At 45.0% G+C, this 1,041,737-nt stretch overlaps 2 protein-coding genes across 6 annotated transcripts; one reads left to right on the top strand and one right to left on the bottom strand.

The window, feature by feature from the left end:
- Positions 1-256,418: 256,418 nt before the first annotated feature.
- Positions 256,419-342,955, bottom strand: SLC7A6OS (solute carrier family 7 member 6 opposite strand). 2 transcript variants are annotated; one of them, XM_069217247.1, is made up of 5 exons: positions 342,723-342,955; positions 327,402-327,785; positions 326,066-326,266; positions 305,043-305,190; positions 256,419-259,220 (listed from the first exon to the last, which is right to left on the bottom strand). In XM_069217247.1, exons 1-5 carry the CDS (start codon positions 342,921-342,923, stop codon positions 259,108-259,110), a joined length of 1,047 nt encoding a protein of 348 aa, XP_069073348.1. In that variant the 5' UTR covers positions 342,924-342,955; the 3' UTR covers positions 256,419-259,107. The 2 variants fall into 2 exon arrangements, with proteins under 2 accessions (XP_069073348.1, XP_069073349.1); XM_069217248.1 differs by having other exon boundaries at positions 326,066-326,263.
- A 350-nt stretch (positions 342,956-343,305) lies between these two features.
- On the top strand, positions 343,306-767,854 carry PRMT7 (protein arginine methyltransferase 7). Of its 4 annotated transcripts, none has more exons than XM_069217243.1 (19): positions 343,390-343,428; positions 359,798-359,901; positions 368,043-368,235; positions 406,512-406,548; positions 409,552-409,701; positions 421,303-421,411; positions 422,388-422,500; positions 450,913-451,160; positions 475,865-476,045; positions 491,319-491,446; positions 504,902-505,040; positions 526,679-526,762; positions 555,720-555,767; positions 571,499-571,588; positions 602,682-602,843; positions 651,414-651,488; positions 666,303-666,463; positions 737,108-737,204; positions 757,665-767,854. In XM_069217243.1, exons 3-19 carry the CDS (start codon positions 368,141-368,143, stop codon positions 757,824-757,826), a joined length of 2,079 nt encoding a protein of 692 aa, XP_069073344.1. In that variant the 5' UTR covers positions 343,390-343,428; positions 359,798-359,901; positions 368,043-368,140; the 3' UTR covers positions 757,827-767,854. The 4 variants fall into 4 exon arrangements, with proteins under 4 accessions (XP_069073343.1, XP_069073344.1, XP_069073345.1 ...); XM_069217244.1 differs by having other exon boundaries at positions 343,392-343,428; positions 359,798-359,936; XM_069217242.1 differs by lacking the exon at positions 359,798-359,901 and having other exon boundaries at positions 343,306-343,428.
- Positions 767,855-1,041,737: the final 273,883 nt, after the last annotated feature.

Below are 1,041,737 nucleotides of genomic sequence, written 5' to 3'. Positions count from 1 at the left end.
GGGCAGGCCAGCTTACTTCTGAGATCCAAACCATGCAAAAAAAAACTCTTGAAAATTTGCGACATTGGTTTGGCTGTAGAGAGACCGCTCTCATCATGCTTCTGCTGAGTGTTGTAGTCACAGGAGACCACCACAACAGATGAGATTCCAATCCTGTCCATTGTGAACTGAAAAGGTCTGTGTGAAGTCAGTTTTTATTGGAGAGGCATGGCATGGCTCTGATGTTCTCTGGAGACAGCAGTGTGCATGAGCACCAATATTCATTTGTGCTGTTAGTAACTGTAACAGTATAGTTCATGCTTAAGAAATGTCACTGGACTAATAAGTAATCTGGATCGACATTTGAAGGACAACCTGGAAGTGAGCCAACCAAATCCTGCGCCACAATTAACATCCTTCTTATGAAATGTAATTTCCTCTTTGACTAAGCTTGTAAACTATTCCAAGGACCATCCAGTCGTGAGCAAAAAAAAAAAAACTGTACACCAAAATTAGAACCTACATTTCCAAGGAACAAGGCATGTTCAGGTCAGCCAAAATTCAGAGGTCAGTGATTGATGGCATTGTCCGTCATGGGGTCCAAGTAGGCCAGTTTGTCAGGGGATTGTCTATAGCAGTGGTTCTTAACTGTTACACTTCTATGGGCACCCACTTAATCATTATCTAGTATGTGATCTTTCATAGATTAATTCTTGAATCATTCCCCATTGTCGAAGTGAGAGTCCCATGGTACCTTAGAGAAGCAGTGTGCAAGAATTACCATAGGCTGTAATGGCAGTAGCCATTAAATAGACATAACAGATATCCTATGTCCTTTTGAAAAAAGAACCAAACTTGACCTATGACCAGTCGGGTGCCAGCACCCTCTAGAATACTCCCAAGACAGACGTTCACTCATATTTTCTACCGCACACTGTGTGAAGGGAGTCTTCCTGAGCTCTGCTCAGTTTTTTTTTTCCTGTGAAAGCTACTTTCTACAGCTAAAGATGTCTGATCCTTAAAAAAAAAAAAGGCATTTTTCGTCCCTGTAAACCCTGTGGCAAGAAAAGGCTGCATATTGATGATACACACAAGGACTGCCTGTACCCTAAACATCAAGTGAAGCACTGAAGGATCTGTCGGACCTTCTCCTCTCAAACTCTGAGGGAAAGGAAGGCTTTTATTATGGTTATAGGTGAAGTCCAACAATTCAGGTGAGGATAGTGACACAGCTCCGAAACCTCAGAAAAGGTCAAGAACATCTGACCCCAGGGGCATTTTGAGGAGAGCAGGGAGGCTGCTAAAATTCATCACAATGACCCTTCAAAGGAGAACATTAATCTGGTCTCTGCAGGGTCAGCATCCTCACAGCCATCTACTTCATATCTAAAGAAAAACGAGCCTCGTTGTAGTTTTCCTTTCTCTGAACCATTGACATCAAGAAAAACATAATTGAAACCCCAGTCGATGACACCACTGTCAACGACCACCACCACATCCACCGTCACCACAGTCTCATCAACGAGGCCATCTTTGTCACTAACCTCGTCGACGGCCATACAGACACCATTTTCCTCAGCAACGGTATGTGCCACAAGTTTTTCTGACATGGTGGTTTGACATCGACCCGAAGAAAGAAAAAGTTCCATCAACGACCATACCTGCAGAACCGTCGAAGTCTCCACCATCTGCGTTCCATCAGTCGACTAAGCCACTGTCGAACATTATTGTCAACGCCACTAGTGACGAAACAGTAGACGCGGACAACACCACCATTGACAGTGCCACCGAGGTCGACACCACCTGCCATAGAAGAAACATCATTGCCACAATACACTATTGCTACCACCGCTTCAGATTCTGCTGATCCCCATAATACAATCAGAATGACTAAAGTCGCAAAGACTACTTGCATCCTGATGACACGTCCACTAGCAGGGTGTCAACATTACTACCCAGCCGCCTCTTGGACTGGAAAGAGTCTGAGGATGAGGTACCATTCGTGGATGTGCACAGTCCATCAGAACTGCAACTGCCCCCGCCCCACATGCACCACATCTAGCCCCACACACACTCATGGCCCCTTCACCTGCTACACCTGCCACTTCTGCTCATCATCCCTCACACCACACACCAACCATAGAGACCCCACCCTCAACAAACACAACACCCCCAACACAAAACTCACCCTCCCTGCCCCCACCAACCAACCCCGCCACACTCCAGTACACAACCAGAACACACCCCTCATGCACCACACCAACGCCACCCACCACAACCACCTAAACTGCCTGCTACTCAACATCCGTTCCCTTCACAAACATGCTATAGAACTCTGGGACCTCATCACTACACTCTCACCTGACATCGCCTTCCTCATGGAAACCTGGACCAACCTCTCCTCAGAACCCGACATTGCCATAGCCACCCCCAAGGGATACAAACTCCAACACAAAGACCGCCTCAACAAGCCAGGCGGGGGCATCGCCATCCTACACAGACACACCATCAAAGTCACCACCAGCTCACAAGACACTATCGGCAACACTGAACACATGCACTTCCTCATCCACATCAACAACAGCTCCACCCTCAGATGCACACTAATCTACAGACCACCCGGACCACGCCCCGCCTTCTGTGACATCATCGCCGACAGCATCAGCCTGTACGCCCTCACCTCCACAGACTACATCATCCTCGGGGATTTCAACTTTCACTTAGAAAACCCACAAGACCACAACACTACCTCCCTCATAGACAACCTCGGACTCAAACAACTGGTCACCGCACCCACCCACTCAGCAGGACACACGCTGGACGCAATCTTCACCTCAAGCCAACATATAGCCTACACCCACACCACCGAACTCCTCTGGACAGACCACCGCTGCGTCTACTTCTCCTTCACCAAACCCCCCACATACTACCATCAACACACCATGCCCTACCGCATGTGGGACAAGATCCCCCACAGAACGACTAAACTCCCAACTGGCCCACAACACCCCCCCCCCCCCACACACACACACACACACACACACACACACACAAAACGCAGGAGCACACAACCTCTCCAAATGGATTACTACCTGCGCAGACACACTAGCACCCCTCAGAAAACACATCACCACCCGCAACATCAAGAACGCCCCATGGTTCACCCCTGGACTCCAAGCGCAAATGCCGCTAAGCTGAGAAAATATGGAGACTAGAACCCTCCTTAACCAACTTCTCCACCCTCAAAACCAACATTCGCACCCATCACCAACTCATATGCACCGGAAAAAGAGATCACTACAAGACACGCCTTGACAAGTCCCAAAACAGCAAAGAACTCTTCACCATCATCAACGAACTTGCCAAACCCAAAGCCAGCAACATAGACCCCACTACCACACAGCCCCTATGTGATGCCCTTTCCAACCACTTCCTCCACAAAATCCTGGACATCCACAACAGCTTCATATCACACACACCCACCACACATACCCCTCTCTCACCCAACTCAACCCCCACTCAAGACCCCCCCCCCCCCCCACCTCACTATCCACATGGACCCTCACCACACACGAAGAAACCAAAAAAACCATTAACTCCATCCACTCCGGTTCCCCCTCTGACCCCTGTCCACACCGCATCTACAGCAAAGCTAGCCCTACCATCGCCCCCATACTCTACAACATAATCAACTCCGCCACCTACCCAGACCCCTGGAAGCACGCAGAAATTACCGCTCTCCTTAAAAAAAAAAAAAAAAGCCGACCTGGAGATCCTCTCCAACTACCGCCCCATCTCCCTCCTCCCGTTCCCCGCCAAGGTTGCAGAGAAATTGGTCAACACTCGCCTATCCCACTTCCTCAAAGCAACCAACACCCTTGACCCCTCACAATCTGGGTTCCGCAAGAACCACAGCACAGAAACCGCCCTCATCGCATGCACCGCGGACATCAGGACCAAAGGCGAGACCGTCGCACTCATCCTCCTAGACCTCTCAGCAGCTTTTGACACCGTCTGCCACCACACACTCCTCACACGCCTCCACAACATAGGAATCCGCCACAAAGCCCTAGACTGGCTCTCTTCCTTCTTCACCGACCGAACCCAGAGATTCCGCCTCCCGCCCTTCCACTCCAACACCACCAAGATCACCTGTGGAGTCCCCAAGGGTCCTCCCTCAGCCCCACACTCTTCAACATCTACATGATCCCCCTAGCCAACATTCTCCGAGCACACGGAATCACTATCCTCTCATAAGCAGATGACACCCAGATCATCCTCTCCCTCTCCCTCTCCCTCACCCGTAACCCCACCACCGCCAAAACCAACCTACACGCCGCTCTCCTAGACACCACCAACTGAATGACCACTAACCATCTCAAGCTCAACTCAAACAAAACCGAAGTCATCATCTTCGACCCCAACAAAACCACCTGGGACGACTCCTGGCGGCCCACCGCCCTAGGCCTTGCAACCCACGCATGCAACCTCTGCATCATCCTCGACCCCTCCCTCTCCATGACACAGCAAATCAATGCTCTAAACTCCTCCTGCTTCCACACACTGCATCCTAAACAAATCCTTAAAATGGATCCCCCCTGAAACCAGAAAGACAGTCACCCACAAACTCATCAGCAGCAGACTGGACTACAGCAATACCCTCTACGCCAGCACCGCACTCAAACTTAAACGCAAACTCCAAAGAATCCAGAACACAGCCCCGCGCCTCGTCCTTGGCCTCCACCGACACAAACAAATCTCACCACACCTCAAGTCCCTACACTGGCTCCCCATAGACAAGAGAATCACATTCAAGATCCTCATCCATGCACACAAATCCCTCCACAACTTCGGCCCAACCTACCTCAATGAAAGAGTAAACTTCCACACGCAACCTCCGATCAGCCGACCTCGCCGTAGCAACAGTCCCCCACATCCAGCACACCACCACAGGAGGCAGGTCCTTCTCCTACCTCGCCCCCAAAACCTGGAACGCCCTCCCCATCGACCTTCGCAAAACCAAAGACCTAATGGTCTTCAGAAAGAACCTCAAGACTTGGCTGTTCGACCAGTGACCCTCCCTGCCCCCCCCCCCCCTCCAGTTTTCCCCCATGCGCCTTGAGACCATCACCGGTGAGTAGCCCACTCTACAAATTTCTTTGATTGATTAACTATCAAGATGATGAATATGACCAGCAGGATTAGGAGTCGTATTACACCCCTCATGGCAGACAATACAAGCTGTTCCAATATTGTCAACCAGAACGCAATACAGTGCTGATGCCTACGACCCTGATTCAAGACCTTCAGGCCATGCTTCAGGACTACAGACGTAGGTTCCTGGATTCTACTCTGGACTAACCACAGCAGCCTCTACAACTACAGCATACCTCTCCGGTTACACCAAGGAATATACCTCCAGCAACACTTAGGCTTACATCTGCTTTTACAATAACTGTGCATTGCAGAGAGGATGATACCTCCTCAGAAGCAGAGAGAGAAGGAGAAATCACTGCTCCTGAACATCATCAAAACAAGTGGTATGATTACCACCCTACGCCATCCCCCCACCCTCACCCATCAGACTCTCCACCTGAGGATATTGAAGGGTTTCATAATTTGATGGATTGGGCTGCCACATGTTTTCATCTGCCAACATCTGTCTCCCACCCAGACTTTTTCCTCCATGATTTCAAGGAGCAAGCCAGAAAGTCTGCTAGGACTATCCCCATAATTTACATTTATGGGGCAAGGGGTTGAAAATAATGAAAAATCCAGCCACAGTGCCACCAGTACCACCTCGTATGGACAATAAATATAAAGCTATGGAAGTGTCTCTGGCCTGCTTTATAGGTCATCTGAAGCCAGACACTGTTGTCTCCCAAGTTGCCCAGGGGCGCTCCAAGAATCTGTCCATTCCTATTTCGGCTCCACCAGGTAAGGAAGGCAGACGCCTGGACAGTGTAAGGAAGAGGTTCTCCCTGATGTCAGCGATCACTGTCTGTGCAGCCAATACCTTAGCAATTTTAGGGTACTATGGCCACCAGATGTGGTCCAATAGGAGTAGCTTCATAGATCTCATCCCGGAGGATAAACAACCTGAGGCTAGAAAGATATTGCAGGAGAGCGAACACACCTAGACAGAAGTCATTGATTGTGCCTTAGACACCACCTCCACAGCTTCCAACAATTAGCTGGGGCAGCGGTTTTGCACCACCAGGGTTGGTTAAAAGCTTCTTTGTTTTGACCGGAGGTCCAATATAAGATCCTAGACATGGTCTTTGATGGCAAAACCTTGATTGGCAAGCATATAGACAATGCTTTGTTTGCTATTAAAACTGACACAGACACTGCCCAGTCTCTTGGCACTCCACATTATAAAAGATTGCCTTTTTGTGGAGCAAGAGGCAGAGGTTTCTTCTTATTCAGAGGTAGTTACCAGAGACAACATCCGCCAAAATCACAATACAGGTCTCCTTAGCAGCCTTACTGTCGACCTCCCGCAGCAGCCTATAGCAAACATGGCAGCAAAGGAAACTGCGCCCCTAAATGTCAGGACACCAACCGCAAGCAATGATCTCTCTCAGGTACCGGCTACAATTCCTCCTCCTTCCCGTTCCAACCAGGTGGGCACATACAGCTCAAATTACCTGCATCAATGGAATGGGATGACATCGGAAAAATGGGTGTTGGATATAATGAGTTCTGGTCATAACATGGAGTTTGTGCACAGACCTCCAAACCATCCTCCAAAAGGGGCCAACCCACCTCAACTTCACTTACTAAGACAGGAGCATCTCAAATGCTCTCCAAGGGTGCAACAGAAAAGGTTCCCCCTCATCAGAGAGGACTAGGTTTCTACTCCTGGTTTTTCCTGGTAAGAAAAAAGTTGGAAAATGGAGGCCAATTCTGGATCTCTGCGCAAACAATCCTTCTGTATGATAACCCTGTCGGACATCCTTCACGTTCTGAACAGTGGAGATTACATGACATAATTGGATCTCCAATATGCCTATTTTCACATACCCATTCACCCCCGGCTTCACAAATACCTTTGCATTACCGTAGCTCAGTGGTTCCCAAACTTTTTCGATCCCCGGCTCCTTTGACCTATTGGCCGTGTTGGCCACGGCTCCCCATTATGTTACTTTTTTGGGGCGGGTGGGGGAACGTAATCCCAGCCTGTACCTGTACCTACACTATTTACAGTTTGTCTTCTTTATTCTCTCCTGAAAACCATTTATTGGAAACTATTTTTGTTCTTTTGTCATAGGGATATTATTAATGGTACTTTGGCGCCCTCCGCTGGTCACAATAATTAATGCAGGGGGTTTTATTTCCAATACCACGATGAAAAGCTACCGATTTAAAGCACCTCCGAGTGGTTTCCAGACTGTGTGCGGCGCCCCTGGCTAGTTTTGACGGCGCACCAGGGAGACGCGGCGCACAGTTTGGGAACCACTGCCGTAGCTGGTACCCATTATCAGTTCAGAGTTCTCCCTTTCAGATTGAGGTCAGCTCACAGAATACTCAGTGTCTCACGCCAGTGACGGCTGTACTTCGTAAACAGGGTTTTCATGTTTTCCCCTACTTGAAAGACCGGGTGCTAAAAGCGCCAACACCTCAGCAGGCTCCCCAAGCCACCAACACCTGCCTTGCATTATTTTGCAGTCTAGGACTAACAGTAAATCACAAAATCATCCACCATTCCAATACGCAAGATGATCTTTCTGGGTGCAAAAATTGATTCAATCGAAAACAGAGCAACTGTCTCAGAAGAAAGAAAGCAAAAGTTATCCAATCTAGTTATACAGATATGCAGGAAAAAAGTAGTTTTCTGTGAGACTCTTCAAGTCACTCCTAGAGATGATGTCTTAGTCAATAAACCTAGTACCTGTAGCGCTGCTGAAGATGAGACCACTGCAAGAAGAATTTCAGGATCAATGGATCCAGTCTCCAAGATCCTTCGAGGACTTATCAGTGTTACACCAAGGATAGTAAAGGCATTGCAGAAGTGGGCTCACATCAGTCACATTTCTCAAGGGTTTGCATTCCTTACCCCAGTTCCAGACTTGGTCATCACAATGGACACCTCTCTGGAGGGCTGGTGCGGTCATTTGCAAGCCGTGCCTCCAGGAAAAATGGTCCAACTGTCAGAAACTGATGCATATCAATCTCTTAGAGCTAAAAGCAATATTTCTAACGCTCCAGGCTTTTCTCCCTTGAATATCAGGCTCATCTGTGCTGGTCCACACACAAAATACAACCAGCAGCTTTTACATAAAAAGGGAAGGAACGCAATCTCTATCCCTTTCACAAGAAGCCCAAGCAGTATTGTATTGACTCACGTTACACAAGATTTCTCAGGGCAAAACACGTGTCTGGTGTCAACAATAATCTTGCAGGCACACTCAGCAGGTCAGAGGACAGCTACCACAAAGGGGGAATGGGAGCTGGATCAACAGAAAGTGAACAAGATCTTCTCACGCTGGGGCCAACCGGCGATGGACCTCTTCGCTACAAACAAGAATACCAAATGCCCGTTCTACACCAGTTGATGCCCACTCCTGGGATCATCTGAGAATGCTCTTTCGATGTGATGGTCCTGAGATATGCTTTTCCCCCCTTACCGTTGCTTCCCAGGGTTCACAGGAAGATGAAAACCGAACGTTGCTGGCTCATCTTAATAGCTCCCAGATGACCCAAGCAACACTGGTTGAAAGAGCTAATTCTCATATCCGTAGACAAATCTATCTGACTTCCTAGGAAGTGGATACTACTGATGAAGAATCAAGGCCAGATATTACACCCGGAACCAGCCTCTCTGGTTGCTCGCATGGCTCCTGAGGTCTGTGAATTCTGGAACATAAATATTGACCAGGAATGTAGGGTGATACTGTCCAGAGCACTGGCCGAAAGTACAAACAAGACTTACAGGCTAAAGTGGCAAAGGTTCCTCATTTGGTGCCAGCAAAACAACTTGCACCCATTTGAGGCTTCTCCTGAGGAAATCATACCTTCTCCTCTCACTAGCCAAAAACGGACTCAACCGTGCCTCAAAGTTCACCTGGCTGCAGTCTCAAGAGGCCTTCCGCAAATGCAGCTCCTCTGTTCCTTCAGACTCATAAAGCAGTTTATGAAGGGATTGTTTCGCACTTTCCCTCCTGTGCGACCATCTCCTCTGGAGTGGCATCTCGACATTGTTCAATTGATGAAATCCCCATTTGAACTAATACATAAAGCTAAGCTGAAATTTCTCACATGGAAAGTGGCAACTCTTCTTTTTCTTACTTCTACAAGGAGAGTCAGTGACATACAGGCTTTTACTATCAAAGAACCCTTCCTGTTTTTCACAGATGACTTTGTCCTCCGAACAAATCCAAGATATATCCCAAAGGTTATTTCCTTTTGAACGAACAAATCATATTGCGAACCTTTTTTTTTTTTTCAAATCCGTCTAAACCAGCTGAAAGAACTCTTCACATAATGGACATCAAACGTTGTTTGAAATTTTATCTTCACCGCACTAAACAGTTCTGCAGAACAGATCAGCTGCTAGTCTTATAGTCAAGGGTGTGAGGATACAGCAGTAACAGACGACAGTAGTGCATGGATTTTAACAACCATTCAGTTTTGCTACTCTAAAGCTGGCAAACCACTGACCAGACCACCTAAAGCGAGAGCAAGAGCAGTTTCAACCCCAGCAGCTCCTTTTGCAGGCATCTCTCTGGATGAGATATGCTGAGCTGCAATATGGAAGACTGCTCATTCCTTTACACAGCACTACTGTCTTGAGGTGGGACAGCGCAGCAATTCGTCTGTAGGACAGGCTGTGTTTCGCCATCTATTTCATTAAGGTGAACCTCTTTCTTAATGCAAATTAATTTCATGCTTTCTAATGCTTGTTTTACTTTGTTGCTCAACCAGGTATTCACTCATAAATGTTTACAATCCTGTAAGTATTTACAATCAGATTGAGCATATTATTTTAAGTTCTTCTTATGCATAGCTACTTTGTTTCTTATGTTTATTATTGTGAACTGTTTTTTGTCTTCGCCCACCATCCACTAACGGCTGTGACAGTTGCTTTAAGTACTGCTTGATATTCTGATTCAAGCATGTGAATCTATGAAACATCCAGTACTGGATAAGAAAACAAGTTACTTACCTGTAACTGCTGTTATCTAGTATTAGTATCTTTCATAGATTCACCTGCGACTCACCAGTATATACCTCACTCTTATGCTGGAAAATCGGAGGAAAAGAGGCTCTCTTGGAAGTATTCTAGAGGGTGCTGGCGTCTGATTGGTCATAGGTCAAGCCTGGTTCCTTTTTTCAAAAGGACATAGGCCATTTGATTGATGGCTGCTGCCATTATAGCCTATGGTGATTCTTGCATACTGCTTTTCTAAAGTACGGTGGGAACTCCCACTTAGACGAATGATTCAAGCATGTGATCTATGAAAGATACCAATACTTGATAACTTCAGTTACAGGTAAGTAACTTGTTTTCTTACTGAAATCTTTGGACCTCTACTGAATCATTATTGGAATCTTAGGACCCCCAGTGAGGTCATTACTGGCTGGTGAACACCTCGGTCTAAACAACTTCAAAGATTTGAACTGCATAACAAGACACAAAAATATAGAAACAAGAATTTCTCAAACAAATATACAAATCATGAAATTGTATTTAATTCTTGCATATAAAAAAAAACAGTTTTAATTTGAATCAAAAGTTTTGAGCCTTTCTAAATTGAATTTGGGCCACAAGCTGTCTAAACCATATTCTGTTTGATGCACTTGTACTGCTCCCATGAATCAGCCTGAGGATACCATCTTAATTTTTAGCCTCCAATTTTAAATTCCTTCGTATTTAGAGAACTTTTTCAAATTGTAATATTTTAATTCTGCTTCTTTGTTCATATACATTTTATCAATCTGTTTTTAATGTTATTTTTTTTTAGCATTTGCCCCTCCACTCTTTTAACCCCTTCGCTGCCAGGCCTTTTCCCCCTCCTGTGCCAGGCCTTTTTATGGCTATTTGGGGCAGTTCGCGCTTAGGCCCTCATAACTTTTTGTCCACATAAGCTAGCCAAGCCAAATGTGCGTCCTTTTTTTCCAACATCCTAGGGATTCTAGAGGTACCCAGACTTTGTGGGTTCCCCTGAAGGAGGCCAAGAAATTAGCCAAAATACTGTGTGAATTTCGTTTTTTTTTTTTTTTTTAAATGGGAAAAAAAGGGCTGCAGAAGAAGGGATGTGTTTTTTTTCCCTGAAAATGGTATCAACAAAGGGTTTGCGGTGCTAAAATCACCAGCTTCCCAGCTTTCAGGAACAGGCAGACTTGAATCAGAAAACCCAATTTTTCCACACAATTTTGGCATTTTACTGGGACATACCCCATTTTTACGATTTTTTGTGCTTTCAGCCTACTTCCAGTCAGTGACAGAAATGGGCGTAAAACGAATGCTGGATCCCAGAAACCTAAGCATTTCTGAAAAGTAGACAAAATTCTGAATTCAGCAAGCGGTAATTTGTGTAGATCCTACAAGGGTTTCCTACAGAAAATAACAATTGAAAAAAAAAGATATTGAAATTGAGGTAAAAAAAAGCAATTTTTCTCTACATTTTACTCTGTAACTTTTTCCTACAATGTCAGATTTTTGAAAGCAATATACCATTACGTCTGCTGGACTCTTCTGGTTGCGGGGATATATAGAGCTTGTAGGTTCATCAAGAACCCTAGGTACCCAGAGCCAATAAATGAGCTGTACCCTGCAGTGGGTTTTCATTCTATACCGGGTATACAGCAATTCATTTGCTGAAATATAAAGAGTGAAAAATAGCTAGCAAGAAAACCTTTGTATTTCCAAAATGGGCACAAGATAAGGTGTTGAGGAGCAGTGGTTATTTTCACATCTCTGAATTCCGGGGTGCCCATACTAGCATGTGAATTACAGGGCATTTCTCAAATAGATGTCTTTTTTACACTCTCTCTTATATTTGGAAGGAACAAATGTAGAGAAAGATAAGTGGCAATAACATTTGTTTTGCTATTCTATGTTCCCCCAAGTCTCCCGATAAAAATGATACCTCACTTGTGTGGGTAGGCCTAGCGCCCGCGACAAGAAATGCCCCAAAACACAACATGGACACATCCCATTTTTTGACAGAAAACAGAGGTGTTTTTAGCAAAGTGCCTACCTGTAGATTTTGGCCTCTAGCTCAGCCGGCACCTAGGGAAACCTACCAAACCTGTGCATTTTTGAAAACTAGAGACCTAGGGGAATCCAAGATGGGGTGACTTGTGGGGCTCTGACCAGGTTCTGTTACCCAGAATCCTTTGCAAACCTCAAAATTTGGCTAAAAAAACACATTTCCTTCACATTTCGGTGACAAAGTTCTGGAATCTGAGAGGAGCCCCAAATTTCCTTGCACCCAGCGTTCCCCCAAGTCTCCCGATAAAAATGATCCCTCACTTGTGTGGGTGCGCCAGGTGCCTGCAACAGAATAAGGCCAAAAACTTGTAGAGATAGAGGGGATACCACAGCGAGTTGATAAGGACATATTCTTCTTTTATACATCTTTAGGCTGACTCTGCTTTGGGGACCCACACAAGTGAGGTGTCATTTTACTTGGGAGACTGAGGGGAACGCTGGGGAGTAGGAATTGTGTGCTGGAGCGGTGATCGTACAAACGAAAGTCTGGAAAATATGCTTTTTTAAGCAAAGATTGAGGTTTGCAGAGGAGTCTGGGAAAAAAAAAATTTGGGGGGATGCATGCAAGCCACACCTCCCTGGACTCCTTGGGGTGTCTAGTTTAAAAAAATGTCTGGGTTTGGTAGGTTTCCCTAGATGAAGGCCGCACCCAAGACCAAAAACATAGGTGCCCCCTCCCCCCCAAACACAGGTAGTTTTGTAATATATCATTTTGAGGTGTCCACATACGTCTGTGATGTGCCAAACACTAAAATTGTGAAAAGAAACGCACTTAGGTTATGTGAAAAAGACCCCTCACCCACCAACCAAGTTGGTGGCATGCGTCATCATCGGGGTCCCACCTGAGACACCTAGCGTGTCTCAAGTGTGCTGCGACGCCTGATTACAGCAGAGCAGGTTTTGTCATTTGTACCACACATACTGGTTGGATTTGGCATGAGGGTGAGTGATGGTTCAGTAGATCAAATTTTATTAACAAGAGATTTCACAAAAGTGAAATGCACTGGTAATAACTGAAAGGCCAAAAAACTGAACCAATGACTCACAGCTCGTGAGCTGTAAAGCCACGGCAAGGCACCAACTGCTTTACAGTCCATTCACACACCTTTCATACATGACATGCACAAGACCATTCACGCTGCCAGCCACGGGCCCAGCACATTACAACACTCGCATCGATAGACAGCGCCAGTCAAGGGCCCATCACTTTCATACGCCCACACACCTGATACAGAATCACACCAGCTGATGAGTGTGGACTGGCGTTTGGCTGGCACCGCTAGCCAAGCGCCACCCCACCCATACCACCAGCCAAGCGCCACCCCAAGCACACCGCCAGCCAAGCGCCACCCCAAGCGCACCGCCAGCCAAGCGCCACCCCAAGCGCACCGCCAGCCAAGCACCACCCCAAGCACACCGCCAGCCAAGCGCCACCCCAAGCACACCGCCAGCCAAGCGCCACCCCACCCATGCCGCCAGCCAAGCACCACCCCACGCACACCGCCAGCCAAGCGCCACCCCACGCACACCGCCAGCCAAGCGCCACCCCACGCACACCGCCATCACTTTTTTTGTTTGTTTATAAACAACAAAGAAACCACTGATTATAAAATAAGTACAAAACTACAAACACAAAAGCTCTAACTAAATACATGACAGTAATGCCAACCGTGAAACTGAACATATGAAAATATAAAATAGGCTGTTTACGCTCACGGTATTTCCCAAAAGTTTTTCCTTGTGTGGTAACTTCTAAAACAGCCGGGCACACACAGCCCAGGCTTTGAAGGGCATTCGGGGCAGTACATCCGGCTCTCCCTCCGGATTGATCTCTGCGCACATACTCTACATTTCTTTGTGGGCAAGTCTTTTTTGGGAGTGGGAGCAATGTGATCTGGAAAGTGCTGATCTTTCAATCTAGCCACATCCTCCACCACTTCTACTCTAGGAGCTCATGCCTGTTCCACCACAATAAGGCTTTCTATCACTGACTCCTGAAATTGAACAAATATCATCTTTGACTCGGGTGAACAATCCTTGAACACAATAAAAGCATTAAAAGTTGCCAGATGAAATAAATGTAGGGCCAACTTTTTATACCACACGTAAGACTTACGAAGAGCAGTGTAAGGTTCCAACCTCTGATCTACTCTATCAACACCACCCATGTGCCTATTGTAGTCCAAAATGCACGCAGGTTTGCGCACTTCCACAACCTGACCCCAAGCAGCCACAGGGGAAGTACTCTCATGGAGGGTAGACCTGGAAATTATACACACATCCTGTACTGCTTCCTGACAGCTTATACAATTTAATCCCAAACCGTGCCCTCTTACTAGGAATGTACTGCTTAAAAACAAAGCGACCCTTGAAAAGGACCAAAGACTCGTCCACACTTACCTCTTTGCCTGGGACATAGACCTCTGAAAACCGATTTACAAAATGATCAAGGACAGGCCTAATCTTAAAAAGACGGTCACAATCAGGGTGATCTTGTGGCAAGGCTAAAGCATTGTCTACAAAATGCAGCATACGAAGAAGAAGCAAATAGCGATTACGTGTCATAGTTGCAGGAAACATAGCCGTTGCCATCAAGGGACTAGTAGACCAATAAGAAGCTAGTGACGGCTTCCTGATCAACCCCATCAAAAAAGTCAAACCTAAAAACTTTTTCATCTCTTCCAGATATGTGGGAACCCACTGAGTAGCTCTAGACTGAGGCTTAAGTCTGGCAGCGTTGTCCCGCAAATATTGCTCTGCATACAAATTAGTCTGCTCCACAATCTCTTCCAAAAATACATCGTCCATAAACAAGTGAAAGAAATGGACAGACAAAAAGTTTTCCGTATTGACTCTACACCCTGGGAGACCAGTAAATGCAGGTAACTGTGGCTGCTCCATGTTTGGGGCAATCCAGGTGTCAGGTCTTCTAATGGGAAACCCTTCAGCCCAGGCTGCTGCACTCTTGGCACATCAATGTCCTCCTCTACAACAGGCCCTTCATCTGCACTGAGAGTAGCTTCCTCATCAGAAGAGTACCCTCGGACAGAAAACTCACTGCCAGAATCTCTCACTTTCTCCTCTGCCTCGGATGCAGAGTCAGTCTCGTAATCATGGTCTGAAGACGACTCAAAGAGCATGCCAACAACCTGCTGAGCAGTCACTCTGCGGCTAGCCATGATCCTCACTAACAACAAATGGATTGCCAACAACTAGCACTAAAATAAGAAATAAACAAAGTGTAGCTTTATTACAAAGAGTTATGTACTTAAAAAACTATACCACTCACTTGCCTGAAAAAGCTACTCACCAGCAACTACTCTGCACAGACACAGCAATCACCAATGATATCCCACTAAAAAGTAAAAAAGCTAATTAGACATATGACAACTCAAATATCATTGTGCTCCAATCTAAGGACAATTTCACACACAATACTACATTTAGTACACCACCTACAAACATGTCATTCATGCATGTCAACAATACTCCTTTGGAGTAAATTGCTTTTACTTACCTAAAACATGCAACTATGCAAACCGCAGGACAACTACTACCAAAACCGCAAGGATCCACAGCAAAGGAAGCAAAAGCTTTGAACTAGAACAAAAAGAAGAAATAAACTGTTATAATCACAAATAAAAATATTTAGCCAGTTGACAAACACCCCACCACCAAGAACTTAGAAATTGTCCCTGGTGCCTAAGTGGCTTCTGCCCCACTAGGAGGCAGATGGGCCTAAAAAACAAAATAGACTGATCTGCCTCCAAGGTGGGCAGAAATGGCCATCACTAACGTGCCCCCTTTGGGGGGTGACCCTTGCCAAAGGTGCCCCCCCCCCCCCACACACACAAAACACACAGGATCCCTGGTGCTTAAGTGGATTCTGCCCCCCCCCCCCTTGGGGGCAGATGGGCGTAAAAAAATTGCCGATCTGCCCCCAAGCAGGGCAGAAATGGCCAACAGCTCTGTGCCCACTTTAGGGGGAGACCCTTGCCAAAGGGGGCAAACGGGGGGCACCCCCAGCACTAAACAAAAAAAGGGGAACCAAAAAAAAAATCCCTGCTGTATTAGTGGTTTCTGCCCTCCTTGGGGGCAGATGGGCCTACAAAAATAGGCCAGATAGCCAATATGAAAGGAACAATCCCTGGCGCCTAGTGGGTCGCTCCCAAAATATATGCAAATCATGATATCCCTGGTGTCCAGTGGTTTTTCTGCCCCCAGGGGGGGCCGAAAAAGGAAAATAATGCCCCCCAATGGTAGCAACCCTTGCCCAAGGGGTCGCTCCCAAAATATATGCAAAATAATAACATCCCTGGTGTCTAGTGGTTTTTTGCCCCCCCCCCCCCCCCCCCCCCCCCGGGGCAGATTGGCTGAAAAATCGGCCGCTCTGCCCCCGGTGGGGGGCGAAAAAGGAAAATAATGCCCCCCAATGGGAGCGACCCTTGCCCAAGTGGTCGCCCCCAAAACTAACTGAAAAAGTTCATCCCTGGTGCCCAGTGGGGATTCCTGCTCCAGCAGGAATCCACTGAAAACAGGCACCGGGGGAAAGGAAAAACCCTTTCCTTTCGCCCGTGTCTGTTTTCCCATGCCCCCAAAGATGGAAGGACTCACCTCGAAGTCCTGTTTCCTCGACGCGCTGGAAGCAAATGGCTTCAAGTGCGTCCCTCGGCAAAATTTGATGATGTCGGCGCGCTGACGTCATCGGATTGCCGAAGGAGGGGTCGGGGGTGGAAGGGGAAGGGCTTCCCCTTCCATCCACGACCGGGGGTGTGGGTGAGGAGCCCATGGGGGGTGCGCTAGCGCTCCCCCCAGTTCCCGGGTGCAGGACGAGGTGATCTTGTCCAAGGCACCCGGGAACCGGTGCCTTGGACGAGATCACCTTGTCCAAGTCACTGTAGGAGTTAAATGAGGTTTTGGACTCCCAGGGGACCTCGGACCAGTTTCAGAACTGCTACACTACAGTTAAAATGAGATCACACTGCTGCCACGTTTGCTATTTTCGGACTTTGGAATGCTGGTCTACTCCACACTAATGCAGAGACCGAGCGAACTGAGTATTTTTTGTTCACATACGTTTTATTAAATTTTCAGCAGTTATATTAAGTAGTGTTACATGGTATCACAAATGTAGCACACAAACCTATCTAGCATGTAGTCCTATATTAATGGGGGTCTCTTTTTTTACGGTATTTGTTTTTTTACATTTCCATCTGTGTTATCTATATTTATTGTTTTCTAATTTTATCTGTATTTATCCATATTTAGTTTAGTTTTTGAGACAAAATATAGCTGAAATTATTCTATTTCCATATTTATGTAATGAATAAATGTACGCTGATAGATGAATACCTGACATGTTTCAGTGATAATGAGCACCAACCGACAATAAATCAAAACACTTATATGAAAACATGACATTTTTAGTACCAACCTTGTGCATATTTGCTGCGGTTTGACCCTCACTACCAAAATGTCTGTTTTTTATTCCCCTTATCTCCCAATCTGCATAGCATTGGCCTAGAAGCTATTTAGAATCACTCAAAACCGACCAAATTTCTGTTTTTATCCACATTTAAAAATAAATACAGACCGGTTTTCTGTCTATATTTATCTGTAAAAATCAGTAAAAACAGAAAACATGGAAACTTGCATATTAAGCATTTACATATTGCCTAGTTAAGTATAGGACAATATTGTGTCTACTATGGTTGCAAGTGTTACTTAAATTGATATTGAAAATGGAACGTAAAAAGGATACCATTAGGTGTGGTGACCTGAGATGGGCGCAGTGAATATTGTGTCAGTTTTATCGATTTGATGAAGAATGATGACCATTGATGTAAGGGACATGGCAAAGTACAAGTGTTTGTTGAGCTGTTTATGGGGACTTGTAGCATGACATATAATCATCTAGGTACCTCAAAATGTTAGCATTTGAAATTGTCTTTAAGCGGAGAAGCGTGTTGAGAGACTTGTCAGTACTTATGATTTGTCCAAGCCCAACAGGTGTGTACCGATAATTGTTTAAAGTTTTTCCGTTGGGATAGAATGGATTTGAGGCCATTCATGATAAACATGTCAAGCCGTGAAATGTCACTTTGTTAAAGGGTATGATTTTTTTTTCTTTCTTTCAATGGACAGCCAGGTTAGTTCACATGTGGAAGATAGGTTGAACCGGTGTATGCCTTGCCTAGACGGGAATACTGTTTGGTATCTGCAATAATCTGGTACATTAAGGCCTGAGGGGTTTCGTTGGTCTGAGTTTAAGTGCTCTCCTCTGTCTCTTGGAAGGCCATAAGAATTTATATTGTTAAGCTTTTTGAAACAATCATTGGCGAGAGGAATGGGGAACATGATTATGGGAAAGTTGATCAATGGTGAGATCATCATTTTGGTGTTTCTACGCAACCTCACCATGTGATTTATTTGGGAGGCCATTTGTCTAATAAATCTTTGATATGTAGAAGTGTTTTATTTTATTTATATCTTATGAATAGTATGAGATTTTTTTTTAAACAAATACCTAAGTATTTAATTCTTTTCTACTCCCATTTTAATCCTCAATTGCTAATTATTGAGTTGTTGCAGTTTTAATTGAGTGGCAGAATTTCTGTCTTGTCTTTGTGAGTATATCCAGATACCTTGCATAATCGTGTGACCTGTTTAAAATAACTGATATTGCTGTTGTGGCTTGTTCTGTGAATATCAGTACTTCATCCGCATAAGGTGTTAGTTTTTGGGTGCCCACTAAAAACAACATTCCCTGAATGTTTTCATTTATTCTTAGACTAATAAGAAGTGGTTCTGAAGCCAATAAAAATGGAATGGAGGAAAGAGGGCAACCCTGTCTGGTGCCTTGTTGAAGGCTAGAGCTGTTGGTCAAATGGCCATTGAAATGTATTTAGGCTGTAGGATATTTGTATAAATATAGCCATTTTAGTAAAGTTTCATAAGTTAAAAGCCTTTGTAGTTGCTTGTAGGAAAGTCCAGAAAACTTTATTGAACGCTTTTTCTGTGTGGCACAAGAAAGGTTGCCCAGGGTATTTGCTTTTTCAATGGCATGGCTGAATAATATAATGTTGTCTGCACTGAATCTGCCTTTTTATAGAACTAGTTTATGAAGGATGTATAATTAATTTAAGGATTTGTTCCAGTTTGAGTGCTAATATTTTTGCATACATTTCACAGTGTGTTTAAGAGATATTGGATGATAGTTTTTTCGGTAGGTTAGGGGCTTTGCCATCTTTTGGAATGACTATAACAGTTGCATTAGAGAGTGTACCTGTGACTGCACGTGTGGGGAAAGTGATCGAAAAGATGCATTAGAGATGGTTGCCGAGTACAGTAAAAAGTAGCGGTGAAGCTGTCGGGGCAAGGCAAATTTCCTGTTTTTATTGAGAAAATGGCTTTGACTGTCGCTTTATGGGAAATTGCCTTGCTTAAAAGTTCTCTTAACTGATCATCAATTTGAAGAATTGTGGGGATTTTAAAGAAACTGTATGACAACCTAGTTTGTTGCATGATTACTTTCGGAGTAGAGTTTAAGATGGATAGTGTAGAAAGATAAAACAGTATCTAACTCTTTAGAGAAGGTTTGTCCTTCTTGGTACTAATGGTTGTAATTTTGTGGCGGCATATATGTTCATCATGTTGATCTCCTTTTGTGGTCTAGTTAAGTAGACATCTCCGTTATCATAGGTTTCTTTAGATATTATTTGAAGGTTTGAATTTTTGGATAGGAGTGTTGCTAGACCATTCTTTTCCTGATTGCTGGAGCACAGGCAGTATCACTAACACACCCTTAACACAATAAGGTAGCTTCCCTCATCCCTATTTTTGTTTCTTGCACAATGTCTTTTAGTTTGTGGCAGTAGATTAAGGTTTTTTTTGTATTTTAACAGAGTGGTTGTAGTCCTTTATTTTAATATTCTGCATACTAATTTTGTGTGTAAAGTATGCATACTAAGAATGAGAAGGTAGTTTAATCAGTTTTTTATGAGTACTCCGTTGGTGTACCGCGTTGACGATTGGTAGCAAATGAAATGGTCATGTCCATGAAAGGTCAAAAGAAGAAGGGGAAGAATAGGGAAAATGAAGAGGGAAAACAGTAAGTTAAACCTGAATAAACAATCCCTGACCACCCAAACCCACCCTCAAGAATCCCTTGAGACAGTGGAGACCACAAGTGACCTGCTTTGGAATTGCAATGTTGCTCCATATTTAAGGTTGTAAATAACCATTGTTAGGAATAACAGCATGCTTAAGAACAACATGTACTGGTGAACATACACAGAAACCCTTGAGCATATAGCTGTGTCATGTCTAGTGAATAGCAAGCTTATTGAGCCTAATGGAAGAATAACAGTGAAAGCATATCAGTGTAAACATTGATGGAGACCTCCAGATTGGTATTCATATACAAGTTGTATATTTTGTTGGATTTTTAGCAAAGTTAGTATAAGCTAGGGTTAACAAGTCTATATAACACTATATAGTGAGTCTTCCACACCTGCAGTCAACATTGTAGTCTGTAAGGATTACAACTAAGCAGTAAGTATTTGAGATGTCTTGAAGTCTGATTGATACGGACAGTTGCACATGACTTTTGAGTGAATATCAGTAGTGAAGGACTTGGAGTACGGTTATGGGGTTTTTGATGAAGGGAGGTTTATTGCATTTAGTGAGTTAGTATGGTGTACGTGTAACTCTGAAGAATTTCTTACATGGGAGAGAAGGTGTTAAGTAACTTGAGGGAAATATCTGACTTGTGTTGTCGAAGACATTCAATAAGGACCCAGTCATGGCCTCCCAGGAGCCTTAACTGAGATGTTTTTGTGAGTTATGGAGTCTCTAATGTTATCAGGGGATTTCTGTGTCAACGGGTGACGTCAGATTGGTGCTTCATGGGCTGTGTGTTAGTGTTAAGGCAATAGCAATGAAGATTGCAAAGTATTTAGTAGTACAACTAGGTTAGCACCCTGAGGAGTTGCCAATTATTAGTAATGAGAGAGACAGGTTGAATAATGTGAGCAAAGTCAGGAGGGGCAATTTAATGTACCCATTTGAGTCATTGATTTCAGATATAAATTGGTCTCTGCCGAATCATCAAAAAGTGTATTTTCCATTGAAGCTTGTTTGCATTTTTACTGGTCCTATTAAAAAAAAAAAAAGAATTGAATTGACCGAGATTTCAGTATATTGCACAGTCTCTTTAGAGTAGTCTTGGGTGATGACTATTTTGCTCACTTCCAAGTGATTTTCTTAGCTTTGTTCGTATGAGCAATTATCATTTCTGCATGGGCATATTGTAAGGGTCTGAAGATGAGTGCTCTTGGGAATTTCAGAGATTTTGATTGGAAGGTAGAGACTCTGTGAGCCATTGGGATTTCAAAGTCGCATACAAAGTTGATGCCCTGTTTCCGAGGTAGCCATTTTTCAAAAACTTTCCTGCAAGATGAGGCCTGAGCCTTCGGTCAAACCAAAAATGCATAGATTTCCTCCAAAGTTGTGGTCTTCAAGTTCATTTGTGTGTTTTTTCTAGGATTGTCAACTTTTTGTTTACCTGGGATAGGTTTTTAGCATGTGTCAAATGGTTAATTTCCAGGGACCTGAAGCGGGATTCTGCTTCCATCCTCCATCCATCCAACAGGTGAAGATCTGTTTTAATGCAGAATATCAGCTTGCATGGTATCTGTGCAGGTTCTCTTCCAGGGGATCCTCATCAATAGTCATAAACATTGAATATTCCCGCCCTTGTGCGGGGACCCCGGAGCATATATATATAAAATACATACATATTATCATGTGTAAAAAAGCAATGCAGGCTATAATCATAAATAGGCTAAAATGCTTTATTTCTATGCAAGTTTTTTTTTTTTTTTATATTATAAAATCACAATAGATCATAAATATCTACCTAAGCCCCAAAAACTGGACTTAGGGAAGTAAACAGCAGTAAATAGCAGAGAAAAATAGAAAAAACCACATTGAAAAACAATGAAGCATTCTTAGCCAATAGGCTGCATGCAGGTTAACACAGGAGAACCATAAAAACTTTGGCACCGTGCCTTTAAGACCCTGAGCACCTCCAGTATCCCACCATGCCTCAGGGGTGAAGGGAAGGTGACAGTTGGTTCACAGTTAGGTCAGTTCTTTTTTCCGGCTTCTTCTGAGAGGATCCTGGAGCATTGAGCTCTCAGTTTTTTCTGAGTTTTTCTTCAGAAAAATCCCTAAAAATAGTGTTTTTCCTGTTTACTCGACAGATAACATCTTTTGTCTGAGTTTGGCAGTCTTTTCTGACAGAAAATGCCATCTCTTTTTGTAAAATGTCCTTCTTGTGGGAAGAAGAAAGCCCAGTCAGACCCACACTCTCTGTGTATTGTCTGCCTGCCACAGAGTCACTGTCCTGACACCTGCAAGTATTGTAAGAAGATGTCAAGGAGGACTCTCAAAGACAGAGAGAAAATCAGGCTGCATGGGCTTCAGGAGAGGAAAAAGTCAACATCCTCTTCACTTCCCAGGCCTCCAACAGAAGGAATGGCCAGATCGACGTCGACAGGTAGGATTGTGCCTGTTTGTTCTCCATCGACGTCATCGTTGCCACCGTCTCACCGGCATAGATCGCCGTCGACGGTGACCAGACCGACGTCGAGGTACAAAGCGTCGAAGCATGGACAGCACAGGGGTACATCTCTGTCAACGGCAGGCCGCCGTTCGGCGTCGAGCCATCTCCGGCGCTCCTGTTCGCCGTCGAGAACGTCTCGCCCCTTGGCGTCGAAGGACAAGACGTCAAAATCGCCACGACGGCATGAACATCCGCCGTCGACCACTCGCCACTCAACGTCGAGACACACGACGGCGAGTAGGTCCAGATCCCGCGATCGACGCTCGGCGTCGAGACATTCAACGTCAAGGCTCTCGACATCAAGACCTTCGACGTCGAGAACAGCCGAGCCATCGCATCTTTCGACGTCGAGAATGCAATCGACGTCGGCACAACCTTCGGCTGTGTCACAGGCAGTAGAGCCAGCGGATAAAGCTCCCTCACCGGTGGTCTCTATACGGAGTGCATCATCCCATTCCAGAGCGGGCTCATCGGGGCATGTTTCTCCCATCACTCTATCACCTAGATGGTTAGAGAGCCTGAATAGACCGGCAGCATCCCCGGATTCCCAATACTCTAGGATGTATTCTCCTACTGCCTCATTACCTAGAACGCCATCGCCTACAGCTAGAGCAGGACGGGCTCGTTCTGCTCCTCGTCAGCCGACCACAAGACCTGCGCACTCTGCTACAGCTTCTCGTAGCAGGTCTCGTTCCCGAAGGAGAACCAGGTCGCGAACACCACACAGAAGATCACCCTCTTGGTCTTCTTCAGGATCGTCTGTTGGGCGCTACTCCCCCACACTGACAGATTCTCCACCTGCTAGGATCTCACCGGTGGATGATATCACCACTTTTAATGAGGTTCTTTTAAGGGGAGCGCAGAAACTAAATATTGAGGTACCGGAGCCGGCCACCTCATCCTCAGTTATCTTTGAGACTCTACAACACAGATCAGTCTCGAGAAAACTGCTGCCACTAGTACCGGGTTTACTGCAACCTACTATGGACACCTTTCTGACTCCAGCCACTCTCAAGTCTGCCCCGGCTAGGATTCAAAAGAAGTACAAAGCTCCGGAGCAAGATCCTTTATTCCTGCGGAAGGATCCGCCACCGGACTCTGTTATCTTAGCCACAGCCAGAAAAACACACTCTGTGGCATCATCTTCCACAGTCCCCCCGGATAAGGAGAGCAGACACCTAGACTCCCTGGGGAGAAAGATGTGCGGTACGGCGGCATCTGCTATGAAGGTCTCCAGCGCCTCAGCACTTCTGGGCAGATATGACCGCTCTCTGTGGGACTCACTCCACAGATTTACAGAGAAGTTGCCCAGGGAAGATAGACAGGACTTCCAGGAAATCTTGCAGGAAGGGGGCCTAGTATCTAACCAGGTCATCAGCGCGGCGGCGGACGGGCGGATTTGGCTGCGCATGGGTATGCGCACGGAATCTGCGCTAGGAGGTCTTCCTGGCTACGGCTCACTGGTCTGAAGCAGGAAGCACAACAACGTATTTTAAACCTCCCATTCAGCGGGAATTCGTTGTTCGGTACCCACGCGGATGAAGAGATGGCCCGAATGAAAACAGAGGTGGACACTATGAGGGCAGTGGGCCTGGAACGTAAGAAAGACTTCAGGCGGAGGTACAGGCCGTACGACAGACGCCCATTCCAGCAGAGGGTTCAAACCCCTCACTGGTCTCAGAGGCCACAGCAACGACAGGGGCGTCCCCTGTTTCAGGCGCGTAGACCCACAAGAGACCGAGGGGCAAGTAGACCTCAACAGTCTACAGCAAAGACACCAACAAAGCAATGAAGCATTGCTTCCCTCAGCACTGTGCACCACTCCGGTGGGGGGAAGTATTACGCATCATCTTCACGAGTGCCACTCCATCACAAAAGACAAATGGGTGCTCAATATTGTCGAACATGGCTATTCTCTTCTTTTCAAAAAACCTCCTCCACACTTGCCACCAGCAAGATGTTTTCCTTCTCATCTCAGCCTGCTACGCAAGGAAGTTCTTGCACTCCTACAAAAGAAAGCTGTAGAAAAGGTTCCACCGGCACAAAGAGGAAAAGGGGTGTACTCCTGTTACTTTCTGGTGGCGAAAAAGGGTCAACAGGGCCTCTTCAGGCCAATTCTGGACTTACGGCTCCTGAACAAGTACATAAGAAAACAGAAGTTCAGGATGCTAGCCCTTCACCAGATTGTTCCGCAACTGCATCAGGGAGACTGGATGTGCTCCATCGACCTACAGGATGCATATTTTCACATCCCAATAGCATCCAAACATTGGAAATTCTTACGTTTCCAAATAGCGTCACAGCACTACCAATTCAGAGTCCTACCATTCGGCCTGAAGTCTGCACCCCGAGTCTTTTCAAAATGTGTAGCAGTGGTAGCGGCACATCTTCGAAGACAAAAAATATTCGTCTACCCCTACCTGGACGACTGGTTATTGAAGGCTTCCTCTCCGGATCAGGCGAGAAAACATCGAGACATTGTACTAAGAACTTTCGAGTCTCTAGGTCTTCAAATCAACCACAACAAGTCAACCTTGATTCCAACACAAAACCTCCACTACCTGGGAGCTATACTAAACACAGAGCTCCAAAGAGTGTATCCTTCGGAGGAACGACTTTTATCGATCCACAGGAAGTGTCAACAACTATTAAAAGCCGATGCACCTACTGCTCGTCAGGTGACATCGCTTCTGGGCTCCATGGCTTCATGCATCTTCATTGTCCCGAACGCCAGGCTACACATGAGGCCCCTTCAGGAGGCATTAGAGAACAACTGGAGCCAAAAGACTGGTCGCTGGGACGACAGAGTACGACTACCAGCAGCGGCTTTTCAATCACTACAATGGTGGATGCACAGACCTCACCTGTCGATAGGTTCTCCGTTTCACCAGACAATTCCAGCCGACACTCTGGTAACGGATGCGTCTCTTCAGGGTTGGGGTGCTTATCTGGGTTCCTTCCAAGCTCAGGGTCTGTGGTCCGACAAGGAAAAGAACTATCACATAAATCTACTGGAGCTCAGAGCGGTCCATCTGGCTCTCAAATCTTTCTCTCCATTGGTTCAGGGGAAATCTCTCCTAATTCAGACAGACAATACAACCACAATGTATTATCTGAACAAACAGGGGGGAACAAGATCACTACCTCTATCTCGAGAGTCCCAAACGATATGGCATTGGCTCCTGGCCAGGGGAATGTCTATCACAGCGGTACACCTGCCAGGTCAGCAAAACGTAGAGGCAGATTTCCTGAGCAGACATCTAGAAGACGCGCACGACTAGGTCCTACACGACGAAGTCGCCGAGGACATCTTCGGTCAATGGGGTCGACCCCAGTTGGATCTCTTTGCAGACGAAGTAAACAAGAAATGCCCAGACTTCGCATCCAGGTTCTGCCGTCCGGGATCTCAAGGGAATGCCCTGTTGATCGACTGGTCAGGGATATTTCTCTACGCCTTTCCACCGATTCCCCTCATACCGGCAGTAATCAACAAACTTTACAACTCCAGAACCAGAATGATTCTGATAGCACCACAATGGCCCCGCCAATTCTGGTACACGGATCTACTCAACTTATCGGAAAAACCTCACAGGAGGTTGCCGTGTAGACCGGATCTCCTGAGCAGAATGGAAGGCAGAATCCTACATCCCAACCTTCCTTCTCTGAGCTTGACAGCATGGCTCCTGAATTCCTGCAGTATGGGCACCAAGGGCTCTCACAGGAGTGCATGAACATCTTGAAAGAGTCAAAACGACCTTCCACGCGGCGTTCTTACGCTTTTAAGTGGAAGAGATTTTACATCTGGTGCTCTCAACAAGGTATAAACCCCATACGAGCTCAGGAGGATGTCATACTGTCCTATTTGCTTCATCTGGCGAAGTCTGGTCTGCAGGTATCATCTATTAAGGTACATTTGTCGGCAATTACAGCTTATCGTAAGTCGCCTTCTCAGGAATCCTTCTTTACGATACCTGTAGTCAAGGATTTCTTAGAAGGCTTGAAAAAGGTTTTTCCTCCCATTCGGAGACCTTCTCCTCCATGGGAACTGAATGTAGTCCTGTCAAAACTTATGGGCCCTCCCTTTGAACCTATCCACAAGGCCTCTTTACAGCACCTTACGTGGAAGACGGCTTTTTTGGTGGCCATTACTTCAGCGAGGAGGGTCAGCGAAATTCAGGCTCTGTCTTGCAGAGAACCGTACACGGTTTTTCACGATAATAGAGTGGTTCTGCGAACTCACCCATCTTTCCTTCCGAAGGTGGTGTCAGAATTCCATATCAATCAGACTATATCTTTACCGACTTTCTTTCCCAATCCGGAGACTCCGGCTGAGAAAGCATTGCATTCTTTAGACTTGAAAAGAGTGCTGAAATTCTATTTGGACAAAACAAAACCGATTAGACATTCTAACCATTTGTTTCTGAATTATGGTCATTTAAGAACAGGAGAGGCAGCGTCTAAACGAACGATATCAAGATGGATTGTGTCTTGTATTGTTAACACTTACCAGCTGGCTAATAAACAATTACTGGCTAGGCCAAAAGCGCATTCCACAAGGGGAAAAGCGGCTACTGCTGCCCTCCTTAACAATGTACCAATTTCCGAGATTTGTAAGGCTGCTACATGGAAGTCTGTGCATACCTTTACTAAGCATTACTGTTTAGACTCGGATGCAAGAGCGGATGCCCAGGTGGGGCAGGCCTCTCTTAGAAATCTATTTGCATGAATATGTATTCTTTCCTGCACTTCTTTCAGACAGTCCGCAGAGTCTAGGGATGGGCTTGCTAATCTATTCAATGTTTATGACTATTGATGAGGATCCCCTGGAAGAGAAGGATAAGTTACTTACCTGTAAATCTTAGTTCTCTTCCAGGGGTATCCTCATCAAAGTCATAAACAACCCACCCTCCTCCCCGGACTCAAGTCTCCTAGAAGTGCAGGACAGATTATCTTTCTGATCAGTTACACAGATTGTCACCGTAAAAAAGTACTGACCTAACTGTGAACCAACTGTCACCTTCCCTTCACCCCTGAGGCATTGTGGGATACTGGAGGTGCTCAGGGTCTTAAAGGCACGGTGCCAAAGTTTTTATGGTTCTCCTGTGTTAACCTGCATGCAGCCTATTGGCTAAGAATGCTTCATTGTTTTTCAATGTGGTTTTTTCTATTTTTCTCTGCTATTTACTGCTGTTTACTTCCCTAAGTCCAGTTTTTGGGGCTTAGGTAGATATTTATGATCTATTGTGATTTTATAATATAAAAAAAAAAAAAAAAAAACTTGCATAGAAATAAAGCATTTTAGCCTATTTATGATTATAGCCTGCATTGCTGTTTTACACATGATAATATGTATGTATTTTATACATATATGCTCCGGGGTCCCCGCACAAGGGCGGGAATATTCAATGTTTATGACTTTGATGAGGATACCCCTGGAAGAGAACTAGGATTTACAGGTAAGTAACTTATCCATTTTGTTCATTGCGTGAGAAAATGTAAGGAATCACATTTTTGCATAAACAGATCCAAGGAAGCGGTGTTGTCGATTAGCCCTTAACAGATGAGTGAGGAGTCGGAGGATCTGATTTAGTACATTTTTGACCTACCTTAGCTTCTTTATTTTTAGCTCCTTTGGTCGTGTTCAGAGTCTGCTTTGGTGGTGGCATAGTGTTTTAGTTAAAGAGCCATTGGTCACTTAATAGTCACAAAAAGAGATGAATAGTCAAACTACTGTAAAAGCAGATTGTGTCCACCTGAATTTTGTTTAAATTAAGTTGTGATGCTTGTTAACATTGTGCTTTACCCGCAAGTAAGTAATGGGCTGAAGCACTCCTACTCAAAAAAAATAGTCAATTTCAGTTTTGTTGAGTTATGGAAATCGACAGAGATCCACATAAAAAATACACCAGTTCATCCATGCCTTCTACAACACCTTATTAAAATGTAATATCCAGTATCAGTGCTAAATGCAGTACTCTATTGTAAATGCAAAAAGAATAGGCAGTGCAAGATCACAAAAAACCTACTATTCAAGCAACTATGTTCAAAATTTAAACTCAGTATAAAAAACATTGCATTCAGTATTAAGCTGCACAAGATTGAAAAGTGCAAGTGGGCAAGTAAAGTGGCAACCGTACGAATAGCAACCATCTTGAAATAAGCTGAAAAATGGAAGTCAGTATCAAGGTAGCTTTCATGCCACTTGTGCGGGTATAGATGATTGAATATCCATAGCTCTTTAGATGTGGCTACGGTTGGCCGCCACCTTAAGGTCAGGCCTAGTATAGGAGGTGGTCCTTAGCCAGCAAACAAGGTTGCATTGGGAGTGCTCATGTGAGTGAGGTCAGCATGCAGGATGTAGAAACCTCTTGCGTGCGCTCAGGAGGAGCTCATTGTATTACAATGAGATGGGGGCACACTGTTTTTTTGAGAATGGGTCACCGTCTTAGTCAGGCGTGTCAGATAAGTGTTGGTGAATCGCTGAGAAAGGCTTCCAATTTTAAACCTTACTTGTGGCTCAGTTACAACTGCAAGCGGTGGGATTAAAGAGCTGACTTCCAGTTATCTGAGTAGTGCATCTTTCTTTATCGAATCAGATATGCACTATTGTTCCACATGGCGGGCACCCTTATAAAAGTTGGTCTGCTGCGAGTTGCAGCAGTACGTAAAAGTTACTTGAGCGTCATTTTATGCATGTTTTGGCATGTTCACCTGTACCTCAATGCTGTGTTAAGGGCATAGTTTGAGTGTTCGTAAGCAAATGCCCAGGTTCAGAAGGCTTCAGGTGGCATGAAACTACAGAGCTTGCAGTCTAAGCGACCATCTTCATAGACTAAAACCACACCCAATATTGAGTGCACTGTTATTGACTGTATTTCGACCTGCCTCTTGAAGATCCAATATCTCCAAATTCCCTCCTTTTTTTTCTTGGCTCCTTTCAGCTGTTACAACAGCTTCCCAAAAGGTTCCACTTTTCCCATCTTCAAATCATTCCTGGGTCCACTACCAGCCCTTATTAAATCTGTAACCCTTAATTGTTACAGCTACATGGACAACACACAGATTTCTAAAGCGCTGTCCCTTCGACCTCCACTCCTGTCCTTGGGTCAGCACTTCCATTCAGTGAATCACTGGATGCTGCTAAGTTTAACTCATGAAAAACAAATTCTCGCGTATATAAACAACACGAAGTACCATTCCACTTCGGTCTGGCCTCAGGTTTCTCGGACATCCACTAGACACCTCCTTGGACGAGAATGATTAGTCTACAACCTGCACCGGACTCCAAAAATAAACTGTGACAAACTACTTCTATGTGATTCAAACTCTCACACAAGAAACCCCACAGGGTTTAAACTGCTATTACCTTGGTCCTCCCACATATAATCATGCCAAGCAACTCAATCCCTTTTTTTGCTTATTGCAAAGTCCCCAAGTAATCCAGAATACAACTGTCCGTTGTCTTTTACTTCTACCAATGTAACCACATCTCTTCAGTCCTGCAAGCCTTCCTTTGGCTGCCTGTGGCTAGGTGCAGCTATTTTAAGGCTTCCTGTTTGTCAGATAGTGAAACCATAGGATTGGTCCTACCTTTCTCTAATTACAATCATTCTCCCAATAAATGGTGCTCTTTTTCAAACTGGTTCTTCTTTTAGTCATCCCTTCCTTCAGAAAAACGTGTCTTGAAGATACTCCTGTTTAGAGGCATCCAAGCTATACAGCATGCTCCCAGTAAGACTAAAAATAATCCATGACCACCTTAAATTACTATGCCACTCTTTTCCACTCTACACCAATCTGCTACTCCACTCTTGTCACTTTATTCTGTCATTCCACTGTGTGCCACTCCATTTTACACCACTCCATATGACTCCTCTGCCACTCCACGCCACTCTACTTCACTCTTATCACACTCCACTCTAGGCCACTTCACTCTAGGCTGTTCCACTCGGACGTTCTACTACACTCATTGGCACTGTACGACACACTGCCCCACCCTTATGCCTTATGCCACTCAACTCTGCCACTGTATGATGCTCCACCATATGACACTATATTACTCTACGCTATATGCCACTCTACATCACTCCTCTACCACACTGCACTCTGTCTCTCCACTGTCCTCTGTGCCTTTCCTCTCCACTCTATGCCTCTCGACTCTGTTCCATTCCACTCTGTCACTCTGCTCTACACTATTCCACTTTGATGCTCCGCTACCACACTGCACTCTGCCACTCCATGCCACTATACCCTGCCTCTCCTCCACACCCCTCCACTCTAGACTACTTAACTCTATGCTACTCTGTCCCTCTCCACACTGTGCCACTTCACTCTGGGCAATTCCACTCTGACACTCTACTACACACATTGGTACTCTATGCCACTTCACCCTATGCCACTCTACTCTTTATTCCACTCTGTCACTCCACTCTATGCCACTCCCCAACACTCCACTCTGACACTCTATACCAGTCCAATCTGACACTCCGCTCTACGACACTCTATGCCACTCTACCCTGACACTTCAATCTAGCCCACTCCACTCTACTCCATGTCACTCTGTGCCACTTCACTCTAGGCCACTCTACGGCTCTACTCTACCCTACAACTCCATGCCACTCCACCTTACCTTAACACTTTATTCCACTCTACGACACTCTACTTCACCTTTTTCCTCTCCACTCTACGACTCTATCTCATTCTACTCCAAGATACTTGACACTCCACAACACACTATGCCACTCCACTTTATGACCCTGTGTGCCACTCTACTCTCCTGTACCCACTATCTTTTAGCCATACTGAACAGCAGCCACACTGGTGTATAACGTGGCTAAAGCACATTGGCAAATCCAATAGCTCTTGCATAGGCGAGCCCCAGTGGCTGTTTTTTTTTTTTTTTTTTTTTTTTAAATAAAACACAAACACATGTAAAAGACACGTATACACAATGAGAAATTAATTCTTCCAGCAGCAGACCCCCACACACACCATCAGATGCCTATGTATACTTTCTCATGCAAACTGTCACATCCCTTACATATGCAATCAGATGCCCACATAACCAACAGAATCCCACAGAACAACCAAAAGAGTATTCCCAGCAGACACCATAAGGCACACCATTACACAACACACTTCACACATCAAATGCATGCCCACAGATCTCCCATCAGATGCCCCACAAGCACTTGGACAGACTGACACACCAAACAGATACCTTCAGAGGCCCCCAAACACCAATCATCATATTTTCAAACACCTGATCTGTTACCTGGAATCCCAAGGGACAGAAAGGCACCATTTGGGACGCTCAAGAATGAGCAGTTTTGTCCACTTGGTGGCTGGTATGGGTCCAGGAGAGTTGCAGAGCACAGCAGGAGCCGTGGGGTGTCACATAATCTTAGCCTGAAAAAATAGAAGCAAGCTGACGATTTTTTTTTTTTTTTTTTAAGTTTAAAGGGAGTTATGCTTGACTAATATGTAAAGTGGCTATGCCACAAAAACTAAAAAGGCAGTAAATTCAAAAATTAATATTCGCCTGCCATCACTTTCCTCTTTCACTATCAAGATGACCAACTAAACCTGCTCCCATTCTATGATTCCAATAGAATGTACGAAATCCAGACTGTAACTTCTACAGATCCATCTCGTAACATTTCATAACATACCTTAATACTCAAGTATATAGTGATAGTACTAACCATATATAATACCAAAGAGAAACAATAATTTATTCATGTATATGTAGTTTTCTAGTATCATCTATTCATAAAGAGACCCATATTGGAACTTTCAGATACCCCTGTGATACTAAACTCATCACAATCAATTCTCCAGTCACACTCACAATGGAATACTTGTTCATAAATATTAAATAAATTCAGTTTGAAAACATCTAAATGGAATTCACATTTCCACGTCTACATACTTAGCAAATTAAAATATTAACAATTTTAATAAATGGCACATATTTAGCACCATAATAAATGAAATCATATTTACGTATGACACTTTTACAAAGATTTACCCAACAAAACTAATGTAAAAATGGAGCGTACAAACAGCAGTGCATTAATAGTATTAACACTAAATTATTCATTTCACAATATTAACCTTCGAACACCCATGAAGGTGAAATCATGTGTTAGTCTCCTAGCAATGAGAATTGTCAGCTAGGTCTTGGTAGGAAGGGACTCAGATGAATGAAGAGTACTAGTAAGTAATTGAGCTGTTAACATCTTGTCCACCTTACACTTCTGATTGCGACTTCTAGCTGCAGGTGGATCTGAAAACTTTTCAGTAGTACCTCTGTGCACCAGCAGGTGAAACCGTGCAACTCCCCGCTGATTCTATTCTTCTCTGGAAATGATATGCGGAGCCTATGTACGTACCACTCCTGCATGTTGTAAGTCCCTTTCTTTCTGTGCCACTAGACTGGGATCTGGAGCGCCTTCTCATCTGAGACATTTATCTAATAATTTCTCTACAGGAAAATCACAGTGTGCACAAGAATGCCACACCCAAACATGACAGGTTTTAAACCGTGTAGGAACTGTTGCAAGCAAATGTCTGACAGATCCCCCAGCAAGTGTCTGTAGTGCCTCTGGTAGAGTCACAACTCTAAGGCCTGCAGCAACTGCATTGATTAATCCAAAGGCCTTCCAAGACTACGGGGCAAAACTACATCTTCAAGCATAAGACCGTGTGATGAGACCAGTCCAAGTAGAAGGTTTAGTCCTGTTCTCCCTCCATAAGTCGATAAGTGTGGCACCTTGCTCACTTAGTCCATTTACTTCTGAGTGGATCCTGCGATTGGTTTGGGCACAACCAGACTTTCCAGGGCCATCCACTACGCCTAAATAGATCAAAAGGTTTGCCGTTGCCATGCTCTGACTCTTCTTATCCCTGACAACCCCTTTAGCGTACCTTCGGGCCCCAGGGAGCCAAGAAGCCTTCCATCTGGAGTACCATTGGCGGGTTTGCCCTTGTCGTAGTTGAATACTCCAAGCCTGCCACCATGCCTCTGGCTCTGATTCTGGTTCTACCTCTGGCGCCATGGTCCACAACTGTTCCTCTAATCTCGACACCAGTGGTGAATTTATTGACATCGGACATGGACATTCCGTGACTTCCAGCTCCCCACCTTGGAGGTTAAAGATAGCGTGTTGTTGGAAGTCCTCCAGCCGGGCCCAACATCTGAGCCCCTTCTGCCATTTAGTGTAGACTGCAATGGCACTGACACATTCACTCTGTGGAAGACAAAGATGAGGCATTCCGGCCAGACAAACAATGTCCTGCATGCCTCAAAAGAGTAGAGAGACTCTTCTGGGGGACGACAGGGCAGGGTAGGCAGTGTACTGCAACAAGGTCCCTGATTAAGAGTTGGATTGAAACTTGGGTACAGAAAAATTGCACCCAGTTTTACCATTACAGTTGTAAAAATCATACATTTGACCTGTAAGACTTCACTGTGTATAATTTTACCGCACACAATATTCTTACTTGCATTTGTTCCACATGCAGTTTTTCCCAGCTGGTAAACGCCATCAGAAAAAGCACATATGTGGAAACACCATGCTGACAAGAAATTACATCACCAAATGAGTCATGTCATTTAAAAGTGTTAAAACGATTGGAAGAGCTTTGGCAAGCCTCTAATTGCTTGCCCTACATTTTGGAAGAGTTATTGCTACATCTGCTCATTTTTGATGCTGCGATAGCAAAACAGAGTTTTTGACAGCCATTTTGTTGATTATGCGGCCACTTTAAACTTGGATAACAGCTAACCATCAATCTCGGTTTCTTTTTTAAATCAATAGCATGGGTCCTGAACATGTTATAAAATACAAATTCAATGACTCTTAATTGAAGGAAGGTAAAGGATGAACAGCTGGTGGGACAGTTATTGGACAAAACCAGAGCAAGTACAAGATTGAAGATCTTGAAGCTAATTAATACAAAAGTAGATGCAGTCTCAACACACCCAAGAACTGGACAAGATTACAAGAAACATTTCCAAGATTTGAAGCGTAGTGGTGAGGACTTGTTCTCTAAATAGATGAGTGACCCCGGCAACCTGACGAAGACCACCCTCATAACTGAATTTCACACTGAAGGAGGAACAAGTTTGGTTAATAATCAGCCTTGACAGCATTGAAGGTATTAAGGGTGAAGAAGAAACTAGAGTAGCAGAGAAACCAACTAATAGTTGCATTAATTTGTAGCACACTTTTGTAGAATAAGGAATAGATTAAAATTATTAGGTTAACGTGACATTTAAATTGTACCACAATTTAGTGTTTTATGTTTATACAAACACTTCTTATAGGGTCAAAATAAACATAAGACAAGTAATATTTATAAAGAAATTAAATTCAAAATAGGAAATTCACAAATAGTTACATTATCCTCCCTATTGGCACTGCAGTAGAGACAGCACTGGGGGAGGAGGATCAGCCTTCTATCAGCTAAGCCCCACCATCACTAAAACTCATTGTCAAAGGTAGTTTAACGCCCAGTGTCAGCTGACATTCCCTCTGTGCCAACCACCACCAGTATTGTTATTCGAACATTTCATGCAACAGGGCAGTGATAGAAAGTCGTACTATTACTCTACAGGCACAGTGGCAAGACCGTATATGTTCCATCCAGACACTGGGTTCATAACTACAATCAGTCTCGCAGTCCATAGGGCAGGAGGTTAGAATTCAGCAGCATGAACAACTATCTTCTGTGTGGCATTGCATTCAAATGTGAACACTAATGAGATCTGCACAAAGGCATAGTCAGATCAACGTAGAGGCACAGATGGTAGTTAAAAGATCTACCTGCTTGACTGACCCAAGTTGTCTATGTTTATCACGATGCTTGGGAAGAGACAGTTCTCTCGTAGGGGATTTCCATGTATAGTCATAAACGGTGAATAGTCCTGCCTACCTGTGGGGACCCCGGAGCACTTTTTCCCAATATAACTTCTTAAGTGTTCATGTTCGCCTTACTTCAGGAAGGCCTGTAAAGTCACTTAATGTTCATATGCAGCCTAGAGGAAAGGCTACTGTGTCCAAAATTCTTCATCCACTTTGCTTTAAAAAGGACAAAATTAAGGACCATGCCTTCAAATGCACGAAAGAATTGAAAATTAAGGAGAAAAGGTCTCTCACAAACCTTTTTACAATGCAAAATAATGATGCATTGCAGGGCAGTGTAGCCCATAGACTGCCATTATAAATGAGAAAAAGGAGACTGTGACTTTAAGAACAACCAGTCCTCCAGTATCCCATCATGCATAGATTGAGGCATTTACCTCAGTTCTTTTTTACGCAACCTGCTGACAGGATCCTGATTCATTAAGCTCGACCCTTTTAGGTTTTTTCTCCCAAAAAATCAGTATAAATTTCAGTGACAACTGTTTCACTCAACGTCTTTTGACTTTTTCTTCAATTTGGTCTTTTTCTGACTGGAATTAGTAGGCTTTTTTCTGAGAAAAAATGCCTTCTCTGTTCGACACATGCCCAAGATGTTGCAGGAAAAAAGCCAAAACAGACCTTCTTGATGTCTGTATTAGCTGCCTACCATCCTCACATCTTCCTGCCTCATGTAATAACTGCAGGACATTTTCCAGACGTACCCTGCACGATAGGGAGAAGATTCGCCTTCAAGGAAAAGCAGAAAGGCGACGCCAGTGGGACCTCTGACGAGGTGAAGGTCAGTCTTCCACCAGAGCTCGTCCGCAGAGGCGGACGGGGTGTTGCCGAAGATGAGGACTTCCGTTTTTTCAGAGTTCAGCTTTAGGCGGCTGAGCCTCATCCAATCTGTGACGTCCTTCATACCCTCTTGTAGGTTGGTCTTGGCGCTGGCGGGGTCCTTAGTGAGGGAGAGTATAAGTTGGGTGTTGTTGGCGTAGGAGGTGATGATGTCGTGCCTGCGTACGATGTTGGCGAAGGGGCTCATGCAGACATTGAAGAGTGTCGGGCTGAGTGATGAGCCTTGGGGTACGACGCAGATGATCTCGGTGGGTACTGAGCGAAACGGAGGGAGGTAAACTCTTTGGGAACGGTTTGAGAGGAAGGAGGCGATCCAGTCTAGGGCCTGGCCTTGGATCCCGGTGGAGCGGAGGCGGGTGATTAGGGTGCGGTGACAGACGGTGTCGATGGCAGCCGAAAGGTCGAGGAGAATGAGGGCGACTGTTTCACCGTTGTCCATCAGGGTTCTGATGTCGTCTGTGACTGAGATGAGGGCGGTTTCCGTGCTGTGGTTGGTTCGGAATCCGGTTTGTGAAGGGTCGAGCAGGTTGTTGTTTTCCAGGAAGGTGGTCAGCTGTTTGTTGACGGTCTTCTCTATTACCTTGGCTGGGAAAGGCAGGAGAGAGATGGGGCGGAAGTTTTTCAGGTCGCTCGGGTCAGCCGTAGGTTTCTTTAGTAGGGCGTTGACTTCGGCGTGTTTCCAGCATTCGGGGAAGGTAGCAGAAGAAAAAGAAGAGTTGATGACGGCCTGGAGGTGCGGGCGATGATGTCGTCGGCTTTGTTAAAGATGAAGTGAGGGCAGGGGTCCGAAGGGGTGCCGGAGTGGATAGAGTTCATGGTGGATTTGGTTTCTTCCGTGTTGATGTGGGTCCAGTTGTTGAGGGTGATGGTCGGGGTGCGGGTTCGGTGGTGTTTGGTTGGGTCTGGTGTCCGAAGCTGTCGTGGAGGTCGCTGATCTTGCGGTGGAAGAAGGTGGCGAGGGATTCGCACAAATCCTGTGACGGCGTTGGCGTTGGGGTTCAAGAACTCCTTGACGATGCTGAAGAGTTCTCTGCTGTTGTGGCTGTTTTTGTCCGGTCTGTCGGTGAAAAAGTTCCTTTTAGCAGCGCGGATCAGGTGGTGGTGTTCGCGGGTAGCGTTCTTGAGGGCGGTCATGTTGTCAGCGGTGTGGTCCTTGCGCCAGGCCTTCTCGAGAGCGCAACAAGTTTTCTTTGATTCTTTGAGGGTGTCAGAGGCTTCCACAGAGACTTATCATAGTCTACCAGAGACTATTCACCTACAATATCTGACTCTCCTCAACCTCGTTCGTCATCAGTGGATGACGTTAACACCTTTCAGAAAGTCTTAGTTCGAGGCGCAGCAAAACTTAACATTTCAACGGCTGTCCCGACACTAACTACTTTGGTCATTTTTTTTTTAAACGCTTCCGCAACATTCTGCATCAAGACGTTTACTTCCTCTGGTGCCGGGTCTCCTAGAACCTGCCATGGAAGTCTTCCAGATACCTGCCACGACAAAGTCTGCTCCTTCCAGACTATTAAAGAAGTACCGTCCTCCTGAACAGGACCCTTTGTTTCTACCATCCGACCTGATTCAGTGGTGATCTTTGCTGCCTGTAAATCTCATGCTACTTCTCCATCGGCTACCTCTCCGCCGGAGAAAGAGAGTAGAAAGGTGGATTCCACAGGCCGCAAAGTATGTAGTTAGGTGGCAATATCCATAAAGGCAGCAAGCGCCACAGCCCTCTTGGGAAGATGTGATAGGGCCTTGTGGGACTCCCTGCTCCAATTTGTTAACCATCTCCAGAGGGATCAGAAAGAGGATTTTTTAGAAATTGTGAAGGAAGGTGCTATGGTCTCCAATCAGGTCATTAGCGCAGCAGTGGACTCATCCTTGTTCTCGGCACACGCATTCTGCCATGGGATATCCTTAAGGAGGCATGTCTGGCTGCGTCCAACGTCCCTCAAGCCAGATGTTCAACAATGTATTCAAAACCTGCCATTTTCCAGATCCACACTGTTTGGCTCTCATCCCAATGATGAAATGGCAAGAATGAAGACAGAACTGGACACTTTAAAAGCGGTATGTCTTGAAAAATCTAAAGACCGAAGATCCTTCCGTCCCTTCCAGCACCACTACCCTTCTCAGAGGGTTCAAACCCTTCAGTGGCCATCTAATAGATTGCAGCAGCAGTTCCAAAGAGTCTATCAACCTCAGAGGAAACAACATAGAGGACGAGCAGCACACCAGTCTACTCAGGGTACTCTTCAACAACCAGTCACAAAACCCTGAAAGTTTTCTTCCCTCAACGCTGTTATCCACTCCAGTGGGGGGGGGAAGCATCACCAATCACTTAACCAAGTGGCAACGAAGTATAACAGATTCTTGGGTCTTAAACATTGTGCAGAATTGGTATTGTCTCAGATTTTCCACTCCACTGCCATGTATTCCACAAAAGGCAACCACTTCTCATCTCACCCTCTCAAAGGTGGAGGTTTCCATCCTGCTAGACACGAACGTGATAGAACCAGTTCCTTTCAGCCAAAGGGGAAAAGGTATTTTAATCCAGATACTTTGTGTTCCCAAAAAAGGACAAAAAAAGAGTTCAGACCCCTAGTAGACCTGAACGTTGCCAACCATTGGATCAAAAAGGAAAAGTTCAGGATGCTGGCTTTTCACCAAATATATCCCCAAATTCACCAAGGGGATTGGCTTTGCTCCGTCGATCTACACAACGCCTACTTTCATAACCCAATTATGAAAAAACATCAAAAGCTCATGCGATTTGTGGTGGGGAAACGACACTACCAATACACTGTCCTCCCATTTGGACTCAAATCAACACCCATAACTTTGTATGGCTGTAATAACAGCACATCTTCGAAAGCACCGAATACTTATTTACCCATATCTGGATGACTGGCTTATCAAGGCAGCCACCTTTCCAGAAGCACAGCAGCACTTCAATTGGACATGCGATCTTCTGTATCGCCTAGGTCTTCATGTCAATTTTCCCAAGTCCACGACAAAACCTGTCCAGAGACTGCACTACTTAGGAGCTACCATAGACATGCTGCAGGGAAAAGTGTATCCTTCAGAGGAACGTAGTTTATCGATCCTACGGAAGTGCCACATGCTCAAGACTATTGTTCGCCCCACAGTTCCCACAGTTTCTTCACTTCTAGGCTGCGTGACCTCTTGCATTTGCCTAACTCCCAATGCTCGCCTCAACATGCAGCCTCTCCAGGAGTGCCTGGAAGGCCAATGGAATCAACAGATGGGAAACTGGGAAGACTGAGTTAGTCTGTCCTCCCATGCACTCCAGTCCCTCAGTTGGTGGTGCTCTCCAGTCAATCTGCAACAAGGAATGCCTTTTCACCCACATGCTCCATCTCAGACCATCGTGACGGATGCTTCTCTCCTAGAGTGGGGAGCTCATATGGATCACCTTCAAATACAAGGTCTCTGGTCTCCGAAGGAAAAGTCTTACCACATTAATCAATCTCGAGCTACGTGTGGTTCATCTTGCTCTCAAAGCCTTTCTACCTTTGTTCAAACCCTGCTTGTCCAGACTGACAATACAACCACCATGTAGTACCTAAACAAGCCGGCGGGATGGGGGGTGGAGACGGGGGACCAAATCCAGAGTCTGGTCTCAAGAGGCACAGACAATTTGGCACTGACTCCTGGCCAGGAATATAAAGATAATAGCAAATCACCTTCCAGGGGTTCAGAACGTACAAGCGGATGCCCTCAGCAGGGTTTTAGACGAGAACCACAAGTGGGTCCTGAACGAAGGCATTGTTCAATATATATTCGCATTGTGGGGCTTCTATCGATCTTTTTGCCCCAGCAGACAACAAAAAATGCTGAGGCTTTGCAGCCAGATATTACTACCCAAAATCGCTGGGAAATGCTCTGTGGATAGATTGGTCCAACAAATTTCTGTACACCTTTCCACCGATTCCCCTGATTCCAGCAGGCCTAAACAAACTCTCAATGCCCTCAGCAAGAATGATCCTCATTGCCCCGGAATGGCCGAGGCAATGGTGGTTCCCAGGCGTCCTTCACCAGTCACTCTGACCACATCTCAGGCTTCCATGCAGATTAGACCTCCTCATGAAGTTTGGAGGTCAACTGACACACCCCAATCCTTGCAGCTAGTGAAGTATGGGCACTTACATCTTCCGCAGGACTGCATGGAGATTCTGAAGGAGGCAAAACGGCCTTGCACCCTAGCTGCTTATGCTTCCAAATGGAAGAGATTTTGTATCTGGTGTTTCTCCAAGAAGATAGACCCACCATCTTGCCAGGAGGATTTCAGCCTGCCATATTTGCTAACCTTAGCAAAGTCAGGTTTACATTTCTCTTCTATTAAAGTCAATCTGGCAGCCTCTTGCTTTCAGTTGCCAATCATAAAAGATTTTCTAGAGGGTCTAAGGAAAGTTTTCCCTCCACTCATGCGTCCTTCCCCACCATGGGAGCTGAACGTGGTTCTTTCACGTCTTATGCAGCATCCATTTAAACCCATACACAAATCATTTCTCCAACACCTCACTTGGAAAATGGCTTTGCTTGCGGCAGTGACATCAACACGCAGAGTTAGCGAGATTCAGGCTCTGTGCTCATAAGCCCTACACAGTGTTCCACTCCTCCAAAGTAGTGATGCGTGCACATCCTAAATTCTTACCCAAGGTTACCTCTGATTTTCATGTCAACCAAACGATTTCCTTACCAACTTTCTTTCAAAATCCTACCACCCCAGCTGAGAGGGCACTGCACGCTCTAGACATAGAGGGTTTTAAAATTATATTTATACAAAAACAAATCTATTAGAAAATCACAACCCTTATTTGTAAATTATGGGCTGGTTCATACTAGTCTGGCCACCTCCAAACAGTCCATCTCTCGGTGAATTGTCTCCTGTATTATTTACTGCTACCAGCTGGCTAACAAATCTCTAGCTGGAAAACCAAGCGCAAATTCTACTAGAGGCAAGTCGGCCACAACTGCCTTGTTGAGGAATGGTCCTCTGGCAGATATCTGCAGGGCTGCGCCCTGGAAGTCGGTTCACACTTTCACTAAACATTACTGCCTTGACTCTGAAGCCAGGACAGATGCTCAAGTGGGACAAGCTTTTCTCAGGAACCTATTTTGTTCTGTCAACTCCCCCGCTGTTTCTGGGATGAGCCTGCTATTCTATTCACTGCTTATGACTATACATGGAAATCCCCTACGAGAAAAGGAATGGTTTCCTACCTGTAACTCCAGTTCTCTCATAGGGGGTATTTCCATGATAGTCATAAGCAACCCTCCTTTCTCCCCGGCGGAGTAGACAGAATAACATCTCAGGTATACCTTCACTCTCAGCAATGACTATCTACAACAAAAAAAACTGAGGTAACTGCTTCACTTTAGGCATGATGGGATACTGAAGGACTGGCTGTTCTTAAAGTCAGTCTCCTTTTTCTCATTTATAATGGCAGCCTATGGGCTGCACTGTCCTGCACTCCTTGATCATTATTTTGCATTGTAAAAAGGTTTGTGAAAGACCTTTTCTCCTTAATTTTCAACTCTTTCATGCATTTGAAGGCATGGTCCTTAATTTTGTCCTTTTTAACGCAAACTGGATGAAGAATTTTGGACATGTAGCCTTTCCACTAGGTTGTATATGAACATTCTTAAGTGACTTTACAGGCCTTCCTGAAGTAAGGGGAACATGAACACTTAAGAAGTTATATTGGAAAAGGTGCTCCGGGGTCCCCGCAGGTGGGAGGGACTATTCACCACTTATGACTATCATGGAAATTTGCCTACGAGAGAACTGGAGTTACAAGTAAGAAACCATTCCTTATCTTTGCTCCGATCCAAAGATGCACAAATGTGTTTCATCAGGGATTATTGAAAATAGTACTCTGCACCAATAGTTCCATATGCAAGCAGCTACAGCAGTAAAGTCATTCTCCTTCCCCATCAACTAGCTCAACATCACAACTGATTTTTCCTGTACATCCAGTAAAGAGTTGTACACATACTACTCAACGCGGTCACCCTTTTGCTCCCTCTGGAAACAGTGCTTCTTAACGGAGATGCCTTTAAAGACTAATTTAGTTCAGTTAGGTTTTGCTTTGTGAGCATTTTTGTGAACATTTTATTATGTAAATAATTTTCAAATATATATATATATTCCACATCTTTATTTTGATAGAAATATAACTGTTTAATATAAGAGGAGTTATCTCTTGGTTTGCAACACAATACAGATATTTTTTTTAACTCAGTTTTTTCAGTTTATTACAAAACTTTGTGCCTGGCATTATATGTATTTGTTGGTACTTTGCAATCATTGACGTCCTGATGATGATGCTTGCCTGCATGTTATCAACTTTTATAGTCTTTACGGTAGGAATTTGCATATGCAAATCTCTTATTGGAATATTACATAAATATTATTGTTGGGGGGGATTTTCTAAAGTGATACGCTGTGGCACAGTTTTCAGTAAATTACACATCGCCTACCTCTGAAGCTTACAAAAGGTAGGTGTAGGGTATGGCATCCCAAGGAAATGCTCTACTGAAATTCCATAACACCCTGTAGACGTTTCGTGAGGCACAAAAGTGTCCTTTTGACTTTGTGTTCCTTCCCTGCACCTGTAAGTGTGTCTGCTTAATGAGAAGTTTAACATGTGCATGCCAAGTCTGGGTCATGTATGATTGCTCAATTTTCAGGATCAAAAAATAGTTATGCTGATGGTGATTGATTTGATATAGGTAGCTTATACATATGGTTAATTTTGTTGTACTTAAAATGATTTTTTAGATTATTTCAAATACCAATTTAATTTGTATAAAAAGTGTGTTAGTTTAACCCCTTTGCTGCAAGGCCTTCTCCCCTCCTGTGCCGAGCCTTTTTTTGGCTAATTGGGGCAGTTCGCACTTAGGCCCTCAACCTTTTGTTCACATAAGCTACCCACGCCAAATTTGCATCCTTTTTTTGCCAACATCCTAGCGATTCTAGAGGTTCCCAGACTTTGCGGGTTCCCCTGAAGGAGACCAAGAAATTAGCCAAAATAGAGCAAAAATGTTTTTTTTTTTAAACAACAAAAATGGGAAGAAAGGGCTGCAGAAGAATGCTTGTGGTTTATTACCTGAAAATGGCATCAACAAGGGTTTGCGGTAGTAAAATCGCCATCTTCCCAGCTTTTAGGAACAGGCAGACTTGAATTAGACAACCCCATTTTTCAACACAATTTCGACAGTTTACTGGGACATACCCCATTTTTACTATTTTTTGTGCTTTCAGTCTCCTTCCAGTTAGTGACCGAAATGGGTGGGAAATCAATGCTGGATCCCAGAAAGCTAAACATTTCTGAAAAGTAGACAAAATTCAGACTTCAGCAAGGGGTCATTTGTGTAGATCCTACAAGTGTTTCCTACAGAAAATAACAGCTGAAATAAAAGAATATTGAAATTAAGGTGTAAAAAACAGCCATTTTTCTCCACGTTTTACTCCGTAACTTTTTCCTGCGATGTCAGATTTTTTTAAAGTAATATACCGTTACGTCAGCTGGACTCTTCTTGTTGCAGGAATATATAGGGCTTGTAGGTTCATCAAGAACCCTAGGTACCTAGAGCCAACAAATGAGCTGTACCTTGCAATGGGTTTTCATTCTATACCGGGATTACAGCAATTCATTTGCTGAAATATAAAAAGTGAAAAATAGGTATCTAGAAAACCTTATATTTTCCAAAATGGCCACAAGATAAGGTGTTGAGCAGCAGTGGTTATTTGCACTTTTCCGGGGCGCCCATACTAGTATCTGAATTACAGGGCATTTCTCAAATAGACGTCTGTTTTACACACTGTCTAACATTTGGAAGGAAAAAATGTAGAGAAAGACAAGGGGCAATAACACTTGTTTTGCTATTCTGTGTTCCACCAAGTCTTTCGATAAAAATGGTACCTCACTTGCGTGGGTAGGTCTAGCGCCCGCGACAGGAAACACAAAATGGACACATCACATTTTCACAAAGAAAACAGCAGTTTTTTTACAAAGTGCCTAGCTGTGGATTTTAGCCTCTAGCTCAGCTGGCACCTGGGGAAACCTAGCAAACATGTACATTTTTGAAAACTAGACACCTTGGGGAATCCAAGATGGGGTGACTTGTGGGGCCCTGACCAGGATCTGTTACCCAGAAACCTTTGCAAACCTCAAAATTTGGCCAAAAAACAGTTTTTCTCTCATTTCGGTGACAGATTTCCGACACCCAGTATTCCCCCAAGTCTCCTGATAAAAATGGTAACTCACTTATGTGGGTAGGCCTAGCACCAGCGACAGGAAATGCCCCAAAACACAACGTGGACACATCACATTTTCAGAAAGAAAACAGAGCTATTTTTTTTACAAAGTGCCTAGCTGTGGATTTTGGCATCTAGCTCAGCTGGCACCTGGGAAAACCTAGCAAACCTGCGCATTTTTGAAAACTAGACACCTAGGGGAATCCAAGATGGGTTGACTTGTGGGGCTGTGAGTTTTTCCTCTCATTTTGGTGACAAAGTTCTGGAATTTGAGAGGAGCCACAAACTTCCTTCCACCCCAGCGTTCCCCCAAGTCTCCTGATAAAAATTATACCTCACTTGTGTGGGTGGCCCAGGTGCCTGCAGCACAAAAATGCCAACAACCTGTAGAGATTGAAGGGATAGCACAGCGAGTTGATAAGCACATTTTTCTTTTATACATCTTTTAGGCTGACTCTGCTTTGGGGACCCATGCAAGTGAGGTATCATTTTACTTGGGAGACTGAGGGGAACGCCGGGTGGTAGAAAATTTGTGCCGCAGCGGTGATCCTACAAAGAAAAGTAAGGAAAATATGATTTTTTAATGCAAATTTTGAGGTTTGCCGAGGAGTCTGTTGGGGGATCCAGGCAAGCTACACCTCCTTGGACTCATTGGGGTGTCTATTTTAAAACATGTCTGGGTTTGGTAGGTTTCCCTAGATGAAGGCCGCACCCGGGACCAAAAACATAGGTTCTCTTGTAGGGGATTTCCATGTATAGTCATAAGCGCTGAACATTCCCCGCCCGCCTGCGGGGACCCCGGAGCACTTTTTCCAATATAACTTCTTAAGTGTCATTGTTCGCCTTACTTCAGAAAGGTCTGCCAAGTCACTTAAGAATGTTCCTATGCAGCCTATAGGAAAGGCTACAGTGTTCAAACTTCTTCATCCAGTTTGTTCTTGAGGTAATGCATTTAAATGCCTGAACAAATGAATATATTTTTCAGAAAAATTCCTTCACAAACCTTTTTTAATATTAGAAAACCCCTATGAAGGAGTGTAGAGCGGTGTAGCTCATAGGCTGCCATTAGTAATGAAGAAAAAGGAGACTATGCCTTTAAGATCAGCCAGTCCTCCAGTATCCCATTCATGCCTAGAGAAAGGCAATTACCTCAGTTCTTTTTTCCAGCTCTGCTGACAGAACCCATGAGCATTGAGCTCAACCTATTTAGGTTATTTTCTTCAAAAATAGAGAAAAACTGTGAGGAAACAACAACTTTACTCAACATCTTTTGACTTTCTCTCTTGGATTTTGAATTTTTCTGAGAAGAATTGAGGCATTTTTACACAAAAAATGCCTTCCTTATTCGACAGATGTCCAAAATGTAGCAGAAAAAAGGCGAAAACCGACCCTCACAAGGTCTGCATCATTTGTCTGCCGTCTTCACACATACCTGCCTCCTGTAACATCTGCAAAGACATTTTCCAGGCGCACACTGCGTGACAGAGAGAAGATTCGCCTTCAAGGGAGAGCAGAGAGAGGACGCCAGGGAACCGGTGGGACTTCTGAGCGAGGGGAAGGTCAGTTTTCCACCAGATCTCATACCTCAGCCTCCAGTGGACGTGGAAGGTCTGAGAGGCGTTCTTCAGGTCGAAAACGCTTTCAGTCCCGGTCGACGTCGAGAAGATCGTTGAGAGGAGGTACGGCACCGACATGCTTGCCGTCGAAGTCCGGCTCGACAACGTGTAGGCTTCGACATCGTGAAGGAAACGTAGACGTCATGTGTTGAGGTCCCACACAACGTCGAGACGTAGAGGAAGATCGACATCAAGGAGAGCATCGACGTCGAGGAGACACAAACGAAGAAGAATTTATTCTTCCTCAGAGCACTCTACTTCAGTAGTGCTGCTTCCCTCGTCGCCTTCTACTCGCGCATCTCCTCATGCATCTCCTCCACCAGATTTACCACCAGCCTCTCCTCAGTCACAGACACTGCGACCTACAGATCAGGATTAACCTGCACCACTTCCAGTGCCTCAAGTGCCTATCAGTGTCCCTGCAAGACCGCGCTCTACATTGTGCCACCGTTCACGACATGGCCATCACTCATCCCGCTCAAGATCTCACTGCAGATCTAGATGTAGATCAAGTTCAAGGGGTCATGAGAGAGATTCTTGGTCCTCTACCAGAGACTACTCCCCTACTTTATCAGATTCACCCCCACCTCAGTCCTCGCCGATTGATATTAACACCTTTCATGAAGTACTGGTCCGAGGTGCGTCAAAACTTAACATTCTGATGGTTGCCCCTACACCATCTACATCAGTCATATTTGAGACTCTCCAACAGCCTACAGCCGCCAGATCTTTGCTACCTCTGGTACCTGGCCTCTTAGAGACTGCTATGGAAGTCTTCCTCACTCTGGCTACAACAAGACCTGCACCATCTAGACTGCATAAAAAATATCGTCCTCCTGAACAAGATCCTGTGTTTTTGCGTTCTGACCCTCCACCTGATTCAGTGGTTATATTGGCGGCTCGCAAAGCTCACGCTACCTTTTTGTCTTGCACCTCTCCCCCGGATAAAGAGAGTAAAATACTAGATTCAACAGGCCGTAAAGTCTGCAGTTCGGCCGCATCCTCCATGAAAACTGCAAGCGCAACAGCCCTTTTGGGCAGATACGATAGGTCCTTGTGGGATTCCATATTACAATTTGCAGAGCATCTCCCGAGAGATCATAGAGAGGATTTCTTAGAAATAGCCAAGGAGGGTGCTATGGTCTCCAATTATGTCATCAGTGCAGCGGCGGACTCGTCTTTACTCTCAGGGCATTTATATTGTCATGGGGTGATACTAAGGAGACATTCATGGCTGCGGCTTACTTCACTGAAGCCAGATGCTCAGCAACACATTATAAATCTGCCATTTTCAGGCTCCATTCTAATTAGATCCCATGCAGATGATGAAATGGCAAGGATGAAGGCTGAGGTGGACACATTAAAAGCAGTGGGTCTTGACAAGCCTAAGGAACAACGAAGGTTCTTCTGACCTTCCCAACGCCGCTACACCACGCCGAAGGTTCAAACCCCTCAATGGGTGCCTACAAGATCTCACCAGCAGTACCAACAATCTTATCAGCCTCAGCGTAAAGCACAGAGAGGACGATCGACCCATCAGTCCAGTCAGGATTCCCGTCAACCTACATCTTCAAAACCCTGAGAATATCCTCCTCCCAACTTTGTTAATCACTCCGGTGGGGGGGAAGCATCACCAATTGCTTGGTAGAGTGGCAAAGAATTATGACAGACGCTTGGGTCTTAAACATTGTACAGAGTGGATATTGTCTCAGGTTTTCCACACCGCCTCTAACTATTCCGCCAAAACCCTCCACTGCGCACCTCGACCTCTTAAAGGTGGAAGTTTCCATCCTCCTCAAAAAGAGAGCAGTGGAATGGGTTCCCCTCAACCAACGGGGGAAGGGCATTTACTTCAAATACTTTCTCATCCCAAAGAAGAACAAGCGAGAGTTCAGACCCATTCTAGACCTCAAAATTGCCAACAAATGGGTCCGAAAGGAAAAGTTCAGGATGCTATCCTTACACCAGATATATCCTCAGATTCAACAAGGGGACTGGCTTTGCTCAGTGGATCTACACAATGCGTATTTTCACATCCCCATTGCGAAGAAGCATCGGAAATTCCTGAGGTTTGTTGTGGGTCAAGATCACTTCCAATACACTGTCCTACCATTCGGTCTCAGGTCTGCACCCAGAACCTTTTCCAAGTGCATGGCAGTGGTGGCAGCACATGTCAGAAAAAATCGGATTTTTATATACCCATATCTGGACGACTGTCTAATCAAAGCATCTACCTATGCAGAAGCCAAGCTGCATTTCCAGATGACCTGCGATCTCCTGTATCGGCTAGGCCTTCATGTCAACTTTCACAAGTCAACGACAGTTCCTGTCCAGAAGTTACACTACTTAGGAGCTACCATAGACACACTGCAGGCAAAAGTGTGTCCTTTGGAGGAACAACGCTTATCCATTCTCCGGAAGTGTGGGGCTCTCCGATCAATGCATCACCCAACAGTGTGCACAGTCTCCTCACTTCTCGGCTCCATGGCCTCCTGGATCTTTCTGACACCAAACGCTCGCCTCCACATGCGACCCCCTTCAGGAATGCCTGGAGGACCAATGGAATCAACTGTCGGGGAACTGGGAAGACCGAATTTGTCTGTCCACCCACGCAATCAGATCTTTAACTTGGTGGTGTTCTCCAGCTAATCTCCTAAAGGGGATTCCATTCCATCCACAGTCTCCAGCACAGACTATTGTGACAGATGCCTCTCTCCTCGGATGGGGAGCTCATGTGGATCATCTGCGAATACAAGGTCGATGGTCTCCAAAGCAATCATACCACATCAATCTCCTCGAGCTACGGGCGGTGCACCTAGCTCTCAAGGCCTTTCTCCCCTCAATCACCACAGACAACTTGCTGGTACAGACAGACAATACCACCACTATGTACTATCTGAACAAGCAAGGGGGCACCAGATCCAGAGTCTTGTCTCAAGAGTCCCAGACAATATGGCACTGGCTCCTAGCCAGGAAATTGAACATAGTGGCAACCCACCTTCCAGGTGTTCAGAATGTGCAAGCGGACGCCCTCAGCAGAGTTCTAGAAGAGAACCACGAGTGGGTGCTCAACGAATATGTTACTCGAGACATATTCCCTTTGTGGGGTACACCTTCTATCGACCTCTTCGCCACAGAAGTAAACAGGAAATGCAGCCCCTTCACCGCCAGGTTTTACCACCCAGAATTGCTGCGGAATGCTCCGTGGATAGACTGGTCCAACAAATTTCTGTACGCCTTTCCACCAATTCCACTGATCCCAGCAATCCTCCTCAAACTCTCAATGATGTCAGCCACAATGATCCTCATTGCACCAGAGTGGCCGAGACAGTGGTGGTTCCCAGATCTCCTTCACCGATCACTCCGTCCACATCTCAGGCTACCCTGCAGACCGGACCTCTTGACGAAGTTCGGAGGACAAATGAGACACCCCAATCTCTCCTCCTTGAATTTGGCAGCATGGCTCCTAAGTTAGTCCAGTATGGACATCTAAACCTTCCACAGGATTGTGTGGAAATCCTAAAGGAAGGCGAAGCGTCCATCTACCCGTTCGGCATATTCCTTCAAGTGGAAAAGGTTCTGCATCTGGTGGTCTTCTAAGGGGATAAACCCTACATCTTGCAAGGAAGATGTCATTCTCCCATACTTGTTACATTTGGCACGATCTGGCCTGCAACTTTGTTCAAAAAAAGTTATTTTGGCAGCTTTGACTGCTTTTAGGAAAACTCCTTCCCAAACCTCTTTCTTTAGGATTCCAGTCATCAAAGATTTCCTAGAGGGGTTAAAGAAGGTCTTTCCTCCAGTTAGGCACCCTTCCCCACCATGGGAACTTAATGTGGTCCTTTCACGTCTAATGCAACATCCATTTGAACCCTTACACAAGGCATCTCTCCAACACCTAACTTGGAAGACGGCCTTTCTAGTGGCAATCACATCAACATGAAGGGTTAGTGAGATCCAGGCCCTTTGTACCCATGAGCCTTACACAGTATTTCACTCCTCCAAAGTAGTACTGCAAACACATCCTAAATTTCTGCCCAAGGTTATATCCGACTTTCACATCAACCAGTCAATTTCCTTACCTACTTTCTTTCCAAACCCATCTACCCCAGCAGAGAGAGCTCCCCATTCTTTAGATGTAAAAAGGGTGTTAAAATGTTATCTAGAAATGACTAATTCCCTTTGGAGAACTTCACAACTGTTCGTTAATTATGGTACAGTCCGTACTGTTTAGCCACCCCCAAACAGTCAATATCGAGATAGTCTCCTGTATTTTATTTTGCTATCAACTAGCTAAGAACACTCTACAGGGCAAACCAAAAGCGCATTCCACCAGAGGCAAGTCAGCAACGACTGCTTTATTGAGGAATGTTCCATTAGCAGACATTTGTAGGGCTGCGACTTGGAGATTTGTTCACACCTTTACAAAGCATTATTGCCTTGACTCTGATGCTAGGGCAGATGCTCAAGTAGGACAGGCTTCTCTTAGGAACCTCTTTGCTTGAGACAGTGTTTTCTGAGTGTTCTGTCTGCTCCTCCGCATGTTATGAGATGGGCTTGCTATTCTATTCAACGCTTATGACTACACAAAGAAATCCCCTACGAGAGAAGGTATAGGTTCTTACCTGTAACTCCAGTTCTCTCGTAGGAGTATTTCCATGATAGTCATAAGCAACCCTCCCACCTCCCTGGGGGAGTAGACAGATTGCTTAATTAGGCTATTCATTATTATCAGCTAAGAACTGCCTGCAAAAAGAACTGAGGTAACTGCCTCTCTCTAGGCATGATGGGATACTGGAGGACTGGCTGCTCTTAAGGGCATAGTCTCCTTTTTCTTCATTACTAATAGCAGCCTATGGGCTACACTGCTCTGCACTCCTTCATAGGGGTTTTCTAATATAAAAAAGGTTTGTGAAGGAATTTGTCTGAAAAATATATTCATTTGTTCAGGCATTTAAATCCATTTACCTCAAGAACAAACTGGATGAAGAAGTTTGAACACTGTAGCCTTTCCTATAGGCTGCATAGGAACATTCTTTAGTGACTTGGCAGGCCTTTCTGAAGTAAGGTGAACATGGACACTTAAGAAGTTATATTGGAAAATGTGCTCCAGGGTCCCTGCAGGCGGGCGGGAAATATTCAACGCTTATGAGTATCATGGAAATACCCCTATGAGAGAACTCGAGTTACAGGTAAGAAACTATACCTTCCTCCCTCCCCCCCCCCAAACACAGGTAGTTTTGCAATAGATCATTTTGGTGTTCCAAACACTAAAATTGGGAAAAGAAACGCACTTAGGTTATGTTAAAAAGAACCCTCACCCACCCACCAAACAAGTTGGTGGCATGCTTCATCATCAGAGTCCCACCCGAGAGACCTAGCGTGTCACAGGTGTACTGTGACGCTTCATTACAGCGGAACAGGTTTTGTCATTTTTTTACCACACATACTGGTTTGATTTGGCACGAGGGTGAGTGATGGTTCAGTGGATCAAATTTTATTAACAAGAGATTTCACAAAAATGAAATGCACTGTTAATAACTGAAAGGCCAAAAAACTGAACCAATGACTCACAGCTTGTGAGCTGTAAAGGCACGGCAAGGCACCAACCGCTTTACAGTCCATTCACACACCTTTCATACATGACATGCACAAGACCATTCACGCCGCCAGCCACGGGCCCAGCACATTACAGCACTCATCGACAGACAGCGCCACTCAAGGGCCCATCACTTACATACATCCACATGCCTGATACAGCAATCACACCAGCTGATGGGAGTGTGTGGACTGGCGTTTTGCTGGCAGTGTGTTGCAGTACCCAACAGCAAGTCAATATGTACACCGTCAGCCAAGCGCCACTCCACACACAATGGCATCACTTTTTTTTGTTTATTTTAAAAACAAAGAAACCACTGACTAATTATAAATAATTACAAAACTACAAACACAAAAGCTATAAATAAGTACATGACTGAAATGCCAACCATAAAACTGAACACATGAAAATATAAAACAGGCAGTTTACACTCATGGTAGTTCCCAGTAATTCTTCTGGGTGTGGTAATTCTTGAAATAACCACCCACACACAGCCCAAGCTTTGAAGGACAATCTGGGCAGTACATTCGAGCCTCCCTCCGGATACCTCTTCGAGCACAGACTTTACATTTCGTAGCTGGAAAGTATTTTTTTAGGCGTGGGAGGATTGTGCTCAGCAAAGTGGCGATCTTTCAATCTAGCCACATCCTCCAACACTGCTTCTCTAGGAACTCTTGCCTGTTTCACCACAATAAGGCTCTCTATCTCTGACTCCTGAAATTTCACAAATGCCTTCTTTGACTCTGAAGACCTATCCGTAAACACAATAAAAGCATTAAAAGCTGCCAAGTAGAAGAGGTGAATTACTAACTTCTTATACCAAACGTAAGACTTACGAATAGCAGTATAAGGTTCCAACCTCTGATCAACTCTATCTAGACCTCCCATGTGCTTATTATAATCTAAAATGCACACAGGTTTGCGCACTTCAGCAACCTGGCTCCAAAAAGTCACGGGGAAAGTACTCTCATGGATGGTACTTAGCATGTAGACATCCCTCCTGTCTGAAAGATTCAAAGCTAGCAGCTCATCATTCCGCAAGGCACTGCACCGTCCCCTCTCAAGTTTTTTTTTTTTTTTTTTTACAGACAGGCTCCCTGGGATAGCCTTTCCGGTTACAACGAATTGTGCCACAAGCAACAGTGTCCACTCTAAACAATTCCTTGAACAACTGCACTCCAGTGTAGAAGTTATCTACATACTAATGGTGACCTTTGTTGAACAGTCGTCTACCACGTTCCCACACAATTTTCTCAGTAACTCCAAAAGTGGGTGGACAACCGGGTGGGGGGGGGGGGGGGGAGGGGTCGGTCAATACTGGAATCCCTACCAGTGTAGACACAGAATCTATACACATATCCTGTACTACTTTCAGACAGCATATACAGCATGTACAATTTCATTCCATATCTTGCCCTCTTGCTAGGAATGTACTGCCTAAAAACCAAATGACCGTTGAAGAGGACCAAAGACTCGTCTACAGCTATTTCTTTGCCTGGAACATAGACCTCTGAAAACCGATCTACAAAATGATCAAGGACAGGCCTAATCTTAAAAAGACGGTCCGAATCAGGGTGATCTCGTGGTAAGGCTCATGCATTTTCAACAAAATGCAGCATCCTAAGAAGAAGCAAATACCAATTACGACTCATGGTTGCAGGAAATATAGCTGTTGCCATCAAGGGTCTAGTAAACCAATAAGAAGCCAGTGACTGCTTCCTTATCAACCCCATCAAAAGATTCAAACCCAAAAACCTTTTAATCTCCTCCACATTTGTGGGAATCCACTGGGTAGCTGTAGAGTGTGGCTTAAGTCTAGCAGCGCTGTCCCTCAAATACTGCTCTGCATGCAAATTAGTCTGCTCAACAATCTGTTCCAAAAACACATCATCTACAAATAACTCAAAGAAATTGACAGGCAAAAAGTTATCTGTATTGACTCTACACCCTGGGAGACCAGTAAAGGCAGGCAAATCTGGCTGCTCCATGTTTGGGGCAACCAAGAGTTCAGGTCTAACGGGAAACCTTTTCAGCCCCAGTTTGCTGCATTCATGGCACATCAGTGTCCTCCTCTAAACCAGGCCCTTCATCTGCACTGAGAGTGGCTTCCTCATCAGAAGATTTCTCTCTGACAAACTTCACTGCCAGAATCTCTCACTTCTTCCTCTGCCTCAAATGCAGAGTCCGTCTCATAATCATGATCAGACAATGACTCAAAAAGCATACCAACCACCTGCTGAGCGGTCATCCTGCAGCTAGCCATGATCTTTCCTACGAAAAGTAACTGGACAAATGCACCACCAACAACCAGCACTGTGTAAGATAAGTAATAAAGTGTAGCTTTATCAGTAAGAGTTATAAACTCAAAAACCATACCGCTCACTTGCCTGAAAAAGCTTGACTCACCAGCAACTACTCTGCACAGACACAGCAATCACCAATGATATCCTACTAAAAAGAAAGAAAGAAAAGCAAATTAGAAATAAGACAACACAAATATCATTGTGCTCAAATCTAAGGACAATTTCACACACAATCCTGCATTTCGTACACCACCTACAAACATGTCATTCATGCATGGCAACAATACTCCTTTGGAGTAAATTGTTTTTACTTACCTATAACATGCAACTATGCAAACCGCAGGTCAACCCCCGCCAAAACCGCAAGGAGCCTCAGCAAAGAAAGCAAAAGCTTTGAACTAGAACAAAAAGGAGAATTATTTTGATCACAAATGCAAATACTTCACCAGTAAACAAACACTCCACCATCAAGCAATTAGAAATTGGTGCCTAAGTGGATTCTGCCCACCCCCCTGCCCCCTAATAGGGACAGATGGGCCTACTAAAAAATAGGCCTATCTGCCCCAAGGGGGGCAGAAAATACCTTTAGTAGTGTGTCCCCATGGGGAGCGACCCACCAAACAAAAAAATACACACACACACTATCCCTGCTGCCTAAGTGTCTTCTGCCCCCCTTGGGGGCAATGGGCCTAAAGATAATAGGCTGATCTGTCCCCAAGGGGGGCAGAAATGGCCAACAGTTCTATGCCCCCTTGAGGGGGGGGGCACCCCTTGCCCAATGGGGCGCCCCCCACATAAATAAACAAATAAAAAAACATTCCTGGCGTTCCAGTGGTTTCTGCCCCCCTTTGGTGCAGGTCAGCCTAAAAATAATAGGCAGATCTGCACTCAAGGGGGCCAGAAATGGCCATAAAACACATGCCCCCCAAAGGGGGGTGACCCTTGCCCAAGGGGCCGCCCCCCATCCACTAAACACACACACTATCCCTGGTGTCTAAGTGGCTTCTAAATAAAACAGGCCGATCTGCCCTCAAGGGGGGGGCAGAAATGGCTAACAGTTCAATACCCCTTTGGGGGTTGCCCCTTGCCCAAGGGGGTTCCCCCCCCACATAAATAATCATTTAAACAAAAATTCCTGGTGTTCTAGTGGTTTCTGCCCCCCTTGGGGGCAGAGCAGGCTAAAAATAATAGGTTGATAGCAAACATGCCCCCCAAATGGGAGCGACCCTTGCCCAAGGGGCTGCTCCCCAACACAAAATACATAAAATAGAAAGAAAAAAAAAATCTCTGGCGTCTAGTGGGCATTTGCGATCGGGCAGCAGGAATGCTCAAAGAGACACCGGGGGAAAGGAAGCCCCCAGTGCCTCTTTGTTTGAACCCACCCCCCACCCACCGGAGGAGAAACTCACTTGTTTCTCCAAGGTTGCACTGGAAGCAAATGGCTTCCAGTGCGACCGGCACCCTGTAATGATGTCAGCGCGCTAATATCATTGGGGAGGGCCGGTTGGAAGGGGAAGGGATTCCCTTCCATCCCTGCCTTGGGGAGGTTGGAGGGTAGCCCTTATAGGGAGCGCTCCCTCTGAGCTCAGTGCTGAGGACGTAATGGTTACGTCCTTGGCACATGAGTACTGGAGGGAACCTCACCATGGCGAATCTCCTACCCAGGTTCCTTGATTTTGCACAACAATAGGCCACACAGACCCCCAATGTTACAGATCTTCCCTGAAAGCTGCCATAGATATCACAATACTCGAGTGGACTTTGCTACAAGGCAATCCCTGACCGATACTATGATTTAATAAATCAGCATCTCATGCTTCAACATCCCTGCCTCAACAACTGCGAACTCTGGCTGTCAACCTACATGCCGCCGAATAAAGACCAGCACAACGTGGTGTCCAGCTACTTTCAACCAGCAGAATCCAGGAAAACACGAACCCAGGAGACGACAACCTGGCGCTTGTTGGAAATGGCCCTTTTTGCAGGGTTATCCCCAAACTTTTTGCCTTTTTCCTCCTATTTTTTTAGGTCTGTTTTTGCTGGATTATTGTCTCTGCTCACTTTACCACTGCTAATCAGTGCTAAAGTGCAAGTGCTCCCTATAGAAATTGTACTGTTGATTGGTTTATCCCTCATTGGCATATTTGATTTACTAGTAAAGTGCACTAGAGGTGCCCAGGGCCTGTAAATCAAATGCTACTAGTGGGCCTGCAGCACTGGGTGTGCCACCCACATTAGTAGCCCTGTAAACATGACTCAGACCTGCCATTGCAGTGTCTGTGTGTGCAGTTTTGACTGTAACTTCGACTTGGCAAGTGTACCCACTTGCCAGGCCTAAACCTTCCCTTTTCTTACATGTAAGGCACCCCTAAGGTAGGCCCTAGGTAGCCCCAAGGGCAGGGTGCAGTGTATGGTTAAGGTAGGACATATAGTAATGTTTTTTATATGTCCTGACAGTGAAATATTGCTAAATTCGTTTTTCACTGTTGCAAGGCCTGTCCCTCTCATAGGTTCACATGGGGGCTAAATTTAAATCTGATTAAAGTGTAGATTCCCTTTGGGAGCAGATGGACATGTGGAGTTTGGGGTCTCTAAGCTCACAATATAAAAATACATATTTTAGTAAAGTTGATTTTAAGGTTGTGCGTTTGAAAATGCCACTTTTAGAAAGTGAGCATTTTCTTGCTTATAACATTTCTGTGACTCTGTCTGTTTGTGGATTCCCTGTCTGGGTCAGTTTGACAGTTGGGCTGGTTGAACCTCACACTAGACGGTGACACAAAAGGAGCTGGGGTGTAGCCTGCATTTCCTGATGAGCCATCTGTGCTAGGAGGGAAGGGAGGAGTGGTCACTTACAACTGAAAGGGCTGTGCCTGTCCTCACACAATGCAGTCTCCGACCCACTGGTGAGTGTCTGGGGCCTGGCTTGGGCAAGGCAGGATTTCACATTCACAAGAGACTTTACTTTGAAGCCTACTTCAAAGGGGAAATTGGGTATAAGAAGGGCACCCAAAACCACAGACTTTAGAATCTTTCTGGAATCAAGAGGAACCTCTGCCCAGGAGAAGAGCTGAAGGAGGAGTACTCTTCCTTTGCTGTGTTGCTTTGTGGACTGGCCTGCAGTTGCTGCTTCTGCCTGAAAGAGTGCAAAGGGTGAACTTTGCTGTGTGTCCTGCTTGAGAAAATTCTCCAAGGGCTTGGAGTAGAGCTTGCCTCCTGTTGGAAGTCTCAGGGATACCAAAGACTTCAGTTTCCTCGACCTGCAGCACTGGGAACTATGTGTTTTGAGCACTTCAGGAGGAGAAAGCACCGCGCCGCCGTCAACGATGCCACTGGCCTGCACCGTGACCTGCCGACGCCACACGGAGTCGCATTGCCCTGCTTCGCACTGCGACCCTGGTCTCCCCGACGCCGTCATTGGATGACTTCACTGAGCCGCTGCTCGCACCACGACCTGTGGGCCCCGCACTCCGGCATCACCTGCTCACACCGCACCCTGGGCATCCCTGACGGCGCCGCTGTCTGCACCGTGGCCTGTGGGCACCGCTCGTGAGGTACATGAAGCACCGTCCTGTCCCGCGCCGCAGCCCCGGTCCCCCGACGCCAGCACCATCGACTCCTGTGTCGTCACAGGCATCCTGCCTGCTCTGTGGTCTGTGGACACCGCTCGTGAGGGTCACGAAGCACCGTCCCGCACCGCTGGCTTGGGCCTACCGACGACATGGCTCCAGCAATGACAACGACGCTGCCTGCACCATGATCTGTGGACACTGTACGTCGCACCACCACGCTTCACTCCGCAGCCCTGGTTTCACCGACGCCGCTGGATGCCGTCACCAAGCGGCTGCCTGCACCGTGACCTGTGGGCACCACACGTCGCACCGTCCCCCTTCGCACCGCAGCCCCAACGCCATCCACGCCGGCGCACCGGACTTCATCAGCCTGGAGTTCGATCTGCAACGTGTGTGACCTCAAGGGCCCGACGACTCCTGCACCGACTCTGGACTCGACTCCGCAACGTCAGTGACGCCGCCCTCCGGAGCTCACCGCGAGGATCACGACACCCTGCAAAACCAAGGTACCGTTTGCGGGTCTTCCCGACACCATAGCTGGCCCGCAACGCTGCGGCCGGCCTGAACTGTTGGTTTTGTTGATCATGACGCTGTGATAGCCCCAGGTGGAGCTATTGACTTCAAGGAACTGTAGTTTTGAGTAAATGTTGCATAATTCATATTTTGCATACTGTATGTTGGATTCTTATCGTATTTGGTCGTTTTATATAGATAAATATTGGCTTTTTTTCTAAAACTAGTGTGGCGTCCTTTTGTAGTGTTTTCACTTATTACTCTGTGCTATGTGCAAATGCTTTACACGTTGCTTCTGAGATAAGCCTGACTGCTCGTGCCAAGCTACCAAGGGGGTGAGCAGGGGTTTTCTGAGCGGGTATCTCCCTTATCCTAACTAGAGTGAGTGTCCCTACTTGGACAGGGTGCAAACCAACTGCCAACTAGAGACCCCATTTCTAACAGCGCTGATGAAGGAGGATCTTCTGGCCCACTCCAGGAACTCAAGAAAGAACTTTGGGAGGAATTGAAGTCTGAAATGGCCAACTCTATAGACACTCTTCGTTCTGATCTTACAACCAGGCTTGTGACGCTGCAACAGAATGTGGACTCAGTGGGAGTACATACGCTGGCATTAGAAACAAAATGTCACTCCCTAGAGCAACGTCTGGGGAAAAATTGAGGAATCTTCCATTCAGTCTCAGGAACACCTGCAAACTACGATTTTGAGAAGAGAGAATATTCACCTTATCAATCTGGACGAAGGAGTCAAAGGTCCAAATCTTGAAGCATTAGTGAATGGAGTTTTTGCAGAAATACTAGGAGATCCGCAAGTCAAAATCAAACTAGAGAGGGTCCACTGGGTTGGACCACCATCGATGAGTGAGGGAAGGAGGCCTCGGGATGTCCTGGCTAAGTTGCAGTCCTTTAATGTGAAAGAAGCGATCCTGCAAGTGGCCCAGACGACTGACGCAGTCTCCTTCCAAGGAGCAAAGTGCTCCCTATATCTCAGGACATTGTGCTGCCACACTAGCGTGACAACACCAGTTTGGACCAGTCAAGAACAAACTTTATAAGATAAACATGAAGTACAGGTGGACCTTTCCGTTTGGCCTTGCCTTCGCCTTTCAGAATGAAACTCATTTTACAGCAGTGGGGAAAGAGACGTCCATCTTAGGATTGTCACCCTTGAATTGTACCGCCACAGAAAGATCCCCAGAACTATCTAATGTTGGTTACCCAGCGAGAATGGATAAAAACTTATGGTTCCCTCAACAGCACCAGAGGAAACAAAGAGATGGGGCCAATGAGATTTGGGCTCCTGTACATGAACCTTGATTACATTAGGCTACATGAGTGTCTTGATGATATCTTTAATTGGGTCCAGTCATGTGGGCCACTCGGGCCATGATCTAACCAGTGGGGTGGAGGGCCTCCGGGACCTTGATGTCGGCAACAAGCACATAGAATGTATGGGATCCTTGCCGCTTCTGATGTGGGGCACAGTCTACTCACGCTTTGGCAACTTGTTAATACTCCAATGCCTCACTCTCATCTGCTTTAGTTAGGAATGCCTCAGTGTTACAAAGTTATGCCTCAAAGTTCGTATAAGGGAATTAGACTCCCTTCAAATTTGTAGTTTATATTTGTGGTTTTTTTCCACGAATGTCCCCCTTAGGGGAGTCTTAAAGAAGAGTTACAAGTGTTACTATCTGTAATCTCCAGCTGTGGCAGACCAAAGGAAGGGCAACAAGGGGAGGGAAATGGGTGAGAGGAGATTGGGCATACCCATGTAAGACAGATTGTCATGGTCTTAACGACATTGACATGGAATGTGAGGGGTCTTAACTCGCCTGCCAAGCATCATAAATTATGGAAATACATCCTAGATGTGCAATATGATATAGCCGTACAAGATAATTACCGTAAAAGGTATTGAGGATCACAGACTATGCCACAAGACATATCCCATGATCTATAAATCTTCACACACCACCAAACACAATGCGGTGGCCCTTCTCTTTCGCTCCTCCCTTACATTTTAATCCTCTTGTCTCAAATTAGACCAGGAAGGAACATTTCTAATTGTGAAAGGGAGCATAGCAGGCCATCCTTGCACAATTGTCATTGTTTGCGGCCCAAGCAACCTTGGTACAATCTTGCCTTACACAAAAAGGGGAATTCACTGAGGAAGAGATTATCCTAATGGGGGACTTTAATGTAACCTGGGATCCGGACATCAATAACTCTCACCCGACACGCACATCGACCGGGAGTTTTTCTAAAACTTTGAAAATAACACTGCAAGAGACTGGTCTAATAGATGCATGGAGACAAATACCCATATACTAGGGACTGCACCTTCTTCTCTCATTCAAATTGATCTTACTGTCTGCTCAATTACATATTTATCAGTCAATCTCTCTCACACTCAATATCGACTTCCAAATGCCATCCTATAGCCCTCTCTGACCATGCCCCAGTAACATTAACCCTGGAGTGGTCTCTCCCCTTTTCTAAATATCGCAGATGGTTCTTTCCCAATCCCTTAGTACGAGATTGTCTATTTAGAGATGAGCTGCTTTGGAGAATTCTTCAACCTGAATAACCCCCAGGATACTGACCACACTAATAATTGGGATGCCTTTAGTGTGGTTGTTAGAGGCAAATGCATATCACTCATATCCACTCTATTTAAACAAAAACCCAAGAACAATTGACTGTGGAGAGAGACTTAAAGTCAGCTGAACAGCCCAATAAAGAATTCCTGTCATTACAAGCCCAACGGAAGGTCAAAGCTCTCTGAGGGAAATTGAACGCAATTATACAAATAGAGCGGAGTTCACCATGTTTTGCCTTAAACACGCACACAAAAGGAACCAAGATAGGAACAGAGCTAGCACATCAGTTTAGGGTAAAACAGGAAAAAGAATATGTAAGTCATGTAAACCTAGAAAATGGGGATTTGGCAAAGACAGACCTAGATAAAGTGAGTGCATCCATGGAATTCGACAAATGCCTTTATATAGCTGACACTCTGAAGCTGTTAAATCAAATACAATACCCCCATGATAATACTCTCCCACAAACTGCTGAGGACAAAAACAGAGGCACTAGGAAGTCTTGTTGAGAAAGAGGATGTACGGACAGCTATACCTTCCCTCAAATGTCCTAAATCACTTGAGCCAGTTTGCTTTACGGCCCAGTTTTACAAAACTTTCAGCTAAGAACTTACCCTACATTTAACTGAACTGTTCAACAATATAGCTAACAAAGGCGTAGTCACACATTCAATGAGTGAAGTCTTAATATTGGTTCTCCCCTTACAGGGGAAAGACTTGCACTATTGCTCTTCCGACAGACCCAGTGTCCTCCTCAGTTTAGATGTCAAGCTATTTACCAAGATCCTCGCTACTAGATTATAGGAAATCTTGCCAGACTTGATTCATCCGGACCAATCAGGGTTTATCAAGGGTTGGCAAACTCATGACAACTTACGACGGGTAATACTAGTGGAAAACGCCACTTAAGAAAACATATCTCTGCGGTGTTGGTAATGGTAGATGTCGAAAAAGCGTGCAACTGCATTGACTGGACTTTCCTCTTTAGACCATAAAACATTTCGGTATTAGCGATAAGTTCATCCCAATGGTACAAGACAATGACACAACTCCCCTCTCCTGTGTCTTGGTAAATGGAGTAAGCTCAAATGCCTCCCGCTTGGGATGCCCACTTTCACCTTTCCTGTTTACTCTTAGCATAGAGCCTTTGGCAGCTAATGTGCAGTAGGAAGAGGAGGAGATTAGGAGTATACCCTACGGATCACTTAATCGTCAAAATATCCTTATTCACTGATGATGTTTTATTATCCTTAGCGTCCTCAGCAACCTTCCTTTCAGCCCTAAAGCAGGAGCTAACTAGATTCGAGAAAGTGGTCAACATGTCCAAATCACACGCTCTCAGTTTAACCCTTGCTTTCGCAGAGATTGGAGAATTGTCCCTTAATACTCCATTCCAATGGGTTAAGAAGGTGGTCACTTACTTGGGTATTAAAATTAACCCTGTGAATTTTGGACCTATACTGGGCCAACTACCCGCCATTGCGCCAGTAGCTCAAGGCAGAGCTTAGACGATTGCCACCGTTATACCCGTCATGGCTCGGACATATTTGCACCATCAAGATGATGGCATTACTTCGATTCTTATACCTATGTCAAGGCCTCCTGGTCTCAGTAGAGAGAGATTTTTTTCTCAAAACTAAAATCACTTTTGATTGACTTTATTTGGCACAAGTGCAGAGCCAGACTTCCATATAGTGCGCTCCAGCTACCCAGGGATAAAGGACTGCTCGCTTTCCCGGACTTTCTCTTATATTACAAAGTGGCACAGTTGAAAGTAATCAAGGAATGGCCCCTCTGTGAGTCGGATAAACCTTGGCTCCGTAGGGATCGTACCCTAACATGCCATTACATTTGAGGCAGATTATGGAAGTCTTGCAGCGGACCGACCCCCTAACGCATATTTGAGCACACCCACAAAAAAGACCCTTGATAGCTGGGATGTCGTGAATCAATCAGGGCCTGGGACAAATTTTGCTCTCCATTTACACCTTTCCATTTTAACTCAGCCTTCTCACCTGGCATTCCCCCCAGGTACCCGTTGATTGATTGGAGTGCGGGATAATGTCTTAAGTTATCAGATTTATTTCATGGGTGGGACATTGTCACCTTTGAAAATTGTCAACTGAACTTTTGGCTTCCAACTTCAGAGAGATACCACTACACACAAGACATTGTGTAGTCCAACCTGAGATTAGGGAGGTACGAGGGACCTCTCTCCAATTGAAGGGTCTGTTAGGAACCCACCACTCATCCCCGACATATGGAATTCTGGTCTACCCAATTGGAGAGACGATTTCCAATGACATTGTCTATGGCAGGACAACCCTAGTTTTAACAATTCTATTGGGAGTTAGGTCCCTTATAAAATACTGTATGATTGGTACCTTTACCACACAAAACTCAAAATAATTTTTTCCAATGCCACTGATGCTTGTTGGAAGGGATGGGGGTTGCTGGGCATCTTCTACCATATTTGGTGGGATTGTCCTGTGACCCCAAGCCCCGCCCCCTCCCGCTGGCCTGAAATCTTGGCATAAATTAAAGAGATATTGGGGTATCTCATACCAGCCACACTATGATTCACCCTTCTGGGACTACGAGACAACTCTCTCAAACACCAGACCGCAAATACTCACTCAATTCTTTGGTTATGCATAGGAGCCACAGAATTGGCACTTGCAGCACCTTGGAAAAAGCTGACAGCTCCCTCAATCACTCAATAGCAAGCCAGTCTTTGGCAAGCTCTGACCATGGAACACTTAGAAGATGTGCTCAGGGACAGCTTCAGAATTTCTTAATACACTTGGGGCCCTCTGGTGTACTTTTTCTCCACAGGCCTCCCACTTACCATATACCATACATTTACTGGCCACTCCGCCTCTTCCAGATATAGCCCCACTGGCACAATAGGACTGAGAACCTTGGTTAAGGGAGGGGAGCAGAGTCCAGAGGATTAACCATGCACTCTATATAATCTGCTCCTGACTATACTCCACTCGTGATTTTAGTTTTTCTGGAATTTCTGAAGGGGGTGACATAAGGCAGTGCAAAGTCTGACAAAGATTTAGGACATAAAGTATTTGGTTTGCTCGTATTGTCCATCTTTTTGTTGTCTTGGTGTAAAATTGAAATTGTAATTTATTAGCAGTAGAACCACTATGCTGATGTCATTTTATGTAGACTGCTAACGCTGCCAATGTTTTAACTTGAAAATTCAATAAAGAAAATTTGACTAAAATGGTTTGCTTTTTTTTAAAATTTGCCGGATGCTCTAGGCCGGTGGACAGTTTGGGTGCTAATTCCTCTTGGGGAAAAAGGTTTATGACATAATCTACTAACTAGATGTTTCCTTTTCTATGATTTTGCTGCAAGACGAAATTGCTTGTATTTTTTCCTATGCATTTTTTCCGCACATGATTTTATTTCAGGGTAAAACGGCATGCAGAAATATCACATGCTGAAATCTTGTAATATGATGAGGCAAAATGCATGCATAAAGACAAAGGTGGTCATTACAACCCTAGCGGTCGGTGTTTAAGCGGCGGTAAGACCGCCAACAGGCCGGCGGTAAAAAGAATTGGAATTACGACCGTGGTGGAAACCGCCAACAAAGACAGCCACTTTAACACTCCGACCACCACGGCGGTACAGACAAACAGCTTGGCGGTCACCGCCAACAGACACGCAGAAGACAAAGTAACGCCCACAGTATCACAACCTACCAATCCGCCACCTTTTCCGGGGCGGTTTCACCGCGGATAAAAACACGGCGCAAACAGGACTTCGAAGGAAAAACGCTCACCTCTACACACCCCCGAGGAACCAGGAGACCATGGAGCTGGAACTCCAAATCCTCCCTGCGATAGTCTTCCCGCTCCTCTACCAGGAGCACGAACGCCGGCGGTGAAGACCATGGTCAGTACTGCACCTACGACACAGGGGAGGGGAAAAAACAAGGACACACACATGCAACACCCCCACCCTCACCCACTACAACACACACAATAATACATATTTATACATTATAGTTACACCCCCCAGCCCCCCCGGAAGAATGCAAAGACAAAAGGAAATTAGTGTAACAATTGTAATATATTAAAATCAAGTACGCAAAAATATATATACACACCATAAACAAAATATACACCAAGCTTAGTAGTCCAGGTAGTGCTCCAATGAAGTCCGTGGAACACTGGGACCACACGGTATGGGCGAGGCCCACACAAGATCCCCGACCATGACGGAGAGAACACTGCAGGGGCATCAGAGAGCAAGAAAACAGGCACCTCAGGGGGAGGGAAAGGGGGGGAACCTCAGCCGGTTGAGTGCACGACGCCAAATCCTCGAGAGGGCCACATGCCCACTGTTCAATCCTGGGGAGTGCTAAGCCACAGTCTCTCAAGTCTCTACAGTGGGTGGGTTGCCCACTGCCATATCCTGGGGAGTGCAAAGCCACAGTCTCTCAAGTCTATACAGTGGGTGGGTTGCCTACTGTTCCATCCTGGAGAGTGCAAAGCCAGTCTCTCAAGTCTCTACAGTGGGTGGGTTTCCCACTGTTCAATCCTGGGGAGTGCAAAGCCACAGTCTCTCAAGTCTATACAGTGGGTAGGTTGCCCACTGTTCCATCCTGGGGAGTGCAAAGCCACAGTCTCTCAAGTGGATGACAGTCTCCACTGGTTCTGGAGGGGGCTCTGTGCCCAGAGTGCTTCATCCTGCTAAGGACAGAGGTAGTGGATGTATCTCTCCACTGGTTCTGGAGGGGGCCTTGTGCCCAGAGTGCTTCATCCTGCTAAGGACAGAGGTAGTGGATGACAGTCTCCACTGGTTCTGGAGGGGGCCTTGTGCCCAGAGTGCTTCATCCTGCTAAGGACAGCGGTAGTGGATCTGGAGGGGCCCTTGTGCCCAGAGTGCTTCATCCTGCTAAGGACAGAGGTAGTGGATGTATCTCTCCACTGGTTCTGGAGGGGGCCTTGTGCGCAGAGTGCTTCATCCTGCTAAGGACAGAGGTAGTGGATGTATCTCTCCACTGGCTCTGGAGGGGGCCTTGTGCCTAGAGTGCTACATCCTGCTTAGGACAGAGGTTGTGGATGTATCTCTCCGCTGGTTCTGGAGGGGGCATGGTGCCCAGAGTGCTGCATCCTACTCATGACGGACTCGGTAGCGTCAGTGCCCTTGGCGCTCATGGGCCAGCAGTGCTTGAGGCAGAGGTGCCCTGTTCAGCGGTGCTTGGAGCAGGGGTGCCCTGTTCAGCGGTTTTTGAGGCGGGTGGTGCCCTGTCCAGCGGTGCTTGGAGCAGCTGTGCCCTGTCCAGCAGTGCTTGGAATGGCGGTGCCCTGTTCAGCGGTGCTTGAGGCGGCAGAGCCCTGTTCAGCAGTACTTGAGGCAGCGGTGCCCTGTTCAGCGGTGCTGGGAGCGGCGGTGCCCTGTTCAGCGGTGCTTGAGGCGGCGGTGCCCTGTTCAGGGGTGCTTGGAGCGGCGGTGCCCTGTTCAGGGGTGCTTGGAGCGGCGGTGCCCTGTTCAGGGGTGCTTGGAGCGGAGGTGCCCTGTTGGGCGGTGCTTGAGGCGGCAGTGCCCTGTTCAGCGGTGCTTGAGGCGGTGGTGCCCTGTTCAGCGGTGCTTGAGGCGGCGGGCTCCTTTGCAGTGACTCAGCTGCTGGCGGTCCTCTCTGTCTCAGCGGGACTTGTGCTGGCGGTCCTCTATGTCCCAGCGGGGCTTGTGTTGGCGGTCCTCTCTGCCCCAGCAGGGCTTGTGCTGGCGGTCCTCTCTGCCCCAGCGGGGCTTGTGCTGGCGGTCCTCTCTGCCCCAGCGGGGCTTGTGCTGGCGGTCCTCTCTGCCCCAGCGGGGCTTGTGCTGGCGGTCCTCTCTGTCCCAGTGGGGCTTGTGCTGGCGGTCCTCTCTGTCCCAGCAGGGATGATGGCGGTGGCCTCCTGGGCAGCGGGGATGAAGGCGGTGTCCTCCTGGGCAGCAGGGATGATGGCTGTGGCCTCCTGGGCAGCGGGGATGATGGTGGTGGCCTCCTAGGCAGTGGGGATGATGGCGGTGGCCTCCTGGGCAGCGGGGATGATGGCGGTGGCCTCCTGGGCAGCGGGGATGATGGCGGTGGCCTCCTGGGCAGTGGGGATAATGGCAGTGGCCTCCTGGGCAGCGGGGATGATGGCGGTCTCCTCCGCCGTGCTGCTCTTCCCAGACTTTCCTGGTTTCTTGTGGCCTTTCCCCACCTTGGAAGGTGTCACAGCTGACTCCACACTCCCACCGGGACCCCTGGGAGCGGCTTTGGTAGCTGGAGTCTTCCCCCTCTCCCGCAGGGCACTGGCCAACTTTTGATGCTTCACAGGTGGGGGAGTGTCCGTGCTGTGGCTCCGTGCCACACTGGCTGCCCTGGTGGCCGGTGCACTCTAGATTCCAGTGACTACAGGCACCACTGGTCCTGGAGATGTTGTGGCTGAGGTGCTAGTTCGGGACCTAGGAGCCGGACGGGGTGGGGGGAGGTGTGGGAAAGAGGTCAAGGTTGGACAGGAAAAGTTTTTGGGAGACACTGGGACGGGTAGCTGGAGGGGGTTTGGGAGTGGAGGAAGAGGTTGTGGTTGTAGGAGGTGTTCGTTTGCTGACTTTGGGTGAAGGTGCATTGGCTGGAGGCTGTTGTGAGGTGGATGGCTGTTGGGTGGGTGTGTGCATGCGTTTGTGTATCTTGGGAGGTGGCATCACAGAGCGGGGTGTGGTGGTGGGTGTGCTGGTGATGGCAGTAGTGGCTGTAGATGTAGTGCATGCAGGTGTGAGTGTAGACGAGACTGGGAGGGAGGAGGGGGACACAGTGGAGGCAGTGGATGTTGGTGTGTCTGCATGTGTGTGATGTGTGAGTGCCTGTGGGATGTGTGGTGCTTATGTTTGCCAGAGCTTCCCTTGTGTGTTAACATGTGTGCATGCTGGTCTGTAGGTGTGCTTGTGATAGGCTGGGGTACAGGGGATTGGGTCTGGGTGGAGGAAGTTGGAGGGGGGAAGCCAGAGACCGGGCCAATGGCTGCCATCAGTGCTGAGGCCAGAGTCTGAAAAGCTCGCTGAAGGGCCGCCTGATCAGAATGAATGCCCTCCAGGAATGCATTTGTTTGTTGCAACTGCCTTTCTACACCCTGGATGGCATTCAAAATGGTAGACTGCCCAGCAGTGAGGGACCTGAGGAGGTCAATGGCCTCCTCACTGAGGGCAGCAGGGGTGACTGGGGCAGGGGCTGAGGTGCCTGGGACGAAGGTGATGCCCACCCTCCCGGGTGAGTGGGCACGGGGCAAAGGCTGAGGGGCTGCTGGGAGGGTGGTTCTGGTAGGGGGGGTGGCGGCTGTACCTGTAGATTGGGGGGGGGGGGGGCACAGATGTTGCCGCCACCACAAGGGAGCTCCCATCAGAGGGCGAGTCCGTGTCGCTGGTCTCCGCTCCTGTCCCCGCCGTGGAGCGCCCCTCGCCCTCCGTCCCACTGGTGAAGTCTGAGTCCGTAGTGTGGCCCTCCATGGCCATGTGGGATGCAGCCCCCTCGTGCTCCGGTGCCACTGCTCCTCCGCCTGATGTTGCTAATGCACACAAGAACTGGGAGACCACAAAAAGGGGGGGACGACAGAAGAAAGACATGTTCAGTGCATGCATTACCGCTACCGTTGGTGGACACGACAGACACAGAAGCCCCCTGCACTACGCTGCGCTCTTGGGCTCCACTGTTCAATCACTGGGAAATGGCCTACTAGGCTATGGACGACATCTGCACACATGGATGACGCAGGGGCATGACTAGGTGTACTTGGCACTCTACAGAGGTGGGGGAGGGTGGGGTGCCACATGGCCTGCCTTACGGAGGGACCTTGCCTACGAAACTCGCCCTGGCCCAGGGAAACCCACAGCCCACCTCCCCCACCCAGACCCCTCCACTGCGCGCAAAATCAGCAGTATGAGAGTGTACTCACCCCCTTGTGGCTGATGTGATGCCCTCAAGTGCCCATCCAACTCTGGGTACGCCACCGCCAGGATCTTGAACATCAGGGGGGTCATGGTGCGATGGGCACCCCTCCCACGTTGGGAGGCCATCCCCAGCCGAGCCTCCGCCGTCTTCTTGCTCCAGCGGCGAATGTCCTCCCATCTTTTCCGGCAGTGGGTGCTCCGTCTGTGGTAGACCCCCAGGGTCCGGACATCCTTGGCGATGGCAGCCAAATATCTTTTTTTCTGGTGGGCGCTGACCTACATGAATTGTACAGGGGGAAGAGAAACTTATTACCAACTGCACCGTCACAGTCATTGGCCCCATCCCTACCCTTGCCATGTGGCACATGCACTCACCGTCGTTTCATGCACGCCGCAATCTCCTCCCACCACCCCCCCACTTCTTATATCTACCCCACTCCACACAGGCATAGCCCATACAGCATGCTCCCAGTGTGCTTACCTGTTTGTCTGGAGGATGTCAACACCAGAGCAGTACGCTCTCTATTGGCGACAAAAATGCAAACACCCAGCACTCTCAAAACAAGGTAATTTATGCATTGTGCTGATATGTTGTGGTTTAACCTTTTGCAGAGTTAAATCCTGAAAACTTATTTTTAATATGCTTACAAATAATGTTCCTTTGCAATGTATTGCTGCAGGTTTTCATAGTGTGTTAGGGTGTGGCCCCTTTCCAGGGCCTTCCAGAGACTTTCCCTGCAACATGCCTGGGCGTGGTTCTGGGCTGGGCCAAGACTCTATAAAAGGGAGCCAGCCCAACTCCCAGTGCTCACTATTCAGAGGTCCCGGTGCAGAGCAGCAGCTTCTTCCTGAGCTCCTGTCCTGGCGGCCTATTTGGATCTTCCAGTCTTCTGCCCTTCATCCTTCATTGGTGATTATTGTTCCAGGCGGTAAGACGGTGGTTGGACTGTTCCGACACCGTTATTGAGAATTTTCATAGTCTTGGTTTAATTCTTAATTCTTAAATGAGTAACAGATTTCTTGCACACTACCATCTCTTGACATTTATATGGTAGATTACAAATAGGCAAGACGCGCGATTTGTTTCATAAAGGTTTGACTTTGTTATTCATTTCGTGCTACCATTTCTTGACATTGGCATGGTGGCTTAAGAATCGGCAAGACGCGCGATTCGCTTTATGGTGTTTAAACATTGCTGTCCATTGCGCGCTACTATTTCTTGACATTTACATGATGTTTTACGAATTGGCAAGACGCGCAACTCATTTCATGAGGATTTAACTTTGTTGTTCATTGCGTGCTACCATTTCTTGACATTTACATGGTGGCTTAAGAATCGGCAAAAGAAGCGCAATTCGTTTCAGTGTACTTTGATCTTGTTATTTATTGTGAGCTGTTATTTCTTGACATTTACATCGTGTTTTACGAATCAGCAAGATGCGCGATTCGATTAATGATGATTTGACTTTGATATTCATTGCGTGCTACCATTTCTTGGTATTTTACATGGTGACACTCGAATCGGCAAGACGCACGATTCTCTCCTCAAGTTTATTTCATGTTGTTTATTGTATGCCACTATTCTAAGATATTTATTATGTAATATTCGAGTTGACAAGTTATGTGATTTGTTTCCTGAATCCATATTGTGTTATTCATGGTGCACAATCCTTTTATGGTGTTTACTATATATATATATATATGTATATATATATATATATATCTGCAATATGCGCAATTTGTGTTGAAACATTTTAAGAGTACACAGAAGGCCAGAGTTTCTAGATGCAATATTGTATGGTCCTAGTATACATTCTCAAAACAGGATTTATATGACTGATTTAAAATTTAGTCAGAATGTTTTTTCTGATTCTCATGTAAAGGAAAGTACTTGAATAAGAAAGTTTTCATTTAATTCATCTTGATTCCCTTACAGGTATCCGAGTGACTAGGCTTAGAATCATAGTTTAGAATTGATTTCAGGAGATATAATTTTCATATTGTGTGTTCTAACCTTTTTCTTACTACAGGTCTCCTTCCCAGCTGTTCCCTTCCTAATCCCATCTTCCCCTCTTGAACTCTCTCAGTCTCTGTGATTTATCTATCAGAGTCTTGGAGCTGTTTAGTGGTGGACGTGTTGGGAACGTGCACAGACCCCGAGGATCTGGTGACTCTGACAGACCGTAGAGGAGCGTGTACTGGGGGAGGACCCCGTCCACAGGGTTTCTCCAACTCCTCCGATGTCAAGGCAGGGGCCCTTTCCCCAGACACTCGAGCCATTGTCTCTTCCAGACCGAGGTCACAGCAGCACTTACAGTGTAGGTCCTCTCCTGTCGAAGATCAGGTATTGAGTGATTGAACAGATAGAAAATGGCGGTCACGTCCGCGGCGGTGCGTACTGTCACCGCCTGCGTACATCGTCATTGGCTCATGAGACCCATAGGGTCCAATGTTAAACAATGCAGCATTGCGCCGCGGTCTTCGACCGCCTACCGCAACAGTGTACAATGCCAGCGCAGTTACCTCACATCCCATTGTCCCACTTTAGTGGTCAGGCAGCCTCCATTTCAGGGGCCCACATGGCTTCATTTTTAACTGCGTCACATATACCTAGGCCTAGACTCAACACACATACAGGCCACTTTTTGGATTATGATTCGTGTTCTGTGTAAGCTGTGGGTACGTACCTCTGAGTTGGTTGACTCTGTGCTCGCTGTTGTCCTTCATAGGCACCGTCTGCTGGGACATGTGAGGAGATGGCGGCATCCTCCGGGGTACCGACCGCTGGTGGACCTGTCGACAATGGAGGAAAGAAATGTGATCATCACATACAGGCTAGACCGTGCCACAATCCAGGAACTATGTACCCAGATGGAGCCAGACCTGATGTCAGCTATCCGCCATCCCACAGGAATCCCCCCTCAAGTGCAGGTGCTGTCAGTGCTCCATTTCCTTGCAAGTGGGTCATTTCAAACAATTGTGGCCATTGCATCAGGGATGTCCCAGCCTATGTTTCCAAAGGGTTGTCCAGAGTGTTGTCTGCCCTGCTGGAACACATGCGGAGCTACATCGTTTTCCCTCAGGTGGAGGATTTGCCTACAGTGAGAGATGATGTCTATTCCCTGGGACATATCCCCAACGTCATAGGTGCCATTGATGGGACCCATGTGGCTTTGGTCCCCCCCCCCCCCGCAGGAGTGAACAGGAACCGGAAGAGTTACCATTCCATGAATGTACAGATGGTATGTTTGGCAGATCAGTACATCTCCCATGTTAATGCCAAGTTCCCTGGCTCAGTGCATGACGCCTACATCCTGCGGAATAGCAGCATCCCTTATGTGATGGGTCAACTCCAGAGGCACCGTGTGTGGCTATTAGGTGAGCACCTGGAAGCAAGACAGTTGGAATGGTTGTCTGGGATTGGGGATGTCCCTATGAGTTAGTGTGCGTCTAACAGTTGTCCCTCGCCATTTGCAGGTGACTCTGGTTACCCCAACCTGTCATGGCTAGTGACCCCAGTGAGGAATCCCAGGACAAGGGCAGAGGAACGCTACAATGAGGCCCATGTGCGAACACGGCAGATAATCGAGCGGACCTTCGGCCTCCTGAAGGCCAGGTTCAGGTGCCTCCATATGACAGGTGGATCCCTATTCTACTCACCAAAGAAGGTGTGCCAGGTCATCGTGGCCTGCTGTATGCTTCACAACTTAGCTTTGCGATGACAGGTGCCTTTTCTGCAGGAGGATGGTCCAGATGGCGGTGTTGTTGCAGCTGTGGAGCCTGTGGACAGTGAAGACAAGGAAGCAGAAGAAGACATGGACAACAGGGACTCAGTGATCCAGCAGTATTTCCAGTGAGACACAGGTAAGAATACAAACCTGCTTTTTACATGTACTTTCACACTACTACCTCTCTACTGTCTGTCGTTTTCACCCAGTGTATGGTCACTGAGTTGTCACTTTCCCTTACGATTTCACAGATGTGGGTCCCTCAGTGTGACATCCGCTTTGATTCCTCATGGACTAGAGCTGTGTGACATAGGTATGTTGACATTACAAATGAAAGAGCTTTTTGACACTGTAATTGCTAATACACTATTCTGAAATCACAGACTAACTCCAGATTGTTTTGTGCTTTAAGGGTGTTTATTTTAGTGCTCAATATTGGAGGGGGTAGCAAAATGGTGAGAGGTGATGGTTGAGGAATGTGCATGGCAGAGTCCAGTCTATTAGTCTCACAGGTGCATTGCCCAAATGGTAACAACAAACAGCTGTCAGAGCACTCACAAGAGTAAAATTTTTAAGAGTATGGTGATGTAATAAATCCTCTGTGTGAAAGGCAATCACGCCAGGCTCTGGTTCAGGATAAATTTATTTCTTGAAGCAGTTCAATCATAATAGGGAAATGTCCTTGAAATCATGTACAATTAGCCTCCACAGCCAACACGTGTTTCGTCCAATGAGAGATCCCTCTCACGGACTTCATCAGGGCTGTAAAAATGAGAACACATTTGTATCTAAGTACATGTCATCTCAGACAGACAAGTTAAGAGCAGAAGTTATCGTGAAATTTGTGCAAGTCAAAACATGCTATATGTGACTTAATCTCCCAAAGTTTGGACAATAGAAAATATGCTGCAATCCATTTATAAAGGGTCAACATCTTGAGTCAAATTCTCATAACTAGTCAATACTCAACCATGTAGGAATTATATCACCAAGTGATGATATGTGAAGAGAGTTATAAATAAATATGAACGTCACCAGAATGAGAGATGTAAGGAATGTAGAACAAAGCATATGTATATACAGAATGAGAGAAAGAAGGAAAGAGAGAGAAAGACCTATTATCCCACAGATATACATTATCAAAGTATCAGGAAGATCAACAAAATAAATATAGATAGATATAGATATAAAGTACCAGTCCTATAATAATAGATATCCCGATCTGATATTGCACGAAAATGTGTCCAAACCTATGATAACATCGGAACTATGAACCACATCAGAGTTGAGACATACCTTAAAGTCAGGTACGGCCTGTGTTCAACGGTACTCTTATCGTGGTCTAGGCAATCTATAAAGGCAATAAGTGCGAGTGACTATTATGATGTCTAATAATAATATGATGTCTAGTAGAATTATTCGTGCCACCACGTCTAATAATAACCAATCCGGTCTAACACTGACCTCGTGTGATGAACGCAGTTAATTATCACATCCCAGTATAATACTGCAGGAATCCTAATATGTAATCTGGAAACGAAATAGAGGAAACGAGTGCCATCATTCCGAATATAGTAGGAAACAACTCAATAGAAAAACTACTCAACGTTATGCTCGAGTAGTTGAGTTCACAACACCCCTCAGGAACGCTCACCTTAATCAAATATGCTAGTATCTTTATGGGAACATCGTAGCCGTGGTCAGATCATTGCACGGCGTTCCCTGTGACCGAGATCTATCATCGTAGAACGAGCGTCTGGGAACCGGCGCTTTTGTTTGTGATCACGTTCTTAATGATAACATAGAAGAGGGACTACAGTCAGCGCGCTGGTAAAAGAACAGGCGCCATCTTGAAAGGGAGTGGATATAAAGTAAAAATATAAAATATATGTAAGCGAACAAGTAAAACCTATTTCTGAGCCCAAAATTAGTATCTAACACTTGCAGAATAGTAAAGATACGACCATTAGTCATTAACACCAGCAAATAACTATAAACAATATAAAAGAAGAGAAACCACCTGCTTATACAAATACTAATCTATTTGGGACATCGTTAACGCTGGAGCACACTAAAAACAATTAAAGCAGACTCCGGGTTTGCCTAGCCTTAAGAGCGGCTGATAGTGACTTAAGCCCAATATCTAGCCCAGAAATGAAAAGAAAGTGTATTGATATAATAACCACTACCTAATTTGGCACGAGAATAATGAGGGAAAATCAGAGACAAGATATTACAACAAGTGAATAAAATGTCAAAAGTCGTTGGTTGTAAGGGACACACAATAATCAAGAATCACAAGGTGTATAACCTAAAAGTGCAAATTCTGAGAGAATACGTTACTAGTAGTCAATATATAACAGTATTATTGATAATCTACTATGATACATCCAAGTTAGTCCATAGTGTGACCCTAAAGAGAAGTTTACATATTGTTCATAGACAAATTGGTGAAGCATCATATATACAGTGTGCCCCGTTGGGCAAGATACAACATATTTTCCAATAGATATGGACACAGTTCAGCATGGAAGAAAGTTAGTGAGGAAATCAACATAAAAAGAACAAAATTGGGGATTATGATATACAGAGCAGTGAATAAATATATATGCACAACTTTCAAGGGCAGAACTCTCAAGAATTTTCTATGCTACAATTATCGCAATAACCCCAATCCAACTAATTGGCTTACCAGCCGTAGTAAAGGTTTCTTCAAATGTGGCCATTGTGGAATGTGTAGATGTAGTAAAGGTTTCTTCAAATGTGGCCATTGTGGAATGTGTAGATGGACCAGGTCTGGGATCACCACATTCACAAGCTCTACTGGGGTACAATACAACATTGACTATAATATCACATGTGACACCAATTTTGTCATCTATATGATCATCTGTAAATGTGGGCTTTATTATATAGGTAGCACCATCAGACCTCTGCGAATTAGGGCGAGTGAACATTTCAGAGCCTTACGACATGAAGACGATAGATACCCTATAGTAAGCCATATTCGGCATTGCCGCAAACAGAATGATATATGTAGTTTCGAATTTTTTGGCTTTGACCGTATCAATAAAGATCCTAGAGGAGGCAACAGAGAGTTAGCCCTCAGAAAAAGGGAATGCCAATGGATCTTAAAACTCAGAGCGGTAGAAGATGGACTGAATACAAATTTTGAAATGGAGTACTTTCTGGGTGAATAGGATATTGATTAAAGTTGTGCATATATATTTATTCACTGCTCTGTATATCATAATCCCCAATTTTGTTCTTTTTATGTTGATTTCCTCACTAACTTTCTTCCATGCTGAACTGTGTCCATATCTATTGGAAAATATGTTGTATCTTGCCCAACGGGGCACACTGTATATATGATGCTTCACCAATTTGTCTATGAACAATATGTAAACTTCTCTTTAGGGTCACACTATGGACTAACTTGGATGTATCATAGTAGATTATCAATAATACTGTTATATATTGACTACTAGTAACGTATTCTCTCAGAATTTGCACTTTTAGGTTATACACCTTGTGATTCTTGATTATTGTGTGTCCCTTACAACCAACGACTTTTGACATTTCATTCACTTGTTGTAATATCTTGTCTCTGATTTTCCCTCATTATTCTCGTGCCAAATTAGGTAGTGGTTATTATATCAATACACTTTCTTTTCATTTCTGGGCTAGATATTGGGCTTAAGTCACTATCAGCCGCTCTTAAGGCTAGGCAAACCCGGAGTCTGCTTTAATTGTTTTTAGTGTGCTCCAGCGTTAACGATGTCCCAAATAGATTAGTATTTGTATAAGCAGGTGGTTTCTCTTCTTTTATATTGTTTATAGTTATTTGCTGGTGTTAATGACTAATGGTCGTATCTTTACTATTCTGCAAGTGTTAGATACAAATTTTGGGCTCGGAAATAGGTTTTACTTGTTCGCTTACATATATTTTATATTTTTACTTTATATCCACTCCCTTTCAAGATGGTGCCTGTTCTTTTACCAGCGCGCTGACTGTAGTCCCTCTTCTATGTTATCATTAAGAACGTGATCACAAACAAAAGCGCCGGTTCTCAGCCGCTCGTTCTACGATGATAGATCTCGGTCACAGGGAACGCCGTGCAATGATCTGACCACGGCTACGATGTTCCCATAAAGATACTAGCATATTTGATTAAGGTGAGCGTTCCTGAGGGGTGTTGTGAACTCAACTACTCGAGCATAACGTTGAGTAGTTTTTCTATTGAGTTGTTTCCTACTATATTCGGAATGATGGCACTCGTTTCCTCTATTTCGTTTCCAGATTACATATTAGGATTCCTGCAGTATTATACTGGGATGTGATAATTAACTGCGTTCATCACACGAGGTCAGTGTTAGACCGGATTGGTTATTATTAGACGTGGTGGCACGAATAATTCTACTAGACATCATATTATTATTAGACATCATAATAGTCACTCGCACTTATTGCCTTTATAGATTGCCTAGACCACGATAAGAGTACCGTTGAACACAGGCCGTACCTGACTTTAAGGTATGTCTCAACTCTGATGTGGTTCATAGTTCCGATGTTATCATAGGTTTGGACACATTTTCGTGCAATATCAGATCGGGATATCTATTATTATAGGACTGGTACTTTATATCTATATCTATCTATATTTATTTTGTTGATCTTCCTGATACTTTGATAATGTATATCTGTGGGATAATAGGTCTTTCTCTCTCTTTCCTTCTTTCTCTCATTCTGTATATACATATGCTTTGTTCTACATTCCTTACATCTCTCATTCTGGTGACGTTCATATTTATTTATAACTCTCTTCACATATCATCACTTGGTGATATAATTCCTAAATGGTTGAGTATTGACTAGTTATGAGAATTTGACTCAAGATGTTGACCCTTTATAAATGGATTGCAGCATATTTTCTATTGTCCAAATTTTGGGAGATTAAGTCACATATAGCATGTTTTGACTTGCACAAATTTCACGATAACTTCTGCTCTTAACTTGTCTGTCTGAGATGACATGTACTTAGATACAAATGTGTTCTCATTTTTACAGCCCTGATGAAGTCCGTGAGAGGGATCTCTCATTGGACGAAACACGTGTTGGCTGTGGAGGCTAATTGTACATGATTTCAAGGACATTTCCCTATTATGATTGAACTGCTTCAAGAAATAAATTTATCCTGAACCAGAGCCTGGCGTGATTGCCTTTCACACAGAGGATTTATTACATCACCATACTCTTAAAAATTTTACTCTTGTGAGTGCTCTGACAGCTGTTTGTTGTTACTGTCAGTTTCCTTTGAAACATTGGAGGAGTCAGGAAGATCCTCCTGTCATGAGCACCATGACATAAATAATCTGTGAACTCGACTGCATGGACTTACTGTGAGCGCCCGTTACCTATGACCTTCTTCCTAGCGGCCATTTTCTAGCATTGCCCAAATGGGCATAGGAAGTGGAGCTGGGGCTGTTTAAAGATTGACAGGGAGACAAAGTGGGACAGAAGGATGACATTCAGGGTGGTCTCATTTCTTGGCGGGGATCTTGGCATCGTTCTCTGTCTTTGTCCTGGATCTCAGGGACCGTTTGCGGGGTGGTTCTCCCTCTGCAGGGGGTGGGGTGCTGGTCTGGTGGTCCTGTCACGGTGCCTCCTGTCCACTAGCGCCGGCAGAGGTGGTGGGCAGTTCATTGTCCAGGCTAGTGTCAGGGGCCCCTTGTAGTGCCACAGAGCCCCTCCTGGTATTGAGTACTTCCTTCAGCATCCCTACGATGGTGCCCAGGGTGGAATTGATGGCTCTGAGTTCCTCCCTGAAGCCCAAATACTGTTCCTCCTGCAGGCGCTGGGTCTCCTGAAACTTGGCCAGTACCTTTGCCATCGTCTCCTGGGAGTGGTGGTAGGCTCCCATGATGTTGGAGAGGGCCTCGTGGAGAGTGGGTTCCCTTGGCCTGTCCTCCCCCTGTCGCACAGCAGCCCCCAGTTCCCCTGTGTTCCTGGGCCTCCGTCCCCTGGACCGTGTGCCCACTGCCACTGCCCCCAGGTCCCTGTTGTTGTTGGGGTGGTGGGTTATCCTGAGTTCCCTGTAGTGGTGGACACACTGCTGATTGATGTGTCCTGGGGATGGAGGTATGGGCCCGCTGGGTGGGTGCTTTGCTGGTGTTACCAGAGGGGGGAAGCTCTGTAGTGGCCTTTGACTGTGTGATGGGAACCGACTGTCCCGAGGTCCCCGATGGGCCGGGCTGGTCATCTAGATCCAGTTGGACAGAGGTGCTGTCATCACTGTGGGCCTCTTCTGTAGGTGGTGTGGACATGTGTGGACCCTCCTGTCCGGTGACGTTGGGTAGGGGTCCTGCAGGGGTATAAAAGGATGTTTATTACATCTGTCTGTGCCATGGTGTGCAATGGGTGGGTGACCGTGTACCCCAGTGCTTGCATTCCTGTGTGGGACCTTGTGTGATGATGGTTTAGGGGGGTGTATGGGTATGTGCAGTGGGCCTGCTTTAGTGATGGGTGTCCATGCTTTGTTGTTGCATGCAGGGCTTGGTGTTGGGAGGTGTGGTTTGTGATGTTGGGACATTTGTGAGGAGTTGGAGTGATGGGGTGAGGGTGGGTGTATGTGATGGCATGCAGGTAGGGTGGGGGATGTAATAGTTAAGATTTGACTTACCAGAGTCCATTCCTCCTGCTACTCCTGTGAGGCCCTCAGGATGCAGAATCTCCAAGACCCGCTCCTCCCATGTTGTTAGTTGTGGGGGAGGAGGTGGAGGTCTGCCGCCAGTCCGCTAAACCGCAAGGTGGTGTCTTGAGACCACGGAACGCACCTTCCCCCGTAGGTCGTTCCACCTCTTCCTGATGTCATCCCAATTTCTTGGGTGCTGTCCCACTGCATTGACCCTGTCCACTATTCTTCACCATAGCTCCATATTCCTTGCAATGGAGGTGAGCTGCACCTGTGATCTGAATAGCTGTGGCTCTACCCAGACGATTTCCTCCACCATGACCCTGAGCTCCTCCTCCAAGAAACTGGGGTGTCTTTGCCGTGCCATGGGGTGGTGTGGGTGATGTGTGGGGTGGTGTGTGTGGTGATAAGTGTGCTGATATGTAGTGGGGTGTTGTGTGAGGTGCGTGGAAGTTATGTAGGTGATGGTGTTGTGTGCCTGTGGATGCTAGTATTGTTGATGGTGGTGTCTCTCTCTTTGCTTCTTTCTCAATTGTGGTCGTAGGGGTTTGTGGGTGATGTAGGTGTGTGTTTTATGTTGTATTGGGTGTGTGGGAGTGGTGTGTGTATGTGTTTCAGGTGTGTGTATTTCGAATTGTCCAATGTGGTTGTGTTTTGTAAGAGTGTGTGTATTTTTAGCGCGGCTGTGGGTACCGCCAATGGAATACCGCGGTTGAAAGACCGCCTTCGTGGATTCGTGGGTCGTGATAATGTGGGCGTATTTCTGTTGGCGTGACGGTGGAGTTTTTGTTTTCGCCAGTTTATCACTGACCTTTGGTGTGGCGGACTTGTGTGGGTGTCTGAATATTGGCGGATTCCGTGCTGTGGGTCATAATGGCTGAGGCGGATTTCCGCGGTGGTGTGTTGGCGGTCTTCTGCACGGCGGTAAGCAGCTTTTACTGCCAATGTTGTAATGACCGCCAAGGTCATTTTGCATTGCGTGACTCGTACTTGGGGCCTAAGCTTTGTTTCCAGAGAAACCAAAAAGAAACTTTTGCAAAAAATAGATGTAAAGCTTGTGCATAAGAACATCCTTAACTGTCGAGCTGCGATAACAGCTTTAAAAAAACAAAGCCAATAGGTCTAAGCAATCCGAGAGCTATAGGGATTGACAATGGTAATGCATTTGTCTACGGCGCTGGGACAGGTTTTATTGATATATGGGTTTCGGTAGACCTCTTTAAATCTATGCCAGATTTTTGGGGTCCGCTAATTACAAATGTTCTAAGAAGTGTAGTAAAGAATAACATTCCTTCTTCGTCGAAGTTGGCTACTATTATCCCTGTATTTAAAAAGGGGAATAGACAAGATCCTACTTGCTATAGGCCAATCTCCCTTATAGATTCCACGGCTAAAATATTGGGGAGTGTGATCCTATCACAGTTGGAGGACTGGGTGACGGAGGCAAAGATTCTCTCCCCAATGCAATATGGCTTTAGGCCTGGCCTAGGCACAGTAGAACAAGCACTAAATTTGCATCTCGTTCTTAGCAAATACGGAATTGCTAAAAACAGAATCCAATGATATGGCATTTGACATTTCAAGTGCTTTTGATCTGGTAAATAGAGGGAAACTTTGGCAAATTATGGAAACTTTGGGGATTTGAACCTGTTGGAGTTAATAAAGCGTTTACATACAGATTCAAAGGTCTCAGTTCAGTTTGGATTGCATGGTGAGAAACCCCACCCCCCTTTTCTATCAAGACGAGGAGTAAGGCAAGGTTGTATTTTAGCCCCATTTTTATTTTTGATATATATCAATGGGCTCTATGACTTTTTAATAAAATATGGGAAGGATTTCCCTAAGATGGGACAGAGACAGCTCCCAGTTTTACTATACACAGACGATGCTGCATTAATTGCAGGCACAGCTAACGGTCTTCAAGGCCTGTTGGATCTTTTTTAACTTTTATGCAGGTCCTTGATTTGAAAGTAAATTTCTCAAAGACGTACGTAATGACGTGTGGCCCCCGAAATACAAGGTCTAAACAATTCACTATGGGAGGTAATATTATTAATAAGGTGAAAGACTTTTGTTATTTAGGTATGCATATGAGTTCCCCTATGTCATGGAACTCCCATCTCAAATTTAAGACTCAGCAACTGGTGAGAAATATAGAGGTGATATTTTGCTTCGCCCGTAAATTGGGACACAGACCAATATCTCACATTATCATGCTCTATAAATCCAAGTGTGTATCAGTAGCTACATATGAGGCTGGCTTATGGGGTTACGTTAAAGTAGACTAGCTTCAACATGTTGAGAACAAATTTGCCCACAGACTATTGTCTGTTAGCACCTAAGAATGTAGCAAATATCTGCCGTTAGGAACTGGGTTTACGATATATAGAGGATTTGATTGCTGTCGCCCCACTTCTGCTGTGGCTTAGAAGCTGGAGAAATCCTGCGGCTAGCTTGGTTCAAGACTGTATGACTGACTGTTTACAATTGGCCAAATCAAACAGAAATCCTTAGCTCTCATATTTGCAAAAATCTTTTCAAAATTTGGGGCTCGAAAACATGTTTACAGACCCAGAGTGTTTACCAATAAATGCCAAGGAGGTGGTGAAACAATGGCATAGTGAATACACTCTGAGCCTTAGATTTCATAGTGCCCTGAAATTGAAAACTTTTGAACCTTATGTCCAGATTTCAACCGTGGCTACTATGAAACCCTATTAACTTGGTTCTCAAGTCCATTAATATGTTGCTCTCTAACTTCATTCAGGCTAAATTTAATTCACTATAGAGTGGCCTTCCTTAAACAATGTGTTTGGCAAAAGGAGCTTCAACCTTGTCCCTGTGATGCCAGACCTAAGCAGAGCACATGTCACTTTTTGTCTGTTTTGTACACTTTATACTACCCCTAAGTATGCTTTTATATTGCCCCTTTTACGTAAATTAAAGTTTATACATTTCAAAGATGCTATGACTCATGTTAAAAAAATTCCAGAAATTCAAATCTGTTATCCTGTATTGAATTTTATTAGATCTGCTATTGCTATCAGGAAATGATATTAATTTGTTGATACAGCTGTACAATAGTTTTAATTTGGAAACTGATATGATTTTAAAATGAATTCGTGATCTCTGATATAAGTGAGCACTTGTCACTTTATTCTGCATACTTTTAATGATCTTAAACAATTTTATACTGTTTTCATAATTTAGTTAAATGCTTCACATTATAAGGCTGCTATGACTCCGCATAAAATCAAAGGGTACCAAATGTATTATTCTGTTTGAAATGTTATCAGATTTGCTACTGCTACCAGCAATTGACATGAATTTGCTGATATGGTAGTGTAATTAGATCTGGATGTGGGTTATGCTGCTGAAATGTTTTGTAAACGATACTTTGTATATTTTTTAATGTATTTTAACTTTTGATCTATATAAAATGTTTTGTGCTTTTACTGCATCTTGCCGAATAAAGAATTTTGACTGACTGATATATGGGTTCTCAGCTGAAGAACTGTCCTGTAGCTGATGTTGGCCGTTATGTCTCCACTTAATGTTGCATAGCGTTCGTCAGTATTATTGGCATGGTACAAAGTCAGCATTCCAAATGTTTTCACAATCCTGCGCTGGAGTCTTTCTTCCATGTGCATGACCCAGCTAATTTTATAGCAGACATGGAGCTCTTCACTTGTGTTGCAGGAATCATTGTGCACCCGCTGCAAGAACGTCCCTAGCACTTGTTGTAAAGCATGCATAGCAAATGTCGCACATTAGTGACCTCGCACTAATCCTGCGTGTATCCTGCCATCTGAAATTCATTAGCATTCTCTTTGTTACTGTTTTGCATAGTTAAAACCTTAGAAAAGAGATCAGTCCACACATTTCTGAATGTTTGTCAGTTTGATGTGGAGCTTCCTTCAGATGCCATTTCTACCAAGTAAATGAAGGTGCTCGCGTGGAGCATGTCAGCCATCAAGATATGGGCACTCTTTATTAAACCATCTGTTAAATAATTTATTGAGGTAGGCCAGCTTTTCCATCGCCCATTATGTGTTTCAGTAAATGAAAGCTGGAAAACCTTTGTCATGAGCACTTGTGCATAAAGCAAGCAGCAACGAGGGAGCGGGTGTGGGAGACAAGTCAAGCTGTGAATTGGGAGGGGGGTTGGGGCAACAGACACGCAAAACTGGAAAGCACACAGAATGATGAGAGCCTGTTTAGAGAATCGCTAGGAGCAAATGTAAGCAAGAGTGTAAAAAGTGCTGTTAACCAAAGAAAAGAATAGTCCCAAAAACATTTCCTAAAGTGGCTGCTTTGTATTGATATTAGTAATTGGTCCCTGCTCCTGGGGATGGGTCAACACGGAAAGAGGCTTACGCATGCATGCTACGGACCAATGGGAATAAAGAATAGAAGAGTGGCAATGGAGCCGGCAAATGGGAAGGCTATGGCTGGGCTGAAGCCCATAAAGTAGATACAACAGGTCTTTCAAGACAGCACAGGCGCTGTCTAGATCTGAGACCTAACAAACCTTAGAAATCAAAAAGGAGAATTTAATCCAATCCAGAGGTGCAAAGTGGCCTCCTAATGTGCTATCAGGACCATAAAGCGGCCCTCTGGTCTGCAATACTCGAATGTTTTCTAGTAACATCCCACATTTTCAAACTCCCCCCACAGACTGCTGAAAGCATGGATGGCAGTCCACTGGCCCAGCTAGAACAAGGCAGACAAGTTTAGGATAAAGCAATCTGCATAACCTAGTATGCTATTCCTGAGGCATGCAGCTGTTAGAAAATATGCATCCAGTGTAAAATATAAACTGAAAGAATTGCTGGACAGCACTTGAAATCAACGGTGAAGCCACCAGGAAAAACTAGAATAAAGTACTCCGTAAACGTTGAGGTCTGCAGAGATTAGATGGCCATTCATAAGTAATCTGGGAGCAACCGTTGATAGCTGTATCAGTGCCGGAACCCAAGGCCTGCATGGCCACAACCTCGCAATAAGAATTACATGTATCCCATTTCCTGATATTTCTTAAGACTGGAAAGCAGTGTGAAGAGGGATGGTGTAGTGTGCAGACAGCCGTATGACCCCCTCAGACTGATGGGGCATTGATTCTTCATGCTAATGACAGGTTGTGGCCAAACAGAAACACAAGAAAAGGGAGTACATTTCTTTGGGGTCACCTATTAGTGGACAGATTTGCCACTGTTATGCAGGCTGGTGGACTGGTTAATGATGATATCAGAATTGGACTGGAGAAGCATGAAGCCTGCTCAAGTAATCCGCATGTATATTTACCCATCCCTCAAGATAAGTGGCAGTCAGAACTTGCAGGTTGCCCTCTCCCCAGAGCCAGATCTGGAAGATGACAACTACACTGATTCAGAAACCATATTTCACCGAGAACAATGAAATATAGAAAATATTTCAGAGTTCTTGTAAAATATGGCTTTCTGCATACCATTGCCTGGGCTACTTGGATTATGTGGCAGTAAGGACCAGGTTATGCAGCAAGGTTATGTAATGTTTGCAGCAGAAGGCAAGTTACACTGCACAGCCTCTTGCAGCATTAATTTTCAATTCCACTTAGTAGGAACATTTCTTGTGAAATCTGCAAATGCACTTGATCTATAATTATGTGACAAACCCTGCAGCCACTGAAACCCATATCAACTGCTCTTCCATTGTAGCTACAATTTATCCATGTATTCTAAACAAAAAATAAACATTCTAATTCCAGTTTGTACCAATCGTTGCCTGCCGTTTGAAGAAAACTTCCCTTTCAAGTTAACTATCCCAAAATAAACATGTATATTAAGGCTAACATGGATCTATATTGGGATCTTGGGGTTTTAGTGATATTCGCAAACCACTCTGCCTTCAGGATCGTGGTTTGTGATTTCACCAGAAGAACTCAATGGCAGTATTGCGACATGTTACACTTTTATCCATTATGTATTCTAAATATATTTCCATCCATTGGACGGGCCCTTTGCATGTCACACATGCTTTTAGAGACATAATTTGTAATATTACACATTGTGTAATGTGGAATTGTTCCTTTTTAATGTTTTCTCTTTCTGTCCTTGAACAAATCCTAGGATTTTCCATTAGTTTCAGAAAATGGTAGCATGTACTAATATTGGTCTGTTTTTGGACACCGGGTAAACACATGGATTCCACTTAAGTGTCTGTTCTAAACTAGGGCACTGTAATGCCCAGGAGTCTGCTTCTTCTACAGAAAGAGGTGCTTTTAGCACCTGGCCCAAAGTATTACAACGGTCGCGGGACTCTGTACAGAAAGGAAATAATCTAAAGTGAGCAAGAATAGGAAGAAGAGGGAGGATAAGTGTAGATTGAAACCTACTATGATGAGTGTGTAGAAAGCAGTTAAAGATGGTGGTGGGGGTCGGAGCCTAGCAGTACTGCAGGATGGCTGCTCCTTAGCATGGCTCTGCTAGGCTAAAGTACAATCCGCAGTGCATCCTGCACACAGTGAAGCCTGAGGGACCATTGTGCCTGTGGCATCTACCCCAATAACAGCGACACCAATTGTGGGCATTTTGTCAAAAATCGGGAGCATCCAAGTCCAGTCGGGCGCAGGACTGTTGAGCGGCCTGCTGTTGGGCATGAAGCCTGTACTGCATGGTGTCCTAGGACTCCCATTATTATACCTAGACTGCTGGATTAGAGCAGCAGCACCAACATTTGTGGGTGGCTAAGTCAATCCCACACCACCTTAGCAGTTGTCATCCCAACCTTTCGGCTGGCTAGCAGCACCTCATCAAACCTGTAAGAAAAGGGGATTTGTGGCAGCCTGAAACATGACACACTGGCTTCTCAGGGAAAGTTGTGCTCGACAAGTCTCACCCCTTTCTCTCAAAAGGTCTCACACATGTAGGCCAAAGAAAGATGCAGCATGGTTTTCAATACATTTACTGAAAAGACTGCAATCTTTGATAAAAATGAGCTGCAATTATTAGGGCAATGAGACATAACAGAATTATAATGGTGGTGTCCAGCGAGAAGTAAATGAATATTCCCAGTATATTGGAATAACATACATAGATTAATTCTACTTAACTCCTAAGTGAGAACATAGCGGAGATAGCCCAATATGTCCATAGTTAGTCCATGATAAGAGCACCCATCCCCATCACCTGGAAGATAAGAGTATGCCCGCCGTTTCCTGGGTTGCTGCAGAGACTGGGCTGAGGTCAGCAATGACAATGGCATGCAGCGTGGACGGAATCCTGGCTGGAATGACCTCCCTGTTGTCCCTTGGCCTGTATAATGTTTTTATAAGAAACATATTTTCGTTCTTTGAAAAACAAATGCCTGATGTGGGCATGTGCCTATGTGTCAGACTGTTTACATACTATTGTGGAGACAATTGCTAGCTGGATTATCATGTTCTGTTCTCGTCAGCCTTGGACAGAGGTAAATGGTGAAATGTGAACAGCATAATAATAATGCTAAAGCTGATTAGAAAATAAAACATCACCGCTAAAAGCAGGCTAACGAAACATGAATAAAACTGAATAAATGAATCAGAGCCCATATGCAGGTAAAAGGGCACAGGCCTAAACAAAGCTAAAATGTGTGCTCAATCAACTCACAACACCCTTCCCATTGTCGGGACAAGAGTGCAATTCTGAAACTAAAATGCTAGTTAGACTTAAATCACTAAAAGCATGTTAAAATATACTGAAAATAAATAAAAATTTTGAAGATGACAAGCAAGGCAGGCCAACAGGAAGGCCAATCTAAGGTGTAGTTTAAACAAAAATGTGAATCAATCTAATTCAACAACAATTATGGTCCTGCAGGAAATCTCCGATGTCAGCAATGGTGATGGAAGCCAAGAAGGATTACACCTCGGCAGGTGACAAGTTGGCCAACGCGTTAACTGAAAGGTCCACAGAGCATACGTGTACTGAGCCTCAAACATAGGACCGGCTGAGGGGGGCCACAGCAGATGTCAAAGGAGTCAGGAAATCATCAAATGTGTTTCATTGGATGCCTCAGCAAGAACAGTAACAGATCCGAGTCTGCAGAAGACACATGCTGCACAGCAAGGCACACCTTTGGTGCACACTCGAAGAAGTCAGGTCAGTATTTGAGAGAATGTCAACGATGGATTCAGCTCAGGTTCCTCCAGCAGTGAATCTCCGAAGTACTGCATCATGAGATCATGACACAGATAGGCTGGTGAGAGTTCCAGTACTCTGCTTTGCTGATGTAACAGCCATTGTGTATCAAAAATAGCAGAATGCCAGCAATCAATGCCAAAGGTATTGGAAATCCACCAAAGACACTCAGTGAATGGATAGCTTAAGCTATTCCTCAAAATATATACTAGAAGCTGCTAACAAATCCAGGCCCAACAGCCTTTGAAAATTGCACAATTTCTGCAGTGTTGGATGTGTTGAAAGTTCTGCTCACCAACTCTCCAAAATGAGTGGGAAAGTTGTTATTTAATGACTGTACCTCTGCTGATGACCTTGTTAGTTGGAATTCATAGATCTCTCTGACCGAAGTCAGAGTCACATGTTTTTGAAACAGTAGCGCCTTTAGTCTACTTAACTATCCAAAACTTACATTTGAAGTAACAATGTGTGGCCACTTTTCTGCTACTTTTATCTCTTGGGGGGCTGGGGGATATAACACATGGCCACAGCAAGTTTCAATTTGAGAACCCAAAATCACATAGGCAATTCCAGGCTTCCTTCCGCAACATCCTTCCCTATTCCGTATCCTATAACTTCCATTTGAAAGTATCTGAAATGCTGGGTGAATCAAAGAGGCAGGAGTACCCTTCAGATATCATGCTAAGTTTGCTATGGCAGCATTACCAGTGTTGTGCAAGGACACCTGCCTGCAGATCATAAAATGATTAACAGCAGTCTCGCATTCGCTTCTGCTAAGAAAGACCTCTGTTTGCCGTACAGGCATTTGTAAGTGAAAGGCAACTCCCACACCTCGTGAGTGTAACTGTCCCCTAACTGCTCAAACCTGCCAACTGCAAAATGTTTCAAACTCTTGCTGAACTGAATTGTGGAAATGGGCAGATTGATTATCCCGGGTATTAGCCATACTGCTGATGGAATATCCGCTACAGTAAAAGGCAACTTTTCCAATTTCTCAATGTTAAGCATGATGTAACTCACTTTGGGCCTTATTGTGAGCATGGCGGGATTTCCTGGCGAGTTCTGGCTGGTGGTCTAAACACAGACCGCCAGCCCATTGAGGACCCCGCCTGCCCAATAAACAACATTCTGCTGAGCCGACGCGCAGAAACACTGTTTCCGCCAGCTGGCCCAGCAGAATGCTGGGCCTGGACATTGCTGATGGCTCCACATGGAGCTGTCGTCAATCTAGCAGTGCAGCGGATGCAGCAGCACCTGTCGCACATATCACTGCCCGTAAATCAGGCAGTGACATGCGCAACTGGGCTATGCACGGCGGCCCCAGGCCCCCATTCCGCCAGCCTTTCCCTGGCTGGGGAAACCGCCAGGAAAAGGCTGGTGGAAAATAGGTGCCTTATCCAGCGGGCAGCGTGGCTTGCAGCGCTACCCTGTCGGATAAGGAACTCCGCCATCGTCAGGCTGCCTGGCGACGGTAGCCTGGTGGTGGCAGAGTTTCGCCTGTGGCGGTCTCCATGTGAACATTATATGGCGGTCTGGACCGCCATGCTGGTGGGCTATATTCATAATGACCGCCTTTGTTTCTTAGCCGTTACCTTTTGTTGTCTGGTCAACTTGAAAGCGGCAAATAACTCAGAGTTAACATGCTGCCAGGGCACGCGGACACTTTAAAGAATCTGCAGTGTCCAACCCAGCTGCTTAATGGACCTAAATTGACTCTGTCCATGTTGTTAAAAACTACATATTGTGAATTATGTCTATCCAAAATGACGCAATGTTATTTAGTGTGTAAATGCGGTTGGACAATGTGTTCACACCAATATTGACAACTGCTAAAGCCTTGTCAACGTTTTCTTTATCAATCTGCCTTAAATGTGCAGCAGTTTCCATTAGCAAAAGATTCAAAATGTCATTAGACATGGCATATAGAAAACATTTTGAGTGTGGTTTTCTAGGATCCAACAAGAAATCTTGTAAGTCGACCTCTTCTGAAAGGAGACCAAGGTGTTCTTTGACAGCTGCTAAGGTGGAGGAAAGCAACTACTGTTGGCAAAGTTTACCCATGTATGTTGTAATAATAACGGAGTGTTGAGCTTTGACATGACGAGGGTCTGGTCAGCTTGCTCAGAAACCCCGTGCAGAATTTACAAATGTGCCTGACAACCATTTGTGTCCACTGGCCACAATAATCACCCACTGGGATGTGAAAGTGAGGTATTAAAGGTACTATTCTGAACCCAACAAGTAAGTTGCTCTCCCGTGACACTTAAAAGTGCTTGCCAATTGTCAAATTTTACTGATGTCTGGATAAGGGGTGCATGCAATTCTTTCATTTTTGCTAACCCCAGGCAAATTGTTACTGAACTGTCATTCAGAAATATTTGTAAAAGAATAAGGCATGCTCTAAATAAAGCTACCCTCCCTTGTATTTTCCAATTATGTGTTCCCCATACACTCTTCAAATCAACAGAGTATTTCCAAAACCCATAGCCCTCATCGACCAGCCAGAAAACAGGAATCTGATTAGTTTAATTTTGTGTTGGTTAACAAGACTTTTCTCACTTTAGAAGGAGGTAATTTAAAGTAATGACTGCATTTTTAGCATTGTGCCCAGAAAAATATGCAAACTTTTCTACATTCTTTTTGGAACTTCCCACTGGAGTAGTCTGACAATGTTCCCAGTATGTAATTAAAAAATGGTCTTGGGTACTAGCTTGGTGCAGAAAGTTATGTCCATAATGTTGATAACGAAACATTTCCCCATAATTTGCTGTACTCGTATATAAATCTTCACTTTCAAATACAGTGTAATATTCAAGATCAGAAAGCATGTAATCAACTGTTTTAACATCCCAATCATCAGAAACAACCCCAGATGTAATAATATAATTTATAGAAACTTTGAAGATATATGGAATTTGAATGACCTCAGTTAGGACTAAGTACATCATATGGTACTTTATCCCACACAGTCCCACCAGGAATTGGAATGGTTGTAATGTTCACAAGGGACAAGTCTCTTCGGAACTTATGGGAAGAAAGGTAGGGTGCAAAACCTCATCCACCTGTTCAACAGCAGAGCGTACAGGAATATGGTGACCATTTATCAATTTTAAAAAATAACGACAAACCGAATCCAAAGCAGGAAGTCCAGCAATGTCAGTAGCATCCATAGATAGTACCATGGATGAACCAAATAATTGTTTTAAGCCAGTGATAAAGCTTACAGGTTGCTCACCAGGTGCAGAGGAATGTGAAAAGTATACAATGTAACCTCAAGCTGTTTGCGCAAAGACAGAAGTCAGTGCAGAACTGGTAGATGGGCCCAATGGTGGTGGTTCATTATAAACTTTCATCCCTCTGTGTTGAATTAGAATAGTAGAGAATCCAAAGTTTGAGTTGGTAAAATGGTGACAGGAAGTAGCAGAAGTGTGTTTTCCGCCCTCCCCAAGTTTGGCCACATTATGCAATTTGACATTGTCCATTGAATCAAAATAGTTTTCTTTAGAACCAAGCAGCTGTGCTATGATGACAGCTCTGGTACTGTGTATTCCTAGGACTAGAATTGGTGCTGTATAGGATGGGCCAAATTCCTTTCTTTTACAGCAATCTTTTCTCATACTAGACCTCATATTTAGGAACCCAAACAGTATATGACATTGGCAAATCCCTGATTCCCAAGTTGGCGGGATAGGCAGATGAATTTTCATCACAGAATTGTGGTTTCCTGTAAAACAGTGACATGTTAATTTATGTCAAATGGTGTTTCTGCCTCCACAGCGCCAGGGCCATCAAGATCTGGGACGTACATAGGTATCCCAAACAGGACTTCATAAAGGGTGCGTCCCTCCACAAACCTTCTGGGCTGATTATTTAGTGCTCTCTGGACCCATTTAGGTGATGAAGCCAACTACGACCAGAACCTAATACCCTTGCTGTTAAGGATTATTTTAAGTCTCAGTTATTACACTCTACAACAGAATTTCCCTCAGGATTATATGGAGACTAAAAAATAGAATTTAGCACCCATTGTTGAATGGTGTCCCTGAATGTCTTGGAGGCAAAGGCAGGGCTCTGGTCCAAGTGCAATGCAGCAAGCACTTATGTCCCAATGAAGACTTGCAAATCTTTAATAACAGTTCGGGCGTCAGCCGATCTTTGTAGTCATACCCACAGGAATCTAGAACATGACTCAACAGGGACTAAGATATATTTGTATGCACCATCAGGTTGTAAGGGACCGCAGTGGTCCAGGTACACATATTGTACTGCTTTGTTGGACACTAGGAGGGGTTGTCTGTGGTAGACGTTTGATGGTGAATCCTTTAATCTGTCGACAGATGTCTCAGCAAAGGACATACTGCTTGGTCTGTATATATAAACCTGGCCACCAATAGCATTTGTGTAGCAAGGAGATAGCCGTCACACCAGCTTGGGCAGAGGCAACACCCTCATGTGCTCCCTTAATGAGATCTGGTCTATGATCTTGGTTAGGGATCACACTATCACCCACCCCAGGAATTGTTGGGAATACAATATTTTGGGCACTGAGGTGACAGGTATATTTAGCAGGGTATGCTTTTGGTAACGGCTTGCCATCAGCCCAAGCGTTCACAGCAGCCAAAGTCTAATTATCCAGCCTTGTGTGAGAATGAGTAATTACAGCAACAGAAGCCGTAGCTACTGTGGATTTGGCAGCTTTGGCAGCCAAATTATTTCCTACAATGTGTACTCCTACACGTTGGTGGCCAAATGTATGAAATACTTGAGCTCTTGGTAGTCTGTCCTTAAGATGTACCCTCCCCTCCCTCACAAGTTTTGTGTTTGATGGGGTTATCTTTCGAATCTCTGAACTCATTCAGGCACCAATGATTGTTGGGTTGGACACAGTAGTACAAATCACACACAATTAATGTGGGCTGTCCAGGATCCTATGTTTCAGTGCCAAAATCTGAGCCTTAAGCTATGCAAGTTCTGCAGTGCAATCCCCTAGGGTCTGCGTGTAGGTATGTTGTGGTTGGATTGTACCATCCCTCATTACTCCACTAACTGCTGCATAAGCAGCGGAGTGCTGATATGGTTTTGCTGAACCATCCGTGTAAATGATTGTTATATATTGATCAAGAGGCATGATGCTAGCGAGCACGGGGTGCTCAAGTTCATATTGTACAAAATCCTGGGCCCATAATCAACATCAGTGGCAGTCAGGCTTTGCCCTATGAATTCCGCTTGGATGTAATGCTTTCTTGCTTGGGATGCTAGCATTGACAACCACCTCAAGACCTGGCACAAGGGTAACAACAACAGCGCGTTTCCCTTAGGCAAGTGGCCTCTCCTTAATGTCAGCTATCTGTACAGCAGTCAGTATTTTTTCTGTTGGTGCAAGTCTTTATTATGTGTTAGAGTACAAATGTGAGTTGTATGCGCTGGGTACCGTGCCACTCATTAAATGTGACATAGGTGAACCCAATGGCATCAGTTATTATTCTGATGACCAAATTTGTTTCATTCTCTAGTGTGCTTTTAGCATGCCTCGTTGTAGATCTAAGTATGAATGCATGTTCTGGTGTCCAGTGTTTGCTTTAAAAGTCTGGACAAATTAAATCATAAAGTGGTTTTATGCATTGTGCATTATCTGGAATGTGTGTTCTGCCAAAATTAAAGAAACCAGTAGTGACTGCAGTTTGTTGATGGTGTTTGGAGGTTGAAGTTGAGCGCACTTTTCTAGAAAATGCAGGGCTAGGCTTTTGCCGTCATCCGATAATTTGTATCCTTAATATAGGCCACTAAGAAAGGCAATTTAGATTTTCTTAAAGTTACATTTGTAGCCTTCGGCAACTAAACCTAAAACAATGTGATCCACCCAGACCAATTGTGCATTGAGGTCATTATCTGTTAGGTAAATGTCATCAACATAAGACAATGCCTCAGGATCAATATCCTGTAATATTGATGTTACACAGGCAGAAAAATACCCCAGGGCTCTTCTTATACTTTTGGGGTAAATGACACAAACGTTGCTGAGAGCTTAAGGCGCTGAAGGCGCTTAGGTTAAGACCTTCAGGCGCTAGATTTTGGCAGGAAAAACGATTGGAAATGTCCAAGGCCGTTTTGAAATTTTTCTGCACTATATTGTTAAGTGCTGTGTGCATTTTGGATTGCAAATGTGACTGTTTAAATGTCTGTAGCCTAAGACTATTCCATATGAATGGTCAGGTTTTGCTATGGGTAATAACGGGTTATTCATTGTAGAGACGCAGGGTTCTATTACTCCCTGGTACTCAAGTTGAGTGAGTCTCTCTCTTACTGGTGCTTTAGCTTCATGTTCAATTGGATATTGTGGTTGGATTTGTGGAGTAGATCTAATTGGTATCGGGGGTAGCTCTTCCGCCAAGGCATTAGGAGTATTGACCCACTGGATTGTGAGGAAAGGAAAAAATAATAATAATGCAATGTTATTATAATATTTTTTTTCCTGAAAGTAAGGGGCATGACTGGGCTTTTGCTGCACAATGTGTGTATGTCTGTTTGGCCGGCCGTGTTGGGCCAGCCAAACAGACATGTGCACTTTGCATGTTCTCTACCGGGTTCCATTGCACAGCCGAGTGGAGAACATGCCCAGGCTTCCACTCCCAGCCTGAGTGGCGAAGTAAGCCACTCAGGCCAATCACGACACTGCTGTCATGCTAGTGACAGCAGCATCATGATTGGCTGGAGCCTGAGTGAGCCAGGAAGAGAACGAGGACAGAGGGGAGATGAACATGTCCCCGCTGAGGGTAAGCTTTTTAAAAATGACATTTTACACCCCCCCCCCCCCCCTCCACCACCATCCAGCTCCACCACCCCCTTTAAGTGGCAGCTGCCACTGATTGGTATTACATATTAGGGGGAATGTCTTTCCCATTTTTCGTGGTTGCGATACAGTGGTGGAGGGCATGTGCCAAAGTCCGATCCGCAGCGTAGGCTTCCTTTACTATGTCTGGAACTAGAATTGATAAAGAAGGCAAAATAACATTTTCCCCTTGTGGAAGCATGCAAACAAACTCAGGTGGCCAATCTTTTTCAGCCTATAAAAATTTATTTTTAGTGTTAATCTTCTCCAGAAGATTACTTTAATAGAGCAGTCTGTCTCCCTCAATCTGTTTGTTTAATCTGTACACCCTGTCTCGACTTACATGAGGTCGTTGATGTCACATGCAGAAGATCTATAGGTCTCTGGCAACAGACTGTGACCTCTTCTGCACTGTCTAGCAGACTCATTGCCCAGGTCCTGTTTTTTAACAACGTTCTCAGTACGAGTGGCATCTTTAATTAAAATTGCTACCACCTTTTTCTTTTTAAATTGGGCTTTTCTGTGGAGTGTCCTTTTTCAGCTCCACCTAGCCACTTCAGTGTTCTGGCTGTCCTCCTCTGTCACTCCATTTATCTGGTGTGTCCTGGAAGGAACAAGATTGGCGGCTGTCATTATATTCATATCTGTCTGGTGTTTTTAAAGTTTCCCTATTTGTAAGGTTGTGTCTTGTTTCTGAGGTCTCCAGTTGGGGGAGATTCTTCTCTTTGTGTTCTATTTTTATTTTGGTTTGGTTTATCCCAGCATTTCTTAGAGCTCTCCTGTGCTTGCTTAACACCCTCCTTAGTGGAGGTACTCTCTAGTTGAGGTTTAATTGATCTGTCCCTGAGACTATCCAGACCTATACCAGTATAAGTTTCAGAAATAATCTTAAACACCTCTTGCACCTGGTCTCGTTGAGGAACCTCCAGGAGTTGCTGGCGAATTGTCAGTGCTGCTGCTTCTGCATTTAATATTGCTTAACAGTTTTGAGGATACTGTGTCAAAATTGCACATCAGCTTCATCTCCATGTACAAGGCCGGGGCTGCTCCATGTTCATTTTAAATTTGTTTCAACACTTCTGGTAAAGTGCAAGTGTCAGTGTGTACCATGGGTAGTGGTATAAATAGTGGCAAAGACTGTGCCCCAAGTGCCACAATCATCCTCAGTTGAAGGAACCATTCAAAATGGCAAGCATGTTGTTATAATTCTGTGTTTATCCTGGCGTCCCTTACGGGTAAACTGCTTCCAGCTGATTTGTTTTTTGCGCAACGGAATCTTCTTACGGTTAGTGGACGCTTTTCCCTTTATTGACTGGACAGTTTGTGGATTTGTCCTTGTAACAGCCAATTGAGTTATAGCTGGAGCAGCCCTCGCATTGTATTAATCTTCTATATACTGCTACTAGCTCATTGTATAATCTGCATACTTCCCCTACTTGCAAAGCCCTCACATTGGGATTTGGTGTGTATTTGGACAATGTTGGCCATGTTGGACCATATTTGCTTAAAGGACCTAATCTAACAGGTTGTATTACATGTGAAAGGGCACCATTAAACCAGTTTTGGTGTTCTTGATAATTCAGAGGTATTTCTAAATATTGGCATGCTCTGTTCTGTAGGGGTACATTTGCTATTCTGTATGTATGAAATGTGTTGGAGCCAGCGTTTATTTCTGTAAAGGTGACCAATGAGTAGAATATTTCTGTTCTCTTGCAGGGGATCCTCATCAGTAGTAATAAGCACTGAATATTCCCACCCACGTGCGGGGACCCCGGTGCATATATATATAAAAAAAAAAATATATATATATATATATATATATATACACACACAAAGCATTTATATCTATACATATCTATGCAGCATATAAAGGCTAAAAATGCCACTTTCATTAGATTTTCCTTTAGTGCACCTCTTACAGAAAAGGAAAAGAAAAGGAATCCAAAGGCATTATTAGCCAATAGGCTCCATTCAAAAGCATAACAAGGAAATACTGGCACCATGCCTTTAACACTTCCAGGACCTCCTGTATCCCATCATGCCCCAGAGATGACAGTTGGGTGACAGGTCAGTTCTTTTTTTAAGAATTTTCTTTTCACTCAATAGTTTTAAGCACCATTTGTGCTTTTAACACTTTTTAATGGCTGAACGTTTTTCCATTTCACTCACAAAATGCCATCTTTATTCAACAAGTGCCCTTCTTGTGGCAATAAAATGGCACTATCAGATCCACACTCCATTTGTATTTTCTGCTTACCTTCCTCTCTGTCCTGACATGTTACCATTGAAGAAACTTCTCCAAGAGGAGCCTAAGGGACAGGGAAAAGAGCAGACTTTATGCCATGCAAGAGAGATGAAAGGTAAGACCTTCAGGTGGGGGGCTCATCAGCACAAAAGGAGAACAGAAAAACCACACCAAAAATGTAATTCTCCATCGCCGTCGATGAGTAGAAGGTCAGCAACAATGGGGATACCTGTGTGCTTCCCTTTGGTGTCAATGCAGTCGTCTAGCGGCAAGGTACCACCTCCATCGAAGGCCGAAGACAGAACAATTGCCATCGAAACACTTGTCCAAGACACTGTTGACTAAGGAACAGTTGACTTTGAGACACCATTCCTCAAAGTCACAATACTCTTCGCGGTACATGGAGTCATAGGGAAGGTCACCGTTGCATCAAGCTGTCCCACGCTCTATGTTGTCACTTGCCATCACATCAACACTCAATGTTGCCACCAGCTCCAGTCATCACTGTGCCAATGTCAGAACATCTACAGGCAATCATCACTGTCAAGAGATACAACGTCACACAGATACTTGACATTTCGGTCAAGGAAATCGATGTTGAGAAGCCGATCCTTGTCTCCAGAAGTTACTATTGTACCTACAGTGAGTACTCATTCGCCAGTGGCTCCCAGACCTCAGGAAATTCTCCATAAACAGATTGAAACTCACCAGAATCTAATTACTCCCAGATTTACTCGCCATCCAGAGACACTGTACACACACACTCACCACCATGTACTCCGCCTTGTACAATTTCTCCTGCTTCACCTTTATCGAAGCCTCAGGCATAAACGATGACACCATGAAGATCTCGAAGGTCACAGACTAGACGATTACGACCAGGTCTTTTCAAACTCGGAGAATGAGGTTGAGGTCCCACCATAGGACATCGCTAACCAGGTCAAGACACTCTTACCGGTCCACATTTAACCAAAAACATAGGACCCACTCCTGATCCACAACATTTTGTTCATCGAGGAGAGACTACGTGCCAACATTACCTGATTCACCTCCTACAAGAGTCTCCCTGGTGGATGATCTTATCACATTTAATGATGTGCTTATTAGAGGAGCAACGACGTGAAACATTGATATTCCTTCTTTACCTGCTTCCTCATCCATCATCTAAGAAACCCTCCCCCATAGAATGGCTTCTAGACCTCTCCTATCTCTGGTTCTGGGTCTTTAGGAGCCTGCCATGCAAACTTTCCTAACACCTGCATTGGTACAAACTGTTCCATCACGCAATCTTAAGAAATACAAGGCCCCTGACCAGGATCCTTTTCTTCTGCAAGCGGATCCTTCCCTGGATTGTCGTTGCAGCAGCAAGAAAGACTCATGCAATGGCATCCTTGTCAACAGTACCTCCAGGCGAGGGCAGAAAACATTCTGATTCAGTGGGCAAAAAGATGTGTAACACCTCCACATCCTCTATGAAAGTTGCCAATGCCACTGCTTTGTTACAGAGGTATGACAGAGCTCTTTGGGACTCTCTGTCTAGGTTTACTGAGAAACTACCACAATTGGATGGAGAAGACTTTGAGGAAATTCTTGAGGAGGGTGGTCTGGTACATCCGCAGGGAGAAATTCCTTACATCATGCCTTACATCAAATCTAACCACAGCTCCAACAGGATGACTGAATGTGCGCCATCGGTCTTCAGGATGCATACTTACACATTCCAATAACCAGGAAGCATCAGAAGTTTCTCCACTTCAGAGTAGTATCCAAACACTACCAGTACAAAGTGCTAGCATTCAGGCTCAAATCAGTGCCTCATGAATTTTCAAAGTGCACAGCAGTAGTGGCTGCATACTTGCGGAGACAGAAGACATTAGTCTGCCCATATCTGGACAACAGGTTAATTAAGAGTTCCTCACCAGGTCTTACGCATCTACACTATCAGACCTGCCTCGATCCTGAGAGACCTGGATTGCAAGTCAATTTCAAAAAGTCCACAAACTTACCCAACTAAGAAGCTGCACTACTGAAGGGCAACCCTGGATACAAACCACGCAAGAGTGTATCATTCAGAGGAGAAGTTATCTTCAATCTACATGAAACGTCGCAACCTCCTCCAGAGTCTTCGCCCATCACCCTGACAAGTAGCGTCCTTATTGGGGTTGATGGCTTCCTGCATCTTCATTGTCCCCAATGCCAGGCTACACATGAGACCATTACAACAAAATCTGGGACATCAGTGGTCTCAGTATTCCAGTCTCTGTGAGCAAAGACTGGCTCTGTCACAAGAAGCCAGACAATTGCTAAAATGGTGGATGCAAACACATCTTAATAGAGATACCTTTTCATCAGAATCTACCTACACACACTATTAGCACAGATGCTTCTCTCCAGGGCTATGGAACTCACATGGGATCCCTATTTTTTCAAGGTTTGTTGTCAGACAAGGAGAAGCTATATCACATAAGCATGCTGGAGCACCGAGCAGTCCATCTCACCCTGAAGTCTTTTTTTTCCCCATCCGCATATAGACAGACAACATGACCAGAGTATATTTTAACAAACAGGAAGGAACTCACTCCAGTGCTCTATCTCTGAAATAACAAGCTATCTGGAAGTGGCTACTAGACAAAGGTCTATTAATCTCTGCCATTCATCTACCAGGAGAATCAAACGCCCAGCCAGAGTCCCTAAGTTGCAACTTCGCAAAAGATGACTGGGTTCTAAATGATGAAGTTGTTCAAAATATTTTTCAGGAATGGGGTCACCCTCAAATTGACCCCTTTGCGGATGAAAGCAACAAAAAGTGCCCAGACTTCGCATCCAGGTTTTACTGCCCAGGAACGAAGAGGAATACTATTTTGATAGAATGGTCCAGGACATTTCTTTAAACTTTTCCCCCAGTTCCTTTAATACCATCAATCATAAACTGTACAGAGCCAGAACCAGAATGATTCATGTAGCCCCAGAATGGCCCCACCAGTGTTGGGACTGGGATATCCTGCATCCGTTGTAAAGACCACACAAGAGACTGCCATGCAGAATGGATCTCCTTTACAAGCTCAAAGGGAAGATTGTCCACCCCAACATTCCTCACTGAGCTTGACAGCATGGCTCCTGAATTCCTGCAATATGGAGATTTAGATCTCTCTCAGGAATGCATGAACATTCTCAAGGAGTCTAAAAAAGACCTGCGACTAGGCACTCTTATTCCTTTAAATGGGACAGGTTTTACATGTGGTGAATTCAGAATAATTATCATCCTGGGTCAGGCGAATGTCACACACAATAATCAAAGGTCCTTTTGCTTGCTGTTGAGATGAGATCTTTTAGTGTGCGAGGGCAGAGCTGAAAGACTGTTACCCCCTTCAGTTGGGGTGGGGGCATAACCATGCCCATACAGGCTAGTAGCCACCACCCCATTATTTATTTATGTATTTTTTTATTCCCTGGCATCTAGTTGGCTTTCTGTCCCTCCCCCCGGGGGAGTGGATCGGGGGTAATTGCCCCATCTGCCCACCAATGGGCAGAACAACTTTGTCCCCATTTATTTGGGGTGGGGGTATGACATACACCCAACCTCTTTAAAAAAACTAAAAAAACAAAAACATCTTTCCTGGTGTCTAGTGGGCTTTCTGCCCCCCTTGGGGGTAGATGGGCCTTACAAAAATAGTCTGATCTGCCCCCAAGGGGGGCAGAAATGGCCAACAGTAATGTGCCTCCATGGAGAGCGACCCTTGCTCAATGGGCTGCCCCCCCAACAAAACAGACACGCACACAAATCCCTGGTGCCTAAGTGGTTTCTGCCCCCAAGGGGGGCAGATGGGCCTAATAGAAATAGACTGATCTGCACCCAAGGGGGCCAGAAAAGGCCTAAAATAATTTGCCCCAATGGTGAACGGCCTTTGCCCAAGGGGCTGATCCCCTTAAGTAAAATAGTAAAGAAAAAAAATTCCTGGTGTCTAGTGGTTTCTGCCCTCCTTGGGGGCTGATTGGCCTAATAAAAGTAGGCCGATCTGCCCCAAAATAAAATTATCCCCAGGGGAGCGACCCTTGCCTAAGGGGTCACACCCCTTGTGTGAAATTGGTGCAAAAAAAATCCCTGGTGTCTAGTGGTTTCTGGCCCCCTTGGGGCAGATTGGCCTAATAAAAATAGGCCAATCTGCCCAGAAGGGGGCAAAAAAGGCATTAAAAAATGCCCCCATGGGGGAGTGACCCTTGACCAAGGGATCGCTTCCCTTCATTGTTTATATTAATAAACAACAAACTCTCTGGTGTGTAGTAGCATTCCTGCAGCATAATCGCAATGAGACATAACAGAATTAGAATGGTGGTGACCAGCGAGAAGAAAATAAACAGTCCCAACATACATAAATGAATTTTACCTAACCCCTAAGTGAGAGGATAGCGGTGATAGGCCAATCTGTCTGTACTTAGTCCATGAGAGGAGCACCCACTCCCATTACCTGGAAGATAGAGGTCTGCCCACCATCTCCTGGAAAAATGACATGCAGCCTAAATGGAATCCTGGCTGGAATGACCTTCCTGTTGACCCTTGACCTGTACGGTGTTTTTATAAGAAGCATACTTTTATTCCATGAAAATGGCCTGACGTGAGCATGTGCCTAAGTGGTGACAGTTGTTAGCTGGATTATCATGTACCGTTCTTGTCAGCCTTGGGCAGAGGTACCTGGTGAAATGTTGTGAACAGAATAATAATAGCAATGCTTGCACAGAATTCCAAAGTTACAGCTGATTATAAAATAAAAACATCCCTGCTGAAAGCAAGCTACCTAAAATTGAATAAAACTGAATATATGAAATCAGACTATATGTGTGCAAAAGGGCACAGGCCTAAGCTAAGCTAATATATGTGTGTCCTATCAGAGTGTATAGTGAAACCCCAACAGTGCAGATGGGGGACTCTTGTCTCAGGGCGCGGACTCATGGATGGAGGGGCCACCAACATGCACAAGACCCTGATCAGCGCTGGATGCTGCGACCGAGGAGGATGTTTTGGCTGGACTGGGGCCAGCAGCAGGATCCCCTTAATAAGGATGCGCTGCTGGTCCTGATGCGTCGGTCCAGCCTCTACTAACGTCAAGGATGCAGGTGGGTGGTGCCGTTGCTGACAGTTGGCCCCCTGGCACCTTAAAGTACTCACCTGGCTTTGTGCTTGTCACCTTCTGGGGCCCTGCGCTAATGTGTGTGCGAGGGGGGGCCATGCTACCTCCCAGTTCCTTATTTGCGCTGGCAGGTGAGCGGAGCACCCCCCCGGGCTCAGATATGGGCATGGGACTGTCAGGCTGAGAACGCCATGGCCCCACTAAGACCAGACACTGCTGCCTTACTGGGTGGGAGTGCCTAGTTGCCAGACCTGCCTGTAAGTGTTAATTGTCTGCACACTCCCCCTGGTCTCTGGAGTGGGCCCTGGGCTGTTGCACCACCTCTCTTGATCGCCTGCGCTCTGAGAATCTGCGGTGTCACAGCGACCCTACTGTTCGCCCTTTACTCAATGAGTGGGGGTGAGGAATGCACCCGGGATATCAGGAGTGCTAGGACAGTCTGTTTTGTTGTCGCTGCTGGGCCCCTCCCCACCAACACTGATGGCATAGTAGAGCCTGCTTTTGTCCCCCAGGACCTGTGGCACTCTGTGGTGTAGCGGGACACCACAAGCTTCCTTATTGAACTACTGCTCTGAGGGGTTGGTGGCTGGATTATTGGGCGGCTGCTCTTCAGCACCTTTTGTCCTGCACAGCGGCGCATCCCCCTGAGGTCCCCCTTACTTGCTAACTGAGGCCATGGCAAAGCATGAGGCCAGACCATCCAAGCTCAGCTTTGGAAACAAATGCCCCGCATGTCAGATGGAGCACAGCTCACAGCCTGAGTCACCTCCAGAGCTCAATGAGGAAGAGGAACCTTAGGACATCGACCTTAAAGAATTGCTGATCAAAGTCAAATCCAGCCTCAAGATGATTGATGCAAAAATCAACATTATTACAAGCTGCCTGGATCAAGTCAAGCAATGTGTCGAGAGACATGCCCATAGGTTGGATCTCTTAGAAAATCTCCTGTCAAGCTACGGAAGATACCCAAGCACAGGAGTGATATTCTCTCATTCACAAATTAGTATCCAAAATTGAGGGAGAAAAGGGTTGAGTGGTATCAGCAGACAGACATATTTGTGAAGCTTTCTAAATGCCTATGGGAAGACCTGAATACTTTATTGGAAATAGTGGTTCCAACTGATTTGTGGGTTGAGTGTAAGAGAGCAGTAGACTGTCCGACAAGTGAACGAGAAAGGGATAGAAGAACAGGTGCACCATCACCTTAAGTAATGAAGCATTATTATAAGGTTATTGAATTACTCAAGGTCAGGATTTTGCCTAAAAATATTGATTGGCAGAGGATTGACAGGACGGTGTAGGAGGTAAAGGAGTCGATACATGCGTACTATGAGAGATTGTTGAAAGCGTTCAAGGAGTACAGTGGCAAGGAAGCGATTGAGCCGAAAGACATGTTGCATTTTGTATTCAGGTTCGTAGAAGGACTGAGACCTGAAATAGGTCAGATGATTAAAAGTCATTTGATTTGTTGGCAAGGGAAGCCTATTGATGAGGTGTTGCTGTATGTGAAATACTGTAGTGACAAGATTGAGTTGAAGCATAAAAGTTGAAGGAGAAAGCGATGGTGATGCAGATTAAGGCATCATAAACAGGAGTGCAGGGAACTTTTGTCCAACAGATACCACAGCAGCAGGGAACTGTCATGTTCCAGCCTCAGATGAGAGGTAGGGGTCGGGGAGATAATATGAATAGTGAACTGGATTTGAGTACTGTAGTGGTTCAGAATGTTGTGCAAGGGATGAAGAAGATGTTACTGTGTCACATTTCCAGAGGCGTGGGACACTGGAAACGGGAGTGTCCGGTGTTGGTGCAGGAAGGTGTTGATCAGCAAAATGGTCATGTCAATACATTTCAAAATGTAAGCGTGCCAAAAATGAGAGGTCTTAATCCAAATTTTCAGAATAACATGAATCAGATGCAGAATTTTCAACACATGCAGCAGGTGCAAATTCCTCGTGCACAATTGACACAGTTACAACCAGTGCAGCAGCAGGTTCCTATGGTACCTAGACAGCAAATTGATACCTCAAGCCCCAGTGGAGCAGCAACATATAATTGTTAGACTTTTCATCCTTGGCGTGGTCTCCCTTAACTTTTTGCCTCTGTTCCCTAGATTGTTGATGTGTGCTGGACTCTGATTTTTCTGTTTTTGTTACTCTGGGCACTTTACCACTGCTAACCAGTGCTAAAGTGCAAGTGCTCCTTTACAAAATGTGTATGTAATTGGCTTATCCATGATTAGCATATTTGATTTATTAGTAAGTCCCTAGTACAGTGCCCTAGAGGTGCCCAGGGCCCCTAACTCAAATGCTACTAGTGGGCCTGCAGCACTGGTTGTGCCACCCACATAAGTAGCTCTGTAATCGTATCTCAGACCAGCCATTGCAGTGTCTGTGTGCCTTTTCTTATATGTCAGACACCCCTAAGGTAGGCCCTAGGTAGCCCCAAGGGCATGGTGCAGTGTATGGTTAAGGTAGGACATATGGTAGTGTGTTTTATATGTCCTGACAGTGAAATATTGCTAAATTCGTTTTTCACTGTTGCAAGGTCTGTTCCTCTCATAGGTTAACATGGGGGCTACCTTTAAATCTGATTAAAGTGTAGATTCCCTTTGGGAGTGGATGGACATGTAGAGTTTGGGGTCTCTGAGCTCACAATTTAAAAATACATCTTTTTAGTAAAGTTGATTTTAAGATTGTGTGTATGAAAATGCCACTTTTAGAAAGTGAGCATTTTCTTGCTTATACCATTTCTGTGACTCTGCCTGTTTGTGGATTCCCTGTCTGGGTCAGTTTGACAGTTGGGCTGGTTGCACCTCACACTAGACAGTGACACAAAGGGAGCTGGGATATAGTCTGCATTTCCTGATTAGCCATCTGTGCTAGGAGGGGGGGAGGAGTGGTCACTCACACCTGAAAGGGCTGTGCCTGCCCTCACACAATGCAGTCTCCAACTCCCTGCTGAGTGTCTTGGGCCTGGCCTGGGCAAGGCAGGATTTAACATTCAAGAGAGACTTTGCTTTGAAGTAGGCCTACTTTAAAGGAGAAATTGGGTATAAGAGGGGCACCCAAAACCACAGACTTTAGAACACTTCTGAAAACCAAGAGGAACCTCTGCCTGGAGAAGAGCTGCAGAGCTGAGGAAGAAGAGCTGCCCTGCCTATGGCTGTGCTTTGTGGAGCTATCCTGCAGTTGCTGCTTCTACCAGAGTAGGAGGGCAAAGACTGGATTTTGTGCGCCTTCCATCTTGTGAAGATCTCCAAGGGCTTGATTTAGAGTTTGCTTCCTGTTGTTAGAAGTCTCAGGGACAGCATAGACTTCTCTCTGCCAGCACCTGGAGTCTCTGGAGAGACTCCTACTCTGTCATGTGGTGCCCATCCAGTTCCTGGGACCCTGAAAGGAGAAGCTGGCAGCCTTAGAGGAGGAGATCCATGCACAGAGCGCCGTGCGGGAAAAGATCGATGCGACTCCGATCTGCGGCTGAATAAACGATGCTCCGCGGCTGAAAATCGACACTCGCCAGAAACGCGACCGAAGAATCGACGCACAGCCCGCGCTGAGTGGTTTTCAGATCATCATGCAGCTAGATCTCAGACGCAAACACCCCTGGGCGTGTAAAAACAACGCAAGGCCTGCCCGGACCTGAGAGTCCTGACCAGATTGACGCATCGCTCTCCTGCGGAGAGAAGAGACAACGTGCCCCGACCGACGAAAGGAGAAACAACACAAGGTCTCTCTCGTGAGTGAAATCGACGCATCATAAGACCTTTTTGACGCACACTCGCTTGTGCTGGGTTATTTTGACGCACCCAAGGTACATTTCACGCTAACAGTGTTAGTGTGTGTTTTAAACCACAGAAAGACTCTTTTTGCTTTTTAATTGATAACTTGACTTGTGTATTGTGGATTTTTGTCGTTTTGGTCTTGTTTTGTTTAAACAAATATTTCCTATTTTTCTAAACCTGTTTTGTGTCATTTTGTATTGTTTTCATTACATTACTGTGTGTGTTAGTACAAATACTTTACACCTAGCACTCTGAAGTTAAGCCTACTGCTCTGCCAAGCTACCAAGTGGGTAAGCAGCGGTTAGCTGAGGGTGATTCTCTTTTACCCTGACTAGAGTGATTGTCCTTGCTTGAACAGGGGGTAACCTGACTGTCAACCAAAGACCCCATTTCTAACATTGGTGAACAGCGGATGGGATTGGACTTGTATTTGTACTTGACATACAGTAATTAAGTGTACACTACTGTTTTGAGTGCAGACCACTACGTGACCACAAACTACTTGTTTGGTGATCTTTATTTTTTCTCTTTTGCTTGGATTTTTCCCTACATCCATTTTTGTGGAAATCTTTGATTGACTTCTGAACTTCATTTGGGAACTTGTTTTCTAATTTTTGGAACTTTGCACTTTTGTTGACTTTTCATCATGTCCCAATCTGGAGATGCATCAGTTGGAGCTGCTTTTGACCTGGAGAAATTGGAAAGCTATACCAAGTGTAGGAAAGTCCTCCTTTTTGCCCTGGTCACCCCCACACTTTTTGGACAGGTACTGGTGGTTACTGACTCTTGGCTGTGCCCTGGGTACTGCTTACCAGTCCCAGGGCCAGTGCTCTGTGTAAAATGGATATGCAAATTAGGCTAATTGTAATTGGCTAAGTTAACCTACCTATAAGTCCCTAGTATATGGTAGGGCATGTAGGTTTAGGAACCACAGCATAGGTAGTGCACCCATTGGTGCACTGCTGAGGTGCCCAGTGTCATTTTAAAGGCAGGCCTGCCTTGCTGGCTGCTTTTAAATTAAAGTTATATGCAAATTCGACTTTGGAATTAAAAGTAGTTCCAAAGTCTTAAACTACCTTATTTTTACATATGTCACCCCTAAGGTGTGCCCTATGTGCCCCAAGGCTGGGTGCCATGTAACTATAAGCAGGGACCTTATAAAAATAGTTTTATAAGCCCCGGTGAGGTAAAAACAGCCAAATTCGTTTTTCCCTCATTGTAGTAAATGGCCTTCATAGGCTAGAATGGGGAGACTTTATTTTAATTTTTAAAGTCCCCTTAAATGATGGATACCAAGAGTTTGTATCAAATTAATTGATATAATAAATCCCACAACTTCCAGTTGTTGGATTTAATATAACTTGTTCAGGTAAAGAGTTTTAAACTTTACCTTAAAAGTTGCCAATTTCAGCCCTGCATTGTTTTTGCTGCTGTGCTCTGATTGGCCAGCCAATAGCAGCCTGGCCAGGCTTCCTTGATGAGGTGTGAAGTGGCCTGGCTTCACACAAAGGAATGTGCCTGTGGAAAGGAATCTCCCCTCAGCAGATGGTGGGGCAGGAAGGGGGAGGGCTGCCAAACTGGTCTTCAAAGGCAGAGAAGGACATTTGGAGCAACCAGCAGCACCCCCACATCCTGCAACCCCAGACAACTAGGTGCCCCCTTGATTAGATTAGGAGAGGGCAGGAGAGGGGTGTGTTTATGATTTTTAGCCACACCAGTGGGTGGGCTCGGCCAGATGTAACCTCCAAAAATCAGATTCAGCCATGATGGATTTTTGGAGAATGTTGCCTCCTGGGACTGATTTTTGCCACACTTCCCAGGAAGTGGTCATCACAGGGGGAAGGACCCTGCACCTGATTGGAGAACCAGGACCCTCCTGCTTTTCACCCAGGAGCAAGGATAAAACTGGCAGACCTACACACACACCTCAGATCCCCATCAGATTCCAACAAGGAAGAACCAAAGGAGAAGGACTGCCCTGCTGGACCCCTGGCCTGCATCTGGAACCTGCACTCAGAAGGACTGCATCAGCTGCACACTTGTGCTTCACCACAAGAAGGACAAAAAGGAGTTTGTGCCAGGTGCATTCTGGAAGTTGTAGTCCGCACCCCCAAGGACCATCTCAGAACTTCTGGACCCTTGGGGTGAGCTGTGGACCTCAAAAGAACCTTAAAAGGACATCTGGGAGAAGCCCCAGAAATTTAGAGAAGTTTGGACAACTTTTGAAAATAAAGCTCCATAGAGGGACCGACCTGCCGCGGCAACTCTAGCTGGCTTGCCTCAACCACGACCCGCCTGATTTGCTGGTTCTTCCCGGTAAAGAAAATCTCCGAAAAAGAGACTAAGTCCGAAGGCAAAAAGTTGACCGGGACCTCCCAACCAGCGTATCCGAGGAGGGCTCCAGGGACGTCGGATCAAGATCCAGGTTTACCCCGGTCGAAGGATTTTCACCTCGAAAAAACGACTAAGTCCGAAGGTTAAAATCTCCACCGAGGATTCCCGCGACGCGTATCCGGAGAAGGGCTCCAGGAGGTCGGATCGGACTGGAAGTTTCGTCCCGCTGAAGAAAATCTTCGAAAAAGAGACTAAGGGGGTCATTACGTCATTACGTAATGTAGCATCCGTACCGCCAACAGGCTGGCGGTACGGAGGCCCTTATAATGACCGCGGCGGCAGCGCCGCGGTCGAACCGCCGGGGCCGGCGGTTTCCCGACGTTTTACCCCCGGCGGTGATAATCCACCAGGGCGGCGCTGCACCGCCAGGAAGAGGCTGGCGGTAAGGGGTGTCCAGGGGCCCCCTAACAGTGCCCCGGCCAGCTTTTCACTGTCTGCATAGCAGACAGTGAAAAGCGCGACGGGTGCAACTGCACCCGTCCCACGGCCGCAACACCGCCGGCTCCATTAGGAGCCGGCTCCTATGTTGCGGCCTCATCCCCGCTGGGCCGGCGGGCGCAAACTTGGTTTGCGCCCGCCAGCCCAGCGGGAATGTCGTAATGGGGGCCGCGGGAGTGCGGCCGCATTGGCGGCCGGCGGTAGCCACCCGCCAATGTCGTAACGACCCCCATAGTGTGAAGGTAAACTTTTAACCGAGGCCTCCCGCAGCCTGTAGCCGAGCAGGGCTCCATCGCGGTCGGCCTTAAACTTTGCCCCGGTCGAGGTGCAACCAGATGACCCAATTGGCGCTTTTTGTTTCTAGGCGCTAAAAAAAACAATAATTCTTTAAAAATTCATATCTCTGGTTCCCCTTATCCGATTTTATTCGTTTTTGTGTCATTTTAAAGATAAAAATATAATCTATTTTTATAAATTGGTTTTGGATTTTTAAACTGTTTCCTGTGTTTTATTTAATTACTGTTTTGTGATATTTTAATGCTTTACACTCTGTCTCCTAAGTTAAGCCTTGACGCTCGTTGCCAAGCTACCAAGGGTTGAGCTGGGTTTAATTTACTGAGACCTAACTGGACCTAAGTGGAGGTTAGTGGCCTATTGCTAAGTGTAGGTACCTACCTGCCCTTACCAATAACCAATTTTCCAACATTTTTTGTGTACACTGATGGGATCCTGTACTTGTGTTCAGTATTTAAGTAAACAAATTAAAAATCCTTTAAATTGTCCTAGTGCAAAAATTGTTTTTAATTTGTATTAATTTCAATGATTGAATTTTTGTGATTTTTCTAAATTCTTGTTTCCAATTTTTGCAAAACGTTTTTGTTGACACAAAACTAGGGAACCATGGAGCTTGATCTGGCTAGCCTACCCACACTGACAGTAGTCCAGCTTAGGGGGTTGTGTACTGAAAGAGGGTTGCCTGCAACCACTGACCTCAGGAAGCATGTCCTGATCAAATCCCTGACAGCATGGGCTGAGGCCCAAGAGGTAGACTCAGAAGAAGCTCCAGAGGAGGGAGAAGTAGGGGAGGATACTAGCTCCAACCACTCAGGGGAGGGAGGGCATCAAAGCCTAAGTGAAGACGAGGAGGACCAGTCCTCATTACATACAGTCGCTAGGAGCAGACCCAAAGCTAGCTGGGGGAGGGGGGTCCCTTCAGGAGGAGAGAACCTGTCCCTCAGGGAAAGAGAGCTGGAGGCCCAGCTAGCATTCATAGCTTTGGAGGCAGAAAAGCTGGCCCTAGAAAAGAAAAAGTGGGCAAGGGAAGAGAAAAGAGATGGGGGCAGCGACAAAGAAGCGGAGGTGTCCATGGGTGGGGGGTTTTGTCCCAGATTTCCCTAGGGGATGGTTCCTGCCTATGTAGAGGGGGATGATATAGATAAGTGGCTGGGGGCCTTTGAGAGGGCCCTCCAGATGAGGAGAGTTAAGCCTCAGTACTGGGGTTCACTTCTTTGGGAGTTGGTTCCCAACTCTGGGAGGGATATGCTCCTAACGTTGAGGGGGAAGAGGCAGACTCATACCCCAGTATGAAGAGATGCTTGACTAAAAAGTTTGGTCTGACCCCAGAACAGTATAGGCTCAAGTTTAGGGACACCCAAAAAACAAGCACCCAGTCCTGGGTGGACTTTGTGGACATTTCAGTAAAAGCACTAGAGGGCTGTATACAGGGCAAAAAGGTAAGTACCTTTGAGGGGCTGTACAATTTGATTATGAAGGAGCACCTTCTAACCAATTGTGTCCAAGAGAAGCTCCGCCAGTATCTAGTTGACTCTAAGTTGACCAACCCCAGAGAGCTGGGGGAGGCAGCAGATGACTGGTTAAGAAATAGGGTTAACCAGAAACCCCTAGGGGGTGATCAGAAAAAGGGAGGACATGGTTCTTCTCAGGGGAAGAACCAAGGAAAAGATCATAAAAAGCCCAAGGAGTCCTCACAAGAGTCCCCAAAGACTTCTCAGGGTGGGGGAGCCCCGAGCCATTCCACTTCTAAGGGGATAGGGTATCAGGGAAAGAATTATGATCCTGCTAAAGCAGGAAAGTTTCAGGAGCTTGCTAAGGCCGGCAAGTGTTTTGAGTGTCATCAACCTGGACACAAAAAAGGAGATGCTATCTACTCCAAGAAGCCACCCACTGGTGGGCAATCCCAGGGGATTGCTAGTGTAGGGTTGGGGGTAGAAGTTGGCCCAGGGCTGGGATCAGGGTACACAGAGGTCACCTTAGTATCCGTGGGTGTGGTGGACATTGCAACCATGGCCACTTTACCTCCCAGCATGGAGAGGTATAGGCAGAGGCCTAAAGTCAATGGGACTGAGGTGGAAGCTCTGAGAGATACAGGAGCCAGTGTGACAATGGTCACAGAGAAGCTGGTTTCTCCAGAACAGGTCTTACCTGGTGTCTTCCACCAAGTGACTTATGCAGATAGCAGAACCAAAGTCCATCCCATGGCCATGGTGAGCCTGGAATGGGGAGGTGTGACTGGCCCTAAGAAGGTAGCTGTAGCTCCTGCCCTCCCAGTACAGTGTCTGCTGGGAAATGATCTTGAAGAATCTGAATGGTCAGAGGTGGAGAGAAGGGTCCATGCACAGATGCTGGACCTCCCTGAATGGATGTGTGCTGTGACCAGGTCACAGGCAGCACAACATGGAAGTGCCAGACACTTGGACCCTGGAACAATGGGCCAAGCCTCCAAGAAGAAGAGAAAGGGCACTGGGTCTGGCTTGCCAGCCCCTACAACTACAGAGGGTCAGGAGTAATCCAACCCTGAGGGGGAGGATCTGACCTCTGAGGGAGGGCCACTTCCCCTGCAAGCTCTGTCTGACTTTTCAGAACTGCAAGGGGCAGGTGGGCCCACCAGAGAAGAGTTGTGCCAGGGACAAAGAGAGTGTCCCACTCTTGAGGGCCTGAGGCAGACTGCTGCCAGGCAAGAACAAGGGGATACCAGTGGAACCCACAAGGTTTACTGGGAGGATGGAGTTCTCTACACGGAGGCAAGGGACCTCAAACCAGGGGCAACCAGGAGAGTAGTGGTCCCCCAGAAGTATAGAGAATTCCTCCTTACCTTAAGCCATGATATCCCCTTAGCTCGACAGTTGGGACAGACCAAGACCTGGAACAGGCTGGTCAACCATTTTTATTGGCCCCAAATGTCAGAAAAAGTCAAGGAGTTTTGAAACTCCTGTGTCACCTGCCAAGCCAGTGGCAAGACAGGGGGCAAGCCAAAGGCTCCCTTGATACCACTGCCAGTGGTTGGGTCTCCCTTTGAGCGGGAGGGGATTGACATTGTTGGTCCCCTAGACCCACCAACTGCCTCAGGTAACAGGTACATTTTGGTGGTTGTGGACCATGCCACCAGGTACCCTGAGGTAATACCCCTCCGGACAGACACTGCTCCCACAGTGGCTCGGGCCCTACTACTGTGTGTTTACCAGAGTGGGGTTCCCAAAGGAGGTGGTCTCAGATAGGGGCACAAATTTTATGTCTGCCTATCTGAAAGCCATGTGGGATGAGTGTGGTTTTACTTATAAGTTCATCACCCACTATCATCCACAGACCAATGGTCTGGTGGAAAGATTTCATAAGACCCTGAAGGGCATGATCATGGGTTTGCCTGACAAACTCAGGAGGAGATGGGATGTCCCCCTCCCATGCCTGCTGTTTGCCTACAGAGAGCTGCCACAGAAGGGGGTTGGATTCAGCCCCTTTGAGTTATTGTTTGGGCACCCTGTAGGAGGCCCATTGTGCTTGGTGAGAGATTTTTGGGAAAAGCCTCTCAGAGAATCCAAGGAGAATGTGCTAGATTATGTGCTGGGCCTGCGGTCACACATGGCTGAGTACATGAAGAAGGCAAGCAGAAACCTGGTGGCCAGCCAGGAGCTCATGAAGCTCTGGCATGATCAGAAGGCTACCATGCCTGAGTATCACCCAGGACAGCTGGTGTGGGTTTTGGAGCCCATGGCTCCTAGGGTACTTCAGGCCAAATGGACTGAGCCCTATCCAATTCTGGAGAAAAAGGGTGAGGTCACCTACTTGGTGTACCTTGGCCCCCCCAGGAATCCTCATAGGATCCTGTATGTTAACAGGCTGAAACCCCACCAGGACAGGGCAGACATGACCATGCTGATGGTCACTGATGAAGGGAAGGAGGAGGAGAGTGAACCTCTGCCAGACCTCCTGTCCTCAAATGCACAAGATTGGTCAGTGGAGGGAGTGGTACTCTCTCCCAAGTTGACAGACCAACAACGAAAAGACTGCAAGCAGGTTTTGGAACAGTTTGCTAGTCTGTTCTCCCTGACCTCTGGACTCACCAATTGGTGTGTCCATGACGTTGACACTGGTGACAGCTTGCCTGTCAAGAACAAGCTGTACAGGCTGTATGACCAGGTCAAGGCCAACATCAAAGCTGAAGAGGATAAGATGTTGGAGCTCAAGGTAATTGAGCCCTCTGACAGTCCTTGGTCCAGTCCAGTGGTACTGGTGCCCAAACCTAATCCTCAAGGTGGAAAGAAGGAATTGAGATTTTGTGTGGACTACAGAGGTCTAAATGCAGTCACTAGGACTGATGCTCACCCCATACCTAGAGCTGATGAGCTCATTGATAGGTACGGGGCTGCCAAATTCCTGAGCACGTTTGATCTGACCTCAGGATACTGGCAGAGTGCCTTAAGTCCAGGAGCTAAGGAGAGGTCAGCATTTTCCACACCAGAGGGCCACTTTCAGTTCAAGGTGATGCCCTTTGGCCTGAAAAATGCTCCTGCCACCTTCCAACGGTTGGTGAATAGAGTCCTGTCTGGGTTGGAATCTTTCAGTGCAGCTTATCTGGATGATCTAGCTGTATTTAGTTCCACCTGGGAGGACCACCTGGTCCACCTGAAGGAAGTGCTTCAGGCCCTGCTTCAAGCAGACCTGACTATCAAGGCAAGCAAGTGCCAGATAGGGCAAAGCTCAGTTGTGTACCTGGGCCACCTTGTTGGTGGAGGCCATGTACAACCTTTCCAGCCCAAGATCCAGACTATCCTGGATTGGGAGGCTTCTAAAACCCAGACTCAGGTCAGGGCCTTTCTTGGCCTGACTGGGTACTACAGGAGGTTTGTTCCCAATTATGGGACCATAGTGGCCCCTCTGACTGAGCTTACCTCCAAGAAACAGCCCAAAACGTTAATTTGGACCCCAGAGTGTCAGAAAGCTTTTGACACCCTGAAACAGGCTATGTGTTCAGCACCAGTGTTACTGGCCCCTGACTATAGCAAGGAGTTTATAGTGCAAACAGATGCTTCGGAGGAAGGGATTGGGGCAGTATTAACACAAGTTAATGAAGAGGGCCAAGATCAACCAGTTGCCTTCATCAGCAGGCGACTACTCCCCAGAGAGAAAAGATGGAGTGCCATTGAGAGGGAGGCCTTTGATGTGGTCTGGTCCCTGAAGAATTTGAGGCCATACTTGTTTGGCACTCACTTCAGTGTACAAACTGACCACAGACCTCTCAGATGGTTGATGCAAATGAGGGGGGAGAACCCAAAACTGTTAAGGTGGTCCATTTCCCTACAGGGGATGGACTTCACAGTGGAGCACAGACCTGGGACTGCCCATGCCAATGCAGATGGCCTTTCCAGGTTTTTCCACTTACCTGATGAGGACTACCAGGGTGTAGGTTAGTACCCATCACCTTTCATCTAGGGGGGGGCAGTGTAGGAAAGCCCTCCTTTTTGCCCTGGTCACCCCCACACTTTGTGGACAGGTACTGGTGGTTACTAACTCTTGGCTGTGCCCTGGGTACTGCTTACCAGTCCCAGGGCCAGTGCTCTGTGTAAAATGGATATGCAAATTAGGCTAATTGTAATTGGCTAAGTTAACCTACCTATAAGTCCCTAGTATATGGTAGGGCATGTAGGTTTAGGAACCACAGCATAGGTAGTGCACCCATAGGTGCACTGCTGAGGTGCCCAGTGGCTTTTTAAAGGCAGGTCTGCCTTGCTGGCTGCTTCTAAATTAAAGTTATATGCAAGTTCGACTTTGGAATTAAAAGTAGTTCCAAAGTCTTAAACTACCTTATTTTTACATATAAGTCACCCCTAAGGTGTGCCCTATGTACCCCTAGGGCTGGGTGCCATGTAACTATAAGCAGGGACCTTATAAAAATAGTTTTATAAGCCCTGGTGAGGTAAAAACAGCCAAATTCGTTTTTCCCTCATTGTAGTAAATGGCCTTCATAGGCTAGAATGGGGAGACTTTATTTTAATTTTTAAAGTCCCTTAAATGATGGATACCAAGAGTTTGGCATCAAATTAATTGCTATATAAATCCAACAACTTCCAGTTGTTGGATTTAATATAACTTGTTCAGGTAAAGAGTTTTAAACTTTACCTTAAAAGTTGCCAATTTTAGCCCTGCATTATTTTTGCTTCTGTGCTCTGATTGGCCAGCCTCTAGCAGCCTGGCCAGGCTGCCTTGATGAGGTGTGAAGTGGCCTGGCTTCACACAAAGGAATGTGCCTGTGGGAGGGAATCTCCCCTCAGCAGATGGTGAGGCAGGAAGGGGGAGGGCTGCCAAACTGGTCTTCAAAGGCAGAGAAGGACATTTGGAGCAACCAGCAACACCCCCACATCCTGCAACCCCAGACAACTAGGTGCCCCCTTGATTAGATGAGGAGAGGGCAGGAGAGGGGTGTGTTTATGATTTGTAGCCACACCAGTGGGTGGGCTCGGCCAGATGTAACCTCCAAAAATCTGATTCAGCCATGATGGATTTTTGGAGAATGTTGCCTCCTGGGATTGATTTTTGCCACACTTCCCAGGAAGTGGTCATCACAGGGGGAAGGACCCTGCACCTGATTGGAGAGCCAGGCCCCCCCTGCTTTTCACCCAGGAGCAAAGATAAAACTGGCAGACCTGCACCCACACCTCAGATCCCCATCAGATTCCAACAAGGAAGAACCAAAGGAGAAGAAGGACTGCCCTGCTGGACCCCTGGCCTGCATCTGGAACCTGCACTCAGAAGGACTGCACCAGCTGCACACTTGGGCTTCACCACAAGAAGGACTTTGCCTGGCTTCACCTGGTTCAAGGAGGGACTCCCTGTTTGCTACAGGTGAAAAATTGCTAACCAGAGTCCCCTGCACCAACTCCTGAAGGAATCAACCAGCTGACCACTTCCCAGTGGCCAAAAAGGAGTTTGCGCCAGGTGCATTCTGGGAGTCGTAGTCCGCACCCCCAAGGACCATCTCAGAACTTCTGGACCCTTGGTGTGAGCTGTGGACCTCAAAAGAACCTTAAAAGGACATCTGGGAGAAGCCCCAGAAGTTTGGACAACTTTTGAAAAAAAAGCTCCATAGAGGGACCGACCTGCCGCGGCAACTCTAGCCAGCTTGCCTCAACCGCGACCCGCCTGATTTGCTGGTTCGTCCCGGTAAAGAAAATCTCAGAAAAAGAGACTAGGTCCGAAGGTAAAAAGTTGACCGGGACCTCCCAGCCAGCGTATCCGAGGAGGGCTCCAGGGACGTCGGATCAAGATCCAGGTTTACCCCGGTTGAAGGATTTTCACCTCGAAAAAACGACTAAGTCCGAAGGTAAAAATCTCCACCGAGGATTCCCGCAATGCGTATCTGGAGAAGGGCTCCAAGAGGTCGGATTGGACTGTCAGGTTCGTCCCGCTGAAGAAAACATTAAAAAAAGAGACTAAGGGGGTCATTCTGACCCCGGCCGGCGGCGGAAGCCACCGGCCTGGCTGGAACCTCCAGAATACCGCTGCGCGGTCAAAAGACCGCCGCGGGTATTCTGAGTTTCCCGCTGGGCGGGCGGGCGACCACCAGAAGGCCGCCCGCCTGCCCAGTGGGAAACCCCTTCCCACGAGGAAGCCGGCTCCGAATGGAGCCGGCGGAGTGGGAAGGGTGCGACGGGTGCAGTTGCACCCGTCACGATTTTCAGTGTCTGCTATGCAGACACTGAAAATCTTAGTGGGGCCCTGTTAGGGGGCCCCACGACACCCGTTACCGCCAGCCAGGTTCTGGCGGTCAAAACCACCAGAACCAGGCTGGCGGTAAGGGGGTCGGAATCCCCTTGGAGGATTCCCCAGGGCAGCGGAAAACCGGCGGGACACCGCCGGTTTTCCATTTCTGACCGCGGCTGTACCGCCGCGGTCAGAATGCCCATGGGAGCACCGACAGCCTGTTGGCGGTGCTCCCGTGGTCGTTGGCCCTGGCGGTCCATGACCGCCAGGGTCAGAATGACCCCCTAAGTGTGAAGGTAAACTTTTAACCGAGGCCTCTCGCAGCCTGTAGCCGAGCAGGGCTCCATCGCGGTCGGCCTTAAACTTTGACTTTGCCCCGGTCGAGGTGCAACCAGATGACCCGATTGGCGCTTTTTGTTTCTAGGCGCTAAAAAAAACAATAATTCTTTACAAATTCATATCTCCGGTTCCCCTTATCTGATTTTATTCATTTTTGTGTCATTTTAAAGATAAAAATATAATCTATTTTTATAAATTGGTTTTGGATTTTTAAACTGTTTCCTGTGTTTTATTTAATTACTGTTTTGTGATATTTTAATGCTTTACACTCTGTCTCCTAAGTTAAGCCTTGACGCTCGTTGCCAAGCTACCAAGGGTTGAGCTGTGTTTAATTTACTGAGACCTAACTGGACCTTAGTGGAGGTTAGTGGCCTATTGCTAAAAGTAGGTACCTACCTGCCCTTACCAATAACCCATTTTCCAACACCAAGGCTCAGTTAAAGCAGTTCTGTAAAGGTTTTGACTGTCCCATTAAGAGCTCATCCAAGAAGGAGGAGCTGCAAAAGGCGCTGAGGGCCTGGGTGACCACCAAGAGCATTGAAGGGCACACCGAGGATGAGGAGGATGAGGAAGGGCAGTCCATACACAATGGTATTGTGGGTGGGCCTGTTATGTCCATGGAGAGGGTCTCCAGGGCAGGTAGCAGTGTTTCATCTAAGGGTCTGACTTCTGAAGAATTGCAGGACAGACAGACAGGCACAAAGGGAGCACCAGAGGGAGTTGGAGAAGATGAGGATGGCCATTGAAGAGAAAAAGTTGTTGTTGGCTCATGAGCTCAGCTTGAGGGAGCTGGATCAGAGTGCGTCCCAGGGTTTGGCCAGTGTAGCACTTGGGGATGAGTTGGTTTCAGGTGGGTGGGAGCCAGCTGAGATGACCCTTGTCTCACTAGGGGACAGTGAGATGGTCCAGAGAACCCTTGTGCCTGAAAACACTAAGAAGGACAGGCAGTGGGTGACCATTAATGGACAGAGGGTGGAGGCTCTTTGAGACACAAGAGCCAGTGTGACTACAGTGAGGAATCAGCTGGTGTCTGAAGAGCAGATTGATCCCTGGGTATTTCACCAAGTACTTGTAGTGGACAACTCAGAGCGCCTGTGCAGAGTGGCACAGGTTCCCTTTGAATGGAAGGGGGTCTCAGGTTCCTTGAAGGTAGCTGTGAGTCAACCATGCCTGTTGATTGTTTGCTAGGCAATGACCTGGAGGATTCCCCTTGGAAGGAGGTGGAACACAGGTCTCACTTGGAGATGTTGGGTCTGCCTGGGTGGGTATGCGTATCCACCCGGTCAATGGCAGCCTGTCAGGGTAATCAAGAGCCCCTGGAGCCTGAAACAGTGGCCCTGGGGACCGCCAAGAAGAGGAAGGGCAGGGGGCGTGGGAAACTGGCCCCAAAAGTTCCCATGGTCCGGTAGGAGGCGTAGCCTGAGGGGGACGCCCCAGAGCCTACAGGGGAACAGGTGGCTGAACTGGGGGAGGTCCCTAAGCTGTCGCTGTGGCAGCTGGAAGGGGGGCCCACCAGGGAAGCATTCTGTGCAGCACAGAAGACATGCCCTACTCTGGAGGATTTGTGGAAGCAGGCTGCAGGCCAGGCGGCTGGCAAGGAGCCAGCATCAAACCTGATTTATTGGGAGGATAACCTCCTGCATAGCGAGCCTAAGGTTCCTGAGCCAGCCCATGTGCTGGTGGTACCCCAGAGCTTCAGGGCCTTCCTACTGGGGTTGGCTCATGGTGTGCCTTTAGCTGGACATTTGGGGCAGAACAAGACCTTTGAGAGGCTTGTCACACATTTTACTGGCCCCTAATGCGCAGGCACTCAGATGCACATTGCAGGTCTTGTCAGACTTGCCAGGCAAGTGGCAAGAGTGGAGGGAAATGTAAGGCTCCCCTGCAACCTTTGCCTGATGTCAGCACTCCCTTTGAGAGGGTAGGCATTGACATTGTGGGGCCTCTGGATCCCAAGACAGCCATGGGCAACAGGTTTATCCTGGTCTTGGTGAACCGTGCCAACCAGAAGCCATTCCTTTGAGATCAATCACTTCCTCTGTGGTGGGTCGTGCTCTGATGGGGTGTTTTACCTGCATGGGGTTCCCCAAGGAAGTGGTATCTAATAGGGGTACCAACTTCATATCCACGTATATGAAGTCTCTGTGGAAAAAGTGTGGGGTAACCTACAAGTTCACCATCCCTTACCACCCTCAAAGTAATGGTCTGGTTGAGAGGTTCAACAGAACCTTAAAAGGCATGATCATGGGCCTGTCAGAGCCCTTGAGGCAGAAGTGGGATGTCCTCTTTCCATGCCTTCTGTTCCCCTACAGGGAGGTGCCTCACAAGGGACTTGGGTTTAGTCCCTTTGAGCTAATTTATGGCCACCCTGTGAGGGGACCTTTGAGTCTGGTAAAGGAGGCTTTGGAAAAAGCTCCTAGTAAGCCCCCTCTGGATATATTCAGTTACATGCTGGCTTTGAGAAACCAGACTGCCCGCTTCAGGAGTCTCGCTCAGGAGAACCTGGAAGCAAGCCAGGAGGACATGAAACACTGGTATGACCATAATGCCACTCTTGTAGAGTTTCAACCTGGACAAAAAGTGTGGGTGATGGCACCAGTGGAGCCTAGGGCGCTCCAGGATAAGTGGACTGGGCTGTTTGAGGTGGTGGAGTGCAAGAGTGAAGTCACCTACCTGGTAGACTTGCGGTCTCCAAGGAACCCTTTAAGGGTCCTGCATGTCAACCGCCTCAAACCTCATTTTGAGGAGACGGAACTGTCCATGCTCCTTGCGACTGATGATTGGGTAGAGGAGGAGAGTGAGCCTCTTCCCGACCTCCTGTCTGCAGAAGAAAAAGATGGGTCAGTGGAGGGAGTGATCCTCTCCCCCACCCTGACTGAGGAGCAGCAAGGTGACTGTTGCCATGTGTTGGGACAGTTTTCCTCACTGTTTTCCTTGATCCCAGGAGTCACACACTTGTGCACACATGATGTGGACCCTGGGGACAGTACACCTATTAAACAGAAGGTTTACAGGGTGACTGGCAGGGTGAGGGCATGCATTAAGGATGAAGTATCCAAAATGCTTACCCTAGGGGTATTGAGCACTCCAGCAGTCCTTGGGCCAGCCCAGTGATATTGGTCCCAAAGGCTGCTGCACCTGGTGCCACTCCAGAACGTAGGTTCTGTGTGGACTATCCGGGACCCAATGCGGTCAGTAAGACTGACGCACACCCCATCCCCGAGCTGATGAGCTCATCTGGGTACTGGCAGATTGCCTTAACTGAGGGGGCCAAGGAGAGGTCAGCATTCTCTACCCCAGATGGTCACTTTCAATTTAAAGTGATGCCCCTGCCACCTTTCAGAGGTTGGTCAACCAGGTGTTGGCTGGGCTGGATGAGTTCAGTGCCGCCTACCTGGATGACATTGCTGTGTTTAGTTCCACATGGGATGAACACCTGCAACACCTCTGGAGAGTGTTTGAGGCCCTGCAGAAGGCAGGCCTCACTACTAAGGCGAGCAAGTGCCAAATAGGGTAGGGTTCTGTGGTGTACTTGGGACAACAGGTGGGGAGTGGCCAGATGGCACCCCTGCAGCCTAAGATTGACACAATTCTGGTTTGGGAGCCTTCCAAGACCCAGACTGAAGTGAGAGCCTTCTTAGGTTTCACAGGATACTACATGAGGTTTGTTAAGAGATATGGTACCATTTTTACCCCCTTAACTGAGTTGACTTCTAAAAAGCAACCCAGGAAAGTGATCTGGACAGAGGCTTGCCAGAACGCTTTTGATGCCCTGAAGGCTGCCATGTGCACAACACCTGTGCTGAAGGCACCTGATTACTCCAAGGAGTTTGTTGTGCAAACAGACGCCTCAGAGCATGGTATTGGAACAGTACTCTCACAGCTTAATTAAGAGGGCCTAGATCAACCCGTAGCCTTCATTAGCAGGAGGTTACTACACAGGGAACGTAGATGGAGTGCCATAGAGCGTGAAGCATTTGCTGTGGTCAGGGCACTGAAGAAGCTAAGACCCTACTTGTTAGGGACTCACTTCCAAGTTCAGACTGACCACAGGCCCCTTAAATGGTTAATGCAGATGAGGGGTGAGAATCCAAAACTGTTGAGGTGGTCCATTTCCCTACAGGGGATGGACTTTACTGTGGAACACCGTCCTGGTACAGAGCATGCCAATGCTGATGGTCTGTCCATGTTATTCCGCCTTAGTGATGAGAACTCCTATGAGGTAGGGTAGTTGCTCCCCACTTTCAGCTGGGGGGGACATGTGTTTGACTTTTCATCCTTGGTGTGGTCTCCCTTAACATTTTGCCTCACTTCCCCAGGTTTTTGATGTGTGCTGGACTCTGATTTTGCTGGTTTTGTTACTCTGGGCACTTTACCACTGCTAACCAGTGCTATAGTGCAAGTGTTCCTTTACAAAATGTGTATGTAATTGGCTTATCCATGATTGGCATATGTGATTTACTAGTACGTCCCTAGTACAGTGCACTAGAGGTGCCCAGGGCCTCTAAATCAAATGCTACTAGTGGGCCTGCAGCACTGGTTGTGCCACCCACATAAGTAGCTTTGTAACCATGTCTCAGACCTGCCATTGCAGTGTCTGTGTGTACAGTTTTAACTGTAAATTCGACTTGGCAAGTGTACCCACTTGCCAGGCCTAAACCTTCCCTTTTCTTCCATGTCAGACACCCCTAAGGTAGGCCCTAGATAGCCCCAAGGGCAGGGTGCAGCGTATGGTTAAGGTAGGACATACAGTAATGTGTTTTATATGTCCTGACAGTTAAATATTGCTAAATTCATTTTTCACTGTTGCAAGGCCTGTCCCTCTCATAGGTTAACATGGGGGCTACCTTTAAATCTGATTAAAGTGTAGATTCCCTTTGGGAGTGGATGGACATGTGGAGTTTGGGGTCTCTGAGCTCACAATTTAAAAATAAATCTTTTAGTAAAGTTGATTTTAAGATTGTGTGTTTGAAAATGCCACTTTTAGAAGGTGAGCATTTTCTTGCTTATACCATTTCTGTGACTGCCTGTTTGTGGATTCCCTGTCTGGGTCAGTTTGGCAGTTGGGCTGGTAGCACCTCACACTAGACAGTGACACAAAGAGAGCTGGGGTGTAGTCTGCATTTCCTGATGAGCCATCTGTGCTAGGAGGGAGGGGAGGAGTGGTCACTCACACCCAAAAGGGCTGTGCCTGCCCTCACACAATGCAGTCTCCAACCTCCTGGTGAGTGTCTTGGGCCTGGCCTAGGCAGGATTTCACATTCAAGAGAGACTTTGCTTTGAAGTAGCCCTACGTCAAAGGAGAAATTGGGTTTAAGAAGGGCACCCAAAACCACAGACTTTAGAACACTTCTGGAAACCAAGAGGAACCTCTGCCTGGATAAGAGCTGAGGAAGAAGAGCTGCCTTGCCTGTACCTGTGCTTTGTGGAGCTATCTTGCAGTTGCTGCTTCTACCAGAGTAAGAGGGCAAAGACTGGACGTTGTGTGCCTCCCATCTTGTGAAGATCTCCAAGGGCTTGATTTAGAGCTTGCCTCCTGTTGTTTGAAGTCTCAGGGACAGCATGGACTTCTCTCTGCCAGCACCTGGAGTCTCTGGAGAGACTCTTACTCTGCCAAGTGGTGCCCATCCAGTTCCTGGGACCTTGAAAGGAGAAGCTGGCAGCCTAAGAGGAGGAAATCCATGCACAAAGCGCTGTGCGGGGAAAAGATCGATGTGACTCTGAGCTGCGGCTAAAGAAACGACGCGCCACCGGCTCCGCAGCTGAAAATCGACGCTCGCTGGAAACGCAACAGAAAAATCGACACATGAAGCTGGAGAAACGACGTGTAGCATTGCTGACGGAGGTTGGCAGATCGCAACCCGTGCTGTGTGGTTTTCGGATCATCGTGCAGCTGGATTTCCGACGCAAACACCGGGCGTGTAAAAATAACGTAAGGCCTACCCGGACCCGAGAGTGCTGACCGGATCAACGCATTGCTCTCCTGCAGAGAGAAGAAACGACACGCCCAACCCGACGAAAGGAGAAACGACGCAAGGTCTCTCCGTGAGTGAAATCGACGCATCGCATGCCCTTTTTGATGGGCACTCGCCCGTGCGGGTTATTTTTGACGCACCCAAGGTACATTTTCATGCTAACGGTGTTAGTGTGTGTTTTAAACCACATAAAGACTCTTTTTGCTTTTTAATTGATAAATTGACTTGTGGATTTGTGTCGTTTTGGTCTTGTTTTGTTTAGATAATTATTTCCTATTTTTCTAAACCTGTGTTGTCTTTTTGTAGCATTTTCATTAAGTTACTGTGTGTGTTGGTACAAATACTTTACACCTAGCACTCTGAAGTTAAGCCTACTGCTGTGCCAAGCTAGCAAGGGGATAAGCAGGGGTTAGCTGAGCGTGATTCTTTTTTACCCTCACTGGAGTGAGGGTCCTTGCTTGAACAGGGGGTAACCTGACTGTCAACCAAAGACCCCAAACAGGTCAGAGACAAGATAGAAGTGGTAACACAGTGCCCCAATTCCCGTTACACAGTGAGAATGAAATAAATGGTGAATGGATGAGTGATAGTTCAGATGAGGAGCCATGTGTCATTGCAGCTTCCTTAGAAGTAGATCTGAGAGGACCCTATGTGTGCGGGAAGGTGATGGGTCACAAGGTCTCATTTTTGGTGGACACAGGAGCTACAGTGAGAAGTGCAGAAGTTCCGAATTTTCCTCTTTCAGGAAGAACGGTTCAGTTGTGGGTTAGCGAATAAGCATTTGACGTGTGTTGAGAGACATGCCTATAGGTTGGATCTCTTAGAAAATCGCCTGTGAAGATACAGACGACACCCAAGTTAATCTAAAGACCGTCTTCTCAAGATAGATAAAATTCTGGAACTAATCAAAACCAAAATGAGGACTTAGCAGCGCGGTCGAGATGTGACCATCTTGAAATTATGTGTGTCCTGGAATCTGCAGGGAAAGGGAAAATGGAGGATTATGTGGAAGCTGTCCTAAGAGACCTCTTTGAGAAGGATGTGTCCCCTTTGTTCATTGTGGAGTGTGCCCATCATTTGCTGGGTTCCAGGCCTCTGCTTTTTGCACTGGCCTGCCCCATCATTGCGCACCTCCTGAACTACAGTGACTGCTAGACCATACTATGACTTTCACATGAATGGCAGCGGATCCAGCACCAGGGTGACGTCCTTTCCTTCTACATGGTCTTCACCATGACAGCATCTGCTGCGTGCTGGGAATTCCTGTCAGTCAAAAAGTTGCTAGAGCAATTTGCAGTCCTGTATACCATGATGTACCGGGCGAAACTGCCGATATCCTTTGAAGGCAAGCCCTACTTCTTTACAGGTGCTAAATCGGCTCTCAAATTCGCCAAGCACATCACCAAATGCAAACGGTCACCAGAAGAAACCTTGTGTGGCCCTGGAACTGACCATCTGAGCGACAGTGACTGACACTTGTCTAGATGGTAGGCCCCATCAGCTCGTTACTTTCTTTCACACACTGTCTCTCTCAGCTCACTGTAGCGGAAGATATCTCTGGGCCAGAAATTACCTCTCAGTACAATTGTCCTGATACATCCTGCCTGGCTTGGCCTCGTCCTCCAGCTGTGTGCCACGAACCAGGGTTTAACCTTTTTGATCAACCAGCCACGTTGGTCCGAAGTGTTTTACGGATTTCCTTCCGCCTCCAGGGATGACTCACAATTTTGTCTTTTGACTTATATGCGGGATAGCTGGGTGGGGGGAGGGTCGCTCGTTTTTCGAACACGTTCACGGGTTGGAGTGGGAGCGGGGCAAGATAGGGATGTTCACCATGTTGGTTTGTTGTTGTTTTCTTTCCTTTCTTTGCTGTCACCGTGGCTCCACATACACCTTGACACATCGTTACGAAATAGTCACACTACACATATGCGCACTATTCGCACTTTTAACACTCCTGACAACATGACTTCCACAACATGTCTCACCTGGAACATCAGTGGGCTGAATGATCACAGAACAATCTGCTTCACTCATGCCTGTCTCATCAGACACAAAATAGACATATGTTTCCTCCAGGAGCTGCACCTCACGAGCGGAAGTTCTTCAAAACTGCGTGCCCGCTGGTGTTGCAAGCCATATGTATCACTGTACTCCCAATTACGCCAAAGAGGCTGCTATAAAAATGCACAAAGGGCTCCTGTTGCAGCTAGAGCACACAATTACTGATGCGGAGGGCACTATGTGTAAGTGACGGGCGCACTCCATGGCCAGACCGTGATTCTAGCCGCTGTGTATGGGCCAAACTCAGATGATCCTGCCTTTTTCTCTTCTCTGAGATATGGATGAAGATCGCAGGGTTGGGTCCTGCAGCGGTGATATGGGAGAGCGACTTCAACATGACCTTTGTTGATGAGCTGGACTGAGTTGATGAGCTAGTATCAAGGTGGCCCCAGCGTGGCAGACTCTTGGTACGATAATACTAAACAACTGCTTACAAGAGGTTTGGAGACATGCACACAATACTATATGTGAGGGCACACCTTCACAACAAACCATAACTCCTGACCAACAATTGACTATTGCTTGATCTCTCGCGATGTCCAAACATGGACTGTGGGAGTGTCACACCTACCCCACACTCTTTCAGTCCATGCACCTGTGAAATTAGAACTGCCCATTCCTCCAGCCACTCCTAGGGCATTCTCTTGGCGATTGCTGCTGGGAGCACTTTGTGATGCAGTGTTCAGTGAAGACATCCGTAAGGAGATAGCTGACTACTTTCAACACAATGTAGGTTCTGTACAGTCGCCCTCAAAGCTCTGGGAAGCCTTTAAAATGGTCATTGGGGGTGCCTGCATAGTGAAATAAGCGGGAGTGCTCACATCTATACACGGGAGACTAGGATGCCTAGAGCAGGATATCCGTGGGCTGGAGGAGGAATACTTCCGATCGGGGCGACACAACAACAAGGGTCACCATCTGTGATAAGACCTCTGAGTTCACGGAGGAGGCGCGCATAGAAGTGTCTTACCTGCAGCGCAATGCACAAGCCAGACACAATGTTGTGGTTGTCCCCCCGGCTAAGACGCTCGCTGGATTGCTCCATGCTCATCATCCTACATTGCAGAACTATTAGATGCGAATTCCAAGCGGGTGTCCATCCTTTTGGGCTGCTCACTGTGATGTCCTCTTTCTTCTCCTATTTGTACTCCATCAATATGGTCCCTGAGGCATTTACCTTGTCTGAGCACCTAGACACTAGCCAACTGATATGGCTAAATAGGGCACATCATCACAACCTCGACTCACCTATTTAAACAGATGAGATAATCCAAACCAATCAGAGCTTGCCTGGTGAAAAGGCTCCAGGACTAGATGGCCTCACCACGGCCTTCTATAAAGAATTTTCCCCCATGCATGGCACTACATCTCTTGGGTATGTACGAAGAATCCCTTGAGACTGGTGCACTCCCTCCATCACTCGGGGAAGTGGTCATTACATTGCTTTAGTCAGATAAACTGGCTTATATGTGTGTGATTCCTACAGGCCTCTCTCGCTGATAAACGTTGACAATAAAATCTTCTCAAAGATACTTGTCAACCGGCTACTACCACTCCTTCCTAAAACAGTCCAACCAGATCAATCTAGTTTTATCCCCGAATGTTCGATGTCCTACAATCTTCGCATCTTTTTTGCCTGCATGCATCACCTTGGCCCTCAGTTCAAGGCTGTCGCCGCCCTCTTGGACACCACAAAGGCGTTCGATATGCAGGAAAGGCCCAACCTGTTCCTGATGTTTCTGCATATTGGCATCAGTCTGCGCTTCCTCCGCCAAATACAGTTTCTCTACACCCTCCCAACTGTGGGGTTAGATTGAACGTCATGATATCCGACCCTTTCCAGATTATGTGAGGTACGAGGCAGGGAGTTCTGTTCATGATCACCATGGGGCCCTTGGTGGCGCCCCTCAGACAACACCATGCGCACCGTGGTATCGGCTTTACCTCAAAGGGGCTAGTGGTTTCTATGTACACGGATGACATCACCTTGTATTTTCGCGATCCATGCGAAAAAGTGGGCCCTATTTTATGCGAGGTGATACACTTTGATGGTATATCGGGCATCCAGATAAAGTGGTCCAAATCCATATAGGTCCCACTCACTGATAGCACGCTTCCTTACGCCACTGAATTCCAGATCACCTGGGCTACAGACCCAGTGCCTTATTTAGGCATCTGGCTCAACCAAGACCCCAGCGAGGTTTGTTGTGCGAACTATGGCTGCATTATTACCTGGCTAGAAGACAGACTGCCACTGTGGACTAAACTCCCTCAATCCTTGGCAAGTCGAATGGCCATAGCTAAGATTGTGGTTCTGCCAACATTTCTTTACTTGTTCCCAGTGCTTAATTTGTATAAAAAAAAAAAAAAACTGCCGGTGCCCAAAGCCCTCCTTTTTAACACGCGGCTGCTGCAATTAGATGTGTGAACACGGAATACTGAGGCGGCGTAATTCTGAAGCCAACTCGGGCCTCTTCAATCCATATAAAGCTACTGCATGCCACTTCAACTCACTCTAGCAGCTTTCTACTTTCTCCCTTTCTGACGCTTTTTCGTTTTTCTCTTCCTCCGTCTTTCCCATATGTGTCTTTTGCTCGCAGCAAATGCTTGAGGCAGAAGAAGAAGCCCCGGCCCTCAAAAATAAGTGCCGATGCCCAGCACCGGAAACAACAAGCACAAATTAAGCACTGCTTGTTCCTCAACATTTCCATCCCCCAGACTGCCTCATTCTTCCAACGCTTGCGTGAATATGAGCAGGCAAACAGCCATGAGTAGAATGGAAACTTCTTACACTCCCGTTAAAGGGGGGGGGGGGGGGGGGGGGCTGGCTGGCTGGCTCAGGGCTCCTGATATGCAATTATACGCCTTGTGTGCTCAAGCCCTCTATCTACATTATTGGGTACACCTTAGGATGTTCCACCCCCATGTTTCCATAGTAAAGGGCTGTGCAGCTCCATGGCCCGTTTCCACTGCACTTGACATACCACACAAAGCACCAAGAGCAGACACAGACACTGTGGAGATGGTTATGTGGGCATCGGCGGGGTCTGAGGCAGGCCCAAGTACTGAATCTCTTTGCCCCCTTCATCCCACTCTGCAATAATCCGCATGTACCCCCTTTCCTGGATGGAGGTGCCAGGGCAAGGAATCATAATTGCAACATTGTAACCTTTTCGGATCTACATCCTGATAATCAATTCATTCCGCCCTGGGACTCACAACCGCGATGGTAGTCCTGGATGTAGCATTACTACGGGCGGACCGAAAGAAGCTGGCAGCGAGGGTAACTGAGATGGAATCCACACTAACACAAACACAACCAGCCGTACTCGACCACGCTGCCTGCATAAAGGCCCTAGAAAAAGAGTTGGGCACCCTAAGGGATAAAGTAAACGGGGCGGAGGGACACGTCAGCTGCAACAGGGTGTAACTGGTGGGGTTCCTGAAAGGAAGTGGAAGGCCCAGCATGAAGCTCTTCCTACAGGAGCGGCTGGAATTGGTGGTCCTGGAGGGGAAAGCATTCCGGTGGTTCACAATTGAGCATGCTCGCAGAGTGCCTGGCAGGCTGCTGTGACTTCGGACACCATTATGCACAGTAGTGGCAAAGCTCCTCAGTTTACGAGATAGGGATGGAATCCAGCAGAGGGCAGGGACATACATGGCCTCTGGAGAGCGGAAGGGAGCTAAGTACATATTTACTCGGACTACACCACAGTGATCCATAAACAGCATGAAACCTTCATTGGCTTGAATCAACACCTGCATATACTGTCCATCCCATATGTCCTACTATTCCCCGTGAAAATGAGACTAATAGTGAATTGGATTTCTCATTTCTTTGAAACCGTACCAGAAGTGCAGGACTGGTTGGAGAAGCAGGGCTACCCTCCCATGGCGAGGGGGGAGGCACAGCCACCCAACTGGCGGGAGGAGCGCAAATGAAGACCATAGAAGCACGGCAAGGGAGCACCTACCCAGCACCAAACTAAAATGGAAAGGGGAAAGTAGTGGTGGAAACAAAGAGGGACTGCTCCTTGGAAACCAGCAACTCGTGGGGGACACTCCCTCAGAAACTGGGAGACCACAGAAGATGAAGATACAGGTACAGGAGACCAGGAAAATGGCCAGAACCCACCCAGAGTCATACTACTGGCAGCATATGAAGTAGTGTGACCCGGATCCACCTGTGAGAAGACCAGTAAACCAGAAACCAGGGGAAGGCCTTGGAGAAACCTGATACCCTAGAAACTAACAATTTGCGGGCCTTGGCCAAGGCTCCTATGGAACGGCATAGAGCAAGATATAGTCACAAATGAGGTTTAACAGTTACAAGGTAAGGGGCGACGGACATACCATGAATTGGGATGGCAGCCAGTTCTAAGGCTCTTTTTGTCTATGGACCAGGAGGGTCACAGATCAACCAAAGGACAATGAGGGTAAACGAGATGAGAGAGAGAGATGTCACTCATCTGCCTATTTGGATCAGCAAAGCATTCTGCAGGCTCAACAGATAAGTGAAACTGGGTTTCTAATAAACATACAATTAGGAGGTGAGTAAATAAAGGGAAGTAACCAAACAAACAATTTATCATTGAGCTTCTGTTACAGGCATCCTGGGTGATTTGCGGGGTACTGAGCTCCACACTGACACGGATACAGCCCCAGGACAACAGGAGTTCCTGTATTTCAAAAATGTAAGAGGAGTAAGCTGAACAAAGTAGCAAAAAACGACAACCCTGCCTAATTCCATTAACAAGAGGCAACCCGAAATAGGGTAAAGACAGGAAAGGTGAGAGATCAGAAGATGGTGCTGAACTAGCTGAATTGGGAAGCCATACAATATAACAGAAAGACGCCAAGCAGTTTCTGCATGCTAACCTCTTGCTAAAAATATTTCAGCTGCATATATTGTACTGAAAATGGTAGGCGTAACCTTGAAGTGTGTACACCAAGAGGGTAAGCTGTCTACCTATTGAGCTTAACATCTATTGTCTGGTTTGCTACCCTTCCATCCTACCTTGTAGCCAGATTCTCAAATTATGTGGAAGTGCATCTGAGATATGGAGTCTACCTTGTTTCTTCCCTCAAGGTGTCTGATCTCTCAACAATGCTTGTGCGATCACTCTCCTTAATGTCGGCCAGTTTCAAATTTTTGACAAAAGCCCAACAACTCCCCTGACCTTTACTCCCACAACCACCCCCCCACCACAAACCCAGAAGAAGCACCCCTATGAGGTAGTAGGAGGTCTTGGTTTATTTTGATGTCTAGCATGGAACTCTCCAACATACTGTGGATACAGTGGATGTACAAGCATAGCTGGTCCCCATGATTGTTGTGAATAATCATATTCCTTTGAGGCAGCAAGATATTGTAGTTGACTATGTCTGACCCTAGAGACCCGTCAGCCAGGTGAAGGACTTTTCCAAGCCGATCAGGTAGGTTTCACATAAGATACGTGTATCGCTGGGTGGGATCCCCATTTATTAGATCATTTAAATTTGCCTGCTACCACCACTAACTCTGGAATGGATCTACAAATCTAGGACCAAACCATGGATATGTACCTTGTTTTGACAAGAATTTAGCAGAGAACAAATCCATATCCCTAGTTTTACACCAAGGATTAGCTTGCCTGTGGGTATACAGTATCCTGATTGTTTATAGGCTGCCTTGGCTGCCTCTAAATATTTATATTCTGACTGTCTGATGATTCATATGTCCTGAAATACATGAATTATAAGCGTTACTATGAGGTAAAATATGTGGCTAGAACCTAAAGATGCAGTGAAAAGGTTGCATGCACATAGATATATGCAAGAAATTGTTGCAGGAAAACTCTGCCAAAGGAATCCACTTCCTCATTCAGACTGATTGTCCATTAAAACATCTCAAGTACTGTTCAGTGGTCTAATTCAGTCTTTTTGCCCATCCATCTGTGGATGTAGACTTATAATGTACAATACAGAGCTGGTTCACCTCCGTTAGATTCGAGTAATGAACTGCAGACCATGATCAGTGACAATTGTACCAAGAAGGCCATAAAGTCTAAAGATGTTTTTGAGAATACATAGACAATTGTGTACTGCAGTCAACTTATTAAGGGTTATGAAACTGTTCAGAATGGTAAAATAATCTTCCACCATCAACAAAGTATTGCAATAATGAATCAGGAAGCTCCACAAGGAAATCCATGGAGATCATGGCCCAGAGCTGTTGCTGAGTGAGGAGAGGTTGCAACAGAACATCAAGTTTTGAATGGGAACTTTTGCCATGAGCACAATTATTACACTGGGACGTAAAGTTTTTTTTTAACATGGGAAACCTTGGTCCACCAAAACCAACAGGTCACCAAGTTTGTCATCTTCTATTGTCCAGAGTGTTTGGAACTGGAGACTGATGACACCTACTGTTTTTGACATCCTCCTCTGGTGCATGTAAGATGGAATTTGTATCACCTGATTTCAAAGCATACATTAATAAAAAAAACAAAATTACACCACAACAGCATAGTTATTCAGGCAAAGTCATTCCACCCTGATATGGTCTATTTAACTTTATTACATTCTCATACATTTTCCTCCTTCCTCTATTGATATATGCTTCTGGGAGACAGTGAGAAGTGGACAGCCAAAAGGTGTTTCACCCTTCAATGGCACACAGGTCTGAGGCTTTTTCAGACCTGTAAATAATTTGTCACAGCAGAATAAGTCTGAGATATGTACACAGTAGCTACAGTTCGAGAGGTTGGATGGTTGTTTCTGTAGATTTGCGTTGGCAGTCACCGCAAGCTGGCAATGCTGCAGCACAAAGTGTAAATCTTGTGTTGCCGGTCATCACTGGTGGGCGGGTGACTGTAGCACAAAGAGTTGGGTTCACTGGAAATTTGTGCTGGTAGACGGCACGGAGTGGCAAGATCTTGGCACAAACATGCCTCTTTGCAGTCGTGAAGAGCCCAAAACTTCAGGATTTCTCCTTTTCTTAAAGGAAGAGCTTAACTAATGCCAAGCCATGGGTCCTGGACCTGAGGAGCATCGCTGGGTGATCAGGAACTGAATCCAGCAGAGGCAAGCAGGACTGGCAGCTCCAGTTTCAGCACATCAGCTGGCAACTTGCAGAGAGGCATCTGGAGCTTCTTATGTCCTTGTAGCGCACAACTGGAGGTCAGTCAGCTGACCCTTGAAGTCACTTAAGCCTGGGATGTAGGGTGGAGGTCCTGCCTTTCTTCTCAGCAAGCAAGGGAGGCCTCAAGTAGGAGGGCGGCAGGGTGTCATCCTTCTGCATTATCCACAAGCCCAGGAGTGTACGGAAGAGTGTGTAAATTAAGAACAAACAATTTCACCAGCAATATTTGAGGCCACACAGTGCACAAAGTAAGTGTTGCTTCTGAACTGCATCTATTTTTTTTTCTCCATTAAAGAATCTTTGGCACCAGTGTACTAAGCAAGAATGAACAAAGCCAAAAAGTAGCAGTGTGCTGGCGGTTAACAATCGCATGGAAACTTGGGGAATTAATTAACCTGCCTCACTATACTTCGGGCAAAACTTCAAATTTTTCAACATACTGAAAGCTGCACCTGGTGATTGCGACATCCTAACCAGCTTTACAGATACTTTCTGCAAGTTTCAAGATGAACAGCAGTCCAGTTTCTAACACACATGTAAAGCATGACTGGCTCTAACTTTGAGCTTCGGTTTGTTCTTTCAATTATGTTTTAGGGAGTCTGTCCAATTTAACTGGATGTTGTGACGAGATTCATACCACAAAATATCAGGTAATTTTACATCTATAAGGAGAGCTTTTAAATTGTCTCACCAGTCTATGTATAAAAAGAAACCATCAACACAATGTTCTTTTTTTTCTCTTTTAATTTCATCCTGGTGCAACCCAGTCTTGGTCCTGAGAAGACTCCTAAACCAAGAGGCTCGAAACGTGTTGACCTAAATGTAGTAGGGAGTTGTCAGACTTAGTAACTATTGATATGCAACCTTGAAAGTCAAGAAAGCTGCCAGACTTTGGGAAAATAATTGGTTGTCACGACTCCTTCATATGCTTTAAACTTGGGAATCACGATAATTGGTTCAGAATAACAGACTCCCCATGTTATGAACTCAAGACTGATACAAAAAAATCTTTATGTGCAGTGCTAATGTAATTGTGTAATAAGTGTTGTTTTGATAAGTTTGGTTTAACTTTTTTGTGGGGCAAACAACTCACACACTTTTTGTGTTATGTTGTCCAATGTTTCTGGTGTACAGATGTAAAATGAATTTACACAAATAATTTGCAAATTCAATATGTTCATAATGAATGAAGTTAAGGTAATCACAATTTTTGACCTGCAAAGACTCAAGTAGTTGAGTATCTTAAAAAAATTTCAGTTGAGGTATTGTTTTGTTTCTAACTTTTTGAAAGTGACATTTTCAAACTTGTGATTTAAAAAAATGACTTTACCATTAAGGAGGATTTGAAATTACAATTCCTCAGAAACCAATCATGACTTACCTACTCGTTCCCAATCAAAAGTTATCACTTATTATATGTAATAAGGTAACCAATGTTATCCTATGGGAGAGGTAGGTGTTGCAATAATGAAAAACATATTTAAGAGTTTTTCATTATGAGGACATTTAAAACTTAAAAGTACATGTCCAACTCTTTAAATACAACACACTCTGCCATATGGGCTTTTACCTCCTACCCTAGGGATGACGTGTATTAAAAAGGAAGTTTTAGGCCTTGCAAAAGATTTATTTTTCCGGGTTAAAATGGCAATTTAAAACTGTATTCAGACTGCAATGGCAGGCCTGGGACATCTTTTGAAGGCTACGTAAGTGGGTGGCACAATAAGTGCTGCAGACCCACCAGTAGCATTTAATTTACTAGCCCTGGGTATATGGTATACTATTTTACTTGGGAATTATAAGTAAAATAAATATGCCAATTAGGTCTAAGCTAATTGTACCATGTTTTAGGTAGTAAGCACAAGCACTTTAGCATTGCTAAGTAGTGGTAAAGTGCACAGAGTCCTAAACCCAACAAAATTGAATTCTGGAAAATAGGAGGAGTGAAAGCAAAAGGTTTGTGGGTGACCTTGCATAGAGGGCCAAGTCCAACAGTGTTTAGGAGGATGTATGTGAGGGGAATTGGAGAGCAAAGTGGGAAGGTAGCACAGGCAGACATTTGTTTCTGATAAAAAGGTGCCCTCATTTGGAATAGTTTCTAAACAAAGTGTAGCATATAATTAGGTCATAAGAGAAGTATGAATTTCATGCTAATGCTGAACATTATTGAGGGTGGTAGGCATAGGAAGAAACCAATGATGAAAGTCTTATCTCTGGCATAGTGAGTATGGGCGATATGTGGAGGGAAGCTCTGGCATGACCATTGCTACAACCATGGCACCCTCATTTGGTATAGTATGTTAAGAGAGTGGTGCATGATTAAGGCATTATCGCAAATCAAGCTTGTAGGCAGAACTGAGGGTGCTTGGAAGAGGGTAACACTGGAAGGATTTCACATACCTGTTAAAGGCAAAGATATGTAGGAGAGGGACTACTGCTGTGATAGGGACAGAACCTTTCTGATTTTACACTGTAAAGAAGTGGCTATGATATTGTTCATGAGCAGTTGGCCCAGTATTCTGTTGTAGTGGTATAAATAGACTTACAATGTAACACTAGTGGATAATTTATGACACGCAAGTGGAGTGTAGTTACGTTAAAATGAAGCTATGTCTTGGTTAGTCTGCATAAGTACTGGTCAACAAGATGACCGTTCTGCTGAGGAGAAAATTAAAGAAATTCTCATTCATGCAAGGAGGAAGGGGATGCTACTGGGTCCGAAGACATGATTAAAGTTATGGGGCCCTCTAATATAATAGTCACAAAGACACCCTCGGTGCTAGAATTTAAGAGTAAAAAGACTGTGATATGTTAAAACAGCTAATAAACTCAAATTGAAGCTCCATCACCCCACATAAAAGCAAGAAGTACCTATCTCTGAATAGTCGAAGCTGTATACCTAAGGGCGTCCAATTTGCTGTGAGACTGCACTCATTATCTCCTGGAACCATGTATCATGATCAAGAAACTAGAGAGCAGATAAATTGATAGGAGTGCAATAAATGTTGAATACACTATATCAATGTGGAAATATTTTGCCTGAATAACTTTGCTTTTGTGATCCATATTGTAAAAACAAGTATGCTTTGAAATCATATGACATGCATTCCAACTTACTAAACCATTAACTGTGGGGCTCTCCTCAGTAGGAATGCACCAATTCACCACAGCATCCCTGAAAATCTATCTAAATTATTTAAATGTGACACAGAGCCTTGGCCTCTCTATTATCTTCTGACTTCGCCTCTTCTGGTATATATAAAGAATTCTGGTGGAACAGCTAAAAGCATTCACTGTGTCAATTTGTGGGTTCCCCCGTTAATCAAGAGATCTGATACAACTATGGATAGCGCTGATGAACCTTGTCGAGAAATATATTGATGATTTGATTCAAAATGATGGAGCTACAGAAGATACTGGCAGTTAAACCTGCATTGCTCTTCTCTTCTGTTTTGAATAAAGCATCAGCCTTTCCATGTCTATTCTATAAGCAATCCATAATGAAAATGGAGATAAAACAAAGACCGACAAGCATGTCATGCATTGGAACACTTCATTGATGATGGCTATAACAAGTTCTTAAGCTCAGTCCAGAGAGATTTCACGAAGAGCCCCTACAAGATAGTTATGCTGTTGAGCAAATGCATTCTTTATAGCAAACAGTTTGTGAACTATACAGCAGGGGTTTGAAGGTAGGTGCCAATGTGAATACTAATTTCAGTTTTGAAACACTGGGTCTTGTTCTTCACCCCAATGAAATAAGAGCTACCAGTGAGGAACTGTCGTGTTTGGATTAGTGATGAAAATTAGATAATCCTATGAATCTCTATTTTCTTGATGTTGGTGTATCTGGGCCAATCAAGAATGGATTCCACTTTAATTATATCCATACTAAAACCCTCTCTTAAAACCTAAAAAGGTGATGTGGTGTACTTTGAATACACATTTTCAAGCTTAGCTTAGAGGGAATTTTCTTTCATGTGGGATGAGTTTTACATAGTTTCAATGTTGTACAGAGTTGGAAACAAAATCACGATATCGTTGTATACTATCAGAAAAGTATTCAACAGATTTTAAAAATATCTCCTTTACTAAATAGTGGAACCCTGCAGGAGAATTGTGCAGACCCAATGACATAACCAATAATTCATAGTGTCCATACATTGTATTGTTTTCCACTCATCCCGCTCATGGATATAGACCACGTTATAGGCTCTTTGTAAGTCTAATTTGGTGGCGATCTTCACTGTTTTAATAATTGAAATGAGTGGCAGTGGGTGTAATACTTTTGGATTTTTTTCCGGTTTAGCTGTTGACAATGAGTACATGGTCTGTATTCACCAGAAGCCTTTGGAATGAAAAATATTGTGGCTTATGCAAGTGAGATTAAATGTTGGATAAAACCTGTGACAAGATTCTCTTTTAAGTGTTGTCTGAGAATTTCATCCTGCTTTACCATTAAAGGATAGAACTTCCATATTAAATTGCAGCTCTTGAAGTAAAGTCAGTAACACAATCTTACTCACATGCATACTCACCGAGGTTTAAGTCACAACCTCAACTCGCCGGGCCTCAATGTTTTGCCGCTTACAGACATACAGCTGCCGTCCATTTGCTGAGGAGTGGGGCTGGTTACACTGCTGGACCTCAGCTGTTAATGTCATGATGGCTGAATATAGAATGAGATCTGATTCACTTGTTTTAGCGTGAGTGTGGTAAGGTTGGCACCTTTCCATTGCTCCAATACCCTTGAGTATTATAATGGGATACCTTTCATCAAACTCAAAAGTAGGCGTGGTTTGCTTAATGTAACAGGTGGTTACACCCTGGAAGTCCCTCCCCCGAAGTGGCATCCCTTTGGCTCATGTGATATGACAGTGATGTCACTGGTGACCCTTAACCTGGAAGTGACGTCACTTTTGGCCCATGTGATGAGGTTGTGATGTCACCGGTAACCCCTAACCCAAAGGTGGCACCATTTCCAGCCCATGTGACCAGGTTTAGATGGCAGTGACCCCTAATCCAAAGGTGACATTACTTCTGGCTCATGTGACCAGGTAGGGATGCCACCTAAGGCCCTCTAACCGAGAAGCCCCACCTCAGGAAATGAAGTTATTGTGATGTCACTTCTGGCTCATGTGACCAGGGAGAGATGCCACCTATGACCCTAAACCTGGAAGCCCCTCCTCCACAAATGAAGTCATCAAAACGTCACTTCCAGCCATGTGGCCAGGAAGTGACATTGTAGAGAGTTTTTTTTTTTTTTAGCTATGGGGTAGATATATAAGGAGGTCCTGAGACAGTACCACCTAGAGCCTGTGCAACCCTGCACCCAAGAGTGACGTGCACCATGAAGAAATATAGTTACTACAACAAAAATATGCCTTCTACTAGAGGTCTGAATACTATTGATAATTATTACAGACTATTGACGCCCCCATCAACTGATGAGGAGTCGCAGCACCCTATAAGGCCATAATGTCACAGGATTTGAGGAAGAGCTCTGTCAGCGGTTTCAAACCTCAGATTGCATGATGTGCCACAGCTTATATCTCCTATTAAGGAGGACCGATGCGGCGCTGCCTCAGACATTGAAATCCCATCTGAAATAAACTTTGCTGATATGGAAATTGTGGAGGCATCTATAAATGTTCCTGATTCACCAGTGTATGAAGATATGGGTTTTTTGGATGATATAACTCCTGATGCTGCTGGCGCCCAGAGCCCACACACCAGCCCTGAAGAAGACAATACATCAATGGAAGTACATGACTCTCAGGAGTGAAGATGTTACTTTGACAAGCAGAATGCTCTGGAGTGGTTACCTGGTGAAGATACATATTCTCTACACAAACCGCTTCGGATGCGATTTAGGAGAAGACTAACTGTTGTTGAGACTATAGATTATCAATGGCAGGCAGATCTAATTTGCCTTCAGAAATTTTCTAAACACAATAATGGTGCATAGTATATATTGACTGTCACAGACGTACTATCTAAGTATGTCTTTGCTGAGGCACTAAAAGACAAAACCGGCCCATGTGTTACGGCGGCCATTAAGGCCATATTTAGCAAAGGTTGAACACCTCAAAATACAAATGGATGCTGGGAAAGAATTTTGGACATGCCTTTTCAGAGATTATTAAAACAGCACGCAATTCATCTTCTTATTACACACACAGAAGTGAAAGTGGCTGTAATAGAACATTTTAATAGAACTTTGAAATCTAAAATATGGAGGTATTTTGCAGGATACAACTCCTTCCACTAAGTGGATGTATTACAGTCATTTGTACAGGTTTATAACGCTAGTTACAATTGGACTATCAAGATTACATCTAATTCAGTAACACCCCAGAATGCTTTAGCAGTTTGGAGGACTGTGTACAGTGATTGATTCATTGGTCAGGCAATGAAGCCCATTCTAAAAGAAGGGGATCACATTAGAGTGTCTAAGTTGAAAGATGTATTTATGAAAGGTTATCCTCAGATTTTCAGTGAAGGAATATTTATAGTGGAGAAGGTTATGCTTAAACAAGACGTTTGTATTTATCTCTTACAAGATTATGCCGGTGAAGCTGTTTCAGGGGGCTTTTACAGTGAGGAGTTACAAATAGTCATGGAGGATCCGTGTAGGACCTACAGGGTTGAAAAGGTATTAAAACGGAAAAGTAAAGATGGAAAAAAGCAACCTTTTGTCAAATGACAGGGGTGGCCTGGAAAATGTTACAGTTGGGTGGAGGCTGGCTCCCTAAAGGACATAAAAAGTAAAGGCTTTTGAAGAAATAAAAATATGGAGACCTCTTCATTTTATATCACCTTACCGTCAAAAGGTTCACCAGACATGTTCCCCACCAATCAGATTTCTAACTTTACTATGAAATTGGCTAAACCAGTGGATTTAAAAGCGGATTGGGAAGTCGGCCTCACAGAAATTCAGCACCCCCGTACCTAGAACACCTTTACTAGATCTAAGGCTAAGTTTACTATTAAGAGGCAGTAGTCGGTAGAGTTACTTCATGCCGGATTTGTTATGGATATTACCCAAGCGTCAGAGTAGTGGTTCACACCATCCACAAAGCTCTCCCCAACATTGACACATATTCAGATAGTCAGCTTTTTTTATATAGATTCAAAAGAAAGTTTTTGAAGCACCAAGCTTGATACAGAATTTATTTGCACTGGCAAGTTATATAGAGTTTAATGAAAGGTACAACATGTGAAAAGTACTGCCCTGTTAGATCCATCATGTTCAGATATTAATGGGGGTTTCTACACTGTCTATGTATGCAGCCATATTACAGAGCCATGGAAGGTTGGTGATAGCTATGACCATTTGCTAAGGTGTGTGAAGGTAGAGGGCAATAATAACGCATTTGTTAATATTCAACATGTCAAGCGTCACTATGCAGCACTTTCTAAGAACCACTTTGTCAGTTTTGATATTTGATGACCAGTCTCAGGAAGTGGCCTTTAAATACAGGAAAGTGATCATGAAGCTTCATTCAAGACCGCAACATGACAGCGAATACTGAAAAGAAATGAACATGGTGTTTGTAAAAACATATGGAGAACCTTCCCTATACAGGAAATATTACCGTTGTCAGGCTGAATATGGAGGTCCCTCTTTCTTTCAAGGTGCACCTGTTATGTATGCCACCAGACTGGAAGGCTTTTTTTGAAGCTTGTTTAGAAGAGCTGTACCTTTCTTATGAAAAGGGTTTGAAATAGTCAAACCCCATGTTAAAGGTGCAGTTGCAAATATCGCTCAGGATGTAGTGGGCTCAGCCACATCAGCTGTTGCTGATTGTATGAAAAAACAGCACCAATAAGGAGCCAGACTTCTGTACAGGCCTGAAATTGGTAGCAAAAGGAAGAGAAAAGCATCATGCTAAAGGGGATCCCCCACTGCCTCGTTAAAAAAGGAAGCACACTTCGAAAGTCTCTCACAAAAGAAGATCTGCAAGTCAGAAGTCTTTCAAGAACAGAAAAACCGCTGCACGTGTAAACAATTTTTAAGCTCCAAAAGCAATAACAATGGCCTTTGTACACTGTGCCCCTGGAGAATATGCCAAGTCAGAGTTAGACTTGTTTTCCCTCAAGTCAAAACAGACCAGCATTGAAAGCAGTTTTTTTTCATGGAAGTCTCGCCTTTAGCGGCTTTATCATCTCTTGTCCTAATAGATTTCTTTGTATCTGGACATATATATGGATCTCAACAATACTCTTTTACACCTGATTTGTAAAATCACAAAAGCTGATGGGACCAATATAGAAGCAGATGCCAAAGTTGCAACAATTTCTTACCCCAGTGCTACTATTTTAACCAAGAGACATAACCCTTGGTGACCATCTCATAACACAAAGTGATAATATGTATGCTTATAGAGCCTATATTGAGAGTATCCTCCATTACATCAATGACGCCTTGAATACGCAAGGACACGTTTTCCCACCTTGAAAATACAGATCTGGATGGTGACAATGGGGGTTTTGTAAAGAGAGCCAACTTCGCATCAAGAAGTAAGCAGTTTGACCTCCTCTTCCTCATACATTCTGATCTCTTTTATCAACTGGGTTGATCTTAAGGTAAAACATTTCCACAACAGCAGAGATGCTGAGCAATATAAATTTCAGCCGGTTTCTTCATTAAGAGAGTGAAGGTGTTGCCCAGCGTCAGATTGGCACATGCTGAAGCTTTGCAACTATCAAGCGCCAATTACTCTATTGAGAGAGTAGCTTTAAAGATAAACCTGCAGGGACACGCTTAACTCAGCAACAAAATGTATTTTTGGGGCAACTTCCAAAGCTCTCATCATTATAAGCTTTGTTGATAATACTGCCTTTAGTGGGATGTATGCTGCAAATCCATTCAGTTTCAAACACTATGACATCACTGATGCAATTCTTTTCAACGAAGGAGCAGTGATTCCTTTAACGCCTTACACACCAAGCTTTGGTAACAACAATTATGTTCGGAAATATCTTGGTTTGGTCTCAATAACTGGAAAACATTTATGAGACTCTGGTGTTGCTGAAGCCAGAGAGGGATAAGGGGTCAGTTGCGCACTACTTGCTTTTGATTTAGGTCCTGATATGGAAGATAGTAATCATTATAATCTTATAAAAAATGGCAATCTGAAAGCCGAAATACATTTTAAACAACCACTTGCAATGAACATGAATATGGTGGTCTTCTCTGTGTTTGACAATGTGCTACAAATCAATCACACCAGACATATTTTGTTTGGTTATCTATAAAGAATAAGAAAAAATGGACACTATTCGAATATATGATTTTTTGAGCAGCCATAGAAATGCAAAGATTTCTTTTAGGGTTTTTTTTCAGTTGACACCCTTCCTGAGGATATTCACCATAAAAAGCCTCCTACTCTTGTATTGAACACAGACCCCCACTATAAGGAAAGAAATAATTGGGAAGCCCTGTATTTAGATCCGGACAAAGTAATTGTCTTTGATAGCTTTGCAGCTTTTCCTGAACATAGCATATACATAAAGCCTTTATTCTCCTATTTAAAAAAAGCAGCAAAATTGTTGGAGTATATAATAAAGTACCAGACCAGGATGCTCTGGCTCTCATGTGTGGAGAACACTGTATCTATTTTATAAGTAAATTGTCAAAGGGTATGTTGTTTGAAAATGTATTGAAACTATACTCAGATGACCTTTTGAAAAATGACAGTCTTGTTATCAAATACATAAAAGAAAACTCGTGTGGTGCAACAAAAGTGTCAAAAACTGCTTAAACGTTCTGCCAAAAACGTAAAACAATTTAGCTGGATCTGTATGTGTGATATTGCCCCAGTTTCTTTGTAACTTTAAAATAAAATCTTGTTAGCCTCAGTAACAACTCTCTATTATTAAAAATGTTAAACAGTACATATTTTCAAACATACATATAACTTTTTTTGACGTATGTGTGATATTCTGCATAATGAATTTGCTATACATATCAAATATTAGGCCCCATAGTGATTCAAAATAAGCAAGGAAATTGTAAAAAGTTTAAACGTTTTTATTTATAATAATTATTTAATTATATTACAGAAAGGAAAACAAGTGGACATTAAAACTAAGAATATAGGTATATACACAGACATAAATACCATTTTTTTTAAAGTCAATTCCATGGGGCAAACTTTAAAGAAATATTAAATAGGCAACCATGTGTTCATCTTGAAAAGTTTCTTCTTGGGTTCCAGAGTTGAGCCATCATCAGGTTCAAGTGGGGCAATTTGTGGAAAGAAAGGTGATGTGGGTGTGCATGAATGAGGCTGAAAAACAGCAGGCGTAGACTCTTCGGGCTTGCAAATGGGTGACTGCCCGCATCTTTTAAAGAGTCTAAAAGATCTCTGTTTGAAGCATTACCTACAATAGAAGAGTGAATGTTCATTTCTGCAACGGCCTGCATGAAACTTCCCCAGCCTCTAGGAGTTTTCCGCCATGTGAGTGCCTGGGGTTGTTTGATGCCATGGATTAATTCAAAGATGTCAGATCCTTTGATAGATTGCCCTCTGTAGATAAAATCTCTTTTCCCGTTCCATGAGGCAGTGTCTTTTTCCCTGGACTTTTTGTTTAACAACATTTCAGCATGTTATTTGTATCGGTGCCTGATGTTGCTTATTAGTTTGTGAACCAAAGGGTCTGAGGGTAGCGAGGGTTCTCGTGTAGCTGGTTGCTGCTGACTTTCAGAGTCAGTAGTATATAAAGTAAGCTTATTTTTTCCTCCATGGCCTGTGGAACGTATTTTAAAGAATTCAGAAGAACTGTCAAGTACAGCTTGGCTTTGTCATGAGGTGCTAAATCTGTACGGTTTAGGATGGTTTTCATTTCAGCATCCAGTCTCTGTGTCTCATTTTCCTTATGTCCCAGTCATCATGCGCACTGGTCCCCAAATGTTGCATCTGATGCCTGGGTACCATGTACGTTTTATTGGTGCACTCCATCAGTTTCCACTCAAAAGGCTGGTGATGAGAGGAATCATTATACCCAATAACGACCCTGTAAGTCCTCCAGACTGCTTCACCAATTTCTTTTTAGAAACCAGGGATGTGCGTTTATTACTAAGCTTTCTAATAGTATGACACTTCTTCTTTAGAGCTTTGAACAGATGATCAAATATTGGGACATTAACTTTTAGGGTGTTTAGGGCAATCTCTGAAATAGCAGCCACTAAATCATCCGAAGTGTAGCACAGGATAGCCTTATTTTGTTGTTGGCTCGATGTGACTAACAATTTTAGGAGGGCTAGATTTCTATGTAGACATGCTGACATTGTGACCTTTAGTACAGCGTTTAGATTATAAAATGTTGTTAGGGAGTCACTAGCGATTCCTTTTATAGGGATGTGTAAGCAACCAGGAGATCAGGTGGAAAATATCAGTACGGAGCCTGTATTCTTATAGGGTTGCTGTTTTTAAATCTACCAGTAAGTAACCATAGGGTTTCTCTGTAGCATTGTTAAAAGCTTCCAAGACAAAACTGGTGTTTCCGGGATACATTTGTTTGGCTATTACTGTTATTTGTTGTTTATCTCTAGGGTTTTTAAACAGCACTAAGAGTCATTGAGCAGCTACTCCTACCCTTATAAAACACATTCTCCACTATATAACAAGTGCATAGGTTCTGGTGGTTCCCACTGCAGGACCACCAAACTCACGGGAAGGATGCCAGCACCATGGAGGTGACGCCCCCGAGCATATTACAATGTTCTCGCCAGGCTGGCCAGTGAGAACATTGGAATATGCGTTCCTGCCAGTCAGTCTGGCGGGAACAGTGATATGGTATAGGACTCGGCTCCCTTGTCCTCTATCATAGCACAAAGGAAGGCGGACCAGTACCCTCAGAATGCACACTGTCCACAAGCAGACAGTGTGCTTTCCCACGGTTCTGGGCAGGGAGCCTCTGCACTGCCCATGCCATGGGCAGTGCAGGGGCATCCCTATGGCCCCCAACACTAGCTTTCTGCCAGCCTTTTCATGGTGGGGTCACCACCATGAAAAGGCTGGTGGAAAGTAGGATTGTAAACAGCCAGGTGGCGCTGAGTTTAGCGCTGCCCTGGCTGAGTACAAACGTGACTGCCGTCACCACATCAGGAACAATGTTCCTGGCAGGGGCTGTGTTATTTAGGTGGGTCCACCTGCCAAAGTCGTAATTTGGTGGTTGGACCACCTGGAGTGCAGCGGTCCAACTGCCACCACAAGGCTGGCGGTCCTAGAACAACCAGCCTCATTATGAGGCTGTTAGTTCTTAATCGCTATCATGATGTGAAGTACGTCCATGACCTATTATAGTAGAGAACTTTAATAGCCACATTAAAGTAATTTTCAAACAAACCCAATTCCCCAAATCCTACCATACAATCAGGGGTTATTTCAAGATCAGTATGTGTCTGTAATGCCCTAGGTAATATAAGAGCATTTGTTGTGCTACTATCAAAGCATTAATGCTCACTGTCAGACAGATGTTGTTACTATGTTTAAAATTTAATAATCAACAGCGTATTTTCTCAATGATTTGACTGTACATAGTAGTCTTTAATGGTCTGCACACACCACCTTTACTCTCCCTCGAACAATGAGAGATACTATTCTGAAGTAACAGAGGGCTGAGACTTCCGCTTTACTTTGTAAACGTTTTTCAATATTTTTCAAAAACTCCACAGCATCAAATACATCTCGTTCTGAACGTCTTGTAAATAAAGGACTGTTGAGACGTCTGCTGAAATAGATCTGGAAAAAATCATTCAGGTCTACATCTTGTAAGAGACATCCTATAAGCCCTTTTACTGCCTGATAAATAATTACAAACCCTTGATCTATAGATCTTATTCACTCAAGGTTAACAAAACGAAATTCTTCATAGAGCTCTATAGCGTGAAATCTTGGTACATTTCTCTGGTACCTTTTGATACTCTCTAAAAATATGACCAGAGACATTGGGGATTGAGGGTGAGAGGTGAAGTAGGGTTCATTAGTGGGTTGCTTAAGGAAGGCTCAACTTGTTCCTGATAGACAGTCTTTTTTTATTCACCTAGTCACAATCTTTTTAGGTTTTTTAAATTTTTTGAGTAAACGCTTCCGTTTTTTTAAAGTAGTGGCCCACTTCTGCTTTTTGTTTTCTCAACGCCTTTTACAGTTTGACATCAAACCAGTATGGTTTGTCTCTTGCACAGCATAGCTCTCTGAGGTTTTACCTTTTACCATGACTGCAAATTTTGCTTTGGCTTGGGTAATTGTTTTGGCGTACCTCGACCTCTTTGTTTTGGATGCTAGTGAACGCTTGCTTTTATGATGCTATTGGGCACTAGTTCCTGGACTACTACAGACTCTTTGGCTGTTAGTTTTAAAGTGTCTGGGCTTGGTCCTTAAATGTTTTAAGACTCTTTCAACAATGTTTATAGCTCCTTTTACTTTCTTTTGCAGTAAAAGGTGAGCTTTTTGAAATTGCTTTCTGACCTTTTTTTGAGTACCATATTTTTTTAATATGGCTATCAACCAGCCCGTTTAATTTTTTTATGAAAAGGTTGTATTTTTGGCATCATATGGAACTAGTCCTTAAAGCGAGTGCAGCTAATTCAGTAGCTTTTAAAGATGTTGTTTTCAAATTACAGACAATTTGCACCATTTCATCTGTTTTTTTAGGAGTATATTTAATGTCGTCATCTTTCTTTTGCTTTATTAATTTTTAAGATTTTACAGTGCATTTTGTTTTGTAACTTACTGACAGCCAGAAGAAACTCACAGCTAATTAATTTTGTAATGGCAAAAGGGTGTCTTGCTGGCTTGAGCAACTATGACAAGGAATAGCATGAATATTGGCTGCAACCTCAGAGAGAACAGGTCTATTTGATACAGGATCTAACACCTTTGGACTCTCAGCAGCTAATAAGGGGTCAAATCCTAAATGTGCAGAACGAGCTAGGGACTTAGGTACTGATCTAAGGGAAGTTGGGTGTATATTTATGGTCTCAGCATTAATATTTGTGAAATCCCCAACTGGCAATGATTGTGCTGTTAAATTTATAGAAGGGTAATATTCATAATTTGCTGCTGAAATGAGGGAATCGCTTGCTTGAGTTTAGGTGATTCCTTGATAAGAGCAATAGGGGTTTCACAATCTTTATAGCCTGAAGTCTGAGGAAATGCAGTTGAAGGAATAGGTGGGAAAAAGGTAGTGTTTTCTGCTCTTATTCCTGAACCATCAACTCTAGGGCCTTCAGCGGTGATGCACTGTGTGTGGCTGAAATTACAGCCTCTTTCAGTTACAGGAATCATGGGACAATAGGTGTGTGGCTCTGTTGAAACCTTGAGCTCTGAATCAAAGGTCAGAGTCGTGGGGGTGTAGGCTACATGTTGTGGGTACTTCTCTGGAGTTTGCTGTGTAAGGGTGGTGTCTATAATCTCTATACAGTTAGAGGTTATATCTACAGTCTCATCAAGTTCTATCTGTTTGGAACACTTTGCTTGAATATAGGGTTTGGTATTGCAATGTCGACCTGAGTATGATTTGCAAGGTTGTTGTGAGCAAGTGAGGTCAATTATTTCCAGAGTTTCAGAGCTTTTACGTGGACTTTCAGTTATGGAATATCTTTTTTTAATCTCACTAGTTGCATGCTTTTTGGGTAGACACTGGATCACTGTGGGGTGGTCCTTTTGCTGTTTAGGAATATCTCTAACAGGTTTTAAGATTACTGCTCCTGGTTCAACAGCCCCTTCACAAGCTATGGATTAAACACCAGAAAAACATACATGTAATAGAAGTAAAAAGAAAAAATACACCTTGTTGTTCATTATAACCATCATTTATACCCAGCAGTTTTTGAAAAGCATAAAAGTAATTTAGAAATTATTTTTGACACATATGTTTACAACTTGTGGATGAGACCTGCTTAAGAATAGATAATATTTTTTAAAGGTTTTTTTTTTTTCAAAGCTCACCCTCCCTCTCGCCTTCCCCTTTCCACATTTGCCAACCCATTAAATCCCCCCACCATAGGCACACACCACAGCCACACACACCCATTCTAAAACACACCTGTTTTAAAATGTTATGATACACGTTGCCTTTTGATGGTCCTCCTGCTTCGGCCTAGTCAGTTCTCCGCTTCGTTACACCAGTAACCTCGAATATCTGACAGGGTTTTTGGCACTGTCATATTCAGGCGTGATCAAGACTTTTTTCAGTGTAACTATGATCTTTCAGCGCCATGTGCACTGTTACATAAGAAATAGGAATATATATATATATATATATATATATATATATATATATATATATATATATATATATATATATAAATATATATTGATTACAACCTAGGCAAAGAAAAAAAGATAGAAAGAAAAATCTTACCATTTGGTACTTTTATTGTGGGGGTCAGTTCTTCAATGGTGTTGCAATTTTCAGATTGGTCTAGAATATCAAACAAATCAACATCAGGAATAGTACACATGAGATGTAATCTGCAAAAAAAGACACATTTAATTAAACAAAACAAATCATTAATAAAATAGTTGTAAAAGTCATAATAATATTTCATACAAGACCTTTTCTAATAGTATAATTGGAATGGCACTGAGTTTGGACATTTCTGACTTGCAGTGTAGTTGGCCTTTTAAGCTCTCCTTTTTTCCCTAAGCGTTTCGTTTAGAGCGCCACAGCCACCTAAATGAAATACCTATGCGCAAACTCTTGGAATTTGTTTTTCAATATACTTCGACAGGTCGGTCCAAACAGCCTTTGAAATACTTTAAAAAACTGGTGTCTGACTTTCTGCCAGCCCCTCGACCTTCATATAACTCACAGCCATATCTGGCACTATTAACGCATTTGGAAATCTAGCTATAAAACATTTATAAAATTTCTATCTTACTAAAAACAGCATAAAAAATAGGTTTATCTGCAAAAGTCCAGATGGTTGCACAGTTCTAGAACAGTATAAAAGTATATAACCTAAAAAGTTTTATTTTAATACCTGAACACCGCCCCTCATGATTACGTTTCTTCTCTCACAATCACATATTCATAAAGCCCAACCCTGGAAGACACTTTCAAAATCCTGAATGCATGTTATGTGTACAGCAACATTATTTTAAAACTTTGCAATTTGAAAGCAGACGGTGTGAAGTGGGCCGTCAGACCCCTGCAGGTTTTCAAATGAAATCATGATGCATTTGGTTCGCCAGAGTTGTGAAAAACGATTTTCCTTGCATCTTTCATTAACTATAAATATGGGAAAACCTGCATGAACACATTAGATAAATCAAATTGCTTATTGCACCATGTAAAACAAAACATAATGTGGCAACTTTGTTTTGCACTGGCTGAAACTAAAAGCCCAGAGACCCTTTACATGTAATATATATTGGCATTCATATATTATTTACAAAATGCATTAACATTTCTGGTAAAATTCCCATTCCAAAACCATAACATTTTTTGAAGACTCTTTGACTGCTTCATTTACTGAAATGCTACATTATGCAACATGATGCTTCATTGACATACAGCAGGCGTACTGCTACTCATAAGACAGTTTGTCATACCAAAAAATCAATAAAAGTTATTAACCCCTTCGCTGCCAGGCCTTTTCCCCCTCAGGTGGCAGGCCTTTTTTTTTAGCTATTTGGGGCAGTTCGCACTTAGGCCCTCATAGCTTTTTGTCCACATAAGCTACCCACACCAAATTTGCGTCCTTTTTTTCCAACATCCTAGGGATTCTAGAGGTACTCAGACTTTGTGAGTTCCCCTGGAGAAGACCAAGAAATTAGCCAAAATACTGCTAAAATGTTGTTATTTTTTTAATTAGAAAAAAGGGCTGTAGAAGAAAGCTTGTGTTTTTCCCTGAAAATGGCATCAACAAGTGGTTTGCTGTGCTAAAATCACCATCTTCCCAGCTTTCAGGAACATGCAGACTTGAATCCGAAAACCCAATTTTCAACACAATTTTGGCATTTTACTGGGACATACCCCATTTTTACTATTTTTTGTGCTCTCAGCCTCCTTCCAGTTAGTGACAGAAATGTGTATGAAACCAATGCTGGATCCCAGACAGCTAAACATTTCTGAAAAGTAGACAAAATTCTGAATTTCGCAGGGGGTCATTTGTGTAGATCCTTCAAGGTTTTCCTACATAAAGTAACAGCTAAAATAAAAAAAATATTGAAATTGAGGTGAAAAAAAGAGCCATTTCTGTCCACGTTTTCTTCTATAGCTTTTTCCAGCTCTGGCAGATTTTTGAAAGCAGTATAGCGTTACGTCTACTGGACTCTTCTGGTTGTGGTATATATAGGGCTTGTAGGTTTATCAAGAACCCTAGGTACCCAGAGCCAATAAAGGAGCTGTACTTTGCAATGGGTTTTCATTGTATACCTGGTATACATATACAGCAATTCATTTGGTGTAATATGAAGAGTGAAAAATAGGTATCAAGAAACCTTTGTATTTCCAAAATGGGCGCCAGATAAGATGTTGAGAAGCAGTGGTTATTTGCACATCTCTGAATTCCGGGGTCCCCATACTAGTATATGACTTACAGAACATTTCTCAAATAGACTTCTTTTTTTACACACTGTCTTACATTTGGTAGGAAACAATTTAAAAGACAAGGGGCAATAACACTTGTTCCTCTATTCTGTGTTTCCCCAAGTATCCCGATAAAAATGGTACCTCACTTGTGTGGGTAAGCCTGTGCCTGCGACAGAAAATGCAACATGAACACATCACATTTTCACAATGACAACTGACGTGTTTTTTGGAAAGTGCTTAGCTGTGGATTTTGGTCTCTAGCTCAGCCGGCACCTAGGAAAATCTACCAAACCTGTGCATTTTTTAAAACAAGACACCTGGGGAAACCCAGAATGGGGTAACTTGTGGCGCTCACACCAGGTTCTGTTACCCAGAATCCTTTGCAAACCTCAAAATTTGGCAAAAGAAAACACTTTTTCCTCACATATCGGTGATAGAAAGTTCTGGAATCAGTGGGTAGGCCTAGTGCCTGTGAATGGAAATGCCCCAAAACACTACGTGGACACATCAAAATTATCAAATACAAAAAAAACTATTTTTGCTGATGGCCCACCTGCTTTTTTCGTCCTGGGCTCAGCAGCCATCTAGGGAAACCTACCAAACCCAGACATTTCTGAAAAGTGGACACCCGAGGGAGTCCAGGGAGGTCTGACTTGTGCAGATCCCTCATTGTTTTCATACCCAGAATCCTCAGCAAACCTCAAATGTAGCTAAAAAAAACTAATTTTTCCCACATTTCTGGTTGGGATCACCGCACCCACACAAATTTCCTACCAACCAATGTTTCCCTCAGTCTCTCGATAAAAATGATACCTCACTTGTGTAGATGGGCCAAGTGCCTGTGATAGGGAAGAGCCAAAAACATGTCAAAATTGAGGGGGAACCAAAGAGGGTCCAAAAGGTCTGTTTGGAAAAAAAACGTTTTTAGGCTGACAAGTGGGGCTGAATTTGTATCTGTATAGATGCCACAATGCTGGGTGGTAGGAATTCTGTAGATTCCTGCAGATTCCAGAAGGTTCAGCCACAAAAATGTGGGGAAAATGTGTGATTTCAAGCAAAGTTGGAGGTTTGCAGGGCATTGTGGTTCGGAAAGTGGTAGGGGGTGCATGTCAGGCACACCACCCTGCACTCACCCAGATGTTTAGTTTTCAGATGTGTCTAAGTCTTGTAGATTTTATCTACATGGCAGCGTCCCAAAGTCCAAAAAGTGCAGCCCTCACCATTCCAAGTGGGACGATTATGAGAGTTAGACAAGCTCTGATGGCTCAAATGTAAAACCAAAACCCAAAATAATCAAATGTCCTCTTGCTTGCCGTTGGGATAAGATCTTTTAGTGTGCGGGAGGAGAGATTAAGGATTGTTACCCTCTTTAGTTGGGTTGGGGGCATAACCATGCCCATGCTAGTTGGTAGCCATCACCCCACTATTTTTTATTTGTTTACATTCCCTGGCATCTAGTAGGCTTTCTGCCTCCCCTGGGGAGTGGATCGGGAGTAATTGCCCCATCTGCCCACTGGTGGGCAGAACAACTTTGTCCCCATTTATTTGGGGTGGGGTTATGGCCATACCCCCACCCTCTTTTTTTAAAACAATTCTTCCCTGGTCTCTGCTGGGCTCTCTGCCCAACCCTTTGGGGCCAGATGGGTCTTCCTAAAATAGGTCAATCTGCCCACAAGGGGGGTAGAAATGGCCAACAGTAATGTGCCCCCATGGGGAGCGACCCTTGCCCAAGGGGCTGCCCCTCAAACAAAACACACACACCAATCCCTGGTGCCCAAGTGGTTTCTGGATCCCTGGGGGCATATTGGCCTAATAGAAATAGGCTGATCTGCCCCTAAGGGGGGCAGAAATGGCTTAAAATAAAGTTGCCCCCCAGGGGAGTGACCCTTGCCTAAGGGGTCGCTCCCTATCTGTAAATAAAGGTTTAAAAATCTGTGGTGCCTAGTGGTTTCTGCCCCCCATTTGGGGCAGATCGGGTTGATCTGCCCGAAGGGGGGTAGAAACGACCTAAAATAAATTTGCCCCCTCCAGGGGAGCGACCCTTGCCTAAGGAGTCGCTCCCCAGGTGTAAATTTTTTAAAGTGATCCCTGGTGCCTAGAGGTTTCTGCCTCCCTGGGGGCAGATCGGCCTAATTAAAGGCCTTAAAAAAAAAAAAGTCCCACTCCCCGGGGAGCGACCTTTACTCATGGGGTTGCTCCCCTTCTTTGTTTATAATAAGAAAACAATCATCCCTAGCATCTAGTGGGCATTTCTGCAGCCCGATCGCTTCACAATTGGGCTGCAGAAATGCTCAGACAGACATGAAAGGAAAGGCCTTTCCTTTCATGTCCTCTGCCTGCCCCCACCCCCCGATCGGATGAGGTCAGCGCGCGATCACACGCTGATGTCATCAGATATCACTGGGGGGGTGGAAGGGGAATCGCTTCCCCTTCCATCCCAGGACATGGGAGGTGGGTGGAAGGCCCACCGTGGGCCAGGTGCAGGACGAGCTGGTCTCGTCCTCGGCACACAGCAACCGTGGCCGACGGCGAGACAAGCTTATCCAGGGGACCCGAGGGGTTAATGCACACAGTTCAAAACAATAATCAACTAAACTAGTATATGAGTAAATTTCATCACCAAGTGGCATCTGTATTTAGACTACATGTAAACAACTCACAAACTATTCATATTATAAAACAAATCTGTTACAACAAATTATCTATATATTTATTTATATATATATATTTAAAAATATAGTCCCAATGTGAATACGCTGACCTCAAAAATTAACTCCAACATTAACAGTCAAGAGGTAAATAACTTTTATTTACCCCTTGACTGTTCATTGTGGAGTTCATTTAGAGGTCAGTGTGTTTACACTGGGCTCTGCAGGAGTAAGGCCCTCATTATGACAATTGTGATAAAAACCAAATACTGCCGTGCTGACTGCCGCCAACATACCGCAGCGGAGGCAGACATCCATCCACCACATTATGACATAAACATCCAAAACCGACAGAAAAGAGCCACAATCACAAACCCACCAGACCCACTGAACGTGATAAACTGTCGGTACTACCACCCATACTGTTACGCCACCAACACTACGCCTTCCAAATAATGACCCACCAATCACCACAACAGACATTCAACAACGGTAAACCATTGGCGGTGAACACCGCTGCGGTGGATAAGGCCACCCAAAGACAAAACAACATTGGCCAGCACTAAAAAAAAACACACCTGACACAAATACACACACCACATACACCCACCAACAGCACTATAAAACACACACCCACATCACCCACAATCTTTTTCCAACACCACAAGATTGCAATAGGTCACCACGCAAATCACAGAGATAACTTCACACACACACTACAACCACCCATTCATTCATCATGCACCACACCCTCCAAACCCCACCACATTACTCTACACCCTGTGCACAACACACACACCACACAACACCCATGTCCTCCTTTAACTGATGAGGAGTTGTGGGTCATGGTTGGGGAAATGGTCAGGGTAGAGCCACAAGTGTTTGGAGCCTAGATCCAGCAGATCTCCATTGCTAGGAAGATGGAGCTATGATGGAGGATCGTGGACTGGGTGAACGCTGTGGGACAGCAGCCACGAACAAGGGAGGACATCAGGAAGAGGTGGAACAACCTACGTGGGAAGGTACGTTCCATAGCAGCAAGGCACCAGCTTCCCATCCAGAGGACTGGCGGTGGACCCCCACTTACTCCCTACACCGCTGACAGCATAGAAGGAGCAAGTCTTGGCAATCCTGCATCCTGAGGGACTCACTGGAGTTGCCAGAGGACTGGACACTGGTGAGTCAATTTTAATACCTGTCACCCCCCCATACCTGCATGCCACCACCACCCCCACCCTGAAACACATCATTCCGCTCCATCCCGCACAGTGCACCACCACAATTACCTAACCCAAATGCTATGCCCTGCATGCCATACCCATTGCATGCACATCCCCTCAAGACCTGCATGCACACCCACCACCAATGCTGACAGCAACTTTGGACTTCTGGATCTGGATGAACTCCCTGGCCCATCAGGGACCACTTGTCAGTCGGATACCTCATCACACAACCACTCCACCACAGAGCCTCCCCCTCAGTATCCAACACCACTGCAGCCACCCAACATCCACAGATCTCTGTCCCCAGGACACGTCAGTCAGCAGTGTGCCCACCTGTCCAGGGATCCCAGTCCACACCTCACAGGCATGACAATGAGGGTCCTGAGGTCACTGGCAGTGGGCACACCATTCAGGGGACACAGGCACAGGGGGCCAGGGACACTCAGAGGACAGCTGTGAGCCAGTGGGGGACAGGCCCAGGGAACCAACTGTCCAAGAGGCATTCACCAATGTCCTGGGGGCTTACCAACAATCTCAGAACAAGATAGGTCAGGTGATAGACATCATGCAGGAGAACCAGCAGCTGCAGGAGGTACACCACTAGGAGATCGGGAAAGAATTGCAGACACTCAACACCACCATGGTCTCCATAGCAAGGGTTCTGGGTGACATGGCCAACATCATGAGGGAGTCACATCACACCAGCGGGCCCCTTATACTAGCCAGTCAATTGACCACCACCAGGAAATTAGACCCTCCTGAATATCCCCCTTGTGGTCCACTGTGTCACCTTTCCCACTTTGAACTGCCATAGCTCCCCTTCTTTTGGACCCTTGGACACAGGATCTGTGCTACACACAGACTGGACCAATACCCTGGACTATTCTCAACCATCACCTCACTCTATTGCACTTCCCATTGTAGAACTATTTTCAATAAACACCCTTGGACACAACTAGTGTAATTGTGCTTTATCTACAGGTAATGTACAATGTAACAAACTGTAATGAACTGCATGATTCTGTGTAAATGTCCAGTAACATGTTGACCCATCCAACAAATGTGTCTCAGCAGTCTGTACACATCACAGCAGTACACTGTTGGAACAACACCAACGTCTGCAATAAGGAAAGATATAGGTGACAGTCAGGTGGGCTGCAAAGGGAATGACTGGCATCATGCTACAATCACACAGTACCACACTAAAATGTAGTCTTGCTTAGTTCAACAGTCTTACCTGAGTGTCATTGAAGTACTGCTGGATCAAATGTGACCTGTTGTCCACATCCTCCTCCTCTTCCTCACTGTCCTCAGTGTCCACTGATGCCACTGCTGTGTTTTCACCCCTCTCTTCCTGCAGATAGGGCACATGCCTTCTGAGGGCCAAATTGTGCAAAATGCAACACACAACAATGATTCGGCAGACCTTCTCAGGGGAGTAGCATAGGGATCCACCTGTCAGATGGAGGCACCTGAACCTAGCCTTCAGGAGACTGAAGGTCCTTTCGACAATCCTCCTGGTACGCCCATGGGGATCATACCTATTTTTAGCCCCTGGTCTCGGATTCCTAACAGGGGCGATGAGGCAGGACAGGTTTGGGTAGCCAGAATCACCTGCAAGAAGTGAGGGACACCCATTAGCCTTGCACATTGCCAGGGGGGACTACTCCTGAAGGCATACACTGACATACACTGGGTGGGGACTCAGGCTCATCTATGAACCACACTCTGTGCCTCTGTAGTTGTGCTATCAGCTGTGGGACACTGCTATTCCTCAGGACAAAGGTATCATGCACTGACCCTGGATTCTTGGCAGTGACGTGGGAGATGTACTGGCCAGCCAGGCACACCATCTGGACATTGAGTAAGTCAAAACTCTTCCGATTCCTGTACACCTGTTCACTGGCCTGTGGGTGGAGGGGGGACTAAGTAATATGGGTCCGTCGATGGCCCCAATAACATTAGGTATATGTCCCATTGCATAGAATACAGTCTTCACAGTGGGTAAGTCATCTAGCTGGGGAATGCGATGCAGCTGCACATGTGTTTGAGCAAACAGACAAAACCCTTGCAAGCACAATATAGAACATTGGCTGTGACATCCCTGCAGCCAAGCCCACTGTCACCTGGAAGGAGCCTGTTGCCAGGAAATGGAGCACTGAGAGTACCTGCACAAGAGGGGGGATTGCTGTGGTGCTACGGATAGCAGGTAGCAGATCAGGCTCCAAGTGTGCTGTCCAGACGATAGGTGAGTATGATGTGCTGGTCCTCCAGTGTAGCAATGTCCACAAGGGGTACGTACACCGGTGTTTGCCTCCTCCTATTCCTCTACAGTGGTTGGTACCTAAGGGACCCAAATGTAGAAAAGGAGTGTCAACAGGAATCATGACCACACTACAGCAGTGTACACAGAGCATGTTTGTATTTGGACACTGGAACTGTGTAGGTGAGAACATTCGACTACAATGACACACTTATTAATCTGTACATATGTACCAGCATTAGAAAATGGCACCTGCCAGTCCTGTATTCAGGGACAGGTGGAAGTGACCTCACACCGCTGGCGTTGGCGTCATGGCGGAAGGCGGTCCGCTCCGCCGTGCAATTTCTCATTGGCTAACATGGCCCTTCAAGGGGAATGGGAACCAATGATGATCAATGCCGGCGGTGACAATGTTCTCCGCCGGGGACGTGACCACCATTTCCTTTCTACAACTTCACTTGATTCCTGACTTTCCACAGAACAACATCTCCACTGCATGTGCTGCAGGGGAAAGGGCCCCAGCCTTCCCGTCGGAGGAGTTGGAGTGCCTCGTGGACCAGGTTCTACACCAGCATGGCCAGTTGTATGGGCATCCAGACCAACAGGTGAGTACCCCATGGGTACGTTGCATGCAAAATGACTGCACAGATATGTGTGTGTGCTGGCAGTGTGTCAGGTGGGGGGGGTGGCTGGTGGCAGTGTCAATGCAATGGTACAGGTCATGTGTGTGCCTGTTGAGGGGAAATGATTTTTTGTGGGCCATATGTGTGACAGGCTGGATTGTCAGGTTCATGGTGTCCTGCCTTCTGTGTTTCCTCTGCAGGTCAGCGGCCATCAGAAGAAGGGATTGTGGCGTGCCATCGCAAGGACGTGCAGACTCTGGGGGTCTATAGCAGGTGGAGCACCCACTGCAAAAAACGGATGGGAGGATCTGAGAAGCTGGGCCCGGAAGATCACAGAGGCCCAGCTGGGGATGGCCTCCTAATGAGAGAGGGGTGCCCATCGGAACCTGACCCCCCTGATGGCCCGCATACTGGCAGTGGCGTACCCAGAGCTGGATGGGCGCTTGAGGACATCACAGCAGCCTACAATGGGGGTGAGTACAGTGTGTATGTCAACCAACTCTGTTGCCTGGCATGGGATCTGGGTGCAGGGTACTAGTCAGTGGATGCCAAACTATGCCAGTTCAGATACTGCTGCGTGGTCCAGCTTAGGATAATAGGGTCGAAAGCATGTATTAGATATCTTGGTAGGTGAGTCCCATGTCAGGCAGGGCTTAGCTGGTACCAGTTGATGTGTGGCTGGCAGTGTTTGGCTCCTACCTGCTGTGGTACTTAGCCAATAGTACTGTCCATTCCCAGTCTCAGTGTGTGACAGTGATGTGTCTGCCATCTGTGCTGTTGGTGCTGAGTTTGACCCTGTGCTCCCTTTCTCTCTCTCTCACACTCCCTCTCCTTCTGTCATCCTGTCCATGTGTGCATTGGCATCATCTGGCGAGGAGCAGGGGCACCGGTGATTGAGGGAGCTGCAGCCCACGGGCCCAGGAGGCAGAGTCCGTCGACAATGAGGGGACCCCTGGGACAGAAGGCGAGGGGAGAACCACGGCGTGGACAGGAGGTGACACCACTGACTCTGAATTGTCCTCCAATGGGAGGTCCCTGGTGGTGGCAGACCCCCCTGAGACCACCCTAGCTACAGGTTCTACCACCACCCCCGTACCAGCACCGCCCTCCCAGTAGCCCCCCACCCAGTTCCCCGTGCCCGCTCACCCAGGAGGATGGGCATCTACTTCGCCTCCATGAACCTCAGGCCCTGCCCCCGTCAGCCCTTCTGCCCTCAGTGAGGAGGCTAATGACCTCCTGAGATCCAGCTCTGTAGGGCAGACAACCATTGTGATTGCCATCCAGGGGCTGGCATCCCAGATGCAGCAATGCAATGCCTTCCTGGAGGGCATCCGAGGTGGGCTGGTGGCCCTACAGAGATCGTTTCAGGCTCTGGCCTCTTCGCTGACGGCAGACAGTGTCCCTGTTTCATCAGTCCCCCTCCAACTACCACTACCCAGTCCGAGTCTCCTTACTCCCAACCCATCCCACGCACACATTCTGACAAGCTTGCACCCAAAACAACACACAAGACTCGCACAGACAAACACAGGCAGCACACTTCAGTCCACAAGAACTCACGCAGCCAACACCCAGACGCACACACAACATCATCCACTGCCTCCATTGTCTCCTCCTCCTCCTCCCTCACAGTCACATCCTCACTCACACCTGCATGCACTGCATCAACATTCCCAGATCCTGGCACCTGCACAGCCTTGCCCACAGTCACCCCAACAGCAGACCCGCAGACATGCACCCCACGCCCCACATGTGCAGTCACCACCACAACCACCACCTCCACTACCACATGCAGCACACCTACCTCACTTTCAGACACCACCACAACATCCATCCACATGTCTTGTTTGTCCTCCCCCACCGTGTCTGCCCCCTCCAGTGACACACACACGCTCACACTCAGACCCCCAACAGCCATCCACTCACACACGCACACTGTCCATACACCTGCACCCAAGTCCAGCACACCTCCTTCTCCTACAACCACTCCCTCTACCTCCACTCCCATCCCTCCCCCCACATCCCGCCCCATTGTTCCTAAGAAGCTTTTCCTTGCCCACCTTGATCTCTTCCTTCCCCCTCCCTCCCTGTCCTGCCCGTAAGAGGAAGGTCACTCCACCCCAGCCCAGTACCTCAAGCACCCAGTCTGACACAGCTCCACCCCTAAAGTCTCCAGTTACCACTAAGGGGCACATGAGTGAGAAGCCAGCCCCCTGCACCAAGGACACTCCCCCCCAAAATGGAGGGCTAAAGTGCCGCCCCCTCCCAAACAGACTGGCAAGACCATGGGGCCACCTCCAAAACCCTGGCCCAAGGAGGCTCCAATGAAATCCATGCCCAAGGAGGCCCCACAAAAATCAAAGGCCAAGGAGGAGCCCAAAAAATCAAAGGCCAAGGAGTCACCACAAAAATCAAAGGTCAAGGAGGAACCCAAGAAATCAAAGGCCAAGAAGGCCCCCAGGCATCCAAGGTCAAGGAGGAGCCCCAGACATCCAAGGAGGCCCCACAGATATCCCTGGACCATGAGGCCCACAATATAGTGGCCATGGAGCAGCATCCGGACCCAGAGGCCAAGGGGCACCATCAGTAACAAGTGGGCAGCCACCCCCTCCTCATCCTGTGGGCAGCCAGCCCCCTCCTCATCCAGTGTGCAGCCAGCCCCTCCAGAACCAATGGGCCAGAAGCCCCCTCACAATGAGTTGCAATCCCCGTCCCAACACCCCACCCCTTGAGGTGCCTGCCCATTTCCAACATGATGCCCCTGAACAGTTGAGTCACAATGTTGTCAGGAGTCAAGCTGGGGCTTGGACTTTGCCCTGTGGACATTAGTGACTTTGGATTGGTCTTTGGTCCTGTATTTCTTTATTACTGCAGTTGTGCATGTTTTTGCATTTTCCACATTCAAACGAAAGGAATACAGTGGTTCGAACTGTGTATGTGTCCTGTTTTTATTTACTCCAAGGTTCTGTTGCTGTTTATTCATGTTTATTCCTGTACATGTGTTACTGGGTGTGTGGTGTGTGTATGGTGTGTGTTGTGCAGGTGTGTGTCACTCTCTCCCACCATTATGTGCTAGGCGGCTGTACTCACCGTCGTCGTCTTCGTCAGCATTGGTGCTCCAGGATGGCCATGGTGTGGTACAGCATCGGGAATACTTGAGTTCAGGTTCCATGGCGGACGCAGACTACTGTGTGTCCCTGGAGGTGATTGTCTCCTTTTAAATGATCTGTTTCCACCAGGCTTTTGGTGTTGTTGCTACTGCCCCGGAAATCGTGGCACTGTGCTATGTCATGATGTGGTGGGAGGTTCCTTATCTTCCGCCTGCCTGTAGGTGGCAACCGCCGTGTTTGGTGTTTATACCGCGCTGGCGGTTGGTGTGGTACATTGGCTGTCTATGGGAGGGATCATTGCTGTGGTCATAATTTGGCAGTCATTACCACCAGCCTGTTGGCGGTGATACCACCACATTAACCCTGGCGATCAGAAGACCGCCAGGGTCATAATGACCACCTAAGTTCCCAACAGTGGCATAGTTACTAAAAACCCTTGTACAGTTCTGGGTAGGGTATCCTCATGACACATCTTACCTTCAGACAACACACTGGCTCAAGAAGAGTTTTATCGTGAGAAAACACTAAGGTCACTTAAATGCTCAGAATGTTATGTGTTTGTCCAAAGTGTAAGTAGAAGTAGTTTTCGTTTTTCCAGCTGTATTTGTATGTTCTTAAAACAGACCTTTTTTGTCTTATATCCTGGATTTATCTAAACAGAAAGTAGGAGCAAGTTTCCCTTTTATTTTGTGCTGAATCATGTGTCAGTATTTTCTGGCTTAAAAGGCTACAGCTTTCTTTTTTTTGTTTTTGTTTGCAGTGAGGTCACTCTAGACAGCTTTTAAAAAGAGACCATTTTTAAGAGCTGAGCCATGAGTCATATGTGAAGGAAAAAGTTATTGTTTTTTTTCATTTTTGGAGCAACAAAGTCATCCAGGTCAGCTTTTGGGCAAAAAAACAAAACAGAAAAAGGCCTTCTCTCTTGCAGTTTTAAAAATCGGTATGAACTCAGTTACATTTCTTGCTGTTTCAAAAAGGCCTACATTTCTGTATGTGAAAACTTACTACATTCTTTTAGACTTTCTGCAAAGTTTTTAAAAATAACTCTGAATTAATTTCAATTTCTTGCACACTTTAAAAGGACCTCCTTTTAGCTGTCTAAAAAAAGTGTTATACTTTTCTGCTTGTTGCGCTGTTACAGAAAACATCATGGTTAGTAAGCCCTCCTGGCATCCATGTGAATGCGCACACACACACACACTCGCACTCTCTCTCTCTCTCTCTCTCTCTGACACACACACACATCATATTAATATTTCTCTTTCTTTTCAAAACGACAATTGAACTCTCATGGTTGCCAGCTATGTGATTTCTGGTGCACTGCCTTGTGGGATAGGTTTTGGGCTAATGTCACTTCCAGGGTCTGGGTTCCTGGGCAGTCCTGAGGTTAGGGGATCACATGAGCGGAATTGACGTCACCTCTGGATTAGGGATCATATGTGGCACCCCTACGTGGTTACATGAACCGGAAGTGAATTTAGGATGACTTCTTTTGTGGAGAAGGGGCTGCTGGGTTATGGTTCATAGGGGGCATCTCTATCTCATTACGTGAGCCGGAAGTGATGTCATGATGACTTCATTTCCATAGGAGGAGCTTCTGGGTTAGTGGTCATAGTTGAGATCCCTATCTGGTCACATGGGCCGGAAGTGATGTCACTTCTGGGTTAGGGGTTACCGGTGACATCACTGGCAGGTCACATGAGCCATAACTGATGCCACTCACCGGGAGGGACTCCCGGGGTGTAACCACCTGTCACATCATGCAAACCACGCCTACTTTTGAGTTTGATGAAAGGTATCCCATTATACTACTCCCTTGCATGAATGAATTACATGAAAGAACCAGGTGTTTGCATTGAAAGGCCGCTGAACAGGATGAAAAAGCTAGTGGCCGAAAAAAACGAATGAAACTACTGCTGACCACTGAGGAAGGAAATATCTGAAGAAGAAGGAAAGGGTACTGAAGAGCCAGAACTAGTTTGCTGGAAGAATATACTTTCCTAACTATCAAAAATTGGACCTGTTTTCTGACAAATCGAGCCATCCGCTTCATATTCTAAATGGCAGTCATCCCTAACAGATGATAGAATATCTGGGAAGGCAATGAAATTGCAAACTGATACATGAAATGTTGGGACGGGCCGTTCAAGTAGTAGATACATTTTGTCTAAATGAAAATGGGTTTAAATTCTTTATAGATAATGAATGGTCCAAAGTAACGTGGTCATAACTTTACATGTATATGGTGTGTAGGAACAAAACAATATGAACAACAGATCCTTCAGGTCGTGACTTAGGTGCTGAAGTCAAAAGGACAGAATTTTTTATGTTTTTTAAAGATTATCAAAGATGTTGAGTGATGAGTTGTCTTTGTAATTGTTTAAAAAGATTTGAAGTGAAGTGGGTAATCTATGAAGGTGAGATAAAAAAAAGTGATGATTACCTTAGTTGCTAAATTATTATTGGCATACTCGAGTAGGAGTTCAAGCCAAGCATTTTGGGTAGCATTGCTGTAGCATTGAAGCTATTGAGCTAAACTTTGATTGACTTTTAGTTAACTGGTTGGTTGGAGAATGCTATCCTGAAGATAAGGTTTGTTGTATTTCAGGTAAAGAGAATGCACTTCTCAAGAATCAAGGTATGTATTGAACACTTTGGTTGGAGATAATGGTTTGGGGTTAAACCTGATAAACTGAGTATACCAGTTATGAATCATCTTGCTTGGAAGAAGTTTGATTGGAGTAAAGTGAGCCATCTTGGAGAAGGTATCTTAAACACAATTACTTAATGATCCTTGGAATGAGGCAGATCCACTATAAAACGTATTCAAGTAGTGTGCCGAAGTTCATTTGGAGCGGGCAAGGGTTGTAGATACCCAAATTGTATTGATACATAATCTTTCCTTATGCTTAAACCTGGCATCTCTTGACATTCATTGGGTCACCAAAAGCATTGAAGAACCTGATCAAGCATAGGTGATATGCCTCCATGACTTGATATTGCAGCGTCATGACCCATCTTCAGCAAGTCTTCCTGTAATTCTTTTGTGGGAGTGTACAGTTTTAGTCATTGAAAGTCAAGATTATGATCAAAAGGTAAGGGAGCCTTACTTTATACTTCATCCACAACTGCCTTATCCATTTGAGAATCTGCATCCCTAACTCTTTGCAACAAAATAAAAATTACTGAAAGGTATTCTCTGCTCTTTCATCGCACTGGAAACATTTTCAGACATTTTCCTTCTTGAGAAATGTAGTGATGCTGGATTTTTTTTTTTAACAAAGAGGGTAATAAGCTATCAATAAAATAGGCTAGACCGAGAAAACATTGTACTTTTTTAAGGGGTGAATGCGATGGCACATTATGTATAACAGCTATCTTACTTGGCTCAATAGACAAACCAGAGGAGTTCGGGTGAAAATCCAAATATGGAATCTCAGACTTTTTGAATTCACGTTTCTCAGGTTGGCAAGTGAGGTGATGTAATCAGAGGAACATAGATGTTACATCCTATTCTAATATATCTTTGACTTGATCAGTGTTAGAAATGGGGTCTCTAGTTGGCAGAGGTATACACCCTTGTCCAAATAAGGACCACGATCCTAGTCAGGGTAAGTCACACACAATCCAAATTTTTCTGTGCCAACCCTCTCGTAACTTGGCACTGAGCAGTCAGGCTTAACTTAGAAGGCAATCTGTAAAGTACTTGTGCAATAAATCATGCAGCAACACAATGAAAACACCACAAAAATACACCACACAGTTTTAGAAAAATAAAAAAAGTGTGCAGCAGATTTCCGGGCGCACACAGACGATGTATCAATTTGTTTCCACGCGGCAAGGGCTTTACGTCGAATTCCGGCGCGCAGGCTTGAATCCTTTTTGCGATGCATGGTCTTTTGACTCCCAGGGAGGATGCGTGAAAATCCTGGGGGTGCTGGACAAAGTCACAGGAGCTGCGTAGATCCGGTGGGCAAAGTGTCAGAGTTTCTGTCGCACGGCAGGCACTGTGTCGATTCCTCATGCAGGAAGTCAGGCTGCGTCGTTCCGGCTCCGTGATGCACCAATCTGGTGGGCTGTGCGTCGAAGTTCCGGTTGCAACACTGGCGCTGATCTCCACTCGGGGAGCCTAGGCTGTGTTGTTCCGGTGATGCAGTGATTTTCTCACTGCTGGGCAGGCTGTGCATCGATTCTGGCAGGCTGTACGTCAATTTTCGCCAAGGAGTTTCTTTGCAGAGTTGAAGTCTTTTTGGCCCTGAGACTTCAGGAACAGGAGGCAAGCTCAAGCCAAGCTCTTGGAGAGCACTTCCCAGGAGAGCCAGAGGCCAGCAAGGCAGCAGGGCAACAGCAAGGCAGCAGGCATTTACAGCAAAGCAATCCAGGTGAGTCCTTTGGGCAGTCAGGCAGCTTCTCTTGGCAGGTTGCAGGTTCTGGTACAGAGTGTCTGTCCCAAGAAGTGTTTGATTTGGTAGGGTCAGGGACCCAGTTTATATACCCGAAAGTGCCTTTGAAGTGGGGGAGACTTCAAACAGTGGTTTTAAAATGCACAAGGTCCCCTTTCAGTACAACCCTGGCTGCCAGGGTCCCAGTAGGGGGTTTGGCAGTCCATTGTGTGAGGGCAGGCCACTGTCCTTTGAAATGTAGTCTCAGGTCCTCTGCCCTTCCAGCCCAGGAAGACCCATTCAGTATGCAGATGTGTGCAGGTGTGACTGAGCATCCTGTGTTTGTGCTTGTCTGGGTGAAATGCACAAGGGAGCTATCAATCATCCTAGCCCAGACGTAGATTGGAGGCAGGCTGTAAGGCACAGAAGGATTTAAGTGCAAACAGTTTATGAGGGTAGCCTAATGTTAGCCTATGTAAGGAGCAGGCCTCACAGCTGTGGGGAATGAATGTAGGAGTTTTCCACTACCAGGACATGTAAAACACACAGATATATGTCCTGCCTTTTACCTACACAGCACCCTGCCCTCTGGGTTACCTAGGGCCTATCTTAGGGGTGATGTATGTATAGAAAAAGGGGAGTTTAAGGCTTGGCAAGTACTTTTAAAAGAGTCCTAAAACCAGCAAAAACAGTGTCAAAAGGTGGAGAGAGGCAGGCGAAAAGTTGGGGGTGACCACCCTAAGGCTGTCAGGTCTAACAATCAAGATGTCATTTAACTATACAACAACATATTTATTAAGAACATCAGACAATATGATTGAGAGACCTTCGGAAGGGATGACTCTATTTATACTGACTGAAAGAAGAGCCAAAGGCTATTTTCACACATCTCCTTTCAGGCGGTCGCACATCAAACTTTTTGCTGGTTGCCAAAAACAAGCTCCGAAAGCAGGAGTTTATTGAAAAACAAAACACAATTGACCCTCTCACACTCTGTGATTTGTTTGCCATGGTTTGGGAGGGGCAGTTTCCCTGCACTGTGATGTCCTTAGTCAAAGGGCTCCTACTTTGTCAGCTGTCACAGTAAGCTCTCCCACAAAGGGGCACTGATGTCAGAAAGATGAGTCCACTCGACTCCTAGTATAGAAGATGGATTAAAGGTAAGGCAGATAGAGCGTTACTATAAAGTTGAAAGAAACCATTTCCTTACATGAAACAATAGTCACTGGTAATGGCATGGCCATTTCTTTCACAGGACCAGAAGATAATGCTGTACCACCAACTGTTTGTACTTGTACTTGTGCTGGTGCACTCTTCTGTTTAACAGCAAAGGACGTTTTGCGAGCTTTGTCCTGCTCCACATACATTCCTGTATCCCAACAGTCCAAAAGAGCGGAGACTTCTTTTAACATCTTCACGACATCAAAAGACTGGCAATAGAAGTGGAGTAATTCTCATCCGAGGTATTAGCACAATAATGTGTGTGTGTGAGGAACATTTCATTCTGTCTCCCTCAGATAACAGTTTCTAGCGTTTCTCAAAATCTTTTGGTGTCTTAGGACATTCGCATACCAAATGATCAGGAATTGCGCAATAAAGGCAAACCACCTAATTTCCAACAATATTCTTTTTCTGTCTGACAATGGACATCCGGCAATACCAATCATCATAGTTGCTTCCTTTGACAAAGTAGAAGTTTCAGTAAATGAGGCTCAATATAGTTCTTTACTAGAAAAAACGGTAAAAGAGTGTGGTCCTTGTTTCTCTGGCTTTCTGTTCTCAGTTCTTTGTTCTTGTAATCAATATTCAACAGTTAGAGCTATTAGTGAAACCAATGATCCAGGACTGGTAGTTCTGTTAATTAAGCCTTCTTTTTTTCTCATCTTTTATACCTCCACAGTATGAGCTAATTTGGGTTTGTTCTCAAGAGTTGTTCCAAGCTATCCTTCTGTACCAAAGGAAACATGGGATGGAAATATATTGTGCTACCTGCTGTTCATCACCAAAGAGCCCCTCACCACAGACTTCCCTGTAATGACACTCAAGCATTTTCTTGAATTGTGGCAAAAACACAATATAATTATCTAAACTCTGATCTTTTACAGTTACCAAGTTAGTAGCCAAGGCTAGCACGCCTCCAGTAAGGGACCTGTTTAAATATCCCTCTGAAGCTCGATCTGCAGAAAATTATCCTTGTAGAAAGGTATAGTGAACCGTTAGGGCATCTAAAAATTGCTTCATTTCAGTAGTATCACCAGAGAAATATGGAATACCATGACTAATTGGTGGTATATCATTAGGTCTAGTAGTTGGGACCTGCATAAAGGTTGATTTTCATCGTGATGTTTTATTTGTATTTTGGATCTACTCTCTGGTAAAGTGTATAGGGTGTTGGAGTTGCAACCTGATGAATGCTGACCGTACATCACCCAAGATAAGGGTGACTTCTTTCCATGTCCACAATACCCTTGAATGAATGAAACTGGAGGTAAAAGCCAGTGGCAACAAAAACGTCCTGAAGCAGCTGCTGACCAGTGAGAATTCGAACTGAATCAAGGGAGACGTAAAACAGGCCTGGCAAAAAAAAACAGGACTGAAGAATTAGGCCCAACAGGAGAAATGTTGGAGGAGAGAAGAATCCCAATTGTGTTGTGACATAGTGCTGCATCACTATGCATTCCATATATGCCTAAGAAAGGAAGAAAACATGAGTTAAACTAGTTATAGAATATGCAGCAATGTTGGACTGGTTTCAATGCGAGTAAACCAACTGTGAAGTCGCCATCTTGAAAAGAGATAGTTGGAAGAAATTACTTCCTGGACTGGATGGCGAATGTAAGGAAAGTGGTGTATCAGCAGTTTCCTTCCAGAAAAAAAACAGTGCATGTTGCCTTGAACAAAGCCACCCTTCTACACTGCCTTTTGAGCCCCTTGCTCATCTGCTGAGGAATGCCACGGTTACTTGACTGTAATCTTCATTACTCCGAGTCCAGTTCTTACTTGCCACAGTATTTACACTATGAGCTTTAGACCCCATAGATAACTCTACAAAGTTAAAGTCAGCCTACTAACTTCCCATCCCCTCTTCTCTGGACCCACCCTCATCCTGTTTCCAAATGTCACTACTAACAATGAAGCCAACTATTCAGGGCTGGGACGGATGGGAAACTATACCGTGGAGAGAAAGACCTGGTCTTGGAGTAATGAAGATTACTGGTAAGTAACTGGGGCATTACATCCTCTTACATCTTCCTCACCCCAGTATTTACACTATGAGCTGATTCCCAAGCCAACTGGCTCATTGACAATAGTGCGAAGACAACACATATACAAGACCTCAAATGGCACATCTATGTTTAATGTGCAAAACCAAAAAGAGAGTGTAACACCCAGAAGGAATCATTAGCTGGAATTCAACAGTGAAGTTGCTAATTACATTTGGGCACCACCATCCACATCCAACCTATAATGTTCCATGAAAGTATGTGGGGGGACCAAGTGGCTGCTTTGCAAATCTCTTCCATTGACAAACCTTTGAAAGCAGCCCAAGAAGTAGCTATGGCCCTAGCCGATCTGCCCTTAACCTTTCTGACCAGGCTTTTCTCCTGGGAGTCTTAAGCCAAAAGAATAACAAGCTTCATCCATCTACTTATAGAAGAAGTGGAAGGTTTTACACCAATATGTATAGGCCCATAAGTCATAAACAGGCTGTCCACCTTCCTGAAAGCCTCCGTCCTGGCCAGATAAATTAACAATGCCTTTTTTACATTGAACAAATGTAATACATTTTCTTTTGCAGAAGCAGGTTCCGGGCAAAGTACAGGGAGAACCACATCCCCGGACCTGTGAAAAAATGAATACACTTTAGGGATGAAGATAGGATCAGACCTCACAACCACTCTGTCACTCAACACCCTAAAAAATAGCTCAGATCTCAAAAATGAGCCCAACCCTCCTAGCAGATACAATAGCCACCCGAAAAACAACTTTAAGGGTTAGGAGTTTCAGATCCCCCAACTCCAATGGCTCAAAGGGTGCACCCTGTAAAGCCCTTAAGACTGAGGTAAATTCCAAGATGGTGCAGTCACCAATGGTTTCAGCCTATTCAGGAAAAACAATCTGAACAGTCTCATAAATAAAAGATCTAGATGATCCAACAAATTAGATTTAAAAGATTTAACTGCTACCCACTGAGCCGTGATTGTGGAGGTTTGTAATCCAAGAGAAAAAACATCAGAAAGAAAATCTAAAACCCTAGTTGAATCTAAATCCTCTGGATTTAATCTCTTTTTTTTCCACACCATTTGACAAAATTTGACCAATGCTGTTCATATGCCCTCAATGTAGAAGGCCTCCTAGAATGTTGCAATAGGTCAGCCATTATAGAGGAACAACTTCTAGCCTGTAGATTCACCCTTTCAACAACCAAGCCTGAAGATGCAACCTCTAAAGCACTGAGATGTGAAGCTGAGGCCCCACAAATGGGTATGGATAATACAGAATCTCCCAACAGGGTTGGACTGCCAATTCCAGCACAAGAGGAAACTATGGCTGCTTATGGCACTCTGGAATTAGAAGAAGCACCAAAACACCTTCCCTCCCAATTTTACTGCAATACCTGGGGATTAAGAGAAGTGAGGGAAAGGCATACAACAGACCCTCCAGCCACCTGATTGAAATGGCATCCAGCTGCCAAGCCTCCTGGCACAGAATAATTGTGCAGAAGCAGGGAACTTTGGCGGTCTCCTTCAAGGCAAACAAATCTATCACTGGTTGCCCAAACCTCTTGCTTAACTGCAGGAACACTTCCTTCGTCAATCACAAGGAACTCATGGAGGGGAACACCTGACTCAACCTGTCTGCCAACCAGTTTTCTTTCCCTGGCAAATAGACTGCTGTCAAAAAACTGAGCTCTGCCTCTGCCCAACTGCAAATGTCCTGACTCAGGCAACTGAGAGACTGAACCCTGCAGCACCCTTTTTGATTCAAATAACTCATGGCCACTCTGTTGTCTGCCCTGATTTGTACATGGTGACCGGACAATTGAGGACCGATTGTAAAGAGTCCCAGGTGGACCGCCTTCAGCTCCCTGAAATTGGTGGAACAGGCAGCCTGTATCTGTGACCATACTTTGTCCATCATGAAATATTTGCTTGAAGGAGCACTACCTTCTCTCAGAAAAGGAGAAAAGGAAACAATACCTGAAACAACATCCTCCATTAACAGGCCTGCTCTTATACTCCTGAAAGTCAGAAAGAAACTGAAGATTAAACTCTTAACAATACATTATCAGCTCAGCCACTCTGTAGTAACCCTTTCACTGTAAATGTTCAAAAATGATCCTTTGTGGTGCTGTGTTTTTTATTCAATGCTCCATTGATCTCCATTTTTTATGCACCATAAAATACTCCTACATAAGCATCTGTACATTAGTAGCATGTGTCAAAGACATGAACAAAAACAATCAGCTGTTTGGGTTCCTGACACTAGGCACGTCTTCTCTCATTCCATTTGTACAGGCCAGGCCTTGGCCTACTGCTTTCCAAACTTCTTGAACCTGCTGGACATAGTCTTCACTATATTTTGAGTGGAATGTACTGCAGCCATGGATTGCGTCTAGTGGTCTGCAATGTTCCGGGAGAGCCAATGTTACAACTCTTGTCCTCCCAACAAAACCTTATGGATACTCTTGACATCCCTCATTAGCTTATTTTGTGTCCTTCCAGCTTAAACATTCACCTTTATATGTAGTGCTGTTACCTGAACAGCACTTATGTATACCCCTGCTATAGGACTGGTCATCGATATATCAAAGTTAATACAGAACTCTGATTTACCAAAGGTATCAGTCCAATTTACATTCAAAATGCATAATTCAATGGAAATCGATCACAAGACCTCAAACTGAAACATCTGCATCTTTTCCCAGGTCTGTCATGGGAACGTCTTCCATCTGTGAGACTCCCCACAAGTCTGAAACAATTGTGTTCAATAGCAGTCCATGTTCCACAATGTACCATACTCAAGGACACTATTACACTTTCTCTCAATGTAAAAAAAAAAGCTCTTCTTCTCATAAGAACGAAATCTGAAAGAAGTTCATGTTAAGAAATGAATCCGCATTTTCTGCATGAAATACAAGCTTAACATGCCTCACTTAGGCTACCACAAGAGAATTACAACAATAAATGTAATTAATATGTTTAAAAAACACTTATTTTAATATGTAAATTATGGACTCGGCATTAATAATACTTCATTAATGACTTTGTTGATGTACTTCATTAAATATAAAAGGGCAGTACATTACTTCAGTTTTTGCACACATTTTTAAATCCATAATCATTAGAAATTCAATATCGTTTAAATACATTTCATTAGTATGGGGTCTAAAATACATCATAATATCAGTTTAATCCATCTCACATTTGATTTAATTCAAATACCACCTATGTCAAACTCTACACTGTAAACAAATGCACACTAATAAAACATCAGTACTATTTCTACATTCAGACCATTAGTGCTTTGATTAGCAAAAGGCATAAACTGTCACATATTGATGGCTTTTGTGACACAAGGGACACTACTAAAATTTAGACTACATCAGTCCCCCCTTTGACGTTGAGTTAAGCCATCACAAGGTACTCCAACTCTTGTTTTCAATGAAACAGCTCAAAATTTCAGAGGTCTATTTCAGGTAGGGACTTCTGAAATCCTCTAACTGCTTGATGTTACTGTGAAACAGGCTTCTCTTAGTCTCCATCTCAATCTCCTCCATTCTCCCTCTTTCAGCTTCATGCATAGTTTTTAAAAACCAACCGCAACTAGGGCACAAAAAAACACAACCATTATGGGTCTCAAAATGGTTCCCACAATACCTCTTCGTAGATTTCAAAACCACTTTCCAATGGCTGAACCTTTACATATTACTTCCCATGCCCCTGTTGCTGTTAATCCTTTCAGGTCATGTTTTAAGTCAATCATGTTTGCAATGTACCTTCTTATCTCCTTGCTATAGTTAGATTTGTAAGTGCAGCACTGTTCCACATGTAACTTTTGCAAAACTCTGCCTTCCTTTGCAAGGAAGGTGTATAACACAGGGCGGTTTTGCAAACCCATTGATCTCACAGCAACCATTTCTATGTCCATTAACAATATGGCACCTGCAATGTTTGTGGATAATGTATCTACTATTGTTGGCAGGTTTCTAATCTTGATATCATTCAAGATAACACCTACTGATGCAAGTATGGCACCACAAATATCTCCTACAATCTCTAAAGCACTAGTTCCTCTTTTGACTCTGGTGTTTGATTTCTCACTTCAAACTGGATCATTAAAATGATCCACATGATAATTGTCTTCTACAACCTCCTTCCAGGTAACATGTACCATACCAGCCGTTCAGCAGCTTGTTATAGGCATTCTTTCCACATATGAAATAAACACCTTGTATGGCGGGGTGCCATTCAGAATAGAAGTCCAAATACTCATAAACAAAAATACATGTCTACATTCACTAGTTCCTACAAAATGAGTGTCAGTCTTTCATCTAGGCCTATATATACATAACGTTCCTACATGTTGCCAATATATAGCCAGGTATCCATGGTTTCCAGCTACTGATTATGTTGCATTCTTTTCCCAATTATGTAAAACTACTTCCTTTTCTGTTTTTGTTTTCATTTCTCTATTTCTCTCCTCAACTTGTCCAACTAACTCCTTTTCTACTGGGCTAAGAATGCAGGTAAAAAAAAATGTTCTGTGCCTATACTGTACCAAACATCAATGTAGGCTCAAAAAGCCCCCCTACAGTGTCAATGTTCTTTGTTTTGCAATGTTACTCAAATGTTTCATGATGCGAACAATTAAAAACACTAACTCATAATTATAATAAAAGTTTTGTTAATACTCCGGCTGATAAAACAATGTTAGTAACAAACTACAGGAAATTCCATAGGTTAGGGCCAAACTATGATATGTGATTCCCTCACTTACTAATGTAGGCAACTGTGTACAAACATAGCATTCTCTAGCTTCCATGGTGTCAACGTAGTCATACAACAATTTGTAATACACATTAGTTGAGAAATCAACTCTGGAACCGTAATTGTGTAAATATTTCTCATCATTTTAAAGTGGATCCTGATCTGCAATGGAATTTGCTAAATTCGGGATACATGTCGGTGCAATCTTTTCTGAATCATTAGCTATAGGCAAACTTGATACAATGAGCAATAATATAATCATGATAATTTGCACTACTGCTTAACCCCTTCGCTGCCAGGCCTTTTTTTGCCTATTTGGGGCAGTTCGCGCTTAGGCCCGCATAACGTTTTGTCCACATAAGCTAACCAAGCCAAATTTGCGTCCTTTTTTTCCAACATCCTAGGGATTCTGGAGGTACCCAGACTTTGTGGGTTCCCCTGAAAGAGGCCAAGAAATTGGCCAAAATACAGGGAAAATTTTGTTTTTTTCAAAGAAATTGGAAAAAGTGGCTGCAGAAGAAGGCTTCTGGTTTTTCCCCTGAAAATGGCATCAACAAAGGGTTTGCGGTGCTAAACTCAGCAGCTTCCCAGCTTTCAGGAACAGGCAGACTTGAATCAGAAAACCCAATTTTTCAACACAATTTTGGCATTTTTCTGGGACATACCCCATTTTTGCAATTTTTTGTGCTTTCAGCCTCCTTCCAGTCAGTGACAGAAATGTGCATGAAACCAATGCTGGATCCCAGAAACCTAAACATTTCTGAAACGTAGACAAAATTCTGAATCCAGCAAGGGGTCATTTGTGTAGATCCTACAAGGGTTTCCTACAGAAAATAACAACTGAAAAAGAAAAATATTGAAATTTAGGTGAAAAAAACATAAATGTTTCTCTACGTTTTACTCTGTAACTTTTCCCTGCAATGTCAGATTATCGAAAGCAATATACCGTTACGTCTGCTGGACTCCTCTGGTTGCGGGGATATATAGGGCTTGTAGGTTAATCAAGAACCCGAGGAACCCAGAGCCAATAAATGAGCTGCACCCTGACGTGCGTTTTCATTCTATACCGGGTATAAAGCAATTCATTTGCTGAAATATAAAGAGTAAAAAATTGCTATCAAGAAAACCTTTGTATTTCCAAAAAGGGCACAAGATAAGGTGTTGAGGAGCAGTGGTTATTTGCACATCTCTGAATTCCGGGGTGACCATACTAGCATGTGAATTACAGGGCTTTTCTCAAATAGATGTCTTTTTTACACACTCTCCTATATTTGGAAGGAAAAAATGTAGAGAAAGACAAGGGGCAATAACACTTGTTTTGCTAATCTATGTTCCCCCAAGTCTCCCGATAAAAATGATACCTCACTTGTGTGGGTAGGCCTAGCGCCCGCAACAGGACACGCCCCAAAGCGCAACGTGGACACATCCAAATTGTTGGAAGAAAACAGAGGTGTTTTTTGCGAAGTGCCTACCTGTAGATTTTGGCCTCTAGCTTAGCCGGCACCTAGGGAAACCTACCAAACCTGTGCATTTATGAAAACTAGAGACCTAGGGGAATCCAAGGAGGGGTGACTTGCGGGGCTCGGACCAGGTTCTGTTACCCCGAATCCTTTGCAAACCTCACAATTTGGCTAAAAAAACACATGTTCCTCACATTTCTGTGGCAGAAAGTTCTGGAATCTGAGAGGAGCCAAAAATTTCCTTTCACCCAGCGTTCCCCCAAGTCTCCCGATAAAAATGATACCTCACTTGTGTGGGTAGGTCTAGCGCCCGCGACAGGAAACGCCCCAAAGCGCAACGTGGACACATCCAAATTTTTGGAAGACAACAGAGGTGTTTTTTGCAAAGTGCCTACCTGTAGATTTTGGTCTCTAGCTCAGCCGGCACCTAGGGAAACCTACCAAACCTGTGCATTTCTGAAAACTAGAGACCTAGGGGAATCCAAGGAGGGGTGACTTGCGGGGCTCGGACCAGGTTCTGTTACCCAGAATCCTTTGCAAACCTCAAAATTTGGCTAAAAAAACACATGTTCCTCACATTTCTGTGGCAGAAAGTTCTGGAATCTGAGCGGAGCCACAAATTTCCTTCCACCCAGCGTTGCCCCAAGTCTCCCGATAAAAATGATACCTCACTTGTGTGGGTAGGCCTAGTGCCGGCGACAGGAAACACCCCAAAGCGCAACGTGGACACATCCTAAATTTTGGAAAAAAACAGAGGTGTTTTTTGCGAAGTGCCTACCTGTAGATTTTGGCCTCTAGCTCAGCCGACACCTAGGGAAACCTACCAAACCTGTGCATTTCTGAAAACTAGAGACCTAGGGGAATCCAAGGAGGGGTGACTTGCGGGGCTCGGACCAGGTTCTGTTACCCAGAATCCTTTGCAAACCTCAAAATTTGGCTAAAAAAACACATGTTCCTCACATTTCTGTGGCAGAAAGTTCTGGAGTCTGAGAGGAGCTACAAATTTCCTTCCACCCAGCGTTCCCCCAAGTCTCCCGATAAAAATGATACCTCACTTGCGTGGGTAGGTCTAGCGCCCGCGACAGGAAACGCCCCAAAGCGCAACGTGGACACATCCAAATTTTTGGAAGACAACAGAGGTGATTTTTGCGAAGTGCCTACCTGTAGATTTTGGCCTCTAGCTCAGCCGGCACCTAGGGAAACCTACCAAACCTGTGCATTTCTGAAAACTAGAGACCTAGGGGAATCCAAGGAGGGGTGACTTGCGGGGCTCGGACCAGGTTCTGTTACCCAGAATCCTTGCAAACCTCAAAATTTGGCTAAAAAAACACATGTTCCTCACATTTCTGTGCCCGAAAGTTCTGGAATCTGAGAGAAGCCACAAATTTCCTTCCACCCAGCGTTCCCCCAAGTCTCCCGATAAAAATGATACCTCACTTGTGTGGGTAGGCCTAGTGCCGGCGACAGGAAACACCCCAAAGCGCAACGTGGACACATCCTAAATTTTGGAAAAAAACAGAGGTGTTTTTTGCGAAGTGCCTACCTGTAGATTTTGGCCTCTAGCTCAGCCGGCACCTTGGGAAACCTACCAAACCTGTGCATTTCTGAAAACTAGAGACCTAGGGGAATCCAAGGAGGGGTGACTTGCGGGGCTCGGACCAGGTTCTGTTACCCAGAATCCTTTGCAAACCTCAAAATTTGGCTAAAAAAACACATGTTCCTCACATTTCGGTGACAGAAAGTTCTGGAATCTAAGAGGAGCCACAAATTTCCTTCCACCCAGCGTTCCCCCAAGTCTCCCGATAAAAATGATACCTCACTTGTGTGGGTAGGCCTAGCGCCCGCGACAGGAAATGGCCCAAAACACAACCTGGACACATCACATTTTTTCATAGAAAACAGGGCCTACCTGTGGATTTTGGCCTCTAGCTCAGCCGGCACCTGGAGAAACCTAGCAAACCAGCGCATTTTTTTAAAACTAGAAACCCAGGGGAATCCAAGATGGGGTGAATTGTGGGGCTCGGACCAGGTTCTGTTGCCCAGAATCCTTTGCAAACCTCAAAATTTGGCTAAAAAAACATGTTTTCCTCACATTTCAGTGACAGAAAGTTCTGGAATCTGAGAGGAGCCACAAATTTCCTTCCACCTAGCGTTCCCCCAAGTCTTCCGATAAAAATGATACCTCACTGGTGTGGGTAGGCCTAGCGCCCGCGACAGGAAATGGCCCAAAACACAATGTGGACACATCACATTTTTTCATAGAAAACAGTGCCTACCTGTGGATTTTGGCCTCTAGCTCAGCCGGGCCCAGGGGGGGCAGAAATGGCCTAAAATAAATTTGTCCCCCACCCCCCCTGCCCCCCGCGAGCGACCCTTGCCTATGGGGTCGCCGCCCCCCCCCCATCCCCCCCTTGCGTGACATTGGTGCCAAAAAAAAAATCCCCGGTGCCTAGTGGTTTCTGCCCCCCTTGGGGGCAGATTGACCTACAATCGGCCAATCTGCCCCCAAGGGGGGCAGAAATGGTCTAAATACAATTTGCCCCCCAGGGGAGCGACCCTTGCCTAATGGGTCGCTCCCCATCATTACAAAAACAAACAAACAAACAAAAAAAAAACACAAAAAAAACAATTTGCCCTGGCGCCTAGAGGTTTCTGCCCCCCCGGGGGCAGATCGGCCTAATACCAATAGGCCGATCTGCCCCCAGGGGGGGCAGAAATGGCCTAAAATAAATTTGCCCCCCCAACCCCCCCGGGGAGCGACCCTTGCCTGCAAGGTCGCTCCCCTTGCGTGACGGTGCAAAAAAAAGATCCCTGGTGCCTAGTGGTTTCTGCCCCCCTTGGGGGCAGATTGACCTGCAATCGGCCAATCTGCCTCCAAGGGGGGCAGAAATGGTCTAAATACAATTTGCCCCCCAGGGGAGCGACCCTTGCCTAATGCGTCGCTCCCCATCTCTAAAAAAACAAACAAACAAAAAAAAACCCACACAAATTTTTTTTTGCCCTGGCGCCTAAAGGTTTTTGCCCCCCCCCGGGGGCAGATCGGCCTAATACCAATAGGCCGATCTGCCCCCAGGGGGGCAGAAATGGCCTAAAATAAATTTGCCCCCCCCACCCCCCCGGGGAGCGACCCTTGCCTGCAAGGTCGCTCCCCTTGCGTGACTGCGCAAAAAAAAGATCCCTGGTGCCTAGTGGTTTCTGCCACCCTTGGGGGCAGATTGACCTACAATCGGCCAATCTGCCCCCAAGGGGGGCAGAAATGGTCTAAATACAATTTGCCCCCCAGGGGAGCGACCCTTGCCTAATGCGTCGCTCCCCATCTCTAAAAAAACAAACAAACAAAAAAAAACACAAAAAAACTATTTGCCCAGGCGCCTAGAGGTTTCTGCCCCCCCTGTGGGCAGATCGGCCTAATACTAATAGGCCGATCTGCCCCAAGGGGGGGCAGAAATGGCCTAAAATAAATTTGCCCCCCCACCCCCCCGCCGGGGAGCGACCCTTGCCTGCAAGGTCGCTCCCCTTGCGTGACGGCGCAAAAAAAAGATCCCTGGTGCCTAGTGGTTTCTGCCCCCATTGGGGGCAGATTGACCTACAATCGGCCAATCTGCCCCCAAAGGGGGCAGAAATGGTCTAAATACAATTTGCCCCCCAGGGGAGCGACCCTTGCCTAATGGGTCGCTCCCCATCTCTAAAAAAACAAACAAACAAAAAAAAAACCACAAAAAAACTATTTGCCCAGGCGCCTAGAGGTTTCTGCCCCCCCTGTGGGCAGATCGGCCTAATACCAATAGGCAAGCAATCCGGCTTTTGAAACCCTCGGAGAGACTTCAAAGGGAAGGAAATACATTTCCTTCCCTTTGAAGCCCCTCCGGGCCTCCCCCACGTGATCGAAAGAGAAATGCTGAGCATTTCTCTTTCGATCGCGCTGGAAGCTCTGCTTCCAGCGCGATGGGGGAGGTTGTGTGATTGATTCTCCCGAGGGCAGCATTCAGGACGTAATGGTTACGTCCATGGCGCCACACGGGCACTGCCATGGACGTAACCATTACGTCCGTGGCGGGGAAGGGGTTAACCTATGCATATGTATTTACACTTACTACCTCTATTCTGATTCAGCTCTATGAGTTCTCTAGTTCCAGACCAAAATTCAGAATTCAAAAACAAAAATCAAAAATGAAAAAAATGCAAAGCAACTTTAATGCATCACTGTCTCTTTTCAATCTATTTTTTATTTGTGAGTATAGCAAAAATCAAAAATAGTTTCTTCAAATGCAATCATTCACAAAGTTCCTTGATCTTATACAAAGTTCATCAAGAGTCTTCTCCACTGGCAAATGTTCAAAAAGTTACCACGAAAAGTTAAAATGTCTCTAAGAAAGGCACAGTTCGTAATCACTAATAATCACTTCCAAAACGTAATGCCTTTGTTCATCAAGGGGCAATGAGATTTCAAAGTTCAGTTCCTGTGCAATTTCAATCTCAAGAATACTGAGCTGGATTTAAATTGTTAGCACAAAAGGTAACAAGCTCCTGGTCCCAATCATTGCCAGCAGAATATGTCCATTCAGGTGATGAGTACTTTTGGCTTGGCACTCTGTTCCTTTTTGACCTTCTGTTTACTCGGCTCTCAGCATCACTGTCATTTTGACTCAACTCTTCATTTCTTCAGCAATAGTCGAAGGCACTTGTACAGCTGGCACAGTTTGATCTTTAGGCCACTTGTTTCCTGCTATAGCTCTATTACTTACAGCAATTCACCATTTTGTCAGTGTCCGAGCTAGCATGAGTCAACTGATTCCATCTTGACCCTTTTGTACGATTTACTGTTGTTGACTCTCTCAGAACCCCATCAGACCATGCTGTAGCCGCCACTTATCCAGCCCCAACAGCTTGACTAACCTGATCCCTCTCACTCACTGTAACCGACCCTTCTGGAACAGGTGCTGTTTCATCTGGGGGACCTGGAAATTTGTGAGAATTGCTCTCATGTACCCAGTTCGGGAGACCTGCGCACTTCACAGCTGTAGTGGTTACCAGAACCACTTGGTGAGGGCAGACACTTTTTTCTTACATGCTTTTTGATCATGACCCAGTTGCCAGGACATAATTCAAGACACAGTTCCTCCTGCTGTGGCTGTACAGTAGCTTCTCTAACCTGATGAGAAAATGAACGCACCCCATCAGTCAGTCCATTACAATAATCCAACACAAAGTCATCTGTAATGTTCACAAGCACATTTACAAGCAGTCTCATGGCCCTTCCCATGATAATCTTATGAGGGAACAATCCATCCAGTCTTTCTGTCAGGTGTACTGCACATACACATCAAGACAAGAGGCAATGCATCTGGCCATTTCAGTGTTGAGGATGCACATACTTTTGCCAATCTGGACTTCAGAGTTCCATTAATCTGCTCTACAAGTCCTGACGTCTTAGGTCAGTAGCTGCAATGCAATATTTGTTCAACTTGTAATGCTCACATAACATTTTTAGGACCTCACTGTTTAAATTAGTTAATTGGTCTGATTCTAGAGAAGTCGGAAAGCTGAAACAAGAAATCAACTCCATAAGTAACAGCTTTGCTACTGTGAGATTAATAATTCTCCTAGTGGGGTAGGCTTCAACCCAGTGTGAGAAAATGCATACAATGACTAAGACATATTTCAGTCCATTGCACACTGGCAGCTCGATAAAGTTCAGCTGCATTCTGTTGACCGGTCCTACTGATCTACCAATATGAGTCATTGTAACAACTGTGCGTTTTCCTACATTCATCTGTGGACATGTGGCTTCTGCAGTCACTCAGAATCCAGGGTTAAACCATGTTTGTCTGAATTTTCTGATCATTGCATCTCTACCTATGTGTGCTTCTCTGTGTTAATGTCTTGCTGTATGGGTCAGTAAGCTATTTGGCAACACTACTCTTCCATCACTGGAAACTCAAACATCATCTTCATTTCTCTTAACACATCCAGCTCTGACCCAACTTTGCTCATATTCCTCTTTCACTTCTTCCTGCAATCTCTTTACTTCTTCACATGTATTAATATCAGTTACTAGGAAATTGGGACTTTTCTTATCTTGTGTATCACTGACCCTCTCTCCATTGAAGGAGGGACAGCTAAGGTCACAATATCTGGCAACTTTGTTTGCAAAAGTATTTTCTAATGTTACATAATCAGTAGATTTTCTGTGAGCCATGCATTTCACAGTGACAATTTTTGCAAATAGATTGCAAATCTTGTCATCTTAAAAAATGTTGTCATCTTTTGAAATAGGGGATCCAGAAGAGGGCATGAAGCCTCTCTGGGACCATAACTTCCGACCCATCTCCCTACTTCCGTTCCCTGCGAAGGTCATCGAGAAAATCGTCAACGCACAACTGACTCGCCACCTCGAAAACAACAACATCCTGGACCCCTCCCAGTCTGGCTTCCGACAAAATCACAGCACAGAGACCGCGATCCTCGCCGCCACAGACGACATCAGACGCCAGATGGACAACGGCGAAACATCAGCCCTCATCCTCCTGGACCTATCAGCCGCCTTCGACACGGTATGCCATCACACTCTGAGAACCCGCCTCTTCGAAGCCGGAATACAAGAGAAAGCCCTCGAGTGGACTACATTCTTCCTCTCCGACAGAACCCAGAGAGTCCGCCTCCCTCCCTACCGCTCCAAAGCCACCAAAATCATCTACGGCGTACCCCAGGGCTCATCCCTCAGCCCAACATTATTCAACATCTACATGGCACCTCTCGCTCAAGTAGCCCGCCAATACAACCTCAACATCATCTCCTACGCCGACGACACCCAGCTCATCCTCTCCCTCACCAAGGACCCGCACACCGCCAAGTCCAACCTCCACGAGGGAATGCAGGCCGTTGCCGAATGGATGAGAAACAGCCGCCTGAAACTGAACTCGGACAAGATGGAGGTCCTCATCCTCGGACCCAACCCCTCCCCCTGGGACGACTCCTGGTGGCCAACATCTCTAGGAACCCCACCAACACCGACCGACCATGCACGCAATCTGGGCTTCATCCTCGACTCCTCCCTCTCCATGTCAAAACAGGTCAACGCAGTCTCCTCCTCCTGCTACAACACTCTTCGCATGCTCCGCAGGATCTACAAGTGGTTCCCAACAGACACAAGAAAAACAGTGACACAGGCCCTCGTCAGCAGCAGGCTAGACTACGGCAACGCACTCTACACAGGCATCCCGACAAAACACCTGCGGCGCCTCCAACGCATCCAAAACGCCTCCGCCCGACTGATCCTCAACGTACCCCGCCGCAACCACATCAAACCCCACCTGAGAGACCTCCACTGACTTCCCGTTGACAAGAGGATCACATTCAAGCTCCTCACCCACGCACACAAAGCACTCCACAACACCGGACCTGCTTACCTCAACAACAGACTCAGCTTCTACATCCCCACCCGACAGCTCCGCTCCGCAGACCTCGCACTCGCCACCATCCCCCGCATCCACCGAAAGACATCTGGCGGCAGATCCTTCTCCTACCTCGCCGCCAAGACATGGAACACTCTCCCTACCAACCTGCGACAGACCCAGGGCCTTCTCGACTTCAGAAGACTCCTCAAGACCTGGCTCTTTGACCAGTAGCAGCTTACCCCCCCCCCCCTCAGCACCTTGAAACCCTAACGGGTATGTAGTGCGCTCTATAAATATATTGATTGATTGATTAATTGATTTGAAATCATGAACAATACCCAAACCATACTATCAGTAAAATTGTCACTTTAAGCTGTTCAGAGACACAACATGATCTGGTAAGAGCAACCAATGCAGCTACTTGGGTTGAAAAGACTTGTTGAAGCCAGGTGGCTCACCACAATGCCTTTGCACTGTTCAGTGCTTACGCTGAGTATAGCAACAACCTGTAAACAACCAGGCAGCACTGAGCATACAGGATCAAGTGTAGCAGAAAAAGAAGCCACAGGCTTGTTTTCATTTTCATGCAGCTGTTTCAAAACTGAGAGAGCACATCCATCCCTCTCAAACTAAATTAAGAAAAACAGTTATTATAATCAAAATTCCCAGAGCTGTGGGTCGGCATAGGCTTTCACTCAGCTCCATGAAGGCATATATGCAGTTGTCACCCATTGGTACTGGGTGAGGCACATCCTTGTGTGTCAGCCTCTGTAAAGACTTGGCCAAAGGGGAAAAGTTGGGAATCCACTTGTGACCGGGCCGCATGGAAGGAATACTCAAACTCGCTGTTCCTATGTACCAGAGTTTTATTGGATCAATTTGGTAATTGGTGAGTTCAGGTACAGGTATGTTTTAAGGTTTTCTTCTTGGGCGGTGGGCAGAATGGCTGTTTCTGTTGTGGATTATTCTTCACGCTTCTCTCTCTTTATCTCCGTGTCGTACAGGTTTCCCCGGGAAGTACATGTGGAGAGAACAGAGGAAATACGGTAAGTGGTCAGGTTGCCTTTGTTTTGGTCTTTTTATGTTTTCCTTCCTGTCTTTCTCTTTTCCTTCTCAGAGCTTCGTTATCTGTCCCTCTTCTGTTTTATGTCTTTCTAGGCACTGTCCTCGAATATTCCATGTGGCCTTATTCTACTGCTCCGTGCCTCTTTCCTTTTTCTTTGATGCCTATACCGATTTTTGGTGCGAGGTGCCTTTGATGTGAAATAACCTAATTTACAGTGCTTTATTGTGCTCAGTGGTGGTTTACTGTTTTTCTCCCCCCCCCCGTCATACAGTGCTCTCTCACTCTCGTTTTCTCACAGGGACGTGGTCCCACGCACCTGGAGTTGCCACGCTTCTCCAGAAGCGTGGCGGGCTGTAACGTTTCGTCCTCCCGGTTGCCTGTCTCCGCTGAACTCGTCAGACGCCTCCGGTTGTCTTCCTGAGTAGAAGACTGGATTTGCTGTTTCCCTTGTCTTGAGTTGCCACCACTCTCCCTCTCCTTCATCTGTCTGAAGTTCGCTGTCTTCCTCCTCCCGTGGTCGATTTCCTTCCTCCTCCTGTGGTCATTCGCCTGTGGCTCCCGAACCTCCGACATCCGCAAGTGCTGCCAGTGGCAGTTTTGACCTCCTGTCGGACCGCCATTCGTGACCATCCCACCAATCACGGGAAGGGAGACGTGCCAGACCGAGAGCACCAGGGGCAGGGGCAGAGTCAGCACAAGATAGGGCCGTGTGCGGGCGATCGGGATCCAGCCCATCACACCACTGTCAACAGTAGCCAACCATTCCTAGAAACATTCAGACGTCTTTCTGTGTGGGAGGGGGATTCACTTTCATCATCACTTTATTTCGGTAAAAACATACCATAAAAGTACAATACAAAACAATACAAAAATTAAAATAGGAATGAAAGTAATAAAATTAGAATCATACTCTAAAATCAGCAAAAGTTAAGACAGGACGAATCAATGGCAAAAAAATTCTGTAAATATGACATTTAAAAGGAACAAACAACCTCAGCTAAAAAATAAATACAATGAACTAATATCCATGCACTTGTGTATTACAGCTATAATCTGCTATGCCTGCTTCTGGTATCTATTGCTGAGTTTTATTCTTTAAAATCCCAAGTCTAAAGTGCCAAATGGATTCAAATTGTTTTTGCCAGAGGGCACACAATTTGTACACATGAATCTGCCTTGAGTATTCTTAGAGCAGGTGCGCAGTTCCTAAAGCCCATTTGTTTGCATAGAGGGATAATCCATAGAGAACTCTGTTTACGGTTTGCAGGACATTGAAAAAGAACATGGGTAACAGTCTCTTCATTCTCTCAGCCCATCGGACATAACTTGGTCCTATTGTTTATATTGGACCATTTATAAGTTAGGGTATGCAAAGGAAGAGACCCTATTCTAAATCTGATATACAGGGCACGTGCGAATGGAGAGAGTATTACCTCAATGTAGTGCTCGAACTCATAATGGCATTTGAATTGGAGAAAACTATCAGTCATAGAGGGTGAGACTTTGGCCAGTTGCAAAGTTTGGACATTGAGCCAAATGCGTCCTTCAAGATCTGTGTAGCATTTTTAGGAATAGAGGAAGGATCCTTCCAATAGGACCCAAAACCAAGATGAGATAGGGAACGTTCTACATAAGCATACCACTTAAATCTGGTAGTAAAGTTGGTACCCACCAAGTTGGTCAGCCCGCATCTAAATGGAATGAGAGCTTCTAATGACCATAAACTAATCCAGAACAAAAATGGTCTTAGGGCGGCAATCTGGTTAATTGGGAGCAGATTTAGGTCCATTCAGATAGGCAAGGAAGGGGTACTTGAAGGAACTCTTAGCAACATCTTTAAAAACAGATTTTCCACCCTTATCAAATCCTCCAGGTTGCAATGGCCCCACAACTTAGCTCCATATAGAGCCCCCCCTTCCCAGCTTGAGATTTATATATTTCAAGAGCAGGGGTCAAAGCAAATCTGGGGGATCTAGCTTCAAATCTCACAATACCGCCCACCCTTTGTTTCAAACACATTGTTGATTTCTGAAGGTGGGCATGCCATTTGTGTGAATCTTCTAGTTTGAGGCCTAGATAATCAAAAGTGCCCACTCTTTCCAATGTAACACCCTCTAAGCAAACAGGTCTCCTCATAGTATGCTTTTTGTCTCCAAACACCATGTATTTCGTTTTTAGTGAGTTGATTTCCAGACCATGATCTTTGCAAAAATCCATAAACCTCGCAAGCAAGTTTGAGAGGCCTATAGCTGTTTGGGATATTAACAAAGTGTTGTCAGCAAATAGAAGACATGGAATCTTCTGCCCTCCTAATTTGGTGGCATCGCTAGAGCATTCCAAAAGGTAGGGGATGCATGCGTTAATGAATAGAAGAAACAATGTGGGCGCAAGTACGCAGCCCTGTCTTATTCCACAATCTGTGGGAAACTCTGGAGTCAGTTCACCTTCCGGTCCCCATCGAATTCTGGCACGACTGCAGGTATAAAGATCTCTGATTATGTTTAACATAGAGCAGGGGACCCCTGCACTTCTCATAACTTCCCACAGTTTATGGAGTGGGACAAGGTCAAAAGGGGATTTCAGGTCTACAAATGCCACAAAAAGATGGCCTGAATCCACATCCACAGTTTTCCATTTTATGGTGGTGAAACGGAAAACTTGATAGTACTGACCTTGTCTTTGAACCCTGTCTAGAGGTGACTTAGTGCTTGGTTGTTCACTATCCATTTCTTCAACCTACTTAATAACTGATAACAAAATATTTTTTGTACGTTTTCTAAGAGGCTGATAGGTCTATAATTCCCTGGTAGACCTCGCCCCTTTCTTGTATATTGGCACGATGATTGCCTCCTTCCATAAATCAGGATAGGACCTGTTGGTCAAGACAACATTCGAAATCCTGTTTATATACGGGATCCAATTATTCAAGTCTGCTTTATACATATCTGAGGGAATTCCATCAGGACCTGGAGTCTTCCCTGCTTTTTGAGCGATGATTGCCAGCTCAGTTTCTTTTAATGAGAGGGGAGGCGAAGAAATCGCAGATGAATGAAGTGGCGACGTCTCTCCAGAGTTGATGGCATCAAAATCGGATGTAGAACCATACAGCTCCTTTATTTGAGAGAGCCAGATTTTAGGGGCAATGTGGCACTCTGGCTTGAGTGCTTGGTTTTGATCGCTACGAGGAACCAGGATCCAGAAATGTTTAGAATCATGGGCCCTTGCAGCCTCGGCCAGTTCACCCCATAGTCTCTTCTCATGCTTAAGTTTGCACATCTTACATATGGAGACATAAGTTCGCCTTGCCTTAAAAATATCTTCCCTATCTTTGGATATTAACATTTTGATCAGGGTACTTTTAGCCTCTCTGCATCTCTTATCGAACCACTTGCTGCTAGAATAAAGAGAAGGGTTGCTTGAATTCCTAACAGATTTTGGAAACAGCTCCTTTAGAGCGACAAAGAGGTCTGAGAGAAGAGACATGACTTCAAACATAGTTAGTGTGAAGTGGTCGTCAAAAAGCTGATGTCTAGAAACTAATAAACAGAGTTTGTCCCCTAACTTGTTGGACTTCTGAAAAGAATCCCATCTCACCGTGCGCCTATTGCTAGACAGCTTCAAGACGCCAGGAAATTCAGGAGCGGAGAAAGACACAGCTCCTGATAAAAAGATTCTGTAATATACAATTTGGAGAGGCACATGGTCACTGGTATAGGGATGGCCCACTTTCACATCTATTATATAATGCCATACCCTTAAATCCAGAAGAATATAGTCCAGGGTACTACTATATGATCCCCTAAAAATTGTTAGCTGCAAAGCGGCCATTACCAAGACGAAGGCCATGAAGTATCATGAGGTCTATTATCTGCAAAACCCTGCTGCAAACAATGGTTGAATTTGGCTGAATTGGATAAGGAGGAATATTCCATGCTTCGTCTTCGGTCTGTGTAGCTTCGATAAGAGCAGAGTTAGGTTCGATTGGCACATTGAGATCCCCGCAATTATGATGCGGTATTTAGGGCGGGGATCTAAAATGATAGTGTTCAGGAGATATATGGTGGTGGACCGTTGATTAGGAGCTCCCGGTCTATTATGATATTTATTCACAGGACAGGGGTGCCTAAATTTGGCTGTATTACTATAGCTAAAATATCGGGAGAATCTACATGTATCTCCTTTGCTCCACCCACCTCTGTCATTTTTACCCAGGTACATAATCCCCCTATTGCCCTGCCTGCAAGAGACGGCGTGGCTTTTTTGGAGAAGGAGCAGTACCCCTGCCTATACACACTGTACATGGCCCATGTTTCCTGAAACATACAAATGTTAAAATTGTCAACGTAAACCCCCCATTCAGTGTCGGCTAGTTTGCTATTAATACCAGCCACATTCCAGGACAAAAGGTTCGCTGTTGGGTGGACAGTAGAACGGTTGGGTTCACTAGATGTATCATCTAGATGGTAACTATTGACATGCTCATCAGGAAGTGATTGTTAATGGAAGCAAATTGAGGTTCCCATAGAAGTGCAGCTCCTGGGCTTAATGAGTCTTTTAAATGTGATGAGGCCGATGGGACAAATCTCGTGCTAAAGTTACAAGATCTAGGAAAGCGTAGTCAATCAACATCTGAAGTGGCGCCCTGGAACTCAAATTCACATGCATTAATGCCTTTGAGAGCAGAGCCCATATCAATCATAGTGGCAGAGCCAATTGTTGGTTTGTTGGAAGCATGGTGTCCTGTGACGCTGTTCGGTGCCGGCATGGTCATGCATAGTGGAAGATTGGGCCTCATATTTCCCACGACAGGGCAACTGACACTAAGAAAGATAGCATGTTCCTTCCTCGTATGGTTACATGCTTCCATATGCAATAGGCCCGTTACCAGATTGGGGCTTATAAGATTAAGTTTTATAGTGTCAAGCCCACCGGATGAGCCGCTTAGACGTTCAGCTGATACAATGTCAGCATGGATAATTGAACCACAACCTCTGTCATGGCGAATCCAATGTGAGACCTTATTAATAAGTGAAAATTTGTCTTCCCGTGATTTTGATGGAAGAGGAGGGACATTGCATATGTAAATACAGTTTTCATTATTCATGTGAGGGCTCCGACAGGGTGCTAATATAGTGTCCTAGTTCAAGTCTACATAATGAAGAGGAGGCGAAACCTTTTCAGAAAAGGGCGCAGCAGGTCTGCTATAATGAGTCCTTTGTTTGGAACCTAAAGCATCCTCAGAATTTGGCAAGTGACCAATTGTCAGAGGCCCGGGAGCAAGGGAATGGTTAATTGACAAGGGAGTTATCTTGGATTCGCAAGGGAAAGGTAAGTCGTTCTTCTTAAGACGGTTAAGAATTTCAGACAATAGAAGTTTCAGCTCGCCTACTTCGCTCTTTAGGCTAGTCACCTGTTCTAATAGATCTTCACTAGGGGGGTCGCATTCAGGGAGCAATGGTGCTGAAAGAATCTGTTGGGAATTATCCAAGTCTTGCGATTCCAGTATAGAAAAACAGTTAGAACAAGAGATCCCATGAATGATTGCGTCGGTTTTTAAGACTTCAGAATTGAAATTGGATGCGGAACGTATAAGGGGACTAGCATTTCGAAAGAGACTTTGGGGAGCAAATGTCTGAGGAGGGGCACAAGTAGATTGAACGTCAGAGGTGGTGTGAGATCCAGCTGTTAAAAACGGGATAAGGGTACCCGATTTCAGCCCTTTCCATACATTTCTCTCCTTTTTGTTAAGGATCAATTCCACTTCTTCTATCAAGTTGTCAATTTCTTTAAATACGCAATTTGTGTGAGGTTAAGTAGCTTTGTTAGATTTTAGAATTTTCGATTTGGCAGGGCCCAATTCAGGGATGCCCCTCGCCTTGCGCTTCCCCATTATGGATGAAAACTTCTGCACTGATAAAAGTAATGCTTTTCGAAGTCACAAATGCAAGGAAAACCCAAGTCCATACCTTAGGGCGCAGAGGGGGAGTCCAGCCCGGCCTCAGATGGTCTCTGAAAGGCACAGGCGTGGTACGCTTAAAATCGTCTTCGTTACTATAGAGATGGAGGGCAGCAGCACAGAATCCTGGGGGTTGGAGTACCCCTCTGCCCCCAGGCGTCCGGAGAAAGCAGTCGTGCAGTGCGCGGTACGCTTAAAAGCGTCCATGTTACTATAGAGATGGAGGGCAGCAGCACAGAATCCTGGGGGTTGGAGTCCCTCTGTCCCCAGGCGTCCGGAAAAAGCAGTCACGTGGTGCGCGGTACGCTTAAAAGCGTCCGTGTTACTGTGGAGATGGAAGGCAGCAGCACAGAGTCCTGGGGGTTGGAGTTCTCCTCTGCCCCCAGGCGTCCGGAGAAAGCAGTTGTGCGGTGCGCGGTACGCTTCAAAGCGTCTGCGTTACTGTGGAGATGGAGGGCAGCAGCACAGAATCCTGGGGGTTGGAGTCCACCTCTGCCTCCAGGCATCCAGAGAAAGCCTTTTTCATGATTTCATGATTGCTGAGATTCTCTCTTATGGCACTTTCCTCACACCTTTCTCAATGTGGTGACCTAAATACAGAGCTTCTTTCTTGCAATACTGTAATTTTGCTCGGGAAACTTTGTCCATTTTCTTCTAAATGATTTAAGAGAACAATTGTATCTCTCCTGAAAGCTTCTTAGGTGTTTTGACACACTTAACAGATCGTTGATATACTGCACTAAGACTGAATGATAAGCCATTTTAAGGGACTTTAGTTTATTTTTCAAGATCTGATTGAAAATGGATGGTGACTCAGTATACCCTTGTGGAACTCTGCACCATGGCAAAACACAACTTCCAAATTTGAATGCAAAGAGGAACTGGCTTTCCTCGTGCAACGTTATGGAAAAGAAGGCTTGGCAAAGGTACATCACAGTAAACCATTCTGCTTCATAGGGATTTTGGAATAAAATCACTGCTGGATTCAGTACCACAGGAGTACATGGAACGACAATCTTGTTCACTTTTCTCAGGTCTTGAACTATACAGTACTTTCCATTGTACTTGCGCAATCCTAAAGTGGGATGCTTCATGGACTTCTCAGAATCTCTTTCAGGATACCTTGCTCAAACAGGTTATCAAAGGGGTAATTCGAGCCTCTCTGTCTCTGGTGACATAAACGGGGGTGTTTTTGGATACACTGCATTTGGCTCCACTGCTATTTTAATATGTTCAACTCCTTCGATGAGTCCTGTTTCTTTTCCTGAAAAATCCCAAAATTCAGGTGCCACTGTTTCTTTTAAATCTCCTAGCAACTCATTACATGTCAGCATTGGGTCAAAAGTGACACTCGGGTACTGCTCTACAATTTGTCTGATTAACTATTCCTAGGGGTGTAGTTAATACCCACTAATGGAACACTTTAGCTTATACAGCAGATCATGTTCTAGCAAGCTTACAGGACTTGAATCACAAACCACAGACTGGTGCTCATCTTTAAATGAAGCTGTTTTTACAGAGACCTACTCGGTTACATGGTTGGTCAACTGCGTATTTGCGATTCCTACCACCTAGATTAATTTCCTGAAAGGGGCAAATTTGGCACTTCAGCTGTTCTGCCTGTGAAAAGTGTAGCTCCTGTGTCAACCAAAAATTACACATCATGGCTCACAACGCTGGCATTTACATAAGGACCACACTTATCTACTTCTAAGGATGCACCTAGCATGCAATTCCCATCATTAGAGCTACCAATTTGAAGACTTTCTGTAAATTCCTCATCGCTCAGGTCCATTAGGTGAACTTGTGATGCTATCTGATTCACATTTGCATTTACCATTTGGTTCATGTTTTGTTGGGGAACAATCACTTGCTGCTTCATCAACCGGGCTTCTGGTACCTGCATCTGCTGTCATGGGGATGCATTCACATTCTGCACTCGAGGTCTTTGAACTCTTTGGACTTGAACTTGATTATTGCCTTGCTTCTTAGCAACTCCATTGTTCTGCACATGATTATTCACATTATTTTATGGACACTTCCATCGCCAATGACTAAACTTTCCCCATACATGGCACAGGTTTGTTCTCTTTAAAGCCTGGACATCAAGAACTCATCCTCTACCACTAGGCTGAACAACATTCGTCACCTGCTATGGTACTCCTTCCATTGCACTAGCGTTCCCAATTATCTCTGGGTTCTGATTAGCTTTCTGTGCTGCTTTCAATTTCAGTACCATTACCTTTTCCCTTTTCTTATGTTTCAATTCCAATTTATCACTGCAGTACTTTATGCAATGTAGGATTTCATCAATCGTTTTTTTCTGCCAATAAATCAGGTGCTGCTGAATCATTTCAATTATGTCTGCCTTCAATCCCTGCACGAATCTGAACACAAAATGCCCCATATCTTTAGCTTCTATAGTCTCAGTGCACTATGATGTTTAAAAGCCTGCAGCAAGCTCTGATCGTAAGCATGAATAGACTCGATTCTGGGACTGTTCTGTCAATTTTCTGCCAATCATTATCTTTTGGGGACACTTTATTTTTCAGAAATTCAGTCACCTTGTAATACTTTCTAATCACCTCTTCAGAGGGTGCACCTGTTACCAGATCTCTTCGAGGTTCACTATCAGGCCAATCAACATGCACTTTACATGCAGTCCACAAATTGGTCGGAACAACAGTGTCAAACAACGTATTCAAACTTCCCACAGACATTTTGAAAGTTTCACGAATCTCTCTGTTTGCTTGTGTCATTCTACAGGTTTCTCTCTCAATCTCAGGTAACCATTGATGAATGACAATATATCACTCCTACTCCAGGGTACATGGACATAACCTCCACCTGGTAATTCTCTCATGGACATCATTTTTACATTGCTTTCTTCTGATCTTGTTTCTTTGCCCATCTACCTTTTCACTTATCTAAGGTTTCCCATGTCTGTCTGCATGTAATCAATTTCTTAATGTGCACATTTATTCGGGATCTTTCATGTTAACTATATACATTGAGCTAAAATCTCATTTGTAACTTCTCTTTAAGGGTTTCGAATCTTCTAAGTCCACATCATATTTCTCAGCTAATGTCTCACAAGCATGTCCTGCACATTGTGTAACATCTTTGCACAAGACCCATAGTTTATCTTCTGTGTATGTTTCCAATTGGGCTGTGTCTAACGTTCCTAAAATAATTTAATTGAACTCCAATTTAAGTCAGGGCACATTTACTGATCTATCTCTGTCTGGTGTTTCTTCTGTTCTGGCACTGCAATTTGTCATGCCTGTTGCACTTTGAGGACTCAAAGTGTTTAACCAATCTGTCAACTGGTGTGCAGTTAAACCTTGTAAACTAATAATATTTGTCTGGGGTACTTCTGCTTGTGGAGTGCTGCAATGTGCATTCAGGGTCTGATCCGGTCTGGGCATGCAATGTGGGGTTCCCTGAGGACACCTCACTTCAGGAATGTGTTCTGCTTAATTTAACATCAGGTTAGGTTCTGCAGTTCGAGTAGAGGTCAATGGTGGAACAAGAGAAGCTATTCTCTCAATCTCCGAATTGCTTGAATAAACAGATTTTTGCATATCAATTGGTGATATCCCAGCAGATGACCTATAAGATTTGTCTGATTCTGAGGAATTGTCATTCCTGCACTCTGTCCTGTTAAGACAATAGGGAAACTTTGTCTTGTTTGAATCAGGGTAATATTTGGCATTGACTGAACTGGACTAAACACTGGCACAAATTGATTCTGGGTACAATTTTGCACCAGCGTATTCACATAAGGTGACAGCACCATTTGATTGACATTAGGGTCTGGCGTGACTTGATTTACAACTAAACTTGGTACGGGCTGAACTGTGTTGACAGTCAGAACTGCTGAATGCACTACGGGGACTTGTGTCATTGAATTTGCAGGTGTACCTGGTACTATCTGATTTAGGATCTGTTCACCTGGAGCAGTTGGCACATTCGGATTTATAAATTCATCATCTGAATCACTATCACATGTTTCTGTCTTTTTATTCTCAGCTTCTATTGTCTGTTCTGCCTTTTCTGTCTTCTTTTTTGTCTTAGGTTTAGTACGTTCACCTTCTTCATGTGTAATGGCTGGCAACATTCTAACTTCCTCAAGTATGTCTAATCTTCCTATTTTATGTTCTGCATCCCATCTACCTTCTGAAAGTGTCTTAGTTGCTTTTTCTGCATCCTATTCTCATACTTGTTTGCCATTTTCCTTTGGGCTATGAGTTCTCAAATGCTAAGGGCTTCAAATAGTGCGGGTCTTGGAGGCAATTTCATCCCATACATCACTTACCTCAAATTATTTAGAATTCTTTAAATTAAAAGTTCCATAAAGGGCAAAAGCTAAGGCACCTTCTTTCTCCAAAGACTAGCACCATTGTCCAAGCCATATACACACAGGAAATCCTTTCACAGATGACACATAATAACCAGGAGTTCCCTTGAATGGGGTTTCTATACCTTCTCTAACTGGAATAAACACATCTTCTCCTAACGCACACCTTAACACTTTGAAAAACTGAATTTTTGGTCAACTTCGATTAATCACAATAACTTTCAATCAAATCAGGAAGTAACATAAATCCCTAAGTCTTTGCTCTTGATGTTATCAACCAATAGCAATACAGCACTGTCCACAAATACCAGCAAGGCCTCACACCAATTGAACTATACCAGTGTGGCACAGTATGACATCACATTCACTTCGTTCAGCAATGCAGTCACTTCGCAATTGTATCTCGCACAATCGCTCACATATACCTAATGCAAAATATTGCAAGCAAAATCTAACAACCTGTCTTCACACTATGGGTAGGACCTCACAAACATTTCAAAGCTGTATGGAGGTACATGATCTGCTGGAGCATTTTCATCCTTCACAGGAATCAATGCCCTTCAAGGTTGATAAATCTTTGGACCCTGCGACAGGGTGTTGGAAAACCATTAACAAAATTTCAATACAAACCCAATTATGTTACACATCATGACCAATATGGCCACAGAAGGAAAAGCCCAGTCAGGAATAGAGTTAAGGGATGTATTACAAGCTCAAGCTCAAAGTCAAGTAGACAATTCACAAGACCAGGTTATAAAGATACATAATCACCAAAGGTTGCCCAAACTAAACATTCAAGAAAAACAACACATATCATCAGCAAGAATGTCTATGTTACAGAAAGTAGGTGTTGCTCAGGATTAGCAATCATCATTCAATTAAATTTAGCAGAGTCAAAATTTAGCTGGGCACGGGGAATACCCCACCGTTGGCCGAATCAAATGAAATACATGTGTGGGGTGAAACACATACCGACAAATGATAAACATAATAATTTGGAAAAAGATAATCTCAGTCTGCAAGTTAGTAGCTAAGGTGGGCAAAAGATAGGGAAAGTGTCAACGTGTCAGAATCTCGATCAAGAGTCTTCTGAAGGAGGATTGTACGAATATTTCTAAGTCACAAAGGGCAAAGGCAGAGAGGAAGATACCTCTCCAAGGGGCACAGTTTACGATGATTCTTCATCAGCAAAGCATCTGGAGATCTCTGAAGAACTGACAGCATCTGGCCAAACTCCAACTAATCATGGATATATCAACGTTCATACGGAATTCTGATTCACCAACGGTATCAGTCCAATTTACGTTGAAGGGGCATCATCCAAAAGAAATCGATCACAAGACTTTAAACTGAAACATCTACATCTTTTCCCAGGTCTGTCAGAATAATGTCTTCCATCTGAATGAAACAATTGTATACAATAGCAATCCATGTTCCATGATGTGCCAAACTCAAGGCCACTATTACACTTTCTCTCTCTGCCTAAACAATAGGGGCCTATTACCAAAGCTCTTCTCATGGGAACGAAGTCTGAAAGAAAGCTCGTGTTAAGAAGTGAATCGACATTTCCTGCACAGTCACGAAATACAAGTTTAACAGGCCTCACTTAGGCTAGGGCAAGAGAATTACAACAAGAGATTTAATTAATATGTTTTAATAAAACACATTTAGTGTGCAAAACTATGAACTCAGCATTAATAATACTTCATTATTATGTGTGTAACATTCACTTTAAACAGGAAAAAGGCCTTGTTAAAGCATTTCATTAAATATAATGGAGAAGTAAATTTCTTCAATTTTTTGCTCACAACTGCAGATTTCAAGTTACTTGGATAGGTGCCAGATTTTATGGAACAGTTGAAGATTGATGTAAGAGGCTTAATGATCAATAAATGAACATATCAGATTGTGTACAGGGTGCATTGTCAGGTTTTTATATTTGGAATTAGTTCATTGGTAGACCTTGTAATAAAGTAGGGAGTGATATAGTCTAAATTTTACTAATGTCCCTTGTGTCACAAAAGCCATCCTCACGTGACAGTTTATGCCTTATGTTAATCAAAGCACTGTTGTTTTGAATGTAGAAATTGCCCTGACATGTTATTAACGTGCATTTGTTTACACTGTAGAGTTTGACATAGGTGGTAGTCTAACTGATATTATGATGTAATTCAGACTCTAGACCAATATAATGTATTGAAACAATATTGAATTTCTAATGATTAATGCTTTAAAAAAGCATGCAAGAATGGAAGAAATATTCTTCCCATTATAATCAATGAAATGTATTAACAAAGCATTTTTCAATTTAAAGTGAATGTGACACACATATTAATGAAGTATTAATAATGCAGTTCATATGTTTGCATATTAAATGTCTTATTAAAACGTATTAATTAAATGTATTGTTATAATTCTCTTGCTGTAGTCTAAGTGAGGCCTATTAGGCTTGTACTTTGTGACTATGCAGGAAATGCAGTTTAATTTCTTAACATGAGCTTTCTTTCGACCTACTTCCGATGAGAAGAAAAGCTTTGGTGATAGGCCCTTGTTGTTTAGACAGAGAGAGACATTTTTAGAGTGTCCTTTAGTGTGGTACATCTTGGAACATGAATTACTATTGCAATGGTCTCAAACTTGTGTGGAGTCGCACAAATGGAAGACCTTCCCATGACAGACCTGGGAAAAGATGTAATGTTTCAGTTTGCAGTCTTGTGACATATTTCTGTTGGATGATACCCCTTCAACGTAAGGAGAATGTAGTTTGACACGGCTTGCGCTGGCTGTGTGAATAATCATAAAGGGCATTTTATGAACTACGTGTTATACATGTTGGATACTTGGTAGTTTGGTGCGTACTTGCTCTGGTGCATACCTTATACGGCCTTTTGATAGCTTCTCGAGTGGCATTCAATGCAGGACCAGGTAAGGCCTCTGCGTGGGGAGGGGGATGGGGTGGGCAAAAAAGGCAATCTCAATTTAGAACACTGTTCCCATGATCATATTGGGCACACGCTACTGAGGTGTCTTAACTTAGTAGAAAAGTGACCTGCAAGATGGCAACTAATCCCTTGTGAATCTCTGAGGTGCACCTGATCGAGAAGCTGAGAGTCTCGGTTTGTGGCTTGATAAACAATGTAGGCATGGAGCAGAAGTGATTCAGGCACATGGGGTCATGGGAGATGTAGCTTGACTCTCGCAGACATGTATAGGGCACCTGAAATGGGTGCACATAAAAAGTACACATTTATTGACTAATGTGGAGGAAGGAAACCTATAAATAAATCTCAAGTCACACGTCAATGACATTCCTGGTTTTCGGGAACCATGCTGTTCAAAAAGGTCCTTGTATGGCTGGCTTGCTTGTTATGCAGTACTCTGGGAAATTTAGTGCAGTGACTTCCCTAACTGATGGCATTACCTTCCAGTGACCCTTAAAGTGGGCTGTGTTATATCCTGTGGGATATAATGTGATAATGCCTCAAATCAGTGCTGTTGGGTATCAAACAACATGAATCACAGAAGCCTTACTCATTGCATGTGAGGTCACAGCACAGTAGGTTCGAAACAAGACTGATTAAAGGAAGATGCCTTACAAGTATATAGGTGTATGTATCAGTTAAGGAGTGAACAGTAATCTGTTGTTTAGTACTTTTTCAAAAAGGAGATAGATGTACTCTGTCAGGGTTGCGCTATAAAAAATTCAAAGTTCTTTGCATACATCTTGGCGTATCTCCAGAATTGCATTCATAGTATCATTTGTGCCTCAAGGCGTAATAATACAGGTCAGCATTTACCATTTTAATATGTCTCAAAACTGTCCATCTCAAGTCAGACATGTATGATTGGTTTCCACATAGTGTAGCATGTGAGCATGCATTACTTTACTTCGGATGTGTGATTTATGTTGAACAATACACTTCCTTATTTCTTGGTTGGTTTGGCTATACTGTATAGGCTTTCTCACAAGGGTACAGTACACTACATTGTTAGGTCACGCGCAAGCCTTTCAAAAATCCTTTATTGTTGGTAACTGCTTTACGTTTGTCCCTCCTTCAGGCTGTTTTGTTACCACATTGCAGACTGCCCCTGTTACATGGGTAAATGCATGTTTGCAGATTCGTCTGACTGCGAGAAAACTTCTTTTTCTTTTTGTGTCTCTCCTTCTCACTTATGCTCATGTGGCGGCCATGGTTCTTTGAATCGGCACGCTTATGTCATCTGTTTTACTTTTCATTTTCAATTTAAGTGACAAGAAAAGTCCAGTTAGGAATTTACAACGCTAATAGCTCTAACTCGAGCAAATGCAAGACCCATTGCATTGCAAATGCTTGTTTGAGTTGCAATTGATGAATTCTGCGTGTTTGATCCGAAAATTCTCATAGTTAAATTTGTCTTCCTCTATGGTACTGTCAAATGTGGAGCAATTCATGCATTTGTGATGACCGCTCACAGCCGAAAGATTAGGAAAAGTGCCTAGCGAGGGGGTCTGGGTTCTCATTGTTGTGTTTGAGCTTACAAGACTGCCCCTTATGTTCATACTGTGTTTCAGTGCAAACATTCTTTGAATTGTTGGAGCCCTGTAACAATCTTTCAGTTTTTGCTGACTGAACTCCTAATCAGACTAATCACTCCAGAGAATGTTGTGGCACATAGCATTTGGTTTGTCTGCTGTTTGTTGCCTGGCTGTAGCAAATTCTCTCTTAGTGTACAATTTTCATGGCTCTTTTAAGTAGTTTCTTCAGATAGTGCTGTTGCTGGTGTTTAGAGGAGGATCTCGGTGTTACTGAAGTAATCTTTCTTCATACAGTTCCTCCTTTTGTGAAGGAACTGACTGTACAGTAGATTATACATCAGGTTACTCTGGTGAAAAGTGGAGTAAGGTAGAAATGTATTCTGATCAGTCTCCTTAGCATACAGTGAGGTGAAAACTCTGTTGTTTTCATGGTGTGATATGATGTTCAGGAAGTGTTTCTCCTTCTTATCGGATGCCATGGAGAATTGTATGTCTGGATTTCTTGAGTTCAACCAGTTGACAAAGTTCCTGATCTCCTCTTCTGAGCCGTTCCATAACATTAGAATATCATCTATGTATCTCTTCTATATGTAGATGTGGTGTCCAAATGGGTTGTAGTTCAAAACCCATTTCTCTTGATAAAGAGCCATGAACATCATGGCCATTTCCAATTCAAAGGTGTCCCTTTGGTTTGTAGATAGAATTGTTTGTTGAATCGAAAGAAGTTGTATTTCAGGTAAATCTTGGCAAATTCCAATATATACTCAGTAGGTATCTCATGAGGTGTCTTTCTTTTATTTAGAAAATATTCCATTGCTTCCAGTCCACATGGTATTTTAGTGTATAGACTAACAATGTCCAAGGTGACAAATGTGTCATGGATTTCAACAAATTCCAGACCTTCTAGCATGTTGATGGCATCAATGATATCCTTCAGGTAACTTGGGATGTCAGCAATTAGTGGTTTTAGACATACCTCCACGTATTTAGTACGGGGCTCCAAGTATGGAATTCACCCCAGAAATGATCAGACGCCCTGGCAGATTCAACAGGTCCTTTTGTACACTGAGTTATGCCAACGTGTTTCGACCTTCTGTTGGCCTAATGAATAAATGTGAAGGCCTTTAACAGGGATTTCCTAATTTCAGGGACAGCACTACATATAAAACAAAACAAAAAAAGATTGAAATGTGTTGGCCTAATCAGTGGGTTTGAGGGCACACCCACACAAAGGCCAAGAAAAGCCAGAGGAAAGGAACCACTACTAAAGCCTGTAAACCAACAGCAAAGGGTAGAACTGTGTGCCTCAACCAAATAGGGCCATTTGGTGTACTTGCGACAAACATAAGGAGGAGAATGGTGTATCTCCTTTATTGATGTAATTTTCTGTTGCCACTGAATTTGTTGCATAAATACATGTGTATAATGTACAGATGAGGTTCATGTTTGGATGTTAAATGTTTACTTTATTGTTTTGAAAAGTTATGTAAATGCACCAAATCCTTTTGTGACTAGGGGAGTGGCTAGAGGCCAATGGAGCAGCAAGGGTAAAGCGGAGCTCCCGGCGGCCACCGACCAACGCACAATAATCCTGAGACCCCGGGCCCCGCAGCCGCCCACAAAAAACCAAGGAGATGGGAGGGAGCCTCCGGAGCTCTGCAAAACAAGAACCTGAGGCGATTTAACCGCCTTCGGAAGAGATCCAGAGCCTGGAGTTAAACAAGCGCAGCGAGACAAAATGGCGGCCCTCACGAAGAAGCGATAACGCTCCCCGAGAACGGGCGAGCCCGGCGGCGGCGAGGGGAATACGAGCAGTGGAGCAGGAGATCGTAACCAGGACCGGCCCCGGGAAACAAAAACAAGTAAGGGGCGAGCATGCCGGAATTAAAAGGCGAGTGGGCAGAGGCGAGGTAAGACCCAGTAACCACGTCCGGGTCCGCCTCTCATGTACCGGGGGAGGAAGAGAATCTGAGACGCCCGAGAGGAAACTAATACTAGAACCCGACGACGCTCCCGACCGCGGGGGAGGAGGCCGGGTCGTGCTCTCCCCCGGGAATACTGAGCCGAGCTGCCGACAGCACCAGGCACCAGATGAAAACGGAAAGGAACAAACCAAGGTGCCTAAACTAGACCCTCGCACCAGCAAAAAGACCTGGAATAGTAAAAATTATGGCGGGAACAAAGGAGTAAATAACACAGCGAGACCAGAACAAAGGGGGGCACCCCTGGGCAGACCACATACTGAGCAATAGCAGGAAAGAACAGCAGAAAGGAGGGCAGCAGCAGCAGAAAGGGCCGACATAGGGCAAAAACAAGAAAAAAAAAAGCGCCAAACTCCAGCGAGAAAGGAGACGAGAAAGAGGAAAGAAATAAAACAGACAGTAAAAAGAAGAAAGGGAGATAACAGAAGGAAACAAAATTGTGGAACAGGGATAACGACCAGCCAGACATAAGCAACGTCCTGACAATGGCCAAGCCAAGGAAAAAAGAAAGCCCAGGAGAAGATACAAGCTCACAAATAGAAGACACACACAGAGAAACAGAAGGGAGCACCACACTAGCGACCCTGTTGTAAGCGATCCAGGCATCCAGAGAGGCCCTGGAGCACAAAATTGACACACTGTCCTCTGACCTAACCCTCCTCAGGGACGAGCACAGGAAATTAGCCAACAGAGTGACGGCAAACGAGAAAACAATAGCACAACTCAACCCTGAAAACAAAACCCTTACTAAAACAGTAACCTTACTGACATCCAGGGTTCAACTACTCGAGTCACGAGCTGAGGACGCCGAAAACAGAGCACGGAGAAGCAACCTAAGGCTAGTGGGCGTCCCGGAGAAATCCGAACAGGAAGCACCAGACATGGAATCCTATCTGGAGCACTGGATACGCAGAGAAATAGCACCCGAGGGCCTATCGCAATACTTCGCAATTTAGAGAGCCCACAGGGTACCAGCGAGACCCCCTCCCCCTGGCGCCAGACCACGCCAGGCAAAACTCCTGCATTTCAAAGATCAAGACTTTATTTTATCGCAAGCATGACAAAAGGGAGAGATCGTCATTGGGGGACAAAAAATCATGATTTTCACGGACTTTACCAGGGACACCCAAAGATTGAGAGCTACCTTCCTAGAGGTCAAACGTCTCCTGAGGGAAAGAGGCATCAAATACGCCATGCTGTTCCCAGCAAAACTAAAGATTTTCACGAACAATAACACAATCTTTTTTACAACACCACAAGTGCAAGAATGGATAGAGGACCTAGGCCCAGCAGAGAAACAACAGGAAAAGACGAGGGCCGGCTCGAAAAAGAGAGAGGTACACTACGGATAAAGCCCTGCCGCCCTCGCAGACACTTAAAGAAAAACAAGACGCTGTGAGGGTCGTGGTGTCCCTGGGCCTTGGAGGAGCTGCCATTGCATCCCCACAGCGGTCTGAAACCTTCTCAGAACAGGAACAGGATTCGGGAGCAGATGAAATCTCCTGCTCTTCACAGGACACAACTGATAGCCTGCCGAGGGTCACCCCAAGATCATCGGATGAGATCATCTGAGGACTCGGGCAGAGTGACTAAGGGTCACATAGAGGGCAGGCGAGAACCGAGCAAAGGGTAAGCAATAACAGAAGATTAGACATAACAGACATTGATAGGGTAGCCCAGACCAGAAAGACAATAAAGGAAAAAGAAGCGGCGGCAGGGCTCCATGGTCAAACGATCAACCCACACGCAAATAACAACAAGAATAAACGGGGCTTGGGGCATTTGGGGCCTCACCACGTAACAAGACAAACATGCGTTGACACGGGCCCTAAGGGCTTGGCAACGGTTCTAGACCAGCCCCCCACATACACAAAGGTTGTTAAATTGGGGAAAGTTTGGACGGGGACAGTTGGGATACCGGTCCTGGGGACAAGGGTTTGTTTAATAGATAAGTTACTAAGTTCGAAAATATGGGGCAACAACCAAGGGGAATAGACCCACGCAACAGACCAATTAGACAGAACTCCGGGGCGCTGTCACTCGGGAAGTGGAGATGCAGGCGCAAATGCAGTACAGATTTACAAACGAAGTATGACCACAGACAGATCACTAGATTACAAGCTACTTACCTGGAACATTAGGGGTCTAAATAGCCCAGGAAAAATATATAAAGTATACAATCAGATTAAACGACGGGGTACAAATAGTGATACTACAGGAGACCCACCTGATAGGGAAAGAGGTAACAGCACTGACAAAAAGATGGAGCGGACAAATATATGCCACAGAATACTCAGCATACGCAAGAGGGGTCCTGATTTGGATACGCCCAGGCACCCCTTTGAACAAATAGATGCGTACATAGATGGGGATGGGCGCTATGTGATGGTGAGGGGGCGTCTAGATGGAAGGGACATTACATTGGCAGGTATCTATGCCCCAAATCAGGATCAGAATACTTTCCTACAGGTGATGTCCCGAAGTTGGGGAACTTACCTAACCCAATCAATAATAATAGGAAATGATTTCAATTGTATAGCGAACACGGTACTAGACAGATCCCACCCGCCGCTAGAGACCTCCCCTATTCACGGGGCAGTCAAAAGCTTTTCAGACTGGCAGTCGAACTGGGGCCTGATAGACTCCTGGAGACACCTCCACCTGATAAAAAGAGATTACTCTTTCTATTCACCAGTACACGATCTACATATCCGACTAGATGCAATCCTGACTTCTCCAGATATAAACTGTACGGTACATAGAGCGGAATACCTATCCCGCACAATATCGGACCACAACCCGCTGTTGCTTACTCTAGACTGGAGAAGAGACCACCCTCCCATACCTGACAGGCGATTGAATGTAGAGTCATTGGGGGATAGTGCATACCGACACACAATTCGAGAAGCAATCAAAGAGTACTTTATGCACAATGCAGACTCGACTCCCTCCCGACGGCAAGAACGGGAGACTTTCAAGGTTACAATCAGGAGTCAGTGCATGTCAGGAACATATGGAGTTAAGAAATCGATAGAAGGGGAACTTGACAAACAGGAAAAAGCCCTAACATTAATGGAACGTAATAGACCAGACAACCCAGACTTAGCCCCTAGCATAATTGAGACCAAAAAACGAGATAGCGAATACCCTTGAGAGACTTAGGAAGTTTGATTATAAAAAAATATACAAATAGGCAGCACATGGAAGGGAACAAAGCGGGAGCATTGTTGGCTTGGCTGGCTTCCCCACCTAGACAACAGTCGCTGGTGATGGAAATAGTGAACCAGGAAGGTAGAAGATTGTTTGGTCAGAGGGAGCTCAATTCCAGCTTTGCCGAATACTACTCAGAGCTATACGCCCCCCCCCCCCCCCACTGCACCCCTGGAGCCAGACCGGCTGGTAGGCCTGGAGACCATCTGGTCCCAATCTCTGGAAGAAGAAGAACAGCAAACACTCGGGGAGGGATAACAGCACAGGAGGTAACAGTAGCATTGGAGACAATGGCTAGGGGGAAGGTCCCAGGGGCTGAAGGGCTTCTGGCAGAATTTTATGAAGAATATGTAGACATATTGGCGCCAAAGCTCAGTGAGATGTATAAGGAGGCGTCTGAGAAGGGCACTCTACCCAGATCCACGAGCAAAACCATAGTAATCCTGTTGCCGAAACCAAACCGCCCATCCACTGACGTGCCATCATAACGCCCACTCTCCATGCTGAACATGGATTATAAAATATTGAGTCGTATTCTTGCAACCAGGCTGATGCCACATATGGAAAAATGTATTCACCCCGATCAGACAGGCTTCATCCCAAACCGTAATACAGCCATAAACATTAGACGACTGATAGGAATAATACACTCGGGTGCACCAGACCTCACCACCACAGCAGTACTAGTGGTGGACATAGAGAAAGCGTTCGATAGCCTCAGATGGGATTACCTACAAGTGGCAATGGAGGGGATGAGATTGGGCCGGAGTTCATGAGATGGACTAATCTGTTATACGCCTCACCTACGGCAAGAGTCTGAACTATCTCCAACTCATATGGCAAAGGAAGGGGTACCGGGCAGGGATGCTTGCTGTCTCCACTACTGTTTGCCATTGCAGTGGAACCACTAGCACAGATGGCCAGAATGGGAGAACATTACGAAGGGATAAACATGAGGGGCAAAACACACCAAATAGCGCTATACGCAGACGACATGATACTATTCCTAAAGAATCCTCGTAGGGACCTCCCCGGAGCCATGGCCCTGCTGTACTGGTTCGGAGACATATCGGGTCTCCGCATCAGCTGGCAGAAAACTCTCCTAGTCCCCCTACAAAAAGGGACGACCCAGATCGCAACAGTCCAGAATCTGGGATGGTCTCCGACAATGTTCCGATACCTTGGGGTCAATACTTATCATGAACTAAAAGACCTACTAGATGGAAATGTACACCATGCCATACGACAACTTAAAGCAACAACCCAATTCTGGCAAACATTGCCGCTGTCAGTGACTGGCCGAGTAGCCCTGATTAAAATGGTGGCCCTGCCAATGCTATTATATAGTTTCACGAACCTGCTGGTACTAGTTCCCCGGTTGACTTTCAAAGAGATTAACTGCAGCCTTACTAGTTTCATCTGGGGGGCGGGACGTCACAGACTGGCCCTGCACAAACTCCAACGTTCCACAAGAGAGGTGGATCTAGCAGCCCCAGACATGGAACTATACTACCTAGCAGGCCAGTTACAATGGCTGGCTAGGGAGTGGCATGACGTAACATCCACAGAAATCGGGGACCCTGAGAGGGAAAAAGTAGCGATAACTCTCGCAGAGGTATTATTAGCGCAGCAAGGAAGAAAAAAAGCTATGACACATGAACACCAGGTCATGGAAGCATGCTGGAAGCGTACCTTACAACGCACCCGGGTTAGAGCCCCATACACACCCGAGCTCCCCCTGAAATACCTGACCCTGCTGCCAGGTGGGAACCACATAAAAGGGATTCAAAAGTTAGAGACTCATGGGATCACCATGATAGGAGAACTCTTCAGGAATGGAGAGCTCATGAAATACGCAGATTGAATAACAACTCATGGAGCACCCCCCAGGATGTTCCTCACACACAGATCCCTGATAGCACTGATACAGAGACACTGGAAACAGGGCCCACGAGAACCACCTACACATGCCGGATGGCACACTATTTGTAAGATAGGGGGAGATAAAAAGGTGGTTTCAACGATATACTGAACATTACAAACAGATGTGCTTCAGCCGCTGAAGACCCTTAGAACTCTGTGGCAAACTGACATTGGGGAAAACATAGAGGATGAGCGATGGGGAAACATTACAGCCCGGATCTACAAGGTGTCCAGAAATGCACGGTTTAAACTGATAAACATTTACATACATCACAGAGCATACCTTAGCCCTGCGAAAATCGCATCAATGTACTACAACACAAACAGTACATGCCCTAGATGTGCGGAAATTGGGGCTGACCTACTACACATGTTATGGACTTGCAGTGAACTGAAGCAATACTGGGAAAAGGTAATAGAGGACACCAAGAAGATCACAGGCATGAATCTGGCGGCCACATCGGCGGTTGCATTATTGGGGAACTTTCTCGGACCGCACTCTAAAAAGATGTCCAGTAAATTCATAGACTTAGCATTGATTCTTGCAAAGAGAGAAATTACAATGCGATGGAAGGACCCTAGGGGTCCATGAGTGCCTATGTGGAAGGACACGTTAACCAAATGGGCTGAGGCAGAGGAAGAAGCGTTACGCCTAGAGCTGGCAAAGGGAACGGGGAGTGAAGAAGGTACACAGCAATGAGACACACTACTTGACCGCCTGTAATACCCAACCACAGGACCCCAGGAACAAGTTGTAACAGTGGAGGAAATGGACCCAGAAGACAATGTGAGTCGCCACAGCGAATAGCGCCATACTAGACAATCTGCAATAAAAGGCCGCTCCCTGAGTGGCAGGGCCTGGAAAGAAGGAGTGCCAAGATCCGATCAAAATAACGAAAGAGGCGGGGAGAGGGGGTTGGGAGGGGAACAGTTAAATGTATTCATGTTTGAAATGAAACCAATAAAAATATATTTAAAAAAAAATCATTTTGTGACTAAAAAAAAGTATTTTGTGCATCTACTATATGTCAAAAAAATAATATTGGTCAATTGTGTATAACGTTGATGTCTGTATACTACAACTTTTGTCTATAAATAAATGTTTTGAGTACATTTTTAGGTTTGTGTACAGACGTGTGATGACCTCACATTAATTTTCTGAGAAATGTTGAAAGAGTAGGCTTTGAGTAATCACACAGCCTCTACAAACACTATGGTGTTATTTTTGTATTGTTACTTTTTTTTAAAAAAAAGAAGCACCACATTTGCCTGAATAAATGCAGTTCACCAGGACCCTGTAATTAAGAGACCCCTTATGAATTGGAGTTGAAACGTGTCAACATAATTTTCCAAGGGAATAAGGCCACCCGGGACTAGATCAGTCAGACACTCTCAAAGAAGAGCACAACAAGACCAATAACCCACTCGGATCATTGGGGTCCCATTCCCTTTTGTACATTTTGAATGAGCAGGAAACTATAATTTTTTCTAAAGACAATTGCCCCAAAACTCCATTTCTCTAATGTTTGCGGGCTGATGTGTGCTTTAGAACTTTTAGTTAAACTATTTTTTTCTCAGAATTCTGTCACCACTAAATGAGTGTCTTTCCATGATTGACTGCATTCATTACTAATAAGTTAGTAATAGTATTTAAGTTTCTGATGGATGTTTCTAACCACAGATTCCTTACCTTTTGAATACTCTGAGGTGCCAGCCCAGCTCTGGAGAACTTCAACAACAGTGCTTCCGCTTGCTGGTAAGTGGCATCATGGGGATCTGTGTTGGACTTGTTCCAACCTGTAACTTTGGAGCAGATTCCATATAAGCACCATCATTGCATGATGGCATCCTTTTCTTTTTCCTTTCTTTTCATGCATTCCAACATTGATATAGCTGTCAGCTTCCATAGTAGGTGATTTCCAAAACAACTAGACAGTTTGCTAGGGAACTATGTTCTCTTCAAAAACTCTAGGCTTCAAACCATGTTGAGATTGCTAAAGCATTGTCATGGACATGCATGAGATGTGTCTTTTCTGCAGGGGCTGTGATCATAACTCTAAATTGTGAGTTGTGTACCCTCTCATACACAAGGGGTTGTGTTGAAGCACTGGCCTCACTCCTGCTCCAAGTTGCAGACCCAGTCCCAGTCATGAGGCCATTTCTGTGAACAATCCATTTCCTGCATGAAGGCCTCGGGTAAGTTGAGGTCCAAGTGCAAATGCAAAACAACAAAGCAGAACTCAACCCCATCCCATTACTATAGCTGAAAGTTAAGGTGTGAAGGTGCAAAAATGAACATCGCACTACTTTGAATACCCTGGTTTCAGAACCAGTTCCTCCGCTAGTAATGGCCTGCACACTGTTTTCTGACCCATCTTCAACCATTCAGCAGCGAAAGCCCTTCATGTGGTACATTCTGCATGTCTTTGCTATGATTCCTTCTCCCTCTCGCATCTCTTACAAACTCTATTGAGCTGCAGTTACCTACATTTAGATTACTTCTGGCATGCCCTCCCCAAGGTTGTCTGTTCCTATGGGAGCCGTCACCACAGCTGTACTGTCTCCAATACAGACTTCCACACCGACCCCAAGATTTATGTATGCTCCCATCGAACCAGCATCTATGCCAGCTCCTCAAGGGCTTCTGATAGAGGACTTGGTGCTGGCACCCATGTTGGACCCACAAACTATGTCATGCGATAAAATCACATAAGTACAACTGGTTGTTATGCAGTCTGACTCTTAACCCGGGTTCTCTACCTCAATGCAACTATCAGCAGAGGCTCCAATCTCTTTTTGGCTCTGACTCTAACCCTATGAAGGAAACACATACAGTCCCTCAAGATACTGTTACTTCCACCTCAATATAGTGATGATGCATTGTACTAGGATTTAGAAAATGTTAGTGGGCCAGACACTTCCCCTGAAACAGAGCTTGACTTGCCATAGTTGAAGAAAGTGCCTTGTTTGCAGCAATGATATGGGGGCAGCTGAGGTGCTAGATTTGCAGTTGCCCTCCATTGAGGCAAAAACAAATGCTCTGACAGGAATTCTTAAACCAGGGCCAACATCCTTAGATCCCTTGCTACCATTTAATGATGCCCTCACTGATGCCTTGATGGCTAAATGGTCCAAGCAGTGTACCTGCCTGCTAGTCAGGCGGGGACATAGACCTATGCCCGGGTATCAAGTCTTCCTAACCAAACATCATGCACCTAAGGACCTCATTGTCCAGGCCTTAAATGGTAAGGACAATCCTAATTTGTTTCTGATTATAGGAAATCAGCTTTTTCTACCAGGTCATTCTGGATTTTTTTTGGCTTTTCTGCATTCTATATGTTTGTGTCTTTCTGCATTGCCATGTGCATTGGCCCAGGTCAGAGATGCATTTCCCTCATTACATGTATCATATCGGGCTGCAACTGTCTGTGGGCATCTTACCTGAGAAAGAGATTGGAAAGACTGTATGCAGCATGTGTATGTGTGTATATATATATATATATATATATATATATATATATATTTCTCTCTCTCTCCCAAGCGGGCATGCAGACTGCTAGGTACTAGGCGGACCCTAAGGTCTTCCATAAGAAAGTGCAGACATGAGGTAAAGCACCCTCATCTCTGGAAGCCTGGCTGTCAGGGAGACACCACCCTGGTCACACAGCAGTCCTTTGATTACTCTGCAAAGCACTCCCTTCCTTGGTCATGAAGAACTTGGAACCTAAGCAGAGTTGGGTGGTTTAGGTTCCACTATCAAACATATTTTCTAGGCAGGGAATGTGCATTCACTCTCTTAAAATTAAGAACCTGTTGCGAGTGGTTTTCTTTCAGGGGTCATTTTCAGGCTGCTCTTCAGACACTATATTTTTGTAAAGTGATGCTTCTCACAACAGGTAGGCGTGCGGCTGCCTCCATTCTGGACCGCCCACAACATGGGCTCAATGAATTGTGAGGTTTCTACACCTGGTTGTCCTCAACCCCTTCTCAAGCACTAATTGGGGCAGACACAAAGGCAGGTCTAATTTAGAAATTTGATCACTTGAACAACAGAAACTGGAGTCCCAATCTTCACCCCTACATGCACCAAACGGCAGTGCTTCTAAATAACTAATCTGCAGCCCCTCACTAACAAATACTTCATGGAATTTCTAAAGGTAGCTCTGTCTCCATCCTCCTCACTTAATTGTCTGGATCTCCACCCTCCAGGCAAAGGAATTGCAGGCAAAATACCCCAACTGTCCTTATCCTGCATCTTGTGCCTCGGTAAACCAAGGGCATCCAAAATGGATCCGACTGGCTTTACTACTTGGATTCAGACACAAACTCAGACCTACTACCGCACTACTACATGCAGATACTTTTATTGTACTTTTTTATTTATGGTTAAAACCATTGCATCTACAACACAATATAAAACCAGCGCATGAAGATAAAATCAGTACATGTGTCAGGACCCAACAACTCTGCCTAATTTGTCAGCATCCTCAGGGGCGTTGTTTTAATCATATGCGTGTAGCACCACTGGGTTGCTTATAACATCATTGTACTGTCTGCATTTCGGGATAGATATTGCCAATGTTTGTTATGTACTTTATGTTACCAATGCTTGTTGCACTATATAGTTGTTTTCACGAATGCTTGCTGCTCTATGTAGTTGTTTTCACCAATGCTTGTTGAATACATGTGACTATGTCAAGTCCTCCTGCTTCTAAATATGTCAGGCTCACTTGTTTATTGGTTGGCAGGCAACCACCACACCTCCAAGGTCTCCAGGGAGAAGGTGTTTTTTAAAAACATGAGTCATGCTGGCTATAAATACTCTTGGGTCCGTATTTATATTTTTTTAACGCCGCATTTGCATCATTTTTTGACACAAAAGCGGCACAAACTTACAAAATACAACTGCATTTTGTAAGTGTGCGCCACTTTTGCGTCAAAAAGTGACACAAAAGCGGCGCAAGTAAAGTATAAATATGGGCCTTGGTGTGCACAGGACTCTGCTTGGCTTTCTTCCTGTCTGGCAAGGAAAGCCCTCTGCACTCTGGAATTCCCTCCAGGCCCCACCCACTGCCCTCTGACTGGCAGCAAAGAGCCTCAGCAGAGATCTTCTGGAAAGAACACACTTCTGTCAGCTAAGTGGAGCATTCTGTCTGGAATCTGTTTGTGTAGAATTTGATTATGGTTGCTTTGTTTTTTGATCAAAGATGAAAACTGAGATTGATTGCACTCTAGCCTTCTTGAGACTTTGAAAGGCCTCTTCTAAGGACGCAGATATGATTTATGAATGGGGGCCTTGATGAGGGTTGAATAACAGATTTAGCGCAGGGGAGCTTGACAACTTTTGTTTTGTAACTGAGAACTGTGACAGAACTTCACTATCTTCCACTTGTCTCGTTTTTTGTACTATAGTGATTGTGCAATTCAGTGCTAGGATTACTTGATGTGTGAGTTTACTTGCTTTTGGTTTTGAAATTCATTTTATGTTAATAGTGATTATGTAAGTGAAGCCCATATTTATACTTTTTTAGCGCTGCATTTGCGCCTCTTTTTGACCCAAAAGCGTCACAAACATACAAAATACAATTGTATTTTGTGAGTTTGCGTCACTTTTGCATCAAAAAGCGGCACAAATGCGCCACTAAAAAAGTATAAATATGGGCCTAATTGCTAAGAATACTCTATATATGAGTTTTCTTGCTTTTGATATTGCAACTCGTTTTATGTTATACAGTAGTTTTACCGTAGAAAACCTGATGTGAAAGTGCAGAGCCATAAAGGAGACTTGCCGAACTTCCTAATTTGTTTAGAGGCATTCAGATTTCATCACCTTTTGTTTGTATTAATCTGTGAGAAGAGAGAGAGGGCCAAGTTGCTGACGTTACCAGGTGAATGTGCTGTGATAACTAAATTAGACAAATTTAATGAGATCAGTCCATGCCTTTTTGAATGCTGGTTGATGAGAACAGTGCATGCCTTATTGAATGTTGTGAAACAGTCTCTTAATAGCACATAGCTTCACCAATACCACAATTCATCACAGAAAGGCAACTTCCAGGGGCTCCACCGACAGTCCTCCATAATCCAAAGAACTGCACCCGGCTATACCTGGTGAAAAGGAGTGCAGTGTTTCTTTCTCTCTTTTTCCAAATCCCCTTCCCTTTTGGGGCACCTGCCAGGGCTCCTGCTGCAATCAGCAGTACCGAGAGGTGCCTCAGGAGGCCGGGAGCACAGGCATCACCCCTGCAGACAGCCTGGTTTTCAGGTGAGTGGCCCCTGCGACAACATGCATACAGTTGAATAAAAGCAGATAAAATAGAAATAAAATAGTACAGCTACCGGAGCTATGAGTGTACTATGCAGAGCAGCCTTATTGTTGTTATAGTGGGTGTACCCTTGCTAGGAGGTAGATATTCATTTTCCAGTAGAAAATAAGAGTCTTCTCAATCCTTGATCATTAAGACAATGCAATGGATCAGGTGTATACATAATTGTTCCTCTTTTATCAGGAGTGCTATTCTGGCACTTGATCATTTGCCACCAGAGGGCCTTCCACTGGATTGGTTTAAGCTCATGATAGTCCGAATCTGATGACCGGGTTGATAGTGGCCAACGTCTGTTCCTTACCACTCCAAATAAAATCAAAACAGCTAAAAGATTCATTGTGCTTGAAAACTTTGGGCCTGATTTAGAGTTTGCCGAAAGGGGCACTCCATCACAACTGTGATCAATATCCTGTCCGCCGTAATACAAGTGCTACTGGATATACTGCGCTTATAATACAACAAACAGGATATTTGTCACAGTTGTAATGACCCATATGCTGAACTCTATTTCAGGCCCTTTATTACAAAATGGCCCTGCTTCGTCCACCTTCCCTCCTGATGTCCAGCTCTAATCCTCTTGGAATTTAAAGTAGAGGGCAACCTATCTGGCTTGAATTACAAGATGCAACTAGCTTAAATAGTATCCCACCAAAGTCAGGGAGTGATACTGTGTAAATGATTCTTGCTGTCTGAGACATTTTCTCTGCCTGGTGTACGCCTTAGTCCTGCCAGGGAGCCTCCAATGTCTTTCCACAACCTCAGTTGTATACATTTCAATATTGCAGCAATTCATAGTAAGTTGTGGGACCCTAATTGGCTGACATTAATTAATGACTATTTGATATGTTGTATTATGTGGAACACTGATAGGTGGTTGATACAAGGGTACTCAGCTTACCAAATCTTTGCTTTTGAACGTACTGCAGGCAGGGATCCAGAGGTCTTGTAATATGAATGTTGCAAGCATAAAACACAGGAGAATTGGATTTTAGATGTACTCGCCTTACTCTATCCATGGCAAGTGCTGTTTGTGTTAAAGTTACACATTCGGTCTGTTAAATGTAATCCCCAGCCATCTACTTTGAGGAGTTTAAGGACCTTTTGGGGAAAATCTCCTGTGGTATAATTTATTGCATTTGTATTGGGTGATTTTTACTATCAAAGTGAGCCATTAAGCAATTTTACCACCTCAATGAAAGATGAATATGCAATTTTGCCACAGTGTCCTCAATCATTTTAAGTAACCTTAAAGGGGAAGCGGTTGCACTAGCAGTGCGCATACGGCTCCGGGATCTTAGTCAACAAGATCAAGAACGCAAGCTGCCAAAGATTATCACGGAGACCTACTCTAGTATTGGTCGAGATAGTCTGGGGGCCGAACCAACAAAACAACAATTTCAGGGTAAATCTAACAAAGATTTTTCCAAGCAAGCTTCTGAGGGTAATAAGAAACACTGGGATAAAAAACAACAAACTCCTAAAAAAGAAAGGGGAGAATCTCCGTTCACAGAGACCCTGCAGAATAGATATAATCTCAGAAACAGAGATAATATAAAAACACCTTACAGATATCAATATAGTTATACACGCCAATCTCGTTCCTTTCAGGACTCATTGGAAAAACACAGTGAGAGAGGTGGGCACTCAGAGCGAAGAACAGAGTACGTGAAACCGAGGCAGGAATCACAACGCTCAACAGAGGTTTCTGTTAAAAAGGAAGAGAAACCTCCCCAATAAAAACTCCCATTTAAAAAGAAAAAGGTGGCAGCAGTTGCAGTTCGACATGCCACTCAAGAAGAGGGCTCTCTTGAAGAACAAGAAGTGGGCACTAGCGCTATTAGACAGCGCGGCAGAGGTCACAATAGTTCGCCGGAATCGTCTAGAGCATCTGGAGGTGAAAGCAAATGATGACTTTCTACAAGTAGAAACTGCGGACATGCGTGTCTCCACACCTGATAGTGTGTACAAAGTAATGCTACAGTTAGAAGGAGACATTGAACGCACAATAGACGCAATCTTTTGGGATCGCGTAGTAAATATATACAATATCTTGTTGGCTGAACAAGACTGGCCACCTGAATTTGTCTGTACATGCCCATACGGGGAAGATGTTATCAAACCTTTCTTGCCTCTCGTTCCCGAAGAGCTCGCAGAATCCTACGTCATTAATGGGGCATTGGCGCAGGGACCTGCGTTATATCGCAATCATGTAGGATGGGACAAGGATTCCCCCTACCATGTAAATACGATTAAAAACCAACCCCAACCTCAATCCCAATATCTAATAAAACATGATGCTAAAGCACCTGTGAGAGAAATCCTCACACAATTGGAGTACCAGGGCGTAATTGAACCCTACATCCCCCCAATGAATAATCCTTTAGTCCCAGTAGCTAAACCAGACCATTCATACAGAATAGTCTTAGACTACAGACACTTAAACAGTCATACACGCACATATGCTATACAAAACTCACATAGCACAGCGCTGATGAACAACATAATGCGTAAAAAATACAAAACACTGGAAATTTCCAGTGGTTTCTTCTGCCAAAATATAGCGCCTGAGAGTAGAGACTTAACAAGTTTCAGCGCACTAGGCTCCCAGAAAAAAATCTGTTGTTTACCCCAGGGGTACAAGAACAGTCCAGTACTGTTTGTGGCTCATGTGACTTCAATCTTGCACGACATTGATCCTGAAGCATTGTCCTATGTAGATGATATCTATCTCACTGATGATGAATTGCTACAACATTTAAGACGGGTGGACGCATTGTTGTGGGATTTGCTGTAGCCTTTCTTAGCGTCCTGTTTCTGGGATATGAGCTATCGAGTGAAGGAAAGAGCCTAGCGCCACAATTCTTGGAAAAATGCGCACAATTACAACCTCTCAATACCAGTAAAAAACTAAAATCTCTATTGGGTTTCCCTAATTTTGGCAGAACTTACATTCCAGACTATTCATCACACATAAAACCTCTCTATGACTTAATACGTCCTGACTTTTCAAGTAAATTTTGGACAGTCGAACACATACGCATTCTCAGAGACGTGCAAACAGACATACTTGCAGCACAACATTTACATACAAGGGACAACAAAACACATTTGGTCATCAGAGTAATTGCTGGTGCCATTGGTTTCACCTATGTAACGTTTAATGAGGGGGAGACCATCCCGATTGCATACAAATCACATTTGTACTCACAAGCAGAACAAGGCTTTTCTCCCACTGAGAAAATTCTCACTGCTGTACAGATGGTGGTCATTAAAGAAAGACCTCTAGCCCAGGGCAAACGCATTACTATTGTTTCTCCAATTCTAGCCCTTGAGGCTGTCACCAATGCCAGCATTCCAAACGCTAAAGCATAACATACACATTGGATACAATGGACCACGGCTTTGACAGCTACTTATGTAGACTACATTTTTGACCCAAAATTACAAACTCAAGAATTTTTGCAATATGAACTAGAATACCCAGTTCCTGCAAACACACTGCCTATTGATCAGTATCAAAGAGTCATGTACACCGATGGCTCAGCGCAACCTGCAATTGCCACAAAACATCAATACTCAGCTGCTTGCGCCGTCGTAAGTGGCTACATGGAGGATAATACATTTTGTCCCCAACATACATACACACAAACCCTAGGGGATTGCACAGCACAACTAGTTGAGCTAAAAGCTCTGGCAATAGCACTGGAACATACGGATCCTGCACAGCTGACGCTGATTGATTGTGACTCGTACTACTGTGTCCAGTCCTTCAATGAATACCTGCATTACTGGTGCCAGAATGGGTTCAGAGATTCTAAAGGCAACACCATTAAACACAGGCTTCTGTGGGGGAAAGTATCGGATCTGAGAGAAACGCTACCAAATGTCCATGTTGTACATACACTTGGACACCAGCGCATTGGAATACATGTCGCTGGCAATACACTGGTAGATGAAGCCGCAAAGTCAGCAGTAGCTACGGCCACTGTTGCTGCAGTAACCCACTCAGGTGCGAAACCGGAAAAAGACATATGGGCTGCAGTGAAAGCTACAGCTGATGGTACGCCCTATCCAAAACCATTTCCTGCTAAATATTCCTACCAAATGGGAGGCTGCCTAAATGCTGAGGTTAAGATACCAGGCGTAGAGGTTTGAGATATTCCCAACAAAGATATAAGACCAGAGTTGATTAAAGCAGCGCATGCTGGTGTGGTGGCTACAATATCATTGTTACAAGCCCGTTATTGGTGGCCAGGCCTATACAAGGAGGCCAAGCAGTATGTCCTTTGATGTGACATCTGCCAACAAATTAAAGTTATCCACTGCTAAGCGCCCACTGCAGACACCCCTCTTAATTTCCAACAAACCTTTACAATGTGTGTACTTGGACCATTGTGGTCCCCTAACACCGGACAGTGCATACAAATACATCTTAGTTGATGTTGACTCCTGCTCCAGATTTCTATGGGTGTGGCCACTACGCTCGGCTGACGCTCGGACTGTTATTAAAGATTTGCAAGTCTTCATCGGTACATATGCAGTTGCGGCTTTCCACTCGGACCAGGGCCCTGCTTTTGCCTCATGGGCATTCAGGGACGCCATGGCTTCGTTGGGGGTCCAACTCCACTACTCGTCTCCATTTCATCCCAAGGGAAATAGGGTTGTGGAGTGATTAAACCGTGATTTATAGCAATCCTTAACAGCCAGAGACTTAGCTACAGGTCGTAGTTGGCTTAATCACCTGTATGGAGTCCAGAGAGCACTTAACAATCTGCCTAGAAGGTCCATGGGGGGGTCGTACTTCCTATGAGTGCCTGTTCAGAACTCGAATGTATGTTCCAGATCTTGATGGTCCTGGTGGGGAGGCGGCAGATACACCCTTTGACATAAATGAACGTGCCACTGTCTTACAGGAATTACAACAGTTCTGTGACAATAATGCTTCTGCCAGTGCTGCCTCCACAGGAATTAAGGATGTACCTGTATTGCCTACAGGCTGGATTCCTAAAGTTGGGGATCTAGTACGTGAAAAGGTTGCTGTGAAAAAGGAGTTTGGTCCTTCTTATCATGCACCAGTCCCAGTTTTGGGAATACACTGTACCAGAACTGTCATTCTACCACCGTTGGCAGGTGCCAAAGAAAATCGCTTTGTATCTATTGACAATGTCAAGTTACACCATGTGGCCGATCCTGCACAGCCGACCAAAAGGAACAGCCAGTAGTTCCCGAATCCCTCTCACTACTGGTCAAGACGTTCCTTTACAAGTTGTAAGCAGTAACACTGATACCTCTCCGAGCTTTGGGAGGGTGGAAAATGATCTTGAATTAGTTCCACTCACAGCAAATAATACAGAAATAACTGATCAATTTGACACAACTTTAACACAGACGGATGGCGTCATTTATTCTGAGCCACTGTTGGAAAAACCCACTCCACCTACAAATACGGCTTCAGACTAATTCGCCTCTTCAGCATCTGAACTGTCAAAAACACGTAAGCTGATAAACTGGCTTAAACAACTTACTTTATTCTTCTGTGGCTTTCCTTGACTGTACTTTTCTGCTTTGGATTGGGTTTGTTATAACATTCTTTTTGTTAATACATGGTCATTTTCTTCCTGAAAAATCAACCGTTGAACTGGTGGAAGAGGTCCTAAAACCACATTTTTCTTCTCACATAGTTCGCCGAAACTTGTCTTTTGTGAGCATTTCCACAATACCAATTCCTGGTGTGATTGTCTTGGATAAAGTAACATTTGACATATATGGCCCCACAGAGGTCATTTAAATACTATGGGGGTCATTCCGACCCTGGCGGTCCATGACCGCCAGGGCCGGGGACCGCGGAAGCACCGCCAACAGGCTGGCGGTGCTTCCTGGGCCATTCTGACCGCGGCGGTAAAGCTGCGGTCAGAAAAGGGGAACCGGCGGTTTGCTGCCGGTTTACCCCTGGCCCAGGGAATCCTCCATGGCGGCGCTGCTTGCAGCGCTGCCATGGGGATTCCGACCCCCTTCCCGCCATCCCGTTCCTGGCAATTTTTACCGCCAGGAACAGGATGGCGGGAACGGGTGTCGTGGGGCCCCGGGGGGCCCCATAATGATTTTCAGTGTCTGCTTTGCTTTGCCACTGCACCCGTCGCACCCCTGCAACTCCGCCGGCTCCATTCGGAGCCGGCTTCCTCGTTGCAGGGTCTTTCCCGCTGGGCCGGCGGGCGGCCTTTTGGCAGTCGCCCGCCGGCCCAGCGGGAAAGCCAGAATGGCCGCCGCGGTCTTTTGACCGCAGTGCGGTCATTCAGCGGTGACCACATGGCGGGCGGCGACCGCCGCCCGCCGCGGTCAGAATGACCGCCTATATGTGTTTAAAATTTCAATGAACGATCTAATAATACCCAGAGTTGTTTCTGAAGATTGAGAAGTGAAAACAGTTGATTCTATGATGACTGAATTGCAGTATTACACTGTATTTGAAAACAAAGATGTTTATCAATCTAAAGAGAATTATGGTGATATGTTTTGCTATAATTATCATGGGCACCATTTAATCCACAGAGCAAGTACCCCAAAGACTGTTTTTAATTACACACAATGGGAACATTGACTGACTCCACCGCAAGGGAGTTCTAAAACATATTCTGAAACGTTTAACATACTTTTCTGGGCACAATGTTAAAAATGCTGAGTCATATTATTTTAAATTATCATTGACAGAAAATGTACGCATATTATTGACAAATACGAAATGTATTTATTTGGATTACTTTGTTTCACCATTGACTATATAAGGCTATGAATATTGGCTGAAGTTGATTGACTTAAAAAGTGTGTGGGAAACTAGACACTTGCAAATATGGGGGAAGGAAGCTTTATTTAGAGCATGCCTGATACCTGTTCAAATGATATTTTTAAATGAAACTGTACAACAAACAAGTTGTTTAGACTTAGCAAAGATTAAGGAATTGAACACGACCAGTATTCCCGCACCTGCAAAATTTCATAAATGGCAGAGATATATAAATGCAACTCATGACCAGCTCGATGAATGGGTCCTGAACGGCACGGTTAATGCTTCACTGTCACGTCCTGGTGGGTGGTTATTGTGGCCAGTAGATACCAATGGGTGTCATAACCGTTTTATAAACTCTACCGGGGGTTTTAGAACTAGTAGGCCGGACCCTCGCTACATATCACACGAACATGTGGGTATAGTAACAACATACAGTGTAGGGAAACTGTGCCAGCAATGGTTAAAGAGTTCCTCACTAGATGCGGGTAGAGAACACCTCAGTCTCCTGTATAATAATACTGATTTACAGGACTTTCTGTTAGGCCCCAGAAAACAACGCAGAAAGCGCTTCTTATATGAAGTATATCATGAAATTTGGAAGCTTTCCCAACAAGAAGCTGCTGCCCGGTTAAGGCAAATAGACCAGGAAAACTTACAGAAGGCATTGGCTGTTGTAGATAGTGGGATTAATACCCTGTCCAACCAGATATACACCTTAAACAACATTGTTTCTTCTGCAATAGACACCATACAAACAGATATGTCTTCCTTACATCATGGACAGAGTCAACTAAGGTCCCTTATGCAGTTGGGTTGGACACTTCAAACACTGAAAGCAGGTCGCGTTCCCTGGCAACATGTGAAGCACAAGGGATATATTTTCTACATTTAACATTACAACAACAACTAATGGCTAAACATCGAAAAGTTGCCTTTTACTGTGGCTGAAATACCATCTGCTGAGTGGTTAATACACTGGGTCATTAATCTGCCTATTTCCACACTACAATTCACATCCTGTTTAAAACAAATTCCGGTAGGCAGGTATGGAATGCTGGGAGATAGTTACATCCATGAGGTGTGGGAGCTACCCTTCTCGGGCAAATGTCTCAGTGGCATGTAGTGAATGCAAGACTTCTGTCAGCCATTCAATGGTTTGTAAACAGCTGTCCTTGCATGGGGCGTGTAACACGTCTGCAGCAAATTTGGCTTGTTATCTGAAGGGAGTTCCAGTCCCCTTGATTAGACCTACATTCCAGGTGCTTTCAAACGGCAGCTATGTTCTCCTCCATGGTGGAGACTGAAGTGGGATGCAAGCCGGAATAGTTTGTTGTTTCGGTCTCTAAGATTGTTACATGCTGCGGGAACGTACTTTTTTCTCCCACTAGAATAAAAGAGGTAGCTGACATTTGGCCCCATATTGCTACTTCTACTGTGAATTTTGACAAGTTGAGCAGACTCAAGGCTTTACTGTTTCAAAAACATGAGGCTCTCACATCTGCACGAGAGACCTACGCACTTCAGGTGGCAAGGTTGTCGGCAGAGATACAGTCCCTTTTAAGTACCAACTTTCCGAGACACTTTGGTGAACTCTTGGGATGAATATTTAATGCATCCAGTACTACTGGAATTGCAAATTTCTTTAAGGCTGTTGGTTCTGGTTTCGTTCACACCTCCTCCATATTCAGTTTAATACCATCAGCCATCCACTCAATATTCTCCAGTATTTTCGGGGGATTTTTAATAGATGGCATTTTGCTGTTGCTACTTTTCATGCGCAATGGCTGTCCCGCCACAAGGAGGAATGAAAGCGCTCCCACCAGCGCAGCTGTGTCATGAATGCACAATGCTATACTTTGGAGCAATACTCCAGCAGGAATTGGGTTGTGACTGGTCTCTGTCATTCAGACCGGTTTTGCATTGTGTGCAGCCCATGTTTCTGTCCCTTTGGTGCTCTTTCGAGCATGCACTGGAAGTTTGCCTTTCTACGCAGCGCTTGCTTTCATTGTGCGCTGATCTGTTGATGTTCTCTCTGAGGGTTAATTACCGGACATGCACATTGGGGGTGCGTTTGCTACAGGAAGCTGCTTATGAGTTGCCCTTCCTTGAGGATGCAGCTCTTAACCCATTATTGGGCCCACCACGGAACGTTGCTGGCTGAGGCTCAGGCTTTGGGACACAACTGCTCCTTGGTCCTTCTCGGTGATGCCTGCCCAACTTTAATACCTGCCAAAGTGGAAGATTTCCTGTCCTCCATTGTCCCAGATTCAAATGGCAATTTTAAAAATTACTCTGAATCTTGAAATTCGGTCCTTTTTACGCCACATGTTAACATTTTAAATTGTCCTTGTTAGACCTGACAGCCTTAGGGTGGTCACCCTTAACTTTTTGCCCACCTCCCTCCACTTTTTGGACACTGTTTTTGCTGGTTTTTAGTACATATGCTGTCTCCATTTAAACATGGTAACATTGGATCTTGCCCAATTGGACTATTTAATTTACTTATAAGTCCCTAGTAGAGTGCACTATGTGTGCCCAGGGTCTGTAGATTAATTGCTACTAGTGGGCCTGCAGCACTGATTGTGCCACCCACTTAAGTAGCCCCTTTACCTTGTCTCAGGCCTGCCATTGCAAGGCCTGTGTGTGCAGTTTCACTGCCAATTCGACTTGGCATTTAAAAGTACTTGCCAAGCCTAACAACTCCCCTTTCTCTACATATAAGACAAACCTAAGGTATGACCTAGGTGACCCATAGGGCAGGGTGCTGTGTAGGCAAAAGGCAGGACATGTGCCTGTGTAGTTTACATGTCCTGGTAATGTAAAACTCCTAACTTTGTTTTTACACTGCTGTGAGGCCTTCTCCCTTCATAGGCTAACATTGTGGCTGCCCTCATACATTGTTTGAGTGGTAGCTGCTGGTCTGAAAGGAGTAACAAGGTCATATTTAGTATAGCCAGAAGGGTGATATAACATCCTGCTGACTGGTGAAGTTGGATTTAATATTACTATTTTAGAAATACCACTTTTAGAAAGGGAGCATTTCTCTGCACTTAAATCTTTCTGTGTCTTACAAGCCACCTCTGGCTGGGTTTAGTTGAGAGCTCCTTGTGCATTCACTCAGACACACTCCAAACACAGGATACTCAGCCTCACTTGCAAACATCTGCATTTTGAATGGGTCTTCCTGGGCTGGGAGGGTGTAGGGCCTGCTCTCACACAAAGGACTGCCACACCCCCTGCTGGGACCCTGGCAGACAGGATTGAACTGAAAGGGGACCTGGTGCACTTGTTAGCCACTCTTTGAAGTCTCCCCCACTTCAAAGGCACATTTGGGTATAAAAACAGGGCCTCTGCCCTACCAACTCAGACACTTCCTGGAGAAGAAAACTGGAACCAGAACCTGCATCCTGCCAAGAAGAACTGCCTGGCTGCCCAAAGGTCTCACCTGACTGCTTTCTGTGAAGGACTGCTGCCTTGCTGTTGGCCTGCTACTTTGCTGCTCTCTGGCTGTGGTGAAGAGGTGCTCTCCAAGGGCTTGGATAGAGCTTTCCTACTGTTCCCTGAAGTCTCAGGACCAAAAAGACTTCACTCTTGCAACTGGATTCCTTGTGTGGCAAAAATTTGATTCACAGCTTGCTAAAACTGATGCACAGCCTGCCCTGTGGTGAGAAATTCACTGCACGCCGAACCGGAATGATGCAGCGCGACTTCGCAAATAGAAGATCGACGCGGCACCTCGAACCGGAACTTCAACGCACGGCCCACCGGATCAACGCACAGCCGACCTGGGATGACGCAGCCCGACTTCCAGAGGGGAATTCGACGCAGCGCCTGCCGTGAGGGAGAAAATTCCACGCAATGCCCACCCGATCGACGCAGTGTTTGTGACTTCGCTCCGCAAGCCCAGGATTCTACACACAGTCCCCGGGGCGTCTGAAAACCCTGGAACCCAAAGAAGACCCACGACCGAGCACCAGAAATCGACGCACAGACGTTCCTGCATTGAAACTAAATGACGCATCGCTGTGTACTGCCTGAGAAATCGACGCACACCCCTTTGTTTCCACTCTTCTCCTCCTCTGTGGCCCTTTGCGGAGATTTTTCACGCGAACCAGGTACTTAGTGCTTGAAAGAAACTTTGTTTGCTTTAAAAAGACTTAAGACACTTTATATCACTTTTCAGTGATATCTCCACATTTACTTATTGCATTTTTGATTGTTTTGATCTGCAAATATCCAGATAAATATTACATATTTTTCTAAACACTGTGTGGTGTATTTTTGTGGTGCTATATTGTGTTATTGTATGATTTATTGCACAAATTCTTTACACACTGCCTTCTAAGTTAAGCCTGACTGCTCAGTGCCAAGCTACCAGAGGGTTGGCACAGGATAATTTGGATTGTGTGCGACTTACCCTGACTAGAGTGAGGGGTCCTTGCTTGGACAGGGGATAACCTGACTGCCAACCAAAGACCCTATTTCTAACAGTCCTTTTATATGCTCATGTGTCCCTTTAACTTGTCATTATTGACATTTTTTACATACATATCTTAGGTTGAGTCTTAGTAGCTTTTTATGTATATTTAGTCTTTGAACCACCTTCCAACCAACAAGGGGAGCGTGTTCTGTAGCCATTTTTAGTTCACGTTATTTTAGCATACTTGGCCTGCCTCTGTGCACTTTAACCTAGATATATTTTATTCAGCTTTGTTTTATTATTCTTACAATAGCCACTTTTGCGGTCTTGTTTTATTTCTCTCTATCTAGCTGTTTTTGCCTAGGCCAGCACTACATTCTCAAACAAGACATACTTGCTCACTCTGTGCTTCTTTCAAGGCTGCAGTAAGATAGGTTGCCAGTAAACGTTTTACACGTTTTGTCTCTGACATTCATAGAAAAACACACATCCTTACATAGGCACATTTTCTCAGAACATCAGCTGTTTTATTATAAAAACACTTCCCTGTCCCTTACATGTTGGAGAGACATTCCAGTCAGAGAACCACAACTGCATGCTGATTGCTGAACGCTTTGCTACAGCTGCTTATGCAGACTTCAGGCCTTTGCTCAGGTATGAGGGATGATGCATTCCCAGGGGAACCTAAAGGGCAAAATTAGAGCTTAACACGCTGTGCTCTATTATGGGCTAGGTAGGAATTAGTCTATAGACTCTAGTGACAAAATGGTAGCGTTATTTCTATGCTTTACTCTCCTTGTCTCAATTTTAATCTTGTCATGCTGTATCTTTCTGGTTATTGCAGCCCATGCTTTGCTATCTAAGATGCAGTCGATTCATTAAAACCTTATTGAAACATATACTGCCTCGGTTTGTCATTGTGTATGTGAGACTAACGTAACTGAGAGAAACGGATGAGACCTGAGTGACCACGGTTTCCCTGAGAAATCAATTATGTCATGCACTCAGCTGCCCGATCATCCTTGCCCTTGGGTAGAGATGAAGCACTGCTAGTTAGCCGGAGCAAAATCCGGATTGGGGCGACAGGTGTCACCTGTAGTGTGTCAGACTCAGTCTCTCACACCGCAGGCGATTCTGCCACTCAACATACAGTAGTCTCATTAGAATAATGAGAGCCTACGCAACAGTTGTCAGGGGCACCTTTACAGGAAGTATCTTCAGATGACCCACTCTCATAGCTGCCACTGAAATGTATCTCTTTGATCCAAATTGGTAACAACCATCATCCAAATATAAAGTCATTCATTTTAAAATGTCAGTTCGCAGTATGTATTCCAGAAGGGGCACAATCAACACAGTATACTCTCTTTTTGCTGTTCTTCGTATTTTTATTTGAACCATAGTCTGCACAGCCGGAGCTTGTTTTCCACCTAACCCTATGATGGTATAGTGCTGACCGGTAAATTTCTTGGGATTGCCATAAAATAAATAGGCCTCCGCTCCGATGTCAACTAGTGCTTGGACTCTGCACATTTTTGTGATTCTAGTGTATTTCTAAACTAACATGTGGTATGTTATCTTTGCGAGGCCATCCCTGCACTGGAGCTTGGCCAGTTTCCTAGTTTTATTTCAACCTGTCAACTTTTACCAAAGTCAGATCGGGATGTATGATTTCATATCTGCGAGCAGGCTTTACTCCTTCTCTGCTTTCAACAGTTAACCCCTTGCTGTCCCAACCTTCCTTCTCTTTCCCTGGTGAAGAGACATTTAATTCCCTTTCCTTTTCATCCTCCTGCTTCTGTGACTGACTCAGAGTTGCACGTTTATTATCTTGCTTGTGAACCCACCTGCTACCTTCTTTGTGGTCTAGGCCTCTTTTACGGTACATCTCCCACAGGCTTTTGGTACCTATCCCATCAATCTGCTCCTTGCTGACTCCATCCTTCAGAAATGCCATAAAATGTCTCTCCTAGATACTCTGTTGTTATCTCTGCGACCTTCTGATCTGGAGGATTTCTCTGGTTTATTCCACTCTCCAAGTTCTCCTAGTTCGCCAGCTGCCCTCTTTTAATGACTGGTAAAACAATGAGGCAAGTACCCTCTAACCCTTATAAATGTAATCGTATGCAAGGTCAGTGCAAGGGGGAAGTAACCTAGACTTCCGCGGAATATAGCATACTTAAGAAATTCTCAGTGGTGCCATAAATGTAATACAAAAATAAATTTATTACTTCACACATACTTAAATCATATTAATCTAGACATTTTCCATGTAAATTTCGATTGAACAAGTAATTCAATTTGCGGAAGTGTATTATTTATTATATTTGTCTCAATAGGTGCTCCTAGGAAAACAGTGAAAGTGCTGATGTGCAGGTAAGTGAAGGTGATATATACAATCAGTGCAGAGTGTGGTTTTAAGAAAATTAAGAACTTCAAGTGGCTCCTTCAATCCAGGAAGCCCTGAAGATTCCAAATAGTTCTTTGTATTTACCTCATCCACTCTTTGGAGATGTGTTGATGTTTCAACCCCGTAATCAGGTGATTCAAGGTGGGGTCATCATCAGGACAAAGATAGTCGAAATGGTAGCACCTATGGGTGGTATAAATCACTGTATTATTAGGGGTTTGGTGAATCCATTTAAATAATGTGATTAAAAAACAGGCTGGAAACCTCACCTAAATTCCAGTGTAAGTAGTCATTCAGGCGATCAGGGACAAACTTCCTGCTGAAAAATGATTATATAATTCAGTATGCCGGATAATCATAAAGATTGGCCTGTGTGGAAATGGATTGATTCCAATAAAGGACTTACAAGATATGGAATAGTCCTAAAGTCTGAGGATCTATGCTTGTCTGGGAGAGCAGGGAGAGCAGTTGGGCCTTCACAATATTAATCATGGAATATTGCAGGTCACGTCCTGGCCCAACTTTGTTTAGTCGTTGTTCACATCAATGACATGGAACTACCCTTAAACCTGTGCATGCGTCAGACGAACAGGAGCCGTCCGTTTCCACACACATGGCACTGGAAATCCCTCTGATGCCGGCACCAGAGGGATATCCTTTCCATACATTTTCAGCCTTGGTTGCTGGGATAGAGCTTCCCCAGCACCTAAGGTTGAAAATATCCCCTCCCTGTAATGGCGATTGGCGTGGCGTGCACGCTGACGTAATTACAGGAAAAATTAAAGAAATAAATTGGAGATCGCTTCAGGAGTGTGATCCCAAACAGGGATCCACCACTAAACACCAGGGATTGGGAAGCGGCCCCTTGAGTGAGGACTTTTGCTCCCCCTTTTTTTTGTGAATCAATTCAGTCTTCCTGCCCCCCTCCACCAACCCAGGTGGCAGATGGGGCAATAGCCCCTAATCTTCCCCTCTGGAGGGGGAGGAGGGCAGAAAGCCCACTAGGCACCAGACATTTTTTTTAATTTAGAAAAGGGTGGGGGCTGCCCAAAAGGAGCATGGCAATGCCCCCACCCCTCCAAAATTAGGCACAGTCTTTCTGCCCCCCAGGGGACAGATGGGGGTTATAACACCCAATCTACCCCCGGGGGTGGCAGAAAGTGCACTAGATACACATGTTTTTATATATAAAAAGTGGGGTCTGCCCACTATAGGCATGGCCATGCCCACACACAACATAATCAGGGACCAAAGTCTTTCTCCCACCCCTGGAGGGGGGGGGGGGGTAGGATAATTACCCCAAATCTGTACCCCTGGGCGGTAGAAAGCACTCCAGAGAATAATTGTTTTTTTAAAGAAAGAGGGGTGGGGCCTGCCCCACCATTGGCATAGCTGTGCCTGCACCTCAACTTAATGGGGACAGAGTCTTTCTGCCCCCCCCCGGGAGGCAGATGGATGTAATTACCCCTAATCAGCCCCCTGGGAGGCAGACAGCCCACTAGACCCAAGGAACTAAAAACAAAAATAAAGGGGCGGGGGCTGCCCATTAGCATGGGCCTGGTTATGCCTCCACCCCAACTGAAGGGGGCAACAGTCTTTCTGCCCCCCCGCAGACTAAAGCATCTCATCCCGATGGCAAGCAAGAAGGACATTTGACTCTTTTGGGTTATGATTTTACATATGGACCAAGAGAGCTTGACAAACTCCCAATATCGTCCCACTTGCAATGGTGAATGGCTGCTCTTTTTGGACTGGAGTACGCTGTCACCTGGGAAAACCTACCAGACCCAGACACTTCTGAAAACTAAACATCTGGGGGAGTCCAGGGTGGTGTGTTTCTCATGCCAGCGACAGAAACAGATTCAACCACGGTCAATAAGCGTCTCCACGCAAGGGCTCCCATTGTCCTTAGTTTGATCCGTTCCTGTCACGACACTAGGCCCAGCCACACAAGTGGGTCAGCATTTTTATTTGCACAGGAGGGGCAATGATGAATGGTAGGAATTTTGTGGATTCCTTTGGATTTCGGATGTTTCCATGACAGAAATGTAAGGAAAATGCATATCATCAGGCATCGTTTGAGGAGGGTTTCCAGGGCATTGGGGGTAAAAAATACTGATGGGATTCACCCAAGTTATGCCATCCTGGATTCCTATTGGTGTCCAGTTTTCAAAAATTTACAGGTAGACTAAGTTTTCCTAGGTGCCAGCTGAGCTATGGTCCAAAATCTAGTGCTACCCACCCTGGAAAAGGAGGGTCAGTGGTAGATGGAAAAACGTGATGCATCAATGCTGCGTTTTGGACCGTTTCCTGTCATGGCCGCTAGGTCTACCCACACAAGGGAGGGACCATTTTTATCAGGAGGCTTGGGGGAATGCCAGGTGGAAACAAGTTTTTGGCTTCCCACAGAGTCCAGAACTTTCCAGCACAGAAATGTGAGGAAAATTTGTTTTTTAGACAAAGTTTGAGGTTTGCAAGGGATTCTGGGTAGGAAAATTTGGTGCGAGCCATGCAAGTCAGCCCACCCTGGATACACCTAGGTGTCTAGTGTTAAAAAATGTACAGGTTGGCTAGGTTTCCTTAGATGCCAGCGGAGTTAGAGTCCAAAATATAGAGCTACCCACATTAAGAAAAGAGGGTCAGTTTTGGGTGAAAAAAACATGCGCACCCATGTTGTGTTTTGGGACATTTTCTTTTGCGGACAGTAGGTCTACACCCTCAAGTGAAGTACCATTTTTATCTGGAGACTTGGGGGAATGCTGGGTGGAAGGACGTTTGTAGCTCCCTGCAGATTCCAGAACTTTCCATTACAGAAATATGAGGAAAATTAGTTTTTAGACAGAATTTGAGGTTTGCAAGGGATTCTGGGTTATAAAAAATGTAGTGAGAGCTACGTGGGTCAGCCTACCCTGGTTACCTCTAGGTGTCTAATTTTTAAGCATGTACAGATTGGCTAGGTTTCCCTAGATGCCAGCTGAGCTAGGGTCCACAATTGAAACCTACCCACATCGGAAAAAGAGGGTCAGTTTTCAGTAGAAAAATGTGCTGTGTCCATGTTGCATTCTTGGACATTTCCTGTTGAAGGCACTAGGTCTACCCACACAAGACATGTGGGAGCAATAAAATAGTAGAACATTTGTAAATAACAATTGGTTTTCACTGCATGTGTGCCTCTCAAATGTAAGCCAGTGTATTAGAAAGATGACATTTTGAAAAATACTCTCCAACTCATACTCTAGTACGTGTACCCACATATTCAGTGATGTAGAAATAACTACTGCTCCTAAACTCTATATCCTCAGCCCATTTCTGAAATACATACATTTCCTTGATACCCATTTTTCAGTCTGCCTTCTTTGCTATAAAAATTGGTCTGTACTCCGTACTCAATGAAAAAATATTGTATGGTGCAGCTCAGTTGTTTGCTCTGGGTACATTGGGTTCTTGTAGAACCTTCAAACCCTATATACCCCTCCAACCAGAAGGGTCTAGCGGATGTAATGGTATATTGCTTTTGCCAATCAGCAATTGTGACAAAAAGTTATAGTTGAAAATGTCAGAAATGCCCGTATGTTGCTACTAATTTTCAATATTTATTTATTTCAATTGTTATTTTCCTTGTGAAAACCTTGATGTATCTACACATATGACCCCTTGCTGAATTTACAATGTTATCTACTTTTCAGAAATCTATAGCTTTTCTGGATCACCCATCGATTTCACATTGGTTTCCACCACAAACTGGAAGTAGGATGAGAGCACAACAAAATAGGGAAAATAGGCTACCTCCTAGAAAATTCCTAAATTGTGGTACAAAATTGTTTTTTTACTCAGCTTCGAACGTTCCTGAAATCTGGGAAGATGACGACTTTAGTGCAGCAAACCATTTGTGAATTACATTTTTAGGGATAAAAACAAATGCTTTTATCTGGAGCATTTCTTTCCTATTTTTTTTTTTTTTTAAACTCAAACATTCGCTATATTTTGCCTATTTTCTTAGTCCCCTCCAGGGAAATCCACAAACCATTGGCACCTTTAGAATCCCCAGGATGGTTGAAAAAAAAAAAAGGAAACAAATTTGGCATGGATAGCTTATGTGGACAAAAGGTTATAGAGCCCTAAGCATGAACTCCCCCAAATGGCAAAAAAAAAAGGCTTAACACTGGGAGGGGGAAAAGGCCTAGCAGCGAAAGGGTTCATAGATGTTTGCCACAATGACCCCAACATCAATGCCTTATCAATATCGATATTGTTTTTACAGTAAGAGGCTAAGGTAATTTCAGTTTCCACACAGGATTTGCAACCTCCTTCGGATGTTTTTGCTTTGTATGCTTCCTCAAAATGATTAGAAAGGAATATAACTAAGTCGAAAATTTATGATCATCATCCTTCAAAAAAGGCTCAATTAACAAATCACGCTCAAAGGGCTGAGAAATAATGGCGTTTTGTGCTGCATCACCTTGGTAATCATTTTCAGGAAAAGGGCAACTGAAAGGCCAACCAGCAGAAATCTGCACTTGCTTATGCACAATGCACTGAGGCTATTCAACAGTATAGCACAAAGGCTGGGGCAAGTTAGTCTATCAGATGCTGGGATGCTATGGCACAAGCAGAGGTGAGAGCACTATGGAACATTGAGCTGTGAAGAAGAAATGGCATATTAGAGTTGAGGAGAAAGAAAAGTTTGTTTCTGAAATGTTCAATTGTATAAATCACTCAAACTGGATTTGAAGAGAGTGGCTAACCACATGTGAGAGTATCCAGGCGCTGAGAACATAGGTTCTAAGGGATTCAGTTGGACAGCCAAGTCTTAAGTCCTTTACTGACTTCCAGAAATGAGGATGAGGTCGGTAGGTGAAGGGGAGGTCGTTCCAGGATTTCGCCGCAGGGTAGGAGAATGAGCGTCCGCTACTGTTGCTTTAGCGGATGCAGGGTGTGTGTGCATGGGAGAAGGTAGCGGAGCACACGAGTCTGAAAGGATGGGGGAAATTCAGGTGTGGTTGATGTACGCTGGTACTTGATTGTGAAGGGCCTTGTAGGTGTGGATCACCATCTTAAAATTCACATCTCTTCTGAATGGGGAGCCAGTGCAGCTTCTTGGGGGGGGGGGGTTGTGATGTGGATCCATTTGGGAAGGTTGAGGATGAGTCTGGCTGCTGAATCCTGTATTACATTGATGAACCCACCACTCATGCTTCTGTTATAATCTGAAACTAAAAGGAATCAAATGTGTTACTAAGAGGCGGCAACTTGCCTAATGGCAGCAGTTGTGGAACTCTCTTAACTTGGTTACTTAAAGAAACACTATTAACAAACTTCATTCATGTTTAGACCAAATAGGTACCTGTGAACTGTGGTAGACTCAAGAATCTATCATACCTAAAGTGACTTAAAGAGGATTGGTGGAATGGGGATTGGCAGCAAAAACTCTGGCCAGCGCTCTGGCCTCTACCTACCCACAGCGTTGGTACTAGCGGCACTGTAAGTACTACAAAGGGAGGGAGTCTTATTTGGACACGATTTAGCCATTTCATGCAAAACTTCTAAACCTGAAATTTAGTCCTGGAATTCTTCCACTTGCCGAGTACACAAAAAATGGGTGCAAGGGGGTTGCTATTGTTTTAGGACTGTGTATATAACAACAAGAACTTCAGAATATAGAGAAGTAGTCTACCTATATAATCAGTAATTGTTGGTTTGTTTCAGCTAGCTGAAAATGCCACATCCAAAACCTCTAAACTGACCAGGGAAATAGATGTTGTTGCAACATCAGACATGACATTCTGATTCCCTAAGAAACCTTGGAAACAGAACTAACCCTTTTGTTTGGGCACTCTTGCATGCCCTGGGTAAATATATGAAAGATACAAAAATGCATTTTCAAAACATTTATTGAAATTATCATATTCTTGCATAAAAAGCATGAGCTGTGATTATTAGAAAGATGAGACATGTTATTATAAGCATTGTTAGAATGGTAAACAGTATGAACAATTTAAACATTTTAATTGTTACTATGTTTGGCAAAGTCCTATCTATATCTAATACTATACTAAAGAAAGCATAGCAGGCGTTCCATTCTGCCAGATCATTTTGAATAGTCTAACCCCTATACCTTGGTCTTAAATGTCGGGAAGCCAGTCTCCGTGCACAGTATATCTTCCTTAGTAGGATTGATGTCAGAGTCAGTAGGGCTGCATCTCAGTCGTGATTCACAGCGGTTTTGTGATCAGCTGACTTGAAGTACTCCCCTCAATGAGTGTAGCACAGACGCTGTTTATATAATAAAACTCTCTTCCTATCATACTGTGACAGAGGTGCAGAACAGCAACTTTGGTTTGTCTAGCAAAATCTGGTTGTCGCCTAATGAGCACAGAAAAGGAAAGCTAAGTCATTACGTACTGATTATATGTCCCTGGATAGCCACTGCATTGCAATCCAGCTGTGTAAACAGGCTGCCTTTACGTTACTAAATGTATTAAGTGCACTGAGTGGTCATGACATAAGCATCTCTTGGTACCTCTATGGTAGGCTTAGTAGTGATCCTGTGGTGTAGAGACCTTCATCTTAATCAAACAAGCTTGATTGGTGTTTTGTTCTCAACTGAGGTTTTTATACACAATGTACTGGGTGTGTTTTGTTATAGATGTTTGCCTCATCTGTTTCCTTTTATGGGGATTTAACCACTGATGGCATACTGAGAATTTCTGTGCATTGTTTTAACCTATGATACAGTCAATAATTTGTTTTAAGTTTTCCACAGGTTCAATAAACCCAACTGGTTGATTCAATTGGAATGTTGAAAAGAAAAGAACTGGTGATACGCAAAAGGTCTTCCTGTGTCGTCCACTAAGCAGTCAACTTTGAAGCAACATTCTGCGTTTGCCAATCCTTTTGGTGTCCTGTGGTTTGAGATTATTCACTAAGCATGAATCACTGACACTGGGCAAGGTGCTATTTCTTCCAATAACATAGATAGCATAATGCAGATGCAGTAACTTCCATCAACACTCATCCCATGATTAACCCTCCTCTTTGCTTTGTTTTTACTTTTGACAGTTAGTTCCACCCCATTACAACTTGGTGGGGCAGATCTGCTGGTTGGTGCATTCCTAACTCTGTCATGTAATTGATAACTGGGAGGTAGGTGGTGATCCTTGGCCATGTAGGCTAATGACTCCTTATTTACATTCTTTTTTAAACTAGTGGGCTTATTTGCAAGCCCCCCTGTACCGCCAGTGTGTCACTACTTGTGACGCCCCAGTGGCACATAGTGCCAGCCCATATCTACAAGGACACACAAAGCCACCTTGTGTGGTTTTTTTATGGTCTTGTAGATATGGTGTAAGACAATATAGCGCAAGTAGCTGCGTTGCTCTACACTGCATCAGGGAAGCATACCAGGGGCTTTGCGGTGGGTTTTCCCATGCAACACCCCTGGGTTTTGGCACATTCCCAGATTTACAAGGCATTGTAAACCTGGAAATGCATCAAAATTTTACACCTCTCCAGGGGAGGTGCAACAGTGAGAAATATCTGCATTTCTCCTAATTTTTCCAAGAGGAAAAAGCCTCCATGGATTCTTTTTATCCCAGAAGGTGTCTGTTCCTGCACAAAAACATTCCTGTCTGTGACGCAGACATTCTTGCACCATTGTGCAAGGGTGCCTGCATCAGCGCTAGGCAGCAATTTGTGCGCCAGTGCAGGGGGAAAGGACAGAAATGCATAGTTTCTTGTAGATACAGTGCATTTCTGCCCTTTCCCTGTGGCACGGGGCAGCGGGCCGCAATGCACTGCACCACGGGGTTTGTAAATATGCCCTTAGGATTCAAGTGTGCTTCTCATTGACACATTCTTCCGTGTGATTCCCTGAGCCAAACCAAGGCAACATGTGATTCCTGAATGTACTGTTTTATTTTATTAACTTTACACAATCCCTATAGAAGTTGGGAAGCTGAGCGCTTTATCGCTAGTGTCTGTACTGCAATGTCTTGTGCAAAGAAACTGCTGTTCGTCAGTGTTCATTATATGTAGTGTTACCAAAGACCTTTTTATTTTCGTAAAATTATATGTATGATATACACACTTTTTGGGACTTACAGTCAGGCCTTTTCATCCAATGGCCCAGTTGTCACATCATTCACATTTTCCTTTTACCCACTCTATAATACATCATGAGGCAGTTGGTCAGCCCACCTCAGCCATTAGCTAAATTCACTGTGAGCGATGGCATTCTTCTCTTTCATAAGGAGCACATCCACTCAAACGGTAGTTCCCTCCAGTGCCAAAGACTGCTCTGAGAGTGTGTGTTTTTGAGACACTTAAATAGTTTTACCTTTTTTCAGATTTTTTTTTTTTTATATTGGCGCGGTCCTGACAGCTTCCACAACGTTTTATAAAAAACCCTGTCAAACCATTGACAGAGGCAAAAGTCTGGCAGCCAACGCCAGACCGATTGGCTTTGCCAATGTTTGTTTTAAATTCATGTGCATTAAGCTGCCCGCAGAGCCCATTATTCACGAAGTCTTGAATCGGCAGTGTTTTCAGACTGCACTCAATATTATTGAATAATATATGATGTTACTGAAGCCTTGTTGCGGTGAGGCATCAGTGTTTACTCATATTCTGAATTCCACTGGGTTTTCCAAGCCTCAGTTGTGTATTTCATTTGCTTTCTTTGCTCTCCTTCCTGAGTGTCTCGCTAGGCTGTTTTACGTTTCTTACATTTTCCTGTGATTATTTTTTTTTTAATTATGCTTTCTTGCCAGTTGCTGCTTTCACTCTATCCTTCGTTTTTTTCTTTGTCTGGTGATGATGTACGTCAATCGCCCATTTCTGCTTTCTAGTAAAACTGAAGAAGTGTTTGCTTTTCATGGTTTCTCTTTTGTACGTGTACTTTTTAAGCTGCATTTCAGAGTAGCACATTTTACATGTTCTCCCTTGATCGTGGCCTTGATCCGGCTGAATCCATCTCAGGTGACTGAAATGAAAGAGAGCAGCTGTTCTGGACAGCGTGTATCAACACGAACAGCTAAATAAAGCACTAGCGCGTCTACAAGTTTATTTGTATAGCGAGACCAACCAACGTAAACGGCGCTACTTAGCTAGCAGACATCTCCACTAGTAACCGCATCGCCCCTGGAGTGATCCTTCCCTAAGCCGTTTTCTGAGAAGACAAAGCAACATTGATGGCTCATGGGGAAAGGCACTCATTTGAGATGCATACTATGCTAATTCAGAGAATTAACATTCCGAGTTTCTGGATTTCAATCGGAAAGTCACTAGTTCAAATCCGGTATGGTGAGTCTTAATAAAACGATCAATGCGAAATAAAGCTAAGCCAGTTACACCGCTGTGGTGGTTCATGGGGTCAAAATAAAGGTAAATTTTCCTTTAGCCCATGAAAAGGGTGAAGTAGAAATAAGCCAGAAACCCAGCGGGTGAATGGGAGGGAAAAAAAAAAAACACATGCCGATGTGCTGCAACACCTATTAGCTGCATACATAGGGACAGAGGTTTCCTGCTCGATGTCCAGACACACAGTTTGGGTTCTAGGCGTAGCACAACCCTCTGCGAAGCAACCTTTAACCGGGGCCACCTCCATTCAAGGGGCTCCAATTCATACCAGGGCCAATGAATGTGTGCGCGATATGAGACTAAGGGGTTCACATTATGCCCGGGTGGGGGAGAGGGGTTGTCGAGGTGACATTTTGCGCTACGCCACCGGTTGGGTTTTCGTTTTAAGCTGCCCACTAACTCATGCAGTATTTTGTATATAGGGAATCTGCTGAGAGCACTGTCTGAGCACCTCTTACAGTTCGAGTTTAGCAATAGTGGAGGTATTTAGTTGAAGGGGTACAGGGCCCAGGTAGAGCAACGCTAAAATTATTAAAGGTTGACTATCGTCCTACTAAAATGTGAGCTATCAGTAGTCATAATATTGTCTGTTTATGTGGTGTAGTAAGAGGTCCTTCCGCCCTCGGAGTGACCACTGCCCCCTCATGAAGTTAACATGCAGCCTGAGCTCTGGCCAGCATAGTTAATATACAGGCCTTCCTTCATCCCTGGCACAAGTCTAGGTGCAGCCAGATGAATGCCCAGCAGGCTTCCCAAACCGTTACTTTTACACTTCTGTGTCAGCCATGGCCATCTAGCCATTGACATGTAGCTCAACCATGGCCAGCTGGTAATCTATGTTGTCCCAATTGTTTGTCAAGCCATTTCTAATGGTACCAGGGGCAATCTCCTAAGGATGGAGATGCTTAGTTTGTATTATAGCCCATTATGTGCCTGTTTTTCAATATCAGAATGGCAATAGCCACTTGTCTCACACATGCATGTACACCCACTGTTAATGTATACACACACACAACATCCATGTCGCCTTGAGTAATTGCTCCCTGGTTTAGCAGGTGGCACAAATCCAGGGGTGTCACCACCCACTGCTACTGGCAAATCCTCTTGTGAGCCATCCTCTGGCCCCTCCATCTCAACATTCTCTTGTGAACGGGTTTCTGTCCAGGCCCTCAGCACCTTCTGGTACTCCTCCTTTCTGGAGGCACCCCAGGTAGGTACTCCCATCCCCTTGCAGAACTCTTTCGGCTGGCTAACAGTGTATGTCTCCAGCTTGGCTCGGTTAAACCCTCAAGATCCTCCTTGAGACCCAGCCAGAGAAATGTTGATTAGGACTAGATTCAAATGTCAAGCAGCAAAAAGAGAACCATTATGTTGACCTTTAACTGTGGGTAGGTAGTGTACACTTAGCTATTGTATGTCACTGTACAAACACAAATCCTATCCTCACCGCTGATCACCAATGTTAGAAATGGGGTCTCTAGTTGGCAGAAGTATTCACCTTTGTCCAAATACAGGTCACAATCCTAGTCAGGGTAAGTCACACACAATCCAAATTATCTTGTGCCCACCCTCAGGTAGCTTGGTACCGAGAAGTCAGGCTTAATTTAGAAGGCAATGTGTAAAGTATGTGTACACTAAATCATGCAGTGAAAACACCACACAGGTTTAGAAAAATATAAGATATTTATCTGGTTCAATTAAGGTCAAAACAATAAAGATTCAATAAGCACAAGTTGAGATATCACTTTAACAAGCTTAAAGAGTCTTAAATCTTAGAAATCAACAGTTGTCTCGTTTGGAGAAAGTACTTAGTTTGCATTAAAATTACCGCGCATAGAGACCGCAGAGGAGATGTGTGGAAAAATAAGGTGTGCGTCAGATTTTCCAACACGGCACAGACGATGCGTCGTTTCTTTCCACGCTGCAAGGAGCTTTGCTCTGATTTCCGGTGCGCAGTCTTGGTTCCTCACTGCGATGCAGTGATCTTTGGACTCCCAGGGATGATGCAGGGAAAATCCTGGGAGTATGGGAAGAAGTCACAGGTGCTGCATCAATCCGGTAGGCGGTGCGTAAAATTTTCTGTCATGCGTCAGGTGCTGCGTCAGTTCTTCACTCGGGAAGTCAGGCTGCATCGTTCTGGCTCGGCGTTGATCCGGTAGGGCCGTGCATCGAATTTCTGGTCGCAACGCAGGCGCTGCGTTGATCTTCACTTTGGAAGTCAGGGTGCGTCATTCCGGTTTGGCTGTGCACCGATTTTCTCATCGCAAGGCAGGCTGTGCTTTGATTTTCAGTGCACAAGGAGTTTCCTTGAAGAGATGAAGTCTTTACAAGCTGCCTGATGATTCTCCAAACTAAATCATTGTACGATTTAGGCAAGCTCAATCCAAGACTTTGGAGAGCACTTCTCAGCAAAATCAGAGGGCAGCAGGGCAACAGACACTTCTGGACCTGCACCTGCAACCTGTCAAGAGGAACTGCCTGGCTGCCCAACTGACTCAACTGGACTGCTTTACTGTGAAGGACTGAGTTGGTGGGGTCAGAGACCAAGTTTATATACCAAAAATGCCTTTGAAGTGGGGGAAGACTTCAACAAGTGGTTTTGAAGTGCACAAGGTCCCCTTTCAGTACAGGTCTGTCTGCCAGGGTCCCAATAGGGGGTTTGGCAGTCCACTGTGTGAGGGCAAGCCATTAGCCATTGAAATGTGTCAGGCCCTCCGCCCTCCCGGCCCAGGAAGACACATTCAGTATGCAGATGAGTGTAGGTGTGACTGAGTATCCTGTGTTTGTGGCTGTCTGGGTGAAATGCACAAGGGAGCTGTCAACTAGCCCAGCCCAGATGTGGACTGGAGACAGGCTGTAAGGCACAGATGGATTTCAAGTGCAGAGAAATGCTCACTTACTAAGAGTGGCATTTCTAAAATAGTAATATAAAATCCAACCTCACCAATAAGCAGGATTTTCCATTACCATTCTGGCCATGCTAAATATGACCTGGTTACCCCTTTCTGATCAGAATCTACCACTCAAACAGTATAGGAGGGTAGCCCTAATGCTATCCTATGAAAGGAGCAGGACTCACAGTAGTGTAAACCCCATGGGTTACCTAGGGCCTACCTTAGGGGATGACTTATCTGTAGAAAAAGGGGAGTTTAAGGCTTGGCAAGTACTTTTGAGTGCCAAGTCGAAGTGGTAGTGAAACTGCACACACAGGCCTTGCAATGGCAGTCCTAAGACATGGTTATGTGGCTACTTATGTGGGTGGCACAACCAGTGCTACAGGTCCACTAGTAGCATTCCACTTCCAGGCCCCAGGCACATGTAGTGCACTTTACTAGGGACTTATAAGTAAATCAAACATGTCAATTGGGAATGAACCAATGTTACCATGTTTAAGGTAGAGAGAATATGCACATCAGCACTGGTTAGCAGTGGTAAAGTGCGCGGAGTCCTAAAACCAGCACAAACAGTGTTAGAAAAGTGGAGGGAGGTAGGGAAAACATTGGGGGATGGCCACCCTAAGGCTGTCTGGTCTAACGTGTCTTCATGGGAACAAGAACATTTTGTTGTCAATTGTCTTCAGACAGCAATGTGTAAGTGAATCATGTGTATCAAATGCTTTGTATAAACCCATGATGGTTCTCATCATTTACCCTCCGTGAGAAAACTTCAGTTCCATGGATAAGATTTTACATCATTTTATTAAAATACAAGCTGTCTGTTGATTCTCCAAACTAAATAATTGTACGATTAGAAACATTTTGCAGAGTTAAACTAAAACATTTTAATACATTATTGTATTCTAGGAAAAAAAGGTCGAAACTAACTTAGTTTACATGAAGTAATTGTTTTTTTTTTGTTTTTTTTGACATGCTAGCTTGCTGAAAGTTTAACATTTTACATTCTTAACCTAGGTCAGTTTTGCAACACAAATGTGGTTTCAGCCATTCAAGCCTAAAACATGTAAATGAGATAGCCTACTGTTTTGCTTGAATTAAATTGCATTTTTGTCTAAGGCCTACATTTTAATTCTACACGTTATTGCTTTAATTTTCATTATTTTAAAATGCTTCTGCAAGGGCAAGGTCTATTTCTAGGGTGAACCCATAGAGACTTGGTGCTGTGTTAAAGATGGAATTTCATTCTGAACAGTTTCTAGTTGTTGAGGCATGTCTGGGCTAGTTTTTGTATGTTCTTAGAGAACAGTAGTAATTCTGTTTGGGTGGGGTTGAGCTTCAGGTAGCATATTCCTGCCTTCAACTAGGGACACCACCCAATTTCATAAGTGTATCCAGGGTTGTTGCCACACCAACACAGAGATTGCTTGCTATACTTATATAAGGCAAGTCCATTTACCTGGTATCTTAAAAAATTGATGTCTGTTTCTGTTTTTATCTAAATGGTAGAACCCCGCATGCTCAAAGCATTTTGCTCCCACAGGGCTCCTTAAAGAGCCACTTGTATTAATTAAATTAGTGTTCTCTTTACTGTGATAAATATATTTACATTAAAAAACAAAGGTTACAGGAATGTTATAGTTAGGTTCACATTTTATTCTCATAAAACCATTGACATTCAGCAGTAATAGTTATGGGTAACTCAAGTAACTATAACTCGTACCCAGGCCATACGTTTATTTCATCAATAATTTTACTGCAAATGTTACACTGATATTATCAATGACATTATAAAGATGTCATGAGTGATATCATATCTGGGGTAATTAGCAGTGCATGGAGAGGGGGAGATTGTACTGGGGTGAGGTGTAGAAGTATAGATTGCATTGGGGTGGATTGGAGTGGGCCGGATTGCAGGCGGGGCATTATGTTTTGGACTGGAGTGGGGCAGATTGGAGCGGATGCGAGTTGGTGAGATTGGAGTGGAGCAGATTAGAGCTGGGCAGATTGTTTTGGATTGGAGAGGGGCAGATTGGAGTAGGGCAGATTGTTTTGGATTGGAGGAGACTGGAGTGTGGCAGATTAGAGTGGGGCAGATGGGAGAGGGGTGGATTTTGTTTGGGACTGGAGTGGGGCAGATTGGAAAGGGAAAGACTGGATTGTTTTGGTTTAGAGTGGGACAAATTGGAGTGGGGCAGATTGATTTGGAATGATGTTGGGCAAATGGTATGGGGACAGATTGTTTTGGTTTGGAGTGGGGCAGATTCTTTTGGATTGGAGTGCGGCAGATTTTTTTTTATTTGAGTCAGGCAGATTGAAGTGTGGCTGATTCTTTTGGATTGGAGAGGGGCAGATTGTTTCTGACTGGAATGCGGCAGATTGTTTCTGATTGCAGTGGAGCAGACTCTTTAGACTGGAAAGGGGCAGATTGGATTGGGGTAGACTGTTTTCTATGGGTGTGTAGCAGATTGGAGTGGGGCAGATTGTTTGGGATTGGATGGTGACAGACTAGAGTGGGGCACATTGTTTTGGCTTGCAGTGGGTCAGATTGGAGTAGGGCAGATTGTTTTGGATTGGAGGAGACTGGAGTGTGGCGGTTTAGAGTGGGGCAGCTTGGAGAGGGGTGGATTTTTTTTGGACTGGAGTGGAGCAGATTGGATTCGGGCAGATTGGTTTGGACTGAAGTGGGGCACATTGGAAAGGGAAAGACTGGATTGTTTTGGTTTAGAGTGGGACAAATTGGAGTGGGGCAGATTGATTTGGAATGATGTTAGGCAAATGGTATGGGGACAGATTGTTTTGGTTTGGAGAGGGGCAGATTCTTCTAGATTGGAGTGGGGCAGATTGTTTTGGATTGGAGTGTGGCAGATTGTTTTGGATTGGAGTGGGGCAGACTGGAGTGTGGCAGATTCTTTTGGATTGGAGAGGGCAAATTGTTTCTGACTGGAGTGCGGCAGACTGGAGTAGGGCAGATTGTTTTGGATTGGAGGAGACTGGAGTGTGGCGGATTTGAGTAGGGCAGATTGGAGTGGGGCAGATTAGAGGAGGGCAGATTGTTTTGGATTTCAGTGGGACAGATTGTTTTGGTTTGGAGTGGGGCAGATTGTTTTAGATTGGAGTGGGCAGACTGATTTAGATAAGAGTTTGTCCGACTGCTTTGCATTGGCATGGAGCAGATTGGGATTGGAGTGAAGCAACTGGATTGAGTGGGGTGGATTGTTGTAAGGTGGACTGGTTAGCACCGCAGTGGGGTGGGTTGGATTGGAGCTGCATGATTATGTGTTCAAACATAATTTCAGAAATTACACATAAATAGAAACAATGTTGCACTGGAATATTTAGAACAAGAAAACCATCATCTTTTGATAACAGCACCCACGAGCAAAAACAAACCAAAACCTGAGTGCAAATTGAGAAAAGAAGAAGACTTGGCAAAATAAAAGAGCTAGCTATAGGTAATAGAACTCTGCAACTTTTTTTTCTCCTGCTGGGCATATTTTTGCCAGTCACACACCTTCAGCTTGCAGGCCCCTAAAAATTAATAAAAGTAAATTTAAAAAAAAGTACCCCGATCTCTTCAGGAGCAGTAGAAATTCACCGATTAATTTGAATCAACCAGTGCTTGGTCCCTGCTCTAGAGAGAGGAACGGATATGATGCTTGACCTGCAGGGATTAATAAGGCCTTAAAGAAGAGTTCCACTTAAGCCAACAAATGGTTAAAAAAAAAAAAAAAAACGGGCGGGCTCCAAGTTCTATAGATAACAGAATCTCGCTAGCGCATGCTCTTTCAGACTTGACCCTAAAAAAAAAGGGCACTTTCAGGACCAAAAGGTACCTTCCTGTCATATTTGGTGTAATTCCATCCAGTGATTCGGAATGTAGTCATGTCTACAATCCCTATGGGAAATTGAATAGGGAAAATAGTGTTTTAGGACCCCCCTTTTTCTCAGCCGCTCTAACTGAATCAGCCCGAAACATTCAAGACAGCAGCTGGACGGTCACACTAATTTTGAAAATGTCTTTATTATTTGTCAAGTGTCGTCAAAGTTATGGGAAAACCAAAAACGCTTTTCCTATGGAAACTATATACATATAGTTATCGTAAGAATCATGTTTCCATAGGAAAAGCGTTTTTCGACTTACCTATATCTTTGGCACCCTTAGACGAATCTTTATGAAAACACTCCCCCCACCCCCACCCAAAAAAGTTCTCCGGTTATTCTTGTTGTGCACTGAAAATTTGTCGTGATCCATCAAACGGGAACAGAGAAAAAGGTGGGGGGTTGCGTTTGCATGTTAATTCCCATAAGACCTTGGAAAAGGACGACAGCCCAAACCACTAGAGGGAATTACACCAAAATTTGGCAGAAATGTTGCTTTAAGTAGGCAGATTTTGCTTTCGCTTATTTGGATTAAATCTGTTCAGTGGTTCTTGAGAAATTAAAGGGGAAATACGTTTTGATATTTCTGGTTGCGAATTTGTTGTGAAATGCGCATGCCAACAGGAATGCTGTGATTAGCCACACCCTGGCTTGAAAGTTGTGGCTGCCATTTTAAGTTATGGGAGAGGGTCCCCAGGGCTGAAAACAGAAATTATACTTGATATAGGGGGTCAGGGTGGAGGTACCCTGACCCCAGGGGTGTGATACAGAGGTGTTTGAGAATCAAATTATGGGTTTAAATGATTTTAATTCACCATGCGCAAAATGGAAAATTTCACTTACCCAGTGTACATCTGTTCGTGGCATTAGTCGCTGCAGATTCACATGCTGTGCACATCCCGCCATCTAGTGTTGGGCTCGGAGTGTTACAAGTTGTTTTTCTTCGAAGAAGTCTTTTCGAGTCACAAGATCGAGGGACTCCTCCCATTTCGGCTCCATTGCGCATGGGCGTCGACTCCATCTTAGATTGTTTTTTTTCCGCCATCGGGTTCGGACGTGTTCCTTTTCGCTCCGTGTTTCGGGTTGGAAAGTTAGTTAGAATCTCGTAAAAATCGTCGGTATTGTTTGCGTTCGGTATCGGGTTAGTTATAACAGATCGACACCGATTTTTGAAGAGCTCCGGTGGCCCTTCGGGTTTTTTTCGATCACCTGTCGGGGCCTGGTCAGCCCGGCCACGTGTCTCTTCAAGGATATTTGCAAATGCGCACAATACTAGGAATGCTGTGATTGGCTGGCCGCAATCTGAACAGAGACAGGCCCTTCTGCTGTACATGGTGGGGGTGTGCTGCAGACCAGGCCCTGCAGCCAATAGGGGTTTTTGGGGGGTTGGGGTGGGGAGGGTGTTGGGTTGTGTGAGCATGCGTGCAACTAACACGTGCCCCTGCCATGCCCAGTTTTTTTCTTACAAAATTGTACTGCAAATATTTAATTGATATTTTATATGATGTTATCAAAGATGTTAGGAGTGTTGCAATTTGTGGGGTAATAAGCAGTGCATGGCGTGGGCACGAGTTATATTTACCTTAGGGCATGAGATATTGTTAGTTGAGATAACTAACTATAACAGGTGAATGTCTATGGTTTTTACCGTTTAAAATCTAAGCCTAACTATAATGTCCCTGTAACCTTTGGCTTTTTAAGTGAATGTCTACGATTTTTTTAAAATTCTATTTCCTAACAATAATGTACCTGTAACCTTTGTTTTTTTTCAGTGAATTTCTATTTCTTTTTAATGTGTGGTAATTGTCATTACTATTTGTTAATCCAACCACCGCTGTGCACACCTTTTGGCTGTGCACGGCAGCAGATGGCCGTGGGGCCTGGTCTGTAACCAGGCCCTTAAGCCACCCCCCTATAAGCATCTAACCTTGCGTCGTGCACGGCCTTCAGCTGTACAAGGCTGGGTTTGGCTGCAAGGCCAGGCCTGCGGCAAGCTCCTGTGTCCAACCCCCTAACCACTCGAACCCATGCACGGCCCTTTGGCCGTGGCCTGTCTCTCTGGTTGTGAGAATAGGTGTAAGAAAGGTATCTGGGGGTGAGAGTGTCTGTCTGGGTGTGAAAGTGGGTGCATCAGTGCGTATGTCAGTGTCTGTTTGGGACTGTGAATGGGTGCACAAGGGTCTAAGTGGGTCTGTGAGTAGGTGCATGAATGTCCGAGTAGGTCTGTGAGTGGGTGTGCAAGGGTCTGAATGGTTGTGTGAGTGGGAGAAAGACTGAAAAAGAGAAATTGAAAGAGTGAGATTATACGCTGTGATGCATTATATCCTTAAAATGAGATATTTCCGGACAAATTGAAAAGAAAAATGTGTCAATTAAAAAGAGCGAGATCACCTTTCAGTATGAAACTTAATTTTTTTAAGTTTACAAGAAATTAAAAAAGGAAAGGACCATAGACACATTTGGAGTAGAACCCTCAAACTATCACTGCAAGGGTCTGTGCCCTTAACCATTAGGCCATAGGTGACTCCTTATGGTGAAGGGAAGGAAAAGGAAAGGAAAAAGGAAAAAGGACAAAGGAAGAAGGAAGAAGGAAGAAGGAAGAAAGGAAGAAGGAAGAAAGGAAGAAGGAAGAAAGGAAGGAAGGAAGCCTCAAGGCCCCTGCAGTCCTAGCTTGCTCCCTGCATCCTGCGGGAGCTGGCATTGCTCCCACAAGCAGGGAGCTGCTTCAAAAAGCAGCTCCCTGCTTTTGGAGCAAATGTTTTCATCTGTTTCCCTGCACGCAGATGAAAACTCCACTTTCTGCCAGCAAAAGTTGTTTGACAGCTCCCGCTGCCAGAAAGCAGACTTTGTTTGCTTTTGCTTGGTGGGACTTTGGGGGGGGGGGGGGGGAAGGGGGTGAAGAGTGGCTAAATATAAACACCGCACTTTTTTTTTCCTCCAATTTTCACCGGATCCACACCAAACATGTAAGAAAAATCATTTTTAAGCCCTGGGACCCCAGGACCAGAGATAAGGGGTCAGGGTGACTCTACCCTGGTCCCTTTTCTTATTTTTATGCTTTTTTGGGGGACTTGGCTGAAGTGAAGTGACGGGCCCCCGCAACATATTAGGTTAGAGCCCTGGGGAGGAGGTGGCTGCAGGGGAGCCACGGGGTCCCCGCATTGTATTAGTTTAAAGCCCCAGGGAGGTAGTGGTCCCCGGTGCTGCGAGGGGTGGGAGGAGGAGCTCCCTCCTGCATCATATTAGATTAAAGCTCTGGGGAGGTGGGGGTCCCCAGGGATGCAGGGAGACCACCCACATCCATTTTGATAAGTTCCCTGGGGAGGTGGGGGGGGGGGGGGGGGGGGGGGGGAACGAATGGCCCCTCATGCAAAACTTTATTGCCCCCTGGACCTGGCCCACCTGGGGGCCGTTTACAAATCTAGTGTGGATCCGCACTGAAAACGTACATTAAAAAAAAAATTAAAAAAAATGCACCCGAGCTAGGGGGGTCAGGGTGACTCTACCCTGGCCCCTTTTCTTATTTGTTTACATTTTTTTCTGGGACTTTGCTAAAGTGAAGTCAAGTGTTGGCAGCCAATCAGATCTCAGCACAAGATCGGGAGGGTTTGTGAAGTCTTCACATCCCTATATATACAAATTTGGATTTTCTTTAATTTCTCAAAAACTACCGAACTGATTACACCAAATAACAAAAAAGGTGCTTTCTGGACCAAGAGCTACCTTTCTGCCAAATTTGGTGTTATTCCATCCAGTGGTTTGGGCGCCATCGCTGTTCAAAATGCCTATTGAAAAATGAATGGGGCAAAGCATTTTCGGACCCCCTTTTTTCTTGCTGCCCCCTTGACGGATCATTACAAAACTTTCCAGAGAGCAGCTGATGTGAACAGTGTATTGTTTTGGACAATTTCGTGAAGATTAGTGAACTAGTGCCAAAGCTATTAAAACACTTTTTCTATAGAAACTAGGTACTAACTATAACTACCTAGTGTCAACTGCCCCTGGGTAACACCCACACACATATTATTATATATATATATATTTCCCCACAACATTTAGCTTGGAACTCTTCTTAAAAGCAAGCATCATTGCACCAATATATCTCAGGAATTTTAATCTGTTTCGCCTATCCATGAAGTCAAGCAATCTTTTAACTATAATTTACAATTATTCGTGGACAGATATCAAATATATTGGGCAGATAGTAAAACCATGCATTGGCTTTAACGGCATCATTACCTGAAAGTGTGTTTTAGATTTTACACATTCGTGGTACATGATTCACATGTTTAAATTACTCAATGTAAAGTATTTAAAATGAGCATTAGTTGATGTCCATGTTCAACATTGTTTTAGAAGTTAGATTTAAGAAACTATTATTCTGATTAGGGGGATTATTATGAAAGAACTTGCTTAAGGTAGTAAACTTGGTGAACAAGTTACTTACCTTCGGAAACGATATATCTGGCAGAGACATATTTGAGTTGCAGCTTTCTTACCTTAGAATTTCCCCCAGCAGTCAGACTGGATCCAGGGATTTTTCTTTGAGAAGTACCCCTGCGTGCCGTCAGTAGACTCTGCGTGCGTTGTTGTTGTCGCAGTTATGACGTCTCAGTTGTATATAGGAGCCATCCAAGCACAATGACGTCAGTTTCTTTTCACGACTTTCCACGCCAGTAGCACGGAGTCATGAAGCACACTGAGAATGATGTGCCAAAACTAGGGTTCTTAAAGGGAAGTTCCTGTCCCCAGAAATCAGTTCAAATAGCAGGGAGGATGGGCGGATCGGTAAGTAATCTGCAACTAGAATATGTCTCCACCAGATATATCTTTACCAAAGGAAAGTAACTTGTTCATCTGATAGAGACTTCTAGTTGCAGACTGCTTACCTTAGAATAGATACCTGAGCAATACCATCCCCGGTGGTGGGCTGCGAACTACGATCACACCAAAAAGTCCTGCAGGACTGAACGGCCCAAGTACCCGTCTCTGCGGACCCGACTATCCAGGCAGTAATCCCAAACTGGAACTCTGCATGCTAACGCTGTGGTCACAGCAATTGTTCTGGTGGAATGAGCAAGTAAACGCTTAGGGGGTTGCTTTTTCGCCAAAGCGTAGCACATTTTGATGCAGAGGACTACCCATCACATGATAGTCCTCTTCTGCATCGCCGTCCCTTTCTTTGATCCCACAGAACCCACAAAGAGTTGATTGTCTGCCCGTAAATCTTTGGGACGAATGAGGTAGAACGCCAACGCTCTTTTTGGACCCAGGCAGTGGAGTCTCTACTCATGAGAGAGATGCGATTGTGTGTAAAGAGTAGGAAGGTGATTGATTGGCCTACATGAAAATAGGTCACCACTCTGGAAAGGAAGGAAGCCCTGGTACGAAACACCACTTTGTCAGGATGGACAGCTAGAAATGGTGGCTTCGAAGAGAGCCTGGAGCTCACTCACTGCAAGCAGAGGTGAAGGCAATCAAGAAGGCAGTTTTAAGCGTCAAGAGCCGCAGGGGACAGTTGTGGACCTGCTCGAAAGCAGCATACATGACATGATAAGTAGGAAAACAAAGTTCAAATCTTACTGGGGCATTATGAACGGGATAGCAGGGAACATGTTGGTGTCCTTTAAGAAACCACCCAACAATGGGAGATCTGAACAGAGAAGGTTGGTTTGGCAGCCTTAAAAAGGCAGAGATGGAAGGCAAATAACCCTTGAGGGTGCCCTGAGCAGAGCCCTGCTGGGCAAGAGAGAGAATGAAGAGGAGAATCTCTGAGAGAGATGAAGAAAGGTGATTAACAGACTTGTTGATACACCATGCCACAAGTTTATTCCAACGACAGGTGTATATCATTTTGGTGGAGGGACGCCTGGCTGCCAAGATAACATCACAGACTTCGGACGGAAGGTCGAAAGCTGTCAACTGCTGCCACTCAATCTCCATGGAAAGAGGCAGAGACTGGACAGGTTTGGGTGGAGAACCGCCCCTTGCTGCTGCGACAGAAGATCCTCCTGAAGGGGCAGTCTGATCGGAAGATTGATGGCCGTGCTTAAAAGCTCGGGATACCGGACTCTTCGTGCCCAGTCCGGAGCCACCAGGATTACGGGGCCCAGTCGTGCCTGATCTTCTTCGGAACTCTGGGCAGAAGTGGTACTGGCAGGAAGGCATAAAGGGGGCCTGAGCTCCACTCCTGAAGAAAAAAATGTCACAGAGCGAGTGCTACCTTGGAAACTGCAATGCGCAAAACAGCTGAGATTGCGCGTTCTCTGCGGAGGCGAACAGATCTAACCAAGGCTCTCCCCACTGCTGAAAGAGAACTTGTGCCACCTCCGGATGGAGATGCCATTTGTGATAGACTATGCATTGACAGATGAGTTTGTCTGCTCTGGCGTTCAGAGAGCCCACCAGATGTTGAACCACCAGTGAAATGCCCAGGCGTTCCAGCCATGTCCAGGGGCGAAAAGCCTATTGACAGGAGGTTGTACGACCCCACTCCGCCCTGCTTGTTGTAGTACCACATGGTGTTGGTGGTGAACACCTGCACTACTTTCCCATTTGAGAGAGTGAAGGAATGCTCTCAATGTAAGTCAGATCGCCTGCAGCTCCAAAAGGTTGAAGTGGAGCCCATACTCCACCGGAGACCAGAGGCCTCTGATTTCTGCCTCTCCCATGTGGCTGCCCCATCCCAGGAGTAACCCATCTGTCACTACTGTGAGATCTGGTTGGGAAAAAGGAGCGATCTGCAGCTGACCCACTCTGGATTCGATAGCCACCACTGCAGATCTAGCACAGCCCCTCCGAGATCTGGACCTTGTCGGAGAGATTTCCCTAATGCTGCGCCCCCTGGAACTTCAGGTCCCACTGCAGAGCCCTGTAGGAAAGTACCATCTTGCCTGGCATGTTACCCCCCCCCCATATTTCACTGTATATATGTTGTTTTAGTTGTATGTGTCACTGGGTCCCTGCCAGCCAGGACCCCAGTGCTCATAAGTGTGCCCTGTATGTGTTACCTGTGTTATGACTGTCTCACTGAGGCTCTGCTATCCAGAACCTCAGTGGTTATGCTCTCTCATTTCTTTCCAAATTGTCGCTAACAGGCTAGTGACCAATTTCACCAATTTACATTGGCATACTGGAACACCCTTATAAATCCCTAGTATATGGTACTGAGGTACCCAGGGTATTGGGGTTCCAGGAGATCCCTATGGGCTGCAGCATTTCTTGTGCCACCCATAGGGAGATCTGACAATTCTTACACAGGCCTGCCAGTGCAGCCTGAGTGAAATAACGTCCACGTTATTTCACAGCCATTTACCACTGCACTTAAGTAACTTATAAGTCACCTATATGTCTAACCTTCACCTGGTAAAGGTTGGGTGCTAAGTTACTTATTGTGTGGGCACCCCGGCACTAGCCAAGGTGCTCCCACATTGTTCAGGGCAAATTCCCCGGACTTTGTGAGTGCGGGGACACCATTACAGGCGTGCACTATACATATGTCACGACATATGTATAGCGTCACAATGGTAACTCCGAACATGGCCATGTAACATGTCTAAGATCATGGAATTGTCACCCCAATGCCATTCTGGCATTGGGGAGACAATTCCATGATCCCCCCCCCCTCCCCCCCCCCCGAGTCTCTAGCTCAGACCCGGGTACTGCCAAACTGCCTTTCCTGGGGTTTCACTGCCGCTGCTGCTGCTGCCAACCCCTCAGACAGGTTTCTGCCCTCCTGGGGTCCAGCCAGGCTTGGCCCAGGAAGGCAGAACAAAGGACTTCCTCAGAGAGAGGGTGTTACACCCACTCCCTTTGGAAAAAGGTGTTAGGGCTTGGGAGGAGTAGCCTCCCCCAGCCTCTGGAAATGCTTTGATGGGCTCAGATGGTGCCCATCTCTGCATAAGCCAGTCTACACCGGTTCAGGGATCCCCAAGCCCTGCTCTGGCGCGAAACTGGACAAAGGAAAGGGGAGTGACCACTCCCCTGACCTGCACCTCCCCTGGGAGGTGCCCAGAGCTCCTCCAGTGTGCTCCAGACCTCTGCCATCTTGGAAACAGAGGTACTGCTGGCACACTGGACTGCTCTGAGTGGCCAGTGCCAGCAGGTGACGTCAGAGACTCCTTCTGATAGGCTCCTTCAGGTGTTGCTAACCTATCCTCTCTCTCCTAGGTAGCCAAACCTCCTTTTCTGGCTATTTAGGGTCTCTGCTTCTGGGAATTCCTTAGACAACTAATGCAAGAGCTCATCAGAGTTCCTCTGCATCTCTCTCTTCACCTTCTGCCAAGGAATCAACTGCTGACCGCGCTGGAAGCCGGCAAAACTGCAACAAAGTAGCAAAGACGACTACTGCGACCTTGTAACGCTGATCCTGCCGCCTTCTCAACTGTTTTCCTCGTGGTGCATGCTGTGGGGGTAGTCTGCCTCCTCTCTGCACTAGAAGCTCAGAAGAAATCTCCCGTGGGTCGACGGAATCTTCCCCCTGCAACCGCAGGCACCAAAGAACTGCATCACCGGTCCTCTGGGTCTCCTCTCAGCACGACGAGCGAGGTCCCTTGAACTCAGCAACTCTGTCCAAGTGACTCCCACAGTCCAGTGACTCTTCAGTCCAAGTTTGGTGGAGGTAAGTCCTTGCCTCCCCACGCTAGACTGCATTGCTGGGAACCGCGTGTTTTGCAGCTACTCCGGCTCCTGTGCACTCTTCAAGGATTTCCTTTGTGCACAGCCAAGCCTGGGTCTCCGGCACTCTAACCTGCATTGCACGACCTCCTGAGTTGTCCTCCGGCGTCGTGGGACCCTCTTGTGTTATTGCGGGTGAGCTCCGGTTCACTCCACTTCGTAGTGCCTGTTCCGGCACTTCTCCGGGTGCTGCTTGCTTCTGAGTGGGCTCTTTGTCTTGCTGGACTCCCCCTCTGTCTCCTCATGCAATTGGCGACATCCTGGTCCCTCCTGGGCCACAGCAGCATCCAAAAACCCTAACCGCGACCCTTGCAGCTAGCAAGGCTTGTTTGCGGTCTTTCTGCACGGAAACACCTCTGCACGACTCTTCACGACGTGGGACATCCATCCTCCAAAGGGGAAGTTTCTAGCCCTTGTCGTTCTTGCAGAATCCACAGCTTCTACCATCCGGTGGCAGCTTCTTTGCACCCACAGCTGGCATTTCCTGGGCATCTGCCCACTCCTGACTTGATTGTGACTTTTGGACTTGGTCCCCTTGTTCCACAGGTACTCTCGTCAGGAAATCCATCGTTGTTGCATTGCTGGTGTTGGTCTTCCTTGCAGAATTCCCCTATCACTACTTCTGTGCTCTTTGGGGAACTTAGGTGCACTTTGCACCCACTTTTCAGAGTCTTGGGGTGGGCTATTTTTCTAACCCTCACTGTTTCTTTACAGTCCCAGCGACCCTCTACAAGGTCACATAGGTTTGGGGTCCATTTGTGGTTCGCATTCCACTTCTAGAGTATATGGTTTGTGTTGCCCCTATCCCTATGTGCCCCCATTGCATTCTATTGTGACTATACATTGTTTGCACTGTTTTCTATTGCTATTACTGCATATTTTGGTATTGTGTACATATATCTTGTGTATACAGGGAGTGCAGAATTATTAGGCAAGTTGTATTTTTGAGGATTAATTTTATTATTGAACAACAACCATGTTCTCAATGAACCCAAAAAACTCATTAATATCAAAACTGAATATTTTTGGAAGTAGTTTTTAGTTTGTTTTTAGTTTTAGCTATGTTAGGGGGATATCTGTGTGTGCAGGTGACTATCACTGTGCATAATTATTAGGCAACTTAACAAAAAAATATATATATCCATTTCAATTATTTATCATTACCAGTGAAACCAATATAACATCTCAACATTCACAAATATACATTTCTGACATTCAAAAACAAAACAAAAACAAATCAGTGACCAATATAGCCACCTTTCTTTGCAAGGACACTCAAAAGCCTGCCATCCATGGATTCTGTCAGTGTTTTGATCTGTTCACCATCAACATTGCGTGCAGCAGCAACCACAGCCTCCCAGACACTGTTCAGAGAGGCGTACTGTTTTCCCTCCTTGTAAATCTCACATTTGATGATGGACCACAGGTTCTCAATGGGGTTCAGATCAGGTGAACAAGGAGGCCATGTCATTAGATTTCCTTCTTTTATACCCTTTCTTGCCAGCCACGCTGTGGAGTACTTGGACGCGTGTGATGGAGCATTGTCCTGCATGAAAATCATGTTTTTCTTGAAGGATGCAGACTTCTTCCTGTACCACTGCTTGAAGAAGGTGTCTTCCAGGAACTGGCAGTAGGACTGGGAGTTGAGCTTGACTCCATCCTCAACCCGAAAAGGCCCCACAAGCTCATCTTTGATGATACCAGCCCAAACCAGTACTCCACCTCCACCTTGCTGGCGTCTGAGTCGGACTGGAGCTCTCTGCCCTTTACCAATCCAGCCACGGGCCCATCCATCTGGCCCATCAAGACTCACTCTCATTTCATCAGTCCATAAAACCTTAGAAAAATCAGTCTTGAGATATTTCTTGGCCCAGTCTTGACGTTTCAGCTTGTGTGTCATGTTCAGTGGTGGTCGTCTTTCAGCCTTTCTTACCTTGGCCATGTCTCTGAGTATTGCACACCTTGTGCTTTTGGGCACTCCAGTGATGTTGCAGCTCTGAAATATGGCCAAACTGGTGGCAAGTGGCATCGTGGCAGCTGCACGCTTGACTTTTCTCAGTTCATGGGCAGTTATTTTGCGCCTTGGTTTTTCCACACGCTTCTTGCGACCCTGTTGACTATTTTGAATGAAACGCTTGATTGTTCGATGATCACGCTTCAGAAGCTTTGCAATTTTAAGAGTGCTGCATCCCTCTGCAAGATATCTCACTATTTTTGACTTTTCTGAGCCTGTCAAGTCCTTCTTTTGACCCATTTTGCCAAAGGAAAGGAAGTTGCCTAATAATTATGCACACCTGATATAGGGTGTTGATGTCATTAGACCACACCCCTTCTCATTACAGAGATGCACATCACCTAATATGCTTAATTGGTAGTAAGCTTTCGAGCCTATACAGCTTGGAGTAAGACAACATGCATAAAGAGGATGATGTGGTCAAAATACTCATTTGCCTAATAATTCTGCACTCCCTGTATTTGCTATCCTCATACTGAGGGTACTCACTGAGATACTTTGGCATATTGTCATAAAAATAAAGTACCTTTATTTTTAGTATATCTGTGTATTGTGTTTTCTTATGATATTGTGCAAGTGACACTAGTGGTACTGTAGGAGCTTCACTCGTCTCCTAGTTCAGCTTAAGCTGCTCTGCTAAGCTACCTTTTCTATCAGCCTAAGCTGCTAGACACCCCTCTACACAAATAAGGGATACCTGGGCCTGGCGCAAGGTGCAAGTACCTCTTGGTACCCACTACAAGCCAGTCCAGCCTCCTACAAGCCCACATAAGACATCTGGCATGTTGGACCAGTGGGATGCAGGATGCCATGAGGCCCGGCAGCCTCAGTCAGTCTCACCAAAATCTAGGATAGAGGCTGAAACATCAGGATCATAGCCCGAATATCCTGGACTCGCTTTTCCGGAGAATAAGCCTGAAACTGCACTGCGACCAGAACAGCTCTGATGAAAGGGAGTGTCAGAGGGAGTCAGGTGTGACTTTGGCAAGTTTATACGGAACCCCGGCGAACGCAGGAGGTTTGCCATAGTCTGGAGGTGGAAGACGACAACTTGGGGCGTGTTCACCTTCAACAGCCTGCCGTCAAGGTAGGGGAAAACTGAAACCCCAAACCTGCGTAGATGAGCTGCAACTCTACCATCACTTTTGTGAACACCCGAGGGGCACTGGTAAGGCTGAAGGGGAGCACGGGGAACTGAAAGTGCTTGTGAACTACCATGAGTCGCAAGTAACATCTGTGGGCTTGCAGGACAGGAATGTGGAAATAGGCGTCTTGCAAGTCCAACACTACCATCCAGTCGCCAGGGTCCAGGGCAGACACAACCTGAGCTAGAGTTAGCATTTTAAACTTCTCCTTCTTGAGGAAGCGATGGAGTAATTGGTGATCTAGGATAAGGTGAAGGCCCTTGTACTTTATGGGCACCAGAAAGTACTGGAAATAACTATGACCTACTCCTGGTGCAAGGACTCTCTCAATTGCGCCCCTGCCCAAGAGAGCCTTGACTTCCTCGCGGAGAAGTCCCAAATGATCCTTCAACAGATGATCGAATGATGGTGGCATGGTCTGAGGGGAAGTCTTGAAGGGGAGGGAGTAGCCCCTTCAGACAATTTGCAACACCCACCAGTCCATGGTGAAGTATTCCCAGTGGAGCAGGTGATACCAAATCCTGCCACCAACTGGTCCAGGATGTTCCAATGGACTAGGAAGGGTTGGAGGCAGTGGGTGGGGGTGGAGTGGGTGGACCGCTGGCTCCCTGATCCACAAGCCTATGGGATCCCCAGATGCGCAGAGGCTGTAAAGCATGTGTGGGACAGTGGCCGGGTGGAAATGAATGCGACTGGGTATCTCTTCACAGGCCACGAAAGGGGCGAAAAGTGGACTGTGGGAGGAAAGGAGCAGCTATGTGGCCAAGGAACAAGCTGTAGGCTGAGAGTCCTTAAAGCACTTGAGCGCTGAGTCCGCTTTGTCGCCGAAGAGACGGATGCCATCAAAGGGCATGTCCCCCAGAGATTGCTGGACATACCCTGAAAAGCCTGACTTCCTCAACCAGGCGTGGCGCCTCGAGGTCACTGTTGATGGACCTAGTGAGTCAGTCGTATCCAGTCCACAATGAATCATGAACTTTGCTGCATCTCTCCCGTCAGTAACAGCGTGGGAGACAACCACCCGGGCCTCCTCTGGGTCTCGAGGCAGCACATGCGCAACTGTATCCCAAAGAGTATGGGAGTATCGGCCCAAAAGGCACTTTATGTTCACGGACTGCAGCTCTAGACTGGTGGAAGAAAACATTTTCTTCCCAGCGCTATCCAGTCTTTTTGATTCCCTATCCGGGTAAGTGTAAGGTAATGCGCCAGATGATAAATAAGCCTGGATCACAAAAGCTCTGCGGCGTAGGATGTTGGGTCAGGAATTTTAGGTTGGTCAGTGCAGGCCGAAAGCAGCGGGCAACCGTCCTACTCGCAGGAGACCCTGTGCTGGGCTTGGACCAGGTACTCAGTTGGACGTCCATAAGGGCTTCAATTAAGGGATGGAGGGGTTCTGTCCCAGGCTGGAGCACCTCGTTCAGGAGGTTAGTCCTGACCACCACAGACAGAAGCTCGAGATCCAAAACCTCAGCAGCCCTTCTTACCACCATGGCGTTCGAAGCTCTCTCCTCCGAAGCCATGGTGGGGGGTGAAGGCATGCCATCATTAGGAGAAGTATCTAGTCACTAGCGTCGCCCAAATCCTGAATCCAGTCCATGTCAGGGTCAAGCTGGTATTCTAAAGGGCCCGGCGACCCCTCTACACTATCACCATACCCATAGAAAGAAAGGTCTGGATCTGCCCTGGGCCGAGAGGAACCCATAGAAAATGGAATCTCTGTCGAGCTACGCCGTTCCAGCTCCTTGGGGATAAGTATAGGATGGGCGTTGATTGCGGGCCCAACCGACGTCAGGAGCGTCGACATTTGTCCTGATGTTGGGGAAGGGTGCGTTGGCACGACCAGCCTCGGTACAGATCCAAGAGTGGATCTGGAGGTGCCCCCTGGAGCTGGGGCCAAAGCTGCCAGTGTGGAACCAGAGATGGGCCCTCATTGACTCTCCTGGGCCTGAAGGCGTTGAGGACAGGTCAGTCTGCCCCAAGATGAGGCTCATGGCCTCATTGAACTCTCAACTGGGCAAGGGTGGCACCGGTTTCAGAAAGTCGGGGAGTTTGGAGCCGACCCAGACACAGCCTCCAAAGGCAGAGGCCCAGAGCGTTGACACTCTTGCTGCACCGCATCGTCCGAGCGACGGGGTGAAGTCGAAGAACGTTTGGCCTTCTTTGACATCTTTTTCTTGTGACCCAATTGTCCCCATGCCTTGGACGAAGAGGAGCGGTGATGACTCTGTGAGCAGTCTTGTGACCTTCATCTCGATCGAGATCGACAAGGAGTCAGGTGTTGGGCCGCCATAAGCATCAGGGATCGGTCCCTCAAAGCCTTCAGGTTCATGGTTGGGCACTCGGAGCACAACTTTGGATTGTGGTCGCGCTCCAAACACCAAAGGCAGATGAGATGTGGATCTGTCACCGACATCATTCGGTGACAGGAGTTGCAGGGTTTAAAACTGGTATTCAAGGATATCCCTTGACGCATTCAAAACTTGTCAAAATATATTTGCCAAAAGTTTTGCAGTTAGTCAAAAAAATAACTAGGGGTAGCTCTTCTCCGGATCTGCGCGTTGGCTGGTGCAGAAAGAAAATAACTGACGTCAGCGCACTGGGGTGGCGCCTACATACCACTGCGATCTCATCATGGCAACCATGATGCCAAAGACGCCTGCGGAGTCGACCGACACCACCCGATGGCGTGCAGGGGTACCGCTTGAAGAAAAATCTCTGGATCCAGTCGGACGCCAGGAGGAGATTCTAAGGTAAGGAATCTGCAAGTAGAAGCCTCTATCAGATACATAAGACACTGCTTGGAACAGTGCAGAAACACCAAACCAATGTCTTCATTCTCACAAAAATGCCAGACAGGCACTCTACATTGACCTTCCACAACAAACTGGCTGTACAATCAGCCAAATGCAAGCGATTCAAAAACATTCCAACACCTTCACAACAAGCTTCAAGAGCAAAAGGATGAAACAGCACCTGGTTACTCATGTCTAGTGGTGCCAGGAACCACCTCAAGTACCTGGAGAAGAAAATATGAAAAGGTACATTTGCTATACGAAGACCAGGAACAAATAGTCTCGACACCACTGCAATATGAAGTCTAGAACCATATGATTTTTTTTTTTATCATAACTATTGCTAAAACTACTACTCAAACTCCCAAATCCACGTTGGTATTTTTGGTTTTTTTTTTTTTTTTTTAAACATCTTTAACTGAAGCGAAGAAAAAAATATTTCCAGCTAATGTAGTACATGTTATGAGGCTCACTAGCCATGAAGTCCCCATACAACCTTATCAAACTTCCCCCAAGCCACATACCCAAGTATGTCCCTATGTGTCACCAGATAATGGGCCCTCAAAGACAATAAACCATATCCACAACCCCGTGTGCTTGTAGCCCTTACTGCCAATCAACCTTACACCCTCCCCTTTCACCATCTGAAAGCACCGTCTCTGTGCCCACAATGGGAAAACATCCATGCCAATCTGTCAGGTCATGCAGCATCTGTCTGACCACAGAAACTTCAACTACAAAGAACACCCCACACATCTCCTTCACTAGGTGATCAACTTGTTTTATTTCTACTGCCAGCCTGTGAACCAGCAATGTCTTGCAGGGTCCTACTGCGTGGTCCCTCTGTTACTAGCACTTAAATGTATTGGCCCATCATACCCTAAAATCTGCTCCCTGCCCATATGAATAATCCACCTACTCAAACATACTCTCCAACACCAACACTCAAGAACAAAGTGAACACTTGAGATTTCATTTTTAAACACCAAAGCAACTTGCCCTCACTGGAGCACGACTTCCAGAGTCTTCAACGCTATTTCTGCTCAACATCTTCCCGCTGGCTACATACTTGAGGGGAAAAACATTATCTCCAGGCAACTGTGGTAGAATTGATGACGTTTTCTAAACGCAGTGCCTAAATATCAAACTGAAATCCTTTCAGCACCTGGATGGTAACCATTCAAATAATTGTGGCAAACTTGAAGGCTGTGGCACAGACAGCAGTTGTGGGTGCTTCCTAGAGGTCACCAGAAAAAGAAAAATCTGAGACTGGGGTCTCCTGTACCCTGTGATGTCATCAAGACAAACGGACATTTGGTCCAAAGCGTGGGTAAATAGTTTAAAAACAAAACATTAATACACAATGGACCTCATCCAATCAAAAAAATAATTTTCAAACAAAAAATACTGTTACAAATTTTATAAAGAGGTTTATTTTTTCAGTGCTTTGGATTCAAAAGAATCAAAAAATTGTAATTGGCTGTGCTAGTCTTACATATACAGAAAATATGTACGTACATTAAAAAACGAGATATATGAAGTCCCCATCTATAAGTTCCACTAAAAAGACCCTGTATTTTGAACAGATATGATGCTAATCTCTTTTCATTTCACGTTTAGAATCCCGACGCTGCTGGCACCTATAATTATTCGGCTGGTTTAACTGATGATAATTTATGCAGCCAGGTACTATTAGTAAGAAACTCAGCTAAACCAGAATCCAACTATCACTTTCTGGCTAGGAAAGCAGTATAGACTCCATTCAGTCTCATCTCTTCAAAAGCTGGTGCATGAAAACTAATATAAGTGGCTCTCTGCTGGTAACTTACAAATATATACCGTACAGTAAAAACGGGATCAGTGTACTTTAAAGGTAAGATCTGGTATTTACAAACTACGTTGTCTATGTATGATCTTTTCAAACTCCAAGCCAGATTTCGTCCTCTCAAATAGAGCTATAAAGATCAGATAACCTGGATGGTTTACAAAATGTTTTCTACATTCTGAAAACAAAAAATAAAATAAAGAATACATTTTGTTTATTTGACCCAAAAGTAAGCATGTGTGCTCTGTTCTGTATATTCACTACATCAGTGGTCTTCTTCTCGACATCCACACACCATAAAGCATTAAACACCAATGCCCGATCATCTCCATCAGGCTTTATGTTAGATGAGAGAGTTTATTATAACAAGCCAATATCTTGATGAAAAAGAAGTTAAAAAAACAAAAACAAAGTGTAAGGACTAGCTTATTGTGCATGTAGTAGTATCTTGGGCTTGAGGCAGGGTAAGGCCTGAATGAAAATACTAAGATGCAACGACTACATGAAACATCAATCCTGGAAATAAATATCTTATTAGCACAAACAAAAATGTACTGAGAACTCAACTGGTTAAGTATACAAACTGCACAGAGCATACATAGGTCACATAAATTACTGTATCTCCAAGTGTAATGAAGCATAAAATACTGCACAAGCCTTAAAACAGTACAACATGCTTATTCACAAATTTGTGAGAACAGAATTGATCTGTAGTTTCTCTAAACATGTAGAAATTTCATCGAAGTGGTACCGTTTTCAATCTGGAAACTTTGATAAAGAGATGACCGTAATGGCGGACAATGTTTAAGGACACTATATTCTATTAAAAATGAATGCAAGTTTCAATTTCCATGGGGAAAAACATGTAATGCTAAGCCAACAAGCCGCAAGAACATGTTAAAGGTAGTTGTTGCATATCCAAAAGCAGAATATGATTCTCACTCAAGATTTTAACACCCCCAGAAACGTTTTATAGAAGTGCTCCATAGGTAGAAAATAATATATTAATAAATTAAAATTAAAAAAGCACACTTTTCCCACCTGACGGACCTCACTACGACTTTTATTTCTCTTGCAGTTACTTTGGAAGCAATGCTCGTTTTAAAAGCTGGCCAGCACTACTCTGTGCAGAACAACATTGGCTTAAACAATGAGAAAAACCCTTATGAGACCAGAAGCTGCAGGAAAAGAAACAAATATAAAAAATATCGCAGGGGGTGGCAAATGGAAGTAGGGAACGTATGGCGAAAGACGTTGTTAATAGGGGACATTTGGAACACTACCTTTCAGATTTGCAGAATAGTTCAAGACTTCCTCTGCCTGAGGCATAACTGCTGTTAGACATTTCGTGAACTACTTAGAAGCCTTGAATAGCATTTATTGTACGTAAACGACATAAACTTACAGCAATTCTCCAAAGTGTTTTAATGTAGAGGTGGTTTGAAAGGTAAAATCACTCAACCCGTTTTAAAGGTTTCCGGCCTTGCCTTTCGATTATACACTGCTTCTACTTTACAACCTATACTCAAAGCATTTTTACAATACAAAAGTTTACCTTTACAACCACAAAGTAGGTGTTCGATTTTATGGTTAATTTTTTTTTCAAGGTCGAGTTGGTTTTAAATAGTCTTCCCCAATTTAATCAGCATCCGTCAGGATGCTCATTTATTGAAACTGCCACACTTTAGGTTTGCCGATTCCTCGATCGGCCACCCTTGGATATATGATAACCAATCAGAAAAAAACAAAAAGACACTTGGTTGCTATCGGCCAAAATCGTGCAGATTAGTTTTTTGGCCCTTGCTAGGAATGGTCCTGAAAGAATACTGTTCTCCGGATAGTCATCGCTTGCGTATTGGTTGAAGTTTTCCTCAAGGGAGAGGCAGTTTTAGCCAGGCCCCAGAAGCTGCAGGTGAGGCAACAAAGAGGTTGACTGTGGTAATACTATTATCTTTTCCAACAACATTTCTGCTTAGTTGAAAACAATGCATGGGACTCCGGAATCGAGAAGTAGCAGTTTTCTTATGCAATACGTTTCTAACGAGGTGTAAGAACGAAAAGCTTTCCAATTCTGTAGATGCTGGCATGGCCTGCAAACGCACAATGGGGCTGGTAATAGCTCTGCAAAAGTATTTTCCATATAGACAGATACCAAAAGCACATTGGCTCAGTTTGCACAACGACTTGATGTTACTAACCTAGAGAATGTCAGGAAGGCTAGAAATCAAAGACAGGCCTTGTGATGGAAGTGGCCGATCCAATCAACTGCTTTCCAGGCAGAAATCTAGAATCATTAAAGTTGAATCTGATTACGAGTAGTTCCTGCTTCTGGTTGCGGCTGGAAAAACAGATTCAGTTAGGATACTGATTTAGCAGTTACATCATCCTTAAATTAGCTAACATTTTACAGTCTGTGTCCGATGGTATCAGATTGTCAGTAACGGCTAAGGAAACTGAAATCTACGCAGCTGAAGCCTTCGGTAAAATGATGGCACATGTACCCTCGTGACACGGAGATCTTCGGCGCTCAGCCTCGACTGTTTTTGCCTTGCATTGCGCATCTCTACAATACTTATGATTCACTAACGGTTAGTTCACGAAATGCAGGAATAATTAGAATAAACACATGTCCGACAATGTGCATACTCATTTTGTGTCTCACTCTTTACTCACCCAAAATGTGTGATCCTGCACCCACAGCACGGACTTAACACTACTGCTTAATTCTGCTATCAACCAACAACCTAAAAAACGACTCACGGAAAATTGTTTTGTAAAGTAAACCCATGTATAAACAACAGCATACCAGATGTAATGTAGCCCTGGTTTGTTTTGAACCTTAAATGCGTGACTAACAGTAACTAAAACAGGCTGTGTCCGGTACCACGTGCAGCTGTGCTGAAATAAATTCATCGCTGATATCATCCGGGCAACCTGTAAAGGAAGTGGGCGTCCAGCACACAAAGCAAAGGCCCTCATTCGGCTGAATCAGGACATAGCTGCATCTGGCTGCGGAAGAATTAATCGGAATCCATGTCCTGCATCTCGTCGTAGCCAAACTCTTTGAACACGTCCTGGCGATACTTGTCCCACGCGCTACCTCTTGAGCCTTCGCTCTTCGAGTATCTGCAGCCTAGAAGTAGAAGGGTTATACATTTTAGCGAAGTACTAACAGTAGTACTGGCCTAGCTTTATACAGCATGGCCTATTTTAAAAATAACATTTAGTGTAGCAGAAACATCTCCGACAAACACTGGAACTAAAATGTTGGGGATGGGACATGTGGTGGCAAATTAAAGGAAGCCGTAACTGGGACAGAATTAGGTGGCACGCTATGTAATGCATTTTTACCTCTTTACACTGTACAGAGTCACAATTTGGGAAAGAGAGAGAACATGGTTTGTCCAGAGCAAAGGAGAAGTCGCTAGGTTCCAAATAAGATCAACCAGTTATCCACCTCAACAAATTTTCTACCAGATTGCTTCTCCCATATCAATATTTAGGTAGGTTTATCACAAACAGTACCCTCCCTCCCCACCCCGAACTCCCAGCAGGACTTTGGTACGCTGGTATCTTTGAGACAGCTGTGGTAACCGACAGCAGCATATAAGGGTGAAAGGTTGACGTCTGTCTACAGTAAATGAATGGACTGGAAGTGATATACAAATACCAAATTAGTGAGAAGGTTCGGTGTAGTTCAATGGCATGCAATTTCGATATATGCAGGTAGTTGGCAGCAGCACAGAATTCTTACTTAACAGTCAAATGTTTTCAGAACTGAGCATCGTTATTGTACAGCTTCTGAATACTTACTGCAAGTTTAGTGGGTAGACTGTTAAGTAAAGTAATAAGTGATTGCCATCAGTAGTAGTGAAAAATCTTTAAAGACTTTATAAAAAAAACAAAAAAAAAAAACACTTTATCAGGTGTAGACTGATTTGGGAGAAAGTATCAGCCCATGTAGATAGGGCCTAGTTTCCATTGAAAGAGTGTTTTTTGACTTGGCTACATCTTTGGTGACATTTGATGAATCTTCACAAAACTTTCCAAGAAAGTGTACCCAAGGGTCTTGTACATGGATAGTTTCAGGGTGATCCGTCAAGAGGAGGCAGAGAAAAAGAGGGGGTGGGGGGGGGGGGGGGTCAAGAAAAGTGTGTTTTTCATGTTAATTTATATAGAGATTTTAGACACGACTGCAGCCCGAATCGCTGGGCAGAATTACACCAACTTTAGCAACAAGGTAGCTCTTGTTCCAAAAAGCACCCTTTTTTTATTTGGTGTAAATGTGTTTAGTAGTTTTTGAGATATTAAAGGAAAACCAAATTTGTATATCTAGAGGCGTGAATACTTCGCGACTACACTCGCAGCAGATTCACAAACCCTTGCATCACAGGCCGCAACCTGAGCAGAATGTTGCGACAGCCATTTGCTACATTGGGAAACGGTCCCTGGGGCTGAAATGAGGGCTGCAAAGTATTTGAAAGGTTTAGGGCAGAGTTTCCATGACCCCATTTATTTGTGATATAATGAATAGTAAATTAAGGAAAAAAAAAAAGAAAAAAAAAAAAACACAAAACAGACCTACAGAGACAATTATAGACTATAGACTCAATTTCAGAGACACACCCACTAACAGCCCAAGTCAGACAGTCGCACACCCTCGGAGACCAAAAGACCATGTGTGGTTGGGCGAGTATAGGGGCTTGGCGGCGGGCCAGGCCCCTTGGCCAACCCAGAAGCTCACGGTCGAAGGCTGTGCGTGGTGCAGGGTTGGGTGGTTATAGGGGTTGGCCGCAGGCCAGGCAGTGTATGGTGGTGGTTGGATTAAAGTAATTAAAATTACTTTACGTAAAAAATTAAAAAATAAATAAAAACCTAGACATTTACAGAAAAAAAACCAAAAGGTTAAAGGGACGTTCTAGTTCGGAAATATAATTAAAACAAACATAGAAATTCAATTGAAAAACCAAACGTTACAGGGACGTTATAGTTTGGTTCTGAACATACTTGCGCAAAACCATAGAAATTCAGCAGTTATAGTTAGTTCGTTATTTCAGGTAACTATAATCCGCACCCTAAGGTAACTATAATTCACACCCCTGCTATGCACTGCTAATTACCCCAGACATTACAACACTCCTGACAACTTTTATAACATTATTAAAAATATCTATGTAACATTAGCAATCAAATTATTGAAGAGAAAACTGTGCATGGCTGGGGCGCAAGTTATAGTTATTTGAAATAATTATAACTGCAGAATTTCTATGGTTTTATGCAAGGAAATTCAGAACCTAACTATAATGTCCCGCACATCAGTTCTACTTTCTCTAAATCTTACTTTTGCACCTAGAGATCATAAGACACTTTTTTTGATAGACCAAAACACTCAAAACTGTTTTTTATTTGGCTGACCTACTTTAGACCTTGCTAGAGACAGCATTAGCTGTTGGCTTCATCTTTTGTTGTTGCGGTTCTGCATACACACTAAGAGTTTCAGAAGAGTATTTCTCTCTCATGCTTTTACTTGTTTACTGTATTAGTTCACCTCCTAAGGCAGTGCATCTTTTTCCAGAGCATAAGGGGCATGAATTTCAGAACAGAAGTGTGGGCAGCTGTCCAATTTAGCTTAAAGTAAAGGAAAAAATGTGCTATGAGGTACCCAGCGTTGACCTATTGGCTTTGCCAATGCTTGTTCAATGGGAAGTGGGAAACAATACATTTGACATCCAAGCAGTTCAGTATATACAATCCTAATTTATTTTGCTTTTTTTTCACCTCATGGACCGGAGGATGGGGGACCTTTCTGTTAAAAAGTAATTTTAACAGAACAGTACAGGACATCTGTATACTATGTAAAGTCTACTCTCCTGCTGTTAGTACATATGTGCCTGCCTGGGATTGCACAGAAGACTGCTCTGCTCTACTCTCAACCCCTAACTATTACATCATGTAACAAAGTGCACAATCTATACACACACAATTTACTTGCATGCACACTGTAATGTAATTATATATTTTCAACACAAATGGCAAATACAGAACAATATATAACTTAATTGTGGGTAGCGATTCATGACACTTCAGCCAAAAGTAAGCATTTTAAATGAGAGGTGTGTTAACTTTACTAATACGTGGCATGCAGTTCACCAACCTCAGAAGGGTTTATTATTGAGCTCCAGGAGCGTAGCTTTGGGAAGGGTGGCGGTGCGATGGGGAGGTATTGGACTGTTACAGCCAACCAATAAACGTATTTCCTGGTCAACAGTTTGGTACAGGTGCTATCAACTGGGTCCGGTTAGGTGTCAGGCTTCACTAGAAATTTCTACACACACAAAAAACACACACACACGCCCTTCGCCATTTTGAAAATCTTCAAAAATGTTGGGTAGTTTACAAAATATTTTATTTTCCCCTCACTTAGTACCCTTACTAATCCGCATTCCTTTCCCATTCCATCCCCTCTCATGCGCCCTGCTTGTCATAAAATGTATTTTAATATTATATGCTAGAGTGATTGTTGGAAAATCTGAAGATCACAACCCTCCCCTCCCCAATCGTACTGACCAAGCTACACTCCTGCTGAAGTCTTGCCAAAATTCGAACTAGTAATGTGAAAATTAACTTAACCTTAAAGGTGAGGTTTTAACTCTCCACGTCTTTCTCCCAGCATTAGCCTCCTGTATTTATATACAGCCATCTCAATTTATTTTCGGCAATAGAAGCACATCACAACCTTTACTGCATGCAGTTAGTGTTTCGTATGACAAAAGGGTTTTCAGTGAATTTCAAATGTCTTAGAGTTGTAACACTGCTTAAAGCAGCATCGTCATTCTATATGACCCATTGGGGTGTACATAAAAGTGGTACGCCTAGTTCCCGAGCCACATGACCTTTGTCTTAAAATACAATGCAGTAGGTTGGGCCGGGGTTCCCTGCACCCAGTCGGCCACTGTGCCATTTGTAGTCCAGTGTGTGATGATAGTCATGAAACAGCGGTGTACAGTTTCTTTTATTTACTGTGACAGCACCACACCACCACAACCCAGTGCTGCAAGTACATATTCCACCCACAGTCTGCTGTATGGTCCTTTGTTAACTCTCTAAAGAAGCATGCCCATGCGTCACACATGGCCGCTGTGGGGAAAAGAAAGGTTCAATAAAGATATATTTCTTTGTGGCACTGCCGCTCAAGTCCATACAACTTGACAAGATAGCTACGAGCACACTTCAGGCACTCTTCACTTCAAAGGAGGTCTGATCTTAAAACCATTACCTTGGTAAAAAACAAGCAACACAAGGGAGAGAGGCGGGAGCTTGGGGTACAAACAATGACAGCAGGAGGAGGGTGGGGGTGTCACACAAACAGTGAACAGCAGAATGGGTGGGGGGGGGGGGGAAAACAACAACAGCGGGAGGATGGCAGGAAGAAATCAACATTAGGGAGGGGAACAGACCACGAGGCCTGCACCTTATAAGAGCGCATGTTATAATGTAACAAAAAAGAATACCTACAGAAGCCTGCAGCCAATGGAAGGATACTGGGTGCAGACACGAAAATGTACTTGGTCCATGCGCCACAACAGGGACATATGAAGCCCCAGGAGAAAAACTGAGGAGGGGATGAGGTGTTGACCAATAAGAAGCAAGGAAAGAAGGGTGATGTGGAAACCAACCAACGGTAAGTATTAGTGTGTAACGGATAGGCTATAAATCCGTTTTAAAGCTTTTTTGTGTTAACAATAGGTTTTGTTGACAGGGTATGAGCGCTCTAGGGGAAAAGTAAAAATTGAATGGTACCCACGAGTTCTGACGCATGCGTGAGCCTGTGCTCTTGGCCCATCATTGTACTTTTTTTTATTTTTGGATAATGTTCAACTGTGGCAGGAAAAAGCATCACCAATGGCATTAGCAAAGTCAATAGGTCCCAAAGGCAGACCTTCTGGCTTTGCCAGTGCTTGTTTTTTTCTTTCTAGTCTTACTTGCCTTAAGACAACAGTACCAGTGTAACCAGAACTTTTTGGTGGTTCCACCCTGGAAACCTATATGCCAAAACTGGCTTCCGACTCGTCTTAGGGTTGTTTTCCATGCTTTGTTGCACAGCGCAGGAGAGTATGTACAGCAGTGGTAAGCAGTGTTTGCACTGTATTGATGTTGAGGAAGTGACACAGATAGGTTCAACGAACAGGTGCAAATACTCCTTTACCCATTCCCCTTAATTACGAAGCAAGTGAAAGGCAACACCCTTTGAAATGTTATGAAAATGGTTATTATTACACTTTGAGATACAAGGGAGAAGGATGGGCAGAAGGACATCATACACCTTTTGTATTTGCTTACAACTGTCATTCTCGGTTGACTCCATTATTTGTCATGTTGACGCATTTTCCAACAAAGGTTCTCTAAACTAATACTCCTTTCACTCTGCAATTCTTTTCTCTGTAGTAATAAAAGAAATATAAAGAAACATGCCAATTTATGAGGGGATTTCGTGGCACGCCTGTCCTTTTAAGGTCTTTTATGCATGCACAATGTTTTGACAAGTCTTTGCTAGCTCCAAACTCAATTTCATTTCGATAGTTTGGAAACAAGGGAAAACTACTGCACAACATTTCACTTTCTAGAGTGAGACCACTATTAGTATTTATTACCAGCTTTGAATAGAGCGTAAAACAAAAATATTAATATGTATATGAAGTGAGCACATTGTGATTTAGAGGTAAAAATTACCAACTTGCCAATACAGAGGTATCAACCACTGTCACGTGCAGCCAGCGGCATGTCCAAGAGCCGTTTTATTCTTCAAATTGTCACACTTATTTCTTAATAAACTCACCATTGACGGTCTCTTAGCAAATTCCAGAGCCTATAATAATACAGTTGATTCATTCCAATGTACTAAATTTCGAACTAAAAGCCAGCGGCTGTACAGCTATGAACGCATTTGTCCACATCCCAAGTAGAGGTATAGTGCATCAGGATATCAACTGTTACTTGGAACAATTAGTCTTACCCTTATATATGTGTCCTCATGTAGCAAATTAATTTTTAGATGCACTACCTCAAAAACACATTTGGCTGTGAAATGGGCAGTCTCCGAATTACAGAGAGGCTAGGGCAGATTTAGGTCCTTGTGGGGGAGGAACACCGTGAACCGTTGGACAGAGTTTGAATCCTATGGCTATTTTCTTTTTATCAAACTATACATGGTTTGTAGAGCACTGGCTAGGGGTCATTTCTGTGAGAATAAATAGGCAGGAACGCAAAGTGCCCCTACTCAACAATTCTTTAATCACAAGTGCAGTAGGTCCCTCCTCTGGTATATTATGGAACTACAGGATAAGATTTTACCTCTTAGCTGAGCCTATTTAACCACTAAAATGAAAGCAGTGAGAAAAGTAAACTGTTTGGAAAGGGCAGGGTGAGAACAGATATACCACAACCCCTGCCCATCAAGCCCCGCCAAAAGCACACCTGCTCTTAAGCATACTTCGACTTCAAATACATTTGACTTGGCCTGAACGATGCCTCATCGACCATAAAACACTTAAGTATGATCTAAATGACCAAAAATAGTGTGTCATTTTTTTCTTCAATTTTTGTTTTTTAAAACTAGAGATAGACATAAAAAAGTATAACAAATATACTTATATTGAGTAAATTAATGCATGCGCCAGAAAATAAAACATGATTCACCGGAATAATCAATACATAAACACTTTAAGAGATGCACAGTAAAAAAGAAGATTTGAATAAGGAAAATAAATATCACATAGATAATGAGGAGAAGTAAAATATTGTTTTCCAGATTATCTGTAATTCGTGATGTTATGGGCTGGGTATACTGCAGCACATACTGATGACAAAGCAGGATATGATTAGGCAACTGAAGCCCTTACAAAATTTTAAAGCAGCAACGTTGTTTAGCCACACTTAGGGCTTCATTAAGAGTATGGCGGTCCAAGGACAGCCAGACTCGTGGTGATTGTCGGACCGCTGCACTTCAGGCAGTCCAACTGCTACATTACGGCCCTGGCGGTCGGGCAGCCATCACCACTGGGAACAAGGTCCCCAATGGGCTGACAGCAGTCAAACTCCTGGTCAGCCAGCTGTGCTGATTATAGCTCCTGTTTCTGCCAGCCTTCATTGGCGGGGACCACGACATGGAAAGGCTGGCGGAAACACTTAAGGGAGCCTAGGCCAATAACGTAGCACTGTCTCTGCTGTTCTGACCGAGGGGTTCATTGTAATACGATGTTCCTGCCGGCCAGCCCTGCAGGACCATCGTAATACAATTGGGGGTGGCGGGGGGGAGAGGAAGAATTAGCCAGTATGACGGCTGCCTCCTCCCCGTGAGTTTGGCGGTTGGTGCTTTTCGACTGTCAAACTCATAATGAGGGCATCAGTCTGTGTTGTGGGTACAGGTTTATAGGTGCATAGGAAGGATTGAGGCACTATAGGTAAGTCTGTACAGGTAAAGAAAATTTGAATTATTAGTTTACATTTCTAAAAAAAGTTTTACAGTGTACTGCAGTACTACCTAGAAAGTACAGCAGAACTTAAAAAAAAAAATTATATATATATATATATATTAGACAAATTAAAAAGTACACTCTAATACACTATTTCACAAATATAGTGTACCACAGAGCATATATATATATATATATATATATTCAAAAACAAAACTGTTGAAGCAATTGAAACAACTGTAAAACTGCACTCCAGGAGAATACTTTGCTCTTTTCTTTATTTGCAGTCAAGGGTCACCAACCACCACCACCGACGCGTTTCGACCTACTGGTCTTTATCACAGTAAATAAGTCTTTCTTAGTGTCTATTATTTATATTCTTTTCACTACTACCCATACTGATGCATTCTGGTAGTTATACTGTAATAAAAAAAATAAAAAAGAATTCAAACTAAGGATACCAACTACCTATATTACTAAAACAGAATAATAAATCAATCTTAAAGAGTTCCTTCCTATACAACAAACCAAACCACCCAGAATGTGAAGTGTCAGGGATGTCTGCAAAGTCACTGACTGTTCTTCTCAACCATCAATTACAGCCCTTATATGTATATGCCAAGTGCACAGGCAGTGCAGGGCCCCTGGGCACCCCATTCCGCCAGCTTTTCCACGGCAGCATAAACTGCTATGGAACGGCTGGTGGATGGGTACTCGTAATCCGGAGGGCAGCGCTGCTGCCCCGGCGGATTACTACTGCCGGGACCGCCAAGCTGCAGGCTGACTGCAGCCTGGCGGTGTCGTTGGTTGGACCGCAGCGGCTCAGCCTCGGTCAGAATGGGGCGTATCGGACCACCACTACCGCGGCGGTCCAACAACGACCCAGAGTCTGGCGGTCTTTAGACCGCCAGACTCAGAATGACCCCCTGAGTGTAATCAAAAAAACATTACCTTTTAATTTTGTAAAGACTTATATTACCTAATCATATACCGTTTTGTCACTGTGATGTACAGTGGTATACTGTGAAGTTACTGTGTTATACCGTGGCCCCATATTTAAATACGTTTTTGTGCAATCCACTCTAGAATTTATATTCCTGCCAAATTTAATCTACATCCGTTCAGGCGTTTTGCCGCTTTCAGTGTCTAAATTACACTCTAGGACACCCCACTCCACGATAGTCCTCTTCACTCAATGACACTCCACTCTATGCCACGCCACTCAAAGAAACTGCACGCCATGCCACTCCACTGTATGACACATCACTCCACAACACTCCACTGTATGACATTCCATGCATTCCGCCTTATGACACGCCACTCCACTCCACAACATCCCACTTTACTCTATGCCCCTCCAATCGATGTCCCTCCAGTCTAAGACACTGTAGTACATGCTACTCCACTCTGACACACCACAACACTATTTCACTCTATGTCCCTCCACTGAACGCCACTCAACTCTACAACGTCCAACTTGACGACACCTCACAACACTCTACACAATTCAGTCTATGCTACTTTACTCAGCAACATACCATTGAACTATACTCCACTCTATGCCACTCCACTCTAACACAGTGTATACATCACACCACTCTACTACATGCTCCTCCTCTGTATGGCACTCTGTTCTACTGTATGAGACCACACTTCACTCTATGCAGGCATAGCACTCAATTGTACAACATTCCACTCCAAGACAGACCATGACACTCCAATCCACCACACTACTTTGTAAACCGCTCTCCTACACTGTACTCTACAACACTCCACTTGAGGCTACGATTTGAAACATTTTTATAGGAAACAAATGTAAATTCAATGCAGAATGCAAAGGTTAAAGCTTGCTTATAGTTAGGAAAGCTATATTCTTTTTATACAAACACATCTTAAACTATTCAAATATTGTAAATTCTAAAGTGCTACTCAGTACTTAAATTTATGATTTACTCACCACCTTCAAATAAGTCGCGCACCTCCATAAAGTGTTGTCAACTTCCTAGCCACACTACATTAACTATAACTCACACCTTTACAATGTACTGCTTATACCCTTTCATATTACATCACTTATTACATGTGAAAAATAGCATAGAAAACAACACTTCTTTCATCTCAAATGATAATTTGTGAGAACACTGTGCAAGGTACAGAGGTAAGTTATAGTTAACGTAGTATAGATATCACTGAGAAGCAATATTAAATACTAATAACTATTATTAATTGTTATTAAAAATAAAATTCAATGATGAAGCAGAATTGTTTCTAGATGTTAAGGAAGAGTAACTTTTAGAAAGTTACCTCTGTCCTGCTTGAAGTCCCTGGAAGCTAAATATGTATTTTGCTCTCCCTCTTCTACCCATCAGTATTTAGCACTTCAATACATGTGAATGAGGTTTGAACTTGCTCCCAGGACAGAGACAAAAATACCTAGAGTGTAGAAAGGTGTTGTTCGCCCCTTATGGGATGGCCTGTAGTTGGAGCCAAAGGAGAAGATTACCTTCAATCAGGCCTACCATGTCAAAAGCAGATGTAGCTAACGCCCAGGCCTCCACCCTTTTTTTGTCTCCAAAAAGACAAGGTCACACAGGCCTCAATCACAGTGGTCCTCGTATTGACATCCCAGTGTCAAAACCTGCTTGACAGGTCTGCTGGGATTTTTCATGTGGGGCACACATCAAAGGAGGGAAACAAAATATCAAAACAACGTGTGTGTATCCACGGTCTGGTTGCTGAAAGCTTAGCTTTGCTCTGCCAGACTTCTGTCTCTGAGTTTGTTGTGGGTACAAGGAACACCTAACACAGGATTTTAATGTCAGATGCGGGAGGAAACTTAAAGTACCATAGTACATTTCTCACACACACACTCTGCCCTCAGAGCCCCAGTTTAGTGGGGCTGAGACTTTGGCTTCCTTGAAAATGTCCAAAGTGGGCAAGGTTAGCTCCGGGTACCTTTGACCCATTGGTTGGGGTGCCCGGGACAGCATTCCTATTCACAAGCATGTGCCACGCATATATGTGGCATCTCTAGACACCCACTTCAGAACACTCCTGGACCAAAAGAATATCAGGAAAAGGACCGACCTGCGGTCTACAACGTGAGAAAAGCCCCGGAGAATAGGACCTGCTGTCTCTTGTGCCCAGAACTCCAAGGGTCACAAGGAAGACTTCCTGTTAAAGCTAAAGGGACACCACAAGCAACAAGAGTCCTTCTCCTACAACTGCTAAGCTGACCAGTGGCAACTAGACCTGGACGCTCCTGTCGGCCTCTGCCTGCCTCCTTATGAATCTATGTGCCTTCCCCTAAGGTCTTGGGGGCTACAGAAGTGTACTCTTGTGGTGGACTGGAACTTAAAAGATTAAAGTCTTAAAATCTTTGACCAGGACTAACCTGGCAAGCGTACCTGACCAGCGCTCCATCATGGTCAGCATCAAAATGCACTTAGGTCCTATTCTACTGTGACCATTGAATATCATTGGCACTTTGTGCTTCTTGATGCTATTTTTACTTAACATTTTAATATTTCATACATCCTGTTCCTGATTGAATTTGTCATTTGGGTGTTGTTTTGTTATTATTTTTTTCTAATTCGTTTTAGGATTTTATTGTTCTTCTTTTCAGCTTTATTATTGTTTTAGTACTTTACACATTACTTCTAAGTTGAGCCTGTCTCCTCTGTTCCATAGCTTGCAAAGGGCTGAGCTCAGGTTTAATTAGGGACTTTAGTGGTTCACCCTGACAAGGATTATGATTATTACGCGAGGTGAGTACTTGTCCCCCCTCAATTTATAAGCCAATTTCTTAGAATTAGCAAATTAGAATGGGAGGGGTAAAAAGAAAAAAAAAAGAAAAAAGAAACATCTGCAAAGAATATCACATAAATCCTAAATATTTGCCCCCATAACTGGGACTAGCCCATCTCAGTGTTCTCTAATTAGCCAGCACTAACATGCAGTGTCTCATTAATTAAGAAAAAGCAGGTTTGACTCTTTAAGCCTACTAGTCCTTTTGAACCTAAGCACTAGCCATTCAAATACACAGCTAATTTGTATACTGAATACAACAGCAAACAAAATCATACAGTCAAGTCAATCTTTAAGTTAGTTAGAATTATTCATTGGAGGACAGGCCACCCTTATGGCGTTTTGCCCATGAATCAAGAGGTGCCGTGCTTGCTCCTCAGTGGTGCATATGTACGTTTGTGATTTGTAGATAATCTTCAGCTGAGCCTCAGTCAACTGAAAGCTGGTATCATCTCTCATAGTTGTCCGCATTGAACCACTGTGTGATGACTAAAGTCAGAGCGAACAAAAAAACATGTGGAAACATTGAGAACAGGCTTTTCAGGCAGGGCTGCTTGGTAAATTAATTCACAAAAAATAACGTTACCGATGTCTATGAAGACGGCTCTAGGATGATACCATAACCTCTGCCCAGCAGGATCTGATGACTGCTGCTTTGGACTTGAGAGGAGCCCTTGTAGATGTATCATGCCTGAAGCTTCTGCTGTCACGCCGGCAACTGCCCGAGCCCCCTGCATCCTCGCAGATTTTTTGCCTAGGCCACACTCTCCATGGGAGAGCACTTGGGACAAGAAACCAGGAAACAAACTATGGATGGGGCCTTCTGACCCTTCGCTCAGCCACAGCAAAGCCAGCAGGAAAAAAAATCAATGAGTGTTGCAGCTCTGGGCCTGCTCAGTGAACGTGAGGCAGGTAATGCCCATTGGGAGACCAAGAAGGATAAACCCATCCATGAAACATAGCAGGCTTCTAGCAGCCCACTCTACAGTAAGATCACTGGTAAGTCCGATGAAATGCACCAGGGTGTTGTAATCTATTGAGCATTTAAGGCACCATTAATGTAAAAAGCGAATAGGGCTAAATTTCAGAGTGTGTGGTTTAGCTGATGCAACCCTTTCCATTATCGCACAAAACCGGCTAAAACGCAGCTGCTATGCTGCTTGGAACCACTTGCACTATGATGTTCTTGTAGGGCATCAGCTGTGTCAGTCTCATCTTATGTTGTACAGCTTTTTCAAAATGTTGTATACATTTAATCTCTCTAGTGTCTTGTGACCTTGCCTCTCCCTATTTCTTGTCAGCTAGGTTGTCTAAAAGGCAGGCTCTGCCATTTATGTAGGCCATCCTAACACTAAATTGCTTCGGGCCTTTGTATTCTCCATAATCGCATGCATAATTTTAAAGATTTTTCAACCAAATAGACTGGCTCACCTCAGAAACATTTTTCAGCAAAATTAAAACTCACAACATTTTGGACTATTGTCATAACAAGAACACCCCTTCTTTCACCTTTTAGACCATTGTGCATGTCCAGTTTGCTCTGTTGTGACCATTTGTAAAGTTCACACAAACAGCTACTGGTGGTCTTTGGAAGTGTGGGATGGGATACATGTCCGAATAAAAGATGGAATCCCAGCTTCTTTTAAGGAGATTCAGGCTTAGTCTGCCCTCTCATCACCACCATCAAACCGAAAACGTTGAAAAGTGGGAAAATATGCCAATTTACTGAACTCTTTCCATACATTGGCTAAAAAGGAATGGGCTGCCAAAGAGAATCCATTAAATATTTCAAGACATTCATGATTTGCCAAGTCATCTCGACTTTCTACAGGAGTGTTTAAGAAGTCCTCCATTTTGAGAAGATGATGACAGAAGTTTATTTTTCATTACAACATCCCTTAAATTGTGCCTGAAAGCCTGAATGTGGTACAGGCAGTTCACAAAATGTTTAATGTCTATCATTTACCATAGCATCCTCCGAATCTTTAATGTTTCGCTTCCTAACATTTTTCCTCTACCCTTTCCAAGTACATTCTCAATCATATCTCATTTCCGATTATCTATTTGGAACAGGCAGAGTGGAACAGTAACACAAAAATATGAAACTTACAGTTTTAGGGAGTTCAGCACTCCAAGGCAGGTTTTAAAGGCTCATACCACAGTGCTGTATCTCAAGGTAAAGACTCCTCAAAGGTTTGGACAGCAGGTGGGGTTACACCAATCTTTTTTGTACCCGTGGGTTTCAGACACTTTTGATGTTCACTGCTCAAACACATGCTTAAATATCTATTTGGAAATACAATTATTTTGTCCACAAATACTACCTTGCAAGTTTCTCAAAATGTGGCTTTGGCTGTAATAGACACTCTTTACTCAGGTCATTTTCTGCATTCCCCCAATGAAACTATATTTTATGAAAGAAAACAACTTTTGTCCTGAAACACAATGTTAAATATATATTTCTGATGGATACAACTACCTGTGGATTCCTCACCTTATGAATTCTCCCAATGCGCCAGCATTCGACAGGAAATCTTCTTCCGAGCTCTCCACGTCGACGTCACAATTGCACAGCTCCCACATGACTCAGTCTGCAGTGACAATAAGAGGTCCTCGCCGGCGTGCTGATGTCAGTTCCCTTTTTTCCGTGCCTTCTACGCTAATGGTTTTCTCCTAGCTCTTGTTACTGTTTCAAAGGTGTTCGCTTTTGTCTCTGGTTACAATGTCTCCGCCTAGGAAGTCAGGGTTTAAGCCTTGTCGGGAGTGCGGGGGTCGCATGTTGGTTATGGACCCTCACAATGATTGCCTTTGGTGCTTAAGTTCAGAGCATGACGTCGAGGAGTGTGTGTCCTGCCAAAGCATGAGTCCGAAGGCACTGAAGGAGAGCGAAGCCAAACTCTTTTTGGCTAAGGCGAGGAAAGGACACAGAAGTCATCGTAGATCGTCTTCTCACACTTCTTCAAAAAAAATCCTAAGAAGCGGCGTCGACCCGACTCTCTACGTCGTTCGGCTCAAAGCCGGTCAAGGTCCAGGTCTCCATCTAGAAGGTGCCATGCGAGGTTAGTCCTAAGGTGACTCCACAGCCTCAAAGCCCTCAGGCTTCTCCGGTGCCATCGGTCTTTGAGGTGGTTGACCCTCAAGAGAGTCCTCGCTTTTCCCCTAGGGTGCAGGATTCGGATGCTCAGCCGGCGCAAGTGCCGCATAAAGATCAGCGGTATCCTGGCTTCCCGGCTCCGGGAGCGGATCCGGCGTCATTTTTAAATGCCATGTTTAATGCTATGGCCCCTGCTGGTGCACCGACTGGTCCCACGGGTCCTTTGGCATTTACATTGGGCTCCCCTCAAAGGCCTACGTGCCGATGACATCGCCTTATAGACCTGTGGCGTCGATGTCATCGTCTTCTAAGTTGACGCTGATGATGCAGCCTCAGGTGTCCACGGCGCTGATGGGATCAGCTCCGGCGCCTGATGGATCCTGATTGGATCGTAGTGCGCCTCCTTCTCCTGGTCCGCGTCTTTCAGTCTTGAAGCCAGTGTCTTCGACGTCGGCTAACTCTATGTCGACACCGAGGTTGGAGGCCAGGTTGAGGTCACGCAGAAAAGCACTGAGTCTTTTAGAGGAACAGGAGTACTAAAGACAGCTGCTGGAAGAAGAGATTGCAGAGCCCTTGGGGGAATCTCAAGGCCTAGACTCAGCCAGTAGGCTAGACACTTTCCCGGAGTGGGATCTTTCATCTCCAGGGGAGTTTGCAGAGGAAGCGGCCTCTTTCCATTCTGTGGTCAGGAAGGCGGCAAATTTTTTTGGATCCTCAGTTGCCGGCGGCTGAGGTTAAAACAAATATTTTAACAGAGGCCCTGCATTCTTCTTCAGCAGAACCCTTGATTCCATTTAAAGATACTCTTACGGAGCCTATTTTAGAGGTATGGAGGAAGCCTGTGTCATCCCCAGCTGTGAACAGATCTGTGGCAAGACAGTATAGGGTGGCTCCTGGAGATCTGGGATTTTTGTCAAAGCATCCCACCCCGGAGAGTTTGGTAATTCAGGCCTCATGTTCCACACGTTCTGCTCCAGGCTCCTTCCCTGTCATTCCTTCGGACAGGGAGTCCAAGAGAATAGAGCAGTCGGGCAAGAAGACCTTTTCTTCCTGTAGTATGGCCCTGAAAGCATCAAATGCTACCTGTGTGTTAGGTAGAGATGTGCACGCCCGGATGGACCCGGCTAAAGCTATGGTTCCAGGCTTGCCGCAGGAGATGCAAGGACAATTCGGTGAGCTCCTGTCAGACGCTCAAGCTGCGGCTAAGCAAATTATCCAGTCTGGTCTGGATTCTACAGACTCAGTGGCCAGGGCGATGGGTACCTATCGCTACCAGGAGGCATGCGTGGTTGAGGTCCTCTGGCTTCTCTTCGGATGTCCGGACCACTCTATTGGACCTGCCTTTCGATGGGGTAAAGCTGTTTGGAGCTAAAGCTGACTCTGCCTTAGAGCAATTTAAAGGACAGTAGGGCCACAACAATGTCTTTGGGTCTGCAGGCTTCCACTACTACCCCTTTCAGGTCTTTTCGGAGGTTCAGGGGGTTTGGGAGTGGAGCTGTTTACTGTTGGAGACCCCAGTCCACAGTTCAACAGCCTGCCAGCCTCCCATATAGACCCTTTAGAGGGCGGGGAGGGTTCGGACAAAAGCAGCCACCCAGCAGCACTCTGCATCATCCTCTTCTGGGTGACAACAACAAGGGAAGCAGCCCTTGTTTTCGGCCCATTTTGAGCCACACTTCTCCTTTAGGGGGAAGGTTACGTCTTTTTCTCCGTGAGTGGGAGTTAACCACATGAGACTCCTGGGTTCTAAATATTGTGAGGAAAGGATATGCTCTTCCTTTTCAGGAGTTCCCCCCCCCTCCCATCCCTCCCCGTCCCTCGTTTTGTTCAGAAGACCATCTCCTGTTGTTGCAGCAGGAGGTTCAAATCCTGTTATCAAAAGGTGCAGTGGAGTTGGTTCCAGAGCAGGAAAGGGGTTAGGGTTGTTATTGAAGATATTTCTTGATCCCCAAGAAGGATGGTCGATTGAGATCTGAGGATTTTGAATTGGTTCCGTAAGCAGGAGAAATTCAAGATGCAGACTCTAGCGCAGGTACTTCTGGTGTTGAACAAAGAGGACTGGATGGTGTCTGTCGACTTGCAGGATACTTACTTTGATATCCCTATTCTCAAGTCGCACAGGAAGTATCTCTGGTTTGTGGTGGGGTCGCAACACTACCAGTTTGCGGTTCTTCCGTTTTGGTCTTACTTCAGCACCTAGAGTCTTCACGAAGGTGATGGCGGTGGTTACAGCAAGTCTCAGAAGGAAGGGACTATTGGTATTCCCTTACCTGGACGATTGGTTGATCAAAGCCAAGTCTCCAGAGCTCGTGCTGCATCACTTGCAGATGACAAGTTGTTGTTCAGTCTGGGCTTTTTGATAAACGTGCCCACGTCTCACCTGAAGCCCTCTCAGCGCTTCCTGTTCATAGGGGAAGTTCTGGATACAACATTGAATCATGCCTATCCTCTGCCTCAGCAGATTCAGGACATTCAGGCGTTGATTCCAATGTTTCAAAATGGAGTGGTTGTTTGAGTCCTCAGGGTCCTACGCCTGCTCGGTCTGTTCGCTTCTTTGCTTCTGTTGGTCACTCATGCACGTTGGCACATGAGGGCTCTCCAATAGTGCCTCCGCAGGCAGTAGTTTCAACACAAAGGCGATCTTGAGGAGTCGATATTGATCTCCAGAGACGCTGCAGCGGATCTACGATGGTGGGCTGTGGACAGTAACCTTTCCAAAGGAAGGCCGTTTTCTTGGACTCCTCCGGTGGCCATGGTCATAATGGATGCTTCCACTCTAGAGTGGGGAGCTCCTCTAGGGGACCTCGAGATCAAAGGCCTTTGGTCTCCAGTGGAACAGACTTTTCATATAAATCTGTTAGAATTGCAGGCGATACGTCTGGGTCTCAAGGCCTTCCTACAGTCCCTTCGCAGTCAGTAACATCAAGTCTTGACGGACAACACTACCGCGATGTGGTATATCAGCAAGCAGGGAGGAGTGGGGTCGTACCTTCTCTGCAGAGAGGCTCTGCGGCTCTGGTCCTGGGCTCAGGACCAGAGAGGCTCTGCGGCTCTGGTCCTGGGCTCAGGACCATCAGGTTTGCTTGGTAGCAAATCATCTGCCCGGAGTTCTCAACGTATGTGCGGACAGTCTCAGTCGGCATTTCTTGGTCGATCACGAGTGGCGTCTCCATCCGGATATGGTCCTTCACATCTTTCGGATGTAGGGTACTCTGCAGATAGACCTGTTTGCCACTCGGGAGAATGCGCACTGCCCGTTCTGCAGCCTCCAGTATCCGGTCTTGGTGCGACCAGTTGCTTTATGCGCTCCCCCCCCCATACTCTTGATTCCTCAGGGTCTGAGGAAGATTCACCAAGAGCGGGCTCAAGTCATTTTAATAGCTCCAGATTGGCAGAGAAGGGTGTGGTACACGGACCATCTCCAACTCTCATTGTGCCCTCCGCTCCGTCTCCCTCTCAGGGAAAATCTCCTCTCGCAGGGGCAGGTTCTATACCCCCCACCTCCAGAGCCTGCACCTTCATGCTCTGGAGATTGAACGGGGCAATCAGAGTTCTTTCTCTCTCCCACCAGAGGTAGTGGATGTTATTTTATCAGCCAGGCGACACTCCACTAAGACTGTTTATGCCGGTAGGTGGGCTAAATTCGTTGCTTGGTGTGGAGAGAAACAAATTGAACCCTTGAGGGCCCATCTGTCTGATGTTCTGTTGTTTGCGTTAACTTTAGCACAGAAGGGTTGTGCAGTTGCAACTGTTAAAGGCTATTTGTCGGCACGGTCAGCCTTTCTTTGCCTTCCTGATCAACCTTTCTTGTTTAAATCACCTATTGTTGTTAGGTTCTTGAAAGATTTAACAAATAAATTTCCTCCCACTCTGTTTCTTATGCCTCAGTGGGATTTAAATCTGGTTTTGACTTTAACGGGCTCACCGTTTGAACCCATGCATTCTTTTCCTTTAAGATTATTAGTCCTTAAGACTGTTTTCCGGATAGCTATTACGTCTGCTAAGCGTGTGAGTGAGCTTCAGGCCCTTAGTGTTAAACCTCCCTTTACTACATTCTTTGCTGACAAAGTGGTGCTGAAAACCAGGGTGGCTTTTCTCCCTAAAGTTGCCACTCCTTTCCATATGGGGCAGTCTATTGCCCTTTCATCTTTCTACCCCCCTCCTCATCCTTCAAAGGAGGAAGAGAGACTCCATCGTTTGGACCCCAGAAGGGCTCTCAGTTTTTATATTGAGAGAACAAAAGGACTTTCCGTTGGAGGAGCAACTGTTCGTTGGGTATGTAGGAAAGAGGAAGGGCAGAGCGGTCCATAAAAGAACTATATCCAGGTGGGTCATTCTTTACATTAAGATCTGTTACTCGTTGGCAAAGAAGGTTTCTCCTGAGGGTATTAGAGCCCATTCTACCAGGGCTAAGTCTGCCACTTTGGCCCTAGCTAGAGGTGTTCAAGTGGTGGTTATTTGCAAGGCAGCAACTTGGGCTTCCCTCCACACTTTCGTGAAGCATTATTGCTTGGACTCCGAAGTTAGGAGGGATGGCCATTTTGCACGTTCTATGTTGCAGGATTTCTTGGTGTGACCGGTCAGGCACCCACCTCCGAGTGCGGCACTGCTTTGGGACTCTATTTATAAGGTGAGGAATCCACAGGTAGTTGTTTCCATCAGAACAAGTTACTTACCTTCGGTAACGCTTTTTCTGGTAGATACACTAGCTACCTGTGGATTCCTCACAGTCCCACCCGCCTCCCCGTTGCCAGTCTGGTCATACTAAGACTTCTATGTTACACGTGTATATATGTTTTGATAATTTTAAATAAAAATGTTGTAATTGTGTTTTATCAATATGGTTTTATGTGTGTATTCATTTGAGCTATTGTGAGGTCGGTTTTCACCTGTTTGCCTCAAAGGCATGTAAAAAAATAGGTGAAACTGACGTCAGCACGCTGGCGAGGACCTCTTATTGTCACGGTGACGTCAGACGGAGTCACGTGGGGGCCTTGAAATTGTGACATCCTCGATGTGGAGTGCTGGGAAGAAGAGTTTCCATCTAATGCTGGCGCGCTGGGAGAGTTCATAAGGTGAGGAATCCACAGGTAGCTAGTGTATCCACCAGAAAAAAAGCATTATTGAAGGTAAGTAACTTGTTCTTTATTCCCCCACATCAATGTTTCATTTTCATCAAGAACTCACATGTGCTAAGTCACACATGGATACTGCACTGTAGCCTAAAGACAAGGGTTACACCATCCTTATATGTGCCTGATGTGAATGTGGCAAAAGCCTATAATGAGGGGAAGGATATATGACTGGTACAGACTTTGGCAAGTGTAATTATGCCATCAGAACATGCTACCTGATTGAAAATGTCACTTACCCAGTGTACATCTGTTCGTGGCATTAGTCGCTGCAGATTCACATGTTGAGCACAGTCCGCTGCCTGGTGTTGGGCTCGGAGTATTACAAGTTGTTTTTCTTCGAAGAAGTCTTTTTTGGTCACGGGACCGAAGGACTCCTCCCTCTTCGGCTCCATTGCGCATGGGCGTCGACTCCATCTTAGATTGTTTTCCCCGCAGAGGGTGAAGCTGGAGTTGTTTGCTATAAATAGTGCCCATGCAATGGAGTGAATACGTATGTACATAAAAAGTTTATAATAATTATTTACAAATGTACAAATGTTTAAGATTTAAGATTTACTTCTAAACAGCTACAGGCTTCCCGGGGAGGCGGGAGGGCACATGTGAATCTGCAGCGACTAATGCCACGAACAGATGTACACTGGGTAAGTGACATTTTCAGTTCGATGGCATATGTTGCTGCAGATACACATGTTGAGCATAGACTATAAAGCAGTTACCTCCCCTAAAAGCGGTGGTTTAGCCTGTAGGAGTTGAAGTAGTTTGGAATAATGTTCTTAGTACAGCTTGGCCCACTGTAGCTTGTTGTGCATTTAGTACATCTACACAGTAGTGTTTAGTAAATGTATGAGGCGTAGACCAGGTTGCAGCCTTACATATTTCGCTCATAGGAATGTTTCCTAGAAAGGCCATTGTAGCACCTTTCTTTCTGGTTGAGTGTGCCTTTGGTGTAATAGGCAATTCTCTCTTGGCTTTAAGATAGCATGTTTGAATACATCTGACTATCCATCTAGCAATGCCTTGTTTAGAGATTGGATTTCTTATGTGTGGTTTTTGAAAAGCTATGAACAGTTGTTTTGTTTTCCTGGTTAACTTTGTTCTGTCAATATAGTACATTAGTGCTCTTTTGATGTCTAATGTATGTAGTGCCCTTTCAGCCACGGAATCTGGCTGTGGGAAGAACACTGGTAATTCTACTGTTTGATTTAAATGGAATGGTGAGATTACTTTTGGTAGAAATTTTGGATTTGTTCTTAGAACTATTTTATTTTTGTGTATTTGAATAAATGGTTCTTGTATGGTAAATGCCTGTATTTCACTTACTCTTCTGAGGGATGTGATTGCAATGAGAAATGCGACTTTCCACGTTAAATATTGCATTTCACAGGAATGCATGGGTTCAAAAGGTGGACCCATGAGTCTTGTTAAGACGATGTTAAGGTTCCATGAAGGAACTGGTGGTGTTCTTGGTGGTATAATTCTTTTTAGCCCTTCCATGAATGCTTTAATAACTGGTATTCTAAATAGAGACGATGAATGAGTAGTTTGTAGCGAAGCAGATATTGCTGCGAGGTGTCATTTTATAGATGAAAAAGCGAGGGTTGCTTTTTGCAAATGTAGTAAGTATCCCACTATGTCCTTTGTAGAGGCATGCAATGGTTGGATTTGATTGGTATTGCAGTAGCAAACAAATCTTTTCCACTTAGATGCATAGCAGTGTCTAGTGGAAGCTTTTCTAGCTTGTTTTATGACCTCCATACATTCTTGTGTGAGGTCTAAGTGTCCGAATTCTAGGATTTCAGGAGCCAAATTGCTAGATTCAATGATGCTGGGTTTGGATGCCTGATCTGTTGTTTGTGTTGTGTTAACAGATCTGGTCTGTTGGGTAGTTTGACTTGCGGTACTAGTGAAAGGTCTAGTAGAGTTGTATACCAAGGTTGTCTTGCCCATGTGGGTGCTATCAGTATGAGTTTGAGTTGGTTTTGACTCAATTTGTTTACTAGATATGGAAGGAGAGGGAGAGGGGGAAAAGCGTATGCAAATATCCCTGACCAACTCATCCATAGAGCATTGCCTTGTGATTCGCGGTGTGGGTACCTGGATGCGAAGTTTTGGCATTTTGCGTTTTCTTTTGTTGCGAACAAAATCTATCTGGGGTGTTCCCCAATTTTGAAAGTAATTGTTCAGAACTTGGGGGTGAATTTCCCATTCGTGGACTTGTTGGTGATCTCGCGAAAGGTTGTCTGCTAGTTGGTTTTGGATCCCTGGAATAAATTGTGCTATTAGGCGAATGTGGTTGTGAATCGCCCACTGCCATATTTTTTGTGTTAGGAGACACAATTGTGTTGAGTGTGTTCCTCCTTGTTTGTTTAAATAATACATTGTTGTCATGTTGTCTGTTTTGACAAGAATGTATTTGTGTGTTATTATGGGTTGAAAGGCTTTTAACGCAAGAAATACTGCTAACAGTTCTAGGTAATTTATATGAAATTTTGTTTGGTGTACGTCCCATTGTCCTTGAATGCTGTGGTGATTGAGGTGTGCTCCCCACCCTGTCATGGAAGCATCTGTTGTTATAACGTATTGAGGCACTGGGTCCTGAAATGTCCGCCCTTTGTTTAAATTGTTGCTGTTCCACCATAGAAGCGAGAGGTATGTTTGGCGGTCTACCAACACCAGATCTAGAAGTTGACCCTGTGCTTGTGACCATTGTGATGCTAGGCACTGTTGTAAGGGTCGCATGTGTAGTCTTGCGTTTGGGACAATGGCTATGCATGATGACATCATGCCTAGAAGTTTTAGCACAAATTTTGCTTCTATCTTTTGGTTTGGAAACATAGCACTTATTACCTTGTGGAATGCTTGAACTCTTTGTGGACTTGGAGTGGCAATTCCTTTTGATGTGTTGATGGTTGCCCCTAGATATTGTTGTGTCTGACACGGTTCGAGGTGTGACTTTGTATAGTTGATGGAGAAACCCAGTTTGTGAAGGGTTTGTATGACATATGTGGTGTTGTTTGTGCACTTTCTTACTGTGTTGGTCTTGATTAGCCAATCGTCTAGGTAAGGAAACACATGTATTTGTTGTCTCCTGATATGTGCTGCTACTACTGCTAGACATTTTGTGAATACTCTTGGTGCAGTTGTTATTCCGAATGGCAACACCTTGAATTGGTAATGTATTCCTTTGAATACGAACCTTAGGTACTTTCTGTGAGAAGGATGTATCGGTATATGAAAGTACGCATCTTTTAGGTCTAATGTGGTCATGTAATCTTGCTGTTTGAGCAGTGGAATGATGTCTTGTAGTGTGACCATGTGAAAGTGGTCCGATATGATGTAGGTATTTAGTGTCCTGAGATCTAATATTGGTCTTAATGTTTTGTCTTTTTTTGGAATTAGAAAGTACAGGGAGTAAACTCCTGTGTTTTTTTGTTGTACTGGTACTAATTCTATTGCATCCTTTTGCAGTAGTGCTTGAACTTCTAGTCCTAAAAGTTCTAAATGTTGTAGTGACATTTTGCGTGTTTTTGGAGGGATGTTTGGTGGGAATTTGTGGAATTCTATGCAATAGCCATGTTGGATTATTGCTAGTACCCAATTGTCTGTTGTAATCTGCTGCCAAGATTGGTAGAATTGGCTTAGTCTTCCCCCCACTGGTGTTGAGTGAAGGGGTTGTGTGACTTGAAAGTCACTGTTTAGGTGGAGGTGTTTTTGGAGTTTGGAATTTTCCCCTACTCCTTGGGAATTGACCCCCTCTATATCCCCTGAAACCTCCCCTTTGGAATGAACCCTGATAGGGTGTGGTTCTTGTTTGTTGGCTGGTGGTGTCTGTGGGTTGGCCACGAAACCCCCCTCTAAATGGAGTTTTTCTAAAAGAGCCTCTGCTCTGCGGGGAGTAGAGTGCGCCCATGGCTTTGGCCGTGTCTGTGTCCTTTTTAAGTTTTTCAATGGCTGTGTCCACTTCAAGGACAAAAAGTTGTTTTTCGTTGAAGGGCATATTAAGGACAGCCTGCTGGATTTCAGGTTTGAACCCTGAAGTGCGGAGCCATGCGTGTCTCCTTATGGTGACAGCAGTGTTGACTGTTCTTGCTGCAGTATCGGCTGCGTCCATTGAAGAGCGGATTTGATTGTTCGAGATCGTTTGTCCCTCTTCAACTATTTGCTGCGCCCTTTTTTGGTATTCCTGGGGAAGATGGTCTATGAGAAGTTGCATCTCATCCCAGTGTGCGCGGTCATATCGGGCTAGCAGCGCTTGAGAATTTGCGATGCGCCATTGGTTGGCTGCCTGTGATGCGACTCTTTTTCCTGCCGCATCAAATTTTCGGCTTTCTTTGTCCGGAGGTGGGGCGTTGCCAGATGTATGGGAATTTGCTCTTTTGCGAGCTGCCCCTACTACTACGGAGTCAGGTGGTAACTGCGAAGTAATAAACACTGGGTCTGTGGGTGGTGGTTTATATTTCTTATCCACCCTTGGGGTGATGGCTCTTGATTTTACGGGCTCTTCAAAAATTTGTTTTGCGTGCCGTAACATCCCTGGTAGCATTGGGAGACATTGATATTGGCTATGTGTAGCCGAGAGGGTGTTAAATAAAAAATCATCCTCTATAGGATCGGAATGCAGTTGGACATTGTGGAATTCTGCTGCCCTAGCCACCAGTTGCGAGTATGAGGTACTGTCCTCTTGCGGTGACGGCTTTGTGGGGTATGAATCGGGATCATTGTCCGGCACTGGGGTGTCGTATAAGTCCCAAGCGTCTTGATCCTGATTATCTTGACTTATAGTAGTTTGCGCTGGTGAGTGCATTTGTGGCGGAATTTGTGCCGGCGATGCCTGTTGTGGTGGAGAGGGCGGAGGCGTGACTTTTTTAACCACTTTGGCTTGTGGTTGTGCGTCATCCTTGAGAAATCCGATCCTTCTTTTTCTCATTATTGGGGGAAGGGTTGATATCTTCCCTGTGTCTTGTTGGATGTACAGTCTCTTTTGTGTGTAGTCTGATTCTACACTTTGGAGCTCTTGTCCAAATCTGTGCATCTGGCCACTTATTCCTTGTTCCTCTGTGTAGGAAGGAGGTGTGGAACTTTTCGGCGCCGAGAGAGAATCTTTTTTCGGCTTCGGTACCGACTGAATTTTTGTGGCTTTCGGCAGTGTGTCTCGGTGCCGATGTTTTTCGGTGCCGGCATCTTGTTTTTGCTTCTCGGAGCCGCTATCTCGGCTCCGAGGTTGCTCCATGGCGGTCCCTCGACCGGAGTCGGGTGTCTTCGCTATGGGCGTGCCCTTTTTCGGCGCCTTAGACGGGTCGCCGGTTTTATGGGTCGAGCCATGGCCTGTTGGCAGTGGCGTCCCCTGGGCTTTTGTTTTTTCGATGGTCTTTATTTTCGACGTCTTACTCACTGTTTGTTGTTCGACGTCGGAGTCTCCGGATTCTGAGTCCGGAACCGAGAATGTTTCCTCTTCGTCGTCGAAACGTTGTTTTGTCGGCGTGGACGCCATTTGTAGACGCCTGGCTCTTCGGTCCCGGAGTGTTTTTCTGGACCGGAAGGCTCGACAGGCCTCACAGGTATCCTCCTTGTGCTCGGGGGACAAGCACAAGTTACAGACCAAGTGCTGATCTGTATAAGGATACTTACTGTGACATTTTGGGCAGAAACGGAACGGGGTCCGTTCCATCGGCTTCGGCGTCACACGCGGTCGGGCCGACCAGGCCCCGATGGGGGACCGAAGCTACCCCAAAGTCTTCCGATGATCGGTGTCGATGTACCTAACTATCCCGATACCGAACGGAACAATACCGACGCTTTCTTCCGAGATTCTGACTAACTTTCCGAACCGAAACACGGAGCGAAAAGGAACACGTCCGAACCCGACAGCGGAAAAAAACAATCTAAGATGGAGTCGACGCCCATGCGCAATGGAGCCGAAGAGGGAGGAGTCCTTCGGTCCCGTGACCAAAAAAAGACTTCTTCGAAGAAAAACAACTTGTAATACTCCGAGCCCAACACCAGGCAGCGGACTGTGCTCAACATGTGTATCTGCAGCAACATATGCCATCGAACATGATGTTTCATTGCCTGATTGAAGACACTTTTCAGGTTCTTACATGAAGATGCAGAATGTTCCAAGATTCACATTGAATATGGGCCGTTCTTTTTTTGGGTCAAACTTTCTTTATTAAGTTTTCCATAGGGCACATTGCCATACAAAGGCAGTAATGCAAAATGAGGACATCACAAGTATGCATCAGAATGCAACTGGTACATACAGGTTCACAAATGTAATAACATCTTCAATGCAACAAACAATTCAATTGAAGCACGGTCATTAAATCACCTTTTCCACTGAACAGTAGCAACTGCCAAACAATCCCCCTACCCCCAAAATAACCCGGGGCTATACACCATGAGTGATGGTAATGAATCCATGTATTGAGTGATGGGTGAGGTGAGCAACCCAGCCCTGGAGGAGCCAGCTGACTGGGCCTGTGGTATTCCCGGAGCTGGCATCGCCTTTTCACAATGTTAAATCTGGAAGAGGTGAAGTGCCCGTGTACAGAGGGGACAAGCTGTGAGCGGAGGGCATACTGAGAAGAAAGCCACTAGGGGACACCAAATATATTCAAAGTTTTGAAATTATCCAAAAGGATGTCAACTATTCACTCCATTGTCAAGGCTTGCCACAGCCTGGCATGCCACTTGGACAATGAGGGTGCTACGTTTTTTTTCTCCCCCCCAAAGAGCAGTCAACGCTGTCTTGACTGCCCACAGGCATAACCACATAATCAAGTGATCGCCTAAGGTTTGGCATTTAAGGGTCTCATCCCGCAGTTCTAAGACCGCAAAGCCTGGCGTGGATGAGATTGGGTAGCCTAATATGTCTTCACTCTGGGCTAGGACATCAGATGAGAAAGGAGGATTTTTTGGGCAGTCCCACCATGTGTCGGAAATCCCTGAGAAATCTGCACCCTCTACAACAGAGGTCAAGCATGTTGGGATACATTTCTTTGAGTTTGGTAGGGCAGAGATACCACTCAAATAGTACTTTATAATGGGCCTCTCATTCCCACATTATGGTTGAATCTAGTATATTGGTCCAGAAATGTATGTGGCGTGTCGGAGTCTTTTTTTTTTGTGTTGGGGGGGGGGGGGGGGGGTGCGGGGTGATCAATTAGGAGAGAATAGAGGAAAGAGATACTACCTTTAGCCCCCCTTGCTTATCTAGCAAATTTCTCAATTGGAGAAAGGTCTATAGTTGCTGTTATTCACATATCTTGTTGAAGAACCCAATGTTTCAGTTACATATAATGGCATCTCTCCGAATTCGGCAGGGCAAAGTCCCACTGAATTTTCAAAGGTGAGGATATCCCATCCATGGAATAATTTAGAGATGGTGAGACAACAACCTCCCCCATCAGAGACTGAAAGGGCCTGACGTGAGTGCAGGCAGAAAGGCAGGGTTATAGTGAACAGGAGTAAATCGGAAGGGGAAAGTAGCCCAAGCAGCTGATTGATTTACCGCATCCCATTTTAGAAAGGGTGAGTTTTTGCAGGGGTAGCAAGGTATGCGCATTAAAGTGTTGGCCTGTCTTTGGCTTCCATAAAATGTCCCATAGATGTTGGCCTACCAGCGCCTGATCCATATGGAGCCAGTGTGTATATGATTCTCTCAGCGACTTTTCGGATATCACTCTTAGTTGTTCCACCTTGTAGTATAAGGGAAAGTCAGGGAGAGCATGCCTGCCAGTCTCCTTGGGTAAGCGCAGTAGTTTATAAGGGAGTGTGGCTCTGCGATCTTGCCAAATAAAGCTGATCACCAGAGAGCCAAGTAAAATTCTCGATCTAGTTCAATCCAGAGTATCTATAAAATAGATAGAAGCTGTGGTAAAACAGTCATTTTTACTGCATGAATGCGACCTAAACATGATAGATACAAGGGCGCCCATCTTTAAGGATTGGCTTTAAGTTGTTGAAAAAGTAGGGGATGATTTGCACAGTACAGATCAGAGACTCGGACTGATTTTAATCCCCAAATGGGAAAGGTCTTTTTTATCCCATTGGAATGAGTTAGAGCCAACTAGTGATTCCATCTCAGATGTGGGTAGGGTGAGATTTAAACGGAAATATTTATGAGGGTTAATACAATAACCTGCCACTGTCTCATAAAGTGTCAATTCCTGTTGTAAAGCTGCAAGGGATGTCGAAGGGGCAGGAAGGAAGAGGAATACATTACCTACAAATAGCAAAAGTTTATGATTAACAGATCCAAACGGGAGGCCCCTGGATCGCAGGCTCGGCTTTCATCTTGGCTGTGGACGGTTCTCTACTAGGTGTGGATAAGAGTGGGGAGAGCGGACCACCCCCGGCGTGTACCCCGTTCTGACCTAAAGAGATCAGAGCCCACTCCATTTACTAATATACTGCATAGCGGATTGGCATAGTTAGCCTGGACCATATTTATGGAGTGTTTGCAGATGCCAAATTGCCGGGGAGTGTGAAAGAGGAAGGACCAATCCACACAGTTGAAGGCTATTTCAGCATCGAGGGCCAGGAGGACAGCTGGAATGCGTTTTTAGTGGCCTTTTCGACCAGGTGGATTACTATCTGCATGTTTTCGTGTGTCTGTCTTCTTTTGATAAATCCCGACTGGTCCGGGTGGATTAATTTCGGCATAATGTCTTCCAGCCATGTAGCAAGTATCTAAGTATAGTGTGTGACATCTAGATTTAGAAACGCAATGGGTCTGTGGGAGGCACAAAAATGAGGTCCTTCCCTGGTTTTGGAAGGACGGATATCACAGCCTTGCTTATCGAAGGTGGGACCCCTCAGGAAGCAGCTATATGGTTGAAGAGGTCTGTCAAGTGGGGTACCAAATCAGAGCTGAAGGCCTTGTACAATTGGGCTGTGAAGCCATCTGGCACAGGTGATTTGTGTAGTTTAAGAGCAGAAATAGTGGCTTCAACCACGTTATCTCTAATTGCGCAACCCCAAGCCTCATTTTGATCAGCTGTCGCTTGAGGTAGGTATACTCCCTGCACATAGCCTAATTATGCAGCTTCCCCCTATGTCTCAGATGTATATAGCTTTTTGTAAAAATCTCGGAAGGCTTTTACTTTATCCTCTTCTGACATTGCCAACTCCCCCCACCTTCTAGATTAATGTGACTGATGTATTCCTTCTTGTGCTTAACCCTTAATTGTCATGGTAAGTGCAAGCCCACCTTGTTTCCCTGATCATGTGTCATATGTTTAAGGCGTAGCAAGGTAAACTCTGCCCCATTCATGTACATTGCGTTAGGTGCAGTGTCCTTCCTCTGTAGTGTTAGTGAGGGAATGTCTTCATGGGCTTGTTCTGCTGCCTGTAGCTCTGCTTCAAGCGCCAACTTGTCCTGGGTTTTCTGTTTATTTAGAGCTGCATATCCCTCAACTGCGTTAAAGGAATCCTACGTGTTGGACCGGTTAGTATCCAGAGGGTCATTCATTTGAAAGAATTCCCTAATAGTCTTACACAATTCATCCCAGAAGAGACGGTCCCGAATAATGGGTCCAGGAAAAAAACACAAATGATACTTAGGTGTTGTGGCAGGCCACTCTGATGTGAGTGCCACAAGCGTGTGGTCTGAGAGAGCAATAGGATGGAATTTGGTTGCTGCCATGAGTATTCCAGTGATTGGCTTAAGAAGGTGTAATCATGCTGGGAAAATGTGCGGTGTGAATGGGAGAAAAAAGTATAATCCAGAGTAGTAGGGTGGTTGGGTCACCAGTCATCTATTAGTCCTATAGACTGGAACATTTGTTTCAGGGCTTTAGGAAAGATCCTGGTGAAGAAGCGAGGTGGGCGAGTGCTGTGTAACTCTGGATCCCAGATGAAATTGAAATCCCCATCAAAATGATCTCTCCCTCAGCAAACTCTCCCAGCCAGATGAGAAACTACTGAGGGAAAGAAGCCTGGGCAGTACTGGTGGGCGTAGACTGATGCTATTGTGGACATTCGACCAGCTACGTTCCCTTTCGCCATCAGTACTCTCCCCTCCTTATCAGATGTGCAGCCCAACGGTTGAGACTTTAAAGAGGAGTGAATGAAGAGGGCCACCCCATTGTCTTTGGTAAGGGCGGAGATCTGTAGATCACGGGATACGCTTTATTGCTTAGCCTGTGATCCTCACTATATTTAAGATGTGTTTCCTGTAATGCTATTATACTGTGTCTCCTTCTAGGGTGTATTTCCACATAGTTTATCAGGTATGGCCAGAGAGAAGAGCCCTTTGATATTCCAAACTAAAGTTGTTAACACCATAATAGCACTAGGTGTGTAGACTCATGCCATGGCCCTAGAAATAGCTCCCTGTCCCATGCCTTCCCTCTCTCCGGCAGCACCCATAAGTAGGCAGCGGCTACCCCGACCCTCCCTTGCTACCCTCCACGACAAATCAGAAGCATTTGAATCATGGATTTGAACATAAACAACAAACAGTAACATATGGGAACCTAGTTCCCCAACAATGGTGTACATCTGTTGTAAATCGCATAAGTGCAGGAATGTGGGTCACTACCGCTAAGGCATTCTAACATCGGAATAATAAGATCAAGCCAAATTGGCATCAATTAAGTATTGTTATCAAATAGAGGATCCTCTACCATCTTGAGGTTTAGTCAACTTCAAGAACCATGGAGGAATCATATAGCACAGACTCCAGAAGAGAGTCTATAATCTGGGTTTGAGTCAGAGATCCATTTATTTCAACAGATACGGAGATCATAGTACACGTGCAGTGTAGCTTCAGTTGCTAAGGCACAGGCACCTAATTCAACTGGGGGCCCAACGTTTATCTTGCCGTTTTTGTCGCAGATAGTCACTGTCCTTTGTCTGCCCTGGTTATAGAGCTCATGGAAGGTCTCTAGACATTTCCTCCCAGAGTCTCTGCATTCTGGAATGGGTATCCCAAGCAGCTTTGCTGCCTTCGCTATATCTGTAAATTGGCGAGACTTGTTTTGGTATTCGAAGGTGAGGCCAAAAGGATAAGTCCTCCTACAGGGAGTGCAGAATTATTAGGCAAGTTGTATTTTTGAGGATTAATTTTATTATTGAACAACAACCATGTTCTCAATGAACCCAAAAAACTCATTAATATCAAAGCTGAATATTTTTGGAAGTAGTTTTTAGTTTGTTTTTAGTTTTAGCTATGTTAGGGGGATATCTGTGTGTGCAGGTGACTATTACTGTGCATAATTATTAGGCAACTTAACAAAAAAAAATATATACCCATTTCAATTATTAATTATTACCAGTGAAACCAATATAACATCTCAACATTCACAAATATACATTTCTGACATTCAAAAACAAAACAAAAACAAATCAGTGACCAATATAGCCACCTTTCTTTGCAAGGACACTCAAAAGCCTGCCATCCATGGATTCTGTCAGTGTTTTGATCTGTTCACCATCAACATTGCGTGCAGCAGCAACCAAAGCCTCCCAGACACTGTTCAGAGAGGTGTACTGTTTTCCCTCCTTGTAAATCTCACATTTGATGATGGACCACAGGTTCTCAATGGGGTTCAGATCAGGTGAACAAGGAGGCCATGTCATTAGATTTCCTTCTTTTATACCCTTTCTTGCCAGCCACGCTGTGGAGTACTTGGACGCGTGTGATGGAGCATTGTCCTGCATGAAAATCATGTTTTTCTTGAAGGATGCAGACTTCTTCCTGTACCACTGCTTGAAGAAGGTGTCTTCCAGGAACTGGCAGTAGGACTGGGAGTTGAGCTTGACTCCATCCTCAACCCGAAAAGGCCCCACAAGCTCATCTTTGATGATACCAGCCCAAACCAGTACTCCACCTCCACCTTGCTGGCGTCTGAGTCGGACTGGAGCTCTCTGCCCTTTACCAATCCAGCCACGGGCCCATCCATCTGGCCCATCAAGACTCACTCTCATTTCATCAGTCCATAAAACCTTAGAAAAATCAGTCTTGAGATATTTCTTGGCCCAGTCTTGACGTTTCAGCTTGTGTGTCTTGTTCAGTGGTGGTCGTCTTTCAGCCTTTCTTACCTTGGCCATGTCTCTGAGTATTGCACACCTTGTGCTTTTGGGCACTCCAGTGATGTTGCAGCTCTGAAATATGGCCAAACTGGTGGCAAGTGGCATCGTGGCAGCTGCACGCTTGACTTTTCTCAGTTCATGGGCAGTTATTTTGCGCCTTGGTTTTTCCACACGCTTCTTGCGACCCTGTTGACTATTTTGAATGAAACGCTTGATTGTTCGATGATCACGCTTCAGAAGTTTTGCAATTTTAAGAGTGCTGCATCCCTCTGCAAGATATCTCACTGTTTTTGACTTTTCTGAGCCTGTCAAGTCCTTCTTTTGACCCATTTTGCCAAAGGAAAGGAAGTTGCCTAATAATTATGCACACCTGATATAGGGTGTTGATGTCATTAGACCACACCCCTTCTCATTACAGAGATGCACATCACCTAATATGCTTAATTGGTAGTAGGCTTTCGAGCCTATACAGCTTGGAGTAAGACAACATGCATAAAGAGGATGATGTGGTCAAAATACTCATTTGCCTAATAATTCTGCACTCCCTGTATATTTGATGCGTTTGTGGCATAGTTTATCAGTGACAGGCCAGAACTGTAGTAGCTGAGGCAGAGTAGCCAGTGTGATGTGTTGAAACACACAGCATGTCACGCCTTGGAAAGAGACTGCCTCCATTTACCTCGCTGATTGTAGGATTGCTTCCTTCCACTTAAGAGATTGCAGTTTCGCTAAAACATCCTGGGGATGCGTGCCCTCACCAGGGATTAGTGGGCCAACCTCTGTGGACATGTTCCACTTTAACCTTGGCCTGGTTGTCTGCCAGGAGCCCAGAAAACATGTCCCCACAAATGCCTCCAAGTCTGGGCTCTGTACTCCTTCCTCCAGGTTTCGTAGATAAATGTTCTCCCACCTTGAACGATTTTCCAAATTTTCACATTTTAAAAACAGCCTGCAGGTGGTCCTTAAGTTGGTCAGAATAGCCTTCTAATCGCTCTACCCATTGTTCCAAGTTCTAGCACTTAGTTTCAAGATCAAGACTGCAAGCGCCCACCGAGACCACATCTTGCTGCAATGTAGAGTCTGGAATTAAGGCCAGATGAGAGCACTTCCAAGGAGGTGGCTAGGTCTGCTTTTAGCTCCACTCTCAACTCATTTTTAATATCTTGACGTAAAGAAAGGAGGTCTTCCTTAACGAAGGCAATTTTGCTGTCTCTCCTAGTGGAAAGGTGTATGTCTCTTGTCTTAGTCAGTTGAAAGTAGCTTGACACCTTATTTGATTTTGTCTTTTTCCGAGGGATATATACTACAGCTGAGGGCCAGTGTAGGAAAGTACCATCTTGCCTGGCATATTACCCCCATATTTCACTGTATATATGTTGTTTTAGTCTATGTGTCACAGTGCTCATAAGTATGTGCCCTGCATGTGTTCCCTGTGTGATGCCTGTCTCACTGAGGCTCTGCTAACCAGAACCTCAGTGGTTATGTTCTCTCTGCTTTCCAAATTTGTCACTAACAGGCTAGTGACTAAATTTACCAATTCACATTGGCATACTGGTACACCCATATAATTCCCTAGTATATGGTACTGAGGTACCCAGGGTATTGGGGTTCCAGGAGATCCCTATGGGCTGCAGCATTTCTTTTGCAACCCATAGGGAGCTCTGACAATTCTTACACAGGCCTGCCAGAGCAGCCTGAGTGAAATAACGTCCACGTTATTTCACAGCCATTTACCACTGCACTTAAGTAACTTATAAGTCACCTATATGTCTAACCTTCACCTGGAAATGCTTTGATGGGCACAGATGGTGCCCATCTCTGCATAAGCCAATCTACACCGGTTCAGGGATCCCCCAGCCCTGCTCTGGCACGAAACTGGACAAAGGAAAGGGGAGTGACCACTCCCCTGACCTGCACCTCCCAGGGGAGGTGCCCAGAGCTCCTCCAGTGTGTCCCAGACCTCTGCCATCTTGGAAACAACTGGACTGCTCTGAGTGGCCAGTGCCAGCAGGTGACGTCAGAGGCTCCTTCTGATAGGCTCTTACCTCTCTTGGTAGCCAATCCTCCTTTCTAGGTAGCCAAACGTCCTTTTCTGGCTATTTAGGGTCTCTGGTTTGGGGATCTCACCAGATAACGAATGCAAGAGCTCATCACAGTTCCTCTGCATCTCCCTCTTCACCTTCTGCCAAAGGATCGACCGCTGACTGCTCAGCACGCCTGCAAAACCGCAACAAAGTAGCAAGACTACTATTAGCAACCTTGTATCGCTTCATCCTGCCGGCTTTCTCAACTGTTTCCAGGTGGTGCATGATCCTGGGGTAGCCTGCCTCCTCTCTGCACCGGTTGCCCTGAAGAAATCTCCCGTGGGTCGACGGAAGCTTCCCCCTGCAACCCCAGGCAACAAAAGACTGCATCACCGGTTCTCTGGGTCCCCTCTGAGCATGACGAGCGTGGTCCCTGGAACTCAGCAACTCTGGACAAGTGACTCCCACAGTCCAGTGACTCTTCAGTCCAAGTTTGGTGGAGGTAAGTCCTTGCCTCCCCACGCTAGACTGCATTGCTGGGTACCGCGCGATTTGCAGCTGCTCCGGCTCCTGTGCACTCTTCCAGGATTTCCTTCGTGCACAGCCCAGCCTGGGTCCCCGACACTCTAACCTGCAGTGCACAACCTTCTGAGTTGTCCTCTGGCGTCGTGGGACTCCCTTTTGTGTGTTTGGGTGGACTCCGGTTCACTCTTCTTCCAAGTGCCTGTTCAGGGACTTCTGCGGGTGCTACCTGCTTCTGTGAGGGCTACCTACGTTGCTTGTCGACCCCTCTGTCTCCTTATCCAAGTGGCGTCATCCTGGTCCCTCCTGGGCCACAGCAGCACCCAAAAACCCTAACCGTGACCCTTGCAGCTAGCAAGACTTGTTTGCGGTCTTTCTGCATGGGAACACCTCTGCAAGCTTCTTCACGACGTGGGACATCCATCGTCCAAAGGGGAAGTTCCTAGTCCTCTTCGTTCTTGCAGACCTCCAAGCTTCTTCCAACAGGTGGCAGCTTCCTTGCACCCTCAGCTGGCATTTCCTGGGCTCCTGCCCACTCTCTACACTGGCCCGACTATTGGACTTGGTCCCCTTGTCTTACAGGTACTCCGGTCCGGAAATCCACTGTTGTTGAATTGCTGGTGTTTATTCTTCCTGCAGAATCCCCTTATCACGACTTCTGTGCTCTCTGGGGGTAGTAGGTGCACTTTACACCTACCTTTCAGGGTCTTTGGGTGGGCTATTTTTCTAACCCTCAATGTTTTCTTACAGTCCCAGCAAACCTCTACAAGTTCACATAGGTTTGGGGTCCATTCGTGGTTCGCATTCCACTTTTGGAGTATATGGTTTGTGTTGCCCCTATACCTATGTGCTCCTATTGCAATCTACTGTAACTTAACATTGCTTGCATTACTTCCTTTTGCTATTATCTGCATTATTTTGGTTTGTGTGCATATATCTTGTGTATATATCTTATCCTCATACTGAGGGTACTCACTGAGATACTTCTGGCATATTGTCATAAAAATAAAGTACCTTAATTTTTAGTACTTCTGTGTATTGTGTTTTCTTATGATATTGTGCATATGACACCAGTGGTATAGTAGGAGCTTTACATGTCTCCTAGTTCAGCCTAAGCTGCTTTGCCATAGCTACCTTCTATCAGCCTAAGCTGCTAGAAACAACTCTATTCAACTAATAAGGGATAACTGGACCTGGCACAAGGTGTAAGTACCTCTGGTACCCACTACAAGCCAGGCCAGCCTCCTACAGCCAGGTCAGGCGATGCAAGGAAAACGGCGCCAACGTGCAGCCTCTAGTAGGCTGGTGGGAATCAAGCACCTTGCAAGATTATCTCCATTAGGTCACCTGGTCATAGAAGGTGTGGTGCTGGGGGCAAGCAGACTGTGATACAGCGTATAGCCCTCCCTGTCGAAGCCTCTTTGCACTACAAGCCCAGATTTATGTCCTGAGATGGGCTGTAGCTTATGTGCGCAGACTAGCCAGGTAGTCTCCCAGGCCCCTAAGCGTAGGCCACCCAATGATCCACATCAGACCCTCCACGTCCCCCCACCCAGCCCCTGTTGTCAGCTCTAAGGCGAAAGGGTGCAATGCAGCGTGGTGTGGCGCCTGCCTCCCAAAGCAGCCATCCCACAACAACTCAGAGGAGGTCATGCAGAGGGGCCTGAAGCAGTAGTCAGCAGGGGAGGGCGCTCTCCTAGTTATCGCCAGGAAAAGGTGTAGGCAGAGTATGGTGCAGGTGCCCGGCACCTGGGATGGTTTCTCTGCAAGATAAGAGGTGTGGCCCCAGTAGTCTGCCATGTGGTCCTCGATCTGCTCTGCCGCCAGAGCGCCACTTTTTGCGCTGGCCATGTTGTAGGCAGGTCCCTGCGGTCGGGCTTTAACAGGCATCACCCCTGGTTCTGGTGTGCGGCAATATTCCACAGCAGTGCTGCTTGGAAACAGTGCGTCGGGGAACAGTGTGGGTAGCCAGCTTCGGCGCTACCTCTCACCGGTATCACAATTGGCGGCTCAGCCATCTCCCGTTGTAGGGCCGAGCTGGCTCCCGCAGAGAAGGCTCGGATAAAATGCATGTCTGGGATCTCTCTTGAGGCTGCTACACCCCCTCTCTAGGCTATGGGACAGTCAACAGTGAGTCTTTCACAGGACTGAGGCCCCCGCTGCCTTGATTCTCAAAAATGAATGCAGTGGAGCCTAAGTGGTTCACATCCACTCGGCTAGGTTAGCTGGGCACGCCCTTGAGACTTTCTTTTGATTTATGCTATGCTAAAGGAAAGCAATGCTTGAGCTTGTGGCAGATATTATTATTTTTAAAGTATTATGGGGCTAGACCACACAATAACTGAAACATAACTTAACCTAGCTGCGTGCCTGGACAGAAAAACAGTCAAAGTTTCATCAAGCTAAATATATGCATCCCTGTGCTATTCCTTGGCTACTTCATAAATGCCTTGGCTTCAAGCCCTTAGTATTCCCCTTAATGAAGTCCAGCAATAGGTTGATTTATAGGGAATTGTAGAACTTTTAATTTTGGTGGGAAAGGGTTCTCACCACAGCCTCTCTTTTAAAGATATAAGATATATATATATAAAATATACTGAAAACCCAAACGGTTACAGGGACAATGTAGTTAGTTAAAATATACTGTTTTAAATAAATAACACCACTGACATTCACCACTTATAGTTATCTCAAGTCACTATAACTTGTGCTCTAAGGTAACTATAACTTGCACCCCTGAGGGATTGGGTCCCTGGAGCTTTGAGAGTTTTGGGGGCCATTTAAACTGAAATGGCCCCTAGGAATGGGGTCCCCAGCCCTCCTAGAATCTCCAGGAAGGTGACCGTAAGGCCCCCTTCCCTTTTTTTAAAATATTGACCCAAGGGATGGGATACCCAGGCTCTCAGAGAGGCTTGGGGGAGGGGGGGGGGGGGGGAGAGGGGGTGTGGTACATCCCCTCCCCTAAAAAGTATCTGCACCGCTTCCAAAGACGTAACTATTTTTAAAAAAAAATGTTGGCTACCCTACGGGCTTAGGGGGACAGGATATACCTACCATCTCCTGCCCCCTTATACGTTTTTTTTTTTAACCTTTATTTCAGGGCTCAGGACAGAGTCCAAGTCATTCGATGGCTACTGCAACATCATCTCTAATAAGAAGAGATCTGTTTGGCTGCCACCACCTCAACTATGTGGTGGCATCCAAACAGGTCTCATCTTGATGTCTGTCTAGCCCGCGGATCAGCCGCAGCGTGAAATATACAAAACATTTTGAAGCTTAATTTCTCAAAAACTACTGAACCGATTTATACCATATCACAAAAACAAGTGTTCAGACCAATTTCTTTCTGGCAAATTTGGTGTAAATTCATTCATTCAGCCTTTTGGGCTGTAGCTCTGTCCTACTGAAAAATGTACAGGGAAAACATGTTGCTGCTCCTCCAGCTCCCTTTTCTCAACCCCTGCTTGACGGATCACCCTAAAACGTTCAAGGAAGGAGCTGAAGTGGAAAACATTTTTTTGGGGAAACGTTTGTGACGATTTGTCAAGCAGAGCCAAAGGTATTAGAAAAACAAAAATGATTTTCCTATGGAAATATGGCCCTAACTATAACTACCCAGTGGCACCAGCCACTGTGTAGTACAATACAGCAGAGAAAAAGGGGGCATTAAAAAAAAAAGTATGTTCCCCATGTTAATTCACACAGAGATTTTAGACATGACTACAGCCTGAACCGCTGGACTGAATTACACCAAATTTAGCAGAAAGGTAGCTCTTGGTCCAGAAAGCGTCCTTTTTGCCATTTGGTGTAAATCCGTTCAGTCATTTTTGAGCAACGACTTAGTGAATACTGCCAATCTTGTGCAGAGATCTGATCAGCTGCCAACACTTCAACCAGGATGTGTTGACAGCCATTTTCTTTCCCAAAAATAAAGGCAAGAAAAAAAAGAAAAAGAAAAAGAGGCAGGGTACGAAGACCATTACCCGGTAGCGTTGGTGCCAGGGAACCCCAGAGCAAAAAAAATATATATTTTTTTTAAATCACAGCAAAAATCATAAATATTCCTTCGCTTGCTTTTAATTGTGCCCCCAGATGGGCCAATTCAGGGACATTGAGAGTTTAATAAATAAAAAGGGAGGCGTACGCCCCCCCCTCTCCTTGGGCTCTTAAAAGCCGCAGAACCACCACCTCCCTGGGGCTACATTTTACAAATATGCAAGGGCGGTCCGGGGGCCCACCACCTTCCCATGACTACATACTAAAAATGGCTGGGGGAGTCACAAACCCCTCTTCTGCCCTGGGGACTACCACCTCCCCTGGGCCAGTGACTTATTTTAAATGAAGGGGGGGGGGGTGCAAGGAACCCCTCCAGGGCCATATATGGTCCTGGGGACCACCAACTCCCCGCCGCCCTCCTCCTGGAGTCATTAACTGCCCTGGGGACTACCATCCCCCAGGGCTGGCTCCTGCTATCTCCAGAGGTGCCCACCCTCTTTGCTTTCATTTGTCGGGAGCTGTGACAGCTCCTACCAAGCAAAAAGCAAACCCTTCGCTTCCAGCATGCAGGAGCTGTCAAAATGCTCCCGCTTGCTGGAAGCGTTTTTCACATTTTCCCATGCCAGCAGACAGGCGGGTAGGGAAAGAGATTAAAGTATTGTTCCCGCAAGAAGGACACTGCATTTCCAGCCCTGCAGCTCCCTCCCTGCAGTCCCCGCCCCAAAAAAATTAATAAAAATAAATAAATAATGAATCCTGCCCTGTCTATTTATGTTAGATAAATACGCAGGTCGGGATTTATTCTGGTACAAAGCTCACTTCACAGAAAGTACTAATCCTCCTGATTTCTTGTGCATGGTCAAGGTAAACCTAGTGTTTTTTTCCCTCTATTTCCACCTTGAAAATTTTCCAGAAAAACCTGAAGCCCCACCTTTGGCCCTGCCTCACATACAATAGTGATATACAACATCTCCCCCTCCCCATTTCCAAAGGAAGATGGACACCTTACTAAAAGGACCATCGCCCCCCTCCCATCCCTCAGCAGTTTTTCCCAATGATTTCGGAGATCCATTCTTGATGCACAGGAATATGATCACATCTCCATCAAACAAAGAAGCACTTGATGAGTGCCATGGGGTAGGCCGCAGGCCAGGCCCTGCTGCGCATGGTCAAAGGCTGTGCGTGGCACCGGATTGGCTGGTTATGGGGGGGAGGAGGGGTGCACAGGCCAGGCCCTGCAGGCATTCCCCTACAGTGCACTGCCGAAGGCCGTGCACGGAGGTGGTTGTGTTAATGTAAAGTAATGAAAATTACTTTATGTAAAGAAAAAAGAAAAAAAAAAAAAAAAACGACAAGGTTACAGGAATGTTATAGTTAAGGTTACAGTAACCTTACAGTTAGGCTCACATTTCAAACGTAAGAAACAATAGAAGTTCAGTTCTAGAGAGTTATTTCAAGTAACAATAACTCGTGCCTTAAAATAATTATACCTCGCACCCCTAAGGTAACTATAACTTGCGCCTTTGCCAAGCACAGCTAATTACTCCATATACAGTATTATATCATTGATAACATCTTGTATGGCATCTTCAATATCACTGCAACATTTGCAATAAAATTATTGATAAGAACACTGTGCATGGCAAGGGCGTGAGTTATAGTTACCTTAGGACACGAGTTATAGTTACTTAAAAGAACTCTAACTATAACTGCTGAATTTCTATGGTTTTGTACAAGAACTTCTATGGTTTTGTATGAGAATTCAGAACTATAACAACCCTGTAACCTTTGTTTTTTTCAGTGAATATATATCTTCATTATAAAAAACAAAAGGTTAAAGGGACGTTTTCCTTAGGTGAAAATGTCAGTTAAAGCATAACGTTTTAAACAAACGAAACAATCCACTGGAAATTAGCAGTTATAATTATCTCAAGTAACTAACTCATGCTCCTGTATCAATGCAGTTCTTGAAGAGGTCATGAGTAATGTAATATCTGAGGGTACTAGTAGTACATGGCCAGGGCACGAGTTATAGTTATTTGAGATAACTATCAAATTTCAGTGGTTTGGTTAATTAAAAACATTTTCACTCAACTATAATGATCCTTTAATTTTGGGTTTTTCAGTGAATTTCTAAAGATTTTTTTTTTTTTTTTTTAATGTAAAGTTAAATATTATTACAATTCCCAACTAGAAGGTCACTTTAACCTTTATTTTTTTAATTAATTTCCAATTTTTCAAATGTAAAGTAAGATGTCCATCGCCCAACTGTCATGCCGCAGTCACCCAACTCCCCCCCCCCCCCATAGTACACTCTCTAAGGCCATGTGTGGCATGATGTTGGGCACAGGACCTGGCCTGCAGCAAGGCCCTACACTCCCCCTGTTGACCCCTAGTGCACAGCCTTCAGCTAACCCAAGCCATGCATGGCCTCTAATGTGGGATGGGGGTCCCTGTTGGATCATTCCCACATGGCAGGGGAAGTCAGGGTATCCCCTACTCTGCCCCATTATATATACAATTTTTTTTTTTTGGGGTGGACTTCGAGACTGTGCCTTCAAGTCATAAGATGGCGGCCGCAGCCATCAAATAACAATGTGTGCTTGAGCTTGCAGATCCACCCGCAGCATATATATGAAATATATATATGTTGAGCCTTCATTTCTCAAAACTCTCAACAGATTTATACCAAATCACAAAATGCACACTTTCAGGATCAAGATTTAGCATTCTGCCAAATTTGGAGTAATCCTTTCAGACTTTTTGGCTGTAGCTGTGTCTGAACTTCCTATAGAAAGTGCTTGGGGTAAAAAAAATTTTTTTTTTAAAAGGAGTTTTATTGATAAATCATTACATTGTTCCAAGTAACAAGAGAAATGAATTCAAAGCACTAGGAGACCTGAGAAGGCACCACCATTTGTAAAAAACAACCTTTAGCAGATTTATTTGCAACATGTTAGGAAAGTCTTAAGTAAACACTGGCTGTTGATGATTAACAACCCTACCATCAAAAATGATATCCATCCTTTTCCTCACCTAAGTTTCAATAGTGCACCAAATCTGAAACAAAAATTATGCCAATCTTTTTTCAGCACAGAAGGAAGGATATAGGGACATTTCTAGACATTCCATAAGGTTTCTATACATGTAAAAACTGATCACTGCAAACCAGACAAAAACACAACGATTGAAACTACAGTAAATGGCTACCAACATATATTTAAGCAGTAGATTAATTGTGACTGTCCATATGTCATATACAACATAACCGTCCATGTAATGAAAATTACACTGAAAGCACTATTAGACCATTAAAACAGGGAATATAGAAACACTATTGAGAAATTCAGAATTGGATAGAAAACCACCACTGGTTGAACATGACACACAACATTCCCCATCTATGAACATTTACTTTCTAAGGGATGGAGAAATTACGACAAGCGAGAGGACCAAATTTGAAATTAACACTACGCAAATGGGAAAGTGAACTGCTACAGTAAATTAGGGATTTAAAAAAAATGCAGAATTACATAACTGGCTTCTATAAGTTTATACAAACTTATTTCAACACTAGTTGATTCTATCCTCGTATTCAACGAAAGCAACCCTGAACCGAACATCAGTCAGTAATACTATTTCTCAGTTGACTCCATACAGATAATTTGTGGACAAAGGAAGTTCCAAATGATCATCTTTAGATAAATGATTTATTGTTTTTTTCTTCCCAAACTATTGGCTAAGAATTTAAATGCCAATTCTACCATTACCATACCATTACCAAAGGAATCGGGTCAGTACTTCATTAATATGAATTAATTATTGTATAATATAATGCATGAATCAAATTAGGTGAAGTTACTTAAACATGATGCATCTATTAAGAATTACTGCAAAATTTCTGCAATGATACCCTTTGTCAATTTATATATCTAGAGCAGTGGTTTTCGAACTTGTTAATGCCGCCCCCCGCCAGTGAGAAAAAATAAATCGCCCCCAACCCTCAGAAATTGTCATAACTATTCCATTAAGTTGCCAATGTTCAAATAAGTCTAGACGTATTTAAACATTGCAGTTAAGTTCTGTTACCTTTTTACAAACGCAATATAAATTTTTCTGCTTAAAACAAAGCACTATTACCTGCATAATCTTTCTTTAGGCCAGCGCCTGCAGCCCCCCCCCGGGGTCACTTGAGGCCCCCAGTTTGAAGACCCCTGATCTAGAGGGACATTTGTCGACATGCTGTATACTATGTAGTTAAATGTTGTGATATAAACTACAGATGTCCAAACTGACAAAAGTACTATAATGTGACCCACTTTAACTATTAAGTATCAGTACAACCTAAGGGTAAGGAACAGGTCAAAGGCTGTTCAAAAATAAAAAGGAATTTGAGTTATTTAGTGGAACATTAACCTTGGACTTGAGTTTCCATTTGGGATAAATGTCCAGTCCACATAAGTATCTGTTAGTGTAATCATTTCCAAAGTACTCTTTCCTTACTTTAAGTCCGAAATAAATTCCATTTTCAGTTATAGTTTAATCTAAATAACTAGTAGGAGGTTTCTCCTCACCATTCCAATATGGAGTCCATCATTACATGTCGGGAATCAGTCTCTTTGGTGGCAGCGCAGATGAGGGACTCATGACCTCTCTCCCCTCTTAATGGTGTCTGTTTCGGATGCCGTAGAGCACACAGAAGGAAGGCTGGAACCACAGGGACCGAGCAGCATTAGGGCACCTTACCAGAGATGGGCAAGTTGAGCTCATAGGGGGGCTTGCGTTTCAGTTTTTTTTTGTTTTTCTGACTTCTTATTTTCTTGTCCTACACTTACCTGCAGTCATCTATGAATAATTTTAATCATGGATTGACTAGATTTTGTAACATGGGTTCTTTCTGTGCCTTGGAAAATATTTGTTCTCCATCTGTCCCCAGAAACGGGGGCCTACATAAGAAATGTTGCCAAGATAGGGACTCAGTTTGTTCTAAGTAATGATGGCGTACTATCTAGCAATTCCTACTAGAACACTTATAAACAATATCTAGAACTATACAATATTTAACATTGGCCACTTTTCTTTATTTTCGGAATGAATATTCTCTATCCTTATTTTACAATAGATATTGTTATGTCTGACGGATCAAATTAAATGGACACAGGAGGTAACCTACAACTGACAAATACTAAAGGAACCAGTAACCTTATAAATTATCATATTGATATCTAACTAAACTTGATTATGTCCTTCTAGTAAATTCATGAAACATTAAAGGAGTCGTATAAATAATAAATTAAAGGAAAACAAACTCCTGGAAGGTAAATATTGTTTGTGGCAACCCCCAGGCATGCCAGTGCATAATAATTCATAGTTTTTAATACAAGCACGTATCCTATTTTGGAAGGCTATAATAGATAGTTCACCTACATAGGAGATTCACTTTCACTGTAAAGTTCTAGATAAAGGGCAAGTGGGGTGTGTTCATCACTGGGCTGCAGTGTACTTCACACTTTACGGGACACTTAGGGCCTCATTATGACCGTGGCGGTCACCAGACTGGTAGGCTCCATGGTCCAACCGCTGACACTGCCAGGCTGCTGCCAGCCTGCAGCCTGGCAGTCCCAATCCGCCAGGGCAGCTGGATTAAGAGTCCCCATCCGCCAGGCTGGCAGAATGGGGGACTCAGGCGGGGGGCCTGCACTGCCCATGGGCAGTGCAAGGGCCCCCCATTCACAGCCCTGTTGCGCTATACACTCCCCGAATTACGGGCAGTGGAATGTGCGACGGGTGCTGCTGCACCACCACATTGCAGCTGGCTCCTTTAGGAGAGGAGCCGGCTGCAATGTTAAGGCACTGTTCACCTGCGGTGATCTCATAGGGCTGGCGGCAGCCTGATGGCGGGAAAAGTCAAAGTGAGGCCCTTAGTGTGACCAATTTTTTAGTGTCGCTAGGAATAGGTTTTGCATTGTAACTATTTTTTCCAATACTACAATCTTGAAAAAACCCTAGGCATGCTAGCCACGAAGGGGGCTAAACAGGTGTGGGCTGTTTTTTAAATTAATAGAAAACTAAGTCTGCATTGGAATGAAGTGCAGATAAAATAGTATGAGATTGTCAAAGAATAATATTCAGGAAATAAAAAGGAAAATAATATTGAAACACATTGTTCTGGAAGAATGTGATAACAAATGCTACAAAATGCTTGTGTTGCAACGTGTGATCAACTACGGGAAATATTCAATAAAGTAGTTAGGATAAAAAATGCAGCATGTCAAATTCCTACTTTCAGTAATTCTGCAAGATGTGTTAAACTCCGTAACTGTGCTACCTTAAACTGTGCTCAACTGGTATTTAATAACTGCATACAGATCTTTGGGAAGCACCCACTTAATAGTCTTCAAAATAACTTTGCTATTCAAAGAGGTGGAGTTGGCCTAACCTTCAAGAGTGTATAATTTTCATCAGGATGTAATAAGAAGGGTATTAAAATGTAGGTCAGAGTGTCAGACCAAGAAACTGCTTTAGACTTTAACCTATTGCAGATGACTGTCACATTGAACGTCCCAGGCAATGAGGACATTTAGAAAAGCTGCTAAAATTGTTGCAAGCACCATCTAAAGTGAAAACCGATGGCAAGTGGAGGTGGACAAAAACGTCTCGGTCATCAACACTTGGGGTCCAGGAAGCCCAAAATCCACTTGCAAATGAGCTCAGCCTGACGATTCTAGCATCTTCCCAAAGAGAAATCCATGAATCCAGGCTAATAACTGATGCAACCTAACAGGAGACTACATTTTCTAGTGCTGTTAATGCACAAACTTGTCAGCCTTTACAAACCCTTTTGTGAAGGACCAACGTGGTCCAGCCAGAGCTGCAATAATCAGGCAGTGATAAAAGGCTAGTTTTAATCATCAATGACAAATATAGATGCAGCAAGTTACATTACAGCCAAGCCAGAGATAGAAATTTAGCGCCAGAGTGAGTTCCAAAGGCAGACTTGCAATCTTCACTTTCCTTCAAAGAAAAGAGGGATTTAAAAAAAAAAAAAAAATAATAATCTAGAATGAGTAAGTTCGATCCACCTATAACTTGCAAGAGGTAGTTCTTACCCATGTTTCCCAACTCAAGTGCATTATGTAAGCACCAAAATCCTTATGCTATGCTATTTACATCTAAATACAATCTAATAATTTCACCAGGACACAGGAGCATTTGACCCGACACTTTCACCCGCAAAGGGTTTGGAGGTCATTGTCTACTCGTACGAGTGAGAATCTATTAAAGCCAAAAAAAAGGGGGCAATTCAACTCCTCAATGCCTTATTTTGCAATTTACGTAATCAGATCATCCACAGATTCTACTCAGAGTAGACAATTCCCTGTGCGGCGCAGAGCTAGTTAACCGGAAGCACTTTACTGGGCTTGACCAAGGGAGTACTTTATGAATAATCAGTTAAGATCCAAAGACGAAAAGCCACAAACATTTTAAACAGAATGCTTAGAAAGAAGAAATAAATGCACTGTGAACCCCCCTCCTCCCCCCCAAAAAAAAATTCAGGACGAGAATACTAAGCCCTAAAAAGCTACAATTTGGTGGTCTGCAGAGGGCACATAATAAATCAGGCGCAGCACAGTAGTAAATATCTACCCAGAGTATTCCACACTTCCTCAGAGAGAAGACCATTAATGAGCCAAATATTTTGTTTTTTTCTTCTAAGTTCTGATTTGCATGTACAAAGGTATGTGTTACAACATGGCTAATTTAGACGATTAGAGTATTTAAATGCATATAACAGTGTCATGAACAATGCCAGCTGAAAGAGTGCTTCATTCCAACAGGCATCCACTAAGCTTTAATGCAATTAACTACCTCCATTTTCCTCTTCACAGTCACTGTTTTCTTCTTCGTCGTCTTGAAACTCATCTTCATCAGGATATTCATTGCGCCAGTTATTCTCTTCATTTTCATCATCCTCATCCTCGAAGATATCCCCAGATTCACCATCTTCAGCTTCTACCTGTAGGTCTCAAAAAAGCAAATGCTTTAGTAGGACTGCTGTACAAGAAAAACAACAAAGTAATTGTTGACGTAAAACAAAAACAAAAATATATATATATATCAGGGGCAAGTGGAAGGCTTATATGAAAGTTTAGAAAATATAACTGCTAAGATCATTTTGGACACGTTTAGCATTACAAGTGGTGAAATGGATAAAGGAAGAACAAAATAAATGTCACATTCTTAGTACAACACATTTCAAATAAAAATGCAACGTAGCCAATCTGTATAGTTGGATGTGGTCAAATATTTCCAGGCCCAAGTTTATTTAAAGCAAGATAAATAAGCACTATTGTGATACTGTACTGTCAATGTATGTTAGAAACGATTTTGGAAAGATAAAAACAGACATCCGTCACACTTTTGTGGCATGCTTTATCATTGGGGCTATTTTCATCTACGTCATCTACCAAAATAATTGGGAGTTCTCTATACTATACGTGGGGCTCCAGATCAATTCATTCAGTAGTAGAGTAAAATAAAATTGTGTAGCATATGCTAGGTAATAGTTTTCTGTGGTTACTCTAGTACACGAGTGAACCCAGACACTGTGCCAGGGACTACAGGGTCCAGACTGCCAAGCTTTGATGTGCCTAAGGAGGGGCGTAGCAGCACTTATACTGCACACTCATCTCCTGCTGCGTGAAATGTGCTGGAAGCCAGAAAACTGTGAGGGGTCACAGGGCCCAGATTGCCTTACTTTGACCTGCCCTGGAGAGTGGGCCTAGGAAGCTTAAAGAGTGCACCCCTCTCTCGCAGCGCAGGAAGTCAGACTATTCGTGCAGGACTATACAGCCCAGACTGCTCTGCTTTCACCTGCCCTAGAGGAGAAATCAGGAGCATGTATAGCGGACACTCATCTCCCACAGTGCGGGACTCGCTGGAAGCCAGACACTGTGCGAGGGACTACCGGGCCGAGACTGCCCCACTTTGACATGTCCTAGAAGAGGGGCCTAGGAGCGCTTATAGTGCAGACTCATCTCCTGCAGCACAAGATGCGCTCGGTTAAAGGCCGGTCCAAGGGTGGGCCAGTCTTTGCCCGTCATCGGCCGGAAGATGCTGCGCTGGGCCACCCCTCTTGGCTCAAACTGATAGTGGTGGACTTTGCAAAGGTAATATCCTTCCTGGTACTATAGAGTGAGTTAATCTGTAAAGCCCCTTCCTCCTCTCTGTTTCAATGGAGACACAAGAGACTCCTGAGCAGATGTTACTGCCACAGAAATCAACTAAGCAGCCATCTGATATTATGCGGAAATAAATTAATAACCTAATTGATGAAGTGGAGTCCATCTTCAAGCCTACATCTTCTCCTTTAAATTAAAAGTACAAGAGAAAACTTTAGCTAAAACATTAACAAAAAAACAAAAACAAAAATCTAGTAAATCATGCTAGCCACCAAAGCTTTAAGGGTGACCCCCCCGTGCTGTTAATTGATGTGTTCAGAGGGAGACTTTCGGATCCAAGCAATCTGTGAACCTGCCCCTGCACTGGCCTTCTGTGTTGTCACAGTGCCATGTCAGAATTGTTCAATTTTAGCTGAACAGGAACCTCTTGTGGATCGGGATGTCCCCGCACAGGGGGTGTCTTTGAACTAGGTTGTATTTAAGGTGGTCAATGCTCTGAAGTCTTATCTTGTGGAACTTAGGGAGCAAGTGAACCAATTAACCCAGGTTTCATCAATTATTCCTCTTTTACAGCATTTGGCTCTATTAAATCCTCACTAGAAAATCATCTCGCTCTTTGGAAATTATGTCCCATTCCTTCTGAGGGAAGTAAGCATCCAGCCTGCCGGAGTCAAGTACCATTGTTTCCTTCTTCTTTAAATAGGGGAGACTGGGGATAAAGTTGGACTGCCCAAGTCTGGAACTATGTCTAATCCCCTGGTTTTGTGTAATGGGCCAGAAGGGAGGCACAGATCGCTCTATCCTGAATCGCTTCACTTATCCTCTCAGCCAGCTGATCACTTTAGCAGCCAAAATGCCAATCCATCATCTACTCTTATAAATTAATCTTTTAATGCTCCATGTACCTGTGGAATTGGCCAGGGGGGAGGGAGGGTCTTTGGGGGGGAGGGGGTTTGGGGCGTTTAGTATAGATGCACAAGGTACCCAAACTTTCTTTTGGGGTAAGGGCAGTAACTCACTGACTAATAAAGTGATCCATTTGATTCATAATGTGTGTAAATGTTTCTCAATAATTAGCTCAGACACTGTGAGAGTGATCCTCTATGGGGCACCAGAAGGCAACTTTGAATATGTTGAAATCTCATAGATATCATAGAAGTTAGCTGATGAGCTCATTGCCTGAGAGTTTTAGGCATCTAATGTACGACTTTCCTGTGGCTAGGATAGATTTACATCAAGCTGCCACCACTACCCCTTTGAATCTCCTGGAGACTCTTCCCCAGATGTTGAACAGCAGAGAGTGACTAAATAAGGATGCTCACGATCAATGCATAACCTATACCTCCAAGAATTCCCACCGGTGAGTGGAAAGATATTTTCTGCAACATTGCTGGGATAAAAGCCAAACTTGCAGACTAGGTTTGGGGGACTTTTATTGACTCCTTTGACATCTGTAAATTCCAAGAGACTTGGTGTGTAGACAAGTTTACAGGTTGGAGTTTACGAGCTTTTACTGGGGAGGAATTTCTCAGGGGAACAGAGGACCTGCTGGAGGTTTTGTTGTATGGGTAAAAACAAGGGTCCCCTCTAAACTCCCGACATACTTGGGTTGTCGATTTCCTCAGTAGTTTTCAATGTGTATAAAAGGCCTATTGGTCAGAACCAAGAGTCACGGACTCTCACTAGCCTTGAGCAATTTATTCATTATTTAATGCCAAGTTGGGCTGCTGTAGTTGCTGGTGATTCTAATGTTACATTTGAAACATTTGATAGCTTTGACCGGAGTTTTACTGAAGAAAGGATGCAGCTTAGAGTATACTGCAATTAGACCTCACATCAATGAAAAAACAGTCTGTTTTAGCCACCCAACTTCTAGGGCTTACTTTGAACTTATCTTGGCCTCAGAGCATGCAACAGCAGATCTCCCTCTGATCTAGTTGGTGTGCATATTTTCAAAAAACACAATCAGTCTAGTACAATAGATTAGCACTATTACCAAAATGTATATTAAAGTTTGAGGCTCAATTGAGAAGAGGTCTATTTTAGAGCTAAATGGAGATGATGAAATGTGTTTACTTAATCAGCATGATGATTTATTTGCCCAATTAGGTGAACTATTTTTTAGGGAACACAATAGCCCCCGTAATGGAAGATCAAAATTCCCTTGGTATAACAGGCACTGCAGACTTGCCAAAGCAGCCTTAATTCAGTCTATTAAAAGAAAAATATCAAGAGCATATTGTACATGCTAGAAGTATAAGGAAGAGTTGTGGAAGGCTACATCTAATTGGGAGACGTGGGAAGTTTTGGTTAATTTAGTGAGAGTAGGGCATATTAAGTCCTTTAGGAACATTGTTGCCCACAGAAGGGGCAGCCCTCTTCCCAATTCTTTTTTTTGTTTTCATTTTTTTAATTACTATTTCATTGAGGTTTTCTTTTCATAATCAACATTTGATGCCAAACAACACTTCTGTGAACCTTTATCAAATGGGAACGGAGAGCTGCGCATTCAATAATTACAGTGCCATTCTTTCTGGAGAGAGCTGAAGGGGATGAGAGCTCCATTTTCCATGAGGTCACAACCACTTTGGAGATGCCAAGGGTAACCAATGTCAAGAAGCCCTTCAGTTTCCTAATTTCTTTCATCTGGGTCCCCACCCATAGAGGGGTTTCTCGGGTGATCCAATGACTCCATTTCATCCACCTTGTCGCCCCTTTTCATGCGTCTAGCGTCAGCTGGGTTGCCGGTAACAGTTTGTTTGATCCTTTCCCCCCATATCAATAATGGACATACGTATGAGTGTGGAATTGTGGCCTTTCTAATGAGTATGTTGAGTGATCTCAGGCAGGTGACCCCATTCATTTACTACCACTAAATGTGCTGCCCAGTAATAGGCCCGTATATCAGGGAGAGAAATGCCTCTATTGTACTGGTTGCACCTTAGCGTATTCAATGCTACTCGTGGGTGTCCCCCATTCCGTAACAGACTCCGGACTTCGCCTTCAATTTTACAAAAAATTTCTTCTGGTATCCTATGGTATGTGTTCTGGGGAATGTAGACGAGTTTAGGGAAAGTTAGCATTTTGCACATGGCCGCCCTTCCTAGTAGGGTCAAGGGCAATGATTTCCATAGCTCTACCTCCCCCCGTGGAATTCCATCACCACACGTCCAATGTTGTGGTCTAAACTGTCCTCCCGATTTGTTGTAATGTATATGCCTAGATATTAAAATCCCTCTTGGTCTACCTACAGGTGTCCGGGAAGAACACCCGCAGTAAAGGGACCACCAGCAGGGTCGAGTTGATCTTGTAGCCCGCATGGTCACCATAGTTTTGGGAGATCTGGAGTACTATGGGGAGGGTGATGTGTGGATGTGTTATGTACAGGAGTATATAATATGCCTATAATGAAATCTGCTCATCCTCCGTCACTTCTTCTTGCTACCGAAAACCAGTAATGTCTGGATGCGATCTGACTATGCATGCCAGGGGTTCCAACACCAGGGCAAAAAGCAGAGGGGAGAGTGGACAGCACTGTCTCGTGCCTCTCTCAATTTGGAACTCCACTGACTGCTCTGTTCACGTGACCCTGGCAATCAGATTTGTGTAGAGCAGGTCAATCCAAGCACAAAATCTGGGGCCAAATTCATATCTCAACAAGACCTGGTTCAGGAAGGGCCAGTGCACTGTGTCAAAGGCCTTCTCGGCATCTAGGGATAGGAGCATGTGGGAGTCTTCTCTGTGTATTACCTGTTGTAGCAAGTTGGATAACCTGCAGGGGTTATACCTTGTGGGCCTCTCGAGCATGAAGCCTGATTGGTTGGTGTGCATTAAGGAGGGGACTACCTTCGGTAGTCTAGTGGCTAGTATCATGGCTAATATCTTGGTCTCTACGTTTAAGAGAGATAACGGACGGAAAGAGCTACAGTTTGTCTTAGGCTTCCCGGATTTATGGATTACGACTATTGTGGCGTACCATAGGCCTGATGGAAAAATGCCATTGTTCTTCGCCCATGTGAATCGGTTAAGCAGATATGGACCCAACAGTCCGGATTGTTTCTTAAAGAGCTCTGCCGGTATGCTGTTAAGGCTAGGGGTCTTCCCAGGTTTTTGGTTGCCTATGGCCGTGTGTACCTCTGCAAGGGTGGGGTCTTCTTTTAAGGATTAACGATCCGCCACACACAAAGTTGGGATCTGCACCTCATCGAGGTATTCTTTAATCTGGGGAGTGTCAGCTAGTGGGTGGGCTTCATCAACATTTGGGTAGTATTGTGGAAACTTGTTTGCAGTCCCTCTCGCCGTGTTGCTTGATACCATCTTCTCCAATTATTTCCTGTACCCAGTGTCTCTCCATCTCCCTTTTGCCCAACCATGCCAGAAGGCATCCTGCCTTATCGCCCGCATCATAAAGGCAGTGCTGTGTGGCTAGGGGCAGTTTCTTGGCCTTCTGTTGTGCCAGAGCTTGGTATTCTTTGCTAAGTATCGCAATGGTGCATACCACAGGGGGAGTCTGTTGTTGCTCCTGGTTGTCTCGCTAAGGGTATTAGCTTTGCCTCAATCATTTCTATTTCCTGTGTCTCTCTTCTTTTTTGGGGCTACACTGTTTTGCTCTCAGTACTGTTTTGTATGCCTCTCATAGTGTGACTGTGATATCACTGATAATGTGTTTCCCTGAAGTAAAGCTCTATGTTGTTCTAATCTCACAGGCTATTGTCTCGTCTATGTTCCCTGGCATTTAGCCTCCACACAAATTTGGTTTCATGGTTCACATCTGAGCTCAGTTCTGTTTCCCTCTGCTTAGCTTGCAAGTCCAATTAATTCTCACCTCCATCCAATAATGTGTTTAGGCCACTTTCTATGGTCTTGCGAGTCATGGTGTTCGCTTCGAGGTGTGTAATTTCTGCCTGCAGGGGATGAGTCAGCTCGGAGTCTGCCTAGTGGTCCCGGCTTTTCTAGTGGTCTGGTCCTGCGTGTTCATCTGTACATTATGAGCAGTCTCTCCCTTTGTGTCCGATGAGAAGTCGCAACGCTAATCAGGACATTGTTGTGGAAAGGAGTTTCATGGATTTTGCCTGCTGGACCTGTCTGTAGATCGACCTCTGTGCAGTGTTTGGGTTTTGGCCCTGGCTCCCTCGGAGTGTGGTCCGCTGTGGCTCCCCATTTCTGGATTGTCTCGTCTTGGTGGTGGTTGTTGTTCTTCTATCTAGGTCCATGCCTCGGCCAGCGATTGAAAGAAAATGGCCCTGCCTCCAAAGATGACTTTCAGTTTTGCAGAGAAGAGTAACATGTATTGGATTTTCATGGCCTCTAGGTTCACCTACACCAATTCAAAGGTATGCCTTTGCTCCTCCCGAGAGTATTCTAATATAAAGATCTGTTTGTTCATATCGGATTTCCCTTATTTTTCGTAATTCCTGGAAAATTAGGTCTTGGTCTTGATAACTGAGCGAAATGAGATGACATGGGGGTGGCACTGTGATTTTTAAAAGATTGTATTGTATCGCTGATTTGTTTTGTATTTGTTGATCTTATGTTGCTTTTGAGGATCCTTGATTTGGAAATAAACTGGCTGATAGAAGTTTTGCTTCTACTTCTGCCCCAATTCTAAGAGCATCATACACCAGGTAAAGCGAGATCAATATGCACTATTGTGATGCTGTACTTTCCATGTATATTAGAATTGCTTTTTGAAAGATAAAACAGCCCTCACCACACTTTTGTGGCATGCTTTATCATCTGGCCTATACTCATCCGTGACATGATCGAGTCGGGATGGGTTCTACCAAAATAACTGGGAGCTCTCTATGTTATATGTGGGGATCCAGATCAATTCATCAGTACCAGAGTAAAATAAAACTGTGTAGAGTATCCTAGGTAATAGTTTTCTGTGGTTACTCTGGCAAGTATACAAACTTCTAGAAAAGTGGATGGCTGCAGGACACAAATACCCTAAGATCCTGGTGTCCCTGTCAACATGTGCAGGTGGACAAACACAAAGCATTCAATTGATGTTCTCTAATGTCATTCACAGGCATTCCCTGTAAGTACGTATATAAAATATGCAAACAAAGCAGTTAAAATCATCATCTCTTGAACTTGTATTACGTATGCAACTGGATAACACAATGCAAAACAAGATAAAGCACTGCACTCTAGTGAGAAGGTGGTTGTCATAAATTATTTTTACACACGTGATCAAACAATATTGGCCCAGTTCTAATTAACCAAGTGCCACATAGGTACAGGAGAGGGAACATCTCACTGCAGTCACACACTGGGTAAGAAAGAAAATAAACTGTAAAAATGTTTTCTTTGGCAGTAAAATTTCTCGCCAGCAATAGTAACTATTATATAGCAAATCAAGATACCAGGCGCCCTAGACTTACTGTGTATGTGTTTCTTATTTCCATGCACTGCTCTGCCCCCCAAAGATACCAGGTGTAAGAAGACGCCAGGATTTTAAAAAGGAAAAGGCATGACAAGGCGCACACTTTACAGAAGTGATTATCCAAGTGCATACGCGGGCATGACGTACCCTGGTCTAATACCATACTTTCTTTAACTGATTGACGTATTACTTTGCTCCTTGAAGAGTCTATTGTCTAGAAACAATTACCTCGCTAACTGCAGATAGAGATAATTGTCACTGTTTCGTGTATTTTATATCTGCTTTTACAGGAAGTTCGTGTGGATGTAACAAGTGTATATCAGTTGCATGTTTTGCGTTTGTTTCTCCACCTATACACACATACACGAATAATTTATAATAGAGTTAGGACAATAAGTAGGGCTCGGTCAGCACGGTAAAGGCCCACGGGCCATCTCTTTATGCTCAAACAAGTTAAATGGGAGACATGATGGTAGGATAATTGTGTTCCGCAGCTATCGACTCTTCTATAGGTTTTTAATCTTGCCAGAGTAACCACAAATAAACTATTACTTTGGCTTCTCGAGACCAGAGGTCTTCAAACCTTTGCTCGTAACCCCTAAAGCTAAATGTTTTAGGCAATTTCCCCCCTCCAAACTTTTAGGACAGGAATAGTGGAAGCGGAAGGTGCAGGGCTCAGTGTAGGGGTGGAGCCAAGAGACCAAATCCTTTAGTCAAAAACAGGAATTGTTAGAAAATCTGCACTTCCCATTATTTGGGTAGAGCCCTAGGCATTGCAAGGCCACAATACAACTGTACCTAGAGCATTTTTGGGGGTTTCGACAGGGGGAGGATGAAGTGATTTGCCCAGAATCATAGAATGTTAAGCTGACGCCGGGACTCGAACTCGTTCCTCAGTTCCAAAGTCTTCAGCCTTTGTCATTAGGCCACGCCTCCTCCCTTTCAGAAAGAAAATTAGCTTCCAGAATTTGCCCTCCACATTTGGGCAACAAAGGGCCCTCAGCCCTAATGCAACTAAGAAAAGTGAATCCCCATATCATTTTTTTTTTAAAAGAGAACAGTCAATTTTATGATCCAGTGGGTTTCTTAGAACCCTGGGCGCCAGTGCCACTGCACTTACTTCACTAATGATAGTTACTGTCTTATGCTGAAAACATGGACTTCTATCTTGTCCCATCTCCTCGCTGCCATAGCTCCGATGCCCAAACCAAGGTGTCTCTTCTGCATCAATTTTTCCCTTTAGTGCTTTGAAATCCAAAGCAACACTGGCACAGCAAGTGTGTATTGGGCCCTCATGCAAACAAGGATTGCCTGTAAAATAGCCCCATTTGGAGTTTAGTCAGGGCCACTGGAGTTAAGCAATTGTGCAGCCACTGTTTAGTGCATAATTTTAAATTGGTCATATTTACCGCATAATCCATCATCTGCTGTTTAATCCAAACATTTTAACAAAAAAAGTGGTTTACAGTTCGAAAGGATCAGAGATAACTGAAAGCATGGCAATATATGTTGCTGCACAGTAAAACGCTGTTCACGAATGCTGACTAGGTACCTTTCTTTACTTATTGCTATATTTGGACGCTAAACAGGTACTAACAAGGTGAAACTTATGGCCAGACAGTGTTAACTAATGTAAAAAGGACAAAATAGTGAAGTAATATTATCACAAAGTGTGCTGTGTTATGCCACGTAATTGGCCTTTACTAGCAGGCATAATTTAATCAATTATGCCACATGATTTGGCCCTCCCCTCCCACATTATCTCAGCAGCCCTGGGTTTAGTTGCCCCTGATACCGCTCGACCCTGTGCAATTGGTAACCACCAAACAAAGGCTACTCTGGAGCTAGGATAGGCTTTAAGTGATGAAGTCACAGGGAGCTCCACTATAACAACTATTTTTTTTTATTTTATTTTTATTATAGAGCTAATGTAAAGATTACCAGTTTAGTTCTAGACAGCGTCCTTTTGATGGACTGTTTTGCTTTCATTCATAACATAGCTGACAAAAATCTCTGGAATGCACTTCTTAGTTTAAAGAAGACATTTATTATTAATCTGTTTTCTGCACTACAGAAAAACACAAAATATGCGCTTCCTTATCATACTATTATGTTCGGTAAGAGAAAATACAAAAAACACAAGCTTAGCTTACAATGTGGAAAAACACAGCTCATCTACAATGTCTCAACTGCAATGTCTAACACCACGATAAAGCCAATAGGCAGCTAAACTGAATACAAAATGTAATCTGCAACTGGTGAATATTGAACAACTAATATGCACAGCGGTGAAACACAAAGTCAGTGGTCAAACATACTTCTTTTCACTACATGGACATTTATAAAAATGCTTCTAGGTATAGCTTGGTTTCCTATTACTGAAATATATAAATAAAAATGATTTACAAATGTGCAGTGCTTTTTGCCACATTCTGGGACCTTGTAGCACCATAAACCCCTGCACCAACCAGGATTCAATTCTGTGACTCTTTGGTCACGCACTGACATCTCCAATGATGCATTAGCGAACTGACATTTCTTGCTGTAAAAGAGTACATTTTCACAGATTAGCATTTAATTTCTCATTTAAGGTGTGTGTGTGTTTTATATGCATTTACCGGAGGGAGAAAAAAAACAGCAAAACACTTGTTTCAAATTTTGTTCTTTTTAGCCACATCTTTGATCCTGCAACCCCTCTCATTGACTGTGCCCCGTGGACTCAGGATTACAGTTCCACTCTTCTATACACTTCAGTCTCTGAATATAAATGAGGACAGCCTGGAGATGCACTAACCAAACAAGGTCACTTTTCTAGGCAACCTTCATTTCAAAGTCCTTCCAGACCCATTTGCATCCTCCTGGGAATACAGTCCGGTGCCTCCAGGGGGGGCATCCCGACAGTTTGAACGTGTCTGCGCTAGACAATTATCTTTTACTCTTCCATTGAATGAATTAACCCAGATCCCCACATGAATATACAAAGCTCCTAGTATTTTGGAAGAGCCAATCCTGACTCTCTTATCACTGGGCCAATATTCATCCACAACATTAAAGTAGTCACAAAATCGTAGGTTAGGGCTATTTTGTCTTTCCAAAATGTGTTTCTAATACTCATGAAACAGAATTATTCTCATAGGCCAACATACTCACCTCATCTGATCACAAATTCTATATTAATAACGGCATAAATGGGGGGCGTGGCCAACCAAGATGGCCTGCGGGACGCGTCTCTAATGCACTCCGCCGTCCCGTAGTTCTCCTGCAGGGATCCTGAGTGCTGGACGCTATCACCCCCCCTGCAAAGGCGAGTGGAGGTGCCCTGAAGGCGCCGCCAGCCCCCCTCCTGATTTTAGCCCCTGTTGGAGCTCCGAGATTGAAGCGCGGGGTCGGGCCTGTTGGGACTGGCGTGTCCGCACTCCTGCTGTGGGCTCGTGCCAGCCTTTGTTGGCGGGCGCGGCGGCCCATCAGCCGGTACCGGGCGATTGGAGTGTGTGTGGGGGGAGTTGATTGGGGCTACTCTTCCCCTCCCCCCCTTGAAGTCAGTAGTGAGGTCGGCTGGAGCTGGGGCGGGCGTGACTGCTGACCCGCCCCGTAGCAAAACCTCGAGGCAAGGGAGGTGAGGAGGGGCTCGTGTGCCCCTCTCTCTGGATTGCCTCCAGGTGTAACGCTCCCCACACCCACAGAAGTTTAACCCTGAGTGTCAGTGGGCCACAGGATGGAAACAGAGGTGGTTGGGGCCCAGGCTGGGTCCCGGGGGAGTGGCCTGGGTCGGCGCACTCCTCTGCAGTGCCTTCTGGCAACCGGAGACGAGGGAGGCCACACTAGGGCCAGACAGTTGGTTCTGCAACTACGGTGAGGTATTCTTTTTTCCTACCTCTGGAGTGTGTGCGGAGGCCTTGGATCCTTCTGTGCATTATGTGTGCACCTGGGCTGAAGTGGTTGGCACGGCAGCGCAGGCATCTGGGGGCTCCTATGGTGGACACTTGGACCCCAGTGCCCTGGCAGTAACATATCCTATTATCCTTCTGTGGAAGTAAGATGGGGCGACATCAGCAGTCTGCGCTGTCACAGGAGGAACACGATTGAGCAAAATACTGTCCCTACTCCGCAGCCACAGAGACAGACTTGCACAGAAGGGTCGGGTGAGGCATTGGAGGTGCCGGCCGCAGCGGGGGAATCCCACGCGTGCGGAGTTGTTCGCTACCATTCATGGCGCAAGAGTGGCCCTGCAGGGGAAGATAGAAACGGTGGCTGTAGAGGTGAACCTTCTGGGGGCTGACCTTCGCAAGGTATCTCTTAAGGTCAAGGTGGCTGAGGGGTCTATCGTGGACATGCAGACAGAAGTGGGTGCGGGTCACATCAAGTGTTGGGACATTAGAGGCACGAATGGAGGATGCAGAGGACAGATCACAATGGAAAAACATGTGCCTCCTTGGCTTCCCGGAGCGCTCCAAGGTGGAGAGCTTTGTTGAACAATGGATCAGAGACGTTCTGCAGCCAGAGGGGTTGTCCGGGGTGTTTGTGATGGATCGGGCTCACAGGGCTCTGGCTGCTCCTCCTCGCCTGGGGCACCGCCGAGGGTCATCATTGCGTGTCTACTGAATTATAAAGGCAGGGACTGTATCCTTCGGACCGCCCGTGAGACCGATAGGGCTGTCTTTGAGAATCGGAAGATTTCCATCTTCCCAGACTATACGAATAAGTTCCAGTCTTCCTGCAAAGGATTTCTGGAGGTGAAGGCCAAGCTCCATGCCATGAACATCAGATACATGTTGTTATATCCGGCACATTCGAAGGTGATTTCTGGAGGTAAAACGCAATTCTTTGAGCATCCTGAGGACGTCTGGAGGTGGCTGGAGATGTGGAATAAGGTTGGCCCGGGTCCTTCTGGGTGGTCTGGAGTGGATGGTTCGGACTGGAGGAGGCGTGGGGATGGCCTATCATGGGTCTCTGCGCAGTGATGTGAGGACTCTGTCAGCAGAATTGAAATCCAGCAGGATGGTACTATGGTGATAGCAGATCCTGAGCAGGTTGTTGAGCTTGCTGGCTCGCTGAACGTGAATGCTGGGCTGCTATCTGTTGATTCTTGACTATATGGCTCCGTGGGTGATACTGTTTGTGCAGCTCGTCCGGGGGCCCTGTGATCAACCTGTGGGCCCTGCCCTGCATGATTGGGAGTAATGAACTCTTACGGAAGTTTTTTCAAGGGGCTTCATATGTTTGTGTACTATATGTTTAGGGAGGGGGGGTGAGATGTTTATCCTAGATGATGTTTGTATGAGTGGAAGGCACTATGTCTACTGGTGGGAACGGGGGGGTTCACTTCCATAGTTGTGGTTTGCTTTTTGGGTGTTGGGGTGTGGGCTGTTGTCCTGGCAGCGCACATTAATATAGATCCACAATATATTTTATAAGCATGTTTTACTGTTCATCCGGGGTGGGTGTGGGGTTCGGGGTTGCAAAGTTTGCGTAAGTTTTCCACGGTTTGATGTTTATACCGGCAGTGCGTTGTTGAGTGTGAGATCTTGGGTATGAGGCTGGATTAGGGGCCCTAGTGGGAGGGGTGGCTTTACAATATAAACATGGGTTGACAGTTTAATATACTGACATGGAATGTTAGGGGTCTGAACAGTTACAACATGCCGCTAAGTGGATGACGCAGACGGATAATTGGGAGAAGCGGCTGTTTGCGGGCATGTTGGAAGATGAGGCTCTGGTGCACGCATTAATGTCAGGTGGGAGGTCGGTGACTCCTGTCCCCTAGCTGGTCAAGAATACAGCTGGGATCTGGGAACAGGCGGTTAAGAGGATACTCAGACATGCTCCCTTTGATAGGGAACTGAAGATCTGGAGTCTAGCCCCCTTTCGGGATAAGGATACATTCATGTGAATAGAGGCTTGGAGAATGGGTGGATTCTTGCTTTCTGGTGATCTATATCCCAATGGTGAGTGTACTTCCTTTCAGGAGGTGCGTGATTCATTTGGATTGAGCGCTGGCCAGTTTTTGCAATATGCCAAGATCGAGAGTGTGGCTCGAGAGATCTGGTCTGGGTTTCTGGTGGCCCTTGTGGCATCAAAGATATTGCACAGGTTAATAAATTGTGGAGATGATTCCCACTTGGTGACTCTGTTTTATAGAGCACTGCGCGGGGATAGTGTGGGGGTAGAGGGTGCATCGCGCAGGGCCTGGGATCGAGAGCTGGAGAACCCCATAGAAGATGTGGACTGGAATTCGGCTCTATCACTGGTACGCACTGTCTCTTGTAACCATAGATTTAAGTTATTGCACTTTAATTTTTTTCCATCATGTATACATCACGCCTGCTCGACTTAATAAGATGGACTCTACAAGGGAGGCAGGGTGCCCTAGATGTGGCGAGACAGTGCCTCCTTTCTTCACTTGTCCTGGGCCTGTAGGGAGGTATAGTAATTTTGGTGGGTGGTGGTTCGAAAGTTGGAAGGGGTTACCGGTCTAGGGCTTGAGGCGACGCCATCGGCATGCCTCCTGGGTAGAATACTGAGACCTCAGGGTAGGCACTTGCTCTTGTCTTGGCAAAGCGAAGGGTGGCTATGGGTTGGATGGGTATGCGAAGTCCTTCCCCCACTCACTGGTCCCGTAAGGTCTTGGAGTGGGGTGTAGCCGAAGAACAAAATATGAGACTTGCACGCAGGGAAGAAGGGGCATTGGCGGATATAACAGCCTGGAGTGCACTGTTAGAACGCTTCACTGGGCCCCAAGAGTCTGGTTCTGATTGGAGCAGAGATGAGGATCCTTGATTATGAGAGGTTATACTATGCGTATAAGTGACAACCAACTGTGGTAAAAAAAATCACGCTGGTGAGGTGTATGGACGTTTGGTTACATATGAGGTCCTGGGGGAGGGGCGTGGTTCTTGCTGGTCTGCTTGGAGATGTCCCATGTTTCTGCCTGCAGGTTTCATCAGCCTCCACCCGGGAGAACAATGGACATTCAGATATCTCATATGAAAATGCACTGTCTGTTTTATTTTGGTTGTTTCTGATAAATTCAATAAAAACAGAATTATAAAGAAAAATAACGTCATAAATAATAGAACAACACTAAAAAACATACGAAAATCTAAACTTTCATATTTGCTATTATTAAAAATATGCATTGTTATAAAAAATATTGTTACAAAATAAAAACACAAAATCAAATCACAAACAATAGGAAGACTCATACAAATCATGCTCATATGTCAGCATTTAAAGTCAAAACATATCATTTAATTTCACTATAATTAATGGATATGTTCGCCGCCAGGATATATATAATAATTTAATGCTCGGGTGGTTGCCCAGTTATTTAAAAAGAAAGTGCAGTCCAGGTTGTCTAAAAACTCAAAGGCATTAATATCCTATTTGTTTGCAGTACCACAAGGTGCTTTGGGAATGTATTAAATATTTAACAACTGTATTCCAAATTACATTTTGCTCGCTTGTCTTCTAGGATTTTCTCCCTGCAGGCCTTCCCAGAATACCTTACCCATGTCATCTATGGAGGGTGGCTACATTGACAAAAGAAGCAATTAAGGACAGACTGCTTCGGGATCTGGGTCCATGTAACTCCCTCCACTAAGTAGAACTCCGACATGTCATTTGTGTTGCTCAGTAACCCTTTTACACTTTTGAAGTGAGTAGGGTAGGTGGATGACATTGGTATGAAGAGGTTCCACATGCAGTCACAGAAGGTGGTGCCAGAGGACATGAAGACGTAAGCACAGCAATAACAGCTGTGTCACCACTTGAGAGTCTTTCCTCCCCAGGACAAACAGAAAAAAATATATTTAAAGAAATAAGGTAATGGAGAGATTGACTCTGGGCAGACATAGATATGGCGAGAGTTGGTGGTTGAGAATAAGAAACTTTGGAGTCAAGCTCATTTGTACTGGAAGGACTAACTAATAAGTCCTCCTTCTTCCATCAGAAATTTGGTGACTTGTTTGAGCGTAAACAATTTCAAAGGAATATTCAACAAATTCCATACCACCCCTGTAGAAATCATGGCCACCATAAAGTCCATCCACTCAGGGGACCCATTGGACCCCTACACCCACCACACCTACTCCAGAGGTCTGCAACACATCAGAGCCAGGTTTACACCCATCCCGATACCCCTACCTCTTCCGCAAACTTCCAATATGCTTGGAAACAGGCAACTTTCCTCCCATTGGTGAAGAAACCCCCTGTGGACCCTTCAAGGCTCACCAACAACAGACAGACAGATCTCCCTGCTACAATTTCTGACCTTAGAGAATATCATCAACAGGCACCTCATTGAATTCCCCAACGACCGCCAACTTCAACACCACTCAGTCTGATTTCAGACCCAATCATAGCACAGAAACTGCCCTCATCACTAGCAAAGAAAACATCTGCAGGACTCTGGACAGAGGAGACATGCAGGCTTTCATCCTCCTGGACCTCTATGCAGCATTTGACACAGTCTCTCAAGCCATCCTCCTCCAATGCATACACGACATTGGAATCGAAGGACCTGCACTCTGATGTATCTGCTCCTTTCTGACGGGAAAGACCCAGTCAGTCAGCTTAGCCCCCATAACCTCATCTGCGGAGTTCAGCAAGGATTCCCCTGAGCCAGGCCATCTTCAAAGCGTACATAATCTAAATAGCCAGCATCATCTGCTATCACAATATCAACCTCCTCTCCTACGCAGATGACATGCAACTTATTCTCTTCCTCACGGACAAGACACCAATTACCACGATCAAGTTCCAGCATGCCTGCATGATTAACTGTCTAAAGCTGAACACAAACAAGACCAAAATTGTGATCTTCGAGAACACCACGTAGTGGCTAACAGAGCTAGCACAGACACCCACTCTCTCCACCCACACCTTGAACCACAGGATCATCATCAACAAACTCAACATGGCACCTGAGTCAATACAGTCACTGACTCATGCTTCCATACGCTGAAGATGCAGAGGAAGATTTCCAAATGGCTCGCCCTGGTCACAACCAAGCTTTACTATGGGAAAACCCTCTATGCCTGGATCACCAAAAAAACTCAGAGGGCTACAGACCATTCAGAACTCAGTGGCCAGAATCAATCTCAACTTCTTCCGCTGTACTTGCATCAAACCACACATGAAGGAGCTCTCTGGCTCCTCCATTCACAAACGAGCACAATTAAGACTCCTCACCCACACTTTAAAGCTACTACATAACACTGGCCCAGCATACTTAAACAATCGGACTCCTACTTGCACAAATCTCACGCATACAAAAAACCAGATCAGGCACCAGAGACTTATCCAACATCGCATCTAAAACATGCAGTGACCTGCTGCTTCACATAACAGCCTTCTCCTCACTTCTCAAATTCCAAAATAAACTGAAGATCTGACTTTTTATGAGTAGTCCCACCAGACCCTGTGTGCGCCTAGTCCCACACCTCCTCAGTACAGGAACACCCTCCCAGGTGTGCTCCACAAATTTGCAGTAACATAACATAACAAAATATAACAAAACAACAATAGGTTCCTTTGTGGAAACAGACCACCAAAGGAATATTCTGATGGCATGGCACTGAAGAACCCTTATGCCAAACATAAGAGTAGGATGAGATTTAAAAATAAAAAACAATGTAAAAAATGTTTTTTTTAAAACACTGATGGAGGAGGGCCGGGGAGAGGTGTGTTGTTCTGGTTTAGCTAAGGAGACTTTCTAATGGGCTAAGCTTTATACATAAGGTTCGCACTACATTTAACCATTGGTTGGGCGCAAAGGGAAAACTTATTGGGAAAAAGACGTACGGCTACAAATTTCATATATTAGAGAGCAAAAAACGATCAAATAAGAAGCTTCAAGGATCGATCAGTTTGTGCCGTTATGCAGTGCTGGGTTAACTAAATTTATACTACATGGATATGAGTCCACCAAATGAGCAAACAAAAATCTAATTGTTCAACTGCTTTAACGCTGACTCTCAGCAGTGATGTATCACCAGTCTTCATTCATTAAATGTCTCTTCAGCACTAGTTTACCATGGATGAACTATTAGTCAGCCAATGTTTAACTCATAATAATTGTGTAAATGTTACGAAGCACAAGAGTCATTGTTCGCCATGTGATTGCAATGTCTGTGCCCAAAATAAATTGGGGAAGCCTTACCTAGACATTCAACCTTGTGATTTTATAAAGCACCTCAATCATGTCAATAAATTTTTCATTAACACATTCAATATACCACCTTATACATATCAGCTTTTATTTGGAGCACATGTAGAACATATGTCTGTTCTGGGGAAGATGTAGTTGGCTTACTTGGTATGTTTTATAAACCATATACAACAATGTAATGAAATCAGCAGAATGTACAGTTGTTAATATTTTAAGCAGCCAACTCAATAACTTATACCATACAAATCTCTAGTTAAATGTCTCCCACTGTCCAAAACAGTGAGCTGGAGCAGCTAATATCCTTTCAAATTGCACACTTTTGGTCTGAATTTCAGTTAAAATGCTGTTTGTTTCAAGCAGTGTTGAAGCTGCTGGACTGTGAAACCTGAAATTTTCCTATGACATTTATGCCCTAAAATTACTAAAGGTAGCAATTTAACTCATCACTAACAAAGGGCCTGGCTGGCTGGATATGCATATATATATATACACATGCAAGTGGTCAAAACCTTTGATGGTTATATAGTTTGGGAGACTATCTAACCAGAAGCTATTTTGCAGTAAAAACTAATACATCTTGGTTGAGCCAAAAAAGTTTGGGATTTTGGAAATGTGGCCATTGTAAGGCCTGTAAGTATGCTCAAAATACACATAAATACCAAACTTTTGATGGCCGTCAGGGCGAGATCAAAGACCGGATCACATGTGACACTGAATTTGTGATTTATGTCATTGAATGTGGATGCCAAAAAAAATATATTGGAAGTACCATTCATAAGTTAAAAGTTACGTTCTTACAACACTTTAGAGCCATAAAAAAATCAAGATAAAACCTATCCTCTGGCCAAACATTTTTGGGAAGCACACAAAGGAGAATGTGGTACTCTAGCTTTTTATGGTATCAAACATATTAAAAACAGAGGCGGCAATAGAATGCTTGAGCTCAGACAAATGGAATCCAAGGTGATTTTACTATTGGGCTCTGAGTCCCCATTGGGGCACAATCTTGATGCTGAGCTCCATGTTCATCTTAGATGAGAATACTTCGTTTATTGCTTTTAGTTATACCTTAAAAAGAGACTCCCTATGTTTTCTAATTTTAAAAACAGTAGTGCTATTTTAGCAGTATGTTACTTACATTCCCCTTTTGGGAAGATGGGTGAGAAGATCATAACTAACTTAGATGAACATGCCATGATGGAATTTGTAAAGTGGATATGACTGATTAACTTTCCTTATTTTGAGTTCATACTACAGTCTGATGAAATTTAGATGGAATAAGTTCGTATACAGATCTGCTCTGTGCCATTGATGATGGCTGTTTGATTTTATTCCCCTGTAACTTGGCGAATGTAGAATATTAAATATCATCTATAGAGATATATAAATATATATAGATTATAATATGGACCAAGAGATTAATAGAACTGGTTGCTTTAATTGGAGTTTTTGCAACACTTTAATGCACTTTATATGCTCTTTTGCACTTATTATTAGTTTAAATTTTCAGCACTTTGCACTTTTTGCTAAGGCCCTTTTTTTAAATACAACCTATCCACATGAGTGTCTATGGAATCACCTATTATACAGATAAGGATAGTGAGGAATCAGATTTGATTATATAGGCATTAGATGTACACTATAGCATTACAATACAATCATTGTTATTGTCAAACATAATTTTAATACAGGATATTAGTTATTAATAACTATTTATACATATAACGAATGATAATTTAAATATTTAAAAATTAAGAAATATGATATTATAGTTCCTTCGTTTATATTTATACGGGCATTTTTCCTGTTATTTGAGTATTGTTCTTATATGATCAAACATTATGAATTATTGGAAGCTATTGTCTTTTTGCCTATTATATTTATTATTTAATATTTATTACTTAGGACTTTCTAATCTCAATTCTGATCTTATCTGTGAAAATTGGTATTAATGTAGGTTCATCCTTTGATTAAGCGTTGTATTTAAATAATCATTATTACATACTTCAAGATGGCCGCCGCTTTTTTAGTACACTATAGTGTTATGGAAACAAATGAAGGACTTAAAAGTTGTATGAAATTGATGTCGGCTGAGTAGCCAAACTGTCCAGTAGAAGGGGCGTTTTGCCGAAACGCGTTGACAGACATTTTACTTGGGACTCTGGATTACCTGTACAAGAAAATAAACTCATGAACTAAATACGAGCGCTCTGGAATTAATTGATTTCGAGATTTGGGAGATACGTGATGGGATCAGTGCAGCCGTCAGATGGCTAACAGTCCATCTGTTGAAGAAATAATATAAATATAAATATATATATATATATATATAAATATAAATATAAAACCATCAAAGGTTTTGACCACTTCCATGTGATAAACTGTCAATGGGGAATGTCATAAATACTTATTGTCACTAGATTTAGTAAGACTTTTTTTTTTTTGCACTGCAACCTCACCTGAATAAAAATAAAAAATATAAGAAGGGAGAAAGAGTGTGGCCTTTACCTAATGAAAATATGAAAAATTAGTTACGAAAACCTGACCTGGTGTTGAATGGGAAAGTGTAGATCTCGAAGTCAGAATTCACAACTTTTAAATTGAAAATAAACTGCTTATTCAGGACTGCCACTAATAGTAAAAAAGTGGTTTACCGCTTGCTGATTCACACAAACATTTTGCTTATGTTTTTTCAAACGCTATAAAATTATCAGTTAATAAAAAGAAGAAGCTGACAACTGGGTGTTTGATAAAGGTTTGCGCTATCTGACCTATGACTTTGTCGAATAGGAATGTAAATTGCGGTGGCCTTTTGAACACACTGATTCTCAAAATAAGCATCAGTAAGAGAATGGATTAAGACGTTTAAGTCCTTTTTGCCTAAACAAAAAAAAACAAATTATGAAAATGGTCTTTAAAAATGGCAGACCAGCTTGTCAGTCTATATTCTAAGCAGATTAGTCAACTCCATTTGCCCATCAAACTACAAAATGTGAGGCTTTTAGCTGACTCCGTTTGGTGAATCTACAGTAACGCGAGTCGTTACTAACCACTGCCAGAACCACAAATTTGACCAAGTGTCCTTGGGTGGCAGCAAAAAAGCAGATCATCAACTAACTTTCAATACCTGTCCCAATATTAAGACTATCCTTACCAGTTCACACTCCTGGGTGTAGGGCTTCACTGAAAGGATATCCTGGATCCATCCCTGGGTGGCAGCCTCCATGTAATAAATATCATACACATAGTCATTAATATCTTGATGCTGTGTTCCTTCCAAAGTATCTGACACAGTTAGGCGCTCTCGAATCATCTTCACAGAGTTGCAGAGAATCACATCTGGATCACTTGACTGCTGTAGAGAGACAGTGATACCTTATTTACAAGTTGTTCAAAACCTCATGCATGGGGGGGGAAATACAATTAACAATACAAATGGCTCTGGAAGGGCTAGCTGCTTCTCTAGCCTCAACTTCAAATGCTTCTTAACCTCCTGTCTTTCAAAAAGTACCCCGGACAAAAATAAATTAGTCAAAGAAGCCTTTCTTGAATGGCCAACTGGAAATTGGATTTTCTCCTCTCTTCTAAAAATGGGCCAGGCCCCAACCCACTGCATGCTAAGTCATGATCTATGACTGACTATCCAAGAAGGAGACAGAAACAGAAATGCTGAAAGAATTCTACTTTTTCCATGTCACATTATTATATATACTACTAGCACAAGTTCTGTAAAGTAGCTTAAGGGGCAGTTATTTTTGTATGATTTTTTTAATACTGCTCTAATGTTATTAACCTCTACTTGGCAACATACTTTGCAATTCTGCACACAACAGAGAACGAAAGGCACAGTAACATTACAAGGTGTGCCTCTATTTGATGTATAAAATCTAAGAACGTTTTGTATTGGTACAAAAAAGAATGAAAGGCAAAACAAAACAAACAATGTATTCATCATTTCTGATTTAACCACTTTAAGGGGTATTACAACCTTGCTACAGGGTGGTAGGATCTATAATTCTGTTAAAAATATCCAAGGGAAGGGTGAGAGGAATGGCAAAACGATCTTCTGGCTCAAAGAAATCCTGCATAAAGCGCTTTTTGCATTTACAAAGGAAACCCCCCCATCTGAGGCCCAGCTCAACCAATAGTAACTTCTGAGGCCAGAAGAAGTAGAAACGTGGGATTCAAAACATTCCATCTTTTGTCTCGTAAAGATTCCAAGCAGATGTCAAATACAACTTCTTGAAGTTGTATTGTTAACACACATCACCTGAATGCAGATGGATACATGGGAGATACACATGCTACATCTGAGAATTAAAGTTCTTTGTTATTTGAATTTAATGGTAGATGTAAACAAACAAAGATTCATCAATTTCACTTCTTCAGACTGGGTTTTTGAACAAGTTAAGTTATTACCATGACAGTTTTGGGTAGTATGAATTGCCTCTCAAATGAAGTCCACCATTACAGACCTCTCCATTACATACCTCTAATGTTGCAGCTGCAGATGCATCAAGTGATTTTTCAGTTTCCTCCTGAACTATGTCAAACAACTGGAAGTCTCCACATTGCTCGGGACTTTGTGAAATGGCATTGCTTTCTTTTGAACTTTCTGCAGTTTTCTTTTCTTCTCCCACTCCCTGGGTAACGTTTTGTTTTGAATCACCCCCATTTGGAAGTGTTTCTGTTTCTCCTTCATGGTTGGGCCGGTGAGTAGAGACTAGACGATAGCGGCTTTCTTGCTGGTTAACCAACTTGGAGTTTCTCAGATCCTTACGAATTCTTTGTGCATTTCCCAATGATGGTCGAAGTAACTGGGTAGCTTTGTCTCGGGAAATAGCTTCTTTTACGTACTTCTGAATGGGTTCATTCTTGTAATGAAAAACGGTAAGAAAAATTACAGTTCACATAGACATGAGCTACAATTTAAACCATTTAATAACTGCATATCGAGAGCAAGTTTCAGATTTTTAATATTACCACTACTATATAGGTGACTGTTCCCAAGTAGTTAGTAAATCATGAAAATGACTCCATACTTTCCATTTTTTCTGAATTTTACAGATACATTTAGACAGAAAACATTATGTTTCCTGTCTTATTTATTTTTAAAAGTAGAAAAATACAGATACTTTGGCTTCTTTTGACTAACTCGCCATGCTGACACTAATAACTTACAGGCCAATAGCTGTACATGTTTCCAGCATGGTCAACAGCTGTAAATAGTGGCAGCATGGGGAGTTACAAAGCTCCATGGGATTGCCTTAAATTACTGCTTATCACAACATGAACTTATGTTAATATAATATGCAAAAAATGTTAACATGGGTTTATTCTTTTTGTCTGTGTAATGTGTTAAAATGTGATAGGCATTAAATTATGAGTGCATGTTTATCTGTTAAATAAATGTGGAAATATACAAATTAACTCCTTATAACACAAAAATTTGATGGATAAATACCAATAAAATGGTCACAAAATAAATATGGATAAATACAGATGGAAATGTTAAAAAGACTACATATCATAAAACTAGGAGTCCCAATCATGAACAGCTACAAACAAAATGCAAGAGATCATGTACTTATGCTGAAATCCAGAATTTTAAAATCAAAGCATAAAATAAAACAAAGATTAATCATGTAAATATAAAAGAGCGAGAGTCAACACAAGATGTAAACCATTCCATCTTCTGTTTAAGGGAGAGAGAGCAGCAAGCAAGAGGCAAACACAACAGGCATTATGCAAACAGTAAATCACCCCAATGTCACTGATAAACTTGAATGCTATTCATGCATACAGATCACTTCCAGACTATAAACAAGCATTGTCATAGTAGGCAGTCCAGAGCTTGACAAGTTAATGTGATGGTTATTTTGGTTTTATCTTTCATTGCATGTAAACGCCACAACAAGTAAAAACTCTGCAGCCAAATTTACAATAAAAAATAAATATTAAATATAATTTTAGTAAAACATTAGGGGTGTTTTGTAGTAGGCAGGTGTACTTAAAGTAGAAAGGCCCATTTTCATTTTAATGCACTTCATACAGGTTTATGGTTCCTTGTTGGTGCAAAGAAAACTCACTACTGGCTTTGGATTTGTGTAACCTTAAAACAGTTTTAATAATCCGGGATGAAAAAATATTACAAAATAGTGGAAAGAGTGCCAATGGCTGAAGTTGGCTGAACCACTGCCCCATGCTGCAGTGGGCAGAAACAAAATGCTGATGACGGATGAACAGTCCAATGGTTGACGGCTCAGATTGTAAACATACAAAACCATAGAAATTCACCTGTTACAATCAAGTAACTTTAACTCGTGCCCTAAGGTAACTATAACTTTTGCCCCACCAGCCACAGTTTTTACTTCAAAAATTTCACAGCAAATATTACATTGATATGATCAATTATGGTTATCAAAGAAGACACGAGTGCTGTAATTTGTGGGGGTAATTAGCAGTGCACGGCGAAGGCGGGAGTTATAGTTACCTAAGGGCACGAGTAACATTTACTTGAGATAACCAACTATAACAGGTGAATTTCTATGGTTTGGTACGCTTAAAATGTGAGCCTAACTATATCACCGTAACCTTTTGTTTTTTCAGTGAATTTCTAGTTTTTTTTTTTTTTAAACTTAAAGTAACTTTCATTACTATATGCTAATCCAACCACCACCGCGCTCCAGCTTTGGCCGTGAGCAGCGGTGGTTGCCCGCAGGGCCTAGCCTGCAGCCAACCTCCCTAACCACTAAAGAGAGATAGGGGTAGTAAGAGAGGGAATGAGAGAGAGAGAGCGCGATTTAGGCTTTGATGCTTTGATGAATGATATACTGAGAATGAAATATTTCAGGACAAATTGGAAAGAAAAATGTTTTTGTCAGTTAAAGAGTGCGATCACCTTTCAGTAGGAAACGTAAACCTTTGAAGTTTAAAAGAAATTAAAGAAGAAACTTGACCATGCACACACCTGGAGAAGAACCCTCAACTTTCAGTGCGAGGGTCTGTGACTGAACTTTCAGGCCATAGGTGACTCCTTACTGTGATGCTTTCAGACATACCTATGACTGTCAACTCACGCATGTGACTGGAAAGAAATGTGAAGGTTCTAGCACTAGGAAGGTTTAACTGTCAAAACACCAGTAAATAAACAAACACGCTGCCAAGTGATACTAGGATTTGAACCTTCAGCCTGAGTGACAGCAGAAAACTGTGACCATTAGGCCAGAACTGACCCTGTCCCTCCCTGCATCCAAAAGTAATTATAACATTTGTACCAAGCAACTTGCTAGTCTTGCTCTTTGTAGTCATTTTATGGAGAGATCATCGTAGTGACACTCTCTCTGAAAGAAAGAGAACTGTGGGGGCTATCTTAGCCGGCTCCTCGTGTCCTGCGGGAGTCGGCATTGAACCCACAAGCAGGGAGCTGCTTTAAATAGCAGCTCCCTACTTATGGGAGCAATGTCTTCATCTGTTTCCCTGCATGAATATTTGTGTGCAGGGAAACAGATGAAGTCTGCTATTGGACAGGAGAAGCTGTTTGACAGCTCCCGCTGTCAGAAAGTGGACTTCGTTTGCTTTTGCTTGGTGGAGGCTGTCAGGTCCCATCAAGCAAAAGCAAACAGCTATTACCCAGGGGTGGGCACCCGAGACATAGCAGGAGTCGGTCCGGGGGTGGCGGTCTCCAGGGCCATCTATGGCTCTACAAGGGAGGCCACACGGCCCCCCTAGAAGGACCATTGCCCTGGGGATATGGTGGTCCCCACGGCTCGGGGGTCCAAAAATGGACCCTCTTCATTGTTTTATTGAAGCCCCATAGGGGGCAGGGGTGACACCCGCCACCCACATTAAACTTGGTGACAGTCCTGGGGAGGTGGTGGTCCCCAGGGCTGCGTGAAAACAGCAATGGCCCCACAATTTAGCCCACCCGGGGACTACATTTAAACAAGCGTGGGGGCCTGCAAAATTTTTTTCCACAGGATCTGCAGTGAATCGTGGTGAAAATGGTTATTAAAAAATGCTTTTTTAGCTCAGGCGGAAGTCCCTCTAGAACCTCAGCACCAGAGCTAAGGAATCAGGATGTCCCTACCCTTGCCTTTTTAAAAAAAAAAATTTCTTTTTTACATCTTTTCTTCTGGGACTCTGCTGAGTCTCAACATGGCTGCCAACTCTTCTTTTTTGGAGTATTGGCAGCCAATCAGATCTCAGCACGAGATCGGAAGGGTTCGTGGAGCCTTTGCGTCCCTACTGAACAGATTTACACCAAATAACAAAAAGATCGCTATCTGGACCAGGCCCTAGCTTTCCGCCAAATTTGCTGTAATTAAGCCCAGTGGTTTTTGCCGATCACTGTTCCAAATTCCCTATGAAAAAATGAATGGGTTAAAAGCGTTTTGAGACTTCCCCACCTTTTCTCGCCCCCGCTTGACGGATCATCCCGAAACTGTCAACACAGCAGCTCATGTGAGCGGCAAATTTTTTGGGAACATTTGTTGAAGATTCGTCAACCACGCCAAAGATATAGGCAAGTAAAAATGCTTTTTTATGGCCCTAACTATAACTACCTAGTGATGACCGCCAACAAGATTATATATATATATATATATATATATATATATATATATATATATACATATACATATACATACATACACACACACATACACATTTTGGTATTATATGAAGTTGATTATACAACTAAAGCAGTCTCTTAACCAGACCTAAAAAAGTACTATATGGATAACATCCATATATGAATCTAAAGAAGTACAAAGGTGTCAATTAGGACAAATACAATTAGTCATAAAAAAATTAAAGCATAGGCAAAAGGCAGTGTAACCATATTCAGTGGAAAAATACATTGAGCCTACAGTATGCACAGATCAACTGCTCATGTATTGTGGGGATGTAAAAGGTAGGAAACAATATTTTAAATAAGGAGAATAATGATGCATTTTAAAAGCTATTTTGGATTAGCAGAATTTTAAAATACTCAGGTTACGAAGTTGAAAGCGTGCATTCATGTCATCAAGTAAGCCATTCGAAAATACTCTAATTCCGGCAACAGTAAGAAACCCAGTTTTAAATAAAGGATTGTTAAACATATGAATTAGACAGTCCCCAAAATCTCCTAAACTAGATTAACCCATTAGTTCTTTGTGCACAGAGATATTCAAACTGTTTCAACTATAACCATTTTGTTAAGCTAGTTACCATATAAAACTGAGGAGATGATCACTTCTAGTAAGTGCTGTTTGTTAATACCCCACACTCTATTTAACCTTTCAAACGATCTGTTACCCCTAGGATAAAAAAAAGGAGATTTTTGTGTGTTTCACCTCAAACATTGCAAAAATGATTCAAGTTCCACAGAGGTAGACTGGGTACTGTTGTCTGGCAAACTTTCCTCTGGACAACCTTCCCTGACAAAGACAGATTCAAAGAATTCTATGATCTTGGCCACACTAGCCGTTGTCACAAATTTCACTTCAGGCAACTGACTGTAAAAATCAATGCCATACCTAATGATTGCACTCTTCATGTTGATTGGGCTTATGGCATCAATAGCCAACTTGGACCATGCCTTCCCAGGAGATGATACTGATTCAACAAGACTTGGAACTGTCACTTTGGACTCGTCACAAGCCACACAAACTTGCTCAAATCACTCCACATTCTTGTTCAAACCTGCCTACCGGCTGTTTTCTTGAATCTTGTTTTCATTGCTCACATTCCAATGTGTTCCATGTGCCTTAATAATAAAAGTTTCTCCACCAAACCTGAATAAACCCTTAACAAATCCTAGCAATGAACCGAATCATTATGAACTGAAAGTTCTTCAGACTGATGCCAACCCCTCACTGTATTTTCATTGACACGTCCGCACTCCGACCAACCCATGTACTCCTTAACCTTACCAAAGACTTTGCTATAATGCACCGGAATCCAACCATTCTTCATGTAAAAGGCTCCTTCAGTGTGACAATCAACTGTACATACATTTACTATATCATCACTTTCTCTCTCCTCTCATCCACATCCTTATGATCCACTGGAATGTGGGAAAGAAAATCCGCCAAAATGTTCATAACTCTAGGAACATATCCCAACACATAGTCATATTCGTGTACTATCCCTTGGCTTTCCTGGGAGTTGATCTGGAAGCACCCTTGGTGGTAAATACATCGATGAGGGGTTTGTAATCATCACGCATCACAAACTTGGCTCCTGACAGATAAGCCTTAAAATGAGACAAACCCCACCAGCACACTAATTCCTCTTTCCTAATGACTGAGCAGGAGGACTCAACACTCCTTAAAATCCTTGAGGTGAAGGCTACTACTTCCTATTTGCCATCCCGTCTTTGAAACATCACAGCACCTACACCTCTTTCACTAGCATCCATCAATATGATGCTGACAAGTGTTTTATCAGTGCTCGAAAAATCATAAAAATGTTACTAGACCTGCAGGTCGAGTAACTTAAATAATCTACTCGACCTAACTGTAATGTACTTGACCTGTAAACGGGTCTCAAATTGTGTGATCCTAGGCACATAGTTTACAGAGTCACCGTTTTCTTAATCCTCACATATGAGTGCACCTTCAAATATGTGAGCTCAGCATTTCTGTAGTACAAAAAACCTCTTTTGCTTGATTAAGTGGACTAAAGTTTGGTGCATGCATCACAAGAATTTAGTTCACATACCCATGAGGTCTAGCCCACATAACCTAGGACTTATTTTAGTTTACTAACAACATTGCCATCAGGGCAAGAGTGTTTCTCAGTTTGTTTAAACACTCAGTTTTAATAAATATACTACTAAACCACGATGTGGTAATATATTGTCATCTACACACAGTAACTTTCCAAGAAATGTCCTAAAACCTCTCCACTAACTTGCAGCTTTACTGATAAAACAATATAGTGTATTAACAACCTGTGAAAATTGGGTTTCAGAAAACATATCCTTTGCACATCAACATGTAAAGTATTCCGATTTGTTTTCATCACACGGAAATGTTAAAAAAAAGGGCTTTCACAACTACTGAAATATATTTTGAAATGTTTGCACAATTGACTTAGTAATTTAAATGTTGTGGGTTAGGAAAAACCCAACATCCTATATCTTTTATTTCACATTCTAATCAGCAGGTCACACAGTTCACCTTACAAAGTCCTGGAACTCTGCAGTCAGAAGGAAAATTAATTGTGAGAAAAACTGACTTCTGACCTCTGTCTGTGAACACAGAGCAAATGTGTCATAAGAACAAGATTTAAAAGCATCTTTTATTGCTCCTCCACTTTTCAACTGAACAGAACACCTGTTCAGTGTCAACTCCCCAGAAGGGACGATTTGAGCTGATCCATGTTCCTGAGAATGGCAAAATCTTCTATTGCTTTAACCAGATTACCTTTGGGATGAACACCCTTGGCAGATAACTTGTAAGCCAAGTAGTCCACACTTGGGACACCAAGCTTGCACTTGTCAAATTTAAGTGTAACACCCTTTTCTTTCAATATATTCAGCACTATCTTTACCTTCTCATCATGGTCCTTGTGAATCGCAGAAAGTACTATTATATCGTCTTGGAATGCTGGAAAACCCTTCAAACAATCCTTCAATTAAACTAACATACAGAGGATACCACGGCTAAATCAAAATCCATATGTTTAGAACAGCCGATAACGTGATAAACAAGGCATGATGTCTTGACTCAGTATGTAGATTAATTTGGTGTAATCCAAAAGCCATATCTTATAGTGTAAAAACTTTGCAAACTTTCAAAGTGCTAAGCTTTACTGTTACGTTATGTAAAGCATGGCGAGCTATACAAATTTTCTAGTTCATATCACACAAACCTTCGCACATTCTTAAGGTTCCATTGGTGTCAAACATTCTGACCCTTCGGAAGGGTCTACCACATTTTATTCTCACAATTTATCCAACGCTGACTGAACAGTCATAGGTACTCTATGCATTAGATGAGCCATAGTTTAACCGTGTGCCTTGAGGTGAATTTTATGTACAAAGCCTTTCACTACTCTTAACCTTTCATGAAAACACACCAGGAAACATATTTACCCAATCTGTATTTTCCATGGAATACAATAAAATGTATTCTTTCCTCAATAGCACTTGTTCGGAATTGTTGGGCTCTAGAATTATTGCCAAATGTCTTTGCTCCTGCCACACTAATAAACAGGAATCATTTTTGGCAACATAAAATACACCTGTTGCAGAACTATCTTAAGACATGAAATCTGCATCAAATTCTCTTATTACGTTAATAGATTTTCCACCACAACCCACTGGTCACATCAGGGATTCCCTTAATAAAACATTATGAACTGCGTAGTGCACAATTTTTCTGCTATTGGGGTAAATAGTACCCCGAATCAGCCATGACTCTTACACTGACTTCACTGCTTTGTGATTGACAAAAAGGTTCTTTCATAACATCACTTGATATTGCCAGCACAGTGTTGTTTTTCAGACTACCCATTTCATTTTCAACTGTTAAAATCCTCATTGGAGCTCGAATTCTTATCACCACTTATTAGTGAATCAAATTTGTGAACCTTTTTTCTAGTATGTTTTGATGAGGATCTGCAAACCTTGGCAAAAAGGGGTTTCTTTTTACGTTTAGAACACACACACACACACACACACACACACACACACACACACACACAAAAAACGAGAACACTGAGCATTACCCACATGCAAAAGGCTGACACCCCTCTCCCCTACTCTAAAACTCTAGCTTTACCAGACATTTGCCTTTTGTCAACTTTCTGATGACTACTCTTAACATGCAGGAGCGACAGAGCTTCACCACCCTTAACTTGATTTTTACCATCATCTATAGACTTTTGTTGCAAAAAAAATTTGGTACTTTCAATGTTAGAGGCAATGTCTTTAGCCTTTTCCACGCTTAAGTCATGGTAGAAATAATGCCTCTCACATGTTCTTATTTTGACGTTTTCAACTAACTGATCTCTGATCATTTGTTCCTCACACTTTTTTTTTTTTTATTTTATTTTTTTAAAAAATATTTACATGAGTCTGCTAAAATTCTTAAAGCTCCCATAAATTTGACTATGGATTCACCAGGCAGTTGTACTCTCCCTTAAAACGTATGCCTTTCCATTGTTAAATTGTTCATAGCTTTAAAACTTGTATCAAGTTTCTTTAGGGGTGTGATTTCAATTGCCCAACCTTTTGAATCTAAAAATGCCTTAAAATAGCCATTTTTTTTTTTTGAGTGAACAAGTCCCCATCAATGGTGTAAAGGTACACATCAAAACTTTCCTTCCATTGCTCCCAGTCATAGTTTGGCGGAGTAAGAAGGAGGATAATTGCTTGTTGCATAATCAACTGATAACTATGCTCATAAATGCAATAAAATATGAAATCATTTAGTCACCACAGAATGTATCGTTGTTAGGTCATGGGAAGACGGTCATCAATTGAAACACAAGCTGCTTTTACAGAGTGAGGGTATTACCGATTTAATTGGATATAACATTTCAATATATACTGTATTCGAAAAGTGAGAAAGTACACCAATCGTTACCAAGTCAAAGTGGTTGCTATGCAACAGGCACTTCACAATAGAGTGAAAGCATCACCAATACACTCTGTGACATGTGCATCCAATGCAAAGGAGTTTTGTCCAAAAAGATGCACATCAAAACATGGTGTGCATGTCACCGTCACACTCCAAACCAAAAAAAGACAACGGCTGCAGCCTGACTGACGTCAATGTAAAAACAAAGCACATGCAGACGATGTGTTCCAATGATGTTCCAGACACAAGGGATTATGGTGGTTATGGAATGACGTGCACGTCAGAGCAAAGAGCATGCATAGTCAGTGAGTTTTAGTGAGGTTGCGGGAGCATGGCAAAGATAACAGTTTACTTGCCGCCCCCAATATCTTAAAACAAAGCAATACCACACAAAATGTGTGTGACAGATAAACTCCTGCCATGGCCAACAGTACATGTTGGAGCTTTTCTATGGTAGCTCACAGAGGCGGTAGGCAGAAGAAACAACAGGGCTGAATCAAGTTGCTATAGCCAGATACCCAGGACATATTGTTTGGGGTCAAGGACAAAAGGTTTTTAGGTTTATTTTGTTCCAGGGACAAGTAGGCCTAACCCCTTGTAAACCCTTTGGTTGGCAATGTACAGTACCACATTACAGAGCTGGGAAAGGCAGTGTCTGCATTTGAGGTGATATTTGTGTCTATATGTTAATTCTGTTCAAAGTTGTATTTATGGGTCATTAATACAAAGTTTTTATTATTAGGGTGAGCATTCTAAATACATGTTATAAGCTCAGACTGCACTACTGATAGTGGTTCCAGTAAAAAAACAAAAAGTACACTCTTTGCAAAGTTTAAAAATATGAGGCAACATATAATGCTCACTGGTTAAATGCAAATATTTGCAGAAGCTTCAAAGCAAGATTGATGATGTATTTCTTTCAAAAAGAAAATGTTCACTGTAATGCAACTAGGAAAAAACATTTTTTGCTTAGCTACTGTGAAATTATAGGTACCATGTCTTTGAAGCATTATTCAGTAAACAGTCTAGATGCATACTAGTACTTCCAAAAGTGATTGATAATGGAAAATCAGTGTAACCAGTTTCAGCACGATTATAGGAAACATAACTAAAAACAAGCATTGGCAAAACTAATAGGTCTGACATCGGTGGTCAGTCTTTTGGTTTTGTCAATGCGCGCCTTGTTTGGACATGGCTTTTGTAAAACTTTATTGTTGTGGGAGCTACTGGGCCCTCACTACTGTAACAAATACTAACAAAAAGCAAAAATAGTTTTGCTCACAAAAAGCATACATTGCCAGAGTAGTATTTGGCATTGAACAAAACTACTTTGTGTGCCGATATGCTCCTTGTGAAAGAGCAGCTTGCAATCATTGTAATGTAATATGGATTTGTAGAGCGCAGAACCTGTCACCCGTGAGGTTATCCAGGCCCTGGTTAGGATCGGATTCTGTAAGTAGGAACAGCAACAGTGAAGCCAGCAGAGGTGAGGGAGGGGCAAGAGAGAGTTAGAATTTTAAAAAGACAAAAAGGTCTTGGTTAACTCCAGACGTAAGTAGGGGGACAATTCTTAAAGAAAGTCACAAAAGTGCACCCATGGTATATGTCTTTGCATTAGTGCAGATTTGCATATTTCATTAATTTCCAAGAATTTACAGAAGTAGATCAGGAAATAGTACTCCTAGAAAATATTTTTGAACCGTACTTTAGCTCGAGCAAATCTGCAGGTGTAGATTTGCTCAAGCAAAAATCTGTTGTGTTTCAAGTTCACCTTCCCTTTAACCACTTTTTTCCCCAACCCTGGAAGACATTTTACTTCCAACCTTTCTTAGTATGGGCAATGATTAGAAAAGAGCTGGGGAAAACCCTTAAACCACGCAAGTTATTAGGTTTGCACACACTCAATGGGGCACTTCAACTCTGGGACTATTGCTTACCACTACCTCCAGCCCCAGTATGTAGATCGGAAAGGTGGCAAAATAAGAAAGCTGCTAGTATTCAAGCCTTACTATAGTATTAGCCCTGGCATAATCAGAGTGGCTATTATCAGAGCCCTTATAAAACAATATTGCTGCCACAATTTGTTGCCGCACTACATGGCACCAAAGAGACAAGTAGTTTTTTTATTTTTTTCCACAAGTAGATTTATGAAGGAATCTATCCCATGGACTAGTAGATATTTTATTAAATTCCACACCCCTGCCTATATTTGCTCATTGCCAATACAAAGAAGTTGTCACCACAGGAAGGTAAGCAAATCTATTTTTTAACTTCACATTCCACTGGGAGCACTGTAAAACCAACCACTCCCTCTCCAACTGCTTCCACGTCAAATCCACACTCTGTTGCAACACTATCACCCTCGGTTTTACGCGCCCTTAAAAGATTTTAGCCAGAGGTTTTAAATACAAGACCCAACAATGCACTTGGAAACAGTGGTTTTATGTGCTAGAAGGACCCAACATGTGATAGGAAGCACTGTGAATACGTAAATAATTAGTTTTTTTTTTAAATGTACTAGAGAGCATAAAATCAGGGCCACTGGAATTATGTGATTGTGCAGCCTCTGCGTTTTTTCCCATAATTATAGATTTGCAGAATTTGCTATCTGCTTTATAAGCTAAAGATTTTTTTTTTTTTAATGTTGTTCCTTGCTCAAACTGTTCAAATATTACTCAAAAAAGCAGCAACACGTGTTGCCATGCAGTGGAAGGCCCTTCCAAGGTTGACTGGTCATCATGTGGTTGCTTATTGCTAAATTTTGGTGTTAAACTGGTACTACTGAGGTTCAACCAATGCCCAGATAGTGTTAACAAGTATAAATAGGACAAAATAAATAAGAAATACTCACAAAATTTGCAGCTTATGCTGCCTAATTTTCCATTTCTTCCTGCATAATTTGCTCAGCCCTGTGAATAATTTGGCCCTCCTCTGTTGCTTAATTCTAGTGACCCGGCATGAGATAGGCTTCCACAGTTTAAACAAGCTTCCCTTGGCCAATGCTTAACATCATCAGCAAACTGCAAAGGCAAACCAAATAGGTCCAATAGGCATGGCTTATTGGCTTTGCCAGTGCAGTCAACTGATGCTATGCATCATTAGCAAAGGGAAACAACAACAAAAAAAAAAAAAAGGGAAGAAAAAAAAAAGCAAAAAGCGAAATGATGAGACCACTGTTGGCAGTCACGTCATTCTGTAAGTATGTGCATAAGAGATAACGTGGTCGTGCCATGCACCTTTTCTTCTTTTTTCTTTTGACTGATGCTGCACAGCACAGGGAAATATTGTAATGGCATTGGCAAAGCCAAAAGCGAGACTTACTGGCTCTGACAATGCTTGTGTTTCTTTAACTGTCTTTTGCCTTCTCCCCCTAGACAGTGCATGAGCCCCCCTACTTCCTTTTCAGCCAGAGGCAACTCAAGGTCAGCATTATCCGCTCAGAACCGTTTACCTTTATTTTTTAACAAAGTATTGAAACTGTTTTAATTGAATTACAAGTATTGGTGGTCTGTGAGATGACATGGCAGTTATAGGGTGATCAGTTCTGGTGGAATTCTGCCCTAATTTTTACACGCTTCTCCTGTAAATTCCCGAAGTGCAGAGACCTAAAGGCTCACTCATGGCAAGCAAGACTCGTTTTCGTTGTTTGGGTTAGGCTCTTGTTCAAATCAGGCTAAATTGCACATCTGGTTATAAGAGCTAAAACCATAACATTAAACACAACTTTATTCAGAGCTCTTGTGTGTGAAGAGCAGGTCCTAGGTGCTGTAGAGCCTTCAAGAAGCAATCCTGCCATAGCGAGCTTTCCCCAAGTCGCTTTAGTTGTTAAGGGAAAGCTCGTTACCTACTCTCCTGGCAAAGATTTATGATTGTGTAATAAAACGTTGCTTGCAGTTCCTCGAATTAAAAAAAACCTAGGTCGGGAGGGGGGTATTTCTCCTGCCTGGCCTCCGCTTATTGGAATGCCCTTCCTGTCCACATGTCAGTGCCCTGATCATTTCAAAATCAGGAAGCTACTTAAAACAGTTATTCTAGGGGACATCTATGCGACTGCCGCATACTGCATAGAAGGTTTCATGTGCTAAGATACCCCTCTCAGGGTGGGTCGTGCTGAAGCAGATATGCTAACTAAAATTATTAATGAGTGTTATGCATTGTTAAATGAAAGAAATGCTAAAACGAAATAGTCTAGAGAAATTAATGTGCATGTTTGATAAGTGGCTGCCAATGTTCACGAATTATACTAAAAATGAAAGTGATTAATAAAAATGTAGTAATGTGCCATAATGAGATGTATAACATATGTTTGCATTATAAAGTAGAGCTAACTTAGCTGAAGTTGTGGCCTAGTTTTGCCAGGCCTCAAGCCGAAGCAGAATAATTGCACACTGTACTGAAGCTGGGATGTGAACTATCCTTGAACCTTTAATGTTAATGTTTGCTTAGCTTGAAATTTCTGCCATGTACCGACGAACAGGAGATGATGGAATTAAACTGATACAATTATGTGTAGAGTAGACTGGATGTACTTTCCCAGGACTTGAACAATAGGGACACTGACTGAAGAGGAAGATGCAACATTTTCGATACCTGATGAGCCAGATGATGAGGACATCGAACAGAGGACCAATCAATGAACTGTGAGCGGCAAAATATTAGAATTCGAGGATTTGTAAAAATCATATTATTGGGTAGAGTCATAACTGGTGATTAGTGAACCAATTAGGAATTAGGGGGAATGGACTGAGAAACATTAATAAAAAGTCATGACAAGGGGCTAAAACTTCAGATGCGAGGGGAGAATTGATGATGTTAGAAGACGCGTTCCGAGATCCTGTCATTGGCCTTATGCGCTTGAAAGCTTGATGCGTTGCTGATCGATTGATGACCTGAAGATGAAGACTGACTTTGTTGCTGATCCATTTTGTGGATAGGTAGCTATGACAATGTGACTGATTTAACTTATGTGCCTTTTCTTCTAGGTACCAACTGAGCTGTTTTATAGTTTTTCTCTTAGATTGATGTTTTTCCAAAATTAATGTTCTAAATTTTTTTCGCATGAAGTCCCACATGCTAATGCTAATCTGGGTTAGGTAAGGTTACTTTGGTGAGACGCTGACCGTGACAAATGATTGACGAACTGATTGCTGAACTCTGCCATTAATGATTATTTATTCATCCTTGCTAGCTTATGTTGGAGCTTTAGAGCAAATGTTTTCACAAGAATTGATTAGATTATTTTATTGGTGGTCACTAATGAACTGATATTGAGCTGATTAAATAAAGTTTGAATTAACCTCATGCCTTAGTATGTAACCAATAGGGAATAGAAATTGTTGAAATGTAAATTGAGTTGTGATCATTCATGGAATGTTGATGAACTAATTAGTTGATTAATGTTTGTTCTTAGCAGTTATTGATATACATTGGTCACTACATGGCGACTATATTCCATGCGATTCAAAAGTTTCATCGGCCTATACGCGTCCTCTTGTAAGTTTACTTACTAAGGACCAGGTGCACTAGCAGTCGTGTGCAATATTAACTACATTACCAAGGAGAAACCTTTGATATATACAAACACAGCGGCTCTACTAATCTTATTAGCCATTAGTCCACTCTAGTAAGGTTTTTGTGTTCTACGTATATATTTAGCAGTTCTCTCATATCTTTTTGTGTTGACATCAAGTACGTTAACCAGTTCTCACCTCAGGTGCGCTCTTACAATTTGAGAGCCCTGCATTTGCTGAACTAGTACTGCAAAACCTGACAGACTGGATCTACAAACACAGCTAGGGATTAAACTAGACAGAGAGTGACAAGGAGCTGCGTGTTTAGTGAAATAAATAAAACTGCAATCACGCAGGTTACATAAACAGCAGCGGCTATTTAAGCAAGATTACGATTATACACAGAAGATACAAGACTGCTGTCAACAAAATAACATTTAGAGGACAGACTTTAGAGTTCAGAGGGGAATTCGATCCATTTAAAAGTTTTTTTTTAGAGAGCAATAAAGACGCAAACAGCTCGACCAACTTCCAGGTCTGTAGAGTGGCGGTGAAGAGAGAATGACAAGTGGAAGTTCAGATGCGTCGGTGTAACCCTAAAGTCAAATCTTTGTACAAGTTGGTCACAGACAAACAAATGGTACAAACAACATATAAAAAAAATAACTATGCAAAACGAGGGCTCCAAAAACGGAGCTACTGATACCTACGCTAGTTTGACGCTCACCTGCGACCAAACGGTGGCTGCAAGCTTGAAGACTGTCTTTTCGACCTGAGCCGCAGCAGGGAGCGGCTGGTCAGAACTTGTGTCTGAACTCAAGCGCGAACGTTTACACGCTAAAACTAGAGCCTCAACAGGATCCGCACCCCGTTTTCTCTTCACCCGGAGTACAGCTTGAGAGGCAGGTAGCACTACGCCACCCTCCATGAATATTTACTGATCGCCCCTCTCTATGTCTATTTAGTTATATGTAGACGCCAGGTAGTTGGGCGGTGTTATCGCGGGATATGGAAGCAAAAGCGGGACTAGCATGAAGCCACACTTTCTCAAAAAAAAATATTTGCGAAGACTATATGCTTCTGGATTGGATTTTTTTTAAATCTCATTTTATTTTGCCATAGTTTAAACACGAGTGGCCATGTATTAAATTCTATAAACTATTATGGAAAAAATAATTATTTAGAATATAATTTGCTTTGAAATCTAGAAAAGTTAACTCTGTTGCCAAAAAAGCACCCGCTAAATTCTATTTTCAGGTATGTCTTCCGATATTTAGGGCCGCTTTAAGATGGCCGCTGCAAAAGCGCCTAACTCGGAGTGTTATTTTATTTGCTCGCATGGGGTATACATAGGGTGTTGTGCCGCAGTGCATGCTAGGAGCATGGCCGCCCCCATGTAGTCAGCGCTGTATGGAACCTGGACTGCTTGACAGGTGAGTCGTGCGTTTTCTGTAATTGACAGGATCATGTAGTAATGCCATGTGTTTATATTCTCGTCACTAATGTAGGCAGTAATAACCACAGTTACAAGTGTATCAATGTTTTTCCCTGTTTTAGATTCATAATATTTTTTCGACCAGAAATAATAATTTTAAAAAAAACCTTTCTAAGGCAGCTTCCCTAACATTGCATTTTTTTTTTTTTTGGGGGGGGGGGGGGTGCTGATTGGTTAAGGTGTTGGTTGCCAGTGCAAGCGTGTTACCCACATCTGATTGTTTGAGGAGGCTGGGCTTCCGAAGGCACCATTGTCTGAGGGTTGGCGGGTCTGTGTTATTGAAATATTAGGGAACGTGCTGTACATAGTTGCACTTTACAGCAAGTTGGTAGAACGGGTGGATTAACTAAAGACGCGATCCTAGAAGAGGCAAACAGTTTGATAGCTACATTTATAGGCACACGTGTAACGTACCAGCAAAGTTGATAGTGTTTGGGGGATCTTATGCTTCTTGAGTTCCCATTAATTGGTCATTCTGAAGCATGAGGTGGGTTTTGAAATTTCGTTTAACCTTGGATGGAGTTTTGTGTTGGAAGACATTTAAAGATGACTAAGAAGCTCGAATGGTCTGAATTTAAGAGGAAGCACAGTGGTGCTGGCTTTGATTAGCCGTGTTAACGCGTCCCTTTATGGTAATTTATTACACATCAGGACTCTTTCAGGCCAATGAATCTTTTGACCCAGTTGAGAGACACGTTAGGAAGAGATAGCTAATCAATATGTCAATCAATACGTCAATAATGTCATCAGTATTTATCACAACAATACATTTCACTTTAGTCAAAGTCATTAATCAATTCAAAACACTAACATGACCTTGCAGTCATGAATAACCACACCAGTTTAGTAGAATTTTATGAGTTTTATTCCCTATTGGTTACAATTCTAAAAGCAGATGCGTTAATCTCAAAACCAAGAAACATAATAGCATAGTCACAATATGGCAACTCTGATAAGATTTCATCAAAGCAAAAATCACGAACATCAGAACATAACACGGCGTGAACATAGATCAATTTAGCAGAATGTCAATAGCGCGTCGGTTTAACAAAGCATAGATTCAGTCGTTTGTTTATCTGTGTCAGTTTAGTGAACACCTGTCCTAACCACTGATTAGCATTGGCATGTTAGGCTTCATGCAAAACGATTTAGAACACTAATTTGGAAAACATCTAACTATGGTCCCTGTCAAAAGTAAGGAGTTGGTACCTAGAAAGGAAAAGCAAACAGAGAAATCACAATTGTATTGTCATAGTTACCCTCCAAGGTTTAGGTCAGCGCTCAGGTTCAGTCTTCGTCTTCAGGACATCAGACAAAATGCCATCAGTCAGAACTCAGCTCCGGGGCATAAGGGGCACTTCCCTCATAAGAAGGTAAAGTGTAAAATGGGCAATCTAAGGATGAGGATGGTTCTAAGCAAACCAATAAGTCACCAAACAGAGTGACAAAGTTTCTGGATAAAATCAATAGCATTCCCTAACCCACCTAATTGGTTCCCTGTGTCATGAGTTTTTATCCCTTTTTCGTTGTACATTCCCCTAAAATTCTATTGGACATTTGTTATACCCCGCTATCTTTATCCAGTGGGAGAACAAATTATGTCATTAATCTTTCACCCCATATTATTTTACAGACATTTTATTGGTCCTCATAATTGACGTCTTCAGAGGTGGCACGCCCGGTATGATTTCATCCTCTGTAATTCTTTGCACATCTTTTGGTCAGTAACTTAATTGTCTTCACCGGTTTGAATGACCTTGTACATTACATTAATCTACACTGTTGCATTTCGACTAATATTTTCTACAAGCAATGCAGAATTCATGGGAAAGGGTCTAGTATGGTTACATTTCAGCTTCTAGTTTGAAGAAAACAAGAGGTCATGTCCTTTTGCGAGTCAGCACACTGCAAGATAGGAAAAATACATTTAATATGAAAGCTAAGCTTCGGCTCATGCTACCTTAAGGCCTAAAAGGATTTCAGCACAAATTCAATAACGCTATCATTAATAATTAGTATAAAACTTATTCAGTATAACAATTTATAATCATTTTAGTCATCATTATTAGTCCACATATACATTGGTGGCCACTCCCCGTGGTCACATTTCAAGTGTACATTTAAGCAAGATTCACTACATCTGTTTCTATGCAGCATTATCACACATTAGTTCATAAACATTTCATGTTAATATAGATTTTATAAGCTACGCTCTCTCAGCCGTAAAGACGGAAGGTGACTATTTACGCTCTGCAGCAAAAATATTTTGCCGAATTCTATTTTCTCATTTGCCCACTTAAACATTTAACGCCACTTGTACCCCCAAGAGTATCCAGACACCGTTTTGTATTTCTACACACGCAGCATTTTGGTGTGTTTGCTTGGTATTTTTTTTAATTGATTACCATACTCATTTCCTTTAGCTGGAAATACTATCACAGCTTTGCCACAAGAAATGATGAATTAAGTGAAAGGATTCCACGTTTACTAATTACAATGTTGTACACCATACTGGGCATATACCTACATCTTTTCTACTATCCATTTTCCCCATAATGATTAGATTAGAATTGGCTTTAGTACTTTTCAATTTAATCTCGCGTGCAAGTCAACCAGTAGATATTAACAATACCTGCAAAGAAAACCACTGTATCAGCCTGCCCTCGTGCCTATTTTATTAACCTTATGATATGTATCTATGTATAAAATATAGCACACATAGCTTCCAGGCATGCCTTTGATGCCTGTGAGCAAGTATACTGTGGATCAACATTTTGAAGAATGGATGAAGAGAAGCTAACGGACTGGTGCAGCGTGATGTATTGGTGTGATTTTTGTATAAACTCTCTTCGGATGAGGCTTTGCTTGTGGCAGTGGTTCTTTTTTTTCTATAGATGAGGTATATTTCTGTAAATGTATTTTGCTACAAACTTCTCGGATCTTTAAAGTATTTGTGTGGAAGCGCTTTTCTACACATTGAAAAGCGCCCCCAAAGAACCCCACAGACCGCGCCCCTGTTGAACCCATGGCCTGTTTCAGCAGAGGTGGCTCATCACAACCTTAGCCGGTATTACCATTCATTTATTTCTTATTTTCCTACATGGAACTTATCTATGGGCACTCGTATCCATAGATTGTATCTGTAGCTTGCATGCTTAATGTTCAGTTCTCAGGCTCTGTTGTGTCAAATGTTGCATCAGAAAGTTGAAGTCGCAATACGTCCATATTTTTTTTGTCCAGTGGCACAGCTGGGGTGTGTACATTGTTCACATCTTGTCCTAGAGAGCATTGCTGAACATATGCACATTCAGTAAACAGATGCCAGAGCTTGATTTTAAATGGCCAGAGACCTGGCAATGCTTTATGCTGTTTTTGTGTGTGCTGCCTCATTGGATCACAGAAACTTGAATTCTTGTGATGGAGATCCTCTACACCGTGAACCAATACTTTGCACGTGTAGCACTCTGCTGCTTGACAACTCATCATGACTGCTATTGTCCCACAAGTCTGAAACTCACACTGATGCACTCTTCTTATAGTTGATTTTTTTTCTCATAGTTGATTTAGTGGGTGGTGGATGCCTTCTGGGACATTGAATGGCTCAGTGTGATGAAGGTCAATCGTTGCAAAATGCGACGTTCTAGAGGTCATGGGTGCGATTCCTCGCAAAACTGACTAATCCTGCCATTTTCTGAATAAATAAACTTCTGCAGGGAGAGGGAGGTTCTAGACTTTTCCTCTCTTGTTTGTTCAAAGTATAAGAGGCCGAGACCAGATGGACTGGGGACAGAGAGTGTTTGCAGATCTTGGGCATATCCAGGATGCTGGAGTGTGTCATCTTTCCCGTGAGGATAATTGATCTCCCTCTGCTCGATCAATTCTGAGATCTGGCGATCTGATGCTGAATAGGAGGGAGATGAAGCAGTGACGTCCTTTACTCATGGTGATGAATATTTTTTAATTCATTATTTGCTTTGCATTATAATATAGATATGTATATTTGCTGTGTATATTGCAGTGGAGGTGACATGTTTTCATTTAATTGCTGTGACCATTTTTAAGCGTGTGCTTTCAGCATGCTAATCTCCTTTTAGGAACCTTGCGTAGTGAAATAATAAATATCTCCTTTGGACTAAGAAGCGCATTCCAGAGAATTTTGTCAGTGCATGAGTGTTTCAGCTCGGTAATTAGTGAAGCAAAACAGATTGTATGACCACAGTTGTAAAGCCCATTTCTAAGCATCAGGTGGGGTTGGTTTAGTAAGCCTTGTTATGAGGAGAGGAAATCCCTGAAGAAGGCACTAAAGGCACAGCCGAGAGATAAGGCTCATGTGAGCAGAGCGCAACCTAATTATAAATCTGTTTTGAAGGGATGGAAACAGCAGCTTTAGGAGCAGGCCTGGGTATGACTTGGAACATGTGTCGCACACATGTGATGGAGGCTGCGCAGGGTAGTACCAGCCATACAGCACCAGGCCCTGATGCCATTCCCATGGATTTATATAAAAGCTGCCCTCAGCTGTGGGAACCTATATTGCTCACTATTTTAAATGTAGCAGTTAGTGCAGGGATCCCTACTTCCTGGAAATCAGCATGCATTGTCCCCGTTTATAAAAAGGGAAAACGCAGTGATCAAAAATCCTACTGCCCAATCTCACTCCTAGATTCCTCAGTGAAAATTCTGGGGCGAATTGTGTTGAGGCACATTGAAGCTTGGATGACTGAATATGAGTTACTGAGCAGGGTACAGTATGGTTTTAGGGAAGGGCTTGGAACTCAAGAGCAATGTTTAAATTTGCTTATGGCGATTGGTAAATATACGTAGGCAAAGAAGGTTACCCAGTATCTTGCTTTTATGGATCTCAGCTGCGCTTTCGACAAAGTAAATCACAGCAAGTTATGGGATAGGCTAACCCTGATGGGTGTGGAGTCCCAAATTGTGGATTTACTCTACTATCTCCACTAAGGAACAAATGCAACTGTGAGGTGTGGGTTGAAGGGGGAATACACGGAATCCTTTGGGCTCAGCAGGGGTGTTTAGACAAGGGTGTGTTTTGGCCCCCACCCTTTTTCTTTTATATACAAATGGGCTGTATAATTCTTTTAGTGGGAAGATGTTAGGATGTTCCCATAATAAATGGAAAGAGTGTTGTGGTTCTGATCTATGCGGATGACGCGGTTCTTATGGCCCGCACCATGAATAGTCTCCGGGAGGTGGTTAAGGCGTATAGAAACGTTATTTCTGACCTAGACTTAGTGATTAATAGTAGTAAATCACACTTTATGGTTTATGACAAACCTTTGAGTAGGGTGGGTGTGCTGAAGATCAACAACCAATTAAACAGCCATGTACAGGAATTCCCCTATTTAGGGGTAACCTTTGATGATAAGGGAACTTGGAAACCATGTATTTCTAGGTGATGTGTGTGTTTTAATGCCACAGTAGGAGCCACCTTTGAGTTTGCCTCATGAGTGGGTAATAAACCTATAAAGCCCCTGCTTGAAGTGTACAGGCGTAAATGTCTCCAAGTTTTAACGTATGGCGCACCACTCTGGGGCTACTCAGCTAGCAGGGCCCCTATGACAGGAAAATTGCTTTTGTAGAAGGCTGCTAGGTATGGGACAAAACACCTCCATCTTTTCCACACATGTAGAATTGGATTTGGATTTTATAGAGGATGCTATTAAGATTGCTTCCTTTTTGCTATGGATCTCCATCTGGTCAAATGAGTGTGCCTCCTTAAATAGGGAAATCGTGCATGATTGTATGATATGTGACCACGCGTTGGATTTTCCCTGGCTGTCAGACATAAGAGAAGTTGCTATATCCCTTGGTCGCCCAGATATGTTTAATGCCCCAGAGTTTTTAACACGTTCTGATAAACGTAGGGCAAAGGAGAATCTTCTCAATATCTTAGGAGCCAAGAGGAAGGCAGAGGAATTAAGGACGAGATCGGTGAGGGACTTCCTAATGTTAAAAACTTTGGTGTGTCCAGAGATGTATCTCCTGGTGACACAGAATGTTTGGGAAAGGACACTCCTCTTGCGCTTTCGGTTAGGAGTAATCAGAAGCAACCTGTGCTTCCCGATGTAACATTTTGACCCAACCTCTATACAAATCTGTCTGTGTGATGAGGTGTCCCTATATTTTTTTGATCCATTTTACTCTGTTTTGTGATTTTAATTTTTTTTTTTTTTTTTTTGCACCATTCAGGCGCCGATTTTTACTTCCCCTGTTGAGGGAAAGGGGCTTAGTGTAGTATTGCCAGCCTATTTGTGGCTGCGCATGATCTCTGATGTGCTGGTGTGCAGGGATTTGGGGTCCTTTTGAAAGGGAGCCATAACCTGGCGGAATAGTGCAAATTCCTTTTCATCTTATTTATAGGCTTTTATCTATTGAATTGCGCTTGGGAAATGATATTCAGTGATTTTTTTTAATTTTTTGTGATTGCTATATGATATGTATTTATGTGTTTTATGGTTGAAATTGTCTAACTGAATAAAGAGCATATGATGATGAGTAACTACGACATTTTGTCGAATTCGTTTTTGACGAATTTTGGTTTGCGTCGAGGGATGTCCCGTAAAACTGTATTCAAGCCCTGCGACTCCTGTCACCGCATGATGTCAGTGACTGATCCCCACCTCGTGTGCTTCCGGTGTTTGGAGCGCGACCACGACCCAAAGTCGTGCTGCAAGTGTTAGGCCATGAACCCGAAAGCTTTGAGGGAGTGGTCCCTAAAGCTATTGGCGGCCCGACACTTGACTCCGCGTCGTTCCCGGTCCCGTTCAAGAGGAAGGTCAGGAGACCGGTTGCAGAGGCATCACCAATCATCTTCGTCCAAGAAGAAGGCGAAACGGTCTTCGGCTTCTCCCCATCGCTCACACAACGCGACAGGGGAAGAGCGTCGACGCACTAGACCTCCGACTATGGAGCAACAGTCTCGCTCCGCACCTCCCCGACTTTCCGGGAGCCGGTGCTACCCCTGCCCAGCTTAAAGAATTCTGTGAGGCCATGCGACTCATATTTGGGCAGCCTGACCCACCCTCGGTGCCTGTGGGCTCAGGGGAGTTGGTGAGGGCCCCCCTCGGGTTTCAAGTCAACAACTTCAGTGCCAACTCCGGAGGGCACCTCAGGATCAGCTTCCAGATCCGTCCCGACGCCAGTCGTGCCAACGCAACCTTCCCCGGCGTCGGGTCATACGTCAACACTCCCTGTGCCATTTGGGCCCACAATTGACATCGACCCTATACTTATACCCGACGACCCAAAGCTGGACCGATGTTGCTCGACGCTGATTTCGTTTTCCAAGGGCTCTGCTTTGCCCAGGGTTGATCCTGACCCCTATTGCTATGGGTATGGTTATGGGGATAGTGTAGAGGGGTCGCTGGACCCTTTAGAAGACCAGCTTGACACTGACATTGACTGACTGGGTACAGGATTTGGGTGATGCCAGTGGGTTGGACACCTCCCCTGATGCTGCCATGCTTTCTCCCAGTACCGTGGCTACGGAGGAAGGAGCGTCATATGCTATGGTGGTGGGAAGGGCTGCTGAGGTTTTGGACCTCAAGCTTCCTTCTGTGGAGGTCAGGACTAACCTCCTGACCAAAGTGCTTTAGCCTGGGGCCTCCAACTCAGAACCCTTCCTTTCCTTCAATTAAGCACTTGCGGATGTCCTACTGGGGACCTGGTCCAAACCCAGCACAGGGGCTCCTGTGAATAGGACGATTGACTGCCACCATCTGCCTGGGCCGGCTGACCCAAAATTCCTTACCCAACACCCTACGCCTGAGAACCTTGTCATCTGGGCTTCATCATCCTCTGGCACATTTCCTAATGCTCCCCCAGACAGGGGATCAAAAAGACTGGACAGTTTGGGGAAGAAAATGTTTTCTTCTGCCAGTTTAGCGCTGTGGTCCATGAACACCACATGCCTTTTGGGCCGCTGATCCCATACTCTCTGGGATACGGTCATGCACGTGCTGCCTTGAGTTCTGGGGGAGGCCCGAAACGTTCTCTCCCAAGCCTTGATAGATGGGAGAGACGCAGCCAAGTTCATGATACGTTGTGGACTGGATATGACCGACTCACTGGGCACATCGGTTGCATTGATGGTGGTATTGAGATGCCACGCCTGTTTGAGGCGTCTGGCTTTTCGGGGGATGTCTAGCAATCTTTGATGGACATGCCCTGTGATGGCACTCGTCTCTCCAGAGACAAGGCAGACTCCGCGCTTGGGTGCTTTAAGGGTTCCCGGGCTATGGCTAGGTCCCTTGGCCTCTCAGCTGCTCCTCGTCCCCCTCAGTATGCCTTTCTCTCCTTTAGTGGCCACGAAAGGGACACCCAACCGCATTCCTTTCCACAGGACCACGACCCGCACATGCTGTACAGCCCATGCGTGGACACGGGATCCAACCAGCTTGTGGATCAGGGAGACAGCGGGCCGCCCAGTCCACCACCACCCGGTCCTCTGCCTCTAAACCTTCCTACTCCCTTTGGGACATCCGGGACCAGTTGGCAGCAGGATTTGCCATCACGTGTCCCACTGGGAATCTATTGCCAGGGACAGGTGGGTCTTACAGATCGTCCGAAGGGGCTACTCCTCCCCTTCAAGACTTCCCCTCCAGCCATGCCACTATCGTCAGATCAGCTATTGGAGGATCATTTGGCACTTTTCCGTGAGGAGGTCAAGGCTCTCATGGCTAAGGGAGCCATAGAGAGGGTCCCTGTGCCAGAAGTAGGTCATGGTTGCTATTTCCGCTACTTTCTAGTGCCCAAAAAGGACATGGCCTTCACCCTATCCCCGACCTCTGGCCCCTCAATCTCTTCCTCAAAAGGAGAAGTTCAAGATGCTAACACTGGCTCAGGTCCTTTCTGCCCTGGACCCTGGAGACTGGATGGTAGCGTTGGACTTGCAGGATGCCTATTTCCACATTCCCGTCCTGCTGACCTGCAGACGTTACCTATGATTCGTGGTAGGTCACGAGCACTTTCAATTCACTGTGCTCCCCTTTGGCCTTACCAGCGCCCCTCGGGTGTTCACAAAAGTGATGGTAGTGGTTTCAGCTCATCTGCGCAGGTGAGGGGTTCCAGTCTTCCCCTACCTCGATGACTGGCTGTTGAAGGTGGACACGCCCCTGAAAGTAATCTCTCGCCTCTAGACAACAGCAAACATCCTGCATTCGCTGGGGTTTACTATAAACGTGCCGAAGTCACACCTTACTCCCTCTCAGACGCTCCCCTTCATTGTAGCCGTTCTGGACACAGTGCATTTTGTGGCTTATCCTTCCGAAAAGCGAGTCCAGGATATTCAGGCTGTGATACTGATGTTTCAGCATCTATCCTGGATTTTGGTGGAATGTCTGAGGCTGTTGGGCCTCATGGCCTCCTACATCCTGCTGGTCCAACATGCCAGATGGCAAATGCAGGCTATCCAGTGGGACCTGAAGCTTCAGTGGGCGCAGCATCAGGGGACTCTTTCCGACATGGTTCAGATCTTGGAGGGAACTGCGAAAGACCGGCAGTGGTGGTTGTCGAATCCAGATTGGGATCAACGGCAGATCTCTCTCCCTTCCCCAACCAGATCTCACAGTAGTGACAGATGCCCCACTCCTGGTATGGGGCGGCCACAAGGGGGAGGCGGAGATCAGAGGCCTCTGGTGTCCGGCGAAGTCCGGGCTCCACATCTACCCTTTGGAGCTATGGGCGATCTGACTTGCATAGAAAGTATTCCTTCTCTCTCTCTCAAAGGGAAAGTGGTGCAGGTGTTCACCGACAACACCACCACCATGTGATATTGTAACAAGCAGGGCGTAATGGGATTGTGGATCCTTTGTCAAGAGTCTCTCCACCTCTGGACATGGCTGGAATGCCAGGGCATTTCCCTGGTGGTTCAACATCTAGCGGGCTCTCTGAATGTCAGAGCAGACAAACTCAGCTGTCGATGCATAGTCAATCACGAATGGTGTCTCTAACCTGAGGTGACGCAAGGTCTCTTTCAGCAGTGGGGAGAACCTTGGTTAGATCTGTTTGCCTCCAAAGACAACGCGCAATGTCAGCTGTTTTACGCGTTGGAGTTTCCAAAGCGACACTCGCTCTGTGACACTTTTCATCATGAGTAGACCTCAGGCCTCCTGTACACCTTCCCGCCAATACCACTTCTGGCCAGTATACTGAAGATCAGGCAAGACCGGGCCCAAGTAATCTTGGTGGCTACGGACTGGGCACGAAGAGTGTTGTATCCCGAGCTATTGAGCATGGCCATCGATCCTCCGATCAGACTGCCCCTTCGGAAGGATCTTCTATCGTAGCAGCAGGGGACGGTTATCCACCTGAACCTGTCCAGTCTCCGCCTTCTTGCGTGGAGACTGAGCGGCAACAGTTGACTGCTTTTGACCTTCCACCGAAGTCTGTAATGTCATCTTGGCAGCCAGACGTCCCTCCACCAAAATGGTATACACCTGTTGTTGCAAGAAATTTGTGGCATGATGTATCAACAAATCTGTTGATCCCCTCTCTCCACCTCTCTCAGAGGTTCTCCTCTTTATTCTCTCTCTTGCCCAGCAGAGCTCTGCTCTGGGCAACCTCAAGGGATATTTGTCTACCATTTCTCCCTTCTTAAGGCTACCAGACCAACCTCCTCTTTTCAAATCTCCCATTGTTGGGAGGTTTCTTAAAGGCCTCACACATATGTTCCCTCCTGTTCCGTTCATCATGCCCCAGTGGGATTTGAACCTAGTTCTCAAATACCTCTTGTGTGCCCCTTTCGAGCCACTCCACAGCTGTCCTCTAAGACTCTTGACCCTTAAAACAACTTTTTTCGATTGCCATCACCTCTGCTCGCAAAGTGAGTGAGCTTCAAGCTCTTTCTTCGAGCCACCATTCTTAGCAGTGCATCCTGACAAAATGGTGCTTCGTACCACGGCTTCCTTTCTTCCCAAAGTGGTAACACCTTTTCACGTAGGCCAATCTATTACCTTGCCTACATTTTACGCACCTCCACATCCCTCTCATGAGGAAGAGAGACTCCACCATCTGGATCCTAAAAGAACGTTGGCATTCTACCTAGATCGTACCAAAGATTTCTTGGTGGACAATCATCTCTCTGTGGGTTATGTGGGTGCGAACAAATGGAAGGCGGTGCTGAAGCGGACCATCTCGCTATGGGTATTCCTCTGCATCAAGATGTGCTACGCTTTTGTGAAAAAGCAACCCCCTGAGGGTTTGCGCGCTCATTCAACCAGAGCAACTGCTGCTACCACAGTGCTAGCACACGGAGTACCAGTCCTGGATATCTGCCAGGCTGCAACGTGGGCGTCTTTACATACGTTCACCAAGCATTACTGCCTGGACAGTCAGGTCTGCAGAGACGGCTATTTTGGCTGTTCGGTCCTGCAGTACTTTTTGGTGTGATCTTGGTTCGTAGCCCACCACCGATGATGGTATTGCTCGGGTATCTATTCTAAGGTAAGGAATCTGCAAATAGAAGTCTCTATCAGATGTACAAGTTACTTACCTTCAGTAACAATATATCTGGTACAGACATATTCTCGTTGCAGATTCCTTACAGACCTGCACATCCTCCCCGCACTGCAAACTGATTTCTAGGGACAGACTTCCCTTTAAGGGCCCTAGTTTTGGCACACCATTCTCAGTGTTCTTCATGGCTCCGTGCTACTGGTGTGGAAAGTCGTGGAAAGAAACTGACGTCAACGCGCCGGGGTGGCGCCTATATATGACCGCAACGTCATCCTGGCGACCATGATGCCAACGCCGCCCGCGGAGTCGACCGAGGCCACCTAACGGCATGCAGGGGTACACTCGAAAAAAAAAATCTCCAGATTCAGTCTGTTGTCTGGGGGAAATTCTAAGGTAAGGAATCTGCAACTAGAATATTTCTCTACCAGATATATTGTTACCAAAGGTAAGTAACTTTTACTTTAAGGTTGGGCATGCCACCTATTCTGTTCTGTGTTTCTGGACCTATGTCTTTGCTGGGAAATTGTATGGGTTTGTCAGCTCATGTGTTGGGATTCTAGGTATGTGTATATTGCTATGGCATGGTGATTAGTGAACCACTTTAGCAGATTAATGGTATGTCTATTTGAGCACCAAGGTATGGACCAGTGATTACACATTAAGTACTGCTCTTACTCAGATGTTTGCGCAGGATTGTTTAGAGTGTGACTGGGAGCATGTTGCACTGTGTTTGATCCTGTACATCTGGTTGTTTTGGACGTTTCTTTCTCTCACATACATTGTACCTCCTCCCACATTTTTATTTTCAAACATGAGAAAGTCTTAAGAAATGGAAGAAAGTTTTCTTTTTCTTTTTTTTGTTGTTGATTTTGTCAGAGCCAAATGTTGGTGTTGAGTGAAAGAAAGCTTGTCTTTTACATCTGCTATAGGTCAGAAGGCATTTCTATTCGCCCATCTGTGTGGGTCCATTGAAGATTTACATTGAATCGACTTCTCTGATTATTACATTTCATGGTATTTACTCAAAATATTGACTCTAAATATCAAGTAGCAGAAATCTCTGGAAAAAATGTTGTGATAGAAAATATTGTGATGCAGAAATATTGTTGTGAAGAATATTGATGTTTTTTAGGTACGTAATATCGTTTTCTAGAATATCTTTGTTTTTATTATCACTTTCAACCATATAGTTTTTTAATATTTTTTGTGTTTTAGTTCATATATTATTTTTATGAGCTGTTATTGTTTGTATAATTGTTAATCATATTTTTAAATGTAGTTTTGAATTTTAAGTGATTTATAACTTTTAATTGAATTCCTAATAGTAATTTATAGTGCTGTAGTGGGTTGCTAGGTTTGTAGGGGTTTAGGGTGGGAAGTTAAGTATAATTAACAAGTAATTTTTATTTTTAATTTATTATTAATTATTTAATTCATTTATAATTGTGTAAATCGTGCAATTATGGGCCTGATTACAACTTCGGCGGAGGGGGTTAATCTGTCCCAAATGTGACGGATATCCCGCCCGCCGTATTACGAGTCCATTATATCCTGTGGAACTCGTAATATGGCGGGCAGGATATCCGTCACATTTGGGACAGATTATCCCCCTCCGCCAAAGTTGTAATCAGGTCCTATGTTTTTTAACTTGTATATTAGGGGCAGGTTGCTGGGTTTGTAGGGATATAGGGTGGGACGTAAATTAAGTAATTAACAATTATAAATGTATTTTCTAATTTAATTATTAACTAAAACTGTATTCTAGACTTTTAGATATATATTAGGTGTGGGTTGCTGGGTTTGTAGAAGTATAGGATGGGAAGTTTAAGTAATATATTCATTTTGAATTATTTAATTGATTATTAATTATGTAAATTGTGTATTGGTTCTATTTTTAGTTCTATGTTAGGGTTTGCTAGATTTGTAGGGGTATAGGGTGGGAAGTTAGTTAAGTGATTTATTGTCAATTATTTAATTGATTAAAGGTGTGAGCTGCTGGATTTGTAGGGGCATAGGGTGGGAAGTTATTAAAGTTATAATGAATTATTGAATTTATTATTAATTGTGTTATACTTATTTATTTAAGTTATATTTTAAGTGTGGGCTGCTAGGTTTGTGTGGGTATATTGTTGGAAGATAAGTAATACTTTTGTATTGATTATTATTAAATTGTTTAACCATGTAAACAGTTTTTGTATTTTATATATAATTTTTGAGCCAATTATCATTTTCATATTACAAGTTTTATATTTGTTTTTAAATTAATAGTGATATTTAGATATATTTTGTTTAAAGTAAATTAGGTTCCCTACACTTGCATAAAATAGTACATTTTACTCCTCCGAAGTCCAATGTTTTCCTTACTGTTGCACAGACTGGAGTGGAAGTAGTAAATTTAACCCTGCTGAAGACTAATGCTTTCCCTACTGTTGCACATGCTGGAGTGGAAATAGCAAGTTTAACCCCTCCAAAAATCAACGCTTTCCCTACTGTTGCACATACTGGAGTGGAAATAGTAAATGTTACCTCTCTGAAGTCAAATGCTCACCCTACTGATTCACAGACTGGCGTGGGAACAGTAAATTTAATCACTGAAGTCCAACGCTTTCCCTACTGTCCCACAGATTGTAGTGGGAATAATAAAGGTAACCCCTCCAAAATCCAAAGCGCTCTCTAATGTTGCACAGGGTGACATGGGAATAGTAAATCTATTATTGTTAGACTTTCCCTAATATTGTTTAAAAACGTTGATTATTATGTGTTTATTTTTTACTTTTAAGTTTTGTTTGTGCGTCTGTGTGTGTGTGTATATTGCTATGGGAAGAATACTGTTTTTTAAAAAGAGATTTTCCCAAATTACCAGTGTTGTACATTCTTCCCAAGTTTCACAAGAATAGGACCAATCCGCCAGGAAGACCGATAGTATCATCATGTGGTAGCGCATTGGAAAATGTTTCTAAATATGTTGATTATTTTTTGAGAGAATTTGTTGTCAATCTTTCATCTTATGTCCGTGACACTAAGGACTTCCTGGGTAAGCTTAAAGGAATTGTATGGGAAGATGATTTCCTATTACCAACTTTGGATGTCAATTCCCTGTATACTATTATCGACCATGATAAAGGTATTGCAGCCTGTAGACATTTTTTAGATGCTAGATCGTTGAAATATCTGGCACATACTGGAATGATAATAGATATGATAAGGTATTGCTTGATGAATAATTTATTTTTGTTCAACGGGGTCCTTTACCATCAGATTCTTGGGACTGCGATGGGCACTTGCTTTGCTCCCAGTTTTGCGTGCCTCTTTTTAGGCTGGTGGGAAGAGAATATTTTTAAAGATGAAGAAAAATATCCAGAAACTAGTCAGGTAATCTTATGGCTAAGATATATTGATGATCTTTTTATTATTTGGAATGGTTCTGAAGAAGAAGCTACCCATTTTGTTTGTAAATTGAATAACAATGATTTGAATATAAGTTTGACGTATAAAATGAGTAGATCTTCAATTGAATTTTTGGATACCCTTATAAAGATTGATGAACATAAGATTAATACTGAACTCTTTCGCAAGTGCACAGCAGGTAACAGTTTATTACATGCTTCTAGTGACCATCCAGAAAATATAAAATGGAGTATCCCCTATGGAGAATTGTTAAGAGCTAAGAGAGTTAGTAGTACTAATGAAGTTTTTGAAATTGAGCAAAGAGAGATGATCAAGAGATTTAAACAGCGAGGATACCCTGAGTGGGTTATCAAAAAAGCAACCGATAAAATCAAGGGGAAAAAAAAGAACTGATATTTTATTTGATAATACTCCTAAACAAAAGATGGATGACAATGATGGTACTAGACTTATTATGACTTATAATGATGATACAAAACAAATTAAGAATATTATTGCAAAAAATTGGAAGATCCTAAAAAGTGACCCCGTTATTGGGGATTCAGTACAAAATAGACCTCAGATTACGTACAGAAGAGGACGGGGTTTACAGGATATGCTAAGATCCAATGACATTACCACTAGGTCACAACTCAGGCAACATGGTTTACAAGGTTTCTTTCCATGTGGGCATTGCAAAGCATGCCACAATAGTGTTATGCGTAAACAATATGCACTATGTAAACCCGATAAAATCAGGCCAATCAATCAATTCATAACATGTAGTACTCCATTTGTGATCTATATATTGTAATGTCCATGTCAAAGATGGTATGTTGGGAGTACTAAACACAGTGTGAAGAAACGGATTTTGGAACATATGCGTGCAATAACTTCAGTTGATGAACATTATCCAGTAGCAAGGCATTTTAAAGAAAAACATAACTCTGATTGGACTCAGTTATCTTACTTCGCCATTGAACATGTCCCTCCATTTCATAGAGGGGGCAATAGAGAATTAATATTGAGGAAAAAAGAGTCAAAATACATCTTAGACTTGGAGACTAAGATACCTAAAGGATTGAATATTGGGGAAGAGTTGAATACCCATTTATATGATAATTAAGGAACAATCTTAATAGGGTATATGACAGTGGTTACCCATCTAACATTAAATATTGGGGAATAATTGAATACCTGTATATTTGAAAATTACCTGGTATTTTAGATAGGATTTTTTGTAGTGACTACCAATGAATGTAAAAGAATTTAAAAGAATTTGAATTTTTTAAAAATAATAATAGATTATGCAAATAGGAGACTTTAGTTTCCGTAATTAGTATATCTTTTATGATAAAGTGTTCTTTAGTAGTTGATTAGATTTGGGGATATATGGACAATTGATTAAATTTATTTATTTATTTATTTAAATGTCTTTCCAGATTTAATGGGTCGGATGGAAAATATGCTGACTTCCACTTGCCATCGCTTTCTCTATAGTACACGTTATTGGGCGTTTTCAGTGCAGATTCACAGATAAGAAAATGTTAAAAAGTTCTTTCATACACATCAACATAGTTGGTCTGTCTCATTAATATTAACTGCATATAAATTGATATAGGGGTATCAATATTACAGCTATTGTGGTTAAGGATTGTTGATTTCTTATTTAAAATATTCTTTACGTTACGTGGTTTTATGTCACCTTTGGGCTCAAATTAATAATATTTTATTATGATATAATAGTCCGGTGGATTGCAACTGAAGCTACAACTTTACCTTCCTCTTTTGTATAATAATTTACCCCAATATGTATTTACTTATATATTTGTATGTCTTTTGCAGTTTGATGGTTTTGTATATTGGCACAGATTTCACTAGTTATTATAACCTTGATGTATACTCAATGAGGTTGTGATTTGACGGTTTCCATCTTTAGTTATCTGGTATCTGCTGGTTTTGTCTCATTTCTATGTTTATGAATGAATAGTATTTAGTAATGGATTGGTGGTGAATATCACGTGACCAAGGCTGCTGTGTCAGCCGAAACGCGTTGTGCTTTGATTAAATATGTTTTTCACTTTCTCTGAATCCTGAGCGTGCTATACTTTTATTTTATTTTGTTTTTTTAATATATATATATATATTTATATATATATACACAATATTTTTTAAAGATCTTAGTATAAAAGAATATTTATTTTGATATTTATGTACTTACAATTATAAGTATAGGAAAACAATGTTTTTGTGATAGATATTTTCAGCACAATATTTCTGTTTACAATATTGTTTATTCCGATATTATGTCAGTGTTCCAGTTTCATTGAAGGAGCTTGACATTCAGTACAATAGTAAGCAGGATATAATTTTTGAGAGTTCCCATAATTGTATGTGGTAACAAGTTGGTGGTGTGATTTGGTATTTTAGGCATATGTATAAAGCATGGTGAAGTCCTGGAGTGAAACACACTGCTTTACATTGAACAAAGGTGTATGATGTTAGACATGAGGATTGCTGCAGCAGCATGGACAGATGTACAGAACCGGGAAGTAATAAAGCATTCCGGCCGAAATGTATTTTGCCATGTAAGATTGCTAAGCTTACATAGAAAATATGGTTGAATGATAGCTCCAGCTTTGGGTGATAATATTTTTGTTGCTAAAAGAGTGGATCTCACTTTCAAAGAGTGAATGAAGCAGTAAGGACCAGCCTAGAAAAGAGAAAATTGCAATTTGTGAAGTGGACATAGATTCTAGCAGTGTAGTGAGCAGTGACCAACCGAGATCGAGAATGTACTGCAAGTCATTAGGCGATGCAATTTTGCAAATACAAAGCATCTCACAAATGTTCGTAATTGCCTAGGAATGAGCACATATGTATAGCACATGAGAAGAAATATATTTTTCTAGATGTTGCTAGAATTGTGGGTGAAAGAGTTTAAAGGTTGTGATAGAAAAGAGTGGGCTAGAGTTAATAAAATGCGAGAAGCCTGGTATATCTGATGGTGAAAGAAATTAGTAATGCTTCTTAAGGGGGAAAAGGTGAATGCTTCTCAGCCCATCTTTGTAGAAAATACCATGGGAGTTTGTATGAATCTAAAATTTAACATCTGTCCTGACTCCTCTGTGCCTTAGATGTTAGAGTTTAAATTCTCAGATCTCAGCTAAAGTACTTTAGTTATCCTCTGTTGCAAACAACTAGTTTATTCACTTCCTTCAGCCCTTCAATGTATTCATGCTTGCAATGTCCACTGACCCTGTAAGACCTACTTCCATGTATGGCAAATGTGAAAGATAGCATTGAAAGATGCTCCGTGAGTCAAACCTTATTGTTCTTTACAATGCACCATAAAATATTGTAAGTATAATGCATAATTATTCTAGTTGTAGAGGCTAGCAGACAATAAAACTGTCCATCTAATTTGGCTTAAGAGAAGTGGAAGTACTTTTTGAGCTTTACCTGTCATAGACTACTGCACCATCTATTGCAAAAAGACTGCATCAATAGCTACTTCTTGTTTATTGGTTTTCTATTCGATATCCCGCTTTGATGCTGACTCCTAAATATTAACAATAAGTTTTGAAGGTTGAAAATACTTTATATTTGCAGTTACGTTCTGAATTAATTGTACTTACGATCAATCACATTGTTACGCAAAATCTGTAACCCCGTTTTGTGAAATCTAATTTCCTAAAGGTTCTGTCTACAGACTCACCTTAGTAGATAGTCACCTACCATGAATATATGAATTTGTTAAGTTTACCGATCCTTATTTAGGTGATTCATTTCCTTGTTATTTATTGGTGTGGTTGCAAATTGATTTAAAATCTTTTGTTAAAAGTTTAATAATGAAATAACTCCCTGCTATAATTGTACTCACATTTATAATTAGGGCCCAATATATGAAATTTCCATTCACAAAAAGTGGTCACAATATGCGCACCTACGTTTTGTGAATGGAAAGTAATTTTGAAAAACAATCTATATACTAATAAGTCACCACACAAAATTCTGAATCTTAGTTGGTTGTGATCTGACCTACATCATCTATATTGATCAGTTAGATCGTAATTTGTGACTTGCCATGATTGGATGCCATCACTGGGATGCAGCTGGAAGGGTCAGCCAACCAATATGTCTCTGATCCCATTTAATAAAATCAGCTTTCCTCTTGTTTGTTTGAGAGTTGACAGTGGACCTGTGAACCACTGCCTACTCCACAGCAAACTTTTGTTTACCATTCACAAAGAGGAAGGGGTCCCTGGGAGCCCTTCCCATGTCCAAGGTAACACCTCCTTTGAGATCCGAACAAGTTGAGAGTGAGAACCCACTTGTAATTTTTGTTCAATGGTATCCACATTTTATGAATTAAACTTGCAGACTGTACTTAAAATTCAATCATTTATTCAATTGTTCCAGATCAGACACAGCCGACATGTATTTCGCCCTCTATGGTGAGTCCACCTAGTGCTTTCTCAAGGCATTTCAATAGTCATCTATAACAGATGATCTGATGATGTATAGTCATTACAAGAATTCATATAGAGAAATGCTTCATACAGTATGTGGTATCAATACCATGATTTGGATCAGATATTCGGAACAGACTGCAGCCGTATGCAGTTATCGTGTCTTAGGTTGGCGCCATCTTGGAAAGCCTTCCAAGATGGCGCCAACCTTATACACGATAACTGCATACTTATTTTGGTTGCAAAACATGGATACGTACTTAATCACTCGCATTTTGGAAGGCATGCCCTAAACACGGCTTTTCCAATTAGCAATTTGTTATGGGTTTAGTACATACAAGTCTTTTTGCAGTCACAAACCATGATTTTGAGAATTGCAGGCTTTGCAACCTCAAAATGCCCTGTGCATCGGCCTCTGTGACTTATTTAGCATTGGGAGGATGCGAGGCAACCGCCAATTTCGGCAAATGTCTCTTTCCCAATATTAAAAGTGCATTAATGTCAGTGGCACTCAAAATAGGGCAGGTGGGACGTCTGCTCCTTTTTGGCAAACGTCCCCCTCCGCCACTCTCTAAGTAAGGCCCTTACATGGTTAAAATAGTGTAATAATTGGAAGACACATTGTACTCCTTCAGTACTGTATTTGCAAACATGTGGCTGTGAACTAATTCTCCTGAGTGTCATGACTTGCTTAGACAAACCCCTAGCTATTAAACCATGTGGAAAGAGTCTTGGTTAGTTTCAGAAGGACTGCTACGATTTATGGCAGACTGTCCCCTGGTGTTAGGAGTGAGCACAGTTGTGCTTGTCCTGCCATCGTCACCCCTCCCTCCCAATCATTGCGCACACACTGCTTTAACATTCGCCCAAAAGACCTGATTACTGGGAAGTGGTGGCACCTGGAGAATGCAACACCAGATGGAGACTGTGACCATTCAGAAGAGTGGCTGTCCTCACAGTCAGGGTCTGTAGGATACACCAACACATGCAGGCAACTGGAAGCCACAGACATGCAAGCTCTGCTTTTATAGTGCAGATCACTCCGATGGGACCACATTCTCTCTATCCCACACCGTGCCAGCACACCTGAAACCAAATATTAGTCAGGTAAAGGTTTCTAAAATGCACAGCCAGAAAAGGGCAATCTTTACAACTTCCTCAGTAGGAGAGACAATTGGCTAACACTGCTCTAGTTGACTAGACCTGCTGCCGCTTTCCTGCATTAACTGTTTAGGTTTAAAGACCTTGCCCTGACCTTGTTCCTGTTCCAGTTCACACCTTACTTTCCTTCCTCTTTATTAAGAGTTCTCTTAATTTGGGTTCCTCCCTGCTTCGGACACCTTTCCTGCCTCCCCATTATTTTCAAATGTGACTGATGGAATCAGAAATTCCTGCTTTGAATTAGGTAAAGAGTGATTCTCAGAAATGTGCTTTGAGCATAATGATATATGCTTCAAGCTTTATCACCAGTTTGGGTAGATGCTGTGATTTTTTTTTTTTTTGTTCAAAAATCTCTAGAGTGATGATGCCCCCACCAAAAGTGCAAATGCACGGAGGAGCCTGGGGTGCTCAAGTCTGAGATGTGTGATCTGGAAGTTGAGGCCCAGCTTTTTTTCATACAACAGTGTTGTTGGAGCAGAAAGAAGTGAAGTGATCTTGGTTAAGCTGTGTCTTCCTACTAAATGCCCCCCCCCCCAAGATGAAGATAAAATCTCTGGGCAATATTTGATGCTCTGGGGAACTCTGTGGGGCGGGAGCAAGTGTGAAGACTGATGTCAGTGTAGAGAAGTTTGGAAGTCAGCTTTTTCTGAGAATTAAGCCATGCAAAAATCATGAGGAGACCGGACCACCAGGTTTAAAAAAAAGAACTGATAGCCACAGGTATGATTCATCTATTGTTCCTTTCAAGATAGAGTATACATGACAGGCCTAAACCTCTTCAGATTAAAAAATCAGAGGTGGCGAGAGATCTTTTTGAGTTTCAGAAAAAGGTTCCAAATGACTCACAGATCCAAGGGTGAGGTGTGAAGTAGCTAACTGCAAGCTGGAGATTGTCTGTTGCATGTCAGATTTCTACCCACATTGAAAGACCTTGGGAAACTTCCACAAATCTCTGTATTTCAAAGCATTTCTTGCTTCAGAGATTGTAGGTGGTGAGACACGATACTTAGACAAAAATGTTTTGCTGGAGGCTCTCCTTACCTCTGACCTCCCCATTCTGTGTGAATAAGCCCTTTATACCTTTAATATAGTTGAATTTGATGCCTGCAATCATATCAGTGATTGCAGAGGTGAGGTTTATTTTCTATTGCTCAAGTGAATGATGTAAGTCAAGTGTTTTACCCTTGCATGTTATTTCTTTAATCCCTCAAAACAAATTGTTAATCCTAAAAGAACTGATACAGATTTTTACTTGTGACCCGTTCAGCAGCCTTTTGTCTCTTGGCAGAGCACCTGAGTGCCGATCCTCAGTGCTTCACTACACATTCCAAGCTTAAGTGATATAAAAGTCAGGGACTGTGCAGTAACATGTGAGTTACCACATTTCCATCTGATGCACAAGGCTGTAGTATTTTAATGTCATTACGAACCATAAAGTGGGGTTGTAGATCACTTTTGAAATGCTATTGGGTTATATTGGTACCCACCAGCATATCAGCTTAGTTGCAGTGGTATAATTTTAATAGAGTAATTGATTTTGTCTTTCACTCACATTTGTGACTTATATCTTTCATAACGTAAAACGGCGGCACTCTAGTTCACCTTGTTTTATAGGTTTTCGATTTTTAAAGGATTATTCAAATCAGAATATATTTCATACCAGTTAATTAGATACAACATCAGCTGGAACAAACACAGGGCACTTAGTTATATCTGCATACTGAATGGGTCTTCCTGGACTGGGAGGGTGGAGGGCCTGACACTTACATTTCAAAGGACAGTGGCGTGCCCTCACACAGTGGGCTGATAACCCCCCACTGGGACCCTGGCAGACAGGACTGGGCTGAAAGGGGAACATGTGCACTTCAGAACCACTCTTTGAAGTCTGTCCCACTTCAAAGGCATTTTTGGGTATGTAAACTGGGTCTCTGTTCCCACCAACTCCGATGCTTCTGGACCTGCACCTGAACTCTGCCCTGCCTGCTGCCCTGCTGGCCTCTGACTGTGCTGGAAGGACTCTGCCTTCCCCCAAAAATGCTCTCCACGGGCTTGGATTCAGTTTGCCTCCTGTTCTGAAGTCTCAGGGACAGCAAAGACTTAAACTACTAGCCTTTCGCTAGTACCCGACTTCAGCGACTCTGGAACGACTTCAGTGATGCCGCAGCCTGCTCCCGCTCAGTGTTCCTCGCTGCACACAGCGACCACAGCATGCAATGCAAGTCCGACATTGCCGGCACTCCGCTGACATCACTTAGCGTCATAGCAACACTGCGAAGTTGAAACATCACGTCCTGACAGACCACAACCAGCAACCCCGCCTAGTCACAAGGAATCAACGCATCGCGGACGATGACGCAGCATCTCCCCCCTGTATCCAAACGGAACTGTCGTCTCACCCCCACCTGCTTCACAGCACGGAACTGACCCCTCCTTCCTCGAAAGCTGTAAGGGACTGATGCTGCACAGACTCCCGCGACGCCTCTTTCCGACTCCGTACGACATCCTTGTTCTTCGTTTTCAAAAGGTACAGTACCTGGGGTCCGTGTGACTCTGTGACCGGCACCAGTGGTGTTGGATTGTTGGGAACGACTCAGTCAACGATGCTGTGATAGCCCCAGTCAGAGCTATTGTGTTTCTAGGCGCATTAGTTGGATTTAGGCCCTCATTATGAACACAGCAGTGTTTACCGGCGTGTTCAGGCTGGCGGTCATTTAATTGACCACCAGATCCCCTGGTACCCCACCGGCCGCATAAAGAACATTTTGCTGGGCTGGCAGGCGGAAACATTGTTTCCGCCCGCCGGCCCAGCAGAATGCCTGGCCGGGACATTGCCGGCGGCTCCACATGGAGCCGCGTCAATGCCTCTGTGCGGCGGGTTTCGCTGCACCCGTCGCGCAGATGACTGCCCGTAAATCGGGCAGTGACCTGCGTGATGGGGCACTGCACAGGGGCTCCTGCACTGCCCATGCCAAGTGCATGGGCAGTGCAGGGGGAACCCGCCAGGGAAAGGCTGGTGGCTGTAGTGATCATTATCCGGAGGGGCAGCAGTCCTGCCCTGTCGGATGATGATTCCTTCAACCGTCAGGCTGGCTGTCAGAGGCAGCCTGGCGGTGGAGGAGGGCACTCCATGTGTACAACGGTCCAGCCCGCTATGGGAGTGGCGGTCTTTTTACCCGCCGCCCGCATGGGGGGCTGAACCCCTTAATCTTTAAAAATTCATAACTTTGCTTGTATACATTGGATTTTCCTTTTTCAACAGTATTTTATTCAGATAAATATTCTCTATTTTTTCTAAACTTGTGTGATGTCTTTTTGTGGTGTTTTCCGCATGGTATGGTATAAGTTCTGTATAAATACTTCACACATTGTCTACAAAGTTAAGCCTGACTGCTCAGTGCCAAGCTACCAGAGGCTGGGCACAGGATAATTTGAATTGTGTTGTAACTTACCCTGCCTAGGATTGTGGTCCCTACTTGGACAAGGGTGTATACCTCTGCCAACTAGACACCCCATTTCTAACACTTGCCACAGAGGGACTAATTGTGCACCTTTAGTTTCCAAGACATCACCACATAATTCTCAGGAGTGGCTTTCTTGTGTGCATTCAGTGCCTATGGCTGGGACTCCTTACACTGTATCAGTTTTACCTGTTGAAAACAGGCCCATTGCGGTATTATCCTTAAAAGGAAAGTATGAAAGCCAATGTCACTGCCTCCTTCTGGTTATTGTTCCTATGACAGTATGTAGTGTGATTGTACATTTTTATACACTGAGTTTTTACAGTCATCATAAGGAAATGTCTGAATTTGGAAGAATTCTTTGGAATAAAACTATTCTTAGTATCAGTACTGGTGTGAGTTGAGAGTATGAGTTGTACTGTATCACCTTGTGTAGCTTTGTCACTGCAGTAATACTGAAGACATACCACCAGAGAAAATGACAAACAGTTCAAAAAATGCTTTGGACAATGATACTTTAAGTTGTGTTGTACCACGATGAACTTTAGTTTCATCATATAAATTCTTCTTCTATTGCACCTGTTTATTTTTTGTAGAGTCTTAACTGGAATAAAGCAAACTAAAGGAACGAAACACGTCCTAATCCACAAAGAAGTTGTCCTTTATTGCCACCAGAGTCTGACTAATCTTTGTCATGAAGGTTTTCTGCGGAAGGGCAAATCCCACTACAGGAGCAGTGGAGTGGGTGGAAGAAGATGAGAACTATGATTATCACCAAGAAATTGCAAGGTAAAGAATTATGAACATAGTAACAAGCAAAGGAACACAATTACTTTTTTACTTCTCTTTATGTATTAACATTTGATTCTTGACCTGACTATCTTGCTCATATGGCAGTTCCTGCATGCCCAGATAGGCACACAGCATTACACTTTATGCAAGAAAACCGTGGTGTTGTAGTTGGACTCTCGCTCAAGGTGAGTCTCCTGGTTTAGGGATGACAGCACTTTTGTTTGTAGGCGACTAAGCCAGTCCTACAACAAGTTGCAACTGTCAGCCCAACCCTCCTGGCTCACAAGCAGTACCTCACCAAAAACCCAAACTGTAAAAGGTGATTTCTGGCAACCTTTATGCATGGAGTCTAGAGTGCGACATCTCAGGAGAGTCGTGGTTAAATGGAGATTACCCTTTTCTCACATGGGCAACAAGTCTCAGTCATACACAGGCAATGAAAGAGATGCAGGGAAGTTTTCAATAGGTTTATTAACAAGACTTCAATCTGCGATAAAATGCATGAGCTGCAATGATTAGGATAATGCACAGTGCAAGAATAATAACTGTGAAAATGAGTCATGAATACAAAGACCCCAACCACCTTACAATAAACATAAGATGTAGGGGGGCGTGGCCAGCATGGCAGCGTGAGCAGATGTGTTTTGTCCGTGTTCCGCCGCCCGGGCCTCTGACACAGCTTTGCGGCCCTAGATGGGGTGAAGTCGGGTGCCCGACAGAGCGCATCGGACGCCCCGGACAGTGAGGAGCCCCTGAGGGCTTGGGACACCTGTGCTGCCGCCGAACGGGAGGGCGGAACCGCAGGGCCTGTGCTGACGCCGGTAGTAGGCGGGCGTGGCTTGCGGCGGCTCGGGCTGCGCGGCGGCCCTTGAGCCTTGCGGCCTTGTGGCCCCGAGGAGTGGTGCGGCGGCGGCCCAGGAGGGTGCCGCTGGTGCCCTGCGGGCTGTAGTGTGCACCTGAAGCTGGAGGCTGGAGCGCTGGTGCCTGGGAACGGCAGGACCTGGGCCCACGGCGGGAGGCACGAGTCAGCTGCCACTGTGCCAGGCATCTGGATTTGGGCGACGAGCAGCCCTTGATGAGGTGGGACCCTGGGCCCATATATCGGCGGTGCAGGCGGCCCGCGGAGAACCTTTGCGGCGCTGAGACATACGGAGCGGCTGGGCAGTGAAGTGATCCGCCATTGAGAGAAGAGGTCAGTGGTGATTGGTGACGACGTTGGGCCTAGAGAGACCCGACCCTCGGGTGCATTTTTGAGGAGGCTTCGCTTGAGCTGCTGCTGCTGTTGTGCCAGGCATCTAGATCCGGGCGATGGGCAGCCCTTGGTGAGATGGGATCCTGAGCCCTTGGATCGACGGGGCAGGTGGCCCGGGGAAGTCCTTACTGGCGTCAAGACACAAGGAGCGGCTGAGAAGTGAAGTGCCTCGCCACTGAGAGAGGAGGTTAGTGGTGGTTGGTGACTTTGTTGTGCCTGGGGTGACCCGTAGGCGCACTTCTGAGGAAGCTTAGATTGACCTCAACGCCCGACGCGGCGAGGGTGCTGGAGTGATGGCGTCTGCTAAGGGCAAGCGAGAACGGACGGTTAGAGATATGCTCACGGGGGCTCTCCCAGTGGCGGCCGGAGCTCTGGAGGGGCCACCTGCTGCGAGGGCTCAAGAGGAGAGGGGCGAGGTTGAAGATGATGAAGGGGCCCCGGTTACGAGGGGCTTCCCTGTTCGACTCGCTCTGGAGCGATCTTCAAGAGCTTCGACGGGACATATACCATGAGGTAAAGGAACTGAGAGCAGAAGTCACCTCCCTCGGTGAACGGGTTGCACAGGTTGAAGATGGTGAAATCTCCCAGGGAGAGGAGGTGGCAGATCTCCAACAAGAATGCATCCGCTTGCGGGAGCAACAGGATCTCCTCCAGCTTACGGTGGAGGACCTAGAGAACCGCTCACGCCGGCATAATATCCGCCTTAGGGGAGCACCGTCTGGGGCTGAGAAGGACGACATTGGAGAGTTTGTGGTGGAACTATTTAGTTCAGTTCTTGGCTTAGAGGAGTCCCGAGAGATTACGCTGGATAGAGTGCATCAGGTGGGTCGGACTCTGGGTGAGGGAGATCGCCCTCCGGACATCCTGGCCTGCGTCCACAACTATGGGCTTAAGGACAGTATATTGCAACGAGCACGCAATCTGCCGCAGATCCAATTTAGAGGGCTCCAGCTTCAATTATTTCAGGACCTTTCGGCACGAACTTTGCAGAGGCGTCGCGAATTTAAACCTATTACGGAACATTTGCGTGCACAGGAGGTGTCATATTCTTGGGGCCACCCGTTCCGCCTTATCTTTCGCTGGGAGACATAGCTCCATCAGGTGAAGTCCATATCGGAAGCGAACTGGATCCTGGGCCTGGTGGAGGGTGGCCAGGACCCATGTGTGAAACCGGGCCCGAGTGGAGAGGTCCGACCGAGTTGGAGGAGAAAGGAGAAAAGGAGGAAGCGACAGAGGCCTACCGCGTCGGAGCAGTTATCGGAGCGGAAGTCGGCAGTGAATAATGTGGCAGCTGGGACCAATGTCTAAGTCTGGGGCGCATGGTGACGACTGCTTAGCACTGGGTCGCTTATTTGTTTGCCTACGGGCTGTCAGGGAGGGGCCTGGGCGGCGGGTTGAACGGGCTTAGCTGGTGAACTTGAGGGGGTTCCACGGCCCAGTCAAGACTTTTTCCTCTTTGGAGAAGAGTGTGAGTGGACTTTATGGTTCTGAGCACCTGTTGTGCGCAATGGTTGTTGGTTGGTGTGCTTCCCTGGGAATCCGGTCTAGGAGTAGTCGTGGAGGAGCAGCCCGTGTCCTTTTGCCCCTTGGTGACCCACTCCCGGCGACGACATGACAGTTAAATGTATAAGTTTGAATGTTCAGGGGCTTAATAACCCAACCAAGCGTCTAGCGATTCTATCGGATTTAGAGAAGTCGGGGTCACATTTGCCTATTACAAGAGACCCACTTGTTACATAAAGATACGTTCCGCATGCGCTCACAATGGTTCCCTAGGCAGCTGTGGTCCTCAACTACTACGAAGCATGCGGGGGTGGCGATATTGCTCTCGAGGACGTTTCCTGGGGAGATAGTTGGGAAGATACATGAAATTCCAGGTAGGTTCCTGGCTATCAGAATGCGGCTTGGGGCGTTTTCTTTTACTGTTGCTTCCCTTTATGCCCCGAACTCCCAGCAGGAGGCTTTCCTGAGACAGTCAATCTCCCCTGTACTTAGTTCGCCAGATAGCGCTATTTTAATAGGGGGTGATTTTAATCTAGTAATGGACAATGAGCTTGATCGCTCGAGCCAACTCTTTGGACAGACTGGGGCAGTGTCGGAGATGGGGCCTCAATGGTTGGCGGAGTGTGGGTTCGAGGATGTGTGGAGGAAGTCCCATCCAACACTGCGAGATTATTCCTTCTATTCTGCGGCGACCAAGACCTATGCCCGGCTTGATCTTTTCTTGACCTCGCAAGAGTTCATGTCCCGGGTTAGAGAGGCTACGATTGAGCCCAGGGCCTTGAATGATCATGCCCCTATTACTGTGAAACTGGCTATGGAGGTAGGTCGCATTGGTACCCCGAGCTGGCGCTTTAAGGACTCCTTGCTTCAGAGTGAGTCAGTAGTGGAGTCGCTTCGTTGTGCGATTGTGGACTATATTGTTCTTAACGATGACGGCAGCACCTCTATGGAGGTTGTCTGGGAGGCATTGAAGGCAGTGGTGCGGGGTGAGGTTATGGCATTGTCGGCGAGGGATAATAGAGCGAGGAGAGAGGTGAGAGAAAGGCTACAGCAGAGAGTGGCTGTCCTGGAGCGTTCCCATAAATCGACTGGTGCGCCTAGAATTTGGCAAAAGCTAGAGAAGGCGAGACAGCAGCTGAAGCGACTAGACTGGGATAGAGCAGAGTATGCAGTAGCACGTCTTAAGCACAAATATTATATTGGGAGAAATAGATGTGGAAAGCTGTTAGCGCATCGGTTGCGAGCATAGCGCGCTGCATCGACAGTTAAATCAATTCATTCCCCCTCTGGTGAAGTGGCCTGCGTGAGTGATCAGATTGCTGAGGCCTTTGCAGGGTTTTACCGGGGTTTGTATGCAGCGGATGAGTGGGACGACGTGGCTCTGGACTCTTATTTGGAGGGTGTAGCAATCACCCTTCTTGGGAAGAGGGAGGTGATGTCATTAGACCAGGAAATAAGGCTAGAAGAAGTTGTATCAGCGATTTCCCACCTGAAGAAAGGGAAGTCCCCCGGCCCAGATGGGTTCACAGCATTGTTTTATAAGACCTTTTGTGTGGAACTCGCCCCTCTACTCACCCGGCTTTTTAATTCTTTTTGGACGACGGGGACCCTGGCGCTTAGCATGCTTGTCGCTACTATTACTGTTATACATAAATCGGGTAAGAATCCAGAGGACTGTGCTTCGTATAGGCCGATCTCGCTTCTGAACATAGATGCCAAATTATTCACGGGGATACTTGCCTTCTGCCTTAATCCCTATATGCCGGGCCTTATTGATCCAGATCAGTCAGGTTTCATTCCAAATCGACAATGCAGTGATAATCCGAAGCGGCTTTTACATCTGATAGACAAAATGGATAGATCTCGAAGAGAGGCGCTCTTTCTTTCAATTGACGCTGAAAAGGCGTTCGATAGGGTCCATTGGCCATACCTTTTCCGGGTCTTGAAGCGTTTCGGCCTGGGTCCGGGCTTTCGATCTTGGATCCAATGTACTTATCGCTCTCCTAGGGCGGCGGTTCGAGTCAATGGTGTGCTCTCTGCGTCGTTTCCGGTTGGACGTGGGACTAGACAGGGATGCCCACTTTCCTCCCTATTGTTTGTGCTATACATGGAGCCCTTTGCACAGCGTTTGCGAGACAGCCCCTTGGTTTCTGGCGTGAAATTTGGTGGAGACCACCACCTCATTACTTTATACGCAGACTATGTGATTCTTACACTTGTGGAGCCTGCCACCTCTTTGCCTGCGTTTATGGAGTTGTTGGGTGAGTTTAGCCGGGTTTTGGGATTTAAAGTGAATATACAGAAGTCCCAGGTCCTAAGTCTGTTTTTGAGCACAGATCATGAGGAAGATTTGAGAGCTCGGTACCCCTTTATTTGGTCGACTTCGCACCTTTCCTGTCTGGGGGTTGAGTTAGCAACGTCTGCTGAAAAAATGGTGAACCTAAATTACAAGAAACTGGTACGCGATATACAGCGGGATCCGGCGGCATGGCGGAAACACAAGCTATCTTGGCTGGGAAGGGTGGCTGCGGTTAAGATGACGGTATTGCCGCAAATTTTATATATAGTTCAGGTGCTCCCGTTAACCCCACCCCCCGGACGATTGCTACCCTACATCCGCGGTCTTGAGATTTATATGGGAGGGTCGCCCGGCGCGCTTAGCGAGGCAGGTTCTATACCGTCCCAAGAGCAGTGGGGGGGCTGGTGATCCTGTGTCTTCTGAGATATTTCCAGGCAGCCCAGCTGCGCTTTCTTGTAGAGTGGAGTCGCCCACTCACGGAGAAACACTGGTGTTTTATGGACCAGGAGTGGATGGCTCTCATATTTGGAAGGAGCCTTGGCTCCGGCGTAGACATAGGGCTGGAGGTCTCTATACTTCCCCGATTACTGGGACAACGCTGCGAGTGTGGGATGCAGTGGCTTGCCGTTTAGAGCTGACTTCTTTTCTCTCCCCGATGACCTCCATAGGTGCGAACCCTGATTTTGAGCCTGGACTATGCCTGGATGGCCTTAGACGTTGGTATGAAGGGGGTTGTAGGAGAGTGGGAAGTCTCTTTGACGAACATGGGATTTTGTCCTTTGACCAGATGAGAGAGGCCTATGGCCTAGTGGAGGCGGATAGGCTGATGTATTACCAGGTTCGGCACTGGGCTGTCTTGCCGGCAAACAGAGCGTTGATGGATAGACCTCTCACACCATTTGAGAAATGGCTGTTCCTAAAGAAGAATGATAAGAGAATTATCTCGGAGCTCTATCGCCTTCTGCAAGGAGCAAGCCGCCCGCCGAAGTCAAAGAGCCAGCTGAGATGGGAGAGGGAGCTAGAGAGAGAGCTCTCGGACGAGGAATACACCATACAGCATATAGCGCGGCAGGGACAGAGACATAATATAAAATCGCCTCCTACTGGTACTACACTCCGGCGTGGTTGCATGCATGGGATCATGCTAAGACCGACCTTTTCTGGAGAGGTTGTGGAGCTACAGGCACACTGGTACATTTGCTTTGGCATTGCCCCAAGTTACATCGTTATTGGGGAAATATTATAGATGAGATAGATGTTGCGTTCCAGGTCACGATCCTGAGGTTCCCATCGTATATCCTACTGGGGCTGCCCAACCCCCTTACTTTTCCTTTACGATCTCTAAAAGGGAGGCAGATAGCCGTGGCACTCAATGCAGTGTTGCAATTGATTCTAGCTCTTTGGGAAACAGATAGGGTTCCGACTCGTGTCTCATGGCTCCAGAAGCTCTGGTTTATCCTTGCAATGGAGAAACTTATGTTAGCCACCCAGCAGCGGTCAGAAGATTTGGGCGCACTGTGGAAGCCTTTTATTCGGCTTCTCTCTGCAGAATTTACTGAGCTGACATGCCCGACCTACCTGAGAGTTTTGAGGCTGATTTGAATCATAGACCGGAGTGCGGGGGGGCCGCTAGATGGGAAGTGCGATTGATAATGTTGGAGTTGAGGAGGGGAAGGATAGATGGATGACACGGTCTCTCTTAGGGAAGCACTGTTGAAATGTTTTTTCTTTTTTTATATATGTTTGTGTGGTTCTCAACTGCGGGGCTGATATTATGGAGGACTATTGGTCATCGCCAGTGGACACACGGCTCAGCAAGGAGGAGACCCTTCGGGTGTCCATACTAGCATGGTTTTGGGACTCATGAGAGGAACCTTTGTATGAAACTACGATTTGCCATTGTGCTGATATATATAATTTCGGCCCTGTGCTGAGCGGTGTTTTGTATGTTTAAATTATTATAAAACAATAAACAGATTTGATCTTAAACATAAGATGTAAAATGACCCTAATACCATAGCATGGAGAACCTAATCTCTAACCTAAAGTTAGCTAGGTGTGATGAACCTAATTTGCCAGTACCGGGTCCATGAGAAGCACCCCCCAACCCTTGTTACTTTGGAATGAGGTCTCTTGATCAGACTCCTTGGGGACACGAATGCTGGGTCGGCATCAAGGCGACATGTAACATAGATCGCACTGATGAAATATATACAGATTTTGTAGGACCGCTGACCCAGGTATGTTCCCAAACAATAGATAAGAGGGCATGCTTGGGGCGGCAATTATGTCAACAATTCCCTCCACATGTACATGATGTTCCTGTCACACGTAAGTGGGAAAAGGACATGATGTGAATACCTACATATATCACTTGTCTTTGACGCTGATAGTGATGCCTTCACAGAATGGCACAGGAAATCTAAACATTTTCCTAACTATAAACGTAGCAGCCACTTTGGAAGAAATAATTAAATAAATAAATGCTCTAAAATAGAGCAGGCTAAGTAGGTTAAAAGTCACTAGGTGACGGGGGCACAAGCCTGCAAGCCAAAAGGTTAAGCAAACTCCTGATTCCCAATAAAACTAAATAGGATCTGCTACATCCTCCCCATTGCCGGAACAAGTATGACCCCATAATGACGGTGCCAGAAAAGGTGCCTGAACCCAAACTGAAATGCTCTGAACTAAAACAAGGTAAAATCATATTAAAATGTTATTCAAATCTTGTTAAAACTAGTTAAAAATAATTAAAACATACAAAGAGATAAAATGTCGGCCCATGACAAGCACAGCAGGTCAAAGTTAAAATCAAAAGGCAATTTTGGCATAAATTTGAAACGTTAGAATAAGTCAGTAGTCAAATTTATTTAATAGTAATTGTGTTCTTGGAGAATGTCCCCGAAGTCATCGAAAGGAAGGGCATCCAGGAATGTATCCACATGTATCGTCAGATCGATGGCAGGATTGGCAGACGGAGCCAGGAAGCAGTAGTGCACAGCAGTCTAAGAGGAAGGATCCCCCGCGAGGGCAGCATCATCCAAAGTGCCCGAAGGAGCCAGATAGTTCACCAAGCGTGGCTCATAAGTCGCCTCATGAATCAGCCTCAGTCTCCTGGGGCACGACCATGAATTAACCCTCACTGGGAACATTATTAGCTCTTGGTCTACAGGAGGCACTGGCAAAACTGTAAGGCACTCCGAAGGTAGATGCTCGAAAAGGCACCAGGTACAATGAAAGACTGGTTGCACACACCAATAGGACTGGTCGGAATGACAGTGACCAATCACTCTCCCAGTCTTCCAGCAGCGGAGCACCAAAAAACTGCACCAATGAGATCACGGCACAGCTGGGAAAGTGATAGTAGCTCTATCACTCCACTTTTCTGAGAAGGCACAACCACTGCGTATCAGGAACAGCAGCAGCGATATTCCGCCAATCAATACCAAAGTCACTGGAAAGACGCCAAACACACTTGAAAAGAATGAATGGATGGCTGAAGGAATAACTCTGAAGACAGTCTGGAAGATAGACACGAATCCAGACTAGGCAACCTTAAAGAAGTGCACTATCCCTGTGGTGCTTGAAGCGTTGAATATTCTGGATACCAGCTCTCCAAAGTGCTCTGGGAAGATCATATTTAATAAGGATTGTATCTCAGCTGATGATTTTGCTATCTGGAGAGCATACGTCTCTCTAGCCGATGTCAACGCAACTTGTTTATGGAACAGTAGCGCCTTTAATCTGCTCAGCTTGTCATAATTTACATTAGTAGTATCAATGTGAGGCCACATTTCTGCCTCTTTATCTCGTGTGTGGGGGGTGGAGTAGAACATGTCCACAACAAGTTACAATCTTAGAGACTGAAATTGCATAGGCAATTCCTGGCCTCATACCGCAACAGCTCTGTTCGTTCAGGACCACATAACTTCCATTTGAAAGTATATGGAATGCTTGGCGAATCAAGGGAACCGGTTACCCTTCAGAAAACAGGCCAAGTTTGCGACCCTCACATTGCAAAGGCCATGAAGGGACACCTGTTTGCAAATCATCGAATAACTAACAGTAGTCCCACATTTGCTTCAGTGTAGACAGACCTCAGTTTCGGCATTCAGACATTTGAACACGAAAGGCAACTCACACCCTTCTTTAATATAGCTATCTCCTAAACGCTCGTATCTGCCCACAGCAAAATGTTTCAAACATTTTGTGAAACGAAAGGTGGAAATTGGCAGATTTATAACACCATGTACGAGCCATACCGTTGAAGGACTTTCTGCAACTGTGAAAGGCAGCTTTTCTAACTTTTCTATATTAAGCATTTTGTAAGTTGCTCCCTTTTTAGCCATTATCTGTTGTTCCCTGTATAAGTTAAAAGCAGAAACAAGTCACTGCTGTTAATGTATTTCTATGGAACGCAACTTTTTTTCAGAATCTGTAATGTCCAACCTAACTGCATGATGTAGCGCAGCTGACTTTGTCCATGGTGTAAAAGGGACGTGTCATTCTGGATGATTTCAATCGTAGATGACACTGTTATTAAGAGTATCAGTTCTCTTGAACAGAATATTCATAACATTATCGACAACAGCTAAAGCCTTTTCCAGATTTTCCTTGTCCGCCTTAAACGTGCCTCTGCTTCCATCTAAGAAACCTTCCATATCTCATTGTATATATCATAGAGGAATCGTTTAGAGCGTGGCTTTCTTGGACCAAACAAGAACTCTTGTAAGTCTTTTTCCTCAGATAGCATATTAAGATGTTCTTTAACTGCTACTAAGGTGTTAGTCTGTAACCATAGTTGGCACAGTCTGCCCACACTGTATGTGGTAACTATACCAGAGTGTTGACCCAAGGCAAAGTGAGGGTCCAGACGTATAATCTTGAAACCCCTTGTGGAATCAATAAAACATGCCTTACAACCATTTGTGTCTATTGGCCACATTTACCCCCTCCTGGAAAGTGAAGGATTATAGATACCATCCCGAAACTCAGCATCTAATTCTTCCTTGGTGACATTTAGGAAGGATTGCCAATCGCTGAATTTGGCTGGCGTGGGGATACTGGGCGCATTGAGTTATTTTATTTTTGCTAACCCTAGGCAGGATGTCTGTTGAATTGTGTCATTTAAAAAGATCATTTGAACAAGTATTAGGGATGTTCTGAACAAAGCTTTCTTACCCTGAATTTGCCAATCTTATGTTCCCCATACACATTTCACATCAATAGTGCTCTTCCAGTATTCATATCCTTCAACTGCAAGTCAGGGAACAAAGGAATCTGAATAGATCCATTTAGTGTCAGTTAGCAAAATCTTTCTAATTTTGGAAGGTGGTAATTTGAAATAATGTGACTCTGCATGTGTAGTGTCATACCCAGAAAAATATGCAAATTTGTCAGTGTACTTTTTGGGACTCCCCACTGGAGGTGTTGAACAGTGTTCCCTATGTGTATAATTGAATACTGATCTATGTCTAGTTGCTCGGTGCAGGTAGTAATGTTCCCAATGATTCATCAAGGTTGATGAAGTAACCAGAAGCAGTCTCTGCAAACCCAGGTGCTGGTGCATTACTGGTGGATGGTTCCACTTCACGCGGATGTTCATAGTAGACGGTGTCCTCAGTTTGAGTCGAATTGGAGTAAAAGACAGCAACATCTTGGACAGTTCTTGTCAGTGAGGTGTTAACAGGAATTAGCAGATGTTCATTTTCTGCCCTACCCACGCTTGAGGAAGTATTTGCAGCAGTGTTGTACATGTTGGTGTATTCAGAAGTGTTGTTGTTTCTTCTTTGGAGAGGTATATCCTGTTGGGTAGTGAGAAGGAACCGGTGACTGCCCTAGGCAACCTCTGGGTCTACTGTGCAGGATCGGCCACATGGTGTAGTTTAGTGTTGTCGATGGAGACCAATATGTTAGCTTTAGAGCCTGGCAGCTGAGGTAAGATGACTGTTCTGGCACTTTGTATTCCCAGGACTGGGAGCAGTGCTCTGCAGAATGGGCCAAATTCCTTCTTCACAGCAATCTTCCCACAAACCAGATCCCCAACTTTAGGAACCCAGCCTGTAGAAGTTGTTGGCAAATCCCTTCTTCCTAAGGTGGCAGCACTGGTGGATGAATTATCATCACAAAATTGGTGAAGCTCCTGTGAGACAGTGAGGCGTTCATTTATGTCAAAAGGTGTGTGTCCTGACACCAAACCAGGGCCATCTAGAGCTGGGACATACATAAGTATCCCAAAGAGGATCTCTAAAGGGAGTGCTTCCTCCCAAGGACCGTCTTGGCAGATTATTCAGTGCTTTCTGGACCCCACATAGGTGATGAAGCCAACTGTGGCCTGAACCTAATACTCTAGTTGTTAAGGACTGCTTTAGATCTCCATTCCTCCTCTCAATGACCAAATCAACCTAGGGATAGTAGGGTGAGAAGTAATGGAGTTCAACACCCATCGTCCTCATGGTGTCCCTGAATGCCTTGGAGGCAAAAGCAGGGCCCTCGTCTGAATGGAATGCTGCAACCGCATATGTACTGATAAAGATCAGCAAGTCTTTTATAAAAGTTTGAGCGTCAGCTGACCACTGTGGCCCACACCCACAGGAATCTAGAACAAGAATCTACAGGTGTAGACCTAATAGGTATTACATGGTAAGTAGAATCTTTATCCCAACCTACATGATTGCGGTATAGCACAGTTGCCTGTTCTAAAGCGTAGACTTGTTTTACTGCCTCTAGAACAAGAACAGAGAAGGAAGACAAAATGACATCTTCCCCATGTGGATAGCCAATAGGATATCACAACTGACTTCATCCCACAATATTACACTAATGGTACGCTCTATGTCTCCCTCGATTTGGATGTTTAAATCATAAACCCTATCAGGTGGGAGAACGTGCCCGTCTTGACTGCAATAAAGTCACCAGTTGCTGTTGCATCCAGATGGTCTTTCAGACTCTGGTGACAAATCGTGACTTCTGCCGTGCTGTCCAGAAAGGTCACTGCCCACGTCTTGTTCTTAAGCAATGTTCTCAAGTTTGCTGGCATGTTTAATTGAAATTGCTGCCACCTTTTTCTTTCTACATTGTAGCATTTGTTGTGGGGGACTTCTCTTGTTTCTTGTCTGAAGACCGATGTAAGTCTTTCCTCTATTTCACGTAGTCAGGACGTTGCTGTGACCAGCCCACTCTCTCGCTATGCCTATCCGGTGCGTCTTGAAAGGAACGAGAAGGACGTGAATCCGTTTATCTGTCAAGAGCTTTCAAGTTTTTTTCTATTTCTGAGATTATATCTCTGTTTGGAGTTCTCCGGGTGTGCAGAGTCTGCTCTCTGACTTCATCTGTCTCTATTTTTATTTTGTTTGTCCCAGCACTTTTTAGAACCCTCCTGTGCTTGTTTAGTACTTGCGTTAGGTGTGGTGGATACAAAGAGTTAAAAAAGGTGAGAATGACAACTACGTGGCACCAGCTAATGAAGGATACACTTTTCAGATTTGTGGGTTTGATGAGGAACAAAACGCCCCTTTTTGCGAGGAAAGAATGGTAATGTAGTCAAGGTTATGGCTGATTCTTGTGAAATGTATCACCTATAGGAGAGGAAGTGTTATATGTATATCAACTTGATGTATTAAAAGAATATGACATTGGCTTGGTATGTGTCTCTGGCAGCAATGGCACGTAGATTCATTTGGGCACATAAACCTCTGAGGGTGACTTTTGGCAAGTGCATCAGCTCTGTGTATGAGAGTGGGTGGCACTTGGCTGATATCCCCTTCTATTACTGGGTGACCCAACTCTTGGTCATAAATGAATGGTTTCACGGAGGGTAGGGGGATTCTACATACCAGGGAGCATTGTCCCTCCTTGACCTAAACTTGGTGGTGAGGGTTCCTCTACGGGGCACCCATCCTGACTTTCTTTCCAGAAATGACTCGAGTGGTCTTCTGGGTGTGGAGGGTAGCACTGATGTGGTGGGACCGTAGGCTCACACTTCTGGAAGGGCCATTGGCTGTCACAGGTGGCGTAATTGGAGGAGTTCCAGGGGTGGAACCATATAGGGATCTATCACCTGGGAGATGTTTGGGAGTGTGACCACCTCAGGTCATTTCAGGACCTTCATGTTGAATTCCACATGCCCCCTTTGCAGTTTGTTCACTACCTCCGATTTCGGCATGCACTTCTGGAATACTAAGGAGAGGAGGAGGATGTCCCCAACTATAGTCCGCTCGAGGGCCACCTGCTTATGGACCTTTATAGGAAATGGTGATGTCACTCTAATTTACAAAAGCCTGGTGTTGCATTCCCTGGACTTGATGGGTCTTCTGTGGGAGAAGTGGGAGGGGTAGGTGATGGCCTTGGAGGAGGCCGATTGGAGGGATGAATGCATGGCCCCCCACACACTGACTATCTTGGCGAGGTTCCGGCTCATACAATTCAAAGTTCTTCACCTGGTCTGTTTGACACCCCACTGGTTTTAGGGGGCAGAGCTCACACCGCCCTAGATTGTAGTAGGTGCTGTCACCCCGCTGTGACTTCTTCCACATAGTATGGTCCTGTCCAGTCATCCAGGCCTACTGGGACAGACTCTGATCCACTTTGGCCCAGATTGTTGATATACATATTGCAATACACCCCAGAATGCCATTGTTGGGCATAACGGAGGATCTGGTACGTCCCTGTGAGGACAGTATACTGGTGGGTTTTGACATGTTGGTGGCTAAACGGGAAATAGCTAAGCAGTGGTTGTCTCCTGTAGCTCCATCGATAACAGCATGGTCACGTGGAATGGACTGGTGTGCCAAAATAGAAAACGCTATCAATATGGCTCAAGGCTGTCCCCGTAAATATGAGAGGGTTTAGAGGAAATGGTGGTCTTTCCACGGATTAGACGGTTACCACAAGTAGGGCACAACGAATGCCTCTATAATTGTGTAGGTGTGTGTAACCAAAGGATTATATAATGTGAAGAGATGTTTCACAAGGTGCATTTGGAGTGGCTGGTGCCATTTGTTTTGAGAGCAGACCTTAAATGTGTGTTTGAGAAACGGTTCATAAATGAGTTCATGGAAAACAAAGAGGTCATAGAATGGTTGGCCCCAATATCTGTGGATAAGGAAGCTGATGGCAAGATTCGGATGTGTACATCTTTCTAAGACCTCAATGAGAACATCTGTATGGTTTGGTATTGCCTGCTGAACATAGAGATGTTGGAAACATTGAAAGATGCAACCATGTGCTCAAGTTTGGAACTTTCCTCTGCATGATATCAAATAGCATTACAGGAAAGATCCAAGCCCACAACCTCTTTCATCACTTGGGAACCATCCATGTCTGCAGTATTCCACAGCAGCATGCACCAGCTGTTCAAGTATGTTAATAGTGTTACTTACATCCTAGATCGCATTTTGATTTATGAAAAGGATCCGGTAGAATAAATTTGAGACTCTGGAAAGAGCATTTGATACTTTTGAGGGAGAGAGGCCTCTCCACCAAGGGAGAAAAGTGTAAACTGGGCACTTACAGTGTTTATTATTTGGGGCATACAGAATGGAATTGTGTAAAAGTAATGTTTAGTAAAGAACATTAAGGATGCTCCCATGTAAAGAAATAAGGAACAGTTATGCTAAGTTTTTTCCCAACTTTGCAGAAAAGCTACTAAAAAGTAGACATTGAGTAGAAAATTGAAAAATGTGTGCAGTGTCGAGCTTGTGAAAGTAATTTGCAGAAACCCAGTAATTAAATGTGTCCGGCACCTCCTTTGACACCATTTGATATTCATGCTCATTTGATTATATCTGATGCAAGTACGTATGAATAAGATTTTGCAAAAAAATAAATAATGGTAGGGTCTGTAACGTATGCAGCCATGGCCCTGAAAGAACTCAAGTTTAGTGGTTTTTATTAGAAAATGAACCATTGGCTTTCTTGTGGAGCAACACATTTTTTCAGCATTATGTTTGAGGAACTAGTTTTCCCATATGTACAGAGAAGAAGTCATTAATAGTCCTTTTTATTACAAAAGATGCTGAATGAGAAAGTCCTTGTATCACTAAATGGTTATTTAGATTACAAAAGTGTGGTCAAAGAAGAGTATGTTCCCGGAGTAAAGAATGTAAAGAAAGTAGATTGCTTGTCCCGCATCCCGATTGTGGGAAAGCTGGAGTAAAATGTCCTTGGCAAGGAATGTGTGGTAGTACAAGTGAATGCAGGGACTCTGAGGTGCACTTCTCAAGATAATGAATGGGCAAAATCTGTCAAGGAAGATGTAGTATTGAGCACATGATAAAATGTTTACAATCGAAATGGACTAAAAGTGTACTGGGTAATGAGGAGAAAGTGTGTGAACAAGTTGCTGTGGATTTATCAGGCTTCAAAAAATAATACAAATGTTACCAAACCTGCAGGTAGGGATACTTAACAATCTACTAAACCTAACTGTAATGCTCTTGCCCCTTAAACAAGTCCGAAATTGTGTGGTCCTGGATAACTGTTTATTTCTTAGAGATTATTTTCTCATTTTGTTATGATCACATAAGAGAACACCTTCAAATCTGGGAGTTTAGCATTCCTGATATACAAAAATACTATTTTGTTTGATTTAATAGATTACAAGTTTGCTTCATGTATAATTAGAATGTAGCCTAAATATAGGGCACACATGACCCCTGACCTGACTCTTAATTCACTAATAGCATTGTCACCTGGACAGGTGTATCTTACAAACTCTCACTTTAAAAAAATATATTACTGAACTGTGATATGGTAGCACACTGTCCATTGAAATGTCCACAACATTTTTCACTGACATACACTTTTACTGATAAAATTATATATAGCATACAAAAAGTAATGTTTGGAAATTGGGATTCAGCATAATATTTGCACATCACCAAGCAAAGTGTTATGATTTGTTTTGATTCTATTACAATCTTTGTTTCCACCACACTTTGGAACTGCAAAAGGAATGTGCTTTCATAACTGCTTACATATTTTGAAATATTTTTACTGTACTTTTACACATTATTTACTTGTGATGTATTAGAAAAACAGTTGACGTCTTACTGCTTTTCATTTCACACTACCCCAGCACAATTGCCAGACAGTTGACTTTGAAAATCCTCTAACTTTGCAGTCAGAGAAAAAACAGTAAACACTAATCTCCAGGATAAATAAGCTGCAAAATGTAAAAAGACATAAGCTGACAATTGACCCATGTCTAGGAATACATAGCAAAAATGACAAGATAAAAACAAAATTTAAAGGCATCATTATTGCTCATTTATTTTCTGAATGAACAGATCACTTGTTCTTTGCCAATGCAAGGTCTTTTGCCATAACGTGTCCGTACACCCTAAAAATAGTTCACCCTGATAAAATTTGACTCTTCATAGGCAGTGTGCAAGTGGATTTTTCGAGGCCTTGTTGTTATTGCATGATAGATTATCGAGAAGGGAAAATGTATTGTTGGCACCCACCTCTTTTAGGAAAATAATCTTAGAAATAGCGCATGAGGAACACATGAGAATGAGAGCAAACCAAAAGCTTGTTAAAGATTTGGAGAAGATATTAAGACAGAGTTTGGTGTATTTGCCTGCAGAATCATGAGCATAGCATGGTAGAACATTCTGCTTGATATTATGGGTCCTTTCCGTACGTTAGGATGAGGGCAGATGTATCTATTGATTTATTTTTCACGTTGTCCTGAACTGAAGTGTGTGTCCCATGTGGAAGTGAGTAACATAATAGAGTTTTCGGAGGGACTGTTTGCCAGAGTGGATGTACCACCTGAATTGCAAGCTGTCTACGATGTTCAGTTGTAGATAGTTGGTGTATAGTAAGAAATTTCTTGAACAGATTGGGTTTTGGACGTAAACAGACCTCTGTCTCAAAATCCTGAAAGAAATGGTTTGATAGAAAGGTGAAATAGAGTACTCCAAAGTCGGTAATAACCGGCATTGCATGATGGCGGTTGTTGGAAATTGGCTGTGAATAGGTTGTTGTGGGCATATCTTCCAACCCTCTGTCTTTCAAAGGGTCAAACATTATATAAACTGCTTTGGGGTAGAGAATAAGCGCCATGCTTAAGTAGAGTTGATTATTGCTGAGTACAGTGAAGGAAGAGTCAGAGGGAAGCAACGGGGTGGATATTGAAAAGCATGATAATAGCGTAAATGGAAAAACGTGAACATTATTTTAAGGATGTAGAGTAAGGGATTGTTTGTCAAGATTCCCTGCACTGTTGGTGGTATGTAGAGTGCATACAACTTTTGTTGAATTGTCCAGTGTTAGCTTCGGGAATGTCATAAAGGTGTTCACCAGAATGTGCTGTGCCCAGAGGTGTGCTTAATCTTCAGGTACAGTGAAAAGCAAGCTGATTATAGTTGGTCTGTTAAATGCATTAAATTTGGCGAATTAAAATGCAGTTTTGATTAAGGATTATGTATTCACATGAAGCATCTGATATGGAGAACATTTTTTATCTAGTATATTCTGATAATTGTGTTTTGTTAATTATGGGGAGAAGGATTGTGTAATAATGTATCAACCTTTGAGAGCTAGTGTGGCTCGGGCAGTGTAGCTGCGTTCTATAACTAGGAATAAAAACCTTTTGGGAAGTAGAAATTGCATTTCTTGAGTATTAAAACCTGGTGACAATGGGGTGCCCCATAAACCTTTGGAAGGTCTTTTAAATTTGCATATTGGTCTTGTGGTACTCTAGGAAGGGCAGCAGCACTACCAACATTGTTTCTAGAGTGTATGGGGGCTACTGGGAGTGCAGCAGCCTCCCATGAAGGTTTTACCAAGAAGTAGCTCTAAGTTTCCTGAAGATTGGAATCCATGACCCTGGGAAAGACATCCCATTGTTCTAAGCACCCCTTGAGCTTTAGGTTTTGCTTGTAACAGTACGGAGCCCACTGTTCACTGGTGTTAGAGCTGCTGTAGCAGCATAGTAACAATAAGACTGTCAGACACATTTTATTCAATAGAATGCTTTATTTGTAATGTTGATGATTGATAATGCCAGGTTTCATAATATAAAGAACAATAATGAATGTTGGTATTATCCTCATTTGACTTCAGTAGTGTTGCAATGGAGGATTATAACATGTTGCTGCTTTTACTAATGTGGTGACCCCAACCAAGCCAGTAGGCCTGCTTGTTCTATAATGCTGCACCTTTATATTGCATCTAGTGTGGGTAGGGGTAGTATGGTTGTAGAGTTAGGACCCATTACAAAGGACCCATTAGTTATGTAATATGCTATTTGGGTGTCACCACAGGTATTTCCATCCACCCCATTGTATATATTTCTAATTAATGCATACTATTTATTGGTGTGTATAATAAAAGTACTTTTCCTTTCATAAGGAGACGCTCACCAGACAATGATTTATTGAGTGGTGGTGTTGTGTACCAATGGGCTGGGCTACTAGCCAAAGCAGCCTCCTCTGAGTAGGCCTTTGAATGCTCTGCTTCTCTACCGTCAAAAAGTCAAGTGCTACACTGAGGTTCTTGGTTCCGAATAAAAAGAAACTTGTGAACTTATTACTTGTGTAGGACTCACATCCTATGCAAATAATAACCCAATGTCTTACACCATGTGTTAGGAAACCTCTAGTAATTCAGGGCCAGTGAGCCAGAATGGCCATCTTAGCTATTTCTTTCTCTTCAGTCAAACCCATTTTAACTAATTTTCATTGGTTACCAATTGAGAGTCGAATCTCCTTTAAGGTACTATGTCTGGTCCACAAATTAATCCATGGGGACTCCTCTGGGCTTTTTAAAAAATGAAGTTTTATACTCCTCCTTGCCCTTAACAGTCTTCTAATGCAAAGATCTGTGACTGGGGGTGAATGTTTGATTGGTTCCGCATTCCGTCCATCATTTGTGTTTGTTTGCTTTTGTCGCCATAAGTGTGGCGGATATGCCCAGCTGTGGGTCCCGGGCTCACTGTGCCACTGAATTCAAGCTAGCCTGGCTGATGAAGGGTGATTCCCTGAAACCGGTCCCAGGATGCATGTTTCTGGTCCTGGGAGGACCTGGCCTGGCAGTTCGGGCTCGATTGTTCCCATAGAGAACAGGGTCAAGACTGATTTGCATATGACTGGGTCCAAACTGGGGTGGCATGGTGAGCAAAATAATTGATGGATTAAACTCAGATCTGTGACTGGGGGTGAATGTTTGATTGGTTCCGCATTCCGTCCATCATTTGTGTTTGTCTGCTTTTGTCGCTGTAAGTCTGCTGGGTATGCCCAGACGTGGGTCCCGGGCTCACTGTGCCACTGGATTCAAGCTAGCCTGGCTGATGAAGGGTGATACCCTGAAACCGGTCCCAGGATGATTGTTTTTGGTTCCGAGGGTCTACCTGACCTGGCAGTTCGGGCTGGACTGTTCCCATAGAGAACAGGGTCAAGACTGATTTGCATATGGCTGGGTCCAAACTGGGGTGGCATGGTGAGCAAAAGAATTGATGGATTAAACTCTGATCTGTAACTGGGGGTGAGTGTTTGATTGGTTCTGCATTTCGTCCATCATTTGTGTTTGTTTGGTTTTGTCACCAACAGTCTTCTATGCACTTTTCCCATCAACCTCAATGTAAAAAGTCTACTTTTGAAGGAGAGACTTTTTCCACCCTAGCTTCCCCACCTCTAGAGTAATTTATCACTGGATCTTAGATCAACTGCCCCTCATTTACAATTCAGTAAGAACTGAAAACTATCCTTTCAATTAATCCTTTCAGGGTAGACATTATTTTCTCTTCAAAGTCTTAGCGTCACCAGATCTTTTGATGAAAGTTGCACTTTTATAATATTTAACTAATATTTAACTAAAATTAACATTGTTCCAGCTTGCCCATCACTTGGTAAATCTTTGTTATGCATCTTTCGAATCTTCCACATGTCCTTTATGCAAGTATTAGTCTGCTGTATCTCTAACGTCATGTCTAGTAACATGGTGTCACCTCACAAGAGATTAGTGGTTCTGGCGCCATTACCCGCAGATGCCTTTCTGCCAGACACGTTAGATGCAAGTGAATGTGGGAGTCTTCAGTTTTTCTTTCGCCTGTGTTGAGTATAAACGATGATCCTACCAATAATAAAAGTTCACCAATCACACAGAGAGTGAACACTCACTTCATCAGTGTAATGTCCTCCTAACTGGGTTCCCGCTAATGAATATGCTATACACAGAGCTATGTATGGCATGTCTTTATTCTTCAGTGTGTAACTGCAAACTCAGCATTCTAAACTTGCTTTTACTATACTCTGTTGTCCTTCAGGATCCAAAATAGTTTAATCATTCATACCTCCAAGACACAATATCCCCTTATCTGTTAAATAAAAAAAAATATAAACTTTTTACACATATACATGCTGCAATTCTTCAGTATGTCTTCTTGGTGCTTTTACAACTCATCTAGATAGTGTTTTGGAAACTAGAAATCACCAATCAGCGTGTCCATGATCTGCCTCGGTGTTGTAGAAGTAATGGCGGTCTGGGATTCTTCAACGGTTTTCTCTGATCAAGTCTTGGAGTGTTGTGCTATCTGTTTGAAGCACGAGGAATCTCCTGTGATAGATCTTCCTGGACATTGGACTGTTACCATTTGCTGGTTACAACTTGAAATGGCTCAGCATCTTAAGGAGCATTAGATTTGCAATACCGTGACTGACAGACAAGCACTCAATCTCCTCGCTTGAAAACAGTGTTCTACCCATGTTGCCTTTTGTCAGCATATGATTTAATTTTCTGCTTATGACTCAAGTTTGTTGTACGTGTCTCGCAATCAGTTTTGGATCTGATGTTGGTCCATTAAGGCAACTTGGTTGTTACATCTCTCCTGAACATCAGTGATGAAGGGCTTTCACCTGTGATTGAGTGAGGAGTTGAATGGTAAGCTTGTAGAGTAGAATTCAAGACAGTCTTGAGGTTGAGCTTCTCTAAGGTACGCAAGAAATGTTCAACAAGGCCATTAGCCAGTGGCCAAAGAGATGTGCTTTTCTGATGCTTCACATTAAGTAGATTGAGGAAGTCTCTGAATTCTCTGCTATTAAAGGGTACTGCTGCTCGAAAAGCCAGGTTTTTAGGAGTCTCCGGAATGCGGAGTGGTCCTGGGTGGTCCTGAGGCTGGTGGGGAGGGAGTTCCAGGTCTTGGCTGCCAGGAAGGAGAAAGACCTCCCACCCGCCGTGGAGCGGCGGATGCGAGGGACGGCAGCGAGCGCGAGGCCAGAGGAACGGAGGAGGCGGGTGGGGACGTAGAAGCTGAGGCGTCGGTTGAGGTATTCCGGTCCCTTGTTGTGGAGGGCTTTGTGTGCGTGGGTGAGAAGTCGAAAGGTGATCCTCTTGCTGACTGGGAGCCAATGCAGGTGTCTCAGGTGTGCGGAGATGTGGCTGTTGCGGGGTACGTTGAGGATGAGGCGGGCCGAGGCGTTTTGAATGCGTTGCAGGTGTTTTTGGAGTTTGGGGGTGGTCCCAGCGTAGAGGGTGTTGCCGTAGTCCAGGCGGCTCGTGACGAGGGCGTGGGTCACGGTTTTTCTAGTGTCTGTGGGGATCCAGCGGAAGATCTTGCAGAGCATGAGGAGGGTGAGGAAGCAGGCGGAGGACACGGCGTTGATTTGCTTGGTCATGGTGAGAAGAGGGTCCAAGATGAAGCCGAGGTTGCGGGCGTGGTCTGCGGGGGTCGGTGCGGTGCCGAGGACCGTGTGCCACCAGGAGTCGTCCCAAGCGGATGGGGTGTTGCCGAGGATGAGGACTTCCGTTTTGTCAGAGTTCAGCTTTAGGCGGCTGAGCCTCATCCAGTCTGCGACGTCCTTCATACCGTCTTGTAGGTTGGTCTTGGCGCTGGCGGGGTCCTTGGTGAGGGAGAGTATAAGTTGGGTGTCGTCGGCGTAGGAGGTGATGATGATGTCGTGCTTGCGTACGATGTCGGCGAGGGGGCTCATGTAGACATTGAAGAGTGTCGGGCTGAGCGATGAGCCTTGAGGTACGCCGCAGATTATCTCGGTGGGGTCTGAGCGAAACGGTGGGAGGTAAACTCTTTGAGAACGGTTTGAGAGGAAGGAGGCGATCCAGTCCAGAGCCTGGCCTTGGATCCCGGTGGAGCGGAGGCGGGTGATTAGCGTGCGGTGACAGACGGTGTCATCAGGCATTGGATTGCTGTGTTGTGCAAGAATAACTCCTAACTCGACTGGGGTAGCATCAACAACAACTTCAACATGTAACTTTGGCTGAAAATATGCCAGTAGCGTTTTCAATAGCTTGTTTAATGCTCTTAAAACTCTGCTTGCGTTTATGTGACCAGTGAAATGGAACATCCTTTTTTTCAACTCTCTCAGTGGAGCAATCACAGTAGTAAAGTCTTGTATATATTGTGACAGAAACTGACCATGCAAAGGAATGAATGCAACATGGAAACAGTTGTGGGGGTCTGGCAGTTGACAACTTTGGACTTTAGCTTGATGGGGTGTCATGCTCCCATCAAAAAAGATATGGCTAGATCATTTTAGCTTTGTCTTTTTGAATTTACATTTCTCAGCATCTAGCTTTAAACCAGCATCAACACACACTTGCCTTAAAGCTTTGTCATGTTTTTTTCTGAGTAGATCCAAAAACCAATATGTCATCGCTATATTTGAAAGCATTCACAACATGTTCTATGATACATCAAATGCCATCTTGAACAAACTCTGCAGCTTCTGACACACCAAAATTTAGGGCCTAATTTAGAACTCTGCAAACTGGTTACTCCTTATTCTAAATCCCACTATAGCCTATGTCTGAGTTCTAAATTATGCCGTCAGTCTTTTATATCAAAACAGACCAATATCTGAATTTCAACTGTTGGTGCCCTTTGATTATATCAAGGCAAGAGAAGACTTTAGCCCCGTTCAGTTGTGTTATCATATCAACAGTGTGTGGACCTTGATGTTGTTTTCTTTCAATTGCCTTGTTCCCTTGACGCATGTCCAAGCGGCTCCTTCACAGTCCTTTTTGGGCACTGCCACTATGGGAAAAACCCATGGCGCCAGACCTGTAGAACGCTCAATAGTATCATGCTTAATTAGTGATTTGAGTTCCATTTCAACAACTTTTTCTAAATGAAGTGCAATTCCTCTGTGTCTCATAGCAACCGGTTGAACATCTTCATTGAGATGCAATTTTACTTTCATAGTCTTAAATGGGTACCCGCTAAAGAATACGCCACACATGGAGCTACGTATTGCAAGTTTTTATTCTTCAGCGTGTAATCGCAAACTCAACATTCTAAATTCGCATTCACTTGCCCACGTTCTAACACTTACACCATCATGCTACAGAGTCCTTCAGGGTCCAAAAAGGTCCCATCATTCATATTCACAAGACATGACAATCAATAGTCTCATTCCTCACCACACCCTATAGTTTCAGATTCGCTGTCATCACTTGTGGACATTACCCGCAGGTCTTGGCTGCTACCTGCACCTGCTACAGCAAAGGGTAACTAGATCTGCTTCTGATCCTCATCACATATCAGATTAACTAATTCCAGCTTTTTAAATAACCTTGCTATATCATGAGAAAGGGGGTGGAGAGCTGTGGGAAGAGACATAAACTACCGCTGATATGTATCAGGTGCTTGACTCCAGACATCAGAATCCAGTCAAAAAAATGAAAAACGTAGATCCGCTCCCCTGATCCCTGTCAGAATCCAGTCTGAAAAGGGAACTTTGCAGAAGCTCCCAGTAATGTTGGCCATCCTGGTACCTAACTGGCTCTGTCCCTTCAGTACTTTTAGCCTGACAGACTACAAATAAAAACTCAGTGCAAAAATGTGCTTTTTAATGCATTATATTTATGAGTATAGTGTTATGATGGGTAGTTTAGTTCTGGGAAAATCAAAGCTTGGTCATTAAAAAATATTCCCATTATTAGGCTCATGCTCTTACAAAATAATAATAGAAATGGGCACATATGAACACACCCACATTGAACACCTCTTAATAAAGGATTTTGATTAAAAATGTGGAGAAAACTGCATTTTAGCTTGCAGACATTTTAGATTTTGAATGGTAAAAAATACAAAACATTTTAAGATCCTGGCTTAAAAAAAGATTGTGTTTGCCTTTTTCTGAAATGGGTATATGTTACTGTCCAGGCTAGGGCCTCATACCCCTGGGATTAGGGAGTTTCCCTGTCCGAAATAACCAATCTCCATTAGGAAAAAAAAAAGAAATTGGGAGAATTGACTACTTGGCTGCAACACAGTTCACACTTTCAACAGATTCACCATAGTATGTAGCTGAGAGAAAGGTAGTTATGTAATTTCCTCTGCTGGGGAATCACCTGCAGGCTAAGTAGGCTTCACCGTAACTTCAGTGGGATATAGGGCTTAATGTATCAGAGGGATTTTCCTATTCTGATTCTATGGGAAAATGCGTTAGTACATATGGATCACAGTGTGCTTTCTGTTCCGCTGGTGTGTTTTATCACAAAATATCTTTACACATCAGCCATTAACGTGTGTATTTATCATAAAACCTGCTGGAAAGCCTCATCTTTTGAATGGTATTCCCCAGATGTTAGCCGCATTTAGCTGAACCTGTTTTTGCTGCGCATAGGACTCTGCATACGTTACTCCTGCTAATCAGTGATAAAGTGCCTGTCATGTCCCTTTTAACCATGCTAAAATAGGCAAATACCAATTTCACACATTTAATTTGCTTAAAGGTCCGAAGTATATGGTACTACGTGTACCCGGGCCCTGTAAATTAAATGCTATTAGTGGGCTGCAGCACATATTATGCCACCCACTGAAGTAGCACTTTAAAACATGTCTCCTTTACTGCCCCTGCAGCCTGGGTAGGCAGTTTCAACTTTTCCAAGGCCTAAACCTTCATTTATAATACTTATAAATCATCCCTATGCTAGGTCCTAAATGTTCATGGGTCAGGGTATATGGTATTTAAAAAGTAGGACATGTGTATTTAAAGTTGTACATGTCCTGGCAGTAAAAATCCTACGACGTTTTTTCACTATACCTAGACAGGTGCTCCAATAGGAAAGACTGGGCTACATTACAACATTTTATAATGCTTAGCTTCAGTTTAGGAGTAGCTGGAAAAATTATTCAAGGACTCATTTTAATTGTAATTTAAAATCCATGTTAATGGTAAAGATGTTTTTTTATTTCTATTCTAGAAAGGTTGCTTACCTTGTCACTGAAGTTCACACCTAGGCGTGCCTTCCACTTTTCTCTCTAGTCAGGCTGGCACCAAACTCAGTTGGGATTGAGGAGCTGAACTTAACTGGTTTAGAGGATGGACAAAGGCTTGCCGTCCACTCATAGGTTGGCATTGGGCATATATTGGAACCCACAGACACCTTTCTCAGTACACAGCTGGACCTTTGTGAATCAGAAGGAAGACTGCCCAGCTGTCTAAAGACTGGACCTACTTGCCTTGAAACCATCAATCAATCAATCAATCAGGGAATTTGTAGAGCACACTATTCACCCGTGAGGGTCTCAAGGCACTGAGGTGAGGGTCTGCTACTGCTCGAACAGCCAGATCTTGAGAGGTCTCCTGAAGGTAAGGTGGCCCTTGGTCTGACGCAGGTGGGTGTGAAGAGAATTCCACGTCTTGGCGGCGAGGTGCGAGAATGAAATGCCGTCAGTGATGGTTCTGCGGATGCATGGGACAGTGGCAAGGGCAAGGTCGGCAGAGCGAAGCTGTCGGGTCGGGTGTAGAAGGAGACCTGTCTGTTGAGGTATTCTGGTCCGGTGTTGTACAGTGCCATGTGAGCGTGGGTGAGGAGTTTGAAAGTGATTCTCTTGTTGATGGAGAGCTAATGCAGTTCTCTCAGGTAGGCTGTGATGTGGCAGTGGCGGGGATGTCCAGGATGAGGCGTGTGGATGCGTTCTGGATGTGTTGCAGCTTTTTCTGGAGTTTGGCTGTGGTTCCAGCATAGAGGGCATTGCCGTAGACCAGTTTGCTGCTTACGAGGGCTTGGGTGACTGTTCTTCTGGTTTCAGTGGGGATCCATTTGTAGATCTTTCGAAGCATGCAGAGGGTATTGAAGCAGGAGGAGGAGATGGCGTTGACTTGCTGGGTCATAGATAGTGAGGAGTCCAGGATGAATCCCAGTTTGCGTGCGTGGTCGGTGGGTATTGGTGCGGTTCCCAGTGTGGCAGGCCACCAGGAGTCATCCTATGCGGAGGTGGTGGAGCCGAAGATGAGGACTTCAGTCTTGTTGGAATTCAGTATAAGGCGTCTGTTCTTCATCCATTCGGCAATGGCCTTCATTTCTTTGTGGAGGTTGGTCCTGGCGGTGTCCTTGGTGAGAGAGAAGATCAACTGGGTGTCATCGGCGTATGAGATGATGTTGAGGTTGTAGGATCAGGCGATGTTAGCAAGCGGAGCCATGTACATGTTGAAGAGGGTCGGGTTGAGGGATGCAGCAGATGATTTTGGTGGCTTCAGAGCGAAATGTAGGGAGGCGGACTGTCTGAGTTCTGCCGGTGAGAAAGGAAGTGATCCAGTCTAGGGCTCTGTCGTGGATTCTTGCATTGCTGAGGGGTGTGCGTAGGATGTGGTTGCAGATGGTGTCGAACATGGCTGAGAGATCCGGGAGGATGAGGGCCGCTGTTTTCCAGTATGGTTCTGATGTTGTCGGTGGCAGCGATGAGGGCAGTTTCGGTGCTGTGGTTGCTGCTGAATCCACATTGGGAAGGGTCCAGAGAGCTGTTCTCCTCGAGGAAACGGGTCAGTTGTTTGTTGACAATTTTCTCAATTACTTTTGCCGGGAAGGGGAGCAGGGAGATGGGCTGGATGTTTCTGAGGTCCTTTGGGACCACCTTAGGTTTCTTGAGTAGGGCGTTGATCTCGGCGTGTTTCCAGCTCTCCGGGAAGGTGGCAGACTCGAAGGAACTGTTGATGATCTTCCGGTGCGATGACTGAGCTTGCTTTGTTGAGGATGTGGTGAGGGCAGGGGTCGGATGGTGAGCCGAAGTGGATTGTGTTCATGATTTCGATTGGATTGTTGACGTGGGTCCAGGAGAGCAGGAGGTTGGTGGGTGGTGAGTCTGTAGTGGCGGGTTGACGGGGGGTCTGAGTGCTGAAGCTGTCATGGATGTCTGCGATCTTGCGGTGGAAGAAGGTGTCGCAGAGGTCTTGTGATGGCGGGATGTCATTGGCATTGGAGCTGGGGTTGGAGCGTTCCTTCAAGATGTTGAAGGGCTCCTTGTGGCTGTGTACGTTGTTGTTCATGCGTTCCTTGAAGGTGGTTCTCTTGGTGGTTCGGATGAGTTGGTGGTGTCTGCGGATGACGCTTTTGAAGGCTGTGTGGCTGTCTAGTGTCTGATCTTGGCGCCACTTCTTTTCGAGTCTTTGGCATGTTTGCTTAGATTCTTGGAGGTCAGTGGTGAACCAGAAGGCCTTTCTGTCAGTTTGACTGTTGGAAGGATTTTTGATCGGGTGAGAGTGTTGGCACAGTCGATCCATTGCGTGAGGTTGCGGGCAGCTGTGTCAGTGTCGGTGGTGTTGATGGGTGGGCTCCGGGAGAGGGTAGTGATTAGTTGTTCTTCGGTGACCTTGTTCCATCTGCTGTGTGGAATCCGTTGCAGGTGATGGTGTGTTGTGGGTTTCTCAAAGGAGAAATGGATGCAGCGGTGGTCTGTCCAGTGGAGTTCGGTGGTGTGGCTGAAGGAGCCATGTTTACTGGCAGAGAAAATGGGGTCGAGTGAGTGTCCTGCAGAGATGGTGGGTGGGTGTTGTGACGAGCTGTTTGAGGCTGAGGTTGGAGAGGTTGTCTAGCTGGGTGGCGGAGTTGTTACCGTTGGTGTTCTCGAGGTGGAAGTTTAAGTCCCCAAGGAGTATGTACTCTGTGGATGTGAGAATGTGCGTGCTGATGACGTCTCTGATGGAGTCGCTGAACTGCTATCGGGGCCGGGGGAAGTCTGTAAACGAGGATCCCTTAAAGCAGTGGTCTCCAAACTTTTTAATGCCGCTCCCCCCCAGTTGAAAAATAAAAATCATTGGCCCCCCCTCAGAATTTTTCACAATTATTTTAGAAATATGGCAATGTTTAAATAGGTCTAAACCTATTTAAACATTGCAGTTAGGTACTGTTACCTTTTTAAAACTGCAATAACATGCTTCTGCTTGAAACAAAGGCATATTATCTGTATAATATTTCTTTTAGCCAGAGTTTGGCGCCCCCCCTGGGATCACTTGAGGCCCCCCTAGGGGGGCCCGCCCCCCAGTTTGAAGACCTCTGCCTTAAAGGGTGATGTTTGGGTCGTTATGGATCTGGAAGTGCAGGTGTTCGGCAGTGCTAAGGGTGTCTTCGGTGCTGGTCGTGATCCTGAGGGTGTTCTTGTGGATGATGGCGATGCCTCCTCCTGGTTTGTAGGAGCAGTCCCTGCTGGTGATCTTGTACCCCAAGTCCCCAAAAGTGACTCCAAGGGCCAGTCGTCTAACCTGTTTGAGCGACAAGGACATAACAAGCCACCAAAGGCCTCTCTCCTTGCACAGCAGGCCAGTTCCAACTAGACCTGCCATGCACCCTGCTGCTAGCTTCTGCTGGAGTCCTAACCATCAAGCAGTGACTCTTAGGTCCTGGACCCTTGGCTGGTGTTAGAGTGTAAGTCTCCTGCCAACACTGCAAAACCTGGGATTTAGAAACTTTTTGATAACTTTTCCACCTGAGAACCGGAAGGTAACTGGGACCACCATTGAGTCTTTGACATTGAATCGCTGGCCGATTTCAACTTGCTGTTTTGCCCCACTGAAGAACTGACTTCCAGTAAAGTTTTTAAGCCCAAACATAGAGGGCTTAATTTGGACTGATGCAGAGCAGCAACCCATCATGACCTTCCTGGGGACAGACTTCGGACTTCACCTTTTTGGAGTTCTTCCACCTTCATTCATGACCGTACCAGGACCATCTTCCTCCGCATCCCACTGTTACCGAGTCCTACTTTTTTTCAACCCTACAGCCTACTCCTCCGATGACCCATTGATGACCACTCTTCTACACAAACTTTCTAAGTCCATATGTAAACTTTCCACTGGAACAAGCCTTGTCCCTCATCCAACCTGTGCTTCATCGCAGTTGGCCCTGACTTTTAATTTTGACCTGGTCTAGCATGATCAGATAACTGCTGTTTGTGCTTTGTTCTTTGTGGCGCTATTTTTCACTTTAAACTTTAACAATTCATATTGCCAGTTGTGGATATTTGTCATTTTGGTGTGAATTCATCTATGAAAGTTTACTTTTATTTTTAATTTTGTTTGGGATTTTTCTTGTAGTGTGTTCTTCATTGTATTACTGATTGAGTACTGCATAAGTATTTTATACATTACCTATAAGGTAAGCATAACTGCTTTTTTGCCAGACTACCAGAGGGTTAAGCACAGGTTTATTTACTGACTTTAATTTCACCCTGGCAAGCATTGTGACTATTATTTGAGTTATGTTCTCACCCTATCAACTCGGACTCCAATTTCTTACCTTGTTGTTCAGTGATCGTTGGAACTCAGTACTGTGTTTTTGCAGTGCCACTCGATGATTTGTGAAAAAACAAGAATCCTTTTATAATCTAACATCAAAATAATTTCTTTAAAATTATCCTTTATTTTTAATTGGTCACTTTGTTCTGATATTCCTTAATGTAATTCCTGCCTCACATTTGTGCACATGTTCTTTTTGCAAGGATGGAGATGGATCTCAGCAACACTGAGAGCTTCCAAGTGGCAGAAATGAAGAAACTCTGCGAGGAGAGGGGTCAAACCTTGAGTAAGGGGTCTACAAAGGTGGACTATCAATTAGCCCTCAGAGCCTATTTGGAGGAACACCTGATCCAATCTGCAACACTGGAGCAGGCGGGTGAGGACCCAGAGGATGAAGATGAAGAGGAGGATGAGGGTGAAGAAGAAAAAGACTTGGCTGCAGGCCCCCCAGAGTAAAACCCAGGGGAGGAAGAAGAGGTGCCCATAGGGATAAAATCACCAGCTGTTTCTGTGGCTGGGAGACATGTTTCCTCTGCCAACCTGAACCAATCAGAGTTAGAGGACAGGCAGGATCTGGGGAACCAGAAACTTTAACTATGCAAGCTGAAACTGTCTGGTGAGAGATCAGAGGCTGAGAGAGCCTTAAAGGAAAAGTGTCTGGCTCTGCATCAGAACGAAATTCTGCTGATTCATGTGATAAGCCATGAAGTAATAGACATAACAAGGTCAGTCGTCTAGTGTTAGCTGGCTAAAAGTGTTGTCTAATCCATATAAGATTAGGGAGATTTATAAATTCTTTATTGATGTTATGGCTGATTATAAGGGACAAGAGGTCGCCAGTATACCAATTCTTACCATCCATGAGACAATCACACACAAGCTACAGAATATTTTCTATAAGGAAATTCTCACTAAGACATTTGACCACCCACATAAAACCAGGGAATGGTTTAACAAGGATTGCTCAAAGGCAAAACTTGCATCAAAGCTAGCTATTGTGTCCTGCTCTCAGGGGGCGGTTAGAACAGCTAGATTAGCCATAGCACAGGCAAAGAAAAGCTGGGATGAGTTAATATGGCAAAATCTGTTGGATGCCGCCAGATACAATAACAATATGTCATTTTGGAAACAATTGTCTCGGAGACACAGGGAGGGCAACAACACATTTTGTTCTTACATCCAACCGGAGAGTTGGGTAGATCGTTTTACTAATCTCTATGCTCTCTATGCTTTGCCCTGTAACCTCTCCATTTATGATTCTCATTCCCAGCAATTGTCTGCAGTGTGCTTACCTCCTGTGGACCTGGGAATAGACGTGTGTAATCAGGATGATTATATTGTCTTTACTCTGGAGGAAACACTCGCTGCAATTAAATCCCTTAAATCTTCTAAAGCCCCAGGCCTAGATAAGATACCGGGTGATTTATATAAGTCTGAGCCAGTGATCTGGTCCAGTTATATAAACATGGTATCTAATGCAATCGCAGCTGGAGGTCCAATACCCGGCACATGGAAAGGGGCTGAAGTAGTTCCTATATATAAAAAGGGAGTGATGAGTTCCCCTGTTAATTACATACCTATTAGCCTCATTGACAACCTCCAAAAAATCTTTGCCAAACAACTTTTGAACAAGCTTTTAAAATGGGGTTGACACTCATCCTGTGATTTCTTCACTCCAGGCAGGTTTTTGTCCTAAAACTAGTACCGTGGACCAGTTTTTCAGGCTGGCACTGTGATATTGGAAATATCTAACACTTGCTAAACAAAATCTGTATGTTGGCTTTGTGGACCTTCGGTCTGTGTTTGATATGGTTCCTAGAGGGAAATTATGGGACGTTTTATATAAAATAGGCACCCCACCAAACATACTCCATCCCCTACAGTGGTTACACAAGGGCACATATGCTCAGGTGAGGTGGGGTAATCAGGGAGAATTGACAGATCATATCGCCATTCAGCGGGGTTTATCAGGGATGTGTTCTGGCACCAATCTTATTCACTCTATATATTAATGAGGTGGTACAAGCTGTATCTTCCTGTTAAAAATGGTGTTCCCTCCCTAAATGCACAAAAGATTCCTATTCTGCCTTTTACAGATGATTCTCTCCTCATCTCTAAGACCCCAACGGGTCTCCAGACCCTTGTGGAGAAGTTTTGTACTGATTATGGCCTGGAACTGAACATTAGTAAAACTAAACTAATGGTGTTCAGCCCCGGACCGGTTAGGAGATGTACTGCCCCCTTAGCTGGGGCTCCTTTGGGGAAAGTTAGTTCAATAGATTATTTGGGGGTGAGGATCTCTAACATACTGCATTGGGAAGAACACAGATCTGGGGTCATTTTGCGCTTTTACAAAAGTATTGATACGAAAGCTGTTTCTCCAGCAATAAAAATCTATTTAGCTAAAGCACAAAATGCTGCTAGTTATGGCGCTGAGGTGTGGGACTTCTGCAAAACCACTAAGCTGTCTGTGGGTGAGAACAATTTTGCCAGAGTTCAGCTTACGTGCCCAGGTGGTACTCCCCTGATCCCTATTTTCCTGGACCTTGGTTTTAATCGTATCTCTGGTGATACGATAGCTTTAAGACCATTACTTTTTTGGGTAAGAATCTGGTCTACTCCCCAGCTTGTGATTTATAGGGACTCTCTTCTTGATCTTTTAAAAAGACCTAATGTAGCCTCTTTTCCATGGTTTAGGCATGTGTCAAGCTGGTTTTGTTCCCTGGGACTTGGGAATTACTGGGAGAATCCACAGGATTTAGGGAAGGCTCATAAATTGTCTCTGAAAATAGCTTATTGGTCTTATGTCAGGAACAAAAATCTTGATACAACGCACGGACGATTGACCAATGCATTTCTTGATTTTAAATGGTATCCCCAGTATGAGCACTATTTAGATGTTATTCCTGATTCTTTAGGAAAGAGTTTGTATGCTCGTTTTTGTTATGGGTATCTACCGCTATTGTCTTTTGTTGGCAGTTGGGGGACACCGTTGGTGTAACTTGTGTCCTTGTTGCAGTTCTGTTCTGGAAACAATTGAACATTTTATGTTTTTTTGTCCAGTGTATGTTGTTCCCCGACGCAAATGGATTTGCCCAGTATGTCAGATGCTGGGCCTCAAACAATTTGCTATTGCCCTTAGGATTTTAAAGAGTGATACTTCTGCTATCTTGATTTAAGCAGTTAGCAAGTTCCTTGTGGCTGCATGGTATACACGGTCTTGTGTTCTAAAAACATTGTAATTTGTAAATATAATTTTCGATGAATGGTGCAACCTATTTTAGCACCAAAAGGCTGCACAATATCCAAGAGATCGTGGAAGGTAGAAAATGAGCACAGTTCAAAAGAAATTTGTAAATATGTATGTTTTAGGGCATGTACTGGGTGATCTTTTACCAATTTTATTGTTAATAATGGAAGGTGTTTTCATATTTTATTATATTCTCTTCTTAAACTTGTTCTTGTAACTTGTAATTATATAGGAGTATTGTTTCGGCTTTGATGGTTTTTTATGACCGAATAAAGCTTGTTGACTACTACTACTAGACGTGAAAGCCAGAAGAGTCACTGAGTCCAGTGAATATGGTGGCTGCTACACAGCGGTGCCCACAGGAAGTAAAAAGATTCAGATTCCCAAAAACCTGGAGACTAGCTTTGTGATGGGAAATTATATTGAAAAGTGATTTGAGGCCTATGATGTAGCCTTGTCAATGGAAGGGAGTTTGGGTGTGAGTTTTGGAAGCATATACACACAGGGGAAGGAAAACCTATTGGTTATAGGGAAGGGTGACTGGATGAAGTATACCCTCATGAAGAAAGCCCTTGTTGTTAAATATGGTTTGACCCTAGAGAAGTATCACTTATACTTTAGGGAAATTCAGAAACTATCTCACCTTTCTTGGGTGGATTTTGAACATCAGTCTCAAGGGCACTAAAAGCATGAACGAAGAGGAGCAAGGTGAGTGACTGATGGGCTTTACTATCTATTTACAATCTATTTATGAGAGAGCACATGTTCAGTAATTGCTTTGCAGAGTTCTGCCAACACCTGATTGAATTAAATCTTAGTGTGCCCAGCAAGCTGGTGAAGGAAACTGACGTCTGAATTAGTATCAGGGCATCAAAGAAGGTACCCCACAGGGAGGGATGAATCACCAGAAGAGTGCACAGAGTCCTGACCAGATGAAAAGGGAGGGGAGACACAGAAAAACAAAGGATTGCGCAAAAAGCTCCCAAAAGAGTTTTCAGGGGAAGGAATCCCAGGCTAATCTGGAGCGAAAAAGGGGACTTTTAATGGAAAGAAGTTTCAGGGCTTCTTCTGGCACAAATCCCATGAATGTTACCAGTATGTGCACTTTAGGGGAATGTCATCTGCCCATTCAGGAAGCAGCCCCTCTCTGGTGGGTGTTTCCTTGGAATGGCCAGTGTGCTGCTGGGGAGGAGCTTGCCCCAGTTCATTTTGGGGCAGTGCAGAGATTACCCTGCTGTCCCTGGGTGACAAGGCGATGGTGCCAAAGGCGCACATGCCTGACAATACCAAAAGCTGTAGACGGTGGATCTCAATCAAAGTACAGAGGGTGGAGGCTCTGAGAGACACAGGAGACAATATGACTACTGTTAGGTGTCTTTTAGTGTCCTCTGAGCAGGTAGTCCCTGATGGTGTCAATCATGTTGTGACTGCGGACAACCAGGTGAGCCACTATCCAGTGGCTCCGGTTCCCTATAAATGGGGCGGTCTCAGATTCTTTATAGGTAGCTGTAAGCCAGATTTGTCTATTGATTGTTTGTGAATGATCTTGAGCACATCATCTAGAAAGAGGTGAGCTGAGTTCTCACTTGGAGTTATGGAGATTGCAAGAGTGGTTATGCCTTACGACATCATCCATGGCAGCCCGTCAGAATGACCAAGAGCCTAGAAAATGTCACATATGCCTGTGAAGAAGAGGAAGGGAAGGTCCCTTGGGAAACCCATCCCAGAGGTTTCCACAGTCTGGGAGGAAGCTGATCCTATAGGTAATGCCCTGGAAGCTGCAGGGGAACTCACTGCTTCCCTGGTAGACTTATGTGCATTAGCCGGGTGTCAACAGAATGTGGGGGGGGGGCTCCTAGGCAAAGTTCTTCAAAGCACAAATAGAGTGCCCTACTCTTGAGGGCTGTGGCTCAGGCAGCTGGCAACACCTCAAATGATCACCTGTATAGTCAGCCTAAGGTCCCTGAGCCTGGGTCAACCCTGTGTTGGTAGTCCCTACTGCTACAAGGCCTTCCTACTTGAGCTAGCTCATTATATCCCCCTGGCAGGACATCTGTGGCAGTCCAAAACCGTTAGCTGCCTGGCCACCCTCTTCTGTTGTCCGCAGATGCAGCTGTGGTCTGATGCCTTCTGCAAATTTTGCGTTATCTGCCAGACCAGTGGGAATTTAAGGGCCACGCATAAAACCCCTGCTTCTGCTCTCTGTAGTGGGAGCACCCTTGGGCACTGATAACACTAAGCCTCTGTAGCCAAAGACTGCATTAGGCAATAGGTTCATCCTGGTTTTGCTGGATCATACCACTCGGTACCCTGAAGCCATTCTTCTCAGATTGGTGACTGCACCTGCAGTGGCCAGGGCACTGATGGGGATATTTATCCATGTGGGTTTCCCCACCTAGGGTGTGTCTAATAGGGGCTGTGTGGAATAATTTACAGGTTTTCCACATTGTCCCACACCCTAGACCAGGGTTCTGCAAAGTTGGTCCTGGAGAGCCGGGTCCATGCCAGGTTTTTAGCATATCCACATTTAGAAGAATGTAGATTTCTGAAACATCTTTTTTCTAAATGTGGACATGCTAAAAACCTGGCATGGACCCGGCTCTCCAGGACCGACTTTGCAGAACCCTGACCTAGACCAATGGGCTTGCTGAGAGGTTCATGCTTATGGAACTATCAGAGCCCTTGAGGTGTAGATGGGAAGTCCTCCTGCCATGCCCAATATATGCTGCTGGGACAGCATCTCAGAAGGGAGTGGGGTTCTGTCCCTTTAAACTTCTATTTGGTCACCCTGTGCATGGACCTCTGTCTTGTAAAAGAAGGGGGCTGAGGTAGCTCCCACGAAAACCCCCAAGATGTAGTTAATTTCATTTTGTGTCTCTGTTCTCAGATGAAGCACTTCTGGAAAAAGCCCACAGAGAACATAGAGGCCAGCTAGGAAGTTAAGAAACACTGGTGCGACCAACAGATCACTCTGGTGAAGTATGGAGCCTGTGGAGCCCCGGGCCTTGAAGGAAAGGTGGACTGGAGGTGAAGGAACGGAAAAGGGCACCTGGTGGGCCTCAAAACATCTAGGACGTGAATGGCCTCAAGCGACACTTTGAGAGGCTCGAAGTAACCATGCTCTTTGTGACTGATGGTAGTGAAAAGGTCGAGAATTAACCTCTCCCAGACCTGCTGTTTTCCAATGAACAAGGTCGGTCAGTGGAAGGATTTGTCTTCTCCCCTACCCTCGCCCCACCCGAGCAACAGAGGGACTGTAGCCACTTGTTGGGGCAGTTTTCCACTTTCCCCTTTATTTTCACTTGCCCTGGTGCTCACTTAGTGTACCCATGATATAGAAGCCTGTGACAGCAGCCTGTCATAGACAACATTGACAGGCTATCTAACAAAGCAAGAGCCAGAATAAAGGATGAGGTGTCCAAAATGCTTTGGGGATGATTGAGCCCTCCTGTAGTCCCTGGTCCAGTCCAGTTGTATTGGTACCCAAGTCTGTCCCACTGGGTGCCACCTCAGAACTCGGGTCCTGTGTGGAATGCAGGGGCCTTAATTCATTTACCAAGACCGATGTTCAACCTATCCCCAGAGCTGATTGATTGGTTGGGGGCTGCCAGGTTCCTCAGTACCTTTGAATTATCGTCCGGTCCAGTGTTGGTAGATTGCTGTAACTGTGGTGCTAAGGAGAGGTCCGCTCCAGAGGGCCACCATCAGTTCAGAGTGATGTCCTTTCGACTAAAGAATGTCCCTGCCCACCTTCTAGAGGCTGGGCAACTAGGTATTAGCTGGACTAGAAAACTTAAGTGCTGCCTACATGGACAGCTTTGCTGTTTTCAGCTCCAGCAGGGATGACCACCTGGGCCATCTCCAAGAAGTGCTTGAGGCCCTCCAATGGGCATGCCTGAAGGCCAGTAAGTGCCCAGCTGACCAGTCCCTATGAACCTGCCATGGACCCTGCTGTTGGCCTCTGCTGGAGTGAGTCCTAACCCAAAAGAGGTGACCCTCAGGTCATAGACTCTTGGATGATGTTAGAATGTACTCCTCCTGCCCACACTGCAAATGCTGAGACCTAGAAACCTTTCCTCCAGAGAACCGGTGAGATACTGGGACCAACATCAAGTTGCTAGCTGGTTTCAACTTGCTAGTTTGCCCTGCTGAAAGAGATCTGACTTCCAGATACGTTTCTAAATTCAAACATAGAGGGCTTTATTAGGACCAACGCTGAACAGCAACCCGTCAATGTTGAGGCCTTCCTGGGTACAGACTTCAGACTTAGCTTGCTTGGAGCTTTCCTGCCTTCAGTGATAACTGCACCAGAACCTCGCTCTTCAACAGCCGCCTGTTGTTGAGCCCCGCTTCAGATACTACTTGCAGCCTGCCCTCTCCACAACCAATTATCTCCATAAGTTTTTTTAAAGTCCAGAAGTAAACTTTCCACTGAGGCGAACCTTGTTCTTTTATCCAACCCGTGCTCTAACGTGGTCAGCCTTAACTATTAACTTTGACCCTGTTTACCACAACCAGACAATTGTGATTGGCCCTTCATAGTTTTTACTGCTTTTTCTCACTTTAAAATTTCAAAATTGATAACTGTGGGTCTACATTTTGGATTTTTGTTGCTTTGATGAATTGTTATTTGTTACCATATACTCTATTTTCCTAAAGTGGTGGAGGGATTGTCCTTGTGTTGTGTTTTCACTTTTAGTTAGTACTACATAAATACTTAAAATTTTGCCTCTAAGTTAAGACTGAATACTTTTGTGCCAGGGTTAAGCACGGGTGTAGCACAGGTTTATTTAGTGGCTTGTGTTTCACCCTGACAAGGATTGTGATTATTGTTTGAGGTGGGCTCTCACCGCCACAACTAATATTCAGATTTCCGTATCCTAGTAGCAATTTTTCAAAAATGAGAAATCTAATTTACAGAATTTGAGAAATGTTTTTGTTGACTAATTAATACCTGATTACTGAAAAGGTATGTACTAGTTTCTATGGAGATGCATGCTGCAAAGATATAGCTTGATTCTGGAAAAAACACAAAAGACAGCTGCTAACCAAATGGATGCAGTGAGGTGAAGACGTGGAAGACAGCATCTTCACAGACCTGCTTTTACACATGTGTTAGATTGAACTTGATTCCAGCATACCTTCTCTAATACAGAGCTAATACAGTGCCCAATGCTGTATTGTAGGAACCTCTCAGACTTCATTAATGTGTAGATTAATGGTAAGTTATCTTTTCTTTAGTGTGCTTTAACAGTACAAGAAGTTGCCACAAGTATTAGTACTTTGATTTGAAGTACAAAAACGTGCAACACCAGCGAGTGCTCAGTCAATCATCCAGAGCTGCTTGTCAGTCTGCACCACATATAGTACAAGAGCTAGTACTTCTGTTCAGTCAATAATTGGCTACCAGGTAGGAAGACAGTTTAAATATTTGCAGTTTGTGATTTTACTTGTATGACAAATTTTTAAGTAATTTTTTTCTTGTTCTAGGTCTTCTTATGCAGACATGCTACATGACAAAGACCGAGTAAGTATCTTTAGACACAGAAAGAAAACAATGCATTCTTGTAGCAATGATTGTGTGCTGAGAAGTTGGAAGGCCTTGGGGTTTAGTACTGGCTGATAGCCATCAGTGTTAAATATCATTGTTGTAAGTAGGTGTAGGAGAAGCAAATGATATACATCTAGTGGCTGAAATAAACAATGGGAAACCAGAAAACCTGGAATGAATCCCGGCATACCCACCTTTCCAAATTGTGTGATCCTAGACAATTGTTTAGTCTCACTTTCCCTCCTTTTTCTACATTATCACTATTAAGATGACCTCGAAATACATGATTCATGGTGTGCGCTGCACAAAACCTGCTTCTATGCTTGATTTAATAAACTATAATGTTGTTAATGTATGATAGGAACCTAGGCCACCCATAAAGTGCACGTACCAAGTGACTTGCCTCTTTAATTTACTATTGGTGGTGCCCTCAGGGTAAGGGAAATAAATGTTTCAAAATGTATGTTTCCAAATGTACGTTTGAAAACTATCACTTTTAAAGGAATGCATCTCTATGCACTGATAAAATAAAACAGTTCTGCTCTGATCCTAAGGTCACAGACTCCTTTTCTGGCATTTCCAACTCTCCTTTCATCATTAAAAACAATGCCATCAAGCTAGGTTATAGTAAAACCATTACGTGCAGTACTTGGGCTATGTTTTTCTCTTTGGGCGATAACACTTATCCGTGCTCAAACAGGTGTTTGCACTGGGTTCGAATTTGAGTTGTGAATGATGTTCACACTTCCAGAATTATCTCTTGATTGAATTCGAGCAGGTCAATCCTGTTGAAATGTATTAGCGGAAATTATGAGGCAATGTATGATATATACAGAAATGGATGGAAGATGATCCTCTTTCCACATGTAATTAACTATTTTCCTCTGGCAAAATGTGGAATTAGAGGTGTTTACTGCACCAGGTAGATAACTCATCCCAGGTGATCACTGATTGCAATTCACTGTAAATAAGTGAATAAATGAGTTTTGCAGCATGCAGAATTTGGACCTTAGAAAGAGCAAGGGTGCTGCTTAAAGCTCTATGTAAGAGAACACTTTATAATTATTGAGCCTGCTGTGATTTATTATTTTAGATGTTTTAGACTTTTTATTCCAAAGCAATGAACATGCATGTAAAAAACAGATACCACCTAAAAGCTTTTGATATTTGGCAATGGCAATTACATTTTGATAGACACCATAATGCTCATGGATTGTGCAATCCCCATTCCACATGTACATTTTCATATTCGGTTTAAAGCACACAAAACATGGCAGCTGTGGTAGAAATTGAGAGAACATTAGCATTTTCTTGGCTTGCAGACTAAACAGCTGTGATGAGACACATGGAGGGTACGGGGACTGCCAAGAGGTTTAGGCATGCTTCCTGGGTTAGGTGAATTCAAATTCTATTGCTGACGCCCTTTAGAGATTATAAAATCATACAGAGTACTGACCAGAAGACCTGAGGAAAAGAAGATAATTTAAGAAAAACAGTTAGTAGTAGTACTTTTATAGTGGCTTTGGTGAAAGCAGTTGTGTAGTCTGCGAAGGGCACATATCATATCTTTGAAATAAGAACAGAGACAGTCTCAGTGGATATTCAAGTATTTGTTTGGGGGTAGACTTGTGGTTCTAAGCCAAGAGAGCCTTTATTCACCAAGACAACAGGGTGATAGCTTTTATATAATCTGATATAAGCGTGCATGGTTAGAACTGATTTCGTTGTCTAACTGTGCTGCATGCAATATATTAATAACAGCATTTACAGTGCAGATATCCTTTTGATTCACATAGTCAAAGCAGTTTGAGTTTAAAAGCCTTGTCAGAGGTAGGAATTGATTCTTCAAATGCGAGCTCCAGACTCCATCCCCCCATCTCATTCACTGCCTCTTAGCCCTCTTCAGGACCCTTAATGAAGTCAGATGTTTGGGAATACTGGATAAGGTGTATATGAAAATGGAGTAAACCAAATTAAATACTACTAGAATTTTGGATGCCACCTTCATAGTTGTTGCTCAAATGAGAATTTACCTTAAAAAAACAAGAGACAAGAAGCATCTGGCAAAACAAGAAACGGCTCATTTAATTAAACATTACAGACGGCAGAGCAGTTACAGCACAGGGTTCTGAGAACTGTCCCTCACTGTACATTGAGTTGAAACATGTTTTATACATTTCTCTGGGTTCAAAAAAGTCATAAAAAACATTCCTTCCTTGGTGAAAAATGCGAATAATTGTCAAGTAGTCGTAAATACAATTTCAGATAGGGAATGCAGGTGGGCCTCGACCTAGCGTGGACACAATGCGGGCCAGCGAGTATGTGTCTAGATTTCTGGCCTGAGGGGTGCATGGTCCCTCTGTATGCTGTGTGTGCATTGTCCTGGTTAGCTACGTGTATCTAACTGTATGTGGCATCTAACTTTAGGGTATTTTGAGAAGGCATTTATCCCTCTGGCCATGTGTGCTTTATTGGGACCATTGTAGTGTTGCTGCCTATCTGAGGTATCTGCTCTACGTTTTGTGCGTTCGGCTGTCTGTTAAGTGTTAGCCTACCTGTGACCTGTCAGTTATTAACCTTCAGGCTTGGGTCGAAGAGCTTGCCTGATCATGTACCTACGTGCTGGGGTTGACAGAGTTCATGATGGGGGAAATTAACAGAGGTGATGCGACTTGTTTGTGTATAAAGGAGTCTTGTTGTCACGCGCATCGTCATTGATTAATCCAATATCAACATTGTTTAATTGGGTATCCATGATCATCTGTTAGTTGCAATTCTGTAATTTACTAATGTAACGTAACGAAAATGAAAAATATAGTTCAGAGAAACTTGGGTATCTGGGATTTCCATGGTTTTCATCCTTGTAAATAATCGCCTTATATCTTGAAATATTCCTTCTATGTCCATTTTTAGAAGACTTTGCACTTAGATATTGGGGTTTTACTGTGCTGAGATCATGTTCTTGTTTTTTCGTCACAGAATGAGAAATACTACCAAGGAATCCGTGCAGCTGTACACAGAGTGAAGGAAAGTGGAGAGCGGGCTATTGTCCTGGACATCGGGACGGGCACTGGACTTCTGTCTATGATGGCGGTTACAGCAGGGGCAGATTTCTGCTATGCCATTGAGGTGAGGTTCTTCATTAGTTCCCATACTTTTAATGCTGCAAAGCCTGAGACAATACAACATCTTTGTACACAATACTTTTCTTTCTTGGGGTACAGTCCATTGTGTAATGCCTCACAAAAACTTTAAAACTGGAAAAAATAATTTTTATATGCTTTTCACATGCTGATTAGCACAATGGAGAACTTGGGTCACTGTTCCAGAGCAGAAAAGTGAATCATTTTCTAGTTCGAAGTGCAGTATAAAATAATATGGTATTTAAATTGTACTGACAGCAACAGTCATATCGTTTTGTGGGCTCCAAACCCCTGTTGCAGAGACCAGAAACCCTTCTCCGACTCTTTTTCTTGTCACCCTTTGTTTTACACATAGAATATTATCAACAAAGTTGTATGATTGTGATTACATATGTTATATGGTTTGTTAAAATTTAGAAGATGTGTGAGTGGTATTGTAAGCAGGCGTTGGTGCCCAAGTCTCCAATGCACCATGAACAACCTGGGTCCTCAAATTGAGAGGATTAAAAAATGTCTAGCTATCGCATCAAGAATTTTAGATTCTATAAAGGACACGGAGGCGAGGATTATGCTTACTCTTTACTGACAAAACAGCAGCCAATAAAAAACGAGATAACTTTAAATTCCCATTCCCATAATGCCAAGTCCACCAATAATGCCCATACATTGACCACATAAATAGTCTGTCTGCCATAGTCCGTCCTCTTTCTTTGCGAATCCAACCTTACGATGAATTAACTTGCAAAACTTGAGAAGAAAATCTTTGTGACATCGGGGACCGATACCTGACTCCAACTAGAAAACAGAACCGGAATCCAACTCTTGATCCGAAAGGGCGACACTCTTGAATTTGTGTTAACTGATCCTGTGAAAATAAATGAATAAACTAATATCCATGTATATTGAAGGGAGGGGCAATTTTGTTTTATAACATAGCTGATGCATGTACAATATATATTCATTATGAATTCTTACAACATTCGCAATAATGATTACCCAGTGGGATAATCCTTGCCTCCGTGTCCTTAATAGAATCTAAAATTCTTAACGCAATAGCTGTAATTTTTTTTATTCTATATCAGGACCGGAGGCTTCAGATTATGCTAGTTTAAAGTCTATTTACCACATCTGACACCACATCAACAATCGGTTTATGATGTAATACTTTAAAAGTAGAATCATTTGACCAGTCCGCTGCAGCCATAATATCTTCTAATCTAGCTCCAGTTGCAAAAGCTTTTGAAGCCATGGCTCTTCTAACAGAATGAGCCCCAAATATACTTATGTCAATACCTGCTTCTGCTAATAACCATTTGACCTAATGAGCCAAAGGTGCGCAGTGACTGGGCGAAAAGGTTTCTGTAAGGAAATCAACAATTGACCGAAAACATTCTGTCTGAATTCACGTGTGCAATCTTCATACACTTTCAAACATTGAACGACACAAAGTTTCCTATTATGTGGAAAGGAGGGTAAGAAATACATTTTGAAGAGGTTTTTGTACGCCTAGTAATGGAAAAGGATACTCCCTCTGGAGTAAATACTCTACCTGATAAATCCAGAGCTTTAACATCTGACACTCTTCTGCAGGACAGCAGGCATAATAGTATTGTCAATTTTGCAGATAATTGTTTACGAGATAATCCTTCATTATCAGGCCAATTTCTGAGAAAACGTACAATATTAACATCCCATAAGGAAGTATATTTTGGTTGCGGAGGTTTGACCATACGGATACCCCTAAGCAACTTACAAATCAAAGGGTGTTCTCCCACTGGTTTACCTTGAATATGAGGATGGCCAGCTGAAAGGGCGGTACGATTATTATTAATTGTCCTATATGCCAAACCTTGGGCTGCCAAATCAGAAAGGAAATTGGCTATGACGTGAATTTCTGACCCCATGGGATCCACACTCCTTGTACCGCACCAACATAACCACTTCCTCCAGGCCTGCTCATATCTTTTATGAGTGGAAGGGGCCCAAGACTGGGATAAGAAAAACATTGCAGATTCCGAAACTCCAGGCACTTGCCATCGTCGCCTGAAAGTCTCCACGCCATCAGGGGCAACAAACCCTGAAGAATTAGGGGGTGAAAATTGTTCAACGGATCCGTGAGAAGGTCCACAGACAGTGGAATCCTCACCGGAAAGTCGCAAGATAGAATCATCGCAGAAGGGAACCAAGGCTGAGCACTCCAAAGCGGAGTCACCAGTATTACCTCCGAGCGCTGGCGACGAACTTGTGCCAGGACGTGAGGAATCATCACGAAAGGAGGGAAAGCATATAGAAGTTCCCCCAGCCACATTTGCAGAAAAAGCATCTGTCCCCTTCGACTGAGGGATCGGTTTCCAGCTGAAAAAACAAGGAACTTGATTGTTCAACCGGGAGGCAAATAAATCCACCTGACACGTCCCCCACTGCAGTTGAAGCGCTTAAAAAATCTGCGGGTTGAGCTTCCAGTCGCTGCCATCCCGAAGGAAGCGTGAATTCCAGTCCGCTGTCGTATTGATTCGACCAGGAATGTATTCCGCTATTACTGAAATTTGTTGATTGAGGCAATAGTGCCAGAATTCCTTCGCTATCTCCGCTAGGAGACGTGATCTGGACCCCCTAAGTGGTTGATGTATCTGACCGCGGAGACATTGTCCATCTGCAGGAGGATACAACAATAAGCCCTGCGAGGGGCAAGAGATCTGATGGCGAAGGCTCCTGCGAGGAGTTCCAGAAAATTAATATGATATGTCACTTCCCCCGGGGAGCACCGTCCCCCCCGTCTCCACAGGACCGCATCGTGTTCCCCAGGCCCATCGACTGGCATCCGACTCTATTACTACATCTGGGCTGGATGGAAAAATCGCTTTGCCATTCCATGCATTCATGTGAGAGAGCCACCAAGACATCTCTGTCTTGGCTTCCTCTGACAGGGGAACCAACTCTGAGTACTGAAGACCTTTCTGAAGTTAGAGAATCTTCAATCTCTGAAGGGCCCTTTAATGTAAAGGACCCGGAAAAATCACTTGAATAGACGATGCCAAGAGTCCGAATAGGCTAGCTAAAGTCCTCTGATATAGTCGGAGAGACAAGCGCTCTCCTCAACTCCTTGATCAAACTCCGTTTGTTTATCGGAAGAATTAGCAAGGCTTTTACAGAATCTATCTGAAAACCTAAGAATTCGATATTCTGAGTTGGCACTAAACAAGACTTCTCTGAATTGATGACGAATCCGAGATCTTGTAATAATTGAATTGTCCAATGTAGGTGTATCAGTACTTGCTGTCTGTCCTGAGCCGTAATAAGAAGGTCGTCTAGATAAATAATCAGACGCACCCCTCGTTCCCTTAAGAACTGGACCACTGGACGCAGAAGTTTGGTGAAACACCAAGGAGCTGAGGATAGCCCCAAGGGAAGGACGTTGAACTCGAACCAATGGAATTGTAGAAAACGTCTGTGGGGAGCAAAAATCGGAACTGATAGGTAAACGTCTTTGAGATCCAGATGTACCATCCAGTCCTTGTCCCTTAAGAGATCCCTGAGAAGATGAATACCTTCCATCTTGAAATGGCGATAAACCATTCAAGATTTGAAATGTTTGAGGTTTAGGACCAACCGGGAAACGCCGCCTTTCTTCTGGACTACGAACATTGTGCTGGCGAACCCACCAGGGTGAGGAGAGGTTTGCATTACTGCCTCTTTTTGAATGAGAGAAAATATCTCTTCTTCGATGAATTCACGATCTGCGAGGGAAAAAAGGAGAGGCATAGGAGGAGCCTTTTGAATAGGGGAGGCATAAAATTCTAGCTGAAAACCCTGAACGGTTTGAAGAATCCAAGGGTCTTGCGTAATTTTCTGCCAGGCTGGGAGAAACAACTGTATCCTGCCCCCCAAAACAACCTCCGAGGGAGGAAAAATTCTCACCTGAATTTGCGGCATCTTGGTTGGAACCACCTCCGCGATAACCTCTGGAGGAGCGACCGCGCCCTCTGTAGCGGTTGGGATAGAAATTCTGTTGGTCTGAGGTACCACTTCGGTTACCCTGAGAGGCGTATCTGGAAGCCTGATATCTTCGGCCTGACGCTCGGCCTCTGACGCGCCCGGCCAGGGCAAAAAGAGCATTATTGAACACCTTCTTTATGTTGGACTGGGCCTTATCCAAGGCAGTAAAAGTAGCAATATATTTGCTCAAGTTGGAAATAAATTTATCACCAAGGAGCATACCATTGGCCGTAGAGCCAGCCTCATTGTTTGCTAATTACACTAGTTTTGGACCCAGACGAATAAGAAAAGAGTGTCTACGTTCTGTTGACATGGCACAATTGGCATCGCTCTCTGAGCCCATTGCAAAACGACTTCTGGATCTAATGGAGTATCAGATTCTTTGGATTCGATGGCAAGATCTAAGATTTTTGTCAAAGGGCCGGAAACGTCCAATAGCTTGTCCTGACAGCCTCTCCAGGCACGATCTAGACCCTACTTAGGTTCTCTGGCGAATTTGCGCAAAAAAGTCGCCATGCCTGGATCTAACTCTGGGGTTTCCGCCACCTTACCGAGAAGAGAGGGCCGAGGACATTCTGATCTGAGAGTGTTGCGTACCTCTTTCTCGAAACCTTTACGCAGTCTGTCCTGGACATAGTGGGCTACTCCGCCGTAGGAACCCATTTGGTGGAATGTGGGTGTATGATATCTTCGGGTGAGAATAAGAGATTCTTACCAGCCGGGGAATTCATTTCGGACATGGAATGACGTGTTTTGCGTTGCTTTTTACATGGAAGTGAATCTGACTGCGAGTCGTCCGACTCTGATTTAGACGAGGATGCATCCTGAAAACTGGATTGAGAAAAAGAGGATTGCTGAAAGGATGAGGATGCATCCTGAGGGGGGGAAACCCCCATAAGCATGGTCACGCAGCACAGAGGCTGCCATTTGCACCAAAATCTCCGCTGAGGAAGAGCCTCCTGAGCGTTGCAGAGGGAGACCCACATTCTCTTTAGGTTCTCCGGTTTGCAAGCGAGGTTGTTGACTGCTCTCGCCCAAAAATTCTCTTTTGGCAAAATTAGACAAAGACTGGGTAAAAGGTTTCAAGGCCTGGATTAATGCCCAATTCACGGAGTCCTGCACATGATGCCCTAGTGCCTCCACTAGTCTTTCCTCCATCTGATGCTCCAAAGGCATCTCCTGCAGTTCCTGATACTGCTCGTCTTCATTGGTGTAGTACGCCATAATAGTAATGGAAAATAATGGAGGAGTTAACGGGGGAACCCTGTGCAGGTGAATAATGCAATTCTGAGACATCTAAAAAGCTGTTTAGCCGGTACATTTTGAATGGAGGGAGCTACCTGCTTGTTAAAATAATATATAATGCTTGAGGAATCAAAATGCCCCCTGAGCAAAGCTCTATATGTATTTTTGCAGCCCCGTCGGCGAATTGCGGCAGTTGAACTTTCCAATATAAAAGCTGTGTGCCCTCCGACACACGCGCTGAAAGCCGACCGGAATAAAACCTCCGATCGGCTCACCGCGCATGCGCGGCCGGCGACACAGAAAGAGGACTACGTCCTCTTTGCAGTGAGCTCCAGCTCACAACACGGCCTGCTCCCACTTGACGCCGGTAAGGGGAAAAAACGAAAAAACAGTAATCAAAGGAGAACGGAGCTCCTTAATACCACAATGATTATAGAACACTCGTAAGCGCCGATAAATGCGTTCGCTCGTTAAGCATATTAGAATAAATCAATGCAAGCACAAAGCACGCGCGTCACTTAACTGGCTGCTGCAGCAGCAAAGAAAGTGGACAGACTATAGCAGACAGACTATTTATGGGGTCAATGTATGGCCATGATTGGTGGACTTGGCATCATGGGAATGGTAGTTTAAAGTTATCTCGTTTTTTATTGGCTGCTGTTTTGTCAGTAAAGTAAAGAGTAAGCATAATGTGAAGCCTCCGGTCCTGACATAGAATCTCTTGGACTCTCCATCTTTGCAGAGATAACATTACTGATTTTTTTCAACTGCCCTTACTTTTGCTGCCTGATCTGTGCGTTTCTAAACAAGACTTTGCTAACTAGTGCCACGATGATCACATACTTCATTTTGATGATGAAAGTGCTCATTTCTCTGGCTGACAAAAATTTAATAAACTGTCTATTTCTCACCAGAGTTGTTATTCTGTTTCTGGAGTTCAGAATCAAAGTTCTGGTTTGAGCAAGGAAAGATCGGATGCATATCCTTTGCCACTTATTAGCTCAATTATTTTGGTTTCCACCCAGAGAGTAAGACCTTCTGATTTGGAGCTCAAGCCTAATCATGTTGTTGATGATAATCGGCATTCCTTAGCCCTTTGGTTGTTTATTACACGTTTCCACTATTTTATTACAGTTGTGTCCAGTACTGTGTGAAAGAAATGTATAAGCTGATAATACCATTACATTGGAGTATAACTCATACAGTGTGCATTTTGGCAGTTCTCAAACATACCCCATACTTTTACTCTCTACATTTTCGCAGCTCCTTGCACTCCTTCTGCACGACCTTTATGAGAGAGGATTGCTATCTTGCAGATATTTCTTTTTGGCAATTTCCAGTACATGTTAAGCAGCATGCTGCTTTTGAGACATTTATACTTGTATTTAAATTTAAATATATTTTCTGGTATAGTAACCTTGACAGCTTACAACATTCTTTTAAAGCAGATCTGCTCCTTTCAAAACGTAGTCTACAATCAGAAGGTGTAAGCAGCCTTGGGTAGTACAGATTACCGTTTTTGTTTAACTATTTGCTCTTGCGCTGATTTAAAAGTTCAAATGTATTTAAAATTGAAAGTTGATTTAAATCGTCTGCAGAGTACAGATACATTTTAATGAACAAGCTCATGACTTTTGATTGCCTAGCTTACTAAAATGCATTTTTCTTGTCCTTTTATGAAACCCATCACCTGCCATCATGAAAAACTGATGGTTTCATTCTTTAGTTATTGCAGGCTCTGAGATGACTATCTTTGACTCACCTTTCAACTGTTAAACTCTTACAGAAGCTGGTGAGAGCACCATGTTGTTTTTCATCTCTCTGCACCAAGAGGTGAAAGTAGAGATGGGTTTGTGTAGCGGGTGGCCTGCAGTGGTGGCTGCTGACATATCTTTCTCCTCGCAAAGCTGACAAAATGAGAGGCAGCAATGCAAGAGAACCAGCCTCCTCAAGTAAAAAAATAAGCCATTTAAAATTAATCAGGTGGATTTAGACTTAAGATCCAAGTCACAGAGTAAAAAGTAGCACATTTTTTAAAGTTATAATTAGAATATATCGATGAGGTTTATAATTAAGGTACAGCACATTTCACAATTGGGGGGAAATACGTTCAGAGTTGATCAAAAACAGTTGTGAAGTCATAGAGTGAAATGGAGTACATTTATTAACTGAGCAAATAGGTTGTTTAAAAGGATAGCGATTTGTTACAGTTGAATTTCATTCTGAAATGGTTGCATTGCTGAGAAGCTTTTTAGGAACTGATTTTGTTTTTTTCCCCACATTTCAATGCTTTTAGAATTGGTATTTGCATTATGAAAAAAAAATTTGAATCAGCAAAACCAAAACAATAAATTGTGTGACTTATAATCTTATGTGAATGGGCTGCACCAAAGTGTTGTTCAATTGCTAGATATGGAAAGTTAAAAAAGATTTTGTTAGTAAGAGTTTCTGAATAGTTTTTGTAATGTAATTTGCCGGGATAGCAAACCATGCCATACGATTATATTTTGAAGTGTTGAAGCATACACCAATGTCAAAGAGCACTTTTTTGTTTTAAACTTAGACTTTACGGCAGAAACTCCAGGGATCATCAAGTAGCCTTTCACTCTGCTACTTTTTTTCCGATCTGAATTTCATAGAAGAAAGGCAGGTATTTCTAACCTGCTCTCAGAGATGAGTGCTAAATAGATATGGACCTAATGCTTTAATACTCTAATAAACTAACTTCTTCAGCATGGCATCATCAAGGAAATGTATCACAAGGTGAATCGTATTCTCCAGTGGTACAGAGAAGGCCTAGGGCACACAACTGTGGTAGCACAACTACATCTGCCCTTTTGAGGAATGTACTGCTTTTTAATATACAAAGGACCGTCCATCCTAGAAGTCAGTGCGCACCTTTGACATGCATCACTTTATATTGATGTTAGTGTAATTATGATGCCCTTGTTCTATTTTTTATGGTTTGTTGTAAATCGAATAAAGATTGTTTTGACTTTGACTTAATTTATAGAGACTGATGGCAGAGGTTTGCTTTTTTCGTTTATCCTGATTCCTCCATGTTTCCTTGAATGGGTGTAGGAAGTTGGCTCTGTATGTGCTATTTCAAAGTAAGGAATAGCATGCACAGAGTCCAAGGGTTCCCCTTAGAGGTAAAATAGTGGTAAAAAGAGATAATACTAATGCTCTATTTTGTGGTAGTGTGGTCGAGCAGTAGGCTTATCCAAGGAGTAGTGTTAAGCATTTGTTGTACATACACATAGACAATAAATGAGGTACACACACTCAGAGACAAATCCAGCCAATAGGTTTTGTATAGCAAAATATATTTTCTTAGTTTATTTTAAGAGCCATAGGTTCAAATTTAACATGTAATATCTTGTTTGAAAGGTATTGCAGGTAAGTACATTAGGAACTTTGAATCATTTCAATTGCATGTATACTTTTCAAGTTATTCACAAATAGCTATTTTAAAAGTGGACACAGTGCAATTTTCACAGTTCCTGGGGGAGGTAAGTTTTTGTTAGTTTTACCAGGTAAGTAAGACACTTACAGGGTTCAGTTCTTGGTCCAAGGTAGCCCACCGTTGGGGGTTCAGAGCAACCCCAAAGTTACCACACCAGCAGCTCAGGGCCGGTCAGGTGCAGAGTTCAAAGTGGTGCCCAAAACGCATAGGCTTCAATGGAGAGAAGGGGGTGCCCCGGTTCCAGTCTGCCAGCAGGTAAGTACCCGCGTCTTCGGGGGGCAGACCAGGGGGGTTTTGTAGGGCACCGGGGGGGACACAAGCCCACACAGAAATTTCACCCTCAGCGGCGCGGGGGCGGCCGGGTGCAGTGTTAGAACAAGCGTCGGGTTCGCAATGGAAGTCAATGAGAGATCAAGGGATCTCTTCAGCGCTGCAGGCAGGCAAGGGGGGGCTTCCTCGGAGAAACCTCCACTTGGGCAAGGGAGAGGGACTCCTGGGGGTCACTTCTGCAGTGAAAGTCCGGTCCTTCAGGTCCTGGGGGCTGCGGGTGCAGGGTCTTTTCCAGGCGTCGGGACTTAGGTTTCAGAGAGTCGCGGTCAGGGGAAGCCTCGGGATTCCCTCTGCAGGCGGCGCTGTGGGGGCTCAGGGGGGACAGGTTTTGGTACTCACAGTCGTAGAGTAGTCCGGGGGTCCTCCCTGAGGTGTTGGTTCTCCACCAGCCGAGTCGGGGTCGCCGGGTGCAGTGTTGCAAGTCTCACGCTTCTTGCGGGGAGATTGCAGGGTTCTTTAAAGCTGCTCCTTTGGATAAAGTTGCAGTCTTTTTGGAGCAGGTCCGCTGTCCTCGGGAGTTTCTTGTCGTCGTCGAAGCAGGGCAGTCCTCAGAGGATTCAGAGGTCGCTGGTCCCTTTGGAAGGCGTCGCTGGAGCAGAGTTCTTTGGAAGGCAGGAGACAGGCCGGTGAGTTTCTGGAGCCAAGGCAGTTGTTGTCTTCTGTTCTTCCTCTGCAGGGGTTTTCAGCTAGGCAGTCCTTCTTCTTGTTGTTGCAAGAATCTAATTTCTAGGTTCAGGGAGAGCCCTTAAATACTAAATTTAAGGGCGTGTTTAGGTCTGGGGGGTTAGTAGCCAATGGCTACTAGCCCTGGGGGTGAGTACACCCTCTTTGTGCCTCCTCCCAAGGGGAGGGGGTCACATCCCTAATCCTATTGGGGGAATCCTCCATCTGCAAGATGGAGGATTTCTACAAGTTAGAGTCACCTCAGCTCAGGACACCTTAGGGGCTGTCCTGACTGGCCAGTGACTCCTCCTTGTTATTCTCATTATTTTCTCCGGCCTTGCCGCCAAAAGTGGGGGCCGGAGGGGGCGGGCAACTCCACTAGCTGGAGTGTCCTGCGGTGCTGTGACAAAGGGGTGAGCCTTTGAGGCTCACCGCCAGGTGTTACAGCTCCTGCCTGGGGGAGGTGTTAGCATCTCCACCCAGTGCAGGCTTTGTTACTGGCCTCAGAGTGACAAAGGCACTCTCCCCATGGGGCCAGCAACATGTCTCTAGTGTGGCAGGCTGCTGGAACCAGTCAGCCTACACAGATAGTCGGTTAAGTTTCAGGGGGCACCTCTAAGGTGCCCTCTGTGGTGTATTTTACAATAAAATGTACACTGGCATCAGTGTGCATTTATTGTGCTGAGAAGTTTGATACCAAACTTCCCAGTTTTCAGTGTAGCCATTATGGTGCTGTGGAGTTCGTGTAAAACAGACTCCCAGACCATATACTCTTATGGCTACCCTGCACTTACAATGTCTAAGGTTTTGCTTAGACACTGTAGGGGCACAGTGCTCATGCACTGGTACCCTCACCTATGGTATAGTGCACCCTGCCTTAGGGCTGTAAGGCCTGCTAGAGGGGTGTCTTACCTATACTGCATAGGCAGTGAGAGGCTGGCATGGCACCCTGAGGGGAGTGCCATGTCGACTTACTCATTTTGTTCTCACTAGCACACACAAGCTGGTAAGCAGTGTGTCTGTGCTGGGTGAGGGGTCTCTAGGGTGGCATAATACATGCTGCAGCCCTTAGAGACCTTTCCTGGCATCAGGGCCCTTGGTACCAGAGGTACCAGTTACAAGGGACTTATCTGGATGCCAGGGTGTGCCAATTGTGGAATCAAAAGTACAGGTTAGGGAAAGAACACTGGTGCTAGGGCCTGGTTAGCAGGCCTCAGCGCACTTTCAATTCAAAACATAGCATCAGCAAAGGCAAAAAGTCAGGGGGTAACCATGCCAAGGAGGCATTTCCTTACAATGGGCCTGCTTCTCAATTCTGTAGGAGTACCGAAGAGAATTCCATGATGTGGAAGCTAATGTTAGCTTACTTGTCATCCTATTGTTCTATTGTGAATATTTTCTTTGAATTCATAAGCACCCCGCCTCCTCTTTGTCATCCAAGAGAATAGAAAAGAGATTGTAGAAGTAATCCTTGCCCATTCTGTTACACAAAAAATCAAATGAGAGAGGCATGATGGGACAGAAGAGCTTGTAGAATCCCTAAGGAAGCAAGGGTTAACGTTTTAGTATTTGCTGCTTGTTTTTCTTTGAAGGACAGTTCAGCAAAAATATTGACCCTGAGCCATGTTTTCTTAAAAAACGTTTAATAAAACTGGAAATCTCACAACTTAAAATGTGTTCCAAGATTCCGAGCCATGTTGATCTCTCTCAGTTGAATTAAGGGAAAAGTTCCATCATGGATAACTGAGATTACAAATAAGTAACTTTTGCTTCTCTTATATGAGTTATATTTTCAACTCTAAGGGGCACTGGACTAACTTCCCTGCATGTCTGCTGTCACGGATAATGCGTTGTTTAAATATTCATATTTCTGTTTTTATTTTCTAGGTTTTTAAGCCAATGGCTGATGTTGCAGAGACGATAGTGAAGAAAAATGGCTTCAGTGATAAAATTAAAATTATTAATAAACACTCTACAGAGGTCACAGTGGGTCCAGGTATGTTACTTGGACTACTTTTTTCTTCAGAACAGTTCCTAGTTTTTACTAAAGATGGTTGAATAATAAGAGGATTCAGGACAAAAAGATCTGTGCAAAGAACCGGTGCCAGAGGCTTGATACTAGGCAAGATAAGTTTAATTATAATGTCATTTGTTATATAGTTGAAAGGGAATAACAAGGATTGTTAATGCTCAGGCGTTTGAAGAGATGAAAGGTAAGCTTGAGAATGGGCATACGGCGTACGATGACAATGAATTGGGATGGATTATATTAGAAAGAGTAAAGGATAAGTGTTTATAGTTCAGGATTAAAAAGGAAAAGTAGGCAAGTAATCAAATCGAACAGCACTCATATAGGCAATGTGGGAAGGCCACTGAAGTGTGAACGCAGAGATTGTTGTACTACTTGGTGATATTCATTAAATAATTAAGCAAACTTGGTTCAGGTAACTTAACGATTTTGTTGGAACTGTGAATGTGCACAAGTATTAGATGCCAGGTCTGGTGGTGCAGTGGTCTGATTCATCCACTACAGCAACCTGTGTTTGACCTCATGGTAATAGGTTCAAGTCCCAGCACATCCACTCGACCTTTTATCCTTCCAAGGTTGATAAAATGACTAACAATTAGTTGGATAAGAATAAACATCTGTTATTTAGTGCCAAGATACCTTTCTGGATGGACATGTGCTTTCCAGATACATGTTATATTGTTACTTTTGTGCAGATACTGCTTGCATGGTCTTTAAGGCTCATCGGAATGTAACTACGCTTGCAATAAAAGATAGGATGTTTACATTTTTTCTTACAGGTAATCCAATACTAAATAGTGTGGTGAAATGAGAGGGGAATTGATTGTTCTGTGTCATCAAACCCGTACAGACTTGTACATGTGACAAGACTGAATAAATGACATAGCAAAATTATGTTTAGTGCTGATCATTTGACTGAGTAAGACTCTATTGTATGTTGTAGATGGAGATATGCAGTGCAGAGCGAACATACTAATCACAGAATTGTTTGATACAGAATTAATTGGGGAAGGAGCATTGCCAAGCTATGAACATGCTCACTTGCATCTTGTGCAGGTGAGTAATGACCAGAGCTGGAGTCGGTGCTGTACAATAATGTCTAAACAGAGTGAATTCTTGCTTTTTGTTATATAATTTCCTCTTTGTTATTAATGTTACTTTTGTTTCTCTTCGAACATGGGTACTCACAAACATTTTCCCAGGGGCCAAAAAAGTTTGGTCTGTGACACGCCTGGGGGCCGCATTTATGCCTGGCCAGTGGCGGTCAAGTGCGGTGGCTGGGGGGGGATTGGTGGCAAGGTAGGTGTAGGAAAAGCAAATGATATACATCTAGTGGCTGAAATAAACAATGGGAAACCAGAAAACCTGGAATTAATCCCGGCATACCCACCTTTCCAAATTGTGTGATCCTAGACAATTGTTAAGTCTCACTTTCCCTCCTTTTTCTGCATTATCACTATTAAGATGACCTCGAAATACATGATTCATGGTGTGCATTGCACAAAACCTGCTTCTATGCTTAATTTAATAAACTATAATGTTGTTAATGTATGATAGGAACCTAGGCCACCCATAAAGTGCACGTAACAAGTGACTTGCCTCTTTAATTTACTATTGGTGGTGTCCTCAGGGTAAGGGAAATAAATGTTTCAAAATGTATGTTTCAAAATGTACGTTTGAAAACTATCACTTTTAAAGGAATGCATCTCAATGCACTGATAAAATAAATTGTACGAAGGCAAAAAGGTTCTGCATGTTAGCTAAATACACTTTTTTTTGTAATTTTGAAGAGACTGTCTTAGTTTTACACTTGTGCTGCAAGATGTCTTTAAAAATGAAGGCGTTTCTAAAGTTAAGTGCAAGAGTCCCTAGTTACTTCCTTTCTTTAACACCAATTAAGTTTGAAATAAATGAGTGTGTGTGTATCTATTATTTTTATTGTTAGTGATGAGTCGAGCAAACAGCTGCCCAGTGCTCTTGTTACTTAAAGGGCCGCATGTAAAGGTCAGAGGGGCCGCATGTTGCCCACTCGCCATACTTTGAGTTTCCATGTCTTAGAACATCCATGCTATTTACAGAGAAACACTGCCCAGAATAAGAAGCTTTGATAGTATCTTGATAACTAAGACGAAATTGATTGGTTTTTGTGGCCAGCAGAGAGCACATAATGAATCAAAGTGTTGCATCTTCTAGAGTGTAATGTTTTTTTTGTTGATCTAATGGAGTTACAAAAAAAAATGCCCTTCACTACAAATAAGGGTAATTATAGCCACTCCCTCCACACAGTATATGTCACATAATTATCTTCTTTTCAGGGGTCCCAGGAACTCTGTTGAACATTCACACATATTCCCCTGCATTCTTGTGTGCCACTTTTTAAAATGGGTAACAAGGAATGCCTGAGGAAGAAGAGAATGAGAAGAGAAAAGATTGCCTGTTAAAAGGAGGTGCTGTTCCCTGGCTTGTGGTTAATTGAGAGAAAACATCTTATCAGTAGACAGAATAATCCTTCTTTTGTAATTCAGAGAAATTAGGACAATATGCATATTTACTACACAGCTGCTATGTTCACCACCGTCAGCTGTTTCATTCTTTATACAGATGTGTCTAGCTTCTGCTTCCAGAAATAAGTAAGATTAATCCAAAATCACATGTACAGTAATGTCTTTTAAACTTCTCTTCAGTTGTTACGATGCTTACCTTGTAAAATAAGAGACTGAAGGTACGGAAATAAATGTTCCACTTCTTTTACAGTTACATTTTTACAGTACATTGAAATGAAGTGTTGTGAAAAATGTTGTTATCTTCACAAGCAATTGAAGATCCGAAACTCATACACACAAATATCCAATGATCCACTCAAGGTGGACAGACATGACAAGAAATACATTTTAACTTTGGCTATGATGCTTGAAATGTTCATAAATGTTAATTCAATGTTTAATTCCAGTTCCAAATTGATTCTTAATTTCAAAGATAACTAAGAGTGCATTGAAGTTAATTAATTGTATTTACAGATAGACAGCAAAGGTTATATCCTTTGTGTGCCTTTTCTGGAATATTGCTACTGATTCTTAAAGCAAACATGAATCAAACTAACGTGTGCTCATTGCTGAGGTCATTTGGGGATTGACGTGTTCTGGATATTTGCTGCTAATATCCACTGCAGCAGCTAACATCTAGACACGACATCACTGGGGAGATTATTCTCTACATTGGCCGTTCAACTCTTTCCTGTAACAGTGCATTGTTATTCTGAGGAAAGAAGCCCTTAATTTCCCTCATCGTGATATTCTTCATCACAGACTTAGGAGAGCAAGTGTTAAGATAAATAACTTTTGTACAGGAGTACTTGTGCTAAAAGTATGAATATGAAGAAGTGATTTGTTGCCTCGGAGTACTGACAGTATTCGCCTCCGGCATTTTCCTTCTCAGGACCGACTTCTAAGGAAAGCAATGATAGAAAGATTTAAGTAATTGAGGCACATTAAGTAATTAAGGGGCTTCACATGCGGTCTTAAGGACCTTTCCTTTGATCATGCCCTTTCAAATCATAGTAGGTATTGTAACATGCCTTTAACGTTACAAGAGTTCAAAATAGTTTTGATTTCATAATTTAATTCTACAAATACAGGTGCAGGGACAGTTTAAATTAATATACGTGGTATCATGTATCTATGTGTATTGCGGAAAGTAGTATTAATTTCACTGTAACTGGATGGATTTGTTTAACAGGGTCAAAAATTATCTATAAAACGTGACATCAGTTTTCTTTTACAATCTAAGTGAATGTTCTTTGGCGACAACCGAACTTGAGAACTTAGGAGATGAACCTGCATAGGGCTTTTTTTTATGATCCTCATAGGTTTTGTGTTTAAGATTAGTAACACTATTCTTCCAACTACTGTAATGACTGTATACTGCCTGAAGCAGATGTGATTGCAGATGAGTGATAACAACTAAAATGGTATACAAAGATAAAAAACGTACATGCAAAAGAAAGGGAACTGTTGAGTGGCGGTGTGTAAATGATGTACCCAGTCGTTATCATCCATCAAGTAACAACGCAGAAATGTTCCCATCTCCTGATTAACTCTCCAAGTCTGCCTGTCCGTTTGAAGATGATCAGCTGAATACAAATCAACTGTGGTGCCTAATAACTTGCTAACTGCTGACTACAATGTGGACACAAATTGTATTCCTCGATCAGAAATAATCTTGTGTGGGGGGGGTGTGGCCTAGCCACGAGAATGGTGGTTGCCTGAGAACTGAGTGCAGCCCATTGTGTCCTTGGGGGAGGCGGTGGAGCTGGCTGGACTTCGGGGGAGCCCTTTCCCTTCCCTCCCCCCCTGTGACTGACGGTGGAAGGGACCAGCTGCCAGGAGAGCACCATTGAGGGACCGAGGATGATACGTCGGAGCCTGCGGCCTGCAGAGTAGGTGGCAGCCAGGAACTCGATTTGCATTGTATCTGGACGGAGCCATGGCGGCGCGAGGCTGGGACCCGCTCGCAACTGCCACGTCACCCAGACTGATGGGCGAAATCAGTAGCCTACCACGAGGGCGGCAACGGTAGGCATAATTAGGAGAAGCACGGAGTCCTGGTAGCGAGCAGCAGCAACCCGAGAGAGGGGCCCTGCACCGCTGCCGCCCCATATAGGAGGAGGGCAGAGCCCGCGGCCCACAACGAGTACGAGGACAGCAGCCGGGGGCTCAGGTAAGAAGAGCATAGACCTGCGGCATGGTGTAGCGGGGACACGAAGGTGGGGTCTTGCGTGCGGCTGCTGCACCACCCAGGATGAAGGAGGCACCCACGGTCTACAATTAGGGCAGTTACTGAGGGCCCGATTAAGGAGAGTGCAGAGCCTCAAGGGTGCGCAGCGGAGACCTGGGGGAGAGGACACCCGTGTGGTGGCCACACCATTTAAGACGAGGGTGTGGCCCACGACCAACAACAAGGGGAACAGACACAGGCCTGCTTTGACTTGATTTCATACTGCTTGCACCTCAGATCCAGCAGCACTTTGGCAGCACTTGGGTAGTGGCTCTAGGGCCTCTTTGGACTAATGCTGCCCGTAGCCACCGTCCTCTCTTCCCCCCCTCACTGATGGTCCCTAGCACCCAGTGGGAACCGCTGGACGCCGCTTATGTCCGGAGTGGAGGCCAGCAAAGCTCTGATCCTGCTGTGGTAACTAACTACTGCCCCTACGACACTGGACCTTTGTTTTTTTGCTCTACTGGCTCTTTTGGCGCTCTTCATTCTCTCCGCTTCGAGGAGATGTCCCCTGGCAAATCGTCTGGCAAAGCTACACGCCAGCTACTATTCTCGGAAGCTGTTTCGCAGCCGCGACCAATGTCATCTTCTGCCATCCCTCCCAATACCACAGACGCCCCGACAGACCCCCACCCGGACACTTCCATTGAGCGTATTCTGCAAGAAATCTCCACAGAAGGCCGCCGCCTGGAAGCAATGGACACGAAGATCACAGATCTGTCAGCAGACTCCAAGTCAATTCGGGAAGACATTGCAGACTATCAGGCCAGGGTCACGGATCTGGATCACCATCTGCACACTATCGAAAGTCAGGTAGCAGACATCACGAATAACAAACCAGAACGGCAATTTCTCTGGTACAAACTTGCGCATCTAGAGGACCGGAAGCATATAGACAATGTCCGCTTTTTTGGTTTGCCGGAAACAACAGAGGGCACGTACCAGAGGATCTTCCTTGGAGACTTCATCCATGCCCTTACGGGACTTACTTTTCCCCCATTCTGGAATTCCAAACGAGCCCATAGGATTGGCCCGCCCCACAAACCTACCTCCCAGAACCCCCGCCCCATTATTACCTGTTTTCTCTGCCACAAATAGGTCTGCCAGCTGTTGACAACTGCGAGGGCACATGGTCCATATCGACATGACATCCAGGAGATCCGTATTTCTGCGGACTTCTCCTGAGAGACGAATGAGAAAAGGAAGGCATTCCGTGCACTCAGACCCCAATTATACCTTCTGAACATCAAATTTGGACTCTATGAGCTGGCCAGAATGTGGGTAATGATGGATGGTAAATCCAGGGACTTCTTTGAACGTACGGATCTGCGCCCTTTCTTAGATAGCTCCTACGCCGAACCTATGGATTAGGAATTTGTGTTCTTCACGACACCCCCTCCCCTTGCCACGTGACTGTGATCTACACACGGAAGCTGTTCCTAGCGACCCTTGCATTCATTCTGCAATGCAAAAAAGGGGCAAATTCCTGGACCACCTCCGAGATCTCAGGATGGGAGGGATATGGCCCTCCAGGCAGTGGCAGACATCACCCAGGGGTTGCTCAGAGACCGTGATAAATCAAGGTCCCCTCTGAAGCACTCGCCCCTTGCTGACTGATTCACTGGCATGACTCTTGGGATGCCTTCTGGACCTTCTACTATCCACCAGCGAGTATAAAGAGTGACCATCGGTTGAGCGCTAAGTACCATGCATGTTTACCTATGCTATTGTTATATTATATAATTGTTATCTTAGTTATTATTATTGCTGTTGTTATTGATGATGTAGCCATACCACTAGTTCGGCTGGGGTCACTCCCCCTTCCTCCCTCCCCACCCCCATTATTCTACCTTTGGGCACTTCTAGACCCAGTACGCATTGATAAGTCAGTCCACCATTTCATCTTATCTCACGCACCCTACTGTTTATTATTGCATCGTAGCACTGCCCCACTGTACGAGTTATATACCTTTACGATTCAGGTTCTGCTATACTTAGCGAGGGGGGTAAAATACCAAAACAAAAAATCAAAAATGCCCAAAAAACAAAATAAAAGCAGGCACAAAACGCGAACCAAACAAAAAATGTGCAACAGCACCAGGCACTGAACATACCAAAGCAAAATAAGACAGTATCCCTCACCCCGTCGCCTCCGCCAGGCTATATATTTCGTTATCATACTGGGCTGGTGGCCATTGGGCGCGCCTCCTTCCCCTCTACCACATCCCTCCTACATTCCTGGCAATCTGTATGGAGGCCTCTGCTGCTCACCTTGTCCACAACCACCATGAATTTCTAAGCTCACCTCCGCTGCCTAGTGTCCACTCTATGATACCCTTGCTTTTTTTTCACTTTTGTCCGGGTCTTCCATACCCTATATTATTATCACCAAGCCCAATGGGCACTCCTGTGCATGACTCAGATCCCTCTGGTTATGAGGTGTCCTAGTTTTCTTCCCATCGGCTTTCTGCCCCTCCCCCTCTCCTCGGGCACATCCGGTTGCCGATTTTGCAGGATTAGACCCACAGTTTAACAGAACCAAGCTCCCATGAGATGTCCCATTCGATCCCTGTGACAAACCTAACTACTTTCTCATCTCTCTCTGAGACTTGTATCTCTCTTCTGTTTGTTTCTCTCTCTGTCTCTCTTCTTTTCTTTGTCTCCTTCTTCCCCCCACCTTCCCCTCTTTTCTTACTCTTCTCTTCTTTGCTTGGTTCTACGCTCCTGAGTGCGGCTCCCCCTCCCCTCCCGCCCTCGCCTCCCCTCACGCTCTTTCCATCTTACACCGCACCCAACATAGATAGCTCGAATACTTTCACTGCACTTCATAGATGTGAAAGCACCAGCCCTGTCCTTTCAGACCCACGTGGCAGTTCCGGGTACGGGGACTGCCCTCCCGTTGACAACAGTGTTGTGGAACGTTCATGGCCTCACTCATTATATAAAAAAAAAAGAAAGTCCTATCTTACTTACAATCTAAGCGTACAGATATTGCCCTCTTGTAAGAAACACACCTGTCTCCCTCAGAACCCGAAAAACTACGCCAGGATTGGGTAGGTCGGGTGTTCTATAGCGGTAGCCCACCATCCACATCGGGAGGCTCTGGCTCCGCGCATAAATGCGGAGTCGCAATTCTAATGCGCTGCCCCTTACAGTTCAAGGTGCTCAAATCATGGTCTAACCCGGACGGGTGATACATCCTTACCAAACTCAAATTTGCGGGCCACACGCTCTGTGTAGGGTCCGTATATGCTCCCACAGGCTCTAAACATAATTTTTTTCTGCATTTTATTCGTCTCCTGACAGCGATCGGAGCCTCTCACTACCTTTTGGGAGGAGATTGGAACGTGGCTCGCGAGGCGGTTCTGGATCGCACAGGCAGATTAGACATCGGCAACAATGCAGACAGAGCCCTATGGGGGGATGTACTGGCAGATAATGGACTGGTGGACCACTGGCGCCTTTCCCACCTGCTCGATTGGGAGTACACATTTATATTGCCGGTCCACAGAACACCGCCCCGGCTGGACTATTTTCTCATCTCCCATAAACTGGTTCCCATGGCTAGGGACTCCTGGGTCCTGGAAGCAGCGCTATCTGACCATGCCAAGTGCTCCTTACACTGTAACTGGGCCTTATATCTCCAGGTCGCAAGCGGTGGCGCTTGAACATGTCTCAATATCGTACACCACAGGGCAAGGATCAACTTTGTGCCCATGTCTCTACTTATGTAACTGACAATAGAGGTGTGGTTTCTTCCCCTCAGGTTTTCTGGGCAGTGGCGAAGGCAACAATGAGAGGACAACTTATGAAAGATGCTGCCCTCGCTAACGCCCGGAGTTGCGAGACCTGAAGGAAATAGTATCATGCACTCGCAAATACACTGCGACCACACACTGTTGCCTCGAAAAGGCGAAAATGGAGCTTAATGCCCTCTATACATCCCAGGCGGAATACTCACTACTGAAGGACAGACATTATGAGTAGGGGGAAAAGACAAGGTGATTGTTAGCAACCCAACTACGCTAGCAAGAGGCAGAGCTAGCTGTCCCTGCCATACGAGATACTGATGGTACACTCCTCACACACCCACAGGATAGCGGTGCATTTGGGCGCTCCTACCTCACCCCAGAAACTGCAGCGGATCATAATCATCTATCTGCGTTCTTTGAGGAGGCCCGTATACCCAATCTCACAGCAGAGGGAAGGGGGCTACTAGAAGGAGAGATCAGCAAAGAAGAAATTAAGCAGGCAATTTCCAACTTACCCTACTATAAGCCCCCTGTGGAGGATGTTTTTCCAGTGGAATTTTACAAATGGACGGGACCTGAAACAGTTGACTTCCTGTATGAAGCCTTTAAGGGTGCGGAAGGGACAGGCTCTTTGAACCCTTTTTCCAATAGGGCATCCATAGCGGTCCTCCCAAAGCCCGGGAAAGACCCATTGCTTTGAGGCAGCTACCGACCCATTTCCCTCCTCAATGGACATGTCAAACACTGGCTGGTGTTTTGGCGGCCCGTCTCAAAAAAGTTATTCCATCCCTTATTCACCATACTCAAGTAGGATTCAAACCCAGTCGATCATCTAGGAATCACCTCCGCACACTGGCACATACACTGTGGACTACAAAAGACTTCAGAGAAGAGGCCGTGGCTATCTCCCTTGATGCCAAGAAAGCCTTCGATAGAATAGTGTTGGTACCTCTTCGATACCCTAAAACGTTTCAGCCTAGGGGATAGCTTTATCAAAAAAATCCGCTGGTTGTATGATTCACCCACAGCACAGATCAATTGCAGAGGTTTCCTCTCTGATGCGTTCCCCGTTAACCGAGGGACGCAGCAGGGATGTCCATGATCGCTGCTGCTATTCCTTCTAGCTGTCAAACCCTTTAGCAGCGCTCATACATAGATCCCCATCCATAGCCGGCGTCGCCATCCCGGGTGGTCGCTCCGTGATCTGTTTATATGCAGACAACATATTATTTATGCGCACAGATCCCACTCACTCCCTCCCAGTGCTACGAGCTATCCTGACAGAATTTGAAGCACTATCGGGATATAAAATCAACCGGGACAAAAGTGAAGCCCTACCTCTAACCCCTCCGACTACGATCACAGCTATAACGCCCTTCCCCATTTCATGGAAACAATTGCGCCTCAAATATCTAGGAATCCTCATCAACAGGGGCGTAGGCCAGATGGTATAGGATAACCTAGAACCCCTGCTCACTTGCATCCAACGAGATTTTGCGAAATGGTCCCAACTGGGACTCTTCCTTTGGAGGAGGGTACAGGCCGTCTGAATGGTAACTTTACCATGCTACACATGCGTCCTTGGGATGTTACCACTGCAAGTACCTTTACCAATGACAAGGAAAGTAGACGCGTGCATACGTAAATTCGTATGGGGCTCCATGCGGCCACAGCTTTCTAAAGCCACGCTCCTCACGCGACGGGAATGCGGAGGCCTGAGATTTCCTTCTGTTGAACAATATGCGCTGGCGCTACATCTGTCTCAGTTGACCTCCTTGCTCCCGGATGCGCCGGATCCACCCCTGTGTGTATAGATGGAACGCATACTTTCGGGTAGGTCAAGAGGCCTCGATGTGCTTTACGGCATCAAAGCTTCCACATCCCAACCCGCCCACCCAGTGATGCAGGCCATGCTACATGCATAGTGCTGGGCACACCGTCTTTTAGGAGTGGACCATCGGATTCACACTCATGCGCCACTCTGGGGCAAAAGCGGCTTATTGATAGGCGGGGAGATGGTTGACTGGTAGAGCTGGCGGACTAAGGGCATTCTAACTATTGGTCAACTTCTTGAAGACTGGCTACTAAAGACGTCTCCGGTGCTGCAGGCCGAATTTGGGCTCCCTAGTCAATATTTCTGGCAATATCGAAAGCTCTCACAGTCTATGTAGCCGCAAGATGACTTGCCCGTGGACTCTGCACCACTTTCCGGTGCTTGACTAGCTGCGAACCTGGGGCTCTTTTCGTGGGGTGACATCGGGCCTGCACAAGCTACTGAACCAACACTTATTCTCTCTCCCCTTCTTGTATCCCTCAAGGCTTAATGGCAAACACATTTATGGGTAGAATATGATATGGAAGAGTTGACTGCTCTGCTAGAGGTTCGGGACCGAGGTGTCCGAGAAGCACAAATGAAATTCAGTCTCTTTAAAACCCTGAGTGACTGGTACTGGGCACCCCAGAACCTTAGATCAGCCGTGCTTTTGCCCCATGCGCAATGCTGCCGCTGCCCCCACCCACGCTGTGACCAATTAGATATACTATGTGATTGTCCAAATATACAACCATACTGGGAGGAAGTCGGGGTTGCGCTGAAGGTGGTATTGTCATTACCGCCTTCTCTCCCATCACCCTTGCTTCTTCTGCACGATACTGGCGATGCTAGGGATATATCCTGTACACAACTCCGCCTCCTATATGGCCACGGCTAAACTTGGTATTCTATGAAATTGGCGAGCAGCGATTGCCCCCCCCCCACCTACCCATGATGAATGGTTGTTGTCAATGTTCTAAACTGCTGCCCATGAACACATTATTTATGCCATGCAGGACCGGACAGAGGTGTTCCTACAAACTTGGGCCCCCTTCCTCTGGCTCGTGGATCACTGAATCTCCCGTCCATCCCCCTACTCTCCCCACTCCTCCCCTCCCTATTGCACCCCAGCCGCGGTCGCTCTCTCTCTCCCCCTCCCCCTCCCTTTCCTACTCCCTCTCTTTTCTTTCCCTCTTCCCCCCCTTACCTCTCAGGCTCTCTCACTCCCCCTTTTTTCTTCTTCCCTCTCTTTCCCTCTCTATCCTCTTTCTTCTCTATTACTCCACGTTTTCTGATTCTTCAGCTCAATCCCCCTTCACTTCCCCTCTACTTCTCAATATATGCCCTCCGTTCTTCCCCCTCCTCTCTACATCTTTCTTCCCTGAACCTCCCCCTCTCCTACTTTTTGTCACCCTTTCTTTCCTCTCCAAAACAGATTATAATCCTTACCTATATCCACTTTGCATCTATTGCATGACAGTTTACTTTCCCGCCACAACAGGATGAGAGTTCTCACTGATAACTACAGTCCTCCTGACGCCCCTGCTCCCTTCTCCACACTGTCATAGATCGCTGCGATCCTAACTCATCAGAGTTCCTAGTCTTATCAGGGTTGCCCCCTTATCATATAATGGCATAACAGAGCTGTACTCTTGAGACCATTATAATTGAGATCCCTGGTGCTGAGCCCTACCTTATATACCTGCTTATGGCCGGTATTGGCATTATATAGAGTCCTGCCCTTTCTTTCTTTAAATGGTAATGCATAGGGACTGGGATCGCAGTCACATGTCCTAAAGCTTTCCTTACTCAAATTTTGTATACGTATGGCACGTAATTACGCCACTGTGGTTCGGCCATTACGATTGTCGAAATGCCAGGTATACTGTACTGAAGGAGAAAGCTCATTGTGTTCCTTTGTATTGTCAATGCCATGTATTATGTTACTTCCCAGTTAATAATCCTCAATAAAGAATTGTGAAACAAAAAGAAATAATCTTATGAGTTAGTTGTTCCTAACCTTTTGACTTCTGTGGATCCCCACTTTATTATTGCTGGAACCAGGGGACCCCCACCGAATCATTATTGGCATCCAGGGACCCCCCACTGAGTCATTACTGAAAGCCGGGGACCCCGAACTAAACATTTATGATTGATGATATGAACTGCAAAACAATACACAAAAAATACAGAAACTAGCATTCATCTAATACATCAAACAAATATATATATAAAAAAAATGTTAGTTAGAAAGTTGGAGCTTTTCTAAATTCAATTGAAGCCACACATCGTCCATGCTAGATTCTGTTTGATGCACCTGCTCTGTTCCCACAAAACAATCTGAGGATACTAATTTAGTTTTTAGCCTCCAATTTTAAATTCCTTGACATTTACAGTATGTTTTAAAATGTTATATCGTACATTTAGCCACTTTATTTATATACACTTTAATAATCTGTTATTAATATTTAATTTTCTAAGCAGTTGCTGACCCCCTGAGAAGGCTTCGGGGACCCCCAGCTGTCCCTGGACCACAGGTTGGGAACCACTGTTATAAGGGAATCCATTATGATTAAGTATATTTTGTAAGATGAGTCACTTGTTAACACTTGCTGCTGGCAGTCCTTTAGCTGGAATAAAATGCCATTTTGGGAATAAACCTGCTACAACCTGGTAGTACTTGAGCCTTGATCGAAAGGTAAATCAGTAATTCATGGAAAGAACGTCCAAAGGGTACAAAGAAATGGGTGAATGGGTAAAGGTTGCAATGTTCCTGAGGTTTTTGATCGAAATGTCATTGGGCCTGATTACGACTTTGGCGGAGGGGATTACGCCGTCCCAAGTGTGACAGCTATCCCGACCGCCGTATTACAAGTTCCATAGGATATAATGGACTCGTAATTCGACGGGCGGAATATCCGTCACATTTGGGACGGAGTAATCCCCTCTGCTGAGTCGTAATCAGACCCTTTGTGTCTTTGCTCTAGCACACACAACCCTGGTTTTAACAAAATATGCCTCTGTTTTAGTAATATTGTCCCACCAGTACGTTCTTTGTAATAATTCTAACGTCTTTGCTTTTCCTAAATGACCTGAATCCTGAGTCTCCTAATGTTTCTTCAACTGTAACTCTGTGTTAGGTAAATACATTAATTTTCTGCCAAAGGCAAACCTTTTGAAGGGCTGTCTTTTTTTCACCTAGATTTGCATTACTTGCAAAGCCATGACATTCTGTAAATCTAATTTCAATAGTGTTTCCGGGATTATTTTTTAAGAGGTTTTATTGGATTTCGTATTTGCCATAGTTTCTCCTAAGAGCAGTGGGCAAACCAACCTACTGGAAAGGCAAGTTGCACTGCAACAGCAGTCAACTATTTTCAATCTTAAAGTTGCCAATAGCACCATACTTTTGGAATGCTTCTAAATGTTAACTTTTTGAGCACTTCCAGGGCCCTTCCAACAGTCAGAGTTGGCAGTGCCATTGTTATTGTTCATTTGCACCACTAAAATGAATGCCTTTAGGCATTAAGTTAACCATAGCGCATTGAAAAGACTCAATACTGTGCCCCTCAATTATACAGGAAATCTTTTGCCCATCCATGTTCTGAAATGAGCCTCTTGGAATGTTTCCCAAAACACAGGCTAGGTACGTGATGTGATGGAAATGTAAAAAATACAGGTAACCCATCATTAGACGTTTCCTGGAGCTCACTGCTAACTAAGCTTGTTGGTGTCCACTTTATGTATCTTCCGATATAAAACATTTGTATGCGTAAATAGGTTTGCGTTATACAGTGGTGCTCTTTAGTTTCATTGTTATGTATTTGATATATTATTGCTGTGGTATGAGGCTGGGAAAATCCATTTTAACATGACTTAAAAAGTAAAGCACAAATATTGATGATTTGTATGACAATTTGAATGCCGAATGTGAATGTACACTGTAGTTCTAGTGAATTGTCACGTTATATAGCCCTTTATAGCCCTTCTCCTCATCAAAGCGGGTTCCCAGAAGGGTATCGTGCTCCACTTTAGGGAAGTGTGTGGTTGCAAGAGGTTTGTATTTGTCTTGGGATTAACTTAGAAGCTTTTTTTTGTTGGGTGTGAGTGGTGGGAGAAGAGCTCTTATCTTGTCCATACTTGTTGAGCATGGTGCTAGAGGAAAGATGTGTGAGAGATCGATATGTCTATAATGATTTTAATTAGCTGGCTGGTGTTATTACCTCTGCAGGTCTTTTATTAGGTTTATGGTTTTATATATGTTTTCAATCTACTTCCGATGCTGACAGCAGCTGTTGATGCAACCACACTGGAGCCTTGTGAGTTTATGATAGATGGACACAAGAGAGAGAGATTTATCTATTGTGATAATATGTGGTATACATATCTTCTATGTGATTATAACTGCAGTATCATTGATTAAGGTAAGTGATAAGGATAAGGTGATAGTTGGGACCCAAAGGAAGGGGTTATATAATTGTCCTTCTGGGTGCCAGCTATATGTGGCAGATCTCTTTTGGCTATTACGTGTCTGCCAATTTTGGTACTGAGTGGTTTAAGATGGATGGATATTGGGTTTCTCTAATATAACGTCCTGCAGTAGGTCAGGGTTATTATGGGTGCTATTTCAAGACTTCTGGCTTGTTAAATGTGCTATGCAATCTGTACTGATTGTAGCGTCCTCCCTACCTGGGCACCCACCAGTAAATATGCCACACACGGAGCTGTAGTAAAACATGTCTTTATTCTTTTGTTTGTAACCGCAAACTCACCATCCTAAACCAGCATTCACTTCACTACATTCTAAATGCTTACATCACTAACCTACGCAGTACATCAGGAGCCATTATGGTTCCGTCATTCACAACTCACATGACACTACATCTCCCCCTCTGTTGATTGAAAAACTACAATTATGTTTGTTTTTGTTTGAATCTCTTTATTGAAGATTTCAAGACAGATAGGCAATACAACAATAATAAACTGCCAACTTTGGTGAATAGCAGTTAACCTGACATTGCAGCAGTTCAATATTCCCCGCCCCCAGACTCATATAACAAAGGCAAGATGAGGAAGGTTGAGGGATAGCATTGTCAGATATCATATGGATGAACCAGGTGCAATGAGGAGTGAAATGAGTAGTGATAGAAAAAGGGATGAGGGAATAAAAAGAAAGAACAGATAGAGCAAACAACCATCTGTAATACAGCATCATATATTACAAGTGGGGACAAGTCAGTGTGGATACCACCATGTTAGCATAGATTTAATACATGTTGTGGTATTGATTCATTCCTAGTCTCGGTGTCAGACAGGTAAAGTTATTGAGACACAAACACTTGTTAAGATTAATGGGAATAGCTATAATCCCCCTTGTCATGGAGGATTAAAATAGGTGAATTTGATGTATGTGAGGTAATGGAGATGGGGGTGCCACACAGCTTGAAATGTTGTCAGTTCTAGTCAAGTTTAGCAAGAGTTATTGCCATAGTCGAGTAAACCATTGTGCCATGTTGGGTGCAGCTGTTTCTTTCCAAGCCAGTGCAATCAGCTCTCTGGCCGCATGTAGCATATAGCTAATAAGCGTCCATTCAGCCTGTGTCATTGCTTTAAGTGTTGGGGGGTGCACCCCGAGAATTACAGTGTGATTTGAAGCAGGGAGGGGATGCCCCACTGTGGTTTTATATGACTAAGGACCTCCTTCCAAAAGGTAACGATCGGGCGCATGACCACCAAATGTGATAAAAGTCTCTGTGGGCACATCATTGCCAACAAATATCACATGACTCATCATAGATGGTGGACAGGCAAGACGGTGTACAGTACCACAGTTTGTAAGCTGTTTCCTTTAGGGATACACAACAGTACATTCTGGGTATGTCGTACCACAAGGTGTCCCATTGTTTAAGCTTTATCTTGTCAGAGTTAGCCATGTCCACGTTGATTAATATGGGTGAGTACACGTGGTGTGGAGTGTTTGAATCTTGTTGTAGTGGCCTACAGGGAACAGCTCTGTCCATATGCCGCCAGTGAAACATACTCTCCCGTGCAACCCAGGCCAAGATGTGCCTCAGATGTGCCGCCCAATAGTACTCTAAGAGGTTGGGGCAAGCTAGGCACCCTATGTCACTGGGCTGCACCATGAGGGCATTGGATATTCTGAGCCGTTTCCCATTCCGATATATGCGCCGCTATCAAGCTGCAACTGTACAACACCATCTTGCGGAATCAGGGTGAGTAAGGTGTGGCATAAATAAAGGACCTGAGGTAAGATGTTCATTTTAACCACGTTCACCCTCTCCACCCATGAAACTGGCAGGTGTTCCACCGCTGGAGGTGTGCAAGAATGGCGTGGCATTTGGCGGGTGGATGGGGAGGGAGTGCACACTCGTCCTTGTGGCAAGCGTGGGTGTGAGGTATAACCCCAGATATTTATTCTTGTCAGAGCATCACTGAAACGGGGCAAAAGTTTGTAGCTGGGGTACTTATGCTGCCGGGACTGTGAGATTCAGTACATTGATTTAGACATGTTTACTTTAAAGCCCGAGACGACTGCAAACTCATTGAGGCTAGAAACAACAGCCGGAAGGGAGGTGGCAGGTTATGAAAGAGTGATCAACAGGTCGTGGGCGAATAAGTTAATCTTATCCCCCACCCCCCAAAAAGGGATGCTTGCTGTCCCTTCAGTGCGCCAAATGGTGGTAGCCAATGCTTCCACTGCCAAAACAAACAAGAAGGGTGTCAACGGGCAGCACTGTCTCGTGCCTCTGCGAATAGTGATGGGTTCAGTGTGCTGTTGGTTGTCCCGGATGAGTGTCACTTTGGCGACATGTGCCATAATTCTGGAGATCATGATTGGGCTCATCCCCATTTTAATCAAGACCGCATGCAGAAAGTCCCAATTTACCCGGGCACAGGACTTCTTTGTGACCTTTGAGTGAAGTGCTACGTTTTCTCGACTAGGTGCGTTACCCGATGGACATTAGCAGCCCTCTGCCTGTTATGAATTAAGCCTACCTGATCCAGATCAGTAAGATCTGGGGGAGAGCACTCAAGATTAATGGCCAAGATCTTAGTAAAGATCTTTGCGTTGCTATCCTGCAGGGCAATAGGGCGATAAGAGGAGCACAGCAATGGGTCTTTACCCGGTTTAGGGATAAGTGATATTTCTGCTGCTGCCATGGAGAGGGTGGGAACCATTTAGTGCTTGAGGCTGTTAAACAGACTTACCAAATGGTTGACCAGTTTTTGGTAAGAACAGTCTGTAGAAGCTGACCGGTAGGCCCTCTGGCCCCGTGGTCTTGCCCAGTGGCAGTGCTTGGTGCATGAGGCAAAGTTCTTCCACTGAGATTGGTGCCTCCAGAAGCTTTGTGTGTTCAGACCGGATGGGTTCCCAGTCACATTCCACCAAATATACCTCTATCTGTGTGGACAGGACCTCCTTGTTGTCATAGAGGGCTTGATAATAGTAAATTCTCTCTGCTTGTCGCACTCTGTGAATGCCCACCCACCCGCTGAGTTCCTAGGTTTGGCTGTGTGTGCTTTTGCCTTGATTTGGTGAGGTCTACGTGCCAGAAGTGTGCCCACCTTGTTACTCCCATCGTAGTATCTTTGTTTAGGCGCTAAAAGGGAGCGCTCAGCTGTTTGTCCAGTGGGCGCGCAGTTTTCCCCGCAACACTGCCAACTGTCTTTTGACGTGTCGGGTGGGTATCGCCTTGTCTTGGTTCTCTAGCTCCTTTATCTCTGTTGTCAGTTTGTCTTCCACCAAGAGGCCCTCCCTTTCTCTAGCAATAGCCACTGACGATATTACCCCCCGATGGTGGTCTTGAACTCATCCCATAGCGTATGTAAGGAGACATCTTGTTCAGTGTTATGTGTGAAATAGTCAACAATGCCCTTATGTATCTCCCCTACATCAACCCGGTCACAGAGAAGCTGTGGGGGCAAATGCCACCGCAGGGCAGTCCTTGCATGCATGGGGTGGATAACCATGTCAGTTCAATGTGGAAGTGGTCAGAAATGGAGCTGGCAGATATCTCAGCAGTGTCCACAGTTCAGAGAAGGGAGTATCACAGAGAGGTAGTCAATCTGAGAGTAAGAGGTATGGACATGGGATGGGAGTAAAATAGTCGTCCCTGGCATCGGAGTGCGTATAGTGCCAGACATCTATGAAGCCCAGGTCTATTATCTCTCCTTTCAGATATGCTAACATGGCCGCAGTGCCTTGGTATGAGGAAGGATTTCTTTCACATTGCAGAGTCCCATACCATATTAAAAATCCCCTCCCACAATTATATCCCCTTCCACCCTCTGTAGTTGCTCTCGTAGGATGTGCCAGAGGTAGGGGTCTTGTGAGGTGTTAGCAGTGTATTTATTAAGTAACGTGAGGTGTTGTTGTCCTCAGGTCATATGTAAAGTGAAGAACCAGCCTTCCTTGTCCCTTACCACTTTAGTGATGTTTTAACCAAAGTGTGATCTACACAGGTTCCTCACCCCTAGAGTTTTAGAGTCTGTGAAGTCTTAATGGTGGATTGAATATCCTGGGGGTGCCATTCTGTGCCGATTCACACCCTGAAGATGGGTCGCCTGTAAAATAACTGTGTCAGGGTCATAAAGCAGGATGTAGCGCCAGACCTGCTTACATTTATTTGAAGAACTGAGACCGCGGATATTCAGAGAAATTAATTTGAGACCCTTATCCATTAGAGGGAAGGTGGGTAGGAGCATTCAACTCGCACCTGTCGATATATGCTCCCCAAGAATGTTTTACCCCACCTATACACTGTGGCAGATATCAAAGCATTCTCAACAACCTGCCTATCTTTATCACATGTTCCCAGAAGCGATCCAAGACCTGGAACCCAACCTAGTCCAACTTGTGCATCCACCTCCTTCCAATGGAGAGATGGGTTCAACAAAGGTGGTGAGCAGGATGTCTCCCTGGTCCCCTGCCACCATCACAGTTTTCCAATGCTGGCCATAAGCTTGAGTGAGTCCCCTGTAGAAGGTGGGATCAGCTGTCATTGTGAGGTTCCCGCTAAGCAGATCCAGTCGTAGAGGGTTCCGGCGATGTATCTTTGTCCATGTTATGGAGGTGCTGGATGATGTCCTACTATATTTCTTGAGCAATCGTCTCCGCTGGGCATTTGTCTGGGAGGCGGGGGCCGACAGTGGTCCAGATGGGTTTCAAGGTGCTCCTGGGTGTGTCCTGAGCTGGCAAGGCGGACCTATCCTGGTCAGGTGAGGATTTTCCAAGTAGCCATTTTGCCTCTGCCCAAGAGTGCAGAGACCACTGTTTGCCTTCCCAGGTAAAGAGCAGAGCAAAGGGGTGGCCCCACTGATGTGTTATATCCATAGTGCGTAGTTTGTCCGTAACTGGTTTAAAATCCTTTCTGTGTTGCAAGGTCATAGGGGAGCGGTCTTGAAACAATTAAATAGTGTGCCCCCTAAAGACCAGGTCTGCTTTCTTCCTGGCAGCACGAAGGATGGCTTCCTTCTCTGCAAAGTAGGAAACCATTGCCAAGATATCTGGTGTCACATCCGGTCAGTTCGGGGCAGAGGCCACCCAGGGTAACCTATCCAATAGAGGAGAGTTCATCGGTGTCTCCCTTAGCCACCTTGAGGAGGGCTGCTGTGAATGCCAAAATGTCACCGCCTTACTGTCCCCTCAGTACCCCTAGATGCGGCCGTTATTACGCCAGCTGCAGTTTTTCAGGTCCTCTGGCTTGGCCTGGAGTTCAATATGTTGCTCCTGCAGGGTCATGACGCGTTTCCATATCATTAACTGATCCTCCAACCGGGCATCTAATTTACGCTCTACACATCTTTCTTAATGTCTCTGATGCATGACCTAAAGTCTGCTCTAAGTGAGCCAATATCCGAGCAAATTTCTTGTAGGAAATGATTCATGTAATCCTGTGCAGTGAGGGCTGGGAAAGGAGCTTCTGACGGCTTATCCTGCATCTCTGTTGTATGGTCCTTCTCTGTAGGAGGTGCCTTGCCCCGAAAGGCAGTCACCGGAGTCTCCTTGGCAGACTTATTGTGCAGCATATTTTTTTGGGGGGGTGGGGGGGGGGGGGGGAAGTTCCAGCTTGTCATGGGGGGAGGGTTCACGAAGTGGAGCCCCTAAGAATGATTCCCCCAGAGTTGGTAGTGGCCACTTCTCTTACCACTGCGGGTCCTTAATGACTGTCCCACAAGGAGAGTCCCACAAACAGGGGAGGTAGCCGAAGTCCCCGGGTCTGGGCTGATCGATGAGTGCAAGGGGAGTCTTCCCCAGTCCACCAAGCTCGTAGTGCTGGGTGTGTTATCTTCCCCTCCAGTTGGACTACGTATCAACAGGAAGCGGGTCTTGGGGTCACACGGAGAGTCCTGTGATGTAGTCAATAATGTCCCCATGCGAGTTACAAGCGTATGTTCCAGGGAATTACAGGTCCCTCAGCCAGGAACAGTACGGTGCCCCCACAGAGCTTCACTGACCCTCTACGGAAATGGTGCAGGCAGGTATCCCAAGTGGGCGTCAATGGTGCTCACCTCAGGAGAGTCCCCCAGTTGTCTACACTAGGGGATATTGTATCCCTCGACTCCCAGTGGAAGTGCTAAATCTGCCAAGGTGCTCTGTGGCCATTTGCTTCAGGCCCCTTGTGCCAGGATGGTGCCCAGTAAGAATTCCTGCTCCCTTTACGCAGATCCCTGCTGTCAACGGCAAAGGGGTCCTCTAGGGAGATGCCAGCAATGCAGCAAAAGTCTCTTAGCCCTTGGGGACAGTCAGACCACACGTCAGACGTTGTTAACTCAGGGCGCGTCTGCAAAACAGATCACCTTTGTTTCATGTGTGATCTTGTTCCGGGGCCTCCCCATGCTCAGCTCTGTCAGCCAAGGTTCACTGTGCACAATCTAGCAAGGCAGAGCTGGATTGACCGGTCCAGCATGTTTTGGTTGCCGTGTACTGGCCTCGGCCAAGGCACCTCCACCTATTCTCGCTCAGCAAGTTGACAAGGGGTCAGTGCCTCTGTATTTCAGTTTGTCTGGGAGATCTAGGGTCGCTGCGAGTGCACCACAAGCACCACAGCGCAGCTTGCGGTTCCCTAGATGGTGGCTGCAGGGAAGCTACGCCGGACTTCTGGGCCTTCTCCTTTTAGCCTCAGCCGTCACTGCGTGATCTGCCAAACCTCTTCCATCTTGCACGGGGAATGGTACACCTGTCCCCCCCCCCCCCCCCCCCCCCACCACAGGCTGATGTTCGAGTCATCTCCGGTGCTTTGGATGGTGTCAGGGTCGCATCCGAGGACTGGAAAGGCTTGAGTACTACTTGATTACGACCCCATTACAGTTGTTTTTAGTGTGTACATATATACAATTATAGGTCTTCAATAAGCCTACTGGGTGCTTTTATGGCTCGTCCTAGAGTGTCTTTAGGAACGATGAGTGATCACCAGTAGTGCCCATGACGTGAGTTGTTAATGTGGAAGCAACTTCAGTCAGGGCTTCCTCACTGGGTTCTTCAAATGAGCCTCCTTTCCTGCAAAATTATCTGATGAGAGTTGAACTACATGTTTGAAGTGCGAAGAGTCTTGCGTAATGGACTTTGCAGGGTGTTTGGCAGTCACTATGTGTATTGTATTAGTAACCTGAAAAGGTTCACTGTTGAATGGAGCATCAGATTTATGATTGTGTGACTAATAGACAATCACTCGATATCATCATGCTGTTGTCGATCTTCATAGGCCTTCATTTGTTTCTTACTACTCAAGTCTTTTATCTGTACTTCTTTCTCCGAGCATGAGCGCTTGTTGGTCCATTGAGGTAACTTGATTGTCATAGCTCTCCCGAACATCAATGTTGCAGGGCTTTCGCCTGTGGTTGAGTGAGTAGTCAAACAATAAGCTTCCAGGATAGAATTCAGTACAATTTTGAGGTTGAGGTTTTTTCTAAAACAGCACACTGAACAGCTTTCTTTCATGTGCTCATGAATCGTTCAACAAGGCCATTAGCTTGGGGGCCACAGAGGTGTGCTCTTCTGATGCTTCACAGTTAATTGGCTGAGAAAATCTCAGAACCCTCGACTGAAGAAAGGGGGGCCATTGCCAGACTTTAAGATTGCTGGAAGACCCCATGTCGCCTAGAGTGTCTAATCTCTCGATAACATTTTCTTTTGTGATGGATGAGAGATTTTCAACCAAGGGAAAATGGGAGCATTTATCAACTAACTATCCTCAAGTGATGTCCATTCTCAAGAAGACTGAAAAAGTTAACAAAAAATACTTGCTTTGACAGCTTTGACGTGTTTAAGTTGTGCTGAGTGGTGCTCAATGATGGACAGTTGTACAGATGACAGGCTTTTAATTCCTTTTCCGCTCTTTCATCAAGATGAGGGAACAAAGCTCGGTCTCGGAGAGGTCGTTTGTGGCACCAATACCAAGATGTCCTTTATGGGCTGCTTCAATTATCTGTTGTCTCAAACTCTCCAGAATTACAATTCTTGAACCTCTCAATATTATGCCTTCTTGAGTTACAGACAGTTCATCTTTGACATTCTTGAATTTCTCTGTGCTTGTTCCATGACTGATGTGTTAAGATGTGTTTCATTTTCAACATGTCACTGTCTTGACTTGTAGCAGTAGCAATTTACTCCAACAATGTGGCAGCTAGTGTATTGGATTTTATAAAGAAGTTTATGTAAGCTTCAGTCGTTCTGGAAGGGGTAACAACCCTGGGCATAGGCACTCTGGAAAAATAGTCCGCAGGATGTTTATCTTTCCCTGGACAGAGCACAATTGTGTAATTGTACTCTTGCAGTCATAGACCCCACTGTTCAATGCAAGGAGGCATCTTGGCTCTGGACTGTCACTGATGGTTAACAAACCTTGCTGATCTGTCAGTAACGTAAAAGGTTTTCCATAGAAGAACATGTGGAAATGTTCACAAGCCCACACCACTGCTAGACTTTCTTTCTCAGGTTGAGAAAAAGCATGTTCAGTTTGTGACAAACTTCGCCTTGCATATGCTACTATATGTCTTTAGGCATTTGGGTGTCTGCTGTGCTGTGGAAGTACTGCGCCTAGCCCGACGGGGCTAGCATCAGCAACAACCTTGGTATGAAGCTTTGGATTGAAGTCTGCCATTTCAGTCACATTCTTGATTGCTTGCTTGATTTTCTAAAAACTTTTCTCACAATCAAGTGACCAATAAAATGAAACTTTCTTTTTCGTCAACTCTGTCAATGAGGCACTCACAGTGGCAAGGTCTCGTATATATCTGGAACAGTAACCGGCCAGGCCAAGAAATGAGCGTAGCAGTGAAACATCTTGTGGAGAACTGGCAGATGACTATCCTTGTACTTTAGCAGGATCTGGTGTCATGACCTCATCCGAAAAGGTATGACTGAAGAATTATAGCTTTGTTTTGTGGAATTCACACTTTTCAGCATTCAAAGTTAAACCTGCATCAGCAAGCAAACGACAGACTTGCTTGAGAGCTTTGTCATGCTCTTTCTTGTAGCTCTGAAAACCGATATTTCAACACTATAGTTGAAAGCATTCACAACAGGCTGTATTATACGTCGTATGACATCTTGAAATAACTATGCATCTGATGACACACCAATACTCCATTTTCTTATTGAAACAGACCAATGTTTGTAGAAAAGATTGTTATGTACCTGCTATTCTACTCGAGTTCCTACTGATGATATCCTTTATTTAAATCAATCCGAGAGAAGACTTTCACACCATTCAATTGGGTTATCATGTCAGCAATGCGCAAACTGGGATGTTCTCTTTGAATTGCCTTGTTTGCCTGACACTTATCTATGCAGAAGCTTACAGCTTCTTCACTGTTCTTTTTAGGCACTACCACAATGGGAGAAACCCATGGCGCTGGATCAGTTTAACGCTCAATGATATCATGTTTAAGTAATGAATCAAGCTCCTTTTCTTGTAAATGAAATGCAAGTCTTTGGTGTCTTTGAGCTACAGTACGAACATTCTCACTGATGTGTAATTGTACTTTCATAGTGTTCAATTATCCTAACCCATGGTTCTGTCATTCACAACTCCCTCAACACCACACTGATTACAATCGGCTATGGGTTTATAGATCCTTAATCAAGATCAATTATTATGTATACTTGTTATGCCACCAGCACATTTCACAGTTTGTTGTGTTGGTTTCCCAATTGTGGAGATTCCTAATATTTTGGAACCCACTATTCTTATGGAATGCAGTCAGCCCGAAGAAGATCCCAGATTGGCTTTCTGGAAACTTCTGAGTTATTGTTGAGCAAAGCGTGCTATAGATCAACATGAATTTGATTAATATATTTGAGGGGAAGTTATGTGGTGATTAAGTTTGTAGTTTGAAACCGAATCAGACTGTATGAATTATGCACTCTTAGATGGAAATAGTTTTACTTTCTTCCTGAATTTTAGGTTTGATTCTTTGTTCCTGAGGAAGTCGTTTAGTTCCCTTATTTTGGAGGTAAGCTCGTAGGAGGTTATGTCGCAGAATGCTTGTGAATGTTGGATCTCAGAAGTAGTGCATTTTAAGGTGCAGAATTCTGTAGTTTCATTGATGCATATACTGCATTCCTTATTCTCATACGGTAATGTAGTCCCTGTGCATGTTTTGGTTGCTGATTTGATTTGTATGCACTGTTGTGGCATAGCAGTACATTTGTATTGGTCTTGTTGCATGATTTTCTCCTTTTATGTTATCAAGCTCAGAGCTTTGTTTTCCATGGCTTGATCTTATCATTAATCCATGGGTTTTTTCTTGAGTTTAGTCCTAGTTGTGTTCTTCAATAGTACCAATTTGTCCATGACATTATTGACTAATTTGTGGTAGGTAGTAACTTCTAGTAGTTGGTTGTTGGGCAAGTTGAGAATCCAGTGTTGCATGCTTCACTTGTTTCCTTTGTGGTTATTAATGTTTTTCTGGTTCAACTTTATTGCGGTTTCTTTGGCAGGAAGTTGATCTCGGAAGAGATGATGTGGTAGTTAATACAGTTTGCTTGGGAAGTTCCTATTACTGTTGAATGTGCTTTGGGAAGGAAGGCGAAGAACGGAAAGGGCGGAGTGAAGATTAAATCCAACGTGTGCCCAGGTGAATACATTTGTCCCATTAGACCTGGTGGAACTGGAGAGCCTTGAGGTTGGACATGATCAATTGGTTTGTGTTTTGTCCAGACGTTCAAACGAGATGTTCAGGTCACATAGGTTGATAATGTTACATGTGGCATCCTTCACGCCATCAATTAAGACATCAGTGAAACTTGTAAACTGGAAGAGTTCTGAATGTTAGAAGGACTGTACAGTTAAAAAGTGTGGATGGCAGAGAATTGTACCAGCACAATGTCCTTTCAGTCATGGAGAAAAATTCAATACTTCTGATTTTAATTGATTTTTAAAGATGACAATATTTTCACCTTATATTTTAGGGCTATTGAGGCAGATGGGACCATGTTCTTGTGGAAGGGTTTGTAACAGGTTGGGGAAGCATCGTTAATGAACCAGATTTCAGTTACGAAAAGAAGGTCTAGCAATGATTCTTAGTTCAAATCTAAGAAATGTAGTTGTTTTTTTTACTCATGGATCAGGCAGTGATGAGCAGACAGTTTAGTTTCTGTGCAGATGGCCCATTCTAATAAGCAGATGATTAGAGAAAGTTGAGGTGTAGGTTGGGGGGGCAGTAGTGTAATCAGGGTGTGTGTGATTGTAGTGTGTGGGGTACACTTGATAATTGGGTGGGGATAGGGGGTGTGTTTTAGGGATATTGATATACATTTTGTTCATGTTTGGGAACGGTTTGGTTATGTGAAGTAATAATAGGGCTTGACATTGATCTCCTTTCCTTTTTAAACACTCCATTTTGTTTTGTTTTCATTCCGTTTTTGTCTTTTGACCTGCTGTTGGAAATTGGGTCTCTTGTTGGCATGCACCTTGTCCAAGTAGGGAGCACAATCCTAGTCAGGGTAAGTCACATACACAACCTAAATTAAACTGTGCTCACCCTCTGGTAGCTTGGTGCAGGGCAGGCAGGCTTAGCATAGAAGACAATGTGTAAAGTATTTGTGCAACACCCAGAGTAATCACATTGGGTACATTACAAAAAGACTCCACTTGGGTGTAAAAATAAAGCTTGTTTATCTGTATAAATCAAGACCAAAATAAAATTCCAATCAGTAAATTATGGGATACTCACTTTTTAAAGTTATTCAAGCGGTGCTTTTAGAAAAATATGTGGCTCAACACAATTTGAAGGACCCTGCTGTGTTAATGCGCTTCTCTTAGAGAAAGTACAGTAATCACTCCAGTCACGCTCCTCTCTATAGAGCGGCCGGGGCTGTAGTTTCGAAAAGTCCCAGCGTGGCGAGGTGAATGTCGCTTAGGCCGTCGGGTGTAACAGTAAGTGTTGGTAAAGCGTTGCAGAGTCTCACCGCAGTCAGGAGAGGGGCCGTGCAGGGCACAGGGGCTGCAGTTGAAGGCAACCCGTAATTCTTTCTGAAGTAGCCCAAGCCCATCGTAGCTTCTGAGATGTTGTTTGTGGTTGCGCACAGCGGGGTGCTTCAGTGCGAGTCCGGGAACGACTCTGGCGGGAGACTGGGTCCGGGTGCATTGTGCTGCAGAGCTAGTCAAGTGCGAGTCCGGGAGTACTTTCTGGATCCCAAACTCTAGATCCCCATTATCATGCGGGCCGTCACTTACCACAGAGTAGGCTGCCTACCAGGCTTGTGGTGGGGAGTTGTCGGTCCCGCGGCAGTCAGCTGGCACGGTGGTTCACAAACAACAGATGCAGAGCTCGCTTTACGCTGTAGTGTAGCCATTTTTAATATAGCTTCATGCACGTTAGTTTAACATACTAGGCCTCTGTGCACTTTGCCCTAGATACATTTTATTCAGCCTCGCACTGTTATTTTACAATAACCAGTTTTACAGTCTTGTTTTAGTTTCCTTCTACCACACTGTTTAGCTTAGTTCAGCACTGTGTTCTCAAATAATGCATTCTTGATCGCCCTGTGCTTCAGTCAAGGCTTCAGTCTGGTACATTGCCGGTAAACGGGGTAGAAGTTTAGTCTCCAGTATTCGTAGAAAATACACATCCTTACGTAGGGACATTTTCTTAGAACATCTGTGTGTTAGTTATAAAAACACTTTCTAGTCCTAGTACACGTCAGAGGGAGATTCCGACCAGGAACCTACAACTAGATGCTGACAGCCCCGTTGCAGATGCTGATGCAGATTACAGGCCTTTGCTCAGGTATGAGGGTTGATGTCCTCCCGGGGTAACCTGAAAGGCAGGCTTAGAGCTTCACATGCTGTGCTCAGAATATAACTTAGAGAGAACATAATCTAGTTGCACTATGATAGCCTTATTCTTGTGCTTCACTCTCATCGTTACTATTTCAATCCTACTGTGTTGTGTAGTTCTGGTTATTGCAGCTCACGCTTTGCTATCTAAAATGCAGTCGTTTTATTTAACCAATCTTTAAAACTTAAACTGCCTTTGTCATTTCTATATGAGACCGTACTGTGTATGAGAGAACCGGTTGTGACCTGAGTGACCATGACTTCCCTGGGAAGTACTAAAGATGTTATGCGCTCGGCTGCCCAATTTTCTCTACCCTTTGGGAGAGATGAGGCACTTCTAGTTAGCTGGAGCAAAACCCGGATTTAGGGTGACAAGAGTCCTTCACCTTGGGTCAGACTTAGTCCCCCACACTGCGAACGATCTTGCTGCCCAAAATCCAGTAGTCTCATTAGGATAATGAGAGCCTACGTGACAACACTGTCTGATGAAACAAGGTCTTTGATGTTCCGGAGACCCTCAGGAGAACCAGAGGCTAGTCAGTCACTCTGGGGGTAGTTGTTGGTTCTTGGGTTGCAGGGCAGAGATTTGCAGGCAGCAGGACAGCACAACACAGCAGAGCAGCAATTCCTGGGAACAGACAATCCTGGCAGAGTGGCAAATATGGCACACAGCAATCTTTACTCCAGCAGAGTTTCCTTGAGTCCAGAAGTGTACTGACATTTTGTGTGGGGTGGAGGGTCATAGACCCAATGCTTATACTAGAATGTGGGGGATGACTTCAAAAGGTTTCTCTGAAGTGAACAGGTCCCCCTCTCAAACCCGGCTCCAGATTACCAATGGGGTGGAGGTAGTCAGCCCCTTTGTGTGGGCTCTGGCCACTATCTTTTTAAATGTAAGTGGGAGCCCTTCCCTGCCTCCTTCCCGGGAAGAACATCAGAATGAAGGCAGATGCAACTGAGTATCCTGTGTGTGGATGTTTGGAGGGAATGCACATGTGTAGCTGTCACTTAGCCCAGCTCAGACGTGGATTGGAGACAGGCAGAATGCACACATGGTGGTGAGAGCAGAGAAAAATCCACTTTCTAAAAGAGGCATTTCTAAAATAGTAATAATAAATCCAACTTTACCAGTAAAGAGGATTTATCATTAGCATTCCACTGATCGTACAGATGATGCAGCTACTCCTGTCTGATCAGGAATTACTACTTAAAAGTGTTTTCTGGAATTGCCAATGCTGGCCTATGAGGGGCAGGCCTCACAGTAATGGAAAACTACATTGGGAGTGTTTCATTACCAGGACATGTAATTAAACATACATGCCTTACCTTGTACGTACATGACACCCTGCCCTATGGGCTACCCAGGGCTTACCTTAAGGGTGGCTTATTTGTAGGAAAAGGGAAGTTTAAGGCTTGGCAAGAGGTTTTGAATGCCAAGTCAAGGTGAAAGTGAGACTGCACTCACAGGCTCTACAGTGGCAAGCCTGAGATATGTTTAAAGTGCTGCTTAAGTTGGTGGCACAATCAGTGCTGCAGGCCCACTAGTAGCATTTAATTTCCAGGCTCTAGGTACATGGTATACCACTTTACAAAGGCCTTCCAGTTAAATTAAATATGCTAATTTGGGATACACCAATGTTACCATATGTAGGGGAGAGGCTCATGCACTTTGGCACCTGTTGGCAATGGTAAAGGGCTCGGAGTCCTAAGGCCAACAAAAAGATACAGCAGCAAAACAGGAGGTAAAAGGCAAAAAGTATGGGGTAAGACCACCCAATGGATGCCAGGACTAACACCTATGTTTCTTTCTGTTTGATGATTTAGGAAAAATGGGAGGCCGTTCCTCACAGAGCAACAATTTATGCCCAGGTAGTGGAGTCCATGAGGATGTGGTCTTGGAACAAGCTGCTTCCCTTTTCTGTCCAATCTGAGGCAGGAAACTGTGAGAAAAATATTGTGCCATTCCCAGAGATGGAGTCGTGCCCAGGTGCCCCTTGCGTTCATGACATCCAGCTTAACCAGGTAGCACAGCGTGACTTCAAGCCTCTCAGTGAGGTGCTCAGCATGTTCAGGTAAAATACTGAATTTATTGCATAATGCATGTTTGCTCTTGTCCTTTTGATTTTGTTTTTACTTTTGTATATTATGTTTGTTCACACTAATCACTTCATACGTTCAACAGTGTAAGAAGTGTTAACTCTTTATTTTTTATTATATTTATTTTAGTATTTCACTTGATTCAATTTTTATTGTAGCCTCCTAGAGCCTAGAGAATGGCTCAGAATAAACATTCAATAAATACAGTCATCACCAATTTGTCACACTTTGAAACACTTAAAATGTATATATTACATAACATGTAACAGGACAATCTCTATTAGCTAAAAATAAATCTATTTGTTAGTCTTTAAAGTAAATCTGTCAACGGTAGTTTGGGCTCCTTATACCATAAGCAACCAAACTACAGTAAACATACAATTGAATAAAATTTGAGATATAGCTAATTATTTTTGCGGCTTTAATCACTCAAAGTAAAGAGAGCTGAAAGCTCAGGATACAAGCTATGCATAAACTAATAAGTTATTGTTGCTTTGCCAACTTAAAGGTTCATTGAAGAAAGGTGAATTTCTATTAATTCATGTGTTCATTGTGTGCTTTCCCGCATACTGCTTTGTGCACATTTTTGGAGCACTACTTTCAGCAGATACTTGAGAAGGATAGGTATATACTACCAAATATTTTAGTTAGTTACCATTGTTGTGTGGGTTGAGTGGTTTATCCAAGTAGACTGTCACAGTTGTCTCTTGGTTAATGGGTGTAATGAGTTGAGATCGAGCATGGCTCAGAAAGCCATGAAGAGAAGCCATTACATTCCATAGTAGAGATGCGGGTGCCTCAGACACCAGCAGGGTGTTTGAGAAAAGCCTGATGGAAAATGGCTACATTTGGGCCCCTTTTGAAGAATGGAGACACTGCAGAGTATGGTCTTCAGCTGAGATTTCCAGTGCATTCCTGTTTTTTCTTCTTTGTTTCCCTTGGTATGCACCATATTTTAACAGCCTTGCTTCAAGCTTCTTAATAGTAGGTTATGCCTCCGATAGAAGTAAGAGGCCACTTTTCAAAGTTCTAAATGGCATAATTCATTAAAAAAAAACTTTGTAGGCTGTATAGAGACTATTAAATTTGATTCACTCTGGTGGAGCCTTTTTTCTGCGTGATCACCCTGAATTTATTCCTCCACTATCTGGCCCGGTTTTTGCTTGTATTAAGACTCTCCTTGTAACACTGAAATTCAGTGCCACAGTGCTTGAGCTCGGTGCCTGAAATGGTATGATTAAAACTGGTTTCCCCAATTAGTTTACCTAACTTTCTTTTAAGGCCATAGTAGAGAGGCTACATTAACATAACTGCAGCAGCAAATTGAAAGTCCAGAATTATTGAATGTTTATCTGCCTTTTTAACTGTCACAAAGTGTGCATATCAAATAAATAACTTTTTTTTTCTTCACCTTTCTTGCTCTTAATTGATGCACTACATTTACTGTTCAATTAATGTATTAAACCTTAATAAAAATGATTCAACTCAAATTCAAAAAAACGTTTTGCGGTCATATAAATATGAATCATAAAAGTATAGCAGAATCATATACAACTAGACAGGGGTAATAATAAAACACAGTATTCAACTCAAAGAAAGTTCCTTTGTCATGTAGAAAAACCTGTTTTGTGTCTTGTATGGCCACAGAGCAGGGTGTGTAATATATAAAGAAATGGTCCACTGTATACTGCAATTATACAGTGACTAAATATCCAAACATTGCTTTTTACCTTTGTAAGGTAAGGTACATTCTCTGTAAAAAAGGCATAGGTGTAGTTAAAATCCTTACTTATAGCTCTGCTCGGCAAACAGCAAGAAAAAAATGATATTCAAAGTTATTTTCCTCTCAGTTTTAAAAATCCACTTTCATGGTGAAATTAGATTCTGGGAAACTTTAGTGGAATAAGTACATTTATAAAAATATACTTTGCGCTGCCTGAGCCTGGCAGTAGGTTAAAATCACCTAACCTCTATGGGCTCAGTACACATTCCTGGCTAGAGTTAACAGCTCTGCTCTTCAGAGATCTGTGGTCTGCCCTGAAGGTCCAAGAAGGCAGGGGTGTTGTCAGCAACTGGTCAAGTAACATGGATTAGCCATCTGGGATGGTGACAGGAACAGCTGGATGAGTACACTATCTCTGTGGACTTGGAGATGCAAAATGGGACTGTCAGGATCTGATTTGCATTCATACCTAGGGCCCCTTAAACTTTCTGGCTGCAGTCAAAATAAGGGAAATTACCTGTGTTTGACAAAGATAAAGGCAGGAGATCTCATCTTAATAATGTGAGGTTTATGGGGGAGCCTGGGCCTCTTCTGATGGAAGAAGTGGTAAGCCATTTTAAAGTGTGTGTGTGTGTGTGTGTGTGTGTGTGTGTGTGTGTGTGTGTGTGTGTGTGTGTGTGTGTGTGTGTGTGTGTGTGTGTGTGTGTGTGTGTGTGTGTGTGTGTGTGTGTGTGTGTGTGTGTGTGTGTGTGTGTGTGTGTGTGTGTGTGTGTGTGTGTGTGTGTGTGTGTGTGTGTGTGTGTGTGTGTGTGTGTGTGTGCGCGCATAGAGGATGAACTTTCTCTGCAAATGCCCCCAACTCTGCCTGCTGCAATAAACCCAGAGGGAATGGAGCGTGATGGTTGTACCAGCAGTGGTCATGGGCCTTTTGAAGCCTGCCTCCAGTGACTGCAGCCCACCAAGGAAATGCCAGATGAATAAAATGGCCTGTCTGGCCTTACTCAAAACATTCCTAGACCAAGGAAGACTGCATCTGAAAATGAAGGCCCTTCTTAAAAAAAATAAGACTTGAGGATTCCTGACTCCTCCAATCACCCAGGGACTGTAACTGCTTTCCAAAGCAGTGGCTGACCTCCTGCTTGCCTGCTCCAGGGTCACAAAAAGCAGGACTCCTGACTCCAAGAGGCATTAGCTGACCACAGAGCACTGGACCAAGCACATGTCCTGGCAGGTGCCTAGAAGTCTTCCCCAAGGACCTCCGTGCTACAGGTATAACCAGAATTTTTTTCCAGCAACCGAAGAAAAGTGGGACTTAGTTATTTTTTCCCACATCGGAAGAGAGTTATGATGCTGAGGCTTGCCTAGGGAAGTCACCTCGAATGCATGCAAGAAAATTAAGTCATTCTGTAGTGTCTAGTGAGTTTTATGACTGAACCTTTTGGCCCTGATTGGACTCTGTAGCGTTTGACATAATCGTTAGAGTGGAATGTAATAAAAGCTGGTTTAGAATGTTGAGTTCACAGGTACACACAGAAGAATAAAGACATGTAATACTCAGCTCTGTGTGTTGCATAGTATTGGTGGAAACCCAGGCTGGGGAGGACGCTACAACTGGGGTTGAGATTCAGGATAAGTAACCCAAAGAACAATCACGCTCTCCCAGAGAGTTTGATGTGGTCCAAGCAGACTTCTCATTCGTGCGACATGTGCTTTCGTCGTAGTGCTAAACTGAAGGTCAGTGCATATGGAGTCAAAGCGCAACACCAGCCAATGGAAAGCATTTGAAAATAAGGAAAGCTTAACTGAGAAGTCTACACAACATTGGTCAAGAAACTAAGAACAAGGCCATACTGTAAGGTACTGCACTGACACACAAGATAAAATTATACATTGTATGGAGCATTCAAGCTGTGAACAGGAGCGCTGCAAGGCAGAGATCAACCACATGTGAAAAAAGAGACTGAAAACATGATCCTTCAAGTACATAAAAGCATCACCGAACTACTAAACAGTGTCATCATATTGCTGACGAGGGAGGCTCCAAGAGGAGTGCCTGGGTTGTGTTTATGGAGCTGTTCATAGCTGCAGCGACGAGAAGTCTGAAAGAAAGCCCTTCTGCTGATTTAGCCTATCAAAGATTAGCCTGAGGCCAGTCCATTGCAGGGCCAGGGTAGGGGCATGAATGGGACTGATCCTGTTTTCTGGCAAGCAGATCCAGAGAGAGCTCCCATCGCAGATTCAGCCAATCCTGTGAACGGTTAAAATGCTCCTGCCTTCCTAAAACCACCACCACCTTTTGATACTGGCAAAAAGCAAAATATTGTTAATAGATGGACTGCTTGAATAAAGACATTTGATGACTTCATTGATGCAGTTGAATAGATGATAACAGAAAGATGATCAAGTACCTCAAGAATCTTGCTGGAGATGGTGTGAAAGAAGTCATTAGGAAAATGCAGAAAACTGACAAAAAAGTAACATACCATTAGATTGAAGACGTTTTGAAGCTTAAGTTTAATCTAGTACCAAACATTGATTTTGAAAGATTATTTCCAGTCAAGAAGCAAAAGAGTTGTTGAAACCATTGATAAGTTTGTGGAGAAACTTGATGCACTCATCAAACACTGTAAGTTCAATGAATTTAATGATGAAGAACCTATGCATCATAGAGTTATTGATGGATGCTCGTACGATTCACTCAGACGATGAATGCCGAGCGAAACTCATGGGCCCCCATGTACAAAGGTTCCCATTTGCGATTCTTAAATTGCAAATCTTAAGAAATGTCAATTGGGGAATTGCAAATGGGAATGTACAAAAGTTGAGATTTCCTAATTATGATTCCTATGGAGTCGCAATTGCAATTAAGAAATCGCAATTTAAGAAATCGCTAAAATACGATTTCCTAGTAAGACATTGTCCTATTAGAACATATGGGCCTGTAATGGCCAAAGACTACATATTATGGGAACATGTATGCATTGTTGAGGGAACAAGGAACTGTAGAATTGCATTTGTATAGGTGAAAAAGACAGGTGCCAAAGGCAAGCCCGTCTGCACATGGACCGCGCCCAATGACAGGAACCCTGACCATCTCACCACATGCAGGTACTCCGCCACCAAATACTGAGCCCTGGACCCCACACGCCCCAAACATGGCTGCCTCACTTCTCCTCGCGCAACTCAGGACCTCCCGCCTTCACAGATACCCATGACACTCCCACTTAGTCGACTGCAACCCCCCCTAGAACATTTCCGATGCCTCCTGCTCAACACCCAAACTCTCTGCAAAGATGCCACCGAAGTCCGGGACACCATTACCACCCTGGCCCCTGAGGTGATTCTGATCAGACACCTGGCTCAACCACTTTTCTGCCCTGACATCCCCACCGTAACACCCGACTACAAGATACCACACCAAAATGCCACCAAGGAAACAAGGCACAGGTGTCGCCATCATCCACGAGGAAACAACGCAATGTACCACCATCAAGGACATCACTACACGGAACATGGAACACCTTAATTTCCAAATTTAAATGACTGAATGACCATCAGAGGCAGCCTTGCCGACAGATCCCCCAGGACCACGCACCAGTTTCAGGGTAAAATACAGCTTTGCCACAGTACACACATGGACCGACCACTCCATTGTCCACTTCACCATCGCAGATCACCATGCACTGCCTCCAGCCCCCACAAAGCCCCTAGCCACAGCTGGAACAATATAACACAGACCCAATGGATGGACGCCCTCAACAACACCCAGCCCAACCCCGGAACCAATCTGGAACAGGCAATACAATACTTCACCACTTGGATCACCAATGCTGCCAACCAAGTTGCCCCCATCTAACAAGCTAGGGGCTGTAGAGTTGTCTAAACAAGCAAAACACACCAGTACTCAGGGCAATGAAACGCAACTGCAGACAACTGGAGTGAAGATGGCGCACCAGATGAGACACCACAGACCAAGCCACTTTCAAGTCCACCCTAAACAAATACCACCAGCGACTCACAGTTGCATAAAACGTCTCCCTGAAAAATCGCATTGAAGTAAGCGCAAAACACAAGGTACTTTTCAGCAACATTAGATTTGATGAAGGATACTGCTTTCCCAGCTAATTGAGGTTTCTTTAAATGAATAATGGTGTATTACGGAACCACGCATGCCATTACCACGTAAGTCTTAACAATGTAATTATGAGGTAAGTATGAACTCATTATTTATATATATATATATATATATATATATATATATATATATATATATACACACACACACACACAACCCTTTCAGTGTTAGAATGCTGCATAAATTCTGCTAAAGAGACAAGAGAATGCTGGGTAGGTCCCATGTTTAGGTGGAGAGCAGTTCCAGTATAGAGCACCCTGCAGCACCAGCAACACTCCCAATTTGCTCACCTCAAATGTCTGTTTTTCTAGCAAAGTTTTTAAGCATAGGATTAGCACATGCCAAGCTAGAAAGAGTTAAAGTATTTTTAAGTTTATACAGCAAAATCTTTAAGAATAGGATTGGCACAGTGCTGTCCACGCCGAGCTGCAAAATGACAGTAGCCTTTCATCACTCCATGCACAGTATTACAACATTGGAATACTAAAATACCATCCAAGCCAACTTGGAATGAGCAAAAGCAATCCCTTACAGCAACCCCTTACACATGTATTGCTATCATTATAGCTCTTCAGAGAGGTATAGCATTGTCGAGACACAAGGGAGATATATATATATATATATATATATATATATATATATATATATATATATATATATATATATTTTTTTGTGTGTGTTTTTTCTCACTTAAAAATCCAAAGGTTACAGGGACATTATAGTTAGGCTTACATTTTAAACGTACAAAACCATAGAAATTCACCTGTTATAGTTAGAGTTATCTCAAGTAACTATAACTTGTGCCCTAAGGTAACTACAACTCGTGCCACCACCATGCAGTTTATTCACCAAAAATGTTACTGCAACTATTACATTGATATTATCAGTGATGTTATCAAACATGTCATGAGTGCTGTAATTTGTGGTGTAATTAGCAGTGCATGGTGAAGGTGTGAGTTCTGGTTACCTTAGGGGATAACTCTATCTATAACAGGTTAATTTCTATGGTTTTTTGTGTTTAAAACGTGAGCCTAACTATAACGTCCCTGTAATCTTTGGATTTTTAAAAGAATTTCAATGTTTTCTAATTCTATTTCCTAATTATAACGGCCCTGTAACCTTTGTTTCAATGTTATTTTTAGTGTAAAGTAAATTTAATAACTATACATTAATTCAGCCAGGCCCTGTAGCCATCCCCCTATAATCACCCAACCCTGCATCAAGCATGGCTTTCAGCAGTGCTCGGCGGGGCCTAACCCTGCAGCTAACCCTCTATAACCACCCAACCCCAACATCATGCCTGGCCTTTGCCTGTGCACTGCGTGGTTGGGTTTAAGCAGCAGTTGACAAGAAAGAACCCCCTTGTCACAGTCACTACATGAGATATTGCTCTTGAAAAAGGCAAGGATGCAAACATCTCCATCAAGGATTACAGCTAAGCTTTCAAAGTGGAAATGTAGAGAAAACACACTTTCTTTGCCTTGACCATGCACATGAAGTTAGGCTGATTAGTACTTTATAGAAGTGGAGCTTCAACCCGGCACCTGCTTTGTTTGTATGTGTAAATGCTTGCGGATGAGGTTTAGTTTCTGTAAAATGAGCATTGTGCCAGAATAAATCCTGCCATGCCTATTTATCCAAGAAGAGGCCACTGTTTTGTGCAAAATGTCTACCCAACTGGAATACTTTCTACTGGCTAATTAGTGAGTACTGTCTCCTTGGGTAAATGTATAGTTCATCTCCTACAATGCAGCCGTGTAAAGGACGTTAAGTACATGTTGCCTGTGTCTTGTAATGTTTGGAACTTTGCCAATGTGTATCAGATAATTTTCAAGCTGGAACTGCAAATCTGCAGTTTCACTTTGAAAAGTATGTTTTTTTTTGTTTTTTTTTAAAATGTTTTTGGGACTGCAGGGGTAGCCTCAAGGCCCCAGCAGTCCCAGCTGGCTTTCAACTCCTCCGGGAGCCAGCACTGCTTTCACAAGCGGGGAACAGCTTTGAGTAGTAGGTCCCTGCTTGCGGGAGCAATGCTTTTATCTGTTTTGCTGCACGCGTATTTGCATGCAGGGAAACTGATGAAGACTCTGCCTTCTGCAAGCAGGACCTGTTTGACAGCCCCCGCTTGCAGAAAGTGGGGTTATGTTAGCTTTGGCTTGGTGGGAGCTGCCAGCTCTCACCAAGCAAACAACTACCTCCCAGGGTGGGCACCTCTGGAAGTAGCAGGAACCAGCCCCGGGGGATGGCAGTCCCCAGGGTCATCTGTGGCTCCATGAGGGGGGCCATGTAGCAGCCTCCATCGTTAGAAGTTAGTCCTAGGGAGATGGTGGTCCCCGGTACCCCCACTACTATTTTAAAAGCATTCTACCCCTGGAAGGTGGTGGTGCCCAGAAGGTCAGCAGGTCCCCCCCTACCGTTATAAATGTATTTTGCTACAGGTGTAGGAAAGTACCATCTTGCCTGGCATGTTACCCCCATATTTCACTGTATATATGTTGTTTTAGTTGTATGTGTCACTGGGACCCTGCCAGCCAGGGCCCCAGTGCTCATAAGTGTGTCCTGTATGTGTTCCCTGTGTGATGACTAACTGTCTCACTGAGGCTCTGCTAACCAGAACCTCAGTGGTTATGCTCTCTCATTTCTTTCCAAATTGTCACTAACAGGCTAGTGACCAATTTCACCAATTTACATTGGCATACTGGAACACCCTTATAATTCCCTAGTATATGGTACTGAGGTACCCCGGGGTATTGGGGTTCCAGGAGATCCCTATGGGCTGCAGCATTTCTTTTGCCACCCATAGGGAGCTCTGACAATTCTTACACAGGCCTGCCACTGCAGCCTGAGTGAAATAACGTCCACGTTATTTCACAGCCATTTACCACTGCACTTAAGTAACTTATAAGTCACCTATATGTCTAACCTTTACCTGGTAAAGGTTGGGTGCTAAGTTACTTAGTGTGTGGGCACCCTGGCACTAGCCAAGGTGCACCCACATTGTTCAGGGCAAATTCCTCGGACTTTGTGAGTGCGGGGACACCATTACACGCGTGCACTATACATAGGTCACTACCTATGTACAGCGTCACAATGGTAACTCCGAACATGGCCATGTAACATGTCTAAGATCATGGAATTGTCACCCCAATGCCATTCTGGCATTCGGGAGAAAATTTCATGATCCCCTGAGTCTCTAGCACAGACCCGGGTACTGCCAAACTACCTTTCCCGGGGTTTCACTGCAGCTGCTGCTGCTGCCAACCCCTCAGACAGGTTTCTGCCCTCCTGGGGTCTAGCCAGGCTTGGCCCAGGAAGGCAGAACAAAGGACTTCCTCAGAGAGAGGGTGTTACACTGTCTCCCTTTGGAAAAAGGTGTCAGGGCTGGGGAGGAGTAGCCTCCCCCAGCCTCTGGAAATACTTTGATGGGCACAGATGGTGCCCATCTCTGCATAAGCCAGTCTACACCGGTTCAGGGATCCCCCAGCCCTGCTCTGGCGCGAAACTGGACAAAGGAAAGGGGAGTGACCACTCCCCTGACCTGCACCTCCCCTGGGAGGTGCCCAGAGCTCCTCCAGTGTGCTCAAGACCTCTGCCATCTTGGAAACAGAGGTGCTGCTGGCACACTGGACTGCTCTGAGTGGCCAGTGCCAGCAGGTGACGTCAGAGACTCCTTCTGATAGGCTCTTACCTGTGTTGCTAGCCTATCCTCCTTCCTAGGTAGCCAAACCTCCTTTTCTGGCTATTTAGGGTCTGTGCTTTGGGGAATTCTTTAGATAACGAATGCAAGAGCTCATCAGAGTTCCTCTGCATCTCTCTCTTCACCTTCTGCCAAGGAATCGACTGCTGACCGCGCTGGAAGCCTGCAAAACCGCAACAAAGTAGCAAAGACGACTACTGCAACCTTGTATCGCTGATCCTGCCGCCTTCTCGACTGCTTTCCTCGTGGTGCATGCTGTGGGGGTAGTCTGCCTCCTCTCTGCACTAGAAGCTCCGAAGAAATCTCCCGTGGGTCGACGGAATCTTCCTCCTGCAACCGCAGGCACCAAAAGACTGCATCACTGGTCCTCTGGGTCCCCTCTCAGCACGACGAGCGTGGTCCCTGGAACTCAGCAACTCTGTCCAAGTGACTCCCACAGTCCAGTGACTCTTCAGTCCAAGTTTGGTGGAGTTAAGTCCTTGCCTCCCCACGCTAGACTGCTTTGCTGGGTACCGCGTGATATGCAGCTGCTCCGGCTCCTGTGCACTCTTCCAGGATTTCCTTTGTGCACAGCCAAGCCTGGGTCCCCGACACTCTACCCTGCAGTGCACGACCTCCTGAGTTGTCCTCCGGCGTCGTGGGACCTTCCTTTGTGACTTCGGGTGAGGTCCGGTTCACTCTTCTTCGTAGTGCCTGTTCCGGCACTTCTGCGGGTGCTGCTTGCTTCTGAGTGGGCTCCTTGTCCTGCTGGGCGCCCCCTCTGTCTCCTCACGCAATTGGCGACATCCTGGTCCCTCCTGGGCCACAGCAGCATCCAAAAACCCTAACCGCGACCCTTGCAGCTAGCAAGGCTTGTTTGCGGTCTTTCTGCACGGAAACACCTCTGCAAGCTTATTCACGACGTGGGACATCCATCCTCCAAAGGGGAAGTTTCTAGCCCTCTTCGTTCTTGCAGAATCCACAGCTTCTACCATCCGGTGGCAGCTTCTTTGCACCCACAGCTGACATTTCCTGGGCATCTGCCCACTCCCGACTTGATCGTGACTTTTGGACTTGGTCCCCTTGTTCCACAGGTACTCTCGTCCGGAAATCCATCGTTGTTGCATTGCTGGTGTTGGTCTTCCTGGCAGAATTCCCCTATCACGACTTCTGTGCTCTCTGGGGAACTTAGGTGCACTTTGCACCCACTTTTCAGGGTCTTGGGGTGGGGTATTTTTCTAACCCTCACTGTTTTCTTACAGTCCCAGCGACCCTCTACAAGGTCACATAGGTTTGGGGTCCATTCGTGATTCGCATTCCACTTTTGGAGTATATGATTTGTGTTGCCCCTATACCTATGTGCTCTCATTGCAATCTATTGTGACTGTACATTGCTTGCATTGCTTTCTATTGCTATTACTGCATAATTTTGGTATTGTGTACATATATCTTGTGTATATTTGCTATTCTCATACTGAAGGTACTCACTGAGATACTTTTGGCATATTGTCATAAAAATAAAGTACCTTTATTTTTAGTATATCTGTGTATTGTGTTTTCTTATGATATTGTGCATATGACACCAGTGGTATAGTGGGAGCTTTACACGTCTCCTAGTTCAGCCTAAGCTGCTCTGCTAAGCCACCTTTTCTATCAGCCTAAGCTGCTAGACACCTCTTCTACACTAATAAGGAATAACTGGACCTGGTGTAGAGTGTAAGTACCCCTTGGTACCACTACAAACCAGGCCAGCCTCCTACAACAGGGAGGTGGTGGTCCCCAGGGCGCGGGGACCGCACGGCCTCCGCATATTTTTGTACCTTAGTCCTAGGGAGATGGTGGTCCCCGGGGATACTATAAGCCTTAGGAAGGAGGGCCCTGGGACCTCGCCCTCCTGGGGGCAAAAGAAAAGAAAAGGGCGGGAGAAAAATCTGCAAATCCGCCTGTGCATTTTTCTGATATATATATTTTTTTTAATGCTTTTTAGCCCTGGCAGTGGTCCCTGGAGGACCCCTGGACCAGGGCTGGGGGCTCAGTACCCTTAACCTGACCCCTTTTTATTTTTATTCTCAAATGACATCATCCAGTGAGTGTGATATTTTACTGAAAGTTCATGAGTGTTAAGCATATATATGAAGGTACTGCAAAAGTTAAAATAGTATACTTTCTGTACTACTGAGTGATACTATTTCTGACATATTTTGTGTGAGTGAATGTGTGTCTGTGTAACCGTGTGTGAGTGTATGTCATAGTGCCCGTATGGGTGACTGTGTGGGTGTGCGAGTCCCCGTATGGGTGTATAAGTAGATATGTGAGTAGCTGTGTGGGTAAGTGAGTAGCTATGTGAGTGACTATATTGGTGTGTGAGTGGGTGTGTTAGTGGCTGTATGCAAGAGTGAGTGGCTGTGTGATTGACTGATTAAGTGAGTTGCTGCGAGAGTGGCTTTATTGCAGAGTGAGTGTGCGTGATTGGATGTATGGGTGAATGAGCGGATGTGCAAGTGCTTGAATGGATGTGTGAATGGGTGTGTGAGTGGCTGTATAGCTGAGTAAGTGGGTGTGTAAGTAGCTGTATGATTGAGTGCATGGCTCTGTCAGTGGCTGCATGGGTAAGTGACTGGTTGTATGAGCAGCTGTATGGATGAGTGAGTGTCTTTGTGAGTGCTTGTTTGAGTGAGTGAATGTGTCATTGGCTCTATGGATGAGTGAGTGGTTGTGCGAGTGTACTTGTGAGTCTGTGAATGGGTATTTGAGTGGTTGCGTGGGTGAGTCAGTGGCTATATGAGAGGTTGTATAAGGGTGTGAGAGGGTGTGTAAGTGCCTCTGTGGATGATATCATCAGTGAGGTCATTTAAGATGACATCAGTGATGTCACTGACCATGTCATGAGTGATGTAATATGTGAAGTTATAAACACTGCATTGCGGGGCGCAAACAAGGCAATTGAGTGAGAACGACATCCGGGTCCACACATTGCTGACATGATAGCGCATTTAAGTGGTGCAAAGGTGTACTCTCGCCTTGACCTAAATAAAGGTTATCATCAGTTGCAACTTGAAGAAAATTGCAGGTACATTATAACCTTTACTACACATGGTCTGTTTTGGTGTGTCATTGACTGCAGAACTTTTCCAAGACATAATTTGACTCATCTTGTGAATGCGTTCAATTACAGCGATTACATATTAGTTGTCAGAGCTACACAGAAGGAGCACGATAGAGCTTTCACCCAAGTAAATTGTTTACTCAGTGATGCAGGTTAGACTTTGAATGCAAACAAGTGTGAGTTCAAGAAGACAAAATTTAAATTTTCTGTCCTGCCTTCTCTGATGGAGGTATGACACTCAATCCTGGAAAGGTACAGGCTCGGTCAAATGCTAACCTTGACGATGTTTCTATGGTACGTTCGTTCCTTGGCATGGCCAGTTACTGTTCATAGTATATACAAGACTTTGCCACTGTTAGTACTCCATAACGAGAGTTGACAAAGAAAAATGTTTCATTTCAGTGGTCACATGAATGTGAGAGACGTTTTAAGAGATTCAAGCATGCCACTGAAAATGCTACTGAAATGGCATACTTCTGTTGAAAACTTTATACAGAGGCTTTTGGTGACGCTAGCCTTGTTGGGCTAGGCACTGCCTTTGTACAGCACAGTGGACACCCAAATGCTCGAAGGCATATTGTGGCCTCTACCAGTAGAAGTGTGTCTCAAACAGAGCGTGCTTACTCACAACCTGAGAAAGAAAGCTTAGCCGTGGTATGGGCTTGTGAACGTTTCCATGTGTTTTGCTTTCAGTAATGACCTAACTGACAAAAATCTCTGGAATGCACTTCTCAATTCAAAGAAGACATTTATTATTAGTTCACCACCAGGTTCCTAAAAAAGGAGTTTAGTAGATTGAAAGCACACGTTTTACAATAGTCACAGCAATGAAAGGAAAATATACCAAAATGATTCTCAACTGCAATGTACACAACAAATATATGTGGTTATATTCTATCATAATTGCAAAGTAAATAATGAAATAAAAAGTCATCACTGTAGGGCCTGTCAAATGCTTCATCTTTCTCATGCCAGCAAGATGATGACCCCGTTCAACTGTGAGAAAGAGATATCCACCCTTACGGGACAAATGTCAGGCATTTGATGTCTAATCCTGACTGAGGTCTGAGAAATTTCACCGCTACTGAGCAGGGCCGTCTTTTAATATCTTAAAGAACCAGAGAAGGGCTTTCTGGAAAAAACCCTCCCATAAAAAAGAAATATTCAAACATGCTGGCTAATGTAGGTCAGAGTTGAAAGAAACCGGTTGGAACTGGCCAGTCTCCCAAATTGTCTCTCTTAAGGCCAAACCGTTCCCTGCTTGAACTAAAAAAACATCAGTCTGGTACATTCTTATTGTGCTGACTGCCTACCTCCTCCATATTATGTACCAGTTCTAGGTGATAATATGTCCTAGCTCTTCAGTGAGAAAGAATACGAAAACAAGCACAGTTTCCGATGTGAAAAAAAAATACGGTCAGCTTTAAACATGGCAGTGTCTAACGCTACGATAAAGTCAGTAGGCAGCTAAAATTAATACAAAATGTAATCTGCAACTGGGGAACACTAGACAGCTAATCCAGGTGCAGAGTGGTGCAACACAAAGTCAGTGGTCAAGACACATATTTCACTACACCATGTATTCCTGTATGGAAAACATTTTACACTGGTTTCAGATAATCAAGCTTTACTGACGATCTTTGGTCATCCTAAAGCCAAGATGCTTCCTAGTATTGAATAATGGATATCATGATTACAATATGATTTATACAATTGTACATCATCCATGAAAGGATCGGAACCCTGCTGACTATTTTTCAAGAGTGCCTATATAAGGTCATGGTACTTCATCCAAGATAGCGGAAGCCTACATTAATTTAATTGTGAAATCAAATACGTGAGCTGCTATTTTGTTAGCCTAGACTGTCACTGCCACAAGCCATGATAGTGACATGCTGAAGTTTAAGGACATATTTACACATCAGTCATGGAACCAACACACTTGGCCTCTCACCAGTGATGGTAAATATCAAAAATAGAGAAATGTCAATGATGAATTGCCATAGCTCAGGAAGGAGTTATACTGTGAGGGTTGAGAATACGGATTCTGGAGAGTCTGCGACAGAAGGTAAATGAAGTGGCTCATGAAGGACGTCGTGGTATCCGTACTTAGATGAAAGGGTTGAAGAAGAACTCGGACTGTCAAATATGGAGCTGCCTTTCTATCAGTGTTACTCAACATACTCTAAACATGTCAGAACTCCCTAAGCATGCATGGGAGAGAATAGCCATCGACTTCTTTGGTCATCTTGATAATGGACATCACCTGATGGTGACTGTGGATGAATACTCATGTTTTCCTTTGGTGGAAGATCTGTCATCCACAACTCATGAACGAGTCATTGAAAAACTAGATGGCATTTTTGCGACATGGGGCATTTCAGCCATTTTGAAGTCTGATAATGGCCCGCCTTTTAACAGTAGACAATTCAAAGAATTCCTGGAGCATCTGAACATAAAGCATCAAAAAAGTACACCTTTGTGGCTGCATGCCAATGGACTTGTTGAGCATTTTATGAGTACGCTAAAAGAAGTACAACATGCAACAATTAAGAGGCTAAGTTTGAAAACTGTATTAAATTGTCTACGAGCTTCTCTTTCAAAACCTCACTTGACCACAGGCGAAAGACTTGGAACTTTGATGTTTGGGAGAACAATGACAAACAAGTTACCTCAATGGGCCACCAAGAGAGAAAAAAGCGAAAACATGATTCATACAAGGAACTTGGTTAACAAATAGAAAATGAAAGCTTATTCAGACAAAAGACAACATGCAAAGAACATCACGTTTAAGAGAGGAGATTTAGTGATCACCTGACAGATGCACAGAAGGAAATCTGATGCTCCATATGATGCTGAACCTTTCCATGTGGTGTCTACCTAGGGACACATGGTGACCACCCAGGCCTTGGGAAGTCTGTTACAAGAGACTCTTCTCACTTTAGGACTTTGATTCATTGGTCTTCAAATCGTGATGGTGAAGATGAAACTTAACGTAAAAACTCAATGACTGCTGTTACCTCTTCACCGTCTTTAGAAATCTCTGACACTGAAGATGACATCTCCCTGCTTCCAGTAACCAGATCAGGTTGAATGATCAAAGTGCCAAGAACATTGATCGCAGAGATGTAGTTATACATGTATATATACAGATTTTGTAAAAAAAAAAATTCTTTTTTTTGTTGTTTTAAAAGAAGGGGAGATGTAGTGTCTTGCGAGTTTTGACTCCAAGCTGACTCAGTAGCAGTGTGATGTAATTGTTAGTTTAGAATGTAATAAAAGCTTGGTTTAGAATGTTTAGTTCACAGGTACATGCAGAAGTATAAAGAGGTGTTAATATTCAGCTCCTAGTGTGACATAGTCATTGACGGGTTCCCATGCTGGGAGGACGCTATAATTCCCATACAGGCCTTTTTTCTTGTGCTGAAAAGTGTTTCAGAGGGACCTCATAGAAAAGGTATCTGCCTCGTGGATCCTTGGCCTGCTGCAGCCTCCAGAATTGCTTAGCTGTCAGTTTTAAGATTAAAAAAGTGACTAAGGCTGAAGGTAAAACCTTGAATTTCGGCAAGGCAGCAAATATGCCCCGAGCCGTGAAGCGAGCAGTGCAGGTTTGAAATACATCTTTGCTCCCTCTGACATTTTGATGCCAAAACCCACTGCTTCAGCTGGAGGTTGATGACACATTTTCCCTTGCAGCCTTGGAGCTTGCCCCGCTGGAGGACTTGGACTTCCAAAAGTAGACTAAATCACAAGGCAAAAACCCTGATTGTGGGAACTCGCTTTGTGTTTCTAATCTCCGGTCTATCGGGGGAGCCTAAAATCGTGCCTATGTCTCAGTCAGCTGTGAAGTGAATTATTACAGTGGCGCTTTATTTTTCTAAGTGGTTATTGTTTTGAATCTTGAAAAATTCATATATGTGGTTGTCCTCATCTGGTTTTAATCGTTTTGGCATCTTTTGGCTTTTTAGTTAATTGTTGTTTCTTGATTTTGAAATAGATGGTACTTTTAAAGCTTAACACATATCTCTTTGGGATATTTTTCTGCTAGTGCCATAGCTACCGGGGTTTCAGCTTAGATTTCCCAAGGCTTGCATTGAGATTTAAGTAGAGTGTGTAAGGTTTCCCTCAAGTTAATAACCCACTTCCTCGGTTCTTAGAGATTTTAATTTGATAATATACCCTGGGGTCAATCTAGTGCTTTCAGAGCTTCTTTTGTGTGGTACGATATTTTTAGACTAAGGCATGACCTTGTATCCTAATTCTGTATTGTTTGAAATTTGTGGACCTCAGTTTATACTGCTAAAACATAGGCAGTGTTGCAGTTGTCATCTGTATGTGAATATACTAACATCCTGGCGAAATTGACTTAAATTCATATGCTTGAGCAAGACCGTCGTAAACATCACAAGCTTGGTAGATCTGGTAGAAGAGCTGGGTGGTTGGCATAGCACATTGCTAGGTTCTTTGCTTTTCCTTTGGGAAATAGTATTTTATCTCACATCTAAAAGGCAGTAACATTCCAGGCTGTCATTGGTTGTTGTGAGAAGCTTTTGATTAGAGTTATGTAACAAAAGCTAATTATCAATACTTCCCTCGTACAGATTGGTGCTTTCTTCGAAACAACAAATCACTTCATGACTAAAAGGTCATTTAAAGAGTACACACATTTACAAATAGTAATTCAGCAGAAGGTCTGCCTAAATGTATATCTTTAGAATAGTATTCCCAATGGCCTGGGAGGTCCTTCAGAATCATCAGTGTTATTCCTCCACCTACTTGTAAGGTGCTCTCCTGTCTGCAGTCAGCCTTACTAAATCAGAAGCCTTTGCTTGGTTGAAATAATGTACATACACAAAAATTGAGAGTGTGTATTCAAGATGAAAATGTGTTTATTTTCAGAACTCACGAGCTGATATTTGATGAAAAATCGCTGGATTTCCAAAATATAGTTAAAGCTGATATTTGAGTAATAAACCATGCGGCATTGAGGATATGTTTACAAGTGTTATTTATTACCTTGGTACTAGAAGCATTGCAGCTATGGCTGTTATGTATTACCCATGTAGAGGCATGCCATATTGCTAAAGCCTTTTTTACATTGCTGCTGGCACCCTTGCCTGATGCACGGAGGTGATTGCTGGTAGTAACCTGGTAGTACCCTTGCATATGTTGGTCACTAATGTAATATTGTCTTATGTGGACAATATTGAAATACTGATATTATTATTAGCTCTTGATTAATTTAATTGAACGTAAGTAGCTCTCATTACAGAAAAGGCTGGAGACCCCTGATCTAGGACACCTGGGTTGGATGGTGAACTGCGTGGCCATCTTTAAATGGAACAGCTTACTTTCTGCTGTATGGAAATGTGGCCCATCTCGCTGATCATTTGGTGGTAACTTTAAAGGGGATAAAAAATCAGCAAAGGAGTCACTTTTTTCATTAGCAGGGCACATTGATATACTGGCGCCTCGACGAAAACCAGTGACACACTAGGCATATATAAAGCTACATCAGGACCTGCCGTTCAAGATATTTTATTATCTTTCACGATGGTCATGTTTCCGATGCCATACTCCCAGAAAGCAATTTGGAACTTAAGTGAACAAAAAAGTTCCCTCATTACGACTTAAAACCACCAGTGAATCATGGACTGTCTGACTGTCTTTAACAATGATTTGTGCTTCAGCGAATTTCCATTGAGAGGCGTTGCTTTAATGATGTATCCTTCCTTTGCATGTTCGGTGACCCAGGTTCAAACCGGACCTTTTACTGATAATATTTTATTTAAAATGATCCTTGCATGTCTCATTCAGATGTAAAAATTGTTAAATATCTTATACACTTGTCCTTCGAATATTGTATTATGGTTGTGCTAATTATTATATTTTAAGTATGCTTGTGTTCTATTTAGTTTGAAAATAATAGTCCTCAAATAAATGGAAGAAAGAGTGCGTGTAGAATCCGGGCGGGCAATGTCCTATCTTTCAATAGATGAGTTGCTAGGGGAGGACCTTCCAAGGTCGCTATTTTAAATATCACTGGAAGGACTTCACAATCCACAGAATATCATAACACAATAATGCAGGTATTTCCAGCAGCACATAACAGAGCAGCATGTTATTTCTCTTACAGAACAGCACCAAAGCCCTCCTTAAGTCCCATTGGCCCACAGGTTTCAGTTACATCTTTGGTGACCCTGTATTTTTTCCTCTTAATTTTCCTCTCGTTTGCTTTTAAATATTGGACGTCATGTATATGGTGTTCTGTATTAGCATTATTTGCGCTGGTAGGGCCGCTAGTGACGTGAACGTTGCGATCTTCTAGGCATCTTTAGTCTGCCTAGATTTTATACGACTTCAGCCTGCAGGAAATATTTATTGATTTTAGTTGCCACAGTGGAATCGAAATACCTACATTTCCAGATTTGATTGATACTGACCGATTGAGCCATTCCAGCAGGAATTCAGTTTTTAATATAGTGTTGCGCTTCCAACCTTATTTTACTGAATGGGTTTGCAATCCTCACAAGGGTGTTTCAGGATTTCGAGCAGCCGGATGCAAATAGGGCCCTTAGTAAAGTCATAAAAACTACATGCCATTACTACTCATGTAGCAAAGTCATACATTTCAACTTGTTGACTTAAATGATAGCCTTACAGTACAATGTTCGCTATTCACCCAGTGGCGGCTCCTGCTACGAAGACTTGGAGGGAGGGGGAATTAATAATATAAATAAAAAGACTTACCTGGTGCTGCATGTTCCTCTGCTCCCGCTGCCTCGGTTCTTCTCTTCTTTCTCCCCTCCCTACCAATCCAGACCCTTCTCTCGTGCTGTTACCCAGCATAAGAGAAGTGCCGGGATTGGCCTGAGGGAGCTGAAATTCTGCTCAGTTAGAGAGTGAGAGCATGTGCTGGTTCTCCACCTGGCTGTGAAACGCAGCTTGGGTGGAGAGTACTAAGCATGCACTTTGTTAGGCCCGGCCAAACCGACATGCGCACTTAGAGTGCACCTACCACTCCTCCCCCTGCTGACACAGAGGATGCTGGCCCCACCCCACCCTAGACTTGGCGGACTGGCAGTGGCTAAGCAGAAAAATAAAATAATAATAAAATACTCTTAATATCATTTTATTTTTCTGCTTGCTGCTGCCTTTCAGGAGTGGGGTGACACTCTTCCACTATAGGTGATAGGCCACCCCTGCATTCACCTGCTGTCTCTGGGTGGGAGTCCCACTGACTTTGTTGTATTTCTTTGAGAGAGTTTACGAACCTTAAACAAGCATGTACAGGAGCACTGTTTGCTCGGAAGATGCGTATTTTCTTTACTTTAAGTGGCCGACAGTTGTTGAAAGCATGCTGACAGAATTTTAAATGCGGCTATAATTCATTTTACTGATGTCAAGCGAGGGGAATGTCAGATCCCTGATGGATAGCAATGCCTTTGGCTGGTCGAACAGGATCTTTTATTTGGCACCCACAATTCTACATATATGTCAACTAGTATCTTCGTTCCCTCCGCACCAGTCTCAAATACTATAAATGAAGGTTTCCTCTACTGCCGCATTTAACGTCCATGCAACGTTATTGGAGGTAAAATTATGCTTTGTCCTTGTCAGACGCCTATCAACCTCCAAACCTATGTAAGTTTCTAATTAAGTTAGGATTTCCCACAACAGTAAAACAATGAATTATGACATGTCATAGTTTAGAGTGAATGCTTCATAGATTTGGGTTGCATAGATTTTGTTTGCATTCTAGCAGAATGCTACATACCGTTAATATTAATTTTGTACTTTATGACCACGCAACACTTTCTTAAAGTCGGGGAACGTACTTAACATTTTTTTTTCTGTCAATGAAACTCGGCCACCTGTACAGTATATTTCTGTTTTCAAAAAATCTATGTCTTCGCATGGACAATAGACTATTATTACTCTGGTGTCTGTCAACTTATCCTCTTCTGATGATTAGCACTATATTTCACTCCCTCATGACAAATAAAATGCCTCCGTTGACTTCAAAGGGGTCATCACCGTCTCATGTTTACACCACCCTCAAAGAACTGTTGATTGTCTTTTATGTGATCACCCTCTTAAGCAGCTGACTTCATCCTCTTTAACAAGATAACACATTGGCAGGTAAGCACTTAAGTTCAGACTGTTCCTTCATTAATATATAGATGGACAGTCACGTCAGGCTCACACAGGGCATCTGGCTTTCATTTTCAGCGATTATATCATTATGAGGGGCAGTCCTCTTTTCATCGCTATGCTGCTTATGTTGATGGGGTTAAGATTGTTTGAGCTTCTATCAAGTTTACAGTGCTTGCAAGTGTGCCTCGCATAGAACAGGTTGAACATGGGCACCAGCCACACTAGCTTCCATCACATTCAGAACAAACCCGCCTGCTGGTCATCAGCGCCGCAAACGTCTTTTACACACAGATCTATCCTCACACGCAAACTATCCTAACACGCAGAAAACACCCCCAACAGTGTATACGTGTGCATGTTTGAAAGGCCTGTTTTGTCTCTCAGCTCGCCAATGTGGCATTGCGTGTATTTAAGACTTGCTATTATTATCTGCTGAAAGAGTACATGTTCTGCTGTTACTGCTTTTGTTTTAATGGAAAGTGACCAGGTTTATTAGATAAATCTACCTTCTCCTTCACACACACTGAGATGCAGGCTACCAGTGACTAGAGGGTGCACTCACTTTTTGATGGATTAATCAATGGTTAGTGTGTAGTAGACATTTTACAGTTTGTGATGACTTCCCACTTTTTCCCAGTTGCTCTTTAATAATTTTTCGTAAACATCCATACATTATAGTGTTCAGGCAACACTAGAGGAAAGTCCACTACAATAACTACTTCTAAGATACCTCCACCACATCCTCCTCCAGCCATTAGGATCAGTAAGAGATGACCCGCTCTACGTTTTTTTTCAGTAGGCTTCAATATACAATCACATTAGGTGTGTTCGGGCCGAGACACACACTGCAGGCCAGTGCATTGCTTATCACACAGTCAACAATTATTGTTGTGTAATTTTGTGACACTCTCCTTCTATAGTGGCCTGTTGTCAGACTTGTAGTCAATAGTGTTGAGAATCGGCTCTCAGTCCAGTGTCAGTCGGAGCCCAGACCCTTCTTCAGCCTGTGAGGAACTAGCATCCATCTCTGCCGTGGTAAACTTATGTAAGTCTAATTTCCATTTCTTAACATCTGGGGCAGTTGATGGCCTCCAGTTCAAGGCAGTTTGTTGCTTGTCAAGGACCAGAGCCAGGTCCACAAACCGCATGTCCACATGCGCCAAGGCATGAAATCCAGCTTGGGTGTCTTCAAGTTGCACATATCAGTTCAGTCCATAAGACAATCAGTGACAGTGTCTCACCACCCCCTCAAAGTCGGTCATGACCAAACCATATGACCAAAAGCTGCATCATCCTGACTGCAGCAGGGGCAGATGAAGGGCTTGCCTGGGTACATGTCTTGCAGTCGAGCTTACGTTAAATAAGTCCGCTGAAAATATTTGAACTGAATAAACTTGAATCAGGCATTCGTTAAAACCCATCTCACCTGCTGAAGGACCTGAATCCATTCTGTGTCCTTCAATTACTCACCCAAATCCTCGTCCAGATTAGCTCTCAAGGATATTAGGGTTTAGCGATCCTGATAGCTCTGTACGCCAATGTGACAAAGTTGCGACCACTGCCCAAAACCCACCAATCCTGCTTCAAGGCATTTATTGCCCAAAACCCACCAATCCTGCTTCAGGGCATTCACTGCCAGCTTGCTACCACCGTCCTCCCATGTGTGTGTGATGACCCTGGTTGGTGTCGCTTAGGCAAGTGGTAAACAAGTATCAGCTCCGTGAAAGGCATGAGAGTGCAATATTAGTATAAATGATCCAACAAGGTTATCCCCGTGTGTGTCCTTGAGGATCTGCCCACTCCGTGTGCCAACTGTGAATACCTCTCCAGCACCCATAGTGGGGCTTCAGGGGCATAATGACCCCGGTGGCCTTCTTGCTCAAATATCGATGGTAATTATACCTCACAGCCTGAAGGAGGATCGACGTAGCAAACCCGTCTACTTTTCTTATCTAAAACATACTCTCAGGCATTTGTGTAAGACAGCTCAGTCTGTAAATAAGAGTTCACAGGGGGATCCAGAGCTAAACTATCCAGCCACACTAGGGAGCCTTGCTGCTAGATGGTATGCCTCACAATCATGAACCCCTACATCCACCGTTGAGTGGAAGGTGCAGGGTCTCCAGGGCTGCCTTCCTCTTGCCCACCTCCCAGATAAGCTCGATAATCAAGGAGAAAAGTTGTTGGAAAAAAATGAGGCCTCAGTTTCAAGGAGATATTTGCAAACATATAAACATCCGAGGCAATAGCACAATCTTAATGAGGTGACTTGGCCCATCACTGATAACGGGGGTCAGCACCAGAGCTCGACAAAGGCCCTGGCAGCCATCAGCGCCCACCCAAGGATACCCTGAAGGACATCCTGGTGATCTCTGTACACCCTAAGCCATAGGTACTTAAACACGGTGGGTGCTACCTGTAAACCCTCAGTAGAGGGTAATGTCATCTTCGCAACACCTCTTTTAGTCAGGGGACAAAGGCACAATTTTACCACGTTAAGGCAAACGCTAGAATATGTCTTCCCACTTAAACGGGCCCTGTAGGGCATTTTAACTATTGCTTTAGTGAAAGCTTTAACTAGGGGAATACTATGCTTTTATGTGCAGCCCTGGTGTCGTGCATAATTACCATTATATTGATGTTTGTTGTTGTTGTTTTACATTATCACTATGGCTGTCCAAAGCATCGGCCTGTAGCATTGCTGTAACCTGTCTGCGCGCATTTATACTTTCACTCACCCTTTCAGCCTTTTTTCCATCCTTCACTCATTATTCATTCATCCATGTATTCACATATCCTGCAGTCACGCACTTATTCATTCATCCATCAGTGCAATTACTGATTATTCCAAATGTTGACTCATTCTTGCATTCACCCTCTCACGCTGCCACACACAAACTAACCAATCAATGAACAACTACTTTGACTTATAAAATGTTCTGCACTGTTGGATTTACCAGTGCTTGTTTGTATTTGTCTCTTCCCAGATAAACGCATTGGGCCTCCCAGTACTTTAAAGTAATTGTGTTCCTTCATTATCTGTGCCCAGTGAAGTGATAAGATTTCAAGCAAGAACAAGCTTGCCGCTGCTATAATTGCGTACCTTCTGAGCTTAACACTGTGACTTTTTGACTGTATCTAAAGGTGAAGCCGAGAGGTATCATGGAACATCAAGTGGCGCTCTTTGCCACTAGGAGAGTCAAACTGTTAATAATTAGGCCAATGTATGCCAACAGAGCAGTATATTTGAAGGCAATCCTGTATTTTTTCCATCTGAGCCAGTTATAGTACTGTCGGGAGGGACAGATAAATTATGCCCATATACAAAATCATATGTCATGTGGCTTGAAATGTCCAGCTGACAACCAGCAGCCCTAGAAGCCGGCTCTGGTCTCGCACAGTCAATGGATAATTTAGCTCGTAATTCAAACCTGAGTTGGTGGCACAAACTGATGCTAAAGGTTAAGTGGCATAGAATAGGCGGTCATAGTGCAAGTTCCGCTTTCTGCATAAAATTAAAAAATAAACCTCTTTGGAGTGACTGATTGAAACGTTTTTATCCTTGTTTTCTTTCTGAAATATAAAGAAATGTCTTGAAAACATTAGTTTAAAATGTTTATTGATTCCATCATTCTAAATTTATGAATAGGCAGAGGTTACCTTTGGTGATGAACTATTGTTATTCCTGTCCATAATTTTTAGAGCCACATGCCATCCATTTACGACTAATAAATAATATTCTTAATGATGCGTTTTGCTATGTTAAGGGTAATTGGATTATGAAAGCTACTTGATGCCATTAACTATGTGCTTTTAGAACCTTATGGTTGATTTCAAACTAACCTTTCTAGAAGAGAAGTTAACCTGGCTCTAAATGCTTTTCAGGATAGATTTCAGTAAAGCAGTGAGCAGCAGCCCTGCATCCCATACAGTGCACTTTGAACCTGTGACATCGGGCAAGGCGCAGGTGATCCTCTCCTGGTGGGATATTGACATGGATCCAGATGGGACAATTAAATGCACCATGGAACCACACTGGATACAGCAATCACCTCAAGATGTTCCGGTATGGATGCATGTTTGTTTTCTTAAATGCCAGCATTTTGTTTTATTAAATGACAACAAATTTGATTTAAATTATGAATAAAATATTTATCAAATGATGTTTGGTAACATACACTGAGATCATAATTTCCATGACTATAGTCTGGTAATTACACATTTTCTGCAAGTTACTATAGACATTTAAAATAAACATTGTAGTACTGGCAATTCAGCTTTTGGCAGTTTCAGACTTAAAACGTCTGGAGCCAGCTTCTCTGATTTGAAACTGTGCAGACCACACCAAAAGGCACCGGTGACTTTGTTTTACTCTCTCATCATTGTCAAAGTGAAAGCAGCCTTCAGGTCTGCTTTGTTATTTGAATCTTTTTCATCCGCGAGAGGACACCTATCCAAAGGATGCTGCAACCTTACACAGGTCATACTCTAAAGTGTTTCTAAGACACTGATCTATATTTGGAGGAAAGATTAAAAGAACAGTCAGTCTTTGAGGTTCTTCGGGTTAATGTCTAACATGTCTCTCTTGGGATGTAATTGTGTATTTGATTCACATAGAAGAAATAGGTAAAGAAGACCCTTAAGTGGCTGAGAAAGAGGGACCAAAATATGAGAGGAAGTTTTGAATAGCAGTTCTTTTTTGTGAATAGAAACCGGGCTTGGATTCAGGAGTCTGCGTGGAGAAAGCTATTTAATTTCTTGCCTAGAATATCAGCAGTATCTCAGAGGAGAGTGAGTTCCCTAAGGCTGTGTGAGACTAGACACACAGGCCAGCCTCACTTAACCTTAAATGGAGGAATTTTGGAGGAGAAATGCGACTAATGAATTGGTGCTAATTACTGAGGCATTAATGCTCTCAGGAGAAAGAACCTTTGGTGACTGATATTTTGGTGTTGTGTATCCTCTTTAATTAGAGAGGCCATTAAGCATAAATAGTTATTATAGTGGTTTCTTAATAGTAAATATTAAAGTAATGCTAACAGAGAGAAATAACAACTAGTGCACTTGGAAATCAGAAATATGGATTGCCTGTGCCACTGCTTTGGCCAGTGCTTGAATTTCTTCAGTTTTTTGTTCAAGATGGCCAACAAAATTATTAATTTCCAAGTGAAATATGAACAGACCATATTTTTTTTAACTTGTTTTTTTATTAAGTTTTACTAACTTACACCACAAGCACAAAAGTACAGTGACAGCATATTACAGCATTGATCATTGGCATACCATGTCAGTTGGCACCAAATGAGCATTATAACCTAGACACACTTAAGCATCATAACTGACAATCAGGAATACTTCATTGGTGTTCAGATTTATCCTATCTGAACAACAAATACAATGTAAATAGGCTCCAAAAGTCTTTAGGCTACAAGGGCTTCAGCAGTTCCTCTGCCTAGAGTTCTAGTTGTTCCTCACAGTATGCCATGTATACTGAGCAAAGATTAACAGTGTTTAACAGTGGGCAAAGATTTCTTACCCCACTATATTGCAACCCTGCGTTTCGCTAATAAAAGTGCCACCACCACTAGCTTTTGGGTGGCAGGGTTCAGTGGCTTAACTAAACCAAGTAGGCACTGGTGTGGTATACATTCGACCTGCTCCATTACCATTTCTGAGACAGCCACCACTTGCTCCCAGTAGCTCCCATTCCACTCACATCGCCAAGCCGGATTCATAAAGCCCGCTTCCTCTGCCCCATATCGCACACATCTAGCATCCTCACGTACATAGTCCCAGAGGAGTATAATACATTTGTTGCCTGAATCTGAAATGAATAATTCTCAGATTACAATTGGAGGTGAGCAGACTTGTTAGTGTGCAGCAAAACTTCCACTCATCTAGATCAAGGGAGCATCCAGCTCCGTATTCCACTTTTTCAGAGCAGTGCAAATCGCGCTGTGTTTGTCCCGCTACGGATGTGCTATTCAGGAGCATGCCTGGCTTGCGTCGGGTAGAGCTACTGATCAGTGTTTGGAGTGCATTGAGAGTCGAGGTTCAGCAGGGAATTGGGGGTACAGGTTCCGTATACTGGCCCACAGCCGAGAGTATGTGAAAGTTAGGAGGGGAGTCAGTGCCTCCATTCTTGGTAAGTCCGCTAGTTCTGCTAACTTACCCCCTGGAGAGCTGTCAATATTTCCAGTATTGGTGGATTCTGACCCTCCTGTGATACTCAAATTTTTCCTGCAGGACCTGGCTTCCAGGTCTTCGTTCTTCGCTTGAATCATCGCTAGGACCTTTTCCATATCGAGGTGACTGCTTGCAACTTGTCTTCCATAGAGAAAATACATTGTTGTTCCTCCGTTATAAATGTTTTCCGTTTGTCCAGCTTGGCCGCCATGTGGTCCATGTGAATATCGAGAGTGCCTTTCTTCCCGTCTATGGACTGCAGACTTTGCTACATGGCCAACATAGTTGTCTCCAGCGCGGTTGCACCCTGCTGTGTCGGATTTAGATCAGACCTTATGTGGGGCCTGGCTGGGACCTCGAGAGTCACTGGGTTTCGAAGGTGAGGCGCAGTTGATGCTTATCTGCTTTCCCCATCTTGGCAAGAGAGCCCAGACAGCGTCCCGGGAGGCGCAGAGGGAGTCTGGCATGCAAGTGTCACAGAGGATAGAACCAGGCGTATGGATAAGTGGGCAACTCCACAATTGCACCCCTCATGTCACCTGGTCCTCCCCACAGGCACACACCCCACCCTCCTTTGGCAACTGCAGTGGAAATGGGTCAAGGATCAACAGAATCTGCTAGGTATGTAAGGATCCCACATATTTTCATGCTCTGGGTGAAGCGCGCCTTCACCAGGTGCAGGGGCCCGTCAGATTCTAAGTGCCCTATGTCCCATTGGGCTGCGGGATCCCAGCTCCTTCACACTAAGCAGCTGTCCAGTGCTGACCAGACTGTCGCATTCTTGTGGGGTGCATAGTGCACTACCAGGCAAGGGTCTCACAGACAGCGCCTCATGGCACGAAATTAAGTGCCAGATGTTCTATCCTGAGGTAGACTGCTCCTGCCTCTTAGAACTGTGGCAAGAAGCAGCGCGCGGCCCAGCAGGACATTAGGGTGCAGATGGCTTGGTTACACAGTCTATGCAGGTGGTACCAGGTGCCGGCAGGAGACTGCACCCGTCGACTGAGCCCAGTGCTACACTGGCCGTACCCTCCACTGGCCCTCTCAGCACGCTCTCTCACCTCCTCTCAGCTGCTGCATACTCTCCAAGATCGTCCGTGTACCAGGTCCCCAGTCTCAGTCAGTGCACTCTTCTTTTTAGCCCCCAGCAACAAAATGCTCAGGGCGCGACAGCAGTTGGCACAAGGTACCCCATGGGATTTGCAAGCAGCTGCTCTTATGCCTCAGTGCCCATCTTCACCTGATGCTGTACTCCGCGGCAGGGGCACTAAGAATGTCAGTCGGCAACGTATGGCCCATCCACTGCACTGATCAGATAGGGCACCTCTGGCGGTTTGTTGCTATCCGGGGGAGGCTTTGTGACTGGCAACTTAGGCCTCGTCTAGCAGCAGCGCACCCGACTCTCCACGGCACACGGCTCTCCCGTTCATCAATTTGGGGAGTGAACACAGTTGTAGGAGCTTCCCGTCTGCTGGGCTGACCAGTCACAAGGTGGATGAGTGCCTATTTCCATGATTTTAGATGGATTTAAGAGCTCCTCCAGCAGAGCTGCACCAGAGTGGGGCCATCTTGCCTTGGGCTTACTAGTGCCCCCTGAACAGACCATATTTAACATATTCGGACCCTAGTTCGCTGTCGAGGAGGTAAAGATGTGCTGATAGGGGAATGTATACTACTTCATTCAAAATAATTTATCTCGCTGGTACATCAGATAATAACCCCGGCAAATTCACAATGCAAATCTTAGACCATTATTGGCCACTAGCAAGGGGGTAGTATTACAGTATCAAGTGGCTCATTTTGGATCTCTGAAACCTCTTCTATAATATAAAGGGATTAACACAGCATTCCATTTTGTGTTTCGATAAGGAATGCTTAATCCTCCCCTCCCACCTCAGCACTTTGTAGGAATAACTAAGTGGGTAATTTTATGATTAGAGCGCAATTGGATAGTGCGGTGGGCACCCTACCTCAACCCTTCAGTAGAGAAATGTACACTGCGTTCTGAGATCAACGCTGGCTTGGTAGGTATGGTTTCTGCCTAAAGTGCTCCCACCAATGTGTCGGGAGCAACTTAAGTAAAAATGAATGAGGCTTGCCACCATGAAATGGTAGCCTGCTTTGCATGTTTTTGTCCTGCAGAAAGAAACCTCCAAAATGTGGAGTCATGTCTATAGAACAAAATTGAAATGATGGTAAGCAAGTTGTTTCTCCAGACATTAGGGATTTTTTTCAGGACAAAATCATCATCAGATGCTGCACCCAAAAAGGATGAAAAGTACAATAGTGTGTGAACAGGAGGACCCTGTGTTGGATGCACTACTGGTAAAAGTTTTCAGTTGCAGAGCTGGCTGAGGCTCCATCCTCATAAACCTTGTGGTTTTCCCATCACTTCATGAGATGGGGGGACTGTGAATTTCGCAGGGTAGCAAACCACTAGTTTACCTTGGTTCATATGATTTCTCAAATCCTAAATGACCCACTACTTTACCTCCAGAAAGTACTATTTTCAATGCCTTTCTGACACAGTTAGCAGTGCGGTAAGGCTCTACACCATTCATAGAGCAGGACACACCTACCACTTGGTGAGTTGATGAACATTGACCTTAATTAGTCAAACAATTCCATATACATAGGTTAGTATTTATATGTGTATGTATTTATGTGGACTCGTGGTATAAATGTAGCTCCCCAGAAAATTATTGACTTATGGATGATGCACCAAGTCTTGACTAGCATGCAAGTTGGCAATGAGAGCTAATCGCAATATCCCAACGGAGATGTTGTTTTGTCATAGGTTTGGAGACTTTTGTTGCCTGTACTGCAGGATGAAGGATGCCTCTGCGAGAGGATAGTTCAGTGGTGTGGATGCCAGAGAGCAGCATTTTGTCTGAATTTGGGCAAAATAGGACTGATGCTTGAACATCAGTTCCAGAATCATCTCCAGGAAACAAGTGATTCACTGTACAGAAAATATATTTTGTGTCAGTGGATATTGATTATGCAAATGATCTCTTTTTTGAAGTCTACATTGTTCTTAGTATGGCAGGCCAATTTACTTGGCACTGGTAGTGAGTTGAGAAATGTAGTTTTCTCTGTTCATTTCATCAGGGGACATCAGGTGTGTTTGCTTGGCTAAGTTGTAACAACAAACTCAACCTTAGTCAGACGCTCTCTTGGTAAAGGCCCAGCCCATCCAGGCTTGAAAGAATGTAAAGTCTGGTACACAGCCAAGTGAGGTTGATTCTTGTGTATAGTTGAGTGTCCTCTATTTTTTGGTGATTGGTTAACATCCAGTACTTACAAAAGGACTCATAGAGACTCATTGTAAACATTGAAACTTGATAGTTACAGGATGGAGCCTGGTGGGAAGCTGCTTGTTTCTGAAAGCACTTGTGAACTCCCTATATGAGATAGCACAGACGAACTAAAAAACAGGATGAACTGAAATGTGGCCTGAGTGATCACCACTGGCTGAGATGTACTCAGGCGTTTCATCCCCCTCTTTTGGTGCTGTCCATAGATGGCCACTGGACCACTTTCAGGACTGAGCCCAGTTGTTACTTATGATTCTCCATCTCACAGAATCTGCTGAATTGTCTTGTTCTAAGCCTAAAATACGTGATGGGTGGAAATCCTTGAATCATTCATAACTCTGAGAATCTCTGACGTTAATATTCAGTTCCACTGTTTGTTACCTCCTTGTGTGCCATTGAACACGAGGGTTCACTATATTCCAAACAGTTTAGGCCATTTCCACAAGGGGGTAGCGCAGGCCAACACCTGCTGGTCTGTGTGCTTCAAAGAGGAGCACCAGCACCTGGAGATGCTTATAGATCTCTTTGGACCTATGGGCATTCTCTCGTTGGCATAGGTGATGTTTTAGCACCGCCCACGTGTGACGTGACTGAAGGGTACCGCCGATTTGCAAATTAGCCTTGTCACTGTACTAAAAGAGTAGTCCAGTCCACACTGCCAGATAGCGATGAGTTTAAGCGCTGAAGTCTGTTGCATCCACTGAGAAATCTGTGGACATTTGTTTCGAACAGATTGAACGGAAGATGTGAGACGTCTGTTTTCAAGTCTAGAAAACAGAAGCGATTGGTGGCGACTAATGAGAACTGAAGATAAAATAAAGTAGTGATTATCCACATAGACTTGCACGCAGCTCAGCCGAGGCAACATGAGAAGTGCTATTGATAGCCAGAAATGAGTGGCGGTTGGGATTTATTACCTGGTTTTGAATCCCAAGCTCAAATGCAGCTCAATATTGCCATCTAGCGGCTTATCGTGGCACATGTAAATGACAGCTGCCTTGGCTAGTTGAAGGTTCTAAATGTGTGACCACGTAGGAACGAGAAAGGTGATTGGTTCGTTCATTAAATGCTTTCACCAGACAGAGGGACTGTGAGGGCCTTTTTACGCCATTTTGCTAATTATTCTTCTTTGAAGCAGAATAGCCCGCCGCAGATTCGGGCTGCCTTACTTCATCGTTTTGTACAACCGTGAGCCTATCCAAGTGCTTCTAGACATAAACTACCAAAACTGGGAATACTTAGAAACAGAAGGAACCCAGTATTGGCCACCATATGGAAAAGTGGACATAGGCCAGTCAGTCATAAAAGCTTTATTCGATTTTTTAAAAATAATAATCGTGAAAGCATACAAAACACAAGCATAAGCATCAACAACACAATACGAAAAACCTAATACATGAATAAAACATAAATTCTTCTTCAACAAAGATGCCTCCAGGCCATTAGTATAGAAGAGCAACAAAAAATGGATGTAAAGTACACCCCTGGCGGACTCCTTCAGTCGAGACAATGGGATCTGTGCAATTAACACCGGGCCCATAACGGATTTTCACTGAAGTGTTGGCATTGCAGTCTCCGTAGAAGTAGCACCAATGTTTCCTCCACGCCCATCTCCCCCATAATAGACCAGAGTTTTTCTCGATTAACCGTATCAAAAGCACTAGACAAATCCATGAAAGCCAGATGCAATGAGCCTTTCATGGATTTTGTATATTTACGGATCATTAGCGCAAAATTAAGGCACTGCTTAATAGTTCCATGGCCTTGTCTAAAACTGTATTAGTTCCTGACGAGTATATTATTTTCCCTGGCCCACACCTCCAAACGGGCTAGGAGCACCCTGCCAAGGATCCTAGCTGTTGCTTTAATCCGGGAGATTGGCCTCTAATTTACTGGATAATTCCTACCCCCCTTTTTATAATTCGAGACAACAATGGCCTCCTTCCAAGAGGCAGAAAGGGGGCCATTGTTAGCAGCCCTAAAGAAATTAGTGAGAATTGATGCCCAAAGGTCAGGTTGTTGTACGAATCAAGACGAACCCCATCGTGACCCGGTGCTTTCCCAGACAAACCCTGGTTAATAAATAGCAAGCTCAACGTCCTTAGCAGAGATGGATTCATTTAAGGCCTTAGCTTGGAACCTCTCCAAAGGTGTATTCATTTCCATATCCTCTATGGCATTTACCTTCCTCTGAGGGTAAAGATGAGAGCGAAATAATCAGCCCAAACTATCCCTGGGGTCCAAAAAACTAGGTTAGAGTCAGGTGACTCAGAGAAGAACGGGTGGTTAATCACATCCCAAAAGAGCCTTGAGTAAAATCAGGGACGGTCTCCTGACAGCATTTATCCTTTCGTCCACCAGCCCTATTTCAGTATCCAGAGCTCCCATTACCATGGTCAAATAGTAATATGCAGTGTGTTGGTTATTATGGGGGCAGCCACTGCTGTAGCCTTCAAAGAGCCATGACCTGGCAATGGTCTTTTGCCCATACTTAGATTCCACAAATGAAGAAAAATGTACCAAATATGCTACACAGGGAGGTAAAAAGGGATGGCCCAGCCATGTCCGGGCGCGGACAGGTGCAGACAGGCCCGGTCTTCTCCCTGGCAGGACCCCTCCGCGTTCCAGGCGCGTCCCGTGCAGTGGGAGTCCTGAGTGCGCTTTATAGCTCTGAAACCGCCCCAGGTGCAGAGAATGTCATGGGCCACCTCCAGGGACCCAGGGGCTTAGTGGGAGCTGAAGTCCAGGTTGCAGGCTAGTTGAAAACACATATGCGTTACTTCCGTGCATGATATTTTGTGCAATTATGATTATTTCGAAGGTATTAATAATTCTCAACAACCGAGTTCCAAGGTGTTTTTCAAAATTCCAAGGCAGCCCGTGGTACTGATATAATGTTTTCTCCTCCTGGAAAATTGAGATTTGAGTTGCAATTTTGCCTAATTAAAATAATACAGTTAAAGCAGAAACACCTTGAAGGGTTGCTTATAGTTTGCAATGTGACGAAAATGCAACACATTGTTTTTCCTGGTCATAATTATTTTTCCTTCCCACTGAAATCGGGTGATATATTTTCAAAGTGATGTATTTTAACTTCTTAACAGAATTCAGGCCTGCATGCAATGCTCAGCTGAAAAAAAACAGCCAATACCTCCTTAGCTCCTCGATTTGCTTTCTTTAATTGTAGTCCCTTTTCCTGCAACTCCTCACTAACAGAACTGCTTAATCATAAAACTGATCTTTGCTGCTTTTTGTTTCCGCAGCTGCGTACTTCTTGTCCTGTTCTCACTGGTAAAATCACGAGGTGTCTAGCTAATTTTACACTGAATTGAGGAAAACATAGAAACGTTCTGAAACAACCTTAATGCCACAGCCGTAGTCAGACGTGGCAACATTTGGTCAGCAACTGAGGTTTAACATCTCAGTGTACGACCTTAAGGTCACTGGTCTGGGTCTGATCCAAGAGGGAATTACCAAAATATTTTTGACAAATTATAGGCAAGTCTAAGTTGATCCAAGGAGTTTTAGTCCAGGTGCCAGTCACTGGTCTCAGATTATGAGTACTCTGCTATTTTTGCCTATGTTCGTGCTATAGAAATACCATGTACATACATACACATATACATCATCAAAAGAGTACCTTCAAAGTTACACCACTTTGGTACCCTGAAGAAGAAATGGGATGCCTGAAGCAGTTGGGGCTGGATGTTTCACCTGCACCTGTGCACACTGTGAACATGAGCTGTGCAGCTGGTCCTGTGCATAACCAGTGTCTGTTTGCGTGGGACATTTTTTTACGGTTTGTATGCACCTACGGTAAAACTCAGCAGTCTGTTGCTGTATTCCGCAATGGGTGGGAACGTACCATTTTTTTTATAAGGTGTAACACGAAGTAGGCCTTGAAAGTACCTTTTCTCAACTGCATGATAATGAGCTCTTCCTCTGTATGTTTATGGCTCCCCGTGCCACCAGGTTATTTACTGCCTTGTGGTTCCTGATGGTCATTTGGTCCTCAGTGTTGGCAGTCTATTATTTTATGGTTGGTAGAGTGTCCGGCCTGCTGCCTAGTGTTTTACTATGTTCTAGTGTGCTGTCTAATGGTTCACTGAGTCTCCAGGATGCTGTCTGATAGTTCACTGTGTGTCCAAGCTGCGGAATGTTGATTTGTGCTGTGATCAAGATAGTATGTGATGTTTACTGCAGTTGTGGCTGGTGGAATGTGAAAGCGGTGGGTTAAGAGCAAATAATGGATTTTGCATGTGGGTGAAACCAGAGAGCCTGGCATTTATGAGGGGGCACCGTATCCCCCTAAGAACATTTTTAGAAAGTGGTGTAATTTGGTGCAATTTTCAGCACTATTTCTGTGTTAAATGTGCCAGAAATACAGTTCTTATTGATGTTCATAAAGGATTTATTTTGAGTGAATTGCAGGCTGATGCTTTATGTACATTCTATTACTACCGTCTCCCCACAGGTGCAGCTCCATATTTGTCATGAAAGACAAAGGGTTGCACAAATGCCTTAAATCAGTATTATTCAAACAATGCAAGGTGACATTCTGAGAGGACTGTGCCTAACCAGTTATATTGCACAAATTAATTTTTATGCATGGTGAGAGGAAGTGATTTGCCCAGAATTACAGGCCATTAAATCAACGCAGAGACTTGAACCTCGTTCCCCAGTTCCAAAGTTGGCAGCTCTGGTCTAACAACACATCCTGTTCTATGTTCAAGACTCAGTGCGTGAAAGACATGGGTTGTGTTTTTGAATGTCAGCTCAGTCATGACTGTGGATGCTGATTTGCATGGAACAGTCCCATTCCTCTAACCGCAGTTCATCGGCTAGGTGTCACAAATAACTGCATAAATATCTATATAAATTGCAGGGGCACAGAATACAGGAGTGGCATCTGCACATGGACAAATACACCAAACGTGCATGTTTGACTAGGATCTGAATTTAAATTTGTAGATCTAACCTGCCTTTTTACTGCCACAGAATGCTTATCTTTTCAACCTTTCCCAAGTGATGCTGCCATTCCTTTTTTATGGTAACACCAGCCTTTTGTAGAAGGATTGCTATAGTTCTAGGGAGACATTTTCTGAAGTTTACAACTGAGATAATTTACCTTGAGTGAGGCACATCCAGGACCTCTCAGCATTGCTAGTAATGTGCTGGGTTAATTATGTCGGGGTGTACATGTAAGAATACCAGGAAACTTCATAAACTATGGGTGGCTGATATTCAAGATTCATAGTTATGTAGTTGCACTTTATCTTAAGTAAGGGTGTGCAACTATTATCTCGTAACTTTTACTTCTGTATCTGAAAAAGTCGGATTGGTTAAAAAGGACACTTTCGATGTTGGGCCTGTTCACAGCAGTATGTGAAGATGACCTTTAAGACTGGTTCTCTCTGGCTTGGGTAGGTAGTAGTACTATGGAAAGTCTTGGAAGGTATTTGAAAGGCTGGAAATTTGGTGGCAGGTTCAGTTATGGGTGGGTAGTCTAATAGTCTAATGCACATTGTTGGATCTAAAGCACAAATTATCTGCCTTTTTTTTCGAAACCAAACATAATATACATAAACATGTTTCCATTGTTTCCTGAAGTATCTCATGATACAAAGTGCACACAATACCGGTGTTATGAATTGGAAAAACTGTGGTCTCCATATGACTCTGTGTCCAGCACTTGAGTTGCTCTTTTGCAGGCTTTAAGTGGATTTGGTCCCTCTGCGTCTCAGGCTCAAGAGTAATTAAAAAGGGACATTATAATGAATCCCCGTTGGGCCCTATATTCACGTGCTTAACTTCACAGGCAAAAATACTAATCGATTTCTGAACAAATAATGGAAAAAAAGCATTAAGGCAATCAATGGCTGTGATTTTGTTACTGTTTTTAATTCATGTTTTACTCAATCTACATTCCTTAAGAGTGTTAGACATTTTCAAGATGCTGTGTTTCTGTGTTTTTTCGTGTAGCACCTTACTCTTGTTTAGTGCATACTTTGGACTGAGTCACCCAAGTATTTGTAATGGGTCATCTTCGAGAACTCTGGAGTCCAGGCTGCAGGCATTTCACATTTCTCACAATACCTACGTGGACATCCAATCCGTGGTCTCTCAGCACAGCGCACAGGGCAGTGGTCGTGCCAGCGGGCAGCATTCTAAATCCTGCGGGGTGGGGAAGAAACAAATCTGATGTTTTTAAAAAGTACTCATTTACCCAGCACCTATATCTGATTAGACAAATTGTAAAACATGCGTCTATTGATAAATGACTACACTTCTAAAATATGGATTTACATTCTATGTCTAGAAATAAAGTTCCCTAATTTAATTAGGCAACTTGATTTCTAGACACAGAACGTGCTGAATCAATCAGCTGTTTCTTGTCAGACATTCAGAACTGAAAATGCTGCCACTGCCAAATGCCCAATTTTTTGCCTGCTGCTGTACCCCCTACACAAAAGGAGATAAAATAGAAAATGAATGAGAATGGAGACACTAAAGTAGGGAAAGAGGTAGTAACAGAAGGGTGAACTGCAGCATGGTAGTTTTCAAAAGACAAAAGTACATTCAAGTGTCGGTGTCACCCTAACATATGGTGATCTTGGGCAACTCACACTGTTTAAGCCCCATTCACTGTCAGGCTTCAGGGACTGTTAAACTATGAGATCTCTGTCCGCTTAAAAGGTAGACAGCTTCTAATAGTATGCAGGAATGTCGGCTTATTACTACTTTGTTGTGTAAAGCAGATGCTTTAGCCTTGGAACGTTTGTGGTATTTTCCATTGATGCCACATTACCTTTCTTTGCACTTTGTAGGCAGTATCCGATGATTTTGACAACTTAATCAATTTGGCCATTGTGATCAAATTCTAAGTGCTGTAATAAACATTGCACGTTAAAAATAAAGTTAATATACAAGAGCCTCTCTTCGTGTGTATGTAAGGTAAAGCCGAACAAAGTGATTTGCAGTGCTTTACAGGAGCACGCTCTGTGGTGCTCTGAAGGGATGTTTTAACCTGCTTTGTCTGTTGGGACAGGTTCTGCATAACATTACAGCACCAGACAACTGCTGCAGAGTCTCCATGTGCCTGTTCTAAAAGTATTCCTTGAGTTTTGTGATTGCAGACTGTTCTTTCACTTTGCAATAGTGCAGCAAATGCAGTGGCACTGACCCAAAAGCTCTAGGCCCTCCAACTAAACACCGATTATTGCTGTATTTTACTACTACACAGGCAGTCACAAATGCAGTTCTATTGCAGGCACTAGGGTCATGATTTGATTAGTGCAACAGGTGCAGTGGCACCAGGCCCAACAGTTGTCAGAACTCCACTAAACCCTACTTATTGCTATATTTTACTACTAAACAGGCAGTCACAGTTGCCGTTACCTTGCAGTTAAAAGGAACTTGATTTGAATGACGCAGCAGGTGCAGTGGCACCAGGGCCAAAAGTTGTCATAACACCACTAAATACCAAATGTTGCTATATTTTAGTACTAAACAGGCAGTGATAAGTGCAGTCATCAAGCTGGCACTAGGGCCAAGATTTCAATAGCGGAGCAAGGTCAGTGGCACTGGGACCAAAAGCTTTAAGCACCCTACTAAAAACGATTATTGCTATATTTTACAACTAAACAGGCAGGCACAAGTACAGTTATCCTGCACGCAACAGGGTCATTGTTTGAAAGGTGAAGGAGGTGCAGTGGCACCGGACCCAAAGGTTGTCAGAACTCCTCTAAACACCTAATATTGCTATATTTTACTACCAAACAGGCAGTCACAAGTGCAGATACCTAGCAAGCACTCGGGTCATGATTTCAATAGTGCAGAAGGTGCAGTGACACTGGGACCAAAAGCTCCAGGCCCCCATCTAAACACATATTATTGGTACATTTTAAAACTAAACAGGCAGTCACTAGAGCAGATATATTTCAGGCACTAGTGTCATGATTTGAATGGTGCAGCAGGTGCAGTGACACAAGGACCAATATCTCTCAGCATTCCACTAAACACCTAATATTGCTATATTTTACTACTAAACGGGCAGACATAAAGTGGAGTTATCTATCAGGCACTGGGGTCATGATTTCAGTGGTGCTGCAGGTACAGTGACACCAGGGTCCAAAGCTCTAGGAACCCCTCTAAACACCAAATATTGCAATATGTTACTACTAAACAGGCAGCCACAAGTGCATTTACCTTACCAGTGATAAGGTCATGATGTGAATGGTGCAGTGGCACCGTGCCCAAAAGTTGTCATAGCTCCTATAATCACCAAATGTTGCTATATTTTATTACTAAACAGGCCGTCACCAATGCAGTTACCTTGCAGGCACTAGGGGTATGATTTGAATTGTGCAGCAGGTGCAGTGGCACCAGGCCCAAAAATTGTCAGAACTCCTCTAAACACAAAATATTGCTATGGCATCAATTAATTATATTATTTCCCTCTTTCATTTCATTTTTCAAAATTTTGCTCTTACCCCCACTATACCACTAGTAACAGCACCATATATTGCCTTTTTAAACATGAACAAGCCATAATAATTTAACAGACTTTCTGTAACTCATATTGTACAACTACTCAGCAAGGTTACAACTTACAACAAAAAGCAACTTATTTTTAATCACATAAACAAAACCTAATGCGTTTGCTAATGCTTGTTTTACACAAGGAAGCAGTTTGTGTCCTGCTCTGGTATCGCAGGTATCTCAGGGCCTGCAAGGCCTCTTGCAGAAGGATATAACCCCTCCCATTCCAAACTCGTCACCGTGTGACACTTGTGAAAGAGAGGAGTTGTGAGAAGCAACTCTAATGACTGACATGCAGCCCGAGGAGTACAGGGATGATAGTATACACGCCCGGGTGCTTCAAATCTGATGCTGCATAGTGTCATTACTTGGTCGTCCCTAGGGCCTCTTAAGTGTTGCAGCTCTGGGCTGGCAGCATGTCAAATAAACTTTGATGTTCTCTAAAATCATGATTTACCTGGCACAGGTGCAACAGCACATGTGCCTAAGGAAATCTGCCTGGTTCCTTGACGTCTGTTTCTGCGAGGCAGATCTGCACAGCATGCATTTATGATAACGGACAAATTGGATACTAATTGCTTTTTGCAATAGCCATCCATAACGGTGTGACATTAGAAGGGGGCACCCTCCAGCCCACCAATAGAAACTTCCACTGGTAGTGTCTACTCACCCTACTTTATGATGGTTCATGGTGTAACTTAGCTGCTGTCCAAAGGTTTACTTTGTCTAGTGTGCTGTCTGGTGGTGAGATCTGACCATGCTGCTTTATAATGGTACATGGTGTGTCCAGGTTGCTACCTGTGTGACCAGGTTGCTATATGATGGTTGACAGTGTAATGTGGGTGCTACCTCATGCCCCAGTGTGCAGCAACGCTGCAGTCATTTAGAGCACACTGATGGGAGGGCTGCTGTTTGTTGTTCCATTGTGTATCAAGTATTTTGTCTTCTCGTCAACTGTATAATGAAGCAGCTTTTACAGTGCATTATGTGGCCAGGAATTGTCTTGTACTTTGCTATGTGCGTATGCTGCTGTTTCAGGACGAATTGTATGGACATTCAACCATGTCATGCTACAGTGTGCTTCCATGATGTCAAACTTCTGTTATATATTGTAACACTGTGGACATACAACTCTATCATGTGCAATGCATAAGTCTACATTTCTTGGTTTTGGCAAATGTATCTTACTTGTTGGCTGGGGTCTTTTTTTTTTTACATTTACACAGTTGGAAGGATGCAGGTAAATCAGATATATTTGTTTCTGATTGGAGATTGTTGGTTTTACCCCCTTACAGTGGAGAGATCACTGGATGCAGTGCGTGTACTTCCTCCCAGATGAGGAGTCCGTAGAGCAAGGGGAGTGCCTGAGCCTGACAGCCCACCATGATGACTACTGCCTATGGTTCAGCATCCAGAAGAACAGGTAACTACCAATCAGCAAGTAGTTGGTAAACGCAGCTGAAAGAATGGAATCCAGGAGATTTATGGCTCTACATTGACAAATTCTTAAAGAACAAAAGTTTAATTAGCAATAGATGAACTTCATTAACAAGACCTTCATAACAAAGTTGTCTGTGAAAAAACTGTATTTCAATCCTAATCCTAATCCTTAACATTCTTGTTATCCTAACCCTGTCGTTGACTCAAACTCTTAACTGCTGCTAACTTAAAAGTTGGCCCCAATACTTTCTCTTTCTCTGTCAGAACCCGTTCACTGGGTTCCAACTGTGATGGTTTAGTGCTTCCCACCTATGCAGTTCTCGGGCCTGAGCCACTGTAATCTTGCAAACTGAGCGCCGGGTACATCACTTCAGCACTTGATCCTGAGTTGCAGCGAAGTGAACAGTGCTCCAGAGATCTCTTCTCAGAAGCTAATCAGATTTACTGTAAGTGCAGGCTCACTATCGAATGTGGAAGCAGCTTCCCTGCGCTGTGACCCATAGATCAGTACCAACGAATGTCCCACAACTGAGGCTTCACACTTGTGGCTTTGCTGTAATCCTCTTTAGTTCAATGCACGAGGCACTCTTGAGATTTAAATGGTCCATGATTTTGCCTGGGTGTTGAGGTTTGAATGCAGTGTGTGAATGTCCAGGTCCTTGATTTAGGTGCAGGGTTGGGCCTGCCTCCGTTGTAATTTGTTTGCACACTAGTGTAGTGGTTGGCAGCTGCCAGCGCCACCTCTGATCTGCCGGAGACGCTGCTGTTGTGCAGGAATGTCGAGTGGAGAACATGCCGGTTGGCAGCAGCAGACACTTAGGCGCTTGGCGGTGACACGCTCTGCGAGAATCGGAGCGATGCTTGAGGCTGTTGGTGTGCAGGTCACAGCTGCTCGTAGCTGTTGGTCACTCGTAGGTGCGGGCACTCGGTCACTGCCGCCTGTTGCTGCAGAACACTCAGCTGGATCATCGCAACTCTTGCCTAGTGAACGGGTGACTTGAAGTTAGGTGGAAGAGGTTGGGCTACCCACTGCAAGCTCAGGTCCGCGCCAGTTAAACGTTCCAGAACAGTCCGATACTGGAGTCTTTCCCCGTGCTCCTGGACTCAGCAGCTGGGCTTCTGTTTGGCAGGTTCTCCCTGCAAGAGCCCTGCACTCCTTCCTCTCTCACAGCAGTCCAGCAGCTCCAAGATCACAAGCATACCCACAGCGTCCTCTCAGCAAACATACTGGCTTCAGGTCATATCCTGCCCTGCCTGGCAGCCTGGCTGTATAGGACCCCAGCCCTGGATCTCGGGTGTCTTCTAATACTCTGCACAGTACCTCCCCCACCACCCTTTAATGAAAGACCTGGAGTCCTTTGAGAAAGCTTGGGTTCCAGTTTAATAGTCATTTTCCAGACATGTGGTGTCCAAGCTCTGGGATTGGTTTGGAGCAATTTAATCCACTTTTGTTTTCCAACTCTGTTGTTTTTGACGTTCTTCTCAGCAAGTAGTAACGAGATAGTTCCAATTAGAGATCCACAAGAACAGCACAATCAGGTGTGAAGCTCTGCACCCGGCTTCCAACAACCTTATGTACAGTAGTCATTTAGAAAGACAAACTTGTAGGCCCTGCCTGAAAGATTCTCTTTGCACTTTAAAAAACATCAGCTGACGCACCTCCCATTACCCACTATCAGCCCTGATGCCACTGCTTTAAGAGAGACATTTTTCAGTCCCTCTGCCGAAGGCTCGCTGTTGCATTTCGAAAACAGCCTTGTCGACGTCCTCGCGCACTTCACTGTCTGGGGCTGTGCAATCCAACCCAGAAATGCCAGTAATCGGGTTCCTTGTCTGGGGAGGCTGAGCCACAACATCCATTTGCGCTGTGTTGTTCCGTGGCACATCCATATTGAGTCACACTGGCCTGGCCAAGAACGCACTCCCATTTGACACGGAGTACGATTCAAGCACATCATACTCACATCACCTGTACACATTCCTTCCGGATATCAAAGCAGCGACAGGGAATTACATTCAGGTTAAATTTAGCATGATTAGGGCCAGGAGGCACCACAGTCTTCCGTAACAGGAAGAAGGTTGTTTGTGACTATCAAATCAAAACATATAGTGCGCTGCCACCATCACTCGCTGTTTATGTCCCAGGAAATACACAGAAGTATTGCGCCATTTTGAGTGTACTCTTGGCGTGCTACCCTAAACTACAGATCCAGTTTCTGAGTCCCACAATTTACCAGGTTGCCTAGGCAACAGCAAGCACCCACGACTGTCGTGCGCAGTAGGCCAAAATAACAATGTCAGCATACCCGATATCATGTAGCCAGTTACTCAGGACTGGGCTTGGCACATCTATGTTAGCACACAGGACATTCCTGTCACAACACATAACATTTTTAACGCCCTTATTACTTTATTTTTTAAGCTACAATGCATTTTTGCAGGTTACATTTTTAATGCTATTTTTATTTTTCATTATAGTTGACTAAAAATAGTATTTGTTATAACTTCATAGAAGTTCCTTCATTATGGTTTTTCTTCATATAGATTTCTTCATTGTGACAACATTTTGTAATTCAAACTTTTTCACCCGCACCCCTGCTAGATACCTAACTACTGACAATGTTAAATTCCATATTTTCTGTTTCCGAAGAAAGGATACCCAGTTAGGGGAATAAGAAGCCATTTAGCTCCCTAAAATCAGGATACTGGTGCCTCCAAAATGAATATTAATTAGCGGTACACCACTGCCCCCTTCAAGTTACAGCTTATTTATTAATTGATTTGTGGCTTCTTTAAGCCAAAATGATGTCCCTTAGGGTGTTGGAGTGCTGTACACGGTTTTCAGAGCACTCCTTCTGAAGAGGGCTTCATGGCAAAAATATATCTCTTCCATCATGTGAAATATTAGCTAGTTCATAGTCTACCTACCAAAAACTCCAAAATATTACACAGTGACGGTTTCTTGATTAGGGCGACAGGGCTCCGCCCCAGCTTCAATTTCTTCATCAAAAAATGTTTAATTTATTAAAACTTCCAACAGTGTGACCCTCGCTCTGCGCGAGGGTCAGGCAAAACCAGGCCCTTTTGAAAGACGTGCTGCAGTGCGTGTGCTGGCAGTCACAGGATTTATAGGGCTTACCTCATCTCAGCCCTGGCCTCTGGCAGCCTACAACACTGTAAGGTACTGCCCATTATGATGCACTGAAGCCTCGGTCAAAGAAAACAGCATTTCCGGCACTTCATGGCACTGCAACAGGTGTCATTAATTCAACGATCCATTTATCGACCACAGAAAGAATGGGTGAGCAGGGCCTGTGCAGAATAAAACCTGTTCAACATACGAAAACATCCCAGCAGAGAGCACATTACCAACTGTTGCGTCCTAACCATTAAACTACACACCTCTCTCACTTTCAGTTTCACTTGTACTGTGACAAGGGGCTCTATTTTGCATGTTTCAGAATGGAGTCCATAATGAAAGATCTGATTTTTCTGACAACTCCTAATATTTTCTGTGGGGCCCTCGTTTGACAAAAGTAATGAAAAGACTGGCTACCATGTGCCTGTAAGGCATAGCAAATATGTTGCATATGGCACATACTGAGTGACAGAGCCTCTCCATTAAGTGGAAAAACTGCAACTACAGGTAAGGCATTGGCTTGCCTTCCTGTTTATTTCTGGATTTGTTAAGGTAGTGTACAAGAGATATTTCTCCTGGCCACAGTGAATGGAGGTGTCGCCCCCCACTGGGATGAGGAAAAACTCCTGCATAGAAGCAACTAATCGTCCTTGGGAGGGGAGAATTAACTCTGCTGTTCAGAAGCAGCATCTCCCCTGGAGACTCCTAACTGTCATGCCCTAAGGAGGGGTCCAAGGAGGTGCAGCACATGCTGTGGCAGGTCAGGGTTGCCCATTGTAATTGAGTGTGTGAGAGTGGCCGCCTGATAGTTGTGCTAGGTTGGGGAGGGGCTGCTGAGCCTCTGAAGATGAGAGAAGTGTGTGTAGCCCTGAATGTTTCCTATTGCTCATTTGTCTTTCCTTGACCAGTGTTTATCGCCTTGAATTTCTTTAATTCCTTTTAAACAATAGATGTGACCCACTAGGACTAGGGACAGACCCCTGTGCAGTACCCGTCGGCGGGCCAAACGTTGCCTGCCATTCTTCTACATTTGTCCAGCACTATTCGTGAGATTCAAGTCAGGTTCACCAGAGCTCATGTTTTGATTGGTCAAGCATTTCAGAGAAAAACGAGATCAGTGCATGATTTCAGGAAGGGGACCTGTAGGGGCGTCACACGGCAGGGGAGGTTCCCTTTGTTTGGGTTAGGCTGATAAAGTAAAGGTATGTGCCTTGAGGGCAAAGACAGCGGAAGTTGGATGTTTTAACAAAATAAATAAATGCGCAGCATTCGCGCAAAGTATCTGTGGAATCTGCCCCCGCCACCTCTGCAGACCACCTGTAGAATAGGCGCTATGGCACCAAGGAGCTCGCACTAGCGGAGCTAGGGGGGCACTGCTACTGCTAGGGTGACCAGGAGTGCACAGAACTTGCCTTGGTTCAGTTAGAGAGAGAGAGTGGTGTTTTTTGGAAGGTGACTCTCTAGGGTCTAGCCAAACCTCAAATAGACAATATTCCACTCCTTTGGCCCCTGTGAAAGTCTGGCATTTATCCCTCCCTACTAGTTCATTGGTTTCCAACAATGATTTACTGGTTGCGGGTGGCACTTAGGATGTCAGAGTGGGTCTGGCGTATGCTGGTTTCAAACCCTTTGTACTTCAGTTTGGGGACTGGCCCAGCCCGGACTTTCGCACGGATCGGTGGTGAGCCTGTTGTTGTGTAGACTCCGTAGTACCTAATTTTTGGACGCGAGTGAGCCATGTGGGGGATTCAGGCGTACGTCGTATCATAGTGATTAAATACCAGGGTCCTCTAGGGGGTGTTGGGGATGTGCTGCACATCAATTCAGGTGCTGTCTGGTGTGGATTCTATGGTGTGCACTTGATGGCAGAGGGTGAGCAGCGCATTCATTCAGGTGCTGTCTCTTGTGTGCACTTAGCGTGGTCTTCCTGCTGCCACAGGAGGCTTCTCCCAGAGATGCTGCACACTGCTGCTTGGTCACAGATATTAACCTGTTGTTGTGTGGACTCAGGTGGGGAGCCCTGGCGGCCCTGTGGATATGATGTACATCGAGGTATGCAGGGTGCTAACGGGTCAAGGGGCAGTTGGTGCTGGGGGCTTAGTTGGTGAAAGTATGGATCTGGCACTCGGGAAATCTGGAGTTCGCATCGCAGCTGGATCTGTCATTTATGCTTACCGGTTTTTGGGGATCATATGTTGTTTAGTTTTGCCCTAGTTTAGTTGCGGACACCAGGGCACGCTTAATGTTTGTTTCATTGGTTCGGGCTTGGGCTTGAACTCCCTTGGGAGGCGCCCGGTTAATGCAGGTGGAGTTATTACCCGTATGGTTACCCTCCAGGATGCGTGTGCCCTCGCGTTGGATAAAGTTGTTTGTCCCATATGGATGGCATTTCTTCTTGTAGATCCATGGACTGACACGTTCACCTGTGGTTTTTCAGTTTGGCCTGCACTCACCCTGGGCACGCCACTGGGGAAGTCAAGTCCATTTTGACTTCCTTTCAAGATGCAAGCTGCTTGCTCTCCAGAAATCCCATTGTGCGATAAAGTTCGCCTTACGTTTTGATTTTGTCTTGCATTCTGTAAGGGTATTCGGGCCCCCTAACTATTGGTCATGTAACATGCAGTTCTTTTCAAAATCGCTTCTAGTCGGGGTAAGTGTTGGCTGGGTGAGTGCTCATGGCAAGATATGAGGGGGTGGGCTCCGGAACTAAATCTGACACTGGGTGAATTTCTCACCGGGCATCAGCCAGACAATTGTGTCCGTTGCCTTATGTCAGACTCAATGGGAAGCATATGGAGGGATGAAAGGGATTTGATTAGTGAGGTTATTTACTACCGTCTATTGCCACGGGCTAAAACCTTGGTCCAGACTGCAGTTCAAACATAGGTCAGTTAATGCAGATGCACAGGCTCAACTTTCGGAGGGTTGGTTAGGGAGCTCCTTGTTATGAAGTAGTCTGCCCTTCACAGTCTTCGGGCTGGTCGTAAAGTATACACTCCCGCATAGCCCAATGGGACCTACATCAATTTTCAGGTATCGGCCTCATACACTGTACTACTCAAGTGTTGACAAGGCAGAAGCTTTATTTCTTTTATTTGTTCCTTTTACAGGGGGAGCATCCGGTATTCAAATTCCCATGTAGTGCATTTATTATGATGCCCTTACTAAAGCTCAGATCAGGCATGCGCATGGTCCGGTCAGACCGGAATATTTAACAGGCTCCCTAATGAGCTTCTTATATATTTTACTGGAGGAGGAAGGGTAGCTGGACCATGGGGCAGGAGGTGTTGGTTGGGGAGAGTTCGCACAGTTTTCACGTCATTGTGTGATGGAAGAGTCCTAGCTTCGCGAAGGGTCCTTGCTGGGGGAGCTAGTTAGTAGCTACAGGGTTACAAATTTCCATTCACCGCAGGCATCCAGCTGATGAATTTAGGTGCGGTGATCAGTTACATGCGGGGCCGTTGTACTCTACATCTGGCAGTTATAGCTGCCGGAGGTGGCTGCTCCGGTAATAAATAGCTGCCTACGGCGTTGACAATCCTCCCAAGCTGTGGTTCTATGGTATTTTTGACACTGTCCTCAAGAGGACAAATGCATTTGTGTCAGTAGACATACATTCATCAGTTTTGTAGATTCACCTACACACAGGAGAGTAACTTATGGGTGGGACAAGAACGCTTAGTTGCTCGAGAAGCCTCTCTGTAGAGATACCTGACAGAATAATTGTTAACACTCAATAAGTCTTGCAGGGGATGCTGCCACAAGTTCCGTTGGGTGGGGACTCCCGTGGTATACGGATGTACTGGGAGCTCCTTCATTTTTCCCGCGGCCTGTGGGTAGAGCTTCAAAAAACATGCATCTATGAGCGCGTTGGGGCATTGGCGGCACTGTTAGATGCAATAGGTGCATGCCTCACGCAGATTGTAATATGGAGCTCCAGGCACACTAAGACCAAACGTTCCAGTAACCACAAGTCGGGTCTACATGAAGCACCCTCCCTAGGGATGGCCTACACAACCGCGTTGTTGTGCCGGACTGCTTGCCCAACCCCTCTGAGCCAGTCATGACCCAAGAGGGGGTGCGGGACAGCCATCAAACTTTGAGCTGCACAAGGTCTCTTGTGCCCCGGTAGATAATTGGGGATCGTCAATGGCGGTTCGCCTAAATACTGGTGCCCTAGCAGTGTTTTCCTTCACATGGGTGAAGAGTGCTTGGTACGGTATTGGTTCTCTTCAGACAGGGCGGCGGCCTTAGGAGCAACTACGGTGGCCCAGCTGGTTATTTGTCAGTCGTTTCATAGAGGGGCAACTGCTGTAGCGGCAAACCCCGGTATGTCCTCTGGGGAAATGAAAACGAGTGGCCGGTGGTCCTCCGTCTGCTATTAATGTTATATTCAGCCTGTGCTGCAATGACAAAAGTTATTTTCGCTTTGCTTATGCTTCACTTCGGTACAACATACTCATGCTTGTTTCCTTTGTTTCAGTAGCAGGATGTCTTATATGGTATGGGTGCTCGATCTCTCCTTTGTCTGGCAGGCAGATTCCAGGCTCCCACCGCTCTGCAAGCCTCAGCCTGCATCATTTTCACATCGTACCCAGTGGTGTGGGATCGGTGGTCTGAGAGTCACTCAGCTGCAGCAACTGGTCCAGAGGGTGAAGGGGTGCGGGGGACTTCTGTTCCCGGACCTCATTGCCGTACAGAGAGGGGACCTGGACTGGGGAGAGGCAAGTCTACTGCGGTAGTGCCCTGGTCCAGGGCGCGTGGGGAATACCCCACACAGACTGTTTGAAGGTGCAGACAGGTGCTAAGAAGAGGGTGCATTTCTCTGATGCGAGAACAGGACGTTGCATTGAGGATGATTGGGCCTTTTCCTACAGTTCATTTAAGAGTGGGGAGGGCGAAGGACCTCTGGGCCCCTGGTCGCCTTCGTGGCGTGAGATGAGATAATAAATTTACCCTAAGCAACAGAAGGGTACCCAAGGCAGGGTACCCTGGATAACACTGAAGGTAGGATCCTGCAGTCCTGAATCAACCGGCGGATGCACACACCAGCTTGGAGGTTAGGGTGCGCAGATCGCTGGGGTTGGCACTGGGCTGCACTCCTGGCCACCCCGTTACACCCCCACGGCAGCTTGGTGTTGTGGTGGGGCGGAACCCGGAGCTCAAGGACAAGGGACGGTGAGGTGTTGGGAAGTACGGTTCACTTGTGTGGTCCAACGGTGTTCTGGATGCGGGAGGATCCTTGGTTGTCGTTATCATGATTTATGAGATTTATGACAGGATTTAATTTTGACTTACAGGATTTGTTTTTATGATTTTAATTAATTGATATTTGTAAATAAAATTATTCCAATGCCAAAAACAATCAGACTTTGTCGGTTTACGTTTGGCGGGTGTTGGGGCAGGGGTCTACTGGAGGCATCTGGGTTCTGTACTAAAATAATACTTTGAATACAGTAGTGGTACTATAAATTAGCAAAAAGCCGTCCCGTGCAATGACAAATCAAAAGGTCACAGACCCCGGAGTAACCCTTTCTCAGAAAGCTGATCTTGGTGGCACATATGTATAGTGAATATTTTACAAATGTCCCCCTACATGTAACTGAAATATGCATTCCAGTTAAAACAATCGGATTAAAATAGATAGTTTAGCGCTACATGTAAATTACTGTGGATCTTTTTAAATTTTACATAAATATTTTGAGTCCCTACTCCCAAACAAACAGTGAGCAGCCCAGCAGGCACTGACAGTGAAAGGAAGATTGCAAACCCGTTGCACTTCTCCTTGAGTGATGTAGCTTTGGGGCAAGCAGTCCAACAGACTTCAAAGATCAAAACCAGCACTGTTAACACGAATCGTACGACATCAAAGGCCACTGATTACAATGAATTGCAGGACATCAGCAGCCTGAAATACGGAAGGAGGAGATGCATGGGCACAGAATATGAGAAAACAAAGGCTCCTGAGGAGGACTGGTTAACAAAGCAAAAAGAAGTTCCCAAAGTTACCATAAATTGAGGGATAGTGGAGGGGTACTGTACTTGATCGCTGCTCTTCTGGAGTGGAAAACGCAGGAGCAGGCATGACAGATGCATGCCATGGACAAATGGAGAGAGAGAGAGACTGCGAGACCTACTCTGGTGCCAGCACCTGGGAAAACTGTGACCGGGCTGAAGCCCACAAAGAAGATACAGCATGTCTCGGTTCGAGACAGCACATGCGTGCCATCTAGAGCCAGGCCCTAAAAAAGGGAAAGAGATGCATTTAAAATAATGGAAACCCTTTAAAGACCTACACCAGAACGATATGGCTCTTGATCCTCCTCTGTACTAGCTGAGGGTCATGGACCCTTGTCTGAGAGGGTATTGAACCCTGGTCAGTAAGTGGCCACCTTACTTCCTTCTTGAAGCTGACTAGCATTCAGTACGTTTCTAATGGAGTTGGAAAGTTGCCTGTTTTATTGATGCAGTTTTTAACTGTTGTCAAGTACACAACTATGCCAATCATGGTCTTCTCATCAGCAGGCTGTTCTGCTATGGATAGACACCCTTACTCCTATGTTTAAGCAGATCATTCCTCTGCACATCATCATATCATTTCATGACGTATGTGTGTAAGTCCCTTCCCTGTAGAGAGTTTGCTTCTCTACTGGTCATCCCGTTGCACCACTGTGTGCAGTAGAGTATGTATATATATATATATATAACACACACACCTTTAATGTGTTTAAAAACCATTCAAACCGCTCCTGCGATTCCTGCTTGGTTTATGAGGGGGCCAGGTGAGTGCGCATTTGTAAAAAGTGAATAAAGAGAGACACTTTCAGAGGGTGCTAATAAGTGATTGAGAGCTTTGAAAGATAGGCCAGAGTAAAGCTGGAAGATTACAGCAAATCCTTTGGAAACGGGGTCCCTAAGTTAGAACAGATGCAACGAGGTCGCAGAGTTTTTAAAGTACAGTTGGTAAAACATTAGTATAATCACTAAGGGTGTGGGGTAGTAGGGGTTGAGGGTAGAACTGGGTCAGTGTTCCCTCGGTAGGCGGTGTCAGTTAGGTCGCCTTAAGCTATGACACGGGGAAAGCATGGGTGAAAAGTGTCCCAGCGACGGAGCACTGTGTTGTCCTACAGGGGGAGGGGGGAGTTCCCTTATGGACTAGGTGGTCTCACACACATAATAGTGTCTTGCTTCATCATTTGACCACCTAGCCCCACCCAAGTAAGATGATACTACTTGGGCGGACTCAACCTCTTGGTTAAAAGAACCAGAGGGAGTGCTGAAATTAAACTGGCTGGATAATTTACAGAGATCCAGATGGGGTGGAAATAAAATTACCATACATGTCACCGGTTGCTGCTAGTTAGTTTTAATGGGGGTGCATGTTGGTAAGGTTAAGAACAGGGGAGGAGGCTCATTCGAGGATAATGTCTCTTAGAGTCTAAAAAGAAATACGTATGACCAACATGTTTCTGCCCTCACAAAGTGCTGGTAGGTCAGGGGCATTCGTCAGGGTCGGAGCACTATCAGTAGGTGAAGTGCTCAAATTGAATCATGAATGGCCTACCTGAACAGGTAGTTCATGGTGTGGTAGGTCTGTAATAGCTGATAGATAAACCACAAATTAATAAGAGTGAGAGGTGGCACACCACTGCACACAACACAGCACAAAGTGACAGTGTATGGGGAAAAAAACACTCACTCACACATGCATTAGTGACTTACCCCGGAGTCGGGGGCGGGTGGCCTCTGGTCTGGCTAGTGCCGGGGAGGGTTTTCCCTTGTAGTCACACTCTGAGGAGATTAGGGGTTTAACGGGGGGAAAAAAGGAAATGAAAAGAAGGGGAAAAGACGAAGAAGAAAAGAAAAAAGAAGAAAGGGGAGAAAAAGGAGGGGAAAAAGGGAAGCAAAAATGGGGAAAAAAAAAGAAGGGGGGAAGGGGGAAAGCTGATAAGGGGAGGGAGAGAAGAAAAAGAAGAAGAGGAAGGAAAAAAGGTAGGAGAGGAGAGAAAAAAGAAGAGAGAAGAAAAAGGAAAGAGAGAAGAGAGAAGAAGAGAAAAAGGGGAGTAAAGGCCACAAGAAAAGAGAGGCAGCAGGCCAAGAGGGCTGTTGGCCAAAGAAGTAGTCTCTGGTACAGAATAAGGAGAAATCCAAACGGCCACGTAGGCTCAAACTTACCACTCCAAAGGGATTACCGGGGGGAGTACCTACATGCCGGTGCCAGGCCGCACTGGTACTAAGTGGAGGGCTGGCCTGGTATTTATGATGGACATAGCCAATGAATGCGAGGCAAAAGGCGACAAGCAATCAACGTGTGGAATAAGGAAAGGATGTGCATGGCATCGTCGGGCAACGTGCGTCCTGAATGGTTGAGACGCATAAGAAACACCTGCGTTCCGACCGCGCCCAGTGAGGGGGCCGCGCGCGGCCGGGCGCCTGGAGGTGACGCGCCGGGCCCGGTGGGGCGCGACCCGCCACGGGACCCGTGGGAAATGGAGTCCCACAGTGCGGGGCCGTGCCCGAGGAGAGTGTGGCCCAGAGGAGGCACTCCAACCGCGTCCTGCCTGAAGGACGCGGTAGGGCACCCAATGATGACGCGCCGCGAGTGGTGCGGTGCGTCAAGCTGGGCCGCGGGACTCTGGGAAGGAGAGTCCCGCGGTAAAGGCCCGGCACCCCGCGTGTACCGCGATGGGTGGGGGCCACAGAAGTGGGGGGGGGAAGGAAATTAAAGAAAAGAGGAGGGAGAAGAGGGGGGGAGGAATGGGAGGGAAGGGTTTTTTTTAGCAAAAAAGGGGGGAACGGGAGAGAGAGGGGGATAGAAATAAAGGAAAGAAAGAAAGAAAGAAAGAAGAAAGGCTGAGCAGAAAAAAAGGGAAAAGAAAAAAGAAGAAAAGAAGGGGGGAGGTAAGGGGGTTTATGCCATAAGGGGGGGGACGGGAATGAGGAGGAGGGAAGAAGTAAAGAAAAAAGAGAAGGGGGGGTTGCGGTGGGGGGTTGTAAAAGAAGAAGAGGGAGAAAGGGGAGAGATCGAGCAGCAAGGAGTGGGGAGAGAAAGGAGAAAGTAAAGACTGAAAGAAATTAGAAAGAAGTGTAGGGCGATAAGGAAAGGAAAGGAAAGAAAAAGATGAAGTGAAAGAGAGAAGGAAAGGAAAAGGGGGATAAAATGACAATAGCTCTTTTCTCAAAGAGGTTAATTAGTTGAACCGAGGACACTAAAATGCTAGATGATGATTGTCATAGCAGGACATTCCAGAGTAAAGGGAATATAGAAGTCGTTTGGATGCTGCCATTGGCAGGGATAGTTATATGCTGGGTAGAGATCATGAGGAGTCTATCTCAGTAAGGATATACTAGTAATCAAGCCATTAGCCTAAGGCTGACCACTGGATAGTGTCATCTAATATTGATGCATAGAGGCATGTGAAACACTTTAAGGGAAGTAGCTGTCCCTATGAATAAAAACATCTTATTAAACTGTATTCTTGTCTAGTTAGAGATCATTTTCATTCAGAGACTTTAAGTGAATTTGACAACTAGATTTGTCAATATGTTCAAGCAAAAAAACATGTATTTTCTTCATTTCATGTTGAATTTTAAACTGTTAAATGTTAATCAATATTGTATCATACAAAAGGGAAATGTCTTCTTCCTGTCAATATCCATGAAAATAAAATACCCAAGGGGAGAGTGATCACTACATGGACAGCACTCTTCACAGTATTGTACACACAATTTCCCTGGACAGTGTCTTTAGTGTGTATTTCTGAAGTTAAATGTGTGCGGTTACACCAGAGGCCGCATAGGAAGGTAAACTCTTTTCTGGTGGCATTGTAATGCAATCTCAGTTTCATGTTTTTTTTTTTTTTTTTTAAACTTGTTAATATTCTTTTAAACCCATTATAAAATGCTGCACATACAATAGATCAGAAAAATATTACTTTGTTCTATTGCATTACACTCATCTAGGATTTCAAGATTGTGCGAGAGTCTCTCAAATCCATCTCCCCACTCTTGCATCTGCAGCTATCCATACTGCTTATTAATTTATGTCTACGTGCAAAAACCTCTGCTCGAAGTTAATTGCATGTCTGAGGAGTAGTTTGTGTTTACTACTCCTAGCCCATGACAGTTAATCTTTGATCTCAAGGCTTGGTCCACCCCTCTCCATCAAGTAGCACTGCAAGTGAGAGACCAGCATCATGACATTTTTAATAAGACCTCTGTGTTCGCTTACTGTAAAGTGTGATATGCTGCAGAGTTTCACTGACTCTTTGGGTGCATGATCTACATTTTGTCCTCTAGAAATGAAGAAGGTGGAAAGGATGTTAGTCTGGAGCGCCCAATCTGCAGATGTGAGGCACATATGCTGTGGAACCGGCCACGATTTGGAGAGCTGAATGACCAGCAGCGGATGGACCAGTACATACAGGCTCTAAAGAAGGTGAGGCTCCACTGGTTGGCATTAGTGCTGGTGGCACCCTATGCAACAGTCATTTTTGTTGCCCCCACCCCGTGACCACTCACTACCACCCGCAAATGAGCCTCTCATCTCTCCATAGTGCCCCTTTCACATACATTATTTTGTTTTAAAGTGCTTTTAAAGGCTGACTTTACTAATTCACTCGGATATCCACCTAAAATACAGTTCTGTTCTTTCCAGTAGGCATATTAACCCTCTGCGCTACTTTATGGTGAGTCAAAGCTGCCACTAGACAAACCTCCCAACTCTCTCCCTAGCAGGAACATTAAACACAAGAGGTATCATGACATTTTAATTGTTTCCTGAAGGCTGGACGCACAAGGAACTTTTCACCAGGTGCTTTTAAATGTCAAGTTTCCTAAGTCATTGCTAAAAACAGAGCCCCCCTTGAGGTCCGCTTCCCCCAGTCCTGGTCAGCACCCGGTGTGGCGCACCACTCTAAAGCAGGCCCTGCTCGTAGAAGATTGGTAGGGTCGGTTCAGCATATTTCGGTAATTAATGGTAATGTATTGAAAGTCAAATTTTGTGCATAAGGTTAGTCTGTGTTCGACTAGACTTTGGCCCTAATAATTCCCGATGGCGGAGATTCTGAGATGAATCCATGTATTCTACCTACAGCTTTTTTGTTTTTCTGATTGAGACGTTGTATGATGGAACCACGCATGCCGGAACAACGCATGCCTTAACGTGGTTAGAACCATGACCACGTTGTTTCCACACATACCAATTTACCACACATGCCTTTACAACACATTTTGTTGTAAAAGCATGCCTTTGTGGAAATGCATGTAAAATGGCATGTGTGGTTCTGTCATACATCCTCCCCCACCCGTCCTCAGGCCCAAGCCTACCTCCACCCCTAACATCTAAACTACCCGACCCTCCCACCTGCCCTGAGCCCTAAAAAAAACTATCCCAATTCCCCACCCAGGCTCTAAAAACTAAAGTACCCCACCCCCTACCTGCCTTGAGCCCTAAAACAACTACCTCGACCTCAACACCACTGCCCCATAAAACAGAAGTACCCCGACCCCCACCCTTCCTGAATCCTACAAAAAAAAAACTATTACGACACACCCACCCTCTCCTAAAAACAAAAGTACCCCGACCCCCCACCCACCCTGAGGCCTAAAAAAAGCTACACCAGCCCCCTCCATGCCTAAAAATGAAACTACCCCCACCCACCCACCCGAGCCCTAAAACCTCCACCCAATACATAAATTACACTGACCTCCCATCCACCCTAAGCCCAAAAAAAAAAAAAAGCTACCGCACCACGCCTTTAAATACAAAATTGCCCCGACCCGCCCTGAGCCCTAAAAAAAAAATACCCTGACCTTCCTACCCTTGCCCCATAAAACTAAACTACCCCCACATCCCCCACCCACCTAAGCCCTAAATCCACCCCACCGCTAAAAACTACCCACCAACCTTGCCCCCACCCCACTTACCTCACTGCAACCTCTCCTAATCCTTCCTCCTCTTCTTTCCTTCCACCTCCCGCCCTCCTTAAACCTTCCCCCACCCCTTTAAAAATAAACTACCCAGTCCCCCCACCCTAAGCTATAAATAATAAAACAAAAAATGCTCAACCACGCCCACTCCCGCCCATAAACAAAATAGCCCAACCCCCCACAATAAGCCCTTAAAAAAAAAAAAAAAACTAAGCCGCATCTACCCCGCCTCTTAAGAAAAAAAATAACCTGCCACTGATCCACAACCCACTCCAATCCCTTACTCCCACCCTCAACCCTGCCCCAGCCCCACTTACCTCATGGCTTTCTCCGCGTTCTCTCCCGGACAACAGATGGCTTTTTCTGTGCCTTAACCACGCAAAGTTATAATTTATCCATTTAGCAAATGTGCCTCAACATGCACAAATTGTAACTGGGTGTGCAAAAATGTTGTTAAGGAGTACTCTTAAAGACTTTCATTTTCTCAAGATTACTTATTTTCTAAGTGGGTATTGTTCCAACGACATTTTCTCAGCTTAGCAAAATGCAGTACACAGCTACTCAGTTTCAGGATAAAGGAGTCCTGGATTTTTATTTTGGGGAGAACATATTTTTCTTATAAAAATGCTAAACATGGTAGCCCTATCCATTTGAGGCACATTCTTTTGTCTTATCTTTCCTCTTTTCAAGCAATTAATCCATCGATTTTTGTACTCTGGACAGTGTAGCTGCCATATTGAACAAAAAAGGGCAAAACTTATGTAATGTATGTTCATTTTGCTCCCTTGGTAAACTTCTCTGACAGTTTTCTCGCTATGTTTAAACTTTTCCAAAATCTCATTCCAACCGAATCTTTTTTGGCTGTAATACACATTTCTGAACCACCCATTCATGATATTCTGTTCTGCAATATCCCATCTTAGGGTTCTGTCTTTGAATACTTTAATTAGCATGATTGATTGCCTATGAATTTGAGTTTTCAAAGAATTCCTTAAATTAGATAGACCAAATCCACTTTTACAAGTTGCTATGTGCAGTCCTTTAATGGCGAACAAAGGCTTTTTTTTGTATCTCAGAGGAAATCTTTAAACATCCTGCCTATGTCTGCACAAGCGTGAGGGGATGTTTATATGCATGTTACTTAAAACATATAAAACCTTTCATAGAACTTTCATCATTATGTAGTCAAGTTTTTCCCAAACACCTAGATTCAGGCCAGACCATCTGTTCATCTTTTCCTAAATCTGCATCAATAAAAGTGAAACGTTCAATTTTATTACATTTCCTAATTTAGTTTGTCATGTGTATTCCCATGTAATGTAATGTAAGGTAGATTCGTTGTCACTTGTGAGGGTATCCAGGTGCGGAGTAGGTGAGTGTAGATGTGTGGTGAGGCTTTTTATATGTCTTAACAGAAACGCTTCTAAATTGTCGTTTTGCTGAAGAAAAAGTAGTAGCCCTATTGACTGACATAGGGTCATCGGTGGGCACCTCAGTCTCGCGAACTCCTGAATGAGACTACCTAACTGGGTACAATAGGGTATCAAAGTAATAGTGGCATTAAACCTGATATGATGCCCAGGCTGTATTTAATGTCACAATTAAAGTTCTGCAACTTTTTGAAAGTTACCTCTCTGTGCCCCAGCTGGTCCAGTAGTCTCACACAGGCTGTAGCACACAGACAGCTTTCTGCCCCCCTGGGAAGATGTGTGACTGCTTCCCACGCTTAAGAACAATGTCAGTTCCCGCAGAGTGAGCTGTGACCTCCTCTCCCAGAATGGGAGAATGGTGGGTTACCGAGCTCCTGATGATCAAAGAGTGGTCCTGACATTTTGAGAGTGGCTAGAAGAGTGCACTCTGGGGTAGCCAGATGCCACACACCGCAGTAAACACATCACCGAGAGAGAGGGGACCTAATAGTCCATTGGCTAGTGCCCGCATAGCCTCCTCAGGGCACTTTCCTGTGATAAATATGGCACCCCTGGCTACCTGCCCCTCAAATCACTTTAGATTTGGAGAAAGGACAACTAAAGACTGCCAAGCTGCCCTTCAACCTGCATGATGAGATGCTGCACTATCAGGAGGACTGCACCTGCTGCACTTTGGGCTAGTGAAGTTTGGACTATGCCTGTGGCTCCTGGCTCAGGGAAAAGTTGATTCCGAGCCCCAGATCAAAGCAGTGACTCCAATGATCAGTTAGCTGATCCCCTGGAACCAGCTGCAGGGACAAAAGAGCTGAAGTAGCCCAAACTGACAAGTTGGTAGCCACTGCAGACATTTTGCCGCCATCGGCCACTGGGTGAACCAAGGGACAAATCTGAGATAGCCAAAAGTTGCACCCAGTCTGCCATACCTAGTAGTGATATCAGAGTCCGTTACCCACAAAGGGCTCTAGCCCCCACCTAAGGATTTGCCTCAACCTCGGTGTAAGGAGCCCAGTAGCCCTACATCGGCTGGCTAGCTACTGCACTGTAGAGGACTTGGAGGGACCCCGACCTCTTTGGCCAGTCACTCAAGTTCACCCTCTGACTGAGGAATAACCACAAAGGCACTCCCGTCAACCTCACCTTAACTCAAACATCTTTTCGTCTGCATCTCAGGCATCAAGACCACTCCATTGAAGTCTACGGCGGTCAACCTGTAAAGTTTGGAACTTACCTTAAAAAAGTTTTAGGGACCAGGTAACTGCCACTAGACCTCCATTTTTTTGGATTTGGTCTCCCAAGCCAAGTTGGAGTAGCATAACTCAGGGCCTAATTTAGAGTTTGGCTGAGGGGTTATTCCATCACAACTGTGATGGATAGCCTGTCCACAGGAATATAAATCCCTTAGGATATAATGAGATTTTTGTTTCAGCGAATGGGATATCTATCACCGTTGTGATGGAGTAACTCCTCTGCCAAACTCTAAATCAAGCCCTAAAGCTTTAAAACTTTTTAAACGTTTAAAAACTTTTTGTTGACCAGTGTTTTTTTGCAGTTACATTTAAAAGTGATAATATCTTCTAAAATTTGTATCTCCAGAACCATCCAGTGGATTCTGCTCATCAAGGTCTCTAAAAATTCATAATAATATAGTCTTTATAAATTGGTGTCCTGGTTCTTTCATGATTTGTGCCTTTCTTATTCCATTGTTTGGTACTGTTAAAAGCTTTACACTACCTTCCTCTGTTAAGCTTTGCCGCTCAAAGTCACAGCAACCCGGGGCTTAGCTAAAGGCGATACAGCTAAGCCGGAGTGGACCCTAGACAGTATTTCCGAAAGTATTCCACGATATATCGTATAACACACCAAAATCCTCACAGTACACAACAGTTTATTTTTTTAATTTGTCTCATCATTTGAAGCAGAAAATACATTTTTGTATTTGTCATCCCATTTTATTTTCGATATTTGGTTACACTATACTTTAAAAAAAATTAAAATGTACTTTCAAGGCTATAAACTGTGATGTAGAATGTAAAATAATACACATATATTAAAGTGATTTATGATTCTATTGAGCTCCTTTAGATACACAGTAAGATGAATGTACCTCTGCTAAAATATAAAGCATTAAATAAAAAGACACCTTAATTCTTTTAACATGAAAGAAGAGAAGAATTGCACATTTCTAAACATTTTGCTATTCTTAAAGCTCAGCTTTTTTATCAGCATCCTTTACTGGAGGAATAACAGATTGCCGTTTCCCATTACTGATCAGCTGCTAGATCTTTTGTGAGACGAGTTATGCTTTGATTGTTGTCTGCATATTTGTAGGTCAAGGTTCTTCAGTATTCAATGTAATGGCTGCTAATATATGTTGAGTAGCTGGTTAGAAAGACTGGAATCTTGAGTGACTTCAGGGACTACCAAAAGGGTAGATGATACCTCATTTTGATTGTTCATATGCGAATTATGATCAGAAAGAAAAGCAAAATAACAGATTTCCAACCAGCTGCAACTATCCCATCACATCATGCAAATGGTACACCAAGATATTGTGGTAAACGGTGTGAAGTCACCAGCAGCATAATCAGTGAATTACTTCCTTGAGCTGTCACATTCAGGAAGTTATTTTCAATTAATAGAAAAGCTTTTTTTTTTTTTTCTTTTTTAGCATTGACTGTCCTAAAACCTTCCACCCACTATCTTAACTTTTCACATTTTTCAGGGATGCCTGGGATCGGACCATTGCTGCCTTTTGCAGCACTTTTCGTAGTAAAGAGACATTGCAGATAGGGAGGTTCAAGCATGGTTAGTAAAATAACAAAGGGGTGGTAACGTAGAGATAAGGTGCTCTCCTACTGAGTGTGTAAAGTAATGAAGGCTATTAATCACAGTTTTTTGCAGACAGTGCACATGCAAGGTACGTCCCCTATTATACCCTGAAGTAACAATCAATGATTGTTAACCATATATATGAAAACCTATGCACACGTCTTCTTAAGTATCAGTTGATCATATAAAGTCCAGTCCAAATACAGTTCTCAAGAATCTTCTTTTATTCTTTAATCCTTTTCCATGTACATCACTTCAGCCAAAGCCAACACGTGTTTCATCTGGGGTGTGTTGCCCCGCGACTTCCTCAGGGCTTTTATAGGCTGTAAACAATATATTTAATATGTTCTTTGAGTATAATGTACAAAAATTCTCAAATGATTAAAGTTAAAAATTAAAAATTTGTAATAGGGAGTTAACACTAAGGAGGAAAGAATCTATCTGGATTATGCGCCTGAGGGTGGTAGAAAATGGATTGAACTCAGATTATGAATGGAATATTTTCTAGGGGAGTGTTAACTATTCAGAGTAAGTAAAACACACAGGATAGTATAGTGTATCAAGAGCTGTTTTAAATAAACAAGAATACAATAAGAAACTTATCACAATATAACACATGCATAACCATCACATTAATGGATATTTAGGTGCAGAATCCATGCACTGTAGATGACTTGGAGAGAATTATGGTTACAGTGGAATACTTGATTGATGTATACCATTGTGTGTACAACAACAAAGATTTAGTTTATTATTTTCTAATTAAATTCATTGATATTATATTAGGATAGACCTTATGGAGTACAAACTACTAGAGGTGTTCATGCTAATAACTAATCTTTTTTTTATTTTATATATTTGTTTATTGATTATGTAATAAACATGCAACAAAAGACAAGCCCACAGAGCATGAATAGAAAGGCTATATCGGATTTCGTCCCCGCCCTGACACCGGGACACAGTCTATGAGGAAAGGCACAAACGCTTCTCTGCTCAGGTACACTGCATTAAAGTCCCGCAATGTCGCCAGCACTCTCCCAGCCTTAGCAAATTGTACATTGCAAGCACATAGAACTAATCTTTAATATACAATTATGCAGAGGCACAAAACACTGGGTTAGCTTAACATTGAATAATTACTACACTATAACTAATGAAGGGTTTATATCAAACGTTCTATTAGTAGTCCATTACAGAATTGATAAGTGGCAATACCTCGCATTACATCACAAGGGTTTCCAAGATGGAGACAAATCTAGAGTTCTTATGACTAAATAGTAGCGTAAATATTACAATAATATAGGAATGACTAATATTAGGCCTATTGTATTCAATATTCACATATTTGAATCCATGAAGTAGTTTACAATTATACTACATTTAATGTGTAATTATAGCAGCATTTAGATGGAAATGCCTCGTATCATTTACGAGGATTTCCAATATGGCAACAATTCTTGTAAAGATCTAGTCCTTTCTCCATATTGATACTTGGAGTCTTAATGGGTGTATCCCTCTTCTATTTTTACTGTCTTCGATCACGCGTATATATACGGCGCGATCAAACATGGCATTTGCGTACTCGCGGCCCGGATAATGACGGATCTTCAAAAGACAGGTGAGCAAGTGAGGTACTTGTTCTGACAATATAGACTCTTGGCGGTCATTCCGCATATAACAAGCATCCGGTAATTAGTTGTATTTCTTTTACTCAGGTTTAAATATAATTGAAGTGACACATCTTTACTTCTTACTCGAAACTTAAACTAACTAAGTGGGGAGTGAGCTTTTGCTTACTCGCGGCCCGGATAAAGACTGACATTTAAAACACAGGTGAGCAAGTGAGGTACTTGTTCTGGTAACAAAGATTTTTAGTGGTGTTCCCGCATATAATAAACATTTAGTAATTAGTCATATCTTCTCTTTAGGTTTAAACATAACTGAAGTGGCACAATTCTTGTTTCTTACATGAAAATACAAATTAACAAAGAGGTGAGTGAGCTAGTCAAAATACTATTGGTCACTTTTTTAATTTAATAAACCACGTGATTATAAAACCTTAACTTTAGTTTTAATGACTACTCCGATTTAGGATGAGTCGGAACCTGTCACCCATTACAACTAAGATAAACTAGATGAGGAAATAATATATCAGGAGCATCAACGGAGAGGTAATATAGGAATCTATAAACAACAATGGAAGGTTGCACTGCATGGATTCAGCATGTAAATATATTCACTTAATGCCCATTCATGGGGTCATGGCTTTAATTGAGATTGTATGTACATGACACTGAGGTGATATGTCATAACAAACACACACAAATAAAATAAATGAGGTTTATTTTCCAATATTAGCACAGCAACATTAGAAATAATTTTTGTAAAAGACTTATCTCCACCTTGCATATGTAAACCACTATATGTACAGTAAAGAAACGCACGGCAGCAAATAGCCCATAAAAGGTCTGAGGAAGTCGCGAGGCAATACATCCCAGATGAAACACGTGTTGGCTTTGGCTGAAGTGATGTACATGGGAAAGGATTAAAGAATTAAGGAAGATTCTTGAGAACTGTATTTGGACTGGACTTGATATGATCAATTGATACTTAAGAAGACGTGTGCATAGTTTTTCATATATGTGGTTCAAACGTGGGCATTCTAATGTCTTCCAAGATGTGTTTACAGTATTTGGAATTTTCTTATTCCCAAAGGCTTGGTTTACAAAGCAAGCTAAGAAAGGGTATAATGGCTGTCTGCATATTTCAAAGTGTTGAGTGAGTGAAATTAAGCTGCTCCTCTTCAACCAGCTACTTATGATTTTGTCTCGCTCTTTTTTCTGAGCAAAGGCTTTGTAACCCATTGTTAATAGCTTGCCAAGTGGTTAATACTTTATTTTCAAGGATGTCACATCCTTTGAGGTCTTTCTACTGCTGGTGGGACCTCAATACTGTAAGGACTTGGGCTTATAATATAATGTAGTGTCCTGAAAAGCATAGGCTTTATTAGAGATGTGGATTTTACGCATAATCTTGAAATGTTAGTTAAACAATTATCCAAGTAATTACATATATTTGGTAATCCAAGACTTCCACACTCGGGCCTCCCTCATATCAGAAAGCTATTCTTGAGGATACCCAGACTCTGACTTTAAACAGCCAAGCTATTGCCTCGGAGACACATAATAAACATGCTCAAGCATCACAGAACGCATCTGTCGCCCCTGGTTACACATACATTACAGGCATTTGCTTTTTGGGCAGCCGGCGCATATGGCAGGTTTCATAAACCTCTACAGACTTGTTCCTTGCAGAACTACACAATTACTCAAGGGTCACAAAACTACAGAATGTAGCTTAAAACATCTGTGCTATTTCACAGGTTACACTATAGGTGTTTCATTTCGACTGATGGAAAAATCTATCCGTTGACATAGATGTTGCAGATTTTGGCAGTAGATATCTCAGCTACACCTGTGGCTACACTTAATTTTTCGTGGTCACATGCACCCCCACTACACCTGCATATTCACCAATTACCACCCAAATCTAAAGCATTCTTTCTCCAGTCAACCCCTCGTTGTCATTCTATGTCTCTTAATAGTCAGAGTCACTGGCCTTGTGAGTTTATCAAGCTTCTCTGCTCCTCTTCTCACATTCTCCTACTTCCACATTCTTTCCTCTCATACTACTTTAACAGCATCACCTTATAGCCATCTCTGCAACTTCCTAGCATGTGACCCTAACTTATCTCTACACTGGTAATGAACTCCCAAAAACGTCTTGAACTATAAAAGTAATCCACAAACTCTCAAATAAACTCTCTGCTTATGGAAAACTTGTGGTGTGTAGTACAATTGTCACTGACCTCTGACTCGCACACACACCTCAACTCAAATTCACTGCTGTCATGGACTTGCTGACACCTTTTCTTTTCATCTCCATAGTAATTATGCCCAATTCTCACATGCACCTTGTTTGTCCTGTGAAGGCTACGGGTTGCTCTCCTTTTGAAAATTTACTTCTGACCACCCAAGTAATACTTTTCAACCTTCCTCCACCGTTTATAGAACACCTAATTTTCACATCTACTTTTAAGGCACACATTTTTCCTTTGTTGCCCACATACTCATGTGGAGACATATTTGAATGGGTTCACCACCATCTTTGACCAACTGTGCTCCTCATGTCAAGTCATCATTGCATGAAGACATAGAACCTCAACTTTAAAAATAAACTGAAAAGATTCTTCTCCCAGTTCCTCTCTGATTACTCTGATCACTTTTACCAACACTCTCGCACTTTTTCCTCTCACTCACACTTACACTCCAGATCTCTAGATCTTACATTAAACTTTTTGAGCTTCTTTCAACCCACCTTTGACCCATCCATTTTACATTATCGCCGTGTACATGTGACTTTCAAACTCCCATGCATATCCGCTGGAATTCTATTCCTGTGCATGAATCACATTTATTATGAACTTACCGTACCCCATAGCTCTGATAATTTTAAAGATCTAAGTAACCATGTAAGGACCGCAAAGGGGAAATATGAATTTACCATCTGTACCTTTGCCCATTTACAACCAACAACCAACTATGGGTATCCAAACATAACTAAGCCCTAAAAACTAAGAAAGGCTCCCTGTTACATAGATAAAAGAAGTCTATGAATTCTGACAAACTTGTGAAAATCAGTCAAGTGTTTAACATCTTTACCCCCACTCCTGGCATGTCCAAAGTCAGGTATTTACAGGGTCTTATCAGGTCACTCTGTCCTCACTCAAAATGTTTGTACCATAACTCACACTTCTCTCCTGCCACAGTTGTACATTCTTACCATCGACTGACAACTTTGTAAAGTATAATCAGTCTAAGATCCCCAGTATGAGGACCTCTGCCACTATTGCACAGAACACTGCCTCCTACTCCTTCATGCTACCTCTGGTGGTGCCCCCCCCCCCCACTTCATTAACCTTCTACTCTGCCACATCTCTGAATGCTATCATGCCTACACTTTTGAAAATAAAAATCTTTCCATTTTTCCTGTTTTTGCTATGGGTCAGCCACAGACAAAAAAGTAATATAAACATCAAAAACTATGTGCAACAACTTGGCATTACACAGAGTGCCTATACAAGTGGAGATATAATAGCACATAGTAGTAGAGAGACAACCTTCAGCAGTTATAGTCAACTTCACAGACCTATCCAGACACGTTTGGGGGCTGGGCAGTGCCTTTCCTCCCTGCGTCATCCCTTCTAGACCAGTGAGGCATCTTCATTTTAGTGCAGCCCTGCGCATCCTCGCCCTGCTCTTGTTCCCATATCTCACCACCAGGCAGCCCTTTGCAGCCTTTGGGGTGGGGACTCTGGTTCATCTGTGCCACTTTTTCTTCATCTGCTGCACTCTCCCCTGAAGTTGTAAGCCTATTAATCATTATTGTCCATCTCTCTATGTCCTCCTAGGCATTGTAATTTCTTACCATCTTAAGGAGACTCTCCTCTACCAGGGGATTGTTCGATTTTATCCCTCTGACACATCTCAAATGCGGGCACCCTATTAGAAGGGCAACAAATAGCTATACTTGGTTTTCTCAACACCAGCCTCAGTGCAGCAAACTTAACTGGCATTTTCGACTTCCTGAGCTTTGGGAGGAGCCCCAAGAGACACTGTTTCACATCTTTTGCGAGCTGCATCTTTGCACAGTTTCTCTATGATTGTTCTCCAGCAATTTTGCATATGTCTGCATTCCCAGAGCATGAGGAAGAGAGTGGCACTATGTGCATGACATTTAGCTGAGTTGGCCTGCAGTTGCTGCTTCTGCTGTGGAGAGGACAAAGACTGGACTTTGCTGTGTATCCTGCTTGTGAAGTTTCTCCAAGGCCTTAAAGTAGAGCGTGCCTCCTGTTGAAAGTCTCAGGGTTATCAAGGACTTCAGATTCATCTGCCTAAAGCACGGGGAAATGTGTGGTTTGTGCTGCAACAGAAGAAAAAATTCCATGACGCTGTCAGTGACGCCACTGCCTGCACCATGACCTGTCGACGGTTCATGGAGCCATGTCCCACTTCACACCACAACCCTGGTCTCACCGATGCCAACACCAAGCGGCTGCTTGACCGTGACCTGTGGGTCCCGCACACTGCATCGCCTCACTCCCACCGCCTCCTTGGTATCCCTGATGCCACCGTTCTACGCTGACGCAGACGCCGCTGCCTGCACCGTGGCCTGAGGACAGCGCTCGTGAGGTACTTGAAGCACCGTTCCGTCCCGCACCGGTTCACCGATTCCAGCGCAATTGACTCCAGCATTGTCAACAGACGCCCCTGCCTGCACCGTGACCCGTGGGTGCCGCACAGAGCCCGCCCTGTGTAGTACTGCTGCCTTGGGTCTACCAACGACATCGCTTCAGCAACAACACCGCTGCCTGCACTGCGACCTGGAGATACCGCACATTGCACTTCCCCGCTTCACACCGTAGCCCTGGTCTCACCAAAGCCGCAGACGCAGTCACAGAGCCGCTGCCTGCACCGTGACCTGTGGGTACCATACATCTCACCATTGATGCTAGCACTCCTGACTTCGTCATCAGCCCGTAGTTCAATCTGCATCTTGTGTGACTTCAAGGGCCCGACGATCCCTGCACCGACCTCCGGAATTGATGCCAGCGGCCCACGCTCCAAATCTCACCAGGAGGATCACAACGCCCTGCATTTCCAAAGTACTGTTTGCAAGTCTTCCTGACACCGTAGCTGGCCCGCAACCCCGCAGTTGGCCTGAACTGTTGGATTTGTTGTTCACTATGCCATAATATCCCCCAGACTAAGCTATCGACTTCAAGGAACTGTAATTTTAAGTTCATTCTTGCAAAATTCATATATTTATTATTGTATGTTGGATTTTTCTTGTTTCGGTCTTTTTCTTTTTACACAGATAAATATTGGCTATTTTTCTAAAATGAGTGTGGTGTCCTTTTGTAGTGTGTTCACTGTATTACTGTGTGTTATGTGCAAATGCTTTACACTATGGTTCTGAGATAAGCCTGTCTGCTTGTGCCAAACTACCCAAGGGGTGAGCAGGGGTGATCCAAGTTGGGTATCTCCATTACCTTGACTAGATTGAGGGTCCCTATTATGACAGGATGTAAACTGACTGCCAACTAGAGACCCCATTTCTAACATTCCCCATTCACCATGCAAATAAAATCCTCTGCGCCCCCATCCACCACTGAGCCCCCAAAGCAATGGCATGTCAGCGGTCGGGTCAAGTATGTTGTGGAAATGTGCCTTATCAATATTGGGGTTGTAGGTATCCAATAAACAGATGTTGTTACCATCTATCTAGCCATACACCCCTCCATGTCTGTGTGTGAGTAACTGTTTTGGAATGGGACTCCCGGGGCCACAAACATGAGGATCCTGTTTGATTGGGATGAGTATGAAGCGGCTTAGACTTGACCCCTCCATTTCCGTCAATGCTTTTCTATCTCAAGATCTGTCAAGTGCGTTTCTGTAAGAATGCTATAGCTATGTAATAGCAGATAATGAAAGTGTATACTCTGTTTCGCTTGGCATAATTGTTCAGGCCACGAATATTACATGTAAGAATTGTGACCAGCATATCCTAATTAACATCTATGCGAGAGGAGTTGATGTAGCAGCCTCAGGCTTCTTCAGATAAATTGGCTGGGTGTCGGGCACAATTACCTGCTGTGTGTACAGGCCAAAGACATCTCTCTTGTGCTTTATCTAAATGCAAATATATTTCATGCTAGCTGGGAGCGATGAAGCCAACAATTAGAACTCAGACTGTTAAAAACCTCTTCCCAACCCCCCACACTCCAGGAATACACCTATGAAGTGGTTCAACTTGTGTCTCCCCGTGTCTTCCTCCCACTGTTCCTCTTCTATAAACAAGATAAAACCCCAAACTAGGAGTAATTAAACTGACCTGTGTTGGGGAAGGGGGAGTGCAGTGGCTTGTTGATGGCCACCCACTATTGTGGGTGGAATACCACAGTGCCCGTGAAATAGAAGTTCTGTCAGAGTCTAAGTCCTACTGTCCTGCTGTCTTCAGCAGGCAGGAACAAACATTGGGAAAGGGGAAAAAAAGGGATGACTGGTCACCCTCTCGTCAGGTAGGTAACTCCTTCTGGCCCCGCTTCGCCAGCTTCACCAAGGATGTAGAAGTTTTGTGGATATGGTCACCAACAGTAGTTCATTTCCTCACCACTATCTTGCATTGGAGGTAAGAGCAGTGTGTTCTATCTAGACCCAGTTGCCACTCTGCCAGTAACATAGGCTGATTATAGTTAGGGCAGTTCCTCCCATCTGAGCATCAATCCTCATGTCCTCCAGAGTTCAAGGCCCAGCCCCTTGTGGGTGCTATTCCTGTATGCCCATAGTGGAGGCTGCTACCTGGGAGCCATCTTCCACCTCTTCTCGGCTTTGGCTGTGCTCTGAAGTCGCCTCCTTGTTATCCAAGGCCAAAGTGCCATCTGACGCCACCAACACCCTACTCCTATCCTGCCTGGGTGGGGGTGTTCTGGGTCCTACTCCTCCTCCAATGCCAGAGCTCCGACCACCTCCACAGGTTCTCAGGAGGTGTCCATTGTTAGTTTGCGTGTGTGGCTTGCAAAACACCTCCAACCACTCCCATACATCCGCAGGGTCTGTAGAAATGTGAGCTTGTTCCTCATTGAGTACTCTCAATTTAGCAAGGTATAATAGCACATAGTACAGACTCAGGTCTTGGAGTTTTTGCTTTCCTCCGGTGTGGAATTTATGTTTGACCTGGACTTCCTGCATACAGTTAGGGAATATGCGGCTAGCACAATTCTCAAAGGTGATCTCACCAAGTTGTTGCGTCTTCCACAGTATGCAGTCTGTCATCACGATAATTGAGGATTCTGGCGATCACCGCTTTAGTAGGAGCCGCCGGTGGCGGGGTTAGGACCAGCGCTCTATGTGCCTAGTCTATGATGAACAAGGGAGACAAATCTGAGGGACAGAGCTGTTCTTTTATCCAGGTCTCCAGGAACATTTGGGTGACTCCCAAAAGCACCCATCCATACGCTCAGGGAATCCCATAAACCATACATTATTATGGCGCAATCTGCCCTCTGTGGTTTCCAGTTGTTCCTCCGGTCATTGTATTTCATCGGTCAGTTTCTGCTCCGCCGAGTATGTCTGCCTCATGTTGGCTTTCAGCGTTTTGACTGTTCTCCAGTCCTGTAGTCTGCTCGCTAGCTTTGCAGAGATCTGATCGTACTAGGGTGACCTCTACTGATATAGTGTCTATTTTGGCACGTTTGTGTGATTGGCCTGTAGTATCCAGGCTGCTCTGAGTCAGACTCCGTCCCCCTGCACTCATCGTGACATCTTGCCTGCCCTGATTTCATACTCCTTTCTCAAAATGTACAATCAAAGTCTGCTGGGAGGCTGTGGGGGCTCTATTCTTCCCCATGGCTGACTCCTCCTTCATGGCCCACGCTCTCAACCGTGACACCCTGCGTTTATTTTATGCACCGGAGTCCCCCACCCCGTCTCAGATGCCCAGGTAAGTTTCTCCATGGAGGACCAGCCCAAGGCAAGTGTCCAGCGCAGTTCACCTACGATCAGTCAGTTCGCTCCTCACCTGAGATATTGCTCTCTTTAGGCAGCCTCCTCAATATCCTCTGGGCTCCAGTCCCTGCTTTCGCCTGTGCCAGTGTTCCACACAATACTCCCCAGTGCTACTACAAGGTCTTTCACAGTGCAGGTGAGAAAGATGGGTCGCCTCTGGTGAACCAGTACGTTGGTGTCCTCTTTCTTGCTTCTCGGACGCTCCCACAGCTTCCTCAAGCTTTAATGTGCATTTTGTCCTGTCCTCATTCATACTATGGGTAGAATACTGCCCCCAGATAGGCTTGGCATCTGGCCTTTGTCTGAGTGGTCGTGGGAGGGCACTTGACACCACAGGCCGCCCGATCCTCCTCAGTGGTGCTTACATACCTGGGGTCCCTCTGGGGCTAATACGGCTTCCTAGACCACAGGCTGTCCTTGCCGTGGGACAGAATCCTCTTACCGTCGCATTTGGGCTGTCTATACGGAGTCAGCTACTCCTGGAGACTTATTAGGCTCACTGGTGATTGCCAAGCCATTATCCATCCTTTCTGTACTTAAATCCTCCAGCTCCTCTCATCGTGTGTTTTCACATCACTATGTTGTTAGCAGACAGTAACATAATTGAGTGTGTTGAGAACAATATGTTCAAGGAGCTTTGAATTGTATGGCGAATATATGAGAAGTTAGTAATTGGAGTCAGAGGGGTGAGAGAGTGTTTGTCTCACAAGTGGTATCATAAACATGGACTTAAAATATTAAGAGAAGATGCTGATAGTTAATGACTCAGATTTACTGTTCAGTCTGTCATTAACTATTCACTATTGACGGTTATTTACGGCAACGGTTAATGACCGGTTAAGAAGTTTACTACAGTTTAGCTATTGGTACCATTTTCTGTTTGTGTCTACCCTTCATGTTATAAGTCCACTTATATGAAGCCAATTATGCGAAATAACTGCCCCACCCCTATCTTCTTCTACGCATTAACCATCGCAGACACTGTGGACCATTAGGTCTTTCTCATCATCCTCACTACATTTGGTGTTGCCTTTGATTGCCCTGCCTCTTACTTCTCTCTTCGTCCCTTCCACAGTACTTGTTTCAGATACTGTAGACCACTTGCTTCTCCTGAATAGTAGTCATCTAAGCTGATCTCATGGTTTGTTATGCTATTATAGGTAATGTACTTGTACAGTCTTTCAGAAGTATTTAAAATATTGTGACAATAGACTGTGTGCAACACCATAACTATCATTCCCTACCCAAGAAATTGTCTAGCTGGTATCTCATGTACCTGTATCGGTTTCTTGAATGTCATCAGCACACCAACATTGTAGATATCCCCTCCTAATGCTCACCATAAGTATTCATCTTCATTCTAGTCCTCGTAGCCCTGATAAGCTACAAATCAAAAGTCTGGGTACGTATGCAGTCATTGTGGTCATCTTCATCAATAACCTGCCCTAACAATACCTTGCTGTTCTCAGAAGTCTGGCCAGCTTCCTTGTGTGACCTTTTGATTTCAAAAACAGAAGCATCAGCTCAACCATTTGAGCACCTACCAGGGCACCATCAGTTTCCTGGGAAGGTGTATCTGGTAACATCTGCCCTTCCGCTGCAGTTGCCCAGCAGTGTTCACACCTAACTATACCTCTAAGGTGCCGGGTTGAAGCTTAGGTGTGGTTAGGCTGTGTGTGTTCCTAATTATTGTGAGTACAGTATCTAATTCCCTAAACACATTATTGGCTAGCTGCACATAGAGTTTAGCGAAGGAGCATAATGGTGGTGGTAAAACTACCTTTTTTCAATGCTCTTCTGCCCATAATGGAAGAAACAATGAGTGGCATTCAAGCTACTGTACAGACACTCTTGTGAATTTTTACACATCTTCGTGGAACCTACCACTAAGCATAGTTTTCTCTATGTGAAATGTTAAGGTAGAATGTGAAGTATATTACAATACCATAATCCAGCAACTGCATAATTATGTATCATTTGGAACAACTGAAGTATAAATCTCTCCACTATACCTTTCATTGTCTCAGAATTAGTTGCTTTCAAATTGGTTTTAATTCCCCAGAATCATTTTGCGGTTTATGCCAACCTTTGATTTTACTTGCAATTTAGCTCTGGGTATTTGGACCACTCACAATCAAATAGGCAAAATCAATTACTTATCTAAATTTCATACGCTAGTGTAAGAAAAGTGGGTTGTAACTATTGAAGTCCCTACACATGCTCGTTACTATTTTAATCGCTTGCTGCTTATTGCAACAATAAAAGCTGATGATTAACTTTACACAAGCATTTCCAATGCAGTGGGTCTCGCATTTGCTCAAGTTAGAGCTATTAGCGTTGTAAATTCCTAACAGGACTTTCCTTGCAACAAAAACTGAAAATGAAAAGTAAAACAGTTTCACATAAGCGAACCGACTCAAAATGCCACGGCCGCCATGACCATCAGCGTGAAGGAGACAGACAAAAGGAAAAAGAAGTTTGCTTGCAGTCAAATGTACCAGCAAAAGTACAATTAGCCATATAACAGGGCCGATGTCCAAGGCAGTAACAAAACTGCCCCAAGGAGGGACAAACGTGCAGCATTTACCAATGATAACAAAGGTTTTTTGAAGGGCAAGCCCATGAACAACCAATAGTGATGGACGTGCAGTGGGCGTGGTTAAAAGCCCAAATAGATAACAACATGTCAGAAAAGCAGCGTTTGCGCACTGCTATGCTCAGCCTAAAAAAAATAATGATTACAGTAGGGGGGCTTGTGACTTTCTGTTCATTTTGCTGTTTTACCAGACTCCCCTTGACGTTGTGGACTATTTTGATGACCTGGACATAGGATTCTTATCTAGAAATCCCCTAGGGTCCCCAGTTGGCTACACGTCTGATGACTCTCTCCTTTACCTCTGGGGCAATCTTGATTTTCTCTAGGACGTGTGGTGGCCTTCTGGTTGCAGTTGCTCCTAAGGCATGTCCTGCAAAGGCTTTGGCATTGGCTTTACATGTAGCAGACCTGTGTGGTGTTCTATAAAAGCTAAGCCCATTGTGACCACAGGGAACAATGTTCTGAGGAAGCTTCTCCCTGTGTTTTGGCTACGCTAATAACAGTGCTAAAGTTCGAGCTTGGCCTTGACCTTGTGGATCATATCCTTGCATTTGCTCTAATGCATTTATTGTTTAGACCCCTCTCTGGATCATCCCCATTGCTGAGTTGATTTGCAGCAAGTTTGCGAGTTTTTTCTATTTGACACACTCCGCAGCTGTTCCATGGTTTCCTTGTACAGAACATTACTATAGGAAATTGGCTTTGGAGTATGTCAACCTCCACGGCTGAAGCAGGCTTTCTGGGAATGTGTTAGCCTTGCCCAGTTTGCTGTGGCTCACGCATCCATCTTCTCTGGACATCTGTTAACCTAAGACCACTTTTGAGTGCACTGTTGTATCAGGTCTCGATGATATGTATTCCGCGTGAGATGAGTATTTTCAGCTTGGGGTGGAGACTCTGTTCCTTGGGGCCTGTTCAAATAGATGGGATGGCAGTGGCGATGCTGGTGTCCCCCACTCATGTTCCCCTCCGTGCTGCAAATGCGATGGCACGACATCCGCAACAACTTAGTGTTGTTTTCTTTTCTCCCGTTTATAGGCTTTGACAGGAAGCAACTACGACTGCTAGGGCCACCCGTAGTGTTATGTACCATGCTGTAAACAGTCTGAACCGTATCTCAGTAGTCCTGTTTTCAGGGAAGTTTAGGAGACACGCTCTTGTAAGTGAGGAACTACTCCCTAAAATGTGTTTTAGTGAAGTTTTTGGTATTTATCCATAACTCCCAAGTTTGATTTGCATTATTGTCTTTAACAATGATTTTCTTAACCTTATTTTTTTTTTTCATTTAGTTAATAAACACAATCTCCTTGCTGATGTTCAGGCCCACTGGAATTATGCGATTGTGCGGACGTGAAGTTTTTCCACATAATTAAGGATCTGCCAAAGTTGCCACTAATCCATCATCTGTTGTATAATCTGCAGATTTTAATTAAAAAAATTGTTTCTAGCTCAAAGGGTTCAAAAGTTACGAAAAACGCAACAACATGTGTTGCCGCTTAGTTGAAGCCCCCTTTGCAAACGTTGACTGGCCACATTTCTGTTGTTTATTTCTATGTTTGGGTGCTTACCTGGGAATAATTGGGTGCAGTTGATGCCTCGACAGTTGTAACAAGTGTAAAAATGTCAAAATAATGCAATGATACTATCGGAAAATGTGGCGCATTGCACCACATATTTTTTTTTTCTTGCCGCATAATTGTCATCCCTGATGCATACACAGGCCCTCCCTTGCTGCAGAATTCCAGTGGCCCTGCTGATATGTATTGCTTGTTTTGTGAATTCAGTCAATGGCTAGGCCATCAATTTGATTTTGAGTAGTAAAATAAGGATGCCACCTGACCCATTCACTCTATTTAAAACAAGATCTAAATGTCTTGGTCTGAATGGGTTTTTCGTAGTCATTCAGTCTCTTTATCAACAAAAGCCATTTTCGATTTATACATTTCACCACAAGGCCTCGTCGATTTAGGCCCCTTAAATGAACTGATGGGAAGGTCTGGAAGTACCACTCTTTTGCAAAGTCAATATGACAACAGAGCCATTTAAAATCCTGAAGCTCAAACATTGCTCATTTGTGCAACTGAATTCATTTTGCAGATGTAAAACCATGTTTTTTTCTTAGTAGTAAGATCTTGGTCGGCATCTGCTAGTTCGTCAAGTATGTCTAGCATCAGAGGTAATTCTGCTTGCGATTACACACCTTATGACTAACACAGGCATAGGCAGAGTACAAGAGTCCAAAGTAAATACCACTTTTTTTCATTGTTAATACCAGATCTTGCTGACGAATTTGTGGGCCCCTGGTCACAAACTTCATGCCAGTCCCCTCTATTTTTCAGCAGCACCAACACCCCCTTAAACAGCCGATTAGACCATTTAGAAATTAGAAAGGTAGCTTCAGCTTATGGTGCCATCTAGAGGTGGGTGCCATTAGTTGCTTCCGTCAAGAACAGGTTGTACATAAATAAGGGCCAGATGTAGGTATGTCCTGAATTGCTACTCCCAAATTGCGAGTCGCAATTCAGGATGCAGGATGGTGTCCCTGATACCATCTGCGACTCGCAAGGGGGTCGCAAAGGCCCACCTCATTAATATTAATGAGGTGGGTCGCAATTTGCGACCCCCTTGCGACTCGCAGCACTCACAGGGATGGTTACCTGCTGGAGACAGCAGACCACCATGTCTGTCACTGCTTTTAAATAAAGCATTTTTTTTTCTTTGTAATGCAGCCCGTTTTCCTTAAAGGAAAACGAGATGCATTACAAAATGAAAAAATTAAACGTTTCAGTTTCATTTTTTCAGAGCAGGCAGTGGTCCATAGGACCACTGCCTGCTCTGAAAAATGTTTTCCAGGCCATTCATGAAGGGGAAGGGGTCCCTTTTGCGAATGGGTTACGAGCAGTGTGACACTGGTGGTAACTGCGATTGCTTTGCGACCGCGTACGCGGTCACAAAGCAATGCAGCATCGCGCTGTGACTCGTAAATAGGAAGGGGAACACCCCTTCCTATTTGCGACTCGCAGTCCCGTTTTGCGAGTTAACCAGGTTACCGACTCGCAAAAAGGGAATTGGGCATCGCGATGTGGGTTTTGCACGTCGCAAACAGCAAAATTCACTGTTTGCGACGTTCAAAACCTTTGCTACATCTGGCCCTAAATATATAGTACATTAATTGGTTTTTCTGTGGCATGCCTGGGCCCTGCAAGGTGTGAAACCCGGAGCAGGCACTCATGTCTTCCCCGCCTTTCCCCTTACCTTTAGTGGCCTGGTAACATTCCTCATACAACTAGAAAACAAATAGAGTGTACCAGGACAGCAAGTTCAATTTATTTTCGCTTTTTGCTTAAGTCTAAGTGCTGCTAAAATTTCAGCTGCATGCGCTTTTATTTTATTAGCACATAATTATGCAGCTTATTTTCCCATGCCCCTAGTAATCCACTGAAAAAGGCAGCATGATGTTAACAGAATGGTACTTGTGTTTACAAAACAGATGAGGATAGCTTGACGAAATTCTGTAGGCTCTTTTTTTCTGTTTGCACATTTCTCCTGTTGAGAAACACTTCAACACTTCCATTAAATATACCTAAAATACCATTTTGAAATTTGCGTTTCTGAAGCATCTCACTCTGGGGACGTGTTAACATTTCCTGTTTCCTTTTCGTAGGTGCTGAAAGCCGACAGCGTGTGCCTATGTGTGAGTGACGGCAGCTTGCTTCCTGTGCTGGCTCACTGCCTGGGAGCAGAACAGGTACTGCTATCCTTCTCGTCTAGCCCGCAAATTCTATACTCCTCTGTTTTATGTTGAACTGAAACAAAATGTTTCATAAAGTAGTGAGTTGTTTATACTTGCATAGCTCCCAAGTCTCCAAGGTCCGTGTGTGATTAGTTAGGCCAGTCCCTCTTTGTTCTTAGAATTCAGGGACTTTACAGCCCAAATATGACTACAAGTCCCAGAATCCTAAATTCCAGAGTTAGAAACTTGGTAGCTATGTACTCGTGGACTGGAAGATACTTTTCATGCACTGTTAATTTTAGTCAGCTATGGAAGAGAATTGTGATTAACAGGTAAGGAAAGCACTGTGGTAGTTTTTTAAAAGAGTTGTTTCATGGTACTTTTTGCTTTGTTCTTCATTTTTCCCCTACCAGAACTTTTAAACACATTTTGGGTCTCTAGTGGGGAAAATCCAACTTTGAAGTTGGCGCCATCCCAGCTCCATAAAGCAGCCTTCCTCTGGTCCGTCCAGCTGGTCACCCCTTTACTTTAACAGTGTCTGAGGGAGTGCTAACCCTGGAGAAAGCGTGAATAATTTACCATTTCCTGAGGCTGACTCAGGTTTTGCTGGGTCAGCTCTCTCTCTTTGTTTTATTTCACTGGTGACACTTTACTTATTTTAAAATTTAAAGTGATGTTTTCAATTAACTGCTGACTCTGTTTGAGTTGTAAACTTTGTTTGTTTTTTGGTGTACCATACATAAAATACAGCCAGACTCCCGAGTACCGGAAGAAACATGAATGCATGGATGGAATAGAAATTGAAGGGTCACAATAATCGACAAGCGGTATAATGACAGTATTATTGAGCAAATTGAGAGGTGGGAGTCCGCGTGGTTATGGCACATTGATGCAGCTCTTACAGATGATGGGCCTGATTCACAAAGGTAAACTTAGACCTTTGGTCTAAACATAGACCAGTAGTCTAAATTTACGAATTTAGGAATTCACAAAGGGCATTTACGAGTACTATTTTTATGCCCCGAGTGCAGATGTAACACTAGTGGGAATAATTTTAATTTCCCTTATTATTGGTTCTCTGGAAGAAAGGCAAGTACAACTCAGTTGGCGCATTAAATATGTAAATATTCCAGCACCCTATTTTTAGCACATAGAAAAGCTGCAGCGTCACTCATCACTTTAATATTATCCTAACTCTATAGAGTTTAATTTATCCTAATATTTGCCTTCTACCTGGGAGGAGGAAGGGGAGATGCAAAGATGGAAAACGAACGCAGTAAGTCAGATGAAGGAAGCACATACCCCAAATACAGTACTTGCCTCATTGTGTGGGAGTTGCAAGTTGGATGAGACTCCCATTTGAGACTCATATCTTGTATGGCTTGCAATATTAGTTATAAATCGCAAAGCTCTTCTATGCACTGTGAATGGGTACAATGCGTGCACAATGTTAGGCGCACTGGCTTTGTGTTTGCGAATCAGGCCAATGGTAATTTGTACATCAATCAGTGAGATCATAAATGCTTGTGGGGCCCCACGCAATATCTATGTTAGGACCACCTGTGTGGAACAACTTCAAATGTATTACCCCATTCAGCTCATTCAAGCCCTTGTGATGCCAAACATTACTGAATTATATGTTGAACCTTCAGAACAGGTACACACAAAAACAATTGAAAACCCACCAGCCAAGAAACACCAAAGGAACACCTATATAACCCTTAATAATGCAATTTATTTTAAAATTTTGATCTAGATTTTTTTTTTTCAGTTCCAACAGCAACATATTATGTAGAAATCAGCATCTAACTGGCTTGTTACTCCCTTTGTAGGAAAAACTTGCTAAGAGTAACTTGTCAGATATTTTGTGGATTAGTTCATAATACTATAGCAAGGTACATGCCCGTAGAGCTTGAAACTGAAGTGTTGATTGTAGAATGTTCTTAATGACCAATGTAATCCCCTTCAATGTAATCCCCTTCATCACAGGCCTTCTTGCCGCAGCAGTGAAAAACAAAGCACTTCTGTAAGGGTTTTCACCATTCTTTCAATTAAAATCCAATAACTTTCTCCTAATTTCTCTTCTTCTGACTTGTCACGTTTCTCCTCTTTATATGTGTGCGCTTATCTTGCTAAGCGTTTATCTGTGACCCTGATGAGGGTTAGGTTTATTATTTTTTAACTCAACACAGTTCTACAACCAAAGCTGCTGCGCTTGATTGCCCAAGGGGAAGGAGTCATCACAGAGCCATATTGAGTAATAATGGCTTTGTGCTACTCACTGCCCCTGCACTGGTGCACAAACAGGCTACCTAGCACCACGCACGACCTTTGCACCATGGTGCAGAGGTATGTAAATGCGGTCTACCATCAGATTACTACTTGAAGCATACTCTTCGAGTACAAAATACATTGCCTAGACTCTTCGTAAACTTTCCACACATTGTATGTGCGCTGCACTGTGCAGCGCACATGCAATCTGCTGAATATTTGGAGAAATTAAACTATTACTTCATGTTAGTGCCTGCCTAAAGGATACATTGTTTTATGCAAAGAGTAGAGTGACTGTTTTAGTAGATTGAGCTTGGTGTCAAAAACTATGGCTGCTTGCACTAATACACCCAGGTTACACTAAAGTAGATGCAAAGTGGTGTAGAGTAGAGCGCTATTTGCACTGAGAAATCGGCAACTCTTTAGCGCAAAATACTTTTTGCTCTGGAAAGTACATACCATTACAAGAGCTTAACTGCTGCTTTATGTCACTTTATGGTTTCCAGAGTTAATCCAAACAGACTGAGAAGCTGCGGCGACCTATCCTGGTTTTGTTGAACTTTGGAATTGTTAATAATTTTGCTGTGGTCAAATGTAATGTTCTTGAGGGAACATATCTATTTAATTTGAAAGGTGGTAAACACCAGGGCCTGTCTGTAAAGGAAGGTATAGCTGGTACAGAGAGCCTTGAACTAAATACTTGCCATTTTAGGGAGCCAATAGAGTTGGGAGAGGACAGGATGTTCATAAGTAAATTTGGGGGCGCCAAGGACCAACCAGGCTGCTGCATGTTTAGTAACTTGGAATCTGTGTAACAGATAAGACAGAACATGCAAGTAATAAGATTTAGCATAGCCAAGTCAGGACCCAAGGAGGACAAATCCAATACATGGTCAGACACAGAGAGTCTGCAGTCTGTTTTTTTTTTTTTCTTCTTGACTCCATACAGATCTATTAAGGAAGATTTGTAATTTTAGAAGGCCAATACATATCAAACCAAAGGTTAAGTTTCCCACTAAAACATCTGTTTTTTCTGTGTTTAAATCAGTAACTTTATTGGGAGCTCTTGTGTCGTACGTGGGCAGGTTAAGAGATTTGCGATTATCTGTTAGGAAGGACTTGAACTAACCCAGGTGCTCTATCACAATTGTGTAAGATATAATAATATACCATATCAGATGCCACCAGCAAATTTAGTAGACTCAGTGCACCAATCCTCATGTGGTTGGAATCCAATATCACGTTGTCTACGATTGCTTGAAGAATAGACTGCTGAATGCAGGCAGAGAGCTCCCTAACGTTTACTCCTTAAGGTTGTGGTAATTGAGGTGATCATATAACCAGTTTCAGAATGGCGCGAAAAACAATTTTAAAGTTAACTCGCACAAAAAAAGGCATATCCATTTCCAGTGACTGTTAGCACTTGTGAAGAAATATTGTCCCTTTGAGTGGGGTAGATGTAGAAAAAAATTTAACCCCTGTAATTCAGTGCTTTCCAAACCTTTTGGAACAACAGCCCAATGTTTTAGTACCACAAACTTTTATGACCTACTTAGCGCTAATGGACATGAGGCAGGCAACTTTTTAATGTAACTGAAGCATCATGTAGTAGCGCATTTTCATTTACAGGCAGCATATTTCCCATTGAATTGGCTGCTAAAATTGCACAGACATGGTTTTACTGATAAAGCTATATTAAACACAAATTATTTTTGGAAATAAGTATTCCATGAATAGATATCATTTGAGCATCGCCAAGTAAAGTGTTTTAATTTGTTACTAAGATCTTTGTTTTCATCACACTTATAAACAATGTACTTTATGTTTGCTTTCCTAACTGCTGAATGTGTACAGTTCATTTACAGGTATATACATTTTGTTGTGTTACAAAAATGAAATTCTGCAGCCTTTTCCTTTTACGTTCTCTTTCTGTTACTACATTGTGAGAGGAGCTTCTAAAGACCAATACCCATATTAAAAGAACAAGCAGCAATTTGTCAAAATACATAGCCTTACATTTCACCTCTGTCATTGAAGCACAGCAAATGTGACAAAATAAATGTAGAATTTAAAGGCATCTTTATTTTTTGTATGGACTGTTTGTGACCCATCAAGAATTGGCTCACGTCAACATTTTGGTAAATGCTGCTGTAAATACCAAGAAGGCCAATAATCTGTTTCTATCTAAGACTTTGCATGTGGACTAAATATTTTGCAACCCCTTTTGAATTGATTGAGAGTTTTAAGGGTAAAACAACTGCAGTTTTTGTAATGTACATGTATTTCATATATATTCACTTTTTCTGGTAATTATTACAGTTGTATCATAATACGCTCCTCACACAGACACCCAACCCTCATAGCAACTTTAAGTGTGGCCGGAAATGTTCTTCATCTTGAAAATGCCCGAAGTAGGTAGGGTTGGCCCTGGAATCTTTTACCCAATTGGCTAGGGCATGCCCAGGAATCATTCTCACTCTTTACCTAGTACCAGGCATTATTGTGGCACCTCCAGCCCCCCACTTCAAAACACTTTCTGAACCTGTGGAAGATCAGATGAGGACTGGACCTGCTGTTTGTGACTGTTGAGGATCCCTGAAGGACTGGACCTGCTCCCTTTCGTACCTAGGACAAAGAGGTGGACTCCAGTGGTCAGTTGGCTGACCTCCTCTGTGGCTACATGGAGAAAAACAAGCTACATGAGGCCTTTCCTGCAATTGCCCAACTGACCATTGGCACTGCACCTCTACTGGACCTTGATATTGGTCTTTGCCTGGCACCCTGTGAGCCTCTAAGTGCTTGTACTGAAGTACTTGGGGCTTTAGAAATGTACTCATTTGGTGTATTGGAACTTGTAGGACTAAGTCAGAAGGTAAAATCTTTGACCAGGATGAACCTGGTTGGTGTACCTAACCCACGCTTCATCGCGGCCAGCTGCAAATTGTCTTTAGGACTCAGTCTACTGCGACCTTTGACTATAATCGGCAACTTGTTCTTCTTGGTGCTATTCCTACTGAAAGCTTTGCAATTCATATCTCCAATTCCCCTTATTGGATCTTTGTAATTTTGCTGTCCTTTTGTTTCTTAAGTTGTACTCGATTTTTCTAATTCAGTTTGAGATTTTAATTGTTTCACATTTTGACTTTATTACTGTTTTGTTGCTGCATCAATACTTCATACATTACCCTAGGTTAACCCTGTCTGCTCTGTGCCACATCTACCAGAAGGTTGAGCTCAGGTCGATTTAGTGACTTTTGGGATTCTCCCTGACAAGGGTTGTGGTCATTCTCTCTCAGGGGATCTCCATTGTTAGTCATAGGCTTTGAATAGTCCCGCCCACCTGCGGGGTTCCGTGAGCACTTCTTATAATATATCTTCTTAAGGGTAGATGTTCGCCTTTCTCCAGGAAGGCCTGGAAGACACTCAAGACATGAAAATTATGCAGCCTATAAGAAAGGTTACAGTGGGCAATATCTTCAGATTGTGTTTGAAAAAGGGGTAGTGAGTTTATATGTGCATATACATTTAAGTCAAATTAGTTGGAAAAAAATGTATTTGACTTCTTAAATCTCTTTCACAAATCCTCTTTAAAAAGAGAAAGATGAAGAAAAAGAGAACAGTGTGGCCCTATAAGCTCCCATTGTGTAAATCTGAAAATGGTGTCTGCACCTTTAAGGACCCAGAGACCACCAGTTTCCCATCATGCCCAGCAGGTGGCATTTGCTTCAGTTAATTGTTCCTGGCTCTTGGTGTCAAGATCTTGGAGCACTGAGCTCGGCCTTTTTGGAAATTCCTGACAACAAATTCACTCAGTGGATTTCATCTGTCCCTGTGTTTTTCGGTCTTTTTTTGACAGGAATTGTTTTGTCACTGATCAGTGCCATGCCTATTGAAAAAAGAATGCCAAGTCAGACTGTCATGATGTCTGCATCATCTGCCTTCCTCAGAACCATGTTCCTGAAAGATGTCCACACTGCAGTAAGTTTTCCAGATGTACCCTGAGGGAAAGGGAGATGGTTCGCCTCCATGGTACAGAAGAGTTACGCAGGCAACAGGAGCAGTCAAAACGTGGGACTTCCAGACCGCAAGGAGAGAATCAGTCCTCTTCCACAGCTCTTGCACCTTCCTCTGAGGACTACATGCATGGAAGATCCAAAAAGAGAAGCACAATCCAAAAACAACGTTGTTCAAGGCTGACTTTGAGAGCTTCGATGTTGAGGTAAGGTAATATACCTACATGTTCACTATCGAGGGCTGGGTCAGTGTTGAGGAACAATGTCGAGACATAGAAGGTCGACTTCAAAGGAGACTACTACATCAAGGTGCAGAAGATGTTCCATGTCGCGGAGCTGTGTCGACAAAGAGACAGGAGAAGGTTGAAGTCAAGAAGTGTTATGACATCGAGACATAGGAGAACGTCGATGTCAAGACCACCCACTCCTGTGGAAAAGGCCAATAAATTCAAGGCAAAGATGTCTATCGTCCTCTATGGACTCTGAGTTGTCCAGGTTATACTCTCCGTTGACGGTATAGTGCTGTCAGACTCTCCAACTCCTTTGCCTCCATTTCCTCCACTGCCTCCACTTCCAGCACCTCGTCCTCCTTCTCCGCTGCCACCTCTAGAACAAATACCTTTTCCACAACTTGTGAAAGCCCTTCTTCTGAGACCTTTGCCTTCTCTGTGACTACCTCGTTCCAGATCTCGCCATTGTTGGCACCATTACAGGCATCCCCACAGGTCACGAGATTCCTCATCTTGTCCACCCTTCTGACGCTCACATCGTCACCATGCAACCAGGTCCAGATCCCTGTCACAAACAAGATCAAGACATTATACAACCTCTTAGTCTTCCACCTCTTCTTCCAGCACAGGTACTCACCAGTGCTGTGTGATTCCCTTCCGCTACGGGTCTCCCCACTGGATGACACCAGCACCTTCTAGGAGCTCCTGATGAGAGGGCTTTAAAATTAAACATCCAGATGCTGGCTCCCGCACCATCCACATCGGTCATTTTCGCGATGCTTCGTCATAGATCAGCATCTAGGCCTCTCCTACCTTTGTTTCCAGGCCTGTTAGTGCTAACAATTGACCTATTTGTCACACCGGCCTCAGTCAAATATTCTCCATTTATGCTGAAAAACGAATGCGGACCTTTAGAGCAGACCCACTGTTTCTCCGCTCAGACCCTCCTCAGACTCTGTGGTCATCCTTGCAACAAGGAAACAACATTCCACTACTCCTTATCTACAGTGCCACCAGACAAGGAGAGTAAAAAGTTGGATTCAAGGGGGCACAAGGTTTGCGGTACAGCTGCCACCACCAGTATTCTGCCAAAACCATCCAATCACCATCTACAGATGGTGGCAAGTACTCAACAGTGCTGTCTGATTCTCCTCAGCCATGAGTCTCCCCACTGGATGAAGTCAACACCTTCCAGGAGATCCTGATGAGAGGCTCTTCAAAATTAAACATCCTAATGCCGGCTCCTGCATCATCCACATTGGTCATTTTCGAGATGCTTCATCATAGATCAGCGTTTAGGCCTCTCCTGCTATTGGTTCCTGGCCTGTTAGAGATAGCAGTGGACCTATTCCTCACTCCGGTCTCAGTCAAATCTTGTCTATTGAGGTTGCAAAACAAGTGCAGACCTTCAAAGCAGACCCACTGTTTCCCCACTCAGACCCTCCCCGGACTGTGTGATAATCCTTGCGGCAAGGAAACTACATTCCACCACTCCATGTCTATGGTGCCACCAGAAAAGGAGAGTAAAAAGTTGGATTCAGTGGGGCAGAAGGTTTGCAGTACAGCTGCCATAACCGTGAAGGCAGCAAGTGCATCAGCTCTCCTAGGTGGTACGACACAGCCTTGTGGGAGTCTTTACAGAAATTTTCAGATGACCTCCCTATAAATAAGAGAGAGGATTTCCTCAAAGTGGTCAACGAGGGTATGATGGTTTCTGACCATCTCATCAGTGCTGCTGCTGACTCATCATTACTTGCAGTCCACAAATACTGCCACTGAGGGCCTTGAGAAGGCATTCATGGCCCCACTTTATGGCCCTTAAGAATAAATCACCAAATTGAATTCTTAACCTTCCATTCTTGGGGTCCACACTATTCGGCAGTCATGGAGATAACAAAATGACTTGGATGAAGTCTGAACTGGAGACACTTAAAGAAGTAGGTCTCGAAAAGCAGAAAGAGCAGCAAAAGCACACCTACTCATCTTACCAACCGCATTTTCTACCCACAGAGAGTTCAAAACCCACACTGGTATCAAGATCACCAGTAACACCAACCGCAGAGACCCTATCAACAGCAGCAACTATGTCAGTCTAGAGGAAGAGCCACCTACTTTCTACTTTTCCATTCCCCACTCCTGTAGGGGGAAATATATCTAATGTCCTAACAGAGTGGCAAGCAATGACAGAAGACGCCTGGGTATTAAATATTGTTCAGAATGGGTACTGTATCAGGTTCTCCAGTCCTCCACCAAATATTCCTCATAACCATCCAATCACCATCTACAGATGTTGCCCTCAGACGTAGACATCCTTCAGCAGAAGCGTGAGGTGGAGGCTGTTCCTCTCAAACAACAGGATTTATTTGCTTTATTTTTTATGGTGAAAAAGAAAGGTCCCAGAAATCCGTCAGAAGTTTCACTCTTCCTTGAAAGTCTTCACTGAACAGTCAGAACAGTGTAATCTCTTCTCAGCTCGATGGCTTTTTGTATCTTTCGAACTCCAAACGCCATTCTCCACATGCCACTCCTGCAGAAATATCTCCAGGATTAATGGGGCCAGCTTACGGACAATTGGGAGGACAAGATCACACTTTCCCCCAGTGCAAGGCAGTCTCTGAAATGGTGGTGCTGTCTGACAAATCTGCTTCAAGGGATGCCATTTCTTCAGGATGTCCCTTCCCAGACCATAGTAACAGATGACTCATTGTTAGGATGGAGAGTGCACATGGATAACCTCCAAATCTAGAGAAGATAGTCTACGAGAGTTGACCTACCATATCAATCTCCTCAAGCTGCAAGAAATTCACTTGGTGTTGAAGGCTTTTCTCTTGTTCTCAAGAGACAATCCCTGCTTGTTCAGACAGACAACACAACAACTATGTACTACCTCCACAAATAGGGGTACAAAGGCCAGACCTTTATTTCGTGAGGCCCAGACAATTTGGAATTAGCTGATGGCCAGAGACCTGCAGATCACTGCAACTCATCTTCCAGGTGTTAAAAATGTGCAAGCAGGCTCCCTAAGCAGAGTCCTTCAAGAAAACCTCGAATGGGTCCTTCATAACACCTTGGTGCAAAACATTTTCAGAATGTGGGACTCGCGGCACCTTGACTTATTAGCTACAGCAGAAAACAAAAAATACCAAGGCTTTGCCTCGTGGTACTTCCAACCACGGGCAAAGGGGAATGACCTATGGATCGACTTATCAGGCAAATTTCTCTACCCTTTTCCTCTGATACCCCTAATTACATCAGTACTGATCAATCTGTCTTACTTGAGGGCCAGGATGATCTTGATAGCTCCAGAGTAGCCCCAAGAATGAGGGTTCACAGACCTTCTTTAATTATCGGAGCATGCACATATGAGACCGAACCTACTCGCGAAGTTCGGAGGTCATATGCTCCATCCTAGTCGCTCATCTTTGGATTTGGCAGCATGGCTACTGAGCTAGTACAATTCAGGCACTTAAATCTGCAACAAGACTATATGGACATTCTGAAGGCAGCTAAACATCCATCCATGCAATGGGCTTATTCACTAAAATGGAAGAGGTTCTGCTTATGGTTTTCTCACAAGAACTTTGATCCTTCCAAGTGCCAAGAAGAAGTGATTCTTCTATACTTATTATACCTAGCCAAGCCAGGCTTACAATTCTCTTCCATAAATGTTCACTTGGCAGCAATTACTGCCCACAGACAATGTCCTTCTTAAACCTCTTTTTTAAAATTCCTGTTATCAAGGATTTTGTTTAGAGAGTTTGAAAAAAGGTTCCCCCCCCCCCCCAAAAGGTGTTAATCTCCTCCCTTGTAGCTAAATGTGGTCCTTTCCAGATTCATGCATGCCCCTTTTGAACCCATTCCTAAATCATCTTTGCTACATCTGTCTTGGAAATCTGCTTTCCTCGTAGCGATTACTTGCGCACATAGGGTAAGTGAAATTCAAGCGTTATGTTCTCATGAACCAAACACTGTTTTCCATACTGGTAAGGTGATCATGAGAACTCACCCAAGATCCTACCAAAAGTTATTTTGGATTTCCACATTAATCAGGCCATTTCTTTACCTACCTTCTTTCAGCACCCTTCTACACTAGCTGAAAGGTCTCTCCATTCTTTAGACATTAGGAGAAGCTTAATGATTTACCTGGATTACACGAAAAACATCCACAAATTGGACCAATTGTATGTAAACTATGGTCCGGTCGGTATAGGTTTAGCCAAGTCCAAACAGTCCATATACCAATGGATAGTGTCTTGCATTCTGTTAAGTTATCAGAAGGCAAATAAGGTCCTGTCCGGTAGACCTAAAGCTCATTCCACTAGAGGGAAAGCAGCTACAGTTGCTTTAATGAGAAATATTCCAATCTCTGAAATCTGTAAAGCAGCTACATGGAAATCTGTTCACACTTTTACCAAACACTGTTGTTTGGATTCAGATGCTAGAACTGATGCTGAAGTAGGACAGGCCTCCCTGAGAAATTTGTTTGCTTAATCTGGTCAGTTAGTCTTGTTCTCTGTTGTTTCCACCGCTCTATGGTGGGTATCGGCTTGTTATTCTAATCAAAGCCGATGGCTAGCAATGGTGATTCCCTGAGAGAGAAGGAATGATGGGGAGACAATGTAAAGCATCCTTCATTCTCCGTGGTTGAATTTCCTTCCGGGTGACTGTTTGCATGGACCAAAGTGGCAGGGGTGCAACACAGTGCATCTCGCCGCATCCAGATAGATGGATTCATGCTGGAACCTTGCTCCACCTGCCCCGTGCTCCTCCTTGATCTTTGCAGGGCAATCTAGAATGGGGGCCACTTGCAAGGAGTAAGCAGACACACTCCCTGCCATCATTTGAAGCTGTAGACTATAATTTGTGGCTGAGGCATCACGGATCCACGGGGGCAAGGCGGCAACGCTGTGGTGTGGCTTCTCCGCTCCCTTCTGTCTCTGTCAAACTAATCAAGCCTACACTTTCAGGTCAACACGGTTGAGACTGGTGAGGTACTGCCGTAATTGTTGCAAGCGCTGCAGTGCTTTAGCAGCCTTTTCTTCCTGCACTAGCGCCGCACTGCGAGCAGCTCTCTTCGGGTCTGGTCGATACGCAGAGCTTCTCCTGAACTGCAAAACAAGCACATGGCAGCTATTCAGTGACTTTGAGTTTTTTGTATGAATGCAAACAACCATGAAACATAAGCATAAGCAGGAGAAGTGATGAAGGGGAGCAAGCAAGCAGGCCACACAAGCAAGGCACAGCTGGCAAACACAATATATACATCACATAAGAGGAAACTGTAACCAGAACTAATTGTGTAGCAATATACACATCAGGTCCAGTATTATAATAAGTTGGCAATTGCAGAGATTTTGGCGGCCTGGCCCCCACAGGTGGAGTGAACTTGGGGAGTGTTGCGGAAACAGTCCGTGTAGCAACAGATGTGGCTTGTCACTTCTTGGGAGATCTCCGGCGTTTCTTTTAGTCTGCTTGCCCGTTTAAGTTTGAGCTTCGTCGTCTGCTACCTAACTTACACTTTCTCACAAGCTGCTATAATCTGCCCTCAGTAACAAATTAAACCACACTCACGGAACAAAAGGCTATGAGGGGCATTAAGCACCGCAACCACTTTACATCCACCTTCACGCACAGACCTAAGCCCTCAGATATGGTGCAGCAGACCACTTCCCCTGATCAATTGCCAGACCAACAGCCTCAGGAAATGAAAATGCAAGCACCAGCAGCACCGCAATATCAGGCTGTCCCTATGGAAGGAGTCAACAAAGCTGACCTCAGCTATTTCCAGACAAATTCCCCATAGGAGAAGATCAACTAGGTAAGACCTTGGACAGCAATCCTTTGGTGTGTCCTAGCCCTAAAAATGCCTTATCTGGATTCCTGCTCAGTGATACTACAACATCTAAGAGACGGCTAGCACATCTCATGCTTTCAGTTGTCGGCCCTAAGGGGCCACAAAGCGAGGTGCATGGCCCTCTGACTGTACAAAACAAGACCAGAAATGATTACAGTGTCAGCAAAAACTGAGAAGTGATACAGCATATTCTAGTAGCCATATCAACCTCTTTGCCCATTACAGCTTCGCAGAAGACATCTGAAAATATGCAAAGGGCAAGTTGCAATTCTGTTGAAGATCCTTAATCCCCACAATTACAGGTGATGGCAGCATCACAAATCCCCAGAACTTACTCGGCTCAGGAACCTCCGATTGATGAAATTCTCGATCAGATATTAGTTGAGCTGAGGGCAATGAAGATCTCCCAAGAGGAAGCCTACCAAAGATGAACAATCAGTTGCGCAAGATCAATGCTAATATCCAACTTCTTACTTCAAGGGTCTCCCATATGGAACAAAGAGTCTCCGACCTAGAGGGCTTTAAACTCAAACAGGATTCTACATCCCTCAAACTTCAATCTAAATTGGCTAAACTACAAATGAAATTAGACCATGTCGAAAATAGATTGCACCATTACAATTTGCGGTTCACTGGGATACCTTAGGGTTGCGAAAATAGCCAGACTGTTATCAAATTAATTAAGGAACTCATCAACAAGCATGGGTACCCAGAAACTGCAGCTGAAAACACATACCTTACAATTACTCAGGCACACCGTGTCCCAGCACTGCAGTCCTACAACTCCAAATACCCATATATCATCCTGGTGAATTTCGGCGAATTTCAGGTCAAAGAACGTATTTTGTACATGCCATTAGGGATAAAACGTACCATATTGCAGAAAACGACTGCACTCTTTTTTTGCAGATATGTCTATTCTCACTGTTCGGTGGTTTAAGAAGTTTAAAGGGCTGATTGAGAACTTTAAGAATCAAGGGGCCCTATCAGGAATCGTCCAGCAATTCAATTTGAAAGTTTTGTATAAGGGACAATAGCAAATCTTTCACTCAGTGGATCAGGCAAATTACTTTCTATACTCTATTCAAAAAGCTTGAGAAAAGAAGTTGGGTGGGGCCAGGGCATGTGATGCACTAGGTAATTTTCCATAATTAGCGATGGATTCACATTTTTCAAGGCTATGTAGCAGACTACAACACCCTCATTTACCACTTCTGCAGTCTCACGACAGCCATGTCAGGGCACTCATCTAGGTGAAGAGAGAGGGGGTGGAAGGGAAGGAGGAGAACATGGGGGGGTGCACTGTAGGGTGGGTGGGAGGCTGCTTCCCAGTAAGGTCAGGACGAGTGGGGCTTCGGAGGCAAAGAGTCACCTTAAATCAAAACCCCCAGATACAGAAGTCTGTACGTCTGTTGCTGCTCCAAGTAGAACTAGAAGCCAATGGCCTCAGCAGGAATCTTAGAACTTTAACGTCTAGTCATGGCCAGCTCAATTAGGTGCTAGTAGGTTAAGGCATTTGAGCAATGCAGGAGGCAGTCGTCCAAGACATCATATTTCCTTTCCTATGAATCCTATATGCTTTAGGGTAGTCTACTGCAACGTCAACGACATCAACAATCGGACCAAGTTTAGGCCCATTCTGAGTGGCTTAAGTCACCCAAAGCGCAGATCATATTTCTTCAAGAGACTCATTTCAAGGCTCTAGTTAAGCAACCAAAAACTCCCAACTTTGTCTCTCTCATCAGCTAGTGCGACAGTGGGGGGGGGGGATCCCGGTCACTCAGGATTTTCAATGTGAAGTGCTGCAAGTGACGAAAGACTCTATGGCCAGGTGGACATTGGTTAGTCTTGTGGCCTATAACCAGCTTATTCATCTTGTTAGTTTTTACGTTTAATCAAGGACGATGTCTCTTTCCTCAAGGAAGTTTGCAATATCCTACTCTCACTAACTGTTTTATTTGTAATCGGGGGGACTTGAATATCATTCAGGATACTAGTTTTAATTGCTCTCAAAGGAATAAACATCAAAATAAAGAAAGGGCAGCATGCTTACTAGCAGAATTTAATAGAGACTTTGCTGTAGTCAATGCCTGACAGATCGATCACAGCAAAAGGAGAGAATATATCTGTTTTTCTAAGCATTTCAATTGCGCTTCAAGAATTAACTTTTTCCTAGTATCTCATAAATGGGATAGAAATAGGTCAGGCTTACTTTTGAACACTTTCCCTGATCACTCTGTTTCTTTTCTTGACGTAGCAATGAATGGTCCTTCGGCAGAGCGGCCTCAATGGTTGTTCGATAAGTCGTTGCTAATAGTGGAAAGCTGGGTCATGACTATGCGCTCAGTCATAGAGGAATTTTCCCTTGTAACTATATGTACTGCTTCTACCTTTGCAGTACGGGGAGTCTGCAAAGCTTTTTTTCGGGGCGAAGTGATCTCCTTTAAAGTCCAAGTTAATAAGCTAGGGCGAGAAGAGGCAGCTGCCTTACATTCTGAACTTGATCAGGCCATTAGCGAGCATTCCAAATTTTTCCCTTCTGCGTCTAAATCTGAGGTCTCACAAGCAAGCCAAAACTTAAAGGATTATTATACATCCAGGGAACTAGTTAACCCCAACACCTGCTTTCAGAAACATTATGAGGAAAGCAAGCACAGTGAACGGTTTCTGGCCTGGTCTGTGAAGAAGAAAAGCAACAGTAAGACCATCAAAACAGTCTTTAGAATCTAAGAATCCAAATAGTCACTCAACCTGACAAAATTGCCTGTGTTCCCTGAAAATTATACAGGCCTTTTTGCCTCCACGAATAGTACTTTATTTGAAAAGTTAGAGGATTTTTCTGTATCCAGTTGAGTTACCCGTCCTGAACGGGGATCTGAAAGCTTCAGTTGTCGCTGCCATCTCATTGGCATGAGGGAGTGACGGCATGCTGGCAGAAATATATAAGTCATTTGAGGAACACTTAGCAGATTTTCTAGTCTGTCTTTCAATTAAATCTTGGAAGGATGCGAGGCACCTAGCTCCTTCACAGAGGCTGTCATTGTCAGCTTTCACAAAAAGGACAAGCCACCCGAACAACCTGGCGCTTATTGTCCAATTAGCTTATTAAATAGTGACTACAAACTTATAGCATCTAGGCTAGCCCCTGCAGCTCAAACTGTGCTCCACTGTGACCAAAGTGGATTTTTGCCTGAAAGATCGATTTCATCTAACACCAACTTTTTGGTGCAGGCAATTGATTATTACTCAAACAATAAAGTTAAGGCAACCATTATTATCCTTGATGCCAAAAAGGCTTTTTATCTAGTACAATAGGAGGTATTGTTCGCTATGCTGCTTCGCTTCTGAGTTCCTTAGAAGCTAGTCCAATTATTGGTAAATTTGTATGAAAAGGCAAAAAGCATAGTCAACTCTCAAGCTTTAGGGCATATTTCTATCAGAACAGGTTCAAGGTATGGCTGCCCTCTCTTTAATGTCCTCTTCATAGAGCTTTTAGCATCCACATAAAGACAAGACCTGCAGGCTAGAGCCCCTCTCTTCAGAGTACAGAAGATCAAGCTCTCCACGGAGATGTGATCCTTTATTTAGCCACTGAGGAGCAAAACATTCTCAATACATTCACTAAAATTCAGACATTTATGTATATTAGGATAAATCATGCTAAGTCTGAAGTCCTTTTGTTTAACAGTACTCCCTCAACCCTACCTGTTGAAATGAGCACTGTTACGCTAATTATATTTCTTGCCTTTGATCATTATAGGGTGTGTAGCTTTAATTAAAAAGACCTTTCTCCTGTTATTCATTTTAACCCTTTTGAATGTCATAATTAAACTTCAACACAAGATAGACCAAGCAGTATGCCCCTTTATGTGGCAGGGGAAAAAGACTTGCACCAACTTGACAACAATACAGTTGAATATAGAGGATAGAGGGCTTGCACTTGTGCACATCAGAAAGTACTACCAAGCAGCCTTCTTCGATTGGCTACTCTGAGCAGCGACATTGAATAGCCAGTCAAATTGTTTTTATCTTCAGCGAATGCTGCAAGAGGCCAAAATTTGGCTACCTGTTTTTCCTAAAATAACTAAATTGCCCAAGAGTACCAGATATAGGCTCCCACACTTACTCAAGTGCTGATTTACGAAACGTAAGGAAGAAATTCAGTGTCTCCTTGATCACCCCCATGTGCGCATAAGAGAATGCATGCTGTTAAAGATACCCTTAGAAACCAGTCATTAGAGAATTGGCAAAGGCTGGGTTTTCAGGATTTAGAGATTTTTGCTGGCTGGGGTAGTGAAATCCAGGTAACAGCTGACTGCCGGTAATTCGGTTATCTCTCCCAAGGTTGCATTCTCTTATTTGCAAATTAGTTACTATACACAATCAGATGATAACTAATCCACTTGCTAGAGGTGACAATAAAGCCTATTTTATGAACAGTCTTATAGGACAAGGCAACCGGTACTGCCTGCTTCATCAGCAATTGCGGGAAGGAGCTGTCCACGCAGCACTGGGCAAGCTTACAACCTCCACAGGGTGCAAGATAGATCAGAACTCTTGGGGCAGTTACAATCTAATGGTTCATAAATCCATTTGGTGAGCACATTTCAAAAGAATGGCCTGATTGTGCCCAGAAAATGTAGCCATCCATTTCAGCAGCATGCTTCAGATGTGAACACGACAAAGGTGACTGCCTTTATGTATGTTTCACCTGCACAACTCTTGCTAGTTGCTATTGGACCAAAATATTTCCATCAGCGATAAGTTACAGGTTTGCAGAACCCCAGTTCCCCTGGAGTCACTGTTTCATATATCATCCCCACACAGGCAAGCTACCTTGAGACAGCAACAATTTCTCTGTATTGCTTCCTTGGTCACCAAATCTTTAATATTGCACAAGTGAAAGTCACCACCTTTGAGTCATGGGTATGCAGATGAAGCAGGTTAAACAGCAGGAAAAACTGTGTGCACAGATAATTGGGGCCCTTTAAAAATGCATGGATATTTGGTGCGACGAGTCACACCAGTTTTAAGTCAATTCAAGGTATCTAATTGCACCTCCTTCTAATGAAATGCAGTGGTGTTCGTTTATAGTCTTTATTGCTTAGTTTGTACTGCTTCTTTCTCATTGGATGAATGAATAATAATGGTACTATATTTAATACTTTTAATCATGACAATCATTTTGTAATTTACTTTTTCTACTTGATTATCAAAATAAAATATTTAAAGGAATGGCTTTCTTACCTGTAATCCATTGAAGTAATAAGCACCCTCTTTCCTCTCTGGCGGAAATAACAGGATTATTGGACCTATCTGACACTGCCACATCTCTGCAAAAAGAACTAAGCAACTGCCACCTGCTGGGCATGATGGGACACTGATGCTCTCTAGGTCCTTAAAGGCGCAGACACTATTTTCACATTTACCTAAAGGCAGCTATGGGGCTACACTGTCCACTTTTCCTTCATCTTTCTCTTTATAAAAAGGTTTTGAAAGAGATTTAAGAAGTAAACCATTTTCCAACTAATTTGACTTAAAGGTATGTGAACATATACATTTATTAACTCCTTTTCAAATGGAATCTGAAGAAATTGGCTGTTATAGTCTTTCTTATAGGCTGCACAGTATTCATGTCTTAAGTGTGTTCCAGGCCTTGCTGAAGAAAGGCGAACATCTACACTTAAGAAGATATATTATAAGAAGTGCTCAAGGATCCCACTATTCAAAGCTTATGAATTCAATGGAGATTCCCTTAAGAGAGAATTGGGATTACCAATAGGAAACTATTACTTCTTTGAGGTGATTAGTCACCCACCCCAAATAATAATAAATTTTCTTACAGTGCCTAAATTGTTATTAGCCTCAATGTGGCAGGACTTGAGTTTTGAACAGGCCTCAAGTGAATCTTCATTTGGGTGTTTCTCGACTCTTTGGTCATCAATGTTGAGTAGCATCTGTAGACAGAGTATTGACGTTCATAATAGCACTGTGGTAGGATATTTTGTGCACCTATCACCACATCTTTTAAGAGGAACCTTTCCGGTGTGAGATTAAACCTGTTGGGGTCCCTCCACTACGAGAGAAAATGCCATTCTTATGCCAGGTTTCACATTGATAGTGAAGCCTTTAAAATGTTGTTGTATCCATGGTGTATTTTTCTCTTTGTGGCTAGTGAACCTTATTATTTACCCACCAATTTCACACTATTTCCTGATGCAGTGATCCGGCCTATGTATCATGGCCACAATTAACACAACACCTTGCTGTGCCGAGCTGCAGAGTCCAGGAAAACGGTGGACACTGTTACCCTGACTTTCACAATCCTCTAGGGTTGACCTTCTTCAGTTTCCAGATCTCATGACCTTTGCTGATTTCTTCTTTGTATTCAAGGTGGCATCTCTTGTGCCTTATAATTGACACTTTTTACAGGCCTAGCAGAGTTTTCTAATGTCCGCTTAAACTTCTGTGCAGTTAAATGTTGTTCTCTCTACCGTTATCCAAGATGAGTTGACTGAGGATTATACAACCTGATTCTGCAACAGTGCCACCACTAGGATGGTCCAGGGCCACCAGATGCTCCATTATGTTTTTGGCTTTGACTCTGAACAAGGTACACCACCAGAGGGAGATAATGATGATGTGGAAGGAGAGGGTGTTCTTCCCCCTTATTATGACTATGACGGTTTTTATATGGATTTACAAGATGCCAATGCAATGGGCTTGATACCGGCCCTGATATGGGGTTGGACTTGCCACTTTGACCACTGATTGAAGAGAGTTTGTCATTTGTTGGCAGCTTAGGTCCTGGATTTGCAGCTGCTTTCTGTCAAGACCTAAACTAATGTCCTTATGAAAATTGTACAGCCTGGACTAGCAACATCTGATCCCCTGCTCCACTTTAATGACGCCCTCACTAACTCTCTGATGTACACTTGGTCATCATCGCCTTATTTTTGCTTGGAAGTGGTTAAGCAGGTGGTCAAGTGTCTGAGACCGATGCCTTGTGACCTTGATTTTCTCACCAAGCATGTTGCTCCAGAGACCCTGATAGTGCAGCCTTCAACCAGTATGGTTTAACCCATTTCCTTCCCCAGAACTCCTCCGAATTCGAAGTCCAAAAAGATTGAGGCAGCCTGTCGCTGAGATTGGTCAGCAAAGGTTGTTTGCTGTGCTGCTTGACCTGCGACTGGGATCTAGCAGGCATTGCACAGGCCAACAGGGAGAGCAGTTCATCCAGTACCCCTTAGCAACTGCCTCCAAGCTGCTTTAGTTTGCCCTTAGTGGTACACATCCATCCTGTGGAGTGCAGGAAGCAGTAATTTTTCCTAGGATGGTTAGCCATTGTATCTGACAGATTGGTCATACAGACCCGCACGGTTATACACTCTCCTTTCTGTTTGTTCTGCCACAGCTTCCCCCTGCATCCTTTTGGAGAGCCACCTCTCCATTCTGCTGCACCAGTGTTTCTCTCTAAAGGTGCTATTGAGATGGTTTTGGACTAGGAAATAGGAGAGGGTTGTTACTCCTGCTATTTCCTTGGGTGAAAAGGATGGATGTCTCCCGTCTATATTGGAGCTACGATCTCTGAATGTCTTGCTGCAGAAGGACACAATCAAAATGTTCACATTGGTCCAGATCTTTGCCTCTCTGGACCTAGGAGACTGAGTGGTGTCCTTGGATTGGTTGCACATGTATTTTCATATACCCGTTCTGCAGTCCCACATGCACTACCTGTGATTCAAGGTCAGTCAGGAGCGTTTCAGTTTGCTGTGTTACTCTTTTGGCTCATCGCTGCTCTCTGGTGTTCATGGAAGTGATTTCAGTGGTTGTGGCACACTTTCAAAGTTTGAGGATACCAGTCTTCCCCTACCCAGAGGAATGGCTGGTGAAGACAGGTTTGCTGTAGTCATGGTAGGCCACCTCCAGCTGACATCAAACCTCTTTGGGGTTCACAATCAACAAATCAGAGTCACATCCGACATCATTTTCATGGACAACAACATGGAGTAATGCAACAGGCAGAACAGAGGGTGGTTGTGGATCTTGTGAATCTCTGGGAAGGCTTTTCCCTAATTGTGAAACACACAGTGGGATCCTTTAATGCTAGGGCGGATGAGTTCAGCCGGTGGCATCTGGCAGATCATGACTGGAATCTACATCATGAGTTGGTGCAGTGCATCTTCTGACAGTGAGGAGAACCCTGGCTATAACTTTTCACCGCTGCCGAAAATGCACAATGTCAAATGATTTGCATGTTGACATTTCAGTGAAGGCACCTACTATGAGATGCATTCCAGTTGAAATGTAACATGGCATTTCCCCTTGCCTTCCTGGCCCTGCCTCTCTAGTTCTGAGTTCTGAAAAAGATAAGGACCAACTGTCCCCAAGTCATCCTAGAGGGTCCATATTGTTGTGGTACCAAAAGCTTCTAGACATGAATATTTGTCTTCCGCTCAAGCTACTACTTTGGGAGGATCTTCTGTCACAGCAGCAGAACAGGGTCCTTCTCCCGAACATGGGGAATTTGCATCTTTATTTGTGGAGATTAAGTGGCAACAGTTTATTCTGTTTAATCTGCCATACAAAGTGGTGGATGTTTTCCTTGCTGCCAGGATGCATTTCACAAAGTCTATTTATGTCAGGCCCAGGGCCACATTTGCAACCTGGTGTGGAGTTTGCAAGACAGACCTTTTGCAAGCCAACCTTTTGGGTAATCTGTTCTTAGTTTTGTCTTTGGCCAAGAAGGGCCTTGTACTGGGCATAAATTAAATGTTTTACTGAGGCAACTGTTCTAGTTTAAACCACCTGTTTGGGTGATATTTATTAAAGGTTTGACACACATGTTCACTCTGAAACAGTTTGTGCTGCCACTGTGGCACTTTAACTTAGTTTTAACATTTCTCATGTGTATGCCCTTGGAAACTGTGCACAGCTACTAGTTGCGTCTTCTTATTCTAAATACTGTATTCTTCATTGCAGTAATTTCAGCTCATTGCATGAATGGACATCAGGTAGTGTTAGGGACCACCCTACACCACCCTTTTTCTGGATAAACTGGTACCAAGAACTTGGGCAGCCTTCTTGCCTGAAGCACTAACTACCTTCCAGAATGGGCAATCCATCACCCTGCTGGTGTTCTTCGTCCCTCCTCTCCCCTCAGAGGAGGAGGAGAGGCTTCATCAGCTGGACCCCAATAGGGATTTAAGCTGATCGCACCAAGTACCATCGGGTGGACGATCAGCATTTTGTGGGATTCTCGGGAACAAAGAGAATACTGTGCTGAGAAGGGCACTGTGACAGATTTGCTGAGCATTTGCCAAGAAGCAGGCAATGGAAGCTCTGATAGCCCATTCCTGTGGGATAACATGGGCACTGGTGAACACCTTCACAAAGAACTACTGCCTTGACAACCAGGTCTGCCCAAAAAGACATTTCATCTATTGGGCCCTGTGACTGCAGGACTCTTTTGTCTAAATCCACTCCACAGACTTTCCACCCTGGGGAGATATTGCTTTTGTATCTGTTGTAATATGAGGAATGTGCGGTTAAGAGTGTCCATCAGAAGAACAAGTTACTTACCTTCAGTAATGGTCTTTCTGTTGAATACTCGACTGTAGATTCCACACCCAATTCTCGAGAGTGGCCTCTTTTTAACATCTAAAAAGGTCCCACATTAGGAAGTGACGTCCTGGTTTCCACAATTGTTTTACCCTTCACGTCTGAGGTCGTAGAAATTGTCAAGCTCAAATGATTGATGCTTATATACTGCTCCACTTCGTCACTTCCGGGGCAGTGCTGAGTCACACAGCACCACCCAGCCGTGCACAGGAGCATTGCTGATAAAGTTCCCTGATCCAGTCTGACACCTCGGTGTATTGTAAGGTGAGGAATCTGCGGTTAGTGTATCCATCAGAAAAAGCAGTACTGAAGGAAAGAAACTTGTTCTTCAGGTAGTGTGGGAATCATCCCCATCCAACATGGACAGGTTTTTCTCTTTTGTTTGAGTAGGGACATTGAATGTAATGTAATGTTTGAAGTTTCCACGAAGATATTCTGTCCATGTCGTAGGCCTTACAATTGTAAAGGGACTAATCTTTTTATCACCATGTATTCATAATCCATATTAATCAGCACATTAAGTTCTCAATGATTGATGGCTATGGGATCTATAAAGCAGGGATTTTCTTCCTCTAAATAACAACTGGGATTCAGTTCTGCATTGTCAGCAGTCAACATACTGTATTCGGTTATAACTTCTAACCATAAAAGAGACAAATACATAAATAAATAAAACACAAGAAAATGTCCAGCATCCTGATAAATACAAAACATATACGAAAAACCACATTAATTCATAGAAGATGTAAATAAAATGGTCCACCTAACCACAGAAGCATCAAAAGTAAATCATATAATTCCAAGACTAGTTATTGTAGATCATTGATCCTTCCTCATTCTCATCCCAATTTGCATAAACCTCACAACAGCCCAGCACATGTGTGCTGATAGCAACAATTAAGTGAGTATCAGCGATTGTCTGCACTTGCGAATGTTAGTTCTCTTTAGCATGGCGACAAGGTTTCTTCTCCTTATGGGCATATACGTTTTGCAAAAGAATCAAAAGTGAATCATTTGCTAGGAATGGGAGTCACATGGGCAGACTGACAGTTGCCTCGTATAAGATGGAGCTGTAGAAAAAGCAAGTGAACAATGCACTATGTTTTGTCTCAGATGTGCCAACAGAAACCTGTGTTGGCTGCTATGAATCCAAATAAGATAGGGTTCAATGTGTAGAAATATCTGAATAAGAATATAAGCTGAAATGGTACTTTGCAGAGTCTTTGTACGCTCCCTGTTTTCCTGGTGGTTGAAGGATGCCTTTTCCCTTGTCCTGATGCTCAACCACAGAAGGAGGGGACAGAGCTAATATAATCAGTGATGTAAGCTATACCCAGCCCTGAGTGACAAATAAAGTTAGCAGTACTCTGAGAGATGGATAACAGCCTTCTAAAATAAACAACTTCCAGGTGCTGTATGGCATCTACTGCTCACAGAATCTATACCCCTGTGCCAAATGTAGTATTTGATGCACATTTCATCATATATACCTCAACCAGTTCTTTTTTCGTTTTCCTACTCAATTGTGAGGCAAACCTGAATAGGTCCTCAATACAATTTGCAAAAATAGCTGCTCTGTAACTATAGAGTTCCAGTTTCTCTTATTTTCAAACAAGACCTCCAAATAGGGAAAGATGGTAACAGATGTGATTTTGCAGCAGTTCACAAAGAAAAGTTAAATTTTAAGTTTATTGGGCCCTAGAACCATTAAATGTGTCTCTGGCTCGTTAATAGTGAAGTCTAGTTCCTTCAAGAAGAGACAAAAGTTGTCCAGAAGCATCCGAAGGCCAAGCAAATTTAGAAGCTGTGTCATCTGGGTAGAGAAGGGCAGGTATGTTGCAAGCAAACTCTCTGTTCATCCAGACAAAATCTGGCAAGGTACTTATCAAGTCAGTTAAGATAGAGGGTAAAAAGAAAGGGGGCATGTACAGTTATGCATTCAGAATATATTTATGGTTTGCCTCCGAGACAGTTTCCAACCTCTCTCATATTATCTTCTGTACCCTTGGATGGGCTTTTGTGCCTACATAGGGTTGGCAGTCTGATAAATAGCCTATAATTTCACAATAATAACAGGGCTACATGCTGACTCGATCCTTCTCTCTGCCATGCTTCTTTGCGTGTTATTCTTTGAGAGATTGTAAAAAATAATCTGGTTCCACTGAGTCACATACTTTTGAAGCATGTAGGAGGGGACATTTGGATGAATTCTCAAGCTGTAAGTGGCGTCAGTCCACCTACGTATCGTGCATCTTGTACTTGCTGATCCCGCACAAGTTTTTCTGCTTGTGTCGTGAGAGCTTTATGAAACACCTCTCTATAAGTTTAGGCAAGATCACACTGTTGCTCCAGAATTGTAGATGGCATTTCCCCTCACCTAGTTGTTGATTCACTTGGTGCATTGATCTGGTGTAATTATAGTATCCCACAAGTGACACCATCTGTTACTGACTGTAAAGAAATACAGGATCCACACACAGAAGAATAACCATTTTTCAACAAGCCATAGTTTGGCTCAATATTAGGTTTGAACAAGTCAGTGTGGAGTCTTTGTTGTAGTGTTTTTGGGCTATTTGATGGCCACTGTGGAATAGCATCCGTTAGCAGAGTCTTGATGTTCCCACAGAACACAGAATATATGTGTGTTAGGAGTGATAGAGGTGGTGGAGAATATCTTGAGGATCCATCACTACACCTTTTGTGAGGTCTATTTTTGTATAATAGTGAATCTGCCAGGATATCCATCAGAAGAGAGGAAAAAACTATTCTCAGCCCAGGTTTCATAGTGATATTGAAGACTAAAAGGATGTTGTTACACCCATGATGCTTTGCTACCCTTGTGAGCATTGAACCTCCTTACTTCCCCACAACTTCCTTTACCCTTGCCTGTGAGCCAGCCTTAGGGTTGGAGTTTGGTGGGAGGATACAACATCCAGCTCTACCTGTTTCCTGAATTCTGGAACACAGTGGACACTGTTATCCTGTATTTCTCTCTTCTATAGGGTGGACATTCTTTTTGGACTCCAGGATCATCTCTGCTGCTAGTTACAGGGTGATCCAGGATGCATCTCTTAAGGCTTCATCATCTTCCGCCTAAAATCCTCCAGCTTTTATTAACACATTTCTCTTCCGGTTCTGTCCTCTTCCTTTGGCTGGCTTGATGTCCTCTCTCCCATGGTGTCTGCAATTGTTTCCTTTACATGCCTTGCCTGACGTCTGGCCCAGCTGGAAATATCTGTTCCTGCCTGATCTTGTAAAGAGGAAAGCAAATGTGCAAATGATGACCAGTCACCCATGTCACAGATGAAAACAGCTAGAGGCTTTTTGGAGAGGATTTTTTTTTTTATAACCACATTATTATTTTATTCATATCGTGGTTTGTCACAATACAGGTCTGATGAAATAATTCAGATGAATCAAACGTCCCCGCCCTCTGTTCGCCCCGTGATTCCCCCTGCATATCTCACAACTAGCATGCCCCTTGGCATTCCACATCTAATAGTAAAGTACCACCCTTCTGCATCCTCTCAAGAGTCCCCCATCCATTTGGAGCAGATTCCAGCATGTCTGCGGGCAGCCTCATGCCGCATATATGGGTTTCTCCATTTGGGCACACCCGTCCACCCCTTGCTTCCACTTCAAAAGCGATGGCTGCTGACTCGCCGTCTACTGGGCTGCAATGTCTCGTATGGTGATGAGAAGTGCGGTGCCCAGCAACACTCTATCGGCCGAGAGTTCCCCACCTCGTCCATTACCCCCAAAGGGACCATCGAAGGGGACTGCTCTAATGTCTGTCCCATGATCATAGAAAGCTCTGCCAATATCAGCTTCCAATAATGCTCAATGAGCTAGCAGGATCACACCATATGGAAAAACATCTGCTGGGGAGTGGGCCGTAGACCCCCCTCTGCACATTTTAGCCGGGGTGAGATATGCACAGTGTAATAATACATCTGCACTAATCGCAGCTTAGCTTTGGTGGCATTTAGGCATCCTTTTGAAGAGGATTTCAAAGTGCTAAAAAGCTGCCACATATCTATATAAGCTACAAACTCCACCATGTGAATATTGGATTAATTTCCATTTCTCTGCTTAAATTCTTTTCAGCAGAGGGTCATTAGATAAGCGTTATTTTCGCAATGCAATCTGCACACCCTGAATAGTAGACTGCCAATGTCAACTCTTCATGCAATTATTGGATGTGTTTTTTTACTTATCCAATCTCCTGGTTTTGACAATCTAGGCAATCTAGAATAAGGTTGTTAGGATGGAAGAAGAAAATTGGCTTACCTTTGAATTGTTGATTAAGTATAGAAAATGGAAAGATTGTGATGCACCTAGGAGGCAGGGTGTAGTTCCTAAATTGATTTATGATGATTCAGTGTACAAATTACTATGAGGGTCAATTTAGTTGTTTTGTAAAAGATATATGTTTTGTAATGTGGTTTCTTTCGGATGTATGTTTGCGTTTGTTTATGTCTAAGTATGTTTTTAAATGTATATGTATACTATATTGTATTTATATTAATTATGTTGCAGCTCTGAACAAGTCCTTTCTACGGGGCAAAACGCGTTGGCTGTTTCTGCAGCAAATGTGTGCTGATTTTTCAGAAAATGAAAATAAAGAGAAGATTCACACAAGTCTACAATTAAAATGGGGCTCTTGTGCTGTTATTCTTAATGTGGTGCACCGTTCCAATTTAAAGTTGTGTTCTTGGTTCCCTCTTTTAAGGGTTACACCTTGGCAGCAGGTGCTGGTGATGAGTGCCCCCAAAGGAAAGATTTGAGGGATAATAATCTACATAGTTGTGAACAGGCGTCAGGTGTGTTTTTTATGGTCTGCTGCCATTTTGTGTATAGTGTAAAACTTTAGAGGATTGTGAATGGCTGGTCAAGGTCAGAAGTTAGCTGTAGCAACCATGCAAACTCACTACTTTCCATTTGCAACTGTAATACTGTGATTTTGTCTTAGTCTATCCCTATTCTTGAGCTTTTGAGAAGCAGAGCGGCCAGCCTTACTTAGCAAATAGAACACGGAGCAAACCGCATATTGGACATGAAAAACCTCTGGGCCTGAGAAACAAGTTCAATTTGTTTCAACAAAGTATTGGACTATAAAGAGCTATTTAGTGTGGTGTAATTTCACCACACTTGCAATCCATAAATGTTTCCTGACAATCTTCCCTGAGGAAGGCTGCGCTGCCAGATCTTTGTGATTCCTGGGTGCACCTTAAGCTCACGTCCTCTGGCATTTATATATTCCTGCTAAAGACATTCACAACACTGTTTCATGTGAGTCACAGTATCTCAGACTCTGCTTTTCACCAGCTACTCACTCATCTCAGGCACGTCCAACCCGAGGTGAAGTATCATAATCACTCCCTTGTCCTCCAAGGACTGTCCACTGCCAGCCACAGATGTGCCTAGACACCACAGCCAACACAGTCCGATGCGTCCGCCTACTGGCACTGTCTCCACCAGTCACAGACCTTCCCTGTGTTACCATCCACTCTGCCAACCACACACTGTCCTCAAGAATATCTTTTGCTAGTTACCATCCTCCCTGGAAACTCGTATATCGGATGTGTGTGGGAGGAGCTATGATAAAACAACAGTTCCCAAGGATAAGTGTTTTGGCATCCTGGCCATCAGGCTTGTTTAGTACTGCACATCTGGTTTCTTTGATTCAATATACATTAATGTATGGAGGCTAGTCAAATGACTGATGTCTAATTTGTGTTTATATATCTTTAGTGGGGTTTGGTTGTTTCATTGTCTCATCTTGTATTTTTGATCTTTGGATAGCAGAGCTGTCTGTGGAGCATAGCATATGCAGCGACTGCATTACACCAACAGTACTCCTTAAACAATGCAGCTCATTCCTAAATTGTCCTCTGCTCATACCAAATACTTTATCTCTTCTATCTGGCAGGTTTTGATTTTAAAACCACATTATTACCCTCTTTCTGCCTGGGTGCTTATCTTGCTTTTCTCCAAAAGGACTGACTACTCGCCTTTCACAACATTTTTCTAACTCCAGACAGCACCCCATGACTTATCACTCAACAGCCCACTGACTACATTACTACCTCACTCTTTTCCTATTACACTTGAGCAACAATTTCAGACAGGTGTGTTATACAAAAAAAATATTGAAAGATTCAGGATTGAGGACCTTAAAAAATAAACTAAATTGGCCCAAACAAGCTTCAGCTTGGAAGGATAAGAGGAATCGCGTTTTTAGGATGCACAGAAGGAACCCTAGCACAGACAAGTATCTGAACTGGGGGCACAGATAGGTAGAATACTCTGCAGAAACCAGAAAGGAATTGTGCACCCTAATAAACTTACTGCGACATATATATATATATATATATATATATATATATATATATATAATGGAAATATAAAGTCGTGTTACTAATAAGCCGACTGTAGGCTTTATCACAGCAGTACACAAGAGCATTTAGCAGCTTACACCACCACTCCCTTACCATCAGAGTTAGGGAAGAAAGGCTGTAACTTGTATGAATCTGGTGACACACACAGGTGGCAAGATGCACTTTCACAACTGACTCTGGTTAGATGGAGAATCAAAAAACCTGCAACTCCTTAGCTGTATAGCCTTCAGAGACCACTGAAAGGCATACTCATATTGAGTGAATTTATAAGGCAGAACACAAGATCTTTGAGCCCCCACTACAGATCCCATTCGCAGGTTGACCCCTATCCTCCTTTCACACTGGACTTATTCATTGGGCCAGGTCCTTTTCTATGAGCATCCCCTCATGGAATTCGAGTTCGGTGGGCAAACCTACAGCCACAGGCAAGGTCAGCACCAATGTGCAAAGAGATCAAGTAATTGGTGGATCTGCATATATATATAAAAACGAATACACTGTAGTGTAAAATGTTAGATTCTATTTAGAATTTGTCTAATCCAATTTCATATACTAATGAGGGTCTTTTTTTATATTCTTCAGATATTTACTGTTGAGAACTCTTTGGTTTCTCATCACCTCATGGAAAAGGTAAGTGGTGGCTTTTATTTTGCGACAGAGAGACTATCTTATCAATTGCACTTTTTCTAACACTAAAAAACAACTTCCTAGATATAGGTTTTTAATTTTTTTTTTTTAAATATGCAGAATTATTTGTAGTTGCTTTCTTGCTACCCTAGAGAACAGCAAGACATAGAAGGAAAGAGCGGCCTAGATTACCTGTCTATTGATCATTTTCCACAACAATAGGAAGTTGATGCAAGATATAAGGTCGAGTAGGAAGGAGGTCCTAAGCTGTCATCCATACTTCAGAAAAATATGCCTAGTCTTACACTTTATATGTTCAACTGTTAGCATTTCTTAAGGGTTTGTGGGAAGTACTCCCAAGGATATTAGTTGGCAGTTTGAACATCTAAGTTTGGCATTTCTTGAATGCTATTTAAACTTGTGGATACATTTAGGTAGAGTGTTTCGTAACTTATACATTAATACGATCACTAGAGCCCAACGATGATTTTTTGGCTCCATAATTCTTGAGAGGGTTCAGCTTTACTCTTGCTGGTTGTTTAGTATTGTTGGACCGATACAATTAGGCAGTGTCAAACCGGGAATCTTTCACTGATTTCCCCTTTGCTCCTCTGAAACAATACTTTAAGAGTTATTTAAAATGATTCCATTTATGCCATCTTGGGTTATTGTTTTGTCCATTGCATATAAATAACCCAGAACATCTCTCAGATGCAAGGTCGTCCTCTACTTATTTTACATTCTGAAGACCGGAGCATAGTTTTGTTGCACATAATCATTACATTTCGAAATCTAGGCATCTGCGCTGCCCAGCTTATTTCAGACCCTCCTCCTAAACATGCTCCACCACACCCAAGGTCAGTTCCTTCTACATGTGCCGATTATGTTGGACATATTTTACCCAGCCATGAAGGGAATGTCATGTTCACTCCTTCATTGGTACTTATATACCTTTTTTTAGTGGTTTTGCAGGGCAGTTCTGTTCCATGGTCTTCTCCACATGGCACAGGTCACCAACTTCAAGGATGTCAGTGCAGCAGGCAGCATTTAATTTCAGCTCGCCAATCAAAGTCTTCAACCCCCAATCTCCAGATTACATTTTACATTGATTCCTTCAATGTATGGTCCGTGGAATAATTTATTCTGGCAACTGGATGTCTTTGATTTCTGTCCACCTGGAACTTTTTGTACTGTGTGGCACAGTGTTTGGAGATGGAAAGGTTCAGAAGTAGAGCTTATGAGTTTTAGACACGTCTCCTAGGTCTGTGGACTATGTAAGTGACTATCTTGAAGATGGTATTGTATTTTTCTTCGAGGACAGTTTAGGTCTATGTGTAGCATATTCCCATTTCCCAAGCAGCCTGCTCTTAGTGGTACTGTTTCTGTGCACTTTAGTCTTTACATAACTTAAAACTTACCATAACCCTTATCTTTACCCCAACCTAGCCCTACTGTACCATTAACCATTACTCTAAATTTAACTGCAAGCCTGACAATTTTTGGTAACATGAAAACTATAAATATAATTCCTGTAAGACATCGCTTCATAAAATGTGTTTGCTATATGCCAATATTTTGAAGATTCAAAATGGTTTATAATAGTTTGACTCTAAAACTACTTTGCAGAGTTAATTTATTTGTGAAGTGTAAATGTGGAGGTATTGGTTTATTGCTTGGTAAATGTGTACTAGTTTAACAAAGATGGGAACTTAGGCACAGTGAGATTAAGTTTGCAAAACTTAGTGGTAACAAGTAATATTGTGATTATTTGCAGTAGTATTTTGTAAAATCAAGCAACTGCATTAGGATAATGGCAATGCCCTGTTATTTAGTATTGGATCTTTCATAGATTCTTATTCTTGAATCATTTCCCATTGTCGAAGTGGGAGTCCCACGGTACCTTAGGAAAGCAGTATGCAGAAATCATCATAGGTTGTAATGTTAACGGTTCTCAAACCTACAGCCTATATGTCCTTTTGAAAAAAAGAACCAAACTTGACCTATGATCAATCAGACAACAGCACCCTCTAGAATTCTCCCAAGAGAGGCTCTTTACCTCAGACATTCTACCGCACATCGTGTGAAGGGAGTCTCCCTGAGCCCTGCTCAGTTTTTTCCCTCTGAAAGCTATATTTTCCTTTACAAAATGTCTGATACTTCTATAAAAGGTATTTTCTGTCCTTGTAAAACATGTGGCAGAAAGGGATACACATTAATGATCCTCCTAAGGGCTGGTTATACTGCCTATATCCCACACATCAGGTGAAGGCTTGCAAAATGTGTCGCACATTCCCTGCTAAGACTCTGAGGGACAGAAAAGGCAGACTACTTTTATGGCTTAAAGCAAAACCTGGAACGTGGGTGAGGACAGTGATATGGCTTCATGACCCCAGAAAAGGTCAAGATCATCTCACCAGGGGCATTCTGAGGAGAGCAAAAATCATGTAAATCCCATCATAAAGATTGTTCTATGGAGAAAAGTCTCACAGGGTCAGACTCCTCACAACCATCCTAGCCATGGCGCAAAAAAGAGAGTCACCATTGTTCTCCTTTTTTTGAGCCGTCTTTGTCACATAAACCATCACTTCACCTTAAATCAACAACGACTATGGCGTCAGAGATGCTGTTGACGACAACCACAACGTCTACCGTCGTCACCATCTCGTGAGTGACCGACGACGGACATAAAAATTCCGATCTCATCAACGACGGTGAGTGCCAAAGTGGATTTCACTTCACCAGCGTCTAAGAAGAAACTCTTGTCATCAACTACACCCTCTGGCCTGTCGACGAAGTCTTCAACCCCGTCAACTACTGATCCATGGACAAAGCCATCGTCAACTAAAAAAACTTCATTAAAGTCACCGTTGACACCACTGTTGACAGCAGCATCGTCGACGAGACTATCATCGGTGGTACCAATGACATCTATGTCTATGATACAATAAGCAACTTCACAATACAATGTGATGCCCACCGGTCCAGACTCTGATGACCTCCGCACCACAATAAAGATCACAAAGGTTACCAGATCTAACCTGCGTCCTGATGAAACATCTCCCAGCATGGTGTCAACTTTCCTACCGAGTCATCTCTTAGATTGTGAAGAATCTGTTGATGAAGGGCCGTTTGGGGATGCACATAGTCCATCACAGCTGCACGGTAAATATCAAGATGATGACGATGAGCAGCAGCAATATGAATCTTATTATACACCACATAGCTTTTATTACGAACCATCACAATATTACCAACAGCGTAATACGGTACAGATGCCAGTTTCCCTTATTTCTGATCTTCCGACCATGCTTCAGGACTACAAGCGTAGGTTTCCGGATTCAACCCTGGCTCAACCACAACAACCTTCCCAAACACAGCCTACCTCGCCTGCCACCAAGAAACTTGCCTCCGCCCCGGCAAAACCCAGATTCATGCCAGCCTCTACAATAGCTGCACCTCCTAGAGAAGACAACACCTCCTCTGACGAAGTAGAAGGAGAAATGACTACTCCACAGCAACCTAGTGATGAGTGGTATGATTACTTAGCTCCCACTCCATCACCACCACCACCCCACCATCAGATTTGCCTCCTGACTATATTAGCGGATTCCATAATTTAATGGACAGGGCAGCTACACGTTTCCATCTGCCAAAATCTATTTCTCACTCAGATTGCTTTCTACATGATTTCTTTTCACTCGGATTGCTTTCTACATGATTTTAAAGAGCAGGCAAGACGGTCAGTAACGGCTATCCCCATTATTATAGATTATATTTGAAATGAAGGCTTGAAGATAATGAAGATTCAGTTTCTCTCAAGCTGCTGAACGGTGATCTAAGAATCCGTCAATTCCTGTCTCGGCGCCACCAGACAAAGAGGGCAGGTGATTAGACAATATAGGGAAAAGGTTTTCCTCAATGCCAGCCATCACGGTCTGAGCAGCTAATAGTCTAGCTATCCTAGGATGTTAAGACCGTCAGATGTGATCCAATATGAGTAGTTTCCTCGACCTTATCCCTGAGGATAAACAACTAGAGGCTCAGAAGACACTGCCAGAGGGTGAACGCATGTCCTCAAAAGTAATTGATTATGCTTTAAACATTGCTTCCACAGGATTTCGACCGCTGGCAGGGGCAGCAGTCTTACATCGCCAGGGTTGGCTGCAAGCCACCTCTTTTCGACCCGAGGTACTGTCAAGGATACTAGATATAGCCTACTATGGTGAAACCCTGTTCGACAAGCACATAGATGACGCTCTCTTGGCTTTCAAAACTGACACAGACATTGCCTGGTCCCTTGGTACAGTACATTATAGAAGGGAGCCTTTTCACTGAGCCAGAGGAAGAGGTTTTTCATCATTCAGAGGTGCTTACAATAGACTGCATCAACCCCAAACTCACTACAGACCATCCTACCACCAGGCGTATCGGCAGCTTCCTGTAGCAGCCTACTCCAAGCAGGGCCGCAGAAAGAAGCAGCCCCCCCAAAGCAATGATTTTCGTCAGGTACCGGCTGCAATACCCTCATTCCCACAAACCAACCAAGTGAGCGCAAATATATCAAATTACCCGCATCAGTGGAATCAGATAGCATCGGACAAGTGGGTGTTGGATTTAGTGGCTTCCGGTCATACACTGGAGTTTGTGCACAAACCTCCAAACCATCTTCCAATAAAGACGCACTGACCACATCTTCACTTGCTAAAATGGGAAGATCTCTCAGATGCTCTCTAAGGGTGCTATCGAGAAGGTTCCCACTCATCAGAGAGGTTCACGTTTTTAATCTTGTTTCTTCCTACTAAGAAAGAAGTCAGGAGAATGGAGACCCATTCTAGATCTCAGACAATTTAACAAATTCCTACGCAAGCAATCTTTCCGTATGATAACACTGTTGGATATCCTGCACCTTCTCAACAGCGGTATTACATGACATCTTTGGATCTCCAAAATGCGTATTTTCGCATACCTAATCACCCCAAGCATCCAAATACCTTCGATTTACTGTGGCCAGTACCCACTGCCATTTCAAAGTTCGTCCTTTCGGACTCAATTCGGCTTCCAGGATCTTCACAAGGTGTCTCACGCCAGTCACTGACACTTCACAAGCAAGGTTTCCAAATATTTCCTTACTTGGACGACTGTCTACTAAAAGCACCAACACCCCAACAGGCCTCCCAAACCACCATGGCCTGTCTGACCTTGTTTCACAGCTTGGGTCTAAAGGTGAACTTTCAGAAGTCATTTACGGTTCCAACTTACAAGATGGTTTTCTTGGGTGCAAAACTCGATACGGGCACAAACAAGGCGTACATTTCAGGAGAAAGACACCACAGGTTATCCAGTCTGGCTCTCAAAGTCTCAAAAAGAAAGTTTGTTTCTGTGAGAACATTCAAGTCCCTCATAGGCATGATCTCTTCTTCAATAAATCTATTGCACTTGGCACATCTGAAAATGAGGCCACTTCAAGAGGAACTTCAACAACAATCTGACTCAGTCTCTGGAGTCCTTCGAGGATTTGATAAATGTCACACCAAGGAGGTTAGAAACCCTTATTATGGTGGGCTCAAATAGACCACATTTTTATGGGATTAACTTCATCACTCCTATCCCAGATTTCATCATTACGACAGACACCTCTCTGGAAGGTTGGGATGGTCATTTACAATACATGTGCATCCAGGGAAAGTGGTCCGGTTCTCAGAAACAAATGTACATAAATTGCTTGGAATTTAAGCCAATTTTTCTCACGCTCCAAGCTTTCCTTCCTAGGATATCAGGCTCGTCGGTGTTGATCCCCACGGACAACACAACCAGCATGTATTAAGTCAACAAACTCAGAGAAACTTGATCACTTTCCCTCTCGCAAGAGGCTCAAGCACTCTGGCACTGGCTCACTCCACACAAAATATCTCTGAGAGTGGATAATGTGTCTGGCACCAACAACCCTCTCGCAGATTCATTCAGCAGGACGGAGGACAGCTGCCACCAATGGGAGCTTGATCTGCACGAAGTGGACAAGTTCTTCTTCCAGTGGGGAACACTGGCACTGGATATTTTCACTACCAACGAGAACGCCAAATACCACTTCTACGCCAATCAATATCCACTTCTGGGATCGTGGGGGAATGCCCTTACGATGCCATGGTCCGGGATCTTTGCATACGCTTTTCCCCCTTTCATGTTGATACCCAGGGTCATTCAGAAAATGACGACAGAGCATTTCCGGCTCATACTAATGGCTCCCAGGGGGCCCAGGCAGCATTGGTACATGGAACTCATTCTCCTGTCTGTGACCAAACCCATCTGACTTCCCATGACAACGTCACTATTATCGAGAAGCCAAGACCAGATGTTGCATCCGGAGCCAGCTTCTCCCCAATTGCACTTATGGCTCCTGAGTTCTATAAACTACAACACATGAACATTGATCAGGAAGGTCGAGACATATTATCCAGAACGTGAGCCGAATCTACAAACAAAACCTACATGCTCAAGTGGCGGAGACTCTGAATTTGGTGCAAACAAAACAGCTTGCATCCACTCGAAGCTCTATTCCTGAACAAATCATGCCTTATCTCCTATCCCCCACCAAGTCCGGGCTGGTCCATGCCTCTATTAAAGTACACCTGGCTACAATTTCTAGATATAAACCTTAGCAGATACGCCTTCTCCCTGTTCTTCCAGGCTCATAAAACAGTTCATGAAGGATTTATTTCACACTTTTCCTCCGGTGCGACCACCTCCTCCCCAGTGGCATCTCAACGTGGTCCTTTCTCAGCAAATGAAATCTCCATTGGAACCAATACATAAGGCTGAACTCAAATTCCTCACATAGAAAGTGGCAATTCTTCTCGCCCTCACCTCCGCTAGGAGAGTCAGTGAAATACAAGCCTTTACCATCAAGGAGCCTGTCTTACTTTTTTCACTGACGATTATATTCTTCTCAGGACAAACCCAAGATATATTCCTAAGGTTCCGTCCTCTTCATCTCAACGAACCTGTAATATTACAAACTTTTTCCCAAATCCATCCACTCCAGCTGAAAGGACTCTCCACACGCTGAATGTCAAACGATGTTTGAAATTCTATCTTCAGCGTGCCAAACACTTACGGAAAACAGATCAATTACTAGTCTCTTATTGTCAAGGCCATCAAAGAGCAGCAGTCACAAAGACAACAGTAGCCAGATGGATATCATCCACCATACAATTTTGTCGTACAATAGCTGGCAAACCTCTGGTCAGATCACAAAAGGCACACTCAACTAGAGCAGCCTCAACCTCACCTGCTCTTTTTCCTGGCATCGCCCAGCTGCAACATAGAAGACCACTCATTCCTTTATGCAGCATTATTGTTTGGAATCCGCACAGGACAGCAATATGGCTATAGGACAAGCAATCTATTCCACTGAGATGAGCCTCATTACTAATGTAAGCTTATTTTCTTTCTTAATGTTACTTTTCTTAGTTTAATTTCCTTCTCCAGATATTCGCTATTGCATATCAAATCATATATTGATATATATGTTTATATATTCCTAATCACTTTGCAGTTCTTGTCTAACATACTGTTAATCCACATTTACTTTGTTACTTACATTAGTTAGTATGAATGTCCCACCATCCGCTAATTGTATAACACTAGTTTTTGAAATACTGCTTGCTATTCTGATTCAAGCATGTGAGTCTATGAAAGATCTATGAAAGATCCAGTACTGGATAAGAAAACGAGTTACTTACCTGTAACTGCAGTTATCCAGTATTGGTATATTTCATAGATACTCATGCAGCCCACCCTCCTCCCCTGTGAGGCTCACCTTCCTTCTCTATATATAAATAAATTCACTCTTGTGCTTGAAAATCTGAGGGAAAGAGCCTCTCTTGGGAGTATTCTAGAGGGTTCTGTTGTCTGATTGGTCATAGGTCAAGTTTGGTTCTTTTTTCTAAAGGACATAGATAGGCTGTAGTTTGAGAACCATTAACATTACAGCCTATGATGATTTCTGCATACTGCTTTCCTAAGGTACCGTGGGATTCCCACTTCGACAACGGGGAATGATTCAAGCATGTGAATCTATGAAAGATACCAATACTGGACAACTGCAGTTACAGGTAAGTAACGTATTTTCTTCTGCTGCCACTTAGAGTCCATGCTGCCCCTTAAAGCTGACCTACATTCTGCAGCCTCTTCAAGGACCTAAAGAAATATAACTACTCCACTCCACACTGATGGAACCCTAGTGGCTTCTTTTGCCTGCCCACATCATTTTTAAAACAAGGTGCATCATTAGAAAAGCCATCATGAACAGCACAATTGCTTATCTGGTTGACAACCTCACCACCACATTTGGCTGTTGGCAAACTCCTAGTCAGAAAACCACCAGTCTGGAAATGAAAAAGTGTGAAAAAACAAAGCAACAGAACTCCTCCATTCTTGCACCAAGGTTCTGAAATAACATATCCATATCCATCAGTACCATTCACACTCTGCTCCAGTTTAGGAAAGTGCTGAAGACACATACTCTACAGAACACTGCAACTCCCCGAAGTAATAGTATAAATCCTTTCTCAGAGCCCAGCTGCTGTCCTATCATTCACTGTTTGTTTCTTTGCTTTTGACCTTCTGCAGTGCTCCACTAACTTTTGTCTAGGTTTGCACTATACACAAATACTGTATACAGTGTAATTGTGTTCCCTCTGCCTGAGAAAGTAATTAGGCTATTCCTGAAAAACTAAGGTAACAAAGAGCCACAACATAAGTAGAACGTTAGCATATCTATAATTCTGCTATAATCAGAGCTCCTGTTTAATGAGTATGTTTTAATTTGTAGCCTAACTGTGATCAAATTGGTGGACTAAAGAGAGCACCTACATAAACCGGGTCTCCAGAAAGCCCTGGTGTAATTAGAGGCCTTTCATTCTCTGAGTGTTGTATAATCAGAATGATGGCATTAATACTCTTTTAATAATTATTTCAAAACATGGCATAACCGAGGTCTGTTCAGATCAAAGCTTTGATATGAAATTATTTGCATAATTTGTTACGTCATTGGACTGCACCAAATAAGTCAAGCAGGTTGTTTTACAGGACATGTGGATTTCAGAAGCATCTTGTCCCATGGACAAGTAGATTTTGTTTTTATAAATTTCCAATGTTGAAGTACCTTATGCTAACTCTAACCATTACCCTATCCTTGAACCCCAACTTTGTCAGGTATTGGAGTTTATGTTGTGGTGTGTACATATAGTGGAGTAGATGTAATGAGTGTGGACTGTTCAAGTACAGACCTAGACCACCATCTCTTGAATGTGTATCTACAGTAGAGTTCTTCAGGATATTTGGCTTGGCACAGATGTTGTTTACTCAACAACCATTGCCCTTCTCATCAAGACTTCACCTATGCGGGATACCATTGACTGGCGATTCCAAGTCTCGCAAATCATTGCGCGAAGACCGCATGCACCATCATCTTGAGGAAGCAGGCCCTCTCTGTGCTACAAAACACCAATGAGACTCCCACCATGCGAGCTGTCCCTGGGCCAAGAGTAAGACTGACTAAGGCCATCAGAGGTCGGAGGAGGCTGGGCAGGGCCATATCTCTTCGCTTGTGTATATTGCATCATGGGAAAAATAAAGTTATCTATGATATCGAAGGCTATGCCTATTATTCCTTCCTGTTCAATTGGAAACTTTCTTAGCAGTGCCATGGGTGTTTTAAAGAAATTATCTCAGTAGAGGAGCTGGGGGGTCTCTAAAAACCCTGTAGTGCATCAGCTGTTACTGTGGCCACTTCCGTTTTAGTAGAAGGTCAATCTTCTCCTGAGGTTTCTTCTTGGCCGGTCGGCCCTAAGGGAAATTTATGTGTACTTAACACTTCTCCTCCTATTGACTCTCTTCCAGACCTATCATCACTCAGCTCACCTCCTCCCAAAATAAAAAGGGTACCATCAGAAGAAAGACTCCATCATGGCCTGAAGCCACACCATATGTTATTGTACTTGCTGGTGCTTCTTCTGACCAGAGGGAGGAGTGGCTATAACTTAGAAACAAGGCCTTCACTAGCTAAGAGAAAAGGGTGGTTATTCGTTGTGTGTGTATCTTAGATAACTTTATTATGGCCAGCAGATTCTCTTGGGTAGGAAACAAGCATAAGGTAATCAGCATGGATAGCATTTTAGTGAATTTCAGAAGGCCTGCAGCTGCTCACACGGCCCTTTGTGGGTTTTCCACTGTTCCGTACAGTTTTGACTTCATTACAGTTTTACCACTGGGTTATTTTTACAGATGCTCAGCTACTGTACTGAGGCCAGTAAACCTTTTTTAATTGATTGTTAAATGACTTTTGCAGTCCCTGCTTCTCCCTCTAATAGGGCGCGTGCCATTGGTCAGTTAGAAATCCTCTTATAACTATGTCTTTGAAATTCAGTGTCCGTTTTTAATACTGATTCACCATATTACAAGCTTGTTTGTGTGGAGGTTGTGGGCCTGGCAAATATTCCAATAATATTTTTTGTCATACAGACCTGGATACGCTATACGCACTTGCCTATGATTTTTCCAGATTTATTTCCAGACCAGTGACGAGTGGTCACCTATCTGGCTGGGGGATTTTAATGCTAGTATATGTATTTTTCAATTAACCAGAATGTGTGGTTTGACTAACTGTAAAGGAAACAAGATGGCTACCTTTGAGTATGGCTGACTGGGCAATCCTTTAAATAGATTTCTTAAGAGATATAGGGGCTCATTCCGACCCCGGCGGTCAAGGACCGCCGGGGCTGGGGATGCGGGAGCACCGCCAACAGGCTGGCGGTGCCCCGCAGGGCATTCTGACCGCTGCGGTTTGGCCGCGGTCAGACCAGGAAAACCGGCAGTCTCCCGCCGGTTTTCCGCTGCCCTGGGAATCCCCCATGGCGGCGCAGCTTGCTGCGCCGCCATGGGGGATTCCGACCCCCTCACCGCCATCCTGTTCCTGGCGGTTCCGACCGCCAGGAACAGGATGGCGGTGAGGGGTGTCGTGGGGCCCCTGGGGGCCCCTGCAGTGCCCATGCCAATGGCATGGGCACTGCAGGGGCCCCCGTAAGAGGGCCCCACTTTGAATTCCAGTGTCTGCTCAGCAGACACTGGAATTCACGACGGGTGCAACTGCACCCGTCGCACCTTCCCACTCCGCCGGCTCCATTCGGAGCCGGCTTCCTCGTGGGAAGGGGTTTCCCGCTGAGCTGGCGGGCGGCCTGCTGGCGGTCACCCGCCAGCCCAGCGGGAAAGCCAGAATGGCCTCCGCGGTCTTTCGACCGCGGAGCGGCCATATGGCGGTTCCCTCCAGGCGGGCGGCTCCCGCCGCCCGCCGGGGTCTGAATGACCCCCATAATCTCTTTTTTGCTTTAGACTTGTGTAAATTTCTGTCATCTGATGTTCCTATATCTACTGACAGAGGCTGTGCTTCTCAAATAGATTTTACTGTCTTGTCAGATGGCCTTCGTACTTTCAAAGTACTCCCACATTGTGCAAGTGACCACAACCCATGAGTTCTCTCCCTAAGAAGAATGGACTGAGTGAATAATCAGATCAGTAATCTACAGGACGTGGTACTGGAAAAGAACAAAGGTGTCTCATCCAAATCTGCCAAATTAGGTTCCTCATAAATTATTGATGAGCTGATTCAGGACAAGATGATGATTTTATGTCCAGCCTGAAGGATAATGGTGACCCTCTATCTATTTTGTACTCATTGGAGTGGTCTGCCAGAAATTTAGCAACTTGATGCTGCAACCAGCTCATGGCAATAAAGCTAAGGCTTTTTCTTGGTTTGTCAAAACATGTTGAAATATTAATAGTGTTCTTAAGGTTGCCTTAAATAAGAAACCCAGAATTCCATCTGACATACAACTTTGTAGGTTGACACATAAAACTGCTTTGGAAAATAGGAATGCCACTCTTAGGGAATGCTCTGTTTGCAATGAGCTAGTATTTACAAGATAACAATTAATTTTGGCAGGTGGTTAATGCCCCCTAATTCAGAGATAACATCACACCCACCATTACAACCATTACTAGAGCACATAAACGGGTAGACCACTTGAGTGATATCTTCAAGCCTAAAACTTCTGGTTATGTCATCACCCAAAAAGGTAGTGAAAGACCCCCAAACCAGTTATTTTTTAATGCAGCGAGATCAGCTATAATCAAAAGTTGTAATGGGAAAACTCCAGGGCTAGAGGGGGTCCCCGTTGATCTGTTTAAACATAATTTATATCTTTGGTCCTCACTAGTAACAAATGTTCTTAAGCCTGCTGCAAAGACCAAACTACCAAGCTCCTGGTCAGGCTTGATCATTGTTCCGCTTTTAAAAAAAGGGAAATAAAGAGCATCCTACCTGTTACAGGTTGATATCTGCAAGCTTCAATTGTTAAGGTGTCAGGGAGAGTCTAGTTAGGCAAACCTGAAATCTAGGCACAAGAAAATTCCGTATTGTTATAGATGGCTTCCTGCAAGGTTTAGAAAAACCTGAACCTCTATTTATTGACATGAAAATATACAGTGACCAAGGTTGGGACTACGTACCTGGCCTTTATAGACTTAACGTCTGCTTTTGTGATAAACAGATGTGGTCCAATATGTTAACACTGAGCGTGAACTCAGTATATTTTCTTGTACAACTGCATTCTGAATCTTTGGCTTGTGTTTGATATGATGCATTGAGAGAATGTTCAAACTCATTTTGGATTTGAAAGGGGATTGATCAAGGGTGTTCTGGACCCTTTTCTGTTCATTCTTTACATAAATGAGCTGAATGGTCAACGAAGACTTAGTGGGAAGGGCATGCTGCATATCGGGACATAAATGTCCCCTGTTCCCCTTTAGTCCACCTGCCCAGTGAGTTTTACATATTATTGGACTCATTTGCTATCTTTGTGAAAGACATTGATGTAAAAATCAGTTTATTGAAATCATAAACCATGGTAGGTGGTCCTAAGGCTACCAAAGGAAAGACCCATGATATTGATTCTACACCTGTACACAACTTCACAGTGTTTGAGTACTTGTGAGTCCCTTTTGATACCTGTTTTAACTGGATCCATCCAAGGAGAATTAGAATTCAATAATTTCAACGATGGTTAGAAGCTGTGCTTAGACTTTGTCACATTGAGCTCTAAACCGGTTAGATGTACTGTTGCAGAACTATTGGCTTACATAACACTGAAGGGAATACAAGTGAGAATCTTTTTCTACACTGGTTACTTTCAGTTCTGAAAAGTACATCATGTTTAGTATGCTACGCTGAATTGGGAATCAGATCTCTGGAGGATCAAATCAGACTCCTCCCACTGCTGCTGTTGTGGCTGTTAATTTGGTCGAAACATTAGTCTTTATCACTTCATTGTGTCTGGCTCTCTGTCCTTGGACTATGGCCACTGAATTCCCTAGCTTGTATACTCCAAGGAAGGGTTTTAATAGATTAACAAATCTGAACATTTTAAATCACCAACTGTAAAATTATTGTCCAAAATACAATTTGAAAACTTTTTTTATGGAAAATGTGACATTAGATTTTCAGCTGATTTTTTAAAAGCAACAGTGATTTCTTATGTTCCTATTTCTGCATCCAGTTTTGTTGAACCTCATCTTGTTTTTATTAAAGGTGTCAGTCCTAGATTCCTTTTAACTTACTTCACATTGAACTTAGCTCATGTACCAGGTATTTTCATGATGAAGGCTTATGGAGGAATCTGCCACGCTGACCCTGTGAAGATGTTTCAGAGCAATCTACTATGTACTTTGCTCTCTGAATTATAAATCATATAGGCCGGTGGTAATTTTCTTAGAACAACTTAAAATGGAATTTAACATTTTTACAGTTGTGAACTTTACCAGACATTTACTTAGGATAAGAAATGTAATTACACAATCCCTTGCCATTTTAAATACTGTGGAAATGTTATATTTTGAAAAATGGCACATATTTTACATGTATTATCCTATGGCTGCCTAATCTTGTAAATTTTAAGTGTTCTTTTTATTTGTAGAATTATATAGTTTATTAAATGTATGTATTTTTTCTTTAGTATCTTTAATGGCCGTATTGGCCAAGTAAAGATGGTTTTGATTTGAAACTACACAAGGATAAAGTTTCATATTCATCTTTTTGCTCTTCCTCACTACCGTTTGCCCTGGATGCCATAAAATCTTACAACGAGTGTGAAAGAGGGAAATTTAACAGAGAGATTAGGAATACGTTACTAACTATAGGGTCTCCTGAACACCTAGTTTTCTTCAAACCTTCGCAAGACATCACTATCACTAGTGCTGTTTGTGTTTCTAGGTGGATAGAAGCAGTATGTCACAGGGCCAGCTTCGCTTAGATAAGGCTGTGCTTAGGTGAAATTCAGAATATAGTCATTTTATTTCTGATCAAAATCCTCATTGGTTACTTTGTCCTCACAGTACATGAAATTCCATAAGTCTGGAAGTATAAGAACTAGGAATTCTGGGCCACTGTGTTGAGTAACATACTGCTTTCCTTAACATTCTGAATAGCAGTACAATTGTTATATCAATGTATTTTTCAAATGGGAGTAATACTTCCATTATAAATCCAAGGTTTCTGTTTAAAGACATTGTGCAACTTTTGAAGATCAGTATTGAAGGGATGTAGAAGAAAAGAAATGTTCTTCTGAACGGGCGTTTGGATACTAGGTGCAAGAACTCTAATTTTGAAATTTTGGGCTGTGTGTGCTTGTGCACTTTGAAGCACTTATTTGGAGAGATGGCTGTATCGGAGATAGTGACCTGAAGGTACATGTGGACATTGTTGTGATGGAGAGTGCAAGACACCAATACAATCAACTAACACAAGATATCTAATGTAAATGACAAAATGCATGAGTTAAAGCTTGAACGTTGGAGACTCCAGTCAGGCAGTGCACAACTAAGCCAAATTGTGGCCTGTTTTTACTTATAGCCAGCATCCCCAAAAGGCAGTCGACTAACAATGAAGCATATAATTGCAAATTTTAGCTGCACATGATGCTGTCCGTATCTCTGCATCACGTAAAGCAGTAGATATTTTGAGAAAGGCATTTAGCAATATGACCTCCACTGCTTTCCAGAGACCACAGTCCTATGCAATGAAGCTGTTAAGTTATTATGACTAGGAAGAATGCTAGACTGGAAGATTCCATGTTGCCATCCACATATCCAAATGTCCTCCAGGTGAGTTACATGTTGACTCTTAACAGTCTTTTTGGATTCATCAATTCGGTAATAATGCGCAAAGGCGGAATAAACCTTTTTTTTTTTTTTTTTTTTTACTTGTGGGACTGGGTAGCATCTGCAAGTTAGCCAAATGCTGACCCTGCAGAAAACACCCTTCCAAAATTCCTTGGACAATGTTGACTGCCTAATAAAGGAAGGATGTGGATAGGCTGGAGATAGTGAAAATGTTGCCTTTATGTTCTTTTAAATAGTGGCACCTCATAGTGAGAGGAAATATTCAAGGGGGCTTTCCATCACAGGCATGTGTGTGCCCTCACCCTCCCCACCCCTCCACTGACCCTCCCCCTCTCCACCCAGGCCTTCCCTCACAGGCGTGTGTACACACAAACATTCTCTCTCTCTCTCTGTTTCTCTCTCTTTTTCATGCGTAGATTAGTGAATTGGAATAAGCATGTATGATTCTTGGATTAGATGCTAATCAAAGTAGTTTAACTGCTGTTGTTGATTTATTTTTTAAGATTTTCAAAGCCAACCACCTGGGAGATGCAATAAAAGTCATAGAGAAGCGCCCTGAGTTGCTCAACTCGGCTGACTTGGAGAACAAAAAGGTGAGAGACCATACAGTGTTCCAAAGGAGAGCAAGCATTGGCAAATTCAATAGGTTTGTCTCTTTATTAAGTTATAGTGCTTCATAATTGGTTGTTGAATTATTGCATGTGGATCAATGGGGGGTTAAATGTGAGAATGAGTCAGTGATTGGATGGATGTGTGACTGATGACGTAGATGATGTATAGGTGAGTTAGTGTACAGATAAATAATTAAATTAGTGAGTGCAGCAATGGATAAGCGACTGGATCCATGAGTGCCAATCATTCTTAGGGGCCACACCAATTCAGCAGCCTGCTCTGTTACTCCTGCTTGGGCTTAGTTGCTGTGTCGCTACGTGCTGCTGAAATCTATTTTCCAAAGCATGCTGATTTGAGGTGGCTATCCCTATCTTTTAGGACTCGGATAGGAAAGAAGCAAAGTGGCATCACTCATAATGAAAGGCATTTCAGACACTATAAAGAAAATCCTTCCCTACATTCCTTCCGAACTCCAGAAATGTACAGTTACATCTCTTGTTCTTGCAAAATTCGACTACTGCAAGTCTTTACTCAAACATGCAACAACAGTTGATGAACAAATTGCAAGTAGTACAGAATGCAGCAGCATGTCTCCTTTTGAAGATCCCTACATTTCAGTAAGAAAACTACATTTGGCTCCCTTTAAAACAGAGAAAAAAGTCCTATGCATCACTTATAAAGTGTTTCATGATTCTGTCCCTTCCTTCTTGTAGAATTGTTTCAATTGGTATTCCCCTACTAGGACACTTCGATCGGCAAAGTTGAAAAATCTTTCCTTCCCAAGAGCCAGCAAGGTCTCCTTGGGAGGAAGAAGTTTTAAGAAATGGTGCCCCTAAGGCTTGGAATTCTCTGCCTCTAGAGCTCAAAGAGATGCCCAATTTTCAAGCCTCCTGGAAAGCCTTGAAATCTTTACTTTTCAGTATGTAACATGGGCTCATCCTAATGGTACAGCAGAACTAGTGCAAAGATACCCTCAGGTAATCGAGCTCTCTAAAAGTTTATTAACATAACTAAATGTCTGTATTGTTGACTATTTCAAAATGTGATTACTTCCAAAACAGCAGTAACTGAAGGAAACTGACCTATTGCTTCTTTCAGTATGCTGTCATGTGGACCGACAAAAAAGGTGAATGACGCTTGTTGGAAGCAGTGGCTGAGCGGCACAGATGTAGAAGCCCTTTATATATGTTATTTGATTTTTATTTACATGAGAATATGCAGACAGCTAAATCTGTGTATACACCAGACCTAAAAATTATATATATATATTTTTATATGTGAAAAATTATATATATGAATAAAAAAATTATTTGAAGCGTCCATTTGGCTTTCCATATTGGAAATTTCTCGCCTATAGGTGTTTAGAATTTTTTTATGTAAATGAAGAATACAAATTCCCTTCATTCAGTTGTTTGTTTCAGTAGCCATGTTTTTTCCTCTGGATTGCTGAAAGTGGACAACGTTAAAAATAGGAAAGTACTTCTGTCATTTGCATGTTCCATTTAGTTGCCCTCAATGATGATCAGCAGCTGTTGACCTTACATCAGTGTTAGCATTTATGAAATGTACACCCCTTATGTTTTGATCTGTTCCTTCATTACATCTTACCTTTCATTTTCAAGTTGACTTTGTCGGTGTCTTTTTGTCACTTTTGTATTATTTTGCTTAAAATTTACATTTTCTTCTCCTGCGGGTCTATGTTGATTTTTAGAAAGAGCCCTCTCATCTGTCAACTGAGCCTTTTCTCAAATTCAAACCTCTGGTAATAAAAAAAAAGTCATATTCCTAGCATGTGTGGCTGTACATACACATGTGCTGCATACTCTTGCCATATAGTGTTGGGCTCAGACATTTGCATCTAGTTTTTCTTCAAAGACTTTCAAGTCACAAGGTATAGTGACTCCTCCTCTCTGTAGCAATGTGAATGATCATTTGCTCCATTAGATTGTGATTGTTTTTCTCTGTCATCAGGCTTGGATGAGTTTCACTGAAGCTCTGGTTTTGAATGCCCTTTTTGACGACTAACGACCACAGAGCCATAAGGGTCCAGTGAAGAAGAAGAACAAATTCTACTCATTATTTACGATAATCAGTAATTCTATATCTAGGGGTGGAAGATACACAGGAGCCGAGGTACAAGGCATCTACCTTGTGATGGGCTCAATCACCTTCCACTCCTGACCAGAGAATGTTTTGTCAGGTGTCATTGATCAGACCTTTTCCACAGGTGCCCTTGGTGCAACACAAAATATTCACACAACGCCACAGTCCGGTCAGTAGCATATGCCTCTCTCCTGAGCACATGAACAAGACCTGCAGTTTATATAGAAAAAGACTGAAGAATCAAATAAATCAATGCCTTGCTCACAACATGGAAATGGTGGCTGAGGCAGAGTTTTAAGGCAAGGAAGTACTAGTCAGCACTGAGGAGGAAGAAGAAGAGGAGGAAAATGTGCATATATCAAGCCTACTTTGTCGCCTGAGGAGAGTTTGCCTTGAGATTGAGGAGAGGGAGGAAAAAGAACAGCCTTCAGTGTCCCCCAGCAGCACCCTCGACACTAACTGTGGAAAAGGATCTGGTCCAAGTACAAAGACCACATCAAAGACTATGCGTACCCAGGGCCATCAGCTCAGATGCATCGCAAATGGCCACAGAAGGTGTCAGAGCCGTGTCCTCTAGACCATTGACTAGACAGTCCTGTGGCTACACAACACGTGTTGTGATGCTCCATAACCATTTGGTTTCGGCCGACACCGAGAAAGGGCTTTGGAAACGAGACAGGATGAGCCAACAGTAAATCTTAATTTGGCTACTAGTGGAAAGATCAAGCACAGCCTAGGAAACAACCTTTGAAGCTGAAGAATCTAGGTGCAGGCCACTCAGTGCCAACACTGCTTTCGTTGTTGAAATCCTCCATGCTGAAATTTTTTGCAACAAAGGACAATGTACAGATTAAATAAAACACTTCTTCCCAGCAGTCATCAGCATTGCTTAAAAAATCACCTGGGCTAACTGCTAAGAGACAGTAGAGTTCTATCCTTGAGAAGTTACAGCAAGTCTTGAACAAAGAACAATTGTTGTCACACCCCAAGCTGGAAAAGTTACCATGTCTAAAAAGAGAAGGTTATGGTTTGAGGAGTCTACCATATTGCCACCAAAGAAGACACTTGTGACATAGGAAAGCACCACCACCAACTCAGACTCATCCAACACAACATTTTCCAATCCATATTCTTCCAGTACAAGAGGCTCCACTGGGATGAGATGGAGGATCTCGTACAACATCTTCAGCACTAGTACAAAAAGAGAGGTTGGAAATTGGTGGGTGAGGGCAACTTATATATGCCACCATTAGGTGTGCTTTAGGTGCTACTGACACCTCAGCAAGGGGTATAACATTGGCTGTCATCTCAAGTGGACATGATTGGTTGTGCATTTCATTCTTCAAGCTGGAGGTACAATAGTATCTTCTTCACAATGCATTTGATGGTGAGCCTTTATACGCTCCACAAGTCGATGAAATGCTAGAGAAAATTCAGAAAGATACTGAAACAGCAAAGGCTATGGGGGTGTTGCAGAACATGACTACTCACCAAGCCTTTCATAAACAGGACACAAGGGGTAATGCCAAGGCATCCACCTCTGAGCACGGGGCAGATTTACAAAAGGCAACAACAAGTCTCTTACCCTCAACCTTCGTAGCCTCTGCTAGTAAGGTGGTAGAGGCTACAATAGAGGGAGTCTATAAAGGGAAATGGTGCCTCAACCAGCAAACATTGACTCCCTTCACATTAACTCCAATCAATGAACACCTGTCGGGCAGACTTCAGGGGTTCCTGCCAAATTAGGAGGATATCACTTCCAACGAGTGGGTACTCTCTATCATCGAGCACGGTTGCTGTCTTGAACTCACAGCAGATCCACCAAACAAGCCTCCTTGCAAACACACCCTCAGCCCACAACACTTACAACTTCTCAAGGAAGAGGTAAAAGTGCTCCTCGAAAAGAGGGCTATCAAACCAGTTCCAAAGCAACTCCAAAGAAAGACTGAACTTTCAGGCCAATCTTAGACCTCAACTGCTACATCCTGTTGACCATTTTCAAATGAACACACCATAGGATGCCATACCACTCTTAGTCATTCATAGCAGCTCCCTAATTAATGGATGTATACTTCCACATTCCCTTCCACCCAGCCCTCCGACGCTATCTGCTGTTCGTGGTAAATGGACGCCATTATCTATTCAAGGTTTTACCATTTGGGTCATGACAGGTTCAAGGGTATTCACTAATGCCTAGCAATAGTAGTCACCCATCTCAGGAGACAATGCCTTAATGCTGATCCTTACTGAGACAACAGGCTAACAAAGAGTCATGACAAGCCAAGTGTGTAAAATATTCCATCAATCTTGTTCACAAGTTAGGATTTACAATAAACATGATTAAATCCTACCTACCACCACTTCATGTCCAAACTTACCTCAGGATGATTCTCAGTTCAGTCATGGCCAAAGCATACCTCAATTCACAGAGGGTACAGAAATTCCAGAACTAAATGACTCTTTTTCAGCCACAACGTCACCTGCTAGTCAGGATGTAATGTGTCTCCTTGGCATGATGGTGTCCTGCATAGCCATTGCCCCACATGCCAGACAGAATATGCACACTTTACAGGAGTGTCTTACATCACAGTGTCCACAAGTGGGTGGCAAGTTAGAGGATCCAGTTGTGATTCATTTCAAGATTTATCAGTCTCTGCAGTGCTGGAACAGCAGCAATCTGTTGCATGACAGGCCTTTTTTGGGACCCCCCACCCCACCGCAGGTGGCCATCACTGTAGGAGCATCACTCACAGGCTGGGAGGCACACATGATGGACATGACAGCACTTGGGTTTGGACGGTTCAGCAAAAGACCTTCCACATCAACTTATTGAAACTACTAACAATAAAATTGGTGCTAAAATCTTTCAGCAAGGATATTCAGCACAAAGTAGTCCTCATAAAGAAAGACATGTCAGCCATGTATTATCTACAGAAGCCGGGAGGCACTCAGCCTCTTCAGCTTTCCCAGCTAACACAGAGCATATTGCATTGGGCAATTTACCGCTACATTCACCTCCTGGCAGAATATCTCCCAGGGTTGGGAAAACAACTTTGCCAACCTCCTAAGCAGGATGCAGCAACAGGTTCATGGGTGAGAACTCCAACCAAAAGTCCTACTTTCAACTTTGGGGAACAGCAGGCATGGATCTCTTCACTGTAGCTCAGGACACAAAATACCAACACTTTGCCTCCAGGTTTTATCACCCACAGTCCAAGGGAATTGCACTGTGTATGAATTGGTCAGGGATCTTTGCCTCCCCTTTTCCACCTCTCCCATTTTTACCATATATGGTGAGGAAGGTCAGGCAGACCTCTCTCGGTTTGATTGTGATAGCTCACATATGTGCAGGGCAGCAATGGTACACAACCTTACTAAAGCTGTCTGTAGTTCCTTGTGAGAATCTTCCCAACAGACAGAACCTTCTTGCATATAAACAAAGCAGAGTGAGACACCCAAATCTCAGACAGCTCATTTTTGCTCCTAGAGTTTGGTTCATAAAATGAACATTGAAATGTATGGACATCCTCAACGTGGCTGACAACCTGCCACTAAAGAGCATGTTATGCGGCTTAGTAGAGGAGATTTGTCCACTGCAGTGTAACAGGGCACATTGATCCCCAGAAGTCTACTGTTGTTGAAACATTCATGGAGAGACTAAAGAGGATAATACCTCCAAAGTCATCACCTGCTCCAGTTTGAAATTGTAATGTGGTACTGACCAGACTCATGGGTCTTCCTTTTGAATCTTACATTCCTGCCCACTTCATTTTTCCCCTAGAAAGCTGCTTTCTTGGTAGCAATTACTTCCTTGAGAACAATCAAGGAAATACATGCTCTGGAACAACCTTTCTTTCAGGTACACCAAGATATGGTAGTCCTTTAAACCAACCCTAAAGAATTGCCAAAAATAGTGTCCTCTTTTTACCTGAACCAAGCTATTGAGTTACTATGTTCTTTCCCATTCCAGACTCTCTATCAGAGAGAGCTCTTCCTACACTGGATGTAAATATAGCACTAATGTTTTACATTGATTGAGCTAAATATTTCTGTATAATACAACTGTTTGTTGCCTTCTCAAGACCGAGGAATGGGCAACCAGTATTTGAGCAGGTTTTGCTTGATGGATAGTTAACTGCACCCATACATGTTACATCAAGGCAAGGAGGAAATTACCAGTCCTTTCAAGACTGCACTCCACTAGAAACAAGCATTGGCAAAGCCAATAGGTCTCGCCTCTAGAAGAGCTATTGGCTTTTGCAATGTGTTTTGCCTTGTTGTACACCAGTGGGGCTGCTGTTCAGTATGGCTAAAAGTTAGTGGTGCAGAGTGTCAGAGTCAAGTGGGGGAGTGGAGTGTCGTAGATCTGGATAGAGGGGAATAGAGTTCAGTGGTTGAATGGCAGAGTATATAGTAGGGTGGAGTGAGGTGGAATAGGGTGGAGTGGGTTGCAGTGAATTGAGGTAGTGGGCTGATTGGATTGGACTAGTGTGGGTGGATTGGGGTGGATTGAATGGAGGGGGTGGATTGAAATGGGGTGAGGTGGATGGGAAAGGGGTGGATTTGATTGGATTTGGCTTGGTGGTTTGGATTGGAATGATGGGGTGGAATGGACTGGAATGGAGTGGGGTGGATTTGATTGGAGTAGGGTGAATTTCTAGGAGTGTATTAGAGCAGGATGAATTGGAGTGGGGTGGACTGAACTGGGATGGGGTGGGGTGAATTGGATTGGGATAGAGTAAGTGGATTGGAATAGAGTAGGTTTGTGATGGATTCAAGTGGGCTGGATTGGAGTGGGATGGATTCAAATGGGGTGTGGTGGATTGGGTTGGGGAGTGGGGTCTGCAGTGCAGTAAGATGGAGTGGATTGGATTGGGATGTGTTGATTTGCATAGTGGTGGATTGCATTGAGGTAAGGTGGTTTGGAATGCGGTGGGGTAGGTGAATTGGAGTGTGATGGACTGAAATGGGATGGGTTGAGTGGGATAGAGTGGGGTGGATCGAAGTAGGGTGGATCAAAGTGGGATGGATTGGATTGGAGTGGGGTGTAGTGGATTGAAGTGGGGTAGATTGGGTTGGGGTGGATTGGAGTGGGTTAGATTGCATTGAGGTGGGGTGGATTGAGTGCGGGGGATGGATTGGAGTGTGGTGGAGTGGATTGGTGTGAATTGGAGTGGGGTACAATTGAAGTGGGGTGGATTGTGGTGGGGTGGACTGAAGTGGGTGGATTGTATTGGGGTGGGGTCGGGTGGATTGCATTAAGGTGAGGTGGATTAGATTGAATTGGCGTTGGGTGGATGGGATTGGTGTGGGATGAGTTGGAGTAGGATGGAGTGGATTTGGGTGGATTGGTTTGGGGTGGATTGGGGTGGTTTGGAGTGGGGTGGTTTGGAGTGCGTGGATTGGGGTAGAGTGGAGTAGATCATAGTGCAGTGGTTGGATTGAGTGGGGTGGATTAGACAGTGTGGATTGAGATGGGGTGGATTGGGTGTGCTGGATTGGGGTGGATTGAATAGGGGAGGGTGGATTGGATAGGGGTGGGGTTGATTGGGTTGGGGTGGATTGGAGTGAGGTGGAGTGGAGTGGGGTGTTTTTGATTGGATCGTGTTGGATTGGGCTGAAGTGGATTGGAGTGGGGTGAATTGGAATGGACTAGGGGGATTGGAGTGGGGTGGATTGGATTGGGGTGAATTGTTGGATTAAAGCCGACTTGATTAAGGTGGTTTGGAGTTGGGTGGATTGAACTGGAGTAGGGTTTATTAATGTTGACTGGATTGGACTAGAGTGGTGTGGATTAAAGTGGATTGTATTTGAGTGGGATGGACTGAGATGGTGTGAGTGGGCTGGATTGGAGTGAGGTGGATTGGGTTACAGTGGACTTGAATGGAGTGGATTGGATTGATTGTAGTGGGGTGGGTTGGATTGGAGTAGGGAGGGTTTGGGTGGAGTGGGTGGGTTGGACTGGAGTGGGGTTGGATGGATTGCAGTGGGGTGGGATGGATTGGGTTGGGTGAAGTGTACTGGATTTGGATGGGGTAGATTGGACTGGGCTGGATTGGGGTGGGTTGGATTGGATTGGTGTGTTGGGTGGATTGGATTGCTGTGGGGTAGATTGGATTGGTGTGGGTTGGACTGAATTGTAGGTGCATGGATTATGGTGTACTGGAGTGGGGTGAATGGGGATGGAGTGGGTGGATTGGATTGGAGTGGGGCAGATTGTTTTGCATTGGAAGGATTTGTTTGTGATTGGAGTGGGACAGGTTGGGGTGTAGCAGATTGTTTTGGATTAAAGTGAGACAGAAATAATGGGGCAGATTGAAATGTATTGGAGTGGGGCAGATTGGAGTGTGGCGGTTTTGGTAGCTTGTTTTTTAATTGAAGTGGCGAAGATTGTTTTGGATTGGAGTGGGACAGCTTGTTTTGGATTGGAGTGGGGCAGGTTGTTTTGGATTGGAATGGGGCAGGTTGTTTTGGATTGGAGTGGGGCAGGTTGTTTTGGATTGGAGTGGGGCAGGTTGTTTTGGATTGGAGGAGGGCAGATTGTTTTGGATTGGAGGAGGGCAGATTGTTTTGGATTGGAGGAGGGCAGATTGTTTTGGATTGGAGGAGGGCAGATTGTTTTGGATTTGAGGAGGGCAGATTGTTTTGGATTGGAGGAGGGCAGATTGTTTTGGATTTGAGGAGGGCAGATTGTTTTGGATTTGAGGAGGGCAGATTGTTGAGGCAGATTCTTTTGGATTGGGGTGGGCAGATTGTTTTAGATTGGAATAGGGCAGATTGGAATGGGACAGATTGTTTTGGATTGGAATGGGGCAGATTGGAGTGGGACAGATTGTTTTGGATTGGAATGGGGCAGATAGTTTATGGATTGGAGTGGGCAGATTGTTTTGGATTGGAGTGGGGCAGTTTGTTTTGGATTGGAGTGGGGTAGATGGGAGTGGGGCAAATTGTTTTGGATTAGAGTGGGGTGAATTGAAGTGGGGCAGATTAGATTGGGGTGGGTTGGATTGGATTGGGGTGGGTGGATTGGTGTGTACTGCACGATTATGTTTTAATGCATTATTTCAGAAATTACACATAATAAAGAACCAATGTCTCTTTGCAATATTTCGAAGAAGATAATCGTCATCTCTTCAGAAAAGCGCCCACAAGCAAAACAAAAGGAACATAAGTGGAAAGTGAGAAAAGATGACTTGGCAAAATAAAAGAAATGTAGCTATAAAAAATACAACTTTACAATTATTTTTGTCCTGCTGGGCACTTCTTTCCCATTAACAAACCTTCTGTTTGCAGGGCCCTAGAAAATAACGTAGAAAATATAAATAACAAAATAGTACCTCGATCACTTCTAGAACAGTAGACGGCACTGATTAAGTTGAATCAGTAAGTGCTTGGTCAGTGCTCCACAGAGGGGACAGAAACGATGCAAGGCCTTCAGTGACGACTTACGAGGCTGTAAAGAAGAATGTCATACAAGCCAATAAATGGTGAGTAACAGGCGGGCTCCAAGCCCTTCACTGTACACAACAGAGTCTCGCACTCCAACAGGTATGTGCTAGACAGACTGTACTCAGATCTTTATTCCAATCATTTGCACATCAAATGGCTAGTCAGCGCTAGGGGAAAACTGCTTTACAGTCTATGCAGAGCATATGTATCTACATTCATACATGCTACGAATGGATTATGTTGCTTATTCTGCAAGCATTTATTCATAGTGTGTAGTGCTGTAGATTCACATGTGCCCATCCCCACCCCGGAAACCTTGGTTGTTTCAGATGCTGTCATTTCCTGTATAGTACATATATTGTTTTTTAACACTTAACAATGCATGGTCATCATTGTGTACTATTTCTACCTCCACTAATATGCACCTGATGTGCAAAATACAATCTAACAATGGAGCCGATTACCATACAATGACTTGTGACTTGAAAGACTTCTTTGGAGAAAAACAGGTTGCAACTGTACAAGCCTGCCACTAGATGGCAGGAGTATACAACACATGTGAATCTAAAGTACTACAATCTACCAATAGATTGCAACAGGATAAGTAACATAATCTTTCTATATAGATTATGATTGTGTATTGTTGCAGTAGATGTTGTGGTAGAAATAATAAGGCATACATTTTGTAAACAGGCAAAAATTCATTAGAAGGTTGTTTGTTGCTGAAGAGAACACCCACTCCTAAACATTTCTTGACAAATATGATAATTTTGTCTGGAGTTTGTCTGGCCTTGCTGATTTTATTGTCTATAAAGTGTGTATGCAAGGATCTCGATCAATATCACGAATTGATTTAATATTCTGAAAGGGATCAACATGTGGTGCATTCCCAAAACTGTAGAAATGTTTTCTGAAATTATATCTTGAATCTGTGTGTGAGATAAAGAAAAACAATTCCTTCTCCTTGTTCATTCTAGGATCCATATTGTACCTTTTCTCTGTGCACTTTTGTTCCCCTACATTTTGATGAATTGCTAATGGGGCCATAAGCTTTAGCATTCCTTTTGTAGGCACTTTCTAGGCAACTAACTCATCTGACATCAACTGAGAAGGGAGGGAGGGATCCTACAAACATACAGGAAGGACACCGATTTTCACCTACAGAAGTGGTAGAAGAAGTGGTAGAAAGGAATGAATAGTGGGCAGTGCTAATTTTCCAGCTCTGATGGTACAAAATTAAGATGTCTCTTAAGTTATACCCTTAAGGTATCTAAGACATGGGCATCGGAAGACAGAAGTTTAGAAGCTGCCTAAATTTAAACCCACTTAGGCCCTCATTATGAGTCGCATGATAAATGGACCGGATTTTCCCTATAGCTAGAGTTACCAATACTGGGGGTACTGGTAACTTCGGCTGTGGGGAAATTTGTCCCATGACAGATTGGAGCCCGATGGTTCATTAGGAAATGAGTAATTACAAGGGTAGTTTTTAATTTCGGGTCCATTTACCCACGTAACTGCTAATTTCACAGACATTGCAGATGATTTAAGCGTGAAATAAAATATATCTGCAGTTCTTCAGAGGATCTCGTAATTTTGATGGAGCCAGTAACTTCTGCCTCCAGCCCCATCGGAATGAAGAGGCCACAATGAAAGCCTTATGTTTTTTTCTTTTCTCCTGCTGTAGTTTGGGTAGAGGTTTCATATACAACTTCTTCGTGTGTAAAACCAACAGAAGATACATAAAGTCATTTTTATAAGTCCTGCTATTGCCAAGACTGCTTAGCACATGCCTGCCTGCTGACAAAGTCCTGCTAAACCAAGAACCGCAAATACGTGAGGAATTTGAGCTATCGGCTTCAGTTTCATGACAACAGTTCCCAGGACAGATTAGACCTGAAAAGTGTACTCTGGAAAGCGAGTGGGAAACCTGCATGAAAGGCTTCTGTTTCAAGAATTAAAAGTCCTGCTGTAGTTGAGAACTGAAATGCCCTTCCGGCATAAAGGAACCCTTTCAGAAAGAAATGTGTGTATTCAATGCCACGTGCTGCAGTCCAAAGACAAAAGAAAATAAAGCACAGTTTGATTTACTTAGTGATTCAAGCTCCACCAGGTGAACATACTGAATAGGGTATTCTTCCTGCTGAATGATGGAGAGGGGAGGGTGGGCTTAACGTCCACGATGAAAGCGATTGAAAGACGTTTGAAGTGAAGACGTCTCTCTTCTCAGTTGTTTATCCCAGTGTGATATACCTCAGGAGGCTGAACACTTCAATTAAGTAACAACTGGGACAAGGACCCTGAACGGACAAATAACATGCAGTAACTACTGCAACAATTCATTGTATAACGAGTGAGTATTAAGAGAAAGATAGTGATACAATTGACAAGTAAGTGGTCTCAGCATCAGAAAACAAAATGCTGTTAGGCATGGAGGAAGGGCATAAATGAAAACCAAGAAGCATACATTTACTGATTTTTGATCAAGCATAGGAGGTCGATACTCATGGGGTTTTAAATTTCTGCGAATAGGGATCCAGTTTCCCCCCGAGGAGCCATTTAATGTGAATTCATTTAGAATGTTTATAGGAAGGTGTGGTGATATTTTTTCTTTATACACATAGGGCCGGATTGCGAGTGTGGTGGTCCTTGGACCACCACACTCGTGGTGGCCGTCGGACCGCCGCTGTCGTCAACTGCCACATTACGAGGTTGGCGGGCTGACGGCGAGTGCAGGTCGCATTCAGCCAGGGCGGCACTACACGCAGCGCTGCTCTGCTGATTACGACCTTGTTCTCCGCCAGCCTTTTTTTTATTGCGGTTTCACTGCCATGAAAAGGCTGGCGGAGAACAGGTGCAAGGGGCCACCAGGTGGCTTCTGCACTGCACAGGGCATAGGCAGTGCTGGGGTCCCCCTGGCCAGCACTCTTGTAATGTGCACTGTCTGCTGTGCAGACAGTGCTCATTAAGAGGGTATTGGTGGCCCCTGAGGGAGGCAGCATTGCTGCCGGCTCGATTACAAGCCGGCGACAATGCTGTGGCCACTTTCTTGGTGGGCTGACGGGCAGAAACCTTGGTTTCTGCCCATCAACCCAGCAAGGAAGTTGTAATGAGGCCGGCGGTGAGGTAACCAGTAAGTCGGCACCCTCCCCGTTGGAAGTTCGGCCGCCGAACTCGTAATCAGCCCCATGGTGGCTCATTCCCTCTGCCTCACTGTCCTGATTAGCAATTGCACACTCAGTAAATTCTAAACTTTGTGGTTTTTGTTATGTCAAAATGCAAAGTAAAGTCCAAACCTCATAAAAAGTACATAGATTGATTCATTCCTAAAGATTACATATTTTGTCCTGAAAAAGGAAACTTTCATAACCATCTTTCGTTTGATGTACATACTACCAGCTCTCATAATAGGACAGCAGTGAGTTTGAGCTGCCTAGATCTGGGGTCAGATTTAATTTAATAGGACCAATTCTTTTTTTTAAACTGCATATCATTTGTTTTCTTCAAGCAATAAAATTAGCTTGTTCATAGATATTCTTAGTAAGCAGCAGGCCATAATAATGAGAGTTAATTCTTCTAGGCCATTACAGTAGCATAGGTACAGTTTGAGTCCTATTAAGATAGGAAACATCTTTACAGCACATACTATGGATACAACAACAACTTTAAATACAATTGCTACCTTCATAATATACATGTTACGTCTCTCAGACAACTTGAGTAAGCTTTTACTTACTCCTTCGATTTTTTATTTTCTGCTCTCTCCTAGTCCTTGGAGTTCTGTCCTTGCACCCAAATCTTATTAAAATTTCTGTGGCATCCTATGCCTCATCACTTGTCCTTTCCACTGCCATGCACCAATCCATATTACTGCATGTTTGAGTTCTATATATTGAGGTTTCCTAAAGAGTTGTTTAATTGAAGATGAGCAAAAGCTTTGATCTCATTGTTATTCCATACCTCGTCAAGTGTTGGTAATCCTGTTTCATCATAAACTTTGAACTTCCCAAGACTATTCAACTTGACAGTCTAGTTTTAGTCCATAATGGTGTTCGAAGGGTAAATTGTCCTTTCCATCCTATGTCTCTTTTGCTCTTCTACCAAATATTTATTAAATGTATTCAATTTAAATTTATTAAGTATTTATTCGATTTATTGTAACTGTTATTATATGGTGTCCCGAGTTCCCCCCCATGTAACACACCTATATAACCCTTTCTGCCTATTACATACGTAGGCTGAGTGCAGGCTTGTTTAATGGTGTGAATGCCCACTCATTTTCCACTAGACGTTGTGTAGCCTTATAGTATGTATTTTTCTACAGAATAGACAGTTATTCTGGTAGTACTATCCTTCACAAATGAGGGATTGCACTAGGTAATCCAGTTTTGTAAAGAAAGTGTAACTCACCCCGAACATGAGGGCGGGAGCTTTTTGAAATTTCTTGAGTTCCTCAATCCTAGAAATTTAAAAAGCTCCCTTTTTATTGTCAGTGGCATACATATATGTGTTGTGGGAACCAGCCATTCTTAGGGCATAGAAGTGGCATCATCCATTTTAGAAACCAAAGTATCTTCCATAATTATTGAAAAATTACCTGAATCTTTCTGTTAATTCACCAGGATTTGGTATGTATTCTATGATGTCATCTGCATAAAGCGATGTTTGCTCATCCCACTCACCCACTCTTTAAACAGGGCATCTAGTATCCATTCTGCAAGGGGTTCTAACACCATAGCTAATCAGATGTGGGATAGAAGATTAGTGTCTGTTCCCCCTTCACATTGTACATCTCTTAGAGTGATTGCCACTGACTCTTTGACTAGCCAAAGCTGTGTAGCATTGCAGACTGGTCCAAGACAAAAGTATGGTGCAAGCCCCCAGTGATTCAATGGAATCGAAGACCTTCTTTGGATTCATTGATGCTATGGCTATTAGTTTCATAACCTTCTTGGCATAAGATAAATTGCAGTGTAATCTACTCTAATTGACTCTAGTAGACCTGCTAGTTATGAGTCCTGATTAATCTCTGTGAACCACAGTGTCTACCACCATGATCAGTATATTTGCCAGTACCTTTGCAAGAATTTTAGACTCACTGTTTTATAGGAAAATGGGACAGTATGTTTTGCCCTGTTCGTTCAACTGAACAATAGAAGTTGCCAGTAGGTTCACCAGCATCATGCTCACCTTTCTTAATTCTGCGATCATTTTCAATAGTGTTTTGGTGCAATAATTGCATGTTTTTTCTAGAATTTAATTGGTATACTATTGAGAACTGGTGTTTCACTTGAATGGAGTTGGGTGATCATGGTGTATGCTTTTGTAGGGTTATGTCTCTTTTAAGTTTTATTCACTGTTCTTTGCTCTTCAATCAGTCTTGAAGTTAGATATAAAGTTCTGCAGGACTGCTGTCTCACACTTCATTTGTTTACTCTAATCTTTTTATTGAGGTTTTCTGTATTTTGTGCATACAGTAGTGCCACAATACAAATAATAAACAACTTTCCTTGAAAGTAAGTAAACCACAATCTGGTTCCTTCTTTAGTCACCTTGAAGATTTGTAAGTGTACTTATACCTTTATCTGCACTAAAGGCATAAGGTGCCTTCAATCTCATTGTCTTTTTTTTACTATTCACTCAAGTTAATTAAATAATCGCACTTCGTTTTAGTTGCATAAACATTTTCATGTAATATGCAAATGCCTCAGTAACTACTTGGTTACATGTTGTGCATTTATGTCCATCATTATTGCACTATTCTCACTATTAGTTTTGCAGCTTTGAATACTGTTTCATATAAACATTGCTGTGAGCTGAGGTATTGGTCCTTAACATCATTCATTGGGAAAACATGATACTCTGCTCTTTTTGCCTGTAGGAGTCTATTTTGTTAATTCAGTATCTAGCGTCTCCATTTTAGGTTTTATGCATCTTTTGTTCTTTAGGGTAAAGTGGATATTTGGCAACTTCTTAATATAGTTAAAATGTATTCTAGACAGGCAGGTGGGCCAACACAAAAGTGTGTTACCGTTTAGCAGCAGATATCTATGTAGCACAAGTAGGCAGTGATAAAACTGAAGGTGAATGACAGGATTAGGTTTTTGCCCCTTCCTTAAAGAGAGCATATACTCAATTAACTCAGACATTTATAATAATTTTGAAATTTCTTGGACATTATGAACGAAGCTATGGTCTGTTGCTCCAAACCCTCCTTTACTTGCTCCAAGCACAGAGAGAAGCAAAGTAATATTAAGAGAGGTTATCATCATTGGTATGCCCAGAATGTAGAACTACTAAATTAGCTTTCAGAGCCAGTTTGGGGCTTTAGAGATATTAGGATTGATAGAAGCAAGATCTATTCATGAAATTGTCTGTTGATTGTTAGTAGAAGTGAAACCCTTCACTCTATACATAGTCGTTTTAGCTTTGACTAAGGTAAACTGTGCTGAGACTACTGACCCAGACTGGGTCCAGCTGACTTATATCAACATGAGTCAGTAACATGGTCAGGGTGTTGTTCTAAGTAATTGATATGTTTAAATATCATATCAATCTACACATATTGACTACAGCATTAACTAACAACATATCATCAAGGTAAGTGGATGTTGAGCTAAGAGTAGTAAATATATACCTCCCTATATTTACTTGCCTTGAAAATATGTTGATAGTAGATACATGGGCAGGTCAACATTGTGAACCTGGATATTGTGACATACAACGCCTGCTCTGTATTTACTCTCCGAGTGGCAAATGCTGTGTTAAGAGTAGGACAAATCCAGTTGTATTGAAAATCAGAACACATAAAATGGGGGTCACCTGCAATCCATGGCATCTATTGCCCCATTTCCCTCACTTATGCATTTGAAAATAACGTTAGAAAATGTGTACTTGGAAGATTGTCTTTATTCATGTAAGCTTCTGAATGACCCCTTGGAAGGTTCAAGAGAGGTACCAGCCCAGTTGACCAGAACTTTCATTTGTCGTCTATCTCTGGTTGAAATAAGTTGACCTCAAAAAGTGTCATTTTTACTTGGCCTTCTTAAATTTAAAGACTTAATTTGGTGACGTCAATAGGAAAAACTGTTTAAAGCCTTTTGGAGGAGGAATCCAGCAGCATTCCGGAAGAAATAAGATTATTGCACAAGAACAAACCAGCCGAGAGCTGTTTGGTCCTGAGTGACAAACTGACAGTTAACATTGCAGTGCAAAAGGGAGTAGGACCGGTTTGTTTATTGGCACCAGTCCTCTTTAACCTGTTTATAACTAGCCACTGCAAAAGGATTCAAGGAAATAGAAGCGGACATGTAGTGTTGTGGCACACCCTCCCGCTCGTAATTCTTCTCCTAGATGTATATCATGCAGTGGTGTGTACCTACATAGTGGTGTTTGATACATTTTGCAAAGAGAAGAAACTGCTTGTTATATCCCAAAAAGCAAATATTTTGGTTGTAGGGAAAAACTACAGTAGATGATTGCTTTTGATAATGTAGATATTTACCTTTCCAGCACAGCAAATTGAAGAATGAGATAGGTAAACAAAAATCAAGAATCACATTGATTCCATTTTAGCTATTGATTTGTTCACTGAAAAAATTGGTGTTCTGCTGTTTCCACTGCATTAACTGCTAACAATGCGAAGTTAATTATCCATCTTGTAAGGTACTGTGTTGTGCGGAGCTAGCACAGTTGATGAATTACAGTTAGCGGAAAACCACTGCTTTAAGCAGTTACTCGCTCGGCAATGTCAACCCCAAATCTTTTGTTATTCACAACATCGAAGATTGCACAACAGTCTGTGCTTAATGTGTAAATAAAAACGTGCTGCTGCCCAAATCCTTCCCCTGAAACACAACGCTGCTGCAATTAAATGTGCGAGCACAGAATACTGAGGCAGCGTTTTCCTGAAGCCATCACGGGCCTCGTCAATCCATTTACCGCTACTCCCTGTCCCTTCAACTCACTCTTGCAGCTTTCAGCTTTCTCCCATTGTGACGCTTTTTTGTTTTTCTCTTCCTCCATCTTTCCCACATGTGTCTTTTGCTTGTAGTAAATACTTGAGACAGAAAAATAAGTGCCGGCCCTCAAAAATAAGTGTTGGTGCCCCACACCGGAAACCACCGGCTCAAATTAAGGACTGACAGCAGCACATTCATTGTCATATTGTATTTGATTCAGGAATAATCCAGACTGAGTAATAGGAATGCACCAAGGACTCTTCGTGGAGCAATTAAGTATAGATTCGTCTGCAGTCCTACCATGTTTCGATGCCTTTAAGGGTTTACATTACTCTCTAGGCATCCAATGTTTTGGGCATACACCTGATGGCATCAAAAAATCAAATGGCCTAATTGTAAGCTTCACGTTTTGGGACTGAATTGAGGTGAAAAACTATAAAACTTGAAGTCAAAGAAATCTAGTTGTATAGAGAGTTGAAATTGACACCAAACCAGAAACCATATTTTGACTGTATTATTCCCCTCATGTGATATATGTCCATGTCAGATTATGATACTCTGGTTTTGGGCAGTTACTATGAAATAAAGGCAGAAGTGTGCCCAACAGGTGTGCCTTGAATTAATGTTTAGTGTGGAATATGTGCACATTATTTTGGGTTATTTCATCCCATGTATTAGTCTGCCGGAACAAAGGGGGTTCTGCCTGCAGTAAGAGAACATAGTGTAAGAAGAGACTTAGAAATTGTGAATTTATACTTGACTATTCTTCTGTGGCAATCCTTTTAGGAGTACAGCGTATAGATAAACCAAATGGAAATTACAGTGTATGTTTCTGTAATAATGCTAGTTCTGTTAGACCGGAGAGACGTTCATACAAATCATAACCGAAATGTAGGTAATAAGCAAGGCACTGTTTATCATTTTGTCTCCAGATATCCCTTGCATTGAATCATTGACAAACTAAAATTGGAAAATGTACTTTTGCCTTTTAATGAACGCTTTAGTCTCGAGCATGGTTCGGTTTTGGAAGAAGACGTGGTGCCATTCAATCTGGTTCTAATTTGTTCAGTCTTCTAGATGGAATGAAATGTGCAATTGGTGCTATTGTAATGAGTCGTGGTTTTGCTGTTTTTATGGACTTATTTAAATCTGAAATAAAAATGTCATGTGTAATTATTGTGTTAAGCCTATGTGTGGACTGATTCTGCTGCAGTTCCTAGTTTATCTTCATTTTTTTGTCACAACCATCAAACCTGGCCCTCATCTATTGCTCACATCTCACAAGCTCTGGCTAAGCTCACCAGACCAGAGAGCTCTGTCAAAGGTGTAAGCAGCTCCCCTTTTAAGGCTGGGGAAGGACTCTGTTAGAATACTGTATTGTGCTCAGCTGTTCGTGCCTTCACTTATAACCAAAGGCAGGAGCACCAGACTGACTTTGATCCAAGTTATTCTGTACATTTTTGGGCTCTTCGGTGGCTAGGCAGTGGCTTAAAACATCGCCATTTCTAGACTTAACTTCAGTGTTCACATTCATAACAGTGCTGTAGGAGTTCTATTGACTTGCACATAAGGATGGTGGTGGGAGGGAGCGCCCAACTATATTTTGGCTGTGGTAGTGATTTGACTCTATTCACTAAGGTAGGTGTCTTCGTATAGAGCTGTCTAACTAGACTGCCTCTGTAATGAACAGACTGGATAGTATAGAGAGGATGCATTTAGGAAGTTAATCTGCATTTCCTTAACAGGCCACTTCCGACCTTAGACCCTCCTACCTACCACGTCCACTATTTCCCAACTTTGCCTAACAAGCTGCCCCAGTTACAAGGTCAAGAGGCTTCCATTGGTAGCGAATGTGGTGCGACCAAGGGCCTCTGTGGTTTGGCTTATCGCAATAATCCATTTATAAATTCAGTTGCTGTCTTTTTTTTTTTTTTTTTTTTTTTTTTTTTTTTTTAGAGTTTTTAATATGAGCAATAAAGTGACACGATTTCCTGCATGTTTACAATGAAGGAAATTTAATGCCTGTTTACTGTATGTGAATTTCAGAGTATAAAACGTCATCATATATCTAACTATTGCTCTGCATTTGTGTCCATTGTATCATTCCATTATATTATTGATGAGATGCTGTTCCAGTAGGGCTTGTCCCTTAACCCCTTAGCTGCTGCCCCCGCCCCCCAGTGCTGAGCTCTTTTTTGACTATTTGGGGTAGTTCGCACTTAGGCCTTCATAACATTTTGTCCACATAAGCTATCCACAGGCAGACTTGAATCAGAAAACCACATTATTCAACAAAATTTTTGGCATTTTACTAGAACATATCTCATTTTTACTATTTTTTGTGCTTTTAGCCTCCTTCCAGTTAGTGACAGAATTGGGTGAGAAACCAATGCTGGATCCCGGACAGCTAAACATTTCTGAAAAATAGACAACATTCTGAATTCAGCTAGGTGTCATTTGTGTAGGTCCTACAAGGGTTTCCTACAGAAAAAAATAGCTGAAATAAAAAAATATTGACATTTAGGTGAAAAAAGAGCCATTTCTTTCCACGTTTTACTCTGTAACCTTTTCCTGCGATGTCAGATTTTCAAAAGCAATACCTCGTTACATCTGCTGGAATCTTCTAGTTGCAGGGATATATAGGTTAATCAAGAACCCTAGGTACCCAGAGCCAATAAACGAGCTACACCTTGCACTGGGTTTCATTGTATACCGGGTATACAGCTATTCATTTGGTGAAATATAAAGAGTTAAAAATGGGTATCAAGGAAACTTTGGAATTTCCAAAATGGGCACAAGATAAGGTGTTGAAAAGCAGTGGGTATTTGCACATTTCTGAATTCGGGTGTCCCCATACTAGCATATGAATTATAGGGCATTTCTCAAATACACTTTTTTATTACACACGGTCTTAGATTTGAAAGGAGAAAATGTAGAGAAAGACATTGGGCAGTAACACTTGTTCTTCTATTCTGTGTTCCCCCGTGTTCCCCCATGTCGCCTGATAAAAATGGTACCACACTTGTGTGGGTAGGCCTAGTGCCCATGACAGGAAACGCCCCAAAAAGCAACATGGACACACCACATTTTTACATTGAAATCTGATGTGTTTTTGGCAAAGTTCCTAGCTTTGGATTTTGTCCTCTAGCTCAGCCGGCACCTAGGGAAACATAGCAAACCTATACATTTAAGGAAAGTGGACACCTAGGGGAATCCATAATGGAGTGATTTGTGGGGCTATCTCAAGGTTCTATTACCCAGAATCCTTTGCAAAACTCAAACTTTGGCAAAAAACACTTTTTCCTCAAATTTCAGTGATAGAATCTTCTGGAATCTAAGAGGAGCCACACATTTCACTCCACCCATCATTCCCCCAAGTCTCCTGATAAAAATGGTACCTCACTTGTCTGGATAGGCCTAGTGCCCGCTACAGGACCAAAACACAACGTGGACACATCACATTTTCCAAAAGAAAACTGTCCTGTTTTTTGCAAAGTGCCTAGCTGTGGATTTGGCCTCTAGCTTGGCCGGCAGCTAGGGAAACCTACCAAACCTGTGCATTTATTTAACCTAGACACCTAGGGGAATCCAGGATGGTGTGCCTTGTGGGGCTCTCACCAGGTTTAGTTACCCAGATCCCTTTGCAAACCTCAAAATTTAGCAAAAATACACTTTTTACTCACATTTCGGTGATAGAATGTTCTAGAATCTGAGAGGAGCCACACATTTCCTTCCACCCAGCACTCCCCCAAGTCTCCCGATACAAATGCTACCTCACTTGTGTGTGTAGGCCTAGTGCCCGCAACAGGAAATGCTCCAAAATGCAACATGGACACATCACATTTTCTCAAAGAAAACTGACATGTTTTTTGCAAAGTGCCTAGCTGTGGATTTTGGCCTCTAGCTCATCCGGCACCTATAGCAAACCTATAAATTTTTTAAAACTAGACACCTAGAGGATTTCAGAATGGGGTGGCTTGTGGGTCTCTCACCAGGTTCTGTTACCCAGAATCCTTTGCAAAACTCAAAGGGCCAGATGTATCAAAGCTTTTTGCATTCGCAAACGGTGCGAATGCCCGCTTGCGAAATACAAAAAGCCATTTCAGAATGTATCAAAGGCATTCTGAATGCAATAGCGATTCCTTAAAATTGCGACCCTGTTTAGAGAGTCGCAGATTGCGACTCTCTAAATAAGAAATCGCAAATAAGGAATCCTTATTTGCGATTTCTAAAGCATATGTAACAAGCAATTCCTTAATGCGAATTGGGCATTAAGGAATCGCTATTTACCACCAAGTTGAACTTGGTGGTAACCATGTGCAAATTTTAAAAATGCATTTTTAAAATGTACATGTAAAGCACACATGCCATTTTGGCATGTGTGCACCTTACATGTTGTAAATATATATTTTGGGGTGCAGCAGAGGGGGCCTAAGGCCCCCAGCACCCTGGACTTTGCATTTACCAAAAATTGCGAATTCCAGTTAGGAATTCGCAATTTTGGAAATGCAAACAATTCGCAAATATGGGCCTACAGGCCCATAGGTGCGAATGGGGGCCGGTATCGCAATTTGCGATTCGGTAATAGCATTTGCGATTTTTAAGAAATCGCTATTACCGAATCGCAAATGTGATACATCGCATTTTGCGAATCAGAAATAGCGATTTCTTAAAAATCGCTATTTCTGACTTGCAAAATGCATTCTTGATACATCTGCCCCAAAATTTGGCAAAAAAACAAAACACTTTTCCCTCATATTTCGGTGATGGAAAGTTCTGGAATCTGAGGGGAGCCACAAACATCCTTCTACTCAGCATTACTCCTGGTCTCCTGATAAAAATGGTACCTCACTTGTGTGGGTTGGCTAGTGCCAGCAACAGAAATGGATCACACCAGGGTCAATGGTAGTCCTTGCATGAGGGCTACTGTTAACCCTGGAGTGATCCATTCCTGATGCAGACACTAGGCACAGGCACACAAGTGGGGTTGTGTTTTTAGAGAAACACTGGGTGGTAGGAATTTTGTGGATCCCTGCACATTCATGTAGTTTCTGTGATGTAAAAAAGCAAGATAAAATAGTGGTTTTAATCAACTTTTCACATTTGCAGAGTATTCTGGGTAAGAAAACTTTGTGAAATCCAAACATGCCACACTTCCCTGGACTGCCTCGGGTGTCTAGTTTCAGAAATGTCTGAGTTTGGTAGATTTCCCTATATGGCCGCCGAGCCCAGGACCAAATACTCAGGTGACTGTCTTACAAAACAAGGCTGTTTTCATGTCTCAAAAAAAAACAAAAGTACACAGTTCCAGACAATAGAATCTGTACAGATGCATACAGTGAACAACAGAGCCTATGAGTCTGCTCTTTTTAGAACAAGAGCCCTCACTCACCAATTGGTGACATGCTTCATCATCGGGCTTTTGCTCCTCGTCAGGCCAGCACTGTAATGCCTGATGGGCCCCTCGTGGGGGCTCTTTGCCAGAGATCTTTTGAGTGTAGAAAATGCCGGTTGCTGAGTGCTAGTATGTGGGATTGGTATATGAAGGTGTGAAGATAAAAATGGCTAGAGGTCTGAAAACATGTATGTTAAAGTGAATCCACCAGTCACACTGGTTGGTTTTAGCACCTCCAGAAATTATGGTTTCAAAGCATGAATACCTATCAAAGTATCTGAATATTGAAACCAAGCCTTCTGAAGGTGGGCCATAAAGCCACGTCCAGGCACCAACCTCTTTATGGTCCACGCCATTCACACACTACAAACAACCCTTTCATACAGCCAGCCACAGGCCCAATCCAACCAATCACTGCACTCACATTAACTTACCGCTGCCAGGCATATGCCCATCACATTCATACGCCAGAGGATGGTATAAGTTTGACTACATTTTACCACGAAACCGCCTCCTTTTTCCTGAACATTACCGAAGGCATGCGTAACAAACCTTTACCAATGACTCCTATGACAGCCACCCGAGGCTCAGGAAGACCTGTTTTTCACGCGCCTTTAGTGCAATCACTGTGCTAAATCCAACTCCTTCCAGTTTGTGAATGCAGGTTGGGGGAGTCCGAGTATACCGTACAAAGCGATTCCTCGAACGGAGTGAGCATATCTACCTTTGAAACTAAGGGAGACATGCTGGGGAATTATTGCGATGTTCCCTGAAGAGAAGGTCATAGGCTATAAAAAAAGGGTAGTGTTTGGCACACAGGGGAGTCTGTGAGAACGTAGCATATGTCCAAGCCAATATTATGTGCAGTGCTTTGACTGTAATGCACTTATCATGCAACAAACTGAACATCTACTAAGTTCTGATGGAGGATGAACATGAAAAGCAGGTCAAACACTGACCCATACATGTCATTGTCCTTCAATGCTGGGATGGCACCAATGGGTTTGAATCCATACGTGTAGATGATGTACATCTGTACTACCTTTACTATCTGCCTTCTGCCTGTGCAATATCCCTGTGAAGGCACACCTACCATAAGCTTTCCTTACCCATTCATGTCTCTGTTCTCATCAGAGCCCTGACTAATCCTGTATAATTGCAAAGTGGACTTACACTAGTTTGTGGATGCAAGTTGGGGGTGTCCGAGTATGCCTTGGGTGGCCTATTCCTCGAAATGAGCAAGCATATCTACTGTTGAAACTATGGTAGCCATGCTGGTGAAGAAATCTTAAGGTCTCTAAAGTAAAAAGTAAATTAAATATCCTGTGGGACTCATTCACCAACACTTCTACTTTTGCTTTTAAAGTGAAGCTACAAATTGAGTTTGCACACTTTCAAACAAGTGGAAATGTTGGTGAATACAGGGAGTGCAGAATTATTAGGCAAGTTGTATTTTTGAGGATTAATTTTATTATTGAACAACAACCATGTTCTCAATGAACCCAAAAAACTCATTAATATCAAAGCTGAATATTTATTTTTGGAAGTAGTTTTTAGTTTGTTTTTAGTTTTAGCTATGTTAGGGGGATATCTGTGTGTGCAGGTGACTATTACTGTGCATAATTATTAGGCAACTTAACAAAAAACAAATATATACCCATTTCAATTATTTATTATTACCAGTGAAACCAATATAACATCTCAACATTCACAAATATACATTTCTGACATTCAAAAACAAAAAAAAAACAAATCAGTGACCAATATAGCCACCTTTCTTTGCAAGGACACTCAAAAGCCTGCCATCCATGGATTCTGTCAGTGTTTTGATCTGTTCACCATCAACATTGCGTGCAGCAGCAACCACAGCCTCCCAGTCACTGTTCAGAGAGGTGTACTGTTTTCCCTCCTTGTAAATCTCACATTTGATGATGGACCACAGGTTCTCAATGGGGTTCAGATCAGGTGAACAAGGAGGCCATGTCATTAGATTTCCTTCTTTTATACCCTTTCTTGCCAGCCACGCTGTGGAGTACTTGGACGCGTGTGATGGAGCATTGTCCTGCATGAAAATCATGTTTTTCTTGAAGGATGCAGACTTCTTCCTGTACCACTGCTTGAAGAAGGTGTCTACCAGGAACTGGCAGTAGGACTGGGAGTTGAGCTTGACTCCATCCTCAACCCGAAAAGGCCCCACAAGCTCATCTTTGATGATACCAGCCCAAACCAGTACTCCACCTCCACCTTGCTGGCGTCTTGAGTCGGACTGGAGCTCTCTGCCCTTTACCAATCCAGCCACGGGCCCATCCATCTGGCCCATCAAGACTCACTCTCATTTCATCAGTCCATAAAACCTTAGAAAATCAGTCTTGAGATATTTCTTGGCCCAGTCTTGACGTTTCAGCTTGTGTGTCTTGTTCAGTGGTGGTCGTCTTTCAGCCTTTCTTACCTTGGCCATGTCTCTGAGTATTGCACACCTTGTGCTTTTGGGCACTCCAGTGATGTTGCAGCTCTGAAATATGGCCAAACTGGTGGCAAGTGGCATCGTGGCAGCTGCACGCTTGACTTTTCTCAGTTCATGGGCAGTTATTTTGCGCCTTAGTTTTTCCACACGCTTCTTGCGACCCTGTTGACTATTTTGAATGAAACGCTTGATTGTTCGATGATCACGCTTCAGAAGCTTTGCAATTTTAAGAGTGCTGCATCCCTCTGCAAGATATCTCACTATTTTTGACTTTTCTGAGCCTGTCAAGTCCTTCTTTTGACCCATTTTGCCAAAGGAAATGAAGTTGCCTAATAATTATGCACACCTGATATAGGGTGTTGATGTCATTAGACCACACCCCTTCTCATTACAGAGATGCACATCACCTAATATGCTTAATTGGTAGTAGGCTTTCGAGCCTATACAGCTTGGAGTAAGACAACATGCATAAAGGGGATGATGTGGTCAAAATACTCATTTGCCTAATAATTCTGCACTCCCTGTATGTCCGACAGGACATTTGTTTGACTTATTACACTTACTCTGGTTCTCGTTGGCAATCATGGTGGTCCTTGTGTAGCATACATAAGTTCCCTAACAAGCACTTCAAAATTCAGTCATGCTTTTAACATTCTGCCACACAGGGTACTCCGTGACAATGTGGCATATGTTCTGTCCACTAGTAAGTGCAGTATGGGGACTATAATGCACGTTAATTGAACAGAACACCTACTGAGCAGGCCATAAGGAAGTCCATGATTTCCTGAAGTAGATGAAGTAAAATTCTGTGGCTGCTTGCCTAACAAAGCAGTGGCCCATTGACGTTCGGTATCCATGCACAGCCACTGAAAGGATTACCCAACAGCAGCTCCACCTCAGTCGATTTCCCAGAACTTTGCTTTAGTATGATACTACGTAAGGCAAGTAGGGACACAGAGGCCTGGTTGAGATGGGCACTGGGGACAGTAATACCGACTCTCCTACAGCTTTTCATGCTTCGAGCCCACTTTACAGCGATGACATGGACAATCCTTTTTTGATGTTTTAGGAATGTGATCAGCAAAGTGTTGCTCCTATAGCTTTGCCACATCCTCCAGAACATATGAGGTGGAGGCTACAGCTGCTACTGTAACAGCAGTGAGGCTTTCAATTACAGACAACTAGAAGTCAAGGAAAGTTATGAGTCTTCCTGTGGTTGTCAGACGTAAACAACATACGCATTGTGTGTTGCCATCTGGATCAGGTGGGTAAACAGTTTCTTGTACCAAGTGTGAGTTTTACGACACGCATTGTATGGTTGAAGAACCTGGTCGTTCCATGTACTTATTGTAATCAAGTATACAGATGGGCTTGTAGACTTCAGCCATCTGACCGCAAACCGTGATGGGGAAGTGCTCTCATTATGAATTGTAGTGAGCACGTATACATCACGCCTATCCAAGAACTTGACTGCGAGCAGTTAGTTGGAACGCAGTGCAGTACTCTTGGATTTCTGGAGCTTCTTGCAAACAAGGTCCTACAGGAATCTTTTACAGTTACAACGAACTGTACCGCAGGCCACAGTGACAGCTTTGTAGAGATCACTGAACAGCTCTACTCCTATTTAGACATTGTCCACATGATCCTGTCTCAGAGCTATCCTCCATAACCTGAGTTAGGGCTTGAGCAGTAGTCATCCAACGAGACGCCATCTCTGCTAATGGCTAAACTGTCCCTCTAAAGTACTAGCCTATGTAGAAGGCAGATTGAGCCACAAAATTGCTTGTGGGTGGGTGTGTGTGATGTGTCCAATAGTAAATGTCATCACCTTACCTTTGCTTCTTCTCCGATTCAGCAGATTCTCTGAAGGCACTGAAAAAAACAAAAAAGACACAGTATTACTTCACCTTACCACATACCCATCCTCACAGCCTTTAGTGCTGGCACCCAGTGCGACAGTCATGTTGGTGCTCTGCCTCCCATGACCTCCTCTTCTAATTCCCTCAGTACCACCCAGCATAAGTCTCCCTCATATCTCTATAATCCCCCTTGCTCATACATTTCATTTGTTTTAAAGCGCAGGTAACGCTTGGCTTCACTAATCCACTCAGCTAAATACATATACATGTATATCCTTGCAGCAGGCATATGAACCATCTGCGCTACTTTATGGCATCAAAACTGCCACTAGACAAAATACAGATCTATTTCTATCTCTCTCTCATATATATATATATATATATATATATATATATATATAGATGTCTCTTGTTATATATATATATATATATATATATATATATATATATATATATATATATATATATATATAGAGAGAGAGAGAGAGAGAGAGAGAGAGAGAGACACTGACTCTCTACATCACTTTTTTTTTTTTTATAAATACATGTGTGATTTTCCTGGGGATGATCGTGGCAAAGCACACATGTATAAGGAAATAAAAAAGAGAATAGCCCCATAATTATTATTATTTTTTAAATATTCTTTGGGGAAGGGGGCGCGATTGCCGCCCCCCCCCCCCCCAGGGAAAAGTATTGCCACAAAATTACCCCCAGGGGTCGGCCCGTGCACGAATGGCCGACCCTGCCATTTTTCTTTTTTTTTAATACACGTATTTCATTGTCTGGGGGGCGCGATCGCCCCCCCAGAAGAACCCCAACTTATCTTTGGATTTATTTATGCCCCCATGGGGGGGGGGTGGCATTTACACGGGGGTCGATTTCCCCCCCGACCCCCCCCCCCCCCCCCTCTTCCAAAAAACAAGATCCCTGGTGACTAGGGGCGTTTCCTGGCCATGGACCGCAGCCGAGGTGTGATCCATGGCCAGAAAACGGTTCCAGGAAGGCATTGATGGAAAGGGGAGCCTCTCCCCTTTCCATCGATGCCTCCTCGGCATCTGCGGAGGCCGTTATGGCCTTTTTTCCCCCACCTGAGTAGGAAGAGGACACTTACCTGCTGCTCCGGTGGGGAAAAATGTGACATCACACGCCTCGCAACGTGCTGACGTCACAGAGGAGTGGGCGGGAAGAGACACGGAAGTTGTACATTTTTTTGTTGTTTTTAAAAACCCTCCCTGGTGTCGGCCACTGGTCTTGACCCGCACCAGGGAGTTAACATATAAGATTATTTTTGTTTTCAACATAATTATTTTGATATTTTGAGTTCATTAAAGGTTCAGCATGGACTTTCACATATCGTTGTCATATATAGTCTGATTCCAGCCCCTTTGAGTTATGCCTATCTTGATTCAGTGCACAAAATGTTCCTGATAGTATTAATGTGTTATTGACATGTTTAATATGTTAAAGTTATCTTGGTAGCAGTGATAGCACACATTTGCCAGTGCCCTGCATGAGTCCCATTATAAGTGTCCTAGTGCCAGTGCTCCTATGTCACTGTACCTCCTCAATGACCCTATGTAGTGTTGGTGTTCCTGTGGTAGTTAACCACTAACAGAGTTAATGCCCATTTATCGGTTCCGCTGTGACATGGTTGGTTCCTCTGTGAAAGTTTGTGTCAGGCAGGATCCACTGTGTCAGTGTGGTAGATTTAGGGCCTGATTTAGATCTCAGCGGATGGAATACTCTGTCACAAACGTGACAAATATCTTGTCTGCCATATTACAATCACCATAGGATATAATTGGATTGTAATACAGCGGACAGGATATCAGTCACGTTTGTGATGGAATATTACCCTCCACCAAGGTCTAAATCAGGCCCTTAGTGTCCCACAGGAAGCTATTGTTTGATTTTGACCTATTTATACTATCCTGATTCCACTTTGAAGCAGTAATGGTATAAGAGAAAAGATGGATGAGCAGTCGAGCCAGTATAAAAAATAGAGCACACTGCCCTAGTCTTCACTCCGGCACAAGTTTAACTTGGAGCATTTGGTGCAGACTGGGACATTGCAGCCTATTATACTGAATGCACTGTTCCCAGTGCAGGCTCGAACTGACGTCTGCACCGGGGACAGTGCATTAGTGAAAGATGGACTGGCTGCTTGAAACCGGCAGCCTGTTTTTCACTGTGTAGCACCAACCAGCCTGAAGTTCAAAGTTGGACAGAGATCCCCTTGCAGACTGTTGCAGTGGGTGACTTCCCCTGCCTGTCTCGGAATATCTGGGGTCCATGGAATCCCCTTCCCAACTGGGACCCACTGGGTGCACAGTGACTGTGTGCCACATTAATGTGGCACGCAGTAAGTCCTGAGGACTTCTTCACCTCTGCAGCTGTGTGTGTAATATAGCGTGGGCACAGAGGCAAAGTGTCTCCTTGCCATCCCTCTCTTTTTCCCCTCCCTGATGCCTTCCTGTGTCTGTTTTGGTTAACATTGGGGATCTGGGGAAAGTGATAGAGGCACTAGGATTGACTCTGGCTTAAAACCGGCCTCCGGGGATCTAGTCCATCGGGGAAATGCAGGTGCAATAAAAGGGCTATCTGGCCCCGCTGGATTTCAGTTCAGCCGTGACATTTGACACACCCTTTAGTTTGTCCTTCATCATTCGTACTCAGAGGGTGCTGAGGCCCTCACGACCAGGAGGAAGAGGTAGATCTCAATGGAACCTTAGGAGTTTTTTAAACTTCAGCCATGCTGCGCAGCAGTTGCACTCCTATGCGATATGGCTAAAAACATTGACAAAGCCAAGAACTTGCTTTGCCAATGATTGTTATAGGGTTGTATTACCAAAGTAGACTTCCATGAGTTGCATGGGATTCCATGGGAACAAAATGAATACATTTCTTCTTCACTACAGTCCTCCTGAAGCTTGCGTTGCAGTCTCTTGCCCATTGTAGGCCATTTTCCATGATCACCCATCTACAGTCATCCAGTCGAGCTGCACATACCCATAGTCAGGAGGAAAAAGTAGATCGCGGCATCAATGTGACCTCTGCACCTCCCACTTTACACGGGATCAAGTAGACTACCGTGGTCTCCTATCTAAGATCTTCGCCTCCTCCAGACAAAGTAAGTTTCAAACTTTGGCCGGAAATGTGAGGTCAGCTGAAGATCATTCCTTTCATCGCTGAAGCAGATTTAAAAACAAAACTTCAGACAGTGCGCCACTAACTCCTCCATTCCAACCACAAAATACCAGTACCTTAATTCCTCGTGTGGCTTCTCTCCACTAGTACCCTCTTACTAACACTTAACGAAGCCTTAAGAGTACTCTGGAACCCCGTTATAACGCTTTAACAAACTAGCTGTGTTGCAGTGCAGCATGGATAAAAACATTGTCAAAACCAATAACTAATAAAACTTATAACGCAAGTACACTCATCTACAATCATCCAATCAAGCTGCACATAAACATATTAGAGGTTTCTAGTATATCCGTTAGGTACGTGCAGTGAGTTGGATCTCCGAAAACGTGTTCCCCCAGTTGTGGTAAAGAGTTACACAATTTGTACAGAGAAAATTGTACACCACGTATTTGCTGTCTGTTGTGAACCTTCTTCGCCGAAATGGATACGTCTGAAAAGAGAGCAGTAATTCCTAATATCTTCGATCACGATACTTAATGACTAGTATAATATTAAAGGAAATACTTGTAACTTATGTTCTTTTTATCACGAGGATGCTCATTCTGACATTTTAGAAACCAACGAGCAGGCATTAAAGCTCCGTAAACTGTTTTGTACGATGCCCACTGGTAATTTTTCTACGATTTTGTCATGCAGGTGTCCATTCTCATTGGTGAGCCGTTTTTCACCACAAGCCTCTTGCCTTGGCACAATCTCTACTTCTGGTATGCAAGGACTGCAGTAGAAGGTCACCTAAACAACAACGCCACTATCCTTCCTCAGTCTGCCTCACTCCACGTGGTGATTGTGGAGTTCAAGGTGAGCCATCTGCTGTCAGGGGAAGGGAATTAAGGACATTCGATAAGGGAATGCTTGGTGTCCTCGGGACGGGGTTTTGGGGATGGGGTGCGTGTGTCGACCTTTGTGTGTCAGAACTATAATGAACGAATCACAATAGAGCTAAAGACCCACCGCGTATAGTTGTTTTTTGTTATTTCTGATGAGACTTCCAGGAAATGATTCATATTATTCACTGCTAATCTGTCTCTTACAAACGTTTACTTCTTGTTACCTCCCACATCTCCCTCTCAAACAACCCTGCCTCGTTACAAGAGGCTACCTCCTAGGTCTTTGCCATAGCCAACCTTGTTGGTAACCCGGCAAGCTGTGGTGTGACTGGAAGCTGGTTCAAAGCCGGGCAATTGAAGCGTAGAACACATATAGCACACGTCGTAGTCGTCCATGTTTCCCTTGTCTGTGTGAATTCCCACCGTTGCCACCTTCCTTTTTTGTCAAATGGTGTGGAGCAGAACCTGCCTACTTTTATACTAATCGATTTCCTACACAAATACCCACCAAAATAGCAATATTTTTTTGGACTTCTGATTCTTCTTTATCTTTCAACTTGAGTAGATTTGTTTTTATTATAAATTATGTTACAGCGCTCTGGCTTTAAGTCATACATGTCCTGCCATTAGCAGCCCCTGATCCATAATACCTCTCTCTTTTGTATTGAGGACAGTCATCCAGTTAATACATTTTATCTAATGTCACCTTCTTCAGAGATCCCTCATGAACTGCCTGGCGAGTTATGGTGCAAAGATGGTGCTTGAGATTATGGATTTCATGATTATTATGTCAGGGACTATACAGACCCGCTGTTTCTGTCGAGTCTCAGGCACTCTTCCCACCAGTGATATTCCAATGTACCCTATCCAGGGACCCTTCTCATCCCATATGGAGGTCATGTTCACCAACCCAGTGCCAGTGGTGTGAGTAACTCCTAGTAAGATGAAAGCATTGCGGCATATAAACATTTTTACCACCAGTGTTGGGCAGTGTGCTTCATTTTAATCTGGTTGTTAGTCGAGGAACTTTTCCTTCCACAGCACAATCCAATAACCAATTCTGATATTCTGCCCTGCTCCATCTGTTTCAGACACATAACTAACTCCTCTCAAAAGAATGCCCTTTAGTCCACGGTTATAGTGAGTGTGATGGACTCCTCCCTACTATTATTCAACTGAAGCACATTGATTTTCAGGAGCTAATCTATGTGTATATAGATCTCTTTTCAGACTAGTACAAGGTGGCTGCCAGGAATTTCTCCACTTGGATTCAGTTAAAGAGCAAGTGGCTAAAAGGTTGCCACTGAGCACTAGCAAAGAATATTAACCATTTTCCTGCTCCTGACTTTACATATTTCTTTCGTCACCTGACAGAGATGTAGTTGTAGTTGGACATATGATACTTACCTTTAAGACATTGGAGGTTACAAGTACTAACATATTCTCCTATAGCCAGTGGGACGTCAAGACTTCTGACAGCATGAAGCATCCACTTACTCGTCAGGCCTAGGCATGAAGTACGTGGAACTTAGTCTGGCTAAGATGATGCATAAATATTTTGAGCGATTGACTTCATGTGATGTAAAGTTTCTTATAAGAAAGACTTTTTTTGGGTGGTCATAACATTGGTCAGTGACTTGAAAGTGCTTTGCTGTGCAGAGCATTTTGTGGTTTTCTGTAATGACAAGGTGGTTTGGAGGACTTGCTGCACCTTTTTTCCCCAAAGTATTCTCAGAAGTTCTTTTAAATGAGTTCATTCTCCTTTCATCTAATGCTTGTCTTCCGTCCTCCTCAGCCGAGCGGCCATTACTCAGTCTTGATGTACGTTGTACATTATGGTTTCATCTTGACAGAGTGAAGGAGCTGCTTTCTTCTGGCCAGTTGTCTGACCTGCTGCTTAGCCCATCATTCATATATTGATTGTGTTATCCATCACCCCTCCCTAAACTGTACTTTATCCCAACCACCATCTGGTGTGCTTGCTCTTTAGCAAGAGTATGGCAGGATCTTTGGCACTGGCAGGGTGTCTGTTTGCAGAGCACCAGGTGGGTTACTCTACACGCATTATCCCAAATATGTGCTATTAATTCCTCTTCCTGGAGTAATGCAAAATTTGACCAGGTCTTGCTTGCACAGGTCCAGGCAATATGGTGCCTTTTCCTCCTCCATTTATATTTTGCTGGAGAAGGGTCCCACGCCGCAGGAGAAGCACGCAGAGGGCCGTGCGTCACAGGGAAGAGTGCTGCGGACAGGGGCTACACGGAGCCTGAAGATCCCATTGAGGAGATGCCAACAAGCCTTGGTAGCTGCAAGAGATGCAACTGTTCTGCGTGGGAAGGGAAGGGCTTACCTCCACCAAAGTTGGACAGCTGGTAGAGAGAATCAAGAGGACTACTCCAGACCACCACCCGTGATGCAGGTTCCAAGTAGCTCAGAATGAGAGGAGATCCACGCAGCTGGTCGTGGTTGCAGTTAGTGCCTGCGGATGCAGGGGAGTGACTTCTTCACTCCAAGGGAGATTCCTTCTTCCTTCTCATGTAGGCTGAAGACTAGCCGCTCTCAGAGAATGCACAGCCGGGGACATGTTGCAGAAGTTGGAAGGTGCCCTTGAAACAATGTTGCAAGCAGAGTCTTCGTCGTGGATGCAGATTGTCGGTTCCTGGAGGGTCCAGTCGCTGTTCCAGTGGCTAGAAGTCGAAGTAGCGGTTGCAGAGGAGTCCTGCTGGAATCTTGCTAGCTGAATGTGCGGACCTTCCCATGAGGGAGACCATAAATAGCCCTGAAAGGGGGATTGGTCACCTAGCCAGGTGACCACCTACCAGGAGGGGGCTTTGACATCACCTACCTGACCTGGCCGCTCAGATGCTCCCAGAGGCCTCTGCCCACCCTGGATTCGAGATGGTAGAATGAAGGGACCCTCTGGAGGAGCTCTGGGCACCACCCCTGGGGTGGTGATGGACAGGGGAGTGGTCACTCCTCTCTACATTGTCCAGTTTCGTATCAGAGCAGGGACTGAAGGTCCCTGAACTGGTGCAGACTGGTTTATGCAAGGAGGGCACCAAATGTGCCCTTCGATTGGCTTGGGAGGCTACCCATCCCAAACCATGAAACACCATTTTCCAAAGGGTGAGGGTGTTATCCCCCTCTCCCAAAGGAAATCCTTTGCTCTGCCTTCCTGGGCTTGAGCTAATCAAGCAGCAGGAAGGCAGAAACTTGTCTGAGGGTTGGCAGCAGCTTGGTTGCCCGAAAAACCCCAGAAGGCTGGTAGGAGCAATACTGGGGTTCCTTTAAGGACCCCCCAGAATGCATGGAATCATACAACCAATACTGGCAACAGTACTGAGGTATGATTTTGACATTTTTTTATACCAAACATGCTTCGGAGTTACCATTATGTAGCTGGTCATAGTTAGTGATCTATATCCAGTACACACGTAAAATAGTGTCCGTGCACTCACAAAGTCCATGAAAATTGAGCTGGAGGTCGTGGGGCCTACCATAGGGGTGACTTACAGTGACCTGGTGCAGTGACCTGTAGTGAAAAGGGTGCATACACCCTTTCACCCAGGCTGCCACGACAGGCCTGCAGAGAGGTTTTGCATGGACTCCCATGGGTGGTATAATACATGCTGAAACCCGTGGGAGAACCCTGGTGCCCCAATGCCCTCGGTACTTGTGTACCATATAGTAGGGACTTACAAGGGGGCACCAGTATACCAAATGTGGGGTGTGTTAGGTCCAAGTAACCAAGTTTAAAGGGATAGAGCATAGTCACTGGGGTTGTGGTTAGCAGGATCCTAGTGAACACAGTCAAAACATACTGACAACAGGCAAAAAGTGGGGGTTACCATGCCAGAAAGAGGGTACTTTCCTACAACTTGCATATTGAACCATAGTTTCCTTGCTGCCAGGCTTAAAGTATCTTTCTGCCTCTAACATCATCATCAGAAAACCTTATTTCTGATGTATACTTCTACCTGCAGTTTCCTTACCTCTTGAATCTCACCTTGTCCCTGACTAAATCTGGAAAGGTTGATATGACTCTTCTGAACTGGCAGGTGGTGCTTCGGCTCAGAGTGCCTTCCTGATAAAGCAATGTGTAGCACCACTTTAGTGTTCGGATGCCTGTTACATTTTTCCACGTCTTCAAATACAGAACCATTTTAATGGAGCTGCTCTCCATAAAATGTTGTTTCAAAAATGCACCTTGCAGTGTTTTTAGATCTATGTTCCTAAAGAAGCCAGGCTTTCTGAGATGTCATTCCTGCCACCCTTGACGTTTCTCTTCATTCTCCAATGCTGCCTGCCCTGGGAGTTTGGACCCTATGCATGCCTCCAGTTCTTCTCCACATCGTGGCTTCTTGCCTTTGATGATTGCCATGAACTGGTAGGTCTCTTTTTTCATGTGTAGTGTCCTCAACTCCAGACTTGAGACAGCTCCCTGTCAGATTCTGGTTACAAGATAGGTATAAATGGGTGGCTTTGCTCCCGAGGAAATATCTCTGATTCAGGTTTAGGATGCACCAAACATAGGACTGGTCTTAATAACTTTGGAACTATGTACTGCTTTGATGGACATGAGCCCTGGTGCCTATGCCCGGCTCTCTTCTGCACCCATTACTTTACGTGAAAGGTGACAACTGTCTCCTTAAGACAGTTCCAGTTAGGAGAAAAAAGCCACAAAGTCTTGTAGGTGTTGATTGAGTATGAAAGTTAGTAATGAAGAGAGTAGCCAGCCACCAAACTCCACCTTGCATGAGGAAGGATAAAAGAGCAAGGCAAAGTATACATAAGTAGAATCCAGTAGAAAGGTTCAAAAGTCAGGAGCTAAAATGGTGACAGAGAAGATGCATGGAATTAAAATAAGGGAACAAAATCATTGATACACATTCTTCTCTTTGAAATGTCGCCTTATATATGTTGCTAACAGGAAGTGACATCACAGGCAAAGGTCCTGTCACATCTTGGATTAACCTTGGTTAATCCTTTGGGAAAATCGCTATGTTGGAGAAGGCATATTATAAGTCTTGTCCACACCACTTTTCTATGAATTATGACAAGCGCATTGTCAGTGAAGAAGCCCATGTTTGATTATTTCAACCAGTTCTGCGTTCTGCAATCCCACTGCTGCATTCACGCCCAGGCAGCCCACAGGTCACCCCTCTGTTTTCTACTGGTTCATAAATGATAGATACATTCTTTATTGGGATACACAAAGTATCCATAAAGGCACAGTAAAATACATAAAAACATAGTATATACATAACAAGTCCAAAACATAAAAACAACTAATAAAAGGGACATCCAGAACCTTAGGTGCAGCAATCTCTAACGAACATCCTAATCAGTGGTATAAACGTATTCAGTGTGCATTGCGCTGCGGGCGCATACAGCCGTTCTTAGAAATGCGCCTACGTGAGTGATTACTTCGTCCTCCGCGAGTTGGAGCAGGAAGTTAGATGCTACCCTAAGATTGCTGATGTTACGCTTTTAATGAGCGGAGTTAAAAAGTGCATAGTATACATAGTGCAATAATGTAAAGTGCAATATGGTCTGGCCAGATCTCCTGTCACAGGGGCATAGCAATAGACCAAGACTAGGTTGAAAAACCACACAAAAGCAAAGCAGATATTTTATTGTGCCAGCCCTGAAGCGAAACAGTAGACTATGTGCCCAACGTCCTGACGCTCTGATAAGATACCTTGTAGGAGGACTGTCTATTAATGTATTTAGATAAGCTGTCAAACTTTTTCTCTCCCTCTCTGCAGTCATTCTTTCAGTATGAGCGTGGTTGTATAGTGCTTTCTGTACATGTTTTTTTTTATATTGGTGGTAGCATCAGGATCAGTAAAGGCATACTGTAGGTTAGCCCTTCAAAAATTTGACTCAACACCAGCTAACCATGGAATCGCATAGCCCTTATCACACATGAGGCAGTCCCTAATAAAATCTCTAGTGAGACTTGCCTCCTTGTTCTTCCAGATTGCAAGACACAGTAAGGGAGGGTGCGATTTAATTTAGTCTTCTATATAGTTTGTTGCCCTGTTCTGTATGGCAAATTACATGAAAGAATGAAATAGAGGCCCCCGAACATCTTTCTACAGAACCTGTTTCCTTTAGTCTGAACGATGTCACATCTAGAGGTACCCCACAGCTCCGCACTATAGGTTGCTAACGGGTACATTGTGTTTGTATATTTGGAACACCGGCATAAGAGCTCCGCCTCCTTGGGGCTGGGATAAAGTGAATAATGTGCCAATAGTTCTGGTCAATTTGCTCCTACAATGAGCAATATGTGAAGCCCATGACCCATTTTTTGCAAATGTCAGCCCCTGATACGAAAAAGTGCTAATGCATATAAGGGAATTATTACCAACAGTAAGGGCGGTCACCTTTTGTTTATTAGGGCTGCAGGCCATGATATCGGATTCGGTGAAGTTGGTTTGCAAGTCTAGTGCACCCATAAATTCTAGAAAAGCGTGTGCTAGAAGGCCCAGGGCTTTTTCGGCTTCATCCGCATACAAGAGAGAAGGGAGGGGCAAACCGTTAACTTTAGAAACATCTTGGGTAATGGAAGTTAAAAAAGGGTGAAGCTTATTATTATACAAAATAAGTAGCAGCAGAGCTAAACCACACTCCCCAAAAAACTCCTATGTCTGCAGAGACGTTCCCATCAGCACTGATTCTGACTCTTGCCTTCATACCCCTGAGCAAATAAGCGAAGAGGTGCACCAGTGCTTCGTCCATTCTATAAGCGAGGAGGTTTGTCCATAATTTTGATTGGTTGACGCGGTCAAACACTGAAGTCAGGTCCATAAATACCAAATATGCATGAGATTTTTTGGCTGCAGTATATTTTCCAATAACTAGATTCAGATTCAAACATTGCTCAACTGTCTTGATCCATTTTTCTGAGCCCATAAAGACAGGGATACAAAATGGACTCCTTCTCTGCCCACTCTTTAATTTTATTATACCACACCCTGCCTAAGACCTTTACTGTTGTATCAATTAGAGATATAGGTCTATAGATCCCAGGTGGGAACCATCACCTTCCTTGAAGATTGGTTCTATAATGGAAGTTGTCCATGAACTAGATAGGGGTCAATGGGCAAAATTATTAAAAACATTTGTTAATAATGGGGCCCTTAAGTTGGGGTTACACTTTGTAAGTTCACTTTGGCAGGCTGTCAAGGCTGGGAGCCTTGCCACTAATGCTCGGTGTAGGGAGTTGACTCTGTATATACTATATCAAAAAGAGATATAGGGCCAGATGTACGAAGGCATTAGCGCCTCACAAACAGCTAAAAACGCCGTTTGACAAGCGCTAATGCCCTCACGCGATGCAGAAACACATTTTGCGAGTCGGAACCGACTCGCAAAATGTGTCTCCGACTCACAAATAGGAAGGGGTGTTCACTTCCTATTTGCGACTCGCACCACGATGTAAGTTGACTTGCGACCGCGAAAGCGGTCGCAAATCAACTCGCAGTTACCATCCACTTGAAGTTGATGGTAACTCATTCGCAAACGGGAAGGGGTCCCCATGGGACCCCTTCCCCTTTGTGAATGCGCACAAAATTATTTTTTCAGAGCAGGCAGTGGTCCCACGGACCACTGCCTACTCTGGAAAAAAAACGAAACAAAAGGTTTCGGTATTTTTTTCTATTTGCAGCTCGTTTTCCTTTAAGGAAAAAGGGCTGCAAGGAGAAAAAAACAAAACTGCTTTATTTAAAACCAGTCACGGACATGGTGGTCTGCTGTCTCCAGCAGGCCACCATCCCCGTGAGTGCCTAGACTCGCTATGGGGTCGCAAACTGCGACCCACCTCATAAATATTTATGAGGTGGGTCTTTGCGACCCCATAGCGAGTCGCAGAAGGTGTCTGAGACACCTTTCTGCATTGCAATTTGCGAGTTGCAAATTGCGAGTCGGAAGGACTCGCAATTTGCAACTCGCAAATTGCTTTCTACCTACATCTGGCCCATAGTGTGCACAGAGTCCAGGGATTCCCCAGAGGCTTAACAGAGGCTAATGTAGATAATACTACTGCTCTCTTTCGTTAGTGGTAGTGTGGTCGAGCAGTTAGGCTTATCAGAGGGTAGTGCAAAGCATTTGTTGTACACAATAGAAGAAGCACAGTTCTCAATGACTTAACTCCAGACCAATGGTTTTTATATAGCAAAAATAAATTTTCTTAATTTATTTCCAGAATCACAAGATTCAAGTTGCAGGTAACTACTTCAATAGATTCGTATTTCACACATATATCAATAATACTTTGAAATCGATAAGTTGTACAGTTTTTTAAAAATTGCCAGTTATCTTTTTTAAAAGTTGACAGTGCAATTTTCAGAAACAGTTCCTGGGGGGAAGAAAAGTTAGTACGATTTTCCAGGTAGGTACTTGACTTACAGTTCCAGCCTCCGGGGGTTAGGAAGTCCACAGGTTGGGGTTCAAGTTAACCCCAAACACCCACCACTAGTAACACGGGGCCAGCAGGTTGCAGAGTTCAAAGTTGAGGCAAATTTAACATGGGCTCCTATGGAGACTGGGGGCTCTCGGTTTCAGATCTGTTGGCAGGTAAGTACCTGTGTCTTCTGAGGCAGACCTCAAGGGTTTAGAGGAGCACTGGGGGACCACAAATAGGCACCCAACACACACCTTCAGTGGCACAGGGGCGGACGGGTGCAGGGTGCAAACAGAGCATTGGGCTCCCATTGCTTTTCTATGAGGGGACCCCGGGTCGTTTAGATGTTGCAGGCGGTGTCCATGGGGTCGGTTCGGGAAAACCACAGGCTGGGCAAGTAGCAGGGCCGCCTGCTGAATGTTGCTGCACCAGTGGTCGGGTTCTTCAAGGCCTGGGGGCTGCGGGTGCAGGGTTCCTTTAGGAATCGGATATCTTTGTCCGGAGCTTTAGCAATCAGGGGGGTCCTCTGGCTTCACACTGCAGGCGTTGCGGTGAGGAGCAGGAGAGGTCAACCCAGGGTGGGCACTTGCTTGGAATCACCTGGGGATCCTCTCTAGCCAGTTGGGCCACCTGGACACGGGCCATGGGCGTCTGGTGCAGAGTGGTCAGGATTCACGGATCCAAGGTTGTCCTGGAATCCTTTGGTGTAGTTTCTCAGGAGTTCTTGGTCCTTTGGGGTGCAGGGCAGTCCCCTGGAGCTTGGCAGAGGTCGGTGGTCCCACATGATGCGTCGCTGTTCTTGTGCACGTTCTTTGAAGAAGGAGACAGGCTAGTAGAAGTCCTTCTTCTTTCTTCTCAGGTCACGAGGAATCTGATGACTTAGTTTCAGGGGAGCTCCTAAATCCTGGATTTATGGGCATTACAGGGGTCTGAGGGCAGTAGCCAATGGCTACTGTCCCTGAGGGTCTCTACACCCTTCTTGTGGTCACTCCCTTTGGGGAGGGGGCCACAAACCTAACCCTTTGGTCCCTGTCCTCCAAACCAAGATGGAGGATTCTGCAGGGAGGGGGTCACCTCAGCTTTGGACACCTTACGGGTAGTCCTAGCTTGGGTGGTCACTCCTCCATGTTTTTCCTAATTTTCCCCCCGACCTGCTGCCAAAAGTGGGGCTTTGTCTAGGGGTGGGCAACTCCACTAGCTGTGGGTGCCCTGGGGCAGTGTAACAAGAGGCTTGAGAAATTGAGGCTCACCGCCGGGTGTTACAGTTCCTGCAGGGGGGAGGTGTGAGGCACCTCCACCGAGGACAGGCTTTGTTTCTGGCCACAGAGAGCACAAAGGCTCTCACCCATGGGGTCAGAAACTCGTCTGTATGTGGCAGGCTGGCACAGACCAGTCAGTCCTGCACTAGCAGTTTGGCTAACATACAGGGGGCATCTCTAAGATGCCCTCTGTGTGCATTTTTCAATAAATCCCACACTGGCTTCAGTGTAAGTGTATTGTGCTGTGAAGTTTGATACCAAACTTCCCAGTATTCAGTGAAGCCATTATGGAGCTGTGGAGTTCGTAATGACAAATTCCCAGACCATATACTCAGTATGGCTACAATGCACTTACAATGTCTAAGAATGGACTTAGACATTGTAGGGGCATATTGCTCATGCAGCTTTGCCGTCACCTGTGGTATAGTGCACCCTGCCTTAGTGCTGTAAGGCCTGCTAGAGGGGTGACTTACCTGTGCCACAGGCAGTGGTTGGTGGGCATGGCACCCTGAGAGGGGTGCCATGTCGACTTTGCCTTTTTCTCCTCACCAGCACACACAAGCTGCAAAGGCAGTGTGCATGTGCTTGGTGAGGGGGTCCCCCAGGGTGGTATAATACATGCTGCAGCCCTTGGTGACCTTCCCTGGTCCCAGGGCCCTTGGTACCATGGGTACCTTTTACAAGGACCTTAACTGTGTGCCATGGGTGTGCCAATTGAGGGCTGGAGTCCCCGTGGCCTCTCAGAGGTTTGGCAAGGGGGCCACACGCACCCCCTCCCGTAAACAACAAACTTTATGCCCCCACCCCCAGACCAGGCCCACCGGGGGAGATATTTTTTAAAAAGATGCACAGGAGCCTGCGCCTGGTAAAAGCAATTTTACCATGAATTTGGGAATCCTCCATGAATTTGCAGCAAAAAAATTGTTTTTGGCCCCAGCCCTAAGGGGTCAGTTAATCCCGACCCCTTATGTCTTTTTCCGGAACTGAGTCTTGAGCCCTAAGATGGCTGCCTCCACTTCCTGGTTGTTGTGGTGGCAGCCAATCATATCTCAGCTTGAGATCTTTCCAATCCTCAGGGACCCCACATCCCTAGCTATACAATTTTTCTGAGCATTAATGGCTCAAAATCTACTGAACGGATTTAACCAAATCACAAAAAGCACTTTTTGTAGACCAAGATCCAGCTTTCTGCCAAATGTTGTGGTCTGGGCTGTAGCTGTGCCTAAAGTGAATGGGGAAAACACTTTTTTGGGACCACCCCTATCCACCTCTTTCTCTTGGCCCCTGCTTGTTGGATCACCTGAAACTTTCTATACGCAAACTAGTCAGAAAGTAGCATTTATTTGGAAAGTTTCATGCAGATTTGTGAAACGGTGCTAAAGTTGACTAGCAACACAATAACAATATTTTCCTATGGAAACATAATCCTAACTATAACTGCGCAGTGGTGAGTGCCACTGGGTAAGTTTTGAATAAAGAAAAAAGACCCAGTGGTAGTTCCACTGGGTAGTTGTAGTTCGGACCACGTTTCCATAGGAAAACATTTTTATTTGCTTATAACATTGCTACTGTTTGACAAAGCTTTGACCACATTACCCCCTCACGTAGGTCTCTCAACTCGGTCCTTTTCGAACCCAGACCTCAGCTGAAAATTGCTTGCCTCACTCAGAAAGCCTTGCACTACGGTGAACCTGGCAGAAAAGATTTGATTCACAGGGAGCACTCGCTCTCTCAGAAGTGAGAATTCCCTAAGGCTACAACCTTCCAGTTGTGGAAAAAGAAAAACCTTCACCCTCTCTTTTTCAGGTCGGACTCCGAGGATATGGAACTCTCTCCCACCTAAGGTTCGTCAAACCCATCAACTCACACTTTCGAAAAAGAGGTGAAAGGGATCCTAATAAACAGATTACTCACACAATGTATTGGTTAGCCTGACTCCAAGGGCCCATTACAACACTACAACTACTAGTAGGTCATAGATACCTCCTTTCCCTGTAGAATTGCCTACAAACACTGGTCACCTGGGACCGGATCATCTCTGTCCCCTAGAAAACCATCTTAGAAGAATGACTTAGTGCTTCATAACTGAATTGCGGTTACTAATAGTGATTCGTCATATTATAGTTTGTTTATGTATTAAGTTTTATGTCCAATGTTTTATGTTAAGTGTTTTTATGTTCGGGTTTTCTTTCTGTTCCAATTTGTCTACAGCGCTCTGATACTCCTAGGTCATGTTCATGCTTTATAAAACTCTTAAAATAAAATAAATAAAAATAATAAGATACAATTATTCCGATCATTTGTATTGAACATTGCAATGTGTGATTCTATATGAAATACATTTAACTATAATTATTTGTGACATTTTGACAAAGACAACAGGTTTGCTTCATTTATGTTAATATGCTGACCCCTTCATAGATCCAGTAAGCTAACTTATTCGATTTTGGTGTTCTGACCCTTTGACGGAATCAGTAGGCTTACCTTAGTTACAATGACACCCTGTATATTCTAACATCACACAGCCATGTGCGCCTGTGGGTTTTTGGCTCTGTGCCTGGCCTCAGGCGAGGCCCTGCGACCAACCTCATGTCGGGGCCATGCTCTGAGGGGGGAGGGGGTGAGGGGTGGGGGGGAGGTGCAGGCCCTACGCCCAATTCCACACTGTGCACGGCCTATGAACATGTACAGCAGAGAATTGGTGCCCATGGGGTGTTAGTGCCCCCAGGGGTCTGGGCGCCAAGCCTGGCTGCAGACCAGTCCCTGCGCCCAACCACACGTCAATAGACATCTTATTCACATTTTAAAAAAATAGAAAAAGGTTAAAAGGATACCATAATGAGGTGAAGAGGTCAGTAAAGAGTACTGTTTTAAGCAAACAAAACCACTGAAATTCACCAGTTAGAGTTACCTCAAGTAACTATAATTCATGCCCTCACTAACCATAATTGACACCCTCACCACGCACTACTAATTTTTTCACACATGACATCACTGATGACATTCTATGATATCATTGATAACAGTGCAGCATCTGAAATGACATAATTGATGACAACCTATTGCAACCTTTAATAATTTTCGGCCTACCAGAAGATGGGGAAAGATGGGGATACTGCTGGCCAAGAGAGAAAATTGTCGGTATTGGGTGTCTGTATCCCCCCTCACATAAATACTGGCTAAATTAGCTCTTTCGAGTAGCAAAAATGGACATGTTAGTGGGCGATTCAAGAGATAAGAAAGAAACAATATGGTCACCATTGATGGAATGGCGGAGATCTTAAGGGTAAATTGTCAACTGTTTTGGGCTACTAGGTCTGTGTCCAGTGATTAATCACCACTCTACTCTCCTCTACTGGCGGCAGGTTTCTGCTCCAGGGTACAAGTGAGAGAGATTCTGGCGTCCTGGCATCAGCCACCTCCACATATGAGATGGTGTACCGGAATATAGAATGGAGTGGGCATAGAATCCGAGGTGTATGAGGACCAAAAAAAAACTCGTGCATGGCAGGGTGTGAGTTGCAGTTACTTTAGGGTAGGAATTATAGTTACTTGATATAACTAGTGAATTTCAGTGGTTTTGTTGGTTTAAAAACAGTATGGGCCTCATTACGACCCTGGCGGGTGGTATGCTGGCGGTAACACCGCGAACAGGCTGGTGGTGTACCACCAGCATATTATGACTGTGGCGCATTAGCCACGGCCATACTTCCGGCCCCTCCAACATACCGCCAGCCTGGTGGTCATAATCCCCAACCGCCAGCCTGTCCATGGTGGTAAACACCGCCATGGAATGGCTGGCGGTAAGGGGGACTCTGGGTGCCACTGGGGGCCCCTGCACTGCCCATGCACTTGGCATGGACAGTGCAGGGGCCCCCAGGCACAGCCCCGTCGCGCATTTCACTGCCCAAATTTCGGGCAGTGAAATGCTCGACGGGTGCTGCTGCACCCGCTGCACATCAACATTGCAGCCGGTTCTATTATGAGCCGGCTGCAATGTTGATGTGACTTTTCCGCAGGGCCAGCGGACGGAAGCACTGTTACCGTCCGCTGGCCCAGCGGAAAAGTACGTACCATATATAATTCATTATTATTAAAATCTTTTGGAGTATTGAACACCCATGTAGCTTTATAATTTAAATTCATAGTATGATTCCCCTTGTCCATGCAATTAATTGATATTGCGTCTAAAAATTGTGTTTTGACTACACTGCATTGTCCATTAATTTCTTATAGGACAATTGTAAATTTTGCTGCAGTAGGCTATCTTTATTGTATTTTAGTGCGATTAATGTATTATTCCTGCTGTCAATCGTGGTGTAATTCATCTACAAGAAAAACATTAAAATCATTCTTCTTGACAAAAACCCTTTATGCTCAGGTTCTTACTGCAGCATAACAGTACTTCACAAACCCACCACCAATATACATATAAATCACTATTTAAACCACTGAGGTTAATTGGTATCAAGTTTCAGTATGTGCCTAGATTGTTATTGTCTCAAAACTCTCTTAGTATCTTCCCTCAGTGCTATGTGGGATGTAGTCAGTCACACCATACCTTAACAATTTCTGAATTCTACTGTGTTTCTGAAAGAGACTTGCGACTGTAATTATGACGCTTGTGAATGTTGTAATTTCCTTTTGTGGACTGTTAAGATTTGTGCTCCAGATATATCTTTTGTGGTATTGGCATGTCAAAATATAGACTACATGTTCACTTTTACAATTATGTGTTCACTTCAGTGATCTCTTTTTGCTCAAAAATAGTGTAACAATTGATTGAATCATCTCACAATGTTTGCAAGCCTTACACTTACTATATATGTATGTATATATGTGTACATTTACAGAAACGTACAGAAAAATAAATTAGTGCAATGGCTAACAAAGAATGTTTTTTATACTTACATATATATGAATATAGCAGGGGCGGCTCCTCCGTGACGGAGGAGCGTCATCCCTCACCCCGCCAACTCCTCCCTATTTATCCCCCCTCACCAGCAGCAGCAGCTGCAAAACGTTTATATTAAAAACATAATAAACGCTGTTTATTATGTTTTTACTATAAAAGTGGGCAGGGCCACGGGTGTGACTGGGACAGAGGGGGAGTGCACATCACTCCCTCAGTGCGCATGTATGTTTGGCCAGCCATCTCAGGCCAGCCAAACATACTGCAGCAGCATGAAAGCAGTGGTGTGATCGGACACAGGGCAGGCTGGCAGCCTGTGCCTGCAACAAAAGAGCTGAGCGGATGGAGCAGCACAGAAAAAAGGTGGGTTTTACTTTTTTTTATTGTTATTTTTTTGGGGGTCCCTCCCGTCTGATTCTGATCCTCGTCATCCAGGCTTCCTCTTCATCTGCCGCATTTCCATCCGCCCCTCTGGATTGGGAAGAGAAAAGACTGGATCAGCTTGGGAAGAAGATGTTTTCTTCCTCCAGTCTGACATTGCGGTCTGTGAACACCACATGCCTTTTGGGCTGCTACACTCATTCCTTATGGGATACGGTCACGCAAGTGCTGCCGCTGGTTCCGGAGGAGGCCCGGGCCATTATCTCCCAAGCTATTGCTGGTGGGAGGGATGCAGCCAATTTCACAATATGTTGTGGGCTGGACATAACCGACTCTCTGGGCAGATCGGTTGCGTTGACGGTGGCCTTACGCTGCCACACCCGGTTGAGGATGTCTGGCTTTTCGGGGGATGTCCAACAGTTTCTCATGGACATGCCGTTCGATGACACCCGTCTCTTCGGAGACAAAGTGGATTCCGGGCTCGTGCGATTCAAGGAGTCCTGGGCTTCGGCTCGGTCCTTTAGCCTCACAGCAGCCACTCGCCCAGCACAGTCTGCTTTTCGCCCCTTTGGTGTTCACGGTAGGGGCTCCCTCATGCATCCTTTCCATGCCAGCTGCTGAGAATGCTGCACAGCCTCTATGTGGTCGCGGGCACGGAATCCCACAGGCTCCTGGGTCAGGGAGCCAGTGGTCTGCCCAGGCCATCCTTGCCATCTCTGCAGCCTCCAAACCCTCTTAGTCACAACATCCCCGACAAGTTGGAGGCAGGATCCGCCATCACCTGCCCCACTGGGAATCTATCAAGACGGACAGGTGGGTTTTGCAAATAGTCAGAAGGGGCTGCTCCCTCCCATTCGAGATTACCCCTCGCCCATGCCACCATCCTATGACCGCTTAGCAGAGGATCATTTGGCACTTCTCCAAGAGGAAGTCGTGGCTCTCTAGGCCAAGGGAGCCATAGAGATGGTCCCGGTACCAGAAGTAGGTTGTGGTTGTTATTCCCACCACTTTATGGTGCCAAAAAGGACAAGGGCCTTTGCCCTATTGTAGACCAACATGCTTTCAAACTCTTCCTCAGGAAGGAGAAGTTCAAAATGCTCACCCTGGCTCAGGTCCTGTCTGCCTTGGACCCTGGAGACTGGATGGTAGCATTGGACTTGCAGGACGCCTACTTCCATATACCAGTCCTGCCTGCCCACAGACATTACTTGCAAATTGTGGTAGGTCACGAGCACTTTCAATTTACCGTGCTCCCCTTCGGCCTTACCAGTGCCCCTCATGTGTATTCATGAAAGTGATGGCGGGGGTCTTGCTCATCTGCGCAGGTTAGGGGTTTCAGTCTTCCCCTACCTTGACGACTGGCTGTTGAAGGCGAGCATGCCCCAGAGTGTTGTCTCCCACCTTCAGACTACACAAACCTTCTGCATTCGCTTGAGGTCACTATATACATACCTGAGTCACACCTGACCCCCCCTCTCAAATGCTCCCCTTCATCTGAGCTGTTCTGGACACACTGCAGTTTCGGGCTTATTCTCCCAAAATGCGAGTCCAGGATTTTCATGCTATAATATTGATGTTTTAGCCTCTATCCTGGATTTCAGTGAGAATGACTCTGAGAATTGAAGAAGATGAGCTATGGGGTATTCCCCAATCCAAAGAGACTGTCTCTTCCTCTATTTCTCGTGTCGCAATGCAGATGGCCACTTTATGCTTAAAATTTGGGCTAAGAGAATGCAATGGTCGCACAAGATCCAATTCCAACCGTGCTTCCACCTTTAAGCGAGGGCTTTCCTCTAGTACCATTGACTATCTCTTGGTGTATATTAGACTATGGACAAGTACCTTAGATATGGAAATAATATTCCGCCATGATAGCGATCATAATCCCTTCTGCCTTACCTTAACTAATCATGTATTTGCAAGAGCCCAGCATCTAGAGACCACTGATGTTCCGACTCCCCGGTTGAATCTTAGACAAACCCGTGTCAGCTGGCCAAAGGTGATATCAAACCGTACTCGATCAGGGAAATCTACTTATCGTTTCTAGAATTTTTCTCTAGTTTTGGGGAACAAGAGGCTGTTATTATTCCAATCATGGCTATTCACACAGAAACGGTAGGTACCCTTCAGGGTATCTTTTATAAGGAATCATCTTCTAGGCAGACACCCGACAATATTTCAAGTAGGGAATGGTGTAACAAGGATTGTGTTTGTGCAAGATCCAATTTAAAAGTAGCTTTAAAAAATCACTCACAGGGGAAGATTAGGAACGCCAGACTCAGGAATATTAGGTCTCTGGAACGAGCAAAAAAAAAAGCTGGGGACATGAGATTTGGCAGAGGTTGTTGGAAGCAGTTAAGAACCGAGATGATGGTTCGTTCTGGAGGTTGTTGGCTTGTAGATCAAGAGGGGGCAATGATAATATAAGCATGTACATTGAGCCTGAAAGATGGGTGACTTATTTTTCTCAGGTATATGCTTCCCCTGTTCAACAGGACCCTGTAGATATTAGGTGCGTTGACTACAGAGCTTCTGATAACCGTTCAGCGGAGGACATTGTTTTTACAATAGATGAAAGAACAGCAGCCATCAATTCCATGAGACTAGCGAAAGCCCCTGGCCCTGACAAGATACCGGGGGACCTGTTTAAATCTGAACCCATCATATGGGCATGGTACATAAATACACTTTCAAATGCTATAGCAGCAGGTAGTCCCATCCCAGACTCGTGGCATGGTACAGAAATCATTCCTATACATAAGAAAGGTGATGTGGGTTCGCCAGCTAATTATCGGCCAATCAGCCTTATTGATAACCTGCATAGGATCTTTGCTAAGCAAGTCTTAGACCGGCTCACGGAATGGTTCCAGGATAACCAGGTTTTATCCCCTCTTCAGGCTGGCTTTCGCCCACAAATTAGTACCATTGACCAAGTTTTTAGGCTTTCATTGCTATTTTGGAAATATGTCACCTTAGCCAAGCAAAAAGTGTACGGTGCTTTTGTAGATTTAAGATCTGCTCTCGACCTTGTTCCAAGAGAGAAGCTATGGGAAGTCTTGAACAAAATTGGTACCCCCAGGAAACCTAGTGCACTTAATCCAAAGGCTGCATGAGAATACATATGCACGATTAAGGTGGGGTAGCCAGGGGGAACTTACTGATAGAATAGACATTAGACGAGGGGTACGCCAGGGTTGCATCCTTGCCCCAACTCTTTTCACCCTGTTTATCAACGAGGCGGTGCAAGTCGTATCTGATTGCCGTAATGACGCGCCCTCCTTGAACGATCAAAAAATACCAATCTTATTATTTGCTGAAGACTCCTTTTTGATTTCCAAAACTCATATGGGTCTTCAAGTCCTAATGGACAGGTTTAGCTCATTCTGTGTCGACTACGGATTGGAGCTTAATCATAATAAAACCAAACTTATGACCTGGGGTTGTGGTAATACTAAGAGATATACCATCTTTCACAACGGGATCCCCCTAAGTAAGGTATGTTCCATTGATTACCTGGGGGTAAGAATCAGCAATAATATGCATTGGGAGGCTCAGATTGATAAAAGCATAGCCCTTCTATCGCACAGAGCTGGGACCATTTTGCGTTTTCACAAATCCACCACAGAGAGAGCGGTCTCTCCAGCCAATAATATCTATTTGGCGAAAGCCCAGGGTGCTGTGGTTTATGGGCCAGAAATTTGGGGATTTTTTACTGTAAGTAAACTCTCCGTGGGGGAAAATAGGTTTATAAGATCGCTTCTGGCATGTCCTCGGATACACCTTTGATCCCAATGTTTTGGGACCTTGGTCTTTCGCGTATCTCATATGTAATTGTCCTAAGACCCCTGCTTTTCTGGGTACGCATCTGGACTACTCCTGAACTAATTGTATACAAGGAGTCCCTCCAAGATATTCTAGATAGACCCAATGCACTTTCTATTCCTTGGCTTAAGCATATCTCAAATTGGCTTCGTATTTTGGGTCTTAAAAACTTTTGGAGTCAACCTTACAATCTAAGGAGGGACCACAAGAAACACTTGAAAACAGTGTATTGGACTTATGTCAGGGAAAATTACCTTCTACATATGTCACATGGCAGATTGACATCCCAATTTCTTGATCTCAAGTGGTATCCTCGTCTTGAACCATTTATGGATTCAATTTCTGACCCGCTAAGCAAAAGTTTATATATCCAGTTTAGGTATGGATGCTTACATCTTAAATCTTTTAACAGCACGTGGAGTTCTGCTACAACAACTGATTTATGTCCCAGCTGTAATTGCACTCCAGAATCCGTAGTACATTTTATGTTTATATGCCCCACATATAGGATTGCACGGCGGAAGTGGCTACGCCCAATTTGTAGGAATATGGACATGAGACATTGCAAAGATGCCTCCATTTCCTTGTTCTGTGCGGTCAGCAAGTTCCTTGCGGCCGCATGGTATATACGCACACATTATCTAAAAAACTATAATGACTAGTTCTAAGTTTTATAGTTTTAATTATTTATTTTTGACTAATATATGTTTTTTAAGATTACTGTGATTGTTCACCAGCTGTTAATGAGACTGCTAAGAGAAATGGGCTTTCAGGGGGGTAAATACAATTTGCGGGGAAGTATGCTTATGATTTTAAGTATTTATGCTATTATTCTCCTCCTAAGTTATTTCTGATAGCATGATAGTTGTGTCCTCTCTTCTTGAAATTGATTTTATTTCTGTATTTTTATGATGTTATTGCTTTGATGGTTGAATATAACCGAATAAAGCTGTGTATGATGATGACTCTGAGGCTGCTGGGCCTCACGGCATCTTGCTAGTGATAGATGCTAGATGGCATATGCGTGCTCTGCAAAGGGACCTGAAGATCCAGTGGGCGTAGCATCAGGGGAACCACTCCAACATTGTCCAGATCTCGGAGGGAACTACGCCACATCTGCAGTGGTGGCTTTCGAATTGGGATTGGGTCAACTGCACACCCCTCTTCCTTCCCCATCCAGATCTTACAGTAGTAACAGATGCGACTCTCTTGGGATGGGGGGGCCGCCACATGGGAGAGTCAGAGATCAGAGGTCTCTGGCTGAGTCTGGACTCCACCTGCATTTTTGGAGCTCCGAGGGATCAAGCTTACATTGAAAGCATTCCTTCCCTCTCTCAAAGGGAAAGTGGTGCAGGTCTTCAGAGACAACACCACTGCCATGTGGTACTGCAACAAGCAGGACGGAGTTGGGTAGTGGACCCTTTGTCAAGAGGCTCTGTGCCTCTGGACGTGGCTGGAACATCAGGGCATAACCCTGGTGGTTCTACATCAGGCGGGCTCTTTGAACACCAGAGCAGACGTACTCAGCCGTCGATGCATAGTCGATCACGATTGGCGTCTCCATCCAGAGGTGGAGCAGTTCTCTTTCAGAAGTGGGGAGAGCCTTGGTTAGATCTGTTTGCCTCTGTAGAGAACGCGCAATGTCAGCTGTTTTGCACGTTGAGGTTTCCAAGGTGGCACTTGCTCTGCGATGCATCTCATCTCGAGTGAACTGAGGCCTCCATTACGCCTTCCCGCCAATACCACTTCTGCCCAGAGTGTTGAAGAAGATCAAGAATGACTGGACCCAAGGAATCCTTGTGGCTCTGGACTGAGCACAAAAAGTGTAGTATTCCGAGCTCTTGAGTGTGGCCATAGATCCTCCGATCAGACTCCTCCTTCAGGAGGATCTTCCATCGCAGCAGCAGGGGTCAGTTCTCCACCCGAACCTGTCAAGTATCCGCCTTCTTGCGTGTACATTGAGCGGCGGCAGCTGGCAACTTTCAACCTTCTGCCCGAAGTCAGTAACGTTATCTTGGCGGCCAGGCAGCCCTCCACTAAAACGGTATACTCCTGTTCTTGGCACAAATTTGCGCATGGTGTACCAACAAGTCTGTTGATCCCCTTTCTGAACCTCTGTCTGGGGGTCTACTGTTAATCCTCTATCTCTCTCTTGCCCTGCAGCGCTCTGCTTTGGGCACCCTTAAAGGCTACTTATCTGCCATTTTTGCCTTTCTCAGATTACTGGATCAATCTTCTTTGTTCAAGTCTCCTACTGTTGGGAGGTTCCTTTAGGGATTCACCCATTTGTACCCACCTACCCTGTTTATAATGCCCCAGTTGGATTTGAACCTGGTCCTTACCTTATATGTGCCCCTTTTGAGCCACTCCATAATTGTCCCTTGCTACTCATACAATAAAAACTGCTTTTCTGATTGCCATCACCTCTGCTCACAGAGTGAGTGAGCTTCAAGCTCTTTCTTCAAAGCCACCCTTTTTATCTGTCCATACTGACAAAGTGGTGCTTCGTACTAGGGCCTCCTTTCTTCCCAAAGTTGTTACGCCTTTTCATGTAGGCCAGTACATTACTTTGCCTACTTTGTATGTATCCCCACATCCCTCTCATGAAGAGGAGACATCAACCGTCTGGATCCGGAAGGAGCGTTGGTGTTCTACCTCAGTCGTACCAAAGATTTCTGGGTGGACAATCAACTCCTTGAAGGATATGTGGGTATTCTAAGGTAATGAATCTGCAACTAGAAGATGCTATCAGATGAACAAGTTACTTACCTTTGGTAACGATTTATCTGGTAAAGACATATTCTAGTTGTAGATTCCTTACCGACCCGCCCATCCTCCCTGCTCTGCAAACTGATTTCTAGGGACAGGGATTCCCTTTTTCAGGGCCCTAGTTCTGGTGCACCATTCTCAGTGTTCTTCATGGCTCCGTGCTACTGGTGTGGAAAGTTGTGAAAATGAAGTGACGTCAGCACATCAAGATGGCGCCTATATATAACTGCAAAGTCATCACGGCGACCATGATGCCAACGACTGATGCAGAGTCTACCAACGCCACCTGATGGCACACAACGGTACTACTCAATTAAAAATCTCCAGATCCAGTCTGACGCCTAGGGGAAATTCTAAGGTAAGGAATCTGCAACTAGAATATGTCTCTACCAGATAAATCGTTACCAAAGGTAAGTAACTTGTTTGACAAGGGGTGGAGTGTGAGGTAGTTTTGGTTGCAGGTAGTTAGAACTGAGTGAAATCAAACATGAGTTCCGTGAGAAGTCTTTGACCTGCTGCAGGACTTGGGACCATTGTTTGTACATTAATGGAATGCAGCGGTCCCTTGGCTTATTATTCAGTTTCTATCCCTGTCCCAGGAGAGCTGCATACAGGGCTATGATGGCTTTACCTGTAGCCCCATATGTCCACATGGTGTGAAGGAGGAGCGTGGTCGCAAGCCCCATCCTTTCCTGACCCCAAGTCAAGGGCAGTGCATGAGAGAGAGCCCCGTAAGTCAAGAACTGCCCGGTTGGTATGTGAAATACCGCACAGATCTCAGGGATGGTGCGGAGCACACTGTCTGCATAGAAGTCCCCAGTGCAAGCCACCCCCACTTGTTTCCAGCGAGGCACAGTGTGAAGTCCTGTAGAGCCAGCAGCTGCCATATCGGTATTGGGGCTAGCATGGAGGTATGTATTTGTTGCTTCCAGCTACGTATGGCTTCAGTCATCTGTGGTGTCTTTCCAAGTGGACTAGGGATTGAGAGCCAGGTATACGTGGGAGTTCCCTGACGGGAAGCCCGTGATCGCAGATCTATCACTGCATGTGGCTGATCCAAGCCTTTGTAAAGGCCATTGTAATTGAGCAGTGGCAAAGTATAATTCGAAGTTGGGAGCACCAAGCTCACCATCCAATAGGGGGTTGTATAGTTTATCTAATGCTACTCTGCACTGACCTTTGCCCCAAATCAGTTCCATTAGTGGTGACCTCAATTCATTGAAGAAGCATGAGGAGCGCACAAATGGAAGAGCTGCAAAATAGTACAGTAACCATGGCAGTAACATCATCTTTGAGCTGGCCACCCGGCCCATTGATGATGAGGAGAGAGACGTCCAAAATGGCAGTGAACCCTGCACCGAGACATGGGCCTTAGATATATTTCCCTCTTATACCCAGTTATTTAAAAGTATCATCTTGCCTTTGGATGTGTGCCCCAGGGAGGTCGCCTCTCTCAGGCTCAGGAATGGGGCAGAGGGGGAACAAGTAGGACTTTCTTCCATTTGCCTTTTCGACCTTACATTGCCCCGAACTCCTCCAGCAGTCCATCACCCCTGGCAGCGGGGATTCCAAGTTTCGCAGACAGATCAGTACATCGTCCGCATACAGCAAAAGTACATGGCTAACACCCTGCATGCTGCTTCTCTATTCCTCAGCTTGCATGCGCAGCCGCCTTGCCAGCGGCTCTATAACCAGGGCGAAAAGTTAAGGAGACCATGGGCAGCCCTATTTGGTGCTCCTGCCAATATCTAAACTGTCAGAGATGCACTGACCAGTCTTGACTCTAACGCTGGGGCCCCCGTAGAGGGTTTTAAGCCACCCCAAATATCCTGGTCCAATCTGCATTGCCTCATGTGTTGTGAACAGATAGTCCCATCCTAAAGTACTGAAGGCTTTCTCAGCTTCGAGCGACACCGCCACTGGAACACCAGCGGCGTGCAGATCATTCCGAAGTAGGCAACGTACATTGATAAAAGTGCTTTGGCCTGGTATGAAGCCATTTTGATCTTCATGCACTAGAGTGCTGAAAGTAATCTATTTGCCAGTACTTTCCCTGCAATTTTACAATCCAGATTGAGCATCAAGGGTGGCCTATATGATCTCACATGCAGGGGGTCTTGTCTGGCTTTGGGAGGACCACTTTGAGGGCTTCGTAGAACAAGGCAGGGAAGTGCCCAGCTTTGTGCACCACAGTGTAAACCTCCATGAGCTTTGACATCAGGCTAGTACTATAAGCAGAATAAAGCTTTCTTGGGAGTGAGCCAGTATCTAATCTCCGCATCATGATTCTGGGGCGAGCATGTCCCCACCTCATTGAAAGCAAGAGCAGGCAGTGGTCCGAGAGCGTGCATAAAAGATATTTTATGTTGGAGATCGCAAGAATGAGAGGGGCACTACACAGAAACAGGTCAATGTGGGTGGGGTATACCATGGACTGGTGAGTAGCAGACGTGCTCACGCTCTTCTGGCTGTTGGAGGCACCAGGAGTCCCAGACCCCATAGTGGGCCAGCCATCCACTCATGTGGTCAGTTGTTCTGCGGCAGGCTGCCTCTGTCGGGGGCAGGTGAAGTGATCTCTGTCCACATTTAGGATGCAGTCGAAGTTTCCACCCCAAATGGTAAGAATGTGGGGGTTGCACAGCAGGCCTAGTATGGTCCTGTCCATAAATGTTGGATGACCTGCATTGGCGGCATAGACAACCACCATCCCCAGGGGTCTGCCATATAGTTGTCCCTCAAAAGCAATGTACCTATTGTCTGGGCCACTCAGGTCAGCATCTAAAACAAAGGGGACTCCTGGAGTGACTCAATGTAAGCCAAGGTCATGGTGCCATATATCTGGCCCTTCCACTTTGTGTGTGATTTGTGTAGTTCCAACGTGGTCAGGTGTGTCTCATTGAGCTACGCCACTTGTAAGTGCCACTGCTCGAGTTATGTGTGGACATGGTAGGGCTTAGCCAGGGTGGCTGTACTCCTCACATTTCAGGTCAAGAAATTACATTCAGGGGTCACGTGTGTTAAGTGCAGCCATATCAAGTCAATCAATCAAAACAGGATTTCTTTAGCGCATGGCCATCCTAGCCAGGCTTCCCAGCGCTCATTGAACACCAACTGCCTGGTCATAGATTGACCTGCTCGTGCACCATAGATCAAAGAGATGGGTTTTAAGAAGTTTTCTGAACATGAGTTCGGACTGCTGTTTCTGAGTAGGAGTGGGGACATTGTTCCAAATCCCAGGTGCCAAAAATGCAAAGGATTGGCCTGACATCTCGCTCTTTTGACCTTGGGTACTAACAGCAGACGCTGGGAGCCTCTCCTAAGGAATCTTCTTGGCACATAGGCAGACAGTAGAGTCTTAATAATGGCCAGACCTCTTCCTTGAGTGGTTCGGAGCAATACACATAGCCTTAAAACAGATCCTTTTTTTTCCACTAGTAACCAATGGATAGCTTTTAGGGCTTGTCGAGGAGATGGGTGCTTAGGGATCTTATACAGAATTCTTGCTACTGCATTCTGGACTATTTAGAGACGATTTATCACATACTCTGGGCTACCCAGATATAGACAGTTCCCTTAGTGTAAACACGAATTGATTAGACCCTGCACCACAATTCTCCTTGTTGTGAGCAGTAGCGTATGTAGACATTTTCTTAGGGATCCAAAGATCCCAAAACAGGAGCCCGCAATTTTTTTGGCTAGAGTTTCCAAAGTTAATTTTTCATCTATCTAGAACCTTAAGCTCTTAATCGCTGGGGCAGGGTTGGGGGGTTCTCCCAATTGCCATCCACTTAATTTGTCATTTCCAAACACAATGACCTCCGTTTTATTGCCATTAAGTCTGAGATCTAGGACTTCCTTGAGACAAGCATTAAGCAGGGGGGAAACTCAACTAATCTCTGGGGTGAGAGCCATGATAATTTGAGTGTCATCCGCATATGACACCCAGGCTAGGCCATGGGTTTGTACAGTTTCTGCTAGCGGGCAAACATATAAATTAAATAACTCTAGGGCTCAAGGATAAACCTTAAGGCACCCCATGATGTAATGAGTGAATAGAGAAGCAGGAGCCTTTGCTTATCTGGAAGTTTCTGCCATCTAAAAATGATTCCAGCCACCTAAGCTCCCTATATCCTCCATTCTCTGAAGAAGGAGAGGGTGTGGCACCGTATTAAAGGCGGCACTAAGAGCCAGCATTATCATAGCAGCTGCATCTCCTCAACCTAAAATTTCCCAAATTGCCTCAGTTGTTGTAAATGGCGTTGCTCTGTACTGCTGCCCTCTCTAAAGCCAGTCTGAGTGATGTACAGAATTCCTTGGGCTTCTATGAAAGTGGTAAGATGCTTGTTTACATGCTTTTCCGAAACCTTTTATAAATGGTAGCAAGGAAATGGGTCTGTAGTTTTCTGCCATAAGAGGGTTAGCATCCGTTTTTTTATTTTATTTATTGTTTTTTTTTAAAGGTTTTATTATTGCTAGTTTCCATGCTTGAGGAATACAGCAGGCTAGTAACGAATCGTTAAGGTTTTCCATCAGTCAAAAACTTCCCGCCTCTCACTAAAATATCGGGGAGGGAACAGGGTCCAGTGGGGAACCTGATATAACCGATTTTATTATATTTTCTACCTCCTCATGACTCATCAATGGAAGCTCTGATAAAACGGGCCAGAGGAACTGCAAGGGAGGTGCATCAGATCTTTAACTATTTTGAATAGTTCCCGGGAAGCGTTCGGGGCTAACCTATTTTCTCCTCAAAGTGAATAATACTGGTTTCATTTATCCCTCTTTTATATTTTTTAAGGCTGGGCTATAAATGATTTTACTCTCACCATTATAGTCTTTCCTCCACTCTCGCTCCCTTTTTTTGTTTCCTTTTTTTTGTTTCCTTTTTTAACAAAGTTAATTCTGTATGTACCCGTATGTACCAGGGAGCTCTACCCTTTGTCAAATTTGGTTTTATCATTTTGCAGGGGATTCTTAATTGTAATGAGTTAGATAACCAGTTTTTAAAACTCCTGTATCTTTCCCCTGTATCACCCTCAAAGGTTGGAAGTGTCTCGGAGAGCACAGCTTGCCACTCTTTTTCATCCAGTTTAGACCAAAGGTGCTTGATCTTTAAAATAGACGGCTTTCTTCCTGCCGATTGCAGAATTATCAGATAAATGGGGACTAGGTAGTGATCAAACCACAAAATGGGAGTTGGGGCATCAGTTACTAATTCATTCAAATTAGTAAAAACAGATTCTAGAAGGTGCCCCTTAATGTGTATGGGTGGGGTCAACAATTTGTCGAATTGTATAGCTTCCAGGTCATCTAAGAGTCCTTTTTACTGATGTATTTTCTTTTTTGCTCTGTATGTAAACTTAAGTCTCCTAATAAAGTAAAGTTAGCTTTCTGCACACTACATTTTGAAAGAAGTTCATGTAAGGCTGCCACAAATTGAAAGAGGCCCCGGGAGAGCGGTATAATGTCATTCCTGAGAAAGTGAAGGTGGAAGTGAACTCCACAGAGAACAGGAGGGATTCACAGACTGCTACCTCTGTGGTTAGCCATATATTCCTTCTTAAGAATTATCGCAACGTCCACCCCGCCCCCCCCCCTCCCCAATTCTGTCTTCCCTGTTTCTGTAGGCCATTGTGTAAAAATGTGAGACCGTCATCACTATGTCAGGTATGGACTCATTATTTAATTAGGCTTCTGGAAGAAACACCACATCTGGTTTCCTCTCCGAGAAGAATGAAGAACTCTGTACTGTGTTTTGGGAGAGACCTACAGTTTAGTAGGTACATCTGTTTGACCTGGATGGGGTCTCGTTCTTTTACCACTCTGTCCTTCAATCAATCAATAGTTTATTCGGTCCTAATTTGGACCATTTGAATAGTTGGTAGTGATCATACATACAAAAAGATAGAAGCCATGAACCATCACTTAGTAAAAAAACATTTGGCAGTTAATACAGAAAGAAAAAAATTCATAAAATTAGATAAACGGTTTCATAAATAATTAAAACAAAGCTCTCTAAATAATCTCTGTATCTTACCCTATGCAAGAGGCTAAGTGCTAAAATAGTGCTAACCAATTGTTAAAAGCATGAAAATCATTCTAAAACAGGTTTATATATAAAATAAGACATAAAAACTACATATAGTAGCTCCAATTGGCAAAGGCTAGGAGTCAACCAGTGGAAAATAATGCCATAAGTTAATCAGTTCCATTAAATAGGATGATCGAATAGATTGCAACTTGCGGTTTTTAAAATTATATATGCTGAGGAACTATGAGTCACTTCAATTGGGGTAACCCACTGGCCATCATGCGCGGGGCTACATTCTTTCATCGTCGATAGGTCATACTAATCGTTTTATTTGAAATCCCAGATTAATATAGCAGGGTGCTAGTTCGCTAACTTCTAGACCGTTCTTCGACCGATGGGTTCAAATCTGTAGTAGTCCTACTGCGGATTTTCCATGCTGCTGCCAAATATTTGGAAACCGAACTCACTATCAGCATGGAAGTGTCATATTTGCATATTCTATATACACTGTTTCGGTTTTGTGATGGCAGTGTTTTACACAGAGGGATAATCCACTTCCCACGAGGGCATTTGTACAGAGGACAGAAAAATAGGACATGCTCAGAGGTTTCCTTGCATAGATGACAGTTTATGCATTTGTCAGATAGAGAACTATTGGTTGGCCAGCAAGCTGTGAAGCTGTTGACTGCCAATGTTCCGTATCTGAACTGAAGTAATAAGGAACGAGCACGGGCTGGCATAGGGAGATCCAGGAAGCTTTCAGGCAGAGGTTCATGCTTAACCAGCAGAAACTCTGCTGTCAACCGACCCAACCCAATTGAGCTGAGGGATTCCTCATGGATCTTTTCCCAATAGCGGTCTTTGATCAGGCGTTTTGCATTGCCAGGGATCATCTCGGGATTCTCCCAATACTGGGCTAAGTTCAGTTTAACCCAAGCCGCCCTCCTCTCCCTAAGCCACCGTACTTTTTCCCATCCATAGCAAGGTGGCAATAGTTCTTTGACTGCTAATCTGAAGGGTTCGAGTTCCTCCGTTTTCCATAATCTGACCCAGTACAGAAGTGGTCTTAGGTATGCTGTGTCCTTAATGCTATTTAGACCCAGGTCCAGTTTTAGGGAGAGCATCGGCGTGCCCTTCCCCAGTCTGGATATGCGTCTAAGGAAATTATTTTCTTTGGTTTGAAGAGTGTCCATTTGTCTATGGAATCCCCAAAGTTCCGCTCCATATAGGGCTGCGGCACGAATTTGGGCTTTGTAGATTTCAGAGATGAGGGTCAGAGGAGGACTTGTTGCAGTGCTAGCCTTACGTCCTATCACTCCACATCTTTGGCTAATTGTTAGTGCCCCTTTCCTTATAGCTGGGTCCCAGCTGCCCTTATCAGATAGTCTAATACCCAAATAGTCGTATTCCATTACCCTCTCCAGATGAATTGAATCCATCCTAATGTTTGCTCTAAGCTTCTTATTCGGAGCACTGTAGATCATGAGTTTAGTTTTCTTAAGATTTATGTCTAACCCGTAGTCTCTGCAGAAAACACCGAACTGGTTGACCAGACTCTGAATTCCCATGGATGATTTAGACAGAAGGATAGTGTCATCTGCATAAAGTAGGCATGGTACTTTGGTCCCGGACAGTTTAGGGGAATCATTAGTGCAGTTTGCTAAATACTTAATACAATTATTTATGTATAGAAGAAAAAGGGTGGGGGCCAAAACACACCCCTGCCTGACTCCCCTCTCAATAGCCACTGCTTTTGTTAGGTCACCTTTCTTGCCACTCCTGATTTGAGCATAAGTATTCTCGTGTAGTCGGATAATGAGTTTCAGGAGGCCATGTGGGACACCCATATTAGCTAGTGTCAGCCATAGCTGATTTCTGGGGACCAGATCAAACGCGGCTCTAAGGTCAATAAAAACTACGAAAAGGTTACCTCCGCCTACTTCTACAGTCTTCCATTTTAATGTTAAGAATCTTAGCACCTGATCTATGGTACTAACTGCGGGCCTAAACCCTGCTTGCAAATCAGAAATGGCGTTAGTTTCCAGAATCCATTCTTCTAAACGAGACAAAATTTGCTTAGCAAAATGTTTTTGGAAGTTGTCAAGTAAGGAGATTGGACGGTAGTTAACAGGGTTAGAGGGGTTACCTTTCTTAAAGATGGGAACTATCTCTGCTCCCATCCAGGAGCTCGGGACAGGTGCTCCTGCAGTTACCGCATTGGAAATGAGGTTCAGATATGGGGCCCATATATCTGGGTTTGTTTTGTATAAATCGCCTGGTATTTTATCAAGGCCGGGGCCCTTTCCCCATTTCAGTGAAGCGATTGCAGCCTTGGTTTCTTCCAGGGTAAATTCAATTTTGGGACTCTCAGTAATCATGGTATGGGTCAGTTCCCTAGAAGTAACACCAGTAATCCCAGAATATAATCGGGAAAAGTGATCTGTCCACTCTACAGGGAGTATTGAGGCACCAGGCGAACAATTAGGGTCTTCGCTGGCATCAGCCACTATTTTCCAAAATTTCGAGGTGTCGTTTATTTTAGCAGACTCCAAGAGGGAAACCCATCTAGATTCATCCCATGTCCTACGGGCTCTACTTTGTTCCTGTCTATACTCTTTCCTGGCTTCCCTTATATGGTCTGATTGGCCTCCTCTTAAAGCTCTCAGGAGTTTGTGTTGTGCTTCCCTACATGCGGCATTGAACCACCTTGCGTTACACTTCTTTTTAACTTCTTTTGCAGACTCTTTAGTGAAAAGATTTTTTAGAGAGTTAAAAAATTGCGTGTGTGCTGCTATAAGCACACCGCTATCTTCTATAGGCTGAGATATACGATCCATATGATCAGCCAACTGCCTGAACACAGATGCCAAGGTGGCTGTGTCGGTGCTCAGGGATTCCCATCTAACATTCCGTCTATTGTTGGTCAATGCTAGCGGTTGTTCGTGGGTCTTGGAGCAAGAGACTTCAAGTAGCGGGAATAGGTTCCTAAGAAATAAAATCAATGGTTCGTGGTCACTTTCCTCATGTTCTACAATGTTCATGTCGACCATATAGCCCCATAGGCGGATATCAAGCAAAATATAGTCTATCTGGCTCTTCTGTGTCCCGCGCCTGAATGTATGGTGAAGATTGGGATCCGAGCGGGAACGCCCGTTGCAAGCCCGCAAGCCATGTGCCAGTGTAATATCCACAACCTGGTGTGTTAATCTATTTGTTTTTGGTCTTTTGCTAGATACCAGATGAGGGATACCCCAGTAGGCGTCTTCATCTTTATATAATTCCTGGGCCAGCGAGTAGGGTTCAAAAGTGATGTTAAAATCTCCAGCAATAAGAATAAAGTGAGAAGGTGATTTACAAGAAAGAAAGCTATCCAAAATAGTCAGTGTGTCGGACTCATATTTGCTACCCAGGCTCCTGTTATAAATATTAATTATTAGAAGTGGTTTCTCGCTGAGGGATGGTATTGATAACCCCATTAAATCAGGGCAGCCTAAGTCGATTATTTCAATCCGACATTTGAAGGAACAACTGAGCCATATAAGCAGCCCACCTGAGGGTCTCCCTGAATTCACCTTAGTTGCTGGGACCCAGTAACTTTTGTAGCCAATTCTGTATTTGGGCTCCAGAGCCCATGTTTCTTGGAAAAGGCATATTTTATGTTTGTCTATGAATTTGCCCCCTTCAGGGTTGTTCATTTTATTCTCCAACCCTGCAATATTCCAACTAAGGATGGTATCTAGGCCGTCTATTTTGTCTTGGGGAGCTTCAACCGCAGGGTTCTCTCTTGCAAATGGGATACCGTGGGGAAGTTTTATACCCTTTTCAGTTGTGTCTATACCAGACGTATTTGGATTTCCCACTACAGTATTTCCCAGAGTATTTCTTGTCCCGTCTAGATCGGGGGATGACGTGAGCAGTTCGGGTGTCTGAAGTAGTGGTGGATATCCAAGTTTACTGAGGTCTACTAAATCTATGGCTAAGTTAGTCTCCATCGCCTCGCGCTCTTTATTTGCATAAAATAATATATACCACTCTGTCCTTCTTTCCCGGTGGAGTGCAGTGCTCCACCTTCCAATGACAGTTTGTACAGGAGAGTCTAAATAAGGGAGCACTACCCCACGGTTATTATCCACCTGACTCTTAATCTGATACAGTCCTGCGGAGGTATACGTTATAGGCATTTTGAAAAATTTAGCAAAGTGTCTAGACCCTGGCCCCACCCTGATGTGGACAGGTGCATACGAGCGGTGGATTAGAAATGAATGAGCAGCTGGCAAATCTACTCAGTGTGAGGTTGCCCTGGGTATAACTGCCTTCTTTTCTGCCCCAGTATCTTCCCTACCATAGGTCGCACAAGGGATAATCAAGTCAGCTAGCAGTGGGAACCCCATTCCCCAGGCAACAGAGTAAACAATAACAAAATAAACATTCCCGCACCTCTCCCCCCACCAGGAGAAAAGATACCCTATCTTCTGCCCTAAGAAAAGTAAACAAGTCAAAATTTTAAACATCAATATTCGCTAGCCCGTTATGGTAAGCTGGGGGCGTGGGCACCAAAAAAGCATAGCACTTGGTGCACCATGTCATCAGTGGAAGTTCCATCGCTCCACACCTATTCTCCCAATCCCGCCACCGCCTATTAATCAAAGCCTACCTGTGCTTTGCAGACTATCAGCTTAATGTTTTATAGAGAAAACATGGCTAGGTCACAAGTCATCAGGTATGCGAGGCGTGATAGATGGTCCTCGGGTAATGTCGCTGGTAGAGATCCAATGTTCCATCAGAGTCCGAGGTGTTGTCAGACGGTCTTTCAGATAACAGGGCCTCAACGGGAATGCAGAGATACTGCAGAACCCCCTCAACCACACAACCGTAATCTCGGGCCACTTGTTCCAAGGACAGAGAGGGGAGAGGCTTGCGTGGTCGTCGCCATCGCTACCTCATTGTGAGGCAGTCCTTGGGTTTTGGGTCAGAGTCGGTTTCTTTGTTAGGCCCTTTGCATGCAGCCAGGACCAAGTGTCTTCAGGAGTCTGAAAAAAATAGGTTTGGTCCCCGTCTGTACTACATAGTTTGGCAGGGAACATCAAAGCATATGGAAGCCCCCAGGTGCGCTGATCAGTCTTCACTGCTGCATGAGGAATGTCTGCGTTGCACTTTGTGGTGTAGTCAGGGTAGGCTGTGATTTCGAAGTTCTCGAAGCACGAGGAACCTTTGTAGGAAAAAGCTGGAGGACAAGGTCTCTATCCCTGTAGTTAAGTACCAGGGCGATCACCGGGTGGTGCGGTCATGCCCCCGGCAATGTGTCTCTGCCAGGCCGATGGTGGGCACGCTCGATAGAAAAGAAGTTTGGTATCCTACCGACTAGCACTGTCGCTGACTGCCACTGCTTGAGGAAGAGAGTTCCATATTGCGCTTTCCAGTAATTCTACGAATAGCACATTGTTATGCTGAGAACAGCTGTCTGTGTCCTTCGCTCTGTGTTGCAAGGATACAATGTCCACCTTCATCGCCTTAACCTGGGACTGCATATCCTGCACCGTGGGCTGTATACTTGTCAGAGAGGATTTAGTGTCATCTCCCCCGACCCCCCCCTTACTAACTTGCGGTGGTCGGCATGGAGTAGTCTGACATCCAGGGACACCAAGTCAATCTTGGATTCTCATGCAGCCTTGGTATCGAATATAGCCTGCAGGATGTGCTCAAAGTGTGTGGAATTACAGTCCAGGTTAGCTTCTAGGTGTTGCAGTGTGCCCTCCTTTTCTGCTGATTCATCATTTGGGGCTTGACATTGCCCTCCTATTGGGGCGGGGGTCTTGTTTACCTTAGGTTTCACCATGATGGGTCACTGTTGTGGAATCTAAGCACTACACTGTTGACTCTCACTATGGTGCAAGAGGGAGTCACTTAGGTTTCCCCAGAGGCAGCAGGACCCCATCTAGGGCTTTCAAGGCACTTGAATATGTAGCGCCACCATGAAAGGCATTGGGCCAGCAGCAGGTGGAAGGCTTAGCATTTCCAGTCCCTCCAAAGAGAAATAGGCCACAAGTTAGAGGCCCCTTCTCTACAAGTTTGGGGCCAGCGTTTCAGGAGCAGTGGGTTGGTTAAATCCAGCAGCTGAGCACCCTGAGTCCAGCCATTCCGGGGACTTCTGCATTAATACAGAGTTTAAGGGGGGATCCCGCCCAATGCCAGGGGAGAAGTCTGTTGCGAGTCAGTGCTTGGGCCCTCTCAAACAGTTGACTGTTTTAATGAGCTTCCAAGGGGGAATCCAGTGGGCGACTCACCCATTGTTAGTGGTTGGCCCTGGTAGGACTTGTCACTGCCCGCTGCAGCATCTCCGTGCAGGCCTCCGATCCCCAGTGGTGCCCCAGAAGGCCTTTTCTGTCTGCACGTGGCCCCTCCTGGCTGTTATTCCCGGCCGTCCTCAGGCCCGCGGCCCCGTCTTCGGCACAACTACCCCCACGGGGGCTGTGGAACATGCTTCCTTTTTGCTGGGGCTACACCCCAAATAGGTTTATTCCGGTCTGGGCCGCTCCTCATTTATGCGGTCTGCTGCTTCAGATCTGTGTCCCCACCATGCACCAGGTCCACGGAGACCGTTCACCCCACTCTCGGGCACACTCCTTGTGAGGGAGGTGAGTTAAGTTGATTCACTGCCTCCGTTCTCCACAGCACTTTTGGATCTGCACCTCAGCTGTGGTCTGGTGCCGGCCCTCGCAGCTTCTCAGGTAGGTCGGCGCGGGGGTCCTTCGACCCATTAGTGGCACAGCAGCGTTGGGCATCGTCAGGAGGTGAGGTGGGGGAGCCAGGCACCCCCACTTGTACAGATGATGGTCCCGGGGACCAGGATAGTGACGAATAGGGCCGGGCTCCCGCGGAGTTTAGGCAAGGACATCTGTCTCGGACGCCATCTTGTCCACACTCCCGCTAGATGCCTAGGCTTGATGACTCCTAGGATTTGTGTTTCCCAAGGAGTGGTGTCTACATATATCGGATGGTGGGAATTCAAATCATTAAGAAATGTCACACTCTGTGCTTTGTATTTCTAGTGCCTTCCTATGAGGAAAGGTAGTCTAGGAGAAACAATTGAAGACACTTTTTTTTCCCAAACCATTCACAATGCCAGTCTTCGAGGAGCAGTTTCAATATGCGGCTGCCATGTGTACACCGTCGATATTAGCAATTCTTTCCAGGTTGTACTTGCATTCATAGCATTGCTGTAATGGATGATTCCATTAATTCTTACTGTAATCCTGCTAATCCTTGCCATGTGCTATTTCTAGTACACTGGCAATGTTCTTTCCCATGTCCGTCCAGCTCACCCTGTCACAAGGACACGGTCTTACTTGTCCTGCCGTTTTATTTCAGAGAACAGTGTGTTTTGGAGGCTACAGTTTTGATAGCCCTCGATTAACCATCACTGCAACAGTCACCAAAAGCCTCGTTAAATGGGCACCAGGCACTCGTTAACAATCTCATTACTGTAAAAGCGCTTCTTCTGGAGGCTCTTGCTTCATAGAGCCTTTTTGCTGAATATTGACCTTGCAGTTTTTCTGTTTCAGTGCTTTGGATGGCAGTCAGTTTAAGTTAGTTTATTTTCGGTATATCTGTACAACCTACAAAAATGAAACAACGCAATAAAACGAATTGGAAGATAGAAAATATGTTTAATGAATATGGCCAGTATCACAGTACGATAAAAACGAGTTGGCAAATTATTTATTTTTTCTTTAATGCCACAGAATTTGGGGGCAATGGCGGAAAGCAGCGGGGAATTGACCATCAACCAGAAAGATTAGTACTACAAGTTAGAAAACTGCGTTAATCGAAACAGTAAAACTGAAAAGTAAAAGTGCACAGTCGATTTTCACCAGAAATGATGGATGTGACCCCTGAGAAGCGATTTTATAGGGCGGAACGCATTGGGTGTTCTTTACATTACACTATTGTATTATTCTTCATTTGCAATTAACTCCGAGCTTAAGAATATGAATCATTAAGGCAGCATTTATGTTTAATCATTGGTTACTAATGACTTGCGATGGAGAATAAAAAAAGAATATTCTAAAAACAGACAGTGCATGTGACATCTCATTGAAGCCACTAAGAAAAGCACACGTTAAACAGCTGAAAACACAGAGGGTGTTAATGAGCAAATGTAGGGGTTAGAGAAGGCACCAGGATGTTATTGTCCTATTTACAGATGAAGTAAAGCCCAGGTCGACGTGGTGTTCAGGTGAACTTTAGATAAGCAGAAAACCATGTTTCTGCACGTTTCTCGGTGCTGATTCAGTCCTAGCATGTGGTCTCCGTGATGGTATCTTAGAGTTCAGTATCATCCTTCCTTCGGGAGATCTGAAGCAGATGTGTTCTCCTGCTGAAAGTCTACCTGTTCTAGGCTGGTAGGGGACCTTCCCAGCTTGGGGACAGTGAAGGACTTCATTGGTAAGCCGCAGCACCTTCCATGCCTTTCAACTCTTCACATTCTCAAAGCAGTAATGAAATCTACACATTGTAAGCTTCAGCCAGAGGTTACCCTGGATTTCACATTTTGTGTCCCTCACACAAATTCTCAGGAGTACATTCCTCAGCAGTCATAAATTCCCTGCCATACTCTGCTGCTCTGTGTTTAAATCTGTAGACACCTGACAGAGGCAGGTTTTGATTAACTATGCATTCACCCTACTAAATGAAAATTGGGCCCTGCTTGTCTTCAAGGTGAAAAAACAAAACATACTCGGCCTAATAGGTATTAGCGGAGAAAGGGGTTTGGCGATCAATACCCTGAATCAGTATTCCTCGTAGAAACATCTACCGCTCATGCCCCTCCCAGGAAAGGCCCCAGGACCTGCATCTGCTACCCTGTCCATAGGCTGGTGATACCTGCACAAGAATCCCTCCTCATTATAGTTCATAACTCATTTCCATGGTCCTGCAATTTTTCCATAAAGTTTCTGGTCAGGTCCAACTGGGTAAACAAATTTCTTCCTGCGAAAGCCTACTCTTAACTGAGCTTGGTATTCCACCCATGCCACTATGTCCTTCACCCCACAGTCAGTTTTCTGAAATTGTCTCTTCCAACATAATTTTTCAATACTGAGGACGGGAGAAAGAGCCTGCCAGAGCCCATTGTCACCTTACCATGTTTAATCCAGGTTGCACTACTCTGTCTGTATCTGTCATCTCAGCATCCACAACGGTAGCCGGTACAGTACCTCCTATGTCTCTGTTGTTTCCCTAAGATTTATTAGGCAATTTATTGACACCATTTTAAAACAGAATCACCATGTCCAGTTCCATGTCAACCCTTTCATTCAGTACCTTGCATATCTCCTCCTTCAGCTTCTCATTCTGTATCAGTTTAGGGACCCCTAATAATCCCAGCTCGTGTCCCCTCCATAGGTTGTCCAGTCGTTACATTAAATTTGAAGACCCCCAGTTCTCAAATCGCAGTGGTGGATCATCCATCCTTTCCTTCCACTCAGTGTAGCTTTCTCACCATGGAACCTTGCTATACCTCCAGACCCATCATTCTGTTTGCTAGACCTTCCATCTTGTCCTTCTCTTCCTTAAAGCTCTCTGTATGTTAGCCATTGTCTTTGCAGCTTTTAAACCCATATCATTCATGGTTCGTTGAAGAGTTTGGCCACCCAGAGTGACCTCTGTCCTAACCTCCCGCTGTTTAGTTCTTTATTGGTGCTGCACTATAGTACTAGTATTAAAGTTTGAGCTCTCATCCTACAAGGCAGTTATCTAGTGGGTTGCCATTGTCTATGCGTTTACCTGTGCACCTTAGCACACCACTTTTATCAGACTGGGTACAGCACATAAGAGGCTCCTCTGACTCAGCTGCTAAATTAGTTTATTCTCCAAACCACATTATACTTGGGTGTCTCTGACCTCTCTTCACATGCTGTAACAGCAGAAGACCCCTGGGGAAGCGTCCACCCGTGATGGATCGGGCCCCATTCTGGAGCTTCCGATGAACGCTGCCATTTTGGCCACTGTTGGGTCTCACCCCAGTGCAGTAATTTTTAATTTGTTTTGTGACGTCAGGAGAATATCTTCCTCTACATCCCATAAAATAAGATCTTCGCATACTTAATTTGCATCTTACTATTCACAGTATTAGCATTAAAGTTAAGTGTACAATTTGGGTTTGAAAAAACAGACTTATATGTGGAAATGCACTTGTATGTCTTTGTAGGCATTCTGCAAAGGTACTGTTTTGAAAGTGTTCACTACATTCACATGGGCTATCTTCTGGCCCATCCTTGGCTATGCACATGTTACCACCTGAAACCCTAAACTTTTAACTGAATAAAATATACCAGTCTAGTACACTCTAGGTAATGTTAAGGTCATTATGTGGTGGCTGTAAAGACTATATAGCAGATTATGTTCCATAAATCGTTATCTCCTACTAGTAACATTTCTTGTAAAAATATAGGTGGATTGGGCTATCAGTTTATTATAGAGGGCAAGAAAAGAAAATGTATATCCACTTTCCAGCTGTTTCTGCTGTGTACATTTGAACATTGCATGGTAATAAATTAAAATAAATAGCTTATGAAATGAGCAGTAAAATACCAGGTTTCGTAGAGTAGCGTAGCATGGAAGGCATAGGCAAGCACGGGAGATGAGCTTCCTATCCCCAGATTTTGGTAGTAAAGTGCATCTAAAGTCAGGGCACAGTGGGCCGTCTTAGAACCGCGGGTCCCTGTTGTCACTTCTTCTTCTGGACTAATAACAACTACTCCCCTAGTCTCTCACATGCTAATCCTGTCCTGGTAGGATTTTGCCTAGAGGCTGAAGCATGTGGAAGCCCTATTTCTACTGCTTTTTTAGTTTGACTTGAGTAATTTTTGTACATTTTAATCTCCGATCTCTGCCTCATTGGCCACAGTTTGTGCTGTACGTGTCCACCACGTCTGATCCCTTAGTGAGAGGCCGTGGGGTGGTGAAGACAAACAGGGGATAGGGAATGCCTCGTGAGACTGCCCTGATCTGCCTGTTAGGGCCTTTAAATGACAGCTGTACACAGGAGTGGTGTTCCTGCGACACATGGGGCGATATTTGTCCTTACTGATTCTAAGCATGCAGTACTATGGAATGCCAATGTAACAAAGAAACAAATGGAGTGGGGGGGGGGGGACAGTTAGGCAGAACTAATAAGGGGGAGGTGTTTAACAAGCAAAAGGACAGTTAGTAGAAAATCCCAAAACATGACAAATCAGGGATATCTTCAAGGGTTGCCTTTCGTAGAATCAGACCTGCTAAGATTAACCTACCAGTACCAAGAACGTGCAAGTAGGAAGGGAAGCGTAAAATAAATTAAAATAATACAAATGTTACGAAGATCGAAGTCTCTACTGCAATAACCTTACATTGAATCAAGCATGCCTGAGTTAAAGTGCCAGTGCAAGGAAAGTAAAAAGAAAACAGTTAAAAACGATGCAGAACATGCGAAAGACGAGATCTTTCTTTGATCGCCTTTCGCTAGTAAGTCAAGCCCTTGCTCATTGTAGGCAGGACAGGGCCTGCAAGAGTCAGGCTCTCTTTTGTAGTTGCCTTTCATTGGGTCAAACTTGCTGGGGTCAAAGTTAAACTAAGTAAAGTTCTTGAAACAGGTAAAGGCAGTGCAAGTGGTCAGGAATCAGGGCCTCTGGCATGTTGCACTTGCCCAAAGGCAACTACTGAAGAGTCAAAGTGCCAGTGCTTGGGAGGAGCAAGAGACAATGAAAGCGATGCAAGGCAAACAAGCGTCAGTGTCTCTTTAGTTGTTGCCTGTCTACAGGTCTAACATACCAGCGTCAGGGTGCCAGTACACGGGAAATGCAAACTAGGGACATAAGGTCCTTTAGAAAAGTTCCTCAGGTGAGTTGAGCACCATCTTTATGTAACTTCTCTGCAGTGATGATAAATTTTACCAGTCAGATAAATGTTTGTACGCTCCGCCCTTGCAAACATAAAAGCAAGACTTGACATGTTCTCATTCCATTAGCAATAAGGAGATTGTGTAGAAGCTTTCTGAGTGGGGATTACAAAGAGGGCATATTAATAGTATATGCAAAAAAGATTCTTCTGATCCCAGATATAGCGTGCAAGACTGCGTGCCTAGCTCCGGTGCCCAAGGTGGCAACGTGTCCTTTGTAGGTAGTAGGATGAACCTTGGTACTAAAAATCTGGATTTATAGTAACCATTCATTGTTTCAAGAAAGTAATATTATGGAGATGCCGATTTATATGTTTTACTGTATAGCAACGCATGTACACGCTTTAGAAGCGTTCCTTATCTTGCACCCAGGATAGTAAGGTTTGTTTGTTTATCGTGATCTTAAAAGCAAGTGTTCTTCCCAGAGGTTTTGCGAGGCCCATGCCACTAAGGCCCCACTGCTTACCTGGGCCCAGTCATTCGTTTGCTTGTTGTCCGTAATCTCCTTCCTTAGTAGTGCTTTCAGTGTGTTTGGAAGGGGCCGTCTTAAAGATGACAGATACATAAGAAGAGTACTTTGCTATACTAGCCCCTTCTCTTTTAACCAGAATTCTAAGCAAATTTGTGATTGTGACATGTTCTGTGGGAGGTGAAACATGAGACTGAAGTCTTTACCCTGTGCATTGTTCAAAAATAAGCTTAGCTTTTCCGTGAAGGCTACCGATCCATAAGATAATGCTGGGATTGGTTTCTCTTTAAGTCCTGCCAAAATTGGTTTCCAAGTTGGCATAAGGGAGTTCACTGTGCACTTTTTGGAAGGTAACAATAAGTGAAGCAAAGGGGGGTTTTAAGGTATTTAGATGAAGCCTGGGAGAGTGGTGCTCATGAAACCAGAACCCTAAGTATTTATATTTTAAGCTCCTTTCTGTTGGGTTGCCTCCTAGGTATCGTTTTCCCTTATTTTGCGGCCATTCCCAAAGATGACTATTTTAGTTTTGTCTAAATTCACTGTCATCAGGTTTGTTGCGCTGTAGACAGCCAGTGTGTCCAACAAGTGTTTCAGGCGAATAAGAGATAGATTCATGAGGACTATGTCGTCTGTGTACTGTAGTGACATCAGCAGTTGTCCCAATTTTGGGGGCTGTGTCTGCACCTCATCCAGTGCTTTACTCAGATCCGAGATTAAAAGATTGAACAATATTGGCGCAAGTACACACCCTTATCTTAGGCCATGCCTGGTTGAGTCTGATGTTGTTAGGCCGTTGTTCAAACCCAGGCTGATCTTTGCCCACATTTCAGAGTACAAGAGCTGTAATGCATGCACAAGAGTGTCCTGCATGTCCCATGATTATAGTTTTTGCCACATCAAGTTCTTATCTGCATGGCCAGTTATACAACAAACAACTATTATTTAACACTATTTAGTAAAAATATCAATATATTTTGTATTGATAAAGTTAATACAATATCAACGTGTACAAAGACAAGTGAGAAAAATAGTGCATTTTGTGATCACACATAGGTAGTATGTCATGAAAAAAAGATGTATGCGCTCAGGACCTGAAAACCAGCCTAGAACAATTAAAGGTAACATCAAACTTTTGGGATTTAACATGACTTAAATGTATAGCAGCCGGGATACTTGATGTTTCAACCCATAAATAATTTAAGGGTCATCATCATGACTAGAGGTTTAGGGCAAGAGCACTTAGGGAAGGAGGATGAATTAAACCAGTTTAGTGATCTAGAGCATAATTACTAAACTGCCCACTAGATGATCACAAGCATGTATAGCTAGCCCTGGATCAAAGGTAAGTCAAAGCAAGTAAAAAAAAAAAAAAAAAAAAAAAAAAAAAAAGTAAGCACTAAAGTAAATCAATTGGGTGGGTTTCTTTGTAGCTTGAAAGAAACCATTTGGTGCAGGGAGGAACGCCAATATATTGGTGTCCTTTAGGAATGAAGAACGAAAAAGTTGGAGCACATTGATAGTTTGGCGTACCACACTGAATGGTGCCGTTCAAGCAAAAAATAAAATCACCCAAGCAATTAATTTCGGTGCCAACCTATCTAAGACATCCCTTTGAGTGAGGATCAAACTTTGGCCAATTATTATATATGTGGGCGGCACTGCATTGCATAAGAAAAATGTGGCCAGGTCCACTTTTCGTCTGGGCATTCAGCCCAGTTGAGCAGTATGCAATGCAGGTTTCTGAAGTGACAATTTGAAAGTGGTGGGATGCTTTGTTAAAATTATTGACTTTATGAAAGGTTGCATTTAATTGTTTCAATGCAAGTCTTTGAGGTATCGATGAAGACAGTGCATGCTGTTGCGAGACATATTGATAGGTTGCAGTAGGCTTTGAGCCCGCCCATTGTTTACCAGTGAGTGGCCTCATTGTTACTCCATTTGATTCTTAGGTCAGCTTCCCTGGGCTTTCCTTCCTCTGCTTGTGTTTCTTCCCTCCCCTGGAGAATGGTGTCCTACTGTTGCTCCTGCTTCTGGCTAAGCAGTCTGTGAGAGTGCAGGTTTTCAAGGTGTCTCCATTGTGTACTCCCCCGTGTTCCGCTTTTTCATCCTCTCTTAGTTGCCATTCTTGTTTCTTTCCCTCCCACCTTCTCTTGCTGTTCTTACTTCCCCACCCCCCCCCCTTGTCCATTTGCTCCCCGAGCCCTTCCCGCACACCCTTCATTGTATGTTTTCTTTTCCATCTCCGCCCGCCCTCCGTTGTCTGTGTGCTTCTTCAGCCGGCCCGAACATATCCTGCATTCCTATTCTCTCCACCCATTCTCCGTCACTCGTGTGCTCCAGCATTACCTCCCTGCCTTCCTCACTTCTCTGTGTGCTCCAACAGTCTCCCTGCCCACCGTCACTTCTCTGTGTGCTCCACCAGGCTCCCTGCCCACCCTCACTTCTCTGTGTGCTTCACCGGGCTCCCTGCCCACCGTCACTTCTCTGTGTGCTCCAACAGTCTCCCTGCCCACCGTCACTTCTCTGTGTGCTCCACCGGGCTCCCTGCCCACCCTCACTTCTCTGTGTGCTCCACCAGGATCCCTGCCCACCCGCACTTATGTGTGTGCTCCAACAGACTCCCTGCCCACCCTCACTTCTCTGTGTGCTCCACCTGGCTTCCTGCCCACCCTCACTTCTCTATTGCTCCACCTGGCTCCCTGCCCACCCTCCCTTCTCTGTGTGATCCACCAGGCTTCCTGCCCACCCTCCCTTCTCTGTGTGATCCACCAGGCTTCCTGCCCACCCTCCCTTCTCTGTGTGATCCACCAGGCTTCCTGCCCACCCTCACTTCTCTGTGTGGTCCACCGGGGCTCCCTGCCCACCCTCACTTCTCTGTTGCTCCACCGAGCTCCCTGCCCACCCTCACTTCTCTGTGTGCTCAACCGGGCTCCCTGCCCACCCTCACTTCTCTGTGTGCTCCACCGGGCTCCCTGCCCACCCTCACTTCTCTGTGTGCTCCACTGGGCTCCCTGCCCACCCTCACTTCTCTGTGTGCTCCACCAGGCTCCCTGCCCACCCTCACTTCTCTGTTGCTCCACCAGGCTCCCTGCCCACCCTCACTTCTCTGTGTGCTCCACCGGGCTCCCTGCCCACCCTCACTTCTCTGTGTGCTTCACTGGGCTCCCTGCCCACCCTCACTTCTCTGTGTGCTTAACTGGGCTCCCTGCCCACCCTCACTTCTCTGTGTGCTCCACCAGGCTGCCCTGCCCTATTGTTGGTGTTTCATGTTCTGAATTGTGCCTTCAGGCCAGTAGTGGGCGGGGCGGACACTGGAAGTCCAAAATTATTATACGAACGCCAGTCTTAAAATATTTGGGGAAAGAGCAACTTTCCCCAAAATATTCCGGGAGGCTTATTTAATATTCCAACTCCAGTCCTGGGATATTTTTGGGAACGTTATACTTCTCCAAGTATTTTTTGAAATGATTGAAGTGTAGTCATTTAGAATAGTAGAGAGTGCCGCCCTAAGGGTGCAGCTCAGGGCAATAAACTGGAATACCGTCATGTCCACCCTTCGTTGTCCGTTTACAACCTGAGCCTCTTCCTTCAACCCTCTGTTGTCCGCGTACTGCCCCAGCTTCTCCTGCCCACCCCACCCCATCCTCCGTTTTCAGTTTGCTGCCTTAGAAACCCCCCCGCCCTCCGTTGTACACACATACTTATGCTCCCGTCTGTGTTCTTTCCCCCGAACACATCCTTGTTTCCCTCCTTCCATCCACGTTGCCTCGTCTCTCAACCCATTCCCCCGTTATTTATGTATTTATTTCAATAAAGAAAGCACATTAACGCTGCTCGCGTCATAGCCCTTTTTGTCATGCTGCACGCCAGCCGCAGTGCTGTACATTATGGTGAGAAATAATTTCCAAAGCCAGTGCTTGTTTAGTGTTGTATTGGTAGGTCAGCCCTCGTTGTTTTTTCTTGGTGACTTTAATTAAGATGTTAATTCCTCAACAATAAAGGTTTTGCTCAATCCTTCATACCACCCCTCTTGTACTGTGGACAGATGGTCATTTTCTTGCGCAGCTTCCGCTGCTGTCAGTCTGACAAATTCTCGAGCGCACTAAATTTGCATTTCCAAAGGGCCGAGGAATGCATTGTTACAAACCCCGATAAGTCTCTGTCAGCCTTAATTTACATTTCATGTTTATCATATTGAGAAGCAGCAAAAGTCCATTCATTCAATGGGCTGAAGTCACGTTCTTTACAATGCCGAAGAGTCAGGGCAATGCGGGATCTGAAATTGAAAAGCAGAACCCAGAACCCCGTTATCTCCGCGAGCAGTTATGTTTAATTCCACAAGAAATAAACTGGAGGGGACCGGAGAGGAGTGCTGTGGAGCGTGCCCTGTGCGGAGGGTTGTGCTGCAGCCCACGGTAACACCAGTATAGATGAATGTACTACTGCAAAGCATTGTTGGAAAGGCCTCAGCGCATGTGGCATGGCGCCGATCGGTGTCCCTTCATTCCCAGCGCCTCGTTCGTCGGTTTTTACTCGCTAACTACTCGGCGCTGTAGCTTCCGACCTACATGTCTGGTTCACCGAGTTCGCCATTAGCAATGTCCATACCGGGTCTGGCTGTGCATTATAGAAGGGGCGCGTGGACCTGTTTTGTACAGAAATGCATGTGTGAGAGATGTGTGTCTCTTTACCAGAACATTACTGTATCTTGGTGCTCCCCCAGGGCGCAGTGGTATTACAGCAGGGACCTCAGGCGCGTGTGCGGCCCCCATGCAAACCCAGTTGTAATTGTCGGTGATCTTGGGCTGGCTTACTGCAAGGACTGAAAACGCGCTTGAGCGGCCGCACTGGCTGATTTCCCGGTGTGCTAACGTTACACTTCTGGAGTTCTCACCCATGGTACATAACAAAATATAGAATAAATGTCTAATTTCTAACTGACTTGTAAACATCAAACAATGTTCCCCTTCCCTTTGAAGAATGCTGTTTTTGAGGGGTGGAAAGGCAAATATGGAGAGTCAGCGTAAGCAGCTGAATAATAAAATAATAATAATAATCTAAGAAGTTTTACCACAGGACTTCGGCAGTCTCAGTCGTTCCCCTTCATCGCGTTTCGCTGCATCAGTGTGTAACATTTCACCTGGTGGTCGGCCAAACCACTGTATGCACCGTGTCCGGGCCATGGCTTTCATCCTCCAGTTAAGTGAGAGGCCAGTACAGTGCACTGTTTCAAACTTGGTCACTTTGGCTATGCACATTGCTTTTTCCAACACCCCTGACTCCGTTAAGGTTTGTTAAAACCACACAGAATAGACGCTAAATATGCATTAGAGGGCCACATTGAAGTGTTCACTGCTTTAAAATGCAAACATCTATGTAATATAAATTACACTGACTGTATTTATGGTTGGGTCAGAGTTTCCATAAAGAAGTGTTTTTTTTTTTGTTTTTTTTTTTTGTTGCTGATAACCTTCTCACTATTTGATAATTCTGCTCAAAACTTTCCCGAAAAAAAATCATCCACCTCGGCTCCTTCATGGACAGGTTTGTGCCGATCTGTCAAGCGGGAACCAAGAAAAAGGGGCTGGGGACCCAACATTTTGATTTCCCTGTTAATTTCCTTAGGAAACAGCTCTCAGGTAATGAAAAAATGTCTTGAAGGAATTACGCCAAATTTTGCAAAAACTTAGAACTTTACTCCGAAAGAGTGTTTTTTGTGATTTGGTGTAAATCTGGTGTAGCCGTTTTTGAGAAGTTTGGCCCTCATTATGTCATTGGCGGTAATGACCGCCTACCGTCGCCGCGGCTACCTCCCATGCGCCATATTATGACCGTATCCGGAATTCCGCCAGAAGGCTGATGGAATTCTGGCTACGGTCATGGCGCCGGATGGCGGTAAGGTGGACCGCTGCAGACCGTATCATGACCCATGATACGGCCTGGCGGTGTTCTGCTGGCGGATGCTGCTGCTGGCAGCAGCCCCACATCCCATCTCCTGCCCGAGGACCCCCTGCAAGCAGGTAAGTCGGGTGCTCTGGCAGGGAAGGGGGGTTGGGGGTGTTGTGTGTGGGGGGTTGGGTGTATGTTTGTGTGTGCGTGCATGCGGGTGTGTGGCGTGTGGAATGCATGTGTGCATGAATGGGTGTAAGTGTGCATGTATGTTGTGTTGTGTGAATGCATGTTGTGTTGTGTGAATGCGTGGGTGCTTGTATGTATGTATGTCAGTGTGTGTTGATGTGTGAATGTATGTATGCATGTGTGGGTGAATGTGGGTATGAGTGTGTGTATGTGTGTGGATGTTGGTGCATGCCTGTGCGTGTATGTCGTGTGGGGGGGTAGTGAGGGGGAGGGTGGGGAAGGACTCTGGGAAGGGGGACAGAGGAGACCCTTAGTGTCAGGGAAGGAATTCCCTGGCACTGATAGTGCCTACCGCCATGGTTTTCGTGGCAGTAAGAAAGCCACGAAAGCCATGGCGGTAGGTGGGGTCATAATCCCGCGTGTGGGATAGAGACAGGCGCCTGGCTAGAGACTGAAGTCTCCAGCCCGGCGGCTGTTACCGCCCTGGCGGACGGAGTGGTACATTGGCGGTTTGGCTTGAGCCAAATTGCCAATGTCATATTTTGGGGAGAGGTACCGCCAGCCTGTTGGCAGTACCTTTCTCCAAAATACTGCCATCCGCCAGGGTTGTAATGAGGTCCTTAGTGTTTTTTAAAAGGGTCTCTGGTGAGCATGAAAGCGTTAAAACTGAGAAAAACGTATGTATATCTGGACGGTTGGTCCTGCAGGTCGGAAAAATTTGGGAAACAGGGCCTTCTGATGTGCCATGTGAGCTTTTTTTTTCCTGTTGCCCATTTTGGTACAACAGTAAAGTTACTGAGTGATTTAAAGAAAATGTGGTGGCTGCATTTACAGGACCTGGGGACTCGCTGCCTGTGCCCTGAAAAGTTTTTTTTTTAAAAAGGGATAAGTGGCGAGGTGGGGACAACCATGACTGACAAGCAACTGTTCATAAATGTTAATAAAAAGTCACCCTGCTAGTACAGCGGAATTCCAACGGGACCAAGTGCAGCCATCCCATGAAGTACCGCAGAAGCTGAGGTACGTGCTTCCGCCTCATGGGAGTGCAGAATTTCTGGAAGCACAGTACTTCTGCAGAACCCTGCATGGCTCTCCCATGCAGTAACATGGAAGTACCATGATGTGGAAATTTGTAGATGAGCTCCCTCGAAATGTTGGAGATTTTAGAAATTTGCTGTGTCCAGCATGTGGTTAAAGGTTATGTTTGTTATCACGTGATTGAAAGTAGAAAACTGTCCACAGTTGTAGCGTGTTGAATTACTTCAAGTCTACAAACCCTATAGGAAGCTGTCACAATGACCGGATTATGTCATCAGTTATGTCATTTGAGAAGTAATCAGAAATGTCATAAATTATGTTGTCTAACATGTCATGACTGATTTTATAAAATTAGGTCATAAGCATTGCATGACAGGGATGCAAGTTACAGTTGGCTCAGTAATCTATAACTGGTGAATTTCAGAGGTCTTTTTGTTTTTAAGCGTTTTTACATTATTTCAACACTTAAATATAACGTCATTTGAAACTTTTGTCCCCAAAGAATTTTTTAAACATAAGCAAGTGACAGCACAGTTTATATATATATATAACTTTAGCTCACAGCCTTGCCATGCATAGCTTTCTCATCAATCAATAATTTCAATGCAAGTGTTGTAGTGATACTATCAAGATGTCATGAGTGATGTAATATATGGGGTAAGTAGCAGTGCATGTCGAGGGGTGCACACTTTAGTTACCTTAGGGCATGAGTTATAGTTACTTGAGATAACTGTAAGTGGTGAATTTTAGTGGTTTTGTATGTTTGAAACATTATGTTTTCACTGGAAATTTCACCGAACTATAACAATATTTTAACCTTTGTTTTTTCCAGTGAATTTCTAGTTATTTTTTTAACACAACATTATCATACGTAAAGCCATCCCTCAGCTGCGCACGCCTTTTGGTCATGCGGGGTGATGGCACAGATAAATATTTTTAACAGTAATGTATGTACAGATGTAGGACTGCATATTGTTTTGTGGCCCTGTCCCCACCCTTTTTTCTAAATATTCCCCCAGGCTTAGTGTCTGAGTATCATAAATTGTATATACATTTTATAATGTAACCTTACACCCGACAAAAAACATTACCATGAGGTCTGGTATTTGTTGGATGCAATAAAAAGCACTTATTATGCGTTTTACCTTGAAAATTGGGTCTAAGGTGCGAATTGAAGTGCCTTACGCACCAAAATCATAAAATACTGCTGTTTCATGGGGTGTTTTTCCCATCATTAAATTGCAACAGGATTGGCCGGTAAAAATGTATTCCGCGGTGCAGACTTTACTGCACCATTTGTAAGTGTTACACCTGCTCAAATGGGGAACAGTACACATTTATAGTCAGGACTCGCGTGCATATGAGACTAAGGGCATGCCGGTATGTTAGAATGGCTTCGTGTTGGTCATTGCTGACAGCTATTTTACTCTTCCTCAGGACCTGTGGCGGATCCGGAGCCCCTGTGGTAGCTGTGAAGGGTTTGATGTAAGCATGATGGATGAAATGATTAAGGTAAGAGACAGGCAACCACCAAACTACCTTGCCAGAGCTTCCAGATAGTCCTAGCTACAGATAATGTTTGCCCCTATGTCGTGCACAAGGTTGTACAGACAACAAGCAATAAAATGTGGCTTTTCTATGGTGCATATATTTGAAACAATGTTGCTGTTTCGAGTTCACATTATACATAAGATTGTCTTTAAAGCAACAGGTTCACGTCTGTTCAAAAAATGCTAAAAACACAAGTTATTCTAAAGTAAGATGAGTCGTCAGAATGATGCTAAACGTAAGCGCAGCATTCCTTGACGTCAGTCGAGAGGACATGAACTGCTAAATATATATTTTATGAGTTGTCTCCGAAGCCTTCTTCCCTTTGTTTTTTCTGGGGTACTTCCATTTTCTTGACCTACGCATGGAGTATATGGCAGGGGATGTGTGGGCACTGCCAAGAACAGCTAGTGTTTTAATTGTAAATAAATAAAGGATAAACAGAAATACAAAAATGAGTGCAGGGGCACATAGGACCTATTTACGATTCTGATGGTCCTAGGACCGGCAGACTTGCGGTTGGACCCCCACCAATGTGGCGGTCCGGCCTCCACATTATGACCATTGTGAATGCGCCAGGGTCCGACTGCCGGCACTGCCACTTTTTTGCCAGTCGATGACCTGGTGGTGCTGGTGGTCTTGATCCGCCAGGGCAGTGCTATAAGCAGCGCTGCCCTGGGGATTACGAGTCCTCTCTCTGCCGGCTTTTACATGGCAGTTACACCGCCATGCAAAAGCTGGCGGAGAAGGGGTGCTGGAAGCCCCAAAGGGGCCCCTGCACTGCCCATGCACTTGGCATGGCCAGTGCAGGGGCCCCCATGGCCAGCCCTGTTGCGCTTTAGCGTGACGGGTGCTGGTGCACTCGACGCACTACAACATTGCCACCAGCTCTATTAAGAGCTGCTGTCAGTGTTGTGAGTTGCTTCCCACTGGGCTGGCGGGCAGAAACTCTGTTTCTGCCCACCAGCCCAGCGGGAAGCTCGTAATAGCCCTTGCGGTCAGATAAGCGCACTAGCGGTTTTCTGATCCCAGGGCTTCGGCGGACAGGCTTTTCTGTCCGCCAAAGTCGTAGTGAGGCCCATAGTCTCTTTTACAGACTCTGCTGCCAGGGGTGCCGAATCCTAAGGTTATCTAGTTCTTTTCCATCCCTGCTTCTCCCCTTTACACTGTTTAATATATTTCTTTTTCTGATTCTTTCTCCCTTTTATGCCTTTCTCTCCCTTGCTGTGGGTCAGAAGTTGTAGGAAGGTAGCCTCTTTCTAGCATTGTTACCCCCACTTTTGGCCTGTTTGTGAGTATATGCCAGAGTATTTTTACTGTCTCACTGGGATCCTGCTAGCCAGGACCCCAGTGCTCATAGTGAAAACCCTATTTGTCAGTGTGTTTTAAATGTCTTACTGGGACCGTGCTAGCCAGGACCCCAGTGCTCATAGTTTGTGGTCTGAATGTGTATACCTGTGTAGTGCCTAACTGTGTCACTGATGCTCTGCTAACCAGAACCTCAGTGCTTATGCTCTCTCTGCCTTTAAAATTGTCACTATAGGCTAGTGACCATTTTCACCAATTCTAATTGGCACACTGGAACACCCTTATAATTCCCTAGTATATGGTACCTAGGTACCCAGGTTATTGGGGTGCCAGGAGATCCCTTTGGGCTGCAGCATTTCTTTTGCCACCCATAGGGAGCTCAGACAAATCTTACACAGGACTGCCACTGCAGCCTGAGTGAAATAACGCACACGTTATTTCACAGCCATTTTACACTGCACTTAAGTAACTTATAAGTCACCTATGTCTAACCTTCACTTGCTGAAGATTAGGTGCAAAGTTACTAAGTGTGAGGGCACCCTTGCATTAGCAAAATTGCTCCCACATAGTTCGGGGCCATTTCCCTGGACCTTGTGAGTGTGGGGACACCATTACAGACGTGCACTACATATAGGTCAATACCTATATGTAGATTCACAATGGTAACTCCGAATATGGCCATGTAAGATGCCTAAGATCATGGAATTGCCCCCCCCCATGCCAAATCTGGTATTGGGGTGCCAATCCCATGCATCCCTGGGGCTCCACAATAGACCCTGTGTACTGCCAAGCCAGCTCTCTGGGGTTTTCTCTGCAGCTACCGCTGCTGCCGACCCACAGACAGGGTTCTGCCCTCCTGGAGTCTGGGCAGCCCAGTCCCAGGAAGGCAGAACAAAGAATTTCCTCTGAGAGAGGGTGTTACACCCTTTCCCTTCGGAAATAGGTGTTAAGGGATGGGGAGGAGTAGCCTCCCCCAGCCTCTGGAAATGATTTGAAGGGCACAGATGGTGCCCTCCTTGCATAAGCCAGTCTACATCTGTTCAGGGAACCCCCAGTCCCTGCTCTGGCGCGAAACTGGACAAAGGAAAGGGGAGTGACCGCTCCCTTGTCCATCACCACCCCAGGGGTGGTGCCCAGAGCTCCTCCAGTGTGTCCTAGACTTCTGCCATCTTGAATCCAGAGGTGTGAGGGCACTCTGGAGGCCTCTGAGTGGCCAGTACCAGAAGGTGACATCTGAGGCCCCTCTTGATAGGTGCTTACCTGACTACGTAGCCAATCCTCCTCTGAGGGCTAATTAGGGTCTCTCCAGTGGGCTTTTCCTCAGATAACGACTTGCGAGAATTCACCAGAGTTCCTCTGCACCTCTCTCTTCGACTTCTGCCAAGGATCGACCGGTGACTGCTCCAGGACGCCTGCAAAACTGCAACAAAGTAGCAAGAAGACTACAAGCGACATTGTAGCGCCTAATCCTGCTGGCTTGCTCAACTGTTTCCTGGTGGTGCATGCTTTGGGGGCTGCCTGCCTTCATCCTGCACTGGAAGCCACAAGAAAATCTCCTGTGGGTCAACGGAATCTTCCCCCTGCTCCAGGAGGCACCAAACTTCAGCGTCACCAGTACTCTGGGACCCCTCTCATCCTAACGAGCGTGGCCCCTTGAACACAGGTGGTGGACCCAAGTGACCCAGACTGTCCAGTGGTCCACTTGTCCAAATTTGGAGTAGGTAAGTCCTTGCCTCCTCTCTCCAGACAGTAATCCTGTGCACTGCGTGAACTGCAGCTGCTAGAGCTTCTGTGCACTTTTTCAAGGAATTCTTCGTGCACAGCCTAGCCCAGGTCCCCAGCACTCCGTCCTGCATTGCTCAACTCCCTGAGTTGACCTCCGGCTTCTTGGGACCCTCTTTTGTAGTGTTGAGATGACCGCTGTGCTCAGTCTTCTTGAACCCGTGTTGAAGGACTTCTGCAGGTGCTGCCTTCTTGTGCGTGGGTTCTCTGTGTTGCTGTGGGCCCCCTCTGTCTCCTCTCCCAGGTGGCAACATCCTGGTCCTTCCTGGGCCCGGGCAGCACCCTTTTTCTTTAACCGCAACCTTTGCAGCTAGCAAGGCTTGTTTGCAGTCTTTATCCAAAGAAACAACTCTGCATCCCCCAGCACTCCGTGGGACATCTTCTGCACCAAGGAGAGGTTCCTAGCACCTTTCGTTTTTGCAGAATCTTCAGCTTCTTCCATCCAGATGCAGCCATTTTGCACCTTCATCCGGGGTTTAGTGGGCTCCTGCCCCCCCCCTGGACACTTTCACAACTCTTGGACTTGGTCCCCTTCCCCTTCCTTTGAAGGTCCTCAGGTCCAGGAATCTGTCTTCAGTGCTTTGCAGTCTGTTGTGGTCTTTGCAGAATCCTCTATCACGAGTTTAGTGTGTTTCTGGGGAAGTAGTAGCACTTTATTCCTACTTTTCAGGGTCCTGTGGTGGGGTATCTTGGACACCCTTAGTGTTTTCTTGCACTCCCAGCGACCCTCTACACACTACACTAGCCTAGGGGTCCACTCGTGGTTCGCATTCCACTTTCTTAGTATATGGTTTGTGTTGCCCCTAGGCCGTTTTTATCCTATTGTATTCTACAGTGTTTGCTCTACTTTCTGATTATTTTCATTACCTGATTTTTGTTTGTGTGTATATTTTGTGTATTTTACTTACCTCCTATGGGAGTATATCCTCTGAGATGTTTTTGGCACATTGTCACTAAAATAAAGTACCTTCATTTTTAGTAACTCTGAGTATTGTCTTTCTTATGATATAGTACCTATATGATATAAGTTGCATGGTAGGAGCTTTGCATGTCTCCTAGTTCAGCCTAAGCTGTTTTGCTATAGCTATCTCTATCAGCCTAAGCTGCTATAACACTACTAATCTACTAATAAGGGATACCTGGACCTGGCACAAGGTGTAAGTACCATCAGGTACCCACTATAAGCCAGGCCAGCCTCCTACAGAAGTGTGATGATGAAAAATAAATTGTCGTTTGAACATAAGTGCTGGAGACCATTAACTGCGAACACCTGCACAAATTACGCACTGGTTTTATCTCTAAAGGATGAACCTTGATGCTTTTTATGACTAGCAGAGCCTTGCCATCATCAGTACAGAAAAGAAGCATTAGCAAAGTCAATAGGTCTCGCTATGCAAGAGCTAATGGCTTTGTTAAAGTGTTTGGCAATATTGTACACCAGTGTGGTTGCTGTTCAGCGTGGCTAAAAGTTAGTCGTGTAGAGCAAAGTGGCAAAGAGTGGAGAAGAGTGTTGTGTGGTGGCATAGAGTGGAGAGGAGTGTCTAGCAGTGTTGTAGGGTGGCGTGACTTTGATTAGAGTAGTGTGTTGTGAAATAGAGTGGAGCGCCGTAAAGTAGACTGTTGTATCATTGAGGGAAGTGCTGTCGAATATAGTGGAGTGTTGTAGATTAGAATGGTGTGGGTTCGTTTAAAGTGGTATCGAGTGGAGGGACACACTGTTGAGATGCATAAAGTGGAGTAAAGTGTTGTGGAGTCTTAACACAACGAGAGAGAGGATATGGAGGGGTGTTTACGTGGGTACCTAGTAGAGTTAAATTGCCCTGGACCCTCCGTGTATCCCGGACTTCAGGTCTTACTCGTGTGCTGAATGTGGTTATCAAGAGGTGAATTTCTCCTTACGGACTAGGTGTTCTCACACGCTATATAGTGTTATGCTTCATCATATGACCACTCAGCCCCATCTAGGTAGGATAGTACCACCTGGACGGACTCAACCTCGTTGTTAAAAGAACTTGGAGGGAGTGAAGAGATGAAGATTATCTGGATAGTAGTAGGATCCAGTTGTACTACAGAAAATTTAAAATCACCTAATCAGTCACCTGTGTCGTATTGCACCTTTATTCGCGGTGATGGTTGGTGAGATTAATAAACGGTGGGACGCTTTCAGAGACTCTATCCGTCTCGTCTCATCAGGAGAGCCGATAAGAGGGCACGCAATAACAACAGAGACCAGCTATTGGAACCTTCACGAGTGAGGCAAAAGACAGAGCAGGTCATCTGCGTCACTACTTTCTCAACCCCCTATCAAACAAAATCCAGAGAATGATAAGGGAAAGACTGGAAGATTCTTACGTCAGGTGGAGTCCCCTTTGATCAACCTTTACATACCTACAAGAGAGCAACCAACATATGCGACATGGTGGTCCACACATGACACCAGATGAAGATACCACCTAACAAACAAGCAACTTTATGGCAAATGGCCCTTCCTGCCCCCCCCCCCCCCCCCCCACCCAAATCAGGCCATCACCCATGCAGGAAATGTAGTGTTTGTCATTTTACGTGAAAAACAACTACCCTGGACCTAGGTCTGAAAACCCCTTGGGATTTGAAATCCCTCACAATTTGCAAAATTGTGATTTACATGATCCAATGTCTCTGTCGATTAAAGTGCATTGGGATGACAACAAGAAGAGTGGGAACCCGCATATGCGAACACAGAAGCACCATCCGCTGCAAACGCGATGCTACGAAACTTATCAGCCACTTCATCAGGAGCAACCACTCCCCATATGAATTGGAATGGATAGTACTAGACAAAAATAATCCAATGACAAACAACATGAACCAAAAGCTTCTATACTACGAACAAAGATGGGTCTGGAGAGTGCACAAAGATATCACAGGACTTAATGAAGACCATGGTATTTCATCATTAAATAAATATGAGGGTTCTACAACACTCTACTTTCTCTCTTCTCCTGACATTCTCCCCTTCTCTCTCCCGGTGGCTTTTCCCTTGTCCCCCTCCTTCTCCACCTTTCCTTTTCCCTTCTTCTTCTTTCATTTCTTCTTACCCCTCTCTTTCTCTTCCCCAGTTCTTATTTCCATTTCCCTATTTTGTTCCCCCCTCACAAACCCGCTCCCCCTTCCTATTTCTTCCCCTTTTCTTTCTTGAAACTTACCCCCACCACTTTTCCTCCTCCCACTCTTCTTCTTTTCCACCCTCCCTAACCCCCCCATCAGCTTCTCTTCCCCCCCCTTCACTGTGTTTTCCGCCCATTGCGGAGTCTACCGAAAACGCTGGGAGACATGTCACTACATTTCCCATGCTCCCTTAGGCTGGACGATGCCACGCCCTGCGCTCTCCTGCACATCGGCATAGACGCCGGACGGCAGGTTAATTACATTCCGGGCCTCGCAGACCGCGCTTCATTGATGGCCGGGGAGGGAGACGACTAGGTGCGCTAATGAGCATCACCCTTTGAAGCAGTAAGTCAATGCGGGCCTTTCCCCGCGTCCCGCCCCCGCACCCCACCTTCTGTGGCATCCCCGGGCGGCATCCTTGGACAGATCAGACCTTACCTTCTGATTTCGGTTATTCTCTATGTTTTATGTATTGTCTGCAAGCTCAGATTTATTTGGCACTTACCTCAGATAATTACCTTCTGACTTTTACTGCATTTTGGTATTTCTCTGTGTTTTAAGTATTGTCTTCAAAGCTCGGTCTTATCAGGCACTTACCTCATTGCTATTTACATCTTGCACTGTGAGGCCCATTTAAGAGGGGGCTTCACAGAAATTTGCCTTACTTTGCGGGCGCACTGGCATTTATTCAGCCTTCCTCCAGGCCCGCATGCTGCACTCCCCTCATTTGCGAATAATTTTCTCCTGCTTCTTGGTTTTGTGTTCACCACCGTTTCTGTCGACTTTCTCCTATATACAGTGTGTGACTACAAGGGGAAACTCCCCCTCCCCTAGACCAGGGGCGATTTGCCCTATATCGTCTGGGTAAGAGACAACTTTCTTTTTCTTCACCTAATCTGTCGACCTCAGTTCCACTTTACAGTTTTATCCAGTGTGACTGATTGCAGTTGTACTGCATGGTTAATTGCCTGTTTCAGCATTCATTTTCACTTTTTCGTGTGCAGTGGTTTGCTGTGTCTAGTTTCACGTACATGCAGTTTGTATGTTATATTTGAATATCCGTTCTTTTCCATCTACAGGCCCTCTTGGTTAAGTGATCCACAGGTAGGCTCTTCGTATTACTCTAATTTTGCCACCTTATACTGAGGTAGACCCTTTCCTTCTTTTCAGCATACAACTCGTTAGTGCATGAATCTAGGGATCCTAGGCCCTTACGAATGCCCCCAGACCTCCTTTGGCTTTAGCGGGCAGAAACATGTTGGCCAGTAAACTGTAGGTGACTCTTCTACTTATTACCCTCTAGAAGCGTCCCACCGTTTTTTAATCTCACCAACAATCACCGCAAATAAAGGTGCAATGCGACACAGGTGACTGGTTAGGTGATTTTAGATTTTCTGTAGTACAACTGGATCCCACTACTATCCAGATAATCTATCTTTGCACTCCCTCCAAGTTCTTTTTATGATGATGTTGAGTCCGTCCAACTGGTATTATCCTACCTTGATGGGGCTGGGTGGTCATATGATGAAGCATGACACTATATAGTGTGTGAGACCACTTAGTCCATAAGGAGAAATTCCCCTCCTGATGACCACATTCAGCACACAAATAATTCCCGAAGTCCGGGATACACAGAGTGTCCAGGGCAATTTAACTCTACTTGGTACCCACGTAAACACCCAATACTCCTTGTGTACTTGAGTGTTGTGGAGTGGCATAGAGTGTTGTAGACTGGGGTGGCATAAAGTGTTGTTGAGTGGCGTAAAGTGCAGTAGTGTAGAGTGGAGCAGCGTGTTGTGAAGTAGAGGGTTTCATGAAGTAGAGTGGGATGTCGTGTATTGGAGTGGTGTAGAGTGGAGAGGTGTAGAGTGGATGGACATTGAGTAGAGTGTTGTAGAGTGTGGTAGTACAGAGTATCATAGAGTGGGGTGGCATAAAATGGAGTTGGGTGGCGTGTAGTGGTGTAGCACGGAGTAGTGTGTCAGAGCATAGTGGAGAAAAGTGGCATGAAGTGGCATACAGGGAGTTGTGTAGCAAGGAGTGTTGTAGAGTGGAGGGGCATGGAGTTGAGTAGGGTGTTGTGGAGTGGCATAGATTGAAGTAGAGTGGATTGGAGTGTCGTAGAGTGACGTAGTGAGTCAGAGTATAGTGGTGTAGGGTAGGTTGGCATGGAGTGGAATGTCATAAAGTGGAGTGGTATAGAGTGGAGTAGAGAGGAGTAGCATAGAGTGGATTACATTGTTGTAGAGTGCAATAAAGTTTCATGTAGTGTATAGTGGCTTAGCGTGGAGGGGCGTACTGTGAAGGTGCATAGAGTGGAAGGGGCATATTGTGGAGTAAAATGTCACAGAGAAGAGGGGAGTAGAGTGTGGTAGAGAGAAGGGGTGTAGAGCTGAAGGGCATAAAGTGGGAGGAAAGTGTTGTATGGAGGAGTGGCATAGCTTAGAGTGGGGAAAAAAGTCATAGAGAGCAATGTCGTGGAGTGGAGTCGTAGAGTGAAATGGCATAGAGTGACCTAGAGTTCAGTGCATATAGTGGCGCAGAGTGTTATAGACTGTCGAAAAGTAGCACAGAGTGAAGTAGAGTGGAGCATAGAGTGTATTGGTTTTGAGTGGCGTAGAAAGGAGTAAAGTGTCATAGAATACAGTGTCATAGAGTTGCGTGGAATAGAGTGTCAGAGTAGAATGGCGTGGAGTAGAGTGTCATAAAATGTAGTGGACTGGGATAAAGTGAAGTGTCATAGAGTGGAGTGTCATATAGTGCCATAGAGAGTAGAATAAAGTGGAGTATGTATGGTAGTGCACAGCCATTACAGACATGTTTTCAATTAAAATGTCCTGTACGTTTGCACAGACATATAGTTTTAACAATAAAACTGTACAGCGCACAAATGATAATGTGTGGAAATAGCATCACCTTGTGTATTAATTTGTTTTGATCGTATTCAATTATTTGTTTCCAGCACCCTTCAGAATTACAGAAAATGTGATTTGTACTTTCCTAATTCTGATATATTTTGAAATATTTGCACAGCACATTATACAGACATTTAAATTGTGTTGTCTAGTAGAAAAAAACCTGTAGCAGGTCATTATAATAAGTTTGTAGAGAACACAGTCACAGGACGCTAGCAAAACCCAGAAACTGCAACAGTGGCAGGGAGAGCAAATGAAATAGTGGAGAAAAACGTACACAGAATCAAAGGGAAAAGGCCACCAAGCCAAAGGAAAAAGTAAACACCTGACTCCCTCCGAAGACAAAGCCTGAAATTTGACCTCTGTTTTTGAATGCACATCATATGTGATAAGAAAAGAACAAAATTTGAAAGGCCTATTTACAGAAAGTGAGCACTATAGAGAAATACAGTAAACATGCTATGGAATGGACTAAATCAAGCTGGGCAGCCTAAAACAAATACAGCCAGAAAATAGAAAGCAAGCAAATATGAGTTACAAACCAGAAATCCAATGGAAAGCAGTGGGCAGAATGCATTGCTAGGTCAGCTTTCCAAATGTCTTCAAGATGTCTTTAGCAAAGCAGGCTAGGCTTCAACTTAAATATCAGGACAGTTAGAGGCACACTGGTGTTAAGTAATAAAATACTTTGCTTAGCTTTGAGTTGGCTTGAACTGGAAACCCAGCACTCAATTTACAGCTCTGAGACTTTATTGCTGTAGCCTTTGAGAGACGGAGGGAGGGAGGGAGGGAGGGAGAGAGAGAGAGAGAGAGAGAGAGAGATTTTTCTGGCTTTATGTACAGATTGCTATAAGCACTTTTCAGAATTACGACTGCAAAAGTGTTGTGTCAAGCATGCTTAATATGAAGTAAACATATTCAGGTGTATCCTTGCAGAGCAGTGCTGGTCAGTTGCATCTCATAACTCTTCTCATGAGTCCTGTCACAGTTCAAGGGAGGATCACCCTGGCCCTTAATGGATGACTTGAGGTCAAAACAGACTCACCAATACACTTTACTTAAGGTGTTCACTTAATTCGCATTCCAACCCCCTTGAACAGATACAGCGGTGCAATACTGATTATTGTGTTGCTGCCACTGAGGAACGATGCCCACCCCACCTGAAGAGACAGCCAGAAATGGGTGATCTGTCCCTGCACTTTGATTGCATACCCAGCAGTGCCACCTCAGGGTCACCCGTCAGTGCCTCACAGGACCATGCCTGTTAAGTAGAGCCCTGTAAGTCCCCATCCAGTCAGTGTTACATTATTCAGGTTGGGACTTGAGATGTCACTGTAGTTTTGGTTGTAGAGTGTTGCTCAATTTCTCTACTTCCCCTTATAAATCCAAAAGCAGTACTAACTTGAGCTAAGGAGGTTATCAAATGAAGTAAGTGCAGTGGATGGGGTGGCGGCGGTACTTGACATTGGCAGTGCCATCGGGGCTGATGCAGGAATGCCGAGAGGTGCACATAAAGGCCATGCCTTTTGCGGATGCCATGCTGCTTCTGCTGCAGGAAGCAGACATAGAATCCTGTACATTTCTAATCGGTTTGCAGAATATTGTAGGTAAACAAGGACATACTGTTGTATTAAAAATGTGTCATACTGCACTTTACAATAATGAGAAGATCTATAGGAGCACAGTTTTTAATTACTGAAGCTGCGTTTATTTTTTCATCCCTTAGGTGTGGAAACAAGGAATTTTGCTGCTGGTCATGATACAGTATTTATTTTTTTGTTTGTATTATGTAGCTGTTTAGAGCAACTTGGGTTCTCCTCAGCACATGAGTGAGTATATGTGTCTTGCAGCTTACTCATTAGGTCTTATCCAGGACTATGACGTCCATAATTGCCCCGGTTATGATTTCACTTGTATTTTGCTCTCTACGTAGAATGTTAGCACTTTAGTTCTTTATTAAAACCCTGTTCTCTAGCCCCTTTTTCTGCACTGGTATGACTTTATTTTTCTGAAGTGACTGAAGTCATTTTAAAATCATAGTTTTATTTGGTGAATCTGTTTTTCTGCTGTCTACCGGTTGAGTCAATTTTTTTTATTTTTTATTTATTTTTTATTAAAACTGGGCGGTGTCGGACATTTGTTGTCAATTACCCGCCAATCCCCAGGATGCCCGATGCACACCTCGGAACCCCTTCTCTGCATTGTCGCAATCTTCTGATTCTTTTATTTTTTGCAGTTTTTGTTGAAGTTTCACTGAAGAAAACCATAAAATCAAAAGAAGACCACAGATTGGACAAATGACTGTGAGGGAACTGAAATAACAGTTTTTTTTCAAGGTGAAGACTTCACCACGCTGAGCCTAGAATGAACATCTGGGATGGAGCTTACCCCTTTTAGGTTCTGCCCGAAAAGCCACCACCAGTTTGCCCATAAGGACAACCTCAACGTTTGTATCCTTTGCTTGAGGAAAACCAGCAGCTAGACGGGTGTGATGTGTGTGCTGATTTCCTGCCCAAGACCTCAACCATGGGAGAAGCAGAGGATGGCACACTCCACCCTGATGCAGTTGCAGCAAAAACCCTTCCCGAGAGGCTTTGTGCTGTCTAGTGACAAAGAGAACCCTGAGGAGATGAGATGGTAAAAAGGGAGGGCATCAACATCAAGGAACTCTTTGAAACAGACAGGAAAAAATCACCCAAGACGACGTCAAAGGAGAGACGGGGGAGAAGCCTTTGGTAACACCACAGGAGCACAGTGAGACCAAGCTAAAACCTTTGGATTTGAAGTCCTTGAAATCTGCTGCTACATCAAAACCACTAGACAATCGAGAGAGCATAGACACAGAGAACCCCATGAGCTGCAGTCAAAAGTCCCTGTTCATAGTAAGCCATCAGAACCAGCCTCGACCCCTAAATAGATTCAAGACCTAGGGTGGGTAAAAAACCTCAAGTGAAGGATATTTCAGCTGCAACGACAAAGAAAGCTGCAATGCTCAATGCTGAGCAAAACATTCTTAATGTTGAAAAAATAAAACATGGACTCGAGGCCCAGATGGAAGTCCTCACAAGAAGAATGGAGGAATTTTAATTTCTTTAAAGCCCTGCCGGAGAGGGCCTACAAGGAAGAATACGAGAAGCTGGAGCCTTCTTTGACACAGGGGCCTGAAGCAGAGGAAGAGGAACTTCTCTGCAAAGAGGGGGAACAGTACTAGGAGGTGGTCTGTTTTAACAAGGCTATTTTCATGACTTCGGAGCAACGAAAGGTGAGTGGCAAGATCTAGAAAATGACTTTACCAAAGACAGGGTCGCATAAACCCATCCTTGTCTTCTCCCCTAGATGACATTGCAGTGTTTAACACCCTGGTCAAGAGGGCAGCAGACATCTATCGAGTCCATGTGCAAGAGCAGCACACTGTATCCTGTTTGCTCCTGGAGACTTTACTACCATATAAGAGGAAAAAACAATTTCCCAGCATCTTGGACACCCAAAGTTGAAAAGAAATGCGGACTTGGAAGAATTTCCTGGATTCACATGCAACCCTCCCACCTCCCCGGAAATTAGGAAGATTGCAAACAATACATAATGGCAGTGCGTAGAATGAAATAGATGCCACAACCACGGTATAAATCACCGGGGGAGGGGGGAAGAAACTAAACATCTTGGCCACACAGAATGGCAATCAGGGCATCCTTCTGAAGTCACAAGGAGAGGGATATGATACCAAACAATCAACACCGCATGAGTAAAAAAGAAAAAACAGACCACAAAGAGACCAGGTAACAAACTATCTTCAAGGCGGCACAAATGTAAAGCTTTTACCAACCACATTAAGGGATTTTTGAAAGGCAAGCCCAGGAGCCAGTGAAAGTGATGGGCGTGAGGTAGGTGTGGTTAAAGCCTACAGAAGAGATTGCAAGACATTGGAATCCAGCGATTGTGCACTGCTACGCTCAATCTAATGATTATTCTTATTCCAATTTGTAGCTCTTATTTTGATAGCACTACTTCCTGTCCCTCTCCTTTCTTTATTGTTACTCATTGGAAGGATGACTGTCATCTTTTTTAATTCAGGTTGCAGTCAGTGGAGAGATAGAGCTAACGAGTGTGAGAGTTGAAAGACACACTTCAAATGTAGGCGAAAGAAACTCCCAAGGTTGGAGTGCATCTTACCTTATTGTAGATATGGACAAAACAATAGTGGGCTGCACGTTGTTGACCTAGAATACCTCTGCATATGGTACTGTAGCGTGTTTGTTGCTCCACTTTTAGGTATTTTACAACGCTTTTTTCTTTTGTTTTCACCCACTTTGTAGTCCTCTTACATTTCACTTCATGGGTATCATTAGACATAGTACGGTTTATATAAAATCGTTGTTATACTGGGTTCAAGAGGATCTCTGAAGGGAACTATCAGAAGAAAATATTTCAGGAGAATACCTTGCAGTAGTTTTACAGGTGATTTTAAATGTTTTCAAGAAAACTGCAAGTAATGTTTTCAAGTGGTGAATATGCAGGTCATTGAACAACGCTTTGGCAGCAAGGAGGTGGTGTCATCTTCGTAAATAATTCTTGGGTCAACATTGAGCTCTAAGGTGAGGGGAGCCCCTCAGACATGGTAATAGTATTTGGGTGTGCAAAGCCAGGAGATCGCAGTGGCGGTTGCGAGGCTAATGGTGCACAGGGTATGTCACTCAGCCTGCATAACACAGCAGTACTGCTGGTCCCAGGTGACAGACTTTTCAAAGCTTTGGTCCTGCCTTCTGCTTCCATGGGTTTAGCTAGAAAACGCTTCAGTGGTGCCCAACCTGCCCAGCCTCCTTCGCTCTACAAGGACCACTTTGTCAGGCCGAGGACTACTTGTTCAGGCTGAGGGCCATTTCTTCAGGCTGAGAGCACATAATTCACTGCCTGGTGTCCTAAAAACATCTCTGGTGTTTTCACATGATTCACTAGAGGTGTTACAGGTGGCCATGAGGATACCCACAAGAAGTCTGAATGATCTTTAAAAATAAATATGTTCATGCACAATTGTAGGACGTTGCAGATGGGGTCTCCCTTCAAACCTCCTGGTGTTAGCTTGAGTGATACGTGGGCATCCTCAGTCTTCTGACTATTTGTTTACCATGACGGATAAACATGGAAAAGTTCCTGCCACTTAGTCTAGAGTCTCTAAGGTCAAGGAGTGTGCTGCTGCCCTCGTGGAACTTCAACCCATTTTAATAAAAGATGTGTATGAGATCTTAGCGTGTATGCATACCCTACTTCAGTAAAGCACCGTTTTAAGAATGCCATACTCTGTATACCTCACTTTAATAGAGCTTTGTATATGCTCATTTTCATATTGGGCTTACTTCCTTTTTCAAAAGGAACATTGTTTTCCAAATGTCACATTGTATATACACTCACGTTAATAAAACACTCTCTATTTTAAACTTCACTTTGTGCATACTCCACTTTAGTAAAGTAGCCATTCATCTAGTAATCTTTCCGTGCATGCACTTGCATCTTCAGCCATTTATCCATGCACTCATTAATTATGCATGCAACAGGCAATCAGCTGCAGCTCAGAGAGGGATTCAGAAAATGAATTACTTAATATATTGTCTTTCTTTTCTTTTTTCTTCAGCTCTCTCTAAACTTTAGGGAGTCCCAGGAAGCAGAGCCTCATCCATTGTGGGAATACCCCTGCAAATCACTCTCTGCGCCAAAGGAAGCAATGAGATTTGACTTCAGACAAACTGTGCCAGAACAAAGTATCAGTTCAGAGGGATCTATGAAGCTTGTAAGGTAAGCCATGTAAAACACGCTTCACTATACTTAAATGCACAGACATTCTTATGTTTATAGTGGTTTTGTGATATGTCTGTTTGAATTTCAATGATGAAAGCAACATTACTGATGCGACAAGTAGTTCAGGGCAGAATATTCATTTGTGAATAAAATAGTGAGTCTCAAATCCTTTCAACTTGAATATGAATCCTCCTCACCAGTGGATAGGAATGACACATGATAGTAATGCAAATGTTTGGTTTCCAAGTGCACTGGTGTGCTTGGCTTTGAAGTGAATGATGACCTGAAAAAGTTCAGCAAGAGTCTTGGGGTGTACAGGATGATTTGTGCATCTAATGGACCTCGGAAAGGTGCCACCAATCTGAGACTGTGCCTAGGCACTTCGGACTCAAGGCAGTTTGCCCTTGTTCGACGTCTCCCCATTTGGCTTGTGCAGTTGGGACTGGTAAATATCTGCACAGGCCCCCTTGAGCACCCAGTGCCACCCAGACAGCAGCTGTCCATCTGCAGATAGTACCGCACCAGTGCAACGTCCAGCTCCACAGGCACGGACGTCCAATTTTCAGCACAATATCGGGAAATAGCAGCAAATCCTCACATGACAATTGATGTTCTTTACAAGAGAAGTGTCATGATGCTGTGAACCCTCAGAACTAGGTTGAGGGGGACTCTTCAGAGAAGGTAACACCCTTTAGGTGTGCAGAGCCAGGATTTTGGCATTGCAGGTTATGGGGCTAATGGTGGACAGAGTATGTCACCAACCTACTTGCTTAGTGGCACTGCTGATCCCAGGTGACAGCATTTTCAAAGCTTTGGCCCTGCCTCCTGCTGCTGCTTCCCATCCTCCCTCGCTATATGAGGGCCACTTCTTCAGGCTGCGGGTGCATATTTCATAGCATGGTGGCTCTTAAAACACCTCTGGTTCTTTCCCATGGTTGGCACCATCAGCAGTGTCTCTATATCAAACACATCACATTTCACCGGCAATGTTAGAGGTGGCTGTGAGAATACCCACAAGAAGTGTGGCTGATCATTCAAAATAAATATGTTCACGCACAATTATAGGATGTTGCAGATGGGGGGGGTCTCTCTTTAAACCTCCTGGTGTTGGTTTGTGTGATACGTGGGCATCCTCGGTCATCTGACGAATTTGTTTACACTGAGACATGAACATGGGAAAGCTTAAGTTCCTGGCACGTAGGGGGTCATGGTTGCGGTCGGACCGCCACCAAAGTGGTGGTCCAGCTACGACATCATGACTGTGGCGGAGCCGCCATGGTCAAACCACCGCCAGCCTGCAGCCTGGCTGTCCCGGTGGTTGTAATAGAAAGGCTGGCGGAAAGGGGGGCCCCCATGCCCAGCCCCATCGTGCATTCCACTGCCCGAATTACGGGCAGTGGAATGCACAATGGGTGATGCTGCACCCACTGCACCGCACATTGCCGCCGGCTCCATTAGGAGCCGGCTGCAATGTTAAAGCCCTGTTGCCCGCTGGGCTGGTCGTCCCAGCGGGGAAGCCATAATAGGGCAGATGAGATTCAAGCCGCACAGGAGGCTTGATAGTGGGATGGCATTGGTGGGCTGCCTCCACCACCCGCCAATGTCATAATGAGGGCCTTAGTCTTTGAGTCTGTAGGGTCAAGGAGTGTGCTGCTGCCCTCATGGAACTTTACCCCTTGTTAATAAACCAATGCATACGAGAACTTACCATTTATACGTACCCTACATTATTAAGGCAGAGTTTTTTAGAATGTCATAGTATGTAAATCCCACTTTACTAGAACTTTGCATATAATCAATTTCATATTGGGTATTCTTCCTTTTTCAAAAGTAACACTGTATTCAGAATTTCACATTGTGTTTACCCTCACGTTAATAAAGCACTCTATATTTTAAGCGTCACTTTGTACATGCCGCTCTTTAATAAAGTAGCCATTCATCTAGTAATCTGTCCATATATGCAGTAGCATATTCAGCCATTTATTCCTGACTCTTGCTGACATTCACACACTCATATATCTGCACAATCACACACAAGCATGCCAGTGAATAAAAAAGCACCTTCACTTATAAAATAGGTGGGCCTGTTGGCTTTGTCAATGCTTGTTTCAGAGGGGAACGGGCGAGGATGCATTCTTTTAGGTTGAGGAGGATTGTCAGCCTAAGCCTGTACCAAGGAACATTTTATAAGTTGGGCAGAGCTGTTCTGTAAAACTATAGGCGTATTTTCTGGTCCCTGTCCTTGGTAGCATAGGTACCCAGAAGTCGCTAGAATGATAAAGATAATGTTACTTTTTTGTACAAAGGCCGAAATGAACTGCGAGCCTTCACCCCTGGATTATTGAGGATGTCTCTTTTTACATAAGACAGCTATTCAAGCAGTCTTCAGGGCTATTCATGTTTCACTCCCACATTCCACTTATAAAAAGCGTTATGCTTCGGGAGTCAGAAAGATGTGAATGGTCTTTGGGGACGATCAGGAGGCCTGCTTGAATGTGATTTTTTTACGTTTTGTACCTGCTCTAAGGGCTGAAGACCCGCATCTTATGAGAACAAAGGAGTCCGGTGAGGCAGTGCAATACTGGTAACTGAAGTGGTGGCGTATCATTAGCTACATCTTTTGAAAGAAAATATTGATGCTGTGAGGCTGGACAGAAGAGAAGACTGTCAGCAGGACACGCGTGACAGAGCTAATGGCTGTGTTTTTTCCGTAACGAATGGAAAGCAGTGTTAATCTCATACATGGTCCCTCATACATCTTTTATGTTTCGCTTCTTCTTTAACACTGCAGTCAGGTGGACTTGACAGTCCTACCTGTCTGCGACTGATGTCTGTAGGAACTTAGAAAATAAAGTTAATGTCAAGTTCATCGGCTTCTCTCTTTCCATTCTGCATACAGGAGGACTCACTGAGTTGGGGATGTATGTAGTATCCTGCCAGTGATGGCTCCTTTGTCTCTGAAGCCTCTGGCCTCTGGTGGTGTAATACTGGTCTCATGGGCGATGACGTTTGTAGCTGTTGTTACTTGATGGATCAGTGAGTTTATGGTTCTTTGTTTTTTGTTTGTTTTTTTGCTAAGGGCCTTGTACAGTGTTCCATAAGGTAAAGGTCGTACTCCTCTTTGCTCAAGGTTCTATCCCATTTGCACATATACGATTTATCCTCCAACATTTGTTTCTTTGTCCTTCAGTTTCAACTCTTGAAGTTCTGAAGGGTCCCCCGTTCAGTCAAGAGAACAAATTACTTTGACTCTAAAACAAGATATTCGTAATGTACGGTGGCCTAAACCCAGCTCTGCGCTGTTTTATGCATCTCAAAGTCTAATTCATTTTGCGGGCCTGCACGGTCTCTCTCTCTGTAGGCTGATGTCAAGGAATAAGCCACTCTAATTGCAACATGACTGGTGCCTCTGCACCATAGCTTGTTGGAGGGATGTGCAGTCGCACATGGTGAGAATTCTGTGATTGTGTTTGAGTGACATCTTCAGAATGTAAACAGGAGGAGCACAATGCGTTTGTGTGATGTGACTTTTTATGTACTACTTACAGAATAGTAACCTTTATGGTAAGTGGGTGGACTTTATCTGAAAGGGATATGCACAGAAGGAAAGATACCGCACACTCACCATGGCTAAACAGGACCTGAACCGCTTCTTGAAACGCAATTATTGACTGCAAGATCCAGGTACATCTGCCGTTGCCTTGGCAGGGTCTGCAATACATGGTCCACGCGCCTAGTGATATAGGTGCAGCACCACTAGTGCCACTCAGGTTGATGTTACCAGTGATGTGATTCTAGAATGTTTTCTTTTGTTAGCACGCCCTTGGCTTATCTATTTCATCATAGTAAGTGGTAGGACGCAGCTATAAGGTTGATAAATCTTTTGACTTGTTTAAATTATATTGATTCAGTAGAGCAAAACACAATAATAATCAAACGATGTAAAACATTAGAGAGTCAGTAAAGAACACACCATGACCCATTTGCCATGAATAACCACACCTTTTGGTATTGATTAAAATGTTTATTTCCCTATATTAACAATGCTAAGGTCCCGAAAAGTAATCTCAACACCAAATGGTACAAGTAAAGAAACATCACAGGCTGTCGGATTGGCCTGAAGAATCTTAGTTTAAACAAAGCAATAAGAATAATAACTTCAATAGTGAGCGAAAACACTCATTAATAGCAACAGTATTTGAGAAAGAGATATGTAATACATTTATTCAGCAAGCAAAATTATTATCCATTCATTGGCATGCGGAAACACCTCACTAACCTCAGATTAGCATTAGCATGTTGGGCTTCATGCAAACATTTTAGTAACACTAATTTAGAAAACATCTAGCTACGGTGCTATCAAAACAGCAGCAGTATTAGAACAGTAGCAGTTGGTACCTGGAAAATAAAAGACAAATAACAATGCACAGATTAAACCTAAGCTAAGGTAATTAGCAACCAGGTTATAACATCATCAGGAGGACAACAGCATCGGGACAGGAACAGGGAAAGGGGGATGGTTTAGATTTTGACTATAAGATTACTAAACCATCAGAGTATTAGTTAAGTATTGAACAGGCATAGTAAACTTAGAAAATAATAAAACACCAGAATGTCAGTAGACTGACTGGCAAAGCATGAAGTGTCAAAGTGACAGATCACTGCAAGTACACAAAGTGAAGTCTCTGGAAACCAGGAGAGAATGAGCTAATGATGAATGGCCCTCAAACATTAAATTAAACTTGCCAAACATTTTTCATTGGTTGAAAATATTATGCTAAGTAAGAACATCCAATTACAAAGACATTAGATATCAGAAATGCACTAAAAGTGATACAACAATTATTTGCAAGTTACTGGTTGGTTTCTGCTCCCTTTGCATAATTCAAACTTCTACTAAATGTAGCACTGCACATCCTCTTCCGATTGCGATCTGTGTATATATTGTTTTAGCACCTTCCAAATGCGCTGTTGCTCGACAGTAGTTACAAAGATTTGGAAACATTTTCTCTGCACCATTTCCTTGAGAAAAACACATGTGTTAGAAACATAGCTACAGACAAATAAGCAAATTCAATGAATGGAGTCTGTTAAACAACGGACATGAAAGCATACAAATGTATCAACAGTAAGAACACTGAGGCCCTCATTACAACCCTGGCGGTCGGTGTAAAAGTGGCGGTAATACCGCCAACAGGCAGGCGGCAAAAAAAATGGAATCACGACCGTGACAGAAACCGCCAACATAGACAGCCACTTTAAAACTCCGACCGCCATGGCGGTACAAACAAACAGTGCGTCGGTCACCGCCAACAGACAGGCGGAAGACAATGTACTGCCCACACTATTATGAGAGTCTAATCCGCCACCTTTTCCGGGGCGGAACCAACGCGAACAAAAACACGGCGGAAACAGGACTTGGAAGGGAAAACACTCACCTCTCAACACCCCACGAGGAACCAGGACGCCATGGAGCCAGAACTCCAAATACTCCGTGCAATGGTATTCCTGCTCCTCTACCAGGAGCAACAAAGACGGCGGCGACGACCACGGTGAGTACTGCACTTACAACACAGGGGAGGGGGGAGGGAAACGAGAGTGACACACACGCAGCACGCAACACCCCCACCCTCACTCACAACAACATACACACAAATACATGCTGCAACATTACATTTACACCCCCGCCACCCCCCTATCAAGAACGCAAGGACAAAAGGAAATGAGTTGAACGATTGTAATCATGAAAAAACGAGGAGTCAAAACTCGAAATACAGTATATGCAATTATGTACACCAACTACACAAGTCCGGATAGTGCACCAATAATTGTCCGTGGACCACTGGGCCCAAAATGCATGGGCGAGGCCCACACTCGGTACCAGACTTCAAACGGAGAGAACACTGCAGGGGCATCAGATCGAAATGAAACAGGCACCTCAGGGGGAAGGGAAGGGGGGGCACCTCAGCCGGATGAGTGCACAACGCCACTGCTCCACGGGGGGTGGCTCCATGCCCACTGCTTTATCCTGGGGAATGCAAAGCCACAGTATCTCAAGTCTTTCCAGTGGGTGGTTTGCCCACTGCTGCATCCTGGGGAGTGCAAAGCCACAGTCTCTCAAGTCTCTCCAGTGAGTGGTTTGCCCAATGCTGCATCCTGGGGAGTGCAAAGCCACAGTCTCTCCAGTGGGTGGTTTGCCCACTGCTGCATCCTGTGGAGTGCAAAGCCACAGTCTCTCAAGTCTCTCCAGTGGGTGGTTTGCCCACTACTGCATCCTGGGGAGTGCAAAGCCACAGTCTTCATCCTGCCAAGGACAGAGGTAGTGGATGCCTTTCTCCACTGGTTCTGGAGGGGGCTTTGTGCCCAGAGTGCTTCATCCTGCCAAGGACAGAGGTATTGGATGCCTTTCTCCACTGAAGGTGGTGCATCATGGAAGCTGCCCAGGCTCCTGGAACTGACCACCAGGCTCGGTCGACTGACCACTTGGGATAGCAGACATGTCTGCGGTGGTGCCATTGGCACAGGATGTTGCGCGGCCGCTGGCGGTGCTTGCGGCGGTGCTTGCGGCGGTGTCAGTAGCGGCGGTGCTGGCGGCGGTCTCTGTGGCATCGGTGCCGGCGGCGGACTCTGTGGTGGTGGTGCTGGTGGCGGACTCTGTGGCGGCGGTGCTGGTGGCGGGCTCTGTGGTGGCGGGCTCTGTGGAGGCGGTTCTGGTGGCGGGCTCAGTGACGGCGGTGCATGTGGCGGTCTTCTCCGCCGTACCGGTTGGCATCGACGTGGACAGAAGGTGTGATACTGGTCCCATAGTCGGTGCCACCATGCCCTCTCCTGACCTGCCCTTGATTTTCTGGCCCTTCCCCACCTTGGATGGTGGCGCAGCTGTCTTGCCACTATCCCCTTTTGTTTTCCCTGAGCCCTTGGTGGTAGGTGTTTTTGCCTTCTCCCTCCGGGTTGTGGGCAACTTTTTTACTTTCGCAGGTGGCGGAATGTTCTTGCCCTCGCTCCGTGGCACACTGGCTGCTCTGATGCTTGGCGCACTACAAAAGCCAGCTGTTGCTTGGACCACTGCGCCTGGTGATGTGGTGGCTGAGGTGCTGGGTTGGGACCTGGAAAGCCTGGCCCTAGGGGACGGACGGACAGGGGGTGGGGGGAGGTGTAGAGAAGAGGTCAATGTTAGCCAGGAAATTTATTTTACACACACTGGAATGGGTAGATGGAGTGGGTTTGAGAGTGGAGGAAGAGGTAGTGGTTGTAGGAGATGTACGATTGCTGAATTTGGGTGAAGGTGCATGGGCTGGAGGCTGTTGTGAGGTGGATGGCTGTTGGGTGGGTGTGTGCCTGCGTTTGTGCACTTTGGGAGGAGGGCTCACAGACACTGGTAGAGGACACAGGGGATGTGTGAATGGTAGTGGGGGTGGTGAGTGCACGTGAGCGGTGTGTGGTGATGGACGTGCTGGTGATGGAGGTAGTGGCTGAAGATGTAGTGCATGCAGGTGTGAGTGGAGACGGGGAGGGAGGAGGATGACGTGGAGGAGGGGGACACAGTGGAGGCAGTGGATGTTGGTATGTCTGCATGGAAATGCTGCTTGTGTGAGTGCTTGTGGGATGTGTGGTGCTTATGTTTGCCTGAGCCACCCTTGTGTGATGAGGTGTGTGCATGCTGGTCTGATAGTGTGCTTGGGATAGGCTGAGGTACAGGGGATTGGGTCTGGGTGGAGGAAGTTGGAGGGGGGAGGCTGGACACAGGGACAATGTCTGCCATCAGTGCTGAGGCCAGAGCCTGAAATGCTCTCTGATGGGCTGCCTGGCCAGAATGAATGCCCTCCAGGTATGCATTTGTTTGTTGCAAATGCCTCTCAACACCCTGGATGGCATTCAGAATGGTAGATTGTCCAACAGTGAGGGATCTCAGGAGGTCAATAGCCTCCTCACTGAGGGCAGCATTGCTGACTGGGGCAGGGCCTGAGGTGTCTGGGGCGAAGGAGATACCCACCCTCCTGAGTGAGCGGCCACGTGACACACACTGGGGGGCTGCTGGGAGGGCGCTGCTGGTAGGGGGGGTGGCGGCTGTACCTGTTGATGCGGGGGGCACAGAGGGGCCCGCCACCGCAAGGGAGCTCCCATCAGAGGAGGAGTCGCTGTAGCTGATGTCACCTCCTGTCCCCGCCTTGGAGCTCCCCTCGCCCTCTGTCACACTGGTGGCTTCAGACTCCGTTGTCTCTCCCTCCAGGGCCAAGTGGGATGCAGCTCCCTCTTGCTCCTGTGCCACTGCTCCTCCGCCTGATGATGCTATTGCACACAAGAACAGGGAGACCACAAAAAGGGTGGGGGAAGACAGAAGAAATACATGTTCAGTGCATGCAATACCACTACCGTTGGTGGACACTACAGACACAGCAGCCCTCTGCACTAAGCCATGCACTTAGAGTTTTAATCACATGCCCATGGGGTACAAGGCCTATGCCCGATTGCTGCACACATGGAAGTCACAGGAGCCTGACTAGGTGTAGATGGCTCTTACCACTGGTGGGGTTGGGGTGCCACATAGCCTGCCTCACAAAGGGTCCTTGCCTACAAAGCTCGCCCTGACCTAGGGTAACCCACTGCCCGGCTCCCCCACCCAGACACCTCGTAATGCACGCAGAGTCAGATGGATGTGCGGTACTCACCCCCTTTTGGCTGCTGTGATGCCCTCAAGCGCCCATCCAACTCCGGATACGCCACCGCCAGGATCCGGAACATCAACGGGGTCATGGTGCGACGGGCACCCCTCCCACGTTGGGAGGCCATCCCCAGCTGGGCCTCCGCTGTCTTCTTGCTCCAGCGGCGAATGTCCTCCCATCTTTTCTGGCAGTGGGTGCTCCGTCTGTGGTGGACCCCCTGGGTCCAGGCGTCCTTGGCGATGGCACGCCAAATATCCTTCTTCTGGTGGGCGCTGACCTAGAGAAATAGTTCAGGGGAAAAGGAAAAACTTTAACCGTCCGGAACGTCACAGTCATTGGCCCATGTTCCCACCCTTGCCCTGACGCACATACACTCACTGTCCGCACATGCAGGCCTCAGTCCCCCCCGTGTATCTTCCATCCACACCACTCCAAACAGGCATTGCACATGCAGCATGCTCACAGTGTACTCACCTGTTTGTCTGGAGGACCGAAGAGTAGCGTGTACTGGGGGAGGACCCCATCCACTAACTTCTCCAACTCCTCCGAAGTGAAGGCAGGGGCCCTTTCTCCAGACACATGAGCCATCGTCGCTTCCACACTAAGGTCACAGCAGCACTTGCAGTGTAGGTCCTCTCCTGTCGAAGGTCAGGTATCAAGTGAGTGAACAGACAGAAAATGGCGGTCACGTCCGCGGCGGTACGTACCGTCACCGCCGGCTTACATCGTCATTGGCTCCTGGGACCCATAGGGTCCAATGCTAACCAATGCAGGATTGCGCTGCGGTCTTCGACCGCCTACCGCAACGGTGTAGAACGCCAGCGCAGTTACCTCATATTCCCTTACAGGTCAGGCAGCCGCCATTTCAGGGGGCCACATGGCATTAATATTAACTGCGTCACACCTATCTAGGCCTTGCATACACACAGTAACAGGCACATTGCGGATTTACAAATGTTTGCAAATTACATTTAGTAATACCTCAGTGTTGGCTGACTCTCTGCTCGCTGTTCTCCTCCATAGGGCACGTCCGCTGGGGCAGGTGGTAAGATGGCGGCATCCTCCGGTGTACAGACCGCTGGTGGACCTGTCGACAATGGAAGAGAGACACGTAATAGTCACCTACAGACTTGATCGTGCAACAATCCATGAACTGTGTGCCCAGTAGGAGCCAGACCTGATGTCAGCAATCCGCCATCCCACAGGAATCCCCCCTCTTGTGCAGGTCCTGTCAGTACTCCATTTCCTGGCAAGTGGGTCTTTTCAAACAACAGTGGCCATTGCATCATTGATGTCCCAGCCTATGTTCTCAAACGTGTTGTCCAGAGTGTTGTCTGCTCTGCTTAAACACATGCGCAGCTACATCGTTTTCCCTCAGGTGGAGGATTTGCCTACAGTGAAAGGTGACTTCTGGTTACCCCAACCTGTCATGGCAACTGACCCCAGTGAGAAATCCCAGGACAAGGGCAGAGGAACTCTACAATGAGGCACATGGGCGACCTAGGAGAGTGATCGAAAGGACCTTCGGCCTCCTGAAGACCAGGTTCCGGTGCCTCCATATGACAGGTGGTTCTCTCGACTACTCACCAAAGAAGGTGTGCCAGATCATCGTGGCCTGCTGTAGTGCTGCACAACCTGGCTTTGCAACGACAGGTGCCTTTTCTGCAGGAGGATGGTCCAGAAGGAGGGCTTGTGGCAGCTGTGGAGCCTGTGGACTTTGCAGAAGAGAAGGCAGAAGAAGAGGATATCGACAACAGAAACAACGTTATCCAGCAATACTTCCAGTGAGACACAGGTAAGAAGATGTCACTGCCTCACACCTCTAATACAATTGTTAGACCTATCATATGTCTGTCACTTTCACCCAGTGTATGGACCTTGACTTGTCCCTTTGCCTTTCCATTTCACAGATGTGGGTCCCACTGTGTGACCTCTGCTATATTACCTCATGGACTAGAGCTGTGTTACATCGGTATGTTGACAATACAATCGACATTGCTATATTCCATAGTTATTGCAAATACACATTTGTTAAGGCACAGACTGACTCCAGCTTGTTTTGTGATTCAAGGGTGTTTATTTAAGTGCAAAATAGTGGAAGGGGTTGTAAAATGGACCGGGGTGATGGTGGATTATTGTCCATGGCAGAGTCCAGTCTATTTGTTTCACAGGTGCATTGTCCAAAGGGGCATAGGAAGTAGAGCTAGGGCAGTTGATGGATGGACAGGGTGACGAGGTGGGACAGAAGGATGACATTCAGGGGGGGGTCTCATTTCCTGGCGGGGGTCTTGGCATTGTTCTCTGTCTTTGTCCTGGATCTCAGGGACCGTTTGCGGGGTGGTTCTCATTCTGCAGGGGGGTGAGGTGCTGGTGTTGTGGTTCTGTGGCGGTGCCTCCTGTCCACTAGCGCTGGCGGAGGTGGTGGGCTGTTCATCATCCAGGCTAGTGTCAGGGGCCCCTTGTTGTGCCACAGTGTCCTTCCTGGTGTTCACAAGGTCCTTCAGCACCCCTACAATGGTGACCAGGGTGGTGTTGATGGACTTAAGTTCCTCCCTGATCCCCAGATACTGTTCCTCCTGCAGCCGCTGGGTCTCCTGGCCAGTACCGTTGCCATCGTCTCCTGGGAATGATGGTACGCTCCCATGATTTTGGAGAGGGCCTCGTGGAGAGTGGGTTCCCTGGGCCTGTCCTCCCCCTGTCGCACAGCAGTCCTCCCAGTTCCCCTGTTTTACTGTGCCTCTTTCCCCTGAACCGTGTGCCCACTGCCACTGCCCCCAGGACCCTGATTTTCTTGGGTTGGTGGGTTTGCCTGGGTTCCCTGTAGTGGTGGACACACTGCTGCTTGACGTGTCCTGGGGGCAGAGATGGGCCTGCTGGGTGGGAGCTGTGCTGGTGTTTCCTGAGGGGGGAGGCTCTGTGGTGGCTTGTGACAGTGTCAGGGGAACCGACTGTCCCGAGGTCCCAGATGGGCTGGGCTGGTCATCTTGATCCAGTTGAACAGAGATGCTGTCATCACTGTGGGCCCCTTCTGTGGGGGGAATGGACATGTCTGGAACCTCCTGTCCGGTGACGTTGGGTAGGGGTCCTGCAGGGGTGTAAAGGCATGATTATTGCATCTGTGTTTGCCATTGTGTGCAATGGGTGGGTGACTCTGTACTCCAGTGCTTGCATTCTTGTGTGGGACCTTGAGTGATAATTGGGTATCTGTAGTGGACATGCTTTGGTGATGGGTGTCCATGCTTTGGTGTTGCATGCAGGGCTTGGTGTTGGGATGTGTGGGTTGATATAGTGGGACATTTGTGAGGTGTTGGAGTGAAGGGGGTGAGGGTGAGGGTGGGGTATGTGATAGCATGCAGGTAGGGTGGGGGATGTAATAGTTAAGATTTGACTTACCAGAGTCCATTCCTCCTGCTACTCCTGCGAGGCCCTCAGGATGCAGTACAGCCAAGACCTGCTCCTCCCATGTTGTTAGTTGTGGGGGAGGAGGTGGGGGTCCGCCGCCAGTCCTCTGTATTGCAATGTGGTGTCTTGAGACCACGGAACGCACCTTTCCCCGTAGGTCATTCCACCTCTTCCTGATGTCATCCCTAGTTCTTGGATGCTGTCCCATTGTGTTGACCCTGTCTACGATTCTGTGCCATAGCTCAATCTTCCTAGCTATGGAGGTGTGTTGCACCTGTGATCCGAATAGCTGTGGCTCTACCCGGACGATTTCCTCCACCATGATCCTGAGCTCCTCCTCAGAGAACCTGGGGTGTCTTTGCGGTGCCACGGTGTGGTGTGGGTGATGTGTGAGGTGGTGTGTGTTGTGATGTGTGAGGGGATGTGTTTGTGTGTGTTGTATGAGGTGCGTGGATGTTGTGTGAGTGATGGTGTTGTGTGCCTGTGGATGCTAGTGTTGTTGATGGTGGTGTCTCTCTCTGGGCTTCTTTCTCAATTTTTGTCGTAGGGGTTTGTGGGTGATGTGGGTGTGTGTTTTATATTGTATTGAGTGTGTGGGAGTGGTGTGTGTATGTGTATCAGGTGTGTGTATTTGGAATTGTCCAACGTGGTTGTGTTTTGTAAGTGTGTGTATTTTGAGCGCAGCGGTGTGTACCGCCAATGGAATACCGCGGTTGAATGACCGCCGCGTGGATTCGTGGGTCGTGATAGTGTGGGCGTATTCCTGTTGGCGTTACAGTGGAGATTTTGTTATTGCCAGTTTATCACTGACCTTTGGTGTGGCGGACTTGTGTGGGTGTCTGTTTTTTGGCGGATTCCGGGCTGTGGGTCGTAATAGCTGTAGCGGTATTCCGCCACCGCCGCGGTGTGTTGGCGGTCTTCTGCACGGCGGTAAGCGGGGTTTACCGCCAATGTTGTAATGAGGGCCTGAGTGTTAGATAACTTTGCACTCTGGCCTTGTCTGCGTGAGGCCCAGCAGAAAACAAGAAATACTTATATTATTTCAGCATTTATTTTAGCAGAGAACATGTTGTTAAAGAGACAGAATATTTTCTCATTACAATGTTAGTACTTTATTATAAAACGTGCAGGCCTTGTATTCGATGGTAGGCAATAAAAAAGGCACCATTTTCGTGTTAACATTGATTTTATATTTAAAGCATTTCACTCAATTAGTACATAAGTATGATTATGTAAAAGATTCACGCTATTTTTCGGCTCCTATAGTCCCTCCTCTGAAGACTTTTTATGTCATCACACTTACATCTAAAATAAATGTATTTATTTCATTGCACAGTTTTTTCGAAATTTTATTTCCCTCACGTTTTTATAAATTCTTTTTTCTTAGAGTTTTTCTATATAATCTTTCCAATTGAAATTCTACCCTCCTGTGATTCTTTTCATATTTTCTCCTTTTGATCACTTTAAACAATGTGCATATTCCCCATATTCCAATTAGCTAAATCAAAACAGTTGAAACCCCTTGTATTATTTTCATTACCATTCCTTTTCCCAAGTTGCCAATCCAGTTTCCCAAAGCAATCGTTCCTTTGCCAGCTTTTCCCCAAACAGTGTGCTCGGTTAGTTCTTTTAATTTAGTTTTATCTTTTGTTAAATTGTTAATCAAGCTTCTAACTGCTTTACTGTTGTCCTGTATGTAGGAACAACAATGATGCGACTTAGCAATTTACAAACTCCGCCCTCCTTTGCTAAGAGGATGTCTAAGGCAAGGCGGTTCTGAAGAGTCATAGATCTTACCGCAGCCATCTCGGTATCCAAAAGGATAATTGCACCTGAATAACTTGTCAGCATGTTATTCACAACTGTCGAGTTTTAATAGAATTCAGAACAACTCCCACTGACTGAATTATTGCTCCACATATGTCTCCAACAATGGTAGAAACTGATTCTTGCTTTTGTCTTTTTGGTTGTAATTCAGTCATTTTTAGGAAATTTACTCAGGTCATCAAGATGGTACATTTTGGGGAAAACTATTCCCAAATAACATGTGTCATTCCATCCTTTAGGAAGACGGTAATATGCATTTTTCCCTCAGATATAATATATACCGGGCACCTGTGGGCCTTGACAATTCAACATAAATGTCCATTTATACTCAAAACAAAAACACATGTCTGCATTCACTCGTTCCCACAAATATTTTATCTACCCTAGATTGTGGCCTGTATATACAAAGCTTTCCTACGTGTTGCGCATCTAAGGTTAGTCTCCCTTGTTAAATAATGTCAGTGTATGCGTAGTCAATCCCAGGACTACGTAGAACTAATCCCTTATCTATCTTGGCTTTGATTGCCCTTCTCCTATCTTCTGTGTATCTAAAAAAACTCATTTCTAAGGGTGAAAGTAAACAAGTTAAGTTGTTCCGGTGTGCCAAAGCTGTCTCAAATGTTAGTGTAGACTCAAAGAAATCCCTCATTATTACTGTGTTATTGTCATTAGCTATCGTATTAAGATCCCTAATGATAGATATAAAAGAAAACACTAATTCATATTTGGAGTAAAAATATTGTATATACTCCTGGTTATAGAATCGTGTTAATAAAAGACTACAACTTTTGCCATATGTTAAAGACAAACTGTGATAGGCAATTCCCTTCTCAACACAGGCTGGAATCTATGTGCAAACATAAAAATCTCTTGCATCTATTATATCAACATACTCACGCAATAAGCGATAGAAGACATTAGAATAAAGTTCTCCCTCTGTATGTAAGTATTTCTTATCTTTTTTAAATCTATCTATTGCTGAAAGAGTAGGCACTAATTCTGAAGATGTAGTTTCTATAGCTGCAATATGGTTGATTCCATTCTTATCAAAGACAATTGCACCCACAATCAATAACAAACAATCACACAAACAATCACCAAACCAATACCCATGTATTTACAGCATCTATTTTTAGTGTTCTGCTGGTTGTGGTTACCCATGGTCTGTAAAGAATCAGAAAATAAAAGCCAATACAAACAATATAGCTATGCAGCAAAAATCAAAATTTTAAAACAAAAACAAAACTTTTTCAAGTTTTCAAATGTTTAGTCTTCAAAGTCAAGCCCTCCTTATTTTTTTCCCAATAATATCCACAACTTCATTCACACTAGACCCTTTTGTCAAAACTCAGTAGAGTTGTCAAATTCAGTTAATCAGCTTGTCAAAACCAGGTTATCAAAGTCTTTCAGAATATTTTCAAAAGAGTCTCTTTCATTTAGTTTTCAAATGTACAATTTCCTCCCAACAAATCTTCATCAGTTTTCTTCAAGTGCCAAAGTATAGACCTGGAATGTCTCTAACTAAACAGAAATCAAAAAATTCTTCTTGTTATTCTTGGTTAGCTACACATGCCCAATCTAGACCTGAGTATCTTCGCTTGGCAACTCTTTTCCGTTTTAATCTTTGATCTTCACTGTATTCACCATCACTTAGATCTTCATTTCTAGAAGTATCGACTTCTTTCCTGAATTGGTGGCACCACGTTTGTCTTCTTTGTCTTTGAACTTGTTTCTGGCCATTTGTCACCGTTCAGAGATTTTCTGGTTAATGCTCTTTTTAATATTGGACACAAATTCTTCTCCTTCAACGTTCATTCAATCGATTCAGGAGGAGTCAAATCCTTTTGGCTCAGATCTGTCTCAACTCCTTTCCCGCTGGGGTCAGTCACTTGTTCAATCTGGTTTGTCAGACCATCCGCTTCTGAGGACACCCTCCTCTGAGCAGGTTTTCTCTGGACCAGTTCTCTCTCTTGTTCACTCTGGACCAGTGCTTTTACTGTTTCATTTGAGGACGTTGAGGACATTTCATCCTCCTCTTCCAGGAGTCCTTCCACTGTGTTTGTCACAGGAATGGGCAAATCAACTGGAGAATGTTCAGACTCTGACTCCAGCTTACTTGTTCTTCTGTCTTGTCCTGAAATATGTTTAGGTGGTTGTGATCTCAACAGCTCTTCTTGTTCCCTTGGTTTATTCACTTTCGGAGTGCGGCTTGCGTGGATCCAGTTAGGAAGTCCTGCACACTTCACAGCTGTGGTAGTAATTAATACTACTTGGAAAGGACCCTTCCGCCGAGGCTCCAAACACAATTTTCTCACATGTTTTCAGATCACAACCCAGTCACCCGCCTTCAGGTTGTGTCCTTGTTCTTGGGATGGTTGCAGTGTGGTAGCTTCCACCTGATGAGAGAAAGAGCGAAGCACATCAGCTAGGCCTTTGCAGTAGTCAAATACCATATCATCTGTAATGTTCACAAGAGCATTTGCAGGTACTGCTGGCAATCTCATGGCTCTTCCCATGAGTATTTTATGGGGCGACAGTCCTGTTTTCTTGTCAGGGGTGCTTTTTATTGACATTAGAACCAACTGCAAAGCATCTGGCCATTTCAGATTTGTGGATGCACACATTTTTTCCATCTTGACCTCAGAGTACCATTCATTTGTTCTACAAGTCCTGCAGGTCCTGGGTGGTAGCTACAATGAACCTTCTGCTCAATGTTTAAAGCTGAACATAGCAACATAATCACCTCATTGTTGAAGTGGCTTCCTCTATCTGAATCTAAAGAAACCGAAACATGGAATTAACTCTCTAAGCAGTAACTTTGCTACTGTGAGACTGTCATTTCTCCTCGTAGGGTAAGACTCAATCCAATAACTGAAAATGCACACAATCACCAACACATATTTCAACCCAGCACACGGAGGCATCTCAATGAAATCCATTTACATTCTGCTGGATGGTCCTCCAGCCGTGCTTATATGTCCCATGTTAACAACTAATCCTTTGCCCACTTCATCTGCTGTCAGATGATGCATCTGTGGAAAACTGCTTCGGCAACCTGTCTAAACTTTGGATTGAATCAGAATAGTTTAAACAATGTGACAATGGCACCTCTTCCCACATGAACTTGACTATGATAGTATCTGGCCATCTGAGTCAGTAGACTGTTGGGCAGTACTACCTTCCCTTCCCCCGATAACCAAATATCATTGTTTCTTTGGACACAGTTCATCTTAACTCACTCCCTGCGCTCCTCTTTTGGAACAATGTCTTGGAGGGTTTTCAACTCTTCTAAATTTTTCAATAATATGCATTACATAATTTGCATAGATCTCATCATTTTGAGGTAACAGTTCCCATTCTCCTTTGAAGGATATGCCATTCCATGCGCAAAACCTTACGGCTTGATCCGCATATGCATTTCCCAATGCCACATAATCTTGCCATCTCTGATGTGCACTACATTTTACCACAGCAATCTTTTCAGGCATTTGAATCGCTTGTAAAAACTCATGAATTCTTTCGCCATTTCTTATTGGTGAACAAGAAGAGGTCAGGAAACCTCTCTGTGACCACAATTGGCCAAAGCCATGCATAATGCTGAATCCATATTGACTGTCTGTGTAAATAGTGACTTTCAATTGAGTTGAAATGTGGCATGCTCTACTAAGAGCCACTAGTTCTGCCACCTGTGCAGAAAACACTCCTTGTAGCCATGAAGCTTCCAGAATGCCTTTGATGGTGCACACTGCATATCCTGCTCTTAATTTGCCCACATTATCTCTCAGGCAGGAACCATCAACAAAGATAATTTGGTCATTCTCTTCCAAAAAAGTATCTCTAATATCTGCTCTGGGTTTTGTGCATAACTCTGTAATTTCCAGACAATCGTATTCAGTATGATCCAATTTATCAAAGTTTGTTTCCTCATTTGGAAGTAAAGTTGCTGGGTTAAACATTGTACATCTCTTAATTGTAACATTTGGAGATCCCAAGATTGTTGTCTCATATCTGGTCAGCCTAGAGCTGGTCAGATATTGAGTTTTAGACCTGGTAAGCAAAATTTCAATTGACTGAGATACCATTATAATTAGGGGGCAACCCATCATTCTCGCTCTGAGCAAGGCTCTGCTCAATTGCTGCAATGGACCGCAATCAACCTGGTAAGGCTGCTGCGACCGGATCCAAAGAGGCTGAAAAATATGCCACCAGCGAATTTACACCACATTGAGTTTGAGTCAAGAGATACAAAGAACATGCATCATGTTCATGACAAAACAACAGAAAAGTTTTACTGTAGTCAGGCATACCTAAAGCCGGAGCTTGACACAAACTCTACAGGATCGGAAACATCTTTATGAGTCAATGTTTGTAAGGGCTTTGAACAAACTGAAAAATTCGGGATCCATTGGCAGCAATACTCCCAAAACCATCCTCACATCTTTCTGTGTAGTTGGTACTGGGGTTTGCAAAATAGTTGCGACTCTTTCTCTGGAAATTTTCCTAGATCCTTTCTCGATCAAATGACCCAAATATTTTACTACTTTCTGACAGTACTGCAATTTATCAGGGGACCCTTTATGTCCATTGTCTCTCAGGAAATTCAACAATGCAGTCGTATCATATTTACACCCCTCTTTTGTTTTGGACGCAATTAATAAATCATCGATGGTGACTCTGAGAACCCTTGTGGAATTCTACACCTACAGTAGAACTTGTTCAGGAATTTAAAACAAGAAAGATATCTGCTGTCCTCGTGAAAAGGCACAGAAAAGAACGCTTGACAAAGGGCCACCACAGTGAACCATTCAGCATCGCATGCTATCTGAAACATAATCACAGCTGGATTTGGCACAGCTGGGCAGCACTTAACCACTATGTCATTTATTTTTCTCAAGTCTTGCACAAGTCGAATTTTTCCTCAAGGTTTGCACAGACCCATTATTGGTGAATTACACGGGCTGCTAAATACTTCCTTTAAAATACCTTTCTCCACAAACTCTTCTGTCAATGGCTTCACACCCTCAATTGCATCTTTTGGCCATCGGGTATTGTGGAGTCTGTGGAAAAACCACGTTAGGCTTAACTGCAACTCTGTCTGGCTCTGCTTCTTTTATCAACCCAATATCCTTTCCTGAAAGATCCCAAACTTCAGTCTTAACAGTTTTCTGTAAACCCGGAGGAAGATCTTTCACTTCAAAAACTGAAAAGAAACTAATCAAAGGAACTTACTCATTTATTGGTTAATCAAAACTGATCAAAGGAAATTCTTCAGACACTGTCTCATTGTTAACAGTAAGTGTTGGGTCTTCTTCATCAACACTGTTTTTTTGAATTTCTATACCCTCATCTGAACAAATAATTGAGCATCTTGTTTTGCACAGTAAATCCCTTCCCAGTAAGGACAGAGGACTTGAATCACAAACCACAAACTTGTGCAAAACCTTAAAATTACCAGTTTTGACCAAAACTGGCTCAGTAATTGGATTCGTCAAATATGGATTAGCAACTCCCACAATCTGAATTGTTTTCCCTGCTAAGGGCAGATCTGGAACTTCTGCATATCTTACTGCCGAGCCTGTAGCTCCATTGTCAACCAAAAATGAGACTTGGCGAACATTCACCTTTCCTTTAACATAAGGACTTTTCTGATCCACTTCTAATGAAGCTGCCATCACACATTCCTCTTCATCCGAACTGTCAGACATCCAAACATTGTTTATTCCATCTTCACTGTGTAGTGGAAATTGGTGTACAGTATTATTATTCTGATTGACCCTCTGACCTCTGACCGGTGACTATCTGAGAAAGCATCACCTGCTGTTAATCCATAGGGGCTAGAGGTATCTGAATGTGCTGTCTAGGCATTTGTATTTGTTGTGCAGGCATCATCTGCACCTGTGACTGCATCTGCTGTAACTGGGGCACTCGTACTTGAAATGGCTGTACAGTTTGCATGAGCTGCATAGATTGGAAACCTTACATCGAATTTACATTATTCTGAAACTTTTGAATTTGACCTCTCATTCCTGGTCCTCTCAAATTTTAAATGAATTTACATAATTTGCTTGCTGAACCATACCTCCCTGATTAACCATTGGACACTGCCGTTTCCAATGCCTGATTCCCCCACAAGCGTGAGTAGGTAACATTCTCTTTCCTGTGGCTCTCCTTGTTAGCATTACTGCATTCAAATCCGGGCCATGAGTGACACTTCCCATACCACCACGACCTCTACCTCTGCCTCCATTCTGAAACATGCCTTGATTCTGAAACATGCTATTTCCTTGCTGCTGCTAAGGCTGAAAACTTCCCTGTCTGTGCAGCCTTGATCTTCAACACCGTCGCTTTCTCTTTAAACTTTTTCTGTTTCAATTCACTCTCATCACTACAGTATTTTGCATACTGCAGCATCTCATCCTTCAGCTTGCCAACAAATCAATTGGCTCCTAATCATCTGACTAATTTCTGGTCTGTGACCTTTAACAAACCTGAACACAAAGTGAACAATGTCTTTCGGCTCAATAGTTTCTGTACCACTGTAATGTTTAAATGCTTTTAGCAACCTCTCATAGTATACATAAATTGATTCTTTCGCTTCTTGAGCTGTTCTACCTATGCGCTGCCAATCAATGTTTTTGGGCAAAATTCTCGTTTTCAGAAACTCAATGACTTTATAGTAAGCTTTCATTACTTCAGGAGACGGTGACCTGTTGCTGAATCTCTTGGTGGCTCTCTTGTTGGCCAATCTACACTTCTCTTGCATTCAGACCATAAATCTGCTGGAACTTCTATCTCCATAGGGTGTTCAAATCCTCCCACAGGCATTTTTCAAGTTTCATAAACCTATCTGTCTGTTGGTACCATTGTACTGGTTCCTCTCTTAACCTGGGGTAATCATTTGTAAAGGACAAAATATAACTTCTGCTCCAGGGGACATTTACAACATTCCCGCCTGGAATTTCTCTCATTGATAAAACTTTCAATGCTTCCCTATTCTGCGGTGCTTCTGCAGAAAAAGTATCAGGACCTTTTTTCGGCTTGTCTCTTTTCTTCACCCATCTGCATTCCCATTTGTCTAATACTCGCCATATCTGGATGCTCTGAAGCAACTCTTTAAGGTGCATTTTCATCCCTGCAGACCACATGTGTTCAAAGTATTTTGCCTCAATATCTAACCTGTAACTTCTTCTCAAACGTTTCATTTTTTAAAGGTCTGTCCCGTGTTCATCTGCTATTTCTGCTAACTGTTGATGTATCTCACCTGCTTCTTTTGTAATATTCGGACACAAGTATCACAACTCTTCTTCAGTGTAGGACTCTAGCCTATTTACACCCATGGTTCCTTTAACAAGTTCACTCGCTTCCATTGAAAGCCTAGTGTAGTCAATATAATTCCGTCCACTAGCCTTTTCTAACCCCTCGGTTAATTGCTGAGCTATCAGACCCTGTAATAAGATGTTATTAGGCTGAGTACCAGGAAGCTGTTGTACAGTTAAACTCCGAGATTGGGGTGTCAGTAACCCGATGGTGCCAATTTGTGACCCTTTTTGTGACCCTGTTTCAGTAGTCATAGGAGCTCTAATAGGACTCGGGTATACTAACGACCCTGTCCCCTCAAAAGTCTGTCTCATCGGAGAAACTATTCTGGCATTATCATTATGTCCTTTTCCCATTTTCACCCACTCAGACTTTTGAATTAGGATTCCATGACCGTTTGTTCCATCATTTCCCTGTGCATACAATGGTATAATTGGACCAATATTAATAGGTACAGATACAGCATCTGAATTTGGTCTAGCAGTTACGTTTTGAGACTCCACTACCCCTGTATTCTGCATCTAAGGCAGTAACATCGGAGTTGGCTCTGTCTGAACTAACATTGGTTTCCGGTAAACCTGTCCTGACGGCATTATTAGATTACCTGTTACATTTACAATAGGCACATCTGGGTATGCCCTCGGAACACTAGGTTGTGGCAACTGTACAGTGTTAGTTTGAAGCTGCTTTGCATTGGTATTTGTATAGAAGGACTAATCTGTACTGAGCTCTGGTTCATGTTAGAATTAACCTGTACGGAACTCTCAGTCATGCTGTGGTTACTCTATACTGGACTCTGTATTATGTTAACCAGTGTGGGTGCAGTGGGATTCACACTAGTACTTGAACCTTCTTGTGCCACATATGTTGGTGTGGTGGACGATTTCTCAATAACTGTAAAATTAACTCATCATCTGAATCCTCATCAGGAGTTAGAGATGTCTTTACTTCCTTCGATTTCTGCTCTTCATCTGAAATTGAACTCCCTTTCGATTTCTTAGAAGCCCTCTTCGCTTCTTTCTCACTGTTTTCTGAAATTGCAGGAAACATTCTAATACCATGTAAGGTATCTAGTCTCCACTGTCTCTGGTCATTATCCCATCTAGCTTCGCTCCCTCCTTGTCCTGTGATTTTGAACCAATATTTTAACCAAAGGCATGCCTCAATACCTTTCTCTTTAATTACGATATATGCTGGAGTACCTTCTGGCAGACAGACTTCTCCTACCCTAACTGGAATATATTCATCTCCCCTACTAGCACTTTTTAAGCTTTGAAAAACTTCATTTTCATAAATTTATTTAAAAAATCAATAATCAGAAAGTGACTTTTAATCCCACAATCCTTTTCGTCTCCCATCTCGACAAATTGCGATTCACGGTTGTCCTCCAATCCGTGTGCAACCCTTCTTACTAACCAAACTATCCCAGCGCGGCAGAAAATGATGTCACACCTACACACAGCGGCTGACAAAGTCTTGCGGCTTGTCCTCCTAAACACAAAAACACTCCAAAACTAATGAATCATTTCTTTGCGAGCACTTCATCAAAACCAATAAAAAACAAATCTGTCTGTTTACTACAGGTAGAGGAAATCACAATCGCTTCTGGAACCTTGCTAATTTTCACTGACGACGTTCACTCTTGCAGCTATTCTCTCTCTTAGTTACCAGATTCGCAAGCAAAATTCGACCCGCAAAGTTTACTCTCAACTGATCAATGGATACTGCCCTGGTGCACAGAGGACTCGCCAAATCTCAGTCGAAAAGACCTTACACTCGACTTGACTCACAAACTCGACTTGCCAACCACGCCGTATTGGCCTACTAAACAGACAAATTACAACAAAAAAACAAGTGTCTCAATACACTTTTAATATACTCCGGAGTCTTAGACATACGCAGGATCCGTATACCAACAACCATGTGGACAATTTTTGAGCACCACACACACATGTGAAGTTCGCTGACTTCCCTACTCTCACACTTCGGAGTACGCAAACCCCTTCTACAACATCATTTGCAGTACGCAAACTACTTCTTCAACAACATTTGGAGTAAGCCAGCTCCCCTAAAATCTCACAACCAACTTCGTCACCTACGAATTAGCTAAAGCTGGGCAAGCAAATTATTCTACTTCTTTCAACCTGACAATAGAATGCTGAGAACACTCCCCATCAACATAGGCAAACTCCAAGGACCAGGGAAAGTCATCTCAGGCGTTTAGGAACACATCTTATCCAGTTTCTGCATCATTTAAAAAAAACAATAAATCCCAATCAAAAATCACTTAATCTATTCAATTTAAAGAGACATAACCATCAAATGCTGCTACCAAAACTGTTAGCGCACCCTTGGCTAATTTATTTCATCATAGTTAGAGGTAGGAGGCAGCTACAAGGTCGATTTATCTTCTGACTCGTTTAAATTATATTGATTGAGTGGAGCAAAACACAATAATAATCAAACAATGCAAAACATTAGAGAGTCAGTAAAGAACACACCATGGCCCATTTGGCCATGAATAACCACACCTTTTAGTATCAATTAAAATGTTTATTTCCCTATACTAAATGCTAAGGTCACGAAAATGAATGTCAACACCAAATGGTAAAAATAAAGAAAAATCACAGGCTATCGGACTGGCCAAAAGAATCTTAGTTTAATCAAAGCAATAAGAATAATGAATTCAATAGCGAAAACACTCATTAATAGCAGCAATATTTGAGAAAGAGATATGTTTTATTCAGCAAGCATAATTAATATCAGTTCATTGGCTTGAGGAAACACCTCACTAACCTCAGATTAGCATTAGCATTTTGGGCTTCATGCAACGGTTTTAGTAACACTAATTTAGAAAACATCTAGCTATGGGTCTATCAAAACAGCAGCAGTACTAAAACAGTAGCAGTTGGTACCTGGAAAACATAAGACAAATAATGCGCAAAATAAACATAGTTACCTAACCTAAGGTAATCGGCAACCAGGTTATAACTTCAAAAGGAGGACAACAGTGTCAGCATCAGGGCAGAAACAGGGAAAGGGGGACAGTTTAGATTTTGGACTATAAGATTACTAAACCATCAGAGGATTAGTTCAGTATTGAACAGGCATAGCAAACTCAGAAAATAATAAAACACCAGAATGTCAGTAGACTGACTGGCAAAGCATGAAGTGTCAAAGTGACAGATCACCGCAAGTACACAAAGTGAAGTCTCTGGAAACCAGGAAAGAATGATCTAATGATGAATGGCTCTCAAACATTAAATTACACTTGCTAAATATTTTCCATTGGTCGAAAATATAATGTGAAGTAAGAACATCCAATTACAAAGATATTAGATATCAGAAATGCACTAAAAGTGATACAGCAATTATTTGCAAGTCACTGGTTGGTTTCTCCTCCCTTTTCGTAATTAAAACCTATGCTAAATGTAGCACTGCACATCCTCTTCAGATTGCGATCTGTGGATCCATTGTTTTAGCACCTTCCGAATGCACTGTTGCTGGACAGTAGTTAAAAAGATATGGAAACATTTTCTCCGCACCATTTCCTCGAGAAATACACATGAGTTAGAAACATAACTACAGACAAATATGCAAATTCAATGAATGGAGTCTGTTAAACAGCGTCCGTGAAAGCATACAAATGTATCAACAGTAAGAACAATAAGTGTTAGATAACTTTGCACTGTGGCCTTGTCTGCTTGAGGCCCAGCAGAAAACAAGAAATACTCATATCATTTCAGCATTTATTTTAGCAGAGAACATGTTCTTCAAGAGACAGAATATTTTCTCATTACAATGTTAGTACTTTATTATAAAACATGTGATTTATTATAAAACATGTGCCGGGCTTGTATTTGATGGTGGGCAATACAAAAGGCACAATTTTCGTGTTAACATTGATTTCATAGTTAAAGCATTTCACACAATTAGTACTTAAGTATGATTATGTAAAAGATAATTATTCATACTATTTTTCAGCTCTCACACTTTCTTTGTGAAATGGTGAGACAGCAGAGGAGGAACAGTTTGCCCAGGGTGTGCTGGCAATGGACATTTATGGTTGTGAATTTGAAAGGCGATTCTGGGTGTTTTTATTTGAATGTGATTGAGTGTCGAGGATGGTCTTTAGGCATTAGTTGCGGATCAGTGGGTCTGTCAGGGGTCTGCTTGCTGTTGGTAAGAGAGACAGGTGTGACCTTTTCCCATTTCGAAATTAGCATTATGGTTTTACAGGACGTGTTTCATAGTTAATCTAATACCATAAAAACTCTTCCTGGCACCTTAACTTATCAACATATTTTGGACAACTGTGACTCAAATATACTGTTTTTGGATATCGCAGACATTTCAACATTGTTGGACTAAGACCCCAAGGTGGTAACAGTGAACTGCCCCATTGGCTGCAATGTCTTGTCATGCAATTACCAATATGACATAAATTACGATTTGTTATATTTTTCAGCGGCCCTGTAGCCAAAAACCCAATATTGCCCTTTTTGTGTCAGTATCTATTGCACTATCTCTGATGGTCCATAAACATGCTATTACCCCATTCCAAAATGCTCAGACCGGAGGAAGTCTGATGTGCTATGGAAAGGGTCAATTGTTGCCCATATCCCCTTACAGAGGTATCCATTAAGACCTCTCCAAATTTAAACAATTATGTGTGTGTATGATACACGGTGTGAGTTTTTAAGCTGTAATAGCCTAAGCCTAGAGTAAATCACCACTTCTCTCTGGCACATTTGTGCCTGATCCCAAAGTTGACTACCTATTTCTCCTCCATCTCCAATCCATCTGTAGGAAAGTACCCTCTTTTTGGCATGTTACATCCCCCCCCCCCCATTTCTGCCTGATGTCAGTGTGTTTGACTGTGTTAAAGGGATCCTGTTAACCAGAACCCCAGTGCTTATGCTCTCTCTCCTCTAAATGTTGTCACTGCATACTGGTAACCCAGTATTTCACCCAAAATTGGCATACTGGTCACCCCTTATAAGACCCTAGTATATGGAGCCTAGGTTCCCAGGGCATTAGGGTTCCAGGGGATCTCTAAGGGCTGCAGCATTTCTTTTGCCACCTATTGGGAGCCCATGAAAAGGCTTCTACAGGACTGCCATTGCAGCCTGCGTTAAATGGTGCATGCACCCTTTCACAGCCATTTACACTGCACCAGGTCACTTATAAGTCACCCATATACCAGGGCTTCCAACCCTGAAGGCTGGGTGCAGAGTACCTGTGTGTGAGTGCACCCCTGCACTAGCATAGGTGTCCCCACATCGTCCAGGACCATTTTTACTGACTTTGTGAGTGCAGGAACGCCATTTTACGTCTGCACTATACATAGGTCACTACCTATGTACAGCTTCACAATGGTAACTCCAAATATGGCCATGTTTGGTATCAAACATGTTGGAATCATACCCCAAGGCTTGTGCAAACAGCCCCAGCTGCTGCCACCTCACAAACAGGTTTCTGCCCTCCTGTTGCTTGAGCAGCTCAAGCCCAGGAAGGCAGAACAAAGGATTTCTTTTGGGAGAGGGATGTTACACCCTCTCCCTTGGAAATAGGTGTTAAAGGCATGGGAGGGGTAGCCTCCCAGAGCCTCTGGAAATGCTTTGAAGGGCACAGGTGGTGCCTTCCTTGCATAATCCAGTCTACACTGGTTCAGGGACCCCCAGTCCCTGCTCTGGCATGAAACTGGACAAAGGAAAGGGGAGTGACCACTCCCCTGACCATCACCACCCGAGGGGTGGTGCTCAGAGCCCCTCCAGAGTGTCCCTGGGTTTTGCCATCTTGTATTCCAAGTTGGCAGGGCACTCTGGGAGCATCTGAGTGGACAGTGCCAGCAGGTGACGTCAGAGCCCTCCCCTGATCGGTGCTTACCTGGGTAGCTGACCATTCCCCCTTTCAGGGCTATTTAGGGTCTCTCCTCTTGGTGTTTCCTCAGATTTGGATTGCAAGAATCCAGCAGGAATCCTCTGCATCCTTTACTTCACCTTCTTACCGAAGAAACTGCACTGGTCCCTCCAGGAACTCTACAACTGCAACAAAGAAGTAAAGACGACTTCTGCAACATAACATCTTCAGCTCCTGCCAGGAACTGCAACTGTTTCCTGGTCGTGCATCCTCAGAGGACAGCCATTCTTCAGCCTGCACCAGAAGAACGAAGGAATCTCCCTTGAAGTGAAGGAGTCACTTTCCGGCTTCAGCAGGCACCTCTCTGCAGTGACGACTGGTGGCTTGGGTCCCCTCTCCTGAAGAAGTGTGTGGATCCAGCAACACGGGTGGTGGACTGAAGTGGTCCCGATGGTCCTGAAGTCCAGCTGTCCAACTTTGGTGGCGGTAAGAGCTTGCCTCCCCACGCAAGACAGTACCCCCATGTACCGTGTGGTTTGCAGTTGCCAAGGCTTGTTGGCATCCTTCCATGAAGTTCTTCGTGCACCATGCAGCTCCGGCCCCCAGCACTCCTTCCTGCGATTCACAGCCTCCTGCATGGTTTTTGTTAGTAGTTTTGACTCGTCCATGTAATTAAGGGCCAGAAATACATTAGCCAGAAGTTGTACTGAGAAGATGGAGGCCACAAAATGACGTCCAAGTGCAGAGAGTTAAAGTGCTATGTTGAAGATGTTTTTGCTCAGTTTTCCAATTTTGTGGCCTTGACACCTCTGAGACCACCATCAATTCCCCAGAGGAGTATTAGACTCTGTTGAACAAAGAATGAACCTGAAATGCACCATCAATCAGTCAAGTCAATCACAGATTTGTAAAGCGCAGCTAATGACCCATAGGGTCTCAAGGCGATGTATGTAGGCGTGCTGCGCAGTCGAAGAGCCAGGTCTTGAGGTCCTTCCTGATCTGCTTCAGTGATGCGGTCTGTTTGAGCTTGAGGGGAAGTGTGTTCCATGTCCAGGCTGCTAGGTAAGAAAAGGATCTTCCTCCTGCTGTACTTTTACAGATCTTGGGGACAGCTGCAAGGGTGAGCTGCAAGGAACTGAGACTTCTGTTGGGTACGTAAGAAGGTGAGGCGGTGGTTGAGGTATGCTGGTCCTATGCTGTGCAGTGCCTTGAAGGTGTGAATCAGGCGTTTATATGTGATGCGCTTGTTGACTGTGAGCCAGTGTAGGTCTCTGAGGTGGGAGGAGATGCAGCTGTGACGGGGGTTGTCCAGGATGAGTCTGGCTGCTGCATTCTGGACTCTTTATAGTCTATATTGAAGTTTCTTGGTGGACCGGCATAGAGTGTGTTGCCGTAGTCTGGTTTGCTGGTGATGAGTGCGTGGGTGACTGTCTTCCTTGTGTCGGGGGAAATCCATTTGAAGATCTTCCACAGGAGACAGAGGGTGTGGAAGCTTGATGAGGAGACAGCGTTAACTTGGCGGGTCATTGATAGAGAGGAATCCAGGACGATGCCCAGGTTGTGCGCATGGTCAGTGGGGTTTGGGGCCTTACCCAGAGCAGTGGGAAACCAGGAGTCGTTCCAGGCAGAAGGGGTGGAGCCGATCACAGAGATCTCTGTCTTGTCCGAGTTGAGCTTGAGGCAGCTGGCCTCCATCCAGGGGGTGACTGCTCTCATCGCGTTGTGGAAATTCCTCTTACCTTGCGTAGAGTCCTCGGACAGGGAGAGGATAAGCTGGGTGTCATCAGCGTTGAAGACTATGTTTAGCTTGTGTTGTTTGGTGATCTTAGCAAGCGGCGATGTAGACGTTAAAAGCGTTGGGGTGAGTGAGGATCGCAGCAAGTGTTTTTAGGTTCTGATGTGAACGGTGGTAGTCTGAACCTCTGTGTTCTTCCTTTGAGGAAGGACCTGATCCAGTTCAGGGCTTTGTCTCGAATGCCGGCGTTGTGCAGTCTGTCACAGAGAGTGGAGTGGGAGACGGTGTCAAATGCAGCGGAGAGTTCGAGGACGATGAGTGCGGCCGTGCCTCCGCGGTCCAGTATGAAGCGTATGTTGTCAGTGGCTGCTAGAGGGGTGGGTCTACTGCCCCATCACAAGCTATTGGGAGGCAGATGGTTAATACTGCACAGCTCCTAATTTGTAAAATAAATAAAAATAAAAAAAATGATAATATTAAATATAAATAAGTGCAGGGCTCAGTGTTTCTCTTAGAAACCCGCCTCCTGCACTACTGAAATCTGTGGGTGCTGAATGCTAAGGCTTCCAAGTCTTGTTTCCAACTCACACCTCTTTCTTCGACCACCCTCCACATCATGTCTCTTTAGCTCACTCATTGGATTATTTTTCACCCTTGCTTTCTCCTTTTGTGCTTTGTTTCTTATCTTTCACTTCCATCTTTCTGCCTTATGTTCCTTCTCTCTCTCGCTCTGGGGTCCAGTCTGATGATGCGAGGATGAAAAATAAGTCCTAGTTCACAAAACTTTGGGCTTCTGCTCACTACCTGCAACCAGCGGAGCAAATTTAGCAGTGTAGCCCGGTAATTAATATGTATAGGTCCAAGCCTTGCCTTTTTAGTGGCAACCCAGGGAGATTAGTTGTCAGATTCACTCATGGAAAAAAATTCAGTCCCTCATAACAGGATCTATCACTTCCCCTGCTTGTTTGCTGTTGGTATGTGATACTTGTGGTATGCGGGGTGTCCATGTGAAATGGGAATGGTGTCTTCCATATGTACAATGTGACTAAACACTTTAGAGCAGTTTAATTATTCCGGTTTCTTCAGTGGAATACACATTTAACCTACAATATGCCCAGTAACAACAGCCAGAGAACCCTTATTTCCATGCCATGCGCAAAGCAACCTTTGTTCTACATGGCCACCTACTGCCTGTAGTTAGATGTTTGAGTTTGGTATTGCAATCCACGTTCCACTGGCTATCTTCTGCCCCTTCCTCCCTCAAGCACAAAAATCCCAGAAAATGTCACCAGATATTCTCCCTGCTCTAAAGCTAGTGTTCGATTTAGAAAGTGACACTCGATCAGTTTGAACCCTTTCTGCCTGACACAGTAGCTGTACGAGAAACACCTTGCTACAGTAATGATACAATTTATTATGGTTGCTAGTCCCCACTTTGTGATTTTTAACATATGGTCATGCCCACCATTCTGCTCTGTTGGCCAGCTGCTGAAAACAACACCCTCAAACGTCCCCCACTATACTTCCTCTCGTTCCGCATTTGACCTTGCCACACTGACTTTTTACTCATTGCCAAATGTCTTTAAGTCAGCGTGGTGCCCTCAAGACTCTCATATTTCCCTCCTGGAGCTTGGTATATCATCACCCGCCCTGGGCAGAAGATGCTAAAGTAAATGATGCTAAAGATGGAATGTTTGAATTAATCTCAGCCACTTGTAATTACGCTTGACTGCATCCCAGGCCATCATTATTTTGCACACCATGCCACCTCAGATTGGACCCAGTTAAATGTAAATCAGTCTTGACCCTACTCCAATGGGAAAGGTCCAGCCCGAACTGCCAAGCCAGGTCCCCCCTGAACAAGAGTACAAAGAACCCAGGAACAGAAATAAATAAACTGATTGTATTAACTCTGTAACAATCTAAACATAAGAGCAAGAGTTATACAAGATCCAAAAACTAACAGTAATGGTGACGAGCGAGATAGGCATTGAAGCTGGTTACTGCTTAGGTTGCATTTGCACGGCTGTGGAAACCAGTATAGGCAACAGCTGATTCTGGAAGATGAGATCCTAATTGTGTCAACATCAGGCACAATCCACGAGATGGGCTAGACAAATTCAGCTGTGCGCAATTCTTGTGAAAACAGAGCAAAATGGCGGTCACAAACATGCCATGCTACCGCAGAAGAAACAGAAATCACTGTCAGTGATGTGTGTTAAAGGGGGCCCTCTGGAGTGTTTTTCTTAAATTCAGACAGTCCAGTGAATCAAAAGAAAAGACGTACCAAATATGCACAAAACAGTGCTGAGCGTTTGTGCTACTAAATATAGTGTATACAGATTGTTGTCGACATCTGTTTGGCATGGAAGGTCTGATTATGGAGAGAAAAACAGACCGGCGTTACTACTCATTGAGCCGGATAAGCTCGGTTGGCCGCACTTTAAAAGATTAATTTCTACGCGGTGTTAGTTCTGGACTCCCGGCTAGTTGTTTTGTGCTTTATGGATCATTCATAGTTTACTTCTGTATGTTGTACTCAGTGTTATGTTGTCACCGAATTTGTAACCTCCAAGGGGATCGATCCATCAACACCGTTTTGTGTGCAAAAAAATTGATACCAAAATTCCACCTTGTGGAGAACAAGGCATCTCAAGGCTTTCGTTACACTTGTCACATTTTTAACTTCGCATTGTGTTCCGAGCACCTAATTTAGTTAGATAGTCGAGGGCTATCTACTAGAGTCAGAGCTCCTCTGCATACTTGTTAATATTGCTTAAATCTTATTAGTGACATAGACTTTCTAGGCAATTCTTTATATTTCACTAATAAACACAAGATATAGAAATTCATTTCCAGGAATCTCCCCTCTATCGTAGGAGAGCCATAATTAAAATAGAGTGGCAGGTTTTTTCATTAGCTGACTTATTATAGCGGTGCACTGATTAATATTTCTGGTAAATAAGCAATTATAGATAAAAACAAATGAAAAAGGCAAATTTTGTGGAGGTTAGAAACCACTGCCGACAATCTTGCCGCCGTTCGCCGCCCCCCTCCCTCTTCATTCGTTTACAAGTTGCATCCCGCCTGACCTTTAAATGTGGAGCACAGTCACTGCCTGTTGCTTTGACCATCTCTGCTTGTATACCTGCCCCCCACCCCTTCCTGTCTGGTAAACAGGGTCAAGAACGCACTACCACGTCAGCTCACACCCTGAGACGAGAACTGCGGACTGAACCCTAAAGCACAACCACAAAATATTTCCCTACTTATTTTGGTTTTATGGAGCTGGTGACCGTTGCATTCCTTGCCCGTACTATGGCGCACAGCGACACCAATCCAGATTACCCGGGATTGTTTTATAAATCTAAACTTCTCTGCCGCGCTGATGTTGTACAAGAATATTCAGAAGGAGGGACAATTAGTACCTGGGTCTGGTCCCTTCATCTGTAACGTTAACATAAATGTCGTTGCTTTTTAAAAAGTTGTACCTGAGGGTGAAACTTTTTTTTTTTCGGAAGATCTATGTTACTTATGTTTTTTTATTCATTAACGTTAGACCTGAAAGCCTCAGGATGGTCATCTCCCAACCTTTTGCTTACCTCCCTCCACTTTTATGACACTGTTTTGCTGGTTTTTAGGAATCTGTGCACTCTACCACTGCTACCCAGTGTTAGTGCATATGCCCTCGCCCTCAAAACATGGAAACATTCGTTCATACCCAACAGGCATCTTTGATTTACTTATAAGTCCCTAGTAAAGTGCACTACCTGTGCCTAAGACTTGTAAATTAAATGCTACTAGTGGGCCTGCAGCACTGATTGTGCCATCCCCATAAGTAGCCCCTTATCCATGTCTCAGGCCTGCCATTGCAAGGCCTGTGTGTGCAGTTTCACTGCCACTTCGACTTGGCATTTAAAAGTACTTGCCAAGCCTTAAACTTCCCTTTTTCTACGTATGTCACCGCTAAGGTAGGCCCTAGGTAACCCATAGGACAGAGTGCTTCATAGGTAAAAGGCAGGACATGTACCCATGTTTTATATGCCCTGTTAGTGGAAAAACTCCTAAATTCGTTTTCCACTACTGTGAGGCCTGCTCCTTTCATAGACTATCATTAGGTCTGCCCACATATACTTTTTGAGTGGTAGATTCTGACCTGAAAGGGGTAACCAGGTCACATTTAGTATGGGCGGAATGGTAATAGAAAATCCTGCTTTTTGGTGAGGGTGGATTTTATATTACTATTTTAGAAATGCCACTTTTAGACAGTGAGCATTTCTCAGCACTTAAAAACCACCTGTGCCTTACAGCCTGTCTCCAATCAACATCTGAGCTGGCCGGGTTGACAGCTCAATTGTGCATTTCACCCAGACAAACACAGGACACTCAGTCACACCTGCACTCATCTACATATTGAATGGGTCTTCTTGGGCTGGAAGGGTGGAGGGCCTAACACTTACATTTCAAAGGCCAGTGGCCTGCCCTCACACAATGGACTGCCAAACCCCCTACCGGGACCCTGGCAAACAGGACTGCACTGAAAGGGGAACATGTGCACTTCAAAACCACTCTTTGAAGTCTCCCCCAGTTCAAATGCATTTTTTTGTATATAAACTGGGTCTCTGACCCCACCAACTCTGACACTTCTGGACCGGCACCTGAACTCTGTTTGAAGACCTGCCTGGCTGCCCAAAGGACTCTCTGGACTGCTTAGCTGCAAAGAACTGCTGCCCTGCTATTGTCCTGCTATGCTGGAAGGACTCTGCCTTCCCCCCAAATTGCTCTCTGGGGGCTTGGATTGAGCTTGCCTCCTGTTCTGGGGTCTCAGGGACTACAAAGTCCCCACTGCTAACTTTTTGCACGTACACAGACTTCAGTGACTTCAGAACGACTTCAGCGACGCCGCAGCCTTCTCCCGCTCCTTGGACCTCGCTGCACACAAAGCCGATGTTGCCACGACTCCGCTGACGTCACTCAGGGTCGTCGTAACACTGCGAAGTCGACACATCTCATGCTGACGGACCGGAACCAGCGACCCCGCCGGGTCACAAGGAATCAACACATTGCGGATGACAACGCATCATCTCCCCTGGCATCGATACGGAGCTGGCGCTGCACCTCCATCTGCCTTGTAGCACGGAACTGATGCCTCCCTACTAGGATGCCATAAGCGACTGACGACGCACCAACTCCACTGACACCTCTTTCTGACTCTGTGTGGCATCCTAGTTCTTTGTTTTCAAAAGGTACTGACCCTGGGGGTCCGTGTGACTCCGTGATTGGCACCAGTGGCGCCGGATTGTTGGGAACGACTCTGTCAACGCCGGCGTGATAGCTCCAGTTGGAGCTATTGTGTTTTCTAGGCTCTTTAGATGGATTTAATCTTTAAAAATTCATATGTTTGCTTCTGTACTTTGGATTTTCATCATTTCAACAGTATTTTGTTCAGATAAATATTCTCTATTTTTCTAAACATGTGTGCTGTCTGTTTGCAGTGTTTTCTCTGTGTTACTGTATGATTTATTGCACAAATACTTTACACATTGCCTTGTAAGTTAAGCCTGACTGCTAAGTGCCAAGCTACCAGAGGGTGGGTGCAGGATAATTTGGATGGTGTGTGACTTACCCTGACTAGGATTGTGGTTCCGACTTGGACAAGAGTGCATACCTCTGCCAACCAGAGACCCCCTTTCTAACAATTAATTATTGGGAAATTATTATAGTTAATGTCTGCCTATTGTGCTGAATTAACAAAGCATGGGGCATTCCTCATGAACAACGGAGGTGCACAAAAATAAAAGTTGCCGAGTGCGAACACCTGGTTATGGGCCATTGGATTTTATTCTGAGCAGATGTACTTGCAAGTGCAAAATACAATACAATATAATGCAAATGGCCCTGTGGCGGAAAAGCTATTCAGAATCTTTTCCCTGAGCCTCTAAAACTTGGTTTTTTGCCCACTTTCTGACCTACTTGTTGTTTTGGCTCTCAATCACGTCATCTTTTGAGAGACTGCTGGTCATCTCCTGCTGTTTATCCACCTGGTCTCCCCCAGCACTATGTTGAACTCTCTTCCCTCCTCTTTGAAAGCTCCCCAGGATCTGTCTTTTTGCCAGGGTTCTGGCCTCATCTTGCCAGCTGTTAGTGGTTTGCCTCTGCTCTCCCATCACCACGATCCTGCCCAGATTAACATGCACAGTGTTGTGAATGAACCAATATCCGCCTAGTAGAAAGTTGTAATTCTACAAGTTTATTAACGTGCTATCTCTGTGTTGAGAAAATTATTCTTAAACAAATTCTTGAAAACAGCGTTTCATTTAATTTATTTTTAATGTAGGTAATGTGCGAGTCTGTTACAGGCATTTTGCAGTAAAATGTGTTTATGCTCCATGCAACATCCATAAAATAGTTTGTTTTAGATCAAAACCGGACCTCACTTTTGGGAAATGGGAAGGTGCCACAGAGATTATTTTCCGTAATATTAGTGAGCTGCTGCTGGGTTACAATATTGAAAACAGGTCACTATACCTGAATATTAGATGTAAACACATCTAGAATTTGGACCGGTGAGCCTGTGCACTGTCAGTGACCTGGCCAAAGAGGCCATGAGAGAGCTGAAACTGGATCATAAAGTCAAGCGGTTCCGAACAGAGGCCCCCAAAATACGTTTAGTGCAGGGCCTATAAAATCTCTATATATATATATATATATATATATCTCTCTCTCTCTCCCTTTCCCTTTTTCTCCCTCCCTCCCTTTCCCTTTTTCTCCCTCCCTCCCTTTCCCTCTTTCTCCCTTTCCAAATTACTTTTCCATCTTCATTGGTTTGACGTTTTAGCTGATTGAAAGGGGAAGAAGCCATTTTTGCCTGCACCAGCACCTCCCAGCAGTTATTCCAATATGCAGGCTAAATTATTGCAATAGTCTTCTATAGAACTCCCACGCTATACCTTTTGATGGATACTTCTAACCACAGGTCTCTCACCTTGAGAATATCCCCAGATGTCAAACTGTGTCCAGTAATTCAAAAAGCTGTGCCCCTGTGCACCAACAGGGGGAGCTGAATGGCTCAACGCCAACTTCGTTCCACTTTAGAAATGTGGACAGATCCTCTTTTAAGCACCACCCAGGGACGCTGACTCCTGTTCCTTTCTTTTCGTGACTTCTAGACACAGGTCTGAAGCTCCGCTCCTTTTCTTCATACTTTGAAAAGATTTTTCTGGACATAAATTTTCTATTACATTTTCCAGTGTGCAAAGGAACATATCACACCCCAAGGCTACAAAGCTTAAATGTTTTAGGGACTGCTGCAAAAACAGATGTCTGTGACAGATTACCACAAGGTGGTTGGATTCAGTGGATGACTCCAAAGCCTAGGATGACTCTGCAGATGAATCTGAGAACATGCAGCAATGTTATGTGGGGCAAAACACAGCAAGACTCCATCCGTATCCCGGTCCTGGTTGGAGCAGAGTGTGTGGACCCATTTAAGTCCCAAGGTTGTTTCCAGGGGGGGGATCTTCTGTATGGTTGAAGTCTTCAGCTAAGTCCAAAAAGAAACACAAGAAGTTCAAGTGGGACTCTGCCCCTTCCTGACACTCTCAAACTCTACAGAAGGCAGAAGGGCATCAGTGTGCCTGAAGATCTCACTACCATTCCACTGAGGACCCATTCCCAGCCTTCGTCCTGATGCATCCAGTGTTTTGGGGTCTATTGGTGACGTTGCAGCACATCAAAGCATTTAGAAAGGCCTTGCTGGGCATCTTCAGCATGCTTCTGACTTCCTCTGGCGTGCCTCTGGGCCCCAAAGATCTGCAGAGGCCTCCAGTTTGGTTACCTACAGCTGATTCATCCTCAGTGCTGTATGTGCCCTTGAACCCGCTGCAAGTTCTGCACTAGCACTAGTGCTGACTTAGGGTTGGGCACCGAAATCTGCCTCTGTTGCTTAGATGTTAACGCTGGATGAGGATCTTCAACCTATCATGGTGGCCAACTTCAAGCTGAATATTTCTCGACTTATGCTGCTCCCCGTTCCCTCTGTGGCACTGTAAATACTCAAACCCTCTAACTCAGACACTAGACCTTTACCGCGCAGTTGTACACAGACAGTACAACAAGTCATTGGTTCAGACTTCAACCAGTGTGAGTCATATGTAGACAGCAATGTCAGTGATGGGTATGTGTTTGCCCCACCCCATAATGAAGACAGCTGGTACGTAGATCTGCAGTATGCTAGTGGATTAGATACCTCACCCGATACTTGGGTGGTTTCTCCTTTTCGACTTCCAATTGAGGAATCTACATCCTTTGCCAAAGTCATTAGGAGAGCTGTGTGGCTTTGACCTCCACCTCCCCACTATGCAGGTAAAAACAACTGCTGTTACTGAGAACCTTGAACTAGGACAGGCACCAACTGAATCTCTTCTGCCCCTTACAGAAGCCCTTATTGATACACATTTTGGCAAAACCATATTCTGGCCCTCTTGTCAATTGCCAGGCTGCACATCACTGTACACTCTGATTTGTTTTGACTCTGCATCTAACCCCTGAGAGTGTGATGGTATCGGAGTCCACTAGTAAAGTGAACACTAATACCTTTCCCACCAGCCCTCCGGACAGGGAATCCAAATGTATGAAGGCATTTGACAAGTGGATGTTTTCATCAGTCAGCCTGGCCATGAAGTTGGTCATTGCCACCTTTCTTTTTGATCACTACGCCCACGCACTTTGGGGAGAACTTACCAGGGGTTTCAGAACACTTACAAGCTGCCATGAGCCAAACCATCCAGGATGACTGGGATGCAGTTATATGTGTCATTAGATCAGAACTAGACCCCACCAATAGTATATGTAGGGCTAGAGAGACAAGCGTGTTATTTTACGTCACACATGGATGAGATCCACAGGTTTCACCAGGGATGTCCAGGCATTCCTAATGGACATGCACTTTGACAGTTCCTGCCTGTTCAGTGAAAAAAGTGAACCTAGCCCTTGAGCGTCACACTCTTTTGGCCTTTCAGCACCCCCCCAGCAGTCCCTTCAACAGTTTCTCCTTTTTCTGGGATATGCCAGGGGCTTGGCCTTTTGGCAGTGTCAGGACCTGCCAGCCACACAATAGGGCTCCCAGCTTTTTTGAAGTTGGGCTGTGGCTCTCACTGACAATGACCAGGCCATTGGGAGAATCGTATATTCTACTCCTCTGGCAACAGTTTCAAAATCCATTTAGTGCACCATTTGTGGCACATATTCATCCTGTAGGATACACGGTCAGCCACTTCCTTAAGATGTGACAGTGTATCACATCCAACAGGTGTGTCCTTAAAATTGCACATTGGGGTTGTGCCCTGCCGTTGCTGTTCGACCAGCTGCACCTGCTGCCTGCATGAGAACAGCTCTCAGAGGACCATCTGTCCATTTTACGCCAGACTGCACAGGCTATTTTGGCCAAAGGAACCATAAAGACGGTAACAGACACGGAAGTAGAAGCTGGATGCTATGCCTGCAACTTTCTTGTGCCGAAGAAGGACAGAGACCATCGTACTGTTTTGGATATCTGCAATCTCAATGCCTTTTTGTTAAAGGACAAGTTTAAGAAATTCACACTGGCCCTGGGTCTGCCTGCCCTGTGTCCCGGAGCCTGGTTGATGATGATGGGCATGCAGGATGCCTATTTTCACATCCCTGTCCAGCAGGCCCACATTGCTCATGTATATTATTCTTGATATAGTTGACCCGGTGCCCAGTCTTACCTGTGTCCATGTGTTGGTATTGAGCAATTGGATGGCTCTGAGGAGTGTTGGAGAGATTCCCCAGCTCAGAAGCTTATGCCAAAGGATGCTACTTTGTACTGTGTCAAAGGTGGAGGGAAAATTCACAAAACCTCTCTGTGTGGGCAAACTGAGTAAACCAGCATGCCCGGCAACAGACACAGTACTGATGACATGGAAACCTGTGTTACAGGAGTTTGGCTAGGGACAAAGACTCAGGCCTTGCACACCATTGTGGAAAGCTATAAGGTTACAACCAGTGACTGCACGGACAGTTTTCAGGGTTGGAACACAATAGGTATCTCTACATTGGCCGATGTTTGGGACGCCAGCAGAGTGGTCCCATTTGAATACCTCCAGTTAGAGTATAGGATGCCAGTCATTCAATGGTTACGATATAGATAGCTGAGACATGCACTTAATAGCAGTATAGCTAAAGAGGGTGAAACACAGGAGGGCTCTCCACTGGGACGGAGATTGTTAGATGGGCATGTACAAGAGAAATTAATATCCCTAACATATGGAACACTGATGCGGAATACACAGTTTGCTGACACGCCTTAAAGACCTATGGGATCATGATATAGAGGACATTGAAGAAGAGGACTGGCTGGAGGCGCGCTGGGGTTCCCCAGAGAAGTGGCCATTAAAGCCAGTTACCGGTTAATTCAACAAAAATTGCTTCACAGAACATATTACACCAGAATATTGCTCCACAAAATTGGAAGGGCCGGGGACACTGGCTGTCTTCAAAAATGTGGTAAAGACGATACATTTATCCATACATGGTGGCGTTACTTGGGTTTATGCCCTTTCTGGAACTATGTGCAATCCTCCCTAGTGGGAGCGGTGGGAACACCCCAGGTGGCATTACTGGGCATTTGGGGAAATTCTGACCTTACAAGATACCAGAAACTTCTTGTACATATGGGCTTTATGGTTGTTAAACGAGATATCGCCCAGAGTTGGGGAAGTGAGGCATCCCATCAACTGGGAAGAGTGAATGATTTGATGTAAAGCAATATAACAAAAATTCAACAGAGATACGGGCTGTGAAAAGAGGTTTGAAAAGATTTGGGGACACTAGGACCCATGAGGTGATGAATAGATAACACACCAACACGGGGCACAGAGTGGGCGAGAAGGCCACGGTGGTACAAGACTACGGGGGTGTGATCACATAGTCTCAGTGAAACTCACCGCAGACTGTTTCCAGAATAGCCTATCGAGAGATTGTAGTAGATTGTAACAGGAGAGGCCTTTGGGGAGGTGAGGGGAGTAAGGAAGTACCAGTTTTGGGGATCAAGTAATATTGGATCAAATGTAGTAGCGTGTGCCAAATGTTTATGTATGTATCACAGGTTCATGCTTAAAAAACAATATAATGCTATGTTTCTCCAAATAAAATGCAATAAAATAAAAACAAAACAATGTCAATGTATAGCTGTGGTTGAAGAACACATGCTTTTGAGTCTGCAATCAACTGAATAACATTGATAGAGCTCGGCACAAAAATAGAATACAAAAAAATCCACAAAGCAAAGGTGGATATTTTGAGAGCTAAGTCTGGCTTTGTCAATTAACAGGGTAAGCATTAGGATGTTTGTGATTGTCTCTGTGGTTTTGACAAACCCTGTTTGATTCACTGGGATCAGTGAGTTTTGCGTGCTCATTTGATTAATTTGGCCAACAAAATTTTAGGAAAATATTTTGCCTCTGTCTAACATAGCTATTACCTGGTAGTTTGTTGATAATGACTTTTTCCCTGTTTCATAAATCGGGCGATAATTGATTAATGCCAGCTGACAGGAATAGCCTGGTGAAGAAGGATGTAGTTGTAAAAGTGGCACAGGTGTTCAGCCCAGTATTGAGATTTCCTTAGAAAATGTCTGTGGTAGGCCATTAGGAATAGGGGATCCGTCGCTCTGCCCTGATTACTTCTATTATGTCCTCTGATAGGATGGGATCATGTGTTTTTTTTTTTACCACCAAGTTTGTAGGTTCGCATTCAGAGTTAGCCAATATTGTCTTACTGCTTCTGAGCATTTCCTGAAGATAAGCAATTGATGCTTCTTACAAGATGTTAGAGGATGCAGGAGAGGCCTATCTCCTGTAGAATGGTTCACCAGTCTCCAAAATTCTCTGGCATCCTTTCTTTTAGTAGCTGTTAGAAGCTTGTGCCGATACTGGTCTGTCTCCAACTTAGCTGACTCGCATGTTGCTTTTTAGGTCGAGCGTGCAAGTGCCCTGATGTGCTGTAATCTATCTGTGGGCTTTTAACCACGCCCACCGCATGCCAATCATTATCACTTGTTCATAGGCTTGCCTTTCAAAAATCATTTATCATCGGTATCTGCTTTACGGTTCCCCATCCTTAGGGCAGTTTTGTTACCGCTTTCCAGACTGACCCTGTTACATGGATAATTGCACGTTCACCGATACTTTAGACTGCAGACAAACTTCTTTTTCCTTTTGTGTCTCTCCTTCGCACTCATGATCATGGTGGCCATGGCACTTTAAATCGTCTTGTTTATGTCAACTGTTTTACTTCTCATTTTCAATTTATGTGGCAAGAAAAGTCCAGTTAGGAATTTACAACGCTAATAGCTCTAATTTGAGCAAATGGGAGACCTATTTCATTGCAAATGCTTGTTTCCATAGGGGTCTCACAGTGGATAAAGCAAACCTCATATGCAACATATGTTTTCTCCTAAGCCATTTGTAATGTCTCAGTGGTGTTTAAATTTGATTCTCATTTTCCTAATGTGTACCCCTTTTGAGCCAGTGCACAGTTGTCCATTACTCCTCCTGACCTTAAAAATTGTCTTTCTGGTTGCAATAACATCAGCACCTCAGATGGGAGCGAGCTTCAGGCCCTCTTGGACCAGCCATCTTATTCCTCCTTTTTTCAAGACACCTTTTCAAGACAGACAAGTCATCACCCTTGCAACCTTCTTTGCTCCACCCCTCCCTTGGACCCGAAGAGAGTGCTGATCTTTTACATCGATCATACCGAGGAATATAGGGTGGTGGATCAGCTGTTTGTGTGGATCTCTGGAGTAAAGAAGGGCAAGGCGGTTTAGAAACAGACCTCATGATAGATAATTCTCTGTATTAAGATCTGCTACACACTGGCTAAGTAGCAGCCTCCAGAAGGTCTGAATACTCATTCTGCTCGAGCTAAGGTTGCTACCAATGCGTTGGTGCGTGGCGTGCCTGTCCTGAATATCTGTCAGGCTACTTTGTGGGCATCAGTGTACACACTCGTGAAACATTATTGCATGGACAGTCATGTCTGTTGGCATGGACATTTTGTTTGTTCAGTTCCACAGGACCTTTTGACCTGAGCTAATCTACACACCCACTTTGACATCTGTTCACAAGGTGAGGAATATGTGGTTAGAAGTATCCCTCAGAAGAAGAAGTTATCTACCTTTGATAAAGCTCTTTCTGGTAGATACTGTATCTAACTTAGATTTCTCAGTGCTCTCCATCTATCTAGTCTGTCGAAGGTTCTCCTGTTCCATCTGAAAAGGTCCCAATATAGGAATCTGCACACTTTTCCTTCAAGTCTACTGATGGGCTCCGTATGTGAGGGCATTGATAATTTCCGAAAGAAAGTGATGTCAGTGTGCATAGTTATAGCCATCTCCATTTGTCACTTCTGTAGCGGAACAAATTCAGCAGGGAGCCGCACATCGCCACATATCATCGCACAGGAGCAATGCTTTTTGAGTTACCAGATTCAGGCTGGCACATGATGATATTCACAAGGTGAGGAATCTGTGGTAAGATAGAGTATCCACCATAAAGAACGTTACCAAAGGTATGTAACTTGGTACTTTCATTCATAGAAAAAGTTATTAATCTAACCCTCCAATATTCTACTCTTTCTTCGCTATATACATCCTACCTTCCTCATCGCATACAACGTGGGTCGCTGCAAGCAACAGAACTCAGTTTATTCTACGCATTGTGGTGTTCTGCATTATTTATGGCTTAATCCAACCAGCCATCTATATCTGTCACCTTGTCTTGATGAATCCCACCCATTCCATTCCTATGCGCTGCCCACCTTCACTTTCATGTTCTAAGCACATCCTTCTGTGCTCATTCTTACTTTTAATCTTTCAGTCTCATCAGCTGTCTTCATTGGACTGCACTGTCTCTAGACCTGAGGGTATAAGGACAGCGTTCAAGACTTCCAGACCCTAAATTGTTTTTTGTTTTTTTTGCTCAAAACATTGCACACAAAACAATCACAACACACACACATGAGAATTAATTTACCCCCACATTTAGTTTCTCCAACCACTAGATGGGGAAGCCCTACCTGGTGAACTGCATGCTTCCTCGGTGTGTCCGTAGTATGTCCTCCACTTACCCACTCCTTATCAAATTTTGAGGGACATCCCCGTCCTTCATACACCGCTTTCTCTGCCTCTATGCACCTCGTCATCCCCTCCTGCCGAAAAGCTTTAGTTGGTATTTGCACCTACCCCCACATTTTAGCCACATCTATTTTCACAATAATAAAGCCTAACATGCAGAGCAACAGTTGCTTACTAGGGATGTCATGTCATTTGTGATGCCAGTAATACTGGATGAGGCCTCCTTGGGATATCTATTTCCATTATGACTTCCAGTTCTTAAATAATTACCCACAGTATGCGCTCACCATTGGGCAGCTCCTAATGGTATATAGGAACGTCCTCTTTCCTGTGAAACTTCTCAGGCAGAACATTGACTTTGTAGACTTTTACTACTGTAGGTGAAGCTGGCTCTTTCTAAACTCCTATAAAGTTAAAGGTTTTTATCTCCTAGCTCATCTATTATGATTTGTTTTGTCTGTTGACGTCATCACACTCAACTTGTCACAACTGATGTCAGTTTATTTTCTCCTCTGCTTTGTTTATTTCTCTCCCCTTCTTGACTATCTGCACCCAATTCTACACGGTGGAATCTCTGGTGAACTCAGTCTCTTCTCTCCTCTTTGCCCCAGGTGTTCAATATAGATGTCTGTTCTTTACCCCCATTGAAGCCAAATTTCTTAGAAGCAATTGAAAGATACTTTTATATTTTGCTGCATCTGATAAAGACTTCTAGTCACAGATTCCTTACCTGTAAATTTCCCCTGGACGTCAGCTTGATCTGGAGAATTTTGTGAGCCGTATCCCTGCGTGCCGTTAGGTGGCGTCGATTGTGTCCATCATTGTCCGTGGCGGATATGACGTTGGGGGTCCTACATAGCTGCCACCCCTGCACGCTGACGTCAGTTCTTTTATTTTGCACGTCAGCTAGTCCTGATCCGAAGAGCGCTACCCTTCAGTCACTTTTTGACTGGACTTTTTTTACTTTTGTCAAAGATGTTTTTGAGTTTTCTACTTCTGGTGCATTGAGGATGTCATCGAGGAAGGTTGGGTTTAAGCATTGCGGATCATGTCACCAGGCAATGTCAGTGACGGATCTGCAACTTGTGTATCTTTTCTGCCTGGAGCGCGACCACAACCCAAAGTTGTGCTCCGAGTGTCAGGCCATGCATCTGAAGGCTTTGAAGTAGAGGTCTCTGAAGCTGATGGTGGCCCAAAGCGTAACTCCGCACAAGCCGAGGTCCTGGTCGAGAGGAAGCTCCCAGGAGCAGTTGCGGGATCCTCCATCATCGTCGTCCCACTCTAAGTGGGTAAGTAGAGGCACGAGAAGAAGAGCAAGAAGTTGAAGCGATCTTCGATTTCTCCACCTCCGTCAGCTGACAAGATGAGAGAGCAGTGGCGCTCTAGGCTTCGTTCCGAGAAACCTGCGCCTGGGCCGACTGCGTGCCTCCCTGAGTTTCTAGGAGCTGGAGCAACCCCTGCCCAACTTCGAGAATTTTATGAATCCATGCACTCCATTTTTGGGCAGCCCAACTCCGCTGGAGCGCCTTCAGGCCCTGCGGAGTTAGAAGGGGCCCCTCTGGATTCTGCACTGAGGGCTTTGGGTCAGTGCTGAGGGGCACCCATCGATCCAGTCCTGGATCTGGGCCAGCGCTGGTCATACCAACCTAACCTTCCCCCTCCTAATGCTCCCAGCGCCGGCCGTGCCTTTGGGCTGCCCCATCCCCATTCTTATTGCTGACTCTGATGGGCGTCATACAGCACCAACTCCGATGCCATCAGGAGGCTTGCCCCCTATGTTGGATCCTGAGCCCCTTTCTAATGGGCTAAGTTACGATGAGAAAAGGTTGGGGGTCACTAGTTCCTTTAGAATAACAGCTCCAAAACCCTATGATTGGCATACAGGCTTGGGTGAGGCCACCAAACTGGATACTGGCATGCTTTCTCCCTCTACTGTGGCTTTGGAGGAGGGAGCTTCCTATTCCATGGTGGTGAGAAGAGCAGCTGAGGTCTTGGACCTAAAGTTGCCTTCGGTGGCAGTCCAAACTAACCTCCTGACACAGGTGCATCAGCCTGGAGCTTCCACCTCAGAACCTCCTTCCAGTTGTAGGGAGGATTCCATTTCATCTCCCTCACTGGCGGTCCATAAAGTTGGACAGATGGTTTTTTTCAGATAATACAGAAGGCCTATTCCCTCTCCTTCCAGTCTTTCCCTCCCTCTATCCTTCCATTGAAAGAACGGCTGATGGAGGATCATTTAATTTTACTCCGCAAGGAAGTTAAGGCTCTCTTGGCCAAGGGAGCCATAAAAAGGGTCTCCGTGTCAGAAGTAGGCAGTGGTTGTTATTCCCGCTACTTTCTGATTCCAAAAAAAGAAGAAGGGTCTTCACACTATCTTGGATTTCAGGGACGTCAATCTCTTCCTCAAAAAGGAGAAATTCAAGATGCTCACTCCTGCTCAGGTCTTGTCTGCCCTAGACCAAGGAAACCTCATGTGAGCGTTGGGCTTGCAGGATGTGTATTTTCACATCCCCTTCCTGCCTGCCCCCACATCCCCTTCCTGCCTGCGGTTCAAGGTGGGCCACAAGCACTTTCAATTTACCATCCTTTGGTCTCACCAATGCCCCTCAGGTGTTCACCAAGGTGATGGCGGTGGTGGCAGCACATCTGCGCAGGTTAGGGATTTCAGTCTTCCCTACCTCAACAACTGGCTGTTGAAGTTTCGGACGCCCTGGGCTCTCGTCAGCCACTTTCAGGTAATGGCGAACCTCTTGCATTTGCTGGGGTTCACTACAAACGTGCCGAAGTCACACCTGACTCCCTCTCAGAAGCTCTCTTTCACCAGAGCCGTTCTGGACACAGTGCAGTTTCGGGCGTATCCTCCCGAGCAGCGAGTCCAGGATATTCAGGTTATGATACCGATGTTTCGGCCTCTATCCTGGATTTCGGTGAGACAGACTCTGAGGGTGTTGGGACTCATGGCCTTCTGCATCCTGTTAGTCAAGCATGCTAGATGGCATATGAGGGCTCTGCAGTAGGACCTGAAGTTCCAGTGGGCGCAGCATCAGGGAAATCTTACCGACACGGTTCAGATCTTGGAGGGAACTGCAAAAGACTTGCAGTGGTGGTTTGCGAACTCCGATTGGGTCAGAGGCAGACTCCTCTCCCTTCCACAGCCAGATCTCACATTAGTGACAAATGTGTCACTTCTGGGAAGGGAGAGGTAGAGATTAGAGGTATCTGGCCTCCAGTGGAATCCGGACTCTATATCAGTTTATTGGAGCGCCGGGAGATCCGACTGGCATTGAGAGCATTTTTTCCTGTTGTAAAAGGAACGTTAGTGCAGGTGTTCACAGACACCACCACTGAAATGTGGTACTGCAACAGGCAGGGCAGTGTGGGGTCGTGGACCCTTTGTCAAGTGGCTCTGCGTCTCTGGACATGGCTGGAACAGCAGGGCCATAACCCTGGTGGTTCAATACCTGGCTGGTTCTCCGAATGCCAGGACAGACTAACTCAGCTGTCGGTGCCTAGCGGATAATAAATGGTATCTCCACCTGGAGGTGGCGCCAGGACTCTTTCAGCAGTGGAGAGAGCCTTGGTTAGATCTTTTCACCTCTACAGAGAACGTGCAGTGTTAGCAGTATTGCACGTTGGAGTTTCCAAGACGGCAATTGCTTGGCGACGCTTTTCGACGCGAGTGGAGTTTAGGTCTCCTGTATGCCTTTCCCTCCATACCTCTTCTGTCCAGAAATCTGAGGAAGATCAAGAACGACCAGGCCCAAGTAATCCTGGTGGCTCCAGATTGGGCACAGAGAGTGTGGTATTCCGAGCCTCTCAAAATGAGCATCAATCCTCCAATCAGGGTGCCCCTTCAGGAGGATCTTCTGTCACAGCAGCAGGCGAAGGTTCTCCAGCCGAACCTGTCAACTCTGCATCTACATGCTTGGAGTTTGAGCAGCGACACTTGATGGCTTTTGACCTTCCTCCCGAAGTCTGTAAAGTTATTTTGGCAGCTAGACTTCCCTCCACTAAAACGGCATACGCCTGCCGTTGGAAACACTTTATGAATTGTTGTACAGAAAGGTCTATTGATCCTTTTTTTGCTTCTTTTTCTGATATCCTTCTCTTTATCATATCTCTTGCCCAGCAGGGTTCTTCCTTGGGTACTCTCAAGGGCTAACTTTCTGCCTCATTGGCATTCCTTCTGCTGCCTGGTCAGCCTTCACTTTTCAAATTTCACATTAAACATAGATTCCTCAAAGGGCTTGTGCATATGTTTCCCCCTACGCCCTTTGTTATGCCCCAATGGTCCTCACATTTCTTATGTGTGCTCCCTTTGAGCACTTGCATAACTATTGCCTGTGGCTGCTCACCATCAAGAATACCTTTGTAGTGGCAATAACATCTGCCAGAAGGGTGAGTGGGATGCAAGCTCTGGCATCAAAGTCACCATATCTCACTATCTATCCAGACAAGTTGGTACTCAGAACTCTTGCCTCTATCCTCCCCAATGGGTGACCGCATTTCATCTGGGTCAGAACATCACCCTGCCCACCTTTTATGCTCCACCGCATCCCTCTAAAGAAGAGGAGCGACTCCACCGGCTGGACCCAAAAAGAGCGTTGTTCTACCTTGACCGCACAAAAGAGTTCAGAGTAGATGACCAAATCTATATGGCGTATGAGGGAGCAAAGAAGGGTTGAGCAGTGCAGAAACAAACCATTTCACTCTGGGTTGTTCTCTGCATTAAGATCTGCTACACACTGGCCAAGAAGCAGCCTCCGGAGGGCTTGCGGGCTCCTTCTACCAAGGGCAAAGCTGCTACCACTGTGTTAGCTCAGGAGTTCCAGTCCTGGATATTTGTCAGGCGGCAATGTGGGCATCTTTGCACACGTTTGCAAAACATTACTGCCTGGACAATCAGGTACGGAGAGACTGACATTTTGCCCGTTCAGTCCTACAGGACTTTTTAGTGTAGTCGAGATATCCGCATCCCACCGCAAGATGATTATTGCTTGGGTATCTGTTCAAAGGTGTAAGGAATCTGAAGCTAGAAGACTCTATCAGATGAACAAGTTACTTTAGTAACGCAAAATCTGGTAGAGACTCTATCTAGCTGCAGATTCCTTACACCCACCTATGCCTCCTGCTCTCAGGATATGTCTAGTAGGGTTAGGGTTTATCCCTTGCAGGGACCTAATTTTGTTCAGACAAACTGTTGGTTCTGTCCATGACTGCGCTTCTGGCGTAGACGTTTGTGGATAAAAGAACTGATGTACACAGACGGCTCCACCAATGCTGATGACACCAAGTGGAGCTGAATGGCGGTGCGCGCAGGGTATTGCTCAGCAAAAGATTCTGTATTCTAAGCTGACGCCAGGGAATTCAAAGGTAACTAATCTGCAGCTAGAGTCTCTACCAGATAATGCGTTACCGAAGGTAAGTAACTTGTTCTTTAAGATTAATTAGGAGTACGCTTTGACACCAACCAAGGGTTCAGGACTTTGAGGACAGCACCTGAGAGGTCAAGACTCACTCCACCACAGGCCAGCAGCAGATTCCAGATAAGATCCACTTGGCACTGGTCAGCTGGAAAGGCAGAAAAAAGGCCCCTTGTAGCTTGTTGTGTCCCTGTAGCCCAAGCAGGAGGTCACACTTAGCAGGTCCAGTTGTCTTCTGTTCTTCCACATGTCCAGAAGTGATATTCGGAGGGTACTGTGGGTTTCCACATTTATGCCAAGTGCCAATCTTTGAGTGGGGGGAAACTCCTGGTCACTCCCGAACCAATGGGAGAAGAATTCCCAGGCATGGCCATACCCACTTTTGCAGCACTTCCTGCGTGTTTACTGCAAACAATGTTACACTATCCCTCTGTGCCCAAAACACGAATGGCAGAACTTTACTTTCCCGGTGCAGAGCTGCTGTGCCCAACCTAAAGGTGTGGCCAGGGAAATGAGCACCCCCCTCCTCTGCGATCACTGTGTTCTCTGGGTAGCTCCTCACCCGCTGGACCTGGTGCCTGGATGGCTATGGGGACAAAGGAGCAGGCAGTCCTGAGTGTTAGCTACATGTTCCTGTGACCGGGAAGTTCTTTTAAAGTTAATTAAGTTCCTGGGCACAGCCAAACGGTCAGCTTTCCAGAGAAAGAGAACACCTCCCTATTAAGTGAGCTATTCAGCTCGTGTTTGACAGTTGGAAGCTCATGCAATTGGACTATTTCAGGTTAAAGACCGGTAATGGATTTTTTTTTTTTTTTAGAAGTAGCTGTTCTAAAATCTGTATTTCAAATCTGACTTTCTCAATGTATTCAGTTTGTAGTAAATATTTTTAAAAAGTCCAAGAATGAACTCTAAGGCCCTCATTACAACCCTGGCAGTTGGTGATGAAGTGGCGGTAATACTGCCAACAGGCTGGCGGAAAAAAAATTGGATCACGACCATGGTGGAAACCGCCAACGCAGCCAGTCACTTTAACAGTCCAACCACCACGGCAGCAGCAACAAACACTGCGATGGGAACCGCCAACAGACAGGCGGAAGTCAATGTACCGCCCACACTATTACAAGGAACCAATCCGCCAGCTTTTCCAGGGCGGTACCAACGCCATCAAAAGCATGGTTGAAACAGTCTTTGGAACGGAAACCACTCACCTCACGACACCCAACGAGGAACCAGGACGCCATGGAGCCTGACTTACAGGTCCTGCCCATGTTGGTTTACCTCCTCATCTACCAGGAACATCAAAGGCGCCGGCGACGACTACGGTGAGTACTGCACCTAGCACACAGGGGAGGGGGGGAGGAAAAAGAGAGTGACGCACACACGCAACACCCCCACCCCCCACCCACAACAACATACACACAAACACATCCAGTTACATAACAGATACACCCCATCACCCCCTGGAAGAACGCAAGGACCAAATAAAATGAGTTTAACGAGTGTAATAATCGAAAATTCAGATAGGTCAAGATATCTTTAAAACATAAGTATATACAAATATTCACAGCAAGTACTAAAGTCCGTATACAGTCCCATTTAATGTCCGTGGACCAGTGGTCCCAAAAAGCATGGGCGAAGCCCACACATGACACTGCCTCAAAACGGAGAGAACACTGCACGGGCATCAGATCGAAAAAAACACAGGCACCTCAGGGGGAAGGGGAGGGGGGGGGGGACACCTTAGCCGGATGATGGGATGATGCCACTACTGCTTGAGGGGGCTCCATGCCCACTGTTTGCTCCTGGGGAGTGCAAAGCCACATTCTCTCAAGTGGGTGGTTTGCCCACTGCCTGGTCCTGGAGAGTGCAAAGTCACAGTCTCTCAAGTGGGTGGTTTGCTCACTGCCTAGTCCTAGGGAGTACTAAGTCACAGTCTCTCAAGTGGGTGGTTTGCCCACTGCCTGGTCCTGGGGAATGCAAAGCCACAGTCTCTCAAGTGGGTGGTTTGCCCACTGCCTGGTCCTGTGGAGTACAAAGCCACAGTCTCTCAAGTGGGTGGTTTGCCCACTGCCTGGTCCTGGGGAGTACAAAGCGACAGTCTCTCAAGTCGGTGACATGTTCCACTGGTTCTTGAGGGGGCTTTGTGCCCAGAGTGCTTCATCCTGACAAGGATAGGGTGAGTAGATGCCTTCTTCCACTGGTTCTGGAGGGGGCATGGTGCCCAGAGTGCTTCATCCTGCCAAGCACTGGGGGAGTGGATGCTGTTCTCCACTGGTTCTGGAGGGGGAATGGTGCCCAGTGATGCTGCACCAGCAGTGTGGCAGTTCCCATTCCCTCACATAGGAGTCTGAGCCACGAGATTTACCAGTAACAGGTAGCATGATACTCCATGAAGGCAGAGCCACACTCCTCTTTGCGACGACTAAGGCTGCAAACTGCTGGTAGTGCCAGGGCTGGTGGAGATGCCTCATGTAGTGTGTGCAGGGTCCAGGACGTCTCCTGCAGCCTCAGAAGCCTGCACACTGGGGATGCTGCAGATGTCCTGTAGGAAGTTGGCTCTATATGTACTATTTCATAGTAAGAAATAGCATGGGACTTTTAAAAATTTAGAAAAATAGCTAAAATTGCAAAAATCCGTTTCTAATGACAATTTTGGGAATTTAGTTGTGTGATCAGGTATTGGCTGAGTAGTCCAGCAAATGCAAAGTCTTGTACCCCACCGCTGATCCACCAATGTAGGAAGTTGGCTCTATATGTACTATTTCAAAGTAAGAAATAGCATGCACAGAGTCCAAGGGTTCCCCTTAGAGGTAAGATAGTGGCAAAAAGAGAGAATTGTAATGCTCTATTTTGTGGTAGTGTGGTCGATCAGTAGGCTTATCAGAGGGTAGTGTTAAGCATTTTTGTACACACACAGGCAATAAATGAGGGACACACACTCAAAGACTTACTCCAGGCCAATAGGTTTTTATATAGAAAAATATATTTTCTTAGTTTATTTTAAGAACCACAGGTTCAAGATTTACACACAATACTTTAAATGAAAGGTATTTCACTCTGGTATCTTAGGAACTTCGAATCATCACAATAGCATGTACAGTTTTGGCAAATATGGCAATAAGCTATTTTAAAATAGGACACAGTGCAAAATTCAACAGTTCCTGGGGGAGGTAAGTATTTGTTAGTTTCACAGGTAAGTAAAACACTTACAGGGTTCAAAGTTGGGTCCAAGGTAGCCCACCGTTGGGGGTTCAGGGCAACCACAAAGTTACCACACCAGCAGCTCAGGGCCAGTCAGGTGCAGAGGTCAAAGTGGTGCCCAAAACGCATAGGCTTCAATGGAGAAGGGGGTACCCCGGTTCCAGTCTGCCAGCAGGTAAGTACCCACGACTTCGGAGGGCAGACCAGGGGGGTTTTGTAGGGCACCCGGGTGGGGGGGACACAAGTCAGCACAAAAAGTACACCCTCAGCGGCACAGGGGCGGCCGGGTGCAGAGTGCAAACAGGCGTCTCGCTTTCAATAGGTTTCAATGGGAGACCCAGGGGTCTCTTCAGCGATGTAGGCTGGCAAAGGGGGGGGGGGCTCCTCGGGGTAGCCACCACCTGGGCTAGGGAGAGGGCCACCTGGGGGTCGCTCCTGCACTGGAGGTCGGATCCTTCAGGTCCTGGGGGCTGCGGGTGCAGTGTGTTTCCCAGGCATCGGGTTCTTTGAAGCAGGCAGTCGAGGTCAGGGGGAGCCTCTGGATTCCCTCTGCAGGCGTCGCTGTGGGGGGGGGGGGGGGTGGCTCAGGGGGGTCAACTCTGGCTACTCACAGGGTCGCAGTCGCGGGGGAGTCCTCCCTGTAGTGTTGGTTCTCCGCAGGTCGAGCCGGGGGGTGTCGGGTGCAGAGTGGAAAGTCTCACGCTTCCGGCGGGAAATGTGTGGTCTTTAAAAGTTGCTTCTTTGTTGCAAAGTTGCAGTCTTTGTGGAACAGGGCCGCTGTCCTCGGGAGTTCTTGGTCCTTTTAGATGCAGGGTAGTCCTCTGAGGCTTCAGAGGTCGCTGGACCCTGGGGGATGCGTTGCTGTTGCAGTTTTTCTTGAAGTGGGGAGACAGGCCGGTAGGGCTGGGGCCAAAGCAGTTGGTGTCTCCGTCTTCTCTGCAGGGCTTCAGGTCAGCAGTCCTTCTTCATCTTCAGGTGGCAGGAATCTATCTTGCTTGGTTCTGGGGGGCCCTAAATACTCAATTTAGAGGTGTGTTTAGGTCTGGGAGGTTAGTAGCCAATGGCTACTAGCCCTGAGGGTGGCTAAACCCTCTTTGTGCCTCCTCCCTGAGGGGAGGGGGGCACATCCCTAATCCTATTGGGGGAATCCTCCATCTGCAAGATGGAGGATTTCTAAAAGTCAGTCACCTCAGCTCAGGACACCTTAGGGGTTGTCCTGACTGGCCAGTGACTCCTCCTTGTTTTTCTCATTATCTCCTCCGGCCTTGCCGCCAAAAGTGGGGCCGTGGCCGGAGGGGGCGGGCATCTCCACTAGCTGGGATGCCCAGTGGCGCTGTAACAAAGGGGGTGAGCCTTTGAGGCTCACCGCCAGGTGTTACAGTTCCTGCAGGGGGAGGTGAGAAGCACCTCCACCCAGTACAGGCTTTGTTACTAGCCACAGAGTGACAAAGACACTCTCCCCATGAGGCCAGCAACATGTCTGGTGTGTGGCAGGCTGGCAAAACTAGTCAGCCCACACTGGAAGTCGGGTATGTTTTCAGGGGGCATCTCTAAGATGCCCTCTGGGTGTATTTCACAATAAAATGTACACTGGCATCAGTGTGCATTTATTGTGCTGAGAAGTTTGATACCAAACTTCCCAGTTTTCAGTGTAGCCATTATGGTGCTGTGAAGTTCGTGTATGACAGACTCCCAAACCATATACTCTTATGGCTACCCTGCACTTACATTGTCTAAGATTTTGCTAAGACACTGTAGGGGCATAGGGCTCATGCACCTATGCCCTCACCTGTGGTATAGTGCACCCTGCTTTAGGGCTGTAAGGCCTTCTAGAGGGGTGACTTATCTATGCCATAGGCAGTGTGAGGTTGGAATGGCACCCTGAGGGGAGTGCCATGTTGACTTAGTCATTTTCTCCCCACCAGCACACACAAGCTGGCAAGCAGTGTGTCTGTGCTGAGTGAGGGGTCCCCAGGCTGGCATAAGACATGCTGCAGCCCTTAGAGACCTTCCCTGGCATCAGGGCCCTTGGTACCAGGTGTACCAGTTACAAGGGACTTACCTGGATGCCAGGGTGTGCCAATTGTGGAGACAAAGGTACAGTTTTAGGGAAAGAACACTGGTGCTGGGGCCTGGTTAGCAGGCCTCAGCACACTTTCAAATCATAACTTGGCATCAGTAAAGGCAAAAAGTTAGGGGGTAACCATGCCAAGGAGGCATTTCCTTACATGTCCGCTGTAGTGGCACTGGCTGGGCACGTCGCGGGGCATGGGGCGGTGTCTGTGGCAGAGATGCTGCCAGTGATGCAGGTGTCTGCACTTGTGGAGGGAGACACCAGGCCGTCTCCTGCAGCCTCGGAAGGGTGCCCACTGGGGATGATGCTGGTGACTGTAGTAGAGGCAGCAGACGTGCAGGTGGCAGTGCAGATGGCGGTGCAGGTTGCGGCCGTTGCGGCGGTGGCCACCGCCATACAGGTTGCTGGTCTGTCTTGCAAAAGGGGTGACACTAGTCCCTTACCCGGAGGCTCCGTGCCCTGAGCTGACTTCCCTTTGCCCTTGTGTCCCTTCCCCACCTTGGAAGTCACTGCTGGGACCTTGGCACTAACCTCTTTGGTCCTGGAAAAGGCCTTGCTGGGTGGTTGGTGCGGCTTTCCTCTTCAGCAAGCTGACCCCTTCTTTACCTTGGCAGGTGGCAGAATAGGGTGGTCCTTGGCTTCACTAGGTGGCACACTGGCAGCCCTGATGGGTGCCGCCTTTGATGTTCCTGGACTTGCAGGGACCACACTGGACGAGGATTTGCTGGCTGAGGTGCTTGGCTGGGATCTAGACATCCTGGCCCCTAGGGGAAGGACGGGAGGGGGAGGTGTAGGGAAGAGGTCAATGGCAGCTAGGAAACGTTTTTTAGACACACTGGGACGGGACGATGGAGGGGATTTGGGAGTGGAAGAAGAGGTAGTGGTTGTAGGAGGTGTACGTCTGCTGAGTGTGGGTGAGGGTGCATGGGCTGGAGGCTGTTGTGAGGTGGATGGCTGTTGAGTGGGTGTGTGCCGGCGTTTGTGTACTTTGGGAGGAGGGCTCACAGACACACTGGGAGAGGACACAGAGGACGTGTGCATGGTTGTGGGGGTGGTGATTGCATGTGAGCGGTGTGTGGTGATGGGTGTGCTGGTGATGGAGGTAGTGGCTGAGGATGTCGTGCATGCAGGTGTGAGTGGAGACGAGACGGGTGGAGGATGTGAAGGAGGGGGACACAGTGGAGGCAGTGGATGTTGGTGTGTCTGCATGGGGATGGTGCTTGTTTGTATGAGTGCCTGTGGGATGTGTGGTGCTTATGTTTGCCATGTCCACTCTTGTGTGTTGATGTGTGTGCATGCTGGTCTGATGGTGTGTTTGGGATAGGCTGAGGTAGAGGGGATTGGGTCGGGGTAGTGGAGGTTGGAGAGGGGAGGCTGGACACAGGGACAATGGCTGCCATCAGTGCTGAGGCTAGAGCCTGAAATGCTCTCTGTTGGGCCGCTACGCCAGAATGAATGCCCTCCAGGTATGCATTTGTTTGCTGCAAATGCCTCTCAACACCCTGGATGGCATTCAAAAAGATTGACTGCCCAACAGTGAGGGATCTCAGGAGGTCAATAGCCTCCTCACTGAGGGCAGCAGGGCTAACTCGGGCAGGGCCTGAGGTGCCTGGGGCGAAGGAGTTACCCACCCTCCTGGGTGAGCGGGCACGGGAAACACTCTGAGGGGCTGCTGGGAGGGTGGTGCTGGTAGGGGGGGATGGCGTTTGTACCTGTTGTTGCGGTGGGCACAGATGTGCCCGCCACCGCAAGGGAGCTCCCATCAGAGGAGGAGTCGCTGTTGCTGGTATCCCCTCCTGTCCCCGGCGTGGAGCTGCCTTCGCCCTCCGTCCCACTGGTGCCTTCAGACTCTGTACATTCACCCTTCTGGGCCATGTGGGTTGCAGCTCCCTCCTGCGCTGGTGCCACTGCTCCTCCGCCAGATGATGCTAATGCACACAAGGACAGGGTGACAAAACAAAAAGGGGGGAAGACAGAGGAGACACATGGTCAATGCCTGCAACACCACTACCGTTGGCGGACACAACACACAGGGAGCAGCCTTATGCACTAGCCTATACACTAGCAGTTAGTGGGAAAAACACCTGCCCATGGGGGACTATGCCTAAGCCCATTTGCTCCATCCGTGGAACCCACAGGAGCCTGACTAGTTGTAGATGGCCACTACCACTATTGGGGTTGGAGTGCCACAGAGCCTGCCTAACAAGGGATCTACCCTAGCAAGTTCGGCCTGGCCTAGGGGAGCCCACAGCCCACATCCCACACCCAGACACCTCGTAGAGGGCGCAGAGTCAGCTGAATGAGACTGTACACACCCCCTTGTGGCTGCTGTGATGCCCTCAGGCGCCCATCCAACTCCAGGATCCGGAACATCAGAGGGGTCATGGTGCGACGGGCACCCCTTCCACATTGGGAGGCCATCCCCAACTGGGGCTCCGCCGTATTCTTTCTCAAGCGGCGCAGGTCCTCCCATCTCTTGCGGCAGTGGGTGCTCCGTCTATGATAGACCCCCAGGGTCCGCACTTCCATGGCGATGGCACACCAAATAACCTTCTTCTGGTGGGCGCTGACCTACCGGAAAGGTAAAGTAAGAATGGATTTTACTCCCCTGTCCGGTTCTTCTTACTCATTGGCCACAACTTCCCAAACATGCCCTGAAACACATACACTGACCATCCTCACATGCAGGCCACAGCCCCCCCCATGTATCTTCCATCCAGCCCACTCCATACATTAGTGTCCCATCCACCATGTTCACAGTGTACTCACCTGTTTGTCTGGAGGACCGTAGAGGAGAGTGTACTGGTGGAGGACCCCATCCACCAGGTTGTCCAACTCCTCTGCGGTGAAGGCAGGGGCCGTTTCCCCAGACACTGTAGCCATTGTCGCTTCCAGACTCAGGTCACAGCAGCACTTGCAGTGTAGGTCCCATCCTGTTGAAGGTCAGGTATCAAGTGATTGCACAGATAGAAAATGGTGGTCACGTATGCGGCGGTGCATACCGTCACCGCCGGCGTACATCGTCATTGACTCCTGGAACCCATAAGGCCCAATGATAAGCAATGATGAATTGTGCAGCGGTCTTTGTCCGCCTACCGCGACGCTGCACAACGCCAGCGCAGCTACCTCATTTCCCCTTGTCCCTCCTTACAGGTCAGGCAGCCGCCATTTCAGGGGGACACATGGCAGGGCACCTAACTGCGTCACAACACTTTTGGGCAGGAATACAGATAGCGCAACACACCGATGAAATCACAATAGTGCAAAATACCCTTCGCAACCTATGTGGTAAATGACCCTCTGCTCACCATTCTCCTCCATAGGGCACATCCGCTGGGGCAGATGATGAGATGGCGTCATCCTCCGGTGTACAGACCCCTGGTGGACCTGTCGACAATGGAAGACAGGCACATCATTATCACCTACAGACTTGATCGTGCCACAATCCATGAACTGTGTGCCCAGTTGGAGCCTGACCCCTTCATATTTGCAGGTGACTCTGGTTACCCCAACCTGTCATGGCAACTGACCCCAGTGAGGAATCCCAGGGCAAGGGCAGAGGAACGCTACAATGAGGCACATGGGCGAACTAGGAGGATTATAGAGCGGACTTTCGGCCTCCTGAAGGCCAGGTTCCTGTGCCTCCATCTGACAGGTGGCTCCCTATACTACTCACCGAAGAAGGTGTGCCAGATAATCGTGGCATGCTACATGTTGCACAACCTGGCTTTGCGACGCCATATACCTTTTCTGCAGGAGGATGGGCCTGATGTTGGTCTTGTGGCAGCTGTAGAGCCTGTGGACAGTGAAGAAGAGGAGGCAGAAGAAGAAGATATTGACAACCGAAACAACATCATCATGCAATACTTCCAGTGAGACGCAGGTAAGAGACTGGCACTGCTCCTCTCATATCAGACTACTGTAGGACATTACATGAGTCTGCCTTGTTACCTCTGTGTACGGACCTGACAGTTCACTTTGGCTTTCCTTTTCATAGATCTGGGTACCACATTCTGCCTTCTGCTATGTTCACTGCTGCCCAAAAACTGTCATACTTTGGTATGTGCAAATGAACATTGCCATTGATATTTGTAAGAGAGGTTGTAATAACACATTTGTGAAAGTAGAGACTGACTCCACATTGTTTTGTGATTCAAGGGTGTTTATATAAGTGCTAATCAGTGGGGAGGGTTGTGCAATGGGCTGGGGTGATGGTGGAGGAATATCCATGGTAGAGTCCAGTCTCTTTGTATCACAGGTGCATTGTCCAAGGGGGCATAGGAAGTGGAGCAATGGCAGTTCAAGGTGGTCAGGGTGTCCTAGTGGGACAGAAGCGTGACAATCAGGAGAGTCTTATATCTTGGTGGGGGTCTTGGCAATGTTCTCTGTCTTGTGCCTGGATCGCAGGGACTGTTTGCGGGGTGGTTCTCCTTATGCAGGGGCTGGGGTGCTGGTGGCCTGTTGGTCCTGTGGCGGGACCTCCTGTTCACTAGCGCCAGCAGACATGGAGGGCTGTTCATCGTTCGGGCTAGTGTCAGGGGCCCTTTGGTGTGCCACTGTCTCCCTCATGGTGTTGGCCATGTCTGCCAGCACCCCTGCAATGGTGACCAGGGTGGTGTTAATGGACTTCAAGTCCTCCCTGATCCCCAAGTACTGTTCCTCCTGCAGCCGCTGGGTCTCCTGAAACTTTGCCAGTACCGTGCCCATGGTCTCCTGGGAATGGTGGTATGCTCCCATAATGCTGGAGAGTGCCTCGTGGAGAGTGGGTTCCCTGGGCCTGCCCTCCACCTGTCGCACAGTAGTCCTCCCAGCTTCCCTGTTGTCCTGTGCCTCTGTCCCCTGAACCGTGTGCCCACTACCACTGACCCCAGGTCCCTGATCGTCCTGGGTTAGTGGGTTTGCCTGGGGTCCCTGTAGTGGTGGACACACTGCTGATTGACGTGTCCTGAGGACATTGGCATGGGCCCGCTGGGTGGGTTCTGTGGTGGTGATTCCTGAGGGGGGAGGTTCAGTGGTGGTTTGGGACTGTGGCAGGGGAACCGACTGTCCAGAGGTCCCTTATGGGCTGGGCTGGTCATCTTGATCCAGACGTGCAGAGCTGCTGTCATCACTGTGGCCTCTTCTGTGGGGGAACTGGATATGGCTGGCACCTCCTGTCCGGTGACGTTGGGTAGGGGTCCTGTTGAGGTGTAAATGCATAGTTATTGTATCTGTGTGTCCCATCTTGTGCATTGGGTGAGTTTCCCTCTACTCCAGTGCTTGCATTATTGCCTTGGCCCTTGTGTGAGTGGTGATTTTGTGGCCTGGGTGAGTCTCTGTACTGGACATGCTTTGGTGATGGGTGTCCATGCAGGTCTGTAATGGATGTCCATGCATTGGTGTTACATGCAGGGCTTGGTATTGGGATGTTTGGGTTGTGATAGTGGGGAGTAAGGGTAAGGGTGGGGTATGTGATGGCATTCAGGTAGGGAGGGGGATATAGTAGTAAAGATTTGACTTACCAGAGTCCAGTCCTCCTGCTACTCCTGCGAGGCCCTCAGGATGCATGATCACCAAGACTCGCTCCTCCCATATTGTTAGTTGTGGGGGAGGAGGTGGGGGTCCACCGCCAGTCCTCTGTACGGCTACCTGGTGTCTGGATACCACGGAACGCACCTTCCCCCTTAGGTCATTCCACCTCTGATGTCATCCCGTGTTCTTGGATGCTGTCCCACTGAGTTGACCCTGTCGACAATTCTCGGCCATAGCTCTATCTTCCTTGCAATGGATGTCTGCTGCACCTGTGATCCGAATAGCTGTGGCTCTACCCGGATGATTTCCTCCACCATGACCCTGAGCAGCTCCTCAGAAAACCTGGGGTGCCTTTGAGGTGCCATAATGTGGTGTGGGTGATGTGTGAGGTGATGTTTGTTGCGATGTGTGATGTGATGTGTTTGGGTGTGTTCTTTGAGGTGCGTGGATGTTGTATGAGTGATGGTGTTGTGTGCCTCCGGATGCTGGTGTTGTCTTTGCTATTCTCTCTCTCTCTGCTTCTTCCAAAACTGTCGTCGTAAGGGGTTGTGGGTAGTGTGCGTGTGTGTTTTCTAATGGTGTGAGTGTGTGGGTGTGGTGTGTGTATGTGCATCAGGTGTGTGTATTTTGAATTGCCCAATGTGGTTGTGTTTTGTAAATGTGTGTGTATTTTGAGCGAGGCGGTGTGTACCGCCAATGGATTACCGCAGTTGAATGACCGCCGCGTTGATTCGTGGGTCGTGATAGTGTGGGCGTATTTCTGTTGGCGTGACGGTGTAGGTTTTGCTATTGCCAGTTTATCACTGACCTTTGGTGTGGCGGACTTGTGTGGGTGTCTGTATTGTGGTGGATTACGAGATGTGGGTCATAATACCTGTAGCGGATTTCCGCCGCGGCAACAGTATGTTGGCGCCCGTCAGCACGGCGGTAAGCGGGATTTACCGCCAGGGTTGTAATGATGGCCTAAGTGTTTTATAAGTAGAGATTACAGTATTAAATTCAATATTGTATCCCAGTGCTTCCTTTTGGCACAGCCAACCCGGCTCCAGTGAAAAAGGGTTTTTGGCCTTTTCACTACGGAGGACATGTTTAACATGAAACTTTTACATGTTCTTAAATACGTAAGGCTTAATCGGGGGTGACTTATTAATAGTTAAAAGGAGGGTTTAGGGATTTCAAAAAGGGATTAGTTTGACTGGTCGAATTTCCATTTAAAACCTGCACAGCTGTGTTACACCTTGTAGGCCTGCAGTCATGTTTGGCCATTACTGCAGTTGATAGCACAAAGTGTGCTGTACCCTTTATGTACCATATGATAGAAACTTATAGGTGAGTTAAATATGCCAGTTTGGGGACACAAATTAATCATCAGGTTGAAAGGTGGAGCACAGTTGCTTTACCTCTGGTTAGTGGGGTAAAGTGCTCAGACGTCTACAGCCAGCAAAAAAAGTCAAGGCAAAAATCTAGGAGTACGCCACGCAAGAGATGATCATTTCCAACAGAGAAAATTTTACCTGAATACAGGTTTATTCCCACCTAAAAAGAATTATACTTCAGTGCCAAGTCTGGTGGGCCATGACTTTACTGTGCCAAGATTTTTTGTAATCCTTTTTAAGTCTCTGATATGGACAGTTGTGGCTGTCCATGGGTAGACCTATTATTTCCAATACATAACATAAACTTAGAGTGGGCTTTGAGTCACTCCCTTCCTCATGATTGGTGGCTTTGTTGTCTACCTCAGTTGTATGGTTAGGATTCAGTGACTCTCCTCCCTAATCTTGTTTTTAGCCTATGCAGGTGCATTTTGTTCTCACAATGTTTGATTGGATGAGATGTATCATCCTCTGCATACCTAAGGGACTTTTTGGAGGGAATACGTTTTATTTCTCTCCACTCTTTTCCGTCTTTAACCCTGCCATCTGCGTCATCTCTTTTCACTACTTCACACCCCCTGATGCTTCCTACCCCTTTTCCAATCCCACTCTTCTTATCTCTGGCCCTATTATTTTTTGTTTATTTATTTTTTGTTTATTTCTGTGTCTACTTATCTTTTTTTTTTTTTACAAGAGCCCCACAGTTGCAAAGTGCAGTTAGGCAGTTTGATTCCCTTCGGCGCATAGCGTGCACTTCTTTTTGATTTTCTCTCACCTTTTAATTAAGCGTTCTAACTTGGGCATCCGCCATGTTAGAAAGGTAAATTAGACATTGCCTTCATGATTCCTGCTGCCTGTGCACGTCATGTCATAGCACCTACATGGGTTGCCATCTTGAAATGGGTCTACTTAAAAAAAAAAAAGCATGATTACAGGCCATGCATGTGCATGCACGTAACTGGGAAAAAAAGCATTGATAAAGCCAATAGCTCTACCATTTACACCCAAGACCTATTGGCTTTGCAAATGCTTGTTTTATTTTGTTTGTCTTTCTTGCATTTTTAAACTGTCTTCAGGTTACAGTAATGTAAAGCAAAGAGTACCATTTCTTTGTATCAATAAAGTCATATTTTCCAGTGATTTATATTAGAACTGAAAAGGGTTCTGTACCTGTTTATCTTCCTGCCAGGAAGTACCCACATTGTTCTGTTAAAACTCCATGTGATGGTTATATATTTTGTTTTTAAGTGACGCTTTATATTGCAAACAATTAGCTGTCATCTTTAGGCAGCAGCATATTCTCTTATTGTTTTTCTATTTGTAGGATATACATGCTATAAAAAATAAAAGTAATGTGGCAACTGTCCCAGCCTGCTAAAACTGGATCTATTGACTTTACCAGAGCCTTTTTGTATATTATAAATACATTTTGTGGCAGGGGCGTGGGGCCAAGGGCCAAAAGCCTATACTGTCCACTCTCGTCACTGCCCCGGTTCCAAAACTGTTGTCCTGTTGAGCTCTATTTGTAGGAAAACTTCTGTGTCTGTACTTTGTGTTTAATGATGAGCTTTATTGAATTTAGAGTTGGCACCTGTGCTGTTCCTTTTATACCTGAGATGGTGAAGCAGCTCTTTTATTGAGGGAAAAAGATATGGAGTCTAGAATATCTGGAAGGACTCAGTGTCCCACTTCACATGTTTTGAGGTTGATAGAAAACAGTAATTTGAGAACATATATGCTTCATGTTTCTATACTCATTGGGTTCATATATGTTACTAAATAGCAATTATTAACAGCCTGTTCAATGACGTCTCTCTACATTGGCGACAAGGACAAAAGAAAGGCAAATCTAAAGGAGAACATGGCAAGATGCTACAGTTTATTATGCAACTTGTCTAACAGCAACCAGTCTCCACCTGAGTGGTAGTGTGGCATGGAATGGTGCTTTCTAACCTGGTCATCGCGTATTATGAGCAATGGCATAACAAAGGTCCCTGCAGGGCGGAGGGGGAGGCCAAGCCTCAGGAACCCCTTTAGCACCAGTCACGGCTCGCTTCGCTCACAAGGGGTGGGGTGAATGTGGTGCGCGGGTGGTGGTGGTGGGAGGGGATAACATTTAATAGAAGAAATGTAAAAAAAAAAAAACGTACTTCTTCCGTTGCCGCCACGCAGCTCCTTTTTCCTAGTCGTTGCTGCAGGCACAGGCTCTCAGCCTGCCCTGCAGCCAATCCTGACACTGCTCTGAGCAGCGTTAGGATTGCCGTCTGGGAGCGCCAGACATACGACCAAACATACATGCGCACTGAGGGGAGTGCACAGCAATAATAAACATGGTTTGTTATCATTTTGTTAAAGGTTTTGCAGCTTCTGCTGCTGGCGGGGGGTGATGCTCCTTAGCCCTAAGGAGGAGCCTCCACTGCTCAGCACACTACACTATGCATGTGCGGCAGCCCCTGACTGGGTCCAGGGGGCCACTTCCAGGGACTTAAGAGGTGGGCCTTAAGTTTCGTTACTTCACTGATTATGAGTTGCAAGTGTTACAAATCAACTCTCAGCAGCAGGAGTGCATGTATTCTAGCGCATTGAAAGAAAACAGTTATCACGCAGCAAAGTAAATACAATGCACAAGCAACCAGTTAATAATCAAATTAGTGCCCAAATGCACGCACATGAGTGGGCTTCTAATACATGAGGAGATGGCAGTAGGAAACCCAACCATACAGTAAGTAAACAAATACCAAAAGTACCCCTTCTTTGTATTTTAAACGGCTTTTTTATAGTGTTTTCCAACACTTAAAACATTAATACAGCACGGCTTGTCTACTTATATGCTATCAGTTTTTCATACCCTTCTTTTGAATAATTTTGATGCTCATTAACTGGAACTTGTACCCATCAAGATGTTTGGGCAGATTAGGAAGGAGGTTGTACTGAGGTCGCCTTTTATGACTCACAAGGAAGTGGCTATGGATTTCAAACTGTCTATTTTCAATCAAGTATCGGAAAGCCATGATTTATATCTGTCAGAAACTCCTCTTCCCTCTTTTGTTACAGACAAAGTGATATGTCGGGGATCATTTCCTATTAAAGTCACACTTACTTTAGAGGAATACACAAGACAACAAGCGAAGATGCTATGTGATGTTCTCAATCCTATATTAGTTTCAGTTACGTTATTTGAGGGCCAAAATTATTCTCCTAAAATATTCATAGGAAAGAAAGCAAATAATACTCTTAAATTTCAGGTATCCTTTTAATGTTGAAACATTGACCGATTAAACCTAAATAATTTCCAGATAAAGAGTTGTGCAGCCATACCTAGGGATAATCATATTTCTCATCTCTGCTCCAAGTTTGCATTCATATGGTGGTGTAATGTCACTACAGTTGTTTCAGCTTGAGCTCTCTCTGCTGATGCTAATGAAACATATGTTGCACTTGGTACATATACCTTTTAGCAAGACCCTAGCTCCTTCCAATCTGCCCAGGAACTCAAGTTTTAGAAATCAATTTAAACTTTCAGGTCAAAAGCCTTTTTTCTATTGAAATCATCTTGTTTGTTGCTGTCCATCAAACAGGTGTGAAACTGTGAAGGATGGGAGTGACCAAAATCCATTTGAGTAGGAGCGTGACACATTTGATTCCTCATAGATAAGTTAGTATTTGAGGCTTTCTTCAGGCTCACACATTAGCCTTGTTGTTGCAGTGATATACAAGTGCCAGTGGTTTGTCCTCTGAAACGGGAAGGGTCGTGGCCCCTATGGGATGTCTTTCTGATCAGCAATTCAGGATTATGCTATATTATTTTGCCTTTCATCCATTAATATCCACAGTTCAACGTCCAGAGTGTTTTTGGTATAGCCTATCACTAGTTTATCGATGAAAAAATGTTATTTCCTGTCTACATGTTTGTGAGGCAATATGTTCTCCAGACTTTGATGTGACTTTAAATAATTCATTTGAGTGAATAAATATGCAACCTATGAACTAAGAACTTGCTTTTGCTCAAAATTCGTTTATTGATTGTCAAAGTGCCAAAACACATACACAATAAAGTCGGCATGGATCGTTTTTGTTACCAAATAGTGCTGCCAAAGAACAAAGAGCAATGCAGTGATCAGTAGCATATCATATAGTAATATGAAAAGCACTATAATGTCTAGCATATGCAACATTTAGAGCTGAGTAATGCATTGTACCACAATGCGAAGAGAAAAGGGGAAAGAAACAAAAAACAAGCTACAAAGACTTAAATAAAAAAACTACAGGTCATAGAGTCTGGCGATTGATTAATAGGCAGGGTCAGCATTGCATCAGTGTGTAAGCGGTATTGCTCAACATTTGAGCAGTGGCAGGTGCCATGTGTGAGGGTAAGGTGCATAGGATAGAATCAGTCAAATAGCTGGAATGTCGCAGTTTAGGTGGGTTAAGGCATGTGAACTCAATGTGCTTAAGATAATGTATCAGTGGGTGCCAAACACATTGGAAGGTGGCATCACTCCCAGTTAAATTGTGGGAGAGGCGTTTCATTGCTTAACCATTCCATTGCGCATTGAGGGAGGGGCATCTTTTTCCATGTTAATGCTACAAAATGCCGTGCCGCATGAAGTAAGTAGCTAATAATCTTCCATTTAGCGCGGGCCATAGCTTCTAGTGCCAGGGGTTGAATTCCTAGTATGACCATTAGATATGAGAAGGGAAGCGAGTAACCTATAATGGCCTTCATGTGGCCCAGGATCTCCTTCCAGTAAGTGGTAATAAGGACCTCCAGATATAACAAAAATCCCTGCATCGCTAGCAGAGAGGGAAGGTAGCAAGGTAAACGATGGAGAGGTGAGTCAGTGTGTAGTACCATTGAAGCATCAATTTATAATCCTTCTCCCTGGGTGAGATACTACAATAGGTTTTGAGTATGTCCTGCTACACTGTCTCCCATTGTTTAGGTGTAATGTTTTCCTGAGCGTGCCATGCAGATCGATAGGTGTGGTTGCGAATAGGTGTGGAATGTTGAAGCGTAGATGCTAAGTGCGAGATCTGAGACCCCATGTGCCATCGAATTCACGGACTAGCTTCTCAAAAGGAGTGTAGGCACAAGTAGTGCTACGGTTTACTGAGTGATATTGGACCAGGGATATAGGACCCTGTGCCATAATTGGCAATATTAGAGGCAGGCTGTCTCTGGGAACTGGTATTCTGACTTGCATTGGTCGAAGTACTTCATGGCACCCCCTACAAATAGGTCACAAATTTTTCTGCAATTGCCAGAACTGCAAATGCAGAAAGAGTGGGGGGTTTAATACGGGTATAAAGTCCAGGTTCTGAGCGATAGGCATATTCAGGGAGGGAAAGGTGGTAAGACATTTCTTTACCACCACTTTGCCCCAAATGTCCAGAACCATCGTGGTGGGAGTCACAATGTACCCGCTGCGTGGCCGGGCATGTTTGGGGAGCCAGGCCAGGTCCCACAGGGGCCGACAAGCCACTGCTTGATCCATGTGAAACCAGTGCCTCTCACTCTCCTGGACCACCCACTCAGAGATTTAGCGCAGGTGGGCCACCCAGTAATATCCAAGGAGATTGGGGCAGGCTAGACTGCCCCTATCTCGCAGTTGCATTAGCAAGGTGTTGGATATCTGTGGTTGCCTTCCATTCCAGATAAAGGCACAAATGTCCCTTTTTTGCAGGCGCAGTATGCCATCTTGTGGGTTTTAAAGTGGCCATGTTTGAAACAGATAGAGAACCCATTGGAGTACATTCATTTTTATAATGTTCGCGCACACCAGCCAAGACATATGAAGATGTTTCGCTCCTTGGATGGAGCGGTGAAGGTTCGGGCAGTTTGCCCAGGTCCATTATGTGAGCAGAGGGATAATATGAAGGTCCAGATACCCGATAGTGTCTTGTGACCATTGGAAAGGCGCTAAGTGTTGCGGTGCCGGTAGATCCTGTGTGGGAATGGTCAATTTGAGTGCAGATGATTTGGACATATTGATTTTAAAACCGGATACCAACTCATAAGCATGTAGGCAGGCTACCACCTCCAGGAGAGAGATCTTCAGCTGAGTGAGCGTGAGCAGAAGGTCATCAGCAAACATGCAGATTTTGTTAGTTAGCCCCCCAAAGGGTATACCCGTCACCACTTCTCTGCAGAGGATAGTAATAGAAAGGGGTCTGACTACTAGGGCAAATAATAGAGGTGAGAGTTGACATCCCTGTTTAAGTGTGCCATTAAGATGGTGACAGGGTCTGTAGTTTGTCTGTTCACCCGAACAGTGGCAGTGGGCACTACATATGAAGAATACAGTAGAGGGACTGGGAGATTTTAGATTGGTCCAGGGCACGTCTTCCTGAAAGTCAGATACAAAATAATTAGGTACACTGTTCCAAGAGGATCACCACAGGTCGAATAGGCACTTCTTTAAATAGAAGCAAAAACCCTCACACTCCCAATGGGTGTCATGCTTCATCATAGGGTCTGCTCCTCGTCGGGCTGGTGCTAAAATGCCCAACGGGCCCCTCTAGGGGGCTCTTTGCTGGAGGACTTTTAATAAGTGCCGTAGTCAACAGTAGGAGTAGACTCAAACCTATAAGGAGAAGTGAAGGGCTGGAAATGGTGTGTTGAAATTGACTCTAGGCCCTGCCGTTAAACAGTTTATCATCACTAAGGGGTCTGGGTTAAGATTAAAAACAAATGGGGAGATCAAGGAAATAATGTTCTTCCACTCAACCTAGAGAAAAAGAAGTAGGGAAAGGAAATGTATTCCTTTAACCCTCATTAGCGGCACTACATATGAAGCCATGATCTTGGAAATTATACCTCGGCCTAATCCTACTTTATGTAATACCACCATGAGGAAAGGCCAGTTGACTCTGTCATAGGCCTTTTCTGCGCCAAGCGAGAGAAGGCATGCTGTGATCTCATATCGGTTCGCTTTTTCAACCAGATGCACTGTGCTGCGAACATTGTCCATTCCCTGATTATGCTGGATAAAGTCCACCTGGTCTGGGTCTATGAGACCCAGGAGGTAGCATTCCAATCTTGTAGCTAATTTTTTGGTGAAAAGCTTAGCATCTGTATTAAGAAGCGCTATGGGGCCATAAGATGGGCAACAGGTCGGCTCCTTGTGCCATCGCATGTAAGCAATCATTACAGAGTGGGGTGCAACTCTGGCGTTTTAAACGGAGCCCTTGGTGAAAGGTGTTGGGGAAGTGTCTTTACCCAGATTGCGGAGATTATGGATAGTGTCAAATTTAGTGTCCTATACGGATGCTCCCGTTTGGTGTCTATCGGGACAGCACAATTTCACCTTGGTCCAGATGGGGCGTATGCCTGGTCTATGGGATCCTCTGGAGGGAGAGGTTTCTTGTTCTTCAGAGTCGTCTGCAAGGCCCAGTAGAATTGTCGCTTCAGTGAATGAGCGGATGCAGGTGAACAGACGAGCAAAGGAGTGACCCCATTGGTAACGTATTTCCAGCTCTCGCATCCTGTCGGTGATGGGCTTGAAGTCTTGTCACTTTCGCAGAGTGATGGATGAGAGGTCCTGGTAGAGTTGGATGGCATTCCCCTGGTATGTCAAATCAGCTTTGCCCCGGGTGACCTTAAGTATGGCTTCCTATTCCGTGAAAAAGTGTACTCTTGTCAGTATGTTCAGCACTGTGTCTGGGCAGCCTGGGGCAGAGGCCACCCTAGGGGCCCTATCAAGTGCCAGGGAGGAGGCTTTGTCATCTCCTCGGAGGGCTTGAAGAAGTTCTGCTGTAAAGGTCATGATATTGCTGCCCTCTGCACCGTGAGGCACCCCTCTGATATGGGTGTTGTTGCTGCGGTTTCCGTTTTCAAAGTCCTCCTGTTTCCTTTGTGGCTCGGTTTGATGTTCTTCAAGGATTTTCAACCGTTTCCACAACATCTCTTGATCCTTTGACCGGGCGAACACTGTACATTTAATGTCATTCACTCACTCCACCATCTCTGAGACATCTTGCCTTATGTCGCGGATACAGGCTTTAAATTCTGCTTTGAGTGAACCAGTGTCATCACGAATTTCTTGTAGAAAGTGATCCATGTATTCCCGTGTGATGACCATCTGCAGGGGAGTATTTGATTTTGGTGCCTGGGAGGGAGGCTGCATTTCAGAGTCTGTAGCAGAGACCTTGCTCCAGGGAAATGTCACTGGTTTGTCTTTTGCTGATTTAGAACAGAGCATAATGGTTGTGCAAGGTCGATCCACCCTGGGGGTGAGGTTTCTATGCTTCTGCTCTCTCCTATCAAGTGGGCCATTGCAGTCCAGAGGTACAATTGCTAGCGCAGTCTTAGAGGGGTGAAATGTCAGGTGAAAGCGCTGTGAGTGAGAGGAGTTGGCAATCAGTATTGGTGGGGGGACAGTCGAGGAGTGCATGAATCCAGTCTGACAGATTTTTGAACCATACAAAATCACACTATTGAAGCAAGCATGAGAAGTCCAACTGTTCTTGTAGCTAGGGCTGCAGCAAAAGCCATGAGAGGCTATGCCGCTTAGGGGCACTCTCACCCAACAGGTGTAGGATCGTTGCCACCAGTTACCCCTTATTGTATCAGAGAAATGGCCATACAAGGTCTTTAAGAGAGTGGAGCTGAAGTACTTTGCTTGTCACTCCCAGACACAGGGTAGCCAGATGAGCAAGGGACAACTTGTAGTGAGTGCAGAGAGGGACACAGGCAAGTCCCAGCACAGCTGTGGGCTGCTTATTATATCCCAGAAGTGTTGAAGTCAGGAGGGTGATGCCACAGAGTGTGCCCAGTAGGTCGGTTGTGAGGATTATTCTGGGAACAGATGTGCAAGAGTTGGCCTCAAGGATCTAGGCCTCGTGGGAGTTCTATAGTGTTGAGTGCTACGGCCGCCCTCTGTGGGAGTTAGGATCAGGGTTTTGACAGTGTAGTCTCTCAGGGAATTAAAACCCCTGAGGGCGCCCTGTTTATCCCCGATACATCTGAAGGAGTGCTGGTAAGGCAGATTGCCTGCGGAACAAAGTCAGGATGCCAGCACACTAAAACTAATTGATGCATGGGGAGCTGCTGGGCCTGCTCACCTTGTTATCTGTGCCGCTGCTGGTGAAATCTTTTTGAGTGAGTTGAAGGTGCCACTATTGAAGGCTGCTCGCCCAAAAGTAGATCGGATAACAGTCAGCAGTTCTTCAGCCCGCGTCAGTCTTCATGCAGTGAGCGGGCCGCTCAGTTTCTGCAGCGCGTCTCTCACCCCCAAGGCCTGCAGTCCACAGTGGAAAGAAGCTTGGGAGGCGCTAGGAGAGGCCACTTATCCAGGGATACTGAGCAGAGGCCGCCCGGGAACCTCCAAACACACAAAACGGGAGGGCCACCCCTGCATGAAGAGTCCAGCACACAGTCGCTGCACACATGCAGCTCTGCTCTTGGGTTCACGACCGGGCCCTCAAAAGCGCTGTCGGCACTGATCATCTCCTCTGGCACATCCCCCAGCACCCACACAAGACAGCAGAAGAGTGAGGGAAGCTGTCTCAGGTCGACTTGCAGGAGGGTCCTCCCTAGGTACCGAGGGCGGAAGGGGAGGTGAGATCTTGCTCCACTACTGTTGCTTTGGTGGCCCCCTGGGGCAAACACAAATGCACCGTCACAATAGGCAGGGCTGGATATTAGGCGATGTTGCAGTGTGCCTCCCAGGCTGGGCAAGATGGCAGTAGGTGTCTCTTTTGGCCGCGTCTGACCTCCACAGAATTATTGCTGGAGTTGCAGGAAGGGGAGCAACAAGTCACTTCCCCAGTCTCCAATAAAGTTCAGTAACACCTTGCTGTTTATTAACAGCCTCCTTCGCAACTCTGGAGCTCTCAATGGCACTGGAAGGCCTACGGGGAGCCTGAGAGCAGGCACTGCATGTCCTACTCCAATCCCGGCTAGGTCATTCCCTCAACTATGAACTTTTAATGAGAATTTAAGCTTATGGGTTTTCATGCTATCTTCTACAGTAATTTCGTCAGATACAACATGAGTAGTACAATTTGTACAATATTTGTAATAAAAAAATTAAAGAGCAAGATTAAAGCTGTAGTTGAGTAGATAAATAACTCAAAGTATGTGTGTCTTTACAGGAATGGAAAATGTCATGGAGCTGTTCTTTGGATGGAGTACCATCTGACAGAGGATATCACTGTCAGCACAGGGCTTCTGCAGACATCTGATGAACAGGTATTTCAAAATTACACAGACAAGGTCTAGGAGAATCTTATGTTGCTACATAATTCTGTAATATCAGCTAAGGGACTTGTTTTGATTGCCATAAAACTGCACATCTACGATCATGGAGTGGAAAAGGGGTTAGATACAATGGCTAGAGAAAGAGTCTAGTTAATTTCTGATGGAACAGAGAATGTATGAGTCTAGATACTGTTAAATTTATGTACTTTCCTTCAATTTTCTGCTCTTCAGGTTATCTAAGTTGAATAAGAATATCTGTACATTCATTGCGAGGACACGTTTTGAATTTATATTCAAATTGATTATGACAGAAATGACAAAATACTTTTGCCTTTATTTTTCATTCCGCAAGGAAAGGTAATACATCTGAAGTATGGCTAGGTACAGAGTGCAATATTAATTATACTTTAATCATGCTTGGGCTGGCAAAGAACCAGACCAGTTTTCTACTTGGGGTTCATAGACAAATATTGTTTTGACTTCCATATATGGAGTGCAAAAGTCTAATATATAATAATAGTGACAGGTGCTGTTGCGCTGAGAGTGCTTGGTACTTGAAAGGCATAACTTAGTTATATTTCAAGAGTTTAGTAAACAGGTTTATACAATCAATAGGCAATCAAAAGTTCCCCAGTTGTTGAAGATACTATAGTATATACTATACTGTATTCTGTAAAGACAATATTGTAGCTCTATTTGAACCTCTGATAATACTGGCGCATTGTCTGTGCATGACACACCCTTCCGCAGATGTCTTATATTTAGTCTCTGAAGTGCCCTTTTGTCCAATTGCTGAAAAATGACAAGGGTGGATGAAGCAAAGAGGGTCACGTACCTTGCCAGTTCACATACTTGGAAGGTAGTCTACTTCAGAGTTGGATACATCTTTCTTGATGTATCCACCTTTGTGGCCTGGAAGGTTCACCATCTCCTTAACTGATAAGGTTGAAAAACTTAGAAATGCATCATTTTGGAATGAGTGGTTATATCTGAGATGGAGCAGGCGTAGATCTCCCTAAATTAACGAGAAACCAAGAAACTGTGAGAGGGAACTGACCAGTTCCACATTACATTTCAGTGTTCCTTTCACTTGCAACTTGGAAGATGTGTCTTCTGCATACATATTAATGTGAAATCATGAATTTTGAGCACGTTAGTAGCTTTAGTAGACTGGTAAAGCACCATGAAGCAAAGCAGAGGCCAAAAGAAAGAGCGCAGAAGTCCCATGTATCAATTGCCCAAATGAACTTCAGAAATTTTGATGGGTTGAGAAGTGAGGATTGCAGCAGTTCGTTATGCATCCTTTTGGTTCAGTTAAGCCAACTAGTCTCCCTAAGATTCCATTGAGATGAGCAGACTTCTGATGCTAGGATAGAAGATGGGAACCTTCCATGGCATTACTCAAGATTGAACTGATGTGGCTCAATCACTAGTATGAGATAAGGATTTCCCTTCTTTTTTTTTTTCTTTTTTTACTAGGAATAGATTTCTGATTAAACATCTTGGGAGCTGAAAGCATTATACAATGAAGCTATGTAATGCCAAGACTCTTACTTTTCTTCCTAATTTATGAGCTGTCCGTGTCTGCTGAAAACCAAAAGACTTGAACTCAAGCTAACAAAAAAACTGTTCAGCTGCCCTCCATCTTTTGAACCACACAGACATCACTCACAATCTGTCAACAATTTAAACAAAGAGGGGCATTCATTAAACCACTGGAGGCGCGAGAGCTAAGATATTTGCACATATGCAAAGGTGTAAGCAGTCCTTTTGGCTCCTCTTTATCCTCTGGATATCTGACCTTTTGCATTTGTCAAAAATAATAGCATGCATCTTCAGGTGCCCTTGGCTCCAGTTAAAGGTGTCCCTGCCTTGGAATTGTGTTCAGCTGGATAGAAACTCTTGATGGGAATAGTCCTCCGCTTCAATATTGCCCTTTGTCTAGTGTAGTGTAGGTACCAATAAAATCGAGCCATTTACTTGGCAAAAGGTTCGCTGAACATGAGTCCCTCTGCACTGGACACTGCCTTGAAAGATAGCAAGTTCACCTAATTTCAAGTTGATTTTTAGCAGTGTACCCTTCTGTCTCACAGAAGGGAAAGTGCAGTTGAAATTATCTAAATGTCATGTTGTCCTTTGGGTCCTATCAGTCAGGACATCTGGATCTATGTGTGTGCCAGAAGCATTGGTTACTGTCAATTCTCAGATCTTGTTATGGTGGTGTGGAGGGCTTGACATACGAGTAATTTATCCTAGAAAGCAAGCAATATCCTTTTCATAGCCTCCTATGAGGATTTATTTCTAATGTGCCTGGATTCTTCTTGTACACATCAGGCTTATGGCATTCAGTCTGAAAAATGTTACTCACTTATTAAACTGAAGGTAATATTTTGCCACATGTGAAAGAGGGACTAATTTCAAAGATCTGGGATTAGTCGTGTTCACTAGATTCAGCACAGGGTATTCAGCTCCTCTCTCATGCTGGAAGATTTACCGTGGACTTTCAAATTGCCTTTGTGCTGCCACTCCAGCACCGTGCCACTCCCTAGTTTTACAGAAGAATTCCACCAACTGTCAATGTCTCTGTCGTACCTAGAGTCAGTGATGTGACCATGGGCATTCACCTCCCTCGTATGTCCCATCCACACCTTCACCTTTACCCTTTTGATCCTCCTTTAGGTTGGAGGCCATGAGAGTGGAACATTGACTGCTCTTCAAAAAGCTTGGCAGAGTTTGAAAATACTCCCATTATAGATATATTCTGGTCTCTTGTGTGACCTAAAGCCTTTCCTTGAACCTTTAGTATCTGCCGCCAGTAGGGCTGCTCCTTCGGAAGGTTGTGCAAATTCTGGATCATGTGCAAACATGAGTTTGCATCTGAATCAGAATACTAACTACAACACTGACTTCACACGCTGTAGGTCTATAACATGTGATGTAAGTCGGGTAGAAACTGGAAAAATTGTGTGATAATACTGTGAAATCTGATTTTGCACACCGCAGAATGGTGAAAACATGCAGGGTCTTCCTTCTCCCTCTTTCTGACATCCAAAACTCAGGAGAATGCACATTTTACACACCCTGTCAATACAGCACCTCACAGTATTTGCTGGGTGCACAGCATCTTTGAGGGCCTTGATATGAATCTGGCGTACCATATTGCTAGTACCCAGAAGATTCTTGATAGTCAAATGGGCATTTAATCCCACCAGGTAGAAATGAACCGTAAGTCATTCAGATTGAAATGTGGTTCAGACTGTTATGACATTAACATATGACCCCAGAAGCAGACCTCTGCACTTTATCTGAGGCAGGGGCTTCTTACTTAGCTTTAAAGCAGTGAACCAACCTTTACATATGGTGGAGAATATCACCCAGGGAATAGTCAGAGTGGCCATCATATGATTGAATAGGAAGAGAAAGTATCAATGTCCACACTATATCAATCTGGATAGGAAAAGGGAAGGAGGAATAAGAAAGACCTCTTGGTTTGTGGCAAATCCTGCCAATCTACAACATTTTCTGGCCCAGTTTGTGGAACCCACACTCTCAGAATACTAATCCTCAGTTTTTCAACTACACAGTTAGCCTGTCCCATAACAATAATGAGGAGCATTATTGCTGCTTCTTCTGAGACTGATAAATATGAAGTTGAGGGTACCCACAATGAACCATGTGTTATTAATGTTGCAGGAAGGGGGGTCAAAGCACAATAAACAAGAGTCTGCACTGCCCGTTTGACTTAATCAGTTATCTACAGACCTCTTGATGTCTTCTCTAATACATTTCTTCAATTTAACCATTGTACAGAAAAATAATACATGAACATTAGAGGTTTGATATACATATAGATTTCTTTAAAGTGTCATATTTGCATCACTATATTTTAATTTGTGTGTTCCCTAATTCACATTAAAATAATACATATACACTTCACACTCACGCTCAACAAAACCTATTATTAAAACCATAAAGATACATCTGTCCAGGTCGAAAAATACATATGATCGCATGCAGCGATTATATTACAACGGGCAAAATATTGCCCCGAGCACTGCTGAGAAAGCTGTGAGGTCAGCATGCATTTCAATGCTACAGTTGTGATGAAAGGCACCTTCTTCAGGGACAAGGCAGATATACGTCAGGGTACAAGAGACATCTGCCTTCTGAAGATGCACTGAACATGCAGAGACTTTCTATCCTGCTATAATTCTTTTTCTAGCCACATCTTATATCTCATATCTATAACTACTGAATGAATACCGTTCCGCTAGGTCATTTTTGATGTATAACACCACATTTTTCAATGAATCACACAGCTTCTCCAAGTCGGTCACTCCATTTTCAACTTGGATCAAATTAGGAGGACTGATAACACCAATCTATACACATACATGAAATGCAGTGAGAATCCACACAAACTCACTCGAAGTAGAGGCGCAATAAAGCATTCTGTATCTGAGTTACTTTGACTAATTGTAAAATACGTATTATGAATATTATCCCTTTTCTGCTCTGGGTATTCCCCTGCTTGAGTTGTATGTGCAAGTCAATCAATCAAAAGTGAATACGTATAATATGGCGCACATTTAGTTTATGTTTTGAAATGTGACAATGAAACTTAAATTAATTTGCAGTATTTAATTTAATTAAACTCTGACTTCTTTATTTTACATTCGTTTGCTATCAAATGATAAGACTTTCAAGAAGGTTTGCAAATATGTGGCTCATTTATTTATGTTATTCAAGAGAACCCAGTCTCAAAAAATCAGAATATGACAAGAGCATCAGGCCACTCTTTGTTAATTGTGTATGCTAAGAATTTGTATCAGCAGTGAAATGGGGTTTTGAAACTGAGCACAGAGAGTGAAAGGGAGAGGGAAATCTTCAAGCCAGGCAACACTGGGACAGGTCATACAGAATCATAGCTCTATTCCCACCTGAAAGCTACCGGGACGGGAGGCACTTCGTTTTCGCTCGCTGACTTAGCGCTGTTGACCTTGTGAGCCAAGAGTAGCCGGCCTTGCTGTTTAATTAAACATAGGCTTTACTGTACAAACGGGCCTAGAGGTGTATGCCATCTCTGCATATTAAAATACGTTTTATTTTCTGCTGGGCCAGAGCTAGATTACGTTTTAGAAGTAGCAGTATAAGGGTAGGATTGCTATCAATTTTTATCAGCAATCATGTTTGAGTGGGCCCTCTTATTCCCGCTTTTAGTAAATGTTCCTGCTGACATTTTATTTGTCTTCATTGTGATTACAGTTCCTATTGTGTGCACTAGATTAGGTTTTTGATTTTTTTACCTTTAAAATGTATCTCCTGTGTTCTAATGTTTTTCAGTGTGTAAATCTGTAATGAAAGAGGGTTTGTGGTTCCACTAATTATCCTTCTAATGTCTCATGGGATTAATCATTACCTTGAACAAATCTCGGTCAAATAGTGCTCAATGGGTTGTGGTGTAGTTGCAAAACAAGTTTTCTAATTTGGGTTGGCGCATTGACTTAGTCCTTAGTGCCAGAGGGTCTAGAAAACTGACGTCCGTGTTCTTAAAAAAATCAAGGAAATGTATCATGCTGTGCAAACTGATTATATGACAGATATGCATTTTAGAATAAATCTGTTGATAATTCATTAACTCAAGGGTCTATTTCCGGTTAATTGTGCTTTTGCCGAGTGTCACAGGATCACCTGTGGAACCGTAAGCATTGCCTAGAAAACAGGATACTCCGCACACCTATTTCTTAAATGTGCATAGTCATATGGATGACATCATCGCACTGGTACCGTTATCACCTGGAGAGGTCATTGTGATTTGACAGGCCCGCACAGATGTTCAAAAGAATCTAAGAGTTGACGAATATGATCGCTCGAACATGAAGAGGAAGCAGCCACACTAAGCTGGAGTGCAATAGTCACTTTGCAAAGCTCCCTCTACTTGAAAGTAACTACTTAACAAACTGAGAAAGACTGGGTTTGAGTTGAGCGTTTCAACACCTGGTTCCGGTGCCTTAGAGTCTTGCCGTTTCAAGCGATACTTGTGGCAAGACACCATTGCCCCATTCTCACTGGCAGATGTACCATGTATGAGGCCACATGCCTGCTCACTTTGGGTGTGCCAAGATGACACTAACTTTAATGTATCAAATATTGTATAGAGGGGAAGAGCCATTCACTGATATGATGACACTGTATTAACATTTCTTACATCCCTAAGCTATGAAATTGAACCATATCTAATTCACTCTAAACTTCTAAAATAGAAACTGGGGGAAACGTTGCTTAATGTGTAGGGAGTACTGCTAAGAAAGATGACAAACAAGCATAGAAAGTGGTCATTGAATGATCACCATTTGCATGGGGCAGTGTTTCAAAGTAAAGCCTTTGGAAAAAGTAGTTTATTTTAAACTACTGTGAAAGAGAAGTACATTGAAAGAAACATAGTAGAAGTGCCGCCAGTCAGCCGGAGAATCTAGTTGAACACTGTGCCATGGCTGCTAATAACAGTACTGATAATAAGAGCCAAACCTGGGTTACAACCTTTCACCAGCAAGTTTCTGAGCATGTCCACAGACCCTTATCTGTTTTATGTGCAGAGGTGGAGTCAGGATCCACGTTGTTTGCATATTTTGAGTATTGATCTTTTAAACCAAATTTGCCTCTCCTGGAACTTTTCCTCAAATTTACAGGCCCGGTATGAATTCTGTCTGTGAGTTTCTCCTAAGTTTATGAGCAAAAGAGAGTTGTAGGGATTTGTTTGCCAGCAGACTGCTCTTTAGTCGGCATAACCTATGTAACTCAATGTGTTATTAAAATGATTAAATTCAGCGTATTCAAGTTATTTTTATCACATTATGAGCAGTATCCTGCAATACTCTTATTGTGATTTTAAAGATAATCAATAAAGAAAATTACCAAAAACAAACAATAACAGTTGTGCATGGGTGTAGAAGGATGAGCCCATTGGTGCAATAAAGGCAGCAGTCTTACGGTTCAACCACTGATGGAGCCAAACAGCAAGAACAGGCCTAGAAATGTTCCCTTTTATTAAGGTAAAATGCTTCTGTGGCAAAGTGTTATCGTTTACGAAACCCTGAAAATCTCTGTATGGTTCCTGAGTGTTCACAGGTGTAACTGGGAGGTGCAGTAAATGGTCTGATGCATATATTTAACCAAAGTGGAGTCTCAGTACTGATTAGAGGCTATGCCTTGGAAGTGCAGCAGTGTTTTCGATTGGGCAGAGAATTCTACATTAGCAAGAAGGAAGTCTAGATCGAAAACCTGTGAAGCTGGTTTGAGCTGAACCACTTCAGTCTTGTCTGACAAGTGTCTGCTCTCATTTAACTGCAGCCAAACTCAGGTCCTGAAACCCTCAGGGACTTGAGGAAAAAGAGACTCTCAGTCACAATAGCAAGCTGTATATGTTTTAGAACATGAAACTGACAAAACTGATGATAGGTGGCAATCATTTAGACTGAACGATGACCTTGGACAATGCGACACCACCAATGAGGTCACCGTCCGCTCTCCTATTCGATTCCAAGACCTCCACACATTTGAAAGCACTGGATTGAAGTCTAAGTAAGTAAGTTTATTGTCTGATTACTTAAAATCTTCACAATACATTCACACCAATCACTAGGAGTAAGAAAAAAAAGTTAGAAACACACAAAAGATAATCATTAAAAACCAAGCAAACTAAAATGCTGTGTTGTTAGGACTGGAACCATAAATACAAATTAATATTATTGTGGTCGTAGAGACCATACAAAATAAAATGCATTCAAAGGGCTAAGAAATGTGTGTGCAAACATAGTGTTGGAAGCTTTTGGTCGATTTCAAATGCAGTTCGACAAAATGTACGACTCATTAAAGTCATTCAATCTAAAGTGCATGAAGAAGTACAATCGTGGGCAACACCTCAAAAGTAGATCACCATTATTTGAATCATTAAGACCATACACGGCAAGGCACATTGGGGAGATAAAACTATGTGGACAATAATAACTGTTATATCAGCCTTGTCTTAAACCTCACATTGCCTCACAACTCCTCACAATTAATCTTATTACAGTGAAAAGGATCAATTCAAATTGAGATATTTGTTTGGGGTTTAAGCTGCGTTTGCAGTCCTGGTACTAGTAGATATCAGTCGCGGCTCGTGGGTGTAAAAAGGGGCGGGGTGGGGTGGGGCGCACGTGGGGGGAGCAGTGGAGTGGCGGGGGGGAGAAAATATTAATAACATTAAAAATAAATAAATAAACATACCTTTATGCCGTGCAGCGCCGTGCTCTGCTCCTCTGCTGACTGGAGACAGGCACAGGCTCCCAGCCTGGCCTGCGGCCAATCCTGCGGGGAGTGCCCAGCCCGGGTGCTCCCAGGCAGACTGGGAGCCTGTGCAGGCTCTCTCCAGCCCAGAAACTGTGTTGCTGGGCTGGAGAGAGCCCACTGTGCATGTGTGTTAGGCCGGCCAGAGACAGCCGGTCAAACACACATGCACTTTGAGGGGGAGTGCTGAGCACTCCCCCTCACACTCGTCACCCCGTGGTTCCGCCCCTTTACAAGGAAACAATAATAAAAAAACGCCCCTCCGCCCTCATGGAGGAGCCACCCCTGGTAGATATGGCAAATGCAGGTTGACAGAATTACTAAGGTGCAAAGTAAAGTGTAAAAAGGATATATATACAGTCTTAATAATGATGACTTTGGCAGCATTGTCTTTAGCCTAGTGCCGCAGATGTAATTCAACCTTGTTTGAGTCAATAAAGCTGTACAACGTAAGAGGTGTTAGAGGGATAAAGCTATCCATGAAGTGGTGAAGATTTTTGCAGCATATTCTTGAACATAATGCCACTCATTTATCATTATAGCAAAGAACTTAGAGATTCCTGCTAAGTCGATCTGAATCATGCACATGTAGACATAGTAGACAGCCTCCTTACATGATCTTATTCCTTGCTGCAAAAATATTGGTCTAAATAAGAGGCGCCTTTATGGCAACAATTCAGAACAGCAACATAATAAGTGGATCACTGACTGCTTGGCCTTGGTGCACAGTATACACTGCTGTGAGCTTGATGCTTGCATTTTCCAATGTGTTCTAAACTCACTAATAGGTAAGGTCAGGAGCCTGGTGTTCAAAATGTCCCCAAGGGCCTGCCTCCCCAGAGCAGCTATCAAGTATTGCTGCCATATCGGGACACATGTGAATTATATAAACCCAATGCACCCGAATCGGCATGGTCATGGATAGATCTTGTTCCTTTGGAAGAATCCTGCGTGGCTTCTTTAGGAGCCTTTTTTAATATTGGTGGGGTTACAATTTGCTCAATTAAGCTTTCCTCAGTAATATTTAAAGTTACGGCGCTATGAAAATAGCGGGCATAGGACTGGCTGTCAATAAAAATTATGGTAAGAGCTTGTTTCATTGATCCAGTATCAGCCCTCATTACATTATTGTAGTACTCAATAATGTCATTTTTACACTCCATATCCATAATTGAGAGTCCAAATTCTAGCCGGATCAATGTACTCCTTGCAAGTTTTGAGAGCCCAAAAATGATCCTGTATGAAGGATATGCAAGATGCTGATTTTCCAGGACCCGCAAGATGACCATAGCTTATTGTGGGCAATAGTGTGTCTCAAATTATAGTGCAAATCCCGCCCACAGCTGGGTTTTGTAGCTAGCGGTGTAGTTTAGTTAAGGAGGATGTTGTTTCTGGTTGATTTCACGCATGTTGCTCTTGCTTGAAGAGAGACTTTGCCAGAATCTGACAACCAGACTCCACGATAGTTATATTTAGTTGACGTGGCAGTGCTCATGTCATGTATCCAATGTTCCATATCAACTACTGTTTTTTTCACTTGTTGACCAAAGATAAGAAGTTGCTTTTTTAGGGTTGACCAATAATGAATTTGCAGTGTTATAGCTATGTAGGATATTCAGGGCCCTCCTCATTTGAACTCGTGCATGGTCCTGAATTACCCAATCATCAGCATACTATTTGATGGGCAGCTTGGGTGCTCCGAGCCTGGGGGGGCATACAGGTTCCCCATCATAGGTGCCAGGCCCAAGTCTGCTGTGTAGAGGTTCAACAATATTAATGCAAAAACGCATCCCTTCTTCAAGCCCTTGATTTTTGGAGTGTCATGAGATTGAGTTAGTTTAACCTAGATCCAGGTATCTGAGTATAGGGCATTTATGGCACCCAGTAGCTGCTTTGGGATGCCCAATGCAGCAAGTTTAGCCCATAATGTTTTTGGTCAATAGGGTCAAAGGCTATGCTAAAATCTATGAAGCATGCATATTACAATCTGGCTCCTTTGTTTATTGATCTATCAATCAGGTATGACAGGGCAATGCCATTATCTATTGTGAAGGCTTTAGAGCGGACGTGGTAATATGTTGTTAGTAATGACTCAGGCTTCTAACTCACACAAAAGCAGCTTGGCAAATGCTCTCTTCCACATCCAACAAGGCAATTGGTCTGTAATTTTCTGAAGCCATGTTTTCACCCTTTTTATAGATAGGATATAGGATTGAACCCCTCCAAGAATCTGCAGTGTTGGTGGTTATCAGGCAGGACTTGAAAAGAATGTGCAGGTGATGTGCCCAATATTCCACATCTTCCCTGAAATCACTGCCAGGCAGGCTGTTTGGCCCAGGGGCGCCATCCCCCTACATATGGTTTTAAGGATTTTGGCAATAGCTGCCTCTGTCACCATAATTTGCTCATCCGTGAGAGTCGCACTCAGACCGTCAAAGAATTCACACAAGGAACCTTCTGGTATCTTAGTATCAACGTAAAGATGATGTGCATGGGCTATCCAGTTTGAAGTCCATAGCAATTACCTGTCGGCACCACTGTATCTATTGAGATGACAAGTGCCCAATCCAGGCTGGGAGACTCAATTAAGATATTCACTTAGTTATGTTTAAGGGTGACAGATGCTTCTGAGAAGGGAAATATAGTGTGGGAGTAGTTGGGGGAAGGGGTTGTTTATGTTAACTCGAAGGTCAGCTTTTTTGTTATAGGGTTCTGTTTTGTTTGTGACAGTCTTATACAGGCCAATGTCCTTCTCACAGAGCACCACACTAATTCACTCCCCATGCAGAGCCCGCACTATGAAGCTGCGGGGGTCCAAATTCAAATAAGTCTAAATCCCCACTCCAATGGGCATGTTCACAGTCATATTGGGAATGTCAGCAGCCCTAAAGATCTTATCAAATGCACCATGGTCCTGAGATTTGCCAAAAGACGTATCCCAGCTGTTCTGCTGTTACAGGAGTCCTACTTGTTGGTGAACAAATGCCCTCTCTTAGCCTGCTTTGTATAGGATAGGGTGTACTACTCTGGGTACACAAGAGGGTCCTGGGGGCAGCAATTTTTTTTTTTCCACCAAACATTCCCTTATGTAGTCTCTTGAATATTACATGACTCCTGGGGTAAATATGTAGTGGTGGATGGTACACTGGAGGTGTACCTTTTCTCATTTGTGTGTTTACGTCCCACCACTCCTGTGTAATGATACTCTAGTAAAATTCTGGGACCTGATGTAGGAAAGGGCCCTTGTTTGCATGGTTACCTCCCCACCTTTTGCCAGATATTGATGCCAACTTGACCGAGAGTTTGCTGGGATCCCGCTAACCAGGCCCAAGCACAGTGTTTGTTCCCAAACACTGCACCATTGATTCCACAATCGGCACACCCCTGGCACACAGTTAAGTCCCTTGTAAAAGGTGCTACCCATGGTACCAGGGTCCCTGTGTCCACGGAAGGTCCCCAGTGGCTGCAGCATTAATTATGCCACCCTGGGGACCCGTCACCAAGCACATGTACATTGCCATTGCAATTTGTTTGTGCTGGTGGAGAGAAAAAGACAAGGTCGACATGGCATTCCCTCCCAGGGTGCCATTCCACCAACCACTGCCTGGGAATTGTACAATAAATATTTAACTGCAAGAAGGTTAGCTCTTGCTTTAAGAAATAATACTTGCTACCACTGCCTGAGACTATATCTCAGCGATGGCAAAATATAGAACCTAATAGGCCTGTTTACTTTTTACTTGTTCCTTCTATTAGGAAAAGGATCAATATTGCTGATAACCGCAAATAAAAAACATACTGGAATTATTGCATTAGATGCCCTTGAGCAATATAGGTGAGTGGTTCATTGCCCCACATATTTCATCAAGTTAAATAATTTAAATTTAAATTATCTTGGCAGGATTATAATAAATAAATATAATTCCCCTTGTCTCTAGGTGCTACTAATTCAGAGGAATCCCCAGTCCTGATGATGACCCATTTCTGATTGATGTCTTAATAAGGGTCAAAACTTCGACAAAAATGATCAATATGGATTACTGTAAAATAATATAGTGACTTCAAGACTCCTGGATTGAAAGAATCATTTTGAAGTTCACTGTTTGTTGTCATTTAACCACATTTCTGTATATATTGTACATAACACTAGCGCTTTATTTATTACAATATTCACTTTCACTGTGTTGTTACTTTTAGAGCACATAGAAATTAATTTTAAGTTTATTTACAAATACAAGAGGTCATATTGGATGTTGTTATAAAGAAATAAAATGCATACCAACTTAAAAATACGATATAGAATAGAATCATAATTTGTTTTACAGTGGGAGTCTAGGTTTATACTTCCCCCTTCTTAGCCAAAATTTGTATTTACTTATATTGAGTACATTGGCTGGGAGTTTGTCATTACGACCTCCACAGCTCCATAATGGCTTCACAGAATACTGGGAAGTTTAGTATCAAACTTCTCAGCACAATAAACCCACACTGATGCCAGTGTTGGATTTATTGAGAAATGCACTCAGAGGGCATCTTAGAGATCCCCCCTGTATGTTGACCAAACTACTAGTGCAGGACTAACCAGTCTGCGCCAGCCTGCCACTTTCAGACAAGTTTCTGACTGCATAGGGTGAGAGGCTTTATGCTATCTAGTGCCAGAAACAAAGCCTGCCCTGGGAGAAGGTGCTTTACACCTCCTGCCTGCAGGAACTGTAACACCTGGCGGTGAGCCTCAGAGGCTCATGCCTCTTGATAGTGGAGATGCCCCCCCTGACAAAGCCCCACTTTCTGTGGCGAGTCCAACAGGAAGATTAGGGAAAACAAGGAGGAGTGACCACCTCAGCTGGGACCACCCGTAAGGTGTCCTGAGCTGAGGTGACGCCTCCTTACAAAAATCCACTATCTTGGTTTGGAGGACAGGGACCAATAGGGTTAGATCTGTGTCCCCCTCCCCAAAGGGAGTGGAGACAGGAAGGGTGTAGCCACCCTTAGGGACAGTAGCCATTGGCTACTGCCCTCTGACCCCTGTAACGCCCCTAACACCAGATTTTAAGGGCTCCCCTGAACCTAGCTCGTCGGATTCCTGGCAACCTCACAAGAAGAAGAAGGACTGCTAAGCTGTCCCCCAGTAGAGAAGACTGAGACGCAAACTGTCTTGGCCCCAGCCCTACCGGGCTGTCTTCAGCCTCCAAAGCCCTGCTAAAAGAAGGCCACACATCCTGCAGGAACAGCGACCTCTGAAAAGCCTCCAGAGGACTGCCTGCATCACAAGGGACCAAAAACTCCCATGGACAGTGGCCCTGTCCAAGAAGAACTCCATCCAAGGACTCCAGAACCGCCTCGGATCCGTGAGTCCTATCCACTCTGCACCCAACTCCTACGGCCCGTGTCCATGTGGCCCAACCAACTAGATTCTGAGCAAGGGCCCATCCTGGGTTGAACCCTCCTGTCCAACACGATGATGCCTTTAGCCTGAATCGGAGGACCCACATGACCGTGACAGAACCGGACAAAGATACTCGTCACCAAAAGGTACTCTGCACCTGCAGCCCCCTGGCCTTGGGGAACCCGATCTCTGGTGCAGCAATGTCCAGCAGACAGCCCTCCTCCTTGTCTAACCTGTGGTTTTCCGGAACTGACCCCCTGGACCCAGCCTGCAGCATCTACGTGACCACAGGGTACCCCTATAGGAAAGCATCAGGAGCCCAATGCTGTGTTTCCACCCTGCAACCGTCCGCCCCTGCGCCTCTGAGGGTGTGTGTTTGGTGCTGACCTGTGACCCTCCCCCCCAGTGCTTCTCTAAGCCCCCCAGGGCTGCCCTCCAAAGATGCAGGTACTTACCAGCAAGTAGGCCTGATTTAGAGTACCCCCAGGCTCCATAGGAGCCCATTTTAAATCGCCCTCATCTTTGACCTCTGCAATCGGCCTGCCCCGTGTTGTTGGTGGTGTATGTTTGGGGTTAACTTGAACCTCGACCAGTGGCTTTCCTACCCCCCAGAGACTGGAACTGTAAGTCGTGTACTTACCTCAAAACTGTATTAACTTTTCTTCCCCCGTAGAACTGTTTCGGAAAATTGCAGTAAACTTTTAACACAGATTATTGCTATTTACTTGAAAACGTATAATTTGCCAATTTGAAACAAAGTAGTATTGATACATATGTTGGATACTTACTTGCAAATGTTCTTACCTGCAACTTAAATCTCGTGGTTCTAGAAATAAGGTAACACAATATATTTTTGTAATATAAAAACCATTGGCCTGGAGTTAGTCATTGAGTGTGTGCTTCATTTATTGCCTGTGCATTTACAACAAATGCTTTGCATTACCCTCTGATAAGGCTAACTGCTCGAACACACTACCACAAAACAGAGCCTTAGTTTTATATACTTTAGCCTCGTTTAGACCTCTGGGGAACCCTTGGTCTCTGTGCACACTATGGCCCTCATTCCGACTTCGGCGGGCACCGCCCGCCGGTCGGAAACCGCCGAAAGACCGCACCGCGGTCATAAGACCGCGGGGGTCATTTTGACTTTCCCGCTGGGCCGGCGGGCGATCGCCAGAAGATCGCCCGCCGGCCCAGCGGGAAAGCCCCTGCAACGAGGAAGCCGGCTCCGAATGGAGCCGGCGGAGTTGAAGGGGTGCGACGGGTGCAGTGGCACCCGTCGCAATTTTCACTGTCTGCAAAGCAGACAGTGAAAATCTGTAAGGGGCCCTGTTAGGGGGCCCCACGACACCCGTTCCCGCCATCCTGGTTCTGGCGGGAAGGGGGTCGGAATCCCGATGGCGGCGCTGCAAACCGTCGGGAAACCGCCGGTTCCCCTTTTCTGACCGCGGCTTTACCGCCGCGGTCAGAATAGCCCTGGAAGCACCAGCAGCCTGTTGGCGGTGCTTCCGCTGCCCTCCGCCCTGGCGGTCAGAGACCGCCAGGGTTGGAATGAGGGCCTATATCTCACTTTGATATAGTATACAGAGCCAGCTTCCTACACCGGATACTAGAGCAGCCCCCAGGCATTACTTTCATGGCGGGGAGTTTATTTATGTAGTAATGATGTAGTGGCCCCAGGAATGGACTCAATTGGGCCCCAGGACTCAGAGCGAGTTCAACGGGTGTTTTTCAGGAATGGATGGAGGGCATGGGATCTGCAGTGCCTGGAGAATGTGGAACCCCCATGCTCGCTGATACACCCACTCTTTAACGGCACACAAATCGTTATCACAGATCAACATTTTCCTGCTTCCAGCATTGGACCTGACCCATATGACAGGGGCTCACAACTCCTACCACTAATTCATTTTAGATCCCCGAGAGAAGGTGCCCATGCAATCTAGCACCTTAATGCTTGGCACCTCACAAGTGCACTCATCATAAAATACCTGACTAAGGAAATTAAACACTTCCTAGTGAACCATTAAGACTCCTTTCATTCTCTATGGTATGGGTTGCCGGTAGGCCACCCTATGCGGCATAGTGAGATCATACTTAAGGGGTAAAGAACAGGAGGCAGGACAATGGGTGGCCAACTTGAAGAAGGAAGTGACACAACTGGACTACCTTAATCAGAAACAACCCTCCGAATAGAAACAGAGCTGCCTTGTCATGGCCAGGGCGTCCCTCTGACAGCTGGTGCTTGACGAGGCCCATTGGGGCAACAAATTGAGTAAATTGCAGTACTTGCTGGCGCTTAGGGACACCACCCTCCAAATGGTCAATGCGGTGGTCAATGCCCAAGGGGACCATTTGTTTAAGGCAGCAGACATAGCAGGTATGTTTGCGGCATCTAATCGTATGCTGTACACGGCACATCTGTGGCCCACCTGAGAGGCTTCTCACCCACTCAATGAGGACCTGCCTTTCCCATCCTGCATTCAACTGAGCGTTGGGCACTTGAACAGTGTCTGCATGCCAAGTCAATCCAGCAGGACCTCCAGGAACGAAACAGAGGTAAAACAGAGTCCTGACAGTTACCTGAAGCAGTATTACTGACGATTTGCAGTGCTTCTAATACCGCCTCATTTCCATATGTACCAGGAAGCAATTGACAAGGAACAATTCCCTCCAGAATTGGATTTGGCCATCATAGTGGTGTTGCACAAACCTGGTCACCCCACAGACGGTTGTGAAGCATACCGGCTAATATCCTTAATCCATTCAGAGCTTAAGATCTACACCAGGGTATTGGCCAACAGGCTCCTCATCCTGCTACCATACTTAGGGGGTCATTTCAACTGGTACGGGACCGCCAGGGCTGAAATGACGGAAGCACCGCCAACAGGCTGGCGGTGCTTCCAGGGACATTACGACCGCCGTGGTTTGAACCGCCAGGAAAAGGCTGGCGGTACGGGGAGACGCGGGGCCCCTGGGGGCCCCTGCACTGCCCATGCCACTGGCATGTGCAGTGCAGGGGCCCCCTGACAGGGCCCTATGCGGCTTTTCACTGTCTGCTCTGCAGACAGTGAAAAGCGCGATGGGTGCAACTGCACCCGTCGCACGGCCGCAACACCGCCGGCTCCATTTGGAGCCGGCTCCCATGTTGCGGCCCACATCCCCGCTGGGCCGGCGGGCGGAAACTCTGTTTCCGCCCGCCGGCCCAGCGGGGATGTCAAAATGGGCACCGCACGGCGGTTACAACTTCGCCCGCCAATGTTGTAATGAGGCCCTTAGTCTACCCTAACTAAAGTCGATTTATGCCACGTCAGAGCACCAGACATTACATTCACAGGATGCAAATGTCAATGGCCCATCTACTGGTTGTACGAGGCCCAACTGCTCTAATGTTTATTGACTTTGGGAAGTCTTTCACCAGAACAGACTGGACCTTCATGAAGGGTGTTGGACCTTGGGCTGAGGTTCTGCTTCTATGTGAAGGTTCTATATTCAAACCCCAAGGCGCAGGTCCAAATCAACAGTACCCTCTCCGATCCCTTTTCAATTAGGTGAGTATCAGACAGGGATGCCCGCTTCCCCCCTCTTGTTTGAGTTGACTATGGAGCTGCTGGTAACATGGATCCAGTGCAGTGCCCAGATATGGGCTTTTGACTGAGGATTAGAATCGAATAGTACGTTATGCACATGATGTTCTCTTGTTTCTTGCACAACCATCCCTCACAGAGCCTAACCTCTTGCAAATGCTCCCTTTAAACAGCAGGTGAACTGCTCTAAGTCTCTACTGGTTTCACTGAGGGGCAAATTGAGTGTGGTGGATTGGCAGGTGCAATTCTTACCAATGATTAGACTTTCAGAACTTTGGGAGTGCATATTGCCCTAGAGTCAAGCTTAGCATGGAGCCTGAACTTGGCCCCTTTTGAGTCTAAACTATGGTTTGCCCTGTTGCATGGTCCAAAGTCCCTCTAAACATACTACGTAGGGTGACTTTATTAATACTAATTATGCTATCCTGAATCCCATACATGATCCAGAACTTCCTACACCCGATTCCCCAGGCCAGCTTCCAGAAAATGACAGCCAAAATCCACTCCTTCCTATGGATGAATAGGCCTGCCCGGGTGACATATGGTACCTGCATGCATTCCACCTACGATGGGGGGGTTGGGCTTGGCAGAGGTCCAATTATACTACTGAGCTGCACAATATGACCTATCTCACACCAGTACATCTCTAGTTTGCTAACAAACTGCCCAACCCAACACGTAATTGCCCTCAATATACAAAGGCCAACCTTTACCATGGTACATGGAACTGTCCCATTATTCAATAATACTGTCAAAGGGTGTTTGTGGAGACCTCTGCGGTGTTGGGAGAGGCTGTGGAGCCCTCCCCAAGAATACCTCTCCTTAATATTGTGGAGGATTATGTTGAGCAGAAGTGGGATTGCCCACTCCTTGGTATTAGGGCAGTACTAGCCAAGCAGGACATTTCCACATGCTGGTGCTCTTCCCGCTCTCCATGCCAGCGAGCTGGAGGACTGCACTGGACTGGTACATGAAACTTGAAGAGCCAATTTACAAGTCACGAGGATGCCTCAAAAAGCATGGAAAGGTATGGGGGATATAGATGGTGCATAATGTCCTAGACTGAAAAGTAATACAAAGTGCCTTAGTCTAAACATTTTTATATACTGTGATGCCGGTCTGTTATGTAATAGTAAAAGATGATAAAATTGAATACAATTTTCTTTAAGAAAAAGTTACAGAACCCATGATAACAATAAAGCAAACCAGCAATCATTGTAAAACAAGATTTGTAAAGTAGTCATTTGCCATTCTGCTTTAGCAAATAATGCAGACGTTTACAATGGTTCATTTTCAGAAAGTGTTTTAGGTTACGAGTCAGAACACCCTCACACAATAAAATCAACTCATTGAATACTGACCCTAAATATTCTGTGTGGTTATCAAGTCTAGACTCCCTCGTTGACACGTTTATTTTCATTCCCACCTATTCTTTATGATTAATATCTGTGTAGATGGCTCATCAAAGAGAGATACACAAAGCAGTCACAAGAATTGATTGAAGGGATAAGGTATACCCAAAGACATGTGATGGATACCTAAAAGATACTATAGCGATGCAGAAACATGTTGATACCACCCAAAGTATATACATCCAAATAGATTTTAACCTTGAGAAGCTTATGTGGCATTGAATGTAAACAAATAATTGAGAGTGGGCAACCTTTAGATCATTTTAAGTCCCTAAATTTCAAATTCGTACCTATGACACTATAACCCTTTAAGCAAACGTGTGAATGTTTTGAATATCCAGGGGCAGATCGTTGTTAGTGAGTTAATAGATTACAATCACTCAGCATCTCTTTTCAGATGAAAAGCTTGTTGATGAAATATTAAGAACAAGAGCCAGACATACACGTGACCCCAAAACTACAGTCGTCTTTTCCCCAAAATTGAAGATCACTGATTAAAAATATTACCTTCCTGGGTGCAATCAGGCCACGACTTAGAAGAAAATACCTAATGGTGGGAAGTAAGAAAGACAATAGGAATGTGGTACCCAAGTACTCACATCTTAGTCCTACAACTTTGAAGGCATTTTTGAACGTTAATAAGTGGACCACAGCAAGGGAAAGTGTTGCAAGGAAGGAACAGAGAAAGTTTGCAGAGGTGTCACCAAGATTTAGCTAAAAAGTATTTAAAAAAATCAAAACCTTCCAAAAGTCCTCATAAATGTATTCATTATTTGGTTGAGCAACCTACACATGCAACGTAATTGGACAGTACAAATGGTGTTAGTAAACCTTTATAGTAATCATGACAGATTTTCCGTTTAAGTCGTCTACATCCTTTAAAGATGCTTTACAAGGAACATTGTATTGAAATTTCAGTTTATTTGAACATTCTTCACAATTGTTTAATCCGCGCAAGACATTCTCCTGTTGTTTATGTTGTACTCTGTACGTGTGTATTCCTGACCTTTTTTAAAGCCGAGCCCGTCAAATGTTTTGTTCTTTGGAGCTTCGTTTACTGTCAGAAACAATATGCTGAAGGCGAAAGTACGACAGTTACAAAATGTAGCTTGAACCTTACTGCTATTTTACAGACCTATCTTTCTTTTACCTCGAATGTTTCCAGGGCCCTTTGTGATAGCAAAATCAATGTGCATTTTAGAATCAGAAATTAAAATGGTTGTCATGTAAGGACCATGATTTTTTAAAGGAAACCACCACCATGCTTTCTGCTCGCCTATTCTTTGTTCATAAAATAAGGAGAAGAGGATGATTAGCTCAGTAGTAACCCCGTATAAAATTGTATTTTGTGTAGCGTTTCTTGGGTTCCAGTGCCTTTCTTAAACAGTTATGCACGCATGCATGATCGTTTAAGGCGATTTTCATTGTAAAATTTTTAGTTACTGTCGTCTTCCATGGGGATTCAGCTAATAAAAAAAAACAGAAGAAAAATCGTCTTTGGTGGGAGGGCTAGTCGTGAAAAAATATAAGGTGGAAGTTACTATTTAAGTGTTAGTCTGGAAACATTTGTGTTGGACACTCTATTGATGACCATGGAGAGCTAATCAAATTTCAGAAGGTTTCTATGGTATTTTTTCTTCATAACCACCATCTGGAGCATCCACTGGTTGGATAATTGCTTTACAAAAATAATGAAATAATTAAATGAAGCAGCTCACTTTTTGTGTCCTCTCTCTAGGATTATTGCCAATGGAGTCCTCACCGCAAGCAGGCTGTTTATTTCTTCAATTCTGTTCTTGAGTCCGAAGTGGAACTGGCCTGCCCCAGCGAGATTGAATACTCGATTTGTTTTAATCCGAAGACTGGAGATATTGGCATGCAATTCAAATCGATGGTTTAAAAAACAAACTCAAATTTCATTGGTCCTTCTTTTTTTAAGTTAACAATGTGCATTTATGTCCAGTCACAGCGCTTTTCTTTTCTTTTTTTTTGGAAGGGGAATGAAGAGATCTGTATATTTATCGTACCTTTCAGATTTCAGGAATTTAGGTAATGTGCCTAGGTGTTTAGGTTCTGCGTTAATGCACCCCTTTTATATTCGATAAATACTTGTAGAAATGACACCCTTTAGGAAATCCCTCAAAACCATGCCACCTATACAGTTTATGAGCCAGAGTCGTTCCAATACTGTATTTGATAAAACAACTTAAGATTTATCCTGACAGATAGATGAATGGGCCTATCACGTTTTGTGACGTGTCTGCCTCACGCTATTTTATTTTTTTGCAGTGAGGTCATTATCTGTGTTGTTAATAATGGATGTAATTAGAAACCTTTCTCTCCTCTGTACGCTTGCGTTCATGTGTCTGCCATTCTAAAACGGTACCCTGTAAACTCTTTTCAGTGGTACACGCCCACGTTCTGTAATGAAGTCTATGTGTCTGTTCTTGCTTCCGGGGTTTTTCTCCTCACTTGCAGCCTGCTGTGTTGCCTGTTCTCTACAGAGAGCTGTGGCACACATCCAGCTTTCCATTCCTAGCGATTCTCGCAGGAGATTCACCTGATTGTAAAGTAGCAGAAAACAGGTTTAGGTTTTTGCTCCACTCATCCCCTAGCCCACAAAATGCTGATCTGAAAGGCTAATGCGGCTAAAACTAAAGCCACAAAGCAGTGCACCCTACTCACCAGAATAGTCTCTCTTTCTGACCTGAGAAAGGCCAGCCGTCTATGGAATTCAAAGGTTGAGACGGTTAGCAGCTACTATCAATGGCTGGCTCGGTACAGAAAACATATATTCAGGAAAACAAAGGGAGCATCCAGGGCCACCTTCAAACCAAGCCTAAAAGACACTTGGTCCAAAAGAATGTGACACTGTATTTCGAGCATCTACCAAGTGCTAAACTTTTGGCAGCCACTCGAAAATACTACACACAGTTTCAATTGCATAGATTAGTGCTAAGGTGGTTTACAAAAAATGGAAGAAGCATCGTTGTCACTCAATAGCAATGGTATCTCATCAGCTCGGCCCACCACCCTACATCTCGTCATAGGTGTCTTCAAATCAAAGTAAGTCACCGAGTAGTTCCAAGTTTCGAGAAGGTGCCTTATTAGCTGACATCTGAACAAACTGTCCATCTTCTGTGCTGCTTTATTACAGTTACATCTAGCCAGTGACATCCCTGACCATATAAAAAAATCTGCTGCAGAGTGAACTTCATATTACCTAAAAGGCTAATAAGGAAATAGTGAGATCAAGTGTTCATAAAAGTGCTTCATATTTAAAGCAGTCACGCAGATCTTTTAATGGGGGTTGTCACTTCACCTTAGTTTTGATAATTTGTCAGCTTTTCTCCCATTGCTTGGAACATTAAAACCATGTTTTCACGGGTAGTCGACATTATAGGATCAATTTCGCTTTTCACCCTGAATCAGACTCGGCTCATCTCACCAAGCTCCCGGATGGATGCTCCGGACTGTCAGATGTCCGAAAGCTATTTTTGGTGTGCCACAGATATTGGTGTTACTGGAACTTCGAAGCCAGGATTTTTAATCTTTGTACACAATTACATTAAAAAAGATGGGAGACCTCTGCCCTCGATCAATTATCTATAAAACTTAAAAGCACTGAGTGCAACATGTTAGGGATGCAGTTTTTCTTAGTAGACTTACAGAATGTTTACTTCTACATTCCTTTCAGTTTTCAGATTTTCAATAGAAGTGTGTGTTTGGTGGAGAGGGTGGCAGAAGTCAGCTTTAGCAGTACACCCCACCCTTCAGATTTATTTTGGCTCTAACATTTTGCCCGTAACCTTGGACGTAACTTTAGGTACACATATAAAACGAATCTGGGGTCTTCTACAAAGTAGGTGCTCTTCAGCCTTTGATTCATATACCTTCTTTAGGCTGGGATTCTTCACCAGCTCACCAAAATGTGTGATGTGCCCTTGTAAACCACTGATGAGGCTTTGTTGGTTATCTCTATAAGAATGCCCACACTTGAGTCTCTCCACTCGTCTTCCCTTCTGCTTCCCTTACCACAAGAGGTTTAAGGCCATCTCGGAAACAAAGGTCAGCTTTCAGGTTTCCAAGAGATACATTAGATGGGTTCCTGCATTTCACGTCCTAGCGTGTCAGTGGTTCCTCATGCCAGGCTGAGAAAAGGTCTGTTTAAACGGAGTCATGATTATACACACCAAAATGTATGGTATAATAGTTTCCTAAAACAAATAACTCGCATGTGTAAATACTCTTGAAAATATTGTATTCTTATCTGTTTTCCTCAAATGAATTATCGCAGAAACATTCATAACACTCAGGTATATTTACAAATTGCAGTATTATTGTACATATAGATTGTGGTCTGTATTATGCGGTAAGATGTTGTCTCTTCTGAGAAAGAGTGAATTCAATCAAGATCTCATATCAGAGGAGCCACATTTTGCAATCTGGGGGAAGAGATTTTTGATGTTAGCAGGTCTAGCATGAAATTCGTTTTGATGAATTTTGTCCTCAAATCTTCATATGGGTATCCCATTCAGAATTCATTTACTCATGCCTTCACCACCATCAGCTTCATAGAGAATAGTATTGGAGCAATTGCATCTTCCTTGTGATGCCTTGGCTTTAGTCTGAGGAAGGCACAGTGTTACATATCCACCTTTTAAGGATTCCTTATAGTGAAACCTTTGGAGTCGATTCTCTACCTAAGTATCACTGCATACACCCTGACCTTCTCCACCTGACGCCGTTTGTATGCTCCAGCATCTGACCTCCTCCATTCGTAAATGCTGCTTAAAGCAGATGAAACAAATTCAGGGACAAGAAGAGAGTACCACAGGGAATGAACACAGACAGGTAGCTATGTTCTGATATTCTTCCTCTTTGATTAATGCACAAAGTTTCACAGAAGCATTGAAAAAGGTCCAAAAACTTCCCAATTCTGATATATTGGTATTCGTGCATCATATACTGCAGTATGACAGTGGGCAGTTTGTACTGTCCTGATAGACATCTAGCCACAGATTCCTCACCTTTTGAATATTCCCCAGGTATCAGACTGGATCGTGAATTTTTGTTTCATAGTACTTCTGCGCGGCGGGAGGTGGCGCCGTACGACTTTGCGCTGACTCCTTTTTCTCCCAGAAGTGATGTGCGGGGCCTATAAAGGCGAAATTCCCATGTCCTGACATCAGTTCCTTTCTTTCTGTGTCACCAGACTCTGATCCAGAGCTTCTCTTGTATATCAGAGACCCTTCTTCTTCTTGTTTTCCTCAAAAATGTATCCAGTAGGCACGAGATGTAACCTCTTACCACAACTGGTTTGAAAGCCTGTAAGAACTGTCGCGAGAAGATGTCTGTGAGCGATCCCCACCAGGTTAACCTGTGGTGTCTGAGATCGGGCCCCGATTCTAAGACATGTGAGGACTAACGGGCCTTTGAACCCGAAGGCCGTCAGAAAATGCAAGGTGAAACTTTGTTTCCAAGCACAAGAAGACGCAGCGTCAGGACCGCTCCCAGTCCCTCTCCAAATCAAAGTTCGATCCTGACGATGCGTGTAGGCCCTGCCGACTATCTTGATCACGCGCTCAAAGTCAGCTGACTTGGGAGCTGGTCCTGGAGCTGGTCCTGCAGCTGGTTCTGGCACAACCCAAGTTTCGGGGGCCTTCAGCCATGCCGTGCCAGATCGAAGAATTCCATGAAGCTATGCTCTGGCTCTTCGACCTCTACCAACTCCCTCTTGTGAGCCTTCGGGCCCCATAGAGCCGAAAGGTACTCTGTTTGGCCGCCAACCACCAGGCTCGCTTTCAGCGCCAGTTGGACCCTCCAAGCTGCTTCTGTCCTTGGCTCCAGTTCCAACTTCGCCACCCACGCCTGCAATCATGTCAGGCCAAGGTATGTGGATACCGAAGGCTACCCCGTCGCCCGAAGAGGTGGCCTGATTGTTCTCTCCAACACTGATTTGCTGCTAGTTTGACTTTGACCGATGTCACGCCCGGATCCATCCGAGGTTCCTTTTTCTGGACTTGCATTACCTCAAGGCAGACAACATTCTTTGCATTCCTTTTTTGGAACTGACTCGAATAATGACTATTACCAGGGTGATGAGTTTGGTCAGCAAATGCCATGGAAAATTGGTATGAGGCTTAATGGAGGCTAGTGGACTTGACCCCAACTGATGACTTACTGGGAGGAGGTCACAAAATGGTAGCTGTCATCATTGCCAGGGAGGTCCCATGCTCACGGGCATTGTATATTGGGCTGGTTCCCTCACACCTCCTAAGCACAGGTCACCAGCAGATTCCAGGACCTGGCATTTTTTTTTGACAAAGAGGTAAATTACACAACACTGGAAGGCACCACGGGGTCCCTGCATAATCTCTTGGCGCAGGGAACTCAAAAGATGGGTTAGTAATGAAGGTGATGTGCTACTCATGATAGCCAGAAGAGGACTGCATCCATTAGAAGTGGCACAGGCCTAGGAAGCCCTGATGAACAGCTTAAAAGAACCATGGGAGTAATCCAAAGGATTGTCACCAGGGTTGTTAATGGCCCCAACCCCCTAATTGCACTGAGAATAGGTAACAGAGGTCTGATGTATACACTGCACTGCCTGCCGGTACTCCACCCTGCACCCAACCCTACCCCCCTACATGTTCCGTACTCCACTGCCCCTTTTCAGGAAAAGACACAGAAACCAGACCCTAGAAATTTCATCTGTATACACTGCAGGAGCAACTCATAGGGAATGGGAGGGGAGGAGGGTGTTGCAGTAAGTTTGAGAATATTCAGTTGATTTTATTGAAATGCATATGTTTGGCATGAGTGAAGCATTGCAAGAGTTTGATTTCAAGTATGATCACTAAACCTTCAATAAAATCATTTTTTTGTTGGTGAAAAAAGGAGGTTAGTGGACCGGATACTCCCCAGATACAGCCCTCTTCTCTCTCCTCCCGGCACAGCCACAGAAGAATCTGCCTCCTGTACTATGGATATGCACAGGGTGACAGAAGTCCTTGACCTCAAGCTCCCCACAACAGAGGTAAAAGCAACCAAATTGATTGAGGTCCTCCAGCCAGACTACACTGCTTCTGACCCTCTCTTACCTTTGAGGCCTTGACAGATACCCTCCTAGTGAAGTGGGTCAAGCCTTACTCTGGCCCTCCCGGTTAACAGATAAATTACCATGCGCCATCACCATGCTAAGGTCCACCTAGCCTCTTTGTTGCAGTATCCTTCTCCTGAGAGCCTCATGATGCAGGCCTCCACTAGTCAGACCATTCCCAACGGTTGTCCTACCACCCGAGAGGGAATTGAAGGGAGTGGAGACACTTGGGAAGCGCTTCTTCTCCTCCATCAGTTTGTCCCTGAGTTCCTTCAACTCCTCCTGTTTGATGGGCCATTACACTCATGCCCTCTAGGGCTCGGTGGTACAAGTCCTCCCTAGTATACTGGAAGGCCTTCGCCCTGTCCTTTTGCAGGCTCTTCAAGATGGTTGTTATGTGGCCAAGTTCATAATTTGATGTTGCTTGGACACTACTGACTTTGTTGGGCAACCTATGGACACTAGTGTTGCCATGCAGGGCTATGATTGACTAGGCTCTTGGGTGACGTACAGTCCTCTCTGGTGGACAAGCCCTTCGATGGTACTCACCTGTTTGGCAACAAGACTCACTCTGCCCTGTCCTGCCCCAGCAGGGAACCCAGCAGTTTTGCCAAAGAGGGCGAGTTGCACATTGCTCCCACAGCCACTGTCAGCGTGCCGCTTAGTCTAGCACCCCCACACAGCCCAGCCCACCAAATCTATTTAGTGTATCCTTACTTTGTCACAACCAGCCGGTGGGAGGCAGAATCCACCTATCCTACTTGTATTGACAAGCAATCACATCGGACATCCGGGTACTGCAGTTTGTCTGCAAAAGTTATGACTTACCTTAGCTTTGTCCTGGCTGCACCTTCCACTGTCCACCCAGTGACTGACGGAGGACCATCTCTCTATTTTGTGGCAGGAAGTGTAAGCCTTTTTGGCCAAAGGAGCTGTTGTGAAGGTGCCAGCACCAGAAATCATACATGGTTGTTATTCCCAATACTTTCTGGTGCCCAAGAAGGAAGGAGGTATTCTGCCTATTCTAGATCTGCACACTCTCAGCATCTAACTCCAGAACGAGATATTTAAATGCTCACCCTGGCCCCAGGTCTAGTGTGCTCTTGACCCTGGAGACTGGATGATGGCATTGGAGGCCTATTTTTCTATTCCCAAACTGCCAGCCCATTGGCTCCACCCCTGCGGTTCGTGCTGGGAGAGCAGCAATTTGAGTTCACTGTGCTCCTCTTTGATCTCACCAGCACCCTTCAAGTGTTCACGAAAGTGAGGAGTGCGGTGGTGGCAGCTCATCTTCACAGCTCTAGGCTGCCAATCTTTCCCCTACTTCTGTCATTGGCTGGTCATCAATCTCCGCCACATTAAGGCAAACTTCCTGTCATTTTTTAGGTTCACTATCAACATACTGAGGTCACACCTGATGCATTCTTAGACATGCCACTTCTTTGGAGTCCTTCTGGACTCTGTTTGGTTTTGTGCCAGTCTCCTGGGAAAGAGAGTCGAGGATATTCAGGCTATGATCCCAGTCTTTCAGCCTCGGTCCTAGATTTGAGTGAGAGCCTCGGATGTAGGCTGCTGGGACTGATGGCATCCTACATCCTGCTGGTCAAGCACACCAGGTGGCATAGGCAGGCTCTGCAGAGGGATCTGAAGTCTCAGTGTGCCCAACATAAAGGAGACCACTCCAATCACATCCAGATTTTGGAGAAGATTGTGAAAGGTCTGCAGTGGTAGCTACTGGACTTCAATTGGATCAGCAGCAGACCCCTCTCCCTTCCCCATCCAGAGCTGACAGTCGTGACTAATGTGTTGCTTCTGGGCTGGGGCAGATACCTGGGAGGGGTGGAGATCAGAGGCCCTTGGTCTCTGACGGAGTCCTGGCTCCCTATCAGTCTTCTGGAACTGACGGCCCTCCAGCTGGTGCTGAAAGCATTCCTCCCGTCCATCAAGGGGAGGCTGCTACAGGTGTTGCGGACAACATCTATGCCATGTGATACTGCAACAAACAGGGCAAGAGGGGGTCACAAACCCTCTTCCAGGAGGCTTTGTGCCTTTGGGAATGGCTGGACCGCCAAGGAGTCTTCTGGGTGCAAACCACTTGCTGGGCTCACTGGGTGTGAGGGCAGACAAACTTGGTCATCAGCGCCTGACGGATCATGAGTGGCAGTTATACCTTGAGGTGGCGCAAGGTCTCTTCTGTGAATGGAGAAGGAACCTTGGCTCAGTCTATTCGCCACTACTGTGAAAGCACTGTGTCAGTAATTCTGTTTGTTAGAGGTTCCAAGGCGCCTCTCATTTGTAGATGCGTTCCACCTCGAGTGGAACTGAGGATTCCAGCATACCTTTTAACCAACACCACTCCTGCCCCGAATTCTCAAGAAGATCAGGACCAGCTGGGCCCAAGTCATGTTAGTTGCTTTGGATTGGGCACAGAGCGCCTGGTATCCAGAACCCCTGAGGATTTGCCCTCTAATTAGGTTACCCCTTTGGGGATGATCTGTTGCCAGCCGATTTCCTTCGATTCTCCCATAAGTACTTGATGTAATTTTGGCAGCCAAACATTCCTCGACAAAGACACCTGTCGCTGGGACAAGTTTGTGGTTTGGTGGGGTGCACGCCAAACTGCCCCATCCAGGCCTAATTGTTTGATGTTTTGATATTTGTTCTATTGCTTGCCTGGTAAGGCCTTGCTTTGGTCAATGTTAAAGGTTATCTTTCTTCTCTTTTAGCCTTCTTTCGGTTGCCTGATCAGCATTTATTTTTTTAAATCACCTTTTGTAATGAGGTTTTTGTTTGCTTCCCCTTCTCTTTTTGTGATGCCCAAATGGAACCTCAGTCTTGTCCTTACATTTTTAATGTGGACTTTATTCGAGTCCTCCACAGTTGTCCCTTATGGCTTATCACCCTCAAAACAGTGTTCCTCATTGCCATCACCTAAGCACAGCGTGCGAGTGAGCTCCAGGTTCTGTGTGTTCACCCACCATCCAACGTCTTTTTCCCTGACGAGCAAGTTCAGCAAACTAGGGCATCTTTTCTTCCAGAAGTTATTAATCTGTTCCACATGAGTCAAACCATCACCCGCTGACATTCTGTGCTTCGCATCATCCCTCTAAGGAGGAGGAGAGACTTCATTACTTGGACCCCAAAAGAGCGCTCAGCTTCCACATTGATCGTACCAAAGACCAATGAGTGGGTGTTTCTGGGATTTGTCTGTGCAAAGAAAGGCAAGGCTGAGCGGAAGCATTATGCTAGATTGTGCTCTGCGTTAAGATCTGCTGTACTTTGCTTACTACTGCATTATCATGTGTAGTACCTGTCATAGACATCACCAGGCAGCTACGTGGATGCCCTTCCATACCCGCTCTGTCCTGCAGAACTATCTGGTTTGAGTCCATTCACAGCCCACCTCCCTTTAGGTACTACTTTGATATCTAATTAAAAGTTGAGGAATCTGCAATTAGAAGTCTCTATCAGAAAAACAAGATACTTACCTCTTAACGCTCTTTCTGGTAGAGACTGTATCTTGCTGCAGATTCCTCACTGTCCCGCCCATCCTCCATCTTTTGTGATGGGACTCTACCCATTAATAAGATCATAAATCTACGAAACTGCACACTGGTCTACCAAATTGCTTTTGAGACCTCATGTCTAGGGGCGCAGACAGTCCCGAAAGCAACTGGCGTAAGAGCAAAGGGAGGACGCATTTATGGGCCACACACTTTACTTGTGAAGGGATCCAGTCTGACGTCTAGGGAGTATTCAAAAGGTGAGGAATCTGCGGCTAGGTAAAGTCTCTACCAGAAAGACCTTTTGCCAAAGAGAAGTAACTTGTTCTTTTCGAGTATAGGATGAATTCATTCTATCTCTCTACTATTCATAAAATCTAAATCTGTCCTAGTCTGCATTGGCTTCGGTACCTAAACATGTTTCAAACATGGAGCTGATCTGCAGATGCAGAAGATTCGATTCAGGCTCAGTTGAAAGCATGTAGCAAAGTTTTTTTTATTGCGGACTGAAAATAAGATTAACAATCTTATTTGTTTCATTAATAATCTTATGATCTTTACAAGTCATGTAGCAGAAAAAGGCAACCACAGTAACTATTTCAATGCTGCCTGCCTTTGGCTTCCAACAGTACTCTGTATAATTCTTTTATGTCATCTCATAGTTGAAGTATTGTTTTGTTATAATAATGCAGACTTTTCTCATTGTCGTATCTTCTTATGTAATTTGCTCACAATCTTATTTGAACATTGCATTGAAATCATTTGTGGTTGTACAAATCTGTGGTCTTACGATTTGACATATTGATGGTAGCCATATGAGTGACATTACAGCCCTTCTGCACTTGAAATTCTTTTGTTGATTTTAGACTTCTGTTATAACTTGATTGACGTAAGACATTCATGCTGGTACCTCCCAGAGGTTGTATTGAATTATTCCTTTGAAACCTTTGGGTTAGAGTGATGGATGTAAGAGCATGAACGGTCACCTTTACAATGATTATGCTGTCTGTAGTCCACAAACTCACACATGCATCTTGCCAACACCCACCCTGTCTGTCCTGCATAACCAGATAATAATTATGACCTGACATCAATTGCTGGAACTGAGGACGGTGTGGAGGATGGGGCATGAAGGAAGACACGAAAATGTCCACTATCAAAATGTTTTTTTTGTAAAACTACAGCTTAAGAAGCAGTTTTCACTCCCAACACGGATGGCAATGTTTTTATCAACTTTATTGTAAGAGAGATCGTTTTCAGTAGGAGTACTCGAGTCACTGCAAGATCACTTACCATAAATGACACAATGAATTTATAAGTATATTTGCTTTGTCTAAGAATGTCATTCCTCTGAGTTACAGCCTGGATATTTCTAAAACCTTGTTGTTGGGTAATTTGTTTTAATACAATTTATTGTATTTATGTGTGTGTTTGTATACTATTGGCTTGTTTGTGAAGCTGCCAAGTCAAAATAGTGTGTTGTTACAAGCAACCAGACGTAAACAATCATTGTTTCTGTGAAATGTTGTAAAGTTGGGATGTGACATTTGTGTCTTGTAGCCATGAACAGTCGTCGTTGTAGGGGTCATTATGATGTATTGGCTACCAACAGCATTATGCTTTATATTAAGGTATAAGGACTACTTCAATAGAATGAAATCCTTGCCAGGTATTTGCACCAAATCACTGGCAGATACCGATAGTATTGTATGGCTATTTCTCAAAGACAATCCTCCATTAAGGCATGATGTCAAGTTAGTGTGATGAACTTCAGAACTTAGGAGTCTCATCACGATTTACTTAAATGTGGCAATTAGGATTTCTAGGCCCCTTAAAAACACAGGTGGACATTACAACCCTGGCGGACGGTGTTAAAGCGGCGGTAAGACCGCAAACAGGCCGGCGGTAAAAAAGGAAATTATGACCGTGGCGGAAACCGCCAACATAGACAGCCACTTTAACACTCCGACCGCCACGGCGGTACAGACAAGCAGCGCGGCGGTCACCGCCAACAGACAGGCGGAAGACAAAGTACCGCCCACAGTATTACAATAGGCCAATCCGCCACCTTTTCCGGGGCGGATTCACCGTGGATAAAAACAAGGTGGAAACAGACATTTCTATGGGAAAAAGCTCACCTGAACAAACTCCACGAGGAAGGAGGGCACCATGGAGCCGGAACTCCAAATACTCCCTGCGCTTGTCTACCTGCTCTTCTACGAACATCAGCAACGCCAGCGCCGAAGACAACGGTGAGTACTGCACCTACGACATAGGGGAGGGGGGAGGCAAAAGTCACGGACACACACATGCAACACCCCCATCCCCAACCCGACCCTCACCCACTACAACACACACACCAATGCATTTCCGAACATCACAGTAACAACCCCCAACCCCTCCGGAAGAATGCTAAGACAAAAGGAAATGAGTTCAACCATTGTAATGTATCAAAAAACAGTTAGCTCATATATACATCAATATATACACATTCCAAATATATACATCACGATTAGTAGTACAGGTATGCACATTTCAATGTCCGTGGACCACTGGGCCCAAAATGCATGGGCGAGGCCCACACATGATACCTGTCCTGGAACGGAGAGAACACTGCAGTGGCATCAGATAGAAATACAACAGGCACCTCAGGGGGAAGGGAAGAGGGGGCACCTCAGCCGGATGACTGCACCAAGCCAGATCCACGACGGGGCTCCATGCCCATTGATGTATCCTCTGGAGTGAAAATCCACAGTCTCTCAAGTCTCTACAGTGGGTGGGTTGCCCACTGTTTCATCCTGGGGAGTGCAAAGCCACAGTCTCCCAAGTGGATAACAGTCTCCACTGGTTCTGGAGGGGGACTGGTGCCCAGAGTGCTTCATCCTGCCAAGGACTGAGGTAGTGGATGCAAGTCTCCACTGGTTCTGGAGGGGGACTGGTGCCCAGAGTGCTTCATCCTGCCAAGGACTGAGGTAGTGGATGCAAGTCTCCACTGGTTCTGGAGGGGGACTGGTGCCCAGAGTGCTTCATCCTGCCAAAGATAGATGGAGTGGATGCATGTCTCCACTGGTTCTGGAGGGGGACTGGTGCCCAGAGTGCTTCATCCTGCCAAGGATAGATGGAGTGGATGCATGTCTCCACTGGTTCTGGAGGGGGACTGGTGCCCAGAGTGCTTCATCCTGCCAAGGACTGAGGTAGTGGATGCAAGCCTCCACTGATTCTGGAGGGGGACTGGTGCCCAGAGTGCTTCATCCTGCCAAGGATAGATGTAGTGGATGCAAGTCTCCACTGGTTCTGGAGGGGGACTGGTGCCCAGAGTGCTTCATCCTGCCAAGGATAGATGGAGTGGATGCATGTCTCCACTGGTTCTGGAGGGGGACTGGTGCCCAGAGTGCTTCATCCTGCCAAGGACTGAGGTAGTGGATGCAAGTCTCCACTGGTTCTGGAGGGGGACTGGTGCCCAGAGTGCTTCATCCTGCCAAGGACTGAGGTAGTGGATGCAAGTCTTCACTGGTTCTGGAGGGGGACTGGTGCCCAGAGTGCTTCATCCTGCCATGGATAGATGGAGTGGATGCAAGTCTCCACTGGTTCTGGAGGGGGACTGGTGCCCAGAGTGCTTCATCCTGCCAAGGACTGAGGTAGTGGATGCATGTCTCCACTGGTTCTGGAGGGGGACTGGTGCCCAGAGTGCTTCATCCTGCCAAGGATAGATGGAGTGGATGCAAGTCTCCACTGGTTCTGGAGGGGAACTGGTGCCCAGAGTGCTCCATCCTGCCAAGGATAGATGGAGTGGATGCATGTCTCCACTGGTTCTGGAGGGGGACTGGTGCCCAGAGTGCTTCATCCTGCCAAGGACTGAGGTAGTGGATGCAAGTCTCCACTGGTTCTGGAGGGGGACTGGTGCCCAGAGTGCTTCATCCTGCCAAGGATAGATGGAGTGGATGCAAGTCTCCACTGGTTCTGGAGGGGGACTGGTGCCCAGAGGGCTTCATCCTGCCAAGGATAGATGGAGTGGATGCATGTCTCCACTGGTTCTGGAGGGGGACTGGTGCCCAGAGTTCTTCATCCTGCCAAGGACTGAGGTAGTGGATGCAAGTCTCCACTGGTTCTGGAGGGGGACTGGTGCCCAGAGTGCTTCATCCTGCCAAGGACTGAGGTAGTGGATGCAAGTCTCCACTGGTTCTGGAGGGGGGACTGGTGCCCAGAGTGCTTCATCCTGCCAAGGATAGATGGAGTGGATGCATGTCTCCACTGGTTCTGGAGGAGGACTGGTGCCCAGAGTGCTTCATCCTGCCAAGGATAGATGGAGTGGATGCATGTCTCCATTGGTTCTGGAGGGGGACTGGTGCCCAGAGTGCTTCATCCTGCCAAGGACTGAGGTAGTGGATGCAAGCCTCCACTGATTCTGGAGGGGGACTGGTGCCCAGAGTGCTTCATCCTGCCAAGGATAGATGGAGTGGATGCAAGTCTCCACTGGTTCTGGAGGGGGACTGGTGCCCAGAGTGCTTCATCCTGCCAAGGATAGATGGAGTGGATGCATGTCTCCACTGGTTCTGGAGGGGGACTGGTGCCCAGAGTGCTTCATCCTGCCAAGGACTGAGGTAGTGGATGAAAGTCTCCACTGGTTCTGGAGGGGGACTGGTGCCCAGAGTGCTTCATCCTGCCAAGGACTGAGGTAGTGGATGCAAGTCTCCACTGGTTCTGGAGGGGGACTGGTGCCCAGAGTGCTTCATCCTGCCAAGGATAGATGGAGTGGATGCATGTCTCCACTGGTTCTGGAGGGGGACTGGTGCCCAGAGTGCTTCATCCTGCCAAGGACTGAGGTAGTGGATGCAAGCCTCCACTGATTCTGGAGGGGGACTGGTGCCCAGAGTGCTTCATCCTGCCAAGGATAGATGTAGTGGATGCAAGTCTCCACTGGTTCTGGAGGGGGACTGGTGCCCAGAGTGCTTCATCCTGCCAAGGATAGATGGAGTGGATGCATGTCTCCACTGGTTCTGGAGGGGGACTGGTGCCCAGAGTGCTTCATCCTGCCAAGGACTGAGGTAGTGGATGCAAGTCTCCACTGGTTCTGGAGGGGGACTGGTGCCCAGAGTGCTTCATCCTGCCAAGGACTGAGGTAGTGGATGCAAGTCTTCACTGGTTCTGGAGGGGGACTGGTGCCCAGAGTGCTTCATCCTGCCATGGATAGATGGAGTGGATGCAAGTCTCCACTGGTTCTGGAGGGGGACTGGTGCCCAGAGTGCTTCATCCTGCCAAGGACTGAGGTAGTGGATGCATGTCTCCACTGGTTCTGGAGGGGGACTGGTGCCCAGAGTGCTTCATCCTGCCAAGGATAGATGGAGTGGATGCAAGTCTCCACTGGTTCTGGAGGGGAACTGGTGCCCAGAGTGCTCCATCCTGCCAAGGATAGATGGAGTGGATGCATGTCTCCACTGGTTCTGGAGGGGGACTGGTGCCCAGAGTGCTTCATCCTGCCAAGGACTGAGGTAGTGGATGCAAGTCTCCACTGGTTCTGGAGGGGGACTGGTGCCCAGAGTGCTTCATCCTGCCAAGGATAGATGGAGTGGATGCAAGTCTCCACTGGTTCTGGAGGGGGACTGGTGCCCAGAGGGCTTCATCCTGCCAAGGATAGATGGAGTGGATGCATGTCTCCACTGGTTCTGGAGGGGGACTGGTGCCCAGAGTGCTTCATCCTGCCAAGGACTGAGGTAGTGGATGCAAGTCTCCACTGGTTCTGGAGGGGGACTGGTGCCCAGAGTGCTTCATCCTGCCAAGGACTGAGGTAGTGGATGCAAGTCTCCACTGGTTCTGGAGGGGGGACTGGTGCCCAGAGTGCTTCATCCTGCCAAGGATAGATGGAGTGGATGCATGTCTCCACTGGTTCTGGAGGAGGACTGGTGCCCAGAGTGCTTCATCCTGCCAAGGATAGATGGAGTGGATGCATGTCTCCATTGGTTCTGGAGGGGGACTGGTGCCCAGAGTGCTTCATCCTGCCAAGGACTGAGGTAGTGGATGCAAGCCTCCACTGATTCTGGAGGGGGACTGGTGCCCAGAGTGCTTCATCCTGCCAAGGATAGATGGAGTGGATGCAAGTCTCCACTGGTTCTGGAGGGGGACTGGTGCCCAGAGTGCTTCATCCTGCCAAGGATAGATGGAGTGGATGCATGTCTCCACTGGTTCTGGAGGGGGACTGGTGCCCAGAGTGCTTCATCCTGCCAAGGACTGAGGTAGTGGATGAAAGTCTCCACTGGTTCTGGAGGGGGACTGGTGCCCAGAGTGCTTCATCCTGCCAAGGAATGAGGTAGTGGATGCAAGTCTCCACTGGTTCTGGAGGGGGACTGGTGCCCAGAGTGCTTCATCCTGCCAAGGATAGATGGAGTGGATGCAAGTCTCCACTGGTTCTGGAGGGGGACTGGTGGTCATTACAACCCTGGCGGACGGTGTTAAAGCGGCGGTAAGACCGCAAACAGGCCGGCGGAAAAAAAGGAAATTATGACCGTGGCGGAAACCGCCAACATAGACAGCCACTTTAACACTCCGACCGCCACGGCGGTACAGACAAGCAGCGCGGCAGTCACCGCCAACAGACAGGCGGAAGACAAAGTACCGCCCACAGTATTACAATAGGCCAATCCGCCACCTTTTCCGGGGCGGATTCACCGTGGATAAAAACAAGGCGGAAACAGACATTTCTATGGGAAAAAGCTCACCTGAACAAACTCCACGTGGAAGGAGGGCACCATGGAGCCGGAACTCCAAATACTCCCTGCGCTTGTCTACCTGCTCTTCTACGAACATCAGCAACGCCAGCGCCGAAGACAACGGTGAGTACTGCACCTACGACATAGGGGAGGGGGGAGGCAAAAGTCACGGACACACACATGCACCCCCAACCCGACCCTCACCCACTACAACACACACACCAATGCATTTCCGAACATCACAGTAACAACCCCCAACCCCCCCGGAAGAATGCTAAGACAAAAGGAAATGAGTTCAACCATTGTAATGTATCAAAAAACAGTTAGCTCATATATACATCAATATATACACATTCCAAATATATACATCACGATTAGTAGTACAGGTATGCACATTTCAATGTCCGTGGACCACTGGGCCCAAAATGCATGGGCGAGGCCCACACATGATACCTGTCCTGGAACGGAGAGAACACTGCAGTGGCATCAGATAGAAATACAACAGGCACCTCAGGGGGAAGGGAAGAGGGGGCACCTCAGCCGGATGACTGCACCAAGCCAGATCCACGACGGGGCTCCATGCCCATTGATGTATCCTCAGGAGTGAAAAGCCACAGTCTCTCAAGTCTCTACAGTGGGTGGGTTGCCCACTGTTTCATCCTGGGGAGTGCAAAGCCACAGTCTCCCAAGTGGATAACAGTCTCCACTGGTTCTGGAGGGGGACTGGTACCCAGAGTGCTTCATCCTGCCAAGGACTGAGGTAGTGGATGGAAGTCGCCACTGGTTCTGGAGGGGGACTGGTGCCCAGAGTGCTTCATCCTGCCAAGGACTGAGGTAGTGGATGCAAGTCTCCACTGGTTCTGGAGGGTGACTGGTGCCCAGAGTGCTTCATCCTGCCAAGGATAGATGGAGTGGATGCATGTCTCCACTGGTTCTGGAGGGGGACTTGTGCCAAGAGTGCTTCATCCTGCCAAGGATAGATGGAGTGGATGCATGTCTCCACTGGTTCTGGAGGGGGACTGGTGCCCAGAGTGCTTCATCCTGCCAAGGACTGAGGTAGTGGATGCAAGCCTCCACTGATTCTGGAGGGGGACTGGTGCCCAGAGTGCTTCATCCTGCCAAGGATAGATGGAGTGGATGCAAGTCTCCACTGGTTCTGGAGGGGGACTGGTGCCCAGAGTGCTTCATCCTGCCAAGGATAGATGGAGTGGATGCATGTCTCCACTGGTTCTGGAGGGGGACTGGTGCCCAGAGTGCTTCATCCTGCCAAGGACTGAGGTAGTGGATGCAAGTCTCCACTGGTTCTGGAGGGGGACTGGTGCCCAGAGTGCTTCATCCTGCCAAGGACTGAGGTAGTGGATGCAAGTCTCCACTGGTTCTGGAGGGGGACTGGTGCCCAGAGTGCTTCATCCTGCCATGGATAGATGGAGTGGATGCAAGTCTCCACTGGTTCTGGAGGGGGACTGGTGCCCAGAGTGCTTCATCCTGCCAAGGACTGAGGTAGTGGATGCATGTCTCCACTGGTTCTGGAGGGGGACTGGTGCCCAGAGTGCTTCATCCTGCCAAGGATAGATGGAGTGGATGCAAGTCTCCACTGGTTCTGGAGGGGAACTGGTGCCCAGAGTGCTCCATCCTGCCAAGGATAGATGGAGTGGATGCATGTCTCCACTGGTTCTGGAGGGGGACTGGTGCCCAGAGTGCATCACTCACCCCGTGACGGTCCCTGTTGCGTCACTGCCCCTGCCGCTCATGGGCTAGCGGTGCTTGAGTTGGCGGTCTTAGCCCTGTTCAGCGGTGCTTGCCCTGTTCAGCGGTGCTTGCCATGGCGGTCTTTGCCCTGTTCAGCGGTCTTTGCCCTGTTCAGCGGTCTTTGCCCTGTTTAGCGGTGCTTGCCCAGTTCAGTGGTGCTTGCCCTGTTCAGCGGTGCTTGCCATGGCGGTCTTTGCCCTGTTCAGCGGTGCTTGCCATGGCGGTCTTTGCCCTGTTCGGCGGTGCTTGCCCTGTTCAGTGGTGCTTGCCCTGTTCAGCGGTGCTTGTCATGGCGGTCTTTGCCCTGTTCAGCGGTGCTTGCCATGGCGGTCCCTCATTGCCCAGCGGGGCTGTGGCTGCCGGGGCCCTCCTGGGCACTGACTCCGGCGGTGGTCTCCTGACCAGTGATGATAGTGCTGCCCTCCTGGGCACTGACTCTGGCGGTGGTCTCCTGACCAGTGACGATAGTGCTGCCCTCCTGGGCACTGACTCTTGCGGTGGTCTCCTGACCAGTGACGATAGTGCTGCCCTCCTGGGCACTGACTCTGGCGGTGGTCTCCTGACCAGTGACGATTGGGCTGGCGGTGGCGTCTTGGGCAGCGGGGAGGATGGCGGGCTTCTCCGCCGTGCTGCTCTTCCCAGACTTTGGAGACTTCTTCTGCCCCTTCACCACCTTGGGAGGAGTCACAGCTGACTCAACACTCCCCCCGGGACCCTTGTGGGCGGCTTTGCCGGCAAGTGTCTTCCCCCTCTCCCGTCGGGCCCTGTCCAACTTCTGGTGCTTCACAGGGGGTGGACTGGCAGTGCTTTGGCTCCGTGTCACACTGGCTGCCCTGGTGCCCGGTGCACTCCACAGACCTCGAACAGGCACCACTGGTACCGGAATCTTTTTGGCTGAGGTGCTACTATGGGACCTATGAATTGGAGGGGGCGGGGTGATGGGACAGAGGTCAAGGTTGCTCAGGAAAAGTCTCTGACGAACACTGGGACGGGTAGCTGGAGGGGGTCTGCGAGTGGAGGAAGAGGAGGTGGTTGTAGGAGGTGTAACTTTTGGTGATTTGCGTGCAGGTGCATGTTCTGGAGGCTGTCGTGAGGTGGATAGATGTTGGGTGGGTGGGTGTGTGCCCGCGTTTGTTTACTTTGGGAGGGGGCGTCACAGACACACTGGGAGAGGACACAGGGGATGTGTAAATGGTAGTGGGGGTGGTGAGTGCAGGTGAGCGGGGTGTGGTGCTGGGTGTTCTGGTGCCAGTCCTAGTGGCTGTTGTAGTAGTGCATGCAGGTGATAGTGTAGATGAGACTGGGAGGGAGGAGGGAGACGAGGAGGAGGGGGACACAGTGTAGGCAGTGGATGTTGCTGTGTCTGTATGTGGGTGATGCTTGTGTGAGTGCCTGTGGGATGTGTGGTGCCTATGTTTGCCTGAGCTGCCCTTGTGTGGTGAGGTGTGTGCAGGCTGGTCTGATGGTGTGCTTGGGATAGGTTGAGGTACAGGGGATTGGGTCTGGGTGGAGGAAGTTGGAGGGAGGAGGCTAGATACAGGGACAATGGCTGCCATCAGTGCTGAGGCCAGAGATTGCAGGGTTAGATGATGGGCAGCCTGACCAGAATGAATGCCCTCCAGGAATGCATTGGTGTGTTGCAACTCCCTTTCTACACCCTGGATGGCATTCACAATGGTAGACTGCCCAACAGTGAGTGACCTGAGGAGGTCAATGGCCTCCTCACTGAGGGCAGCAGGGGTGACAGGGGCTGAGGTGCCTGGGGCGAAGGTGATGCCCACCCTCCTGGGTGAGCGGGCACGGGGCGAATGCTGAGGGGCTGCTGGGGGGGGGGCAGTGCTGGTAGGGGGGGTGGCGGCTGTACCTGTAGAAGTGGGGGGCACAGATGGTGCCGCCACCACAAGGGAGCTCCCATCGGAGGACGAGTCCGTGTCGCTGTTTGCTGATCCGCTGACTGCCGTGGAGCTCCCCTCGCCCTCCTTCCCACTGGTGTATTCGGAGTCCGTGGTGTGGCCCTCCATGGCCATGTGGAACTCAGCCCCCTCGTGCTCCGGTGCCCCTGTACCTCCGCCTGATGATGCTGATGCACAAAAGAACAGGGAGAGCACAAAAAGGGGTGGGGAAACAGAAGAAAGACAGGTTGAGTGCATGGCTTACCGCTACCGTTGGCGGACAATACAGACACAGCTGCCCCCTGCACTACGCCGTGCTCTTGGCCTCTACAGATGCAGTTCCTGGGATATGGCCTACTTGCCTATGAGTGTCATCTGCCCACATAGATGACACAGGGGCATGTATACCTGTTTTTGGCACTCTACAGAGGTGGGGTGGAGTGGCACATTGCCTGCATTACGGAGGGGCCTAGCCTATGGAACTTGCCCCCTGGCCTGGGGAAACCCACAGCCCTTCTCCCCCACCCAGACCCCTCCACTGAGCGCAAAGTCATGAGAATGTGAGTGTACTCACCCCCTTGTGTCTGCTGTGATGCCCTCATGCGCCCATCCAACTCAGGGTAGGCCACCGCCAGGATCCGGAACATCAGGGGGGTCATGGTGCGACGGGCACCCCTCCCACGTTGGGAGGCCATCCCCAGCTGAGCCTCCGCCGTCTTCTTGCACCAGCGGCGAATGTCCTCCCATCTTTTACGGCAGTGGGTGCTCCGTCTCTGGTGGACCCCCAGGGTCCCAACTTCCTTGGCAATGGCACGCCAAATATCCTTCTTCTGGTGGGCGCTGACCTACATGAAATGTACAGGGGAAGAAGAGAAGTCATTAACAACTGCACCGTCGAAGTGAGTGGCCCACATCCCTACCCTTGCCATGTGGCACATGCATTCACAGTCCTTCATGCTCGCAGAACTCTGCCCCCTTCCTACTTACAACCAGCCCTCTCCACCCAGGCATAGCCCATACAACTTGCACCCTATGTACTCACCTGTTGGTCTGGAGGACCGTAGAGTAGCGTGTACTGGGGGAGGACCACATCCACGAGCTTCTCCAACTCCTGTGCAGTGAAGGCAGGGGCCCTTTCCCCAGACGCACGAGCCATTGTCTCTTCCAGACCGAGGTCACAGCAGCACTTGCAGTGTAGGTCCTCTCCTGTCGAAGATCAGGTATCGAGTGATTGAACAGATAGAAAATGGCGGTCACGTCCGTGGCGGTGACGTCCGCGGCGGTGCGTATCATCACCGCCAGCGCACATCGTCATTGGCTCCTGGGACCCATAGGGTCCAATATTAACCAATGCAGCATTGCGCCGCGGTCTTCGACCGCCTACCGCAACAGTGTACAACGCCAGCGCAGTTACCTCACATCCCATTGTCCCACTTTAGAGGTCAGGCATCCGCCATTTCAGGGACCCACATGGCTCCATTTACAACTGCGTCACACATACCTACGCCTAGACTCAACACACATACAGGAAGATTTTTGTATTTTGTGTCGTGTTCTGTGTAGCTGTGGGTACATACCTCAGAATTGCTTGACTCTGTGGTCGCTGTTGTCCTTCCTAGGCACCGTCAGCTGGGACATGTGAGGAGATGGCGGAATCCTCCGGTGTACCAACCGCTGGTGGACCTGTTGACAATGGAAGAGCGACATTTAATCATCACCTACAGGTTTAACCGTGCCACAATCCAGGAACTGTGTACCCAGTTGGAGCCAGATCTGATGTCACCAATCCGCCATCCCACAGGTATCCCCCCTCAAGTGCAGGTGCTGTCAGTACTTCATTTCCTAGCAAGTGGGTCATTTCAGACAACAGTGGCCATGGCATCAGGGATGTCCCAGTCTATGTTTTCTAACGTATTGTCCAGAGTGTTGTCTGCCCTGCTGAAACACGTGAGGAGCTACATCGTTTTCCCTCAGGTGGAGGATTTGGCTACAGTGAAAGGTGACTTCTATGCCCTGGGATATATCCCTAACATCATAGGTGCCATTGATGGGACCCATGCAGCTCTGGTCCCCCCGCAGGAGTGAACAGGTGTACAGGAACTGGAAGAGTTATCATTCAATGAATGTACAGATGGTATGTTTGGCAGACCAGTACATCTCGCAGGTAAATGCCATGTTCCCTGGCTCAGTGCATGACGCCTACATCCTGCGGAATAGCAGCATCCCTTATGTGATGGGTCAACTCCAGAGGCACCGTGTGTGGCTATTAGGGGACTCTGGTTACCCCAACCTGTCATGGCTATTGACCCCAGTGAGGAATCCCAGGACCAGGGCAGAGGAATGCTACAATGAGGCCCATGGGCGGACTAGGAGGGTCATCGAACGCACCTTCGGCCTCCTGAAGGCCAGGTTCAGGTGTCTGCATATGACAGGTGGTTCCCTATTCTACTCACCAAGGAAGGTGTGCCAGATCATCATCGCCTGCTGTATGCTTCACACTCTGGCCTTGCGACGCCACGTGCCTTTTCTGCTGGTCCAGATGACGGTGTTGTGGCAGCTGTGGAGCCTGTGGACAGTGATGAGGAGGAAGCAGAGGAAGAAGACATTGATAACAGGGACTCTGTCATACAGCAATATTTCCAGTGACACACAGGTGAGAACAATTTTTGTACTAATATATTTACTTTCACACTTCTACCTCTATCCTGTCTGTCAATTTGGAGCAGTATTTGCTAACTGAGTGGTACATTTCTATTATGGTTTCACAGGTGTGGTTACCAACGTGTGTCATCTGCTTGCATCCTTCATGGGCTTGTGATGTGTTACATAGGTATGTTGACATTACATTATCGAACGGATTTTGTCATTGTCATAGATAATACACATTTTCTAAATCACAGACTGACTCCAGATTGTTTTGTGGTTCAAGGGTGTTTATTGAAGTGCTAATTATTGGAGGGGGTGGCAAAATGGTGATGGGTGATGGTGGAGGAATGTCCATGGCAGAGTCCAGTCTATTAGTCTCACAGGTGCACTGCCCATATGGGCATAGGAAGTGGAGCTGGGGCAGTTCCAATCTGGACAGGGTAACAAGGTGGGACAATGGGATGTCAATCAGGGTGGTCTCATTTCTTGGCGGGGGTCTTGCCATCGTGCTCTGTCCTGTTCCTGGATCTCAGGGCCCGCTTGCGGGGTGGTTGTCCGTCTGCAGGGGGTGGGGTGCTGGTGTGGTGGTCCTGTGGCGGGGCGTCCTGTCCACTAGCGCCTGCAGAGGTGGTGGGCAGTTCATCGTCCAGGCTAGTGTCAGGGGCCCCTTGGAGTGCCACGGTGTCCCTCATGGTCTTCTGTATGTCCTTCAGCACCCCTAAGATGGTGCCCAGGGCAGAGCTGATGGTTCTGAGCTCCTCCCTGAACCCCAAATACTGTTCGTCCTGCATGCGCTGGGTCTCCTGAATCTTGGCCAGGACCGTAGCCATCGTCTCCTGGAAGTGGTGGTATGCTCCCATGATGGAGGGGAGGGCCTCGTGGAGAGTGGATTCCCTGGGCCTGTCCGCCCCCTGTCGCACAGCAGCCCTCCCAGTTCCCCTGTGTTCCTGTGCCTCCATCCCCTGGACCGTGTGCCCACTGCCACTGCCCCCAGGTCCCTGTTGTTGGGGTGGTGGGTTATCCTGGGTTCCCTGTAGTGGTGGACACACAGCTGATTGACGTGTCCTGGGTACGGAGGTATGGGCCCGCTGGGTGGGTGCTGTGCTGGTGTTACCAGAGGGTGGAAGGTCAGTGTTGGGCTGTGCCTGTGCGAAGGGAACCGACTGTCCCGAGGCCCACGATGGTCCGGGCTGGTCATCTGGATTCAGTTGGCCAGAGCTGCTGTCATCACTGTGGGCCTCTTCTGTGGGTGGGGTGGAGATGTCTGGACCCTCCTGTCTGGTGGCGTTGGGTAGTGGCCCTGCAGGGGTGTAAAGGCATGATTATTGCATCTGTGTGTGTCACGGTGTGCAATGGGTGGGTGACCGTGTACCCCAGTGCTAGCATTCCTGTGTGGGGGCTTGTGTGATGATGGTTGGGGGGTTGTTATGGGTATGTGCAGTGGGCATGCTTTAGTGATGGGTGTCCATGCTTTGTTGTGTCATGCAGGTCTTGGTGTTGGGATGTGTGGTTTGTGTTATTAGTACATTAGTGAGGAGTTGGAGTGATAGGGGAGGGGGTGAGGGTGGGGGTGTGTGATGGCATGCAGGTAGGGTGGGGGATATGATAGTTAAGATTAGACTTACCAGTGTCCATTCCTCCACAGACTCCTCCGAGGCCCTCTGAATGCATAATGGTCAAGACCTGCTCCTCCCATGTTGTTAGTTGTGGGGGAGGAGGTGGGGTCCGCCGCCAGTCCGCTGAATCGCGATGTTGTGCCAGGAGACCACTGAACGCACCTTCCCCCGTAGGTCGTTCCACCTCTTCCGGATGTCGTCCCGATTTCTTGGGTGCTGTCCCACTGCATTGACCCTGTCGACGATTCTCCGCCATAGCTCCATCTTCCTAGCTATAGAGGTGTGCTGCACCTGTGATCCAAATAGCTGTGGCTCTACCCTTACGATTTCCTCCACCATGACCCTGAGCTCCTCCTCCGAAAACATGAGTTGTCTTTGGCGTGCCATGGGGTGGTGTAGGTGATGTGTGTGGGGTGTATGTGGTGATGAGTGTGGTGATGTGTAGTGGTGTGTGGTATTTTGTGCGTGGATATTGTGTGGGTGATGGTGTTGTGGTGTGCCTCTGTGTGGTGGGGTTGCCTATTGCTGTGCTATCTCTCTGTCGCCTTTGTCTCTAATTTTTGGTCGTAGGGGTTTGTGGGTGTGTGTTTTATATTGTGTTTGGTGTGTGGGAGTGGTGTGTGTATGTGTATCAGGTGTGTGTATTTCAAATTGTCCAATGTGGCAGTGTTTTGGAGATGTGTGTGTATTTAGAGCGCGGCGGTGTGTACCGCCAATGGAATACCGCGGTTGAAAGACCGCCACGTGGATTCGTGGGTCGTGATAGCATGGGCGTGTTTCTGTTGGCGTGACGGTGGAGGTTTTGTTTTCGCCAGTTCATCACAGACCTTTGGTGTGGCGGACTTGTGTGGGTGTCTGAGTTTCGGCGGATTCCGAGATGTGTGTCATGATAACTGTGGCGGAATTCCGCGGCCGCTGCGGTGTATTGGCGGTCTTCTGCACGGCGGTAAGCGGCTTTTACCGCCAGGGTTGTAATGAGGGCCACAGTGTGCTAGATTAATCCTTTAAACATCTCTTGGTTTGAGTAGACACTGCATTATGTAGAATTTTATGTTTTGTGATCATAAACTTCTACCAATGATTGCACCTGTTTTCTCAGATCTGAGATTTACAGTATAGCTTGTGCACTTTGATTAAAAGTTAGGAGGATTCATTATATAGTGACCTTACCTAACGCAGTGTTACATAGTTGGCTCAAAACTGGATCTCAGCCATTTTCTTTACTCCCAGATTTCTTTTAATGTTTTAATGTGCAGACTCCTATTCTTTGGATAGTTCCTGTGCCGCTTTTATTTAAATTCTAACTTATTTTAGTTATTAAAACTGAGATAAGTTAAATTCCCTTCAACCATAGATTAAAAGCGTGGCTAATGGTCCTTTTGCTGATGTTGTAGTGGGGGGCTAACATACGTTATCAGTGGCTTGTCACTGATACGTTTGTCTTTTAAAATGGAACTTTAAACCTTAATAAAGTGTACCATGATGAAATGTCCATTTTGACTTATGAGATGCTTTCACGTTAGACTTAGCGTCTTGTTATATTTTAGATTCGATTATTTTGGATGTTTGTTTTCATGCTTAATTATTTCTAAAATTATGTGATCTGTTAACTAGAATATTTAAAGTAGACTGACTGTCAGCTGCAGGAGATATTCAAATTGATTACCCATATGTAACATTAAACAGCTTCTGATGCAGTATTTATTCTGTCTGTTTTTGTCTGGGTGTGCATAAAAACAGAGGGCATTAACTGTATTTCTCTGGCTAGTACTTATTCTCACAGCTCTGTGTTACTGAATGATGCTGCTCTTGTGTCTTTGTTGCAGAAGTTGCAAACAGATATTAAAGTGGAGAACAATGCACTTAGATCAGTTTATACAGGTCATTTGTTTTGAGGATGTTACTCTCTTGAAACCGCATATTTCAGTTTTTGAGCTCTAATCACTTTCCCATTGTTGGTGCCACCCATACACAGAAGGATACTGGAGTGTTTGTGCCCAAGAGGTGTTTTACCTCTATACACTTTTAATTAAAATCCTGTGTGCCCTTCTGAGCCCCTTCACTTTTAAAGTTGATGACCAATATTTGCGATTGTAAATTTTGAATAGGGGCTTGCTATAACAGATACTCTACGTGAACCTTCCCTGCAGGCGCAGACTGGACCACAACATTTTAAGCAGCAGCCGGTCACTGGTAACAGGTGTCACGTATAATATTGTGTGAAGATCTTTGAACACACTAGAAATTATATCAGATTTGTTATATAAGCAGTATGGTTGCTATTGATATACTTACCTTTTTTATGTGCCTTCATCAGCAAGTATACAGGAGCCCTGCCTGAATTTTGGTTGTATTTCAAAATTTGTTAAGGTTTCTTTCTCTCATCTGAACAGGATATCTCCTCCTGTATCTTCAGTCTTCTATCCAAGCAGATCCTGCCTAACAGTAATGATCCCCACTCCGGCTATCTCTAGTACCCAGGGAAGTCTCATGACACCTTGCCTTGTATTCTCTGAGACATGATGAACCTTTAGGCAGTCAGAGAGAGAATAGTGAAGTTGTTGAGTGTCTCCTTGTATCTATTTAAGTATGTACATTGTATACCACAAACCTAGCCTGTGCCCATCAAAGAAAAGTCAAACCTCAAACCTCCATACAGGAGGAAGCCTTGCTCCACTTATCATTCTCAGAGTTGCTCCCCATGTCACCACAACAAAAAAGAACATTGTTCTACATCTCCGTGTTCTTCTTGTGAATCAGCTCTGGTCGTGCACTTAAGTGATTAGGACTTTTTAGAAAAGCCATATCAGTAGCATTCAGTACTAAAAACCATCATGGTGAAAAACAGCCCTTCTGACTTTGCAGAGCTTTCTATGGTACTGACTTCAGTCTTGGTGTCATCTTCTCTCTCTGTTCCTTTGAAACTGCAAATAAAGCTACTCTCTTATTTTGTGCATGACCTTATCTCTAAGATCACAGCTTCATACCAGGAATTCAACTCTGAAGTTGAAACTGGTGGCACTTCCATAACAGACTTTCCTTCCTTCCATAGGCAGGATGGTGGAGAGTGCAGGCAAGCTCTTTCATCCTCCCCTCCTCTTTGTAAACTCTGTCAGAGAGAGACTTCTACTTGCAGATTCCTTACCTTAGAATTTCCCCCAGGCGTCGGACTGGATCTAGAGATTTTGCTTCGAGCAGTACCCTTGCACCATCTAGTGGCATCTGTTCACTCAGCGTCCCTTGTTGCCGTTGTGGTCGCCGTGATGATGTTGCAATCGTATATAGGCGCCACCCCAGCGCTCTCACATCCGTTCTTTTCTTTCTGCGTGCAGATCCGGAGAAGAGCTACCTTCAGTTGGTTTTTGACTGACTTTTTGACGTTTTGTCAAACGTTTTTGACGACCTGGTGTGTAAACACGTCATCACGTAAGACCGGATTCAAGTCCTGTGACTCCTGTCACCGCATGATGTCAGTGACGGATCTGCACGTCATATGCTTGTGGTGCCTGAAGTGCTACTATGACCCGAAATCGTGCTCCGAGTGCCGGGCCATGAACCCAAAGGCTTTTGAGGGAGCGGTTCCTAAAGCTCATTCCGGTCTGATGCTGGAATGCTTTCTTCCCTGTCAGAAATAGGGTCTCTAGTTGACAGTCAGTTCGCATCCTGTCCAAATAGGGACCCTCACTCTAATCAGGTTAAGGGAGATACCCAGCTTAGATAAACCCTGCTCTCCCCCTTGGTAGCTTGTCACTAGCAGTCAGGCCTATCTCAGAAGCAGTGTGTAAAGTATTTGCACATAACACACAGTAATACAGTGAAAACACAAAAAAAGGACACCACACCAGTTTTAGAAAAATAGCCAATATTTATCTGTGTAAAACAAGACCAAAACAAGAAAAATCCAACATACAGTAATAAAGATATGAATTTTGCCGGAATTAACTTAAAAATACAGATCCTTGAAGTCAGTAGCTCTGACTGGGGCCATCATGGCATCGTGAACAATGCAATGGCGTCGTGATCCTCGCGATGAGCTCTGGAGTGCAGCGTTGCTGGTGTCGGTTCTGGAGGTCAGTGCGGGTGTTGTCGGACCATTGAAGTCACACGTGTTGCAAATCAAACTTCGGGCTGATGACGAAGTCAGGAACACTGGCGTGGATAGCGTCAGGGCTGCAGTGCAAAGCGAGATGATGCGACGTACGGTGCCCACAGGTCACAGTGCAGGTAGAGGCTCGGTCACGGTGTCCTGCGGCATTGGTGAGACAAGGGCTGCGGTTTGAAGCAGGCAGTGCTGCGTGCGGTGTCTCCTGGTCACGGTGCAGGCATCGTCACTGCTGAAGCATTGTCGTTGGTAGGCCCAAGACAGCGGTGCGGCATGGGGAGGGGTCTGTGCAGTGCCCACAGTTAGCGGTGCAGACAAGGGCCTCTGTTGATGACACTGGAGTCGATGGCGCTGGTGTCCGTGGGCCGGGGCTACGTTGCGGGACGGGCGGTGTACCATGTACCTCACAAGCGGTGTCCACAGGCCACGGTGCAGGCAGCGGCGCCAGTGTCAGTGTGGAGGGTTGTCGTCAGGAATGCCAAGGCTGCGGTGTGAGAAGGCGATGCGGAGTGCGGTACCCACAGGTTACGGTGCAAGCAGTGGCTCGGTGACGGCGTCACGTGGCCGCGTCGGTGAGACCTGGGTTGCGGTGCAGCATGAGGCACGGCTCCGTGTGGCGTTGTCAGGTCACGGTGCAGTCAGCGGCGTCGTTGACGGCATCGCAGTGGTTTTTTTTCTTTTGCAGCACAAACCACACAGTTCCCAGTGCTGTAGGCAGATGAAATGAAGTCTTTGATATCCCTGAGACTTCCAACAGGAGGCAAGCTGTACTTCAAGCCCTTGGAGAAACTTCACAAGAAGGATACCCAGCAAAGTCCAGTCTTTGCCCTCTTAAAGGCAGAAGCAGCAACTGCATGCCAACCCAGCAAAGCACACACAGCAAAGTGGCAGTACTCCTCCTCCAGCTCTTCAACTCTTTTCCTTGGCAGAGGTTCCTCTTGTCCCAGAAAGATTCTAAAAGTGTGGGGTTTTCGGTCCACTACTTATACCCAGTTCTGCCTTTGAAGCAGGCAAACTTCAAAGCAAAGTCTCTGTTGTTGACAAGATCCTGCCTTGCCCAGGCCTGGCCCCACACACACTCCAGGGGGTCGGAGACTTAATTGTGGGATGACAGGCACAGCCCTTCCAGGTGTGTCAGCTACTCCCTCCCTACCCAAGCCCAGGAGACCTATCAGGATATGCAGGCTACACCCAGCTCCCTTTGTGTCAATGTCTAGAGGGAATTCACAACAGCCCAACTGTCAGTCTGACCAAGATGTGGAATACACAACCAGGCAGATGCACAGAATGGCTTAAGCCAGAAAATGCCCACTTTCTAAAAGTGACATTTTCAAACAGACAATTAAAAAACAACTTTACCAAAAAGTGTATTTTTAAATTGTGAGTTCAGAGACCCCAAACTCCAAATCTCTATCTGCTCCCAATGGAAAACTGCACATAAAAGATATTGAAAGACAGTCCCATGCTAACCTATGAGAGAGACAGGCCTTGCACTAGTGAAAATCAAATTTGGCGGTATTTCACCAGTACATATCCTACCTTCTAAATTCACTGCACCCTGCTATAGGTTACCTAGGGCATACCTTAGGAGTGACGCACATGTTGTAAAAAGGAAGGTTTAGTCTGGCAAGTGTATCCACTTGCCAGGTCGAATTGGCAGTTTAAAACTACACAAAAGACACTGCAGTGGCAGGTCAGAGACATGTTCAAAGGGCTACTCATGTGGGTGGCACAATCAGTGCTGCAGGCCCACTAGTGGAATTTGATTTACAGGCCCTGGGCACCTTTGGTGCACTTTACTTGGAACTTACCAGTAATTCAAATATGCCGATCATGGATAACCCAATCACCAATACAATTTACATAGGGAGAACTTGCACTTAAGCACTGAGCAGCAGTGGTAAAGTGCGCAGAGACAATAAACCAGCAAAAACAGATCTGTAAAAATGGGAGAAAGAAGGCAAAAAGTTTGGGGATAACCCTGCAAAAAGGGCCATTTTCAACATCCCCCTACCATGGCTACGGAGGAGGGAGCCTCATATTCAGTGGTGGTGAGAAGAGGGTCTGAGGTCCTGGGCCCTGCGCTGCCTTCGGTGGCTGTTGGGACTAACCTCCTGACTGAGGTGCTTCAGCCCTGGGCTTCTACATCTGAACCCCTTTTGCCCTTCAAAATGAAGCCAGCACTGATGTCCTACAGGGGACGTGATCTAAAGCCAGCACAGGGGCTCCTGTCAACAGGGCAATCGCCTGCATCCATAGGCCTGTGCCTGATGACCCCTTAATTCCTTGCCCAACATCCTACGCCTGATAGTTTAGTCATCCAGGCTACTTCCTCTTCTGGTGCATTCTTTTCCACACCCAGGATAGAGAATCAAAATGACTGGACCAACTTGGGAAGAAGTTATTCTCTTCCTCCAGTCCGGCCTTGCGGTCCGTGAACACTGCATGCCTTTTGGGCTGCTACTCCCATACTTTATGGGATACGGTCATGCATGTGCAGCCACAGGTTTTGGAGGAGGCCCGGGTCTTTCTCTCTCAAGCTGTTGCTGACGGGAGAGATGCAGCCAAGTTCACGATCCGTTGTGGGCTGAAGACGACTAACTCACTAGGCAGATCGGTTGCTTCGACGGTGCCTTTAAGGCGCCACACTTGGTTCAGTACATCTGGCTTTTCGGGGATGTCGGGCAAACACTTATGGACATGCCCTTTGAGATGGCACCCGTTTCTTCAAAGACAAAGTGGACTCAGAGGTCGAGCGCTTTAAGGAGTCCCGGGCTGCTGCTTGGTCCCTTGGCCTCACAGCTGCTCATTGCCCCCCTCAGTTCGCTTGTCACGCCCTTTCGTGGCTACAGAAGGGACACTCAACCGCATCTATTTCCCTCCGGCCACCGTGCTGCGCATACTGCCCAACCTCTGCGCAGACAAGGACCTGGGATCCAACATTCCAGTAGATCAGGGAGACAGCTGTCAGCTCAGTCCACCCCCCCTCATTCCCCAAGCTTCAGCCTCCAAACCTTCCTAGCCCATCGCTTCATCATGGACCAGTTGGAGGCATGATTCTCCATCACCTGCCCCAGTGGAAATCCATCACGATGGACAGGTGGGTTTTGCAAATTGTCCAAAGGGGCTAATCCCTCCCCTTTGAGTCTACCCCCTGTGGCCATGCCACCATCCTATGATCAGATAATGGAGGATCTCTTAGAGAGGGTCCTTGGGCCAGAAGTAAGTTGTGTTGTTTTTCCTGCTACTTTCTGTTGCCCAATGCCCTATGCTAGTCCTCCGGTCCCTCAATCTCTTCCTCTGAAAGGAGAAGTTCAAATCGCTTTCTCTGGCTCATGTCCTATCTGCCCTGAACCCGGGAGACTGGATGGTGGAGCTGGACTTGCAGGACGCCTACTTTTACATTCCCTTCCTGCCTGCCAACAGACATTACTTGCGGTTCGTGGTAGGTCACAAGCACTTACAGTTTACCATGCTCCCCTTTGGCCTTATGATCGCGCCTTAGGTGTTCACAAAAGCGATGCCGGTAGTCGAAGCTCATCTGCACTGCTTAGGGATTTCAGTCCTCCCCTACCTTGATGACTGGCTGTTAAAGGCAGGCTCACCCCAGGCTGTCATCTCCCATCGCCAGACTACGGCAGACCTCCTGTACTCGCTGGGATTCATTATAAACGTACCAAAGTTATACCTGCCTCCCTCTCAGACATTCCCTTTCATTGGAGTTGTTCTGGACACAGTACAGTTTCTGACCTATCCTACCGAGTAGCGAGACCAGGTTATTCAGGCTATGATACCGCTGTTTCAGCCTTTTTTCCTGGGGTTTGGTGAGAACGACTCTGAGACTGCTGGGCCTCATGACATCATGCATCCTGCTAGTCACACATGCCACATGACGTGTGGGCTCTGCAGTGGGTCTTGAAGTTCCAGTGGGCCCAGCATCAGGGAAATCTTTCCGACATGGTCCAGATCTCGGAGGTAACTGTGCAAGATCTGCAGTGGTGGCTTTCGAACCGCAATTGGGTCAAATGCAGATCCCTGTCCCTCTTCCTTCCCCAACCTGATCTGATGGTAGTGACAGATTTGTCAGTCCTGGGATGGGATGGCCACATGAGGGAGGCAGAGTTCAGATGTATCTGGTCTCCTGTGGAGTCCGGGCTTCACATCAATCTTCTGGAACTTAGGGCGATCAGGCTTGCATTTAAAGCATTCCTTTCCTCTCTCAATGGGAAAGTGGTGGAGTTGTTCATGGACAACATCACTGCCATGTGGTACTGCAACAAGCAGGGCGGGGTGGGGTCGTGGACCCTTTGTCAAGAGGCCCTGCAGCTCTGGACATGGCTGGAACATCAGGGAATATCCCTGGTAGTTCAACATCTGGCTCTCTGACGTGAAATGTTTTATAGTTCAGAAATAGGGTCCAGGAATGGGCAAAATTTTGGGATGGTAAAGAATGTTTAGGGTTCAGTAATGGGTAACAGTTAGAGTTGGTCAGGAGTTTCTGATGAATATTTCTAACTGCAGATTCCTCACCACTAGAATATTCACTAGGTGCCAGACTGGATCCTGAAGTTTTCACACCAATGCTCCCATGCACTTAGTTGACACCGTGTAACTCCGTATTGGCCTTATTCACCCTGGAAGTGGTGAGGGAGAAATTCATATGAGTCAGCCCTGAGTGCCAACATCAGTTCCTTTCTTTTTGTGTCTTCAAATGCAGATCCAGAGTGTCACTCCCCTGTTCGCTGGTTGACAAATCCTTTTACATTCTCTATTCCAGTGTTCAACTGAATGATATCTGCATCCAAAGCTACAGTTTACAACTGTGCTGCAACTGTTGGAACCCAGGGTCAGTGGTGGACCTGTCCCTGGTGCTTGGACTTTGGATATGACTCCAAGACATGCTAGGAATGTGCATTCTGCCCCCAAAGGCAATTCAGGACCTCAAAGCTGTATGTTGCTGAACACCATAAGAAGCTGTGAACCTCATGCAAGTCCTGCTCCATGTCAACGGCTTGGATCTGATCCTGCTCTTGAGGCCATTCCTGTGGCAAGTCTTCTCAGGCGAAGCTGCCAAGTAAGTCAATTGAAGAAGAAGCATAAAAAGTTGAAGCGAGGCTCCACACCATCCTGCCACACTCTGTGCAAAGAGAAGTTGAGATAGCTTCAAGGTGCCAGTTAATCTCGCCCCCAAGCCTCATTCAAGGAGTCGATTCAAGAACTATCCTCACTGCACCCCAAACCTCCTGGGTCGTCTGCTATGCCACAGTTCGTCGAGGTCTAAGGGACGCTGTGTAGCATATTGTTGTCAGTCTTCTGGATCCCACAGGCCTTCTTTCCCCACAGCTACTTAGAGATCTGTATCCTTAGTGGTCTTCATTTAAGATAGCCCTGGTGTCACTGCCCCTGGTGCTGTCTGAGCCCCTCAAGCCGCCTCGGATTCTGCAGTGACTCTGGAGCCAACTTCCACTCCTGCTTGAAGACCTGCGCCAGTTCCTTCTTCATCGACGCTAGTCTTTACCTGACCGAGGATACACAATAACACTCCAGCACATCTGCTTTTTGTACGTTCTGACTGAGACAAAAAATATCTCTAGAAAGATTTACCCCCACATTACAGTGACAACAGTGTATACATGGATTTGAAGGAGGCCAGAGGGCTTGAAGTTTCCCTTGATACTGGGTTGATTTAGCCCCTTGGACCCACAGTGGAGGGAGTGCTTCATTTCCCATTGTGATTAAATTAAGGCTGGTGCCTTAGACCTGCAGCTGCCTGCTGTTGAAGTCACAACAAATGTCCTTACTGATATTTTGCACCCTGGGCCAGCCTCATGTGAGCCCTTACTTCTGTTTTATGAAGCCTTGACTGACACCCTTATGAGCACTTGGGCTAAGGCTTGCTCTTGCCCACAAGAGAACAGGCAAGTGGTCACAGATCAGCACTTGGAGGCATGGATGTACCTGAGCAGCATCCTGCTTCTGAGAGTTTGATGTTCCAGGCCTCTATCAGCAAAGTAAATCATAAAGCATTCTCCATTATTTCTCCAGACAGGGAGACAAAAATGATTGAGGCATTTGGCAAGTGAATGGTCTCTTCGGTCAGTTTGGCAATATGGTCAGTCAGTGCAGTTTGTCTGTTAGGCCATGATACACATGCCCTCTGCAGCAAGATTTTGAGGAGTTTCAGACTTCTTTGGCTCAAGCCATTCAGGAAGGCGAGGATGGTACCAAGTTTGACTTTAGGGCTGGCGTTGATACTACAGATTATTTGGGGCAAGTGGTGGGCAGTAGTGTGGAGTTTCACTGACATGCATAGATGCGATCTACCAGCTTGCAGTTCAAGGTCAGTAAAGAGTATTTTAAGTTTGCTGTGCTCCCCTTCGGCGTTACCAGCGCATCTCTGGTGTTTATGAAAGATGGCGGTGGTCAGTGCTCATTTTAAGAGGTTAAGTTCAAGGACGTAGCTGTGGGTCGGTGTTCCCCCCCCACCCCCCCAAATAAATGTATTTTCTGGCAAATAGTTGGGTAAAGTTGCTTCGCCAGGAATGTTTACATAAACACAGACAAAAACACAGACACTCTCTCTGCTTTGAATGTCTTCAAAAATGTTGCTTAGTTTACAAAATATTGTGTTTTCTTTCACTTACTAACCCACATTTGTTTCCCTTTCCGCTGCCCCTTTAGCCCCTGTCATCTTCCCTGTTTGTCCTATTTATTGGAAAATCTGAAGCTCACCCCCCCCCTTCCATCTTACTGACCAAGCTATGCCCCTGGTTAGTTATACCAGTTTTCTCTAGATGGTTGGCTGTTGAAGGCGGGCTCAGTCGTAGAACACCCCAGCGATGGCAAACCTCCTCACATCGTTGGGAATATCGATCAACAAGCCGAACTTACACCTGACTCTATCTCAAAAGCTTCCTATTACAGGAGCTGTCTTGGACGGTGCAGTTTATGGCCTTTTCTCCATCGTATTGAGTCCAGGACGTTCAGGCTATGGGCTATGATTGTGATGTTTGGATGTCCTCATCTCCGTGAGAACAGCTATGAGACTTCTTGGCCTGTTGTCCTTGTGCATCCTGCTTCCCCACTTCTCCAAGTGGTATATGCAGGGTAAACAGTAGGATCTGAAGTCTCTGTGGGCCCAGTACCAAGGGACCTGGTGGACGTCATTTAAGTTTCCGCGAAGACTGCACAAGATTTGCAGTGATGGTTGCTGGACCTCTCCCTGACCAGCGGCAGACTTCTCTCCCTTCCCCCCCCTAGAGCTGACCAGTGACTGATGTGTCACTATTGGTTTGGGGATGTCATCTGGGAGAGGTGGAGATCAGAGGGCACTGGTCTCCGGCAGAAACCTGGCATTGCAGGCTTTCCTTCCATCCATCAGGGAATGACTGATGCAGGTTCTCACGGACAACACCACCTTCTTGTGGTTTGTAATAACTAGGATGGCGTGGTGTCCTGTGGCAAGAGGCACAGCGCCTCTAGTATTGGCTTGAACGTCAGGGTTTCCCCTAATTGTGAATCAGCTGGCGGGATTCTTAAACCCCCGGGGCGGACAAGCTGAACAGGCAATACTTAGTGAATCACGAATGGCGGTTGCAACCCAAGGTGGCGTAGTGTATCTTCCAACAGTGGGAAGGACCTTGTCTGGATCTTTTTTTCTGCGGTTGAGAATATGCAGTGTCAATACTTCTGCTGCTGGAGCATGGGACTCTAGTATGCCTTTATTCCACTGCCTTTCTCGCCCTGAGTTCTAAAGAAAATAAATAAAAATAAATCACGAACGACTGGGCCGAGGTCATTCTAGAAGGTCCAGATTGTGCCAGGACAGTGTGGTACCCAGAATGTCTGGGAATGAGCATTTGTCTCCTGATCAGGCTGCCGGCTCACAAGGATCTTCTGTTGCAGCAGCAGGGCAGGGTTCTGCACTCCAACCTGCATAATCCACACTTCCATGCATGGAGGCTGAGGCAACTGTTCACTGCTTTCGAGCTACCACATGAGGGTATGGATGTCATCTTCAGAGCAAGGAATCTTTCTACAAAGATCATTCATGCCGGGCACTGGAACAAATTTGTGGCTTAATGTGAAGTCTGCAACACTGATCCCTTACAAGCCAAACTGTCTGTTGTTTTATTGTTTGTTTTATCTTTGGCCCGGCAAAATCTTCCACTGGGTACTATTAAAGGTTGTTTGTCAAACCTTTCGGCCTTTTGGTATTTGACTGACCAAGTGTCCTTGTTTAAGTCACCTGTTGTGATGCAGTTTATTAAATGTTTAATACACTGGTTCCCTCCCAAACTGTTTCTGATGTAACTGTGGGATCTTAATTTGGTCCTGACGTTCTTCATGTGCACCCCCCCCCCCCACTCCAAGCCAATTCACAGCTTCTCATTGCGTCTACTGACTCTTGAAGCTGTCTTTTTGAGAGCTAACCCCTCCATCTTTCTCCGTGGTGTTCCACTACACAACTTTGCAGCCATCCACATAGTTGCCATCCCTGCCGCAGAAGCCACTGACGCTGTCACTGCCACCTTCGGCCCTGGACTTGGATCCATCTGCGCACCTCCTTCTGCTCATGAGACTGTAACTCAAAACAGGTCCAAAAGGGAGGCCTAAAGATTCTTCGGGGATGAAGAGTATAGGCACATGACCCATTACCTTTCTCTAGTATTGAATCTTTCATAGATTCACATGCCTGAACCTTCCTCGTCGTCATGGTGGGAGTCCCACGATAATTATAATAAGTAGTGATATACATAAGCATTGACATCCATAGGGGAACCAAGTGACATTGTTAACCAATTCACATTGTTTTACTAGAATTAAGCCTTAACCATTCTTAGCCAACAGGATCACCTTTGACAAGGTAGTCACCTGTTCCTTCGTTGATGGCCATCCTTTGGACTGGAATCTTTAAATCTCCAGCGGCAAGACCTACATTGCTTCCGCAAGTGGTTTGCAGAAAACAGACCCCTTCTTCATCGACGCAGCAAACGTGACCGCTCAAAAGCAGACAATTTTTATCTCAGTAGAACAACACTGGTAAAGACGCTTCCACATTTTTGGAAGAAGATAATTATTTTCAAGACAGACACCAATCAGTAATTCAACACTACAACTCTTTCCAGGAGCACTGCCCTTATGATGAGTTGTATGAAGAACACCATGTTTCACATAACAACACAATCTCCGTGCCTGTATCTTTGGTAACAGACTTACGTCATATGCTTAATGACTATAATAAGAGATTTCCTGAAGCAAATGCTCCAGTGCCACATACTCATGGGTGCTCTGATACACCTGGTACATCATCCCTTCCTAGAACTCCCGAAGGCCTCCGATCAGAAAAAGAAAGGCGTATTTTACCATCCATCACTATCAGGGTTGACTTCATTGAAAGTGACGTGGACAATACCTGGAGGAAGGGAAACTTCCTCAGGGTCCAGCAGGCTCTGGTCGGGAGTGGGATGACTATATTGCCTCTTCGTTTAGCCTGCTCTCTTCCACAGGATTTTGGAGGTTTCCATGAAGTCCTTGAACACGCATCCAAGGCAGTAGAGCACAGAGAATGTTTCCTTTTAAGATTTCAAGGATTCAGCGAGGAAATCATTTCTATCCATTCCCATCATGCAATTACATTTAGGAAGAAGGCTTGAAACTCATGAAAACCCCAGCGGCTGTCACAGTAGTTGTACCTTGACTAGATAAGAGGTATAAAGTTCCTGAAAATTAACCTCCCTGTCTGATAGTACATCCTCGCCCTGACTCTGTGGTCATGCAGTCACCCAAAGGAGATCCAGAAACCCTTCTGCCCTCTGTTCAGCACCATGGAACGAAGAAGAAAGATGGCTGGATAACATCCGCAAACGTTTTTTGGCTGTGGCAGCGATATCTATTAAAGCTTTTAAAAGCCATTTCAGGGCAATACAATAGACTGATGTGGTCGGACATATCGGCTTTCATTGACGTTTTGCCAGAAGACAAGAAGAAGGAAGCTAAAGAAATACTACAGGAAGGTGAAAGAGTTTCCTCAGAAATCATTAACACAGCTATGTATATATGCTCCACAGCTTTCAGTCAAATGGCCGTTGCAGCTGTGCTTTACTGGCAAGGATGGTTAACGGCAAAGTCCTTCCACCCGGATTGTCAGGCAAAAATTTTAGATATGCTTTTTGATTGAGACAGTCTATTTGGAAAGCATGTTGATGATGGCCTACAATCTATTAAAGTGGATAGGCACACTGCATGTTCTCTGGGGATTGTACAGTAATGCCATTTTTAGCCCTTACATGGAGGCAGGAGAGGCTAATTTATGCAGAGCGCCTCCCACCAAACTTATAGGTACCAACCCTGTTCCGGTAAGGATTTCTGCCCCATTCACTGCTTAACAGCAGTACAGAGCCTCCTCAGCTTCCACCTATTCACTGCAGCTGATGCGTAGTCATCCCCAGGAAGGAGGAGAATTCCAGGAAGCTACTAGACAGTGACAATTTACAGGCACTAATCACCTTGGAGGGTCATCAACAATACACAGGACAACACCTTTTCAAATTTTATGATCATTGGAGGAGAATCTCTTCTGACAAGTGGTTGTTAGATGTAATACAACAAGGTCACAACTTAGAATTTGTTCAAAAGCCTTCCAATTATCCTCTTTGCAAGAGGACTCATCAACATCTGACTTTGTATTTCCAATAGTGCAATAGAGAGGGCTCCTCTCATGCCTCACAAGGGCTTCTATCCAAATTTTTCCTAATCAAGAGAAAGTCTGGAAAATTGAGGCAATTTAAGGATCGGAGGCTTCTGAACAAATACATAAAGAAATATTGTTTCTGAATGCTTTGTTTACAAGACACTTGGCTGCTGCCAAATACGGGGGATCACATGACATCTCTCGACCTCCTAGACACGTACTTTCACATCTCCATAGATGTAAACCATTGGCAGTTTCTGAGGATCAAGGTGGCAGGGTGCCATTACCTATTCAAAGTACTCCCCTTTGGGCTGCGATCGGCTCCCAGGGTTTTCACAAATTGCATGGCTCCTGTGGCCGCATTCTTAAAAAGAAGCGGTTACCAGGGGTTTCCATACCTGGATTGACTGGCTTGTTAAACGAGAAAGTAGATCTCCCTTGGCCTGTCTGGCTGTTCAAAAATGTGTGTCTAATGTTGAACAGAGAAACTCTTCTCTAATACCATCCCAATCCCTTTGGTGTTCCTGGGAGCAGTTCTGTATGCAAAGGTTATCCAACTATTGAGAGAATTCAACATATATTGGAGATAACAGCTTCCCTTTCAAGAAAAGACTCCACTTCTGTTCGGACTTTCAAATCAATGTTGGGAATTTTTTTTTTTTGCATTACATTGATTCAAAATTATCGCCTGCACATGAGACCATTGCAGGAACAATGGAAACAAATCCAAGGTGCGCTGGAGGACAAGGTCAATATTACCCCAATTATGAAACTAACAATGTCATGGTGGGAAAAACAGGAAAATCTCTCTCTGGGCCCGTCATTAGTAACGATGCATCCCCATTTTGTAATGACAGCGAACACTTCCTTAGAAAGTTGGGGAGCTCATGTTCAAGAACTGGAAATTCATGAAAAATTGTCCTTTCGAGAGTCAAACATGCACAACAATCTTCTGGAGTTGAAGGCTGTTTCCTAGGCCTACAATCCTCTCTTTCCAGAACTTGCAGTTCATTTGTCTGGGTGAGGACAAACAATACCAAAATAAGTTCTATCTCGCCAAACAAGGGGAACCGAAATCGAAGATACTGTCCTCTCAAGCCCAGCAAACATGGAGGTAGTTACTTACCCACAACACCTCTTTACATGTGGCACAAGTCCCAGGGCTGGACAGTGAATGGACAGATTCTCTGAGCAGAACTGCAAAACAGATCACGAATGGGAAGTGAACCAGAAGCAGTTACTTCAGTTTTCCAACAGTGGGTAACCACAAATATGGATTTGTTTGCAACTCTTCACAACATGAAATGCATATATGCAAGCAGATTTCCTTAGACAAGGTCTTGGAAGGAATACCTTTCCAATAGCCTGGACAGGAATGTTCTCTTAAGCTTTTATGTCTTTTCCTCTCATTCCCAAAGTTATTCAGAAAATGAAGCAGAAACCAAGCTACCTCATTCTGATAGCTCTGTGAGAAAATACCTCTTTTGTCATGGTTGGACCCCACTTTTTGCCTGGTATTTGATGTAGTTTTAGAGTTGTTAGTGCCTAGGGCCCATGCTAACCAGGTCCCCTGGGTCAGATCTCTTTCCCAAAACTGTTGTGATGCATTGGCACAATTGGCAGCACCTATAGCTACCACTATAAGTCCCTAGTAAATGGTACTTAGATACCCATGACATGGAGTGCTAAGGGTAGGCCCCTGAGGGCAGCAGCACAGGCTGTGCCACCCTCAAGGGCCATGTACCCAGATACACCCAGCACTACCATCGCAAGCTGTGTGTCCTGGTGCAATCCTAAAAAGCAAACTTGACATAGCACACAGCCTGTGTGCCCTGTCCACTATACACTGCATGCAATATAGGTAAGTCACCCATCTGACAGGCCCTCCATCCCTAAGGCAGGGTGAACTGCACTGTATGTGTGGGCATAGATGCATGAGCAATATGCCCCTACTGTGTACTGTAACCTGGGACCTTGTAAGTGAACAGAGCAGCAATTTTAATTCATGTGCTGGACACTGGTCAGTATGAGTTTCACAGCTACATGGCTACTCTGAACCCTGGGTTGTTTGGTATCAAGCAACTCAGAATGACCAACCCAATCTAGTACCAGCATTGGATTTATTCTAAAATGTAATCGAGGGGCACCTTAGAGGTGCACCTTGCAAAAGCTAACTACCCTGGCATGGTTGCTGGCTGGTCACAATCAGCCTGCCACCACCAGGCAATATTCTGGAACCATGGGGTGAGAGATCCTGCTCTCTGGGTCCTAGAACAAAGCCCTTCCTAGGCAGAGGTGCTATCATACCTCCCCCCAGGAAAATGCACCACCCTGCTAGCAAGATTCAAAGGGCTTACCGCCCGTGAAACTTGACCCCCAATTCTGCTGCTAGCAGCAGATGGCTGCCCCTGTTTCAAACCCCCACCTTTAGAGGGAGCAAAGGTGGGAAAACACATAAATGAAAGGAGGAGTGGTCAGCTCCAGCTTGCACCACCCCAAAGTTGTTGCAGGCGAGGTGACCCCTCCATTTCATTTTCCTCCATCTTGCATTGAAGGAATATAGCCAATTGGGTTTAAGGAAGTGACCTCTGCCCACAGGAAGTGGTCACTTAGTGGGTGTAGCCACCCTAAAGTAGATGACCCAGTGGTCACTACTAGGTACTCCCCTAAACTCCCACTAAATACAGTATTTAGTGGGCACCACTAGACCAGAGATTCAGATTCCAAGGACAAAAGGAAGACCAGCAAAAAAGAAGGCCCAAGGCTCTTGAACTGAAGTCCTGCTGCACAAGAAAAAGGCACCAAACCCTGCTGGCTTCACCCAGGAATTGACAAGCAACGCTGAGGGGTTGCTCGGACATTAGAAGGACTCTACAAACCCCAGAGGACCTCCACACTTCTGAAAATCTCTGAATATCTCCCTCCAGAATTAAAGCATAACTCTCCTACAACAAAGACCTGAAGACCAGTGAAGTCCACCTTGCTGACTGGCTGCTGACCAGGGAACCGGACATCGCAGCCAGACCAAACTCCACCCGATGGACTGTGAGGACAAACCCTGCAAGTCTAGCAAAATTGGTGGCACTGCGACCTTCAGTGGTGAAACCATGCAATAGCCCCGGGCACTGGCCACCTAACAACGGACACTCAGAAGGACAGTCCACTCCAGACTGAAAAAGGACCAGGAGGAAGCCCCACTCAAGGGACTTCAGAAAATACCAGGATCTCCCACCAGAGTGCCCCTGCTGACCTGCAAGCAGCCCTCAACACGACCTACCTCCTGCTTCCAAGATGACCTTTGCACACAGCTTCTGGTTCACTGATTCACTCTGCACCCGGCCTCCCTGTGCCCTGCACTAAAGAACCAGCTGTGCCCGAAGGGTCCCCCTCCCCTTGCAAATTCGACACTCAAAGGGGACCAACCGGACTCACCTTGAAGTCCACCTGTGCAGTGCTTTCCAAGTGGTCCCACGCAGTGGCCTTGCACCAGCTCCAAAGACTTTCTGCAGCTGCTCCTGCCGAAACCGGGAGCTGCCCGAACCTTTGCAGCTGGTCCACAGGGCCCTCCGGCGACCTTGACCTACCTGCAAAAGGAGACATTGGTAAACACATTGCCTGATTTTATCTGAATTTTAAAACAATTACTTCATTGATTCCAATGGTGCGGAATTACGCACAGAACTGAGACATTTTCTAAACTTTAAGAATTCATAATTTAGAAAGTACTTACCTGATTTTGATGATCTTAGTCTTAAAATGTTTATAAAAATCGGAAGTATTTTTGTATATTGGTCTTGAGTTATTCTTGTGAGTGTGTGTCTTGCTTTATTGATACTGTGAGTACAACAAATGATTTGCACTTCTTCAAGATTAGCCTAGCTACTCAACCAAACTACCTTAAAAATTTGAGCATTAGGTGGTTTAGTTTTTACCTCTGTAAACCAACTTGTGGTTGTCCGGACTCTGCACAGTGTGCCTACCTTTGCACACTACATAGAGAACCAGCCTCATACAGCTCCTTTGTGGCCAATGCAGTATTGGTTAACAGAGCTTAGTCTCCTATCAGTGTGTCCACACATCCAGTTCAAACCTCTGGAGAATCTAATTTCCATGGACAAAGGTCAGATTCTCCATCTGGAAATAAAGTTGCTAAGTTAATCAGCTTGGCTACTCGCGACAATGAGTTTGGGTTGCTGACTCTTCCACAGGAATGTAAATCATATCTTGAGCAATCATGTACTACGCCTCGATTAAATACTACAGCGTAAAAGTGTAAGGCATCAAGCTATTTGTGTATCAATAACAACCTACATCCCTTTAAATCTTTGCCAAAACAGTTGTTGTCTTACCTTTTTCACCTAGCAAAGTCAGGCCTAGCACATACCGCAATTAAAGAACATTGAGCCTCATTTTTGAGATTCTGGAGAAATAGAGATGAAGACTCTTTATGGTCTAGTAGATTATTTTAAGAATTCATGAAAGGACTTTTCAGAGTTTTGTTTCCTATGAAACTTCCTCCCGGGTCCTGGCATTTAAATACAGTCCTTTCACAGCTTCTGAATGGTCCATTTGCATAGGGTTGAGTTAAAATATGTGTTGTGGAAAATGGCCCTTCTCTTGGCCCTCACTTCAGCAAGATGAATAAGCGATATTCAAGCTTTTACGGTGACAGAACCTTTCTCACAATTCAAGGATGATAGAGTGATATCGAGAACTAATCTCAAATTCATTCCGAAGGTCCCAACTTTGTTCCATTTGAATGAACCAATTGTGCTGTCAAATTTTTTTTTTAATCTTCACCTAGAGCTAAAAAGGGTTTACATTGTCTGGATGTCAGACAGTGTTTAAAATGTTATATAGACAGAACAAAGACTTTTAGAAGGTCTGACCCTCTTATATCATTTGCTCTGCCTAGAAAAGGCTATACTTTGTCAAAGAGCAGTATAGCTCATTGTGTTTTTGCAGCGATTACTTTTTGCCATGACAAAGCAGGAAGACCATTGTTAACAAAGGTTATGGCACATTCTATAAGAAAAGTGACTGCGTCCATGGCCCTGTTTGCTGGAGTGTCCCTACCGGACACTTGCAGAGCAGCAACATAGTCTAATGTCCAGACATTCACCAAGCATTATTGTTTGGACTCTTCAAGGAAGGCCGAAAGCGTGGTTGTGCAGGCAGTATTACGGAGCCTTTTTTCAGTAAGGTACAGAATTCTAGTTATAACCTACATGTCAGATTTTATAGTGTTTTGAAAAATGTTCATGTTTGAAACATTTAGAAATGTGTCTTTTTCTCTTGGTAGTTGGCTTTTTACATAATGTTTATTTCTTTATGAGAAAATGGTTTTGCCATTCCCACACACCTTTTTTCCTGTGGTACTGCTTACTACTCTGACTCAAGTATGTGAATCTATGAAAGATTCAATAATGGAGAAAAAAGGTTACTTACCTGTACACTGTGGTTCTCCAGTATTGGTTTCTTTCATAGATTTAGATGCTACCCTCTCACCTCTCCTTAGGGCTCTAATACGTTTACCTTTAACACTCATGCTTGAAATCTGAGCTATGATGGCTCTGTGGGGGGAAGAATGCTTCAATGTCTGGGCTCTGATTGGTTGAAGTTAGTTTCTTGTTAAATAATGTGAATTGGTTTACAATGTCACTTGGTTTCCATATTGCTGTCAATGCTTATGTTTAGCACTACTTGTTATAAATAGTGTGGGACTCCCATCATGGTGACGGGGAAGATTCGAGCATGTGCATCTATGAAAGATATCAATACTGGAGAACCACAGTGTACAAGTAAGTAACTTGTTTTGGTTTGGATCAGACTCTGATTCCTTTGAATCTTTATGCCTGCAGTGATGGTCGTTGGGGAGATAAAACCAGCTGGCAGGCCTCTCATGGGCCAGTGGTCTGGACACCTCCCTAGAGATAGAAATGGAGCTCTCTAACAGGGTCTTCTTCTCCAGAAGTGATGTCCGCCCACTCATTCCTTAAGAAAACTGTGACTGTGTTGGAGCTGCAGCTCCGTATGATGGATGTTAAAACCAATGTCTTGACCATGGTCAACCTTCCAGCCACACCAGTGTCGGAACCCCTGACGGCCCTCAACGAGGCATTGCTCAACTCAGTAATAGCAGCCTGAGAGAAACCCATTTCCGCACTGGCGGTCGATCAGCTGGTGGTACATCGTTGCTGTCCAGCACCAGAGGAGCCACCATTTGTCTCTGCCACCTGCCTCCAGAAAGCATGGTTATTTAAGCATCCTGCTCGTCTGGACAGTCGAGAGACACTTTCCCTTCCATCTCTGCAGACCGGGAGTCAACATGTTTGTAAGCATGTGGAAAAGATGTTTTCAACTGGCACCTTGGTGCACAAAACACTCAATGCCACCTGTCTCTTTGGTCATTACACCAATGATGATGGGGCACTGCCCAGATGTTTGCCCTCCAAGTCCCTGAGGACATGAGGCCACAGTCCCAGGAAGTATTGAAAGCTGGATAAAATGCATCTTGTCATAATATAAAATCTCACCTGGATACCACATATGACACGACATATGCCATTCATATCTCTAACTCTCTGCAGCGACATTCCTGATTCCGAACCTCCAGTTTCTCATTGGATGTGCAGGACTAGTTGATGGACTTCCCCTTCAACAGAGCACACCTGTTTGGGGACAAAGCTGACTCTGCTTTGGAACTCATCAAGATGAGCAAGACCATACCCCTGTCCTCGGGGCACACAATACGTATGCCAACTCAACTCTGTAGGGCCAGGGGAAGGAGAGAGATTTGTAGGGCAAACATTTGTTCTCTTCCTTACAGTGACCAAGCACCAAAAAACAAAAGTACCCTCATCAAAACAGCCCTAACTCCGGGCTTAACCATCCTGCAGTATTAGAGATTGCCTGTTATTGCAGGTGGATCAAATACCCTAGTGCAGTGGTTCCCAACCTGTGGTCCGGGGACCCAGGGAGGTCTGTGAAGCCTCCACAGAGGGTCCATGACTGCTTAGAAAATTAAATAATATTAACAGATTAAGTCTCGAGCTTTCAGTAATGACTCAGTGGGTGGTCCCTGGATTCCAAAAATGATTCAGTGGGGGTTCCCAAGTTCCAGGAATGATAAAGTGGGGGGTCCACAGAAGTCAAAAGGTTGAGAACCACTGTCCTAGCGTTCCACCGATGGGAACCAACAGGTATTTGTTTAAAAAGAACGGGTTGGCTTCACACACCCCTCCTGGGTGTCATGCTTCATCATCAGCCATTCTGCGCTTGCCAAAGCATTCTATGATGGAAGACGGGCCATCGTGAGCAGTCTGAGGGAAGGAATAGGGAGATTCAGAGGGATCCAATAAGAATCCCTGTCACCTACCAAAAGGATACTCTAATTTTATTGAATGTTGGTGAAGAGATGGTTAAAATATATTATAGGACATATGAGATCTATTGATGCCCCTCATGTCCTGCTTTGGTCCTGTCCTTGGGACTCCAAAAGCTTTTGCCTACCTGGGGCTATCGCCAGTTTCGATGTTTCAGAGTGTTCTCTAGAGTATTCACATTCTGACAACATAAGTGCTTTCTGACCCAGACTACCTAGCCCCATAATTCAACGTTCAAGCAATACAATGATAGAGCCCGAATTAAGGGATAGACAACCCTCCAGCAAGTCTAAATCTCATCCTCCTCTTCTTCCCTCTGACCACCAGAAAAGCAGGTCTAGTTTGCTCTTTAAGTCCACACAGAGCCTGTGAGAGGTTGGGTTGGGTTGCCTTTTCTCCTTCTTGCTAGCAGGAAGACCATTATCTCGCTCCAGTGGATCCTTCAGATCATAGAAGGGGGTCTAAGGTGGAACTTTGATTTACTGCGACTATCCCCTCATACCTTTCATTGCTCGAGTTCTGAGGAGAATTCACCAAGACCAAACCAAGGTCATTCTAATTGCGAGGGTTGCCCAAGGAGGATAGGGTATGCAGACCTTCGGTGCATCTCCCAATGTGCAACGCTCAAGCTATCATTCAGACTGGACCTTTTGGACAGTTGGGGAGGATGGTGCAATCTCCAAGGCCTCTGCTTTCATGCCTAGAGAGTGAGTGGGGACAGATAAGATCCTTTCGTCTGTCACTGGAATTGGTTGAAGTAATCATAATCTTATCAGATCCTTGTCCCTCCAGATAATATGTTTACTCTGGGCGATGGAACAACTTTGTTTGTCAGCATTCTTGTATCACCCACTCTAGTCTTCACTGTTTAACTTCTCTCTTGTGATGCTTTTTCTCAAGGAATTTAGGGCCAGATGTAGCAAAGGTTTTTACCCATTCTGTGTCTATGGGAAAAAGTGTTCGTACATATGGCCCTAACTAACTTGTACCATCCAACACCCTTTGTTGTGCCCCAGTGGGAACTTAAGCTTGTTTTGACATTTGTGATGAATTCTCCTTTTGAACGCCATCGCACAGTTGCAAATGTTAACCTTCAAAACAGTGTTTTTGGTGAAAATCACTTGAGCGAGACGGGTTGGTGAGTTACAGGCCTTAAGCTCCTGCCCGTCATTCACCTCCTTTTTAGTAGGGTTGAGCGCTGCATGCCGGTACTTCTGAAATCCGTGCTCCAAGCTGTGCGCGGAGTGGGTAGACTCCGATAACTCCACTGGCGGAGCGGAGTTTACAGTCCAAGCCTACTTTTTAGCTGACATGCGGTGTTGGAAACCAAGACGACTATCCTGCTTAAACTGGTGACTCTCTTTCACTTAGGCCAGCGCATCATCCTAATAACCTTCTTTCCCCCATCCCAACATAAGAAGGAAGGAGGAGGAGCCGCTTTATAGCCTGGTCAGCTCTTACTTAAACCGTTCTAAGGACGTATGACTGCATGACCAGCTCTCTAAGGAGGGCAAAGTTGTCCACAAGTGGACGCTGTCTCAATGGATCACACTCTGCATCAAGACTTTCTGTGCCTTGACTAAGGAAGGATCCCTGGAAGGAATCTGGGCACACTCCAACAGGGTGAAATTGTCAACTTTGACCCTTGCTATGTGGACATCCCTACACACTTCCGCCAAGCCGTAGGTGCCTGGATACTGAAGTACGTTGAGCTAGCCACTTCTCGAGGTCTGTCCTGCAGGACTTCCCCATTTAACCATTCATCAATCCTCCTCCTGTGAGGCACACTGTTTGGGAATCTATTCTGCAAATAAGAAATCTGCAGGAAGAAGTATTCCTCAGAAGAAAAAGTTACTTACCTGCAATAACAATCTTTCTTGTGAATACTCTAACTACCTACACATTCACGCCTGACCCGCCTGCATCCCCATTTGATGGATGTGGCATAGGGAAAGTTTAATAAAGTTCCAATTCAAGTTTGATACAGCTCTACTTCTTCTTGATGCCAGTCCATCCATTCACCTCGAAGGCCTGGAAAACATTAAATGCAAACTGATGGCATTGCTCCGGGTGGGCATTATATGTTTTGGTGAGGTCAACCCTGTGTAATTTCAGGTGTCAATACGAATTCAATGCCCTCTATTTTACAAGTGAGGAATCTGCAGGTAGAAAGAGTATCCACCAGAGAGATTGTTACTGAAAGTAAGTAGCTTTTTCTTTATGAACAAGAAGATGATGGCCATGGTGTATGTTCTCCTAAAAGATTGAATGTTGTCTGATAGATTCTGAATCACATTCACCTTCAACATGTGCTGTTCACACTAAATAAATGACATTGCTATTTGGTAAAGGCCATACTCCAAATTTCTTTCTAACAAGTTGGGTTGCTTGAGAGTATTTTTACAACGCATTGTTTGTGAAGGCGATTCTGAGTGTACATGAGTTGAGGAATGTGGCAGTGACCTTGCATGAATATTTAAAAGATGTGTTGCGCAAGCTATCTGAAGAGTGTGTAGTACATCCCTTAGAAACATATGAGCTGTTGAGTCCAGTAATCTGTGTGAAAATCATGTGGCAAGGTAAGGATGTGTGCTGATATCCGCAATTTAAATAAAACTACCTCAATAGATCACAATCCCCCACCTAACATCAACGACATCTGACTTTGTTTGTGACACCAAAAGGTGCCTCTAGGTATTTGAGGATGCCTTAAGGTCTTTCATCAGCATCTACTGTTTTCCAATGAGTAATGTAGAAATTGAAAGACAAGAACAGTGGACCTATTTCCAAGATGATATTATAGTGTGGTATAATGACAGATTGGATCGTGACAATGTATAAAGAAGGGCTTTGGACAAGTTACAGGAATCGGGACTAACCATTAGAATGCAGAAATGTAAAATTGTGAGTTTTTGAGGCTGACTACCTTGGTTATACCATTTCAAAATCATTTTAGTTAAAACTATTGAGGGGGCTACAAGCCCAACGAGCAAAAACAGTTATGTTTTTTTTTTTTGGGGGGGGGGGGGGCTAGTCGAGGACTATCCAGAATGTATTGAACACTTCTCATATAATACTAGGAAAATGTTTAAAAAACCTAGTGCAGGCAACAATTTAAACGTGGCCCTTAAGAAAAAAACTATAATAGTCACATTGCTAGTGCCTCCTGTTTGAGGACAGTTGTGATGCAGGTTAGAGAGGATAATGAGAAAATACTGTGTTTGCTCAATGGACATTTAAGAACGCTGAGTATTTTACACAGTCATTGAAAGGAAAGCTTTTGCATGTTGGTGGGTGGTGCAGCATTATAAATCATTTGTTTGGGACATTCGGTTCGAGATTTGGTCATGTCATAAGACCTTGATAGTTAGTTTCACCAGAAGAGGAGCAGGTAAAGCTGATTCAAGATCAGCCAAGTGTTGTTTTACTTGTAGGGATCCACATTTGTGATTAAATATATGCAGACAGTGAAAATGTGAATGCTGAACGTCTTCCTATGTTACTGCTTGAAGAAGGTGATATTATTTAGGAAAAGATATGTCTAGTGGCATATGTTCGAGTCTTGTGTGGAATCTATTGAGCAGAGTGTGTGGAAAGATAAAGGACAGGAGAACTTTGAAATGAAGTGGCAATTACAGGTGCAATTTAAAATTGTTTGACGACAGGTTACTCCTTTAAAAACGCAATGGATTACCAGGTTCGCCAAACCCTCGTTTTACCTAGCTCATTTAGAGACGGGCGTATTGTATGTTGTCTATCCATAGAGCCCCTGTTGGCTGGGGTGGTGAAAACGACCTCCGACAGAGTAGGTGCTGCCAGTGGAAGGGCATTACACCACCTGCCCTGTTTAGGGGAGTACACTGTAATGTGTTTTTTTTTCTCTCTGTCACGCTAAGGAAAACTTGGTGGTGAATGTCTGTAAAAACTTTAATGAATCCAACACTCTGGGAGAAAACTCCTTTGATGTGGGTGTCATTACTTTTTCATTTTCAGAAATAAACTGTTTGGGATTATTTAATTTCTGGGGAAAAAAATTGGTGAACGGGCGTCAAAAATGACTGTGACTATTCACCAAAATTTGGGAAATGGAAAGGAACTGCCGCAATGTCCTAATTATTGGGTTGTTGGGAACTTGTTTTCAGATGATGCTGCAAAAACATTTGAATTAGAAAGATTAGTTACAGAATAAGTTGCTCCTTTTATCTGATCTAGGGTAGGAAACCATGTGCCGACGAATTTCTCTCTTAGTTGAGAGGGTCTTGTGTGAAGGATGTGTGTCTGAAGGATGCGTTGAAGAGAGTGAATGATAGTCGATAAGGTTATCGCACTAGACATGAAAAGAGGACTGGGCCCAAAAACAAAACAAATGAAATTGACATTGCGTCAAGATGGAACAGCTCTACTGGTAAGAGGAGTCTCAGTGATCAACTCCAACACCAAAGTGAGGACTGATCTACAGGGAAAGCAGCAGCTGAAAAGATAACCTAGTAACTGAGGCACATGTCAGTATGAAGAAAATTAAGAGTCAGGTGCCCGTGTATTTTCTAATTTACAGATCAGTAAGGAGTAGTAGCTATGTATGTATTACATAAGATAATTGTTTCATTTGTTCACATTACTTATGTTAAAAATAAACAATCGTTGTCCATGATATAGTTTGTTTTATGCACTATTTTTATCCAGTGTGTAGTGTATTATTACCCTTGTGTTATTCGGGTATCCTGGACATACGAAAAGTTCCATATACACATTAAGAAAGAGAGGTGAATTACATCTTGTAGCTTTGTTAGGATTCTAAAATGGGGTCGAATCGAGGTTTTCATAGAGGATTTTCAGTTACTCTGGAGCGAGGAAAGATGGCTAAGTTTTCTTGGGTCTCACAGTAAACCACTTTTCCCTTTCCGATAAATGTGCGGATGTCTTCGTAACACTTACTTTCTTTCCTAGGTGTTCTATATGTCTTCATCCTTATCCAACAGGTTCAGCTTCAGCCATGTGTTCTTCTCGTCCTTACACAGATTTCTCGCTTAAATCTTATGTAATCCCAATGCCTTCCTCGGTGACTGATAATGATACACTGTGTTTCTAGTACCATCTTTCTGCTGCTGCACTTTTAGAATTCTAATTACACCCTTGATTGTTTTTCATTTGTTTACCTTGTTTTATGTTGCTCAGGAAAATATCATTCACCACTGCTAATTGTCAATATTTAGAGCAATTGACGACGAACATTTAGTTTAATTAAATATATGTTTCTGCTGTTACGATTGTTCAATTTTAACGTTTGGCTATTAACTGTCATAAACCGTGCCTGTTCTGCTGGAGGAGGATCCGCTTTCAGCAGGACCACTTGCCACAGGTAAACAGCATCGGGGTCAAACCTGTGGTGTATGCCACACCTGCTGTGCCTGAGTCCCAGGGACTACCAAAGAAGACGCAGACACAAGTGTAAATGTTACTGCGTGGTTGGGTGCTGCTCAGGCGTATCTGCTGCCTGCACCTCTGTGTGCTCCGCTCTCCTGGCTCGCGCCTCTGCCTCCCTGACCACGCCCTTTATTATACATATAGGTTTACCCCTGACCTCCAGGCAAACCAAAATGCTGCCTAACACAGGTGGGGGTCACATATTCCTTGCGGGCATGCCCAAGGGTATACCTCTGGCCGTGACCCTCTGACATTGGTGGTGTCCAGTGACCAGTTACGTCACTGGCCCGCGACACCACATTCCCCCTAATAATCAAAACAAAGAAAACAAACATCATACAATGTCATGTCATCCATCAAATAGGTGGTCGCGCAACCGTGTGAGTGGAACAGGGTTGTTGCGCAGATTGTATCGGATGACTTCCGATCTTCCTTGAGCGGGCCCTGATCAGAGTTACAGCTGGGGAGATCACCCTGGGCCGGACTCAAGTGATTCATCGGGGCAAGGGTCACAGTCAATGTCGTCATCGGGTAATGAGGCAGAATCATCCTCGGCGGGAGGGGGAACTTCGCTTTGAGGATTGTCATCCGAGGGGTAAATTCTCTTGAACAGTGAAATCTTGCGGGTGACGGTGTCTTCCCTGCGCCAGGCTATCACAGCTGACCCACAGCTGACCCATTTCGACAGACGATGGTCCATGGAGCAGTGCCAAACGGCATGCAGAACTTGCTTCCTGAAGATACCTCCTTTAACAGGACCTTGTCTCCGACCGCAAGGTCTGATGACACCACCTGCCTCTTCTGGCTGGCACGCCTGCTGGTGGCTGACCGCTGTTCTTGGACTTGGTCTTGATTTAAGGCTGGAGGCTTCCATGAGTGGTGGTGCGGGATGGAGTTGACTGCAGCTCGCCCAAACGCAAAGTGTCCGGGTGCTCGGTTGGTGGTCGAATGAGGGGTCTGGCGGTAGTTTCGCAAGAACGAGTAAATGGCATAGTCACTCATTTGACTGCTGGCGTGGGCGATGCAAATTACTTTGTTCAACATTCTTATGAACCTTTCGACCTCGCCGTTGGCCTGAGGCCATCTTGGTGTGATCCGACAATGTAGAGTACCTGTACTGTTTAAGTACTCCGCCAGTTCCCGACTCTGGAACGGCGGGCCCTTGTCAGTTTTGATTTCAGATATCAGGCCATGGGTGGCCATAGCCTTTTCCAGACATGATGACCACGTCGCCGTGAGAGCCAGGATGATCTCCACCTCTGGGTACTTGGAGAAATCGTCGATTAGGACCATGGTGTGGCGGCCATCCGGGAGACTTCCAAAGTCTAGGCTTGCAGACACCCAGAGTTTCTCAGGGCTAGGCTCGGTCTCCACCTGGACTGGCCGGCTTGGCCCCCCCGGAGGTTTGGCACCATACACATTACTTCACCATATTCTCAACTTGTTCGTCGATGAGGGGAAACCATACTTTCGGCTCTTTGTCTTAACCATGCCTTGGTGACTGTTGTGAGCCAGTTGCACTACTCTGGTGGTGAGGGATGATGGTATGACCAGCCTACACCCCCTCAGTACACACCCATCCATGTCTACAGTGAGCTCATCTCGCACATTGTACAGGCTCCCTAAAATGCATTGTGCGTCCAAGTTCAGCATGGGTAGTTGTCTTTTTATAACGTACCACTGGTTGGTCTGTATGGCGGTCAAAACCTTCTGCAGACATTCATCACCCTCTGTAGCTTGAACAACCTCGCACACTGACAGGGGTAGTGGTCAGGACTGATCTGCGACATATCGGATGTATTCTTCCATCTCCTGTGCGTCGTGCACTTCTGCATCCGAGGCTGCCCGTGGGTGTCTTGATAGATAGTCTGCAGGATTTTCAGATCCAGGGCGGTATTCTAATTGACATCTATAGTCTTGCAATTGAAGCATCCATTTCTCTATTCTGGGAGGAGGCTTCAAGGCTGTGCCATTGAAAAAAGGTAGCAGAGGCTTAAGGTCTGTGGCACTGTAAAAGGGCGCCCGTAGACATAGATGTGATAGTGTTTCCAGCCCCAATGTACAGCAATCGCCTCTTTCTCTATCTGAGAATATCTTTGTTCCATCTCAGTTTGTGACCTGCTAGCATAGGCTACCGGGGACCGTATTCCTTCATCTTGTTCTTGTAATAGCACGACTCCGAGTCCCTTTGGCCCTGCGTCTACAGCAACCGTGGTATTTCTTCTGGGGTCAAAATACTTCAGTGTAGTTTCACTGGATAGTGCCTCCTTGATGGCTCCAAACGCTGCCTGCTCCGCGGAGCCCCAGATCCATGCCCCTGAGGTTTTGGTCAAGTTTCAGAGGGACTTGGTAAGAGTGGATAGGTCCTCAATAAATCGGCCACAGTAATTAACCATGCCCAAGAAGCTTCGGACTTCCATCACCCACATGGGAGGAGGTGCACTCTTGACATCACTTACTTTGGCAGAATCTGCAGCGACACCATTAGCCGAGAACACGTACCCATAGAATTGTATCTTGTCTTTTTGGAATTCACACTTCCTACGGTGTAATGTGAGCCCATATTCTTGGATCCGTTGGAGTACGTTTTAAAGGCGGGAGTGGTGCTCTGCTATGGTAGGCGCATGGATGAGAATGTCATCACTGACATTTATTGTCCCGGGCAGATTGGCTAGTAGCTCCTGTATGACGTTTTGAAAAACCTCTGCAGCACTGGAGATTCCGAAGTTTAGACGCCGATATCTCCTCAGTCCTATATGTGTGGAAAATGTTGTGATGTAACGCAGCTCTTCTGCCAACACCAGCTGATGGCAGCCTGACCAGAAGTCTAATTTGGAAAGCCAACAGGACCCACTGAGTTCTCCTAGAATGTCATTGATCGTGGGTGTCAAGTGTCTCTCGCACTTGATGACCGCGTTTGGAAGGCGCATGTCCACGCAGATGCGGACCTCCACGGGTTGCTTAGGTTTGCGTGCCACTTCAACCCACGGCTTTGGTTCTGACACTCTCTCGATGATGCCTGCCTTCTCAAGGTGATCCAACTCTTTCTCTACCTGGGGCCGGAGATGAAACGCAATGCGTCGGTGGCAAAGGGCAACCGGTTGCACGGTCTTATAAATGTGTAGCTTTACTTATCTGCTTCTTAAGCATCTGATTCCCTCAAATACTCCCTGGTACTTTGCCAACAATTCTGTTATTGACTCCTTGTGGATGCTGAAGCAGCATTCCACGTCCTTCTTCGGTCACATACACTTTTGTTGGAATTGTTTGCGACCCATGGGTGATCGTAGTTTGGAACACGCCCTTCAGGGCGAGTGGCGTGTTCTGTCCATAGGCGTAGACTTTCACTTTGCCCTTTGTCAGTGTCGGAACTGGCACCATCCGGCGATGTTCTTCCGCGGCTAGGATGTTGATTGACGCTCCGGTGTCGACCACTTCTGCGGTCTCATGTGTGCCTATATGAATCTGGCACTTTGGTAGTTTTGTTTGTCGAGGGATGGTGTTCTCTACAGTGAATAGGGAGTGAATCACATGCACCTCGGCTTCGTCATCGTCCATATCACTTCCATGCTCAGACTTGTTTGACGCCGTGTTGACGGACGCGTTTCCAGTTCGGGTTCTCCGCGACCTGCACACTTTTTCAAAGTGGTGTACCTTTCCACAGCTGGAACACGTTTTGCCTCTCGCCAGGCAATCAGACGGTCTGTGTGGAGGTCCGCCACAGTACCCACACTGTCTTGTCGGGAGTTTGTTGGGACGGTGTTTCGTTTTGTTTGCGGATGGCGTGACTGTGTTGGCGGCTTCCTCCTTTATGGGTCCCTGTAGGGCTGCTTCCATGTGAGACGCACAGGCCTTCGACAATTCTTTTGTGCGCCCCATTTGTAAAATGTCAGGTAGGGACCTTCCAAATTCTTCCAATATGCGTTCTCTGAACCTCAGTGACGCACACCCTTGGATGATTTGCCCTCTTACTTCCTCTGCTTCGTTGGTGAATCTGCAGATCTCTCAGTCTCATGTGGATGGAGTCTAGCGATTCTTCTGCCTGTTGCTTAGCCTGCCTAAAGATGAAAAGTTCATAATCGGTGTTGGCCATTGGCTTGAAATGCCTGTTCAAAGCGGCAATGAGAGTCGTGTGCGTCTGTGGCAGCGTCTTCGACAAAGTTCTTAGATATCTTCTAGATGTCCTTCCCACCTAAATGAAGGAGCATGGCGTGCATCTGAGCATCCTCTCAGAAGGAAGCTGTATCTGAGCTGTGTCATGCACTCCTTTGGAACAGTTTGGCCATATTAGCTGACAAACCACAGGCGCTTGGAAGGCTGTGTGATTTTGAGGTCAGGTATGAGGAGTAGTTATGTATGCATTTGTAGATTGTGTGATTTACACACCAGCCTGTTTAACTGCAGCTACAGAGCAGTAAGAAACTGCTTTTATTTAGAGAAGTTATTGCCTTACATGGGTATAACAGATAGGTTTTTTTTTAAAGTAGATGATAGTTGCAATTAAGGTTGTCAAAATATTCTGTGACAGTAAGTGACATCTAATGAATAAAAATAAGTGCACTAGGAACATGAACATAGTACTAAAGATCGGACAGTTCATTTCAGCAGCGTATTAAGCAATATACAGGCTAGTGCACCATCAGAATAAAAATCATAAGGCCAAACTCCTTCACAATCGTATATTTATTCTTACAAGCTACAAAAAAGATCACACTTCTTTGCTGAGAACTTGGAGGTTATCGAGGGCCCCCAACGTGTTGCTTTTAGTTCTTTGTTTCCTTGTGAGGTTCATAACTCCATAAGACAGCAGCAAGTAAACCATTCTTTAATAGACCTCTGACAGACACACCTGTAATACTGCGAGGGCCTCATCGTGAGCGTCCTGTTAATCCCGATGAGGCCGGTAACTGAAGTTACCATTCCCATATATAGCTTTGGCTCTGTGTCGACGCCAGAAGGCAAATTAGGTGATTGAAGCCCAGTATCACCCATCCGGGTGCAACAACGTCAGTTCCTTTTTTCTGTGTCTTCGACACGGATCTGGAGCTTGCTCTTCAGAGTTCAGAGTTTTTCTCACAGAAAATATTTAGTGCAGTTACTCAAGCTTTAGGGTTTTAAGCTATGCAGGGACAGATCTCAGTTACCAACACCAATTAATTTGTGTTTGTGGCCTTAGGTCAGATCACAACTCACGCTACTGTAAATCCTGTCAGGGCATGCATCCTAAGGCCATCAAAAACTTTGATGACAAACTCTTTATGGCCTGCGCCAAGGCCAACAGGCAAAGTGCTGATGTTCGGGACCTTGTTCCAGGTCCTATTCTTGACATTCTTTGGGTGGGAAGCTGAGGAAATCCAAGAAGCAAAAAAGTAAGTCATCCATACACCCTCCGACTCCCCCAGGATCTTATTCCTCAGAGCCGGAGTTGGTCATTGTGTTGTGGAGGTGGCCCAATCGTTTCCAAGCGGACAGCACCAGTGACTCTGCTGGACTGGTTCTAGATGTGCATCAATCTCCACCAGGTCCAGCATTTACCTTTCCACTAAATCAAACTTTTTCGTGGCCTTTCAAAAGGATTCTCTTTTTGCCAATGAGAGGCCTACCAACCCCAGATGCAGAAGCAGTAACAAAATTGGCTCATCAGGACAGAGTCAAAGGCCATGGATCAGCCCAGCAACTCCCTTTCTCCTCTTCCTCCCGACCCTCCTCCTCCTCCTCCACTGCACCATCAGACAAGCAGATCTATGCCTGATTTAGATATTGGCAGGTAGGTTACTCCATCACAAGGATATCCCGTTCGCCAAAATCTAAATCCCTTTGGAAATAATGGGATTTAGATTTCGGTAGACAGGATATCCGTCACTGTTGTGACAGAGTAACCCATCTGCCAATATCTAAAGCAGGGCCCTAGTTTACTTCCCCAATCCCATTTGGAGCATGTGGAGATGCTGGGTATTCTTCTTTCTTCCGGTGTATAAGGCCATTACTTCAGACCTGTGGATCCTCCAAATTGTAGAAATGGGTTAATGCCTTCCTTCAGGCTCCACCCCACATCCATCCCCACTCTCTTCTCTACCTCCACACCACCTAACCATATTGAATCAAGAGGTGACAGCACTCCTATGGAAAGGAACAGTAGAGTTAGTGCCAGAGCAGTAAAAGGGCTACAGATTTCACATACATTACTTCGTAGTGCCCAAGAAGGATGGTGGTTTGCGCCCGATCCAAGACCTCAGAGATCTTAACTTGTTCCTCCAGAAGGAGAATGTAAAGATGCTGACCCTGGCTCAAGTGTTACTGGTGTTGGAACTCACAAAATAGATGATGTCACTCTGCCTGCAGGATGCATACTTCTACATCCCATTCTGCAGTCGCACGAAGGGTACGTTAGATTTATGGTGATTTCCACACTACCAAGTTCATTTCAAGTCTTTTATTTCATGAATTGGAACTCCTAAGAGGTCCACATGCTAAACCAAATTCTAAAAACATAAAACAACCTAAAAACATTCATATAAAAATTCCACAGAAGCTCAAGAAAGAGCTCAATAATTATACAAATACATTGCTCATATAAAACATCATAGTAGTGGGTCTAAAGTTGATTGAGTTATTCTAGATATACAAATTAGCCTCTAGGGTATAAGCATTAAATATTCTGAGGGAAAAACATAGAGTACCTCAGACAGTACGACATGTAACCATAGGGAGACTTCTCATAGAGAACCTGTGCATACCATAACATTTTCTACAATAAAACACATATGAAACACATACTTCCAAACCGGAATAAAAATAAAGTTCAAGACAAACAACCTTTAACAGTAAATGTGAATTGGAAAACACCAGGAGATCTTATCAGAGTTCTCCAATCTTCCCCGTAGAGTACATTTTCAAACTTTGTATTTATCACCCATACAGGACACTCAGTAGAGGTTTAAAAAAGACTGAAAGAATTTTAAAATCCTAAAACAGAAGAGTTCATTGGGAGGATTAAAGAGGGCTTCCAAAGCTTCTCCTACTGAGCGAATATTAAAGTGCAGATAAATAAGTTTTACCCATTTTACCAATTTACAGTGCTCCCCTTTGTCTTAACATCAGCACCTCAAGTTATCACAATGTTGATGGCAGTGGTTGCAGCCCATCCCCGAAGATCAGGTATCCCACTTTTCCCATGTTTGGATGACTGGTTAATCAAAGCCAAATCACCAAAAATAGTGTCCCGCCTTCTGCAGTTATGGTATCCCTGCTGCTCAACCTGTTTTTTTCGATCAGGGAACCCAAATCTAATGTGTGCCCCTCCCAACAAATTCAGTTAATTGGATCAGTAATGGCCACCAACCTTCTCTGTGCCCTTCTGCCTCAAGAAAGAATTGCTGACATCAAGGAGATGGCTACAGGTTACAAGATGTACGAGTTACAGTTCTGAGGGTGCTCAAATTCCTAGGTCTTCTGAATTCCTGCATTATCCTAGTCTTGCAAGCACATTGGCATATGAGGGCCCTGCATTGGTGCCTTTGCAGGCACTGGCTGCAGTAGAGGAGAGATCTGTCTGACTCAATCATAACCTAAGTCAGCGGTACTGCAGAAGTGGCTTGGTGGCTGAATGATGCGACCTCAGCTGCAGAATGGATTTCACTCACCCTCCAATTATGAGTAGAGTAGTGACAGATGCTTCCATCTATGTGTGAGGAGCTCGGCTGGACGATCTAGAGATCAGGGGCTTTTGGTCTCCAGAAGAACAGGTTCTTCATTTCAAGGAGTTGGATCCGTGGGTGGTTTAGCTGGTGCTCAAGGCCTTTTGCTCCTCCGCCCAGGGTTGGTCTGTCTAGATTTTAACAGACAACACAACAGTAATGTAGTACGTCACCAAAAAGCAAGGGGAAATAGGGCCCCACGTCCTTTGCCTGGAATTGTTGAGGCTGTGGTCTGGAAGTTGGAGTAACTTTGTTGCTCAGTGCATGGACGACAATGTGGACCTCTTAAAGGCTAGGTTATCCCAGGTTTTGCAGTTTGCATTTTTTCTAGCCCAGCAGGGATGTGCACAGGCCGGACTGGGAACCCAAAGCGGCCCTGGCAAATTTTTGTCAGACCAGCCCCCAGAGGGTACATAGCAAACAGGTCTGACCACTACAATGAGGGTACTCCCAGCAACAAAATTTAAGAAAAATTGCAATAATGGTGCATTCTACAACACATTTTTAATTATTATATATTCAATTGTATTAGTTTTTAAAGCATAGTAAATGACGAGCTTACAGAGAACCAGGATACAGCAATCTTAATTGGGACTATTCAATGATTTCCTCTCACTCACCCTCTAACATTGTCTTTTATCTCTCCATAGCCCCTCTCCTACATTATTTAATTTGTTTTATAGTGCCTCTCTTACCAGTGTAGGGTGTTGGAGCACTTTTCATCACACATACATACGGAGACAATGAATCATACGTGTGTAAATCAGTGTATAAAAAATGCTATGTAAGACAAAGTGGGCTACAAGATGTAGGTTTCACATGTTATCCATAATGTTAGGCATTTTTTAAGAGTGCTTGGTCTGGGGAAGTTTAAACTCAGGATTCAGAACGTAACACAGTTATTAGGGTGGAATTTACTATTAACAATATATTTCTGCCGATACAAATCCTTTTTTAGCAAAGTTAGGATAATCAAAGACTGGGAAAAACATAACTTTCTAACCTGTATCATGCAGTTTTGCATGTAGCTCTTTGATGGCAGTTGATAGCTCATTGTGCTAGATTATGATTGTAACTTATGAACTGCATTGCAACAAAAGGATTTCTATGACAAAAGCAGTATCCCACTGAGCTATACACATAAAATAATGTCCCATAATCTGCATAGTACATGTTCTTTGCAGCAGGCATATTAACTCTTTGCGCTACCTTTGATGAGTTAAAACTGCCAATAGACAAACTCCGATCTCTCGCCAAGATACATTAATCACCAGAGTTATTTTGCCACTTTTATTGTTGCTGTAAACTGTTGGATACATAAGGAACTCTGCAGCCATTTTAAAACTGCTGGACTGTACCAAAAGCACCCCCCCAGTCACAAAAGCGTCCCCCTACCCGTCCAGCCTCCCGGACCGGCTGTTCGGCCAGTCTGCACTGCCAAGGGATATTTGTATATGTTGTCTGCGTTCCCGTCTTTCAGACCAGTCTTCTTTGATCAAATGTCCAATTGTGATGCATTTTATGAAGGAGTTGTCGAATATGTATCATCCAACCACCTTTGTTTTGCCCCACTGGAACCTTAACTTAATTTTAACTTTTCTCATGGGCATTCTATTTAAATCCCTGCATAGTTGTCCCTTAAGGATGTTGACTCTTAAAACAGTATTTTTGGTGGCCATTACTCCAGCCAGATGGGTAAGGTACAAGCTCTTACATCCCGTCCACCTTTAGCTCCTTTTATGCTGACAAGTTGGCGTTGCGAACCAAGGCTGCTTTCCCAACAAAGTGGTGACTCCCTTCTATCTGTACCAGTCCATCACCCTTCAACATTTTATCTCCTACTCCATCACACTAAGGAGGAGGAGTGTTTGCACAGGATAGATCTTAGGTAGGTGGTAAACTACTACCTACACCACTCATGGACCACTGTGGTGCCAAGAAAGGCAAAGTGGTGCAAAAAAATAACTCTATCAAGGTTGATAGGATCCTCCTCTGTGTTAAAGCCTGCTACGCTTTATTCAAAAGTAATCTCCAGAAGAGATCAGTGCCTATTCCATCAGGGCAAAATCCACCTCTTCCGCTCTTGCAAGAGTAGTACCAATTGCAAAGATGTGCAGGGCAGCTACTTGGCATCTCCACACACCTTAACCAAGCATTTCTGCCTGGGTTCCAAAGTACTCAGAGATGGTCAGTCTTGCTTGTATAACCATCCACCAACCTTCTACATAGGTAGGGTATTGCTCTGTAATCTATTTTACAGGTGAGGAATTTGCAGGTAAAATTATTCATCAACAAACAAAGTTACTCACCTACGGTAACAATCTTTCTGATGGATACTCTATACTGTTTTGAAGTTTCTAGATCCAGTCTAATGCCTGAAATTATTCTGCTGGTGACAAATCTGCAAGTCGATAGAGCATTCACCGGAAAGATTACTACCACAGGTAAGTAAAAGTGTATATATAGCCACTACAAAAACAAAGGATACAGGAACATAGAGACGTTATAGTTAGGATCAGAATTTACTTGCATAAAACCATAGAAAATCACCTATTTTAGTTTGTTGTTTCAAGTAACTATAACTTGTACCCTAAGGTACGCACAGTTTTCAGATCAATAATTTTACTACAACTGTTACAATTATATTATCAATGATGTCATAGAAGATGCAATTACTGATATAATATGTGAGGTAATTAGCAGTGCATCGCAAGGACGCGAGTTATTGTTACCTTTGGGCATGGGTTATAGTTACTTGAAATAACTCAAACTGTAAGAGCTTAGTTTCTATGGTTTTGTGAATGTAAATTCTGATCCGAACTATAACTTCCCTGTAACCTTTTTTTTTTTTTAGTGAATTTCAAAGGTTTTCTAAATGCTAATTCCTAACTATAAGGTCCCTGTAATCTATTGTTTTTTTCAGTGAATTTCTATGTTTTTTAACGCGGCGGGGTTGGCTGCAGGGCCTGCCCATGGGCCAGGCCTTGCCGCCAAGCCCCTGTGTGCATCCAACTCTCTGCTGCGCATGGCTTTCGGCCCAGGATGGCTGCCACCAGTTCTAGGTTGAAGTGTTGGCAGCCAATCGTATCTTAACATGCGATCTGTCAAATCAGTGTCCCTAGCTATCTACATTTCTTTTTTCTTTAATATCTCCAAAACTACTGAACAGATTTAGACCACATCACAAAAGAGGTCTTTCTAGAGCATGATTTAGCTTTATGCCAAATCAAATCTATTGTAATTCTGTTCAGCAGTTCAGGCTGTAGTCATGTCTAAAATTTCCCTATGGTAAATAACATGGGAAACACACACTTTTTGCCCCACCCCTTTTTCTCAGCCTCCACATGAAAGATCACTCTGAAACTTTCCATATAGAACTAGACAAAGTAAGACTTTTTTTTGTTAAGATTCGTCAAGCGCACCATAGTTATAAGCAAACCAAAAAAAAAGAAAAAATGCTTTTCCTATGGAAACTAGGTCCTAACTATAACTGCTTACCAGCGACCGCCAGCAGGTTTTATATATATATATATATATATATATATATTTTTTTTTTTTTCACTAACAAAACAAAGGTTAAATTGACAACATGCAATAAATGGTGTCATAGAACATGTAATGAGTGATGTAATATTGGAGGTAATTAGCAGTGCATGGCGAGGGCACAAGTTATAGTTACTTAGAGCATGAGTTATAGATATTGCGCACCCTTCCCCCCCTGAAATTGATAACGCCCACAAGGATGCGGTCCCCAGGGTCTAACTGTGGCTTGGGGAGGGGAGCTTTAAGCCGCCTCCCCTAAAACTGATAACGACCAAGGAGGTTAGTAATCCCCAGGCCTCATAGAGGTTTGGGGAGTGGGGCCACATTCCCCACCCCCCTACTGCAATTTAACGGCCCGGGGGATGGGATCCCCAAGTCCTCTGAAAGGCTCCGGGAGGAGGGCTATACGCCTACCTTTACCAAACATATTTCTGCTCTGCCCTCCCAGGCCCACCCTGGTGGGTATTGCAATACAAGGCAGGAAACCACCTTTTTTTATCGAAGCTTTGGATCCACAGCACTGATTAAACAAAATAAATAAAATTAAAAAAATGCAGTATTTGGCCCCCTGAGGTTCCTTCCTGAGCAACTGGGCCAATGGGCCAAGTTGCCCTTCAGGACTTGACTCTCAGTAGTAGCGTGGATCAAGCAGTCCAAGGCTTCCAAAGAGGGATGGTAGATACAGGGTGTCTAAATACAGGCTCAGAGCTCCAAACACACACAGCAGCAGCAATAAATTATTGTCCAGCCAAATGCTCACATGTTTGGAAAAAGAAGTATTTTATTGAACCACAATTAACACTAAAGGAAATATGACATTCACAAACAACTTCCACAGGTTTCCTGTGGTCAGGACTAGTGTTACTTAGGCAGTTTCCTGTGTCTCACTTCCTCCCCCTTCTTGCAACAACCGTTATTCTCCATTCACTATAAGCAACATCAGGGGAGTCTGAGTCTCAAAAGTTCCACTCCGACTAGGTCTTAAAGACAAAAGTGTTCCAGCGCCGAAGGTCTATCTAGCAAGCAAGTTCACCTAGAAGCGACCCGAAATCAGTCTTAGCCACACCTGCAGGATCAGAGCGACTGGAGTTTGTGAGAGCACACCCTCCATGGGTGCTGGACTGGCTGGTTCAAGTGAGTTCACTGCACGTGGTCCAAGTGGGCCGAGCTTGATGGTCCTCGAGTTCCTCACGCGGTTGTGCAGCCATAGAGAACGGACATTAGTCATTGCTCCCCCAATCTGGGTGAGTGCTCTGGACTGTCCCACACTGAGTGGGGGATAGGGGTAGTGCAGAGTTCCTGACACTGATCCTCTGTAACTGTGCTGGTCCACAGGTGTCGCCATAGCTGCCTTTCTCCTCCAGTGTCGATCCTGATCATGTCATACTTCTTACTAGGTTCTGGTGACTCCCTCTTTCATTCGGAGTTACCATTTCACCCCTGCACATGGACTATGACCTGATCTGCACAGTAGATTCGTTCGGGGTGGCAAGTCCTGGCATACAGGGTTGCAGGCTCACCAGCAGAGACTGGGTTCGACCCACTCAGCATGGCAGTCTGTCGAAGGTGTGCCCTCAAGGCATACGGGGTCTCTGGTCCTGCACTACATATGGGTGATGACCTGTTTGGCACAGCGACAATCACAGTGGCATATGGAAGTTGCTGACTTTTTCTTTTCCTGCACCTGAGCAATGACCCGTCGGAGCAACAGCCATCTCCTAACACCTCGCAAACGTAGTCCACACAACTGCATTCCCCACTAGACATTGCTCCCACCAGTCCTTTCCTCTTCTTCATAGGGCACACTGGTCTTGGCAAGCAGGAAGGTGCTGATGCTCCAGGCTCCACAGTAGGTGGCCTTCGATTTCCTGGGTGATCTTCCCTCGCCCAGCTAGGAGACCAGCAGGCCTTTTCCCCAGTACTGGTCATAGGCAGAAAACTTGCAGAGCTTCTTCTCCTTGCACAGCCCGATTGGCGGCTTGACAGTTGACAGTTTTTGGGGCATCAAGCTTCCCTTCTTACAGTCTACTTCCAACCACCAAATGTAATTTAGAGTTGGAGTCTTTGAAGTTTATTGTGGGGGTCTACTTCCTTTTGAAGTACCCATTCCTCTGCCCTTTCTTCCTCTTGAAAGGGGTCTTTCACAGCAGCAGTGGCTCCAAAGCTGGCTGCCCCACAGCGCAGGCCACGGGAATGACTAAAGTTCAGACCTGGGTGTCAGCCACTGTATTATGTGTATCAAAAATTTAGCACACGCCTCAGCCCTAACCTTTATGATTCTCTTAGCTGCCCCACCTCCTTCCTGAGATGTGCAGAAGGCCACTTCCTTGTGACCTTTCTCTGAACTAAGAGCATTTTTTGATGTGTATTGAGGGAGCCTGGCTCTCCTTTTTCCAGGGTCGCCCACCAAGCTTACAAGAAAGCAACAATACACAAATCTGTCTGGGGATGGGATCCTATAACACCTCTCCTCATGTTTCACCATGCAGCCATGAGTCTCCGAAAATGGAACCCAGAGTCATCCATGTACTGTATAATCCACATACATCAAGCACATGAAAACAACATACACGCACTGCACAGCTCTACATCGTTCATGTATTGTATCAGTTTGTCATGCATCCACTCAGCACATGCATATAACATGGATGCAATGCATAGCATTACATCCTTCATGTATTGGACCAACATATACCCAGGACATGCAGATAAAATGCATGTACTGCCTTATTCCTGTATTGTACCACTCACAGGCACACATGCACTCAGCACATGAACATCACAAATGCACTGCGCAGCGCTACGCACCAAACCAATGTACGCCAAAGATGAGTTAAGCATACGCAGCAGAACTCTGAGTGAACTTGTAGGTCTCACTCCAGTTACAAAAAGAAAGAGAACCTGTTCACTCCTACTGATCACTACACAGTATGTTGCCACCACAGCACTTTGTGCTGCTTAATTACATGAAAAATATGAGGGTCGTGCTTTCAGCGCCCCTCCCAATCCAACAAGATTGCAATCCGTGAGACAGGCCAATGTCATGGTACACAGACATAGGCTGTGTTTGCCTATGACAACAGAAATCAGCATTAAGGGTCCAGAGATGAGGGCAGTTGAAGCACTCAGGACAGAGGTGCATTACTATTACCGCCTGTCGGACTTTTCCGTCCCAATAGATATCTATATTTTTTAAACCTTAATTTTTCAAAAACAAATGAACAGATTTACACCAAATCACAAAAAAGCACATTTTCTGGACCAAGATCTGGCTTTTTGCCAAATTTGGTGTAATTCCATTCAGTAGTTTTTGCAGTATTGCTGATCAATTTCCCTTTGTAAAAGTGAATGAGGAAATGTAGGGCACTCTTTTGGGAAAAGTTTGTGATGATTCGTCAAACATCACCAAAGTGACAAGTAAACCCAAAAAAGCTTTTCCTATGGAAATGTCATCCTAAATATGAGAAGTGGCGACCGCCACTGTTTAAAAAACTATATATATACTATACAGTGGCATAATATTATATTTAGTAGATACTAAACTGCATTGTAAAGTGTTCCTCAAGTAAAATGTGATGCTATAATGGTAATCATGTTGTGATTACCATGGTGTGCCATCTAATGACGTAAAAAACCATTATGTTAAGAACTGACATTCCACCATCTGCACAGGGGCATCTTGCTGTGAATCTGCAAGGATTGGTGGAAAGCCTTCATGGGAGCACCAGGTAGATGAATTGCTGCACTTTGTTTCTTTGCTGCATTATCAGCAGCACATGCAAGAATCTAATGAGTTTTTTCTAATTTGGTTCATAGCACTGGTTTTGCTGCAGTCTCTGAACCCAACAATGTATTTTTATTATTAATAATAGGTTTTTTGGTAAAGAAGAATACGCAAGATAAAAGATGGAAGCCTATTCTTTTCCAAACAGCCAAGTTTTTATTTGTTTCCAATGATGAGGGAGAATGGGTCAAACTCTGATCTCCACGGGAATGGAGTTCCAGAGTAATTACTCTAAAGGCAGTTTTCTACCTTGAATTCTTACTTAGAACCAATGAAAGTTTCCAAGATATGTGGTTGGATTTCTTCAAAAGTAAATACATTTCCCAGAGGCGCGTCCTGGATGTATTGCAGGTGGTTGAATTATAGGTGGACGTGTAGAAAGAGTGCATTTAATTAGTGCAGTATCAGTTGTATAAAGGCTGTGATAGTAGGTGTCCTCTGTGTGAAGCTTAAGAAGGGGAAGATGTGATGCAGAATCCTGAGAAAATAGAAGTTTGAAATGCACTTTTCAGGAACAACTCCAAGATTTTGAACTTCAATGCTAATGATAGTCTTTCATTATCCAGACTCCCAAGTGTTCCATTTGTTTACCACCAGGATTTACATTTTTGCCGGGTTTCATTTTAGTAAATTGGAGAACGTCAATGGATAGATTTCATGGAGAGCATCAGACACATTTTGAGGGATTTCCTACCTTTTGCCCCAAAACGTTGAAAATAATTCGGGTATCATCCTTAGATAAATTAGGGTTGCTGTTATACTTCTGTACCAGATAGGCAAGGGAGCTGACTCCGAGATTAAAAAGTAATGGCAACATTGGAAAAACTTCTGGGCCTCCTCATTTAACTGGAAGAAAAATTTACATGAAACTTTGATATTTGAATACCATGGCCTCTCTTTGAAGGTGACATTCCAATTGCAGATTAGAAATGTCAATGATTAAGGGCCTAATTTAGATATTGGTGGACTGGTTACTCTGCCACAAAGGTGACGGATATCTTTTCCGCTGAAATCTAAATCCCATTGGAAATAATGGGATTTAGATTTTGGCAGACGGGATATAAATCACCACTGTGACAGAGTAACCCATCTGCCAATATCTAAATCAAGCCCTAAGTCTTTTAACCTCTTAAGGAGGAAAGGGTGGTCAGTTTTGTCAAACCCTGCTCCAAGGTTGACTCAAATACTTGCTCCAATTCCACCACTGTCTGCTATCATTTTGAGCTCTCCTACAGCTGTTTTGACCACTGATGCCACCCCAATGTGTAGCCTAACACCACTTTGATTGAGACTTAACAGTTTTAACACTTTGCTGCTTAAGGTATTAGCGAATTGGGCCGTAAACCAGACAAGTCTGCTTCGTGCAAGTTGGATTTTCTAAGTTTGGTTGGACATTTATTTGCTTAAAAGCTGAAGCATCTTCCCAATGCTAGATGTGACATTGAAAACTTTAGCCACTACACAGGGTTTGACACCCTTGAGATATTTCACCAGGCAAACATCTGTCGGTAAGTCTAAAGCCTTACTAATCTTGATCTGCTTTTTAACCTCTCTGACTGATAGCTGCTAAAAACCTGTGAGGGAAGATATATTACTAGTTAGGTTCCCTAGTAAGGATATCGCAGTTGTTGGATTAAGCTCTTTACAAATCTCAATATTCTCACAGGAAAATAGTCAGACTGTCAACTAATTTGCGCTAAGCAGTCATTTGATTCCGAGCCACTTCTGGAGTTTTGGGATATTCTAGTTTTTTCAAACAGTTTGTTAGTGTTACATTTTTAGTAAGGACAATGAATTTGCAGTATTCAGTATTTGTCTCAAAATATACAGTTACATAGCAAAATAATTAGTAGACATGAAAAGAATGTTTCACCTACTTTTATCCATAATTTCACAAGAGCTCTTGTTTACTTTTTTCGATTTAGTCCAGTGATGCTGAAGGAGGGAGAAGTTTGAGTTGTGTTGTGTGGAGCAGATGTGGTGTTTGATGGTGTGGGCTATATTTTCTATCTTCTCATCGTTTTCAGGTAAATCTATTATGTATTTAACCACTGGATGGAGTTCCGGTGTAGGCCATACACATATTTTGAGGTTTCTCCATTTGTGGTTACCTGACATCTCTGAGTACTCAAATGGTTATTGCTTCCTGGGGATTGGTACTGCTTATGTGTTATTGGTTAGCTGCTGCCTTCTCAACTGTTATTCTATTTATGGATGATCATTCTCATATAATTCTTTAAAAATTGATTGAAAATAACTCATTCAGTTACTGTAAGACATTGTGTTGGTGGTTGAGTAGGGTGTGAGCCCTGGTCCAGCAGCAACCACAGTCCTAGCCAGGGTAATTGTCAGGCAAGCCCTAAAATTAGCTTGTGCTTAAGCCAGGCCCAAACTTTCTCTTTTGATACATACAAGCCAACCCCCTAAGGTAGGTGGGGAGATAGACTTTGCTGTAATGAAAAACGACGTTGGGAGTTTTTCACTACCAGGACATGTAAAACCTGAATGTACATGCCCTGCCTTTTAAATATATTGCCCCCTGCCCTCTGGGGTATCCAGGGCCTACCATAGGGGTGACTTATCTGTGTAAAAAGGGAAGGATTGGGCCTGGCAAAGGTGTTATTATACCAGATCTACATGGTAGTGTAAAACTGCACACACAGGCTCTCCAATGGAAGGCCTGGGGTGTGGTTAAAGGACTACTTATGTGATGGCACAATTAGTGCTGCAGGCCCACAAATAGCATTTAATTTACCGGCCCTGTGCACATGTAGTGCATTGTACTAGGGACTTATAAGTAAATGAAATCTGTCAACTGGGGATACACCAATGTTTAGGGGAGAGAGTACAAGCATTTTAGCACTGGTTAGCGGTGCTAAATTGCACAGAGTCCTAATACAATCAAAAGCGAGGTCAGAAAATGGAGGAAGTAGGCAAAAAGTTGGTGGAAAGACCCCCATAAGGCTGTCAGGTACTATATGCTACGTTTGTGTTTACTACGCATATTTTTAGGTTTCGCCTCTACAATGCTTGCACAGGGCTTGTTAGGTTCGCCTGCACAGTGCTTGTGCTGTGAATTTGAAATCTATTGTGTTTAATATAAATCTTAAAAGGGGCTTACATCCCACCCTTACTTTTTATTGGTTCATGGGCTTCCCACCTACGTTTCCTCTGTTTCTATTGACTGTCGCACACTATTTCCTGTTGATCCACATGTGTTTGCTCTTATCAGTCTCCTGTGGCCCAATTACTGTTGTCATCCTTTTTGCAGGAACTTATTTACAGTACACCTGCGTGCTTCAAGCAGCATACTCATCACTTTTGCATTTAATGTATGTCCTTGGGTTATATTTTCTGCCCAGTCCTGTATCTTTATAGCTTTGCATTCGACCTGCCTCCATCCACCCTTTCAAGTAGTTTATTTATTTCACAAGCTTGTGCCTCAACATGCCATCACTGTAAAAGTCTCTCTGGGTGCCCACTGGCAAGTGATGCTCGTACACGCAAACTGGATTTAATGGTTATCCCAATCTGTCCCGTCACTATGTCTGCATCAAGGACAGTTTGGATTGTTCTACCTGTTCCATAACCCCCGTAAATTGTATTATTCTTTTCAAACCGTCTTATATCCTGCTGTAAGGAAAGTTCTGCTCATCTTTTTATCCCCTCGCCTGTCAACAAATAAAGGACAGTTCTACATTCACATTCTAATGATGGCGGTTCACTGTCCCTTGTAGCCCATATCCTCTGTGAGGAGTCACAGATTTGCAGATACCCTTTACTGGACTCCCTGTCTCCGCAGCAAGGGCACGCAACAGAGCTCCAATGAGCCCATGTAATATCTTTATTTAAGGTCAGTCTAGTCATCTCTACTCAGAGTCTGTCGTGTACCCCATCCACATCCCTGGCTACCTGAGACCTAATGATGCCTTTACAGTCATTGGTGCTATTTCTAAACACCACTAATGTGCACCCAGTTGTGTCAAGGTGCTGTTCTATGTCAGCTGTCAGCTCTATGTTTCGGTCTCATCAATAGTGTAAAAGTTTGTATACGTTATGTTGTGATGAGGAGGCAATGTTGCTGCTTTGTTAATTGCTGGAGCCGGGGGCCCACTATTGTGTGCAGTGTTTCGGCACAGTAATGACCTTCAGGGTGAAGGGCAGACCAGTGAGCTTGGCTCTTCAATCTGGGTGACTACTGCATGCACCCTGAGTGACAGGACAGTCCCACTTTCAAAGCATGTTGGCTGGCTCAATGAGCTTAAGCCCGCCGCTTACCACTAGGGTGGTCTTAAGGCCACGAGTTCTTTGCAGAGAGCACTTAGCCTTCTACCCTCATGAGATAGGTAAACTGAGTATCATAAATTAGCATTTGTTATTTTTAGCTCCAAAAGACCTACAAGTATGGCATGAGGCACTATATGAAACAAGTTCAGAAGCAGACTTATTTTAACAGAAGAAAATGTGCTCGTCTGTGAGCTTGATTCTTATATCTGGGTGTCTGGTTCATTCTCTTTGGGGGCTTCACTAGCTCTGGGTGTGCTGGCATCCTGCCTGTGAGTACACACTACATGTGAGTTTCTGTTTTTTCCAGTCTGTGTGTGTGCTTCATCCTGTCAGCTCATTCTTTATTTTACCCTTACTACTAAGCGTGCACAGAAATGCCAGTGAGCTTTTAAAACGTTTATCATGTTCTCATGACGGTGTGTTTATTTAAAACAGCATCACAGGGGCCCGGGCTTTAGGTTTTGCCTGAATAGCGCTTACACTGTGCTTCTTTGGTTTTCCCTCTGCCCTTTACCTACACAGCTGCACCCATTTCAAGCGTACTTGTTGGGTGCATGGTTTTTTTTCTTTGTCTTCCGCCCTTTACCTAATCTCTCCACTTTACAGTACCACCAGTAACAGCACAATATACTGCCTTTTTTCAGTAAGTCATAATAACACTTTTAAAGAGTTTCAGTAACTTATATTGCACAATTGCTCGCCAAGCTACAACTTACAACAAAAAACAGTTTATTATTCATCACAAATGTAAAACCAATTGCATTTACCAATGCTTGTTGCTACTGCTCATGATGTAGATATCCATCTTTTTGTGTGTTCATTCAGATGATATGACGTGTCATGTAAAGAGACGAGTTAGTCAATGAGTATGTATCCTGTTTTGACTTACTCATTGTAGATGCTGTTTTGTGACAAGTGTTGTGATATTGTTCTGCATGACTGTAAGATATGTATTATGTCACATCCTGTTTGTTTACACTTCCAGCAGCAAGAGCTGGGACTGAATCTGGCCACAATGAGTCTGTGTGGTGTTCAGTGACACTCATATCAAAGCTTATAGCAGCTATATTTAAATCCAGCTTCTAGTGGACGGACGTTCTGCATGTGGGACCATTCTTAGTTGGCATACTGTATGAACAATTTGGTCTGCCTATGGCTGGCTATGGTTGGTGATGAGAAAAAGAAGACTGTTCACTCCTTAGAGCCCTTATAATACTCCACAAAATTGGCCCCATGTTTGCACTCTTTTGCGAATCAGGCTTGGAGTCTGTGTTATCGATGCATTTCCCAGTTTAACACCAACATAGTAAGGCAGCTCCTTGTATTTATGCCACTGAATCCGTTGCAGTCCGTATTTATTAACTAATTTACGTAAAGTTCTCAGTTTTCTCTTTGATGATAGTGACCTACTGAGGAGATCCCACTCTCTTCCATTCCTCCAACCTGACCCTTTTAACCCTTGTTAAAGTCATCTTGTTGATCCACAAGTAAATACTTCATGAGTTTGGGTTTTTGAAAACTTGTGTATTTCTTGATTTTGGGCTGAATAATAACTTTTTTAGAAGCTGTCATCATGCAGCTTTATTTTCTCATCTGCCAGGTTTCTCATATGGGTCCTTTTGGAGGAATAGGAGAATAGAGATCAAACTTTTTGTAGTCAGATGCTGGACACCAGTATTTCTTAAGGGGTTGGATTCAGTTTTTTTTACAGGCCCAGCTGAGACATGACCTGCTCCTTCTCATGCGTTTAGAAGTCATTTTGATTAATTCTGGTCCTTTTACTCCTTATTTCTACTTCGCTCCTGAGTCCACTCTCCAAGCAACCCAATTTTACTATCAAAAAAATTGTTTAGTGATCCACCAGGACCTAGTATGATACTGAGTACAATTTTATCCTGCCGCAATCTTCTGCTGCACTCTAAATAAAGGACGTCCTCTGGATATCGAAGAGTCTCAATCCACAGACAGTCCACAGACCTCAGGGCACCCGTTCTATAGCAGTGCAAACAGGCTGAGGCTCAACGAAGCAGAGCGAAGCGGGCCAGGAACAAAGGAGTAAAGGAAGAAAGTGGAAAGCCAGGGACCAGTGACAAACCACAGTACCTTAATGTCAGAATACAAGCTCCCCTCAATTCCCGGCTCACCCAGCTCTCTTCCGCCCACTGTTCTCCTCGACCTGCTAACCTGTATCCTCTGCGCGGCTGGCTCCTTGATGCTTCCTCAGTGCTGTTCAGGTGCTTTCCCTTGTGTGTTCAGAGGGGGGCCTCTCTTCTTTCCCCCATCTGCCTGTTGTCTTTTGGGCGACGCCAGGATTTATCTCCAGGGGAATACGGCATGTTGTCTCCCCGGCCCCTGCCGACCTTTTCCTCTGTTGGCATAGACTTCCTCCTCTTCCTTGGGCAAAACTGCCCAAATTAGCCTAATTCTGGCACCTCGGGCGACCCAGCCTCAGGGGAAGAGCGCGCTCACTCGTTCCGTCTTCCCGGCTCCACAGGACACGGGACCCGAGAGGAGCCTCTCCCCGGGCACTGTCTTTGCTATCTTTTGCTTGGGTGGCCGTGGAGGGATGAGGCCACAGTAGCTCTGCCTCTCCCGCAGTCTTTTTCGCGGCATCTCTTTACGCCGCCTAAACTCCCAGGTTCTTCACAGGCCAAGAGTAGGAGAAAGAAGAAAGGGGCGTCTTTTTCACGGCTCTGCTGTGCTGCTACCGCCGCTTTGCTCTTCCTGGAGCCTGCTTGCTTGTGCAAAAGCTCCGCCCCCTTGCCTCCTCCCATCTCGTCGTCGCCATCTCTCGTCACTCCTGCTCGTGTCCAATACTGAGTGTGATCACTACTCACTACAAGGTAAGCAAACAATGATCGCTTTGGAATCAGGAAACAGTTCGCTGACGTCATCAGATGCCACGAGAGGGGAAGGGGGGGGCAGGGGTGGAAGGGAAAGCGATTCCGCTCCCATCCCTGCAGTGGGGGTGCTGAGGTGAGGCTCATGGGGGGAGCGCTAGCCCTTCCCCGATGAGCCACTACCAGGACGTAAAGGTTACATCCTTGGCGCCTCAGCCAAAAATGTAACCGTTACGGTCCTTGGCTGCCAAAGGGTTAAAAAAACAAAGCAAGCGCTCAGCCCATCACACTACTGCTCCTTTGTGATCAGGCATTAGTCACAGTTTGCAGCTAGGCATACCTGGCAGATGAGAAAATAAAGCTGCATGATTACAGCTTCTTAAAAAGTTATTATTCAGCCCAAATTCAAGAAATACACAGCAAAGTTTTCAAAAACCCAAACTCATGAAGTATTTACTTGTAGATCAACGAAATGACTTTAACAAGGGTTAAAAGGGTCAGGTGGGAGGAATGAAAGAGAGTGGGATCTCCTCCGTAGGTCACCTATAATCAAAGAGAAAACTGAGAACTTTACGTAAATTAGTTAATAAATACCGACTGCAACGGAATCAGTGGCAGAAATACAAGGAGCTGCCTTACTATGTTGGTGTGAAACTGGGAAATGCATCGATAACACAGACTCCAAGCCTGATTCGCAAAAGAGTGCAAACATGGGGCCAATTTTGTGGAGTATTACAAGGGCTCTAAGGAGTGAACAGACTCCTTTTTCTCATCACCAACCAAAGCCAGCCATAGGCAGACCAAATTGTTCACACAGTATACCAACTAAGAATGGTCCCACATGCAGAATGTCTGTCTACTAGAAGCTGGATTTAAATATAGCTGCTATAATCTTTGATATGAGTGTCACTGAACACCACACAGACTCATCGTGGCCAGATTCAGTCCCAACTCTTGCTGCTGGAAATGTAAACAAACAGGATGTGACATAATACATATCTTACAGTCATGCGGAACAATATCACAACACTTGTCACAAAACAGCATCTACAATGGGTAAGTCAACACAGGATACATACTCATTGACTAACTGGTCTCTTTACATGACACGTCATATCCTCTGAATGAATACACAAAAAGATGGATATCCACATCATGAGCAGTAGCAACAAGCATTGGTAAATTCAATTGGTTTTACATTTGTGATGAATAATAAACTGTTTTTTGTTGTACTTTGTAGCTTGGTGAGCAATTGTGCAATATTAGTTACTGAAACTCTGTAAAAGTGTTATTATGACTTACTTATTGAGAAAGGCAGTATATTGTGCTGTTACTGGTGGTACTATAAAGTGGAGAGATTAAGTAAAGGGTGGAAGACAAAGAAAAAAACCATGCACCCGACAAGTACGCTTGAAATGGGTGCAGCTGTGCAGGTAACGGGCAGAGGGAAAACCAAAGAAGCACAGTGTAAGCGCTATTCAGGCAAAATCTAAAGCCCGGGCCCTTGTGATGCTGTTTTAAATAAACACACTGTCATGAGAACATGATAAACGTTTTAAAAGCTCACTGGCATTTCTGTGCACGCATAGTAGTAAGGGTAAAATAAAGAATGAGCTGACAGGATGAAGCACACACACAGACTGTGGAAAAAACAGAAACTCACATGTAGTGTGTACTCACAGGCAGGATGCCAGCACACCCAGAGCTAATGAAGCCCACAAAGAGAATGAACCAGACACCCAGATATAAGAATCAAGCTCACAGACAAGCACATTTTCTTCTGTTAAAATAAGTCTGCTTCTGAACTTGTTTTATATAGTGCCTCATGCCATAGTTCTAGGTCTTTTGGAGCTAAAAATAACAAATGCTAATTTCTGCTACTCAGTTTACCTATCTCAAGAGGGTAGAAGGCTGAGTGCTCTCTGCAAAGAACTCATGGCCTTAAGACCACCCTAGTGGTAAGCGACGGGCTTAAGCTCATTGAGCCAGCCAACATGCTTTGAAAGTGGGACTGTCCTGTCACTCAGGGTGCATGCAGTAGTCACCCAGATTGAAGAGCCAAGCTTACTGGTCTGCCCTTCACCCTGAAGGTCATTACTGTGCCGAAACACTGCACACAATAGTGGGTCCCCGGCTCCAGCAATTAACGAAGCAGCAACATTGCCTCCTTGGCAATGCTGAGAGAGACATGAAATATAATAATAAGGCCGGTCTGCCCCTGGGGGGGGGACAGAAACCTCTAGATACCAGGGACATATATATTTTTTATTTACATTATGTTTTTATGTATGGGGAACAACCCCTTAGGCCAGGGTCGCCACCCTGGAGGGCAAATTGTATTTAGGCCATTTCTGCCCCCCTTGGGGGCTGATCAGCCTATTTTTGTTAGGTCAGTCTGCCCCCAAGGGGGGCAGAAACCACTAGACACCAGGGATTGGTGTGTGTGCATGTGTGTGTTTTGTTTGGAGGCACATTAATGTGGGCCATATCGGCTCCCCTTGGGGGCAGATCGGCCTATTTTTGGAAGGCCCATCTGCCCCAAGGGGGGCAGAAAGCCCACCAGAGACCAGGGAAGATATATATATATATATATTTTTAATAAGAGGGTGGGGGTATGGCCGTACCCCCACCCCCAAATAAATGGGGCCAAAGTTGTCCTGTTCACCAGTGGGCAGATTGGGCAATTACCCCTGATCCACACCCCAGGGGGGCAGAAATTCTACTAGATGCCAGGGAATTAAAAAAAATATAAAATAGTGGGGTGGTGGCTACCAACCAGTATGAGCCTGGTTATGTCCCCACCACAACTGAAACATCTTATCTCAACGGCAAGCAAGAGGACATTTAATTATTTTGGGTTTTGATTTTACATTTGGGCCATGAGACCTTGGCTGACTCTCAAAATCGTCCTACTTGGAATGGTGAGGGCTGCACTTCTTTGACTTTGGGATGCTGCCATTTAGAAAAATCCACAAGACCTAGACACATCTGAAAACTAAACATCTGGTTGATTCCAGGGTGGTGTGCTTCACATGCACCCTGCACCAATTTCTTACCCACAATGCCCTGCAAACCTCCAACTTTGCTGGAAATCACACATTTTTCCAACATTTTTGTGATGAAACCTTCCGGAATCTGCAGGAATCCACAAAATTCCTACCACCCAGCATTGTCTCATCTATACCGATAAAAATTCTGCTGCATTTGTAAGCCTAAAAATGATTTTTTTCAAACTGTCCTTTTGGACCCGCTTTGTTTCCCCCTCAATTTCGACATGTTTTTGGCTCTTCCCTGTCACAGGCACTTGGCCCACCTACACAAGTGAGCTATCATTTTTCCCGGGAGCCTGAGGGGGAACTTGGGTGGTAGGAAATGTGTCCTGTTGCGGTGATCCAACACAAAAATGTGGGAAAAATGTCATTTATTTAGCTATATTTGAGGTTTGCTGAGGATTCTGGGTAACAAAACATTGGGGGACCCACGCAAGTCACACCTCCCTGGACTCTCTTGGGTGTCTAGTTTTCAGACATGTCTGAGTTTGGTAGGTTTCCCTAGATGGCTGCTAAGCCCAGGACCAAAAACGCAGGTGCCCCCCGCAAAAACAGGTAGTTTTGTATTTGCTAATTTTGATGTTTCCACGTTGTGTTTTGGGGCATTTCCTGTCGCAGGCACTAGGCCTACCCACACAAGTGAGCTACCATTTCTATCGGGAGACTTGCGGGAATGCTGGGTGGAAGGAAATTTGTGGCTCCTCTCAGATTCCAGAACTTTCTGTCACCGAAATGTGAGGAAAAAGTGCTTTTTTGGCCAAATTTTGAGGTTTGCAAAGGATTCTGGGTAACATAACCTGGTGAGAGCCCCACAAGTCACCCCATCTTGGATTCCCCTATGTGTCTAGTTTTAAAAATGCCCAGGTTTGGTAGGTTTCTCTAGGTGCCGGCTGAGCTAGAGGCCAAAATCCACAGCTAGGTACTTTGCAAAAAACAGCTCTGTTTTCTTTGGGAGAATGTGATGTGTCCACGTTGTGTTTTGGGGTATTTCCTGTTGTAGGCGCTAGGCCTAATCGCACAAGTGAGTTACAATTTTTATCTGAAGACTTGGGGGAATGCGGGGTGGAAATTTGTGGCTCCTCTCAGATTGCAGAACTTTCTATCACCGAAATGTGAGGAAAAAGTGTTTTTTGGGCCAAATTATTTTTGTGTTGTATTTCTTTATTAGAGATTTGTAGAAGCAAAAATCGAGAACATAAATGTTAACATAATGCTCCAATCACTTTCAACATTTAATAGGCAATTGTCCTGTACGTAGATCCAACCCCTTTACAGAAACAGAAACAGAAATGTAGAAGGCTAGAATCACGCAAATTTACAACATGACCAGGGACAAACAAACTGTAAGGATGGCTTCAACACCAAGATCAGCATTCCATAATACAGTGTCACTAACATTTCAACACAAGCAGATTCATAGTTGTAGAAAGATATGTTCATGACTCCAAACATATCTCCATGACATTATTCACAAGCGATCCAGGTTGTTAGGTCTGTCCCCACCTATTAATTAAGTACCCCCCACCTCCCCTCACCACATCGACTACCGCTGTGGGTGGTAAGAAGGATAACATCGCGGAATAAGGTCACTAATGGAGATGTCTGTGGAAGGGGATGCGTGGCTCGTGTATATTCCGGGTTCTGTAAGGCAGGGGCAGATGGTAAAAGAGAGAGAATGAGATCCGAAGAGGGACATGCCAGGCCCCTAGGTCTGGGGAAGCGGGTCTATGGACATGCAGGGAGGATCGCACTGTCAAGCAAACACTGGGGAGTATTGAGGTGTTAGAGGCGCCCCGCTTATTATGTAGATTTTGAAGTAGTATGAATCATGTTAGTGGAAGGGTGAGAGTAGTTAGTACTAGACTTGGAGCCCTAAGAATAGTGAACGTCTGGTGTGTTGCTCCACTGCTCAAGGATCAGTTTTGCGCTGTAAGGTAGAGGAGCCAGTAACAGTAAGGAGGGTACAATAATAGGGACACCACATTTGTGTGAGGGAAGAAAGAGGGGAAGAGGTGAAACATAGTTATGAAACTATGAGAAGGGTACAGAGAGGAGACAGGAACAAGAACGGGAACAAAAAAAAAACAAGAACAAGGGCATCGGCCAGGGAAGAAGAAGGGAGAGGGGATGGGAACGCAACGGGGAAGGGTGAGGGAATGTATTGTGGTGAGTCCTGGGGGAGTATATGCGTGGTGCTACCTGATTTCGAGGGGGAATGGTAGATATTGGAGAGGATGAGAGCCCTATAAATGGGTCATAGAGGAGCATATCTTATCTTATCCACAGCAGACCATTGAAGGCTCCAATGATATCATAAGAGAGGGAGTCATCAACTCTGAATGGAAAGGCACTGTGGTAGCCGGGTGTGTGGACGTGTAGCCTCCTAATCTCTTGGCGCAGACAGGAAGGGTGCCCATGTCTGAAGGAAAGCATCTAACTTGTCTTGTAGACCATAAATGAGTTTCTAATGTGTGGCTGCCTGGTACATAGCAGCAATCCATTCCCCATGAAGAGGAACATGAGTCATACACCAGTGTCTCAGGATGCACACCTTAGCTGAAGCAAGCACAGTATGTAGTAGACGTTGTTGTGGTCGTGTTAGGCAGCTTAACTCACTGATATCATGTAATAATAAGAGGGCAGGAGTGAGAGAGGTCGGTAATGGAAGTATCTCTCTGAGGGTGCGCCCTACCTTCTACCAGAAAGTGTGTATAGCTGGGCAATCATGCAGAATGTGAGGCAGATCGCAATGATTATGAGGGCATCTCCAGCAAGAGGCATGGGATAATAATCCCGCCGAGCACAACTTCTGAGGGGTCCAGAACCATTCGTGCAGTGACTTGAATAGGCTGAATTTTAGGCGAGCTTCTCTAGCCCCATCGGTCCCTGGCCTCTATCATTTCAGCCCAATCCTCTAATTTGTTTTCAGTCTGAAGGCGTGCCTGCCATTTTGTCTTAGTGGAGAGTAAAAGTGGGAGGGAGACAAGGTGACAATTTAATTGGGAGTGGAGACCGGAGATTGCGCCCCGGAAAGATCCCCAAGTCTCCAAATAGTGAAGTATCAGAGACTGAGGAAGGTCCCATGGGGGCCTTCCTAGTCGTCCCTCCAAGCAGTGTTTAAGCTGAACAAAGCGCCATAGGTGATGCCTTGGCAGATCAAATTCCTCCCTTAGTTCTGTGAAGGATTTCAATGTGCCCCTATTCAGGAGTTGGTCCAGTCAGTAAAGGCCCTTTGAGCGCCATTGTTCCCAGAAGATGTTTTTCTTATCTATAAGCAATCCCCCGTTGCTCCCATAGCGGTGCTTTGTCATGGATCCAGGGATCAATTTTGAGTAAGCAGTGTGCTTGATTCCAAGAATTGCGCATGGCTCTGACCATGGGGTTAGTGGAGAGCAAGGGAGTAGGGATTGTGTCATAGAGTATCTGTAATCCCGCTGAGGGACAGAAGAGAGCTCCTGCTATCTCCACCCAGGGGGGCAGATCTTGTGCCTTCGGCAGCATATATACTAGTTGCGAGAGGTGTAACACAAGCGCATAATGTTCCACGGAAGGAAGGCCCAACCCCCCGTACTCGCGCCTGGCTAGCAATGCTGCCTTGGGTAATCTCGGATGCATTGACCCCCACACAAAAGTCTGAATGCGTCGGTCTATCTCCCGAAGTGTAGACAGATGAATCTGCAGAGGTATCATACCTAAGACATAGAGAAAGCGTGGTAAGGTAACCATCTGTACCACCTGAGCTCTGCCCCACATGGATAAGCCTAGGTGCGTCCATTTATGAAAGTCACATTTCATATTGGTTAACAGCGGGTCTAGATTATCTGTGATCGTGTTCTCTAGTCCCCTATTAATATATATGCCAAGGTACTGCAGGTGCAATTGTTTCCATTTGACCGAGAGATTTTGGACCGGATGCGCTCACTGTTACCGGGGATAACGGTAAGGCCTCCCTCTTACCCAAATTAATTCTATATCCTGACAGGAGCTCAAACTCAGAGAGGGTGGTGCGCAGCGCCGGCAAGGAATTGGTTAAGTCAGTAAGGGTAAGTAGAATATCATCAGCATATAGGTAATATGCAATTAATTCTACATCCTGACAGGAGCTCAAACTCAGAGAGGATGGTGCGCAGCGCAGGTAAGGAATTGGTTAAGTCGGTAAGGGTAAATAGAATATCATCAGCATATAGGTAAATAGTAGAATCCCCACCAAGGATGTGTATCCCTGAGATGGCACTCGAGCCACGTATCGTGGCCGCCAAGGGTTCCACAGCCAAAAGGAACAACAAGGGAGACAGAGGGCAGCCCTGTGCTTGATTCCAAGAATTGCGCATGGCTCTGACCATGGGGTTGGTGGAGAGCAAGGAGTAGGGATTGTGTCATAGAGTATCTGTAATCCCAATGAGGGACGGAAGAGAGCTCTCTCCATCTCCACCCACGGGGGCAGATCTCATGCCTTCGGCAGCATATATACTAGTTGCGGGAGGTGTAACGCAAGCGCATAATGTTCCACGGAAGGAAGGCCCAACCCCCCGTACTCGCGCCTGGCTAGCAATGCTGCCTTGGGTAATCTCGGACGCATTGACCCACACACAAAAGTCCGAATGCGTCAGTCTATCTCCCGAAGTGTAGACAGATGAATCTGCAGAGGTATCATACCTAAGACATAGAGAAAGCGTGGTAAGGTTACCATCTGTACCGCCTGAGCTCTGCTCCACATGGATAAGCCTAGGTGCGTCCATTTATGAAAGTCACATTTCATATTGGTTAACAGCGGGTCTAGATTATCTGTGATCGTGTTCTCTAGTCCCCTATTAATATATATGCCAAGGTACTGCAGGCGCGATTGTTTCCATTTGACCGAGAAATCTTGGACCGGATACGCTCACTGTTACTGGGGACAACGGTAAGACCTCCCTCTTACCCCAATTCATTCTATATCCTGACAGGAGCTCAAACTCAGGGAGGGTGGTGCACAACGCCGGCAAGGAAATGCAGATAATTTAACCTGATCTACTGCCACCTCCGGAGCATTAAGGGTCCGATAGAAGTGACCAAACTCATTAGCAATTTCTTGAGGATGTGTAATAAGTGAATCATGTGTGTTGTATAGAGCCGGAATGGCCAATGTCGCCTCTCTTTGGTGAAGCTGGGCAGCTAATAGGCGACTTGCTTTCTCCCCATGCTCATAATGTCGGCCCTTAAGTCTCCGCAGGGCATATTCTGCACGTGATGTATAAAGAGAGTTAAGCTCCATTTTAGCATGCTCCAGACGGTGTCGAAGGGGTGTGGAGGGAGTCCGGATATAGTCACGTGTAGTTTGTAGTATACAGTCTTCCAGGGCTTTCTGCTGTTCACGCCTTTGGGCATTGACAAGGGCAGCATCTCTCATTAGTTGCCTCCTGATCGCCACTTTAGCCGCAGCCCAAAGCAATTGAGGTGAGGCTACCAAGCCTTTGTTATTATGGAGATACTCTGTGACATGAGATCTAAGCTGCTCTTTCCCCTTCAGTGTGCGGTAGCGGGAGATATTAAGGCGCCATGGTTTACAGCTGGGGAGACTTGTTTGAGCCGTAGAGATAGTAAAACCGGAGAATGGTCGGACTAGGCTGCTGGGAGAATCTCAGACTCACTAACAGCTTGTAAGAGCCGGTACGAAATTAGGAAGTAGTCCAGTCTGGATGGGTCCCATGTACTGGTGATATAAAAGTGTAATCTCTGTCGGTAGGATGTGATCCTGAAGGCCGTAGTCAGAAAGAATGTCCCCCAAGAGGGATCTGTCTGCATTGTTACCCGTATCACTGCTGTTTGATCTATCTAGAATAGCATCTGGGGCTAGGTTCCAGTCCCCACCCAAAAGGTATTGAGAAGCGCCGATCTCTGTCAGTATTCTGTTAAGAGAGAAAAAGAAGGAGCGTTTAGAGCCCTTGGGGGCATAAATAGATCCCACGCATATGTGGAGGAGCCCAGTACTAACTTGGCAAGGACATAGCATCCCTCTGGATCGCACCATGTCTTAAGAAGTCTAAACGGTAATGATCGCCGAATGAGAATCGCCACACCGCACCTATGTCCTGTGCCCTGCATGCCATCTTGCGCCGATGGCGCTCCGCTGTGCCTGATTCTGAGGGGGATAAGTGAGTTTCCTGCAAGAGAGCGATATCAGTGTTTTTGGATCTGAGATGAGACAGAATTTGTTGTCGCTTAATGTAGTGTGGCACGCCATGGACATTCCAGGAAAGAACCTTTAGTGGCGCAGCAGTGCCCATTGAGAAATATCAAAGGTTCGGCTGTGGAGGGATGCAAGATCTCAGAATGGGAAGTATTCGAACTGGAGGTGCTATAGGGTGTGTAATATGGGTCTCTGGATATGAGTACTATAATGAGGGGCAATCAAGGGAGGGGGAGGAAAGATTTATGGAGGATGCTCTGCTGAGGAATATAAGAGAATCAAGCTGATAGGTAGTAGAGGGCAAGGAAAAGCGATGAAATGAAATAACAAATACCAATAGTGACAGAAAGAGAGGAAAACAAGAAATATGAAGAGAAGAAAAGAAAAGAGAAGAAAGGGGGGGGCAGATCCCAGATATAGCTAAGAAAGAAGGGACCCAGACCTTGTGCCCCCGTAGGTAGGGAAATAAGATAAGAAAGAGGGAAACGCAGAACACAGAGCTATTTCTGTGAAAGGTAAGGGAAAAGTCCTCAGCTCCAGTAGTGCTGTTAAACCGCGGGTCGGTGCCAACATGGTCCGCACGCCGAGCGAGCACGGAGGAATGGGGAAGAACGAGAAGAGGTACGTGATTTATTTATATGGGCCGTCTATTAACCACTGTGAGGGAGTGACACTTGGCGGTAGGTCCATAGATGATAGAGGAGATAGAGTGAAAGGAGGAGGGCGGGTGGGGCAGCCACCACTATTTATAGCAAGGTCTAATGGATAGGAAAATGATGTGGCCAGGCACAGAGCACTTGTTTAGGGGTCAAATAGCCCAGATGAGCCGGGACCGGGGTAACGAAGGATAGCAAAAACCCAGCGGATTGAGTGAATTGAGCATGTGGGTCTATCTCTGATCAAGAAATCATACCCAAGTAAGGCAACCCCACTCAATATTTGTCCCCTGGGGCCCACTCATGAACAATCCCGGAAACAAATACAGCAGTCCCCAGTAATAGCACTAGAACATTACCATCACTCTGAAACATTAATGCCGTAGCATGTGAATTCCCCCCGCTCTCCCCCAACAGTTAAGGAAATGCAAGAAAGGTCCTCAGCCAAAACACTTAGCTGTCCGTTGTGGAGGGCCTCCCCGGAAGGCTCCACTTCTAGTTGATCCACAGAGGTGGAGTGGTAACATCAGGTATAATCAGTGGTTGACGGCTTCAGGGGAGAACGGAACTTGTCTCTGCCCTGGTCTTGGATATGTGCGATCACTGCTTGCGGGGCATGGTCCTGCCCATCCTGCATTTTAGGTGGTCGATCGAACACCCTTCCCCTCTTCTGTGAAACAGCATGAGGCTGAGAGAAGACCGCGGGAACCAGAGAGGTGCTCCCCCAGCAGGGGGGTCCGGGCCCAAGGGCACAGGAGTGCAGTCCATGGTTGGGCGATGTCATCCAAGAATGAGCCAAGGTCCGTAGGTTCCAAGAAATCCCTCGATTTGCCGTTGTGCTTGATCCACATACGCAATGGTTCGAATAGTCCAAATTTAATGTCCAGTTTGCGGAGCTGAGTCCGGAGAGCCAGGAACGCCTTGTGCTTTTCATTTGTGATCCTGGAAAAATCCACTGCCACTCTGACCTCCTGATCTTCCAGCAAGAATGGACCCTGAGACCGTGCCTTCAGAAGGACCTGCCGGGCCTTCTGGTGACGGAGAAAACACGCGATGATCGGGCGGGGTCGCCCCGAGGATATGGAATGAGGAGGGCCGATCCTGTGTATCTCTGGAACTCGAGCGGTGGCGAAAAGGTCTGTCCGGTAAGCTCTGGGAGCAAGCTGTGAAGGAATGCTTTGATATCGGTGCCTCCCTTTCTTTCTAGTATGTCAAAGAAACGGACGTTGTCTCTTCGGCTCCTGTCTTCAAGATCTGTGAGCTTGTCTCATAGGGTCCGTAACTCTGCATCGTGCTCCGGTAGCATCCCAATGTGGTCCTCTACATTTGTGAGGCGTTGATCCAAATCCGCTACCTTCTCACTAAAGCAGGCTATGTCCGTCCTGATAGAAGCAGAGGCTGTGGATAGGTCCATAATCTTCAAGTCCATCGCCTCAAGGCGCCGTCCAACCGCTGTAATCTCCTGTAAAATACTGTCAGTGGCATCCAGTGGTCGATGGTCAGCCGGTACGGTCGTTGGGCTGGAGAGGGTCTGTTGGGCAGCCATGGCTTTTGGCTGGGCTATGGCCTCTGAAAAGAGCAATTGGTTGGAGTGCTTAACGGAGGGTTTTCCACAGGGCATCACCTCTAAAGATTAAGAATTTTGGGGGGGGTCAGGCCAAACTCCTCTGGCAATGGAGGTATGTCTCCAACCTGTGAGCCAAGGTGCCTGCTCGGCAGCGGTCAGGGGCTTCAAAACATAGTCTGCTATAGAGTGACCGGCCTAGCTGATCACGTTTCTTTTAGGGGAGGTATCTTCGGGGATCCAGGGATAATTGGCCTCACCCCCATAGGAGGCGAGTGGTTTGACTTCACCTTTGGGAATACGAGAGGTGCGGACGTTACAGGACTTGACTTCCCATACTGCTATGCTCTGTTGGGGGATGCATCCCAGCCTTGCAGGGGTTCACAGGTCCATCCGTGGATGAAGTATAAGTTGTGTCTTCGCCTTGCTGTCTTGCAGAAGAGAATTGCTCCTGATCGTCTACGAGATGTACCAGAGTGGAGGCCCTACAGAGGCGGGTGCACAATTCAACCTGCTATGGTAGGGGCCTGGCTGCACAGCTCCGTGGATAGAGGTCGCTGTCCTGGGCAGGGGGATAGCCCATACCCGTAGCTTATCCAAGCCTATGCCTCTAGACCGTCTGATGGCGTGCCACCCACACAAGACCAAGCTCCTGTTCCTTTCTAGGGTGTGGCTGCGGGATAGCTCCCCTGGTTTAGAAGAGCCTCTCCCCTCTCCGGGCCCCTCTATCGGACAACGTGGCGTATGGGGGTTCAATCTCCTGCCACTCTTCCGTGATGTAGACTGCCCAGCCAAGTTTGCCCGTGTACAGGGCGCGTATTTTGAGGGAGGTGGAAGGTATGCCACTCACCGGACAATTGTTCCTCTACTTCTCCCATGCAGTAAGATGGGGGTAAAAAAACAGACTCGGGGCTGAGGCACAACCGCTTGTGCAACTAGCCCCAGCATCGTCCACAAAGTCTTGGGTGGTGATGGTGGGCCCCATGCCCCTCAGGAGCTAGTCTTTATAGAGGTAGAGGGAGCCTCCGCACCTCGTAACTCCTCTCAGTCTGTCCGCCTCCTTCTCCCCCTTTCTGGACACGGCGTGAACTGAAGGGGCCCTCCCCGTGCAGACTCCATGTCCATTGGGGGGAAGGGTCCGCGACCCTCGTGAATCAGGATGCCTTCTTCCCACCTCTACGATCGGGGGACGACGACCCTCCCGGCCGTGCTCCGTGTTCCGTAGCGCTCCAGAGCCGTGGCCGTAATCCAGGCCAAAGCTTCGTTCACCGATGCAGGCCGCGTCTCCTGTGCGGTTCTGCTGGTGCCGGGCAGTGGCTTCCAGGCCTGCTGTGGTCCGTCACCGGGTCAGTTTATATTGGGAGCCTCCGCAGCGCCCCCCCTGCAATCGGGGTCCCCCCCATAGCCTCCGTCCCGCTTCGGCGCACAGAGCTCCTCTTTTAGGCAGCCATGCGCTACGGCACCCAGACCACGCCCCCTTTTTGGCCAAATTTTGAGGTTTGCAAAGGATTCTGGGTAACAGAACCTGGTGAGAGCCCCACAAGTCACCCTATCTTGGATTTCCCTAGGTGTCTAGTTTAAAAAAATGTGCAGGTTTGGTAGATTTCCCCAAGTGCCGTCTGAGCTAGAGGCCAAAATCTACAGATAGGGACTTTGCAAAAAACACGTCAGATTTCATTGTAAAAATGTGATGTGTCCATGTTGCGTTTCCTGTCGCGAGCATTAAGCCTACCCACACAAGTGAGGTACCGTTTTTATCAGGAGACTTGGGGGACCACAGAATAGCAAAACAAGTGTTATTGCCCCTTGTCTTTCTTTACATTTTTTCCTTCCAGACAGTGTGTAAAAAGACGTTTATTTGAGAAATGCCCTGTAATTCACATGCTAGTATGGGCACCCCGGAATTCAGAGATGTGCAAATAATCACTGCTTCTCAACACCTTATCTTGTGCCCATTCTGGAAATACAAAGGTTTTCTTGATACCTATTTTTCACTCTTTATATTTCAGCAAATGAATTGCTGTATTCCCCTTATTGAATGAAAACCCATTGCAAGGTGCATCTCATTTATTGGCTATGGGTACCTAATAGGGTTCTCGATGAACCTACAAGCCCTATATATCCCTGCAACCAGAAGAGTCCAGCAGACATAACTGTATATTGCTTTCAAAAATCTGACATTGCAGGAAAAAGTTAGAGTAAAACGTGGAGAAAAATGGCTGGTTTTTTTCACCTCAATTTCAATATTTTTTTATTTCAGTCTATAGGAAACCCTTGTTGGATCTACACAAATTAACCCTTGCTGAATTCAGAATTTTGTCTACTTTTCAGAAATGTTTACCTTTCTGGGATCCAACATTGGTTTCACACCCATTTCTGTCACTAACTGGAAAAAATAGTAAAAATGGTATATGTCCTAGTAAAATGCCAAAATTGTGTTGAAAAATGGGGTTTTCTGATTCAAGCTTGCCGGTTCCTGAAAGCTGAGAAGGTGGTGATTTTAGCACCGCAAACCCTTTGTTGATGCCATTTTCAGGGAGAAAAACTACAAGCCCTCTTCTGCAGCCCTTTTTTCCCATTTTGTTTTTAAAAAACGAAATGTTTGCTGTATTTTGGCTAATTTCTTGGTCTCCTTCAGGGGAACCCACAAAGTCTGGGTACCTCTAGAATCCCTAGGATGTTGGAAAAAAAGGACACAAATTGCCCCAAACAGACAAAAAAAGTCTTGGCACCTGAGGGGGAAGAGGCCTGGCAGCGAAGGGGTTAAGTTCAGTGCTTCTAAATTATAAAACTTACAATTCGGAATTTCTCTGAGTTAATACATGAACTTTAGTTAGGAGTAGAGCATAGAGAGAGGCAATCTATGCTCACTGAGCCATCTTCTATTTAAAATTCATGCATTATCTGTGAGAAAATCTGAGTTGTAAGTTCGAATTTTTATTTTTCATACAAACATTTTTAATTTGAATGTATTGCACAGTAACGAAAAACAACTCAAGGAAAACAATTGCTTTTATCAGATGTAAATAATTTACTCAATATTCCACGGTACCTTAAAGCTGTCCTCCCAACTCTACAGGGACGCTCACCCAAGGTTTCAGGAAGACGGACAATCCCCACTTTATCCCTCTAATCCATGATGTGACCACATCTCCTCCAGATTCTTTCGTATTTGCGGGGGCAGCCCCTAGTTTCATAAATTGTTTCTTCCTTTCTGCCCCACCTGTTCATGAGCTTTTTCCAGGCTGATACTGAAGGAGCTGTAGGGGAGCTCCAGTGCTGGGCTATATCTCTTTTAGCTATCACTGCTCCCAGGCCCACCAGCGTCTTTTCCCCCTGAGCCCTCCCACATCTAGTATACCCAAAAGTGTAGTCCTTGGCTGGGCCTGTATATGAGTCCCCCACTATGTCTTCGAAGATGGCCAAGAATGTGTCCAGTAGGCATATATCACTGCGCACTTCCACACCATATGATAGAAGTCGCCCCTGGGATCTCGGCACCAATAGCAGGACGGGGAATCATGGATACTAGCTTTCCACAAGCAAAGGGGCGTCTGGTAGGCCTGGTGAAGATATTTAAATTGCACCAGTCAGAGTTGTGTAGAAATTGCCAGTACTCGAGGTGCCCTACAAGTGTCATTCCAGTCTGCTTTGCCCAGTGTGCCAACCCATCCCTCCCACTTCTCCTTCGGGGGGCCCAACAACTGGGCGAGTGCACCACAAGGATTCAATAATCTTTGAAACCCCACCCTTATCCAGGTGGCTTATGAGTAATATACCCTGTAGTGGACTATATTCTGGGATGTCATCCAGTTCTTCCTGATAAGTAGAGAGGGGATAACTGAGCTGAAGATAAAGTTCGTACTCAAGTATTGGAAGGTCCACATATGGTCCTGGTCCCCATATCACCTGATTCCTATGTTGTCCCATCCTTACAACCCTCTAGGGTTGACGCCTGAAACATCCGTCGGCCCTCCCACAATGGAGGTTCTAGTGTGAGTTTGTGGTTCCACCTGATTCATCGCAAGGCACCTCTCCATGCTCTGAATGCCACTTGGATCACCTCTGGAAGAGAAATGGGCCCATTACCTTATCTAGGCCTAGCAGAGATAGTTCACCCCTATATGCGGGATCATTCAGCCCCCATGCATCCAGTCATTAATGAGCTAGAGTTGAGTCTCCTAGTAGTCTAGTCAAAAGTTTGCCATGGCCATTTTACACCGCACAAACACATTTGCCGAAGGCCACCCTGAGGGTTCCAACAGCCCATATGAATTTGCATCCCATTGCCATCATGGCATCAAATCAAGCCTGTGGGATGTGCAGGGAGTGTTTTTGAAGAACGTAGAGGGAGGATCATCATCTTAAATAGTTATTTTCTGCCGCGGGAGGCTAAGGGGGAGTTTATGTCCTCCTGGGCTCTCCTTGACATGGGGCAGAGATTCAGGCTCCATGTTAGGCCGGTTTTCAGTAAAAGTATATCCCAAGATATTGGAAACTGATGCAGCGGATTGGGATTTGGGTTTGCCAGGTTTCTTCTCGACAGTCGCCCCTCAAGGGGACCAATAGGGATTTGTCAAAGTTGATGTGGAGGAGTCTAGGTCCCGTCTCAGCCGGATGGGACATAAATAACAAGACATCCGCGTAGATTGTAATTTGGTCCTCCGTCGCCAGGCCTCAGTCAAACCCCACACCTGGGCGTCACACCAGATCCAAACCGCCAAGGGCTCGGTGGCCAATGCAAACAGGAGAGGAGAGAGGAGACAGCCTTGCCTGGTTCCCCTCCCGATGGCAAACCTGCGAGACAGCACCCCGCCAACATGTAAACGGCCTGCAGGGTGGCGTGAAGGGCCTTAACATAGGTGCCAAACCTAGGCCATGCCCCATCTTAAGAAGAGTTTCGTCCAGGAAGGACCAGTTGATGGTATCGAACACCTTCTCAAAATCAATTAAAAGAAGGGCTGCCAAGCCACCCAGGGCCCATATGAGAACCAGAGCCAGATGTACTCTGCGGATGCAGTGACAGACACTACGGCGAGGAATAAAGCCACACTGGTCCGGATGGACCATTTGGGGGATGACGTTCAGTAGGCAGATGGCCGGGAGCTTCCCATACAGCTTAACCTCTGTGTTAATGAAGGACACAGGCCCGAATGATGCACATACCCGTTGGGATGGCCCAGCCTTGGCAGCACCTTGATCATAGCTTGGTCAAAGTCATTGGGAGTGTGACCCTTGGCAATAGCCTCAAGGTAGACATTCAGCAGGTGTGGTAGAACATCTGGTCAAAACCTGTGGTAAAAATCCACAGGATAGCTGTCCGTTCCCAGTGTCTTTCTGGAGTTCAGATCCACAAGGGCATCTCCCACTGCCTCCATTGTGATGTCTAGGTCCAGTGCAGCCCAGTCCAAATCAGAAAGTCAAGGCAGCAGGACCTCTGCCATCAAAGGGTGGGGTGATTCGTAGTCCGGATGGGCCATGGCCATGTAAAACCTTCATAATATTGCTGCAATTTCCCATGGGTCCTCAACCCGCTGTCCGGCCTCATCCAGTATACGAGGTATTACCCTATTTTCAGACTTTTTTTGTGGCCAGCCAGTCCAAAACTTTCTCGGCTTATCCCCCCACTCGTAAGTCTGTTGTGTGGATGCCATCCAACACTTACTGGCTTCCTTCATACAGAGTTGGGTCAACGTGGCTCTGTCAAGCTCTAACTTATGTATCATGGAGTCAGTCAATTTATCCAGGGCTTCTCACTCTCTGGTCATTAAGGAGTCTTCCAGGTTAGTAATGCGACTACATTTTTCACGGTCCACCCCCTTGAATGTATGAGCAGGCAATACTCCTCATGGAGGCTTAGCAAGCCTCCCAAAGGGTCGCTGCAAAATCCACTGTGCCTGTATTCAGGTCTAGAAAGGCTTTCAGCTCTTTGAGGTGGTGGTTCACAAACTGGGCGTTTCCATGTGTGTACTGTGTCAAAGTGGAGCAGGACCCCAGAGCATTGTCCGATAGCCCACAGGGAATAATTTGTGATCCCGTTCTGTGTAGGAGATCTGCAGCTGGGAGAAGCAAATCTATGCGATACAGTGACATGTGTGCGGCCGATGCATGGGTGTATTCTAACTTCTCAGGGTTCCAAACGCAACATGCGTTGCTAAGGCTGAGCCTCTTTGCCCATTCTTCCAGTCCTCTTCTCTGTCAGGGGTGGGGGTCTCTCTCCTGTCCCATACCAGTTGATCTGCCCCATGATGTTATTAAAGCCATACCCCTCCCCAACAATGGCGGCCACTAAAGCACTAAGAACCCCTAACGTGGTGTGGTGCAGGGCTGGTGGGATATATACGCTCAAGGTATTGTTTGTGGTGCCTTCTGTTGTACTTGAAAAGTATTGCTACCCCATGAGACCCTCAAAGTCTTCTGAGTGGTACATTCTGCTGTATCCTTTGTGGGCTAGAAAGTGGCAGTTGTGGCCTTGCAACTGAGTTTCCTGTGGTAAAAGGATATTTTGAGAATACCGCTGCACAAGTTGAAGAAAACACCTTCCTCTTAATATGGTCCAATAGACCATTGACTTTCCAAATCATTACTGAGTGGGGCCCCGTCATGACTGTGGGGACAACAACCAAGTGAAGCCCTTTGCAGGTTGTCCCTCCCATTTCCTCAGGGTGTGCCTGGCAGGGTCCTCTCCAGTGGGCCCACCTTGCCAGGTGCCTGAGGAGGGTGATAGTGTGAGGCACACCCATTGGTGGTGAGCATAAAATAAGACAGCAAATGAAACTTGTGTAAGAACAAAGCAAACCCCGTCCACCCAATTCCCTTCTTCCTCTTTTTAACACCGTTTTGAGGCATCTGTCACTCATTTCCTTCTTAGACTTAGAATTAACTGTGAGGAGGTGATGTGCCCAGACAGGCCAAACAGGCCACTCACCGGCCGCCCCACAAGCGAAACCTTGATTGACAGTACTGTCTTAGGATACAATGGTGCTGGTGTGCTTGTAGGATTTTTTCAGGTAGCAGTGAGTAAGAGTCTATTTCTGGATTAGGCCGTGATTGAGACACAGGATCGGTCTCCCCCGTTTGGTGCCCCCTCATTCGATCACAGTCTGTGAGAGGCCTATGCCTCCAGCGACCCCTCATGCCTCCATTGCGATCATTTCCTTTGATGCCTGACTTTCACCTTTTCGAGTCTGTGGATCGGCTTCTAGGATTGCGATAGGTTGGTAGCATGCCAGGGAGGCAGTGGATTAGTGACAGGTGGTCGCTGTTCAATGAGCCATGTCCAGGCTTCCTTTGGGGATTTGAAGAACACAGTCTTTGAGTGATGAATTACTCAGTTTGGTAGGATATAGAAGCATATAAGGGATTTGCAAAGCTTGGATCTTTTACTTAATAAGATTTGCACTGTGTTTGGACCAGGCGGGTGTAGTCAGGAAAAATCATTATGAGCTCAGATTGGAACATCAAGTCTCCTTTGATTCAAGCTCCCCTCAGAATTGCATCTCGATTTCTGTAGTTTAAGAAGTGTGCTATCAGGGGTCTGGGTGGTGGCGTCTGGTTGAGGGAGCGGTGAGCACATTCTAAGATAAAGCAGGGGGACAAGCTCATGGGATCCAACCATGACCAGATCCATTGCTCTAGAAAGGTCTTGTGGCCCCCTCTGCGAATCCAATAAAGTGGCGGTTATTTCGATGGGCTTGATTTCCTCCATCCTCTCCAAGATCCTGGAGAGCCTTGGTGTCTCTGGAGAGACAGGTCACTTCCGAGGAGAGCCCCTTAAAGGTGCCTTCCAGTTCTGATATCCTCATCTCCTATCTTGGTGTCCAGTGCAGTTGTAGAGTCACGGATAGCTTGTAGAATGACAGAGGTATTGTCTGCCGTTGGGACTCCGGCTCCAAGTTCCCCCCCATGGGTTCATATCACTCCCCACATCCGTGCTGTGAATTTGGCCATCTTAGCCTCACCCGATGGGGCCTTGTCGTGGCTCATAATGCCACTACCAGACAAGTGTGATTATGAGCCATGAGGGTGGTGAGTTGCTGAGCAGGTGCCCCCTAGGGGACAACGCCATCAGGAGGTCAATATGGGTGTAGGGTTCTGACCCACTTGCACCAGAGACACTTATCTGAGCAGGACGAGCAGTCGGCGATAATCCTTCTTTATCAGGGACTCCATCAGCAGTCTTTGTCTTACATATGGCTTCCAACTCTGCCGGGACCCCAGGCTGTACGGCACAAGCCCTGCTCTCCAACCGGCTCACCATCAAATTAGCAGCTGAAGAGAGCGGTCAAGCCTGAGGAAACAAATGATGCATCAGCAACACCTCCGATCCCCGGGGCCCAGCTCCTGTCTCCCCTTTCACCAAGTCTGCAAAGGCCTTTCACCAAGTCTGCAAAGGCCTGTCCCAGCCCCTTCAACCCAGTCCTCCAGAGAGCGGTGCCACAGCTAGCCCTTCAAACAGGCAATGGAAACTTGTGGCTCAAGTCGCTATGCAGTCAGCAGCGCGGACCCCACCTGTGTTCACAGCCGTATCTGTAGTACAGGGCACTTCAAGGAGGGGGGCTTTGGAGGGGCCGAGTCACGGCCGCACTGCTTTCTCTCAGTGCTGCAGGGGTATCAGCACCCTGGATCCTGCCTGCTCCAATGGGGCAATCATGGAAAGGGCACTGGAGCAGGTGCAAGGCCCCGCAGCTGCATTACTTCAGGCGGGCAAAGGAACACTCCTCAACTCCGGCACACCGTTTTGGTCGATATTGCAGCTTGCCACAGGGTGCAGTTTTAGCTGCTTCTGGCTGCTCGTTGTGACTGCTGTGACTGCTGGGTTTGTCCCGCCACTGCCACTTCACATTGGGGGACCACAATGGCTCCCCCCGACCTTGATGGGCACACCAGCACCAAAGTACAGCGATATTTCGGATGTGACAGACAACTGCACCCACGATCTTGTCTGTCCAGGCCACACCCTTCTAAGTTTGAATTTCAGGCACTCCGTATGCAACATCCGGGCACTGAGGCCATGATGATATGGCCTCACAGGGCATATGGTGATGGTTTTTTTTCTGGCGCAGTACAAATCGAGTGCAGTAGCTAACCTGCATAATCACTATCTCTTTGGAGAACAGTCATCCACTCCGCAGATGTGCTATTTGTGTTTCTGTCATTATTTGGTAGCTCCAAAGCCACTTGGCTTGCATGAAGAGTAAGGTTGCACAGATTCAGCAAGCAACATTAGATTTTATCATTAATGAGAAGAGTCAGGTAGTGAGTACAGCATTATGACTTTAGAGTGAGGTCTCTAGCACCCTTCCTGCTAGTGAGGTGGCAAAGTATTTTACAAATATATTATCATAGTTGGAGGCTGCCCTCGCCAATCTTGCAACAGTGGGGTGAATAACTTTAAGGAAGTGGAAAGCGGTGGCTCATGACCATCACTCCAGTTTCCCAGCCAACCTATGCCCTCAGGTTGTCATATTATAGAGAAGGGACAGTGCCTGGGATCTGACAGTTCTCCGGGGACAAAATCCTCTTCTGCTTTGGAAACTTCATTGTAATTTGGTGCCGAGTCCCCTTCCTACCTGTGCAGTGACATTCTCACCTTCTGGCAGAAGTGCAGCAGACACTTACACTGAGGGGTCAAGCATGTATTTTTCCCAGGGCACAGGCCAGGATACCTTGGAACAGTAGGGTTCAGCTCCTTCCTTTGAGCAGTCTCTCTCCCACCATGACAATGCAGATACATCTCATGACTTCTCCATTTGCAGTAAAAAGAACTGTAGAAAAAAGTAGACATTTAAACGTTGTATAAAACACTCTCTGAAAAAAATAAAACAAAAATATTGTAATGCATAAAAATTAAAAATGTCATTCTTTAAAAGTCAAAGGTAAATGAATTGGGAGCAAAGAGGTGGTTGCCCTGTTAAAGTAAAGAGGAGCATTTACAATGGGGGCTTGGTAGGGGGACTGGTAAGGTTTTTTGCATTCAGAGAAGGTGGCATTAAAGGGTAGTAAAGGACTTTTTAGGGTTCAGGGATGGATAGCATTAAAGGTTACTAAGGGTTTTTAGGGTCAATGAAGGGTACTGTTAAGGGGTAATTTGTTTTTATAGTGTTCAGGGATGCGAATTGCTTGGGTGTTAATAAGGAGTTTTTGATTCAGGGAAGGGTAACGTTAAGGGTAGTACGGATTATTTAAGGTTTCAGAGATGGGTACTAGTAAGAGGTAGTAATGGGCTTTTAGGTTTCCGTGAAGGCTAGCTTTAGGGTAGTTTGAGTGTTTTAGGGTGCAGGGAAGGATAGCAATAGGGAGCTGTAAGGTTTTTGTAGGTTTCAGAGAAGGGTAGAGTTACAGGAATAAAATGTTTTTTGTATATCAAGGAAGAATTGTGTTAAGGGGTAGTAAAGAGTACTTAGAGTTCAGGGAAGGGTGGCATTAGGGTGTAGTAAGGGTTTTCCATAGGGTACAGTTAGATAAACTATAGAATCTATCTAATATGACTTTTTAGATTCTACATTTTTGGTATTGTCATACATAAAAAAGGACTCAACATTATTCCATAGGTAATAATGAAGGACACAACATTATTACCTCAACAGTTTCAGCTCAACTTTAATGTAATTAACATTTTAAAAGTCAACTGTATTACATACATTCGACTTCTCTTACATCTACCCTTGGTTGAGTTCAGCTTCTGGAATCGATAGTGGAAAGAGAACTAATTGCCCTGTTAGGTATAATCACTGCAAGAAAACATTAGAGATCTGCTTCCATCACCGTTGACACACGTTATCTACCACCTAACTGCTCAAAACATAGGAGATACAGGAAGAGGCTGAGACAGTCAGTGATAAATCCCTCTGAAAAGACAGCCTCTCAGCCTAGTGGAAGGTCACCTCTACTGTGACAGTGCACCATATCCTTGATCTCTGCTGCTGTTCTCCCTGTCTCAGTTCAGTGCGTCCCAGGAGTCTGTCACTAATTGTGGTAAACCTAGACCCAAACTTCTCTTGAATGTTGCTTGGCTAGCCCGGAAGTGAAATGGACTCCATGGTGGTCAGTGCATGTTCATAAGACCAGTTAGACTAGGAGCAGTGAAATCAGGGTTTGCCCATTCCTACTGAGCTCCCCTGAAAACCTTCAGGTTTTGCTTTCATACTGTTTGTCATACTTCGCTCAGACTCCTTGCTGAATGCTTGAGTTGCAAGCTAAAGGAAAGACGCCATTCTTATGTCTGAGCTGTACTAGACCCTCCAGGACAAACCTGTATCCTGCAGCTCCCTTCTTTGCTCCCTCCCACGTCTTCCCCACAAAACATTGAACTCTTTGAACCCATACAACAAAACCAGAGACCACAGACAGGCACCCGACCAGATGCTACTTTTCTGCAATGCCCAAGTCTTTGGTTGCACTGTCCACTGAACCCCCTTGATACTTGCTGGCAAGGTTCTCTCTTAGACAAACCCATGCCAACAAATGTTATACCTCAAACCAGATGCTTAGAAATACGTTATGGGAAATGTGTTTATCCCTTAATTAAGGAAGTTATGCAGCAGCACGAGGTGAGCACAGAACTTTCCAAATTGCTAAGTGCCATCCAGTTGGTACCACCAAGACCGCTACCTCCATTACAAGGTAGGTACCATTTTTTCAATAGGAAACAAGAACAAAGGTAGACTGTTGATGATTTTGTGTCTGTGCTAAGAAAATTGGCAATTTCATGCAGATTTGGTATGTTAGAAGAAGAGTTAATTAGAGATCAAGTCATAATGCACACGAGTAACAAGAAGGTGCAGGAAAGATTATGGGCTTGTAAAGATGCAACTTTAAAAGAAGTGTTGGCAATAGTGAGGAAGGCTGAGATTTCAAACAGATGTGCAAAAGTGGCATTACAGGAAAATAAAGAAGGGGTAGAAGTGTATGTTGTTAGTGGAAAAGGGGGTAAAAACAATAGTGAAAAAGGTTTATATAAAGATAATTGTTTGGATAATAATGTACATAGGGAGGTGACACAAGGGAATTTAAGTTGATATAGATGTGGAAGTCAGGAACACTTGGCAAACAGTAAGAAATGCAGAGCAAGAGATCAGAAGTGCTCTAATTGTGGTTTAATGGGGCTCTTTGCAAGCAACTGTAGAAGAAAAAAAAATAAGACAAGTGTAAAATGTGTTTTGGATTCGCAAAAAGAGTCTTCTTCTTCGGGGTATTTATCTGAAAAGGATGATTGCATTTTAATGATACAGGATGAAGTGCCAGAATTTGAGGAGTAGGCTAGACATAAACCTATGTGTGAGGTAATTGTGGCAGGAATTCTGATGACTTTGGTGGCAGACTCACCCTCCACGATTATTAACTTGGAAGTGTGAAAAGAAAAGTTTGCAAATCATTTAGGGAATGAGCTAAAGAAATCAGATACCAATCCAAAAAAAATCACTGGAGACAGTATACCTATGGTAGGCTACAGAAAGTTTACATTCTAGTTTAAGAGAAGGCAGGCATCAGGAAAGATGTATATTGCTGAGAATGGACCATGTGTTTTGGGATGGCGAGATCAGAGACGTTTAGGTATTATTCTTGTTCCCAACAGTAAGGAACAAGTTTTAATGGTTGATCAGCCAGACAATGTGGGTGAAGTAATACGTAGGGAGTATCCAGAAATATTTACTGGGAAAATAGGAAGGTTAAAAAGTTTAAAATATAAGATTCTACTAAAGGAAGGAGCAATTCCAGCTGTAGTCAAAGTAAGGAATGCGCCATTCATAATAAGGAGTGAAATGGTGAAGGAGTTGTTAAGGTTGGAGCAAGCAGGGATAATAGAAAGAAGAGTCATCGGAATGGATGTCTCCAGTAATGGTTGGAAGGAGAAGTAATGGTAATATCAGGTTGTTTGTTGAGTTGAGGGTGGTAAACTGACAGGTATCAGTTGATCAATATCCTTTACAAAAAATTAATGAGTTGTCTAAAACAAAGAATATGAAATGGTTTTCAACAGTAGATTTCTCTTCTGCCTACCATCAAGTGGCATTACATGAAGAGAGTAGGAAAATAACAGCTTTCATAACTCCATATGAATGCTTCCAATATGTAGGGATGCCATTTTGCTTGGCACCAGCGGCGTCCGTATTTCAAAGGTTAATGAGTGAAATATTATGAAATAGTAAGGGAGTTGTGTATTTCCAGGACGATGTATTAATAATGGGAAAAAACAAGAGAACGCATGATGAAAGGTTAAGAGAAGTCATAGAAGTGTTGAAAAAGAAATTACTTACTGCAGAATATGTCAAGTGCAAATTTGCACGGAACTGAGTAACATATTTAGGACATGATATTGGTGTGCAAGGTATATTGCCAAAAAAGGAACTCTTGGAGGCAGTTAAGGAAGCTCCTGAGCCAGAGAATAAGGATGAACTACGTTTGTTCTTAGGTTTGGCAGAATACTACTCTAAATTTGTAAGGAATTTTGCTGAGAAATCATATTATTTAAGACAATTATTGAAAAATCGAAGTAAGTTTATGTGGAGTGAGAAGTGTTTTAAATCTTTTTTTAAAAATCAAAGAAGAGCTGTGTAATGCCAATCCAATTCAAGGATGTGACCCAGAATTGAGAAGTATTATAACGGTGGATGCGAGTAAAAAAGGGTTAGGAGCAGTTTTGACACAGGAAGATGAAGGCAGGAAGGAGGTGATCATTGGTTTTGCATATAGAAGTTTGACACCTACTTAAGAAGTATATTCGGTGATTGAAAGTGAAACACTTGCCTGTGTTTGGAGGATGGAGCATTTTAGATCATTTATATGGGGAAAATAATTCGATGTAGGAACCGATCATAAGCCTTTAGTTAGGTTGCTTGCCACAGAAGGAATTTTAGATGCTTTAGCAAGGATTGCCAGATTATCAATGAGGTTGCAGGATTTTAATTACACGATTCAATATATGCCAGGAGTACACAACAATGTGGCAGATTGTTTAAGCCATTTGCCATTACATATTAATGAAGTACCAAGGAGTGAGTGGGATGATTTTCAAATAGCATATTTGGATGAAGAGGAAGTTCATGTGATTGGAAAGGAGGAATGGAAGAAGACGTATGAGGAAGACAAAGTACTAGATAGTGAGAGAATGCGTTCAGAATGAATGGAAGAAAAAAAAATTGTGTCAGGAGGCTTTGAAAGGATTTTGGCAGATAAGGAATGAGTTTAGTGTAGATTCTGATTTTATTAAAAGAGGAGATTGAGTTATACCACCTCAATGTATGAGAAACTAAATGTTGAATATTTGTCATGAATTACATTTTGGAATTGTTAGGGTGAAAATAAGAGTGAAGGCATCATATTGGTGGCCAGGAATGGATTTAGAAATAGAAAGAACAGTAAGGAATTGTGTGCAGTGTAGATTCTGATAAAAGTTTAAAGTCTTTAAGACCAGCATTGATACTGGTGGAGTGTCCTAAGATGGTTTGGGAAAGGTTAGCAATTGATTTTGGAGGTCCGGTGCAAACATTGACAGGTAAAGCAAGTACATTCTAGTTTTAATGGATTATTTCAGTAAATGGGTTGAATTGGAAATAGTGAGAAAACCTGATCCGGAGAGTGTGGTCAACTTTTTGGATGAATTTTTTTTCAAGAAATGGTTTACCTGAAGAAAAAAAAACAGTGAGTGATAATGGTCCTCAGTTTATGGCTTCCATGGTGGAAAGGTTTTTTAAAAGGAACCGAATAAAACATGTAAAAACATCTGTATACCATCCTACAGGAAATGGAGTGGTAGAAAGATTTAATCGTGTTATTAAAGGAAGTATTGAAGTAGCAAGTAGAAGTGGAAATAAATGAGAAGTGGAAGTAAAAAAAACTGTTGTGGACATATCGTTTAACACCATCTCTAACAGGATACAGTCCTTTTGTTTTAACGCACAGTAGAGAACCCTTTGCACAATACAATATTGGATGGATGGATAATGTAGGTAAGGTGGAATGGTCAGAAGGAACAGTGAGAAAGAACATAAGGAAAGCATAAGGTATTTACAAAGATTATTATGATAAAAGCAAAAGTACAAAGGAAGAAAAGTTGGAAGTAGGTGATTGGGTGAAAGTGAGGAAGGCTGGAAAGGTGGCTAAAGGACAAAGCATGTATTCCAAACCATTGAAGGTTATGAAATGTTTGAAGAATTCAGCTAGATTGAGTGACAGTCATATGTGGAATATGAGTCGCATGGCGAAATGTAAAAAACAAAATGAAAGTAGCAATAGTGAAGATGTGGAAATGTTGACGGAGAAAGATTGGTTGTGGGAAAACGATATAACTGAGGATTGTGAGCAAGTGAAAGAGAAAGATGCAATAGATGTTTGTGAACAAATGAATGAAGAAGAAACTTTGGAAGAACTAGGTTTGGAAGGTTTGAAAAGGGAGATTGCAGTGGGAAAAGAAGTAGAAGGGGAAGAGTGATATGTACACCTGTGAAATTCAGAGATTATGTGTTAAATTATATGAATATGTATGTATATATATATATATATATATTTATAGGATTGTATTTAGTATTGTTAAGATTTCCTTTTTTTTGTTTTTGTAAAATTTGTATATGCATTGTGTAATAGAATGACATGTTATGTGTTAGTCTAAAGGTAAGAGATGTCTTGTTGCTTAGCAACACTAGAAGGTATGAGGTGGTAGTAGAATGTAGGGAAGAGGAGAATGTTGTAAGGTCTAAAGAGACGATTGACAAAGGTAAATTTGTGGAGCTAGACACTTATTTGCCGTTCATTATGATACAGAGTTGGCAATAAAGAGAATTAACTGCAACTACTGTGTAACTTCATTACACGTCTCAAGAGAAGGACATAACACGCTCTCTTAAGAGGTGCAATTTCTCTTTTAGCCACCAATAACCCCAAGCACAGGAATGCTTCCTTGTATCTACTTGAATCGGTCCTCAGTAATATACAGTAGCGTTAGCTTAGGTTCAGATCACAGGGACCAACCCACTCCCTCACCCAGTGTTGCCACTACCCCACCGTAGTGCTCCAGTAATGGGCAGGATTTCAGATCCTCCATGGTGGAGTTTCCCAATGAAACTTTGAACTAGAATCTAGCATCTGCATTCCCGCCACCAGCCAGAGTAAAATGATTAGTCTAAATAATGGATCACTTTTTGAATATCAAGTCAGTGTCAGCCTTGTGTTTCTAGGGAAGTCTATTAATAGAGGCATTCTGTAAATTGGTAGCATTATCACCAAGCTTTGCAAGTGCTGCTTGCAACTCCATCTGATGGAGCAATGGTATTAAATGCTGGACGAAGAGACCAGGTGAGTACTAGATCATTTATCTTTGGTCCCAAAACTGTAATGGTGAAACTTGCTCCCAACTATTTGGTGGGATGTCCCTCCGACATGAAACTTGCCGTAAGAGTATACTCTTCAGAGTGTGGGTGGAACTCTTCTTGTGGGAAACACTTCATCAGTTATGGAACAGTTCAGATTTATCCATCAACATAAATGTGTTTAAGCTGAAAGTAATCATCCTAACACTGAAAGCCTTCCTTCTATTGATAAGCTCCAGAATGGTGAAGATATATACAGGTGACTTCATGATCCGCTGCTATAAGAAAACACAAGGGAACACCTGCCCCTCAGATCTCCACAGTTGGTGGCACAGCAGTGAAAATGGATGATTGTGCATAGTTTGTTTCCGCTGGTCTCCCATACTATGGAAGTCAACAGAACCAGAGGAGACACCCTGAGGTTCTTTTGGCAGTTTGGCTTTCTTTTCTTTGTATGCCTGTTCTCTAGCTATTACGAATCTGAGGATCTAGCAATGGAGCAGAAACTGCCTCATATGTTAGTTATTCCTTTCTTCTGCAGATTGGTGCCATCAAGTTTGGTTCTCTGAATTGCTCCATCTGCTTCAGAGAGACCCACCCATGGAGACAGGGTATATGCTGCACCCCTCCATACCATTGCTATTCCTAAGTGAATCATGCAGACCTTTCCTTTCCTCAGCTGAGACACACTGCAGAGAATCTGGATACACTGGCAGCTGGCAGGGAGTCCTAACCTGTTGCTCAGTACAGGTTGAAAGGGACTGAGAGTCTGCCACTTGAGCTTATCAAAATAAATTAACCCATTTACTTGTAATTTGATTGGGTCCAGAGGGCAAGATAATACTTGCAAGGCCTATATAGCGGTCATTGGGTTTATTGGAACAAGTCTGGAGATTCCTGTTCCCCTGACAGTGCTTTTGACAACAGTCATCTTTGGGATTCAATGCAACCCTTTCCTCTGGTCAGGGTCCCACCAGGTTCTTGGAAGTTAACCCAGATGGAGCCACATTGAACATGAACCTTGGGCGTGTGTGACATGAAGTTGCTATTATGGAAGTCTTCCTTCTTTATGGGTGTTAGACCTGGCATCCTCGGCATGGTTTCCCCCTACATTTTTACCTGTTTTTGCTCACTTTTTTTTGCTGGTCTTAGGACTCTGCACACATTACCACTGCTAACCAGTGTTAAAGTGTTTGTGTTATACATTTATAGGATTGTATTTAGTATTGTTAAGATTCGCTTTTTTTTGTTTTTGTAAAATTTGTATATGCATTGTGTAATAGAATGACATGTTATGTGTTAGTCTAAAGGTAAGAGATGTCTTGTTGCTTAGCAACACTAGAAGGTATGAGGTGGTAGTAGAATGTAGGGAAGAAGAGAATGTTGTAAGGTCTAAAGAGACGATTGACAAAGGTGAATTTGAGGAGCTAGACACTTATTTGCCGTTCATTATGATACAGAGTTGGCAATAAAGAGAATTAACTGCAACTACTGTGTAACTTCATTACACGTCTCAAGAGAAGGACATAACACGCTCTCTTAACAGGTGCAATTTCTCTTTTAGCCACCAATAACCTCAAGCGCAGGAATGCTTCCTTGTATCTACTTGAATCGGTCCTCAGTAATATACAGTAGCGTTAGCTTAGGTTCAGATCACAGGGACCAACCCAGACCCTCACCCAGTGTTGCCACTACCCCACCGTAGTGCTCCAGTAATGGGCAGGATTTCAGATCCATGGTGGAGTTTCCCAATGAAACGTTGAACTAGAATCTAGCATCTGCATTCCCTCCACCAGCCAGAGTAAAAGGCTTTAGTCTAAATGATGGATCACTTTTTGAATATCAAGTCAGTGTCAGCCTTGTGTTTCTAGGGAAGTCTATTAATAGAGGCATTCTGTAAATTGGTAGCATTATCACCAAGCTTTGCAAGTGCTCCTTGCAACTCCATCTGATGGAGCAATGGTATTAAATGCTGGACGAAGGGACCAGGTGAGTACTAGATCATTTATCTTTGGTCCCAAAACTGTAATGGTGAAACTTGCTCCCAACTATTTGGTGGGATGTCCCTCCGCATGAAACTTGCCGTAAGAGTATACTCTTCAGAGTGTGGGTGGAACTCTTCTTGTGGGAAACACTTCATCAGTTATGGAACAGTTCAGATTTATCCATCAACATAAATGTGTTTAAGCTGAAAGTAATCATCCTAACACTGAAAGCCTTCCTTCTATTGATAAGCTCCAGAATGGTGAAGATATATACAGGTGACTTCATGATCCGCTGCTATAAGAAAACACAAGGGAACACCTGCCCCTCAGATCTCCAGAGTTGGTGGCACAGCAGTGAAAATGGATGATTGTGCATAGTTTGTTTCCGCTGGTCTCCCATACTATGGAAGTCAACAGAACCAGAGGAGACACCCTGAGGTTCTTTTGGCAGTTTGGCTTTCTTTTCTTTGTATGCCTGTTCTCTAGCTATTACGAATCTGAGGATCTAGCAATGGAGCAGAAACTACCTCATATGTTAGGTATTCCTTTCTTCTGCAGATTGGTGCCATCAAGTTTGGTTCTCTGAATTGCTCCATCTGCTTCAGAGAGACCCACCCATGGAGACAGGGTATATGCTGCACCCCTCCATACCATTGCTATTCCTAAGTGAATCATGCAGACCTTTCCTTTCCTCAGCTGAGACACACTGCAGAGAATCTGGATACACTGGCAGCTGGCAGGGAGTCCTAACCTGTTGCTCAGTACAGGTTGAAAGGAACCTAGAGTCTGCCACTTGAGCTTATCAAAATAAATTAACCCATTTACTTGTAATTTGATTGGGTCCAGAGGGCAAGATAATACTTGCAAGGCCTATATAGCGGTCATTGGGTTTATTGGAACAAGTCTGGAGATTCCTGTTCCCCTGACAGTGCTTTTGACAACAGTCATCTTTGGGATTCAATGCAACCCTTTCCTCTGGTCAGGGTCCCACCAGGTTCTTGGAAGTTAACCCAGATGGAGCCACATTGAACATGAACCTTGGGCGTGTGTGACATGAAGTTGCTATTATGGAAGTCTTCCTTCTTTATGGGTGTTAGACCTGGCATCCTCTGCATGGTTTCCCCCTACATTTTTACCTGTTTTTGCTCACTTTTTTTTGCTGGTCTTAGGACTCTGCACACATTACCACTGCTAACCAGTGTTAAAGTGTTTGTGTTATACATTTATAGGATTGTATTTAGTATTGTTAAGATTCACTTTTTTTGTTTTTGTAAAATTTGTATATGCATTGTGTAATAGAATGACATGTTATGTGTTAGTCTAAAGGTAAGAGATGTCTTGTTGCTTAGCAACACTAGAAGGTATGAGGTGGTAGTAGAATGTAGGGAAGAAGAGAATGTTGTAAGGTCTAAAGAGACGATTGACAAAGGTGAATTTGAGGAGCTAGACACTTATTTGCCGTTCATTATGATACAGAGTTGGCAATAAAGAGAATTAACTGCAACTACTGTGTAACTTCATTACACGTCTCAAGAGAAGGACATAACACGCTCTCTTAAGAGGTGCAATTTATCTTTTAGCCACCAATAACCCCAAGCACAGGAATGCTTCCTTGTATCTACTTGAATCGGTCCTCAGTAATATACAGTAGCGTTAGCTTAGGTTCAGATCACAGGGACCAACCCACTCCCTCACCCAGTGTTGCCACTACCCCACTGTAGTGCTCCAGTAATGGGCAGGATTTCAGATCCTCCATGGTGGAGTTTCCCAATGAAACTTTGAACTAGAATCTAGCATCTGCATTCCCGCCACCAGCCAGAGTAAAATGATTAGTCTAAATAATGGATCACTTTTTGAATATCAAGTCAGTGTCAGCCTTGTGTTTCTAGGGAAGTCTATTAATAGAGGCATTCTGTAAATTGGTAGCATTATCACCAAGCTTTGCAAGTGCTGCTTGCAACTCCATCTGATGGAGCAATGGTATTAAATGCTGGACGAAGAGACCAGGTGAGTACTAGATCATTTATCTTTGGTCCCAAAACTGTAATGGTGAAACTTGCTCACAACTATTTGGTGGGATGTCCCTCCGCATGAAACTTGCCGTAAGAGTATACTCTTCAGAGTGTGGGTGGAACTCTTCTTGTGGGAACCACTTCATCAGTTATGGAACAGTTCAGATTTATCCATCAACATAAATGTGTTTAAGCTGAAAGTAATCATCCTAACACTGAAAGCCTTCCTTCTATTGATAAGCTCCAGAATGGTGAAGATATATACAGGTGACTTCATGATCCGCTGCTATAAGAAAACACAAGGGAACACCTGCCCCTCAGATCTCCACAGTTGGTGGCACAGCAGTGAAAATGGATGATTGTGCATAGTTTGTTTCCGCTGGTCTCCCATACTATGGAAGTCAACAGAACCAGAGGAGACACCGTGAGGTTCTTTTGGCAGTTTGGCTTTCTTTTCTTTGTATGCCTGTTCTCTAGCTATTACGAATCTGAGGATCTAGCAATGGAGCAGAAACTGCCTCATATGTTAGTTATTCCTTTCTTCTGCAGATTGGTGCCATCAAGTTTGGTTCTCTGAATTGCTCCATCTGCTTCAGAGAGACCCACCCATGGAGACAGGGTATATGCTGCACCCCTCCATACCATTGCTATTCCTAAGTGAATCATGCAGACCTTTCCTTTCCTCAGCTGAGACACACTGCAGAGAATCTGGATACACTGGCAGCTGGCAGGGAGTCCTAACCTGTTGCTCAGTACAGGTTGAAAGGGACTGAGAGTCTGCCACTTGAGCTTATCAAAATAAATTAACCCATTTACTTGTAATTTGATTGGGTCCAGAGGGCAAGATAATACTTGCAAGGCCTATATAGCGGTCATTGGGTTTATTGGAACAAGTCTGGAGATTCCTGTTCCCCTGACAGTGCTTTTGACAACAGTCATCTTTGGGATTCAATGCAACCCTTTCCTCTGGTCAGGGTCCCACCAGGTTCTTGGAAGTTAACCCAGATGGAGCCACATTGAACATGAACCTTGGGCGTGTGTGACATGAAGTTGCTATTATGGAAGTCTTCCTTCTTTATGGGTGTTAGTCCTGGCATCCTCGGCATGGTTTCCCCCTACATTTTTACCTGTTTTTGCTCACTTTTTTTTGCTGGTCTTAGGACTCTGCACACATTACCACTGCTAACCAGTGTTAAAGTGTTTGTGTTATACATTTATAGGATTGTATTTAGTATTGTTAAGATTCGCTTTTTTTTGTTTTTGTAAAATTTGTATATGCATTGTGTAATAGAATGACATGTTATGTGTTAGTCTAAAGGTAAGAGATGTCTTGTTGCTTAGCAACACTAGAAGGTATGAGGTGGTAGTAGAATGTAGGGAAGAAGAGAATGTTGTAAGGTCTAAAGAGACGATTGACAAAGGTGAATTTGAGGAGCTAGACACTTATTTGCCGTTCATTATGATACAGAGCTGGCAATAAAGAGAATTAACTGCAACTACTGTGTAACTTCATTACACGTCTCAAGAGAAGGACATAACACGCTCTCTTAACAGGTGCAATTTCTCTTTTAGCCACCAATAACCTCAAGCGCAGGAATGCTTCCTTGTATCTACTTGAATCGGTCCTCAGTAATATACAGTAGCGTTAGCTTAGGTTCAGATCACAGGGACCAACCCAGACCCTCACCCAGTGTTGCCACTACCCCACCGTAGTGCTCCAGTAATGGGCAGGATTTCAGATCCATGGTGGAGTTTCCCAATGAAACGTTGAACTAGAATCTAGCATCTGCATTCCCTCCACCAGCCAGAGTAAAAGGCTTTAGTCTAAATGATGGATCACTTTTTGAATATCAAGTCAGTGTCAGCCTTGTGTTTCTAGGGAAGTCTATTAATAGAGGCATTCTGTAAATTGGTAGCATTATCACCAAGCTTTGCAAGTGCTCCTTGCAACTCCATCTGATGGAGCAATGGTATTAAATGCTGGACGAAGGGACCAGGTGAGTACTAGATCATTTATCTTTGGTCCCAAAACTGTAATGGTGAAACTTGCTCCCAACTATTTGGTGGGATGTCCCTCCGCATGAAACTTGCCGTAAGAGTATACTCTTCAGAGTGTGGGTGGAACTCTTCTTGTGGGAAACACTTCATCAGTTATGGAACAGTTCAGATTTATCCATCAACATAAATGTGTTTAAGCTGAAAGTAATCATCCTAACACTGAAAGCCTTCCTTCTATTGATAAGCTCCAGAATGGTGAAGATATATACAGGTGACTTCATGATCCGCTGCTATAAGAAAACACAAGGGAACACCTGCCCCTCAGATCTCCACAGTTGGTGGCACAGCAGTGAAAATGGATGATTGTGCATAGTTTGTTTCCGCTGGTCTCCCATACTATGGAAGTCACCAGAACCAGAGGAGACACCCTGAGGTTCTTTTGGCAGTTTGGCTTTCTTTTCTTTGTATGCCTGTTCTCTAGCTATTACGAATCTGAGGATATAGCAATGGAGCAGAAACTACCTCATATGTTAGGTATTCCTTTCTTCTGCAGATTGGTGCCATCAAGTTTGGTTCTCTGAATTGCTCCATCTGCTTCAGAGAGACCCACCCATGGAGACAGGGTATATGCTGCACCCCTCCATACCATTGCTATTCCTAAGTGAATCATGCAGACCTTTCCTTTCCTCAGCTGAGACACACTGCAGAGAATCTGGATACACTGGCAGCTGGCAGGGAGTCCTAACCTGTTGCTCAGTACAGGTTGAAAGGAACTGAGAGTCTGCCACTTGAGCTTATCAAAATAAATTAACCCATTTACTTGTAATTTGATTGGGTCCAGAGGGCAAGATAATACTTGCAAGGCCTATATAGCGGTCATTGGGTTTATTGGAACAAGTCTGGAGATTCCTGTTCCCCTGACAGTGCTTTTGACAACAGTCATCTTTGGGGTTCAATGCAACCCTTTCCTCTGGTCAGGGTCCCACCAGGTTCTTGGAAGTTAACCCAGATGGAGCCACATTGAACATGAACCTTGGGCGTGTGTGACATGAAGTTGCTATTATGGAAGTCTTCCTTCTTTATGGGTGTTAGACCTGGCATCCTCGGCATGGTTTCCCCCTACATTTTTACCTGTTTTTGCTCACTTTTTTTTGCTGGTATCAGGAATCTGCACACATTACCACTGCTAACCAGTGTTAAAGTGTTTATGTTCTTTCTCTATCATAACATCGGCTTATACCCAATTAGGATATTTATTTTACTAATAAAGAGGTACTATGTGTGCCCAGGGCCAGTAAATGATATGCCACTAGACAGCCTGCATCACCGGTTGTACCTCCAACTTAAGTAGCACATTAAACATGTCTCAAGCCTGCCATTGCAGAGCCTGTGTGTGCAGTTTAAACTGCCATTTTGGTCTGGCAAAGTAAACCTTTTGTTAGGCCCAAACCTTCCTTTTTGATAAATATGTCACCCCTAGGGTAGGTCCTGGACAGCCCAGCGGGCAGGGTGCAATGAATTTCAAAAGTGGGACATGTACTTTTAAGTTTTTCATGTCCTGGTAATGAAAAACTCCTAAAGTTGTTTTCACTACTGCAAGGCCTACCTGTCCCATAGGATAACATTGGAGATGCCTATTACATTTTAAATGTGTAATTTCTAAATGGGAAGGGATAATTTGTTCATGTTTGGTGTTGTGTTGATGGAATCACAATTTAAAACCATAAGTTATGGTGAAGTTGGTTTTTAAATTGCAGTTCTTAAAATGTTACTCTTAGAAAGTTAAATCAAAGAAGAAAACTTTGCCAACAATGACAATGATTTCAAACAAACGTATACATCAAAATGTCACACACAAAAGACAAATTAGCAATGTACAAAAGCTCAATGTGATTGGTTGGCACTGCATAAAGTGTTTCAGCTACACATAAATCACACACCTTAAATAATAAACATTAATAAAATGTGGACTCCAGGTTCTGAAACATGTTTAAGGAAGAAAGGAGGTGGAGTCATTTTCAAATCATTAGCAGCTCTAATAATTAAAGAGCCAAACCTAGAAGCGCAAACGAATCAACCATGTGGTCAGTACAGGGGTGATGTATAGTGTGGAACATTAATTCATTACTCCCTGAATGCCAATTCAGCTTCACTTGCACTCTCCGGATGCTCTGTTTGTCAATGCGTTTCAAACCCACACAACTAATGAGTTCTCCTTGGGACACAGTACACATGGATATCACTAAAAAAGAAAACAAGAGAAAAATATGTGCTATTCACATAGTATGATATGGTACCATGTAACTACCATGTAGTCATGCAACCCTTCTACTAGTTACCTCAGATACGAAACACACAAAGTTATGAACCTGTTGTACGAAACTTCTCAAACAGATGGAAGCCATTCCTCTTTAGAGTTGGGTCTGCAGCAATGTCCTGCCAATAATTTGGAAAGAGACCACAAATAATATTGGTGATGAATTTCGGCACCTTCCAACTAAGCCCAGACACTTACAAGGCTAGACCAGTTATAAACCACAAATAGATCCACATTCCCAAGTGGGATGAATTAAATGAAACCCCCAAGAGCCTTAAGCTGTCCTAATTAAGCATGGCAAATTGTTCCAGGAACACTGTCCAAACACTTGGCGACCATAACCAAGGAAATTGAATATCCTCCACAGTTCACATTCTGAAACAATACACACTAAAAATAGCAATTATATTGAACTGAATTGAACCATCAGAGACCCAAACGCTAACAATCTGTTTATGACAACAGGGCACAAGACAATGTTGTAACAACAATTCATTCATGCACAGCTGGCCATGGAAAGGACTCTTAATTTGCAGTTAAGGCAACACTAAATCCCACTATCTGGCCAATCTGCAAAGCTATACAAACACTTTCAAAGTCTTCTCCTATTTAGAAAACAAAAATGTCATGACACATTCTAAATATTGTGAGGAGGTGTAAAACAACAGTATCTGTACTGGCAAAACCCACTTTGTGCACACTGTTAGAGAATTAGTTCATGAGCACCAGATGCAGCTCCACTCTACCGCCTAGACGAGTCAGTGAGACAAAGGATCTGCCTAGGACATTTAGAGTGATAAATAAAGCCCAGCCATTCAAGGTGATGTGCAGTAGTGTGTCAGGATTAGAATGTACGAATGTATCTAACAACAAAAACTGCCACTCACATGATACATCTGTAACAGACCTCCCACGATGATGATGTGAAAACCAAATGTTTTTTTGGAGTGAAGTGACTACCTGAACTTGTGGGCATAACGGACCTGTTCGGAAGCTATCAACCTGTATGAAGGGAATTCTGGGACATGTAGTCCAGACCTTAGTCCAGACCTTTTAGGTCGCTCTAGCCAATCGGTCAAGAGACAGGAATCTAAAAATACAAAATCACTCATAGTCACAAACAAAGAACATGGACCATAAGGGCAGGACTACACTAGTGATGAATAAAGTGAAACTGACTGAAGACTAGCTTGGCCACTTGATAACAAATATTACTCCATGGATAAGCCCCAGTACTTGAAAAATATCTCCAATCAACTGGAACCAACACCTTATATGGGCAATTATCTCACTCAAACTCATGGGTCACATCTCTATGCAAACCAAATTGATTGACTAAATCTCCTACAGGAAACATGGTCACTCGACCCACTCTTCCGAACAGGCTACTCAAATTTCCACATCCCCGCTGTGGCCAGCACGAGAGGCAGGCCCTCAGGGGGTCTGACCATCTGGATCAAAACATCGCTTAGCTGCCATATATCACAGCTACCTACCGCCTCTCCCGACCTGTTAGGCCTTCGTCTATCCTTTGGGCCTGACTCTGTGGTGAACATCTTTAATATCTACGCTCGAGGGGTCAGGGGGGGTCAAGTCTCCAAAACCCTCTGCGCCCTCGTAGCCCTCTTACAAAATTATCCCCGCCATCATAAAACCATTGTGGCTGGGGACTTCAACGTCACATTCGAACCCCTTGACTGGGACGATCTCAGGTCCACCCGCGAGGAAGATCAAGCCTGGTCTATCCCCGCCCTGTCAATTCCACCCATCAAAAGGTGGACGTCGGTTGCCATTCAGGTTAAATCATTGACCATGGAGTTTGGACTCAGGGCGCTAAATGGCAGAACTAATTCAGACACCAACGGTAGTCACACATACAACAAAACGAACCACACCAGCAGAATCGATTATTGCCTATTCGATATAAGATTATGGCCTCTAGTCATCGACATGACAATCATCGAAAGGACCGAAAGTGATCACAACCCTCTCTCTGTCCACACATTAGCCCTAGGTAACCTCCCAGCCACGTCTAACCCCGCAGCAGTAGCACCCGAGGGTATTAACCTGGCCAACAACAAAAGACACCTAAAATGGGTCAATATTGTGGCCCGGCCCGCACTCATCAATGCTGCCAACAACACCCTAAAATCCACACTAAGGGACCTAGAGGCGGGTTCTGCAACACCCCACCAGGAAATTAGCTCAATCCACACCTCCTGCTTTAGGGATATCGCAGCCCACTTCTCAGCACCCCCAGCCCACGACGACAAACGACCCAAAGCCAGGCACCGCTGGTTCAACAAAACGTGCCGGTCCCTAAACAAGCGCCTAGTTCAAGCCATTAAATCCAAGGACCCCATCGCCATCCGCGTAGCTAGGAAGTCCTATAAATCTGCAATATGCATAGCCAAGCGTGATCAAGATAGCAAATGGTGGACAGCACTCAGCGACGCTGTGCGCGAGAGAAATTATAGTCTGTTCTGGTCCCTGGCAGCGCGAGGCCCAGAAACCAGTGGTTTGGACATCACAACCAATATTGCCCCAAGAGACTGGATAGCCCACTTTAGTAGTCTGTACTCCCCTGATCATGATAGCCCCACCTCTGTTTGTACGGGCCCCCTCCTACTTCACTCATCAGCACCAACCACCGCAGCACCCCTGTTGTTCTCCCAAAGTGATATAACTTATTCTCTAAGCACTCTAAAACGCGGCAGGGCCCCTGGTTCAGACTGCGTCCCAGCAGACCTATTCTCAACAGACCTAGCATCCTGGTCAAGATATCTCACCATTCTAGCTAACGCAATAGCATCTGGGGCGCCAATTCCCGACTCTTGGAAAGCGGCCATTGTTATTCCAATCTTTAAAAAGGGCGACAGATCTCTTCCCTGTAACTATAGACCCATTAGTCTAATTGACTGTGTCCAAAAAGTCTTCTGCCACTGCCTCCTAGGGAAGATAGAAGAATGGATAATTGACCACGATATCCTTAGCCCCCTCCAAGCCGGTTTCCGAAAGAAGATTTCCACCACTGATCAAGCCCTCAGATTCCTATTATTATATTGGAAAACAGTGTTCATTGGTAAAGGCAGCCTTTATGTAGCTTTCGTGGACCTCAAATCTGCCTTTGACCTAGTACCTCGCAACAAACTGTGGGTCACTCTCTCTCGGATGGGAATCCCGGAACACATCCTTGCCATTTTGATACGACTCCACGAGGACAACTACGCACAAGTCAGGTGGGGCAACAAGGGCCAACTTACCGATAGAATCCACGTCTCTAGGGGTGTGCGGCAAGGTTGCGTACTTGCCCCGACCCTCTTTTCCCTGTACATCAACAAAATTGTCCCCTCCCTTCTCAGACTGCAGGCTGACGCACCTTCACTTGGCACACAAAAAATCCCAGTCTTACTCTTTGCCGATGACACTCTTTTGATATCTAAGACCCCTAGTGGTCTAAGGAAACTCCTTGCGTGCTTCGAGCATTTCTGTTCATCCCAGGGACTCGAAATCAACGCAACGAAAACCAAACTAATGACCCTTAATCCCCACAGATCTTTCAAAGGGAAATTTACTTTAGAGGGCTCCTCACTCGAGAAGGTGGGCATTTTCAGCTACCTGGGCATAACACTCACTGACAACATGTCCTGGAAGCCACACATAGGAAAACAAGCCCTTAAATTAAGACAAACAACTGGGGCTCTACTAAAAAATTTCCACCTCTCACACACAAAACCAATTCGCCCAGCATTACAGTTATACGAATCCCAGGCAGTTTCCTCAGCGCTCTACGGGGCTGAACTTTGGGGTTATACCAAAACCCAAGACCTAACCACCGCTGAAAACAACTTCTTAAGAAATCTTGTGTCCCTTCCGCTAAGCACCCCACTGTTCCCTCTTTTCAAGGACCTCGGCATCAAACGCATTGGTCACAAAGCCCGCCTGCGACCTCTGCTGTACTGGCGACGTCTCTGGACCACTCCGGAACTTGACATCTTCACCGAAGCTCTACAGGTCATCCTAAAAGCCGACCACCTGCACAGAATCCCCTGGCTACGATCCATCAAGGATTTACTTCACTCTATCGGGCTCGATGATCTCTGGAACTCACCAGCCACGTCAGTCTTTCCCTCGAAAAGCGAACTAAAGAAACTTTACTGGCAAAGGGCCAACAACGAAGACACTCGGGCTGCACTCCACACTACATTATCTTGTGACTTTGCCAACCTAAAAGAGTCATGCAAGTACGAAACTTTTTGGGACCTAATCACGGTCCCAAGGGAAAGGAAACTGTACTTCCAGCTCCGCATTGGAACACTCCCATTAAGACTTTTCACCAGCAGCTGGTCACACAACGAATCCACCGCATGCCCTGCTTGCAAAGCCCCTGTCGAGAATCTCCCTCACCTCCTTTTTGCATGCCCCGCGTATACTGCCCCCCGTAGGAAATGGCTGGCCCCGGCATGCAGACTACTGGGAGCACGCTGCTCTGCGCTAGCTCTGCGAATCCTTAGATCAGACACCAGGCCAACGCTAGTGATCGCTATCGCCAAATTCCTCGGAGCTAGTTGGCTTATTAGAGGGAAAACTCTCCTGGACAAAGACTCCAAATAAGACTGTCCCAACATCCTGCACAGTGCATTTCATTTCATCTCATTTCATCTAATTTCATTCCATTTTATTCTATCTCATTTTTATTCCATTTTAATTTTTATTTATGTTTTACTCCCTTTTATCACCATATTTACCTGCAATTTTATTTTATTATGTGCATTTACTTGTATTTATTACTGCTCGTGCTTTTTTGGCTCTTGTAGCCGCAATAAAGCTTCTTTGAATTTGAATTTGATTGACTAAAAAACTGCTCTTCACGGGTTGACAATCTCAAAACAATGGCAGACCAAACCTCGCTTAGTCATGGTATCCCTAATACCTTATCCATTCTCCCACAAACCATTACAGTAAATTGTGCAAATCATTAAATTTGTTTAGACCATCTACTGCAGTGTTAAATCTCAGACCTAAATGAGCTTCTTTCTTCATGAGCAGCGCATCTAAATTACCTCCTCTATGACCAACAGTTACCACTGCCAAAACTGTCCATTTATCTGAAAAATGGCTAACTACTGGTGCTGTCATGACCTTGTGTCTGATTCGAAACTTGTTTTGGATGATCCGTTGTCTCAATTTTTGATTCGTTTTGACAATATACAATATACAAATTGCATAGCCAACATTTTTGGTTTTACAATTAGATCATTCAATATGACTCCATTTAATGTCTTTTAGCACAAATCAAATACTTTCTCCTCAATAGTGGAGCTACAACAAACACAAGACCCACACTTGTGATGTCCTTCCAAAGGGGCCAAGTTCCAAACGTGGCGCAAATCTATGATACATTTTATTCTTTAAAAGTTCATAGCTGTGGTTATCCTGAGTGGATTTGTGTAATTTTGTTTTTGTTTTATTTATTAAATGTTGCTCTGGCAACTAAGCAAGCTCTGTGCCTCTGCACATATCAGCAATCCACTGTATTCCACCAGGGCACAGTGGTCCTGCAGACCCACCACACCTTTCTTCAAAGGTTTCTGTCACAATTTTGCTTGAGTGAAGTGGTTGACTTACTACAATCCTATTTGCGACCACACACCTCTTCAGCTGAGGAGACACAAAAGAACCTGGATGTCAGTCACGCTTTGCCTTTCTACATTGCTCGAACCAGAAATCTGCTTATCAACTTATTTGTCTTTTGAAAGTCAATTGACTTCTAAAGTCACTATTGTTGGATGTATCGTTCCTGGGCTCACTTATTGCTATACTGCATGGAGCATATCCTCCAACTAGCCTCCAGGAATACTCCTTAAATAGCTCAGTGCCATTCTGTGTTCATATACATGTCAGATATATGGTGGCGGCTACATAGGTTATCCTTGTATACATTCTAATTACAGACTTTTGGGACTCATCAACCTCCGTGGCATTTCTGAGTTGCTTTAGTGACGTGGGAGGAGTGAGATCGCTCTGCTATGAACTATACATATTATTCTCTCTTGTGAGCATTACCTGCTGCTTCTTGTGTGGCTGACTTAGTGTGATATCTGCTAAGATCCCAGATTGTACTTCACAGAAAGTGAATACTCCTCCAGCTGCAGGATTAGCTTCTCGTTCTTGGGTGGGGACTTGGGAACTGACCTCAGAAAGGGATATTGGGTGGTTTGGTATTGGTATGTCCAGTGAAGGAGTGACCACTCAAGTACAGATAGAAGTGTCTGCACCCCAGTGAATGGCAATGGCCTCCTTTGTTCAGTGAGGATGAGAACTCTGCTGGTGTATGCCACAGGGGCCCATTCTCCAATAGGTTGTTTTAGTGATAGGATCTGCCTTCTAGACCTGAGGGGATGGTGTAGATAGACAGCTCTGACTCCTTTGCAGGATTGAAGTGTGCTATAGTGGTTTCTGTGGATAGTGTGTCTTTGGTGTTCTGGAACGATACTCCATGAGACTTGGCCCAGGTGGTTTACACTTTCGTGAGTTCCTGAAGAGGGGCAATAAGGGACGTCAGGTTCTTGATAAACCCCCCACAATAATTGACTGAGCCCCGGAACCTCCTTACTGTGGTTATGGAGAATGGGGCCAATGGTGACTGTTTTTAATCTTGGTAAGGTCTAGTGCAACACTGTCTTCCGAGAAAGGGTGTGGTTATAGAAACTTACATTTATCCCAAAGGAATGTGAGGCCACAATTGCAGAGTCTGTGGAGTACTTTCCGGAGTCCAGCTTAGAATTCCTCTAGAGATGGGGCATATACCAGTATATTGTCCCTCTTACTGTTAAGCCCTGTCAACCCAAGGAAGACTTATCTTATTGTACTCCGGAAGTCTTCCTCTGTGCTGGAGATACCAAAGTTCAACTTCTTGAATTGGCATGTTCCTAGATGAGTGGAGAGAGTTGCAAAGTGCCTGGACCTGAGGTCTAGTAGGACTTGGTAATAGCCAGACTGAAGGTCGATCTTTGAGCACAAGCAGGATCCACTTACCTTACTCACCAGGTCGTCCAACGTTTAGGTGATAAGTTTCTCGCGCTTGATTACCAGGTTTGGGAGGTGCTTCTCTGTGTAGAGTCTTACCTCCCCGGATAGCTGAGGCCTCTGGGTTACTACAATCGACAACACTCAGGCAAGTTAGAGCAGTAATGTCGGATGGCGTTGTGCTGTGTGAAAGACAGGGGCCGTCTATTTCTCGTCACCAAATGTTATGACTTGCAAGGCCATTGAATACACCACCACTATACTCTTGGTCATAACAAAGCCCCGAATTCCGAGGCAAGCCATATTTATTTACATGCTTATGCGATTTCAGATCGTAGTAACAGCACCGCGTAACGGAAGTGGTAAAATCCCCACTTTGGACCTTCTATATAGTGCTGATCACGAACAACAGCACATAAAAATTGTGATCTTTTTATGTATGTGTTTCAGTTGAAATATATTTTAAATAATAAGCTCATTCTAAATTGTTCAGTAGAGTTTATTTTTGCTTTTTAAACGGCTCGGTTTATAGCGGTATAGACTGTTCATTTAAAAAACGAGTGTTCGCCTCTGCTTTAGAACTACTTGAGTGAAGCCTCACTTTAGGAAACCTCCAATTGAGATGTTCTTAAAAATGCGCCCTTGTTGAAAAGAAGGTCCTGCCAAGTCAGACATAGTTATCAAGTTGCTCCTAATGAGAGTCTGAACGCTTCCATCCTGTTCAATGTTTCCTTTTTCAATTTATGATTTTCGTAAACTGACAACATTCAGTTTCGTTACAAAAATTCTTCAACAATCACGGTGGACAAAATAAATAATTTCTGCCCGTGAACCGCGGTAATGTTCTAAAACAGATGTACCGGGTAGGTGGAAAATGATAAATATTAAAGCAGGCTTGATGGCCGCGCCTCTGATGATAATTTTCTTGCCACTTACATGCCGTTCTGAGGGATGCTGCAGAGTGCATGGCGGCATGTCCAGAGAGACGAGGTTCGGCCTTTTCGCTCCTGAAGCTTCTGGCTGGAAAAAGGGCTACCGAAGTCAATCCTCTGGGGTCTATCGTGATGTGTGGACCGGGACACAAATAATGGAGCAATGATCTGACAAATATTCTCCACCCTGGAGTACATGTTATTTTTAGGAGCTAAATTAAGGCACAGTTAGGCCTAATAGAGCATCTGGTACCCCCTCAGAATCCACTGATATGGAGGGGATTTTCTTATTTTTGGCTACGCTCTATTTGAAAAACAACAGATGTGGAAATGAGACAACAGTCATGCAGTTATTTCACCCACTTTTTTTTTTTCTAGGATCTCTCTACTGCTTGCTTTTCTCACATATTTTGTTTACTTCACAGCTCTGTTTACTGTTCCAGGAGAAGAGACAATAATCCGTGCCCCCAAGCTGTAACCTTAGTCGTTCAACAGCAGTTTAAGATCTTTGCGCCTCCTTTTGAGGACTGACTTCTTCAGGGAGCATCGTGAATAGATGGCACACTGCCATGCTGCAGTGCCGCTTGGATGGGGTCTTTCTGGATTTTGTAACAGGATGCCTAGGAATGAAGCCAGCCTGGTAGCCAGTTGGTGAATCACAAAGATGCAGGCATGCACAATAGTACACGTGCACTCTCTCTGACACCCAAGTCTTGGCACGTATAGTTACTTTGTATTTTTAAAGACGACATTTCTGTGCATGGTACACCATTTCGGAAATTTCGCGTTATCCGCTTGTTATGCAAACTCACAGGAAATTTCGCCATTTTGCCACTTTGCGCAATAATGCAGCTTTTGCAGTAAAAATATACAGCAAATTGTGCTATTTGCTGTAATGATTTACTGAAAATGCAACAAACAACAGAAAGTGAGCAGCTGTTGTTCACTGTGCTTTTGATAAAATGCCCAAAACTGATGCAAGGAAGCATTTCATGCTAAAATATAACTTGAAAAAACGGATTTGCGTTTCACAAAAATTTCATCTAATTACACAACCTCAAACTACGTGAATTTCGCACACCCCCACAACAACACAACAATGCAGTGCTTTCAATCCACTGTGGCCAATTTCTGTGTGTGACTATGAAACATTGTTCTTTATTCACGGGAACAAGGAAGAGAATTGCTCTGACTGACGGCAGTCTCTCTCCTTTTGGGGGAGTCACTCCATCTACTGACCTGTCATGCTCTTTTGAGGAGAGGAGATCTGGGAAGAGGTGATGACGCAGAAAAAGAAGGACTAACAAATATTCATATATCAAGTATCCAAAATCGTATAAGGTAGTGTGATTTTAGTAAAGAAAAATAATGTACGTGGGAAAATGTGCCCACAGGGTAGTTCGCCATTATTATAAACGAGCTTAATTAATCATGAAGAATCGACAAATGTAGTAATCCATCATAATTGCAAATGTATTCTATGATTTTTCTTGTTGAAACTGTTTTTTGCTTAGCTTAAATTTAGCAGAGGCTTTGGCCTAATTGCCTGGTCTCAAATTTTAACTGCGTGGTTTTCACTTGCATTAACAAACACATTATTTTATTTTAAGGCTGTAATTTTCCAGTAGAGATGACTAATACACTTATCTCAAGGTTTTGTGCTAGGGTGGTTTCATCCTCTTAGATGCAAGGTCAGCTCCTGCAGGTGCATACAATAAAGGCACTAAGATAAATTAATTGGCAAACTTTGTTGCAACTTGTGTTCCAAGGCTCCAAGGACAAGGTATGTAAAAATGAGTACTAGGAGAAAAATTCAATTAATTGGTCAATTTGAAGCCACCCTATAAACCCTCCAATGGAAGACCCTGAAGAATTTGGAATGTTTCTTACTTAAACCCACCGGACAAAGAGAAGTCAGCCATTTTCTTTGATGCCATTTTGAAGCCTGATTCAAGAAGCCATCTTGAACGACCCTCTGATGCCTTTTCTCTGTCGCAGAGAAAGAGACTTTAAGAATTCTCACCCTAGAGACTTTAACTTTAATTTTGCCCCCTTCTTGCCCATGTGATAACTTTTGCCCCATTTTCCTTGCTGCCGCAAGGAAAAACTTGCGTTAACGTTGCCCCTTTGAAATCTGCCCCATGCTGATCGAACCGATACCTGAAGGACGAAGACTTTTCCTTGAATGCTGATTGTATTTGGTAAATATGAAAGGATAATTGTATTATGCATTGTGTTTTCTTCCTAGGTACCACCTGCTTATTTTGATAGGGCCCAAGCTAGAAGTTTTCTAAATTTGTGTTGACTAAATTCGTTTTGCATGAAGCCCCACATGCCAATGCTAATTAGAGGTTAGTTGAGGTATTCATTTGATGCACCATGCTAAATTGAAATCTTGTTATGTTGACCGATGTATGAAATTAGTCGAATTCAATTGCTTATATTAGTGATTTGCATTGCTATAACCGAGTGCATTATAATCCAGATATTGCGTAGATTGCGTTTCTTCCGTCGCTATGGACAGCTAGTAATGTTCGTATACGTATATCATTTGATTTTGAGACTCATCTATATTGTGCTAGCTTTGTTAATATAGGGAAATAAATTCATTAACTTTTAATAAACTGGTGTGGTTATTCATGGCTGAAAGGTCATGGTGTGTCAAAATACTGATTGTTATTGATTGCTAATGTGTTGTTTGATCTATTAATGGAGTATTGGTTATTGATTATAAATGGTTATTGATTATTAATTTGAGTGATCCGACTATTATTGGATGAGGAGGACCCAACTCGGTTAAAAGGTTCACCGACCTCCGGCGTGTCCAAGTATAAGTAATTTACAAAGACTGGACGCGCTATCAGAGGTTCACTCTCTTCCTCCTTACCTCCATCTGTCACCAAAAGCATAGTGATCTTTGACCTCTCAAATTTTGGCTTTCAGCGTTAAACCCTTAACTGCTAGGCCATTTCTGGCTGTTTGGGGTAGTTTGCACTTAGGGCTCCGTAACATTTTCCCCACATAAGGTATCCATGCTAAATTTGTGCCCTATTTTTTACATCATCCTGGGAATCTAAAGGTACTCTGGGTTTGTGGATTCCCCAGGGGGCAGGGATTCAGAAAATAGGCAAAATATAGCTACATTTTGGGTTTTTGGGGAAAAATAGGAAAAAAGTGCTCGGGTTAAGTGTCAGTTTTTTTTCCTAAACATGCCATCAACGAATGGTCTGCTGTGCTGAAGTCACCATCTTCCCAGCTCTCAGGCTTTGAGTGTACTACCAGTTTGTGGTGGAAACTAGTGTGAAACTTATGAGTGATGCAGGAAAGCTATACATTTCTGAAAATAGACAACATTCCAAATGCACAAAAGGGTCATGTGTTTAATCCCTCAAATTATTCCCAAAGAAACTAATTGTTGAAATTAAGAAATATTGATAATGAGTAGGAAAATGGCCATTTGTGACAGCATTTACGTCTTTAACTTTTTGTCACAATCGCCAATTTACAAAAGCTATATATCATTACATCAACTAGACCTTTCTGTTTTTGGAGATACATATGGTTTGTAGGTTCTCCAAGAACCCAAGGTACCCAGAGATCAACAACTAAGCTGCACCTTACAATGTGTTTTCAGTGTGTACCAAGTATAGACCAATTCATATGGTGAAATATGTAGATAGAAAAATGGGTATCAAGGAAACACATGTGTTTCTGAAATGAAAAGAAATGGAGTTTAGGGGCTGTGGTTAATTGGACATATCTGAATTTGTGGATACCCTTACTAGCATACAATTTAGAGTTTTTTTCCTAAATGTCTTCTTTCTTATAAACTGACTTACATGTGGAAGGCCCAAATGCAGCGGAATCCACTTGGTAATAACAGATGCTCTACTATTCTATGCTCCCACTTGTCTTCTGATAAAAAAGGTACCTCACTTGTGTGGGAGGCCTTGTGTGCGTGACAGGAAACGGGCCAAAACACAACATAGATGCATCACATTTTTCCACTGAAAACTGACCATTTGTGTTTAGAGTGGATAGCTGTGGATTTTGGGCCCTAGCTTCACCTGCACCTAGGGAAACCCAGCAAACCTGCACATTTTTGAAAAACAAACATCTGGGAGAACCAAGGGTGTGGTGACGTGCGTGGCTCTCACTGTTTTTAGTCACCCAAAATCCCTTGTAAACCTCAAACATTGGCTAAAAACAAATTCTCCTCACATTTCTTTGATTAAAAGTTCTGTAATCTGTGGGGAGCCAAAACACTTTCTTCCACCCAGCATTCCCCCGATCTCCAGACAAAAATGGCACCTCCCTTGTGTGAGTCTGGATAGTGCTAGGTAAACCTAGAAAACGAGCACATTTTTTAAAACTAGACACCTGGGGAAATCCAGGGACATCCAGAGTGGGGTGACTTGTGTGGCTCTCACCTGGGTAGTTTTTTACCCAGGAACCTTTGTTACCCTCAAACTGTGACTAAAAAAAACACATTTTCCTCACAGTTCTGTAATGAAACTTTCTGGAACCTGCTGAGAGCCACATATTTCCTACGACCCTGAGTTCCCTCTTGTCCCCCAATAAGAACGATACCCCACTTCTGTGAGAGGGCCACAAGACTACAACACAAAAAGGCCTTAGGCATTTGGGGTAGCTGCGGTATTTGGGGCTGTGCTATGGTGCCACCTATGCAGATCTACAAACCACAGATATTTTTGATAACTAGACAACCACAAAATCCCACAATGGTGTGCTTTGTGTAGGTCCCATGAGGTGTTACTACTCACAATGCCCTTCAAACCACAAACTATGCTTGAAATCACACATTTTCTTACATTTCTGTGAAAGAAACTTCCGGAATCTGCAGGAATTCACAAAAATCCCACCACCAAGCATTGTTTCACTTATGGCAATAAAACTGCTGTGCCAACTTGTGTGGCTGTACTAACATCTGCAACAGAAACTGATCAAACCAAGATCAATGAGAGTCCTGATCCATTCCGGTTGCAGGTAGTAGCCCCAGCCACTCAAGTGGCATAGAGTTTTTATCGGCACTAGTGGGGTAAGGCTGGGCGGTAGGATTTTTTTGCATTCCAGAAATTTCCATCACAGAAATGTAAGGTATATGTGTGTTTAAATTCATAGTTTGATGTTTGCAGGGCATTGCAGGTAAGAAAACCTCATGGGTTATATACAAGGCACACCAACCTGGAATCCCCTTGTTGCACTGGGTTCTGCCCCAGCAGTACGCCCAGATTTTTTGCTTTTTTGATCCCCCGGTTTGTGAACATTTCAAGGTGGGTGAGCCTCGCTACCAGTGTCTCACATATGGTAATCACCCGGTAAATGGACTGCGCACGTGTACTGCCAGTGACCACCTTTTAAGATAAGGATGCTGCGATGCAGCAAGGGTAAGGGGCACTTGGCTGGGTACACGTGAACACACGTGTGCACACATGTGCAGGCAGCAGCCCGGTAACAGCTCACAGATAGCTTGGCGCAATGGGGACTCTGTAGGTATAGGTATTCACCTTGCATAGGTCTCATGGGGATATTGAACACTATTGGGGGAGCTCAGGATACTTTACTGTTTTCATCATAGTGACATTCCATTATACACCTAGGGAGGGAACTGCCTTAAAGTGTGGTTTCCCTTCTCCTTGGCATAGAGAGACTATTGACGTCTTGAACTAAAGTATAACCTGTGCAGGAAAATCAAATTTGCCATTTCCAAAATTATAACTGTACATCTTGTGGGTCATTCAGAGTTTTCATGTTTTCCTGGCTCACCTCAGGTTTAGAGTCCAGGCCTGTTGTCACCCTGCTGTGTCTAGTAATTACATTCTCTTCAGTAGCAGGAACAAAGGCCGCCCCCACACAAAGAGAGCAATATGCACTACTTCTCCTTGCTCTAGAGGAGAAAAATGGGTGGGGTGTGGAATGCTTTGTGTCAACCACCCAGCTGTGACACTGCCCCAGGGATGGAACTGCCCAAGCCCCTTGAACAAAGGAGAGTGCCTAGACAACTGGAGCCATACCACTGGGTGTTGCCTTTGAAATTCTAGTGTGCAGGTCCCTGGCAGTAATGTCAGCGAGGGGTGGAGCAGAGACCCACGGACCTGATGTGACCAGTGACTCCTTAATGACACCATTTTGGAATGTCCCAACATGCTATGCAGTAGGATTGGGGAAGGGGTTGACAGGTGATGTGGCACCTCAGGATTGGTTAAGGGGTGCAAATCTTCTGGAAGCTTCCCAGCACCTTTAGAAGCTCTTGCACAAGAGGAAGACTCTTACCTGCAAATGTTGTACCTGCTTCGCTGATGGATCCTGGGACTGCCATGGATAACTGGAAAGAATCCCCTGATCCCCACTCAGGCCTCTGTCCATTTGACCCCAGGACCAGTGGGTCTTCCTGAGGTCCAGTGAACCTGGCCTCTTTACTCTACTGAGGACCAGTTGGGGGAAGCCCTGGACTTTTCTGCACCCACCAACAAAGCCCAAAGGAAAACTGTAGGGAGCCAGAGAGACCAGCGTTTGGAGGACTACACCACCCTGGTGGATAGAGCTCACCACCAGGAGCAAAACTATCCCAGGATTGATCAAATAGGCCCAACGGGGCCCGAGTTATGGAATGTGTAAGTCTGGCGACCTTTGACCCAATTCTTTCCTCGAAGCGTGTGGGGCTCTGACGCCATTTCATCACTTTACCCCGAGGTGGACCAGGGCCTGGGGGAAGGTGCAAGAAAGCTGTGGGGCTAATTGTTGGGGGAGAGGGCATGAGTGGGGCCCCTTCTCATGCTCGTATCCCACCTGGGGACCCCATCCCCAAGCGGACTTATGTTGGAGGGGTCCGAGACCCCATCCCTCACCCCTGAGTATTCTTGACCACGAGGGAAGCGCTGTTGTGTTCTCCTGGGATTTCCACAATGGGGAAAGCGCCATTGCGCTCCCCTGGGAGGAGGTGGAAGGGGCCCAGGACCCCATCCCTGGGCCCCGTGGCATCTAATGACGATGGGGGGGGAGTGCCGCCACAGTCACCCCATGTGACCCGCACTCCCTGTGCCCATGTCTAGGGGAACTGGAGGCAGCCTCCAGCACATGTATCTGCCAGCTGGAGTGGGCATCCACAATAGTGGATTGCCAGCTCCTGCTGCAACATTTGGTCGTGCTCCCAGCAGGAGGAGCCAGCGAGTGCAGCCAGGGGTGGGCTCCCCATGCTATCCTCCAACTGTGGCCATCTCTGGGGTGCCCGGGTGTGACTGGGCACCCCCACTCCCTTGGAGCAACGCGGCATGAGGCCTCAATTAAGCAAAAAAAAAAAAAACAGCACTGTGGCTCTTCCTGGCACAGCGGGAGAGTCGCTTCTATATTTACTGCACTCTGGAAACTCACCCCATAATGCATAACTCAGCCTGTGGTGGTCCTAGGAAGATTGGACCACCACCAAAAAGGTTCAGCACAATGCACTCTTTCGGACCAGATGATCATTGGGGTCCCGACCCTAGGTTGGTTGGGGGGTGTGGGGGGGGGGGGGGGAGTCATCACCTTACCTGGTTTTATGGCTGGGAATAGTTTATCACCTAGGGGCCTGTCGTATCATAAAATGTGAAGAGTTATGAAAGGCCTGTAAGTGTGTGCCCCGCACTTTCTAAGCATTGAAAGCATCTAACCTCCTCCCTCCCCCCCCCCCCCAACACTCTCCTCCCCTCCTGTGGAGCCCTTTTTTTGGCTATTTGGGGTAGTTTGCACGTAGGCCTTCATAACTTTTTGTCCACATAAGCTATCCACACCAAATTTGCATCCTTTTTTCCAACATCCTAGGGATTCTGAAGGTACCCAGAGTTTGTGGGTTCCCCTGGAGGAGACCAAGAAAGTAGCCAAAATACAGCTAAAGTTTTGTTTTTTTCAGAAAAATGGGAAAAAGTGCTGCAGAAGAAAGCATGTGGAAGGGCTTGCTGTGCTAACATCACCATCTTCCCAGCTTTCAGAAACAGGCAGACTTGAACCAGAAAACCACATTTTTCAACACAATTTTGGCTTTTTACTGGGACATACTCCACGTTTACTTTTTTGTGCTTTCAGCCTCCTTCCAGTTAATGACAGAAATGAGTGTGAAACCTATACTGGATCCTGGACAGCTAAACATTTCTAAAAAGTAGACAAAATTCTGAATTCGGCAAGGGGTCATTATTGTAGGTACTTGAAGGTTTTCCTACAGAAAGTAACAGCTGAAATAAAAAAAATATTAAAACTAAGGTGAAAAAAGGTGCCATTTCTGACCATGTTTTCTTGAATAACTTTTTCTAGCTATGGCAGATTTGTGAAAGCAATATACAGTTACCTCTGCTGGACTCTTCTGGTTGCGGGGATATATAGGGCTTGTAGGTTCATCAAGAACCCTAGGTACCCAGATCCAATAAATGAGCTGCACCTTGCAATGGGTTTTCATTGTATACCGGGTATACAGCAATTCATTTGGTGAAATATAAAGAGTGAAAGATAGGTTTTAAGGAAACCTTTGTTTTTCCAAAATGGGCACAAGATAAGGTGTTGAGAAGCAGTGGTTATTTGCACATCTCTGAATTCTGCGGTCCCCATACTAGCATGTGAAGTACAGGCAATTTCTCAAATAGACTTCCTTTTTACACACAGTCTTACATTTGGAAGGAGAAAATGTAGAGAAAGACAAGGGGCAAAAACAATTATTCTTCTATTCTGTGTTCCCCCAATTTTCCAAATAAAAATGGAACCTCACTTGTGTGGGTAGGCTTAGTGCCCATGACAGGAAACGCAACATGAACACATCACATTTTTACATTGAAAACTGACGTGTTTTTTGGAAAGTGCCTAGCTGTGGATTTTGGCCTCTAGCTCAGCCAGCATCTAGGGAAACCTACCAAACATGTGCCATTTTGTAATATAGACACCTAGGGGAATCCAGGATGGGGTGATTTATGGGGCTCTTACCAGGTTCTGTTACTCAGAGTCCTTTGCAAACCTCAAAATTTGACAAAAAACACTTTTCCCTCACATTTCGGTGCATTTCGGTGCAGCAAAGTTCTGGAATCTGAGAGGAGCCACAAATTTCCTTCCATCCAGCATTCCCCCAAGTCTCCCGATAAAAATGGTTCCTAACTTGTGTGGGTAGGACTAGTGCCCGCAACAGGAAATGCCCCAAAACACAAAGTGGAGACATCACATTTTCCCAAAGAAAACTGACCTGTTTTTTGCAAAGTGCCTAGCTGTGGATTTTGGCCTCTAGCTCAGCCGGCACCTCGGGGAACCTAGCAAACCTATAAGCTTTTTTAAAACTAGACACCTAGGGAAATTCAGAATGGGGTGACTTGTGGGGTTCTCACCAGGTTCTGTTACCTAGAATTCTTTGCAAACCTCAAAATTTGGCAAGAAACATTTTTTCCTCACATTTCGGTGCTCAGAATTTCTGAAATCTGAGAGGATCCAAAATTTCCTTCCACCCAGCTTTCCCCCTAGCCTCCCGATAAAAATGGTACCTCACTTGTGTTGGTAGGCTTAGTGCCGCGACAGGAAACACCCCAAAACGCAACATGGACACATCAAATTTTTACATTGAAAGCTGAAGTGTTTTTTGAAAAGTGCCTAGCTGTGGATTTTGTTCTCTAGCTCAGGCCGCACCTAGGAAAACCTACCAAACTTGGGCATTTTTGAAAACTAGACACCTATGGGAATCCCAGGATGGGGTAACTTGTGACGTATTCACCAGGTTCTGTTACCCAGAATCCTTTGCAAACCTCAAAACATGGACACATCAGATTTTTCTTATGAAAACTGTCCTGTTTTTTTAAAAGTGCCTAGCTGTGGATTTTGGCCTTTAGCTCATCCGGCACCTAGGAAAACCTAGCAAACCTGGACATCTATGAAAACTAGACACCTAGGGGAACCCAGGATGGCATAACTGGTGGCACACTCACCAGGTTCTGTTACCCAGAATCCTTTGCAAACCTCAACATTTGGCCAAAAAACACTTTTTCCTCACATTTCGGTTATAGAAAGTTCTGGAATCTGAGAGGAGACACAAATTTCCTTCCACCCAGCATTCCCCCAAGTGTCCCGATAAAAAAGGTACCTCACTTGTTTGGGTAGGATCAGTGTCCCGTCAGGAATAGTTCACACAACGGTCAATGTTAGTCTTTACATGAGGGCAACTGTTGACCTTGGGGTGATCCATTCCTGATGCAGGAACTAGGAACAGACACTCAAGTGGGGTAGCGTTTTTATCAGGACAGGTGGGGAAACACTGGGTGGTAGGAATTTTGTGGATCCCAGCATATTCCTATAGTTTGTGTGACAGAAATGCAAGAAAAAATAGAGTTTGTATTCAACATTTCACCTTTGCAGGGTATTCTGAGTATGAAAGCTTTGGGGAATGCACACAAGCCACACCTCTGTGGACTCCCCCGGGTGTCTAGTTTCCAGAAATGTCTGGGTTTGGAGGGTTTCCCTATATGGCCGCCGAGCCCAGGACCAAAAACACAGGTGCCTGCCTTACAAAACCAGGTTGTTTTCTGGTAGATAATTTTGATGTCTTCACAATACGATTTAGGCAGTTGAATTTGGGGCAGAACTAAATTGGGGAGCTCCCAAGAGAGCATTCTCTCTCTGCTTGCCGCCGCATGCACCTGCTTTCTGGGTTGGACTAACCCACTGTTGTCCCGCTGCACAGTCTGAGCTTGCGAAGGGACAGCAGGATTGTCCTCATCACCTCCCTCAGAATTACTAGAAGAGGAGTTATCGGATGGGACTCCTCCGACTGAAAAATATCTCCTAGTGTCACAGTCACCAAATCCTCGGGGTCTGTGTACGTTCCCAACACGTCCACCACTGAACAGCTCCAAGACTCTGATAGATAAATCACAGAGACTGAGAGAGTCCAAGAGGGGAAGAGGGGATTAGGAAGGGAACAGCTGGGAAGGAGATCTGTAGTAAGAAAAAGGTTAGAACACACAATATGAAAATTATATCTCCTGAAATCAATACTAGACTATGATTCTAAGCCTAGTCACTCTGAAAACATGAACAATCTAAGAGTAAAGTTTAAAATGACTAAGTTTCAAGATGGCCGGATACCTGTAGGGGAATCAAGATGAATTAAATGAAACATTTCTCATTCAAGTACTTTCCTTTACATGAGAATCAGAAAAAACATTCTGACTAAATTTTAAACCAGTCATATAAATCTTGTTTTGAAAATGTATACTAGGACCATTCAATATTGCATCTAGAAACTCTGGCCTTCTGTGTACTCCTAAAATGTTTCAACACAAATTGCGCATGTTGCAGATATATATATATATATATATATATATATATATATATATATATAGTAAACACCATAAAAGGATTGTTCACAATGAATAACACAATATGGATTCAGGAAACAAATCACATAACTTGTCAACTCGAATATTACATAATAAATATCTTAGAATAGTAGCATACAATAAACAACATGAATTAAACTCGAGGAGAGAATCGTGCGTCTTGCCAATTCGAGTGTTACCATGTAAAATACCAAGAAATGGTAGCACGCAATGAATATCAAAGTCAAATCATCATTAATCGAATTGCGCGTCTTGCCGATTCGTAAAACACAATGTAAATGTCAAGGAATAACAGCTCACAATAAATAACAAGATCAAAGTACAATGAAACAAATCGCGCTTCTTTTGCCGATTCTTAAGCCACCATGTAAAATGTCAAGAAATGGTAGCGCGCAATGAACAACAAAGTTAAATGCTCATAAAACGAGTTGTGCGTCTTGCCAATTCGTAAAACATCATGTAAATGTCAAGAAATAGTAGCGCGCAATGGACAACAATGTTTAAACACCATAAAACGAATTGCGCATCTTGACGATTCTTAAACCACCATGTAAATGTCAAGAAATGGTAGCGCGCAATGAATAACAAAGTCAAACCTTTATGAAATAAATCGCGCTTCTTGCCTATTTGTAAACTACCATATAAATGTCAAGAAATGGTAGCCCGCAAGTAATCTGTTACTCATTTAAGAATTGAAACCAAGAATATGAAAATTCTAAATAACGGTGTCGGGACAGTCCAACCACCGTCTTACCGCCTGGAACAATGATCACCAGTGAAGGAATAGGGCAGAAGACTGGAAGATCCAAATAGGCCGCCGGGACAGGAGCTCAGGAAGAAGCTACTGCTCTGCACCGGGACCTCTGAATAGTGAGCACTGGGAGTTGGGCTGGCTCTCTTTTATAGAGTCTTGGCCCAGCCCAGAACCACGCCCAGGCATGTTGCAGGGAAAGTCTCTGGAAGGCCCTGGAAAGGGGCCACACCCTAACACACTCTGAAAACCTGCAGCAATACATTGCAAAGGAACAGTATTTGTAAGCATATTAAAAATAAGTTTTCAGGATTGAACTCTGCAATGCAAAAGGTTAAACCACAACATATCAGCACAATGCATAAATTACTTTGTTTTGAGAGTGCTGGTTTTTTGAATTTTTGTCGCCAATAGAGCGCGTATTGCTCTGGTGTTGACACCCAGAGTCTGCGCCATTGTCCTATCCCTCAGATGCTGCCTCAGTATCTGCTGTCTCAGTCTCTGATCCTATGTCAGAGCTGTCCTCTATAACCTGTGTTACGGTTTGAGCAGCAGTCATCCAACAAGACGCTATCTCTGCTACTGGCTAAACTGTTGCTCTAAAACACTAGCCTACGTAGACAGTCACAGAATTGCTGGTCGGTGTGTTTGTGATGAGTGCAACAGTAAAGGTCACCTTACCTTCGCTTCTTCCCTCAATCAGCACGTTCTCTCAAGACACTAAAAAAACAAAAAAGACATACTATTACTTCACCTTGTCACATACCAATTGTCACAGTCTTTAGCGCCTCTGGTGCTCAGTCCAACAATCATTATTGGTGCTCCTACTCCCATGACCGCCTCCTCCGATTCCCTCCCTACCACCCAGCAAAATTGCCCATCAACTCTCTATAGCCCCCCTCACACATACATTTCATTTGTATTATAGCGCAGGTAATGGCGGGCTTTACTAATCCACTCAGCTATTTTCGTAAAATACAGATTTGATCTTTGCGGTAGGCATATAAACCTTCTGCGCTACTTTATGACATCAAAACTGCTACTCGACAAAAGTCAGATCCTTTTCTAGCAGAAACATAATCACAAGAGTAATTTAACTTTTTAATGGCTGCCTAAAAGCTACAGTTGAAACGCGTTAGTTGAAGTATGCGTATTGCTTTGAAGACGCAAACTGCAAGAGAACTGGTGGTGAATATATATGTATATATGTAAACATGTCACTTTTATATGTGGGTGTGGTTTCCCTGGGGGCCGATCGCAGCCTCCGGCAAAACTACACATGCATTGACAAAAGTGATCTCCATATATATATATATATATATATATATATATATATATATATATATCCACACTTTCTTCTCAAATCCCGAAGTATGGCACTCCACAAGCGTTTAAAAGTATAACGATTTATTATGCACAGGAACGCGTTCCGGCGCCACCGCCTTTCTCAACCTGGTAATAGCCATCTTGGCTTTCCTTATATATCACATGATCGCGTCAGTAAAGACATTGCACAAACATGAAATCAAATCTCCAAATATCCAACTCATTACATTATACATCATATTAATCGCTATTGTAACACATACCATAAATATTCATACACATTACATTATACCTACGTGTAACTTCCGTGAAAACGCCCAAAGAAAGCATAACGATGTTGACAGGCATAAAATTCAAACTACCATCTATTACGTATACATTGTAATTCTAACATTAATTCATATCATATCTTACCATCTAGGTTAACTTGTTATACTAATCTTGTCACTACCTAGATAATCTCTTGTAGTTCATTACTCTCATAAAGGCATGCAACACATTTAATATATTTATCTAACTTCTTCATGTTTCCTCTTTAGCTTCTCAACATCTTTCAAAGAACATTCATATTAGTGCAAATGTATGTATAGCTCTTCACTACTGTTAAGTCCATTAGGTTCTTTAGTATCTATACCTGGAATCTAGCATTCGCAATTTCCTTTCTCTATCACCCCCTCTAATATCTTTGGCTATCCCATCTATCACACTGTATCTGTGCTCCTCTACCCTACCATCATGAACATCATCTATGTGGCGGGCAACTGGATAGGTATCATCCTTATTTTGGATAGCTCTGAGGTGTTGAAGGATCCGTTTATGAACAAATTGGCGCTTCCTACGTATATTTTAGGTCAGCTGCACCTCAAGATGTGTACCACAAACTCGCTTTTACATGTGTATTTTCCCCTGATCTTGTGGACTACTTTACGTCCCATTACCACTGTTTTAATGTTCTCTCCATTGTTACATGCCTTGCATCTAGAACATTTGTAAAATCCATCTTGTGGGTTAAGCCAGGTGGTACTCTTGGTTTGCTGTCTGATATCACTTTTCACTAGTGTATCTCTCATAGATTTACCCTATCTGTAGGTTAACTGCGGTCTATTCATTATATCTGCACCTATCACCGGATCACTTTTCAGCATATGCCAATGCTTTTGCAATATCTGTCTCACTTGTATATGTGCCCTATTGTAAGTTGTTATGAACCTCAAACTGCCTCCCCCCTGTCATCCACTTTTTCTTTTTGTTATCCTGGCGGATCCTGTACTCAGGCTGCCGAGGTCTGGCAGGTAGGCCGAGGACATTGTGGTGACACGGTTGAGGAGACGACCGCCGGGGGGTGAGAGGCGCCGCCCCTGCTGCATTGCTCCGACCCCGCGGTGGGACCGGGTAGCCCGGTGGACACCCCCCTGTTCTTTGCCCCACGGGAGCTCGCTGGGCCTGGGCCAGAGGCCTAACAGCGGATTTCGTGCTGGGGACCCAGGCAGAGGTCTGGGTGTGGCATCCGGGGGGGAGCCAGAGGGCTGCAGCCCCCCCTCGAACCTGTAGAAGGGGGCGCCCCCAAGCAGCAGTTGGGGGACAATAACAGAACTCCCAATGGTTCCCGGGGACGGAGCATCGATCTCGCGCCCCTACGGGGACAAGGATGAGGAGGTTGAGCCTGTCCCCTGGCGCCCAGACCTAGAGGCACAAAGCTGGGCCTGAGTGAGGTACACCGTGGTGCCCACGAGAAAGCTGGGATGCTGGGGCACCCCCCCGGAGGGGGGGTGCAATGGCTCTCGCATGACGAACTGAACAGTGAGGGGCCGCGGTGACAACACACTGGGCAGTCAAAACAAAGAAACAGCACAGCGAAGATCCTAACCGGAGTATTAAAGGTGATAGGTGTCTGCTGAGAAACCGGGGCAGACGCGAAGGGGACTTCAGCCCTGTGAAAGAGAGAAGGCTGCAAAACATGGGTAAACCTAAGAAGCGAGACGGCCCTGGGGAGATAAACAAGTGGCTCACAGAAGGACGGTGGAACCGGCACCAGGAAACCACGCTAGATACCATACTACAGGCCATACAAGCCTCTAGAGATGCACTGGAACTTAAATAGACACACTATCCGTGGACCTGACGCTCCTCAGAGACGACCACAGACGATTAACTGATAGAGTGGTCACCAATGAAAAGTTCTGGAGCAACCTACCCCGGAATGCCTGAAGATTACCAAAACGGTGGTCGAACTGATGTTGCGGATTAAAACACTAGAAGCACGTGCGGAAGATGCTGAAAACAGGGCACGAAGAAGTAACCTACTACTGGTTGGTTTCCCAGAGAAGGCAGGACAAGAGGCACCAATATGGAAACATACTTGGAGCAATGGATACGCAGAGAGGTGGCTCCGGAGGGCTTATTGCAATACTTTGCAATAGAACGAGTTCACAGGATACAGGCAAGGGCTCCCCCTCCGGAGGCCAGACCACGCCCGATCATAGCGAAGCTGTCCCATTTTAAAGACAGGGACCTCATAATATCACAGGCAAGGGAAAAAGGGTAGATCACAATGGGCGATCAGCGGATAGTGATCTTCCCGGACTGCACAAGGGACGCCCAGAGGCAAAGAGCCACTTTCATGGAGGTTAAGCGATGACTCAGAGAATGAGGCATTCAATATGCTATGCTGTTCCCGGCCAAACTAAAGATTATCACAAATAACGACACGCTCTTCTTCACTTTGCCGCAGCAGGCGCGGGAGGGGCTAGACACGTTGGGGATGACCACGGAAGAGAACCCGGAGGGAGCTGAAAGGTCATGAAAGGAACCTCGCAGGAAAAAGGGGAAACGACTGATGGGTGCAGCCCCACCACGCAGCCAGGCACTGCAAGAACGGCGAGAAGTGGTGAAAGCTGCAGCATCCTTGGGAAAGGGGGGGACCGGTTCTCCGCACCCCTCTGAGACACATTTGGACCAGGAATCCATATCCAGCAGTGCCTCCTGTTCATCACATGACACATTCGACAACCCACCAAGAATCACCCCTGGGACATCCGATGAGACCATCTGAGGGACGGCGGCGCCTACGCTCGGAAGAAACAAATCTGGAGGTATGGTCCTTAGAAGAAAAATTGCTGGAGGTCAATGTCACTATGGGACTGCAGTGCCCACCGGGGCCCGCACACAAGGTCGGCAAACAATAGACTGAACTGTTTCGGTTCTCTGCCACCGCAGGACAATTGCAATTAACACCGAGGGGCCGGGAAGAAGCGTACAACGTCAGATGATTTAGGAATGGGAGGGGGACCACGGGTTAAGCCATGGGTACTCAAAGTACGGCCGGGGCCCGCATGCAGCCCACTTGACCTTTACATGCGGCCCCCTGGACAACAGGAGTACAGGGTTGCTCTCATTCGATCGTAAATAAAGAGGCAATTGTTTATTTCAAGGTTAACTGTGTTAAGGAAAGAAAGTAACCAGGGAGTCCTGAGCTTCATTTTAGAAAGCAAGTTCATTTTTAAAGACATCTTTCAGCAAAATTGTACTAATAAAACAGTCACTTCAAAATTCAAAAAGTGTGTTAAGTTAACACGCAGTCCATTTCACCTAAGTGAAATTTATTTATTTTATCAGTGCAATGAGAAGTATTAATTTAAATGTGATAGTTTTCAAACAAGAATTTAGAAACATCAATTTTCACTTCTACCCTGACAAATACGCCAATAGTGAATTAAACAAGCAAGTCAGATGTTATGTGCACTTTGTGAGTGGCCTAAGTTCCTATTATAGATGAACAGCATTATAGTTTATTAAATCAAACACAGAAGCAGATTTGTACGGTGCAGACCCTGAACCTAAAATTAAGCAATTGCCTAGGATCACACAATTTGGAAAAGTGGGGAAGCTTAGATTAATCCCAGGTTTTTTAGTTTCAAATTGCTCAATTCAGCCACTAGATGTATACCCTTCGCTTCACCTACTAATACTTAACCACCAATTCTCCCAACCCCCTCGCCCGACCGCCATTCTGCTGGCATTGATGCGGCCCCTGGTCACATCACAGACCAAACCTTTTGGCCCCTGGGAAAATGTTTGAGAGTACCCATGGGTTAAGCACTCTGATCTTGCCTCGGCCCTCACACATAATGTTTACAAAGTTAGGGATGGTTTGGGCAGGGTTAGTTTCAATACCGGTCCTGGGGAGAGGCAGTTTGGATAAAAAGAGAACTGTTATGTTTGAAGTTAATGGGTTTATAGTAGGGATATCCGCTCCATATCATACATCCCCTTGGCTAGATCCATGGACACTGCCACACACGAAACGGACACTTGGAGGTGAACACACCAACAAACCACACACCCACACAGGCTATGGATAGACCCCCTAGATTATAAATTCCTCACCTGGAACGTCAGGGGATTGAACAGTATGAATAAGCGATATAAAGTTTACAATCAGCTCAAAAGGCGAGGAGTACATATAGCCATACTGCAAGAAACACACCTCATGGGAAAGAAGGTTAAAGCTATATTGAAACGATGGAGAGGGCAGGTATATGCTACAGCATACTCGACATACGCAAGAGGGGTCCTGATGTGGGTGCGGCCAGGGGTTCCATTCCAAAAAACAGAAGTATTCATAGACAAAGAGGGCCGCTATGTACTAGTGACCGGTCGTTTGGGGGGGACAGGATGTCACACTGGGAGGTATTTATGCTCCTAATCAAGACCATGGCACCTTTCGGAATGCAATCTCAAACAAGTGGGGACCACATCTAACCCAGGCAACGATAGTGGGGGGCGACTTTAAGTGTATTGCAAACACCGAGTGGGAAGGGTCTCACCCTCCCCTGTGACACTCCCCCACAATTAGGACAGCCAAAAGTTTCACTGACTGGCAATGGTACTGGGGCCGTACGGACTCCTGGAGACACCTTCATCCGCGAAAAAGAGATTACTCTTTCTATTCGCCCTTACACGACTTACATGTCCTACTGGACGTTTTTCTGACATCTCCTGACGTAAATTGCACAGTATGAAGTGCGGAATATCTCTGCCACACAGTGTCTGATCACAACCCCCTACTGCTCACACTGGATTGGAGGATAGAGCGCCCCCAAATACCGGACTGGCGACTCAATGTGAAAACATTGGAAGATAGTGCTTTCCGGAGCCATTAGAGATACAATCAAAGAGTATTTTACACACAATCAGGGCTCAGCATCCTCCTGGGCTCAAGAGTGGGAAGCGGTTAAGGTGACTATTAGGGGTCATTGTATGTCAGGGATAATGGTGGTCAGGAGATACCTGGAGGGAGAAATTGATAAACATGAGAAAGAACTGAGAATTCTGGAACGCAAAAGACCAGATGACCCAGAACTAGCCCCAAGCATATCCGAAACTAAAAATAAAGTGGCATCAGCTCTGGAAAAACTTAGATGCTTTGACTATAGGAAATATATTACTAGACAGCATGCAGAAGGAGACAGAGCAGGGGCATTGCTGGCCTGGCTCTCCGCTCCGCCGAGACAACAGTCCCTGGTGATGGAGATAGTGGACCCGGCAGGAGAGAGGCTATATGTGCAAAGCGATATTAACGCTAGTTTCACTGAGTACTACTCGCCGCTTTATGCCCCCCAGTGGCGACCCTAGAGCCGGAACAGCTGAAATGCTTGGAAGGTATCCAGCTCCCAGCCCTGGGAGAGGACGAACAACAAGAACTAGGGGAAGTGATAACCCCTCGGGAAGGGACGTGGCAGTGGGGGCGATGGCCAGAGGGAAGGTACCCGGGGCAGATGGACTGCCCGCGGAATTTTACAGTGCTTATATAGACCTCTTAGCGCCACAGCTAAGTGCACTCTATACAGAGGCGCTGGTGACTGGAAGTCTCCCCCCATCCACAATTGAGGCCATTGCGATCCCACTGCCGAAACAGGGTCGCCCGCCTACAGATGTACGCTCATATCGCCCTCTATCCATGCTTAATAGTGACTACAAAATACTTAGTTGCATTCTAGCCACAAGACTATTACCCCACATGGAAAAATTAATCCACCCAGACCAGACGGGATTTATCTCAAACCGCAATACCGCCCTTAATATAAGGAGATTAGTTAACATACTACAATTGGGATCTCCAAATATCAGTATAGCAGCAATTATAGCTGTAGACATTGAAAAAGCGTTCGATAGTCTCAGATGGGACTACCTGGAGACAATATTAAAACAGATGGGCCTGTGTCAGGGGTTTCTTAAGTGGACGAAGCTGCTATACTCAACCCCCACACCCCGGTTCGTACGGTCCGAACAATCTCGAACTTGTACAAAATTAGCAGGGAAACCAGACAGGGATGCTCGCTATCGCCATTGCTATTTGTTAATATTCCTGAAAGACCCAAACAGGGAACTACCGGGTGCCATTGACTTGCTAGAACAATTTGGGGACTTGTCAGGGCTCCGCATAAACTGGCAGAAATCCCTCATTTACCGACTAAACAAGGGAGTGCCCCAAATTATAAATACTCGCGGTCTGGGATGGTCTTCGACCACCTTCCGCTATTTGGGCATCAACATATACCACGAACCAGTGGATCTCCTGGAGGGTAATGTGAACAGTGCGATCCGGAAACTGAGAACAGATGCCCAGTTCTGGAAGATACTACCCGTGTCAGTAGCAGGCTGTGTGGCCCTAGTGAAGATGGTGGCCCTGCCCAGATTAATGTACTACTTCTCGACTTTGCCCATACTGATCCCTCGCCCAGTCTTCCGGGAGATTGATTCTATTCTTACTAGCCTTATTTGGGGACCGGGACGACACAGATTAGCTTTGCATAAACTCCAGAGACCCACGACGGAGGGGGGGATGGCGGCACCAGACATTGCGTTGTATTACCTAGCATGCCAACTACAATGGCTGGCTAAAGCATGGCATGCAGCATTGCCGGAAACACCCGGGGGGCACCTACTGGGACGCACTGCTGCAACCCTTGCGGGGATACTCCTGACGCCCAGAGGGAAACGGGTGATGGGTTCGCCGGACCTTCACATCATGCACGACTGCTGGAAACGCAGCTTGCAACGGACTAGAACCACATCCCTATACTCACCAAACTTACCATTGGCCTGCCTGACTGCTCCCTGGGGGAAATGCCATTGCGGGTATCACAAAATTGGGGACATGTGGCGTCACTGTGATGGGAGATCTCTTCGGGGATGGGGAATTGATGTCATACGAAGCTCTGATGGCACAATTTGGAGCCCCACCCGGGATGTTCCTTATGCACAGATCACTCACAGCACTAATACAGCGACACTGGAAACAGGGATCAAGGGAACCTCCTACACAAGCTGGATGCCAGGCCCTCTGCACAATAGGGGGAGATAAGAAAGTTGTAGCCACACTTTACAAAACATTACAAAGAGACTCCCTATCTCCTCTTGAAAGATTGAGGACCCTCTGGCAGGAGGACATCGAGGAATCTATAGATGAATCACAGTGGGGAAAAATCACAGCACATGTAAACAAGGTATCTAGAAACGCCCGCTTTAAGTTGATTAATTTATATGTATATCACAGAGCATACCCCAGCCCTGCCAAGATAGCATTAATGTATAACACTACAAATAGTGCATGCCCCAGGTGCTCGGAGCTGGATGCAGGCCTGATACACATGTTATGGAAATGTGGGGCACTGGAGCAATACTGGGACAAGGTCTTACATAGCATTACAACAGTGACAAACAGGAGGCTCCGGTCTTCCCCAATGGTGGCACTGTTGGGGGGGGTTCCCCAGACCCCACCCGAAGAGAACCACAACCAAATACATAGATTTAGCGCTGACCCTGGCAAAAGGGAGATCACAGTGCACTGGAAGAATCCCAGAGGCCCACAAATATCAAGATGGCGGGACACACTAGTCAGATGGGCCGAGGCAGAGGGAAGGGCCCTGCACTAAGAGGTAGCAAAAGGGTCTGGGAACGCAGATGGGGCGCAGTATGGGACCACCTGCTCTATCACTTTAAGGACCCAAAAACTGAATCCCGGGAGCAAGGCACATCATCGGAGGATTCAGATGTAGATCTGTGATGCACCGGAGGATTTTTCAAACCCCTCCCTGGTGTCGGCCATTGGTCGTGAACCGCATCAGGGAGGGTGTGCGAGCGTTGGCCAGTGGCTGATGCCTGCACCTATAGGGTTAAGTTGTTTTATCATGATACTGTCTAAAAATTTTATTCTTATTGTGCTGCCTTCTAGAGGCTGGTCTGACATTGCAACCTAGAATGAATGCTCAAACGCAAGTTTTATTTCTGATAACTATTTTTATTAGTTTACATGATTTTTGCATATGTTTTATGATGATTGCCTATGCTTTATTGAGCCAGCACTAGTGAAGTTATGACAGCGATTCATGTGAAGGTAATATCCTTATTACACCATGATTGTATGAACACTCTTGAAATGTTTGGGTGAACCCCTGAGGGGGGTCACCAGTGGTTGTATTATGCCAGCCATGGTACATCCATCTACCAATGTATATTTGTAAATTATTGCATAGTATTTAGAAGTGGGTTTGTAATAAATGTACTTCTCCTTTTCTAAAGAAAAAGTACTGACTGGACAATCATTAATTGAGTGTTGATGTTGCGCGCCAGAGATTAGTGATTCCTAGCCCACACCACCTCCCATAAGTAGGCCTTAGACTGCTCCTCTTCACTACTCTGTGAGAGTCAAGCACTACAACAAGATGTTTGGTTCCCACTGAGCACAATTGTCAAACTATTACTTGTGCTGGCCACACAACTAAAGACCCAATTTCCAACACCCCTGGATGCCTGTTTTTCAAAAATGTCTGTGGTTCGTAGTTTTCCATGAGTGGTGGCTGAGCACGGGCTCAAATCCTGCAACTACCTCTAACGTTGATCTCTCAGCATAGCGCTTTAGGGCCTTTTGTGCCAAGGTCTCATGGCCCACCCACACAATAAGGTACCATGGTTATCGGGATACTTGCGGGAATGCTGGATGGTAAGAAATGTGTGGTTCCCCACAGATTCCGGAAGTTTTCCTCACATACATGTGAGGAAAGTGTGTGTTTTAATTCAAAGTTTGCAGGGCATTGTGGGTAAGAAAATGTTGTGGGATCCACGCAAAGCACACCACCCTGGACTTCTCCGGATGTCTTGTTTTCAGAACTGTCTGTTAGGTCTTCTGAGGTTTATTCTACCCAAGCCGAACAAGTGTATACATTCACCATTGCAAGTGGAACAATATTGAGAGTTAGCCACACTCTCCTGGTCCATATGTCAAAACAACACTCAAAGGAATCAAATGTCCTTTTGGTTGCCATTGAGATCAAATTTCTTAGTGTGCAGGGGAGCAGAAAGACTGTTAAGGCTTTAGGGGTGAGGGTGGGGGGATTTTAGAATGGACCAGAACCACTCATTATTTTATTTTAAATATATGTTTCTGCCATACAGTGGGCTTTGTTGTCCCTAAGGGCAAATTGGGGCAGACCTCCTGCCTGCCCCGGGGGAGGGGATGGGGCTAAAAGACTGGTTTGTTCCTTTTTTGGGGTATGGCCAGTGCCAAAGTGCAACACCCACACCAATTATTTTGCACCAAAAGCTAAATCCTGGTTTTCAGGTGGACTTTCTACCCCTCTCCCCAGGTGGAACAAAACTCCTGCCTGCCCTTTGTGGGTGGGGGGGTGTCTAGTGGGCTTTCTGCCCCCTGGTGGGGCAGATTGAGGGCATTTAACCCCACCGACCCTCCAGGGGGACAGAAAGACTGTCACATTATTTTTGGGGTGTGGGGGCATGGCCGTGCCCATAAATGCCAGCACCTATCCCTACATTTTTCTTAATAGAACCTGGTGTTTAGTGGGTGTTCTAACCCACCAGTGGCAGATTTGGGGGGTAATTACCTGCATCCACCCCCCAGGGGGCAGAAGAACCGTCTGTCCTCTTGGGCTGGAGGCATAGCTTGGGTCCCCCCCACCCCTTTATTTTCTTTTTTTTTCTAAAACATTCCCTGGTGTCTTGTGGGCCTTCTGCCCTCCCCCCCCCTCCTGAGGTGGGGGGAAAGATTTGGGGCAACCGTCCCAACCTGCCTTCAGGAGGAGGCAGAAAGCCTGAAATTTTTAAGGGGGTGTTGGGGGAGCACAAGCCCTTACCTAAGGAGCCACTTCTTCTATCCCTGGTGCCTACTGGGTGGATTCCTGCTTAGGGATTGCTCTCTTGTGGTCATCCCCAAGCAGGGATCCACTGGGCAGAGGTACCATTGGAAAGGGGAGGTTCTCTCCTTTCCAACAAGGATACCTCTCTCAAGAGAATCAGCACTCTGGCGACTAAGATGTGCCTCTGAACACTTGATTCATTGAAAGTATAGCGAGCCCATCGTCTAGTTTTGCATTCACTTTTACGGCAATGACTTCAGTATGCCCTGCGCGATGATCGTCATTACAGTAAATAAAAATGACACTCATTCTGCTCAGGAAGCTCTTCTCAAGCTAAAAATAAATCTCCCCAGTGTCAGCCAATGGCCAACAGACGCATTGGGGAGCTAGTTAAAGGGTTAGCATGCAGGACCATTAAAGGGTTCCTGGGGGTTAGTGACACCCCCCTTGCTGTCTATTACCTCATATGAGCCAGTTCTCCGATCCTGCAAGGCCCAGGGTGTCACTGGCTCCATCACCCACACCCACACTTTTAGACCAGGTTAAAACTCAACCAGAGTGACCTTTTGGTCATATCAGAGTTTCATAATCTTGGCTGACTGCTAAGTTCTCAGTCGCAGTCTTCCAGAACTGCTTCATCTGAGATTTCAGGGCTCACATGTAGCTAACTACATCCTGAGGAAGTTTCTTTGAAGTTTGCTCCTACCCCTCCTTTACAAGGCTGAGAAGTGCTCTGAAATGGTGGCCATAGAGAAGCTTGAAGGGGCTGAACTCAATTCCCTTATGAGGCACCTCCCTGTAAGCAAACAGACATGTCAAGAAAATGTCCCTTTTCCACCTCAAGGGCTCTGCTAAGCCTATTATGATGCCTTCCAGGATCTTGTTGAATCTCACAACAAGCCCCTTGGTTTGGTGATGAACGGGTGTGACGAACTTGTAGGTTACTCCACACTTGTCCCACATGGACTTCATGTACGCAGACATGAAGTTGATGCGTCGGTCTGACACCACCTCCTTTGGGAAACCCACTCGGATAAAAATCACCATCAGTGTCCTGGCCACTGTGGGCACAGTCACTGTTCGCAGAGGGATGGCTTCCAGGTGCCGGGTATGTAGGCAAAATTAGAGGTATGCCCACTATACCCCCCTAGAGTCTGGGCAATCAAACAATTTATACAACACAAAGTTGACTCTTGAGGGATTAATCAACCAACATCATTTTGGACTTATCAAACATAAATTATTATTGTCCTAATATATATGATATTTTTATTATTTCAATGTACACTCTTTGCAGTATTGACCACTTGCCACTCTAAAAAAACACCTCTGAAACAATAACCAAACATCCTATATAATCTCTAAAAACATTATATACAGTACATCGACCTTATGCATGATTTGACAAACAGACTGCTAAAATCCAACTTTGTTTCTAATAATACTAGTCTGTCTAAACAGGTACTCCTTTGGGCTAAATCTATTTCCCACAGTCTGGTGTTGTAGTTTTTGCTATAGAACGGATACTGGAATCCTCTGCTATCCACATATCAGTGGATCTTAAAGACTCCTGCTGTGTTGATGTTGACGCATTTCGGTGTATTTTATTATGGCCTCTTTGGGACCCCTAAGGTACATGTATTCATCCATGTATGAACCTCCCTAATAACGGGAATGTGCTGCCTGCAGCATTCACAGCTAGGCTTCATGTGTGCCCAGAAGTCACTGTCTTCATCGTTTTTTACACAAGGCAGCTACAGGTGCCGGGTGACATGGTCCACCAAATCCAGGATGAATCTGTTGCCCAAGACTGTCTTTGGGTCCAGAGGCCCTACAATACCAATGCCTACCCTTTCAAAGTGGGTGCCAACAGCAGTAAAGGGAACCAGGGGATTATTCTTCTTTCCCCTGGTCTTCTTATTGGCCTGGCAGGCAGGACAGGACCTACAAAACACATCTGTGGTCCTTTTTATCTGGGACCAATAAAAGTGGGCGACCAGGTTTTCAAAGGTCTGGGTGTACCCCAGATGTCCTGCCAGGGGTAGATCATGAGCCAATCCCAGTAGGAAGGACCTGTAGCACTGGGGGACCACCAACACACGTGTTGCCCCTGGCTCAGGAACTGTAGGCTCACTTTACACAAGATCATTCTCCCAGTAGATGAAGTGATCACCGGGGTGTCTCAAGTTGCATGGGCTTTGGCCTGGCGCTGAATGCCCTAGAGTGTGGGTCACTCCTTCAGCGCTTGGCATTCTGCCTGGGAGGGGCATTCCTCATCTTGCCAACCGGTCAGTTCAGGTAGGTGTCCCAGGGCACTAATCTTTTCCCCTGTAGGTTTAGGAGCATCCCCTTCATGTTGTGCTTTTTCCCAGACCATGGGGAACCACTGGGACAGGTTTCCTGCCTCCCTTGCCCCTCCCCTTCTTCTTTTTGTTTTGTTTTAAATGTGTTTATTTGTTTTCCAAATATAGAACATATCCACATACCTTATACAACAACAATACTCTGTGTTAAAGGAGGGGAGCCAGGTACAATGTTATTTCTCAATATACATGATATGTCAAATAACACACCAAAACAACAAACATAATCATGTGTGTGCATGACTAACTCATTTTCTCTCCTCCCCTTGTATCCATCAGGTCCTCCCCCCGAGCCCCACCCTGAGATCAGTGTGGTCCTGCACCAGGCAATCCAGATGGCATATTCCCTGTCAGCTGTCATTCTCCACAAGTGCTCCTCCCTGTGTATCTGCACGTAGTAAGTGTTGCGGTGCGGTGAGTGGCGCCCTGATTGTGTCCAGCAATCTGTATCAGGTCCCAGATGCATCACGGGGGACGGTCATTTGAGTGTGCCTCTAATCTATCTAATTGGCATTCCGACAAAGGAGCGGGTCCTCCCCTGGCCCTCTAGTGTGTAGCCTCCTGTGGACTGCCAGTTTAGCCACAGCCCATTTGCTCAGTTCCACACACCATCTGTGTAGCAATGGTGCCACAGATGATTTCCATGCCATTATTATGTAGAACTTCGCTAAAATCAGTGTCAAGTGCTGAAACCTTATTAGGCCTCTTGTTTTTCTGGTGATACTCCCTATGTCGAGAATACACCACAACGGGTCTAGGGTAAACAAACTGCCTGTTACCTGCGTCACCGTCTGTGCAACTTGCTGCCAGAAGACAGACAACGCCACACACAACCATACATGCACAAAGTCTGCCTCCTCTGTCCCACATCTGTGGCACCAACTAGCTGCCCCTGGGTACATTTGCCCGATCCTCCTTGGCATCAGATATGCATGATGTAGGAAATAGAACTCTATCATGTGAAATTGTGGATTTCGTGGTGTTTGTCTGACTGATTGCAAACAGCGAGACCACACCTTGTCCTGGATGTCAACATTCAGCACGTTCTTCCACCAGTCTCTCAGTGTTATAGTCTCTCTTGAAGACTGGCTCTGCAGACGGCATATAGATATGTGATGTCCTCATAGCAATCCCCCCCAGTAAACACCTTGGCATGTGGGGCCCACAGTGGGAGCCACTCCCTCACAGAACCCCATGTCATCCGCATCACACCCCAGGGGGCATAATGGAGCAGAGACTGCTCCTGTCCTAGCCCGTATTCCTCTGTCAGCTCCTCAAAAGCATGTCTTCCCTCATCAGTCATCACATCTGCCCACATTTGAATTCCGACCTCCTCCCAGTCCCGGGATCTGTATATCACTTGTAAACCAGCGCATTTGGGCGTTACTCATAACAGGAGGTTGGGGGCATAGTGTGTGGGCCTTGCATTGCCACAGCCATAGCACCTCTATACACATATAGCAACTAACAGTAATATACCATCTGACCTTTTGGGAGGTGTGACGTCTAGAAGTCTATGGTGAAAAAGTCGCCCACCCAGTTCATGGAACACACTCAAGTGTTCCAGATGTGGAGTATGGGCCAGTCACGACATAGGCCACTGCAGCTGCACAGCCGCATAGTACAGGTCATTGTATGGGTGTACTTAAACCGCCTTCGTCTAGTGTTGCATACAGTTGCTGAGAGCCAAACGCGCCAAACCATTTCCCCATATTCTTTGTGTCAACAAACTCTGCAGGTCCTGAAAAAAGGACTTCTTCGGGAGCATCGGAATGACAGCAAAAAATACAGCAGTCTGGGCAATACCATCTTTTTAGACACAGCAGTCCTACCAGTTGGTGACAGCGGTAAGCTGGTCTTGAAGGGGAGTGATTTGCAAATAGATGACAATGCTTTACCCAGGTTCTCCTCGAGCAGGGCAGCCTCTTTGTGATATACTTAGACGCCTAGGTACTTTAGAGTGACAGACTGCCAGGGTAACCTCATGTCTGGTAATGCCTTCCTCTGAACATCCTACTGCGCTGTTAGGGGGAACAAGCATGACTTTTCCCAATTAATACAGAGTCCTGACACACTCCCAAAGTCCTCTTTCATTGACATGACTCCTGGGAGCACAGTAAGGTCACCTTTCAAGTACACAAGCACGTCGTTGGCATAAAGGGAAAACATCTGCAGCTGCCCCAGCACCATCAAGCCCAACTGTGTCACCCGGTCCCTCAACTGACATGCCAACCTTTCCATCACCAGCTTGAACAGTAATGGGGACAGTGGGCAGGGCACCCCTGTCTCACCCCCTCCTGTTGACGGAAAATGGTTTTGAGATTCGCCCCGTGCGATCCCAGGCAAAATGACTAGTATTTAATAGTGCCACCCACCTGAGAAAGTGTGAGCCCGTACCCATGTGCCGCAAGACTGCCATAAGGTAAGGCCATCCAAGGGTGTCAAAAGCCATTTACACATCTAAGGATGCAACCCATCCCTTCGTCCCTGTGCATCTCGCCCAATCCATGGTATGAAAAAGTTGTCTCAGGTTCAGGAATGTGATCCTCCCTGGTAGAAAACCAGGCTGGTTAAAGTGTACCAGTGTCCCCACCACTCCTTTTAGTCTGGTGGCCAAAATCTTACTGAGCACCTTGTAAGGTAAGTTTAGCAGTGACAGGGGACAATAGGATGTTATTTTCCAGAGGGTCACGGCCAGGTTTAGTAAGTGTGACTGTCACTGCCTCTCTCTCAGAGGGTGGAAGATGCCCCTTGGTCAATGCTTCCCTTGTACACTTTCAGCAATTTGGATGCTAGCAAATTCTGGTAATAGACCTCAATTGGGAACTCATTGGTGCCTGGCACCTTTCTTTGTGCCATTTGTGTGATCTCCCCTTTTACTTCTTCCAAAGTCAGTGGGCTATCTATTTCTTGCCTCTGCCGGGGATTAATCATAGGAATCTGTATAGCTGCCAAGTACACACTAGTTGCATCCGCTGTTGTGCACACAGTCTCTGCATAGAGCCCATTAAAGTACTCCTAAAAGGATGTATTCATTTCAGCCTGTAAATTTACTATGCGCCCGATCTCAGGTGAAGAGCCACAATCGGGCAACTGGAGGATTCTGCCAGGAGGAGCCAAGCCAGTAGGCGGCCAGCTTTGTCTCCATGTTCCAGTTGCCTCTGGAGAAATTACTTCTAGTCAAAGTGAGAGTCTGCCTAACAGCACTCTGTAGTCTTTCAGCAAGTCCATCAACTCCTGGTGACTAGTATTACCTATTATGCCCTCCTTCTCAAGTACTTTGATGCGATCTTCTGTTTCAAGCATTTCTACTGTGAGGCTCTTCCGCACCCCATTTACTGTTTTCAAGCACAATCCTCTCATGACTACTTTGAATGTATCCCATTAAATCAGTGTCCCTGAGGCTGTCCCCTCAATGCCTTGAAAATAGTGCTCTATGCCATCACCTATTTGGGCGGTGAATCCTGCATCTTCCTGTGCAGGTGTAGACAGTTACCAAGTGGGGAATTTCTGTCTGGGCTTACCCCGTTTGAGCAATATCAGTAAAGGATTATGGTCTGTGGTGGTGCGCCACAAGTAGTCCACCTGTGTGCACTGCGAGATCAGGGTGGGGAAGTCAAACATCATATCCAGTCTAGAGTATAGTGCGTGCACTGGTGAGCAGTGAGAGTATTCCCTGTCCACGGGGTGTAGCAACCTCCAAATGTCCCCCAGCTGCATGTGCTATGCCCATGTGCGTTCTTGGTGTGAAACTGTGCCTGCCTGCACGACTGGGAGTGGGGGGTATATCGATCAGTCTTCGGGGTAATGACCCCATTGAAGTCCCCTCACTAAATTGTAGGGTCTGGACGGTCTACTAGCAGTGTGGGTGTTAGGGATGCAAAAAAAAGCCTGCCTGTCCTGCGTTTGGGCCATATATATCGCGACCAATGTTAAGAGAAGCTTGTCTAATGTTTCTCCCAGAACCACAACCACAAAATGTTCCTCTGGGTCTATCGTAGTGTGAGCAACCATAAAATGCACTCCTGAGGCAACCCACACCAACACCCCCCGTAGCGCAACCCAAAAGGATAGGCACTGCCCCTTCATTGCCTTCGTAGTTTGGTAAGTTCCAGCTCTGTGAGATGCATCTCTTGGAAACAGACAAAATGTATCTGTCCTTCTCTGTAGGTAGGCAAAGACCCTGTGGTGCCAAATGTACAAACCCATGCCGCTCACTTTCCACATGAGTAGTTTGGAGCTAGGTGGGGGTCATGCAGTGTCTTTATGCTGGTGTTCCCTGCGCATTCTGGGGTGGGGTGTGACCTACCTTTCTCAACTTCATACATATGTGAGCAAATGTAACAATCCCCTCCCCAGGCCATCATGCATCCATACTGTAATCGATCACAAACCACGCAAAACATAGCAGACATTCCTGTGGGTAGTGTGGGGGTAGTGCATGGCAACCATTGCAAACATTCAGAGTGGTCTGCGTGCAACCCAGCACCATATCAAGTGTGTGTTCTTTCCCACCCCTCCATCTCATTCAAGTATCCCCTGTATCATCTTACAAACCATTAGAGCCAATCGGTGCTCTCTACCCCTGAGCCTTAGTAGGAAGGTTGCAGCAAAGTTTAAAGGTTCATAGAAGATTGGCTGCCATTGGGGTGACCTAGGGTCCCTCCACTAGGGCCCCAGCCATCTTGGCGAGGAAGGAGGCACACAGTGAGGGTGTCCCAACAATGCCTGGGCCACCAGGTCCAGCACCATGGGAGCCAGACCTCTCCAACTCTGCCATCTCCTATGTCTGCTCCTGTGCTGCTTGCTCCCTGGTAGGGTGGGCCCATAACCTACGGGCCGTCCTACGCCTGTTCCTTACTGTCCTCTATCCCCTAGCAGTCGCCAACTGTTCTGCAGGTAGGTGTATCCCTCTGGATTTCAGCCACTCTCACGCCTCCTATGCTGACCGAAGATGAATGCCTTATAGCTTTCAAAGACTTTAAGCTTGGCCGGGAACATCAACATGTATTTAAGTTCCATTTGTCTAAGCCTCTGTTTCACAGAATAGTATGAGGCTCTATGTTTCTGGTCATTGTGTAATCCAGGAAGACTGTGACTGTCTTCACCTGGCAGAGACTTTTGGTGCGGGCAATCTGTAGGTCGTTGTCCCTGTTCAAAAAATTAAAGTCTTGCTGCTACTGGTGGTGGATGTGCTCCGGGTGGGGATCAGGGGGGTCTGTCCGGCACTCAATATGCTCTCTCAACTGAGAAGTAGGTGGACGTTTCCCCCCTAAGAGGTCTGTCTAGCTATTGTTCCATGTAGAGATCTACACTCTGCCCCTCCACCTTCTACGGCAATCCTACTACACGGGTGTTATTGCAGCATGACCGCCCTTCCGTATCATCCACCCGCCTCCTCAGTATTTCTACTTCCCACTGGAGTGCTAGAACTTGCGTTTGTGTCATTGACACTGCAGGATGCAGTCCCGATATGATCGTTTCTTGCACAACTATCCTCACTTTAAGTTTATTGTGTTCATCTTGCATGTGCCCCATGTCAGCGATCACCGTGTCTAACTTTGGGTCCAACGTCATCCTCAGACTTTGTTCAGTGGTAAGAAGTTCTGCAAATTTGGCTTCAGGGTTGTGCACCACATGTTCCGTGCTGAGGGGCGCCCCAGTCTGTGAAGGACGTACCCCATGATGTTGGGGCCTTGATGGGCTCACCAGTATTCGTTCTCTTCTGTCGCAATATCATGATGTGCCTAGTGGCCTCCTGGTGACACGGGGCCACTCTGCTCTATCCCTGCTTCTCTCTCACACCAACATGGTCCCAGTCGACAGCCGTCATATGGTGTCCATGTCAGGACTCCAACTGAGCCTCCTTGTGGCTAGTGTGCTACGGGAAATGCTCCTCAAACAAGTAATCCCCCACAATTCAATAGCGTATGGTATACTGATCTGGTCCCATACACATTTGCATCCCCCTCGATTCGACTAACAAAGTCACACGTGGTCACCTCAGTAGGTGCTGCGTCATTGCTGCTGTCAGGCATAACCAATTACCCACCAGGCATGTGTTGACAGGTACTCACTTCCAAGTCCAGTATGATCCGAGAAGTGCAGCCACAGGTTTGTGAGCCCACAACGGCCCACTCGCCTCTATGAGCCCACAGCTGAGACCTCTGGAAGCACAATCGTTGGCCTGCATTGTCAGCCCAACCCAGACCTCCTCAGTTCATGGTAACATGCCCTTGCCCGTAGACAAGGGAGGTGAGTACAGGGCCGAAGGGGCCTTCAGACTCTGCTGCCAGAGGTGGAGGGACAAGAGAGGTCTACTGCTGTCCCATACACAATTTCAGAGTCTAAGCATTCCCTGCGTGGGCTCAGGCACCAAGTCTCCTCAGGTGCACCAGGGAACACCATGGTAGGCCCAACGCATTGATGCTCCCCTGCCTTCCAGGACCCTCACAGGCCCGCAGGTCACATCTAGGACCTATGGCCAGGGAAAGTTGTCACTCGCATCACCAGAGGTTGTGGGAGCTCACTGCTCCCTGGATGGTCTCAGGCCTTGATTCCCCCAGAGCCGCCACCAACTCCTCGCAGTAGGCCCTTCACAGACCCAGTCCTCACCCAGGCCCAGTTTAGGCCACTTCCCGCACGCCAGGCCTGTGTCATAGAGAGTCCTCCACCACTTCATGGGCAGTCCCAGGTGCCTTCCTGCTCTTCTCAGAGCATCAACCGCAAGTCCCCCAGGGTCCAGCAGTGTGGCAGTGTCTGACTCAACCTGCCTGAGCTACGTATATACAGTCTCCACACTGCTACCAGCGGGAGAGCGTCTGACCACCACATCCTGCCGCAGCCACGGCTAATAAGCGGGCTCTGGGTGATCTTTTATGTGAGAAAAGTGCCACCACCCTGAGTTCAGATCTACTGTAGCCTTCTTGGAGCCCCCGATTGGGCCCCAGTTCTTCAGCTAAGTTCAATACAAGCATCTGCACTTCGGATGTCATGCTGGTGCACTGTCCCATCTGCAAGTCCACACACCTCCTGCACCTCTGCAGCTATTGGGGGCGTTATGTAGAGTCGCATCCCCAGATTGTGCCAGGTTGGGGGAAATAACTACCCGGATAGGCCAGAATTAAAGTGTCTCCGGGACAGAGCTGGTTGTTATGCAACCGTTCTAGACGCCAATTTGGCCACGCCCCCCTTGACCCTTTTTTTTTTTTGGACAGGTCCCTGGACCACCATTCAGGGTTTTCCTCCTGGGAGGCCATGGACTGTGTGGCCAGTCACACCTACTGAGACTACCCTAAGATCTCCAAGCATGACCGGCACTCCACCTCCTTTCAGATGGTATGCTGCACATTATTACCCAATAGAAAATCCACTGGCTTGACTCACAGCTATCTTAAAGGGACCTGAGACCCTTCCCCCAACCAAAGGGGACCAGAGCCACTGGGTAGTAACTCTTGTGGCTGTCAGCAGTAACCAAACACAAGAGAACAAATGTGCCCTTATCAGATAAACCCTAACTTAGTGCTGAACCACCCTGCCGTGTGCGAGATTACTCTACTGCAGGTGGGTCCTGTTTCTCAGTGTTGTACTGATAGGACCCAACAGGCAGTTGTTTACAAAGAACGGGATAGCCTCACACACCCCAACCCCCCCAGGTATCTTGCTTTATCATTGTCCATCCTGCGTTCTCCACAGCATTCTCTAAGGGCGGGAGGGCCCTCGTCACCAGACCATGGAAAAGAGGGGGGCCGGTTAAAAATCCCTATCACCTACCGAAGGACAACCTAGCTTTCCTGGAGGGTGGTGAAGGGATGATTAAAATATGTAATAGGATAAATGAGACTTAATTATTCTGCTCATGTCCTGCTCAGATCCACATGTGTCAGCCTTTAGTTGGCCCACAAAGAAATTCGGGGACTTTCTTCAGGACAAAACACCCTATGTGACCTTATTTGTATCCCCAATCACAAAATGTTCATACAAGCCCTCCGTGCACACACATACAATACCAGATAACTAATCTCTGGTTGTTTCAGTCAGAAAGCTTTTTCCTTCTTAGGAATGGGTCCTATAAAAGAAACATAAAAAACAGTTATATGTATTTCAACCCTACTAAAAAAAAGGCATAAATTAAAAATACGCAAATGATAATTACAAAGGAACAATCATTGACATAAACGGTTTTCGTAAAAGGTTTAAACCAGGAATCCCACTCCAACTCAGTGCAGGTTGGAGTATATCTGAGTATATCTAAGACTTTGCCTCACTGGGAAAACTATACTCAGCACACCACCCAAAAACCATTTTCCCGCATTTGTAAGGCTGAGAAACATCTCCACATAGGCAAACATGCAGCGGACCATATTTCATAATTTAGGTTTAAACAATTAGCGCTGGAGATGCTACTACAATTAAATAGGATAATTTGTAAAATGCATATGTCTCATCCAGAGTAAAAAAAAAGTCTTACTTGCCCGCAAAGACATCTTTCAAATGCCAGGGTGACCGTGCGTGTTGACAAGATAGTGGGTCTAGTTTTGATCTCCTGGTGGAGAGTTCTGTAGCTTGATATCATAACCTAGTTTGTCATCGTTGGGGTGTTGTTTCCACCAGTGAGTGCCAATAGATGTTTTATTATGCATTTAGTTGGAAGAAATTATATCCGTACTTAGCAAATTATTTATCAGAAGTGAGGAAGATGGAACTGTATCTCACTTTCAAGTCATAAAATGCTGAAAAGGCCAGAATGGGTACCGTGTCCCTCATCAGCATGCATGGCTCAGCGTGCTCCCTGCCGCACCTAAGATTTCATTTTTAGCTAAGAGATTTCATCATTGAGGCAGTATATATGGGCCTTCAGATGATAGGCCCACCGTTGTTCTTTCTCCCGCAGCACTTGGACTGTGTTACTGCTGGGGCAAAGAACAATAGCTTCTAACATAAACCAATTACGATCCCTGTCAGAGTGCTGTTTTTCAGAGTAGTGATTTTTCATGCAGGTGGCACTCTACCTACACTGGATTGTGCTTCAGTGTTCACTGAATCATAGCCAAATATTTCGAGTTGTCATCCCAATGTATCTCTTATTGCAGGGGCAAGCGATCATATACACCACATTCTCAGGGCCGTATTTATACTTTTTGGCGCACAACTGCGCCAACGCAGTTGTGCGTCAAAAAATGTAAGCCGGCTAACGCCATTCCAAAGCGCCATGCGGGCGCCTTATTTATGGAATGACGTTAGCCGGCGGAGCTGACTGGTGTGCGTCAAAAAAAATGACCCACACCAGGCAGCGCCGGCGTAGGGAAAAATGGAGCTTGGGCGTCAAAGAATGGGGCAAGTCGGTCTGAGGCAAAAAATCTCCCTCAACCCGATTTGCGCCATTTTTTTTTACTCCCACCCTCCATTGACATGCCTCCTGTCTTAGCAAAGACAGGAGTCATGCCCCCTTGCCCAATGGCCATGCCCAGGGGACTTATGTCCCCTGGGCATGGGCATGGTCATTGGGCATAGTGGCATGTAGGGGGGCACAAATCAGGCCCCCCTATGCCACAAAAAAAAAAAAAAAATACTTACCTGAACTTACCTTAAGTTCCCTGGGATGGGTCCCTCCATCCTTGGGCGTCCTCCTGGGGTGGGCAAGGGTGGCAGGGGGGGTCCCTGGGGACATGGGAGGGCACCTCTGGGCTCCTTCCGAGCCCACAGGTCCCTTAACGCCTGCCCTGACCAGGCGTTAAAAAATGACGCTAAAGCGGCTGGATGTCATTTTTTTTGACCCGCCCACTCCCGGGCGTCATTTTTGCCTGGGAGTATAAATACGGCGCACATGCCTCGGAGTCATTTTTTAGAAGGGAACGCCTACCTTGCATATCATTAACGCAAGGAAGGTGTCCACGCTAAAAAATGACGCAAACTCCAAGATCTTTGGCGCTAGACGGGTCTAATGCCAAAGTATAAATATGGAGTTAGTTTTGCGTCTGATTTGCGTAAAAAAAAACGACGCAAATCCGGCGCAAACAGAGTATAAATATGCCCCTTAGTGTTACAATTGGTGTGATGTTTTGGCGATCCATGCCAATGTCAATTTCTTTATGTTTGGTGAAAGTACATGCCGAACAGTTGCCACATGGAAAGTAGCCAAATACCAGGGGTAAGCCGTACAAAGTACAGAACCTCTTAGTGGTATTGTTATAGTGGTTGCTACGGGTGCATACCAATTTGTCCCTCAGGCTTGTACTCCGCTTGAAGGAGAATAGGGGGGAGCAGTCATTGCCTTTTTTTTCAGAATGCCCCTATGTTTAGAAATTATCCTTTCCACTTTACGCAGGCGTGAACATAGTTACTCATATCAACCTATCATCCTGTTCTTTGGGTTATGTTTCTAGAAGAGCCTCTCTGTTGTTGTGGGTTCATTTCTTGTGCATTATAGGTGGTGATGTCTGAGCAGTTTTGCTTAATATATAAAAACTGGCCAAATGGTAAATTCTCTCTCATGGACCTAGGATGATGACTATCAAAGCGAAGGAGACTATTCTTGTCTCTAGGTTTTGTGTTGGCTTGTGCTAAGATAGGCCTTAATGAGAATTTATTTGAGTATGACAACACTATCTACCACCCAGTGAAGGGCATTTCAATGGGAAGCACATTTACTCTGCGCTTAGCTTATCTGTACCTCCACCATTTTAAAAGTGAACACATCTATCTAGTTTGATAACTTGTGGGTGTCCCTAAAACTTATGCACTACTTTTCTGGGGTGAGCCCACGTTTGGTGCAAGAATAGTTTCCACTTCATCTGATCATCTAACTCTTGTGTCAGCAGGGTATCCCTCACCAATGTGGGCATGTGTTTTCAGAGACTCGCCCCTAATCCTCTTCTTGGATGCTGTACCTCCTTTGGGTTACCTCATAAGCGGAAAACCATTTGTCCTCCACCACATAGCTAGGCACCAGGTCTTTAGGGGATGTAGGCTCTCTTGTCCCCATTGGACACTGCGGTTGCTACCATTATTGCTAAGCCCTGTGCTTTATTTGGCCTTCGGGTCTAGCTCCCTTCATGGGCCAACAAGATCATTTTTTTACATCTAAGGCTCTCTCAGACCTCTTTTCTTCTGCCAGCATCTTCTCTAGTTCCAGTTGTTTTTCCTCTAAGGCCTTTTTAGCAGCAGCCTCTTCCTTGGCTACCTCCAATTTTAAATTGGTCAGATGCAGCTGGAATGCTGTCCTAGCCCTTCTGTCATCCAGCTCCTCTGTGGATAGACCATTGAAAGACACAATGTTCCCTGCCCTGGTAGGGGGCTCCTACTCTCCAAGGTGCTGCAGCTCAGGACCTGTGCCCAGATCCTTCTCTAGCACCTCCATACCCTCCTCTTCACCCTGGTCCTCTGTTGTGGCCAGCGTCTGGTCGGCCTCACCTTAGGCCCTAATGGCCTTCTGGAGCTCTAGCTTCCAAGTGCTCCTTTTTTGCTGGCAGTCCTTCGTCTTCCAGAATTTTCTGATCTCAGCTGTAGTGTATCTCTCTAACTCGCTAAGCTCAAACTCCGTCCTCACAGGTAGGGTCACAGGTACAGATACTCAACTAGAATAGTAGTGAATCAGGAAAACCCAGAAGAGCCAATCAAGGAGAATTTAAAAAGTTGAGTATGGTTTCAAATTATTTAAATTATTTATATGGGATTTTAGTGTTACACAAAATCACAGTGTGTCACTGTATAAACACAAGTACTGAATCCCACCACTGCACAGCAATATGAGAAATTGGGTTGGCGGTTGAAGGGGAGGGGTGAGCCCTTCTCAAGCAGCAGCCACAGTCCCTGTCAGGGTACACCACAAAAAGACACTAAATTAATCGGTGCTTAACTCTCTGGTAGTTTGTCACAAAAGCATTCAGGCTTAACTCAGAGGCACTGTGTTAAGTATGTATGCAGCACACAAGCAGTAATAAAGTGAAAACACAACGCAAGAAAAATCCAACACCAATTTAGAAAAAGATAGTAATATTGAATACAAAAAATGACATCTGTAGGAAAGTACCATCTTGCCTGGCATGTTACCCCCATTTCTACTGTATATATGTTTGTTTTTGCCTATGTGTCACTGGGACCCTGCTAGGCAGGACCCCAGTGCTCATAATGTATGCCCTGTATGTGTTCCCTGTGTGGTGCCTAACTGTATCACTGAGGCTCTGCTAACCAGAACCTCAGTGTTTATGCTCTCTCTGCTTTTAAAATTGTCACTGCAGGCTAGTGACTAATTTTACCAATTCTCATTGGCACACTGGAACACCCTTATAATTTCCTTGTATATGGTACCTAGGTTCCCAGGGTATTGGGGTTCCAGGAGATCCCTATGGGCTGCAGCATTGCTTTTGCCACTCAAAGGGAGCTCAGACAATTTTTACACAGGACTGTCACTGCAGCCTGAGTGAAATAACGTCCACGTTATTTCACAGCCATGTTTCACTGCACTTAAGTAACTTATAAGTCACCTATATGTCTAACCCTCACTTGGTGAAGGTTAGGTGCAAAGTTACTTAGTGTGTGTGCACCCTGGCACTAGCCAAGGTGCCCCCACATTGTTCAGGGCAAATTCCCCAGACTTTGTGAGTGTGTGGACACCATTACACGCGTGCACTACATATAGGTCAATATCTATATGTAGCGTCACCATGGTAACTCCGAACATGGCCATGTAACATGTCTATGATAATGGAATTGCCACCCCAATACCATTCTGGTATTGGGGGGACAATTCCATGCATCCCCGGTCTCTAGCACAGAACCCGGGTACTGCTAAACTTGCTTTCCAGGGTCTCCACTGCAGCTACTGCTGCTGACAACCCCTCAGACAGGTTTCTGCCCCCCTAGGGCCTGGGCAGCCTGGTCCCAGGAAGGCAGAACAAAGGGTTTCCTATGAGAGAGGGTGTTACACCCTCTCCCTTTGGAAATAGGTGTGAAGGGCTGGGGAGGAGTAGCCTCCCCAGCCTCTGGAAATGCTTTGATGGGCACAGATGGTGCCCTCTCTGCATAAGCCAGTCTACACAGGTTCAGGGATCCCCCAGCCCTGCTCTGGTGCGAAACTGGACAAAGGAAAGGGGAATGACCACTCCCCTGACCAGCACCTCCCAGGGGAGGTGCCCAGAGCTCCTCCAGTGAGTCCCAGACCTCTGCCATCTGGGATGCAGAGGTGTGAGGGCACAATGGACAGCTCTGAGTGGCCAGTGCCAGCAGGTGATGTCAGAGACCCCTCCTGATAGGTGCCTACCTTTCTCAGCAGCCAATCCTCCTCTGTGGGGTATATATAGGGTCTCTCCTCTGCGCTATCCCTCAGATAACGAATGCAAGAGCTCACCAGAGTTCCTCTGCACTTCTCTATTCCACTTCTGCCAAGGATCGACCGCTGACTGCTCCAGGACGCCTGCAAAACCGCAACAAAGTAGCAAGACGACTACCAGCAACATTGTAGCGCCTCATCTTGCCGGCTTTCTCGACTGTTTCCTGGTGGTGCATGCTCTGAGGGCTGTCTGCCTTCACCCTGCACCGGAAGCCAAGAAGAAATCTCCTGTGGGTCGACAGAATCTTCCCCCTGCTAACGCAGGCACCAAACTTCTGCATCACCGGTCCTCTGGGTCCCCTCTCATCCTGACGAGCGTGGTCTCTGGAACACAGGAGCTGGGTCCAAGTGTCTCCCACAGTCCAGTGGCCCTTCTAACCAAATTTGGTGGAGGTAAGTCCTTGCCTCCCCACGCCAGACAGTAATCCTGTGTACTACGTGATCTGCAGCTGCTCGGGCTTCTGTGCACTTTTCCAAGACTTCCTTTGTGCACAGCCTAGCCCAGGTCCCCAGCACTCCGTTCTGCTTTGCCCAACTCGCTGAGTTTGACTCCGACGTCGTGGGACCCTCCTTTGTGGCTCTGAGTCAACCGTTGTCCTCAGATCTTCTAAGTGCCCGTTCAGGTACTTCTGCGGGTGCTGCCTGCTTCTGCAGGGGCTCTCTGAGTTGCTGAGCGCCCCCTCTGTCTCCTCCTCCAAGGGGCGCCCTCCTGGTCCTTCCTGGGCCCCAGCAGCACCCAAAATCCTCAACCGCAACACTTGCAGCTAGCAAGGCTTGTTTGCGGTCTTTCTGCGTGGAAACAACTCTGCTTCCTCCAGCACGCCGTGGGACATCTTCTGACCAAAGAAGTTCTTGGCACCTTCCGTTGTTGCAGAATCTTTGGCTTCTTCCACCCAGAGGCAGCCCTTTTGCACCTTCATCCGGGGTTTAGTGGGCTCCTGCCCCCCTGGACACTTGCGTGACTCTTGGACTTGGCCCCCTTCCTTTACAGGTCCTCAGGTCCAGGAATCCATCTTCAGTGTTTTGCTGGCAGTCGTTGTTCTTGCATAATCCCCTATCTCGACTTTACTGCCTTTCTGGGGTAGTAGGGTAACTTTACTCCTACTTTTCAGGGTCTTGGGGTTGGGTATCTTGGACACCCTTAGTGTTTTCTAACAGTCCCAGTGACCCTCTACAACCTACACTAGGCCTGGGGACCATTCGTGGTTCGCATTCCACTTTTGGAGTATATGGTTTGTGTTGCCCCTAGGCCTATTTCTACCTATTGCATTTTATTGTGATTCTACATTGTTTGCACTACTTTTCTAACTGTTACTTACCTGTTTTTGGTTTGTGTACATATAATTTGTGTATATTACTTACCTCCTAAGGGAGTGTATCCTCTGAGATACTTTTGGCATATTGTCACTAAAATAAAGTACCTTTATTTTTAGTAACTCTGAGTATTGTGTTTTCTTGTGATATAGTGCTATATGATATAACTGGTATAGTGGGAGATTTGCATGTCTCCTAGTTCAGCCTAAGCTGCTCTGCTATAGCTACCTCTATCAGCCTAAGCTGCTAGAACACCTCTATTCTACTAATAAGGGATAACTGGACCTGGCACAAGGTGTAAGTACCACAAGGTACCCACTATAAGCCAGGCCAGCCTCCTACAACATCCAAATGAATTAAATTCCATCAGTAGAACTAGGCTTGTGATTTTATAAAGTTTTAAGTGAAAACTGAAAAGATCAGAGTGCCAGTCGTGGGCATCTAGTTGAGAAAGTCTAGGGCAAAATCAAAAGTTATGGCTGTCCACAATGGAAAGCGGTTCAGGTACACAAGGTGAATTGGGTCCGGTCTTGGCTTACCTTCGAACTTAGAAGAAATTTTGAAGGAAAGTTCCTGAGAAAGTAAAGTTGGGCAGGGCAGCTGGCAGTCTCCAAGCAGGCGGAGACATCATTGCTGGGTAGTGGCTGAACAAAGTCACGATGAAGATTTCTACTTTCGGGTTTTGTCACTTTTTTAAAAGTTATTTAGGATTTTTCTTCCCTGGTGTCTAGGTCTAGGTCTAGTTCTGTCACATAAGGTGGTCGTAATCTCTTGATGCAATCATGATTTGTGCATGATTTATGTACAAGTCTGCTATTTAGGCGTTCCAGTCCTGGTCTCTTATTGAAATGCTGTGATGTGTTTTAGAATTTAGTGCAGCTAACAGTCCATTTTACATGAATTTCTAAATTTGTTTGTGATTATTGGTCATGCTTTAATTCTGCATCCGTTCTCAATTCCCTGAATTTTAGGGTCGTTAGCTCAAGCGCTGTATGCTGCTGTAATCTCTCTGCACGCCCATGACTGGGCTTGCCTTTGAAAAATCGCTTGATTTTATTTGTGAAAGGCATGCATAGGTCATGACTTTTCCGGTGTTTAGCCCTCCTCCAGCGCACTGGCCAACTACTGAAAACATACAAGGCTTCATGTTTTCATCATGATTTCTGCACTACTTTTTCTTTTTATTTCCTACTCAGCGTGATCTCGCTGCACATTTTCCTATACGTTTGACTGCAAGCGAACTTCTGTTTCATTTTGTGTGCTCCTTCACACTCATGGCATGGCGCTTTAAATCGAGTCGCTTATGTAAAACTGTATTACTTTTCATTTTCATTTTATGTGGCAATAAAAGTCCGGTTAGGGCTTTACAACGCTAATAGCTCTAAGTCAAGCAAATGCGAGACCCATTGCATTGCAAATGCTTGTTTTTTCTACTCTTGTGCTTAATGCTGTCCTTTAATGCCAGTGGTAAATGCCAGTTTCTTTGTTTTTCTCATGTGACCAGCGCAGGCTCCTTTCATTCAGTTTTAGAGAATGACTTCCGATTTTAGGATTTGCTGGCCAAAGGTTATTAGTGTTATGCAAATAATGTCCAATTGGTCCTCTGTTCGCAGCAAAAATCGCAACAGTGAGTCCCTAGGTCAAAAAGCCAACGAGAGAAGCTGCAGTCATTAGGCAGAAACAATGGTTATTACCTGCCAGTTCCTACGTTTCCGTTGGCGCGAGTCTGTAGGGCAGGTTTGTTCCCTGGAGGCCAATGAGTGGCTGAGCCATCCATCAGCCGTGGCAGCCAGTAGTGACGCCATCAGCGCTCCTTGGAGTGGCTCTGAATGATGCATGTGATGAGTGAAGAAGCTGCTGACGGAGGAAGAAACATTGCTTATTCAGTGATGATTACTTGCCTACCTTAGGAGTCTGGCGTTTATAATTTTTGGGATGTCATTAAAGCAGCCAGTGTCGTGTATAAACACCTTACTGGCATTTACGAAATTGATGCGTGTTATCCTATTTACAGTACCTCATGAATATCCTGAGTCCTATTTTAAAATGTGTTCTCTGTACTTTCCTTCCTGCTGCGTTAGATTATAATCTCAGTTCATGGTTATATTTGTGTTTAAAATGCCTTACCTTGAAACAGGGACAGCAATTCACGGATCATTCCTCTTACAAAGTGTCTTATGGCTGATTTGTTTCATTATATATTTTTAGCGCTGCTGGTTGTTCGTGCTCTCCCCATAGCCACCCCGAAAGACATATATTTCTGCTGCATTCAACAAAACAAGCATTGGCAACCCCAGTAGGGCTGACTATGTTATAAGTGAAAGTGCAAACATAGGCTAGCAGATAAAAGCCGGACCTACCGGTTTTGCCAATGTCAGCTTGACTTTGTTTCTGGTGTTATAGATGGTTAATAAATGCAAGTTGTGGTCGTAGATGAGATTGCGTTATGCATGCTTGAAGTTTATGTAAGACTGGCATTCCCTCTTGAGACATGCCTATTTGTGCCCTTTGGCCAAAAGCAATAACAAGTCATTGCACCAAAACTCATTTAACCTTCTCCCACGCGCACAGTGGAAAACAGGGGCACTTGCATTTTCACTATAGCATGTCAGCAAAGACTGAAGGTATGGAATAGTTCTCTGTTGGAGCCCGAGACTCGGGGTTAGGAAAGCAAGTATTTCTGGCTGATAACTGTTGAAAAAGTAAACACCAGAAAAAGTACAACAGAGAGGCCAATGAAGGTGATAAGATGTGCATTGCTAACCTCATAACTGCACTCAACAAGTACCATTTCATTTGGAAATACTGGTTTTGCTTGGACAATTCTGGGCAAGTGCAGCATTCCTAGGTAAGAAATTATCAACCCTTATGATGTCTACAAGTAATATATGTGCGGTGTCTGTGCAAAACAACAAAATCTGATTAAAAAACGTTAAGAAGAAAATGAAGTAATTGCAGGAGTGACAGGGAAGCCATCAAAGAGAGGAAAGGGCTTCAGAGATAAGACAAAAATTGTGAAAAATGCAAAAGAAGTTGCGCTTTGTCCTCTCTATTTGCAATCACCGACTGCAGCTTCTGCTTGAGGAGAAAGAAGCATGGGGGACCCTGGATTTTATGGAGCATTTCAGCTATGCTCTAAACGAGGTCGATAAATCTTTTCACTCCTGCAGGAGGGGGTAACAGTGATTAACATAACAATCAATCAACATTTAATTTACAGTATGTACAATTTGGCCACACACTGAGAACCCAACTTGGAAATGAAGTTAATGGGTTTTATTACAACCTTATGTTCAGGTTAATGTAGACAATTCTCAAAAACAAGATGTAGAGGTACAGTAACACCATTGAGTGTCACAACCTCTGGTAAATGTGCAATCTGAATAACACTAAACAAACTAAACACTCAAAACACCAATAACAGCACTTGGTACTCAGTAAATAAGTGGTGTCCAACGCGTCTAAGCATTAGTGCATCCTGAAGTCATCTAAATAGTTAGCTAAGCAATGGGAGTCCCTCAAAGATAGTGAGTCACTAATTGATATGTGCTGGGCTACAAAACATGGGGACAAAAGGTAAAAAGAAAACAAAGGACAAAAAGAAGTTGGAAAAGTGACATCTGGGGCTAAATGATCCTAACAATGGGTGACAAAAAGTAAGTAAAGAGGGAATGTGTCAGCATCTCAGAAGTGATAGAGTGAACCGTGGTAACAATTTACCTGTGTTCGGACGCTCTTTAGGCCGATGGATCTTTTGACTAAGTGGGAACTCTCTGTACTCTTAATCGATCAATCGCATCAAATCAATAATCAATAACGTACATAAGCAATACCTTGATCAACATAACAGTTAATGATTAATCCAGAATACATTTCGGCGAACCCTGACCTATCAGTCAGGAATAACCACACCAGTTTATTGCAAAGTTAGTGAATTTATTTCCCTATATTAACAAAGCTAGCACAATATAAATGTGTCTCAACACCAAATGATAAACATAAATGAACATTAATAGCTGTCCATATCGTCGAAACAAGTGTAATCTATGTAGCATTTGAATCACAAGGCATTCGATAATGGCAATGCAAAGCACTAATACGATAATCTGTAATGGGCTAATTGCGTACATTTAGTCAGCATAACAAGATCTCAAATTGCATCGTGCAACATATGGAATCCTCATCTGTCCTCAAATTAGCATCAGCATGTGGGACTTCATGCAAAACAATTTAGCAACATTAATTTAGAAAAAACTCCTAACTAGGGATCTTATCAAAATCAGCAGTTGGTTACCTAAAAGAAACACAATGCAATTTTACAATTTCCTTTCATATTTACCAATTACGATCAGCGTACAAGGAAGTCTTCGTCTCACAGGTACCGTTTCTCGATCAGCATGGGACTGGACAAAGGGGCAAGGGTGGACGGGGCAATTGCCTCACGGCGGCAAAGTTAAGACTACTACTTCATGCAAAGGGACAAATCAAAGTTAAAGTCTCTAGGGCAAGAATCATTAAAGTCTCTTTCTCTCGACTAGAGAAAGCATCAAAGTCTCTCAAAATGGCGTCGCAGCAAAGTGGGCCATAATAGCTACGAAGTCTGCAAAATGGCGGGATGTCCAATAATGGAGAGAGAGAGCTTTCCTCTCGTGCACCTGGGTTTTATAGACAATAGTTCAAGTCCAGTAGGGTCTCCATTGGAGAGTTCATAGGTTAGCTTCAAATTGTCCAATCAAAAACGACAGTTCTCAAGCTTTTACTTAAGCATACATTATCCTTGGAGATGGGTACGCAAATCGCAACATTGTCTACCAATTAGCTCACTTTCAGAGCCTCCATTGTCCGCACCTGCAAGTCGACCTTGAATTAAAGAGAAAATATGCCATGCTGGCACGAAACTTTAAGATAAGCATGTGAACAGTTTCTGTGGAAAAGTACAGCTTCAAGCAGAAATACACGTTTAATAGCACATTGGAAAAAATACGAGCATCTAAACCGTGAGACCAGGCCACTAGGCCAAAGCCTCCTCTAAAGTAATGCTAAGCTAACGCATTTCAAACAAGCAAATCGTAGCACACGTTTATGATTATGTCAGATTAGTGCAATTCTAATACACTACGTTATATAAAGCACGCGTATAATGTTGGCAAACTACTCTGAGGGCACATTTTGTCCCCGTACAATCTTTATTAGTTCGGTTAAAGTCACACATGATTATTTCACACTACGTTTATGCGTTAAAAAATCAAAACCTTCATTTTCTGCTTCATCAGAAGCTTGGTCAAGAGTCTTCTCATGGGTCAAAATAATCCTAAATTCTCTCAGCAAGCATCTGGGAAAGTGCGGGGCAAGGGCAAAGAGGACTGTACCTCTCAAATTCCAAGGGATCTTTCCTACTGCAACTGACTGAAAACAATAAATTAAATCCCAAAGTGAAAGATGATTTGTCCATTGGTAACACCATATGGATCAGAGGATTTCATTGTCCAATAAATTCACATCATATGACAGGTATATGTAACATCCATGCAAGTTCTCAAGACCGTCCTGGGAAGGTGTCTGTCGTTGGTGTCCTGTATAACTTTGCAACATACTGAATAGAACTAGTCTTCACATTCTCTGTTTCCCCATGTACTGTCTTCAAGGTTAATTTCTCAGGCACTCTGTGAATAAAACAATAGCATATCTATTTCCAAACTAACATTTCATGGGAACAACATCCGAAAAGAAATGACATGTTAGTAGAAAATAAAAACAGTTCTCCCACATCTCATGAGACTGGGGCCAGGCAGGGCTACCATGACTTCACTAAGACAAAATTAAAAGGCATGCTTTATTGAGATTAATCAGGTATATACATTTCTCAATTATAAAACTGTCAATATTAATTCTTGTTTAACTTCATATTACAGTAAATTGCAAAAGTGAAATGACTTGTTAATACATATCAGTAAATATGACGAGGAAATACAATTTTCAACATTAGCCTGTGACATTTAGGACACACCTGTTATGAAAATCATTATTGTTTCAATTATAACTATTCCTAATTTCAAAAGCAGACATTGGAAATCAAACTCAATGATTATATTTCAATTAATATGGTTATACCACACACATTTAAATTTTACACTACAGTGAATGCACCTCAATATAGACTTTTAGTGCACCACTTTACAATTAGCTTGTTGTCAATCCACACAATATAATATCAATATGGTTACATATAGGTCAACAATGTGATGTCAGAGGTGACAGTCAAATCTCAGCTGCACCACTGTGTAGACACAACTTCAGGAGATTGGAAAGAGAACATACCTGGGAACAAGCAAAAGACAGAACAGTATTTAGTATTGTGACCAGGATTAGTTATTGTAATAAGTCTTGGACACAGACACAACTTAAGGGGAATGAAAAGAAAAGCAATATTGGACTTTATAGAGGAGATAAGTTATATTTTGCCAAATTCCATCTCGTCATGGTGACCAAAGTCTACGGCTTCAACCGCTACTGAGCAGTGGGAGAGAACAAGAAATAGGGCACAAACAGAGGAGGCCTACAGCACATCCTATTTACTCCCCTCAAAAGCAGCCAATTGACAAGTAGAATTGTGGCTTCTGATGCACGAGCTCAATGGAAATACTTTCTCCCTTTTTAGTTAGCATGAACATTGTACTGCATTTTGTTACTTTTTGTGGACAAGCCTTGTATTGAAGATGCCTTCTGCGTTCACCAAATAGTCCAAGCCAGGTGCTCCTATTCCTAAAATCAATGCTAATCTTCTATTGCAATGGAAGTGCTCCTGAGGAGGAATATTACACCTGATAGCCAAAGGCATGTGGTGAGAGATAAATACTCCTCTGAAGCTATGGCTTTCCGTCTATTTTAGAAAAGCAGAGAAATTAGGTTTGACAGACATTGAAGCTTGTCATGTATGCCAGACTTAACAAGCATTTGCAATGCAATAGGTCTCACATTTGCTTGAGTTAGAGCTATTGGCATTGTAAATTCATAAGTGGACTTTTCTTGCCACATTAATTGGTCATCCCTGCCTCATAAGTTTGTCTTTTCCCAGGATATAATCCTTGTGGCCCTTCATATAACTGAAGCACTTCTGTTTAAAATCCCTTGAACAAGTGACAGTGATGGGCGTGAGGTGGGCGTGGTTCAAAGTTCACAATACTTACAACAGGTCAAAGCACTTGACCTACAAATAGATGATTGGGAAGGACTTTGCTGGGATTTAACTTGTTACCTGCAGCCATCTTTGTGGCAGGTATCAGGGGCAATCAATAGCCTTTAATTTAGAACCCTGTACTAGTCTGCCTGTGTTCGGGGAGTTCCTTTACAGTAATTAGATATTTGTCCTCAACTTTCGTTCCAAGCTAAGTTTTGTAGCTATGCATTTTACTTTTTGTATGTTTGTTTATGGCTTTATTTACCGATAAGCTGTATATCTGTATTTAGCTTCTTTTGCCAGTTACTTCTCCTAGGGCCGATTAGGAGTGCCCATACATGTGCTGAGATATTTATGGCACCTAATAAATACCAATAGTGCTGGGCAAAGCATTCCAGAAGTCAGTAGACATTCAATAAATGGAAAACATGCTGTTCCTACACACATGGTATTTTATCGCCCCTTGTATCCTAGGCATAAGTTTGAATCTTTTTTTTCGTTTCTCGTGAAGTATCATTCTCTGCCCTGGTATTTGGTGGTGTTCTCTAGGTACCTACGTTTTTGTTGTACCATTTGTTGATTTTGTATATTTTTGACTAACACCATTTGGGGATGTGTTTCCGGACTTATGAATGGAATGTTACCTTCCTAAATTGGATTGTCCAGTCTTTGTGCCACTAGGTGGAGGCCCGGATCCAAAGGTAGACACAGGCGCACATTAGATAGTGTTGTTATCCTTTTTCAGTATATAAAAATAAATGCCCAGCTTTGTTTCATTGATCGGATTTTATTGTACTGAGTGCCTCATTCTGGTTTCTGAGGTTGGCAAGTGTGGATTTGCTTCCATTTCCACTCAACAACATAGTTAAACTCGTCATAAGATTCACAACAAAAATAAAGCTTCAACTGCAGAATGCTTTCCAACTCGGCCACGTTGAAGATGAAAATAATTACCCTTTTAAAGACGTTTGGGGATTTAAGAGTATGTCCAACAAGTATTTTTTTTTTTACATGGAAACAAACCTGTATCTCGCAAAAGCAACACCACAGAGCAGTAAACCTGTTGTGCAAGCTTTCGGGGGAAGGGGTACATGAGCACCTTAAAACGCTGTGACTAACAACTCTGTTCATGAATCTGAAGTTAAAGGCCCGGACAGAACATTAAACAATCACCAATCTGCAGGCAGCAAAAAACAGTTTAAAATAAGCGGGGAGGGTTTCAAGTGCTAAACAAGAGAGAAGCTTGACCTAAAACATTTAAAAAAAAAAAAAAGTCCAGAAGCCATCCATAAAACATGGATGTTGCGTATGTTAATAGTAGTTGGCCGGTGCTCTCAATGAGAACTAAAGACCCAAAAAGACATGATCTATGTATGCTTTTGACAAATGACATCAAGAGAATTTTAGAAGGAAAGCCCACGAACGAATGAAGGTGACATGGGCGTGGTCAAAGCCCAACAGAAAGATGACAACAGGTTGGAAGCACTCGACCTAAAAAGGATTTCTTTTCTGCTTCTCAAAAGAGAGAGAGCAGCCTTGACAACTTCTAGATGGCTCTGTGTCCAATCAATAGATAACTGCAAGAATGTCAACATGAAAATAAAGGTTTTGGCTATAATTACACTTTAAAGAAAATTGCAAAGGGAGATATTTCTAACCTACACAAAAAGGTATGCCAATATTATAGTATCTTTATGGCAAGGTTCAACTGTCTTTGAGATAACTTTAAAACAAAATGGAAATGATAAAATGTAAAACCATGGTAGTGAACTGCATTTTTCAGGTGCACAAGACTCCTTTAAGCGCCAAGAACCTTTTCAAAAGTCATAAGAAGTTGGCACTGTGTGAGACTGCTTTAGGTATACCCAATGGTTTTGTGCTTTCTATCTTTCCTGGGCTGACAGGCAGGGACTTTGGAGACAGATGTCCTAAGAATCAATACGCAAAAAGTTTTCACAAATTGTGCACTGACGTTTCTAAAATCAATTTTGATTTTGTGAACTGACCTATGCACTTTAAGGTCGGTTTGCAAAATCACAATTTGGACTGGATTGCAGTTATACATACCTCATTACTATTCATGAAGAAAGTTGCAAATTGGTGCTCAATCCGACTGGATCTACGTACCTCATTACTATTGATGAAGAAAGTTGCAAATTGGTGCTCAATCCGACTGGATTCCATCACAGGGATAGTAGCTTGCTAGGCTCAGCTGACAGCCATGTATGTGGTGGCATTTAATTTAAAATAAAGTATTTTTTAATGCAGCCCATTTTCCTTAAAGCAGACAGGGCAGCATTAAAAAATACTTTTAAAAAACCCTGGAGGAGGAATAATGCACCTAACAGCTAAAGGCATGAGGTGAAAGATAAATATTTCTCTAAGGCTGTCTCTGTATATTTTAGAGAAATAGACTCAGCTTTGACAGACAGCTCAAGCTGTCTTAAAAATCATACCTAAAAAGGCTTTCCCTTCTGCTTCTCAAAGGAGGGGGACAGCCATGACAAATTCTAGATGGCTGTGTAGACAATCACTAGATGACTTAAATAAATTCAACATTAAATTAAATGTTTGGTGAATAATTATACTTTAAAGAAAATCAAAAAGACAGGTATGTTCAATGAAATAAATGTGAAACCATGGTCTTGATATGTACTTTTCACATGCGCAAGGCTGCAAATAAACACCAAGTGCTGTTTCAAAATGTGTAATAAGCCAGCACTATACAGGACTGCTATTGGTATACACAAGGGGGGGAGGGGCGGAATATATGTGTGTGTGTGAGATTAGCCCAAGGAAGATCAGTTCAACCAGGGAATTTGGGGACAGTTGTACTAAGTATTGATTCATAGAAAGTGGTCACAAATTGTGCACTGAATTTTTGCAAATAAGTTTTGATTTTGCAAACTATCCTACATACTATTAAGTTGGTTTGCCCAGTCACCATTTCGACTGGTCCGCAATTCAACACACCTTATTAATAATACTGAGGAAAATTGCGACTCTGTCCGATTGGATGCAATAACTGGTTGGTGGTCTGCTAGGGTCAGTAGACAAACATGGTTGTGATTATATTTAAATAAAGTAAATCTTTTTTAAATGCAGCACATTTTCCTTAAATAAAATGGGGCTGCAGTAGAGAAAAATTAAAATCTTGTTTTGATGAATTCTTGTAACAGCAGATTCCTCACCTTTAGCATATTCCTTAGTCTTCATGCTGTATCCAAATGTTTTCATGGTAGTGCTCATGTGTACCATTAGGTAGCATCATGTGGCTCCATGTGGATGTTGTTCTGCTCCAGAAGTGATGGAACGGAGCCACATATAAGCACCCGCCTGCACGCCAATGTCCGTTCCCTTTTTTTCATGCCTGCGAATGCAGATCTGGAGCTCCACTCCCTTTTTCATCAATTTAGCAGGGCAGATTTATTCAAACTGAATTCCAGAGTGCAAAGGAAGTCTGCTCCCACCTAAAACGATAATTTTCAAACTATGCTGTGACTGCCATAAGCAGATATTGGTGATGGGCCCACACAAGATATGCTTCTGGTATTTGGGCTTAGGCATGACTCCAAGTTGTGTGAGAAATGTGCCCTTGGTGCACCTGAAGGCATTTCAAGACAGCTGAGTAAAGCTTTACATTGCTGAACAAGGAAAGAAGTCACTTAAGACCCACATAAGTCTAGGGTTCAGATATCTTCCTGCTTTTGAGGCTAATCCTGTGACATGTTGTCTTCACAGTAAAGGTCATCTTATAAGTCGAAGTCCGAATGGAAGTGCAAACACAAGAAGGGGAAGCAGGAATTAACCTCAACCTGCCACCATCTAAAGGGAAGTCACAAGAGTGTCAAGAGGCCACTCAATCTCATTTCCTATCAAGGAGATGATCCTACAGTTACTCCTGACGTACCCTGAGTTTCCATTTCATCAGCAACATTGAAGCATGTAGAGACCTTTTGAAGAGGCCAAGCTGCAGATTTTTGCCACTCTTTCAGCTCCCTATAGCTATCCTTCAGGACTCAAGGATCTACAGTAGTCTCTAATCAGCTTACTGCCAGTGGATGCTTACTCTGCAGTGCCTGAGCCCATGGAGCGCATTTTGGGTTCCGCACTGACTCCTATGCTGACTTCCATTCTGGTTCCAAGACCTGCTATGGTCCCTTCTTTGTCAGCACCTGTCCTGACATTGCTGGTGCTGAAGGTGGATCCTTTGCCATTCCAGTGTCCGACATCATTCCGAATCCATCTGAACTCTAAGCTGAATCTATCTCAACCCCAACTGTGGTCATGCTTCGACTCCACTGCAGCACACCCAATTCTCGTTCAATCTGATTCAGACAAAACAGTTTTGCTACCTTGGAGCTGTCTGTAGGTGCTCCACCAGCTTTTCCATTCAGATGTTGACCAGAATTTGCCGTTACTTGGAAATGGCAATAGAAATGATGGGGATGATTTACCTCAACATTATTATGATGACAGTATATTGCAGGCTCACAGGAGGTTTTGTGAGCTTGATATGTCCCCTAGTACAGGATTGATACCCCCCCCCCCTTGTGCTACCAACAGATGAGAGTGCTTCCTTTGACATAGTTATCAGATGTGTGGCTGAGTTCTTGGATTTAGAACTTCCACCTATTAAGGCTAAAACAAATGTGTTTACTGACGTTTTTCAGACTGGGTCATCTTTTGCGACTTTACTACTGTTCAGTGAAGTCCTAACCAACACCCCTTTGGGCACCTTACTTTTGTCCACAAGTGGCCAGATGCCATGACTGCCTCCTGAAGATCCTGATTTTCTTATGCAACATCCTGCGTCCGAGAGTTTGGTGGTCCAAGCTTCCATCAGCAAGTTGAATCCGAATTTGTTACTACCGACTCCCTTGTCAGGAAGTCAAAATGGAGTGAGGTGGTTGGGAAGCAGATGTTCTCTTCAGCCTGCCTAGCCTTGAGTTCAGTGCATGCCACTTGTCTACTAGGTCATTATCTCATTCCCAATGGGACAGAGGAATTCATATCTTATTTGGTTGAAACTTTTCAGGATAGTAAGGATGCAACCAAATATAGAATTCTAGTCAGCATAAATACTACAGATTGTTTAGGGCTAACAGTTGGCACTGGTGTGGTGCTTTGTCACCATGTGTGGATGAGAGCCACAAGTTTTTCTGAAGATGTGCAGGCATCCTTCATGAATATGATTTTTGATGCAACACAGCTTTTTGGGGAAAAAACAGTTTCTGCTTCTGAGCTCTTCAGTGAGATCTGGGCCGTGGAATGTTGTTTCACACCCTGCCTCATCATTTATGGTCCTTCTGGGGCTACCCAGAAGTTTGGTGTGTGGGCAGCCCGAAGCCCGCGGTCCCCGCTGCAGTTATCTCAGACCTTTTGTGGCATTGGATAAGCCAGACAAATGCAGGTCATCTGGAGCACTGATCTTCCACTTCTCCTTCCCCTATGACATCAGCCTCCAAACCACTTTAGTTTGCCCTTAGCGGCACATAACCACCCAGTGGGAGGCAGGATTCAACATTTTCAGCCAGGGTAGCAGTTCATCACATCCAACAGATCGCCCAGCAGATATGCCCTTCTGTTTCTTTCCAGCCCGCCACAGTTTCCACCCATATCAGATTAGATCTCAGAGGAGCACTTATCTACTTTATTGCAAGAGGTACGAGGTTTACTGTCCAAAGGGGCCATTGAAAGGTGCCAGCCTCAGAGATAAGGACATGTTACTTCCGCAATTTTCTTGTGCCAAAAAAGAAAGGTGACCTTCATCCTATTTTACATCTTCATCCTCTGAATGTCTTCCTGTGGAAGGACAAATTCAAAATGCTCACACTGGCCCAAGTTCTGTCTGTCCCGGTTCCGGGCAACTGGATGGTAGCCTTGGACCTGCAGGATGCATACTTTCTTGCGCCCATCCTACAATCCCACGGACGTTAATTGCATTTCAAGGTTGGCCAGGAACAGTTTGCTGTGCTCCCCTTTGACCTTAACAGTGCTCAATGGGTGTCCACAAAAATGATGTCGGTGATTACTACCCTTCTTTGGAGGTGGGAATACCAGTTTTCCCCAACTTTAGTGACTGTGTGTTGAAGGCAGGCAGGCTGTCTCTCCACTGTCAGTGGTAGACCATCTCCAGATGACAAAGAGAGAGAACCTCCTGACATTAATGGGGCTCTTTAATAGCAGGCCAAAGTCATGTTTAAGTCCTTTGTCCTTTGCAGAGACTTCCATTAGTAGGAACTGTTCTGGACACTGCAATTCAGAAGATGGCCTTTCCTCCATTGCAACTAGAACAGGACATTTGGGCTACGATCCCGCTTAGGGACTCCTAGACCTGTTGGTCTCATTCATCCTGCTTGTTCATTTCACCAGATGGCATACGTGGGCTCTGCAATGGGATCTGGATCCTCAGTGGACCCAGCACCAAGGAAACCTGCTGGATGTCATCCAGGTGTCTACTGCAACTTGATCAGCAACAGACCCTTCTTCCTTTACCATCCAGAGCTGTTGGCAGTGACGGATGTGGAAACCTGACTCTACATAAACCTGTTGCAGTTGTGGGCCATTTTCCAGGCATTTAAGGCCTCCCTGTCGTATGTCATAGGCAAGCTGGTGCAGTTTTTCATACAACATCACTGCCACGTGGTACTGCAACAAGCAGTGTAGAGTGGGGTTCTGGGTCCTGTGCCAAGAGGCTCTATGCCTAATGAGGTGGGTGGAGTGTCAGGGCATTTCCCTGATAGTAAACCACCTGGTGGAATCTTTAAATGCCAGGTTGGGCCAACTCAGTTGGCGGTGGCTGGCAGATCATGAAGTGTGGTTGCATCCTGAGGTGGCACAGACTTTCTTCCAACACTAGGGAGAAATCTGACTGGGAGAAACCTCTGAGCATTGCATTCCCTAGAAGGCTCTCTCTTGGAGACTCATTCAACCCAGAGTGGAGTATAGGACTCCTGCATGCCTCTCCGTCACTGCCTCACCAGCCAGAGTTCTGAGAAAATCAGGAACAGCTTGACCCAAGTCATCCTATTGCCTCTGGATTGTGAAAGGAGAGTGTGGTGCCTGGGACTTCTGAGCATGAGCATCTGTCCACTGGCCATGCTTTAGCTTCTGGAGTATCTTCTTTTGCAGAAGCAGGGCAGGGTTCTGCAACAAGCCTGTGCAGTCTACTCTTCCATGCTTGGAGATGGAGTGTCTGCATGGGTGATACTGCTTTGGTTTCTATTCTAAAGGTGAGGAATATGCAATTAGAAGTATCCATCAGAAGACCAAATGACTTACCTTCAGTAATTATCTTTCTTGTGGATTCTCTATCTAGCCTCTGATTCCTCACTGCTCTTCTACCTCCCTGTTCTGTGGAATGGTCTCTTTTTACCATCTAAAAGGTCCCAAATTATAAATATTCAAGGAGTACCTCCAATTGTTTTTTGCTCTGCATCATGGGCATGGAAAGAGTCAAATAAGAAACTGACGTTGACTCACAGGGGTGTTACTTATAAGCTGCTGTGCTCTGTCACTTCTGGGGTGGAATGAAGTCAACACGGAGCCACACCATACCACCTAAATGGCCCAGAAGCACTGTTAGGAAAACATCCACATCCAGTCTGGTAAATGTGGGATATTCTAAAGGTGAGGAATCTGCGGCTAGATAGACTAGAGTATTCACTGGAAAGAGTGTAACAAAAGGTAGACTTAGAGTTGGCTGTTGTTCCCAGGACTACGGCCCACTCCCAAGTAATTTGTTTCACATTCACAAAGGAGAAGAATCCAATTGGACCCTTTGCAAAGGAGTCGCTGCCTTTTTAGCGGAGTCTGTAACCTATCAATGGTTTGCATCTGAAATTGCAGATGCAAACCAACCATTGATCCATAGCATTCCAAATCACAATTTCCTAAGCACACAACTCCCAAATTGCGGCTTGGTATGTATTTCTAAATCCATTTGCTGATTTGACAAGCACTTACTGAAGAGCAAACTTGGTTTAGTACGTACCAAAAAGACATATAGCTGTTGAAAACCCTGTGATTTACAAAATCGGAGTTAGCAACCAATAAATGACTTTATGCACCTGGCCAATTCTATAATATTCCCTAAAGTGCCTAGCACAGTGCTTCAGACAGTGTGGAAGGCAAGCACATGTCGGGCTACCAGGCCCAACACCTGCAGCACGAGAGAGGTAAGCATCAACTTGTCTGCTACACAATGCCAACTGCACAAACTGATTACTACTCAGACAAATAAAATTACTGATAGTAACCCATATTATTTTGTGTGCTTGGTAAGAACTAGTAGAGAAATAAACACATATGCATTCTCATTGTAGATCCAAAACACAGAGGGCCTAAATTAGATTTAGATTTCACCAGACGGGTTACTCCATCACAAACAAAAAGTGGCATTAGATATAATGCCCTTGCAACATAGCAGATGGATATCTGTCATGTTTGTGATGGGTCGTCCACTGAACTCTAAATTAGGCCCAACGTTCTTTACTCAGTTCTACCCAGTACTGCACTCCAACCCAGAATGGTGTGTTGGTGCTCTTTGGTGGTGTACAATAATGAAGCAATGTGCTTAGATTCTGAATAAGGTAGTCAGCTGAATGGCTTTTGCCCGGCACCAAAATGATTTTTTAGTTGTTTGGACCGCCTTAGGGTCACAGGTAAGTGGAGAAATGGGCTAAGCTGTAGTACATTTATGTGTGGCCCTGTTGTACAGTTAAGAGTGGACTTGTAGCACAAGTAAAGGCCTTTAAAGGAACAGGTGGTGGGAGATATTTACTAGCAGCCATGCAGTGCCTCGGTTTGGTAGGTTCTGTAAAACAGCAAAGAGTCAGAGTAGAGAGTGGTACATCAGTGAAGGTATCTTGGGTCCCCATTTCACTGTCCAAACCCTTTTCAGCCTAGTCTCTATGTGCTGGGGCCTCTCCTTAAAAGATGATCCGTCCATTTCCTCCCCTTAGGCCAAAAGGATTGATGACAGTAAGGCCCTCACTTGCACAGATTAATTCTTACCATTTCATAATGGTCTGCATTTGGATGTGCAAGGCGGAAGGCTTTGGTAGCATGGCTGGTGTTCATGCTGGTGGTGTTCTGTCCATGCAATGACAGGCAGCCTGTTGCTATCCCAGGGACATCTTGTTATCTGGCACAGGCACCTTTCAGGCTTCTGACACCTTCACAAGAGTAGGCCTCGGAGTGCAGAATTCTAGAACAGAACGCTTCCTCCCTCTGCAGTGTTCCTCAAAAATGTATTCAAGACCATGGTGTTCCAGCTCTGTCTTACTGAACTGATGACTTAAGGATGCAGCCACCTACTAAGGATAACGGGATGCTCAGCCTTATGGGAATCAAACTACCTCAGGTAGCAGCTTCCTCCCTTGCCTCTATACCTCAGATGAAGAGCACTCATGATATCAAGTGACAGCCTTGTACCATTTCATTTTACTAAGTGTGAAAATGTGAGATGACCTCTGATCTTGGGATGTGACTGAAATCACCTAATTAGTGTGGCTTCCTTCCTGGTATCCTACAGTGTGGGGGCATCACTGATTGATCCCCCCCAAAAAAAAGACTAGAGCTTCACCGGACCTTTGGTAAAGCCTATCCAATACATCAAACTGTTAAAAAGTTACACATCCTCTATTTAGCTGACACCCAGAGCCCTCTTCACCAGTCCAAGGACACGGAGGCCTGGCTGTCTGCCATTGAATGAGTCAGCGAGGGTGCTGTCACTGATGGCAGTATGATAGCCAGTTACTTAACCCTTCCCCCGGAGTCTGTAAGAGAAACTATCTGGCACCACCCCACTTGCACTGATTGCCAGCAGAACCCTAAGAGTTGTAGTATGATGAGACTTTTTTTTTATGTGGGCTCAGCATTTTATGATTTTTGTTTCCGCACTAGAGGTCCACCTTCTGGTTTCTTTCTTTAATCTTGAGGGGGGGGTCATTGCCTGCAATTTTGGGCCTTTCACCAGACCCTCTGTGAATTGCCACAACCCTAGTTTGCTTTTAGGAGATGTTGAACGCTTCAATTAGCTTCATCAGGGTTGAGCTGTTTAGTGTGTCTTTTGTTTGGAGTCCATTTTATTTAGTACGAAGCAACGTTTACCTTCATTAATAAAGACATAGCCATCACGGAAACAAGATGTTCACCACTAAGGTTTTCAACAATGTTGGTTCACAATTTTGAACTACTACAATGGTGGTGTAAGAGAGTCACACGGTTAATGATAAGCCCTGCTCACCGCATTGGTAGCTTGGCACGAGCAGTCAGGCTTATCTCAGGGGCAATGTGTAAAGTATTTGTACACACACACACAGTAACACAGTGCAAACACCACAAAAGTACTCCACAACAGTTTAGAAAAATAGCCAATATTTATCTGAGTAAAACAACACCAAAACGACAAAATTCAACATACACAAGTTAAGATATGAATTTTCAAAGATTAAATCTTAGTAAAGCGCTTAGAAACAATAGCTCCAACTGGGGATATACTGACATCTTGACGAAGTCGTTCCCAACCGTCCGACGCCTCGCGAGGAAGTGCAAACTGCTTACAGAGTTGCTCGGACCCAGATACAGTACCTTAGAAAACGAGGAAACAAAGATGTTGCACAGAGTTGGGGAGGTGAGGCGTCACTGGAGCCTCTCGTCGGTTCCTTCCTGTTAGGCAGGGGAGGTGAGGCATTCATGCCTAATGGTTGCATAGGAGGTGATGTGGCGTCGGTGGTGAGGCATTAGTTGCTTACGACAAGGCAGGTCGATGAATCCAGCAGGTCAAGATGCGAGGCATTGACTTTGCAGTGTTGTGATCTTATCATGGGGCCACAGGTACTGCAGTGGAGTCGGAGTCAGGTGTCATGGATCTCGGTGACACAGCACTCGGGAGTCACACTGTGGCGGGTCTCTGGAGGTGCTGCGTCAGGCCTGCAGCATCGGACGCGGTCATGCACTCAGCAGGGAGAAAGGCTCTGGTACAGGCAGCGGTATGGAGTCAGACAGTGGCTCAGGTTCCGAAGACGCTCGGGGGCAATGTGCTTGTTTTTTCTTAGTTGCACCAGAACTCACTCTCACTGACCCAGGAACTGGATTTGGCACCACTTGGCAAGTCAAGACTCTCCGCAAGGGAACCCAAGTGCTGGCAGATGAAGTCTTTTATGTATCTGAGACTTCTTAACAGGAGGCACTTTTGAGAAACTTTGGAAGCAGGGTGTAGAAAGCAAAGTCCAGCCCTTCCACTCCCAGCACAGAAGCATCAAGCAGCAGGGTAGCACAGCAAAGCAACAGGCAGAGTAGCAGTCCCTCCTACAGCATCCAGCTCTTCTTTCTGGCAGAATGTCCTCTGGCCCCAGATACACTCTAGGGGGTTGGAGACTGCTTTATGTAAAGACAGGCACAGCCCTATTTAGGTGCAGGTGTCAGCTCCTCCCATCCGTCTAGCTCGGGAAGACCCATCAGGATATGCAGGGCACACCTCAGCTCCCTTTGTGTGACTGTCTAGAGTGAAGTCACAAACAGCCCAACTGTCATCCTGACCCAGGCGTGTATTTACACAGACAGGCAGAGGCACAGAATGGTTAAGCAAGAAAATAGCCACTTTCTAAAAGTGTCATTTTGAAGCTTACAATTTATAAACCTACTTCACCAAAAGATGTATTTTTAAATTGTGAGTTCAGAGACTCAAACTCCATATCTCTATCTGCTCCCAATGGGAAATTAAACTTATATGTTTCAACGCAATCTCCATGTTACTCTGTTGGAGAGATTGGCCTTGTAACAGTGAAACTGTATTTAGCAGTATTCATCTATGAGGACATGTAAAGCACACCAGTACACGCCCTACCTTTGAAATACAATGAACCTTGCTCATGGTACTGCCTTGGGTCTACTTTAGTTGTGATGTACATGTAGTAAAAGGGAAGGTTTGGGCCTGGCAAGTGGGTGCACTTGCCAGGTCAAAATGGCAGTTTAAAGTTTAAAACTGCACACACAGACACTGCAGTTACAGGGCTATTCATATGGGTAGCACAATCAGTGCTGCAGACCCACTAGTAGCATTTGATTTACAGGCCCTGGGCACACCTGCTGCACTATACTGGGGACTTACTAGTAAATCAGATATGCCACTCGGGGATAAACCAATCACCAATACCATTTAGACAGAGAGCACTTACACTTTAGCATGGTCAGCAGTTGTAAAGTTCCCAGAGTCCTAAAGCCACCAAAAATGCAATTCAGCACAGGATCAAAAACAAGAGGTCAGAAGCAAAAAGACAGGGGAAACCACACCAAGGGCTGACAGGTCTAACAGTGTGTTCCTTGTGAAATTGCTGCATGCTGGAACTCCTAGTGAAGTCAGCCAATGGCTGAAGTTGGCAGATACATTACCCCTTAATGCTGGAGTGGATGCATTACCCTGTAAAAAGTGTGAATTATACCAACCACATACTTATGGATGAAGTCTAGCTGAAATCCCTACAAGTAACTATGATATTTACATAATTGTAGTAATATCACACAGCTAAGACAAGCCCTGCTCACCCCCTTGGTAGCTTGGCAAGTCAGGCTTATCTTATAGGAAATTTGTAAAGTATTTGTACACACACACACACACACACACACACACACACAGTACCACAGTGAAAATACCACAAAAGTACTCAACACCTCTTTAGAAAAATAGCCAATATGTATCTGAGTAAAACAAGACAACAGCACCAAAAATCCAACATACACAAGCAAAGATATGAAATTGGCTAACACTGGCTTAAAAAGTCAATGAGACTGGTACTGGCTGCAATCATCCTGCCTTGGAGAAAGAAAGAAGACAGACAAGAAGGAAAGAAAGAAAATAGACACGAAAGAAGGAAAAAGAAAGTAAGTAGAACAGACAAAGAAGGCAAAAGAAAGACAGAAACAGAGAAGGAAAGAAAGAGAAGGAAAAAAGGAGAAAAGAAAGAGAAGGATAGAATAAGAGAAGGAGAGAGAAGGAAGGAAAGAAATGGAATGCAAGAATGAAACAAGGCAAGAGAAAGAAAGTAAAGGGAAAGAAGAAAGAAAGGGAGTAGGAATGAGAAAGAAAAAGGAGAGAAACAAAGAGAATGAAAGAGGTGAAGAGGAAAAAATTAAGAAACAATGAAAGAAAGAAGGGTAGAAAGAAAGAGAAGAAAGAAGGAAAGGAAGAGAGCAGAAAAGAGGTGGGAAAAAGGAATGAAAGAAGGCATGCAAAAGAAGGAAAGAGAAAGAAAAAGAGAGGCAGGAAGAATGAGAGAAGGAAAGAGAAAGAAAGGAAAAAAGAATAGAAGAGAAGGAAATAAAGAAAAAAGACAAAAAGAGAGGAGAAAAAGAATGAAAGAAAGAAAGGGACAAGGAAAGACAAAGAAAGAGAAAGGAATGATAGAAGGCAGGAAGGCAAGAGAAAGAAGGAAGGGAAAAAGGAGGAAAGAGAAAAAACAATGACAAAGAACAGGAGAAGGAAAGAAAGAAGGAAAACAAAGAGGAAAAGCAAGAAATATTAAGAAGGACTGAGAGAGAAAGAAAGATGGAAGGTAAGAGAGAGAAAAAGAAAGAGGATGGAAAAAAAGGGTAACCTAATACAGAACAGTTTCAAATGAACTCAGTTTGATTTGGTATGCTGTGAAATAGCAGCAGTTAGAAAAGCAGTGCACTCAAAAAGAAATTTACAACAGCATTAGCATGCGCTGGTACCTAATAAAAATGGAATGTGCATCAGACGTATGCTGCTCTCACTTCAGGCTCTAAACACAAAGGCAGTAAAGTAAGTATAAAGTAAAATAAAATAAAAAACACTGGTACTGAAGGGAACTACCTTGTGTTGCGAATGTGCTTCTTGTGAGAGAGCAAAATACAGTCAGTGAAAGTGATATTAACCAGTGGCTTAAGTAGGCTGTCCCACTGCACAGTGCAATATGCTGTAATGGGCTGAAGAAAAATGTGAATCAACCAACAACAGAAACATTGATGCAGAGAGGTGGCTGAATGTCCCTATGGCCCTCATTACAACCCTGGCGGTCGGTGTTAAAGTGTCATTAATACCGCCAACAGGTCGGCGGAAAGAAAAATAGGAATATGACCCTGGCGGTACCTGCCAGCCAAACCGCCACTTTAACACACTTTAACACACCGACTTCGGTCTCCAGCCCAGCGGAAGCCACAATCCCACCCTCGGGATCACGACCTGGCCGACCGCCAAGGTATTTGTGCCAAACTTACTGCCACGAAAACCATGGCGGTAGGCACTATCAGTGCCAGGGAATTCCTTCCCTGGCACTGATAGGGGTCTCCCCCGTCCCCTCCCCCTACCCAGAGTCCTCCCCCACCCTCCTCCTCCCTTTCCTGCACCCCCTGCACATATACACACCCACGCATGCACCCTTATACACACATGCACACACGCATACATACCCACACACCGCAACACACACCAACATACCTTGCCACACACATGCATTCACAACACTCACAATCACTCATTCACGCATACATCCAACGCGACTCACACCCGCATGCACGCATACCAAAACATACACACACACACCCCACATACACACAACTCCCCCCATACCCCCTCTCCAGTCGCAGAACCCGACTTACCTGCTTGCAGGGGGTCCTCCAGCTGGAGGCGGTCCGCGGCGATGCTGCCAGCAGCAGCATCTGCCAGCAAAACACCGCCAGGCCGTATCATTGGTCATGAGATGGTCTGCGGTATTTTGCTGGCGTGGCGGTGCTGCTGTCAGCAGCGCCTCCTTATTGCTGTCTGCCACCATGACCGTCGGCAGTGTTCCGCCAGCATTCTGGCAGTATACCGTTGGCGGTCATGATACGCGTAGATGGCTGCTAGCCACGGCGGCGGTATGTTGGCGGCCGTCGCCGTGGTGGTAGGCGGTAGTTACCGCCAATGTTATAATGAGGGCCTATATGTAAGTATATTATACATATTTTAGTAAAATCAAAGGGTCTTGGCTAACTCCAGACCTAAAAATGGCACAGAGATACCTGATGTGTGAACGCAGACTCACATGTGCAGTGGTGGTTTATCACCATCTGGCTCTTACTTGGCTACTGTCACCTGAGATAAGCCTGGGAGGCATGGAGGAGTGGTGCAATGGGCACCATCCAAAGACACGACGAAGCCTGCAAGTTAAATATCTGGAATTCAGAAAAGAGATGCAGGCCCTGTGAAGAAGACCCCATGCAAGGACACAGAACCAATGCCAATACAAATGTCTCTTCCTCAGCATCTCACATATGACTTGCTCTCATGCTTGAAAAAGGAGGGTTCCTGTCCCATCTCCATGCTATAAAGAGGGTGCCCCACAGTGCTGCAAGCCCAGCCTGAGTGTGCTAAGAGCATAAATGTTAGTCTTACAGGGACTCTTGAGCTAGGTGAAGCCATCTCAGACACCACTGCAGTGAGCATGGAGATCAACCCCCGAAAGGGAGTGTTGTCCTGCTACTCCTCCAACACTAAAGTTCAGAGAGGAACTGTCATCTGTGGAGATATTTGGTGGAGTCAATAATACACTATTGTGTACAGACTCAAACTATATCCTTGAGTGGCCCACCAACTAGTGCATGTGAGGATTCCACTGACAGATGATACCCCAGAGGCATAGCAACACTCAGTGCCCATCCTGATCTTACCCTGATTTCCCATGGAATATAAGGGTAATCTAAGCAGAATACAGCTGTCTGTACAGCACGTAGCAGCCCTTCATTCTCTTTAACTCAGACTTACATACACACCTCCTCAGCTCGTTAGCTGCACGTGATTCATGCCTCCAAAACACACCCAGAGAGGGTTACTGTCTTTGCTGACTCTGCCCCATGATCTTGTAAAGCAGCAAGCTTCACAGTTACTGCACACAATGCCTCATGAAACATAGATGCTGGGGAACTAACTAACCAAGGAACATTTTTTTTAACAGGCTACATCTTTTTGAAGCAAAACTATTAGAAGAAATCAAACTACACCTCTATACAAGACCTTTCAGATTTGAGCTCTCTTCTAGACTTCAACATGGATGTCTTCTGATATTGACGCTGTAGTCACGAGGGTACTTAACGTGAAAACCAAGGTGGAATGTTTTGAAATGGCTGAGCCTTCCTTGAAAGCAACAGTAACAAATTTAAAGACAGAACAGAGGTTGCAATCCTGCATTGCAGCACTTAGAGTACCGCTGAAGGCAGAATAACATCCACACTAGGAGATTGGAGGAAGGAGTAGACCTTGACAGATTTCTGGTGTGACTGTTCTACACAGTCCTGGGGGAGAGACACCCAGAGATTTGCTCAGAAGGAGCCCACCTTGTTGGGCACTGAGAATTTGGAGGCACACAACGACCAACAGATATTCTCGCCAAGTTTTACAGCTGTACAAAAAAGGAAAAGGTACTTTGAGCTTTGACAGGCAGATACACAATTTTCTTTCAAGTATTTCAGTACTGACTATACTAAGACATATCCCCTGCCACTCTCATGAGGCAACAGCTATTTGTTCCAGATTACTATGAAATGATCATAGAAAATACTGATAGTCTTTACCTTTCGTCATCTCCTTTGAACTCCAGGACAAAAATCTTTATTTTCAAAGATATAAACAAAGCAGGTAGCATCTTATGAGTTAAACTTGGAGAAGAAGACTGGGTGCCATTGGAATCTCCAGGTAAGCCTGGGAACACAGTCAATAAAGCCCTGTCAGATCAATGGACTATGTCCAGGGCACAGCACCGTAGGAAAACAAGATGCCATACCTCATGAGATGTGAAAGATGACTCCCAGGTTGCATGCCGCATGGACAGGGATGGAGGCAGAAGATACATTTGGGGGGGCTAATTGGGAGGCCAGATTGACTCTTTCTCCTTGTTTATTAGCACTCGTGCAGTTGTCATGACAACCTTCAGTGCACAAAGCTTTCTGTCAATGAACCATGATTCAAATTATTGTTGTGGTCCAAAATGTTTCTTTTGATTGCCCCACTTGAGTCTTGTTCAGTTAGTCATATAAGCGTGTTTCCTTTGGGTATGAATAGTAAGCCTGGGAGCCAGTCAGTGGTTTGTACACCCCACAGCACAAATACGATTTTAAACAATGTAGCTTTATTTTGTATTTGTATAGCACTCTTCTGCCATTGACAAGTCTTACCCAAGGGAGAGAAATTATTGTATATGCAAATTGTGTAAGATTATATCATATTATATTACCAATTTAATGATATGGATAGCCACTCCTTGATGCATTCTGGTTTCATTTGTTGACTTTGTAGCTGTTGTCTGTTTAATTTGTAAGACTTGCACTGATACGCAATCAATCTGAAGAAACTCCCAGCGACTTATCCCGTTTACTGAAGGCATCTCTGCTATATGAACACCACACAAATTAAGCTATCACTCCTCTCTGGGCTTCAGACTATAGGGGACATATTTTATCCCCAGCTTCTTCAACGTCGCTATGTGCAGTTTGATCTCTGTTGCTCAGCATTCTTGCACTTGAAAGTAATGCAGAATCAGTCCTAGGTAACACCTTTTCTTTTTGGGTGTTTCCCATTCTCTGGTTTATCTGCCAACTGCTGTGTCCAACTCTTAAATATCTTCCTTCTGAACTTGATGTGTTTCAATGCTTAGTGATTCAAGTGGGTGTTAGAAATGGGGTTTTCTGATTGGCTTGGGTAGCACCTCATCCAGGCAGAAACCACCACTGTGGTCCGGGCGAGTAAGTTACACACCAAAGATAACCTATGCTCACCCCCGTAGCTTGACATAAAGTAGTCCAGATGAGTCCTATGTGCAGTCCAGTAGCCCTTCTGACAGAGGTTCAGTCCCAGTTCCAGAAGTGCTCAAAACAACATGGGCTACAGCCCCTGTACTCAAAATGTCTTTGATCTAGGGTGCACTTCAAAGGAGCTTTAGAAGTACACAACACCCCCTTTCAACCCCAGTCTTGGCTCCAGACATCAGTAGGGGGTAAACAAGCCCTTTGTGTGAGGGCAGGACACAGCCTATACAAATGTAAGTGTGCCCGCCTCCCAGTCTCCCAGACCAGGAAGACCATTCAGTATGCAAATGTAATCCTGTTGCACCTCCACCCTCCCTGTGTGATGGCTGTCCGGCAGGTATGCACAAAGTCCACCCAAGATGTGGATTGGAGTCAGGCTGCAAAGCATAAGAGTCATAAGCACAGAGCAGTGCCCACTTTTTAAAAGTGCCATTTCCACAATAGTAATAAAAAATCAACCTACACCAATAAGCAGGATTTCTCATTACCATTCCAAACATACCAAACATGCCCACGGTACTCATCATAGATCAGAAATTACCACTTAGACATAAGTAAGGAAATTCCTAATGCAAACCTATGAGAGAGGCAGCACTCACAGCGGTGAGAAGCCAAATAGGCTGTTTGTCACTACCAGGACATGCCACACAATGAAAGCACATGTCCTACCTTTCACCTACACAGAACTCTGTCTATAGGGCTACCTAGAACCTAACTTAGGTGTAACCTTCATGTAGTAAAAGGGAAGTTCCAGGCTTGGAAAGTAATTTTAGATGCCAAACCAATGTGGCAGTACACTGCGCATGCAGGCCCTGCAGTGGTAGGCCTGAGATAGGTTTGAAAGGATACTTCTGTGGATGGCGCAAGCTGTGCTGCAGGCCCAATAATAGCATTTAATTTACAGGCCCTGGGTATATAGAGTGCCACTGTATAAGGGACTTATAGGTAAACTAAGGGCCATATTTATACTTTTTGACGCAAAACTGCGCTAACGCAGTTTTGCGTCAAAAAAATTAGAGCCGGCTAACGCCATTCTGAAGCGCCATGCGGGCGCCGTATTTAATCAATGACGTTAGCCGGCGTTAGCCGCCGGCGCTGCCTGGTGTGCGTGAAAAAAAACAACGTACACCAGGCAGCGCCGGCGTAGGGGGATATGGAGCTTGGGCGCCAAAAAATGGGGCAAGTCAGGCTGAGGCAAATTTTTCGCCTCAACCCGATTTGCGCCATTTTTTTCGACTCCCAACCCCCATAGAAATGACTCCTGTCTTAGCAAAGACAGGAGTCATGCCCCCTTGCCCAATGGCCATGCCCAGGGGACTTCTGTCCCCTGGGCATGGTCATTGGGCATAGTGGCATGTAGGGGGGCACAAATCAGGCCCCCCTATGCCACAGAATTATTTTTTTTAAAGTACTTACCGCAACTTACCTTAATGTCCCTGGGATGGGTCCCTCCAGCCTTGGGTGTCCTCCTGGGGTGGGCAAGGGTGACAGGGGGTGTCCCTGGGGGCATGGGAGGGCACCTCTGTGCTCCTTCCGAGCCCACAGGTCCCTTAACGCCTGCCTTTTCCAGGGGCTAAAAAACGGTGCAAAAGCGGCCGTACGTCATTTTTTTTGACCCGCCCACTCCCGGGCGTGAATTTTGCCCGGGAGTGTAAATACGGCGCACATGCCTCGGAGTCAATTTTTTAGACGGGAACGCCTACCTTGCATCTCATTAACGCAAATTAGGTGTCCACGCTAAAAAATGACGCAAACTCCATGGACTTTGGCGCTAGACGCGTCTAACGCCAAAGTATAAATATGGAGTTAGTTTTGCGTCGGAATTGCGTAAAAAAAAACGACGCAATTCCGGCGCAAACAGAGTATAAATATGCCCCTAAATGTGCCAAACAGGTGTAAGCCAATCATACCAAGTTTAAAGGAGAGAGCACATGCACTTTAGCACTGATCAGCAGTGGCAAGGTGCCCAGAGTCCTAAAACCAACAAAAGAGGGTCAGAAAAACAGTAGGAGGAAAGCAAAAAGTTTAGGGATGACCTTGCAAAAGGGCCTGGTCCAACAGTATACAATTCTGGATTTCAAGTGTCATAGCCCTTGTCTTTCTCACCTTAATCTCACACATCATTTGGGTGTCAGACGGAATTCTATAGTAGGCATTAGTAGGCAATTTGTGTAGCAATATCTCACAACCTAGTCTCTTAAAAGTCTACTTTCAAAAGCCCTGAGAGCAGTTTGTGACGGAGTGCAACCAGCCCATGCAAGCGCAGGAGGCTGTCCTACTTATTCTCAGTGTGATCAATGCTAAAGCAAGCACTCTGACTTTAAAATGTTTTGTGCACTTCCACTCCTATGCCTTCCACACAAGGAATAAAAAAGGACAACCTCAGCATGTTTAACCAGGTTGATAAATCTAATTAAATGTTTATTGTTAATACTTTTTATTGGGAGTCTGTGAAAAAACATAAAATAGACAGAGACTTTTACATCACACTAAGGTCGACAGTGAAAAAAAGGCCAAAGAACCTCGCAAAGTGTTGTCTGTAAGAGGTTTACTTTGCCACATGTGGTCATACAAGGGAAAGTCAGAGGGAACTGATCTACTATATCACATAGAACAACGTCTTAGACAGCCAGTTCCTGGCTCTCTCCTCTCAGGAAAAACACTCCCTGGGTATGGAGGCACAAGAAAGATAATAATCAACTTGCTCTCTTTTTTTTGCCCTCATACACCTCAAACCTTAAGTCATAACTCCATCCCACAACCTTCTCACATTATGGAATATGGAGACGACCTAAGCCAGGGGGACCAAATCTCACTCACTCAGCCTTCTCTAGAGGCACCCAGCGTAACTGGAGAATGAAAAGACTTGTGTTTAATCATTGGACTTTGTCTTCATCTTTCCCCCACTCCAATCCTCGCCTGGCCCTCAAGATTCTCAGGGTTGCCCCCTCACTCCATCAGAGAGGCCCATAACTTTTCCTTTTTCTGCTTAGGGACACCCACCTTTATGTCTATTTTTGCCATACAGAAGAGGGCATTAAGCCAATTCCTATATATAGGGGGGACACTGCCACCCATTTAAACAAATCTCCATTCTTGCCAGAAGGATAGAATAGAACAACAGGCTCCTGTTTTCTCTGCTCCACCCTTCATGAGTTTGCGGTTGCCCAAAAATAATGTGGGGGAGACTGACCAAAATCTCCTGCTCCAATATCTTCGGGAGCGTTTCACACACTTCTGCCCAAAAGGAATCAATAGCTGGACACTCCATAAACATTTGAATGTCTGTTTCACTTTGCGCTCCACATTTAGCACAATTTACCCTTTCTTCATTTTGGTGACCCTTGCCGGGGAGATATAGGCTCTTTGTATGGAGTGCAGGTGATTTTTCCTTAATGCAGCAGACTTTACTACATCAAACAAGGTCTTTGGTGATTCTTGCCATCATACTTGTATCTGTTTCTGAGGCATATTATCACCCCAAAGATACTCTGGCAGTTTGAATTCACCATCCACTAACTCCAGGATTTCCCATTACCAGGCTGACACCTTACTAATCCTGGGGAGCTGCTAAGCAAGTTCTGCGCTAGGGGGTTTCCACCCCAAGGCTCACTCGAGTGTTCTGTGACCAACCTTTCAACTGACTATATTTGAATCTAGATAAGGTGCCCCCAGTCTTATCCTTTAGCTCCTCCCAGGGGAGCAGTGATCCTTCCCTAAAAAGGTTGCCCCAGAACTCAATGCCCGCTTCCCTAATGGGTTTGGCTAGCACATCTTTTAAATATTCCGGTGTACCTGGAGAGTCCCAAATTTGGGATTCTGGCTATAGTAGGCGGTTTTTGTTACTATTCTTACCTGAAGCCAACTTTTCACCAGATCTCGCAGAACCTTTATTTTTACTTTCTTGAAAAACTTTGGGTCTCCAAATTTAAACAGGAAATGATTAGCTCCAATCACGGTTTCTGTCATGGCCCTAAACATAACACCAATTGCTGTGGCATCCGGTGAAGCAAACAGCATCCTCAAGTTTCTCAATTGAAATGCCCATGCGTAAAGTTGTAAATCCGGCAATGATAATCGTCCCTTCTCTCTCCTTCTACGTAACGTTTTCTATGCAATTCTGACACCCTTAAAGGCCAAAATGAATGAGTTTATAGCTTGTTGGATCATTTCAAGATATCTTCTATTCATTTGAAGTGGAATAGAGTTATGAATAAAATGTTTCTTGGGCAAAATTATCATCTTAACCAAGCTAACTCTACCCACTATCGTCAGAGGGAGATGGACCCATTGCTTCATTAATTTGCTACAGTCTCCCAAGAGCTTTTTCTGGTTCCTCACTACAAGTTGTTCAATCTTCTGAGTTATCATTATGCCTAGGTACCTCATTTCTGACTTCCCTTGCCATGTATTGAACTCCTGGTTCCAGGACATCATTTCCATCTTCCCCGAGTTCACATGGTATCCAGAGACTTTACCAAAATCCTCAGCTAATCCCAACAGCACTGGAAGTGCGGTTGACAGGTCTGCAATATACACCATTAGGTCATCCCCATATATTGCTACCTTTTTCTCCCAGTGCTTCCACCTGAACAGAACTATTGTGGGATTTTGCCTTATTTTCCTAGCAAAGGGTTCCATGTATAAATCAAATAGTACTGGGTATTCCAACAGACTCTGTAAGCTTTCCGTTTACCAGATCTCTTGCTGAAGTGGCATGATAAATCTGCCTAATGGCCATGCAGAATTTGTCACCAAAGTTATAATGCCTCAAAATCAGATTTAAATACTCCCAGTTGACCCAATCAAAGGCCTTTATAGCAGCCAGAGTTACGATGCCTAGGGGACTCTTGTAGGTGGTCGCCAAATCTATTGCCCCAACCAGGTTAAAAGTTAGTTCATGTAAATATGTGCCTCTAATAAAGCCTTTCTGATCCGCATGAATCAAACCGTTCACTGCCTCATTCAACCTATCCGCTAATATTTTTGCATATAACTTTTAGTCGCAGTTCAACAAAGATGTAGGCCTATATGACTCGCACTTAACCAGATTTTTGCCTGGCATCAAATTCATTGAGATAGTTGCCTCATTCCAAGAGACCGGTATGAAGGAGCCATTCCCAAATATCCCTGTAAATAAATCTAACATAAAATGTGCTAGTGCATCTCCCAAAACTTTGTACAGTTCCACAGGGAGACCATCTGGACCCGCTGCTTTCCCTCCTTTGCTTCACTTTAGGGCTGCTGTTATTTCCCCTAAGGTAATTGGTTTATTAAAAAAAAACTGTTCCTCCTGTGATAGTCTAGGGAGTATGTCCTTTCCTAGCCAAGTCCGTACCTCTTCCTCCCTGACACTTGCTTCTTCTGCATAGAGCTGTGAAAAGAACTTCAGAAAAGCGCTATCTATCCTCTCTCTGTCTGTGGTCCTTTCCCCTGTCTGGTCAAGCTCAATTTTCTTGATACAGTTCCTCACTTGGTCTCTTTTGATCTTCCAAGGTAGCAGCTTCCCTGGACTTTCTCCGTATTCAAAGTGAGCCAGCTTACTCGCCTCCCATCTATTTGTGATTCTAGATTGTAAAAGGCCCTCAAGTTGCTGCTACAGATCACAGTTTCTTCTTTTTACTATCCTTGACACAGTTTGTTAATTGGTCCCTACACTTTCACATCTCTGCTTTCAAGGGTCCTATTTTAACCCTATGCTGCTTATTCTTAAAGCTAGCTAACCTCATGATTTTCCCACATAGAACCGCTTTAAAAGTATTCCATACCACGTTAACCAGAGCTGACCCCAAATAACCCTTAACCTTCACTGCCTCTGCACGTAACTGGGATGTGATTCCCTCATCCAACAATAACGTATGATCTAGCGTCCAGCTCCTGCTTCCTATGTCCTTTGATAGCCTTATTTTTAATACTACCGCCTCGTGGTCTGAAAGTGGGCAGGCAGAAATGCTATATCCTCTACTGAGTCACACCACGACTGATCCATTAAAAAATAATCGAAATTTAAGGTGTCTGTATTTTGTATTATTGTACGAGAAGGCCTGTTTCATAACTGCTCTCTGTCTCCACCGATCCCTCATCATACCTCTCAAATATTACTGAGATTTTGGGCTTGCTACTGATCTACAATTCATAGATCTATCCAATTTGCTATCTAAAACCACATTAAAATCTCCGGCCATTATAATTGGATCAGGGAAATCCAGGAGCTGAGAAAACATCTTCCTGAGAGGCTCTATATTATCGCAATTAGGGCCATAGTACCCTACCAGCGTGATGTTCCTTTTCAAATATCTGTGCTTTCACTATTATCCACCTACCAGCTATATCTGATTTTACTGTTAGAATTACTGCATTGGCCTGATGCTTAACCAAGATAACCACACCCTTAGTGTTGAAATTATGCTCGGTGCAGAGACAATAGTGGACCCACTTTTGCACCTGAAACAGCTCCCTACATTTGTCTCTAGTTGGGTGTGTTTATTGCAGTATTAACCCTTGGGCAGGGGAATCCTTAAGGTACTGAAATATCTGATCACTTCAACCTCTCGTCCTTAAACCATTCATGTTCCATGACAGTATCTGAACATCTTTTTTTTTACCACTGGTTCCCTGGCCCACCCCTACATTATCTATCGGTTGCGGTTAATTTGATGATAACTAAGGTGCATGAGGCTCTTTTTTTCATATTTTTCTCCCACATGCTCCCCACCCAGTGCTCCCCCTTCCCCACTACCATGCCCCACGAACCCTTCCCTTGGAAAACTTCCCCTTCATAGTGGACTGATATTAATCCAATTTTAAAGCGCTTTGGGTCTTTTTATCCCAGGCGTAAAAATATAGCTCTCTAACGTCTCTCGACACTCCCGCTTTTGATAACCTCCAACAAATCATCCGCTGCTTTAACCTCCCTTATATTATACATTTTATTATTATACTTTGAGGGCAGCCGGTAATTTGAGCTGCACTGATGCACCAAACATTTTTAATTTGTCCATCCGTCTCCCTAGCTTCCACTGTTTGTTTATAGTTACCCTGGATAGCTCCAACCGAATCTCAAATGAGAAATCTTCTCCTTTTAGAGTTTTGTGCCTAAGCACCTTAGTCAGTATCTTTTCCTTCAGCGTGTATGTTTGAAAGTTTATCAAGATTTTCCAGGGCTTTTTGCTATTAGAGTTTCTCTTAGAAGGATCACTGTGAAACTTCTGGATGTCATTCGCTATTTCTTCCGGACTTTCCTCCAATAAAAGTGAGGATCTTAATAGAGAGCTAAAATATAGCTTGAGACACTTCTTCCGGAACATTTAAGACTCTTAAGTAATTCCTCCTGGATCTGTTTTCTAACTGCTCCAATTTGTTTTGTAGATCTTGTCCATTTTCCTTCAGGGGTTGTATTTCTTCCTTATGCGCCCTCATTTCCTCTTTTATTACTCCCACTGATTCTTCTAAAGCCTAAGTTCTTACCATCAGGCGATCCAATTCTTTTCCAATGCCCCACAGGCCTCTCTCATCTCCCCTTGGTTTGTTTCCGAGATCGCAAAACTCCTTTAGACAAGGCCAGGAATACCCTCTTGATTGAGATGTCTGAAATGATTGAAGCTGAAACTGAAACTGAGGTAGGAGTCGGAGGCGGGGGGGTAGGAGCATGAGGGGTAAGTAGATCATCACATAACTCTACCACAGGTACAGGTGTTGGAAGATCTGATGTATCTAGTAACTCTGATCTAGTTCCTGAGGCCAGGCAGTCAGCTTTATTTTCCAACTGCAAGAGACCGGAACGCTCTATATCCCCCTGCTTTCCTTAAGGAGACCAAGTGTTGCCTGGGGTACTGCCTGGGGCAGTCGAGGTTGGCCCTGCCACTGTGAGTGATCCTCTATATGGTGGTTTCCTGTTCCCTCCATGCCAGAAGTTTCTAGTGAGTTACGGCCCTCTGCTACTTGTTCATTGGAGTGCCTTATCGGAGACCTTATCTTAAGGTAGGACTTCAAACAAGGGGGCCATTTTAAAGTTAAATTTAAGAGCAGGGATTTTTTTCCTAGTCTTAGTAACTTTATAATTGTTCTTGTTCTTCCCCCTTTCACTTTTAGGCAGTGTTTGCCTCTCTTGCTCCCTGCTTCGCCTCATACAGTCACCTCCAGCCCAATCTGTATCCTCCAATCTCCCCTCCAAATTAGGTCCTACCTCTTTACGCCGATTGGCTTCTTCCCTATGCGCGGGCCCTCTCCTTTGGTACCTTCGTACTTCCTGCTCTGTTGTCGTCCTCAGCATCTCCGCGTCTCCTGGAGTGAACTGCAGCACGTTAGCCCTTATGCTGGCTCCCAATGTTCCCCCGGCGAGCAACCCGCGCTGCAACTCGATGGGAGCATTGGAGCTCCAGACCAGCCCGCATCCAACTGACGACCCCGACAAGTCCATCAAAGTCTTGAGAGGAAACCTGCGGATCCCAGAAGGCTAAACACATCTGTCAGATGCTGGCGATGTCGTTCCATACATTAACGCCTGTGAAAACAAAAGACCCAGGTAAGCGCCCTAGTGCGCTGCAGCCCTTGCAGCCGCCATGTTCTCCCCTTTCACAACTTGCACTCTTGTCATGCACATCAGACCAACCCTTGTGTCCAAAATAACTTGTGTTGTCTCCTCTTTCACATCCCAGAAGCAATGTAAAAAGTATTTGTACCAACACACACAGTAATACAGTGAAAACACTACAAAATGGGCACCACACCAGTTTAGAAAAATAGGTAATATTTATCTACATCAAACAAGACCAAAACAACAAAAAAACAACATACACAAGTTAAAATATGAATTTTCAAAAGAATAAGTCTTAGTCCATAGAAAACAATGGAAACTTTGATTTTGCACAAAGTACCTGTTTAGCATAAAATATAAAGCTGCGCGGGCGAGTGTGCGCTGGAAAAGTTAGCAATGTGTTGTTTCTTCTCCGTTCAGGTCGTCGATGCATTGATTTTCTCCCTCGCAAGAGAGTGATGCGTCGATTTCCAGGTGGGGCACCTCGGATCCGAGCAGAGTTGGGTTGACTTTGAGGCCCAGGGACGATGCGTGGAAGATCCGTTCACAGGGTATTAGAAAACCGCGCTACATGGGGTTTGCGTCATTATCAGTAGCCATAAGCGGGTGTGGCGTGTTGGCAGGCACGTCATTTATCAGCCGCGTTGCAGATGGTGTGTTGGAAATCCTGCACGGCATAATGTTTGTGGATTTTCAGCTCTTGTCTGCCAACTTCACCTTTCAAGGGACCAGGGACTGGATAGGACACAACTTGGCAGGGCAGGAGTCTCAACAGAGAGTCCAGGTGTTAGCAGAGGAAGTCTTTGATGGCCCTGAGACTTCAAAACAGGAGGCAAGCTCAACTCAAGCCCTTGGAGATTCTTCACAAGCAGGCATATACCACAAAGTCCAGTCTTTGTCCCCTTTCACAGTCAGAAGCAGCATCTGCAAGATAGCCCAACAAAGCACAGTCACAGGCAGGGGCAACACTCCTCCTCAGATCGACAGCTCTCCTCCTTGGCAGAGGTTCCTCTTGATTCCAGACTTGATCTTGAAGAAATCTAAAGTCTGGGGTTTTGAGTCCACTACTTATACCCCTTTCTGCCTTTGAAGTTGGTAAACTTCAAAGGGAAGTCTCTCTTGTTTGCAAGATCCTGCCTTGCCCAGGCCAAGCCCCAGACACACCAGGGGGTTGGAGACTGCATTGTGAGAGGGCAGGCACAGCCCATTCAGATGTAGGTGACCACTCCTCCTCCACTCTAGTACAGATGGCTCATCAGGATATGCAGGCTACACCCCCATACACTTTTTCTCACTGTATAGAGGGGATTCACAAACAACCCAACTGTCAAACTGACCCATACAGGGAGTCCACAAACAGGCACAGCCACAGAATGGTTAAAGTAAGAAAATGCAAAAAACCAAAAGTACACTGTTCCATACAACGAGAAGAAAGGAGAAATAGGGAGACCTGAATCATCAGGAGCGAGTGCCCTCAAGCATCACAATGGATGACTGGCATCATCATCGGGTCATGCTCCTCGCCATGCCGGCTGTGCAACGCCTGACGGGCTCCCCACATAGGGGGGGCACTAAGCCGTGTTGAACCGATGGTAACTAAAGAGGTAGCACCATCTAAGCGGACATGCCTACACTCAAGCACCCGTAAAAAAGGAGAGAACAAAGAAAATTAAGGTTAAAATTGGTTTAACATCGCTGCATATATCATCATTTTAATCAATAGTCAGGGATGAAACCAAGATTAAAAACACAGGAAAGTAATAAAATGAGTATCAATGCTCAATTACTTTCAGAGAACGGTAAGAGCGGAGGTCTGACTATTTACAGAACTTCCTAAGACAAGGTCAACATGTTTCGCGTCGTGCGGTCCTCACGTATCCAATGACGCTTCATCAGGACCAGAACACTCAGGGGCATATTTATACTCCGTTTGCGCCGGAATTGCGTCGTTTTTTTTTTTACGCAATTTCGACGCAAAACTAACTCCATATTTATACTTTGGCGTTAGACGCGTCTAGTGCCAAAGTCCATGGAGTTAGCGTCATTTTTTAGCGTGGACACCTACTTTGCGTTAATTATATGCAAGGTAGGCGTTCCCGTCTAAAAAATCGACTCCGAGGCATGTGCGTCGGATTTATACTCCCGGGCAAAATTCACGCCCGGGAGTGGGCGGGTCAAAAAAAATTACGTACGGCCACTTTTGTGCTGTTTTTTAGCGCCTGCAAAAGGCAGGCGTTAAAGGACCTGTGGGCTCTGAAGGAGCCCAGAGGTGCCCTCTCATGCCCCCAGGGACACCCCCTGTCACCCTTGCCCACCCCAGGAGGACACCCAAGGCTGGAGGGACCCATCCCAGGGACATTAAGGTAAGTTCAGGTAAGTGTTTTTTTTTATTTTCTTTTGTGGCATATGGGGGCCTGATTTGTGCCCCCCTACATGCCACTATGCCCAATGACCATGCCCATGGGACATAAGTCCCCTGGGCATGGCCATTGGGCAAGGGGGCATGACTCCTGTCTTTGCTAAGACAGGAGTCATTTCTATGGGGGTTGGGAGTGAAACAAAATGGCGCAAATCGGGTTGAGGCGAAAAAATTGCCTCAACCTGACTTGCCCCATTTCTTGACGCCCAAGCTCCATTTTCCCCTACGCCGGCGCTGCCTGGTGTACGTCGTTTTTTTTAACGCACACCAGACGGCGCCGGTGGCTAACGCCGGCTAACGTCATTCAATAAATACGGCGCCCGCATGGTGCTTCAGAATGGCGTTAGCCGGCGCTAATTTTTTTGACGCAAAACTGCGTTAGCGCAGTTTTGCGTCAAAAAGTATAAATATGGGCCTCAGTATGTAAACTCCTCTCCAAATACACAAAATAAGTGATATGGAAATTACATCAATAGTTAATATAGGCCGGTCACTTACATTGAAGTACACTAAGCCAGGTCAACAGTCAGGTCGCCCTAGAAAACAAACAGTGAGAACAAACACCAAAATATACCCAACAAGTGGTCATCGGTGTAAAGGTGCAAACATTGTGCAATAGATCGCAAAAAACGAAAAAGAAGATGACAAAAAGTGGGCTTACCACCCCCAAGTCGGGAACAGGCTCCTTGGTAAGCACGTCCCAAGGACTCGGCTAACAGCTAAAACATGGTGAACATAAGTAGTCAATCAAAGTAGATAACAATTTGATAGTCATGAAAGAAAGCAGTGCCAGCTTGATTCCTCATTCGGTAATAAATATAATAATGAAATTACCCAGAGAATTCTTCTAACAAAATATATGTAAATGGATACAGTCAAGTGAATGGACAATAGTCCAGTGACACTACAGGTTAACACGTTGAGCACATAGGTGAAACTTGCAGCCAGTACGGAAATAGTTATTAGAACCAGTCTCGCTAGGATCAATATTGTCCATACTGTTCATGTAAGAGTTCCACTATATCGGTAACCGAACCAATGTTCGGATTACCACGTTTCAAAGAAACCCGCACGTAATGGTAAAGCGGGTCACCATTAGATAATTATAGTCAGCAAACAAACTTACTTGTGTCGCGCTGGTCCAAAATAATAGACCTACCCTCCGGGGCGTGCAACCGCAGACAAACGCGGTGGAACGCCGCCAGAGTACATAAGCTCTCATGCACCCGGAAGTCGGCGAACGTCTCACATCCGAGAGTGACTCGGAGTGGGTAATAAACATAAAAGAAGGACTCCGGTTAGTCTTGGAGTCACAAAGATAGAAACTGAGGTAGGATTCAGGTCTTGGATGTCCTCGATAGAGAACGATAGATACACTGAGTGGACAAAGAAATTTATTATTTTAAGAACCGAAGTGTTCGTTCAGAAAATGAAATACAATTCTCATTAAAAGTTAATAAAGATTGGTTATTGCTCACAACTGTGAGCAGAGGAAATAACTCTCAGGAAATGTATAGTCATGGTGAAAGTCGGCATGAAATCACAACCTAGGAAAGTATTACACATCCCAATTAAAAGCCTCATGACAAGTATCCCGGAGGGGGGGGGGGGGGGTCAATAGATACTCAAACCCATTGAAGTTTAAAGTTCAATAACTTCATTATTGGGGAGTCCAGCCTAGAGAGATGTGATCAGGATAACGAGGTCCAGGGGATGTCATCATTAAGACCTCGTATGTGGGTACCCAATTTGAACACCCATCTCTGTTCTGTCCTAAAAAGATGCCCTGAGTCATTAGGTCGAACCTTAGGTGCTTGTAAAACCACACACCACAAATCGTCAGGAGAATGTTTTTCTGGCAAGAAATGTGTACTGAGCTTCGTAGTAATCCGGTTACACCGGATGTTGCTTCGGTGTTCGTTAATACGGTTCTTAACAGGTCTCGACGTCATACCAATGTAACGTAGATCACAAGGGCAAGTGATCATGTAGACACAGTTCCTTGTGTTACAGTTGGTATGTTTATTTAGATGCCATGTGCCTATCGGGTCCAGATACACAGAAGGTAAGTGTTTGGTCAGAGTACATACATTACAATTACCACATGGGTGGTGGCCTACAACAGGGGGAAGACCCCATATTGTCTTTTGGGTATTAATAACGGAAGGTGGTCGCGGACGGGTATGGATGACCATATCCTTAATATTAGCTGAACGCTTGAAAGCGAACAGAGGTCGAGCAATCTCATAACCTCCGCTAGTCAAAATAGACCATCTTTTATTAATCAGTTTTTTAATGGAATTCGATAGAGGAGTAAAAGTGGATACGCAAGTAATTCTAGACTGGGGTGTCTTATCAAAGGTGGTGAGTAAGGCTTCTCTGTTATTGTTCCTTGCCCTTTTCCGTGCTTGATTTACAACTCGAGGCGGATAATGCCGTTCGAAAAGCTTATCTTGAAGACCGTCTGCCTGACGATCGAATTCAAAAGAGGAGCTACAATTTCGTCTGAGTCGTAGAAATTGACCAACAGGCAAATTATCCCGTAACGATTTTGGATGATGGGTTTCATACAGTAACAAGGAGTTACGATCAGTAGGTTTATGGTAAACCGAGGTGGTTAGTTTACCATTATGAATGGTAATCATTAAATCAAGAAAAGGTAAATGAGTAGCAGATACCGTGGTCGTAAATCTTAAGAAAGGATCAAGAGTATTGATCCAAGTTGTGAATTGATCCGCAAGTTGCAGAGGACCATTCCAAATGATGAGAATGTCATCAATGTAGCGCCGCCATAGTGTAACATGTTCCTTGAAAGGATTCAAAGATGATAAAATAAATTTATTTTCAAGATAAGCTTTTCGAACGGCATTATCCGCCTCGAGTTGTAAATCAAGCACGGAAAAGGGCAAGGAACAATAACAGAGAAGCCTTACTCACCACCTTTGATAAGACACCCCAGTCTAGAATTACTTGCGTATCCACTTTTACTCCTCTATCGAATTCCATTAAAAAACTGATTAATAAAAGATGGTCTATTTTGACTAGCGGAGGTTATGAGATTGCTCGACCTCTGTTCGCTTTCAAGCGTTCAGCTAATATTAAGGATATGGTCATCCATACCCGTCCGCGACCACCTTCCGTTATTGATACCCAAAAGACATTATGGGGTCTTCCCCCTGTTGTAGGCCACCACCCATGTGGTAATTGTAATGTATGTACTCTGACCAAACACTTACCTTCTGTGTATCTGGACCCGATAGGCACATGGCATCTAAATAAACATACCAACTGTAACACAAGGAACTGTGTCTACATGATCACTTGCCCTTGTGATCTACGTTACATTGGTATGACGTCGAGACCTGTTAAGAACCGTATTAACGAACACCGAAGCAACATCCGGTGTAACCGGATTACTACGAAGCTCAGTACACATTTCTTGGCAGAAAAACATTCTCCTGACGATTTGTGGTGGGTGGTTTTAGAAGCACCTAAGGTTCGACCTAATGACTCAGGGCATATTTTTAGGACAGAACAGAGATGGGTGGTCAAATTGGGTACCCACATACGAGGTCTTAATGATGACATCCCCTGAACCTCGTTATCCTGATCACATCTCTCTAGGCTGGACTCTCCAATAATGAAGTTATTGAACTTTAAACTTCAGTGGGTTTGAGTATCTATTGACCCCCCCCCCTCCTCCGGGATACTTGTCATGAGGCTTTTAATTGGGATGTGTAATACTTTCCTAGGTTGTGATTTCATGCCGACTTTCACCATGACTATACATTTCCTGAGCGTTATTTCCTCTGCTCACAGTTGTGAGCAATAACCAATCTTTATTAACTTTTAATGAGAATTGTATTTCATTTTCTGAACGAACACTTCGGTTCTTAAAATAATAAATTTCTTTGTCCACTCAGTGTATCTATCGTTCTCTATCGAGGACATCCAAGACCTGAATCCTACCTCAGTTTCTATCTTTGTGACTCCAAGACTAACCGGAGTACTTCTTTTATGTTTATTACCCACTCCGAGTCACTCTTGGATGTGAGACATTCGCCGACTTCCGGGTGCATGAGAGCTTATGTACTCCGGCTGCGTTCCACCGCGTTTGTCTGCGGTTGCACTCCCCGGAGGGTAGGTCTATTATTTTGGACCAGCGCGACACAAGTAAGTTTGTTTGCTGACTATAATTATCTAATGGTGACCCGCTTTACCATTACGTGCGGGTTTCTTTGAAACGTGGTAATCCGAACATTGGTTCGGTTACCGATATAGTGGAACTCTTACATGAACAGTATGGACAATATTGATTCTAGCGAGACTGGTTGTAATAACTATTTCCGTACTGGCTGCAAGTTTCACCTATGTGCTCAACGTGTTAACCTGTAGTGTCACTGGACTATTGTCCATTCACTTGACTGTATCCATTTACATATATTTTGTTATGAGAATTCTCTGGGTAATTTCATTATTATATTTATTACCGAATGAGGAATCAAGCTGGCACTGCTTTCTTTCATGACTAACAAATTGTTATCTACTTTGATTGACTACTTATGTTCACCATGTTTTAGCTGTTAGCCGAGTCCTTGGGACGTGCTTACCAAGGAGCCTGTTCCCGACTTGGGGGTGGTAAGCCCACTTTTTGTCATCTTCTTTTTCGTTTTTTGCGATCTATTGCACAATGTTTGCACCTTTACACCGATGACCACTTGTTGGGTATATTTTGGTGTTTGTTCTCACTGTTTGTTTTCTAGGGCGACCTGACTGTTGACCTGGCTTAGTTTACTTCAATGTAAGTGACCGGCCTATATTAACTATTGATGTAATTTCCATATCACTTATTTTGTGTATTTGGAGAGGAGTTTACATACTGAGTGTTCTGGTCCTGATGAAGCGTCATTGGATCCGTGAGGACCGCACAACGCGAAACATGTTGACCTTGTCTTAGGAAGTTCTGTAAATAGTCAGACCTCTGCTCTTACCGTTCTTTGAAAGTAATTGGGCATTGATACTCATTTTATTACTTTCCTGTGTTTTTAATCTTGGTTTCATCCCTGACTATTGATTAAAATGATGATATATGCAGCGATGTTTAAACAATTTTATCCTTAATTTTCTTTGTTCTCTCCTTTTTTACGGGTGCATGTCCGCTTAGATGGTGCTACCTCTTTAGTTACCATCGGTTCAACACGGCTTAGTGCCCCCCCTATGTGGGGAGCCCGTCAGGCATTGCACAGCCGGCCTGGCGAGGAGCATGACCCGATGATGATGCCAGTCATCCATTGTGATGCTTGAGGGTACTCGCTCCTGATGATTCAGGTCTCCCTATTTCTCCTTTCTTCTTGTTGTATGGAACAGTGTACTTTTGTTTTTTTGCACTATTATTGGGAGAATGTACACTGGACCAAGTAATCTCCCGGTCCCTCCTCTTTTTCCTTTATAAAGTAAGAAAATGCCCACTTTCTAAAAGTGGGCATCTTCCAACTAACAATCTAAAAACCAACTTCACTAAAATATGTATTTCCAAATTGTGTGTTTCGAGACACCAAACTTCCGATTTCTATCTGCTCCCAAAGGGAATTTGCACTTTCAAGGCAGCCTCCATGTTAACCTATGAGAGAGATAGGCCTTGCAACAGTGAAAACCGAATTTAGTAGTATTTCACTGTCAGGACATGTAAAACACATCAGTACATGTCCCACCTTTAACATACACTGCACTCTGCCCATGGGGCTATGTAGGGCCTATTTTAGGGGCCCTTAAATAGGGGTGCTGCATGAATAGAGAGCCAGTCAGTGTGTCTGTGGCTAAAGCTATGCTATTGACAATCACAATATTTATTCATTTGTTCATTAGGATTAAAACACACACACATAGAAAAAAAACAAAAATCAACATATCAAACCATTTCCTCCTAGGGATACAATAAGATTGACAGAAAAATGACAACCGTGCTTCGTTCTTGGTATCCACATTACATACAAGGCAGATCTTGGCATTAAACCTAAATCTAAGCCATTTCCACTCAAATTTGGTCAGAGTTAGATAACCCATACTGAATTTCAGGCACAATGCCTGAGCATATTGAAGTCGAATTTCTTGTAAGAATGTTTCAAATTTCATAATATTATTCCTTTCTATACAGGCTTCTATCCGCCCCCCCCACCGGGGACTTCAAGCATCCATTCATTAATAACGAACTCCCAGTACCCGGGTGGTTTCAGCAAGTTGTTTCTACTGGATGCAATGCTGTTTGGGCTGGGCCACATTTCTGTCATCCCAAGCAGCTCAAGCCTTCTTTTAATATGCTAGAGCCAAGGAATTTCAGAGGCTTTGTTAAGAGTTAGGGCTTATTAAAGAGCATACTAGAATCCGTTTAGTGGTCTATATCTGAACATAATATATTGGGGGTCTGAGATTAGCCAAATGAGCAGACCTGTATAAAGCAGCACTAACTTCCCCGGCTCTATGCGTGTCTACGGCCGGTGATGCAGGATATGTCTTACAGTTCTTAAAATTAAAAGATTTTAGCACACTCCTACTCTGTGGGTAAGTACTGACTGACATGTAACTGACTGGGTAGCTCAAGTCTGGGATTAGCTATCCTGACTCCCAGGTAGTCAATATCATCTATTTTTTCCAATTTAGAGACTCCCAAATAGAACTAACCACAGTATGATCAATGGCGATTAAATGTTATGAATTTATCTTTAGATCAATTTATCTCAAAGTCATGGTCGGAACAGAAGGAAGAAAATGTATCTAATTATGTCTGTAGACCCATTGGGGTCTTGGAAATTAATAAAGTGTTGTCAGCAAATAGCAACGCTGGGACCTTCTTGACACTGAGCACTGGTGCATTATGATCTCCAGCAAGTTATCAAGCACAATAGCATCCAAAGTGTCACTCTAGGCATCAAACCAAAGGGGTCTTTTAGGTCAATGACGGGGATGTATAAATACTATTTCCAGTGGTCACAGCTTTCCACAAAAGTAGCTGAAAACAAAACACCTAATCTAGGGGGTTTAGTTTTGGCTGAAAGACAGATTGGTAAGGAAACAGTGTATGAGTGTCCTCCCTCCGACTGTGTAATTTCCTCGAATATTTTTTGGATGTTATCAATAATTCAAATCAACCTATAGTTTCCAGGGAAACTACAAGATACCTTTTTAAAGATTGGTACAATTTAACTCCCACCCCTTACTTCCTGCCAAGACTCTGAAGTATAAGAGACTAAAGCAATTGAGTTACTGAGCAAATTAATATACGGGGCCCAGACAAGAGATTCATAACTGAGTAAATGTGCAGGAACCCTATAATAGTTGGATACCTTTTGTGGGTTTTGTGCATTAATTGCCTTCAGGGTGCCTTCAGGTTCATCTGGTGTGGGAAGGTGGAGGCTCTGGAGTTAAGTCAAACTGGTGATGACAAAATTGACAAAGGATGCATCACTATTGGATTTAGAATAGTGCTGGTCTCAGGTGGAATATGACTCTCCCTTTTGGTCATTTCTTTGGTATCTCATTGAGCTACATTATATCAAAACATATTTGTATCAATATTGTGTGAGGCCATCAGTAGATCCTTTCAGAGACTGTCTTCCCACCGGGCCTTACACACCATTTGAATGGATTTATAGGCTGATCTAACCAATTTAATTTTTTCCCCAATGTAAGTTTTGATTTTCCAGAGAAGACTAGCTTTGGTGTTTTTGCAGCTTTCATCAAACTAAGGATGTGTTCTAGGCTTCATTGGTTTGGTGAAAAGCTGTCTCAGAGTAGAAAATATTTTTGTATGGGCCTTTATAATCCCTTGGCCTTAAATCTCTATATCTTTTATATATTCTAGGGCTGAAGGCCCCTCCCTGTCTATGGTTATTACTTTTTCTTGATTTAATTTCAGATGAGCCCATTTAATGCATCTCTGATTATTTGACACTGAGGTTGGTTCAACTGCTTATTTGGCAGGTGTGTAATATTACCAACTATTTCAGCCTTCACACGGAGTGATAGGGCATTGTGGTCACTCTTGGGTCTTAGGACAGCTTCCATATCAAGCAACCCATATCATAAGTGTAGAAGTAATAATATGTAATCAATATTGCTGGTTGTGTTGCCTCTTCTAAATGAGGGAGTGGCCAATCTATCAGAAAATTGCAGGCACGCAAACCACATGCCAATGTAAGGGAAAAGAGTACAAGGGCTCTAGAGGACCACTGCTTGTAGGGCGCAGATGCAAGAGATGGTATACACCAGTCTTGACCTCCTGTGATATGACCTCACTCATGAAACCCTAGAGGTCGATTATTATGTTGAAATACCGCCCCAACAAATGTTACATCAGAGTGATCATACTAAATAATTAGTGAGGAGGTGTAGAGTGGAGGAATCCTAATTGTTAGTGAGATATCTGTTATAAAATTTGAATATTAGGAAGTTAGCTGTCTTTTTAAGTTGTGGTGTTAATACAACTATATCCAATTAACGCAGATCGATCTGACTAATTATACAATCTACTAAAGCCTTCACCCAAAGGGTCAAACTCCTTGAAACTACCTCCATTGGATTACACAGCATCTAGGCTATAATTAATATGGACAGTTCTATGGACTGGGGCTGTAGCCCACGTCTCTCGAAAGAGATAAATATTATAATTATCCACAAATTACTCTGAGCCAGAATCTCTAAATTTGGAAGCAATTCTAGCGAGGTTCCAGGTAAAAATATTTACATTTGAATTACTCAAAAGGGTTGAGATCACTTAATATGAAGGACTCATAGGGAAAGTCAACTTTTGATTGAGTAGATTGATTAACTGTTCCAAGACTATTAATTGTAAAATGCTGGAAGAGTGAGCTGAGTACTTGCTGGGAATCACTTTATTGTATTTGCTGCAGCCCCAAGTCAATCGACATTATCAAAAACGTTCCCCCCCTATTCGTGGATAATCCAATTCTTGAGGCAAGGGTACACAATCTACTGACAATTTCTTCAATTGTTTTATATTTGGCCCATAAAGTGGTTTCAGCTTAAAGTTGATTAGGTAATCTTTGGAGGGGTGGGGGGTGTTCTCAAATCGAGGGCTATTAAGCCTCCCACCTGAGAAGAATTAGCTAAAGTCAAATGGAATTTGTCATACTTCTCCATAAGGCATGAGTATAACTCTGTAGCTAATATATTGTACTTAATTATTGAACAACAAAAACAAAAGTCTCTGATTCAGTGTGTCACATTGTTTTTTAGTGAGTCACTATCTTCAAGTCCATGCCTAGTAAGTTTCAGGACATTTATCAAGAAGAGCTCCACTTTATTTGAGGATATGCTCCTCTGGACTTTTTGCTTTACCATCTGGTGGTTGGCAATGGCCTATCTAACAATCGAATTTGGGGGTAATACATCTCCCTGGCTGATGTGTTAGCAATATTGAAATGGTATCACTGTAGGCAATGACCAGAGCCCTTCCCAGAGCTACACCAGGATCCCTTGTTATGTTCAATTACTCTTGCACAGTCTTTACAGCCCTGGGTTGTTAGAAAATGACCAATCCCATCTAAATCTAAGGGCCCGATGCGGGAACCTACATATTGTTGGTAGAGGATAACCCATTAAGCTCAATGGGATAAACTGTACCGTTTCAGGTTTTGCTCCTCTTGATGTTCTGGTATAATACACATGGGGCAGTCTCCTAACTTTGTCTGAATCGGATCGGCCTAGATATCTGGTTACCCAATGTTTAGGGGAGGTAAAGAATTATTCTGACACTAGGAAGAGAATTGTCAATTTTTCCTTCTCACACACTATTGCCATGATAAGCTACCTCTGTGCAGCCATATGTATGTTATGTTATTGTAAGCACTGTTTCCTACTGAAACTTGGCTCCGTAGGAATTCTATGCCGCTTGTAGTACAGACTTTACCAACAGGATACAACAAAGCTAGAAGCAACCAGCGGGATAAAATGGTGGGTTGGGGAAGAGGGATTGCTATAATTTATAAGGTCTTGAGTAGCCTTTTCTCACCTCTCACTAAACTAGGCTGTTAGTGTCCCCTTTGCCATCAACCTAAGCCCAGCCTTCACTTTTTCAGGGGTCTTGGATTACTGCCTGCCTGGTCCGGCTGCACAATATTTACAGGCCTTACCGGAAATATTGGCAGATTTGGCCTTACATATGGCCAATTTCACTCTCTTACAAGATTTGAATATAAACTTTGATGACCATAGTTGTGAGAGTACAAACAATTTACTTCAGGATTTATCAGTAATTCAAGTTGGTCAAGGATCCGACACAAAAAAAGGTCATCTTCTTGAACCAATTTTTAGTAATCTTCCAAACATGTTAGTAAGGACAACCCTCTCGGTATTTTGGTTTGATCATTATATTGTCCCTTTCCTTCTTTCTGGATATATGTGGAGTAACTTCCTTCCCCACCCGGAGGGGTTACATCAATGTTGATCAAAAATGAACTACACCAACTGGGAAAACACCCTCTTAAACTTTAAACCTATATAAAGGGCAAAATAGTGGAGATGATTCCAGTCTTCAATGACTGGATTAAGTCCTCGTTGGATAGGGTTATACCACTATGCATTCACAAAAAGGGCACATTAGGTGGGCATGCACCCGGTTTAACACCCATTTTTTTGGAGCTTAAGTAAGAGAGCAAAAGGATGGAAAGGAAGTGGAAGAAAGCATATGATACATGGAGTAAACTAGACTATAAGAAAGCAGTGAAAAAGTATCACGTGGTATCGGAGAAGTGTGTACTACTTATTAAGCCATACAAATTGATGCATTAGGCAACTCAGCTAAGGAAGTATTTCAAATAGGCACATTCTTTATGACTCCTTCAAGCAAGCGCATCACACTTCCCCTATCCGAATCCCTCTACAATGAATTGGCCAAGTTCTTTCTAAATAAAGTCAGAGATATTTATGCTACCTCTGCAGATAATGCAGAACACTTTAAGATTACTGTGTGTAGGAGGCTGGACTGGCTTGTAGTGAGTACCAAGGGGTACTTGCACCTTGCACCAGGCCCAGTTATCCCTTATTAGTGTATAGGGTGTCTAGCAGCTTAGGCTGATAGATAATGGTAGCTTAGCAGAGCAGCTTAGGCTGAACTAGGAGACGTGTGAAGCTACTACAGTACCACTTAGTGTCATATGCACAATATCATAAGAAAACACAATACACAGTTATACTAAAAATAAAGGTACTTTATTTTTATGACAATATGCCAAAGTATCTTAGAGTGTACCCTCAGTAAGAGGATAGGAAATATACACAAGATATATATACACAATAGCAAAAATATGCAGTGTAGTCTTAGAAAACAGTGCAAACAATGTATAGTTACAATAGGATGCAATGGGGAAACATAGGGATAGGGGCAACACAAACCATATACTCCAAAAGTGGAATGTGAACCACGAATGGACCCCAAACCTATGTGACCTTGTAGAGGGTCGCTGGGACTATTAGAAAATAGTGAGAGTTAGAAAAATAACCCTCCCCAAGACCCTGAAAAGTGAGTGCAAAGTGCACCAAAGTTCCCCTAAGGACAAAATAGTCGTGTTAGAGGGAGAATGCAAGGAAAACACAAATCAGCAATGCAACAACGATGGATTCCTGTCTGAAGGTACCTGTGGAACAAGGGGACCAAGTCCAAAAGTCACAAGCAGCTCGGAGATGGGCAGATGCCCAAGAAATGCCAGCGGTTGGTGCAAAGAAGCTCTTTCTAGGCTGAAGAACTGTGAATACTGCAGGAACGACAAGGGCTAGAGACTTCCCCTTTGGAGGATGGATCCCCCACGCCTTGGAGAGTCGTGCAGAAGTGTTTTCCCGCCGGATGGACGCCAACAAGCCTTGCTACACGCAAATCGTGCGTTTGGCGTTTTTGGACGCTGCTGGGGCCCAGGAGGGACCAGAAGGTCGCAAATTGGACCTGCAGAGAGAGGGGACGTCGAGCAAGACAAAGAGCCCTCACTGAAGCAGGTAGCACCCGGAGAAGTGCCAGAAACAGGCACTACGAGGATGCGTGAAACGGTGCTCGCCGAAGTTGCACAAAGGAGTCCCACGTCGCCGGAGACCAACTTAGAAAGTCGTGCAATGCAGGTTAGAGTGCCGTGGACCCAGGCTTGGCTGTGCACACAGGATTTCCGCCGGAAGTGCACAGGGGCCGGAGAAGCTTGCAAAGTCGCGGTTCCCAGCAATGCAGCCCAGCGAGGTGAGGCAAGGACTTACCTCCACCAAACTTGGGCTGAAGAGTCACTGGACTGTGGGGGTCACTTGGACGGTGTCGCTGGATTCGAGGGACCTCGCTCGTCGTGCTGAGAGGAGACCCAAGGGACCGGAGATGCAGCTTTTTGGTGCCTGCGGTTGCAGGGGGAAGATTCCGTCGACCCACGGGAGATTTCTTCGGAGCTTCTGGTGCAGAGAGGAGGCAGACTACCCCCACAGCATGCACAAGCAGGAAAACAGTCGAGAAGGCGGCAGGATCAGCGTTACAGAGTTGCAGTAGTCGTCTTTGCTACTATGTTGCAGGTTTGCAGGCTTCCAGCGCGGTCAGCGGTCGATTCCTTATCAGAAGGTGAAGAGGGAGATGCAGAGGAACTCGGCTGAGCTCATGCATTCGTTATCTAAAGTTTCCCCAGAGACAGAGACCCTAAATAGCCAGAAAAGAGGGTTTGGCTACCTAGGAGAGAGGAAAGGCTACTAACACCTGAAGGAGCCTATCACAAGGAGTCTCTGACGTCACCTGGTGGCACTGGCCACTCAGAGCAGTCCAGTGTGCCAGCAGCACCTCTGTTTCCAAGATGGCAGAGGTCTGGAGCACACTGGAGGAGCTCTGGACACCTCCCAGGGGAGGTGCAGGTCAGGGGAGTGGTCACTCCCCTTTCCTTTGTCCAGTTTCGCGCCAGAGCAGGGGCTAAGGGGTCCCTGAACCGGTGTAGACTGGCTTATGCAGAATTGGGCACATCTGTGCCCAACAAAGCATTTCCAGAGGCTGGGGGAGGCTACTCCTCCCCTGCCTTCACACCATTTTCCAAAGGGAGAGGGTGTCACACCCTCTCTCAGAGGAAGTTCTTTGTTCTGCCATCCTGGGCCAGGCCTGGCTGGACCCCAGGAGGGCAGCTGCCTGTCTGAGGGGTTGGCAGCAGCAGCAGCTGCAGAGAAACCCCAGGAAGGGCAGTCTGGCAGTACCAGGGTCTGTGCTACAGACCACTGGGATCATGGAATTGTACCAACAATGCCAGGATGGCATAGAGGGGGCAATTCCATGATCATAGACATGTTACATGGCCATATTCGGAGTTACCATGGTGAAGCTACATATAGGTAGTGACCTATATGTAGTGCACGCGTGTAATGGTGTCCCCGCACTCACAAAGTTCAGTGAATTGGCTCTGAACAATGTGGGGGCACCTTGGCTAGTGCCAGGGTGCCCTCACACTAAGTAACTTTGCACCTAACCTTTACCAGGTAAAGGTTAGACATATAGGTGACTTATAAGTTACTTAAGTGCAGTGTAAAATGGCTGTGAAATAACGTGGACGTTATTTCACTCAGGCTGCAGTGGCAGGCCTGTGTAAGAATTGTCAGAGCTCCCTATGGGTGGCAAAAGAAATGCTGCAGCCCATAGGGATCTCCTGGAACCCCAATACCCTGGGTACCTCAGTACCATATACTAGGGAATTATAAGGGTGTTCCAGTAAGCCAATGTAAATTGGTAAAAATGGTCACTAGCCTGTTAGTGACAATTTGAAAGTAATGAGAGAGCATAACCACTGAGGTTCTGGTTAGCAGAGCCTCAGTGAGACAGTTAGTCACCACACAGGGAACATATACATGCACACCTATGAGCACTGGGGCCCTGTGTGACAGGGTCCCAGTGACACATACATATAGGCCACAAACCTATGAGCACTGGGGTCCTGACTAGCAGGATCCCAGTGACACATAACAACCATACTGAAAACATGGTGTTTTCACTATGAGCACTGAGGCCTGGCTATCAGGATCCCAGTGAGACAGTGAAAACAGTGACAAACACCCTGACATACACTCACAAACAGGCCAAAAGTGGGGGTAACAAGGCTAGAAAGAGGCTACCTTCTCACACAACCCCCCCCCAAACGAAGGACAATAAGGCTAACCTTGGCCAGTTGAGACTTTATTGTCTAAGTGGTGATAAGTAGAGAGTAGCTCTGCAATAGACTGGTTACTCCCTTTATCATCCACTATATGGTTACTTCCCTGTGGGGATGTAAACCACCCTGTTTGAAGTTTTTTAGCTAAGCAACAATGTGAAGATGTATTTTCAGAGTTTCTATCAGTAAGTTTTAGTTTAGAGCAGTGGGAATTGTCCACTGAACCTATTTGTAGTGATGGAAATGCCAGACAGGGATGCTGTCTCAGAAAAGCCATAGCTGGGCAAAAACTTTGTCCATCTGGCTGGAAGAGAGAACAGGGATGCTGTTTCTCTTGAGTTGGAGCAGGGCAGGGATGCTGTCCTATGAGCTCCACACTAGGGCAGGGATGCTGTCCTAAGTGTTGTGAGGTAGTGCAGGGTTTCTGCACTAAAGTTTCTCTGGGAGGGTTGGAGGGATGCTCCATGTTAACTAAAATGGTGCTGTTTTTCTCACCAATGTTAGTTATCCCACAGAGAGGTACTTCCACCTCAGGGAGTCTAGCTTTGCCAGCTGATGATTCCCTTGGAACAGGTGCCACCCCAGGAGAGGTTTCTCCCACCACAGGAATAGTATCCTGAATGGTAGGGTGGTTAGGGGATACTGTGATACCCTTTTTACCTGTTGATGGAGAGGGATCCTGAGTTTTCAGGCCTTCTCTCCTTTGCTTTTTCATTTCACTTGAAATGAGAGGGAACAATTCCTCAGGGATGCCCAGCATGGCTGCATGGGCATAAAACTCTACATCAGCCCAACCTGAGGCCTCTAGGTCATTACCTAAGAGACAGTCTACAGGTAAGCTAGGTGATACCACCACCTGCTTAGGGCCAGTAACTCCACCCCAACTAAACTGAATTATAGCTAAGGGAAGAAACTTAGTGGAGTTATGGACATCAATAATCTTATATTGTTGTCCAATGATGTGTTGTTCAGGAGGCACTAGGTTTTCAGTCACCAAAGTGAAACTGGCACCTGTGTCCCTGTAGGCCAAGGCCTCAACACCATTTATTGAAACTGTCTGCCTGTACTTATCCATTGTAAGGGGACAAGCAGCCAGTGTGGCAAGGCCAATGCCACTAGGTGTGACAGAAACTGTCTTGGGACTGATTACATCAGTTTCCACTATGGACCCATAAGTGAACCCAACTACACCCTTTGCTTGACTGTTGCCAGCAGTCCCACCACTAGTACCACTACTGCTAGGGGCACTAGAGCTTGATGTATTAGTGGTGGTAGGCTCAGGGGGTTTACCTGGACAGGACTTATCCCCTGGCCTATGGCCTCTATTTTTACACACAAAGCACCAAGGCTTTTTAATGTGTGCAGGTTGGGAAGAAGAGGAAGAATTTGTTTTATCCCCACCCTCTGAAGAGTGTTTAAGATTTGAAGTGGGATCTTTGGTTTTACCCTTATCCCCATGCTTATCTTGAGATTTTTCACCATCTTTCTTCTTATTGCCATCTTTGTCACCCCCTGTATGAACTTTTCTGTTCACCCTTGTTCTGACCCATTTGTCTGCCTTCTTTCCCAATTCTTGGGGAGAGGTCAGATCAGAGTCTACCAGGTACTGGTGCAACAAATCAGACACACAATTATTAAGTATATGCTCTCTCAGGATTGTGTTATACAGGCTTTCATAATCAGTAACTTTACTGCCATGTAACCACCCCTCCAAGGCCTTCACTGAATGGTCAATGAAATCAACCCAGTCTTGTGAAGACTCCTTTTTGGTCTCTCTGAACTTTATCCTGTACTGTTCAGTGGTTAAGCCATAACCATCCAGGAGTGCATTCTTAAGAACTGTAAAATTATTGGCATCACTTTCTTTCACAGTAAGGAGTCTATCCCTACCCTTTCCACTAAATGATAGCCATAGGATAGCAGCCCACTGCCTTTGAGGGACATCCTGTACAGCACAGGCCCTCTCAAGTGCAGCAAACCACTTGTTAATGTCATCCCCCTCCTTATAAGGGGGAACTATCTTGTGCAGATTCCTGGAATCATGCTCTTTTGCAGGATGACTATGGGGAATACTGCTGCTGCCACCATGGGTATCTAAACCCAACTTCTGTCTTTCCCTCTCTATTTCTAAAGACTGTCTATCCAAATCCAGCTGTTGCTTCTTGAGCTTCAGTCTGGTTTGTTCCACTCTCAATCTATTGAGCTCCCTTTCTAACAATCTGTCATCAGGGTGGGTGGGAGGGACATTTCTAGATACAGAGGTATGATGGGAATGAACAGAAGGAGACCTGTCCCTTACAAGGGGCACCCTAACAGCTTGGCTACCAGCATAATGTGAGAGCACATCATCAGTATGATGTGATTCAACCTCTGTACCAACTATGCTAGACTGTCTAGTAATGGGCAGGCTGAGAAGTTTCTTTCCTGAACCTTTTCCTGGGGGAGTCCCTGGATCAGATTGAGAACCATTAGCTACTTTTTCTACAGATTGGGCACTTATGGCCTTATCCTGTACTCTAAGCATATTAATTAACAGTTCTAAGGAAGGATTCTTCCCTACACTCAAACCTCTCTCTATGCAGAGACTCCTTGCTCCTTTCCAGCTAAGGTGATCATATGCAAGTTTGGACAGTTCAACTTTTTGGCCTGTGCCAGACATTTTTTAGAGAGAGTTAAAGTGATAGACAAAGAGAAAAAAGTTTTCAGAACTTTTTGGAAAGACAGAAAAAAACTTTTTAAACTTTTAAGAACTTTTTGAAAGTTTAGAAGTACTTTTCAGCACTTAGAAAAGAGTGAAAAGAGGAAATGCAAAACTTTTTGGCTATGTGTATATACACTGACCTTGTTTTGTATATTTTTCTCTTATGAAAAGTACAATGACAAGAGTGGTAAGTAGTCTCAAAGCACTTATCCCACCACTGCACAACCAATGTAGGAGGCTGGACTGGCTTGTAGTGAGTACCAAGGGGTACTTGCACCTTGCACCAGGCCCAGTTATCCCTTATTAGTGTATAGGGTGTCTAGCAGCTTAGGCTGATAGATAATGGTAGCTTAGCAGAGCAGCTTAGGCTGAACTAGGAGACGTGTGAAGCTACTACAGTACCACTTAGTGTCATATGCACAATATCATAAGAAAACACAATACACAGTTATACTAAAAATAAAGGTACTTTATTTTTATGACAATATGCCAAAGTATCTTAGAGTGTACCCTCAGTAAGAGGATAGGAAATATACACAAGATATATATACACAATAGCAAAAATATGCAGTGTAGTCTTAGAAAACAGTGCAAACAATGTATAGTTACAATAGGATGCAATGGGGAAACATAGGGATAGGGGCAACACAAACCATATACTCCAAAAGTGGAATGTGAACCACGAATGGACCCCAAACCTATGTGACCTTGTAGAGGGTCGCTGGGACTATTAGAAAATAGTGAGAGTTAGAAAAATAACCCTCCCCAAGACCCTGAAAAGTGAGTGCAAAGTGCACCAAAGTTCCCCTAAGGACAAAATAGTCGTGTTAGAGGGAGAATGCAAGGAAAACACAAATCAGCAATGCAACAACGATGGATTCCTGTCTGAAGGTACCTGTGGAACAAGGGGACCAAGTCCAAAAGTCACAAGCAGCTCGGAGATGGGCAGATGCCCAAGAAATGCCAGCGGTTGGTGCAAAGAAGCTCTTTCTAGGCTGAAGAACTGTGAATACTGCAGGAACGACAAGGGCTAGAGACTTCCCCTTTGGAGGATGGATCCCCCACGCCTTGGAGAGTCGTGCAGAAGTGTTTTCCCGCCGGATGGACGCCAACAAGCCTTGCTACACGCAAATCGTGCGTTTGGCGTTTTTGGACGCTGCTGGGGCCCAGGAGGGACCAGAAGGTCGCAAATTGGACCTGCAGAGAGAGGGGACGTCGAGCAAGACAAAGAGCCCTCACTGAAGCAGGTAGCACCCGGAGAAGTGCCAGAAACAGGCACTACGAGGATGCGTGAAACGGTGCTCGCCGAAGTTGCACAAAGGAGTCCCACGTCGCCGGAGACCAACTTAGAAAGTCGTGCAATGCAGGTTAGAGTGCCGTGGACCCAGGCTTGGCTGTGCACACAGGATTTCCGCCGGAAGTGCACAGGGGCCGGAGAAGCTTGCAAAGTCGCGGTTCCCAGCAATGCAGCCCAGCGAGGTGAGGCAAGGACTTACCTCCACCAAACTTGGGCTGAAGAGTCACTGGACTGTGGGGGTCACTTGGACGGTGTCGCTGGATTCGAGGGACCTCGCTCGTCGTGCTGAGAGGAGACCCAAGGGACCGGAGATGCAGCTTTTTGGTGCCTGCGGTTGCAGGGGGAAGATTCCGTCGACCCACGGGAGATTTCTTCGGAGCTTCTGGTGCAGAGAGGAGGCAGACTACCCCCACAGCATGCACAAGCAGGAAAACAGTCGAGAAGGCGGCAGGATCAGCGTTACAGAGTTGCAGTAGTCGTCTTTGCTACTATGTTGCAGGTTTGCAGGCTTCCAGCGCGGTCAGCGGTCGATTCCTTATCAGAAGGTGAAGAGGGAGATGCAGAGGAACTCGGCTGAGCTCATGCATTCGTTATCTAAAGTTTCCCCAGAGACAGAGACCCTAAATAGCCAGAAAAGAGGGTTTGGCTACCTAGGAGAGAGGAAAGGCTACTAACACCTGAAGGAGCCTATCACAAGGAGTCTCTGACGTCACCTGGTGGCACTGGCCACTCAGAGCAGTCCAGTGTGCCAGCAGCACCTCTGTTTCCAAGATGGCAGAGGTCTGGAGCACACTGGAGGAGCTCTGGACACCTCCCAGGGGAGGTGCAGGTCAGGGGAGTGGTCACTCCCCTTTCCTTTGTCCAGTTTCGCGCCAGAGCAGGGGCTAAGGGGTCCCTGAACCGGTGTAGACTGGCTTATGCAGAATTGGGCACATCTGTGCCCAACAAAGCATTTCCAGAGGCTGGGGGAGGCTACTCCTCCCCTGCCTTCACACCATTTTCCAAAGGGAGAGGGTGTCACACCCTCTCTCAGAGGAAGTTCTTTGTTCTGCCATCCTGGGCCAGGCCTGGCTGGACCCCAGGAGGGCAGCTGCCTGTCTGAGGGGTTGGCAGCAGCAGCAGCTGCAGAGAAACCCCAGGAAGGGCAGTCTGGCAGTACCAGGGTCTGTGCTACAGACCACTGGGATCATGGAATTGTACCAACAATGCCAGGATGGCATAGAGGGGGCAATTCCATGATCATAGACATGTTACATGGCCATATTCGGAGTTACCATGGTGAAGCTACATATAGGTAGTGACCTATATGTAGTGCACGCGTGTAATGGTGTCCCCGCACTCACAAAGTTCAGTGAATTGGCTCTGAACAATGTGGGGGCACCTTGGCTAGTGCCAGGGTGCCCTCACACTAAGTAACTTTGCACCTAACCTTTACCAGGTAAAGGTTAGACATATAGGTGACTTATAAGTTACTTAAGTGCAGTGTAAAATGGCTGTGAAATAACGTGGACGTTATTTCACTCAGGCTGCAGTGGCAGGCCTGTGTAAGAATTGTCAGAGCTCCCTATGGGTGGCAAAAGAAATGCTGCAGCCCATAGGGATCTCCTGGAACCCCAATACCCTGGGTACCTCAGTACCATATACTAGGGAATTATAAGGGTGTTCCAGTAAGCCAATGTAAATTGGTAAAAATGGTCACTAGCCTGTTAGTGACAATTTGAAAGTAATGAGAGAGCATAACCACTGAGGTTCTGGTTAGCAGAGCCTCAGTGAGACAGTTAGTCACCACACAGGGAACATATACATGCACACCTATGAGCACTGGGGCCCTGTGTGACAGGGTCCCAGTGACACATACATATAGGCCACAAACCTATGAGCACTGGGGTCCTGACTAGCAGGATCCCAGTGACACATAACAACCATACTGAAAACATGGTGTTTTCACTATGAGCACTGAGGCCTGGCTATCAGGATCCCAGTGAGACAGTGAAAACAGTGACAAACACCCTGACATACACTCACAAACAGGCCAAAAGTGGGGGTAACAAGGCTAGAAAGAGGCTACCTTCTCACACTGTGCTACCCTGCTCTACTTGCTCAACCAGTGATACCTTATCTGCCTTCTCCCCTTTTAGGAAATAAAATTTGGAAGTACTAATGAAGGCAGTTAAATTGGGCTCCCACTGGACCATGCCTCACTGTTTGTATTTATTTAAGGGGAGATTGCAATCTGCTCTGTTTTGGTAGACATATTAAACCTATCGGTCTATAGTGGTTTAGTCTCACCTTCTTGGAAGCATTCAATAGTGAAACCGTTACTTAAGAAGCCATCATTGGACCCCTTATTAATTGAAAGCTATAGGCCGATATCCTTACTGCCAAGGGTAAGTAAGGTGCTTGAAAAATGTGTCAACCAACAGCCATTGTACTTTTTGGAAAAAGATGATTGCCTTCATTTACACAAACAGGATTTCACTCAGGATGTGGCATGGAGACAGCGCTTTTAGCTGTTATGAAAGAATTAGCACAGAATTGGACACCATATCACATACAACTTTATTATAGAGGCTGGAGAAGGAGAAGTTGTTATCGTAGCTCTGAAATGGTTTGCATCATTTCTAGATGGTAGGAACTTCCAAGTCTACGAACAGCCTTTTTAAACAGAATCCCATCCTTTAAGATGTGGAATACCTTAGGGCTTTTTTCTTAGCCTATTTAATTCGTACGTTTATCAGTTGGTTGAGCTTGTACAATCACATGGGTGATAGTGTCTTATGTGGATGACACTTAGATCGTCATCTCTATTACTCATGAAACAGATGGGGACTCCACTCAGCTTAATTTGTGTTTGAATGATGTAGCAGGTTGTATGTCAGCTATTTGCTGAAAGCCTAATGAAGACGAAATCGAGGTGCTGGTGGTTGCAAATGACTTTAATCATTGGTCAGTGATGCACTGACCAGATTTTCTAGACAGTAATCATATTCCAAAAACTGAAGTGAAATGTCTGGGTGTAAGATAACAACCTTACCTTGGAGGTATAAGTGAGAAAGCTAGCCGCCAGCTGTTTTGGCACTCTGAGGATGTGTAGGAAAATCTTAGAGTGTTTGCCTCTATCTTCAATTTTTCTTGTGGTACAAGCATTAGTTCTGTCACCGCTGGACTATAGTAATACTCTTTACACTGGGGTTCCTCATTATTATGTAGTAAAAAGGCTTCAAGATATTTAAAATTCTGCAGCTCATATTCCATGAAAGATCCCTAAACACAACTCTCTCTCAGGTGCACTGGCTTCTCTGTACTGGCTACCTGTCAAACAGAGTATACAATTCAAAGCCCTCTGTATAGCTCACGGAGTATGGTACAATAAAAGCCCTCAACTACTACAACAGCTTGTATGACCCTATACCCCCAAATATAATTATATCTACTGCTTTATGTTTCCTAGCAATCACCAAAATTCATAAGTGAATAAGTGGCAGTAGCTCCTTTCTCTATTTGTTTTCTAAATTTTGGAACTCAATTCTCAACAAAATACGTAAGATCAATGGTTTCATGTCTTGTGAGTTTGTGTGATGGAATCTTTTTTGGTCCTGAAAATGTCAGTAGAATGTTGACATTAGTTTTAGAACGTGTTGAAGACAATGCAGGTTTAGGTTTCGAATGATGAGTTCACGGTTACATGCTGAAGAATAAAGATGTATAATACATAGCTCCGTGTGTGGCGTAGTCATTGGCAGGTATTCAGGCTGGTAAAGACGCTACGACTGGCAATGAGATAGAGAATAAGTAACCCAAAGATCAACAGTGCTCTCCCAGAGAGTTTGCTGTGGTCCAAGCAAACTGCTTGTGTGTGCTACATGTGCCTTCGTTAAAGTGCTGAATCGAGGATTCGCGTACTGCGGAGTTAAACTGCAAGTCCAACTGAGGTAAAGCATTTGAAGATAAAGAAAGCTTTACTGAGAAGTCTACTCATCATTAGTCACAAAACTACAAACAAGGCCATACAGAAAGGTACCGCGCTACTATGCAATATAAAGCTATACAGTATATAGAGCGCTACTGCTAAAGGCAGATACAACTAGGTTTTGAAAGGGCAGCAATTAGCACTAGCAGACTACACAATAACAATGCAATCAGAAGTGTTGAGAGGCAGAGATCAACCAGGTGTTAAGAGTAAAATGAAAGACTGAAAACATGACCACTCAGATGTGTGAAAGGGTCATCTGCTTACTGGAACTAAATAAAGAGAATTATACTGCTGCCAAAGGTGACTCCAAGAGAAGTGCCTGGGTTGTGCTTACGAAGATGTTCATACCTGCAGCAATGAGAGGCTCAGCAGAAAGCCGTTCTGACAGTGGAGACCGTAAAAGATGACCCAGAGGCTGGCACATTGCAATGCCAGGGTAGGGGCATTAACAGAACAGATCCTGATTTCTGGCAGAAGAGAGAGCTCCAACTGTAGTGTAAGTCAATCCTGTGAACAGTTACAATGCTGCCACCTTCCTGAAACCACCACCACCATTGGATAGCACTAAAGAGCAGAATATTGGCGAAAGATGGACTGCTTGGATAGTGACATTTGATGATTTCATTGATGCACTAGAAGAAACAGATAACCAAAAGATTATCAAATATCTCAAGAATCTTACTGGTGATGGTGTAATGGAAGTCCTAAAGAAAATGCCGCAAACTGATGAATTTGCGTATTGTCAAACTAAAGAAGCCTTGAATCACAAGCTAAATCCAGTGCTGAATGAAGACACACTCATAAAGCACAGCAGATTCAATGAGTTTAAAGATGAAGAAGCAATGCATCTCAGAGTTATTGACAAATGCTTGTCAGTTTCATTCAGACGATGAATAATGAGAGAAATACTTAGGCCTCATTACGAATTTGGCAGTCTCTGGGGCGCCCTGGTGAAGACTGCCATATTATGTGTATGGGGAAGGCTCCTGCAGAATACAGCCAAGCTTCCATCTGAACTACCACTGTGAACGGACCACTGCGGCCAGCGGTAGGCATCTCCGGGCCGGTGGTCAGGCTGTTTCCCATGACCATATAATGAGAGTGCACACCACCACGATTTCCTGGGCGGTGTCACCTTCAGAAAAAGCCAGGCGGAAATGAACAACAAAAAAGGGGACACTCACCTTCAGGCACATCCGTAGGTGCAATGGCATGCATATTGCAAGTCTTCCCAATGCTCCTGCTGGCCATTGACCTCCAGGACCAGTGACGCCGACCAAGACACCAACAGTAAGTACACCAGCCTAGCACACACTGAAGGACATTAGTACACACATACACCACACACACAAATTTGCACATTCACCACACATACATGTTGAAGGAAAGCCAGGACAAGGTTGTTACCATTGCCACCAACGGTGCAGATATATTAAAAAAACAAATAAAATAGGCAGAACTATGTACAAAGATGCCCAAGGGCCAGTCCAATAGTCTTGCAGTGCCCCGTGCACACTGGGCACAGAATGACGCCCCAACTTGACTCAAAGTGCTGACTTCCACAGGACATGGGCCCAATGGGGCATGCAGGCACCTCAGGGGTGGGAGGGGGGTCAGGGGCAGTGGGGTGTTTGGGTTTGGAGGGGAGGTCCTTAGGTCTGGACTTGGAGGGGAGGTCCTTGGTGGTGGATTGTAAGGGGGTGCTTAGTCTTGAGTTTGGAAGGTGGTGGGTTAGTCGGGAGGGGTTGTCCTTGGCCTTGAAGTGGAGGGAGTGAGTTTGGCCTTGGAAGTGGAGGGAGTGGGTTTGGCCTTGGGATTGGGAGGGGTAATTGTGGTCTTGGTGGGGGTGGAAGTCTTAGGTGGGGGAGGGGCATGGCGAGGACCAGAGGAGGTGGAAGGCAGGGGTCTGGGAAGGTTAGTGGGGCGTTTGGGGGGAACAGGGCCTGGGCTAGTGGTGGGGAACAGGGAAAACCCCTCCAGGAAAAGTTTCTTAGGGGTAGAAGGTAGGTCATGGGAAGGACGTTTGGGAGTGGAGGGAGAGGGAATGGTTGAGAGGTGTGTACGTGGAGGTGCCTGGGATGCAGGTGCATGAGTGGATGACGTGTGTGTTGGGTGACAGTTGGGTGGGTGAGTGTGGGCATTTAGGTGTACTGGGAGGAGGGGGAGGAGATGCAGGGAGATGGCAGGGGGATGTGTAAGTGAATGTTGGGTGTGGTGTCTGCAGGTAGGGTGGATGTGCTACATGTGGGGGACTTGATTGTTGTGGTGCGAGCTCATGTGGTGTATGGGGTGCATGTATGGGGTGTGATATTGTGGTGATGGTGGCACTGAGAGCACATGTGGCAGGATCTAGGACTGATGAGGTGGTGACTACAGGTGTGAGTGGTGATGTGAGGGGGAGGTGGTGGGGGAGTCGGTGGACAGAGTTGATGTTTGCATGTCTGCATCTGAATGTGGTTTGTGTGCATGGCGGTGGTGACGTTTGTGGTGCTTATGTCTGTCCTTGCGTACCGTCTCTGTTAATGTGGATGCATGTGGGTCAGTAAGTGTGCCTTGGATGGGTGAGGGGAGAGGGATGTGGGTTTGGGAACAGATAGCTAGAGGGGGGACGAAAGAAGAAGGGACACTGGCTGCCGTCAAGGAGAAGGCCAGAGCCTGAAACGATCTCTGCAGGCCAGCCAGGGTACCATGAATGCCTTCCAGAAATGCATTGGTCTGCTGCATCTGGGATGCCAGTCCCTGGATGGCATTCACAATGGTTGACTGCCCCACAGCGATGGATCTCAGGCGGTCAATAGCCTCCTTATTGAGGGCAGCAGGGCTGACTGGGGCAGGGGCAGAGTTGCATACGGTGAAGCAGATGCCCACCCTCCTGGGTGAGTGGGCATGGGCAACTGGGTGGAGAGCTACAGGGAGAGCGATGCTTGAATGGGGGTGGCTAACGAGGATAATGCAGGAGCGGCCATCAGAGGAGGAATCTGAAGATGGTGTGGTCGATTCTGTCTCCTCTGTGGCACTCCACTCGCCCTCCGTCCCAATGGTCTCCTCGGCTCCACTGGTATCAGTCTCCTGGGTCCCATGGGCTGCACCTTCCCCACTCGCCGGTGCCCCTTCTCCTTTGTCAGATGATGCTGATGCACACAAAGACAGAGGAGGAGAGGGAGGGAGACAGGGTGGGAGAGAGAGACAGGGTGCAATCGGTCAATGCCAGCACAACAGTCACACAGAGTAACTACAACATCCTCTGATGCAACGCCATGACACACCATGCCCTCACCTACACATGCTACTACAATGGAACACCATGCTGGAAACCACAGCAATGCACATGTGTACCGTTGATGGTGACACAGATGCAATCGTGTACATGATGAGAGGCATCCTTACCCAGTACCTGCCCACTTCCCATGCCCGTTGAGACACACAATTCCTGGACTACCGAACCAACTGAATCCTGCATGGGTACTTGGCATGCCAAATAGGCCATTGTCAAATTGCACAGTGACATCTTGGCCCACCTTACCTCACTACACATACAGTACCTGCCAGCAGATTGAGGACTCTTCATTCACCCCTGGCACAGTGGTTGGCAAGAACTGATTGCAATGGCCTGACACCCCAGATGCATTGATCCTGTTGGCATGAGCTGTCTAGCACAGTGTCTTTTGACTTCTGTAGACCCCTACTTTATCATTACTGGAATCTGGGGACCCCCCACTGAATCCTTTTTGGAATCTGGGGAGCCCCCAGTGAGTTATTACTGAAACCTGGAGACCTAGGCCCTCAGTACAACCCTGGCGATAAATGCCACTTACCGCCGCGCAGAAGACGGCCAACATACCGCTGGGGCAGCGGAATTCCGCTACAGCTATTGCGACCCACAGCTCGGAATCCACCATAATCCAGACACCCACACAAGTGCTCCACACCAAAGATCAGTGATAAACTGGCGATAACAAAACCTCCACCATCATGCCAACAGGAATACGCCCACACTATCACGACCCACGAATCCACGTGGCGGTCTTTCAACCGCGGTATTCCATTGGCGGTACACACCGCCGCGCTCAAAATACACACACATTTACAAAACACAACCATATTGGACAATTCAAAATACACACACCTGGCACACATACACACACCACACCCACATACCCAATCCAATATAAAGCACACACCCACATCACCCACAAACCCTTACTACCAGAATTCTGAAACCACGCCAGACAGAGACACCACCATAAACAACACCAGCATCCACAGACACACAACACCATCACTTACACAACATCCACGCACCTCAAACAACACACACCAGCACATCCCCTCAGACATCCCAACAGACACCATCTCACATATCACCCACACCACATCATGGCACCTCAACGACACCCCAGGTTCTCTGAGGAGGAGCTCAGGGTCATGGTGGAGGAAATCATCCGGGTAGAGCCACAGCTATTCGGATCACAGGTGCAGCACAGCTCCATTGCAAGGAAGATAGAGCTATGGCGCAGAATTGTCGACAGGGTCAAGAGCAGTGGGACAGCATCCAAGAACTAGGGATGACATCAGGAAGAGGTGGAACGACCTACGGGGAAGGTGCGTTCCGTGGTCTCCAGACACCAGAGGACTGGCGGTGGACCCCCACCTCCTCCCCCACAACTAACAACATGGGAGGAGCAGGTCTTGGCTATACTGCATCCTGAGGGCCTCGCAGGAGTAACAGGAGGACTGGACTCTGGTAAGTCAAACCTTTACTACCTCATCCCCCCACCCTACCTGCATGCCATCACATACTCTCACCCTCACCCCCATCACTCCAACACTTCACATATGCCCCACTATCACAACCCACCCATCCCAATACCAAGCCCTGCATGCAACACCAAAGCATGGACATCCATCACCAAAGCATGTCCACTACAGATACCCACACAGACCCCAAACCAAATATCACACAAGGACCAAGACAAGAATGCAAGCACTGGGATACAGGGTCACTCACCCATTGCACACGATGGCACACACAGATGCAATAATCATGCCTTTACATCCCTGCAGGACCCCAACCCAATGTCACCAGACAGGAGGTACGAGACATATCCAGTCCCCCCACAGAAGACACTCACAGTGATGACAGCAGCTCTGCACAACTGGATCAAGATGACCAGCCCGGCCCATCAGGGGACAGTCGGTTCCCCTGACACTGGCACAAGCCACTATAGACCCTCCCCCCTCAGGAAACACCAGCACAGCACCCACCCAGTGGGCCCATCCCTCTGTCCCCAGGACACATCAATCAGCAGTGTGTCCACCACTACAGGGAACCCAGGCAAACCCACCAACCCAAGAAAATCAGGGACCTGGGGGTAGTGGCAGTGGGCACACGGTTTAGGGGACAGAGGCTCAGGTAAACAGGGAAGCTGGGAGGACTGCTGTGTGAGAGGGGGAGGACAGGCCCAGGGAACCCACTCTCCACGAGGCCCTCTCCAACATCATGGGAGCTTACCATCATTCACAGGAGACGATGGCAATGGTACTGGCCAAGTTTCAGGAGTCCCAGCGGCTGCAGGAGGAACACTATCTGGGGATCAGGGAGGACCTGAAGTCCATAAACAACACCCTGGTCACCATTGCAGGGATGCTGCAAGACCTTGTCAACACCAGGAGGGACACTGTGGCACAACAAGGGGCCCCTGACACTAGCCTGGACGATGAACAGCCCTCCACGTCAGCCGGCGCTAGTGGACAGGAGGCATCGCCACAGGAACACGACACCAGCACCCCACCCCCTGCAGATGGAGAACCACCCCGCAAACGGTCCCTGAAATCCAGGAACAAGACAGAGAACATTGCCAAGACCCCCGCCAGGAAATGAGCCCCCCCCGAATTTCACCCTTCTGTCCCACTTTGTCACCCTGTCCATCCTTCAACTGCCATTGCTCCACTTCCTATGCCCCTTTGGACAATGTACCTGTGAAACAAATAGACTGGACTCTGCCATGGACATTCTTCCACCATCCCCCATGACCGTTTTACAACCCCCTCCACTTATTTGCACAGAAATAAACACACTTCAATCACAAAACAATCTGGAGTCAGTCTGTGCTTTCACAAACGTGTAATTTCAATAACCATGGAATATAGCAATGTCAATTTACTTGTGCACATACCGATAAATATAGCACAGGGCACAAACTGGGACCCACATCTGTGAAATGCAAAGGCAAAGTGACAAGTCAGGGTCCATACACTGAGTGAAAATGACAGACTTATGCTAGCTCCAATAATAGTATGAGATATGGGAGGCAGTGACATCTTCTTACCTGTGTCTCACTGGAAGTATTGCATGATTATGTTGCTTCTGTTGTCGATATCCTCATCTTCTGCCTCCTCTTCTTCACTGTCCACAGCTGCAACAAGACCACCAGCTGGCCCATCCTCCTGCAGAAAAGGCACCTGGCGTCGCAAAGCCAGGTTGTGCAGCATACAGCAGGCCACGATGATCTGGCACTCCTTCTTTGGTGAGTAGTAGAGAGAACCACCTGTCATATGGAGGCACCGGAATCTGGCCTTCAGGAGGCCGAAGGTGCATTTAATCACCCTCCTAGTTCACCCATGTGCCTCATTGTAGCGTTCCTCTGCCCTTGTCCTGGGATTTCTCACTGGGGTCAGTAGCCATGACAGGTTGGGGTAACCAGTCAGTAAATCAAAAAAGATTACACATGGTTCCATATAGTGCTGTGGGTTTCAATCAAGTGAAAAGCTTGGTCAGTAGATAGGAACCGAAGCTTCTCGAAGCAAGAGCCCTCACTCACCATCCGGTGACATGCTTCATCATAGGGCCAGCTCCTCGTCAGGCCGGCACTGCAATGCCTGACGGGCCCCGCGAGGGGGCTCTTTGCCGGAGTTCTTTTGAGAATCGAAAATAGCCGGTCAGGAATAATGAAGTGAAGGATTGGTATATGAAAAAACTATTAAAAATGCCTAGAGGTAACAACTAATTATTTTTAATACTCGTGCTCATACCTCTGACAAGATTAAAAACCAAGAAAACGGGGAGTCGGTGGAGTAATGACCACAAACCCCATTGAAATATAGGTAGGTATAATAATGTCTCTTAAAGAGAATTTAACATACAAGAGACAGAGCACACAGGATCCCCTGTGTCACTCTACGTAGTTGGTCAACATGTTTCTCGCTTGTAACAGAAGAATTACCTTATGCGATTCATCAGGACCTAATAACAAACCTAATCCTTTAAAACGTGGAAACTTCCACAAATATGTAAATCATAAACCCTCCAAAAATTTTAGGGTAGGGCCACATCGGGGGAGTCCAGACCAAAAAATCAACTCTGATTTCGGTAATTGACGGTCACTGCCAGTCAACCTGCACTGGAACGAGTACCCCGGAATCCCTGACACAAACGTGTAATTTCAATAACCATGGAATATAGCAATGTCAATTTACTTGTGCACATACCGATAAATATAGCAGAGGGCACAAACTGGGACCCACATCTGTGAAATGCAAAGGCAAAGTGACAAGTCAGGGTCCATACACTGAGTGAAAATGACAGACTTATGCTAGCTCCAATAACAGTATGAGATATGGGAGGCAGTGACATCTTCTTACCTGTGTCTCACTGGAAGTATTGCATGATTATGTTGCTTCTGTTGTCGATATCCTCATCTTCTGCCTCCTCTTCTTCACTGTCAACAGGCTCCACAGCTGCAATAAGACCACCAGCTGGCCCATCCTCCTGCAGAAAAGGCACCTGGCGTCGCAAAGCCAGGTTGTGCAGCATACAGCAGGCCACGATGATCTGGCACTCCTTCTTTGGTGAGTAGTAGAGAGAACCACCTGTCATATGGAGGCACCGGAATCTGGCCTTCAGGAGGCCGAAGGTGCATTTAATCACCCTCCTAGTTCACCCATGTGCCTCATTGTAGCGTTCCTCTGCCCTTGTCCTGGGATTTCTCACTGGGGTCAGTAGCCATGACAGGTTGGGGTAACCAGTCACCTGCAAATATGGAGGGACAACTGTTAGACACACACGAACCCGTAGGGACAACCCCATATCCAGACACCTATTCACACTGTAAAGGGTCCTTGTCCTCACCTATTAGCCACACACGGTGCCTCTGGAGTTGCCCCATCACATAAGGGATGCTGCTATTCCTCAAAATGTAAGCGTCATGCACTGAGCCAAGAAATTTGGCATTCACATGGGAGATGTACTGGTCTGCCAAACACACAATCTGCACATTCATAGAATGGTAGCTCTTACGGTTTCTGTACACCTGTTCACTCCTGCGGAGGGGGGGTACCAAGGCCACATGTGTCCCATCAGTGGCACCAATGATGTTGGGGATATGTCCCAGGGCATAGAAGTCACCTTTCACTGTGGGCAAATCCTCCACCTGAGGGAACACAATGTAGCTGCGCATGTGTTTCAGGAGGGCAGACAACACTCTGGACAACATGGTAGAGAACATTGGCTGGGACATCCCTGATGCAATGGCCACTGGTGTTCGCAAGGAACCACTTGCCAGGAAATGGAGTACTGACAGGACCTGCACTAGAGGGGATTCCTGTGGGATGGCGAATAGCTGACATCAGGTCTGGCTCCAACTGGGCACACAGTTCATGGATTGTTGCACAATCAAGTCTGTAAGTGACTATTATGTGTCTCTCTTCCATTGTCGATAGCTCCACCAGCGGTCTGCACACCGGAGGATGTCGCCATCTCATCACCTGCCCCAGCAGATGTGCCCTATGGACGAGAACTGCGAGCAGAGAGTCAGCCAACACTGAGGTATCACAAAATGTCATTTGCACACATTTATTAATCTGCAATGTGCCTGTAACTGTGTGTATTCTATGCCTACATTGGTGTGACGCAGTTAATATTAATGCCATGTGGCCCCCTGAAATGGCGGCTGCCTGACCTGTAAGGTGGGACAAGGGGATATGAGGTAACTGCGCTGGTGTTGTACACCGTCGCGGTGGGCGATCGAAGACCACTGCGCAATCCAGCATTGGTTAACATTGGACCCTATGGGTCCGAGGAGCCAATGACTATGTACGCCGGCGGTGACGGTACACACTGCCGCGGACGTGACTGCCATTTTCTGTCTGTTCACTCACGTGATACCTGACCTTCAACAGGAGAGGACCTACACTGCAAGTGCTGCTGTGACTTGTGTCTGGAAGCGACGATGGCTCATGTGTCTGGGGAAAGGGCCCCTGCCTTCACTTCGGAGGAGTTGGAGAAACTAGTGGATGGGGTCCTCCCCCAGTACACACAACTGTACGGTCCTCCAGACAAACAGGTGAGTACACTGTGAGCATGCTGCATTGGTAATTCCTGTTTGGAGTGGTGTGGATGGAAGATAAATGGGGGGGCTGAGGCCTACATATGCGGACGGTGAGTGTATGTGCATCAGAGCAAGGGTGGGAACGTGGGCCAATGAGTATGACGGTCCGGACGGGTAATGATTTTCCTTTCCCCCTGTACTATTCCTCTAGGTCAGCGCCCACCAGAAGAAGGCTATTTGGCGTGCCATCGCCAAGGACGTCCGGACCCTGGGGGTTCACCACAGACGGAGCACCCATTGCCGTAAAAGATGGGAGGATCTGCGCCGCTGGAGCAAGAAGACGGCAGAGGCCCAGCTGGGGATGACCTCCCAACGTGGGAGGGGTGCCCGTCGCACCATGACCCCCCTGATGTTCCAGATCCTGGCGGTGGCGTATACGGAGTTGGATGGGTGCTTGAGGGCATCACAGCAGCCACAATGGGGTGAGTACACTCTCATTCAGCTGACTCTGCATGCATTACGAGGTGTCTGGGTGGGGGAGGTGGGCAGTGGGTTCCCCTAGGCCAGGGCGATCTTGGTAGGCAAGGTCCCTTGTGAGGCAGGCTCTGTGGCACCCCAACCCCACTAGTGGTTAGTGCTATCTACACCTAGTCTGGCTCCTGTGACTTCCAGGTGTGCATCAATCAGGCTTAGGCCTTGTACCCCATGGCATGTGATTAATCTAGGAACTATAAGTGCATAGTGTAGTGCAGAGGGCTGCTGTGTCTGTTGTGTCCGCCAACGGTAGTGGTGTTGCTTGCACTGAACATGTCTTTCTCCTGTCTTCCCCCCCATTTTGTGGTCTCCCTGTTCTTGTGTGCAATAGCATCATCAGGCGAAGGAGCATTGGCACCGGAGCAGGAGAGAGCTGCATCCCACTTGGCCCTGGAAGGCGAAACAACGGAGTCTGAAGCCACCAGTGGGACGGAGGGCGAGGGGAGCTCCACGGCGGGGACAGGAGCAGAGACCAGCGACTTCTCCTCTGATGGGAGCTCCCTTGCGGTGGCGGGCACCTCTGTGCCCACCGCATCAACAGGTATAGCCGCCACTCCCCCCTACCAGCACCGCCCTCCCAGCAGCCCCTCAGCGTGTGTCCCGTGCCCGCTCACCCAGGAGGGTGGGCATCTCCTTCGCCCCAGGCACCTCAGGCCCTGCCCCAGTCAGCCCTGCTGCCCTCAGTGAGGAGGCTATTGAGCTCCTGAGATCCCTCACTGTTGGGCAGTCTACCATTCTGAATGACATCCAGGGTGTTGAGAGGCATTTGCAACAAACAAATGCATACCTGGAGTGCATTCATTCTGGCCAGGCAGCCCAACAGAGAGCATTTCAGGCTCTGGCCTCAGCACTGATGGCAGCCATTGTCCCTGTGTCCAGCCTCCCCCCTCCAACTTCCTCCACCCAGACCCAATCCCCTGTACCTCAGCCTATCCCAAGCACACCATCAGACCAGCATGCACACACATCAACACACAAGAGTGGCTCAGGCAAACATAAGCACCACATATCTCACAGGCACTCACACAAGCATCATACCCATGCACACATAGCAACATCCACTGCCTCCACTGTGTCCCCCTCTTCCACGTCTCACTCCTCCCTCCCAGTCTCGTCTCCACTGACACCTGCATGCACTACATCCTCAGCCACTACCTCCATCACCAGCACGCCCATCATCACACACCGCTCACGTGCACTCACCACCCCCACTACCATTCACAAATCCCTAGTGTCCTTTACCAGTGTGTCTGTGAGCCCTCCTCCCAAAGTACACAAACGCAAACACACACCCACCCAACAGCCATCCACCTCACAACAGCCTCCAGCCCATGCACCTTCACCCAAATTCAGCAGACGTACACCTCCTACAACCACTACCTCTACCTCCACTCCTAAACCCCCTCCATTTACCCATCCCAGTGTGTCTAAAAAACTTTTCCTGGCTAACATTGACCTCTTCCCTATACCTCCCCCCACCCTTCCCCTAGGGCCAGGCTTTCCAGGTCCCAGCCCAGCACCTCAGCCACCACATCTCCAGGCACAGTGGTGCCAGCAACTGTGGGGTCATGGAGTGTGCCAACCATCAGGGCTGCCAGTGTGCCACGGAGTGAGGGCAAAAACATTCTGCCACCTGCCAAGGTGAAAAAGGTGCCCACATCCCAGAGGGAGAAGCCGAAAACACCTGCCACCAAGGGGTCAGGGAAAACGAAAGGGGATAGTTGCAAGACAGCTGCGCCACCATCAAAGGTGGGGAAGGCCTAAAAACTGAAGGGCAGGTCAGGAGAGGGCATGTCACACCTTCTGTCCACGTCGACGCCAACCTGTACGGCGGAGAACACCGCCACCTGCACCGCCACAGACCCCGCCGCCAGCACCGCCGCCACAGACCCTGCAGCCAGCACCGCTGCCACAGACCCCGCAGCCAGCACGGCCGCCACAGACCCCGCAGCCAGCAAGGCCGCCACAGACCCCGCAGCCAGCAAGGCCGCCACAGACCCCGCAGCCAGCAAGGCCGCCACAGACCCCGCAGCCAGCAAGGCCGCCACAGACCCCGCAGCCAGCAAGGCCGCCACAGACCCCGCAGCCAGCACGGCCACCACAGACCCCGCAGCCAGCATGGCCGCCACAGACCCCGCAGCCAGCACCGCTGCCACAGACCTGCCGCAAGCACCGCAGCGACTGATACCGCCGCAAACACCGCCAGCAGCCCTGGACGTCCTCAGACAGTGGCACCACCGCAGATATGGCTACCATCCCCAGTGGTCAGTCGCCTGAGGCTGGTGGTGAGTTCCAGGACCCTGGACAGCTTCCATGAAGCATCACTGTCATCACAGTTGTCACCTGCATATGGAATGCAAAGCCGCACCAGTGTGGGGTATGTCTCTGCCTCCATGGTGTATCATGCTACCTGTACCTCGGCAATCTCGTGGCACACACACCCAGGCAAGTGTATTGTTCCGGACACACTGCACGTGGAGCTCTCTGGGCACTAAGCCCCCTCCAGAACCGGTGGAGGATCACATCCACTACCTCAGTCCTTGGCAGGATGAAGCACTCTGGTCACCATGCCCCCTCCAGAACCATTAGAGAAAGACATCCACTACCTCAGTCCTTGGCAGGATGAAGCACTCTGGGCACCATGCCCCCTCCAGAACCAGTGGAGTATTACATCCACTACCTCAGTCCTTGGCAGGATGAAGCACTCTGGGCACCATGCCCCCTCCAGCACCAGTGGAGAAAGGCATCTACTACCTCAGTCCTTGGCAGGATGAAGCACCCTGGGCACCATGCCCCCTCCAGAACCAGTGGGGTATCACATCCACTACCTCAGTCCTTGGCAGGATGAAGCACTCTGGGCACCATGACCCCTCCAGAACCAGTGGAGTATCACATCCACTACCTCAGTCCTAGGCAGGATGAAGCACTCTGGGCACCATGCCCCCTCCAGAACCAATGGAGAAAGGCATCCAATACCTTAGTCCTTGGCAGGATGAAGCACTCTGGGCACCATGTCCCCTCCAGAACCAGTGGAGTATCACGTCCACTACCTCAGTCCTTGGCATGATGAAGCACTCTGGGCACCATACCCCCTCCAGAACCAGTGGAGTATAACATCCACTACCTCAGTCCTTGGCAGGATGAAGCACTCAAGGCACCATGCCCCCTCCAGAACCAGTGGAGACTGTTATCCACTAGACAGACTGTGTATTTGCACTCCCCAGGATGCAGCAGTGGGCAACCCACCCACTGAAAAGACTTGAGTGACTGTGTCTTTGCACTCCCCAGGATTCAGCAGTGGGCAAACCACCCACTGGAGAGACTTGAGATACTGTGGCTTTGCACTCCCCAGGATTCAGCAGTGGGCAATCCACCCACTGGAGAGACTTGAGAGACTGTGGCTTTGCACTCCCCAGGATGCAGCAGTGGGCAACCCACCCACTGGAGAGACTTAAGAGACTGTGGCTTTGCACTCCCCAGGATGCAGCAGTGGGCAAACCACCCACTGGAAAGACTTGAGAGACTGTGGCTTCTCACTCCCCAGGACCAAACTGTGGGCATGGGGCCTCCTCGTGGTGCAGTGGCGTTGTGCATTCATCAGGCTGAGGTGCCCCCCTTCCCCCTCCCCTTGAGGTGCCTGTATATTTTCTATGTGATGCCCCTCCAGTGTTGTCTCCGTTTGGAGTCAGGTATCTAGTGTGGGCCTCACCCGTGCATTTTGGGCCCAGTGGTCCACCGACAATGATTGGTGCACTATCCAGACTTGTGTAGTTGGTGTACATAATTGTATATACTGGATTTTGCATTTTGATCATGATATTTCACATGATTACATTCATTCAAATCATTTCCTTTTGTCCTTGCGTTCTTCCAGGGGTTTGGGGGGTGTATATGTAATGTTGCAGCATGTATTTCTGTGTATGGTGTTGTGGGTGAGGGTGGGGGTGTTGCATGTGTGTGTCACTCTCTTTTCCCTCCCCCCTCCCCTGTGTTTTGGGTGCAGTACTCACTTTGGTCGTCGCCACCGTCGTTGGAGCTCCTGATAGAGGAGCAGGAAGACCATCGCCGGCAGTATCTGCAATTCAGGCTCCATGGCGTTCTGGTTCCTCGTGGGGTGTGGAGAGGTGAGTGTTTTCCCTTCTGTGTACTGTTTCTGCCGTGTTTTTATTTGCGTTGGTTCCGCCCCGGAAAAGGTGGCGGATAGGCCTGTTGTGATAGGGTGGGCGGTACATTGTCTCCCGCCTGTCTGTTGGCAATGTCCGCCGCGCTGTTTGTTTGTACTGCCGTGGCGGTCGGAGTGTTAAAGTGGCTGTCTATGTTGGCGGTTTCTGCCACGTCGTAATCCCATTTTTTTTCCGCCGGCCTGTTGGCGGTATTACCGCCGCTTTAACACCGACCGCCAGGGTTGTTATGAGGGCCCTAATCTGTTAATATTATTTAATTTTCTAAGGAGTCGCGGTCCCCAAGAGGAGGCTTCGTCGACCCCCAGGGGTCCCAGGACCACAGGTTGGGAACCACTGATCTAGCACATCTTGGTAATAGGTGACAATACAGATACCACATTGGGGGTAACTGCCTTTCAATTCACTGACTGCATGGCATGGCCACACATCTATGATGCCAATCCTACCCGGTTGTCTAATACCAATAGTGGATATGTTTCTACCTAGTACCCACGCTACAGCCTTCCAATAGTGCACATCCAAAGCCACTATGGCAACACATATTGTAAGTGAGAGTGTGTACTCACCCCCTTGCAGATGCTGTGCTGCCCTCGAGCACCCATCCACCTCAGGGAAAGCCACCACCAAAATGCAGGCCATTGTGGGGTCAGGGTCCGATGGGCACCCCTCCCTCACTGGAAGGATGTCCCCAGCTGGGCCTCCACAATCTTCTGGGCCCAGCGTCTCAAGTTCTTCCACCTTTTTGTGCAGTGGGTGCTATGCTGAACATGGACCCCCAGGGTCCGCACTTGCTTGGTGATGGCATGCCATATCCCCTTCTTCTGATGGGAGCTGACCTGCATGGGTGACACAAACAGAAGGACAAAATCATGTAGTGTGGCATCACAGGGACAGCAGTGGACAGCACACATCTCACTACCACAATCGCATGTAATCAATCCACGTATCCTCAGACTCCCAACCCATGTCCATTCTCCAGTCACACTGCCTCGCCCCAAAGCCCCCATCCCCATAAGCACCAATCACAGACAGGATAGTGACATTGGCCTCATCTCCTTCTCTGGTGCCCCATACAACTGTCCATATATGAAATGGTATCACTGTAGGCAATGACCAGAGCCCTACCCAGAGCTACACCAGGATCCCTTGTTATGTTCAGTTACTCTTGCACAGTCTTTACAGCCCTGGGTTGTTAGAAAATGACCAATCCCATCTAAATCTAAGGGCCCGATGCGGGAACCTACATATTGTTGGTAGAGGATAACCCATTAAGCTCAATGGGATAAACTGTACTGTTTCAGGTTTTGCTCCTCTTGATGTTCTGGTATAATACACATGGGGCAGACTCCTAACTTTGTCTGAATCGGATCGGCCTAGATATCTGGTTACCCAATGTTTAGGGGAGGTAAAGAATTATTCTGACACTAGGAAGAGAATTGTCAATTTTTCCTTCTCACACACTATTGCCATGATAAGCTACCTCTGTGCAGCCATATGTATGTTATGTTATTGTAAGCACTGTTTCCTACTGAAACTTTGCTCCGTAGGAATTCTATGCCGCTTGTAGTACAGACTTTACCAACAGGATACAACAGAGCTAGAAGCAACCAGCGGGATAAAATGGTGGGTTGGGGAAGAGGGATTGCTATAATTTATAAGGTCTTGAGTAGCCTTTTCCCACCTCTCACTAAACTAGGCTGTTAGTGTCCCCTTTGCCATCAACCTAAGCCCAGCCTTCACTTTTTCAGGGGTCTTGGATTACTGCCTGCCTGGTCCGGCTGCACAATATTTACAGGCCTTACCGGAAATATTGGCAGATTTGGCCTTACATATGGCTAATTTCACTCTCTTACAAGATTTGAATATAAACTTTGATGACCATAGTTGTGAGAGTACTAACAATTTACTTCAGGATTTATCAGTAATTCAAGTTGGTCAAGGATCCGACACAAAAAAAGGTCATCTTCTTGAACCAATTTTTAGTAATCTTCCAAACATGTTAGTAAGGACTCCCCTCTCGGTATTTTGGTTGGATCATTATATTGTCCCTTTCCTTCTTTCTGGATATATGTGGAGTAACTTCCTTCCCCACCCGCAGGGGTTACATCAATGTTGATCAAAAATGAACTACACCAACTGGGAAAACACCCTCTTAAACTTTAAACCTAGATTAAAGGGCAAAATAGTGGAGATGATTCCAGTCTTCAATGACTGGATTAAGTCCTCGTTGGATAGGCTTATACCACTATGCATTCACAAAAAGGGCACATTAGGTGGGCATGCACCCGGTTTAACACCCATTTTTTGGGATCTTAACAAGAGAGCAAAAGGATGGAAAGGAAGTGGAAGAAAGCATATGATACATGGAGTAAACTAGACTATAAGAAAGCAGTGAAAAAGTATCACGTGGTATCGGAGAAGTGTGTACTACTTATTAAGCCATACAAATTGATGCATTAGGCAACTCAGCTAAGGAAGTATTTCAAATAGGCACATTCTTTATGACTCCTTCAAGCAAGCGCATCACACTTCCCCTATCCGAATCACTCTACAATGAATTGGCCAAGTTCTTTCTAAATAAAGTCAGAGATATTTATGCTACCTCTGCAGATAATGCAGAACACTTTAAGATTACTGTGCTACCCTGCTCTACTTGCTCAACCAGTGATACCTTATCTGCCTTCTCCCCTGTTAGGAAATAACATTTGGAAGTACTAATGAAGGCAGTTAAATTGGGCTCCCACTGGACCATGCCTCACTGTTTGTATTTACTTAAGGGGAGATTGCAATCTGCTCTGTTTTGGTAGACATATTAAACCTATCGGTCTATAGTGGTTTAGTCTCACCTTCTTGGAAGCATTCAATAGTGAAACCGTTACTTAAGAAGCCATCATTGGACCCCTTATTAATTGAAAGCTATAGGCCGATATCCTTGCTGCCAAGGGTAAGTAAGGTGCTTGAAAAATGTGTCAACCAACAGCCATTGTACTTTTTGGAAAAAGATGATTGCCTTCATTTACACAAACAGGATTTCACTCAGGATGTGGCATGGAGACAGCGCTTTTAGCTGTTATGAAAGAATTAGCACAGAATTGGACACCATATCACATACAACTTTATTATAGAGGCTGGAGAAGGAGAAGTTGTTATCGTAGCTCTGAAATGGTTTGCATCATTTCTAGATGGTAGGAACTTCCAAGTCTATGAACAGCCTTTTTAAACAGAATCCCATCCTTTAAGATGTGGAATACCTTAGGGCTTTTTTCTTAGCCTATTTAATTCGTACGTTTATCAGTTGGTTGAGCTTGTACAATCACATGGGTGATAGTGTCTTATGTGGATGACACTTAGATCGTCATCTCTATTACTCATGAAACAGATGGGGACTCCACTCAGCTTAATTTGTGTTTGAATGATGTAGCAGGTTGTATGTCAGCTATTTGCTGAAAGCCTAATGAAGACGAAATCGAGGTGCTGGTGGTTGCAAATGACTTTAATCATTGGTCAGTGATGCACTGACCAGATTTTCTAGACAGTAATCATATTCCAAAAACTGAAGTGAAATGTCTGGGTGTAAGATAACAACCTTACCTTGGAGGTATAAGTGAGAAAGCTAGCCGCCAGCTGTTTTGGCACTCTGAGGATGTGTAGGAAAATCTTAGAGTGTTTGCCTCTATCTTCAATTTTTCTTGTGGTACAAGCATTAGTTCTGTCACCGCTGGACTATAGTAATACTCTTTACACTGGGGTTCCTCATTATTATGTAGTAAAAAGGCTTCAAGATATTTAAAATTCTGCAGCTCATATTCCATGAAAGATCCCTAAACACAACTCTCTCTCAGGTGCACTGGCTTCTCTGTACTGGCTACCTGTCAAACAGAGTATACAATTCAAAGCCCTCTGTATAGCTCACGGAGTATGGTACAATAAAAGCCCTCAACTACTACAACAGCTTGTATGACCCTATACCCCCAAATATAATTATATCTACTGCTTTATGTTTCCTAGCAATCACCAAAATTCATAAGTGAATAAGTGGCAGTAGCTCCTTTCCCTATTTGTTTTCTAAATTTTGGAACTCAATTCTCAACAAAATACGTAAGATCAATGGTTTCATGTCTTGTGTGTGATGGAATCTTTTTTGGTCCTGAAAATGTCAGTAGAATGTTGACATTAGTTTTAGAACGTGTTGAAGACAATGCAGGTTTAGGTTTCGAATGATGAGTTCACGGTTACATGCTGAAGAATAAAGATGTATAATACATAGCTCCGTGTGTGGCGTAGTCATTGGCAGGTATTCAGGCTGGTAAAGACGCTACGACTGGCAATGAGATAGAAAATAAGTAACCCAAAGATCAACAGTGCTCTCCCAGAGAGTTTGCTGTGGTCCCCGCAAACTGCTTGTGTGTTCTACATGTGCCTTCGTTAAAGTGCTGAATCGAGGATTCGCGTACTGCGGAGTTAAACTGCAAGTCCAACTGAGGTAAAGCATTTGAAGATAAAGAAAGCTTTACTGAGAAGTCTACTCATCATTAGTCACAAAACTACAAACAAGGCCATACAGAAAGGTACCGCGCTACTATGCAATATAAAGCTATACAGTATATAGAGCGCTACTGCTAAAGGCAGATACAACTAGGTTTTGAAAGGGCAGCAATTAGCACTAGCAGACTACACAATAACAATGCAATCAGAAGTGTTGAGAGGCAGAGATCAACCAGGTGTTAAGAGTAAAATGAAAGACTGAAAACATGACTGTGAGAAGGTAGCCTCTTTCTAGCCTTGTTACCCCCACTTTTGGCCTGTTTGTGAGTGTATGTCAGGGTGTTTGTCACTGTTTTCACTGTCTCACTGGGATCCTGATAGCCAGGCCTCAGTGCTCATAGTGAAAACACCATGTTTTCAGTATGGTTGTTATGTGTCACTGGGATCCTGCTAGTCAGGACCCCAGTGCTCATAGGTTTGTGGCCTATATGTATGTGTCACTGGGACCCTGTCACACAGGGCCCCAGTGCTCATAGGTGTGCATGTATATGTTCCCTGTGTGGTGCCTAACTGTCTCACTGAGGCTCTGCTAACCAGAACCTCAGTGGTTATGCTCTCTCATTACTTTTAAATTGTCACTAACAGGCTAGTGACCATTTTTACCAATTTACATTGGCTTACTGGAACACCCTTATAATTCCCTAGTATATGGTACTGAGGTACCCAGGGTATTGGGGTTCCAGGAGACCCCTATGGGCTGCAGCATTTCTTTTGCCACCCATAGGGAGCTCTGACAATTCTTACACAGGCCTGCCACTGCAGCCTGAGTGAAATAACGTCCACGTTATTTCACAGCCATTTTACACTGCACTTAAGTAACTTATAAGTCACCTATATGTCTAACCTTTACCTGGTAAAGGTTAGGTGCAAAGTTACTTAGTGTGAGGGCACCCTGGCACTAGCCAAGGTGCCCCCACATTGTTCAGAGCCAATTCCCTGAACTTTGTGAGTGCGGGGACACCATTACACGCGTGCACTACATATGGGTCACTACCTATATGTAGCTTCACCATGGTAACTCCGAATATGGCCATGTAACATGTCTATGATCATGGAATTGCCCCCTCTATGCCATCCTGGCATTGTTGGTACAATTCCATGATCCCAGTGGTCTGTAGCACAGACCCTGGTTCTGCCAAACTGCCCTTCCTGGGGTTTCACTGCAGCTGCTGCTGCTGCCAACCCCTCAGACAGGCATCTGCCCTCCTGGGGTCCAGCCAGGCCTGGCCCAGGATGGCAGAACAAAGAACTTCCTCTGAGAGAGGGTGTGACACCCTCTCCCTTTGGAAAATGGTGTGAAGGCAGGGGAGGAGTAGCCTCCCCCAGCCTCTGGAAATGCTTTGTTGGGCACAGATGTGCCCAATTCTGCATAAGCCAGTCTACACCGGTTCAGGGACCCCTTAGCCCCTGCTCTGGCGCGAAACTGGACAAAGGAAAGGGGAGTGACCACTCCCCTGACCTGCACCTCCCCTGGGAGGTGTCCAGAGCTCCTCCAGTGTGCTCCAGACCTCTGCCATCTTGGAAACAGAGGTGCTGCTGGCACACTGGACTGCTCTGAGTGGCCAGTGCCACCAGGTGACGTCAGAGACTCCTGCTGATAGGCTCCTTCAGGTGTTAGTAGCCTTTCCTCTCTCCTAGGTAGCCAAACCCTCTTTTCTGGCTATTTAGGGTCTCTGTCTCTGGGGAAACTTTAGATAACGAATGCATGAGCTCAGCCGAGTTCCTCTGCATCTCCCTCTTCACCTTCTGATAAGGAATCGACCGCTGACCGCGCTGGAAGCCTGCAAACCTGCAACATAGTAGCAAAGACGACTACTGCAACTCTGTAACGCTGATCCTGCCGCCTTCTCGACTGTTTTCCTGCTTGTGCATGCTGTGGGGGTAGTCTGCCTCCTCTCTGCACCAGAAGCTCCGAAGAAATCTCCCGTGGGTCGACGGAATCTTCCCCCTGCAACCGCAGGCACCAAAAAGCTGCATCTCCGGTCCCTTGGGTCTCCTCTCAGCACGACGAGCGAGGTCCCTCGAATCCAGCGACACCGTCCAAGTGACCCCCACAGTCCAGTGACTCTTCAGCCCAAGTTTGGTGGAGGTAAGTCCTTGCCTCACCTCGCTGGGCTGCATTGCTGGGAACTGCGACTTTGCAAGCTTCTCCGGCCCCTGTGCACTTCCGGCGGAAATTCTGTGTGCACAGCCAAGCCTGGGTCCACGGCACTCTAACCTGCATTGCACGACTTTCTAAGTTGGTCTCCGGCGACGTGGGACTCCTTTGTGCAACTTCGGCGAGCACCGTTTCACGCATCCTCGTAGTGCCTGTTTCTGGCACTTCTCCGGGTGCTACCTGCTTCAGTGAGGGCTCTTTGTCTTGCTCGACGTCCCCTCTCTCTGCAGGTCCAATTTGCGACCTCCTGGTCCCTCCTGGGCCCCAGCAGCGTCCAAAAACGCCAAACGCACGATTTGCGTGTAGCAAGGCTTGTTGGCGTCCATCCGGCGGGAAAACACTTCTGCACGACTCTCCAAGGCGTGGGGGATCCATCCTCCAAAGGGGAAGTCTCTAGCCCTTGTCGTTCCTGCAGTATTCACAGTTCTTCAGCCTAGTAAGAGCTTCTTTGCACCAACCGCTGGCATTTCTTGGGCATCTGCCCATCTCCGAGCTGCTTGTGACTTTTGGACTTGGTCCCCTTGCTCCACAGGTACCTTCAGACAGGAATCCATCGTTGTTGCATTGCTGATTTGTGTTTTCCTTGCATTTTCCCTCTAACACGACTATTTTGTCCTTAGGGGAACTTTGGTGCACTTTGCACTCACTTTTCAGGGTCTTGGGGAGGGTCATTTTTCTAACTCTCACTATTTTCTGATAGTCCCAGCGACCCTCTACAAGGTCACATAGGTTTGGGGTCCATTCGTGGTTCACATTCCACTTTTGGAGTATATGGTTTGTGTTGCCCCTATCCCTATGTTTCCCCATTGCATCCTATTGTAACTATACATTGTTTGCACTGTTTTCTAAGACTATACTGCATATTTTTGCTATTGTGTATATATATCTTGTGTATATTTCCTATCCTCTCACTGAGGGTACACTCTAAGATACTTTGGCATATTGTCATAAAAATAAAGTACCTTTATTTTTAGTATAACTGTGTATTGTGTTTTCTTATGATATTGTGCATATGACACTAAGTGGTACTGTAGTAGCTTCACACGTCTCCTAGTTCAGCCTGAGCTGCTTTGCTAAGCTACCATTATCTATCAGCCTAAGCTGCTAGACACCCTATACACTAATAAGGGATAACTGGGCCTGGTGCAAGGTGCAAGTACCCCTTGGTACTCACTACAAGCCAGTCCAGCCTCCTACATTGGTTGTGCAGCGGTGGGATAAGTGCTTTGAGACTACTTACCACTCTTGTCATTGTACTTTTCATAAGAGAAAAATATACAAAACAAGGTCAGTGTATATACACATAGCCAAAAAGTTTTGCATTTCCTCTTTTCACTCTTTTCTAAGTGCTGAAAAGTACTTCTAAACTTTCAAAAAGTTCTTAAAAGTTTAAAAAGTTTTTTTCTGTCTTTCCAAAAAGTTCTGAAAACTTTTTTTCTCTTTGTCTATCACTTTAACTCTCTCTAAAAATGTCTGGCACAGGAAAAAATGTTGAACTGTCCAAACTTGCATATGATCACCTTAGCTGGAAAGGAGCAAGGAGTCTCTGCATAGAGAGAGGTTTGAGTGTAGGGAAGAATCCTTCTTTAGAACTGTTAATTAATATGCTTAGAGTACAGGATAAGGCCATAAGTGCCCAATCTGTAGAAAAAGTAGCTAATGGTTCTCAATCTGATCCAGGGACTCCCCCAGGAAAAGGTTCAGGAAAGAAACTTCTCAGCCTGCCCATTACTAGACAGTCTAGCATAGTTGGTACAGAGGTTGAATCACATCATACTGATGATGTGCTCTCACATTATGCTGGTAGCCAAGCTGTTAGGGTGCCCTCTGTAAGGGACAGGTCTCCTTCTGTTCATTCCCATCATACCTCTGTATCTAGAAATGTCCCTCCCACCCACCCTGATGACAGATTGTTAGAAAGGGAGCTCAATAGATTGAGAGTGGAACAAACCAGACTGAAGCTCAAGAAGCAACAGCTGGATTTGGATAGACAGTCTTTAGAAATAGAGAGGGAAAGACAGAAGATGGGTTTAGATACCCATGGTGGCAGCAGCAGTATTCCCCATAGTCATCCTGCAAAAGAGCATGATTCTAGGAATCTGCACAAGATAGTTCCCCCTTATAAGGAGGGGGATGACATTAACAAGTGGTTTGCTGCACTTGAGAGGGCCTGTGCTGTACAGGATGTCCCTCAAAAGCAGTGGGCTGCTATCCTATGGCTATCATTTACTGGAAAAGGTAGGGATAGGCTCCTTACTGTAAAAGAAAATGATGCTAACAATTTCCAAGTTCTTAAGAATGCACTCCTGGATGGTTATGGCTTAACCACTGAACAGTACAGGATAAAGTTCAGAGATACCAAAAAGGAGTCTTCACAAGACTGGGTTGATTTCATTGACCAGGCAGTGAAGGCCTTGGAGGGGTGGTTACATGGCAGTAAAGTTACTGATTATGAAAGCCTGTATAACACAATCCTGAGAGAGCATATACTTAATAATTGTGTGTCTGATTTGTTGCACCAGTACCTGGTAGACTCTGATCTGACCTCTCCCCAAGAATTGGGAAAGAAGGCAGACAAATGGGTCAGAACAAGGGTGAACAGAAAAGTTCATACAGGGGGTGACAAAGATGGCAATAAGAAGAAAGATGGTGAAAAATCTCAAGATAAGCACGGGGATAAGGGTAAAACCAAAGATCCCACTTCAAATCTTAAACACTCTTCAGAGGGTGGGGATAAAACAAATTCTTCCTCTTCTTCCCAACCTGCACACATTAAAAAGCCTTGGTGCTTTGTGTGTAAAAACAGAGGCCATAGGCCATGGGATAAGTCCTGTCCAGGTAAACCCCCTGAGCCTACCACCACTAATACATCAAGCTCTAGTGCCCCTAGCAGTAGTGGTACTAGTGGTGGGACTGCTGGCAACAGTCAAGCAAAGGGTGTAGTTGGGTTCACTTATGGGTCCATAGTGGAAACTGATGTAATCAGTCCCAAGACAGTTTCTGTCACACCTAGTGGCATTGGCCTTGCCACACTGGCTGCTTGTCCCCTTACAATGGATAAGTACAGGCAGACAGTTTCAATAAATGGTGTTGAGGCCTTGGCCTACAGGGACACAGGTGCCAGTTTCACTTTGGTGACTGAAAACCTAGTGCCTCCTGAACAACACATCATTGGACAACAGTATAAGATTATTGATGTCCATAACTCCACTAAGTTTCTTCCCTTAGCTATAATTCAGTTTAGTTGGGGTGGAGTTACTGGCCCTAAGCAGGTGGTGGTATCACCTAGCTTACCTGTAGACTGTCTCTTAGGTAATGACCTAGAGGCCTCAGGTTGGGCTGATGTAGAGTTTTATGCCCATGCAGCCATGCTGGGCATCCCTGAGGAATTGTTCCCTCTCATTTCTACTGAAATGAAAAAGCAAAGGAGAGAAGGCCTGAAAACCCAGGATCCCTCTCCATCAACAGGTAAAAAGGGTATCACAGTATCCCCTAACCACCCTACCATTCAGGATACTATTCCTGTGGTGGGAGAAACCTCTCCTGGGGTGGCACCTGTTCCAAGGGAATCATCAGCTGGCAAAGCTGGACTCCCTGAGGTGGAAGTACCTCTCTGTGGGATAACTAACATTGGTGAGAAAAAGAGCACCATTTTAGTTAACATGGAGCATCCCTCCAACCCTCCCAGAGAAACTTTAGTGCAGAAACTCTGCACTGCCTCACAACACTTAGGACAGCATCCCTGCCCTAGTGGAGCTGATAGGACAGCATCCCTGCCCTGCTCCAACCCAAGAGAAACAGCATCCCTGTTCTCTCTTCCAGCCATATGGACAAAGTTTTTGCCCAGCTATGGCTTTTCTGAGACAGCATCCCTGTCTGGCATTTCCATCACTACAAATAGGTTCAGTGGACAATTCCCACTGCTCTAAACTAAAACTTACTGATAGAAACTCTGAAAATACATCTTCACATTGTTGCTTAGCTAAAAAACTTCAAACAGGGTGGTTTACATCCCCACAGGGAAGTAACCATATAGTGGATGATAAAGGGAGTAACCAGTCTATTGCAGAGCTACTCTCTACTTATCACCACTTAGACAATAAAGTCTCAACTGGCCAAGGTTAGCCTTATTGTCCTTCGTTTGGGGGGGGGTTGTGTGAGAAGGTAGCCTCTTTCTAGCCTTGTTACCCCCACTTTTGGCCTGTTTGTGAGTGTATGTCAGGGTGTTTGTCACTGTTTTCACTGTCTCACTGGGATCCTGATAGCCAGGCCTCAGTGCTCATAGTGAAAACACCATGTTTTCAGTATGGTTGTTATGTGTCACTGGGATCCTGCTAGTCAGGACCCCAGTGCTCATAGGTTTGTGGCCTATATGTATGTGTCACTGGGACCCTGTCACACAGGGCCCCAGTGCTCATAGGTGTGCATGTATATGTTCCCTGTGTGGTGCCTAACTGTCTCACTGAGGCTCTGCTAACCAGAACCTCAGTGGTTATGCTCTCTCATTACTTTTAAATTGTCACTAACAGGCTAGTGACCATTTTTACCAATTTACATTGGCTTACTGGAACACCCTTATAATTCCCTAGTATATGGTACTGAGGTACCCAGGGTATTGGGGTTCCAGGAGACCCCTATGGGCTGCAGCATTTCTTTTGCCACCCATAGGGAGCTCTGACAATTCTTACACAGGCCTGCCACTGCAGCCTGAGTGAAATAACGTCCACGTTATTTCACAGCCATTTTACACTGCACTTAAGTAACTTATAAGTCACCTATATGTCTAACCTTTACCTGGTAAAGGTTAGGTGCAAAGTTACTTAGTGTGAGGGCACCCTGGCACTAGCCAAGGTGCCCCCACATTGTTCAGAGCCAATTCCCTGAACTTTGTGAGTGCGGGGACACCATTACACGCGTGCACTACATATGGGTCACTACCTATATGTAGCTTCACCATGGTAACTCCGAATATGGCCATGTAACATGTCTATGATCATGGAATTGCCCCCTCTATGCCATCCTGGCATTGTTGGTACAATTCCATGATCCCAGTGGTCTGTAGCACAGACCCTGGTTTTGCCAAACTGCCCTTCCTGGGGTTTCACTGCAGCTGCTGCTGCTGCCAACCCCTCAGACAGGCATCTGCCCTCCTGGGGTCCAGCCAGGCCTGGCCCAGGATGGCAGAACAAAGAACTTCCTCTGAGAGAGGGTGTGACACCCTCTCCCTTTGGAAAATGGTGTGAAGGCAGGGGAGGAGTAGCCTCCCCCAGCCTCTGGAAATGCTTTGTTGGGCACAGATGTGCCCAATTCTGCATAAGCCAGTCTACACCGGTTCAGGGACCCCTTAGCCCCTGCTCTGGCGCGAAACTGGACAAAGGAAAGGGGAGTGACCACTCCCCTGACCTGCACCTCCCCTGGGAGGTGTCCAGAGCTCCTCCAGTGTGCTCCAGACCTCTGGCATCTTGGAAACAGAGGTGCTGCTGGCACACTGGACTGCTCTGAGTGGCCAGTGCCACCAGGTGATGTCAGAGACTCCTGCTGATAGGCTCCTTCAGGTGTTAGTAGCCTTTCCTCTCTCCTAGGTAGCCAAACCCTCTTTTCTGGCTATTTAGGGTCTCTGTCTCTGGGGAAACTTTAGATAACGAATGCATGAGCTCAGCCGAGTTCCTCTGCATCTCCCTCTTCACCTTCTGATAAGGAATCGACCGCTGACCGCGCTGGAAGCCTGCAAACCTGCAACATAGTAGCAAAGACGACTACTGCAACTCTGTAACGCTGATCCTGCCGCCTTCTCGACTGTTTTCCTGCTTGTGCATGCTGTGGGGGTAGTCTGCCTCCTCTCTGCACCAGAAGCTCCGAAGAAATCTCCCGTGGGTCGACGGAATCTTCCCCCTGCAACCGCAGGCACCAAAAAGCTGCATCTCTGGTCCCTTGGGTCTCCTCTCAGCACGACGAGCGAGGTCCCTCGAATCCAGCGACACCGTCCAAGTGACCCCCACAGTCCAGTGACTCTTCAGCCCAAGTTTGGTGGAGGTAAGTCCTTGCCTCACCTCGCTGGGCTGCATTGCTGGGAACCGCGACTTTGCAAGCTTCTCCGGCCCCTGTGCACTTCCGGCGGAAATCCTGTGTGCACAGCCAAGCCTGGGTCCACGGCACTCTAACCTGCATTGCACGACTTTCTAAGTTGGTCTCCGGCGACGTGGGACTCCTTTGTGCAACTTCGGCGAGCACCGTTTCACGCATCCTTGTAGTGCCTGTTTCTGGCACTTCTCCGGGTGCTACCTGCTTCAGTGAGGGCTCTTTGTCTTGCTCGACGTCCCCTCTCTCTGCAGGTCCAATTTGCGACCTCCTGGTCCCTCCTGGGCCCCAGCAGCGTCCAAAAACGCCAAACGCACGATTTGCGTGTAGCAAGGCTTGTTGGCGTCCATCCGGCGGGAAAACACTTCTGCACGACTCTCCAAGGCGTGGGGGATCCATCCTCCAAAGGGGAAGTCTCTAGCCCTTGTCGTTCCTGCAGTATTCACAGTTCTTCAGCCTAGTAAGAGCTTCTTTGCACCAACCGCTGGCATTTCTTGGGCATCTGCCCATCTCCGAGCTGCTTGTGACTTTTGGACTTGGTCCCCTTGCTCCACAGGTACCTTCAGACAGGAATCCATCGTTGTTGCATTGCTGATTTGTGTTTTCCTTGCATTTTCCCTCTAACACGACTATTTTGTCCTTAGGGGAACTTTGGTGCACTTTGCACTCACTTTTCAGGGTCTTGGGGAGGGTCATTTTTCTAACTCTCACTATTTTCTGATAGTCCCAGCGACCCTCTACAAGGTCACATAGGTTTGGGGTCCATTCGTGGTTCACATTCCACTTTTGGAGTATATGGTTTGTGTTGCCCCTATCCCTATGTTTCCCCATTGCATCCTATTGTAACTATACATTGTTTGCACTGTTTTCTAAGACTATACTGCATATTTTTGCTATTGTGTATATATATCTTGTGTATATTTCCTATCCTCTCACTGAGGGTACACTCTAAGATACTTTGGCATATTGTCATAAAAATAAAGTACCTTTATTTTTAGTATAACTGTGTATTGTGTTTTCTTATGATATTGTGCATATGACACTAAGTGGTACTGTAGTAGCTTCACACGTCTCCTAGTTCAGCCTGAGCTGCTTTGCTAAGCTACCATTATCTATCAGCCTAAGCTGCTAGACACCCTATACACTAATAAGGGATAACTGGGCCTGGTGCAAGGTGCAAGTACCCCTTGGTACTCACTACAAGCCAGTCCAGCCTCCTACAATGACCACTCAGATGTGTGAAAGGGTCATCTGCTTACTGGAACTAAATAAAGAGAATTATACTGCTGCCAAAGGTGACTCCAAGAGAAGTGCCTGGGTTGTGCTTACGAAGATGTTCATACCTGCAGCAATGAGAGGCTCAGCAGAAAGCCGTTCTGACAGTGGAGACCGTAAAAGATGACCCAGAGGCTGGCACATTGCAATGCCGGGGTAGGGGCATTAACAGAACAGATCCTGATTTCTGGCAGAAGAGAGAGCTCCAACTGTAGTGTAATTCAATCCTGTGAACAGTTACAATGCTGTCACCTTCCTGAAACCACCACCACCATTCGATAGCACTAAAGAGCAGAATATTGGCGAAAGATGGACTGCTTGGATAGTGACATTTAATGATTTCATTGATGCACTAGAAGAAACAGATAACCAAAAGATTATCAAATATCTCAAGAATCTTACTGGTGATGGTGAAATGGAAGTCCTAAAGAAAATGCTGCAAACTGATGAATTTGCGTATTGTCAAACTAAAGAAGCCTTGAATCACAAGCTAAATCCAGTGCTGAATGAAGACACACTCATAAAGCACAGCAGATTCAATGAGTTTAAAGATGAAGAAGCAATGCATCTCAGAGTTATTGACAAATGCTTGTCAGTTTCATTCAGACGATGAATAATGAGAGAAATACTTAGGCCTCATTACGAATTTTGCAGTCTCTGGGGCGCCCTGGTGAAGACTGCCATATTATGTGTATGGGGAAGGCTCCTGCAGAATACAGCCAAGCTTCCATCTGAACTACCACTGTGAACGGACCACTGCGGCCAGCGGTAGGCATCTCCGGTCCGGTGGTCAGGCTGTTTCCCATGACCATATTATGAGAGTGCACACCACCACGATTTCCTGGGCGGTGTCACCTTCACAAAAAGCCAGGCGGAAATGAACAACAAAAAAGGGGACACTCACCTTCAGGCACATCCGTAGGTGCAATGGCATGCATATTGCAAGTCTTCCCAATGCTCCTGCTGGCCATTGACCTCCAGGACCAGTGACGCCGACCAAGACACCAACAGTAAGTACACCAGCCTAGCACACACTGAAGGACATTAGTACACACATACACCACACACACAAATTTGCACATTCACCACACATACATGTTGAAGGAAAGCCAGGACAAGGTTGTTACCATTGCCACCAACGGTGCAGATATACTAAAAAAACTAATAAAATAGGCAGAACTATGTACAAAGATGCCCAAGGGCCAGTCCAATAGTCTTGCAGTGCCCCGTGCACACTGGGCACAGAATGACGCCCCAACTTGACTCAAAGTGCTGACTTCCACAGGACATGGGCCCAATGGGGCATGCAGGCACCTCAGGGGTGGGAGGGGGGTCAGGGGCAGTGGGGTGTTTGGGTTTGGAGGGGAGGTCCTTAGGTCTGGACTTGGAGGGGAGGTCCTTGGTGGTGGATTTTAAGGGGGTTAGTCGGGAGGGGTTGTCCTTGGGCTTGAAGTGGAGGGAGTGAGTTTGGCCTTGGAAGTGGAGGGAGTGGGTTTGGCCTTGGGATTGGGAGGGGTAATTGTGGTCTTGGTGGGGGTGGAAGTCTTAGGTGGGGGAGGGGCATGGCGAGGACCAGAGGAGGTGGAAGGCAGGGGTCTGGGAAGGTTAGTGGGGCGTTTGGGGGGAACAGTGCCTGGGCTAGTGGTGGGGAACAGGGAAAACCCCTCCAGGAAACGTTTCTTAGGGGCAGAAGGTAGGTCATGGGAAGGACGTTTGGGAGTGGAGGGAGAGGGAATGGTTGAGAGGTGTGTACGTGTAGGTGCCTGGGATGCAGGTGCATGAGTGGATGACGTGTGTGTTGGGTGACAGTTGGGTGGGTGAGTGTGGGCATTTAGGTGTACTGGGAGGAGGGGGAGGAGATGCAGGGAGATGGCAGGGGGATGTGTAAGTGAATGTTGGGTGTGGTGTCTGCAGGTAGGGTGGATGTGCTACATGTGGGGGACTTGATTGTTGTGGTGCGAGCTCATGTGGTGTATGGGGTGCATGTATGGGGTGTGATATTGTGGTGATGGTGGCACTGAGAGCACATGTGGCAGGATCTAGGACTGATGAGGTGGTGACTACAGGTGTGAGTGGTGATGTGAGGGGGAGGTTGTGGGGGAGTCAGTGGACGGAGTTGATGTTTGCATGTCTGCATCTGAATGTGGTTTGTGTGCATGGCTGGGTGACGTTTGTGGTGCTTATGTCTGTCCTTGCGTACCGTCTCTGTTAATGTGGATGCATGTGGGTCAGTAAGTGTGCCTTGGATGGGTGAGGGGAGAGGGATGTGGGTTTGGGAACAGATAGCTAGAGGGGGGACGAAAGAAGAAGGGACACTGGCTGCCGTCAAGGAGAAGGCCAGAGCCTGAAACGATCTCTGCAGGCCAGCCAGGGTACCATGAATGCCTTCCAGAAATGCATTGGTCTGCTGCATCTGGGATGCCAGTCCCTGGATGGCATTCACAATGGTTGACTGCCCCACAGCGATGGATCTCAGGCGGTCAATAGCCTCCTTATTGAGGGCAGCAGGGCTGACTGGGGCAGGGGCAGAGTTGCATACGGTGAAGGAGATGCCCACCCTCCTGGGTGAGTGGGCATGGGCAACTGGGTGGAGAGCTACAGGGAGAGCGATGCTTGAATGGGGGTGGCTAACGAGGATAATGCAGGAGCGGCCATCAGAGGAGGAATCTGAAGATGGTGTGGTCGATTCTGTCTCCTCTGTGGCACTCCACTCGCCCTCCGTCCCAATGGTCTCCTCGGCTCCACTGGTATCAGTCTCCTGGGTCCCATGGGCTGCACCTTCCCCACTCGCCGGTGCCCCTTCTCCTTCGCCAGATGATGCTGATGCACACAAAGACAGAGGAGGAGAGGGAGGGAGACAGGGTGGGAGAGAGAGACAGGGTGCAATCGGTCAATGCCAGCACAACAGTCACACAGAGTAACTACAACATCCTCTGATGCAATGCCATGACACACCATGCCCTCACCTACACATGCTACTACAATGGAACACCATGCTGGAAACCACAGCAATGCACATGTGTACCGTTGATGGTGACACAGATGCAATCGTGTACATGATGAGAGGCATCCTTACACAGTACCTGCCCACTTCCCATGCCCGTTGAGACACACAATTCCTGGACTACCGAACCAACTGAATCCTGCATGGGTAGTTGGCATGCCAAATAGGCCATTGTCAAATTGCACAGTGACATCTTGGCCCACCTTACCTCACTACACATACAGTACCTGCCAGCCGATTGAGGACTCTACATTCACCCCTGGCACAGTGGTTGGCAAGAACTGATTGCAATGGCCTGACACCCCAGATGCATTGATCCTGTTGGCATGAGCTGTCTAGCACAGTGTCTTTTGACTTCTGTGGACCCCTACTTTATCATTACTGGAATCTGGGGACCCCCCACTGAATCCTTTTTGGAATCTGGGGAGCCCCCAGTGAGTTATTACTGAAAGCTGGAGACCTAGGCCCTCAGTACAACCCTGGCGATAAATGCCGCTTACCGCCGCGCAGAAGACGGCCAACATACCGCTGGGGCAGTGGAATTCCGCTACAGCTATTGCGACCCACAGCTCGGAATCCGCCATAATCCAGACACCCACACAAGTGCTCCACACCAAAGGTCAGTGATAAACTGGCGATAACAAAACTTCCACCATCATGCCAACAGGAATACGCCCACACTATCACGACCCACGAATCCACGTGGCGGTCTTTCAACCGCGGTATTCCATTGGCGGTACACACCGCCGCGCTTAAAATACACACACATTTACAAAACACAACAATATTGGACAATTCAAAATACACACACCTGGCACACATACACACACCACACCCACATACCCAATCCAATATAAAGCACACACCCACATCACCCACAAACCCTTCCTACCAGAATTCTGAAACCACGCCAGACAGAGACACCACCATAAACAACACCAGCATCCACAGACACACAACACCCATGCACCTCAAACAACACACACCAGCACATCCCCTCAGACATCACAACAGACACCATCTCACATATCACCCACACCACATCATGGCACCTCAACGGCACCCCAGGTTCTCTGAGGAGGAGCTCAGGGTCATGGTGGAGGAAATCATCCGGGTAGAGCCACAGCTATTCGGATCACAGGTGCAGCACACCTCCATTGCAAGGAAGATAGAGCTATGGCGCAGAATTGTCGACAGGGTCAAGAGCAGTGGGACAGCATCCAAGAACTAGGGATGACATCAGGAAGAGGTGGAACGACCTACGGGGAAGATGCGTTCCGTGGTCTCCAGACACCAGAATGATGTACAGAGGACTGGCGGTGGACCCCCACCTCCTCCCCCACAACTAACAACATGGGAGGAGCAGGTCTTGGCTATACTGCATCCTGAGGGCCTCGCAGGAGTAACAGGAGGACTGGACTCTGGTAAGTCAAACCTTTACTACCTCATCCCCCCACCCTACCTGCATGCCATCACATACTCCCACCCTCACCCTCACCCCCATCACTCCAACACTTCACATATGCCCCACTATCACAACCCACCCATCCCAATACCAAGCCCTGCATGCAACACCAAAGCATGGACATCCATCACCAAAGCATGTCCACTACAGATACCCACACAGACCCCAAACCAAATATCACACAAGGACCAAGACAAGAATGCAAGCACTGGAGTACAGGGTCACTCACCCATTGCACACGATGGCACACACAGATGCAATAATCATGCCTTTACATCCCTGCAGGACCCCAACCCAATGTCACCAGACAGGAGGTACGAGACATATCCAGTCCCCCCACAGAAGACACTCACAGTGATGACAGCAGCTCTGCACAACTGGATCAAGATGACCAGCCCGGCCCATCAGGGGACAGTCGGTTCCCCTGACACTGGCACAAGCCACTACAGACCCTCCCCCCTCAGGAAACACCAGCACAGCACCCACCCAGTGGGCCCATCCCTCTGTCCCCAGGACACATCAATCAGCAGTGTGTCCACCACTACAGGGAACCCAGGCAAACCCACCAACCCAAGAAAATCAGGGACCTAGGGGTAGTGGCAGTGGGCACACGGTTTAGGGGACAGAGGCTCAGGTAAACAGGGAAGCTGGAAGGACTGCTGTGTGACAGGGGGAGAACAGGCCCAGGGAACCCACTCTCCACGAGGCCCTCTCCAACATCTTGGGAGCTTACCATCATTCCCAGGAGACGATGGCAATGGTACTGGCCAAGTTTCAGGAGACCCAGCGGCTGCAGGAGGAACACTATATGGGCATCAGGGAGGACCTGAAGTCCATAAACAACACCCTGGTCACCATTGCAGGGAAGGGATGCTGCAAGACCTTGTCAACACCAGGAGGGACACTGTGGCACAACAAGGGGCCCCTGACACTAACCTGGACGATGAACAGCCCTCCACGTCAGCCGGCTAGTGGACAGGAGGCATCGCCACAGGAACACGACACCAGCACCCCACCCCCTGCAGATGGAGAACCACCCCGCAAACGGTCCCTGAAATCCAGGAACAAGACAGAGAACATTGCCAAGACCCCCGCCAGGAAATGAGCCCCGCCCGAATGTCACCCTTCTGTCCCACTTTGTCACCCTGTCCATCCTTCAACTGCCATTGCTCCACTTCCTATGCCCCTTTGGACAATGTACCTGTGAAACAAATAGACTGGACTCTGCCATGGACATTCCTCCACCATCCCCCATGACCATTTTACAACCCCCTCCACTTATTTGCACAGAAATAAACACACTTCAATCACAAAACAATCTGGAGTCAGTCTGTGCTTTCACAAACGTGTAATTTCAATAACCATGGAATATAGCAATGTCAATTTACTTGTGCACATACCGATAAATATAGCAGAGGGCACAAACTGGGACCCACATCTGTGAAATGCAAAGGCAAAGTGACAAGTCAGGGTCCATACACTGAGTGAAAATGACAGACTTATGCTAGCTCCAATAATAGTATGAGATATGGGAGGCAGTGACATCTTCTTACCTGTGTCTCACTGGAAGTATTGCATGATTATGTTGCTTCTGGTGTCGATATCCTCATCTTCTGCCTCCTCTTCTTCACTGTCCACAGGCCTCCACAGCTGCCACAAGACCACCAGCTGACCCATCCTCCTGCAGAAAAGGCACCTGGCGTCGCAAAGCCAGGTTGTGCAGCATACAGCAGGCCACGATGATCTGGCACTCCTTCTTTGGTGAGTAGTAGAGAACCACCTGTCATATGGAGGCACCGGAATCTGGCCTTCAGGAGGCCGAAGGTGCATTTAATCACCCTCCTAGTTCACCCATGTGCCTCATTGTAGCGTTCCTCTGCCCTTGTCCTGGGATTTCTCACTGGGGTCAGTAGCCATGACAGGTTGGGGTAACCAGTCACCTGCAAATATGGAGGGACAACTGTTAGACACACACGAACCCGTAGGGACAACCCCATATCCAGACACCTATTCACACTGTAAAGGGTCCTTGTCCTCACCTATTAGCCACACACGGTGCCTCTGGAGTTGCCCCATCACATAAGGGATGCTGCTATTCCTCAAAATGTAAGCGTCATGCACTGAGCCAGGAAATTTGGCATTCACATGGGAGATGTACTGGTCTGCCAAACACACAATCTGCACATTCATAGAATGGTAGCTCTTACGGTTTCTGTACACCTGTTCACTCCTGCGGGGGGGGGGGGTACCAAGGCCACATGTGTCCCATCAGTGGCACCAATGATGTTGGGGATATGTCCCAGGGCATAGAAGTCACCTTTCACTGTGGGCAAATCCTCCACCTGAGGGAACACGATGTAGCTGCGCATGTGTTTCAGGAGGGCAGACAACACTCTGGACAACATGGTAGAGAACATTGGCTGGGACATCCCTGATGCAATGGCCACTGTTGTTCACAAGGAACCACTTGCCAGGAAATGGAGTACTGACAGGACCTGCACTAGAGGGGATTCCTGTAGGATGGCGAATAGCTGACATCAGGTCTGGCTCCAACTGGGCACACAGTTCATGGATTGTTGCACGATCAAGTCTGTAAGTGACTATTATGTGTCTCTCTTCCATTGTTGATAGCTCCACCAGCGGTCTGTACACCAGAGGATGTCGCCATCTCATCACCTGCCCCAGCAGACGTGCCCTATGGACGAGAACAGCGAGCAGAGAGTCAGCCAACACTGAGGTATCACAAAATGTCATTTGCACACATTTATTAATCTGAAATGTGCCTGTAACTGTGTGTATTCTATGCCTACATTGGTGTGACGCAGTTAATATTAATGCCATGTGGCCCCCTGAAATGGCGGCTGCCTGACCTGTAAGGTGGGACAAGGGGATATGAGGTAACTGCGCTGGTGTTGTACACCGTTGCGGTGGGCGATCGAAGACCACGGCGCAATCCAGCATTGGTTAACATTGGACCCTATGGGTCCGAGGAGCCAATGACTATGTACGCCGGCGGTGACGGTACACACTGCCGCGGATGTGACTGCCATTTTCTGTCTGTTCACTCACGTGATACCTGACCTTCAACAGGAGAGGACCTACACTGCAAGTGCTGCTGTGACTTGTGTCTGGAAGCGACAATGGCTCATGTGTCTGGGGAAAGGGCCCCTGCCTTCACTTCGGAGGAGTTGGAGAAACTAGTGGATGGGGTCCTCCCCCAGTACACACAACTGTACGGTCCTCCAGACAAACAGGTGAGTACACTGTGAGCATGCTGCATTGGTAATTCCTGTTTGGAGTGGTGTGGATGGAAGATAAATGGTGGGGGCTGAGGCCTACATGTGCGGACGGTGAGTGTATGTGCATCAGAGCAAGGGTGGGAACGTGGGCCAATGAGTATGACGGTCCGGACGGGTAATGATTTTCCTTTCCCCCTGTACTATTCCTGTAGGTCAGCGCCCACCAGAAGAAGGCTATTTGGCGTGCCATCGCCAAGGACGTCCGGACCCTGGGGGTTCACCACAGACGGAGCACCCATTGCCGTAAAAGATGGGAGGATCTGCGCCGCTGGAGCAAGAAGACGGCAGAGGCCCAGCTGGGGATGGCCTCCCAATGTGGGAGGGGTGCCCGTCGCACCATGACCCCCCTGATGTTCCAGATCCTGGCGGTGGCATATACGGAGTTGGATGGGTGCTTGAGGGCATCACAGCAGCCACAATGGGGTGAGTACACTCTCATTCAGCTGACTCTGCATGCATTACGAGGTGTCTGGGTGGGGGAGGTGGGCAGTGGGTTCCCCTAGGCCAGGGCGATCTTGGTAGGCAAGGTCCCTTGTGAGGCAGGCTCTGTGGCACCCCAACCCCACTAGTGGTTAGTGCTATCTACACCTAGTCGGGCTCCTGTGACTTCCAGGTGTGCAGCAATCAGGCTTAGGCCTTGTACCCCATGACATGTGATTAATCTAGGAACTATAAGTGCATAGTGTAGTGCAGAGGGCTGCTGTGTCTGTTGTGCCCGCCAACGGTAGTGGTGTTGCTTGCACTGAACATGTCTTTCTCCTGTCTTCACCCCCTTTTTATGGTCTCCCTGTTCTTGTGTGCAATAGCATCATCAGGCGGAGGAGCATTGGCACGGGAGCAGGAGAGAGCTGCATCCCACTTGGCCCTGGAAGGCGAAACAACGGAGTCTGAAGCCACCAGTGGGACGGAGGGCGAGGGGAGCTCCACGGCGGGGACAGGAGCAGAGACCAGCGACAGCGACTCCTCCTCTGATGGGAGCTCCCTTGCGGTGGCGGGCACCTCTGTGCCCACCGCATCAACAGGTATAGCCGCCACCCCCCCTACCAGCACCGCCCTCCCAGCAGCCCCTCAGCGTGTGTCCCATGCCCGCTCACCCAGGAGGGTGGGCATCTCCTTCGCCCCAGGCACCTCAGGCCCTGCCCCAGTCAGCCCTGCTGCCCTCAGTGAGGAGGCTATTGAGCTCCTGAGATCCCTCACTGTTGGGCAGTCTACCATTCTGAATGACATCCAGGGTGTTGAGAGGCATTTGCAAGAAACAAATGCATACCTGGAGTGCATTCATTCTGGCCAGGCAGCCCAACAGAGAGCATTTCAGGCTCCGGTCTCAGCACTGATGGCAGCCATTGTCCCTGTGTCCAGCCTCCACCCTCCAACTTCCTCCACCCAGACCCAATCCCCTGTACCTCAGCCTATCCCAAGCACACCATCAGACCAGCATGCACACACATCAACACACAAGAGTGGCTCAGGCAAACATAAGCACCACATATCTCACAGGCACTCACACAAGCATCATACCCATGCACACATAGCAACATCCACTGCCTCTACTGTGTCCCCCTCTTCCACGTCTCCCTCCTCCCTCCCAGTCTCGTCTCCACTGACACCTGCATGCACTACATCCTCAGCCACTACCTCCATCACCAGCACGCCCATCACCACACACCGCTCACGTGCACTCACCACCCCCACTACCATTTACAAATCCCTAGTGTCCTTTACCAGTGTGTCTGTGAGCCCTCCTCCCAAAGTACACAAACGCAGACACACACACACCCAACAGCCATCCACCTCACAACAGCCTCCAGCCCATGCACCTTCACCCAAATTCAGCAGACGTACACCTCCTACAACCACTACCTCTACCTCCACTCCTAAACCCCCTCCATTTACCCATCCCAGTGTGTCTAAAAAACTTTTCCTGGCTAACATTGACCTCTTCCCTATACCTCCCACCGCCCTTCCCCTAGGGCCAGGCTTTCCAGGTCCCAGCCCAGCACCTCAGCCACCACATCTCCAGGCACAGTGGTGCCAGCAACTGTGGGGTCATGGAGTGTGCCAACCATCAGGGCTGCCAGTGTGCCATGGAGTGAGGGCAAAAACATTCCGCCACCTGCCAAGGTGAAAAAGGTGCCCACATCCCAGAGGGAGAAGCCGAAAACACCTGCCACCAAGGGGCCAGGGAAAACGAAAGGGGATAGTTGCAAGACAGCTGCGCCACCATCAAAGGTGGGGAAGGCCCAAAAACTGAAGGGCAGGTCAGGAGAGGGCATGTCACACCTTCTGTCCACGTCGACGCCAACCTGTACGGCGGAGAACACCGCCACCTGCACCTCCACAGACCCCGCCGCCAGCACCGCCGCCACAGACCCTGCAGCCAGCACCGCTGCCACAGACCCCGCAGCCAGCACGGCCGCCACAGACCCCGCAGCCAGCCAGGCCGCCACAGACCCCGCAGCCAGCACGGCCACCACAGACCCCGCAGCCAGCATGGCCGCCACAGACCCCGCAGCCAGCACCGCTGCCACAGACCTGCCGCAAGCACCACAGTGACTGATACCGCCGCAAACACCGCCAGCGGCCCTGGACGTCCTCAGACAGTGGCACCACCGCAGATATGGCTACCATCCCCAGTGGTCAGTTGCCTGAGGCTGGTGGTGAGTTCCAGGACCCTGGACAGCTTCCATGAAGCATCACTGTCATCACAGTTGTGACCTGCATATGGAATGCGAAGCCGCACCAGTGTGGGGTATGTCTCTGCCTCCATGGTGTATCATGCTACCTGTACCTCGGCAATCTCGTGGCACACACACCCAGGCAAGTGTATTGTTCCAGACACACTGCACGTGGAGCACTCTGGGCACCAAGCCCCCTCCAGAACCGGTGGAGTATCACATCCACTACCTCAGTCCTTGGCAGGATGAAGCACTCTGGGCACCATGCCCCCTCCAGAACCACTAGAGAAAGACATCCACTACCTCAGTCCTTGGCAGGATGAAGCACTCTGGGCACCATGCCCCCTCCAGAACCAGTGGAGTATTACATCCACTACCTCAGTCCTTGGCAGGAGGAAGCACTCTGGGCACCATGCCCCCTCCAGCACCAGTGGAGAAAGGCATCTACTACCTCAGTCCTTGGCAGGATGAAGCACCCTGGGCACCATGCCCCCTCCAGAACAAGTGGGGTATCACATCCACTACCTCAGTCCTTGGCAGGATGAAGCACTCTGGGCACCATGACCCGTCCAGAACCAGTGGAGTATCACATCCACTACCTCAGTCCTAGGCAGGATGAAGCACTCTGGGCACCATGCCCCCTCCAGAACCAATGGAGAAAGGCATCCACTACCTTAGTCCTTGGCAGGATGAAGCACCCTGGGCACCATGTCCCCTCCAGAACCAGTGGAGTATCACGTCCACTACCTCAGTCCTTGGCAGGATGAAGCACTCTGAGCACCATACCCCCTCCAGAACCAGTGGAGTATAACATCCACTACCTCAGTCCTTGGCAGGATGAAGCACTCAAGGCACCATGCCCCCTCCAGAACCAGTGGAGACTGTTATCCACTAGAGAGACTGTGTATTTGCACTCCCCAGGATGCAGCAGTGGGCAACCCACCCACTGGAAAGACTTGAGTGACTGTGTCTTTGCACTCCCCAGGATTCAGCAGTGGGCAAACCACCCACTGGAGAGACTTGAGATACTGTGGCTTTGCACTTCCCAGGATGCAGCAGTGGGCAATCCACCCACTGGAGAGACTTGAGAGACTGTGGCTTTGCACTCCCCAGGATGCAGCAGTGTGCAACCCACCCACTGGAGAGACTTAAGAGACTGTGGCTTTGCACTCCCCAGGATGCAGCAGTGGGCAAACCACCCACTGGAAAGACTTGAGAGACTGTGGCTTCGCACTCCCCAGGACCAAACTGTGGGCATGGAGCCTCCTCGTGGTGCAGTGGCGTTGTGCGTTCATCAGGCTGAGGTGCCCCCCTTCCCCCTCCCCCTGAGGTGCCTGTATATTTTCTATGTGATGCCCCTCCAGTGTTGTCTCCGTTTGGAGTCAGGTATCTAGTGTGGGCCTCACCCGTGCGTTTTGGGCCCAGTGGTCCACCGACAATGATTGGTGCACTATCCAGACTTGTGTAGTTGGTGTACATAATTGTATATACTGGATTTTGCATTTTGATAATGATATTTCACATGATTACATTCATTCAAATCATTTCCTTTTGTCCTTGCGTTCTTCCAGGGGGTTGGGGGGTGTATATGTAATGTTGCAGCATGTATTTCTGTGTATGGTGTTGTGGGTGAGGGTGGGGGTGTTGCATGTGTGTGTCACTCTCTTTTCCCTCCCCCCTCCCCTGTGTTGTGGGTGCAGTACTCACTTTGGTCGTCACCACCGTCGTTGGAGCTCCTGCTAGAGGAGCAGGAAGACCATCGCCGGCAGTATCTGCAATTCAGGCTCCATGGCGTTCTGGTTCCTCGTGGGGTGTGGAGAGGTGAGTGTTTTCCCTTCTGTGTACTGTTTCTGCCGTGTTTTTATTTGCGTTGGTTCCGCCCCGGAAAAGGCCTGTCTGTTGGCAGTGTCCGCCGCGCTGTTTGTTTGTACTGCCGTGGCGGTCGGAGTGTTAACGTGGCTGTCTATGTTGGCGGTTTCTGCCACGGTCGTAATCCCATTTTTTTTCCGCTGGCCTGTTGGCGGTATTACCGCCGCTTTAACACCGACCGCCAGGGTTGTTATGAGGGCCCTAATCTGTTAATATTATTTAATTTTCTAAGCAGTCGCGGTCCCCAAGAGGAGGCTTCGTCGACCCCCAGGGGTCCCAGGACCACAGGTTGGGAACCACTGATCTAGCACATCTTGGTAATAGGTGACAATACAGATACCACATTGGGGGTAACTGCCCTTCAATTCACTGACTGCATGGCATGGCCACACATCTATGATGCCAATCCTACCCGGTTGTCTAATACCAATAGTGGACATGTTTCTACCTAGTACCCACGCTACAGCCTTCCAATAGTGCACATCCAAAGCCACTATGGCAACACATATTGTAAGTGAGAGTGTGTACTCACCCCCTTGCAGCTGCTGTGCTGCCCTCAAGCATCCATCCACCTCAGGGAAAGCCACCACCAAAATGCGGGCCATTGTGGGGTCAGGGTCCGATGGGCACCCCTCCCTCACTGGAAGGATGTCCCCAGCTGGACCTCCACAATCTTCTGGGCCCAGCGTCTCAAGTTCTTCCACCTTTTTCTGCAGTGGGTGCTATGCTGAACATGGACCCCCAGGGTCCGCACTTGCTTGGTGATGGCATGCCATATCCCCTTCTTCTGATGGGAGCTGACCTGCATGGGTGACACAAACAGAAGGACAAAATCATGTAGTGTGGCATCACAGGGACAGCAGTGGACAGCACACATCTCACTACCACAATCGCATGTAATCAATCCACGTATCATCAGACTCCCAACCCATGTCCATTCTCCAGTCACACTGCCTCGCCCCAAAGCCCCCATCCCCATAAGCACCAATCACAGACAGAATAGTGACATTGGCCTCATCTCCTTCTCTGGTGCCCCATACAACTGTCCATATATGGGTAGGACCCCGTCAACGAGCATCACCAATTCCTCCTCGGTGAAGGCTGGGGCCCTATCTCTTGCAGGATGTGGCATCTTGGCTACCAAAGTCAGAACACAGCAGCACACGCAGTGGAGGTCTTCTGTGCACGAGTGTCAGGAGTCAAGTGAGCAATAGCACATGAAATGGCGGTCACTGCTGTTGCGGACATCACCGTCATCACCGGCGGCGATGACCATTGTCTCCTGTCTCCCATAGGCAACCATGTTAACCAATGAGGAGATGAACGGCGGTTGTGACCACCTACTGCCATGACGTGTTAAGCCGGTGGGATGGGTTCACTTTCATTTGTCCTGTGCATACAGGACAGGCGGCTGCTATTTTACTTGTGAATGTGTCATGGGTGGCATTTGGTAACCTGTGCACAGCTCAACTATGTCCACACAATCAATGCTGCACATCATGATTCCTACTCCCTCCTATTCTCAGGTATGGTAGAAGGTTGAGGATGAGGAATGCTCCGATTTACAGGCCCCTAGTCAACCTTGCCACCTTGGAAGAGCGACACGTTATTCAGACCTATCGACTGAATCGTCAGACCATCATGGAGCTGGTGACCCAGTTGATGCCGGATCTGTTGCCTGCCATTCGTCATCCCAATGCCATCCCTCCCACAGTACAAGTGTTGTCAATCCTCCACTTCCTTGCCTCGGGGTCATTCCGGATTACAGTGGGCTTGGCAGCAGGAATGTCACAGGCTATGTTCAGCAACGTCCTGAAGGACGTACTATGTGCCCTGCTAAAACATCTGCCCAGCTACATCAAGTTCCCCCAACGTGCTGATTTGGGCACTGTCAAAGCTGTCTTTTACGATTTGGCACATGTACCTCATGTGATAGGGGCCATTGGTGGCACCCACATTGCCCCGGTGCCACCAGGGGAGTGAATAAGTGTATAGGAACCGTACAAACTTCTATTCCACCAATGTGCATGTGGTGTGTCTCGCTGACCAATATATGACACAAGTGATGGCAAAGTTCCCTAGTTCTGTGCATGACTACTACATTCTGCAGAACAGCATCATCCCACACATGATGACACCACTACAGAGGGGCCGGGCCTGGCTCATCGGTATGTATCCTTTCATATGTGTGCCCCTGTGTTCTCAACACTCTTCACGACCTGCCCTATCACCCTCCCGGACTTGACATGGCTCTTACCTCTGTGCACACAGGTGACTCTGGTTATCCCAACCTTCCCTTGCAACTGACACCCGTTGGAGGCATCCGACTACAGCTGCTGAAAACAGTTTCAGTGAGGACGACAGTAGGACAAGATGGGTCATTGAGAGGACCTTTGGCCTGCTGAAAGCCAGATTCTGGTGTCTGCACATCTCCGGAGGTGCTCTACTTTACAAATCACAGAAAGCGTGCCAGATCATTGTTGCCTGCTGCATGTGACACAATCTGGCCCTAGGAAATCACATCCCATTGCTGGATGCAGAGGAGGTGGCAGCTGTACCAGTGGCTGATGAAGGGGGCATGGGGAGTGATGAGGAGGAAAATGATGAGGATGCCGCTGACTTCAGAGCAGAGCTGATACAACAATACTTCCACTGAGATACAGGTATGTGTAAAATGTATTAGATATGACCTTTACAACTGTCTGCCTTGTGCCATGCTACCACCTGGTGTGTGTAATCACTGGAGGTATTGGGTGCAGCTCTGACTCTGGATGGGCTGGGGGTGGGTTACATGTGCCCATGAGTTAGGTTCTTACTGTGCACAGGTCAGTGCTATTCTCAGCCTGCTGTTGTGTTGCTGCACTTGTGACATCTATGTGCATGACCAAGATTGCCTGAACTGGCAGAACCAGTGCAATACATGTTCTACACTGGGTGGTTTCCTCTGTATTGCATCCTATCCTGGGAGTCGACATTGGGGGCTATGCAACAGTACTGTTCGTGGCAGTGGGAACTGACTCACGTCGGGCTCTGTTTGCTGTGAGGGAGGGACCATTGAAAAGGTATGTCTTGGGAATGTGGGTTTTGTTATGGGCATATGGTTTGGGGCTTGACTTGCCATCTCAGCCTTGGCTTCCTGTACTTACAGTGCATGTGTGCTGAGTTGGCATATGTGACTTTCATGACATTGTTGTGGTGCACTCTGGTCCCTGCCTCACCTGTTGCCTCCTTTGACACATGTCTCCAGCCACTGCCTGCTCCACTGTAATCCTTGCTGCATATTGCTCATCTTCTGTCACTCTCACATACATTGGCAGGACAGAGGGTTGACGGTTGCACAAGTAATGGCAGTATCGTTCGTACTCATGACAAAGACGTAGGCAGTAACTGTGCTCAATGGTGTTTATTTGAGAGGGACAAGTGCAAGGGGTGATGAGTGGGGTCACGGCGGGTGGGATCATCAGAGTACTTATGCCACCTGTGGGTAGTCGAAGTCTAGTATGGTGGCCATGGGACAACAGAGAGATGACAGTGGACAGTCAACAGGGTGTCCCAGTGACACACAAGGGAGAATGTTCAGCAGAGGGTCACTTCCTGGCGGTGGTCGTGGTCTTGGCATCAGTTCCAGCTGCATGTCTGGTTGGACGTCCTCGCTTGCGCAGGGGCTTCTCAGCTACAGGAGGAGGGCTGCTGGTCTCCTGAGGGTCCTGTGGCTGGGGCCTCCATGCCACTAGCTGCCGCTGACGTGGAGGGCTCAGGTGGGATGTGGCTATTGGAATGGGCCTGCTGGTGGGAGGTGGACTCACGCAGGATTTTGGAGAGTTCCTTCAGCACCCCTGCTATGGAGGACATGTTGGCATTGTGGGTCTGCCACTGCTGCATGGCCTCCTTATGATGTTCACTCTGCAGCCTCTGGGCCTCCTGCACGGTGGCAATGATCTGGACCATGGTGTCCTGGGTTTGGGGTATACACCCAGGACTTGGGTGAAGGCCTCTTGACCAGTCTGGTGTTGTGGTTGCCTCGTCCCTTGGACCACATATCCCCTCCCACTACCCCCTTTTGCCTGTGCCCCTGGCACAGTGTGCCCACTCCCAGTAGCACCAGGGGACTTCATTGTCTGGGGTATGTTCCCTTGAATCTGGCCCCAGCACTGTGGGGCACACTTCTGATTGAGAGGTCCCTGGGGCACAGGTTTGGGGAGGAGGGGTTGGTTGAGGTGTTGTAGCCACATGGGAAGAGGAGTCCGGTGTGTACAGGGTGGGGCTGCTGGGAGTGGGCTGACCAGTTCCCCCAGATGGCCCAGGCAAGTCGTCCCTAACCAGACTTCCACTGGGGCCTTCTTCCTGGTGGGGGCTGTCTGACCCTGGCATCCTCTGCAGGGTGGCGGTGGCAGTGGCAGTGTTACCTGTGGATGGAAAGGGGGAGAGTTTGTATGTGGATGTGTAGTTGTCATTTTCATGGTGTGGCGCATGCAGTGGCTCGACTTGCTTCCCAGTGATGGCAATGACAGCTGCAGCACTGCAGACATTGATTTGGGTATGGAAGTTGACACTGCCATTTGTTGGGATGCTGTCATAGGAACCAGTAGGTGTGGGCTGTGCTATGGTTGTCCATGGAGGTATTCCACTGTGAAGTAGGACTGCAATTTTTTGCTGTCTGGGGAGTGATGCATTGTGGGAGTTGTGGTTCTTCACATTGTGATTTTTATCTGTGCATTGGGGGGAGTATGTGGGGATGGTGGAAGAGGGGTGGGGTGGCATGCAGGGGATGGGTGTGGGGTGATTGGGGAGGTGCAGTAGTGTGGGATGGGGTGGATTGGGGAGTTGTGGGGAGGCATGTTGGACAGGTGTGGTTGGTGCCTGGGGAGTATTGTTGACTTACCAGAGTCGAGAACTCCAATGATACCAGTAAGGCCCTCCAGATGCATGATATCCAGGGCCTTCTCTTCCCAGGATGTGTACTCAAGGGGAGGAGGTGGGGGCCCACCGCCAGTCTTGTTCAGGGTGATTTGGTGCCTGGACACCAGGGAATGGACCTTCCCCCTGAGGTCATTATACCTCTTCCTGATATCCTCCTTTGTGCATGGACAGGTGCTGACTGAGTTGACCCTGTCGACGATCCTCTGACATAACTCAGTTTTCCTGACAAACGATGTTTGCTGGACCTGGGCTCCCATCAGTTGTGGCTCTACTCTGATGATCTCGTCCACCATAACCCGCAAATCATTGTTTGTGAACCGTGGGTGTTTCTGCCATGACATGTTGTGTGTGTGTGCGTGTGTGTGTGGGGGTGTGTGCTGTGTGGGTATGGTGCAGTGTGGGCTGATTGGTGGTGTGGGGGTGTTTGGATGTGGGTGCTGGTGGGTTGTGGTGGTGGTGTGTGAAAAATGTGCAATGTGAAGGTGTTTGTAGTGTATGGGATGTGCTTCGTGGCTCGTGTCTGTGGCAGGTTGTGGGAGTTGCAAGGGATTGTGTGTGTGTGTGGGGGGGGTGTTTTATAGTACCATGTGCAAGTGTGTGGTTTGTGTATGTGTTTCAGGTGTGGGGTATTCGAACAGTCCAATGTAGTGTTGGCTACTATCGGGGTGCCTTTTTGTACCGCCATGGTGCAAACCCCCAATGGTTTACTGCCATGCATGTGCCACTGTGCTGAAAACTGCTCGTAATAGGGCAGTCAGAATGGTGTCAGCTTGGTGGGGCCGGCGGTAGGTCAGTCACCCTTTCGCCATTGGTCGGCCTGCCGGGTGTTGGTTTTGTGGCTGGATTTGGGCGGTTTGTTCTTTGTGACTCGTCATACGGCGGACGCTGTACTGCCACCGCTGGTGTAATGGTGGCGGCATTTCACATGGCGGTCTTGTCCGAAGACCGCCAAAGTTGTAATGAGGGCCTTAGTCTGGAGCAAGTACTCCTGACTGCCAGAACTGCAGATTGTACTGATCAACAAGCTGCTGACATAGAGGTGCCCAAAGTGAATCAGTCATGAACATGAAAAGTAAGCAGAAACACAAAGCTGAAGGACACAAGCTGATGTCTCCATGGAAAAATATGTTATGCTTCACATGTGGATTTGTCATTTCCACACAAAGGTAAATGTCCTGTCATTGGAGAGCTATGCAAAGGCTGAGGTAAAGAGAACCGTTTTGTGATGGACAAAAGACAAAATGGCCCACCGAATGTTCCAAAAGCGACTTTTGACGTGCGCCCATAAGGCCAAGCAGCAACATCAGTTCCGACAAATCAACACCAAAGTCAATTGTCATCTAATTCATTGTCAAAAAGTTTGTCAGTATCAGCATCGAGTGAAAGTGAAGATGGTTGTGCAATGTCAATGTTTACCTTATAGAAATACGTACACGTTAGACTGACTGCATGTAAAGGGAAATGCCAGTCAAAGAAAAGTTGACATGAGAAAGCATCCAAATCATTCAAACATTGTCCAAAGATTGCACTGAAAAAAAATGATTATGCAATACCTTTTATCATCGACAGCAGTGTTTCAAAAAATACATCTGAGGACAAATTTAATGAACTATCTCCACTACCACGACTGACGCCCTCAAAAACAAAAGTGCACACATGGTTTGCACCGACGCCTTTGAAAAGTATAGGTTCTTTCGTAGCAACTATAAAGCACCAAAAAACAAAACAAAAGTGAGAGAGAGAGAGAGAGAAAGAGATAGATTCTCTCTATATAGAACTAGATCTCTCTTTTGTCTACTGGCAGTTTTGTCGCCATAAAGTACTGCAGATGGTTTATATGCCTGCTGCAAAGGGTATACATGTATTTAGCTGAGTGGATTAGTGAAGCAAGGTGTTACCTGCACTTTAAAACAAATGAACTGTATGTGGAGGGGGGCTATGAAGATATTAGGAGCACTTTTGCTGGGTGGTACTGAGGGAATTCGAAGAGGAGGTCATGGAAGGCAGAGCACCAAAAATGACTGTTGCACTGAAGACTGTGACAATTAGCATGTGACAAGGTGAAGTAATAGTGTGTCTTTTTTGTTTTTTTGAGTGTCTTGAGAGAACGTGCTGATTGAGGGAAGAAGCGAAGGTAAGGTGACCTTTACTGTTGCACGCATCACACACACACACACACACCAGCAATTTTGTGACAGTCTACGTAGGCTAGTGTTTTAGAGCAACAGTTTAGCCAGTAGCAGAGATGGCATCTCGTTGGATGACTGCTGCTCAATACTTAACCCAGGTTATAGAGGACAGATCTGACGTAGGATCAGAGCCTGAGACAACAGATACTGAGACAGCACCTGAGGGATAGGACAATGGCGCAGACTCTTGGAGTGATTATTCAGTCGCAGGAGTCCCATTCGACAACTCCTCTTTCGGTGATTCAGAGGGAGGTGATGAGGACAGTCCGGCTGTCCCTTTGCAAGCAGTCTGTGCAGCAAGACAATAGTGGGTTAGCCCAACCAAGAGAGAAGGTGCATGTGGCAGCAAGCACAGAGAGAGTGCTCTCTTGGGAGCTCCCCAATTTAGTTAATCCCCAAATTCCACCTCCCAAATCGTACTGTGGAGACATCAAAATTATCTACCACAAAATAACCTGCTTTTATAAGGCAGGCACCGGCGTTTTTGGTCCTTGGTTCGGTGGCCATATAGGTAAACCTACCAAACCCAGACATTTCTGGAAATTAGACATCCGGTGGAGTCCATGAGGTGTGGCTTGTGTGGATTCCCCAAAGTTTTCTTACCCAGAATACCCTGCAAAGGTGAAATGTTGAATAAAAACTCTTTTTTCATGCATTTCTGTCACACAAACTACAGGAATATGCAGGGATCCACAAAATTCCTACCTCCCACTGTTTCCCACCTGTCCTGATAAAAATGCTACTCCACTTGAGTGCCTGTACCTAGTGCCTGCGTCAGGAATGGATCACCCCGGGGTCAACAGTTGCCCTCATGTAAGGACTAACATTGACCGTTGTGTGATTCATTCCTGACACGGGCATTAGGCCTCCCCACACAAGTGAGGTACCATTTTTATTGGGAGACTTGGAAGAATGCTGGGTGGAAGGACATTTATGGCTCCTGTCAGATTCCAGAACTTTCTATCACCGAAATGTGAGGAAAAACTCTTTTTTTTCCCAAATGTTGAGGTTTGCAAAGGATTCTGGGTAACAGAACCTGGTGAGAGCACCACAAATTACCCAATCCTGGGTTCACCTAGGTGTCTAGTTTTAAGAAATGTCCAGGTTTGCTAAGTTTTCCTAGGTGCCGGATGAGCTAGAGGCCAAAATCCACAGCTAGGCACTTTGCAAAAAAACATGTTTTCATAAGAAAAATGTGATGTGTCCATGTTGTGTTTTGGAACATTTCCTGTGGTGGGCACTTGGCCTACCCACACAAGTGAGGTACTATTTTTATCAGGAGACTTGAGGGAATGCTGGTTGAAAGGACATTTGTGGCTTCTCTCAGATTCTAGAACTTTCTATCACAGAAATGTGAGGAAAATGTAGGTTTTTTTTTGGCCAAATTTTGAGGTTTGCAAAGGATTCTGGGTAACAGAACCTGGTGATAGCACCACAAGTTACCCCATCCTGGGTTCCCCGTAGATGTCTAGTTTTCAAATATGCATAGGTTTTCATATGTGCCAGCTGAGCTAGAGGTAAAATCCACAGCTAGGCACTTTCCAAAAAACATGTCAGTTTTCATTGTAAAAATTTGATGTGTCCATCTTGCATTTTGGAGCGTTGTCTGTCATGGGCACTAGGCCTACCAACACAAGTAAGGTACCATTTTTATTGGGAGAGTAGGTGGGGATGCTGGGTGGAAGGAAATTTGTGGCTCCTCTCAGATTCCAGAACTTTCCATTACCGAAATGTGAGGAAAAATTGTTTTGTTTTGTCAAATGTTGAGGTTGCCAAAGGATTCTGGGTAACAGAATCTGGCGAGAGCCCCAAAAGTCACCCCATTCTGAATTCCCCTAGGTTTCTAGTTTTCAAAATGTACAGGTTTGCTAGGTTTCCTGAGGCGCCGGCTGAGCTAGAGGCCAAAATCCACAGCTAGGCACTTTGCAAAAAACTGGTCAGTTTTCTTTGGGAAAATGTGATGGGCCCACGTTGTGTTTTGGGGCATTTCCTGTCACAGGCACTAGGCCTACCCATACAAGTGAGGTACCATTTTTAGCGGGATACTAGGGGGAACACAGAATAGAAGAACAAGTGTTATTGCCCCTTGTCTTTCTCTACATTCTTTCTTTCCAAATGTAAGACAGTGTGTTAAAAAGGAGTCTGTTTGAGAAATGCCCTGTAAATCACATGCTAGCATGGGGAACCCGAAATTCAGAGATGTGCAAATAACCACTACTTCTAAACACCTTATCATGTGCCCATTTTGGAAATACAAAGGTTTCCTTGATACCTGTTTTTCACTCTTTATATTTTACCAAATGAATTGCTGTATACTCAGTATACAATGAAAACCCATTACAATGTGCAGCTCATTCACTGGCTCTGGGTACCTAGGGCTCTTGATGAACCTTCAAGCCCTATATATCCCCACCACCAGAAGAGTCCAGCAGGCGTAATGGTATATTGCTTTAAAAATCTGCCATAGTTGGAAAAAGTTATAGAAGAAAAAGTGGACAGATATGGTTCTTTTTTCACCTCAATTTCAATATTTATTTATTTCAGCTGTTATTTTATGTAGGAAAACCTTGAAGGATCTACACAAATGACCCCTTGCTGAATTCAGACTTTTGTCTACCTTTCAGAAATGTTTAGCTATTCAGGGTCCAGCATTGGTTTTACACCCATTTCTGTCACTAACTGGAAGGAGGCTGAAAGCACAAAAAATAGTAAAAATGGGTATGTCCCCGTAAAATGCCGAAATTGTGTTGAAAAATGTGCTTTTCTGATTAAAGTCTGCCTGTTCCTGAAAGCTGGGAAGATGGTGATTTTAGCACTGCAAACCCTTTGTTGATGCCATTTTCAGGGAAAAATAACACATGCTTCCTTCTGCAACACTTTTTTCCCCTTTTTTCTGAAAAAAACTACATTTTCGCTGTATTTTGGCTAATTTCTTTGTCTCCTCCATGGGAACCCACAAACTTTGGGTACCTTTAGAATCCCTAGGATGTTGAAAAAAAAAGGATGCACATTTGGTGTGGATAGCTTATGAGGACAAAAAGTTATGAAGGCCTAAACACGAACTACGAACTACCCCAAACAGCCAAAAAATGGCTCAGCACGGGGGCAGGGCTAGGTGGGTAAAGGCCCAGCAGATAAGCGGTTAAATAAAGCATATTAAGTTCTTCATAGGTTATAAATAGGATAGTGATACGGCGGACGGGATATCTGTCACGTTTGTGACAGAGTAACCCACTCCGCCAAACTCTAAATCAAGCCCAAAATGTAAAATAGTGGTTAGAAGTCACTTGTAGTCAAAAGGTTTCTTGAGGATGCGAGGGACCGGTGCAAATCAAAATTTCAGGGTGACTGCAATAAAGGGTAGGCCGGCTACAGAACCAATGCAAGGTCTGCTGAAACAGTACCTTGATGGAGCAAAGCGTCGACATCAATGGCTTGATGCGGTGGTCTTTCCCATGAAGTTGGGTCACTGCATTGTCATTGGGCTTCACTGAAGTGAATGTGATGCTTCATCGTCAAGATGCACAGTGTCGTTGTCAGGCCAGGCAGGCTGTGAATCCACTGTCGTCGAACATTGTAGGAGGCTGGCCTGGCTTATAGTGGGTACCTTGGGGTACTTACACCTTATGCCTGGTCCAGTTCTCCCTTATTAGTAGAATAGAGGTGTTTCTAGCAGCTTAGGCTGTTAGAGGTAGCTATGGCAAAGCAGCTTAGGCTGAACTAGGAGACATGCAGAGCTCCTACTATACCACTTATATCATATAGCACAATATCATAAGAAAACAAAATACTCAGAGTTACTAAAAATAAAGGTACTTTATTTTAGTGACAATATGCCAAAAGTATCTCAGAGGATACCCTCACTTAGGAGGTAAGTAATATACACAAGTTATATGTACACAAACCCAAAACAGGTAAGTAACAGTAAGAAAAGTAGAGCGAACAATGTAGGATCACAATAGGATGCAATAGGTAGACATAGGTCTAGGGGCAACACAAACCATATACTCCAAAAGTGGAATGCGAATCACAAATGGACCCCCGACCTACGGGAGATTGTAGAGGGTCGCTGGGACTGTGAGAAAACAGTAAGGGTGTCCAAAATACCCCACCCCAAGACCCTGAAAAGTAGGAGTAAAGTTACCCTACTACCCCAGAAAGACACAATAGTTGTGATAGGGGATTCTGCAAGAACCACAAGCACCAGCAAAACACTGAAGACTGATTCCTGGACCTGAGGACCTGTAAAGGAAGGGGACCAAGTCCAAGAGTCATGAAAGTGTCCGGGGGGGGGGGGGGCAGATGCCCACTAAACCCCAGATGAAGGTGCAAAAGGGCTGCCTCCGGGTGGAAGAAGCCAAAGATTCTGCAACAACGAAAAGGGCTAGGAACTTCTCCTTTGTATGGAAGATGTCCCATGGCGTGCTGGATGTTGCAGAAGTGTTTCCAGGCAGAAATACCACAAACAAGCCTAGCTAGCTGCAAGAGTCACGGTTGAGGATTTTGGGTGTTGCTGGGGACCAGGAAGGACCAGGATGTTGCCGCTTGGAGGAGGAGACAAGGGGGACGCTCAGCAACTCATAGAGCCCCCGCAGAAGCAGGCAGCACCCGCAGAAGTACCTAAACAGGCACTTAGAGGATCTGTGAACTCAGAGTCACAAAAGGAGGGTCCCATGACGTTGGAGTCCAACTAAGCGGGTTGAGCACTGCAGGACGGAGTGCTGGGGACCCAGGCTAGGCTGTGCACAAAGGATTCCTTGGAGAAGTGCACAGAAGCCGGGGCAGCTGCAAATCACGCAGTACACATGTTTGCTGTCTGTCGTGGGGAGGCAAGGACTTACCTCCACCAAATTTGGACAGAAGGGCCACTGGACTGTGGGAGACACTTGGACCCAGCTCCTGTGTTCCAGGGGCCACGCTCGTCAGGATGAGAGGGGACCCAGAGGACCGGTGATGCAGAAGTTTGGTGCCTGCGTTGGCAGGGGAAGATTCCGTCGACCCACTGGAGATTTCTTCTTGGCTTCCAGTGCAGGGTGAAGGCAGACAGCCCTCAGAGCATGCACCACCAGGAAACAGTCGAGAAAGCCGGCAGGATGAGGTGCTACAATGTTGCTGGTAGTTGTCTTGCTACTCTGTTGGGGTTTTGCAGGCTTCCTGGAGCAGTCAGCGGTCGATCCGTGGCAGAAGTCGAAGAGGGAAGTGCAGAGGAACTCTGGTGAGCTCTTGCATTCGTTATCTGAGGAATAGCCCTGAGGAGAGACCCTAAATAGCCAGAAAAGGAGGCTTGGCTACTGAGAGAGGTAAGCACCTATCAGGAGGGGTCTCTGACGTCACCTGCTGGCACTGGCCACTCAGAGCAGTCCATTGTGCCCCAACACATCTGAATCCAAGATGGCAGAGGTCTGGGACACACTGGAGGAGCTCTGGGCACCTCCCCTGGAAGGTACTGGTCAAGGGAGTGGTCACTCCCCTTTCCTTTGCCCAGTTTGGCGCCAAAGCAGGGCTGGGGGATCTCTGAACCGGTGTAGACTGGCTTATGCAGAGATGGGCACCATCTGTGCCCATCACAGCATTTCGAGAGGCTGGGGGAGGCTACTCCTCCCCAGCCCTTCACACCTACTTCCAAAGGGAGAGGGGGTAACACCCTCTCTCAGAGGAAATCCTTTGTTCTGCCTTCCTGGGACAGGCCTGCCCAGACCCCAGGGTGGCAGAAACCTGTCTGAGGGGTTGGCAGCAGCAGCAGCTGCAGTGGAAACCCCAGAAAGGCAGTTTGGCAGTAGCCGGGTTCTGTGCTAGAGACCCGGGGGATCATGTTACATGGCCATGTTCGGAGTTACCATTGTGACGCTACACATAGGTAGTGACCTATGTGTAGTGCACGTGTGTAATGGTGTCCCCGCACTCACAAAGTCCGGGGAATTTGCCCTGAACAATGTGGGGGCACCTTGGCTAGTGCCAGGGTGCCCACACACTAAGTAACTTGGCACCTAACCTTCACCAAGTGAGGTTTAGACATATAGGTGACTTATAAGTTACTTATGTGCTGTGAAATAACGTGGACGTTATTTCACTCAGGCTGCAGTGGCAGTCCTGTGTAAGAATTGTCCCTATGGGTGGCAAAAGAAATGCTGGACCCCATAGGGATCTCCTGGAACCCCAATACCCTGGGTACCTAGGTACCATATACAAGTAAATTATAAGGGTGTTCAAGTGTGCCAATGAGAATTGGTAAAATTAGTCACTGGCCTGCAGTGACAATTTTAAAGCAGAGAGAGAGCATTAACACTGAGGTTCTGGTTAGCAGAGCCTCAGTGATACAGTTAGGCACCACACAGGGAGCACATATAGGCCACAAACCTTTGAGCACTCGGGTCCTGGCTAGCAGGATCCCAGTGACTCATATCAAACATACTGACAAATATAGGGTTTTCTCTATGAGCACTGGGCCCTGGCTATCAGGATCCCAGTGAGACAGTAAAAACACCCTGACACATACTCACAAACAGGCCAAATGTGGGGGTAACAAAGCTAGAAAGAGGCTACCTTACTACAAACATCCTCTACGTCGGCGCCAAAGGAGCAATGCAATGGAATTTCTCATGCACTCGAGGCGATGCAATGTTTGTTGTGGAAATAAGCTGCAGAACCCACTTCTGAGGCCCAGGGCTGGAGGGGGCACATCAGGCAAGGGTAGGACTCACAGATGGCAGAGTCCAGCAGCACCAGGAGAGTTGCAGGCAATCTTTGATATTCCTGAGACTGAAGAAGAACAGGGGGAAAGCCAACAAGACCTTAGAGCCGCTCTGGGTTCAGTAGGATGGGTCCAGTCCTTGCCCTCAGCAGGGCAGCTCAGCAAAGTAGAGAGGCAGTTCCTTGGAACAGCCAGTCCAGGCAAAATGGCAATTCTTAAAGCACAGCATTCTTTACTTCAACAGAGTTCTTCCCAAGTCCAGAAGTGTACTGTTTGGTACAGTCACAGCCCCAATGTATATCCAAATGTGCCTTTGAAGTGGGGTTGACTTCAAAGCAGCCCCTTTTTGTGCACAGGTCCCCTTTGTATCCCAGCCCTGTCTCCAGACTATCAGTAGGGGTATCAGTCCTTTGTGTGGGGACAGGCACTTCCCTATTCACCCTTCCCTCCACCCTTCCTGCCCAGGAAGGTTCATCAGAATGCAGATGAATGCCGATGAGTCCTTTGTCACACCAACTCTTCCTGTGTTTGTGGCTGTCTAAACCGGAAAGCACAAAGTGTAGCTGTCACCTAGCCCAGATGTGAATTAGAGACAGGCTGTAAGGCACACAGAGCAGTACGAGCAGAGAAATGCATACTTCCAAAAAGTAGCATGTCTAAAATAGTCATTTTAAATCCGACTTTATCATTAAAGAGGATTTATCATTGCCATTCTAATGATATGAACCATGATGTAGCCACTCCTTTCTGATCAGGAATTACAGCTAAAAAGTATATTAAGGAATTTCCAGTGCTAGCCTATGACAGGAGTAGGCCTCACAGCATTGAAAAATGACTTTGGGAGTTTTTCATTACCAGGACATGTAAAACTTAAAAGTACGTGTCCTGCCTTTAACTTATATAGCTCCCTGCCCTATGGGTCACATAGGGCCTACCTTAGGGGTGGCTTATATATAATAAAAGTGGGGTTTAAGGCTTGGGAAGAGTTTTTAAATGCCAAGTCAAAGTGGCAGTGAAACTGCACACAGAGGCTCTGCAATGGCAAGCTTCAGGCAGGTTTGAAAGGGTATTTGTGTTAGTGGCACAATCAGTGCTGCAGGCCCACTAGTAGCATTTAATTTACAGACCCTGTGTATATGATATACCACTTTACAAGGGACTTACAAGTAAATTAAACATGCCAATTTGTGGATACACCAATGTTAACCAGGTTTAGGGAAGAAGCACATGCACTTTAGCACTGGTCAGCAGCAGTTAAGTGCTTAGAGTCCTAAGACTAACAAAAAGATAGAGCAAAAATAGGAGGTAGAAGGCAAAACATCTAGGAGAATACCACCCTATGGCTGTCAGGTCTTATACAGACTGAATGTCCTTATTCACAACCAGAAAAAGCAAATATTTGCTGTGGTGTGTGCTTGTGAACATTTCCATGTGTTCCTGTATGGAAAGCTGTTCATGCTTGTGACAGATCATCAAGCATTGCTGACTATCTTTGGCAATCCAAAAGCCAAGATGCTTCTACGAATTGAACATTGGAGTCTACGATTACAAGAGTATGACTACAAAATTGTGCATTGTCCAGGGAGAGATCAAAACCCTGCTGAGTATTTCTCAGGAGTGCCTATAAATGCAAAGGTATCCCATCTAAGACTTCTAAAGCCTACATAAATTTCATTTTGAAATCAAACACACAAGTTGCATTTCATTGGAACAAATTGTCACTGCCATGAGCCAAGATAGTGATACACTAACATTTAAAGACATTGTTCCACATCAGTCATGGAATTGACATAATCGACCTGTTACTAGTGACAGCGAGTATCAGAAGCAAAAACATCAAAGATGAACTGTCCATGACACAAGAAGGAATTATCCTGAGGGGCCCAAGAATGGTCATTGCGGAGAGTCTGCGATGCAAATAATTGAAATGGCCCATGAAGGACATTGTGAAATAGTGCCACTAAACAAGCTCTCCGAGATCGAGTCTGGTTTCCTCATCTCGATGAAAGAGATGAAAACTAGTCATCTATGTGTCAAAAACTACTCAACACCCCTGGAACATGTCAGAGCTGCCAAAGCATGCCTTGTAAAGTATTGCTGTTGAATTTCGGTCCACTTGACAATGGACATCACCTGATGATGATTGTGAACGAATACTCTCTCTTCCCATTAGTTGAAGATCTCTCGTACATCACTCAGGACAGAGTCATTGAGAGATCTCAGGGCATTCCTCAGACTTTGAAAAGCGACAATGGCCCACCTTTAAAAAGCAGAGAATTCAGAGACTTCCTCAATCTGCTTAATGTAAAGCATCAAAAGAGCACATCTATTTCCCCATGGGCTAACAGCCTTGTTGAACGTTTCATGAGTACGTTAAAGAAAGATGTTCAGCGTGCTACATTAGAGAAGTTTAACCTCAAGACTGTCTTGAATTCTACTTTACAAGCTGACCGTTCGACTCCTCACTTGACCACAGCTGAAAGCCCTGCAACACTGATGTTCAGGAGAGCATAAAGTCCAAATTACATTAGTGGGCCTACACCGGATCAAAAACTGAGACCGAGACCGAGACACGAACAGCAGACTTGAGTCATAAACAGAAAATGAAGGCCTATGCCAACAAATGGCGACATATAAAGAACATTATCTTCACACGAGGAGATCGAGTGCTCCTTTGTCAGCCATGACGATGTAAATCTGATGCTCCGTTAGACACCGGGCCATTTCATGTTGCAACCAGCAAAGGGCACATGGTCACTGCCCAACGCCCAGGAAAATCTATCACATGAGATTCCTTGCACTTCAGACATGTGGTTAAAAGCTCGTCGGACACTAATGTCAATGTGGAGACTGGCACAGAGGGAACAATTGGAGAATCCCAGACTGCCATTGCTCCTACATCACCAAAAGAAATCATGGACACTCTGATTACTGATTCCCAGTTTCCAAAGAGACGATCCGGACAAGTCATTTCGAGCACCACAAAGGCTCACTGAAGAGTTATAATGTGTATCTGTTGTAAAAAAATATATCTTTTTTTATTATACGGGGAAGGTTTTTGTGTCTTGTGAATATATGTAATGGAACCTTTTGGATGCTGAAATACTCCATAGAATGATGACATAAGATTTAGAATGTGGTGAAGTGAATTCAGGTTTAGAATGTTGAGTTTGCGGTTACACGCTAAAGAATAAAGCGATGTAATACATAGCTCTGTGTGTGGCAAAGCCATTGGCTGGTTCCCAGGGTGGGGACGACACTACAAAAGATTAACTAAGTTTTAGGAAGGCATAGAAAACTTTGTTGCTCACCTAACCTTGGGCCATATGTACGAACACTTTTTCCCATAGACACAGAATGGGTAAAAACCTTTGCTAGATCTGGCCCCTTGTTAGGAATGTGCTTTAGAAATGCGAAAAATAGGATAGAATCTATGGTTTAGGTCCTGTACTTGGCTTTTTTGATCAGTGATGTCGGTCTTTAAGGAACACGCTTAATTAATTAATGTGTTTTCTTTGTTATTATTTAATGCCATTTTTCTCTCACATTCAATGTTGGGGCTTGCAATGGTTGGGCAGACTTCCACACCAGTGAAACAGCCTTCTCAATTAAGCTTGGTCGGCGGGCTGGAGGGATGGGGGGATGTGAACCTGTAATGGATGATATATATGGTTCAAAAGGATTATCTGCATAATTAGACCCAAATATGCTTTGTAATCAGTCTTAATCCAGTGATTTACCAGCTTAGTGTGGGTGAAAAAAAAGCCTTACTAACCTGCTCCTTTGGCTTTTTCTCAAATATTTTTTCCGTCTTCTGCATATTTGGCTTTCTGCTTTCTTTTTTGCATTTTCAACAGCATTTCTACCTCCCCTAATAAATTACCTATGTCATCAGTAGTACAGTTCTCAGCTATGTGTTTTTGTATTCGTTACCATGCCTACACCCTGTGGGCTTTTATTAGCTTTACCTTTCCCCATATTAATGTGACTAGACCCTCTTGTCACTTAATTAAAATGTATGATTAACTCTTAAGAACAACAGTATGAAAATTATTCACCTCTTAGTCCTTGTTAGACTAGGAGGATCAACCATGTATTGATAACCGATTTGACCCCCGAGAAAAGAAATACACAACTCAATCAGTTCTTTTAAACGAAACACTAAAAACCAAGGTCTGCACTGCATTAAAATGTTAAGTCCTAAAAGCAATAATAACTAGGAACATTTAAAGAATCAATGAATTTGGCAACAATACACATTAGTGGAACAGAAAGCTTGTTTACATAGAAGAATTCCATAAGTGTAAGAATTTAGGTACCACAGTGCAGTCCCTAGACCAAAAGTATTCACTACTCTCCTTCGCCCATATATTTCTATTATGCGTGAAGCATTAACTTAACATGCATATGCTGGTAATTATTTTGTGACATTACTCGAGATCGCCATAAAATATCAGATTAAAGTAAGTTTGCAAGCTGCGTTTGCAAAAGCATAAAAGTTAAAGAAAAGACGTAATCGAAATAAAGGAAAATCGTTCAAAAAGTTTATTCTACAATGACAAGTTGTGTGGTTCTGACTTATACGCAAATATGTGTTTAGAATGAATCATCATCCCTTGTGTGGCTTTGTAAATATCTAAAGTAGCGCAGCCATGGTGTAAAATGTTAGTAAGTATGCCCCTAACTCTCAAAGCCACAAGCTGATTATATGCAATACCCTCTCTTGGATTTCTAACCTTGCCCCAAGACCATCCCTCTGTGATCCCTTTATCTATGTAGATCTGACTTTCCCTTAGGAGCACAACTTTGGTGATGTACTTAACCACATATTACGGTTTGTCCTGGCACTCTTGTTGTTTGTGTCCCAAAGGTAGGAGTTCAATCTCATTGGACATTTGTGGCTAGCAAATGGTGAAACAGTTTACAAGGGGAGGCGAGCCAGGGGGAATCATACCCTTTCACAAGCATGAGTATTGCGAGACACAATAGGGATGCAGTACGTATTTGAACATCTTTCTAATACTTTTTTTTCATATATGTTTATAGTCTTTATCAGGGGCGGTGAAATGATACGTCCCAACATGCAGGTAAGTGAGGATAAGTTTATTACATCGTGTGACCGAGAGGGAGACTCAGCAACTACCGAGCTCCTCCGGTCCAAGCTCGCACCACGCACACTAGAATCCTCTCTAGAGAGTGAGGCTGCTACCATAGCAAAGGTAAAAGAGATTAAGAATATTACACATCCCCTTCCCTCACTAATTTACATTGACATAAAAAGATAATTTGTTGAGAACAATAATTTTTCTATTACATTACAAAGTCCTCCAATTTCTTGGGCAACCTTAACATTGCCTTGTTACGCAAACGCGCTCCATGGCCATAATCCTTTGTGACCAATGATTTGGTGGTAACACTGGTAAATATTGTTCAATTAATAAATTCTGGAACGTTTACAACTTTACTGCGATTCCACATATTCCCACCACTTGGCAATAACGAATACCTGTACAACTTCACCACATCCAATGGCTCCAAAAATGTGGAATCACACTTATTGATCTTACCCCCCCTTTACCACACAAACCTTATCTCCAACCATGTAGTCTCCTTCCACATTTTCTTTCACTTCTTTCTTCCTTTCTACCCCTTTGGAGAATAATGCTCTATGCTTCCTTCCTCTCATAATCTCAAAAAGAGATCTAATTGTCACACTGTGAGGAGTTGTGCGGTATGACCTAATCAGATCCTTGACTGCTTTACGCCAACTCAGTCCACTACTTACTGCCAATTACAGACCATCCTTCAAGGTTCTGTTCCACCTCTCAACTAGTACATTACTCTGGGAATCATAAACTGACGCTCTTATATGTTCAATGTCATAATTTTTCGAAAAGTCAGTCATGACATTCAACAAAAATTGTACTCCATTGTCAGACACAATTGCTTTAGGTACACCTTCAGAATCAAATAAATCCATTACAAACTCTACCACAGTTACAGCATTGACATTCTCAACAAACTTCATTACTGGCCACTGAGAAACGTAATCCACCACCACCAAGACATAATTAGATACCTTCCCCAAAGAATACAATGGACCCATGACATTGATGGTTATTTTCTTTCAAGGCCCGTTCAATTTATCTGACTCTATGGGAGAGTTTTTCACAATCTTCTGAGACTTGTCACTCCAAGCATGAAAAACACATTCCCTGATATGATGTTCCACGTCTGTCTATGCCTGGCCACCAGTACTCGGATCTGATACGCCTCTTAGTCGCACTCATGCCCAAATGGCTATCATGAGCAAGCTTCAACACACGCTCACGCAACACAACGGGAACAACTAGTTGTTCCCTTCTCATTACTGCACTCCCTTCCAAAAACAATTCTATACTAACTTGACAGAAATATTCCAATTCCATGGAAGCATCACCCTTTGACGGCCAACCATTTTGCACATATCTTATAACCTCTTGCAAAACAGCATCTCTTTGTGTTTCCATTACCCATTCATCATCAGGGATCCTACCAGCAGTAACACTTCCTACATCCATGTCCACAGCAGCAATAAGTTTCTTAGACTCTTCGTCTTCTTCCTCATCACTCTTAATGGGCAATTTAGATAAGTAGTCTGCTAATACATTTATCTTCCCCGGTACATACTCTTGTACGTAGTGGTACATTCTTGTCACCCAGCGAGCTATCCTAGGAGTGGCGCTACTAGCACCTTTAGTTAAGAATACTTCAAGCAAAGGTTGGTGATCAGTTCTTAATACAAAAGACATTCCCTACACATACTTCCTAAAGTAGTTCATGCCCCACCAACACACATGCGATTCTTTTTCAATAGTGGAGTATTTCTTCTCAGCTTCTCTCAGAGGTCTGGACGCATATGCATTAGTTACCTCCTTGCCTTCTCTTACTTGCAATAACACTGCGCCCAACCCAACAGAACTAGCATCCGTGTTGATGATGGTACGATTCCTGGTGTCAAACGGTTTTAGTGTAGGCGCAGAAGCTATCTGTCTTTTCAATTCTCTAAACTCTGACTCACACTTATCACACCACACAAATCGCTCTTTCTTGCACATAAATGTCCTCATACATTTTGTTTTATCTGCAAACATCGGAATAAACTTCTAATAGTACTCCGCCAGACCCAAAAAGGATCTGAGCTGGTCCTTGTTGACTGGGGAAGGTGCGTTTTCAATAGCTGCCACCAGTTTCGATGTAGGAGAGATATCATATTGGTCTATCCAATGTCCTAAATATTCCATATCAGACATACTCTTCTTACACTTCTCTAGTCTGATTGTCAATCCACTATCCCTCAAAATGTCAAGAACTATTCTCATAGTACAATCATGGTTAACCTGATCTTTCCCAAACACCAAAATGTCATCTTGTAAATAAGCCACAAGCGGAACATTTTTCAACAAATGATGCCGTGGCCCTTTGGGAAACAGCTGATGCAAAAATGGCATCTGCTTATATCTGTAAGCTCCCTCTTGCGTGATAAAGGACGTCAATGCACGAGATTCAGGATGCAACATTATTTGGTGGTAAGCAGAAGACACATCTAATGTGGAGAATACTTTAGCCCCTTCAAAGTGGTCAACATTTCTCAGATATTCGGTAGTGGATGTTTATCGACCCAGATAGCTGCATTCAGATCTCGGAAGTCCACACATAAGCATAATTCCCTGGTGCTTTTCTTCGCAATCACCACAGGAGATAACGATTCAGATGCCTCGATCTCTTCAATCACATCTTGCTCACACAACTTTGTTAACTCTTGACGCAAACGTTTCCTCAACACAATAGGAACAGTGCGTGGCTTATGAGCTTTGGGAACAGAATTTTGCTTAAAAATAATTTTGTGCATAAATCCCTTCAATTTTCCCAACTCCTTCCTGAACACCTGTGGATATTCTTCCACAAAATTGACATTTTGCACATTACTCACATCAGTGCATGCCCCCAGTACCTGTTCAGGATGGTTGGGATCTAACCGTAGTTCAAGATCTTTTTGCTGTGGCCAACCTAATAGATTGGCACCATCTTCAACAAAACATACTTTGGAAGACACCACCGCACCCTGAAACTCCAACTTGGCCTCCATGTAACCCACTAAATCTATGGGTTTATTTCCGTACGCTACCAAATACATATCAAGAGGCTTAATTTCGTGCTCAGGAAATTTTGACAAATTCTCTTTTCCAATCAGCGTGTAATGTGCCCCCGAAACAGCCATCCCTTTCATCTCAACCCAATCAATGTTGATAACACAGTAAGGTCCACCCGCATTTATACTTCCACCATCCACAACCTGCTATTTGAATTGTTGAGCAACCTCGTCATAGTTATCACACCCCACAGAATTAATCACCTCTTTAGCCTTCTTTCCACCAAATTGTCTTCCCTTGCACACCCTAGCAAAATGTCCTTTTGCTTTACATCTCCTGCAAATCTGACCAATTGCTGGCCAACGTGAATCAGTTGCTATATGCCCCTTTAACCAACATTTAAAACAAATCAAATCGCTTTCCTCCTCTGGTTTTGCAGAAGTACCAGGCTGTTTCATTTTTTTAACTTTGACACCTTTCGCATTGACAAAATTCACTGTTCCTGTTGAGGTTAACAACTCTTTTAAACCTCATCTGTTATTTCCACAGTTTTCATTATCTCTGTCGCCATCTGTAGAGTGAACTCCTCTGTATTCAACAGTTTATCCTGTACTTTTTTGTTGTGCACTTTTAAAACCAGCTGGTTCCTTAACATCTCATCCTGAAAATGTTTGTAATCACATGAGGACGCCAAAGCCCTTAATCCGGCTACATAACTGTCCACTGACTAACCAGGTAATTGACATCTTCTTAAAAAATTTAATCGTTCCACCACAACATTTTTTCTCTCCAAAATTTGCATCAAGTTGTTCCACGGCTATTTCATACTCATCTTTGTCTTGTTCATCTTCATCATCCGGATCCAGCAAGTGCTTTAATATGCGCCTCCCCTCAGCTCCCAAACAATGTTTGAGCATCACCAGTTTTCTAGATGCCGTGAAAATATCACCTCCCACAGCCAAGACATAAGTTTCAAAACCCTCTTTCCAATCCTCCCAGGCTGTTATCGGTTCACCTGGAGCATTAAGAAAGAACACAGGAGCTGCAAATCCCTCCATAATACTATAATGAAGTCAGGTATAGTTATTAAATTCACTGCAATAAATCCGGCAACTTTAAGTGTCCTTCCTTCGCCTAAAGTATTTGATTAGGCCAGCACAATGCTGTAACTTAGCTGCCGATAATTTATTTCTTTGCCACTTTAAAATGTCTATCATGAATGTCACTTAACATCACCAAACTGGCACGCAAATAACTTGTGCCAAAAATTTGAATAAATGTCATACAAGGCCGGATGTTAACAAACAAAGTAATTTTGTATAACAAAACACTCTAGAAACAGCGTTTAGTGGTTCCTAGGCAACGTAATTAGGCACTGAATGAAGAATTGCTAAGGATGCTAGGCACTGAAAGAAGGGTTGCTAAGAACCCTGGTAACGCACAGTTGTTGCTAGGCAATTTTAGCACGAGAAGTGCTTGAGCCGTATTGACGTATGCAGTCTCTCGAGACATGTCAATCAACGCGCAACTCTCCTTGAGTATTTCCTCAAATTTTCACCCTTTTTTCCGTAGTCGACTCACCGAAATGTGGAGACGGCAGTAACACAGCAGCGCTGTGTAAACGGTTGTGTGTTCAAACAACAGCACAACAGAGTGCTGGAAAGCAGTTCTTTGGATTCAAGAAATGCCAGGAAATGGATCCAATTGTCTCTCCACCCAGTCACAAACCCACTCTTGTCGCCAGTGAAATGATCCATCCCAACACGCAGGTAGGTGAGGATACGTTTATTACATCGTGTGACCGTTAGGAAGACTCTCAGAAACTGCTGAGCTACTCCGTTCCAAGCCCGCACCATGCACAGTAGAATCCTCACAACAACAGTCTACAGCGCGAGGCTGCTACTGGAGCAAAAATGTAAAGGATGAAGAATGTTACAGGCAGCTCCTCCATTAGGGCGGAGGAGCATCTCGTCCCTCCGCCAGCAGCGGCAGCTGCAAAACCTTTCAGAGAAAATTATAGTAAACTATGTTTATTATCATTTTCTTTGAAAGTCGTGGGGCAACAGGGGTGACGTGCACTGAGGGGGAGTGCAGAGCACTCCCCCTCACTGCGCATGTATATTTGTCTGGCTGTCTCAGGCCGGCCAAACACACATGCGAACAGGGCTCTCTCAAGCCCAGCAACACAGTGAACCCTGAATACACTTGAATCTGGTACAGAAGAAGTGTAGAGTCTAAGTTCACCCCTTCCTCAACCGCCCTCGCTACCTCAACAGTCCACTCAAGGTCTCAGCACCTGTCCATATTGCAGCTGCTTGCAGGCTGGTCCCTTATTCCCAGGCCTGGATCTGAACATTTGCACCCCGTCTCAACCCTTTCTCATCCCACATATGTTTCTCCGCCTCTCCAAATGTTCTCAAATTTCTTCTGGCACCATCATCCCATGTAGATATTCTTTTCCGTGATCTTACACTATTCCATTCCAATCTCCCACTCTTGGTGGTAGGAAGAGGCCCCAGCTCCCCATTTCTGATTAATGTTTTGTTTTGCCTCCATACATCCCAACTTTACTAATAACCTTTGATATCGGGAGTAGTCTGTCGGGCCCCATCCTCCCAGCAGTGCCAATCGGTGTTGTAGCTACAAGGGTAGCCATATCGCCCACTCCAAAGACCTCCTGACTGCCTCCCAAACATCTCCTATGCATGGGCAGCTCCAGAGCTTGTGAAAAAGAGTGTCTCAGATCCTGCAACCCCTGAGGCAGCTCGCATCTTCCACCCTGCCTACCTTATGCATCAGGGCATGTGTGTAATAGGTTTGGTGTAGGATTTTGAGCTGGATCATGTGAAAACTCACCTTTATGGCCACTTCTGCTGAGAATTCTCCAGCCTCCTGCCAGTCACCCTCATCTAGTTCTCCCAAATCATGTGTCGATGTATCCTGTAGTCTTGACAGTGGGGGCTTTGTATTTCTCATGATTGTGCCATATGTCACTGAAATTAACTTCTTGTCAACTCGCCCATCAAGCAGTCCATTCTCCAGTGGGGAGTCCTTTTGTGCTCCTCCTCCGAAGACACACATTTCCTGAGGGCATGTCTCAATTGACCATACCGTAGTCACTGTGTCTGTGGCATCCAATATTCCTTCATCAGGAAGGCAGAGGAAACAACCCCATTTGCATCCTACGCATCCGCTAGCTTGAAAAGGCCTATGTTATCACATCACTGAAAACCCGTCAGTGTCGCCACGGGGCACAGCCTGGAGCCATCCCACAATGGCATCTTTGGGGTTAGTCTTCGGCCTGAACATCTTTCTAATTCTAAAATCTATATACAATCAATGCCATTGTTAAAAATGATATACAAATAGGGATATTAATCACCAAATGGCCGCATTAAAAACCTGGCGCTCTTTCTGCCGGTGCCAATGAGGGAGTTAGCAACCAAAACTCCTATTAATTTCTTTCAACAAAGTAAATCATCGCACTCCAGGAGGGTACTTATTCCAGCCTTTTATTGTCATTTCACAATCAGTGCTTCCACCACCCAACGTGTTTCAACCTTAAACAGGTCTTGATCGCAGGTAAAAAACATCTCCTTACATGACACCTACATAGTTCCTTATCAGACAGCTATGAAGTTGCATTATGGGACACGCAGTTTTTTAACATTTATCTATAATCAATGATTTTTTCATTAATGTGTTGTGCTACATGGTGCATCCGTTATGTGATGTTAAAGTGAACTTTTCTAAAATTCTTTAGATTAATCACCCTTTGTGTACCTCATTCTATCTTGCTATTGGATTCATGTGAAATATGGTTAGACGCAGCATAGCTTATCTGAATGAAAGATTATTATTTCTACATGGTGTGTTATTAAAGCCCAACAAAGTAAAACATGATAGATAGAATCAGTTCAGTATTTAAATAGAAATGTGTGAGCCAATATCCCTTATTAACATCTTTTACCAGTTGGTCTCTAATAGCAGGTGCCTTCTTATAGGTAATCTTTGGTCCCATTCCCACTAGGGGTTCAATATCTGAATCATTGTATAATAGATTCCAATGTCTTTTTAGAATTTTTGAGATCTCATTGTGTTCTTTATTATATGAAATTATCATCCTTATTTCCTGATCAACATTGATCTGCGAGTTCTTTTATGCTTTCTTTACTAACGTATGTTCTCTGCATGTTTTTTGTGCTTTTACCATACCCATTCTAATATCATTCGGATTGTGTCCTCTTTTTATTAAATGGTTTTTCATTTCCTCACATTGTTCTCTCATCGTATCTTCTTCTGAGCATTTTCGTCTAACTCTTAAAAATTCACCATATGGTATACTTTTTAACAAACTTTGAGGATGAAAACTTGTACCATGCAAAAGGCTATTTGTAGATGTAGGTTTCCCATACATAGTTGTCTGTAATGTTTGGTTATGCACATAAACTTTAATGTCCAAAAATTATATTTCTTTCCTATTAGTTTTATATGTAAACTTCAAACCAACTTCAATGGTGTTTAGAATATCAAAAAACTCCTGAAATTCCTTTTCTGTTCCATTCCAAATAATAAACAAATCATCAATGAATCTCACCCACAGTGGCACTTTTTCCATATATTTGTTGGATATAGAAACTAATCAACATCAATATAGGTGAATTTTTAAGAGTTTCAGATATTGAACCCAAGGTGGGAATGGGGCCAAAGATTACCTATAAGAAGGCACTTGCTATTAGAGAACTGGTAAAGGTCATTTTGTTGAAAAAGTACCACAAACATGGTTGAGGAAAGAAGACACAGTTTTTAAAAAAATGTTTGAAGTGTAAAGTGTGTCAAATTGGCGAGAATAGACAAATAGTACAGACACTATGGGACAAATTTTTAAGATCAATCATAAAATGACCTGTGAAACAACTTATGTGGTATATGTCTTGAAATGTGGTTGTGGCCTTAAGTATGTAGGGAGTACAATCTGTAAATTAAAAATTTTTATACTGGAACATATTAGAGAGGTTAACAACAATGACTTGAGCTATGCAATGGCAAAACATCATAGATATTGCCAAGAGAATAATTGGAAACGGATGTGATACTTTGGAGTGGCACGTGTCCCCGAAAATGAAAGAGGGGGTAATAGAACACTAAAACTACATTGTTTGGAATCCAGATTTATTATTAAATTAAAGGCAAAGACCCCGTTTGGGTTAAACTTTGATGAAGAACTTTTTGTACACTTATGAGAAAATAATTGAATTATCAATGTAAGCAATTGAATAGTTTTTTTTTAAATAATGTCTTATGAACAAGTGTCGATCAACATCATATATGACACAATAAGATATAGTATATATAAATCATGAACATTCTGCCTACAAGAATGAAAATCATTGTTTTTAGTTCACAGTGGGTACAGATGGGATTAATAACGTCATCTATCCCCATAATTGTATAGAAACATTCGATATTAAGAGCATTGGAGATCATGAAATTAATAATGGTGGATATATAAAAGTGCAGGACAGTTGCGTTGTTATATTTTTGGTGGTGAAAATAAGAAACAAAAAAAAAAGAAAAATCAGTCAGCAGTAGGATCAGATGTTAATAATGAGCGATATTGGCTCACACATTTCTATTCAAATACTGAACTGATTTTATCTATCATGTTTTACTTTGTTGGGTTTAATAACACACCATGTGGAAATAATTATCTTTCAGTCAGATAAGCTACGCTGCCTCTAACCATATTTCACATGAATCCAATAGCAAGATAGAATGAGGTACACAAAGGGTGATTAATCTAAAGAATTTTAGAG

Source organism: Pleurodeles waltl, chromosome 12 (genome assembly GCF_031143425.1).
Source record: "Pleurodeles waltl isolate 20211129_DDA chromosome 12, aPleWal1.hap1.20221129, whole genome shotgun sequence".
Classification (NCBI taxonomy): Eukaryota; Metazoa; Chordata; class Amphibia; order Caudata; family Salamandridae; genus Pleurodeles; species Pleurodeles waltl.
The sequence above is the reverse complement of the archived record's forward strand: the minus strand, read 5'-3'. Positions and strand labels throughout refer to the sequence as shown.

Bases quoted from the DNA above. Each gene is read 5' to 3' on its own strand.
- SLC7A6OS (XM_069217247.1), bottom strand. From the start codon at position 342,923: ATGGAGGGTGGCGTAGTGCTACCTGCCTCTCAAGCTGTACTCCGGGTG. The intron at 326,267-327,401 runs GTATGTAATGGA...GTCTCTCTACAG, and splicing joins CTGCAGCTGCAACATTAGAG to CAGTCAAGTGATCCAGATGT. The intron at 259,221-305,042 runs GTAGTTAATTGC...TTCTACTTCTAG, and splicing joins CTGTGAAGAGGAAAATGGAG to GCTGCAGATACTCGAAGAGC.
- PRMT7 (XM_069217242.1), top strand. From the start codon at position 368,141: ATGAAGGTTTTCTGCGGAAGGGCAAATCCCACTACAGGAGCAGTGGAG. The intron at 505,041-526,678 runs GTGAGGCTCCAC...TCCTTTTCGTAG, and splicing joins ACATACAGGCTCTAAAGAAG to GTGCTGAAAGCCGACAGCGT. The intron at 571,589-602,681 runs GTGAGAGACCAT...TTTGTCATGCAG, and splicing joins CTGACTTGGAGAACAAAAAG to GTGTCCATTCTCATTGGTGA.